This window comes from Malaclemys terrapin, chromosome 4 (assembly GCF_027887155.1).
Source record: "Malaclemys terrapin pileata isolate rMalTer1 chromosome 4, rMalTer1.hap1, whole genome shotgun sequence".
NCBI lineage: Eukaryota > Metazoa > Chordata > Testudines > Emydidae > Malaclemys > Malaclemys terrapin.
This window is the reverse complement of record NC_071508.1, coordinates 103,955,459-105,065,819: the sequence shown is the minus strand read 5'-3', so window position 1 is coordinate 105,065,819 and position 1,110,361 is coordinate 103,955,459. Positions and strand designations below refer to the sequence as shown.

At 41.5% G+C, this 1,110,361-nt stretch overlaps 9 protein-coding genes and 1 long non-coding RNA gene across 38 annotated transcripts; 4 read left to right on the top strand and 6 right to left on the bottom strand.

The window, feature by feature from the left end:
- Positions 1 to 160,724: 160,724 nt before the first annotated feature.
- Positions 160,725 to 246,764, bottom strand: ARHGAP5 (Rho GTPase activating protein 5). Of its 4 annotated transcripts, none has more exons than XM_054025923.1 (8): positions 246,435 to 246,759; positions 240,736 to 240,845; positions 232,888 to 236,787; positions 217,862 to 218,009; positions 182,411 to 182,488; positions 181,114 to 181,245; positions 178,353 to 178,458; positions 160,725 to 164,879 (listed from the first exon to the last, which is right to left on the bottom strand). In XM_054025923.1, exons 3-8 carry the CDS (start codon positions 236,611 to 236,613, stop codon positions 164,549 to 164,551), a joined length of 4,521 nt encoding a protein of 1,506 aa, XP_053881898.1. In that variant the 5' UTR covers positions 236,614 to 236,787; positions 240,736 to 240,845; positions 246,435 to 246,759; the 3' UTR covers positions 160,725 to 164,548. The 4 variants fall into 4 exon arrangements, with proteins under 4 accessions (XP_053881898.1, XP_053881900.1, XP_053881899.1 ...); XM_054025925.1 differs by having other exon boundaries at positions 217,862 to 218,006; XM_054025924.1 differs by having other exon boundaries at positions 246,674 to 246,747.
- Positions 246,765 to 374,537: 127,773 nt separating this feature from the next.
- NUBPL (NUBP iron-sulfur cluster assembly factor, mitochondrial) lies at positions 374,538 to 536,439 on the bottom strand. Of its 9 annotated transcripts, XM_054026907.1 has the most exons (11): positions 536,297 to 536,439; positions 533,309 to 533,456; positions 528,607 to 528,641; positions 512,877 to 512,967; positions 496,685 to 496,724; positions 496,503 to 496,593; positions 450,508 to 450,601; positions 423,577 to 423,662; positions 399,530 to 399,650; positions 393,899 to 393,981; positions 374,538 to 376,204 (listed from the first exon to the last, which is right to left on the bottom strand). In XM_054026907.1, the coding sequence occupies exons 1-11, from the start codon at positions 536,399 to 536,401 to the stop codon at positions 376,142 to 376,144; spliced, it is 957 nt and encodes a 318-aa protein (XP_053882882.1). In that variant the 5' UTR covers positions 536,402 to 536,439; the 3' UTR covers positions 374,538 to 376,141. The 9 variants fall into 9 exon arrangements, with proteins under 9 accessions (XP_053882882.1, XP_053882884.1, XP_053882886.1 ...); XM_054026909.1 differs by lacking the exon at positions 536,297 to 536,439 and having other exon boundaries at positions 533,361 to 533,449; XM_054026911.1 differs by lacking the exons at positions 512,877 to 512,967; positions 536,297 to 536,439 and having other exon boundaries at positions 533,361 to 533,449.
- Positions 536,440 to 562,792: 26,353 nt separating this feature from the next.
- Positions 562,793 to 580,142, top strand: DTD2 (D-aminoacyl-tRNA deacylase 2). 2 transcript variants are annotated; one of them, XM_054025155.1, is made up of 4 exons: positions 562,793 to 562,922; positions 565,343 to 565,396; positions 574,439 to 574,508; positions 579,631 to 580,142. In XM_054025155.1, exons 1-4 carry the CDS (start codon positions 562,812 to 562,814, stop codon positions 579,954 to 579,956), a joined length of 561 nt encoding a protein of 186 aa, XP_053881130.1. In that variant the 5' UTR covers positions 562,793 to 562,811; the 3' UTR covers positions 579,957 to 580,142. The 2 variants fall into 2 exon arrangements, with proteins under 2 accessions (XP_053881130.1, XP_053881131.1); XM_054025156.1 differs by lacking the exon at positions 565,343 to 565,396.
- A 14,051-nt stretch (positions 580,143 to 594,193) lies between these two features.
- HEATR5A (HEAT repeat containing 5A) lies at positions 594,194 to 721,816 on the top strand. Of its 5 annotated transcripts, none has more exons than XM_054025150.1 (39): positions 594,194 to 594,802; positions 595,228 to 595,304; positions 596,005 to 596,054; positions 604,220 to 604,452; positions 605,985 to 606,196; positions 609,647 to 609,755; positions 610,319 to 610,468; positions 611,049 to 611,220; positions 614,736 to 614,896; positions 619,801 to 620,056; positions 621,130 to 621,285; positions 625,209 to 625,459; positions 636,601 to 636,712; positions 637,657 to 637,809; positions 641,665 to 641,764; positions 643,153 to 643,262; positions 654,786 to 654,949; positions 655,048 to 655,223; positions 657,855 to 657,960; positions 663,326 to 663,516; positions 671,308 to 671,467; positions 672,842 to 673,031; positions 679,460 to 679,629; positions 683,010 to 683,036; positions 685,106 to 685,244; positions 687,138 to 687,317; positions 689,387 to 689,623; positions 690,483 to 690,664; positions 692,918 to 692,986; positions 693,756 to 693,935; positions 699,081 to 699,315; positions 699,791 to 700,039; positions 701,881 to 702,008; positions 705,945 to 706,092; positions 713,689 to 713,961; positions 716,156 to 716,380; positions 718,175 to 718,326; positions 719,688 to 719,901; positions 720,142 to 721,816. In XM_054025150.1, exons 4-39 carry the CDS (start codon positions 604,327 to 604,329, stop codon positions 720,444 to 720,446), a joined length of 6,168 nt encoding a protein of 2,055 aa, XP_053881125.1. In that variant the 5' UTR covers positions 594,194 to 594,802; positions 595,228 to 595,304; positions 596,005 to 596,054; positions 604,220 to 604,326; the 3' UTR covers positions 720,447 to 721,816. The 5 variants fall into 5 exon arrangements, with proteins under 5 accessions (XP_053881125.1, XP_053881123.1, XP_053881124.1 ...); XM_054025148.1 differs by having other exon boundaries at positions 718,172 to 718,326; XM_054025149.1 differs by lacking the exon at positions 596,005 to 596,054 and having other exon boundaries at positions 718,172 to 718,326.
- Positions 675,586 to 677,794, bottom strand: LOC128835596 (uncharacterized). Its single transcript, XM_054025153.1, has 2 exons — positions 677,093 to 677,794; positions 675,586 to 676,102 (listed from the first exon to the last, which is right to left on the bottom strand). Exons 1-2 carry the CDS (start codon positions 677,667 to 677,669, stop codon positions 675,627 to 675,629), a joined length of 1,053 nt encoding a protein of 350 aa, XP_053881128.1. The 5' UTR covers positions 677,670 to 677,794; the 3' UTR covers positions 675,586 to 675,626.
- On the bottom strand, positions 710,084 to 742,968 carry LOC128835598 (uncharacterized). The gene is made up of 6 exons (XR_008444675.1): positions 742,894 to 742,968; positions 742,547 to 742,659; positions 736,994 to 737,043; positions 714,542 to 714,633; positions 714,055 to 714,189; positions 710,084 to 711,196 (listed from the first exon to the last, which is right to left on the bottom strand). It is a non-coding gene; the product is annotated as an uncharacterized LOC128835598 (long non-coding RNA).
- Positions 742,969 to 743,194: 226 nt separating this feature from the next.
- Positions 743,195 to 855,068, top strand: HECTD1 (HECT domain E3 ubiquitin protein ligase 1). 7 transcript variants are annotated; one of them, XM_054028760.1, is made up of 42 exons: positions 743,195 to 743,381; positions 757,649 to 757,914; positions 782,634 to 782,868; positions 784,117 to 784,344; positions 786,941 to 787,222; positions 787,430 to 787,718; positions 788,847 to 788,923; positions 789,031 to 789,129; positions 789,853 to 789,967; positions 790,322 to 790,496; positions 792,641 to 792,779; positions 793,098 to 793,268; positions 794,439 to 794,661; positions 800,948 to 801,211; positions 801,318 to 801,394; positions 804,657 to 804,791; positions 804,968 to 805,114; positions 805,502 to 805,596; positions 807,171 to 807,276; positions 811,680 to 811,814; positions 811,914 to 812,053; positions 812,481 to 812,804; positions 813,828 to 813,994; positions 814,228 to 814,404; positions 819,006 to 819,842; positions 824,117 to 824,338; positions 826,594 to 826,727; positions 829,180 to 829,336; positions 830,175 to 830,397; positions 831,893 to 831,947; positions 832,198 to 832,380; positions 832,753 to 832,963; positions 833,040 to 833,125; positions 837,437 to 837,564; positions 847,105 to 847,306; positions 847,446 to 847,583; positions 848,382 to 848,989; positions 850,223 to 850,301; positions 850,407 to 850,500; positions 851,290 to 851,440; positions 852,672 to 852,816; positions 853,691 to 855,068. In XM_054028760.1, exons 2-42 carry the CDS (start codon positions 757,775 to 757,777, stop codon positions 853,826 to 853,828), a joined length of 7,731 nt encoding a protein of 2,576 aa, XP_053884735.1. In that variant the 5' UTR covers positions 743,195 to 743,381; positions 757,649 to 757,774; the 3' UTR covers positions 853,829 to 855,068. The 7 variants fall into 7 exon arrangements, with proteins under 7 accessions (XP_053884735.1, XP_053884738.1, XP_053884736.1 ...); XM_054028763.1 differs by lacking the exon at positions 743,195 to 743,381 and adding an exon at positions 751,862 to 752,009 and having other exon boundaries at positions 787,448 to 787,718; positions 819,147 to 819,842; XM_054028761.1 differs by lacking the exon at positions 743,195 to 743,381 and adding an exon at positions 751,862 to 752,009 and having other exon boundaries at positions 787,448 to 787,718.
- Positions 855,069 to 856,591: 1,523 nt separating this feature from the next.
- AP4S1 (adaptor related protein complex 4 subunit sigma 1) lies at positions 856,592 to 893,121 on the bottom strand. Of its 5 annotated transcripts, none has more exons than XM_054028094.1 (7): positions 892,640 to 893,121; positions 875,476 to 875,549; positions 872,983 to 873,183; positions 869,692 to 869,778; positions 866,819 to 866,887; positions 863,386 to 863,409; positions 856,592 to 857,823 (listed from the first exon to the last, which is right to left on the bottom strand). In XM_054028094.1, exons 3-7 carry the CDS (start codon positions 873,118 to 873,120, stop codon positions 857,695 to 857,697), a joined length of 447 nt encoding a protein of 148 aa, XP_053884069.1. In that variant the 5' UTR covers positions 873,121 to 873,183; positions 875,476 to 875,549; positions 892,640 to 893,121; the 3' UTR covers positions 856,592 to 857,694. The 5 variants fall into 5 exon arrangements, with proteins under 5 accessions (XP_053884069.1, XP_053884073.1, XP_053884072.1 ...); XM_054028098.1 differs by having other exon boundaries at positions 863,398 to 863,409; positions 892,640 to 893,120; XM_054028097.1 differs by lacking the exon at positions 892,640 to 893,121 and adding an exon at positions 891,768 to 891,861.
- STRN3 (striatin 3) lies at positions 892,000 to 997,558 on the top strand. Of its 3 annotated transcripts, XM_054028090.1 has the most exons (18): positions 892,000 to 892,499; positions 931,006 to 931,109; positions 942,076 to 942,149; positions 948,387 to 948,468; positions 948,882 to 949,061; positions 949,692 to 949,824; positions 951,173 to 951,314; positions 956,368 to 956,478; positions 963,935 to 964,072; positions 969,685 to 969,818; positions 977,645 to 977,820; positions 977,981 to 978,028; positions 985,032 to 985,153; positions 990,082 to 990,249; positions 990,751 to 990,891; positions 992,642 to 992,749; positions 995,699 to 995,785; positions 995,882 to 997,558. In XM_054028090.1, the coding sequence occupies exons 1-18, from the start codon at positions 892,191 to 892,193 to the stop codon at positions 996,049 to 996,051; spliced, it is 2,427 nt and encodes an 808-aa protein (XP_053884065.1). In that variant the 5' UTR covers positions 892,000 to 892,190; the 3' UTR covers positions 996,052 to 997,558. The 3 variants fall into 3 exon arrangements, with proteins under 3 accessions (XP_053884065.1, XP_053884066.1, XP_053884068.1); XM_054028091.1 differs by lacking the exon at positions 956,368 to 956,478; XM_054028093.1 differs by lacking the exons at positions 956,368 to 956,478; positions 963,935 to 964,072.
- A 21,532-nt stretch (positions 997,559 to 1,019,090) lies between these two features.
- COCH (cochlin) lies at positions 1,019,091 to 1,054,915 on the bottom strand. Its single transcript, XM_054026576.1, has 12 exons — positions 1,054,796 to 1,054,915; positions 1,054,456 to 1,054,501; positions 1,054,259 to 1,054,303; positions 1,042,116 to 1,042,272; positions 1,033,728 to 1,033,861; positions 1,032,297 to 1,032,359; positions 1,029,885 to 1,029,929; positions 1,029,652 to 1,029,799; positions 1,026,867 to 1,026,970; positions 1,024,480 to 1,024,706; positions 1,022,815 to 1,023,331; positions 1,019,091 to 1,021,167 (listed from the first exon to the last, which is right to left on the bottom strand). Exons 1-12 carry the CDS (start codon positions 1,054,913 to 1,054,915, stop codon positions 1,020,992 to 1,020,994), a joined length of 1,782 nt encoding a protein of 593 aa, XP_053882551.1. The 3' UTR covers positions 1,019,091 to 1,020,991.
- Between the last annotated feature and the right edge of the window lie 55,446 nt (positions 1,054,916 to 1,110,361).

Genomic DNA, 1,110,361 nt, shown 5'->3' with positions numbered 1-1,110,361 from the left:
CATATCCCTTTACTAAGTGCATTAAGTCTAACAGATGGCTGATTACCTTCCACAATCACATAGGCAATCCCCCTTTCTCCTGGTTTTCCACTCAGACACTGACGCTTTCATGCAAAGCATAGAATTTGCGTGTCAGCCATAATATAGTTCAATCAATCATCAAAAGTCTTCTGTCACTCATTCTGCCCTCCGATTATTCAGATTCTCCTTGTTTATAAGATGCAACCCAAATTCACTCAGCCAGCCATCAGATCATCCATGTTTTCCTGCAACACAGCTGGCTCCTGTCAAACAAAGATTATTTAAGTATTTTAAGTCATACAGTGGTCCAAGCATTGATCAATGGTGCAGACACTGGGTTGAGTGAATGTTAATGAGCTCTAATTTTTTTCTCACTGTCACATTGTTAAAATCAGCTGCAAGCATTATACAGCCACCTATCTGTCAGGAAAACAATTCATTTTCTTCTCCACAGTGGTCAAAAAAAAGGCTGAAAGTAATTCATTAAATAACTATGCCTGGTTGCTGACTTTGAAATCTAATGATGCAAATTTCAGCAACAAACAGAATTAACTAGTTCAGTGCTGTTTGTTTTAATATCCAGCCAATGTGTTTATCCCACACCAAACTGTCTCCTACACCTTCCTAGCATCAAAAGCCCCAACTAGCCTCTATGCAAATGTTAAAACCGCCACCTTTCCCCTGACAAACTCTACAGTAGATATGTTTCAATACCAAATTCTGCAGCACACATAAAATTAAAAATTTAGAAGCAGTGTGAAATAAATTGAATTTTTTCTTTTTAAAAAACAGATTAGACAGAATAACTGAACTGAAGAGAGGGGCCAAAATTTTAAATTCGGCCTTAATTTAATTTCGGTCACTCCATTTTGTGCCTGCAATTTAATAGATTTGTTGATTTTAAACAGATTTTAATGCCAGAAGGAACTAATACAATTATCTAGTCTGACCTCCTGCATAACATAGGCCAAAGAATTACATCCAGTAATTCCAGTATCAAGCAGGAACAATGATGTTAATTACACTTGGAATTTTCAAAACCACTAAAAATTGGCCTCACTTGGCTTCCATTAAATCCCCCAGGACTTTAAGGGGAGCAAAGTCAAGCCAATGTTGAGTACAATGTTGTGAAAATCTCACTCTAGATGTTAAGTACCGGATTATGCCTGCAAATCAGGTATTAAGAAACCTGAAATGACCTGCCATGTATTTTGACATCTGCAATCTCCTGTTGTTGCTTGTGGAACATGAAAAGTTTATACTCACAAAGCAAATAATCGCTTATTCTCACTAGGACGAAACAAGAAATTAATTGAGTAAATCTGGGTAAGTCCAGGTTCTAGTGCAATCAGAAAACATCAGTTTAGGGCCATGATATCCACAGACTTCCACTGTTACTCTTTGTCACAACTTGGGCCAGTCCCCCTCTCTGCATGGTCATCAACCTGTTATGAGTGATCTTAATTCCTGGATCCCACATGCTTCTAAACACCCCTGGATCTGGGAAGTGACTGGTCATGTTCCTATCTCTGGGTCTCTGAGGCCCACTTCCAGGTACAGATCTCATGTCTGCACCCTTCCTTAGGGCATCCAGACTGTAGAGCCCCATATCCAATACCCTGAAACCGGCAGCCTCAGCCTTCTCAAGCTCTCAACTGCTTAGACAAGTTGCCCCAGAGTTCACCTGCCTGTGAAAGTTGTGGTTTCTTGATTAACTCTTTCAGGGACAAGTTGGCAGGGAAGCAAAGACCACAGGCTTCGAACAAAAGTTTCTTTACAACAGTCATTTTACTCTTAAAGAACGCACACTCAAGAGTTACGGATCTTTGAAAAATAACACACAGTCCTGAATGCAGCACCCAGAGTCTGATCTCACCTTCCCACAACCCTGTCAGCTCTGGGTTTGGACAGCATCCTTAGGCTAGGCCACCCTAAGCCTGGAGTTCTTAAATGTTGCCGTGATTTGGCCCTTTGCTTACAGAAGCATCCATCTCTTAGAACTGTATCTGTTCCCTTTTTGCCTATGTGCTTTCAGGTGAGGAAGTTCCAGGCTTCAGCTCTCCCAGTCAGCTTCTTTGCAGTGTGTCATTCAAACTCAATGGCCCTATTGGTAGAAGACCCATTGTTCACGTAGGAAATAGTTGTTCAATGTTGATAGCTCTAGATTGCTCTGTGCCAGCTTCTCAGACACACTCATTCAAGAAGGTGACAAGCTCCCACTACAAATGCTCTAATCCGGGGTCGGCAACCTAATTTAAGGTTTCGTGTGCCAGTAATACATTTTAATGTTTTTAGAAGGTCTCTTTCTATAAGTCTATAATATATTAACTAAACTATTGTTGTATGCAAAGTAAATAAGGTTTTTAAAATGTTTAAGAAGCTCCATTTAAAATTAAATTAAAATGCAGAGCCTCCCGGACCGGTGGCCAGGACCCAGGCAGTGTGAGTGCCACTGAAAATCAGCTCGCATGCCATAGGTTGCCTACCCCTGCTCTAATTCATAATGGAGGTTACAGCACAATGCAAGTGTTACTCTCCAAAATGGAGGTTACAGTAGAAGCTGGGAGCCTTGAAACAAAATTGCCTTCACAAAACAAGATGTAGTTCACAGTTTGCCCTGGCTAGACCCTATTGGTCACACTGTTCACATAGACCTACTTTATCCTGTCATTTCCTTTCCACACAGGCATTTCCCTGCCATCCTTCCCATCTTCCTAGGCCCTGCTCACTCACTCCCTTGCTTCTAGGACTGGGTGATCTGCTCCATGGTTGAGGACCTACATAGGGAATGGGAACTGAATACTGCAGGACATTTATAGTGCAAAGTGGAGTCTTAAACTTACCAGTGCAAATCCACCCCCCTTCATTCTATCCCAAAATCACTATGGTCACAGTGGTCTGGTTGAAATAAGGTTGGTGATCTAAGTATTGGCCCACCTCACTAAAGTCATCATTTCAACAGTTAGCACCCTTATTGGCAATTTCAGCAGGGGCCAAGGATTGAACAGACCATTTGCTCCTAGACAAGTATTGATGAACGTAAGCAGGGCAGTATGAGCCATGCTTGCACTTCCAGAGCCCAAATTGTATTGGTAGTTCCACAGATCAATAGGCATTCAAACCTCCCGGGGGTCTCAAACCAGCATCTTTCACCAGCACCAAGTTCACTTAAAATTAAAAAGAAAAAAAAATAGTTTTTGTCTTATATTAACTGGAATAATCCTAGAAAAGAGTAACTCAGGAAGAGGTAACATTTATTTCCCCTCCACCCCCGATGAGAAAAGTTTGCACAGTATCAGATTTTGCCAGTGCCTATCAAACCCATGTGGGGAAGGGAATATGCAACTCCTCATGTTGCCACCAGCTCAAGAAATCTCAACTCTTCTTTATGTGGGACCTAAATACTATGTGGTACAATGCAGCCGTGCATGAAATAGTACATTAAATATATACACTCAAATTCATATCATTTTACACTCCCACTTGGGGAAAGGCAAGGAGAAAAACCAGAAATTGAGACCATTAATTAGCTCTCAACAGATTTAAGAATAATTTCTACTCTAAAGTATATATTCACATTGAAGAAAGATTTGAAATAACAGTGTTCACAGGAAGCTGGACCGGTTGATTTTAGTAACTATTTTTCCTACCCATGTTTCTCTCAATGGAGACTCCTCCTGCTCACCTTGCTCTATAGAGAAGAGTGAGTGAAAGACAACATGGAGAGAAGAGATTAATTTTAAAATGGGCTTACAAAAATTAGTGGCTTCACATTATCCCAGCAGTACATCAGCATCCTTTAACATCTACCTTGAGGCATTTGTTGTCCTAATTTCCACTCCCAAGTGTTGGCAATACTTAAATGTATAGTGGCATGTTGCATTTGTTCCCCCCTCACCCCCGGTCTAAGCCATATAGGATCTTCTTGCACAAGTGGCCGGTATCAGTATATAAACTGCAATCACAGCTTGATTTCCACTTGCCAGCTACCAAGTACAGAAACAAATAATCAGGTGGTGGAAATTCCAAAATAAAGATTGTCCTACTGGCAGAAGGTGGCCTCCTGGGTTCCAAAACCTTCTCCAATGGAAAAGGATAAAAAGCTTTTCAGTTTGGAAGGTGATAAAATCAGGTTTCAGTTCAGAGGTATCACAGACACCTGTAGTTATATTTCAAACTAGATTTGCAAATCTGTAATTTGTACAGATGCAGCAAAAATTGGTTCATAATATGAGGGGGTTTTAAAAAGTCAAATTATAAACTGTACGAGATTAATGGGAATCCTGCACAGGACTTCCAAGAAATGTAATTCCCACCAACATAACACAGGGCCAAAATAAACCGAGGAGATGCAAGAGACATTTTCAACATCTGTGATGCTAAGATCATACTATGCCCTCAGATCCCTCCTTCAAAGTAACCTGTGCTCATGATATAAAGATGAGCAGATAATGTTCTATAATGGTTATAGTCAGGGAGTGGGCATATGGTCTTCTTGGTTCTCTCCCACTTTAGCCTGTCAGCAGCAATGTCATATCAAGCAAGCCATACGCCGCCTGTGCCTGTTTTCTTATCTTTAAAGTGGGAACAATAAAAGATGTCTACTTTACAGGGGTGTTGTGAAACTTAAGTAATGTTTATAGAGTGCTTTGAGATCCTCAGATGAAAGGTGCTTCAGAAAGAAAAAGTAATATTGCTCCTTGATCGTTTTCTGGGATGCATTAATGATGAAGATAAGTATACAAAAGGTTCTAGAACGTTTTACAGCTATTTTAGTTGTACGTTAGGTCATATCTAAATGAGCGGTTAGTGCACAGCAAGCTGGTGTGTAAATCTACAGTGTTCCAGGCTGCCAAACACTAACTGTCCATGTGGTCCCTGCTGCTGGTCACTAAAATTTCCCTACACTGTGCACTAGGGAACTTTTACGGTACAGCAGCTAGGTCCATTGAAACAGTTAGTTCACAGTGTGCTGGAGCGCTGTGCACTAACTTTAAACAAGCCATTCGTCATAGTTTCAGGGCACTTACACCTGTGGACCCCCAAGGCCACCTGCTTCCAGCTCCAGGCCGTCATCTCTTTGGCACAGAGACTTGAGTCTCATTCCTCCAGATAGGGGATTTTAAAGCTGCTCAGCTCCTTTCCTTATACTATGCTATCCCTAGCAAGCCATACTGCCTTAAAAGACCAGGGCTGTGCTTTTCTCTCTCTATGAAAGCTATGACTAGTGTATCACCCACAGTTATAAGTTACCACTCAGCTCTTTCTAAGCAAGCATATTTATTTTAAGGTAAAAGCATTACAGAGAAAACCTATTAAAACAATACAAGAACATATGCTAAAAAGCTTACCAGAGATCACCCCCAATCCAGCGTAGGGCTCTGGTGGATATCTGTCACCAATTTGAAGGGGCCTGAGCTCATTATCACCAGCCTATCAACAGAAAGACTAAGGGGAAAAGCTGTGGCAGCAGCTTTGTAAGAAAAAAAAGAAAAAAAAAACACCATAAGGGTAAAACTGGGATGATGGCTTCACAGACTCACACCTTTGATTTCCTGTTTTATTGTCTCATCCACACCACAGAAAGTCCAGACTTCATAATTTACCATCTAAAAAAGTGAATGTCAGACAATAAGTCAGAAAGCTGGAGGCTCCACAGTCACAGATGAGACATTTTCTTAATATCTTTTCTTTGCTATCAAGAATAACGCATTCCTGCTGCAGAACAAGGAAACAATTAGCTATTTGCAACTGTCTGTAAAAGCAATTTGTTCACAGTTGCTATCAATCAGAACTTCCTTTTGAGAAAAATACAGCTAACAGCTTTAAAATATTCCGCCTACCTTTAATCATGCAAGACCTAGTTTTCAAAGACTCACATAACAAGGTGATCTACACAAGATATGTGTGTGTATGAATATATATGCTTTTGCATGCATTTCCTCCCCTACATGCACACGCAATTGGAAGAATGCATGTGTTCTGGTGCAGCACCAGCTACATCTGTAATGACAAGATTTGTGATGCATGTGTAAGCTCTAGAGCTAGAAGTCTTAGAGGGATGGAAAACTTAAATCCCACTAAAGAAAAGAATGGAAAAGTTAGCACTGGCCAGCAACATTCGCTTGGCAAATATGCAAATGATGCTTGCTAGAGCTAGGTTTCCCTCTTTGCTTTAGGGAAGCAAAACATTCCAGCAAGTTTCACTTAAAATGTTTTGTTGTTTTAGCTGGAATTTGTCTACATTCTGATTGTGTAAGTGATAACAGATTGTTACTGTACTCATACCAGGACACAGGAATTGTGTAAGACATGCCCTGAAGTAGGTGGGTTACCCTGGCTTAACAGGTGTTGGACTTTGGTTTGGGAATAGGATTCAATTTCAATAAGGAGTGGGCTCTGCACTAGAGACCACGAGCTTTATCCCAGAGAGCAGGTATAACCCACTGGTGAGTATGTGCTACAAGATCCTCTCTGTGCCAGTCCACAAAGGATAGGGAGTGGTCACAGCCCCCAGCTACAGGACCTTGGCTCAAACTATCAGCTCATACTTTTAGCTCTGGAGGGCCTCAGGGTACTGACCATGAGTGTGGCCATCACACAGGTGCTCTGTCCAAAGTCCTGTTCTGCTATTGGCTCCCACCTGGAGATTCTGAATTCTGCAGGACTGGACCAGACCAGCAGTAGTAGCACAGATCTTACTTGGCAAGTGGGGATCATGCTGAGCTGACTTCACAGTACTCCAACCGGCAGTGGGACAAAGCTGAGCTTCACCATGGGGCTCTACCAGACCGCCAGCAGCAGAATAGATATCACAGAAGTGAACCAGACAGTTGCACATTGGAGTAAGACCTGGGGGGGGAAGTGAATGTCTCTGGACTGGAGCAGACAACGAGAGAAGAGACAACCCATGGTGCTCCCTCCTCACTTTTCCAATATGAGGAGGGGTGGATGGTAAGGTCCCGGCAATGGATTTGCTGAAGGGACCTGGATGGTAAAAGAGGAGGAGCTGGTAAAAGCCCCCCTCAGGTAATTACAGAATAAACATGGGGTTACATGCACTGTACACTTTTATCTGCTGGGTAGTCCCAGACATCTAATAATAAAGTTATGGCTTGATCATAGAATATCAGGGTTAGAAGAGACCACGGGAGGTCATCTAGTCCAACCCCCTGCTCAAAGCAGAATCAATCCCCAGATGGATTTTTGCCCCAGATCTCTAAATGCCCCCCTCAAGGATTGAACTCACAACCCTGGGTTTAGCAGGCCAATGCTCAAACCACTGAGCTATCCCTCCCCTCAATGTCAAATGTCTCCTGCCCTTCTTTCGGTATAGCCAGACAATAACTTTGGTCATGTAAGTAGTCCCACTGAATTCATTTGAAATTGTCTTGTGCTTCATATATATGCCTCAATGGCCATTATGACAAAAATATTGCATTTGAAATGCAGATTATTAAACATATTATGTATATATAGCACTCTGCTTGGTCTGGAAATTAGGCAAGAAATTCCAAAACACTCTCTCACCTCATTTCCAGTTCTTTCTAGGTCATGAAAGAGCATTTCTATCCTTCTATTTACTTTCTTTTCCAACCAAAGTAAAAAAATTCAGAGGAACATCAAAATGATACAGACAAACGTTTCCAAAAGACCAAATAAAGGTTCAGACGTGGGTTGTGGGGTTTGTTTTTGTTAATTCCTTCTCTCCTTATGTATAATATTACAAACCAATATCAAATGATGTCATTTTGTTTTAAGTGCCCAACTTTAAAACTTAATGATGTTGGGCTTGTTTCCAAGAGTGCCTATAGCTTCCATAGGAGTGGCTCCCCGGATCAAGCCTTTAATAATTTTACAAATTAACATACTGATTATATGTAGGGTTGAATTACATAAACATGACCATTCTGAAGAGACAACATATGTTAAAATAATATTTATAGGTTCTCATTTTTTCCATATTCCAACAAATTGACATGCTTGAAGCTGGGAATAATCATACACTCAGGGTGCAAAAAGAAAATCTCTTAGGCAGACTGATAATTCATTAAATTAAATTATAACATTCGTAAGTATATATTTTCCAAATGGCTAATGGGTGCTAATTAAGCTTCATATTGGAAAAGTCATAGAAACTAAAATTATCAAAAGAAAACACAGAATGGTGGGATGGGATATCAAGTAGGACTGGTCAATTTTTTTCCATCAAAACTGTTTTTCCAATAGAACCCCCCACCCCCGTCAAAAAAAGTGTCCGCTTTCTGGGGAAATTTTCAAATTTTCATCAAAAGCCTGAATGCTCCCCCCCAAAATAAAATATTTTGATTCTGAAATGCTGCCACTAGACTCATGGGAGTTGTAGTTCAATTGTTTCATACTTTCATTCTCCTCTGTTGGACAGACTACCTCCCATGATGTAATACCTCTCCTCACCAAGAGGAGAGGCAGTGGGTGCATCATGGGAGATGTAATTTTACCAGGAAGCCTGGTCTATAGAGTAGAATAGGGGCATGAGGAAACAAATACAACTCCCACAATACACTATGGTAGCATTTTAGAATCCAAATATACTGGGTTTCAGCTGACATATTTAGGATTTGGATTTGTTGTGTAAAACTCAATTTCCCATGGATGTTTAATTTTCAAAGTTTTCCAAGGAACCCCTCCCCCATACACATTTTCTGATTAGCTGTAGTATAACAGCTTTATTAGCCTGTGTTTGGGATGGTAACATTACTCCTAAATAGTGTAGCCATAAGTGAGTCATGCAGGTCATCCCAAACAAGTGTTGGAAAAAAAAAAAAAAAAAACATTTATATCACACCCTCATGTTTTTTATGTATGCAGGCCCCATATGCTCTGTGATTCTAAGACAAGATCTGTCCTTGGAGAATTTTCCTCCAGAATCCAAGCTCTCAAATTAAAAAAAAAAAAATCTTGTTCTTATGGTTACTAAGAAAACCTTCCAAATGCCTAGTGAGTGTAAACTGATACAATGATGTATGCCTGAGTATGCAAACAAGCTGAAAAAATAGCTCCAAGAGCTTTGACCTGCCCTATTCATCTCAAGTAGATATTAACTTAAAAATCTAATGATGCGGACACTGAAATTAGCATAGTTAACACTCTTTCACTGCTGATCATTTAACATCCAGTTACCAGGCTTCATTCTGCTCTCCCAACAGTGTAACGCTTCTGTAATTACATTCATTTCAATAAAAATGGAATCAGATCCACTGTGTTTATCTTAAAGCCAATCGGCCTTCTAAATCTCCTCAGTTGACAAAAAGCCCCAACTATCTACACTCCTCACAACAGCCAAAATATCCTTCTTCCTCCAATAACCTCTATAAAACAGACATGTGCTTTCTATTCAAAATTCTGCATGGATTATAGTTAAAAATTTAGATGCAGTATGAATTTAATTAAATAAAATATATTAAACAGAAGATACTGTAGTGATCTTATTCATTTTTATCTTTAATTCGATAAAATTTAAATATTTTAATTTACCTAAAGCTGCTGCAAAATGCCTTTTTCAGTGAAATTCTACAGCATACTTAGGAGTATGGTGCAGAATTTAGCTTCAGATTGCATCAAACTACCTATGGACTTTGTATGTCACATTTTACAGCAACACTTTTTGAAGAATTTTTAAGTCTTCATTACTAATAATTTTATTATCTCTTTACCTACAAAACCAGGTATTCATAGTACTGGGAGTTCTCTAAAAGAGTTCCGAGGAGAGAATATATGCACCAAATACAATTTCTACTCCTGAGGGAATTCTGCACCAAAATATTAAAAATTTTGCACCAAAAAAAATAAAATCTGTGCACAATATTGCAAAATTCTGCATATTTTATTTGTCAAAATAAAGCAATATAATCACACTGGTTTCAATTATTTTGGTAATTTATTGAAACTACAATACAGTGGATGGAGAATCGGAATGGGAAGCAGTGGAGGAAATCCCCAAACTTCCTTTGTCTAACAGTAATGTAGCTAGGTTTGAACCTTATTTCTAGTTCTTAGTCAACAAATATATGCAGTCATATGCTCAGTGTTACCTCATAGGCAACCGAAGATCAAGTGAGGGCTCAGGCATCAAACTCACAATTTATATTGGCTAGTGACCATCTCCAGGAAGGTAACAAAGAGTTCATGGAGCACATTTTGATTGGAATTTTTTTCAGTCCAAAAAATTAGGCCAGTTCTAATCACTAAAGCACCATAAGCATTTATAAGACCATCCTGTCCTTTACACCACTCTAGCAATGTAAAGGAGCTTTAAAACTTTTACACCTGTTTTATACTCCTTGGGGAATTCACAATGACAATGGGAACAATTCACTAAGCAGACAGGCTGCTACATTCTGCTCTGCCTGAGGAGACAGAGCCTGCCCCACACCTACCTCCTCAGAAATACCCCAAAGCTCTGCACCTCTATGCCAATTGTGCCATAATAGCGAATACGGACAGAGTATCTCTCTCTCACAAATGTACCATAGCCCAGTCCCTGCCATGGTGATTTACATCTCTACTATCAGAGGGGTAGCCGTGTTAGTCGGAATCTGTAAAAAGCAACAGAGGGTCCTGTGGCACCTGCCTCTGGAAATTTCCATTACTTGCATCTAAAGAAGTGAGGTTCTTACCCACGAAAGCTTATGCTCCCAATACTTCTGTTAGTCTTAAAGGTGCCACAGGACCCTCTGTTGCTTTTTACATCTCTACTAGATGCTCCGGGCACCTGAACTGACGTGCTTGAGCTGCTGGGGAGGAGGGCATGACTTCTCTTGTGGCTTCCCTTTGCTTCCCCATCAGAAGTCATTTTTCTGCGGGGAAGAAATCTGTGGGGGACAAGAATTCTACACATGTGCAGTGATGCAGAATTCCCCCAGGAGTAAATAATTTCAGATACCTCTAAAAAGTTATCTAAAATAGCATTTCCTTGGATAGTTTAATGTTGTGGTCTGAAGGTTTGATATCTCAGGACCTTTCACAACTGGAAGCAAGTTCTGTGTATCCCCTGGAAAGCTAGGAATCTCTACTGCATTAGCATAAACCTCCCATTTCTAGGGTTCTGAGATGGCAGATTTTAAGGGTGGAATTTTCTAAAAGCACTCAACGTTGGTCTAACTCTGCTCCCACTGGAGTCAACAGTAAATCTCCCATTGATTTCAACGGGAGTAGAAATCGGCTAACAGAGTATCTTTGAAAATCATATCCTAAATCCATCTTAGGCCCAAGGTTTAGTATCTGTCATTCTGTACTTCCAATAACTACATTTGTGGAAAAGCAACAATTTATAGAGTTTTTAAAATTATGACCGTTTGAAGCTACTCAGAGATGTGGAAAGTAGTATTTGTGGAGATAGATCAGTAGGCAGAGTGCAGGTGAAGCAGTCATACATACATGATAAATGTAATTTGTCACATGGCTACCATCACAGATGCCATGAAGGCCCTTAAACTTACCAACTGTCTTAAGTAACAAAATATGTGCACTTGACATCAATCTTTCCATTATTCATAATAGTTCCTATAGTAATTCTAGGTAAGTTCAAGGAAATACTAAACACATTGAGGCATTTATCTTAGGGAAAACTGACACATTAAGGTCCATCACTATATGTGGGATATTAAGGCAGATACTAATTTCTAGTTAGATATCTATATTCCTGCTCCTTCTGGTTCAGAACCAAAGTGATACTTCTCTATCAGATATAATTATGATAATTGCTTAAACAAGAATAACACAAGGTGGGTTGAACTGATCTGCATTCACTGCAGTACAGCACATGATGTGGAGATAAATCATAGAGATTTGTACAACTCTGGAGTTTTCTTCAGTCAGTCTCATCATTTAGCCAATCTATGAGGTGTGAAATTGATTCAGATTTGTTTTTTCACTTCATTTCTGGGCATTTAGTCAAATATCATAATGGATGCCAGCCCTGAGAGCCAAAACAAGTCTCAAAAGAAATGCCCAAAAGAGTAGCTTTAGCTCGGCAACTTAAAGCAAGGTCCATTTTAAACTACTAAATGATTTACCAATGCATTCAAAATATTTGCCAGGAAATAAATGTGATACAATCTAGACAAAATATTATTATTCCAAAATAATCTAAGATGTATGCAACATTGAATGTGTGTACTGTTAGACAGAAATGCCTCCTGGACTATTGGAAGTTAAAATCATGCCATGTGTCGGGACCAGAAAAATTCACTCATCCAAAGCAAAGGGCAAATTATTTCACTCAATTGCCATGAACGCCTGAAAATATAATCTTCCATTCAAAAGAATTTATGTTTATAATCCTTATGGTTGATAAAATAGCCTTCTAAAAATGAACCAAATACAAACCAATGCAATGATTTCCTCCTAAGTCCCCACAGTTCCACCGCCTCTGCTCTTGGTCAGAGCTTTGCCAAGATGCAGCAGAGTGAAAACTGACTGTAGTCTTGCCATTTTAATTTGCTGCAATTCAGAACCCTGTGGACTGCAGTGAAAGTGACAAGCAACAGGTCAATGCCCCCACCCCAGCCTCAGAAGTGGGTGTGACTTTTTCTGGGCCAGGAGGGGAAAGAAAACCCTCAACTGCTTTTAAGGTGTATACCTCCTGCTCTGCTTGTGGGCATGCAGTCCCTTCATAGTCTTGAGGAGGCAGGGGGCCCTCTGGGCTGATTAGTGGGACTCAACATAGAGCAAAGCCTATTGGCTCCCATGCACTTAGTGGGAAGTTTTATGAGCCCTTCTCCCAGCCCATGGAGTCATTCTGGGATGATCAGTTTCTCTGGGGACTGACTGCAAATGCCGGGGGTGGGACATTGATTAGTTGCAGCTGTGTGTGACCGACAAAGTGATCAGAAAAATTAAGAGAAAGCGAGGATGAAGCCAAAGAGGAAGCGGAGAATCAGAGCTCTTTCAAGGCACAATACTCATTGGAAAGCTAGGCTTGGAAATGGTGAATAAGAAACTGTCTCCTGTTTGCTCCTACTATGTTCAGGGACACAGAACTTTACATTCTTTGCGAACAAACAGGATTGCACCAAAGAAATACCTGACTCCCCATAATTAATTTATCCTCATAATGGAAACAACCTTGCAAGGCCCCAAATATTGGCTAACTGCTCGGGCAAAGGGGCAATAGGAAGAATGACCTGCACCATACGAGTTACTGCCAGATAGTTCCCAAATGTTACTTAATAAAGTTCCAGCCTAATTAAAGACCAGACACCAGGAATATGGTTTCTTCCTGCAGCATCCACAATTTCACTTTGCTGCTTGGTAAAGCCACGAACAGCAGCAGAAGCAGGGAACTGAGCTATTTGTAAGTGGGGGGACAAAACCAGAGTCTGGGGGAGGAGAACAACAGTGTAGACATTCACTTTGCAGAAACAACTCTTTGCAGAGACCCACCCCTTTAGGATCAATCAAGTAGGGTCTGGAATGGAGGGAACAAAGAAAAAAAAATGCTCCTTCTCCCTTTCAGCAGCCAGAAAACTTCAGATTTTCTAGACTTCCACTAGCAGGAAGCGAATAAGAAAAACAGGCTCCAACCAGAGTCTAAAGATGTGATATTGAAAATTGTGTTAAAATTACAAGCTCTCATGTTAAGTTACAAGAGATTTCCCAGTGCTGCTTGGAGGTGGGGAAGTGCTGTAGGGAAGCATGTGATCTGGGTGGTTTTCAGCAGTCAGTTTGCTAAGAGTCAGCCTAGAATAAGATAGGTTGAGCTGTTCCTCTCTAAGGGAGCAGCCTGCTTAGTCTCTCTCTGGTTTGGGGTGCTTATATGTTATTCTTCTGAATTCTAAGAAATAAAGTAGTGTTACATAGCAACCTTCCAGCAAAAGCATATATATATATATATTTATCCAACCGCGCTCGGCATATGCCATGAATATAAGCAGATACAGATGGCAATCCCAGCACTTTCCCCCTTTGCCAGAAAGTGTGGGGTGAAACATTTTTTATAGAGCTGGTTAGAAAATGGTTCAGATTTTTCATGGAAAATCTGAAAGAATTAAAAAACTAAGAGAGGGAGAAATGAACAGGATAATTCAGAAAAGAGAGAGATATGGTGGTGAAGGGAAAGAAAAGAATCACTGAAGTCAACTCAGGAAAAACAGAGACCTTGATCTATTATAAGGAAGAAAGAGGAAAAAGTGGAGTAAAGACAGGAGAAGACAGAAAGTAAAACAAAGCAAGAGATACGATATGTAGGCCAGAGAACATACACACATTTCAGTGAGTTCTACAGCTGGTCAAAAACTATTGAATTACTATGCTATTTGTCAGTTTTCTCCTGCTAGTCCATGTGCCCGGTTATATTTATTAAAACATAAAAATGAATTAAATAGTGAGTAGATCGACAATGTATTTTACAAGTGAATAAACTACACAGTAAACTGCCCATAACTGTCTTATTCCTATAATTCATAAGGAAGGGGGACATGACAGCACAGGGATTTCATCCTGTCTAGTAGGTGAAGGATAAATTTTCTATTCCTGGCACAGGCTGTAGGAAAGGTAATTTTCTTTGGAGTTACCGAAGTCTGATATGATGTTGAAGCCATGACCCTTCTTAATATCCCTCTTCTTCTAATGGGTACCTGCACAAGCTAATAATACTTTTAAAAGGAACAGAAATTTCTGTCTTAAATAAGTTCCTCACTCAAAGCAAAAGGCAGACTGCATCATGGCTGAATGGGGGTTTTCTGTCCATTAGGTAGAGAACAACAATACAGACACTTCATTGTGTGGATCAGAAATGGTGCTGTCCTATGACAGTTTCAGAAATTGCTTAAGCCTGGAATAAATCATTTCTGATAGACAATGTGATAAGTTAACAACAACATTTCCCAGCTTGGTCTTTCACCAATGATCAAAATTTTCCACAAAGAGTGAAATTTACTATATTTCACATGTGTCAGTCTCAGTTGTCAGAAGCATGACAATGTTGCAACACCTCTAGCTGATCATGGCGCTGTCATTCAGTCTCAGGCTGAAGGAGGAGAGGAAGAACAAAGAGGCATTGTGCTCAGATGATATAAGACTACACTACTAGAAGACCTGGGTTCTATTCTATTCCTTGTTCTGCCACTGATTTTAAAGAAGTCAATTCACCTTTCTGTGACTGTTTCCCCTCCCATCTCAGATTTAATGTACACCAAATTTTGATAGAAAAATATTCATAACGAAGGATGCATGGCAGCACTCTTTAGAGTAACAGTAATCACGAATGCTCCTAATCAGACTGAGAAGGAAGACATAACAAAAATCACCTTGATAAATGCAAAAAAAGGTCATTGGGGAGGGGAAGTTTTGGACTTGGCAAATGTAAGATTCTGCTTTCCTATTAAACTTAATGGGAATTTCACTGAAAGCAAATGATTCAGGCAAGTTCTGCTGTTTATAGGAACATTATTTGGAGTCATTTCTTCCCCTTCTCTTTTACACTTATTATTTTCCTTCTCTTCCCCATCCACTCCTCTCATCAGCTCTTCCTCCCTCCTCTGATTTATACTCTCCCACTGTCTTCAGTAAACATTGCTCCCTCTCCAATCTCTCACTATCCATTTTGCCTGTCTTTGATCACACTCCTGTTCACCCCATATTTTGCATCCATACTTCCAGTCCTTCCGTGACCCCCAGTTCATCAGTGCCCACTATTTTCAGTCCCCTCTTTCTCAATCTTTCCCTCCTCAACTTCACTAACTCAGCCATTAATTTCCTTCACTTCACACTCACTCCTTCTTTCTTGACTCCTTCCCCCTCATCCTTTGTCACCCCAAAGTTACTTACCTTGCTTCTCAATTATCAGTTTGTTCTCTCCTCAATTGCTGTGATCTCCCTGGTCAAACAGCACGCACTCTTATGGACTCTCACACCCACAATCGCCGCTGACGAGTTTCTGTCTTCTTTCCTAGCTACCTATCAACCCTGATGCCCTGGAGTTATGTTGGCAGTGCTTCATGCACCTGCATCAGAGCACTGAATTCTCTTTTCAAGAAGGTTCACTAGCATGAAGGGGAAAAGGCAGTACAGTGTTAGACAGTCTCACTATCTATTTTTTCCTTATAAAACTAAGCTCATCAGGGCAGGGAGAGTCTCTTTTCTATGTTTGTACAGCACTTAGCCCACTTGGGAGGTCCCAATCCAGAATAGGGGCCCTAGGCACTAATGTAAAACAAATATTAACAACTTTCCTTCAGAAAACCTGTAGGTTTCTAGGGATTCACCTACCCCAACCCCTTTTCATTCACCATCTTTTGGATCTCTTGAGAGCCCTATGGGTTATAGAACAGCAAGACAGAGCCACCCTTTCCCATGCAGCTGGGGGCAGATCAGCGTGCAAAGTTTCTCATCCCTGCAAGAAGTGATGGAGCATAATGTGTTCAGGGTTTTTTTGTAATTGGGCTTGAAATGTTAAAAAATAAATAAATATCAGTATTTTCTTTATTTTGTTTGTAATAGTTTCCAGGCAAAAATACCACCACCACCTCCACCACGCACCACGGCAAACCGTACTTTTAATCTGAAAATATCTAGGTGCCTTATCAACTCTGAAGCATCACAATTTCCTTGCAAAGTGGATAAGTATAAGACTGTCCTTTAGAAACATTGTATAATATCTAAAATGTACTGTATTTAGAGAAATCCTTTCCTACTTATGTGGATTTCCTCAGTAATATGTAAAAACTAGCAATGCTTACTCCTGGGGGAATTCTGTGCCAAAAATTAAAAATTCTGCACACTATTTTAAAATTCTGCATATTTTGTCAAAACAACAGTATAAAATGCCCGTTTTGTTGTTGTATTTCAAAATCCCTGTCAGCAGCTATGTCTGTAACAATACAGATACACAAAAAATTCCCCCCAGGAGTAGAGGGTTAAAGAAACCCCTATGACAACCCAGTTCTTGTTTCTCTGCCCCCTCCCCCACTGAGCCCAGCCAGGGGACCAGACACCCACACCTCCTTCCCCCAGAACCCAACTGCAGGGCACCCTCTAGCACAGACACTTGCATCCCAAGCTCAGCCATGTGGCATTCCTAAGCCTAGACACTCACTCCCCACCCCCATCCCCTAGATCCCAGGGATCCAGAGGGGAAAACAGCCTGATGCTGGGTCCCGGGTTTGTATGGAGTTTCCTGCACACTGCCTCTTTCTTCCAGGGTGTTCCAGGAACTGCAGCTGCCAGGAACCCGTCAGCTTCTCTTCTCCCTCCCCATCTCCCCAGCAGTGTCTTCTACAGTAGAACCTCAGAGTTATGAACACCTTGGGAATGGAGGTTGTTCATAACTCAGAATGAAACATTACGGTTATTCTTTCAAAAGTTTATAACTGAACACTGACTTAATACAGCTTTGAAACTTTACTATACAGAAGAAAAACGACTTTAAAAATAAAGGGAAAGCAACATTTATGTTTAACACAGTACTGTACTGTATTTGGTTTGGGTTTTTGATCTCTGTTGCTGCTGGATTGTTCCAAGCTTCCGGTTCCAAATGAGGTGTGTGATTGACTGGTCAGTTTGTAACTCTGGTGTTCGTAACTGAGGTTCTACTGTATTTGCAAGCTGGGGAGCTGGGCTAGTGGTGGCCAGCAGCTCTGGCCAGAGTGCACTTAAGTGTTATCAACATAAGGCTGACAGAATAGATGTATAGCATTATAGTCACTTTTTGCTGTTTTCTTCATAAGTGAAAGTTACTTCTTCAGCAAAGGCTATAGAATAATTTTCTTCTACAGAGAACTCAACAAAACAATTTCCCACTTTCAAATGGCTGCCATCTCATATTGTTCTCAATAGGAGTGAGATTAGGTTGCCCTTAGCAAAGATGATTACTCCCCCCCCCCCACCCCCAACTGTTTCAAATCGGCCATCCTCTCCCACTGTTTCCAAAGAGAGTGAAGCCAAGCTGCCTCCAGAGACATGGTGGTTGTATAAGCCCTCATTGGTTTGCAGTTATTTGTATTGCCTCTTTTCCCACAATGCTGAATTGGATTTTATTTTAAAGTTTCCATTATGAGAAAATATTGAGGAAACAGCAAGTGTCCTGTAAATATCAAATTAACAACCACTAAATCTAGATGGTGAATTGAAAACATTTCTGATATACTTTAAGTGAAATGAATGTGCTTTGTATTCCCAAATTTACTACGTTACAGCAGGTGTAACTACTGAAAACTTCAGGAATACAGAGTGCCTTCCTCTTGCTTTGATCAAATCTATGTAGCAGATAGTATACAGAAGAGGTTATCATTTACTGCAGTTCAGAGTTGCAGTTATTTTATTTTAAACATTTTAATTCCTTATGTCTGTCTCATTTAGATTTTTAACCTACTTCAGGCTCCAATCCAGTGAAGTATTTAAACCTTTGTGTAACTTTAAGGACATGAGTTGTTCAATTGAAGTCATGAATGTGAAAGTTACACGTGCACTTAACTGCCTAGTCAGATAGTTTGAGTTAGTTAAGGGAGAGATTCTCAAAAGCACTCAGCACTGGCCTAACTCGGCTGCCAGGGAATTCAGTGGAGGCTTTACCATTGACATCAGAGAGAGCGGAGTTAGGGCAATGCAGAGCGCTTTTGAAAACACCACCTGAAGTTTGCTATAGACAAATACAGAATGATTCAATTCCTGGGTATGGAGTTCAAAACTTAATTATTGGTGATTTATTATACAAATTATTTGGCTCCTGAGGGAGGTTTTGATCAAATTAGGAGGAGGATTCAATTAACTAGTGATTCCTGTGTACAGGAATATAGTAATTACCCAATATTTGATCTAGGGAAGCAATTGGGTGGGGTTTCTTTTTGCATTTCATTTTATCAAAAGGTACAGTAATTGTGACAGAGTGAAAAATAGCTCTTTTCCAGGCTATTACATGCTGTAAAGAGAACTATAAGTAGCAAGACCAATTAGTAGCTTTAATAATGAAAAATAGCTAAGAGTGGAAGAATGAGAATTAAGAGAACAGTGGATTCTTGAAGGATTCTCCTGTATACACTCCAGAAGGATTTTTTAAATCAGTAATAAAATATTTAACTTTAGTTGCAATAAATCATATAGATTTGTGTTACTCTTTCCAAATACAGTACAGCTTTAACCCAAATAGCCTAATCTGTGATTTTGTTTGTAATTGTTTTGAAGATTCTCCATGTAATTCTCTTCAAGGTCAGTCATTTCTGTGTTTAGATTGCAACAGTAACATTACATTTGTCTAGAGCACACAGTGCTTGAAGTCTCATTAATTTTTTTATAAAAGCTCTCTTCTCCCTTCCTCTCTTGCCCCACTCATTTCCATTTGAATTGAGCTGGCTGCTTGCCACTAAAATTACAGCTCAGGACAAAGTTCTTCCAAAGTCTAGCTGCAAAATCAAAATACCAAGTGGTTTTTTTAAATTGTGAGTGGCTTCTTTTATTCTCCCAGTGGTAACAATCTGTTAGGCATACATCATGCATATTGTACCGCAAACTGCTTTTACCATATGCTACTTTCTGCTCCATCACCCTTGGCCCTGAATCTCTCCGAAGACATATGGTCAATTGACTCTCCCTGCAGAGCCCAGACAGCTTCATGAAAGTACTGTTGGCCCAAGTCTCCATTTAGGTTTCACTCAGCACAAAGTGAGACCTTATATAGAGACTCTTTATCCAGCTAGAAACTTCCAGTCCCTGATCTTAAAAGGATTACTTTTCCAGTGATTCTTGCTACACTTATCATTCTGCCTATAAATTAGTAACAAAAATATACTGCATTATGGAGATCTCTTTCTTCTGCTAGCAACTTCCTAACTTTGCCCCTGCCTCTCAATTCCCTACATTTCCTTTGGTTGGGGATTTGCTGCCTCTTCAAAGTAGAGTTGTTTTTCTGCTCAACCTCCTGCAGAACTGATTGCTTAACATGCAGCATTAAAGAAGGGCAAACTGAATACACGTAAGAGCCCTTCAACTTAATTCAGTTTGAAATATTATTCAGGAAAGATGATGGGAACAGTAGAATATGCAGATTTTTGTTAAGTTTTGTATATCATCTTTGAACATAAAGCTGGGAACATTTACTTCGTGTTAAAAAACTGCTGAATGGTCTGTCAAGACCATTTTTCATAGTCACTTTGATATCTTTTTCATAAATCTCAAAAAGTTCCTAGGCCAGTCCTGGGGAAAAGTGAGTAGTCAGTGGAAAGGAGGAATAGTGAGTGGAAATCAACAAAACAATGCTATAGCAATAAATAAACCAGAAAGGAGGGAGACTACTGGACGATGGGATCTTCTGAATGGTCTGGCAACAAACCTAAAAATGATTTAGGTAACTTTTCATCATTTTTGTACTATATAATGTATTTTGTGTCGGATATACAGCTGCATATGACTTATTTGAATTAAATTAAATCACATATATTTAACACACTTATTTTACAGATCACAGTCTCAAATATTTAGGTATTTTTGTTAAATAGTCATGAATGTTTGAATGATTTAGTCAAGTGCAAAAAGTTAGACATCTGGGCAGGTTTTAGGGGTATTATTCAGCAAAACTATTTGAATAAAATTATATGATGTTAGGACAAATATCAAATTTTATTTAAATATCCGTTTCTGATTTATTTTAGTTTATTTTCAAGTTTATTTTATTTGGTACAAAAATTAAAAAAAGAGGCTGTCTAGCCGAGGGTCTACATGCCTTCCCATATAGCACACAACAAAAGAAAATTAAATAGCCAAAACAACAGACAATCCTCTGCCCACCTGCAGATCTATCCCCATTAAAGCTACCACTATGATGAACCGCCATACACGAACTACAAATTTTTTTAAAGGTTATTTTAAATGTCTTAATGTTATGCTTTCAACTTCCATAGTTAGTTTATCTGGTTGGGAATCTTCCAACAAAATGTTTTTTCATTGGAAAATGCCAATTCATGCAACGGAAACTTTTCATGGAAACAGCAGTTTCAATTCAACTTTCTTTCAGAAGGTGTCTCAGGTCCAGAATGCAGTTTCTGGGCTGAGAGAGACACATTCCAGAATCATCGAGAACCTGGTGGTTAGGGCCCTCACAAGGGAGTCTTCTTGATTCAGAGCAAGGACTCGACTGTGTCTCTCCCACATCCCAGGTAAGTGTTCTAACCACCAATTTACTGGCTTTTCTAGAATTTCTCTTCTTGTGTTATTTTGTGAAAAATTTTAGAAGGCTTCATTTTAAACCAATTTTGAAATCTCAAATATTTTCATAAAACAGAATTCTTGCTTTCCAGACAGCCCTAATAGTTGACAGAAGGCTACCAAAAGAAACAGCCTGGCCGATGTATCAGATTGGAACAATTGAAAGGATTAAAGTAGTATAAACTCAAAAAAACCTATAATCTGTCAGAATATGGGGTGAAATGCTGGCTCAACTGAAGTCGATGACAAAATTCCCATCCTATTCAATGGAATCAAGATTTCACCCAGGGTGTTTAAGCGCCTCTGAAAGGGCTCAGTCCTGTTCCATGTCTTCAATAGGAGCAGGAGCAGGCAGACAGTCCACCGAGGACATAGATTGAGAGACTCCCATTAAGTCCATGCAAAATCCACTATCTTAATAATAAAGGAACTAAGCCATATATTTGGAATTCAGCAATGTTCTTGTAACAAAGGTAAAAAAATTCACATTCCCGCACTCTTGCTACGCGTTATGTATCCCTACTAAAGGTACGTCTACATTACAAACTTAAGTCGACCTATGTTAGGTCAATTTACTGAGATGGTTCATGTCCACACTACCCTCCTTCTGTTGGTGGTGTGCATCCTCACCAGGAGTTCATCCATCAACCTAAGAAGGGTAGCGTGTGGAGGGGGCTGAGAGCCTGGGCTCTCAGCTTCACACAGTGCCCTGCCCAGAGCCTGGCAGCCCCCCAGGCTCTCGGCTCTGTGCAGTTTCCTACCTTGAGCCTGGGTGGCAGCAGAGCTTCCAGCAGGGAGTGGGGAGCCGGGACCGTGAGGGCAGCCCAGCTCCAAGCAGGTAGTCTGAGCAGTAGCCCAGCTGGGAGCAGGGAACTGGGAGGGCAGCCGGGCTCTAGCTGGAGGCCACCACCCACCCTGGGGTGACATCATTAGCTGTGAGCAGCTTTCTGTTTAATTTCACAACTCCAGCATGGAACCATAAAATTGACAAGAATGACTGCCAACAGCTGACGTAACTAATCTGCAGTGTCTACACGGACACTGTGTTGCCCTAACTGCAATGACATAAGCCCTATGCCTCTCATGAAGGTGGAGTTATGTCGATGTAGTAGGGCACTTACATCGGAGGGAGCAAAGCTGTAGGGTGTACGCTGCCATACGTCGACCTAACTCTGTCATGTAGACCAAGCAGCAAAAGAACTTGACAGTTCTGAAGGAAAGAAATGCCCTTTATATTTTTCCTCCCATGTAAATGAAACCATTGCCAAAGTATGGCTACAAGTCAGAACTTTATTATTAGGCACTTGAAACTTGTGTTATGCTCATACAAAGCACATGGGATCTTTATAGAGGAAGGTAAATACACACAGCGTTTATTAAGAATACCACAGTTAGCATATGCCTTTTAGACACACACACACACACACACACAGTCCTGCAGTGATGTTTATAGTTACCAGTCCAGAGTCTGGATCAATCTAGTGGCCAGCCAGATTGGTTGCAGAGGGGAGTGGGGTTCTATCGGTCGCGATCCGATGATCCTGGAGCATGGCAAGACGAACCCAAAGTCCTATGGCAAAGCACCCTGTTCTTATAGGTTTTTTTCTTTGTTGAAGCCTACAGATTTTGCTGTGTCACTTTGTGACCCGTTACTTCTTAATTGGTGTAAACATTCCAATACACCTCCAAGAGGGTCATCCTGTCCTTTGTTCCGATTTAATCAATTGTCTTTAGGGGTGCCAACCTTTACCTCAGAGTCGTCAATCTGCCCTTCATTATGGATGCGTGTTGATGATTCTTTGAGGTCTTTTAAGTTTCTTCACTCTTCTTCCTTGACTCTGGCTATAACAATGGCCTTTACACCTTATCTTTTTCTAATGCATACATTCCTCATTCACACAAACAGATTGAGAATACAAACAGTAGTATTTTATATTGAGCAAAAGGGCATTGCAAATTAAACCTTGCTAAGTTTTACAATCAATAACCAAGACAATTTACATTGAGACCCAGGCCTTCAATGTTCCTCTAATCTACTTAATATAGACATAATAGAGAATCCTGTCTCTTACTTCCTAATTTATAATACATATAGGAAACCATAGTAGCTTTATTACTTATTCTAAAACAAAAGGATGACCATAATGACCATGGGGGGAGGGATAGCTCAGTGGTTTGAGCATTGGCCTGCTAAACCCAGGGTTGTGAGTTCAATCCTTGAGGGGGCCACTTGGGGGATCTGGGGCAAAATCAGTACTTGGTCCTGCTAGTGAAGGCAGGGGGCTGGACTCGATGACCTTTCAAGGTCCCTTCCAGTTCTAGGAGATGGGATGGGATAACTAGTCATAAGGATTGTTCTGGTCTGTCATTCCTTTCTGCTATTCAAAAAGGGTGGCTGACAAGATGAAATCAAATCATACATTAATTCTCAGAGTACATTATAAAATCCAGCTCCTACACTTGAACATGCAAGGTGTTGAGTACTTCTGTGCTGAGCATCCTAAACTCTTAGTGACTTCATATAACCGTCCCTTTTTGACTCAAGTAGTTAGTCACATTTTGGAGACCTGGGAATGTTCCAGTGGAGAGTAGAAACTGGTAATAGTCAGGCATTTCTTTGGTGCAACCATATTTACAAGGAATATTCAGAGTCTTGCTTCTCTGACCACAGAAAAAAACAAGAAAAAGAAAAGTAGCTGTTTCCTGTCTTGCAGCTCCAATCCTCTTTAGCCAACAGACCCTGAAGTTCTCTCTAGCTTTTCCCAGGGTCACACTGTGCTGACAGGATACTGCTTGGCTTTCTTGCTTTTTTGCCTCTGCCTCTCCCTCTATTCTCCATTGTTCTCACTTTCTGTGTGTTCTCTCAGACACCCACACACACATATGGTCACAATACCCAGTGGAACTCCCCACCCACATGGTGCTAATTTCTGTGCAGACTCTATTAGATCTTGTTTTAGGTGTGGCCCCTTAATGGTCTCTTACAACTATTTTAAATTAAAAGCATATTCACACATCATTAGGAACAAGTTTTTAACTCAACCCATAACAAAGTGTCACCCGGCTCATTGTAATAAGCTAGATTTTTTTTTTTTTTTTTTAAAGTTTGGGGCACCATTCCCATGACTCCTACTTCATTTATTGACTTCATTTCTGGTCTGGATTTCAATTTCCAGAACTCAAAACTTGTAGGAATTTTCTCTTAGGAAAGAGGATAACAATAGTTCTATTAAGATTCTGTACTCTCATATGATCATGGAGACCTGAACTAGTATTTTCTAGTAACTATAGGACTGTAGCTTCATTCTTTACAGGAGGACGGTTCCCCCCCACCCTTCTACACTACCCCTCGTGCCAAAACTGCTTTGCTGCAGAACATTCTATTGTATTAATTAACAGATTTATTTGGGCATAAGCTTTTGTGGGTAAAAAAACAACTTCAGATGCAAGATGTTGGGGTTTTTTTGCCCACGAAAGCTTATGCCCAAATAAATCTGTTAGTCTTTAAGGTGCCACTGGACTCGTTGGTGTTTTTGTGGATACAGACTAACATGGCTACCCCCTGATAATTGACACCATGCAAGGTATTGTATTAATGATCCTCACTTTTTGAAATGGGAATCCACAAATCCTTTAACAAGTAAGACTTGACAAACAGTTGCTTCATTCAGCAAAAAGGAAAAAAAAAAATCACTTCTATATTTTCTCCTTTTTCTAAGATTAGAAACTGGACTCCTTCAAACAATTTTACCTATATCACATTGTAAATTTATAACTACCTGGGTTAATCAAAACTTTTAGTCATTATAAATACATTTATCTTAAAAATAATGGAAATATTCCAAGCAGTAATCTCATTAAGCCACTAACAAACATCACATTTTCATATTTTTCCTAGTTAAATACTACAGATTACCAAACGATTAGCATCCAAATACAACAGTGGTAGATGCATTATAAATACTAAGATTTGGATTAATTAAAGATATATGTACATGGATTAGATGTAGACAATTGTAGGTGGATTTCATTACAAACCTCTTTTGGTACTAGGGACTTTTATCATAAATTAATTTTAGGAACATCTAAAGAAAAACTGCTGTAAGAACTTGCAAATTTTCCTGAGTCATAGAAGAAGTCAGAGAAAGCACATTGTGATGGTCCTGTATCTATCGCACTGATATGGAAATGGGGGGTGGGCAGGAACAATGGTGACAAACATTTTTTTTACCCTAAAATATATGGCACTGACATGTCCTACAGAAAAATAAATCAACATTTGGAATATAGAAAAGACAGTTACCTTTTCCGTAACTGGTGTTCTTCGAGATGTGTTGCTCATGTCTATTCCACAATAGGTGTGCGTGCTCGCCACATGCACCGGTGCCAGAAGTTTTCCCCCAGCAGTACCCGTAGGGAAGCAACTCCTGGAGGGGCGCTTTATGGCGCGGTATAAGGGGCTCCCTTATAAGGGGTGCATGCTCCCCCCACCCTCAGTTCCTTCTTGCCAGACAACTCCGACAGAGGGGAAGGAGGGTGGGATGTGGAATAGACATGAGCAATATCTCGAAGAACACCAGTTACGAAAAGGTAACTGTCTTTTCTTCTTCGAGTGATTGCTCATGTGTATTCCACAATAGGTGATTCCAAGCTATATCTGTTGGAGGTAGGAAGGAGTTCAAAAATTCTCAGGACGGAGCACAGCCCTGCCGAACCCGGTGTCTTCCCTGGTCTGGGAGATGATGGCATAATGCGAGGTGAACGTGTGCACTGAAGACCATGTGGCAGCCCTGCAAATGTCCTGAATGGGGACATGGGCTAAAAAGGCAGCCGAGGCGGCTTGCACTCTAGTCGAGTGTGCCCTCACAATTGATGATGGAGGGATTCCTGCCAGGTCGTAACAGGTACAGATGCATGAGGTGATCCAGTTGGAGAGCCACTGAATGGAGATCGCCCGACCCCTCAAGCGTTCGGCCAAGGTGATGAACAGCTGCGAAGACTTTCTGAATGGCTTAGTCCATTCCAGGTAAAAGTCCAGAGCCCATCTCACATCCAGCACGTGGAGGCAGCGCTCCTCACTGGATGCATGGGGCTTGGGGCAGAGGACTGGCAGGAAAATGTCCTGACGCATGTGGTAGGCGGAGACCACCTTCAGGAAGAACGAAGATGTGGGCAGAGCTGGAACTTATCCTTATGGCACACCGTGTATGGTCAGGGCCCTGAGTTCCGAGACCGGTCTAGCTGACATGATCACTGCCAAGAAGGCTATCTGCCATGAGAGGCGCGACCAGGAGCATGTAGCATCTCAAAGGGGGGACCCATCAACCGGGCCAGCACCAAGTTCAGGTCCCACTGCAGGATTGGGGGCCTAACGTACGGGAAGAGACGATCCAGCCCCTTAAGAAATCAGCCCGCCATAACATGGGAGAATACCGTGTGGCCCTGCACAAGTGCACCTTGATGGACGAGGGCGCCAGTCCCTGGGTTTTAAGGTGAAGGAGGTAGTCTAAAATGAGCTTGATCAGGGCAGTAGGCTCGACGTGTGGAGGGTCGCCTGCTTTCCAAGAGGATGCGCTGAACCCCTTCCGAGCATGTCCTTTCCTCCCAGCCTAACCATTGAGCAGCCACGCCATGAGGCGGAGTGCCGCTAGGTTAGGGTGAAGAAGGTGGCCCTGGTCCTGGGAGAGCAGGTCCGGGTAGGACAGCAACGACCACGGCGGGGTGACTGCCAGGCTTGTGAGGGTCCCGTACCAATGTTGCCTGGGCCACGCCAGGGCAATCAAAAGGACCCGGGCCCTGTCCGTCTTTATCTTTTCCAGGACTTTGCCAATCAGCAGGATTGGGGGGAAGGCATAGAGAAGCTGGCCTGACCAGAATAGGAGGAAGGCATTGGAGATAGAGCCCACGCCCTTCACTGCCCCTAGAGCAGAACCAGGGACACCAGCAGTTCTGCCGCGTCACAAACAGGTCCACCTGGGGAGTTCCCCACTCTTGGAAAAGTCTGAGCGCCACCTCTGGGCGTACAGACCACTTGTGCTGAGAGGAGAAGTCTCAGCTCAGGTGATCCACCCGCGAGTTCTGGGCACCCAGTGGGGGGTAGGCCTGTAGGCAAATGTTGTGGGCTATACAGAAGACCCTGAGGGCTTCCTGGCAGAGGGCAGAGGAGCAGGCCCCGCCTTGCCTGTTGATGTAAAACATCGAGGCCATGTTGTCTGTGAGTTGGGGACAGGGTGGGTGTACAGGTATTCATGCCCTTTGGCGGGCACAAAGTACTTCCGTTCCGCCCTCTTAGAGATGGGGGGCAAGGAAGCCAGGGTTTGCCACAAGGCATTTGAAATTTTTGCCACCCCCTCATGGAGTGGGAGGGCCACCGTGCCCAGTACCGAGGCGGACAGGATGTTAAACAGGGAGTCCAAGGGTTCTTCCACCTCCTGGGCCTGAAGGTTGAGGCTTGATGCCACCCTTTTCAATAGCTCCTGGTGGGCTTTAGAGTCCTCCTGAGGAACAGAGGGAGGAGGGGCCATAATCGCCTCATCAGGGGAGGGTGAGGATGTGGGCGCAGTACTCTGCGTACCCACCGGTACCAGAGGTCCCACCACTTGGTCGCCCGCCGGGCATGGAACCGAAGACGCATGCCCCACTGACTCCTTTCTGGGAGGCCGGGAAAGGGAGGCCGACAGTCATTCTGAGGCACTGGCCAACAAGCAAGCCCCCACCGGAGCCTGCGTCATGGGCCACGGGGCCCATTGGTACCATGGTGCTGGCCAAGGAGCCTGGTGCCACTGCATCTGCTGTGGCACCAGCGGAGCAGGCTGGTCAGCCTGACTAGCCTGTCCCATCAACTGAAAATTACGAAGGGAGGCCGGGCTGGCGTACGGCCTGCCGCTGTCCCTGGACTGGGAGGAGCAGTGGCGTCAGGAACAGTGCCGACCACAAGACCATGATCCTGACGTGGAGGAACGGTACCGCCAGTAGTAGCTGCTCCACGATTGGCTCCGGCCAGCGGATCCGCAATGGTGAAGTGCTGGCGATTGATGCCCAGGACTGCAGGAGCGGTGCAGCAGCAGGGTCCTGGAGCGAGACAAGGATTGGGAACGGCATCAATGCCCGTGTTGCGATGGGTACGGTAGCCTCTCGAAGACGAGGACCTCCGGTGCCGTCTATCTCGGTCTCAACGGGGCCCGCTCCCTTTGTGAGGTCTACGGTTCCTCGAGGCAGAGCGGTGCCTGGAACCCCTGTCATTTGGGACCCAACTGGAGGCCTTTTGGAAGATATGCTCCGTCAAACATAAAAAGTTATGCTTTAGTCAAAAACGAGTTGTTGGGCTCAATATTAGGGTAAACGAAATGGTCTGTGATACGCACTAGGTCAGACTAGCTGATCTAATGTCCTTAAACTTTATGAATCACTTTGGCCACAAAACAGGCATCACACCACTCTCACTAAATGCAAGTTGAACTGGTTTTCAGCTGCTGAACTAGAGGTCAAAAGGCTCTGTACCTGATCTTCAGAACCTTGGAGCCATTCACTCTACCAGGACACATTCATTTTCTCAGCAGCACAGCCTTTTGTGCTAACAGGTTTGAAATGTGTCTGATCATCCTCTAGAGAATTCTTTTTAAATATTCTTTTCACTGCTGTGCTAAGCATGTAACACCATTTCACTCCCAGCTCTTTGTTTTTGTTTATATCTAAATGAATGGCAAAGAGGCAGAAGTAGGTCATTGGTAAATACACATCTGCATAAACAGGATGAATCGGAATTCCCAGAGGAGTTAAAAATAGGGTTGGGCAGATCAGGGAATCTAGAGGGTTCAATAAAGTTGTTCAGAAAAGTTACTTATTCTCTGCACACAGTTTGCCATACAATAGTAGAACCCCTTTAAAAGACAGTAGTTCAATAGCTTCCAACCATTGCAGAATATAGATGATGGTTGCATTCACAGCAAAATAATGTATACTTCAAAACCCACTGTTTATGCAAACAGACTTCAGAATCAGTTTGAGCAGTGTGGTCAAATGTGCAGTGGGTACTCTATTCCAAGTGCCATCAATTAAACAAGGTACTCCATCTTACACTGGTTTACTGTGGCCTACTGGGGAACTTGGTTCCTGCCAGAGAGAACCACAAATCTGACATCAGGAATCAAAATACTCAAAAACCAGTGGGAGAACACTTTAACCTGTCTGGTCATTCAGTGACAGACCTGCGGGTGGCTATATTACAACAGAAAAACTTCAAAAACAGACTCCAAAGAGAGACTGCAGAGCTAGAATTGATATGCAAACTAGACACAATCAACTCCGGTTTGAATAAGGACTGGGAATGGCTGAGCCATTACAAACATTGACTATCTCCCCTTGTAAGTATTCTCACACCTATTATCAAACTGTCTGTACTGGCCTAGCTTGATTATCACTTCAAAAGTTTTTTTTTTTTTCTCTTAGTTAATTGGCCTCTCAGAGTTGGTAAGACAACTCCCACCTGTTTATGCTCTCTGTATGTGTGTATGTATATCTCCTCAATATATGTTCCATTCTATATGCATCCGAAGAAGTGGGCTGTAGTCCACGAAAGCTTATGCTCTAATAAATTTGTTAGTCTCTAAGGTGCCACAAGTACTCCTGTTCTTCTTTTTGCTTCAAGAGAAGGTGCCTATTGTAAATCACTGGGAATAGGCTCTATTTATTCAATGTGACAGGAACTGGTAATTCCCTTGGCACATTTTTTGCAAAGACATGCATTCTGACAGAGGAAGGAAAATACAGAAAATCAATAGGTACAAGAGCTATATAAAAAGGTGGAAAAGGAAAGGTATAGAAGGGAAGCAGTAAGAGGATGACAAAGAAGGAGAACAGGAGTACTTGTGGCACCTTAGAGACTAACAAATTTATTAGCGCATAAGCTTTCGTGAACATAACAAATGCAAAGACATAAGTAACATTAGCAATAATCCCACAGCTAATTCTGCAGTTGCTGAAAAGTTACTATATGGCTGCAGATATCTACACCTGAAAAAGACTGTAACAGAGTGGCACCCATCTCTTGTGAGAGCCCCCTGGTCAACTGTGGACATGCCTGCAGTTTTTTCTCCGCTCACAATGCCTCCTGTTGGCCACTGTGCTTGGCAGGTGGGTCTTTGGTGACTCAGCCCTCCAGCCAAGTTACACACAGTCCATATGCAAAACAAAAAAACCCATTCTGGGGTACACAGTCCAAGAGCCCTCCCTGGGCAGTGTCGTCTAAGAGTCCAAAAAGGCCCATCATGGTACCCTCTTCATTGCCATCAACCTGCAGCCCTCCCTGGGCTCAGTCTCCTAACTAGTCCAACAGGGGCCTATCACAGTATCCCCTCAGTTGGTGCATCTGATTGTAGCCCTCCCTAGACCCAGTCTTTAACCAGCCCAGCAGGGCCCATCACGGTACCCTAAGCTGGTCTGGCTAGGTTGCAAGGTTCCTACTCTGGTATGGAGCAGTGCTCAGATGGCTTCTTCTTTGGGGACTCCTTGCCTTTACTTGAGTCCTCAGTGATCTCAGCCTTCCTGTTGAGGCACCCCTCTTTGACTCAGTTCTCTGACCACAGCGCCCCGCTAAGTCAGTCCCACTGCAGCCCCATTCCCTGGTGTACCACAGTTCTAATTCCCTTCCTTAGGGCATAGCCACTTCCCCGGTGGCTGGTGAGGGGGACCTGGTCCCGGCCATTAGTCTGGGTCCCAACCCAGGATCCCTTTAAGTATAGCAGCCTCGTGCTGCGTCCCTTTACTAATTGATGTTTCCCTGGGCCACTTACCTGCAACCAGCCAGAAGCTCCTTCCTCACTTCCTCAGTCCCTGCCAGTAACTACCTGCTTATTCCCAGCAGCCATTCTAGTCTTAGAATGGATCCCAGCATCTATTTTTGGGCTCCCTTGGTCCCTGCCAGCAAACTGAACTTATTCTTTTTTTATGAGCCTGCTGGGCCTGGATTAGCTGCTCCCTGCAGCCTCTTTCCTGATTGGATGCATCACATGCAACCTCTATAGGCAGCTTGGAGAACCCTCTCCACTGCTTTTTACCTGAGGTGGGCATGGTTGGACTTTGAGGCCTCCAGCTGAGGGTCTCTGGGCCTAGTCCACCCCATCACAGACTCACTTTTTTTAAAAAAAATTAGTCTACAATTTCTGAAATGTTTCCACAAAACTGAAAAGTTTCAAATGAACATTGATAATGATTTGAATAAGTATTGCAACATATTCTGTAGTTACAGCAACTATTTGCATATAGGGAGAGATCACTTAGCGCTGGATTTATCTCTGGTAGGACTTTGTGAAGATTTTCCATTTGACAAAGAACTAGTTGTAAATCCACTGACTCCTAGAAGTTGTTCCACCTCTGCTGCTGCTAATTTCAGATACAAAAGAGATGCAAGCTTGTATGTGTGTGTAAGGATCTGAGAGCAGCAAGTCTGCAAATAGTAACTGTGAAACTACTATAATCCTCCATGTGATTGTTGTCGGTCTACCACTATCATACATGATAGCCTCAATGTAATCCACTTCAGGATGAGGCACTTCTATTTCTTGTTTCTACACTACATGAATGATACATCAGATTTGTTTCACTTAGCATCCCAATAAAAAAAAAACAACAGCAAAGTGTGACTCAGTAGTCAAAGTCTCTGACCCTGCCTCGGGAAAAAAAGAAATGTACAGTATTTTAGTAAAAAGTCATCACCATACCTTTAGTTTGAAAAACATTGGATTTGGGGCTGTCAATTGTTAATGAAGTTTAATATACATAAATGTACATTTTGTTTTCAAAATCTCAAAGCCTGTAGTGGAATCTGCGGTGGTCTAAAAGAACAATATAAGTGTGCTATATTTTCTTAAGTGTCAAAACCTGGTTGGAATAGTCATTCGATTATAAACACTCTGTTGAAATCCTGCCTTCATCTCTCCTCTTGTTTTGTATATCGCTCTGCATGGTCACCAAAAGAACCTACCCTCCCTGCTTCTTCAATCTATCCAGCATCAGTCAGCTTGTCTCCTCATTTGTCTGTCTGAGCATATTACTCTGATGCACAGTTTTTTAATGCAACAGAGGGTCCTGTGGCACCTTTAAGACTAACAGATGTATTGGAGCATAAGCTTTCATGGGTGAATACCCATTTCTCATGCATCTGACGAAGTGGGTCTTCACCCACGAAAGCTTATGCTCCAATACATCTGTTAGTCTTAAAGGTGCCACAGGACTTTCTGTTGCTTTTTACAGATCCAGACTAACATGGCTACCCCTCTGATACTTGAGGTTTTTTAATGGTTTTTCATCCCTTTCAGAATCCCTTAGAAAATTTTAGTCTCTATTATTCATTTACCTTGTTAAGTAATTACCCGTGAGGAGAGATGAAAGTCACAGAACACATGATCCCTTTCAGTTTTCTAAATCAGGGCTTGCGCTCTTGAAATGCCAGAGTTTAGTTTTCCCTTTGAGGAAGGTGAACATTGCCCAGAACACTGCCTCTTGGGTCTTGAACCTTTTTTTCACCCATAGGCCCAATAATGAACTTTGAGGCTTGATTCTACCTCTGACCTCGACTCGCCCTGGCACAGCACGGGGAATGGGGGGGGGGGTGGACTAGATGGCTTCTTGAGGTTCCTTCCAGCCCTACATTTCTATGAAGATGATATAGCCCTGTATCTAAGGAACCTCAGAACTGCAAATGATTTAAAATCAAACATTGGCCCATATTGTCCCTCCCCTTAGTAGAAGCCATGAAAGGAACTTTTGGCAACGAAACTTCTGCAAGAAAATCCTGATGAAAATTTCCCCAAACCCATTAGGTCATTAAAGAGGGGCAAGGCTTGCTTGCGCCCCAGGGGAAAAACACCTGCCCCAAACATGGCGTGACACCTCAAATCCTTGGTTGGCACTGGCCACCTACACAAAGATCCTAAGCCCTGCAGGGGCTCTGGTCCCCACTAGCCTAGCAGTGCAACTCCATTAGAGCTGCACTACCAATGACTACCCCACAGCCATGGTGACTCCGAGGAACCCTGAGGGACATACACAAAAAAAATAAGAGAGCCCAGGAGGTCCTTACAGTGAGAGTGTGTGCCTCTGATGCATGAGAGCCCACCTGGCATGCACAGAAGGAGAGACCTATTCATGGAGAACCTCTTGGCACGCAGATCTTGGGGGACATAATATAGTCTTATGTTTTAATTAGAAAAACATTTGTTTTGTTTCAGGTAGGAACACAAATTCCTAGCTGAAATTTATCTCAGCCTCTCTAATCTGGAAGTCTAGCTGGTATCTTAAGAGACACAAGATCTTACAAGTGCTCCTCAAAGACAGTCCTGGATCTGACCGAAACAAAAATACCTCTCAGCTGTTCATGATATTTTGATAGGTCAACTTCCAGTCAAAACCATCATTATTATTATTACTTTTAGTTAGTATTATAGTGGTGCTTAGAGACCCCAAAGAAGAGCAGGCATCACTGTGCCGGGCAACATACAAACATATAGTAAGAGAATGTTTGGGTTCAAAGAGCTTACAATGTAAAGCCTTTTGTTTGGTATAGGCCTAAGATCCTTGGCTATAGGAAGGTGCAAACATTTGGCAGTTAAGGGAGAACTCAACCTGTATGCAATACACAGTGCTGAATTTATTAAAAAGTTAACCTTATCAACAAACCTGAAATGTCTTTGAAAAATCAAGATAGATTTGCCATTTGACTGAATTTTTGCAATGTTATTCTTTCTTCCACCTTTCCAAACTACTACAAGTATCAGTTGTTCATCTGCTGCTTCTATCACATCTTGATGTTGCTTGCCACTGGAATTTGCCAATTGTTTCTCATCTCATTTCCACATCTTAAGATCTATGGCATATTACATCTTGTTAGCATCATGCTACCTTTTTACTGTTAGATGAAGGATACACTTAAAATGGCAGAACACTTTAGTGAAAATCCTAGTAAAATTTCTCATTCTGGATGCATGGCTTGTTGCTAAAGTAACGGTAAAAGAAATGTGTCTACCTTAAGAAAACAGATGTTACTAATAACCTTGAAAATTGACATTTTTATGACAAGTTTGTTTTTCATGTATAACCATAAAAGCTGGGCAGGCAAATACCTGCTACTTACCTACATATACTTTACCAAACCATGAACCTATAATGTTATAACCAGAGAGCAGATTGTCCAGGAGGGATATTCCAGAATCAGCTAATTAGCTTTAAATGACTCAACCAAGAGGCTGCTAGACAGCTCTCTAACACCACATTCTACAGGCCATTATCCTCTGATCCCACCGAGGATTACCTAAAGAAACTACACCATCTGCTAAAAAAAAAATCCCTGACAAAGCACAGGAACAAATCTGTACAAACACATGCCTAGAACCCCGACCAGGGGTATTCTATTTGCTACCCAAGATCCAAAAACCTGGATGCCCCATCATCTCAGGCATTGGCACCCTAACATCAGGCGTGTCTGTTTACGTGGACTCTCTCCTCAGGCTCTACGCTACCAGCACTCCCAGCTATCTTCGAAACACCACTGACTTCCTGAGGAAACTACAATCCATCGGTGGTCTTCCAGAAAACACCATCCTGGCCACTATGGACGTAGAAGCCCCCTACACCAATATTTCACACAAAGATGGACTACAAACTATCAGGAACAGTATCCCTGATAATGTCACAGCACACACATCACTGAACAAAAACACTGACCCAGGAACCTATCCTTGTAACAAAGCTCGATGCCAACTCTGTCCACATATCTATTCAAGTGACATCATCATAGGACCTAATCACATCAGCCATACCATCAGGGGCTCGTTCACCTGCACATCTACCAATGTGATCTATGCCATCATGTGCCAGCAATGCCCCTCTGCCATGTACATTGGCCAAACCGGACAGTCTCTACGCAAAAGAATTAATGGACACAAATCTGACATCAGGAATCAAAATACTCAAAAACCAGTGGGAGAACACTTTAACCTGTCTGGTCATTCAGTGACAGACCTGCGGGTGGCTATATTACAACAGAAAAACTTCAAAAACAGACTCCAACCAGAGACTGCTAAGCTGGAATTGATATGCAAATTAGATACAATCAATTTAGGATTGAATAAGGACTGGGAATGGCTGAGCCATTACAAACATTGAATCTATCTCCCCTTGTAAGTATTCTCACACTTCTTATCAAACTGTCTGTACTGGGCTAGCTTGATTATCACTTCAAAGTTTTTTTTTTTCTCCTCTCTTACTTAATTGGCCTCACAGAGTTGGTAAGACAACTCCCTCTCTGTATGTGTGTATATATATGTTCCATTCTATACGCATCCGAAGAAGTGGGCTGTAGTCCACGAAAGCTTATGCTCTAATAAATTTGTTAGTCTCTAAGATGCCACAAGTACTCTTGTTCTTTTTGCGGATACAGACCAACACGGCTGCTACTCTGAAACCTGTCAATTTTGGAAGTATTTTCCCCTCTGTATGATGTGATGCCAAACCCACATTTAGGCAAAATATCCACTTTGACAGTCCCAATTTCAGAGGCATAAACCAAAATGGGCCAGATCACTTTTAAAAGGGGTTCAGCCTAATTCTGTGTTTGTGACAGACTTTCCTGATGATGGTGAAACAGGCTCCAATTTCACAGAAAACCAGAGTGTCTAAAAAGTGCAATTACTTCACCTGCTTACATTTTCCATTCCAATCTCCTACATCATCATCAATTTGCTACTCTCCTTCCCAAGTGTTTTTACTAGTGAGATTGATTTTCAAATGAGCCCTAAAGAATGGACAATTATCTGAATTATCATACTGGACATGGATATGGGCCAAACCAAAAATCTGAGATCTGAACACCACAATTTTTATCATTTTGTTTATTATAGGAGTGGCAAGAAAGAACAAGGGGTTATGGTGCATTTGAAATCATAGGCGAGATCTGAATTTTGAAGATGGCTCCTATCTTTATAATGGGACAAGCCAAAACCCCTTGACTCCAAAATGTAATGTGTTCAAAATCTGGATACGAGTGTTGTGGTTTGAACACATCCCTATTCCAAGCCTATAGGACCTAAAGATTGTGAGAGCTAGATACCTAGATACCTTTAAAGATCTGGCCCATACAGCATTAAGGTGGCCAACCTTTTCCTAATATCACTGAAATTAAAATGTTGGCAATATAGAAACCAACCAGCCCTAAGCAGGAGAAGGAGAAGGGAAAGGGAGACTGGATTAATTATCAGCTGCTGCGGACATGAGGTAGAACATGGCATCTTTACAAACAACATGTTACTGGTTATCAGGATGATGCTGCACAAATGAGATGGTATATGACAGTTTATGGTAGAATTATCTAAGGCAGACTAGAAAAAAATATTAAATAGAAAACCCAGGTTGCTTTTAGGTATTTCTGTGAAGCAAATAGGGGGCAGTCATGTAAAAGTTTAACCCTCTTTGTCTAAAGTTGCTTTTGTACCGTCGTAGTGGAAGCCAATACGAAAGTGAGAAGGAAGAGTAAGAGTATGCATTTCTTTACCAATTAGTTTCCATATATTTGTATTATATTTTAAAGGGGCAAATTTAGAATTAGGGTGCTATAATTCCATACTTGTTCTGCTAATTACACAAACCAATCAAAGTTTGCTCTTGTGGTTTATGTTGTCACCTGCATCACTTTATGAAATTACAGTTTATAGCCACATAAATAACAGATCCTCTTTTATTCCACCATACCTTGTCTGTGTTTAATGTTTAGACTTTATGAAATGCTTTTAGGATGCTGCAGTAATCTCATTTATAACATCCATACCCCATATTATAAAGTTACATTGACTGTTTGCATTGTAAACCTCTGTAATTGTGGAAGTAATCAAACAGGAAAGAAGTAATAAATTAATGTAAAATGCTGGCTTCCTACAGACGATGTTAGGCCCTGCCCACCAAGGCAGCCCAATGAAATCAAATGAGCCACTGTGAAACATCACAAAACAAAGACTTTGTGAATTCCCCCACACACACTCAATGAGAGGAGAAAAGCAAGTGGACTTGTCCCATCGGCCTGAACTCTGGGGAAAGGGAATAAAAATCCCTGACAAGAAGAAACCAAATCTCTATGACACTTGTCTTTGGGAGGGCAAGATTTAAGCTTAAACAAGGGAACCCCAGCTGCTTAGCCTGGGTTAGCCCTAGTGGACATACAGAGCTTGCATATTACAGCAGCCTCTATTACTTTTTGGAACCTCAGGCTGTAACTCATTTGTGTGAGTGTATTTACTTGCTTTCCTTGTAAATAACACTCATTCCTTTTTCTTAGGTCTGGTCTACACTATAGACCTATGTTGGTATAACTACATCACTCAGGGGTGTGAAAAATTCACACCCGTGAGCGACAGTTATACTGACCTTAACCCCCCTCCTCCCCTGCCCCGCCCCCCCGCCCCGCCAGCGCTACGTCAACAGGAGAGCTTCTCTTGACAGCATAGCTACCGCCTCTTGGGGAGGTGGATTAACTATGCTGACTGGAGAGCTCTCTCCTATCAGCATATAGTGTCTTCACTTAAGAGCTGCAGCTGCATTTTAAATGTAGACTTGTCCTTAGTTAATAAATCTGTAGTTAATTTGTGATAAGATTGGCTACAAGCTTTGTCTTTTGTGTAGGCTCTAAGGCGCAATTAACCTGGAATAAGTGACTGGTCCTTTTGAGACTAGGAGTAATCTGAATATTATTGTTTTTGGTATAAATGTCCATCTACCACAAAGGCAAGCTTACCAGGGTGGCAAGATAGATTGGAATACCCAGAGCGACTGTCTGTGATTCCATGTTAAGACATGTGATTCCATGTTATTTTGTGGATATATATCGTGCTTGAGGAGTTCACACTTGATACTTGGTCAGTGAAATTTAAGTATAGAACTCACACCCAGTTTGAGGTTTGTGTCCCTCTTCTTAACACTCTGCCCTGAGGTTGGTACTAATGCTTCCAAGCCACACCAGACAGCTTGACAGTGAAACCTAAAGTTCCTTATATAGTAACACTATTTTTGTTTTGTAGTCTAGTCCTGTGCTAATTCAGCCTAATTTACTATTAACTTTTTATTACTCCACCACACTAGACTGGTGAATGTAATCAGTATCCTACAAGCATATTTGAATATCCATATATTTAATCCAGTGAATGTATCATACACTCAGAACATAAGAACCTGCAGTAGGCTCAGAGAATTTAATAAATTCTAGTCTGTTAGACAACGTACTTCCAGTTGCAATATCATCACAACCTATTCTTGCTCTTGATTGTAAACTAACTTTGAGCCAAGTACTTTTTCTCTCTTCATGGCCAGAAATGAGAGGAGAATTAGATCCCAAAAAATAACAAAAGCATAGAAATGTCAAATAATAAGCATAACAAACTTTTAAAATCAAACAAGTTTCTAACCGCCAAACAGTGAACTGCCAGAATTGCTCAATGAACAGTTTGTGATTGAGGGGAAAGGGCGGGGGGGGGGGAGGGGGAAGATTGCAAAGCCATAGAGAACTCATATGTAGTTAATTTTAGTCAACAGCATTTCATTTTCCTGATAAGTTACTTTAAATCATATAGGTTATTTGCATACTTTTTTTTGATAACTAGTCCTATAACTGAAACAAGCAATACTGCTCTGCTCCTTCCTCTTTATACTTTCTACTCTCCCATGTCACAAAGCAGTAGCAGAGGGAACAAGTTCAGGGCAAGACTAATATCAAAGATGAATCAATGAATGGACAACTTTCCCCTTTCTCCGGCTTCCTTTCCAAGTATCCACATAGAAGGTCAACAAATCAATAACATCTCCCTTTACCCAGCTTCCGAACACCTTCCTGCTTGCTGCATTCTAGAGACAGAACATGTAAGCCATTCATCACAATCACACTGTACCTCTTCTCCCTCCTCTTTTCTCCATTACTAAGAGAGATTGTCCTATGGACAGCCTCCTATTCCAGTCAGAATTCCATGGATCACTATTGGCAATCAAAGACATCCCTATAGCAGCTACAGAAAGTGCTTACACATAAAATTAACATTAATAAAACAATGCATTATTTTAGTTTGATTTAACACTAGGACAGTGGTTCTCAAACCGTGGGCCATTTGTGACCCAATCAGCACACAGCTGCAGCCCACGTGACAGCCTCAGGGCCATACAGCTAGTATATATATTGTGTGGATGCATAATACATAGAGAGCAGCATGTGTGTCCCATAATGGTAAATAGGTTGAGAACCACTGAACTCAGAGAACCAGAACCATGAGACCAACCAGCTCTTCAAGGACACCACTTCAGGGAAACACTGGCTCAAACGGCATCTTCTCTTTTCTTAAAAGCTTGGGGTGAGTAAGAGGCACAAGCAAAGAACTCACAACATGGGAGGCATAAGGGGCTTAGGTGACTTCATGCCACTTTTGTGTCCTCCAGGGCCTGGGCTGCTCCAGGGGTTGGAGACACCCCCAGCATAATCTCACAGCTTTGCAGGACCTAAGTTACAGCAACCTCCCTAGACTACCTTATGGGCTGCAACACACCCGTCCCACCCCCAGCTCCACCCACACAGTGTCCTTGGCAATGGTATACCCCCCTACTCTGGGGCTTGCAAGAGTAGGAGACAGTTATAGCTCAGGAGACAGTGTGTCATCCTCAGTGCCTTCACCAGGGGAATCCTCCTTTGGTTAGATATGGGGCTCCTAGGGCCCATGCTACTCCAACCATTTTTATGCTACATTTAGTTCTCACTTTCTTTTAAACTCTGATGTTTGCATACTTGTATGTGTCCAGTTGGTAAAAGTTTTGTTTGTTTTTAGTTCACTGTCCTGTTTCCGTATCGTGAAAAGCTTCTCTCAAACCATTCGACGAGAGGACTTTCTGACTAATATTTTCACGATTATTATTTTTAGGCATTTTCTATTTTATAAAATTTGCTAATGCAATGGTCAAAAAGAGAACCTTAAGTACAGTTTAAAATAGGATTATAAGCTCTTCAGAGAAGGGAACATGCCTTACTTTGTAAAGCGCCGTTGAAATTTATGGTCTGAATATATCAGGGGTCTCAAAGTCCCGGCCTGGGGGCCATCTGCGGCCCGAGAACCTCCCCACTGTGGCCCACGGAGGAGAGACGCATAGACACGCTGCCCAATGTCTGCTGCAGGTGCCGCCTGCCGCGGCTCCCATTGGCTGGGGGAGAGGAACAGAGATACAGGCAGCGTCACTTTTTCCCCCCATAATGAATATAAACAAGTCAAAATACCAAACACAACAACTATCTGATGCACACCTGGCTGCAATCCTGAAGGTTTCAACTTCTCAGTCACTGAGGCCAAACATCAACAAACTGACAGAACTGAAGCATTGCCAGGTGTCTGGCAAACACTAAAAACTCTCTGGCAGGCAAAGAATTGTATAAAGTTGTATGACAGTTTTATTGTTTCCAAGAAATTCGAAATAAAAAATACAATATAAATGTTTTCTTTTCTGACCACCATCTTCAGAGACATTATTGGCCAGCTGGGAGGATTTGAGGACTGGCACTGGCCCTAAGGTAAATTGAGTTTGAGACCCCTGGTATACATGATTATAATAATATAAAAAAAGTTAAGAAAAACAACAGATTATACTTCTTCGATAAGCCAGAGTTAAACAACATGGGAACAATCTATAGGGCCATCCCCTGATATTTTAACTCACATTAGGTAGCCTCTTACTGTACAAGTTGTCCCAGTGAAGTCAACAGGACTCTGGAGTAAGCCACTGCCCATTGTAAGTAAGGTTATCAGAAGCTACCCATAATTACTTGTAAATATAGCAGAGCAAAGGAAAAGGAGCTATTTATGCACACATTTTGCAAGCACAAACCCCACATTTGTCTGTGCAAACTGGGTAACAGATGCCCAGGTGCTTCATTTACACACACACACACACACACACACACACACACACACAAATTTAGACAACAGTGCTGTGTGTTTAGACTAATCAAAAACTGTCTATAGTAACTTTTGGCAAAAGACATAGCTACATACAGACACAAACTGAATCACACAGGCTTACGGTTTAAGATAATAATCTGAAAATAATCAAATTGTCAGACATTACTCAGCATTTGTAAATTTGGCCTAGAATATACTTTTAAAAAGAAATGACGCTCCTTGCTTTTGCAAAAACAAGTTGAGTCAGCTTTCTTTCTTTGAAATGGACTCTATATGAATAAAAGGGCTGATATTCTGCCACTTAACATTACTCATGATGAACATGCCTAAGAAGCTAGGAAAAAACAAAGGGAGACTGGTAATATTTGACTTCAGTTGGATAACTGGAATCAAGTTCTATGGAATCATATCTTACACCCCCTTTTTGTGCCCAAGGAGTTCAAACAAAGGAGTTACAGTCAAATAAAGACAAGACATGCATGTTGCATCCAATTTAAATGCAAATCCATATTAAACCTGACTCAGTTTTGTAACAAGGAATAACAAAATAAAAGACTGACAGTGAACTAGTTTGAATATACTGGGTTCTCAGTGAAAGACTTCTGTAATGTATATTTCAACCAAAACATTACATTGCAATGGTAAAGTTTGCAGACTATATAAAAATTGGGGGAAATGTTAAATAATGAAGAGGACAAGTCACTGATTCAAAGTGATCTGGATTGCGAACTAGATGCAAGCAAACAATCCGTGTTTTAATATGGCTAAATGTAAGCGTATACATCTAGGAACAAAGAATGTAGGCCATACTTACAGGATGGGGGACTCTATCCTGGAAAGCAGTGACTCTGAAAAAGATTTGGGGGTCATGGTGGATAATCAGCTGAACATGTGCTCCCAGTGCTATGCTGTGGCCAAAAGGCCTAATGCTGTCCTTGGATGTATAAACAGGCGAATCTAGAGTAGGCATTGAGAGGTTATTTTACCTGTGTGTTTGGCACTGGTGTGACCACTGCTGGAATACCATGTTCAGTTCTAATGTCCTCAATTCAAGAAGGATGTTGATCAATTGGAGAGGGTTCAGAGAAGAGTTATGAGAATGATTAAAGAGTTAGAAAACACATCTTACAGTGACAGACTCAAGGAGCTCAATCTATTTGGCTTAACAAAGACAACATTAAAGGATGACTTTATTACAGTCTAGAAGTACCTATGTAGGGAACAAATATTTAATAATAGTTCTCTTCAGTAGAGCAGAGAAAGGTATAAAACAATCCAATGGCTGGAAGCTGAAGCTAGATAAATTCAAACTAGAAATGAGGTGTACATTTTTGAAGGTTAATGATGTTTGCATTGACAGCAAATTGTTATATGATAAGGTTCTTCCTCCAGAATCAAGGTACACAGAATTTACACTATAGAGTTCAATATCTTGTAGGGAATCTCAGGTTGGATAACAAGGACACTCACACTGATGACAAAGTAAAACCTTAGATACCTTTGTTGAAATAATGGATAAAGCTAGAAAAGATCCAAGCCACACAAGAGAGAGATAATACAGGATTGGGGTTATGTGTGGTATCGTTCTATGCATAAGCTCTTTGAATTGCATATTCACACCCTTAGTTGAGGGCCTGGTGGTAGGAGACAAAAGCCCAGCCCCGTCTCTGGCATGCCACAGCATCCAATGATCCATGTTTCTCAACAAGTTGAATGGTAGAGAAGCAGACAGGCATGGAAGAGGCCCAGGAAAGAACAGCACATGGTGACTACCCTATCATAGGGCCTGAGCATCATTTGCCCATGATCAGTCCTCCATGCCCATATTAGCCTTTTCACCAACATAATACGGAAGTGAATACGGAATTATGATATAGGCCAGTTTAGGCAATATCACTGTTACAGTATTTGTGCATAGTATGCATTAAGCACCAACAACATTAATATATATAAATATTGTGGATAATACATACTATTAATATGACATATTTATACACTACCAGCATATACTAGTCAATAGGCCCTCCTTGTCACCTGGATGGTTGTTAATAGTCAAAGCAACACCTTTGCCAAAGTAATGTCTGAATTAGTGGTGAGAGCCTTTAGATGCGACTTAAAGTGTTCTAACAAACTACATAAGTGGCAATACATATTTAACATAGCTAAAACGAATGCGCCAAGTAACACAAGCAATGCTCAAATACATATATAAAGCATTTTTTTTCCTGATGCCTAGGGCTTTCTTCACTGTGCACTCTTGTTGTCTGGTGTCTTCGGGATATACCCTCAAATAGCTGAAGTTGGTTAACATGATAAAAGATTTGCTTGTTTTACATTTCTCTTTTCAGTAATCCAAATTTATACATTGTAAATAAACTAAGTTTATGTATGTAACAGGGACCAAATTATTTATAACACAAGCTATGCTTCTGTTCTGATTTTCCCAATACTTTAGCCCAAATATACTGTTATAGCCCAAATTTGTTATAGATGCTTTTGCTTTTTTTTTTTTGCGCATAGACCTTCATTTTTACTTCCTTCACATGTGCATTACTAGTTTTTTTCCCATAATAAATATTCAAAGAAAAAACTACAGGGGAAAATCCTCAACATTAATGAAAAGATAATATTGACAGACTGTCAATTTCGATTTTGGGTTATTAAATATTAAAATATTGTTCTAAGAATGTTATAGTGAAAATGTCTAAAAATATAACAATATCTATATTATGTTTGGTTATGTTGCAAAATGTTAAAGGTAACCAAACAATTTCAAAAGGGTTCTACATTTGGCTCCCAAGCACAACCAAGTGTCACGAAAGTTTAATACCCTCAAAGTGATTGCATAAGTCTGCATTTAAACTTAATTTTACTTTAAATTTTTACACTATTTTTGTGTTCTGTTAAACAAAGCGGTATTGGTTATTAAAGTTTGTGCTTTCAAATATTTAACAGAAGTTAAATTGCTATCAGAAGCAAATTAACTCTAAAAAGCTTGGGTAAAAATTCTTTGCTAACTCTTGCTGAAACAGAGTGCTCAGCAGAAGGAGCACAATATATCTTCTCACAGAAGATTGCAAGCATCTATTTTAGCAGGCAAGCACTATATTTATTATGGAAAAAAACTAGTAATGTACATGTTGCAGTAAAAATGAATGTCTGTGCAAAAACTGAAAAAGCATCTAAAACAGATATATTTGTGCTAAAGCATTGGGGAAAATCAGAACAAAAGCATAACTTGTGTTATAAGTGACTTGTTCACTCTTGCATTGTAAATAAACTACCTTAATCTGTGCATAAATTCAGGTTATTGAAAACAAATATAATAATGTTATGTTAACAAACAAGCTGTTTGAGGATACATCTTTATTTAAAATTTGTCAGTGATGGAGAATCCACTGTGATCCTTGGTAAATTTTTAGATCAAGATTGAATTTTTTTTCCCCCCCTAAAAGAGATGCTCTAGGAATTAGTTTGGGCAAGATCTATGGCCCATCTTACACAGGAAGTCAGACTAGATGATCACAACAGTCCCTTCTGGCCTTGGAATCTATTAATTTATAAAACTAGACATAAAACAGCTGATAGACCAAGAAATTCTTTGATGTTCTTTATATTACAAAGAAGGGGTAAAACCACGCTAGTTTTACTCAAGCAAATAATAATCCTATTGAAATTAATGGGACTATTCATAGGAGCAAGGTGAGCAGGATTTCACTGCAGAAAATTTCACTGTAGAGAATTATTTAATTTGGCAAATAGTTGACTTCATGCAATTTTTTAAACTTTTCTTACAATTATGCGTTGACATTTTAAGATGTGCATTATTACACAATTATTTGCACGATTTACAGAAATAGGATTTCATAATTCATAAAAGTTAACCAGTGTGATTGAGTCACTTTTTCACATTTCTTCTTTTTGATCTTTATGAACATAAATGGTGGGCGTCTAAAGTTATCTTATATACCAAGGCCTGATGCAAAGCTCATTGAAGCCAACACAAAGCTCCCAATGGCTTCAAGGGGCTCTGGATCAGGCCCTCAAGTCTAGATTTTTAAAAGGCATTTAGGCATTGCTGTGCTCAGCGTTACAATGCCTAACTGATTCAAGAGCCTAAACCTCATTTTCAAAAGGGATTTAGGCACTAAGGAGCTAAAATCCAATTGCCAGTTGATGGGATTTAGGCGCCAACCTGCCTAAATCACTTCTGAAAATGAGATTTAGGCACCTAAATCAGTTAGGCATTGCAACGCTGAGCACAGCAATGCCTAAACACTTTTAAAAATCCAGGCCTGTTACTTTTAAAGGGGATAATTCACCAAAACCATAATCCTAATAAAGACTAGGAAAAAAGGGTATTAGCAGTTGTACGAGTAATTTATAAAACATGAATCTGGTTAATAAAAATATAGCCTTTATTTTACAGGCAGTAGAAATTTAAGCTGTCAGCAGGAGCTCTAACTTTCAGTTAGGTTACTGATATGGATGATGCATTACAGCATGCAATTCCCACAGCAACAACTTTCTTACATTACAAGAACTATTTGAAGTTACATCAAAGCTTAAAATATCCTGACATTCCCAAACGACACTGGGAAAACGGATTCTGAAGATGCAAAAAAATAAAATAATTTAAATCTATTTTCATTTCCATATGTTTATATTAATGAGAGTCCTATACTACTCCGCCCAGCTAGAAGTGCAGTTCAATACTAGGTAAGAAACATCTTTGTTCATCTCTGAGGAGAGAGTAGACACAAGGGAATCTTTAAAACCAGTTGGCTTTATTTTTAAAATTTGTTAGGCAGCTTGACAAAAACTAGCACAGGGCTTCACCCTGCCAACAGATACCTGTATGGATCCTCATTCACATGCAGGCAGCCACTAAAGTCAATACATGAAATTCTGTACCCTTTGAAGTCAATGGCAAAACTCCCATTGACTTCAATAGGGGCAGGATTTCACCCAGCAGGAATAAGGGTCTACACACATGCAATTTGTGTGCAGAATCAAGTCCTTAAGCATTAAACTTTTCTTCCTTTTTTCTTTCACCCCATGCTGAAATTATAGACTATTAGTTATTATTATTACCACTATCAACCAGATCCTTTCCTCTCTTACAAGTTGTCCATTCTAAACACCTCCTACCTTCTGGGAACAGGGGACATTCTGGAATAAGGCCTGGTATTTGTGAGGTCAGAAGGGAAGTGCATTTATAGGAGAATGATCATCATAAAAAAAATGAAAATGCTTAGTGTAATTTCTCATCTTCAAAAGGCTTTAGAAATTTATATTTTTTAGAAACATGTTTTCTTAATAAATATTTTTGAATCTGCAATTATACTATAGCTTTAGCAGCCAATATATTTTTAATTTTTTAAGAGATACAAGTCAGATTTCCCTGTGCATATACTCAGGGCCGGCACAACCCATTAGGTGACCTAGGCGGTCGCCTAGGGCAATACAATTTGGGGGGCGGCAACCGCAGCAGTATTTCGGCAGTGGGACCTTCCGCCACCTCTGTGGGGGGCGGCATTTCGGGGCGGGACCTTCCGCCGCCTAGGGCAGCAGAAAAGCTGGCGGCACTCCTGCATATACTTAACCTGAGGAAGGACACAAGATGTTCCTCGCATGACACACTCGTGCCTTCAATTTCAATGTATAGCACTCCGGAGGATAGAAAATATTTAAAAAGAAAGAAACTAAGTTGTATTTTTAGCAATCCCATTGAACCAGGATTTAGGGAAAATACAGAAATAAAGACTCTGACAGATCATAACATTACCCACTGGCCATTCAGTTTGAGATTTTTCATTTGAAGCCATCTTTAAAAAAATAAATGTAAATTGAAAACTCACAGTAGTATGCCAGAGGCAATGATTTCCATAATCTTCTCCAATCTCTTTGAACCCTATTTTTAATCGATCCTAAAGATGTATATGTGGACCCAGGGTGTAACTGATGCTAGGTGCAAAGGGGAAATTTTTAAGCAGCGAGACACACAAATCTGGTAATACATAATGGTATTAGTGCACCTACCTCTTAATCACCTAGAAAATAAACCTCCAACTCCTATATGAATATGCATAATTGCATTGCTACTTACTACTGTATCTTCATAGAAAATATCAGTGACATGAAGTCTTAAATGTTGCCATTTCTGTATTAAAATATTTTCAAATTTCAAGTCATTAACTGTGTATAAATCATTAACGCAATTAAATAAAAAAATCAAAATCACCCTCTCCCCCCATACCTCACTATAAAACCCTTCTTGAAATATTAGATGCATGTGCCTCTAACAATATCTAGGAGCTCTAGTAAACAGATGTTAAGTGATTCTTCCACCCTATATACACACAGACTGCTCATCCATTGACATTTATGTCCAGTCAGAAAAGCAAAAAAGATACAGCATCACGTTAACATGAAGAAATGGTGGGACATATAGTGAAAAACCAACATAATCTTAAATAGACAGCAAGCACAGAATAGAATTTGAGTTGTATGTGTGTGTTACAAAGAGGTCCACTCTTCTTTACATGGTGAAATGTTCATATCGGCAAGACAAGCAGTGGTGAAGACCACTCAGAGCTTAATGTAAGAGCTGCCTTCACTGCTGGTGATAGATTGAAAATTCACAGGAAAATATGTGGAAAGGGAGGACCTCTGTAGCCTGTGTGTCACCAAAGATGTGCCTTTTTCATGCCCTTGGGCACGGCTGCTTTAGGTGAATAAGGGACAGTGGGTGTGCTAAGACCCACAGAAAGAAAGTTCAACCCCCCAATTCACAGGCCAGATATGAGTAGCTGCTGTCCCTCCCCAATAGTTCCATTAACTCTTCATTACAGGCTCCATTGCTGCTGTTGATTTTCGGGCTGTTAGAGAGCTCTGGGACATACACATCTGCATAAATATACTAGAGTCATCTGATTTCTCACCCATTCATATTGGATCAGAAATTTGGAAGCTTGATACATATACAAACTACAATACAGGAAAGAGAACATTGTTATACTTTCTATCTAAGTTTCTGCTGGACAAATTTAAACAATTAGGAAAAATTTCAAATGGTTTACTAGTACTATATAGCATATGTCACCTGAGATGCATGATTCTCTATATAAACATACAATTGAGTTTATCTTGCTTGTTAAATATTCAAATAATGGGAGAATGAAAACACATTTTGGAGAACGAACTGGGTTCTCAAGTTTATGTATGTAGTTACCACTTGTGCGTGTATTCAAAGACAGAATTTGGCCTTAATTCTATATTTTCTTCTCTAGATGAAATAGCGGTGATAGAAATTAAGTCATCATTGCATTGTACAACCAGGACCAAAGGAGTTCAAGTATCCTGAATTTTACTTAGCAAATTTTCATGCAAGCATTCTCCCAAGAAAAACAAAATTTACAGAACAACAACACTGAATTAATTTAATACATTTTTGCCATTGCAAACATAAAGGCCTTTGTGCTCATGTTTAAAGGAAGCATAAAGAGGCTGCTGGGAAACCGTTTAATCAAGTATGGTCCTAATCCAGGGGCAGGCAAACTTTTTGGCCTGAGGGCAGCATCGGGTTTTGGAAATTGTATGGAGGGCCGGTTCGGGGGGGGGGGGGGGGAAATCGTGGCCCGGTCCCCCCCATCTGGCCCCCCCCAGGACTCCTGCCCCATCCAACCCCCCGTTCCCTGATGACCACTGCACCATCCCCCCACTCCTGTCCCCAGAACCCCTGCCAGCCCATCCATCCCCCCATTCCAGACTGCCCCCCCAAACTCCTGCCCCATCCAACCACCCCTTCTCTCTGTCCCCTGACTGCCCCCTGCCAGCCCATCCAACCCCCACCCATTCCAAACTGCCCCCCCTCCCGGGACTCCTGCCCCATCCAACCATCCCTTCTCCCTGTCCCCTGACTGCCCCCCCAGGACCCCTACCCCCATTCAACCCCCCTGTTCCCCACCCTCTGACCACCCTGACCCCTGCCCACCCCCCCTAACTCCCCTGCCCTCAATCCAACCCCCCGCTCTCTGCCCCCTTACCGCACTGCCTGGAGCGCCGGTGGCTGGCAGCACTACAGCCACGCTGCTTGGCTGGAGCCAGCCACACCGTCACCACTGCGCAGCACAGAGCACCGGGTCAGGCTGGACTCTGCAGCTGCGCTGCCCCAGAAGCTCCAGCCCTGCTGCCCAGAGCATTGCACCAGCGGTAGAGTGAGCAGAGGCTGTGGGGGAGGGGCCGGGGGCTAGCCTCCCAGCCAGGAGCTCAGGGGCTGGGCAGGAAGGTCCCACGGGCCGTAGTTTGCCCACCTCTGCCCTAAAATCCCATGCCACTGAAGTCAATGGGAGCTTTACCATTGATTTCAGTGACTAAAATCAAGTCCTATAACCACATCCCAAGTAAAGCATTAAATCAGTAGGAGGATGCTGTTCAGTACACTGCCCACCAGGGAAACTGAAGGTCCCAAAGGACATAGGAGGGGGGCACATCATTACCTGGGGGAAAGGAGTACAGCTCTCCTTCTTAAAAAAAAAAAAAAGTTTGAGTGTACTTACACTTCAGTCTGCATCATATGGGTCTTCTGAAATGTTTCGTATCCCTGAAAAGTGACTATTACCTGGATTGCCAGAGTGCTAGATGGAGTGCTAATTTTGCTATTTGTACCCTGTGCACTTGGGAAGTTTCTCTAATACACAGAATTACATGAAAGGTTTTTCTGGCACTTGGTCTCTTTAAAAGAGTATATTTGAGCTAGCTTGATCTTCACCAAATTTTTCGATAAAAGATAACTGCCTTTGATGATGTTTTTCTTGTTTCTTACACTAACCAACATGATTTCCAATACCGAGTACATAAATTATATTTATTTGTGATCTCCAGTGCAGTGGTCTCCAAACTTTTTTGATCGCGCACCCCTAGCAGTAAAAAAAATTGAGCACGCACCCCCTGCCACACTGCAGGGCCAGCTCTACCATTTTTTGCCACCCCACGCAAAAAAAAAAAAAAAAGGGCGCTCGGACTCCCACCCAAACTGCCGAAGCAGCACTGCTCCGGCGGCACTCCTCATGCCACGCACCCCGAAGGATCCTCTTGCCCACCCAATTTTGGAGACCACTGCTCTAGTGTAGCATTGTGTATGTTACAAATTATTTTATATGGCTGTGTCATCACAACTGTAAAATACAACACCATAAAAGTCCAACTGATAATACACAGTATACATACACATCGTCACACACTTTCCAATCACCATATTATATGTCCAGCCACACAGTAAAACACAATGAAAGTATACAACCAACCAATGTAAGTAAATTATTTATATATAGTGGCAAAGTACCTTCTTCTCCTCAGCAGGCTCAGTCCTTTTTAGCCTTGGAGACACAGGCTTGGGCAAAGCAAATCCTTGTAGGTAGCACAGGGTCTGGCTATTCCTTCCCTCAGTCAGTCCCTTGTGCTTGTTTATCTTCCCTTCTGGGGACAGAATGCGGCCTTCCTTGCAGGAAGGGTTCAGAGCCTTGCTGCTCCTAGCTTACTGGCAGCTTCTTTTTCTTTTTTTTTCCTCTTTCTTTCTTTTTCTCTCTGTCCCTCCCCCACCTCCATGCTGGGGAGGGTTTAACAAGGTCCCAAGCAGTTGGAGCCAGCTGAACCTAATTAGTTCCCTGGTAACCCCTTGCCCAGCTGAACCTTATTTCCCCATGGTTCTCTCTCCTCAGTGGCTTGGGAGAGGCCTTTTTAACCCCCTGGGACTTCTCCACTATATATATATACACACACACACACGCAGAGCACAGAAAAATTTGACATCAAAAGAACATTCAGGTTTCTAAATCAAGCACTGAAAAGTTCAGAAATGCCAGAAATAAGGTTGCATGTGAAATCTTCTTTTATCCCTCATGTGTGTATTCATGCAATTAAACACTGTATTATAATGATCATATACTATTTTTTCCACAGGAACCCTGCCTCATTCATGCACAGAATGAATGGTGCTCACTTAATGAGCCATTATTCAATATTTTGTTTTATACTCATTGCTTGCTGTGTGGCCCCATGCTATTTACTGAACAATAGTCATATCCTACTCTGAATACAGAACTGTTAGGTTTTTTTATTTGTTTATTTATAATGGAGATATCCTATCTCCTAGAACTGGAAGGGACCTTGAAAGGTCATTGAGTCCAGCCCCCTGCCTTCACTAGCAGGATTAAGCAATGATTTTTGCCCCAGATCCCTAAGTGGCCCCCCCCTCAAGGATTAGAACTCACAACCCCAGGTTTAGCAGGCCAATGCTCAAACCACTGAGCTATCCCTCCTCCACCCAGGACTCTTCTATGGCATTCATCACTATAGAAGCTGAGTACTTCACAAACCCTAATGAATTTATTTTCACAACACCCCAATGAGCTAGCATTACTACACTATCCCCATTTTACAGTTGGGGAACTGAGGCACAAAGAAATTAAGGTCAAAGATTGGGTGCCCAGATTGAGATGCCTAGGTCCCCAATTGTTTAGCTTACTTTGAATATATAAAATGCTATATAATGCTAAGCAAATCGCCCATTGTCTTAAATTGCAGTTCTGAGTGCTCAGCACTTCTATAAAATTAGACCACCCCCCGCTCGGTATGAGGTTGCGCACCCACAAAATGAGGAATGCACAATTAGTAGCCAACTGTGAAAAGTGTAGTTTAATGGCTTGTCTATATGGTAAGTTACTGCACAGCAAGCCAGGATATGAATATACAGCACAGTAATGTCCGGTGTAAACATGGCTACAGTGCAGTGAAAGTCAAAGTGTGGCTGAGTGTGCTGCCATTTTTGCTGAAATTTTCAAAAAAAATTCAACCCGAGGTTGATACCCAGCATGGAAAATTTCATTCCAAATAGTTTAAGTTTGACAGTGTCATAAGCAACTGAAAATAAGGTCTTATTATGAGATGTGTCAGGAAACTATAAATAGTGCTGGAATCAATCTATAATATGCACACACCATGTGTGTGTGTGTGTGTGTGTGTGTGTGTGTACGTAAGTTTCTATATAAAATGTGTACACATACAAACCTATAATTTTTTGTTACTGTAGCCATCCAAGCAAAAATTCAGACTATTAAACAGATTGGTTTCTTAACTTTTCCAGTAGATGGCTTTTATTTTTGCCTGACAGCACAATTCACTTTTCAGCTAATACTTTCTGCCTTACAAATATCCTGATCTGACCTATCTATTCCTGTTCTTTAACATTCAAAATAGCTACAAGATGAGGAAGATTACCCTATATAGCAAGATAATGGAAGAAGAAGAAGAAAGAGGGATTTCTGGTAAGAGGACTTACAAAGAATACCTTTGCCAGTAGTCTACAGGATTTAAAGGATTCCTTTAAAGTAGACAGGAAATGTTCTAACAGAATTATGACAAGGAAAGCAAAAGCAAAAGGAGATCAGCTAGAAGTCAGATGGCTCTCTTCCCACAAAAATAAATATTTGATATTAATCATAGAACCATAGGATTAGAAGGGACTGCAAGGGTCATTTAGTCTAACCCCCTGCCAAGATGCAGGATTTGTTGTGTCTAAACCATCCAAGACAAATAGCTATCCAGTCTCTTTTTGAAAACCTCCAGTGAAGGAACTTCCATGACTTCCCTTGTCCATTGTCCTACTGTTCTTACAGTTAGGAAGTTTTTCCTGAGATTTAATCTAAATCTGCTATGCTGTAGTTTGAACCCATAATCCCTTGTCCCACGCTCTGTGGCAAGAGAACAATTTTTCTCCATCTTTTTTATGGCAGCCTTTCAAGTATTTGAAGACCACTATCATTCCACCCCCTCCCTTTAATCTCCTTTTTTCCAAACTAAACATACCCAATTTCTTCAGCATTCGCTGATCTGGTTTGCATTCCACCCCTTTTTCACTTGCCTCTGGATCCTTTCCAGTTTCTTTACATCCTTTCTATACCGCAGTGACCAAAAACTGGACACAGTGCTCCAGCTGAGGCCTAACCAGCACCAAGTAGAGCAGTACTATCACCTCCCATTGCCTACATGCTATGCCTCTGTTAATGCAACCCATAATTGCATTTGCTTCCCCCCACCCCCTGTTTTTCAACAGCATCACATTGTTGACTCATGTTGAGGCTGTGATCCACCACAACTCCCAGATCCTTCTCAGCAGTGCTGCTGCCAAGCCAGTTTTCCTCATTCTGTATTTGTGCATTTGGTTTTTCTTCCCTAAGTGTAGCAACTAATATTTGTGTTTATTAAATTTCATTTTGTTGTCTATAACCCAGTTCTCCCATTTATCAAGATCCCTCTGAATTTTAACTCTATCCTCCAAAGTGTTCGCAACCCACCCCAGCTTTGTATCATCTGCAAATTTGATCAGTATGCTCTCTCGTCCTAGATGTAGCTCATTAATAAGATGTTTAACACCAGACCCAGACCAGATCCCTGTAGAAGCTCTGTGATAAATAAAGTGGGGAGATAGCTTCCTTTGATGGACACCCAGCCAGCCATTTAGCTGTAAAATCCCTCTTGGTAGCTGTTCTTTACTTGCTTTACCTGTAAAGGGTTAAAAAGTCCCCCAGGTTAAAAAAAAAAAAAAAAAAAGTGGGCACCTGACCAAAAGAGCCAATGGGAAGGCTAGAACTTTTTAGAATGGGGAAAGAAACTTTCCCTCTCTCTGTTGTTTTCTGGGCTGCAGGAACAAGGCGCAGCATTTCTTTTTATAGCATTGCTATGTAAGGTTTGAACCAGGTGTGAAAAAGTTAGGGTGACCAGATGTCCCAATTTTATCGGGACTGTCCCGATATTTGCTTGTTTGTCCAGTGTCCCGACTGATGTTTGGTCGGGACACTGGACAAACAAGCAATTTTTGCCCTCCGCTCCGGCTCGCGCCCCACCCCTCACCCCCACTCCGTCCCCTTCTCCCCCCCACCCCCTTGGATAGCTCCCCAAATCCCTGCCCTGGCCCCCACCCCCTCACTGCCCCATTGGATCCCTCCCCAAATCCCCGCCTCTTTCCCAAGCACGCCGCATTTCTCCTCCCTCCCAGGCAAGCACTGGAGGGAGGAGGCCCGGGGACAGCGGGGTGAGTCTGGCCTGGCCCCGGCCCGAACGCAGGCAGGAGGGCGGGGCAGTACCTGCAGGGGGGCAGCAACAGGTCCAGCCTGGGGAACCGGGTCCCTACGCACCCATGGGTGAGGGTGCAGCAGCTGCCCGCGTGGGGACTCCAGTTCCTCAGGGCTTCACCTCCGCCATGTGCGCCCTGGCCCTGGGGCGGAAGCAGCCAGGACCCGAGCGGGCATAAGCCAGCTCGGTGCACGCAGGGGCTCGGGCCCTGCGCAGCATGTGCTGTAAAATCGCGCAGAGCCTCTGCTGCGCTCCATTCCTCAGTGCATGGCCGGAGCTTGAACCCACGTGGAGGGACAGGTCAGGTGTGAGCGGGGCTGTGAAAGTCTTGCCTCAGACCCTGACTGTGAAAGCATCTGCTCCCCCAACTCCGGGGCCGACACTCTGACGGAATTGCATGGGGGGAGGTGGAGACCAGGCGTGCGGGGTCCGCCGCTGTTTTTTTCCTCCTTCCCCCGCATCCCAATATTTCAGTTGTCTCATCTGGTCACCCTAGAGAAAGCATCTTCCAGACCTAGAAGAAATAATTTGGATAGGGAATGCTTAGACAGACACTATCAGGTTTATTTCTTATTTTGGCTTGTGGATCTCCTCTGTGCTAACCCGATGCTTTTGTTTGCTTGTAACCTTTAAGATGAGCCCCCAAGAAAGCTAATTTGGGTGCTTAATTTTTGGAATTGCTCTTTTAAAATCTAGCAAATGCTTAAGTTTTAGATGTATTTTCTTTTTGTTTTCATAAAATTTACCTTTTTTAAGAAGGATTTGGATTTTTGTGTACTAAGAGGTTTGTGCATATGCTGTTTGATTAGCCCTTCTCCAGAGTTCCAGGACCTCTCCTGTCATCCAGGAGTTTGCACTTATTATTGCCAGTGGCTCCGAGATTTCTTCACCTAATTCCTTCAGCACTCTGGGATGAATAACATCAGGCCCTGCTGACTTGAATTCATTCAGATTAGTCAGAAGATCTCTGATGTGTTCTTTACTTATCCCAATCTGCATCTCTTCCTCTTTGTTGTCTATGATTACTTCACTAGTGATCGTCAATCAATGCATCAGAAACCTGTATTAGTTCCACTGAAGATAATGAAATTGATCTGGCATTGGGAGTTTTCAGTTCCGGACTGCCAGCCAGATGACTGAAATCTTTAATTCTAGCCTAGGTCGGAACTTGAAATGATTCAGTGATTTCAACCTAGATAGGGAGGAATGTAGCAAACAGCCCCCCTCATCCACAGTTCATGAAATCATATCTGTCCTCTGTGTGATTGGAAGCTAGTTGTAAAAATGGAAGGTGAATTGTAATAATTCAAACAGCAATAAGTTAAATTTCAGAATGTTCAGAAGCTATGGCTGCTGGTTGTCTTAGCAGAATCAAAGTTCGGATGCTAATCGTTCTCCAAGCTTCATGAGCGTGCAACATTAAGATCCCTCCTGCCCACACTGAATACCCAGCTCAGTGTGTGCTAGGATGGCTATCCTCATTGGTTTAATAGACTACTCATGGTAACAAGTACTATATAGGTAGTATGTGCTTGTAGAAGCAGACCCCAAAACATGAAAAATCTTGAAGTTTCTCCTTTGAGATTTGCAGGATTTAATTTTACTTTTTTGGATCAGAGCAGAAATGGTGAAAGAACAGCCTCTTATAGTACTTTAGAAAGTACCTTTCCTTTCCCAAATAAAATCACAAAGTGCAGAAACAGCTGTAAATGAGGAATGAGTTGGGGCTAAGGTTTGGGTTAGTAAATATTTTATATAAAGCACTTCATTTGTTCAGTATCTCTTCCCTTTAAAGAGGGTCATATTTTACATATGAAATGCCTTTTTGCATTAGTTAGTGGCTATAAAGGTGTAAATTTCAAAGCATCGCCCATTTTTACTGACACTTCCTATTATAATATCAGGACAAATAAGATAGTCATATTAGGACCAGCATTTACCTAATTTTAAATCAATGTTTGAACATAGAGTGTAATAAAACACTTAAAGAGAAAATGAGATAATGACCAGTTTTCCCTATTGTTCCTGGAGAGGCTAGATCACATGCTTGTTATTTTCCTTTAAAAAACAAAAAACAAAAAAAGGAGGAATTAGAGGACAGGAGGGTTGTTCGTTTTGCATTTACTTGATATGCTGTTTTCTTAAACTTCATTAAATTATTTTATAATCATCACATTTTACATGCAGAAGGAATAAGATAAAAGTGCCTGGCACAAATTACAATTCTGAAACTAATCTAGTTACTAGAAGATATTGAGAGAGAGAGAGAATAGCAAGAATTTGTGAAGTGAGTCAGAAAGTAGTACAGTGTAAACATCTCAACATTCATCCCCGACTCACTTGATAAATGTTTAAATTTCTTCTTTAGCTACTAGTATATCCTCACACGAATTCAGAATATTTCCTTTTACTTACACAGAATATCTTTCTGACTTGTCTTTAGTTCACACACTAGTTTTTTTTAAGTCAGTGCCTGTTTCTATAAATACATCTTAAATATAAATCATGAATATTTAGGAGCAAGACTGTTGAGTAAATATCTCTCAGGTCTGGAATCAGATTCCTGCCAAAATTCTGAAAGATTAAATAGATTTAGTTTTGATATCAAGATGGAAAATATTATTTACATCAGTTTCTAGAAGGTTGTAAATTTGTGAAGCAATCTGGAACATTTAAAGAAGTATGCTGTGAAGATTTATTAGTGTATTCCAATAAATATAGAAAGTGATAAATATATAAATACAATTATACATCTAATGGATGTGAATAAGTTAACTAGTTAAGATTTAGTTAAAGATATAGTTAAACTCAGAATCAAATGGTAGTCCATTTTCCTATTGCCTTAGTCAACAATGAAAGTGAATCTTTTACATCACAATTCTTACTGTTTATGATTTCATACATCTCCTCTTAAAAGAAATATTCTTAAAAAACTCTCAAAATTGACCTCATCAAGGCAGGAAATTTAACGAAAGTATTATGCATTCCCATTAATATCATACAACCACAGCTGACGAATCATGAGTCACTTACAGATCTTATTTACAAGAGAAAAAATGAAATTAAAGACTATATACAGACATAACAGTTATGTATCATCTTTAAATTAGGGAACAACTCACAATAAATTCATAACAGGGAGGTTAAAATGATATGAACCAAAATAAGTCTTGATAGTGGTTTTTGTTTGTTTGTTTGTTTGAAGATCAGCTATTCTTATATCAGGATGAGGGAGGGAGCTTCAAATCCTGGTTCAAGTAAACATTTTTGAAATAGTTCTACGTTTGTTTGCTGTGCAGTTACCTGAAGCTGTTTTGGGCCCTAATCGGGAGGGGTGTCAAAGTCTTGCAACCCTACCTCCTTATCATTACACTAGTGGATGCTGGGCTGGTGGAAGCAATAAACTCATGGTGCTCAGACTAATGCAAACTTGGAGGCCACCGAGAGTCCAGATTTTTGTGCACACAACCTTAATCAGCCCACATGCTGCTTGAGGTTCATAATATGGAAGGAGTCAATTGACCCAAATGGGAGGCACAGCTGCTCAACACCTGTGGTGGGGGCAAAGGATACCTTTATTTTAAGTACTAATTCCAGGTACCCAAATTTGAAGCTTTTGGGTTCCCCCCACTTTTGAAGTGGCTCTATGAACACTTCCTATAATGGACAAGGCAGTATCACTATATGATCTCTGGAATGCAGGCCCTTGTAATACCCACAATCTGCCACATGAACCGCCAATACAGTACACTTCTCTACAGAGCTGCCTCTGACATTACTTGTAAGTGAGGCCCGGTGTACTCTAGAAAATTACATCAGCTTAACTACGTTGATCAGGGGTGTGAAAAATCCACACCGCTGAGCGGAGTAGTTAAACTGACCTAAATCCCCAGGTAGACAGCACTAGGTCAATGGAAGAATCCTTTAATTGACGTAGGCCACATCTACACTACAAAATTATGCTGACCTAACTTATGTCGGCATACAGCTACCGCGGTTATTAAATCATGTGTGCGCACACATCTGGCTCTTTGTGTTGGCAGTGCGCATCCTCGTCAGGAGTGCAATTCTATTGTCAGTTTGGGGCACTGTGGAACAGCCAGTAACAACCTACGTAAGCAATACAGTGTCTATGTGGACACTGCATCGACCTAATTACATCACCTGTGACTCTACACCCCTCGGGGAGGTGATGTTACTTAATCAGAGTAGGGAGGCGCATACGCCAGCAGGAGCCAAATTTAAGTAAAGACACTTCCACAGTTAGGTCGACGCAAGCTGCTTTGCGTTGAACTAACTCTGTAGTGTAAACCAGACCTGTGTATTTATACAACGCTTAACATATGGCCCAAATTCTGATAGGAGCATTTAGATGCAACCATAATCAGAAATAACTAAAAGCAATAATGCCAGGGCACACCACACATGTGGGAGTGATCTATAAAAATATTCCTATGGGTGATACATGGAATATGCCAAATTGTATTTTGTTCAGTTTGTTTGGCTTTTGACTAAAAGAATCCAACAACAAAAATGCCATGCCTCGATGGCGGTCCCTCCAGAGTAGGGTTGAATTACCAGAAGATGGTGTCAGGAAGCTTGCATTGCTACTGCCCATGTTGTCTACCTAGTTTGTGTCTACCTTGTTTGTCACTAAATAGAACTTAAGTCTCACGGCTTTTACAAATAATTGTTGTACACATTTTAAAGAGAAGTTGGCTATCTTGCTGTTGGTTCAAAGAAACCATGAGCATACAAAGAAATCTTCAATATTCTCTGGAACAAGAATCCTTCCTCCTGAGATTCAGTGTTTGAAATCTTCAGACTCTTACAAGAAAAGTAAATGTAGAGACAAAAAAAGGACAGACACAAAATTTACAAAGTCATTGAAACCCTTCAAATTTAAATCTGCTTGACCTAGATGTCTATGGTTGCTACTAAGGCCCTGACAGCCTTCCACCATACAAAAAGCAGCATGAACTTTGTGGGAGATTTTTGTGGAATTTCCATGAGTTTGACAGAGTTTGATGCTAGGCAGAGTTACTGTTTTCTAGCCCTGTTAAGCCACAATAACCCCTCCCCAAACCCCATTGTAATGCTTTTGCAGGATCTAGGGGAGTTCAGACTCATTGCATTTTGTTTTCATTAAAGATGAAACATGAGACTCCAGGGGGAGTGGAATTAGGTCAACACTGAACTTTAGGAAAGCCCACCCTGTGGGTTACATCTCTAATAGGCACACCCAGAACAAGCAACCCAGTGGAGGGAGTTCCCAGGTGGGTTTAAGCCACCCTGGTGCCCTCCCAATTCCGGGCTGCTCCAGGAGTGAGAGCAGCCTCCAGCTAATTTAGATAGCCCAGGATAGCTATCTGAGTTAAAATAGCCTCCTTGGACTGTCCTGCAGACAGCAGGGCTGCCAAGAATCTCTGCAGTACTGTGCGCTGTGGTCCCTGCTTCAACTCCAGCCATGCTCACTATAACAGGGCTTGTAAAGAGATTCTCGGAGGACTGGCTGCAGTTGTCATCCTAAATTCCAGTATTGGAAGAATTCTTCCCCAGCCAAATCCAGGGCCTTAAGAGCCTCTTTATGCCTCTCCAGGTCCTTTGCCCAGAAGATGGGCCAGAGCAGGGGGTGAGAACCCTTCAAATCTTATATCTGGATTTGTGAAGCTTTAAATTGAGTTAACTTTTTCATATTGTGCTTTTATGAGTCTTACATTATTTGCTTCTTGGAGTCAAAGTTAATGACTGAGCTTCTATATATTAATTTTAATAATTTTGTGGATCAAAGTGGTAACTGACCTGACTTTGTATGTCTTATTTGATGCCAATGATGACCTGTGGATTTGCTGCTCAAGTTTATGGTAAGTTAGAGTGAGGGTGGGTGCGTTGTCCTAGGAGATTTTGTGTTGATTTGTATGTGTTGCAGTGTGGAACTATGTGTATTTAGGATTATTGTGAATGCCAGTTGTACGGATTTGTGTCTGGGAGTTATGCTGGGGTTATTGTGTGTGTTAATTGTTGTGCTGATTTATGTGGGCGGTGAATGAGGAGGATGTGCTGTGGTGAGGGGCTGTGTATGTTTGGGGCTGTTGTGTGTGCTGATTGTGTTGATTTGTGTCTGCGGTGATTGTGCATTAATTTGTGTGGGTGGTGAATGATGGGTGTGCGCTGTGGTGAGGGGTGGTTTTGAAGTATTGTGGCAGCTGAGCCAAATAATCCTCCATCTTGCAAATTAGCTTTAGAGTGAGGATGGTGACTATTGTGATAGCAGACAGACGCTTGCCATGACTTGCCTTGCTCTAATTCATAAAATCAAAATGGAACTTAAAAACTGGACAGTAACTGGTGATATTCTGAACAAAAAGGGCTCTCAACCATGCCTGTAGCTGTTTCCATCACTTCACACTGACTTAGATTTTCTAGGCTTCAGAGTGACACACAGACTGGTGACAATCCTGGAACCTGGTTATATAGATATTTCTCAAAGCATTCCTTCATTGCGTGGTGGCTGAGAATCTCTTCTGTTTGTAAACTGATTTCTATTTGAATGTTTCTTTCAAGACAAGAAAGTATAGGTGTAGAAAAATTATAATTATTCATCGTTTATATTGCACTAGTGCCCACAGGCTATAGTGTCAGGCTCTGTGATGCACAAAAACCATGCAGAAAAGTCAAAAACTCAATCACCTCTCATCATCATTGAGGTATCCTTTGACCTCAATAGCATTAGATGCTCTTCAAGCTGCTAATAAATTGTCCCATTTCCGTGCCATTCCCTTGTCTTTTCATATATTGCTTGATATATTTTGTTTGCTCTTGAAGCACTGCAATCACATTTCAAATCAACTTGAATCTAACTAGATTCTGTAGTCTCTAAAACTACCTCCTCAGAAAAGCATCTTTAAAAGGTGGAGAAGAAACATAATGAATTACAAATTATACCTGACAGCGCCAAAACCTTTGAAAGTGTTTTGATTAAGGATTATGCTGTTCTTCGTAGAAAAAAAAACTGTGAAAATATTAAATCATGTAGTGGTAGGATATCGGGATATTTCTGTCCAGGTTGACTGCTCACATGTTGGTAAAAAAAAGTTCCATTGTTGTTTGAAACAATTTTGGAAAGAAAAGTTGAGCCATTTTTGAAGATTATTAAAGCATTTTCTATCCATTTAAATGTTCCTCCACCAGCTTTTGATGAATATGAGAATTATACTTTTTGTTTAGTAAGTTATATTGACTCAAGTCCAAAGAAAGAAAAAAATTACAATTTCCTGACCTAAGTAGAGTTACATGGCTGAGTATAAAGAAGTTATAAATCTGAGTTTTTTAAAACTATCAGTAGTACTTTTTCTTGTGACATTTAAACTGAATGTAGCTAAGAAGAAGTTTGTCACTGATTTTAAGAAGACAATAACATTTTTCTTAGATCATATCTAAATAATGTGAACAAAGGGCAGAGCAATGAGGGTCTGGATGAAGAATCATGTAGCAGAGTACTATCTTTTCTAATTCTCAGTAAAATATTTGGGGGGATGTCATATTAACATGAATACCTTTTATAGCTTGCTTATGAACTAATGTATTTCTTTTTATTTTCTTACTATTCTCAAGAATTTTTGGAAGCTGTATGCTTTTCTAATATAGAGTTTTAAATGATTTGAGAACTAATACTTGACAAATAGAGATTCTTCCACTCCCCCAGCACAGTCAATTCCTGTTCTAATTTCACTTTACTGTTTGTCATTACTCAACACTCTTTTATTGAGAGCTGCAACAGGAAATGATAAAATATTAGTAAAAAGAAATTAATACCTTCAGTTTCTCATCAACCTCTTCCTGCAGGCTTGTTTAGTCTCTCCCCGCTGTGGGTTCTTTCTAACAAGGAAGTTCTGTTATCTGAGCTGTCCAGGGACCATATTCTGCTCCAGCAACTTGGTCTGCTGAGAGACAGAGAGAGTCTCTATAATACTACCCACTCTTCCATCAGTCACCAGCCTTTCTGGGGACTAAGTGGCTCTCTTCTCTCAATCATGCTATAGCCTTTATGCTGATTTCTGCTTTCCTTTTTTGTTTGCTATTCAGCTCAGTCTGGACTCTCTCCTTGTCCCATGCTTTTTCATGGATGCTTCTATGCTGTGGTCACCAGTACAACAGCTGTGATACACAGACGTGTTGACTCTTGGGAGGTTTCTGGCCTGTGGGTCTCACTACTTTCAGGATTCTATGAACCCACTTTTTTTTTCTTTTCATAAAAATACTTCATCCTTTAGAATGAATCTTTTCTAGTTCCACATGCTGTATTTCTCTCCACCAAAACATTACTATTTGCTGTTTTGCTGCTTCAAGGATCTTTGAGTGCCTAAAATTAAGCAGTCTGAGGCAAGATAATTATACTTTCTCAAGGCCTCTATAGTTTTTTTTAAAGAATTGTTTTAAAAACTTCTCTGGGCCCTGCAATACTAGTAGTTTTCCCTGGCTCTAGATGAACTAATCTATGAAATCTGCATTTACAGCACACTTATTTTCAGGCTGGATAGTGGGAGCAAGGTGGGGGAACAGCATTTTGTGCACACAAGAAAATATAATCCCCCCCTAAAAACCTCTAGCAGGGGATTTTTCTATCTTCCCCCCAGGTTTTTTATCCATCAAGGGAAATTGCAGATAAACTCTGATCTTTTACGTTTATTCATTTGATTAGGCAGTTTAGTTCTAGTGTCAAGTTATTAATCATTAATTACTATTACTACTACACATTACCAATTTTATGAAACTGAAGCAAGGCAACCATCTTTATACCATCAACGATTAATCAATCCTTACAGAACACCCCTTTTACTTTAATAGCCATGGTAGAGACACGTACTAGGAAAAGTTGCCATCAGAACTAGAATCATAGGGCCTATTCAGTGAGGTGTGTAAAATATTTTGATTAAGTGGGCATAAGAGAGTCCAAATTTAAGTGAGTCTAGATTGGTGTAAGTTAGGCCACAAGATGCAAGTCCAATATGAGCAGTTACTTCAATATAAGCTTTCCTGAGTTATCCTCTCTTCTTTTTTTATGACCATTGGTACATACACTACCATCTGACTTCCTTCTGCCCACTTACCAATGTTGCATTTACATCCCCTTACACACCACCACTGAGTCTGGTCCTTTCCTTCTGCTCTTGAAAGTATCCTCCACCAAGCTAACTCAACTAGAAGACCTAGATAAAAGGACTACCAGGCACATTGCATAAGCACCTAAGCAAGGACAGCATCAGCAGAAACCTATATTACAACGAGAAGACAACACGATTTGCCATGGAGGGCCTAATCCAAAGGCCACTAAAGCCATCAGAAAATGGAGGACACTAAAAGGTTTTGGTTTAAATGAGACATTTGTTATGTACCACTTGCACATATACTGTCAGACAATAAGGACAGCGCCTTATGAAGTATACCACTGAAATATGGTACAAAGGTTCTAGGTTGGGGCCTTTATTTCCAGGCACATAGTGTCTCCTGTTGAGACAAGTTCAAAGGCAGCACTGATGAGCTGCATGCAGCCATTGTAGCTGGAGAGAGAGAGAAATTGTAATGCATCTCCATGAGAGTATGAGGAGCCTCCTTTCCTAAAAGAAAAACTGCTCCTGACAACAGGCTCATATTAGGGTATTGCCTCTCAAACTCTGAAAAGTGACACTCAATGGATTAATCTTGGCTGTACAAAAGTGTAATGGCTAGACGCAGGCTAGTGAAAGTGTCTGCCAAATGTTGCATATCTATGCATATACCAGCATTAACAGTTAATCAGGCTTGACTACATTGGCAGACAGGCCTCACTAGTGGAAGTTTCAGGTATGCCAAACCCACTAATTTGACATGGATTTTCCCCATGCTACTCCAATGTCCCGAGAGTAATATCCTGGAAATAATCCCTTTCTGCAGAGGTTGCATTTATATTTCACACGGTGTGGCTGCCTCTTCTCCAGCCAGCATTCCACTGGGCCACTTCTCTTGGTCCGACTGCAGCACCTTAACATTTATTTATGTGTAAAGTAAAATTATTGTTGACATTATCTTGTTCAAGCCTGTTTAGCTCCAGCTTGCCACTTCCCACCTGGGCCCTATAACTGATTGTTGTGGCAAATCCAAGTCAAAATTTTCTGTCATCAAACAGGAAGTCATGGCAGGGAAGGGAGTTTCATGTAGCCTTAAATTGCCTATTACTTCTCCTATTTCAATATTGTGGTGCCAGCAGTGTGTCTTCTACCAAATCTCCACTGGGGAGGATGGGCCCATAGATTAAATATCCATCTAGTTTCTGCTTGTTCTGTGACCCACCCATCCCCCAGCTTTCATGACAAATGCTCTAGGCTCAGTCCCCCAGCACGCTGGCAAACAGAAGGAGGGAGAAGTAGAAGAGAGACCCGCAGAGGACAGGCCCACACTTCGCTCCATTCCTAGAAGGGGTTTCCGAGTTACAAAGAAGAGAAATAAATCACCTAGATGGGACCTAGGAATGAAATTGAAGTTAATATGGAAGGAGCAATGGTATAAAATTGAAGAACATCATTTAGGACAGGTCTGAAGTTACACTGAATATCACCTGCTTCCTAGACTTAGCAATCAGAAACCAAGGTTTACAAGGTACTTAAAAAGAACAGTACTTGTGGCACCTTAGAGACTAACAAATTTATTTGAGCATAAGCTTTCGTGGGCTACAGCAATGCCCCTCTGCCATGTACATTGGCCAAACAGGACAGTCTCTACGTAAAAGATTAAATGGACACAAATCAGACGTCAAGAATTACAATATTCAAAAACCAGTTGGCGAACACTTCAGTCTCCCTGGCCACTCGATTACAGACCTAAAAGTCGCAGTATTACAACAACAAAAACTTCAAAAACAGACTCCAACGAGAGACTGCTGAATTGGAATTAATTTGCAAATTGGACACCATTAAATTATGCTTGAATAAAGACTGGGAGTGGATGGGCCATTACACAAAGTAAAACTATTTCCCCATGCTTATCTCCCCCCACCCACCCATCCACCCACACATACACAGTCCCTCATATCTCCTTGTCAATTGCCGGAAATGGGCCATTTTCATTACCACTACAAACAGTTCTTTTTCTCTCCTGCTGATAAAAGCTCACCTTAACTGATTACTCTCCTTATAGTGTGTATGGTAACACCCATTGTTTCATGTTCCGTGTGTGTGTGTGTGTAATCTTCCTACTGTATTTTCCACTACATGCATCCGATGAAGTGGGCTGTAGCCCACGAAAGCTTATGCTCAAATAAATTTGTTAGTCTCTAAGGTGCCACAAGTACTCCTGTTTTTTTGCAAATACAGACTAACAGGCCTGCTACTCTGAAACCTGTCAAGGTACTTAAAGGTTCACTCTGGGAACCTATTTCATTGTTAACACATGCATTTGCATTTGGAGAACCAAACTTGTTTCCTTTTATCTTCAAATACGAATGGACATTCATAGCAATTGCAGAAACACTGTCTGACCCTCACTGGCAAAGCCTCTGCTGACACTGGAAATGCTCCAGTTCATTCTCAAAATTGACAACTTGTAAATTTAGCAAAAATAAACTAAAATCCAGATAGGACTTTGACCATAAAATCTCTAACAAACCACAAAGTGAATTTTTGGAAGAGAACTAGTCTGTAACTAGATTAAGAATGTACAGAAGTGTACCATGATTATTTTAACAATCTGACCTTTACAACGGCTCTCTCTCATATCTGCTGTGTCACTGCTTTGGTAACAGTATAGCAGACATGCTGAAAACTGCTATGTAACAGCCTAGTTTCTCAGAAGCTGCATTTCGATTCCTGTTGCAATATTAATGTGATTTGTTGTTTTAACAGAATCTTGTTATATTTTTAAAAGAAAGTCAGCATGACTTAGTGTAAGAAGAATGTACCAAACACTTGCTGGTTGATAAAAAACATGGGCAAAAGTGATTTGGACCTTACCTTCTCATGGGTGACAGCTGCAGACAGAGTAGATCTTATTGTAGCTCAGATTGTAGGTAGGAGTAGCTGCAAGAATAGCTACTTTAGCTAGCCAATTTTTAAGATGCCCTCCCCCGATGAATACCTTACTCAGTAAAATACATTATAAGATTATAAATTTGTCAACCCAATCTAATCTCAGTTGTTTTGCTTCTTGGCAGACATTTTATCAAAGTGTTGTGGGCACTATTTTATTACTACCACCATTGTTAGCTAATATTTCTATTGAGGCATCTCTAAAGTAGGTCTTTCAATCTCAGATTGAAAAGTTTTAGAAAAGAAGAGAGGGTTATTTTAACTATGAAAGTAACTGGTACATCTACTCTTGACCTGTATTTACTCCAGAAGTCGAAGAAAATGGGAATGTTGATCTAATAATAATAAAAATCCATTCTTTAGATGAAATTCTAGTTATTGAGGTTCGTTCAGCCCATCTCCAGGGGCTGTCCAAAATCTCAGGATGTTTTCTGCAGAGACATGGACGCAATGCTTCTTCTATTCAACACTTCCTTTCTCAATAGGAGTTCTAAACATCCAAGGTTGCCCTTTGCAATACATATTAATCATTTTTTTCCTTTCTAATCAATATAACATTTCAATATACAATGTTTTTACATCTACCTTTTTTTAGCCATCTCTCCTACAAACCTTTCAATTCTCCTGGCAGTGAATATTCTATCACTATTATCACAGTCAGATATCAAAAGGGAAGTGCTTTATATCTGATTATGAAACAGTAAATCAAAGATGTTAGTTTTGTAACAGGTTAGCAAGAAAAAACACTATTTCTCTACTTTGTGTTTCAAAACTAAATATATGAAATGGCCATTTTCAGCCAGTCAGGGGGATATATTATCATCATTTATTTAGTACTTAAACAACGAGCTTGGTCCTGTACAAAACACAAAACTAAACACAACACCTGCCCCCAAACAGTTTACACTCCACAAGACTAACATCAAAGAAAGGACACACTGAGAAATACAGATTGGGGAGCAGAGGAAGGAAAGCTGAGATGAAAGTTGGTCTTATGGTTTAAGTACTGTACTAGGATTCAGGGGGCCTGGGGTCTTCGGCAGCAGGGGTCCTTCTGCTCCAGGTCTTTGGGGCACTTCGGCGGCGGGTCCCGGAGTGAGTGAAGGACCCACCACCGAACACCCGGAGCGGAAGAAGCCCTCACCGCCGAACTGCTGCCGAAGACCCGGATCGGAAGAAGCTCTGGGTCTTCAGCAGCGGGTCCTTCACTCACTCTGGGTGTGTTTGGCGGCACTGAAGGACCTGCCGCCGAAGACCCACCGAAAACTCAAATTGCCCCACTTGCCCCCCCTGTGGGCGGCCCTGATAATAATTCTTATCTTGCCAGTTGAGACTATAATCTGTTCAGAACAGGGATCATCTTTTATTAAGTGTATATACAGCACCTAGCACAACAGATTTCAGCCTCAGTTGTTGCGTCTAGGCACTAACGGAATACAACTAGCAGTAACCCCAGCATCGCCAGTATTCCCACCCAGAACTACTGTTGTAAACTCACTGCTTGTGGACTTCACAGAAGTGTGTTTTCATGAGGGATTTAAATGAGGAGAGGATAGTGGCTTAGTGAAGTAGGACAGGGATTTCATTTCACACATGGAAAAATTCTCAAACACAGGAGCAGCAGAATGAGGGTACTGAGCATGGCAGAACAGAAGAGACACAGAGGAAGCCTACGTGACTAGCCTGACACGTAGGCTAGGGAGTACCGGTAACAGGGCCTTGAAGGTGAGCACAAGTAGTATGAATCTGGTGCAGCGTGCAAGGTAGACCCCATAGGGGGTCCAGTCTAAGGCTAAGGATTCAGACTTGACTACAGGATTGTCTGACATCAGCTAGAGAGCTATTTCCTCCTAAGAATTGAAGAACGGCTGTCCTAGGTCAGACCAATGACGCATCTAGCCCGGTCTCCTGTCTTCCGACAGTGGCTAGTGCCAGGTGCTTCAGAGGGAATGAACAGAACAGGCAATCATTGAGTGATCCATCCTCTATCGTCTACTCCCAGCTTCCGGCAGTCAGAGGCTAGGGACACCCAGAGCATGGGGTTGCATCCCTGACCATCCTATAATTTCTCATAGCAAAGGGAGAAATACAAAAAGGGTCAAGGGTAAGATAAGATAAACAATCTGCTTAATAGCCAGTTACAGGCCTGCTTTATTTTACCCCACAATGAGCTAGTACACAATCAACATCATCAACTGACAGCTCCCCAAGAGACTTCATGTCTGCATCCTACCCCTGAAACTATGACCATGTCCAGCTTACAACATAACCAGCAAAGGGCATCTCTTAAGAGAACTTTTATACACCTCTACCTCGATATTACACTGTCCTCAGGAGCCAAAAAAATCTTACCGCGTTATAGGTGAAACCGCATTATATTGAACTTGCTTTGATCCACCGGAGTATGCAGCCCAGCCCCCCCGGAGCACTGCTTTACCGTGTTATATCAGAATTCGTGATATATCAGGTCCTGTTATATCGAGGTAGCGGTGTAGTTACAAACTGGAAGCAGCATTAGAGGAGCCTGGGCTTGTGCTCTTGGTCGGACACTCCCCCAACAGAACGTTAACACTTCTACTAGTACAGACTAATGCTACAGAGCCTCTCTCTCTAAAGTGTGTCAGCTCTCACAGGACTCTGCATCATGGGGCTGGGAAGTCTATTACACCACGATTTCTAAAAGGATGGTTGCAGCTTCTCCTGCTGAAATATGCCTTTGTCCAAGTAAAACATGACATTTTAAAATGGAAGCTATTTTAAATACAGGCTGAATATTCTTGAAGTCTATGAGGCAATCGTTTGAATTGCTGCACCTTTGCTTTTAAAAAGTCAGGCATTTCTGTATCTGCATTCTGCTTCACAAAAGAGGCTGTTTTTAAAAAAAGAAAAAAAATTAACAGTGAAGGTGCTACAGTTCAAACTATGCTGCATTCTTTAGCATTTACCCCTACTTCAGAGCCCAGTCTGGCGGGCAGGGGAGGAGAGGAGAGGGGCAAGATAGGGGGTGTTGAATGTCTCTTGAACAGAAGGTGCTCATCACAATTCCAGGAGACATGTAGCATTTTATAGGAACAGGCCCTAAAACATTAGCATAGCCAGGTTCATAAGACCCATCCTCAATTTTCTAAAGACCCATATTGCCTTTGGGATGCTGTGCTTATTCCATGAATTGGTAACAAGTAGTTTACAAATGTAAAGTACCTTTTATCTCAAGGTCTCTAAGAGAACATCACATCTATATTCATACACTCAGCCACTGAAATGCAGCCACTTCTAGGGTGGCAGATGGACCACACATTGTGTAATAAGTGGCAGAAGGAGAAGAAATTTTGGCCAAGGCTGTCAAGGCAAATCTTTTATGTGACATGTGCCTTGAGAACTTCAGTGTCCATGCAGATCAGAGAGAGCTCATTTTTTCAAATGTCTTGTCTGAGAGCCCCAGACATAGTAAACTGCAGAGTACTTAATTTTTTGACCTAGAAGAATAAAGAGCTGAGTCAGCCTTGCTGGGATTCAAACTTCCCAGGAGTCAAAGAATTTCAAACCCAACAGTTAGACGATTATACAGGGCAGGAAAAAAGGTATAGTTTCTGCACTACCGGATTCTTTCCTTTCCCTAGAGGCTTAATGGCAACCCATGCCCAGAAGCCACAGCTTTTCCTAAGGCTTTTTAGCAACAAGCCATAATTTTATCCTGGTAAACAAGGCTCTATCAGCACCTAACATCTCCCTGTGTGCCCAATACACCAGAACGGATGTTATTTATCTAATTTTCAAAATTAATAATACAATTCCGGTTAAATTAATTTATAAGACACACACAGAGATTTGGTTAAATAGGTAAACAAATAACATCTCCTTTATTTTAAGATGAGAATTGAACCCATTACATATAATAAAATTGAAAATTCTATAAAAAGGGCTAATGAATTAACACAAGTAATGATCTGACCCTAGCTTAAGAGAAATTCCACGTGTTCTCTCGTTGCCTGTCTTTCTAGATATGCAGCCGATTTAGCCATCCTTCAGGAATGCTGAAGACCAGCCCACACCTCCTCCCTACACATTAACTGATTAAGAGCATGTGTGCCTGTTTAATAAGGGAGGTGGCTGCCTGTACTGGCTCTCCTGGAAAGAGGAAAGCATCCCAAAGTCTCTGTCATTAAATATGTCCATTTAAAAGTGTATGAACACAGACCTTCATATAAGGGTGAAACTCCCCTCACTGGACCTCAGCTTCCATATTCTTCCTCTTCAACTGAGAGGAGAATTCTGCTCTTAAAAGATTTTTCTCAAATCCCAGAGATAATTAGCTTTAGGATGAACCCTTACAGTCAGCTTTGCATCCCTGTATTGGTAAACGTATATTTTGTCCTGAAACATGATATTCTAAATAAATGGCTAATATCAGTATGTCTCATGAGTGTACACTCACCTCAGTATAACACATGGGGCATATAGTACAATGCAATATCAATTCAGTGTCTAATGTAGAAGGGAAGCATACAAGACTCCTGTATGAATTCAAATGGAGCAATGATTTTCTTAAATACAGGATACCTGAATACCAACACTATTGACCATCTGCAGCTCCCAGTGAAGTCAATGGCACTCGGTACCTACAAAAGTCAGGCCTCAAAGCCTGTCAGTAGTTTTTACATGGCTCAGTAATTAATTTTATATTAGGGGTGAATAAATAAAGAGACATTGGGAGGGATTTTCAAAAGTGCCTATGTGAGTTAGGAGCACAAATCTTATTGACTTTAATAGAACTTGTGCTCATAAAACACTTATGCACTTTTGAAAAGGCCACCAATTCTGACTCAGCTTTGGGTTCTGCGGTTGAACATAACATTTGACCAATTCACTGCCAACCTCCTTTTCTAGTTTACACTCTAGGGATGGACTCCTGGGCCAATCAGAAGACAGCCCTCTGCAAAACTAAAAATAAAATAAAAAATCCAGGGATGGGAGCTTTGGAGCACATGCATCTTCCATGTTGATTCTGGGGCGGGGCAGGGGGAGGGAGAAGTCTGTTCTACATAGGAGGCATGATAATTGCATTACAACTTACTGACCCAAACATCTGACTAGTGTCAATCTTGTGAATATTGATGCTGCAGTTGGTCTGTCAGACTGTATGACTGCTGGGTTGGGAGGAGACAGATTTTTGCTTGACCCCCAGCACTCAGCTCCATGTTGCACAGCAATGGTTAAAATTAATGTTCTATAATCACATTCTTACCAAGACAAAGCTTGAGAAGTTAGTAATTCTGCAAGTGCTTTATGGGATACCTCTGTTTCTCACCACACCTCACTGTGCAAGTGTGCATGTAGAACTCTATCATTAATACAGGAGAGTCTTCCCCCCCCGCCCATGTGCAGATATAGGCAGGATTTTTCATTTCCAGAACAGTCCAAATTCAGGCACTTAAACAGATTCCATTAAGAATCTCCCAGATTTCAGGCAGGGCCAACTCCAGGGTTTTTGCCGCCCCAAGTGGCGCAAAAAAAAAAAAAAAAAAAAAAAGCTGCAATCCCGATCCCGATCTGTGGCGGCAATTCGGCGGGAGGTCCTTGGCTCCGAGCGGGAGTGAGGGACCGTTCGACGAATTGCCTCCGAATAGTTGGACAGTGCCGCCCCTCTCCGGAGTGGCCGCTCCAAGCACCTGCTTGGCAAGCTGGTGTCTGGAGCCAGCCCTAGTTTCAGGAATTATGAACAAAAGGAAACAATGGAAACAAAATTGAAAACACCCTGTAGGTTTGCTGCTTTTGATCCCTGCTGGAAACAGGTTTTATTGTTCTGATCGTGTCATTATACCTTAACAACAACCAGAATTGCATTATTTCTAGTAAGATTCAACAGCACAAGCGGCCAAGATTGTTGGGAAGGAAAATTTCTATTTCTTTAGTACCATTCTCCCCAACTGATGCCCCCTCTCTTCCTCTCCCTCTCCCCCCCCCCTCACACACACACACACCCCTCTGCCCTCCCACACCCTCTAGGGCATATATTAAATAAACAATAAAACCTCGCTAATTAAGATATTCAGCTGGACCTGAGATCAGCACTGTCTGTGTTGCTCCAAGAAGCCAGCATTGTCATACCAGCTCCTATGTCAGTGGGTGTTTCCAAAGCAAACAATGTGTGTGTGGGGGGGGGGCGGGGGGGGGAGGGTAGAGAAAAAAAGCTTTGAAAAAATGTAATTCTTTCAAATTATTAGAAAAATCCTAAAATCATTTGCACTGTACATCATCCATTCCTTTACAATTTCACAGGACTTTGTTTCCCTAAACTATTTCCTATCATTCATAGGAAAGTCTAGTCCTGAAAAATTCTAGTGACAGTGCAAATTATATGCAAAGTCGGAAGAACACATCTTATATGTACTAATAATGTCATGTACTCCATCCAATCCTATGCTGTTTTCTCTCTCTGACAACCTTTAGTTACATCCATGCTGATGATGCACGTTAAGGCTATCACATGAATTGATCCCCAAAAGTTGTTAGCAAAAATGCATTCTTCACTAGAATTTCCATAATTCAGCCACCAGCCAGACTTCCTCCCTCTTCCTTTTGCTAACTCATACCTTCTGAGTGAACATATTGAACACCCAGTGATTAGAGATTACACCTTTTGCACCATAAACCATCACAATTCATTTTAACAATCACAGTAAGCAAAGCAATAGCACTATGATAATTATCTACCTTTTTGTGTTTTGCAGTTTAACGCAAAATATATTATGCTCAGACCACACTGGAAATAGTGTATATGATGCAGTGCAGACTGTCTAATTAAAATCTAGGAGCTCCATTTCAGCTAGTGCCAGATGAGACCATCATGCCTGTCCCTATGAAAAGGGATCAGATCTGATTACATGTACTGGTTTTATGCTTCATATTTAATGCTTTTTGGTCCTTTATATCTGATTAACATTACTAAAAGATTAGTGGTTGCTATTCCTTCCTGCTATACTTTTAAAATACAAACTAAAGCTGAGCAACACAGAGCCAGAGACCACTCCCTAATTCCTAGTGGACATATTATATTGATCAATTAAACTGACATGTGTCTGGTCTTTTCTTTGCTTGTAATCATGTACACATTCAAAAAAACAAAACAAAACAAAGAATTAACATTGTTCTATCCAAGCCAGTCAGATTAACTTGGAAGTTAAGTAAAATGAACGTGGTTGCCAGAAACAAGACCATGATATAAAATAGAAGCCATTAGACACAATAAAGAGTTTAAATTTTGCAGGCGTTGGGTTATAATTCAGTCGACGGTGGTCCTAAAATGTATGTATATTTTCCCCATACTTGCAGAGGGAGCCATTACAATTTTTCATACTCTATTTTATTCATGTAAAGATCAGCAACACTTGAAAAGCCTGAATCTTTGACTACATCTTTTACTGCAATTGCAGCAGAGAAGAGAGACGTGTTTTATATCTAATGAAGAGTATATCTTAGATCCACTAAATACATATTATGGTTTAGTAACAAAAAAGAGATGGAAAGGAAGGAATTCAGTAATACAGCTGGAAGCTTTCGAAATAAATACTTGATATAAAGGGATGATAGAATTCAAAACAAATTTTGTCTAGCTGTTTTGTTTTTAAAATACCAACTGTATAGTATAGAACAGAACCACTTGTCAAAGCAATACAGTGCCAACTGCTTATTCAGCATTGTGTAGCATTTTGTGTACTACCATATTATTGAAAACTCAGTGGAATTAAATAATAATATTCACACGCACACCCCAGAAGAGTTCATAAGTTAAAAGAAGAGTGCTACAAAAAATATTAATCCTTCAATATAAGGAGGGAAAGGATTATCTGACCTTTGCAACACTATAATTGTGAACAGCTGTATGTTCTATTTCAGAGAAAAATCATATTGTTATTACAATAATTTAGAGGTGAAATTCAGATATATTCTGTAGAGGTCCTCAGGATATCATACACACATACAGCAAAGATTATAATAAATATTTCTGCCTGGCTGTGCCTCCTGTAGGCCTTTGTCTTAGCCTAACTGTCTGAAAAAGATATTTAGGCATGCAACGTCTTTCTTCAAAACCCATTTTCACAAGGCAAATCCCACACATTCTAATTTTAGAAGAGACTCATATGAAATCAGGAAAGCAGTGGTGCAATTAAAAACAAGACTACATTTAGCACTTACCATCTCCTGTTCAAACCATTCTCTTTTGATGTTTACGGCACATCTGTGGGATGCAATACTAGGAGGTGCCTTGTGTGACCTGCTGCATGATGCTGTGACATCAGTTCAGATGATGCAGCTCATTATGGGAAAGACTGCTGTTGCCATGGCAACTGAGATGTGATAGGAATCCTTACTGCATTTCCAGGGGAGCCTGAGACAATAAGGAAGCCCTTTAAAGAAATAGACGAAATGCAAAAGGACTCTTAAAGTGCCACGCCATAAGATTATAGTGTCCATGTAACAATACATGTTTTCTCATTGAGTTCAAATTTAGACAGGAAGAAATTATTCCCCCTCTATGGTAACAAATTTAGACACAGGAGTTTAAAATTATTTCCATATAGGGCACTTAAAAATTAACTATAAATTCATTAGTGACAAACAATTTAATAAACTAATATTGTGGCTAATACACAAAGATGCTTGTTTTAGAAGAATTTCTGCCATTTTAATATTAAGCCTGTTGTAACATGAGCTATTTAAGGAATAAAAGGTGCCACTCTGCCCCACATCAGATGTGAGATTCTTGAGAAAATTTTCCTTGCCGGTACTAAAAAGAAAACTGGATTAAAAACTTTTACGTTCTCAACATTTTATGCTGTTAAATAAGTTACTGTGCTTTGTTTTTAAAGCAAAAAAAAAAAAAAACACTATTTCTATTCACAAGAGAAGTTTCTAGTCAGCCAAGTAAAAACCTCCTTATAATTTTTCAGCTGTAGGCCAACCTGCAGTACCATCTGCATGCTGAGTAGCCTGGCTTTCTTCTGCCCATCAGGCAGACACACAAATGAAGATTTAGAAAGCTTGCCGGCAATCTGCATGCTTCCTGGTCCACTCTACCGTGAGCCCCCTACTCACAGCAGTTGAAGGGAAACATATTGAAAACAAAAGAACCTCCTCCTAATTTGCATAGGGCTTTGGATTGGTAGACCAGACTGTTAGAAATTACCTTCAGCACCTGGAATTCATCCCCCCTTCCTTGCAATAGCTGAAGTAGGGATGTCTGACACAAGTATTAACTAGAATGGTGTGAAAATGAGAATTCACAACTGAAGGAAAACCAGCACATTTTTGGCTTTTTGCCAATTCTATTGGATGAGAAAAAATCTGGCAAAACTCCTTTTTCCTTTCATGAAAATCCCTTTTTACATGGTAGAAAAGGACAAAAGATCTGGACCTTGTAAACTGTAGGCTTTCCCAAGGGGAAACAGAGGCCAGAGATCTAAAGAGAATTTAGACCCTAAAGGTGTCCAATAAACTCTGGAACCAGTGTTGAGACCAGAGCTGTATGACCCACTAGATCTCAAACTACACATAAGAAGTTCCTTTACTCCTGATTTTAGATACTGTGCCATAGGCAATTACTAAAACTTAGTCAGAAAGGAAAAAATAGGGCCTTAGATTGTTTGCTTAGAGCATCAACTGCTTGTAAAATACAAAGCCACTTCCTACAATTAGGAATACTCATGGCCCTTGTGACCTGTACTGGACCCTTGATGGCCCCAAGTACTTTCAGTGCTCCAGTCATGCTTATAGAATCAGAACTGGAAGGGACTTTGAGGTATCATCTGGTCCAGTCCCCTGCAGTCATGGCAGGACTAAGTATTATCTAGACCATTAAGTTCTAACTTAACCCCATACTACTGCAAACAAAGAACCCCAGCCCCAAGGTACTCTCACACTGAGTGAGACTGGTGTTCAGAATAAAAGTTTGGACAGAAAACCTGTAAAGATTGTTCTATCTGATCCAGTCAGAACAACTTGGAAGATAAGTATTCTCTCACTGTGGACAGAACAAACAAGTGGTTCAGATCTGAAATCTATGGGCATAGAGTGACCAGAGAAAGAATGATTATATTGAAAAAATAGAAACTGTGAGCCCTAAACACAAAAAAGACTCAAGATACAAGTTCATGCTCACAAGATATTTTCAGCTCATTTTTATTTTTGGGTGTTTATCCACAGAGAATTTTTTAATTACTTCTACAAAATAAACAGACATTAACCACATAAAAATAGGATTTATATTGGTTTGGTACATTTAGTCTAGGAAATTGATTGAGTCTTCTCCAAGTATTTATAATGTGCGGATCACCATGTTATCAAAATAACTTAATATTCTAAAAGTTTAAGTAAAAGGATCTCTATTTCTTTCCTTCCAATTGGTAGAATTTTTTTTTATTACTATTGCTACTACGTGGAAAAAGTGAATTTTATATTTTCTTATGAAGGTGATGGGATTCAATTCAAATTCATACAAATGGCTGAGTGGGAATGAATAATAAGCTGGCTGCTAAGAACATCTTGTGTCTCCATAAGCCTGGCCTTTGGGTTGCAAACTGCATTGTTCTTGAATAATGTAATTACTGTGGGAGGTCAAAATCACAGAAGCTGGACAAGTGCAGTATTGCAACTTGAGCAAATGGGATTGCAGAGCCATCCCGTTTCAGGTGCACATGGTGCATTGTGTCCACGGAGCACTGTCTGCAAGTGTTGCAGGACTTGTGCACTGTTACACATATTTCACAATGTCCAGCTCAGTTCTCTGGAGAAGGTGTACGTCTATGGTATATTATGTCTGCTGGTACCTGCTCACAATTGGATTAGCTCTGGATCTGGGGGCCATTATTATGAGGCGTACTATCACATTTGGATCCGTGTCCAAAATCTTCAAAATCCTAAAATTCCTTATCCCCAAACTTTGGAAGTTTTACCATCTTTGAATGTGACGGTCTCAACTAGTGGTTCTGATCATTACCAGATAGTGATCAAACCAACAGACAAAGGGGGTGCCACTGTAGTCCTCAACCAGGATTACTACATTATAAAGGCCAGTCAACAACTCTCCAACACCACCTACTATAAAGAACTCAAAGGCCCCACACTACAATTTACCCAAGAACTTAAAAATATCATCAACACCTTCTCCAAACAACTCATCCCCCCAGGAATCCACCCCATGGACTATCTACATGCTTCCCAAGATACACAAACAAGGGAACAGTAGACCCATCATATCTGGCCACATCACTTTTACTAAAGAAATACCAAGACTTCTAGAAACCATCCTCAAGTCACTCACCACACAAAGGGTCAGCTTCCTCCAGGACACGACTGACTTCCTCCACAAACTACGCAACATTAACAACCTCCCTCAGAACACCATCCTTGCCACCACGGATGTCGTCACTTCCCTATTCACCAACATGCCTCACAATGACAGCATAGCTGTCTGCCTCATATATTTACAAGAAAATGGACAACCCTCAGATATTCACTCCAAACACATCACCAAACTCATCCATTCCATCCTCACCTATAACAATTTTACATTCAACAACACACACTTTGTCCAAACCACTGGATCAGTCATAGGTACTAGGATAGCTTCCTAGTATGCCAACCTCTTCATGTGCCACCGTGAAGAAGAATTTCTGGAAAAATGCACTATGAAACCAATGATATACCTGAGATACATCAGTGATATTTTCATCCTCTGGACAGATGGTTTAAACTCCCTTTGGGATTTCTATCACAACTTCAACAACCACCACCTGTCCATTAACCTGTCTCTGGAAGACTTCCATACTAGCATCAACTTCCTGAACCCCTCAATGAGCTTCAGCAATGGAATCCTACAGTCAACCATGTACAAGAAACCCATGGATCACCATCCCTACTTTCATAGATCCAATAAACCACCTCAAATGCACCAAGAAATGGGTTATCTACAGCCAGGCACTCAGTTAACATTCTGATATGCTCTGAGGAGAAAGTCTGAGATATACACCTTAGCACACTCAAAACTGCCTTCACCAAACAAGGACACTCCAGAGAAGTAGATCACATCACAGAATGGGCCAAATTCCCCCAAGAGAACCGCTTGAGTACAGAAATAAAACCCCTTCTGACCACACACTCCTAGTTCTCATCTGCCATCCCACACTTGAACCCATATAGGACATCAAACAACCTCAACCCATATTTGCTGGGAACCCCATCCTGAAAGAAATCTTTTCTGAACCCCCCTTCTGGCCTTCAATCAATTCCCAGCCTCTCCAAGCCCATCATCAGAAGTAAGCTCCGCACATACCAGGACACATCAACTCAAAGCAACATCCAATTCTGCCACAACAATAGATACAAAATCTGCAGATATATCTCCACTGCTACAATGATAAACACTTTCCCCCACCAACCCCACCTTTCAAGATTCATAGATCCTACACATGCTTTTCACAACATACAGTATACCTCATCCAGTGCACTAAATGCCCCAACAATGAAACCAGACAATCATTACGCTCTCAAATGAACTTGCATGGAGGGGGGGGGGAACCCTATCACCTATGAGTAAACACTTTTCACAAAGCAAACACTCTACATCTGACCTATCAATTCTCATCCTCAAAGGAATGTCCCCCAGGGACGCTTTCAAAAGACAAGCCTGGGAGCTTAAGATTTATTCCTCTGCTAGACACTAAAAATCATGCACTGAACAGAGAGATTTCAGAGTAGCAGCCATGTTAGTCTGTATCCGCAAAAAGAACGTCTCAAAGGTGCCACAAGTACTCCTGTTCTTTGAACAGAGAGACTGGATTTATGGCTTATCGCAACAATCTGTAACCCATTAACCTGCACCGGCCCCCCTTTTTATGCTATGATTGCAGAGGTGTTAATGGGCCACTCTGCCTTGAATGGGCCCTTAGAATATGCTAAACAATCTGTTCCAGCATTGCAGCAAAATGCAAGGTGGGAGTTCCTTTCTGAGACCTGAAAAACAGCTCCATGTAAGCTCGAAAGCTTCTCTCTCTCTCACCAATAAGGGTTGGTCCAATAAAAGATACTACCTCACCTACCTTGTGTCTCTCGTATCATACAAACACCCATACTAGATCAGACCAAAGGTCCATCTAGCCCAGTATCCTGTCCTCCAACAGTGGCCAATGCCAGGTGCCCCAGAGGGAATGAATAGAACAGGTAATCATCAAGTGATCCATCGCCTGTCGCCCATTCCCAGCTTCTGGCAAACAAACAGAGGCTAGGGACACCATCTCTGCCCATCCTGGCTAATAGCCATTGATGGACCTATCCTCCATGAACTTCACTAGTTCTTTTTTGAACCCTGTTGTAGTCTTGGCCTTCACAACATCCTCTGGCAAGGAGTTCCACAGGTTGACTGTGTGTTGTGTGAAAAAATACTTCCTTTTGTTTGTTTTAAACCTGCTGCCTATTAATTTCATTTGGTGACCCCTAGTTCTTGTGCTGAGAAGGAGTAAACAACACACCCTTATTTACTTTCTCCACACCAGTCATGATTTTATAGACCTCTATCATATGCCCCCTTAGTTGTCTCTTTTCCAAGCTGAAAAGTCCCAGTTTTATTAATCTCTCCTCATATAGCAGCCATTCCATACCCTTAATCATTTTTGTTGCCCTTTTATGAACCTTTTCCAATTCCAATACATCTTTTTTGAGATGGGACGACCACATCTGTACGCAGTATCCAAGATGTGAGCGTACCATGGATTTATATAGAGGCAATGTGATATTTTCTGTCTTATCTATCCCTTTCTTAATGATTCCCAACATTCTGTTCACTTTTTTGAGTGCCGCTGCACATTGAGTGGATGTTTTCAGAGAACTACCCACAATGACTCCCAGATCCCTTTCTTGACTAGTAACAGCTAATTTAGACCCCAACATTTTATATGGGATTATGTTTTCCAAAATGCATTACTTTGCATTTATCAACATTGAATTTCATCTGCCATTTTGTTGCCCAGTCACCCAGTTTTGAGAGATCCTTTTGTACCTCTTCAGTCTGCCTGGGACTTAACTATCTTGAGTAGTTTTGTCCATCTGCAAATTTTGCAACCTCACTGTTTACCCCTTTTTCCAGATTGTTTATGAAAGTTAAATAGGACTGGGCCCAGTACAGACCCCTTGGGGACATCACTATTTGCCTCTCTCCATTCTGAAATTGACCATTTATTCCCACCCTTTGTTTCCTATCTTTTAACCAGTTACTAATCCATGAGAGAACCTTCCCTCTTATCCCATGACAGCTTACTTTGCTTAAGAGCCTTCGGTGGGGGACCTCGTCAAAGGCTTTCTGATAATCTAAATACACTATATCCACTGGGACCAACACAGCTACAATTACACTGTGCTCACATGGGGGCCAAATTAAGGTTTGCACAGGCAGCTGTAACTCTGGCATTTCCAGAAGTTGGAGTGCTTGACTTTGTAATCTTAGGCTATATCTACACTGCAGACCTTACAGTGGCACAGCTGTATCGCTGCAGTTACGCTGCTGTAAGGTCTCCCTGTAGCCACTCTATGCTGGTGGGAGAGAGCTCTCCCACCAGCCTAATTAAACCACCCTTAATGAGTGGCAGTAGCTATGTCATCAGGACAACATCTCTGCCGACATAATAGCACCGGTGTGAACTGCACTGTTTGTGAAACTTACGTCCGTCGGGGCAGGGGAGGGTGTTCTTTTCACCCCTGACCAACAAAAGTTTTACCAATAAGTGTGCCAGTGTAGACGGCCTTAAAATTTAATGTCTTTTTCCTGACTGTAAGATTTACTCCATACCAGTGTGTATACACCTGCTTGAGTAGGAGATTAACAAAAAAAACCACATCTACTTAAGGGGAAAATCCTTACCTAGGTATATAAGAGTCTCATTTTATACAAATACGTATGGTATGGAGCCCTTACCAGGGAGATACTGGTCCTATGAGAAGTGCCCAATTCCCAAATAGATGAAAAGAAGCTCCCCCTTATCAGTAGAGCAGGCAGGACTTACAAGCTCTACCAGTTCCCACAACTATTGTTCTCCCAGTAGAGTCTACCAATATAGAAAAGAAGGAGAGTGACAAGGACTGTACACTTGTAAACTGCACAATATTCTGTCACAGTAAAACAAACCACCACTTTAGAAGCCTGGAATAACGCACCCCAGGCAGGACTGACCTGTGTATTCAAAGCTAAGTCTTAAAAATTGCTCTTCATTTTGGGGGAGGGGGAAAGGTCATCTACCATACATAGTATGGTATACAAGTTTGTAACCAGACTGGGGATAGGGAGGGAAGACAACGAAATCCAAATCATTTTAAACCACCATATTAAAGCAAAGCATAATTGTTCAGTAGCACAATCTTGAGAAGGTGCACACGTAGGACCATACACTCAAACCCTTCATAGCAAAACTGGTACCACATGACTGAAAGGATGTGTGGATCTGATCTGAAGGGGGCATCTCAAAGTTTTCCAGTTGCTGCTTTTCCTCCCTAAATAGCAGTATTAAACCCTACACTCAACCTTAACACATCACTGTGTAATAATGTAGGTACAGTTAGTTCTATTGGTAGACATAATTTCAGTTCAATATACTTGATGGGAAATGCATAGACGTTCCCATTCCCACTTTCAGTACAGCCTCTTCACTTCCCTTTAACGTAAGGTTGCAACATGTATTTTCCCCCAAAGAATTGCCTTAAATACCTGATAAAAATTAATATAGCTTTTGACTCAAATTATCTTAAAGTAGTAACTAAAATGATTCACTCCAGCTATTAGTAGCCATTGTTTTTCTTTACTATCTAGTTCTGGATTGGCGGGACATATGGACCAATCACAAGTTAAACACAAAAAGAAGAACAGGAGTGCTTGTGGCACCTTAGAGACTAACAAATTTATTAGAGCATAAGCTTTCGTGGACTACAGCCCACTTCTTCGGATGCATAGTCCACGAAAGCTTATGCTCTAATAAATTTGTTAGTCTCTAAGGTGCCACAAGTACTCCTGTTCTTCTTTTTGCGGATACAGACTAACACGGCTGCTACTCTGAAACCTGTCATTATGCAAGTTAAACACAATATCTCTTTGCAGTTATACATTTCCTGTCTATAAGCAAAACATGATTTGCAGTTGTATTTCAGTTAAAAAAATTAAACAGGAAAATAAATAGCAACTCCCCTTTCCCTCAGCAGGTATGTCTACACTGCAATGTAAGCCCAGGGTTAGTGGAACTCGAGTCAGCAAATCTTGGGTTTGAGAACCAAGGACTTGAATGCCTGCACTGATTACTGACCCTAGGTTGGGAATATTTGAACCCAGGAGCCAACATGCACATTGCAGTACACAGGCCCAAGTTCAGCCAACCAGACTTCCTACTGCCCCCTGAAACATGGCCGTTCTAGCTCTTTGTCTGCGGTGCAGCATGAGAAACACTGACTGTCTAACCCTGGGAGATACAGGACATTCGAACAACATATCCTGCCAAGCCATCATTTGGTCTGTGCACTCCCAGCAACATGGAGGAGTTGCCTTTGAAGAACTTTGGGCGTTAGGTGTGTGGATGGAACTGAGCCTCTCATTCGTAATTCCTCAGAGTGGAAGCCATTGAGTGCGATGAAGCTCTGAGGTCGAATTGGGATCCTTCTGTCCCGTCCCCTGTAGCGGTCAGTATTAGTAGGAATTCCTGTAATAGGATCCTATTAGGCCATAATTCCCTCTGTTCTCTGTGTAATTCTCTGTTAGAGTGTCAGCAGGCAGATGGGTGGGTCTCTAAACCCTCTAAGGATAGTCCTTTGGCTTATATATTAAGCAAATGGCCCTTACCCGGTGTTCAAAAAGGGATGTCAAGGAAGTGTTTTTTAAAACTTTGCATCCAGGATTGGCCAGCCCTGGGGACTGCACGGCCCGAGTATGGCTTCTTTGATATTCCTACCCATTTAACTCCCTTGCGCCTGACATTGGAAAACCAAGTGCCAGGGCAAATGGACTATTGGTTTTTGTGGGACGATGAGGCTCATCGTCGCTTGAAGAAGGTATAGATTCAGGCCCCTTTATTCTCGAAAGCTTCTGCTCCTCACGAGGCTGATTATTGGGAGGATATTCCCCCATGTATTGCCCTAGACCACGGCCACCCCTGGCGGCAGCATTACCAATTGCGGCGGACCCGGTACCCTCCTCAACGTAGCCCGGGGCAGCAGATCTACTGAGACACATCCCGCCAACAAAGATTGAGGATGCTACAATGCAGGTCAGCGAATCAACTAATGGAGCCACCAGCAGTGGGTACACTACTTCCCTGCCTGTTCCCATCCTTAGTCCATCCCATACAAGGAAGGGGGCACTCTATGGGGACGAGGTAGTTAATATCCAAGCACCCCTCCGGACCATCCCAGTCCCTACAACGGATGGGAATGTTGTAGACCGTTATGTTCATGTCCCCTTTACCACTGCTGACCTTATGAACTGGCAAACCACTACGCCTCACCTTAGGGACGACCCGGACGTCGTTCACAGGTGATTCCGTGCCATTTTCCAGTCTCATAATCCTGATTGGCAAAACATGGGCCAACTTTTAGATTGCCTATTGCGCACGAAAGAGAAAGAGCGGGTACTGAGGGGGGCCCGGGAGGCTGCAGAGGCTGCCAACGACGGACGCAATTTTATAAGGCTCGCCAATCCGCCCCATTGGAACCCGAATGATTTGACCCAACAAGCAGATCTGAAGAAATTCCTAGACTATATTTTGACAGGCATAAAACAAGTGGGAGAAAGAACTTTAGATTGGACAAAGGTCCATAATACTGTGCAAGGGAAAGAAGAACACCCTTCTGACTTTTATGAGAGACTTTGTAAAGCATTTTGTATCCATACTAATATAGACCCCAAGGCCACGGACACACAGTCCACGGTCAGGCTTATTTTTATTTCCCAGTCAGCCCCGGACATCAAGAAGCAGTTGAAGCAGCTCGAGGGCGCTGAAGGAAAATCCCTGGAGGAACTGGTAAATGTGGCCACCTGGGTATATCACACAAGGGAAAAAGTTTAAGAGACTGAACAGGTGAGGATGCTAGCAGCCCTTGTAAACACTGGAAGTGAAAAACAGGGAGGGCGGCAGGGACCCCCCAAGTGGCAACCAAAATCGGATTATGGGGGGACCCCCGAGACATGCCAATGACATATGTAACTACTGTAAGCAGCTTGGCCACTGGAAGAGAGAGTGTCCGAACCAACCTACCGGACGACAACCCTGTCGCCCAGACCGACCTCAACAACAGATGGCTGTGACAAGAACAGACGCTGTTGATAATGAGGAATGACGGCAACCAGGGGGTCCTTGTCACCTATTCAAATGATTTTACCACTTATGTTTGTTCCTCCCCAGACCCCCAGGTTCGCCTAACATTGGGAGGAACTGCCTATTCTTGTCTTTTGGATTCAGGGGCTGCCCTTTCTACTGTTACTGCCAAGCCGGAGAGAGGAAGCCTCACGGATAAGAGCATTCCGGTAATGGGTATAGGCGGAAAGCCATTTGACTGTTCTGTATTACAGGAGGCTGCTGTAGAAATCTCTGGTGTCTCCGCCTCCCGTGCCTTTCTGCTAGCTCCTGATTCCCCAGTTAACCTCTTAGGCAGAGATCTGTTGTGTAAACTACGTGCTCAGATTTTCTTTTCAGATGACAAAATCATTCTTCGGTTGCCTCAAACCCAATTTCCCCAGCTGCGTGCTGTTCTGACCCAAGTTTCAAAGGATCCGATCCTGCCTGTGGACCCGATCCTATGCGAGCAACTCAGACAGGAGTATTCCTCTAGATAAGGACAGCTGGGATATCTTTGCATTTACATGGACGGACCCAGAAACTGGGAGGGCAGAACAACCGACCTGGACTCGACTCCTGCAAGGATATGATGAGTCCCCGACTATTTTTTCCTCTATCCTGACATGTGACTTATTGGCTGGCTTCTACACACCCCTTGGAGACCACCATCTTCAGGACAAGTGGAAAGGATGAACCAGACTTTAAAAACTTAAACTCTCTAAGCCGTGTGCTCAAACCGGGTTAAAATGGCTTCAGGCTCTGCCTTTGGCCCTTCTGGCAATTCGAACTGCCCCAAGGGGCTGGCTCCATCTCTCACCCTTTGAACTTTTATTTGGCAGGCCATATACCAGATTTACTGATCCAGGATTTGTAACTGATTTAGCCACTTGGGGTGACGAGGAGCTAACCAGATATGTTGTTTCCCTCCAAACCACTCTCAAATCTCTTTACAGGTACGTGGCTCAATTTCAGTCCCTACCCGCTGATGTCCCTGCCCACCGGATCGCTCCAGGAGACTGGTTCTATGTGAAAAAGTGAAAACACAAGCCTCTCCAACCCCGGTGGGCGGGCCCTTTCCAAGTCCTTTTTACCTCTCACACTGCCATTCGAGTGAAAGAGCGAGACACTTGGATACACCACACCCGAGTCAAGCTAGCCCCTAAGATGGGGCCAGAAGCAAATGACTTCGGACCTCGAGGGAGCACTGCCAGCTCTTCCCACCGCGACCCAGAAGAACCAGAAGCAGATGATACCTGGAAAGCTGAACGTCTTGAGGGACTAAAGCTTCTGTTCTGGCGAACAAAATCCTAAGACTTTATAACTATGGGTTCTCAGATGGTGCTGCAGTGGCTAATTACTTTGGGTCTGCCCCTTGTACAAGCTAACCCACACCCAGGCGCTAAACCTCTTCAGCGAATAGCCACATTGGGACACTTATCTGATTGTTGGCTGTGTCACAAAACCCGCTCTGAGGGAGGAATAGGGTTGTGGGCTGTACCTGCAAATCTCTCTGAAGTACTCTCCTTACAGATAGTATGGAAAACTAAATAGGCATGGGCGGGGGAATATCAATATGACAAATATAGGAGGAGGTCTGAAGTTTGGCATTATTACTGGGCAGCTAAGGGGGTCCCTCTTGGGGGAGGGATAGCTCAGTGGTTTGAGCATTGGCCTGCTAAACCCAGCGTTGTGAGTTCAATCCTTGAGGGGGCCATTTAGGGATCTGGGGCAAAATCAGTACTTGGTCCTGCTAGTGAAGGCAGGGGGCTGGACTTGATGACCTTTCAAGGTCCCTTCCAGATCTAGGAGATGGGATATCTCCATTTATTTATTTTTGAAGTTCTTGGGATCGGGTATAACCTGCCCCTTTGTTTGGAGAATGCTGAAGGAAGTGGGCTACCTTCCCCTGGAGGCCTGTGACCAAATCCTTCGAGTTGAGGTCAGAAATGGAACCCTTTACCCTTTAAATACCCCTGAGAACACCCAAAGCCCCCCCTCCCATCTCCTGCACATGGTCTTTACTGTGAAACCAACAGGCATTCGTTATCAAGGGCAATGGTTTCCCTCATTCCTCCCATTAGGCCCCATAAATAAAACACATATGTATTATATGGATATTTATTCTGGCAGGCTGTTGCCCTACACATCCCTTGAAAGGATGTCTGGATGCCCGGAGTCCATAGGATCACTTGCAAGTTTCACAGCTAATATATTTGGGGTTACCTATTGTGCGGCCATTTTAAATAATACCCATGCCGTAGAAGACTTAAATGTTTCCCATTGGAGGTGCCAGGACCGCCTAGTGGGTAACTTCTGGCACTGGGATGAATGGGTGGCCTGGTGCCATCGAGTTGCAGGTAATACCCTTACCCTCTATTTAGAGACCCCTGGCTTGTATTTTATCTGTAGCCACAGTGTCTACAAAGCTCTCCCTCCAGGTTGGCAAGGTCGGTGTGGTGTGGCCCGGGTGGTACCAGATGTCCAAATAAACGACACATTGGATTCCAGCCAGATCCTCAACCTGGGCAGCTATTCCCATAAGTTTTTCACCACCACCACCCCCCACCCACATAAGGACTCGAGCAAAACGCACCAACACTCCCCTAGTAGTCAAGCAAACTGGATTTCACTCCTTTGTTCGTGCGCTCATTCCTGGGTTGGGGGTAGCCGAGCTAGAGAAAGCAGTGGTAAATATTTCTGCAGAACTAGAAAAAATAGCTAATGCATCAATAGACACTTTCCAGAAGTTGAAATGATGAGGTAGCAGAAATAGCTTTGCAAAATAGGCATGTATTAGATGCTATGAATGCTGAATTAGGGGGGGCTTGCGCTCGCATCGGGGAAAAAAAAAAAAATGTTGTTTCTATGTTAATCATTCCGGCTTAATTGAGCAGGATTTACAAGCCATTAAAGAATGCTGCTGTTGTTTTCCATGCTGTATCTCTTAATCACACCTTTAGGTTTGAGAACCTCCTTCCAGACCTTGGGTCATGGTTTACGGGGCTCTTTCAAACAATTGTTAAAAGGATTCTTTTCTTTCTATGTGTTATTTGGATAATGATACAATGTGCCAAATGCCTTTGTATTGCTATGACCAAAAGCTCGGCTGTCCATAAGAAAACCCAGCATCTGTCCCTCCAGCTTGATCGCAAATTGCGTAAGGGGCCTGACAATTTGGGTTTGTCAGGTCCAAAGGGGGGGGGACTGTGAAAGTTACTAGTGACCCCCCTTAACAGCTAGTAGTCGTTATGTCAGCCAACGACCATTAGGGGGAAGTAGACACTTAAAGGACACAGTAGCCTGAACTTTTCAACTGTCCCCCTTTCAGGGCCTTAAAAGATAGTTGAAGCTAGTCCCAAGCCAGTTTTCACTGACCAGATAGCAAAAGCACGGGTCTGACAACCCCTAATCAAGTGTTAACACGGCAAGGGCCTTTGTCTGAATATGTATAAAGGATCTGTAAAATGTGTGTAAGACAGAGTTTTTGTACCAAGATGCAAAGCTCTCCTTTCTTCTGCAAAATAAAGCAACTCTTCCTTATCCCTGTCTGGCTGTTATTGGCTCTAAGCTAGGTGGACCCGATATTTCGGTGACAATCTGGAGGATAGAATGGACTGCACCCTTAGCAAATTTGCAGATGACACTAAACTGGGAGGAGTGGTAGATACAGTGGAGGATAGGGATAGGATACAGAGGGACCTAGACAAATTAGAGGATTGGGTCAAAAGAAATCAGATTATATTCAACAAGGACAAGTGCAGAGTCCTGCACTTAGGATGGAAGAATCCCATGCACTGCTACACACTAGGGACTGAGTGGCTAAGCAGCAGTTCTGCAGAAAAGGACCTAGGGGTTACAGTGAACAAGAAGCTGGATATGAGTCAGCAGTGTGTCCTTGTTGCCAAGAAGGCTGACCGCATTTTGGGCTGTATAAGTAGGAGCATTGCCAGATCAAGGGATGTGATCATTCCGCTCTAGTCGGCATTGGTGAGGCCTCATCTGGAGTACTGTGTCCAGTTTTGGGCCCCACACTACAAGGAGGATGTGGAAAAATTGGGAAGAGTCCAGTGGAGGGCAACAAAAATGATTAGGGGTCTGGAGCACATGACTTATGAGGAGAGGCTGAGGGAACTGGGATTATTTAGTCTGCAGAAGAGAAGAATGGGGGGGGGGGATTTTATAGCTGCTTTCAACTATGTGAAAGAGGGTTCCAAAGAGGATGGATTTAGACTGTTCTCAGTGGTACCAGATGACAGAACAAGGAGTAATGGTCTCAAGTTGCAGTGGGGGAGGTTTAGGTTGGATATTAGGAAAAAAATTTCACTAGGAGTTTGGTGAAGCACTGGAATGGGTTACCTAGGGGGGTGGTGGACTCTCCTTCCTTAGAGGTCTGGGATGATTTAGTTGGGGATTGGTCCTGCTTTGAGCAGGGGGTTTGACTAGATGACCTCCTGAGGTCCCTTCCAACCCTGATAGTCACTGAGTCATAGAATAATGCTGCTCATACATGACCACAAGCCTCCCCCTACCGCTTAAATAATGCGGTGAGTATGCTTGTGCAATGTTGACAAAAGTATTCTCCTCCTACAGACCTGTTCGGATTCCAGTTTCATCAATGCTGTCTGCATTACTGTGCTCTTCATCTTTGTGAAGCCAAAAGGTGAGCCAGTTGCCCCAGAACAGGTCTAGGACAGTGACAGACTAGTGAACCAGTACACTCTGCCAGAAAGTGCAGCTACCACAGCTGGAGCTGCACACATCTGGGCAACAGAAATTAAAGATGCTCTATGCTTCCACATCATGCACTTGCATGGGCCAAGAGAAGAGGGAGGAGAATACCTTTGTCAGCATTGCACAAGCACACTCATAATGCATTATTTAAGCGGTGGGGGGAGGCTTGTGGTCATGTGATTCATAAGCACAATGCACGGCAACTTGTGAGATAGAGGGATAGGGAGAACTGTGGATTTATAGTATGGATTAATGTAGATAGCTATACTGAAAAACAGTGTTTGCACGCAAATTCAAAGTTGTCCCTTATGTGTTTATATTTAAAATACATGTTACATGATGTGATGCAGTGATGACAATACAATTGCCTCAATGAAATAAAAACTTTATTTTTGAACATTAGAAAAGCACAACATTAAACAACTGTGAGATAAGCCAGCTGCCATTAGCACACCAAAAATACCAGTAACACCAAAACCTTTAACAAAACCACAAACTAGTGCAAATAGTGAAAATTTCCAAGACAAGAAAACCCCGACTGGTGTGGCCCCAGGCTCCCTGCTCTCCTCTCCTGTTTGCCATATAAATGAGCACCAGAACAGTGACATCCATGGGGGACATTTGGCCTAGCCATCTGCTGATCAGTCCCAATTGCATGGCCCACCCAGCCATGGAAGGAATTGTCCAAATTGTGTCTGGTCTACAGCACATTGTACAATGGAGCAGTATCCCCCCTAATTTTTTTCCATCCTTCTGGATTTTGTTATGTGCACCATATTGAGGTAACGTGCAGATGTGTGCCACCAGTAGAAACCAAAAGCCTAACTACAATATTAGGGCTGTCAAGTAATTTTAAAAAAAAAGTAATCACGATTAATTGCACTGTTAACAATAGAAAACCCTTTATTTAAATATTTTGGATGTTTTCTACATTTTCAAATTATTTATTTCAATTACAACACAGAATACAAAGTGCACAGAGCTAACTTTATATTTTTGATTACAAGTATTTGCACTGTAAAGAAAAGAAATAGTATTTTTCAATTCAGCTGATACAAGTACTGTAGTGCAATCTCTATCATGAAAATTGAACTTATAACCATATAGTTCGGGGGGAAAAAAAAATCTGCATTCAAAAATAAAAAATGTAAAATTTTAGAGTCTGCAAGCCCACTCAGTCCAACTTCTTGTTCAGCCAATCATTCAGACAAACAAGTATGTTTACATTTGCAGAAGAGAATGCTGCCTACTTCTTGTTTACAACGTCACCTGAAAGTGAGAACAGGCAGTCTCATGGCATTGTTGTAGCCAGTGTTGCAAGATATTTACGTGCCAGATATGATAAACATTCATATGCCCCTTCATGCTTCAACCACCATTCCAGAAGACATGTGTCCATGCTGAAGATGGGTTTTGCTCGATAATCCAAAGCAGTGCGGACTGATGCATGTTGATTTTTCCTTATCTGAGTCAGATACTACCAGCAGAAAGTTGATTTTCTTTTTTGGTGGTTTGAGTTCTGTAGTTTGTGCATTAGAGTGTTGCTCTTAAGACTTCTGAAAGCATGCTCCACACCCCATTCCTCTCAGATTTTTTGGAAGACACTTCAGATTCTTAAACCTTGGGTTGAGTGCAGTAGCTATCTTTAGAAATCTCACATTGGTACCTTCTTTGCATTTTGTCAGATCTACAGAGAAAGTGTTCTTAAAATGAACAACATGTGCTGGATCATCATCTGAGACTGCTATAACATGAAATATATGGCAGAATGCTGGTAAGACACGGAACAGGAGACATACAATTCTCCCCCAAGAAGTTCAGTCACAAGTTTAAATTAATGTTTTTTTTTCGTTTGTTTAAAACAAGCATCAGCATGAAAGCATGTCCTCTGGAATGGTGGCTGAAGCATAAAGGGGCATACGCTAAATGTTTGTATCTGGCACATAAATGCTTTGCGATGCTGGCTACAAAAGTGCCATGCAAATGCCTGTTCTCACTTTGTCAACATTATGAATAAGAAGCCGGCAGCATTATCTCCAGTAAATGTAAACAAACTTGTTTGTCTTAGTGATTGGCTGAACAAGAAGTGGGACTGAGTGGACTTGTAGGCTCTGAAGTTGTACATTGTTTTGTTTGAGTGTAGTTATGTAACAAAAAACCCTATATTTGTAAATTGCACTTTCACAACAAAGATTGCACTACAGTACTTGTAACTGCTGAATTGAAAAATACTATTTCTTTTATCATTTACACAGTGCAAATATTTATAATAAAGAGTATACAATTTGATTTCAATTACAACACAGAATGTAATATATATGAAAATGTAGAAAATCAAAATATTTAATGAATTTCCATTGATAGTCTATTGTTTAACAGTGCAATTAAAACTGCGATTAATCACAATTAATTTTTGAGTTAATCATGTGAGTTAACTACGATTAATTGACAGCCCTATGTAATATATATTTTTAAAACGTTACCATAGATTTCCAGAAAGCCTATGTCTACTGGATCCCCCTTGTCCACATGTTTGTTGACCCCTTCAAAGAACTCTAATAGCTTAGTAAGACATATTTCCCTTTACAGAAACCATGTTGACTTTTGCCCAACAATTTATGTTCTTCTATGTGTCTGACAATTTTATTCTTTACTATTGTTTCAACTAACTTGCCCGGTACAGATGTTAGACTTACCAGTCTGTAAATGCTGGGATCACCTCTAGGGCCCTTTTTAAATATTAATGTTACATTAGCTATCTTCCTGTCATTGGGTACAGAAGCTGATTTAAAGAACAGGTTACAAACCATAGTTAATAGTTCTGAAAGAACTCAAATGTGAAATTGCAGAACTCTTGGGTGAATGCCATCTGGTCCCAGTGACTTGTTACTGTTAAGTTTATCAATTAATTCCAAAACCTCCTCTAATGAGCCTTCAATCTGTGACAATTCCTCAAAATTTGTCACCTACAAAGGACGGCTCAGGTTTGGGAATCTCCCTAACATCCTCAGCCGTGAAGACTGAAGCAAAGAATTCATGTAGTTTCTCCACAATGACTTTAGCGTCTTTAGGTGCTCCTTTTGTATCTCGATTGTCCAGAAGCCCCACTGGTTGTTTAGCAGGCTTCCTGCTTCTGATGTACTTAAACATTTTGTTATTACCTTTTGAGTTTTTGGCTAGCTATTCTTCAAACTCCTTTTTGGCTTTTCTTACATTTTTACACTTAACTTGGCAGTGTTTATGTTGGGCCTCTATTCAATGACTCCATAAAAGTGTGCATGCAGCTTGCAGGGATTTCACTCTAGTCACTGTACCTTTTAATTTCTGTTTAACTAACATCCTCATTTTTGCATAGTTCCCCTTTCTGAAATTAAATGCCACAGTGTTGGGCTGTTGAGGTGTTCTTCCCACCACAGGAATGTTAATTATATTAGGGTCCCTATTTCCAAACGGTCCTGTTATCGTTACCTCTTGGACCAGATCCTGCGCTCCACTGAGGACTAAATCAAGAATTGCCTCTCCCCTTGTGGGTTCTTGTACCAACTGATCCAAGAAGCAGTCATTTAAAGTATTGAGAAATTTTGTCTCTGCATTTTGTCCCGAAGTGACATGTTCCCAGTCAATATGGGGATAATTGAAATCCCCCACTATTACTGAGTTCTTTATTTTGATAACCTCTCTAATCTCCCTTAGCATTTCATAGTCACTATTACTGTCCTGGTCAGGTGGTCGATAATAGATCCCTACTGTTATATTCTTAATAGAGCATGGAATTACTATCCATAGAGATTCTATGGAATAATGTGGATTCATTTAAGATTTTTACTTCAGTTGATTCTACATTTTCTCACATATATAGTGCCACCTCCGCCGTTCAACCTGTTCTGTCCTTCTGATATATATATTTCTACCCTGGAATGATTGTGTCCCATTGATTGTCCTCACTCCACCAGGTTTCTGTGATGCCTATTATATCAATATCCTCCTTTAACACGAGGCAGTCTAGTTCACGCATCTTATTATTTAGACTTCTAGCATTTGTGTACAAGCACTTTAAAAACTTGTCACTGTTTATTTGTCTGCCCTTTTCTGATGTCAGATTCTTTTTTATGTGAATGTTTCTTGTCTGATCTGGCCCATACTTTATCCTCTTCCATCCTCTCCTCTTGAGGAAAACCTAGAGAATCTTTATCAATAGACTCTCCTCTAAGAGAAGTCTCTGTCCAATCCATGTGCTGCTCTGCAGCAATAGGCTTTCCTCCTCTCCCCCCCCCCCCATCTCTTAGTTTAAAAACTGCTCTGCAACCTTTTTAATGTTTAGTGCCAGCAGTCCGGATCCACTTTGGTTTAGGTGGAGCCCATCCTTCCTGTACAGGCTCCCCCATCCCAAGAGTTTCCCCAGTTCCTAATAAATCTAAACCCCTCCTCTCTACACCATCGTCTCATCCACGCATTGAGACTCTGAAGCTCTGCCTGCCTACCTGGCCCTGCGCATGGAACTGGAAGCATTTCTGAGAATGCCACCATAGAGGTCCTGGATTTCAGTCTCTTCCCTAGCAGCTTAAATTTGGCCTCCAGGACATCTCTGCTACCAAACCCTGGGAGAAACGTTGTTGAACATGGGCTATTCGGTCTTTCATCTGCAGCACAAGTCGCCCCCCCTTGTGCGCGAACACATGGAGAAGACCCAAGGGGCAGAACGGACAAACTACAATCGCCAAGCAACGACCCGGAAGTTCCAGGTTGGGGACCGGGTGATGGTGCTCATACCCACGGCAGAGAGCAAACTCCTGGCCAGGTGGCAGGGGCCGTATGAGGGAATAGAAGCGGTAGGAGAAGTCGATTATGAGGTCTGACAGCCGGGCCGCCGGAAGCTGGAGTAGATCTACCATATAAGTCTGCTGAAACCTTGGCAGAATAGAGAAGCTCTGGTGACTGTGCTGGGGACACCATCCCCTAAAAGCAACCAGCCCGATCTGGTGGGGATATCCCCGGAGTTGATTCTGGAACAATGATCAGAAGTGCTCAGCCTGATCAAATGCAACCAGGATGTGTTCTCCGAAAAGCCGGGCAGGACTACGGAGGTTCACCATCACATCCTCACGGAGCCTGGAGTGAAGGTGAACGTTAAGCCATACTGGATCCCAGAGACCAAGAGAGAAGAGATTAGGACAGAGGTCAGGAAAATGCTGGCCTTAGGAGTCATTGAAGAATCTCATAGCCAATGGTCTAGTCCCGTGGTTTTAGTGCCTAAGCCAGACAGCAGTATGAGGTTCTGCAATGACTTCCGCAAACTCAATGAGGTGTCCCAATTTGATGCCTACCTTATACCCAGGATAGATGAGCTGATTGACAGACTGGGAAAGGCATAGTTTATGTCTACCCTTGACCTTACCAAGGGCTATTGGCAGATCCCCCTGGCCAAGGCCAACAAGGAGAAGACAGCCTTTGCAACTCCAGAAGGAGTGTTCTCCCCTTTGGGTTGCATGGAGCCCCCACTACTTTCCAACGGCTAATGGACAAACTGTTGCGACCCCATGGAAAGTACGCGGCAGCCTCTCTCGATGACATCATATATAGCCCTGACTGGGAGACGCACGTGGAGAAGGTGGAAGCGGTCCTGGACACCCTGAGGAAGGTAGGGCTGACTGACAATCCCTCCAAATGTTCAATCGGGTTAGCTGAGGCCAAGTACCTTGGGTATATAGTGGGGAGGGGCGTGGTGAAGCCCCAGCTCAACAAGTTACATAAGAACATAAGAAAGGCTGTACCGGGTCAGACCAAAGGTCCATCTAGCCCAGTATCCTGTCTACTGACAGTGGCCAATGCCAGGTGCCCCAGAGGGAGTGAACCTAACAGGCAATGATCAAGTGATCGCTCTCCTGCCATCCATCTCCACCCTCTGACAGACAGAGGCTAGGGACACCATTCCTTACCCGTCCTGGCTAATAGCCATTAACGGACTTAAAGAGAACTGGATAAATTCATGGTGGTTTAAACTCTGTTATAGTCCTAGCCTTCACAACCTCCTCAGGTAAGGAGTTCCATAAGAAGAACTTCCTTTTATTTGTTTTAAATCTGCTGCCTATTAATTTCGTTTGATGACCCCTAGTTCTTGTATTATGGGAATAAGTAAATAACTTTTCCTTATCCACTTTCTCCACATCACTCATGATTTTATATATACACACACACACACACACCTCTATCATATCCCCCCTTAGTCTCCTCTTTTCCAAGCTGAAGAGTCCTAGCCTCTTTAATCTCTCCTCATATGGGACCCGTTCCAAACCCCTAATCATTTTAGTTGCCTTTTTCTGAACCTTTTCTAGTGCCAGTATATCTTTTTTGAGATGAGGAGACCACATCTGTACGCAGTATTCGAGATGAGGGCGTACCATTGATTTATATAAGTGCAATAATATATTCAGTCTTATTCTCTATCCCCTTTTTAAATGATTACTAACATCCTGTTTGCTTTTTTGACTGCCTCTGCACACTGCGTGGACATTTTCAGAGAACTATCCACGATGACTCCAAGATCTTTTTCCTGACTTGTTGTAGCTAAATTAGCCCCCATCATATTGTATGTATAGTTGGGGTTATTTTTTCCAATGTGCATTACTTTACATTTATCCACATTAAATTTCATTTGCCATTTTGTTGCCCAATCACTCAGTTTTGGGAGATCTTTTTGAAGTTCTTCACAGTCTGCTTTGGACTTAACTATCGTGAGCAGTTTAGTATCATCTGCAAACTTTGCCACCTCACTGTTTACCCCTTTTTCCAGATCATTTATGAATAAGTTGAATAGGATCGGTCCAAGGACTGACCCTTGGGGAACACCACTAGTTACCCCTCTCCATTCTGAGAATTTACCATTAATTCCTACCCTTTGTTCCAGTCTTTTAACCAGTTCTCAATCCATGAAAGGACCTTCCCTTTAATCCCATGGCAGCTTAATTTACATAAGAGCCTTTGGTGAGGGACCTTGTCAAAGGCTTTCTGGAAATCTAAGTACACTATGTCCACTGGATCCCCCTTGTCCACATGTTTGTTGACCCCTTCAAAGAATTCTAATAGATTAGTAAGACATGATTTCCCTTTACAGAAACCATGTTGACTATTGCTCAACAGTTTATGTTTTTCTATGTGTCGGACAATTTTATTCTTAATTATTGTTTCGACTAATTTGCCCGGTACTTATGTTAGACTTACCGGTCTGTAATTGCCGGGATCACCTCTAGAGCCCTTTTTAAATATTGGTGTTACATTAGCTAACTTCCAGTCATTGGGTACGGAAGCCGATTTAAAGGACAGGTTACAAACCTTAGTTAACAGTTCCGCAACCTCACATTTGAGTTCTTTCAGAACTCTCGGGTGAATGCCATCTGGTCCCCGTAACTTGTTAATGTTAAGTTCACCAATTAATTCCAAAGCCTCCTCTCATGACACTTCAATCCATGACAGTTCCTCAGATTTGTCACCTACAAAAGCCAGCTCACGTTTGGGAATCTCCCTAACATCCTCAGCTGTGAAGACTGAAGCAAAGAATCCATTTAGTTTCTCCACAATGACTATCGTCTTTAAGCGCTCCTTTTGTATCTCGATCATCAAGGGGCTCCACTGGTTGGTTAGGAGGCTTCCTGCTTCTGATGTACTTAAAAAAAAACATTTTGCTATTACCTTTGGAGTTTTTGGCTAGCTGTTCCTTAAACTCCTCTTTGGCTTTTCTTATTACATTCTTGCACTTAATTTGGCAGCGTTTATGCTCCTTTCTATTTGCCTCACTAGGATTTGACTTCCACTTTTTAAAGGAAGTCTTTATCTCTCACTGCTTCTTTTACGTGGTTGTTAAGCCACGGTGGCTCTTTTTTAGTTCTTTTACTAGGTTTCTTAATTTGGGGGATACATTGAAGTTGGGCCTCTATTATGGTGTATTTAAAAAGCGCCCATACAGCTTGCAGGGATTTCACTTTAGTCACTGTACCTTTTAACTTCTGTTTAACTAACCCCCTCATTTTTGTATAGTTCCCCCTTTTGAAATTAAATGCCACAGTGTTGGGCTGTTGAGATGTTCTTCCCACCACAGGGATGTTGAATGTGATTGTATTATGGTCACTATTTCCAAGAGGTCCTGCGCTCCACTCAGGACTAAATCTAGAGTTGCCTCTCCCCTCGTGGGTTCCCATACCAGCTGCTCCATGAAGCAGTCATTTAAAGTATCGAGAAATTTTATCTCTGCATTTCGTCCTGAAGTGAAATGTTCCCAGTCAATATGGGGATAATTGAAATCCCTCACTATTATTGAGTTCTTAATTTTGATAGCCTCTCTAATTTCCCTTAGCATTTCATCATCACTATCACCGTCCTGGTCAGGTGGTCGATAATAGATCCCCAATGTTATAGTCTTATTAGAGCATGAAATTTCTATCCATAGAGATTCTATGGAACATGCGGATTTGCTTAAGATTTTTACTTCATTTGATCGTACATTTTCTTTCACGTATAGTGCCACTCTCCTCCCCCCCCCCCGACCTGTTCTGTCCTTCCGATATATTTTGTACCCCGGAATGATTGTGTCCCATTGATTTCTCTCAGTCCACCAGGTTTCTGTGATGCCTATTATATCAATATCCTCCTTTATCATAAGGCACTCTAGTTCACCCAGCTTATTATTTAGACTTCTAGCATTTGTGTACAAGCACTTTAAAAACTTGTCACTGTATATTTGTCTGCCCTTTTCTGATGCGTCAGATTCTTTATGTGAATGTTTATCATCTGATCTGGCCTCTACTTTATCCTCTTCCATCCTCTGCTCCTGACTATAACCTAGAGATTCTCTATCATTAGACTCTCCCCTAAGAGAAGTCTCTGTCCAATCCACATACTCCTCTGCAGCGGTCGCCCCCCCCCCCCCCCCCATCTCCTAGTTTAAAAACTGCAAACCTTTTTAATGTTTAGTGCCAGTAGTCTGGATCCACTTTGGTTTAGGTGGAGCCCATCCTTCCTGTACAGGCTCCCCCCATTCCAGAAGTTTCCCCAGTTCCTAATGAATATAAACCCTTCCTCTCTACACCATTGTCTCATCCACGCATTGAGACGCTGAAGCTCTGCCTGCCTATCTGGCCCTGTGCGTGGAACTGGGAGCATTTCTGAGAATGCCACCATAGAGGTCCTGGATTTCAGTCTCTTCCCTAGCAGCCTAAATTTGGCCTCCAGGACATCTCTCCTACCCTTCCCTATATCATTGGTACCTACATGTACCATGACCAGCAGCTCCTCCCCAGCACTACACAAGTCTGTCTAGATGCCTCGAGAGATCCGCAGCCTTCGCACCAGGCAGGCAAGTCACCATACGGTTTTCCCGGTTATCACAAACCCAGCTATTCATGTTTCTAATGATCGAATCTCCCATTACTAACACCTGCCTTTTCCTAATGACTGGAGTTCCCTCCCCCAGAGAGGTGACCTCAGTGCGAGAGGATACCCCCATCATCACCTGGAAGGAGGGTCCCAACTATGGGAAGGTTTGCCTCTGCTCCTGTTGACTGCTCTTCTTCCCTCCTCCTTAATAGCGCAGGAGCTGTCTGACCGGAGGTGGGACAAATCTACAGTGTCCCAGAAAGCCTCATCAACATACTTCTCTGCCTCCCTTAGCTCCTCCAGTTCCGCCAACCTGGCCTCCAAAGCCCGTACATGGTCTCTGAGGGCCAGGAGGTCCTTGCACCGAATGCACACATACGCCACCCACCCACAGGACAGGTAATCATACATGCTACACTGAGTGCAATAAACAGGATAGCCCCCACTCTGCTGCTGGACTTCTGCCTGCATTCTCTCCTACAGCTACCTAGGTTAATGAGAGGGTTTTTGTTTAAAAAAAAAAAAATCAAAAAGTTATTATAGTTTAGTTTAAAGGTTTTAAAGAATGGCAAGTGTACATCGCCCCCTTCCCACCTCCCTCTTGAAACTCCCTGTTAGCAGCCCCTGGTCGCTCCCTCACTGCTTTATAAAGACCTGGCCTTCCGGACAGCCCCACCCCATGACTAAAGCTCAGCCAATGAACAGAGGCTTCTAGATTTCAACCCTTGTTTGGAAGCTGTGAGCTTCTAACTGCCAGCCACACAGCACAAGGTCCTTCAAACAGAGACAAGCTCAGCACACAGCAAGTAACCCCCTAAAACGAAAACACACACTACAGACAGCCACTTACCCCAAGAGTCCCGTATTTGCTCCTCCTTCACCTGGAGAACTCCCTCTTGAAACTCCCTGTTATGTCCCCAATGGACAATAATAAGGCTTGAATCCTAGGTCCCAGCTGGACTCTGGCTCAGACCCTTCTCCCCTAATGGTTTCTTATGACCCTGGGTCCAAACCAGAGTCCAAGAGAACTGTATGCATGCAGATGGGGAGTTAGGGATTGAGCCAGAGTCTGAGCTCAGGCTTATACTAGAGTGTACTCCGTGAGATCTGTAGTAACCAAGGGCTAGACCCTTTTAATAAATTGCTTACAATTAAAAGGAAAATTCAATTTCAGTAGATCACAACTTACCAACTCAAAAATTCCAAAGCCAACCCTTTCTCAGGGGAAAAAAAAAAATCTTTGTTTAAACACACTTTTCAAGGAATTATCTAGTAGTCATTAGCTACCAACTGTTATGTTTTCCATATACAAATAGCCAACAGAAATGGGGGAGAAAGCATAGCTTAAGTGCCATATTCTATAAATTCTTCCATCTTGAATTGCCCCAGACACAGAAGAAGAATCCTTTTATTTAAAGATGAAGTACACAGAGAACAAAAACAACATCTCCTCAGTGCTCCGTACCTACACAGCTAGTATGGTATGTGTGTGCATGGTATGGTACAGAGGAAAAATACAATTGTTGCTTTCAAGGATTTTGCAATCTAACCCAGGGGAAAAACTTCTCTAAACCATCACTCCCAGAGACTTTGTGTATCGCTTTAAATCAATGCTACCGAAGACTGTTTTATCCAGAAATCTGCTTTTGATGAACGGGGGGAGGGCGGGGGAAGAGTAAGACCACCCACTTCATGCTCTGACAATAATTCTATGCTGTCCCTTCTACCCAGCCCTACAAAGCCTCAGAATATTCCTTTGTGGTGATGTTGAATATTAGAGACTCTGTTCTAGAACCAATCTGAATCTGTTCTTTTAGACTAAAGTAGGAGAGGGTGGAATGATAGTTCTGCTGCACTAGTCCTCCACATTGCTTTATGAACAGCCTCAGCTAGGAAAAAAACAGCAGTATTCCCATAATTACACAGTCAGTTAGCCATTAGAACCATATGGTTGCCAGTTCATCTCTAGAATATTGGATCAATCATACCAAGTATTTAACCACTGAAGTAGCTGCTTATGTAATGGTTATGTTCACACCTGTTACAACACCTTGAAGGGAAAAGAGGTTGTTTCTTTTCCATCTGTCTGGGTCTCCCTGAGGTAACAAGGTTAAAAAGAACAGAAACACACAGTTTGTCACTTTCTACAAGGATCTGCCCTGACTCACTTTCCAAAGGCTGATGTTGTAGTTTGCCTCTTCCCTCCAGCACAAACACACACCCGGGTCCAATACCTCATTTTCCTCAATTAAACAAATCCTCTTGAATTAAAAATGAATACTGCTAATAAACATTTATAAGTGATTAAATTGACAAAGTAAATCTACAAACCAGGCAGAATTGAGACAAATAAGTAGACTCAATATACACTGCAGAAGTGTTGTCCTTGCAATTTTTTGTGACCTAGCATCATATTTTGTCAAGATTCAATGTACAGTGTCAAAGCAAGACAATACCCTCCTTCCCATCACATGAGAAAGGTAAACAGGGTTGTGAGTAATGGAACATTCTGCTGCCCACTAATAAGCGGCTAGTAGTCTTCATATGGAGAAATACACACTTTAAGTATAGTACTTACTCCAGGGCACGTTTTGCAGTGATATTAACAGTAACCTTTGGTCTCGTGCCTTAAACCACCCAAGATTTATGTTATTAGTCCTTCAGAAGAGTCTCAGGGAGGCCTTAAAAAATTACAATAGCATTCTTATTAAGAGAGAAAATTAGACTAGTTAAGTTCCTCCCCTCCCCCTTCACTAAATAAAAAAATTAGAAATGAAACTTAAAATGGCATTCATGATCTTTCCTCTGAAGGTTTCCCCTCTCTGTCTCGATCACAGTGGAGAGCACCACAGTCTTCCCTATCATTCAAGTCCTAATATTGGTTTCACCTTCGACTTGGCCATCTATTTTGACCCAGACATCCAGACTGTTGCTGTTTCTTCCTGTACCATCTAACTTTCATTCTCTGCTAAAACACACACACCCACCCACCCCACCACAATACTTGTCCAAGCCCTGATCATCTCTTGCTTTGACTACTACAGTATCTTTCTCTATGGTCTGGATGCATCCAAGCTCACCCCCTCCTCACATCCATTAAAAATTCTACTGCTAAATTCATCTTCTGGCTTGTTGCTCACTGAGACTCCTCGTCATCTTTAAGTCTCTCATCAGTGGCTCTCCTACTTGCACCTCAAAACAAACTCCAAAGCCCTCTGCTATTTATCTTTCTTATTATCACAAGATGGTTGTCAAAGTGAAATGGACTCAAACCATCCTTGATCACCCACTTCTCCCTCAAGCACTTTCATACTCAGTGTACAAATTGAACTACATCATGCATAATAAGTGATGGTCTCACACTTACCTCTACTCTCCTGCCAGTATCTTTCTTGTATCCTTCTGATGTCTTTCATCATATATGTAGATTATAAGGTCTTTGGAGCAGATACCATCTTTATAACATATGTGAAGAGCACAAGGTCAGGGGGACCAGGATCACTGAATAAGAGCTTCATAGTGCTGCCACAATACACTTAATGAACATCAGTAACATTGTGACTTGCCCAACTTCGATTTTCCTTTAAAAAAATTGAAATTGTGGTTGGTTCACTTTTGTAACAAAATTGGGAATACTCATTAGGCTCGGTTATCTGCATCCAAGAGCAAGTGTCAGTTTTATCTTCTTTTAATAAAGCTGGTGCTTTCAAGAGCACTTAATTTGCAGCTGGACTGCTTTTGCTTCCCTTTCCTCTTAAAGGGCAGCTAACTCAGGGGCATTTAGACCAGATGTCCCAATTTTATAGGGATGTTAGGGGACTTATTCCTTCACCCTCTCACTTCTCTGGTCCTTCTCACATGAACAGAGAGCAACAATACCCAAAGGCCAAAAGGTACAAACAATTTGATGTTTATTAGGGTGAACTTCCAGCAAGCATGACTCCAGTTTCCTTCCTCAGTGTCCCCCTTCCCAGCTCTGACACCACAGAGCCTTGCCTGTGTCCCTATTCCCATTCCCCCACATAGCAAAACATGATCCCAATTCCCTCCCCTTACTTCCTGATTGACTGCAGACTATATAGTAAAACTTGAGTTCTGCTTAGCTATACCTTAACCAATCATTTTACTGAAATTTAACCAACCAATCCTAACATATTGTAACATGATTAGCTAAGCAATTATATCCCCACCACCTTAATTAGTTTACACCCAACAAAATTAATTATACAGCAGACCGAAACCATTACAGAACCAGACAGAGACCATGCAAACAAACATGTAAAACAAAACAGAAGTGAGGATTTCACAACTACATCTATACAGACATAAGGGTTTTCCAGCTGTGTCTATTGATAAGGGAGTTCTTACCAGACAGAAAACTATCACACTAAATTTCCTTTTACATGTTCTAGGCTCTTCCCTTTATCTGGAGGTGAGAGATCGTATCACCTTCCTAACAGTCCCAGATTGCCTTATTTCAGTTTGACTAAAAAGGGCCTCAGACGGTCACAGTGATAGACACAGATAGCTAGTTATAGAGGTATAAAAGAATCGAAAACATTGTCTAAGTGATAAGAATACACCTAAATTCTTAAAGTATAGGCTTGAATATCTTATAGGCCAAACAGGCTTGAATATCTATATCCTAACAAGGGACAGTCCCGATTTTTGGGTCTCGCTCTTATATAGGCTCCTATTACCTCCCACCCCGTCCCAATTTTTCATACTTGCTGTCCAGTCACCCTATGGGCATTCAATAGCTCCCAAGTTAGCATTTTTAATAAAATGGGATAGCAAAATTAGTCTGGCTATTGGGGGTGAAAGTCAACTGAAAGCTGCAGCTAGGAAGAGAATGGAAAGGGGACACAGCAAGGAATATCTGAATAACTTAAATAAACCTTAGATTCTAGGTAGCCACAGGGTGTTAACACGTTAGTATAGGAAAGAATCATTAACAGGTAGAAAAATATTGTTACACTTTAATTAATGGCATGTACCAGATAGTTTCTCAGCGAACAATTTCCCATCCATGGCTATAAAATTACAGAACAGGCCTCATGGTAGTGGAAACACCCCCCCCCCCCCCACACACACACACACAGGACCTCACTGCAGTGCCTCCATTGTGTTCTGAAGAAGGCACTTTTACAAGGAGAGCAGCTCCATTGCAAGTTCTTGGCCTCTCTGATAAGACTTCAATGATGTCAGATAGTAATAATCAGCTAGGACATAAAAAGGTTTTACATACCATTTTCAGTGTTTTTTTTTTTTTTTTTTAATTAATTTTCTTCCCCATACCGCAAACATACTATAGTAGAATAGGTACAATGATCTCAGTTAAAGTACACTTCTATTCTGAAGAATGAACTACAGTACATAAAAGCGTCGGTCAAATTCAACAGATCTGCCCCTTCTGTGGTATCCCACAACGTATTGATTTGTTTTGTTAATAAAATAACTAATCAGATATTTTTGTTTGGGGCTGCAGATCTAACAGTTATGGATGAATGAGCTGGATTTGTGAAACAGAATATTGTTCGCAATTATTTTGAACTGTAGGGCCAAAATCTGCTGTCATTTACACTTGAGCAATCCCATCGAAGACTGCAGGGTTGCAAAGACAAAGCATGATTTGAAGACAGCGGGTTTGCACCAATCAATCTTTAATTAGGGGTGATGATGCACGAGCCCAAAAGAACCAGCTTGTCTTTCAGGTCCCAGGTTGAATTTGTGGTGCTGACCATTAAAAAGACATTTAAAATCAAACCAAATGTAGCCTGGAAATCTGACACAAAAGTGGAACTTCGATATCATTTTTGCAGTCACATTTCTGAGTACAACAACATTTTAAGTAACCAAGACAAGGTGGCTAAGAGTTCGGCAAGTAATTTCTGTAGTAAATTCACAGAACAGTGCATTTTTAGTGAACCAAGACTATTTGCAAATTTGGTGGATAGTTTCAGGTTAACGAAATCTGAAAAGAATTTAAAAAAAAAAGTGTTGAATCAAAACTACATATTCAAAATGAGAAGTTGACGTTATTCTAAATATAAATTCAAACTAACATTTGAAATGTTTTCATTTCAACCCAAATGAAATATTTTGATGCTGAAATGGAAAAAAAATTGTTTGGTTTGGCCACCAAACATTGGGGGGGCAGGGGAAGGGGGGGGGGGGAAGCACACACACCAACCATGTGTTTAGCTCTACTAATAAGTTCATCTCATCTTTGTTATTTAAACAAAGGTTCCCAAATAGTTTTAATGAAATGAGAGAGAGAGAAGCTTTGCACACTGAAAATTGTTCAGATCATTGTGTGGAGTAACGTCCTATAACAGAGAGGCGCTGTTGTGGAGTGTGACACATGGCCATCTGAACCATACACCCAAAAGACACATGGCAACACTTAGGAATTGCCCCATTCCCTCCATGTATCCAAAAATCACATTAAAGCAATTGAAATACTCCTTTATAAAGGTTGCTAAACTGAAAACCCAGTATACCATATTACAGAGTTCCATTTATACATTGACAGAGGCTATTTCTTTCCTGAATTACTTTAAAATGAGATCTTATAACCAAGGTTCTCTTCCACCTGCATGGGCAGTATCTTACAGGACTTGGATAAATCTCTTCTCCCCATTGCAGTTGGGCTACACATTGATTGACTACCACCCTCTAACCCAGATATGGATACAGTCTGTAGAACTATGGTTTGTACATGATGAAACGAGTGGAGTAAATGTAACATTATTATTCTATTAGGCAGTTTGGCAAACTGGAGAGCTCTAATATACTGGCATAAAAAAACCTTACGTCTTCCAGATGGAAAATTATTTTCCCTTTGTGAGAGACATTCCTCTGCAAATTAATTCTGTAGATGAAAATTGAACATGTGTCTTAGACAAAGGCAGTCCTTAATGGCCCTTATTGCCCATGTGACATTCAGGGAAATACACTTAAGTGTACAAATTTGAAAATCATCATAATGAGATGTACATATTATTCCTAAAACTACAACATACATTCTCATGAAGCTCACAGTATAAATCATTTTGAGAGTCCTCACCGTAGGTGCCACCTAGATCCAGTACTATGCAATATTTTCATTATTGACTTGGATAACGAATAGAGAGCATGCTTCTAAAATTAGTGGATGGCACCAAACTGGGAGAGATTGCAAGTACTTTGGAGGACAGAATTAGAATTCAAACCGACCTTGAAAAATTGGAGAATTGGTCTGAAATCAGCCAGATGAAATTCAAGAAAGTAAAGTTCAAAATACTTTACTTTAGGAAGGAAATAACATCAAATGCATAGCTACAAACAAAGTGACTGGCTAGGTGATAGTATTGCTTAAAAGGATCCAGGGGTTATAGCGGATCACAAATTGAACATGTGTGCATCTACAATGGGATACAGATGCAAAAAAAAAAAAAAAAAAAAAAAAAAAAAAAGCTAATGTTCTGGCGTGTATGAACAGCAGTGTCACTTGTAAGACATGGGGGCGAGGGGTAGTTCTCCTGCTCTATTCTGCACAGCTAAGGCCTCAGCTGGAGTACTGTGTCCAATTCTGGGCACCACACATTAGAAAAGATGGGGCAAATTGGAGAGAGAGTCCAGAAGAGAGCAACAAAAGTTATAAAAGCTTTAGAAAACCTGACCAACGGGAAAAAGGTTTAAAAGTGGGAATCTTTAGTCTTGCGAAAAGACGATGGATGGTGGACCTGATAGTCTTCAAATATGTTCGGGGCTGTTATAAAGAGGACTGTGATCAATTGTTCTCTATGTCAGCAGAAGGTAGAGAAATAGTAATGAGCTTAATCTACAAACAAGGGAGATTTAGGTTAGATATTAAGAAAAAAAATTCTAACAGTAAAGCACTGGAATAGGCTACCATGAGAGGTTATGGAATCCCTGTCACTGGAGGTTTTTAAGAACAGTTGGACCAGGGATGGTCTAGGTTTAGTTGGTCCTGCCTCAGTGCAAGGGGCTGGATTTGTTGACTGTGAGCCCTGTATTTCTAGGATTCTATAATGTTCGTGCTTTTACTGTGCTACTTGGCAAATCATCTGCATTTGCCCCCTCATGTTTTGCATTTGGATGTGAACTTGTTCACTAGCTTTGTAAATGCCTGTAAGCCTTGGTAGGGTTAGCATGGGTTCTCTGAGCACTCATTTGAGCTCCTTCATCTCTATTACTAATATCACAAATTAGTTCATCTTATGCAAGTCATGGCAAATCTTAAGAGTCAGCCATTTCACATTTTGTTAATATACTGATCTATTGTTAACCAGATTCTTGATTACACTTTTGGAAAAGACCTTTCACCATGACATTTTTTGAGAGTTGAAAATGCTTTAGGAGTGCATCTAGGATTTTACATGGGTCTTCCTGGTCTGCTCCTGACATTTCCAGATGCTGTTGGAGCATATGGCAACCTTTGCCCATTATAGCTAGTAGTATGGCTGCTTGCTTCCTTTTTATCCAGTCCCTTTGCAATTTTGTAGTTTTCCTATTGTTCCCTAAAGAATGTCCAGCTGCTAAACACATCCCCTTTGCTGTCCATCTGCTCAGGATTCTGTTATGCTACTTTGATAATTGTTTTCTTTGCTTTCTTGAGATCTTTCTTTGAAATGCTCTTGTGACCCCATGCTTCAGAGAAGGGACTTAAGGAAAACATTATCTGTTCTTATCAGTTTAATATCGGATATGCCCTTTATTTGGCCATAGGAGTGGTATTTCTGTCAGAAATATACATCTTTTACTATCGCCCTATAAAGCTGCAAGTCTGACCTTGTTATAAGCCTTTGAAAAACTGCAGTTCACGTATGCTCAGTAGAGACTTCCTGGGGATCACCAGCTAAAATCTGCAAAGAGTCCATCCTCAGAGCATATTTAAGTATCTCATAGTTTCTGGTATTAGCCAGACTGTACATGCACAGTCCCCTTTCAGCAACTGAGCCTCTTCCATCCAATCCAGGACTATGGAAGCTCAAAAATGACTTGGATGCTAAGGGCTGCTCCTAGCTACAGTGATTTGGGGTGGGGCCAGGTAGTGGAACCTACAGCAGGGAATCTGTGTCTCTTGTGATCTCAGTGGCCTGCCTACTGGCACCCAGGCAGCATGGAGGAAGCAGCTGACTGATTCAAATGTAGACAAAGGAGTAGATGCATCAGACTGCTTGTCTCAATCTGGGACTGGAGGTATGCGAGATGTATTTAAAAAGTGTAAAATTACAAGCTATCACAAAGTTTAAGAGTTTCCTGGTTCTGCTGGCAGACTAAGGGTGGGAGGCAGGGGAGTATGAAGCAAGTGATCTGGATCTTGTGTAGTCAATCTGCAGAGAACGAGCCTAGAGCAAGTTTCATTATGCTTCGCTGCCTTGGGGAGCAGCCTGCTTTGCCTCTCTCTGGTTCTGGGTTCGTGTGTGTTAGGACTTTGGATTCTAAGACAAAAGTATTGTCATGTTAAAACCTTAAAGAGTATTTTATGCTTTTTAATTTAACTAGGAACATAAGAGGATTGGGGGGAGATGAGAAACTATAATTGGAAGGCTGTGGGAGGGGAGAGGAAAGACTGCTGGGGCAAGATTGGAACTCAGACAACTAACCTGAATGGGTACTAGGCCTGGGATAAGAAGCCTGAGGAGTGGAGACAGGGACTGGGTAGGCTAGAAGAATGGAACTGGTACAAGTTGCCTGGGGTGGGGCAGAGAGAGGACTGGACCAGGGACAGGGTAGAAAGCTGTTGCTGTGTAACCTTAATTTTGACCCTTTAGGGTATATGCATTATAATATTCTTTAATTACATGATCACACACTATTTTTCTACAGAACCCCATCTCATTCACTATACAAGATGGATAGTCTCAGTCAGTAAGCAGCTATTTAATATTTATTTTATCATTATCTCATGTGTGGCCATAGGTCTTATTTACTGCCCACAATTCAAACCCTACTCTGAAGACAGGATTATTAATTTCCTTATAGGCATTTCTATAGTCCTCACTATAATGAGTGTTTCACAAACACTCATGAATTTATTTTCACAGCACCCCAGTAACAAGTGGGGGTGCTAGACAAGGGGTTCTCAAACTGGGAGTCAGGACCCCTCAGGGGGTCACGAGGTTATTACTGTCAACCTCCACCCCAAACCCTGCTTTGCCTCCAGCATTCATAGTGGTGATCCATATGTAAAAAAGTGTTTTTAATTTATAAGGGGGAGGGGGGGCAGGTCACACTCAAACTTACTATGTTAAAGGGGTCACCAGTACAAAAGTTTGAGAGCCACTGTGCTAGACCCATTGTACAGACAGGGAACTGAAAGATTAAAATTATAAATATCTGCTAATTTCAGAAAACTTGGACCTGCTTTTTCAGAGTAGATAGCATTATATGGCATTTTATATGTTCAAAGCACAGCTCCTATTAACTTCAGTAGCAGCTGAGAGTGCTCAGAACTTCTGCAAATCAGACCCCAGAGCAGAGGCGGGCAAATTTTTCGGCCTGAGGGCTGCATCGGGTTTCGAAAATTGTATGGAGGGCCAGTTAGGGGAGGCTGTGCCTTCCCAAACATCCAGGCATGGCCCTGCCTCCCCACCCCCACTTCTTGCCCCAACACTCCCACCCCCCCCCTGCTCCCTGTCCCCAAACACCCCCAGAACCCCTGCCCCCAACTGCCTCCTGCTGCCCCATCCAACCCCCCCTCTCATTCCTGACTGCCCCCCCCCCAGGACCCTGCCCCATCCAACCCCCCTTTCCCTGCCCTCTGACCACCCCACCTACCCCCACCTCCTCTGCCCTCTATCCACCCCACCCCCCCCACTCGCTTCCCCCTTAACACACTGCCTGGAGCACCGTGTGGCTGGCAGCACTACAGCCGCGCCGCCCAGCTGGAGTCAGCCACGCCATCGCGCAGCACAGAGCACCGGGTCAGGCCAGGTTCCGCAGCTGCGCTACCCCAGGAGCTCGTAGCCCTGCCACCCAGAGCATTGGGCCGGCTACTCAGTGAGGGGGAGTGGCTGCGGGGGAGTGGCCAGCGGCCAGCCTCCTGGGCCAGGAGCTCAGGGGCCGGGCAGGAGGGTCCTGTAGGCCGTAGTTTGCCCCTCTCTGCCCCAGAGTCTCAATTCACCCACCCAGAAAATGAGGAATACAATTAGGGAAAAGTTTTGTTGAAGCCACTTGACTGGCACCACAGAGAGCTCTGTTGTAGAAGCAGGGATAGAATCTAGTTCTCTAGAGTAGCATTCAACTGCCTTAACCATGAGACCATCTTTTCTCTTCCAGCAATCTCCTCCCTCATTCACAGCACACTTCCCAGCTTCTGCACCAAATGAGGTAGAAGTCTTATGGATAAGAGCCTGATTCATCCCCAGGTCCATTTTATGCTCTGAATGATACAGAAGTCCTGTGGATAAAAGTATGTGATCACCTAATTTAAAACCATATAGCACATTCACAAGCAGGCCACATGCAACACTTCTGGCATTTCTTAACTTGTTAAGTTTGCAAAGTCAATCGCTCACATTCTTTTAACTTTAGTTTTTATATTTAATATACATATAAATCTTACATTTCTATGACCCAGATCCTGCATGGGGTTGGGTCTAGGCTGGACACCCAGGTGGATCTAATTGTAAAATCAGGGTTCTGCTTAAACACATACAGCCACATGGCAATTTAATTGAGGCATCTAGTACATAGGCATCACAAGAGGAAGCCAAAGAGCAAACAATATGGTTATGGACACCAAATATGAGGTTAGGTGTGTAGTATTTTGGTACAATTATTTGTCTTCAATATTTACAGTGTAGGATTAAATTTTACTAGTGGGGTAGTTTAAAGCCTATACAAATAATGGTTTGTGCAACAAATCAGAAGAGGCATAATATGTATTCGTTTAGTGATGGACTCAAGGGATCATAGATTGAAGAGTTAATTTTCTGATCATTCCTTTTTTAAATGAATATACTGTACAGTCAGTCCTAGATAAACTTTGGCTTGAAAATTTAAATGCTGTGTAAGGTTTGTAATTTCACTTAAAACTGAAAAGCCTGAACCCAAAGACAATTTTCAGCTTCAGTTAAAAAAAAAAAATCTGGAATCTTATATTGGGATGTTTTTAGAACTTATAAGTTTCTAGGGGATAAGTCTCTGTACAATAAAACTAATTTCTCTATAAAAAAAGTTCAATATACTCTATACAAGTTAAAGTTTCAGTTAATACTAGTATATAGATCTAAAAGAGAAGATATAAGAGCAACACACAAGAATCCCAGTTTATTCATATACCTGGAGTTTTGCAGTACTTCAACACAGCATAAGAGGATTTTAAAATCCCAGAAAAAGCCTCAAAGAAATGGGAATTTTGCAACATAAAAATTTAATCAGCCCACACACAATGTCTGCTCATGCACAACCTTTACCTTGATAAAAATTAAAAACCAAGTAGCATTTTACTTAGCTTTCAAAGTCACCCAGGTTGTTTTTTGGTTTGGGGTTTGGTTTTTGAGGGGGATGTGGGGGTGGAGGAGAGATTTGGCTGCATTAGTATTAGTCACTTTTACTTGCAAACAGATTTGGGACTTCAGGCAGTTGCCTTGCTCCTCACTTTCCCAGGGCCACCCAGAGGCTTTAGGGGACCTGGGGCAAAGCAATTTCAGGGGCCCCTTCCACAAAAAGAGCAATTTCAGGGGCCCCTTCCGCAATACTATAGAATATTATATTCTCCTGGGGGCCCCTGTGGCTGTGGGGCCTGGGGCAAATTGCCCCACTTGCCCCTCTGGGCAGCCCTGCACTTTCTTTTCTTTGATTCTAGATAATTCTCTCATGGCTCAATGATCCAGTGATGTGAAATTGCCACTAGCAGCTGCATATGCAAAGGGAATTGGGCTCCAGTTCTTCTACCTTCTCTACAACTGGCTAGCAAAGTCTGATGCTAAACTGACCACATCTCTCTCTCACACACACACCTCTATTTCTCAGAGAGCACACTGTAAAGAAGAAATATCACTATTTCTATGTTATAGTGTGGCAAACCCAAGACAAACAGCTACAAAAAGGGGAGGGTAGTAACCAGTCCCAGGGGGGTTAAAAAGGCCTCTCACAAGCCACTGAGGAGGGAGAACCATGGGGAAATAAGGTTCAGCTGGGCAAGGGGTTACCAGGGAACTAATTAGGTTCAGCTGGCTCCAACTGCTTGGGACCTTTTTAAACCCTCCCCAGCATGGAAGGGAGGGGGAGGAGAGAGTGAGAGAAGTTGCCAGTAAGCTAGGAGCAGCAAGGCTCTGAACCCTTCCTGCAAGGAAGGCCGCACTCTGTCCCCAGAAGGGAAGATAAACAAGCACAAGGGAGTGATTGAGGGAAGGAATAGCCAGACCCTGTGCTACCTACAAGGATTTGCTTTGCCCAAGCCTGTGTCTCCAAGGCTAAAAAGGACTGAGCCTGCTGAGGAGAAAGAGGTACTTTGCCACAATAGCTAGAAAAATGGAAGCCCAGAAAGGTTAAGTGACTTTTCCAAGACCACAGAGTGAGTCAGAGAAATAGAACCCATGTCACGTTCCATCCAGTCTAGTCCTATTCACTGAAACACACACTCTAGTAAGTTGTATTAGCAGCTTAACATTCTCAATATGCAGGAGCACTTACACAAAAAGAAGAGGGTTCAATGAGAGAATTGGTGGCATTCTACAATCTGACCAATCATCTATTTTAAGAGACTAGGTGGGTGAGGTAATCTCTTTTAATCAGGGCAACTTTTGTTTGTGAGAGAGAAACAAGCTTACTCTAATATCCTGGGACCAATGCAGCTGCAACAACACTGCATAGAATCAAGTTGACAAGCAACTAATGCCACTCTCCATGAAATTCCTTTAGTACAAAAGCAAAGTTTCACAATGCAACAATTATGGTAGCAACTAATCTTGAAAGTTCTCACTCCTCCCAGTTACAAAAGGCCACCAGGCAATACATACATATAACTCTTGCTTCCACTTTTTCCAGTATCTGAATTTCCCTGGGGGAGCTTTGGCACATAACACTAGCCTAATGAGAGAAACTTAGCAGAAGTAAGACTATTGTTACATGGCCTTATGGTCTGATTCTTGGTTGGCTAACATCAACAGGCAGTCCTCCTGGAATAATGAAATCACATTAAACCCAAGGTCCTGGTCTGTTTATTGCTTGAAAAGAGCACACAGACACCTCACCTTGTGCTGGTGGTGTTGCAATAACACTTTTTCCTTTCTTCAAGAGGAAAGAACAAATACACTTCTGAACTGTGTATTACTTCAAGCCAAGGATCCTTCCGCTATCAGAGCGGCCACATGCCCTTTGGGAAGCTACCTGTTTGCAAGCCAAGAAAAACCAGTCTACCAGAATAGTAACTTTGTTACTATGTACAAGAGTTATATGTATGCATTGCCTGGTGGCCTTTTGTAACTGGGAGGAGTGAGAACTTTCAAGATTAGTTGCTACCATAATTGTTGCATGGTGTAACTTCGCTTTTGTGCTAAAGGAAATTTGTGAATGTGGTCATACCCCCAGGTGAATGTCAAGGGTTGGTAGCTATTGAGATGTAGAGTAGTTAAGTAAAGTCATGCCTCAAATATTCTGCAGTGTTCCAGCATGTTCAGAAACTCTTCTCTTTACATGGATCTAGGTCTTTGCTTTCTGTTCAATGCAATTAAAGTAAAAGGTAACCAAAGTACAGTACACCTACCTGCCCAAGTTCTCCCTTCACCCCCCCAATCACTTTATAGTAGAGCTGTAACAAAATTTGACTTTATCCAATCTAGGGTTACCATTCGTCCGGATTTACCCGGACATGTCCTCCTTTTTGTGCTAAAAATAGCGTCCGGGGGGAATTTGTAAAGCACTCACAATGTCCGGGATTTCCCCCCGCAGAGCAGAGCGAGCGGCTGGGAGGGCTGCAGGGAAGTCCCGGGCTGGACTCAGGAGCAGCTGTAGAGGAGCCGGAGCCGCCCTGCATTCTGAGTTGGCCTCTCCTGCAACCCGGTCCGGCAGCACTGTGCAGGGCCAGACCGGGTTTTGTTGTGCAGGGCCAGGGACCGGGTTTTGTTGTGCTGGGGAGCGCAGCCACGTGTCCGGCTCGGCTGCACAGAGCCCAACACCCTGTTCTGAGCAGCAGGGTAAGGGGGACCGGGGGCAGGAAGGTTCTGGAGGTGGCAGTCAAGAAACAGGGGGGGGGGGCTTTTTGGGGGGAGTGGAGAAAGTTTTGGGCAGTCAGGGTACAGGTAAGGGGTAGGGTCCTGGGGGGCAGTTGGGGGGGGGTCTTAGGAGGGGGCAGTTAGGGGACAAGGAACAGGGAGTCTTAAGTAGGGGGTGGGGTTCTGGAGGGCAGTTAGGGGCAGGGGTCCCAGGAGGGGGCAGTCAGGGGACAAGGAACGGGGGGAGGGTTGGGGGTTCTGGGGGGGCGGGAAGTGGGAGGGGCAGGGGCGGGGCTAGGGCGGGGCTCCTCCTGTCCTCTTTTTTTCTTGCTGAAATATGGTAACCCTAATCCAATCAAATTATAGTAAAACAGAGTCTGCTGTGCAGCAGAGTAGTTTTTCAAATATCTGTTAGTGACATCATTGTCTGTATTGCAACATGAGTCTCTCATAAAGCATCTCTCTCTTAGCCTGAGGTAAATGCTGTGTCCCAAGAGTGCATGACCAAGTGATGAGGAATCCATTCATTTTTTCCCTTCTAAACAAAAATGTTTGCTTATAATCCCAACCAAAACTCTGTTCCTGTAACAAACTCCATGTCAGCTCAGAGAGATAGCAATACTTGGCAAACAGTCTTGTTTTAAACTGGCAGCCTTACTCACCAGTCTGGGGAATTATCAGCATCATCCTCAATCAGGCTTTAGCCTTTGCCCCTGAGATCCATTTGCTGTCCAAACTCACGAAGGAAAACAAAATTTCCAGCTTTCTGCCCAGCCATAACTCCCAGGGCTTCCCCCTTCCCTGAGAACTACCACAAACAATTCTCCCTTTCTGTAGTCTTCCTCCCAACCCTTTCCTGAAGCTCCTTATAGGGAACACCTGTTCCCCAACCCCACTTCTCAGCAGCATCTGATTAATAACCAGGGCTGTCTGGCCTAGGCCTCTGGCCCTTAAAGGGGCAGGCCACCCTGCTACTCTGCACTTTGCTGGAAAATTTGTATTTGTTCTTGAAAATATATAGAGGACTGTATAACACATTGATCAACATATAAAATTTAAAAGGGGAACAAGACCCAAGATCTTGCAAGTCAGGGAGAAGAATGGGAGTCCACATGTTTTCTGCCCTGGAGTTCTTGAAAACCCCTGTTATTCAGTGCAAATTAAACCATTCCATTTTTAAAAAATTGTTTTTCCAGATGTATTTTATGAGATCCAGGGATAATTAAGCAGTAACCACAGAGGATCAGGGAAGATCCATTAAAGAAAAGCAAATTGTACCAGGCAGCTTTCCCTTAAATTTGGTGTCTGAATTTTACCACGGGGATCCCTGGAACCCCCTTGAACACATTACTGATAGCTAGTTTAATGCCAAATGAGGAGCAGGCACTGCTCACTCTCCCATGGTAGCTATGACATGCCTGGTTTAACCACTTTTGCCCCACTTCCTCATGACCTGTTATGTCAGTACGTGGGACAGAAAAGGATATTGTAAGGAGATTTTGCTGCTTCAAGTCTCTCCCCACAGCACCATCCTCTTCATATCAGACCAGACCCAGAGACTGGCAGGCCCATTACCCCACTATTTCTACTCCCTCTCCCACCCAGGGTGGGATTCACTAGAGATTTTTAGCTGCCTAACTTCCACTTTAGGTGCCTAAATCCAAAATTTAGATTCTCAAAACCCCCACTCAGCTGCTGCCTAACCCTGAAAGCACTTAAGTTTCCATTGGCGAAATCACCTAGATGCGAACATTTCTGCCAATGTGCATGTATTAAGCTGCCTCAGTCCTCGTACCACTAAGCAACTCAGCTGCTCAGCATCTAAGCGCCAGCGGGATTCACAAACTAGGCATTCCCTTGCTAATCTAACCTGCCAAGCCCAATCTGGTAGACGTGCTCAGAGGCTGCCTTGGAGCATGTCTCCAAAACGCATTTGGAAGAAGACTATGTTTTAGATGCAATAGCCCAGTGGTTAAAGCACTCACCCAGAATGTAGAAAATCTAGGTTCAAATATCTCCTCTACCTGAGAAAAGCAGCAACTTGAATCCAGGTTTCCTACCTCCCAGGTAAGTGCTGTACCCATTGGATTATAGAGTATTTCTTGCTTGTGCTTTCTGTCTCTCATGCAATGAATAATTAAGTATTTTGCTCAGAGTGGAAGAGTTTCAACCACTGCTATATGATACTGTGGGTAAGGAACTCACTGGAGACAGCTGTGTCCAAGTCCCTGCTTCTCTCCAGCAGAAGGGGGATTTGAATCTGGGTCTCCCACAGCCTGGATGAGGGTGCTAACCACATAGGTATTGGGTAGAAGTGAGTGCTTAGACTCTGCCTATAGCCTATGCTATCAAAAGCAGCATAGACATTTGAAGAACAGGAGTACTTGTGGCACCTTAGAGACTAACAAATTTATTAGAGCATAAGCTTTCGTGGGCATATCCGAAGAAGTGGGCTGTAGTCCACGAAAGCTTATGCTCTAATAAATTTGTTAGTCTCTAAGGTGCCACAAGTACTCCTGTTCTTCTTTTTGCGGATACAGACTAACACGGCTGTTACTCTGAAAATAGACATTTGAATTATACATATATTCAATTGTATACTGTGTACTTATTAGAGAGAGATTGACTTTGGGTAACATTTTCAAAAGCACCTAAGTGACTTAGGAACCTAAGTTTCATTTTCAGAAGTAACTTAGGAGCTTAAGTCTTATTGAAAGTCAATATGCCTAAGTCATTTTTGAAAATGAGACTTTATCTTCTGAATCACTTAGGCTTTCTAATGCCTAAATACCTTTAAAAATCTGGGCCTTAGGGTCTTAAGATACTTAGATGGTTCTGAAAATTTCATCCTTAGCCTAGGCTATTTTATATAACAATGCAAAGCAACTTGTCCAACACATCAGACTAGTAGTTGGGTGAACAGTGGAAAATTGTTTTGTTTTTACATGCTTATCAAGTGCTAAGGTACTGCTCCCCTTCTACTGTGTCTCCTGTTTTTACTGAGCCTAGTCACAGTCTGGCACTCAACCGCTTTATAAAAGTTGGATGGAGAAAACCAAAAAAAGACAGTACAGTATGTGAAGCCATATGAAAAAAGTAGATGATACAAAAGGCCACTTAAAAGATCATTCTACTTTATTTCTTATTGTTCTACACAGGACACATATTACAATTCTCCTGCTTTATAGGACATTGCATGCAAAGTCAAAGTGATACGTGATTTATTGTCACTAGCTGATGTATTAAACATGACTTCTAGCATTTGCATGAGTTTAAGTGCAACACAGAATTTCTCATTCATGATAAAAGGTCACATGCTCCAAGGCAAATTCCTTTAAATAAAAAATAATGTACAAGGATCAAACATTTACATTGGGAGGGACCTTTAGCAGGTTCTCACCTTAGTAGTTTAGTCAGAGATGTGACAATCAGTATGTAGGAAAACTAAACAATTTCCCTACCACATGGATTATTTATCAACATAGGAAACATATTCGATGTACACAAAAACCAAGTAATATCCCCACCCTGTCCATAAGTGCACAGATAGAGAGCCACTGAGTACATGGGTACATATGGGAATCCATGACTGCACATCATGACAATGTCCACAGACTGGACTTCTTGTCATAAAATATACTCCTTTGTTTCAATAAGGATTTTAAACCTAGCTGGGCTGTTTTGGTGTTCTGGTTATGTTCCAGTGTAAACTTAGTTTCCTATAATAACATGAGGGGAGAGGGAAAGAAAGATGTGTAATAATAAATAATTTAATTATAGCACTTACATAAGTGCTTCTGATTTTTGAAAATATTTTACAAACACTGGGCCCAGTCTTGTATGGTACTGAACATGCTTAGTTTCTGTTAACTTTAACAGAGCATATGGGACTCATTCTCCCCAGTCAGTCCCTCTGCTTTTACATGGACAGGACACTAACAGTGTCTCTCTCCTGAGGAGGAAGGCATAGAAGAAGAGACTTGCCACTGCTGTAGCATCAATCCTCTGCCCCCATATAATGATATGGAAGTCATTCTGCATGGAGTTCCACGGAGAGGGGGCTCTGCAAAGTTTTGTGGGTAGGTTTGGGAATAGGAGGAGCCATTCTCTGCAGAATTTCCCCCTCCCTAGGCACAGGGATGGGGCTGCCCAGAGGAGCTAAGGGGGAGTGATAGTATATAGCATCATCAGGAAACCGAAGCCTCTCTGTGGGACTGGGACTCCCTTCCTCATTGTTCCCAATACCAGGACTGGAAAGTTACTCTACCTGTTTCCTCTGTGCAGACTCCTCAACACCTCTATGCAAGAAACATCACAAGTTTCACAGACCCTTACACAAAACTAGTCCTCAACAGTGCTATGAGGTAGATAAGTTATTACTGAAAGCAGTAGCAATTACTAGTACAGTGGTAATAATTAGTAGTAAAGGTGAAATCTAGCAGATTTCTTCTGACTGATTGCCAAGGTTAACAACATGACAGTGAAGGTTTCAAAACTGGAAGTTGCTTTTGTAACATAGAAAGTCCATCTACTCTGCCATGCAAAGAAAGAAAAATGATAGCTGGCAGGCAGAATGCTGAAACTAGGCTCTGCTCTGTTTGCAGTCTCCACAGGGCAGTGTATAGTTTTGGAGACCTCCTCCTGTTTTGACTCACAGTTTGAATGGTCCCTTGAAATATGTTAACTCCTTATGCTAAACAATCTGTTCCACCTTGTATTTAGCAGTGAAACTGAGTACATTTTCCAGACCTGAAGAAGAGCTTTGTGTAAGCTCAAAAACTTGTGTCTCTCACCAACAGAAGCTGGTCCAATAAAATATATTATCTCACCCACATTGTCTCTCTAGTGTCCTGGGACCAACACAGCTACAACTATGCTGCATACAACTATATCATGTGTTCTTTTCAGCCAAAGGGAAATCCAAGAATAAGTCCCTTCTCCTCAGAACTACAGGATCTGAGTAAGCTAAATGGGTTTTGGATTTATTTTTGTTTTGGTAATTGAAGTGCATGATGTAATTTTTAAAAATACAAAATGCATTAGTCTGAATTTGAAAGAATTGAAAAGCTATTGTAATGAGTAATATAGAAATGCCTACACACTAATATTAAAATATAATTCAAGTACAATTATATTAAAATATAATTTCCAGGACCTTAACCACAAGACCATCTTCTTTCCCTCCCTGAGGGGTATGGAAGGTTAAGGTGCTCAACTGAGATAAAAGAGATCTGGGGTCAGTTCTCAGCTCTACCAGAGACCTCTTGAATTTGATCAAGTCACCTAGGGCCCAATTCTACGAATACTTCCCCATGGGAGTAACCTTACTCATGCAAGTAATCCCACTGATGTTAGTGTGACTAAGGATTTGCAAGATTGGGCCCTGAATCACTCTGTGCCTCAGTCCCAATTCTGTCAGATGGGGATAACAGTACTTCCTTTTACCCACACTTTGTCTCTCTTGTCTGTTTAGACTCTAAATTGCTTGGGGACTGTCTCTTACTATGTATATGTACAGCACTCAGCACAAGGGGGATCCCATTTTGGTTGGGGTCTCTTGGTCCACTAGTTATACAAAATAAATATTTGAATTTTCTCTGAGACCCTTCAACTGTCCAACTTTGTAAAACTTTCAGAGAGGAAATCAAAGGGGCTCTACTCTCCAGTCTCACGATCAATATATCACTCTGTCTTTCAACATGCAGAAGTGTTGAAAGACAGAGTGCAAGACGTCCCCCCATTTCCTTGTGCTAATGTGCTCCCAGCTGGAGTCCCTGGCTTCCCAAAAAGGGTGGGAGGATGCTGGGCTGGCTGAGTGTAGAATAGAGCCCGTACTGTGGATGTCCTTTAAGCTGTGGTGCAGTGAGCATGCTCCCCCTATGTGTTCTGGGAGATATTGCGTTTCCTGGAGTTGCTTCTGCTGCAGTGAGACTCCATGCTGCCTCAATGGCTTAATATCACAATCCAACCCAATGTCTTTTTATTAGCACTACAAAGGGAAACTGGACTGACATGTAACATTGCCCGGCATCACACCTACTCTGTACAGACCTAACAAGTTCAATGTTTGTCTATACATAAAGAGGTCATTTAGCCAGCTACGGACATGCCTGGATCAAGCAAATTCTGCTTCAAATGGATTGAATTTCATCATGAAATGGTGACCTGGTTATCTTTGGCAGAAATTACCCTAATTTAACAGCAGTATTATTTCAGTGCTTACATACAAATCAGAGTGCTGAAAGACCAACCCGGAATTAAAAGGGGGAGGGGGAAATGAGGGGTGTATGGTACTTATTCCTGTTTGTAATAGTCTGTATCCATGTCATTTAGTTTAATTACCTGAAGTAATTAAGTGACGAGAAAGGGAAAATAAGTCATTAAACCAAACACATGAAGGTAGCAAGTCCATATGAGGAAAAGGCATCACTATAATAGCAAAGGTAGACTGGCAGGGGAAGCCAGAAGGATTCCTATGATGAACATAAGGGAAGAGACAAAGAAAACTGAGATGTTGGGACAACTATGGAGATAGTTATGACAGTTGTTAGTTCAGGTGACAAATTATAGAGGTGATCTCAGCTCATTTGATCATAACAAAACAAATAAAAATCCCATTAATATAGATAATTAATCTTTGCTCCGTTATGGCAGTCATTGTATCCATTTGGCAACAGGGCAAGTTTAAATTGTCTGCTTTTCCTTTTTCTTAAGAGGTTAGTGATCTTTCTCCACAAGGTGGCAGAAAGACCACACAATCAACCAATAATGGTTACAATCAACCTCTGACTGTCCCTGGAATAGTTATGTTAAAAGTCGAACTAGCCATGTATTTAAAAACTTTAGAAATAAAATCTTCAAACTATTAATTCAATATTAATTGACAAATGCAATCTAGCCCAGTGATTTAACAAAGGCAAAAAAGATCACAAACAGCGTGAGATTAAACTACTTAGTCATTTGGGGCCTAGTCACACAGTCTTCTTCCATTTGCAGTTTATTCAAATGTATTCCTTTGCATAAATACAGACCAGTAATACCTTGACTATTTGAAGGGATACAGGGATATGAAAGGAACTTGGAAGGACATCAAAGTTTTATGTAAATAAAATAGGTCTGAGGGGCCATAATCTCACTTTGGATAAGATAAGTTTTTCAGATAATCAGGCTTTGATAATATATAAAATGAACTATTTCATAGTCATGTATAAATTAAATATGAAGGTTACATTCCTTCACAAATTTCGCCAGGATTGACCATATCTTTATCTAGCTACCTCCAGCTGTCAACAGATCCCTGAGGGAAGATCGCTCCTGCAAGTTAACTGAGTCTGGGATGAGACCTGCTGTAAACCCTTCCTCCCTACCTATAAATCTGAGACCACTGGGTGCAATTACATTGTAGTAGATACTATGCCTAACTGCTTGTGAATCCCCACATGTAAGTAGTCCTCTCTGCTTTTATACCAAAAGACCTGTTCAGCCAAGTGTGTACATCAGCTCCTGGCAAATGCCTCTTTTAGGATCTGAGGGAGGAGTAATTCCCACATGTTCCCATATGCAGCAAGCCAGAGGCTACACACTCCACTCTTGTGCTAATCAGTTTAAGCCAGGGGACAAAGGCAGCCTATCTAGTGGGTGGAGTAGAACCTTGCCCAGTGACTATGGTAGCAGTTTGGGTAATAACAAGTATAGATCCAGGGATCCACTGGCGAAGCCAGAGTTAGGATCTAGGGGCCAAGCCAAGGGTTAGAACCAGAGTCAGAAGCCAAGCCTAACCTGAAGGGTATGTCAGAGATGTAGTCAGGAGTCAGAAGCCAAAGTTGTAGTCAGTGACATAGCCAAGAGTGGGAACCAGAACAGACCAGGTACAGGCTAGGGCAGGGGCAAGTGGAAGCAGAAATGAGAGCAGGGTAAGCATATCTGCAAGCATGATACATATTGAGCTGCTACTCTACTGCTGCTGCAAGGCTCAAGTAGCAGCCAGCTGGCTCCCCAGAGCAAACAGGGAGCACAACCATTTGGAAGGGGACTCATTGGGCCCAGCTGAGCTTGCTGGGTTGCCTAGCAACCAGGCTGAGAGCCAGCTGTGCCCCTAACAATTAGCCCTTTTCACTGCACCTCAGCAAGGGCTTTCTCTCCCTGACCCCTGTCAACCTCGAACTTGTAACTACTCAGTAAGAAAAAGAAAAAGACTCAAGCAGAATTCAGGAAAAAAATGAGAATATAGAATTTAAAACCCCTGATGTACAGGCCATAGGTGCTGGAACTAGGGGTGCTGCCATACCCCCTGGCTTGAAGTAGTAATAACCCAGCTACATGGTTTCCACCTTCAGCACCCTCACTATAAAAAATTATTACAGGACCACGGACACAATCACAGTAGTGAACAACATGAAATAATTGAGGCTCCTATAATAATCATCTTGTCATACATCCCTCCAACTTGTGAAGCCATTCTTTAGACCAGCCCTCAAAACTTCTCATCTTCTGCTTTGAATGGGATGGTGAATAAGAGAAAAGACTTCACAGTAGAGGCAGTTTACAATTTTTCACTGAAATGTTTTCTAGCAAACAACAGCTTTTTGACACAATGAAAATTTTCAGGAAAAAAAGGGGAAAAAAACGTTTTTGTGGAAAATTTCCATGTTTTTGTGAAAAAAACAAAACATTTCTGGTAACACTGGATGATAATGTTTCATTCATCTCATCTGGTTAGACTGTAGTTTCTTCAGTGCAAGGACTGATGTTTACTGTTTGCATGAACAGCGTTCAGCACAACAGGGCCCCAATCTTGGTTGGAATCTCTTGGTGCTACAATTATGCAAACAATAAATAAAATGCAAATTATGGACAAAATTGTTCCCTCTGCCACCAAGGAGGGAGAAAATAAAAGTCAGGTAGGCTCAGTCCAGGCTGCAGAATGGGGAGTGCTACTTGTGTGGCATCCTCCTCCCCCATTTTCTCTGCTCCCAAGGAAATGTACACCCATGGCTAGGGAAGGAGTGGATCAGAGCAGAGTCAGGTGTTCTCTGCTCATGAACTTCCCTCCACCCCATTTTAGGATGGTAGGCAAAAGTTCACACAGATGGAGTCAATATTCACTTTTGGGTGGAGACCCTCCCTTCATTTAATATCCTAGTGCTACACCCCAAAGGTTGGTCCAGGAGCAGTGAGGAAAGCCACAGAAGCATAGTTCTTATGCACTGATGCTGCCACGAGCCGGGATGGGGATGGACAGAGCTGGGAGGGAGTGCAGAAGCACTGGGACTCCACTTGGTTGGCCCCAGCCTTAAATCTTTCCTCTGAACTCCAGACTGCTCTGGAGCAAGCTGCAGGTTCTGCTGATTGACCAGTTTGTTCCAATGGTGGAGAAACCCTGCCCCCCCTGAAGGAATGGTCCATCAGGAACTCAGACAGGTTCACCTTGTGGCGTTTCCAGTCCCCCAAACAGGGCTTTTTCACTATGAAAGGAGTAATCTGGGCCATTAAAACAAATTTACTTGAACCTTGTTTGCAAGGGAGGGTTACTGTGTCAGCATGTTACAGAGAGAATTGTAGCTAACTAACATAATTATGAGGATAAATTACTACAGCATGTGGAACTCAAGGGGACTCACTTTACTGCAGTGCTAACTAAACCTCAAGGGAAGGCTGGCACAGTCCTACACAGCATATAAATGTCGTCTTAAATAATTTGCTTACTCTCTGCAAAGATAAGACTATTTATGCTGCCCCATATCCCTTAACAAGAGAACTGTCATTCAGAGTCATACCTAGCACTATTGAAGGCAATTAGTGATATGGTCAAGAGTCTGAGACCTCACTTGCCTTTTTCATGTATGTTTTTCTGAGTCCTCTGATCAAAAGATACATCCCAGGTAACCTTTGGTGCCGTGTGCTGCTTGCAGCTTCACTGAGGTAGGGGCAGGGCAGCCTCCTCTTTTCCTTATCATAAAAACCTCTCTCAAGTATATTGCCATTGTCTAAATAAAGTGTGCCTACCTCAAAGGGGAAAATAGTTTTCTGTCTGAAATACTGAAGAGTCTTTTAAAACCCTAGAGCAGTTATTCCACTATATACTCATTTGCTGGGAATATTGTAAGAAAAGGGGAAAATTAAACTCCTCTAAAGAAATTTATGTCATCGCCCACAGAGACAGGAAAGAAATCCACCCAGGGTCAAATCCTGATGTCCTGACTCAGTTGAGCTCTAGTTGCCCTCAGATCACTGTCAGAGATGGAAAAGACCTATTAAGTCCATGTCACTGCAAGGACTCCCATAGAAGATGCATCAGATATTAAGCTGATGGTACATATTTTCTTAGCCAAAAGACCAAGAAAAAATTATCTTCTTCCTACATCCATCTACAGAAGCATTAACATATAACTGGTGTAAAAAGATAAAGCAGTAACTAATTTCAGAGTAACAGCCGTGTTAGTCTGTATCCGCAAAAAGAAGAACAGGAGTACTTGTGGCACCTTAGAGACTAACGAAGAAGTGGGCTGTAGTCCACGAAAGCTTATGCTCTAATAAATTTGTTAGTCTCTAAGGTGCCACAAGTACTCCTGTTCTTCTTAAAGCAGTAACTAAGTCAGTAGAAAAATCTGCAGTGAAATCCCTCCCACAACCCACTACATCTGTCCACCTACATTATTTGTGCTACCGCTATATCCCTACCTAAACTTTAAGAAACTGAAACTCTCAGCTTGGCAAATCTAAGGTTTTATTATTTCACCCACTATACTTTTCTTTGTTGGTGGCATAAAATGTTAACTACAATAAAACAACCATGCATCTAATTCAAGGCCTCCAGATGTCCAAAGCACAAGTCAATTGAAAGAGAATCCATCCATATTAGGAAAGACACTATTTTCAATCAATAAAGGTCAGCTGTACATTTTCTTAACCATGGTGTCAGTGTGATTTCTCGTGGCTTCATATATGACTCAAAAGTTTTTCATACTTAGGAGTGTGAGTAGTTTAGTCACTCTACACCTCCGTTTAGTTTTTGGCTCCTCCAGCGAGAATGCCAACAAGGATGCCAGATTTGATTATGATTTTTGTGATGTGGATATGGCTCTACTAGAAACTGCACTGAAACCACAGACTCATTTCACATACTGTAGGTCACCGAGCAGCTGCTACTAATGATTTTTGCTCACTAATGACCTAGGTTGTGTTTGAATCAGTGCCCAAGAGGTGAAAATTCTATATTCCATTACTAATCCCCTGAGTCATACAATCCCCTGACAATTTTTTTCTAGGTGGCATACCCAATACCATTATTTATTGACATAAAAATAGCATACTTTGCAAGCATCCGTTAACTAACCACCAAAATGCAGCAGTAGGATAGCAACAACACTACACAACTATTTAGAGGCAGGAAGGGAAATGTACATTATCCCATTAAAACAGAGTATTTAGGTCAGCACAATATAATTGCTCTTAAAGTACCATGACATGTATAGACATTTCTACTGCTGTGAAAAATGCCGTGGGACCTTTAATAACAGATTGGATAAAGACCTTAGTTATAAATATCATAATTAGATAATGTTCCAGTTTAAAAATAAAAAACATTCAACTGCTAATGCAGTTCTGTCAAGGAAATCTGCTTCTTCTGCTGAGGTCTTGTACGTGATACCTGACACATTATGAGTTCGCATCAGTGTCACACACACACACCAGCGAGTGGTCAGTTAAGAAGAGTACCCACTCTCTTATGAAAGGATACAGTAGGTGCATTTTAGGATTTGTCTGAGGCCTGGTCTACACTAGGAGGTTATGTCGAATTTAGCAGCATTAACTCGAATTAACCCTGCACCCGTCCACACAATGAAGCTATTGATTTCGACATAGAGGTCTCTTTAAATCGATTTCTGTACTCCTCCCCGACCAGGGGAGTAGCGCTAAATTCGACATGGCCATGTCGAATTAGGGTAGGTGTGAATGGAATTCGACGCTAATAGCTCCGGGAGCTATCCCACAGTGCACCACTCTGACGCTCTGGACAGCAGTCTGAGCTCGGATGCTCTGAACAGCCACCAGCCACACAGGAAAAGCCCCGGGAAAATTTGAATTCCTTTTCCTGTCTGGCCAGTTTGAATCTCATTTCCTCTTTGGACATCGTGGCAAGCTCAGCAGCACTGGCAACGATGCAGAGCTCTCCAGCAGAGGTGACCATGCAATCTCAGAATAGAAAGAGGGCCCCAGCATGCAGTGCTCGGGAAGTCTTAGATCTGATCGCCGTGTGGTGTGATGAGTCCGTGCTTTCGGAGCTGCGATCGAAAAGACGGAATGTGAAGATCTACGAGAAGATCTCAAAAGCCATGACGGAGAGAGGATAAAGCCGGGATGCAACGCAGTGCCGTGTGAAAATCAAGGAGCTGAGACAAGGGTACCAGAAAACCAAAGAGTCAAATGGACGCTCTGAATCCCAGCCCTAGACATGCCGTTTCTACAAGGCACTGCATTCCATTCTAGGTGCGGCCACCACCACTACCCCACCACTGTCCGTGAACTCTGACGATGGGGTATTGTCGACGGCCGCTTCCTCGGAGATGTTAGCGGACGGGGAAGATGAGGAAGGAGATGAGGAGGACGAGGCAGTCGACAGCACTTTCAACGCTGATTTCCCCGACAGCCAGGATCTCTTCATCACTCTCACGGAGATCCCCTACCAACCCTCCCAAGGCGGTAACCCGGACCGTGAATCAGGGGAAGGATCAGTAGGTAAGTGTTTTAAACATTTATTTTGAACAGAATAGGAATGGTATCTTAACAATGGGTTTTTCATGATTAGTTTGCCCTACGTGCTTTAGTTTTTAGTCCTTGCTAGTGCAGCTACTGGAAAATTCTGTCAATATGTCCGGGGATAGAGCAGAAATCCTCCTGGGACATCTCCACGAAGCTCTCCTGGAGGTATTGTGAAAGCCTTTGCATCAGGTTCCTGGGGAGAGCGGCCTTATTGCGTCCTCCATGGTAGGAAACTTTTCCGCGCCAGGCTAGCAGCAAGTACTCCAGGATCATTGCCTCACAAAGCATGGTGGCGTACGGCCCTGGTGTTTGCTGGTATTCATGCAGCATGCGGTCTTTCTCTGTCTCCAAAATCCTCATCAGAGTGATATCACTCATGGTGACCTGCTTTGAATTAGGGGAATGTTAGTATTGGGACTGATTGCCTGTTCCTTTACATAACTGTAACCAGCGGTTTACAGCCACGCGGTGGAGGCAGGACAGGGGCAGCATGCAGGGATCTTTCCCGGGGACAGCCGCGAGGGGGGTGGGACAGGGGCAGAGTTCATGCTGGTCGGATTGCCGGCAGCAGGAACTGGCCAACACTAGGAGCATTGCTTGGAATGTGAAAGGAGGGCACTGCTATAAATTAAGCTTTAAGCAGCCAAAAGTCTACGGCTTACCATGTCCGCCTGCTAGACGAATTCCGTTGTCCAGCCCCGCTTAGGTGATCTGTACAGCAAGACCCCAGGCACTCAATGGGAAGGCCGAAAATTCAACCTTGTACTGAGTGCGCATGTGATAGGTACCAGTCCACCAGTGTGGACTGCTCTAGGAGCAGGAGCCTGTCATTCCTCGAGTTTAGAAGCGTTCTTTCCATCACTACACCCGCTCCCCACCACAGTCTGCATCCCAGTTTCAACACTTTACCACGAAATCCTTAATAAAGAAAACGGTGTTAATGAACAAAGTTTCATTTATTTTATTTTTAAAGGTGTGTTGGAAGGGGGGGAAGGGTGTTGGTAACTGGAGAGGATAGTCAACATTAACTGGGTAAAGAAAGGGGGGCAGGTTCAGCTTCTGTTTAAACAAACTTAATAGTCACAGGTTACCCTGCTCACTCTGGAACCTAGCTTTCAAAGCTTCCCGGATGCACAGCGTGTCCCGCTGGGCTCTTCTAATCGCCCGGCTGTCTGGCTGGGCGTAATCAGCAGCCAGGTGATTTGCCTCAACCTCCTACTCCACCATAAACGTCTCCCCTTTGCTCTCACAGAGATTGTGGAGCACACAGCAAGCTGCAATAACAATGGGGATATTGGTTTTGCTGAGATCAGAGCGAGTCAGTAAGCCTCTCCATCTCCCCTTCAGATGTCCAAAAGCACACTCCACCACCATTCTGCACTTGCTCAGCCGATAGTCGAAGAGTTCTTTTTCACTGTCCAGGGTGCCTGTATAGGGCTTCATGAGCCAGTGCATTAGCAGGTAGGCTGGGACCCCGAGGATCACTATAGGCATCTCCACATCCCCAACAGTTATTTTGTGGTCCGGGAAGTAAATACCTTCCTGCAGCCGTCTAAACAGACCAGAGTTCCTGAAAATGCGAGCATCATGAACCTTACCCAGCCATCCGACGTTGATGTTGGTAAAACATCCCCTATGGTCCACCAGTGCTTGCAGCACCATTGAAAAGTAGCCCTTTCGGTTAATGTACTGGCTGGCCTGGTGGGCCGGTCCCAGGATAGGGATGTGAGTTCCATCTATAGCCCCACCGCAGTTTGGGAATCCCATCGCAGCAAAGTCATCTATGATCACCTGCACTTTTCCCAGGGTCACTTCCTTTGAGAGCAGTAGCTCAACGATTGCGTTGGCTACTTGCATCACAGCAACCCCCATGGTAGATTTGCCCACTCCAAATTGGTTTGTGACTGACCAGTAGCTGTCTGGCGTTGCAAGCTTCCAGAGGGCTATGGCCACTCGCTTCTGGACAGTCAGGACTGCTCGCATCCGGGTGTCCTTGTGCTTCAGGGCAGGGGACAGCAACTCACAAAGTTCCAGGAAAGTTCCCTTCCGCATCCGACAGTTTCGCAGACACTGTGATAAATCCCAGACCTGCAGCACTATGCAGTCCCACCAGTCTGTGCTTGTTTCCCAGGCCCAGAATTGCCATTCCACAGCATCAACATGACCCATTGCCACCATGATGTTCACGGCGTAGGGTCCTGTGCTTTGTGAGAGGTCTGTGCCCCTCTCAGACTTAATGTCCTCACCGCGCTGCCTCCTCACCCGATTTCTCAGCATCTGCCTCTGAAAAAGGTGGATGATAAGGCGTGAGGTGTTGACAACGGCCATAACTGCAGCGATGATCGCAGCGGGCTCCATGCTCGTGGTGCTGTGGCGTCCGCGCTGTCAATCACCAGAACAGTGCGCGAACTGATTGCCTGCCGGCGCTTTCACTGAGGGAGGGCGGGAATGACGGTTGAATGATGACAGTTACCCAAAACCACCCTCGACACATTTTTTGCCCCAGCAGGCATTGGGGGTTCGACACAGAATTCCAATGGGCAGCGGGGACTGCGGGAACTATGGGATAGCTGCCCACAGTTCACCACTTCCAATGTCGACGCTTGCCCCGTTAGTGTGGACTCACAAAGTCGAATTACTGTCCTTAGTGTGGATACACACATTCGACTTTGTAATATCGGTTCCACAAATTTGCTTTAAGTAAAATCGAACTACTCTCGTCGTGTAGACATACCCTCAGAAAGGTATTAGGGGTTAAAAGTACTTGAGAAGTACTTGAGTGTATGTATAGGCTAGGTCTTTTCAAATCTGTGTAGACTCTTCCTACCTGCAGTAGTTAGCTTCATAATCCAATGCTGCCATGAAAAAATAATATTGGTTTGCTTTTTCATCCATGCACCACACTGCTTTCACTTTCATCAATACACAGCAAAAATCTCAGAGGGGAATCATTCCCTAGGCTGCCTCAATACTTCTGATCTTTGACCTCCACTGGAAATGGATTCCAGGCACACACTTGTCTGACAAGTGAACCATGTAAAATCTTATAGATGATGTGGGGGGAGGGTGGTTTGTGAAGGTGAAAGGGGTGTTAGGATGTGTGTGTAGTTTTTTGTTTATTTTTATAAGCCCTACGATATATGGAAACTTTTGGTATGTTTCACATAACCTTATTTATCAGTACACTTTATTACACGCCTAGAGTCAGGATGATATATTGCACACATATGGAATATGTGTTACTACATTAACGTAGTATTTTAGAAAAACAAAACAGCACAGCGTAGAGCACAGGCCTCGTGGTAAAAGAGGAAGGTTTATAGCTGTGATGTCATAAAACCTCAATAACTCCTTCAATGCACTGAACATATACACAGCATAATGAATCTGTTCTATAGAGGGAGAAGCTTAGGAAAAAGAGGAAAGAAAAGATTATTTTTAGCTGAGGGAACCCTTTGTCTTACAGCATTAAAAATCCCTGAGTTGGCACCTCACAATAGCAGCCTTGTGCAATGCTCATGGTGCTCTGCAAAAGGCAGCAATGATGCAGAGAAAGGTCCTAAACTCTTTAATTCACTTTTTATCAGATAAAAGTCCTTTGGCTTCCATGAGAATTTTGCCTAAAAAAGACTGCAGGATTTGGCCCATAGAATTCAAGATGATTTCTCTGTACAGTTACAGATTTCCTTGCATAAGATAATACACTAGAGCAACAGAACTGCAAATAAACACTGGTTATGAAAGTAACAAGGTAAGAGAGTTTTAAAAGGCAATGTCTAAAATTAAATCCAAGGCCCTTTCCCATTTGAACATTTCGTCTAGGAAGATACAGACCCCTTTTTTCTCTAATGCCAAAGAAATTTGATTCCACATCCATTAATATCCCAAATGTCAGCCACCAACAACATTTTCATCAATCATTGCATTAAGGCACTGACCAAAAGATATACCTATAAAAGAAGAAAATCCACTTACCATTACCTTAATGTCTTTACTGTGTTTGAACATTTTTAGGCCATTTAGCTGTAGGCTACTTTTAGTAGAGTGGAGAGAAAACTGAATGCATGTCAGCTACAGAAATTTTAGTTTGAGTTAGCAAAGAATAAAGCACTCAAAACATATTTTAGAAACATCTAATATTTACAAATAAAATAGTACATGTTGGTTTATTCATTTTATTTTGATTCTGAATTTTGTTACATACAATACTGTGAGATATTTTTTGCTACTACTGCAGGGATCAGACTGGCGTAGGTGTGACAAAGTAATCAAAGAGACTAAGGGTCAGATTTTCAAGGGTATTTAGGCACCTAAAGGTGCAGATATGCTCAAGGGGTTGTTGATGGGATAAGAAGCCTTTTCCCTCTAAGTCATGTGACAGACCCAGACTAGTGGGGTACAGGAGTCTGGTAGAGGGCAAATATACTGGTCACTGGATGAGTAGTTTTCTGTTCCCTGAGTGACCAGAGAAGGGGCTGCGCTAGAGTAATCAGGAACCTGCTAGAACCAGTTAAGGCAGGCAGGCTAATTAGGACACCTGGAGCCAATTAAGAAGAACCTGCTAGAATCAATTAAGGCAGGCTAATCAGGGCACCTGGGTTTTAAAAGGAGCTCACTTCAGTTTGTAGTGTGAGGAGCTGGGAGCAAGGAACTGAGAGTGAGTGGGTATACTTATGGAGGAGCACAAATGTTATCAGACACCAGGAGGAAGGTCCTGTGATGAGAATGAGGATGGTGTTTGGAGGAGGCCATGGGGAAGTAGCCCAGGGAGTTGTAGCTGTAATGCAGCTGTTACAGGAGGCACTATAGACAGCTGCAGTCCACAGGGCCCTGGGCTGGAGCCCAGAGTGGAGGGCAGGCCTGGGTTCCCCCCAAACCTCCCAACTGACCTGGACTGTGGGTTCTTCCAGAGGGGAAGGTCTCTGGGCTGTTCCCCAACCCACATGGTGAATCTCTGAGGCAAGAAAATCTGCCAATAAGCACAGGACCCACCAAAGATAGAGGAGGAACTTTGTCACAGTCACTAGTTTGAGTGCTGCTCAGATTGATTGCAACAAAATTTCCCCTCCCCACCCCATTTTTTGACTTTTCAGTGTCCTAAGTTAAATGAATGGGTGAACTCAGTCCAGTCCCTAGTGTTCACATCCCAAAAGCTACCATTACTACAAGTACCCTTGTTGACTGTCTGAGAAGAGATACCAAGGACAGAATAAGCAAGGAAGTGAAGTGCCAGGAACTGGCATTCACCCTCTCTCTGACTACTACATCAGGCCAGAGCGGACCTGAGGTATAATGGAAAGGTGATGAAGAAAATTTTCATTACTAATATCATACAGTGACTGTTCTGCACATAGCTGACTTCTGTCTAGAGTACCAGAGCTATAGGGCCCAATCTCATAAGATGATAAAAACTGTCAAGTCAAGCAAACAAGAGTGTAAGGTGCTCAGGATCTTGCAGGCCTGAGACTTTAATAAACACTAAATTTATTTTAAAAACAAAAAGAGCATTGAAGTCTATTCTTTCTTTGATAAGAGTAAATCCTATTAATATTCATGTCCACAGGGCCATCCATTGGTCAGGGTTTTGTTCTGGGTTCATCAAACATCATTATTTATTCACAAGGCTTAATTTAACTTCCACCCACCTGTCTTAGCCAATGACATATATCTGGTTTGCCCATCTGTACTATTGAAATGTTGGGTAAAATTTGCAAAAGCTGCTACCTAAATTAGGAACCTATGTACAATTTTGACTTTCAATTAAATATAGGCTCCTAAGTCACTTCTGAAAATGGGACTCAAAGCCAGATGTACAAAAGTATTTGCCTAAAGCTATAGATAGACACCTAGTGAGATTTAACAATCTGAGCAGTTTAGATGCGTAACTCTCATTGACTTCAGTGGGAGTTAGGCGCTTAACCTGCTAAGGCACATTTTATCTCTCTCATTAAGTGCTTTATCTGCACTTTTAGGTGCCTAAACACCTTTGTAAATCTGGCCTTATGTCCCATTTTCAGAAGTGACTTAGGCACTTAGGAGCCTATGTTTCATTGAAAGTCAATCTGGTACTTAGGCTCCTAATTCACTTAGGAACTTTTGCAGATTTTAGCTACTGTGTTTGTCAAACCTTTGCACTTCTATAGTGAAATTCTCTAAAGTGGTTTTGTAGGACAAAGACTGAAAAGGATTTTTACCCTGAATATTTGTAGGATATGGCATTGAATACATAATCTGTCAAGTATCATGATACCTTAAATGTCACTTCCTGCAAGGTGCTGAGCATAGGAGTCAACGGTACCTAGTGCCTAGCAGAAATTAGCCCTAATCGTTGTCCACTCAGCAATTCTACCTGAATGTACAATGAGCAAATGGCTCCTGCAAATGCCATTTGCTGTTGACTGTCTAATTGCCTCTTGCTTGCTGAGTTTGGACTTTGATCCTTAGACAAATTCACTACTTAAGTGTTTTGATCCTCCTCACTTAAGCAAATCTCATTGATGTCTGTTGGAATTTCACCTGAGTAAGGACTGCAGCCACAAGCACCAGGTGCGTGAGGAAAGCTGAGCTAATGCTCTGCCAGGTGGATAGGCATTCCAGGTGTAATCACAGGCCACCATTTAACAATAGAAACAAAAGGTGGGAATGGGAGTGAGAGTAAAGTGTGGACGGGAGCATCCTCCTTCCTTTAATACTCAAATATTTTGCTTGACCATGTCTTCAAAAGAGAAATCAAATATGTATCTTAAGATAAAATAGTGGATAAGGCCACAAGTTAGTACTGTTTCTGTTCGATTTACCATGTAGCTACCACATAGAAATTATGGTCTGCTGTATGCTATTTTGTGTTAAGTGCTAGCATATAGAATCTTATACAGTCACTGTTCCTATAAGCCTCTCCATTTTCTTTGCAGCTAAACAAAGCAGATAGTCAACAACCCAGAGTTGGAGGACATTTTTGGGACACATCCAGATTGGTTCTCTGTGTCCTTTGATTTGAGGATAAACTGAAATGCTGCACATTGGTTCAAGAATTGGTCTTAATTGAATAACCTTCTCAGAAGGTTCTCTCGCTGACATACAAGATTGTCACCTTCCATAAGGTTTTGGGTCAAATTCATTCCAGAGGAGAATCTGGACCATTATATTTACTACATCACTCTAGCAGTGGACAACAGTCAATTCCTGGCCCTATAGTGATATTAATTAGTCATACAATAATTAGGGGAGTCTGAACAACTGATAAATGTTGCCTAATGTGCTCTAATTTGTAATTATTTCTATTTAAAGTAAAACACTAGCTAATACATGTTGCTGGCTGACTGATGACTACTAACACTGTGTATAGATATATATATATATATATAAAATGTACTAACCTTGAAAGAAACAAAGTTTATTATACAAAAGTAGCTTAGATCAAATCTTGTTCTGTCCTCACAGGAAAAGCAACTGAAATCCGTAAATAGCTTGAACTTTAGCCATCTCTTAATAAGATACAGTCCTGATCCCTTTCGTAAACAAGCACATTCAAATGTTTCTAAAAATACAATACAAATATTACAATTCATTGACCAAATGATTTCATGGCGTTCAGTCTCAGCAATATTAATAAAACATGATAATCCTGGGCTGAACAGAATGTATAGGAATCTAATTAATAACAGGCAGAGACTGAGCCAAGGTGATGAGGAAAGTGCTACACATTCGTCTGACTAAAATGAAACATGCAACACTTGCTTGTAAACAATCCCTACCCTGATCACTGATCATTGGGTATTATTCAAGATGCTCTGGTAGCCTAGGCACAGATTTTAGGGGTGGGATTAGAATTCAGGAGTGGAGCTTGTATAAAGAACAGCATTTTCTTTCTACACAATCAGAATTTTCCACAAGAAAATTTCAGGTTTGGCAAAAAAAAAAAAAAAACCACTTTCTTTCTCCCACCACCTCCCAATCAGGAAAATCAAAATGAGGGCTTCCCAGCTGCATGCCTGGCAGGCTCTTGTCAATTTCAATTTCTGCCTCCAGGGAGAAAGCAAAATTGACAAATGCTTTCCATGCAGGGATCCGGGGAGTTGCTGCCAGGCTAAGGGGAATTTTTCTGGAATCTCTTTCTGTGAAAAATTTCGTGTTTTTGACTTCAAGTCCTGATTTGGGACAAAAATTAAATGTGATTTTTTTTCCATGAAAAAGGATTTCAATTTTCTAGACAGCTTTTACTCAGGAGTTCTAAACTTTGATGCTAATGTGCTGTGTGGCCTGGGGAAAGTTACTTAGCAAAACTGAGGCTGGTTATAATGTAGATAGTAATACTTGTCTCCCTTATAGGATTTTTGTGAGGGTCAATTCGTAAGTGAATTAAAAGAGCTAAGTTATTAAGTATTATCATTTATTGCACCAGGCACCCATTCCTTTGGTTAAGATAATACTTTCTCTGGAGGAAAAAAAACACAACCAAGGAAGGGGAGTAAATGTTCTCTAATAACATCTGTTTTACATTATAAGATAGTTAAGGGCTGTTTGGCGTTGGCCTACTTTGGACAATCTGTTTTAGAGGGTCTTTGAAAGTAGAGCTGCAAGAGAAGAGCATGCAGGAACATCATTTCCCTGTCCTTGTTTGAGGTGCATAAGCCCATATTTGTATTTTGGAGTCTGCAGATCAACTGTAGCATGAATATCTCATTGCACACTGGATCTAAAGGAAAGCTGAGAAATCATATGAATCCTGTTAAATCCTACTTATGGAAATGATCTCCCTGGGTATTTGGCAATAGGGGTGATGGAGGATCACTTGGCATCTAGTGTGAATGTAGAATCACTGCATTTGAGTCTCAGTTCTTTCCCTGGGCATGCCCAGCCATCTCTTTACCCCTTTCACCCTCTTCCCCGTGTATGTGTGGGAAGGGTGAGATCTCCTCTCATCAAAGGGAAAACCCATTTCTTTGTGTGCAGACTCAGGATTTTTCAGATATGTTTTTGTTTCTGACCTTCGTACCAAGCCATCATCATTGATCAGCTGAATCCTCAGCAGCCCCCTTCCCTCATATATCACATTCTTCCCTTTCTCTTTCCTGTCCTGCTGTTTGTGCTTTGTCTAATCAATTCCAAGCTTGGCTAGCTTGGCTTTATTAAGAAGAGAGAGCAAATAATATACAACTTCTTACAGTGCTAGTATATAAATTGATGCTATTGACTGGATCCTGAATTCAATTTTGGTCACAGTTTGACAAAGAAATACAGAAACAGAAAAGGTTCAAAGAAAGTTCAAGAATAAATGCAAGTATGAATGGGAATGGAGCTTCTATATGAGGAGGAATTAAAAACACGGATTTTTTAATTTGGAAAGGAAATGGGCAATATGACACAATAGAAATACATAAAATAATAAAAGGTACAAAAAGTTCTAAGTGAATGATCCTACTTGTCCTAAATAAAGAAACCAAGGGACACTATGTAATTAAAAGGAAACCTTTAATCTGGGCAATTTATAATTAACCTCTGCAACAGAATTCAGAAGCAAAGATCCTTATGACTATGAACAGCAGCTGTATTTACACTACTAGGATAAATGGTAATGTTTCTATGGTGCTTTGAGATCTTGTGATGAAAGGAGCTATATAAAGTAATATCATTAAGAAAAATACAAGAAATATAAATGCTTTGGGACATAAACAACTGTGTGCTCAGATTAGGAACATGTTTCTATCGAGGTAGAGTATTGCACAATTGACTAAGTGCATAGTGGGGATTTTCAGAGTCTAGCAAAATTGGAGAGTAAAGACTGGATTAAACCATTGTTCTGTTCCAGTATGACCGTTCCTGTTTGCACTTATGAAAACTGGAGGCATTTAGTTTTTCAGAAGATGGGAGTTTAATTTAGTTTTCACTGTTTCACATTCTCTGTTTACTGTTTTGCATTGTTATTGGCAAGACTCTGAAATAGCCCTGTCTGCTTCAAAACAAATTAAGCCCTAAGGAGCTTTAAAGCTCTTTAAAAATAAAAAGGGACAGGGGAAAATGGTTGAAGCAGGATTAAGCTGAGAGAAATCCTGTGTAAAACACAACTGTCCCAGAAGAAAGGTAGAGGGGTTGGGGGCGAGAGAGAGAGAAATTAACACATATTCAGAAAAAGAGAGTGATGTTAAAAGGTTATAAAGCCATGTTAATATGTGGAAAGATTAAAGTATAGGATGAGAGTCAGGAGATTTGGGTTCTATTTCTAGCATTCCTATACATTTCTTTTATTACCTTCAGCAGATAATACAAATTCTCTGTGCCCCTGATTCAGTATCTGTAAAATGGGAATGTCAGTAGTGCCAAACCTCCGAGTGATGCTGCAAGACTTATTTTGTTAGTGTTTTTAAGCATCTTAAGTTCCTTGGCTGCAAAGTTCCATACAGAAATGCAAGATATTATCTATATTCTGCTTTAATGAATACACACCAAAATTGGATTGTTTATGATGAAAATACAGAGAAGTGTGATATTGCTTTAAAGGTAATATCCTGGAAACCAAGGATCAGCTGGAAATGTCTGGTATGTTAAACAATATGTCCGAAATCCTCAAGCAGAGAGGTTCTTCTGAAGAAAGAATTCAAGGTGGTTTCTTCTGACCACGTTCTTACCCCAATCAGGTATGAGGATCTAAATTTACTGTTTGTTGATTCAGTTTTTCTATTGTTTAATAAAATTTAAAACTTAAACTGGCAACATGGGGTCCAGTTGAATTTCTACCATGAGCACCATAAATCCACTTCACACACATCTCAAATCAAAGACCCACCTGTCTTTGGCTGTTCAATACAATTTGAAAAACTGAATCAGACAACTCAGGTTGGTCATATAGAAATCAATTACGCAACTTGCCTAAAGAATTAAAAACTAACCAAATATTCTCCCAAACTGACCAATACCACCACAGCAGACTTCCAGGACTAGACTCTCCCACCTCTACTCAGATTGAGTAGTATTTTCTTCTGTAAGAAATCCCATTGATTTCCAAGGATGAAAAAGGCTCTGCTCCTCACACAGCAGGTCTGATTGCAACTTCTTTTCCAGGATAAGCAGTTAAAATACCCACAAACTTCATCTACTATCAGGGCTGGCTCCAGGCACCAGCCCACTAAGCTGGTGCTTGGGGTGGCACCTGGAGGGGGGCGGCGCGGCGCTCCGGCTCGAGAGCGGGGCTGCGACCAGGCTTGCCGCCCTCCCCCGGGCGCAGCCTCTGGCCGCCGCGGAGAGCGGAGACCCGGCCGGACTCGCCACCCTCCCCCCGGCGAGCGGAGCCTCGGTGGGGCTCTCCGCCCTCCCCCCGGCGCAGCCTTTGGCCACCCCGGAGAGCGGAGCCCCGGCGGGGCTCTCCGCCCTCCCCCCGGCGCTCTGGCCGCCCCGGAGAGCGGAGCCCCGGCTGGGCTCTCCGCCCTTCCCCCGGCGCAGCCTCTGGCCCCCGGGGAGAGCGGAGCCATGGCGGGGCTCCCCGCCCTCCCCCTGGCGCTCTCCCCGGCGGGGCTCACCGCCCTCCCCAGGGGGGCGGCGGGAGGCTTTTTTGCCTGGGGTGGCAAAAAAGCCAGAGCCGGCCCTGTCTACTATCAGTATCAGCAACTAAAAATATTTTAAAGGAGCATTTCCAAATGCATTTCCAAATGCTTCTTTTCCAGAAATACTACACCGCGGTGCTTAAAGAAAAGTAGTAGTAGCTGGGAGAATTCACTTAATGCTGCAGAATAAGTCTGATCTGGACAGCAGAAAGGGGAAGTGGTAAAATGCAGCTAATCCCTTTATGTAATGACTTCTAAGATATGCTCTTCAGGAAACATACCTTTACTGAGCCATGGTCCTTATGTGGGACCAAGGCATGCAAATAAAACAGCAGAAGGATGCAAGATTAATTGCTTTCAGATTATACGCATTACTAGAAAGAAGAAACATATTAGATCATCCAGTCCCTGATCCTGCCAGTGGTCTCTGCAATATGTTAACTAGTTTTTCATCCAGTGTCTCGAATGAATGAGGTTCCATCACTTTCCTTGGAAGACTATTCCAGAGTCCTCTAGATCTCACTTGCACGGTCTCATTTTATCAAATAAGAATGGCCATACTGGGTCAGACCAATGGTCCAGCTAGCCCAGTGTCCTGTCTCAGACAGTGACCAATGCCAGATGTTTCTGGGAGAATAAACAGAACGGGCCAAACTTGAGTAATCCGTACCCTGTCATCCAGTTCCAGCTTCTGGCAAGTGGAGGTTTAGGGACACCTGAAGGAAGGGGTTGCCTTACTGACCATCTTGGCTAATTATTGATGGACCTATACTCCATGAATTTATTTAATTCTTTTCTAAACTCACTTTTACTTTTGGCCTTCACAACATCTCAAGGCAACGAGTTCCACAGGCTGCTTGTGAGTTGTGTTTTAAACCCGCTGCCTATTCATTTCATTGTGTGACCCCTAGTTCTTGCGTTTATGTGAAGGGGTAAATAACACTTCCCTATGCACTTTCTTTATATCATTCATGATTTTATAGACCTCGATCATATACTCCCTTAGTTGTCTCTTTTCTAAACTGAACAGTCCCCGTTATTTTAACTTCTCCTCATATGAAAGCTTTTCCATATCCCTAATCATTTTAGTTGCTCTTCTCTGTACCTTTTCCAATTCTAATGTCTTTTTTGAGATGAGGCAACTGGAACTGCGCACAATATTCAAGATGTGGGCATACCATGGATCTATTTATATATGATATATACACACACACACACAAAAATATATAATGGTGGTATGATATTTTCTCTTTTATTATGGCTTTCCAAATAATTCCTAACTTTATCTTTTTTGACTCCCACTGCACATTGAGCAGATGCTTTCAGGGAACTATCCAGGATTATTGCAAGGTCTCTTTCTTGAGTGGTAACACCTAATTTAGACCTATCTCCACTGTAAAAACTGATCATCATTTTGTAGCGATTATTTATCCCAATTTGCATTACTTTGCCCTTGGATGAACACCATCTGGTCCCGGAGACTTACTGATAAATTAGAATGTGTTCCAAAACCTCCTCTACAGACATTTCAATCTGGGACAATTCCTCCACTCTGTCACCTAAAAACAATGGCTTGGGTGTGGAGATCTCTGCAGTCAAGACACCGATGCAGATAATTAATGTAGTTTCTCCACAACAGCCTTGTCTTCTTTGAGTGCTCCTTTAGCACCTTGGTCATCCAGTAGCCCCACTGACTGTTCGGCTGACTCTCTGCTTCTGAGATACTTTAAAAAATTGCTGTTCTTTTTGTGGCCGTAGCTAGTTGCTCTTCAAATTCTTTCTTGGCCTGCCTTCTTATACTTTTACACTTGACTTACCAGAATTTTTGTTCCTTTCTATTTTCCTGGCTTTGACTTCCAAATTTTAAGGGATACTTTTTGCCTTTAACTGCCTCTTTTACTCTGATGTTTAGCCATAGTGGCATTTTTTTATCCTCTTACTGTTTTCTTTTTATTTGGGGTACACATTTAGCTTGAGCCTCCATGCAGTTTGCAGGCATTTCACCCTTGTAACTGTTTATTTTAATTTCTGTTTAACTAGCTACCCCATTTTTGAGTGGGTCCTCTTTTTGAAGTTAAATGCTACTGTGGTGGGTTTCTTTGGTATTTTTCCCACTACAAGGCTGTTACATTTAATTACATTATGGTCACTATTACGGAGTGGTTCAGCTGTGTTCACCTCTTGGACCAGATCCTTAGGACTAAATCAACAATTGCTTCTCCCTTTGTGGGTTCCAGGAGAAGCTGCTCCAAGAAGCAGTCATTTAATCTCTGCATCCCTTCCTGAGGTGACATATACCCACTCAATATGAGGATCATTGAAATCCTCTATTATTATGGTTTCTGTCTTTGTAGCCTTTCACATCTCCCTGAGCATTTCACAATTCCTGTGACCATCCTTGTCAGGTGGTCAGTGGTGCTATAGTCCTACTGCTATACTCTTATTATTCAAGCATGAAATTTCTATCCATGGAGATTCTATGGTGCTATGGTATGGTTCATTCTCTCTATAGCACTTTTAGTTTAAGAACTTGGCATTTGAATAGAATGGAGTGGAGGGGTCCTCTAGAAGGGAATACATGAAACACTGCCAGGTGTGAATGGAATGAGGGCAAATTTAAGATCTGAAATGAAGGCTAGGTATAGTCAATTATCACAATGAGGTAAATGTTTCCATACCGACCAATGTACAAGCAGTGGGACAAATAGCAAAAAATTCTATCTGTAGGGCCATAGAAAGCTCTTACTGAAAACTCTCCCCTCCCGACATGGTCTCATTTTGCAGCAAGGGACAAAAAGGGAAGGAAACAAGAGGACTAGATGAGCAGGCAAATTCAGAAGACTAATATGAAAGTATAGAGAAGAACAATGGCTTTCGTTTTAGTTCTAGGCACCTGTCTCTTAAGTCACAAATAACCAGAAAGTGCTGACTATATTAGAATTGCATGCTGCAATTTTTGCCCATAGTAAATAAAATATGGTAATGAGGTCTCAGCTTCAAGTATCACCTTCTCACTAAGAAAAGGTGGTTTAATTAAGAGGCGCAGCATGAAGAAAACACTACAAACTGAATCACGTTTATCTTTATAAACCTGATATCTGTCCATCAGGACATGAATTTACTCTCCCAGGTTAGCACACAGAAAGTCTCTTTGAAAGGCAATAGTTGCACCTTCATGTTCTGCATTCAAATCCTTGTAAGACTGATGGGGACAACTGTACCTTACTTGGATTTTTCTCATGCTGTCCCATCCCCAGGGATGTTTAATCCATGGAGTGGAATGGGCACTGGCCAATTGGACAATAAGAGATCTTTCATGGGTGGCTAGCCAGAAGTGAAGGATAGTTGGAGTGTGCACATGTTCCAATATTAGGCTATTTGTGAAGAGCTTGCTGTAACTATTTTATGCCCCTCCAACCACACAACTGGGGAGAAGGGGAGGAGGAACTAAACCTTTAGGAAGGAGCTTGAGACAAGCTGCAATTAAAATACACCTGGCCAAATGCCAAACATAAATACCTTCAGATACAATGGGTCCTAAACCCAAATTAGGCCAATTGCCAGACTTGGAGACCCATGGACAATCTTAATCTTCTAAGACCAGCCACAGAGAGCAGAATGTAATTAAGTATTCCTTGGTCTCTAGTCAGCCAGAGCAATCCTCAGGCACAGCAGCACTTCTCAAACATTTCTCCCAGACACCAGAACTAGCAGGACTATTTGAATACAATATTTGATTCAATTTCTATTCCCTAGGATCAGAGGGGTAGCCATGTTAGTCTGAATCTGTAAAAAGCAACAGAGGGTCCTGTGGCACCTTTGAGACTAACAGAAGTACTGGGAGCATAAGCTTTCATGGGTAAGAACCTCACACATTCAATGGCTATCCAACTACAGAAACAGTTTCTCCTCCCTTGGTGTTCACACCTCAACTGCTAGCAGAGCACCTCACCCTCCCTGATTGAACTAACCTCGTTATCTCCACACTGATATATACCTGCCTCTGGAGATTTCCATTATTTGCATCTGAAGAAGTGAGGTTCTTACCCACGAAAGCTTATGCTCCCAGTAGTTCTGTTAGTCTCAAAGGTGCCACAGGACCTTCTGTTGCTTATTCCCTAGGAGAAAGCAAAAGTTTGAGATCCAGAGGAGAAGATAAGGTGAGAGGATAACACCTAAGTCTGGCCCGAGCTAAGAAAAAGTGATCTAGAAATGCAGGATTTAGCAGCCATTCACTGTTGGGAGTCACATAACTAAGTATAAATAACGCAAGGCTCTGAGTTACTATTAAATACCAAAGACAGCTGTAAATGAGGAGGCAACGTGAAACAAACAAATAAATGGAACAATATGTTTTGGCTATAATTGATATTTGTTTCATTCTCAGCCTGTAGGAGACAGACCTCCAGTAATCTCCCCTTTGACACTGCCACCAGCATCCAACTTATTTCCCTCATTAAGCTCAGTTAGTCGCCATCTGTGCTAGAAAACCATTCTGAAGAACTAATGTTCAATCTAATGTGTAAGGAAATGTGGATTCAGTAATGATACACAGTAAATGAGACATTGGCTAGAGCAAGGATACACCTCACAATGGATTAAGATGGTGAAGTTGCAACAAGCACCCAAACCAAAGTTGCCTAACTTCCTCTATTCTTGCAATAAGTCTCAGCCCTTTTTACAATGGTTATAATCTTATAGAGTAGCCAGATGTTCTTCCTTGAACAAAGGATCAATAGAGGAGAATGCCAGCGGAAGAGGAAGTGTTTTGTATGAATTAGGTTGAGGTTCTCAGTAAGTACAGCGAGCTGTAGGTATGAGTAACATCAATTAAAAAAAACCTTCAAACTCTTCCAGAATTAAAAGTCTGTCAGCCTAGTCAATATAAAAGGGTATCTGGGTAATCCACACACCTCCTGAGTGTGGTGCTCTGTCCCCTTTAGTGGCACCAAGACGACAAAGATTAATGAGTCTGTTCTACAGCCTTAGCTAAGTGGTATGTGGCTTTTAGCTCATGTAATAACGACTCATGCATTTAGCTCCAAAGGTCTCAAGTTCAGTCCTGCCTGCCAATGATTGGGGTCCGTCCGTGTTACATTTGCACAAAGTCGGGCCCATGCACCATCTTAATAATAAAGGCTGCATCTCTGCTTCACCTTGTAAGGTGCTGCAAAGCAATCCCCATATTTTGGATACTAAGGGTGAGTACCTCACCCCAGTCTGGCCCCTTCACACATACAAAAGGGCTAGAATGGTGTAAAGGTGTCCTAGGAGATCTGGCTGTGGCTGGGGCAGGATTTCCCCTGGAATAGGCACTATAGGCTGCCTCCTGAATGCCCTCTTGCAAGACCTGGTGCAGGGGACATGTTGCAGACAGGAGGCAATGTGTCAGGGGTGGGTCTAGAGAGATTCCAGGCACTGCAGAAGCCCAATGAGCAGTTCTGGGGAGACTGCCATAATTTAGATAGGCCAGGACAATCCAGGATTGAGACGGTACAAAGATGGCTAAATGCCAAAAGTAAAAATCTTAAATGAACCACACTGTACCATAGAATGGTCTATGGGTAGTAATTCCATGCTCTAAGAAGAAGAATAAAGCAGCAGGGATATATTACTAACCACCTGACCAGGATGGTGATAGTGACTGTGAAATGCTCACGGAGATTAGAGAGGCTATAAAAATAAAAAACTCAATAATAATGGGGGATTTCAACTATCCCCATATTGACTGGGTATATGTCACCTCAGGACAAAATGCAGAAACAAAATTTCTCAATACTTTAAATTACTGTTTCTTGGAGCAGCTGGTACAAGAACCCACAAAGGGAGAGGTAATTCTCAATTTAGTCCTCAGTGGGGCGCAGGATCTGGTCCAAGAAGTAACTGTAACAGGACCTCTTGGAAATAGTGACCATAATATAACAACATTTCTGTGATGGGAAGAACACCTCAACAGCCCAACACTGTGGCATTTTATTTCAGAAACGGGAACTATGCAAAAACGAGGATGTTAGTTAAACAGAAATTAAAAGGTACAGTGAGTAGAGTGAAATCCCTGCAAGTTGCATGCACACTTTTCGAAGACACCATAATAGAGACCCAACTTAAATGTATACCCCCAAATGAAAAAACACAGTAAAAGAACTAAAAAAGAGCCACGGTGGCTTAACAACCATGCAAAAGAAGCAGTGAGAGATAAAAAGGCATTTTTTAAAAAGTGGAAGTCAAATCCTAGTGAGGTAAATAGAAAGGCGCATAAACACTGCCAAATTAAGTGTAAAAAAGTGTAAGAAGAAAAGCCAAAAAGGAGTTTGAAGAACAGCTAGCCAAAAACTCAAAAGGTAATAAAATGTTTTTTAAGTACATCAGAACTAGGAAGCCTGCTAAACAACCAGTGGGGCCCCTGGACAATCGAGATAAAAAAGGAGCACTTAAAGATGTTAAAGTCATTGCGGAGAAAGTAAATGAATTCTTTGCTTCAGTCTTCACAGCTGAGGATGTTAGGGAGATTCCCAAATCTGAGCCATCCTTTGTAGGTGACAAATCTGAGGAATTGTCACAGATTGAAGTCTCATTAGAGGAGGTTTTGGAATTAATTGATAAACTTAACAGTAACAAGTCACCGGGACCAGATGGCATTCACCCAAGAGTTCTGAAAGAACTCAAATGTGAAATTGCAGAACTATTAACTATGGTTTGTAACCTGTCCTTTAAATCAGCTTCTGTACCCAATGACTGGAAGATAGCTAATGTAATGCCAATATTTGAAAAGGGCTCTAGAGGTGATCCCAGCAATTACAGACCGGTAAATGTAACGTCAGTACCGAGCAAATTAGCTGAAACAATAGTAATGAATAAAACTGTCAGACACAGAAGAACATAAATTGTTGGGCAAAAGTCAACATGGTTTCTGTAAAGGGAAATCGTGTCTTACTAATCTATTAGAGTTCTTTGAAAGGGTCAATAAACATGTGGACCAGGGAAATCCAGTGGACATAGTGTACTTAGATTTCCAGAAAGCTCACCAAGGTCCCTCACCAAAGGCTCTTACGTAAATTAAGTTGTCGTGGGATAAGAGGGAAGATCCGTTCATGGATTGAGAACTGGTTAAACAACAGGGAACAAAGAGTAGGAATAAATGATAAATTTTCAGAATGGAGAGGGGTAACTAATGGTGTTCCCCAAGGGTCAGTCCTAGGACCAATCCTATTCAACTTATTCATAAATGATCTGAAGAAAGGGGTAAAAAGTGAGGTGGCAAAGTTCGCAGATGATACTAAACTACTCAAGATAGTTAAGACCAAAGCAGACTGTGAAGAACTCACAAAACTAAGTGATTGGGCAACAAAATGGCAAATGAAATTTAATGCGGATAAATGTAAAGTAATGCACATTGGGAAAAATAATCCCAACTATACATACAATATGATGGGAGCTAATTTAGCTACAACTAATCAGGAAAGAGATCTTGGAGTCATCGTGGATAGTTCTCTGAAGGCGTCCATGCAGTGTGCAGCAGCAGTCAAAAAAGCAAACAGGCATTAGAAAAGGTTCAGAGAAGGGCAACTAAAATGATTAGAGGTTTGGAACATGTCCCATACGAAGAGAGTTTAAAGAGGCTAGGATTTTTCAGCTTGGAAAAGAGGAGACTAAGGGGGGGTATGATAGAGGTATAGAAAATCATGAGTGGTGTGGAGAAAGTGAATAAGGAAAAGTTATTTACTTGTTCCCATAATATAAGAACTAGGGGCCACCAATTAAAATTGATGGTCAGCAAGTTTAAAACAAATAAAAGGAAGTTCTTCTTCACATAGTGCACAGTCAACCTGTGGAACTCCTTGCATGAGGAGGTTGTGAAGGCTAGGACTATAACAGGGTTTAAAAGAGCACTGGATAAATTCATGGAGGTGAAGTCCATTAATGGCTATTAGCCAGGATGGGTAAGGAATGGTGTCTCTAGTCTCTGTTTGTCAGAGGGTGGAGATGGATGGTAGGAGAGAGATCACTTGATCATTACCTGTTATGTTCATTACCTCTGGGGCACCTGGCATTGGCCACTGTCGTCAGACTGGGCTGGATGGACCTTTGATCTGACCCAGTATGGCCATTCTTATGTTCTTATGTTATGTTCTTGAAAACACAACTCCACTGTGTCTAACAATCCTTTACGGAGATGCATGATAAATTCTCTTATGTGAGGTTACCTCAAAAAAACAAACCCCAACCCCCCCCGCCACCAAAAAAAGCCCCAAAAGCCCAAAAAAACAAAGATACCAACTTATTCCTTCATAAATTTTCCCTATGGGATTGTGTGTTCTGACCATTATAAAATTCTTCCTAATCCACACTCATAACAGCATTTTAACCAGTTGAAACAAAGAACTAAATGCTTTTGTGGTTTATTTAATATATATAATTATTTAGTCAACCCAGTATGCTTTTGGTGGTAAGAAACTACTGTATGATTTCTTAGCAACATCTTAACTGCCAAGAAGCTTTTTCTTTCCATGTGGAAAAGCACTGTAAACAATTATATTGTTCTCTAATGTAGACTTTATGGAAATTGCTAGATATAAATGTCATTCATTAAACTGGATAAACTCCAGGTATATGAATTGACTGGCAGTCCTTAGCCACACTATCTGTGGAACCGGAAAACTAGGCTTCATAAAGTTTAAACTAGTTCAGTTGACTCTTTGAATCAATCTCTGCTGGTGATTTAATCTTCCAAATTATTTGGGTAGAAATTGTGTTCCTCTCATACTGACACATCTATGCTATTCTCTTTACACAATGAGAAATCACCTTTGCCACTTTTTTGGTTGAATGAGATCTTGTCTGGGTCTTGATTGTTGTATACCCTTTTGTGCCACATATCCTGTATGAATGCGTCTGTTCAGTTTTGCTCATTCTGATCTATCAATGCTCAATCTTTTGGAATATGCAATAAAGAACTGTATGACTCATAAGGGCAACAACATTTATCTTTCGTAAAAGCAGTGATATGACGGTACAAGGAGCAGATGTGTGCGTCTATTAATAGCTAACAAATATGGGTCAAATCCTGCACTAGTTAGATCTCACACAGACAACACTACCACTGACTTTAATGGAAAATTCAACCAAGCAATGACTGAAGGATTTGTTCCTATTTAAAAATCTTATAATAAAGAATTGTACATGAAAACAAATTAAAGTGAATGTATTGTTGTGTTCACAATATTGCGAGTAAAGCTACTGGAGTCCAGAAAACCCTGTATTATCTGTACATGAAAGTAATTAAACATTAAAGCATTAACATAAATATTAAGAATAAGAACTTTAATGAACCCCATACAGAATACAAATTAAGTCTACCAGTATGCTTGCCTAAACTCAGTACTATAAATATAAATGCAATAGAATCTTGCACAAAATAACTATAAAAGAGAGTAATTGCCTTAAAAAGAGAACCGGACAGAGGTGCAAACAGCAGAGTAAGATACACATGGACGTAAATGCAATATAGTAAGTTATCTAATATAAATAATAACTGAAGCCCATTGGATCTGCATGCAGACAGCAAGCCAATTGGACAAATTTTCCATACCTCAACCACAATGTTTTATTTTCTACTGCCAGGTCCAAGTCACAAAATCAAGACCAGGGCAATAAAATTAAATTAACTTTTGATAAACTATAAGATAAACACTACAGAGTTAACAAAATTCCAATATACTACTTTTTACTAGCTCACAATTCAGTGTACAGTAAATAGGAGTTTTCCCTGCAGTCCATCTCTCCTAACATTATAATTGCACAGAACTCGACAGCTTGCTTCAGAATTGGTTTGCATCACATCAACTAGCTCTTAACAAGAGCTTATCTGATAAAAATCCTCTAAACCCATCTTACTAACACACACCCAGCTCAGAAACTTAAGTTAACTAGACAAACTTCCATAAAACATGCAGAGCTTTCTTTCTTTCTTGGCATTAGATTGACCCATATTTTTAAATATAAATTTTGTTTGGGTTTTTTGGGGATGTTTATTTTTTCTTAAGTAAATCAGGCAGTTTTTAAAGTGGGAAGTTATATCTTAGGTATTTATACTTTTTTCCTGAAATTCTATTCCTGGCTCAGCTGTATCAGTCTAAACGTCATCAGGTTTATTTTATAGTGAAATGGCCTGTACGGCCAGTACTGGGATAAAACAGAGTTTCTCAGATAATTGATAGACAATAAGTAACTTTTTGTTTGACAACCATACTGAAATCAACCAAGCCTATGTGCAAGTTGCATATTGTCTTATGACTTTTTCAAGGAGACTTTTCTATAAAACTGGCTTAATATTATTAATAGTCATCATCATCTCTATTATTACAGAACCTAGGAGCCCCATTCATGGATCAGGACCCCATTGTGCTTGTCACCACACAAACACAGAACAAAAATATAGACCCTGCTCCAAAGAGCTGACAACCTTGACCAGCTCTAAGTAAGGTCAAAACTTGCAAATTTGATTGCTTTTCAGTTTTACCGTAACCTGAAAGCAAACGTGAATTTTTGTTTTTCTTGCCAGAAGTATCAAAGAAACTTTAAAAAGGTGGATAAATCACAATGCATCAAATTGGGAGGAGTTGTTTGGTACAGTATTTCCAGAGATTAGTTTATGCAGTGTAATAGTAGCCGTGTTGGTATCAGGATATTAGAGAGACAGGATGGGTGAGGTAATATCTGTTATGGGACCAACTTCTGTTGGTAAAAGAGACAAGCTTTTGAGCCACACAGAACTCTTCTTTAGGTCTATGTGGCTTGAAAGCTTGCCTCTCTCTCACAAACAGAAGTTGGGCCAAAAAAAGATATTACCTCTCCCACCTTGACTCTCTAGAGATTAGCTTAAGCATTTTGGATGGGCCTACAAAATAATTTTTCAGGTCCCAGCCAGCCCTATCTCGCTCCTGTCCATTAGAATCATAACACTATGCACAGAGTTTGTTTTTCAGATTTTCTAGAGAGTAAAAGAGGATTGTATGGGGCACCTCCAATACTACTCATGGGGGAATTCTGCACCTAAAAATTAAAAATTTGGAGCACAATATTTTAAAATTCTGCATATTTTATTTGTCAAAATAAAGCAATATAATCACACTGATATCAATTATTTTGGTAATTTATTTAAACTACAATACAATGGATGGAGAATGGGAGTGGAGAGCATTGGAGGAAATCCCCAAACCCCCTTTGTCTAATAGTAATTTAGCTAGGTTTGACCCTTTATTTCTAGTTATTAGTCAACAAATATATGCAGCCATATGCTCAGTGTTACAGCATAGGCAACTGGAGCGCAAGTGAGGGTTGGGGAAATCAAACTCACAATTTATATTGGTTATTGACTATCTCCAGAAAGGTAACAAACAGTTCATGGAGCACATTTTGATAAGAAATGTTTTCAGTCCAAAAATTTAGACCAGTTCTAGTCACTATAAGCATTTATTAGGCCATCCTGTCCTTTACACCACTCTGGCAATATAAAGGAGCCTTAAAACTTTTACACCTGTTTTATACTTCTGGGGGAATTCACAAAGACAACAGGAACAATTCACTAAGCAGACAGGCTGCTACATTCTGCTCTGCCTGAGGATACAGAGCCTGCCCCACACCTACCTCCTCAGAAACACCCCAAAGCCCTGTCCCTCCATGCTGAACAAAAGGGACAGAATATCTCTCTCTCACACACATACATGCACAACAGCCCAGCCCCCTGCTGCGGTGATTTACATCTCTACCAGCTGCTCCCAGCACCTGAACCGACCTGCCGGGGAGGACCGCATGACCGCTCTTGTGGCTTCCCTTTGCGTCCCAAACAGAAGTAATTTTTCGGTGGGGAAGCAAAGAAACCTGGGGGGGGGACATGAATTCTGCACATGCGCAATGATGCAGAATTCCCCCAGGACAATTCAACACTTATCCGTTTCTTGTTATATAAAAAGGAGGTCTGTACCCAGCCTCCAGTAGCAGATGAAGTGGAGCCCAGTTGCTTTACCAGTTTTTCAATGGACAATTCTTCAAATAAGCCAGGGGCAAATGAGTCACTATCCCCCATCTACCGAAGCTTTGTATTTGCTTTCTGTTAAGTCTTTAGCGACATCAATTAATCACTATCCTCTTGAGGTGAGTTAAGTATTATCCCTCAGCAGAAAGGTGACTTGAATAAGGTTACAGGGAGAGTCAGTTTTAGAGCTAGGATTAGAATTTAAGAGTCCCTTGTTCTCAGTCTGATGCTTAGTTCGCTCAGTCAGGTTGGCTCTCACTATTTGGCTATACTCCTTGTGGCCATTGGTTGTCCAGCAGAGGAGCTGGCACAGCTGTTGGGGGGGGGTGGGGGGATCTTGCAATGAGCTAGCATACTGGGTGGGACCCTCTCACCCACAACCACCATAGATTGCTCTATGCTCTCTTGGGGGTGAGGGTGGGAGGGGAAATCAAATGATAGTCATAGCTCAGTAGTTTGTACAATTAAATATTTTAGCATGTTGGAAGACAAAATGTTCTAAACATGTAAACATTTAATAAAGGTTGATATATAAACACAAATCAGCACCAAGTCAAAGACTGTGAGAACATCATCAAAAACATGAATCACTATGAATTTCAATTATCTGTCATCCATTGTATTTTGGTAGTACCGAAAATCTTGTTCTAAAGAGATATTCGATACTCAGAACTATTAGTAACGCTTTTCTTAAAATGAATTTTCTGTAATATTTACTTTCATCCTCAGCTTGTCTACTTATACTTTTGAATCACCGCAGGTTCCTGAAACGTAAGAACTTTACCAAAGAAATAAAACAAATGGATTTGTAATTCACAAGATTAGCCCCAAGCATATACAGCCATTATTTTTGTCATAATACAACTCCTCTAGTTAAAGGAAGATTTAATGTGTTGAGATATTGTGTCTATCATACAGTCTTGGTGCATTGAAGTCTATATTTATCTGCTTACTATCGATTTGCTATGCTCTAGAGTTTGAGATAAACTCAGACGCTTTAGGAAGGCTTATTGTATCTTTAACTGAGGGATCAAAATATTATATACAAAACCTAGAGAGAAAAATCTCCTTACCATGAAGAATAACATTTAATTATGAGGACTGTTAGTTTGTCATGAGCAACATCTAACAGCATTCCCAGAGACTCACCTAGTCACCACTGTAAACAGATATAAAAAGCCAGAGATATTTTGACAAGTTTCAGAGTAACAGCCGTGTTAGTCTGTATCCGCAAAAAGAAGAACAGGAGTACTTGTGGCACCTTAGAGACTAACAAATTTATAACAAGCTTATGCTCTAATAAATTTGTTAGTCTCTAAGGTGCCACAAGTACTCCTGTTCTTCTTTTTTTAGAGATATTTTGGTCAGCTGGGTGCCTTGCTCCCTAAATAGTAGCCAAATAAAACAGCAGCTATAAACACTGCAACTGAACATTCTATTTCACAGGAACAATTAACTTTAATTACAAATATCAAGCCTCCCAAAATGTCTGAGAGTTGATAATAGAGGATAAAGTAGCTTTATTCCCATTTATATAGGGGAAATTGGCATGAAAAGGTTATGTAAATTATCTGGAGGAGCTAATGTCAAATATTGGAATAGATTTGGATGCTAGGAGTTCTGGCTTCTAGGTTCTATCTATTAGACATGCTCTCTCCATGACTATGAATGTACCATCATTTAAAAAAAAAAGTAGCATTTTTGGGGGGAGGAAAGTCCCCAATCAGAGGCAAAACCCCACAAATAAACAAAAAAAAAATGCAGATTAAAAGAATAATACTTGCCAGGAATCTCAGGCTGAGATTTATGTTTGCTAATAATATTAACAATAAGGCAAACCTAGGGAGGTGATAAATTTGGAGTTTGGGATGTGTGTGCTCTCTTTCCCCCTCCTCCCCACCCGGCCAGTTTACAAATAGATAAGTGAATGAACCATACCAAAAGCTCTTACCCTATTCATTTAAGGGCTTGATCTTGTCCTATTTATTTCTACAGTTTATTACAATGGGAGCAGGATTGAGTACTGATGACTGAACCCTACCACTGATCATCTCATTAATTTGAATGAGTTAATTTTAAAGCCTAGATGGGACTATTAATCTTAAACAGCTAAAGGCGACTTCACAAGAACATAAAAATCTGATTGAATACTAAATATTTACTCTAAAAAATGAATGAAGTGTCAGTATTTAAAAATAATCCCTCCAAAAGTCAAAGAAAATATTTTTTGGTGGGAAAAAAAACATCAAAACGTTATGTGGCTCTCTAGGGCCAGATCCAACCAGGGCCGGCTCCAGGCACTAGCTGAGCAAGCTGGTGCTTGGAGCGGCAGACTGTTCGAGGCGGCATTCTGCCCAATCCTAGGACGGCATGGTCACTCTTTTTTTTGTTCTTGTTCCGCTCCGGTCGCCCTGTAGGGAGTGGCGGCGCGGAGAACCAGAGCGCCCTGCAGGGCAGTCCTCTTCCTTCCCTCCCCACCGACCGGAGCGCAGCCCTCGCGGCAGGTGGTGGCGCAGCGGGAGGGGCAGCGTGGCAGCGCCCCTGCTGTAGCCCTGGCTGCCCCCTTCTCTCTCTCTCCTGCCCGCTCCCTCCCCCGCTCTTCCCCCCCCAGCCAGTCCCCCTGCACCCGCGTTCCGGCCGCGCCGCAGGTTTTTTTTTGCTTTGCCGTTCTGGCCGCGCTGCAGTTTTTTTTTTTTTTTTGCTTGGGGTGGCCAAAAAGCCAGAGCCGACCCTGGATCCAACTCCAGTTAAAGTTAATGAAAAGACGCCCACTGAATGCAATGGGAGGGGGAATCTGACCAGTAATGAATAAATCACATAAATTATGCCACATAAAACAATCTTTTTTTGGTCTAAGTATCAAAGTGGATGAAGAGAATGCAGGGTATATAATAGTACATATTACATATCTGGCTGACCTGGAACAACGCTTCCTCAGCTCTCGTCCACTGACGCCGCTTCTCTACCTACGCTACATTGATGACATCATCATCATCTGGACCCATGGGAAGGAGACCCTGGAAGAGTTCCACCATGATTTCAACAGCTTCCACCCCACCATCAACCTCAGCCTGGACCAATCTACACGGGAGGTCCACTTCCTAGACACCACAGTACAAATAAGCGATGGCCACGTTAACATCACCCTATACCGAAAACCCACCGACCGCTACGCCTACCTTCATGCCTCCAGCTTCCACCCCAGACACACCACACGATCCATCGTCTACAGCCAAGCACTGAGGTACAACCGCATCTGCTCCAAACCCTCAGACAGAGACCAACACCTACAAGATCTTCACCAAGCATTCTCAAAACTACAGTACCCACACAAGGAAATAAGGAAACAAATCAACAGAGCCAGACGTGTACCCAGAAACCTCCTGCTACAAGACAGGCCCAAAAAAGAAACCAACAGAACTGCACTGGCCATCACCTACTGTCCTCAGTTTAAACCTCTCCAAGCATCATCAATGAACTACAACCCATCCTGGACAATGATCCCTCACTTTCACAGACCTTGGGAGGCAGGCCAGTCCTCACCCACAGACAACCTGCCAACCTTAAGCATATTCTCACCAGCAACCATGCACCGCACCATAACAACTCTAACTCAGGAACCAACCCATGCAACAAACCTCGATGCCAACTCTGCCCACATATCTACACCAGCAACACCATCACAGGACCTAACCAGATCAGCTACAACATCACCGGCTCATTCACCTGCATGCCCTCTGCTATGTACATTGGCCAAACTGGACAGTCACTACGCAAGAGGATAAATGGACACAAGTCAGATATCAGGAATGGCAATATACAAAAACCTGTAGGAGAACACTTCAACCTCCCTGGCCACACAATAGCAGATGTAAAGGTAGCCATCTTACAGCAAAAAAACTTCAGGACCAGACTCCAAAGAGAAACTGCTGAGCTCCAGTTCATTTGCAAATTTGACACCATCAGATCAGGATTAAACAAAGAATGTGAATGGCTATCCGGTTACAGAAGCAGTTTCTCCTCCCTTGGTGTTCACACCTCAACTGCTAGCAGAGCACCTCACCCTCCCTGATTGAACTAACCTCGTTATCTCCATACTAATTTATACCTGCCTCTGAAAATTTCCATTACTTGCATCTGAAGAAGTGAGGTTCTTACCCACGAAAGCTTATGCTCCCAATACTTCTGTTAGTCTTAAAGGTGCCACAGGACCCTCTGTTGCTTATTACATATCTATCTATCGCATTCAGTAATCTTTCAAGAATCCATACTTGAGAAATGTATTTAAACTGGCTTAAGTATGCATATCACATTGGTTGAAAACTGTCTGCCTAACCGTAAACAAAGGATAATGATAAATGGCAGAGCACCAAACTGCAATAAGGGCTCTGGTGAGGTATCATAGGGATGTGTGTTAGCTCAGTTTTATTTAACAGCTTTATTAATTAACTGAAAGGATGATGCAGGAAGAGAGCAGAATGCTGGTCAAATTCATAGGTGGTGCTAAATCTCATGAACACCATTGAAAACCGAGAAAGGGGATTTAGAGATATTAGAAATATTGGCAGAAAGGGGATTTTTAGCCTGGAGAAACATAAGCTAATGCATCTGGGGGAAAGTAATCCAAAACAGAGAGCTTTAGTATGAGTGAGATATTTAGTAAACTCTTATAACCAAGGGAGATTTTGGGGAACATGAAAAGATGCGACATGTGAACCCTGCAGGGTTTGGTTCTCAGAGGTTCTTACTCTGAACTCTCCAGGTTTGCTCACAGGCATTGGCAGCAAGCCAACTCCCAGATAGTCACTGGGAGATCTAAATGATGAACTTGAACCTCCTAGGGGGAATATCTCATTATCCTCCCTACACAACACTTACACTCGAGGTTATGTGACCTGGCTGGCCCTCAGCTGACTAAAGTGAGTGTTTGCTAACTCACTGCACATTTATTGCAGTGGAGAAAGGACAGACACATCCTGTCCACCAGCAAGCCCTTTATGGACTGATGATAGTAGTCCAGCCCTCAGAAGAGTTAGCGAGGAGGAAGAAAAAAGTAAGAGTACATACATATACCTGACACTCACACCTAGACCCATGATGAAGTGGGTGGGGAGAGAAAACAAGGCAGATCTGGTATACAAATAGATCAAACGTATGAAGTGAAAGTCCTCCAAGATTTGTTGAGTGGCTCCGCAAACCTGTTGTGACCAGGCCCAGAAGTTTGCAAATACAATAAACTCACCATATGTACAAATGGCTTCATGGCTGTTCTTTTGCACAGAACAAGACAAAAGCTAATGTTGTTTTGAGCTGCATACACAAAAGCCATCATCATAAACCAGGAAAGTAATAATCCCCCTCTACACACCAAAGGTGAGGCTGAACACTTAGGACATTCTGCACACATCAATACCCAAAGGAATTTGGCACTTTGCAGTGAATTCAGAGAAAACCACAGTCACCTAGCTCAAGCCCAAGCCCCTGCAAGTTCCTCAACTAGGCATGTCATCACCTATCTCACCTGTGGTGCTCAGAGTCAGGACACACCTAACCTCCACAAACACCTGGTGATGGTGGTGCCCCTTCCCCATTGTAACCTGTAGCTCAGGGGTTAGAGCATTCCCCCAGGACATGGGAGACCTACTTTCATAATCCCCACTCTGCCTAATATGGAGCAGAGACTTGAACCTAGCTCTTTCAGCTCTTCAGGTTTGTGCCCTGGCCCTTAAGTACTCTAGGGAAGTATGTACCTCAGTCTTCCCTGTTGAAGCTGCTACACCTTGTATAATCACTGAAACAGGAACTTGGGCATCCCACTTCCAACGTGAGCACCTTAACCCCTGGGCTATGAAGTCAATTTCATTCTGTCTGTGACTATTTAATTATTTTTAGAAAGTGGAACTGCTTCAACAGCAGAGATTGAGAAAGACGCACCCCTAAATATCCTACAGCTCAGTGGTCAGGGCAGAGAACTAAGAGGTAGGAGACCTAGGTTCAAATCAGAGAGGGGATTTAAACCCAGAACTCTCACATGCTGAGTTAGTGCTCTAACCACTAGCTTATAAGGATGGGGTGGCAACAGCACCACCACTAGCTCTGTATGTGAGATTAGGCATGCCTAGCAGATCAGGCCCCACAGGTGAGCTAAGCAGGATAACACATAGTTTGAGGATCTCACTGGGGTTCAGGCTTGAGCTAGGTAGCTGAGTACATGCCCAGCAGCAGAATTTAGGGACCTAGTATCAATAGGATTAGGCAGCAGCTCAGTGGGTGTTTGAGGAGCTAAATTTTGGATTGAGGCACCTAAAATGGCAGATAGGCACCAAAATCCTTTTGTGAAAGCAGCACACGGTGCCTTATCTGTATCCTCCCCTCAGCATTGCTTCTCTATCCAACATGATGGGTATGGAGACTTCTGTGTGTGCAATGTAGTGAAAGAATTCAAACTGGGAATCATTGAGAGTTACTGATGACAGTTGAAAGGCACCATCAGCCAATCAGAATGTGGCTTTGAACAATCAGTACCCAGCCCTGCACCAATGAATTATGGGTTCATCTTAATATTCATGATATATTTTAGTTAAACATTTTCTTTCTAATAGGTGCGTTTAAAAAAAAACAAAACAAAAAAACAATATACCTAAGTATACAAGAATGGGGAAAACAAATCTGGTCTTAGCTCATATTTCCAAGACATAAAATGTATAGTATATCATTTGTATAAGGAGAGTTTTTAATAAGAAAGATACTGTGTTGTATTGTGTAAGCCTATTTCATTACAGAGGGAGATGGCATGATACTAGAATTATAAATGTATTCGTGTATTATAGAGGAAGTGTGTAGCAACTCCTAACACAGTTTTTATATAGACCTCACAGTATATACATACAGCGGCTTTACCACTCAGGAGTAGTGTGGCTAATGCAAACTCATGTTAATAAAACCCTTAATGTTACTTCACTCAATATTGCGTAATGCATAATATAGTTATATCTATATTATATTTTGAGCTGTATATATACACACGCACATTTTATACATTCAATGTTTTATACAAATAATCTAAATAAGCAACAACTGCAAAAAGATGGCTTACATGATATTTTTATGCATAAAATGTTTCTGCCTTTTAAAGATTTACTAAAAGTTAATACAGTGGTGTCACTGATAACACCGGTCCACAATTTTTGAGAAGTCGTCTGCTTCAGAGATAAAATGTGCTATTTATTATGTATTTTGATGTGCTGAATTCAAATATGACAATTAAAACAACGGATTGGCTACTGTTTCTAAGGTATTTAAGTTTTTACATTTTATGTCTCTGTATATTGTGTAGATAGTAGAGTTTAAATCATAAATTTTAAACCTAGGTCTTTTAATGTATTTATGGTTGCTTTATATGATAATATTTCACCTGTCCTGTTTATGTAACACTTTAAAAATCAGCGAAAGGGTTATATAAATAAAATTTATTATGAAACAAAAGGCAAAAAACGATTATGTACATAGTTTAGTCCTATTCAGTGTCTACTCGGCGCTTCTTGGCTTGTCTCTTGTATTCATTAAATGGAGCATCTCTTGTCACTGTCCAGCAATGGTCTGCAAGCACTGATGGGCTCCATTTGCCCTGATAGCGTTTCTCCATTGTTGCAATGTCCTGGTGAAATCGTTCGCCGTGCTCGTCGCTCACTGCTCCGCAGTTTGGTGGAAAAAAATCTAGATGAGAGTGCAAAAAATGTATCTTTAGTGACATGTTGCAACCAAGGCTTTTGTATGCCTTGAGGAGGTTTTCCACCAACAACCTGTAGTTGTCTGCCTTGTTGTTTCCGAGAAAATGTATTGCCACTAACTGCAAGGCTTTCCATGCCGTCCTTTCCTTGCCACGCGGTGCATGGTCAAATGCATCATCTCGAAGAAGTTCACAAATCTGAGGACCAACAAAGACACCCTCCTTTATCTTAGCTTCACTTAACCTTGGAAATTTTCCACGGAGGTACTTGAAAGCTGCTTGTGTTTTGTCAATGGCCTTGACAAAGTTCTTCATCAGACCCACCTTGATGTGTAAGGGTGGTAACAAAATCTTCCTTGATTCAACAAGTGGTGGATGCTGAACACTTTTCCTCCCGGGCTCCAATGACTGTCGGAGTGGCTAATCTTTCTTGATGTAGTGGGAATCTCTTGCATGATTATCCCATTCGCAGAGAAAACAGCAGTACTTTGTGTATCCAGTCTGCAGACCAAGCAAGAGAGCAACAACCTTCAAATCGCCACAGAGCTGCCACTGATGTTGGTCATAGTTTATGCACCTCAAAAGTTGTTTCATGTTGTCATAGGTTTCCTTCATATGGACAGCATGACCAACTGGAATTGATGGCAAAACATTGCCATTATGCAGTAAAACAGCTTTAAGACTCGTCTTGGATGAATCAATGAACAGTCTCCACTCATCTGGATCATGAATGATGTTGAGGGCTGCCATCACACCATCGATGTTGTTGCAGGCTACAAGATCACCTTCCATGAAGAAGAATGGGACAAGATCCTTTTGACGGTCACGGAACATGGAAACCCTAACATCACGTGCCAGGAGATTCCACTGCTGTAGTCTGGAGCCCAACAGCTCTGCCTTACTCTTGGGTAGTTCCAAATCCCTGACAAGGTCATTCAGTTCACCTTGTGTTATGAGGTGTGCTTCAGAGGAGGAATATGGGAGAAAATGTGGGTCCTGGACATTGATGGTTCAGGACCAGAAGTTTCATCCTCTTCCTTGTCTGACTCAAGTGAGAATGATTCTGGTGCACCAGGAACCGGCAGTCCTTCTCCATGGGGTACTGGGCGTATAGCTGATGGAATGTTTGGATAACGCACAGTCCACTTTTTCTTCTTTGACACACCTTTCCCAGCTGGAGGCACCATGCAGAAGTAACAATTGCTGGTATGATCTGTTGGCTCTCTCCAAATCATTGGCACTGCAAAAGGCATAGATTTCCTTTTCCTGTTCAACCACTGACGAAGATTTGTTGCACAAGTGTTGCAGCATATGTTTGGGGCCCACCTCTTGTCCTGATCTCCAATTTTGCAGCCAAAATAAAGGTGATAGGCTTTCTTAACCATAGTGGTTATACTGCGCTTTTGTGATGCAAAAGTCACTTCACCACAAACAGCAGAAGTTATCTGCAATGTTCACACAAGTACGAGGCATCTCTGCTCACTCTGGCTAAACAGAAATGTGTCCCTTTGCAAAATCAAACACTGACAAATAAGAGAGCATGACACTGTATGATTTCTAGAGCTCATATAGGGCAATTTGTTCAGCAGAGTGATGTAAGCTTTGTTATGATTGCATCATCCATGACTTCTAGCAACAACATGATGCAATTCATATCATGTATGATGCAATACCAGCTTCATATTGCATCATTCATTGTTTTGCCTAAAAAGCAAGTTCTGTCCAAACCCAGTCATAGATTTATTCATAGATCCAGTCAAAGATGTATTTTAGTCATTTCTGGTTTAAATTGAGATCCCTTCCCTTTAGAACTCACTTATCCTCCACCATTCCTAAGTCAAGGGTCGTATATACTGACCCAATAGCGTATCTTGAAAACTAGAGCCAATCAAGAGTTTTAAGCATCATTTTTGTTCTCATTGACCCAGAATTAGTAAAGTTTAACTACATTTATTTCAGAAGCATTTTGGCTGTAGAGCAGTGAAATTAGAGGACATATTCCTATCTAGGAATAGCAGAACAGCAATCCATGGAAAACTGACCAATATTATATAAATTAGAGAATCTAAAAATAGCCTCAAAATATGCACAGATAATTTTTAGTTCAGGATTAGTGTTCCAAGCAAGGATAAAAAAAATATTATTCTTCATTCTTAAACTGTTTTTCGGCAAACCAATATCAAGAAAAATGTTTCCATAATCATAACCAATTCCATGTTGAACAGCTCAAATCAGGTTAAAAAAAGTCAAGACACTCTGAAGACACAGAATTTAACTTCTCTTGAACAAAGTCCTCAGTTTGTAAAGGATAAAAATATTTTAGAGGTTTTTGTCATTTTCATGGGCTCTATGCTTCTTCAGTGTATGTGTGTATACATCTTCATGGACCAATATATTCCTAAAGATGACTCAATTATTGCATGCATCAATACAAGGGGAGAAGTTATCCCTTATTGGCATGCTTTTATACTTAAATATTCAAGAAACCAAACAGCTTTTCAAGTTTTATAAGAAATGTTAAAGAGATTAAAGAAAACTACCGAATTATAAAATATTTGGTGTAGTCAGTTTGTAAAGACTTACTGCTAAATTTCACCTTGGCATTTTATTGAAAGATATTGGGTGATTTTGCCTTTAAAATTTCAATAGGCAACTAAACTGAACATTGTACACAGTAAGCATCTTAATGTTTTATTCATTGAATTCTTTATACAGAATAAGTTTCACTGATATTTAATTCACTGCAGTATTCTGTTGGTGGTGCAACACAGGATTACATTAATTATAAACAAAGAACAAAGATCTGACTTTTTAAAATTATATACATATATACGTATATATATACACATATACACACACATACACACACACACACATATACATACATACACACACATATATACATATACATATATATATATTTTTTTTTCTCAGTTGACAAATAGCATCACAATTACAGTATAAAAACTGAAATCACCATGGAAGCTAAGGCCTACAGTTTTTTAAATCTCCAATTAAATTTCTCTCTGTATATATTTACCAGAGATATTAGGAACAAAATTCCAGTACCTTGAAAATAAACAAGTCTATTGTAATTTCTAGCAACCACTATCAAGAAATGAAGAAAACATACAAGATAAAAATGTTTCTCTTCACTGAAGTCAGAAATCTGTCACCTATTCACACTATGTATGTTCAAAATCCATAAAGTTGTGTATATAATGAATTTTAAAATAATCCGTAAAACATTACTTAACAAAATGCCACTTTTCAAACTCAATGTGTGGGATTTTAAAAATATTCAAAGAAGAATCTACTGAAAGAACACATTTAAAAACAATACATTTTAGTAGCAAAATTGCCTATAACAAAAAACATAAATTACTAATTGGAGTTACCGTGTCAGTGTGAGATGTTCAAGACAACGTCACATGTTTATTAAGATATTGCTCTTACGATTATTGTAAAAATGCTAATTTAAAAAATTTAAAGCAATGCTTTTCGTGGTTTGAACTTTAATTAGAACAATTATAAGAGACAATTCCATTAGCTAAACTATGGAGAATCTGTATGGAATGACATTCTTCCTTGCTTTATAGCAGTACTAAAGATTACCTATAAACTTCATTTTAAAATAGCAATGGTATAATTTTCTAGTATCTTTATTTTCTGTTACTATATATATAGCCATATAGTATTTTAATATTAATCTAAAGCAGGGGTCAGCAACCTTTCAGAAGTGGTGTGCCTAGTCTTCATTTATTCACTCTAATTTAAGGTTTTGCGTGCCAGTAATACATTTAACGTTTTTAGAAGGTCTCTTTCTATTATAACTAAACTATTGTTGTATGTAAAGTAAATAAATTCTTAAAATGTTTAAGAAGCTTCATGTAAAATGAAATTAAAATGCAGAGCCCCTAGACAGGTGTCCAGGACCCGGGCAGTGTGAGTGCCACTGAAAATCAGCTCGTGTGCCACCTTCGGCACACGTGCCATAGGTTGCCTACCCCGATCTAAAGACTACACAAGAAATACTGACAATGTCACCAAGTAAGTGTGTCATGCCAAGCTTTTTTTTTTTTTAATTGAACCTTTTAGTAAGAGTTAAAGACAATTTCTAACCAGGCCAAATACAAGAGCAGCATTTTAACAACTCATTATGGAATAAGGGATGCAGTTGTAATAGAATACATAAAAACAGATGATATTGCAAATATTTTTGGATCTATAATAAGCTTAACTTGAAATGGAGTTGTGGAAATGTATTTGTAACATAAAAATAGATAATTTTATAATCAAAGATGAATTTAACATCATGGCCAACTAAACGTATACTTCCACACAGGAAGCAGAAAGTTAAAAATGAAATTCAAAACACGAAGACTGAAAATTGTTTTACCAGCTAGAACTTTTAAATATAGTTTTCTTTTTAGCCTACTTCCAATAGAAATAGTTTGGTTTGTTTCCTGTACAGTTTGATGCTTTGTCTATACCATATATAGTAGAAAAATAAATTCTTTAGCAACCTAGAAACAGTTTATAAAACTCTTGAAGTTTAATTTTTCTTTGCTAAACATGCCAATGTTAGACTGACACCTATAAATAAAAGCTATGTAGACAACAGATGTGATGTAAAACAAGTTAAGAATACTACAATTTACAGGACAGACTTTATTATTGTACTTTATCAATTCCTGTGTGCTTTGCGACAGGAATAGGGCTTTTTGTTCTTGTTTTCTTAGAAAAGATAATTACTTGCAAGAATATAACACAAATATCAAGATAATTTATCATATACATGTACTTCAACAGCAGCCTTGTTTATGGTATCATCTTAATCTAGAATGATAATCCAAGTCATAATTAGAAGTACAATACCTAGGACATAATTGGGAAAGGCAATTTTTATTTTAGGAAAATGGAGTAAATCAAAAACTCTTAAGAGCCTTAATCCTCAAAATCATCTATTTACTATAATACATAGAAGACGATCTTAAAATCTCATTATGAATGAAGATTACAACGGTGACCATGATAAAGCTTTTTTAAACTACACATAACATATCCTAGCAGCTGAGTGAACCACATTTATTTTTTTCCTTTCCAGACCCAAAAACAAAAAGCTATAATTTGAGTATGAAAGAAAAAAACTGCTAAAAGTCTCACAAATATTTTTTACCTATGTCCTCCCCTCAATTCTGCGACAATGTGTAGTCTTCTAAAACAATTACCACCAATTAAATGTTTAAAATTTTTTTTTAAAAGCAGCACTCTTTTAAAGCAAAATTGGTACCAATGTAAAAGAAAAAAGTAATAATTAAAAATGGTGCAAAAAGTCAGTAATTTTGAATTTTTAGTACAACATACCACAGAAAAAATATGAATACAAATATGTGATTTTATATATACACTCCAAAGAGGTTAATTGTCAGTACCCAAAGTATTTATTGCTATATATTAGCAATGCATTTTTGTATATCTTTAAAGGGCCGCATAAAAATAGATTTAAAGAATAGATTAAATTGAAGTCCTAGATTAAAACATTGTTTGGTTTACAGAATTTTACTACAACAAAGTTCATGTTTATGTATGAAAAGTTATATAACCTTATATGAAAATGTCATGAACTATTTTCTACACGCTAGATGTGTTCCCAAGTGGGAAAAATTAAAATATCTAAAATATATTAGATTAAGTTTACAAGACCATCAATGATCTTTTAAACATGCAGCTGTTTACAGAATTAACAGTATTACAAAATGTTTAATTCAGTAATGGAACATAAGGAAATAACTAGGAGACATCAAAATTTTTGCACAATATTTGAAACTCACTTTTACAACAAGCATGTCCTTGGTATTGTGCTGTAAGAAATAATAAGCAAGTTCAACAAATTGTCCACAGGTTTACTTAGAAGTAAAGATGGAAGGTGCAGGATTGTAATATTTTCAACAGTGCATTTTGCATTTTTTCAAAAACCATCCCAAGCATACTATAGCATAAGTAGCCAGGAGGTTACAAAATAAACTACAGCTGGGCTTCAGTTCTCTACACAGAATGCCTGAATGTGAATAACGCTGACAAAAATAGCACATTAAATAACAAAAACAGCCATAAAGCAGGCTGTAAGCACTGAATGTATCATAAATGTGATCTTTTAAATCATTAAATTTCTATAGAAAAATTTTATTCACAATATATTGTGACAAACTGCCACAGGAATGATATAGTGATTGCAATAAGGTTTCATGCAGCAGCAGCAGCTTTGTACTTTATAGCTATTTTTGTTTTTAAAAATTAAACCTCTCCAGTCATGCTTATCCCATGGTTTTGATCTGCAGTGTGTATGAATGAAGAAATACAGTATGGGTTATAACAAAAATGTCCCATCAGTTTGGATGTGATTTTTCATAAATATGAAGTACATTACTGAATCCTGAAACATGCATGTCTAGCTTTATTTTCTGTCCAATGCCAGGCTGCCTGCATCTTCTTCTATTTATATAATACCAAGAGGATCTGCTTGTAATTGTGGTTGTATCAGCTGAGGTTGCAATGGTGGTGGTAACTGAAGTGGTACCATTGGTTCCACCATCTGCACTGTGTTGGATGGTGGTGGCTGACATGCCACAGAGTTGGAGGTTTCTATAATCTCTCCATTGTAAAAGAAAAACTGGCACTGTTGAATGAAGGTCTCTATAACCGACTGGTGAATCTTAGTGGTAGACAGGAACTCTCGGTTTTCAAAATCAGGTCTCATCAAAGTTGGCCAGAAACAAATTGATAAGTTATCAGCAGTCATAAGATTGGTTCTATTTTGCTGGCTAACCCTGAAATGAGAATAAATTTTCAGAACACATTCACAAAGAACAATTAAAAAAGATATATGAACAGGTCTGATTTCAAATATTTTCATAAACATGAACGTTAATGCAAAAGAATATATTTTACAAATATCTATTAAAACAATAGCCCATATTCTTAGATGTTACACTGATGCAAATCCAGAAATGAATACATTATTTCAGATTTAACAGCTAACAGATAAGACTTCGACTCAGTGTTTTACTATTCAAATTTGAATCATTGTGAAAACTAAAATGCAACAAGTTATACAACACTTTAAAGAAGTGAGTATGAATGTATATGTTAGAGTCCAGCAACTCACAGGGGATTTCCTGCCCTGCAAGGTAAAATCCATTAGCTCTGTATAACGTTTGACCTTTGTGCTGAGAGGGCTGGCTACGGGGGAGCTAAGGTAAATTTTGGAGTGGCTATAGCCCAAACAAGACCTCCCATAGCACTGCCCCTGCCTATGTGTCTGACTTTTAAATTATAAATTACTTTTTTTTGCCGATCTCAGTGTTCTGATTGGTCTTCGGTTTAATGCAGCTCTATAGCTGCTGAACAATCAAGCCCTCTAATGTTGTCTCAGCCCCAGGGGCAGCATTAGGGAAAATGGCACCCCCGAGCAAACTTCTATTTTGGTGCCCCTTCTTTGGAGGCAGAGTGGGGCTGAATGGGGTCAGGCTGTCAGCCCCAGCATGTACGGGACTAGGGCTTACAGGCAGAGCCCCGCCATGCATGGGGGCTTCAACTCACGAGCCTCACATAAGAACTTTGCGACCTCCAGTTTGAGGACCCCTATTCTAGAAGAAAAAGAAGACAGCATGCCTATACAAAGCGGAACCTATATTTAATAATATCTATATATCAAAAGAAAAAAGCAAGTGAAGATTGAAATATTTCACTTCATTATAGGCTTTTCATATTAGCCAGTGATAAAATAGTGTCTGAAATTAAGCCGTGCTATTAAGCAAATTCCCACTGTTATCAGTAGGTGTTTTGCATACATCAAGATGCACAGGTTGAAGTGCAACATGTTGCCCTTCACAGTTACTTTGAGGAACATACACTGTTGAAAGCAAGATGATTCTGCCATGTCATCATTAGCTAATGTGAAAAATGGAGAGTATAAATAGGAGTAAGATTGACTTTTATTTTTTAAAATGTTTAAATTTAATATAGCTGGGCAAAGCTGGCAAAAATTTTTTGCGAAATTCAATGGAAAAGTTTTCACCCATTCATTTTGAATGGTTTGAGCCCTCCCAATTTTATTTTTCACAAAATTTCGAAGTCCCATTTTTTTAAAGTTTCTCTTGAGAAATCTACTCCCAACCTGACGTTTCAGTTTTATATCTTTGACAGCTTGCGCAAAAGCACCACAGTAGCTTGAGTTCCAGCTGATTTCATTTTTTAGTTCTGATACTCAAGTTCAAGATGCTAAAAAGATGTTTTTAACTTGGGTGGGTAATGGGGCAAATCTATAATACAAACAGTTTAGGCCAGGTCATGCACTTTGCTTTTTGTTTTGCAAGATGGAAGCTGTTGAATGAAGCATCATAAATTAAGCTGAAAAGAATAAAAAAGGTACCAATATGCTGCTTCAGTGATTATCCTGAGACTCAGAGAAATCCTCCAAACGGAGGGAAAAAATTAACTATATTGTACATTTCAGATATTTGTATAGATTGATAGTTATTGTACATCAGTGTCCTCCAACCTTTTTACACCCAAGATCACTTTTTGAATTTAAGGGCAACCCAGGATCTACTCTGCCTAGGGTGACCAGATGTCCCGATTTTATACTGACAGTCCCGATTTTGGAGTCTTTTTCTTATATAGGCTCCTATTACCCCCCCCCCCCCTCCGATTTGTCACATTTGCTGTCTGGTCACCTAACCCCGCCCCTTCCCCAAAGCCCCGCCCACTCCACCCCACTCTCTCTGTCACTCGCTCTCCTCCACCCTCACTCACTTTTATCAGGCTGGAGCAGGGAGCTGGGGCTCAGGAGGTGGTGCGGGCTCTGGGCTGGGGCCGAGGGGTTTGCAGTGTGGGAGGGGGCTCTGGGCTGAGCCTGGGGCAGAGGGTTGGGGTGCAGGAAGGGGTGAGGGATGCAAGCTCTGGGAGGGTGTTGGGGTGCAGGAGGGATGCAAGCTCTGTGGCAGAGTATTGGGGTGCAGGAGGGGGTGTGGGGCGCTGGCTCTGGGAGAAGGCTCAGGGCTGGAGCAGGGGGTTAGCATGCAGGAGGGGATATGGGGTCAGGGCTGGGGCAGGGTTTTGGAGTGCAGGAGGGAGTCTGGGGTGCTGGCTCTGGGAGAGGGCTCAGAGCTGGGGATTGGGATACAGGAGGGGATATGGGGTGCTGGCTCTGGGAGCGGACTCAAGGCTGAGATGTGGTCTCCCGCCGGGCGGCACTTACCTCGGGCAGCTCCCAGTCAGCGGCACAGTGGGGCCAAGGCAGGCTCCCTGCCTGCCCCAGCCCCACGCCACTCCCAGAAGGGGCAAACATGCCCTTGCAGAGGTGGAGGGGCCACGTGGCTCTGTGCACTGCCCCTCTCTGCAGGTACCACCCCCAAAGCTCCCATGGGCCACAGTTCCCCTTTCCCAGCCAACGGGAGCTGCGGGAGCGGTGCTTGCAGGCAGGAGCAGCGTGCCGAGACCCAATCCATTGCAATTAACAAGTTGGTGACCACTGTTGTACACTGTAGAATCATTATCCTGAAAACAAGAATCAAGACTATCTCCCCAAAGCAGGTCTATGTTAACAGACTGTTTGTCCCTGTTGACAAACAAACCTTCTATATAGGGGGGCAAAAATGAAGACTTTCTGTGCTATGAAGGGCCTTGTTTAATCTGCAACTTTGGAACAGCTCTCTCCCTCACTTTCCATTGCTGATTTCCCTGACCATCACCTTTTCCTCTTCAACATAGGTCTCCTGCCTCCTCCTAGTCCCTGCCCTATCCAACCCTTCTGAGATTTCCAGTCTACCCACATCAGTGACTTCTCTGTTTTAAGTCCTCATCCTCTCCTCTGTTATCTCAGTAGACAACACTACACTTCCCTTGACTCCTTTGACTCTCTCCCATTGCAAGGTTTGCCTAATCAAGCACAAGCCACGGCTCAGCCCCTCTCCTATATCTGTTGCTTATTTTAATAAAGCATGATTATTTCACTGTTAACTTGTCCTCCCCTTCCTCACTTGTCTGTTTCATTCACCTGTTGTCTTTCGCCATATTTAAGCTCTTTGGGACAGTTATTAAATTATATACATATAGCACCTGGCACAATACAGGCCAGATCCCTGGTTGGAGCCTCTGTGCATATATAACCAACATGAATTTGTAGTGATAGGGCAAGAGATAGGCAGTTTTTAACAATTTTTGTCAGTATTTTTCGATTAGGTTAACTATTGATATTGCTCTGTATGTCCTACTGCAGTGGGTCTCAAACTTTTATACTAGTGACCCCTTTCACATAGAAAACCTCAGAGTGCAACTTCCCCTTAAAAATTAAAAACACTTTTTATATATTTAACACCATTATAAATACTGGAAGCAAAGCGGGGTTTGGGGTGGAGGCTGACAGCTCGCAACCCCCCATGTAATAACCTTGTGATCCCCTAAGGGGTCCCGACCCCCAGTTTGAGAACCCCTGTCCTACTGTCTTTTGGATCTTCATACATTTTTTCCCCAAAACATATGGTTATACACGCTTCCAAACAGAAATATGGGATTTTGCCCTTTCGAGGAAGTGACAGAATTTTAAAGTATTCAAGGTATATAAAACTCCTAAAAAGATGTATAGGTATTCAAACAGTAAAGTATCAAAGGAACAGTACCATAACTAATGCCAATCAATATGGTTTTATTAAAAATCTATCTAGTTAAATAAATGTGTGGTTTTTTGTTTGTTTGTTTTTAAGAGATTATACATTTGGTTGACAAAGGCAACTGTGTTGACATAATAGACTTCTGTAAGGCATCTGACTTAATATCACATGATATTCGGATTAAACAATCAGCACTGTACAAAAATCAACATAGTACACATTAAGTGGACTAAACACTGGTACATCCCAAAAAAGAACTGCAAATGGGGAATCATCACACAACATATTTTCTAAGGTCTTGCACGGATCTGTTCTTGGCCCAATGATATTCAATATCTTTATTAATGATCTGGAAGAAAATATAACATTGCTAGTCAAGTTTTCACATGACAACATAGATGGAGTGGTAAATTTTAAGGAGACGTCAGTTCTACTGAGTAATCAGAATTGCTTGGTAAGCTGGACTCATTTGAACCATTTTAATATACTCAGAAATACAAGGTTATACATCTAAGAACAATGAACACAGGTCATACTTACAGAATGGGGAGGGGAGCCCTGAATTTTGGAAAGGAGTGCAATGCTATGCATAAGAAAGCTAATGCCATTATTGGATGTATAAGCAGGGGAATATCAAATAGGACTAGGGAGAAAGTATTATCTCTGTATAAAGCATTGATAAGACAAATACTGGTGTCCAGTTCTGGTGTCCACAATTTTAAAAGAATGTTGACAAATTGGAAGGAGTTCAGGAAAGAGTTACAAGAATTATTCGAGGTCTGGGAAACCTGTCTTCCTGTGAGAAAGTTAAGGGATGACTTCTTCATGGTTTGCATGTATCTACATGGAAAGAGTATCTCTTACAGTAGAGGGTTCTTTAATTTAACAAAGACAGAATTTCCAATTACTAGAAACTGAAACTAGATATTCAGACTAGAAATGTGGTGCAAAATTTTAACAGTGAGGGTAATAAACCATTGAAACAATTTACCTAGGAACATGCTGGGTTCTCTGTCACTAGAATTCTTTCAATTCAGTTTTGCTCTCTTTCTACAAGATATGTTCTAGCTCAACCAGAGGTTATGTGCTTGATGCCAGAACTACTGATGAAATTCTATGGCCTCTGTTATGCAGGAGGTCAGATTAGGTGATCATAATGGTCCTTTCTGGCCTTACAATCTATGAAACTCACTGGCAAGCTTGTCTTTAAATCCTGTACTTTACCCAGCAGCAGTATGTTGGATTTTTAGGTTCTTCAGAAAATGATATATTTGTTTTATAGCAGAAGTTCCTGAGAATGAATTAAGCATTATATAAAATTTTAAATGATTTTAATGCTTTATCATCAACTCCTGTAATTAAATGACATTTTTAAAGTAACAGCTGGCTTTGTGACCAACACACACACACACACACACACACACACACACACACACACACGGATTGAAATGAGAGTTCCTTTTGATTTAGATGTGACCATAAGAGAGCTCTTGCTTCTTTGAAGTTCTCAAGTTGCAACTGAATTTCTGTTGTGACTTTGTTTCTTCAGTTTAAATGTTCCTGACAAAATGTGGGATTCTGTCCTACTTTGAAATACTGCTGCGTATATTTATTAACAAGAAGAACAATTGTTTTCAACATATAAAACGAGAATTTCCATCTTGGGGACTGATCTTTGATATCCTGCACTCCTGCCAGGTGTGTGATCTGAATAGGTATAACACCTATTTACTAGGCTAAATATTTCACTACTGTTTCAGCTTTACTGAAAATCAAACTGGTTTTAGATAAGGAATCTTTACCTTTAAAATGGAAAAAAAAACATACATAAGACTACAGACATAAGATTACATCTTGTTCCGCAATTACAGATTTTAAGGTTTTAGATTTGTTGTTTATCTGGAAATTGGGCAGAGTTTTATCTATTTTGGTTTTTAATACATGATTAAGGTTCACCAAGTTCATTATTTGTAGTGTGAAAATAATTGGTTAATAAATCTGATAGACAACTGGGACATTAATCTGGACTGAATGTATACACCAAATATTCAGATAATTGTACAAGAAAATATTTTCTCATTTGCAGTGGCAGAAGTAACTGCAACAGGTAATATTTTGTGTTATTAAATGTAATTAATGATTAAACTAGTTATCAACTAGTATAGGATGCATCAAATATTGTCTGTTTTGAATGTATCATGTCCAGAGATATTTACATACTCATCCTGAATTAGGGCAATATATACATTCTCTTTCTTGAGAACTTCTTACATTTCAATGAGTAGTTAATGCTGTCAATATTCCATGTACAGAATTTTAAGGAATTCAAAGGACAATAGGGAAGAGGTTGCATTTTGTTTAATGCTTGTATCCAAGAATTTAAAACAAAAGAAATTGGCTCTTCTACATATAATTGTTTCTTAGGGTACCCCTCAGAGGAAAATTAATGAGTCAGTCTGTTGACAACTGAATAATTTAATTAAACTTTTAAGAACATTGTTAAATGTAAACAGGATAAAATGGTACACAATACCCTGCTGACAGCAAAGGGAGTAGACTAGTTATCAAAAGGTCATGTTTAAAGATAGAACAAATGTTCAGTCTTTAAAGTTATCACAGAACCTTCTTCCTTTTCTCCTTGAAGTAATTCAACATGTTGCCTAGAGATGCTCTCTGGAGCTCGGTCTTAAACTCCATCCTTGACCCTCTCCAGTGAGACTCCAGCTCTCTGTACTGCTCTGAAGCTGCTCTCACTTACATTGCTAATAACTTCTTCAGTGCTAAGTGTCAGAAATTCTATCTATCAGTATTCTATCCCCACCTCCTGTCAGGCTGCCTTTTACCCTGTTGACCATGCTGCTCTCCCTGAAATCTTGTCTCCCTCAGCTTCCATGACTATTCTCTCTTGGCTCTTCTACCTCTCCAATTGCTACTTCAGTGTTTGGTTTGGAATTCTTCTCATTCCAACCAATGGGAGTTCTACTGGGCTTCTTCCTTAGCCCTCAACTCCTCTCTGTATGCAAAGGTGATTATACACAGATAGAACAAACCTATCATCTACCTTCTCTGTGGTGACAACACCCAGATCTACTTCTCCACTCTGAACTTGTTCTGCTCCTGGTCCCAGCTAAAATCTCAGCCTGTCTTTTTGATATCCACTGGCCATCTTAAACTCAACATGCGCTTTTAATCATCGCTTCTAAATCCTCCTCATCCCTTCCTTTCTCAGTCACCATGACAAAACTTGCACTCTTCCCTAAGAACTTGAGTGTACCTTTAATTACCCGGCCCAGTCTAGGTATAAGATATCAATAGCTAGAAATAAGGACAATAAGGAAAAAGAATTTTCAGGGGCATGGAGTCTATCTCCATGAAAAAGATAAGTGATATTTCATATAGACCCCCTTAATTAGTACTCTCTGTAATTGATATGGAAAGTGTAGACTGCTCCACAGTAAGATCATGACAGGTTAGATTGTGATAAATCATAGGATATAGTCCATTTAACACAATTACTGAAGCTAAGCACATACCATGGAACTCAAAAGGAAAATTTTTAAAATATCCTCTTTTAACAAACAGTAATTGCCATTTTAATTACATACCCACATTAGTTTAAACACAAGGTAGTCTAATTTTCTACTCAGGAGCCTTTGCAAATTTCAAATCTTCTTCAGAGTTTTTAAACAGAACGTTTGTTTCTTTAAAGATCTTATGCTGCCTGTCTATTCCACTGGTTTCAGATGACTAGATGACCCATCAAGGTCCCTTCCAGTCTTACATGTCTATGATTTTCAAATCCTTTTACCATCCATTACTGTGGTCAAATTTAAGGCAATCTCTTGCATGAGTTTTGTTCTGTATAACTGCACAACTTCCTCATTTTGATCTGGTTCCACTCTTTTAGAGCTGTTAACTTTAATAACCAACTTAGCAGGACTTTCTTTCCTAGCGCTCAGAAAGGTTTCTGTAGGGAGATACAGAAAGCTATTTTTGTGGTTTAATTAGTTGTGGAGCCAAATAGTTTTTTGAATGAATATCTTTAAAGGATTCAGCTGGGAGCTGCAACATGTGACCTCTTATTTTATTTTTCAACATGTTACTATTACAGCAAACTAAACATAATACTACCCTGTAATGTATTTTACTATAATACACACTCCCAATCAAATCATACATTATATAACTACATTAAAAGTCCACGAGAATACAACATTAAAATTGTATAGCTAGTCCAGAAATGCAACTATGGTTGAATATTCAACTGTAACTATGTCACCTTGAGCCTATGTATTATAAAATTTTTATACTATATTGTGCTATTTAAGAAATATTAAGTCATTATGAGATATTTTTCTGCTCTAGATGAAGTTAAGCAGAAGAATGTATACAATAATCTAAGAATCAGGGAGTTTCTTAATAATCACTTGAAACAGCCTCATCCATTGCACAGATTTTTAAAAATTGGATAAAAAGTCACTATAATGCACTCTACTCTAGTCACACCAGTTTGGCTTCAGTTGAGTTAATTGAATTTGTACCAGTGTAACTGTTATCACAATCAGACCCAAGGCTTTTCAGGGCATACTCTTGCATTGGTGGGGTGAGAAATCAGATGACCAAACTGGTCTTTTCACTCTTCTTTCCATGATTCCGAACATTACATTCTTGTATAGATACACCAAGTCATGGTATGGGTGGTGCCCATCTGCTAGTCTCAAGATTAAAAACAATTCCTTATTTGTTAAAATCAAGGAAAAACCTTGACATCATCAAATGCTCATGTAGAAGAACAGATTTGAGGAGACAAATATAAGACTTTCACTCCATAAGAAATATTTGTTTTCAAGCAGTTTTATTAAATAACACTTAAAGATGTTATGAAAAGCCAGGTGCAAAATAGACATGACCTTAAGTACCCCTGTATTTACACCTTACAAGCTACTGCAATGTTTGTACAAAATATACCTTGTAATGAATTCCCTCTGTATAATGTTACTAGACAAAGGAATGTGATTTTAACTCAATTTACATATGAGCCATAAACAAAGCTATCAAGCTAAACCTGAAGAGGTTATCTTGAGCCTAAACCGGGATCTGTGGCCCTTCCAGGAGTAGTCTCTCTTTCTTACAAGAAGGGAAAACTGTCCGAAAAAAACACTGCTGTGTTGACCGCAACAGTGACATCTCTTTATGGACGGAATATATACTCCCAAAGAACGGGACTTAGCTATGGAGTCTTTAAGAGTGCAGGGTTTCATAATTTTTTTCTGAAAATAAATCCCAGCCATCAAACGGTAATGGTCTGCTACACCTCACATGCAATGCCCAAATTCTGCAGCCATGAGGCCCTCCTCATGGTCACAGCCAATGCTGTAACTCTGGTTGTGGCATCTACTATGTCCAGAGCTAACTGCAACAGTCTTAGCCACCATACGACCTTCTGCAATGAATGCTATAAACTATTTCCTGAGAGGGTTCTGGCAACTTATCCACAAACTATATAATATACATGGCTGTCCAATTGACAAGTCATATTTAGAAACCAAAGCCCGATTGTTCCCAATGGACATTTGCATGGAAGAGAAGGTATAAGTCTTCCTCCCCATTAAGTCCATCCTTTTGGACTCTTTGTCCTTAGGGGTGGACTTACCCTTCCCTGCCATGCCCTGTCATTTGCTGCAGTTTCCACCAGAGAGATAGGGGCCAGATGGGTGTAAAAACCTTCAAAACCAGGCATAGGAATGAAGTACCACTTTTCTGAATGCTTTGCCATGGGAGACAATGAAGCTGCAGTATTCCAGAGGGCTTCTACAGGCTCTAAAAGAGCCTCATTCATCAGGAGGGACACTCTCCCTAAGGCGAATGATCAGAGAATATCCAACAACTTACGTGTATTTTCCTGTGGGCATTCCACCTTGATACCCAAGATAGTGGCCATATGCCTTCGGAGGTCCTGATAAAACTTAAAATCCTCAGTCACTGAGGGAGAGAAAGATTCTGGTACAAAACAGTCATCTAGGGAGGAGATTTGCTGCATCGCAACGGGTCCTGTTTTTGCACCATAGGATCTGATCGGAATAACCCCGGAGGTCCAGGAGGAAACAAGCTCAGCAGTTGCTTGCAGCTGAGATGGTCTGGGAGTGGGAGCCACCACTGGGTCCGGGTATCTCGCTCTGTTGTCGGTCAAGGAGTGGGACCTCAGGAGCAAAGAAGCATCCGAAGGCTTCCAAGGAGGCCACTGGGCTTAGAGATGAGGCATTGTTGGCCAGTATGTACTGGGTCAAGAGCCCCTGTCCCAACTGCAGAGCAGATGCCGATCTCCGTACTGATGGTAATCCAAAGGGTATCTTGTGATGCCTATCTGATGATGAAGGGTAGGATGACCCAGACCTGGAGCTTCAGGAGTCCTGGAGCTTCTCTGCTGACAATGGGGCAAACAAACAGACTCATCTAAAGTCCAATATGGGAGCGGCATTGGTGCTGAAGCGGAATGGGCGATAAGCAATGGCAGTACCAAATGAGAGAGAGAGTCCCATCTGGTACTAGGAGAGGCACCAGTATCAAGACTAAGGGCAGCACTGAAGTTGACAAAGAAATCTGCTGCCAAGATGACGGTGCTGAAGGATGCACCACCACCAGGGGCCATTCAGTGCCGGGCCCAATGTTGGCCTCAATTCCACAGTCTGAGGCCCAGATGGTGCTCTGGTGACGACGAGCCCAGGAGCTCTGCAACATGGCCACAAGATGGCTAAGGGCAGAACAAAGGACAAGGCTGTAGAAGCCATATCACCAACCAACTCTTGAACCAGTGGAGAGGCTGGGACTGAGAGGCAAAGCAAGTCGATGCTGCTTGTTACGTTGTGAGCATGGAGACAGTTGCGTGGTGCCGACATCATTGGTACCAAACTCAATGAATGCCCCATGGCCAGAACCAGAGTCATAGAATCATAGAATATCAGAGTTGGAAGGGACCTCAAGAGGTCATCTAGTCCAACCCCCTGCTCAAAGCAGGACCAATTCCCAATTGGAGTCAACAGTACAGGCTCTCTGAGTGGTATCAGGGAGCAGTTAGATGACACTGCTCCATCCTGTGTGCTGGAGGAAATACATTGCTCCTCTTAGAAGATCAGGAGAAGCCTCCCCAAGTCCTGGAAGGGTCCAGATTCATTTTATGGGATCTCTTCCTCACCATACCAGAGGAGGGAAAACAACAACCCCTTTTTCCTCTTGGGGAAATGACAGAGCCCAAGCATGGAGCAGAACCACTTGCCAGATCTGAAGGTGACTGCCGATCTGGCAATGAAGCCCTCATCTAAATGAGCCTCCTTCAGGTGCTTGTCTCTCACCACCTGAGTCCTCACTGTGAATGACTTGCAGATGGTGCACCACACTTTAATGTGTCCTTCACTAAGACACAAGCACCTTGTGTGGGGATTACTGTTGGGGATGCTCCGCCCCGCCCGCATGACAGACAATGCTTAAACACACAGGGCAGCCAACTACAGTAACTCGTCCTCACTTAACATCCTCCCGCTTAACGTTGTTTCAAACTTACGTCGCTGCTCAATTAGGGAACACGCTCGTTTAAAGTTGTGCAATGCTCCCTTATAACGTTGTTTGGCTGCCTGCTCTGTTCTCTGCTTGTAAGATTCTGTGGAAGAGCAGCGACTTTATAAGGGAGCATTGCACAAGTTCCTCTTCTCCGCCTCCTCCTCCTCTCTCCTAGCGCTTCCCCCACCGCCAAACAGCTGTTTGGCAACGCTTAGGACTTTCTGGGAGGGAGGGGGAGGAGTGGGGAAGCGCTGCGTCTCCACTCCTCCCCCTCCCTCCCAGAAAGTCCTAAGCACTGCCAAACAGCTGTTTGGTGGCAGGGAAGCGCGGAAAGGAGCTAAGTGGGGGTGGAAAGAGGTGGGCCTGGAGTGGAGCAGGGATGGGAAGAGGCGGGCCTGTTCTTCTCCGGGGAAGCTGCCGCAGCTGTTGCGAAGGTGCTTCGTAGCGTCTTTGCCTACAGCGGGGTAAGCCAGGGGCACTTCCCAATCACAGTACAGTATAGTACTGTACAGTGTATAATGCCTTTTGTCTGCCCCCAAAAAATTTCTTATGGGAAAATTGGATTCATTTCACATCCTTTCACTTAAAGTTGCATTTTTCAGGAACATAACTACAACGTTAAGTGAGGAGTTACTGTATTCTAACTAAACTTTGATCTTAGCTCCAAGGAGCCGAGAAGCAATACTAACACTAAACTTAACCTAAGTGTTACTACATCTCTACCCCGATATAAAGTGACCCAATATAACATGAATTCGGATATAACACAGTAAAACAGCGCTCCGGGGGGGGGTGGGGCTGCGCACTCCGGCGGATCAAAGTAAGTTGGATATAACGCAGTTTCACCAATAACACAGTAAGATTTTTTGGCTCCCAAGGACAGCGTTATATCGGGGTAGAGGTGTATATTCAAGAAAAATTTCTTAGAAACTGAGACCGAAAGCATAAGGCAGGGGTCGGCAACGTTCGGCATGCGGCTCGCCAGGGTAAGCACCCTGGCGGGCTGGGACAGTTTATTTACCTGCTGACGCGGCAGGTTCGGCCGCTCGTGGCCCCCACTGGCCGCGGTTCACCATCCCGGGCCAATGGGGGCGGTGAGAAGCGGCGCGGGCGGCTGCGGCTTCTCGCGGCCCCCATTGGCCCGGGACGGCGAACCGCGGCCAGTGGGGGCCGCAATCGGCCGAACCTGCCGCGTCAGCAGGTAAATAAAACTGACCCGGCCCGCCAGGGTGCTTACCCTGGCGAGCTACGTGCTGAACGTTGCCGACCCCTGGCATAAGGTAAAAAACACCACATGGAACTCCAACATTAGCCACAAGTGGTCAGAAGGAACTAAGGAGGTCGGGACAGCATTGCCCTTTCATGGCCGGGGGGGGGCTAGGGCCACAGAATATGAGTGTGCTCCTATGGGTAGTGCTAGGCAAAGTTCTCCAGCTCCTGTGAGCTGGGTACGCACACATCTAAGTAGATTACACAGCTGCATCTACTCAAAGAAGAACCAGGGCTCCACAGCACACAGACACTCACAATACTGCATGCTTGTCTGCAGACTGTGAACCACAGCAACAGAGCATTTAAGGCACCAGGGTTACAGGAAAGGCAGTGACACAACCTCTTACTGATCTAGCCTACAGAACATGACAGTAGATTAAATACTTATTGCATTCTAATGTTATTTAGTTCATTGTATGGTTTTGTGCTGAATTTTAATTAAAGAACTCCCAAATCTACAACTGTTGCACGCAACTGTCTCTTCAACAGAGACATTTACTCAAGATATAAGAAATTTTGCTCTATCCCACAAAATAGTGATAGTGTCAGATTATCCTACTTTAACAAATCACAGTATTAATAAGCTATAGTAAGGCAAACCTATTACACAAACCATGAACTCTTTTAATTACAAATTAACTTACATTTCAAATCCCCTTTCCTGCATTCCCTTTTTTTTCTTTTTGGCCCTTAGTATTAGTTTGGTCATGCAGTCAATATTTTTATTGACAGATGAGTGATATCAGCATACAATTTTTTCAGTAATTATTAAATAGATTTTTAGTAGTGAAAACAATACTAAACCTGTTTAGATGAGTTATTACAAATTTGAAGACATCGTAGTTCACAGGATGGAATTTCTTCACAATTTCTTTTAACTCATGCAGTCGTTCTGTCTTATCCAAGATCTCTGTAGAGATAATAGCAAAACACCAATTTTCCTTATATACTTAAAAGGAAACATTTACAAATGGTGCTGCTAATTCGTCTCATTAGTATGTAGGGACAGATAAAGCATCCATACTGGAAAGGAACGCCAACGTGAGAAACAGTATTTGATAGTTACATGAAGAATTGTATATAGACGAACTATTATATAGTTTTACTTCTCTATCATAGGTAGAACATGCAGTCTGTGCCTGATAAAATTATTTATCTGTGTTTAACGTTGGAAAATCATTAAAATAGCTCATTGTTGGCTTGTGAGATGATCATTAACTCACTTACGAGTCAGATTTCTCTCTTTCACACTATTACTACTCAAAATATTTTATAAGTCTTTTATTCAGAGACAGAAGATGCCCAAAATTTGGGGGAGGAGTTGTTCTAATACTTGATTTATGCCCATGAATTGAAAATATGTTAAGCCTGTCAACTAGTCCAATTGATGAAATAACATGATTGAGCCTGGGAGAAATGATTTAAAAACCACTCCGTTTAGAAGAGGAAAAGGTAGAATCTAGCAGAATCAGGCAAACATTCACATTTTAAAGAGTAAGTATGGACAACAGTCTAGAGAGTAAATTAACAGAGAAGCCTTCCACAGACTATTAAAAGTGCAATGTACATAGGCTAATTTTTCTGTATGGATAGCAATCACAAGTTTATCCAAACCTTTACAAATTTATTTCAAATAATCTCTGCAACTGCTGTTTGCAATTTCAGGGTGAGTTCTTAGTATTTAGATAAAAGGGCTGGCATATAAGGAAAGGTCATTCAATATAAAAGAAAAGAAGTTTAACGTAGCAATAACAGAGAGAGCCATTGGAATGGGCTTCGTCCCTCTCGGAAGGGATATGATCAAGATACCCTCTTTAGCTGATATTTGGGAAATATTTTGTGGCTCCCAGTAGAGCAACAGGACTGGCAGTTTAGTACTGCTGAAAGTTACAATTGCAGTTACAATTGCAGCAAAAGGACTGAAGCTCCCTCTTGGTTCTCCGGAAGACAGTCATAATTTCTTCAAAGGCTGACTGAATGAACGTCTAAAGAACTGAAACATAAAGGATGCCATCATGCATTTCTCTGGGTAGCCCACCAAGATGCATATGTGAAAAATTTTTGAGTTTTAAAAATGGAGAGAGAGGTGGGGGTCAACTGTCCAAATGATATTGCTAAAGGGAGTGATGCTGTTTTACAGCTTAAAAAGGACTGAAATGGAATTGTGTCTAGGGCCAGGAACTCCGTGTTTGTCATACAGAGGAGGAGACTTCTAGTGTGTTTTCCTATTTAGATGGTGTTAGGATTATTACTTTCTTTAAAAAAACAAAACAAAACAGTTCTTTTGATCCATCAATTTTACTGTTACCTTATCCTTCTGACTGGTAATGCTTAATTAAAAAAAGGAACAAATCTCTCTTACCCAACCTCACAATAATGCTACAATTAAACAATATGTAGGCATCAGGGAGTTTCCACTCTGCCCTGAACATGCAAACACTTTCTATGCCGTTAGCGCCATTTGGCATCTCGTTCATTAAAATGTTATCTGCATGATTTTATCACTAAAAACAAATTTGAAATGCAGGGCCATACAACACAGCATTAAATCTGTTCCCAAATTGGGATTATCATTCTGCAACAATAACATTTAAATATATTTATATTCCTTTTTAAACCATTGCTTCTATAGAAATTAAAAGTTTTCATGGGTTTTGACACATCTAATAAAAAAAAAAAAAATCAGTAAAATTTGCCTGTAGCTCTATTAATCAAGTAATCTAACTAAAAATACTGATTGAGAATTAAGACTACTAACACCTTTTCCTATAAATAAAGTATTTATGGATATCAACTAGATAAAACCAAAACATACAAAGATACATGTGTTAAAATGTAGGTTAATCTAGCTGGTCTTCTGTACCAAATTTCCAGATTTAGTGTGATGAATATATTGTCATGCTTTGGATAAGAAAACAATACTATTTATGTCATAGTTCCACCCTGCAAAAATATGTAACACTGGCTTACATTTATGGAATAGTTTACTGCAATCCAATTCCCTGACCTAATCTGATTCAAAGAAAGAAGGCCTTTAAATGGGTGAGATCCATAAAAGGTATGCTTTACAGCTGTAAGTGTATGAAACATACATGAAAGGTAAACAGATTTAACATTGTATAGTTTTTGTTTTTTTTAAATAAAGAAATTTGGGAAAATTCCCTAGTAAAAAGAATATTAAATATTTTTAACTTATAAACCTTTTTGAACAAAATATTTAACTCATGCATGCTTCCTTATTACTATTATATAAATTTCATCTTCAACTTTACTATAAACTGGCACAAAGCTAATTCTTTAAATTAAATGTGTTATCCAAATAAGACAAATAATAAAATCACAATTTGGTCTGAGATGTTCATTAAAGATTTACTTCTTTACGTAACAGTGTTCATTCATTTTAAAGTGTGTTATTTTAAAACTGCACAGACACAGCAGAGGGCAGCAATTTATTCTAAAAATTTCAGTTTCACGAGAGCTAATCATTTCAAAATATAATGAATTTAAAACCTATAATAAGATAACCCACAGAACGTAATCAACAGAGACAAGATTTACTACTTACTTGATGCTTCTACCAATTCTGGATGTAGAGAATAAGGTATTAAAGGATCTGGCAGATCTGCAAAGAAAGCTTTAAGAGCCCCTGCCACAGCATTTACTGTCACTTCCATAGATTCTAGGTTGATATTATGATCTGTGAGACACAATGAAACAGCAATTTATTAGTGTAAGCAAAACCAACAGCTATCACTGCACATACCGCGTTATATTGAACTTGCTTTGATCCACCGGAGTGTGCAGTCCCGCCTCCCCGGAGCACTGCTTTACTGCATTATATCCGAATTCGTGTTATATTGGGTCACGTTATATCAAGGTAGGGGTGTATATTGCATCAATCCAACTGTGGGAATCAAGGTCAGAGTGGATGTTTCTATATAAATGACTGAAAGACTGGGGCAGTATATTCAGGGTGATATTCAGAGAGGAATAATAAATAAATAATAAAATAATAATAATAATACAGGACATCTTCCCTTGGAGAGCCAGATTATAACCACAATACACTATTTGCATTCATGTACATACTAACAAGATGAATAAAGGCTCTACATTGTACTGGAAGTGGACTACCTAAATTTAACATTTTAACAAGATTATTCAAAATATAATTCACTAACAACAGAATCCTCATTAGTCATACATCTTGCTTTTTAATTAGAACATGAATGCCAAATACTAATAAATATAAATATTTATCCAAAAATGTAACACTTAAGCTAGAAAAAAAGTAGAGGTATTTTGGGAAATTACAGTTGAGAAATGTCAGTCAGAACATAAGAACTGCCATACAAGATCAGATGAGTGGTTCATCTAACCAACATCCTGTCTCAGAGTGACCAGTAAGAGACAGGAGTGCTCTTGGATTCTTCACTAACACTAAAGGCTTGTCTAAATGGGAACACTCAGGAAAATTAATCCAAATTAATTAAAGATATCAATTTACAGTGGATTAGTTAAACTGCATTAAACCCATGTGGACAAACATTCAGAATTGAAGTGGGTTTAATTCACTTTATCTTAATTCACTTCAAAAGTCAGTGTTCCGCTTTAGGAGTAGTAGAGGGGATATGTTAAAATACACTGTTAGAAGTAGAAGAACTCAAGCACTAATGACATTCATTTGAGCAATCTAAAAGGAATTAGAAAACAAAATACCTGAGCTCTTATGAATAATATTTAATTTATAACTGCAGAATGCTAAAGTGTGACCAATAGTGAACCTCAATTCCCTTCCAAAAATAGCTATTAAGAATAATTCTGGAGAAGAGACTTATTGCAGTACCAGGAAAACCAGCTACCTTGATCAAACTGCTTCTGAATGTTGTCTTGATCAGTTTTATTCCCACTAACACGGTAGAGGCCTTCAGTGCATAGCCCTGATTGGGGAAAGAAAAAACATTTTTTAAACACAAAATTATATTTTACAGAATAACAATGAGATGGACATACTGTACATAATTATTCATTCATACATGAAAGTAGCAATTAATGTGTCCTGCACATAAATTCATTCAAAATAATTTGCTGGGTATTACATTTATGTAGGAATTACCATATTGTTTCAGTCTAGTCCAGTATCTTGTCTCTGACAATGGCCATAATTAAGGCTACATTTTAGTCACAGGTATTGTTAGTAAAAGTCATGGACAGGTCATGGGCAGTAAACAAAAATTCACAGCCCGTGACCTGTCCATGACTTTTACTATACACCCATAACTAAAACCTGGGTGCTCTGGAGCGGGGTGGCCCGGGGGCACCGTGCGTGTTTGGGGGAGGGGTGTGACCCGGGACCTCTGCTGGTGCTGGGGTTCAGGGGAGGTTGAAGGGGCTGGCTTCCTGTTGCCGCTTCTGGGGAGCCACCCCTAAGTAAGTGCCACCCGCACTCCAACCCCGACTCAGCCCTAAGCCCCCTCCCACACCCAAAGTCCTGCTGCTGTTAGGGGGAGGGGGTGTAGTGGCCAGAGACTGCCCCAGCAGCGGCCAGTGCCGCTGGCCCAAGGGCTGCCTGAGCAGCTCTGGCAGCCCCTGGACCAACTGCACCAGCAGAAGTCACGGAGGTCACAGAATCCTTGATCTCTGTAACAGACTTGCAGCCTTAGCCATAATACATGCCTGCATTAGCCATATGTGGAATAAACTCCCCGCCACCAAAGAGATAAGGATTAGATCTAGTCATCAGATATTTGCTTAAATCATGAAGTCCAAGGTTTAATATAATTTCTAAATACACTGTCATTAACAACAACTTTGGATATTGATATCTATGTAAATATATAATCCTTTTTTGAATCTTAATAAATTCTCTGGATCAACAACTTCCTGTGACAATTAGTTCCACAGTTTAATCACATGCTGAATGAAAAAATTACTGTACATACTCGTTCATAAGCCGAATTTTTTTAGTAAAAAAGGGAAGCACCAGAGAAGGGAGTCGGCTTATGAACAGGTATAGAGAGGGAGAGGTGGGACACAGCGCCTCCCACCAACAGAGGGAGCAAGGAGAGGCTGCATGGCGAGCAGAGCCAGAGGGAAGAGGCGGGGACAAAGTCTCCACTTCTGGACATGCTGCTCTCCCCCCAACCTCCAAAGCAGCTGCAGCTCCGGGCTGGCAGGCTGCAGCCGTGCCCCTCAGCCCCGCCCCTGAGCCCAGGCTGTGGCCACGCCGCCGTGCCCAGCCCAGCCCGCTGGAACATGCTGCGGCCGCACCGCTCACTCTGGCCTGCCGGAGCAGGCTGCGGCCACACTGCCCAGCCTGCCGGAGGAGCTCCAACCAGGCCAGAGACATCCTCCCCTGGCCCTTCCCAGATAAGATAGGAAGGGAGGGGATGGGGAGAGTGTGGGGGTCCCAGGCTAGGAGTGGTGTCATGTGCGGGGTGGTCACAGAGGTTACTCCCCTGACTCCCAGCTTCTCCCCCCACAAAAAGTTTCCCCACCAGTTGCTGTCCCGGCCCGTTACGGTAAGCAGCTGGCGTGCCAGGACACTTTGTTTATGTAGGCTTACCTCCGTGCCTGCGGACGCTCGATGTAAAAAAACATCTTGGCCCACCAGCGGCTTATCCTGATGGCCTGGGAGCCAAAGCTTGCTGACCCCTGAATTATAGGGTCAGCATATGAACAGGTTATTTTTTTTTTTTCCATTTTTACTTATCCATCTTGGGGGGGGGGGGGGGGACAGGTCGGCTTATAAACGAACCGGCTTATGATCGAGTATATACGGTATTCCCTTTTATTGGTTTTGAATTTTCTACCTTTTAATTTCATTCTACCTTGTTCTTAGTTAAAAAAGGAGAACAGATGCCTCTGAGATCTACCTTCTTTATATCATTAATTATTTTATATACTTTTATCATGCCCCCTCTTATTCATCTCCTTTCTAAGGCAAATAATCCCAATCTTTTGAGAATTTTCCAGGCCTCTGATCATTCTCATCAATCTTCTCTGAAACTCTTCCAGGTCTGCCAGACCCTTTTGAGTTGGGGTGACAAGTACTACAAAAGTATTCTAGCTGAGGCCGAAGCATTGATTGTATAAAAAGGATTATGTTTTCAATATTATCCTCCATTCCTTGGGTAGCCTAATATCTTGTTGGTTTTTGGCACATTTTCATTGAGCTGTCACCAGTGATACCAAAGTTTCTTGGGTTGATAAACTTAATTTAGAATCCTGTGAGATGTAAAAGTAGTTTAATTTTTTTTCCTCTACTGTGCATTACTTGATGTCATATTTTGTTTGCCATCATAATGCCTATTCACCTAGCCTTAGGTCTGTCTGTAGTTCCTTACATTCTGCTCTGGTCCTGACTAATCTAAATAACTTTGTGTCATATGCAAGTTTTTCTACCTCACTACTCACTTCCCCAACCCACATTCCCAGACCATTAATAAATATATTAAACTAACATTAGGCCTTGTATGGAGAGATCTAGCTGTTAACCTTTTGCCATGTTGAAAACTGACCATTTAATCCTATTCTGCTTTGTCTCCTAGCCAATTTTTGATCCAAGACAGTACTTTGACTTTCAACCTGCGCCTACTTAGCTTCTTTAGTAGCCTCTTGCACAGGACTTTGTCAAAGACTTTTTGGAATTCTACATACACGCTACCTCGATATAACGTGACCCGATATAACACGAATTCGGATATAACGCGGTAAAGCAGTGCTCCGGGGGGGCGGGGCTGCGCACTCCAGTGGATCAAAGCAAGTTCAATATAACGCGGTTTCACTTATCACGCAGTAAGATTTTTTGGCTCCCGAGGACAGCGTTATATCGAGGTAGAGGTGTATATTATGTCATCTTGTTCTCCTTCATCCACTGCTTTACTGATGCATTCAAAGAGTGAGATATGATTTTCCTTTGCAGAATCCATACTGATTAGACCGTAGCAGCTCAAGATCTTCCAGACATTTTATTTTTAATTGTCAAATCACCAACTTGCCATGTATAGATGTAAGGTTGACAGTTCTACAATTCCTCAGATCTCTCCAATAGCCTTTTTATGGATGCAACATTTGCTACCTTCCAATCCACTGGAACAGTAAATGTTTTGAATAAAAATGTATTGTTAGCAGCTCAGCTACTTCCTACTTGAGTGCCTTTAGAATTTCTGGATGTACCAACTGGGCTTGGAGCCTGATTCTATTTTAAATTACCATTTTGCTCCAGCACCTCTCTAAGAGTATATAATCTTTATCATGAAAAAGCATGCTCGGGCTAGGAATCTTCCCAACATTGTGAGTAGTGAATACTGATAAAAAGAAGGCACTTGGCTTCTCAGCAACATCCTCATCTCCCTTAATTACTCCCTTTAATCAGTTGTGATCCAGCAGATGCACAGATTCTTTCACAGGCTTCCTACTTTTGATACATTTAAAAAAGCCTCCTGCTTGTTTTTGCACCTTTAGCTATTTGCTCTTCAAACTCCACTTCAGCCTCTCTCATTTTCTTCTTTCTTAATGCCTGCTGTAACTTATGCTACTGTTTATTGGCTTCACTATGGTCAGATAAATACATTTTGAGTAATTTCTATTTGGCTCAAATAGCCTCTCAAACTTTGCCAGTTAGCCAGAATGGTTTCATCCTTGCTTTCCTGGTTTCCTTTTTGTTTAGCAGTATGCATGCCTCCTTGACTATTATTGTTTTTCTTAGTAGCACCCAAGCCACATCCAAGGTTTTAACTTTCTTTACTTTTCAGTTTAGGGCCTTTTTGGCTACCCATCTCATTTTATTGAAACCTCTTTCTCTATAGTGTAGTGTCACTGTCACTTTTTGGTATGTTACCTGCTCTTCAGATACTGGACCTAATTAGATTACGGTCACTTATTTAGTGGGTCAGTTATGGTCACCTCTTGAATTAGCCTCTATGTTGCTCAAGACTAAGCCACAAATAACCTCTGCTCCTGTGTGATCTACAACAAGTTGTCTCAAGAAGCAATCACTTAAGCACTGAGAAATTGTTTCACTGAAGACTGTTCCGTTGTGCCATTTGACCAATTTGTATGTTATCGTTAGATTTCACTGCCTCATTGATCTTTCAACATTATGCATTTAATTTCCTTTTCTTCATCTGGAGACCAGTGGTACTGCTCATTTTATATAATATATTTATAATTTTTTGAGGTTGAGATTTGTAGTCATATAAAATTCAACTGTGTGGCCACTCAGAATTTTTATCTTGTTGGATTCTCTGAAATCCCTTATATTCAACCGTACTCTCCCAACACTTCAATAGTCTGTCTTTCCTGTACAGGAATATCCCATATGGCTTATATTATCCCACCACAGCTCTGTAATGCATGGTATATCAAGGTCCTCATCCACTGCAAGGCATTCCGGTTTGCTTATTTTAGCATTTAATCTTCTTGAAGTTGTATACAGACATTTACAGTTTTTATTCTGGATTAAGTGCCTGTTTTTATTTAACACCTTAATCTAACACCTTGCTGAGTTTGCAGAATTTACCTCTGTGTTCTTATTCTGTCTCTTCTCTAATTCAGTTGTAATTTGCACTTTATCCTTTACTGGATACACAGATACCACTGTATTACCATCTTTATCAGATGACGCTGACTTGTGTGCTGCTCAGCTACTGTCGGCTTTCCCCATTTATAAGTTTAAACATTCCTCCAACATATTATTTATTTTATGTACCAAACTCTCCTGTGCTCATTTCACCTTCTGAGTCTGGAGCTTCTCCTCATTGGAGACAAGCCTCTCTCAGCCTAGCTCTGTAGATAAAGCTATCCCAAACAAAGACCAACGGCCTCAACTCCTACCACCCACTTGATTAGTGATGATTAGTGTCCTGACGCTGGCATTAAAGAACTTAGTACAATGCCTAACTCAAAAAGTCTAGGGGGATGTCTACACTACAGATGCGAGAGCGGTACAGCTACAACACTGCTGCTGAAGCACCATAGCGTAGACACTTCATACATTGAGGAAAGGAGTTTTTCTACCTCTCTGAGAGGTGTTAGCTAGACTGACAGAAGAATTCTTCTGTCAACCTAGCTGTGTATACACTAAATCCATCTCAATACAGCACTCAGGGAGCAAAGTTTTTCACAACCCTGAGCAACATAGATTGATATAATTTTTAAGCATATACCAGGACTAGTGATGGTTATACAGTTTGAAGAGTTGCTGTATGTGAGAGCCTCTTTAAAAAAAATAAAGTCAGCAAGATATTTATAGATCAGTAATGTAAAACTGAATCTTCTTAATATGATTAACATTATTCTAGTTAGTTACCACTGACATCTCTAAATCCATTCTCTCTTCCATACCAAAATTAGATATTTTCTGTATACTGAAATCTTACACTGAATAGTGTAACTTGGCCTTTATTATAACCTAGGGGGAATCAGAGGCAGTGAGGAGCAGCCTATGACGTAAAGAGCCTAAAGGCTTGGGGCAGGGAGTGGGGTGTGAGGAGTGGAAGAGGCATGGGATCCTAAGGCAGCCAGGCTCCCCTCTTCTTCCTCCCACACATCCCTTATTTCCCTTCCCTACTCCAGCCTGTCCCCTTCTGTTCCTGTTCCCTAGCACCTCTCTCTTTTTCATTCTGCTCCTATCACTCAGTCTACATCTGTTTCTGGCTCCCCCAACTCTGCATCTCCTAGCCTGCCCTTCCCCTCTAATCTGTTCTCCCCTGCTTCTATTCCATTCCTCCTCCAAACATGCACCCCATCTGATCCCATCCTTCTCAGTCTGCACCTTCACCAATTTCTTGTACCCCATCTCTGATCCTCAAGCCTCTGCATTTGAGTCATCTTGTTGTTCCTCCTCCACGCTGCCTGAACACCAGCAGGGGGAGTGCTGAGAGTACAGGAGTGTTCTTAGGGCTGGTCTACACTGGGGGAGGGGGGAGGGTCGATGTAAGATACACAACTTCAGCTATGGGAATAGCATATCTGGAGTCAACATATCTTATTTCGACTTATCTTGGGTCCTCACAGAGCGGGATCAACGGCCGCAGCTCCCCCATCGACTCCGCTACCGCCGCTCGCCCTGGTGGAGTTCTGGAGTCGATGGGAGCATGTTCGGGGATTGATATATCGCATCTAGATGAGACGCGATATATCGATCCCCGATAGATCGATTACTAGCCGCCAATTCGGCGGGTAGTCTGGACGTACCCTCAGTTCTGGTCACTGGCACCACATCAATCCCCAGCTGTCAAGAGAAACAACTGAAAGAGAAGTTCATCTCAGCCCAGTGAGACAATATTTTGAGATTTTTGCTGTTTATAAATCTCTAAAGAACATGTGTTACAGCGATTTTCATAGATTTATAGTTTGGACAAATCTGAGTAGATTTTCATAGAGACAGCATGAAACATATCTGATGTCAAGGCTCATAGGTTCTGACTTTCCAAAGCGCCGGGGGAGGGGGTGCTCAAATCCTGGCTCTGCCCCAGGTCCTTCCCCACTTCACCCCTTCTCCCAAAGCCCTACCCCCACCCCCTTCCCACCCAGTTCCACCCCCTCCCTTGAGCCCGCTGTGTCCTCACTCCTCCCCCCTTCCTCCCAGCCTCCAGCACACCATGAAACAGCTGACTGTGGTGGGCAGAAGGTACAGGGAGGGAAGCGCTGATCCGCAGGGCGGGTGGGAAACATTGGGGGGTTATGGGGAGAGCTGACGGGACTGCTGGTGGATTCTCAGCAGCCACCATTTTTTCCCCGTGGGTGCTCCAGCCCCGGAGCACCCACAGAGTCAGCACCTATGTCAGGACTAGTCCCACCAAATTTCAAGTTCCTACTTCAAAACATGGAGGATGGGATTTTCAAAAGCACCTACGTGCGTTAGAAGCACAGCTACATTTTGACTTTTGTTTTTGAAAATCTCACACAAAGGCACTGAAGCTTTTCATTAAGAATTTAACATTGGCAAAACAACCTATTTTTTCCCTAAACTTCTTCCAAGAAATGGCTCTACAGTTTCTGTTGAAACTTTAAAAACAAAATATGGCTCAAAGCAGCCACCTGGCATGGAAAATTTCAGAACAAACAATTAAAGTTTGGCAAAGCAAATAAAAACAGGACCTGATAAAGAAAAGTGTTAGGCCATCTTGAAGTGAAAAGGGGAGTGACTAGGATGAGGAGTCTGGGGACTGGGACTTAGATGAGAAAACTGGAGGAAGACACTTGGACAAGGTGGGAAAGCGGGGTGGCAGAGACAGGATCCGTAATGAAGAGGCCGGCCAAGGACTGAGGATGGAGAATGGGTTTGATTATACAAGGAGATGGACTGGGATACAAAGCAGGGGTGGGATAGAGAGAACCCTTTGCAGGCTGCAAGAGACAAACAGAAAAGCCTGTGCCCAGTAGAGTACACTGTTCCAGGACATGGAATGGGACCCAGCAGTCTTGAGTCACCCCCTTCGTCTACTGTCAGCAAATATTTGCAAAAACCACTGGCAAAGTTAATGTTTTCTGCCCTTCTAGTGGATGGCCCATATGGAGGAGGGTCGACTAACTAGTACTAACAGTTATACAGTTAGCTCAAGTGACAGAGGCCTGTGCTGTGGACATGAAAGTTCCAGCCCTGCTGATGACTCAGGTAATGGTCAATATGAGTTTCACAGGATGAAATTTGTTTTTAAAAAGTTAAGAAATTACACACAAAATGCTATGTTAAAAGTATGTTAATGATTGCAAAGTCAAGCTTTCAAGTGTTAGGAAAAGAATTAGATTAATTTGGCATTCCAGTGTGTATGCATGATACAATCCTTAATTATGATCAGAGTTTTTCCAGTATTTTCCAGACTATTTTAGTGCTGTACAAACATATAACAAAAAGGTATCCTCTGCTCCAAAGAGTTCATTATGCAAGTACCAGTAATTATTAGTAATCTAAGGTTGTTCTATAATTGCAGACTACAGGTTTTCTTAGGTCTTCCCCTGAAGCATCAGATATATTGTCAGACTATACTGAACTAAATGAACCATTGATCTGATCTTGTATGGCAATTCCTATGTAAATTAAATAATTTGTGGGGAAAGACTAACTCATTTTATTTTTGAAGGGGAAAAAGAATAAAGCAAATCACTTATTCAAGATATGTTAAAATTTTACATAAAATTAACCTCTATAAACGATAAATTTAGAAGAGCAGATATTCTTAATCTAAGCTTTTTAATTTGTAGAAAGGGTGGGATTTACAAACTACTAAAATGAGGTACCATTCATAAGCTCAAAAAACCAGAACCAGACAACTTCAATGTTAAAGTGATCTAACTGAGCTAATGAAAATTTATAGTGAACATTAAGAACTTTCAGTACGCAGTAGTGTGATCATTTAAAGTTGAAACTTTTGAAAGGTAAAAAACAGGGAGAGCCTCATCTAATGTTGAATTAACAGTTCTACATCTGCAAATACTAAAACTTTTTACATTAACCAATCTCTAACAAGCCCTCTGGCACTACAGCAAGCATGGCTATTCACAGTCTTGTGTCCTGCAGTGTGTTCAACCTGCTGACAACAGAATAAGATTTCTACTAATATGACATGACAAGCAGCAACTCACTTTCCCTGCAGATGTCCTAGAGGAGGTGCCTATGCATTTATTTTATTAAAGAATGAGTAACTCAAATGTGAAGATTATTTAATTTGACTGTACCCAACTGTATCAGGTGTTTGGGTGCTTCTGGGGGGCGCGGGAGGATAGTTTATCAGTAACTACAGTGAAAGCAGACATTGACACCCATATTTAGATTTATGCTCATATGGTTTATATCTTCTTTACATAATTTCCATTGTGTTGGCTTTGAAGAGATATCTTAATTAGTAGATAGCTGAAATGTACAACATTATTGTATATTTCAAACCGTGACATTTCAAGATCTTGTATGATACATAAAAACTAATTTCTTTCTTACTTGTATTCTTTGAAGCCCCACACCAGTACAAACTAGTGATATGTTTCTGTCCTCTGTAGCACATGTGGTGTCCAGTCAGGATACATGATTTTTCATGCTGGCCTCTGCCACCTTCTGTATTTGTGTAGGCAGACTTCTCACTTTATTATTTCCAAACTTGCATAATACAAGTTAATCTGTGATGTCTTTCCTAACCTTGTCAATCAGCCCAGGCCCCAAGTACGATGAGGTGGGCATTTATAAATGCATGGTCACTCCATGACAAACAATTAACGGGTAAGAATGTTACTAGCAATACCCCTAAGCTATGGAGGGAAAGCTAAAGGGCAGGCTGAGGTAAGGTGACGAAGTCAGAAGGGGATAAAGGAGTGAAATATTGGTCCACTCCCCAGTGAACAGTAGCTTAGGTCCAACAAGAGACTACAGCTCACAGCACTTACTGTCTTTGCCATAGCCGAAAAGGATCAAATGGAGGCAGAATTGGAGAAAGTGCATGGAGTACCAAACAGCAGTCTGATACAATTCGTCTACTGAGGTTTCTCCCTCTTTTTCCCCAGGAGGTGGGAACTATCCCAGCCGAGTGAGCCTGGAGTTAGGGCTCTAATCCACCGAGTACTAATTTAGAGGCTTTGTTGTTTCCCTTCTTAAAATCCTCATATAAGAAAAGGATTGGAATTGCCTAAATTCCTTGATGAAATCAAGATAAATCTTACATACCACACCACACATCTAAGGAATGTGACCAAATTTCTATGTGTGCTTTGGAAGAAAAGCAGAGAAAGAAGTCTGCTTAAAGAAAAAATTGACACTATTTTGGGGGAAAATGAGACAGATAGGAGTAATCATTTTTCTTTATCAAAAACTTGGTAGGCTCTGCAGACAAAGGGGCTAGCCACCTAAATGTAAACTATCCAAGACAGAAGAGAGAGAGGCACTCCAAGTATTCAGAGGTATCTAAAAATAGGTGTTTTCACACTAATTTGAGATTTCAGAGGGTCTGAAAACTTAAACGGGACGGGGATATCTTAGGTAAAATAAGTCACTGAGAAATCTACACATGGCCAGATAAGATGCATTATGAATCCTATCTACCTGACCCTGGAAAAAAAAAAAAGGGGGGGGGGGGGGCAGAGACCTGGACCTGGAAGAAGCTAACTGCAGACTGTTACCAACACTGGCCTATATGAAACCTAAAATTACGAACAGTACTGTTTTCTGTTGGAGAATTTGAGAAATTTGCATTAAGTGCCTGGCTCAAATCCTGTAGTAGGCAAACAAGGGCTGTTCTTGCAGTAGGACCGAAGAATGATTAGGATCTGCCATGCTTGATTTATTTAGAAGGCTTTGTTTACAAGGTGGGCCATTAGCCTTTAAGCTGAAGGACTGTGATGCAGAACAGATTAATCAAGCAAGGATGGGTCTTCTGTGAAATGGAAGATTGAGACCTTGAGACAACTACAGCACATCTGCAAATCACATTCTTGGCCAATCCAGAGCCCCTAGATCAGTGGGCCTATGCTGTTACTTTCCTTTTTGAGAAACTTCCAAATTAGACATAGGAGTAAAGTAAAAAATTCCCACGCGTGCATGTGTACACAAACACAGAAAATACTTCTTGGCCCACACCTTGGATTCTGCATACTGACTATAGCACTGTGGTATCCAGTTGAAGATTAACTCAATGACCTCTCAATGTTGGCTATTAACAACAGTTCCTTGCACAGCAACCATTCCCTTCCTTGGATGGATCAATATTCTGTCAAACCAGTCAGACTGGGTGTTCAAGAGGGCAAGGAATATGGAGCAATTTTAAAGAGACTCCAAGTGCTTCTCTGACCATTAACAGAAGAGAGAAGACTCTCAGTAGATCTCTACTCCTGGCTTCCCCAGTCTCCTCAATGGTTTGGGATGCTCTCCTTGTCATCATAAGCCTGGGTTCTCTTTATAAGCTTAGCCTACATGTCTAGGAATAGTGCCAATCCTCCTCCTCCACAGCTCTCTTTTCCCCTGCACAAAGCCTTGGAAACCAAGGAAGCAAAGGAATAATGAAGGCTGCCTTCTACTGGGTTTTTCCCATTTGGGAAAAAACTGAGTTTTTGTGTCAGATTTCTGAGAGGAATGAGTCCAGTATGGCTGGATCTTGGGCTGGTATGGTCAGTACTCAATTGGAGACTTGCAGATAGAGAGATCTGGGTCAGCCCCTCCTAGAATAAAGGGGGGGAAAAAATGTCTCCATGACCTTAGATTCCAAGATGGAGAAGACATGTATAAAGCAGGGAGGTTTTTCTCCTACCAGGTCTCTTGGAGAGCTGAGTACTGGACTTCACAAAAGAATTTTGAGAAATTAGAAGATCTGAGCTTTGAAAATAGAAACTTCCCCCGTGCCAAACTTCTGGGGCTCTGCTTGCTAAGATGAAAGCCTCCCCAAAAAACAACAACCTCAAGATAATTATAGACCTGAGCCTTGATGTTGAGACTCTTCAGAGCTAGCAGACACCTAGTTAGATTTCTGCAATCTAGTTTGTGAAGCCAGGAACAGAGTACTTTTGTCTAAATGGACCTCCATTAGACTTCAGATGGCAGCTGTAGATGTACAAGGGACATGCACAGCTGTGGCAACAGGCTTACACCCTAGGATGAATATCTGTCTGATCAGTCCTTCATTCATGCAATTACTGCCTCCAGTCAAAGACTAGAAATCCTGAAGTAAGAGGCCACTGCTGACTCCAAATTGGGGTGGGGCAGCCAGAGATCCTGAAACAGAGTTTGTAAACCTTGTGCTGATTCATAGGAAAAGAAAAGGCCTTGTCCAGAGTGGAATAACCCACCTCTAACATTTTGATAGAGGGATGCACAGCGAGGACTTTTTCGTGAGTTAGCCCTTGAAGGAATACTGAAAAGCTCAACCTCATTCTTGGTGATCTTTTGCTCAACAGCAAAGATAGAAAGTCAATGCCAAATGAGACATTAGAGAGGCCCACATCTCTGGTAAAATTATCTGGGAATTCCCCAGTGAAAAGACTAGATTTGAGAGAGGGAGACAAAACTGGATCTTTGGAGTAAGAGCCTACTTTCACTTCAATCTTATGCTTCATCTCCAGAGCAATGGAGAGCCACACACAGGACCCTTCCACCTCTCAGGGCAGACAAGTCCAAGAATAGGCCTGAGAAGGAAAGTCAGAAAGCAAGATGAGAGGGAGCCATTTAAGAAGCTTGTTATCTGAGGAGAAAAGACCTAACCCCCACAGACTGGAAAGGAGGGAAGCAGAGTATGGTTGGTTTACCTAGGCAATGGTCCTGGGATGCAACGTCAGGAGAAGAGGGGGGGAAAACAATGGGTAGGGAACTCTACTGGGTAGGGCCAGGGAAAAGGATCTCTGAGGGTAGGTCCTCTTCCTTGAAAATAGTTCTCCTTTTCTTCCAGTCAAGGGGGAGGAGGAGGCCGGAAATATTACAGGAGAACCCAAATTTGACCTTGCTCCAGGTCACACCAGTGGCAGCCTGCAAAGGCCTGAGGGATCTGTAACAGTGGGGAATGCATTAAAGGGATGAAAATTTGAATAACAGAGGCAAGTGCTTGTACTTCCTACTTGGGATCCTCTCCTTTCCTGTTTTTTCCATCTTCAAGACTGAGGTGGGTCTAAACACCCCTCGGCCTGTGGGAGAGCCTGTCAATTACTTGATTTTTTTTTGAGAAATTAGGTGCAGTGAGGAAAAAAAAGATTATCTCCATGTTTCTACAGCAGCATAGGAGATTTCTGCAATTGTAGCTGTCAATATGGACAATTATACTAACAGCTTTTGAAAAGCTATATTATCTAAAGCAGTGGTTTTCAACCTATTTACCATTGTGGGCCACATATGCAGCTCTCCTTATGTTATATAGGCCGCATCCAGGGATGAAAGTAAGTTAGGCCACTTACGGGTATGGGCCGAGGGGAGGGAGGGGGGGCCTCTGGCCCCTGGAAGGGGCAGGGCTTCAGGCGGAAGGGGCGGAGCTGGGAGGGGGTCAGCATCCCCCAACCTGCCCTTTCAGGCCGCCTGACCTGCGCCGCCCGGGGCTTCGGTGTTTATTTAAAGGGTCCGCTAGCGGCAGCAGCGTCTGGAGCCCCAGGCCCTTTTAAATCGCCGGCCGCAGGGTAACTGCTCCCTTTGGCCCCCCCGCCCATCAGAGGCTGCGGAGGGGGGGGGGGCGCAATGGGGCAGGGACATTAAAGTGCTGCAGGGCCCTTTGCCACAGCAGCGCTTTACCGTTGCTGCTTCCCCCGCTGACCCGGAAGGGGCAGCACACGAATGTTAAAGCGCTGCCATGGCAAAGGACCGTCATGGCAGTGCTTTAATGTCCCTGCCCCTTTTGCCTCCCCTGTCGGTATGGACCCTACCAGCAGGGCCGCCGATGGGGGGAAGAGGCAGCGAAGTTAAAGTGCTGCCACGGCAGCACTTTAAGGACGGTCCTTTGCTGCTGCAGCGCTTTGAGGATCCTTAAAGCGCCACAGCAGCGCTTTAAGGTCACTGCCCATTCCCCCTCCCCCATCTGCGGCCTTGCCAGTACAGACCCTACCGGCAGGGGAGGCAAAAGGGGCAGGGACATTAAAGCACTGCTGCAGCAGCTCTTTAATGTGGGCTGGGTATGGGCCGGTGCGGGTTCTTACCGGTACAGAGTACCGGCCCGGCCCAGCTCACTTTCACCCTTGGCTGCATCCACACACTATATGTACCCTGTATAGCCCTGAGAATATCACACGGACTCAGCTGTGTGCTGATTGGGCAGGTTGAGAACTACTGATCTAGAGTCACCCTGGGGGGGAGGGATAGCTCAGTGGTTTGAGCATTGGCCTGCTAAACCCAGGGTTGTGAGTTCAATCCTTGAGGGGGCCACTTGGGGATCTGGGGCAAAATCAGTACTTGGTCCTGCTAGTGAAGGCAGGGGGCTGGACTCGATGACCTTTCAAGGTCCCTTCCAGTTCTAGGAGATGGGATATCTCCATTATATTATATTATTTCTATGAGAGAAATAGAACAAGGTAGCTATAGCAAGTGAGAAAATGAAGATATGAAAAATTATGCTCAAGTGGGAGTTTCACCACTTTGAATCCTAGCTGTTAGCTATATTGCACATTGTAGATGGGGCTGGTAGCACTGCATAGTATTAAACTTACCTGATACTTCTCATTATAAACCCCTATATTCAGCTCTTATAACTTTACCAAACTTTAACCATTTAGGTTGAAGTCTTCCGTGCCAGGTGTCTGCCCTAAGCTGAGTTTTTTTGGAAAATTCCAGTCAAAGCAGTTCAGCTGTTGCCAAGAGAGGCTAGGAAAAAAACATTTTGCCCATGTTAACTCATGGTAACCTTTACTTTGAATAGTTCTGGCATCCCCATGCTTTGGAGCAGGGACTTCAAATTTGGCAGGAAAGCGTCCCTTGTATCACAGATATGTCTTTTGCCAGCCTTGTGAAAATCCACTTAAATTTGGCTAAGTTATAAGCCTTTGGGGGGGAGGGGGGAAATGCAGTTTGCATGTGCTCAGTAGATACTTATTAGGATTAACAACTAAGATCTCTGAAGATTTTGCCCACACTGGGTATGCTCACGGCTCAGCAGGACTTTCCTGCAATTGCTGCTCTGGGCTGCTGTAGGCTCCATCAGGTCCAGGCTCCAGAAAGCAGAGAGCCTGTGGGCTTGTTGAGCTCCAGAAAGCAGAGAGGCTGTGGGCTCGTTGACACTAAAAATGCTGTAGTGGCATAATGATTCACTGACGACACTATATATGTCAAAGTGGGCTTCTCCCATCAGCATAGTTAATCCACCTCCCTAAGAGGCAATAGCTAGGTTGATGGGAGAATTCTCTAGTCAACCTAGCACAGTCTATACCAGGAGTTAGGGTGATTTAACTGCATCATTCAGGGGTGTAGATTTTTCACACCCCTAAGTAACACAGTAATATCGACCTAATTTCCTAGTGTTGACCAGGCATATCTTCCTGTGCTCTCAAAGCTCCCTGTGTTGATATCAGGATATTAGAGAAACAAGGTGGGCGAGGTGATCTCTTTTACTGGACCAACTTCTGTTGCTGAGAGAAGACCTCTGTGTAGCTCAAACACTTGTCTCTCTCACCAACTTCAATTTGTCCAATAAAAGATATTTCACCCACCTTGTGTCTCTAATATTGCATACACTGTTTAAGTGTGCATCCTTCCGAAACGCCTTACTCTGATTTTTAGAAAACAGCAGATGGGGAAAAAACCTATAACGTACACGCACTGAACACAAGTTTCAAATAATTCCCCCATCAGTGAAGTCAGTATCTTTAGTTTGGGACATTACAGTTCATTTTCATGGTATAGATTGTGATGTCACAAACACGATAATTTTCCATTACTAAATGAGTCAATAGGAGTAGAGAAAAACAAGGTGAGTGAGGTCATCTCTTTTATTGGACCAACTTATGCTGGTGGAGAAGACAGGCTTTCAAGCTTCAAAGAACTTTTCTTTATGTCTGGAGAAGGAAACTAGAGTATCCACGCTAAACACAAGGTGGGACAGATTGTTAAGTATAAGGGGTTCACATATTTTGTAGGAGACCGCTTAAAATGAAGTTGGCAATTAACGTTTCTGTAGTCCTAGGACAATGAAGGGATAGTAGACTGCAGGGTGTGCTACTAGTTGCTGTAATAGGCCACAAAACCAGTGTGTCTATTAAGTCCATGGTTTTTAATGTCCAGAAGAGTTATGAATTTAAGCTCCCAGGCTCATTTTTTGGTGATGTTGTGCAGTTTTCCATTGAGGATGTATCTGACCTCTCAGCTCTCAGAGTGATCTCCTTGTGCAAAGTGTTCACCCACAGGGTTAGGGTGTTTTTGTCTTATTTTTATGAAACAGTTCATTCAAGAAAATGTGTTGGGGCATTTGATGCGCTGGATGAGGTACACCACATGTTGTGATAGGTATGTGGGACCCATACATCTTGAAAAGTGTGTTGTGTGGCACATTGTAGCAGTGGAGATACGTCTTCAGGTTTTACATCTGTTATTCTGGCAGGGTCTGGTGCCGCTTTGAGTTAGTGTGTCCTGGTCTGCGGGGAGCTTGCCAAGGTTAAGGGTTATCTGAAGTCCAAAAGTGGGGAAGAGTTGGAAAAGATTTCTTCCTTCAGGATGTAGTCTCCATCAAGTATGGGTTGTAATTTTTGATGATACCCCATATAGATTCCAATGTGGGGTGGTAGGTGACAGCCAGGATGTGCAGTCTGTTTTGGGGGGGTTCTCCTGAGGTATTTGAAGCAGGTTCTCCTGAGGTATTTGGGTGGCCCATTCCATGATGTGATCTACTTCTCGGGGGGGGGGGGGGGGTCCAGTCAGATGATTCCTTTTGCTTATGATTGTCCGGGATGCGGTAGTTCGGAGGGGTATCATCTTTGTTGCGAAAGAATTCTCTGAGGCAGAGTCAGTGAAAGAATTATTTTTGTTCACCATGTTAGTAGGATACCAATTTCTGCAGTGGTGCAAAAGTTCAGTCCCTTGTCATGGTTACTCTAGAGCAGTGGTTCTCAAACTGTGGGGTGCATCCCCCCCCCCAGGGGGATGGGACCAGCCCCCACAGGGGGCAGGGAGGGTGTGCCACACTTCCATCCCCGCTCCACCCCCAGACCAGCTCCACCTCCAACCCCAATCAGCCCCCAGTCCTGTTCCACCTCCAGACCCAGCTCCACCCTCATTCCCTCTCCATCCAAGACCAGCTCCAACCCCAGCTGCAGCTCTACTCCACCCCCAGCTCAGCTCTGCCCTCATTCTCTCTCCATTCCCAGACCAGCTCCGTCTCTATCCCCAGCTCCTCCCCCATCCCCAGTTCTGCCCCCAGCTCTACCTTCAGCCCAAGTTCCACTGCCGAGGACGCCTTAGCTATGCAGTAATGAAGGGGAGACGCAGACTGATTCAGTTACTGGGAAAAGGGAGGCACAACTGAAAAAGTTTGAGCACCACTGCTCTGGAGGTGTTGTTCTGTTGGTTGTGGAGTTATAGTTGGTTCCACTTTTTGTTTTTGTGTTGGATAGCTTGTTACCCGGGGTTTTCAGAACCCTAAGCAGTGGTAATTTAACTGTTTCTCTCCAAGGGGTAGCAAAAATAAATCAATGGGAACACCATGCTTCCATCTCATAAATGATTGATACAAGCAAGTGTGCTCTTATCTAAAACTACTATTTATTAGATATTAAGCACACACCTGCAATAGGTTGAGGACATCACAGGTATAGTTACCCATAGTCTGAGATGGTTTCGAGTGATCTCCAGCTGGGCTTCCAGGGACCCTCCTTCCATCGAGTTGATGGGGAGTTTAGAGGTCAGCTCCTTGCCCTATGAAAAGCTCCCGCAAACTGCTTTGAGGTATTTACTTTTACCTAATCTTTTATAGCTAATTCTAACAAAGCATAAAACCTATATAGTGGCTCCTAGCGGGTCAGCATAATAATCTCTACTGGATCACCAATTCTCCTAATTTCAACAAACTACTCACTATCTCAAAACATTTGTAGCTATAAAAACAATGTCAGAGGCACCTAAAACCAAGATCTCTCGCGACTCACTCTCTTACATAATTTTTGTGTCCCATCCTCCCATTCTGATTAGCAAACTGCAAGTATGCAGTCATCTGACCTTGCCTCACAAAAGCCTAAAATTATTCCTCGATATGTGGCATTTGGTTTTCAGCTGGCAATGGCTGAACATGCAAAATAACTGACAGCGGTACTATCAAATTCTGGGGTGCAGGAATGTTGAATTCCAGGGAAACAGGCTGTCACCATGTTTTCTGATAGTTGTTTTGGGGTTCCTGCATGATTTCCAGTAAGTTTTGTGATTATTTTTTCTTCCAGTGTGTGTGATAATGTAATGGATTTTTTGTTTTGACATGGTCCCTTCTGGAGTATGTGAGATGCAGAAGATGGTTCCTCGGTTTTTCCAAAGTACGTCTGCAGAGCTGTTCAGCATATGTGGAGTTTTATACGGCATATGTGGTGGTCAGAAGGTTGTAAAAGGCGAGTTCTCTGGAGATGGTATTTTGTTTCTTGCCTTTGCTCAGGAAGTAGCTCAGAAACTTTGCACTGTTAAGTTTGGTTCCCTTCTTGCTGTCGTTGTGGAGTTTCCATTCAGTAGGAGCAGGCAGATTATCACGGTCTCCTAGCCAAAAAACTCAAAAAACAAGAAAGAAGAACTTGTTTTGAGACTAAGTGAAAAGAATTGGTTGATTAAAGGCCAGGTATCTACTGTACAATGTAATGGAGGCTCAGGCCTTGGGAAAAACAGGTAACAGGAACCCAGTAAATTTTTTTAATAGTGGCCTGCAAGAGATTTATTGCCTTTGGCACACTAGAAAAACCCATTCTCTTGCATGTTCTTTTATTCTTCCTCATTATTAATTTAAGGAGGAAATCCAATAGCTGTCTGAAGTATTTGTGCTATATAAGACACAACAACTGAAGTCTCAGCAGGTCTGAATAATGAAAAGGACCTTGATGAGTTAAGTATCTCATGAGCAAAAATAGCTATTAGTCTGATGTAGATAAGAGAACCATGGTCTGCGAGGCCAAAATTGGAAAGTTAGAATCAAAAAGGCATAATCCCTATAACTTCCAAGCTACTTTTACCAACAAATAGAAGGCAATAAGTCAAGCACTCCTCAACTAGAAGGAAAAAAAAAAGTGTCCATCTTCCAAGACTCCATAATGAAACTTCTGTATAGGTAATTTGCAAACAAGGTTATCTTTTAGAATTAACTATTTGGGGCTAGAAACACAAGAATATCCTAGCTCATTTTCCTTTATTTCTGCAAAGAGATCTCTCAGCCTCATGTGGGCTGCTTCCTCTAGATGTAAGTGGTCCAAAATGGAGATCTAGAGGTTACAGACATTGGCAGGATTTCTGAGTTTCTGGATCTGTTTGTTTCTAGTGCCTCCTTTCCTACTGATGTGAACAATGGTGGTGTGGTTGTTGCTTTCTATAAGCAGAACTTCTAACAGCATTCTTGGAAGGATGATTTTATTGGACTTTCCAAATGACCTCATCTTATGCTGAAACAAGAATCTTCAAGATCACTCCGGACTAAGGGAAGGCTTGGCTACATGTTGAATTGCTCCTGATTAACTTTTCTTGATTAACTCCATGTGTAGACACGTATTCCTGAATAATAACGTCAGAGAATTAAGCAGAATAAATCAGTGTGTGGACTAAGTGTTTTCCCATCTGAGCATCTCACAGAGAAGGAGAGAAAACTAAACACTACACAAGGGGTATTTAGCCCTCAATCACTACTGGGAGGATATTAGTCACAAAGCAAAGTCCTGAATAAAAAAACAAAATGGGAGTCTTACAACTGAGGAATGAGAAAGGTGAAAGACTAAGCCTCACATTTGAGGCTTACTTGTCTTGTTCTTTGCAACGATTGGTAAGAAAACTGGCGCTGAAAGCAAAATAAGTCTGAATGTATATAATTACATAATCTTGAATTATTTTGTAATTTTCTCCTTTTTCTATTTCTGCCATCAAAATTGCCATTTCAGAGCATTCCACTTGATTTCTGTACAATGTGGCAACATCTGCAACAGAAAAGAAAATTGCCAGACCTTGGCATACTGGGACAGCAAGTGTTCCTTACAAATTAGGAAAGGACCTGGAAGGAATGCTAAGAACCACTATACTAAGTCACTGGAAAAATCAGTTAGCAGTTTGGAACTCTAAGGAAAGCTTCATGTAATGCTGGTGCCAATCATCAAAAGTAAAATCTTGCTTGGGGGATGAGGGAAGGCTATATTAAAATAGAAACTGGCAAAATCCAACAAGTCTACTCTTTAAAAACTCAAGATATTACACTGCTCTGAAAACAGATTTGCTTTCTTTAACATTTATTTTTGCTTCATCTGTCATAAAACAGAAGCTTGAGTAAATGGAGTAAATACTTGTTTTATGGCAGGTTTTAAACATCAGTATATTTGTAGAAGTTCCAGTTCTTTCTTCTTACATTAATTATTCACTGAATATACAACCTTATGGAGGCAGTACAAATGGAAAGAGGGGTGGTGAGGCTATTTTCAGGGTGGGTAAAAATCAATTTTTTTTTTAAATCTTATTTTTTTGATAAAATGCTTTTTGAGGGGGGGAATCTATCTAAAGATAGTTTTAATTAAGATACATTATAGCTCAAAGATATCTGATCATGGAATAGGGATTATAAATTCTAATTCTAGGGTATGACAATATATTTATGTAATGTTTAAGAAAAGTTTTCTAAATGAGTTCCAATAGTTCTTGGATTAGGGACCCAATCTTATGGGGTTCCAGGGGCTTCAGTATAGATTATTTAGGTTAATCTTTCTATCTACCCAATGGGACTCAGTGCTCAGTCTAGAAGATACTATCAGAGATGCTTAGTTTTACAGTTCTCAAACTGTGGATTTGTGTCTCCAGAGATAACATGCTTGTTAATAGCAAAAATGTTTTTAAATAAATATACAGAGATGAGAAATAACAGACCTTAACCCTATTGTCCCTCTGCAAATTTGTGTACACAGAGTCAATCCCTTACCTCTCTCTAAAAGTGCAAAGTTTCAAAAAGTTCAATGAATAGAAGATTGTTGGGGGCAGAATAAATCTGGATAAGGAGAAGTCTGGAGATAAATGTGAGAAGGGAGGGATAGGCAGTAGAAACAAAAGTGGAACTGTTGAGCAGCATATTCCAGAAGTCTTGAGGTCTGAGTGTAGCCTTCACTGATTTGAGATCTACCATACCTTTCTCTCACTAGCGGGTAAAACCTATAATTGCTGCAGGCCATAAAAGAGACCCAGTTTGGGAATATTTTAATGAAGTTCCTCTATCTGTGGGTAAGACAGGCATGCATGCAAAATGCAAACAGTGCAACAAAAAAATGCAAGGCCTGGTTGCCCAAATAAAACAACATCACGAGAAGTGTTCCTTCTTAGGAGGAAGCTGTGTTGAAGATGATGAAAGGAACATGTCTGAACATGCAGGATCTTCAGGTTGGTAAACTTTTTTATTTCATACTTCTTTCTTAAGGACTGCCTGTCTTCCTTTTGGACTACTCTTAAATTCTCATGTTTGAGCAAAAAAAATAATAGTTGTTTCTCTATGATACTATCATTTTAGATGCAGTTTTGATAACAAATAAATAGCTGAAATAGGCAGATCTTCCTTTTACAATTTCACCTTTAACGTAGTACTGAGTGTCAGTGAATGCAGTGAGTAATACTAAATGAGCAGTAATGGTAATAATAATTAAATAACTGCATTGACTTATTTTGTTTAGGAGAATCCATCCTCAACATACAGGATTCTGAAGACTATCCACCTTCAAGATCACCATCATCTTCTATAGTTTCAGAGTTATCTGCCAATGATAGTTTTTCAGTCACATCATGTATGTCACATAGCCACAGTATATCACCTGTAGCAAAAAGAGAAAAATCATCTCCATCATCCAGAAACAACCAGTTTGTGATAAGAACTAGCAGATTACAAAAGAGGTAATTGATTAAAAAAATCACCCAGTTTGCTTATGCAACAAACTCTCCTTTCCATATGATTGAGAACCAACACTTCATTAACATGTTTCAGTCATTAAGACCAGGATACAGTCCACCCAACAGAGCAGATGTTGCAGGCAAATTGCTGGATAAAGTGTATGAAAGAGAAACTGAGCAGTGTGCAAAAGGTCTAAAGGGTAAAATTGTTAACCTGAGTCTTGATGGGGGGAGCAATGTCCACAATGATCCTGTCGTATTTGCTTGTGTGACAACAGAAGAAGGGAATGTCTTCCTCACAGAAACAACTGATACATCAGGAAATGCACAACACACAGCAGAATACTTACAAGTAGCAGCAGTTACAGCTATAACTGTGAAAAAAATTTAAATGTCTAGTATGCAGCTTAGTCACAGACAATGCTGCAAACGTATCCAAGATGAGAAGAAATTCTTTAGAAGAGAGTCCCAAACTAGTAACATACAGTTGCAGTGCTCATTTGATGCACCTCCTAGCCAAAGACTTGCTGAAATGTTGTTGAAATTGCAAAATACTTCCGTAACAACCACTTTGCAGCAGCTGCTCTGAAAAAACCAAGCTAACGCTCCCACAAGACTTGCAGTGGAACTCAGTAGTGGACTGTTTTAAGCACTACATCAAGAACTGTCCTAATCTAATGAGAGTTTGTGAACAAAATCATGAAAAAATAGATGGCACTGTCACAGCCAAAGTTCTCAACATTGGGCTTAAGAGAAATGTTGAACACATGCCGAGTATCCTGAAACCTATTTCTGTAGCCTTGAACAAAATGCAGGGAAATAGCTGTTTTATTGCTGACGCTGTTGAAATTAGGAAGGAACTGAGTAAGATCTTAAAAAGAGAAATATGCAATGACAAAGTTAAATTACAAGCATTAAAAAACAAATGGGACAAGCACTATCTCCAGCTCATTTTCTTGCAAATATTCTCAATACTCAGTACCAGGGTCAAATCTTAACTGCTGAAGAAGAGGAGTTGGCTATGACATGGACATCCAGCAATCATCCCTCCATTATGCCAACTATAAAACTTCAGAGCTAAGGGTGAACCATTCAAGAAATATATGTTTGCTGATGATGTTCTAAAGAAAGTCACACCAGTGAACTGGTGGAAATCACTTAAGCACTTGGATTCAGAGACTGTTGAAGTGATAATCTCATTTTTAATGGCAGTAGCTTCTTCTGCTGGTATAGAAAAAATATTTTCTTCCTTTGGACTAATTCATTCCAAATGGAGAAATAGCTTGGGACCTGAAAAAGCAGGAAAACTTGTTTTTCCTTTTCCAGATTATGAACAAACAGGAAAATGAAGGTGAAGACGACTGAGTTAGCTGCAGAAGCCAATATTTTAAGTTTCTCATGTTGACCTGGCTAACAGTTGATTTAATTTGTTTGTTTTTTTACATATTTCATTTAACTATTTTAGTTAAAAACAATTTTAACAAAAACAAATCTGATTTTAAAAAACTTGAACGTTTAAATTAAAAAATTCATGCTTGTTTTGTTAAAATATTATATGTTTGCTGTTGAAGAAAAAAATCCAGAATACTTAACATTGTTGTTTTAGTTAAATAAAACCATTTAAATGTCTGTCTGGTGATGTTCTCCTCCTAATACAGCATGGCAAGAAAATCCTCCAAATATTAATGATTAACCTGTTGAATTGGAGATAGATCACCTCCCAATGACTTCATAAATATCTGCTTCAATTACCTTTGGTAAATGAAATAAAAAACGGTTACTCACCTTTGTAACTGTTGTTCTTCGAGATGTGTTGCTCATATCCATTCCAATTAGGTGCGTGCGCGCCACGTGCACGATCGTCAGAGAAATTTTCTACCCTAGCAACACCCAGTGGGTCGGCTGTGGAGCCCCCTGGAGTGGCGCTTTCATGGCGTTGGATATATACCCCAGCCGACCCAGCGCCCCCTCAGTTCCTTCTTGCCAGCTACTCCGACAGTGGGGATGGGGGGCGGGTTTGGAATGGATATGAGCAACACATCTTGAAGAACAACAGTTACAAAGGTGAGTAACCGTTTTTTCTTCTTCAAGTGCTCATACCGATTCCAATTAGGTGACTACCAAGCCTTACCTAGGCGGTAGGGTCGGAGTGAGACATCGCTGTGTGCAAAACCGCTGATCCGAATGCAGCATAGTCTCTGGACTGCTGTACCAGTGCATAATGAGCGGCGAAGGTGTGGATTGATGACCAAACCGCAGCTCTACAAATGTCCTGGATCGGGACTCGAGCCAGGAAGGCAGTCGAGGAGGCTTGAGCCCTCGTGGAGTGGGCGGTGAGGCGCGGCGTCGGGGCACCGGCCAGGTCGTAGCAAGCACAAATGCAGGACGTGATCCAAGAGGAGAGACGTTGTGAGGAGACTGGTAAGCCTTTCATCCGGTCGGCCACTGCAACGAAGAGTTGTGTCGTCTTCCTAAACAGCTTTGTACGCTCAATATAGAAAGCCAGGGCCCTGCGTACGTCCAAGGAATGCATACGCTGGTCTTGACGGGTGGCGTGCAGCTTAGGATGGAAGACCGGGAGAAATATATCCTGGTTCACATGAAAAGGTGAAACTACCTTGGGAAGAAAGGCAGGGTGGGGGCGAAGCTGCACCTTGTCTTTATGGAACACTGTGTATGTAGGCTCAGACATAAGCGCCCTGATTTCAGAAACACGCCTTGCTGAAGTGATGGCTACCAGGAAGGCTGTCTTCCAAGACAGGTGCAGAAGTGAGCAGGTAGCCAATGGCTTGAACGGGGGCCCTGTGAGCTTGGAGAGAACCAGGTTAAGATGCCACGCCGGAACGGGTTGGCGTTGCTGTGGGTAAGTCCGGTCTAAGCCCTTGAGAAATCTAACGACCACCGGGTTAGAGAAGACCGAGGAAGCAAGTTCTCCTGGGTGGAACGCTGATATAGCGGCCAGGTGAACCCTGACTGAAGATATCGCCAAGCCCTGCTGTTTCAGGGATAGGAGATATTCAAGTATAAAGGGAATTGACGCCTGCAAGGGGGGCGTAGCCCGCCGCGCGCACCAACAGGAAAACAGTTTCCACTTGGCTAAGTAAGTGGTGCGTGTAGAGGGCTTCCTACTTCCCAGCAGAATCTGTTGCACGGGATGTGAGCATTGTAGCTCTGTCCGTTTTAGCCATGGAGCATCCACACTGTGAGGTGGAGCGATTGCAGGTCGGGGTGACAGAGTCGGCCGTGGTCCTGAGAGATCAGGTCTGGGCACAAGGGAAGCGTGATCGGAGTTTGAACCGATAGCTCCAGAAGCGTGGTGTACCAGTGTTGTCTTGGCCAAGCTGGAGCGACTAGAATGAGACGTGTCTCGTCTCTGCGTAGCTTGAGCAGTACCCTGTGGACCAGTAGGAATGGAGGAAAAGCTTAGAACAGCTGGTCTTTCCACGTCAGAAGGAAAGTGTCCGAAAGGGAGCCCGGAGATCGCCCTTGTAGGGAGCAGAACACGTGGCACTTCCTGTTGGCTTGAGATGAGAACAGGTCGACCTGGGGAAATCCCCACCTCTGAAAGATGGAATAGATGATGTCTGGGTGAATCGACCACTCATGCGTCTGGAAGGATCTGCTAAGACGGTCCACTAGCGTGTTCTGGACTCCAAGAAGGAACGATGCCATGAGATGTATCGAGTGGGCAATGCAGAAATCCCACAGGCGAATGGCTTCTTAGCATAGGAGAGACGACCGGGCTCCTCCTTGCTTGTTGATGTAGAACATGGCCTTGGTGTTGTCTGTGTGGACTGACATGCAACGGCCGTGCAGGAGACCGAGAAATGCCTGACAAGCTAGACGTACGGCCATCAGCTCTCGAACATTGATGTGCAGAGCTAGTTGGGTTGCGGTCCACAAGCCCTGGGTGTGGTGATCTCCGAGGTGAGCGCCCCAACCGAGAGATGAAGCGTCCATGACCAGGTGCAGGGAGGGTTGTGGGGCGTGAAACAGCGTTCCTGCGCCAACCGCCTTGTGATCCAGCCACCAGGTGAGAGGTCAGGACCGAGTTCGGTACCGTGACCACCATGTTCAGGTTGTCCTGATAAGGACGGTACACTGACGATACCCAGGCCTGAAGTGGGGGAAGCCGAAGTCTGGCATGCCTGGTTACGTAAGTGCAAGAGGCCATGTGTCCCAAAAGGCCGAGGCACGTCCTTATTGTGGTAATTGGGAAGACCTGGAGCCCTCAGATGATGCCTGTGATGGTGTGAAACCGATTGTGAAATCGGGTGAGTCTGGAGTCTAAGACTGCCCCGATAAACTCTATTCTCTGGGTTGGCTCCAGAGTGGACTTTTCTTTGTTGAGTAGAATGCCTAACTCGTGGAATGTTTGCGCTATTATCTGGATGTGAGCTTGAACTTGCTTCCTGGTGTGGCCGCGCACCAGCCAGTCGTCTAGATACGGGAACACCTGTATCCTTTGTCGACGAAGGTATGCTGCCATGACAGCCATACATTTGGTGAACACTCTTGGAGCCGCAGACAAGCTGAAGGGAAGGACAGCAAATTGATAGTGTACCTTGTTTACTACAAAGCAAAGGAAGCGCCTGTGTGGGGGGTAAATTGCTATATGAAAATATGCGTCCTTCATGTCGAGGGCGGCGAACCAGTCTCCAGGGAAGGGATGATGGTCCCCAAGGAGACCATGAGGAACTTCAACTTTACTATGTATTTGTTGAGTCCGCGTAAGTCTAAAATGGGACGTAGACCCCCTTTTGCTTTGGGGATGAGGAAGTAGCGGGAGTAAAACCCCCTGCCCCTTAACTCTGGGGGAACCTCCTCTATGGCCCCCATAGAGAGGAGCCCAAAAACCTCGTGTGTAAGGAGATGCTCGTGAGAAGGGTCCCTGAAGAGGGACGGGGACGGGGGGTTGGAGGGGGAGAATGAAGAAAACTGGAGAGCGTATCCCCTCTCCACCGTGCGAAGGACCCAGCAGTCCGAGGTTATAAGGGACCAAGCACGGTGGAAACGGGAGAGGCGATCCCAAAATAAAGGAGATGGATCCTGGGTAGTGGCTGGTGCGCTGTCCTTGGGCGTAGCTTCAAAAGTTTTGCCTAGGTCCTGAAGGTGGCCTAGGCGGGCCCTGGTTCTGACCGGGTTGGGGGCCGGTCGACCTCCGTCTACCACCTCATCCCCGCCTTCTGGGGAAGTCCTGACGAGGAGGAGGAGTGTAGAACCTTTGTGGCTGGGGCCTAAAGGGCCTGTGTTGGGGTCCTGGGACATGCATCCCAGGGAGCGCATGATGGTTCGAGTCCTTGAGGCTCTGCAACCGAGAGTCTGTCTTGTCCGAGAACAACCCGTGGCCCTCGAACGGCAGATCTTGCAGGATCTGCTGCAGTTCTGGCGATAACCCCGAAACCTGGAGCCAGGAGACGCGTCGCATGGCTATCCCAGACGCTAGTGTCCTGACGGCAGAGTCTGCAATGTCCAAGGAGGCTTGTAAGGAGGTCCTAGCCACCTTTTTCCCTTCCTCCACAAGGGCCCCGAACTCCTCCCTCGAGTCCTGGGGGACCAACTCCTTAAATTTACCCATGGAATTCCATGAGCTATAATTGTACCGACTCAGGAGCGCCTGTTGGTTTGAGGCCCTGAGCTGCAAACCCCCCGCTAAGTAAACCTTGCATCCAAACAAATCAAAGCGTTTAGCATCCTTCGATTTGGGCGCTGCCGCCTGCTGGCCATGGCGCTCTCTGGCGTTCACTGAGGAGACTACCAGTGAACACGGCGGATTGTGTGTATAGAGGTACTCATGGTCTTTAGAGAGGACAAAGTACTTCATCTCTACACCTCTGGCAGTGGGAGGGATGGAGGCCGGGGTTTGCCATATGGCATTAGCATTAGCCTGGATCGTATGGATAATGGGTAACGCCACCCAGGATGGGGCATCAGCTGAAAGGATGCTCACCACCAGGTCATCCACCTCCACTATCTCTTAAGCCTGTAGGTCCATATTTCGCACCACCCTACGAAACAAGTCTTGGTGGGCACGGAGGTCTATTGGAGGTGGGCCTGAGGCTGTTGTACCCGCCACTGCCTCGTCTGGGGAAGATGAGGAGGATGCCTCGGGGGTAAAGGATCCATGTGCGGGTCGACTCCAAGGGACCCTGATGTGCAGGATCCCCTGGACCAGGGTCTGGTGCCTGCGTGGGTGTCGGCACCGGAGCCTCCATGCCCCCTGGGGGAGGATGGGAGACAATGGCCTCAGGAACCCTGGGCTCAGAGCGTGCCGAGCGAGAGGCCGCTGGTAGAGCCCCTTGAGCTTGGTGATATGCCCATGGGGTCCAGAAAGACCAATGTGCAGGGTCCTGTCCAAGGTCCTCTGCCCCCTCCTGCAATGACCCAAGTTGTCTGCAGCCTGACCCTGAGCAGGGTACGCTGAATGGGAAGCCCCCTTCAGACAAGCAAGATGCCGATCTCGAGGGCCAGGGCGGTGCCGAGCGTGGTTGCAGGGACTCATCCTGGTACGGTGCCGAGCGGTGCCGGTCCACCGGCGAACGGTCTCTGTACGGTGCCGGTGAACGGTACCGGGATCGAGAACGGTGCCGATGGCCATGTCAGTACTAGGATCCGGATCTGGATCGGGAAGACGAAGACCCTCTGTGGACTCGGTGCCGGGAGCAGCCTCGCGAATGGGAGCGGCGCTCATACCGGTGCCAAGAACTGTGTCTGGACTCCGACCGGTACCGATGCTCAGGTTGGTGCCAAGAAGTAAAGCGGTGCTGGGAGGAAGATCTGGGCTGCGAGTACGACCGGCGCCAAGATGGGCGTTGGGACCTGCTCCTAGACCAGGAGCGGTGCTGCGAGTCCACGCTCGGAGATGGCGGGCGTATCAGGGTAGGCTTGCCCCTGGATTGCACCGTACGAAGGGCATGCGGTGCCGCGGGTTGAGACAGCGCCGGCTCCGTGAGGGCGATAAGGTCTTTCGCCGTGGCAAACGACTCCGGTGTAGAAGGGAGACAGGGCTCCACCACCGGACGAGGCGGTGAGCCAGTCCGCACCGGACTCAACGGCCCTACCCCTGCTGCCGGAGTCAACGGTGCTGATGACACTTGCACCCTCTGGCGTTCCGAAGCTGGATGCAGCTCTACCACCGGTGCCGGGGGAGCCGATGCCTGTTGGACGGCAGCGTCCTGGGCCTTGCGGGGCCTTTTATGTCCCGGAGACAGGGACCAGCACCGAGGGGCTTGCGGCGGACGCGGTGCCAAGGGAGGACGGTGCCGTGGGGCCTTATCCGTGTCTGCTTGCGGCGCAGTACCGGAGGGTGCCGCTGGGGCGCTGCGCACCGAGGCACTCGGTACCGAGGCGCTCATTGCCAGAACTTAGCGCGCCGAAGGAGGATCTGGGCTAAGTACCACCTCCACGAGGAGCTGCTTAAGCCTAAAGTCCCGCTCCTTTTTGGTCCTTGGTCTGAAAGCCTTGCAGATCTTACACTTGTCTGTCTGGTGAGACCCCCCTAAGAACTTCAGACAAGAGTCGTGGGGGTCTCCCGTTGGCATAGGCTTAGCACAGGTCGCGCAAGGCTTAAAGCCAGGAGCCTTGGGCATGAGCCCGGCTACGCGCTGGGGGGAAAAAGGGGGAATAATAGCCCCCTTAACCCCCGCTAACTATTTATAACTACTCTACAAAAACTACTACTAATCTCAAGTATATAACCAACAACTATCTACAAGAACGAACGAGTAAAGCTAGGGAGAGTGGAGAACAGCTATGCCGCGCTCCACAGTTCCAACGACCGTCACAGGCGGTAAGAAGGAACTGAGGGGGCGCTGGGTCGGCTGGGGTATATATCCAGCGCCATGAAGGCGCCACTCCAGGGGGCTCCACAGCCGACCCACCGGGTGTTGTTATGGTAGAAAATTTCTCCGACGATCGTGCATGCGGCGCGCGCACACTTAATTGGAATCGATATGAGCAAGCACTCGAAGAAGAACCAATCGTTCATTTTCTGATATAGCTGTAAAACTAACTGAAAAGTTTTCAAAATAAATCACTTTAAAAATGTATAGTGTGTACCTTCTAAAAATGAAACCTACATCTATCTCTGAGTTGTGAAGAATATGTATTAAGTTTATAACAACCAACAAGAATGCACTTTTATGTAGAAATCCATGATTAAATCGAGTCTTCCTGACTAGTGATTTAAATCAAATCCACCCTGGCTATTTTCAATCTCTCTTCAGTCATTTCAAAAGCTCAGTGCAAAACTAGGACTCCTCAACACTGATACTAAATATGTTCTGTACTTGGAAGTCTGAACCTAAAGAGACTAAGGAGGAAAACAGAATTAAAACAAGCACAACATATAAATAACTGACAAATATATCTGTTAGTGGTATGATGCACAGTGGGGGTGGGGGGAGGAAGAGGACATGCTCCCACACCTCTGAAAATGAAAGAAAGTCAGTTTTTCTACTAATGCCAATTAGATTCACATATGGCCAAATGGCTTTTAGTATCTTAGCCTTCAGTTGTATGTATTTATATTATTTTAGTTCAATTACATAACTGCAACATGAAAGCCATACAGCATGGGACCACTGAGACTGCCTCATAGGTAGATATGCCCATAACTCCAAATACTGTTACAGCTATCAAACCCAACAATTGTATAACACCTGCTGAATCAGACAAATCTTCTCCTTCCTCAACAATGAGAGAAATAATACAGCCTTGTGATTAAAAGCACTGGACTGTTAACTCAGAAAATTCTGAGTTAATTTTCCATGTCCACTGCAGTTTTCCTGTGACCTTTAACATGTCAATCTCTCTGCACCTCAGCTCCCAATCTGTAAAATGGGGTAATCATACTTTTCTCCCACTCTCTGTCTTGTCTATATAAACAATAAGTTTCTTGGTCCAGAGATTACATCTAGTGTGACAATGCCAGTTAGGGCTGCTAGGCACTGCTGTAATACAAAGAATATTCAATATTGTCATGATCCACACAGGAAGACTAGTGCATCCGGATACCCCAACTGAAAAACTTCCTGCCCCAGATGTGTGGCAAGCAGGACTCTTACGCAACACGCAAGGTACCATGAAGCAAAATCACCTGCTTTGTGGCACATTTGGAGCAGTACATTGGAAATTCTGGATCAGCCTCAAATAAATTTAAAATAAAGATTTTTTAACTGAATACACAAAGGAGTATAATCCAAATAGTACTTGTTTTTATTGTGTTATATTAAGTTTAATATGTTTTTCCTAAATTGTTCAATATTCTACCTACTTTTGTATTGACAATATAAAACTGCTCTGCAGAATTTATATGGGGGAAAATCTAACCAATTCTTGTAATTCTATATTAGGAATGAAGTACCATGCCCTGAGAAAGCTCCCACTGATTCAGAACAGAGCACCCAGCCAGCTCAGAAACACAGATTGCCAGGAATACATTACTTCAACTTGCCAATTTTTGCACTAACTCCCCAGTGACACAGACTAGTTCAAGGCTATTGTCAAGATTTTCAGAGTCCTACGTAACAGAATGCTTCTCTGTCCATGACCACCTCTCATGACATCTACACTGGAACAATGAAACTGTTGATCAATATGGCAAATTTATGACTGCAAGAAACAGAACTTTCACGGGAGCCAAACAAAGACAATGGAACTCCCTGCCAGATGAAATAAGAATGACCAGCATTAGCAGAATTCAGAGCTAAATGCAAAAAACTCACTTAATCCAAGCTTTCCCACAATAGTACCCTCAACTTTTGGCAACTATAAACGTTACGAAAATGAATCCATTTTTATGTAAAAGCTTCCGTTAAGTAGGAAGGTCTACTAATCCTTGCACTCAATCTTCAGCCTACGTGCAGATTTGAGGAAAGAATCAGACTTGTCAACCACTGGCAGTAAAGAAGTGGTCCTTTTCCTGGAGAGGCCACTAGTTTGAAAACTTTCACATCTAAGAATACCGTAATTATAACTAGATGTCAAAGTGAACATTTGTAACAGTGAACTCTAACAGAGAAACTATGAATTTGCAGTTCTCTAATGAAGATCTTAATAATTTTCTCCTCCACTTTAACAGCTACCATTTCTTATAATACAACTTTTTAGCCCAGGATAAATTAGATCTGATGAGATTCTCAGATAAACACAGATAAGGGAAGGACAAAGGAAGGTTAATAAGTAGAGCATAATTTTAGAACACTGCGCAGTCAGTGTGCGAGATAAAAATGTTGAGAACTATACATACAATTTACATATCTGTTTCCACCTTACAGAGATAGTACAGTAGACTATACTTTTCTGCTAAATGCAGCTTCAGTTAAGCTAACATGCCCACTTTCCAGAACTTTGAGACAGTGGGATGTCCTTGAATTTTTAGCCTATGTAGATAAAACTGCAGGACCCTAACATGCCAAGTCCCTTCCTTACCTCAGGAGAAGTGTGGCAATTCTCCAAAAAGGGCCATATTTTTGGAGTTTAATATACCCACCGTATACACAATCACATCATATAGGATTTGAAAGTTTATTTTAATATATTTAGATGAGATCTGATGTTGAGCTGCCAAGTGGTGGCATAAGTCTGTAGACGAGGTAAAACAATGGTATGCAAAATAAAAAAAGTGTCCTTTTTTTTTTGCACAGTTCCAGAAACACTGCAACATGACTACTGACTACAGTTATTACTGATTACATTAACTCAGAACCTTAATGTGTTATTTATTGGTCAAAGCTACCAAATGACAACGTATTAAGAGATTTTTAGTGGTTTTGAATGGTCAAAGATTTCCCTCCCTGCCCCCCACCCCGAAATGATTAAACTGTTTAGCATATGTCAAAAATAGCAAATAACATTTTGCAACATACTAACATGAAATATTTTCACATTGCATATTCTTAATTGTTGAAGTATTTCACAAGTGATAACAGTTTTCTATACTTTCAACTGAACACTGCTGACCATATCAGTCTCAAACTAAAGATTATGCACCAGGAGCATGTGTTCTCATGGCTCGAGCAGCATAGCGGGTAGATATAATGTATGTGAATTCCTATCGTAATGCTTCTCCATTTGCAAGCTTTTGTTCATAAATGCAGCCTCTAGTCTTCTTAGGGCAGGTCTACACTATGGCAGGGATCGACACTCTGAGATTGATCCACCGGCGGTCGATATAGCAGTAGTAAAGACTAGTAAAGACCCACCAAATTGACTGCAGATCACTCTCCAGTTGACCCCTGTACTCTACCCCCGACGAGAAGAGTAAGGTAAGTCGACAAGACATTTTCTCCCGTCAACCCCCCGCAGTGTAGACTCCGCAGTAACTCGACCTTACGGTACGTCGACTGCAGCTATGTTATTCACGTAACTGGAGTTGCATAGCGTAGGTTGACTTACCATGGTAGTGTAGACATAGCCTTAGTAGAAGGTTTTAATTTGTAATAGCCTGTGCATGCACCACTAGCTTTTGAAATACTCTAGAGACTAGCTTTTTAATTCTGTGTCACTTATGCACAGGTCAGTATTAGTGTTATGCATGACAATACACAGCTTCATAGTATATATTTGCAAAAGCTATTCATAATAGAGAAAGAAGTGGCCCAAAAATAGTAGTGAAGACAAAGTTCACAAACAAGTCCTTGCCTCTGAACTGAAGAGGGATGTAAAGCATCTAACAGCTCCTACCAACCATGTCATTAATAATCTGACAAACCCACTGATCCTGAATCACATCTAGAGGTGAATATCAGCAAATCTACCAGACTGCATGTGACATCAGATAGACAAGAGACTCTACTGACAATAGCAGATGTTGGTGAAGAAAAAATGGAGAGATTGGTGAGAAGTACACTTGATTCTGATGGGACATCTAGCTCCTTCAGCGCAGTCAAGAAAACTGTCATCAAAACGTTTGCTGACATGGCCAAGACCACCAAATTTGGCAAGGGAAGAAGAATCACAGTAACTATCAGTCCAGATATTGCTTCCGCAGAGCCCTGTCCTTAGCAAGACAAAGATGTTTCAATGGGAACTGTTCTTAATCACCCAACAGGACTATGTGCATGTCAGACAAAGCTGAATGAGGGCATCAAGTAGGAGCTCAAGCTGAAAGAATCCATGAGCTAAAAACCCACAAGCAAAAAATCCACAGTGTACATCAGCGATGCCATGGCCATCATACCAATGATGGCTGGAGACAAACTCCACACCTTTGATGAATTGACTGCTGAGCATTTGATGCGGGTCCTAAAAGGATTTGACAAAGCTAATTCTGTAATCAAAGTCTTTGAAAGATACGACAATAGTATCTCTGAAAAATGCAGAAAGACAGCACAAGACAGTATTTCTTGCGGCTAACCTTATATCCTAAGTGATTGGTGGATGCTCTGTGCCTCCATGTGTGGTATTCAACAAGCAATCGCCTGTAAAATTCCCCGGTTAATATAGGATTCAAAATTAACTTTTCTCAGAGAATTGAAAGTGCTCTCACAAAATTAAATGTCCAATTTATCATTTGACAGCTAAAAGACCTATGAATATGCAAGAGTTTATTTAGATAATATTGTATATTACCTATCTGTAGACTTTCTAAAAATTAAATTTATTCTTCCAAAATAACTTTTATCAACAGATATTTTAACTTAGAACATTTTATTCCCATTTTTAAGAGAACATTTTTGATTTGGGCAATGGATTCACCACCAATGAACATATTCATCTGCCATATTCTGGTAACATTTGCAAGCCATTATCAAGTAGACTACTTTATACAGTGCCTTCTCTCTCTCTTTTTTTTTTGGAGGGGTTGGGGAGGGTCAAACACCAGCTCTTGCCTTTAGGCAGGGAAGTCATGAAAGAAAAGTGTTAGAGACAGACTATTCATTTTCTTAATTCTCTGATCCTACAAAAGGTCAATGCCAGATCAGTTCATCTAATGTATGGACATCATATCAATGCCACATACGACAGCTGGAACTTCTCCATGGCAATGACTACTGGTCATATCACCTGCAGTAGCTCTCTTGGAAACATTACAATAGCACATACTAAACAGCATTTGTATTACTGATAAAAATATACAGTTTTATTTTACTAGCAATAGATATACTGCGTCTCCCTACAACCATTGAGATCACTGGAATGCTACAGGGGGTAAGAATGCTGGCCAACATGAATCAGTAACATCTTAGTATGATGCTTTCGCTGGTGTAAAAAAAATACAAAACAGATTAAGAATGTGTGTTATGCTGTATTAGAGAGTGTGCATGCATATACTGTTTTCAAATATTTTTTACTATTAGAGAATCCTCAGAAGAGTTCAACTGGACTACACAATGTACTGCATGAACAGTAATTTTTACTTGAAAAATGTTAAATATCATAAGAGAACCACTAAGAAAAGCATTATGTCAATTTAAAAAGAAAATATAAGTTGGTAGAAAGGATTTTATTGAACAAATTGCACTCACGTTAAAATCAAGATATATGATTATGCAAAATATATTAGTGACAATCATGGTGTCATTGTGTTAAAGTTCTAAATAATTCTACTTACGTTAAAAATGAAGCTAGCCGCTTATTTAAAGAGCTGCAGTGGCTATATTTAAAAATTGTGTGTGTAAATACCCATAAAACCAATCACTTTAAGCATATGGTCTAAACATACTCGATCTTCCTGAAATGCATTTTTATCTTACAGTAAACAAAACCTTAAAATTGTACAAATATGTACTTGTATGTCAAAATAAAATTATCAAATCAATTTCACAACTAAAGAAAAGACATACATTCCTCACTGAAGAAAAGGGTAAAAATCTTTCTTCCAACAATATTTCTATCCTACCTGTATCTTCAATAAATTCCACACATTTTTCAACAAACAGTGGTATGGGCTTCTCAGGTGTAACCAGATCCTGTAGGGGCATCCCAAAGTAATTACTTTCCCAGTTTCTACGGGTTGGAGGATTGAATGCCTTAGTTTTCTTTTTCTGCTACAACAAAACATACCACAGTTACTCCAAAAATATTGTTATTAAGCAGTGTAATAAAACATTCACAATACAAACCTTCAATTAAGATCACATCTACAGTATGTGAGTTTTCCTTAATGGCAAAACTTAAGTAAAAAGATATTTAAAATAGTGTGCTTTAAGTAAAAAGCATTCTGACATAATGGAAATGATTGGTCATATCTGCACCAGAAAGCAAACAGGATGATCAATAAATAAATAAATAAATAAATAAAATAATCACAAGAACAAATATGCAGCCTCAGGAATATAATATACTATTTGTCTAGAGTTACAGTGATGCTTTTTCTTCTGTATTTAAACTAATTAACATGTTAACATGAAACACCATTAAAGTGAAATTATAATGATGCCATCTTTCACAACAAATCTACAGAAGTCAGTTATCATTATGTATACACAAAAACAGATGTAATAAAGATTCACATTGACAACAAAAGAGGTAAGAATATTTCTGCATCTTTTGAGAACCAAGTTGCTTCAGTATGTTTTATATTAAGGATACTGCATTCTGCACATTAGTTAGTTTACTTACATACACACAGAATATCCCACAACAAATGTAAAATAAAAATATAGTGTAGCATCAGCTTGGCATCTAGGACCCATTCATTGGGGCTTATTAAAAGTTTTGCCATTAGGCTTGTGATTTTGGCTTAAAAGGTTTACACTGGGTGAAAACTAAAGAGAAAATAGCTGAATTTCATGTCCAAGTCTTTTATTATTAGCATGTGCAGGAGCTTTCCATAATGAAATTCATGTTCCAGGCTACTAAACAACTGATGAAAATAATCCTGAAATCAAACATTTTATCTGTCAAAAATGTAGTACTACTGGACTGTTTGCAGCTACATAGCCACTTATTTTTTCCATTTCACTTGTATAATCAGCACCTAAATGTGGAAATTAAACTAGCAACCAGAAATAAAATATATTACATTTCATTTACAAGTTATACACATACAAAAATGTCAAACTGAACGAAGATCAGAATCACGTATGTGTCAACACAAAGATGCAATCATCAGTCAACACTTAGAAAATAGTACAAGAGTAGTGAGTTGGAGGCTATCTAAAAACTACAAAAGCAAGCTTTTAAATGTGTTAAGCAACTTTTCAATAAAATGTTATTCAAACTACTGACCATAATTACAGTTCTGCTGATATGTCCAAAAGATTATCACCTGAATTAATATTTAGAGTACATCATATAATCCAAGATTTTTTATTAGGAAAAAACTCCCTACTAAATCATCATCTTGCAAGACACAAGGACCTATTAGGATATTTAAAGACAGAATTTCTTTAGATGTTATTTCTTCTGAAACTTCACACAGTTTCTTCAATCTCGTGTTTACAGGAGGGTATTTTCCTTGGTGTGAAAGTAAATAAAAACGTATCTGTTGCACAGGATAAAACACTGCAGCATCCTCCCCAATAATGGGGAAAAAAAACAGACTAATAGAAATGTCTACCTTCTAAACTGGGTTGCATATAACAGATTATTAAAAGTAACTGCTTCCCCCCAAAGCTGAGTATTTTTAAGTTATTACCCCTTTGCCTACTACAGGGCTGCTCCTTCTGAGGAGACTGGATTAGATCAATGTACACAAGAATCATACCCTCCCTACCTCACATGAGTGTTATGAGGGTTAAAATTCTTTAATGGTGGTGAAGCACTCACACACTACAGTGAGGATGGCTAAATGTGTTAAGTTCTTCTCTTGGTGTTTTCCCTGAGGAGGCAAGGAGAAGAAATGAAGCGGTGCTGGTGCACTTTACCATTAGAGCAATTTGAGCAAGACAGGTGAGGCAACTGATGCAAAGCCATGCCAGCACGAGTGCCATATTCTGTGCACAGCCACTCCAGAGGCCTGTTGGCAGTGGGATAGGGCAAGAGAACAAAAAGCTAAGAGGGATTAAAAAAGTGTGTTTTTCTCAGGGTCAATGGTCACCCTCATCAACTCCTTTCCTCAGAGATCCCTCTAAGTATATGCTTCACTTATAGTTCAGGCATAAGGGACTTGGGATGTTTGGCTTTGAGAGGACTTGGCAGTGTGGGTACTTCCTGATCCTGAAGCTCCTGCAGGAGAAAGACCCCATGCTGCACTCACATGAAAGCTGACCCACTGCCAATAAGTTTAAAAGCTGGAGGCACAGCAGTGTGAGGTTCAGTGTGAACCTCAACACTGAAATGTCCTTGTTTTTGAGTACTTGACTTTGTAACTGTAATATTCTCTTAAGGTATTTTTAAGGCAATTTCCTACTTTTTTTAAAAAGCCTATTGAAAAAAAAAACCCACAGGAATTACATGTGGAACCATTATGACTACCAGACAGCTCATTAGAAGAGTTGGAACCGTGAGAGCCAGAGCACAGATCATGCAAACTACTTGAGTTAAATGAGTAACTGATAGCAGTTAGCCTCTATGCAGAATAGAAACGATAAAGGGAAAAGACATTTTGCCAGTGCGTTTCACAACTATTTGGAAGACAGCAGAGGACTATTGAGACTCCAAGACCCTGGATTAAATTCAAAGTTCTGGAGGAGAATGTTTTCTAGGAGTTAAACACACTTCTGCACTTCCCCTTCACAGATACTCCCTGCCTTCATCGGCCCCTATTTCCCCTGTCAGACTCCTGCTCCATCCCCTCCACCTTCCAAGCTCTTATCCACATGAGCACTACTCCTGTCCCTTCCCCTCCTATCCACATGCACATGCCTCCTGCCCTCTTACCACCTGTTTTTAGCCTGTTCCTGTCTATTCCATCTTGTCCCTGCCCTCCCTCTGCATTCATCAAGCAAGTTGAACTATTTCCTCCTCTACTGCATGGTGCCTGGGTAAAATGTTTTTTTTCGAGGTGGGAGAGAGGGGCATTCAGTACACAGGAAAGTTTTCCTGCTCCCCATTTTTGTGCTCAGCAGTACACAGCCAGCCCTTGGTAGCCAGAAGGAGCTATTGCAGGAAAAGTCCTCAGTTTTGCCAACCCACAAAAGTTCTAAAATCATGAGTCAAACCGCAAAATAATCACGACTGGCCCAAAAACCGAATTTTTAATACACCAAAAAATACAAGACAATTTTTTCATTTCTGAACTCTCCCATGCCACCCTGAATGCGTGTGGCAAACCAGTGTGGCCAGCTCTCTCAATGCATAGAGAAAGGTGATTTTGGCCCCTGCTGCAGGAGCTCTCGCTGGCTGCCTAATGATTTGGATCTTCCAACTTCTCTCCAAATCCCAAAATTTTAATGAATTCTGTGCTGTCCCCAGCATCGTATCTATCTGTCCCCCAGCCTATCAATGTATTCACCTCCCAGCCTTGCATCTTTCTCTTGCTCATCAATGTACCTCTGCTCCTCCTGAGGTTTTTCACCCTTCCTCCCCAGGCTTGGGGGGTCCAGCTCCATCAATTTTTCCACCCACCCACACACGAAAGGGGGAGGGGAAGTTGAAGGAGTAGAGGGGATCAAATCCATTTTTCTTGTATTCACAAATGTAAGGTTTTGGACTTTTCTCTCAAAGTCCCCTGAAAAATACGTCTGCAGAAGACAAAAAACTGGTGGTGATATTAAAAGGTCCCCCCCACCAAGTAGATTCACGGGTAGGAGTACAATGACACAATATACTGTTTGTGACTTATATTGAAATATAAATATGAAATAGCTAAATGGTAAGATTAAGAGTTATATTTTAATAATTTATAATTATGAATAGTGAATGAATTTAGATAAGGTAACACTTAAGTCAAGGCCTTACTAGCATGATTGTGGATTTGCCAATTCTCCTCCTCTCATACAGATTTGCTTAAAATGATGTTATTATTGACAGGACAAAGGTATCATGTTGTGCTGGAAGTTCTGGGGTAAAAAATACACAAACCTACAATGATAAGAAGCCCCTTTTTCATGGGAAAATCCAGGGGAAGGATGACAATGAACCATGACGACATGGAAATTAAACAGCAAAAGTTGTGTGAATTGAAGCTTGTGCGTGACCTAAAACGCTTGCTTAATGTGCTTAAAACTGATTGGAGAAAGGTTAACAAATATGTAATGAGGAAATGTATAAAAGTACTGAAGTAAACAAGGCCCAAATTGGAGAAACAGCAGACCAGAAACTGAAGGAACAGGACTGAAGGAACAGACTGAGGGATCAGAGGAGGTGACAACCATCACAGAGTATAGGAGAACTTCCAGGTGCCCTGAAATGTGGTAAATTGGGACCCATACCCATATAAATATATGTTCAGACAGTATAAGTCCGTATTCTGTCTGAAATTGTATAAATAAAGGCAGAAATTCATTACGCCTAAATTGGGTGGACTCAGTTTCCCACCTTAAATCCCAACAGGGTCCATTTAATATTTATTTTCAAAAAGGGCAAAAATCTTCAGCCACATTTATAGAAACATTTAATAATAATTCTATTATGTTTTAATCATGATTGAAAAAAGGGAAATTTAAGTGAATTACAAACAATACATTTTAAACAAGTATTTGAATGTAAATGTTTTCCTGAAACATATGCCCAAAAGAGAGATCTGCCCTTCTGCTTACTACAATTTAACTTCAACATCACTTACAGTAGGTTTACACAGATTTTGTTGAGTGGGAGGAGTCAGACATGCATGAATATCCTCCTGTAGCAGCCTGGTTTATAAATATTGTCATCCACAACTCACTGTCAGCTGAAAAAAAAACCTCTTTCAAACTTTTTAGCCTTTGGACAATTGTTATATATGCTTAAGAAAATAAGAGTGGCCATACTGGGTCACATCAAAGGTTCATCCAGCCCAGTATCATGTCTACCAACAGTGGCCAATGCCAGGTGCCCCAGAGGGAGTGAACCTAACAAATAATGATCAAGTGATCTCTCTCCTGTCGTTCATCACCACCCTCTGACAAACAGAGGCTAGGGACACCATTCCTTACCCATCCTGGCTAATAGCCATTAATGGACTTAACCTCCATGAATTTATCCAGTACTTTACATTTATCCACATTAAATTTAATTTGCCATTTTGTTAACCAATCACTTAGTTTTGTAAGATCTTTTTGAAGTTCTTCATAGTCTGCTTTGGTCTTAACTATCTTGAGCAGTTTAGTATCGTCTGCAAACTTTGCCACCTCACTTTTTACCCCTTTCTCCAGATTATTTATGAATAAGTTGAATAGGACTGGTCCTAGGACTGACCCTTGGGGAACACCACTAGTTACCCCTCTCCATTCTGAAAATTTACCATTTATTCCTACCCTTTATTCGCTGTCTTTTAACCAGTTCTCAATCCATGAAAGGATCTTCCCTCTTACCCCATGACAACTTAATTTACGTAAGAGCCTTTGGTGAGGGACCTTGGTGAGCTTTCTGGAAATCTAAGTACACTATGTCCACTGGATCCCCCCTTGTTCACATGTTTGTTGACCTCTTCAAAGAACTCTAATAGATTAGTAAGACATGATTTCCCTTTACAGAAACCATGTTGACTTTTGTCCAACAATTTATGTTCTTCTATGTGTATGACAATTTTATTCATTACTATTGTTTCAACTAATTTGCTGGGTACTGATGTTAGACTTATCAGTCTGTAATTGCCTCTAGAGTCCTTTTCAAATATTGGTGTTATATTAACTATCTTCCAGTCACTGGGTACAGAAGCTGATTTAAAGGACACGTTACAAACCATAGTTAGTAGTTCCACAATTTCACATTTGACTTCTTTCAGAATTCTTGGGTGAATGCCATCTGGTCCCAGTGACTTGTTACTGTTAAGTTTATCAATTAATTCCAAAACCTCCTCTAGTGACACCTCAATCTGTAACAATTCCTCAGATTTGTCACCTATGAAAGCCGGCTCAGGTTTGGGAATCTCCCTAGCATCCTCAGCCGTGAAGACTGAAGCACGATTATAAAACAATTAAATTCTTGCAGATTCATAAAAGCTGAACTAATAGGGATAGTCAAACTCCAACATCTATGATGGTCCTGGCAGCACTATTAGGTGTTTTTCCATTTGCCACGATTTTAACTTCTGTAGACAAATAAGTCATTGCTTGTCCTTTAGCTCAGGGTCTCCAAATTATCCTATTCAACATTCCCACACATGCAGTTATTGGAAAGTGTCAATATATAATCAGGCTAGACATGCATCATGTAATTTTTGGGTCATCTTCTCTTTCATTTCCAAGAAATTCACTGTATAGCTGTTTAATAGCTTAATTTAAAGTTAAATTGTGCAGATTCTTTATTTTCATACTTCGCATCTCCACCAAATTCCTCCACATGTCCAGTGTATGCGCCGTCACAATACGGCTTCTCCAATTTCTTGACCAGGATAGGTTCTCTAAAGCTCACAGAAAAGCAAAAACCACTTTTCCCCATTTATAAAATACACTGCTAAAGGAGCACATTGCTATTATATCCTAAACTCACTTTACTTAGGATCACCAACCTATTTGTATGTGGCCTGGAGTTAAAAAGACCATAATTTTATAAAAAAACATAATAGCTAATACATTTCTAAGTCTTTAACCGAAGATTTTCTTGATTTATGTATTACAGTGCAATTCTTCTCAAATATTAGGTAATAAGCTTTAGAGAAGGTTTCCTAGTCTACTTTGATTATGACTTCTTAGCAAGAATCCTTGTAGAACAGGCTGACTGCTGCTACATGAACCATAGTGTATTTAGCCTATAAAGGTAAAAGGCTGTGGTACTAGTGTCAAGTCTAAGGGGAATACACTGAGCATCTCGAGATGATTAATAGTGCCTGGATCAAGAACCAGGTGAAGAAAAACAAACCATCTTCAACATCTTATTTCTGAAGTCAGTATTACAATTTACGAGCAGAATCTAAAGACCTTGTCTGGAGTTAATTTCCATTTCAGGAATGAGCGTAGCTGCACCAATGCAAACCCTTAGTACAGATGAGGAAAACTTCAGTTTGCACTTGTGAAGTTTACCTGAATTTCAAGCAGGTGTAAGCTTCACCATTGGAAATTGTGACTCTGTCTATAGTAAGGGTCTACATCAGTGCAGCTACACTAGTGGTTGAAAATGGGGCTAATTCCAGGTACAGAGAAATTCAAAGATCCAACAACTTCATACTGAACCCCAGTCCCATTCCAGATATAACTAAGGATACATCTACACTGCAGCTATAGGTATAATTTCCAATTCAGATAGACTACATGTACACCTCTACCTCGATATAATGCGGTCCTGGGGAGCCAAAAAAATCTTACCTCGTTATAGGTGAAACGGCATTATATCGAACTTGCTTTGATCCACCGGAGTGCTCAGCCCCGCCCCACAAAGCACTGCTTTACTGCGTTATATCCAAATTCATCTTATATCGTGTCGCATTATATCAGGGTAGAGGTGTACTAAAAAATACCTCTGCAGAAATGGCAGTGTAAGCAGCAGCATAGACTATCCTCCTGAGTTCAATCCCATCTGAAATCTAGTTAAGTACTCGGGCAGCTAGCCCACACCACTGCTGCCACCTCACTACTATTTTTAGTGAACTAGCTCAATTAAACACTAGTGCATGTACATCTATCCGATCTTGAAATTATACCTTGGGTCTAGGGGTTAGGTCTAATTTCCAAGGTAATTCCTGGAGCCTTTTGGATTCAAGCCTCTGAAGTCGAGTCATACATTGTCCCAGGAAAGGATGTGACAGGCCTGAGAGATCATGAATTAGTCAGACTGTAGGGAGAAAAGGATAATCTTCCATTGCTCGGAAGAGAATGGAGCACAAATTACTGTCACTCCAAGCTCCCTTTTAGAACGGACACAGCACTCTGATCCAAAGGACTCCAAAGGAAAGAGAGCAGACTGTCAAGAATCACATTTGAGGGGCCCAGAATTCAGAAAGTCAGGATTCCACACTCCTTCTGACTCCAAGACCCTTCCAAACCCAATGGATGCTACCGCCTATACACTACACTCTTATCACTGGCTCTTCATACTGGGCTCAAAGACAGTGCTCAGATTCTTGCCTTTGTCTCTGGCAGTCAGAAAAAAAAAAAAAAAAAGGATTAAGAATTCTCTCAGGCTTTGTCTACACTGGATTTTCATCGGTGAAACTTTTGTCGTTGAGGGGTGTGAGAAAAACCAAACACCCCGAACGACAAAAGTTTTACCGACAAAAAACACCGGTGTGAACAGCACTTTGTTGGCAGGAGAGCTCACCCACCGACAAAGCTACCATCGCTCATTGTTGGGGTTTTTGTTTTGTTTTTTGATGGCGGGAGAGCTTCTACCCTGTGCACCTCTGAGCAGCACAGCTGTAGCAGCACACCTGCATCGCTAAAAGGTGCATAGTATAGACAGGGCCGGCTTTAGGCCGATTCAGCCGATTCCCCTGATTCAGGCCCTGCGCCTAAGAGGGGCCCGCGCCTTTGCCATCGCCGGTACTCCGTACCGGGGCGGCGCAGCTTCCCCAGGGGGCAATTTAAAGGGCCTGGGGCTCCCAGCAGGGTCTGGAGCCCCAGGCCCTTTAAATTGCCACCAGAGCCCCACTTCTGGAGTCCTGGGGTAGGGCTGTGGGGCTCTGAAGGCTATTTGAAAAGTCCAGGGCTCCCATTGTTTCTACCGCCCCGGCCCTTTAAATAGCCACGGGAGCCCCGCTGTTTCCCCAGGGCTCTGGCAGCTATTTAAAGGGCCGGGGTGGTAGAAGCAGGGGAGCCCCTGCCCAGCCCGCAGCCAGTCCCTGCTGCACCCCCGGCCCGCACCCTGCACCCCCACCCTACCCGCAGCCAGTCTGTCTCCAGCCAGCCCCGCACCCCTTGCCCGCAGCCAGCCCTGCACCCCTCGCCCTGCCCACAGCCAGCCCGTCTCCAGCCAGCCCCGCACCCTCTGCCTGCAGCCAGCCCCTGCTGCAACCCCTGCCCTGCCTGCAACCAGCCTCACACCCCCTGCCTGCAGCCAGCCCCGCATCCCCTGCCCTGCCTCCAGCCAGACCCTACCTCCAGTCAGCCCCTGCCCTGCCTCCAGCCAGCAAGGTACACAATATATAATTTTGTTATTATTTATAGAGTTATGGAAAGTAAATACATGGAAGAAATGAAAAGTTTTTTTTACATTTTTTTTTTTTTTTACTCATCCCTGCTGGGGCCCTGCTGAAAATGTTCAAATTGGGCCCCGCACTTTCTAAAGCCGGCCCTGAGTGTAGACATGCTCTTAGTCACTCAACTCCAGATCTGAGTACATAGGGTTTAGGGGAGAAGGGCAGGGGGGGGAGAACTACTTAAACACAGCCTTCAGTCTAAAGCCAGAATATTTGGATCTTGTGGACTCTTTCACTCTGAAGCAGCCCTGCATCCTGAGGGATTTAAGAGTCTCTGAAACAACAGGAATGAAAGAAACGGAAACAGTCCTATTAAGCTCAGCACTCTAGGTTCTCTGTGTTAATAGTAGCTCCAGCCAATGCTCCTGCTTAACTTAATCCACAAAGCCAATAATACACTGACTGCAGAATCCTTTAGCAAAAGAACTGAAGAACTTTCAGCATTTGGAGTACTGTTTTCTCTTGGACACTTTGTCCGAATACAACATCTGAGATCACTTGAATCCAGATTTCTATGCAGAGTTGTTGCATTTGAGCAAACAAAAGGAGCAATGATAAACTTGCACTAAACAAGAAAATATTTATATAATTTTACTTCTTCCTAAGTTAGAAATGTTAAATAGTACTGAGCACTTAAAGAGAAATGATGGTTCAGAGACCTGTTCCCTTCAATAATAGGAAATGAACATAGAACAGAAACCACAGCCCCTTTCAGACACATGTGAAGGCATATATACCAGCCCCACATCGTGATTTCCAGATGGTTCTGTGACTAGTAGGCACTCTTGAGAGTGGGGATCTGCAATGGCAATACTTGACAGAAAAGAAACCAAAAACCTGGTAACTCAAATATGGAAAAAATAAAAAAATAGAGTTTTAATCTATAATCATTAGTCATGTACAAATCTGGACTCATCAACTATTTACACCGTTCCATGACATGCTGACCAAGATCATCTTAATCAAAGACATCAGCAATTTACAAAGACTCTTCTATTAGGACAAACATACACAGTACCAAGGTAAGGCCTGAAAAGTGCTTCCTTTAATCAAAACAAGCTGTTCTGGTCTCATTCTAGGCAAAAAAGCATCCATCTCCTAGCACGAATTAAATATAAAAGCCCGTCAAGCTGCCCAGTTTATTGGACTTTTATTTTCTCAACAAAACTCAGCTATATAGCTAGTTTCAGCTATTAGAGAAGATCAAAATACTTACATTATACACCAATAATCCTAACTTTAAAGCAATTACATGGCAGCAGGGTAAGTTGTAGATGTGGCTTTTTGTATTCAAATGTTTTCTGATATATATATAAAAAATATCTTACTGGCAAATAACTAGAGCAAGATTTTCCTTTGCTGAAGACATTTCTAAATAGAGAAACAGCAGCCACACAAACGCTGACGTAATATACTTTTATCCTCTCATCCAATTTGTATATTCTACAGAAAATATTTTTATTTTTGGCACAGCACAAGAAAAAATTAGTTTCTATAAATTTTGTTTACTGTGTGGGTATTTTGTTTTAAATACTTTTACTTCCAATAGTATATCAAGCTTTTTACATTAGACAAAAGAAAAGGTGTGTATACATTGTCTTGGTTAGAGACTATCTGGAATGGAACGATTGCGTAAGTAGGGGGGCATCTGTACTGGAAAATTCTGCCTTCAGGTACATAACTACTTTGCTTCATAGCAGACAGAAGATAAAAAACCTAAAGACTTTCCACAACCTTCTATGCAAAGAGTCCTCTGCAGTGCTATACAAGAGACCCAGATTAAATACCAAGTCTTTCACTCCCTTAGCCAGAAAAGAAAGAGAGTGTGTTTCAACAGCTACTATTTAAACTGAGTAGTCAGAAGCTTCTAAGGGCATCTTACGTGGAATTTCTCAGTCACTATAGAATGGTAGGTGTTCGTGACACCAACAGAGAAGGAGAGGACACCAGTCCATGCATAGTTTTTTTGTTTGTTTTTTTAACGTTCATTTTCTTTACATATTTACAGCAATCAAGCCGGAAGTTTCCAAAAAGTTTTATGAATGCATGGGCCACAAATCTATCTGAAACATAACAGTACATTCCACAATGTATTTCTAGCCTAATAACAAAAATAATAATATTGTACCATGTCATAGATGAAATAGTCACTTGCTGAGAAAGGTAGCCAACTGTCCTGTAGCACCTCCTACAGCTGAACAATTGAGACTGATTAAGAAATTTAAGAAGCCTGTATATACACCCTTCTAACCGTAATCTGTAACAGCAGTCCTTTCATGGTTGAAGGGGAAAAAAGTTTAAAAGCCTCTAAACAAAAATGCAACAACAGTTTTATATTGGTGGTACTAGGAGAATCTGGATGTTTGTCGTATGTGCAACATATCTTTTCTATTCAGTGAAGAGTGGATGTAGTGTAAGAGTCACATTCTGCAATTATCAGAGGGGTAGCCGTGTTAGTCTGAATCTGTAAAAAGCAACAGAGGGTCCTGTGGCACCTTTGAGACTAACAGAAGTATTGGGAGCATAAGCTTTCGTGGGTAAAAACCTCACTTCTTCAGATGCAAGTAATGGAAATCTCTAGAGGCAGGTATATATCAGTGTCTCGTTATCTCCACACTGATATATACCTGCCTCTAGAGATTTCCATTACTTGCATCTGAAGAAGTGAGGTTCTTACCCACGAAAGCTTATGCTCCCAGTACTTCTGTTAGTCTCAAAGGTGCCACAGGACCCTCTGTTGCTTTTTACATTCTGCAATTATAAAATTCACAAAGTGCTAAAAGACTACGTCTTACTCCTGAGGACATTATGCACCAAACATTTTAAAATTCTGCGCACAATATTTTAAAATTCTGCAAATTTTATTTGTCAAATAAATGTGGAAGCTCCAGCATGGCATTAGGGGGCACAGGCCACTGGCTGCACAGAGGTGGGAGATCACTGTGCAGCTTCCCCCTCCTGTGACAGACTCAGTGGTGAGGCTGCACCCAACCCTCATGTCACAAGGACCGGGCCTGCCCCAGAAACACCCCAGGACCCTGTCCCTCCATTCCAGGTGCACCAGGTGTGGGCAGGCAGGCTCAGAAAGGCAGGATCCAAGTGTGTAGGGGCTTTGTGTGGGGGGATCCAGGTGTGGGTTGAGAGGGTTCTGTGTGAGGCAATCTGGGTGTGGGAAGCTCAGTGGGGAACCCAGGTGCAAGGGACATCTGGCTGCACAGGTGCCTGTTGGGGGAGTTCTAGGTGCAACAGTAATGAGACTCTGCAGGGGGGTTCAGGTGAAGATGATTGGGGATCAGCAGGGGGGTCAGTGTGAGGGGCGGGAGCTCAGCACAGGGGCCTGGGTGTGCAGGACTCAGTGGTGGATCCAGATACTGGAGGAGTGGGGCTCTGTGGGGTGGGGATCCAGGTGTAGCTGGTTGGGGCTCGTTGGGGTAGGGATCCAGGTGCGGGTGGCTCATTGTGGTGGTCCAGGGGGAATGGGGCACATCAAGGGGGTTCTGAGAGCAGGGGGGTTCGGCTCAGTGGGAGGGACTGGATATGAGGGGATCTGGATACACGGGGTTAAGGCGATGAGGGACCAGCTCCCTGTACAGGGATCCCTCCTCCTGCAGCTGAGGAGCCATGGGTGCAAGAAGTGGGGGGAGGGGGAGGGCGGGCAGAGGGCAGGAAGTTTGCAAAGATTCCTCCCCAGCCTAGCCGGGACTAGTAGCTGAGCCCGTGCAGGGTAGGAACCACCAGCCGGATCTTCCCCAGTCCTACCCCCTGCCTCACAGTGATTTTACTTCTCTGCCGGCTGCCCTGGGCACCCAAAACATACAGCTGGGGAGGGTTGCATAACTGCTCTTGTGGCTTCCCTTTGCTTCCCTGTCAGAAAGTCATTTTTCTGCAGGGAAGCAAAGAAATCTGCACATGTGCAGTGATGCAGAATTCCCCCAGGAGTCAGGACATCTAAGAGGTGTAGGAAAAGAAGAAAGGACTACACCCTTCCAAACTGAACTTCCACTCTGCCAGAGAATCCTCTTGCACTTAGATCAGTGGCTCTCAAACTTTTGTATTTGTGACCCCTTTCACACAGCAACCCCCCAATAAATTAAAAACACTTTTTTATATTTAGCACTATTATAAATGCTGGAGGTGAAGTGGGGTTTGGGGTGGAGGCTGACAGCTCATGACTCCCCACGTAATAACCTCATGACCCCTACCCCCAGTTTGAAAACCCCTGACTTTGATGATCCTGCTGGAGGTATATATGCCAGCTTCAGAGCAACTTTGTGCCAGTAACGCAGTACAGCAAAGGACATTTTCAACTCTACACAGCAAGACTGTTTGCACCCAAAGTAATAGACACCCCTCAATTAGGTTTATTACAAAATTATTTAAAAGTTACTAAACTTCGTTAAAAAGCATAACTTCCAAGTGAGTGTTTTTGTAACAACTTTGTCGAAGATATTTCATGAACATGAAGGTTTCGTTCATGTTAGTTTGGGAGCCTCAAGAAATTGGCAGTGACTTCATATTGAATACTATATTTCAGAAAGTACTGTATATACTCGATCATAAGCCGGTTCGTTTATAAGCTGACCCCCCACCCCACCCAAGATGGATAAGTAAAAATGGAAATTGTTTATAACCCGTTCATAAGCCGATCCTATAATTCAGGGATCAGCAAACTTTGGCTCCCAGGCCATCAGGATAAGCTGTTGGCGGGCCGAGATGGTTTGTTTACCTCGAGCGTCCGCAGGCACAGAGGTAAATCTAAGTAAACAAAGTGTCTCGGCGCACCAGCTGCTTACCCTGACGGGTTGAGACAGCAACGGCTGGGGAAATTTTGGGGGCGGGGGGGGGGAGGGAGTTTGAGAAGCTGGGAGTCAGGGGTGTAACCCGTGACCACCCCCCACATGACCCCACCCCTAGCCCGGAACCCCCACACTCTCCCCATCCCATCCCATCCCTTCCCACCTTATCTGGGGAGGGCCTGGGAAGGATGTCTCTGACCTGGCTGGAGCTACTCCAGCAGGCTGGGCAAAGCGGCCGCAGCCTGCTCCGGCGGGCCAGACTAGGAGGCGCGGCCACAGCATGTTCCAGCAGACTGGGCCAGGTGGAACGGTTGCAGCATGCTCCGGTGGCATGGCCGCAGCCTGCTCTGGAGGGCAGGGCCGAGCGGCAGGGCTGCAACTGCTTTGGAAGCTGTGGGAGAACAGCGTGGCCAGAAGCGGAGAGACTCTGGCCCCGCCTCTTCCCTTCTGGCTGTGCTGCCTCTCCTTGCTCCCTCTGTTGGGGGGAGAGGCTGTGTCCCAGCTCTCCCTCTCTATACCCGTTCATAAGCCGACCCCCTTCTCTGGTGCTTCCCTTTTTTACTAAAAAAATTCAGCTTATGAATGAGTATATACAGTAGTCCATTTATAAAATGCGGATTTTAATTTTCCATGTGTTTGTGAAGGTGAACCTGTCTAGAACTTTGTAAACAACTGATTCATAAGGGAAAAAAACCCAGCTCATTCCCTCATATTAAACTGGCTGTGCAGTGCTAACAAGATTAAAATATGTAAAAACTTGCACAAAAGAAAACAAATACAAGTCTGAATATACACAAAGAGCAGATCTATTCATAAATAAAGTGCCACTTTCTAATCACAGAAATTAATGTTAATGCTTTGTAAGTTAGGACAGCCAAAGAACAGTTTAAAAAATTAAAAAATAAAAAGGGAGTCTTAGCTTAACAGAACTCATCTATACACCATTTAACAAAATGGATTGAACTAACTTACCTTCTTATCTTCTTTTACTTTGTGGGTTTTCTTCTTCATTTTTTTGTCATCTAACTCTTGATCTGAAGTGATAGCGGGGTTATCAATGCCACCTTTCCAGGTTTCAACTGGAGACAGAAGTGGATCTTCTTCACTTCCACGATGTCTTCCTTTTCTTTTTGTTTTCGATGTGGTAAAAGGCTCATCATCACTTGCATCTGAATGTGTTCTCCTGTAGTAAGATTTTGCTTTGCTAAATAGTGTCTTGGATTTATATTTGTATTTTGATGGCCTTCTTTCCCCATGACTCTTTGATATTCTATCAGAAAATCCATTTTCTTCATCTCCTGGGGCATTTATAACAAATGAGTTTCGAATTTTAATAATACGATTCTGACTATCATCTGGAACTGCATAGATCTCATCAGTGAAACCTCTGTGTTTAAAAATAGTGTCAATAGGTTCTGCATAATTATCGGATTGGTCTGAATCTTCTGGTGGTGCCAAAGGCACTCGAGAGGATTGTTTCCTTGGGTTTTTACCAATGCCAGCCTCAATTGTTTTTAGAAGGTTTGGATCCAGTTTTTTCACATTTCCCTTAGGTACAAGCGGCTTGGGTTTTATAGGAGGAGGTACTTTGTGGTTGCGCTCATGGTCATGACAGTTGAGTGGTGTGCTATGAACAGGATACTCATTTCCTTCCATGTCTAATCGATTTTTTGAACGATCGCTAGGTGTCGGGAGCAACTGCACATCATCTCCAATTGGGCTGTAGGGAGGCGGTGCTTCCGTATCATCTTCTGAATCTGGGTAGTAATTATATGCAAGAGAATTTCCTCTGGGAGACTGCAGGAAAACATCTTCACTTGTATGTGTTGATTCTCTGGTGCTATCAGACATATAGGAATTTTCAATCATGTTTTTCTTCTCTAATACATCACTGAAGAACAATGTGAAAACCTCAGTCTGACGATGATACTGAGATAAAGAATATAAAGCTGTAAATTTAGCAGTAATCTCTGTTGCTATATGTTCTCCTTCAGTCATTAATTCCTTGATAGCTTCATTCTCAAAAAAATCTGCCTGGCTATCAGTTACAGCCACCAACTGGACAGGAATAGTGTCCTGTACTTCTGAAAGAAAGGCCCGAAGCATTCCCATGGATGCCTTCCTTTTAGCAGAATAAACTAGTATATACCCATGAACTAGTTCATCTTTCCTTACACCAATTGAAGAATGGTATGATAATATTGTTATCTGTATTCGCCTCCTTTTTTCACCTATAATTTTATCAAGCATTAATGAGTTATTCTGGCCAGCCTGAGCAGCACTACAGGAGTGAGAGTCAAGGAAGGGTGAAAGAATAAGATCCACACTAAATGGATCCCCACACATGGCACACATCACAATTCGCAAGTCAGCTTCTGACAGATCTTTAATGGTGGGAACTGGGCTTACAACATCCAAATTGTGTTTAACTGCTTCTAGCACTCCCCTTAGAGCTTGCTTTATTTGAGCTTCATTAAATTTACGTGGATATGTACCAGCAGGCACATCTACAAAAGGACACTGCAACTTATTGGCTAATTGCTGACCTTGGTGTCTCAGAATAGGTAGGTTTTTGCTAATGCTGTCTCTCTGATTAGCCAATATTAATGTAAATGGAAGACTAGCCATATACTTGTCTCTCCTTATCTGAGATGCTTCAGCCCTTATTTTTCCAATGCATTCTCCAATAAAATTGAGGGATTCAATAGAGTTAAACACACAGAAAAATCCATGTGGTTTAAAGGCAGAGGTCCATAACTGACTTAAAAGGTAAGGTGACTTTGCATCAACTGGCCTAAGATCTAGTTCATATATTTTTCCATCTAAGGCATATTCATCATCAGTGGATTGTGTCCGAATCTCATTTGCCAACTCTTGCGCAAGACCATCTTTACCCAAAATGAAAAGATTAACTTTATCAATATTGGCTCTATCATGGTACAAATTTAAGCGACCATGGTCAAGCTGCAAAAGACTATTGGCAAGTAACTGTTCTACTTTAATGTCCATGCAATTTTGGCCACTGAGACAAGTTTCTTTAGTGGGATGATAAACAAATCCTATGTGTTTAAGAAGAAGAGATTCTCTATCAGGTGCAAGTTTCTGTAAAGCTTTGTATCTAGGCTCTTCACTCAGAACTGCATGAATTTCACTCATTTTATCTGAGCTGGGTGTTGCATTAAGATCTAGGTCATAGAACAGTTCCGAATGTTCAAAAAGCATTTCCTGAAACTCCTCTTTGGCTTTTTCAACTATTTCCCTCTGATGCCTACTATATACTTCTTTGCTGTCCGCATCAGTGATATATTTGAATGCTTCATCCTCCATTACAAAGCACATAACTTCTTCCCATGGCTGCCCAGGTGAAATGAACTGTATTTTCTCAAGAGTTTTTTTGAACTTCTCCTTCATTTCAACCCTCCTCTTCTCAGATTTAAGATGCTGTACATGGTTTTGATAGACTTTTTCAGCTTCTAATGTACTGAGAAGGTCAAATGGTATCCTCCTATCATTCACTTTGTCTATATGGTCAGTTTCATCCCACGGTGTTTTTTCTAACACAATAAAACAAAGTTGGAAGTCTGGTCTTTTCTCCATTAACTTCAGGGCTTCTGACCAGTTCAGGTGTTCAATCTCATCAAGGTTTGACAGCAATGTGTTAAAAGCTCTTGGTAGTGTATTAATATATTCTTCTCTTCTTTTTCTTATATGTTCCTGTTTAAGCTGCTCTATGTGTTTTGAAAATGTATTTTTGGCCTTTTTTGTTCCTTCCAAATGTATGTACTCCTCATAATCAGGATGATTTTTCAGTTTATTACTAACAATTTTCCAAGTTGCATGATAGTCTCTCACAGTTTGCACAAGTTTTTCAAATTTATCTGTTGCAGTAACAACAAGTTGTCTCTGTGTCTTATAGGCATCCAAATATGGAATTATTTTAGGTTTGCCACGAGTTTTATCCATCATTTGTACCAGTGCAGTAAAACATGTCTCAACGTTGATATTGAATCTTGCTGATGTTTCCACTACCACAAGGTTCTTTTTATTTGAAGCAAATGCCTGCACCTCTCGTAGATAATGATCCACACATTCATCACATTTAGTTGCTGCTATTATTATAGGTTTTTTAGATTTTGAGAGCTGGATATAGAGATTATTCACAAATTTAAGTTGATCATCGAATTTTCTATTGCATCCTTGGCTAACATCAATGCATAATAAAAAGCCATCTATGTTCAGTTTCCCTTCAGGCATTTGTTTTTGCTCAAAGTCTTGCTCCAAGCCTAGCTGATCTGTGCAAATGTACATTAATTTTTCTGCTGACTGCAATTTGGAGGCAGCTGCCCGTTTTATATATGGTTGTAAATTCGTACTCCGATGAGGCAAGAAAGTCTGATCATCAATGAACTCAGTCTGTTCAATTACATGAATTTTGCATTCTATTCCGTCCTCACTGCTTTGTGTTACGTCACCCCAGTACAAAAAATGATCATTATTAACAACTCGTCCTCCAAAGTCAATTGTGCTAAGCACAGAGGTATGCTCAGGATAATATTCATCTGCTTTCGAACGCACAAACCTATTGCACAAACATGACTTTCCAACTCCACAATTACCTTTGTCTTTTTCAGTTCCAGATAGTCCAACCACACTAACAGCATAGGATGGGGGACGAGGCTCTTTGTTTTTAGCCATCATAACTTTCTTCTCGTCCTTCTGCACTCATCAAGATAACTGAATGTGGTTTTCATTCTGAAGAAAACTCTTCAAATTAAAATTGTATATCCTCGTCTCCAGGATTAATTTTCAGTTTTTCTTGTTTCCTCCATCACCATGAGAGCTTACATATTCAGGATTAGGTGAATCATCGTCCTATAAGAGAAAAAAGTCATTTTTTAAAAGGTTGACTATGATTTCATTTAATATTTCAGATACAAAATCAATAAGCAAAAGTGAATCTATTTCCATTTTAACTTATAAATATCATATTACAAATGCCCTTTTCAAGTTAGGAGGAAATTTTATAAATACTTTAAATTAAAACATTTGTAGTTCAGACTTCTCCCCTTTTATATTATTTAAAGCACCAAAACTTAAACTTGTGTCTGAAAAAATTTCAACTACTGTGTTGTTAAATTAACACTTTAAACTACTCTAAAAGGTGAGAGAAAAATAAATTCTGTTGTTTTTTTTCCAGGTTGTTGGCTTTGTACATTTGGGAGCACTTTACACATAATCAGTGTTCCATTGTTTCCCTTGTCTGTTTTGGTCTCACACATACCACAAGGCAACTAAAAAAAAGAACACTGAATTCTCACCTAGATAAAAACAATACAAAATATATTATCTATGGAACTAATGCTGTACACACTTATGCATCTCTCTAATCATGTGAGTAGTTCAACTGAAGTTAATGGGACTATTCATATGAATAAAGTTACACGGATGGGTTTGGGTCTTATGTTTGTAAAATCCAAGTCCTACTAAACATAGCAGGAATCTGCATGATATTCCATGAATACTTATTTCAGTAAAGAAATGCTTAAAAACAGAGTATAAAAACAAAAACTTGGTAGAGTAACTCAGGAGCATACACACAACCCAAAAACTAATATTTGCTTTTTTTTTTTTTTTTGGGCTAGATTTCATAGTTGACAGCAACCCATTTAAGCAAAACAAGTCACTAACAAAGCATAGAAGAAAACAAAATGTTAACATCCAGAATGGGCAATTACAAAATAACCTTAATACTGAAATACACACAATCGCAAATTTTTTAATTGGTACCACTCACATTGCTTCCAAGAAAAATAAAGTTTTAGAATTTGTCGTAAACAAAAAAAAAATTTTTTTTTAAACAAACACCAAATATAATGGAATTACTCCAGGTTCACAATGGTGTCCCTGAAACAATAATATGGCACAAAGACTACCTCTAACTTTTAGCTTTCTTAACAGATCATCTATTTAATTTAGAAACTATGAAATTATGGGGAGAGGGGGAAGAGGGGTGTACATTTTGATAGGTAGTCTATTCTAGTTATGATCTGTTTTGACAGACTTCTGGGAAAACAAGAAGTATCAGATGACACTGAAGACTTGGTAGGACTACTGCTAGATTAGAGTACCAACCATACATTTGTACAGATGTAATGACTCATAAAATAAACATCCAATTGTGCATCTATAAGCAACCAAAACGCAAAGAAAAAAATTTAGGTGGGTTATATAGACTGAAATTCCAATTTTGTATCTCAATTTTGTAACCAGACAAATTATAAATTTAGTCTTCATTTTTATTATCCCAAGAAATCCATAGACAACAGTGGATATGAATGATGTGATTCCCAGAAAGCTTCTTTAGGGCTTGTTTACACAGGATGTTAATACACTGCACACTAATGTGCTGTAGATTTGCACCGTGGCTTACCACACACTGTCTCATACAGACAAGCTCTTAGGTTTGTTTGTTTGTTTTTTAAAAAGGTTGGCATAATATATTTCCAAAACCTGTCAAAGTTTAGGTCAAGACTTTTAAAACGGATAGGCAAATATTAAAATGTATCTGCATTTGAAATCCTAAATTAAGATAAGGTAAACAAGAATGTATTGTAAATAGACTAAACTGATGTCAAATATTCAAGAAATTATCTTGTAAAACAAATGTAACACTTAAACACGGCTTTTCATTTGACATCTACATTAGAAAGAACTAAAACTGAGCTTCAAATTGATCAGAAGCAAAATGCTTACATGTACCATCCGTTGTCATGATACTCACTTAAAATTTAACAGCTTTCACCTACGTTATCTCAGCTATACTGCTATTACTAAAATGGGTAATTTTAAAACCAAATACATTTCATTAAAAACAAGGAATTTAAACTCAGCTTGATTTCTACATCACAATGAGTTTTTTGGTCACAAGAGGCAAAACTACTATTATGCATTTTATTATGCTTGATATTATTTGCCAACAGTCTCAGTCAGAAACATGTTCAAAGAGAATAAAACAAATGTAAGATATTGCAAGTTCCTTCTTCCTAGGTTTTTATCCCTGCTCTTACAACCCGGAGAATGCAGGGCTAAAACAAAATGGCTCTCTCAGCAAAACCATTTTAGCAAAAATAAATCCTTTGGGAACATTGTTTATATTACTATAGATAATACTAGGTTTATTTGTTTGTTTTTTAAAGTAAAACACATTATAGTGGCATCATTCACAAGATGACAATTAGACGGTGAGTCAACATTTTCATTATAAACTATTTTCTGTTCATCACAGTCCAGTAAAAATTTGCTGTGAACTTAAAGTTGGAATGTAAAGTCTTGGCCAAGAAGGTCCGATTCACTGATTTATTTCAAAATACACCATCAATTTGAAATCCAGTTAGTTGAAAAAAAATAGTAAACAGTAATTTCAGGTACTATGACTACAAATTTAAGGTTTTACTTTCACATTCTCCTTTTTGATTTTTAAAAGTTTTATTTTCTTTGTGGCTGTAAGATGGCATAAACAGGACAAAATGAATGGCAATACCAAAGACTGATACCAGCTGCAGACAGAATACTGTCAAATGAGAGGTAAACAAACATAACAGGAAAAAAAAATCTTCTATGCTTTTGGTTATAACCAACTTGGAGTTACTCATAACTCTAGCATATAAATGTTTTCAGACATAACTGATCTTTCATTTGATGTATCCCCTTTAATATATAAACTGCACACCAATTCTTAAAAGCAGAGGAGAGGAGAAGGAAAGAAATCTGGGTTCAGAAATCAGTATCAACTTTCAAGTTGTACAACTGAGAAGACAGTAAGGAAGTTATTCTAAAAGACTAAACACTTAAGAACAAGAGGAATTAAGAGCAATTTCAACTAGGAATAACAGAATGAAATTAAAGAAAGAAAAACAGTTTTGCTGAGTAGCAGTGAAAAGTTCCTGACAGGTGTATTAGACTGATGAAGATCTTTCATGGAAAGTGGTAGATGTTGCATCAGTTGGAGCATTAACAAGACGGACAAAGGAAAAAATTGAAAGGAGGGTTGGCATTAGCAGGAACATGAACTACATGACCCAGCAGTTCTCTTTCCATCTCATTCATATATAGAGATAGCTATATATAGGTAGATATACAGATATCGAACTAGAAAATCACACACAAATAGACAATGAAATGCCTTTTAAATAAATACACGAGAAAGTAATAAACCTGTTAAAGAAATAAGCTATGAGTAGGCATTTAACATTACTACTATATTGTTCCCTAAAGGGAAGCAAGACTTTCTTCTAAGTACACCTGTATAACCCTACCTCTAAATGTTCCATGTTTACAAAGTTTTGTAAACTTACAAATGTGCATTTTCTAGAAATTCATGATAAGACATGAGCTTTAAAGTCTTATTCTATTCAACATAAAATAATTACACTGAAGTATCATTAAAGATACAATTAAAAGATTAATTTCTAGACACTTTCCCTAGTGTTTTTGATTGCTGTGAGTTCAGAGCTTTGTTTTGTTTCATTTCTAAAATCCCCTACCTTCCAAGATTTTGGGGTTACTAAAGGATCACACAATTTCTATGTTTGGGTCCCTAAAAGAAGGGCTTTCTGAATTAAAGCATATTGAAAAAATGCAAGACATCATTGCAAAAAGAGTTGCTTTGAATTGCTTATGTCTTGCCATAGGACTTTGTCTGGACGGGTTTTTAAATTTCAGAATGTTGTTGTTATAAAAAAACATAATATGTAGCGATCAGTATCCATTCACTTCTATTAATTTTTTAGAACATTATGAAGATCGAAAACTTAAACTTACCCTGATAGAAGCAAGGTACCAAGCAAGAAGATGGTTAACTTGCAGGGATTTCCCTGCAGTGATGTCACACATTTAAACTATCTCCTTCAATGAGTCCTTCCTTGAGGGATCTGAAAATGAACACATGATCCATTAATACTTTCAAAATTATAAAGGCATAAGAAAACCAGCATTGGGCTAAGGAACAAAACATTTTATTTTGTTCATCAGAAAGATTTACTTTAGTTTAAATCTACAAATACATGTAATTTCAGAGGCAAAATCCAAGTCAGAACTCCATCCTTAACTTATGCTGTTGTGCAAAAATCCTCACCACCATCACATACAGCTGAGATAGAAACTTAGGCCAAGATTTTCTAAATCACTTGTGATTTTGAGAACCCAACTTGACATCGAGTCCTGATTTTTAGATGGTGGATGTGCTCAGTCTTTTCTGAACATCAGGCCCCTTAATGGCGCCTCATTTTGGACATCCAAAAACTGATACAACCAAAATCACTAGGATGAATTTATTTTTGTAAGTCTGACTCCTTAATATTAAAATATAACATAGGTGAATTACATTTGTTTCTGCATATATGTATCTTAAAAATACTTACAAGAAATATATTTTTAAAATACAGTTATACATAACTTTACAAGCTACTGGATAGGTTTGTAATTAGGAAGTTACAGTGGGTTACAACAATTGGAGCAGAAAAATAAAAGCATCGCTATGGCTCAAAATGACAAATCCTCAGCTTTTGGATATACGTTTTTTGATTTTAGCCCTCCCCAAAAATTGAGTTTATACCAAGGGATGCTGCAATAAAGTAGTAAGAGAGGAAAGGGAATTAGACTTTTACGGTGCTGCCCTTTGAAAAAGCACATGAACAAAGGTTCATTTTTTCCTGTCTCTGGTGGTGGTTCAGTTCTTAATTAAATATTAGACTGATTTGATTTTATTTTGGGGGCGGAGGAAGATGTACAATTAAACCTTGAGTACCGGGAAACATTCACTAGGTTTTAGTGTTCAAGGCTGGGTATGAACTATATTGATGATGCATACACCAGAGCCATTGAACCACCAGTATTCATTTCATTACTTTCAGACATCTCAAGATGTTCCAGGATGTTAGTTACCAAGAGTTACCCTTAGATGTTACTTGTGAGGGCCTTTGTAAAGTGAGTTGGTAGTCTCAGTCCATCGCCTAGTGGACAAGAGTGGACGCACCTCACTTCAAATCAATACTCATGCACATTAAACAAAGCAGTTTAGGAATGCTTGCACTGCCTCTGAACATATTTTACTCTTAAGTATCCAAGACTGTCAACTGGACACCTTTCATAAGCATTAATAATTTTAGTAAGAGTGACTATAACCAAACTGAATTATTTATAAAAAGTGATTGAAAATGTGTAAATAACTTTCAAAAATTATTTTAAAGGGTTAAAAACTCACAAACACTAAAGCAAGGAAGAAATTATTCAGGCTATATGTCAGGAAATAAGTGCAACACAGGAATAACTAATAAGAATAAATATGGGAACAATCTACAGGCCTGTCGCATCTTACGCTGGGGTTACGTTCCACAGTCAGCGCGTAAAGCGAAAATCGCGTATAGTCAAAATTACATTGAGTGTAATGGCGGGCGGAATCAGCCACACTACGGGTCAGTATTAAAATTGTTCTTTTTCTCTTTTTTTTTGTTTGTTTTGTTTTTGCCGACCGCGTAAAGCTGAAATCGCTCATGTTAAATGCGTGTAAGATGCAACAGACCTGTACCAAGAGAGGGCTTGAGCACTAACACTGCAGGTATTTCAAGATCAGAGAAGACATTAGTTTAAATGGTACAGTAAGTAGTAATGCAAAATAGATGGAGGAGGAGACTGGGTGATCCAAATTTTTGTTTGTTTTTCTTTATTATATGAATTCTAAATATATCACATTACATTTTTAAAGAGCAATTAATCCTCATTCCAAAGCTATAAAGAAACTGCTATCCTCATTTTACAAACTGGGACGGCCAGAAAAATTAAGTGCTTTGCCCAAAGTGGAACCAAAAAAAAAAATACAATGGCAAAACTCGGGTTAAAAGCAAGTGTTCCAAGTTCTCAGTCCCTTTCTCAACCCACTAGATTTTCCATTTTATCTCTGACTGACTAATATTACATTCAGTTTGAAAATCCCCAATTCTCTTTTATGATTTAACATAATCTAAAAATTATTTCCACTTTTAAAAACAAAACACCCCACAGAGCTCTCAGGATGGGATCTTGTATTCCAATTCCAAGAGTAACTATATTTTGACTATTGGTAATTTCACATGGTGCTCACCAACTAAGTTTACCATTTGCTATTTTGAAATTTCTCTCTAAAAATCCTAGGAAGAATTTTTATGACTATTACATTACTGTATTCAGATAAAAAGTTAACTACAAGTAGAGGTTACAATCAGGAACCTCCCACAACATGTGTTTTCTTGAAATCTCAAACAACTGTTTTATGAAGACACACATGTTGGCAAACAGTAATGGTTCAAATTACCATCATTATTCAAGTCTGAACTTTTTTTCTCTAAATTAGGCTATTGGTCTTCTACAGAGGATTTTCAAATATCTGAAAGACAACTGTTAAATTTAGATACAATACCATTATTTAAACAGAAGCAAAAAGTAAAACTGTAACACAAAATCAGACTAGGCCTGATCTTGTAGTCATTGTGCAGGAGCAACTCCCACTAAAGATATTCATGCTGTTCAACAAAAGTTTCTCAGTGCAAAGACTGCAGGATCAGGCTCTCCATTTACAGATAACATTATAGTTACTCAAAGACCACAAAAGTGTTGCTGGAAGGAAGATTACCAAGAGGAATTATGGGGAATTCAAGACAGAACCTGCAAGATAATGGGATAAAGGAAGTGATGAAGGGGGGGAGAGGGGAAGAAAAAAAAAAGTCATAAATTAGAGGAAGAAACTGTGAAACTAAACTAAAACCTGTCTGGCATGTGGAAGAAAAGAGAATAAATCCAATCACTAAAAGGATAGAGAAAATAGTGGAGCAGAACTCAGCAACCCATATGTGTTGTGTCATGTAAATCAAATGTCCCTTTTAAGGAGGAATTGTGATATATGGCCTAGGCCACAGTACTAGAAGTCAGGAGATCTGGGTTCTATTTCTAGTTCTGCCACTGACTTGTGTGACCTTGGGCAAATCAAACATCTTTGTCTCAGTTTCCCTCTCTACAAATGTGAGTAAGCATTATTTTCATTTTACAAAGTGTTTAGAGATCAATGCATAAAAAGCACACTCCAAGTAGCAAATATTATTAACTATTATAAAGAAAGAGATACTCTGATACTTTAGGCCAAGTTTTACCTTTGAAAACATTTTGCAAATATCTTCCAGTGCTAAAATAATTGCTCACTGCAGTAGGGGTATCAAATTATCTGGGATTTACTCAATGTTTTCTCTAGTAACTGCCCATTTACAGTAGAACATCTCTATGCATGGTGACTAAATTTTGAAGTCACAAATTACTCATTCACTCCAGACATCCACTTAGACAAAACTTTTATTCCTTCAATAAAGGTAAATTCACATATAGAATCAACTCTGGAGGCTGCTTTATAGAAAATTTTAAAAATATCCCAAAGTCTCATCCCAAATAAATGTTTTAAAACTATATGTAAGGCATCCTCCAGGAGTGCCACTATATTTACCTTTAGTTTTACCTCGATTTACTTTTAGTTAAGGAAGTACACTTGGGGGTCTGATAAGATTGCCGGCATCCTTTAATACCTTTATTAAATGGAATGGAATTATTTTTAGTAGCATTATTAATAAAGATGCTCCGAAAACTTGAATACACTAATATGGTTATGTAAACTTCATAGAGAAAATTTCTGTGAAAATAAAGACCTACCGGACAAAGAAAACTTTTTAGCTTTAACCTCAAAAAACAAACTCTGTTTGTTTATACCTGTGCTAACAATAGGATTTTAAGACAATTTGCTCTGAGCATAAAATATTTAATTGGATTATGTTACCCATGCCGCACCTTAGCAAAAATAAAGCCTAACACCACCAAAAGAAGAAACTTGGCTGTAAGTCTTTCATTTTATTGAGTTGTTCACAATTGCACCATTAAACCTATTTACATTCCAATCAAGCTTATAAAAGATATGTTTTAGTAATTTGTATATTCAGTGTTTAGAATGTTATTTTTCCAGATTAAAAGCAACAAGCTAGTGATAATGTAACAAACTCTTAAAGTAGTGTTCTGACACTGTATGATGTACTATATGGCCTCTAAAAATATCACCATTGTATTAACTGCACATTTACTACATTATAGTAAAATTAGTATATTTAAGTTGTAGCATATTACCATAAACAAAAACAATAGTCACAGGGAAAAAATATAAGCCCCCATGTCAAAAATGTACCTGGATGCTCACTTATAAACCTGCCAGTTTTAAATATGCACTGTTAATTCTTTTTTTTTTAAAAGCGTAATTCTGGGATTACAGTAACTGTTGTCACAGCTGAAAACAGTTTTCATACCACAGAACCTTATAAGGTAGGACACAGTGACATCAACACAATAGAAAAATACCACCTATTAAACTCCTCATTCATATATGAAATGGGTATACCAGTATCAGTGCTGTAATTCATTTCAATAGTAGTGAAAGCCTTCCAAAGACACACAGTTAAAATGGACGTGCGATTGATCAGCAAATGCAGTGATCCATTTCAGTTTTATTCTGCAGTGCACACTTTTTAAAAAAATTCTGCCAATCTCTACTACCTAAGCAAAAAAAATTAATCATCTGTGTGAATCTCAACTTAAGGATACACATACACACACCTCTACACTATTTTGTTTTAGATTTAAAATGTTTGACTCCCACTTATTAGGCAAATCCTTAGCACTGAGGATACCAAAAGCCTCATATACAGAGGGGGCAAAAAAGGGGGGTGGCTTCCCATTTTCTCTGTTACTGATCTTAAATTTTTAAACAGATCCAGTGTCCTCCCTATATCATGCATCTGCAACACCATATTGTTATTTCTATATGTATCTCTGGGGCTTTCCTTGGGTGGAGAAAGTCTAAAGGTTACACCGGTTGAAGAGATATTAAATGCTGTAAATTGCAACATCTCATCCTGGATCCCCTATTTCAAAAACCCACCTGGTGGAAAAATAGAAACGCACACAGATCATTAAGGGAGCGAAGTTTGCTGAGATTTAATTTCAAGGAATTTTTGAGGCGTAGGGGAAGGGGACTAGGGTGGGAGAACTGAGAACAGTTGAAATCCATTAGAGAAGGGAAGGGAAGAGAAGAGAAAGGAAGAATTAGGAGGAAGGAAGGAAGGCGAGAGGACTAGGATAGCTCCCCCCACAACCGTGACCAGCTGGCAGCCTCGTACGGCAAGCTCAGACCCTCCCATTGCTCAGGCCTTGCCCTTCACCTGTCTGGGACCAGGCAGCGCACTCCTCTCCCGCCCTCCCCCGCGCGTAGGTGCCGGGCGGTGCTGGGGCAGCCGGCTCCCCGGTTCCGCCGCTCCCGGCGGGCAGCACTCCCAGCCCTCCGAACTGGTTACACCCAACGACGGCAGCAGCTCCCCTTTCTCCGCCGGCCGGCTGGCCGGCCCCGGCCGCCCGGGTGGGGAGCCGGGTGGGATCCCAGGGGAACGGATTCTTTCCCCTACCTCGCGCGGTCGGGATCCGGCTCCTCCGCGGCGGCGGGGGTAGTAGCATTCCCGGGACGGTCTCTCCTCGCCAGCGGCTTCTCCTCCCCGCCGGGCTTCCTAGACTCGCCGGCCCTCAGCGCTCGTGGCCGCCGCGGCCCCGTCCCGCCTCCCCGACGCTCTCGGCTCAGTAATGGCGGCCGCTGAGCCTCCCCGGCTCTCGCTTCGCTGACGGAGTCTCTCTCTCCCCCTAACTTTACCTCAGCAGCTTCCCTGCCGCCGCGCGACTCCGCGCTCCCGAGGCCCGGCCGGCTGCGCGTGCGCGGGAAGAACCTCTTCTGCTCCCGCGAATTCCCTGGGAAGCTGGGCGGAAGCGCGCCTTCCCGCACTCCCAGTGCGCGTATCCGTACGGGCGCGGGCTGACAAGGCTGATTTATTCCCTCTTGGCTAAATGGCTAGTCCAAGGAACTGGCAGAGGGTGAGACTCCGGTTCTAATCCCACCTCAGGCGGTGATTAAGGGCTACGTGTGCGGCCCTGGACAAGAGACACTTAAGCCAAGCTTTTTGAAAGCAGCTGTCCAAAACATTGGGCAGATGAAGATGGTCTTTTAAAACAGGGGCAACGTAACCTTTGCACACACACACCCCTTCTCCCCTCTATAAAGTGGGGTAGTGACACTTGCCTACCTAAGATCATAGTTTGCGAAATTTAATTCCCACAGGAAAAAAAGCAAGAATTAGAAGTGTAAGGACACAACGATCAATAATACAGCCTATGAAATTTGCTTAACACTCCCCATTCTAAGACTGTTTTCAAGTGCTTATAATTTTGCCAAACTATAACTGTTTGGGCTGAGAATTCCAGCAAACACCCACTGCTCCTCAAAGTCATCTAAGGAGTCAGTAGACACACTCTCCCCAGAGGCATGATCGGACCAGGACGGAAAAGGACCCACCCTTGTAGAACAGTTGTAGAACATTCTCCTCCCTGCCCTGTTCTCCACTTTCCTTCTCCTGCTGTGCTGGATGGCTGTCTTAGCCAGCACCAGGAGCAGGTTGACAAGGAAGTCTCGCAACTTTCTGAGGCCACAGATGGTGTGTGAGTGAATCAGGAGGTGCGGGAAGAAGTGTAGCCAGAACTTCAGTAGGAGGTTCTGGAGGTGCTGGAAGAAGGGCTGCAACCTGACACGTTCTGTGCAGATGTGCACCAGGTGCACAAAAGGGACAGTTGTTGGGGGAGTTTGTGTTTGTGAACCACACCAAGTACACAGCTGTGCTCAGAGTTCTATGAAGGAACTGCCAACCATAGGCAATGCATGGGGATTGGGCATGCAGGGTCAAGTACACCTCGCACTCCCAGATTTCTGCTTGGCCTGCCAGGAGGAGGGAAAAGGGGTCTGTCCTTGTCTCACTGCACCTGCCCTCTGGCACACTCAGCCCCTGTCACTGGCAACCGGGCTTGGTTGGGGACCAGCCACTTTTCACATCCACTGCTCCAAATGTGCCAGGGGGCAGTGGGAGAAGGACAGAACCCCCCTTTCCCCTGCAGATAATTCTGGTGGGGCAGCACAAGCACGGTGGGCCCGGACCGGGGGCAGAGTAGGGGGGTCACTGGGCAGAGAAGACGTGGGGTGGTAACGTGTCCTCCCCTTTAGATTGTGCCCCGCCCCCATCAGGAGGCACAAGTCGTCTATGACATCAACTAATATCCCTGGCGGGCTGTGGGACCAGAATGGAGTACAGACTGCCCCACCGGGGCTCCTCGCCCTCCTTCATTGGCAACAAGTCCCACCACTCAGTGTTGGGGCAGGACACAAGGGCAAGGTAGTGGATGGTGTGAAGCACAAGTAATACAGAAGTTTCCTGGGCGCAATTCAAAGGCAAACCAGCTGAATGTTGTGCATTCGGCTCAGGTTGCATGTTGGGGTCAGCCAGGGAGGCTCACAGGACAGGGGCCCTCTGGTTCCAGAGGGCCAGGGTGGACAGCCTCATGCACTGGTTAAGCACCATGGGATCCTCTCAGACCCTCCAATTATAATCTTGGAGGTCTCAGTCTGGTGGTAGCAGCCAGACTGAGACCTCCAGTGCATCAAGGGAGATTCCACCACCTGCACACATAGACAGAAGAGCCAGTCTCCTTTAGATCCTGCAATGGAACCCAGAATTCCTGAGTCTCACCATATCTCTGCTGCCAGCAAACTTCTTTGAAACGCACTGACAAAGTGTATCATCCCCTTTTAATGCTGGTCTGCATAAAGAACCATCTTTCTACTTCTATCAGTCACTCTATTAGCTCAAGCAGCAGAAGTGTATGTGTGAAGTGTATGTGTTCCAGCCCTGTTGATGATCCATGTGGGTGTCCATACAATGCTAAAAAATTAAATTTGTTTGGTTTTTTTCAATTTGCTTTTTTAAAATCATAGGAAATTAACAAAAACAAAAACCACCAAACATTAAGCCTGCAAAATCAGGCATTCCCTAATTCTAGTATTTCTTAACTTTTGAGTCCTTAACTTGGCAGACTTAATAATGTTCTTTTGTGCATAATTATATATACGTATTATCAAATTCTGGAAAGAAAATAGGAAATTAGACGGCTAGTTCAACAATCTTCTAATCCCTTCTGAAGACCCGCTTCTTCTGAGATCTTGTCTACATGAGAAAGTTACACCAATTTAACATCATTGGTTTAGAAACCAATTTTGTAAATTGGTAAAAACTACTTGTGTGAACACTTTCAGTATAAGAATACCCATATCAATTTAGCTTACATAAATTCCTCACTGGTTTAAGTTAAATCAATATGGTCCACTTTAAAACTGAAATAAAGAGTGTCCACACAAGAGGCCTGAACTAATTTAGGGTTTTTAACAACATCCTACTTTTCCAACTTTTGAATTTTTAATCTTAACTCTAAATTGCATGACTTTCAAGTGCTTGGGGATTTTTCTTTTTCTGTTTTGTTTAAAGTTTACAACTTAGACCATTGTAATTACCTTTTACATTACTGCATATCAAGTTACAGTTTAAATTCTATCTGAAAGTTTTTGCCTCGTATCTTAAGAAAATTGTTATTTGTGTAGCTTTCTAAAAGCATTGAAATATTGATTACCTGAACATTTTAAAGTAATGAATTAAAAAATGTTTTATCCCATATACTTGTGTATAAGGCAACTCAGATATGAACCACCCATTTTGCCTGCAATCTGAATGTTAAAGTCATTCAGGGAGTAAAATTAACACAGAGTAGGCTTATATTTTTATATAAACAATAGTACTAAATGGGACCAGGAAATATCAGGATAACCTGTCCAGCAAGCCCAAACCTTAAGAGTATGAAGATGAGTCAGGCTGCCTGAATTAGGAGCATACAAATCATCATTAGAAACTGCACTCCTTCAGAGCTTGAGTAGGATTGTCCCTTCTGCTTTCAGGTCTTTGGGGAATCTCCTCACTCACGTATGAAAGCAGAGTGAGTTAACTGCCTCTGCAGCACCATTTCCTTGTTCCCCCTCCCTCAGTCCCACAAGAATGCTCCACTAGAGAAAGGGGCAGAGATTGTAAAGTCTCTTTGCAGGAGTGGGTAGAGTCGGGGTGAATGCTCATTCTTCCTCTTCTGACTTCATGGTATCTCAAACAGGTTATTAATAAGAGAAAGCAGAAAGCCTACAAGGAATGGAAGATGGGAACGATCTACAAAGAAAGCTACCTCTTGAAAGTCAAGAAAGTGTACGGGAAAAGTGACAGGTTTCAGAGTAGCAGCCGTGTTAGTCTGTATCCGCAAAAAGAACAGGAGTATTTGTGGCACCCCGAATTTAGAGACTAACAAATTTATTAGAGCATAAGCTTTCATGGACTACAGCCCACTTCTTCGGATGCATATAGAGTGGAATAAATATTGAGGAGATATATATACACACATACAGAGAGCATGAACAGGGAAAAGTGAGAACTGCCAAAAGCCAAGTAGAGCTAGACCTTGCAAAGGGAATTAAAACCAATAGTAAAAGTTTCTATAGCCATAGAAATAAAAAGAAAAAAATGAAAGAAGTGGGACCACTAAACACTGAATATAGGGTAGAGATTAAAGATAATCTTGGCATGGCCCAACTCCTAAATGAATATTTTGCCTCAGTTTTTAAATAAAGGTAATGAGCTTAGAAGTAATAGAAAGGGGGGGCTAATGGGAAATGAGAACATGGAAGTAGAAATTACCTCATCCGAGGTGGAAGTCAAACTCAAACAGCTTAAGGGGGCCAAATCAAGGGGCCTGGATAATCTCCATCCAAGAATATTAAAGGAACTGGCAGATGACATTGCAAGCCTAATAGCAAGGACTTTTAATGAATCTATAAACTTAGGGGTCACACTCTATTACAGTAATGCTAAATTGTTAAACTGTTTATTGCTAATTATCTTTTGTGCCTTCTTTGCGACACAAATCCCCCTTGGAAACACCACAATACCTCAAGTACCTCACTCTTGGGTGCCTGGCATTCCATGAAAGCTCTGTAACATAGGCTAGTTCTATCTCCCGCTAAGGCAAGATGACCTGAAGGGGAAGCAACAACTCATTGCCAGCCTCTCTCTCTCTCTTTCACACATGCACACACTTTTCCTTCACTGGCAGCAGGAGGAGAGGAGAAGGCAATTCATGTCTTTATCCATCCGCTCTCCCCCAACACTTCTGGAAGGTTAGAAATGCAGTCTTGCTTGGTGACTCACAAATCATAGACCAGACCAGCATCATACACACTCCTCCCACTGGCATAGTATTTTCTTAATTGCCTTTACTTTTCTATCACTGCTTTCTTTCAATAATGTTGTAAGCATTTAGTCTCTTGGTTATAAAATACTGTATTATATAACAGACAAAATGCTTACAACATTGTTACTACATGGTTTGATTAATTATTGTAGCATACTAGGTAGTATTTTTGTAAGGGAAAACAAGTCAACCTGGAAGCACAAAGTATTTATACGTTTGCATTTATATATTACAGAAATGTTATTTAATTTCTGATAGGAATCACTTAGATATTTTTAATTACTTAATAGGCCCAACACATCACATACACTCACAACCAGGGATTTAGCTGTAGTGGAAAGACACAGAAATTCCCCACCCTCAAAAACCTATTGGTTTCTTAGTTATAAAACATAAAATACCTTTCCAGTCCCAGGGCAGGCATTCCCCACATCCCCCTTTTGCTTTCACGTGGCTTGAATTATCATTTGTTAAATATGCTATTACATTTATCTGCATCTTTGAGATATTTGCATGATTTGCCATTCCCAAAGGAATTTCATAACTAGTGTAAATCATTGCTCAGAAGCCAGGTTATGCAAAATCAAGTACACTTTTACTATGATGCGTCTTCCCTAAGAGTTCTTGACATGTTGTATGTAAACAAAAAGTGCCATTTAGTAAACCATTAGGTTACCATAGTTCAGTGTTTAGATTTGCAGAAATAAATTCTTTTGGAGAGAAATTAGTAGGGCTGTCTTGTAAAATAACTGTGGTGTTTTCCCAATCTTATTATTATATCGGAAATGAATTGTCCCATGCTATAAGAATTATTGAGCAAAGAGGACCAGTAAAATAACACAAGAAATGCTCTGTTATGTAAACATTGATATGTGCATCCATAGACAGTCATAGGATTAATCAAAAATTGCTTGGAGATTGTAGGCTTCTTGAATATGTGATAATTTGTATATGTTAATCCATCCTTTACTGGGGAGGGGACAAGACTACGAAAAGGGATTGTTGTGCTTCTGTTAGGTGAGTATAAATCCCTTCCTCCCCTCCCTGTGTGTTCCCACACTTCAAAATAGCGAAGCATTTTCTCCCTTGTACTCCCAGATAACTCTGTGGGCCAATGAGGAGGAGCCATAGACCCATCTTTGCCATGCACCATTAGGGAAATGTGTTCTCCCCAGGGGTGTACAGAAGAAGCAGTTCTTGGGAGCCCCTTAGGATAGGAACTGCAAATAACCTTGCTTTCCATGAGCATGCAATGGGAGGAAAGTTCCTTTCAGTATTCTCCTGGGCTGAAACAGTGACTACAACCCCTGTATGCATTCTGTGAACTGTGGCTGCTGGATCCATGTAACCCTGAATGCAGTTGTCCTGCCATCACCCTTTCCCTTACTCCCCCCCTATCCTAAATCCACACCATTAATGGGCAATATGGAGCCCAGCTCCACTGCACACCGAAAGTGTGGTGTCCAAATAGCCTAATGGTTAGAACACGAGACTGGGGGTTCACAGACCTATATTCTAGTCCTACTTAGGCAGGTCACTTACTCTCTCAGCCTCAGTTTCCCCTCTATAAAATGGGTATAATACTTATCTGCCTACCTCATTGGGTTTTGAGAGGATTAATTATTTAAATTTATAGGGCACTTTGAAGATTTAAAATGGTATGTAAATATTATGTATTTATTATTATTGCTGGCCAATGAGAACCAGAACTGTACTGGTTTCACTATTCTGAGAGCTTTTCATAGCCTCTGCTACGATAGATGAATTTCATCATCCTAAAGAAGGTTGCATACTTCCTTTTGTGTGAAAAGAAAAGACAACATAGGGAGAATCCAAAGAACAAAATAAAATGCAGAAACCAAATTCACCTCTACCCTGATATAACGCGACCCGATATAACACGAATTCGGATATAACGTGGTAAAGCAGTGCTCCAGGGGGGGGGGGGGGGAGGCCTGCACACGCCGGCGGATCAAAGCAAGTTCCATATATCACAGTTTCACCTATAACGCGGTAAGATTTTTTGGCTCCCGAGGACAGCGTTATATCAGGGTAGAGGTGTTCTTCTAAAGAAAAGACCAATAAGTCTGAGAGATTAAATACATACCTAAGAGTTCAAAATAAAGAAAATAGAAGAAAAAATTGTAAAACTTAAATGCAAAACAATTAAAAATATTGTCTGTAAAGCTTGACTGTCCCAAAGGTCATCTGCTCTTGCCTTAGAAATATATATTTTTTTAAATTGCACAATGCCGGACACTTAAAACATCACCAGAGGTTTCACTTCACATAATATCTGTTCTTCATTTTATTTGGCAAAATTAACCCAACAAAGGTTTAGCCAGGGATCTTGCATATTTTTGATTTAGAGATTTTACAGGGAAAGTTTAGCACTTTGCAATATGCCAATAGAACCTAAACTTTCATGGTGTTTTAAGACCTCTACAAGAGGTAAATTTTCAATTTTGTGTGTGGGTAAGGAAAGAGTAGGTTAGCCAATTATTTGTTTGTTTATTTTATAATAAACCAATCTTAGCTTCAACTCAAAGGCCCTGACTGCTGTAATCCAGCATCAGAGAAATCTTGAGTCCAATACAATGGAATGCAATGCATCAGTGGCACTCCCCTACCCCACCACACACACCCTGCACCCTCTGTAGGAGGCTCAGGGTAGTCACTGCCTTAGCATCCTTCTCAGCCAACACAACCAATTGTTGTAGCCTGTACTGAGTTGGATACCCATTCCCATAGTCTTCTTAATAATTATGAATTATTTCAATACAGGTACCAGTCTGGTGCAGGAGAGGGAGGAAGGATCTTTGTGAACAAACACGCTTTTTCTGTTGCCTGCATGCTTAGGGAAGAAATCAATGAGTGAAGCTTTGGCAGCTGCTGGTGAGAGATTACACTTATCACAGGTGAACAAGAAGAGGGCTGTGAGAGGCAGATACCAAAGAAGACTCCTGGGGACAGGGGTATGAAGGTGGTTTGCTGTTACCATCCCCTCCCTCTGCTTTCAGACAACTCAAGCGTTTCTATTTAGTGGCACATTGCTCTTTTTGGGGAGGAAGGAGGGTTGGGGATAAGATGGTTTCCTTTAGCTCTTTCTGTTAGATAATTGGATAGTACCAATATATTGCAGCTTCTGATGCCTCAGGGACACAACAGTCTAGGAAATGGGTGGATTTTATTTGCCTAATGTTTTAAAGCTATAATTGAGGATTTCTCTGTATGAAATAAAAAGATGCTAAATATGCCTTAGGAGAGGTGGTGGAAAATATTTAGACCCCATTCAAGATGATTGCAAACACTGTAAGGCTGCAATGCATGCAGATGACCTAACTACGCATATATACTCGAAATCCTCATTTTACTGTAGTATTGTTGGTCAAATCCTAACCAAAACACCAAAATGATTTGGATGGCCAAATTATTGAACTATCAGATATTAGCCCCTTTGCTCTTACAACATATGTAATTACTAAAATCATTATTTTCAAAAGTCTTTTATTTTTAATAGGGAAAGTACTTTCTTCCCCTCCACAATAAGAATAGTTAGTCCAAATACTTTGGTATTTTAGTATCAGAAAAAGAACTATTGCCTCAAAATTAAACCCATTTGGTGAGTTTTAAGGGCTATAATTTGAATTTATGGGGTTCATTTTACAATTTGAAAATAATACATTTTATACAGATTTCTAATATTAAAGCACTAATTGTAAGGATATCCCATGTCCTAAGAAAAACTGAAAACCGATTGGAACAAAAAATACTTATCCACTAGCAGAAAGGAAGGTATAGCTACAACAGTCAGACACAAAATGGCAACTCCAGGGCTGCTGTTGTTTGTCTCTCCGAAGTTTAAAGGGCAAGCTCTGAGAAAAGCATGCTAGAAGAGGTTAACTATTAAGAAAGGAATTGCATTTTTATGTTTGCAAGGGATAGATGGAAAAGGTCTTGGGTTTCTAAAATATCTTTTTGATAGTATGCAAGTATAAAAAAACTAGATACTTTTTGAGCATCCACTTAGAGTTAACCTTTAATGTATCATAGTACTGTAACTCTGATGCATCATAAGACTGTTCTAAAAGTAATTGCTTTGGAAGAGAGTAAACTGAGATGAAATAGGAAACATATATGTTATGATATTTGTTATTTATATATATATATATATACACACACACACACTAACTAGTATTTCCTGGTTAATTATTAAATAAACTTACCTCCCGATCCTGCAGCCTTACTTAGTCAAACCTCCCATTGGAGTCATGGTAGTATTAAAATGTTGGGTAGTGATCACACCAATCATTTGTTAAATCATATGTAAAGAGACAGGAGCAGTGCAGAACTACCAACATATGCTCTGATCCTGGAAAGAGAGCTGTGTGCCCTACACTTGCATGGAGCCCGGCTGATTTCAATGGGGCTTCCTGCAGCCCACAGGGGTCCATACCCATTGCTCTCTTTGCAGGATAAGCGCCATAGTATACTGGCAGGTTTCAGCTGATCTGACAAAAATCTTTATATCTAGAGTTCTGGGCTCTGACGCCAAGGTGACTCAGCAGAAAAGTTTTGTATGCCTATGCTGATTCCTAGAACTTGCCAACTTTTTACTTTCTAAATCATAATTTTAAAACAAATATAAAATAAATGGTCAGCTTGGCAAAAACAAACCTTAAAAAATGTTGTCAAAACACAAAAGTTATTTGCACATATATAATAAATAGAACATGTTTTGGACTTTCTTTTGTTTTTTGTCTTTGTAAATGGTTTAATGGGACTTTATATGAACATATTTAAAGGCAAACCTGCACATATTTAAGTCATTGGGAGATAGATCAGGGCATAGTATGGTTTAAGCAGTAAGTACATTCTTATCATTAGCATTGCCATTCATGCCACTGCAGGTATAGGATTTTGTCACTGCATTGTAAACTACTGTGATCACTGTGTTCAAGGGCTTTATATCTTGATATAAATAATTTTTCTACCATACACCCAAATGCAAATTTGAAAAACACACCTATGACTCAAGACAAAAGGAGAAAAGAAAAGTGTTTGGGGTCTGGTTTAATTCCTTCTGCATCTTTAACTAAAAGATTTATTCTTTGCAGTGAAATCTTCCTGCCAAATTTTAACAGGAAAAAATTTAAAATATTTTTTGGCAGCCAAATACCTGTCTTTACCCAGGCAGGATTCTCATTGACTTCAGTGGAAGCAGGAGCAGACCTTGAGCAAAGACAACAGGATTTGGTCCTTTCAGCCTACAGTGTAAATAATACCTTTAGGTATTTTCATTTAAAACAAGTAAATATAACTATTAAATGTATTCTTTACAAGTGTATTGTTTCTGCATGTATTTTTCCCCCCATTGAAAACTTATGCAGATCTTTAGCATATAAAAATTGCAGAACAACCTGATTTTCATAATAGACTCTAATGGCTCTTAGATGAAAAAGGTCCCTAAAATTTTCAAATATAGATCCTAACATCTCATGCAGCTTTCTTCTTTATCCAGTGATATGAGTTCAGGACAATGAGCCTATTCTTGCAAACCTGTATGTACGTGGGTATATTTTATAAATGTGAGTACACCTATTGCAGCCAAGAGTATTACTCACTTGAGTAAGGACTTGTTGCGTGAATGTGTTTGCAGAATCAGTTTAATAAGTACCCCTTAACATAGTAATTCTTGGCAAAAATTATGTGAATAGTTCTGCTTTGTCACAGTTTTACAGACCTATTCTTCTCTTGATGATTTTTTGTTTTCTATTAATTCTTTCTCAGTGATTCCTGCAATGTCATTTTCTATTGTACATTGGCATATATGTAGGTCTGGCTGGCAAGAATCACAGGGTGACATCGTGGCCCCACTGGAGTCAACGGCAAAATTCCCCTGGACGTCACTAGGGCCAGGATTTCTCCCAGAGAGTCTGCTCTTTCCAGAACGAAAACACACACACACACACACACACAGCAATTGTACAGCAAGTGGCTGAAAAGATCAGCTAAAATTGTTTTGCTGCTAGACATCTGTTCTCCTCCTTGAGTACCCCTCATGAATCTGCCAACTTCTGACTATGAATCTGTTTTGAATACATGGAGGTGTGACACCCTGTATCTTTGGCCACTGAAATAATGGGGAGGAAGTGTTTGGTGAACAGTAAATATAAGCATTAACTTTTCTGTTATCTTATAAATTCCTTATGTACAATACCTCATCCATAACAATGTTGAAACGGGAACATAAAATAGTCTTTGCAAGTGGAACAAGTATGCATGTACTATAAATCCTGTTTCATCAAACAACTTGACAAATTCATCACCAAATTATTTTGCAATTAGGGGACTTTCCCTCTACTACAAAAGCCAAAATGAATCATTCCAATAATTAAGGGACTTATGAAATAAATCAAGCTTTGGATCTATTTTACATTATAATTTTCAAAAATATTTGCGTTTTTGCCAAAGTAAACTAGAGTAACTGCTCTACATTAGACGATGCTTAGTAATGATGCAACATTATTATATTAATTTTAGCAAATATATCGTATAGCAACGTTTATTTGGGTTTTTGTGGAATTCTGGATACTACAACTACAACCAAAAAATGAGTCCATTCCACAAATTCCTGTTTACAAAATATGTCTCTCCCCCTGTGCAGCCTTTTTGCATTCCTTTGTGTCTTAAGGTCAGAATGGCCAGTTTGGTGCAAAGGTGAAGTTACACAGAAAGTGGTTGTCCAAGATCAGAAAAACAAAGAACATTTATTCATTAATAAAAATATTTCGAAGATATTTCAACATTGGTAAAGTATAATTTAGAACTATCCAATACTGAACTAATCAACATTTTATAGTAGTGACTGCATCTCAACAGACACATTAATATGACAGCTGAAATGTGTCTTGAGCACACCCTGTATTCATCCTTCAGCGGCAGCTCCGCTCAGCTCCCTGCTCTGGGCATTGCAACCTGGTACACAGGGTTTCAGAACCTCTCCAGTTTGGCTCAGCTGTCCCTCCAGCTTGAGGATGGGGACCAGCCAGGCCCAATTTGAGTGAGTGGCACTGCAGCCCCATGCACTAGGTTGCAACACCACTCACACAAATTTGGCCCAGCTGGCCCGCAGGTCAGGGAAGCCAGGCCAAACCCAAGCAGCACTACACCCTGGAATCTGCAATGCCCAGAGCGGAGAACTGAGCCCAGCCAGCCCCTCAGGACAGGAGCCACAGGAGCCAGTGCTTACACACTGTATACTTATTTAGTACTTTTTACGTTAATGTGTATATTATATATCATGGGTGAGAAATATTTAGTAAGCCAAATGGTTTTTGCACTAGAACTATTTACTGGATTGCAACAGGCCATCAAGGTTTACAAATGAATCCTGAGCCCCAAACGGTTGAGACTCACTGCTTTAAGGAGTAGGCTCAGTAAGGACATCATTTTTGCTGGTAAATATGGCACAGCAAGTTGGTAATTCTTCACAAACCCATTCTGTACTGAGTTCAAATCCTATCCTAAGTTAAGTCAATGGGAGATGTGTCATTAACTTCACTGGGACTAGAATTTGGCCCATCATTCATGTATATCATTCATTAATATGAATTGGGTGTGAGTACTGAAGGCCAAATCATCCCTAACAGGGCTGATGTAGGCATATGTCAGGTGTGTGGCCATACAAAGTCCTGTTTTGTGGGTACCTACTGTGCATCCTTTCCCAGATATAAATATGGTTCCCCCATTAAATTTGGATACTCAGCTTTTTATGGCCAAACAATGAAAAGTACACTTCCCTACCAGCTGTCCACAGCCTTGCTTCCTGAGGGCAAGCCAGCTGATTTCCTGCCATTTGCCAAACCCTACCTTCTGATCCTTATATGTTGCATGAGTTAGTGTAATCTGTCTGAGCCTCATGAATTTTCCTTTACATAGGGTGTTGCAGAGGTTAGTATAGCTGTTGGTTAGCACACAGGAGTGTGAACTAGGAGTTCTATTTCTAGCTTTTCCCGAGTTCTTGTCAGGTGGCGCATGCCCCAGAGGGTCTGTGCCAATCCACCAGCGAGATACGCCTTGAGTCCCTTAACGTTTATGCCTCAGTTTCCCACTCTGTACAATGTGTCTAAAACTTTACAAGGATGTTGTGAGGCTTAATTAATTCATCTGTAAAATGCTTCGAGCTCATTAGACGAGTGCAAAGTATTATTTTCATTGTTCAAAACTGTGCTTAACTTTCTGTACATAAATTCAATGCACCTATTCATGTATGTATGTAAAGTTAAGTGGGTACAGGATCATAGCCTAAGGCAGCTTCTGCCTACAGAATAAATAAGTAGATATAACACTAATAGAAGCATAGGCCATTAACATGTCTTCATTTGTTGGTGTTTTCCTTGTCCTAACTACATCTCAGATTAACTATGACCCTATAGGAAACTTTGGATTCCTTTGCATGTAGGTATGCCATAGTATGCTCTCTCTCTCTCTCTCTCTCTCATTGAATAGTTATAATATTCACATTCATTTGTTCTTATGAGTGACAGTAGCAAGAAATGTTTTCTCTTGTCTCCAGATTGCTAGAAGGTTGTTCTTGTTCTTCTCAGATGACACTTTTCAACGGTGATTCACAAATTCATCACTTCAGCACTTGACTACTATATATCCCTATACCTAGGCATTTTGGTCAAGGACAAGTAAAAATTCAAGCTCGTACAACACACAGCAGCCTGTCTCAGGAGCAGAGCTTGCCTCTCGGAGCACTTTACAGCAGAGGTCTACAACTTCCATTAATTCCCCCTTCTCTTCCAGGTCCAATTTAAAGTTCTGCCTTAAGGCTCACGGTGGAAGGAAGCAACCTCTCCATCTGTGTCTCACCAAGACAACCGTACTCATTGTGTAAATATTACACAGAATTCTCCAATCTGTGAAGTCCACTTACATGGGGCAAAGTGGACTTCAAGCAGATGCAGATGACCAGTAAAGAATTCCTCCTATGTAAAGGAACAATGCCCATGGGGGCTGCCTCTTCCACGAGCCACACCCCTTAAGGATGCAATCCTCAAACTGTGCTGATCTTAGGCTTGGCGTTGCTGAAGAGAGGGGAAGCAAAGGTGTTGCTAAGAAACCCTATGCCTCCCCTAATTCCAGAAGCAGTCAGGTGCCAAACTGGGCCCTGGCACAAATTGGAACACACCATGTAGAACACATCTCACACCTCCTAGGGACTATTGCTTCTGCCAAGGATTGGTGGAATGACTCACACCCTGGCTTCACCCTTCCTTCCCTAACCAGCCCTGACAAGTCCCTGTGCCAGGGATGACAAGGAGAGGGAAGTGTAAAGTTGTCTTTATGTCACCCCATGATTCCTTCATAATGAGGAACCCCATTAGACTTTTAGGGATAATTTAAGGGTCCTTTGTGTCACCTTAGCAAGGGCTATGAGTCTGTCAGCAGATTGGCACAGCAGGAGCGTGCTGGGCCCATAACCCAGACATCAATGGGATGAAACCATCCATTGTTAGTTGTCAGCTCTTTCCTGGCAAGCAGTGACTCTGAAAAGGACTTAGGGGGGTCACAGTGGATAACCATCTGAGAGCTCCCAGTGCAATGCAGTGGCTCAGAGGGGTAATGTAATATTTGTATGTACTGTACTGTGTACATACTTTAAAAAAGGATGCTGAAGGTTTCAGACAACAACTACAAGAATGGCTAAAAGTCTGGAAAACCCGCTTACACACTCAATCTATTTAGTTTATCCAAGAGAAGGTTAAGAGATGACTTGATTATATTCTACAAGTACCTTGACAGGGAGAAGAGTTGATAGTGGAGGGCTCTTTAATCTAGCAGTCAAAAGGGTAATGAGATCCAATAGCTGGAAGCTCATGTAAGACAAATTCAGAAAAGAAATAAGGTGCAATTTTTTTTATCAGTAAAGGTAATTAACTATTGGAACATTTTACCAAAGGATGTGGTGAATTCTCCAGTCAAGACTGGATGCTTTCTAAAAGATATGTTTTGGCTCAGAGGGTAAGGGATGAATACAGAAGTTACAGGGTGAGATTCTCTGGGATATAGTATGCAGGAACTTAGACTAAATTATCATAATTGTTGCCTCTGTCCTTAGAACAAAAATAAAAAAAAACAAGACAACAATGGATCTGACCAATAACTTTCTATGTGGAAGGGTGAAACTTACATGACTCCCAGTGCTTGGCTCTGGGCTGTGAAACACTCTCTGGAAAAGATTAGAGAGAGCCCTACTCTTTTCTGTTTTCAGACCCCAGTCTGAACACCACCACAGCCTACCTGCAGTAATAGGTACTGATAAATGAACCTAGAAGAAAGATCGATAAAAGAGCATTTAGGAGCATGGAAGTGAAGTTTTTCAGTAGAACTTTCTCTATGTGTCAACATTAAATCACTTAACCATACATTGTTGTCATTTACTAACTCTGGACCCAATCCTGCAAGCCCCTGATCATAGAATCTAAGAAATGTAGGGCTGGAAAGAGCCTCGAGAAGCCAGCAAGTCAAGTCCACTGCACTGAGGCAGGAACAAGTAAACCTAGACCGTCCCTGACAGCATTTGTCCAACCGGATATTTAAAACCTCCAATGATGGGGATTCCACAGCCTCCCTTGGAAGCCTATTCCAGTGCTTAACTGCTGTTATAATTAGAAAGTTTTTCCTAATATCTAAAAATAAATCTCCCTCCCTTCAGATTAAGCCCTTTACTTCTTGTCCTACCTTCACTGGACATGGAGAACCATTGATTACAATCCTCTTTAAAACAACCCTTAAAATATCTGAAGACTTATCAGGTCCCCACTCAGTCTTCTTTTCTCAAAACTAAACATGCCCAGTTTTTATTTAAACCTTTCCTCATAGGTCAGGTTTTCTAAACCTTTTATCACATTTGTTGCTCTCCTCTGGACTCTCTCCAATTTGTCCACATCTTTCCCAAAGCGTGGTGCCCAGAACTGGACACAATACTCCAGCTAAGGCATTCCCCATGCTGAGTAGAGCCAGACAGTTAGCTCCTGTGTCTTACATACAACACTCTTGTTAATACACTCTAGAATGATACTAGCCTTTCTTACATTTACTTCACATAGTAGATCAACTGTTGAGTATGAGTCAACAATAACCCACAAATCCTTTTCAGCAGTACTACCAAAGCCAGTTAAAGTATTTTTTTAGTTGTACACTTGATTAGTCCCTCCTAAATGAAGTACTTTGCATTTGTCTTTATTGAATTTCATCATGTTGATTTCAGATCAATTCTCCAGTTTATCAATATCATTTTGAATTCTAATCCTGTCCTCCAAAGTGCTTGCAATGCTTCCAAGCTTGGTGTCATCTGCAAATTTGGTAAGCATACTCTCCACTCCATTATCCAAGCCATTAATGAAAACATTGACTAATATCAGACCCAGGCCTGACCCCTGCAGGACCCCACTAGATACACCCTCCCAGTTTGACAGAGAACCATTGATAACCAACAACTCTTTGAGTATGGTCCTTTAACCAGTTGTGCACCCACCTTATAGTAATTTCATATAGAACACATTTCTCTCATTGGTTTATGAGAATGTCGTGCAGGACTGTATCAAAGCCTTACTAAAATTAAAATACATCATGCGTACAACTTCCCCTCTATCCACTAGACTAGTAACCCTGTCAAGGAAAGAAGAGAAGATGGTTTGGCATGATTTGTACTTCACACATCCGCACTGGCTATTCCTTATAACACTATTATCCTCTAGGTGCTTACAAACTGACAATTTGTTGCAGTCTTCTGCCACATACTGAAGTTAGGCTGACTGGTCTATAATTCTGAGGATTCTCTTTGTTCCCCTTTTTAAAGATAGATACTAGGCTTACCCTTCTCCAGTCCTCTGGAACTACACCCGTCCCATTGATGATTGCTAGCAGTTTCAAGATTAAAATTCATCCCAGGGTACTTAAGGAACTAGCTGAAGCAATCAGGCCCCATGACTTCAACACATTTAATTTATCTAAATATTCTTTGATTTGTTCTTTCCCTGCTGTGGCTTGCATTCCTTCCCCTTGTTGTTAATATTAATTGTGTGGAATATCTGGTCATCATTAACCTTTTAAGTGAAGACTGAAGCAAAACAACACACACCTCAGCCTCCTTGATGTCATTAGTTATTAGTTCTTTTTCCCTGCTAAGTAGAGGGCCTACACTGTCCTTCATCTTTCTCAGGCTCCCAATGTATTTAAAGAACCACTTCTTATTGCCTTTATGTCCCTTGCTAGGTGTAACTTATTCTGTGCCTTAGCCTTTCTGATTTTATCCCTACCTTCTTGTGCTATCCTTTTGTAGTCCTCCTTAACAATTTGTCCATGTTTCCACTTTTTGTAGGATTTCTTTTTGACTTCCAGGTCATTAAAAAGCTCCTGATTGCTTTTTAATAAGGATAAGGAGCCATATTGGCTGCTTACTATTCTTCCTATCTTTCCTTTGGATCAAGATAGTTTGCAGTTGGGCCTTTAAAATTGTCTCCTGGTGGAACTGTCAGCTCTCCTAAACTCCTTTTTTCGCTTAGAATTTCTTCCCGTGGAACCTTACCTATCAGTTCTCAGAGATTGTTAAAACTGGCTTTTTTGAAGTCCGTAATCCTTATTCTGTTGCTCTCACTCCTTCCTTTTCTTAGAATCATGAAGTCTATCATTTCATGATTACTTTCACCCCAAATTGCCTTCCACCTTCAGATTCACTACCAGTTTTTCTCTGGTGGTCAGAATCAAGTCTAAAATGTCTGCCTCCCTGGTTATTTCCTCCACTTTCTGGCACAAAATGGTTTCTCCAATACATTTTAAGAACTTATTGAACCTTTTGTATTTTGCAAATTACTTTTCCAGGAGATGTCTGGGTAGTTAAAGACTCCCTTACTATCAGGTCTTGTGTTTTGTATATTTAAGTTATTTATTCTAGAAATGCCTCATCCACCTCCATTTCCTGATTTGAGTGAATATAGTAGACCCATACCATGACATCACCCCTATTTTTTACCCCTTTTATCTTTATCTTACCCCAGAGACCCTCAACTGATCTGCCTCTCACCTCCTTTTGGACCTCAAGTGTATATATTCTTGATGTATAGTGCAACACCTCCTCCCTTTTTATCCTGCCTGTCCTTCCTGAACAAGATGCCTCTGTCTTTCAAGGACAGAGAAAGAGCAGCATGGGGTTGTGGACAAATGAGCCTTGGCAACCTTCCCATAATTATTAGATGCAGGCTCCAGGCAGGCAGCACTCGTCACAGGCCATCATGTAGGTTGGCAAAGGAATGTCTCCATCACCCTCAGAAGGGACTCGTGACTGCCAGTACCCTATATCTTGGCTGTGGTGGTCAAGAACCTCCCATTCTTGGTGGCAGGTAGCTTCTCCTCCTTAGCCATGGGTCTGCTCCTCACTTCCTGTTGCCAGTACATCATACCAGTTCTCAGGGTTGGCCTTACCATGAGGTGAACTGAGGCGGCCACCTCAGGTGCCAGACTGGGGGTGGGGGGCACCAGTAGGACCCAGAGTGTAGAAAATTGTGTCTGCTGCTCGTGCATATGTATTCTCTCTGCTCTAGATGCACAGAGATGGTGGAGTGCTGTGCTGGAGGAAGGAGGGCACAAGAGACATAACAGGCAGGCAGGCAGGAGAAAAGGTGAGAGGGAATAACAGAAAGCAGCAGGACCTTCAAGGAGAGAGAGGAGGAGAAGCCTCTTATGTACCTCTGTAGCACCCCCAGGAGCCTGGACTGATTAACACCAGCTTCTCAGGGAGCTTCCTGTTTCCTGCTGCTTCCCTGAACCCACTTGAGGAGAACAAGCAGTCAACTGAAGTAGTAGGAGCAAGTTAGGCCCTTAAGATGCTGATATCTTCCCTCACTCTGGCCCAGCTACCAACCTGCTTATTTGTCCCCTTCAATATTGAGTGTTGAGAGCCACTATAGCTGGCACAGAACAGCAGTCATGAGTGAAAGAAGAAAACGCCCCTCTGGGGCAGCATTCAGAAAAAGAAAGAAAGCAAAGGAAGCTTTTCTATCTAAGCAGGAAGGAGCTCTCCTGAGATACATAGACACAAATGTTCACGATGAGCCTTCCGGCCTCAGTGAGGATGTGAGCATCAAGAGAAGATTGCATCAGAGTCTCTTTACTGGCAAAATGTTCTGAAAAGGCTCATTGCCATTGTGAGAATGCTTGCTACCCAAAACCTAGCACTGCGTGGCACTTCAGATCAGCTGTATGTGCCAAACAATGGAAACTTCCTTAAAACTGTGGAGCTGATGGCTGAGTTTGATGCTGTACTCCAGGAGCAGCTAAGAAGAGTCACCACCCAAGAAATGTACACACATGACTACTTTGGAAAAACAATTCAAAATGAGATCATACAGTTACTGGCAACAAAAGTCAAACAGAAGATTGTGGCAGATCTGAAGTCAGCAAGATATTACTCTGTTATTCTGGACTGCACACCTGACATCAGCCATACAGAACAAATGACTTTAATGGTGCATTTTGTAACAACAACAGAACCTAGTGAAAATGTCCCTGTGATGGTGACTATCAGAGAGCATTTTCTAGAATTTATTGACACTGATGATACTACAGGAGCTGGTATGACAAATGTGCTTCTTAAAAAGCTGGAAGATATGGGAGTTGTGATAGCTGACATAAGAGGTCAGGGCTACAATAATGGTGCCAACATGAGAGGAAAGAACAGAGGAGTGCAGACAAGGATCCAAGAGTTAAACCCTTGAGCTTTTTTTGTCCCATGCAGTTCTCATTCATTGAACTTGGTGGTCTCTGATGCAGCATCAGCTTCTAGTGAGGCTGCTGAATTTTTTAATGTAATTCAAAGCATCTATGTATTCTTCTCTGCATCAGCTCATCGATGGCAACTTCTGGGAACATCCTCTCTGACACTGAAACCACTGAGTGCCACACAATGGGAAAGTCGATTGGAGGTGATAAAGCCTATCAAACACCAAATTGGGAAGATAGATGATGCCATAGTTGGCATTATGGAGGATAATGCTATGACAGGAAGTGTTCATGGGAGAACAGTGGCAGAGGGAAATGGAATCACCAGAACAATACATAACTTCAAATTTCTGTGTGGCTTAGTGTTGTGGCATGACATACTGTTTGAAATAAATGTTGTAAGCAAGAGACTCCAAGGTGTTGACCTTGATATATCTGGAGCAATGGAACAACTGGACAAAGCAAAGTCATACTTACAGTCTTACCGGTCAGATGAGGGATTTCAAAACATTCTGAAGAGTGCACAGAAGTTGGCAGAGGAACTTCACACTGATGCTATTTTCCCTCCCATTCAAGAATACAAGAGTCACCCAAGAAGAAGACATTTTGATTACGAGGCATGGGATAATCCCATAAGAGACCCCAAACAACAATTCAAAGTTGAATTCTTTAACCAGGTGCTAGATTGTACAATACAGTCAGTTAAAGAATGTTTCATGCAGCTCAAGGAACACAGCAGTATATTTGGGATGTTGTATGATATTCCAAAACTCCTCACTATATCTGAAGAAGACCTACACCAGCAATGCAGGGCACTAGAGACAGTGTTGACATGCGCTATATTGATGCGAGTGATTTAGGTGATGAACTGAAAGCCCTTTCAAGATATATTTCAGCAGGATCAACTCCAAAGGCTGTTCTGGAATATATGTGCACAAATAAGATGACCACCCTCTTTCCAAATGCTTTAATAATAATATATGGAAATTTACCTATCTCATAAAGCTGGAAGGAACCCTGAAAGGTCATTGAGTCCAGCCCCCTGCCTTCACTAGCAGGACCAAGTACTGATTTTGCCCCAGATCCCTAAGTGGCCCCCTCAAGGATTGAGCTCACAACCTTAGGTTTAGTAGGCCAATGCCCAAACAACTGAGCTATCCCTCCCTTTTGTTGTTCTGGGCATACTTCTAACACTTCCTGTAACAGTTGCCAGTGGAGAATGCAGCTTCTCCAAGCTGAAGTTAATAAAAACACATCTACGCTCCACAATGATACAGGAGAGGCTGGTCAGCCTTGCAACCATCTCAATAGAGCATTAGCTGGCCCAGACTGTGGACCTTCAGGAAGCAGTTCAAATCTTTACAACCAAGAAGGCACGGAAAGCACCACTTTGATTATTCAAAAAGATAAAAATGCCAATGTTTACTATGCAGACAAGAAAAGTTACATTTGTTGTTCAGGCATTTGAAAGTTAAGTGTTACTTAAAATTTTTGAACAAGGTATTTTAAGTTGTTAGTTCTCCTTTATTGGGATAGGTACCAGAGCAGTGCCATGAGAGGAGTAGAACATGAAGAAGGCAGAATTGAGACCTTTCAAAGTTTTGGCCCAAGTAAGGGGGTGTCATTTGAGCTCCCCGCCTCAGGTGCCAAAATGTTGTGGGCCGGCCAGTTCTTCACTTTGCTACACAGGGGACCTAGTGCTTCTGTAATCATCTGAGTCTGCTAGCATCCTGTGTCCCAGGTGTTTTCATGTGCATTCTACCGATGAAGTCCTTGTGCTCCCAGATGCTACACAGATGAGCCACCTCCACCTGAAGTTCTCTTACCTGCTTCCTGAGGGACTCCACCAACAGACACCTCTCACACCAGGGAGTTCCCCCCTGCCTGGACTGTGTCAACAGGGACATGCAAGCCACAAGAAAATGTCAGGGTGAAGTATCAGGAAATTATGGCACAATGCATATTCAGTTATGGTTTAAATTAAGATGTAATACTTTTAAAATCAGTATATTGTGTTTGGAGAGTGACATGTTAATTTCATGTTTTGCATAGTGGGGCAGAACCTTAGCAGAGCTCTTACATGAAAACGAACTTCTAAGCCATCTTGATGCTAGATGTATACATGCCTATCAAATAAATACATTAAACCCAGATAAGCATTATGTTATGTAAAACTAATTCCTTTTGAATTTTCCACAGCAGGTATAGGCTACCCAAGAAGAGCAGAAAGATTATGTGGTATGTATAACATTTTGCAGGATTGAATATTCTTTTCATATTTGTTTTCTAGCAGTTTCTTTAGGTTCATATTAGTGAATTCATAAATTGAATTTCCCTTTTCCAGTTTATAAGTTCACAGTATTTGTCTGAGATATATTTTTCTACAGTAAAGAAATGTAATGTTCCTCCATTCACTTGTATTACAAATTTGCCGTGAAACGATTTTTAATTTTTCAAAACTTTTTTCAACTTAATCTTCACTTTTCATTAATATTTTAACACACGTCAATAAAATACACGTCATATTAAATAGAAGCAGTATCAATTTTCAATTAGTAGCAATTTGATTTTGTTTATAAAGCTACTTCTATACTTACGGAAACTTTAAAAATCCAAGGCCAAATTGTGCCTTTCTGTAGAAATAGCACAAAGAGGTTGGCCCAGCAAACTCCAGAAATTGACCTCAAAGCTTTCTTCAAGTTCTTCTCACAGGAGGCAGAGGTTTGTGGGGGGACAAGGGACGGGATGGAAGTAGAGAGTGTGGCCACCCAGTCCTGAAGAACCCAGGGATTGGAGGGGAAGGCAAATCCCCCCATATAGTAGTGACCAGATACAATTTTTCTCTGCCTGCCTCCTACCGCTTTCTTGGCAGTATGGCTTCTGCTTTTTTCTATATTTCCTTCCCCAACATTACTAATTAATATGAAAACAGAAGCCTGCATTCTGTGATGTCACAATCCAGTTGCATTTGCAACTTCAGAATACATTAATATAGCAGTTATCAGAAATGGTGTGACAGAAAATACAGAAGAGCGATCTTAATAGGGTCTTTTAAAAAGATGACAATTTTCCCTCTTCAAATGCAATCATTTTATTTTATACATATTGTTTGATCCTTCTCCCATTGAAATAAATGGCAAAATTCCTACAAGCTTAAGTGGATACAAGATTTAGCTCATCGCCTCATCTGTCTATACATAAAATGGATCATGCAGTAGAGAACAAATTCATCATTTGCTTCTCTGTGACTGGTTTGTTTTTGAACCTATGGTCAGATTAGGGAGTTTGACAGATGGTACTTTCAATTTAAATGGATTTATATGCCATTAAAAGAAATATTTGCTGTGGCTAAGAAGGGCATTGACTGAGGAAGTCAGAGCTCTAGATCATTTCCTCTGGGAATATTTCAGTATCCTTCCAATTAGTCAATCAATATAATGTTCTTATAAAGATGATCCTTTATTTTTCTCTAGGGGTTTCTCTCTACCCTCATTCAGGATGTTTCTGAAAAGGACAAAACCTTTTTCAAAGCATCTACTCTTCCAGTAGAGTGTTTATGATTAATATGCATTCCCATATTATGAATGATAAAGAAACACATGTACTATTGCTTGCTCTGTTCACACAATGAACATTTGCTGCAATTTGATTTCTAGCCAACTTTCCTTTTTTTGGTAATAATTAGACAAATTATACCAGTAACCAACAATCATAATACAATAATCATACCCATAACTTCCACCAAGGACCTTTTCCAGTAGTTGAAAAGATAACATTGTATTTGCAGTTACATAATTCAGTATACATTTCTCATCATCTGCACTTTTTTAAAAACACCAACTCTGGTATTAATCACAGCAACAACTTTCTATCTGCCTTCTTAAAACAAAAGTTATCGTTTGCAAGACTAGTGATTGCAAATATTTCAAATGGAATCTTCATCTTAAGAAAAATGTAATTAAGCTTATTAAAAGATTCTTAAGGTGTTTATTTGGATTCTAATTAAACAAAAATATTTTCACTAATATCTCATTTGAATAAAATATATCCATGTAGGATTAAATTCATCCCAGTGTAGAGGATTCATGCAAGATTGTCTCCACAATTTAAATTCCATATTGCTGCCTACAGCACCAGGATAAATTTTAACTATGTTGGCTAATAATTTTTTTGTTTGTTTTTCTTTATCATTATAACTATATCAAATATCAAACCCAATCCTAGAAACACTTTCTACTTTACTGCTGTGATTAGCCCCTTTGGAATTATGATTGTAAGTGCTACACACAATAATGTTTGTTGGACCAGACCTTTATAGTGTGATGCTGTAAACGTAGGGTTTGATCCTCCAAACAAACAAGAGTAACTTGAAAGGGATGAGTCGTCTCATTGAGTTCAATGGGACAGCTCACATGAGTAAAGTTACTTCAGGATGAGTAAGTGTTTACGGGATCAGGACAGTCTTCTAATGGGAAAAAAAAACTACACGTTTTGCAAAATTTCACTTCCAAGAAGTAAAATTCTACATTTGCAATCTGAAATAAAATAGTAGAATGTTAGTAAAACATTTTGCAGATCTTTTTCACCATTTCACACAACTCTAAAACCAATCACAATACAGGAGACATGAAGACTTTTCCAGCATGCTGAGATTTTAATCCTGGCACAAGAATTATTTAGCGTGTGCTTCTTTTAAGGCTATAAAAATATACTTAAAGCTGAATCCTGGTCCCTTGTGCAAACCCCAGATAAACAGTCCTTTCACAGGGGGATTTTGCAAAAACCAGGTAAATGCAGTATTTCTCCAAAGCCGAGGAGCACCAGCAAAGCTGCTGTCACAAACCACCACTACATGGGTGAGTCTGACCAGTTAATCCTCAGTCATAGATCCAGTGATTGTACTCCTTACCCCTCCATCTCCCCACCATCAACACACTACACTGCCCTCTTGTGGAGGCAGCTGCACCTAAGCAGCAATCAGTGGCATATACAGATGCAGTCTCCCCCTACGTGGCATCTCCTTAACATAGCCCCTGACCAGCAAAGTTGTCTGAGCTCTTCAGCTCTTGTTCATGTGCATATGACTTTGATCCTTAATATAAATTTTTGTTGCAGCATGATCTAGGAATCAAGTGACCTGCTATATTAAATTGTGGATAAAACATATCACTTTGGCAATAAGCATCTTGATACAGCCCTAGACCAGATAGGCAAATCCCTATTTTAATAAACTGGTATGGAGATGGCGATATTTTTAGTGTTTGCTTTGTATCGCCCCATTTGTAAGGAATTTCATTCTGTAACTAGCTTTTCTACTTTCCTTTTGGGGGGGGGGAGGTTTCTTGAAAACAATCAAAGAGTTTGTATTGAGAGGAATATATATAGTCTCGCTGAGTCAATGGGGTAACTGGGAGTTATGGATGTACACGCAACTCCTTACTGTCTTCTACTTGCTTTTGAAAGGGAAATACAGAATATTAACATTAACATTTGAAAGAGCCTGAATGGCTTGAGAAAAAAATCCACGTAAAATAAGGAATGTTTTAGAGTCTTTCTGTGGGGTGATTTTTGAAAGCTTATAATATTTCAAAAACTATTCAAAAGGAAGAAAATGCTTTGCTTTTAAAACTAAAGATTTTAGAGACACACAGCTCAAGGATATTTTAACATATATCCTATAGAACAGCTCCAGTTCTGAAGAAAGATATTTATTGAACACAAAGTTTTATTGATAATTGTTTTTTCTCTAGCTCTGAAAGTAACAGTAGAGGTTTAACAGACTCTAAAGCTATGAGGGAGAAACTGAAAAAAAATACTTCAGTTTAAGGTTACATTTCTCCAGTTGGCTGGAAAACATCTCTTTTAAACCTATATAGTTTGCTTTTTAAATCTAAACAGAAATTTTAAGATCACTGCCTGGAAAATAATTACATCATTTCTAAGGTGTGCTTGAACTTTTCCTATCACTACAACCACACACATTGATCTTAAGCAACCCCAGTACGTACACAATCTGAGCCACTATATGTTGGTAAGAACGCCTGACAGAAGAAATGCCTGGCCCCAGCCCCCACAAAAAACAATGAGCCTAACCCAGTTCAGCAAACAAGCTGTACTGTAGATGTGTCATGTTGGGCCCAAGCCTATGGTTTTTATGCAGACAAAAATCTCATTGACTTCAGAGGGGATGGAGTTTTATCTGCATAAACAACGGAGGAATGGGGCTATTAGTAACAATACACAACTTTTCAGATAGTAGTATTTAATCTAATCTATCTACAGATTTATAGTTTGCTTTTCATCATGATATCTAGGCACCAAATACAAAACCAATAGGGAGGTATGTTAGCTATACAGTTTTATATTTGTCATCATATAAAACTTAAAGTTTAGTTTCACTGTCCAAACAGAATGATAAGAAAAGAAGTGTATACAGTGAACAATGAGTTGACAGAGGCAGAAATATATATAAACACTGGGCCCAGCAGTGGAACTTACTCACATGAGTAGTCCATGAGATTACTTGCATAAGTAAGTAAGTGCTCCCCACTTCCTGGTAATTAGAGTCCAAATACTGCTCAGTTTACTTAAGCAAGGAGACCTATTGACATAAGCAGGACTATTAGTGTGATTCAGGGCTTCAGGATCAGACTGAAGTTTTGTAAAATAGCACTATAAAAACTCTTGCTGTGATGGCCTTTGGTATAAGGCTGCCAAGTAATTCACTGCAGGTGTCCACACAGTTATGTGCTACCATTGATATAATGACGAATGTCAGCTCAGTGGTATTTTCACCCCTCCTCTTACTGCCTCCCTTTTGTTCTCCACTCAGTTTGAGTCATGAAACTTTGCATTTCTCTGTTTATGACTATACTAACCATATATAAATTTAAATTAATGGAGATATCCTATCTCCTAGAACTGGAAGGGACCTTGAAAGGTCATTGAGTCCAGCCCCCTGCCTTCACTAGCAGGACCAAATACTGATTTTGCCCCAGATCCCTAAGTGCCCCCCTCAAGGATTAAACTCATAATGCTGGGTTTAGCAGGCCAAGGCCCAAACCACTGAGCTATCCCTCCCTCCCCCCCATATAGAAGAGTTTATTTCCTTAACCCAGATACAATGAGGGATTGGGGAAGGAATACATTTATTTATAGGTGCATCGTCATTAACATTCAAAATGTGCAAAGGGGGAAGGCTGAGTGATTACCAAAGAACATTTTTGCATTACTTTCAGTTATATTTAAATGAGCTAAATTAGCAAAATGAACGAGCATTCATGTTCTCTTTTACTGTGTGCATTATAATTGCATAATCTATAATATTTGTAAATAAGTGCCTTGAAAATTAGAACAGAAAAAAAACAGAAAAAGACTGAGGTTCACAAGGTATCCAAATGGAGTTCTCCCTGCACCTGCTAGGTAGGGCTAGGTCCTGTGAGGTTTTGAAAACCCCAGTCCCACTGAAGTCAACAGGAATGAAGGGTGCAAAATGCCTTGTATTACCCTATGGGACCCGATATTTAAAGGATTAAGGCCTCTAAAAATACAAATGGGGGTTTTGAAAATCCCAGAAAACCCCTAGGTGCCCAACTCCTACTGAAATCAATAAGAGTTATGCATCTGGATGCTTTTGAAAATCCTATTAGACCCCTATCTGCAGCTTTAGGAGCCTAAATCCTTTAAAAATCTGGCCCTTCATTCCCAATTATTTAACAAAAAAATGCTTTTAGCTACATAAAAAAGTTTAATTCTAGTGAATTTACTAACATAATGGGAATTTACAGACTAGCCATATTGCAGCAAGTTTGCCCTAGTGTTAGTCCTTATGCTGACACTTAGATAAACTAGAATTCCAGCTCTGATGAGAAATAGCATGATACTAATCTCTGGCAAACAGTTGCAAATTAAAAACAAAGGGAGTAGGGACAGCAGTGTAATGTATTACTCCCCAGCATCAGAAACAGCTTCTCTTAAAGACTTGGCCAGCCAGCCTCACACACAAGCTTACTTTTATGGAACAGAAGTTTAGTGGTTCTTAATTTTTATTCTTAAAAAATGTGATCCAATCTATAATTTGGAATGAGTTTGGGATTAAGTTAGAAACAGAAGACCTAACACCTGTGGAGTTACTCCGGCGTAAAGCAGTGGTGAATCAGGCCTTATGATCCTAATGAGCCAGAAACACCAAGTAGGATCAAGAAATTCTGGCTTCTGTAAGTGTAAATTGACTTGTTCAGGGATCCATTTTCATTTCTTGTAATGTTTATGCTATCATAGAAATTCTTGTCTTTTCTCCTCTGCCCTTTACTGCATGATCATCTAGCCTATATGTTTTTGCTATAGACTGTTTCCCTGGTCAGTCTTCAGAGCACAGAATGTTAAAATTGAAATCTTTGAGGTGTCTGAATCAAAAGTTGTTTTTTAAATAAAACTCACACTTGCCAGAACTACTCATCCCTTAGTAACATTGTGAAATCAAGTTTCCCAGGTTGCCTACAGCTCTCAGCATTTTGTTAATTACTGCAAGCAATGAAAGTGATAGACACACTCATATCAGCCAAAGCATCTTCCTCTCCAGTGAAGCATGCAGTTGAAATACTGTGCCCCTGGCTAATTGAAGGATCAGAAAGAAAAAGAAACTCCAGCAGATACATCTTCTTGACTCTGAACACCTTTGGATGATCAGTTATTAATTATTATTGTTGTCACCTTTTTTCAACCCAAGTGACTAGTCAAATTTCAGAGCCCTGGAGATGTTGCTGTTGGAAGTAGAAACTGATGAAGTCTGGTATTTTCTTTGATGCAGTTTTGTTTTTTTACAAATGTGACAAAGTGCTCAGCCGAACAGTTAGTGCACCTGCCCTTTGGCCCCTTGCCTCTCTGTCAGGTCAGTAGATGTGCCTGATTCCTGACCCTAAGCTGGGAATCATCTGCCTCCACCCACATCTGGATAACAGCCCTTAAGGGGATGTGGTAGGGGAACCCAGGCTCTCCCTCTCCACTGGTTTCCAGCCCAGGGCCCTGTGGGAAGCAACACCAGCAGGTTCCTCCCTGCAGAGTCTAAGTTCACAGCCCTGGACTACTTGCTACCTATATGTCCCTTCAGTCTGGAGCATGGCCCCAATAACTCAACCAATCACTTAAAAAAAAAAAAAAAAAAAGGCCAAATGAGTAGGGCTCCAGAGGACTTGTTCATTCTCAAGGGGGGTGGGGATTGGATCTGTCTGAGGGTCTTACCCACTCTGTAGTCCCCTCTCAGTCTCAACCCTTTGTTTGAGTTCCTAAAGGAGAATTCTTCTTTCCTACAACCTGTCCACTCACTTTTGCATGGCCTTCTAAGCTCCTTTTAGCCCATTCTTCAGTCAGAATGTAATACCAACAGACTCCGGTCATCGGCAGGTGGGATCGAACCTGGGACCTCTAGAGCTAAATGCATAAGCCTCTCCTATATGAACTAAAAGCCACATGCCTCTTAGCTAAGGTTGTAGCAGACTCCTTAATCTCTAAGTGGTCTTGATGTCACTAGAGGGGGACAAAGCACCACACCCAAGAGGTGTGTGAGTTACAAGAGCATGCTCTGCAAGCCTGGAGAGGTGGGGCTATCTGGGTCTAGTATTGCCTTTTAACTCTTTTGGGCCCAGTGTGGAGTTTGTGTACCCTATAACACAAACAGTGTACAAAGGCTTTTGTCTCTGACAGAAGAAGGGATCAAATATCAGGAAACAGCTTCTTTTGCTCACAGCACCAAGAGCATTCTCATCAGCCTGTGCCCTGACCCAAAAACCTCTTCCTAGGTTTCTTCCCGAGTCAGTGTTTTCAGCTGCTCACTCAGGCACTTTCTCTCTCTCATATAGTATGTCTATCCTACAAGTCCTACAGCAGCACAGCTGCAGCTACACTACTGTAGTGTAGATGCTTACTAGAGCAACAGAAGGGGTTTTTCCTTTGCTCTAGTAAATCCCCACTCCCTCCAGAGGTGGTAGTTAGGTCGACAGAATTCTTCTATTGACCTAACGGTGTGTACACTGGGACTTGGGTCTGCTTAACTACATCTTTCAGGGGTGTGACTTTTTTACATCCTTGAGTGACATAGCTAAGTCCACCTGAGTTTTAGGCATAGACCAGAGCTCAGTCTTTCAGTATTCTGTGTGTTCGCTCTGCCCCACACACCTAACTAGTAACAACACCCAGATGACTCTTCTGCCCACTTGGTGCCAATTTCTGGGCAGACTATTAGACTTTGTTTTAGGTGTTGCCCCTTAACTGTCTCTTACAATTGTCTTAAATGGGGGATGCATTCACACATTTTTTTCAAATGCGGTTTTAACTCAACCCATAAAAAGTTTTCACCGTGCTCATAACATTATTCTAGCCATCAGCAATTACAAGCAGGTCATGGCTATATGACAATGGTACAGTGTGTGTGTGTGTGTGTGTGTTCCTCTTCTATTTAGAAATGCAGCTTGTAAAGGAAAGGGACAAGTTTATTAGGAGAGAACCATAGCTTGTGGAATGATATCATAGCGTTTAGATTTTGTATTTAAAAGGATTCCTATGCTAAACTTTAATTAAACTCATTACCTATTGATGGACTTGACAGCTCAAAGGTTTTGAAAAAGGACACAGGGTAAAAATTTCAAAAGCCTACAAGTGATATAGGAGCCTATGTCCCATTTTCAAAAGTGATTTTGTGCTAGATTTTTGATGATATTTAGACCTCTAAAGATGCTGATAGGCACTTAACTAAGGACCATTGTAAACTTCACCACCTTCCACGCCAAGGTCAAGGCACATTTCTTTCACCTTCTCTAAAATGCATAGCAACATGTATATTTAAAAAAAATAATAATTAAAACGCTTTCAAAACAAGACACTCCACTCAACACTCTTCTCCCCCTGGGACGAGGGTGAGAGAACAAACAATACATGGCAGATGTTGCTTAATGCACTACTGAAAGACACTTAGATATTATGGCTATGAACATAGTGTAAGGAATGATGAATAGAATAGAATAGAACAGAATAGAATAGAATAGTGCTGAGCAAGCAAAAAAAGCTCACCTCTTAGTGAGCCCAGAAAGAATGTACCCAGGCATGAGGCAGGTTTTGGCAAATGTGAACAACTCAATTTTTTTCCTTACAAAGCACATTCTTTTGTTTGAAAAAGATCCATATTGTTCCTATATATAAAAGTACAACCCTGTAAATAAACTCTGGGTTAAAAACCTGAAAGGTGATCAGCACCTTGAAGGTGGTGCTAAACACTTGTAGGGTCAGAACCCATATAAATAAATATTATTAGAACTAGAATGCAAGGGTTGGCGATAGAAGTCTATAAAATGTGTAATGAAAATTATCAGATTATAGCTGTCAAACAAACAAACAAACCCTAAAGGATTTGTAATAGTTCATTTAACAGAGACTGGTATTTCAGCCATTAATGATTAGGGCAATAAGAGATGTTAACAAAAAGCTAAAAGGATGGGGGTGGCGTTTTTTTATTTTTCCAGCTAATTCAGAGCAAAATTACTGCTAAAATGATGTAGGACTTTCCTGGAATTATTAAATTATATTGCTCCTAAATTGATTTAACTGAGAACATTATATCATTAGATATTTTACTCTAACTCAGCATAAGAAGGCATTAAGAACAAAGCTGCTGTCCTGGTAAATTTGGAAGGAGCATTATTCTGCTATGTAGAATATCCAGTTTTGGAGTGAATTTAGGCTTCTCACTTCCGGTGGTTCCATGGTACAGACTGACTAACAGACAGGCATGTTAAGACTCCAACAGAGGGGAAAGGTGAAAAAAAGGAGAGGGTGTTAATAGTGCAATATTTCTGCATCCTTACTCTCAATTAGCACTTCTCATAGGCAAAGATACAGGACTGGATTCTGACTTCAAATACAATTTGTTAATTCAAATTAACTCAACTGAAATTTGTTGTGCAACTCTGGATTGAGATCAAAATCTGGCCCATAACCTGTGACCCAGTGTGGCTAAGGGAAATGGGGATACATTATTTACCTTAACTGAAGCAAAGGAACCAGAGGATGCACATTTGGAGAGTCTTTTTGTTAGAGGTAGGCACAGCAAGAGAAATCTCATGTCCCAACTGGAGCAAAGAAGGGCACAAGTGCCAGTCCAAGAATAGGCAATAAAAGCTTAAAAGTGATTTACAACTTATTCTGTTCCAAATTCAATCATGAGTTTTATTTTCTAGTTTCCACTGTGTAGGTCTATGTAAGTGTCACCAGGACAAACACTAACAAATAATTTCAAACATAATTATACAATATTAATTCTGGTCTGCACACAAACTTGGACTGAAATAACTAGATCAGGTTTAATTCACACTTGTTGTTATTTCGGAACAAATCAGTATGTCAACAGCATTATTTCAGAATAAAGGTTCTCTATTTTGATTTTCCATAAGTGGATAATAAAACTAAGTATGACACTTACTCTGAAATAAGATGATCCAAATGCAGACTTACCAAAATAACAAATGATGTGAATTAAAACCAATTTAGTTATTTCAGTGCAAGTTTATGTGTAGAGCAGCTCAGAATTACACATACATTATATACAATAAATAAAAAGTGTTATTGCAAGCCTTTTACACTATCAGAACAAGTATTTACAATAATGTTTCCCCATCTATAATATACACAATATATATTTCAGAACTATGTCTCTCTATTTTCACTACTCAACAAATCTTTTATCATTCAACAGAACAGACCCAAATCTTAAAATCTTTTCTTTCTCTCATGTTTCTACTTTGAATGGCAATACTGTAAGCTCTGGAGATTCAATTTCTTTAAGGGCACAGTGGCAAACAGTAAACAAATGATCCATATCTGTATAACTAATAGCACCTTAAATTATTAAATGGATTTTTTTCTTCTTTAGTTTCAATTTCCCATTCTCATGCACTAGCATAAACTTATTCTATTTGGGTTTCTTACTGTGCAAAGGAATGTTTAATTCTAAAAATGATATGCGCTATGTGAAATTAACAAAAATTAATTATTCAGAAACCCACACAGTTCTATTAGCTTTAGGTTTTTAAAGTCCTTCTTTAAATTCTACATTTAGCTTCATTTAGCCTAAAGTTTTAGCTTAAACCATTTGTTGACTTCCCTTTAAATTTCAATGAGAGAAATTGAGGAAGTGGGAAATAATTCCATAGCATCTGAATCCTTTTTCCTACTCAATACAAAGGGCAGGTCCAGCCTTTACTGCAGCAGTTCAGGAAAAACTGCATACCAGTGCAACATCTTGCTACAGGGTAATTCAGCATGCTGCAGCTACAAAGAAGTCCCTAGTGCCTTTCACTATAGCTAATATGCTGTCATGGGAGAAGCAGAAGCAATACAATGAAATATGTAACTTCTAACTGCCATTCATTATATCCCTTCTCTGGAGTAATCTCCTTATCTGTAATTAGAAAGAACATGCATCTTAACTTCCTGACATAAGCTATTGTGGAGAGTTGCTGTGTGCTGTTAAAGAGTTGTCACGTTCCACCCCAGAGATGGTTACATTTAAGGATGAGTGACCTCTCTATATGACAGTCAAATTCTGGCTCACCTCAGAAATGCCCCTTCAAAATGTGTCCCTATATGCTGCAAAAGTAGCATTAACATCCATCTTTATAACAGCAGGCAGAATTCTCATGCATAGCCTCCAAAATAGATTATTATTCTTGCTAAGAGAATAAACAATGTGTGCAGGAGGAAGGAGTGTGTAACTGAAATTGCCAGGTCAAGAAGTGGGCATGCGCAGGTATGTAGACCATATCCCTTGATCATTAGCTCTTATCCCTAAATGACCTTTAGTAACTCATGTCATGAAGGGTCTACAGATCAGCTTTTCCATAGATTTTGCAGTAGCCATACCTGGGGGACATGGCTGCTTTATGATTCCCTTTTGCCTCTGGGTTTCATGGTGTCTCTCTCCATGTACTGGGCACCCATAATTTGGCCCATAGTTTGTAAATCAGTTTATAAAGCTTTTGGGGATCATTCTGGAAGAAAGATGCTACATAAATTAAAGTAAATATTACCTATATTGGGCCAAACTTTCAGAACTGAATACCTAAAATCATATCCACAAAACTTATACCCAATATAGCCACAAAAGGGCAATTGTAGCTGTATTTATTAATTTTATATATGTGAACAATTTATCATTGGAGTATTGCATTAATCAATTACTAACATCTCTTATTTTACATTTGAAATACACAAGCATTAAAGGGGGTAAAGAAAAATGTTTGCAGTTCCTATATTTTGTAGTTGAAAGAAAAGTAACATTAAGAAGCTGTGTAAAGCATACAACTCATTAAAATGCTTTAATATAAAAGCCACAAAATGAGGCCCAAAATGCATATTCATGTTGAAATTATTCTTTGGGGTAAAATTAAAATAACCTGTATCCCTTTTACCACCGTGCTAGCAATTCATTAGCTTTTTGTTCAAAAAAGATTTTATAATACAATATTTTAAAATGGGCACGCTACCACCATTAGAATTATACTTTACAAATCCATGAGTTGTTTTTGCAAAGCTAATTGTATATGTTGTATTTCTTCTCTGAGTTTCAGAGTGCAATTTTATGTGTACTATATGCTAACAACAAAAAGCAAAACAACAACATATAGGCACTGTAGCATTGCAGTAATTAATTTAAAATAAGGTTGATTTGTTCTACTGCTTCTTTCCCTGAGGCCAATAACTGGGAGCTAGTTATACTTCAATTCAATAAGCCAGAGGAAAAACACCTGTTGCATATGATTATGGCCTATTAAAATGCAATGAATAATTCAGCATGAATATTTAAACAGCAGCATTGTTGTCTTGCCACCAGCTTCTCAAGAGTATGTATGAGGCTGAAGAAAGACGGGGTCAAGTCAACCCAATAAGTTTCTGTCCTGTCACTCCCCTCCACTTCCTCACATCTTGGAGGCATTCTATTGTGGCTTCGTTTTCTTTCAGCCATTGACTGAAAGAGAAAATAACTGTAGTATTGTGCTTTTAAGCTAAATTCTGCATCTTCTGTGTTTAATTTTATCTCACACGGAGATGGGCCCAAACCTAAAACTCCAATTTGAACAGTGGCTGGGCTGGCACTTAGGTATGTAGGGGGCCAAATCAACCCCCCCCCCCCCCAAAAAAAAAATTCTGGGAAAGTCTGGGTCTGAATTTTACTGTATTTAGGCCCTAAAAAGTTGTTGCTCCTCCTAGAAGACACAGTGTTCTCTCAGGATGAAGGCCCTACTTCCATCTCTATTTTTCTTAAAACCAAATCCTAGTGTCTCTGAAGTCAATGGCAAAGGTCCCATTTACTTCCGCTGGACCAAGATTTGACCCATAGGATCTGATCCAACTCCACTGAAGTCAATGGGAGTCTTTCTATTATCTCCAAAGGGAGTTGGATTGGATCCTTACTGCATCCTGGTGTTTTTGCAAAGCTAAACGTTACTACTACCTAGATTAGAAGCTCTTTGGGGCAAGGACTGTCATTTCACCTACTCAGAGGTTAGGGACTAGAGATTCCGGTGGCCTAACCTCAACTACTCTCAGGGGAGGGAGAGGAGTATTGATCCCCCACCCTCCTGAGGTGGCCTCTCATTCCCCCCACATTGAATCAAGGTGAGCAGAATTCCTTCTCCTACCTGGCTCTGGGGCCTTTGCATTTTCACAGATCCTCAAGCAGTCAGAGACTGCGGGAAGGAGTCCCTCCTCCTTCATGACTGTAGTTATCATTGTCATCTCCCAAACAGCTGTCTTACACTCTACGTGGGCATTTCCCACCCTGGCGTGTGTGTGTGTCATAGACTTGGCAGTGCACGCAGCTGCCTCAGTCCCTACTTCTGGCTAGAGCCATTGCCATCACCACGCTTTGAATGGCCTCTGGGTCCCTAGTGAGGGTAGGCAGAGAACTTATTTCCCTGAGCCTAGAGAATTCTCCTTGAAATCCGTAGGTCTCATCACTCCCCTCTTCTCAGGTATTTGTTTGCCTACACAGAGAAAGTAACTGGATTCCTCTTCACCTCTGGCAGGGGAATGCCACCCTTCACTCCATCCCCACCCCCAGCTTTTCGATTTGTATTTTGGCTCAGAACGTCTTATCTGTCTGGAGCTTACTGAGGGGACCTGATTTACTCCTGCTTTCAAAGCTATATCATCATTGTCTGAAAGCAAAGATTATGGACTATCTAACAATACACTTACAATAACCACCTGTGACCTTTCCTAGGTCTGTATAAAAACCTGTGCTGTAGGTAGAGTGAAGGCTTTATCACAACTTTAACCCACATTTCACACCCTGGGAGCATCTGATAGAGTTTCATGACATGAGGCTTAAATATAGTCTTAGCAGTCTCATTAATCCCCAAGCAGTAAATGTCTCCCCATTAATTACCATCTTCCTCTCCTACTGATGATCCAATGGACCTGCATCTGGGAGAGTGTAGCATGGTATGTAGGTGGTGGATTGGGGATGAATGATTCAGCATGAACATTATATGCCATCTGCAGACTGGCTGTGTGATTCCCTCCCCCCAGAGATTCAGTGACAGAGTTAACTCTCTGAGGTTGGGGTGCAGCTGGTCTTTCCAGCACTGGTACTCAATGGGCGACATGAGTATTCTGGTCAAAGTGACCCTGCTGGTCACATAGGGAACACTGCTTTTCCCCACTGGACCCAGGGCTTCTCAGAGGTGGTTTCCTTTTCTCCTGGGCCAGGATCTCAGCATAGGCCTGATACCTATCCTCTGAGCCCATTCCATCCCTACCAGGTTTTCTATTAACCCCAGGCTGACTATCTGGATATTGGTCTTCCCATTTACATTCTTAGGGTTTTTGTCTATTAACCATGATTTCAGATTAGAGGGGCAGAGTTTATAGAATTGTTCTATTCCCATTGCGAAGAGGCCCATTGGTGCTAGCTGGCAATGGATTCACTACTCTGTGTCAGCAACTCCTAACAGACCTGACAAACTCACTACAACTAACACACTACTTTCATAGTATTTATCCATAAAAAATATCATGTCAGATCTTAAATGAAAGCCACATCATGCAATGACCAGCATGATTCTATGTACGGATGATATTTAAGAAGTTGTGGGTATGTATGAAAATATATCCTGAGAGTCTGTAACAAGGTGTGAGTCACTAGCAAAGATAGGTTTTCCCTCAGACCAAGACTATTTGTCCATCTAGTTAATTGACATGTAAATTAAGCATTGTATTGTTTCACAATGGGCCTGCCCTCACTGCTTTGAACTGAATGCTAATTAAGAACAGAGATATGTGAAGTCAACAGAAAAAACAAGCAATGAAAGGGAAGAATCTTATCTTCAAAGGTTTACTGGCCTATAACTGGGAGACAAACATTTTGTCATCTATTCATGGAGTAAACTCATGGAAAGGCGTGGGATGTTCATGAAAGCTTGCCTTCTGGTTTTGATTGAAAACCAGCAACTCTGTCAAAGACTGAATCCTTGGGAGACAATCTACTTTATCAAATAGGAAAGGTAACTATTGATAAGTGCAGACCTAAGATTATGTTTTATATTTTGTTTTATTTGTGGAACCATTTCAGTTTCCATTATCCTTACTCGATATCTCTTAAATCTTAATCTTTGTTAATAAAGATATGATTGTTTTCACAATAATTAAATCTTAGTGCTGTGGTACTATAAAGGACCTGATCCTGAGTTGTATCGGTCAAGCTGTGTGTATACTGTTTCCTTGGGAATAGCACACATGATAATTACTGTGAGTGGGGCTGGATACTAAAGTGGGAGGCTTTCTGAGGGCTTGGGGTGCGACTAGTGTTAACCTGCAAGGCAAAGTAAGGGCTGACAGAGCTCTGAGAAGACTGTATGAGTTGCTAATAGATTGGTGGTGTCAGGGAGCTGATCCAAGTCTCTCAGTGAGGCAGGGGTAACAAGGTGGCTCACAATCCTGGGCACCCTGAGATAGAGTCAGACCCATTAATATGTAGGCCTCAGTGACTGTTTAAAACCCCCAACCAGTTCCCCATTTCCTTATGTACCCCCTAATTTGAACTGATGCCTCAGCATAGGTCACGTCCTCTCTTTTCTGGACTCCCTAAAACCTTCTCTTATATGCTTGAAAAATCAGTTTAACTTTTGCAAAAAAAAAAATCTTGTTTTCATTCATGATCTTTGTAATTCTCTGTCCATAAAGGTGAAAATGCCCAAGGCCTTTGCCCAGACCATAATGGAGCCAGATTCCGTATCATGTCCTCCTTCCCCTACCTTATTCAATTCACACCCAATTTCAAAGGCATTTAGAAACACATCCATGTCACCCCCATCCCTAAAGTGAGGAATAATTTGGAGTCTATGCCACCCACAAGGACAGGTGCAGGAGCCCTGGCTTCACCTACCAGCTTAAAGTGTTGAAGGAACAGTTTCCTCCATCTCAAGCTGATATTTACGTTCCTTTTCCTTCTCTTTCTTATTATAATGGTGCTGCTTCTCCTGTTCTGTCTGGTGCTGGTTCTTCTTCTCTTCTTTCTCAAAGTGATGCTGGTTCTCCTCTTCTCTCTTATCCTGATGCTGGTGTTCCCGTCTGTGAGCTTCTGGATATCCAGATGTATTCAATTCCTCTCCAGATGCAGGGTTTGTTTGTTTGTTTGTTTGTTTTTTCTGTAACTGCTCCAGGAGAACAAAGGGACACCATGCACCCTCCCTAGAAACTGCCTGGGAGGTGGGAATGGGAGGAGCAGGTCTCAAGTTTACACCCAAAAGTTTGGGATAACAAGGGGCATATGAGAACTTAGCCCCAGAGGTTCCTAAAGAGAGACATTATACAGGATGATTGACAAACAGTATGGATTTTTGAAAGATGTATGCTGGCTTACAAGCAGACTGTTTATTATGTACATAATTGAAATATGAATTTATGAAAAGTAATGGCAGAAATGGCAGGGAATAAACCTGTCCAGGAAATAAATCAATGGGTGCCCCTAGGATGCCTGCCAAGCACCTTAGTTATACCCACTTTTTTAGGAGGGAGAGGTGACGGAAATGACAATATCCTGCAATAAGCTGGACAAACCTTAAGGACTTAAGTTTAAGTATTTTAGGAGTTCACTGTATTAAAAATGCAAATGTTTATGTACTATTGAGGAATTGTATATATTTCCATGGGGGATGGGAACCACACCTCTCCAGGAACTAAGAACAGTGAGAACTGGCTAGACAAATTCATGCAGGTTGTAACATATCTAGAGAGCTTCCACCACTTGGGTGTGGAAAGGCTCACAGATACTGGTTCAAACTGAATTTTCCAGGGAACTACAGAAAACAAAAGGATTTTTGGTTACATAGCCTGAGTTAAAATTGACTTTTTTCTGATTCAGCAAGTGGACAGGACCTTGGTTCAAGGGAAGCCCCAATCCTTAGGAAAAGGTTGTCAGGACTTTGGCCTACTGAGGCCCCATAAGACTGAGGGGACTTGTTCTGAGCTGAAGTTGTGATGAACTTGGGGCCACAGGAAAAACTGCTGTGTGGGGTTTGGAGAACTGTTCACCAGCCAGAGCCCTTGTTGCAGTTGAGGGTGATCTCTGCTAACCTTATTATCATTCATGTAAGTTCTTTTAAGATGCTTTTTCTGTAACGTTTGTATCTTCAGAATAAATGTGTTTGCTTAGCCAGAGCTGTGTGGTCACCCAACAGTGGCAGTTACATTGTGTACTGTCTCTGAGGAGAGAAGCAAAGCAGGCCTGGTTTGCTAAGGATATCAGAGTGTAGTTGGGAAACGGTGCAGCCTGGAAATTCCCCAGTCAGAAGAGAGAGAAACAACAAAGAGAGGTAACAGCTGAGGAGCCTGGATCCTAGAGTGGGTGCCCTTGACAGGTCATAGAGGGGGAATACAGGTGTAGATGGTCTGAAATGTGACAGATACTAGATTATAAGCTCTTTGGAGCAGGCACTTGTCTTTTTGCCAAGTGTCAGAACAGTGCCTATCACAATGGGGTGCTGGTCCATGACTGGGACTCATAGAGGCAACCAGAATATAAATAAATAATAATACTTAACATTCATATGTCCATATTTAAATAATCTTAAGTACTGCAGTGTGGCTTCCTCTCAATATTCTGAGCTACAGCTCATGCAAATATTTTCATGGGACTTTATAGACTAAGCTGTCTTGTCTCCAATCGGCTACTGAAAACAGGGTTTATTTGTTTTAAAACCAGTGATCTTGCATCACCTCTATATCACTGGTTCAGATCTAGGTTAGTTCAGTAGTGATGAAAAATTGTGAGCATCTGAGGAAATTTTTCAATGGCCTATATAAAGTTAATTAGTGCTGTTAATTAATTTCATAATAGAACATCCCAACACAATCTCACAAAACATTGCCAAATAAAATGATCATAATCAGCATCTGTCTAATTACTGCTGCAACTAAAAATAAACAATATTTTGCACTTTTCAGCTAGAGATCACAAAACACTTTACAAACCCAATTACCCTCCCCGTTTTGCAGATGGAGTATCTGAGGAACAGGTAGGCTGTAGGCCATGTCCCTCACACAAGAGTCAGGCTCAAAGCTGGAAATAGAGCCCACGGACTAGATTCTCATTCTAAATTCAATCAGCCTGGAGAATAAACTACCCTCTACCTTAAAGACATCTAAAAATATTCTCTCCAAGTCAGGAGCACTGAGGCTGAGGCAAATTGATGAGGCAGCATGGGGAAGCTTATACTGACACTGACTTTCCATGCTTTACCCACTGGGTGAAATCCTTGCCTCATTGAAGTCAATAGAAAAATTCCCATTGACTTCAGTAGGGCCAGGATTTCACCCTCTCTAACTACATAGAGGACATTAATTGCCAAAACAGTCAATTCAGCATATTTTACAAGCAATATTTAATTTAAATAATTATTGAAAGTCATAAAAATTTTGTACATATTTCTGAATACACACGCTTAAGAGCCTCCTATTGTGAAAAGCTCAAAAACACATCAAGGGTTCAAATTTACAAGGTAAGAGGTACCTAAAAGAAGATGCTGAGTGGCTCTCATTAAACTCATTGGGAGTGAAGGGGATTCAGCATCTCGCAGGATCAGGCCCTAATGAAATAAAAATACCTTTTCTCACCGTAGTTGGAAATGAGATAGACACAACAGTTGATTTTCACCCATAGAACTCAATGGAAGAGCTGCTCAGGTGTTAATGAGGATTGCATTTGGCCCAGCTACAGCAGAAAGATGGTGATCCTGAAAAGAGACTAGAGGGGAGATTTGTAAAGGCACAAAAGGCCAGTTGACTCTAATTCTACCTTGTTTCCCAATAAGGAAGCTGCATGCTTTGCCCTAGATATAGGGGAGAGAGCCACAAAAAGAGCAAGTAAAGGGGCTGCATTCATTCTCTGTGGGAACCTTAACTGTTCCAATTCCTCTGACTTTTAAAACATTTAATAAGTCATTCAGAAACTGTCATGGTTAGGTTTTAACTGACTTTCTCCTGAAAGTCACGGTGTCGATGGAAATCTAAAGCTCCAAATCGTTTACATCTAAAAGCCTAATTCATTCAGAAAATGACTTATAGAGCCAGGTTGTACTGTTCTTTCTACAGTTTTACGCATATACTGGGAAGACAATCAATAGTACCCATGATTCATAAAGGGAAATAACCCTTTTGTTAAAGTGCTACCTACTGGCAGATGGGGCAATGAATTCAGTCATTTGGAAGCAGGCTTTTTTATGTCCTTCCATGAACCGATCGTTTAATTCATATTCTCACCGGGTGTCCTGTTCCTGATTAGAGCTCTATGTAAATGCTTCTACCCAAAGGGAAACTGGTATATTTTGGGCTTTTCAGCAGCTATTCTTTTTGGATTTGAAATTTCTAATGATTCTTTCTCAAGTTTTGCAGTAGCAAAAAGTTTCTTTTTTTTTTTTTTTTTTTTTTTTTAAGATTGACTGATTTTCTCTCAAACCTAGGGAAAAAATTGCAGCATTCTGACTTTTAAACTAGTCCAAAGGATATTTTAAAACTTCTCAATGTAGGTGCAAAGGGGAGACGAAAGTTCCTCACCCCAGTCCTTTCTTGCTTATTTTCTACCAAAGGGCTACAATTGCTTAACTAGTGCAGTATCTGGTGACATCCACAAAACACTGCACTAGGCCATATAGGAATCAGGGTTTAAACAAGGAAGGCAAGCCTCCATCTTAGGAGATAGACAAGTCTTGTGTCCTGACTAAAGTTTCACTTTCCTTCATGCCAAGGACTTAGAAGGTCCTTATTTCACATAATTTTTCCACTAGGCTGGGATGGAAGGTTGTAGATGTCACTATTTTCACTTTCACAATTTTCACCAAAACATTTTGTGTCCTGTTCTATTCATAAATATTAACAGTCACCATTTCTTTGCTTTTGCTTTACCAACTATAAAAGTGCATCATATCATTTACGCACACTAGAGCTCTCCCTGATATTTAGTATCCCCTCCCTGCTTCCTTCACTTTATCCCAGGTGACCATGATCATGTCAATTCTTGGGTTCTCTGGACACACACCATATATAGTATATTGTGCATAAACATCATCTCCACATTACACACAAGCTTCTTGCCTTCATCATTAAGGCCCTTCACATCTTAGCCCCACCCTACCAAGCTGATCTAGTAACATATCATAACACTGACCCTCAACCTTCACTCTCTGATAACATTTCCAACCTTTAATGCCCACCTGTCAGCTTCTGCACTAAACACCTTTGTGCTTTCTCTCACACCACCCCTTATGGATGGGGAAAACTTCCTGATGTGAACCATACAGCCACTAGCCTGTCTTCTTATAAATCCTTCTACCACGATGCTAATAAAATTCCACCTGCTGACCTTGGCTAGGCAGGTGACGAGCTGTGGCTGTCTCTCTTGGCCTTCCTTTCTTTCCCTGCTCCCCTTTCATTCATTCCTGACATTCCCCTTCTTTCTACCCTTACCCCCGATTTTAAAAATTGGGAGCAAAATGAAAACAAGCAACACCATAACACATAACTAAGAAAGTTGTGCCAATTCTTCACCGTACTCATTTACTTGTAGGTTATGCCCTTATCCCCTACTCTTTGTCTGTTTTTGGTTGGTTGGACTGTAAGTGCTCTGGGGCCGGGGTTGTCTCACATCCATGTTGGTTTGTACAGCAGCCAGCACACTGGGCCTTTCCATAATTTACTATTTCTAACAGGTTGTGCTGGTTCTTAAAGGACAGATGCAGCCTCTTCACACTTCCCATGGTCTTTCTACATCCTGCCTGCCTCTTTTGGTGGAGACCCTTACACCTAGAATACCAGGGTTGGAAGGGACCTCAAGAGGTCATCTAGTCCAACCCCCTGCTCAAAGCAGGACCAATCCCCAGACAGATTTTTGCCCCAAATCTCTAAATGGCTCTCTCAAGGATTGAACTCACAACCCTGGGTTTAGCAGGCCAATGCTCAAACCACTGAGCTATCCCTCCCCCTCACAGGTCTTACCTCAGCTGCAGTTTTGCCAGACTGGACAAGAAACTTGTCTTACATAGTTCTGCATTTTCCATCCTCCCTTGCTACGCCAACCCCCATTTTGGACTGAAGTCAGGAACAGGCTGTGCTGGCCTGTGCCTACTCCTAAAGGGTCACCACAACTTGTTACACTACTACAGGCTACTGATAATATTAATAATACAGTGACTGATTTTCTATCACTATACTATGATTTCACATACCATCTTCACCAAGCTATACAGGTGAGATCTTGATATAACTGGAAAACAACCTTTGCAGATTTCTGGGGTCCAATTACGTATTAAAATATATAAGGTGAAGCACTGTAAAAATTGCAAAACTCTACTCTCTCTCTCTCTCTGTGGTCCATATATTATAGAAATATATATATGAATTTCAACTATATAGAGAATACCACCAACATAAAGCAAAAGAGAAAAACTAGCATAAAGGATCCCTGTAAGTAGTCTGGCAAGTATTGCCTCGGAGGTACATTATACCATGCATGTATCAGTGGATTTTTTAATTTGTTTATGTTACCTTTAACAAACACTAAGTACTACCACTTCTCACACTAGTCCTTCAATATTTAAGTTTATATTGTCTTGAGTCAGTTTCTTCAACAGAGATTCTCCTGAATACAGAATAATAAATGTGTTGTGGTTTAACGATTCTTGGTACTGATGTCTTTAAAAGGTTTAAGAAAAAATAGAGCTTACATATAATGAAACCACACAAAAGCCTCATGTGCTTTCTATTCTTACTTAAATCATTAAAACAACAGATTTCCCTCAGTTCAGTTTTGCAGCAATGACTGTAACTCCGTACTCGACTTATTATTTGTAGCAATTTTCTATTCTTCATCATTTGCAGCTCTCTGCTATTTTGTTCAAAGTTACAGAGTAAGAGGAATCATGTCACTAATCCTCCTTAGTTATATGAATAGGAAGAAAAATCAATACATCGAGTCCAAATGTATCTGGAAATAGAGTTAATCCATTATAAGTTCATTGTGTCGTACTGGGACAATATAAGGATTCTTTCCCTACTTTGGAGAACTCACAGCTGCAATATTTCAGCTCTGCGTTGCAGTTTTTTATCACAGTTTTAATGAAGTGTAGTTGGTTTTGAAGTAAAATCTGTCAGATTTCATGAAAAGAATTAGATTCTTGTCGTGTGTCGCCTGATCAACTTTAAAATAGGACTTAGTTCCCATTATCCTGTGAACAATATATTTTCTAAAAATTAATTGTAGTGGTACATTTTAACTTGATATGATGACAGGCTCATTATCAGGAGTAGTATGCCATCAGGCAAAGATGGATTATCTAGAAATACAGATTAATGGGAAGGAAATTTAAAAGATTAGATTGTCTCCTGGGCAAAGGGTCCCTTTGCTGAAGGGAAGAACCTGAAATTACCCTCTCTCTCTGTATCCACATGCACTTTTTGTAGGAAAGGCGTGTATAATTATGGCTGGTAGAAAGAGAAGGCTCCAAACTACACTCCCCACTACACACACACAGATCATCATCTTGGTCTAGAAGGTAAGAACATCGGAGGCAGACTAATAGGCAGGCACATGGATACTCACCTTGCTTCTTAAAAAATGCCTCTGGGATAACCTTTCATGTCTGACCCTCAGTTCCCTCAGGCCCTGCTGTTGTCAGTGGGCATCTTGACAGTGGGTTCGACTCACTAGCCACATCCTTCATGTAATAGCTTCTTTCAGTGGGTGACAGACTATAAACTCCCTGAAATAACTGGAAGTGGTCAAAATAGAATTATCTGCTCTCTCCCCGCTGTACTGACGCCCAGCTAAAACTACCCCCTGGGACTTCCGATGCCTGGGTCCCTCTGGCTCTGTATATAATTGCTTCCTTGCTCAGAGACCCAGTTGCTCAGCATGTGCTTATCAGCCTTCCCCACAGATTGGCTGTTTCCTCCTTCCTTCCACAGCAGTCAGTGTGCTGCTTCTACAATCCCCAGATCCTAGATCCCAGAGCAGCCTCAGGGCTGCTCCTGCTGGCTTTGTCTTGTCCCTGCCTGGCTCCCTGACAGTTACCACAGCAACTCCAAGGCAGTTCCAATCATGACTCCATTTCCGACCCCTTAGGCAGCAAGCAGGATCAGCAAGCAGGATCTTCTGGTTCTGTTCAGGCCTTTGCATCCCCTCTGTCACAGCTGAGCTTATGCGTGTTTTTGACTCTCTGTGGTTCAGCGGCTTCCCTTTCCCAGGCTCTCAATACCACCTCCCTGCATAGCCTAGCAGTCGCAGGTAGCTGCTGTTTGCATGCACTGCTGGCCCCCTACCACAGCATCTCCACACTACAACTACCCTCTCTAGCCTTTAGTTGCCCTGAGTCCTACTGCCACATCCTCTGTGCTCTGATAGCCGAGGGCTTCTCAAGCAGCGGGTGGTGATCAACACATGAGTTATGAAGAGGTATCCCAAAGGGTCTCACCCTACTGGTTGAAAAGCAAATACAATCAGTAAACATCGCCTGGCACTAAGGCCCAGAGGGAGCCTGTGAAGAGAACGAAAGGAATGGCATGCTCCTTGTCTGCTTCCCCCACCACTACTCCACCTCTCCTAACTCTGACATAGTCAGACTGCCTGTCCACCTCCCTCTCCCATGCACAGAATTCAGCTATGGTGAAGAACTGCTGCTTGGAGATATAGTGCAGCTAATTCTGCAGCCCCTTGAAGCAGTGCTTCTCTGGAACTGTGCTTCGCCTGTAGGGAAAGGAAGCAGAGAGGCTAATGAACAAATACAGTAGCCACTTTAAATGGTCCTTCTGTGAGAGAGAGGATGGTTGATGCAGCGTGGTGGTTTGACTAAAGGGGAAACAGAATAGGCCTGAGAAAATCTGTCTCAGATGGTTTGTTAGTGAGAGAGGAAAGAGCATGTCAATATTTTTTAAATCTCTCCAACACACAGAAATTTTGGTCTGCCAGAGAGTGCTGTTATAATGGGGATACAGCCAGGAAATGGCGGGCACAGAATATATATCTGAGCCTTAAAACAGCAATAACAAACAGAATGATAAAATTTTGAGAAAATCAAGAACTTGGAGAAGACCAATAAAATTCTTCGGAATTTCTATTACAAAGTTACATTCTTCACAATGGGTTAGAGAGAAGGAAAGACTAGAGAAATATATGTCTGTAGCTTTAAACTTCCCAGAGAGAATACAGAGAATCTAGGAGGTCCTATACAAAAAGGAGATTGGAGATGTGTCCTAAAAGAGATTTAAACAAAGGGGAAATTCCTAGAGGGAGACTATCTTGGTGATTTAAAAAAAAGAAGAAGAGCGATCACCTAATTCCACTGGTTAATTAGTGAATGCATTGAATTAAGGCTTCTTGCTTGGAACTATGAGTAATGCTTCTACAATTCTCTTTACAAAACCTGGGAGAGACCCAACATATTGAGGAAGCTACAAACTTGTTTCACTTTTAAATCATGACTGCAAATTACTGGCAGAAATTCTGGCTTCCCAGCTGCAAGATAAAACACCCCAAAATAATACACGCCAATTAGGTGGGGTTTATGAAGGAGTGGCTGCTGTCTGACAAAATGAGGAAACTGAATAATGTGATAAATCAGACAAAATGCATTAAAGAGGCAGCTGCAGTTTTTGTAATAGACCCACACAAAGCAGTCAGCAAAGCTGAATGGGGTTTTCTCTGTGATTATGGAGCATTACAGGATAAGAAACTTATTTATTATGTGGATTAAACTTTAACACAAGGCATCCTCAACAGCAGTTATCACCAGTGACACTACTTCAGAAAACTTTTTCCTAGGCCAGGTACAAAGCAGAGGGTGCTGTTATCTCCCACTACTCTTGCTGTTGGTGGTGGGACCTCTTGCACAGCAATTGTAGAATCAACAGAAGTAGAAGGAATCAAATTTGAGGGATATGTAGTTAAATGCCAGCCTACACAAAATAGGCTTGAGGAACTCTGAGAAATCCTAATAAACTGGAGGGAAAAAATGAATGAAGTATCCAGGAATTCAGGGCATGGTCTCATCTTCCTGTCAATGTTCTTTAATCAGACTGTATCCTTAAATGAAAAATGCATTAGGCCCCAGATTGAATTGTGGTTTAAATTGAAAGACCGGGGCCTCAGATGCCTACAAGTTAAAATACACCCCAAATTAGGGATATGCTCATTGTCCCACCCTAAGCAGATTCTATTAAGAAAGTTTTTAATTGATGGAGTTCATTACCCCTTCACATCTGGGATATAAATGGTTTGTTACAGATGTCTTTTAGTCAGAGTGATAAAAAGTGACTAGATCTAGTTCTCACAAAATGTTAATATGTGTTTAAAGAATAAATATGGAACATTTAGGCCCCTAAGTTGTATGCTTAATGTTATCAGTATTATCTGAATAGTATGACATTTCTTTAAAGTGTTGAAGTGGTTGGTGTATCTGTAGCTGGATTGCTTCCTTTGCAAAAAATTATACTGAAAAAGTCTATGGAGTTTATACAAAAAAATATCCTGTACACAATGGCAAAAAGTGGAATACATACTCTTCATGGGTTTGAACCAAAAATACATCTGTGCACAAATATTTTTTAACCAAAGCTTAAAAATTCTCATTTTTAGTTTTTCTTTAGTTCTCCTTTTGGGTATAAAATTTCCAGTATTTCAGATAATTTTTTGTGACTGGGGTAAAAAAACAGTTTCCACACCTAAACCTGCTTTTCTTGACTGAAAATATCCCTTTCCTCTTCTGATTTTTTTAAAGGGAGTTCAATGAGCAAAAGAATTTTGAAAAAATCATCCTTTTCTGAGAAACATGAGGGAAGCAGGAGAGTTTTATTTGAGACCCTGGGATGGGACTAGCCTGACTTGCTTTGTCACACCTCAGCTTGATGAGAAGTAAATGGGTGTCTCTGAGGTACATCTCTAGCACAAGTTAAAAACAATTATCCCACAACAACCAGCTGCCACCATAACAGCTAGTATCCCTGCAACATTTTGTTTAATTTGAAATGATCTTTACCAACTTAAAGGACTCTGTTAGGCAATTATCTTGTCAGACTTACAAAACCATTAAGGGAAGGCCAGCACTGGGCCAGAAGATCCACCAGAGAAATAGTCTTTGACTGTTTTCTTCAGGAAGAGGAAGGTGTCGTGTAATTTTCCCATCATGTGGAAATATATTATTGTTATTACATCATGTGGAAATATATTATGTGTTCTGTACATATATTACTTTTATTAAATGTTTTAAAGTAGATTAAATTCCATTAAGATTTGTATTTTGCCATTCAAACCTTCTGCAATTCCCAGCCCTGCAGGGAGGAACTAGCCCTGCTGTCATATTCCATGCAGGGGTGAAGCTTATGCTGGCCTGCACTGCAGGCCTGATCCATTAGCCTATATGTTTTGGAGTCAGGGCCATAGCCCCATTTCCTGACCCTTTGGAGTGGCTTATGCCCTACAAGGCATAAGCAGAGAATAATCTCTGCATCCAGAAGAGCACAATAAAGCTTCGCACACTCCTTCCTCCCCCACCTCCCTCCCCCCCCAGAGTGGAGAGACCATCTATCATCTAGCCCACAATGGGTCTGATCTTACTCTCAGTAAAGTCAATAGGAATTTTGCTATTGAGCTCAAAAGGCGTAGAATCGGTCCCTATTTTTGTTAGCTAATACAGGTATAAGAAGCATAATGACATACAAAGATCAGGCACAACAGCATCGTGCAGCATTCAGAACTACCCTATTATCCTTTCTCAAGTCTCCCCAAACCTCTCTCCTTGTCCTTTACAGCCTGTGTAGGATAAAGACTTTTCAGCACCTGAAGAAAAGTTGAATGGATAATTTCCCTGTCCAGTTGCAATGAGAGTTCTATTACTATTGTTTTCATCATTTTAGTTTTTATGTTGTAATGTGGTTGCTCACTATTGAGCATTTATTCAGTCACTCGAAATAGGCATAACCTCTGAAAGATTAGCCGATGATTCATGAGAAACTGAAAAAAAAAGATACTGTTGGGTAACAATTCTCATCCTGAATCTATGTTGCCTTACCGCTGGTGTATCCGTTTATACCTATGCAAAGGTATGCCAAGTGCTACCAAAGCAGAATGGTGCACAGGTGTAAATGATTGCACAAAGCCCATGACAGGAGAAAAGGTCCTTGTACCTATTAGATCTGACATTTCCTGTTTTTTCTTCCTCTGTGCATTACCACCAGGGATATATTACTATGGAAACAAGGACTTTCTTTCAGCTGCTCCTGCTGTTTATTTCATACCTAAAGCCCAGGGATACATCTTGGCCCCCACTCCAGCCCCTTTGAGACACTCTGATGGGACCAAGGATGATAGACAGCTGGCAAATACAGCCAAATGGGGATTTCTCTAGCAATGGGGAAACTCTGGCTCTACATCAACCCAATTTAGCCCTACTGGTGCAGGAGCATGGCCGTTACCAGCCAGCACAAATTAGAGTATTAAAGCAGCTGTAAAGCTACTCTAACTTGGGCCAGGGACTGAATTAGCCTTAGCTACATTCAGGATCCAGAGGGAGGGAGGCATATGAAGGTTCTATAGTACCAATTTCCCCTACAGCCCTCGGTCCTGTGCTAAGCAAAGCATGGCTTCACCCAAGGATTTGATCTTTAGATCCTTTCTTCCTTGATGCCTGTGTCAATTAATATAGTGTCACATACCAAAGCGTAAGATTTCAGATGGGACATTTGAACAGAAGCAGATGAACACAGATCCCACTTTCATACCACCGTCCATGCTAAACTAAAAGTGAGGGGAATAGAATACAGAAAATATGATACCTGCAGCTCTTTCTCACCTCCTATGCATGTGGTTTTTTACACAGTGGATCCATGTAGTCACAGCTTTATTTGACACACCTCTGTTGCTCTCCTAGATTGGTAAAATAGGCAGAATTGTTATAAAACAGGTATTCATCGAACTTTTCCATGAAGCATCAACAAGGATAAGTTAAAATGTACCAAAAGGTCATCCTCCTCCTCTCATCTCCTCCTCCTCTTTCTAGACTGTAGCATGACTCAGAAAAATAAACAACTGAAGAGCCTTTGTTAAACCCTGGCATGCAGATTTGGTTTTGGCTTTTTTAAAATTTGATGTTTTATTCAGGTAATTGCTTGGACCATGTGGAGTAAAATAAATTCTTAAAAACATAACAGGAAAAGCAATAACATTTTGTCTGTGTTTAACAGCATCTTAAATATAGTGTATTTATTCCCAAGACATCTCAGATACAGATATCATTTTGAAAAACTGGACTCCCCTACCATATATATATATATATATATATATATATATATAAAATGTATACACACACACAACAATGGAATTGTACCTCTTCTCTAACATTCTACTGGGTATTAGAGCGACAAGGTAGATGAGGTAATATCTTTTATTGGACCAACTTCTGTTGGTGAGAGAGAGACAAGCTTTTGAGCTTATATAAAGCTCTTCTTCAGGTCTAGGAAACTAAATCAAAGTGTCACTGTTAAGTACAAGGTTTGAACAGATTGATTGTCTCTCTCACCAACAGAAGCTGGGCCAATAAAAGATACTACCTCACCCACCTAGTCTCGCTAAGGTCCTACGACCAGCATGGCTACAACAACGCTGCAAACATTCTGCTGGGTAGTCAGTTATATTCTCTAGTGCCAAATCCTGTAGAAGGGCCACGGAAGACTTCAAAGGCAATGGAGCTGGAGCAGTTCGACTGCACAGGGGTATTCTAGCAACGAAAAGGACATATAACAGAATTCTGTTCACCTGAGCAACAGCTCACTGCAGCTGTCTCTGCACCACTGGATGGAGGACAGGCTAGAGAAGCAGCAAATAAATCTGTGACTACATGGATTCATGGTGCAAAAAATACATGCATAGGTGGTAAGCAAGGGCTAAAAGTTGTCCTGCTGCAGTGGCAATAACTCCTCTGCTAGGCAGAAATTCAGCTCTGTGCGATTGGCCAGTGCAAGGCACACACCCAACTTAAATGTCACTTAAACCTTCAGAACAGGGCTTGGGTGGTGCATAGGCTTTGTGCTGTCCCTCTGCAAAGATTTGGATTTAATTCCTAGTATTTTGTGACCCAGGGGGTAAGGGGAGAATTCTCTCCTCTGTGACTCCCTTGAATAGCCCTGTATACAAGACTCATCTTGAATAGGGTTTGTGTGTGGAAAATGGCTGTTGGTTTCTTTGCTCTGCTCCTTAGGGTATATTTTCAGAGTTACATTGAGTTTCAATTTCACAGTCACCTTCCATTGACTTTAAACCTCATGAGTTTCTTTGACAATGTATCTTTGAGGGCTTCTATTTTACCTCACTTTTTATTTCAATTTCCCTTTTTGTGGGTGTGACGGGTTGGATCACAGAACACCCCTTGGGAACTGCCAACTGATGTGCTGAGACTACCTCTGAGCCCGTTTCCCCTGCCAGCTTGGGACTTCAGTGCCCTGCCTGGTTTGAGCCAGACACCCTAGCCTGCTACAAACAACGTCCCCCAAAAGCTGCAGGCTTAACTGAAAACAGCTTAAGAAGTGCTCCTGTCTCCAGCACTGAGATGCCCAGCTCCCAATGGAGTCCAAACCCCAGATAAATCGGTTTTACCCTGTATAAAGCTTATGCAGGATAAACTCATAAATTGTTCGCCCTCTATAACACTGATAGAGAGATATGCACAGCTGTTTGTCGTTCCCCCTCCCCCCGCACAGGTATTAATACATACTCTGGGTTAATCAATAAGTAAAAAGTGATTTTACTAAATACAAAAAGTAGGATTTAAGTGGTTCCAAGTAATAACAGACAGAAAAAAGTGAATTACCAAACAAAATAAAACAAAACACGCAAGTCTAAACCTAATACAGTAAGAAAGTGATTACAGATTAAATCTCACCCTTAGATATGTTCTAGTAAGCTTCTTTTGCAGACTAGCCTCCTTCTAGTCTGGGTCCAGCATCACTCACACCCTGTGGTTATTGTCCTTTGTTCCAGTTTCTTTCAGGTATCCTTTGGAAGTGGAGAGGCTATCTCTTGAGCCAGCTGAAGACAAAATGAAGGGGTCTCCCAGGGGCTTTAAATAGACTCTCTTTTGTGGGTGGAGACCCCTTCCTCTCTCCTATGCAGAATCCAGCTGCAAGGTGGACGTTTGGAGTCACATGGGCAAGTCACATGTCCATGCATGACTCAGAACTTTACAGGTGGCAGCCATTGCTCACATGCTACCTTGAAAGTCCCCAGGTAGACTTCTTATGTGAATTGGAGTCTTCCAAGATCCCATTGTCTGTTAAGTGTTTCTTGATTGGGCACTTAACTTGCAAATTCCTTTCTTAAGAAGCTGATCAAATGCCTTACTAAGGCTACTTAAAATCAAACCAGTTCGCAGCCAATATTCATAACTTCAAATACAAAAATGATACATGCATACAAATAGGATGAATATATTCAGTACATCATAACCTTTGCAGAAATATGTTACATGGCATATGTAGCATAAAACATATTCCAGTTATGTCATATTTACATTCATAAGCATATTTCCATAAAGCATTATGGGGTACAACATCACAGTGTGCTTTACTTCTGAGTTTGGGGTTAGTTTGAATGAGAAGTTGATTTTCAGGGGGGATTTTCCTTTTATGTGGCAGCCAGTTTGGATGTGTTCTGCTTTCAGACTTTCCTCTTGTTATTTTCTGTACTACTTTTCATGAGTGCAAAAAGCCATTTTTGTTGCTGCATACAATTTATTTTGTTTGGTTGGTTTGTCATCATGCATGCAAGCAAAGCTTCCATTACCTCCGAGTCAAATGTGTATATCCTTCTGGTGAGTGGTTTTATAATTTAAGTGTAACTGTAAGCTATGCAAGACCGGCAGCACTAATGTGGTTATACAATGTAATCAGGGCCCACCTGAATCTCCATAAAGTGTTTTCCCTGCAGAGACAGTGCATTTTCCCCCTTTTAAAAAGTAACATTTTTCAACCACTTTCACACAGAAACTTTATAATGACTCATGTGCTACTATAAAGGTTTCTGTACGTGACACGACAGCCAGCCTCACTAATGACTCAGGCTCTGAGCTCCTGAATGATAACATGATGTACTACACAGACTACTGGGCTGGCCAGACTTATGATTCCCATGTGTCTTTTCTTTTGTGTGACTGAGGCGTGCTCCCCTATGTTGATAAAGATTGATTTGTTTCCAGAAATTCTTTAGATATTCATAGTAATAATTATTCTTATTTATACACAAAGGTGCACGTGACCATAGACTGTTGAACAAAGGTGCCAGAAGATCTGGTGTGCATAGTTATTTCCCATTGGCAGCTCTGTATTATCCTAACCATACCAGTTTCATTGTCAGCTGTCCAGCTGTCACTGTATTATCAGCTACAGTGAAAAACATTCCAAAGGTTAGGAAAATGAAAAGTTCTCTTTGCAGAGTTTAGACATATGGCCAGAGTTAATATTATATTCATTTAAGCCTTACTTGGTTACATGCTGTTCATAATTTAAAATCATATTAAGAAATTATGCCAGCACAAAGAATTTCTTGGGTGCTACTTCAAGAAGATTGTCCTGGTTTTGAAAGGAAACCATAAGAGAATCAGATTATCAAAGCTTCAGAAGGACATCCCTCCAACTAGTAACAAATCTCCAGAAGCAGCCCTCCATCCACAGTGGCTACCAGTTCTTCAGGCCAGAGGCATCCACTGGTGAGAAGAGGTTGTGCAAAGGAACGCTTCTTACCAAGATTTCTAACAGGATTTTAAGAGCACACTCGCTCACAGAGAGAAGGGGCTCAATTCTCCCTTGTGTCCACACTTTGCTCAGTGAAGCAAAGAGTTGGGGCCAGTTGGGAGCTGGTTGTGGCGCCTTTATCTGGGACTGGGCAAACCCTGCCATTAAAGTTTCAGAGTAACAGCCGTGTTAGTCTGTATCCGCAAAAAGAAGAACAGGAGTACTTGTGGCACCTTAGAGACTAACAAATTTATTAGAGCATAAGCTCTGCCATTAAAGTAACTGAGGAGAGGCTCTAAAATTCACCACCGGCATAAGGTCCATGCCATCTCTTTCCTGACCCACTAACACCCTGGCATGCCCCCAAGCTGGCCTGGGAGGGAGTCAGTTGGTGCAGGAGCCAGCTCTGCCATCTCCACTGACTTAATACCGGGGGGGAATTGCCCTCTGCAAGGGAAATTCTCCATTGGATGTTATTAGCCAGAATCTGTCCTCTTTGTGCTGCCTGAGGATAGCTAGATTGTGTAACCTCTATTTGCATTTGTGAATAATTATCCACACAAGTAGTTCCATTGACTTCAGTGGAATTAATTGTGTGAGTAAATGCCCACCATCATGGGGAGAGTTGCCTAATCCAGTTCTCAATAGATTACGCTAAGGGATTAGAATAAGGCAGACAGAAGTAACCTCACTCAACTGGGTCCAAGCAGGCACCACAAAATAACTATTCTGAATCCAGCTTTATCCATGGTTGCATTTCAGAGGGTATGTTTGTCTGTTTTCCCCAAGAATGACGTGAAAATCAGGCAGGACAAGCTTTTAATACAGACCAAGGGAAATGTCTATCAGGAAAGAGCAGATGCCACACAGTTAGATCCTCCTTCCACTGTCAACTCAATGCAAAACATCCTCCTTGTAAGTAGAATGAATGCATCTGTAATTTGTGTACTTGCTAGCTGACCATCCATCTATTTCACTGTTAATATTGCCATTCTGCTTTCACTGACAGCTCCACTGTCTCGTATCTATGGAAAACCTGCATCAGATGCAGTGAAGATCGGAAGCACCTATTATTTTGGTGGTGAAAGTAGGCTCCAAAGTCACTCTTACATATGGGCCTGATCTTGATTTGAACTTTCGCCAGTTCAGGAGAGTTCAGATGCAGGGAAGGTTCTGGTTCAGGCTTTTACCTTTTAACTAGAAAACATTGGATATTTTTCACTGTAAATCAAAGCCAAATACTTACAGTCTACATCCTGATCAGAAGTGGCTTACCATAGCACTGGACTGATTAGTAACTTGAAATTGATAAGTACAGGTATACTCTAAAAGCTGCAAATAGTGATTATTGTCAAATAGGACTAAAGCTGAATGAGTTTATATTCCTAACTGAAGAAACCTGTTTTCATCACTAAATAATCTAATCTATTGTGTTAAATTAAATTATCTTTCTACTCCATTACCTACTATAATAGTTACCTTTTCTCATCCTATTTTATTCAAAATAAAAATATTTACTTTGATTAAATCCTAGTGGCAAAAAGAATATGTAAGACTAACTTTAAACTTACAAATAGTTTCAATCTTTTCTCCAATCTTCAAAAATATTTTCTAATTATGCAAGCCAATATGAATACTGTTCTATATATATATTTATATATACACACACATATATACACACACATTGCCTATATCTATTTCTAATGATGATTAATTGTATTCTGTTTCTTTTCATGAACACAGACTTCATGTATTTTTAATTTTAAATGATTTGTTTGGATGCAATGCTGATTGTTCAGCAAAGTTCCCGATTCAGTTACCTTATATAAATGAAATGCCAAAGAGCTGGAAACTGGAAATTTCCAATGACAGGTAGAGGCAAGTCTTCCTATTCAGAATCAACCATCTCTTTTTGTAAAAGTGAATACTAAAAACCATGGCTTTATTTATTAGATACTGCCTACCAATAATCAGCTGTTTGAATGATATAACAGTGAAGTATCTGGTAATGAAGGGCTTAAATTCAATTTTAGTGAGTAACTACACATGACTGTTTAGCATTTGTATACCTACAATGAATAAGATAGATAGATAAGGACATTTAATTAGCATGTTCCATTTATCACAACTAATCACCAAATTATAGTAATTAGAATTTCTCCTCTCTATAGGTGAATAATGAGCAGCATTTTAATTCATATGTATTTAAAATATACATTACTAATATCATTTTATTATATATATTTCAGTTTGATACATTTAAGAGGGGAATGTGATTTTTTTCCCCTGGGTTTGGAATGCCACCATTTTTAGTGGGAGTCAAATATTATCAGTGATGCTGTAATTAGAAATCAACATTAATTTCCTCATAGACTGTGCATATCTAGCAATGAAGTTCAGACAGTTGATTTGTTCTTTGCTGCACAATGATGCTCTTATTTTATCTGACATTTCACTAAAAATAAATGTATGTGAAAGAAGGAATTAGGTCACCTAGGGACATTACTGGTAGTAGAAGAATATTCAGGAGAAGTAAGTTTATATGTGTGTGCACTCAGACTTGCAGAGTTTCATACAAGGAAATGACAGGGTGACCACAATAATTGGTTCCAGTGCTGGAGCAGAGAAAGAGGAATGCCACTGTTACTATATTCAACACTCTTCACTATTAACGAGAAAATACAATATACTAGGGGTGAAAGCCTCCAGTGCTCCCTCCTGATTCTGGGCTGCTCTGGTGCTGGAATGGCCCCTACCATAATTCAGACACGTCATGGAGGGCTGCCTAATTTATAGCAACCAATCTCCAGCGACCTCCAGCAATAGTGTTTTTCAGAATCTCCACAGCACATTGGTCTACTGCCCCCATCCTTGACAGCTCATATGCTAGACCCCAAGAGAGTGTGCTAAGAGATGCTCACAGACTCCAACACCTCACTAAGCTCTTTGGCACAGGGACTGCCTCTTGCTATATGTCTGCCCAGCACTATGGGGACTCTAGGCACTATTCACTGTAATATAAATAGATAAATAAACAACTTACTCTGTATATGTTTTTTCTTTCCGGTATTGTAATATACTAGGTAAAGTGCTTGTGCATCACTGCCCTCTCCTTTAGAGGATCAGACCTGCTCAAGTATGCATCATCATTTCACCCTCTGGAGGTGGGAGTAGCTGATAAACTGAGTAGCTTTCTGTCACTAATCTCAGGTGAGCCATCCCAGCCAAATTCCTGAACAGGATTATACAGCATAATATATAACCCCTGCCAAAAATAACAAATAAGCTAATAAAACATGATAACCCAGAGTGAGTTCAAAACTCACCCAATGCTATCCCAAGGGTTCCTCCATCATCCCCATATGTTAATGAGGGCTTTCGGTTGTAGGCTCTGTGGGCCAAGACCTTTGCCCTGTTTTAGCTGTACAGTCTGCTGCACACCTTCCGTGCAGTGTAATTTAATAAATAAATAAAACAAATAAATAAATGTCATTGTTAGACTGAAGATATGAAGGTTGCGGTTTATCTGAACACTCCTTTTTCATTCAGTGGTCGTGGCAGAGATATAAAGAAAAAGTCTGCAACTTTTTGTTAATTCAACATCTATACAAATCTGGGCATATACTCTTCGATAGACAAGTCAAATACCAGTTTTATTTGTTTGGGAAAGCAAAATAGTCATAATTTAAAAACAACAACCCTCTAGCTACTGCACTGGCTGATCACAAATAGAAGAATGGCAGGGCATCTTGACCTTCCAACCTACAATGACTGAACAGTATTTAAAGGAAGGAGGAGGCCTTCCTCCCTGATGCAATCCACTCCTTTTAATTCTCTCTCCCCCTTCATCAAATGCCCTGGTACCATGGTAAGTTGGCCAGTGTCTGAAGAGCATTGGATGCAATTCCCTTTGGAGTCTGTCTACACTTCTTCAAAAATCACTGGGGTTTATATAACAACATCTTTTAGTGATGCTTTGAGCTGGGGTAGGAGATGCTGTGGTAAAAATGCCTTTGCATGGTGTACACCAGTAGCTTACCTTTACCACCATTCGTGGAACTGCAGGGCTAAATTAGGCCCAGCCTGTATGACACACTATACAGCCAAAGGACTACCAAAGTGTCCCAGAAAAACAATATCTAAGGCACCCTTTATGCACCTTTATACAAGGTCTGAATTAGGACCTGGGAGTTTTTGATAAATCAGGAGCTTTACAGATATTACAGAGTTTGTTTCACTGAGTCTACACTAGGAGGTTATGTCGAATTTAGCAGCGTTAAATCGAATTAACCCTGCACCCATCCACACAACGAAGCTATTTAGTTCGACATAGAGGTCTCTTAAATTCGATTTCTGTATTCCTCCCCAACGAGGGGAGTAGCGCTAAATTCGACATGGCCATGTCGAATTAGGGTAGGTGTGGATGGAAATCAAAGCTAATAGTTCCGGGAGCTATCCCACAGTGCACCACTCTGTTGACACTCTGGACAGCAGGCCGAGCTTGGATGCTCTGACCAGCCACACAGGAAAAGCCCCGGGAAAATTTGAATTCCTTTTCCTGTCTAGGCAATTTGAATCTCATTTCCTGTTTGGACATCGTGGCGAGCTCAGCAGCACTGGCAACGATGCAGAGTTCTCCAGCAGAGGTGACCATGCAATCTCAGAATAGAAAGAGGGCCCCAGCATGGACTGATCGGGAAGTCTTGGATCTGATCGCTGTGTGGGGCGATGAGTCCGTGCTTTCAGAGCTGCAATCGAAAAGACGGAATGCAAAGCTCTACAAGAAGATCTCAAAAGCCATGACTGAGAGAGGATACAGCCGGGATGCAACGCAGTGCCGTGTGAAAATCAAGGAGCCGAGACAAGCGTACCAGAAGACCAAAGAGTCAAACGGACGCTCCGGATCCCAGCCCCAGACATGCCATTTCTGCGAGGCACTGCATTCCATTCTAGGTGCGGCCGCCACCACTACCCCACCACTGACTGTGGACTCTGAGGATGGGATGTTGTCGACGGCCGCTTCCTTGGAGATGTTAGCGGATGGGGAAGATGAGGAAGGTAAGGAGGAAGACGAGGCAGTCGACAGCGCTTACAACGCTGATTTCCCAGACAGCCAGGATCTCTTCATCACCCTCACAGAGATCCCCTACCAACCGACCCCAGGCGTTAACCCGGACCCTGAATCAGGGGAAGGATCAGTCGGTAACTGTTTTAAACATGTAAACATTTATTTTGAACAGAACAGGAATATTAACAATGGGTTTTTCATGATTAGTTTGCCCTAGGCGCTCTACTTTTTAGTCCTTGCCAGTGCAGCTACTGGAAAAGAAGGTCTATATGTCCGGGGATAGAGCCGAAATCCTCATGGGACATCTCCACGAAGCTCTCCTGGAGGTAATTGGAAAGCCTTTGCATGAGGTTCCTGGGGAGAGCGGCCTTATTGTGTCCTCCGTGGTAGGAAACTTTTCCTCGCCAGGCTATCATCAAGTACTCTGGGATGATTGCCTTGCAGAGCATGGCGGCATACGGCCCTGGTTTTTGCTGGCTTTCACCCAGCATGCATTCTTTCTCGGTCTCAGAAATTCTCATCAGAGTGATGTCGCTTATGGTGACCTGCTTAGAATTAGGGGAATGTTACTATTGGGACTGCTTGCCTGTTCCATTACAGAACTGTCACCGGCGGTTTACCGCCACGCGGTGGAGGCGGGAGAGGGGCAGCATACAGGGATCTTTCCTGGAGACAGCCGCGAGGGGGTGGGACAGGGGCAGAGTTCATGCTTGCCGGATTGCCGGCAGCAGGAACTGCCCAACAATAGGAGCACTGCTTTGAACGTGAAAGGAGGGCACTGCAATAATTTAAGTTTTAAGCAGCCAAAAGTCTACAGCTTACCATGTCAGCCTGCTACCCGAATTCCGCTGTCCTGCTCCACTTGTCTGATCTCCACTGCAAGACCCCAGGCACTGAATGCGAAGGCCGAAAATTCAACCTTGTCCGGAGTGCGCATGTGATAGGTGCTGTGTATGGTCTTGTTCACAGAGAAAGACTATGTTCATTGTTCACAAAAAATTATCTTTGTGAGGAATTCACTCCCTTTTTCCCATCCCACAGCTGCGACTGTCTCCCTACCTACCCTGGCATTCCCCTCACAGAGGCTGGCGCAGATTAGGCAGAGAAAGAAAAGGACATGGGACGACATGTTCTCAGAATTTATGGGCTTCTCCCTAGCTGACAGGTTTCAGAGTAACAGCCGTGTTAGTCTGTATCCGCAAAAAGAAGAACAGGAGTACGTGTGGCACCTTAGAGACTAACAAATTTATTAGAGCATAAGCTTTCGTGGACTACAGCCCACTTCTTCGGATGCCACACGTACTCCTGTTCTTCTTTTTCCCTAGCTGATGCGGCCCAGCAGACCCAGTGGAGGGAGAACATGTCACAATACCAGCGAGCACACAGCGAACGGGAGGAGAGGTGGCGGCAGGAAGACCAGCAGGCGACTCAAACGCTGCTTGGACTAATGAGGGAGCAAACGGACACACTCCGGTGCCTTGTGGATGTTCTGCAGGACCGGAGGCAAGAGGACAGAGCCCTGCTGCAGTCTATCTCTAACCGCCCTCCCCCGCCACAAACTCCCATACCCCCCTCACCCAAAGTCCCAAGAAGGAGGGGCGGCAGGGGCTGTGAAAACTGTCACTCCACCCCTGCAGACTGCTCAAGTACCAGAAGGCTCTCATTCCCAAAAATTTGATAAGTCCTTTCCTTCCCGCCTCACCCAAGCCCCCGTCCCAGTTTCATCCCCTAACTGTGTAGTTGCTTATAAAAGATACGTTTCTGTTAATTACTGTTTCCATCATGTTCTTTTAGAGGAGAGTGTATTTGAAGGGGGGGAAGGGGGTTGGTAATTGGAGAGGACAGTCACCTTTACCGGGGTACAGACAGGGGGGCAGGTTCAGCAGAAGGTCACACACACATTGCAGTCACTAGGCATCCTGGTCAGTCTGGGAGGTGGTTTTCACGTTCTGTGTGGCGGGGGAGGGCGGATAGAGATCTTATGCTGCGGTCCTTATCCTGGATCACAGAGCTATGCAGCAGGTGATCTGTAACCGTCCTCCCCCGCCACAAAGTCACATAACCCCCCCACACAGAGTCCCGAAAAGGAGGGGTGGCAGGCTCCGTTGAAACAACCAGTCCACCACTGCAGACCTCTCTAGGAGCAGGAGCCTGTCATTCCTCGAGTTTAGAAGCATTCTTTCCATCACTACACCCGCTCCCCACCACAGTCTGCATCCCAGTTTCAAAACTTTACCGTGAAATCTGTAATAAAGAAAACGGTGTTCATTAACAAAGTTCCATTTATTTTATTTTTAAACGTGTGTTGGAAGGGGGGAGACGGGGTGAACGGGGTATGTAGCTGGAGAGGATAGTCAACAGTAAGTGGGTAAAGAAACGGGGGCAGGTTCTGCTTCTCTTTAAACAAACTTAATAGTCACAGGTTACCCTGCTCACTGAGGAACCTAGCTTTCAAAGCCTCCCGGATGCACAGCGCGTCCCGCTGGGCTCTTCTAATCGCACGGCTGTCTGGCTGGGCGTAATCAGCAGCCAGGCTATTCGCCTCAACCTTCCACCCCGCCATAAAGGTCTCCCCCTTGCTCTCACAGAGATTGTGGAGCACACAGCAAGCTGCAATAACAATGGGGATATTGGTTTCGCTGAGTATCAGAGCGAGTCAGGAAGCTTCTCCATCTCCCCTTGAGACGTCCAAAAGCACACTCCACCACCATTCTGCACTTGCTCAGACGGTAGTTGAAGAGTTCTTTTTCAGTGTCCAGGGCGCCTGTATAGGGCTTCATGAGCCAGGGCATTAGCGGGTAGGCTGGGTCCCCGAGGATCACTATAGGTATCTCCACATCCCCAAGAGTTATTTTCTGGTCCAGGAAGTAAATACCTTCCTGCAGCCGTCTAAACAGACCAGAGTTCCTGAAAACACGAGCGTCATGAACCTTGCCCGGCCATCCTACGTTGTTGTTTGTAAAACGTCCCCTATGGTCCACCAGTGCTTGCAGCACCATTGAAAAGTAGCCCTTTCGGTTAATGTATTGGCTGGCCTGGTGGTCCGGTCCCAGGATAGGAATGTGAGTTCCATCTATAGCCCCACCGCAGTTTGGGAATCCCATCGCGGTGAAGCCATCTATGATGACCTGGACGTTTCCAAGGGTCACTACCTTTGACAGCAGTAGCTCAATGATTGCGTTGGCTACTTGCATCACAGCAACCCCCACGGTAGATTTGCCGACGCCAAAGTGATTCGCGACTGACCGGTAGCTGTCTGGCGTTGCAAGCTTCCAGAGGGCTATGGCCACTCACTTCTGGACAGTCAGGGCTGCTCACATCTGGGTGTCCTTGTGCTTCAGGGCAAGGGACAGCAACTCACAAAGTTGCAGGAAAGTTCCCTTCCACATACAAAAGTTTCGCAGCCACTGTGATTCATCCCAGACCTGCAGCACTATGCGGTCCCACCAGTCCGTGCTTGTTTCCCGGGCCCAGAATCACCGTTCCACAGCATCAACATGACCCATTGCCACCATGATGTTCACAGCGCGGGGTCCCGTGCTTTGTGAGAGGTCTGTGCCACTCTCAGACTTCATGTCCTCACCGTGCTGCCGTAGCCTCCTTGCCCAATTTCTCAGCATCTGCCTCTGGAAAAGGTGGATGATAAGGTGCGAAGTGTTGACAACGGCCATAACTGCAGCGATGGTCGCAGTGGGCTCCATGCTCGCAGTGCTGTGGCGTCCGCACTGTCACTCACCAGGAAAGTGCGCGAACTGATTGCCCGCCGGCGCTTTCAGGGAGGGAGGGTGGGAGTGACGGTTGGATGACGACAGTTACCCAAAACCACCCTCGACACATTTTTTTCTCCAGCAGGCATTGGGGGCTCGACCCAGAATTCCAATGGGCAGCGGGGACTGCGGGAACTGTGGGATAGCTGCCCACAGTGCACCGCTTCCAATGTCGACGCTTGCCCCGTTAGTGTGGACTCACAAAGTCGAATTACTGTCCTTAGTGTGGATACACACGTTCGACTTTGTAATATCGATTCCACATATTCAATTTAAGTACAATCGAACTACTCTCGTAATGTAGACATACCCTAAGATCAGATGAGATATATGAGCTGCAAAATTCCATAGGCCAAGCACTTTTAAACTCTGAAACGAAATAGGTCAATAACAAAAGAGCAAGCACTAGCCATTCTAACAGTGAAACATCAGAAACTGCAATCAGTATGCAGGGCTGAAGTTTCTCACTAGTGCTGCATGGAAGGTGCTAGGGAAATTATGTTTACGCTATTTCTGCCACCTGTGTAACATTATCCCTGACTTCCTGTGTTCCAGGGAACAACCTTCATTGAGACTCCACACAAAAGAGCTTTGTGGGGTGTAGGCAGGATAGACTAACATCAAGCAAGGGACTGACTATTCTCTCTTGTTCCACCCTTACCGCATGGAAATCCAAGAAGGAATACAGTTTAGCACAGTATAAACTCCATCCAGGTCTTGTCTGCTGCTGAGACTGAGCAATGACAGCAGGGTTCCTGCAGGAGCCAGGATGACTGGAGAATCCATGTGGCTGGGTCCTTCTGGCATGCATTTGGGGGACAGGAGTATCTAAGGGTGAGGAAGACTCACCCATTCCAAATTCCGTAGGCCTCCAAGTCCCTTCCTCTTGAGAGGATACATACTTCACAGAACATTCCACAAGGAGAGCTTTGTGGTGTTTTCTTGTTCCTTCAGCCTCTTTCCATGTGTTCTGCCACATGTGTTCTGTAGCTCAAACTGCCCCCATGCCTGTCCCTATAAAACAAAGCCCAGTAGTAATCTATTCCAGAGACCATTCTCTCTGTTGTTGCAATACATAGTCCACCTGACAACTGGTGACCACTTGCATCCTTCCTTTTTTGTTTAGCTCAAACACGCATTGGTGGAATGAGTATTGCAGTTAGCACCTTGGTGATAGCAGTGTTCCAGTTCATAACACCAACAGATACATGCCTATTTGTACCAGCTGAGGATCTGGTCTATACTAACAAGAGAAGGAAAGATCAATAAGTCTACCACACTGCCAGGGCAGGGTATGTTTGCCTTCAAGAGAGCAAGAGATACTGAACTGTTACTGTCTAATTTAGGTACTTATAGCAGGTTCATCACAGTGGTCTATGAGCATCTATGACACTTAGTCTTAGCCAGAAAGCCAAGCTGTTGGTTATATTGTATTATGAAGTTGGGCTACAGAAAATGGAAAAATTAAATAAAAAGAATGTTTTTAAAAGTAAAATAACCATAGCTATTTCACTATTTATGCAATTTAGTAGACAAAAAATGTACCTTCTAATTTCAGAATCCTGTCATCTACTGAAGCTTTTATGAAATCTCTACAACTGTAAATTCAAATGCAGACTCCACATACCAACTCACTCATGAAGGCCTCATTTCATTGGCCATATTAAATTTAACATTATTTCAGTCCAGCATTATTTGTGCTTCTGCCCTGCACAGTAATCTTTTCACAGCAAAGCAGTTGTTTGTGCTGACACATGCGATACAATTGCATCAAACATCACTGTGTATCCCACTAAAAAAAGAAAATGCATCTCTACTAAAAAGCGGTGTTTACTGGTATCCTGTCTGAACTGTACATTGAAATTATAACGACACAGGTTTTGAACACGAATAGGAAGTGGCTTTGGTGAGTTTTATTTTAAAGAAATGAAACCTTAGAAATAAAAACATCTTCTGTAGCTCGAGATCTAGAGTCGGATGCTTTATTTGGCACAGCTGACAGGCAGGGGAATGTGGGTGTATAACAATGTTTTGCTCCTACAATCCCCAAGGCTGCTAGGGTATGACTACACTGCAGTGTAAGCCTGGGCTCGGACTCAGGCTTGAACCCACGCCCCACTTCCATCTACACACACATCTCTCAGACTTGGGCTCAGACCTAGGGTACTGGGGTAGAAGGTCTGAGCCCAAGTCAAGCCAGGACACAGGTTTGAGCCCTATTGCTTTGTAATCCAGCCCCATTTGACTCAGGTCCTGGGAGTCTTTCAAAAGTATCCCACAACCCCCATGGGCCAATTTCCTTTGTCCTCTTTCTCCCAAGACCCTCCAGTCAACTCAAGTGAAAACGGAAGCAACCCCCCTTAGCATACAGCAGCATGTGAGTCAGTGTTAACCCTTCCGTTGTCTTCTGACCACCAAGCTGCAAACATACCATCAGAGAGCCTTCAGTGTTTGCAGTGGAGACTGACCAGACCAAGCCTATTGCACAGCACGCTGCTTCATGGTCATGGGAGCACAGCCAGATTTTGGTGAATCTCTGGTATGAGGCCAACAAAACTGTGGACTTTAGTAAGAGTACCAGCAAATTAATTGAAGTTTTGGGCCAACAACAGAAGACCAACAAGCAGATCCAGTACCAGAAACAGAGGGATTTACAACTAGAGAAAAGGCATGCCAGGAGGCCCAGCTTGAGGACAGGGTTTCAGTGCAGGAGCAGGCATTTTTTATGCCGTTCCTGGAACAGGAAAGGCAACGAAGGGAGGAGAACAGAGCTCAGTCAAGAGGACTGTTTGAGTGGCTCATCTCAATCATGGCTGAAAGAGTACTAGCTCCTGCTGCCTCTCCCACAGCAAGGCCTGATTCCCCTGAGATGTACCCTCAGCTCAGACACAGCTTGGAAAACTCAATTGTGGCCTATGCAATCGGGCTCCATGAACAGCTGGGCAGGGCAATTTAGCCCCATGCAGTCCTCTGTTTTGACCCCCTCTCCTGTGGATACCTCCACTCCCCCTCCCTCAGTGCCAAGTGCATGGAAAACGAGGAAAGACAGGAAAGGAGAACAGGGCCTGGGGACATGCAGCAGTAAGGGGTTTCTGTTGTGTTTGAACTCGTTCCTGCACTTTGTATGCAGGTGTTTGTTTTGGAAAGGTTCTGTTGTAACTGGTGTTTTGGTGCTGTAACAGCAGCTTGCCTGCCTGGCCATACGTGAATGTTGTACTGTTTTAACACATTTTTATAAATAAAGCTTTTTATGTCATCAAGGAAGTTTATTTCTCTCACTGCATCTCGTCATACAATCAGGATATGAAATATAAAGCTAAATACATGGTCAGGAACAATTAGGAATTAGTAAGCAAACTCTATTCCGCTATGCAATTAGGCCCAACAATCCACACTTCAATCATTCCTTATATGACTCCATACTGTGAATCATCCCCCATCTCCACCCCTATTTCATAAGTGATCATGTCATTCATAAGTACATTGCATGGCAATCAAGCCCCCACCCATTCTCAAGCACTGACCACCCAAACCAATTAGACCCATCCTCCTGACAAGTACATTAATAGAGGTACTATTTTCCCTCTTCCATTGGCCTATGCAAGTCCATAATGTGGGAGCACAAAGCATCCCTGGCTTCTGTTGCCTGAGTGCATCCAGCTCCAGCTGTGGTAGGTGCACTTTCTGGCTGAGTGTACCAGTTCAGCGGCCCCTCACTGTCATGGGTCCATTCAGGGGAAAATGGCTTGCCTCTGGCTTCACAGAGATTGTGAAGAACACAGTAAGCCATGGTAATTCAGACAGCACTGATGACACTGGCATCCAAATGGGTCTGTAAACATCTTGAATGGGATTTCAGCCTGCCAAAAGCACATTCAGCAACCATTCTATACCTGCTAAGAGTGTGATTAAACCATCTTTTCCCAGGGTCTCTGAAATCAGTCTATGGTTTCACAAGCCTCGGTAAAAGGGTGTATGTGTGTATAGGTGGGACAGTAACTCTGTTTATGAAAATGTCATTTGGTGGGACTTGTGTCCCAGCCTGTCCATCAGTGTAGACTCTCAATTGGTGAAAAACCCTGGCATCATGAACTTTCCCAGTGCAGTCCATGTTGACATTCAGAAATTGACCCCTGTGGTAGACAAGGGCCTGCAGAACAATAGGGTAATGCCCATTGCTGTTTATGTACTCATGTGCTCCTGCAGGAGGGCAAACTGTGGGCACATCAGTCCAATCAATGGCTCCAGCACAGTTTGGAAAGCCTGTTCTCTCAAAGCCAGCAATTACCTCAGGAATATCTTTTATACCCATCGCCCTCGGATAAACCACAGGCCTGATTGCTTCAGAAACCTCTGCCACCACAGTTACCCACAGTTGACTTTCCAACACCATACTGGTTGGCAACGGATCTGTAGCAGCCTGGTGTAGCCAGCTTCCAGACAGCTATAGCAACCCATTTCTGGACTGGCAAGGGTGGCCTCATGTGTGTCTCTTTATGCTGGAGGATCAGGGCAAGCTGCTTACAAAGCTCCAGAAATGCAACTTTCTTCATGCTGGTCATCCCAGGTCTGCATGATAATGTGATCCCACCAGTCTGTGCTTGTGGCTCTGTTCCAGAAGCACCAGTCTATGTAGGGGGCAGCTGTACTGAGTGTAATGAGCAGCATCAGCCACTGTGAGTCTGCCATGCCTGGGTACTGCTCCTCTGCCTCCTCCTACTCCAGCCTAAGCTCTGTCAACTGCCTTCGGTGGGTTAGAAAACATTGCTGAAATATCCACCAGCACCTCAAGGCAGCTCTGCCCATTTCCTGACACAGAAGTAAAAGCGAAAGCAAGAGAAGTTCTTCCAAAGGGGTTCTTCCAGGATGTGTTGGCAGGCTGTTCAACCTTCCTACAATGTGCAATGTGGCAGTAATGTTTTCCCACGGTCAAAGAGCTAGAGTGACCACATTTCAGGAAGGCACTAGGGAGTCTGGGATACAGTTTGTTTGACTCAGGTCTGCGTGCTGCAGTTGTGGACATCAAAGCCCCAGGTTTCAGCCCAGATGAGAAAATTCTTAACATAGGGTTACGCATCAGCATAGACACTCAAGCCCCAGGCTCTCTAGCACGGTCAGCTGACTCAAGTCCCACGAGCCCTGGGCTTGCATTGCAGGGTAGATATACTCCTACAGGCCGGAGGACTACATTGAATCATTTGAGTTTATATAAGTCACCAGCGACCATTTTGCCAGCCACGGGACACCATGGGATAGTGCACTCTATCATGCCTCCAACATGCCCTGTATGACAGCTTGGAATTTCCACATGTCAGCAGACCCCCTAACTGCCCATTGAGGGCAACTTTGTGGCCCATTGCACCACTAGAGAGGCACAAAAAGCCCATAGCATGTGCGAGAATCTGGCATATAAATTTGCTTTTCCTTTTCAAATGTAGAAAAGAGTTTCATCTCCTCAGTCTGTATATCATTTAACTCTAATGAAGACCATTGTTATTGTCATAATGAAACATTTAACAGAGTAAATCTGGGCCAAATTCTGCTCTCACTTACATCCATACAATACATTAACTCCAATGTAAATGAGTACCGAATTTGGCCCTCGTTTTATTATCAGCAACATATGGATAAAACAGAAATGGAATGTTTCAGTTTAAAGTTGGGCTCTTTACACATGGCTGTTAAATCAATAGCAAATAAAAATGGGTTCAACCAACATTTTCAAACTTGGATGCCTAAATGTAAGCACCTAATTCTATGTGTATGCACCTAAATCAGTTATTTGATTTTCAGAGATGGTGAGCCAGTGCAGGAATCATTGTCTTAGAATCATAGGGCCAAATTGTGAAGTCCTTACTCAGTGTCTGCTCAGTACTTATTCAGGCAAAACGCCCACTGAAATCATCCAATCTACCTCCCCTTCCAGTATAAGATTGTCTATGCCATGTATCATAAGACATACTGTATTTCTGCAGTATATATTATGATTCATACCATAGTATATCTTATATATCTTTCTTTACTTGCTATACACTTATTGCATGACTAGTATCTTACTAATAAATGCCATGCTTTGGGACTCACAGGTAGGAAAAGCATTATATAAAGCCAGGGGCCAAAGTTTTCAAACTTTGATGCCTAAAGTCAGGTGTCTAAATCAGTATTTAAGCACTTAAATCTGTGACCTGATTTACAGAGGTACTGAGCACTGCAGCTCCAAATGATAAAGTTTGAACATTTTGGCTCTTGATTTTTATATATTACCTTTGACCCTAAACCAAATACTAGAAATGCAGTAGGTGTTGGTACGTTAGAGCACATACTCTACATATATATACTGTACTTCTATAGAGAAATATATATTACATATGTAAAAATGCAGTGTACGAGTACATACCGTAGCTCATCCTACAGTGACAGGAGCAGTAATCTGGATGCTTTCAATGGGAGTAAGTACTTCAAGATTTGGCCCTATAATTAAATTTCAGTAGAAAAAAACATATTAACGTACCAAATATTTTGGATCTAAATTGCATTTTCAGACAGTTTATGAAATGCTAGGGAATATTCATTAACCGTTGGCACAAATATGGACGTTTAGCGTTTGTATGTAAATAGTATTCATGGTGCTATTTAGTCAAAAGAAAGCAAGCTCTATTCAGCAGCCCTTACTCACACTTTACCTCAGCCAAACTCCCACTGACTTGACTTGAAGTCAGTGGGAGTCTGGCCAAAGAACAGAGTGCTAAAGAGGGTCCTTCGTGGATAAGAATGATCTTTGTGGTACAGTAAGTATATAACTGAAAGGAGTGATTGTCATTTTGGTTTTGGAGTACTGCATCTTTAAAAGTAGAGGAGTCCACTTCCTTGTGGCAGAGGCAGATACTCTTGTCCCACACACCACTGGAAGAAAGACAACATCAGGAATGTAGTTTAACGAGGCAACAACTTTATTAAGTAACACATGTCTGTGAACTACCCAGCTATAACCCATCCAGTCCTCCTCATCCTTCCTTTATAATTTGTCCCACCTGGGGGAGGGCTGCCATCAGCTCCACACCCCATTAACCTGCTTCCAGGACCATCAAAACTATGATGCCCACAGCAAGGACCCAGAACTCAGTCCTACTCTAATTCCAAGAAGGAGAGAGCTTTACGTCCCAGGATAGACTGGCACTCAGAGCTACAGGAAAGGCTTAAAATCCCTCCCCTTTGGTGTGGAAGCCAACATGCTTATGTTACAACTCTCCTTCCAACCAATCAGTCACAGAGCCCCATCTCCTCTTCTCAAGTCCATGAGGAAGGTGCAGTCCTTAAAAGAGCCAAGGGTCTTCTTTCCCTTTCAGGTCTAGACAAAGTCCCCTCACCTCTGAGGTTGCAAGGGGAGAAGCAGGTGGTTTTTGTGTTCCAGTTCAGTTGCAGCATGTTCCGGAGTAAGTTGCTGACCTCCCTCACATACATACAGGGACTTTCCATTTGTTCTTTCTTTCATGTTTTTCTGTGTCTGAAATGAATCATCAAGATGGGAAATACAGGTTTTGTTTTTTGCATTTCGGGAAGGCAGCTTCTCAGAAGGCAAAAGGAATACAGTGAGACATGGTTTTATACATATTAGATACAGTACAGTGACATCAACAGCTTTCAGGTGCACCGATCCTTTCCAAACATCTGAAAACCAAACCTGTTTCGCAGACACAAAGAAGCTTTCTTCGCGTAGAACTATACAGCATTTTGACAGAGGAATTGAGAGTCTGTTAAAATATTACTTGGAGTTTCAACGGTGTTGCTGGAAATAAGCAAACAAAAATATTGTTTCCCGCAAGTAATACATTTTCTAATACAGCTTAGAAAATTTCCGTATTCCCAGAGTTTCTTTTCAGTGGAGCAAACATGAAAGAGGCACTGTGAATAAACAAAAGGAGATTTAGACTTCAAGATACACTGCATGTACCCCAGCTTTTAGCATGCAATATAGTTTGCTAGGAGGCAGCTTTGATGCCACTGTTCTTTCCCCTGAAGACACCCCTCATTACTGAAAGCTACACGTTGCCCTCTTGGTCTGGAAGAAACATTTCATTAACTACAATATCACTATAGATTGCATCTAGTTGCCATAGAAACTTTAGAGAAGAAGCTTGGTTTTAACCCTTGGAGTGGACTGACTTTTGCCACCCGACAGCATTACTACTTTAAAAAGATTCTGATTCTCTTATTGGACTGTATCCTTAAGTTTAAAAACTGACATCTGTTGATAAATCACAGGGAGTCTGTGGCTGTCCAATATTTTTATTACAATATACACTATTCAATTGGGATGTTAATTGGAAAATCTGTTTAACTGGAATATCTCTCAGGGAACCATTTTAAGACTGGGTGAAATCCTGGCTCCATTGAAGTCAATGAAGAAAACTTTGACTTCAATGCAGGCATGATTTCACCCCAGCCATTTAAGAGCTAAAAGTTGCTGTGTAATGGAATGGAAATTCAATGTAATGGGGACACCTTTCTGGTAACTAAGTGGTTCTTGGAAAGCAAGAATGTTTTTCTGGTTAAGGTTTAGGATGAAGAGTTAGGAAATTTAGGTTCTGTTCCTGGCTTTGTCAAGGTCTTCCTGTACTTCAGTTGCTTCTTCTGTCTAATGGGATAACAGTCTATCCCATTGGGTTATTTCCAGGTTTAATTAATTAATACTTGTGAAATGCCTTGAGATTCTCAGATGGAAAGTGGCTGTTCTGGTCTCACCCCAATTCCGTAGGCCTGTCCAGTCAAATGATGGGTTCTGCAGCTCCCTGTACAGACAGCAGCAGTGCTATTAAAATGGTGTCCTCTCTTAACTGTGATTTCCTCTTAATGGGTACAAAAGGCTTAAACTCCAGGGTTTCACGCTTAAGAGAATATACTACTGTCTTCCAAAGCCAAATGACAACGCTTTCTGTGGTAGCTAAATAGTGCATGCTCTGAGGAGGCATCAATTCCTTCTACAACTGGTGGGACAATACTATATTTGACTGCACTTTGGATTTGCACTACACCACATTTTTACTCTGCTGGTCTCATTTCTTGAGCACAAAAGTGAGTGGTCTGTAGATTCTGCCACATCCCATTCACACTAGCACAAGGGTAAGCTGTGCAAGGGTGCACTTTTATCAATCAGTGAAGATTTCTTCTGCTTTGCAAGGCTACATAAAAATGCTAAATGTTCTAGCCTCTGAAAGGTCTCAAGCCTTCTGTGTCCCTTGTGTTCTCATTTCCGTACTTATTACAAAGACATCAACTTGACAAACAATAGTTTAAAGTTGCAGCAGTGGAAGGCCCAGTGTTGGTCTCCTGCCAACATTCTTTGCAGGGTGGCATCTGCACACTGGCATACTGTTCTTTTTGCTACAAGTTCTTTTCAGTGTGAAAAATTAAACCTCTAGTTACTGCTGGTTTTGTTCCAAAAGAAAAACTGAAGGTGTGTGCGTGTGCGTGCTTGTAATTTGATATTAAGATTCACTGGACTACATTGTGCAACCCTCACTCATGCTGGTGAGCACTTAGTAACCCACATAGTGCCACTGAAGCCAATGTAGTACCTTATTATTTCCTATATATATTTATATATACCTAAGCCAAAGACTGTAGTACCTTATTATTTCAAAGCATACAATGTTCATTGCAACAGAAATGATCATAACGAATCACTTTCATTGTGAAGTCAATGGGATTATTCGTGCAAGCGTTCACCAGCATGAGTGAGGATTTCACAATCCAGCCAAGGACATGCTATTTTTAAAAAACGTAACAGCTCAGTATTTTCTGACAGGTTTAGCGTCATTACTTGATAAAATCAGCATTAACAAGAGTGCCTCACCTGAGAAAACTATATAGTGAACCAATTTCTGCTTTGAAAGCTAATTTGTCTCCAGGGCATAGTTCCCAAGGAATGTAGTTATCACTTTGAAAGCACTATTGGATTACAAAGAGTTGGATGCTTTTAGCTGGTTGACTAGCAGGCCACTTGAACAAAGGATTTTGCGTCCTTGAGCTGCGTTGGCTGTAAATGTTGATACTCAATTTTAAATATATCATAACTGAAGTTCTACCTTTTAATGAAGCACTCATGGAAATCCAAATGATATGTAAATGGTTCATTATGATAATTTCTATTATAATGACTATTATATGATTTTAAGTAATAAGATACTACACCTTCAGTGTGGTCTGATCTAACCCTCTGGAAATAGAGGGGTTAGGTACTGGCAATGCTTTGACCCTGGGGAGTGTTTGGAGAAGAAAAGATGACCTCTCGAGGTCCCTTCCAGCCTTACACTTCTGTGATTCTATGAAAACAGAACAATGGGAAATAGATACCAAGTCAACCCAGTTCCATTCAATAATGAATGTATTTGTTGCTACTAATCTTTGTTTGAATACAAGGATGTTCTTCTTTGAACTGTTAAAAGCCCACCCTTGCTATCCCACTGAGGTTTCCCAGAAGTAGAAGGACAGTGAGGATAACACCACTGTGACCTCTCTCATGCTCATCATCTGTCCCTACACAGTGGTTAACCAGTACTGGAATGTACAATTCCATAATCATAAATCTTGGGAATGTAGATCTCAATATTTCTAGTGCACTAACTTCTCTTAAGAGCCAGTCCCTTACCTGTCCCAAATAGTATGTCTATGGCATGCATTTCTCACAGAAAATCACTCTTTCACATTGCAAGCTCTCAAGAATTGGGTGCTATAAAATAATTTGGGATGAGATTGCCCCTGCACTTTCAAAGCTGGGTAGTGGTATTAAGGGGTACATCTTATATTAAAGTCAATGGGATTGGAGTCCCTAAATCCCCACAGTCCAATTTGAAAATGCAGAGGGTGCATTTTATATCAATCAGGGGTTGTGTCTGCATAAACATTTTATCTATAATAACTCTATAACTTTATGAGACAAAACTGTATCTAACATACATTACGGATGCATTTCCACAGCAATTCTACCTACAACCAGTCACACAGAGACCAGATGTCAGTTCAACATCAAAAAGGCAATCTCTTGAGCCTCAAAAGAGCAAATGATTCTTACACAAAAAAAGGAAAGAACATCTGTCTAAACATTCTTGTACAAAACACTACAGTATTTAGAAAAATAATCCAAAAATCATGTAGTAACACTATTGTGTTCTGGACCATCACTGCAGATTATAGTTGATTTGCTATGATTTTCAAAATTGGTAAATGTCTTTGGGATGCCCCAAGTTTTTAGTGCCCAATTTGAGCCAGCCTAGAGGAGCCTGATTTTCATGGGGCAGGTGCTCAGCACTGACTGAAAATCAGATCCTTTTAAAGAGTTGGGTATCCAAAAACTAAAACACTGAAAATCACTAGCCACTTTTGAAAATCAGGACCTACTAGTATTGTTTTGTTTTTAAATAAGTTAGATTATTCTTATATGCAGATGTATTTATACCATGGGCTTTTAATTTTAATAATTAATTGATACTTACCAACAAGAATGTGCCAAAATAGCAGACATATCAATAAATGTTTTATTTCATTGACTTAGAGTTGAAACAATATACAAATTTCACTGCTATTGAGCAGTGTAGTCCAGTGGCCAAGGTACATGACTGAAAATTGGGTGACCTGAGTTCTATTCACAGTTGTGCCATCGTCTGACATGACAAAAAACAGTCACTTGAAATCTGTGCCTCAGTTTTCTAGTGTGCTAAATGGGGATAACAATGCCTCTGTAAAGCAAACTGAGATCTATGAATGAAAAACTGAATGAATGAGCTAAGAGCTATTATACAAGTAAAAGTAATATCAAATAAGTGATGGATGCTAAATTAATTACAAAATTAATTTGTAATTAAAAAATCATTGATACCCAAAAATATAAAACAGATACTTTTTTCAATCAGTTTTTAGGCTCTGCAGACATTGCAAATACATCACTGGAAAACAAAAGATTTGTTTTTTTTAAATGATTTGAAAAATAAATGGTTAAAACTGAAAGCCCTACAGATGCGACTATTTGTTAGTGCTCTTCATACTGTATATTCATTATACCACAGATATTCAACTGGTCTTTGTAAGTGAATAATAAAAGACTGAGAAACGTTCAGTACTCAACCACCCAGTCCTATTGACTGGTTCTGAGACAGGAAAACCCTTGTAGTGATATTCAAGCAGATTAAATGAAAAGGATTATTTATCCACAGACCTTAAAACATGAGTTAATTGCACTTGGTGGATTGCAAACAATGTACTGTAGAGAAAATGCCTGAGTCACTACAACTAGTTTACCACCTCCACAGGCTCTTTCACAGTAGCTTTTATGAGGCTGGGAAAAAGTAAGCCCTTGAGATAGATGCATTTACAGTGCTAAAATTTAGTAACATGCTATAGTATGGCATCGAAATCCTGTTTTAAGATGAACCCCCTGAATCACAAGACTCGGCTTTTTAAAGAGAACGCTATTTATTTAAATAAAATCCTGTTTATTCAAACGTTTTGCTTTAGAAGCTTCTTGCAGACAGAGACCTCCTCAGGGCCTAGCTACAGTCCAGCCTCCTCTTGCTGGAGCTGCACTCCCAAACTCCCACTCTCTAGCCCTTGCAGTAAGTAGCTCAGTCAGTTTTCCCTTTTCTTATTCTCAAAGAGGCAAACAAAAATAGATACAATAATAAATAAATATTCAAAATGAATGCTAACTATAACAATGAAGCTATTTCTAAAGCATCTATTCCACAGACCCCACATAAGCTAGCTACAGCAACCACTATTGACAGAATACTTGCTGCTGCAGAAAAGCAACACTTATCTACTTTTCCTTTAGTTTTGTACACAGAAGCGTTATAACGATCACAAATAGATACTTGTGCTTTCAGTACTTGGGCACTGATCAGTGCAGCCCCATATGCACTGATCAGTGCAGCCCCATATGCTGCCGTGAGCTGCAGGTGGCAATCATGCGCCCACTGCTAGCTGGAGGCCTCCCACGAAAGATATTAACTGACCCACACAGGTCCTCTTCAGCGGAACTATCTCTTGGTTACTAAGGCAACCAGTTGCATAGGGTGGCAGAGAGCAGCCATGTTTGTCCATCTTCTCATGCCCAGGCTGTTGGAACAACCTTATAAAATGGTACATCTCCAAAGATATATTTTGATTCACAAAGAGCCCAAGGAATTGTTATCAGCTTTGGGTTTTTTAATACTGCCTTCCCTATCGTGGAGTGCCCCATCCCATTCTTGTGTGGCGATGGAATTTCCTATACTGGTAAGTGCTGCTTTAAGCTTTTAATTAGCCCCAAACTATTTTTTCCCCTGCTGTGTATTTGCCGGGCCATGGGAAGTAAAAGTGTCCACAGTCTCTCTGTTACACTATAAGGTGTCCTGCTGAGAGGTCACACTGCCCATTCAGCTGCTGCCCAAGGACAAAGCATCATGCATTTTACACCCCTGAGGTCTGAAGTCCCTGTAGTTTCTTTTGCAGTGTTTTACATGGCCTTACTATAGAAACCTGTGCGAGGTGCATTACTGTACAGAACTTGCTATATTTTTGCACAGGTCTCTCTTTCGGGACACAGTATTGACCCTAGGGATCTTGCCCAAGTCCTAGGATGACTGAATGGGTAATTTGCCGTTAATGTCAATATTAATTGTCATGAGAAGTGCTGTGAGGTGACCTCCACAGAGCTAGGGCTTGATGTTGGCTTATTATCTGCAAGTCCTGTCTATGAAGGTGAGTTATTTCGTGAGGTGCAGTATGGCTAGATCAAGTGTTTATTATTTGCTTTGGCTTAAAGAAATTATTCCTGACAATATTTTAAATTAATGGCATTCACATTTTAATTATTCTGCATAATTTGCGCTTCTTAGTAATATCTGTGCTACACTTAATGAGTTTGTTAACCATGCATTACCTTAGCTTGCAAAAAAAATTGAAGTCTATGTTAATACTTTCATATGGTCCTCTTTTAGGCACTGAACACCATGCCAGGACAATTTTATTTGGTTATGCTATTTGACAGTATAAGTTTGTGTACTTATTAGCCGACACTATTATATTCAATAAACGTGTACTGTATCAATCTCCTGTTGTTTGCTTTGCCCCTCTTGGAATACAAGTGGAGACAGAGGGAGCTGAACATTCACATGAAAAGCTAGAGGCAGCTTCAGAATACTTTGCTGGTTTACAAAGCGAACTGTCTGACTGTCATGCCACTCCCCAGACTTATTAGTGGTGTTCATATGGAGAAATTGGGACCCTCGGGAGACAAGTTCAGCTGTAAAATCTATCCTAGGAAGAGGGCGGGATAATAAGGCTCAAATATTTTAAGCCAAATAATCAGCTGGTGTCAGTTATGTGCATTTCTGAGCAGACCTCTCCATAGGCCACTGTAGCAGCTGTCCAGATATGGTGATGGTTACATCCATTCTAGAGATCGCCATTTCATTGGTACTTTCACAGTCTCTGCACTGTTTCCAGAGATGGATAAGAATGCTGTTGATTTTAGTGATAATGATGTGATAGAGAGGATAATGTCAAGCAATTTCAGCCAGGATTGACTCTGAGGTCTGCAAGGACAATGCCTTTTAAAGACAGGTGGCCAATCAGCATACAAGTTAGTGCGTCACAAATAAAGGCTGGGATTTTCAAAGAAGCCTAAGGGAGTTAGACACACAAATCCTATTGAATTTCCAACGTCAAATCCCATAAAACTGAGCACCTAACTCCCTGAGGCTCATTTGAAAATCCAGGCCAAAATAAAAAGGTGACTGATGTTGCCTCATATCCACCCTGCTACTTTGCACAGTGACTTTGTATGTGAGATTATTCCTGAAAGGAGACCTCCAGGAGCCTTTCTTCAAAGAACAGAGTGTGAACAACATGGGAACATTAAGCAAGACCACTGCAGCGCTATGGTGCCTTTTTTGGCTTTGGAAGATTTCTGGTGGATGTCAGTCACAAAGGTGAATAAGATTGAAGAGGATACCATGCTGATGCTGAGACACAAATATCCCAGAGAAAATAATCGAAGTCAAATGTCACAGTCAAAATTTTGGCGCTATCATACAAATGGGCTTTACGGACATAACCCTCATGTGTGCACTACTGAGGGGAACATCTGTACTGCAATCAGAGCTGCGATTGCAGCCCATGTAGATGTACCCAAGCTAGCTTTGATCCAGCTAGCTCAAATAACAACAGCAGTAAAGCTGTGGCAGCCTGGGCTGTACAAGCCTGCCCAGAAGAGACAGGACTTGCTATACTTGTCCCAGGAAATAACCAGATGGCTATTAAGAACAGAAAGCAAAAGAGAAAGGTGAAGAGGAAAGTCCCAGGCAAATCATAAAAATACAATAGACCTACCTGTATTATTGCATAGCAGGCCTTCTGGCAATGTTATAGGAAGACAGACTTCATCATGTGATCCATTATACACCCCAAATACAAAGCAGGCTCATCCTGCCACAGGCCAAACACAAGGGAAATTTGTATTAACATAATTTCCATTTTTGTTTTAAAATAAAGATTTAAAATCTGCATTGTGTACACAGTGGCATTGGAACAATTTATATAGTAGCGGTGCTGGGAGCCATTGAACAAAACTATAAACCCTGTATATAAGGGAATCCACTTCAAGACAGAAGATGCTGCTGCACCCCCAATACCTCTACTTCCAGCACCACTATGTGTGGATGTATGTGTGGTTGAATATAAACATGTAACCTGTAGCTAAGAATAGCTGCACACTATATTCTGAACTGCTTTTAGATGTGCTGGAAGAAGGAAGGAAGGGAGGCTGAAACATGAATATAGCTCAGGGGAAGGGAGAGTCAAAGGTGCTAATCACCGTTGTAGCCTGACCCAAAGTTGGGTATATATAATTGTAACTTGAGGATTAAGAGGTTCTTGTCCCAAGATCAGGCCCAGTAATTAACATATAATTTGGGAACCTCGATGTGCACAGGTGCAACACTCACATCATAGGAACTCTTTATTAATTTATTAATAATTTAGCAAAGTTATACACACACTTAAACTCAACAAGGAAATAGAGATAATACAGAAAGTACATTTGGACGGCCATACTTACACCCTGGAATGTTAACCATTATCTTTCTCATCACCGTCATCGTCCTCATCTTCCCCAGTGGCCATCATTCTGGCCCCTCCCAAGGTCTACATCTCTCCAGCCTATCTGCTGCCCCTGGGATGTTACTTTTATAGTAGGTTACGCTGACGCTGCCATGACCAATGCATATTCAATAGAGGTCCTTATTTGTATTTCTTCCCCTTAAGGTGTCCCTTTTTTATAGGTTCGTATATGTATGATGTTACCCTATTAGCATACACGTCAATTTGCTGTCATGGCACCTTTGCGGTTGGAGGTTCTGTCCGGAACCTTCCGGATGCTGGTGTCAGCGATGTTCTGTGCTGATGTCAGCTATGTTCTGTGGGTGGCTGATGTCAGTATTCTGGACAAAATTCCCCCTCTTGCATACTACTTTAAATTCCCTATAACTTATGAGTTACTTAAGTTTATCTGTACCAAAGGTTATAGGCCTCAAGCCTCACACTATTTAATAAAGCCAAATCTTACAGGATAAAAGCCTGTGGGTTCCTTGCATTACTACTAAATATAATAAAGCAGGATAACAAAGCAATGAATATAATACAGGTAAGCTGGCCCACTGGGCTACACCATGCAAAAAAAGTTACAGGAGACAAATACAGTTTAATACAGCATGGAGGGGAAAGGTGTGATTGAAGAATGGAAGTTTGGGCTCTTTTTCTGTGAATGTTTGGCTTTGAGGAAGAACAATGACCAGGGAAACCTAAGGCATGTTGTGTTTCTCCCTGCAGTAGAGTGTTGTTATGTATAATTTATGTGCTTAGCAAGAATATTAATAAGTAACTACCATTAGGAACAGTGAAAGCCTGAGAAATTCAATCAGCAACTGGAAGAGCCCCAACATCCCCAGTGCACAAGCTGCAAACAACAAGCAACAAGACTCCAACAAAAGGGAAAAAGCTGAGTAATGCATTAGTGCAGTGTAGAATATACTTTTCAATTATGAGAAAGCTCATGTGTCCAGGATAAACACAGCTCAATGGAGAATGGGAAATGTGTATGACATGGTGATAAAGCTGCCATCTGGTGCACACCACTGGAAAAGATGTTGCCTTTGTTTATATCACAGCTTATGCAAGGAACATTTTATAGTGCTGACAGTGAGATAGAAAAAAATTGTTATGGAAATGAACAACTTTTTAAGTGTGGCCACTGTAGCTCATCATTTTTCTTATTGCCGTAACTCTGAACAAGAGAATTCCTATTATGTTAACTGGTATTATTGGATCATCAAGCAGAAATTCTCCATTTCATGAGAGACAAAGTAAAGTTCCCAATGACACTATTCACTTACTCACTGAAGTGGGGATTCCTTTTTAGGGGAAATACTTTCTATCATCACTAACTCCTCTTTCGCTTTCCTTGTCACATCTGGGCAATAGAGATCGAGAAACGTAGCCCATTAACCCACCTCAGCAATTCAACTCCAGCTAGACAACATAATCTAGCAGTGAGGCATATGTTCAGCAGTCTGGCATCATTGCTGTTATACCGTGATGAGAAACTCTGATGTAATATAAATGTTACCAGACTCAGAATGTTCATCTACTACACATTCTATCCTTTGCCTGATGTGGAAGAGCACAAAGGCAAGATAGGCATACACAACAGGGTCCCTATTGCTAGTCTAGGTTACGGCTTTTGGCTCTACCCTCCTCATCCCTGCCCCTTAAATCAAAGTAAAATTCTGCCTGTCAATGGATTTTGAGGAGATTGGGAAGTCTCTAGTGGCTCCATTACTTCACTACAATAATTTATTCTTGATGAGGACACTGTCATATATTATCCTTCAATTAAATTCATACTTCTTGCTACTTTAAAAATATTCAATACAAAGTATACTTAGAAGCAAGGTCATGTAGACAAACACTTGTCAGGGATGGTTTAGGTTTACTTGGTCCTCCCTAAGCATTAGGAAATAGACTAGATGACCTCTCAGGTCCAGTACTGTCCTACGTTTTTATGATTCTATGTAAAGAAAATCTACAGAACTACAAAAGTCTAAACTATTTAGATATTTATAACGCATTCATTGCCACAGCACCTAGGTCAAAGAACTCTTGCTTTTATACAGCTAACTTTATTGACATGTCGAGTTACACCTGTATTGTCAAAGCTAGTAACATAATAACATATACTGAACAAATACTGCATAAGTAATAGACTTTAAAAAAAATATTATATTACATATTTCTAATCTGGAGACAAGATGAATATATGAGATTTTTCTGTTGTTTCTTTCATTTCTCCTAAAGTAAAAGTACATTTGCTCTCTTTCACTTTTTAGCATGAAGGTTTATTATTTCAGCTAACCTAAGGGAAAAAAATCTTATTTCCTTTTATTCCCTTTATTTTTTAAACAATGGAGAGCGGACCCTCTCTGTGTTCAGCTTTCTCTGTTCTTAAACTGCTAGCAATAACTCTTTGGAGTGAGCGTTAGGTCTGCCAGTTTTGACATTGACTTCATTGTGGGCAGGATAACACACTTTATCCTGCTCCCATTCAAGTCAATGGAAAAACTTACCTTAACTTTAATGGGGCAGGATCAAGACCTTTGAGCATGAGCCAGAGCCCACTAAATGACTTCTGTTGACTTCAGTGGGCTTGTGATTAGACTTTTGCTGAGGTGTTTCCCAACATTTGGACTGTGCCCACTTTATAGATTAATCTATTAGAGTAGTCTCTATTCAGAGGCATTTAACTATCTAAGTAGACAAAAAATATGTGTTCTTTCCAACAACCTTAGTGTTTTCAGAATTACCCACTCTCACTTTACATTGCAGAAACCCTCTATGATCACTCGGCCTACAAGGGACGATAGATAGGCAGGTTTTTGGTTTACATCTTTTAATGGTAAGAAGTTGTGTCATTTGGGCTGAATAGACATCATTGTAGATTCCTTTTTTTAAATGCTGATACAAAAAGGAAATCAGCCTAGCTTTGCTCTGCAGCCAGTGTTGGGAGAATTTCTGTACCAATGTAGGGAGGTCTGCTGGCACAACAGCCACTGCATGAGTTATTTCTACTGGTGTTTGGCCCTATTCTGTATAATTTGTATGGACTGCTGGACCTCAGACTTCACTCCCATCCCATACAGAGAATGTGTATAATAAACTCTTAATAACTGTGATATTCACCACAGAACACTGGTTCTATAAGCAGTTTTATTTCCCAACTTATGTCTTTTAAATTATCTCATGTAGGGGATAGAGTCATGTGCAGGGTCCTTCTGCTGTGGAGCGCATTTCACTGTTAGGCCTTCAGCTGAGGAGCAAATAATGGGGCAAGCCAAATTTGAAGATGGATATGAGGTTTGAGCAACATTACTACAGTTAACAGCAAGAAAAGTGCAAATGTTCATACCGAGAATTCAAAATAACAGATTCCAAAATTAGCTTTTACCAAAATTAGATGTTGTACAACATTGTAGTGTAGCAGAAAAGCAGAAGCTGAAGCTTATCATTTGCAAAACTAAATCATACCCCTGAGAGGGAAGAAGAACTGCAGGATTTGACGCAAGAGTCCTTTAGTTGCTTCAGAAAGGGGGAACTTTTTCTGCTTTGGTGGACGGGCTAAACCAAAACTATTTCCAGCAGGTAGAAACTAAGGCAGTGTCTTCACCACACAATATGGAGGTGGGCACCACTGCCACAGACCCCTGTCAGTAAGAGAACCTGATTGTTTCACATATTGTACAAAGAGAGTAAAAGATGATCCATGCCCCAAACAGCATGCAAGCTGATTAAGACCAGGTGCAACAGATGGCTGTAACAAACAATCTGAAAGAACATGAGAGAGAGAATGAAGGAAGCAGTAATAAGAGCTTCTTCTTTTTTTTTTTTTTTTTTTTTTTTTTGTTACAATAGAGGTGAGCACAGCTAGATTATTTCAAATCAGGTATTTATTGTAATAAATTGTAAGATATGGAGTTCCTACACAGATCAGCAAGAGAAGTATTGGAAGTCCCTACAGGCCATCTATCTAGCTGTTACCAGTTGGGAGGTCGCTGTTGACATTCTACTAGAAGTGGATCTTGAGGAGGATTTTGAAGGAGGAGAGGCTTGAGGAGTGTTCTTTGCTGTGTAAAATGATACTACATTTGTTTCATCTTTCAGATTATACGTCCCCCTGCATCCAATCTGTTGTCTGTTTTTGGATTGCCTCGCAGCAGCGACTCTCCTTCTTATGTGTATGCAAATCGCTTAGCACATAGAGGGTGCTACCACAAATAACTAATAATAATCCAATGAAGTTCTATGGACTAATAATAATCCTATGAAGTTATTATGGACACCCAGTGCTGACATTCTTATGCAAAATTTCCATTGACTTTAATGGGAATTTCCCCTGAGTAAAGACTCAGGCTATGGCTACACTAGAGAGCTTACAGTAGTGCAGCTGCGCTGCGAGTGCAGACACTCTAAGGAGAGAGCTCGAATTAATCCACCCCCACAAGCAGCAGTAACGATGTCAGTGGGAGAAGCTGTCCCACCAACATAGCACCGTTCACACCGGCGCTTAGGTCAGTGTAACTTACATCACTCAGGGGGTAGCTTATTCACACCCCTGAGTGACATAAGTTATATCAACCTAGGATATAGTGTAGCTGTAGCCTAAAACCACGTCCTAAGGCAGAAGATAATGCGGTGCTGACAAATCCACTTAATTTTAAGATTTTTTTATTTGCTCCTTATATTGTCAACTCCTGCTCACCTCTAATAGCTAGGTAAAAAAAAAAACAACCATGTAACCAGATAGACGGTCTCTTCTGAGACTCCTGTCATGTAATCCATTATTTATCATATTTGGGGGCCACTCCCCTCCAGCTGAAATCATTATCCTTTTCAACACTCAATGCCTTCTTGGCTAGAGAATAAAATCTCATAATTACCATAAAACGTGGAGTTCATACATTGTAGCCCACTGTGCAACCAGGTCAGCTGCTATTGCTGCAGCCCCAGCCCCACAAGCAGATACTTACAATTGACAATAAGGACTATTCCCCTGGCTTTTCAATGTATATAAGATTATTTTTGCAACAGTTTATAAACACTTATCTCTATCCTCAGGGTGTACATAATAAATTACTCTATTATTCTAATGATGGTAACCTAAGGATACTACAGTCATTGCCATATCAATTCAATTGGCTCAACACCCAAAATCAAAGAATATTCACTGTGAGACTTTGGCATCTAACTATAACAAGTCACAACCCTAGTAGTCACAGTACTAGTGATCACTGAAGAACAACTGAATTCTCAAACAGACAAAAAACAATAATGGAAGCTTGTCACACACAGGAGCTGCTACTCAAATTTGAAAGATCCTCACTTTACTTTCCATTATCTCGTCCCACTGATCTCAGTGGTGACTCCATTTTCAGTGCTCCTTGGGATTACTGAATTTCTGGTGCAGGCATATATTGATTTTCTTTTCAGAGTCCCCCATATCTGTCTCTAACAGAGTCCTGTGGATTCCCTTACATTCTCTCATCTGTCATCCCCACTCTCACATGGCCACCATTCTTCTGGCATAAGAGGATTGGATGGGACTGCCTTTGGAGCCCATCAGAGCTGAGCTTCAATTACCCAGAACAGTTATTACTGAGTAAAGCAGGGCATGCCCTTCTTCAGCTGGACAAACATGATGCCTTCATGTCCCCTTTGCCAATCAAGGGAGTAAGAGGCTAGTACCTGAAACCAGGTCTCCTACATGGTGTTACAGAATGCTCCCATTATGCCAATGGGCTAGTACTGGTTTGGATGAGTTGGTGCATATGTTGTCCTCATTGCCAGAAGAATTGTCTAGAGTCTGTGTCTTGGTCTCAGACTGGGTTACTTCTGCTTTTAATGGGGTTTCCAAAGAAAAGTGTGAGTGAGGTCTCCAGTAATGTATACAACAGAGACATTAACTTAAACACCAATGGTAATGAAGAGATGCAGAATTTGTATATTAGTTTTAATGCAGAAGCCTAGAAAGAAGAAATTGCTTGTTTTGTGGAGCCTGATCATTGGATTTCTTGCTTGCTCTTTCTCAGTTTTCAGTTCTCCAATCTTTTTTTTCTTCCTGCTTCTGTTGCATCAAAGCACTCACACAGAAAAGGGCATGGGAGGACATGCCAGGAACAAGATTGTGTTCAGGCATGAGTCTTTGATCTTATGGACTGTTCAACTATATACTGTGCAGAAAGGTGCAGGCTCAATACAAACTAGACAGAGAAAAAAGACCAGTGGTTAGTTTTGTTCAGTGACTGAAGAGTTACTGTAGGTCAATAAATGCCATGTGCACAGTTTTCCATTGCTGATGTGTAGCTTTAAAACACTGAGGATATGCAGAAGGAAGTCCCAGTGAGCAGTAAATTGCTGCATCCAGATTGTTCTCTTTTTGTCATACGGTACATTTTTAGAGATGTACAAGGAGTGAAATCTTCTACCAGCAGGAAGTGTAAAAATTACATTCCAAGCTACAGTATGCTATTGATGTTTGCAAACCAAATACATGCAAAAAATAGGGAAGGTAACATATTCATAGTTTTTAAGGTGCCTCCCATAATCCTCCCTCAGCATAGTAGAATGGACTAAATAACCCCTTTCATCCCTACAGTTTTATAATTCTATGTTCATTATTATCCAAATCTCTGTTGGATACTTTGAAACTTCTCTATACATTCTTCTCCCCTTTACTAAAGCAGCTGTTTCAGTATTTTTTTGTTCTCACGATGTTATGACTAGAAAAAAAAATATTACCCTTTCTTTCCATTCTAGAACTTAGCCCCATGTTCTATTCTAATAACAAACATAATAGAATTTTATATCTGAGAAAGAAAAGGAGATATAGAATGCATTATGAACCATATGCTTTGATTTCCAGGGGCAACCACTATCTCTACTTAGGAAACACACACAGGTCCACGGGGGGCACATACCACATTTGGGAAGAGGTTGAAGATGCCATTGTGATTTCTTTTCACTGTGGTTTATTAAGTCTTTATTATACTCATGTCACTACCAACGTGGTGCTATCAATGGGTAAATGCCAATCTGTCTAAGTATTAATAGAATTCTTTATCTTATCAAAGGCACCAAGAGCTTGCAATGGGTGCTCTTTTGTACTGGCACAAATCTAAATAAATAAATATATACATACACATACACCAACCGACCGGAACTGGATGGGTACCTTGTGTCAGCAAAGTGTCTATGGAGGATATTGCTGGGTCAAATTCACATTGGATTAAATTTGCTCCTGCACAAATGGCCTCCAGAAAGACTTGTATGCACAGTTTAAGGCTCAGGCTAAGGACTTAAGAGGCAAATAAAGCCTCCTGGAGCCATTTGCACAGGGGTAACTTTCACCCTTACAAATACGCCGATATAGTGGTAATTGTTTTGCAGGTTAAAATACATTCTTCAGTGTGAAAAACAAATAATTGACTACATTTGATAGAAGTGACAGCATGTTAATGTACACCTCTGATGAATACAAAACACAGAGGAAATTGCTTGTTGCTGAAATACATTGATCATAGCAGCAGTAAAGTACAGAAGTGAGATGCCACCATCATCATTTCCGTGTCTGTTCTATATAATTGCAGCGTGATTGCAGTCTTGCCGGGGGAAAGCTATCTGTCTTTGGAATTCTTGTAAATGACATTTTATTTAAAATAAAACATCTAGTCTAAGGGAAAACAGTCAGGGACTTTTCAACATCTATTGAAGCGCACACAGCTTTTATTAGAACATTGTAAATGGGTTTTCCAATGAAGTAAACTGATTCTCGGAAGAGCATTCCAACAGTGCCATTAACACAACTCATCGGGTAATGAGAACTCATTCTTTTGACTAGGCACAGATGATATTAAAAAATGAATCTTCAGTAGACCACATCCCTAATAATTTATGCCCCAATCCTACAGAGAGCTCCACTTTGGTCAGCAGAGCTATACTAACTGAGGACCTGGCTCAACGTGGCTCTGTGCAGTGCTCATTGCAGGATCAGGGCCTTAAAATGCAGAGGAAAGAATAAAGGACTGATGTTACACAATCCAGATGTTCTTAGAAAAGGGTATTTTTATGGTTTAAAATGGTTTAAAAGATTTAAAACAAAACAGCATAACTAATTCAACAACCGAAACTGAAAAAAAATAAAAATCACCACCACAACCCTCACTACTCTCCATTTTAACAATGCCAGTATGCCTAAGAGAGTTCAATCCTGAAGGCACTGTACACCTGGGCGCTGAACCAGCCAACGATTTAAAGACATGCTTAACTTTAAGCATGTGAGTAGTCTTATTGAACTCAGTGGTGCTATTTATCTGCTTCAAGTACTTGCTGAATTAGCGCCAGAGCACTCAGCACCATACAGGATCTGGTCTAGTAACAGCAAATATACTGTGTCTCATTATAAGGCTCTCATCCTGGTCTCTAGGAATTACAGACTGGTTTAAACCTTAATGCCTGAGGTCGAATGTCCGTTCCAAATGTTTTGTTATCATTAAATTATGAGCTCTCTGGATAAATGTCCAATCCCTTTTTGAATCTTGATAAATTCTTGGTCAAAATGACTTCCTGTGGCAATGACTTCCACAATCTAATTACACCTTGTGTGAGAAAGTATTTCCTTGGATAAGTTTTGAGTTTGCCACTTTTTGACTTCATTGCATATTCCCTTGCTCTTATGTAAATAGGCAGTCTCATTTGTAATGAAACAATGTGACTTTTGGTAGAAGACACTTGGGACAGTGAAGCCAATTCTGGCCAGATTTTGTTAGCTGTGTTAGGTGAGTGATACAGTCATTCAAAACAATGCTGCACTGGCACATACTCAGTGTAAATTGAAGCTTGCAGACTTTCCTAAGAGTGACATTCCAAACCTCCTTTTGCATTTCAGTATCTAAACTTTTAAGGGGAACAGTGTCATACATTTTATCGAGTGCACATTGGAGGAACAAATAGAATTTGGAGATTAATGATGAACTTTAAGTTCTGCTTTATAATGCTGGCTTCAGGCTGAGGGCAAAACTGTAAGTAGATTTACAAACAAAAAGTTGGAGATGGACAATATGCAATTTGCTAGTTAAATGAAAATTACGTTTAACCTAATAATATGAGAGACACTGGTTGTCTTGAAATCAGTCTGAGATACTGCTGTGGCCATTGAATATCTAGCTAGTGAAATGTCTGTTTCAAAGTCTGGTAAGGAATATATATATGAGAAAGGTACAATGAACTTACTCATACATTTTCAAATGTTATCCCAGGTTTGCAGTGTTTTGTTGTAGTGATGATTTGATCTAGCAATGTGTTTGTATGATATGGGACTAGGGGGAGGTTATGTGTGAAAGTAATAGGGATAGCTTATAAGGATGCATTGTCTATTTTTCTGTCAAATGGGTTCTGCACAGGGAAATGTCGACATCCACATATGGTTCAGAATGACATTTCACAACCGAATCATATCATTCCAGTTTTGAAAGGCTACAGATCACTTTTAATATATTTAGTTTAAGCTTTTTATTCTTCCTTAAAATTGCCTTATGACTTTACCTAGGAGTTTCTTATGCTGAGCGAAGAAGTAAAGAAGTAATATTTGAAAGGGATATAAAAGTCCTGGGGCTTTTGCTCATTTTAATTATGTGGATATATAAGTTTAACCATATCTTGCAAGGTCCGATTGTATTTTCTGTAGTAAAGAAGGGGGAAGCAAAGCATAGGGCAACCATTTCAATTGAAAGTCTTTAAGTAAAACTTTTTGAAAAGATGGCTAACAGTGGTGGCTACTGATTTCTGAATGTCTACATTGAGTCTGGTGAGATCACCATATTATTTGAACAGACCATGTCGTTGTGGGTGAGAGATACTGGATGATTGTGTCTTGTTAGTGACTGAAAAAAGATATACGTTCATAAAGCCAAACATTAATTTCTAAATCATTTGGATCTGCACATACTTCTGTTGCCAGAGATTCAATGGCCGTTGCAAACCAGAGAGTAGCAGTAAGTATCCCTGTCTAGTTCCTCATTTGAGATTAAAGGATGGTGGTTATATACGTGTCACAAATGAGACTCAAGAAAATTAAGAGAGTATCTGAATCTTGGAAATACATTGTAGACAAAACTCTAAAGCAAAGAAATTAAAAAGTGAGCGCTATCAGAGAATAATATACAGCTCTATCACTCTAATATTTATGCGCACAAGTAACTTTATGCATGTAACTTCACGTATATCTGTGCTTGCGTAGCACTTGTAAATTAGAACATGTATGTTAGCATAAATGGAGATGATTTTTAGGCGTAACAGCTGGCTGGAAGACCAGGGCTATATTTTTCAGCTCCCTTTCCCTTAAGTTTTGGAAATGTGCTGGAAAGATCAGAGGGACACAGCTATGGTGAGCAGGGTATGGTAACAGAAGAGTTTGCCCCTCCTGGGACACACTCCAGCACTGGGGCTTGTGGAAAATGTGTATGTTTGTTTGATTCCGACAAAAGTTTTAATAGATGTTCCACTTTAAACAGCACCCTGCTTCGGGAATGTAACATGTGCAGGATCAGTGCCCGTGTGAGTATCTATTTATTACATATGTTTAAGGGCTAAGAAGAGATCCAATCTGGGAAGTGTTGAGTACCCTCAGTTCCCAGTGAAGTCCCATGATCAGGATTTTCCGTTCAAGACTCAGATTTGGGGCCATTCGTTGCTTGTTCTTTCAGTTACATCCAGAATCTTGCTTACTGTTGGGTTATAAAAGAAGAACTAGCCAGGATGTAGGAGCAGGATTTTATATGATTTGATATAATGTATGATTTGATTTCATCCTGCCAGCCACCCTTTTTGAATAGCAGAAAGGAATGACAGACCAGAACAATCCTTATGACTGATTATGGTCACCATATATGATTATGGTCACCCTTTTGTTTTAGGATAAGTTATAATGTCTACTCTGGTTTCCTATATGTATTACAAATTAGGCACTCTAGTTAAATATACATTTCTTTGTTTTAAGGTTTTACTAAGTAAGAGACAGGATCTTGTATTGTATCTATGTTAAGGAAATTAGAGGAGTGTTGAGGGCCTGAAGCCCCAATGTGAATTGTTTTAGTTATAAGATTTAGCAAGGCTTGATTTACAATGTATTCTACTGAACATAAAATGCTGTCTGTATACCTTTGAAGGTTTCTGTAAGAGATTGTTTGTGTGAATGAGGAATACATGCATCAGGAAAAGATAAGGTGTGAAAGCCATCACAAATGTCCAGATGGTCAAGAAAAAGTGAGAGACTTGGAAAGACCAGGAGACAATCAGAAAACATCCATTGTATCTGATGCTAAACATGTTAGCAGCACTGACGACCTCAGAGGTGAGGCAGGCACCCCCAAAGGCGAGACAACAAATAGGAGATAACGATGGGAAGCCCGACAATAACCATCAAATGATAACAGCAGAAAACCCCAAGATTAACACCACTTAAGGACTAATGATTACAGGATGACATTGCAAAATGCATGGACTCAAATGGAAATTTACAACTATAAAGCTGAGGTGTTTGGCCATGGAATTCTGAGTTCAGTCCTGCAAAGCCTCAGAGCATCGGATCGCGATGGACAAGAGCCCAGCTCATCACTCATGCTCAATCTAACTGGCCATTAGATTGACTTGCGCTACAACAGACTGGTAACTATAAACATCAACTGGCAGGAGAGAGAGAGAGAGAGAGAGAGAGAGAGTGTGTGTGTATGTGTGTGTGTGACAAAAAGCATATGCTAACTGCTGTATTTTCAATAAATGCAGTGTTTTTTGTCTTCTCCGCTATAAAGATCCCATGTGCTTTGTATAGCATAACAAGGATCCGCAAAGCCTGGTTATTTTAACCTTTTCCTTTTCTATTTAGTATTTTAAATAATCCAATAAAAATGCTACTGGCCAATTCAATCATTATATTCACAGAGTGGTAAATAGTGAGGGAGCAGAGAGATTGTTGTGATAACTATTGATGCCCCCTCTCAAGCAGACACAGGATGATAGCCTTATCACCTGGATTAACTTCTGAAATCACACAATAAAATTATTACAGCAGCTATCAGGCAGTTCCTGAGAAGCATGGCAGATTACTGCAGCAGAGTGTGAGGATCCCTGGATCCTGAACCCAGGCTGCTGGCATGTCCACACCACCAGGACCGGCTCCAGGCACCAGCTTGTCAAGCAGGTTCTTGGGGCGGCCACTCTGGAGAGGGGCGGCACGTCCAGCTATTCGGCGGCAATTCAGCGGACGGTCCCTCACTCCCGCTCGGAGCGAAGGATCTCCCGCCGAATTGCCGCCGCAGATCCCGATCACAGCTCTTTTTTTTTGCTGCTTGGGGCGGCAAAAACCCTGGAGCTGGCCCTGCATACCACCACCCAACAGCTCTGGACAATTGGGATCCCGAGGGCCTTACACTCCATGAAAGAGACCTGTTTAGAGGAGTCCCGGAGCCCATGATTGGACCAAGTACAGTATTTGAGTCAGAGACATAGGAAGTTGTCTGTGCAACAAAGTGAACCTGGCTTGTTGCTTCTACAGGCTCTGCTAACTGCTACTTGACTTCCAGTCTCATTCCCAGTTCCTGACTTCCCTGCCTCGTCCCTGGCTCCTGCCTTGTTCCTGGTCCTCATTCCTGTCCTTGTTCTCTGATTCCAACTTCAGCTCCGACTCTGACCTTTGGCTTTGGACTCTGACTCTGCTCTGACCACTAGGCATGACTCTAGCTCTGACACAGAGTAAAATTCAGGGAAACAGGAGGGGGACGACCTGTAGTTCAGACTGTTCTTATTTTTGGGAGGAGAAAAGTCCACAGATAATAACTAGGAGAGTTTGGGGGTTTGTCAGGAGTAAGGCCCTGCAGCAGCACCTGCTCAGTATTCCTGACACCCTAATAGGGCAGCTAAACTGTCTGCAGACCACCCAGACTGGCTAAGGAAGCCAGACTGGTTCTTAAGCCCAGCAGCAGCAGCTCACTGACTGCTCAATGCACATGCCCACAGACTCTCTGCCTCCTTGTGCACATCTCTCCAAGCACTGCTCCTGCTCCGCTCCTCCACTTCTCCAGCCCAGATCCTACCCTGCACCCAGCCTTGTTCCTGCCTCAGAACGAGCCCTGCTCCTGCCTTCCCTAACTCCTGGTATTCTTGTCTTGACCCTCAGCTCTGATTCCTGTCTGGTCCTGTCTTAACCTCTGGCTCTAGCATTTGGGCTCAGACCACTAGGCCTGACCACAGGGCTTGACACTGTCTATAGACCAGGTCATACTACACATAATTTAGGTTTGACTCACCTCTCACCGCAGTGTATGTGAGATGTAATTTCATTGACTTCAACCCACCAGTGTAACTGGGAGGAAAATCAGACCTAGTGGATAAAACTGTCAAAAACAATATCACTGAATTTCAATGGTGAACATTTGCTGCCTAGTTCCCACTCAGTGTCTTGAGAAGTAGGATAGTACCCTTCTCTAGAAACTCGCAGACTATTCCATGGGTGCCTTTCCCTCTGATCACTAAAGAATATACTACACAAACACACACTATTCAATAAGAGTCTTGTACATTGCAAACATACTGTAAAAATAAATATATTAAAAAGCATTTTTACTTAACTAGTGTAGTTAAATTAATAGACTCTGCATAATGACAGAATCAGCTTTGTTTACTGACCTTTTAGACAAACCTTAAAAGGGAAGGATCACTCAAACTCTTACTACACAGGCAACTGAGAATTTACCACAGCTAAATTTCCTTATTTGGGAGAGAGATACTTACCCTTATCCTTAATCTGTGCATCATTTTATTATAATTATTGAACCACCACGTTATTCTCAGCAGTTAATGCCTGGAACTCTTCTACTTTCCACAAATGAGCAGTAAACATTAGTACTGTGGGTGTGCACATTTGCACTCAAGTTGGACCCCTAAAGCAAATGAATGGAGCTAATTAAGCTGCCTATTTTATTATTGCTCTTATGCTTACACCCAGCTGAGTATACAGTGTAAAAGTAAGTGAGAGATATAACAGAAACATTTCACAAAGCCAATTTAAAATGTAATTAGTTTAAGACACTGTTGAAACCAACAGGACACCAGTTTAGAGGACAAATTAGTAGCAGTTTAAGTCACAAGATACATATATTGCTTATGTGGAAACTACTGACCATTTAACTACTTAAAAATTACTATGTAGTGGCGTTGCAACAGCACAGTAAGTACCATATCATTACAGAATTATAGCCTTCTAAACCACAATGCAAGAATTAAGGTTACATGCTAACTAATTTTGGATTTACTAAAGGTAATTACACAGTAATCTGCATGTAGTTACATGGTATTTATTAGTAAGCCTTATTACTATGTAATTAAAGAGTGGTTGCATGATATTCCTGCCTTGTAAAGTTAAAATTAACAAACGTTTATAGTGCACATAGTTTATAGTAAAAACAACGAGGAGTACTTATGGCACTTTAGAGATTAACAAATTTATTTGGGCATAAGCTTTCGTGGGCTAAAACCCACTTCATCAGATGCACGGAGTAGAAAAAAACAGTAGGCAGATATATATACACAGTACATGAAAAGATGGGAGTTGCCTTACCAAGTGGGGGTTCAGTGCTAACGAGACAATTCAATTAAAGTGGAAGTGGGCTGTTCTCAACAGTAGAATACCAAGGGAAGAAAAATCACTTTTGTAGTGGTAATGAGGCAAATGTAAACAAGGTGGCCCATTTCAAACCATTGATAAGAAGGCGTGAGTAACAGTAGGGGGAAATTAGTATGGGGAAATTAGTTTTTCTGGTGACCCATCCACTCCCAGTCTTTATTTAGGCCTAATTTGATGGTGTCCAGTTTGCAAATTAATTCCAGTTCCGCAGTTTCTCTTTGGAGTCTGTTTTTGAAGTTTTTTTTGTTGAAGAATTGCCACTTTTAGTCTGTTATTGAGTGTCCATGGAGATTGAGGTGTTCTCCGACTGGTTTTTGAACGTTATAATTCTTGACATCTGATTTGTGTCCACTTATTCTTTTGCGTAGAGATTGTCCGTTTTGGCCAATGTACATGGCAGAGGGGCAATGCTGGCACATGATGGCATATATCACATTGGTAGATGTGCAGGTGAACGAGCCCCTGATGGTGTGGCTCATGTGGTTAGGTCCTATGATGATATCCCTCGAATAGATATGCGGACAGAGTTAGCAATGGGGTTTGTTGCAGGGATAGGTTCCTGGGTTAGTGTTTTTGGTTGTGTGGTGTGTAGGTGCCTGGCATTCTGTTACTTTCTTTGTTGGGAGTGCTGGTAGCTTCCAGCTATCTTCAAGACATCCCTAACTTCCTGAGGAAACTACAATCCATTGGTAGTCTTCCAGAAGTAGGAGAGGGCTTAGTACTTTGGAGCTATGCAGAGAGCAAAGTGCTGTGCACTGCCATGGTGGGGATTCAGGTAAAATTCCTGCTCTTTGTCCTTTGCCTCCTGGACCAATAAAAGACCTGGAGCTGCTCCTGAGTCCCCTGGGGCAGGAAGTGCCTTGCATTACTCAATAGCGCCCTCTCTGGCTGGCTGGGGAGCAGTGTTGAAAGACCATAGAGGGTACTATTCCATGTTCTGCAAGTAAGAAAACAGAGATGAGGGGTTGGATGGGTGTTAAACAGGGAAAGTAAATGGAGATTCCTCAAGGCTCCAGTGTGGTAAAAGTCTCATAAAAATAAGTGAAGTTGTTGGTTAGTGCACCCTATAGTACTGTCTATATACTGAGTTAGTATTATCCATAAAAATGTACTAGACAGAGAAAAGACAGAGTGGAGGCGGTGATTAATAGCACAGTTCAATACCAGTGATGACAATGCAATGCCCTGCTCTGCTCTCTTCTCCTTTTGCTCTATTATTTCACATCCCTTCACCCTCCACTGCTTTTAAAGACACAGCACAAGATTCCTCTGGGATCAATCCAGGCAGTGGGCTCTGACACTGGGGAGGCTGCAGTAGCTTTTGAGTTGTCTGGTAGAAGGTTAGCAAAGCCCAAAAAGTGAGTTGTGCTGGTCAGGGAGGGCACACAGACAGGGTGGCTGGAGAATGCACTGAGTTATTGCTTTCAGCCTGATTGGCTCCTATAAAGCATTGGTGGGAATTACAGCTGCTTCCCTTCTCTGCCTAGAGGGAACCTAAAAGAGCATGGAGGTAACACCATCTGCTTGTCCCTGGATTGAATTTGGTGCCAAGAGAGCCCATAGGGGCATTACTATGCCTTTAAGTAGAGGCAGCATCACATTCTGCTATTCCCCATATGACCTCACTCCATGGTACTGAGGCAGCAGGACAATTTTTTTTCAAATATCAGAAAAGCAGAAACTGGACAGAAGTGCAGTAAGAATCCACTATTTTTAGTCTAGTGCACAATAGCTAGTTCGTCAGCGCACACAGCTAGTCTATGCTGTAATAGCCTATTATTGCTGCTTGTTTGCTTTATCCATTGATTCTATTTTTGTCTTTTAGAGAAGCCTTTGGAACAGAATAGTCTGACTAGTGATTTTGATGCCTAACTTGACATACTGTAAATGGGCCTGATTTGCTGAGGGCAAATGTTCATGTCTTATGAAAATCAGGCCACTTGATGGTTTCTCAAGTTGGGTGTCGAAAATCACTAGTCAGTTTGGAAAATTTAGGCCTATATGTTTATAATGAGCCTGGCACAGTGGGGCCGTAACCTGGCTGAGGCCACTTGATGCTAACATAATATAAACAACAACTACAGGGGCGCAGCACTGTTAGTATTTGCCTCTCCAATTGTTGGCTTAAGCCCTAAATAAAGGAGAAGTTTCTATTTTTAAAAAAATCTCATCTTTCATTTTATTTCATCTTTCAAGATTTGCCCCCTTCCGTTTCTCTCACAGCTCCCAATATAAGTCTATGAAATCCAGGTTCTATGGCCACTGAGAAAATAGGTTGGATAAAAAGAAGTGTGTATTTTTTCAACATGCTTTCTAATGCAATTCCACATCAAACCAGAGTGCAGGAAGCGGATGGGGGAGAAGGGAAGAGAAGCTGTATACAGTAACCTTCAAGTCTGAGAGTAAATTTCACTTCCTGGATCACTGACCACAGGCTGATGGCTCAGACAGAAGAAAACAAAAGTCTGCACCATGTCAGGAAGGTCCACTGAAAGGGGATGTCACACTGAACAATTAAGTCTGATTGCAAAACTTGTTGGCTCTGGAACAAGTCTACAGGGCCAGTACATTCACACTACAGAGCAGCTTACACGTGTTCAGAATTAAATGGGCAGTCTTCTAATGAACGCTCCCCTAAGGGCTGAAGACTATATTTGCATAAGGACTTGGCATCCAGGTTAGCCACTGCTGACTCAAATGACTGGACAATTAAGTAATGCTAAGCAACAAGTACAAGCATCTCACACTATTACTTCAACTTAGAGATAACAAAGGCTGTTATTAATTAACAGCAAAGGCTACTACAGTAAAAGATTATGATTTCTCTATAGGCACAGCAAAACTGGGTCTTTCCAGAAATTCAGTTACATTTTATTAGTATGCAGGCATATGCTTCCAAGCAATTTATGGCCTATTATATGAGAGTAGTGCAAAGAGACCACTTTGTCCCCATTAATTTTTGCTCTGCAACAAACAAATCCAGAACCTGGATCTAATTTAACCACTTCCAGCCTCTGGGGAACCTCTCTCAGGTGTTTCACCAGGAGGCACTCATTGGATTGTCTGCCAGCTGAGGAGAAATATCAGCACAATTCTGCATTTGCTAAGGCCCAGCAGAAGCCAAGGCAGGGGAGGGGTAATTGCCTCCTTTCCTTCTTCCTCCTTCGGTTGCCCCACTTCTGTGCTGCCCATCTCTCCCCCAAAGGCAATCACAGTGGTGCTCACTCCCTCCTTTCTCCACCCCTCCCTGCACAGCACTCAGCTCTGGGTCAGGGGAAGAGGCTGTGGAGCTGTCTTAGAGCAACCCTGACCCAGAACTGAGGTGTGGGTCACTGAACTGGGAGAAGTGACATACAACACATACATAGCAACTAGCCCTCTGCCAGCCCTAAAACAAGCCCTCCACTACATTTCAAATGTCCATTACCTCACATTTTCAAATGTTAAATAAAGAAATGCTCTGAAACACTGAGAAAATAGTAAGTGAGGGATATCCTGGGATTACTGATGAATAACATGTGTGGTCAAAAATAGGACCTAAGAAGCATTATGAAAATATGACTTGGCTGATCTTTTAGAACAGGCTGGAATATTCTTAAACCCATTGTGTGTGAATAGTCATACTGTAGCTTAAAGAGCTGAGTGGCTGCACCACTGTGTATGCAGGAAATGTGTTATAAGGGTGTGCTAGTAAACTTTAAGCATAGTCAACTCCCACAGGCATTATTTTGGTCAGACCAACACATTTATGGAGAAAACATACTGAGGAGACCCTGACAGCTGTATTCATGACTTTTGGATGGCCAGGAACACCAGTCAGAAAGCATCTAGTCGGCATCAATTACTAATATTCATAGTAAGAATACTCTTCGGTCTGTAATGTTGTCACAAATGCTTCTGGAGGGAATATTTTACAGTGTTTCTTTCATCCTATTCCTTCCATTCCAGTTCCGGGGCTGCCTTAGTCCCGAGCACTCCCCCACACACTGCCAAAGGTAGCATGCCATCAGGGAGGCCACTGTGCTAGAATTGCTCATCTAAGGTAAGGAAGGAGACAATGAGGATGGGGAGAGGAAGCACACATTAGAAAGGGTGGTACACGACCAGTAGTTAGTAAAGCTACAGAAATCCCCTTTCCTCTAGAGTAAAATAAAAAATAAAATAATAATAAATTAATGGAGATATCCCATCTCCTAGAACCGGAAGGGACCTTGAAAGGTCATCAAGTCCAGCCCCCTGCCTTCACTAGCAGGACCAAGATCCCTAAGTGGCCCCCTCAAGGATTAAACTCACAACCCTGAGTTTAGCAGGCCAATGCTCAAACCTCTGAGCTATCCCTGCCCCTGAAGAGTGCTTTATCTCTGTGCTTGTCTCGCCCCAATTTATTGGCCAAGCACAGCGAGGTCCAACACTCAACTCAATGGCTTTTCTGTTTGTCTGTAACATGATCATTTTAGAATGCTACATCCAAGCCATTCCACAATTTCAGGGAATGGTCTAGGCACCAGTGGGCACAAGCCTGTTGTTTGTGATGCCAAGCGGAACACCAGAAAAGCCTGATTCACAGGAAAATCAGGGTCCCCCACATTGCCCAGTGCTGCAAGCAGCAGAATCTCTCTGCCACCTTCTGCTGCTGCCTACACGTATCAGAGGCAGCAACTTAACTTGCTGCTTGGGGACAGTGTCTATAGTCTGGCAGCTATCAGAGCCTTATAGGGATGCTTTGTTAGGAGGGAAGCAGGGACCCGGAGGGGCTGGGTTGGGGGAAGCAGTAGGGACCAGAAGGATGGGGCAGTTGGCACTGGGGAAACCAGGGACCCAGGGACTGGGGTGGAATTGAGTTGAAGCGGGAAGGAAACAAGAAGGCCTGGAGGGAAGTGGTGATGGTGAAGGGAAACAAGGACTCAAGCGGAGGGGTACTGAGCATGTGTGCATGGACTGGGGTGGGGGGAACAGCGATGATGAGGGGAAAGTGGGAAAAGGAGCAGGGGGGAAGGGTATGGAGACAGGGAAGTGGGGAACATCAATACCATACTAGGGGACGGAGCAATGGGAGACAAAGACCCTGGTATGGGGGGGGAGGTGGTTAGGGGACTTTGAGGGAGTCCCTGAAATAGAGGCAGTTGGGAGGGTTGCACACAGGGAGAGAATGGAGCAATACAAGATGCTTCTGGTAGGTGCAATGCATTCAGCCAACACAAGATATGAAGTGTGTGCCCCTCTAGTTAATAAATAGAAGAAATAATAAATAATAATTCCTAGCTCTTTATAAAGTGTTTTTGATGAGCAGATCTCAAAGTGCTGCATAAGAGAGGTCAGTATCAATATCCCCATTTTACAGAGAGAGAAACTGTGGCACAGAGCAGTGACAAGCCAAAGCTTACCAACTTGCAGAGCTGGGAATACAGCCCAGACCTCGGAAATCCCAGTGCTCTACCCACTAGGCAAAAATGCCTCTCTTCTCCTTTTCCTCCTTTTGCAATATGTCTGTCTACTCTTTCTCTTCCTCCTCAAACAGAAAGAGCTGAGGAGCCAATTAGTCAGATTTCTCTTTTCAAAAGGATAAGCCAAATGGGCCAAAGATTCTCCCTTCCCTGACTCCACACAACAGAACGGGTAGCCTGATCAGAAGATTCACCATCTCTACCTGCTGCTCCCAGGGCTGGCCTTACCATGAGGTGAACTGAGGTGGCCGCCTCAGGCACCGGGGCGGGGGGAGGGGGCGCCACTAGGATCCAGAGTGTGGAAAATTGTGTCTGCTGCTGGTGCATATGTATTCTCTCTGCTCTGGATGCACAGAGATGGTGGAGTGCTGTGCTGGAGGATGGAGCGCACAAGATACATAACAGGCAGGCAGGCAGGAGAAAAGGTGAGAGGGAATAACAGAAAGCAGCAGGAGCTTCAAGGAGAGAGGAGGAGGAGGAGCTTCTTATGTACCTCTCTAGCACCCCCAGGAGCCTGGACTGATTAACACCAGCTTCTCAGGGAGCTTCCTGTTTCCTGCTGCTTCCCTGACCCCACTTGAGGAGAACAGGCAGTCAACTGAAGTAGTAGGAGCCAGTTAGGCCCTTAAGACACTGATATCTTCCCTCACTCAGGCCCTGCTACCAGCCTGCTTATTTGTCCCCTTCAATTGCGTGTTGAGAGCCACTATAGCTGGCACAGAACAGCAGTCATGAGTGAAAGAAGAAAACGCCCCTCTGGGGCAGCATTGAGAAAAAGAAAGAAAGCAAAGGAAGCTTTTCTATCTAAGCAGGAAGGAGCTCTCCTGAGATACATAGACACAAATGTTCACTGTGAGCCTTCCAGCCCCAGTGAGGATGTGAGTGGTGAGGAGATGCCTGATATTCCAGTTAGTCAGAGTGCAGGTGACCTAGCAGCTACTGTAGCATCCATATCTCCACATCAAATGGATGTATCCCTGCACATTCCTGAAGAAAAGAGTAGATCAGAGGAAAGTGTGGTGGAGGCGCAAGAAACAGCCCATTGAGTTCTACAGGAACAAAGGACTGGAAAAATCTGGCTAGAAATCTGGCATACCATGCAGCGGCGGCTCCAGGCACCAGCGCTCCAAGTGTGTGCCTGGGGTGGCAAGCCACGGGGGGCACCCTGCCGGTCCCTTCGAGGGCGGCAGTCAGGCAGCCTTTGGCGGCATGCCTGCAGGAGGTCCGCCGGTCCCGCGGATTCGGCAGCAATTTGGTGGCGGATATGCCGAAGCCGCGGGACCAGCGGACCTCCCGCAGGCATGCCGCCGAATCTGCAGGACCGGGGACCTCCCACAGGCATGCCGCTGGAAGGCAGCCTGCCTGTCGTGCTCGGGATGCCGCTGGAAGGCAGCCTGCCTGTCGTGCTTGGGGTGGCAAAAAAGTTAGAGCCGCCCCTGATGCCATAAGAAGGCAGCAAATCACCAGAGAGCATTCCATAGGTGGAAAGAGCTTGAGATAAGACTAAGGTTAAAGGCCACCATAGATGATCAGCATCAAGAGAAGATTGCATCAGAGTCTCTTTACTGGCAAAATGTTCTGAAAAGGCTCATTGCCATTGTAAGAATGCTTGCTACCCGAAACCTAGCACTGCGTGGCACTTCAGATCAGCTGTATGTGCCAAACAATGGAAACTTCCTTAAAATTGTGGAGCTGATGGCTGAATTTGATGCTGTACTCCAGGAGCATCTAAGAAGAGTCACCACCCAAGAAATGTACACACACGACTACCTTGGAAAAACAATTCAAAATGAAATCATACAGTTACTGGCAACAAAAGATTGTGGCAGATGTGAAGTCAGCAAAATATTACTCTGTTATTCTGGACTGCACACCTGACATCAGCCATACGGAACAAATGACTTTAATGGTGCTTTTTGTAACAACAACGGAACCTAGTGAAAATGTTCCTGCAATGGTGACTGTCAGAGAGCATTTTCTAGAATGTATTGACATTGATGATACTACAGGAGCTAGTATGACAAATGTGCTTCTTAAAAAGCTGGAAGATACGAGAATTGTGATAGCTGAAGTGAGCGGTCAGGGCTACGATAACGGTGCCAACATGGGAGGAAAGAACAGAGGAGTTCAGACACGGATCCGAGAGTTAAACCATCAAGCTTTTTTTGTCCCATGCAGTTCTCATTCATTGAACTTGGTGGTCTCTGATGCAGCTTCAGCTTCTAGTGAGGTTGCTGAATTTTTTAATGTAATTCAAAGCATTTATGTATTTTTCTCTGCACCAACTCATCGATAGCAAATTTTGAAGCAACATCTGGGAACATCCTCTCTGACACTGAAACCACCAAGTGCCACATGATGGGAAAGTTGAGTGAAGGTAATCAACCACCAAATTGGGAAGATAGATGATGCCATAGTTGCCATTATGGAGGATAATACTATGACAGGAACTGTTTGTGGGAGAACAGTGGCAGAGGGAAATGGAACAACTGGACAAAGCAAAGTCATACTTACAGTCTTACCAGTCAGATGAGGGATTTCAAAACATTCTGAAGAGCGCACAGAAGTTGGCAGAGGAACTTCACAGTGAAGCGATTTCCCCACCCATTCAAGAATACAAGAGTCACCGAAGAAGACATTTTGATTACGAGGCACGGGATAATCCCCTAAGAGACCCCAAACAACAATTCAAAGTTGAATTCTTTAACCAGGTGCTAGATTGTCACAATACAGTCAGTTGAAGAACATTTCATGCAGCTTAAGGAATACAGCAGTATATTTGGGACGTTGTATGATATTCCAAAACCCCTCACTATACCTGAAGAAGACCTACACCAGCAATGCAGGGCATTAGAGACAGTGTTGACACATGATGATATGCGCGATATTGATGTGAGTGATTTAGGTGATGAACTGAAAGCCCTTTCAAGATACATTTCAGCAGTATCAACTCCAAAGGCTGTTCTGGAATATATGTGGACAAATAAGATGACCACCCTCTTTCCAAATGCTTTTGTTGCTCTGTGCATACTTCTAACACTTCCTGTAACAGTTGCCAGTGGAGAATGCAGCTTCTCCAAGCTGAAGTTAATAAAAACACATCTACGCTCTACAACGACACAGGAGAGGCTGGTCGGCCTTGCAACCATCTCAATAGAGCATGAGCTGGCCCAGACTGTGGACCTTCAGGAAGCAGTTCAAATCTTTGCAACCAAGAAGGCATGGAAAGCACCACTTTGAGTATTCAAACAGATAAAAATACAGTGTTTACTATGCAGACAAGAAAAGTTACATTTGCTGTTCAGGCATTTGAAAGTTAAGTGTTACTTAAAATTTTTGAACAAGGCATTTAAGTTGTTAGTTCTCCTTTATTGGGAGCAGAGCAGTACCATAAGAGAAGTAGAATAGGAAGAAGGCAGAATTGAGACCTTTCAAAGTTTTGGCCCAAGCGAGGGGGCATGGAGGTGTCATTTGAGCTCCCTGCCTCCGGTTCCAAAATGTTGTGGGCTGGCCTTGGCTGCTCCTTTCCATTAAGCTTGACCACTGTGCAGCAGAAACCCACAGGAGTCAGCTATCTGAATTGGGTGGTTCAGATATTTGCAACGATGTATGCTTCAATTTGATTATCATACATAGTGACCAGGTTACTGGGCCAGAGCAGAGCTGGGGAATAAAATAATTAGAAATATAGCTAAGACATTGTGTGAGGATTCTGTACTGTTTCTTTAAAACTTTAGTAGGAAAACAAGCAGGTGTGGGGCTGGGAAATGTGCTATAAAATTCTACAATGAAGGAGAGGCAGAGAGGTTAGCGGAGCAGCATCAGGGGTAATAATGTTTGTCTTATTCTAATAAAGGTCCATGTACGGTGTTATAAGAGACTCTCTTTCTGCAATTCTTTACTATTATCACCTGATACATTATACTCACTGCTGTGACAGACCCAGACCAGTGGGGTACAGGAGTCTGGTAGAGGGTAAATATACTGGTCACTGGATGAGTAGTTTTCTGTTCCCTGAATGACCAGAGAAGGGGCTGCACTAGAGTAATCAGGAACCTGCTAGAACCAGTTAAGGCAGGCAGGCTAATTAGGACACCTGGAGCCAATTAAGAAGCTGCTAGAATCAATTAAGGCAGGCTAATTAAGGAACCTGGGTTTTAAAAGGAGCTCACTTCAGCTTGGGGTGCAAGTGTGAGAAGCTGGGAGCAAGAAGCACAAGGAGCTGAGAGTGAGAGTGAGAGGGTGAGGGTGAGCTGCTGGAGGACTGAGGAGCACAAGCGTTATCAGACACCAGGAGGAAGGTCCTGTGGTGAGAATAAGGAAGGTGTTTGGAGGAGGCCATGGGGAAGTAGCCCAGGGAGTTGTAGCTGTCATGCAGCTGTTACAGGAGGCACTATAGACAGCTGCAGTTCACAGAGCCCTGGGCTGGAACCCGGGGTAGAGGGCGGGCCCGGGTTCCCCCCCAAAACTCCCAATTGACCTGGACTGTGGGTTCTTCCAGAGGGGAAGGTCTCTGGGCTGTTCCCCAACCCACATGGTGAATCTCTGAGGCAAGAAAATCCGCCAATAAGCACAGGACCCACCAAGATAGAGGAGGAACTTTGTCACACTGCATACATATTACCTCACTTCACGCATTTTGCCCATGGTAGATCATTGCACCAGCACCTAGGTGCATTATAGCAGGTTTATGTCTCCCTTTGAAATAACTAGTATAGTATAAAGACAACATACTGAACTAGATGGACTATCTTTTCCAATATGCCAATTTCCAAAGGTATAGGCCTGTCCTCAGATCTTAGAGCAAACAGAAGTGTGTGTATTGAGTAAGTTCCTCATTCTCTCAACAATAGCACTCAACAAACTCAGCAGGCTATGGTGGCTCTCATTAAAATAAAAGTTTCTAGCTGTTTTGGTTGCACAGCGAAGTGTGAAAACGTGAATCCTAATGGCTCAAAAACCAGAAGGCAAATAAAAAAAACCCCAACAATTATTGTTTTAAAATATCTTTTAAGCCGGTCATGATTTAGGAGGCAGGGTCTGAGTCATGTTTTTTAAACTCTTGGGTTTGACTGTACTGAATTTGGATATACTGTTAAGTCCATGTTAGCTGTTGGCTTTCAGTTCTCACCTTAACTGTTGTTTCCATTTAGCTGAAGGGCAGATCAGCATCTAGGAAGTATTTTAAAATATGAATCCAAAATTCGCCTCACTTTATTTTTGCCACTCTAACCTCTTTTTCCTCTGGAAAGAGAGGTGGAGAGGTCACGATGACAGAATTCTCACATCTCAGCTGTTACCTATTGAAATCTGATTTAAAAAAACAACAACAAAAAAAACAGTAATTCACTTGAGGAATCTTTGATTCCTGAAGTTACTAAATTTCAAATTGGAGAAAAGTGTATTTTCACTCATGTTTTATTTCTTATTTTTTGGTCAGCTTTAATTATTAATTATTATTATCATTATTATTTTAGAGGGCAGTTTGTCTAACAAGTTTCACACAGTTGGACCCTGTGTCAGCCAGATAGAACCTCTTTTGATAATTCCTACTTCGTACTGCCATATAAAGAAGTAAAATTTTCCATTAATTCATATGGTGCAGAAAAAAAAAATCAATGCTTAGTGAACATCCAGAAGGCTTGAAAGGCCACATGCAGAAAACACCAACCTGATAATTATTGCAATTTCCCTATAAGATGTGCTAGCACAGTAATTTGTATATGAAAGCACATTGGAAAAGGGGTGGGAGAGTGTTATAACTGCTTCATTATACACTGCAGCAACATTGAAACACAGACTTTAATGATAAACGTGAGCTGTAATTAACCACCACTTAGTGGGGAACAGGTTTAATAACATCTATAAGAAATAGGATGAGTTGACTTTCTCAGATTAAGGAAGAGACAAGATTAAGGAACCCGATTTTAAAATGGAAGCACAAGGCAAACCTAGATATTATTTTGGTTTATTTTAAACTATTCAAAGTCAAATGACCTTCCAGGCCTGGGCTCTCTGTTCAACAATCTACTTACCTCATTGTGTTTAGAGAATGTTTTCCTCAGCCTTTGGAAAGTTTCCTCTCTTGTGCTGGACATGCTGCCTCAATCCATAGAAAATAGATATGTTTACAACAGGCACAAAGGAAGCAAAATTCATTCCCCAAAAGTATTTCTCTCTCTAAAAGAATAAAAAAAAAAAAAATTCTTAATGCTTTCTACCAAAAGAATAATTTATTAAGCAGCATGTGTCCTGATTAATAAATTGCAAAACAAACAGATGCAAAAGTCACTTACAATGTGTTATAAAGTTGTTTATGTTAATGCTCAAGATTAGAAGTTTGTTTGCATAGGGAAAATACCAGAATATTGCTGTGCCAAGAGTCAGCTTTGAAATAAATAGTTACCTATTGTTCTTAAAGAATATCCGGCAGTATTTGTCTATATATACACAGAAGATGACCTTCCTCTTTAGAAGCAATTTCCACTCATTATTTTTTAAGCTCATTATGGGTGTACTCCAAAAAGAGAGCAAAAATGCCTGATGCTTCTATTAACAAGTAAGATTCACATCTGGGCATTTCAGTCAGGTATGGAAAAAAAGTCTAGTTTAATAGAGAGTGTTTTAATTAGTATATGAAAACAAAGAGTAAATCATTAACAAATAGTTTTAAATTGTCTTTCATAAAACAGAGAGAATAACTGAACATCAAATAGGAAGTTGCCATTTTAAGAATCTGATCATGGAGACTGGGACAGAAAGGTTATCTCCGATTGGAATGCATGGGAAAGCAGGGTTTCTCACACCTGTTGAGGTAGGGCCTTTATTTGGCTATTTTAACCCAACAACTAAGAAATACAGAGTTTATCTTACAACAATTTTGAGCACTGTTAATTTTCCATTAATTCAAGTAGAAGCTCCACTGTTCAGACTCACTGCTCCAAAAACATCAAACCAGAGCCCCTACTGAGAAGTGTTAGGTACAGATACAGTGGCAACTTCCGCTGAGTAGCTATTCACACTTACGGACACAGTGAAATAGTGACAGATACTTAACAGGTTGCAGTTTACAGTTAAATCTACATGCAAAATACACAGGTTGGCATAGATCTTCTGGCATATACACGGTATTATGAGGTAAGGCAAGGTAGGAATAGCTGTAGCTGGTAGAGTATCATTTTACACAAATACTTAGTCCTGCACTGTTGTATATTGAAAGTAGAGTGAGAGATGAGCCTAAGTGACAAACTTCCACAATGTTCAGGGAAGGGACTGTCTCAAGATTGAATATTATGGTTTAAGAATTTTATATAAATAATGGGCAGGCATTCATAATTCAGGCCCATTTGTTCACTGGAGCAGCTTTTTCAATATGTATACACTGAGGCAGGTGCATGGGTATTTGGTACAGAATTGCTATACCCTTAGGGTAAGCAGGTGTCAGTTATTCAATTTATAAATGATATATTTCTAAATACTGCAGTTTAAGATATTCAAGTTGGTGCTTGAGGTCATTGTTTGTCTTTGTTTCCTGCGTGTTAGTTGCAGCTGTGTTCCTTAAAGCTCATTGGCTAAAGCCCAGTTTTCCTCCATCTGGTCGTGGAGCTGTTCTAATCCAAACTGTGATCTGGGCCATCTCTCATTTCTTGTATTTTGTTTAACCACATTACATGTGTCGTATTTCTCCTGTGAGCCATGGTGTGGTGATGCATTTCTTTGCCCCTGCTGTCAGTGTTCCGAATAAATCTGTTTTGTAGATTTTTTGGAAGATGACAGTGGGACCCAACACAAGAATCACAATACTATGCAGGAAGCATTTGTAGGACATTTGTATTTAATAAGCAGTTATGTGGTTATACCTTGTCAGATTGGTGTTCCTTTAAAATAGTTTTATTTTTTAGCTTTTTTATTGGGTCCTACTGTAAATAAAATCATACTCATGGCCTCATCTTAACTTCTTAAAATTAAAAGCAGTCCAAGTATCTGCTACAATGCTGGTGAAATAACAGATGGAAAATATCTTGTGACTGCATAAAGACTAAGTTGTTTGCAACCGCAGATCTTCAAATGGGAGTTGTATTTTTTCAGAACAAGGCATTACAGAGATATGACTTATCCAAAATCAGTCACGGCTTTACTCCAAGTGATTCTATCGCTTTATTGTTAGCAAGACTGCTGAAGCAGTTTAAAAATTTTTTTACCATTTTAAATTCATGTAAATAATAGTAGTTACAGAAATACAGTTTTAAAGAAAGAGCTGTGATCTGGTAAGTGACTTATTAAAATTTGGAAAGGGATTGGAGTCCCAGTTCATTCAATATTGGAAATTAAAGCCTTGAAATTTCCAATTCTGTTGTGATCAAGTGAACAACAATGTACTTATTTTAGACAGAGAAGGTTCAATAAGTGAAAAAAAGCTTCTGTTGTTATTTAACATATTCTTGAGGCAGGAGTGTAGCACTTAGATTAACCATGCACATATGTTTCATTGTTTGTGTTATGAAAATAGACGGCCAAAAGATTTGCCCAAAAAAGAACTAAGTAATGACATTGGCAATTACCACACTTTTTTGGATTAGTGGATTCAGAAGAACTCCACCTAAACTGTACTGTAGGCTCCAAAGACCACTAGTATCAGGAATTTGTAAATGAGACTTTGCCTCAGAAGATTATCTGTCAAATAATTTTCTTCCTTTAAAGAAAGTGAAAAATCAAAGCAGAATCTAAATACATAAATAAAAAGAAATGTCTTGATTATGTTCTAGAAAAATTTTGGCCCATAAGACAAATTATTCGCGGTACTGCTGTTCACATTTCTCTCTGCTGCTTTTCTGATGTTACAATTTACTTAGATCCTGTGTAATTAGTCATAAAGAAGACGTACGCAACATTTCTAACAATATAATCGAAACTTGTAATCCTATTAAATAAAATATAATGATAAGATAAACAAGGATATCTTATTTCACTCTGTTGCAAACATTTAAAGAAACAATCTGGTCAATGCAGCATAAGGATTATGAAAATTGCAGTCATAATGGGGCAAATTTGTCAATGCAGAAGTGTCAAAGAATTTAGCTCAGTCATTTTTCCTAGGACTTAAAAAGTTGAATCCACATGACAAAATAATAGGGGCTAAATATTTGTGACCTGTGAGCTTTACTGTGTGAATTGAGAGCCAGGGCAAAAACTGCCCTTGAGCTACTTCTTTTACATTAGACCAGGCTGCTGACTTTTTGTTTCTTTCCATTGTAGTTTTCCTTCCCTTCCCCCCACCCCCATGCAATTTTGGGATGAAACACTCCACTATTTTTACTTTGGAAATGATGTCTTGCAGAGTACATGCAAATCTGAGATTCTGAACCATGTGGTCATGAAAAAAAAAATATCATGGCACTTTATGCGAGGAAGAGGATGTTGGGATGCTGGTCAAATTTCCAGCTTGGAAAATTAGCTTTTGCCTAACACAATCTTCCCAGTAGTTTCAACTGGCTATGGTATTTTTCCTCACTTTGTACTCTATTGCTTCAAGTGTTATTAAAACAGCAGTCATCTTTCACTCCCATGGCTGGCTAGATTTGAGTGGAAAGTGATTGATTGCATATGGCTAAATACTGACAAGTGCACAGGCCACTGCTCCCACATAGATTGCCTGCCATGCAATGGTTTAAATCAATCCCAGGACAGTTAGGTCAGTGCAGAACAGGGTGCAGCTTTAATTTTAGGGTCCCACAGAGCAGTTGATGGGGAAAGGAAACCCAGGCAACTGAGGAGCAGTAGGAACAGACTTGGCCCTGGTGGTTGGTTCTTGAGGGTGGGAAGATGGGATCTGTGCAATTCCCTCGTCTCCCCAGTTCTCATAGATTCAAAGGCCAGACGAGACCATTGTGATCCTCTAGCCTAACCTCCTGTATGACACAGGCCATAGAACTTCCTCACAACAAATCTCAGAGCAGATCTTTCAGAAAACATCCAATCTTGACTTAAGAATGGTCAGTGATGGAGAATCCCCCTTACCCTTGGCAAGTTGTTACAAAGGTTAATTTCTCTCACCATGAAGAATTTATGCCTGTAGTGGTCCCTGGCTCTCAAGTCAGGAGGAAGGCCACTCTGCCTCACTGCACTAGGCAGCAACATTCAGGCTCAGGTCCCACTGCCAGGGCCGAGTAGTAAGCAATCTATAGCTCGTAGCCTAGAAGGGGCGAACAACTGTTAGCAGTCTGGAGCTCTATCCCCCTCCGAAGAGGCAGAACAGTAAGCAGTCTTTATTCCAGAGTCTCCCAGCTAGGGTTGCCACCAATCAAGAGTCTAGGGCTCTGGCCCTCTAGGTAGGGCAAAGCACAAGTGATCTTTAGCTCATGGCCTCCTGGCTGGGACAGACAGCAATTAAGAGTCTATAAAGGAAGCTCCGGCCCTCCGTTGAGGCAGCCTGCAAACAATCAGTCTGGAGTCCAGTCTCCTGGCGAGGGCAAGCCACAAGCAGTATACAGGTCTTCTGGTCTAGGCGTGAATAGGCCAATACCCCAGGGGTGGGGTTGACAGCAGGGGGTAGAGGGACCTGGGCCCACCCTACTCCACTGGGTCAGACATCCTACTGAAACACACTGACTCATGCTCCGGCAACAAAACCGGACTAAAGTCTGGTTTCCCTGGGCTACTGACTAACACAGTCTGGGTGGGGTGTTCTGTAATCCAAAGGTCCTCTGTCTCCTTGGGGTACACTATGGACAGCAATCCCAGCAACTCCTCTTCAGGGTCAGTCTCCTCCGGGGGCAGGTGCTGTACAGCGCAGGTTTGACTCCAGAGTTCTGCAATGGGCTAAAGGCAAATGGCTCAACTGATCTTCAGGTCCCTCTCTTTATACTTCCTGCCCCACCCCAGTATTTCCAGCAAGGAAAACGGGGCAGATTTGGCTCCATCCACCAGAGGGAGTGTAGTGGTCCCTCACTCTCAAGTCTGCCTCACTACAATCCTTATTCCCAGACTGAACAGGTTGAGGGGAGATATTTATTGCTAATAGGCCCAATCTGTTCAGTTGAGAGCTCTGTCACAGAGCTGGCAAGCCATTTCCCTCAGCTAATTCTGTTTCCCCAGGGGTCATTCAGCTGGGGAAACTGCCCCTCTAGAGATGTTAGGGAAGATATCTCCTCCCCTTGACATCACTCCCTGAAGCTCCCTCTGGCACCAGTTAAGGAGATATATTCTCCCTCAAAAACCATTTAATGCTCTGTGCCTATGCAACACAAGGATCAGAATTTGTCCCATGGTTTGTACAATTTGCAAAGTGCTTTGCAATCTATTTTAAATAGAAGCACCTATAGCAAGATCATCATTATCACCACCACTTTGCCTTGGGTCAGTCTCCTCCCTCTGTCTTTCCCCAAACATAGCAATCATAGAAGAACAGGAGTACTTGTGGCACCTTAGAGACTAACAAATTTATTAGAGCATAAGCTTTCGTGGACTACAGCCCACTTCTTCGGATGCAATCATAGAAGGAGATCACAGCTGGTGACTGGACTCTAAACCGTCTGAATATGACTCAGTTGCTCTGCAGAAAGCTAACACATGATCAATTTCTACTGTAGTGCTAAATACTGTGTCAAGTTACATTAAGCTACATAGCTGTTGGGATAAAGTTGAGAAACGAGGTGGTAGATTTGCCATTCATAAAACTGAGCAAGCAAAGTACATTGAAAAACAGAAGTATCAGTTTCAGTAGTGTGAGACTTTACCACAAGAAACAATGTGACTATGCCGTTATGCAATTCAGTTTGCTGCTGAATGAAAATGAACATTCCTCAAAGAGATGTGCTAATTTACAGAGCAAAAACTAAAGTATTATTACTATCTTGCATCTAAACCCTAGAAAACAGTACAGTTTACTACCATTGTTGAATCTTCTGACAATACTTACTCCCAAATTCCTCACAACAGATAAAGAAGAACATTAGTAATGAATGATCAATACAGGCTCCAGGACAGATTACAAGGAGTCTGGTGGCACCTTAAAGACTAACAGATTTATTTGGGCATAAGCTTTCGTGAGTAAAAACCTCACTTCTTGAAGTGAGGTTTTTACTCACGAAAGCTTATGCCCAAATAAATCTGTTAGTCTTTAAGGTGCCACCAGACTCCTTGTTGTTTTTGTAGATACAGACTAACACGGCTACCCCCTGATACAGGACAGATTAGTTTTAATTCAAGTCACACCCCTGCAGGGACCGGGCCTGTCTTTCTCTTTTGGTGGTTAAAATGTCGCCATCCCCAAGAGGATCCATCAGGGGAGGGGAGGTTTAAAATGTGACTAGGGCCCTATAGAAACGCTGCTGGCAGAGGCTGCCTGAATAATTCACTGAATTGGTGCAATCTCTGAACAGCTGGGCCATGCTTCTTTCCCCAGCCTCTACCCAAAGCCATTCACTTTTAGGGCTGCACTGTATGGCTCTGGGCCCCCCAGCCAAATATGAATTGCAGGTGCTTTGCAGCATTTCAAGCAGGCAAACATTTCACCATCAGAGAACCAGCACTCTGGGCTATATTAATGTATCCCAGGGGTGAATGAAGCTTTATAGGTATCATATTACCAGAACTTAAGAGTTTTTATCTTAAATCAAAATGCAGTAAAGTTAGCTAAGAGTAATACATTTGCTGCTAACAAACTTCAGTTTTAAAGCTGCCACTATCATCAAGTGGAAACTGACCACCCACAGAGACAGTTAACGTGGTCCTCCACAATACATCGCTTCAGTGAAATGAATTCCCATTTACTATCAAGGAAGCAGAAGTTGTAAATTTTACTTTAAATGTGCTTGTATAAGCAAAGCTGTGACCAGAGGATGCCAGTGAGATCACTGCAGTTACAGCTCAGATGGAAGAGAAAAGCACCTTCTTGCCTTTGCCTCTGCTACAATGCAAATATCAAAGTGCCCCCCTTTTTTTGGTATTACAATAGCAACTGCCCCTCCCCCCCCCCGCAAAACACACAAACACACACTGATTCATTAACATGAAACATCATCCTTCTTGGTGGTAGGTCATTTTAGTGGCATTTGTACTGTGGAATACTGTATGAAAATATGAGCCAGAAACAGTATGAAGGATATTGGAGAGAAAGATTCTTATGTAAATAAATAAAGAGTATGTTGATTATGAGTGACGGTTGTGCAATCTTCTCCAAGTATTTGCTTCTTAGTTAAATTAATTCAATTTTGTCACATCCTACAGAAGCAGCCACTTCTTGTAAAAGGATATAGACAACACTCTCAAACAGACACTTTAGGAGAATAATAAAAGATACGCAAGGCAAAAATGTCCTCATCTTACTATATGGATATTGCTCACTACTTGGATAGGGAAAATCAGGGTTTATTTACAAATGATATGGCAATTAACAGACAATAAACCAATCCCAAGCCTATTTTCCATTCAAATTTTTGGATAAGGGCAGGGCAGGGGGCTTGGAAGGGGGTTATTAGATTTGCTGCACTGAGATAGGGTATTGGTTTGTTAGATTTACTGGATACATTTATTTCTTCTACAAAGTGGGATAAACAGCCCATTAGAGTAAATTATGTAATTTACACTTGAATGTTAACAGTGTGTGTAATGGCCACCCAAAGTATATTGACATTTATACTTCTGTAAGTATCAGAACACTTTCCACCAGACTGAAGCGCAATATGAAACATTTGTATATATGAAACCTCTAGTAAACCTACTTACCCTTTTATGGGTACAGCATACAACTATTAATGATAGGGGGTTATCAAATTACTACTTTACAACGTTGCACAAAAGGGAACAAAAGCAGCTCAAAATCCAGAGCATGGTCTTTGGGGTGAAAGGTTAATTATTAAATTTCTTTGAATAAGAAAAACAGAAGAGCAGTTCCAGGTTCCACCAACATACCTTTTATTGAGTTTCACAGTCCGACGAGAATGCTGCCAGCTGCTTACTACATGCTATATCTCTCTGTGTTATTGGTCATACTTATCTAGGTGATTTGGAATCCCAGCCATTCAGGCCTTTCAAGGAAAGGCGGGAGGGGGTCACTCTGTATTTCCATTGGGAGTGCTGTTCCTTACAGTGCCTGCCTCTCCCCACTCTGCCTAAGGTCTTGGAGTTACAGGACCCAGCATCCTTATTAAAAGGCCAGTCATCATACAACATTTTACTCACATTACACAGCAACTGGAAACACTTGTGCAAGAGAGGGACACACAGACCATCCATAATAATACATGCAGTATTATTTAAACTAAAGAGCAGATTAAAGTTACGTGCCCAGTGTTAAGTTATGTCTGGCTATGCTGTCATTGTTAGAAAGCATGTTCCCCATTTTATATACCCTCTAGAGCCAGGGCATTGCACATTATTATCCTTCAACAAAAGAAAGTACTATCAATCTTTAAAATCAATACAATTAATATAGAGGAATACAAACACCAAGTACAAGCATCATAAAGACAGATAAAGAACAGTGATACATAATAAAGTCAAACAGATTCTTACTCTTCAGGGAGAGAAAGCCAACATGAAGAGTAAATATTTAAATGAGTCATTTCCTATGTTAAGGAAATATGAGTGCACAGTCTAAAAGTTTAGCACTATTACAATTCAGGGTGCGGCTTCTTATCTCCGTCTTAGTTCAGAGCATGACCTGTTGCATCTTGGCTGTTGAAATGTTAAAAATCAGAGTTGCTATGGCATTACTTAATATGGCCAGCTTTTATCATGCCAATGTGCAGATACTCTGTACTGAAAATCTGGGCTCAGGAGAGAGGGTGTTTGTACTATATTTAACTCTATATAATTCACTTGCTTCTCAAATGCCCTTTCCACTTTATGTGCTGAAGCCTAATAGTTAATGATTACTCATATGCCAATGAGGATAAAGGAAACATAAAGAGATATTTAAACAATATAAAAGCAGAGTTTAGTATTAGGTAAATACCAATAGTCTCAAGACTCAGGTTTTCTCATAACTAATCAAAATAACTCCATCAAACCATTCAATGGGGACATTACTAAGTGTACACTCATTAAGGGGAAGATGACAAAACTCCTCCTGTAAAAAAACCCCCAAACATTCTTTTGATTCTATTGAATAAGGTAAAGTGGCATTCAGTTAGTTTTTTAGATGTTACATAATCTGATAGCCAAACTAAAATTTCCCAGAAAACTCCCAACATGCAACTATATTAGAAATCTGCATCTGATCAAGGAACCATAACAGGAAAGTCCAGAAATGAGAAATGTGAAATATTTTTGCAAAGCTGGTTGCAAAATTGATTGGGATTGATTCAGTAATTTTGTGCTCTTCAAGAATTCAGTGAGCTGTCCAAATGACTCCTTCATTTTTTAAGAGGTATCAATCCAGAAAAAATACACCCTACTCTGCAATGATTGTATATCCTGATTTTTGTATCCAATTCATCAGTATCTTCTCTACCAAGAAGTTATTTTAATACAGGCTGTGGAATGGTTGGTATAGTCTGTATCCATATAGTCTTCCACCTCTGCAACGTCTTCCCTACAGTGGTCACCACTGATATGCTACAACACTTACCAACTGTCAGGGCATGTCTACACTTGCCATTTAAAGTGAAAAATGTCCCTTTTTTGCGCTAAAACCGTGGGAGCGTCTACACTTGTTAATGAAGAAAGAAAACCACCTGCACGAGAGGCATACAGTTCTCTCTGCTGTTCTTTTTGCGTTGTTGTGAAAGTGAAGACACTTTCTTCCTGTGTAAACACCTTTTGGCCTCCAGAGGATGTCCCACAGTTCCAAAAGTGACCATGCTGGCCAGCATCTCTGCTGCTCTGACACCAGGTAAACGGATGTCTGCCCCTCCCCCTGTAAAGCTCCAGGAAGTTTTGAAACTCCCTTTCCTGTTGTGAGTGCTTATCTGCCCAGATGACCATGGCTGCTCCATGTAGCAAACAATCTCCTACTTGGAGCAATGTTGAGCTACTGGACCTGATCAGTGTTTGGGGAGAGGAGGCTGTGCAGTGCCAGCTGCGTTCCAGCTGTAGGAATTTCAATACCTACGAGCAGATTGCAGGCAGCTTGCAGGAGAAGGGGCATAACAGGGACACACTGCAGTGCAGAGCAAAGGTGAAGGAGCTGAGGAATACATACCACAAGGCGAGGGAGGCAAACCGTCGGTCTGGTGCTGTGCCCCAAAGCTGCCATTTTTACAGTGAGTTGGATGCAATCCTAAGTGGTGACCCCCACCTCCATTGCAAAGAGCCCAGAAGATACTTCTGCATGTCCGGAGGCTGTGGAAAGTGGCCCTAGCCAGGAGGAGGAAGTCATAGATGAAGAGGAGGCGGCTGAGGAAGCTGTGGAGCCTGTTGCTGAGTATACTCAGGACCCCTTCTCCGCTCTGGAGGTGTCCAGCCACTGTGAGCAGCCACTGTCTGCTGAGGTAGAGGCAGGAGAGCAGAGCTCTGGTAAGTTGCTTTGCTTTGTCAATGCATAAAGCAGGTTGAAGGCACAGAAAAGTACTAAGGTAGCTGTGTTTGTGTGCTGGGTGCTTGCTCTTTTCAGAATGGGTGTATGAAATAAACCCTATAATCCTGCATTCCGTTACCATTGCTGCGTTCACGTGCACCATGGGTGCTAGACTTTTGTCACCAAGATAGTGATTTCTTACCAGTGGTGTATTTCAGTGTATACACTGATTCCTGTATGTATGTTTCACAGCAATGTGTTGCTTTTATCTCCCCAGAAATTACTGTGGAAGACACCCCCGCCCCACTGTAGCAGACCGTCTGCGACGCAAAAGAAAGTGGCCAAGATGCACTAAGGCAGACATGTTTCGTGAAGTGATTCTGCACTCCCAAACGGAGACACGTGATAAAAATAAATGGAGAGAAAGCATGACAAAGTGGAAAGAGGGAGAGAACCGAGACCGAAAAGAGAACAACACTTTCCATAGGGAAGCCATGTAGAGGCTAATCAACATTCTGGAGCATCAGACAGTTGCATTCTCTCATTACACTGCAGAGTGACCTGATTCGTGCCCGTCCCCCATTGCAGCAAGTGCAGAATTCTTTCCCATGCACTCCCCAAACTCCCACTGCACATTCTGATAAGCTCGCTGCAAATTTTTCCATTCCTCAACAATCCTCACCCCCAGACAGCTTGTCAAACAACAGCTGGAGTTATACACAGCTGTGAGGTTTATGGGCCCCCCACCCTGTTCTCCACCATCACTCAGGATTGATACATGTGCATGTGGTGTTTTCTCTGTTTTTAAAATAAAAGCACAAATTTTTCAAAAAGAAGCAAGCTTTATTTGTGTGTTCACATTTCTGTACATGTCATCACAGCTACAAGTCAACTAGCACTTCATCTTCACTGAAATTACATACAGAACCGCCATGTAGCACAGCACATACTGTTAACACTTCCTTTCCCAAGCACAGCAGCAAAGTTTAATTATTTTCATTTTCAAACTTTTCGTTCAAGGCATCCCGGATCCTAACTGCCATACATTGTGCCCCTCTAATAGCCCTGTTATCTGGCTGCTGAAACTCAGCAACCAGGCGTTCGGCCTCCACACTCCACATATTAGTAAACCTTTCACCCGTCCCCTCACAAATGTCATGTAAAGTACAGCACATCACAATGACCAGGAGAATATTTTCCTCACTCATTTCCAGTCTACTGTACAAATATCTCCAGCGCGCTTTCAAACTGCCAAATGCACATTCGACAGCCATTCTGCACCTACTCAGTCTGTTGTTGAAACGTTCCTTACCGACATCTATGTATGTATGGCTTCATGAGCCATGGCATCAGTGGGTAAGCTGGGTCTTCCAGGATCACAATGGGCATTTCCACTTCCCCGACGGTGATCCCTGGTCTGGAAAGGAAGTCCCTGCTTGCAGCTTTCTGTACAGGCCAGTGTTTTAAAAGATATGTGCGCCATGCACCTTTCCGGACCATCCAGCATTAATATCAGTGAAACGCCCAGGGTGATCCACTAGTGCCTGCAAGACCATGGAGAAGTCCCCTTGCGATTTATGTACTCGGTGCCAAGGTGGGCCGGGGCAACAATAGGGATGTGCGTTCCATCTATCGCCCCACCACAGTTAGGAAAGCCCATTTCTGCAAAGCCATCCAAAATGTCACACACATTACCAAAAGTCACAGTCTTGCGCAGTAGGATGCGATTAATGGCCTTGGTCGATCTCCCCACTCCAAATTGGTTTGCAACTGATTGGTAGCTGTCTGGAGTCGCCAACTTCCACAACGTGATTGCCCCTCACTTCTCTACAGTGAGTGCAGCTCTCAGTCTGGGTCCTTGTGACGCAGGTCTGGGGAAAGCTCAGCACACAGTTCCATGAATGTGGCTCTCTGCATCCGACAGTTTTGAAGCCACTGGTCGTTATCCCAGACATGCATAACGATACGATCCCAGCACTCTGAGCTAATTTCCCTAGTCCAAAAACGCTATTCCACAGTGCTCAGCTCCTCAGTTAATGCCAAAAGCAATGAATGCTACTTATTTCCATTTCGGGCTGCTCATCAGGCATCTCTGACTGCAGCTCTCTTTGCAAATTTAAGAACAGCTGCACTGCCACGCATGACATGCAAGTGACAGCTATCAGAGTAGTGGACAGCAGTGCAGGATCCATTGCTGCTAGTAGATGTGGTGGGGAAAGCAGCCAGACAGCAGGGGGCGGTTAAAAAATGCGACAAAAGAAACAAGGAAGTAATGGGGCTGCTAGGACATGAAGCAGTGCAGCACGGGGCACCGAGCAGGGACCCAGAATTCCTTCCGCTCACGCCCCCTTTTCCACAAGGCCTATTGAGAGAGCTGCACTGTCGGATAGCTGCCCTAGAGCGCTGCTCTCATTGGCAATGGAAGTGCTGCTAATGTAAACACTCTGATGCCTGAGGAATTAAGTGAGTACACAAACCAGCACTTTACTTTCACCGGTTCCCTATCACCGGTGAAACTTACAGCGCAAAAACTCTGCAAGTGTAGACATACCCTTAGTTACCACCCAGTGGACACTACCCAAGATGTGGAACGATTTCCCTAGACTTGAATGGGAAATAATTTTAGTATTTGGGCTCACCCTGTGTGACAATGTTTTGCAAGTGTTGACTTTTAAGTGCAGATTTTTGTATCTTTCCTACATATGGACAAATTCTGTCAGACGTTGGCCAGAAATGGATGGCATCTAATTAACTATTCTGCCCCACCATCTCTGTAACATGCCAATTGAGACAATGTTGTCCCCCAGTGCGAAGTAGTCCAGCTCAAACCTATACTAGTGGACAGCTATAATATTGGAATCTAAGCATGTGTGATTGTATTTCTGAAAGCATGACTATTTTTTGCTCCTTTTTTATGCCAACAATATTTATCAACCGGATATGCTCTCCTTTACCATGGCCCATCTTCCTCTACTAGAGGCATAATTTTACATAATTTGTATTTCTACCTTCCCTACCAGTGACATGAAAGCTTCTCTGCACCCCAATGTCGATATCTGCCAATGCCTATCTAGAGCCCCCATGTCCCTCCTTGGCACTCCTCCACCTGTTACTGTGCATTTACACATATAACTATTTACATGCATGTTACATTGAATTATATATCAATTGTACGGGTCAAATTCTATGCTGGTCTAAGTGGGAAAAATTTCACTGACGTCAATTGAGAAGCATCCATTGCACCAGCAGAGAATTTGGCCCCATGTCTTTATTATAATCCTTGTTTTGTGAAAAATGTTGTGTTTGGAAAATGGAAACTCAAGAATATTTTACATGAAATAAAGTATTCTGGAAGTTTGTAATGTTGACAATTTTCATTAGATAACACATCTGTTAATTAAAAAGGTATTTTATTAGCACCTTTCATTTCATATTAATAAGGTTTCCATTTCCCATCAGGATATAAAGGCAACAACATTCATAGAGACTGTGATTACAATTTCCTGTGTAAACCCCACTCAGGGAATGGGGTATTCTGCTTCAAACAATCCTATCATTTTTTTCTCTAAGTAATAACTTTCTAGTTTAGTTAACCATAATCATAGAAAACCATGTTAGAATAAGGGGTTTATTTACACTGTAGATAAATGAAGTCAAAACTGAAGGGGCATTTGTAAAATGTGCATTTATAAAATGTGCAAACACCACATATTCACAGGATTTCTAAAAGCTGAGATATTAAGGGATTACAAAAGAGATGTCAATAGTGCTTGCATTCACAAATAAGTGGGTTTATTATACTAAGTTTTCAAAGCTTAGCTGCTTATGAGGCACATTTTCCCAGCCTTTTAACACTTGTTTCAAAAAGTAACTCTCCAAAATAGCTATTAGATCGTATTATTCACCAAAAGGAAGTGGTTAAAGTAAAGCTGAACTCTGACTGTTTCAAACTAAAATGTAATTAATTAGCAGCATCAAGGTATCAGAGACAAAAGCTTGTTTACATGGAATATTTTCCTGTAGAAAGAAACATAGGAACTGCCTGATTCAGTAGATACAATTATATATAAACTCATCATAGCCTGTCTTCCCTTTCCCCAATCAACTCACACACAAAAATGCACAACTTTGTGGAACAATGAAATGGTTAGGCTCTTTGAGCCCTTATCTGTTTTAACTTAAGTCTTTTTTAATAGCATCTAAAAAAAACCAACGATAACATTCTACTAGAAGCACAGATCTATCTACCAATTATAGCACATAGTAAGTTTAAAAATACCAGTTTTACCAACCATTTATTCTTCTCAATTATACACCTAAAGTGGGCTTAAAATTACATCCTCACATTTTCTCCAACATTAGTCTGAAAAAAACATTTCCCCTTGCAGGGAAGGGGAAAAAAGGGGAAAGAAAAATCCCTCACATACTAAAGAAAATCTATTAAATGTTTTACAGAAAAAGCGACCCTAGGTTTTTATTCTTAAATTAAACCCTGTGCAGTCACAGACAACATTCACAGGGTTTGGGTTCCCCCCGCCCCCCATTCCAGGAAAAATTAAACAATCTTTGGTCCACAGGAAATAACACAAGTATTAGAAAATCCCAGTGGTCTGAGTGCAAATACTTTAGAAGGGTCTGTGAGCCTTCTAAACGATGTTAAAGGACAACAGATGTTCATCCCCCCAAGCTTACTCTCAAGACTCACGTACTCCAAAAGACGTTTTATTTGAGAATTCTTGGTTCAATACTCATATAAACAGAGATACTGAGGGTAATAGATACATAAGGAAAGGTAGGCTGCATCTGCCCTCTACCTGCTGAAAAGAGAGCAGAACCCCCCCACTGTATATGTGAAGATAATGGAAAAGTAAAGCTCTTTGGGTACAAAAAATGTTTTTTGTTTTTCTCTCTGTCTTAGGATGTAAAACAGAATCAGAAAATATAGTCTGATACTTGGATTGTAAAGTTCTTTGTGGCAGGGACTGTTTCTTTGTTGTATGTTGTACAGTGCATAGCACAGTGACTTTCAACCTGTGGTCTCCAGACAGTTGGGGGCCAGCAAACTATGTTTAAGGGGTCCGCAAAAGGTTGTTGTTACCACAGAACAGTGGTTTTCAACCTGTAGTTCGTGGATCCCCAGGGGTTTCAGACTATGCTTAAGATTTCCAAAGGGATCCACACCTCCATTCAAAATTTTTTAGGGGTCTGCAAATGAAAAAAGGTTGAAAACCACTGATCTAGTAGAATGGGGCCCTGGCCTGTAGGTACTGCTAAATTATCAAAATATTTTTAATAATAAAAACCCAGTTCATTATTAATTAATTCTGACACTAAATCACAGACTCCATATTGCACCTTAATGCCTAATGTCACTAAGATCCTTATTGAGAAATACTGAGTGTTTCCATGGGAATCTTGCCCTACTTGGTCAGAAGGATGGTAACTTGATTCTTGATCCAGCCCTTTGAAATAATGGAGCTTTGCCATTAACTTCAATGGATGCAAGGTAAATGTAGCACCATGAATGTGGCTGTATAAAGGAAACAAACTATCTGAAGATCTTGACAGAGGTACAAAATCTTTGAGAAAAATAATAAAAGCAGTTGAAAAATGTCAATCAACTGCTAATGACTGTTTAAAAAGCTTTGTTTGAAGCTTTGTTTTTCAAAGATTGTTTAAAGCTTTGAAGTGCCGTAGAAGTGTTTTATATATATATATGTATGTATGTGTGTATACACTCACACTTAAGGAAATAAAGAGGTATTTATTCCAATTTTCTAAACATTTAAATAAACTTATCACAGAAAATTTATATGTACTTTTATTACAGTGCATAAGTTTCTATCTAGTTTACCTTGAACTAGACCCTTTTTTCCATTTAAAGCTTGATTTTATCTCTCTCTTCAAATCTGTTACAAAAGAAAATAAAGCCTTAGATGCACCAATTAGTGAAGGAACCTGATAGCTTTGTTCAATTAATTCCAAGGAATACCAGATACTGATCTAGTAAAAAGTTAGGTGGGTCAAGTTTTTGAAGTAATTCTAAATTTTATTTTTGCTTTCAGATCTACCCTGATCCAGAAACGTGTTTCAGTCTGTTGCTAACTTCTGTGCTGTCATTTCAGGCGCTGCTAACAGGGAGTTTCGCAAGGGAGTTTTCCAGGTGAAGGAGGAGCAATACAGCACCCTTGGGGTAAGTGACTGTTTGAAGTGTGTGTTTGTTTGTGTTTGGGGGTTACTTGCTGTGTGCTGAGCTTGTGTTTGTCAGTCTGTTTGTTTGAAGGACCGTGTGCTGTGGCTGGCAGTTGGAAGCTGTGAGCTTCAAAGGAAGGTCTGAAAGCTAGAAGCCTCTGGTAACTGGCTGAGCCTTAATCAGTGGGCAGGGCATTCATACAGGCCAGGGCTTTATAAAGCAGCGCACAAGCGACCAGGGAGCTTTTGCGACCAGGGGCTGCTAACAGGGAGTTTTGCAAGGGAGTTCTCCAGGTGAAGGAGGAGCAGGAAGGGGGCGAGGGTCCCTTGCCGGTTCTATCTGTTTTCCCTTTATTCCCCTTAAAACCTATAAACCAACTACATTCAAAACTTCTTGCTTAAACAACCCTTTCAGCGGACAGGGGGCTGCAGACAGGGGAGTTTGACAGAGGGAGGCTTACGATGGTTAGGAAGACCCGCAACACCTGTGCCAGCACTGCTTCTGTCTCCTCCACCTGCGCCTGTAGCCAGACAGAGCGCCTGAGCATGGATGCTTCTACCCAGATCCTGGTGTGGTTTTGCAGAGACTGTAACTTGCAATTTCCACTCACTGATATCCAGGCTGGGGGGACCATCCAATGTGAAAGGTGCTTGCTGGTGGAATCTCTCAGGCAGCAGGTGGGAGAGCTACAGGAGGATGTGGCTAGGTTGAGGAGCATCCGAATCCACGAGCAATTCCTCGACAGTCTTCATGTGGAGACAGCTGAGGTAGCTGTCCCAGTACACATGACTGCTGATACACCACTAGTGGAGGAGGAGATGGCTCAGGATGGACACTGGCAGCTGGTTACTTCTGGCAGCAGGCAGTGCTCCACCCCTGCTCTGAACCCTCCTGCTGTGGTAATAGGTAACTGTTATGCTCTTCTTGATACAGGAGAGAAGGAATCACCCCCTACAGTAAAGGAGGAGAAGCCTCATACCCCTAAGGGTGGGAGGTCTGCTGCCACCACTGCAAATAGGAAATGTAGGGTAGTGGTGGTCGGAGACTCTCTGCTGAGGGGGACGGAGGCGCCCATCTGTCGCCCTGACATTTCATCTCGGGAGGTATGCTGCCTGCTGGGAGCCCGTATCTGAATGTTACGGAGGCATTGTCGAGGATTATCCAGCCCTCTGACTACTACCCCATGCTACTCATCCATGTGGGCACAAATGATACTGTGAGGTGTGACACTGAGCGGATCAAGAGTGACTACAGGGATCTGGGAGTGCGGGTGAAGGAGTTTGGAGCGCAGGTGGTATTCTCTTCGATTCTTCCTGTCAAAGGTAGGGGCCCAGGCAGAGACAGATGCATCATGGAGGTGAATGCCTGACTGCGAAGATGGTGTCGCCAGGAGGGCTTTGGCTTCCTCGACCACAGGATGCTATTCGAGGAAGGACTGCTAGGCAGAGATGGCGTTCACCATTCGAGGAGGGGAAAGACCCTATTTGGATATAGACTGGCTAACCTAGTGAGAGGGCTTTAAACTAGGTTCAATGGGGACAGGTGAGCAAAGCCCACAGGTAAGTGGGGAACATGGAGACCTGGGAGATGGGTCGGAAACAAGAGGGAGTGTGGGCTATATTGGCAGAGAGAAAGGAGGGTCAGGACAAAACTGGGAGGCAAGATCAAACCAGTATCTTAGATGCCTATATACAAATGTGAGAAGTATGGGTAATAAGCAGGAAGAACTGGAAGTGCTAATAAATAAATACAACTATGACATTGTTGGCATCACTGAAACTTGGTGGGATAATACACATGATTGGAATGTTGGTGTGGATGGGTACAGCTTGCTCAGGAAGGATAGACAGGGGAAAAAGGGAGGAGGTGTTGCCTTATATATTAAAAATGTACACACTTGGACTGAGGTAGAGATGGACATAGGAGATGGAAGTGTTGAGTCTCTCTGGATTAGGCTAAAAGGGGTAAAAAACAAGGGTGATGTCATGCTAGGAGTCTACTACAGGCCACCTAACCAGGTGGAAGAGGTGGATGAGGCTTTTTTTAAACAACTAACAAAATCATCCAAAGCCCAAGATTTGGTGGTGATGGGGGACTTCAACTATCCAAATATATGTTGGTAAAATAGCACAGCGGGGCACAGACTATCCAACAAATTCTTGGACTGCATTGCAGACAACTTTTTATTTCAGAAGGTTGAAAAATCTACTAGGGGGGAAGCTGTTCTAGACTTGATTTTAACAAATAGGGAGGAACTCGTTGAGAATTTGAAAGTAGAAGGCAGCTTGGGTGAAAGTGATCATGAAATCATAGAGTTTACAATTCTAAGGAAGGGTAGAAGGGAGAACAGCAAAATAGAGACAATGGATTTCAGGAAGGCGGATTTTGGTAAGCTCAGAGAGCTGATAGGTAAGGTCCCATGGGAATCAAGACTGAGGGGAAAAACAACTGAGGAGAGTTGGCAGTTTTTCAAAGGGACACTATTAAGGGTCCAAAAGCCAGCTATTCCGCTGGGTAGGAAAGATAGAAAATGTGGCAAAAGATCACGTTGGCTTAACCATGAGATCTTACATGATCTAAAAAATAAAAAGGAGTCATATAAAAAATGGAAACTAGGACAGATTACAAAGGATGAATATAGGCAAACAACACAGGAATGCAGGGGCAAGATTAGAAAGGCAAAGGCACAAAATGAGCTCCAACTGGCTACAGGAATAAAGGGAAACAAGAAGACTTTTTATCAATACATTAGAAGCAAGAGGAAGACCAAAGACAGGGTAGGCCCACTGCTCAGTGAAGAGGGAGAAACAGTAACTGGAAACTTGGAAATGGCAGAGATGCTTAATGACTTCTTTGTTTTGGTCTTCACCGAGAAGTCTGAAGGACTGCCTAACATAGTGAATGCTAATGGGAAGGGGGTAGGTTTAGCAAATAAAATAAAAAAAGAACAAGTTAAAAATCACTTAGAAAAGATAGATGCCTGCAAGTCACCAGGGCCTGATGAAATGCATTCTAGAATACTCAAGGAGCTAATAGAGGAGGTATCTGAGCCTCTAGCTATTATCTTTGGAAAATCATGGGAGACGGGAGAGATTCCAGAAGACTGGAAAAGGGCAAATATAGTGCCCATCTATAAAAAGGGAAATAAAAACAACTCAGGAAACTAACAGACCAGTTAGTTTAACTTCTGTGCCAGGGAAGATAATGGAGAAGTAATTAAGGAAATCATCTGCAAACACTTGGAAGGTGGTAAGGTGATAGGGAATAGCCAGCATGGATTTGTAAAGAACAAATCGTGTCAAACCAATCTGATAGCTTTCTTTGATAGGATAACGAGTCTTGTGGATAAGGGAGAAGCGAGGATGTGGTGTACCTAGACTTTAGTAAGGTATTTGATACAGTCTTGCATCATATTCTTATCGATAAACTAGGCAAATACAATTTAGATGGGGCTACTATAAGGTGGGTGCATAACTGGCTGGATCACCGTACTCAGAGAGTTGTTATTAATGGTTCCCAATCCTGCTGGAAAGGCATAACAAGTGGGGTTCCGCAGGTATCGGTTTTGGGACCGGCTCTGTCAATATCTTCATTAACGACTTAGCAATTGGCATAGAAAGTACGCTTATTAAATTTGCGGATGATACCAAACTGGGAGGGATTGCAACTGCTTTGGAGGACAGGGTCATAATTCAAAATGATCTGAACAAATTGGAGAAATGGTCTGAGGTAAACAGGATGAGGTTTAACAAAGACAAATGGAAAGTGCTCCACTTAGGAAGGAAAAATCAGTTTCACACATACAGAATGGGAAGTGACTGTCTAGGAAGGAGTACAGCAGAAAGGGATCTAGGGGTTATAGTGGACCACAAGCTAAATATGAGTCAACAGTGTGATGCTGTTGCAAAAAAAGCAAACAAGATTCTGGGACGTGTTAACAGGTGTGTTGTGAGCAAGACACAAGAAGTCATTCTTCCGCTCTACTCTGCACTGGTTAGGCCTCAGCTGGAGTATTGTGTCCAGTTCTGGGCACCGCATTTCAAGAAAGATGTGGAGAAATTGGAGAGGCGTCCAGAGAAGAGCAACAAGAATGATTAAAGGTCTTGCGAACATGACCTATGAAGGAAGGCTGAAAGAATTGGGTTTGTTTAGTTTGGAAAAGAGAAGACTGAGAGGGGACATGATAGCAGTTTTCAGGTATCTAAAAGGGTGTCATAAGGAGGAGGGAGAAAACTTGTTCACCTTAGCCTCTAAGGATAGAGCAAGAAGCAATGGGCTTAAACTGCAGCAAGGGTGGTCTAGGTTGGACATTAGGAAAAAGTTCCTAACTGTCAGGGTGGTTAAACACTGGAATAAATTGCCTAGGGAGGTTGTGGAATCTCCATCTCTGGAGTTATTTAAGAGTAGGTTAGATAAATGTCTATCAGGGATGGTCTAGACAGTATTTGGTCCTGCCATGCGGGCCGGGGACTGGACTCGATGACCTCTCGAAGTCCCTTCCAGTCCTAGAATCTATGAATCTATTTGGCAGTATTTAACAGGTAATTATTAAAATACACACACTAGAACAACATAACATACATAAGAACATTAAAATGGTGTTTTTAAAAAGTTTCCATGCAGCTAGCAGACAGTTCACTCTTGTGACATTTCCATTTAACCAGCTTCCTCCTTTTTGTGTAGTTTCCCTTTCTGAAGTGAAATGCTGCCATGGTGGGCTTTCCCCACTACAAAGATGTTCCATTTATTTATATTGCAGTCACTTATTACTGAGTGGTTCAGCTATATTCACCTATTGGACCAGATCCCATGCTCCATTTAGGACTAAATCAAGAATCGCCTCTCCTCTTGTGGGTTCCAGACCTACACACTCCAAGAAGCAGCCATTAATGGTGTCTAGAAATTTTATCTCTGCATCCTGTCCTGAAGTGACATGTATCTAGTCAATATGGGGATATTTGAAATCCTCCATTATTATATTGTTTTCTATTTTTAAAGCCTCTCTAATCTGCCTAAGCATTTCACAGTCATCATCACCATCCTGGTCAGGTGGTCGGTACTATATTCCTATTGCTATATTCTTATTATTCAAGCCTGCAATTTCTATGCACAGAGTCTACAGTCATGTTTAATTCATTTTAAGATTTTTACTACATTTGACTCTATGCTTTCTTTCACATATAGTGCCACTCCCCCGTATGCATGACCTGGTCTATCATTCTGATATATTTTGTGCCTGATATCGGTGTCCCAGTTGATTCATCATTTCACTAAGTTTCTGTGATGCCTATTATATCAATATCCTCATTTCATACCAAGTATCAGAGAAGTGGCTGTGTTAATCTGTATCCACAAAAACAACGCGGAGTCCGGTGGCACCTTAAAGACTAACAGATGTATTTGGGCATAAGCTTTTGTGGGTAAAAAACCCACTTCAGATGCATGGAGTGAAAATTACAGATACAGGTATAAATATATATACATGAAGAGAAGGGAGTTACCTTACAAGTGGAGAACCAATGTTGAAGGCCAATTCAGTCAGGGTGGATGTGGTCCACACCCAATAATGGATGAGGAGGTGTCAATACCAAGAGACGGAAAATTGCTTTTGTAGTGAGCCAGCCACTCCCAGTCTCGATAGGTCTCTGAGGCTATGAGCTCCTTGCACCAAATGCACCCATGCACCACCTGTCCACAAGGCAGGTAATCATACATGCTGAGCCAATGGAGCATCTTGCAAAGCAAACTCACCAAATTTTACCGCAATCCAATTAACCTTCAACCATAGGTGCTGACTCAGTGGACACGCCAGGTCTGGAGCACCCACGGAAAAAATATAGTGGGTGCTCAACACCCACCGGCAGCCCCATGAGCATTAAACATTATTTACAAATATGCACAGGGCAATCCTTCCATGAAGGCATTTAATTAAAAAGCATTTTGCATATTCTTTTGGAAACTACGTTTACAAGTTTTCCCAGGACACTGGTAGTTAACCGAAAGGTATTAAAGGTAGCTTAATAGCAGCAAGACTAGAAAGAGTAAAATCTAGTGCTTAGGTTTGTATAATGTCCTTTTAAAAAAACAAACAAACAAAAAAAATAACTTGATCCCTCAGAGCAACCCAGGATGTGGAGAAACAAGAAAGATAAACAAACAGCCCTCTAATTGAATTCTGATAGTCCTAATCCTGAACTGGAAATGTCAGTAGCCTCTCACAAACTTGCTAACATCAAGAGTGAAGATAATGAATACTAAATTTGGCAAGCCTGACAGACTTTTTTAAACTTTAAAAACAACTTTGGAAATCCGAGCTTCGCACTGAGAGTTAACGTGTCCTACAATACTATGGTGAGGAGAGCCCTACAAATGTTTACAGAAATACACATATGCAGAAAAATTAATATTACTATGGTTGGCGCATAAGAAATGCCTAAATAGAGATAAAACTTCTTACCAAACCAACAAGGCAAATAGTTATCAATGAAGTGAGAAGAGGAAGCACACCATTAAGTGTTTAATTTTTGTAAAATATATCACTAGACAATTGCAAATGATTGGATACTTATGTTTGAATAAAGGTACAATCCAAAAGCTTGAAATAACATGACTACTGAAGCAGTTGAAGTGCACTTTTACTTCTCTGCACTTTTTTCAAGTACATAAATGAAAGCTAAGTTAAAAAAAAATCAGTCATCTTAAAATACATTATTTTTCATATTTACAAAACTCCACTAAAGTCTGAGATTCAACTGATAATTTGAAGGAAAGTTTTAAATTTGACTTTCAGTGCATGTGTTTTAAGTGTTCCCAGGCTCAAAGAATGCCAAATTCTATTTTATGTCATATTATTTCAAGAGGAGAAAAGCGACAGGAACAATGGTATACACAAAGGGTGAAATCCTGGCCTTAGTGAAGTCAATGGCAAAACTCCCATAAGGATACATATTTGAAGGTGTGAAATAGTCTGAATATAAATTCAAACTTCTAATTGTAAATGGAAGCCTGTGCCACAGAATCATGTTTTTTACGTCCATAGAAATTATACCAACAGAAAAATAAGGATCATAGGACAAGACAATAAAAAACAAAAAGAAGTCTTGCAGTTTGAAGATCGTATCTTAGTTTGCTTCTTTAGTTACATCTTTAGTTTATACATTCAGATCCTGCATTGTTACTTTAATTTGGGAACACATGCCTATATGCAGTCATGAAATTAATTTATTTTTGTCATTTATTTCCCTTGCCAAATTGAACTCAGATATGATATGTGGTTTACAATGAAGACCTGGCTGTTATCTAGTTTTCCATGGGTTCAACATAACACAAAGCAGGCAAGTAATTTGCCTACAGGTCATATAGTCCATTATCCCATAAGTAGGAAATTACCTCATAACACAATATAATCCAATAGGGAAGAAATTTGTTCTTGAACCATTAGGAAAAATCATTTCAGAATATGCAGATCTATCATATTGTTTTTGAGGCTTAAGTGTAAATGTACACAAACATGTGGTAATGACATAGTTTTCAGTTTGCTAATTAAGTCCTTGATGCTTTGCCCAATTTAAGGCCATGTTGGCAATTTAACAAGAGCACCAAGGTCTGAATAAAAATGTACATAAATTGGGGAAATTGCAGATGCCCTCATCTTTTATACAGTTGTGTGCCTATAATCCTCAACATGCCATGGTCCACTTTTGAGTCTTTCGGCTTGGACGAAGATGGCACATTGTATTCTGGGACTGGAGTTTCCACAGGCTGAACCTTCATGTTAAAACTGAGGGAAACTCCATTGCTGAATGATGCACTTTGTCCTTGTTGTTCAAGGATATTAAAAATCAGCAGCGGCCGACCATATATAAATGTCAGGTACCACGCATTTTCCTTCTGAATCCTTCAATACCTTTGAATGTAACCAAATGATGTCACGACAAATAAAAAAATAACAATACTTTCAAACTTTGTTTCCTAAACTTCAAAACAATTTTCTTACAAATACAATATATAATCCATAAACTTATGTATTTCTGCTTGTTCCACCACTGCTTACACCATCAAGTCACTTTATTGTTAAGTTCTGATCACAGGTACCCGAGATGAGCACGTCATGCTGGAGGAGTTGGCAATCTCTTTACTATTTCAGTAGTTATCCTTAGATAGGCTTTGGCCTGTAAAAACAAAAACATATCGATCACCTTTTGTTTTCTATATGAAAGCATAAGAAATATAAAAACTTCTGTTAATTCTATGTTCTTGCACACACATTCAGAGAAGTATTTCAATTTCAATGTTGCCTTTTTGTTGTTAAGTTTTAATTATTATTATTTTATTTAAAGTGTTAGTAAGTATCAAGGAAAAATCAACTCCAAATATGGTCAGTTATTTTTTAAATTCCAATCCAAAACTCAGCTGAGCAATCGGCCCTGTCCAGCAGGCAGTGCTTGTGTTCGTCCAGGAAAAATTTAGTTTATTGTGAAGGACCCTTTCGTCCCTGACAGAAAATGTTATTCCTCAAGTTCTACTGTCCTGCCAAGTTGGTTGAGGTGCTGCATACACAATTTCAAACTTCAGACAAAACACAAATAAAATACTAAAAAGCCAAGTGAATTACATCATTACACACTGGGGTGCACTAAGGAGAATATTACATAGAGTCAACAGGGATTAAAAATGAAAATACTTTTTAAAAGACCATTTTCCCAAGAGATTCATGTGGATGTCCAAAAGGATCAAATTCCAAGTGATTAAGGACCACCCCAGTAAAGGTCAATCACACACCAACCTATGGTATGACGGTGGAGTCCCTAACAAGGTAGATGCTGTCAGAACATGGACGCTCACCAAAATAACATTCAAGGAGACGGTCTTATTATATATACCAAGGTCCTTTTCCATTAACAACTTTAAAAGCCAACAGAGCCAGGTTTATTATCAAACTGATCATAGATTCATAGACTAAGTCCAGAAAGGACCAGTACTCTGACAGACCATAGAGTTGGACCCAGTAATCCAAGTAAAGCTCAATAATTGGTGTCTGAACTACAGCATATCTTTTAGAAAAGCATTCAGTCTTGGTTTAAAGATTTCAAACAATGGAGAACCTACCAGAGGCCTTGGTAAATTGTTCCAGTGATTTTACCTTCACTGTTAAACCTGCAACATGCTTTCCGTACCTGGAAGCTACTCTCACCCCTCCATCCTTCTTTCTGTCATTCCCAGCCCCAACACTGTGATATCAGGTGCACCTCTTGTCACCTAAGTATTCATATATCCATAGAACTGGCCCTCAAGTTTTGGGTACATAAGGAATGTGGGATCAAGGCCTTTATAAATAGTACACAAGGCATGTATAATATAATCACAATTGACCAAATGAAGGGCCCCAGTGTTACAAAGACAAAGGCACATGATTAACTTTATTTATGTGCAAAAAGAAGAACAGGAGTACTTGTGGCACCTTAGAGACTAACAAATTTATTAGAGCATAAGCTTTCGTGGACTACAGCCCACTTCTGAAAGCTTATGCTCTAATAAATTTGTTAGTCTCTAAGGTGCCACAAGTACTCCTGTTCTTCTTTTTGCGGATACAGACTAACACGGCTGTTACTCTGAAACTTTTATTTATGTGAGCAATCCCACTGAAGTCAATAGGACTACTTATGAGAGGAAAGTGACTCACTTTCCTAAGTCTTTGCGTGGTCAGCCTCAAGTGCAGTAGCAGTATGCTGACACTGCTAAGACTTGTTTAAAATAAGAACTCCCAGGATGAACAACAGTATTTCCTATTCTGCAGTTTAGCTTGGAAGCAGCTTTTTTTTTAATTTTGAAAGCAATTTAGAACATTAATACTGCCTATGAGAGAGGTCCAAAAATACAATTCTAATCATATAATTATAGTTAGCATTTTTTCAGAAGACTAGCACCATTAATGTGTGTCTCATATTTCCGCCATATGCCTATTCTATAATGATAGTTTCTGTGGGTACTGGATAATGTAACTAAATGAAACAGTAGCAGACTTCTCTACAACCATTAATCTACCAATTTGTGCACTTATAAAGCAGTGCCAAATCAAGGTGACAAATAGCTAACTGAAGAAACTCTACAAGAGATTCTAAAGAATTTAGTTCTGTTTAATCATTCCTACCATATAGGAAATAAGTCTTGTGCTAGGAGTTACTTAACATTCTTCAACATATTTGTAGAATACAATTCTACTCCAGTGGGATAAGCTTGTCTTATTTGTACAGTTATGTCGTTTTGAAAAAGGCAAGCTATTTTTAAAAACAGAATCCCAAATTATTAGATACAATTCTGTTTAACATTTAGTACTATACATGCTTCAAAAATTCTTATTTTTCTATATAAAGTGTTAAGTTGTTTAATAAGAGAATGATTTAGGGTAATTTCATTATCAGCAAAACCAGCCACCACAACTTACTTTTATAGTCCCCAAAATATAGTACAGAAGAAAAGTATGGAGACAGCACAGTTATGAAGCATTGTTTTGCATATAATTCTGATGTAACCCAACAAAAAATGTTTTAAGAAATAATTTTCCACAATGTCGTTACAAGCAAGTCTGACATCACTGAGTGAAACAGAATGAAATGAAAATGTATAAAAAACTTCTGTTCACAATTCATTAAGAAGTACAAACAGGAGGTATGTCTTGGAGTTAGTTCTTTAAATTAGACATAAGCCATCAGAATTATAAAGTCCCATTCCTATACCACAACAGTCAAGCCTTCACTTTTCAATAAAATTCCCATCAAAGATAAGGGGCAATCCTGCTCTCCCTTACCCACAATATGCATATAAAACCCAATGCACTGCAGAAACGATGTTTCTACTTCCAGAGCAGGAGGAGTGAGGAGACAGGCCACGGCGTCCCAATAGAGGTAGACTATACATCCCTTTGCAGGCTGTGGTGACTAAAATTTCAAGGCCTTGAAACCCAATTCATTTTTGAAACTGAGTTTTTCAGACCCTGGTCAAGGTAAAAAAGGAAAAGATCTTCCCACACTCGAGATTTTCACTTGCCATTTTTTTAAAAAACAAAAACAGCTACCCAGATAGTTTATGCAACCAAAGCATGAATGTGTCCCAGAGCGGGAATTTTTCTAGAGAGCATTTTCCTCTTTTTCCACAAGGAGGGGCTGGCTCATAGAGGCAGCTATCTTTGACTTGTCTGAACACAACTTTCTGATGGGGAGAAGTGCCTAATCCAGGGGTGGGCAAACTTTTTGGTCTGAGGTCCACATCGGGGAATAGAAATTGTATGCCATGAATGCTCACAAAATTGGGGTTGGGGTGCGGGAGGAAGTGAGGGCTCTGGGGTGGGGCTGGGGATGAGGAACTTGGGGTGTAGGAGGGTGCTCTGGGCTGGGAGGGGGATCAGGGCTGGGGCAGGAGTGCAGGAGGGGTGCAGGTTCCGGCTGGGGGTGCAGGCTCTGGGGTGGGGCTGGGGATGAGAGGTTTGGAGTGCAGGAGGGTGCTCCGTGCTGGGATCAAGGGGTTTGGAGAGCAGAAGGGGGATCAGGGCTGGGGCACGGGGTAGGGGCGTGGCGAGAGCCACGTGGTGTGGCCCCGACCCAGCGCCCCAGCTGGAGTGCCAGAGCGGGGCCGAGCCACGTGGTCCGGCTCAACCCTGCGCCCCAGCCAGAGTGGAGCCGAGCCACGTGGTGTGGCTCGCGGGCCAACTTAAAGTGGCCCACGGGCCATAGTTTGCCCACCCCTGGCCTAATCCAATCATCTGGCCCAACCATATTTCTGTGCAGCCTCTACACTTATTATGTGCAGCAATGGTCTTCCCTCTGCTAAGGGAGAGTATATCAACCCTCTCCCTGCTAACCATGTGAATGAGACTGTGAAGAGAAGACACTTTTTCAATTCCTATATACAATTAATAGGAGTCTGGGTAACAAGCAAGAAGAACTGGGAATTCTTACTGATGAGAAGAAATTTGATATATCTGGCATTACTGAAATTCGGTGGGATGACTGCTGTGATTGGAATGTTAAAATCACAGGTTATAACTGTTCAGGAAGGACAGAGTAAGCAAGAAGGGTGTGTGGGGGTGGGGGTTTGGCACTCTACATTAACACCATTACCTGTTTTAGAGTTAGTGATAACTCAGAGCCATAGGATTGTTAATGCATACAGATCAATGTGCAAACTAATAAAGCCCAAGAGGTGTATGGTTGGAGGCCTGTTACCGATCACTGAATCAAATCAGAGAACAGGATGAGTTATTCCTTAAACACATGCCTGCAACGTGTAGAAAATAAAATTGTGTTGTGATGAAAGTCTTCAATTTAGGAGATACATGCTAGAGGTCTCTGAGTTTCTAAAAATGATATGATAATTTTCTAACACAAAAGATATTGCACCCAACACAAGATAATTCTATTTTGGGCCTCATTATGATGAATAAAGATAAATTAATCACTGAACTGGAAGCTGGTGGTTGGTGGTTGGCTTGGGACCAGAGATCATGATCTGATTACATTAAATATGGGCAAAATGGGGGTAAACCCAACTAGTAGTAGACTTATTTGGTGCTTCAAAGGGGTTAATTTCTGAAAGCTAATAAAAATTATGAGTGAAAATGCTTGGGAGCACAAATTTAGACAGAAAAGTGATGAAAACTGGGAGTTCTTTAAAAAGACATTAGATGGCCAAACAGTCATGATTCCACATTCAAGAAAACTTTGGCCAAAAGCCCAACCTGATACAGTGGTTAAGTGAAGGCAGCAATTAGAAATAAAAAAGCAATACCTAACAAATGGAAAATGGGAGAAATAAATAGGAACTGATATAAATCAGAAGATATGAAGTGCAGAATACTGATAAGGGAAGCTAAAGACATGAGGGAAAAGTCCATGACTGGTGGCACCAGGGACAAGAGAGAGTTTTTTACCTATAATAACAATAACAACAACAGAAATCCTAGCAATGGTGCAGACCCATTCCTAAATGGAGATGGTAAAAATGATAATAATTATGCAGAAATGACAGGAGCATTCAATAAATATTTCATTTTTGTATCTGAAAGAAGCAGGATGATGTACTCATATCAGATGAAGATAATGAAATACTTTCCAGTCCATAGTAACTGAGGAGGATGTTTGAAGTATTTAGCTACCAGCTTCTAACAATTATAGGTCTGTCAGTCCGACATTGACTGATAAATAAAGAAATTGATATGGGACTCAACTAGGGCTTTCAAGCAATTAAAAAAAATTAATCACGATTAAATGTGCGATTTAAAAAAAATTAATCGCAATTAATCGCAATGTTAAACAATAATAGAATAGTATTTATTTAAATATTTTTGGATGTTTTCTACATTTTCAAATAAGTTACTCCCGCCAGTATTTATTTAAATATTTTTGGATGTTTTCTACATTTTCAAATATATTGATTTCAATTACAACACAGAATACAGTGTACAGTGCTCATTTTATATTTATTTTTTATTACAAATATTTGCACTGTAAAAAAGAAATAGTCTTTTTCAATCCACCTAAATACAAGTACTGTAGTACAATCTCTATCATGAAAGTTGAACATACAAAAGTAGAATTATGTACAAAAAAACCTGCATTCAAAAATAAAAATGTAAAACTTTACAGCCTACAAGTCCACTCAGTCCTACTTCTTGTTCAGTCAATTGCTCAGACAAATAAGTTTGTTTACATTTGCAGAAGATAATGCCTTACAAAAAGGCTACATCTACTACATCTTCACAGTTACCTTTATTAACCAAACTTGTAAGCTCATCAAAACAAGATAGTTTGACAGGGTCTGTTTTCCATAAATCCATGTTATTGGCATTAATTCTATTATCCACCTTTAATTCTTTATTAATTGAGTCTAGGGCTGTCTATTAATCGCAGTTACCTCATGCGATTAACTCTGTTAATGTTATGTTAACCACATAACATTCTGATTAAAAAATTGGCGCTATACAATATCCACAGAACACACACTGAATGGATTAAGAACTGGCTAACAGATCTTAAAAATTAGTTGTCAGTGGGGAATCAATATTGAATGGAGGTGTTTCTAGTGGAGTCTCACAGGATTGGTGCTATTCAACATTTTCATCAATGATCTGGAAGTAAATATAAAATTACTGCTGATAAAATTTGTGGATGACACAGATTGGAAGTGTGGTAAATAATGATGAGGACATGGCAGCCATATAGTATAAATGGGGCCCATTCAAACAAAATACAGCCAAATGCAAATGTATATATCTAGGAACCAGGAATGCAGGCCATACCCTCAGAATGGTAGACTGTACATTGAAAAGCAGCAACTCTGAAAAATATTTAGGGGTCATAATGAATAAGCTACTCAACATGAGCTTCCAGTGTGATGCTGTGCCAAAAAGGGTTAATGTGATGCTTAGATGTATAAACAAGAGAGAAGTGAGTAAGAGCAGGCAGGTGATTTTATCTCTACGTACACCACTGGTGGAATACTGCATCCAATTCTGGGCTCCGCATTTTTAAAAGGATGCTGGAAAACTGGAGAGGGCGAAGAGAAGGGCCACAACAATGATTCGAAGGCTAAAGAAAATGGATTACAGTGACTCAACGAGCTCAATTGGTTTAGTTTTTGAGAGACTTAAAGAGATTAAACTGTTCAACTTCTCAAAAAGCAGCATGAGAGGTGACTTGATTACAGTTTATAAGTACCTTCATAGGGAGAAAATACCAGGTGCTGAAGGGCTCTTTAATCTAGCAGAGAAGGGCACAACAAGAACAAGTGGTTGGAAGCTGACACCAGACAAATTCAAATTACAAATCAAGTCCACGTTCTGCACAGTGAGAGGGATTAAGCACTGGAAAAAACTTCCAATGGAAGCAGTCTATTCTGTATCCCTTGATGTCTTCAAATCAAGCCTGCATGCCTTTCTGAAAGATATGCTTTAGCCAAACTCAAATTATCTTTAAGTCAAACAAAAGGTATTGGACTAAATTACTGCGGTAAGTGGGTGAAATGTAATGTCCTGTGATATAAAGAAGGTCAGACTAGATGACTTAATGGTTCCTTCTGACCTTAAACTACACAAATCTATGGCTGGGTCTACACTACCTGCCTGAATCGGCGGGTAGAAATCGACCTCTCGGGGATCGATTTATCGCGTCCCAATGGGACGCGACAATCAATCCCCGAATCGACGCTCTTACTCCACCAGCGGAGGTGGGAGTAAGCGCCGTCGACGGGAAGCCGCAGAGGTCGATTTTGCCACCGTCCCTACAGCGGGGTAAGTCGGCTGCGATACATCGAATTCAGCTACGCTATTCGCGTAGCTGAATTTGCATATCTTAAATCGACCCCCCCTGTAGTGTAGATGTAGCCTATGACTCAAAGGACAGGGTATATACATTTTATCACTGTGAATAATGTGTGATGTGTGTAAAAAGGCACTAGACTTTGAAGTGTATGTACACATCCCAGTGTGCCTTTGGCCCCTTTAAAACTGGGAATGATAGACACATGGCACATGACAATAAGCATGTGACCTACAGGAAGCCAGACATAAGGCTTCCTGCCTCTTACACAGGGGCAGGCAGCAGATAGGAGAGATTCAAGATTAAGGAAGCTCCAGTGTGGAACTCTTCATAGCAGTCAGTAAAGGGCTATTAGGAGAAGTATGTGCCCGCCTTACTTCCCACCTGGGCAAAGCAGGAAAGGTCTGGTACCTAGTGTTTTGTTTTATTTTGAGCTTTTTTTCCATCTTCAGTTTATTAAACTCAAACATTTCGGCTTTATTTGAGCTGCCCCAGCTGATGCAATCTGCCCACCGATTTGCACAGTGGCCAGAGAGTTGTGCAGAACACAGATCTAGAGCTCATAACCCTGTCTAGGGATAGCGTGGAATACTATGCTTCCCCATCCCTAGATGTAGCAGCCATTGCTTGGCCGTGTGTGTCCAGGTCTTATGAGAAGATAACACTTCACCATACACACAACTTATTTCCTGTGGACTGAACCAGGATTTGGGCAGTAAACATCAATATACACATACCAATGAATGGAACGTAAAACTGTAGGTCACTTTTTAACAACACATTTCAGTTTTAAAAGATCTCAGAAATGCAATATTAAATTTTCTACCTCAAGGTTACAGAATAATTTAATTAGGTGATTTGGCCTAGACTTGTTTCCTCCAAAGTGATTAAAAAGTGAAATCTTTATCTTGGTGAGAAATTCAGTTGTTTATCCAAAGCTAATAAAATGGCAGTAACACAAACAACATATGTGAAAGATTTAAACAGGATCTCAAATTATCAATGCTCCCTTCATTACACAAACTCAACTCTACATATATTGAACTTTTTCTCCTATTCATGATCTTTTTAATGTGCCATCTGTAGACTTGAATAATACTGCTGAGTTCAGTTGTTTATTCTCTCATTACTAAGCAACAGAATATGGCTTGCAACCAAAATAGACTTTTTTTTTCTTTCTGGGTGGAAAGGGCATGGAGAGAGGAAGAGGATTTTGAGTTCGTATCCATACTCACAGCCACTTTCCTATTAATACAAAATGATTCATCTTTAGAGATTATAGTTTTTCCTTTGTTATTTGGAGGCTCTCTAATAGGAATTAGTTTATAGTCCATCATTCTGGAAGCAAGCACTTCATCTGTGGAAATTTTAAAAAAAATAGACAATTTCAAATTTATCAATAACTTTCTGGACAGTTATCTGTAGGTCAAAAACTCCCTCCTGTTGCTTTGTGGGGCTGACGGGAGCAAAAGGGCACAAAAAAGGGCAGAAATGCTTTGAAAACAGAAAGAGGGTGTGTGTAAGTAGAGCTTAATTAGCACAGTCCCTTCTTCAGCAATGCTGCGCGGCATGGGCTCTGTGGGTATTTATTTAAAGGGAAGGAGGAGGTATATTGCAAGGAAGAAGCGTTGAGGAGTTGTCACTCTACCACTACACACACACACCTCGAAAATTGGCATAAAATACTGCCAGACCAAAAAAGTGGAATTCCAGCTTTAGATTGTGTTATAAGAACATAAGAACGGCTGTACCGGGCCAGACCAAAGGTCCATTTAGCCCAGTATCCTGTCTACCGACAGTGGCCAATGCCAGGTGCCCCAGAGAGAGTGGAACAACAGGCAATGATCAAGTGATCTCTCTCCTGCCATCCATCTCCATCCTCTGACAAACAGAGGCTAGGGACACCATTCCTTACCCATCCTGGCTAATAGCCATTAATGGACTTCACCACCATGAATTTATCCAGTTCTCTTTTAAATGCTGTTATAGTCCTAGCCTTCACAACCTCCTCAGGTAAGGAGTTCCACAAGTTGACTGTGCGCTGCGTGAAGAAGAACTTCCTTTTATTTGTTTTAAACCTGCTGCCTATTAATTTCATTTGGTGACCCCTAGTTCTTGTATTATGGGAATAAGTAAATAACTTTTCCTTATCCACTTTCTCCACATCACTCATGATTTTATATACCTCTATCATATCCCCCCTTAGTCTCCTCTTTTCCAAGCTGAAGCCTCTTTAATCTCTCCTCATATGGGACCCGTTCCAAACCCCTAATCATTTTAGTTGCCCTTTTCTGAACCTTTTCTAGTGCCAGGATATCTTTTTTTAGATGAGGAGACCACATCTGTAAGCAGTATTTGAGATGTGGGCATACCATCGATTTATATAAGGGCAATAATATATTCTCAGTCTTATTCTCTATCCCCTTTTTAATGATCCCCAACATCCTGTTTGCTTTTTTGACCGCCTCTGCACACTGCGTATATAACGACTACCCCTCTTTGTGGAGAGGGGTACAGATAAATGGCAACAAAGTTCCTCAATCAGCAGAAGCAGAGTGTATGGAAAAGTGTGGAGAGTTTCCTTCAGGAAAAGAAGTGAAATTTCCTGCATATCTTTGAGTTGTGTGCAAATGAAAGACACACACAAGGATCGATTTAAACAGCAGGCTGCAACTCTAGTAACTTAACAATGGAGAGGGGCACTATCGACCCATCCTCTCTCACATATTAGGCATTTAATTGGGTCCAGTGCAGAGTTACTGGGCTCCCACCATATACTCAGGGTAGACCCTCTTCAGTTGGGGGGGGAGAGATAGGTCAGTGGTTTGAGCATTGGCCTACTAAACCCAGGGTTGTGAGTTCAATCCTTGAGGGGGCCACTTAGGGATCTGGGGCAAAATCAGTACTTGGTCCTGCTAGTGAAGGCAGGGGGCTGGACTCAATGACCTTTCAAGGTCCCTTCCAGTTCTAGGAGATAGGATATCTTTATTTATTTGCCCATAGGACTCAATTCACTTCCAATCCTCAAGCCCTCCCTCATACAAGAAGGGAAGAGAATGCCAAAGGAGACCTTGGTCTGCAAAGACTTCAGGTCTCACCTTCTCCTTACAGGCAAAAGGTCCAAGGTCTCATTTACCTCTGGGAGCTGTCTTTTTTTTTTTTTTTTTAGCCTGTATCTGCACAGGCACATTAGGGGTGCCAGTAATTAGTGTGGTCACACCTTCATCCCACTCTTATGTATTTCATGCCTAATCCAATTCCTAAAATCTCCAAGCCAAATGCCAGACCCTCTGTCCAACAAGGGCACTCCATCCTATCTAAGAAGTTCAGGCACATGATACCAGATGTCCCTGTGTGTGATCACTGAGCCACCCCATGTCCAAATATGACTGGCAACATCACAGTTCATGCTCTTCCAAGCCCTATCCCCATGGGCTGGTTTGACCACTCCTTGCCATACTCACCTTGCAAACATTTCTGAGCAAATTGATCTCATGCTCTGTCAGTCTACTCCATCCCATGCCCCTCTGAATCCTAATTCACAAATTTACCCCAGGGCAGGTCCCCAGATCATTTCCCCCAGCTGAGCAATCAGGATATTAGATGGATGTAGTTCACCCATCTACAAGTGTAGAAGAGACATGAGCTGACCTGACAACATGCCCCTTCTCCCAAACCATTGCAGGTGGATAGCCTCACACCTTAAGCTCAGCTGCAACACATGCCAACCTGACTGCCTGCTTGTAGGTCATATTTCAGTCCGATTTACTTGCCTGCACTCTCTGAGAGTCGAAAACCCTCCAATGCTGTAGAGAGCACTGCACCCATCCTAAAGGAATGAATGCCAAAATTTGTCAGATTGGGATCCAAATGGGCTAATGCCCCCCACCCCCAATTACCGCAGCAAATGGTATCTAGTCAGTAGATACCAACGCCATGTATAGAGGGCCTTGCTCCTGAATCCACATGACTATCACAAACTCTTTTACTGGACATACCTGTTCATACAAGCAATCTCTTAGCTCTTCTATGGCCCCTTTTCTGGATTGATAGGGTTGTAAATACCTTAATTTTCAAGGGCACTGCTCCTTGTTTAAGTTGCACATCTACCAATTCTAGCGCACTCCTGGAGCTGTCCCCTTGACACCAGCACACCCAGGACCGGTGCAACCATTTAGGCAATGTAGGTGGCCGCCTAGGGCGCCTAGTAGTTGGGGGTGCCTAAAAGCCCGCTCAGGCGAGGAGGTGGAGTGGAGGTGAGCTGGGGCGGGGGACCTGGGGAGGGCTGCCCACAGTAACGGGGAGGGGGTGCACTCTGCCTCCTCCGCTGAGCACACAGCCCGGCTCTAAGTCTCCTCCAACAGCGCCGCAAGCCTGGGAGGGGAGGAGAATTAGAGCGGCGCCGGCATGCTCAGCGGAGGAGGCGGAGCCGAGGTGAGCTGGGGCGGGCTCCCCAGTTAGGGTTAGCTACCGCGGGGGGGAGTCTCCCCAGGTGGGGTTAGCTGCAGTGGAGGTGGGCTCCCTGGGCGGGGTTAGCTTCCGCAGAGGCGGGTCTCACCGGGTGGGGTTAGCTGCAGGGGGGGGTAGCTCCCTGGAGGGGGGGGAGGGTGGCGGCGGGCTCCCTGGGTGGGGGGTTGGGTTAGCTGCCACGGAGGGGGGGGGAGGGGGGATACAAGGTGGAAGTTTTGCCTAGGTCGTGAAACTTCCTTGCACCGGCCCTGAGCACACCCTCACTAGCCGTGAAAGCACTGAAAACAGTAATGACAAATGCAGCTTTAAACAGAACCACATGCACCCTAATGTAGGTAAAACTTCCAATCACCAAAACAAATTCTGTATGGCTATGGGGTGCCTGAAACATACGCTGCATCCCTCTCCTCTGGACCATCCCTCCAAAAGCTTCTTTAGTAAGAATTTTCTAAGTGTTAGTAAATTCTGCCAGCGTGCAACAAAACGACAGGCCAGCAATGCTACTGAGAGTTGGCGGAAATTTTTGAATGAATAGTTTATTCATTAAAAAATAAAGTTTTGATCTATTTGCGAATTTGATCTAATTAGTTTTGATTGGGAAAACCTTTATCCATATCAGCAAAACTGTGAGTCCATATCCACCTGCCCCTTTATAACTTTTCGTCCAGTGGTTAGGGTACTTGCCGGGGATGTGGCAGACCCAGGTTTGAATCCCCACTAGATATCCCTCCATCCAGGTGAGCATCCCTAGCCACCAAGCTATCAGCTGATCTGGGGTGGGTTGCTCTCAATCTCTTGTGTTGAAGCTGTTCCACTACATATAAATAGAAATATTCATTGGTCCAAAGAGTGAGTGAGTGAGAACTCCATAGCCTGGGAGGTAGATCTGGATTCAAATCCCTCCAATGAATCAGGCAGAGAAGATTTGAATCCACATCTCCTACGTTCCAGGTGAGTGCCTTAATCACCAGGCTATAGAGTTGTTCTCACTCACTCTCTCTTTGGCTCAATGAATATTTATTTACACACAGTGGAACAGCTTCAACAAGACAGACTGAGAGTGACACACCCCAAAATAAACGAGGAGTCCTTGTGGTACCTTAGAGACTAACAAATTTATTTGCGCATAAGCTAAAACCCACTTCATCGGATGCATGCAGTGGAAAATACAGTAGGAAGATATATATACATAGAGAACATGAAAATATGGGTGTTGCCATACTAACTATAATGAGAGTAATCAATTAAGGTGGGCTATTATCAGCAGGAGAAAAACAACTTTTGTAGTGATAATCAGGATGGCCAATTTCCCAAAATAGTCTATAGTCTGGTGGTTAGGATGCTCACCTATGAGGGGGCAATATCTAGTGGGGATTCAAACCTAGGACTACCACATCCCAGGCAAGTGCCCTAACAGTGGGCCTACAGTTATAAAGGGACATGGATGGATGGATGGACACACACTCCCTTTCCTACTTTGTTATGTGGAAAAAGAGTTTTGTCATTTTCAGAATCTTCTGAATATTTCTTGATTTTTCGGTTTGCTGGCCAAGCCAAAAAAATCAGTTATATGCCCAGCTCTAAAGGTGACTCAATATAGCAGATAATGCCAATCTACAATGCGCCAAAGACACCGCATAATTCACCACCTGAAACTCAGGGATGGACTAAACATATGGAAGGCTTCCTTAATGCTAATCTACAAACTCAACGAAACTAGCCTTGTTAACCCTTAATGTCCTTGGGGCAATGGAATTTTCCACCAATCTTAAAGCTGTCAGGAGCCATGGTTCCACAAACTGTGAGACATCACCTGTGGGTCTTGGCTGGCTAACAGCACTAGGTTTTGTAATCTGTCAGCCTGAAACCGAGACAGAGCATGGACAATCCCATTATCAACTACACAGAAAATATGTTAAACAAACGGCAGTGCAATACATATGCCCATACCAGCCACATTACTTCGTTGACTCTGAATTAATGTGAATCTCTGCCTGTTTGTCACACCAAAAACAAAACCATTTATTTCTAAATTCCTCAGTTCAAATAGTGACAGCCACCAATATCAGAAAAAACTTAATAGAAGTAATCTCTTATTATACTATGCTCTGCCCACTCCGCAGGCCACCTCCATGCACATCAATTCCCTTGGTAATGAACTCCAAAAACAATTTTCCCAGAGGTGTCAGACAGTCCCCGTAACTCCGATCCTAGCATCCAATTGGATCATTTAACTGATAACCCATTAAACTGCTATAAGAATGCTTCCCCTAATCCAAATCTGCCCTTCATTCTTTTGGTCATCCTGACAAAGCGATGAGGCTTCTTGAATCCAGAAGTGAAAGCCACCACGTGGGCACAAAAGACCCTAGCCAAGGCCACTGCCTTACATGCAAAATTTAAATGCCCCAATAGTTACTTATACTTGTTTTAGAGAGGCTTTCGTAGAATTTTTGATTGTCCTTATCAACACCTTTACATTACCTAAGCTGTCTCTGGGTATCCATGATACACCCTGTCTTGAATCCGATTCAGTTCTCAAGTATGTTAACTGTGCTGGGCCTTCTGCCTTTTCTGAAGCCAGTGGGACCCCAAGCACTCCGTCATCTCCAGAAATGCTCTCAGCAGGCAGCTGTGCTCTACTGATCATATTTCCTGCCAAGAGGAAGTAATTGAAATAGTGAACTGCCTCACGTGCAAGCTCGTTTCCCGCACATCTGACCACTCCAATGTTATGCTAAACCTTTCAAAGGCTGAACATGGTGTGGAGCATTGGCATGGCCGTGTCAAAACAGTAATATTCCTCAAACTGAAGACTGAACAAGTTACTATTTTTGCAATGAACAGGGAGTAATGTTGCATTTTGCAACCTGTGTCCTTATGCTGCATTCTTTAACCATGGCTACTGCTGCCTCAGATGAGGACTATCAAAGTGAACATAACTGAGGGTTAATACTGTCTTTAAGGGAAGCTTTGAAGGTAAGATAAATGGTTGATAATCCTGTATTATCCATTAGTTTTTTTAGGCACCACACCCAGGAGGAGAGCTGCAGATCTCCACAGGTAATTTCAAAAAAGGAACAATTATTCTTTCTACCTGATGTTTTCCCAAACTATTTGTTCTAGTTCTTTAATAGATTATAAATGTTCAGGCCACACATGCAGCCTTGCCCCCTCATATGTAGGCTTAGCAGAATTTTTTATAATTTTGATGGATGATATTGATATTTATTTTTAAGAAGTTTTTTCCAATTCTTATCTATTTAAATTTTCACAGTTGTGGGAAATTAGGGGGGGGGGAAAGGGGGAGACTGTTAAACAATAATTGTTTAATTACAGTAAATGTTGAGATTCAAAAAGTTGAAGCTTTAAAACACAAACTGTCAACATCATATATCAAAATATACAAAGTAAATATTCTTAAATCAAACTCTAATATGTTCCAAAGCAGTATTTTTCTCACTTTGTCTATCTGTAAATGTCAATTTTTGATAGAAATACTTTTTAATCGGTTTGTGTGTGTACTGTGTAATAGACGTTTATTAACATTTATCGATACAAATCTAATCCTTCCAAGCCTACTCACATGGGATCTGAAACCCTACCAGATGTCCCTTGCATATATATGCCCCTTGCATATATATGCCCCATCTGTCTTGTTAGGATAATCCCATAGTAGGGTCCTTAGCACCTCTAATTTAACTGGAGATTGGTCTGAAAGGGATCGAGGGTAGTGACAGCAACCACCTAATCAGCTTGCCGAACTTGTCTTACCCATCCAATACACCAGGAGCTGGGGAGTTGGTAAATGGCCTTCCTTAGGGTAGCTCCCCTGAAGGCTTCTAGGAGTCTCCTTTAGGAGCTACAGAGCCCTCCCTCCTGTCTGCTCTCTCCCAGAACTGCCTACCAACAGCTGAGAACTTCCTCTTTTTAAGACCTTATTCCATCCTTAACGTGATTGGCAGGGCTGAAGGGGAGGGCCAGCCTTGCCCACAGCCTCTCTTTAACCTCTTCGTCACTGGTGTGGGGATTATGTACCTTTTATTCTAGTCTTAACAGAACCTAAAAGGTGACAGTTAAACTCAGCACATTGGTTTCTGAGGACTCAGTCATTCTCCCTATAGCTCACTGTTTTATTCAGCTATGTATTATTTCAGCCCTATAACACTATTTCATTTATAAATATTCACTAAGGAAAGCAGAACAGATTTTTTTAATATTTCTAAATTTAAGGACAAGAGTGGAGCTAATTTCAACAGTGCAATGCATATTGTCCTCTATCTGAAAAATATGTGGTTTTTCATGCATGAACAGCTACAATTTTAGTTTATTTGAGAAACATGATGATGGATGTCATATATTAAAGATTAGAAGATTAGAATCTGACCTCATCGAACCTCTCTAACCATCGTTTATGTGCTGTGAATTTTAGTAAGAAATAAGAGAGAGACATTAAAGTTCTCTCTCATTAAATGAGAGGGGGGCGCGACAGGCAATTTTAAATTGCACAGAGATTCGTGACTTTTTACTTTTTCTTTGTGAGGGGAAGTGATTATCTTAAAGACAATGAGAAAGAGTAAAAAAAAGTTTCCTCTACTGAGGCACAGTATGTGTTAAAAATCTACTTATTTCATATTTAACTTGATATCGATAACCTATATCCCCCTGATTTCACCCTCATGCAATTACCAGTACAAGGATGGGCAGGAGTGAGACGCCAGATTAGAAACAAACTCACATGGCAGACCTACAGAATTTTACTGTATTTCTCTTTTAATAGGAAAGTAGTGCTTGTAAAAGGTGCCAGCCTGATGAATGGAGACTGAAGACTCTTCATCTATCCAGAGAATAGATATACCAGAATATCACACAATCATTTCACAGATCAATAGTGATCTGTGATCAATAGTGATACAGGCCTTATCCCAGACTAGTGAATGTGTTGCATTCTATTAGTAGTCTTATAAGGTACTTTGTTCCAACTTCTCTCTTAAAACAAAATTAATAAGTATAACGATGTTTAGGTTTTGCCACTAGTCTCCAGAATGTCGATCACTGTATAAAAATAGAGCCCTATTGTGATAGGCATTGTACAAACGAGGTAGTAGACAGTCCCTGCTTTGAAGAGCTTAGAATCCAAACAGAGGAGACAGGAACAGGGTAGAGAAAGATGTACTAGGCAGAAAAGTACTGTACTGTCAACAAGTACGACAATATCTTATGCACAAAACTACTTTTCTGGAAAGATAAGTCTGTTTTATTCCCACTTTCTCAATACACCCATGCTTTCATTTGGCAATAAAATGCTATGGTGAATTCACAGAAAAATCCTATGTCCTATTGCATAGAAATTCCTCCACTTCCTACCCTGTTTCCCCGAAAATAAGACAGTGTCTTATATTAATTTTTGCTCCCAAAGATGCGCTAGGTCTTATTTTCAGGGGATGTCTTATTTTTCAGAAATGAAAAATGCCTTATTATCGGTGGATGCCTTATTATCGGGGAGGTCTTATTATCGGGGGGATGCCTTATATTACAACGAGAGGCAAAACTGTAAGTAGGCCTTATTTTCGGAGGATGTCTTATTTTCGGGGAAACAGGGTACTAACAATATTCTAGGTATTGACAATGTGCAGGTTCTTGTTACACAGATCTTTTGACAGAATTAACCTTCCCCTTTGATCCTCTCATGGCTCAACTACCAAAGGATCAACAGACAGCTTTAGAAGATCTATGTTATTAGTTAGATCTCATGTGGCCTGTCACTGACTCTTCCTCTTCTTGGCATGCAAGCATCTGGACTGAGTCTTTTGCTACTGAGCCTATGGTTCAGACTATTAAACAAAAATATGTGCACGAAGAGAAAAAGACAGCAAGGACAACCTATATACCTGTGTACCTCCGTTTTGGAGCAAGTACATAGATTAATTCAATTTTCAGGATTTATTTCTTATGTTAACAAAAAGGTTTCCCTTCTTAAAATAACAGAGACTTTTCCCTCCTCTCTCCCCAGTCTTCAGGGTATTTTTATTTGTTTGTTGTTTTTGTTTGGTTGGTTTTTCAAGTGCATAGCACTAAACTTACCATGTCACTTTGAGGCTGTGAGATGACAATAGGCTGGCCGGTATCACAGGTCTCTCTTATATTAACATGCAATGGAATGTCTCCTGCATTAAAAACACCAAAATGTATTTACATAAAGACTTAATATTTCAGAAGTGCATTTCATTAAACTAGCCCTGAAGCTACTTGAAATCAAATTCCAGTGCAGGCTATCCTTTGAATTACTTAATCTCTAAAATTAGCATTTAAAATTAAAATTAGCTGCAGCAGAGTTCCACATGTCCACAATCATTAGTACCAAATATATTTCAAATTTATTCATTTTCTGGAAAAAGAGCAGATTGCTTTGCAGTAATTTGTAATGACAGGAAGTTTGCTTTATTGCTTTCTGGAGAAGCAGAAAAGCTCAAACTGAGACATTTCTATGGTCTAGACATTTTGGATAGGTACAAAATAAAAACACTTCTTTGAGTGTCAGGATAACATATTATTCAACGTATTTCTTACTTTTGTATTTTCAACAGTGTTTTGAGATATTAATCAATATCTCAACTATAGCACATTTTGTTGCCAAACAACAAAATGTACTATAGTCCTTAGTAGGCCATTGATTTAATTAAGTGCTAGCTGTATATTCAACTCATTCTCTTTTACAAGGGCTAACTACTGTGTGATTTGCTTGTGTAATCAGCAGGGAACTGTTATAGAAGAAAAATGTACTGAAGGAAAAATCATTCCTCGACCCATTGGATATTTTCACTTAATGCTGAAATATTTTTCCAGCACTAAATATAGTAAAATTTTAAAGTTCCCATAATTACTATATCACAACACAGATACTGCCTATGAGATAAAATGCACAGTTAAAAACCGATCTTCTGCCAGTATTATGTTTACAGCATGCTGGAGGCCTGACTACTCTTCACGCAGGCCTTGTCTATACTCAGAAGTTTCACTGATTTAACTAAAAGTGTGCTTTTAAATCAGTTTAATTAAACTGGTGCAAAATCCTGTGTAGGTACTCTTAGTTTGGCTAGTAAGTGTGTTATTTTACTTAATATAATTTATTTTTAACACCAGATTAAGATAAATGAAAAAATAGCTAAACTGAAATAAGTGTTCGTATATAAACTTGCAGTGGTTTAACTAAAGCAGTTTCAAAACAAAACTCTAGTTAAACAGATGCAAGCATGGGTATTGTCCAAGGCCGGCTCTACATTTTTTGCCACCCCAAGCGAAAAAGCCGCCCGGGCTGCCGAAGCCAAAAAAAAAAAAAAAAAAAAAGCCGCCCAGACTGTGCCGCCCCTTAGCATGTGCCGCCCCAGGCACATGCTTCCTTCGCTGGTGCCTGGAGCCAGCCTGGTACTGTCAAACCCTTAGATGTAAGTAACATACAAGCGTTGGTCCAAGAAGTATCTGTATTTGAGCCCCTAGGTAATGGTGACCAAAATAAATTTTAAGTTCAATATCATTAGAGGAGGAAAGGTATCAAAATCTTGCACTGAACTTTAAAAGAGGATTTAAAAAAAAAGTGAAGGATGCTAGTAAAAAAGACCCTAAAAGAAAAAAATAAAAATAAAAATAAAAATAAAAAAGTATGGAGTTGCAGGTATTGACTCCATAATTAAGGCTGAATTGAATTCTGCACTTAAAGAAGACATGCAACTTCTGTTATATATGAAGACTACAATCTATCCTCCCCAAAATTACTCAATACTTACGCTTTTGGCACAGAATGAATTTTCTGAGAATTAAAGTAAATCCATAAATTTTTTTTTTTTTAGTTAAATATAGTTAAAAATTGGTCCTTTAAGAAATTTACCATTGCAGGTCAGATCTTTTCTTTGTCCCAAATGTTCTTAGTAATGGAATAATACGGACTCATCAAAGTCCCACATAGTTAAAATTACTGTTATCTTGTGCATAGGCCACATTTTGAAGACTATTATTTTTAGGATTCAGAGTAATTTTTTGCATTCAGTCTTCACAACTAAAATTTACTGCTTCAGCAGCAATAGAATTACACAAAGAACTTCCCTTTTTCAAAATGGCTGCCATCTCCTACTGCTCTCAAAAGGATTGAGGGCCACATTTACGAAGGTATTTAGGTGCTTAAAGATGCATACAGGTGCCCAGGGTGATTTACAAAAGCATCTAATGGAGTTAAAAACAGTAGCTAAAGGTATAAAAAGAAACAAATAATTCTGTAAGTATATTAGAAGCAGAAAACCTGCAAGAGAATCAGTGGGTCTGCTGGACCATTATGGTAAAGCAAGCAATTAAGGAAGATAAGGATATTGCTGAGAAACTAAATGATTTCTTTGCACGATTCTTCACCACAGAGCACACCTGCCTGGGACCTACTCCTTTCTGGTAATAAATGGTAATAAATTACCTTTCTGGTAAACAATGACGCGCTATCAGAGAGTGAGGTAACAAAAAAGAAGGGATGGAACAAATCGATAAATTAAAAAGCAACAAATCCATTGAGTCCAGATGGTATATGCCCAAGAGTTCACAATATATCTAAGAATGAAGTTGCTGAGCTGCTAGCAAAAACATGCAAACTCTTATTTTTTTAAAAAAGTTACTATACCAGGGGATTGAAGGGTAGCAATTGTTGTGTGTTTTAAAAAGATGATAGACGTGATCTGGGATATTACAGACAAGTAAGCCTTACTTATATATCTGATAAATGTATCGAAAAACAATTAAAAATAGAATTATAAGAGATCTAGGAGATCACAAATTTATTAGGGTCTAACCAGCATAGCTTCTGCATAGGAAAATGTCTCTACAAATCTGTTAGAATTAACTGAATGTCTTAATACAGAAATCAATAAAGGGGAACTGGTTGATGTACTTTATTTGAACTTTTGAAGGCCCTTAACAAAGCTTCTTACAAGAAGCTACTAGAGAAACTAAGTACTCATGTTGTGTTGGTCAAAGTAATGGATCAGAAACTGGCTGAGACACAGAAAAGAAATGGCCAATCTTCCTCATGATAAAATTTAAATAGTAGAGTGTCACAATGTTCTATACTAGGACCAGTGTTGTTTAACATATTCATCAATGATATAATGAAGGGGGTGAGCAGTGAGGTTGCAAAATTTGCAGGTGACACAAAATTATTTGGTTAGTCAAAACTGGAGAAGACTCGGGAACATCAGACTCTTCCAAGCTAAGTGTCAGGCGCTACCTCTCAGTAGTCAGGCTTAGTGGCTGGACCAGAGGTCAAAGCCAGACTTCGAGTCGGGACTGAGCCAAGTGTGGCATTGGAATCGAGATCTGGGGACAGGCCAGAGTCAGAACCAAGATCAGGGTCCATAGTGAAGCCAGAATTTGTACCATAGCTGGAGTCCAGATGGAAGCCAGGGGTTGAAGCAAGGTAGTCAGAATCCAGGGACAAGCCAAGTCACAGTCTTAGCCAGAGTCCAGATACAGACCAAAGATCAAAGCCAGGTAATCAGAGTCTGGGGGTCCAGGGAAGGCCACGAGGCAGAGGTAAGCCTGGAGCGGGTCAGTAACAGGGCTGGAGCAAGAGCAGGGTAGGGCAAGGACAAGATTGGAACAGGGCTTGGGCAAGGCTGGAGCAGAAACAGGAACAGGGTCAAGAGCAGGCTGGGAGTCTCAAGAGTTTGTGACTGTGAGGCAGCACAAGGGTTTCTGGCTGGGTAGTTGCACAGAGTGATCTGCAGCTCTGGTGCGGTTGAGGAAATACTTGAACCTGGGGGATAGGCTGCAGCTGCATGCCTGAAGGCTGAGTCACGGCAGGCTCTGTGCAAAGGGTAAGTCAGTGCACCTACTGAAGCACTGGGGATGGGCGGACAGAAGCCTGCCCACATCTAAAGGCCCCGGCTCACAGTCTAAGGGGAGGAGCCACCAGACCCAGATATCAAATGATTATAGGAGACAACCAACGAAAAGACAGGGATGGAAATGGGGGGTCACAGGTTCAAAATCAGGAATCCAGATGGGGACACCAAGCAGAAGACCCCAGACAGTGCCCACTGCTCCTCAAAGGCATCCAAGGAGCATGGCCCAGAGGAACTCTGCCCAGAGACGTGGCTTGAGGGAGGATCAGAAGTAGGTTCCATAATCGCAGGTCTCCTCATCAGCTTCCTCCTCGTGGGTCCTGAGGAGGTTGGCAGCTCAGATTGGTTTTGGGGGACACCCTAGTGTGGAGGTACTAGAGCTACTGGTTGTATCGGAGCCCTCAGAGGGGGTGGATAAATTGACTCTTGCAGGTTTTCTTCCTTTGAAGTATCTGATACTGGCCACTCTTGTAGACAGGACAGATACTGGTCTGATCCAGTATGGTAATTCCTATGCTTCTATGTACAATATAAACTAACTTTAACCCTTCCAGCACTACATTCATGCTCTTTAATCAGTGGCTGAAGAACAGTATGTTTGTAACCACTCCTCTTCAAACCTCTTCCTCCCTCCTGCCGAATCAGCAAATCCCTTGGCTCCACCCTGACTTCCCATCCCTGGCCAACTTTACCCATTTTGGGAGCAGCAAAAGCCACTTATGGAGATCAATGGCTGACCAAGCACCTTGTACCACTGCGGATGGCAGTATCAGACTTTTATGTCTTTATGAAGATTTTAAATGAACTTCCTGGTTCATTTTAATGATAAACTGTGGAATATCATTGACATAATTACAGTAATACATGGAGATACATCATTAGCATGCACAATTATCTCATTAACAACTTAAATATGCGTTTATGTTTTATAACCTCTTCCTGATCACTCAGGTTTAAACATGCTATTTTTAAAAAAGGTAAGCAATTAATCCACATTTTAAAATTATACATAATTCCACATTAAATCAATATGTGAACAATTCTTGTTTTGAATGCCTCATGAGTTAAGATAAATTTTCTTTTGAAACCACATTTTGCAATCCAGTATATTCCTGAAATCCCAACTAACAATAATTAAGGTGGTCTAATCATAATTAAATTATCTTTAGTGTAAACATAACTGATCTTGGACAACCAGTGTGTGTGATTCAAAACAAGATGTAAACTACTTACTCACCATGCAAAACGCAACAATTCAGTATTCTATATGTAGGTACAAAAATAATGGGTCTAATGCATTGCTGTTCAGATTACAAAGTTTTCCACATAAAAAGCGCATTCCTGTTCCCAATGGAGTCAATGGGCCAACTCCCACTGACTCCAATGGGAAGAGTTTAGGTCCTAAATGTCACTGCATACATGTTACTAAATGTTGTATGCTGTATAATTCATAGATATCAGAACAGTCCATGTTCTGAAGAGTTTACAATTTAAACGATAGTCAAGATCACTGAGATCCAGTGGATGGAGTTACCTTAGACACTATCCCACTTGTGGCCTTATATATGTGAGTATTAGTCATATTTGTCACAAACTTCCAAATCTAGCCAGCATTTCATTAAAAGGAAAAATTCTGAGACAATGATAATAAACAGCATAAAAATTGTAATGAAACTCAGCAATTTAAAATTATTACTGTACCATTTTTTTCTGCTTTACCATTATTTGAACATATAGTATCACGGTAATGCAGTCCCATACTTTTTTCAAGCAGAGTTTTCCTTATGCATTTCATGAATTTGTCCATCAACAATAAAAATCATATCAGTATTCTTACCTAAAACATCTAGTCCAAGGGTTTTTGCTAGATCTCTCACACCATCAGCTCCAAAAATATGGGTCTCATGTTTACATTTTGGGCACTGGAAAACACTCATATTTTGGATAAGCCCCAAAACCTGTTAAGTTAAAAAAGAATGTTCAAATCTGGAGTCGTAGTATCAATGCTGGTATATTATATCTACCCACATATGTCATCAGAGAATAGATCTCAAACAAGGTATCTTAAAAGTATTAGTTTAAAATGAATAGACTGTTTTGACAGTGTCTCCACAGCCCCTAGATTCCTGGCTCAGCAACAAAGTAATTTTATTATATTTTTATTTGATCTTCATTTTATAAATATTTATATATCATATACTTCATATTCATTGCAAGATTGCTGCCTTTCAAGTCAAGATTATCAAGCACATTTGTTACAAAACATCTCTTATGCTACCTAATCTACAGTACTTAACTTATAAACATCACTTTATGACATCTCAGTAAACAATTGTTGTATCATATAACTTTGAACCATGGAGGTTTTATGTGCTGTGTTTTACAGTCTTGTAGTTTAAAGTTTCATTTCATGAACTGTGACATATTACAAGAAGTGAGACAAGCTGTGGGAGGTAATATCTTTTATTGGACCAACTTTATAAGTTAACTTTATAAAGTTGGTCCAATAAAAGACATTACTTCACCCATCCTGTCTCTCTAATATCATGGGACCAACACGGCTACCACTACACTGCATTACAAGAAGTGTCACAATTGGACCTATTTTTTTAAAAAGCCTTTTTTTGGCTATTAGCAGGAAAATATCTTCAAAAAGGAACCCAGATTTGCTATTCTCTCTGAGGAGCAGAGAGATGTTTAAAGATCAAAACAATAGAAATAATTATGCAAGGCAGAAACTGACAAAAACCGTGGGACAAAAATCTAATATACACATTTTTGTTGATGTTCAATTCCCAACGTCTTCCTTGCAAAAATATGAAGAAAGTTTGCCAACCTGGACACAAAATCTACTCTTCCATATTTTAGAATGATGCTGATGATAACACTAATCACATTCTGTTTATCTGTCAAACAAAGTTAAGCACTAGGGATGACCAGAATTTTGAAAACCCGCCAGGAATAACTTACACCCAAATTTGACATGTTATAAGGCTCTTGGGGTTTAATAATCAACAGAAAACCTGCACAATCTTAGCTTCATGTTGCAGAGTCAATTATTCACTGGTCTACAATTTTTGAGAAGTCATCTGCTTCAGAGATAAAATGTGCTATTTATTATGTATTTTGATGTGCTGAATTCAAATATGACAATTAAAACAACTGATTGGCTACTGTTTCTAAGATATTTAAATTTTTACATTTTATGTCTATGCATATTGTGTAGATAGAGTTTTAATCATAAATTGTAAACCTAGGTCTTTTCATATGTTTATGGTTGCTTTACATGACAATATTTCATCTGTCCTGTTTATGTAACACTTTAAAAATCAGCGAAAGGGTTATATAAATAAAATTTATTATGAAACAAAAGGCAAAAAACGATTATGTACATAGTTTAGTCCTATTCAGTGTCTACTCGGCACTTCTTGGCTTGTCTCTTGTATTCATTAAATGGAGCATCTCTTGTCACTGTCCAGCAATAGTCTGTAAGCATTGATGGGCTCCATTTGCCCTGATAGCGTTTCTCCATTGTTGCAATGTGCTGGTGAAATCGCTCGCCGTGCTCGTCGCTCACTGCTCCGCAGTTCGGTGGAAAAAAATCTAGACGAGAGTGCAAAAAATGTATCTTTAGTGACATGTTGCAACCAAGGCTTTTGTATGCCTTGAGGAGGTTTTCCACCAACAACCTGTAGTTGTCTGCCTTGTTGTTTCCAAGAAAATTTATTGCCACTAACTGGAAGGCTTTCCATGCCGTCGTTTCCTTGCCACATAGTGCATGGTCAAAAACATCATCTCGAAGAAGTTTACGAATCTGAGGACCAACAAAAGACACCTTCCTTTATCTTAGCTTCACTTAACCTTGGAAATTTTCCACGGAGGTACTTGAAAGCTGCTTGTGTTTTGTCAATGGCCTTGACAAAGTTCTTCATCAGACCCAGCTTGATGTGTAAGGGTGGTAACAAAATCTTCCTTGATTCAACAAGTGGTGGATGCTGAACACTTTTCCTCCCGGGCTCCAATGACTGTTGGAGTGGCCAATCTTTCTTGATGTAGTGGGAATCTCTTGCACAACTATCCCATTCGCAGAGAAAACAGTAGTACTTTGTGCATCCAGTCTGCAGACCAAGCAAGAGAGCAACAACCTTCAAATCGCACAAAGCTGCCACTGATGTTGGTCATAGTTTATGCACCTCAAAAGTTGTTTCATGTTGTCATAGGTTTCCTTCATATGGACTGCATGACCAACTGGAATTGATGGCAAAACATTGCCACTATGCAGTAAAACAGCTTTAAGACTCGTCTTCGATGAATCAATGGACAGTCTCCACTCATCTGGATCGTGAACGATGTTGAGGGCTGCCATCACACCATCGATGTTGTTGCAGGCTACAAGATCACCTTCCATGAAGAAGAATGGGACAAGATCCTTCTGACGGTCACGGAACATGGAAACCCTAACATCACCTGCCAGGAGATTCCACTGCTGTAGTCTGGAGCCCAACAGCTCTGCCTTACTCTTGGGTAGTTCCAAATCCCTGACAAGGTCATTCAGTTCACCTTGTGTTATGCGGTGTGGTTCAGAGGAGGAGGATGGGAGAAAATATGGGTCCTGTGACACTGATAGTTCAGGACCAGAAGTTTCATACTCTTCCTCGTCCTCATCTGACTCAAGTGAGAATGATTCTGGTGCATCAGGAACCGGCAGTCCTCCTTCGTGGGGTACTGGGCGTATAGCTGATGGAATGTTTGGATAATGCACAGTCCACTTTTTCTTCTTTGACACACCTTTCTCAACTTGAGGCACCATGCAGAAGTAACAATTGCTGGTATGATCTGTTGGCTCTCTCCAAATCATTGGCACTGCAAAAGGCATAGATTTCCTTTTCCTGTTCAACCACTGGCGAAGATTTGTTGCATAAGTGTTGCAGCATATGTGTGGGGCCCACCTCTTGTCCTGATCTCCAATTTTGCAGCCAAAATAAAGGTGATAGGCTTTCTTAACCATAGTGGTTATACTGTGCTTTTGTGATGCAAAAGTCACTTCACCACAAACATAGCAGAAGTTATCTGCACTGTTCACACAAGTACGAGGCATCTCTGCTCACTTTGGCTAAACAGAAATGTGTCCCTTTGCAAAATCAAACACTGACAAATAAGAGAGCATGACACTGTATGATTTCTAGAGCTGATATAGGGCAATTTGTTCAGCAGAGTGATGTAAGCTTCTTTATGATTGCATCATCCATGACTAATAGGAATAACATGATGCAATTCATATGTATGACGCAATACCAGCTTCAGATTGCATCATTCATTGTTTTGCCTAAAAAGCAAGTACTGTCCAAACCCAGTCATAGATTTATTCATAGATCCAGTCAAAGATGTATTTTAGTCATTTCTGGTTTAAACTGAGATCCCTTCCCTTTATAACTCACTTATCCTCCTCCATTGCCAAGTCAAGGGTCGTATATACTGACCCAATAGCATATCTTGAAAACTAGAGCCAATCAATAATTTTAAGCATCATTTTCGTTCTCAGTGACCCAGAATTAGTAAAGTTTGACTACATTTATTTCAGAAGCATTTTGGCTGTAGAGCAGTGTTATTATATATTAAAATTCTATAAACAGACGATAAATAGATCACCTAGATACTATAGCCAAAATTTCCAAATTTCAGAGTGAAAGTTTCAAGATACAGAGGGCCTTTGAAAATTTCACCTTGAATTCCTAAACTTCGGCACCTGAATAAAGTGGCCTGGTTTTCAGAAGTGCTGATCATCCACAGTTTCCACTGAAGTTAATGGGAGCTGCAGGGGTTCAACACCACTAAAAAAAAAAATCAATCACATTACTTAGGTCGCTATTTACAATAAGTACCCAAGTTTGAAAATACTGGCCAATGTAAAGAATACAGAGAGAGGAATATATGCAGGTAAACACATTATTTTTACCTTATAGCACATAACTGTGCTCAATGTGCAATCAAATACAACATAAAAAAAAATTAAAAGTGAGTCAGCTTTGGTGAACTGGCTTTTCTATGCCTGCATTTGGTGTTCTAAATTTTTCACATGGTAGAATAGGTTTACTATTTAGAGCTCAATGTGCAATCAAATACAACATAAAAAAAAATTAAAAGTGAGTCAGCTTTGGTGAACTGGCTTTTCTATGCCTGCATTTGGTGTTCTAAATTTTTCACATGGTAGAATAGGTTTACTATTTAGAGCTTTCAGCAGATTTAAATCAGGGCATTTTTATTCTCAGTTCTTTGGCTGGGCAGGATTACAGCTGTTGCAGGGGCAGCACATTCAATTTCTAATGGGAGGCACAGGGAGGGAGGAAGAAAGAATGTTTTATAGAGCTCTCTGTAGCCAATGTAAGTGCTCTGTTGATGGACTCCTAAACGAGTGATATCATAACATGGGAATTTAAATGTGTGTGTAAACTAGAAACTGAAAGATAGCGAAGTAGAATGATCCTTTGAGATTTGAGAGACATCTCCCAAAGGAGGAGGGAGAATAAGATGATTTACCCAATTAAGTACGTCTATTCCTCACACCATGCAAAAGAAAACTTGCATTTGTCGTACAAACGTACTCACCCATTTTCAGGCACCTAGCTTTTTAAATTTTTGTAGTCCTCAGAGTACATGAACACTGCACACTGCTTTTGGTGACATTTAGAGTACCTACCTGCATAGCCCTCAAAGGATGGATATTAAATTGCAGTGTAGTGAGTGAGGCATGGCTTAGGCAAACAAAGACACGCCTGAAGGGTGTGGGTATGTATGCGAGTACATCCCCAACATGCTCTCTACTCACCCAACCCATGCCTCCCCATCTACACTGATACTTTTAGCAGTATTGTGTCCCACTGCCTCCCCACTGAAGAAGCCTTTCCCTGCTGAAGGAAAAGACTTCAGGGGGGAAAGGCACGGACACCTCCTACTGCTGGAGCCTTTCCCCACAGCGGGGAAAGACTGGCAGCAGGGACCCTCCTCTCTGCCAGACCCTTTTCACTGCCAAGTACAGCTGTACACTTGGATGCAGCCTACTTTTCACTACGGTGAGTAGCTACATGTACACTACACAACATCAGCAGTGGTGTGTAGTGTAGACGTAGCACTGAAGTATAAAAAAAAAAAAACATGGTCACAAAAAAAGTGATGTTGCCTTACAGTGTTTTGTTTAAATGTTTTATAGCTGGTTGTATAACTGTTTCATTAATCCTTTGATGATAGCAACACACCGCCAGAAAAAGTAACTGTGCCAGAGCTTTATTAAGAGAATGCTACTGTAGCTGTATGCTCCATGCTAAATCATTTGTTAATGTCTCATTCATGATCTTTTTTCTTCAGCTAGTCATACTGAAAGTAAATGACTCTGTGACACGGGTAAATCAGGTGCCAGCTCTTGCCAGGTCTCTAGGCATAAGCTGAGCACTGACAAATTCATAGCTGGAAACCAGTCCAGCTCACCTACATGTTAATATTGTTCAAGGTAGGTGTTAGACTTGTAAGGATGTGTTTAGACTCTATAAAATGCGTAAGTTGCTGCACGCATTAATCTTATTTGTAGTGTCTCTATTCCATGCTAGAAGGAAAAATATAAGTCTGTTTTATAACTGTAAAAATGCCTGCTCTGAACTTGTGAACTCAGATGGAAGAGGGGCTCCCCACACCTATACAGGAGGACTACCAAAATTCAATGGGCAATCACAAAACAAAAGCTTTGTTAATTGCTCCATCCACCCATGGAGAAGTACATGCAGAAGGCCTTGTCTCATTGGTTTGAATGCTGGAAGAGGGAAATAAAAATAGCTAACATGAAGATTTTTCAACTCTTTGCAAGTTTGGACTCTAACAAGGGCTAGAGCTAAGAAACAAAAAGCAGAGATCCCCAGGGTCAACATGGTTAAGCCCTAAAAAGACATTCATTTGTGACAGATTACTACATCTCTGTCACTTTTTGAATCAGACTGAAACTCATTTGTGTATATATGCTTGCTTGCTTGAACCTGTAAATAACTTTTATTTCTTCTTTCTTAGTTAATAAACCTTTGGTTAGTTTATTACAGTATTGGCTACAGGCTTTGTCTTTGGTGTGAGATTGAAAGTACAAATTGATCTGGGGTAAGTGACTGGTATCTTGAGACTGGGAGCAACCTGATTGTTTTGTGATTTTTGGTGTATGTGACCATTTATCACTAAGCCCAGCTTGCCTGCATGGCAAGATAGACTGGAGAACCCAAGGGGACTGTCTGTGATTCCATGGTAAGACTATTAAAGTGATCTAGAGGGTTCATGTTTGTTTCTGAGTTGGTGAAATCTAACTGTAGAATATAGCACCAGCTAGGGGGGTCTGCCCTCCTTTTGACAGTCTGCCCTGAGATTGGCACTCTCGATCATGCGTCACTCCAGATGGCATGACAGACACACGGTCCCTTAATGCCTGCGCCACATGCCCATTTTTACATTCCTTCTGCATTATTCTTGTCTAGCATCTACCTAGTAGTATATTTTAATGTATAAATGGCTCCTTCTGAATATCAGCAGAGCTTTGGAATACTGGACTGTTCACTCTTGGTGTGCAATATTATGCAGAGTCCACTAGGCTCCTTTTTTTCTCATTTAGGATTCCATTATTTATTTATATAATTATTAACTAAGTTGTTATTTTTATTATTTGGGTTATTGTAACGCCTAGGAGCCCTAATCACAGACCAGGACCCCCTTGTGCTAGGTGCTGAACTAACACAGTTTGCCCCACAAAGCTTACAATCTAAGTATAAGAGAAGAGACAAGAGATGGATACAGTCAGTTGGGGGAGTACAAGGAAATAATTAGATAATATTGGTCAGGAGACAGGTTGTCGTCTCAGCACACCAGTGGCCTAACTTGTCATGTTTTTTGTAAGCATCACTGAAAAGCAGCATTTTAAGGAGGTTAATGCGTTAGTTTTGTGGATGGTCATGGGAAGCTCTTCCCAAGCATGAGGGGCAGCATGGGAGAAAGCACAAAGATGTTTGTTTCAAATTTAACAAACAAGTGTGTCAAACACAATTTTCACATGGATATTACTGTGGGTTTACAATTCCTTCTGGTTGAAATTTGTTCTTCAAAGTACTGGTGTAAGAGGAACCAATATAGTAAAATTGGAAATAAAATGATTTAATAAATTTGAACAGCAGCAGCTCAAAAGATAGATTTTATGATTTTGTGGGGCTTTTGTACACAACAATTATAAACTTTAAAGTTTGATGTTTTTCCCCGAGATCAAATTTGTCAGTTCATTAGTTCACATTATGCATTAGTCAAAATGACTATTTTAAAAAACTATTATAACTTATGTAAACGTTTTTATCACTCAGATGTATTTGTTAATATGCATTTTTGTTGCATATGTACAGAAAGAAAGATAGTGAGACTTCACAGTGAGACTTCACTATTATCCTCAAAGTTTTTAAATCCACGGTACAGATAAAGCATCTTTAAAAGAAAATACACCTCAGATTCTTTCTCCAGTACAACAGCCAATTGTATATACAGCTGGCCTTTGGAACTTGTGAAATCCACATCTCCCACCAATCTGAACATCCTGGAAGGAGGATCTCAGTTTTATTAAAACTAAACGCATTAGTCCTTTTCCTTTCAGAGACAGTCTTGAAAGCATAAACCAATAGAAACTGATCTCTAAAGTTGAAAGTACTTCACTGATTTTTCCTAAATAGTACAAATTATTCATGGATTTCCCCACCAGCTGCCCTGTGCTGGCCTTTAGGGTTCATGAAAACCACAGCCATAGATTCTTAGATTTAGGGTAGATTCCAAAAATTCACAGCTATGGTAGGCAGTGTCACACTGCAGCAGTTCCAGTGCAACAGAGGCAAGCACACTCCCTGCCAAGTGGACGCCAGCAGTTGAACTGGCTCCTCTGCTCACAGCAAGTGTGACTGCTGCCCACAGCAGGTAGAGTTCAAGACAATGAGAGAGCACATGATCTTCTAATGGAGAAGTCGTAGAACTTAAAACAAGAGACTCTTGCATTGTAATTCTGTCTCCAACATGGATACACCTCTATTAAAATCATTTAATCTTTGTTTTAGTGTCCAATCTGTAAAAACTTCGGACCTAAATACTTGGGGGTTAATCAGTTAATGTTTGTAAAAAGCTGTGTACATGTGATAAAATTCACCAGAATGCATGCAAAATCCTTCAATGGCTTTGGGTTTAGCAGCCCACAGGCCATCTACTTATCTGGAAAGCTGTCCCTTAACAAATTCTTTTAGATGGTGGTAACTATGCATGGATTCCAGTGCAAGCAGATGACCTCCATTTCTGCAGCAGGCCACTACAGTTTCAAAGATTCCACCTCTTCCAGCAATTCCGGGCCCCAGGGCAGAACAGTCAATGGGCCCCCAGCCTGTGCAGACGCCATCCGCCTGACATTTGGGCGGTGTTGCGCCGGTACTGGCTGATGCCCAGCGAGCTGCTGGCTGTGCTGCTGGGGGAGCACTTCTGGCACAGCCATGGCTTCCACATGCCCTCCTGGCTGCCTTCACTGCCGCCGGTACCACCCCGTGCACACCTAGGAGCCCTGCCCTGTGGCCTGCCCGGACAATTCTCTCTCCCGCCCCGTCGGCAGGCCTGACCTCTTCACACAAACTTTATGTAAATTAAGTCTCATGTTTGGGCTGCATGTCAAAAAATGATCTAGTCCCCCTAAAATCCTCACACTTGCTCCACCCACTGCACTACAAATATGGACAGGAGTTAGCTTTAAAACAGAAGTAAATGTGATGCCTGTGTTCAGATGTGGATGGAAAAGTTTATGGTTTCTGAAAAAAGGAAAAAGCAAGGTGAGAAGAGAGAATAGACAAGGCCACAAAACATGGAAGACCTGGTTGTTCTTTGCAGAACTCATCCTACTAAGTACCCTCAACTTCCATTGAATCTGGTGGGCACTGAGGTTACCCAGCATCTTGCAGGATTGGTTTCCATCAGACTTCCATTTATGATCAGATATGCAAAGGCCAACAAACTAGTCTGAGTGGTAGAACCATGGCATACAGATTGTCTCATGTACCAAAACTCATACCAAGATCAGACTGAAGGAGCTGAGCCAATCTTAATATTCATTCCTCTTAGAAAAAGCTACTCACACTATAAGAACTAAGTAAATTTGGTCAGCTTTCTTTAAAATAATTTGTCATAAACCTACAAATATAAAAAAATTAAATGAAAAACATGTTTAGCATAACACGTTACACCTATGTATTGCAAGCACCATCAGAAAAAAAAATCTTCATGATCTTAACATATGCTTCTTTCATCAGACTTAATGGTAAATGACAATTTAAGATGAAAAACAGATGTTATATACTAAATTTCTGCCATATGTTTTTATTACATCTTGTAATGGTCCTCACTTAGGGTCTGATTGGGGAGCCTGGCCTAGTGGTCATGGCCACAACCCCAGACTGCCAAAGGGGTTGTGGGGAGGGGAGCCTGGGCCCTCCAACTCCACCGGGTTCCTACACATGGCTCTTTGGGCTACCAGTAATCTGGCAACCAAGACTGCTTAAGGCTGTCCTCCCTGCACGTCTTCCTCTCATCTCCCGCTCTGGGGTCAGCTCAGTCCAAGGCCTTCTCCTAGCGGGGAAATCCAAACCAAAAGTAGTAAGAGGGAGTTACCAATGTCCAAGGTCACAGGATACTTCCCTCTCTGGTTGTCTCTGGGGTGGGTCGTCCCTTCCCTCAAGGAGGGCCCCTTTGGGCAGCAGTATCAGAGCCTTTAGGCTTCCCTCTGCTCTGCTAGAGCTATGGGCTGCAGGTCAAATAAGCCACCCAAATAGCTTATTCCTCCTGCAAATGGAGCATTTGCTGCAGGTGTGGCAGGGCAGGGCTGGCTGAGCCCAAAATGATCCCCTAACCCCTTGTTGCACAGTGTGGGGTTTGTACACCCCATCACACATCTCTAGCACAAATTGCAACAGATATTTTATACTTTGAAATTTTGGTTACTAAAAAGTTGATGTAGATGTACATATTTCGGCAGTCAACAAACGACATTCACATTTATTGAACCCATTCATGTATTTTCTTTGTTAAGATATCCTGTGAATTAAAAATCAAGTAAAGGCAGTAATGTCAACATTTATGTCTCAGTTTCTATTAAAAGTAATTAGGCACTAAAGAAATTTCTACTTTTTAAAACAGAATGTTATCTAAATAGGTAATGGAGAAAATGTGTATCACCAGAGGAAACTTTTTAAGGAGAAGATTGAAAAGAAAACAAAAAAAAACCGAGGTGTACAGGATGCTTTCCTTTTTAATTAATGCTTAAAATTAGCAGGTGTTTCTTTCCATACTTTTATTCCTTATGAAAAATATGTTTCTTTGTGGTCATATTCCAGAATGCAATACTTTGTTGTTTAGAAACTCATATTATGGTGTCAAGTCCAAAACACAATTTAATCATATGTTTTCTGAAAAACACTATTTGATTATTTACCTAGTTAATATTTAAATAATGCTTATCTTTTTTGTCCAGACATTAGAATTCAGTATCAAGTCCTTTCACTGTGAACTTATTAAGCTTTTGATTTTACATTTTAAATGTTAAATTTAAAAATTAATTCAATGAAAAACATTATAAGACTATAATTAAAAGGTTCATAGAATACTGACACACAGGAAATTCAGAGTTAAAGCTGATACCCTGTCTAATTTTCCCACATTCCCTACAGATATTACTGAGGTCTCCAAACTTTGTGTGATCTCAAATATTGGTGCCACCACTTATGCTACAGTAACTAGCTAGAATAAGGTAAATTAAAAATAGACACAGACCTCAGCTGGTTTCACTGATCTGTATTAAAATCAGCTTCTTAATTTACTGTAATGTTTTACTGTATTTAATGCTTTTTTTGTACTTCTTTCCTAGGTTCTCTCTCTTAACATTAATTTACATTTCATAGGCCTGATCCTAACACACTAGATCATGCTGCCTCTCATGGTATTGAACTCAGTGGGAGTTGAAAGAGCTCAGCACCTTGTAAAATTTGCTCCATTGCAGCAATCAGCAACAAGTCTTAGCAAGATAGATTTGCACCAGGATAGATCCCCACAGAGAAGAAGAATGATTGATATTAGCAGTAATGAAATTTAATGATACATCTAATGAGTAATTGTTTCTTGTAGTAAATGAGGCAAACATTTCAAGATGCTGGACTGTTCTTTTTCCTTAAAGATTAAAGTAATTCACGACATCCACAAATGCTGAGGAGGTGTGGGGAAGAGAGATAACATGGGAAATCAAATCAACATCATGCCTGATCATCATGTTAAGATACACATACCAAACACAGGTGAACATACGATGAATAAGGTGTGCATACATACATACTTGCCACATATACATTCTTACAATCCCTCTCCGTTTCCAGAAGTCTTAGAACTTAAGCGCCAAAACAGAAGGCTGGGGAGAGGCTCACTGTGGATCTATTGAAGAACAAGAGTTACTGTGGTAAGTAACCTCTTTTTTGCCTCTATGACACAGCCTCTAAAGGACCACTCTGTAGATGGCAAGCTAGCAGTGACCTCTTTCGGGAGGCCAGATAATTAAAACTATGATTGAACCACTGCTTTTCTAAAACCAGCATGAAACATGAAAAGGAAATTTAAGATCACTGGAACTGGAGAAGAACTGGTCAAGGCCTTTGCCTCCGATTTTTTTTTTTTATTTCACTGGTTTTTGTTCCTGATTTTCTTGAGTTTGTATGGTTGGTTATATGATTTATATGATTTAATATAAAGAGAAATAATAACCCTGAGAAGTATCTGGTCCAATCCATCAGATTGAAATACTTTCTCCCGAGATTCTTCTTCCAGTGTCCACTTCAGTATCTAATAGCTCCTCTTCTTTTGTAGAGGAGGAAGATGAGTGGAACCAGGAAAAGACTTTTGAGGTTTCTGATGATTTGCATTTATTGCTTTTGTGGAGAGTAAGAGTATGCCTGGCATGGTCACCTGGCATTTGGTTTCCTGAATATTAGAGTTCTACAAAACCACACAGTCAATCTTATATGATCTCCTGCCAACTCTCTCTGTCTGTTTTTAGTTCTTTTAGATTGTAAGTTTTTCTTAGCAGGGACTGTATTCCTATGTGCATGTACAGTTCTTAGAACATAGATTCTAGGGCTGGAAGGGACCTCGAGAGGTCATCGAGTCCAGTCCCCTGCCCGCATGGCTGGACCAAATACTGTCTAGACCATCCCCGATAGACATTTATCTAACCTACTCTTAAATAGCTCCAGAGATGGAGATTCCACAACCTCCCTAGGCAGTTTATTCCAATGTTTAACCACCCTAACAGTTAGGAACTTTTTCCTAATGTCCAACCTAAACCTCCCTTGCTGCAGTTTAAGCCCATTGCTTCTTGATCCATCCTTAGGCCTGGTCTACACTGGGATGGGGGGGATACGCAACTTCAGCTACAGGAATACCGTAGCTGAAGTCGACATATCTTATTCCGACTTACCTCCCGTCCCCACGGCGCGGGATAGACGGCCGCGACTCCCCCGTCGACTCCACTACCGCCACTCACTCGGTGGAGTTCCAGAGTCGACGGGGAGCGCATTTGGGGATCGATATATCGCGTCTTAAAGAGACGCGATATATCGATCCCCGATAAATCAATCGCTACCCGACGATATGGCGGGTAGTCTGGACATACCCTTAGAGGTTAAGATGAACAAGTTTTCTCCCACCTCCTTATGACACCCTTTTAGATACCTGAAAACTGCTATCATGTCCCCTCTCAGTCTTCTCTTTTCCAAACTAAACAAACCCAGTTCTTTCAGCCTTCCTTCATAGGTCATGTTCTCTAGACCTTTAATCATTCTTGTTGCTCTTCTCTGGACCCTCTCCAATTTCTCCACATCCTTCTTGAAATGCGGTGCCCAGAACTGGACACAATACTCCAGGTGAGGCCTAACCAACGCAGAGTAGAGCGGAAGAATTACTTCTCTTGTCTTGCTCACAACACACCTGTTAATGCATCCCAGAATCACGTTTGCTTTTTTTTTGCAACAGCATCACACTGTTGACTCATATTTAGCTTGTGGTCCACTATAACCCCTAGATCCCTTTCTGCCATATTCCTTCCTAGACAGTCTCTTCCCATTCTGTATGTGTGGAAAAAACGGTTACTCACCTTCTTGTAACTGTTGTTCTTCGAGATGTGTTGTTCATGTCCATTCCAAGCAGGTGTGTGCGCGCCGCGTGCACGCCAGCCAGAAGATTTTACCATAGCAGCGTCCGTAGGGTCGGCTCCGGTGCCCCCTGGAGTGGCGCCTTCATGGCGCTGTATATAGGGGCCAGCCAACCTCCGACTGCCTCAGTTCCTTCTTGCCGATACTCCGACAGAGGGGAAGGAGGGTGGGTATTGGAATGGACATGAACAACACATCTCGAAGAACAACAGTTACGAGAAGGTGAGTAACCGTTTTTTCTTCTTTGAGTGATTGTTCATGTCCATTCCAAGCAGGTGACTCACAAGCCCAAGTCTAGGTGGTGGGGTCGGAGGTCACTGCAGTCTGGAGGACTGCGCGGCCAAATGCAGCATCCTGCCTAGCCTGTGCGTAATGGCGTAGTGAGCCGTAAAGGTATGTATTGAGGACCAGGTGGCCACTCTACAAATCTCCTGTGTTGGGATGTGGGCCAGGAACGCAGCTGAAGAGGCCTGCGTTCTTGTGGAGTGGGCCATGATAGGAGGGGCTGGCACATTGGCCCGACTGTAGCACTCCTGGATGCAGGTTCTGATCCAGGATGAGATCCTCTGTGACGTGACCGGGAGCCCCTTCTTACGGTCAGCCACAGCGATGAAAAGTTGGGTCGACTTCCTGAAGGGTCTCGTCCTTTCTATATAGAACGCGAGAGCCCTGCGAACATCCAGAGAATGCAGCCTGCGCTCCTTCGCGGTGGAGTGCGGTTTGGGATAAAACACATGGAGAAAAATGTCTTGACCCATGTGAAACGGGGAAACCACCTTAGGTAAGAACGCAGGGTGCAGTCTGAGTTGGACCTTGTCCTTGTGGAAGACGGTGTAGAGAGGCTCGGATGTCAGAGCTCTGAGTTCCGATACTTGCCGTGCTGATGTGATAGCCACCAAGAACGCGACCTTATATGAAAGGTATAACAGCGAGCATGTAGCCAGCAGCTCGAATGGAGGCCCCATGAGGACAGACAGGACCAAATTGAGGTCCCAAACAGGGACAGGTTGACGGATATGTGGGAACAATCTGTCAAGACCTTTAAGGAAACGTCCAACAAGTGGGTTTGCAAAGACTGAGGTACCCCCCTCTCCCGGGTGGAATGCGGAGACTGCAGCGAGGTGTACTCGAATCGATGAGAGGGTTAGTCCCAGGTGTCTTAGATGTAGCAAGTAGTTCAAGATAAGAGGGATCTGGGCGAGCAAGGGGGCTTGACCGCGTTGTGTAACCCAGAGGGAGAAGCGCTTCCATTTGACCAAATACGCAGACCTTGTCAAGGGCTTCCTGCTGCCCAACAGGACCTGTCTGACCTGATAAGAACATTGTAATTCCCGTGGGTTTAGCCACGGAGCATCCAAGCTGTAAGGTGGAGCGACTCCAGGTTCGGGTGAAGGAGGCGACTGCGATCCTGCATGATCAAGTCCGGTAGTAGCGGTAACGTGTGTGGAACCCTTGTAGACATGAGTAAGAGAGACGTGTACCAATGCTGGCGTGGCCACGCAGGAGCTATGAGGATGAGTCGAGCGTGATCTCTGCGGACCTTGAGGATCACTTTGTGAATCAAGGGAATCGGGGGGAAGGCGTAGAGAAGCCCGTCTGCCCAAGAGAGGAGGAATGCGTCTCATAGAGAGCCCTGACTGCGTCCCATGAGGGAGCAGAATTGACACTTCCTGTTCTCGTTGGAAGCAAACAGGTCCACATGGGGATGACCCCAAAGTCGGAAAATTGAGAGAACTACATCCCAGCGGATAGACCACTCGTGACTTTGGAACGAGCGACTGAGAGTGTCCGCAAGCGCGTTGTGCGTGCCGGGGAGGTAGGATGCTATCAGGTGAATTACATTGCCTCCTGGCAAAGGGGAGTGGAGCGAGCAACACCCTGTTTGTTGATATAAAACATCGTTGGAGTATTGTCTGTGAGGACAGAAACACACTTGCCCGCAAGCTGGGACTTGAATGCCATGCATGCGAGGCGAACCGCACGTAATTCCCTGACATTGATGTGCAATGAGAGATCCTCCCTCGACCAAAGACCTTGAGTCCGGAGATGGCCCAGATGTGCTCCCCATCCCTGATCCGACGCGTCCGTTACCAGGGTCAGGGAGGGCTCTGGTTCGAGGAAAGGGACCCCCGCGCAGACCACCCGTGGGTCGAGCCACCATTGGAGGGAGTCCAACACCGGACGAGGTAACGTCACCACTGAGTCTAGGGAGTCCCTGACTAGCCGATAAACTCCTGCCAACCAAGATTGGAGAGGGCGCAGTCTGAGCCTGGCGTGTCTGACGATATAGGTACATGCTGCCATAGCAGTTTGAGGCAGCTTCTTACTGTGGTGGTAGGGTAACTTTGGAAGCCGAGAATGATGTTGGACAAAGTTTGGAACCTGGCCTCTGGGAGATATGCTCTGGATTGTGTCGAGTCCAGAAGTGCTCCTATGAACTCGATTCTTTGTGTTGGAGAAAGAGTGGACTTGGCCTCGTTGATTAAGAGGCCGAGGGAGCTGAAGGTGTGCCTGATGAAGACCACCTGAACCTCCACGAGTGCCTTGGTCCTGCCCTTGATGAGCCAATCGTCCAGGTAAGGGAATACCTGGATCCCTTGCCTGCGGAGGAAGGCTGCCACGACTGCCATGCACTTTGTAAAGACCCTTGGGGCTGCTGATAGGCCGAAGGGTAGAACCGTGAACTGTAGATGAACGTTGCCGGCGAGAAACCTGAGGTAACGCCTGTGGCGAGGGATTATTGCGATATGGAAGTATGCATCCTGTAAGTCGAGGGCGGCATACCAGTCTCCTGGATCCAGGGAGGGAATGATGGACGAGAGGGAGACCATGCGGAACTTGAGCTTCTTGACAAACTTGTTGAGGCGTCACAAGTCCAGAATAGGTCTGAGGCCCTCTTTCACTTTCGGTATTAGGAAATAGCAAGAATAAGCCCTTGCCCCGAAGATTTCGAGGCACCACCTCCACTGCCCCTGCTGTAAGGAGGGACTGAACTTCTTGACGGAGAAGTTGCTCGTGAGAGGGGTCCCTGAAGAGGGACGGGGAGGGGGGCTGGTGGGGCGGGAGGGAGGAAAACTGGATAGAATATCCCTCCTCTACAGTGCGAAGCACCCAAGCGTCTGACGTGATCCGGGCCCACGCACGATAGAAGGGGGACAGACGTGATGAAAAGGTGAGGTTGGGAGGATCCAGAGATGTGTCCGGTAGGCCGTCCTCGAGCAAACCCTCAAAACGGTGGCCTAGGCCCCTGCGGAGGCCTTGGTTGGGTAGAAGACTGGCCGAAGGGCTGTTGTTGTTGCCTCCTCCTGCCCGTCTGCGGTCTTCTGCGCCCGGCATCACCTCATTTTGAGGTTGATACGGACGCGGGGCCTGCAGAGGCCTAAACTGCCTACGCTGAGTAACCGGGGTGTGTAAGCCTAAAGAACGGAGGGTGGTCCATGAATCCTTTAGGCTATGGAGCCGTTTGTCCGTCTTTTCTGAGAAAAGCGTGGGCCCTTCAAAGGGTAAGTCCTGTACAGTCTGTTGGACTTCATGAGGAAGGCCGGAAACTTGAAGCCAGGCTCCGCGCCTCATGACGAGGCCAGTAGCCAACGTGCGTGAGGCCGAATCGGCTGCGTCCAAGGCTGCCTGAAGTGAGGCACGAGTAATTAATCTGCCCTCCTCGACAAGGGCCGAGAACTTGGTTCTTGAATCCTGCGGGAGGAGGTTCGTAAACCTAAACAAAGCCGAGCACGTATTGTGTCCATACCGGCTCACTATTGCCTGCTGATTGGCAATACGCAACTGTAGGCCCCCCGTTGAATAGACCTTGCGTCCAAAGAGATCCAGCTTCTTAGCCTCTCTACTTTTAGGTGTGGATCCCTGAAATCCTTGACGCTCCCTCTGGTTGGCCGCATCCACCACTAGGGAGTCAGGCGGGGGGTGCGTGTAAAGATGTTCATAGCCCTTGGTAGGGACAAAATACTGCCTCTCAGTCCTTTTGGCTGTAGGGGCCAATGAGGCTGGGGTTTGCCACAAGGTACGGGTTGTGTCCGCAATGGATTTTATGAGGGGTAGGGCTACCCTCGATGGACCTGGCGGGGTCAGGATATCAATGACGGGATCGGTGTCCACCTCGATCTGTTCCATCTGTATCGAGGCGCTCTGGGCCGCTCGAGTAAGGAACTGTTGGAGGAGCCTATTATCCTCTAAAGCCGGAGCAGCAGAAGTTCCCGCTACTGCCTCGTCCGGAGAGGAGGAGGAAGACGTCCCATGTAGCTGCCCTTCATCTACGTCGTCTCCCTCTGTAAGGGCCTGCAGCACACGGTACTCCTGCTGCGTGGCTGGTGTGGGCTCAAGATGCGGCACCGCGGCCGGTACCGGGGTCGCCACCGAGCGCCGAGGAGTGCTGGGCGGTGCCTGCGCTGAAGGAAGCAAAGCCCCCGTCGGTGCCGTTGTTTGACCTGGGGGTGCCGTAATGCCTTGTGGCACACTCCTATCAGACGGCGGTGCCGGTGGCGGCGGCATCAACGGCGGTGCAGCAGATGCTGAGGAGATGGAAGCGGTTCATGAGCGGGGCCCGTACGCCTGACCCACCGACTGATGGTAGGCCCGTGGCGTCCAGAATGGCTACTGTGGCGGTTGCCAGTCCTGCTGCTGATGCCACTGTCGCGGATACGGTTGGGCACTGCTACGCGAGGACGATCTGCTCCTCGATCTGTTAGAACGGTAGGAGTCCGCCTCCGAGTCAGAAGTCTCCGAATAAGAGGACATCGGAGGAGCAGTACCCACAATCGCCGGCGGGGGTGCCCGCGCCGGTGCTGCTACCTTGGCGCTGCGTGGGGAGTGAGGTGAGCGCATCGCTGGTTTACCCTTAGAGTGATACTGGGGCCCGGCGGCAGCCGGAGGTTGTCTGCACCGGTGCGGCAACGCCGGCACTGGAAGGTTCAAGAGGTCTGAGGCGGCCCCAAACGCCTCAGGTGTCAATGGGAGGCGGACCTCCTCCATCATGTCCGGGGACCTATGCCGTTCCGGACTCGACCCTGCCCTCTCCGGGGCGGGAGTCAACGGAATGGCGGGATGGGTCTGCGGCGCGGGTTGTCCCGTAACAGTCATGGACTGCACCCGACCATTAGAGTCCCGGTGCGGAGACCGTTCGGTCCGCGGCCTGTTCTTTTTAGCAGGCACCGGCGACGGGGAGCGGCCTCTTGTCGAAGACGATTTCTTATGCACCGACTCTCTCCGGTGCCGGGGTTTTGGGCCCTTGGCCTCCCGACATATCTCCGGTGCCGGGGTACTACGCACCAAGGATGAAGTGCTGGGTGCCGGCTCTGAAGGCCCGGGATCCAATTGCGGCCGCAGAGCCACCTCCATTAGGAGGACTTTAAGTCTCTGGTCTCTATCCTTGAGAGTCCTAGGGCGAAAAGCCCTGCAGATAGGGCACCTGTCCCTTTGATGGGCCTCGCTGAGGCACCGTAAGCACGAAGAGTGCGGATCACTTTTCGGCATAAACTTCCCGCAGTCCCGACAGAGTTTGAACCTTGGGGACCCGGGCATGCCCCAGCGGGGCGACGAAATGTTGGGGAAACCCCGCCAACTGATACCTATCTAACACTAACCACTAACTAATAACTATGTACAAGAACTATAGAACACTGCCACGATTGCTAGAGAGCAAGAGAAGTTCCAGCTAGCCGTCACCGGCGGTAAGAAGGAACTGAGGCAGTGGGGGGTCGGCTGGCCCCTATATACAGCACCATGAAGGCGCCACTCCAGGGGGCGCCGGAGCCGACCCTACGGACGCTGCTATGGTAAAATCTTCCGGCTGGCGTGCACGCGGCGCGCACACACCTGCTTGGAATGGACATGAACAATCACTTGAAGAAGAACTGATTGTTCCTTCTTAAGTGGAGCACTTTGCATTTGTCTTTAATAAACTTCATCCTGTTTACCTCAGACCATTTCTCCAATTTCTCCAGATCATTTTGAATTATGACCCTATCCTCCAAAGCAGTTGCAATCCCTCCCAGTTTGGTATCATCTGCAAATTTAATAAGTGTACTTTCTATGCCAATATCTAAGTCGTTGATGAAGATATTGAACAGAGCCGGTCCCAAAACAGACCCCTGCAGAACCCCACTCGTTATACCTTTCCAGCAGGATTGGGAACCATTAATAACTACTCTCTGAGTATGGTTATCCAGCCAGTTATGCACCCACCTTATAGTAGTCCCATCTAAGTTGTATTTGCCTAGTTTATCAATAAGAATATCATGAGAGACCATATCAAATGCCTTACTAAAGTCTAGGGCCTTGGCTACACTTGCAGCTGTACAGCGCTGTGAGGTAAACCTGTCTTCGTACAGCTGAGTAGGGAAAAGCTGCAGTCTGTCCACACTGACAGCTGCCGTTGCAAGTGTGGCCACACCACTGCACTATTTGCAGCTGTGTTGGGAGCAGTGCATTATGGGCAGCTATCCCAGCATTCATGTGGCTGCAACATGCTTTTCAAAATGGGGGAGGGGGGATGGATTGTGACAGGGAGTGTTGGGGGAGAGAGAGTGCTTTTTGGAGCATGTCAGCTCTCTATTTTGCAAGTTCCGAACTGCGAGCCCCCTGCTCATTCATTTACTCACTCAAAGCAAGCTGCAAATTGTTTGCTTTTCTCTGTGGTACGAACTTTGAAACTGGCACTTCCGCATTCCTGCAGCCGGTCACAACAATGGAGAGGATTGGCCACTTGACAAGGTGATTAGTACAGCGCTGTAAGCGTTTACACTCACACCTGTGAGTCGTAGCCACTCTGCTGCAGCTGTTATTCCTCTCAGAGATGTTGAGTACCTGCAGCGGTGTACCCAGGGAAATACAGCACTGTAAGTGCCCTGCCAGTGTGGATGGGGAGTGAGTTACAGCGCTGGGGGAGGCTTTACAGCGCTGTAACTTGCAAGTGTAGCCAAGGCCTAGGTATACCACATCCACAAGACTCATTATCCTACCAAAGAAAGCTATCAGATTAGTTTGACATGATTTGTCCTTTACAAATCCATGCTGGCTATTCCCTATCACCTTACCACCTTCCAAGTGTTTGCAGATGATTTCCTTAATTACTTGCTCCATTATCTTCCCTGGCACAGAAGTGAAACTAACTGGTCTGTAGTTTCCTGGGTTGTTTTTATTTCCCTTTTTGTAGATGGGCACTATGTTTGCCCTTTTCCAGTCTTCTGGAATCTCTCCCGTCTCCCATGATTTTCCAAAGATAATAGCTAGAGGCTCAGATATCTCCTCTGTTAGCTCCTTGAGTATTCTAAGATGCATTTCATCAGGCCCTGGTAACTTGCAGGCATCTAACCTTTCTAAGAGATTTTTAACTTGTTCTTTTTTTATTTTCTCTTCTAAACCTACCCCCTTCCCATTAGTATTCACTATGTTAGGCATTCCTTCAGCCTTCTCGGTGAAGACCGAAACAAAGAAGTCATTAAGCATCTCTGCCATTTCCAAGTTTCCTGTTACTGTTTCTCCCTCTTCACTGAGCAGTGGGCCTACCCTGTCTTTGGTCTTCCTCTTGCTTCTAATGTATTGATAAAAAGTCTTCTTGTTTCCCTTTATTCCCGTAGCAAGTTTGAGCTCATTTTGTGCCTTTGCCTTTCTAATCTTGCCCCTGCATTCCTGTGCTGTTTGCCTATATTCATCCTTTGTAATTTGTCCTAGTTTCCATTTTTTATATAACTCCTTTTTATTTTTTAGATCATGCAAGATCTCGTGGTTAAGCCAAGGCAGTCTTTCGCCACATTTTCTATCTTTCCTACCCAGCGGAATAGCTTGCTTTTGGGCCCTTAATAGTGTCCCTTTGAAAACATCTTGGGTGCCACTGTGAGAGAAGCAGTAGTGGTAAAAATAATGATAATAAATAAATAATACCAATGCCTTGGATTTTCCATTTTTTGTAGGCAAGGCACTTGTGTTTCAACAGTTCAGTACAAAGACATTGATGATGGATTATCTTTGATCCAGTGTAAAAACTATTTAATTAATGGATACAAGACATCTCCCCATGAAAGTTACAAAGTCAGAGTAACCCATAAAAATCTCCTAATGAAACATCTAGAAAAAACTGCAGGATTTCAGCAATTTTCTGCTGAGCGATAGGAAGAGGACCAGAAATTTCATCATCCTTTATATATCCAAGACAGCCACCAAGTGCAACAAGGAGTTTCAGAGGTGAGAAGAAAAACATGATTTTCAATAGGTGAGCTAGTTTTTCATAATATACTTGTTCTTTGGCTCAGGAGCATGGGTGCCAGAAAAAGCACTATTAAATCTTCATTTGGGTGGAAAATCCCTTAGAGTATATACTCCTTGAGGCACGAATCGAGGCATGGATCATGTCCTCCTATGTGTGTTTGTACATCAGCCCTCACAGTATTCTGACTGAGGACTCTGGACACAATAGCAAAATAAATATTAAATAAACAACACTGTACACACTGAACTATCATATTAATCTTAGAACAGCTAATGTTTGGGGGAACACAGACTTTTAATAGAGACCTAGAATTTGTCATGTTTCACTTTGGGACCAGCCTGAAGGTGATCACAGCAGACTGAAGGCTGCTCCATGCCACAAAAATGACATCCTCATCATGTCAAGCAGTAACAAGCTTGTGATGGGGTATCCACCCCACACAAGGCAGAGGAAGCTGTTAGGACAATTAACCTGATAGGCTGCACTTGGGGGAGAACCAGGGACTGAAGGGTAATTAATGATGAAGCCCAGCTGGGCAGGGGCAGGCTGAACTTGCAAACCAAGACCAGAGGAAGGCTGCAGGGGAAGAGGGCTACAGTCACTCCCCTGGAACAAGGGACAGATGTTTGGGGGGTACAGTTTCTGGGAAGAAGTCACAGAGAGAAGAAGGAGTCCAGGGAAATACTGACAACCTATTTGGAGCAAGCAAACCATAGTTACTAAACAGAAGGTACCTGGACTGGAACCTGGAGTAGTGGGCAGGCCTGGGTTACCCTACCAGACACTGGGGAAGTGGCACAGGATCTGATCTTGGAGCAGAAGACTGTCTGGAAAGGGGAGGACTATACAGTGACCTGCTGCAAAGCTGAGTCATGAATTATAGAAGATTAGGATTGGAAGAGACCTCAGGAGGTCATCTAGTCCAACCCCTGCTCAAAGCAGGACCAACACCAACTAAATCATCCCAGCCAGGGCTTCGTCAAACCGGGTCTTAAAAATCTGTAAGGATGGAGATTCCACCACCTCCCTAGGTAACCCATTCCAGTGCTTCACCACCCTCCTAGTGAAATAGTGTTTCCTAACATCCAACCTAGATCTCTCCCACTGAAACTTGAGACCATTGCTCCTTGTTCTATCATCTGCCCCCCACTGAGATCAGCCTAGCTCCATCCTTTTTGGAAACCCCCTTCAGGTAGTTGAAGGCTGCTATCAAATACCCCTCCCCCACGCTTCTCTTCAGACTAAATAAGCCCAGTTCCCTCAGCCTCTCCTCATAAATCATGTGCCCCAGCCCCCTAATCATTTTCGTTGCCCTCCACTGGACTCTCTCCAATTTGTCCACATCCTTTCTGTAGTGAGGGGCCCAAAAGGGGACACAATACTCCAGTTGTGGCCTCAACAATGCCGAATAGAGGGGAATAATCACTTCCCTCGATCTGCTGGCAACGCTCCTACTTATGCAGCCCAATATGCCATTATCTTTCTTGGCAACAAGGGCACATTGTTGACTCATATCCAGCTTCTCGTCACTGTAATCCCCAGGTCCTTTTCTTCAGAACTGCCGCTTAGCCAGTTAGTCCCCAGCCTGTAACAGTGCATGGGATTCTTCCATCCTAAGTGCAGGACTCTGCACTTGTCCTTGTTGAACCTCATTAGATTTCTTTTGGCCCAATCCTCTAATTTGTCTAAGTCCCTACCCTCCAGCATATCTACCTCTCCCCCCAGCTTAGTGTCATCCATGAACTTGCTGAGGGTGCAATCCATCCCGTCATCCAGATCATTAATGAAGATGTTGAACAAAACCAGCCCCAGGATTGACCCCTGCGGCACTCTGCTTGATACCGGCTGCCAACTAGGCATCAAGCCATTGATCACTACCTGTTGAGCCTGACAATCTAGCCAGCTTTCTATCCACCTTACAGTCCATTCATCCAGTCCATACTTCTTTAACTTGCTGGCAAGAATACTGTTGGAGACCGTATCAAAAACTTTGCTAAAGTCATGTCCACTGCTTTCCCCATATCCACAGAGCCAGTTATCTCATCTTAGAAGGCAATCAAGTTGGTCAGGATATGTAACATAGACAGAAGGCTCATTTATAATCCAGTCGATTTGGGACTATAAGGTCATTTTATTTTAGAACATCAAGTGGTATCATGATCTCAATTAAATTCTAAAACAGATTCTTTCCATCATCCTGTTAAAGCAAGCAAGCAGGCTTCTGCCTTTATATCACAGGCTAGAGAAATATACTAGTTTTTAAGTGTTTTACCGAAACAGAATTTGTGAAATTCAGTAGTTCATTTAAAAAATTCACCTGTCTCCACAATTTAGAAATGTTTCACTTTTTGGAAGAATTCAATATATTTCTTTCTAAATGCTTACAGGCACATGGACTTTTCGAAACATCTCAGCTCCTTTGCGTGCATCCAGTAAAGCAATGTCTTGTGGAGTGGAAACAATCACTGCCCCTGGGAACAGAAATCATAAAATTAGGTTTAAAACTTATACTCTAAATTATACTACCAAACTTATTTTGGAGTATTTTACTTCACTGAAGAAAAAGTTGCTTCTTTATCTACTTAAAATATACGCCAAAAAAAAAAAAAAAAATGATCCTGAAGAGTTTAGTTTTAGATTATAAAGTGACCAGAATGAAAGGTTCCCAAATTATGGTACAGAGAGTTAAAAAACATTATATTCTTTCAAATATTATTTTTCTATGTAAACAATTGTTGTAGTTGCTATATTGTTGGGAGGGAAAGGGAGTGGCCCATGCAATCACGGAAGGGAAAAGAGATGCTCCATGAGACAATATGTTCATAAAAATGTGGTCCATTGTATGAAAAAATTCGAGAACCTTTGGATTAACAGTAACAATAGCCTATCTTCAAGTAATAAGGCAGACACCCTGTGACCAGCCCACTGTCTTTGTGGCAGGGTTATGCCAATTAATACAAGTGATCTATGATCATGAGCCTGCAACCTCTACACTAGGAACAGTTCCTTTGAGTGCTTTAGGATTTCTTATGTGTACAACACTACTTGCATGAGTAAGAATTTGTATGCTTTGGCTTTTAGGTTTGAAAGGGGCAAAGAGTGACTCACTGCTCAGGCAGGAGTTTAGGCTACTCAAGATCTGTCTCCAGGCTACTTGCCTACTGATAGCTAGTGTTTCCATTACTATTCAATATATAAATACCCACTACAGCCTAGCAATAGGATTTGCCTCTGAGTACAAATTAAAGCATTTTACAAAAGTTGATATCAAGGCTGCTGGTTACTATGCTATAATGTTCCTGGATTAATACATTCTGAAATAATGATGTGAACAACACTTTTGCATTCACTTCTAACAGTAACTCCTGCATCCCACAAATGCTTTTGGGTAAGAAGCACTACACTATGAAAGTCTGGATTAAGAATGTCCTCATGATTTTCCTATTCCGAAAAAAGAATGTAGTGTGAAAGATCACAGTTTGGGGGAATTGTTTAGCTCTAGTTTCATAAATAGCATCAAGTCTCTCAAATATTTTTTACCACAATCATTTATATAATCATATTGACCTACAACCACAGGAAAAATATGCCAGACTTCACATTTAAAACAATTAAAAGTTACAATTCTACACATACAAAATGATCTAAGAGAGGCAGAGTAACACTATGTGCTGAAAACTATATGCAATTTGCTAAACAAATATAATTTCCCTATTGTACTGTGATGCTACTGTTCTCCAATAATTCCCATTTTTTTCTATTAGCTCTCAGAATTTTATCTTCTAAAGTATTATTGCATATTCACAAATATATTTTATATGTACAGATATTAATAAAATGTTTTCAATTAAAAAACAAATTAAAAAGATCCTCTCCTCATTCCAACTCTGTGGTGTGGAAACAGATCAACACTTCATATGTAATTTATTTACACTCTTTGTGAAAATTTACATAATAAGCTTTTTATATTCAAATATTCCAATAAAAATTAATTTAAAGGCATACATAAGGAAAAAAACAATTACTGTGTAATCAAATGAAGAAACTAAAATTGTCCTTGTTATAGATAACAAAAGCAGTATATTCCTAATGGGGAAAATTATATTAGATGCTTTCATGCCTTGTCACACATGAGGCAACCTGTGTTTCCATCTCCGTCTAGTGCCATGTTTCTTGCTCCATTGTAGTCTACTTCCATGACAAAGACATCTTTCTCAATGGTTTTATGATGTCATGTTCTCCTCCTCTTTTTCATCTTCCACCAAGTGATAATGTGTCATGGGTTTGTCTAAAAATAAGGTGTTTTTTTTACATCTGTACAATATGCCCAAACCACTTCAGCCTTCTTTCTCAAATCATTGTCTTTACATCAGCATTAGTTACTATTTATTCCACCAATGGACACCAAGTATTCTCAGCAAGCATCTATGTTGGAATACATCAAGTTTCCTGTTATGGGCTTCTGCTGTTTGTCCAGTTTCAAAAGCATATAACAATACTGGTATCATAATAACATTGTACCATTTTATTTTGGTTCTTGTGCAGAGGTGAAAGTAAGCCGGTACAGCGTACCGGCAAGAGCCAGTGCGCCGTGCCGGACTGGACCAGCTTCTGCGGCGGTGATTTAATGGGCCCAGGGCTCCAGCTGCTGCGGGGAGCCCAGAGCCATTTAAAACACTGCTGGAGCTCTGGCAGCTGGGCTCGGACAGGGATTTAAAGGGCACGGAGCTCCGGCTGCTGCGGGGATCCCCAGGCCCTTTAAAGCACCACTGGAGCTCCCAGCTGCCTCTGCAGCTGGTAGCTCCGGGGTGATTTAACGGCTCTGGGGCTCCCAGCCACAGCCGGAGCCCCAGGGCCTTTAAATCTTGAAAGGCCCCACCTCTTCCAGTTGAGGCCCCGCCTCTTCCGGTTGAAGCCACGCCCCGCTCAGGACTCCAGCGTACCGTTAAGTCCTATAAGTTACTTTCACCCCTGTTCTTGTGTGAGTCTCCCTGTTTTTCCAAATATTTGCCAGTCACAAAAAAGCTCTACTTATCTTCACAATTTTTGCTTACACCTCCTTACAGAGTTGGCACTCAACACTAACTGTGCTTCCAAGATATACAAAATCACAATTAATCCTGTAGTCTTCACTATCAATCACATAAGCACCATCAATGCTGACTCCTCTTTCAACAATCATGACTTGCATTTTCTTTTGGCTTATTCTTAATCCTACTTTAGCACCCTTACTTTTAACATTGGTAGTTATCATTTTCATGGCATCATAATCCATGTCCAACATGTCATAAGCAAATTCAAGAGCTTAAAGTTTTCTTCTACTCCACATAGCTCCTGTATCTTCCTTTGATGTTGCTCTATCATAATGCAGTAAAGAAAGGGTACTAAAATGCCGCACTCCAGTGAGGATATCAAACCAATTGGCCTCTGTCTTTCTCTCTCTCACACAGCATTTTGACCTTCATAAAGCATCTTGATCAGCAACACTTGCTAGGAAACTCTTTTGTTGCAAGATCTTCCTCAGCAACTCTCTATGAATGCATTCAAAAGCCTTCGTGAAATCTATGAATTTCAAGACTAACTTTCTATCATAGGAGAGCCCTTTCTCAATCAATCGTCTCAGGATAAAGATGTGATCTACACACAATTTTTCTGGTCTAAAGCCTGCTTGCTCATTACAGTTTTTCATCTATGTCCAGTTTGACTCTGTTCCATAGCATACTGCAAAACACTTTTCTGGGTACTGAAAATAATGTTATTCCTCATAAGTTATCGTATACCACTTCTTCTTATAATATTTTACTGATCACACCTTTCTTCCAATCCTCTAGGCAAAGTTTTTTCCCAAACTGTATTAAAAATTAATATCCAGATCCATCCTCTTGAAGGTGTGCCTTGAGAAGAAAACCCATTGTCTAGCTGATTACCTATTATACAGTCTCCTCGAAGACCAAAATGGATAAATAAGTGACTCAGATTCACAAGTGTGCTTGTTCTGAGCCAAAGTGGTTATGATGTAATCACAGGAAAGATTCTTGGAAGGGTTTAAAGGATTGTTCACCAGCCACAGCCCTTGTTGGAATCACGGGGCAATCTCAGGTAAGCTTAGTAGTATGTGTGTAGGTTCTTTTATTGGTTTTAATATGTTTTCTCTGTAACGTTTTTACTATAAGAATAAGTGTGCTTGCTTATAAAGAACTATGTGGTAAATGAACTGTGGCAATTACACTATTTGTAGCCTTTGAAGAGTAAGCAAAGCAAAGAGGCATCCTGTTTAGTGAGTCTTCTTTGCTGGGGAATAACATGGTGTAGTCAGGGAACTGTGCAGCCTGGAAAAAATCTCAGTAAGCAGGGAGAGATATGTGGGTCTCTGCCCAACAAAGGTGATGGCTGGAGAACTGGACGTCTGAGAGTGGGTGTCCTTGCTGGACCATGGAGGGGGAATATAGGTGCAACTGCCCTGAACTGTGAAAGACACCACTGTGACTTTGGAATCATGATGGTAACTGCTTACACACCGGGAACAATTTCTTGGAGTTGCCTCTCATTTATGCTTCTTTGGCTTGTCTCACTTTTTTTTTTGTCAAGCTATTCTTTCATCTTTCGGATAAAACTTCTTTACTTCTAACTTTTTCTGCATACTCCCATTGCAGGACGTATTATTGTTTGCCATATTGTAGCTGCTTAATTGCTTTCTCTATTTCTGCTTCTAAAATTGGACTGGATGAGGAAAACTCCATTCAGACCGTATTCAGTACCCTACTCAAGCAGGCAAGATGACATTCACGTGGAGGGAGTTGAATAATCCTCGACAACACCAACTCTAGTGGAATGGGAATTAGTCGACTCAAATTATAAGAGCATGCTTTGTTACAAATAATGATAAATTAATTATCCTCCAGTGTTGAAGGATATAGAGGAACAATAGGCTTGCTTTAGAGATATTTGCTGGAAGCCACCCCAAATTCACTTGGATCAAGAGAATCAAGAAGTGTGGATACAGCCACACACATAGAAACTGATTGAGGAAAGAAAAGCCTTAAAAGAAAGGCCAGGGTAGGTGACACAACAAGAAAAAACAACCAACAGTGCAACGGCAGTATCTAGAGCGGGGGTCGGCAACCATTCAGAAGTGGTGTGCCGAGTCATCATTTATTCACTCTAATTTAAGGTTTCACATGCTAGTAATATGTTTTTAGAAGGTCGCTTTCTATAAATCTATAATATATAACTAAACTATTGTATGTAAAGTAAATAAGGTTTTTAAAATGTTTAAGAAGCTTCATTTAAAATTAAATTAAAATGCAGAGCCCCCCGGACCGGTGGCCAGGATCCGGGCAGTGTGAGTGCCACTGAAAATAAGCTTGTGTGCTGCCTTTGGCACACGTGTCATAGGTTGCCTACCCCTTATCTAGAGAGACAAAAGTTATGTCAAAGATGAGAGAAAACAGCTGGATAAAAAAGCAAGAGAAGGTGAAGAAGCATCAGAAAGAGCTGACTCTAAGAAACTGTTTCTGGTGTGTAAGCAGTTGTCATCATGGTTTCACAGAGTCACAGTGACACCGTAAAAGCAAAAGATGGAAGATTGTAAACAAAACAAAAGGAATCATGGTGAGAACATTTTAATGGAGTATTAAGCCAACCGCAGCTAACAATTCCAATTAATGAATGCAAAGAAAGTGAAGAAGTCCAGCTGAGGGGGGCAAGGAAACCCTAAAAATGATCTGTTAAATATCACAAATTCCCATTTCTACAAGCTAGTTAACACATGTGTGGTAAAGGAAAGATCCTACACCTATCAATGGGAAGTTATCAAATACAATTTATATATTTTTCCCATTGCACCTTTTTGCCCAAAATTAATAAGAGGAGTAAACAAAGCATTGCCAATATCAATAGTCTGACTTGGTACTCCAGGGTCTCCTATATTTTAGAGTGATGTGACTCTCAAGTAGCTATGTACTTCAAAACTTCCTCATCCACATCAAATCACAGAAATTGTTATTCACTTGCCATGCTTAGACCAAAGTACAGTAACTCCTGGCTTAACTCTGTAGTTATGTTCCTGAAAAATGCGACTTTAAATGAAACGATGTTAAGCTAATCCAATTTCCCCATAAGAATTAATGTAAATGGCGGGTTAGGTTCCAGGGAGATTTTTTTCACCAGACAAAAGACTATATATATATATATATATACATACGCACACACACACAAACGCACACACACACAGTATAAGTTTTGAACAAACAATTTAATATAGTACACAGCAATGATCATTGTGAAGCTTGGTTGAGTTGGTCAGGGCCGGCTCCAGCGTTTTTGCCACCCCAAGCGGCAGAAAAAAAAAAAAAGAAGACGACGCAAGCGGGTCCCTCAGTCCGAGAGGGACTGAGGGACCCGCCACCGAATTGCCGCCGAAGACCCGGACGCGCCGCCCCTTTCTGTTGGCCGCCCCAAGCACCTACTTCCTGCGCTGGTGCCTGGAGCTGGCTCTGGAGTTGGTGAAGTCAGAGGGTGGAAGAGGGTCAGATATTTCCCAGGGAGGCCTTACTGCTAATTGATGAACTAGAACAGCTGATCCCTCAAGGGTTAACACGTTGTTAATGTAGCCTCTACAAGGCAGCACAAATGGAGGGAGGGGAGACAGCATGGCAGACAGAGACAGAGACACACACCCTATGTGCGTGAGAGAGAGAGAGGCACATTGCCCCTTTAAGTATGCTGACTCCACTGTAAATACAATGCCTTTTTAAGTAGATCAGCAAGTTGAGACAGCAGCTGCTGCCAGCATGCTCCCTCCGTCCTGAGCCCTGTCGTGTCCCCCACTCTATGGAAATGGGGTAAGCAAGGGGCAGGAACCGGGGGAAGGGGGACACCCTGACATTAGCGCCCCTTTTCCCCTCCCACCCGACAGCAAGCAGGAGGCTCCCAGGAGCAGCTCCAAGGCAGAGGACAGGAGCAGCACATGGCAGTGGGGGGAGGGACAGCTGAACTGCTACCAATTGATAGCCTGCTGGGTGGCTGCCGCACAGGGAACTTAGGGGAGCGGGGAGCTGATAGGGGGGCTGCTGGTCCACCCTGATTCCAAGCCTCCACCAGCTAGCTCCAACGGGCTGCTCTTTCTGCAAGCAGTGGACAAAGCAGACGGCTGCCAAACAACGTTATAAGGAAGCATTGTGCAACTTTAAATGAGCATGTTCCCTAATTGATCAGCAATGTAACAATGAAACAGTTAACTGGGATGACTTTAAGTGAGGAGTTACTGTATAGAAGTATCAAGTATTTATTTCTAACATTACATTTTTGTTTGCTCTCCATTGCCTACACTACTTTCTTAAAATATTAGCACCGTGAGTATTCCCTCGCCTCTGCAACACTATCTCCCTACCTGGCCCGGGCCCATTACTAATCCCTCTGTGGGTCCAAGGGAGGAAGAGGTGGAGACTGGGAAGTAACAGAGCATTATTCCTACAGTCCCACATAATTTACCTGGGAAGATATTGCAGCTCAGGGGTATATTGTCTTTTCTGCAGAACTTTGACCAAAGGAGTCTTGATGGGAGCTGCAATCAGGGAGCTTCTGATAGCGCAGTGCCAATGTAGCCACACTGTCAAATTTTAGGTCAAGTATGGTGCCAGAGCTGGTGTGGGAGCACAGGGTCCCCACATGGAAAGCCCTAGCTGCTCATATATCCCACGATCAACATAGGTTTGGGTTCAATCCAAATGGCCTTTTCCATAGGAGGAGATCTTATGTTAAGGGTGGGAGGGTGGGCAAGTGAAATTTCCTCCTCGACGTCCCCTTTACCCTTCGGAAAAGATGACCTGGGCCACTGACAGTAACATTTCTTTCCCAACTAGTTTTGTTCTTTTCCATTTGTGAGCACTGGGTTGTTCTTGTTTCTTCAGGAGCAAAAAGCAATATGAATCTGTTTAGTTTATCTACCTCTATTGGCATCATCACCGAGGATAGTACACCTTTGGGAAGGGAGTGAGAACTTGTGCTCCCTCTACTGATCATATAGATATAGTAACAGAACAAAAATCTTACATAATTTGGAAACAGTGGCTTAGAGAAAAGAAGTTTTTTTTTCAAAAATCTATATAAATTATGATAATTTGGTGAGTTTTCTCATCTGATGCTAAAATGATTCCCTATGGCTCAAACTACTTAACAGTGTCCTCAGTATTTCTATCCCATTCTCTTCCATATTAAAATGAGACAGACCTTCTCCTAATTTAAACTTCTTATATCAAAATGTAAATTCAATGAGGTCTCCAGCAAGTACTGCATATCAACAGTGCATGCAATAAAAATAAGTATTTGGTATTTATTTTCTTTTTATTCAAGGAGAATCTGAACCCCGTCAGAGGGGTGAAATATTGGAACGGCCTTCCGAGGGAAACGGTGGGGGCGACGGACCTGTCTGGTTTTAAGATAAAGTTAGATAAGTTTATGGAGGGAATGGTTTAATGGTAAAACATAGTAGTCAAGGAAAGCCAAGCAATGGTGGGTAAATAGTATAATGGCTAACGGGGTCGGGCTGGAGACTCTTGCCTATATGCTCGGGGTCTTACTGATCGCCACATTTGGGGTCGGGAAGGAATTTTCCTCCAGGGCAGATTGGCTGAGCCTCTGGAGGTTTTTCGCCTTCCTCCGCAGCATGGGGCAGGGATCTCTAGCAGGAGGGTCTCTGCCGATTGAAGTCACTAAAAACAGGATTGGGGACTTCAACAGCAGAGTCCAGGGAAGGGGTAGGGACGGTTTTATGGCCTGCAGCATGCAGGGGGTCAGACCAGATGATCATAATGGTCCCTTCTGACCTTAAAGTCTATGAGTCTATAAGGTTGATTAATTGCACAAACAAGAAGTTGCACAGATCATAATGCTATCACAGCATGTCCTGAAATATTCTTTATATTTTATGTGTACATTTCTGTGCAGAAAAAACGGTTACTCACCTTTGTAACTGTTGTTCTTCGAGATGTGTTGCTCATATCCATTCCAATTAGGTGTGCGCGCGCTGCGTGCACGATCGTCGGAGAATTTTCTACCCTAACAACACCCGGTGGGTCAGCTGTGGAGCCTCCTGGAGTGGCGCCTTCATGGCGCTGGATATATACCCCAGCCGACCCAGCGCCCCCTCAGTTCCTTCTTGCCGGCCACTCCGACAGTGGGGGTGGGGGGGGAGGGCGGGTTTGGAATGGATATGAGCAACACATCTCGAAGAACAACAGTTACAAAGGTGAGTAACCGTTTTTTCTTCTTCGAGTGCCTGCTCATAACGACTCCTATTAGGTGACTACCAAGCCTTACCTAGGCGGTGGGGTCAGAGTGAGACCCTCATCTCATGAGACGCTCATCCGAATGCAACATCGTCTCTGGACGTGAGCCAGGAAGGCAGTTGAGGAGGCTTGGGCCCTCGTGGAGTGGGCGGTGAGGCGTGGCGTTGGGGCACCGGCCAGGTCGTAGCAAGCACGAATGCACGATGTGATCCAAGAGGAGAGACGTTGCGAGGAGACCGGTAAACCTTTCATCCGGTCGGCCACTGCAACGAAGAGTTGCGTCGTCTTCTTAAACGGTTTCGTACGCTCAATATAGAAAGCAAGGGCCCTGCGTACATCCAAGGAGTGCATACGCTGGTCTTGACGGGTGGCGTGTGGCTTAGGATGGAAGACCGGGAGAAATATATCTTGGTTCACATGAAAAACTGATACCACCTTGGGAAGAAAGGCAGGGTGGGGGCGAAGCTGCACCTTGTCTTTATGGAAGACTGTGTATGGAGGCTCAGACGTGAGCGCCCTGATTTCAGAAACACACCTCGCTGAAGTGATGGCTACAAGGAAGGCTGTCTTCCAAGATAGGTAAAGGAGTGAGCAGGTAGCCAATGGCTCGAACGGGGGCCCTGTGAGCTTGGAGAGAACCAGGTTAAGATCCCACGCCGGAACAGGTTGATGTTGCTGTGGGTATAGCCGGTCTAAGCCCTTGAGGAATCTGACAATCATCGGGTTAGAGAAGACCGAGGAAGCGTGTTCTCCTGGGTGGAACGCTGATATAGCGGCCAGATGAACCCTGACTGAAGATATCGCCAAGTCCTGATGTTTTAGGGATAGGAGATATTCAAGTATAAAGTGGAATAGACGCCTGCAAGGGGGGCGTGGCCCGCTGCTCGCACCAACAGGAGAAAAGTTTCCACTTGGCTAAGTAAGTGGTTCGTGTATAGGGCTTTCTACTTCCCAGTAGAATCTGTTGCACGGGATGTGAGCATCGTAGCTCTGTCTGATTCAACTATGGAGCATCCATGCTGTAAGGTGGAGCGATTGCAGGTCGGGGTGACAGAGTCGGCCGTGGTCCTGAGAGATCAAGTCTGGGCACAAGGGAAGCGTGATCGGAGTTTGTACCGATAGCTCCAGAAGCGTGATGTACCAGTGTTGTCTTGGCCAAGCTGGAGAGACTAGAATCATACGTGCCTTGTCTCTGCGTAGCTTGAGCAGTACCCTGTGGACCAGTGGAAATGGAGGGAAAGCGTAGAACAGCTGGTCTCTCCACGATAGGAGGAAAGTGTCTGCCTGGGAGTCCGGAGATCACCCTTGGAGGGAGCAGAACACGTGGCACTTCCTGTTGGCTCGTGAGGCAAACAGGTCGACCTGGGGAAATCCCCACCTCTGGAAGATGGAATGGATGATATCCGGGCGAATCGACCACTCGTGCGTCTGGAAGGATCTGCTGAGACAGTCTGCTAGAGTGTTCTGGACTCCAGGGAGGAACAATGCCACGAGATGTATCGAGTGGGCAATGCAGAACTCCCATAGGCGAATGGCCTCTTGGCATAGGAGAGACGACTGGGCTCCTCCTTGCTTGTTGATGTAGAACATGGCTGTGGTGTTGTCTGTGAGGACTGACATGCAACGGCCATGTAGGAGACCGAGAAATGCCTGACAGGCTAGGCGCACCGCCATCAGCTCTCGAACATTGATGTGCAGAGCTAGTTGGGATGTGGTCCACAGGCCCTGGGTATGGTGCTCCCCGAGGTGAGCGCCCCAACCTAGAGATGAAGCGTCCATGACCAGGTGCAGGGAGGGTTGTGGGACGTGAAACGGCACTCCTGAGCAAACCGCCTTGTGATCCAGCCACCAGGTGAGAGAGGTCAAGACTGAGTTCGGAACCGTGACTACCATGTTCAGGTTGCCCCGATAAGGACGGTACATCGACGATACCCAGGCCTGAAGTGGGCGAAGCTGAAGTCAGGCATGCCTGGTTACGTACGTACAAGAGGCCACGTCCTTATTGTGGTGTTCGGGAAAGACCTGGAGTCCGTGGATAATGTTTGTGATGGTGTGAAACCTAGTGTCTGGCAGAAGAGCTCAGGTGAGTCTGGAGTCTAAGACTGCCCCGATAAACTCTATTCTCTGGGTTGGCTCCAGAGTGGACTTTTCTTTGTTGAGTACAATGCCTAACTCATCGAATGTTTGTAGTATTATCTGGACGTGAGTTTGAACTTGCTCCCTGGTGCAGCCGCGCACCAGCCAGTCGTCTAGATATGGGAACATCTGTATCCTTTGTCGACGAAGGTATGCTGCCACGACAGCCATACATTTGGTGAACACTCTCGGAGCCGCGGACAAGCCGAAGGGAAGGACGGCAAATTGGTAGTGCACATTGTCTACTACAAATCGAACGAAGGGCCTGTGGGGGGGGGGGTAGATTGTTATATGAAAATATGCGTCCTTCATGTCGAGGGCGGCGTACCAGTCTCCAGGATCCAGGGAAGGGATGATGGTCCCCAAGGAGACCATGCGGAACTTCAACTTTACTATGAATTTGTTGAGTCTGCGTAAATCTAAAATGGGTCGCAGACCCCCTTTTGCTTTGGGGATTAGGAAGTAGTGGGAGTAAAACCCCCTGCCCCTTAACTCTGGCGGAACCTCCTCTATGGCCCCCATAGAGAGGAGCCAAAAAACCTCCTGTATAAGGAGATGCTCGTGAGAAGGGTCCCTGAAGAGGGATGGGGAGGAGGGGTGGGATGAAGAAAACTGGAGAGCGTATCCCCTCTCCACCGTGCGAAGGACCCAACGGTCCGAGGTTATAAGGGACCAAGCATGGTGGAAACGGGAAAGGTGATCCTGAAAGAAAGGGAATGGATCCTGGGTAGTGGCTGGCACGCCGTCCTCGAGCACACCTTCAAAAATTTTGCCTAGGTCCTGAAGGTGGTCTAGGAGGGCCTTGGTTCTGACCGGGTTGGGGGCCAGTCGACTTCCGTCTACCACCTCGTCCCCGCCTTCTGGGGAAGTCCTGTCTTGGACGAGGAGGAGGAGGAGAGTAGAACTTTTGTGGCTGGGGCCTAAAGAGCATGCGCTGGGGTCCTGGGACATGCATCGCCAGGGAGCGCATGATGGTTCTGGAGTCCTTGAGGCTCTGCAGCCGAGAGTCTGTCTTGTCCGAGAACAAGCCCTGGCCCTCGAACTGCAGATCTTGCAGGGTCTGCTGCAGTTCTGGCGGTAACCCCAATACCTGGAGCCAGGAGACGCGTCTCATGACTATCCCAGACACTAGTGTCCTGGGAGGCCTGCAAGGAGGTACTAGCCACCCTTTTACCTTCCTCCACTAGGGCCCCGAACTCTTCTCTCGAGTCCTGGGGGACCATCTCTTTAAATTTACCCATGGAATTCCATGAGTTGTAATTGTACTGACTCAAGAGCGCCTGTTGATTTGCGGCTCTGAGCTGCAGACCCCCCGCTGAGTAAACCTTATGCCCAAACAAATCGAAGCGTTTGGCGTCCTTCAATTTGGTGCTGCCGCCTGCTGACCATGACGCTCTCTGGCGTTCACTGAGGAGACTACTAGGGAACACAGCGGAGGGTGTGTATAGAGGTACTCATGGTCTTTAGAGAGGACAAAGTACTTCATCTCTACACCTCTGGCAGTGGGAGGGATGGAGGCCAGGGTTTGCCATATGGTATTAGTGTTAGCCTGGATCGTACGGATAATGGGCAACGTCACCCGGGATGGGGCATCAGCTGAGAGGACGCTCACCACCGGGTCCTCCACCTCCACTATCTCCTCAGCCTGTAGGTCCATGTTCCGTGCCACCCTACGCAATAAGACTTGGTGGGCACGGAGGTCTATTGGAGGTGGGCCTGAGGCTGTTGTATCCGCCACTGCCTCATCTGGGGAGGATGAGGACGCCTCAGGGGGTAAAGGATCCAGATGAGGGTCCGGCTCCAAGGGTCCCTGATGTGCAGGATCCCGTGCACCAGGGTCTGGGGCTTGCGTGGGTGTCAGCACTGGAGCCTCCATGCCCCCTGGGGGAGGACGGGAGATGGTGGCCTCAGGTACCCTGGGCTCAAAGTGTGTCGAGTGAGAGGCCACTGGTGGAGCCCCTTGAGCTTGGTGATATGCCCATGGGGTCCAGAAAGACCAATGTGCAGGGTCCTGTCTAGGGTCCTCTGCCCCCTCCTGCCAATGACCCAAGTTGTCTGCAGCCTGACCCTGAGCAGGGTATGCTAATCAGGAAGCCCCTTCTGATGAGCGAGATGCCGATCTTGAGGGCCAGGGCAGTGCCGAGCATGATTGCAGGTGCTCGTCCTGGTACGGTGCCGAGCGGTGCCAGTCCACAGGCAAGCAGTCTCTGTGTGGTGCCGGTGGGCGGTACCGGGATCGAGAATGGTGCCGATGACCGTGCCGGTACTGGGATCCCGATCTGGATCGCGAAGACGAAGACTGTCTGTAGACTCGGTGCCGGGAGCGGCCTTGCGAACAGGAGCGGTACTCATACCGGTGCCAGGAACTGCGTCTAGACTCCGACCGGTACCGATGCTCAGGTCGATGGTGAGAAGTAGACCGGTGCTGGAAGATCTGAGCCACAAGTACGACCGGCGCCGAGATGAAGATTGGTGCCGGGACTGCGAGCGGCGTTGGAACCTGCTCCGAGACCGGGAGCAGTGCCATGAGTCCATGCTTGGAGATGGAGGGCGTATCAGGGCAGGTTTGCCCCTGGATTGCACCGTGCGAAGGGGATGTGGTGCCGTGGGCTGAGACGGCGCTGGCTCCGTGAGGGCGATAAGGTCTTTCGCCGTTGCAAAAGTCTCCGGCGTAGAAGGGAGAAGGGCTTAACCACAGGACGAGGCGGTGAGCCAGTCCGCACCGGACTGAACGGCCCTACACCCGGTGCCGGAGTCAACGGTGTTGACGATGCCTGCACCCTCTGGCGCTCCGAAGCCGGATGTAGCTCTACTACCGGTGTGGGGGGAGCCGATGCCTGTTGGACGGCAGCATCCTGGGTCTTGCGGTGTCTTTTATGTCCCAGAGACAGGGAATGGCGCCGTGGGGCTTGCGGCGGACGCGGTGCCGAGGGATGACAGTGCCGTGGGGCCTTATCCGCGTCTGCTCGCGGTACAGTACCGGAGGGTGCCTCTGGGGCGCTGCGCACCGAGGCGCTCGGTGCCAGAACTTGGCGCACCGAAAGGAGATCTGGGCTAAGTGCCGCCTCCATAAGGAGCTGCTTAAGTCTAAAGTCCCGCTCCTTTTTGGTCCTGGGCCTGAAAGCCTTGCAGATCTTACACTTGTCCGTCTGGTGAAACTCCCCTAAACACTTCAGACAAGAGTCGTGAGGGTCTCCCGTTGGCATAGGCTTAGCATAGGTTGCGCACGGCTTAAAGCCAGGAGCCTTGGGCATGAGCCCGGCTGCGCCCCGGGGGGAGAAGGGGAGATAATAGTCCCCTTAACCCCCGCTAACTATTTATAACTACTCTACAAAACTATTAACAACAAACTACTAGTCTAAAAGTATATAACCAACAACTATCTACAAGAATGAACAAGTAAAGCTAGGGAGAGTGGAGAACAGCTATGCCACGCTCCAAAGTTCCAACGACTGTCATGGGCGGTAAGAAGGAACTGATGGGGCGCTGTGTCGGCTGGGGTATATATCCAGCGCCATGAAGGCGCCATCCAGGGGGCTCCACAGCCGACCCATCTGGTATTGCTAGGGTAGAAAATTCTCCGACGATCGTGCACGCAGCGCGCGCACACCTAATTGGAATCAATATGAGCAAGCACTCGAAGAAGAAGAAGAATTTCTGTGCATTGAGTATACTACAGACTTCTAAGTTCAGCCTGGATAAATTTAAGTGACTAATCTACTTGTTTTTATGTAAGTAATTTGGCAATATATTGGTTGACAAACCACTGATGTGGGTTGTGCTAACACAAACTATTCTACTATAATTTTAATATTTAACATGCATAAAATGAACTAACAGTAGCGTGTCAGTGACATTTGCATTTTATTCAACCCCAGATATGCTGTCTGATCACTGTTAATATACATCACATTAACACTGACTTCTGACTAGGGAGCTAATCTAACACAGGAAGTTAAAAGCATTGAAGGAACTATTCCACTTTTTTATAAAAAAGTATCACCTGCATACATTGGAACTACTCAGAATTTATCGGGAGGAATTCAGGTCACAAGAGGTTATGGGATGGGGCTTGTGTACAGCCAAATTCTTGGCAACCTAGAAACACTACCTAATATGATAAAGGAACATGAGTAATGGTAATTATCTGCCCAGGAGTGTTTTAAATGTAGTGCTCTGGACAATGAAATGCAAGGTATCTCTGTAGCATCTCCTTCTGCAGATACAGAGTGACATGGTGTTCTCGGAAGGAGTCTGTGATGGGGTGTACCAGGCCTTTGTGGCCCCCAGCTGGAGGCCCCGCAGTCCTACTACACCCTTCCCCAGGAAAGGAGAGGCTAGAGAGGTTCATGGAAGCAGCCAATGAGAGCCCAGCAGGCTCAGATAAAAGGAGCTGCAGGGCCTTAGCAGGTCAGTTTCTAGTCAGGACAAGAGGGGCAAAGCACAGAGCTCCTCTTTGGCCAAAGGAGCTCAAGGGATAACCAGAGTTTGTTTCTGGCTGCATTTGCCTAAGCTGAGAGAGGACCTAAGATAAAGGGACCAGGTGGGAAGAGGCCAAGGAAATAACAGCAGAAGATTGAAGTAAGCAGTATGAGGCTACTGTTTACAGGATCTCAGCCCACTACTCAGGGTTCTCCCAACCAGCAAAGTGGTATAAACCCCAGACGTGGGACAAAGTTTATTGGGAAACCCAAGCGAAGGATATAATTTAAAGGACTGAAGGCCCTAGTAAGAACTCTTTTGCTACCCCAGAAAGCGTTCATTTTGACTGTGTGACTGGGACACTGAAGACCTGCCAAGTGAGCTCAACAATCTATAAGGGGTGCCAAGCGTGTGAAAGGCCTGCAGTACTGCATGCATCAGCAGGAGGCGCTCAAGAAGTGAGTGCCCCCATTACAGAGTCACATGCAGACCTTAGTGCAATGACGGACAGCTTGATCTGACCATGTCTCACACATTCCTCCAGCTTTGAATCCCTCTTTTCCACTAAAAGAACAAGATTCTTTTAGACAAGATTTCCAGATTGTAGATAGACTGGGGAATCTGTACTGTCTCCACTCTAACTGCTTTGAGCTCCTCTCATTGTGATGAAATGTCTTGTTATTTTTCAGATACATTTGATCAGATTAGGGATGAGCTGTCTGATTCTGTGGTGACAGAGCAAGGTCTGGAAGGAACCAAGGGCCTTATTTTCTGTGCTAGAGTTTCAGCTGGTGATGCTCACTGAGGTACGGGAGGTGTGGAGAAAACTCAGTCCCACAACCTGTACTTTGGATGCATGTCCTTCCTGTTTTCTGAAGGCTAATGGAAAAGTTCTTGATCCTTGACTTGTGGAGACTGTCGATACTTCTGTTGGAGGGCAGTCTGCCTGTTGCTTTGAAGGAAGCACCAGTGTTTTATTATTAGTTTTGACTTTGCCCAAAAAGTCATTGTTTGATATTGACACTCTAGTTAATTCTTGGCCAGAATCACATATTCCCTTTTTGGGTAAGATTGTGGAGAGAAGTCTGTAGTAAGAATTCTCACAGTACCTAGATTCCTTTGGTCTCCTTAACTCTTGTCAGGCTGAGTATAGACCTGGTCAGGACACAGGGACTGCATCGACTGGTGGTGGATGAAGATCAGGTGTCCATACCCATATTATTAGGTCTACAAGATGCCTTTGATACTATTGATCATGAAGTGTTTTTAACTCACCTGAGGCCCCCGGTGGGAATGAACAGGGCTTCCATTCAGTATCTTCATGCTTTTCTCTTGGAGAGATCTCTGTGGATAATAGCTATCATTTGCTCCTATTCCTGAAGAGCTCTTAGATGTCTGGTGCCACAGAGTACAATTCTGTCAATCCTCCTGTTCAACATATATATGGAACTGTTGAAGAAGGCATAGGGAGCAGTGTTTTCTGTATGTTGATGGCACCCAGGTGTAGGTCTCCATCTCATCCAATTCTGACTGCAGTTCCACACCTCAGCCAATATCTAGTTGAGATTGGGTCATGGAGGAGAGTGAGTTGTCTGAAGCTCAACCCACACCAGATTGAGGTGAAGGTAGTGGGTTGGGGAAAGCAGCAGTCCCTTTAATTGAGGGGGTGCATTCACCATTAGTTACCAGGGTTTACAAATTAGGGGCCGTTCTAAATCCCAAGCTGCTGCTGGATGATAATGGTACAGCAGTAACCCAGTCCACTTTTTAACATCAGCTTTCCTTTTGGATGCAGATCTTAACAACATTTCCTGAGGCCTTGTTACTTCAAAATTAGACTACTGCAATGCCTTCTGCATGGCACAAAGCCTCAATACATTCAGAGGCTGAAGCTGATGTAGAATACAGCAGCTTGCTTACTGAGTGGGGACAACATGCTGGGAGCACAGGACAACAGTACTGTGGGATCCATGCTAGTTGCCTACTGGTTTCAAAGTAGAGTTTAAGGTGTTAACTATGATCTATAAAGCCCTTAACAGCCTCAGAACTGCCTGCTTGAGAGACTGCCACTCCCCCATTCCATACTGCCACAGCAACAATCCGCAGAGGCTCTCAAGGTGGATCCCTTCTTGTTAAAGGAAAGGGGGCTGCTAGCAGGGCATTTACTGTGAGGTCTCCTAGACTCTGGAACTTGCTCACCCTTGGTCCAAAATAGTCCAAATTTGGTGACATTATGGGCAAACAAACACAAAAGACATCTGTTTGGCAGGATTTTTGGAGATGGCTGAGAGTATGTTTCTGAAATGATAATGTGGAAGAAAGGAGCTTTTTTTCTGTAGAAGGCTAACTGGTTGAGTTCCTGTCTGAATGACCATTTTTATACTGTGGGGATTATGTTGTGATATTAATTAAGTGTTAGGGCATCCAGAGCCTTTATACAAGCATCTTTTTTATTATCTAAATCAAAATAGTCACTGCCTCGGAGGCTCTGCATACTTTTCCCTTTACCGAGTTATCAGCTCTTGCCTCTTTCTGCCCTGTCACACTCCACCAATCATACAGCCTTGAATGCTCACTTGCCTGATTATCTACAGATTAAATCAAAATCTGAATGTTCCCTTTTGATGGACAATCGTCCTTTAAAAAAAAAAAGCACCACTTCTGGGAGACTTTCAAGCCAAGGGATGAAAATGTGGTGAAGGAGGTCTAATTTCCACAGAAGAGCATATGTTTTATTTGTAAAAGACGACACAGCACTAAGATTCAGCTTTAGTTACCTCCAAACACCATCCTATACTCAGTATGTTTTAAAGCATTTATTTTGTCACCCTCTGAGAAAATAACTAGAGAAGAGGATACAGCACCATTAATCATATGGGTGTCTCTCACCTTTTGTAACTGTCAGACCAACCCCTTGTTTTATCTTCCTAATCATAATACTTGGTCTAGAAATGTAGTCATCATAGCTGATCTAGTACTTATCACATATTTATGCCTCTGTTGGCAAAGCCCAGAGAGAACCTCGGATAGTAAATACAATATATTGTGCTGCTTTTTCCAATACTTAGATACTATTTTCCAGGACTAAAAAAGTTCATAGAAGTCTGACTGAATATATAATCACTTCAACCAGTCCCTGAAATATGTGTTAAATCAATCTGTGTGCACTATCAAAGAGATACTAACATTTAAATCTATATTGAAAAAGTTCTGAGCCATTCATGCATTAACCTGTACTATATTTGGAGCTACAAATTATATTTATAATGTCTTCTGTGGACGGAAGACTCACACTGAAATATTAAGTGTGTCCAAAAATTAGATAACCCTGGGTAATTATCTGCATTCTTCAACCACCAGCTGCGCTATATCTGACAACAGAAAAAAAAAAATTAGTATATGAATTATCAGGGCCGGCTCTAGGCACCAGAAAAGCAAGCAGTTGCTTGGGGCGGCACATTTGCAGGGGCGCAAGAATCCAGCATGGGAGCCGAGAACCAACTGGGGGCCCTGGGAGCTGTAGTTCCTTGGTTAGCTCCCTGCCTATAGAGCCAGCCCTGGAGCAGGGAAAGAACTACATTTCCCAGCATTCCCTTGGCCGCTAGTAACAGGAAAGGGAGGGGGAAGGAGTATGGAACTGAAACCTTCAGCTTGCTGTGAATGGTAGGGACAGAGCCAGCTTTAGGTTTTTTGCCGCCCCCACCCCAGCCCTGGGCTCCCCCGTCACCCCTGTGTTGCCGCAGCCCTGGACTCTCCCCCACCCACACTCCCTGCCGCTGCAGCTCTGGCCCCCACCTGCACTCCCCTGCTGCCTCAGCCCTGGGCTCTCCCCCAACCCGCACCTCCTGCCACCCCAGCCCTGGGCTCTTCCCTCCCCCCCCGTACCCTCTGCTGCCCCAGCTCTGGCCTCCACCCACACCTCCTGCCGCCCCAGCCCTGGGCTCTCCCCCCCACCCGCACCTCCTGCCGCCCCAACCATGGGCTCTTCCCCCCCCCCTGCACCTCCTCCCACCCCAGCCCTGGGCTCTTCCCCCCCCACCTCCTGCCGCCCCAGCCCTGTGCTCTTTGCCCCTCTCTCCCCCCCCCCCCCGCACCCGCACCTCCTGCCACCTCAGTCCTGGGCTCTCCCCCAAAGAAAGAATTGGGTGGACTAAATGGACAGTGCACCTCTCTATCTGAAGCCTAGCAAGGGAGATACGTGGATCCCACTAGAATTTAAAATGAAAAGTAAGGGAGGGGAGGCTCTACTGGACCTGGGCTGCTTTAGATACAGTACCGGGCACGTAGGAGGATTTCCACTTCTGAGCCATGGAAGCAGAAATTGACTTTTCTTTTCCAGATTTAGCTAATATTCAGAAAGGGAATCTAGCACCTGCCTTCCAGATTTGAACACCCTCAAAATTCAGGAGTGCTCAAGCTCAATTTGGGCAGCTGTTACTTCATTTCTCCCAAATCAAATATTCTGATCCACTGTAACTTGCTGTAGAAAAAGTAGAATAAATTGAGCAAGAAATGCTTCCCAGTGGTTATTAGGACTGGAATTGCTATTTTCAACAGCCATTGCCTTTTTTTTTTTTTTAGTTTTATTTGTTTAAAAGGAAGACAGTGATAGTGCACTGGCAAATTCCCCAAAGAAACAAAGAATGGAACAAAAGAATAAAGGCACCTCAACTTTTCCTCATTTATGTAGGACAGTCTTATAATATGCATCCTGATATCCTTCAATCACACAAGCTGAAAATTGTTCCACTTTACTGCAGTTCTATAACCATATGGGAACCGATCCTGTCTGTGTTCTGTGCACATCCAAAATTCCTGCTGAATGACCCGCCCTGGGAGCGAGTTACCAGTGACCCAGGGCTGGGGTGGCAGGAGGGGGCAGTTGGGGTGGGGGGGGAGAGAGAGCTCAGGGGTAGGGGGTCAGCCAAAATTTTTTTTGCTTGGGGCAGCAAATAACCTAGAGCTGGCCCTGTGAATTATACACCTCTACCCCAATATAACGTGACCCGATATAACACAAATTCGGATATAACGCGGTAAAGCAGTGCTCGGGGGGACGGGGCTTCGCGCTCCGGCGGATCAAAGCAAGTTCGATATAATGCGGTTTCACCTATAACACGGTAAGATTTTTTTGGCTCCCGAGGACAGCGTGTATCTTGATGAATAAAACAAAAAAAGTTATATAGTCACACAGGATTATAGATATGTCCACTATTTAAATTGACCTAAACCTATAAGGATTTTCTTTAGTGCAATTATACAAAAACTGGAATGCCTGTATGGGACAGCATGATATGACATAAATCAATGTGTCATGCAAGAATCTCACACAACAAACCTGACTTAAAAAAAACCCCACCAGCTAACTTCTGCAAAAGTGCTCACAAAAAGCTGCCAAAAAAGGCTGCCTTGCCGACTCTTGTCAGTGAGAAAGACTGGAGGATAGAATGAAGCGTAAGGAACAGACTAAAAGATGTGAAAATGACAGTATTTGATTGGATGCACTCCAAACTGGATTTGCATAAGTGTAAGGGAGATCCAGTGGTTACACTAGTGGGTAAATTCAAAAACACCTTTGAACTTAAACTGTATGAACAAATGTGATTTGCTCCTGTTTGGTCAGAAAAATTAAATTTTTAAATTAAATTTTTTTTAATTAAATTAAATTTTAAATTAATGAAGATATCCTATCTCCTAGAACTGGAAGGGAGCTTGAAAGGTCATCAAGTCCAGCCCCCTGCCTTCACTAGCAGGACCAAGTACTGATTTTGCCCCAGATCCCTAAGTGGCCCCTTCAAGGATTGAACTCACAACCCTGGGTTTAGCAGGCCAATGCTCAAACCACTGAGCTATCCCTCCCCCCGTTCTTATAGAGACAGACTTCTACAAAGGGTTTTGGTCATTCCTCTTCCAAATGGACCAATGAACAGAAACCCTACCATTAAGCTTGCCGTTTCAGTTGATTCAAAGGGACACAGAACTTGAAAAATCATACAATGATTTGGCTGGAAGCTCTGCTCCTCCCCGACTCTTCGGCTCTGTTTAAGAGCCGGGCTGCCCGAGCGCTACCGGCTTCGGGCAGCCCCCGTGCCTCCAGACCCTGCGCCCCCAGCCGGGCACTTCCCCGCCCGGGCTCCGGCGGCGCAGGGTCCGGAGGCACGGGGGCTGCCCGAAGCCGGTAGCGCTCAGGCAGCCCGGCTCTTAAACAGAGCCGAAGAGGAGCAGAGCCTCCAGCCGCGGCAGCTCTGCTCCTCCCCGACTCTTCGGCTCTGTTTAAGAGCCGGGCTGCCCGAGCGCTACCGGCTTCGGGCAGCCCCCGTGCCTCCGGACCCTGCGCCGCCGGAGCCCGGGCGGGGAAGTGCCCGGCTGGGGGTGCAAGGTCTGGAGGCACGGGGGCTGCCCGAAGCCGGTAGCGCTCGGGCAGCCCGGCTCTTAAACAGAGCCGAAGAGTCGGGGAGGAGCAGAGCCGCCATTTTCCCGGACATGTTCGGCTTTTTGGCAATTCCCCCCGGACGGGGGTTTGACTGCCGAAAAGCCGGACATGTCTGGGAAAAAGAGGACATATGGTAACCCTAATGTTGCCCTCAAGAGAAACACAAAGTACAAGAAAATTAGAGAAGTAACGGATGATGGGGCAACAACAGATTCTTTCTGTAAAAACTGAAAGAGAACATCCAACTAAGAATAAGATGGCATACAGAAGAGAGCAGCAGAATATTGTATGCAACTCTGCTAGAATTCATCTAGACCCATGTGACACTGGGTATGTCTACACTGCAAAGAAAAACCTGGCAACGAGTCTTAGAGCCCAGGTCAAGTGATTTGGGCTCACAGGGCTGGTGCAGCAGCACTAAACAAACAAAAGCAGAGTAGAATCATAGAATAGCAGGGTTGGAAGGGACCTCAGGAGGTCATCTAGTCCAACCCCCTGCTCAAAGCAGGACCAATTCCCAACTAAATCATCCCAGCCAGGGCTTTGTCAAGCCTGACCTTAAAAACCTTTAAGGAAGAAGATTCCACCACCTCCCTAGGTAACCCATTCCAGTGCTTCACCACCCTCCTAGTGAAGAAGTTTTTCCTAATATCCAACCTAAACCTCCCTCTCTGCAACTTGAGACCATTACTCCTTGTTCTGTCATCAGGTACCACTGAGAACAGTCTAGATCCATCCTCTTTGGAACCCCCTTTCAGGTAGTTGAAAGCAGCTATCAAATCCCCCCTCATTCTTCTCTTCTGCAGACTAAACAATCCCAGTTCCCTCAGCCTCTCCCCATAAATCATGTGCTCCAGCCCCCTAATCATTTTTGTTGCTCTCCGCTGGACTCTTTCCAATTTTTCCACATCCTTCTTGTAGTGTGGGGCCCAAAACTGGACACAGTACTCCAGATGAGGCCTCACCAATGTCGAATAGAGAGGAATGATCACGTCCCTCGATCTGCTGGCAATGCCCCTACTTATACTGTAGACTGAGCAGGAACATCTACACTGTTGTTTTTAAGCTCCACAGCCCAAGCTCTGCAATCCCAAATCTCCCACAGCAGGTAGGAGCTGCAGGCAGGCCCTCACTGCCTGCAGCGGAGCTGTGGAGTCGGCAGGGAGACCCTGCAGTTCCTGGCCACTGGGGCTGAATTCATGGAGGTCGGGGGAAGTCACAGATTCAGAGATTTCCATGACCTCCCTGAAAAAATCGTAACCTTAATCATAATGCTTATAAGGAGCCCTTCTAGCCAGACTGCAAACTATACACAACATACAAAAGCGAGGAAATTCTGGAGAACAGGATGAAGCTCTATAAATCACCATAATCATCTAACCAACGAAGACCCAAGGAACTATAAATCTAATCAATCCTTGTCTGCTGTATTCATTTTCAGCACAAGCACAATAAACTTATTATTACCCTATATTTCAATCAGGCTAGAATCAACCTCAAACTAACACTCTACATAAATGACTATTGGGAATGACAAATGAGAACTGCTGCTGTGTACTACCAAACCTAACTAGAGAAAACTAGGAATGAAAAAATAAACTTGAGTTAAATTAATACTGTGATTAACACCCTCTCATCCCCCAACACCACTATGTTACAATAAAGCCCCGCCATATTAGCGTTTAAGTTTAAATGCCATTCTTAACTCAGCCCAGAATTTAGGGTCACCTGGAGTTATGAAAGCTCAGTTTCATAGGAGGATATCTTATCAACAGCAACCACCAGTTTCAAAGATGACACAGAGAGAGAAACAAATGAATTTGTCAACTATTCTGTTTCTTTAGAAAGTTTGAAGAAGGCCTGAATATTTTTTTTAATTGTGCTTTTTTTTTTTTTTAACAAGTTAGAAAAGAAGATTTTGCCTACTCTGCTTTTCTTGGAAAACCTCTATGGACATATAGAGAACAAGTAGATTTATAAGAATCACAAAAACGCTGGAAATGAAATCTAATTAACAGAAGATAAATAATTTGCATTCTGTTTAAACAGTGGTCCTAATTCTCCAAACTTTTACACTAGTGTAACTCTTTATGGTGGCATAAAATGGCTGCAACAGACAGAAGAATCAAGCACATTTTTGTTTACTCCTGTTTAATTCAAAGGACCGGCAAATACAGTTAGGAAAAAACCTTAAGTCTTAAGAGTTAATACCCTCACTTTGTCAATTAATAACATATAGAGCTTCCAGTACATATGGATGGGATTGTCTACATAGTAATGGAACCAAAATAACTAAACAGATTTTAATTCACACCTTTAGTTATTTTAGTTCACATTTGTGTGTGGACATACTTGTTTCAGAATATAGAAGTGCTCTATTTCAAAATAACTTAATTCAATAAAAAAAAAATCAAAGTTTTTCTAAATAAGGCTCTTAATAGAAAAAGAAAAAAATAGAAATACAGTTCTTTTCAGTATGTAATAAAACTCTTATTCCAGAATCAGAATTAGCCATCTGGTGGTTTATACCAAAATAAATATTCTTGAATAATTATTTAGGAATAGCTATTTAGGTAAATTTCCAAGTGTAGACAAACCCTAACTTATGCTCTTCAGCAGCTTTCAGGTCTTACAAACACTACTGTCAAAGGCAAACCTGTGTCTGTCTGATTATTGTTAGCAAGCCAAAGCCATAAGGTTTTATATAGCAAATGTTTGTTTGTGATTTGTCTAAAGTTTTTCTTTCATATAACTCATTTATTCTCACAGTCTCCTTCAAATACCCTTTCAGATAAAGATAAAGCATACAGCGCATGCTCAGCATACAATATCCTGATTGCACACCACATTCAGTGGTGATATAAGGTACTAAAAAAGTGTGGTATCCGTAGATGTTTCTTAAGTACATACTGGGATATTTCTGCACAAGCCTTCAGTTAGCAAATGTAAGGCAGCTACTTCAAAAACCTAATATAGTTTTAAAAACAAAAGGGAAACAGGTTTGATGTGCCATATAGAGTGAGGAATTCCCAGCGCAAGATGCACAAACAACATTTTTCAAATGATTTCTTTTAAAAGGAAATGCTGACAGGAGACAAGCAGTGAAGGAACACACAAATTAGGCAAGTAGTTGACAAGTATGTTTGTTAGAAAGAAGAGCCATGTAATACACAGCTTTTAGAAGTATACCATACAATGTTATATTCTATTAGCAACCTGTTAAGTAAGAGCCTTAGGCACAAGTGAAATAACCATCAAAAACTTTTACTATTACTTCAGTTTGCTATTGCTTAAAAAGAAAAGTAGGAGGGAAGGAGTGCCAAAGGAAATGGATACATGTATGCACTTGTGAGCTTGTCTGTTTGTAACTTTGGTGTCAACAGAGTGGAAGCTGTACAAGGCAGTACCATATTATTTCCCTTAGATATCAACATATTTTCCTGATAGCCGCAAAAGTATTGGAACAACTTATCTAATTAAGCTAACAATCGCCATTGACATGAGAGTTACTGTATCTTCCTGGAAACATAATTTAAGACTCCATTCTCTCTTTCTTCCACCAAATACTAACAGAGATATGTAATCTATCACTGAAATCAGCCTCTGTACCAGATGACTGGAGGATAGCTAATGTAATGCCGCTTTTTAAAGAAGGCTCCAGAGGCAATCCTGGCAATTACAGGCCAGTCAACTTAACTTCAATATCAGGCAAATTGGTTGAAATTATACTAAAAAAACAGAATTGTCAGAACCAGATGAACATGATTTGTTGGGGAAGAGTCAACACGACATTTCTAAAGGGAACTCATGCCTCACCAATCTATCAGAATTCTTTGAGGGAATCAACAAGCATGTGGACAAGGATGATCCAGTTGATATAGTATACTTTGACTTTCAGAAAGCCCCTCCATATAACAGAAGAACCAGGTGTTACCCAATGACATTAATAGGCAGCAGGTTTAAAACAAACATAGGAAGTATTTATTCACACAATGCAGAGTCAACCTATGGATCTCATTACCAGTGGATGTTCGAAGGCCAAAAGTATAACTGGGTTCAAAAATGAATTAGATACGTTCATGGAGAATAGGTTCATCAATGGCTATTAGCCAAGATGATCAGGGACGCCATGCCATGCCATGCACTGGGTCTCCCTAAAACGCTAACTGCCAGAAGCTGAGACTGGATGATGGCAGATGGATCACTCGATAAATTGCCCTGTTCTGTTCATTCCCTCTGAAGCATCTGGCACCGGCACTGTCTGAAGATAGAATACTGAACTAACTGAACCATTGGTCTGACTCAGTACGGCCACTCTTATGTTATGTTTTAAATTTCTGTCATTCATTCTGTTCACTGCTGACAGTGGTCTCTGTCAAAGCATATTAGATGGACAAACCTACAACAACTCCCTGATCCTGTAGGGAATGCCTTTGCCTTTTGAAAAGCAGCATCTTTAACTCCCACTGTGGTCAATGAGATTTGTGGACACTTAGTATGTCACAGAGTTGAGCCATACGAGTTCGAATCTCCAGCTAAAATTCTTATTCAGAACACCAGAGAAAGGAGGATCCATTAGTGTGTTAAAGCACGGTGTAGTTTGCCTGATTAAGCTTTGTGCATTAAGAAGATTGCTTGACTTACAACTAAAATAAAAAACAATTATCAAGACAAACTTTTTAAAACTCTATTAGCATTCATAAGCCACAATGAAAAGTGACAGGGAATATATTTTCTAATTTTAACTCTACCTCCATCAATTTACAATGCAATTGCTTTTTCCCAGAACATTGATTTGTTCAACTTCTCTATCTTTCTAAGTCTGTAACTTAAAAAAAAAAAAAAAAAAAAAAATACTGTGTCACTGCTGTCATTTTAAAGATTGTTTGTACTTTTCATCAGCATTCAGAGAATATTTTCATATTATGTTTCTATACATTTCTAGTATTTTCAACTGTCATTTTCTAAAAGATTTTTCTATTGCTATGAAGAATTAAACATATTGAAATCTTTGAAAGAGTCACAGTAAAAGTGTACCTGTAACGGGAATATTTTGTGAGATTGATAACTGTACATCTCCTGTTCCAGGCGGCATGTCAATTACTAAGTAGTCCAGTTGACCCCAGTCTACCTAAAAAAGATTTAAATGCATTTTAAAAAAAAAAAAGAGAGTTGCACCTTCTGGGAAACACAGCCTGAAATTAAACTTGGTACCATGTATAATAAATGCACCATTGGCACACCTAAGGAGACTGATATTATAAATCCCTTATAGTCTTGCTTTTAGCAAGCAATCAAGACAGATTTTCTAAACACATTGCAAATTAAGCATAGCTTTGCCCTTCTTATGAAGGATGATGGTCTTTGACATTTTCCCCACAAAATGTAATCACAATCTCATTATTCTAAGTTGTTTATGTCAGAAATGCTGAATCATGTAACAGAGGTCATAAGAAAGTGTTATATAGATCTCAAGTCAAACTACTACTTCTTGTAACAGTATTCCTTAGCAATTGTTTTCATTAATTTTTAAAACAATTTTGCTCACTGTTTATAACAGGGATCGGCAACCTCTGGCACGCAACTCGGGCCGGGCCAGTTTATTTACCTGCCGCGTCCGCAGGTTCGGCCGATCGTGGCTCCCACAGGCCACGGTTTGCCGCTCCAGGCCAATGGGGGCTGCGGGAAGCAGCGCGGGCCAAGGGATGTGCTGGCTGCGTCTTCCCGCTGCCCCCACTGGCCTGGAGTGGTGAACTGCGGCCAGTGGGAGCCGCAATCGGCCGAACCTGAGGACGCGGCAGGTAAACAAACTGGCCCACCGCGCCAGGGTGCTTACCCTGACGAGCCGCATGCCAGAGGTTGACGACCCCTGGTTTATAACTTCTTAGATGCTTGAAACTGTATAAACTGCCTTACCAAATTTTTTTTCTAGTTTGTTATTGCGGTGTTACTCAGGAATGGAGAGCTATCAAGACTGGCTTTTTATTAGGCAAAAAATAGCAGTGAAGTATTGAGGTGCAAATTAACAAAATTGAAGCTAACTTCACTTAGTGCTGCTTTAACTTATCTCCGTCTGCTGCCCTACCACAGTTTTCAGTATGTATCATCAGATCAAGTTACAGGAAAGAAAAAACAGTTACTTACCTGTACTGTAACTGTTGTTCTTCAAGATGTGATGTAGATGTGTATTCCACATGGTGTGTGAGCTCCCAGCACACCAAAGCCAAAGAACTTTGCCTAACAGGGCCCATAGGAGCAGTGCTTGTGCCCTGCACAAGCCCTAGCCCCTCCTCTGGCTGTGTAAAGGCTGAGCCACCCCGAACCTCCTCAATTCCTTCGCATGGAATGTTGAGAGTACAGGCTCTGATGCAGAGGTAACAGAGGTTGAGTTGTGGAATATGTTTGCATCACATCTCCAAGAACAGTTACAGTACAAGTAAGTAACCGTCTTTTCTTCTTCAAGTAGATGCAGCCTTGTATTCCACATAGGTCACTCACAATCATTACTCACAGGAGGTGTGGCTCATACTCTATTTAAACAAAGACTGCTGGATTACCTTCCCAAAGTATCTGATCTGGATGCACTGCAATGGCATAGTGGTGTGTAAACGTATGAATATAGGACAAAACAGCAGCAAATGTCCAATATAGGAATGTCACTTAGAAATGCCATCAGCATTGTCTCAGTCCTTGTGGAATGAACTTGCACCTTTTGGGAGGCACAGTCTGAGCTACTTTGTATGCTGTCATGATACAGGACGTTATCTACCTAGAGATAGTCTGTGGTGAGACTACTTGCATATAAAACAAACAGATGGGATTAAGAACAGAAAGGTTTAGTCCTATCCAGGTAAAAAGCTAAACTCTGCCAGACAGCCAATGTGTCAGGACGCTATTCATCTGAGGTTGAATGTGGTTTACCAGTGTAAACCACATTCTGGTAGAAATAGAACTTGTTTCAAGTGAAACTGAGAAACCACTTTAGAAAAAAAACTTAGGGTGCAGCCGCAAGGTTACTTTGTCTTCGTAAAATTGCATATAAGGAGGATCTGCCATCAAAGCTTGCAACTAACACACTCTCCTTGAAGATGTTATCAGCGAAAGAGAGATAGGAAAGGAAGAAAGAAGAAGTTGCCAGAGGCTTTAATGGAGATCCCATAACGGCTGCTAAGACAGCATTAAAGTCCCACAAAGAAACTGGTTCTTTAACCGGTGGGTGAAGACAAGTGACTCCTTTCAAGAACCTCACTACCATGGAGCTCAAAAATACCCAATTCCCATGTATGGGTGGATGAAATGTCAAAATCGCTGCCAGGTGCATTCTCAATTAACTAAATGCACAACCAGACAACTGAAGGTGTAGCAGGTACTCCCAAGATGTCCTGGATACAAGCTATCTTCTGTAGAATTCCCTGGGCTAACAATCACATCGAGAACTGCTTCCACTTGGCCAAATAGGCCACTGTGGTGGAAGGTTTTCTACTGTTAAGCAAGATTTGCCAGACTGCCTTCAAACACTATTGCTCCTCCTCATCTAACCTGGTCGGTTCACATAATACATCACAATGGTACTGTCAGTAAGGATGTGCACTGATGAGTCCCTGATGATCTCAAAGGGTGTGACAGACATTGTAGATGGCACAAAGCTTCAGGATATTGATGTTCAGAGAAGCTTCGTGTTCCAATCACAGGCCTTGACCTTTCAGTAATCCCAGATGTGCCATCCAACCTATTAAAGAGGTATCAGTGACAATAGTCCTGGTCAGTGGAAACCGAGCAAAGAGAACACCCAAACACATATTGCCCTGAGCCATCCACTACCATAAGGAGCTAGGATCAGCAGAGGAAGTTGGACCATTCTGTCCAAGTGGTGACTGTTCAGATGATAGACTGACTTTAACCGTATATGAAGGAGGATGAAGGTACAACCTGGCATACTGGACTACCAGTTTCTATGCAGCCATATGACCTAGCAACCTCAAGCATGCTCAGCTGTGGCTGAGGGTAGAGACAGTTCCAGACATAGGTGGCAAATTGTGTGGAATCTCTCAGTCAGCAGAAACACTCTCAAACTCAGAGTCTATCAGGGCCCCAATGAACTTGATGCTTTGAGTTGGAACCAATGCTGACTTCCTGATGTTTAGGATGAGACCTAGGCTATCAAATAAGTGTAGTGTGAATTGAACATGAGAGAGGACTTCTTCTCTGGACTTGCCCATCAGTAACCAATCATCCAGACACAGGAAGATATGAATTTCCCTATTCCTGAGTTACACTCTCACCACAATCATGCATTTCATAAAATCCCAGGCAGTGAAAAACAGACCAAAAGGGAACATTGGGTACTGATAGTGCTGGTCTTCCACAACAAACCGGAGAAACCTCCTGTGGCTTGGGAGAATTGCTACATGGAAATAATCGCCTTAACTATCCATGGCAGCAAACCAGTCATTGTGATTTAATGTGAAGAGAATATTTGCAAGTGTGACCATACAAAATCTCACTTATCTGATGTATTTGTTGAGGTTGCAAACATCAGGAGGGTTGAGACCTGTCCTCTTGGGCTTGTGAACCAAGAAATACAAGGAGTAGAATCCCTGTCCCTAATGCTGTAGGGGAGCCTCCTCTATAGCCCCCAAAGCCAGTAGAGACTGAACCTGCTCGAGGAGCAGTGTATGTGTGTGTGGGAGCATAATAAGGAGACATGAGGAAAGACTAAGAGAATGTTCCATTGTTTGTGTTGCACTCCACAGATTTGAATTCCAGCATTTATCTACGTGCACTCTAACTGTCTTGACTGTATGAGATATAGCTATATTGAATGATGGAGGGATGGGTTGATGTAGCTTGACAGAGCTGTTACTGGAATATGACAAAGGAGGTTTTCTGGCATAGCTATATTGACAAACCTTCCTAGTATAGATATAGATTATACCTGTTTAAACATGCTTCTGCAGGTATAGCTTCCACCAGTTTCCTGAGATATATAAACTATACTGGCAAGAGCACTTTATGCTAATATAAACTGTGTCTATACTGGGGCTTTGTCAGTTAAAAAAAGACCATATCCCTAACTGACATAACTAAATGCAGATCAGGCCTAACTACAGATAATACTTCCTTTGTTTAATAAATCAGCAGTTAAATAAACCTACATTAATGTGGGGTTACGGTTTAAAAAAAGTTTATCACAGCATGTTTTGGATTTAAAACTAATACAAAATAAAATGCTGGTTTTGTGTATTTTAATTAAATTCCAATTTCCAATTAAATAGAACTGGACACAAATCACAAATAAAAAAAAGTACTCTGTAAATAAGAATTGAATCATTCACCATTTTCTAATACATTAAAAATGTAAAAATTAAGAATCTGAATATATGTAATTGCTATATAATTGCTTAAATAAAAGTGTACAGATATAGAGTATCATCCTGGTTATCAAAAAGAAGTACCAATTTAGTGTAAAGACTATCTTTAGTTGCAAATTAACATGTTTTAATGGTTACCAACCAATAAGAATCAAGCTTTCTTTACAAAAAACCTAACAAGTACAAATGCAAAACAATATTAGAATTACTTAAATCAAAGTTTCCTGCTTCATGATTTAAACCATGATCGAAATCAGTGATTTAAAATGCTTTAATATGAATCAACCCACCCTGATGCAGAGGAGCACGAGCGTGTCTTCTTCCCATGGCGAGTGTCAGTAGTCTGATGGAATATGTGACAGTGGTCTCCAGGACTTAGGCCAAGTCTATGCTACAAACTTTTGCCAGCATAGTTATTTTAGCCAGAGTTGAGATAAAGTGTGACTCCCCCTGGCTGACATAGCTGTGCCGGCAAAGGCTCCTAGCGTAGACACAGTTATACCAACATTACTGTGTTTTTGCCAGTATAGTTTATTTTACTTGCGGAAAGGCTGGAATAAGCTATACCAGCAAAAGTGCAGCTTTGCCAGTATAAACTCGATCCACACTGGGATCACTCCTACCTAGTGTAGTCCTCACCTTAGTGTGGTGGGGGAGGGGTGTAAATGAAGGCAATGTCTCAAACAGAATCCTCTAGACAAGGGTGAAGGTGTGGTAACATTTAGCAAATCTGGGGTGGTTTGTGTGGAACAGATTCAGTGTTTGAGACTAGGCCAAGTGGTAGGTAGCTCCTGGTTTTGCTACAGAATCATAGAAGATTAGGATAAGAAGAGACTTCAGGAGATCATCTAGTCCAACCCCCTGCTCAAAGCAGAACCAACCCCAATGAAATCATCCCAGCCAGGGCTTTGTCAAGCTGGTATTTAAAAACCTCTAAGGATGGAGATTCCACCACCTCCCTAGGTAATCCATTCCAATGCTTCACCACCCTCCTAGTGAAAAAGTTATTCCTAATATCCAACCTAGACCTCCCCACTGCAAATTGAGACCATTGCTCCTTCTTCTGTCATCTGCCCCCCACTGAGATTAGCCTGGCTCCATGCTCTTTGGAACCCCCCTTCAGATAGCTGAAGGCTGCTATCAAATACCCCTCACTCTTCTCTTCTACAGACTAAATAAGCCCAGTTCCCTCAGCCTCTCCTCATAAATCACGTTGCCCTCCACTGGACTCTCTCCAATTTGTCCACATCTTTCTACAGCAGCTGGCCCAAAACTGGATGCAATACTCCAGATGTGGCCTCACCAGTGCCGAATAGAGGGGAATAAATCACTTCCCTCGATCTGCTGGCAATGCTCCTACTAATGCAGCCCAATATGCCATTAGCCTTCTTGGCAACAAGAGCACACTGTTGACTCATATCCAGCTTCTAATCCACTATAATCCCCAGATCCTTTTCTGCAGAACTGCCGTTTAGCACTGCCTTAGCAGTACATGGGATTCTTCCGTCCTAAGTGCAGGACTCTTCACTTGTCTTTGTTGAACCTCATCCGTTTTCTTTTGGTCCAATCCTCCAATTTGTCTAGGTCACTCTGGACCCTATACCTACCCTCCAGCATATCTACCTCTCCCCCGGGAGAGCTTAGTGTCATCCGCAAACTTGCTGAGGGTGCAATCCATCCCATCATCCAGATCATTAATGAAGATGTTGAACAAAACCAGCCCCAGGACTGACCACTGATGCACCCCATTCATCCAGTCCATACTTTGTTAACTTGCTGGCAAGAATACTGTGGGAGACCGTATCAAAAGCTTTGCTTAAGTCAAGGTATATCACGTTCACCACTTTTTCCTTATCCACAGAGCCAATTATCTCATCATAGAAGGCAATCAGGTTGGTCAGGCATGACTTGCCCTTGGTGAATCCATGTTGACTGTTCCTGATCATCTTCCTCTCCTCCAAGTGCTTCAAAATGGAGACCTAAACTCAAGTTTTGCCTTAGCAAAGAAAAGATGTTAGATTGTGTCCTACCATGCTCATGTGCTCTGTTTCCACTGTCCTGTAAGGGCAGAGTACTAGTATGGGTGTTAGTGGCACGTTGGGGCATTGCTCAAAGAGGGTAGGTTAAAACTGAGTTGCAGAAGTGGCATGTACCTTAACTTTGTATCTCCTGGTACACATCAAGGCAGAGCAAGGGGCTCGGATACTGTCCCCAAAGATTCCAGCACACACACAGGGGGTGGGGAGAGGGACACAGATCCCCCCCAAAGGACAAAGCCTCCTAATCCTGGCTCACGTGGGGGTCAGGGAGAGTGGCTCAGACCCTCCAAGAGAGGCATAGCCCCCCAGATGTGGGCACACATGAGAGGGGATAATGTGGACCTGACAGACTCCCCCATCCCTAATCTCCCCTACTCCTCCTGCCACCTTCCCCATTTTCCGTCCATCCACTCTCCCTAATTCCACTGGCCTGAGCACCCCCACAACTCCTCTCTTCTATCATCCACCCCCATTTATCTGCCTTCCCCTATTCCTACCCACTTCCGTCCCCCACCCCTTTTCCCCACCCTGCAATCTTCCAAACCCCACACCTCTAGCACTGTTTCCACATACACCTACATTCCTCCTTTCCACTCCAATCTCCTATACTCCCTACCTCTGCACCAAAAATGTTAAGAACATAAGAACGGCCATACTGGGTCAGACCAAAGGTCCATCTAGCCCAGTATCCTGTCTTCTGACATTGGCCAATGCCAGGTGCCCCAGAGGGAATGAACAGAACAGGTAATCATCAAGTGATCCATTCCTTGTTGCCCATTCCCAGCTTCTGGACAACAGAGGAATCTAAAGATGTTCTGAGCACCTCATGTTAGGAGACTGTATATCATAAAACCTTTGACTTTACACATATTCAGTTCCATTGTTCTGGAAACACAATTACATTATCCTGTCTTTCGTTTTCCCTCCAGTTAATCAATGCTAATTGATTAATCAATGCTGGCACTCTCCTGTAATATTTCCCCAGGTGGAAAAGTGGCAACATGCCCAGTAATTGTTCTCACATATCTGCACAAAGGATGTATAATTTATTATCTTTCAGAAAATAGTTAGAACCTCTTCTAAATTAGCTGTACAAATTAGTAGGGCAAAGTTCCCAGAACAGAGGTGGATGGATGGTAGCAGCATGCCTACATATTATCATCAGATTTCTGCTAGGGATGCATGGGTGTAGCTCAAGCCCAATGACTACAGCATGTCCCCTTGAACTATCCACCTACTGTGCCCGGAAACCCTCCATGCACACTTTAATCCCTTTTTGGCTCATGAGTTTTGCCATATGCCATTCTTGACATCCAAACTCTTAAGGTCAACAACTTTTTCAATACTGCTTCCCCAAAAGGGCCATAGGTTCCTGTCACGCCATAACTGAGATAAATGTTGAGTGACTTTGATCAGTTGGGGGATGATCTGAGCAGATTCACAGCCCCAGCTGTGTACAAAAAAAGTTGTAAGAACCAGATGATTTTGTAAAACGGTGGGAGAGGGGGGCTTCAGAGGGCTACATCTTGGGAACATCTTTCTGAAAAGAACCACTACCACTGCCCAGCACCCCATGAAAAACAGAAAATTTCATGCCACCCAAGTAAGAATGTGTTCCACCTTAACTGTACAAATAAATATAGTAATGAAAGATGGCAACATGCCTTTGTAGGTAGAATCTTGGTAGAAGATTTTAGTGAATTCCAGTTATTTTAGATAAAATGTTAAGATATCTCAACCCCATAGAAAAACACTATTTGAGCCTCTGAGATTAGAGATGGAGAACAAAAGTAAGCATTGTACACAGATGACCTTTTATCTTGGAAGTCTCCCATTTTGTGTTTTTAACATCTAAATCCTGCTTGCTTTTAAAACCAGAAAAGATTAAGCACTCTCAAGCACCTACACATTGGTTGGCCTTTCAGAATTTGTGTCATATTAAATTAATATTTAAGTCATTGTAAAGACAATAAACTGAAAGGTAAAGGAGGTCCATTGTTAAAAGAAAAGGAGATTAAGCAGTTCACAACATGAGTAAAAAGATTCAAACCCTTTAGACAGACACCTTAGGGCAGTTTTTAATACTACCATTCTGCATGCCTAAAATATTTCTTTTGAATGGCATATTCCTGAAGCACATACATTTTCGTACACAGATATAACTATTATGGGTGAAAAAACGGGTTTTCACAAAGTTTTTGATTTGCTTAGGCAAACCTATTGTAGATTGGTAGGAATCCTAATATGATAATTAACTTTTGAGGCAGGGTCACAGATCCTTATACTATTAAGAGAAGCAAACTATTTAAAAGTCTTTGGAAATTCACCTTAAACTTCTGATTATGCCACAATGCGGTGAACAAAGAAGCAGTAGCATTGCATCAAATAGTAGTCATATCAAGTCTACCCCAGCCAATACAATGTTCTTGAATGCCCCCTTCAGATCATAGATGATACAGGAAACCAGAAGCAGGAAGGAGATGTTCTTACAGTTTTGGCAGTCAACTTCACTTTGGGAAGTTTTCTACCTTTCGTAAACCTCTTGATTCTCATGGTTCACAACACAAGCAGAGAATAACCTTGTATTCACACTTAGGTTATTTATCATACATATTTTAATCAAACCACAGTTGAGGTTATTTGCAGCCATACAGCCCCTTAACAGGACTCATAAGCTATCCAGGGTCAGGGCTGATATGTATTTGTATGCTAAAGCTCTATAGAAAACCCAAGGGCTGCAGAACTGAAGTGAATGATTCAGTAGATAGTACACCTCTCTTTGTAGCATTACTGAAGTTGTGCCTCAGAGGTTCAGGTTGCCACTCTGCTACTGAAAGTGACACATGCAAATGAAATCTTTACAACTTGTGGCCATTAAGAAAATTCTAATAATTTTTGCAAGAGCAGCTGTTTGTAAATCAGGTCATATTCCAACTTGGGCAATCATTCTTTCTATCTCCTTAAAATTCCTCCTGTAGATTAAATTAGCCAATTTATTCTTCACTTCCTCTCTGCACCAGGATGAAACACTCCCCCTTGTGGTGTGGCATGGAACTGCAGTCAACCTGCCTTAGCTTTCCTCCTGGTTTTACACTGATTCTCTTGGCCTTCGGCTTAGTTCGATTGCTGAGGTAACTTGGCCCTCCAGCTAAGTAACAAAAGTCTACCCCTTCTGGGGTAATCAAAGTCCAAAGGAAAATGCCAATCTTCTGTCCCAGACCTGTGCTGGGCATACAACAGTCTTCGGTCCTTCTCTTCATTGGCTCAAAACTTGCATATCTTCTGGGCTCTGATTAGTTCCTTCGTCTTCTGCTTAACTGCCGGGGTTGTTGCACCCTCTACCAGGTTGGTAGCATAGGGGGAACCCACACATTCTCTACTATGCATTCCTGGCCCTAGGAACCCTAAATAGTTGGGCTGTCTGACCCAGGTAGCCACAAACTGCTCTGCTTCTCCTTCCCCCCAAGGCCTCTTCCTATACCTGCTGTCCCCCTTCCTGAGATCAAACTCCTTCACTCTTGGAACAGGGGATTACAGCCCTCCTTCTTGGGGATGTGCTTCCCTTCTGGCACACTTCCCCCAACTTTCCCTTGAAACAGCATTTCATAGCCCATTTTTCTGAGTCTGTGTGGCAGTATGAATGAGCTTTTCTTCTCATCCTCATCAGGGTTCAGGTTCAGCACCAGTGAACCTCCATCCAAATCACTCCAGACTACGTGCCCTTCACTAAGCTCCATGCAATTTTTCTACCTTCTGAGCATCAGTCACCTGACTAGAACACCTGAACCCATTCCCAGCTTGAATGCTGATACTGCCATGGGACACTTATTCTTGAAACAGGAGTTGGCTGGTCTCGAGGCCCCAATATCCTTAAAGTGAACAGAGACCATCCTGTTACACTCTCTTAAAAACTGTTGGTTGTGTTGATAGCATAAAATGGTTGCTGCTCTTCTGTCAGCTGACTGGGATGAGGACGGTCTAGTCTAGTGGCCAGAGCAGGTAGCAGGGCTACTGGCCAGGGTCAGAGCTGTGGTGTTGCATCGGGAGCCAAAGCCAACAGTCAAAACCAGATGGCAGAAACTGGGTACCAGAGCCAAGGGTCAAGCTGGTGTCCATAGTCAGGAGACAGAGATAAGGGTCAAAAACAGAGGTCAGGAACGGGAGATTGAGCTGGGGGTTAAACCGGAGTCTGTAGTCAGAACCAGAGTCATATGTCAAACTGGAGGGTCAGCAACTGGAGTGAGCAATGTATCAGGCAAGGAGAGGTTCAAGGCAGAGGCAGGACACAAGACAGGCTGGATGCAAGACGGGAGCAGCAGAAACAAGGTAACATGGTAGCAGGCACAGTGGTGAGCATGAGCATTGAGAAGCCATGGAGCTGTGCTGGCTTAAGAGCCAGCCTGCTGGCCCCTCTGTAGGCTATCAAGTTGCATGGTTAATCAGGAGCTGTACTGGTAAGGCTGCCCAGGGACTAGCTCTGCTACAAGCCCTGATTCCTGACACCTTCTACCCACAGACAGCTACATTCCAGCAATGGATAAATACAGATTTTGCCACTGTATCTGGATCACTTAGGATGAAAAAAGACTTCTACATGATAATTATTATTATATAAACACACATAACAAGTACTAATTGACAAATTCTCTACAAAAAAAAGAGTGTGGGGGGGGGGAGGGGAATCTAGACACTAAACCTCTCCTTTTCAAGCTTCCTTAATAAGTGACCAGCTCTATCACCAAAAGAACATTTGACAACATTTTCTGAATTGTCCTGAAGTAATTCCCTGTTGGGTGAAAGTAAGTTTTTTTCATACAGAAGCTCATAATGGAATCCCTGACACTTTCTCAAACATCATTGCTAGGCAACAGTAAAATACACTGTTAACACATATTGCAATTAAATTATTATGCTGGATTTAATTTGACAATTAAACAAGCTTCTCTCACATTTTTCTTCTGAAATCACATAAACAAATTACATGCATTATATGAACAGTGCCCAATTATGGTTCTCATGAGCCTGAGGGCATGGCTACACTTGCAGATGAAGTGCGCTGGGAGTTAAACCAGCCTTCGGAAACTGCAGCAGGGAAAACACTGCTGAGTGTTTAAACCGTCAGCTGGAAGCGCACTGGTGTGGCTAAATTAGCAGCTCTTGCAACACCATAAAGAGCAGTGCATTGTGGTAGCTATCCAAGCGTTCAAGTGGCTGCAACATGCTTTTCAAATGTGGGGGGTGGGTGGAGTGTGACAAGGAGTGTGTTGTGTGTATGTGGGGGGAGAGAGAGTGGGTTTTTGGGGTGCTGAGAGCGTGTCAACATGCTGTCTTGTAAGTTCAGACCTCCCTCTCCCCCGCCTCTCTCTCACACACTCACAGCAAGCAGCATTCCACACTAATGGCTTGCTTTGTCCCAGAGCAGATAAGCATGCCGGCTGTCAGAAACGGAGCTTTGAAAGGGGATATCCGCATTCCTACAGCCGATTCCAAAACAATGACAAGAGTGGCCGCTTGACTTAAGGGGGATTATGGGACGTTTCCGGAGGCCGATGAAAGCACAGTAATGTAACACCTCATTCAACTGACGCTGGAGCATTTCAGCCGAGGTGCAACAAGAATTATGCTTCTCGTGGAGATGGATTACCAGGAGCACTCCAGCTGCAGAGTCCAGGTGCTCTAAGTGCCTTGCCAGTGTGGACGGGTCGGGAGTTAGGGCGCCTGGGGCTGCTTTAATGTGCTCTAACTTGCAAGTGTAGCCATGCCCTGAGCACACTGGGAAGGGGAGGAGATATACTGTTCCAGTATTATGCCCTGCAGGTGTGTGGATGACATTGGGAGGGCAACCTCTTATTACACCTGTTCAAGAGGTGCAGCCAGTATCCCCTCCAGTGGAGCTGTCCTCGTGTGCAAGGGCCACAGCCCTGGCCATGCTATTGCTGCTACTGACAGTGCTAGTCAGTCCCCCTTCATGCTCACCACTAAGAGCTTCGAAGGGAATTAAAGCAAAACAAAATGAGGTGCAAATGCCAAAAAGCTATGGATGGTGAGAAGTGGGGAAGAAATGAGAAACCTTAGTTCTGTAGAATTTTATTCTGCTCAAATTCTCAGAAACCTCTCCTTTTCCAACTTGGGGTTCGGGTAGATCTAGAATCTGTAGGACTAAGAACTGCAGGGATAGGTATCATAACTGAGCATAAAACTAGGCACCTAGGGTTTGGAGGTTCACACCCTCACATCTATTCCCCCCCATTCTGGACCCTTGGGGGGCATGGATGAGCATTCATATCGTGCTCCTCGTCAGTACATGGCCCAGGCCAGGGAATTTAATAATTCAACCAGCAGATCAAATTCAGCGATGAATCCTAGTCACGTGCCACCTGAGGCATGTTGTACATATGCCAAGAAGATTCCGGACCCTGTGACCTAAGGAACTTCTAGATGTCAACTGACATAGCACACAGGGGGTGTAAAGGGTTTTACAGGGATCTCCTGGGTCTGATATCTACATAACAGTTTACCAAAGGATAGCATGTGAGGTCTCTATCAAGAGCCAATAGTTCACTGGTTGTCACAATTATAGCAAGATGTTTGTTAGTGAAATAGTTTAAGAGATATGTAAAAATGTAAAATATTAGGTTCCAAAACTGTTAAAGTAAAGCTTGTCATCTGATTTGAGGTGAGCCTCAAGGCTAACTCCATCAGCCAGGGCCGGCTCTGGCTTTTTGGCCGCCCCAAGCAAAAAAAAACAAACACAGTGATCTGTGCGTGCGTCGCCTGCCAGGAGGGCTCCGCTCCAGTCAGCGGGGAGGGAAGGACGAGGACTGCCCTGCCGGGTTTGCTGCAGGGGGCGCCCGTCCTCCACACCGCCGCCCTCTACAGGAGCAGAGCAAAACAAAAAGCGGCGGTGCTGCCCTAGGATTGGTTGGAAAGCCACTTCGTTCAATCTGCTGCCCCAAGCACCAGCTTGCTTGGCTGGTGCCTGGAGCCGGCCCTGCCATCAGTATATAGATCAATGGATATACATGGAGACAGGCTATGTTTACTGTGTGGGTTCAGGACGGAGGATTTACAAAGATAAAGGAACCCCAAGATAAGTCACTAAAGAAGGGACTTCTTGGAGTAAAAGACAATAGTCTCTAACGGCATTAAAACAAAAAAAATAGGATAGGGGACAAGATTTCATCCTTCACCAAGGAAGCAAACTCACAGCATGTTTGTCTTATGAAAGGAGAGTCAGAGCCATATTGAATGAAAATGCTGCAAGGATTTTGGGTGAGCAATATTCTACAAGACATATTAAGTAAGTCTAGGCTCTGCAATGCATTACAATTTTGTTTTATATATACCCATTTGTTTCCAGTACTTCTAGTTGCTATTACTTGAATCTCTATACTTAGTTAATAAACTTATACTTGATTTCACTATAAACATATCTAAGTGCTTTGTTTCAGAGTAGCAGCCGTGTTAGTCTGTAGCCGCAAAAAGAACAGGAGTACTTGTGGCACCTTAGAGACTAACAAATTTATTAGAGCATAAGCTTTCGTGGACTACAGCCCACTTCTTCGGATGCATATGCACAAAAAGCTTATGCTCTAATAAATTTGTTAGTCTCTAAGGTGCCACAAGTACTCCTGTTCTTTTTACGTGCTTTGTGTGTAGCAGAACGATGATCTGAGGTGACACTGGTAAAAACTGGGGTGGGCTGTTTGTTTGGAAGCAGCAAATCTGTGAATACTGCAAGTGTCTAGCGGAACATGGGCTGGACACTCCAGAGAGATGATCAGAGGGCTCAAAGACTGGAGTGTGCCTATCACTAACCCTTAAGAGACAGCAGGGCCTGCGAAGCCTAGAGGGGAGTGCTTGTGTTACCTGTAGCTGGTAGAGTTGAGGAGGTGACCCCCAGCAGGCACAGACAAGGATTCTTCACGCTAAGGGCAAGCGGTAGCAAGATGCCTCTCCGACCTGGGTACTCTTGGGAAGTGTTACACTTCCACAAGGGAAACTTCATGGAGTTTCCTAGCTTATCTCTGTCCCATTGTATAGGCTTTTTCCACAAGTGGATATGACACAGCCCCTTATTAAACAAATGATGGTATTAAAATTTAATATTTATTAAATATAAAGTGTAATGATCTCTTATAACAATTTATATTATTTAATGGAAAGTTTTCCAGTACTACTATTACTAAGTCTCAAAAAAAAAAAAATTAAGGGAAAGTTTAATTAAATTTGAAATTGGAAGAGGAAATCAGATGATAGACTTTTTGAAATTCACTACTGCTATTTCTTAGACATTATTAAAAAGGTATATGCAATCAAGCTATGATATAATAAAGCCATTTGTACTCAAATCCTGTTTAAATGCAATATTTTACCAAACCATGGCCATTAGTTCTCATATTCCCAATCACTTCTAAGAAATGTGCCTATATGTAAATACTACTACTTGTGGACAACTAAATGTGCTTAGATAAACAACACATTATAGTGCGGGAACTCCCTTTGCAAGCAAAGTGGATGGTAATGACAAAAATCTGCATTGTAACATCTGATATCTTTGCATGTGAAGAAATGTTTGCCACGTTAATATGTACAGCATATCAAACATTTCAAACTTTGGAAATGTAACTGCGCTTTGCATAGGTGTAGCATTCATTTTTTTAAAAAAAGATTAATTACATTTTTTAACAATAAATGTCAAATTAAGTGTCACGTGCATCTATGTATTTTCCCTTACTCAGAAACATCATGAATGTTTCTACGTAAATGGCTTTAATCACTTTGTTTATGTGACAAATCATAAACAAAATACCAGGTATTCATAATATGCATTCTGAATGAGTATTCTAAATAGCAAGTTTAATATGGGGCAGAGCATGCAAATGTCAGTGGTATCTGCAGGAAAGTACGTTCAGTGGTATCTCTAGGAAAGTATATGGTCAGACACTGTACATAAGGCAGCACTGGAAGCGTTTTAACAAAGAAGAACTGCTACTTGTGGTTTTGTAATAATCCTGATGTTTAGTAAATAACAGAGATAATCTTTCTTTATTCTTATTAAGAGAAGCACATGCAGAGTTCCAGTCAAGAAGCACTTCAGATACAGACTTGGCAGCAGTCAAGCAGCTACCACAGCTTGGAAAACCAGTATTAGAGCAGTTCTTAGAGGTTCATTTAAATAAGGTTAAGGTATATTCCCCATCTGATCTCTCTCTCTCTCAGCAGATACTATGTACAAACAATTATGTAAAACAAGAATTGGAGTACTTGTGGCACTTTAGAGACTAACAAATTTATTAGAGCATAAGCTTTCGTGGGCTACAGCCCACTTCTTCGGATGCATATGGGCTGTAGCCCACGAAAGCTTATGCTCTAATAAATTTGTTAGTCTCTAAGGTGCCACAAGTACTCCTGTTCTTGTTGCGGATACAGACCAACACGGCTGCTACTCCGAAACCTGTAATTATGTAAAAGTAAATGGTAAATATGGGGACAGAATGAGGAAGCCTGGAAATTCTCCTGATGACTGCATAGACACAGCTGTCCCCATCTTTTACTTCAAGATTAAACCAATACCAAAAAGTAATCTTTCAAGGAAATCTTTTTAGGATCCCACTTAAGCCTACGCATACAATTACATAAATGATTTTATTATTTAATTAAGGCTTTTGACAGTCCTACACGACATACTCCTAAACAAACTAGGGAAATGCGGTCTAGATGACATTACTATAAAGGTGAAAACAACTGGTTGAAAGACCATACTCAAAGAGTAATTATCACTGGTTCAGTGTCAAATTGGGAGGGCGTATCAAGTGGGGACACACAGGGGTCAGTCCTGGGTACAGTACTATTCAATATTTTCATTAAATTATGTGGATAATGGAATGGGGAGTACGCAGATACAATTTTAAAATTTACAGATGACACCAAGCTAGGGAGGGTGGCAAGCACTTTGAAGGACAGGATTAAAATTCAAAATTACTATGACAAATTGGAGAACTGGTCTCAATTCAACAAGATGAAATTCAATAAAGATAAGTGCAAAGTACTCCACTTAGAAAAAATCAAATGCACAACTACACAATGGGGAATAACTGGCTAGGTGATAGTACTGCTGAAAAGGATCTGGGGGTTATAGTGGAACACAGATTGAATACAAGTCAACAGTGTGATGCAGTGGCGAAAAAGACTAGAGGTAATTGTCCTGTTCTGTTCAGCACTGGTGAGGCCTCAGTTGGAGCATCATATCCAATTCTGGGCACCACACTTCATGGAAAATGAGAATAAACTGGAGGGAGTCCAGAGGAAAGCAAAAAAAAATTATAAAACCTTTAGAAAACCTGACCTATGAGGAAGGATTAAAAAAACTGGGCATGTTTAGTCGTGAGACAAGAAGACTGAAAGGGGGATCTGATAACAGTCTTCAAATATGTTAAGGACTGTTATAAAGAGAATGGTGATCAATTATTCTCCATGTTCACTGAAAGTAGAAGTATGTGTAGTATGGGTTTAACCTGCAACAAGGGAGATTTAGGTTAGATATTAGGAAAAACTTTAACTATATGGATAATTAAGCTCTGGAATAGGCTTCCAAGGGAGGTTCTGAAATCCTCATCATTGGTGGTTTTTAAGAACATATTGGATAATCACCTGGCAGGGATGGTCTACGTGTACTTGATCCTGACTCAGGGCACAGAGTTGGACTTCATGACTTCTTGAGGTCCCTTCCAGCCCTACATTTCTATGATACCATGATTTAAGAAAATTATTTTAGGAATAAATGGTCTACTTTAGGATTAATATATAATAAAAATGAAATGATTGAATACATTTTTCCACTCTTCTATTTCTTTGAAAATATTTTACAAATTCTTTAAAAAAAAAAGGATGGAGACATTCCCCAAACATACCACCAAAGATGCTTTGTCCATCTGGTATGGAAATGCCTACCTGATCATAGCAAGATTTCCTACAGAGCCTAAGTCACTTAAGACACTCTTTGAACAGAGATTGCTGCCCCCTTTGGGACTTATTCTCCCAATGCCACTTCCAGCCTTGAAGACTTACAAAAAGGTTACACCACCACCAAGAAACCAGATGCAGGGAGATTAAAATATTGAAATCCCTGTCAGGACATATTTCCTTCAGAAGCTAACAATGTCCCTGTACCAATCATGAGAGAACTACAGGGGCAATTCTATGGACCACTATTAGGTGGATTACAGATAGATTTAACAGAGTTCAATTTACTTATTTTACAATTTTGATGGATAATATTGGTTTATTTTAAGCACTTTTTCTGATTTTTATAGATTTAAATGTTCACAGTTGTGCAAAATGATGAGTTATAAGCTTTTTCCCTATTTTTACAGCTTCGGGAAATTATGGAGGGTGTCAGATAATAGTGGAGTCAGATAATATTTATTTAATGACAGTACCCATTGAGAGTCAAAAAGTTAAAGCTTTATAATCATTAAAACACAAACGGTCAACATCACATGTCAACAGATACAATATAAATATCCTTAAATCAAACTAATAAGTTCTCAAGCAGCATTTTTCTTAGTCTGCCTAATGATACATTTTGATTATCATTAATGGAAATTGTTTTCTCGTTGGTGTGAGTGTACAGTGAAATCAACATTTACCAATAAAAACCTAATCCTTCCAAGCCTAATCATAGAATTGTCTCTGTTACCTACCCCAGAACTCCTGAGGTTCTGAACCCTCAAATTGGGGATATAAACATCCAAACCACAGGTTTCTAATTTTATATATTTTATTAACTAAACTAAATAAGAATGAATAAAAATACATATAAACAAATCATATGAGAGAAAAGTCATATCAAATCATGCACTTATTAATCCATATTAAATGAACAAACAATTCTTTATAAGATTTATCTAAAAATTTAGAAAGTCAGCAATCTTGTTTAGTTATCAGCCCCAAAAGCAACAGGGTATTATCAACCTTACTACCAAAGGTAGTTGTTCAAGGATATCTAATTAGAATCCTGCTTAAGCATACATATACAGTGGGCACACAAAATATTTCTTCCATTTTATATTTTGGGAGATATTTCTCATATAGATATATAATTGGTAATACTGTTGACAATGGCAGAAATAGTCAAAAAGGAAGAAACATTTTAAGTTCACCTCCTAGTATATGCATTTTTGAGGATACTATTAGACTATACTAACTTCAGTATCAGTACAAGTATAAAGCTTTGCAGTAGAAATCAAAATTCCTGGTTCCTTGGGCAAGTCATTTAACTTTTCTAAGCTTCAGCTTATTAACCTGTAAAATGAATATACTAATACATTTATTTTGGGGATATTGAGAATCTTAATTTGTTGCCTATAAAGTATCAGCTTGATTTTAAATTGAAATGGTGTATAAAATATCACTTAAAATTCCAGAAGAAGGTCCATGGCTAACAATTCTGCATGTCAGGCACAATAGGTTTGTTCATGAGATGCAGTTCTCTCAGGGGCCAGTCCAAGACTGACATGAACTCCCGCAGGAACTATGAACCATTACAAGCCATAATACCTTCCTCTCCAGGTGCAAGGCTCGCTTCTTTGATCTTGCTTTCCTTATTACAGACACACAGCACAAGGCATGTATGGTAATAAAATATCCTACCAGGACAAATTGTACAAATAATTTTCCCTATGGAGAGAAGATAAGAGAGTGATCAAACCACAAGTGATAGATGTTAGTCATGTCATTCGTGGAAGACACTCAGATACTACTATGGTGACGGCAGTATAAATAAATACAATAGAATAGAATAGACTGCTAAATTGGGGGCAAAAATAGTAAATGTATACCTGACTATCCAATGAGAGGCAATAAGTAATCAATTCCTTGAGAGTCAGCTGCCTGGTGTAAAACATCCTATGATTATCCATAGCAAATAGGATGTCAGTGTTCTCTGTTTCCTTTTTTAAATAATTTAAAATATGGATTCAACTCCACCCCTATAGTTTTCCATGTTTACATTTCATCACCAAATCCTAAACAGTCATCGAATAAACAGGAACCCAAACAGCCTTACCAAGCCAGCATGGTTGGGTGTGTTTGAATTGTCCTGGAGCACAGCAATCAATACCACCCACAGAATATAAATCTCAGCTACCCTACAAAATTACAGACCAATTCCAATTCCAGAAGATGCTATTAAGAGACAGAGAATTAACTGTTGAGTTATTGATTTGCTGAGGAGGGATGCTCAGTCAGAACCTGATCCACAGCCCACTAATGTCAATAGGAGTCTTTCCATTAACTTTAATATGCTTTGAATCAAGTCCTCAGAGAGGAACAATTGCACAAAATGAGGAAAGGGTGGGCAATGGAAAGGCACAGACCAAAAAGTCAAGAAAAAGCAATATTTAAAAGTCATCTATAAATTTGCATACAAAATTTCTTCACCTTAAGCAACACAGTATGTGCTGAATGTCTGCATTAGCCTCACTACTATGAGCATTGTATTATGGGACAGACAGTCTGTGAAAGATTACCTGTAAAATTGCTCAGCTCCCTGTTGTGCCTGTAGAACTATGTATTTGTATCAACCCATGATTACTTACATGTGCAAATAGGGTGATTGCTTTCATAAGCAGATACAGTACAATACAGATATATGGTTGCAAATACAAGGTTTTTGTGGACGCATCATGCCCACAGCTATGAAGTTGGTCCCGTAAATTAGAAACTATATTAGCTTTTTCAATTTACCATTAGTGTGCTGAGGGCCCATTGCTAAACTGAGGAACCATCTCCATATTTTCCTTTAATCTTTAGTCTTTAATCTCCTGAGATTTTTGCTTTATTATTTTTATACCTTTTTACAGAGAAAATCTATGTATATCTCAACAGAAAAAAATCATTTCAAAATGAGTTCGCATTTAGTTTAATAAAATAAATGCATTCCAAAGGCACTGATCTGCTGGCATAATAAATTTTCACTCTAAAAGATAATGTTGATGGAGGAGAACATTGTCACAGAAGAAAGGTCTCCTGCTGCTAGATAAATAGTACAGCAAAGAGAAGATATTTATTTTCAAAGCCAGAGACATTAGTCTCCACTAGATATAAAGTAATTGCAATAAAGTTAAGTCAATCATTTGGTATGAGAGAGACAATCATTTTTGCCAACGGATGCTGGTGCAACAGAACACCATAGATATAAGCTCATGATACTCTTATTGAATGTTTGCCTTTTTGGGGGGTTAAGGACTGATCTTTTTCTGTGTTTCAGCTACTCAGTGAACAGTTTATTCATTTCAAAAGCAAACTAGCTTTATAAATAAACTGTTTTGTGACTAGCTTATTTTTAAAAATTAAGCCAGTCAGGAAATAACAGATGTGTGTGGTATCTGTTCCCCATTTTAGACTTTGACTGTTTACTATAGTTGTGACGTTCTCCTCTGATATTATCTGGACCAGTGATGTGCTAGGTCACTCCAAACCTTGACTCTGGGAGCCAGCCTTACCCTGCTCTTCTGTGAGGGCCCCCTCTCCTGGGCTGTTCACACACAGCCTCTAGCACGTAAGCTGCTCCTTGGATTGTGCAACTGAATGACACTAGCCAATATCTCTAGTCCCAGATGCAACTCTAGGAACTTCCATCTTGCAGTGTCCAGTTATGCCCGCTGAATGCTGAAAGCTCATATGAGTTTGACAATTTAACAAAGGAATTGATATGTACCAGGCTTGTTATCCCAAGGGGGAGTCTCTGGCACACTTCATACCAAATGCACTGCTTCAGGTAGAACAAACAAACAGATTTATTAACTACAAAGATAAATTTTAAGTGATTATAAGTCAAAGCATAACAAGTCAGATTTGGTCAAATGAAAGAAAAGCAAAACGCATTCTAAGCTGATCTTAACACTTTCAATGCCTTTACAAACTTAGATGCGTCTCACCACAGGCTGGCTGGTTGCTCTTCAGCCAGGCTCTCCCCTTTGATCAGCGCTTCAGTCGCTTGCTGTGATGTCTGTAGATGTAGGTGGAAGAGAGACGAAGAACATGGCAAACTTCTCTCCCTTTTATCATGTCCTTTCTTCCCTCTTGGCTTTGCCCCCGCACTTCAGAGTCAGGTGAGCATTACTTCATCACAGTCCCAAACTGACCAAAGGAAGGAGGGTGACTCACTCGAGAGTCCCACAGATCCTTTGTTGTTGCCTAGGCCAGTTCCTTTGTTCCTATGAGGCTGGGCTGGGTTCGTCCCATACATGCCCTCATGAGGTGTGAACTGCCCCTCTGTTTTTGGAGTTTTTTTGCCTGGGCTTGCTTTAAGCCATGAGGATACATTTTCAGCCTCATAAATATATACATGAAATTATAATCTATAACATTACTGTAACAACAATTACTATAACATCACTATAACAACAATGCTCAGTGCATCATGAGCCTTCCGAAGACACCCAACATGACAAACTTTGCATTGGATACCACAGAATAATTTTATAAGGATGAACATGGGGGTGCAGGGTGTTCCCATGAGGTACAAAACGTCACAATAGCGTTCTCTTTACATTGTTTAAAGGTTTAAAGAAAATTCCGTGATGTATATCTGACGCCTGCATTCTTGATCAGTGTATCAGATATTTGGGCTATTTTTCACTGTCATTCTGATCAAGAATATAGAGAGAACTTTATGAAAGAATTGAAAAAGCCAGTGCCAGGTAATTTGGTTGCCTGGCCTCCGTTTTTGTATTCAGAAGAAACCTCAACAATCTTTTAAAGATCTGGGATATTTATTTTAAAAACATTTTTTGGTTTCATTTTGAAAAATCTGCTTTTCATGAGCTTGGATTTACTTGCTTCTTTTTTTGTTCTTCTCCGCCATGTCAATCCTCATTTTTGTGAGCTTCAAATACAGTCTCAGAGCTCTAGAAAAACTCAGTCCATGTTGTCACACTGGGCTTGCCAATATTCAAACAATTTGGCAATCACACATAAAAACTTCTCTCACTATATTCAGATGGATAGCACTCATGGGAATAACTCGTGAAAGCTGTATCTGTAGTCTGTGCATGCCAAACTTCTAAAAAGCATGGTAAATTTAATCTTCTTGGTTTTGTTTCATCTATGATGATGATAATGATAGTATTCTCTGCCCCATGCCCTTTAGGGATATCTATCTATAATTTGTATTTTCTTGATAATTATGTACCCCGCATTGTGGATGGGTCTGAAGGGGTTATAGGTCATGGTCCATGACTTTTTATTTCTTTCGTTAAGCACAACTCTATTGGTGCTTTTTCCTCCACCTCCTTCCAGTTGGAATTAAGAGTTTTGTCTGGTTTTGTTTAAGAGATGTAGGCTAAATTTCTAATGTTGCTAAGGAAGATGTCCCTAGGCATAGGCCACTGAGGGCCTAGAAGAAAGGACTGAGACCTTAAATTTGACTCAGTATTCCATAGGAAGCCAGACAGAGGACAGGTTTGATGTGTGATCACAGTAATATTTTTTAGCAAACAGCTGATGTGCTCACAATAGCTCTGCTAGCAAAATGAGTATTCCTCTTTAGTAAATATTTAAGCACATGCTTAAATCCATCTCTCTTCAGCAAAGCACTTAAGCACAGGGGGACTTACGGTATGTCTACACAGCAAAGAAAAACCTGCGGCTGGCTTATGCCAACCGACTTGGGTTCGGGCTGCTGGGTTGTTTCATTGCTGTGTAGATTTGGGGGCTAAGGATGGAACCTGGGCTCTAGGATCCTGTAAGGTGGGAGCATCCCAGAGCTCAGGCTCCAGCCCGAGCCCGAAATTCTACACAGCAATGAAAAAGCTCTGTAACCCGAGCTCTGGCACAGGCCAGCCACGGGTTTTTCTTTGCTGTGTAGACACACCCTCAGTGACCCAAGAGGCAAAATATCATGCAAGATGTATGGTGTGTCTATAAAAGTCAGGGGGGAAGAAAACTGAGCAAAGCAACAAAAAGAAAATGTCACATGGAATTGCCCTCATTGAACTGAGAGCATATACTGAAGATGCAAGACTGAATGAAGATGGCTTCAGTCTTTGAACAAGCAGACCTCATGAGGCTCTGTTCAGCTAGACTAGAACAGCTGGGGGGGGACACTGGTTGGGCGCATTCACAGCACTGAACTAAAATCCAGTATCCTTTCATACATTCCAGATCTCCAAGCACACAAAGGAAGACATGAAGTGATCCTTGCCTTCAACCAGGATATTGGACGTGACCTCCAAAAAGAACGCAAGGAAGACGGTGAAGCAGCAGCACCTTACCAGTCCCAAAACAGAAAACATTATCTGAACAGACGTTTCAAATGAAAACACAATTTACTGGATCATTTGACCCCAGATGCCAAGCAAATCTGTGCCTGATTCACTAGTGGCACTGATGTCCATGATACTGGATGGGCCAAACATTAACAACTCAGCCAGAACAAGTTTCCATTCATCCATCTACCCTTATTTTGGCACAATTGTTGCAGTACAACAGCAATGTCCGTTGCCATGAAGGAATAGTTTCTCCACAAAGCTTGAGAAACTCCTTTACCAGTCTATGTTGGTTTGACGCTTTATGCACAGACATGAAAAGTGACCTAGTAGATACCTTCTTTAAACTTGGATTGTCCATTTCCTATTACAGAGCGTTAGCCATCACTACCTACATGGGAAACAGTACATGCCAACACTTGGAGGATGAGAATGTAGTCTGTCCTCTAAAGCTTTGGGATGGTCTGTTCACTTCTGCAGCCATAAACAACACAAACCATAATCCCAGCTCCACCACGGCAACAGACTCCTTTCACAGAGCCAGGATATCAATTTTTCAGCATGCCAGTACTCAAGTGGAGGGGTTTGTCCACGGAATTCCCACCCTGGACTGCGACACTACAGCACCACTGAAGAAGACTATATCCTCACTTCTAGAGTCTTACACAATTGTCCCACCACTGATCTTGAAAAAAAACCAATGCTTTCATTTCTGCCACAAATAATGAAATCAAGACTGACTGTCAACTGATTGCCCAAGCCCTACAAGAAGAATGCCAGTGGCTTGAACAAGTAAGGTAATCAACAAATCTTGATACCTTCAACAGAGATCAAGACATTTCCTGGGCAGATTACTAGGCCAGCAAGCAGCCAGTGGCAGACTTCATCCCAGACATTCACTGCACTTCTTCCCATCTCCTTCCCAGAGGATTCCAAGTCTGTGGCACTAATTCATCACACCATGGATGTGAAAAGGAATGCTGTACACCACCTAAACCCATGCCAACTGTCAGTGATCACTATGGATCACCCTCTTGTCACCATAACCAAACAAACAGACATAGTGGATCTGGCCTGCTGGATACGGAGAGGACAAATCTGTCATCATGCTGGGTGGTCTTCATCTGGAAATGGCAAGTCTAAAGTTGACTGGAGACTGGCTTAGATAGTGGATGGATGGAAGCCCTTATTCAAGCCCTTCATTTCCCCAGGAAAGGCTGAGTCCTTGAAAGTGTCTCATGTCACACATACTAGTTGTGCCCACCAAATAACTGCCAGCAGTTTGTACATCTTTCTCCGAAACGCAAACACACAGTATACCCAAAATCTCATGGGAGAGGAGGCCCCCACAGTGTATGATCAATGATGTGACAAGTGAAAACTAGAAAACTCACTGTTCCACTTCTGGGAAATCACACTTCCTCTGGAGCTTCCTGTATTGACCTATGTGCTGTCAATCCACCAGGCAAACTTTGCTCTCTATATTGATTGCCTTGGAAAGCGGTCACCTTGGTTCCTCGCACTAGCTCATACTAATTAATCTCATTAGGTGCCTGTTCAACCCCAAGACTTGGTAAGCCTTCACACAGTGCATCCACGCAGCTAAACAGCTCCTAAATGGGAACTTCACTGTTTATGAGACACAGAACATTTTCTCTGCAATAGCACTTGACCACGGGAGCCCCTGGAAGGCATTGGAAGATGTAATCCCTGCTTTCATGGGTTTGTCTGATGTAGCATAGTCTATAGATGGTGGAACAATGTCTCTGTTAGAGTGTTTTTTTGTGCTTCTGTACGACAGGACAATTGGCACAAACAGTGCTGGTGAGATCCATAACACTATGGAATCCCTCCCACAGCTACTTTAGTTCAATACATTAGGCAAACTACAAACCAAGAAGAACATTCCTGGGGTCATGCCTTGATACCTGCTCCTGAGCGCACTCACTCAAGGAATGAGGATGGGTTCAGGGCACTGATGGACAACCCTCCCAGAAGCAAGTGATTATTGTCACGATCTCCTAAGATATGGCTGCAAAAGGGGGTGCCAGGCAAGGTGTCAAGGCAGCACCGGGTTGCACGGCCCTGTGCCACTGCAGTGGGGAATGAGATGTTTCAATAAATTGAAGACAGACAGACTTTCTTGTTTCTTAGTTTGTTTTAGGCTGCATGTTTATGTAAGCTGTCTTTTCAATCTTTTTGAGACAGCAATATCCTGCTATGTATAGATCAATCTAAAATATCGCTATAAAAAAAAGAAATGTAACTTTCCATTCATGAACAGAAACTTGTAAGCTTATTGTGTTATTTTTCTATATAATTAATATTTTAGTAAATACTCCCTGATGACGTGCTACAGAGTGTATTAATTCTTAATATTTTTGTATAAATCTCAAGCTATCACAATTCATTACTTTAGTTTTTAGAACACATAAGACAATAGGCATATATAAATATCCAAAAATAAAAACCCACCGGAATAGTTTAATATCATAAGCAGTTAGTATCAGAAAAACCATCAATAAAAATAATGCATTCAGAATTTAAAATGGCTGACAGAGCCAATATGGCATGAGTTGGCTATGGTCCCATAGCAGAAAATCTTTATTAGGTCATGCCCTAAGATTCTGCTAAATTTCATGCTTTTATCAAAACCCAGAATTCTTTCAAAAATCTGATTGGCTACCAGTAAACCTAGCAGAATACTAGTACACTTTGCATCTGTTTTATTTTATGCAAATAAGGCTTGACACATTCACACCTGTTTCATTTGGAGGAAGAGAAGAGAAACACTATTGCAGCCTGTTCCCACAACAGCAGTAGCAGCACAAGCACAAGTATGGAATCTGAGGAAGCAGGCCAGGAAATGTTTGCTGTAAATAAGTTTTCACTGTGTTGGGTTTTTTTAACCTCAAAAATAACTAAAATAAATTTACAGCAAATTTTTCCAGTTCAATTTTAGTATATGTGCTGCCGTGTTGGCTCATGTTCTTGTTTTCTCCTGGCTTTCCTATTTCTTTTATGATTGTTTATTCCTTTCACCCACTGTAATCTCTTTACACATTGGCTGCTTCTGCTACCCAGTAAAACAACAAGAATCCATGTAAATCCTACTACTTGCATTAAGTAAGGAACAAAAGAATAGAAAACAGAGAAAGAATCAAGCATATGTCCATTCATCCATATTCAGCCGAAGAAGAACCTACAAGAACACTTATGCCAGGGGAGTCACTGAATTCAGCTGAAGGTAGGAATATTCTGACTTCCTGGCTCCTTTCTTCCACCTTTGAGGTAGCAGTACATCCTCAAAGCTATGCTTAGTTCTAGACTGCAAGAAATGTAATTATTTCCCTTGTCATACCTACATACTGATTAGGAACGGTTTGGCTAGTTCTTTGTGGGCAGATAAGACCTTTCAAAGCCATTATTAGCATTTTAATGTGAGTGAAAGGCAGTTTTCTAAAGATATAAACATCAGGGCCCTGATCCAAAGCCCAGTAAAATCAATGTCAAGGCTCCTACTGATTTCAGTGGGTTTTGGAGAAGACTCTAGAGACGTGATACTCAATTAGATCTACCGATGGGCCAATTTGAGAATTTTATGACAAGAGGTGTGCCATTTGTACAGAAGGCTGACAAAATAAAATTTTAAAAAATAACGTTCGTTGCCAATAAAGACTTTAATTGCAATGTAAGTATTAGTGTTTCTATCTTTTAACAAAGTTTATATAAATCAACGTTATTACCTGTGTTTGTGTTAATCTCGAATAGGAGAGGTGACATCGATGACCTCTGGCAAGCTTTGTAAGAGGTCAAGGCAAGGCGTATGCACTGGTGAAGATGCTAATCTGCCAGGCAATTGCAGTGTTGGTTTTTTTATAATATTCATTGTAGAAAACCCAGATTTGCAGAGGTACATTGATCTGAATGTTAAGAGATAGATGGCTAGATTCTGGCTATTTTGAAACTGGTCAGCATATTGAGTCCAGAATTCAAAAGTCCCACTTCTCTGAATTTTGCCTTCAAAATATCTGAGTTCTGGAGCGTTAAAATTTCTAATTGAAAGGCACCTTCATAAACTGAATCAAGCATAAATGTCATAAATTAAAATTACCCAGCAAAAATTGTTGTGCAGCAACAGGTCACTTATTCACTAAAACATCTTGTAAAAGGGCTTTAAAAAGATGATGTTGCAAGCAAGAAGTTGAGTGTAGGTAGTTCACTAATCTCATCACAATACCCATTGCTTTTTTCAAATCCCCAGACAACTTATTGCACAGGACAGTCTGGTGAATGATGCAGTGAAGTGTATTTAATGACGAGAGTATTGCTGCCAAACGTGAAGCAAAGCCCTTCACTTTCCCTGTCAGAGCGGGACCTTGGTCTGTAACAAGCAAGTTTACTTTCTGCAGATCTAAACCTTTTACCCAAATGATGTCTCCTATGGTGTAGGTTTCTAATAGTATTAAGCACAACCAATTCTTATATTGGGGGGAGGGATAGCTCAGTGGTTTGAGCATTGGCCTGCTAAACCCAGGGTTGTGAGTTCAATCCTTGAGGGGGCCACTTGGGAATCTGGGGCAAAATCAGTACTTGGTCCTGCTAGTGAAGGCAGGGGGCTGGACTCAATGACCTTTCAAGGTCCCTTCCAGTTCTAGGAGATGGGATATCTCCATTATTTTCTTTTCTTTTCTTTCTTTTCTTTGGAAATATCATCAACATAAAATCTAACAAACAACATTAACTAGGCAGTGTTACTTAAATCACTTGATTCGTCCACTGCAATAGACATGTTTGGCATTTTTTTAAATTGGAAACAGTGCTGACAAACAATCCTCTTAAAATATCTCCAATCTTTGCACTGCCATGGAATCAGACAGGGGAACTTGCTTCACATGGTTCACAATGTCATCTTTGTTTTTATCACTGGCAAAAAGCTCCTCCAGCATTTCCAACGTCCATGCCTTTACAAGCTCAGGATCCAGGAAAGGCTTTTTCTTTTTCCCTAGTACCAACATTATTTGAAGAGAAGCAGCTGTTGCTTTTTCCTGTTCAGTCGCTGATGTTGTGAGAATGACATTTGAAGTGTGTGATATGAACATTTCAGGTTTTCAATTTTGTCATGTCATGCAACACTGACAGGAGGATAGGCCACATTGAATCAAAGCACAAGAACTTCAATGTGGCACCTCACGTTGATGACCTTACAGACAGACACAGAGGTTTTGCATTTAAATGAAATGGCATAATAAAAAGAGAATCCACTGTCCAGTTTGGGTTAAAAGCTCTGTTTTCGCTGTCAACTTTGCGACGGTTACTCCCACTCGCATTCATTTTTGGGTCCATTTCCATCACTAATGAAAAAATGGATGGCATCCTAGCTCAATTTTAGCCAATGCTATCACGAAAATGTAAGATCCAGTAAGTAGTGCTTAATTTGTTCAGAAGCTTGCTGGAGCTGAGCCCCGGCACCTCTTTCATTATAAATTAAGCACTGCCAGTAAGTTACTTAGTAAGGAATTCATAGGCAAGTGATAGGCAGCATATCACTGTTCATGAATTTAATTATAAACACTTTTTAAGGTGAGCTGGCGGGCCACAGAGGAAGTCTTGGCAGGCCACATTTGGCTCACGGGTTGCCTATTGAGTATCACTGCTTTAGAGGAACTAAGCTTGTTGGTCCTCTGGGGTAGTTCTACACAAGGATAAAAGACCCGCGGCTGGCCCAGGTCAGCTGACTCGGGCTCCCAGGACTCAAGCTATGCAACCTACCCTCCACCCTCACAGGGTCCCAGAACTTGGGCTCCAACCCGAGTCCAAATGCCTGCACAGTGATTTTTCATCCTGGAGCCCAAGTCAGCGGACCCAAGACAGCAACTGTTTTTTTATCCCTGTGTAGACATAATCCATCTTTCTGAGACTAAGGATAACAATTTTAATATCATAGTCAATATAAATAAAAAACAGTTATTAACCTTCCGTAACTGCTGTTCTTCGAGATGTGTTGCTCATATCCATTCCACATTAGGTGTGAGCACGCCACATGCACCATTGCCGAAGAGTTTTCCCTTAGTGGACCTAAGGCTCTAGCACCCTCTCTGCCACGTGCTCATGCACTGGTATAAGGGGTGCCGCTGGTCACACACCCCCTCAGTTGCTTCTTGCAGTTCAACTCCGACAGAGGGGTACAGAGGTGAGTCATGGAATGGACATGAGCAACACATTTCGAAGAACAACTGTTATGGAAGGTTGGTAACTGTTTTTTCTTCTTCGAGTGCTTGCTCATGTCCATTCCACATTAGGTAACTCACAAGTAGTACCTCAGGAGGTGGCTTCGGAGTTCATGAACATGCTGACTGCAACACTGCTCTGCCAAAGTTGGCGTCATCCCGAGCCTGTTGGGTGATGGCGTCTGTCTGCTCTGAGAATAATGAGGAGCCTTCAAAGGGGAGGTCCTGGATGGATTGCTGGACCTCATGAGGAAGTCCCAAGGATTGGAGACAAGAACATCATCTCATGGTGATAGCAAAGGCCATTGTCCTGGCTGCCACATTGGCTGCATCCAGAGCAGCATGAAGAGCGGTCCTAGCCACATTCTTACCCTCTTCCAAGAGGACAGAAAATTCCTGCCTTGAGTCCTGAGGCAGAGAGTCCTTAAATTTTGCTAAGGAGTCCCATAGATTGTAGTCGTATCTCCCCAGTAAGGCTTTCTGGTTAGATACACGCAGCTGTAGGCTACCCATTGAATAAGCTTTCCTCCCAAACCAGTGCAGTTTTTTTGCATCCTTTTGTTTGGGGGGGGGTAGTCAGGGCTGGTGCAAGGAAGTTTCACACCCTAGGCGAAACTTCCACCTTGCGTCGTCCCCCACCCTAGCCCTGCGGCAGCTCCCAGCCCCCCCACCCCCCTCGCAGCAGCTTCCCCCCCCCGGGGAGCCGTGGGGCAGCTCCTCACCCCAGCTCACCTCTGCTCCGCCTCCTCCCCGAGCACGCCGCCCCCGCTCTAATTCTCCTCCCCTCCCAGGCTTGCAGTGCAAAACAGCTGATTGGCGCTGCAAGCCTGGGAGGCGGGAGAAGTGGAGCGGCGACCGCGCACTCGGGGGGGAGGGGGCATAGGAACGCTGTTAAAAAAAAAAAAAATTGGGGGCACTGCTTTTTGGCACCCCACGCAACCTCCTAGTTTGCCTTAATGGTAGCACCGGCCCTGGGGGTAGTACTTATCTGGCCCTGCCTTTCCCTCTTGTTGGCTGCTGACACAACAAGGGATCCTGGGGGAGGGTGGGAATACAAGTACTCATACCTACTTGTTGACACAGAATATTTCTTTTCTTCCCTCTTTGAGGTGGGGGGCAGACAAGGAGTTTGCCACAGGGTCTTGACTGGACCATTACAGCCTCATTAATGGCTAAAGCCACTTTGGAGGGAACTGCTGCAGCCAGAATGTCAATAAGGCTGTGGGATGATTCCTTAAGCTCCTCAATCTCCAGCCCCAGGTTAGCTGCTATCCGATTCAGAACATCCTGATGGGCCCTGAAATCATCCTGTGGAAGCGAGCTACTCAGTCCCAAGATGGCCTCATCTCAGGAGGAGGAAGAGAAGGAGGAGGCGTCTTGCACCAGAAGAGGGACTCCTTCCTCTTCCTCAACCACAATGACATCCGCGGGAACCACAACTTGAACATCAGTATTGTTAAAGGAATCATGGTCTGGTGCCAAGTGGGAAAAGACGGTAGCCCGCCTCTCAAAAACCACTGAGTATGATCGATGAGAGGGAGGACCCGGTACCAGGGGAAAAACCCCAGGGTTCCAGTATAGCCAGTGCATAGGCCACTGACCTGTTGGCCAGGTGCTGGCGGGGGATCTTCACAAAGGTCCGATGGTGCATAAGCTGCGCACCAGTGGTGGCCCTTAGGCTGAACGTAGGGTTTCCCTTTGGGCTCAGAAGAAGAGTCCTCCCTCAGTGACCACAGTGGAGCAGTAGCCTTCTCTGCCTCTATTTGGTGCTGGGAGTCCAGGAACCAATGGAGGACCGGAGATGGTTGTGACAGGAGCAGCTTGCCCCTAGAAAGTCTGGGGGGCCTGGTGCAGGGAAGGAGCTCGAAGCTCCATGCTCCTTCCTACTCAAGGACATCATAGCCAGTGGCTGTCCCATCAGAGTCAGGGGAACCGGGAGTGAAAGTAAGTCTCTAGCCACTGCAAAGCCCTCCAGGGTTGATGGAACCACTGGACTGCTGGTGCCACAGTGCCTTATGGGTGTTGGGGTCCCGTAGCAGACTCACTCTGAGTGGAGTCAACAGTGCCCCTATAGAACTGGGGGTGGAGGAGTTGGAGGAATGGCCCAACGCAGCTCGCCCTCTGCTGCTTTCCCCATGCTTGTCCTTCTTCTGCATCAGCAAGTGCCCTGTGTTGGTGCGTTACTTTTTGTGCTTCTTCCATGGCACTGGACATGGTGAACGGTGCTAGGAAGAGCACAGTGCTGGAGGAGTGCTTCGCACTGAGGTCAAAGTGCTTGGTGCAAAATCAGAGTGGGTTGGCTCTGAGACTGGCTTCCATTAGGATAGGCTTCAGTCTTATTTCTCTATCTTTTTTGTGTGAGGTCTAAAGTCCCAACAAATCTGGCACTTAGCCTCACATGAGTTACTCCCAAGCACTTCACTCACAGGCCTAGATCTGCTGCAAGAGGCACAAGGTTTGAAGCCCAGGCCCTGGGGTGAAGAGTCCCTCAATGATAGAGACTATCTATTTACACTAATTCTAACTACAATATCTATATACACTAAAACTGTACTTAAACTAACAAACTATGAATCAGAGTCCACTGAGAAGAAGCCTTGCCGAAGCAAGAAGGGTTGTTCCAGCAACCGTAACGAGAGGTAAGAAGGATCTGAGAGGGTGCCTGGCCAGCGGCGCCCCTTATACCGGTGCAAGAGCCAGCCCCACAAATACCACCAAGGGAAAAATCTCTGGCAACAGTGCACATGGCAGGCACACACCTAATGTGGAATGGACATGAGCAAGCACTCGAAGCAGAACCACAGATAAATGAAGTAAACAATTCTTTGTAACAGTACCTTTAAGTAATGAGCAGATTGTCTCTTTTACTGACCTCAGGATAGACAAAGGCCTTACAGACCCTAATGATAAAATTAAGTACTCCGGTTTGCTTCCCCTCCACCTCCCCACCTACTTTATATAAAGATTTACTAATGACTCACGAAAAACTTTGGCATTCTAAACAATGCTATACATGTCTTATTTTCCGTGGGTCATTTGTACATGTGCACGAAAAACCAGGTGCAGCCTGCAGGCTTTTGGCAAATTCTCATGGCAGCCCTCACTGCTGCAAAGTTTGTGCACGACTGACTTGGGGTACTGAACATGATATACCTATATGAAATATTTAATACACAATCTCACCTTTTCTTAAAAAAGCACAAATATATGTGAATGAACAAACCTATGTGCAGCGAAGACTTGTCTGTAGTGTTCCATTTTTATACTTCAGTTTGGATAAAAACCAATAAAAAGGCACCTCACATCACTAAAGATACTACTGTTTTACTGTTCTAAAGAAAAGTAGCATCTTAGACACAAAGAAGTAAGTTAAGACAGCAAAACTTTCATCTGGGCTGACAATTTCTATATCAAGTTTCAGCACAAGAATTCGAAACAGGCAAGTCAAATTCTGGAAAAATAAAAAAGTCAGGGTTTATTATGGAAATGCTGGCAGAGCTTTCATTATAATGATACTTGGTGAGACTACTATATTTTAGAATTGTATATAGCACAGCAAGTATGAGGACTAAGTAAAATGTAAAAATGTCTCTGTAGTTTATAACATAAAGGGAGTTCTATGTGGTTCTATAAAATCTGACCGAAATAAAATGTGATTTGATAGGAAAAGAAACTCAGTGCTGTGGAGGAAGAATAGTCTGGAGATCTGCGTCCTGTTATTACACCAACTCTGCCTCAATTTTACCATCTATAAAATGGAGAAAGTACATGCACGTTATGTGGCTGAAGTCAAGCTTACAAAACAAACACTTTGAGATCCTCTAAAACTAATGGAAGATGCTGCAGAGACGCAAACTATTATAATGAGAAGCAGAACTGAACAGAATGCAACATTAAGAAATCAGCACTTGGCAATATATACTTAAGATCAAAAATGGAAAAAAAGTTATATCTTAAAAAGTATGAAAAATATTAACTTAGTTACGTCTCTCTGACCACCTAGCCATTGCCACACAGGGAATTGGATTACCCTAGTGTGACAGACCCAGACCAGTGGGGTACAGGAGTCTGGTAGAGGGCAAATATACTGGTCACTGGATGAGTAGTTTTCTGTTCCCTGGGTGACCAGAACAGGGGCTGCACTAGAGTAATCAGGAATCCGCTAGAACCAGTTAAGGCAGGCAGGCTAATTAGGACACCTGGAGCCAATTAAGAAGAAGCTGCTAGAATCAATTAAGGCAGGCTGATCAGGGCACCTGGGTTTTAAAAGGAGCTCACTTCAGTTTGTAGTGCCAGTGTGAGGAGCTGGGAGCAAGAGGCGCAAGGAACTGAGAGTGAGAGGGTATGCTGCTGAAGGACTGAGGAGTACAAGTGTTATCAGACACCAGGAGGAAGGTGTTTGGAGGAGGCCACGGGGAAGTAGCCCAGGGAGTTGTAGCTGTCATGCAGCTGTTACAGGAGGCACACTATAGAGAGCTGCAGTCCACAGGGCCCTGGGCTGGAACCCGGAGTAGAGGGTGGGCCCGGGTTCCCCCCAAACCTCTCAATTGACCTGGACTGTGGGTTCTTCCAGAGGGGAAGGTCTCTGGGCTGTTCCCCAACCCACATGGTGAATCTCTGAGGCAAGAAAATCCGCCAATAAGCGCAGGACCCCCCAAGATAGAGGAGGAACTTTGTCACACTAGGTTGATGGAAAAACCTCTTTGTGACACTGGTAGACTAGGTGACAGCTCATGCCAAGGCCCCTAGGCCTCATTGAACACTCAAATGCATAGCTGGAAACGAGTCTGGCTCACCTGCATGGTAGCATTATCGAAACAGATATTAGAGTTATAACAATGTGTTTACTGTTTAGACTTTATGGAAGGCTTGTAGGATGCTGCATGTATCAATCCTACTTATAATAGCTGTATACCATGTTATAAGGTAATCTTTAAATGTTTGATCTGTAACTATAAAAATGTTTGTTAAGACTGTAAATTCCCCCCAGTCATGGGAGAAGCCTTACCAAGTGTGCAATATTAGTTCACTCCAAGAGGTGTTATCTCCTGCCCAGGAAGGACTACTGAATCCAAATGGGCCATTGTGGAACAAAGACTTTGTTGATTGCTCCCCCCACCCAACCATGAAAAGGTGATATGCAGGCACTCTTATCCCATCAGCTTGGATTCTGAGGTGAGAGGGGATAAAAATCCCTGACAAGAATAACCTCGATCTTTTATGCTGTTTGGACTTTGAGGGGCAAGCATTCCTAAACATAAGCAAGAGATCCCCATGCTTCTTGGCATGGGTCAGCCTTAAAGGACATAAAGAGATGTTTATTACAGAAGCTTATATTAGCTTTTTAAATCTAAGGCTGTAACTCATTTGTGTAAGTTTCCTGTTTTAACCTTGTAAATAGCTCTTATTTCTTTCTTAGTTAATAACTCTTTAGTTAGTTTATTACAGAATTGGCTACAGGTGTTGTCTTTGGGTTGAGATCTGAGTACAAGTGACCAGGGGTAAGTGTCTGGTTCTTTGGGACTGGGAGTAACTGAATACTGGGATGATTTTTGGAGTCAAGTGACCACCTATCACATAGACCTGTGTCGCAAGATAGACTGGAACGCCCATGGGACTGTCTGTGACTCCACTGTAAGACTGTTACAGTGTGTCTACACAGCAACTAGACACCTGCAGTTGGCCCATGCCAGCCGACTTGGGCTCACAGATATCAGGCTGCAGGGCTGTTTCACTGCGGTGTAGACTTCTAGGCTCAGGCTAGCACCCTGCAAGGTGGGAGGGTCACAGAGCTCAGGCTGAGCCAAGAAATCTGCACAGCAAGGAAGCAGCCCTGTAGCCCGAGCTCCGCAAACCCGAGTTGGTTGGCACGGGCCAGCTGTGGGTTTTCATGTGCTGTGGAGACATATCCTCATAGTGCTTTAGGAGTTCTCACTTGTTACTGGGTGGTGAAATCTAATTATAGAACATACAAACAGTTTGGGGTTTCTGCCTTGAGGTTGGCACTCACTGTCGTGAGCCATTCCAAACAGCATGACACCCTTCCATCAGTGTAGGAAGCATCTGCACTACAGTGCTACAGCAGCATAGCTGAACCACTGCAGCTGTACCACTATAGCCCCTGTAGCGTAGATATGGCTTTAGCTTGTTGCCCTTTGTCCTTTTTCTCTCCAGATTTACTTATTCCTTTATACACTACTTGAACCTCTCTTTTAAAATATTACAATTTGTAAGATTTGTTCTCCATGGGTGACTCATTTTTATTTATTTTAACCTTCATTTCTCCTTTCTGTCATCTTAATATTCTCTATTTGTCCCAATTTAGATTGTAAAATTTTCAGGGCAGGGACTGTATTTTTAATCTGTGTAAGAGACCATTAAGGGGGTGGTGGTGGTAGTAGTAGTAGTAATAAGAATCATTAGATTATAAAAATATTTTGCATTACATGCTCTGGGACCCTACAATACAAAACATACTATGGACTCCAGAGAATACATAAGAACAGACAAACTGAGTCAGACCAAAGGTCCATCTAACCCAGCATTCTGCTTCCGACAGTGGCCAATGCCAGGTGACCCAGAGGGAATGAACTGAACAGGTAATCATCAAGTGATCCATCCCCTGTCATCCATTCCCAGCTTCTGGCAAACAGAGGCTAGGGACACCATCTCTATCCATCCCGGCTTATAACCATTGATAGCCCTATCCTCCATGAACTTATCTAGACTTTTTTGAACCCTGTTATAGCCTTGGCCTTCACAACATCCTCTGGCAAAGAGTTCCATGGGTAGACTGTGCGTTGTGTGAAAAAACACTTTGTTTGTTTTAAACCTGCTGCCTATTAATTTCAGTCCGTGACCCCTAGTTCTTGTGTTATGAGAAGGAGTAAATAACACTTCCTTATTTACTTTCTCCACACCAGTCATGATTTTATAGACCTCTATCATATCTCCCTGCTTAATTCTCTCTTTTCCAAGCTGAAAAGTCCCAGTTTTATTAATCTCTCCTCATATGGCAGCCATTCCAAACCCCTAGTCAGTTTTGTTGCCCCTTTTCTGAAACTCTTCCAACTCCAATATACCTTTTTTGAAATGGGGCAACCACATCTGCATGCAGTATTCAAGATGTGGGCATACCATGGATTTAAATAAAGGCAATCTATCCCTTTCTTAATGATTCCTAACATTCTGGTCACTTTTTTGACTGCCGCTGCACATTGAGTGGATGTTTTCAGAGAACTATATACAATGACTCCAAGATCTCTTTCTTGAGTGGTAACAGCCAATTTAGACCCCATCATTTTATATGTATAGAATGCTATATTGCAGTTTGGCAGTGTTTTGGGAAAGCAGTTCACACCTTTTCATGTCCATCTTGCCATCAAGTACAATTCATATAACAAAACTGATATTTTCCCACCCTCTTATCTTTAACATAGCATTAGAATGAGTCTAGCAAGTCAGGCAGTCTTTCTGCGAGACATCACACACTCATATAACTAATTTAAAATTCTGTACTTTTTGTGTGGCTCAAATTTAGCAACCCACTAAGCATCTGACTGTCAGATATTATCTTTTTCACTTCTCTATTATTTTTTAAATAAACACACACATACACCCAAGCAGGTCATCTTATGTTAACACAACTGTTTGCATCTCTTGCATGTAACAGATACATTAGAGACGGACCCAAACAACAAAGTTCAGATCTGGATTTAAACTTCTTCGAAGTCACAGATTTCATTTGGCCCTTCTCCTCTTTTCATAATAATACAATTGAAGGCCTTGGTAACACAGCTATTAGTAACTTTAACGTTGTACAAGTGTGATGGCACTGAAGGATTTTGAAGGGCCTATTATATATATTACTTGTACTGTCCTGGAAAAGGTTGGGAACGAACTTAGCATTTCACTTGATGCTATGACAACACTGAAAGCAATGGATGCTTTAGTAACTAGAATCTAAGTTATGACTAACCAAAAATATTGCATAACTACTGTTATGTTAATGGAATGCACTGTAACGGCAATGTTTTGATCATCTCTCAACAAAACAATGACTGGTATTTATGTAAAAACAGACTTGAAATAATGTTCTAACAGCAGAATGTCAACATGAATAGTAATTTGATAGGCAAAGGTCTGTTGCTTACTATACTGGAGTTTGCTTTGCTTTATTTTTTCCCCTACACTAAGAAACCATTGCTACTATAGCTATTACATTTCACAGTTATGTTGACTTGTTTATTTCTCAATATTTTTGTAAAGCACTGTCATGGGGTAGGTACAGGTCACAAAAGGTGAGAAGGGAAAGAACTGTATAGCAGACGGTTAGGTCCCTCGTTCATGACCCTATCAAATGTGGTAGTACAGCCTAGTGGCCAGTGTCAATAAAGCAGCCCTTCCTCCCAGAGCAGCGGGGTCCAATGGCCAGAGTCAATAAGCAGCCCTTCTACTCAAGGGAGCGTGATCCAGTGGCTGGAGTCCATAAGCAGCCCTTCCACCAGGGCAACGTGATCTAATGGCCAGAGTTAATAAGTGGCCCTTCCACGGGGACAGCGTGGCCTACTGGCTGGAGTCAATAGAGTAGTCCACCCTGTGGAATTGTGTGGCCTATTGGTCAGATGGGGAAGTGGGGTGCCACTTACAGGGGTGTGGTGCCCAGGGTAGCGGGACTTGGGCCCTCCCTGCTCCTCCAAGTCCCAGCTCAGGGCCCTGGTGGTGGTGAGGGTGCTCACCACCAAATCAGCAGGGAGGATCCTGAAACACACTGACTGGTTCCTCAGCTCACTCCCCTGGGCTTCTTCCTACTCTTTCTCCCTCAGCAATGCTCCACGGTTCCCCCGGGTCTCTGAGGTCCTCAAGTGGCATAGCTCCTGCTGGTGCAGTCTCTTCTCTGGGCTCATCAGGCAGCCCAAAGTCTGTTTAGAACTCTGCGTGCCATAGGAAGCTCCCCAGAGAGCCTGCAGTCTGCGTCCTCCCCTTTCAGCAGCCTGCCCACACTGAGTTGGGCTGCTTCCTTTTATACTCTGCCTCCAGGCTGACCATGTCCAGCAGCGTTGGAGGGGTGGGCCTTCCTCAGCCTGCAAAGCAGAGTTAACCTTTTCAGAGCTGGTGGAGGGTAGGTACACCCTGTCACAAGCACTTTGTTACAATTTGTTCTGTAACAGTGGTTCCTAAACTTTTTTCTGCCAACGCCACCTTTGGCATCTGACTAAATGTCCCGGACCCCTTTCGTTTCCGGTACCACCAGAATGCTCCCACCAGCAAGGGAATGTCCCCGCCAGCATAACCTCTCATGCACCATGCATGAGAGATCACACTGTGCAGAGGACAACATTTTGAGAACAAAATGTAGTCCTCCATACAGCAAAAGTGCCGGAACACTGTTCTGGCCTTGGCTCAAAGGATGGACCCTCACATAACCCACGGCGGACCCCTCGGGGTCTAGGAATCACTGTTCTATAAAATTATATATTATATAAAAGAAGTCTGGCATTACTCAGGAGTTTTACACATAAATTCACTAGTAATAATAATTATTATTTTATTATGATAGCACCTAGGAGCCCCAGTCATGGTCCAGGATCCCACTGTGCTAGGCACTGTACAAACAAACACCAGAAAGACAGTCCCTACCCCAAAAATCTTACAATCTAATGAAGAAAGAAGAGACATCAGAAAGATGCAGACAAACAGGAATGCTTGGTAATTGGCTACTCTGAACCGTGGCATGGCAGAGCAGTAGCTTTTTCATCCCATAAGACCCAGTCATTTTTGTTCTTTATCAGATTGTGTAGAATGGAATCAATGTTATCTGTTACATTCACAGACTGCCTCCAGTACTTTTGTCCACCTGTTTACATATAAGCGGTACAGTAGTTGGGGTTTGTCACACCAAATATGCAGGAACTAGAAGAGGATCACTGATGGTCAAGGTAAATTTTGCCCTGAGGAGATGTGTGAAGGATGTCCAACAAAGAGTGTTGGGTCTCCTGTATCTCCTCCAATGCAATATGTAGTTTCTCTCTCCTAGGCACCTCATAAGGTGCTGAAAGGCCTTGAATCAGCTACATAAGAAGATGGAGGAGCCATGACAGCCTCATCTGATGAAGAGGAAGATTTGTGTGAAGGCTCCTTTACTCAGGTGGCTCTTTTGCCCCTGTAATGTCTGCTGTGTAGAAAGACTAGAGGGCGGCAATTGTGACTCTTGAGCTGCCCTCTTATGAGATGGACCCTGTAGAACTGGTCACCATAAGTGGCCCAGGGGTTTCAATAAGCTCACTTCGGTGGGTTGTAAGGGAAAGGGGCAGGACCCCAATATTGTCCTTGTCCTGCTAAATGTTTTGTCATCAGAATGTACCCTGAGTGAAGGAGATTGAAAAGGGGTACCCAGTTTGGACACATCTGAATCTGAGGAGGACTCTTCTACTGTGTCAACTGGTGGGGGGAGGAGGGAGAGAAGGGAAATGGTACTGGTACCAGTGGAAGAGTCAGTAGTGGGAGCCAAAAGAAATACTGGAATTGTATAGGTACCAGAAGCCGTTGATAAGAAGCTACTGGATGGTGTCGAGTTGATACTGTCCAGAAATATATCTGTGAACCCTCAAAGCCTGGAGGCCATGACGGTACCAGACAGCAAGACATCATTGAAGTTGGTAGCAGAGGGTAACTAGGTTCCAGCAGGTGAGAGGGTAGTAGTGGGGAGTGGCTCTTGGTACCCCTCAGTAACAGTGACTCAGGCTCTTCCAGAGAGGGCACATGGGTCAAAAGACTGGCCAGTACCAGGGACTCCGGGTAGGAAACCCTGGGAGTCAGAATATCTAGTGGTACCAGAGACAGTACTGAAGTACAAGTGGTGAGTCCTTCATGTGAGATTGTTGGAGGTTGTAACAACAATGATTTAGGCCTAGCTCTGGAGTCCTTGAAGACGCAATCTGATGCCAATGTACGTATCACTTTAGATAGTTTACCAGATGATTTCTCAGTACGTGGCATGGTCTTCTTAGTCAGTACTGTGGTCTCAGTACTGGAGAGGACAGGAGCCTCAGCTGCACCCATAAGGAAGTCCTGAGACCCAGATCAAGGGAGTGACTTTCCCTTATTCCATTCTGGGGAAGGGGCCTTCTCCTCTTTGCTAATCGTTGTAGAGAGACAATCATTGGAGCTCTCCAAGGATTGGATGTACAGGGGCCTGACTCAGATCCCATGAGTCTCAGCAAGCACTCCAATAACAGAAGTATGAGCCTGTCTTACCTGAATTTCTTAGATTTGCTCTTAAATCCTGAGTGGATCTTACATTTGGAAGGGATGGGAGACTCCTTGAGAAGCGAAGGCAGCTTGAATGTCCACTACTGCGGGGGAAAGACCTACAGGCAGGTCTGGCAGGTTTTGAAGCCTAGGATCACGGGCATAACCTGCACTTGAGGCAACGGTTCAAATTTCTGAATCAAGCAAAAAAAAAAAAAAAGGGGGGGGGGGGGGAGAGAACCCTCCTTTTCAAAAGCACAAATTGTGCTAAACCAAAAGTAAAGAAAGAAAATTCTAAGAAAATACAGCAGGGGTAGGTAACTTATGGCACATGTGCCAAAGGAAGCACGCGAGCTGATTTTCAGTGGCACTCACACTGCCCAGGTCCTGGCCTCCGGTCTGGGGGGCTCTGCATTTTAATTTAATTTTAAATGAAGCTTCTTAAACATTTTAAAAAGCTTATTTACTTTACATACAACAATAGTTTAGTTATATATTATAGACTTATAGACAGAGACCTTCTCAAAACATTAAAATGTATTACTGGCACGTGAACCCATAAATCAGAGTGCACAAATGAAGACTCGGCACACCACTTCTGAAAGGTTGCCAACCCCTGAAATACAGAAATTTTAGCGAGAGGTGTAGCAAGCCATGGGCTAGCTAGAGGACACCATAATGCTCTGTCTCAAGCTGCCGGCAGCTGAGACAGAACTGGGGTGGTGGCAGGTCCATCTCTCCCTAGATGCCAGAGTATGAGGGCATCTAGGGCACAGGCATAGATTCACAGACACTGCTGATGAAAAATCTCTGACCCTGAGTGCACAGTTGCACACACATCTTGACCTCTTGATGTGGTACACCCATAGAGACAATACTCTAAGAACAAAGGATTTTCTACACAGCAGCACCATTGTGACAGATAGAACTGCAGCTTCTCAGCCTGGGCATATGGCAAAAGGAGAGAGACTCTGTATTTCAGGGTACATCTACACTGCATTTGGGAGCATGCTTCCCAGAACGAGCAGGTAAACACACATGCTAGCGCTGCTCAAGCTGACATAATAAAAATAGTAGCATGGCTCCAGCAGTACAGGTAGCAGCTCAGGTTAGCCAGCTGTAGTATAGACATAGTGTAAGACCATCGTCATATGTAAGCAAGACCAGTTAGAAAGAAAAACATCAGAAATGTGACATGGATAGTCTGTAATACTGAGAAACCTTGGACTCTCTCAGAAGTGGCGAGACCAGACTGCAGGAGTGGGGATGTTACAGAGGTTCTGTTATTTTGCAAAGAGCTGTAAGTCTCTGGTACATTTTCAGACGAAAATGACTGTGATTAAGGAATTTCTTTGTTAACCCTGTGTTCCTTAGTTTGCTGTCAAGTTGTCCCTGAGTGATCACAGCCTAGGCGGGGCCATGAGGGAGAGTGTTTAAACAGCTTTGGGGGTGGACCTTTGGAAGTCAGGGTCTGGTGTGGCTGAACTGTGAAGTTCCAGGTCCCAAGGACAGGCTCAGAGAAGAGGTCTGCACCTGGGAATGTGCCTTACAGACATAGAGCTCAAAATAGTGACTAGAAACTGCCCAGACCCAGTTGGCTTGGAAGCACCTGGGGCACTGTAATTAGATCCACTTGCAACATACAGGTGACATTACAGAGGGATAGTGGGCCAGGTTGTAACACAGATCACATTGTTCTGTTCTTGGTTCTGTTACATACTATGTATGAGACCCTTGGACAACCTATTTGTGTGTCCCCTATTTAAAATGGGTTTAACATTAGTTTCCCTACCTCAAAGGGTTGTTGTGAGGCTTGATGTTTACAAAGAATTTTGGAATGTGAGAGTGTAAGATGCTATACACAGTAAGTGCTAAGTATTATTAGGTTTCTCCAAATAACAAAATCTATTTTACAAAAATAAGAATTGCATATCCGTGAACCTTAGAGATTTCAAAAAAATGGGGGCGGGGGGGAGAAGAGAAAGAAGGTGGTTAAGTACCAACGATACTGTTGTCCAGCTCCATCAACACATGATGAATTTGCACCCTAGACCTTTTGATGCCTCACTGGAATTTCTGAAGCACTGAACAGGTCCTAAAGAACAAGTTTATTTGTATCTAAAAAAAGAAATAAGAGTTTGTTAAATGTACTTAATGGTGCAAAGCTATACACCGGAATGCATAAGTAGGTTTTATACTCTGAAACTGATAAAGAACATTAAACAGTATTACCTATTTTTAATGGGAAAGCCTATGAACTTTTTCTACTTTATGCCATAAACTGCATTAGCAGTCTCAGAGCTGGCTGACTTAATTATCTCAGAAACTTTACTTAATATTTTAGCTCCTTGTCTGAATGTCTGGGAGCTCCTTAAACTCAATATATTATACTATAAACCTCGATTAAGAGAGTAATTTGGATTGTTTATCTGTAGCTGAAGGGGGGAAATGAGCTATTTCTTGAGGACCTGCTTTAAACTACCAAGAGATTAATTGTGAATATAAACTACTAGAAGAATTTTGATCTCCTGCAAAGGATCAAACCTCAGACTAAAAAATAATCCTGTTGAACAACAGTTAATGGCTGGAACTGATCAGTGACAGATTAAGAGAATTCAGTTCCTAGAGGGAGAGATTTAAGAGCCCCTAAACATCACAATATAATTTCCAATGTATGATGGAACACTACTATATTTAATAATAATATGGAATGTCAGGTTCCTCTCTAATTTAGGTGCCCTGACCACAGCTCTATCAGCCCTACAGTTAAACTGATCTCAAGACTGACTAGTAATTATGTGAGTAGGAAAATGTATAACCCTTTAAATGTATTAAAATAGCATGTGTCAAGGTGGATAATTTACTAAAAACTACCTGTGCACTGGAATCTACTGATGCTTCCTGTGATCTATGAGTTTCTTACTTCCTGGAAAGGAAGTCAACAATTTCTTTTTATGGAGGATTAATGGGTGCCTAGTCCATACACACACAAAAATTCTTGCCAAAAAACAAAAACCACTAGCAGTTTAAACCTGCTTCATTCAAAAGCGAAATTCCACTGTCAGTGAAATCACTAATGCCCCCATAGTCACGGAACTATGTCTGATTCCTACTGAAGGATCTGCTGGAGTGCAACTGCTTCTTTAGTTGCTAGTAACAACCAACTCATTATATGCCATTATCAGCACCCTGGAAAAGGAAACTGGCATCTGCTTCCCATTTGGAGATACCAGTGATTGAAATAATAGCAATGCTCTGACTGCCAAAAATCCTTGGTCTCCCAGGGACTGGTTTGTGAATAAAGCAGGTGCTGACTTGAGCATCATCTCTAAAGTTTTAGGTTATGTCGCTTTTGTGATCTTGACCAACACAGCATGCCAGGGGGATGAAGTTGCCGGTCCCAGTCATTGACACATTATTAATGCAGAAAAATATCCTCCCCCTAAATTATGGCTTATCTGATTGGTGAGATGTTAACCACAAAGACCTATTGTGAAGCCTGTACTAGAAACAGAGGGGAAATCAACAGCACTAAGATGGGAACAGGCTGGGAATGAAATGATTTGGAGGAACTTGCTGAGGTCAAGCAGAACTCTTGCAGTCACCTAGCTGTATTTTTTAAATCCCTGAAATAGATGTCAACAGTGAGCAATGTGGGCCACTATGCAAAAGTCTAAACATGTAGCCTTAATGCATTTCTTTTAATTCATTAGTACATCACAGTTCTATTCATACTGAGAAGGGAAAATAGGTCTGTCAAGAAACAAAAAAGCCACCCAGCTTCCGAATGCCAAAACCAGAAAATGAATACATTAACATCACACAGAGACAAGAGCTAATGATTTTCATATAGTATACACATGAGTACCCTAACAAAACACTCTGGGTGGTAGGTGAATAAACAAATATGTAAAGAAAGTAGATCCTAAAGACATGCATGGTTCCTTGTATTCATATTCAAATATCTACATCTGATTTAGTCAAATCTGAAAACATCACAAAAAGAATAAGGAAAGATATAAACAGTGGAGATGAATACTTTAAGCATGCATGGCCCCTAGCACAGCCTTGTCTGAGGAGCATACTGAAATGCAGTAAGTTTTACTTTTCATCTTTCCTAATGTTTATGTTCAATTCTTTAACCCTCAATGGGGTTGAAAGCCCACCATAGTTAAGTAGAAGATATCCATTTTTAAATTCTTCAATAAATAAACTCAATGTATAGGAACCAAAATGAAGGGAATACCCAGAGATTTTAATTCTTAACACAAATAAAGTGTCAGCTCCTAACATCCATTCAAGAAAATTATGAGCAGTGCCACTGACGACACTGATGTCATTAGGACTACTCACAAGCTTAAAGTTAGGCATATGTTTAAGTATCTGACTGAAGCAGGGTCATGCTGAACACTGCTCCTACACTGGACTATTGTTCACAAGTGTCCATTTCCACATTAGTGATATGCTTATTTTATTTATGCACATTCCTTGTCATTGGTGTATGAATCCTGCAACTTTCAACTGGACATAAAGTAATAGATTTTCTAACCGTTAAGCACAACTCCCACCAAGTTTCAATGGGAGTTAAGCACCATTTGAGTCTTTGAAATTTCCCCTGAAGTGACTGATATTAAGAAGAAAATAAATTACTATAAAGCATATTTTCCCTTTTGCTCAGACGCTTATGAATAACCGTACCTAAAAGGCAGTGCAAAACAAACACACATTTGACACATTGTTAATGTGCAAAACACATTCAAACATTGCACACTAAGAGCATTTCTTTCAATAATTGCTCAACTTGGAGTTCAGCCTTCAATAGAGGTGCTTTTTTCTATCAAGCAAACAACATTTTAGGTAACGCCTTACCTGCCTCAACAATTTCTCTATAGCTGACATTACCATGAGTCCTCTCCACACAACTGGTGCAGTCTCTTCTACCAAGAAACCCATTGACATACTGAAACAATAAAGCAAAAAATGTATCTTTCAAAACATGATACAAAACAAAATTATCTGAAATAAATCTATAAAGTAAAACATATGCTCACCATGCAATGCCATAGTTCTTAAGGGGTCTCATTAAGTTTTCTAAAATAGAAACAAAATTATTGATTTTTTTAAAAACTAAGCAATTTCTTTATATTCATAAATACATCCTCACCTATTCTTACTGAGGTAGTTTTTCACCCAAATCAGCAGTAGGAGTTGCCTCAGTGCTTTCTGTATTTTATCCATCGAGCCACATTTTCAAAGTAGCATTCTGCATGATGGTGAGTTTTCAGGCCCATCCCTTTCTTAGGAACTTAGGCCAGGTCTACACTACAAAAACTTACATCAGTATAACAGCATCGCTCACAGGTGTGAAAAATCCACACTTCTGATCAACCTACCTAACTCCCGGCGTAGATAGCGCTATACTGATGGGGGAGCTTGTCCCATTGACATAGCTACCACCTCTCGCAGACGTGGATTAACTCTCCCGTCTGCTTGGTAGCATCTTCACTAAAGCACTACAGAAGCACACCTTTTTAAGTGTAGATCTGCCCTCAATCTCTACTAGCTCAGGCTTCAACCTTCACATATATCTCTATTAGAGGGCATCAATACAAACTCAACCATGCCTTCTTCGACATCCTATGCAAAAAGAGAAATCAAGCTTTCTTGAGTGGTTTGCCCAGCATACCATGTGATCAATCATTTATACCTTATGTATTTCCTTTGTTAGCCTTCTACCAAAACCCGTAGGACTCATTTATCACAAGCTGTATATGGTGAGGACAGCAGGTCTATCTTATAAATGAATAGTTAAGATCAATATAACCGATGAATGCAACACCCTGGTGACCCAGAGGCCCCTTGCCAATGGTTCCTCCCTGTTCTTTGCAAACAACTCATCTCAGATCTGACAACACCAAACGTATCTTAGAGTATTTATTCACAAGGGTAACATGTAAGGTATCTACAGAAAGCTCATAACTTTTCAAAACTCAATCATTCTGATATGTGCATACAAGTAATATTTATGGAACAATTTAACAATTGAAAGTATGCTTTCAGATGTAAAAGTTAGTCACCGTGGAATAATACGTGATGGCCAACTGGAGCAGGCGGGAGTTGTCACTCCTCCCTGCTTAGTTGGGTATGTAATGCAAGTCGCAAGTGTCTAGCCTTGCTCCATCCCAAGACTAGCAATGGTAAACCATCAGAGACAACTGCAAACAATCAAAACTTCTTGGAGGTAAAAAGGAACATTATTACACACAGGATCTCCCTGTCTATGAAGTCACGCAAAAGACTGTTTCAGTGTAATAGAGTGAGGAGAGGAAACGCCTGGTGGAAAGGAGGTGTTTTTCATGAAAGTTTGGATCCTGGTTTAAGTGAAGCCAGCCAGTTCACAACTGACTGAACTTTGGGAATGAAAACCTACTTTATTAGAAGAGAAAGGTAATTATTAATAAATGTAGGCCCTAGTTCCCATTTTATGATTTTATTTTGTACTGTAACCATTTGTTTCTACCACTCTCGTTTTTTTGTTGAATCTCTATTCTTTCTTAAATAAACTTTCTATTGTTTTATTACAAGTGCTGTGTGTTATACAGGATTGCTGGTTTAAGGTAAAACTGAAGTACACTGCTCCTTTGCGGGCAGAGAATCTGGGATTTCTGTGAATATTAGCATCAGAGGCTGGATATCACAGGGTAATGCTTCAAAGGTGACTCAGGTAGGTACAAGGGTGCATCTCTTGTTAACCTGTAAGGCAAAGACAGGGCTGTCATTGCCCAGAGAAGAGTGCCTGAGTGGCCAACAGTCTGGTGGAGTTAGAAAGCTAACACCCAACCAATATGTGCAAGGCTATCTCTCGCTAGAGGCAGCCATTCCCAGTCTCTTTTAAGCCTAAATTGATAGTATCTAGTTTTCATATTAATTCAAGTTCAGCAGTGTCTCATTGGAGTCTGCTTTTGAAGCTTTTCTGTTGCAAAATTGCCACCTTTAAATCTATTACTGAGTGGCCAGAGAGGTTGAAACGTTCTCCTACTGGTTTTTGAATGTTATGATTCCCAATGTCAGATTTGTGTCCATTTATTCTTTTGCGTAGAGACTGTCCGTTTTGCTAATGTACATGGCAGAGGGATGGCATATATCACACTGGTAGACGTGCAAGTGAACGAGCCGCTGATGGCATGGCTAATGTGATTAGATCCTATGATGGTGTCACTTGAATAGATTTGTGGACAGAGTTGGTATCAGGCTTTATTCCAAAGATAGGTTCCTGGGTTAGTGTTTTTGTTCTGTGCTGTGTGGTTGCTGGTGAGTATTTGCTTCAGGTTGCGGGGCTGTCTGTAAGCAAGGAGACAGACTTCATAAAGAAATTATGAAATGTTAATTTTCTGAAATAACTAGGCTCATTTTGACATTTCATTTTATGATTTTTTCCATTAGAAAATATTAACAAATCATCAACTCAAATCACCAAAAGCACAGAAAAGCTTAAAAAGAAGTTTACAATCCCTCCACAGCCCTTCCACTTTACAACACAGCTCGTTTCTTCTTCAACTCCTATTACATTAATTTTCTGGGGGTAAAAAGCAAATTAATTCAGAATGCATCAATTCAGTTTTAAAGAGAGTTAAAAATAAAAGCAGAAAAACAGCTGCTTGCTGTAAGATTATGATACAAAAGTAGGTCTGGCATAAGTAGGGAAAATATGCTGAATTTGATCATGTATTAGTCAACTACATTTCAAAGTAATGTTAATGTATGATTTTGTACTAAAAGCACAAGATGAGTGAGTTGTCTGAAGCCACTACCTTCCATCAAGGGTGCCTTCCCTCCAATCATCAAATTGATTCACCAGATAGCCTTGAGGTCTTTGTGGATCCAAAGCCTTTTTCTACCTGTAGCTGGCCAGAAGACAGTGTTATTCCATTAAACTGATTTGGCTACAGTGAACCACAAATTAGGGACCACTATGATTTATTATTTAATTCACTGTATCTAAGAGGAATGAAGCTGACAACTCTGAAAAACTTCCACTTGATTCAAGATGCAGCATCCTACCTACTCAACAGCAGATCACTCCTACATTCGGCTCTCTGCATAGCTCTATGTGCAGCACAAAATCAAATTCAAGGTTTTTGTCCAAATATTCAAAAGCCATTTACTGGATTAGCCCATGTTACCTGAAGAACTGACTACCTCCCTCTATACAATTATAGCTGCTCCAGTCAGCTAGTGCACTAGAAAGGTCAACAACAACAGCGAGAATTGTGAGGATAGTGGATAGAGCTTACCTACAACTGGACTGCAATTCTGAAACTAACTTCTATAACACATCAGACATTCCACCTTCAGAACAAAATGCAAAGCTCACTTATTTAACTTAGCTCTCTCAGAGCAAATAAAGTCATTAATACACAAAGATAAAACTGATAGAAGAAAAGGAAACTGGAGATAAAGGTCCTTTTAAAAATATATTTTAAAAGTTGTAATACCCTGAAATACCTTGGTGATAAGCATGGTATGAAAATCAAGGTAGGTAACCTGAGTTTTGTTTCCAACTCTACCAAAAATAATTTTTTTAGATTTATTGAATGTGTTAGTTCTTTTTGTGCCACTTTAAGCAAGTCAGTCTTTATAGCCCAGATTCTCCAATTGTAAAGTGGCTATATTACATGCTTCACAGGGATGCTGTGAGGTTTAGAGAAACACTATCAACCTAAAAAAAAATTTAGGCAGGTGTCATTTTTACTTCTTTATTGTTAATTTTAACCCCTATAATCATTAAAGAAAAACAAATAGGAAAATAGAGAAAATATGGGTTATGTACTCAATAACACTTCAGATCTATTAAACTTCACTGTTTCTCCTGGAATCAGTACGTTTTACTGTATGTGGGATGGTTTCATAAAAGAACCAGGCAAGAAAATCATGCTAAAAATAGGAAAGTGTGATTGTAAGATGACAAAAATTAGCAGAAAGAGTCAGGAACACATGTAGTATTTAAAACTATTTTAAAATTAATTTTTAAATTGACTAGATTTTAAGTTGTCTCTGATGTTTTAATATCTCTATTCTACTGAGAAAAGTGACTCTAAAAATGGCATTCTGGATTTTCATATTTATTGCCTATCAATTTATTCTAGGTCAAATATGTTCAGCTTACAAACAGAAACAAGTACACATGCAAACATATTTATGACCGCCATTGTTAAAAACTCTACCTGAAAGCTCAGAGTTAATCTGGTTTCTTCCTTTATTACGGTGGATGATGCATAAGTTATGCAGACTAAATTATTCTCCAATTTGCACTTGTGCAACCTAATTGTTTTCAGTGAGGTTGTACAGATTTAACTTATTGGTCCTTGTGATAAATGAGAGGTGGGATAGCTCCCTTTTGTGGACACCCAGCCAGCCAGCCAGCCATAGAATCCCTCTTGGTAGTTGTTCTCTATTTGCTTTACCTGTAAAAGGTTAACAAGCCCACAGGTAAAAGGAAAGGAGTGGGCACCTGACCAAAAGAGCCAATGGGAGGCCTAGAACATTTTAAAATTGGGGAAAAGCTTCCATTTGTCTGTGTGTTGTGGTTCTCCGGGGAAGAGGGGAACAGGGCAGCAATTATGCTGTGAGAAGCTTTAAGCCAGGTATGAAAAACCATCAGATCATACCTAGAGATTACTTATCTGAAACCCCAGATATGTAAGTAAATTAGGGAATGTCCAGGAAGACGCGATTAGGTTTATTTCTGTTTACTTCTTATTGGCTTGTGGACTCCTCTGTGCTAACCTCAAATGTTTTTGTTTTGCTTGTAACCTGGAAGCTGGACCATAAGAAGGTTATTCTTGATGTTTAATTCATGTAAGTGGTTATTTTAAATCTAGAAAAGCCTAAGTTCTAGATGTATTTTCTTTTTGTTTTTAATAAAATTTACCTTTTTTAAGAACAGGATTAGATTTTTGGTGTCTTAAGAGGTTTGTGCATATTTTGTTTAATTAGCTGGGGGCAATAGCTAATTTCCTTTGTTTTCCTTCTCAATTCTTCCCCGGAGGAGGGGTGAAAGGGCTTGAGGATATCCCACAGGAAGTAATTCCCAAGTGCGCCTTCCTGGGTTCCAAGGAGTTTTGCATTTGGGTGGTGGCAGCATCTACCCACCCAAGGTCAGAGAGAAGCTGTAAGCTTGGGAGTTTAATACCAGCCTGGAGTGGCCAGTATTAATTTTTAGAATCCCTGCGGGCCCCCACCTTCTGCACTCAAAGTGCCAGAGTGGGGAATCAGCCTTGACAGCCCTATAAAAGTGTAATTTACTAAATAATTCTAGGTACTGACATACTGGCTCAAACTAGTGGTTCATCAAGTCCAAGATTATGTTTTTTATGATAGTGGCAAATTCCAGATGCTGCTGAGGAGGGTGTTAGAATCCCTTTAAGAGTTAATTATCGACTAATTTGCTTAAGCCCATCAGTTAATGATTAATGGTTTATATCCTTTTTTAATTCTTATCCAGTGTAATTTAATGTTAGACATTATGCTGGATAATGAGTATAACTTCTTAATATTTTCTGTGCTCTTGGACTCCATGGGTATTGTGGTAATGAGTTCCACAAGCTAATTACATTTAACTGAGTAAACTGTAAATGTGTTCCTATTCAGATTTGCTTGAATGGCACCTTGTTCTTGTATTATGAGAAAGTATAAATAAAAGTCTCTTTTCCGTTCTCTGTACCATTATTTTATTCTCCTGATGATACACAAGAAAGAACAAAATGCAGGTTCATCTCTCATAACTGCTGTCACTACACAGCTAACACCAAGACTAGATTAAGGAATCCAGGGCCCTAGCATACCTGACATGCCCCTCACCCCCAATAATCCCATCCCACCTGCACAAGAGTCATCTTCTGGGCAGACTGTGGGCTCCCCATCTCTGGACCCCTGCTCCTTGTCTTCAAGCAGGCTGAGTGTCCCGGAGAAGGAAGGACTTAGGCCCTACCCAACTAAGCAGAGGATTCTGCTGGGGGGCATCCATGACAGGATAGTAACACACAGTTCTATGCTGGCATGGTGTTGGTGGGGACAGCACAGTTGGGGTTTCCAGCCTTAACGAATCACTGAGATGAGCAGACAAATTCACCTCTTTCGGATCTAGGATTACAGGCAATCCGCAAGTCAAGAAAAATTCACTGTGACAGTTAAACTTGAAAACATGATCAGAGTATCTCCACAACCACAAGGGCTAGAAATAAATTTGGTTTCCTGGTATTTATTTTAAATTACAGATGATATTCTGACACCTTGTGACTTCGGGAGCTAGGCTCAGATGAGTAGGCACATAACCAGAGCTATATTAAAGCATTGGCACTAACAGTAGTTTAAAAAAAAAAAAAAAAAAAAAAAAACTATCACCACCCACCACACACTTATTTTTGTTACAAAAGTAAACAGAAAGAACAGACTTATTGATTAACATGTTGCTATTTTTATACTGTCTCTTTTCAAAGTAGAACCAAACTAACTCATTCATATATGCGAAGATTTCAAGATATTCAATCAGAAGCTGTTGAAAACATGCAAAGTATTATTAATAATAGCACAAAATTGTTAAAATTAATCTGCAATCTGACAACAGTTTATCCTGCTTTGATATCAAAAGCCAATCACCTTATATACCAGGGATCGGCAATCTTTGGCATGCGGCTCGCCAGGGTAAGCACCTTGGCGGGCCGGGCCGGTTTGTTTACCTGCCGTGTCTGCAGGTTTGGCCGATCGCAGCTCCCACTGGCCACGGTTCACCCCTCCAAGCCAACAGGGGCTGCGGGAAGCCACGGCCAGCACATCCCTCGGCCTGCGCCGCTTCCCGCAGACCCCATTGGCCTGGCACTGTGAACCGCAGCCAGTGGGAGCCACGATTGGCTGCACCTGCGAACGCGGCAGGTAAACAAACCGGCCCAGCCTGCCAGGGTGCTTACCCTGGCGTGCCGCGTGCCAAGGTTGCCGATCCCTGTTATATACTGTCCAAGATTTAGTTACAAACACGGCCCAAATCTGAAAATCATATTACATTTTAGTCTCTTGTGCTAACTGAAAGAAAAAACCCAGCTTTAAATCTCAAAAGGTGTTGGATAATACTGATTGCGTCTCCGTTATGCTACAATAATTTGATTAAGCTTTTCAGCCTTCTACTTCATGTAGTCAGCAACATCAAGAATGAGAACTTCCAAATCAGCAGTAGAGGTAGGAACCGTGAAGCCGGATCTCAGCCAAGCACAGACAGAGCACCGCAGCAAGGGCTAATCTTGCAACTAGCTATAGAATTTGATATATTATTTAAAGTGACACTGCCAAACAGATTTTTTTTTTTTACATTGACTAATCTTTAAAAAACAATATGATGGCACCCTTTTAATAATATATCCTGATTTTTTTAAAATTTCTACTTTAATTGAATGTTAATTTTTCTGCTCCAGGGCTGTTTGTAAAAGGGTTTGAGAACTAAACTGACCAAGAAGTTAAATCCCACCCATCTTCAACCCCCACTGTCTCTGCCTGCACACATTCACCTGTTACCCCTTTCAGTTTTAGCTTTGCTACTGCCACTGCCTGACATACTTCCCTTTGTAAATCCTAAGGCAGTCCAAGCAGTTGCAGTCCCACAAGAGCAATGCATGACAGGAATGCCTCTATACATAAAGTGCTGCCAAATGCACATATTAAACTAACAGGGAAAAATAATTTCCCCCTAATCTTTCTCTTTCAGTAATCTTAAATGTCATTCATAACATCAGCGGAGTACAAAATGTTCAGATACAAGTGTATGTTTTCAAGTTGACCATATCCCTTTAACAACCACAATGTTCCTATCAGAAAAATATACAGTACTTCATTTACCTAAAATGCTATGCATCTAAAATTAATTAGAACTTTAGTTTCACACAATATACTACAATAGCTAGAAAAATCAGATTATATGAAAAATGTGCACTTGCATAAAAATGTTAAACTGTTGAGCATGCACAGATTTATCTAAAAGAAATGCCAGCAATTTAAAAGGTTAACACTCAACTATTATCCTGCATTAAACAGTATCAGAGTAAAACAATTTTTAAAAATTGAACAAACAAGTAAATGTTTTGCAACCAATGTAAAAATCTATCGTCACTCAAGAATTAGAATAGCCATTTCAGGCTAAAAAATTTGTAACTAGGATTGTTTGAAGAAAGCAACAAAGATATTCATCTCATTTGCTCAGAGGCCAGCCCACCATACCCTTCCTAGATCTCTCTCTCTCTCTCTGTCCCTTCCCAGTGCCTTATTTTGAGACTAAAAAAAAAAAAAAAAAAAAAAAAAAAAATCAAAACATTTGACTGAATATTCTATTTGTACTGGAGGTGAAATTGGGTCAGCTTGAAGAAACTTGTGTCTACTTATTCCTGATGGTTGTATCTTGTAAAATCAAAACTTCAGTTAAAAAAAAAAGTTTAATCATTGCAAAAACAGCCTTCAAATGTGAAACAGAAGTAATAATATCTATCTACCGAAGTCTGCAGATAGCTTGTAACAACAGTTTCAAGACAGTCGTGAACTTCACGTATTTAAGTATTTATTCTGAAACCTAATGAGGACAATTTAAACGTCAAAATTGTTTAGTAGGTCATTTCTGATTAAAATATGAAAGAAAAGGATGATTCAATTAAACAGACTGGGACAATCTACAATGAGCAACCTTATATTTTTGGTGTCGTCACTAGGCAGAGTTTGGGTTGTGAATGGAGGTTGGGAAAGTATTTTTATTTCCTAATATGATTTCTGATTTACATCTTTAAAAGATGTATACTGATTCCTGTTGTATTATGTCCTGGCCAGTAAATCTAAACACACTATATCAAGCTATAGCCACACTAAATGGATTTTTGTGCTAAACCCATCAGTAGTAATACAGTTAATAACTGCAGCAGAAATGAATTGCAGTCATTAAGTTTCAAAATTAACATATTACTGTAACAGCACACCTCTCTTTAGAGCTTTCAGGTAAAATTCTTTGCTGGTGTGAACTGGTACAGCTCCAACCTGGCCATTATTTCAGCTCATCTGCAGACTTGGGTTTGCGTCAGTTCACATCAAGTAGGTTTTCAGTCTACAGTAAGTTAACCCCTCTGGCTGCCAAGAAAATTAGCAGTTTCTTTTTAAAGTGAAATCTTACATTGAGGAAATAAATGAAAATTCATGGAAAGAGCCTAAATCTGTACAGTGTGGAATTTTCACAGCACAAATTTGTAGTGACACTAATTGCGCCTGATGCCAGGTTTAGGTCTTTATCAAGTTTGGGGAGGCCGATGATTTTTGACACGTGGCAGATTTTCAGTACTCTTCCTTTATTGGTGACCCTTGTGAAGAATTGAGCCAGCCAAAAGCAAGAGCATGCTTTTTTTTTTTTTTTTTTTTTTTGCCTCAGTCTTCACAGACAAGGTCAGCTCCCAGACTGCTGCACTGGCAGCGCAGTACAGGGAGTAGTTGAGCAGCCCTCAGTGGTGAAAGAACAGGTTAAGGACTACTTAGAAAAGCTGTACATGCATAACTCCATGGGGCCGGATCTAATGCATCTGAGGGTGCTGAGGGAGTTGGCTGATGTGATTGCAGCTCCATTGGCCATTATCTTTGAAAACTCGTGGCAATCAGGGGAAGTCCCAGAAGATCGGAAAAAGGCAAATATAGTGCCCATCTTTATAAAAGGGAAGAAGGCGAATCCGGGGAACTACAGCCTCACCTCAGTCCCTGGAAAAATCATGGAGCAGGGCCTCAAGGAATCCATTTTGAAGCACTTGGAGGAGAGGAAGGTGATCAGGAACAGTCAACCTGGATTCACCAAGGGCAAGTCATACCTCACCAACCTGATTGCCTTCTATGATGAGATAACTGGCTCTGTGGATATGGGGAAAGTGGTGGACATGATATATCTTGACTTTAGCAAAGCTTCTGATACTGTCTCCCACAGTATTCTTGCCAGCAAGTTAAAGTAGTATGGAGTGGATGAATGGACTATAAGTTGGATAGAAAGCTGGCTAGATCGTCGGGCTCAACGGGTAGCGATCAACGGCTCGATGTCTAGTTGGCAGCCAGTATCAAACGGAGTGCCCGAAGGGTTGGTCCTGGGGACGTTTTTGTTCAACATCTTCATTAATGATCTGGATGACGGGATGGATTGCACCCTCAGCAAGTTCGCAAATGACACTAAGCTGGGGGGAGAGGTACATACACTGGAGGGTAGGGATAGGGTCCCGAGTGACCTAGACAAATTGGAGGATTGGGCCAAAAGAAATCTGATGAGGTTCAACAAGAACAAGTGCAGAGTCCTGAACTTAGGACGGAAGAATCCCATGCACTGCTACAGGCTGGGGACTGACTAGCTCAGTGGCAGTTCTGCAGAAAGGGATCTGGGGATTACAGTGGACGAGAAGCCAGATATGGGTCAACAGTGTGCCCTTTTTTGCAAAGAAGGGTAATGGCATATTGGGCTGCATAAGTAGGAGTGTTGCCAGCAGATCAAGGGAAGTGATTATTCCCCTCTATTCGGCATTGGTGAGGCCACATCTAGAGTATTGCATGTGGGCCATGGCTAAAGGGTGACTTGTTTACAGTCTATAACAAGGGTGGCCAAACCACAGCTAACAAGCTGCATGTGGCTATTTTACAGTTGAAGTGGTTTCACGGAGCGCCTGTCGTCCTGTCATGCCTCCCCCTCTCCCCCCCGCCTGCCCGCCCATTCTCCACTTAGCAGACTGGGAGGAAAGAAGCTCAGGGCTTCTACTCTGCAGGGGCTTCTGCCAGAGACAACTGGTACCTGCTGAGTGAGGAGGGGGCACAATTTAAAGGTTTAACCCTCCCCCCCCCCAACAGCTTGAGTCACACACACCCCCAGGGTATGCTCCCCTTCTTCTGTTCAGCGGCCCCTCCCTGCAGCTCCCAGGTGTTACTCTGTGTGGAGTATATAATAAATAAATAAATCTGTTAGTCTTTAAGGTGCCACCAGACTCCTTGTTGTTTCTGTGTGGAGAGGCAGTGGCAAACAGCTGGGACCTGTAGGAAGGAGCCAAAGCTTTAGCTCCACAGACAAAGGCAGCAGCAAAAGCAACTCTTCCTGCAGCTCCTGTTTGCTGCTGCCTCTCCCCAAGGCCACAGCTCCCAGCTTGCTGGCTCCAGCAGCTGCCACGGAGGGGGCCCTGCAGCACGATGTAACCAATCAGGGCCAGCAAACCCTGTCAAAAATCTGGGGGGGCTATGGGCACGTGACCTCACATGCCTCCTCCCCCGCATTTATCACTTCTGGCTTCTGCCCAGTGGGGAACGGGGGTCTCGGAGCTCCAGCCCCATGGGGCGCACCTGCCAGGGCTCAGGGCTTCAGCAGGAAGGGGGCTGAAGCCCCGAGCCCTGGCAGGCACGCACGCCCCAGTTCTCAAACTTCTGAAGACTGTCACATGCAGCTCAGAGGGTCAGTAAGTTTGGAAATCCCTCGTCTGTAAGTATCTACATGGGAAACAAATATTTAATAATGGGCTCTTTGATCTAGCAGAAAAAGGCACAACACAATCCACTGGCTGGAAGCTGAAGCTAGACAAATTCAGACTAGAAATAAGGTGTAAAATTTTAACTGCGAGAGTAATTAATCATTGGAACAACTTCCCAAAGGTCGTGGTGGATTCTCCATCACTGACACTTTTTCAATCAATATTGGATGTGTTTTTAAAATATATATATATATATATATATATATATATATATATATATATATATATATATATATATATATATATATATATGCGCGCTCTAGGAATTATTTTGTGGAAGTTCTATGGTCTGTGTTATACAGCAAGTCAGAGTAGACGTCACATTAGTCCCTTCAGGCCTTGAAATCTATTGAGTCAACCTTCAATTTTTTAGAAGTAGTTGCAGTCTTTTGCTAATCTTTAGAATGTGTTGCTTTATAGACAAATAAATAGTTTGGTGCATCACTAAGTGGCAATAAAGTTCTGAAGTACTATAGAAGCAATTAACAGTTTTATTGGAGAAAAATATCTGTCAGTATCTTCATAATAAATTGTATACTTTTTTTGAGTTTTTGGCTAAATTATTTTGAAGGATGTGAAGCAGCAAGTAAATAGTCATTGTATTTATGTTATAAAGTAAAGTAGCATCTGTGCATGTGCAACAGCTAGTTTTCATATCCATTCCACATAGATGGGAGATTATCCAATATCTAGTATTCAAGAGTATATTTCAAACTAACCTTTACACATCTATCTTTTCCTGGGATTCTGCATAATATCCTTATGAGACACTTCCAGGCTTTTCCATTTACCAAGATTTTGCATAGTAATTTAAGAAAAAAAATAATAATAATATCTTATATTTATGGAGCATCTCTCATCTCCAGGGAGCCTAAAGCATGTTGAAAACTGGAAATATACAGAGAGATTCATTTTATTCATCATTTCAATATGGTAACTGCTAGATAGGTTTATCCTACTAAGTGCTAAGCACCCTCAATCCTCCTGGAATGCGTGGTTGGGTGACAAAATTGAAATCAATGGGTAATCTGTACCTCACAGGATCAGTCCATATGGGTTCAATGCTGAAAGGTGCTGAGCACTTTGGCCTCAATCCAGCAGGAAAAAAACTTTAAGCACAGGCTTCAAACCCAGTGGCTTCTATGGAATTTACGTGCATAATTAAGTTCTTTACTGAATAGGGATGAATTCAGCACATACTTAAGTGCTTTGCTCAGCCAGGACCTAAGAGTGCACTGCACTACACAGCTAATTAAAAAAAACTAACACAGAAGAGTGAGGGTAAGATATTGGAGCTACCAATCTTATTAAATCACAACAAAGACATTTAAGGAAATCTTTAAAAGAAAAAGACATTAAAACTGAAGTAAGAGGGAGAGTTAAATCAAAACAGACAGCAATTCCCAACTTTGGCTACCACGTAATCCTTAAAACTTGGAACTGACCCTGGGAATTGCTGCTTATAAGGTAAATAGTGGATGCCTTTAATGTTCATTCTTCGTGTTTTTATTCAATTGAAGGTAGAAACAATGGTATTTACAATGTTTTTATATGGAATACTTGAAACCAAACTTTAAAGTTTTAGACTTAACCAAGAAAATTACCATGCTATTCATAGACTCCAAGACCAAAAGGAATCATTGTGATCATCTAATCTGACTCCTCCATGACACAGGCAATAGAACTTCCCCAAAATAAGTCCTAAAACATATTTTTCCAAAAGATATCCAATCTTGATTTTAAAATGGTCAGTGATGGGGTTGTTGCAATGGTTAATTACTCTCACTGTTATAAATGTATGCCTTATTTCCAGTCTGAATTTGTCTAGCTTCAACTTCCAGCCACTGGATTGTGTTACAACTTTCTCTGCTGGATTGAACAGCCCATTATTAAATATTTGTTTCCCAGGTACGCACTTATAGACTGTAATCAAGTCATCCCTTAACCTTCTCTTTGTTGTTTAGTATATTGAGTTGTTCACTGTTACAGCAACGCACACAGAACTGGGAATGCATGGAGCAGCTGAAGTGGTGTGGGAAAAGGGGGAAGAGAGCTGGACTCAACATAAGGCCCCAACATCCCACATGAGCAGAAGCAAACTCCACATTTACTCCTGGGGGCATTCTGTGCCAAAAAATTAAAAATTCTGTGCACAATATTTTAAAATTCTACAAAATTCTGCAAATTTTATTTGTCAAAACTACATAATCAAGACAGTTTCAATTATTTTGGTAATTTATTTCAAAATATCTGTCAGCAAGTATGTCTGTAACAATACAGACACACACAGGAGTAGAGTGTTAAAGAAACCCCTATGACAACCCAGTTCCTGTTTCTCCGCCGCCTTCCCCACCCTGAGCCCAACCAGGGGGCCAGACACCCATAATCCCTCCCTCCCCCCAAGAACCCAGCAGCGGGGTCCCCCCAGCCCAGATACCCACATACACATGCCAGCCATGGCCACCCCAGCACCGACACACACCCCCTCAGAGCCCAAGGATGCAGAGGGAGAAACAGCACTGTGCTGGGTCTTGGGCTTGTGTGAAGTTTCCTGTGCGCTGCGGTCTCCTTCCCTCGGGGTGTGTGGGGAACTGCAGCTGCTGGCAATCCTCTAGCTCCCTCCCCCTGACAGTGTCTTCTATGTATATGCTGGACTCTGCTGGGTCCAGCAGCCCCTAGTGGCAGCCAGCAGCCCTGCAGTCCATTTCTGTGGGGGGAAAGGAAATGCTGCACACACATTTCCGCAAAATTCTGCATTGCACAGAATTCCTCCAGGAGTATGTCACAGTACAGGAGATGGGGAGAATGCCAGATCAAGCTCTCCCTGTAAGTCTTCTGGAACCAGTACATGACCTTAGCAGCCCAACCTCCTTGCCAGTGGCTCTGCAGGAGCCAGAATCCTCATTAGGGTGACCAGATGTCCCAATTTTATAGGGACAGTCGCGATTTTCAAGTCTTTTTCTTATATAGGGTCCTATTACCCCCACACACACACACCCCATTCCGGTTTTTCACATGTGCTGTCTGGTCAGCCTCATGGACCCAACAATTGACACCATTAGCCCATCACCACTTCTAGGATAACAGCCTTTTCATATTGACAGCTAACATAGTCAAGTCTTGTAGCTCATGCAATAGAAGCATGTGCTGTGGTGCTGAAAATTCAGGAATTAAACTTTGCTTGTGCTGCATGGGGTTATTATAGTTGTATATAAACAATATGGGGGGGGGAATTTCCTTTAAAAAAAAAAAATAGGAAATTAAATACAAAAACAAAACAAAAAAAATACATAAAAGTTTATTATTTAGGTTTCAAACTCAAGCACAAAGTTAGAAATGCCAAATTTATGCCTGTACAGTCTTAAATTTGACCCCCCCCGTGTGTATATTCTTTATGATACAGTATTCAATTACATGATCACATTCTATACACATGCTGGAAGCTCAAGGGGGCAAAATAAGTTTGAACAGGAAATCTTAAATTTAGCATATTTTCTAACTTTTGAGTGCTTGACTTCGCAATCTAAAAAAAGGACATTTAATAAGGTATCATATTAACTCCACAAAGATAATAGTATGGATAAAAAGCTAGACGGTGTGACATTGCCTTTTACTTAGCAGTGAATTCCTGTCCAGAAATGTTGTGGGTGCCAATGATTCCTGGTAAAGTTGCAGCCCATTTTTGTCACCTTTGAGCTAAAATTGACATATGGCCTCATTTCGTACTTGTCTACAGAAACTTATATGTTGACAGTACTGTCCATTTGTCCATTCGTCAGCTGAATGACAATACTTGATCATCATTGGGTAGAGAGTATTGTAGTGACGAGGATGGTTTTGTTTGTGGTCAAATATTTTTAATTTTTGTAAATGGGCTCATTTATTGTCATGACGGATACAACAAATCATTAAATACATTCTGTTTTCGTAATTTGGATAGAAAGAGATTCTCCACTGTACCTGAGCTCTGCCTTGGCACTCTGCAGAGGAGAGACTTACAAGGAAATGATTGTGGCTCTTGGATTCTCAGGTGCCTGACCCTAGTCTACATTAGACACAGCATACCCGTGGCCCCTCCAAGCCCCCTTCTCTCCCCATCCCTTTCTTCCCCTTTCATACTCCCGCACCCTTCCTTCTCCCAACACATCGCTTCTCTCCTCTAATGCCAAAAAGAATAGGTGCAAGAGGCAGCAAAACTTCCTCTCCCATTTTTACACTGGGGGAGGTTTCCCCTATCAAGGGGAAACTCTCCAGCACAAATCTCCTGCCAAAAATCACAGTGGTGGACTGGAGAATCTAGTCCCAAAGCATTAAGGGAAAAGACAGGCAAATGCATTATATCAAACGTCTTTAACCATCATAATCACCCTTCTCCTCTTCCCTAGATATATTTCAAAGTGTTAGTTTTGAAAACAAGTTCATTTGGAAACACTGAAATAATGATCAAAGAAAACAAAACTAGATACATCAAGTCTTCATTCTTATATTAGTGGCCATTCAACATCATACTTAAAATATGGTAGATTTTTAGGAAGTACTAAATGAGGCTTGACCAGCAACATAGAAAAAAATACTAAAGCAAATAAGACTTTTTAAAATACCTCTCATAACTTGAAGAAATCCATTTTCTTCAGAAACTGCATTAGATATTGAACAAAAAAAAATTATGTAACTTTACACTTACTTGGTGATAATTCTGGATTTCCTTTCAAATTCATCATCTTTGGAATTGAAGGGCCATATACATCTGCATCAAGCAGACCAACTGCTTTTGTCTATAGGACCAAAAAATTATGAAGGTCAACACATCTTTTCTGCTTCAAGAAAAATTATCAGTTAAGCAAACTTTCAAAGCTGGCTGCAGAAATAAATGTATGATCTTGATTTCATCCATAATTTAACGCTGTTCCCGCCCTTTCTAAGATACATTTGAAGCAAAAAGTATTATGCATTAAGTACAACAATATTGTCCCTCTAGGATTTGAGCCAGTGGATTCAATTGCAAGAACTAGTTTCTCAGTAACCAGCATCCTCACTCACACAATGAAATATTCCTTATTTATGGTGTTTGCTGTTGATTATTTATGGAAAACTACACCACGAACTTCCTTCTCTTTACACATATATACAAAAGTGTCACAGTCTGGCAAAATATATTCTGCCTCATACTTAAATTTGATGTTTTCTATCTTAATCAACTGGTAGTGAACAAAGAAATAAAATGAAATAATAATAAAAGGTTAAAATGAAAGGTGAAAATATATTTATGGGACCAGAATCCTTGTCTTCAGATTTCCACATGATAGTTAAAAGAAAATTCAGACTGATGAAGCCAACTGAAGCTGTTATACATGATCCATATTTATTATAAAAGAATGCTTAAAATAGTCTCATTTTTGAACTGCTGACATTGACAAGACAAATAAAAATACAGATTATTCAAATACGTAGATAGGAAATTATTTAGACAAGGAACTTTACATACAAAATTATAACTACTGTTTCCAGGTTTACAACGAAAGCCATTTCAAGAATGGTTACATACATTTTAATTTTAGCAAAAAAATTGTTATTCGCACCAACCGCTGAGATGCACTGCAGGTTACAGCATCTTGCAAACTATCAAGTAAGGAACCAGTCTTGTAAGTTCTTGAGCACCTTCAACTTCAGTGAAAGCTGATGGCATTCAACACCATGCAGACTCAGGACCTCAGTAAGCAAACAAAATTTGGGCCTGTTTTAAAGCCTATGAAAGTCAATGGGAGCTTTTCAGTTGACTTCAGTTCACTTTGAATCAGGCGGTCAATGGTCATGCACCAAAAAACGTACTTTGGTATTTATTTTGAATGAAGTCTTAATAATAGGAGACCTCACTGCTATAGCATTCTTCTATCACATCTGTGATGAGAAGTAGGGTGAGACAGTTGAGCTCTTGAAAATAATCATATTTGTGACTTCGAGTGTAGAGAGGTTTCTACTGAATATCTTAGAACTTTATAAAGAAATGTCTCTAGCTTTGAACAATATATCCAAATGTGAAATGATATCCATAATGTCATTCAGGTTACTATGAATTTTATAACAGCACAAAATAGCTTTCATTAATCAAGTTTTCCAAGTCAGATGTGTTAAAAAAAAAAATCATGAAAGAAATGTACTTTAATCAAAATTATAAATATTTAGTTCACTACTTGTTAAATGATTCTGAATTATAAGTATATATTTTAAAATTTTAAATTTTTGAATAAGCAGGATTTAGTTCATAAAAATGTGTGCAACTGAGTGGTAAGTTTGTCGGTTTATTTAACGCTATTTTATTACTAGGTTATCAGTCAAGAGAATTAGAGATTTATATTGTTATAACAGAGTTCAGAAAGACAGCAGTAATACTTAATCAATTTAAAAGGTTTCATCTTTGCAGCATATAAACATAGTGCGCCACGAAGTATTAGTGATGAAAAATGAAAACTTATTGCTATAAATCATGGTTGTGATCTTTAAATGAAAAGTAACAATCAACTGTCACCATAAATTCAAACTAGTATGTGGCTACATAACATTCTGTTCTCTGTTCTTGAATATATTTTTTTATCTGAAGACTGGTAGACTGGACAGTATATGTAATCCCCACTAAATGAAATCTTAAGCTTTCATCTCTGTGGGTTTTTTTGTTTTTTGTTTGTTTTACTTTTTTCTTTATAATTTATAACATCCTGTGAAAGCTATAAAAAATACTGTTGTTACTCTGACAAGTTATACTGTTTCATGCCTAATGTATGAAAGCTGCAATTTAAAAGATCGGAAAGCCCCATTTTTATGTTAGATTTCAAAGGCACCAACAACAGTTTTTGCGCTTTTGTTCTTTGACAAAATGCATATTTTAAAAGATTATAATGATTTCTGACTCAGTCCTTTTATCCATGTCAGCAGCTAATTGAACCCATCAAAACATCATTTTAGGAATTACTTCTGAAATCGAAGTAAATATTACCAGCAGAACCTACCTACTGATTTAAAACTGATTGACATTCTTCCCTCCACTGCTTTTTGTGGGTTTTTTGCAACAAGTCCCATGAACATCCAGAGAGATAATGGAATGAGTTTTGGGAACTCCTTGCTACAATTTTGACATCCGATTGAGGGAAGTGAAAGTTTAAGATAATTTCACTGCCACTGATGGAGTTCGTGCTCTCTCGCTATACTGCCAAACCATCCCCACCAGAGATGATTTCCTCCTGGGATTAAAAATACTTATGAGCAGCAAATATTGTGCCTATGGAGTGCAACAGATTACACTAAGTCCAAGATGTATAAAATAAATAAGTACTCTGGGGATGATACCTTCATATCTCCTGGTTTTCATACCGCAAACATTCAAACACTATTCCATATTACAAATCTGATCAGTATACAAAATACACAGTGATAGCTTAATACATTTCCTCAAAAAATCAAAGTAATATGTTTGTTTGCCAAGCAATTTTGCCTCTTTCCAGGATTACAGTTAAAATGAAATGTTTTTGTAATAACAGAAAAAAAACCCACAACAGATTCTCTAGCTGCTTAACCTCTCTTTTCTGCAAGCACAAAAACCTCTGGTATGGGAGATTTGTCACACGTTTATAGAAAAAGGTCTCTTGGGAACCCTCTGCTAAAACATTGGCAGAATGTCACTGTAGACATCGTAGTGTAGGCTTTTCTTCGCCAAGCTATTCAATCCCATATGCCGAGAGGTCTCACATCTCCCTAAGGCAGCAGCTTGCACAGAAAAGGTTGGCCTCAGAAGTGAGCTTTTACTTTTTCCTCCAACCTTTCATTTTGGGCAGCCAAGTATCCCTGGTGTACTAATATCAATCCTTTATTCTATTTTAATTACACTGGCAGAACCTTACTGCAGCTATCAAGGAATCTTCTAAGATTGGCACAGACTGAAGTATCTCTTCCAACATTTTCACAATGCTCTAAATCCCCACAGGCCCAAGAGAACACATCTTAAGGGTTCACCAGGATACCATCCTTATATCACATTGCTGTATCAGAGCTATTCATCCAGTCTATTTCAGATACTGACCAGAATGTAATACAGGTATATGAAATCTGTATTTAAAAATAAGGGATAATTTAAGGAACTCAAACTTTTTTAAAACAGTATGCATTTCAAAAGTAAAACTACTACATTTACCAATGATTTTCTTGGAAGGTATAAATATTTAAATGTCCTAATATAATAAAAACTAAGGCTGTCAAGTGATTAAAAAAATTAAGTGAGATTAATTGCTCTGTTAAACAATAATAGAATACCATTTATTTAAATATTTTTGGATGTTTTCTACATTTTCAAATATATTGATTTCAATTATAACAGAATACAAAGAGTACAGTGCTCACTTTATTTTTATTACAAATATTTGCACTGTAAAAAATAAAATAAATAGTATTTTTCAATTCACCTAATACAAGTACTGTAGTGCAATCTCTATCATGAAAGTTGAATTCACAAATGTAAAATTATGTACAAAAAAATAAATACATTCACAAATAAAATAACGTACAACTGTAGAGCCTACAAGTCCACTCTGTTCTATTTCTTGTTCAGCCAATCACTCAAACAAGTTTGTTTACATTTGCAGGAGATATTGCTGACCACTTCTTATTTACATCACCTGAAAGTGAGAACAGGTATTGTAATAGCACTGTTGTAGACGGCATCGCAAGATATTTACATGCCAGATGCGCTAAAGATTCGTATGTCCCATCATGCTTCAACCACCATTCCAGAGAACATGCATCCATGCTGATGACAGGTTCTGCTCGGTAACAAGCCAAAGCAGTGTGGACCAATGCATGTTCATTTTCACCATCTGAGTTAGACGTCACCAGCAGAAGGTTGATTTTCTTTTTTGGTGGTTCACGTTCTGTAGTTTTCACATCAGAGTGTTTCTCTTTTAAGACTTCTGAAAGCATGTTTCAGACCTCATCCCTCTCAGATTTTGGAAAGCACTTCCGATTCTTAAACCTTGGGTCGAGTGCTGTAGCTATCTTTAGAAATCTCACATTAGAACCTTCTTTGTGTTTTGTCAAATCTGCAGCGAAAGCGTTCTCAAAATGAACAACGTGCTGAGTCACCATCCGAGACTACTATAACATGAAATACACCGCTACCCAGATATAACGCTGTCTTAGGGAGCCAAAAAATCTTACTGCATTATAGGTGAAACCGCATTATATTGAACTTACTTTGATCCGCTGGAGTGCGCAGCCCTGCCCCCCCCCAGAGCGCTGCTTTACCGCGTTATATCCGAATTCATGTTATATCAGGGTAGAGGTGTATATAGCAAAATGCAGGTAAAATAGAACCGGAGACATACAATTCTTCCTTAAGAAGTTCAGCTACAAATTTAATTAATGCGTTTTTTTTTAAATGAATGTCTTCAGCATGGAAGCATGTCCTCTGGAATGGTGGCTGAAGCAGGAAGGGACATACGAATGTTTAGCGTATCTGGCACATAAATACCCTGCAATGCCAGCTACAAAAGTGCCACATGAACGCCTGTTCTCACTTTCAAGTGACATTGTAAATAAGAAGTGGGCAGCATTATCTCCAGTAAATGTAGACAAACTTGTTTGTCTTAGCGATCGGCTGAACGAGAAGTAGGACTGAGTGGACTTGTAGGCTCTAAAGTTTTGCTTGAGAATGTAGTTACGTAACAAAACAAAAAAAAATCTACATTTGTAAGTTGCACTTTTACAATAAAGAGATTGCACTACAGTGCTTGTATGAGGAATTGAAAAATAGTGTTTCTTTTGTTTATCTTTTTATAGTGCAAATATTTGTAATAAAAAATAATATGAAGTGAGCAGTGCACATTTTGTATTCTGTGTTGTAACGGAAATCAATATATTGGAAAATGTACAAAAACATCCAAAATATTTAATAAATTTCAATTGGTATTCTATTGTTTAATGATGCAATTAAAACTGATTAATCACGATTAATTTTTTTAGTTAATCATGTGAGTTAACTGCGCTTAATCGACAGCCCTAATAAAAACACATATCGATTAGAAAATTAACTTGGTCTCTCACTTGTAGGTCAGCAGGAACTGCAATAGGAGCTGACCCACACAAGACCTGTAATTTCCTTACCCTTCTCAGCACTGCCAAAACCTCTTGATCAACTATAATTTACATCTCCTAGTCAGTGTACACAGTTTCTTCTAAATTTACAGAAGGATACTAGTATTATTAACACCAATAGCAATTAAAAAACTCCTTACTCTATAAGCAAAAATAATAAAAAACAACCATCAATGTATAGAGAGCAAGGCCTTGTGGTTAGCAATGCTGCAGACCCTGGGGAAAGAAGGGTAGAAATGGGGCATAAACTTTTCTTCACATTATAAATATTCAGCCACTCAACTCATGTTATTTGCTAAACTTCCAACAGCTGATTTTGATAATATCAAGAAAAAACAGTTTTCTTGAATTTCACGAGACTTTTCCTTCACCCATTTTCTGAAGTGAGTCTCATGTATAGACTACCAAAAACAGACTTTTATAGATTAGAAACATTTACAAAATATTTTGTACATTATTAATTAATCTGCAAAATCCAAATACTTCAGAATTTCTTGGCTTATTGGGAGTGTTACCTCAAGAGATCCTGAACTGAACGAACAGCTTTACACTGCAGTTCTAATTTTACATGCTCATAAATAAACTCTTATATCTTCCCATACCTAATCCATTTTTAATGGATGTGAGGCAATTTGATGTATGCTTTCAATAGAAAAGGAAATGGAATTTAATCTCTATTCTGTTATTAAAAAATGGGGTACAAGGTCTCATACCCTAGGAAATACAGTAAGTTCATGGCCTGGCTATAAGAGGAGGACTCTCAAGCATGGAAAATCAATAATGGCATCCTGAGACAAGTACACATCAAATTATTTTAATGAATATTTAACCAGTAAGAGACTGCAGGACAGGACCCCACCAACAGATTGCAGGATAGGATCCATATTAGGGGACACACACACACACACACCCACCCCAACCCTAAAAAACACATATGCTAGTTATTTCAGATACCTGTATTTAAATAAGTACAAAACGTCTCTGAGGAACCTAGTAGAAAGTTACTGGATTCTGAGAGAGACAAGTGATATGACATTCATTTCCATTGTAAGAGACTGATGTCACAAGACTATTTGCCTACCTCTGAGATATTCAACGCATTTGGGGATAGTTTTCAATTAAATTAACCTATGTCCTTGTTTCTCTAATCATTTGCCCATTTTATAGAGCTGGGCAAACAATATGAATATTAGCAAATATATACAAAAGTAATGACATTTTTTCTAATAAAGTATTCTTTTGTGTATATATATAAGTATTTTTTTTATATATATATATATATAAAAAAAAAACACACAGGTGGATTATGAACCATTTATATTTTTCTCAAACACCTATTTTTCTTTAACCAAGAAACAAGCTTTGAAACAAAACAAAACTCACAAGAATTAGCTCTAATCACACAATATTTATACATAATATATGAATTTTGTATTCATTTAAAAGTTCTTCCCTTTTTGTTTTTCCATTTTACATTGTTTACAATACTGTCTTAATAGCTGAATACACTTTTCTCCAACTGTGTTTGCTGTACTTCTCCATTTAGCTAATCATTAACTTTTCCCCATTTCTCCTGCATTATGAGGCAATGTGTTTATGTTTATAATTTCACTGTGCGATAATGAAGATAATAAAACAGTTGTTGTTTAAGATGCATATGTTGTTAACTGGAGCTCCTTCTGCTGGTTGGCTGCTTCTTTAACAACACAACAAAATATTGAAAGTCCTTATATTAAAAATGCTTTTATATTTCTTTTGCAACCAAATGATTTGCTATGGAAACCAAAGTCTATTCCCTAAAAATGACAAATTTAAAGTGGCACAAATTTTGGTGCCAATCTACTTGACACACTCCCTTTACAGGGAGCAGGTTAGAATATGTAAAATCAGATACTTGCCCATTACATAATCAAACTACTCTACGCAGAAGCCATTTGCTTAAACTTAAACACTAATTTGTTCCATACTGTTTTACCCCTGGCTCCTCTGCCCCTCACACCATAATAAATGGTTTCACTCTTTACTTCGGAATGTAAATTTTCTTGGGAAGAAGAGGAGATTCTAAAGGCGGCTGACAAGAGAGTTTGCCTCATAGTGACAGGATAAACATACAGTCTCCCAACTGGATTTGTGCCATCCTTAGTCACGCACAGCTGGTGTTTGCTCACTAAAATACTCTGTTCATAAACAAGCAATCTCAATCCTATTATTGCTGGCATCTATTAATTCAAGTTGTTTCAACTATAAAATTGTCTCTGGCCATGTAGCTTTCATAAATAGTCATTCCATTCTGAATACGAATCATCTGGCATAAAAACCAAAAATTCTTTTGAGTGCTCCTGGGGGAGCAGAACTAACTGCTGCTACATCAAAGGAACTAGAAGAATTGTCTGTCAAAACTAAGCAAGCCATTAAAAATAGGACACATGAGTAAAACTTAAGTTACCTCCCTAAAAGTATAGATTTATACATCTCAGCACAGCTGCAAGAGCTTGCACAATTCTTAGCACTAATTAACTAATCCATATATAACAGCTAACCCACGGGTGCTACAAGTTGGAGGAGCCAGCACTAAGTCAAGACTACATTCCTAGCCTTTCTGGCCTTGCATTAAAAAAGCACTTCATATTGGACATGAGGTTTTCATTAGATACTTAAATGAAATCCTGTTTAAAATTAAATTATTTTCTGTTTAATTAGTCAGGGGTGGGTTATGTGGGGTGAGTTCAAAAGGTAACATCTCTGCATAACAAACAGCCACACCCACAGGGGTGGTTTGCTTGCACCTCGTCCTGGCAACTCACTCAACTCTCACCAGTGGTCTGGGTGGTTGTGTGTGCATCACAGGGCCACACCTTGGGACCTTGCCTTGGCTTGAATGCTAAATCTACTGAGGGTAACTAATAGTAACAAACACTAGTGAAAGGGCATGTCTGGCCCACCAAGTGCACAAAAGTCTCCAACGGTGAAGCCAGCAAAACAACTTCCAAAAGTATAACAAGGCAGAAAGTGCTATAGCAAGCTAGTGGATAGCTTACAGCAGTGTTGCAAACAAATTACGATACACTGATCAAGCAGAAATCCAAGAAGTCATGGTTGAATACTTGGCAAAAACGAAGAATGGAAGGAGAAACAAAAGCAAGCCAGCTTGCTCATCGCCCAGATAAACTAGGGCCAACGTGTTCATTACTCAGAAACCAAGGTGGGGGTGTGTGTGAAAAGAATGCGATCAGAACAAATACAACAACACACAAAAAAGGGAATTACATGATGAACTTGAAGGATAAGACATGTATAGGAACATGGAATATAAGAACATTAGACCATGCTGGAGCACTTGAAGTAATGATCTACGAATTGAAAAGATACAATTGGGAAATCACTGGTCTATGCGAAACGAGATGGGAAGGCAAAGGACAATTCTATCACAATGAACTAATGGTAGACACTAGTATGGAGTTGCACTGGTGCTAAAGCAGAAGGCAAGCCAGGCTCTTAAGGCATTTCACATGATATCACCTCATACACTGAAGGCAAAAAGTGTAATAGAGATGGGACGCTTTAATGCAAAAGTATGACTGGACTGGAATTCCTGGGCTCCAGCAATAGACAGATTTGGACTCCGTGAAGAAAACAAACGAGAAGAAAAGCCACTAAATTCCTGCCTAATCAACAACCTTGTAATAACAAACAGGGCTATTTCAACAAAGAAAGCTGCAGAGGAAATGGATTGGATATCACCTGATGGGCAAACAAAGAGATGACAGACTTTGTATTTGTGAATCGCAGATAGAAATCAAGTGTGTTGTCATGCAGATCATTTGTGGCCAGTATCAGATCATATATTAGTGTTGGCATCAATGAAGTCGAGACTGAGAACCACCTAAAAAGTGCCGAGAACTAAGATTTATGACATGGACAAATTGAAAGAGCCAGACATAAATCAAAAAATACAACAAAAGCCATGAAGAAAAACATCACGTCTCTGGTGAAAGAAAAAAATTAATGTTGAAGAGACATGGAACAGTGTAAAAAATGGGATTACAAGAGCAGCTGAACATGCATTGGGCCAAAACAAAGAAAGTAGGGTGGATAACGGATGAAATGCTGAAGTTGAGTGATAAGTGTAGGAAGCTGAAGTAGAGTGCAAAGGAAGACACTAGTCTAAGAGATGAGTACAATAGGTTGACCAGAGAGATAAAAACAGAAAGCGGGGAGAGACAGAAACAACTAGATAAGCAAACAATATGAAGAATACATAAAGAGAAAGATAAGAGAACTGAGTCAGACATACCAGTTGAAGATGGCAGTGAAAGAAAAGCTCAAGTAAATAACTGAGGATGAACGAGCAAAGAATAAGCAATTAAAGAATATTTTGAAGAGCTGTAAAATGTGCAGAACACAGTAGATGAAATGGACTTAGAGAAGCTTCCCAATACAAATGAGGGAGAGCAGATACCAGAATTCTTAGAAAAAAAAGTAGTAAAGATCTCAATAGAAAGTCTGAAAAAGAAAAAAGGTGCTGGAAAATGACAACATAACCACAGAGCTGTTGCAAGCAGGTGAGAAACACAGTGGAAAGACAATGCACAAGCTGTTCCACAAGATTTACAAAGAAGAGCATGTGCTGAGCTAATAGGGGAAAGCAATAATAGTATCAATCTATAAAGAAGGGAGGTAAGTGAGTCCATGAACCAAAGAGAAATCAGCTTATTGAGAATGCCAGGAAAAGCATTCACCAAGACATTGCAGAAGCAAAAGAAGAGATCCTCTGCAAACACTGCTTCTGTGTAACAGGCTGGATTTAGAACCAATACAAAATATCAGCTATTTGTGATAAGACATATCGAAGGAGTACACAGAACACAACCAAAACTGCTATAACAACTTTATTGACTTCAAACCGGCTTCTGAGACCATGTGGCAGATAGGGTTTTAGTCAGTTAAGTTTTAAAAATGTATTGCATTCCTGAGAAACTGATCAAGCAGATGGAAAACATCTATGGCAAGTCGAGGAGTGCAGTGAGAGTAAACAAGATAATGGAATGGTTCAGGACAACTGTAGGAGTGAGACAAGGATGCATGTTACTACCAGATTTTTTTTCAACTTGGTACTGGAAGCATCAATGGTTGTAGCACTGAGACATGAAACAGGAGTAGTCATATTATGTGGAAGGACAGTACACAACTTCAGGCGTGTAGACAATGTTGATTTCAAAGTATTGACCAAGGAGGATTGTCACAGGCTGACTGGCCCCTTAAGAGGGATCTGGGGCCAATACACCTGGACTAATTACCTGAATGATTAAAAGGAGGGAATCTGGACTCATAGGTGGCTTGGGCTAGAGAGGTCTCATCCCCTCAATATCTATTTTCTGAGCTACCCCACTGCCTGCCCAGTTCAGCAGGCGAAGCTCCATGTCTGAACTGGGCTCCAGGGCCAGGAAGGTGACAGAGTGGAGCACTACAGGGGGAGGTCCCCACCTGCACACTGAATTCCCAACAGGTGGAACTAGATTCCTCAGTGTCACCAGGAAGAGATGGCTCCTGAGCCGTGCTTCCATGAAGGTTTGCTGGAAGGGGGCAAGAGTTCTGGGGGAAGGAGGTGGATCCTGAGGTGACTGAGAGGGCAAGAGGTAGGAGAGTCTCATAAGAAGGGGGAGATATGGAGGTGATTGTCTCAGTCCCCCAAGACAGAGCCACCACTGTAGGGTGAGTTCAGGGCAGAGTAGGGCCTGCTCTCTCGTCCACCTCCCAATCAATATTTTCACCAGCTGCCTATGCCTGGGCTTTGTAAGGGACTGAATTCCTCCTAAAAAGGGAAATTTAATTATAACAACAATAAACGCAGCTATGGGGAGGAAATCAAAAAGGAAAATACAAGTAGTGTTGAAAACTCAGAGAGAGCAATGAGGGCCAGGAGTCAGGAGCAAGGAAATGCTGCTGGAGACAGCAAGGACAAGTTGGAGAGCTGGTTGAGTTGGGTCTGGGCTCCTAAGAGAAACAGGCTAGTACACCTTTCTGGACCCGTCAAAGTCAGAAAGGCTGCAACCCCAGGAAAAGGGTCCTGGGAAACCTCATTGCTCTACAGGGAAAAAAGCTGGAAAAGTAGCCAGGGAGGCTGAGGTTTGTTTGGTTGTGGACAATGGAAGTCAGACCAAAGGTGACAGGGGGAGAGGGAGACTGTTTGCCACGTGGGAGACAGAAATTCTAAGTTTGTCCAATAGGAGGCTGGGAGGAGGAAGTCAAGAGTTGAAACAGCAAAGCGCCCAGACCACAGAAAAGAAAAACGGTGACCCACTGAGAGATTGGGAAGAGACTGTTTTAGTTATTACATGCTAACAACATAGCTCCGAGAATGGGTGTATTACATGACTCCAGTCTTGGTCATATGACAAAGACCCCTAAGGAACAGGAAAACAAAGAGCAGATACTGCTAAGCTGCCCGAGACAAGGATGGGATGCCACAGAGCAGGTGTATACATCTACAAGGATTTACAGAGAATAACTCACAAGGTAGGCAAAAGGCAAAAAATTTGGATTGAAGATCAGCACGGATAATGGGAACTGTCAAGATGACATATAAAGAAAAATTGGACTAGCCACTACTGCATTTGGAAAATTCTGGAAGATCTGAAAGTCTGAAGACATTTCAAGAATCATGAAGCATATATGAGACAACTGTTGTGCCAATACTGCTGAACAAGTCAGAAAGCAGATAAACGAAATATATTGACTGCAGATATGACCTGGCTGTGGGGAATAACAATTCAAGGAAGAAGACTGGAGATCATTCATGGTGATACATACCAGAATGCAAGGAACTAGAAATAGAGGAAGACCGAGGATGTGTTCGATAGACACAGAACTAAAAGGTTAAAAAATGAACAAAGCTGTAAAGCTGGTACAAGACAGAAAGCTGCAAAGGGTACTAACTCCATTGTTATGTAGGTTCTTGTGAACCACAGAGGGCAATTTATGAACATCAATGTGGGTTGCACTGGAAAAGTCATGATGCCCTGGTTTTCCACTGATCACAAGTCTACACTCATGGACAAGCTGAGACAATTCCCACCAAGTGACATTGTCATAAATGGAGTTACTGTCCCCACTGTTATTCCAGGGGACCCTGCATACCTCCTTTTTTACTAGGCTTATGAACCCATACCCTGATTTCAGAGGCCCTGGCAAAAGAGGATTTAATTACACACTCAGCAGGTGCAGAATGGTTGTTCAATGTGCTTTTGGGAGATTGAATCCCATCGGAGACATTTATAGAACCATTTGGATGCCAGTGTCATCGACGCTGTCCACATTACCGTGGCTTGCTGTGCTCCTCACAATCTTTGTGAAGCCAGAGGTGAGCCATCTCCCTCTGAACAGACCTATGACAATGAGGGGCCACTGAATCAGTACATTCAGCCAGAAAGTGCACCTACCACATCTGGAGCTGGATGCATCCAGGCCACAGAGGTCAGAGATGCTTTGTGTTCCCACATTGTGGACTTGTATGCCCAATGGAAGAGAGGGAATAGTACCTTTATGAATGTGCTGGGGGGGCGAGGTATGGGGGCAGGTAGGATGTTTGGGGAGAGGTGTGGAATTTTAGTACCAATACAATGTACTTATGAATGACATGACCACTTATAAAATGGGGGAGGGATATTATTCACAGTATAGAATCATAGGGTTAGAAGGGACCACAAGGGTCATCTAGTCTAACCCCCTGCCAAACTGCAGGATTTGTTGTCTAAACCACCCAAGACAAATGGCTATCCAGCCTCCTTTTTAAAAACTTCAGGGAAAGAAGCTTCCACAACCTCCCTAGGCAGTCTGTTCCATTGTCCTACTGTTCTTACAGTTAGGAAGTTTTACCTGAGATTTAATCTAAGACTGTATAGATTGATGTAAAAAAGTGATTGAAGTTTGAACTAATATAGATAACTATATTGAGGGAAAGTCTGTGCATACTAATTCCTAATTGTCCCTGCTCATGTGTTCACCTTATTATTTTGAATATACATTGTATGATGTGAAGCAGTAACAGAAACAAACTTTCTTGATCAAATAAAAAATGTATAAACATGTGTTAGAAAAGTACAACATTCACCATTGCCAGGCAGGTCTGCTAACATTACCACACCAAAACCCCAGTAACAGCAGAACCTTACAGAAATCAAAAACAAAACAAAAAAACTACTTCCACTACATGACAGGGGAAGAGGACCAACTCCTTAAGTTTTAACCCAGTGGTTAGAGTACTCACCTAGATGAGTGAGACCCCCAGTTCATGTAGCCCATCCTCCTGAGCGGAAGAAGAGATTTGAACAGGTATCTCCCACCTCTCAGGTGAATGTCCTAACCAGTGGGCAACGGGATATTCTGATGTAGTGCTCCCTCAATCTCTCCTGTTAAAACTGTTCCACTGTGCATAAAATAATGAAAAACTCATTGGGCCAGAGAGAGAAAGAGAACAAGCATGAGGATGACTCCCTAGCTTTGTAGTTAGAGCACTCACCAGGGAAATGGGAGATCCAGAATCCAGCTCCCTGCTCCAATGACTTTTTTTTTAAATTATTCAATTGTGGAACAACTTCAACAGAAGTGACCGGCAGAGCCTTACACCAGATTATCCCATAACCCAGTGGATAGGGCATTCCCTTCAGAGACTGCAACTCCCTGTTCAAATCCCATCTCCAATGGAAGAGGAACTTGAGCTGGGGCATCTCCCACATCCTAAGTGAGAGCCCTAACCACTGGGCTAAAGGTTATGAGGGAAGTTGTTGTTCTCCCCTAGCTTCTTGTAAAAGCAGCATATGCATCTAACCCCGAAAAGAGTTTGCAGCTGAGAATCCCAAACAGAGGGAAGCGCTTCCCTTCCACCTGGACTCGGGCTCCAAACTGCCAGGGGGTAGGGCTTAGAACACAACCTTCACATTGGCACCTCCCATTGGCTAGCTTAGGCAGGTTGTCACCCAGCGTGCTGGCTTTTGTGCATCCTATTTGGAGATGTCTACATCTCCCCATTCATTGTATAAGGAGCCCTAGGCGCCTAACTCAGGCTTGATGAATCCCAGTGATTTTGCAGGTACTTACAATTTAGGCATCATCATGCCTAAGTTTCTTTCTGAATCTAGTCCTATATGTATTTGCCCTATACAGCAGCTAATGCCTTATCCATACAAACAGTACTTTATAGATCTTCCTTTGCTCTTAGATATAATGGAGACTTGCATAAGACACAAAGAACCTGGCCTACTTCTGAGTTGACTTATTTCTCATAGACTCATAGACTTTAAGTTCAGAAGGGACCATTATGATCATCTGGTCTGACCCCCTGCATGCTGCAGGCCACAAAACCGTCCCTACCCCTTCCCTGGACTCTGCTGTTGAAGTCCCCAATCCTGTGTTTTAGTGACTTCAATCGGCAGAGACCCTCCTGCTAGTGGAACTACTCCAAATTTACAGGTTTCAGAGTGGTAGCCGTATTAGTCTGTCAGCAAAAAACAACAAGGAGTCCTTGTGGTACCTTAGAGACTAACACATTTATTTGGGCATAAGCTTTTGTGGGTTAGAGCCCACTTAAGCTTATGCCCAAATAAATGTGTTAGTCTCTAAGGTGCCACAAGGACTCCTCGTTGTTTTTCTCAATTTACAGTGGCTGGTGAGCATAATAAAGCCCTCTTATTCTTAACAGTACACTGGTTCCAGCTGCCCATTTCTGACCTGAAATTACAGTCTTAGCTTTGTGATATCATCCACTAGTTACAGTAATCATCTTGTGTTAGTCTTTACAAATAACTGACTTTAAGGCTTCAGGGAGACATTTAGTTCCTTTTTCTTCAGCCTTTCATTTCAAGTATTTTTGTATATTAATTTCTCCCGTAGAAGAATAAACCTGTTACCATTATCTATCACCTACACAACTTTTTTTCCAAATCGGTATAATGAAAACGTAGACTCAAGCCTGTGCCAATAGTCACTAGTATGGACCTACGTGCCCTTGCAGAATCCAGCAAACTCACTGAGACACTGATAGGGGCAGAGGAGAGTGCTACCAAACCCAAGTGAAGGATCAGGACTACTGACTCATTCACTGTGCCAACATAATAAACAAATCAACATAAAATGTAAAATGCTATGAAAAATAAAAGGAATTTATTCAGAGTAAATACTTTGATTTCATTTAACTAGCGGCACCCAATAGTAACTTTTTATTTACAACACTTATGACAAACTAGGTTTATTTTATGTTTGATAATTAATTGTTCACCTACCGAATCATGTGCTGCTAATGCAAGGGCTATGTTTACTGTAAGGAAGGGAAAAAAAAAAAGTTAACAGCAGAATTTTATTTCCCAAATATTTTACAATTTTATGAACCTCCACAAGAAGGGAAGAGACATCTAATATAAATATTGAACATGTGATTATAATTGCCAGTTTAGTTCTTAAGGCTTGTCTTCACTGCAATAGTTTGGGCATTACTTCACTGGCAATGTTAAAGCACTGGCCGCGGCCAGTGCTTTAACATGGCTGTGCAGTCGCGGCATAGCGCTGGGAGACAGCTCTCCCAGCACTAGGGAAAAAAAAAAAAAAAACAATCCACCTTCACGAGGGGAATGGCTACTAGCGCTGGTGCACTGTCTACACTGGCACTTTACAGCGCTGAAACGTGCAGCGCTCAGGGGGTTGTTTTTTCACACCCCTGAGCAAGAAAGTTGCAGCACTGTAAAGTGCCAGTGTAGACAAGCCCTTAGCTCAAGTCAGTACACTTGAGTTAACCACCTAGCTCCAGTGAGAGTAGAATGACCACACCGTAAAACAACACAGGAGCTATACAGTGATTTTATCAGCAGCACATAGTGACTGGATTAGCATCTGATGAGTTGTTAAAAGCAACAGAGTCCTGTGGCACCTTTAAGACTAACAGATGTATTGGAGCATAAGCTTTCGTGGGTGAATGCCCACTTCGTCAGATGCATGTTGTTGTAACTCAAGATGCTGCATCCCCATTGCATGATCAGTTCCAGCATTAGCAGCACTTGAGCTTCAACACCCCCACACTCCCTAAAGGGCTAACTAGTTTTATCTTAAAGCACCACTTAACTCAAACTAGGGATTTGTGGGTGAATGGAATCAGATTAGGGGCAAAACTCGAGTCATAGCTTGAATTAATAATGCAATGAAGGCAAGCCTTTAATTTCTAAGAGACCGTGCAAAATAAAAAAAAAAAGGGGGGGGGGGTTCAAAATGTACTCTACCAAAAGGAAAGCTTGAGAAAAATCTTTGCGATTTCTGTTAGAGAATTTAATACCAATTTGATTTTTTAAAGGCGTAACAGGTTGTACTTAAAAAAAAAAAAAAAAAAAATACACAGATTTACTTACCATGCTCTCCACTAACCCTTTTAAATTTAGTGACCAGTGACCTGCACCGTTAAAAACAGGCTTGTGCCATTTTTTGCTTGCATATGATTATTTAAAAAAAATAAAACAAAAAACATTAAAAAAAAAAAAAAGATGTTGACATTTTCTGTTACAGGAACAAAACCAGGTTTTTGCTTGATTGTTACTTCAAATTTCAAATCTTATCTACCCTGGAAGCATCTGTAGCAGTGCTGTTTGGGAAATTTTCAACAATGGGGGAGACAATAAAAGCAGATTCATCAAAACAAACTTTTGCAGGAACATTCCAGTTTTGACAAAATTTACTCAAGAAAGGTTTCTCAGGTCCAGTTTGGAATTTCTGGCCAAAACCAGAGAGAAACAGAGACATTAGCACATCAGCATGGTGGCTAGGGCTTTCATCTAGGATATGGAGACCTAGGTTCAAATCGGTGATCTGAATCATCCTAATAGCCAGGCTATTTGCTGTTCTCTGTTGGGTAGGTCTGTCTGTCTCACTCTCTTACTTCAAAAGGTCTCACGTTCGCCACAATGCAGAACAGGAACATTTTTGAACCAGTGAAAAAATTTTCACAGGATGGGAAAACCACTGTCCACCCAACTCTAGTGTGGAAGCAACTTAAGAACTTGTGAAACTTGACAAGAGACTGAACACTGAGCAATTGAGAAGGACTTTTAGTCAGATGGTTTACAGTTTTTATATTTTTGTTTGTTTGTGTCAACCTTTATTTAACTCTAGTACTTGGAAAGAAAGGATGTTTTTATGAAAGATTCAACAACGCAACACCTTCAACTAAGGTACAAGACCCTCAAGAAGTCCTTCAACAAAACCAGAAAATTACTTGACCTTCCTGATAGTTCCAAGTTAAAAACAAGCATTAAAAAAAAATTTTTAAATTAAAGCCTCTTTAGGCCTTCTTTATACATTATTAAAAAATAAAAAAAAAAGGGGGGGGGGGAGGCACAAACCCAAGTTCAATTCTCTAAAGCAGCTCCAGTCTTTTTAGTAACAAGAAGGACGAGATAGATTTGTTGCAAGGTTGGCAGGGCAAGGAAAAGTTTAAATAAATTACAAAAACAGAGCTAAGATCTTTGCATGAAGAAAGTCTGGCAAGAGGGAAAACTGGAATGGAAGTGGAATGGAGGCATGAAGAGAGAGGTAGGAAGGAATAAAAATAAACCACATAATAGATGAATGGAAAATAGTACAGGAGAGGAGAAACACCAAAAGGATAAAAAGAGGAAGAAAAGCTTTTTCACACAAAATAGCACCTCCCTCTCAGTCATTGATAAGAACTGCTGTTTCCAGAAGATCCAGATCAGTTGTGTGAAAGTGACAGAAGAAACTGGGAAGTTGATTTAGCTTCTTGTAAAGGTAAAAAAGTTATAGGGCAATGGGAGAAAAAGAGAGAAACATCATTCAACAATAAACGCAATGGCTGATTAAGAAATGGTCTTGGATAGGCTTTCCCTGGGACTCACATCCAGTTGTCCTAAAATGGAGGGGTGGTTGAGACCGGAATGTAAGAATACTTAAGCAATGAAAAATGAGGTAAACAGAGGCTCAGAGATATAGGATGGGATGCTGAGGTCTGCAAAGCAGTCACATACATCTGTAGAAATATCTACCCAAGCGTCCTTTAACAAAACGGACAGGGTACACAACTTTAAAGGCAAGTTAATCCCAGATTTCAGCAGCGATGTAATGGGCTGAATAAAAATTCTGCAATTATCTGACATTTAGATATTCATCTTAACACTGAAATTTATTCTCATTTTGACAAATGAGCACCCAGAGACTGCTTTATCTTCTCAGTACACATATGCAATACCCATTGAAAGGAGACTATAGCTCCAAAACACCAATCCTTGGACAGTGAATTTAGCTTTAAGCTACATCTTTGATATTTATTACTTTGTTATGTAGTCTGAGAGTGCAGTCCATTTATATGGTCAAAGAACTGGAATCTCTGCCCATATTTAAAAAAAATAGAATTTAGTTAACTTAATCTAGACACCAATAAGTAGCCATGGATTCAGCTTGTTCATTTGTGGACATAAAGGAGTAAGTTGTTTTTATTGTTGGAAAGTCAACTTTACAAACCAGACTATCACCAACCTAACTAAGAACAGTGAATTACAATCACCAGCCAGCAAGCACATTGTAAAGAAATGCACAAATTGATTATTCTTCATGATGTGTCTGTAGAGAGGTGAAATCTAAAATAAGGAAATTCACTCAATCCGTACTTCAGTTTACAATCACTATGGCAATTCCAAATTAAACATGTCTGTGTTTTGTTTTTGTTTCTTTAATTTAACAGCCTGTCCTTTCCGTGCCTGGCAACCCAGAAAATGAACTATATATGTATGTAGAGCTATGACCATCTTATTTAGAATATAGACTTTGAACAAAAAATCTGAGGATTTCATCAAGAAATATATATTAAAAAAAAATAGGCAACATTCAGTTACAGGGATATTACCTTCTTAATATGGATTCTGGAAGAGAGATTTTTAAATGTATTTACAAAAGGCTAATATAAAGAGAAATATTTCCCAACTTTAATGTCAGCAAGACTTTTTTATTAGTAATATTAAACAAACCTCTGCAGTGTTATCAACCCAAATGTAACATCATAGTTCTATTGCCTAGGAATCACAGTTAAATGTTAATCATTAGTTTGAAATCAAGTTAGATGGGAAAAAAAAAGGAGTCAAAGCCATTTCAGGTACTGTATACACTTGTGAGGCCCTGTACCAATTTTTGTGGTTTTGTTTTTCCTTGGGTAATGTTTACACAAACAACTGAGAAAATGGACAAAAGGTCCTTATCCTGCCAGCTTCCCTACGTGGGCAGATCCCTGACTCCCACTGAAGAAAATGAGTCTCCACGTGTGTCCACTTGCACTGAGCAGCTTGCACAATGGAGGTCTAACTTAGATCCTGATCCTGCAGTATGGTGTATTTATAGGCAGACCTCTGCATCCATGTGGAGCTACTTCGATCACAGGGAGACCCTGCAGAGGTATAAGGGCCTATCCAAAATGACTCGACTATAGGATCAAGGCATATGAAGTCTACAAGGTACACAGTGAAACTGACTCTTACACGAAGTGTTGTGATTGTCAAATGCAGAAAGACAGACAGACGCTTTCTCCTCCGCCCCCTGCAATACTGTTAAAATAATCTTAGGTGTTATTTGCACAATTATAGATGAAAAACATTCAAACGGACAGTATCCTTTTAAACTCTTGCAGACTACATAGAAGTGAAACTGACTTGTATGGTGTCACAGTTTCAGACTGAATTAAATTCAAAAAATTGCCTAAGAGCTGAAAAGTAAAGTAGATTTTTTAAAATGCTTTTAGTTTTTACTAATATTGCTGTACTGCAGATCTTTAATAAATATAAATATGCATGTTTTTATTTTGCTGTTTACTGCCTGTGTAATTTTTTTGTTTATTAATGTATTTGTATAAATATACCAAGCTCTTATGCATGTTATAAAACAGAAATAAATACCAGCACAATAATAAAAATGGATGACAGAGCAGACACAAAAACTTACCTGCTGTTGTTGACTTTCCAACTCCCCCTTTCCCAGAAGCAAAAACCAGTACCTGCTTAACTCCTTCTATTGGCTTTTGTTTTGGAAGTCCTCGAGACATGATTTGAGCACGTTTTTCTTTTAGAAACCCATCATTAGTGCTTGATGACTTAACAAAACAAAAACAAAAAATAAATATATACTGTTTTGTTACAGATGTACAAGTCCTATAGTCTTTGAAAGAAAACATTTCAAAGAAGCTGGATTCCAGGAAAGTAACAGTCACATTAAGATTCAATGGCCCTGCCTACACTTTTGCACGTGAGTAGTCCTATTTATTCAGTGGGAATTATCTTGTGTATACAGTGCCTTGCATAATGAACAGGAGTACTTGTGGCACCTTAGAGACTAACAAATTTATTAGAGCATACAGTTACTCATATATATCTTGCAATATCAGGGCCTAATTCAGGAGTGATCCAACTGATGTCAGTGAAGTTACAAGTGCGCATAACTGGAAAAGTATTGCCAGCCTCAAAATGTTCAAAAATCACAAACTGCACACCCAAAAAATTATGAGTTTAACTTAAACATTCTGAAATTTCTAACTTTTAGATTCTTTTATTTTGTGCTTTTCTCTACAACCATGTGAGCTAGCAGTTTATAAGAAAGAAAGTTGAGATTCTCGCTTACTTATATGAATCCAGGTGCTGGGACCTGTGGGGTATAGATGGTCCACCAGCTGCCATTGGCATTTTAAGCACCATATCATCTAATCCTACTCAGAAGAGCAAATCAAGCTGACCCACTGATTAAAAAGGCAGAGGGTGCCAGTGGCCCTTCTACAGTAGGGTTCCCAACATTACTAACACCAATGAATCTGAACCACTATTAGCAACAGTGGGTAATTTTTAACACTGATAAGACTTTTTTGGCCTGCTTCTGATCTGAATCTAACTAAACCAGTTTTACATGCATAATGTCACTGGAATTACTCCTGATTTATACTGGTTTTACACAAGAACAGAATCAGATCCTATAATTTTTTATGTCCTGCAGACTCCCTACTGTATGGTATATAAGGAATTTCAGCTAGGAGTTTGACACATATACACACACATGCCAGTCAATGTCTTGCCTGTCACCAGTGGCAATCTTAGACAAAAGTATAACAAATAGACACTATAATTCTGAAGAACTGTCTGTGGGCCTACCCAGGAAACACTCTACCATTGGCAGCTCCTCCTCTGGGTCCTGTGGCTGGATTAATGTCTTGTCTACAGGGGGAAACTGACAGCATATCAATAGCAGAATAACTATCGAGCTGAAGCTATTCTGGTATAACTCCCCTGTATTGTATGGCCACTCTATTCCAGAATAAATGTGACTTTATTCCTGAACAATTACTCCAAAGGAGTGGAGTAATCATTCTAGAATAACGAGGAGTCCAGTGGCACCTTAAAAACTTTAAGTCTGTTTTTCAAGTTTTTTTGTTGTTGTTGTTGAAGAACGGCTACTTTTAAATCTGTTATTGAGTGTCCAGGGAGATTGAATGTTCTCCTACTGGCTTTTGTATGTTACCATTCCTGATGTGTGATTTGTGTCCATTTATCCTTTTACATAGAGACTGTCTGGTTTGGCCAATGTACATGGCAGAGGGGCATTGCTGGCACATGATGGCGTATATCACATTAGTAGATGTGCAGGTGAATGAGCTCTGATGGTGTGGCTAGGTCCTATGATGATGTCGCTGGAGTAGATATGGGGACGGAGAAGGCAATGGGGTTTGTTACAGGGACTCCACTGGCCATCACATACAGCCCCCAGCAAAAACCTCTCCAGCACTTTATCAACAATCTACAACCTATCCTGGAAAACAATCCCCCACTCTCACAGGCAGGCCAATCCTCACTTACAGACCACCCGAAAACCTGAAGCAAATACTCACCAGCAACTACACCCCACACCACAGAAACACTTAACCCAGGAACCAATCCCCATAACAAACCGTGTTGCCTTCTCTGTCCCCATATCTACTCTAGCAACACCATCATAGGACCCAACCACACCAGCCATACCATCAGAGGCTCTACGTAAAAAGGATAAATGGATACAAATCAGACATCAGGAATGGTAACATACAAAAGACAGTAGGAGAGCACTTCAATCTCCCCTGATACTCAATAACAGATTTAAAAGTAGCCGTTCTTTAACAAACAAACAAACAAAACTTGAAAAACAGACTTAAAAGAGAAATTTAACACCATCAATTTAGGCTTGATGGTCTGAAGAAGTGGGTTTTTTCCCATGAAAGCTTATGCCCAAATAAATCTGTTAGTCTTTAAGGTGCCACCGGACTACTCATTGTTTTTATGGATACAGACTAACACGGCCACCCCTCTACTTCATTCCAGAACAGACTGTCCCCAACAGCAAAACAGCTACAGCACAAAAGTTATTCTGCTCTAGCTATGCCGAGCAATTTCCCCCATGTAAACAAGCCCTGAGAGAAAGCCCCTTACCATGGGCAGCAAACATAACCTTATGGACTGTGCTGTCGAGCCCCTGAGAAATAAAGCTCTTGCTGGACTGGCAGAAAAGGGAGGGTCCGCTCCCTCAAGGGACCCTACCAGAAGGGCCCAGCAGCACGGAGAGGGTGAGGGCCACTGGGAGACCCATTCCCCGCCGGCAAGAAGCATTATGAGACCTAGCCCCCTGTGGGGCACATGCACCCCCTACCCTAGGGGCTAGAGTCCTGCGAATGGGCCTTTCAGGGACCCAAAATGGGGCCTATTTCCCCACGGGATCCACCCCACAGTCCCTGTGGGGGCTGCTAGGGGCCCCCACTGCCTAGCTCCCTAGGCAGCTCGGCGGGGCGCAGGCAGACCTGCCCCACCCCCGGTGTTTGCGCGCCCCGCCGCCAGTACAAACACAGCCGGGGCGGAGCCAGCGCCAAAGGAAGCGGACGCGGCGGCTCCGCTCCTCCTGGCTCCCCCGGGCTGCACTTACCGACGAGCGAGACGGGAAGGCGGCGCTGCCCCAGCCCTGCAGGCGGCGCGGAGCCCCAGGGTAGAGGCCGGCGCATAGCACCCGGCACCACGCGTGGAACACCATCTCCTCCGCCGTCCCCTGCGCCGGGCGCGCTGAGATGGCGCCGCTTAACCCCGCCCCCTTCCCCGGTGGGGACTGCCTGCCCCGTCTAAACCGCTCAGCTCCGCTCCCTCAGAAAGGGGCAGTCCGCTGGAAGCGCTGAAATCAACCCCCCCGGGAGCGGTGGCTGCTGAGGGCAGGCCCGTGTAATTTGTACATTTAAAGGGCTCCACGGGAGGATGTGTGTGGCAAAACCCTTGCCTGCCGTGCATCTTAGCACTGCAGAGGCAGGGTCCTGGCATTATACTGGTTCATATCATGGGCAAAGGACACACATCGTGCAATATACATTTTCAAACAAGAAGAGACTGTTTTTTCGTCAGAGTTTATCATCATGACACGCTACAAGGTCTGTGTCTACCATGGGCCTCTGTGGATACAGGGTCATCCTGATTCTCTGTTGGGACAGGCTTAGGGTGACCAGATGTCCTGATTTTATAGGGACAGTCCCGATTTTGGGGTCTTTTTCTTATATAGGCTCCTATTACCCCCGATCCCTGTCCTGATTTTTCACACTTACTGTCTGGTCACTCTACACACAGGCTGAAGATAACGGTCTCTCTTCATGTATTAAGTTTCAGAGTAACAGCCGTGTTAGTCTGTATCCGCAAAAAGAAAAACAGGAGTACTTGTGGCACCTTAGAGACTAACAAGTTTATTAGAGCATAGCGGCCGGGCGAGCCCGGGTTGGTTTTGGTCTGATAAATGAGCGCTGACCTCCGGGGATGCGTGCATTTATCAGACCAAAACCAACCCGGGCTCGCCCGGCCGCTATGCTCTAATAAATTTGTTAGTCTCTAAGGTGCCACAAGTACTCCTGTTCTTCTTTTCATGTATTAAGGGTTCCCCCCATCTGTTGCCTAATGCTTTGCAAGCCATGAGAAGGAACTGCTAGCAAGAATCTATAGTTAATGCTTTTAAAAAAAGATATAAAAACCTCTTGCTTCAACGTTTAAGGCAGCAATTAGGGTAACAATTTCTTGCAGCTTCCACTGAAGTACTTGATGGAAACTTTTAACAGTGCGAGTAATTAACAACTGGAACAATTTACAAGGGTTTGGGTGAATTCTCCATCACTGACAAATTTTAAATCATGATTGAGTGTTCTAAAGATCTCCTCTAGGAATTATTTTGGAGACGTTCCAAAGGACTCGTCTAGCCTTAGAAATCTATGCTGATCACTGTTGGGGACAGGATATTGGACTAAATATAGCACAGGTCTGATGTGGTATGGCAATTCCTATGCTCCAGTATAGGGTGTGCATTCCCAAGCAGTGACCATGGAAAGAAGTTGTGACAGGATAGTTTCCTGTGATATTGTGGACAAACCTTACTGAAGTAAATTAGGAGTTCTTTGTATTAAAAATGTTTATGGATTATTGTGGGATTATCTGTGGGTGAGACATGATTAATGTAAACCCTGGGAAGTGTTATGGATTCAAAGGAATCTTTTAAACAATGTGCTAGACAAGAACAAACTTTTAGTTGAGTGGGTTTCCCAGGAAGAGGTGTATGCAAATTGACCCATTCTGGTTGTGCAAGAACTCAGGCTTTTGAAGTTACGCCTTGAGGAGGGGCCCTTAGTCTACTGCTCATCTGTTATGAGAGAACAAGAGCAGAAGCCCAAACTGTATAAAGGAGTGATTCCCAGAGTCACAAATGTTCTGAGCAACCAGTGTTATGAACCCGTACCCCAGGAAAACCCCTATGTGATGCTTGAAGGACTGATTCCTACCCGAGTCTTTGCTGGATCTGGGGTGATCTCTGTTAAGCTTATAAGCATGCAGGTAGGTTTTTATATGCTTTCTCTGTAATGCTTTACCTTAAGAATAAAGTGCTTGCTTAGGAAAAGCTGTGTCGTTCTTTATATCGATGGGCAATTACATTGTTTATAGTTTCTGAGAAGAACGTAAAGCTGGTCTGCTTAGGCAGTCTCACTTGCTGGTGACCTCACAGTGTAAGCAGGAAACTGTGCAGCCTGGAAAAATCCCAGTCAAGAGGGATCGAGATTCAGGCCACTTCTCAAGGGATGAGGCAGGAGCCTAGAAGTGGATGCCTATGCTGGACCATGGAGGGGGAATACGTGCGCAAGTGCTCTGAACTGTGACAGAAGCATAATCAAAACAGTTCCTTATTAACATTTACAGAACTACCAATACCACGAATGAAACATTGGTAAGTGGTGGCATACCTTAAAAAATAAGCTTTGACACATATATTTAATAGAGTTGTTATTTATTGCCTTAAAATAGAGCTGATCACACTATACTGTTTCATGAGTAAGGCTACGTTTTAGTCACAGGTCTTTTTAGTAAAAGTCATGGACAGGTCACAGGCAGTAAACAAAAATTCACAGCCTGTGACCTGTCCATGACTTGTACTATATACCCTTAACTACTACTTGGGCCAGGGGGCCGCAGGAGCTCTGGGGGTGCTGGGAGGTGGCCCAGGATCCCCACTGGTGCTGGGGGGGCCAGGCAGCGACGCGCAGCTCAGCACCCCGGCTGGTGTTGGGGGTGGGTTTGGTGGGGTTGGCAGGCTCCCTACCCGGCTCCACCTGTCCCTGCAACTCCTAGGGGGAGCTCTGTGCGCTGCCCCGCCACGAGCTCCAGCTCTACAGCTCCCAGTGACCAGAAACCACAGCCAAGGGGAGCTGCAGGGGCTGTGCCTGCTAGCAAGGACAGCGTGCAGAGCCCCCATGGCCCCTACGCCTAGGTCAGGAGCTGCAGGATCATGTTGGCCACTTCTGGGGCACCATGACTTCCGTGACAGACACACAGCCTTATTCATGAGACCCCCATGTGGCGCCCGCAATTCCACAACATGGTTTGTTGCTGTCCATGCTGGCAAGACCAAACCCTATTTATACAGAATTCCCCCACATAGTAAATTTTGCATTGTGGATAGTCCCCTGAAAAGGACTGAAAACCTAAGACACAACTATCTTTTTGTTTACACCAGTTTAAAGCAGGAGTAAATCAATGGTCTATAATCTGTGGAGTCTACTATAGTCGGTTGAGTTATGTTAGTGTAAAACTAGTGTGAGAGGAAAGTCAAGCCTGTGGCAAAAATACTGTTGAAGTCCTGATTACAGAGGCCAGCCAACATTTTTAATGTATTTAAACTGTATTTTAATCCAGGATTTTTTGGAATTCAGTTTAAGCCAAGTTCTCATGCAAGACCTAATTTTGCAAACCCTTACTCTCATGAATAGTCCTTATTCCATGCTAGTGCTAATACTAAAGTACCTCGGACCCTTGCAGGTTCACGCCTTTAGTTTTCAAATATAAACCCCAATGTGTAGCTAGTGTTCCACTATTGTAGATACTTGCAGTCTGTGATGGTTCCAATTTTCTAAAATCAATTTAAAATGTTATTATAACAAGGACTACAGTTGTTTTACTTTCAAGAGAATTTTTACTATCATTTTTAAATGTTTTATTTTTTGTCCTATATTTTTAAAAGACACAGATAATCAAGCATTTTGTTGAAACACACTAACTTCAAAGACTTAGTTCAGGCTTCAAAGATCTCAGGCAGCCACAGAAAAATTAAAAGATAAGAATACAATATTTTTGCTAAACAATAAATGGCTCTCACTCAAATTGCCATTTTTGTTCTAACAGTAGAAGCAAATTTTGCATAGAACTGACAAAGGCATGTGCAGATGTCAAATAGTTCCCCAGAAACTTACTTCTAATGCAAACCAAAGAGCAAAGGAATACTGAAGTTTCCAGTACTTCATCTGGAGAATTACTAATTTTGGAACTCCAACATAGTTATATTCCAAAGACCCTGTCTTCACTGACCATGGAAGCCGTGTTAGCACCTTCCTAGAGTAGCTAGAGCCAATGTTAAAGTAGTGCAAAATGTTATGCATATCACAGAAAATAAACAGGCATTACAAAATTAATATTTTGCATGCATTTTAGCTATACATCACTATAAAGGCAACAATATGTAAAAAAAAAAAAAAAAAAAAAAAAAAAGAATGGCAAAGAGCTGCACCACACACTTTCCACTCAGCTTTAACTCTGGCTTGGGCAAGTTTCTTGCCCTTTTAAGTCCTGTCTAACCTTGCACAAAGTAAAATTGGTTTTGAGAACAATTTAATGTGGCTAGGTGTCACATTCCAGGATGCAATCAGTGAGGGGATGTATCACCACCTGTCCTGCAACCTTGGTAGCCTCACAAAGCTTTGCTGTTATATCTTCCAACCTGGGCTGCTCACAAACAGCCAAACAGCATGCAAGTCACTCCCCAAGTGCCTGCGTACAGCTGCAGTCCTGGTCCAGCAACTCTCATCCCAGCAGCCTGTCAGCAACACACCAGCTCCACTCTGGCTTCCAGCAACCTTGCAACTCTGGCTTACTATTTGCTGATTGACCCTAACCCACTCCCAGTCCCAAATTTTACCCAAAGCATGCATTCTGCATTGCCCAGCCCCCTTATGGACAGTTCAGACATTATAAGTCAAGTCAAATTAGAGGATTGGGCCAAAAGAAACCTGATGAGGTTCAACAAGGACAAGTGCAGAGTCCTGCTCTTAGGGCAGAAGAATCCCATTCACTGTTACAGACTAGGGACCGAATGGCTAGGAAGCAGTTCTGCAGAAAAGGACCTAGGGGTTACAGGGGACGAGAAGCTGGATATGAGTCAACAGTGTGCCCTTGTTGCCAAAAAGGCTAACGGCATTTTGGGTTGTATAAGTAGGGGCACTGCTAGCAGATCGAGGGACATGATCGTTCTCCTCTATTTGACATTGGTGAGGCCTCATCTGGAGTACTGTGTCCAGTTTTGGGCCCCACACTACAAGAAGGATGTGGAAAAATTGGAAAGAGTCCAGCGGAGGGCAACAAAAATGATTAGGGGGCTGGAGCACATGACTTATGAGGAGAGGCTGAGGGAACTGGGATTGTTTAGTCTGCAGAAGAGAAGAATGAGGGGGGATTTGATAGCTGCTTTCAACTACCTGAAAGGGGGTTCCAAAGAAGACGGATCTAGACTGTTCTCAGTGGTACCAGATGACAGAACAAGGAGTAATGGTCTCAAGTTGCAATGGGGGAGGTTTAGGTTGGATATTAGAAAAAACTTTTTCACTAGGAGGGTGGTGAAGCACTGGAATGGGTTACCTAGGGAGGTGGTGGAATCTCCTTCCTTAGAGGTTTTTAAGGTCAGGCTTGACAAATCCCTGGCTGGGATGATTTAGTTGGGAATTGGTCCTGCTTTGAGCAGGGGGTTGGACTAGATGACCTCCTGAGGTCCCCTCCAACCCTGATATTCTATGATTCTAAGTCTGTTGCCCCTGTAAGGGGTCAATATCCAACAGCCTGCTATTTTAAATGGAGTTACCAAACAGCTCGGTTTAAACACAACACTGGATTAGTTTTGATTAAAAAATAAAACAAGTTTATTTAACAACAAAGAGCTGTTTTTAAGTGAGTACAAGTAAAAGGTATTAAAGTCAGAAATGGTTCCAAGAGAAATAAAGATAAAACTTTTTCTAGTAGCTAAAATTTAACAAACGAGACTTTGTTCAAGGAAAAATCCTCACCACATGTTCCCAGCAACATTGCTAACTACATTTTCACGTCAGTATCCCTCCCACAGTCAAAAGGCTGGTTCCTTTGTCTTCTTAGGTGAAATAAGGAGAGAAAGATAGATAGATAACCTGGAGTGTTTTTGCCCCTTGCTTTTGTAGTCCATTGTGATGGGGTCCACACACTTTATGTGAGCGCCCGTGCTCAGCCATGTGTCCGCACCTGCATTCCCTCTGCGTTGCTGCTTATGGTGACCTCTGCTGGCAGTTAACCTCAGGCAGGTTTTTCAGTGACTCAGCCCTCTGGGCAAATCATACACAATCTGTATGTGAAACAAATGGAAAACAGACCCTTTCCGGGGTGTGTAAATTGAGGTAAACACACATTTCTTTGTTTAGGATAGACCTGTTTAACAACTTCTGCCTAGTCAGGGCTATGTGAGTTTGAACATGTGTTAACAACAATATAGAGGGGGAATTCATAACTTTACATATAATGTTGCTATATACATTTCACCATGATATTATTGACCAGTGTTAGTTTTCAAATGATTTCTCACAAGGCATATTTTGTACAAAAAGTATTACAATAGTTTGTAGGGTGTTAGTATGGAGCACATTTGGTCACACTGGGATAGCTTTCAAAGGCCACATTTGCCATCTCAGAAGAGAGAGTGAGAGATTGTTGGGAAAACCTTTTTAATAACTGATTTTTTTTAAATGGTCTCTTTATAAAGTTTTGATTCTGATGTGGATTGGAGGTTATTTAACAGCATGATGCAGTGGTTCCAAAGAGGATGGAGCTAGGCTGATCTCAGTGGTGGCAGATGACAAAACAATGAGCAATGGTCTCAAGTTGCAGTGGGGGAGGTCTAGGTTGGATATTAGGAAAAACTATTTCACTAGGAGAGTGGTGAAGCACTGGAATGGGTTACCTACGGAAGTTTAGAGGTTTTTAAGGCTTGGCTTGATAACGCCCTGGCTGGGATGATTTAGTTGGGGTTGGTCCTGTTTGAGCAAGGGGTTGGACTAGATAACCTTCGGCGGTCTCTTCCAACCCTAATCTTCTATGAGTCTATGACTCACAGGCCTGAGAACCAAGAGATTTGGGCTTTGCGCCTGTCTGCCTCTGATGTGATATATAACATTGTACAAATCAACTAAACCTTACAGCGGCTCAGTTTTTCCATCTGTAAGAGTGAAACAATGGTACTTACCCATCTCTGTAACGAGCTTTGAGTGAAGAGTGTGTCAACTATGTAAGTGCTAAAAGAGCAGGAGAAAGAGAACTGGAATCCCCAGCTATAAATTTCATGTCCCTGTAGTTTGTAAAACACATTTTTTTTGTCTTTAGGTTTCTTTTATGGGACTGATTACTTATTGAAACTGGTCTGCACATCTGTGTGTTTAATAACATTTATTTGCACTATTTATCTTTGTGTCAAGAGTCTAACAAACATATTTTATTTTACCATCCATATATCACCAATTACTTTACAACATCTCTTTGTCAGACTCTTATAACTTCAATAAAGTTATAGAAAGCATACCTACTACAGAATGTTAAAACCACCACAGGAAAAAAAAAGATATGTACTAGCAGCAATTGCTAACATTTAATTCTACCTACATTAGGCATCAACTTAATCTATACCCACTTCTATCCCTGCATTGGCAAAATAAGAGAACACAGCATCTCTTGTTTTGGTTACATGCCTATTGCAGATTATGTTCACATAAGTGACAAGCTCAGGTTATACAGCTTGTCTGTCCGGCTGTGCATAATTTGTTACAAAGCATGCTGCCTTTTTACTTCACAGCGTATTGAACACTTCACAAATACAAATACTATGCTGAATAAAAAAGGCAGATAGTCTGATGGCCATATTGTTGATTGCACTCTTTTTAAGTCAGACATCTTCAACTTGCTTTAAATGCACCCACCACCACTATCCTGCAACAGTTGAGTCTGTGGAAGAATCATTTTCTATCTGGGTTTGTATAATCAGGATATGGCTTCAAGAGCCAGGGAAGCAATGTATATGCAGGGTCACTGAGAAGTAAAGAGGAGATAGATGCCCTATTAATATCAGTTCTGTGGCAATTGCCACTTTCTTTTCCACAGTGAGAGGAGATATCATCTTGAAGGCCTGGTGCGGAAATGTAGGACTTAGACTAACTCACCACAATCCTAGAGAAGTTCTGCTTTCTCATCCTGAATTTCTACAGGCACTATTGCTCATCCTAGGTCTTGAGACAACAGAGTACCAGTAGGCTCTGGTGTGCTCAGGATCTGAATGCAAAAGTGGAACTTTACCTGGTGAATCTCTTCTTGAAGTGAAAACAGTGAAAGAAAGAGAGACCTGGGCTTGGCAGCATGAACCTCCGTTAATGGTGTCTCTCTTTTTATGGCTTTCTACTAGTAGGCCTTGGCCACAGTAAGTTTTTTCCTCCTAAAACGTTCTGACCCTTGCGACATTTGGTACATCTCCACTTGGGAAGCACTAGTGTAAGCAAAGTGCTTGGAGCCGCTGGGACAGGACGGACTTTGATTGTGGTTCAGGTCAGCAGACTGAGCAATTGAAATTATTCTTATAAATGAAGATATGAATTATTAATTTTTTCAAATGCATCATTATTAATCGTGTATAGAGCACTCAAAATGTGCTAAGTGCTTTACCGACAACTGCCATCCCTTCCCCAAATCGCTTAGGCCCACTATTCCAGTGTTCCAAGAGTTATTGAAAATCAACATTAATGATCCAGTGAGCTCCTCAGTCCGTGATTTTAAAACTTGGATGCAAGTGTGGTAGATTTAATTGTTTACTACACTCTGCCTGAACCGACCTTGTTTGAAACATGTCACCTCCTGGTGACCTGCCTTTAACTTCAAGACTTTAAGAACTTAATTTCCAGTATAGACACAAAACTTACTAAATATTACCCATACAAACATTTTGCAATGATTATGAAGAATAAGAATTCTGGGAGACATTTGTGCTTCAGACAGGCACAATACCTTCTGGAGTTCCCAGAAAGTGCAGCCACTATGATAGCCTTTTAGGTCTGCTCTACACTACGGGGAGGATCAATCTAAGTTACAAAACTTCAGCTACGTGAATAACGTCAATGTACTTAGATTTACTCACCGCAGTGTATTCACTACGGTGTGTCGACTCTGCCTGCGCCTCTCACGGCAGTGGAGTATAGGAGTCAACGGGAGAGTGCTCGGGGGTCGATTTATTGTGTCTAGACTAGATGCGATAAATCAACCCCCGCAGGATCGATCGCTGCCCACCAATCCGGTGGATACAATAGACATACCTTGGAGGATGTGGCTTCTAATCACTTCTGAACCCAGCCAACGCTGCTGGCCCATGGGGAAGGACGTGTAGTGTCATTACATTCCCTTTGCCCCTTACTATCACCTTTGAGATGGAGCAGTTCTTACACTCAGAAACAAGAATTGCAATTGTGCCCCCTGTGTAGGGGCATAATGTAGGGAGAGACACTAAATCTGACCCATTATCATTATTACATTCATTATAATCTTTTTTTGCACCTTTTCCTACATGTCTAGATATCAAGCTGGCATTGATTTTAATTGGAGTTGTGCCCCCAGTACCCCTGGACCAGAGCAGGTGAGCCCAATCCAGCCAATTAAAGAGGGCTGGACTATACCTGGATTTATAAAAGGCTGCTAGTAAGCAGATGCAGGAGATTGAACTGAGACAGGCTGCACCCTGTGAGGAAAGGCCTACACTGGAGTGGAGCTAGTGCCTACGGTTGGTGTCTGGAGCCAGGGACTCGGGAAGCAGTGCTGGGCTGTTGCTCCAAGAAGGGAGCAGAATCAACTGAGAGTGGGAAGCTGCCAGGAGCTATAGGGCCAGAGATTCCAGGGAGGGGTGGCCTCAAAGCTTGGGGCCAAGGATTAACTTTAAAAGACTTTTGTTTGTTTGCTAACCTCTGTTAAAGAAATAACCTCTGTGAAAGAGACTGGGCATGGCACCACATGCTTTGGAGCTGGGGCAGAAGCATGACTTGGTGAAATGCCCATTAATATCAGCAGCAAATTTGGTCCATGGTATTTTGAGACAATGTGTGATTTCAAAAATCCATGCAGAACAAAATGAGGTTTCTTTGTAGTTTCACATATAGAATTTTTATTTCAGAAGTAGAATTGCTTATTATACCCTGCCATAGTCTGAACAGCAGCATATTAACAGGCACAATGCAAATAGAGAGCAACTAATGACAGATTTGTTTTGCATAATCATTCATGCTAACTCTTAGTAAATATAAGAACACGGAAGTTGTTTGCATGCAATTTAATAATTAGGTTGCTTTGCCAATCCTTAAACAAAGAAAAAAAATTAAAGTCCTCCCCTTAAAGGCTTTAGAATCATGCTTGGCTAAATAAGTTTGCAGTGCTTCCGTAATAGGAGCCCCATATAGTTTGCATATTGCTTCTTCATGTGATCTTGGCTCATCCTACTCATTAAAGTCTCCTCAGTCAAGAATGGCTGAAAAACCTAATTTTAAAAGTTAAAAGAAAACTATTAAAAATTAGTCAGTAAGTCTCTCAAGTTAATATATTGTAATTTAGCAAAAACATACATCCAGACCCGGGTGATTTTACAGAGCTTTTGCAGCCTTGAGCAGGTCTCTGTGGATCAGAAACTAAGAGATTTATTTTGTTGAATATTCCCTTCAGGCACAGGGCCACACGTTCTTCTTAGAAATTTACAAACAAAAATAAAATATTAAAATCTTCTTCAAACAGGAATGACTGACTAAAAAAAAAAAAAAATTTCCATATTTGAAGAGGAGTAATTTAAGAAAATCATTTTACCTGCTTTCTACCAAATTTTATTTCAATTATTATTGAGGCAGCATCAAAGAGGCCCAGTCATAGATCAGGACCTTATGCCAAGCACTGTACAAGGGAACAAAATCAACAGATCAAAAAAAGACAGTCCCTACCCCCAAAGAGCTTAACACCTTAGAATAGTGTTGGACTCTGTTATTCTGCTTTTGAATGACTGACTATGTCAAATGGGGTTTGGTCACAATTTCTGAAATCAGGGTTAGTGGTTTTGCCTCTTAAATATTTTAAAGAAGTGTAGTACTCAGTTACATCATGTCACATTACACAATGTGTCTATTTTAGTGACAAAAGTTTTCTTCCAATCTTTACTTTCAGAAGATTCATAGTCCTGACAACTGACTATAGAATTCAAGAACAATTTGAATACCATTCTAAGGTGTTAAACTCTTTGGGGGTAGGGACTGTCTTTTTTTTTTTTTATTTGTTGATTTTGTTCCCTTGTACAGAGCTTGTAGAATGGAATGTTCTTCCTTCCCCTCATATCACTTCCGCAACACACCACATTCACCTGCCTGAAGGAATTTGCATCAGTATCGAAGCTCCACAAGGAAGCCATTCTTGAACTTTTGGCTCAGTGATCACTCTGGTCTGTCCTGCACAAGACGCCCAGACTTTCTCAGGTTTTTGTTGTTGTTTTTTAAACCTTTTATTTAAGGCTTTTCATTGTGCTCCCTCTAGTGGATAACAATAACATTCATTGCAGGTGAAGACCACTCATCAATTGTTTAATAATAAAGAGTGAGAAACAATTAGTTTGAATATGATACAATATGAGTAAATGAAATTAAGCAGAGCAAATGCATCACTCGAAGCCTACAAGGATATTACAGGGAATTAGTCTCTATCCTGTGTGAAATGATGACTGAATGTTGTCTGTTTTACAGAATGTCTTGCAGCAGAATGTTTTTGTAGCAGATGAGAAATAAAACCTAAGTCCTGACCATTTGTGGCACATTTTGCATGGGTAAAGATGCTTATCCTGGTGCCCTGGCCAAATTCAAGATGGATAATGAAATTCTACCTCCAGTTTCATAGGGCTATGGTATTCTTCTCTTTTTAATTTTCAGTGTGGTATTGTGCAGTTATTGTTTTCACTTCAGAGGTAGTTGTACCTGTGGGCAAAGCAACTTTTGAATATTGCATGAATTCCAGAGCCTGCAGTTCTGTCTCATGCTAACAGCAGGAGGACTCTACTTGTGTGAATAAGGTTTACTCACATAAGTACGTTTAGCAGGATTGGGCCCATAGTTTGTACAAATACTATGGATGAATAGCATTATGTGTGTTTTTTTTCCCAGCTGCAGCAGTTCACAAACCTTATGGTACTGATAATATGTATGTATATATTACAAGAACTCATTTCCAAAACAAATAATATATTGTTATGGCAAATGTGATGTAGTGTTCTTCACAGTGCTGAAGAGATGTGGCTGTAATGGACGTTAAGGGAATTTTTACTACTTCCCCAGGATGAGGGTAGGATGTGTATCACTCCCTGGTTTTCCATTATTTGACATTGATATAGTAGTAGTATCCAAAGACCACAGTCAGAATTCAGGTTTCACTGTATCCACACTGTTAAAAAAAAAATGCATAGGAAGGTAGGGTGCCTGCCTCAAAAAGCTTGCAGTTTAAATACAAAAGATAAAAATAACCGAAAAGTTGAATGCTAAAGGTCATTGTATCAAAGGTATCTTGTTGGTTACATTTCCCTCACATGCATATTATCTTGTCAATCTGTTCCATCATTGCTTCCCTAATGCACCCTCCTTGACAAAGCACACAAGCACTGTGTAGAAATAGGCACAGTATGAGCGAGAGTGTCTGAAATCCGTTATGGAGGGTCCCTGTTCGGTTCCAGTGATCTCTTGAGGTGAGAGACTACATCTAGTGAGGATTCTGGGCTCTGACTAAAACAGTCGGTGTTGTTCTACTGTAGCCACACCCAGCCTACATATTACAATACTACACCCCAGGAGCTAGCTTTCACTTTGAGGGATACGATGTAAGCAATGGGTGTTATCTCTTTTGTCTTGATAAAAGCAAATCCTTAACAGTTTGGGCATAAGTTACCAGACAGGAGACCCAATTCATTGCTGCCCTATAGTCCTTTGCCCATTCAGCAGGCATAACACCTTCCCCTAGTCCAAGTGGGCAAGTGCCCATCACTTTCTCAGCTGGGCTAGTGCTGGCTGAGGGAGGTTGGAGGCATGGTCAGGCCTTCTCTAAGCCCTGGTGACTCCATGCCTTCACAAGGCCCATAAGACTTTTTACTTGTGTTTTTCTGCCCATACTTGGGCCACTATAGTTCCATATGTAACCACTTTTTTTTTCGGGGGTTGGGGGGGTGGAGAGCCAGCTAGCACACTGCAAAGCAGTGAGGGAATGAGGAAATTTTGACTGACACTCCTGGAGAGAACACCCCTGTTTATGAAAAAGTGTTATGAATATCTGATGTCCATAGAGTGTATATACAATTTCAGGTTTCAAAGGTTTAATTCAAAAGACCCATACTCAGTACACTACCTGGGCCGTTGTTGACGTCACTAGGCCTCACTCTAGGTAACTCGGGAGGGTGGAAGGTCACTAAGTGTCAATGAAGCTTTCCTGCACTAGGCCTAAGTGAACCAAACTCTATCCTTCCATGTTTAAACTCTAATCAACCTCAAAAGCCAGGTGCAATTGGAATATGTAAGCAACCAGTTATCTGTGTGCAACCTCCTGCTCAAGCGGTAATAATGAGGCCTGCATGTTTCTGGCTGAAGGGAAAAAGGACAAGATAACGGTTTAAAGAAGTTACTAACAAGCTAGGCTTCTAGCTGCCAAGAATAATTTAACTGCTTAAATGTAATCGTTATTTGCTTAGTAACTATTACCAGGGACGGGAGGGGTAGAGGAAGGAATGGGTGGGGAGAAAGGGAGGGCTAGAGGGGAAAGGGGGGGGGGGGTGAGGCTTAACTGCAAAATGTATAAAAGAAGAAAAACTGTTCCTGTTAGTGTGGTTGATCTGAGATGTGCCTGTCTCCTAGCACCGCTTTGGGATCCCAAATAAACTTTGTTTGCTTCTCCCCCTGGTGTGTTTATTGGCGCGAAGCATACCGGACAACGAACCCCGCTGTTGCTTTGCCTCGGGCACTCTGTGCTGGTAACACCATGACTTCTCTGCTGCACAGGATGAATAGCTGCATTCACCTGGATGCACTTGCACCTCTAGTTCCAAAAAATTCTAGATGTTTCAGATATAAAACATAAGCCACACTAATCTACAACTCTGGCATAATTTTGAGGGCTGACAGTGATAATGCACTGTGTTTCCCCCAGACTTACAGGTTTATATTTTTCTCCCTGGTATGGCAGGGTTAAATTTAGAATATAAGAATGGCCATAGTGGGTCAGATCAATGGTCCATCTAGCCCAGTATTCTGTCTTCCAACTGGCCAATGCCAGGTGCTTCCGAGGCAATGAACAGAACAGGCAATCACAGTGATCCATCCCATCATCCACTCCTAGCTTCTGGTAAACAGAGGGTAGTGACATTTATCCCATTAATGCTACTTGGAACTATTTATGTAATTTCTCTGTGCACCAGGAAAAGATCAGATCCCTTTTAATGGTTCTGAGACATCAAAAGTTACATCACAATTTATATATTCTCTCTAACGGCCTAGAGCCATACCACGGGTCCTTTATCTCAGTATAGGCATACTCTATGTGGTTGAACGCTGAAATACAGTTGTCAATCCAGAAGATTTAAAGACATCTTTGGGTCACAGCTCCTATAAATCTCTTCCTAGGCATACTGATGTTCAGCCAACCAAGAAAGAACACAGTCTATATAGGTCATTAGGAAATGCTCTGAATAGAAAACCCCTGATTTCATTCCCACGAGCTGTTTTCCATGCATCCTGATAGAACTGAGTGAAGTCTGAAGAGGCAGTAATAGAATGCCTCATCTGTTATTTGGCAGTTGCTGGAGACAGGCTACTTTGTGCCCAGAGTACAGCGGTCTCTTTAACTGACTAGTCCAAGAAACTTGTCAAAGTGTAATGGGTTGAGTAGGTTTGCCATCTTTTGAAGTTTGATTTCTCTCATGACATTTTGGTACAACATCTTCATATTGTTATTGCAACAGGTGACATTCCATAAAGTGTCATCACACCACTACACAGAATGATGGCATCCATAAACATGTCATCACTGTACGACACAGTGTTGTCTTATGATCATGTTTTGCTGGCCCCAAATCACTTTCATGATGGTAAAACTCTCCTACTCGCATGATACAGCAACACATGAAATCCAGAACGAATGGCAACCTAAACAACTGCAGAGGCTTATTTTGTCAGGTGTCAGCCCATAATTTCAGTAGAGAAGATGTATTAACTGAGACAATACTGTACCTGCTTTACTGTCTCACTTCTTTCATAAGTTTCTAATCAAATGTAACTGCCAGCTGATCTTGATTTTCCTTTGGTTTTATGTGGAAAGTAAAATGGCTAAGGGAAAGAGTGAAAAAATAGACGCCTGTAAATCACTAATGAATATTCATTGAGTCATGTAAGATAGTAGACCAGGTCCCAACAAGTTATTTTGCTTCCTGTAAGACTTTCAATATAGCTTAAAATGTTTGATAGACTCTTCACTGCTGAGAACTTTTTAAAATTTTGCTTTTCTAAACTATCCTCAAGCACAGGATTTTCAACACGTTTGATAGCCTATTTAACATTTGATCCCAGAGATGGGGTGTACACCCTACATTGGCCCTGAAAGAGCTGAACCAATTAAGATGCAAATAGGGGAGTCTTTCAAAGTCCTTCTGAACCAAGGACATCAGGGAGTCCTCATGCCCACTGTCCCAATTATGTCCCTATTCATTGCCCCTAGCAATACCACTCCAGAACCAAGGCCCACCCTCTACTCTGGGTTCCAGTCCAAGGCCTTATAGCAAGTAGTTAAGGTCTGGGACTTCACCAATCTTACTGTTCTCTTCCCTAGACTATTTTCTATTGTGCTTCCTTAAGCTCCTTCTTCATCAGTCTTCCTAGTCAGACACACACACCCTGCCCCGCCCCTTTTAGGTCTGCTAGGTAAACCCTTTATTCTGGATTCTTATCTACCTTTCCTTTCCTCTTAACTCAGAGAGAGATTGCAGGTTTCCTTCATCCACTGTTTCCAGACTCCTGGCTTTACAAAAGCCCTACCTGTTCCCTCGAAGGTGAGACTCCCAAGTAGTGCCCTCCACTCAGCTTAAATCTCCTGTTTGCATCTTACTTGGTTGACTGGGTCCACCTGGCCTAATTCCTCTCTTGCACGGCTGGTGTGGGGAGGGCACCCCATCACAATACCCTAGAAGAACACCAAGGCTGGAAAGGACATTTTTCCACATAACCTTAGATTTTAAAACTTCTGAAGGGTTGATCTTTGTCTTTTACAATGAATGCTAAATAGCTACTACACAGAGGCAGAACATCAAATATAAAATGTTTCCTAACATACACAGGAAAAAAATATTTGGTATTAGACTTTCTAAAGAGAGCTTTTATTTATGTTACATGAGAGTTTTTTCACTTGCTGTGGGCATTAGACCCCACCCTTCATGGGATCTCCACATCCAGGCACCAGCCCAAGCCCAGATGTCTACACTGCAATTTTATAGCTTCATGAGCCTGAATCAGCTGACCTGGGCTCTGCGATTCAGTGCCAGGGGAGGAGGGGCAGTTATTGCAATGTAGTCATACCCATACCACATGGCCTAAGGATTATCCCTACATACAACAATGATTAGAGGGGAATCCCCCTGAGAATATAAGGCTAATAAAAGGCTATTCACAATATTCTTCAGAGAAGGAGAGAAAAAGAGCCACATCTCTGCTCACAGGAAAATTGTTTTGAAGGGGAAGCCCTATGCCAGGATGATCATCATCATGTCCTCCTCACATCTGGCGTTTGCTGCAGCCCTAGAAGGGGTAGTAACTTTCAGTGCCAATGCAGCCCAGTGACAAGTCGTCACTGACACTCTTGGCAGGAGGCATGAATGCAGCAGATATAGGCGTACCAGAGTTTAGCTTCGAGTTTAGCATTCTAAAAATAGCGTATTTTCTTTCAGGAACTCTGGTGAGTAAGTGGATACCTTTATCTAGCAACCTTTTCAACAGAGGCAAATGTCTACTTCTCACTTAGGAGTGGCATAATTGGATCTGACAGACTTCACATTTAGTGTTATTTTATTCAGAAGTTTAATTAAATTCTGATTACTCTAATTTAACATGTGCCACTTTTGTAATTGTATGAAAGACTAAACAAAACCATAATCTATTTGTAACGTAGTAATGGGGTTTTTTTGCTGTGTACTGTAAACATGCATTAAAATTAACTACTCAAATTCTGGCAATGCTCCCACACAATAGAGATGACTGTTTATTGTAAACAGTATTTTGCCATTTATGGCTAAGATAAATCTTCCAAACTGCAAAGACATATTGAAAAACCTACACACAGCTAGGGAACCGCAGATTCAGGTTTCTGCCCTCTAAGTACCTATAAGTACTACAAATCTATTTATTCTTTTAAGGGGTCTAGTCGCCTTTAGCTAGTGACAAGTTTCAGAGTAACAGCCGTGTTAGTCTGTATCCGCAAAAAGAAGAACAGGAGTACTTGTGGCACCTTAGAGACTAACAAATTTATTAGAGCATAAGCTTTCGTGGACTACAGCCCACTTCTTCGGATGAAGTGGGCTGTAGTCCACGAAAGCTTATGCTCTAATAAATTTGTTAGTCTCTAAGGTGCCACAAGTACTCCTGTTCTTCTTTTAGCTAGTGAATATGCCTGTTTAGGGCTTTGTCATGAGTTTACAGCTCAGCACTGTATTGTGGGGAGAGCTAAAGAGTTGCACCAACTCACAGGGAACTCAAACATTGTGCCTGAAGTCTTTCCAAGAGCTCTGGCGCACACAAGGGAGTGTAGTCACTAAGCCATGACCCTGGAAGAGAGTGCAATCTCTACCACCATTTGTGCTTACCCAGCTCTGTTGATCAGTATGGCCACCTCCTATAGAGAAGCTAGCTCTAGCAGCAGCACTAGCTTTGAGTAGCCCTTACACTCCCAGAGTTCAAGGACTGCCATTTTGCCTGGCTTTTGCTTGATGGTTTTAGGGAGGGAAGTTCCTTGGGCCCTCTCCTCACCCTCCTTTTTCATAACGTGTGGCCAAGCATAATTTTGCCCTTAATGTGTACACAGTGCTTTGAATACACCTCTACCCCGATATAACGTGACCCAATATAACACGAATTTGGATATAACATGGTAAAGCAGTGCTCCAGGAGGGCAGGACTGTGCACTCCAGTGGATCAAAGCAAGTTCGATATAAGACGGTTTCACCTATAACGCGGTAAGATTTTTTGGCTCCCGAGGACAGCGTTATATCGGGGTAGAGGTGTACCAGCAATTCAGAGTAGGGCCCAATTATTACCAGTACAAGGTTTTACAATGTGCTCTTTCCATAGAACCAAAGGTCTTTATGAAATGCCTAGCTAGTGGTGGGACATCACGTCTACCCATAACTAGATGATTGATTGATCAAAGGGAGGTCTCTTCAGGAAGTTGCCATAGCTTTGAACTATGTCCTTCATCTATTCAAACCTCCCTTCTAGCCTCTCACTGACTGTTCTCTACACCACCTCACTCCCAAAATAGTCATCTTAGTTGCCATAAGTTAGCCAGAAGGGTCAGTGAACTACAAGCTCTCATGGCTGACCCCCATACACAATATTCCACACAGATGTTAGGTCCAAGGAAAATGGAGTATAGAACAGGCTGTTTGGCCAGCTTAGCCAAAGTTAGGCTAACTGTAGTTGCTGGGCCATTCCTGTCTCTCTGTGAAACATGAGGACATGCTTGCTTGGGCTTCAAAGAATGAGATAAAGGGGGGGACCGTATTCTTGTACCAAATGTACTAGGAACGGTTTGTTTGGACATATGGAGACTTGCAGTCTCTACTCCCTGTTTCTGTTCTTAACTCCCTCCTTTCTCCTAGTTTCTGGTGCATGACAACAAAGCTCATAAGAAGTTGCTGAGGCATCACGAATTGTTTGTAGTGTCAAAGAAGATAGATATGCATGAATATTAGAAGCTTTCTAACTAATAAAGGGGGATTGGGTTGCTTTAACTATGACGCGACGGAACTGTCTATATAATCTCACTAGTTATTGTAATCGTGGCTGGTTCTCTCTGGAGACGGGCCGCTCTCTATTGTTGTGTGCACTCTTCAATAAAGAGCTTGTATTGGACCTTGCTGGTGTTGCCTGTCTCTCACTCTGCGGTCAGACAACGAACCTTGCCGTCTGGGTTAAAAAGTCCCCGACACAGACAAGGTTGTGTTGAAACCTCATTCCAAATTTATTCTCAATATTGTGTCATTTTAATTGGACTGAATCTTTTATTTTACCCATTTTCTTTCTAAAACCTCATTTCTTTCCACGGGAAAAGAAACTCCACACCTTGGACATTATATTATCTTGATAGGACAAAGCCTTTCAGACAGATGCCCTGTCTTTTTGTTGCTATCTCTGGTGTTTTTAAAGGTCAAGCCATCTCCTCTGAAAGAATTTCTAAATGGATTACAAAGGGTATTTCCATCTGCTATCACATGGCTGTTACACATCTTCCGCCAAACATTAACATTCTACAAAAGCACAGGCTGCCTACTCTGCATGCTTTAGAAACATCCCCAGATCTGAGATTTCCAAGGCAGCTACATGGGGTAATCCCTTGCTTTTGTTAAACACTATCCCCTCAACCTGGCCACAACATCAGAAGCCAAATTTGGTAGGGCACTCTTTCAGTCACCTTTTTAGTTAGTGGCAATCTTCCAGATGGAACATTGCTTATCAGTCTTCTAGAGAAGGACCCAAAAAGATGACATCTCAAAGAACCACAGATACTATAAGATAAATAACCATTCTCTATATGGCCACAGTTTGTTAAACTAGGTGTGACACTGCACCCCATATTCTTCATAGTGAGATTATTATGATATGATTAAGATGTAATTATAATGTATGTTATGCAAGATAAGTCATGTGAGGTGTCACTGGAAAAGTTATCATTTGCTGAATATGATTATTCTATTTGTATGCATGTATCATTTTTGTGTCTGAAATTATGAATGTTGACTATGTAACTGTATTTCAAATGTAGCTACACCTGGGTAACGCCCACTGGACAAGATACTTTCAGTCTAGATAGCTGGCTGGGAAGGGCCTATTCAGGGCAATGAGCCATTAGGAAAAAACAATAGGCCTTAAGAGAAGCTTATCTCCCTCCCCGTGAGCCTTCCTGTGAATGCTACAGAAAGCCTCCTAGTAATGGCTGCTATGACTCTACAAGGACATATAATGAGAACATATATCTCTAGACTCCATCTTGGGATGTCAGTATTTTTCCACAGACTGGACTGAGAACCAAGCTTCGGAACAAAGGTTCCCACCATATGCAAAAGCTAGAAGACAGGGAGTGACATCATCTGGGGTTCTTCACTTCCCACACAAGAAGACTTCTGGAAACACCTGAGGAACAAAGACTGAACTGGGGGAAGTGCTGAATACAAGCTAAAGGGATTTCTAGCCTGTGAATGAGACACCTGGGGATTCCAAGCTGTAATGCAAGTGCAGCTTGCCCCTTAAGAATCTGCAGCCTGCTTGTATTATCTTGAAGGGTGAGAATCTGCTACTCATATCCAATCTATCTAGTATATTAAGCTTAGTTTGCGTTTTTTGTTTATATGCTAAACAATCTGCTTTGATCTGTTTGCTATCACTTATAATCACTTAAAATCTATCTTTTGTAGTTAATACACTTGTTTTTGCTTTATCTAAACTGTAAGTTACAATGAAGTGTATGGGAATCTTAGCTCAGGGGCAAAAGGCTATTGCATATTCCTCTCCACATTGAGGGAGGGGGCGAATTTTATTTTCTTACGTTGTACAGTTCCCTGTGCAGTGCAAGACTGTATAATTTGGGGTTTATACTCCAGAGGGGGTGCATGCCTGGGGATCTGGGAGTTGCCTTATCTGTAGCCTTTCTATGCAAGGGCTGGTCAGAAAGCCTGCATGTAACTGCAGCAGAGTTTGTCCCTACTTGTATGTAAATGTATGCTGGTGAAAGTGCAGGCTGGAGGGCTTTGCAGCTTGTCACAGCAGTATAGTGTGAGAAGGTGGGTCGTGGGCTCAGTGGTACCCCAGTTCCAGGAGGTGCATGCCTGGGGGGAACCTGTCAGACTAGGTAGGTGTGCAGTTTTACCTATTTCATTCATGTATTCTCAGTTGTGTGTGTGCAAATCCTGAATTGCATGCACAGATGGCTAGACAGGTATCTACTTTCAGGCAGTGTGTGCACAAAATAAGCATGCATATTAGCTCAAGAACTAATCATTACTACTAATTATTATTGTTTATAATATTGGCTCCAGTTTGTCCCTGGTGTAACTCCTTTGAAGTCACTGACCCATTATTGTCATATCCTCTGAATCTTAGTCAAACTCTGTTAATATACTCATTTAACTCTTTTGCATTAAGAGGTTCAAGCAGAGTGAGTGGAGAACCAATCATAGGATATTAAAGGCTGTGAGCTACTACATGAAATGTAATTAAATAAAAATATTTTGTGTTTAAGTCTCAACTGAAGGCATATTACACACAGGTTACCAAAGGAAGGGTTTACTTAAAACCATTTAAAGAAAGACTCAACTAAATTGAGTGGTTAACACCACCAAACTCCCTTTCTCAGGTAGAATTTGAATAAAAAAGAATCAGAAATTAACCAGAAATTTCTTTTGCATGCTAGTTACATGAATCAAATTGATCTAAACAATCCAAATCTCTGCTGGAGAGACTGTTAGCAGATAGGACACCATCCCCACAAATTTTCTGGTACTGCTCTCAAACTCAAAATCACTAGTCTACATACACAATAGGCAGCAAAATACCTCTAATGCAATATTTGATGAAAATCTAATTTACTTTATAATGAAACATGCCCTTCAGATTGCTAGAGAATTATATCTATTAAAAAGTTAACAGAAACTGCTAAGAAATGTATCACCATTTTATGCCTCACAAAAAGGAAGTCCTTCGTTTAAGATGTGGCCAGACAAGATAAAAGAAATACAAGTTGCAGAACAAATTACTACCCAAATCTGATAATCCCAGGGAAAATTCATAGAAAGATGAGCTGTAGCAGATTATATGCTATCTGCATCTTGCTAAAAAAAACCACACACACACAAACAAACAAACACAGGCCCACACAATTAAATCCAAACTAATATACTAACACGAATTAAATCTGTCTTTCAAGGGAAATACAACATAGCCACACCAAGTGCCGGAAATCTCTATGAGTAATAATGCCACCCCACACTTTATATATACTGGCTCACCTGCATACCTACTTGCAACTTGTTTATAAATGAATGTACTGTATTAAATACCACCTTGATTGACTACTACCAAGGCAACAATGGACTGTTATCCCTTTATTACATCCTGTTTACACCATGTGTCTATATATTCTCTGTAACAATCCCTTTAAATCACAAATAAATTACTGTAAGGAAAAGAACTCTATTGGATTTCTACTTAATCAAGTTCTACTTAATGAGTAAAGGGACACAGCTTCCCAGTAAATTAACAGAAGGTATTTTATTTAAACACAGCAGATTCTTAACAAAGTCCTACAGCTAACAGTAGTGAGCACTTCATTCATCCTCCCTCTCCTTAATACAAACACCAACTGCCTTGACTGATTTCCTTTTCTTTCACAGAGGGTTGCTTTTGCAGAATGCCATTGTGACGTTGTGCAGTCTATATGGTTTTATAAAAACTTATTATCAAGTCAATATAATGTAACTGGGATAGTTTTAGAGAAAATACGGTAATAAGTGAATGTAACGTAACTGGGATATGCTTCATGCAAAAGGTCTCTTGTAAGGTATCATTACAAAGCTTATAATCTACTGAATATGATCATCTGATTTGTATAAATGTACCACTCTTGTATCTAAAACTAGAAATATAAAATGTAACTCTGAGGGCCTATTGTAATTGTGTAAAGTGTGGACCATTAATGATGGTTTGGAATCTTGATGACTCCCATTGTCTGCAGATGGCTGTATTTACCTGTGAGTCTTCCTGTATATGTGTGTGCTGGCAAGTGAGTAATGAAGTCTTGCAGTGACATGTGATCATGTCACCTGAACTGTAATCCATCTTTAACCTAGTGCTTTTCCAGTGAGGGGGGGTGGAAACCCAGAGAGACAAAGAGTTCCCGCCTTATGCAAAAGATATATAAAGGGGGGAAGAGAACAGAGAGGGAGAGGAGCCATCATGAAGAATCCCCTAGCTACCACCTGAGCTGCAACAAGAGCTGTACCAGGGAAGCAGGGGAGGGGGCGGGGCGTGCAGGGGAGGGGAGGAGGGGGAAGTGAGCTGGGGGCGGGGCGGACAGCTGCAGCGCGGGGCCCTCTTGGCGCGGGGCCCAATTCGGCTGAATCGGCCTAAAGGCGGCCCTCGGGCTCTGTGTGGGCACAGAGGTCCACCTATGCAGAGCTAATTCCAGGATCAGGATTTTTATTTGCTTCATTTTCCCCAAAGTAATTACAACACTGTGTAATAAATTTGTAACCTGCATGAGTGCTTATAAGGGACAGATCTTTATTACCTGGCCTCAGTCACATGATATGGGCCAAGTTTACCAAAGGTTACGTATCTGTCACATGTCAAGGGGCGGTATGCACTAACTAATGTCTACAATACAGCTGTGGGGTGGATTCACTTTCATATTATTTAAAAGGTGTCAGTCTCTTTTACATAGGGACATTTTGCAGTAATGGCTGTGACGGGTTGGATCACAGAAACCCCCTTGGGAGCTGCCACCCGATGTGCAAAGACTACCCCTGCTTCTGTTTTCCCTGCCAGCTCAGGACTCCAGCACCCTGTCTTGCTGAGCCAGACACTCCTGTTTGGCTCCAGACACAGATCCAGGGTCTGAATCACTTGTCCCAGAGCTGCAAGTTTACCTGAAAACAGCTCACAGTAGTGTGCTTGTCTTTAGCACTCAGATGCCCAACTCCCAATGGGGTCTAAACCCAGATAAATCCGTTTTACCCTGCATAAAGCTTATGCAGGGCAAACTCATAAATTGTTCGCCCTCTATAACACTGATAGAGAGATATGCACAGTTGTTTGCCCCCCCAGGTATTAATACATACTCTGAGTGAATTACTAAATAGAAAGTGATTTTATTAAATACAGACAGTAGGATTTAAGTGGTTCAAAGTAGTAACAGACAGAACAAAGCAAGTCACCAAGCAAAATAAAATAAAATGCGCAAATCTATGCCTAATCAAACTGAATACAGATAATCTCACCCTCAGAGATGCTTCAGTAAGTTTTTTCTCAGACTGGACACCTTCCAGGCCTGGGCACAATTCTTTCCCCTGGAGCCCCATTGACTTTTCTGGGGCTCCATCTACTCAGATAGTTACTTTTGGGAGGGAATTCAAGGGAGGATTGGTGCCTAAGTGCCTTGAATCTGATACAGATCAGAACTTGGACAATCCCACTTTAAGGGTCCAAGGAATGCAGAACTGCTCTGTTACTTTAGGGACTGTCCTGTGACTATTAGGATAGGTGGGAACCTGGCAGAGACCTAGAAATGATTACAATGCTTCCAAATTTTCCGGGAAGCAAGTGGAAACATATGTGAAAATTGTATACATTTTTTCTTTGCTGATCTTAATTCTTTCCCATACTTTATATTTAACATCATTTCCTTTTGTTCACTTCCACTCATTGCATGCTGTCAGCAGCTGCAACATTAAAAAGGAATGTTCCAACCCAATGAAACACAATAAATCATGGACACTATTTATTGGAAATCAGAGCAGACACACATAACAAGTAATATTTAGCTCAGTAATTACTTGTCTCACTTCTCCTTGCAGAAATCAACTAGCAGGCTATTCTCTCGCATGTACTATTTTCCCACTGAAGGACAATATTAAGTGAGCATATTTTCCATTCCTTACCAATTAAAAGGCAGCTCTTACCTGGCTTCAATTTTAGGGCTATACTATATGCATATTGGTCATATTAGTATTAGTGGAACTTAATCATACTCCTGGAGGCAATAATGTACAAAAATGTATTCTCGGGGGAAAATGTTAAGTTTTCACCTTTATTTGGATTGAACAAAATAATTTATTACAGGTGAATTTAACTCAGTTTTAACTAGCACGAAAAAAGATGTCTAAGACTCACAAATCTACTTCTTCACTCCTGATCTGTCTCCTTCAGCCCAAATTAAAATCTTACCCTCTCTTTCTGACATTTCCTTGTGGATGTCCAGCCATCAGCTTAAGCTCAACAGCCCAAGCCTGGGTTACCTCCTGGTGAGGGGATTGATTGGGAGGAGAAGGGGGAGAGCCTGAGCTGCCTCCCAGTGGGGGATTTGGAATGCGGGAAGGAGAGCCCTGAGCTGCCTCCTGGTGAGGGATTCAGGAGGAAGAGAGCCTGACCCCAAGTGGTGGGACTCCAGCTATCAGCCCTGAGGCTGCAGGGTTCCAACTGTTCCCTTTATCCCCGCCTCCAGGGTGCACAGTCCGCCTTCTGCATAAGTCACAGACACCAGGGCCTGACAGCCGGAGCTCTTAAAGAAAGAAAGAAAGTACACAGCTGGTATCTCTGGACATATTCCCACCCCTCCCTTGGGAGGCATGCCCAATAGTTTGAAAACCCCGATCTAAAACATTTTAGTAATAAATTAGCTACAGCAGTCAGCACTCAGATCCTTTTTGTTGGTGTGGCAGGGTGATGAGTGGCTTTTTTTCTACATCTTCTAGGTGGTAACCCTCAGGATGGGGGATAGGATACTCAAGCCGTGGAGCAGGAGAGAGGAGGGCCGCACACACCTACTAGGGAAGCAGATTAGACAATCAAAGGGAGTCCAGAAAAGAATAGGCTATTATTTTTATTTACTGAAGGAAAAATCTCACCTGAATCAAAGTTCAGAGAGGCAAATTTTTCTTACTCCAAAATGTTTTCACTGGGGAGGCGTGTCATGCAATTCTTACCCAAGCATTCTGCTGAAATGAGCTACAGCACATTTATTTCATAAAAATACAATACCTCCAAACTCATTCACCCCCAGAACTTGCCACCTGTTGAGTAACGCATCAGGACAGCTCTGTATTGCTTTGCATATACTAGTCTAGGGGCGGACGGCGCCTCATACATGCCAGGAAGGAAGATTCCAGTCAGAAACATGTATTTCACTTAGAACAATGACAGGTTTCAGAGTAGCAGTCGTGTTAGTCTGTATCCGCAAAAAGAACAGGAGTACTTGTGGCACCTTAGCGACTAACAAATTTATTAGAGCATAATATGCATCTGAAGAAGTGGGCTGTAGTCCACGAAAGCTTATGCTCTAATAAATTTGTTAGTCTCTAAGGTGCCACAAGTACTCCTGTTCTTTTTACTTAGAACAGTGTCTCACTTCTCCATACATCCTCCCCAACAAAATAAAACCAAAGTTCCCGGGAGGAATTTAACAGAAACTCTGGAGCCCTGACTGAAAAGGCTGGTCCTGGATCAGCTCCCCGCTTCCACAAACTGCACCACGCTGCCTACCCTGCAGCAACCCAGCACCTGCGGCACGAGCCCATTGCCCCATCTCAGCCGGTTACTCTGGCCTCTTTGGGGGGCCCGAACGACGCTCTTCGTTCCGCACCTCCTGCAGCCCGCAGCTGGGAGTGCAACGGGGCGGAGTTTCCCCTGGCACTTGCCGATGCCCCACCCCTTCCCGGCTCCGCGTGCTGCTGGGGGGGTGCCTGCCTTTGCGTGGCCTAGCCCGGGCTCCCCAGTCTGCCCGCCCGCCCACCCACGCTGCTGAGCATGGCCGCCCCTAGCGCGCCGCCCCGCGCACGGGCTCTTCTGCAGCAGTGTTTGGCTTCCCGGCTGCAGGTGAAGCCCCCCGAGCCGGGCTCCGAGGCCGAGTGGGTGGAGGTAACGTGCGCAGCGGGCCGGCCGGCTCTGACGCTGCGTTTGCAAAGCCATCGCGCCTCTCCTTCCTGGCTGCTGCTGTCCGCCGCGGCAGGGACAGCGCCTCTCTCCCGGCTGAGCTCTCCTGCCGCTACCCGCTCGGCGTTTCCGCTCTGTTTGCAATGGGCCTGTTTGCCCCAAGCCCCAGCCCTGCTGAGCTGGGAGCAGTTAGCAGCGCAGCGTGTTTCTTGGGGAAGCCACGCGCCTACCTTGTCTTGTTCTGCTCCTTAGGGACCGGCTCCCCTGGCGCAGTGCAAGACAGAACAGGGAAGCATTGGGCAAACTCATTGGGCTTGTACTGCTCTCCCTTTCACCCCCAAGAATCCCATTGCGAACATGCTGCGGCCACGGCCGAGTCTCTGGACCTAATTCTCCACCGTTTTGCCGCTGGTCTATCTACTTACACCTGTGTAATCTGTGTGTAAAATACCATCAGCTGGCACACGTTGTACAGATTTGAGTGCCCGTGTAAGGCCGTGGAGAATCAGACATCTGGGGTAGGCCTGTACATCATTTTGGGCAGGAACCTTGTCTGTTTTAGTAATCTCTTAGGAAGTGCCCAGGCAGAATGATGGCACTCTATGAATGTTTCTAATAGCCACTTTTCCTTCTCTCTGTTCTCCTGTGGCAGTCATTAATGCACTAGTTGGTGGGAGTAGTTCATGTGTGGTGGATTATAGGATCCAGAAACAATTTGTTGGCCCAAGTTTTTTTTCTTTGTAATGCTTCCACAAAATCATATGTTTATGCCACATTGCCCCAGCCTCCTCTTGAGTGAGTTAGGAGGTGGAGAGTAGCAATTGGAAAAGATACAGAGAGAATCCACAGAAAAATAGAGACCGTGACATTTCTGCAGTGGACATAGTGAAAAGGGACAGTGCATTAATCATTACAAAGGGGACTCCAATTTACAGGATTGGGAACCACTGTTGTACCCTGCAGCATATATAAAATCTGATTCCTTCCTACTGTAACTCCAGCAGAAGTACACTAGGGATGAATTAGTCCCACTGTGTGGTATTTGTTGTATTCAGAACTGTTGGTTTTCCCCATTATGAGTGGCTTTTTCAGATATAAAATACAATTTGGGAATGTCAAAAAAACTGCATCCATGCAGCATTTGGAAATGTATCATGGGATATTCCCTACCAGATACTGTAAATGGTTCATTAGTACCTGAATACCCTGTCTCCAGCAGTGGCCATTACCTGGTGCTTAAAAGAAAAGTAACCCTTACAGACATATACAGTACTATAGAAGTCTGAATCTAACAAGCTTCAGAGCACAATGAAATATGTCTTATTTTGTTTGTTTTTGTCCTTAGATTTGATTTTATTCCAGATAAAAGGACAGTGGTTTTAGATTGTATCAGGGTGGATGGTTTTGAATAATGCCCTTTGAAAAACTGTATTTTCAATAAGAACTTAGCTGCTATAGCAATAAAGAATCTAAACATAAATATAATACTGTTCCCTTTCAGCTGTGTATTGCTATAGGTTTGAATGAGGGGTCAGGTGTAGCATTGTGAAAGTACTGCAAGACCCTGTGGTGATATGTGTTCTTGTCGATGAGCACTTTTGCTAAATTAATTCAGGTGTATATAGGACCCATCATTTTGTAGCCTATAAGAAAAGATTGCTGAAACACAAAGTCCAAAAAGGTGTGGCATAGGGGCTTAGACAAAAAAGAGGTAGATGTGCTAACATGTTTAAAAGACATATAAATTTAAAGACAGAGTTAAAAGTAGTTTTATGTTCTATACCTGCCTCTGAATCCACCCGCTACCAGTTTTTGTTGCTTTAGAATAATTTTCCACCTGTTTTTAAACTGTTTCTCTCCAGTTGCAAAAGAATCACATAAATAACAGAGAAAATAAGGCCTTCATACTGCAATGTGATGTGTGCAAGCTGACCTTTGTGTAGAGCACCATTGAAATCGTTGGGGCTCTGTGAGTGCAGAAGTCCACCTGCATGAATCATATTACAGAATCAGCATCTGCGTACAAGGAAAACAGCAAAATTGGCTAGGCACTAAGTAAATTAACTTAAATATTTTTCTCTTATCATTCCATTATAGTAATCTTAGGGATTTGTTGTAACAAGAATAGATAAAGTTTCAGAGGGAAATATGATTGACAACTGTGTCCCTTTACGTATTCAGAAAAGAGGGATAAACTACAGTATGTTGTGATTTAAACCATTCCAAGAATGCTATGCTGTTTAAATAAATCTCTTATTTCATGTTTTAAATTATTTAACCTAAATCTGTGAAAGAGCAACATCCAATAGAGGAATTTGCGTGAGGAGTTGTACTATATAAGCTAGCAGGTCCCTTCCAGCCATAAAGTGTATTATTAGTGATCACTGCACTTGTATCTTCCCCAGGCATTTCACTGGTATTACAAGATGAGGCGAAAGCTAGTCGCTCCACAGCAAAAAGTATGGAAAGAGCTGAATCCCTTAGCATGACTTTTCTTTAGAGGGCAGTGGAAGGTTTGATCAGTAATGAATTTCTGCCATTGTATTTTCTTACTATAATGTTACCACTTACATGCTCACCAACACAAAAATAAAAAAACTAAGACCCAGTAAACTATTACTGATACAAAATTTGTGTGGCTTGGTGATTTACAAGCAATTTAAAAACAACGTGTCCTTGCACTGAGGAGTTTATAATCTATTGTAAAATAAAATAGCACTTGATGTAGATAACCTTGAACAATTCCAAGCCATATAAACTCACTACAGGTATTCCCAGAGTGTATGTTTGACAGTTCTTTCTTAAAAAGGAAGCCAACAGGTCTTTGTGGGCTCACTCTGGATGGAGAAAGTGTTTGAATGTACATTGCATTCACACTTATGTACCCATTCTTCCATAATCACTTTCATATCATAATGTTTCTCAGCAATAAATGATTCCAACAGTGGAATGGCCTATTCATGGGGAAACATACATTAGAAGGAATATATTAATACAAACAAAGTCTTACAACAGAGTACGTGCAAACATAGGACTTCTCTTTTATACATGTAACAAAATAAGATGAAATCCAATGCTCTTCTTCACAATAATAAAAGTGAATACTGTTACAATAAATATAAAATATGCAGTGGGAACTATCTGGACCACTTCTAATTTGATCTTGTACTGAAGCAGGATCATTCTGTGATTAAGGCACCAGATTGAGACTCAGGAGTTTGGTTCTTGGTTGTGCAACAGATTTTTTGTGTGATTTTAGGCATGTCCATTAATCTCTCTGAGCTTTAGTTGCTCATGTGTAAAATGGGAATAATACTATTCTATCCCCGGCTATTGTTAAGAAAATTTCATATAAATATATGGGAAGTGCTCAGCTTCTGTAGAGGTGGGGGTCATGCTACAAGTACATAGAAAACCCTTATAATGACTTATTCTGCAATGAAAACTGGAACAAAATAAAATGTCATAGAATAATTTACTTGACTACCCAATTTATCACAAGCTGACATCTTAATCATTATGGAAGGGTTCCTACTATATTACCAAACATTATATTTTTCTGCAAAAGTTGTAGAGCGGAGATGAAAATACACCTCTTGCAGAATGCATGTGTTACAGCTGCTGAAAGCCTGCACGTTTTTAGCTAACTGTGTGTGCTGCTTGCAGATTCAGATGAGAGTGCTTAGTGACCAACTGCTAAATAATCCTTTGGTATTAACATTACCTTGGGTAATGCCTGCCCTATAGCATTGTTATTAGCATCAGGTACATGTAGGGTTACCATACGTCCGGTTTTTCCCGGACATGTCCGGTTTTTTAGTAATCAAACCCCTGTCCGGGGGGAATTGCCAAAAAGCCGAACATGTCCGGGAAAAATACCGGCCGGGCACTTCCCTTCCCAGGCTTGGGCTGCTCTGCTCCTCCCCTGACTCTTCGGCTCTGTTTAAGAGCTGAGCTGCCCAAGCGCTCCGGCTTCGGGCAGCCCCCTTGCCTCCGGATCCCGAGCCACTGGCCGGGCACTAGCTGCTCTGCTCCGGCGGCGCAGGGTCCGGAGGCAAGGGGGCTGCCCGAAGCCGGTAGCGCTTGGACAGCTTGGCTCTTAAACAGAGCCAAAGAGTCAGGAGAGGAGCAGAGCAGAGCAGCCAGAGCCTCGGAGGGGGAAGTGCCCGGCCGGGGGCGCAGGGTCTGGAGACATAGGGGCTGCCCGAAGCCCGAGTGCTACCGGCTTCACGGTTTGCTGGGCAGCCTCCAGACCTTGCGCCCCCGGCTGGGCGCTTCCCCTCCCATGCTCCAGCTGTGCTGGGGAAGCGCCGGCTGGGGGCGCAGGGTCTGGGGGCTGCCCGGCAAACCGTGAAGCTGGTAGCGCTTGATCAGCCCTTTTCGCATGGCTGGGAGGGAGGAGGGGGAGTTAGGGCGGGGACTTTGGGGGGAAGGGGCGGAGAATGGGCGGAGTTGGCGTGGGGAAGGGGCGGAGTTGGGGCGGGTCCAGGGCCTGTGGAGTGTCCTCTTTTTTTATTTTTTAAATATTGTAACTCTAGGTACATGCATTGTGCTGTGTATTTGAATATGTTTGCTTGGTGCCAGGTCTGAGAATTTTTAGTAAAAAAGCTAGGGGTGCCAGGGAACTTGCTGTGCTAGTCTATTTACACAGGCATTTTACTGACAATAGCAAATCCATATACAGTGTGGTTTCCCCATGTAATCCTCTTGGGCACCCTTAGGCCACTATGCAGGTTTACAGTAATGGTTGTCCAGATCTAAATGTTTTGAATTTGTAACCCCCTTATTTATTTTATTTTGCTTGAGTTTTCTAGTGCTGAAGTTTGGACTGAACGGCCAATTGATTAGGCCTTGACTGTTTACAGAGCACTTTATGAACACCGTTGTTTTTGTTTCAGTTCAAAAAGCTTAAACATTCTGAGTTGCACCTCTTACTGGAAACAGACCATCTGACTGAGTCTGTTCTTAGAGGATTTGATACAATACCATTATTACTTAAGCCTTTAATAGCATGTCCAGCTTGCCAAAACTTAATATACTCAAGACATTTTTAAAAAAATGAAATGTTTTGAATTGGAGTTGTGCACAGTTAAATATAGATAGGGGCTCAAAGGCCTTACACCTGCAGCATAAACTGAAGCTTCCCCCAGCAACTTTAACTTACACTGGGACTGTGCAGCTAAGAATCAGAGCGATACAATCCACTCTAAAAAGAACAGGAGTACTTGTGGCACCATAGAGACTAACAAATTTATTAGAGCATAAGCTTTCGTGGGCTACTGCCCGAAGAAGTGGGCAGTAGCCCATGAAAGCTTATGCTCTAATAAATTTGTTAGTCTCTAAGGTGCCACAAGTACTCCTGTTCTTTTTGCGGATACAGACTAACACGGCTGCTACTCTGAAACAATCCACTCTGTGTCAGCCCTCTTCTCTCCACTGTGCCCTAGCTTTGTAAAGGTGCTGTGGAATACTGAGCCCAATGTCTGTATCACCTTTTGCCATAAAAGGCCAGGCATGACTTGTCTCCAACAACTAGAGTGTTGCCCATTCCAAGGATTCAGAAATGAGAAGTCAGACCTCAAATCACGAGATTGGCTTGAGTTCCTTTTTTTAATTAGGGTTTTATTTTTACTTATTTGTTTGTATTTATTCCTTTTCTTTGCCTCAACATTTAGGCTATATTTGGTTCACATTTTCAAGGTTGTCTTTGTAACAACAAGGGCTAAAAACTCTTTTTGCTGAGATTCTCATACAGTAGATGACCTCAGGGCAAGGACTTTAAGGAGAACATCAAATATTGGGAGATGTGGCAGAACTGATTATCTCTTACACTGTGTGCTATATACTGTAGGCATTTTTCTCTGGTATAATGGTATAAAAAGTATGACGTGATAAAATTTTGATTGGATTTTTCATTACAGATTTATTGGGTCTGTTTTACCAGGACCTTTTACGATATGTATTTTTTCCTTACCAATATCATAATGTTAATCTAATTCTGGAACTAATATGTAGGTGAGGCATATGTATCAATAATTGCAAGTTTTGGAAATCTCTTCCAAATGTGTATCTCTCCTTCATTTGCTAGGAACAGATAGTACGGAATCACAGCAAAGCTCACTTGAACTTTGAGGAGTGTAACTTCTTAAATACTTAATGGAATTTGGAATTTAGAAAACTGCTATATATTATTCCACACTGGTCAAAATTAACTTTTTGGAAGGAATTATTTGGCTTTCCAAAAAATATCAGCATGGGACATTTTAACCCCAAAGAAAATTCTTTATTAGGAAGTCAGCAACTGAAAAATAAATAGGGACTTAGAATGTGTTGCTTTTTTCACCCTTAGCCTTGAGCATACTGGTGAATCCGATACTAACGTATACAAGAGAACAAAGCAGAAGTCTTTACAAAAATAGTTAAGGAAACACAGTAACTGTTACCATAAGCTTAACAAAACAGAAGATATTTGTGAGTGATCTTTCAAAATGCTTTAAAAATTTGGTTGAGATACGGTATTTTGAGGTGATAAACTTCAAGTCCCATCACTGAACTGGGCAGCGTCTCCTAGGGTATGTCTATACTACCTGCCAGATTGGCGGGCAGCAGTCGATCCAGCGGGAGTCGATTTATTGCATCTAGTGTAGTCTAGACGCACTAAATTGACCCCCGAGCGCTCTCCCGTCAACTCCTGTACTCCACCACCACGAGAGGCGCAGGCAGAGTCAATGGGGGAGCAGCAGCAGTCGACTCACTGCAGCGAAGACACCGGGGTGAGTAGATCTAAGTACATCGACTTCAGCTATGTTATTCACATAGCTGAAGTTGCGTAACTTAAATTAATCCCCGCCTCCTAGTGTAGACCAGGCCCTAGTTAGATGACTTTCAGTGGTTACTGTAAGTTGTACTCTATTTTGCTTACAGAAAAAAATATGTTTCTCAGAAGAGTACTTGTTCCTTGAAACTACAGTGGTAGAGCCCTGGGTATTCTGTGCACATGTGCTCACAGTAATCCCTCTTTTGCACACAGACCCTGTAGTTAAAGCAAAGATATTTAATTTTTTTTTCAAGACTAAAGGAATAAGGGACTGAGTACTTCACTTATACTGATGGGTGGAATGCCATTGGCTAAGGGCAGCGATGTTTGTCATTCTCCCTTAATATAATCACAGTGGGCCACCTGTGTGTGTTGAGGGATCTAAATGAGAGTGGAAAAATTCAGCACAGTATCTGCCTTACATTTTTTCCACCTCTGGGGCATGATCCCTTATGCACATAACTAGTTCTTACTCAAAACAAGTAGTTCCATTAAATAAGGATTAATCTCATAAGGAATTGTTTGGAGGTTTGGCCCTATATTTGTAACATTTCCTTAAGATCAGTTATTCTTCCTCTGTTGTGCAAAGCAAATTAATTTATCCATTTAAAAAAATTAAGGGTGAAATCCTTGTTCCATTGAAATCAATGACTTCAGCCAGGATAAAGTGATAAATTATGTTCTCAATAGTTTTAAATATTCTGTCATGATATTGGTCTCAGTGTTTAACAATCTGAGTATGTTTTTACAAAATTGTGATGTGATTGAATATTATGTTAATTTCCTGAGGTATAATCTACTAAATTAGCCATTACCATGATTATCACATTTCAAATGAAGATGAATTCATATTTAAACTGAAAGTGACTTATTTTCATGTTTGATAGGAGAAAAGCTTTGGTTATTATCTGTCTTGAAATTAAGCAATCGAATCCATTAGGTATGAATTATTTCTGCTGCTTATTTTAATTACAGAGCATCTTTGAAGACACAGTGTCACTATTCATACCTGTCCCTGGCTTGTTCCTCCATTAAGCCCAGCCTGGTCATGTCCCTGCATACGATGTCCCAGTGTCTAGTGAGTGGTTGGCCTCTAGGTCAAACTCACCTTGGTTGTGTTAGCATTATTTTCTTTGTCATGCTACCATCTGTTTGGCTTCTGCAGTGTGCCTGTCATTGTAATCTTTTTGATTGTAGTCAGTCCTATAACCTGATTTCACACCCTACTCTCCTAACTTCATTTGTCTTAAAATCATTCCACTTTACAACTGCTTCTTTCAAAACACCGTCATCTCTGTTGCGTCCCTAGTCTTCTGATGTCTGTTTCATTTACTGCACTCTCCAGACCGTGGAATATTACTGTTAGTACACAAGTTTGATAAATTTTCACTCTGGTACCAAATATAATGCTTTCATAAGTCCATAAATTCATCAGTTTCTGTGCAGCACTTGTGGGTATGGCACATCTCTTTTTAATCTCATCCTTCATGGAACCACCAACACTGATCAAGATTCCTAGGAACATATAAGATTCTGTTTGTTCCATGACTCCACTACTGCTGCATTTCAACACTCATTCCCTTGTCCCTTTTCTAAGATGCAACCACTTTGTCATCTTGGCATTTATTGTAAGTCCAAGTCGACTACACCAGTTTTCCAAGTTAGCAAAGAGTATCATCGTTAATTCAGATGTGTCTGCCAGTTGTTGTCCTCTGTATAGGTTAAGGAGTTTAACTAGACTGCCCAATCTCATGTCCTCCAATTTGGCTAATATTCTTAATGTCCAGTTTAAGAACATGATGACAAGTGACAGTGATTCCAGCCCTTTTGTCTTACACCAAATTTGTACTTAAACCAGTTGCTTCATTTTCCACCAATTTTTATGGCACTGCAGGAGTCTTCATACATAGCTATTATAATTGTAGTGATCTCATCTGGAACTTGATATGATTTTGCTACTTTCCATAATGCTCCCCTCCAAACCAAATCATATGCCTTCATACAGTCAATGAAAAGAGCAAAATCTTTAATCCCCTTTCTCACTTTTCCCCATCAACTATTGGAGCATGGATAGCTGATCAATGCAACATTGGCCTGTTCCTTTCCTGCTATTTACCCATAATCTGTTGAAAATTACTTTCATTGTGATTTTTCCCAATACTGACAATAAGCTTGCACCTCTATAATTCTTTGGATCTCCTTTCTTTAAGATTGTTACTGTTACCTTTAGCTAGTCGTCTGGTACCTCCTGTTGCTCCCATAACTAGTAACTTTTTTTCTAATGCTGTGATAGCACTTGTCCTGCCAACTTTTACCAGCTCAGATGTTATATTGTCTATTCCTATTTTTAACTGTTTCCCTGTTCTTTCTGTATCTTCTTCTGATGGTAGTTCAGTGCTGATATCCGTTCTGCCTTACCAGCTGCCTTGTTCATCTAGCACATTTAGAATGCTTGAAGCTGAATGATCTGCAGTGCTCAGCATTTTAGCAAAATGCTCCTTCCATACTTCTGGAACGACTTGAGTATTTGTTGTCAGTCCACCAGTAGCTTATTTTACTGCTTGCATTGTTGAGCTGATGTTTCCATGCAACTTACCCTTTTTGTATACTGTTTTCATATATTGTTTTCTTGATGCCTCCTCGAGTTATTGAGCCTCTTCTTTCCAAAACTATTTCTTGTCCAATCTTTGTGATTTCTTCACCCCCATGTATAAAGCTTTTACTTCTGCTTTTCCAGTAGTCTTGGCTTAGTTACACTTTTCCAGTAATTTTCTTGTTTCATTGCTTGTTTGTTTGCTTATGCCTTCCAGCAACTCTTCTGCTGTGTTTTGTATTGCTTTCTTGTATATTTCCCATCTGGTCTGCAGTGAGATTTCTTCATCATTCAAATTAATGTTCTGAAACATCCTCCAAGCATCACCTTGTGTGCTTCCCTCAGAGAGCTACTGGCACACTCGGCACTTCTATAGAATCTAACATCCAACAATGATTGACTATGCCAGGGGTGGCCAACCTGAGCCTGAGAAGGAGCCAGAATTTACCAATGTACGTTTCCAAAGAGCCACAGTAATACTTCAGCAGTCCCCCATCAGCTCCACACACACACAGCTCCCAGAGCCTCCCACCCACTGGCAGCCCCGCCAATCAGCGCCTCCTTCTCCCTTCCTGCACCTCCTGATCAGCTGTTTTGTGGCGTGCAGGAGGCTCTGGGGGAGAGGGAGGAGCGAGGTCATGGTAGGCTCAGGGGAGGGGGCGGGAAGGGGTAGGGTGGGGGCAGGGCCTGTGGCAGAGCCAGGGGTTGAGCAGTGAGCACCACCTGGCACATTGGAAAATTGGCGCCTCTAGCTCCAGCCCTGGAGTCGGTGCCTATGCAAGGAGCCACATATTAACTTTTGAAGAGCCGCATGTGGCTCCAGAGCCACAGGTTGGCCACCCCTGGACTATGCCTTTTACTGATAATGTGATCAATCTGGTTTTTGGTTTGACCATCTGGTGAGTTCCATGTAACCTCATGCATGTCTTTGTGAGGAAGCCAAGTACCACCAATAATCGTGTATTTCATAGCAAGTTCTTAATCTTTCCCCATTATCATTTCCTGTCTTGATGCCGTGTTGTCCATCACTGTTCATTTGCTTACCATTTCTGCTACCAGCTTTTGCATTCAGATCTCCCATTATCAAAGGAATCTCATCTACATTGCTATCTAGCTGTTGATAAAACACATCCTCCTCTTCCTCTTTTGGTGTTTCTGTTGGTGCATAACATCAGATCATAATTGTGCATAGTTTATTGTAGGCAGTAGTAAACCTTGTTAGGACAATCTGCTCAGACATTGGTTTCTGCTGTTGAAGCTGACTATTCTCTTATTCACTGCTATCGCAACACCATCTCTATGATTCATTTGCCCACTTGAATGTCCAGAATAAAGGAAAGTGTAGTTTCCAACTGTCATCTTTTCTGTGCCCAGCCAGTGTGTCTCCCATATGGCAGCAAGGGAAGCTTGTAACTTCCTTAACTCCTCCACTATGAGCTCAGTCTGGTCTGGAGTCAATCGAGTTCTAATATTCCAGCTCACAATATGTGTAATATATGTAGCTATTATCCGAAATCCATGACCCACTTCCATTTGTTAGGTCTGGGTTGAAATCTGTTTAAATCAGTTTGGTTTGTTGTTCTGTTTCTGTAACAATTGAGTTTCAGGTATAATGGTTTGTTAGGCCAGTCCACCCTATCTGGTTCATAGGAATGTCTTGTCATAGCCTGCTAGGTACAGATATCAGTAGTTCCACCCTAGTTTACTTGCGTTCCAAGGCGAATGATCTTGGACTGCTCAGTTTTGAAATCGGGTTTCCCGTCTCCTAGACAGACTTGCTTGAAGAGGCTCTGAAATTAAATGAGTTTTCCATCTCCTAGATACTCTTGTTTCACAGCATCTTATTCCGTAACCCCTTCTGGGTTTTCCCCATTCACCATACAGTGGATTTGTCTCTATGCCATTGGATCCCAGCCTGAGGAAGAATTGTATATCTGCTTTTAATTTTAGCCTGTGTATTAATATATTGTAAATTCCAATTAAATTTGGGTTAATGTACAGATAATGGATTGTCTTAATTATATTAGTAAGTACTGTGCAGATATATAAACATATACACAATACTTTTTTTGTGTGTGCAATCTTTCATAGATCCAAAGAGGACTGGTTATCTACATATGCTTCTTCAAAGGAGCCAGTGAGGAACTCATTCCAAAAATGGGTATGTTTTATTATTGGTATTCTTACAATAAGGGATAAGCAAAAAACAATGGGCTTAATTATCCAGCAGCTAAATGCATGGAGAAGCTACAGAATCAGGCCCAGTATGAGGTATGACTGGAGAGGGCAATAAGAACAATATCTTTCAAAAGAAATTTTGTAAATGAGAACTTGTAAATTGCAAAATTCACTCCATACTGAAATTATGCTGAGCTGGTAATTTTATTCTGAGTTCTACCTTGTATCTCCCCAGTCATGAGTAGAAGGTAAGCCAAACCCTGGTTGTTCAGCTCCTTATCCTTAGTGAAGATGTTTATAGTTACCAGTCTGTTGTCACTCTAGTCAATCTAATGGAGCTGGGCTCTGTCGGTCATGATCCGATGCTTAGCAGGACTGAACCCAAAGTTCCATGGCAAAACACCCCAACTTTATAGTTGTAAATTCCCCTTTGAGTCTATGCATTTTGCAATGTCCTCCTGTAATCATTAGTCCCTAAGTGGTGTTAATCTTGGGGTTTTCTGCTGTTATCATTTGATGGTTATTGTCGGGCTTCTCATCGTTATCTCCTATTTGTTGTCTCGCCTTTGGGGGTGCCTGCTTCACCTCTGAGGTCATCAATGCTGCTAACATGTTTAGCGTTGGATACAATGGATGTTTTCTGATTGTCTCCTGATCTTTCCAAGTCTCACTTTTTCTTGACCATCTGGACATTTGTGATGACTTTCACACCTTATCTTTTCCTGATGCAAGCATTCCTCATTTACACAAACAATCTCTTACAGAAACCTTTAAAGGTATACAGACAGCAGTATTTTATATTCAGCAGAATACATTGTAAATCAAGCCTTGCTAAATCTTATAACTAAAACAATTCACATTGGGGCTTCAAGCCCTCAACATTCCTCTAATCTCCTTAACATAGATACAATACAAGATCCTGTCTCTTATGTATATTTAACTAGAGTGCCTAATTTGTAATACATATAGGAAACCATAGTAGACATTAGAACTTATCCTAAAACATAATCAGTCATAAGGATTGTTCTGGTCTGTCATTCCTTTCTGCTATTCAAAAAGGGTGGCTGGCAGGATGAAATCAAATCATACATTAATTCTCATAGTACAATTATAAAATCCTGCTCCTACACAGGGACCTTCTGTTCAGCAACCACAGTCTGCTTACTCCCAGACCCCATTACTATTTCCCTGTGCTCCTTCCTATTTTCTCTTCTAGCTCTGGCCCCGCGAGGTTACTAGCAGAGCACCCGCTGCTCCCTGTGGCTATTTAACTTCTTTCAGGTTCTTGCCAGAGTGTCTATTCTAAGCACACACCCCTTTTCCCAGGCAATGACTGCAGACTCCTTCCCCTGCAGCCTTCTTTTGTTCTCAGCTTGCTGGTTTTGTACCAGCCCAGCATACACCTGTTCACCTGAGCTTCATCTTCTAAGGGCTTGGCTGCCTACCCTAATTCTTTCCCAGGGCGTGCCTGTTAGGTTAACTAGCCCCTTTCCTGCTTCGTTAACCTTTTCAGGTGAGGTGTGGAATGAATACCCCATCACAATAACATGCTAGAAAATCTGATCCAAATGATCATATGGTTCCTTTTGTGACATACAACTGATATGGATGTTAAGGGAATGATTTGGATCCAAGATGCAGTTGAACATCTAGAGAAAATAACCTTTCAAATGACACATGGCATGACCTTCAGTTCCTAATCAATCAATCAGACTCCAAAGAGAGACTGCTGAACTCGAATTAATATGCAAATTAGACACAATTAATTTAGGCCTAAACAGAGACTGGGAATGGTTGGGTCATTACACTAATCGAATTTTTTTCTCCCCACAATAAGTTCTCCTTACACCTTCTATGGGTCATCTCAATTATCACTTAAAAGTTTTTTCTTCTGCTGCTACTGATAGCTCATCTCAATTGATTGGCCTCTTACAATTGGTATGCGTACTTCCACCTTTTCATGTTCTCTGTATGTATAAATATCTTCTGTCTGTGTGTTCCTCTCTGTGCATCTGAAGAAGTGGACTGTAGCCCATGAATGCTTATGCTGAAATAAATTTGTTAGTCTCTAAGGTGCCACAAGTACTCCTGTTCTTTTAATCAATTAGGAGTATTTTAATACCGACCTCACTATATATTCAGGATATAATGATGTACCGTGAGCCAGCAGAAGGAGTTGGGTAAAATTATTTCCTTCCCTTTTCTTATCAGAAATATTAGGTATATAGTTGGACATTAAAATTCAGGCGTAGTTCTCAAGATTAAAAAAAAATATAGCAGTGTCTGCAGCTCCTTGCTTCTTGACAGCATAAGTCTTAATATTTGCCTCAGGATAGAGATGCTAGGAATAAGGTCAGTTGTTAATGGTGTTTTTTCTCTGTCACTATCTTATGCATCCTTTATTTTCTGTTTCATTTCTTCACTTTCCTTGTTTTTTAGAAGTAGAGATGGATTACGAATGCATTACAATTATCTCTTTGCTTAGGAGCATTTTTTGGGCAACGGTGATATAGTAGCAGTTTGACAAGACTGTGTGGTCACAAAAAATTTCAAGCTATTTGCTAGTGCTAGCAGAAAGACCGCACTGTGCAAAAGCACAGATGCAGAAGTGCTGAAGGAATGTTGTGCTTGTGAAAATTCCATGGGGATGTCACTGGAGAACAAAATAGTTTTTCATAGCAAAACTGATACATCCAGGGCAGCAGCAGCAGTGCAAGTTTCGCCATACTGCCCACTAACATAATCTGACAATGATTTAAGGAATCGCTCATTCTCTGTGAGCGATTCAATCCTTGCCCTTACTGGGATGCCAGTGACACTACCAGTTATTTCTAGGGCCCTATCAAATTCACAGTCCATTTTGGTCAGTTTCATGATTTTAAAAATCGTAAATTTAATGATTGCAGCTATTTAAATCTGAAATTTCACGCTTTTGTAATTGGTAGGGGGTCCTGATCCAAAAAGGAGTTGTGGGGGGGTCACAAGGTTATTGTAGGGGGGGTTGTGGTACTTCTACCCTTACTTCTGTGCTGCTGCTGGCAGGGTACTGCCTTCAGAGCTGGGCAGCTGGAGAGCAGTGGCTGCTGGCCAGGAGCCCAGCTCTGAAGGCAGAGCAACCGCCAACAGCAGAGCAGAAGTAAGGATGGCCTGGTATGGTATTGCCACCCTTACTTCTGCGCTGCTGCGTGAAGAGCTGGGCCTTCAGTCAGCAGCCATCACTGTCTGGCCATCCAGCTCTGAAGGCAGCGCAGAAGTAAGGGTGGCAATAGTGTAACCCCCCGTAAAATAACCTTGCAACCCCCCTGCAACTTCCTTTTGGGTCAGGACCCCCAATTTGAGAAACCCTGGTCTTCCCCATGAAATTTGTGTGCTTTTACCCTATACTATACACAAGACCAGATTTCATGGTCCTTGATTGTTTTTCATGGCTGTGAATTTGGTAGGTCCCTAATTATTTTCCATTGTTATGGTGGGTTTGTGGCATGGAGGCCTCTTCACTGACAACTGGAAGGGAAAAACAACTTGGTTCGCATTGCTATCAGATGGCACAGCTTTCAGTTTCTGCTCTTCTGACTTGCACTTGAACTAGTGACCTAGAGAAGAAAGGCTGAGTTTCCATTAACAGTTTTTTAAGTCACCACAGTGTCTATTTTATTAGTTACGTAATCTTTCTAGTTAGTAGTACATTTTCCTTATGTGAATTTTAAAGTTATTTAAAAGAATATTTGGTTTCTGAATCATAATCCCACCTGTACCTCATTCAAACATCAGCCCTCAGAGAAATTTACATGGGTTTGGAGAGGGATGATGTGGGTTTCCCATTCTTGTATCCCATGTGTGGGGCAGGGGAGTGCCGAGGGAAAAGAAATGAGGAGATGATATGTTCTATAATAAGCATACTATGGAAAAAGGGGTATAAGGTAAATAGAATTATGATTGCCTGTTTGTATATATTATGGTTCAAGGATGAAATCTACTTTTGGCCTCTCCCACAGTCTCTTTGTGGACACTGTTGTGACAGACCTACAACTGTGCTTTTCTCAGAATGGAGTCCCACATTCACCTCAATTCAGATGGGACTGACTATTCTACACTACCCTCTGTTTACCAGCCATATTATCTCAGCAGGCCCAAGAGGGTTTGGCTCAGACTGTTGACTTCTCTCTGGAAGTTTGTGACTAGTGTGAAATTATAGTGACTCAGGACAGCTACTTCAAAACAAGTATTATTTATTGGTCTGCAGGTATATACCAGAGAGAAAAAGGTTAAAAATTACTAAAGCCTACACATATATTCTCTTACCTATACTTAGCCTTTCCTTGCCGTTTTAAGTAGGCCCCACTTAACCCAGGCAACCCCAACACTGGGGCTCGGTGAGACAAGCTTCTGCATCTCTGACAGGCTGACTCCCGAATCAGTGTCCGTTAAGCTGTCTTTTATCCATTTCAAAGTTCCTTTGTTCAAGAGTTCCTGCCTGAGGATCTCCTGCGGTTTCCAGCAGGGCTCCTGAACCTGGTTAAATTGCTTTATGCAGTTCTTCACCAGAGGGGGTCAGGGGTCGTTTCCCCATAGTAGATTCAGTGTATTGGCCGTTTGAACACCAGGCAGAGCCATGTTCCTGGAGTCCTGAGGAAAGTTGCAGCTGGAATTAACCATTAGGGTTCCATAGAGTTAGCCACCCCACAATAACCATCAAGTCCACAGATGTATTACTACATCAAGTTAATACAGATATCTCCCATGTTCTTCACAATATATAAAAACTTTCTTCAGTATGGAAAGTACTGATCTGTGGTTAATATTAACTGCATGGAGATATAATATTTGCCTGGTGTGCATTGATTAATCTTCAGATTTTTTTTCACCTTAGAATATAAATTTCTCTTCACAGCTCTGCTATGTAATTTGATTATTAAAGTTCAAATATAGACATTGTAATGAACCATTTTAAAATGTTTTATTTGAATACATTCTCTTAACCATCCTGACTGAAGTATTTGTTAATATCTTGCTTTTCACAGTTACAGTAGGTTTAAGATTAACTAATTTTAGACACACAGTACATTTTTAAATTTAATTTTATTTGATTTTTTTTTGTTTTGCAGTTAATACGCTGTTGAATGTTAAATTAAGTGAAACTGAAAGTGGAAAGTATGTTTCTCTTCTGGATTTACCAGGAAACGTATTAATAATACCCCAAGCTACGCTAGGTGGTAGACTGAAGGGAAGAAATATGCAGTACCATTCCAACATTGAAAAAGAAAAAGGGATGGAGCTTTATTCCCATTTTGTAACATTGTGTGAAAAAGAACTGGCTGCTAATACGAAATGTGCAGAAGCAGGTGTTGTTGTCAAGTATGGCACATATGGAAACAGACAGGTGTTAAAACTGGATACAAATGGACCTTTCACTCATATGATTGAATTTTGAAAAATCAATTTTATGTATAGTATTATCCAGCAACTGTAGAATTTCTCATTTATAATGGACAATGCGCTTAAATTGATTGGAATGTGAAGAAACCGACATGTTGTTTCAATAAATTTACACAAGTGTTGACCAGCCCATGAAATACATTGATTATTAAAAATGAGTCTGACATTCTCATGTATCTTACCCATTTGTGTATCTGAAATGTTTTGTTAATAATGATGACTTAAGATTCATTGTAGTGAAAATATGTAAAGCAGTTCTTTTTAAATATATTTAAGATAGGAATAATACATATTTTTGTTGCTTTAAAAAACATAAAGAAAGGTTTAAATTTATTAGGAAGTAGATTAAAAAATTTGGGGGAAAGGGGGAGCCTATACAGCAGGGAGTAATTCCCCAGGTTCAATTCTCCATTCCTCACTGATGTGGGCAAGTCACTTAGCCTTTCTGTTCCTCAGTTCCCCATCTGTAAAATAGTAATAATAGTACTTCCCTATCTCACAGTGGTGTTGTCTGAATAAGTATATTAAAGATTGTGAGGGATTCAGAAACTACAATAATGGGGGCCATATTAGATGAATTGAACGCACACACAAACCCCACAACCAGAATGGTGCAGGGAAGACGTCTACTGTGGTGGCACTAGGACCCATACGGCACATCCCTGCCTCCAGTCAGGTACCTTTTTGGAAAGAAACTGCAGGGAACAAACAGCCAAGGAATGAAAAGTTTCAGAGTAACAGCCGTGTTAGTCTGTATCCGCAAAAAGAAGAACAGGAGTACTTGTGGCACCTTAGAGACTAACAAATTTATTAGAGCATAAGCTTTCGTGGACTACAGCCCACTTCTTCGGATGCATATAGAATGGAACATATAATGAGGAGATATATATACACACATACAGAGAGCATAAACAGGTGGGAGTTGTCTTACCAACTCTGAGAGGCCAATTAATTAAGAGAAAAAAAAAAAAAAACTTTTGAAGTGATAATCAAGCTAGCCGAGTACAGACAGTGTGATAAGAAGTGTGAGAGTACTTACAAGGGGAGATAGAGTCAACGTTTGTAATGGCTCAGCCATTCCCAGTCCTTATTCAAACCGGAGTTGATTGTGTCTAGTTTGCATATCAATTCTAGCTCTGCAGTCTCTCTTTGGAGTCTGTTTTTGAAGTTTTTCTGTTGTAATATAGCCACCCGCAGGCCTGTCACTGAATGACCAGACAGGTTAAAGTGTTCTCCCACTGGTTTTTGAGTATTTTGATTCCTGATGTCAGATTTGTGTCCATTAATTCTTTTGCGTAGAGACTGTCCGGTTTGGCCAATGTACATGGCAGAGGGGCATTGCTGGCACATGATGGCATATATCACATTGGTAGATGTGCAGGTGAACGAGCCCCTGATGGTATGGCTGATGTGATTAGGTCCTATGATGATGTCACTTGAATAGATATGTGGACAGAGTTGGCATCGGGGTTTGTTACAAGGATAGGTTCCTGGGTTAGTGGTTTTGTTCAGTGATGTGTGGTTGCTGGTGAGTATTTGCTTTAGATTGGGGGGTTGTCTGTAAGCGAGGACAGGTCTGTCTCCCAAGATCTGTGAGAGTAAAGGATCATCTTTCAGGATAGGTTGTAGATCTCTGATGATGCGCTGGAGAGGTTTTAGTTGGGGGCTGAAGGTGACAGCTAGTGGTGTTCTGTTATTTTCTTTGTTGGGCCTGTCTTGTAGGAGGTGACTTCTGGGTACTCGTCTGGCTCTGTCACTAGCTGTCACCTTCATGCCAACTCTGTCCACATATCTATTCAAGTGACATCATCATAGGACCTAATCACATCAGCCATACCATCAGGGGCTCGTTCACCTGCACATCTACCAATGTGATATATGCCATCACGTGCCAGCAATGCCCCTCTGCCATGTACATTGGCCAAACCGGACAGTCTCTACGCAAAAGAATTAATGGACACAAATCTGACATCAGGAATCAAAATACTCAAAAACCAGTGGGAGAACACTTTAACCTGTCTGGTCATTCAGTGACAGGCCTGCGGGTGGCTATATTACAACAGAAAAACTTCAAAAACAGACTCCAAAGAGAGACTGCAGAGCTAGAATTGATATGCAAACTAGACACAATCAACTCTGGTTTGAATAAGGACTGGGAATGGCTGAGCCATTACAAACGTTGACTCTATCTCCCCTTGTAAGTACTCTCACACTTCTTATCACACTGTCTGTACTCGGCTAGCTTGATTATCACTTCAAAAGTTTTTTTTTTTTTTTTTCTCTTAATTAATTGGCCTCTCAGAGTTGGTAAGACAACTCCCACCTGTTTATGCTCTCTGTATGTGTGTATATATATCTCCTCATTATATGTTCCATTCTATATGCATCCGAAGAAGTGGGCTGTAGTCCACGAAAGCTTATGCTCTAATAAATTTGTTAGTCTCTAAGGTGCCACAAGTACTCCTGTTCTTCTTTTTCCAAGGAATGAAGCCATCAAAGTAGCTGCAGAAAGCAACTCAAGCAGGGACCAAAGGACACTGATGATGTCATCAAGCTGCTTATTGGAGTTTTCACTGTGAGCATTCTCTGCCCTGTGCTAATTGCTTCCTTTTTCTTTCCATGTACCTAATCCTCTCCTAATATAACTCAATGGAAAGGAGTTAAATAACAAAGGAAAAATAAAAAATCTGGAATTAACATGACATCTGCAGCCATCACATTGCTTACCCCGCCTGTGTGCTGAATCCCTTCCCTCCTACCTTTTTCTGTCTTGTCTGTTAAATTGTAAATGCTGCGGGACAGGGACTGGCTCTTATTTTATGTACAGTATCAGCATTCCTGGTTGGCCTCTACGTACTGCTATACTAAATATGATAAATAATTAATGGTGTATAGAAAGTAGATTGGAAGAGTCTTTGTGTTATGAGACATGGACAATGGAACAAAGGGGCATTCAATTAAATTAGGTGGCAGATTCAAAACTGATAAAAATTTCACTCAATCTGTGATTAAAGTGGGGAATTTATTGGCACATGTTGAGGCAAACAATTTCGCAAAATTGGACAATTATATGGATATCAAGAATATCCACACTTGTAATATGTGTGAAAATAAATCTGGAAAGGATATAAAACTTCATGCCTCAGGATTTATGCCATTCTCTAACTATCAGGGGGTTAGGATGACACCTTCATAGGGGGCGGATTACTCCACCTTGGTTTACTTCACTGTGGAGTTTCTTGCACCTTCCTCAGAATCATCTAGTTCAGACCACTGTGGGAGACAGGATATTTGACTAGGAGGCCACATCTCTGATCTAGTATGGCAATTCCTATGCAGCACAATGAGCTGTATTCTATTCCGATGCATACCTTATGAAATCCTTAATCATGGCCCTATATCTGAAAATATTTGACTTGCTTTTAGTTTAGATTCAAATAAAATATACTTTAGTAATCTCCAGGCTCAAACTACACCATCACAACAATCTAAATTTTATCCATAGATATACAGTTTATTTTTTAATACAGGAGATTGATAGGATTATTTCAGATTTGTCAAACTATACATTTGGTGGTAATTACAAAGTGCTTAAGAATGTCTATTTCCTGGCAATTATTTTTTTGCAATTCAAAAGAAAATGGAACTATGCATATAACTCGTTTGGAAACATTTATTTATTACCCTCAGTCCAGATTACACGTTTACTCATTAATAATTCACTGTTTATAACAGACACAATGACTCATTTAAATTCCTACTAAAGAATCCTATATAAGAGAGATTGTTCTTGTGTGAATAATTTGTGCAAAAATTCATTAAAATTCTATCCACTTGGAAAAATTTTGTTTTTCATACCCTCCTCTGTTTTAGGCCAACTCCTGAAAAATGCTGAGGAGTGGCAGTTTTCACCGACTCGAGGAATTGCTGGTAGCCAATACATCTCAAGAATTGATCCTTTTATGTGTTTTCTAATAGAGAATCTGTAGGTTTTCATGCCCTTAATAGCTTCAGAGAATCTTTTGAAGTTTATGAGTTATTTTACTATATTTGAAATATTTCTGAGAAGGGGTGAGGTTGGAGATTAACAAAAGTACAACACAGACGAGATTTCAGGCCAGATTATACCCTGATTTGTTATTGTCCAACTTCACTATGGCTCCAGGGCATGTAAGTTGGAATACAATTTGTCACCTCATGCCTACAAAAACTTACATTTGTGTGGGTTGTTGCCATTTTGTTTATTTCTCCCAGGGTACTATTTCCTGCTTGCAGGAATTTCCTTTACCGTCTTCTGTTTCTAACAGTCTCAAAGGTCAATAGTTGCTGGTTGGTGAGCTCATTTCTACTGCTACATCTATTGCTTTATGAGCCATTTATTGAAATAAACTATTTATAAAGTGACAAATACATTGATTTTTTTCAAATCCAGATGTGCCTATGTCTCTGACATTAATATATTCCTTTCAAACAGATATCACTATGCCATTTTAAACAACTCTTATTCTGTGCCTAGACAAAAACCTGAGTAACGCATTTCTGTACTGAGGTGCCACATCTTAGTTTCCCAAAAGGTAATATTTAGTAATTCCCCACCTCCCTTTCGTAGATTATAAAGCCAGAACCATTCTGATTATCTAATCTGGCCTGCAACCTAACACAGGCCATTGAATTTCATCCAATAATTCCAAATCATGTCCTTATGACTTAATTTGAAAGTGTGCACACAAAACACTTTCTAAACTGAGCAATGCACAGACCACAGTGTGGTAACGTGAATAATGTCCTCAGATGCAATAGTTTTCTTTCTGTCCTTAGGCTGCTCTAAATGCTGCAGCTCCGTTCCCTTGCAGATTGTGGAAGACTTTACCTTTGCTTTCACATACATTATGCAATAGGCAAATATTATAAATGTTACATTAGGCACTGAATTTGGATTGGGGTTAATAGACCTATCTCTATTTTTCAAACAGTCTCGCAGAAGCACATTTCACTATGACCCTGTCTTCACCTGCTTAGAGTACAGGCTTGTGTAATCTGGAAATTGTTTCATTACCAACTGCAAAAGATGATAGGCGAGGTCACCCAACATCAAGTGGAGATAGAGACAGCAATGCTAGAAATAGAGTTCCCTCTGCCCACAACTTAGAATTCCAGATTTCTTAAAACTTCTGGCATCATATACTTTGCCTGGCCACCCTATGTACAACTCCAGAAATCTGCAACAGTGATCCACTGAGTCCTGAGTAGTACCCTTTTCTGTTAATGCACTCTTAGTTTATTGTGGGAAACAGAATGAGCACCTAGGCACCATTCTGCAGGATTTGGGAACCCCAGTTATTTAAATTTCTGAATGATCTTTGGCACATTGGCCACCCTGATCTCACACTTATGCCATGCATACATTGCCATATGCTATGTGACACCTCTCTGACAACAGCACTGACTGTGTACTTCCAAAACTTAAACTAGTGCTAACTGATTGGCAAATACCTGTGGTAGCTAATGCTCTCTTTTCCACAGCTAGAGGTACTCTAATGTAACTGCAGTGTCAAATCTAGTGTATCACTGAGGTATTTGAAAGTCTCCTTCCTCATCCTAAAATTATTCAGCCACTGCTACTCATCTCATGTCTTGAGAATAACTCCATTCCACTAAAAACAATGAGGAGTCCTTGTGACCTCTTAGAGACTAACAAATGTATTTGGGCATAAGCTTTCATGGGATATAATTCCCTTATCAGATGCATGGAGTGGAAAATTCAGTAAGCAGGTATAAATATACAGCACATGAAAAGATGGGAATTGCCTTACCAAGTGGGGGGTCAGTGCTAACGAGGCCATTTCAATTAGGGTGGATGTGACCCATTCCCAACAGTTGACAAGAAAGGGTGAATATCAACAGAGGGAAAATTACTTTTTGTGGTGATATCTGATATCAGATACAACTGCATTTGCTCCAGTCCCTCAGACAGAGACAAACACCTACAGAATCTCTATCAGGCGTTCTTAAAACTACAATACCCACCTGGGGAAGTGAAGAAAGAGATTGACAGAGCCAGAAGGGTACCCAGAAGTCACCTACTATAGGAAAGGCCCAACAAAGAAAGTAACAGAACGCCACTATCCATTACCTACAGCCCCCAACTAAAACCTCCAGCGCATCATCAAGGATCTACAACCTATTCTAAAGGATGATTCCTCACTCTCACAGACCTTGGGAGACAGGTCAGTCCTCACTTACAGATAGCCCCCCAACCTGAAGCAAATACTTACCAGCAATTACACACCACACAACAGAAACACTAACCCAGGAACCAACTCCTGCAATAAACCCCGTTGCCAACTCTGTCCGCACATCTATTCAAGGAACACCATTATAGGACCCAACCACATCAGCCACACCATCAGGAGCTCGTTCACCTGCATATCTACCAATGTGATATATGCCAGCACTGCCCCCTGGCATGTACATTGGCCAAACCGGACAGTATCTACGCAAAAGAATAAATGGACACAAATCAGATATCAAGAATTGTAACATTCAAATTTGACACCATCAAATTAGGCCTGAATAAAGACTGGGAGTGGCTGGTCAGTACAAAAATAATTTCCCCTCTGTTGATACTCACACCTTCTTGTCAACTGCTGGGAATGGGCCACATCCACCCTAATTGAATTGGCCTCATTAGCACTGACTCCCCACTTGGTAAGGCAACTCCCATCTTTTCATGTGCTGTATATTTATACCTGCTTACTGAATTTTCCACTCCACCATGCATCTGATAAGTGAGTTATATCCCACGAAAGCTTATGCCCAAATAAATTTGTTAGTCTCTAAGAGGCCACAAGGACTCCTCATTTTTATTGATACAGACTAATATGGCTACCCCTCTGAAATCCGTTCCACTAATCAGTGGTCATGATCTGGATCTTCATCCCCAAGTACTGCAGAGAGCCAGGTTCTTCCAGGGTGAGGATTCACAACCTTTATATCCCAAACTCCACCAATGTTTGGTGTTGGTCTCTGGCTATCTGCAGATAGTGCTGGAACACCCTCTACTACCTTGCCACAGACACCGGGAAGTTGCTATTCTGAAGCTCCATTAAATAACTTTCAGAGAGGAAGGATGGTCTTATGAATAGTTAAGATACTGGACTGCTCTTCAGGAAATCTGGGCTTAATTCCCAGCTCTGCCACAGACTTCCTTTGTGACTCTGGCCAAATCCCTTAATTTTCTGTGCCTTTGTTGCCCATCTATAAAATGGGGATACTAGCACTTTCTTTCTCCAGTGCTTTAGCATTTCTATTTATATTGTATATTTGGCAGAACAAAGACTGTGTGTGAGTACAGTGCATAGCGCAATGGAGTCTTGATCTCAGCTTGATGTGCTGCAACGGTAATAATTTCTGAGCAAGGCGTGGGAGCTGAGAATTCTTCCTGATCACTATTCTGGGGAAGGATTTAGGAAATTATGCCAGAACCCAGAGGCTTATTGGAATTTCCCCAGACAGTTAGGGGGATTTGACATCTTCCACAATTCCCTGAAGATAATTCAAAATTTCAAAGCCACTGCATTAGGGAGCTGTTTCAAGAACTGTAGGGGATAGGTACCTGGAGGGCTCTGCAAGTTCAATTGTATAGTTAAGAGTATTTGTAGATAGGAAATAACAATGTCCATTAAAATAGCCTGGCTAACATGAACAAACTGTAGAGTTGCTAAATTAGTACTGTCCATTTACAGCCATTGTGTGACTTTGAGCAAGGCAACTCTCTGCTCCATTCTCTCCATCTGTAAAATGGGGATAATAATCAGGAGTTAAATGGGCAAGAGAAGGATTTAAAGCACATTTCTTTCTCCTCTGCTAAAAACAGAAGGAGAGCTTCCCCCACCTCTTGACTTCCATAAGGAGCACTCTCTCATGGCTATTTTCTCCTTTTGCTGGAGCCATATGAGCTCTCTTATCATCTTTCAGTTCTGCCTTAACTACTCATATTACCACTTAACTAATCACGTGGGTGTTGTGAGGCTTATTTAACATTCATAGAGGACTTTGAGTACTTAAGATGAAATATGGTATATAACTATTAGGTAATATAATTGTGTAGTATTGATTTATAAAATAGAAATGGCCTATGCGGAGAAACTAAATGAATTCTTTGCTTCAGTCTTCACGGCTGAGGATGTTAGGGAGATTCCCAAACCTGAGCTGGTTTTTGTAGGTGACAAATCTGAGGCACTGTCACAGATTGAAGTGTCACTAGAGGAGGTTTTGGAATTAATTGATAAATTTAACATTAACAAGTCACCGGGATGAGATGGCATTCACCCAAGAGTTCTGAAAGAACTCAAATGTGAAATTGCGGAACAATTAACTAAGGTTTGTAACCTGTCCTTTAAATCGGCTTCTGTATCCAACGACTGGAAGATAGCTAATATAACGCCAATATTTAAAAAGGGCTCTAGAGGTGATCATGGCAATTACAGACTGGTAAGTCTAACGTCAGTACCGGGCAAATTAGTCAAAACAATAGTAAAGAATAAAATTGTCAGACACATAGAAGAACATAAATTGTTGGGCAAAAGTCAACGTGGTTTCTCTACAGGGAAATCGCGTCTTACTAATCTATTAGAGTTCTTTGAAGGGGTCAACAAACATGTGGACAAGGGGGATCCAGTGGACATAATGTACTTAGATTTCCAGAAAACCTTTGACAAGGTCCCTGATCCAAAGGCTCTTATGTAAATTAAGTTGTCATGGGATAAAAGGGAAGGTCCTTTCATGGACTGAGAACTGGTTAAAAGACAGGGAACAAAGGGTAGGAATTAATGGTAAATTCTCAGAATGGAGAGGGGTAACTAGTGGTGTTCCCCAAGGGTCAGTCCTAGGACCAATCCTATTCAACTTATTCATAAATGATCTGGAGAAAGGGGTAAAAAGTGAGGTGGCAAAGTTTGCAGATGATACTAAACTGCTCAAGATAGTTAAGACCAAAGCAGACTGTGAAGAACTTCAAAAAGATCTCACAAAACTGAGTGATTGGGCAACAAAATGGCAAATGAAATTTAATGTGGATAAATGTAAAGTAATGCACATTGGAAAAAATAACCCCAACTATACATACAATATGATGGGGGCTAATTTAGCTACAACAAATCAGGAAAAAGATCTTGGAATCATCGTGGATAGTTCTCTGAAGATGTCCACGCAGTGTGCAGAGGTGGTCAAAAAAGCAAACAGGATGTTAGGAATCATTAAAAAGGGGGTAGAGAATAAGACGGAGAATATATTATTACCCTTATATAAATAGATGGTACGCCCACATCTTGAATACTGCGTACAGATGTGGTCTCCTCATCTCAAAAAAGCTATACTGGCACTAGAAAAGGTTCAGAGAAGGGCAACTAAAATGATTAGGGGTTTGGAGAGGGTCCCATATGAGGAGAGATTAAAGAGGCTAGGACTTTTCAGCTTGGAAAACAAGAGACTAATGGGGGGATATGATAGAGGTATATAAAATTATGAGTGATGTGGAGAAAGTACATAAGGAAAAGTTATTTACTTATTCCCATAATACAAGAACTAGGGATCACCAAATGAAATTAATAGGCAGCAGGTTTAAAACAAATAAAAGGAAGTTCTTCACACAGCGCACAGTCAACTTGTGGAACTCCTTACCTGAGGAGGTTGTGAAGCAGGGCCGGCTTTAGGAAGTGTGGGGCCCGATTCAAATAGTTTCGATGGGGCCCCGGCAGCGCTGACTTTAAAAAAACATGTAAAAAAAACCATGGGGCTTCTACTCACCGGGCCGCGCTCCTAGTCTTTGGCGGCGGGTCCTTCACTCGCTCTGGGTCTTCGGTGGCACTGAAGGACCCGCCGCCAAAGACACAGAGCGCCGTCGGGTGAGTAAAAATTAAAAAGGCGCCTCTAGCCAGGGAAGGGATTCTCTGCCACTTGCCCCCCACTCTGGGCAGCCCTGCCACTCGGCGCGGGACCCTCTTAGGCACGGGGCCCGATTTGGGGGAATTGGTGGAATTGGCCTAAAGCCGGCCCTGTTGTGAAGGCTAGGACTATAACAGCATTTAAAAGAGAACTGGATAAATTCATGGAGGTTAAGTCTATTAATGGCTATTAATCATGATGGGTAAGGAATGGTGTCCCTGGACTCTGCTTGTCAGAGGGTGGAGATGGATGGCAGGAGAGAGATCACTTGATCATTACCTGTTAGGTTCACTCCCTCTGGGGAACCTGGCATTGGCCACTGTCGGCAGACAGGATACTGGGCTAGATGGACCTTTGGTCTGACCCAGTATGGCTGTTCTTATGTTCTGCAGCATGGAACTGAAAGGAAATAACATTCCTGTATATATATATATATATATATATATATATATATATTTTAATAAGGTTTCTTATTCACTTTAATAGTATTTGTATAAATGTCATATGTGCCCTATTAATCAGTAAGTACTAAAAATGTGAAAGTGAGGATCTTAGGTTGTTTAGATGTGCTGCTTTAGAAAAGAGATTGCAACATAAATTTTGAATTACTGATGAAGAGAGAAGGTTCTTGGGAGGCCTTAATGGTCAATCAGCAATCCTTATCTGCACCATGTTAACATCTGTTTAATTCTTGTCGGAATAACTTTATTGGTGCTTCTCACAAATATTTCATTGTAGACCTGTCAGAAATAGGATATCTTGTTTTTGATTAGGGAAAATGATTTAAAATATTGATATAGTTAACTTTTTTTTTAATGTTTGTAACACTTTCTAAATAGTACAATTGCTTCCTTCATGCTTTCAATTTGATATATTTATTTTATTATTGTTTCTAATACTGAAAGACCTGTCTAGGACATATTTGTTTACTTCTCAGCCTATAAGTTAGCCAGAGAGTGCACAACTGCAGAAACAGTGATCACTGCTCAGCAGAGGGAGCTCATACATTTTATTTTGCTGTAGTTGTACAAAAAATTAGCAACAGCATTGCAAAAAACAACAAATAAGCAATAATATTTTTAAATGTTTACTTGTAAAAAAACAACCCCAACCCCCCCCACCCCCCGCCCCAGACAAATAGCTTCTGCAAAAGCTAGGACAGACTATACTTTAATGACCAAAAGGGTCTGATCCTAAAGACACTTAGACACATGAGAGTCCTGTGGCACCTTTAAGACTAACAGATGTATTGGAGCATAAGCTTTCGTGGGTGAATACCTACTTCGTCAGACGCTTTTGCTTAATTTTTGCAATTAACATTTTTAATCTCTTAATTTACCTGGTATGATATTATTTCTTTAAGATTTTAAAAGGCAATTGAATTTGATTTTGTTTAAACATATTACTGTTTCATAATGTTTAATCCTCTTTAAATAAAGGGCCCAGCCCTGCAACCCTAACTCATACATACATGTGTAGTCCCATAGAAGTTAAGGAGCCAAATTATTTTGTTCTATTGCCTTGGTGTAACTCCACAAATTTGGGAGGGAGTTATTCTGGATTTAACACTGATATAAATAAGAGAATTTAGCTCAATGGGATTATCTGATTTTGTAAAGACTACTCCAATGACTTAAGTTTGCAGGATTGGACTGAAACTTTTTTAAATCATTCAACACATTTTTATAAAAATAGGTTAAACAGTGGAAAGTATAATTAATGGTCTTGTTCACTGCAATTTACTTTCAGTCCTTTGTTACATTAACTAATCTGAATATGGCATTCCCATGACTCCTATGGTCAGGAATAATGGGTGAATAAAGAAAAACTGAATTCATATGTAGTAACAGATATAATTTTAATTGTTTTTAAATTTTATAGTAATATTATATTAAAATGTTTATAAATTACATCTCGAATACCATTTTTTCCTGAGAAGGATTAAGATAAAAACTACATGCAATATTGCCAAAGCATATCCCAATTAGAATTAGCACATGCTAAATTCTGTTTATAAATTTAGCAAAAAAACTTTCACGTTAAAGAGCCATAGTTAGCTGACCATTATGAGTAATAACTACAAATTGGATTAACTCAGTAGGTTAGATTTTCTAACATAAGAATGGCCATACTGAGTCAGACCAATAGTCCGTCTAGCTCCGTATCCTGTATTCCAACAGTGGCCTGTGCCAGATGCTTCAGAAGGAATGAAAAGAACAGGGCAATTATTGAGTGATACATCCCCTGTTGTCCAGCCACAGCTTCTAGCAACGAGATGTTTCGGGACACCCAGAGCATGGGTTGCATCCCTGACAATCTTGGCTAATAGTCATTGATGGACCTACCTGTCACGCTGCCTGGTGTGGGATACAGCTAAGAATGCCAGTTGCAGGTCAGACGGCCAGAAACCAGGGCATGTACCCCAAACTGGTGGTATATTCTATCATAAAACTTAACGAAATCAGTAACAAATGTGTGCTTCCAAATTACTATACTAGTTGTTATGACGCCACAGATGGTCCCCTTCAGCCCTCTCACCCCTCCCCAGACAAACCAAATTTTATGATGAAAACCAAAATTCATCTCAGATTAGATTCCTCCATTTCCAAAGAACCAGCCACTCACTCCAGGTCAAAATATACTTCAGGATCCAACTCAAAAACCATGCTGGTAGCCATCCTTTAGTAAATTAAAACTAAAGGTTTATTAATATGAAAAAAGAAGAGTTATTAAAAGGTTAAAGTGAATCATATACATTACCGTTGATTTCAGAGTCTAGATCAGGGTAAGAGCAGTGACATTAAATCTGTTAGCTTGTAATAAGTCTCTCTGGTACACCCAAAAGATGGGGGTCCTCAGTCCATTTTTCAAAGCTCCCGTTGTTAGAAATCATAGTCCAGAGATGTGGGGCAGTAGTGAGGAAAGGAGGTTATGTCATTGTTTCCAGTTTATACCCCCAGTCCATGTGCATGGAAAAGTCCTGGCTCAAACATGGAGCTATGTATCATATATTCTACCTGCCCTGCTGAGTCATGGGGCATCCATTGTCCATATGCTCTCTGAGGCATCCGTGGAAGAGTTGATTCTTCTTAATGGACCATCAACACATGGCTGGCTAGTCTTCATGTAAATCTGCCTTGTGGGTATTACCCAGGAACACATGTTTAGTAATAAGCAGACAGTAAAATTTCATACCTTCATACACAATGGTGAAATATACATTTCAACAAGATAGCACTGTTCAACAGATCACAACTTCATGGGTGATACCTTACATAGCATATTTTGGACAAGATTTAGAGCAATTATGTAACAGTGGTGACAATACTAGTGTAGATGATCAACTTCCTTTTTATACAGTGTCACACTATCCTCCTTATTTCTTTTTGGAATCAAGTTATACTTTTGGACTTCACAACATTCCCAGGCAACAAATTCCACAGTTTGACTTTCTAGAGTGGTAACAGCTAATTTAGAACCCACCATGTTGTATGTATAAATGGGATAATTTTTATCAGCATTGAATTTCATCTGCCATTTTATTGCCTCATCACCCAGTTTTGTGAGCTCCCTTTGTAGCTTTTTGCAATAATGAGAAGTTTAGTGTTATCTGCAAACTTTGCCACCTCACTGTTTGTCCCCTTTTCCAGATCATTTATGAATATGTTGAACAGCACAGGGCCCAGTACAGCTCCTCAGGGGGACCTTGTTATTTACCTCTTTATACTTAAGTTTTTAAAGGTCCTTGTGCTAGGCACTGTTAGAAAACACAACAATAAAGGATGTCTTAAGTTTCAGGTCTGAAAAGGCTGTAGTACTGCCTGGAATCATAGGTTTATATTCCAACAGGGCCCCATGAGGTCTTCATCATTTTGAGGTACCTAAATTGAGTATTAAGTAGTTAATATATGATGAAGTTTTGAAAAAGACTCTGACAACAAGGCCCTGTCTGTTCCTTTCCCTACACTATTTGCAGTCTGCTATGTGCCAGCTGTAGGACACTCTCCATCCCAAAAGTAGTTGCATCTCAGAGGTGCATGTAAAACGGAACCTGTACAGGAGACACCTCCTGTCACTCCCTTAAGCAAACTGCTGTGTGTCTCTGCCTCAACGTGTTCCCAGCAGCCATACTAAATACAACTCTGTCCCAATGCCACCACTTCTACTACAAAACCTCCTCTTTTAAACAATCCGTTGTTGTACACTGGGTGCATTAGACATGTTATTAGACTGTAGGATTGTCTCCGCCCCATAAAAGAAGAATTGGAAGGGTTAAAACTCACCAGAGTAAGTAAAATTAAAGTGACGTATTTTTAAAGCAGCTACTGACTTCTAACTATGGCATCCTCATGGTACCAGACCCTTAGCCCTGGGGATCGGGCCACGCCTCACTAGGACGTCGCTGTCTCCCTCGGTTCGGCTGCAGGACTCGCACACTTCCACCCCGGGCCGCCCCTGTTTTTATGCGGCCGGGCTGGGGCCGTGCGGAGGCTAGTAGCCGGGGTGCTACGCTGCAGGGGTCCAGGTGGGGATGATGCCAAGGGCGCGGCCCCGGGCCGGCGGTGGCTGCAGCCTGGCGCGGTGCTGAGCACTCTGGCGGGGAGGAGGCGGAGCCCCGGCAGCTCCCCCCCCGCCAGGCTCTGCCGCGGAGCAGCGAGGCCGCGCCTGCCATAGCGGGCGCTCGATGGCTCCAGACCCGATTGCACGGCCCTGAGCCGCGCCTCCCTCCCGCCTCCCTGCAGCCCGGGGCGGCTGCGGCAGCTCGGCCCGTGGGTTAGCGTCGCCTCCGGTGCTGGAGGAAGCCGGCCGGAGCAGCGGCTTTTCCCGGCAGCACGGCGGCACCTCGCCCTGCGGATCCGGAACGGGAGACTCGCTGGCTAGCTCCGTGCGGGCCAGGTAACCCGAGCCGGGGGAGCTCTGCCAGCCCCTCCCCCCCAGGCTGGGGCATGGGGGGCTGAAGGGGGCAGGAGCTCTGCCAGCCCCCACGCCCCACAGGCTGGGGTATGGGGGGGCTGAAGGGGGCAGGAGCTCTGCCAACCCCCATCCCCACAGCCTGGGGTATGGGGGGGGGGGCGGAAGGGAGCAGGAGCATTGTCAGCCCTTCCCACCCAGGCTGAGGTATGGGGGGGATTGAAGGGGGCAGGAGTTGTGCTTGCCCCTGCCCATTTGGTATGGGTGGCTGAAGGGGGCAGGAACTCCCTCCCCCCCCCCCCATGTGGGGATGGAGTTGAAGAGGGCAGGACCTGTTGTGAGATGCAGCTGGTGGCTCTTGGTCAGGAGGGATGTGGTAATGCTAAAAAAGTGTGTTGAACTCCTGCCAGGTTTCCTTGGCCCAGAAAGGTAGAAGGATGTCTGGACTTCAAAGAGTGATCAGATCCTGTCAGGAACTTCTATAAAGGTGAGGGCAATGAAGAGGGTCCAGGAGCTTTTTCTAGACTTTTTACCTACTCTTTCTTTCCAAGCTCAGGGGGAGATAAATGGAGGAGGTGAGGTCATGCTCGACCTCCACACCCATGTCAGAGAAAGGGACAAGAATGGCAGAACTGGCTTATGTATTTCTTTGGGGAAAGTGTCTGTCTTGCTGGGATTGGGAACTTATGTGCCCAGAGCCTTGCTGCTCCACACAGAAGAACCTAGGCAGTCTGATGGTTTGTCACGTCAATAACCATATTTATTGATCAACAGCAAAAAGCAGAGAGAAATAAACCTAACTCCTCTTCCCCTTGTAGTTGCTGCTGATAAGACTGCTTAGACTGACTTGACAGGGTCATCTCTGTATGTGTGTAATTCTAACCACAGAGCAGAAAGAAAATGAAATAAAGCTCATTCTTCACTGGATAGTTTCCTAGGGTTTCCGAGCTTTTTCTGGATTAGTTTCACTAAAGGGAGGAAAATAGAAATGTCATTTCACGAGAGAGACCTTGCCACTTTATTTTCTATTCTTACTTTCACGTGTACTGAATCCCAAAATGCTTTGTGCGGGTAAGTAATACAGAGGGCTAGAGAAAGAAAGAGGTATTGGCAAAAAAGAATAGGTCTTTAACTGAAATTGAAATGGAATGTAGAGTAGATGAGGTTGATGCCCTGTTTTGTTATAGGTAGGCTGTTAAAGATAACAGACGCTGCAGAAGACAAACAACCCCATGCTGTGAGTATGCTAGGGTTTGGGACTGTTTATTTTGTCTTGTGAAAAATATGCCACTGGGGGTAGCAGCATTGGAAATGCTAGTATAGATAAGTCTCAGAGGGGTAGCCGTGTTAAGTCTGAATCTGTAAAAAGCAACAGAGGGTCCTGTGGCACCTTTAAGACTAACAGAAATAGGGGTCTTACCCACGAAAGCTTATGCTCTCAATACTTCTGTTAGTCTTAAAGGTGCCACAGGACCCTCTGTTGCTTAGTATAGACAAGGCTCCTGCAGCTGTTGGCATTTTGAAAACCTCGTCCAGTCTTGCCCAGGGCAGATCTAAGTGATGCCAGAGTTTTGTCTGTACAAGGGCTCCTAATATTTCTTCAGTTTGTGGAGCTCCACCTGTGTGGTGATAGTATGAATTTTGGAGAAGAGGGGAAAATCCTAAAACCCTAGTGTAGTCAAGGCTACAGTGATGAGATTGGTTTGGGTGGTGCGGGGACAGGTAATAGAGTTGTGATGTGCAGGAAGGGGTTAGAAAGTGTCAAATTGTAGATTTAAGGGTACTTGCTTTCTTTTTGATGTTTCTATAATATAAAGCTGTTTTGTTTTTAAATGTTTCTTTAAATTTGGTTGGATTTTATTTTTAATGAGGGTTAAAATGCTTTTGGTTATTTAGATCTTTTAAGTTGTAAATGCTGAACCTGTGGCCAAAATTGCCTTGCCGTTTTCGTAAAGATAGATATAAACAATCAGGAGATATTTATCTTTCGTTTGTTATATGTCATGTTTAAGTATTTTATAATGAGTTGTATTTAATTACTTCAGAAATAAGTTGTGTAGAAATGCTGAAGCCAGATTGTTCCAGTTTTTAATTTATTAATTGATAGTTAAATCTCAAAGAAAAGAAAGAGAACTGTGTTAATTCATTTCTACAGTGTTAAGTCTAGAGATATTTTGAATACTTGGGTTTCAATCCTAAATTAAATATTTGCTTTAGGGCCAATAAAATATTTGGATAATTGGCTAGTTTATGTGGCCATTGTGCCAACATTTGAAATCTGTGTTCAGCTACATCTGCTTTGAGCTGTTTTAGAATCTTCTTTATGAAGCAGTTATTTTCAGTTTCTAGAGAATCAAGTGAGACGTAGTACTGACTAGGGTCCTGATTTTGCATTGTGATGTGATAGAACAGGCCCCTGCAGAGTCCCATTGACCGCATCTGTGAGGAGTCCCATTGCTGGACAGTATATCATGTTTCTCAACCTTTTTGATACCAGAGACCAGCTTGCTGCCTTCCTAAACTGTGTAAGGGAAATCTCTGGGACCGTGGCTGGTCCACAGACCAGTTGTTGAGAAACAATCATATCCCAATACAGTTGGAGCCTAGAATATTGCACCTTTAACTTAGAGGTGTGATGTCCTGAATGATTTTGGTAGAAGTAAATATAGTATTTGAGAATCTTAGGTCCTGATCCTGCAAACAGTTCCATGTGTGTTTAACTTCATGCATGTGACCATAGTACTACTCATGCATGAAATCAAGTATGTGTGTAAGTATTTGCAAAAGCAGAGCCTTTTTGAAGACTTATGCGGTATCTACTTATGCGGTATCTACTCAGCAACACAAAGCATAAAAAAAATAATTTTTTCAGTATATGATGCCTCTGATATGTTTAAAAATGTTCAGAATCCATATAGGTGACTTTTTCTTTAAAATTAATTTTATACTGTTGTTTTGATTTTTCTCCTGATGCTGAAATATTCCAAATATTAACATTTAATAAACATTTAATCTAGTTTCTTATATTTGTTTGTTTGCCTGGAAATTCACCCATTTAGCCATAGAATGAGAGAGCAATAATGAATCACAAAGCTCTGAAAACGGACCATATTTGGACAGGCCAATGCATATCTAGCTATAGCAGCAGCAGTCTGTAATTACGTTTTGTGGTTCTGTGCAGTGAGAATTTTAAGGTTTTGTCTACAGAGAAAAGGCACAGTATTACTGGTTAGAAATGCTGATGACATTGACTCCTCACACATGATATTAAGGATAGAGAAGTCATTGGGATAAAAACTAAATATTTAGAGTTTTCCTGGCAGTCATTCTTTAGTTAGTTTTGCTTTACTTTATTGCTGGTGTTTAATCAAACCTTTTTTTTTTTTTTGGAATGCTTTTTGTGTACATAGGTGGGTAATTGTTGTCATACCATTTTGAGCAATCTTAGCAATGTTTTGACTTTGTTTAGACTCATCAAAAATTTGTATAGCATGGGGATATGTCTGCTTAAATGCAGTGTTGTCCATGTTTAAATTTCAAATTGTTTTAGCAGCTAGGATGTTGTATTTGTCATTTAAATCGGCAATATCTACTTCTTACTACTACTTATTGATGTGTTAGAATTCTATCCTTTGTTAAATATTTAAACTGGTTGAATCCTATTTATATTATATTATATCACAATCTTGGTTACCCAAGGATGCAGTCCTGCATTCCTTGTGCAATCTAATCCCCCTTTGAAGTCTGCAGGAGTTCGGTATGTGCAGAGAGGGCATGATTGGACTCTGAATCTGTTTTGGTCTGGAAGATAATGTTTGAGACTAAAATTAGGATAGATGCTTTAGTGCATTTAGTTAAAAATTTTGGGACAGCATCTGCTGTCAGTTAACAGTCATGCAACCTCAGTGAAATTGTCCAGTTTGTTAGCACATATTTTGACCCATAAGATGAGTATAAACACACTCCATCCAATTTTTATTTTAATGAAAAAGCTCGAGAAGTCACATATAAGCCATGTTTCTGTTTTGAGGACATAGAAACCGTGTTTCTGTTTTGGAGACTTTATAGATAGGTATGTTTAAGTGCTTAAATTAGGTTTGAACATTGATTGTCTTGTCATTCAGTTGGCTAAGAAGTAACGATCATCCTATTAAACTTTTACAACAACCCTGCAGGAATAAAATTGATGAGAATTGTTAATGACCACAGACTAAACACCTGAGGTCGGAAGACCCAATATATTGGTTACATTTCTTAGATTAATGTTAGAGAACCTAAAGCTTTAAGAAGAAAAATGTTACTGCAAACTAGTTAAAATATTGCTACTTGCACTGATGAACAGATACTTGCTATTAGATAATTTGAGTGGCGTTTTGATTTTGGAGGGTTGTTGAAGGTTGGTTGTGTTTTGGTAGCCTGGCTAGGTTGATTTTGATTGTCTAGCTTACAGAGTATATGATTAGTTTCAGGTTAGCATCCATTTTTCGTTAGGGCTGGAATGTAGGGTAGGTATGTGGGGGAGATTCCATCAGTTTATTGATTGAATATTTATTTTTATACCAAATGTATTGCATAAATGTTTCAGAACTTAATGTTCAATATTATTTGTCTGAAAATAATGTGTAGCGTAATATTTATTATGAGTAAGTAACTGCAGCTCTTACACTTTGCTTTGAATTTTCACTACTAAGGCGAGGTAGTTGATAATGATTTACTAGATCTTTATTTGAATCTAGTGTCTAGGCATCCAAATCTTACTTGAATAGGAAGAGTCATTACTGTCAGCATCGCAGAGAAAGGCAGCAATGAGTGATATAAAATGTTTTTTTTATTCATAAATAGAAACCTGCAGGTCTGAAAGGAAATTTGTAAATACTGTAAAATAATCACTGTCTACTAGTTCCCATTATTAATCAGTGATCATTCTTGGAATAGTGGGCCATGATTAAAATCTCAATATTTGAGTATGGGAGATTGGTAGGGATAGTTTTTATTTTTTCTGCTCAAAACAAATTAAACACATCTGTGAAAAAAATCATAAAATTTCCATTGTTGCTTGGAATGAAAATTGCAGTTCATTAATGTCAGCTATCCTTGTTACACAGTCACATCTGGAGGAAGACAGTAATCAGTGGTAGATCTGGAGTGTTTTTTTTCAGCATGGGTGTGTTTTTAAAGCACAAGTGGGTTTGCCACCACAGATGGAAGTCCAAAGCTGAGACTCATTATCTGTCCTGTCTTGAATTTTACTTTATGTGTGGCTTAGTCAAACCCTGGAATGAATAATATTCTGATGTTCTTGTTTAGGAGTCAGTTGCTAAAGGTAACTTCTCCAAATGTCTCTGACCCCAGTTTACCAGTTCTTTTTTCTTTTTATATAACAAGTTATGTATTTCACTTTACTGATGTGAGGTTTTGGAAACTGAATTATTGTTGATTTTGTGTGTGTGTGTGTTTTGATGCTGTAAACTCTGCACATTGAAATTATTGTGGAATTTATAAATCTGGTGCCCATTCACTAGGAACTTTTCTTCTGGGAATATATTCTGACTCAGCCTTGCAAAATTCTACTTGCCATGTTGACAAGAAAAATATCTTTCCATTAATATCTTTGCTATGGTAATGAATGGTGGGTGGGTATATTTTCTGCCTTGATTAGTAAATCTTCATGATTCTGCAAGGATATTACAACTATAAAATGAACTTGACAACTCGTGGTAGAAAGAGCGTATTTAGAATGACACTGTGATCTAAAGCTGTTTGGAAGATATATTTTGTGAGTTTTTGTTTTGTTTTTTTCCAGCAACATTTTCTGATTGGATCTCCTGCTGACTTGAGTTATTATTTATTTATTTTTTAACTAACTACTAAAAATTCTTGTTTAGGATACCACAACTTTCAAATAGCATATCCTGAAATAAATATCCTGAAAAGTGATGTTTTTAAAAATGGTCTTTAAAATAACTTAAGGAACCCATTGACTTGAGGAGTTGAAGGGCTGTCTGCATGGATCCAGTTGCAAGCCCAGGCCCTAAGTTGGTAAATGTAGATGGTTATTTAGGAGCAAATACAAGAGGACAGTAGACCTAACTAGTTTTGGGGACTCAGTTATTGTGTCTTTATTTACAGAATAACCAGCTTTTTTCCTTTGGCCTGCATGTGCCTTTTTTGTTGGAAGAATAAATATGCTTTCAAAGTGAATTGCGTAATATGCAGCTTGTTTCATTTAATGAAGATTTTATTTTTCTTTTCTCAGTGGGCTTTTCCAGAATTTTTAAATTACAGGTTGAGAAAAATCACAACCTTGATATTCCCCCAACCTTAAGGAAATGCCATAAAATTATACCTGTGTCATATATGGAAACACACTTGTATCCTTATATTGTACACTCTATGGGGTTGAGGTGTTTCTTCCTACATTTGGAAAGTGGCTAGCACTTTTGAGCATGACTACACTAAAAATAATTAATAATATTAGGATCCACCTCTTCCTTACACCATATGTTGACATCCGACAGTGGACTGTCATTGCTCCATCCATGATTTTTGTATCCGTGCTCCTTTCTGACTCTAGCACCAGCATGTTGCAGTAGACATTACATTTCCTCACTATTCTCCTTGATTGGAAAGCTGTAGATCGGTACCCTCTTCTGATTTCTTTTTCATGTTAGTGGAGTTGCCAGAGGCTGTAAAGGTTCAGAATAAGTGGGTGGACTGTAGCGGGCACACTAGAGGTGTCTGTAGGAAGGGTGTCGTAGATACACTAAGGTGATGGGAACCTGCTACATTCAGCCAAAAAAAAAGTCTTGTAAGGCTTGCAGGATGTATTGTGTCGGAAGTTTTGATTACGAAAGGAACACATTGGTGACTGAAAAATGTGAAAAGTCTCCCACCCTATTGGCTTTAAAACAGCATTCATTCATTCATTCCAGTATTAGAATTATCCTTGGGAGAGCAGGAGTCTGGAAAGATCCACTCATCCTGATCTTTTGTGTCAGAGTCCACGATATTGTTCACAGATGCTTCAGAAATCCCTGAGTCATCTTTGTTAGTTACCCTCTTTGTTGATTCATACTTCAGTTCCTCTTTCCATTTATCATTAGCACATTAAACCAGTTTGAAGATTTTGAAACAATCATGAATTTGTAATAGTTTTTATATGTAGATGAATATTTCTTATTTATAGGTTTATTTTTGAAAGTCTCATGAAGAAATCAAAGAGTGTATCTTTCTAGAATCATAGCCAGGATATTACTTTAGCTGTGGTTCTCCTCCTCTTCCCCCCCAACACCTTTTTATTTATTTATTTATTTATTGTTTAAAAACAATTTAAAAGTTGAATATAACATAAACAGAGAAAAAAGATTGTCATAAACTACTGTAGTGAAATTTATTAAATTTTAGGTGGAATACAAAGAAATAGTACATAGACGATTTGAATGTTTTGTGCAGGAGCTGTTCAGTATTGTGATTTTTGGTAGGTGCCCTGAGATGGAAACCAGAAGTAATAGTCAGAACTTCTGAAGTTAGGTTTTTGTCTTTGTGTTCCATAGGTAGGGCAGTATTTCTTGATCTTCATGTGCACTGGGTTTCATATTTTATTGCTGAGTAGTAGGGTTCTTGATATCCTTCATCCAAGCTGACTCGAAGGGGGAGAGAGACTGGATTTCCATTGCAGAGTAATGCTGCATTTGATAAGAAGTCCCAAATAGAAGAATCTCCTTTTTTATTCCTTTGAAGAGATTTTTTTTCAAAATAGATTTTATTAATATATTGTTTAATATATGAAAATAAGCTACCCTTTAGCTTAATTTTTTATTTTTTTATTTTTACAACTTTTTTATACGTGGGGTTCTTCTTTGACCATTTTGGGATGCCAGATTTTGCAAAGCAAAGGATGCTAGAAATTTGAATTTGAGATCCTTTTGGTTAGCAAAAAACTGCAGCTTGTAATCATCTTTTAAGATGACTTGGAATTGACAGTGGTAGATGATTTAGAAAAGCTTAGCTGGAAACATGCATTGGATGAGCATTAAGGAGATTGTGCAAAGACTGTGTGTAGTATTTCCACACTGTAACAAAGAAGAAACTTTGCCCAAATATGGAATGAAAAGTTTAATCCTCTAGCTCATGTAGGTTAGAGAAAAATGTAAAGTGGATAAAATTAACTAGTATGAATACTCTACTTACAGAGTAAGAATGCTAGCAAGCTGTGAAAGTGCATGTAAATAAGCAATTTATATATATAATTAGCCACTTAAATATTTCTTTTGGCTCTCAATTTCTAGTATAGTGCATTGTCAATGTGCCCGGTATTTCAGGTATATTTCAAATGATAGTTCATTATAATAAATGATATATGACTAATTTCCTTCGGGAGTAAGAGGTGTGCAGAATGTGTTGAGGGTAATAAACATAACCTGCCACTGTGCATATGACAAGCTGAGCACTAAATTATTTAGCACTGCTTTGTGCTACCGATTTGCTACTTGATATATCATTTTACAATACAATATTGCTGCTGGATAGAAAAAAAATACATGTTCAGCAGTCTTAATGACCTCTGGAAAGGATAATTTGTTTTGGAGTTTAAGATATGACACTGGCTCAAAGAATATTTTTGTTTGTGATAGATACAAAATTCCTTACTAAATCATATATTTTTGCTTATAAAACCTATGTGACATTCCTGTAGGATAACAAGTATATATTAAGAATTGGTTTTAATTATGTTTGCGTAGGGGGTGTTAGAGCCAAAATATAGTCTTGAAGGACTGGTGCAGCAAAGAATCTGGATGCAATTTGTATTGAATTTATTTCTTATTAATTAACTTGTAAAAATAAATTGTCATATTAATTAACAGGAATTAAAAAAAACACATCTCAGACGTTTCTTTAAGAATAAAATTAAGTCCCTATATATTGTGGATAGATATATTAACAGAGTAATGCACTAGGCCTGTATGTGAAATGGGGTTTATATCCATACAGGGCATAAATTAACATGACTTTTAATCTCTGTTTTTATCCCATGATTTTTAGTGCCTGATCAGTGAACTTTACTATAGATTACAAAATTTGTCACCATTGGGCATGAATGACCATCATTTTTTCAGTAGATGCTCAACAAGGTACCGGAATTTCAAAATATAGTTGTAGGTGAACTGATAGCTTTGTGAGCAAGCTTACCTGGCATATTTTGTACTATATCTAGCTTTAATCATCATGTTATATTAGTACTATCAGTCTCTCATTTCCATGAGCATAAATATCACCAAGTGCAGCCAAATAAAATATTTAATAATGTGTGTATCCATGTGCATTGGTTAGTCTTTTACTCTGAAAATTAGTGTTGATATCAGTAAGCTAAGATTGAAATGTGGTATGATTTCTCTTTTTTAGGAGTTCAGTCTTCTGATTCAGTCACTCGAGATTGATGAGGAGAACCCTGATTAGCTACAGCTCTGCGTGTCTTAATCTGTAGTCGTTGAGGAGAGAGATTTCAAGGAATGGAGTTGGCTCACAGTTTACTGCTTAATGAAGAGGCATATAACCATCTTGGTGAATTTCAGAAGGCAGAGTTCATTTTTGAATGGTTGAGATTTTTGGAAAAACTTTTACCAGTGACTAGCAGGGTAAGTATAATATAATTGGAAAGAAATAACATTCCTTAGAAAGAACTATTTTTCTCCATATTCCTTACTCCTTATACTAGGTGTTTTATAGCTAGGGTTAATTTTAAAGATATACTTGGATGATGATAATATTTTAGATCTTCTACATAATGTTCTTACTGAATTTCAAGCAAACACAATTTTTTAAAAAATTGCTGAGAATTTATGTCCTCTTCTAGTAAAACAACTCTTTGATTCTGGTGAAAAAAATATTTCACAAGATTTCATATTTTACAGGTTTGCTGAATAATTTTTTAAACAGCCTTATAGGTTTAAATGAACAGCCTTTTTGTATTCTTTGTATTTCTGTATATCTGTAGTGGTTTTTTTAAATCAAAACAGTGTGAGAGCTGCTGCTTTTCTGTTTTATCTCCTGTACATACACAGAAAAAAAGTCGAGTTAAAAGTCTGTTTAGTGGCCATGTGATAGAATAAACACTACTATTGCTACTGTTTAGGCAATAGATCAATGGTGGTAATCCTTGAGCTAGAGAGCCTCTTCATCAATAAAAGTAGTTGAAGAAATAACCACAATGTGGTGATATGATTGTTGCTTCATGTCCTTGCATCAGAATGTCAGCACATCATAGCATAATTATTTTGTGGCTCTCTGTAGCTCCATCTAACACATTTCCTCTGTGGTTCCCCTTTTCTTATTGAATGATAGAAGAGTTGGGGAGGGATCCTGTCAACTCTGGCTACTTGGCTCAGTATTGTCTTGTGTGTTTTAGCTGAGATGGGAATGCCCATATGATATATACTTTGTTTGCTCTGTCTAAGATTAGGCTAAGCACAAAGATCTCTGACAGAAACATAGGATACCTGAGAACTTCGTGCTGGGTCCCAAATGCGGCATGTAGCTCCAAAGCCAAAGGGTATATACATCGCTGATCTAGCTTACTAATAAATTGATCTAATTAGTAGTCACTTAGGAACTGGGGTAACTATGCTGGAAAATTGTAAAGTGTTTTGACAGTTGCCAATTACAAATTCTCACTCTTTTTTAAAGAGAAAATATACAAACTGAGATTTCCTTTAACCTCAACACGGTAGTCTAACAGAAGAGAATATTTTCATTAAATTCTGATATTTTTAATTACTCTTCTAATGTTTTTTTCCCAGTGTACATTTTCAATAGTTGTTTTTCTGCAAAGGTGCACTGTTTGTGTGTTCTCTTATGAATTAGCTTATCTTTTTAAAGAGAAATTGAATGAGACACAACCAATAAGAAGAAATTACAGTTTTGTGTCAGAAGAATACAGCTGCTCTGATGCTGTTGAAAATATTCCTGTGAATAATACTAGAGAAGAGTGTAGATGTAAGAATCTATAACTGGCTCACATATTTCAGACTGTCTTCCATTCAGTGGAAAAGCCCAGGAAAAAAATTGACTTTATACATTGAGAATGTCAAACTAGCTGAAACAAAGCAATCTGGGGAGAAGGTAAAGATAATCATGGTTTAATTTAATTGGTTACTAACTTTATTTCCAGGCTGACGTAAGGGAAAAGCAGAAGAAACTGGCTGAACAACTAATATCTTTGTTAAATAGTTCACCAGGCCCTCCTACCCGAAGGCTCATAGCCAAGAACCTAGCTATACTTTATAGTATTGGAGACACTTTCTCTGTTTACCAGACAGTTGACAAATGCAATGAACTAATTCGGAGCAAAGATGATTCACCAAGTTATCTACCCACAAAACTGTAAGTAAAAAACCCCTCCAAAACTAGTAATAAGAATAACTGTCTTTTTATATCACATCTTGCTAACCTTCAAAGACTTCTGAGCATTAAAAATAAAGACTAAACTAACATGAACATTGAAAGCTAATTCAAATTACACTCCTGCATATCAGAAGCATAGCAATTTTATTTTTGATGTTTCATATGCTGCCTTTAGTATGGAATGGTGAATGACTTCGTTATTTTATAACTTTTGATGTGCCACTTCAGTGTGATTTCTATCTTTTGCAATTTTTGGATAAAAATCTCAGCTCTACCTTCTACATACAGCAGATGAATATTTCACCATAGAAATAGACCATGAAGGCACAGTCAACTTGAAATATCTCCCTTTTTTTTCCTTTTTTCAGAAGAAGCTTCTTGCTGTTCTCATAAACATGATTTCAGAATATTTAGGTTAGGCAAATAGAGAGAGCATTGTTAGGAACCTCAGAGGTAACAAACGAAGCTAGGCAATTGGACAACCTAACAGCCGATAACCTTGTGCTTGTCTACATTGAATCTTAATAGGTGTAACAAGGAACAAGAGTTCTAAGTTAACTGTAGCCACTTAGGGTATGTCTACACAGCAACTAGACACCTGTGAATAGCCTGTGCCAGCTGACTTGGGCCGTAGGGCTGTTTCATTGCTGTGTAGACTTCCAGGCTTCTGCTGGAGCTGGAGCTCTGGGACCCTCCTACCTCTCAGGGTCATAGAGCCTGGACTATGGCCCAAGCCCAGAAGTCTACACAGTAATAAAACCGCCTCTCAGCCTGAGCCCCGCGAGCCCAAGATGATTGGCACATGACAGCCACAGATACCTTATTGCTGTGTAGACATACCCTTAAAGAAAACATCCTGGGGCATATCTATGTGGGGACGCTCAGGAAAGTTAATCTGAATTAACTGACGGCGTGAATTTAAAATGCATTAACCCCTCTGAGGATACTCTACTACTGTAGAATCTACTTAATTGAGATGACCTGTTGTGCAACCTTACTAGTTATATGATTAAGTCCTCTGTAGAACTTTTAAGCTCCATGGGGTCTATAGTCATCAGGCCATAGGTATATTTCACATATATTGTGGCTACTCCTGAGCTAACCTATGTAACAAGGACCGATGCCTTTGAGCTTCTGACCTTAGAAACACCTTTCCTTAAAAGCTCTATAATGGTTTCTTTGGACAATCCAGGGGTCTTCATTGAGAGAGACTGCATCTTGTATCTTAATGAAATGGTATGGTAGTCTCCAGTTAGCATCTCTCTTTATCATTAGCAGTTCGTGGTAATATGTTAATTAACTATGAACCCCATTACATAGGTGTTTCATTTAAGACAAAAATAATATATTCATCTTAAAATGCATTTCATTGTTTTGTTTAAGTATACACAGTTGACTGATTTGGAATGTGACAGTTTTAGATTAGCATTTTCAAAGGGGCCTAAGGTAGTTGGGTGCCCAGTTCCACTTGAATTTTCAATGGGATCTGAGTGCCTAACTGCCTTAGACTCCATTGAAAATTCCCACTTTATTTAGTAATGGCTGTATGTGGAGGTGTGTGGTGTGTGTTTTTTTTTTTTGTTTGTTTTTTTTGTTTGTTTTTTTAGCACTTCACACTTACTTACAAAACAAGATGATTGGCAATGTTGTGCTGCTCAATTAATTGTCACAGATGCTTTAGGTGCTCTTTGCTTACGGCTAGAATTGTAGTGCAATTTTAAGTGTATTGAACGTGGCTTTTTAGATGACATCTCCAAGTACAAATTTTGGGGAGGAATTTGAGAGGAAAGTCTTAAAACATACTGAAATGAAGGGGAAGTTATGTTAAAGGGACAAAGAACAGCACAGAATGCTTAAGAAAATACCTATTAAGCATTCTAAATATTATAGATTATATACTGTAAATGTACATTTTTATTTGGAAGGTTACAGCTTTTTATTATTGCTTGCAGTGTAACAGTTTAAGAAAGATTTTCACAATAAGATTGTCATGAGAAGTTGGTACTGTCTGGACTTAAGAGTATCAAATATAGAAAAGAAATGCCTGCAATTAGGGGATGGAAGCAGCCCTACCCTGGAGGCAGGCAAAGGAACTTCATAAATTCTTTACTCATGACTCTTCTGGGTTGTTGCATTTGTGCACAAGAGGAGCTAGTATTTTTATTGAATATATTCCATTGAAAAATTCTGCTAATAGCAGTGAATTAGTAGGCAACACATTGCTAGAAACTTTTGATTCCTAGGGGCCTATTCACATAACTTGTATTTATGTGAGTGATAGGCTAGTAAAATTACTTGTGTGAGTAAAGATTGCAAATGGGGCCATTATATTAAGACTTAATTCTTAGTGAAATTTTTGTTAACTTCCTCCCTACAATTAAAATTTGAAGGGTATAGATTTAGTCTTAATTGACGATAGACTAATTAGAATAGGTTCTTGCATCCATCAAACAAGCATTCATACAGGATGACATTACCACTGTACTTTTTATGCCCAGCCAAATCATGGACAAATTTTAAATCTAATCTGTCAGTCTGTAAATTGCTCTAATAAGTTAATCAAGCAATAATGAAGTGGCCTTTGAAGAAACAAAGATGAGAAATGGGAATTTTTCTTACTGTATTTTTGTCATTAGGGAATGGCTGTTAATCTTAGTTTAAATGAGTTATTCTGAGAATGTTTTAACTACCATATCACTGAACTTTGTGTTTCCCAATTTAATGGAAGTATAATATTAGTTGAATGGATTTTTGGAGAATGTGCAATATTAATACATATTCAGTAGGGCTGGTTGAATAGCAAGACAAATGTGTAAAATATACTGTTTGATTAATTTTGCTGATATTCATCAAAATTATTTGACTAATTAATTATAAATCAGTCAATACCCCAAAAAAGTTTTAATTAAGAAATCATTGTAAGGAAAAACCCACTACTTATATTTTTTCAATACTGTATATGAATATTCAGTGCTTAACAATTTTTGCTTTTGCTAACTCGAGTGCTTGAAAGAAGACAGTATATCAAGTCCGCTTATTACTTATTTCACCCTGAAATAAACTAATTTTGGTGTGTGTGTGTGTGGTTTTTTGTTTTTTTTTTAGAAGGGGTAGTGTGTTCATATTTTCATTTGTTTCTTTCTGTTCCCTCATCAAATACTGGAGTAGTTTAGTATTTTGAATTCTGGTACTTAAGTATTTAATACCTTTGGTGCAAGTGTGTACCACACTTTTCAAAGACTCATTTTTTTTCTCTGATATATTGCAGTAATTCATATGTATTACAGGACATTTCTGGGAAGTTGTAACACCCAATTTTTAGACTTGAATTTAAAAAAAATTGAAATAGATCAGCTGATTACTTCAATCCTTCAGCCTCTCCTCTGTTGTTGCATTCATCTTAACAAGTTTGGATCTGCTTTGTTTTAGTGCTGCAGTGGTATGCTTGGGATATTTGTACAAAAAACTGGGGAGAATCTTGGGAAACAGCTTTACTGATACTGTAGGAAATGTGCTTAAAGCAATGAAGAATGCAGAGGTAAGGAACCACAAGTTTAAAAGATGTTTGCAGGTAAAATTAATAGATTGTGTTCACTCTTAGTAGTGTGAAGAACAATGAATGGGACAAGGTGACTGGTATAAATAAATCATGAAGTTGCTGTAGATCATAATGCCATATAGAAGCACCATCTGCAAATCCAAAAGAATTGTTAAAGAATTTAACTGTAATATATCAATTGAGAAGGATGAATCACAATTATTGACAGTCCCCTTCATGAATGATCTTGATAAAATACAGTTTTGTATCAATCGTAAAACAGCTACTCAATTACACTTTTTATTCAAAGTTCACTTTATAAAACTATCTTGAATTTTAATATGTATGTTAATCCTTTCCAATAGAACTTAGAAGAATAGTTCTTTTCTTTTGATTACAAAGGTGTAGAACAAATTACCTGGTTTAATTCACTTTAACATGAATAGAGCTCTAAAAATAAAAGTACCAATATATTGCAAACGTTTAAATAATCTGTATTTTCTTTTTTAGGGTTGTTAGTGTTGTAAAATAATATTTACTTTTTCTTCTTTTTGTTTTATCAGTCTCAAGGTCGTTATGAGATCATGCTTGGTTTGCAAAATATACTGAATGGCTTAGGAGCTGCTGCTACCCCATGTCACAGAGATATTTACAAAGCTGCTCGATCATGCTTAACAGATCGCTCTATGGCAGTTCGCTGTGCTGCTGCTAAGGTAAAGTGGCCCATTAACTAACTGTTTTTAGTAATTAATCTTCCTAAATATATCTGTTTAAATAAATGATAAAGAAAAATTAATTTTGCTGCCTAAAAACACAGAAAAGGTTTGCTTATAATATGCATAATTTTTAATTGGTAAAATGTAAATCTATTCTAAAATTGTGTTTCTAGCAAACAAAAAAGTGCCCCCCCTAAAAGTAATTCTGGAATTTTAGCACCTAGCAACAATATTGGCACCTAATTTTGTTTTCTATGTGTCTGAAGTTATGCCAGGTAAGGTTATTACTTCCAAATGTGATTTAAGATGTTATCATATGTCTCACACAAACTGTTACACCCAGAACAATGAGTAAGTTTAGATTACTTGCATTATCTGCTCAGACATTGTCCTGGCAGTAAATATTCAGATCTCTTTGATGTCAAGGACTGTACATATTTTTATGAAATCCTCTTATCTTCTATGTATTATCTTGCAAGCTAAAATTTGTATCAAATGCCTAAATGCTTTTACACAATATCAGAATATTTATGGTGAATATATTTTTCTCCCCCCCCCCCCATCCCTTTTTGTCTAGTGTCTTCTTGAACTTCAGAAGGAGGCAGTTTTTATGTGGAGCACAGATCTGGATAGCGTTGCAACCCTATGTTTTAAATCATTTGATGGTTCCAATTATGATGTGCGGATAGCAGTTTCAAAGCTTTTAGGCACAGTGTTGGCTAGAGCTGTGACATGTAAACAGGCAACAGGTAAAGCATATGTTTTTTGTTTTTCAGTAAGAATTTAGCAAACCTATCTTAGTTCTAAAAGTCATATATAATCCATAAATGAAGGCTTAGATCAAAATGCAAACACCAGATACTTTGTTTAAACAAACTATTCATACCACTCTTTTTTGCTGAGTTTTACAGCATTTTATAATGGTGATGTAGCCCTGTGTTTTCAGTTGGATCATCTACCTTTGTGTTAAAAAAACCCATATTGGGGGAAAATTTACTTGGAAATACTACCGTATATACTCGTTCATAAGCCGAATATTTTTGGTAAAAAAGTGACGCATCAAAGAGCGGGGGTTGGCTTATAAACAGGTCTACACCAAATTTTGGTGATTTTAAACTCTATGGAATATCTAATACATTGTTGTTTTGTTTACCTGGAGCATCTGCAGGCATGGAGCCCCTCAGCTCCCTGTGACCGCGGTTCACCGTTCCCAGCCAATGGGAGCTGCGGGAAGTGGCACACCATTAGCTGGGAATGTCAAACTGCAGACACTGGGAGCTGAGGAGCTCCGTGCCTGCAGACTCTCCAAGTAAACAAAACGTCCTGACCCACCAGCGGCTTACCCTGACGGACCGGCAGCCAAAGTTTGCCAACCCCTGAAATATAGGGTCGGCTTATGAAAGGGTCATATGGTTTTTGCTATTTTTACCTAACCATCTTGGGGGATTGGCTTATAAATAAACGGGCTAATGAATGAGTAAATACGGTATTTAGTTCCATAAGCATATCTACTCCTCAGAGTGTGAAGGGATTTTCAGCTAAGTGAAGGTGGAATGTGGCTTTGTAAGGGCACAAAGCCCCAGGATCTGTGGGGAAGTCTGGTTATATAACCCTAAAGATTTTGAGGACATCAACTCAGAGTGCCTGTCCTTCAAACTCATTAGCTGCACTGACAGTGACAAGTGGCAACAACTGCATGTTCAACCTTTTTGCTTCTTGAATGGTAGAAGTTCTAGAGAGTTACTGCTCCTCTGTGTAGTGTTTAACATGGGATTGATTTTTTTTCATTGGTTTGCCAGGGCACAACATTGCCTAGAATGGCTTGTTGCTGTATCTTTTCCTTTTCAGCTAGCCATGCCACCTGAAATCAAACATAGTCCCAACTGTGTAGTTGACGGAGTCTTAGTCACACAGAACTCCCAGCTGTGTTCATGCGGAGAACCTCTTGCCCTCTGAGGAAGGGCTAGGGATCACAGATGTCTTCCCTCTTTCTCCTCCTCCTCCCCCCAGTCCTTCAGTTTTATCAGTCAGATATGGCAGTGCAGCTGAGGAGGACTCTTATTGGGGACCGTGTCCATAGTATGTAAGCTAAAGCAAGTCATTATGGTTTTCATTGTTGCCCAGCCCATTAAATTATGTGTAACAATAATTGAATTAAAGTTTTTCTAAAACAAAAAAACGTTTTCTTGACTTTTGAGGAATTTTAAATAGAGATGATATAAATGGAACCTGAAATTTTTTAGGGAGCATGTATCTGTTTCAACTGAGTATGGTACAAGCTGATTGTTGAATTAGTTCACTTAAGAGGCAGTATCAGTGGCTTCAGTGTTTTCAGTTCAGATTCCAAATGCAGGATTCTGTAATCTGATCACTGAGCCACATACAATGTTAAGTAATATTCCTATAATAAAGCATCTGCACAGTTAAAGCTTTATCAGTTTATTCCAACAAATCCACATTTAAATCCTCAAAATCTTTCCAGATGGAAGGTCTATGGGGAAAAGGTGATAAAATTCATAGCTGGTATTAGTATACAAGCAAACTAATCATCAGTCCCATCAGTTCAAGAGGTAGTTGTAATAGATCCTCATTCAGTTCTTCATGGTGTTCTGTGTTTGCCTTTGCATCCATCATGTTGTTGTTTTTTTGATTGTTGATAATGTGTTATGTTAGAAGAATGAAATATTTAAATTTATCCTATACTCACTGAATGTAACAGGATAGAGAGCTGAATACATGAGCCCACACTCTGACCTACACTCTTGACTTCACAAAAGGCCTTAAGTGTCATGAGTTAGGGTAGGAGAGTAGCCAGGGAAATTATGAGAGAACTTGATTTTAATTAAGACTAAATTAGAAGCTTTCAGTGTTTTGGAACTGGGTGTTTTTATACATTCACTTCCCTTCTCAACAAGCTTATTTATGAATTATTTGACTGCTAAATAGCATGTTAAAGAAAACAACTAAGTTAAAGAAAACTAACATATTTTTTTCAGTTTCAAAAAAATTAATGTCTTTTGTAATGTACTCATTCTACAGATAATGTCTATTTGCCTTATTTTCTTCTTTACCCCTTATGGACAGTGTGGTCATAACTATGTAATCCTAGCACTTTAGCGATGGGTGCCTGAGAAAGATAGATAGATCTTTGTCAGAAATGTCAGGGTTAGTCACCTATTCCCTTCCCTGTTAGTGTTTTCATTTTTCAGTTTAATATTATCTTAAGACACTTAATGCCCTAAAATTCTTACCAAGTGTACGAGAGAGAGAAAATGAAGTTTTGTGCTCTTGGCCTTACCATCTGTTTTGTCATGAAATTAAATCCCACAGTTCATCTCTCTCTCTCTCTCTCTCAGGAGGCCTGCTGTTTCACTTTTAGCATTAAATTTTTCTTTTGAATGAATATGAGAATTCTAATGAAAGAAAAGTTGTAGGAGAGATGTTAGATGGCCGCTCTTGCAGCGTGGAACCGCCTAGAATCATAGAATATCAGGATTGGAAGGGACCTCAGGAGGTCATCTAGTCCAACCCCCCTGCTCAAAGCAGGACCAATCCCCCCGATATGTACTGTAAGCCTTCATAGAAACCCACCCCACTCAACCCCAGATCAGCCAACGCCTGGATTATTAACCTTGTTGCTTTGATATATGTTGCCACATGGCGGTGAGCACCAGTGGGCTAGGTGCGTCAGCAGAGCAAAGGAAACAGTGATTCAGACGTATGCTTCCTAAGGCCCTGCTCTTTGAAGTCCTATCTGACTTGTGTTTTGCATGTATGCCTCAAAGTGTATCTTTAATAAAATCAGACACAGAATATGAAGGTATTTAATAATTCCCACCATCAGTAGTGATCTGTAGTGACAAATTTAAGGTAAGGTGATTTTGTTGTTTGCAGACCCTGATGCACTAAAATGTTAACATCTTGATTTGATTAATATTTAAGAACAAGTGGCTTCTACTGTGCTATTTTCAGAAAACTTGAGCAGCAAAATGTTTATCTTGAAGCAGATCTGGATTTAGGATGGCAGTACTTCCATGTATTTCTAGATCATATTCATCAAAAGGACTCTGAATCCGCAGAGCTTTGATTCTGGTTCTGTTATGAAATTTTGCTTTCAATATTTGGATTTACTAATATATTTGGGAAAGATTAATTGGTATTCATCACAATTTTTTTAAAGATGCAAAGAAGGTGAAACTTCCCTTTACAGAGGTGTTTTATTTTTTTATTTTTATTTTTATTTTTTTTATACATTTATGCTTAGCATCCGCCCGGCAAAATGTTCGCAAAATTTCTCTGGATGAAGCCATGGAACTACTAGCAACAGGCTTTCTGCGTGGGAGTTCTGGATTTCTCCGAGCCAGTGGTGATATACTGAAAGGAATCAGTTCAGTCAGCAGAGATATTCGAGTTGGAGTTACTCAGGTTTGCATTATATTATATTTTATTTTTCGAATATTGCTGTGCATATTTTTAAAAAGCTGTTAGTTTTGTTGTTTTGTGTACTTATTTACTGTTTGTGACAATAAGTATGAAATAAGATTTTAGTGTACCATAGTATGATCCATATCTTGAATTATACTGAAATTAATAGTACACAACAAAAATTACATGAATGTTGATAACTCATCTCCTAAGGGATCTCTGTATTTTAGTTGAATTCCAAATATAACTTTCTATTTACTATTTTTTGGAAATTGTTGGGAGTAAATTTGTATGTCTTAAAGCTACAACTAATATAACTTACTGAGTGTTCTGGAGTCCTTTCCTCCAAGTATAATTTTTACATTTAAAATTTGAGGAATATATTATTTTATGTTCTTGGGGCTTTTTTTTATTATTTTAAAGAATTTTAAATTGGAATCTGTCTCCTGATGTATAGTGAAATATGCATTCTCATAGTGCTAGTTTTGGAGAACATTCAAAATGTTCTCTTGCTTTCTCTATTAATTTGGCTCATACTCAAGTTGAAAAAGTGGTTCTGCTCTGAAAAGTGATAGTAAGAAAGGCAGCATCTTATTCATTACCTCTGATCGTTGTAGGTATACAGGGTCATTGCTGTTTGCTATAGTAACAAAAATAAGATTTTAATTTTCTACTACTTCTAGCCCTGCAGACCTAGCGCTGCTCAGAGGACGCGAGCTGGATTCTATTCTATTTCTTGTGTATCATAAACAGAATTATTTTCACACAACTATATTTAGTGGTCCTTAATCAAGCAATACTCCCATTCCCTTCAATAAGAGGTTATTGGCGCTTTCTTCCTGGTGCAGTCATTTGCCTGTTATGAACAGTGTGGTCATAATTACCTGATCTTAGCACTTTAGTGCTGCGTGCCTGGGAAAGATAGGTAGAGCTTTGTCAGAAATGTCAAGGTTAGTCACCTGTTGCTTTCCCTGTTACTGTTTTCATTTTTCAGTCAATATTCAATCAGTTATTCCCATTAACTGCTGCTAAGAATGTTCTGAGGAATCTGAAAGACTACACTCTTTCCAAGCCTCCTACCCTTCTGAAGGGAGGGCCTTGGATAGATGAGTCCGTTTTCTACTCCCATCAACTCAAAGTCAGGACCTTTTTAATCTTGTGTCACCTCCACTATGGGGGATACAGTTCAAAACATTGGCAGCTGTACTTCCTCTGTCAAATCTCCTGCCTGAGGGTCATAGAAAGGGGTTAATAAGCTATACGTTGTTGTATTTTGATGGCCAGGTTGTGGAGTTCGGTTGTGGATTTAATACCTGCACACACATCTCACACATCACCCTTGGACCATATCAGTTAAGAGGAGATCCTTGGAAATTACGGGATCTTTGATAACCCTTAAAATAAGGGGGGAGGGGAGTAGAATTCAGGGAGAAGTTGATCCCTATTTACTGTTTTTGTTACATGGCTCCGGGATGATTTACAGACACATCAGCAAGAGGGATGGTGCTTCTGATGGTAAATAGAAGATTCAGGGGCCAGAGCATAAGGCGCACCATGTTAAAAGTAATTTTTTCAGATAATGACAAGATTAGCTTGTTGCACTGAAACTTCTTGAAAAAGCTTTTAAATTTAAAGTCTAGCACACTTTTTTAAAATGTGAAAGTAGTGAATCAAGACTAAGGTCTGGTCTACTCACAGACTAGTATAGTTAAAGCTGTACAATATCTTTGTGAAGATAAAACCTAAGTAATTCTGTATAAAACAGTGCTCATAAATTACAAAGTTGTAGAATACTTGCATTTTACAATGTGTAATAATAAAAGTATAGATTATAAACTATTGAAAATTGGAGCACTTCAGAGATAACTCTTAAAATACTGGAAAATATTTTGTATTCAAGAATATTTAGTATTTTTAGAGCACATAGCAGTTTTTTGTGTACATACAGTAAACTGTACTTTGACTTGCCTAGTAAATGTTCTTGATAAATACAGACCTGCTTACAAATTAAATACGATATGTTTGTTCAGTGAGTTGAGTTCATCATATATAATTTACAGATTGAGGAGAGGTTGGAATACCTTGAAATGAATTTTGAGGGCTATTAAAGTTATTGTCTGACAGTGCTGCAATGTGTGTTTATATATTTGTCAACAATAATTTAGGAAATTGTCAGTCATCTTATTACCACACTGCCAATCCTACAGTTCCCATATCTGTTCTGCTGTTCTTGTTGTCATAAAATATATATTCTATTTTTGCCACAGTCCAGTGAAAACTTCCCTTAAGTTGTGGCATTCCCACTACACTATTATTTTTTATCCTTCCCTTAAAGTCTATCCCCATGTCTTAATCTATATTAAACTTAATCTATACTAATACCCATGAAAAACTTTTTAAGTAGTTTCGTTTGAGTTTCATGTTTTTTAGACATCTGGCATATGTATTGAAGCCATTTACAATATTTGCCTTGCCTTTCTAAAATTGAGGAAAATTCGTCTTTACATTTAAATGTGACTGTTTTGTTTTACTAAACAAAGTGCCTTTGAATGCCTCAAGGAATATATTTTTGATTGGCTGTGCAGCACTTACTACAAATTGAGTTGTGTGGCCAAAGTCCTAGACATTAAGTATATTCAGTACAAAGTCCCTAGTCTTTAGTATTTGTACTACAATAACATTAGTATCAAACTGGGATCAGGGCCCCGTAATACTCAGCGCTGTACAAACATAAAATAAGACAGTTCCTGCCTGAAAGAGCTTGAAGTTGAGAACTGATGTTATAAATGCATGGTGCAGATGTTTATTAAACACAGGTAGTATTTTTTTTCCTGACACCCAAATTTCAAGAGACATATTTCAGTAGCATTAAATAACCCTGTAAATTTGTGCCCAAAATTATACCAAGAAGTTTGTGTGCAAATTTTTGCAAGCCCAGACTTGTATTTTTATGTGCAAACAGAATGTAGACACTTGTGTGAGCATGTTTTACATATGGATCTTTGTGTCCTTTGTTTAAAAATGTAACCCTGAAGATTTTAAATAGCTCTTTTTAAATGTAAAAAGAACTTTAACAATTGAGATTTCACATCCAACATAGATTTCACATACAATATAGATTTAAGAAAACATGTGTGTTTTGTGGTTACGTAGAGGGTTATAACAATTATAAGTTCCACATCCTAAGCATTCAAAGAAATTCTCTTGAACATGCACATCTGAATGATTCTGTTTAATCCCCATTACCAAAAAAAAACTTTAAGAATAGATGCCCATACTTACAATAACTGCTGTACAGTAGATATTGAAACAATTTAAAATCGTGATGATAAATGATCTCATATTTAGAATTAAAAGGTCTATGGTTTAGTGGTTAGTATGTGGGATTAGGAATAGGGAGATGTGTTCTAATCCTAGCAGTATTATTGATATACATACTCACAATTTCTGAAAATAAAATTGTTGACTCTGTGCATTTTTTTACATTCAAAAGGAAAGGAAATATAGCAAATATAAGTGGAAGTAGGTTGCTACAGTAAATATAGAAATTGTTTTCAATTCATCCCATTTGCCCCATCTTTCCTCAAATAGTCCAGTTGTTATAATAATACAGAAAGTTAATTGCTCCATTTATCTCAATTTATTCTGGCTACCCATGTTTCTGTAGTTGGTGTTTGTTTTTGCAAACATACTGATGAAATTGATTTCATCTGCCATTGTTTTACTATGAGACCTTGGACAAGTTCATTTAGCTGCCCTATTCCTCATTTTTCCCATCTGTAAAGTGGAGATAATACAATGGTGTGTTGTGAAGCTTAATTAATATCTGCCAAGTGCGGAGGAAGAAAAGCAATATAGAAGTACAAACTAATATACTCTTTTTAGTTAGGGTTTTCCTTCTCTGCATCCTCAGGTAAAATGATGGGAAACCTGCATACTGACAAACGATAGTACTTAACAAATTACAGCATAGAAAGGAAGTTGTTATAATCAGACATGAGGTAAAATATGCATGGGTTATTGTTATTTTTATAGTGAACGCTGTTAATTGCAAACTCTTGTTGTTGAATTTCATTCATACATACTCACATTTTTATGTGCTCGCTTTTCATGGTGATGGCAAATATGTGCATATAAACATACACTTGTTAAGGATTTGTAAAGAACTATATTATGCAGCAAGATAAATAATCTTGTGGTGATTAGATTTGTAAAGTGGCTCTTCATTCTTTCTTTTGGTTGTTTTTCTTTTGGTGACATCTATAGCCTTTGTATGGGTCCTCTGTTGCAAGACAAAAAACTAAAATTCATTAAAATGAAGAGCTGTGTCTGGTGGTTGCAAATATTCCCTAAATCTAGGCCAGCAGAAACAAAATTCTCTTGGGGATATGGGTTATAGTTTTGTAACACTGTGGTTCTTAAAATGCATTCATACATTAAATGTGGGCTCCATGTGCAGAATGTTAAATAGCTGGAAGCTGTTGTTCAGGGAGGTCAAACACAATGTTTTACATAACAAGTGCCTGTTCAGGGTAAACTGGCACTTCTCACACACTGAAATGAAATAAAATAGACAAGCATCTTGAATTAACTTGCAGTTAGACCAGACTCAGTGCTGCTGGTACAGTGTTAATTGAAAGTAATTTTTAAACACTATTGCCTAAATTGACAGATAAAATAACCTACATCAGAAAGGCAAAAGAACTTCCAACTAAATTAAAACTGAGAACATACACAAAATTGTCCTATAAAGGAGATTAAATATGGTTTCTGTAGAGAATGTGGTATCCCTGTTTTTGACATAGTGCGGGGTGATATTAAGCATTTACATGGATCTGTAAATGTAAATGGCAATTTTCCAGATGACTTTATTCTAAATATTACTTTCTTCAAATCTTTTTCAGGCATATGTGGTATTTGTCTCCACATTAGGAGGACAGTGGCTTGAAAGGAATTTCTCTGCCTTACTTTCCCATATTTTAGATCTAGTGTCTCAGTCTCACCCTAAAGCTATTCAGACTCAGATGGATGCTATCTGCTGTCGCCGTTGTATTTCATTTATCCTTCGAGCTACAGTAGGAGGTCTTCTTGGAGAAAAAGCTCAAATTGCAGCTGCCAAAGAGATTTGTCAAGCCATCTGGAAGCTGAAGAAAGTTGTGGGTATGGGAATAACAAGATTATCTGTTTATGGGGGAGGTTGGATTTTTAAACCAGTGCTAAAATGATTGTTTGCCTACTCTAATCCTAAAGATTCTGCAGTAATAGAACTTCTACTTCTGGTATATTACCATAATAATGTAGAGAAACGGTTTTTGTTTTTGTTTTTTTCAGGTAGTTTTATTAATATAAAATAAAAAAGCTTCTTACATTTGTCACATAGTAGAATGATTTTAACAGTAAAGTACAGATAACAGAATATATCAAATAAATTTAAACTGTAATTGATACAAATGGGGCCAGATTCTCTTTCCCTGCTCTAGCTATTTCATACTACTCAGGTGGTGCAAAATGACAGAGCCTGGCCCAACTAGCCATCTGCAAATTCCCTGGGCGTAAGGGAGATTTTAGATGGCATAACGTCTGTGCCTGGCTCCTATGCCAACTACTTCAACAGCATTGGGGGTATGGTGAGGGACTAGAGCATGCCTTTGCTGTGCCAATTCTCAACTGGTGTATAGTCCTATATCTTACTGCTGGTTAAATTTGTAGTGTCCTAAAATAAAATTTAGTTGACTAACTCTAAATTTTGCTGTGTATGTGCTCCTAGCTTTGCTGCCTTATAGGCTTAGCTGTCTTGCACATCTTACTTTTTTTAAAGTGCCATATAGTGATGGTAATCAAACCTGGCACCCATCCCATGTCAAAATATGGCCTGTTCCAATCCCATGAGTTTAGCTGAAAATAGAATGGTTCTTGGTTGCTACCATTCATTGTCACCTGCTAAATTGACAATGTGGTGTTTTTTGTTTTATGTTTGTTTTCTACTCTTCCCACCCACCCACTACTTTCCCTTGAACTAAATAATGTCCTTTTCTGTGGCAACTTGATTGAGGTATGGAAAGTCTCAGCTAAGTCCCATTGAAAATCCTAAATCTTATGTGAGACAATTAATGATAGAAGAATATTTCTAATGTAGCTACCATATCATTGCATTCCTTTATTCTGTCTCTTTGTATTTTATTATTATTTTATTTTAATGTGCAATGATTTCACAGTTTTTAATGTGTTACCAGATGTTGTAATGAGTGATGGTAACTTGGAAACTCGGATTGGTACAACAGACGTAACAGCAAGCCAACATGTTCTTGTGTGTGCATTACACGAACTTGGAAGTATCATACATGGTTTAGGCACGACTGCTGCACCATTGCTACAAGATTCCAGTACAGGTAATGGATTTGTCTGCAAAATAGGTTCCTTGAGATTTTTTTGCAAATTTAATTGCAGCAGTGTGTTCTTATTTTTGCAGAATATTCAGACTAACGTATGGAAAGATAGGAACACAGAGAAGATATAACACATAGGAAATATATAAACAAATTGGAGAGAGTCCAGTAGAGAGCAACAAAAATGATAGATGGTTTGGAAAACCTGACCTATAGGAAAGGTTGAAAAAAGTGGACATGTTTAGTCTTGAGAAAAGAAGACCTGAGAGGGGACCTGATATGTCTTCAAGTACATTAAGGGCTCTTATAGAGAGAACAGTGATCAATTGTTCTCCATCTCCACTGAAGATAGGACAAGAAGTAATGGGCTTAATCTGGAGCAAGGGAGATTTAGGTTAGATATTTGTAACTAAGAGTAGTTAAGGTCTGGAACATGCTTCCAAGGGAGGTTATTGACTCCCCATCACTGGAGGTTTTAAGAACAGGTTGGACAACTCCCTGTCAATGATAGTCTAGGTTTATTTGGTCCTGCATCAGCTCAGGGGGCTGGACTTGAGGACCTCTCTTCCAGCCCTACATTTCTATGATTCTGTGATTCTATATCAGAAATGCACTCCTTTTTTAAATGTGTAACTTCTGTTGCATTCAGGCTCTTGAAAATTCTTGGTGCTTCATACACTTGATCTCTAAAATCTATCAGTTTCTCCTTCTGAAGCCTTTGGTTCTCTCTCCCATTGACCACTGCAACCTCCTTTCTACTGTGCCAGCTTATCATCTTGACCCATTCAATCTGTTCAGAACACTGCTACTAATACCATCTAGCTGTGTGCCTGCTCTGATTGCAATTATGTTCTTCAGATCCTTGCTGAAGAGACTTTTTCTCTGTGAAGTCCAAGCTCATCCACACTTTCAAGCCTCTGCATAACTCCATCTCAGCTTTGCTCTCATTTCCTCCTGTGTTGTTTGTGACCCTCCCTCCTGACCAGTCCCTTTTGTAACCTTTTCCATTTTCCTCCTCTTTGCTTAAACTCCCTCTCTCTTCATGCATCAGATAAGAAAAAATTTGAAAAGTTGGTTATTTTTATCCTAAAATGTGCTGCTTGTATGAAGCCTTTCAAAGACTATTACCCAAACATCTCTGCACCACCTCCTGCCTGTACTGTTACACAATGTCCTTTTTATCTGTACTCTGAGTATCAGATTTAAAATATATACTACTTAGGGTAAGAGTTGTCTTTTTAGTTCAGTGTCACACACACACACTGTGCAATGTGCTCAGTAAATATATTTGTCCAAAGTTAAATAGAAATTTTGAATTATTCTCTTATGTTTTCATTTTAGTGCAGTGAGTGGTCTGTCCTATTTTGCTTTATTGATTTAAAAATCATTACTCCAAATCTGTTGTTATATACTTTACCTCCAATCATGCAGTTGATCTATGCAGGTGGACATTGGTATCTATGCAGAGCTGTATTGGTATCCATCCATTATAGGCCTCCTCCATGCATTGTTGTTCATGCAGACACACTGGTCTGCCTGCATGGATTTACTTGCTGGGTGAGGCCTGTAATTACTTACCATGGTACTTTGTAGGCATTTCATGTTTGCTTAATGTAGGGTTACCATATTTAAAAAATAAAAAAAGAGGACACTCCACGGGGCCCTGGCCCCGCTCCTTTCCCACCCCCGGCCCCGCCCCAATTCCGCCCCTTCCCCGCCTAACTCTGCCCCTTCCCCAAAGTTCCCGCCCTAACGCCCCCTCCTCCCTCCCAGCCACGCGAAAAGGGCTGCCCAAGCGCTACCGGCTTCACGGTTTGCCGGGCAGCCCCCAGACCCGGCGCCCCCGGCCGGCGCTTCCCCAGCACAGCTGGAGCCCGGGACGGGAAGCGCCCAGCCGGGGGTGCAGGGTCTGGAGGCTGCCTGGCAAAGCCGGGAGCGCTCGGGCTTCGGGCAGCCCCTATGCCTCCGGCCAGGCACTTTGCCTCCCGGGCTCCAGCTGCTCTGCTCCTCCCCTGACTCAGACTTCGGCTCTGTTTAAGAGCCAAGCTGCCCGAGCCAGCACTACCGGCTTCGGGCAGCCCCCTTGCCTCCAGACCCCGAGCCGCCGGAGCAGAGCAGCTGGAGCCCGGGAGGGGAAGTGCCCGGCCGGGTCCGGAGGCACGGGGGCTGCCCAAAGCCGGTAGCGCTGGCTCGGGCAGCTTGGCTCTTAAACAGAGCCGAAGTCTGAGTCGGGGGAGGAGCAGAGCAGCCGCGGGAGAGGAAGTGCCCGGCCAGTATTTTTCCCGGACATGTTCGGCTTTTTGGCAATTTCCCCCGACGGGGGTTTGATTGCTGAAAAGCCGGACATGTCCGGGAAAAACCGGATGTATGGTAACCCTACTTAATGTATTAGAACAATGGTACAAATAGGATGACATTGATAAGAAATGTTGAGTTTGATATTGCAGTCTGGGTTGATAATTTAGTGTTATCTCAGTGCTCCTGGAAAAATATCACATACAGAAGCATAGTATATTTAGTGCTTTTGTCCAAAGAAGTAATTGTGTATTTGTAAATGTAACACTGGACTAGATAGGCCATAAAGAAGCTATCAGGATTTTATATCATTGTCGCTATAGACCAGTATGACGTGGAGGGGATGTGTTAAACAGAAACCACACTAAGGAGGAATAACGTTTCATGTTTCAATCAACTTTATTTCTCAGTAAGGAATAGGCATTGAACTAATTGAAGTATATGCAATTATGATCTAGTGTAGTGAAGCACTTATCTATGTTTTCACTGAATTTGTTTGTATTCAAGAAAATATAATCTAGGTAGGTTTATCTGTCTAGGTTCTTATATAGTGCCCATTACTGTCGCTCAAGGTACACATTTAAAGTGTATACATAAGGCATGTTTCTCTTTCTCCCCTTTCCCTCCTTTCTCACTTCCCTCCGCGCCCCCCTCCCCTTCCAGGCAGCAGGAGCAACTGGTCTCTGGTGGTTTTTATTTTCTTATACTTTATTTTTTTTGTGGTGTTATGTGGAAAAGCTAAATCAAAAGTGAGTTTTTGCTTTTAACTCTCAAAGCTGAGGTTGGGGGTCCTTCTCCTCTCTTGGGAATGTGTTCCAAATTTTGGAGCCAATTGCTCAGCAAATTCTTTCTCTTTCTCAGACGCTTTTTGGGTTGATAGTTCCATGGAATGTAGCTGTCATGGAAGTTCAGGATGAAGCAAGGTGAAGCAGTCTGTCTGGTACCTGGGGAAAGTCTCAAAGAGGATTTAAACATTGTGTTTAATCCAGTCCTTTACAGAGAGCCAGGGAAGAGAACAGACAGCTGGATTGTTGTGGTTTTAGTTGTTGAACAGAAGGACTATGTTTTGAAACAATTGTAGCTATAGCTTTTGAAGTCAGCTGCTTCATACTTAATATGATCATTCTTGAAGGTCACAAGTGCTTGGATCACTGCAGCCAAGTCTGAATCTTATAAAAGGCGGTGTAATATTCTTGCTGTCTGTAGATGGAAATGGGCAATCTTTTGCAGCTTTCGCTGTTATGGTATCCATAAGCAGTGTACAGTCTAGATATACACCATGGCTGCAGGTTGTCTTAATGACACAAGGGTGGTGTTCCAAAGGGGTCAAGGTTTTTTGAAAGTTTTTTCCTCTCTCCAACAGCATCACTTCAATCTTTCCAGAATTCAGTTTCATCCAACTGCTCATCAGCTGGGTTAACTTTTTTAAAATAATAAAATATTTTAGATTGACGACATTTAATGTGAAATCTCTCTTATTTGCGCTTCTCATTGTTTAAAGATTAGCAAATGCTTGAAAAGTGACCTTCACTATCCCTCAGTGAATACACATACATGCCTTTAGACAGTTACCTTGCTCATCAGCCAGACTGCTTTGTCCATGTCTTAAGTGTATTTATTTTTTCTTTCAGGGGTTCTGGATGCAGTAATTTCAGTTATTCTTCATCCCAGTATTTCAGTTCGACTAGCAGCAGCTTGGTGTCTACGCTGCATTGCTGTAGCATTGCCATCCTATGTGTCTCCACTTTTGGATCGCTGCATCGAGCGGCTTAGTGCCCTTAAGTCCTCCCCTGAAGCAGTGACTGGATATAGTTTTGCTGTTGCTGCTTTGTTGGGAGCAGTAAAACACTGCCCATTAGGAATTCCACATGGAAAAGGGAAGGTAATGATCCTACTAATTTACTTGTAAGCAGTTCTGTTGTGCTCCTTCCTGAAATGTCTCAAATGTATTTCTTATTTAGTTGTGATATTACAACGCTGATTTTTTTTTTAAATCTCATGATTAGAACACTAATATTTTTTTTTCTCAAAATATTGATGTAGTAGTTTCTTTTATTAGGAAGAAAAGGATCCCTAAGAACACACATAATAATGCTATTTTTTTCTTCATAAATTTAATCATTTAAATCACTGATCAGGTAGTGTAACATTTCTGAATCGCAGATTTTTCAAAGAAGATCCATGGCATTGTAACAATAGTAAATATTCAGTCTGTTAACTTTTGCTAATTACAGAGTAGAGATGGACAGGGTAAGTTGCTGTTTAAGCAGGTTAGCAGTGTGTGTATGTGAGAGGTACTCCCCTTTTTTTATACTCTTCTCCTTCCTATTTCCATTAAATTATAAGAAAACACACCTCTTTGAGTCTAAACAAGCCTGAAACTTGGTTGCAGTCACTTGTTGGCTCCATGCATCTGGGATTTGCTTAGGTGACGCCTTCAGCTCCTGAGGTATGCAGTCTGTTTAATGAATATGCAAGATTTCTAACTTCCTTTGTTTGGGAAAGCATCAGATAACTTAAAAGTTAGTGTTTAACTTTTCTCTTTTTATTCAACTCATTTTCTGAGATATTCCATCAGTTGTATTAGAGTTCAACAGGAAATGAAATTCTATTTTCAAAATTTACAAACATTCCTTTTATATAAAGTTTTTTGTTCTCAAACCAGTCTTTTAAAATTAAATAACTTTATAAAAAGTCTTTAGCTTAAATAGCTGTAAAAGAAATGGCTGATTCTTTCTTACAGTTTTTCTAGAGATGATTCTTCATCTTCCTGAGTTGGGTGAGTGAGTTGCTTGAGCACTGCCAGTAATTAATTAATTAAATTCCCATTAATATAAATACTCTATACTCAAATGGCTTCTTTCATTAGCAATCAGTTTAGCAAGGTCATTTAAATTTTAGGTTAGTGCATAACACATTTTACCATTTAAATAGCAATGATATTAAGAGCTTTTCATTTAGCAATCAGATTTGCAAGTATGCATTTCAAGTGTTTGGCACTTGAACATTTAGGAAATAACCAAAAAAATAAAATATTTCCAACTACAATGTTTTTCCTCAAGGCTTTTCTGAATGAAGTTTATAGAGATTATAAAATTCATTTAAGCAAGAATACTTCTAGAATTCTTTGTATGGGTTTACTTAGACGTTTTTCTGTGAGGATGAAAAAAAAACAAATGACTTTACACTAGTCAGGTTTTTTTATTTTAGTTGGTGTCATGGTTTAGATATGACACTCTTAAGGTCTGTTTCTTGACCTAAGCTACTTACAGTTACAATTTGTTACAGCAATTAGACTACTATTAAATATTTTGTACAAAGCACAAATTTCAATAACCAATATATAATACAAAGGAAAATAGTATAAAAGTTAAAGCAAGGTAAAGTTTAAAATGCAGCTTTCCTGAGTTTGAATAACACTCTTAGAGCTAATAAATATGGTTTTATGGCTAAGGAGGGGCTATCTTCTGGATGTTTGCTTACCCGTGGGAGACAGAAACAGACACCACCTCGAATTTCTTTAACCAGCCTGAATATAAGTAACTAAATTAACAGATTATTGTTAGATTTTCAAGCATCCTGGCTATAACATACTTGTATTTATAGATATTCATTCAATAATGATGCAGACAACTTTTTAACAACCTAATACTAATGTAAGTTATAATAATTGTATGAATATTTTTGCATTAAGATTGAGGTCTCCCCACCACATATCACTATTGCTTCTGGGAATGAAGGTTGATTCTAAAGAGCTTTGAGTTAGAGAAATTGGAAAGAGGAGGGAGACTGTAATTTGAGAGTAAACTTCTTGAGACCAGTTATGTTTTCAGAATTGTAAATCAGTCAGTTCTGTTTGAAGCCAGTGAAACTTTCTCTGAAGATTAAAGCTTCTGTAACCCTGGCCTGACTTGCAAGTATCTTAAATTGGCAGGCTACCATTACTTGCCCCTTTCCCATGAACATCACAACTGCATTGTTGAGTAAGAAAAGGCTGTGTTAGTCCACAATACAACTGAAGCTCATTAGGTTTTGCCAAAGAAAATGATCTTCTTTTATAAAACTAATTGGAAGTACATCCACAGATCTGTTGCCTTGCTCACTGTTTTATAATTTTCCTGGATGGACATTCACTTACCACAGACTAAATTGAGTTAACACCTTCCTATGCCTTTAGGTGACTAACCACTGTACAAAATAAAATTTTATTTATCCATATATCCATTCTGCCAAAACTTCCACTAGTCCAAGGTAGAAATTATATAAGATGGTTAAAACCCTTAACTAATTCCAACACCAGTTACATCTGTTCAGGCCATTTGATAGAATTTCACAAAACTATAATTAATTTCTCATATCAACATACCTGTAACATGTTCACACCAGTCTACTCCACTAAGGAGGTAGGATATACTGTTTTCTATTAGCTGAAGTTTCTGAGTGGCCTTCATGAGAAGACCCAAGAAGAACATATTGCAGTGATCTAACCCGGAGGCAATAAAGATCTTGTGATGGAGACTGTTTTGCATCAGTAAGAAAGGCTTTGTCCTCTGAGTGAACTACAGATGGAAAAATATGGTACAGCACCAATGTCAGCTTTCTCTTTCTCACGTCTGAGAGAGTAATTTTTCTCATTTTCCCCCCTCTTCAGCCCTCTGTTTCGAAGCTCAGGGAGAGGGAGCATGCCTATAAAGATGCAGAGATGTTGCTTTACTTAATATTATACTACAGTAAGGTCAAGGGTACATTTTGATAACAGATTTAAAATTTTTATTAAAGCTAATGTTAAAAAAGTTATACAATACATAGGTTGAGAAAAGTGTCTGTACATCTGGGCATAGTGCTTAGATTATCCACAAATACAAAGTTTGTTTTTAAAAGTAATATGATACATAGAGTACATAATCATAAATAACCCAAATTTAGGTGAATAGATTTAACAATACAGTTTAGGTATTAGAATCTGAATACTTGGGTACATTACTCATGATGCAAAGTTGAACAGAGATTTGGTTGTGGAAAGCAAAATATATCAATGGGTGGAGATTGTCCCTCAGTAATTGAGAATTAGGTTGGTTGTCCATTTAGAAAATACAATCCATGAGGAAAATATTTGTTACTTTCCTGACTGCACGCCAGCTCATCCCTCCTGGTATTGCTGGTGTCCAGTGATGTGTTCTATCTACATTGGCAATAGTCCTCTTCACCTGAAATTAATCTTAGATATCTCTTAAGTATTACTGACCACTAACTATACAGCTGTATTGTAATGCATACAGTATTAATGGGTTAAATTTTCAAAAGTTCCTAAGTGACTTAGGAATCTAGGTCCCATTTTCAAAGGTGACTTCGGCACTTAGGAGCCTAAGTCCAGGTGATGGAGGGATTGTTTTTGGGACTGGGGAGGAGAACATTCTTAAATGTTAAAAACTTCATTTGCTGATTACTCAAAGCGCTTGAGGTTGGGGAAAAGAGAGAACAAACTAAGTATAGCCTGAATAGCTTAATAACTTAATAGTTAAGAGCGCCATTTTAAAATACTGTATACCCAAGTAGAATAAAAGAGACTGCAATTTATCTGGAAAATAAAACACGTTAACAAAGATTTATTTTAAGAAATAAAGTAAGATGGCCTGGCCTAGGTGAGGTGGGTGGAGAACAGAACAAAAAAAAATTCTGTACCAGTTATAGAAGAGTTATAGTAGCTGTTTTCCATTCTGTCTCAGGAAAGCTGCCAAATTTCAGAGAGACCAGTCTAAATAGAGCAGTTGGGAAAAGGGAGTATCAAATATTTAGTATTCTGGATAGCAGCTATAGTGTATTAGTATATTTTCCTCTTGTGAGAGAGAGAGAAGTTAAAATTGCAGGATCAGATGAAGCAAAACAGGTAGCATATTAGCATATATGTAACATTCCAAACTATTGCTTATATTTCATGTAAAAATACTTCAAAAATAAGTCTCAGCTATTGGTGTCTGAAGGGAAATACTGTCAGAAATCAAGACGCAATTAAATGAAGCCAGTTGTATGACCCCTCTCATTCATCTGATAACTTCAGCAGAGGTTTGTGAGGGGTGAGAGGGTTTTTTTTTTTTTTTATAGTGTCATTTTTAGAAGGTTGTTCTTTTGTTTTGTTTTAAATGTACACTCTTTCAGATTATGTTACTTGATGTATAGCTTTAGATTAGTATTATGGAATTGAGAAATTAATGTTTTCGTTCCATTATATCATGGATTTTTTTTTAAATGTGCAAATTAAAGGAAAACTGTAGTACATTATAAAGCTTTTATGATGATTACCTTGATGCTGATTAATTGTAACTGTACTTGGAAGTCTTGTCTTGACAGCCTCTGACATAATGTGAAATACAGTAAATGCAATTCAATATATGGAAAGCATGAATGACACAGATGATTTGAAAAGGCTTGTGGAAAGATATGTTCTATTTGGTTGCTTAAAAATATACAATATTAGGTATATTAAGCTATAAATAAATTGTTATATATATATATATATAAAGTGATATACTTAAATAACAACATTTACCTTACAGCAAATCTCAAAAAATCTCCTGCCTTTCCCATCCTTCCCGTTTACTGAACTTTACTTCCTACGTGTCAAATTACCTATTTATGTGTCTAAGGTACTTACATGACACAAACACCCCCATTACCATAGGTTGTACCTCACAGATTTTCGTGTATTTAATTAAACAACACCCCTGTGAGATAAGGAAGTGGTGTGTTTCCCATTGTATATTTGGGGGCTGAGGCACAGAAAATCTAAGTCACATGCCCAGGGTCCCACGGAAAGTATGTAGCAGAGCAGGGACCTGAACTCAAATTTCTCAAGTCCTAGGCTAGTGCCCTAACCACTGAGCAGTCTTTTCTACCTCATGAGATTGGATATCCTGCTGGAGTGTAGCAGCAAAATGGCACCCTACTCAGGAACATAGAACTAGAGTTAGGTATTTCTAGAAATTGTGTTGAAAAAATTATTTAATAGCAGCATCTATCTCCACTGAACTCTTCCTGTGAAGACTGAGGGTATGTCTACACTACGAGAGTAGTTCGATTTTACTTAAATCGAATTTTTGGAATCGATATTGCAAAGTCAAACGTGTGTGTCCACACTAAGGACAGTAATTCGACTTTGTGAGTCCACACTAACGGGGAAAGCGTCGACATTGGAAGCGGTGCACTGTGGGCAGCTATCCCACAGTTCCCGCAGTCCCCGCTGCCCATTGGAATTCTGGGTCGAGCCGCCAATGCCTTCTGGGTAAAAAAATGTCGAGGGTGCTTTTGGGTAACTGTCGTCATCCGTCCATCACTCCCGCCCTCCCTCCCTGAAAGCGCCGGCGGGAAATCAGTTCGCGCACTTTTCTAGTCAGTGACAGCGCGGACGCCACAGCACTGCGAGCATGGAGCCCGCTGCGACCATCGCTGCAGTTGTGGCTGTTGTCAACGCCTCGCAGCTTATCATCCACCTTTCCCAGAGGCAGATGCAGATAAATCAGGCGAGGAGGCTACGGCACCGCGGTGAGGGCCTGAAGTCTGAGAGTAGCACAGACCTCTCAGAAAGCACGGGACCCAGCACCGAGGACATCACGGTGGCAATGGGTCATGTGGATGTTGTGGAACGGTGATTCTGGGCCCGGGAAACAAGCACGGACTGGTGGAACCGCATAGTGCTGCAGGTCTGGGATGAATCCCAGTGGCTGCGAAACTTTCGCATGCGGAAGGGGACTTTCCTTGAACTTTGTGAGTTGCTGTCCCCTGCCCTGAAGCGCAATGACACCCGGATGCGAGCAGCCCTGACTGTCCAGAAGCGAGTGGCCATAGTCCTCTGGAAGCTTGCAACGCCAGACAGCTACCGGTCAGTCGCGAACCACTTTGGCGTGGGCAAATCTACCGTGGGGGTTGTTGTGATGCAAGTAGCCAAGGCAATCGTTGATGTACTGCTGTCAAAGGTAGTGACCCTGGGAAATGTGGAGGTGATCATAGATGGCTTCGCAGCGATGGGATTCCCAAACTGCGGTGGGGCCATAGATGGAACTCACATCCCTATCCTGGGACCGGACCACCAGGCCAGCCAGTACATTAATCGAAAGGGCTACTTTTCCATGGTGCTGCAAGCACTGGTGGACCATAGGGGACGTTTTACCAACATCTACGTCGGATGGCCGGGCAAGGTTCATGACGCTCGTGTTTTCAGGAACTCTGGTCTGTTTAGATGACTGCAGGAAGGTACTTACTTCCCGGACCAGAAAATAACTGTTGGGGATGTGGAGATGCCTATAGTCATCCTCGGGGACCTAGCCTACCCGCTAATGCCCTGGCTCATGAAGCCCTATACTGGCGCCCTGGACAGTGAAAAAGAACTCTTCAACTAGTGTCTGAGCAAGTGCAGAATGGTGGTGGAGTGTGCTTTTGGCCGTCTCAAGGGGAGATGGAGAAGCTTACTGACTCGCTGTGATCTCAGCGAAACCAATATCCCCATTGTTATAGCAGCTTGCTGTGTGCTCCACAATCTCTGTGAGAGCAAGGGGGAGACCTTTATGGTGGGGTGGGAGGTTGAGGCAAATAGCCTGGCTTCTGATTACGCCCAGCCAGACAGTCGGGTGATTAGAAGAGCCGAGCGGGACGCGCTGTGCATCCGGGAAGCTTTGAAAGCTAGGTTCCTGAGTGAGCAGGGTAACCTGTGACTTTTAAGTTTGTGTACAGAGAAGCTGAACCTGCCCCCGTTTCTTTACCCAGTTAATGTTGACTATCCTCTCCAGTTACATACCCCCTTCACCCCCTTCCAACACACGTTTAAAAATAAAATCACTTCTACTTTGTTAATGAACACCGTTTTCTTTATTACTGTTTTCGCAGGAATGTTTTAAACCTGGGACGCAGACTGTGGTGGGGAGCGGGTGTAGTGTAGTGATGCAAATGATGCTTCTAAACTCCAGGAATGACAGGATCCGCAGTGGTGGACTGGTTGTTTCAACGGAGCCTGCCACCCCTCCTGATCGGGACTGTGTGTATGTGGGGGCTATGTGACTTTGTGGCAGGGGGAGGACGGTTACAGATCCCCTGCTGCGTGGCTCTGTGATCCAGGATAAGGACCGCTGCATAAGATCTGTAACTGCCCTCCCCCGCCACAACGTCACAGAGCAACCCACCCCCCACCACAGAACATGAAAACCACCTCCCAGACTGACCAGGGTAACTAGTGACTGCACTGTGTATGTGCCCTGCTGCTGGACCTGCCCCCGCCTATGTACCCTGCTAAAGGTGACTGTCCTGTCCAATTACCAACCCCCTTCCCCCCCTTCAGACAGACTCTCCTCCAAAAGAACATGATGGAAACAGTAATTAACAGAAACGTATTTTTTATTAACAACTACACATGAAACTGGGGGGTGAAACTTGGACGGGGGCTTGTGTGAGGCGGGAAGGAAAGGACTTGTCAAATTTTGGGGAATGAGAGCCTTCTACTACTAGAGCAGTCTGCAGGGGTGGAGTGAGAGTTTGCACGGACTCTGCCGCCCCTCCTTCTTTGGACTTTGGGTGAGGGGGGTATGGGACTTGGTGGCGGGGGAGGGTGGTTACAGATAGACTGCAGCGGGGCTCTGTCCTCCTGCCCCCGTTCCTGCAGAACATCCACAAGGCGCCGGAGCGTGTCCGTTTGCTCCCTCATAAGTCCAAGCAGCGTTTGAGTCGCCTGCTGGTCTTCCTGCCGCCACCGCTCCTTCCGTTCCATGTGTGATCGGTGCATTTGGGACAAGTTCTCCCTCCACTGGGTCTGCTGTGCTGCCTGGGCTCGGGAGCAGCCCATAAGTTCCGAGAACATGTCCTCCCGTGTCCTCTTCTTCCTACGCCTAATCTGCGCTAGCCTCTGGGACTGTGATGCCAGGCTAGGTTGTGAGACAGTCGCAGCTGTGGCTGTGGGAATGGGAAAAAGGGAGTGAATTCCTCAGAAAGATAAATGTAGTTGTGAACAAAGAACATAGTCTTTCTCTGTGAACAAGACCATGCACAGCACCTATCACATGCGCACTCAGGACAAGGTCGAATTCTCGGCCTTCGCATTCAGTGCCTGGGGTCTTGCACTGCAGATCTGAGAAGCGGGGCAGGACACCGGAATTTGTGTAGCGGGCAGACATGGTAAGCCGTAGACTTGTGGCTGCTTAAAACTTTAATAGTAGCACTGGCCTCCTTTCACATTGAAAGCAATGCCAGTCCCTGCTGCCAGCAATCCGGCAAGCAGGAACTCTGCCCCTGTCCCACCCCCTCGTGGCTGTCCCAGGGAAAGATCCCTGTATGCTGCCCCTCTCCCGCCTCCACCGCGTGGCTGCAAACCGGCGGTTACAGTTCTGTAAAGGAACGGGCAAGCAGTCCCAATACTAACATTCCCCTACCTAATTCAAAGCAGGTCACCATGAGCGACATCACCCTGATGAGGATCTCAGACACTGATAAAGAAAGAATGCTTCGGGAAAGCCTGCAAAGACCAGGGCCGTATGCCGCCATGCTCTGCAGGGCAATGATCCCGGAGTACTTGATTGTCTCCTGGCGCGGAAACGTTTCATACCACGGAGGACCCAATAAGGCCGCTCTCCCCAGGAACCTGATGCAAAGGCTTTCCAATTACCTCCAGGAGAGCTTGCTCGAGATGTCCCAGGAGGATTTCTGCTCTATCCCCGGACATATAGACCGCATTTTACTGTAGCTGCACTGGCAGGGACTAAACAGTAGAGCGGCTTGGGCAGAACAATCATGCTAAACCGGACATTGTTAGATTTTTTTTCAATAGTTGCACTGCCCAGGACTGAAACGTTAAGCGCCTAGGGCAAACTAATCATGAGAAACCCATTGTTGTTGTTCTTAATATTCCTGTTCTGTTAAAAATAAATGTTTAGATGTTTAAAACACTTACTGGCTGATCCTTCCCCAGATTCTGTGTCCGGGTTAACGGCTGGGGACGGTTGGTAGGGGATCTCTATAAGGGTGATGAAGAGATCCTGGCTGTTGGGGAAATCAGTGTTGTAAGCACTGTCGACTGCCTCGTCCTCCTCATCTCCTTCCTCATCTTCCCCGTCCGCTAACATGTCGAAGGAACCGGCCGTGGACAATATCCCATCCTCAGAGTCCATGGTCAGTGGTGGGGTAGTGGTGGCGGCCGCACCTAGGATGGAATGCAGTGACTCGTAGAAACGGGATGTCTGGGGCTGGGATCCGGAGCGTCCGTTTGCCTCTTTGGTCTTCTGGTAGCCTTGTCTCAGCTCCTTGATTTTCACGCGGCACTGCGTTGCATCCCCGCTGTATCCTCTCTCTGCCATGGCTTTAGAGATCTTCTCGTAGATCTTTGCATTCCGTCTTTTCGATCGCAGCTCGGAAAGCACGGACTCATCGCCCCACACAGCGATCAGATCCAAGACTTCCCGATCAGTCCATGCTGGGGCCCTCTTTCTATTCTGAGATTGCACGGCCATCTCTGCTGGAGAGCTCTGATGTCCAAACAGGAAATGAGATTCAAACTGCCCAGACAGGAAAAGGAATTCAAATTTTCCTGGGGCTTTTCCTGTGTGGCTGGTCAGAGCATCCGAGCTCGGACTGCTGTCCAGAGCGTCAACAGAGTGGTGCACTGTGGGATAGCTCCCGGAGCTATTACCGTCGATTTCCATCCACACCTAGCCATGTTGAATTTAGTGCTACTCCCCTCGTTGGGGAGGAGTACAGAAGTCGAATTTAAGAGACCTCTATGTCGAACTAAATAGCTTCGTGGTGTGGACGGGTGCAGGGTTAATTCGATGTAACGGCGCTAACTTCAATATAAACGCCTAGTGTAGACCAGGCCTGAGATAGCCATGAGAGCAGTACTACTGTTCTCTGTCTGGACTAACACTCAGCACTACCAAAGTCCTGTCTTCATTCACCTCTTGCTGCTGGGGTCAGAATGACTCCCTTCCTGTGACAAGAAACTGTTATGGGGATGGGCCTTGTCCACCTGTTTGTCAGAATCTCACACATCCTCTGTGCGCCTTCTTAATGCAACCCCCCTCTGCATGGTATGACCTCTCTCAGCTCATCTGCAAGGTCCCTGTCATGACCACATTTAATTCCCTTTTAAAGACCCTATTTTTGTTATGCTGCCTATAGTGAGTTAAGCTAATTTATATGTATATACATTGTATATAAATTGCCTGTTGTTATTCCCTTTTCCATGACCTTTGTCTACTTGCCCGTTCTTAGAGTGTGAGTTCCTCAGAGAAGGGACTGCCTTTCTTTAGGTTTTGGAGAATACCCAGCATATAGTGGGCTAAATAGTAATGCTAGAAATATGTCTTGATAGAGGGGTGGAGGGAATTATAGCTCTCAAATTGAGCTCAACCAAGGAGAAGACTGGTCCCATGGCTTTATATTTATTTGTTATTTGTATTACAGTAGCACCTAAGATCCCTAGTTGTGGACCAGGACCCCATTGTGCTAGGCACTGTTGATTTTTATTTCTTTTCATTGGTGATTGAGTATAATTGTGAGGCAGGGGGAGGAGGGTTAAAAGGACTGTTCCCCTCATTTGCAGTCCCTTATTCAGTAATGATCTGAACCCAAGACGTGGGGAAGAGACTCCCTGGGAATAGGGATGAGGGCAGTACTTCGTTTTTGTCCTTGCACACAGTGGGGGTGGGAGGGAGGGCATTGTACCGGGGCCCTAGTGAACCTGCTGTACCGGGGGACAGGTTGAAAATTTCTCTTGATCTGCTTACACGCCACGCCAACCTGTCCCCTGAATAGTTCAGTCCTGTAGCCTCTGTTTTGGGGCTTATGTTTCTCATAAGGCTTTGTTATTAATGTGTTGACATGAACATGCTCCCATTGAAATAAGTGGGGAAATTTGCACATAACTTCACTGTGGGCAAAATCAATTTTTTTGTTAGAAATAATCATTTGCATTTTTTCTTTAAGTTGTGTTTGATTTCTGTGTACAATTACAAAGGTAGTGATGCTCTTTGTTTTTCAAATTTTGAATAGGTAATCATGACAGTAGCAGAGGATTTATTGTGTTCTGCTTCTCAAAATAGTCGCATTTCAATACAACGAACGCAGGCTGGATGGCTGTTGGTAGCTTCTCTAATGACATTAGGTAATAGGTTTCTAAAAGTACATATAAGACTAAATTAAAGTATGTGTTTTGATAAATCCATATGACTAGCTTTAATACTTGTGGTCCTTCATTTGCCTGTAATATTTCTTACTAAAAAAATTCAAAAATTATTAACATAAATTTAAATCTCTGATTAAAAAAAAGATGCATAAAAGCATTGTTTGTTACCTTAACACTTACTATTAACTCAGTGGGAGCTCTGCCTTCAGAACAATGTCAGGATTGGACTAATACTACTTAAATATTAAAGATAATTTGCAAGATTAGTCCAGTAAAATTTTGTCATGGCTATAAATGTTCAGAATTGATTGGTATCATATGTGTCAGCACAAGATGAGGAGGATATCAAGATGCATACAAGATGGAGGGAATATCAAGATCCTCCCTGAATCTGTCAGTCACATGAAATGTTATTGAACTCTAATCATGCTTAATATTGTCAGAGTATTGACCCTGATATTTAAATCATTATTCGAGCCCTCACTAAGTCTTTTTGTGTCTCTTTGCATGTTCCTATTCTCCTTTCAGCATTTGAACCTGTTACTTCTGTCCACCAATCCTCTATTTCCCTTTGATAAGAGAGAGATTTCTATATACCAAGAGGTGCCCAGAAATTTTGCATTTCTGAACATCTCCACCAAATGATTTTTTTTTTCTTTTATGTTGTTCCTCAGCTGAGTCCCTATATGATAAAACTTGGCTAAAGCTAAATAACAGGTTTATAATGAATTTGGGGGAGACAACCTTAACAGTAGCAGTGGGCATGTTCTGTACAAAATGGGGGACAGAGGCAGTAGGTTAAGGAATAATGCAAGGATGGGCGAAGGAAACAGTACAGACCTTTTTGAACATAGGTGAGCTGATTTAATATTTTACCTTTATGGTTTCTCAGATTTGTAATTGACTGTTGTTAAAACTTACAGGTCCTGCTGTTGTCCAGCACTATCTCCCAAGAATGCTATTACTATGGAAGTGTGTCTTTCCACTATCTACTAAAGATCTAGAAACAGAGAGGAGTCGGGGAGATTCATTTACATGGCAAGTGACATTAGAAGGCCGTGCTGGTGCTCTCTGTGGTAAGCAAAGTTTAGCATATTCTCTTTCTTTGATTATTTGTCCTTCAGACGACAAAGAAAAACATCAATGCAGAATTTATGCTTGTTTTTAATTACCTCCATAACAGATTCTGCTTGCGTGTGTGTATGTCTGTACGATTATATCGGTAACACTTGTGGTGGTGGTTTTTTTTTTCTCATCCTTATGTGTTATATTTCCAAAACAACAACCTATTTAATAACTGTTGCTAATCTTTTTATTATTTTGTATTTATGTTGCAATAACGCCTAATGGCCTCAATCAGGTTGGACCCTGTTATCCCAGGTACTTTACGAATATCTGATAAATGATAGTCTCTTCCCCAAATAGCTTATACTCTACAAGACAAGATATAATAGGTGGATGAAATAAACGTGGGCTAGGTTGGGGTGGGGAGGATGGGGTAACAAATATAATGGGGCGGTTGCACTTCTTAGCCAGGGAGTAGCAGGGTTCACAACTCACCACCTGCCTACCTTTTATCAGGTTACAGTTTTCTACACACATTATTAAAGATTAGGGCTGTCAAGCAATTAAAAAAATTAATCACGATTAATCACATGATTAAAATAATCGTGATTAATCATGCAAGTAATCGCACTGTTAATAATAGAATACCATTTATTTAAATATTTTTGGATGTTTTTTACATTTTCAAATATATTGATTTCAATTACAACACAGAATACAAAATGTACAGTGCTCACTTTATATTTATTTTTGATTACAAGTATTTGCACTGTAAAAAAACAAAAGAAATAGTATTTTCAGTTCACCTAATATAAGTACTGTAGTGCAATCTCTTTATCGTGAAAGTTGAACTTACAGATGTAGACTTATGTACAAAAAATAACTGCATTCAAAAATAAAACAATGTAAAATTTTAGAGCCTGCAAGTCCACTCAGTTCTACGTCTTGTTCAGCCAATCACTCAGACAAACAAGTTTGTTTACATTTACAGGAGATAATGCTGCCCGCTTTTTGTTTACAATGTCACCTGAAAGTGAGAACAGGCGTTCGCATGGCACTGTTGTAGCCGGCATTGCAAGATATTTATGTGCCAGAGGCACTAAAAATTCCTATGTCCCTTCATGCTTCAGCCACCATTCTAGGGGACGTGTGTCCATGCTGATGACGGGTTCTGCTCAATAACAATCCAAAGCAGTGCGAACCGATGCATGTTCTTTTTCATTATCTGAGTCAGATGCCACCAGCAGAAGGTTGATTTTCTTTTTTGGTGGTTCGAGTTCTGTAGTTTCTGCATTGGAGTGTTGCTCTTTTACGACTTCTGAAAGCTTGCTCCACACCTCAGACCTCTGAGATTTTGGAAGGCACTTCAGATTCTTAAACCTTGGGGCAAGTACTGTAGCTATCTTTAGAAATCTCATATTGGTACCTTCTTTGCGTTTTGTGAAATCTGCAGGGAAAGTGTTCTTAAAATGAACAACATGTTCTGGGTCATCATCCAAGACTGCAATAACATGAAATATATGACAGAATGAAGAACAGGAGTACTTGTGGCACCTTAGAGACTAACAAATAGGTGCCACAAGTACTCCTGTTCTTCTTTTTGCGGATACAGACTAACACGGCTGTTACTCTGAAATATGACAGAATGTGGGTAAAACAAAGCAGGGGACATACAATTCTCCCCCAAGGAATTCAGTCACAAATTTAATTAACGCATTATTTTTTTAAGGAGTGTCATCAGCATGGAAGCATGTCCTCTGGAATGGTGGCCGAAGCATGAAGGGACATACAAATGTTTCGCATATCTGGCACGTAAATACCTTGCAATGCTGACTACAAAAGTGCCATGCAAATGCCTGTTCTCACTTTCTGGTGACATTGTAGATAAGAAGAGGACAGCATTATCTCCTCTAAATGTAAACAAACTTGTTCGCCTGAGCAATTGGCTGAACAAGAAGTAGGACTGAGTGGACTTCTTGCCCCGAAGTTTAACATTGTTTGTTTCCTTTTTGAGTGCAGTTATGTAACAAAAAATCTACGTTTGTAAGCTGCACTTTTACAACAAAGAGATTGGGCTACAGTACTTGTATGAGGTGAATTGAAATACTATTTCTTTTATCATTTTTACAGTGCAAATATTTGTAATAAAAAAATATACACTTTGATTTAAATTACAACACACAATACAATATATATGAAAATATAGAAAAACACCCAAAATATTTAATACATTTCAGTTGGTATTCTATTGTTTAACAGTGCGATTAAAACTATGATTAATTGCGATTAATTTTTTTGAGTTAATCATGTGCATTAACTGCGATTAATCGACAGTCTTATTAAAGAGAGACATTTTGAAGAAGAATTTGGTGGTGGCTATACAGATTTTGTCTGGGAGTTTCTTCTACTTGAAAGTCATGGGAGAAACAATGCAAGTTCTTGTCAGAGAAGTGGAGAAGTCGGGTGATTGAGGCTATCATTGGCAGCAGAGCAAAGGCGAGGAATGATAAATAATGAGTGATAAGTTGAATCGGTAGATTTGGACCAGTGCTTTAAAAGTGCAGCAGGTCAAAATAACCTGCAGGCCCAGGGTATAAAAATTCTAAGAGGTGAGCCTGTATTGCTATGGCGTGCACATTTTTAATACCATCTGTTTGCTTTTCCCTCTTACCCACCTCGTGGGAACAAGAAGCAGGTGGAGCTCTCTTTCCCACCCCCACCCCAACCCTCCCCACTTCCCAAAGGTGAGTCTGGGAGATGAAAAACCCCAAGGTGAGACTGGGAAGCAGAACAGATAGGGTCTGGAGAGGGCAAAACAGGTATGGAGATAGAACAGATGGGGGACTGCAGAGAGGAAAACTGATGGGGGAGCTGGAGGATCAGAATTAATTGCTAGACAGGGGGATGGGCAGATGTGGGGATGGCGAAAGCCCCCTTATTTCAGACTACTTTAACGCTAGTTAGGACTATGTTGAGAAAGTGACAGCAAGAAGTTTGTGTTTGATGCCGTGGGAAAAGGAGGCAGTGGAGGGAAGGACTTACAGGGAATGCTGATGTAGTCCAAATGGCAAGCCAGGAAGATTATCTTAGTGGCTGCATTTTGAATGAACTTGAAGGGGGACAAGGTTGCAGGCATCAAGGACATAGAGGCGGAGATAACAGAAGGCAACACATGAAATTATCAGATTTGGACAAGATTTTTAGTGGTATGGGCACAGAGAAGAGGTTAGATCTTGGAAATGTTGTGCAAGATGAAGCTATAAGATACAGATATAGCCTGGGAGATGTGTGTTCTTGATTGGATTTTATTCATGTCCTTTAAAAATGTTTTCCCAGAACAAAATATTATTTGTTTGTAAGCCTACTTAATTAGCTGCTTTGCTTCAAATAAAATTAATTAAAAAAATTAATATTGCAAAATGATATAGCTAAATAGTGAATGAGAATCTTTGGTAATACACATTGACTGGGGAAGAAGCTATTTACTTTAGTATTTAAAATTCTAATATATTGGACATTTTTCTCTCTCTAGTCAAACTTGATGCAGGTGTAAAAAAGAATTTTTGAAAGTGACTTGGTCAGTTAGAAAGGCCTTGTCTACTCTAGAAAGGGATTTCCAGTTATCACCACCCCCAGTGAAGATGCAGCTTATGCTGCCAAAATAAGTGGCCTGACTGTTAGAGGTGCTAAAAATGTGCAGTTTCCATTTTAATCATTTTTTTTCCTATTTGTCTTTAAAATCCTAGATCAATAGTGCTATAAGTATTTTCTCTATTTGCTTCATTTTGAAATGAGCCATGAGATAATTGGGTGTAATTTTCAGTTAAATAAATTCTACTAAGTTACTATCCATTTCTTTTTTTTAGCTATCAAAACCTTTGTTTCCTATTGTGGTGGTCTTCTTACTGATGAAGTTATTCAGAGACTACTTCCTCCCCTCCCATGTGCTGTTGATTTATTGACACGGTAAATGCATCATTAAGTTTTTAAATAAAACTAAGCTGTAATTTTTTGTTAGAAAGTGCTATAGAATATTCCTCTGGTATCTTCCTGATATAATGGATTGTTTAGACAGATCAATAGACTTTTAAAGTAGTATCTTACAGAGTACAAAAGCTACAGCAGTGATGTAAATAAACTGGTACAGTACTATGGGCTTGCCTTCACTGCACTGGTAGCTCAAGCTATAATTCAAGTTGTGCGCCTAAATTGACTCATGTACACACACACAAATTTCTAGCTCATGTTATTTGGTGTTTTAAGATCAAGCTAGTTGGCCCATTGTGGGTGAGGGTTAGGGCTGTAGGGTTAGAAGTTGAAGTTCCAATACAGCTGATGCTGGAGCTAATAATGCAGTGGGAATGCAGCAACTCAAGTTACAATTACTCTTCAGTGGCTAATCCAGTTACTCAGATGCTAATCAAATCACTGTGTGTAGCTTGAGTGTTTCTCACTGTGGTCACTCATGGTCTCACTCAAGCTAGGCTAGCTCCAGTTACTCAAGATAACTGTTGTAATGAGGACAAGTAGAGCCCTACAAATTTGCAGATATCTACAGATCATTTTTGCAGAGCGGATGCAGATACAAATTTTGTATCTGCACGGGGCTCTAAAGACAAGCCCTGTGTCTTGTGTGTTGCATGTCATGCTAAGAAACAGAACATGAAATAACTTTTTTTTTTGTTAATTTTTATCAGACACCATGTTTGTCTGCAGTATTTTTATTGTTTTTCCAATCAAGTACAACACTAATAGTGACATTTTCCTGTTTATGCACATACCTCAATAACATTTTTGTGTGCTCATTATACACATAGCGGGATAGTATTTATGTGTGCATCTGTTCCATTTTGTAAAACAAATATATACACAGTGTAAAATTAATCTAGAGACAGAAATGGTTTATAAACGGACACTTTTTGTATTTATGCTATTTTTCAACATCGAAGTTGTTCTTTTCCCCTCCTTTTTGTTCAGTATTTTAACTATTCTGTCACTCTAAAACATTAATCTTTTGGATGTCAGCTAGACCATGGTGGGACAAAACTACAAAAATGTTAACTGCAAGAAAGACATGTAAAGTACAATACAATATAAAAGCTTATATATGTCTATAATAGTGCATGAAAATGCAGCTTGGGAATAGGAAACCAGGGTTTTATGAGTTAATAGAAATGTAAGCTGCTTGTTGGTATGCTGGCATTGCAAATTAGGCAGCATCTTTAATGTATGTAGGCTCAAGGGTAGTGAATATGAATTTCAGTACAAATTAAAGCAAATCTGTAATGGAAAATTGTTACATAACCCTTTATCTCTCTTTAACATATGTTATGTGTTTTCTGTATTTTTTCAAGGCTCCCTTCAATACATAAAATGTATGGAAATGCTTTAAAAACACCATCAATGATTTACAGGCACAGACTTTATGAATTATTGGCTTTATTGCCCCCAAAGACTTATGAAGGTATGTATTTTCTTACCAAGAAATACACTTTTAAGTGAAAAATACTAAGGGTTCATTTGTGAGTTTTCACTTTAATAACAAATTTACAGCTAGCAAGATTTGTTTTCATCTTTTTTTCTGAAATGACCATCCAAGTTCACATTTCACGGGATTGCATTGAAGCCACTCTGTTTTCAGTTTACTGTTTGCAACACACTTAAATGTTTATGATCACCCTTTCCTTCTTTTAGAAAGCCAGAATTTTGTCCTGAATTTCTAGAAAATTGAAGATAGGCAACCTTTATCATTTTAATTTAACATTCGAGTTTACTCACTCTGATAGGAATCACTGAAAAGTAAAATTAGTAAATCCAGGAGGAATAATTGCAGTATAAACAAATTGCACATCTATTACAATAGGTTTAATTTACTTTGAATTACTCTGACTAGACCATTACATTACAAATATATTAATCTGGGCCTTGTAGATTGCTGGAGCTAAATTTTACCTCAAATGTGTAATAGCAAAGTCTTAAAACAGACTGACTCTTCCATAGCAAGTCATAATTAGCAGCATTTTAACCTGATAAAGGTCAATAATAGCTTGAATAGCTTAGTACTAGATTGCTCATTTTAATAAATTCAGTTGAAACTTCTATCTTTGAATTATTTCTGTTGTGTGTAGGGTTCTTGTGGTTTTTTTTTTTTTTTAATGCTACCATTAACTTAGTTTGCAACAGAATTAAGTGTGGAAAGTACACACATTCATTGTAACAGTCGTTTAGTGACCTGGAAGGTAGAGCTGGAGTGTTTGGCAACTGAGAGCTGGAGAGTGGGACATTTCTCCAGGGCAGAGGAGAGCATTCACCTCCCGGCCATCTGCATTTTGCTGTGACCTCAAAATCCTGAAGGGATTTCTCACCTTAATATCATCTTCTCCATCGAGCGGTACCAGCTAACCAAACTTTTAGAAGGATAAATCATCATCATCTCGTTCTTATACTGGAGACATAGTATAATACACAATTGTGAATGGAGTTAAAAAGACAAAAGATGAGCTACTTATTTCCCTTTTCATTATTTTTACTGAAGGAGCAAAGTTTTATAGAATTAAAATTTTATTTTTCTTTGTAATATTTGGGGATTATTTAACGCAACTGAAAAATAGGCAATGTAATAGCATCTGGCATGTTTAGGTCTGAACAGAGTGATGCAAGCGCAGTGCCCACCCCACGTTGATGTTGCAGCGATCTAGAACTAACAAACACAACGCATCAAAAGACATATTCAAATCAATAGTCACATTGCTAAAGACACTGCAAACAGCCTGAAACCTATTATGTCTTGAGCTCATGCAGAAGAAATATATAAAAGTAATTCTTCCTGACAGTTGTTGTCCTAAAGCTGTTCATCCACTTGGAACACAATAATATGGGAATATAAAGGTTAGGATATGGAGTAGTTTATTTTCAAAGTCCTTTGGTTTTTAATACAGTTAACTATATTTTTATCTAATGAAGCACAATATGTTTTACGGAGAAGCTAACTACAGAGACACTTTTCTTTCTGATAGAGAAAAATCTATAATATCTCTCTGCAAATGCTGCTTGTTTAATATTTCCAATGCTGCTTGTTTAATATTTCCTGATAGAAATGTTAGAGGTTTTTTTTTTTTTTTTAAATTAAATAGATCTGAAAACAATGTGATTGTGTAATGTATAATGTTTTCTGGATAAACCAGTTTTATATGTTGGAAAGTCCTGGGTGATATTTTACTTCAGTTTTGCATTGTGTTGCTTTTTTCGTGGGTCAGGCAAGCACGAAGGATGAAACTTGTAGCAATTCATAGTTTCCTTTTTGTTTTTTTATATTTCTGTATATTTTGTATGGTCTGAAAACAATACTTTTTGTCAAGCAGCCCATAATGGCACTTCTTGTCCTCCTTTTTATGCTTCCTATGTAGTGCTGTCTAAACCAGTTGTGAAATGGGAGGCATTCATTCAGTTCTGGTTTTTCTTAACGAGACAAAGATGAACACTTAGAAATAGATCAACCTTATCGCCTCTCTTTCAATTTTCAGTTGTTCTGCATTGGTATAATATTGTTTAAAAGACAATACCTGGACAGGTGGTTGGGGCTAGAAAATGCAAGGTAGCCCTTTGAAAGGTGATTTGAAAAAAATTATTAAAGAATTGGGCTTATGGCAGTGTTTCTCAAACTGGGGTCGCCGCTTGTGTAGGGAAAGCCCCTGGCAGGCCGGGCCAGTTTGTTTACCTGTCCCGTCCGCAGGTCCGGCCAATCGCGGCTCCCACTGGCCGCTGTTCGCCGCTGCAGACCAATGGAAGCTGCTGGAAGCTGCGTCCAGTACAGCACACCCCAGTTTGAGAAACACTGACTTATGGTGCTGGTTTTTTATTTTTTGTTTTTGCTTTTTATATCTGAACTTCCCTGGTTATATTGAAGATCTTCTGTGTCTCTCAGAATCTGTATATTGTGAGTGTAAGCCTTAATTGAAAGTGGGGAGGTTTTCATTCTTTGTTAACAAATATGGCATTTATCCAGAATGTTAATTAGTCACTGAAGTTTATATATGTAGAAGCAGGGGTGAATTAATAAAGGCCTAGGTGGTAGGGACAAGTGGGGAACAGGATCAAAAAGTCAAATGTATGTGCCTTCCCATTGTGGCTGGTCCACATAGAGGATAACAGTCTACTGCTGCTGCCAGTTACGCTAAAGGTCCCAATCATACTAATGAACTATGTAGGCATCAATATAGTTCCACATGATGGAGTTTTTCTCAGTTTGCTTTTTTAAAAACTTAAAGTTCAATGCCACTGAATGAGTAATAACTGTAGTGATCATTTAATTAAAGATTGTATCATTACGGTTGCACAGGAAAACATATTTCCTAATTTTTGCATGTTTGACTTTGCAACTCTAATGTTCTCTTAAATTGGGGGAGGGCTGTTTGTAATATCTGTTACTCCTGGGGAATTCTGTGCCACTGCATGCATACAGAATTCATGCAGATTTCTTTGTTTCCACGCAAAAAAAATGACTTCTGACAGGGAAGCAAAGAGATGCCGCAAGAGCCATCACACACACCCCTCCCCAGCAGTGCAGGCACATTGTTTTGGGTGCCTGGAACAGCTGGCTGAGAGGTAAATCACCGTGGGGGTGGGGCTGGGGCTCCTACCCTGCACTGGGCTCAGCTGCTAGTCCCTGCTGGGCTGGGAAGGATGGGATTTCCTCTTCCCATGCAAGGAGCAGTGGGGGCCGGATCAGACCCACTCCTAGAAACCTTCCACAGCTTCAGGAAGCTCCACCCCCTCCCACACATTTCCTTCCCCCATCGCTCCTCAGCTGTGGGGGGAGGGGTCCATGTACAGGTAGCTACTCTCCTGTCTGACCAACCCCCGTGCATCTTGACCGAGCCATACCCAGACAGCCTCACCCCCTGCATCTGGAGACCCATCCCGCATCCAGATTCCCCCTCTGGATCCCCACCCCTGCACCCAGACCAGCCCCCCACACTCAGACCCCCACCCCACTAAGCCTCACTCTCCCAGCACCTGGATACTCCTACTAAGCCCCCCATTGAACCTCATCCCCCACACACACCCAAACCACCCCTAGTGAGCCCCAACCACCTTCACCTGGACCCCTCTGCAGAGTCCTATTCCCACTGCATCTGGAACCCCTCAACGAGCCCCTGTGCATCCAGATCCCCCACATTCAGACCCCCTACCAAGCCACCTGCACCCAGATTGCCCCACACAGAACCCTCTCACCCCACACCTGGATTCCCTCCACACTTGGATCCTGCCGGGCTGAGCCTGTCTCCGCACACCTGGTTCAGGGTTCAGGGCTGAGTGTGCATGCGAGACTGTCCCTCTCACTTGCTACCTTGGTGCATCTGGCATGGACGGGCAGGGCCCTGGGGTGTTTCTGGGGTAGGCCCAGCCCTTGCATTTGTCACAGTCGGGTGAAGCTTCACTGAGCCCATGTCCTGGGGAGCGGGGGGTGGGAGGGGCCTACAGGGTGATTTTCCCACCTCTGTGCAGCCTGTGGCCCGTGCTCCTCACTACCATGTGTGGCAAACCCAGGACAAACAGCTAGAAAGGGGGGTGGGGGGTAGTAATCAGTCCCAGGAGGTTAAAAAGGCCTCTCCCAAGCCACTGAGGAGAGAGAACCAGGGGGAAATATGGTTCAGCTGGGCAAGGGGTTACCAGGGAACTAATTAGGTTCAGCTGGCTCCAACTGCTTGGAACCTTTTTAAACCCTCCCTGGCGTGGAAGGGGGTGGGGGGAGAGAGTGAGAGAACCAGGGAAGCTGCTAGTAAGCTAGGAGCAGCAAGGCTCTGAACCCTTCCTGCAAGGAAGGCCGCACTCTGTCCCCAGAAGGGAAGCTAAACAAGCACAAGGGACTGACTGAGGGAAGGAATAGCCAGACCCTGTGCTACCTACAAGGATTTGCTTTGCCCAAGCCTGTGTCTCCAAGGCTAAAAAGGACTGAGTCTGCTGAGGAGAAGAAGGTACTTTGCCACACATGCTGGAGCTTCCACATTTATTTATTGACAAAATATGCAGATTTCTGCAGAATTTTAATATTTTTGGTGCACAATTTTTATTTTTTTGGCACAGAATTCCCTCAGGAGTAATCTGTATAAGGTGTGTGTGGGATAGTGTTTGTCAACACAGTAGCTGTAATGGACATAATTCTGGCTTTACACCAGAAAATTTATCCTAAATCATACTCTTATAGTGGTGACACTTGGATAGCTTAAAATATGCTGACTCTAAATACTTCATGCCATTGTGCTTTATGTACAGTGAGGCAAGGACCTGTCTAAAGGTTAATCTGATAAAATGAAGAAAATTAATTTAATACCCTAAAGGTTAAATTACTGATCAAAATATCATTATACTACTTGCTGCTGTAGTCTATTCATGCTCTGCTTGATGAGCGCAAACTCCTGAAATATGAGGGTATATACCAGGGGTCGGCAACGTTTGGCATGCGGCTCGCCAGGGTAAGCACCCTGGCAGGCCGGGCTAGTTTATTTACCTGCTGACGTGGCAGGTTCGGCCGATCGCGGCCCCCAGGTTTGCTGTCCTGGGAATGGGGGCGGTGATAAGCAGCACGGGCGAGCGATGTGCTGGCCGCGGCTTCCTGCCGCCCCCATTGGCCCGGGACGGCGAACCGCGGCCAGTGGGGGCCGCGATCGGCCGAACCTGCCGCCTCAGCCTTGGAAGACTGTTCTAGAACTTCACTCCTCTAATACACCTCTACCTCGATATAATGCTGTCCTCGGGAGCCAAAAAATCTTACTGCGTTATAGGTGAAACCGTGTTATATTGAACTTGCTTTGATCCACCGGAGTGCGCAGCCCCGCCCCCCCGGAGCACTGCTTTACCGTGTTATATCCGAATTCGTGTTATATTGGGTGGCGTTACATTGAGGTAGCGATGTAGTTAGAAACCTTCACCTAATTTCAAGCCTAAATGTTGATGGCCAGTTTATATCCATTTGTTCTTGTGTCTGCACTGGCACTTAACTTAAATAACTCCTCTCCCTCCCTGCTATTTATCCATCTGTGTATTTATAGAGAGCAATCACATCTCCTCTCAGCCTTCATTTGGTTAGGCCAGGGGTGGCCAACCTGAGCCTGAGAAGGAGCCAGAATTTCCCAATGTACATTTCCAAAGAGCCACAGTAATACTTCAGCAGCCCCCATCAGCATACACACACCCCACTCCCAGAGCCTCCCACCCACTGGCAGCACCGCCAATCAGCGCCTCCTCCTCCCTGCTCGCTCCTCATGATCAGCTGTTCTGTGGCGTGCAGGAGGCTCTGAGGGGGAGTGGGGAGGAGCAAGGGCACAGTAGGCTCAGGGGAGGGGGCAGGAAGGGGTGGAGTGGAGCAGGGCCTATGGCAGAGCCAGGGGTTGAGCAGTGAGCATCCCCCAGTACATTGGAAAATTGGTGCCTGTAGCTTCAACCCCGGAGTCGGTGCCTATACAAGGAGCCACATATTAAACTTCTGAAGAGCCGCATGTGGCTCCGGAGCCACAGGTTGGCCACCCCTGGGTTAGGCTAAACAAGCCACACTCTTTGAGTCTCTTCTCATAAGGCAGGTTTTCCACTCTTCTGATCATCTTAATATCCCTTCTCTGCACCTGTTCCAGTTTGAATTAATCTTTCTTAAATATGAGACACCAGAATTGCACACAGTATTCCAGATGAGGTCTCACCAGTGCCTTGTATAATTGTATTAACACTTCCCTATTTCTACTGGAAATACCTCACCTGATGATCCTAGGATTTCATTAGTGTCACATTGGCGGCTCATAGGATCAACCAGTACACCCAGGCTTTTCTCCTCGGTCGCTTCCAGCTGATATATCACTAATTTATAGCAAAAATTCTTGTTGTTAGTCCCTAAGTGCATGGCCTTGCGCTTTGCACTATTAAATTTCATTCCATTTCCATTACTTCAGTTTTCAAGGTTCTTCAGTTCTTCTAGTGTGATATTCCGGCCCTCCTTTGTATGGGCAAAACCTCCCAACTTTGTATTATTCACAGATTTTATTAGAGCACACCCACTTTTTGTGCCAAAGGCATGCATGAAAATGTTAAATAAAATTGGTCCCAAGACCTATCCCTGAGGAACTGTGCTAGTAATCTCCTTCCAGCCTGATAGTTCACCTTTCAGTATGACCCATTGTAGCCTCCCCTTTAACTAGTTCGTTATCCACCTTTCAATTCTCATATTACCCCTCATCTTTTCCAATTTACTAATAATTTCCCATGTGGAATTGTATCAAATGCTTTTCTGAAATCAAGGTAGATTAGATCTATTGCGTTTCTTTTGTCTAAAAAGTTAGTTATCTTCTCAAAGAAAGAGATCAGGTTGGTCTAGCATGATCTATCTTTCGTAAAACCGTGTTGTATTTTATCTCAATTACTGTTTACTGCTGTGTCCTTAACTACTTTCTTTTTCAAAATTGGTTTCACGATCTTACATGCAATTGAGGTCAAACTAACAGGCTTTTAGTTTCCCAGATCATTTCCCCCCCTTTTCTTAAAAACTGGAGAATTGCTAATACCTGTCATAGGGTATAACCCCCAAGTTTATGGATTCATTAAAAATCTGTGATACTGGGCTTTCAATTTCATGTGCCAGTTCCTTTAATAGTCTTGGATGGAGATTATCTGGCCTTCCAATTTGGTCCCATTAAGCTGTTTGAGTTTGACTTTCACATCAGATGTGGTAATTTTGACTTCCATATCTTCATTTCCATTGGCCACCGTGACAGTACCCCTAAGCTCATGACCCTTATTAATAACTGAGGCAAAGTATTCATTTAGGTGTTAAACCTAGATCAGCGGTTCTCAAACTGTGGGTCAGAACCCCAAAGTGGGTCGAACCCCGTTTTAATGGGGTCGCCCGGGCTGGTGTTTAGACTTGCTGGGGTGTGGGGCCGAAGCCAAAGCCCGAGCTGCATCCCCGGGGCCGAAGCACAAAGACTTCAGCCCTGGGGATTACAGCTCAGGTTACAGGCTTGCCGTACAGGGCTGAAGCCCTTGAGCTTGGGCGCCTCCTCCTCTCCCCTGTCCCCCGCCTGGGATGGTAGGGCTTGGACTTTTGGCCAATCCTGATCCCCCCCTACGTGGGGCGACGGGGCTCAGGCTTCAGTCCGCCTTCCTGGGGTTGTATAGTAATTTTTGTTGTCAGAAGGGGATCGCAGTGCAATGAAGTTTGAGAATCCCTGACCTAAATTATTTTTAACCTCCACCCCAGCCTCACTGCTTAGCAGTCCCACTTTTTCTTTCCTTGGTTTTGTTGTTGTTGTTGTTTTGTTTTTTGGTATTTATATCGCTATAGAAACATTTACTATTGATTTTAATTTCTTTTGCAGGGTTTTGGCAGTTCTCACTTTTTCCCTACATTTTCTGACCTCTGAGAGGTAGCTTTCCTTGCCAGTTCTTCCCATCTTTCATTCCTTGTAGGCTATCTGCTTTCTCTTAGGCTTTGGCTACACTTGCGAGTTACAGCGCAATAAAGCAGCCCTGGGCGCCCTAGCTCACTGCCTGTCCACACTGGCAAGGCACGTAGAGCGCTCTGACTCTGCAGCTACACCGCTGCTGGTACTTCACCTCGGCAAGTAGAATCACATTTGCTGCCCCCCTGCTGGAGCGCCGCAGCGCCAGTGTGAACAAGGTGTTGCGTTACTGCGCTGTGATCAGCCTCCGGAAACGTCCCATAATCCCCTTAAGTGAAGTGGCCACTCTTGTCTTTGTTGTGAAATCGGCTGCAGGAATGCAGAAATGCCCTTTCAAAGCTCCGTTTGGGAGAAGCTGGCTGCTTATCAGCTCTGAGAAAAAGCAAACATTTACTGTTTGCTTTGAGTGAATGAGAGAGAGGTGGGGTGGGAGAGAGGGGGGTCTAAACTTACAATACCGCATGCTGACACACTCTCAGCCCCCCAAAAACCCACTCTCTTTCCCCCCACATACACACAACACAATCCCTGTCACACTCCACCCCACCCCCATTTGAAAAGCGTGTTGCAGTCACTTGCAGGCTGGGATAGCTGTCCGTAATGCACCGCTCCCAACACTCTTTTGAAATCAAGGACCCTAGTTGCAGATACATTTTTGTTCATCCTTCCAGTTAGCTTGAGCTGAATTAGCTCATGATCACTTGAACCAAGGTAGTCCCCTACAACCAGCTCTTCTATGAGGTCCTCACTACTCACGGATGTTTTTGTTTTGTTTTGTTTTGTTTGTTTGTTTGTTTGTTTTTGGTGTATTAAATCTGGTCAAGACAAGCCACGGCATTCTTATTAACAATTTTCTAGGCATGATGATCTCCAGGAAATTGAGTCATTTTGCAGTCCTCAACAGTGTGGGTCATGGTTTGTGGCTGCACACATTGACATAGTGAACTGTCTCTAAAACACTGCAGCACAGATTCCATCTCCGGTACAAAACCAATTGAGAAGGCTCCATTGCCTTCCTGGTAAATAAAACCCAGGTTGATGTGGAGTAGGGGCCCAGATAAGATGATTATTTGTCACTTTCTCTGTGGATCAGTGAAGCTCTATCATAAATCCCTCACCCAGTAAACTTACCCACAATGGGCATCATGAGAGCAAATGACCATGTGGTGAATTAAACAACTCTTTAGTTAATGGTAGATGTGACATATCATGCAATTTCATCACAATCTTTGCTACGCTTTCCTCTCTCCGAACTGGGTGGAGCAATATTGCAGAGAACTGGTAAGCATGGTAGAGGAGTAGATTTAAGTTTGTCTGAAATAATACGCATGGTGAAATTAAGTTGTACATTGATAATCCTTGTGTGAGACAAGCGAGTCCATACTAGAGTGCAGTACTCCGCCACTCACCAATACCAAACCTAAAATGGCATCACCTCTTTTAGGTTTGGTGACAGTTTGGTGAAGAAATCTGTTAGCTATCATATCCAGGAAAATCTAGGCCCTATTATTATTGGTAGCACTTGTCCTCCAATCTATATCTGGGAAGTTAATCTCACATAATCACACAATTCCCAGTACTATTTATTTCATTAAAAACATTAAAGAGGTCTCTATTGATATCCAAATCAGATCCTGGGGGTCTGTAGCATATCTCAAGTACTATCCGAGGAGAGCCACTGGTAGCTTTCTTCCCCAAAGTGATTTTGACCCAAACAAACTCTGTTTTATCCATTCCATCCCTTCTGATATCTTTACAATCTACCTCATAATTAATATACAATGTTCCTCCACCACCTTTACCTTTATTTCTGTTTTTCCTGAACAGCACATATCCTTCAATACCTGTATTTCAGTCATGATCTGTGTTCCCTGTAAGCTGTGCACTTGAGCAGCCACGCAGAAGAGATTTAAGTGCTGCCCCGCTGATTAGGAGAGCGTGCACAGCCGGCAGCATGTGTTCAGGTTCCCCTCCCCCCACGTTGCGCCATCCTGCAGCTGCTCCTGGGACCATCCTGCTGGCTGTGCGGGGCGCGGAGGGGAGGAGGATCTGATGTTAGGGTCTTCCTCCCCCCCCCATGTACCCCATCTCTGCAGAGTAGGGCAGAGGGGACACAGCCTGACTCAGGACTCAAGCTGCTGCGGGGAAGGGTGAGTGGCTGAGTGCCTTTCTGAGAGACAGTGCAGTGTTTCTGAGATTTCCCCATCAGCCAACTCACACAATCTCTGTCTGTTTGTTTCTCTCTCCCCCTCCCATTGCCCATGTTCCCCATCTCCGCTGAGCGGGAGAGGGGAGACAACAGGGCTCAGGACAGACCAGGAGAGCTTTCAGTGAGTGTCTTAAAGAGACAGCACAGAGCGTCTCTCAGAAACTTTCCCAGCAGCCAGCACACTCACTGTGTGTATGTGTGTCTGTCTGTCTGTCTCTCTCACTTACTCACACTCACTCTCTGTGTCAAACACACACATTGTCTCTATCACACACAGTCATTCTACTGCAGAGATCCCCAAACTGTGGGGCACGCCCCCCCTAAGTGGGCACAGAGGAACATTCAGGGTGGCATGGCTGGGGCCTGTGCCAGCTCCCACCGGGGGCATGGAGGGGGCACTACCCAGCTCTGCTCATGGCCATGGCCCTGGCCCCAGCTGCCAGCCCCGCACCTGGGGTCCTGGCCCCAGCCATTGGTCCTGGCCCCTGGCTGAGGCTCCACGCCTGCCCTCTGCTGTGGCCCCAGCCTCAGCCCCCTTATCCCTATCCACATCCCCTTTATCCCTATCCACATCCCCCCCTCCCAGAGCCCCACTCCTGGCCTGGGGGGGGGAGCGGTGAACAGGGATAAGGGGTGAGTGCGAGGTAGAGAGTTTGGGGACTACTGTGTTACTGCCAGTATCACCTACCTAACTGTTAGCTTCATTGGTATTGGCACTGTTTTTCCTCTTAATGTCCATTCTCCTCCTCACTGCTCTTCCTTTCTCCATTGCTTCTATTGTGTCTCTTCATTTTCTTCTCCCAGTCAATACAGGGTGAGTATTTTAAGTAACATCTAATTCCCAGATATTTTAATTTATATTTGGACATGTAATGTATCCCACGCTAACTTGGCACTAACTTCTAGAAAATTGATAGGAGAAATTGATCTCTCTTCATGGACTTGCATTTGTCTATCTACACAAGCCTGGCTAACTGCTCTGTTGCCCACCAAGTAACTTGTATTGAAGAATAATGGTTTGGAGTCACTTGAAAAGGATGCATTTTATTCTATTTAGCCTTATATAAAAACTAAGACCCTCAATCTCACAACTTCTTGTGTGCAGATGGATTGGTTTGCCCACATCGAGCTCCAGTGAAGTCAGTGGTTCTCCATGTGAATGCAGTAGTCTGTCACACACAAGAAGTTGCAGCATTGGGGGTCTTAGGAAATATTTTAGATTGTAAATCAGCTTTTCTGTATAAATGCCTTGTTCACAAAACTGCAAGTGGTCAAGTAATTAATCACTATTTTGAATAAAAGTTATTTTCTTTGTCCCTATAATTTGCAGGAAAATTCTGTGCTATTCTCAAGGAGCTAGTGGCTGACTTCACTGCCACTGATAACCAAATGGCTGCCTCTACGTTCTTGCTTCCACCTCTCTGTCACCAGGATGATCTTCTTTTACTTGGTCCTTTCTTGCAAGAGACTGACCACAGATTTATTGAAGAGCAGGTATTTGCAGTACTAGTATGACAATTAGTTAACAGTAGGGTTAGCAGTGATTTGTGACTTAGTCAGGAAATGTTACTGTCATATTTTTGCCTTTGCAGCTCCTCTTAGGTAGCAATATAGCTGGAGGAAGCCTGGAGTATGACCCTTACTCAATTTATGAGAAAGCTGCAGAAGGTGATTCAGTGCCTAAACCTCTACCTCCCGCACTATCTGTTATCAGTGCTGCAGTCCGTCTCTTTGGAGTTATATTTTCCCATGTAGCAGAATCTCAAAGGTAAAGTATTTACTTAAATTCACCATTAGTTAAACAGAGCCTAAAGAGAGTTAGTATGTTTAAAATATTATTACAATGTAGACTAAAGGTATGTGAATATAGAAGGTATGAATTATGAAGGGAATTTTCATGAGCTAAAAAGATAGATTTATGGCTGGAAGTTAATGTACAGTCTGAAAATGTCAGCTCTCAGTCTGCAGTTACTGATATTGATGAAAAGAAAGAACCAGTAAAATGGACCATTATATTGCATAGACAAGATGGGCAATGTAATATCTTTTATTGGACCAGCTTATGTTGGTGAAAGAGACAAGTTTTCAAGTTTACACAGAGTTCTTCGGGTCTGGGAAAGGTTCTCAATGTCACTGTTACATAGCACGTGAATGAGATATAATGTTAATAAGTTTTCCATCCATGTTTAATTGACGGAGAAAGTATTATAAAATGTCTTAAGAGGACAATTCTTAATCCCTGTTTTCTTTCCATGCTTAGTACACCTCTACCTCGATATAACGCTGTCCTCAGGAGCCAAAAAACCTTACCGCGTTATAGGTGAAACCGCGTTATATTGAACTTGCTTTGATCCACCGGAGTGCGCAGCCCCCCCCCCCCCCCCCCCCGGAGCACTGCTTTACCGCGTTATATCTGAATTCGTGTTATATCGGGTCACGTTATATTGAGGTAGCGGTGTAGTAGTCTGTTAATACTGAACGTTGTACATTAACAGTTCTTTTTCCAGATAAATATAAAATTTGTCTTGAGAGGATTTTATTGCATACTAATTGTTATAAGGACTCTTGAACATCAGGGGGAAAAGGGTGGGAAAATCACAGTAAAATATAATCCTCTATACTTGACAATGACAGGCTAAAAATATTTTTAAGACCAGAATTAGAAAAGTAATAAGGAAAACAAAGTAATTTGAAAAGTCTTAAAAGAAACAAGAATACATATCCTAAAACTGTAATTTGCAACCACAAGGGAACATAACGGAAGCAACAAAGCTTTGTTCTGTTTTTTAAAAAGTTGTTTTGATTTAGCTTTATGATAGTATTGATTGTTGAATGATGAAAAACATCAACACTTTTTTGTGTTGTTGGTCATTCTCCATTTTTTTAAATACAAAAATATAACAATAAAATATTTACTTAGAATATATAAGATTTGATTCAGGATAAATGGTATCACTTATGTTGTTTTGCATTTTCAAAGTACTGTACAATTAATCCTGAAATGAGCATGATTGCTAGTGATTATGTTCTGTAATTCTATGTAAGGGAGAGAGCTCATTTTAGGGGTCCTGAATCTCACTGTCTTGGCCAGCATAAATTGGGAATGCTGCAGCAAGCATTGAAGGATCTGAAGGAAATCTTATCCAGGATTATTAAATCAGAAAAAAGATGGTAATGTGTGATATGGTCTTTCAAATGAGATGGTATAAGATAGGAATTGGCTGATTCTCTGGGCTTCAGCAAGAATCATCCAGTTAACACAGTATTTTGTGTTGAACGAAAGAAAAAGAAAGAAAGTGCCACTCAATCTCCCTCCATTCCAATGACCCATCTGATATCTCATTATTCTTTCCTGCCGACACCATCCCCAATTACTTACATTCACATATCTTTCCTCGCACCATTACTTTGCAAAATACATTCCTGTGCAGTTACCACCATCTCTCTCCTTGTTCTCGCTTCACTAACTTTATTCTTCTATATTTCGCTTTTTTCTGCGTCTCTGGTCTCTCTTTTCTCTCTCTCTCTCTCTCTCTCTGCCCTTGCAATTTTTGTCTTGTTTTTTCCTTTATCTGTTTCTCATTGGTGGTGCTTATAATTTTGTGCCCATAAGGCATCCCAAACTATACCATTCCCAGACACACAGTCCTCTTTAATAGGAACCACTCATTGGTAATGAGATAATGAAAGATGATCTATAAATAAATATCCTGTTATAGAAGCAAGGACAAAAAAAGTACATAAGGATAGTGGAAGTACATGTGCCGATATGGACTACAAAAAATCTTGTTGTAGGCAGAGATATCAAGCAGAGGCAAGAAAGGGATCTCTGTGTGTGCATGCAGGAGGATTAGCAAAGTAAATGATAAGAAAAAAGAGTAGGATGGGAAAGGAATAAGAGAAAATCTGGAGAATATTACTTAAGAAAAGGAGCTTAGAAAGACAGTTCTATCTTAACTTGTTTTGGTGGTGATGTAGTTCTCTAAAGCTCCCTTCTAGAGCTTTGTCACTTCCTTGAACCCATCTTCAGCATTATGTTGTTTTATGTATGTACAAGGCTTTGTAAAAAGCTAAACATGTGTTGCCCAAATATGGCAGTCTTTGCCCTGAAGTATGTACAATACCAGACAGAGTTTATAGAGTGGATAATATTCTTTTTATCTACAAAACAAATGTCAGGAATGTGAATTAAAATGCTTCTCTGCTGACCTCATACAATTGGCATGTAAATTAGTTGATGAGAAGCCACCACTGTATGGTGATGGTAGGATATGAGAAGTCACTTGAGGCTTTAGAGCGTTGCATTTGCTACTCAAATGCTTCCATAATCTGAAGATTTTGTTTGACGTTTTTTTTAAAAAAAGGCTTGACCGATGTTTTTTTCTTGTTTTGGTTTAAGGCTCCAAGTGTTAGAAAAACTGTTGGCTTCCATAAAACAAACAAAAGGAGCACGACAGCAGACAGTACAAGTAAATATTGTATCAGCATTTTCTAGTTTTCTGAAGGTAAATCTGCTCTTTTTCTAAATATTCATTTTAATGCTAAAACTTGATGTCATTCAGTTTAAGTGCATATCTTTCCCTACCATGGGAACATTTCTGTAATCCTTTCCAGTAACCAGCTTTAATTTATCAACCAATCTGAGAATCAGCCTTCAAATATTAAAAATAAAGTATTGGTGGAGTCCACATCCCTAACAGCCTCTCAGACTGAATATCTGCTTGAAGATTCCCACCTTCCTAAACCCCTGGGGATCACAGTTGGACCTTTCCTTATTTCTTATCTCCCCTCCTCTAGCAGAGAAATAAAATACTACACTGGAAGTAAAATAAAGTAGCCTAGTAGCTATATGACTGTTTTGTTTATTCTGCCTTCCTTCATTTTTTATTCACATGTCCTTGTCTCTGTCCATCTCTCACTTTCATTCTTCCCTTCTTTGGCTTTCTTTCAAGTAGCATAGAAAATGTTTGTCTAAAATCTTAGTCTAGACCAGGTGTATTTATTTTTTCCTTGCTGTCTAGAGATTTCTCTCCTTTAATTTTCTTGACTCTGAATTTTCTTGAAGATCTGGATGACCTTGTAAACTGGAGTAATAGTAATAGGATGAAATTTAATAGTGAAAAGTGCAAAGCCATACGTTTAGGGACTCATCGGTTAGAAGTAACAGAAGAGGAGAAGGACCTCGGAGTATTGGTTGATCACAGGATGACTATGAGCCGCCAATATGATATGGCCTTGAAAAAAGCTAATGCGGTCTTGGGATGCATTAGGCGAGGTATTTCCATAGAGATAAGGAGGTGTTAGTACTGTTATACAAGGCACTGGTGAGACCTCATCTGGAATACTGTGTACAGTTCTAGTCTCCCATGTTTAAGAAGGATGAATTCAAACTGGAACAGGTACAGTTAAGGGCTACGAGGATGAGCCGAAGAATGGAAAACCTGTCTTATGAAAGGAGACTCAAAGAGCTCGGCTTGTTTAACCTAACCAAAAGAAGGCTGAGTGGAGATATAATTGCTTTCTATAAATATATCAGTGGGATAAATACCAGGGAGGGAGGGGAATTATTTAAACTCCGAACCAATGTAGACACAAGAACAACTGGATATAAACTGGCCATCAGGAAGTTTAGACTTGAAATTAGATGAAGGTTTCTAACCATCAGAGGAGTGAAGTTCTGGAACAGTGTTCCAAGGAGAGCAGTGAGGGCAAAAGACATATCTGGCTTCAAGACTAAGCTTGATAAGTTTATGGAGGGGATGGTATGATAGGATAGCCTAATTTTGGCAATTAATTGATCTTTGACTATTAGCGGTAAATATGCCCAATGGCCTGTGATGGGATGTTAGATGGGGTGGGATCTGAGTTACTACAGAGAATTCTTTCCTGGGTGTCTGGCTGGTGAGTCTTGCCCACATGCTCAGGGTTTAGCTGATCGCCGTATTTGGGGTCGGGAAGGAATTTTCCTCCAGGGCAGATTGGCAGACGTTTTTCGCCTTTCTCTGCAGCGTGGGGCACGGGTCACTTGCTGGAGGATTCTCTGCACCTTGATTTAAACCATGATTTGAGGACTTCAGTGGCTCAGACATAGGTTAGGGGTTTGTTGCGGGAGTGGGTGGGTGAGATTCTGTGGCCTGCATTGTGCAGGAGGTCAGACTAGACGATCATATTGGTCCCTTCTGACTACGACTCTGATTTTATCTTTGGGGAGAAATATCCTCTCGCCTTTTTGCCCCACTGAATTTTCTCATTAAGGTTGTCCTTTCAGCATCTTGTTCTTTTCCCATGTTTTCCTTGTAGCTTTCATCCCTGCCATTGATCTCTCCGTCTTTGTTTTTTTCCTCTCATTATTTTCTATCTCCTACGTCCTTACTACTGAGTCTGTAGCATTCTTTTTCTGTCTCTCCCATCAGAAGATTATCTTTTTTGTGGAACTGGGGTTCTGCATATTGATCCTCCCACTCCTTTCTCTCTGAAAATGTGTATGGCATTTTCCCCGCCAGTGAAGGGGAGGTCTCAGTGACCATTTTTTCCTCCTGCAATGAAAGAGGGAGGAATCCTTTGCAAACTCTTCTAATGCCCAGTTAGTAAGGGCGTGGCAGGGTTTATACTTCACTTTGAAAAGGAGTTAGTAGTGCTCTACTATGCCAGAAGGAAAATCGATGCAGGGGGGGACCCCTTTATCCCATAAACTTTAAGGCCAGAAGGGACCATCATGATCATCTAGTCTGACCTTCTGAACATTGCAGGCCTACCTGCCCACTCCTTAATAGGCTCATAACCTCTGGCTGAGTTACTGAAGTCATCAAATCTTGATTTAAGGACTCAAAGTTTAAAGTGTAACTTTAAAGTTACAAAGAATCCACCATTTAGTCTAGGTCAAACCAGCAAGTGCAGAGAGGCAAAAAAACCCCCAACCAAACAAACCCCAGTTTGATTTTGCCACTGTGACTTGGGGAATAATTCCTTATCAACCCCTAATATGGCAACCAATTAGACCATGAGCAAATCCCAGCCAGACACCGTGAGGAAAAAAATTCTGTAGTAACTTGGAACTCTCCCCATCTCCAGCCATAGGCTTTCCTTACACTCACCAAACTGCATGAAGTGCTAGTTTGGGCTCTATGGGTATGAATGCAGGGATCTTGCTCTCTTTCTTTGGCACCTGGAGCAACTCTGAGGCCTGCTGCCAGTGGGGGACGATTTCCACTCACTGTCCTATCTGGAGTGCCCTGTGGAGAAAAGAATGGAGATGATGAAAACCAGTCTTGTAGTGCTCCTATCCATTAAAACAGATTCTTCAGTAGCAGTGCTCTAGGAACACCCTGTTCACAGCTGGAAACTATGGAAATAGGCATGGTAATCTTGGATGTCAGAAAGTGAAGATAGCAGCACTAAGGAAGGAAGGTGCTCCATGAGGAAGGATGATGGAAATGGTGGAGCAGGAGGCAGTACGCCAGCACAGAACAGAGGAGTCAGAGGCCCCGGTCAACTAATATTGCCAGTGCAAGTGGTTGTCTCATTCAGAGAAAAACCACCAGTATGGTAAAATGTCTGGTAAAACTCTCTCTTAAAAAAACAAACAAACAAAAAGTCTAGAAACGCAGTACCTGATTTTGGTGTAAAAGTGGAGTAACTTCAGTGGCGTTATACTGGTGAAAGTGAGAAGAAAAATAGGCCGAGTATACTTTTATGTACATTTCAGAGGCTAACTGAAACCTGTCTCTCCTCTTGCAGCATGAGTAGTGGTCATTGTAGCTGTATAGCATATTGTTCATTTGGAAATGACTGCTTGTCAAAACACGTTTCCAAATATGTGGACGTACAAAGGGTCATTTTTACTTTTTCCCATTAAAATCTCACTGATGTTTCCTGAAAGTGCATTATATTTTGATAAAAATGTTTCCCTTTGGTCAATTCATCATTCTCTTTTTCCTTCCTCTGTTTGATGTTTCATATATATTTGTTTCACAACACCCAGTTTCCTGGAATTCTATATTTTAATGTCTTATTGTTTGATGGCTTTGTTTGTTATTGTCTGAGCTTCAAGAAGGGTTGTTCTCTCTTTCCCTCTTGATGTTTAGAGTTGAGCAAACTTAGCTCTTAAAAGCAATTAAGCAGAACCAAATAATTGATATGTTTCTTAAGGGTATGTTGTATTTCTGTAATGGTGTTCCTCCAGATTTAGGGAGGAACCAAGAGTGCTATTACCCCAGGTCTACCAAGATTAACAGTTTATCCATTACAAATACAAAATAAAAAAATACAAAATAGTGAATCGATAATTCTTTGTAACATTGTCCTACTTTAGATAGAACTCTCTGGAGTTGATTGCCACTTTGCTTTTCTAACAGACCTTTTGGCTGTTCGATGCTTTATGCCTAGCTCTTGTGTAACTTTCCGGTTTCCTTCTATCTGTAAATACAATGTGGAATGTTTTCTGTCTCTAGATGTGCTGATATTAGGTAAGATCAGCAGTTGTCGTCATAAAGGCACCTGTTATATTTTCTGCATTAGTGTTATCTAGTCTGCCCTTGGATACTGTGATGATAAGCACCTGAACTATGTTAAGTGGCAAACAGAATTATGGAAAATTATAGAAGGTGAAAATTATGCTTTCCTCTCTGGCTGCATCTACCTTGAGGGTTTTAGGGACATCTCCCAGCATTGCTCTCACACCTGTGCAGTTCCACTGGTATTTGCCAGAATCGGCACAGTCACATTTGAACAGTGTGATGGTAAAACTCAGATGCTACAGCAATAGTTGGAGATGTCCTTAAAATTCTGTGTGGACATGATTTTCTGGCTTTGCTAAATTTCAGAGGAAGTTGTCTGTTCATAATGAGGGCTTGTCTACACTTAAAAGTACTGCAGTGGTGCAGTGAAGATCCTCCCATCAGCATAAGTAGCATATCTCCCATCAGCCTAGCTGATCTACCTCCAAAAGAGTCGGTAGCTAGGTTGACAGAAGAATTTTGACATTGACCTGACACTGCCTAGACCAGGAGTTAGGTCAGTTTAACTGTGTCGCTCATGGGATTTTTCAAACCCCTAGTTTTGACGTAGTTATGCGACTTAATTTCCTAGTGTAGACTAGGCCTGATTTTTTTTTTTTTAATGAACATCATTTCTTTATTTTAAAGGTAAGTTGCGGTTTTCAAGCTGAACGTTATCAGGTTTGGGCTTAGTATGATCTCCTGGCAAAGACATTACATAGTTCCATGGAACACTTTAAATAGAGTAGCAGGTAATCTATGCCTGGATCTATCTATCTGCATTATCACTGGAATACAAATCTGTTAGGAGAGTTGCAGAGACTTAGCTGGCTTCTAAAATAGCCAGGTCCCAGACCACAGGAAGTTTGACAATTCCTATTTTAATTGAACACTGATTGAATAAATTCTAGTGTTTTTATTAGATGCTCTCCATCAGTCTCAATCACATGCATGTGCTCTCATTAGAACTTTTAAAATCTATATTATTTTATTTTCCTTAAGTGTTTTTCATCCTAATATTCTTTCCCAGGTTTTCTGCTACAAGCATTTACTTATTGTAGACTACTGCAGGAGAAAAGCCCATTCATTAATTCTTTTATCAGGATTATTTTTGAAATGGTGGAAGTGTTATGCCTTGAGTATATTACGTTGCTTATCAGTGTATACTGTACTTCTCTGGAGGCCATACCTGTTAGTCGCAAAGAAGAAGGGGTACAAATATAGTTGCCCGATATTAAATAGAGTGTGCTCACTGAGAAAACCAATTAAATATTTATGTATGTTTGTTTTTATTGCTGAATCATAATATTTAAAAGGGGAAATGATCTTTATTATGCAGTCTTACCAATTCAATTATTAAATAATTTATTTTTAGCACTTGGCTAGCTGCAAGGGAAATTTAGGTCCAGAAGAAGTTAGAAGACCTGCACTGACTCTAGTAATGGGTGCCTTGGAAAGCAATAACCCACTTTTAAGATGTGCTGCTGCAGAATCTTTGGCCAGACTGGCACAAGTGGTTGCTGACAGTGCCTTCACTGCTGGATTGGCCCAAGTTAGTTTTGACAAGTAAGTCATTTTAAAAAATGTTCATATTAAGCTGTCATTTAGTCAAGTTTATACAAATACTTGCAAACTCAACATGGCTTCAATATTCGTAATATTTTAAAGGAAATTAATTCCTATAAAATAATCTGTGGCTGAATCTTGGATACCTTTAAATGTATGGCAAAAGTATGGCCAAATTTATGCGCACAGTTTGTGCTTCTGTTACTATAAAAAGACCTGTTAAAGAAAGAAATTATGCAGGCATCCATGGAAGTTGAGTACGTGCAATCTAAATACTTGAAAATTGGCTGCCTCACCATTTTTAACACAGTAGAACCTCAAGAGTTACGAACACTTTGGGAATAGAGTTTGTAACTCTAAACAAAACATTATTGTTGTTCTTTCAAAAGTTTACAACTGAACATTGACTTAATACAGCTTTAAACTTCACTATGCAGAGGAAAAATGCAGCTTTTAACCATCTTAATTTAAATGAAATAAGCACAAAAACAGTTTCCTGACTTCATTAAATCTTTTTTTTAAATTTTTTTTTAGTAGTTTGCGTTTAATATAGTATTATACTGTATATTTGCCTCCTTTTTTTTTTTTTTTTTTTTTTGTCTCTGCTGCTGCTTATTTGCCTATTTTCACTTCCAAATGAGGTGTGTGGTTGACTGGTCAGTTTGTAACTCTGGTTTTTGTAACTCTGAGGTTCTACTGTATAGCATTATAACATATCACTGTAATAGCATGGTAACTGTGTGTGTGTATGCCACATTCACATGGGTAAAAATCACTTCACTCACATAAACCATGAGCACTTGGTTGTTATGTAGGTCAAGTACTGGGATTTGAGGGAGACTAGATAGGTGAAATCCATCCTTAAACCCAGGGCCACAGCATTCAGCTCAGTGCAGCTTCTGCTATACTGGTACTCTGATCTATGAAGGAAAAAGCTTTCTGTGTTGGCTTATGCAGTAGTGGCAAGGAAACAACATGGAAGATGTGTGGAGGCCTACATGGGTGTTCATTCTATCAACAGCTCCACCAGCTCCACTTAGGTGCTGCAGAGGACTTTATACAGGTTATCTGCGCTAGGGTAAACTTGTAAAAAGTTACATTTGTAAGGACAAAATAGACACACCATTTTCTGTCAACATTATATTTTTATTAAATGGTATAAATTAGATTTAGCAAGTCTTTAAAAAAAATACAAAAAGTCAGCCTGATTTATATACAGAAATGGTTTTAATATTTGTGAGATATTTCTGACAAAAATAAGGAAATTCAGGGTTGAAGCTGAAACTTTCTGGCAAATTGTTTTTAACTTGTTTCATGATAGCTGCACTTCAACGAGGCTTGAAATACATTCATTTATATAATGTGTTTTGTTGTATGGCATGGTTGGGTATGGCAGAGAAGAATATATATTTTTAAAAACCCAGGGTTTTTTTTTCTCGGACTTTTTCATTTTAAATTTCTATGTTACTTGAAAGTATTTACTTCGACATATCAACATTTTTAAGTGTTGGTGTTTTTTTTTTTTTTTTTTGTTTTGTTTTTTTGCTGTGATAATGGAAACATTTAGGCTCTGATTTCAATCTGTAATTGGAAATTTTAAGTATTGTAAAGTTAAAAGGAAATGCTTGATTTTGAATCCTCTAAGTGTAGGGACTGTCCTAATGTGTCTAGAGAGTGCCTAGCACATAACGAATGCTACCACAAATAAATAAGACCATACTGATTATGAGACTATCTAGGTTCTTGTTATACCTATTAGGACAGTGGTCTCTAACCTTTCTACGCCCAAGATCACATTTTGAATTTAAAGGCAACCCAGGAGCTACCCTGCCCCTTCCCCAAGACCCTGCCCGCTCACTCCATTTCCTCCCTCCTCCCCTAATCGCTCACTCTCCCCCACCCTCACTCATATTCATTGCTGGGGCAGGGGGTTAGGGTTTGGGAGAGGTGTGGGCTCTGGGCTGGGGCCGAGGGGCCTTGCAGTGTTGGAGGAGGCTCAAGGCTGAGCCTGGGGCAGGGCGTTGGGGTGCATGAGGGAGTGAAGGGTGCAAGCTCTGGGAGGGAATTTGGGTGCAGGGCTCTGGGCTGGAGCAGTGTTGTGGTGCAGGAGGGGGTGTAGGGTGTGGGCTCTGGGAGGGAGTATGTGTGCAGAAGGGGACTCCAGGCTGGAGCAGGGGCTTGGAGTGCAGGGGGGGTATGGGGTGCTGGCTCTGGGAGGGGGCTCAGGGCTGGGGCAGGGATTTGGGGTGCAGGAGCAGATTTGGGGTGCAGGAGGGGGCATGGGGTGCTGGCTCCGGGAGGGGGCTCAGGGCTGGGGTGCAGGCTCCCACTGGGGGGCACTTACCTTGGGCGCTCCCAGTTGGCAGTGCAACGGGACTAAGGCAGACCCACTGCTTGCCCCGGCCCCACTCAGGCACATTGGCACCACCTCCTCCCCATCACAAGCCGGGCTGTTACCTGGGGTTGTTTTAACGCAAAGCTTTCGGTAACTTTTACTCTGTGCGAGATGGTATTAGGAAATAAATCAAGGGAGACACGGCCGTCTGACCGATAGATGGCTGGCACAAACAGGACAACACAAGAGTGCTTTTACTTAAAGCTAAACTTTACTTAGTCTTGAGCACTTACAGACATCCGCAACAGGTTAGTGAAACATCCCCAACCCTCGATAATTACCGAAGCTGAGCGTGGCTTTTCAGTGGCACCGTGACAGGCTTCAGCTGGCCAGGCTTCCGTCTGCCTGTGGGGACCCGAAGATGCGTCCAGAGGGAGCATCCCTGAAGAGCCCCTCCTTAGAAGTCCAATTACCTCAAACTTTTCCCCCTTATTTATACATTAGTAATACAATGACATATTTCTTAAAGAAAACTTGCTAAGCAAGCAGCGTTAAAAGGTCAGACATCTTATGATTGCCAATTAACCAGAGATATTTACAATACGTGCATTAGCAATTTTAGCACTTTTAGCAGAAAGGGTGCAGGTCAAGCTGTTCTGTCTGTGGTACCCGAAATCCCCGCCCCTTCTGTCTGGTTACACTGAGGCTGCTGCATGACCAATTTATGACCTGGTGACTTAGCTATTTTTGTTAGCAATAAGCAAGAATGGTTTAGTATGGCCTGTTAACTTGACTACTGTTAGTAATACACAATAGTGGTTTAGGCACATTACTGGTTTGCCAAAATTTTCCTGAACAGGGCCACCTCCCACCCTGCCAATTGGTAGTGCACATGTGGCCATGCCGCTCCTGGAAGGCACCAACACACCCCTGTGGCCCCTGGGGGGGGGGGATGTGGCACCACGTGCTGCCCCTCTCTGCAGGCACTACCCCCGCAGCTCCCATTGGCCACAGCTTCCCGTTCCTGGCCAATGGGAGCTGTGGGGGCAGTGCTTGCAGGCAGTAGCAGCGTTCGGAGAGCCCTGTCCGTTTCTCTTCCCCCAGCCTACAGGGCTGCTTCTGGGAACAATGTGGAGCCACGGCAGGCGTGGAGCCTGCTTTAGCAGCAGCGGGCAGCCCCGCTGCACCCCCGCAGCCAGAGATCGTGATCGACTGGGAGAATCCCCAGAATCGACAAGTTGATCACGATCGACAGGTTGGTGACCACTGTATTAGGAAATAGTAAGAGAGCTCCAAAACTGACTAGAAACCTAGAAGGCAAGGGCAATAGATGACATCATTGGTGGTTGGAGAGAAAGATGTGGCTAATGGGGTGGAACAAACTGTCATTGATGCTGAAGATGGGAATGGGTTGGAACTGATTAAGAGTCTTAGTTTGTTAAACTCTGGAAACTTCTAGAAGGTGCATTTAATGTGGTTCCCTGCAATTTCACAGTATTGATTGTATCCCATTTTAACAGTAGCTAATGTTAAACTGGTGTGACATACCAGGGTACAATCCATACCAATGAGTAGCTGTGTCATCCCTGCCCTGTAACCTGGGGTACCCTTTACAATCCCTTGCTGCTGTAGCCTCCTGCTTGGAATGCTCACAAACAGCCTCCAGCATGTAAGACACTCACAACTATGTCTGTGTGTGCTGCAGGCAGCCAGCCACACCTTGGCTCTTACCAGCCTTAAAGATTACCGCAGGGTGACCCCACTACTCTCCCAGTCTTTCCCTCAGAAACATACGTCCTGTACTGCCCAGCCCTTTTCTGGTCAATACAACTATATTGAGTCCATTATTCAGTTAAGGGAATAATACGCGCACAACTTGGTACCCCAAATGGTGTTCCCCAGACACTTCAGCTAGAACACAACAGATTTGAGAAAACAATAAAACAGATTTATGAACTACAAAGAGAGATTTTTAAGCGAGTACAAGTAAGGAGGCATACAAGTCAAAAGTGGTTACAAGAAAAATAAAGATAAAACATTTATTGATGCGTAACTTAACAAACGATGTTAGATTTAAAGCAAAGTTTTCTCACCACATGTTTCTGCAGATTACCAACCAAACTCTCAGGTCACAACCCCTCCCCCAGAGTCCAACATCTGCTTTCTTTGTGTCTTCTGGTGCAGTGAATGTGATGGGCAGGGAGAAAGAGAGGGGTCTCTTGGGGTGTCTGCCTCTTCTTTTTATAATTCTGTCCCCCCTTTGAGAAGCATTTCCAGCTTGGAGCAAGGCGACAAGTAGTAGCGTGTGGGGAAGGAAACTCCATGCTGTTTCTTTGTTAAGATACTCTTGTCCCCTTTCCTGCCAAAGAATGGCCGCTTACAGGCAATGGTCCATCAGCCTTGTTTACAGCTGGCTGAGGAGTCCATTTGACCATTGTTTCTGAGGAACTGGTTTAGCCTCTCCCTAGTCTTATCTGGAAAACCTACTTTTAGTCATGATTTCCGCTTATGTTTATAACTTCACATATAATCCTGCTACTTGCATTTTGCCATGCTATTATAGATGAGCAAATAACGAGTTTTTAAATGATACCTCACAAGACATGCCTTGTACAAAATTATTACAACAGTGTGTAGGGTGTGAACATGGCTATATTCTGTCACAGCCAGTAGTTACAGTTTATTGATTACCAATAATGTGTGAATTTATTGGAGACAATATGCCTCAAATAGAAGGAAACAACAATTGAAAGGAGTGAAGTTATGAAAGCAGATAATTCTTCTACGCTAACATGTAAACCAATTTGTTGAGGAGCAAGATGGAAAGAATTTTTTCTCATTTCAAAATGCTGAAAACAGGTTTCTGTGTTTATTTGGACATCAAATTAAATTTTATTAGAGTAATAAGAGCAGAACGTTGAGTTTGGCAAGTGAGACAATTTTATGCGACTTTTATTGTTAAAATGCAGCAGTGATGACTATTTTAGTCCCTATTCCAGGCCTTCCAGCAGCTCTTCAACAGTGTAATTCAGGAGCAATCTGTGTACATCTAAAAATGGCAAAAATCAAGGTGTGATCATGCCAAAAAATTGCACTTGTTTTAATACTGTTTTGTGCTACTGGTATCACTTACAGTGTAGCGCAAAATGAGAATTTAAAGGAACAATGGAAGCATTTCACCCTGCATATAATTTCCTGAAAGATTCTGAACTTCTGCATGCATTGCTAGATACTGCATTTGAAGAAATAAAAATAGAGGTTTGTCAGTCATATATGAAAAATGACTTGATAATAGCTTCAAGCGCCCACACAAGGCACATTGGTTCTTTGTCCAAAAAGAAAACCACAGAATGTGGTAGCCGGCTGTTGAAGGTGCCATCTAATGTATAAAGAAAAATATGACAAATTAGGTCTCTTCCATTTGTTCAAACAACAAATATGTAGAAGATAACTTTTCAGATGCAGTCATCCTAAACTTCTAATGTATGGGCGGGCATTCAGCGTACTATTTAAAATTTTCTGGTTTAAAAAGTAATGCCTAACAAAATGTTAAAGCACATTTGGGAAGTTGGTTGGCTGGAAAACACTTGAAGGAACTTTTTAGTGACTCAGCAGACTACAGTCTGATGATACCATTGACACAGTCTCAAACTGGAAATCTGGCTAGATAATTAACAACAATCAAATGGAACCACATAAGGGAAAAAAAAGTGATTGAAAAAAGTGATTCAGAGAAGCTATGAAACTTAGCTAACATCACTGATTCCAAGTACAGAGTTTGCAGCATGGATACTCAGACTGTGGCTCTTTTCAGCATATGATATTAAAAACATAAGAATGGCCGTACTGGGTCAGACTAAAGGTCCATCTAGCCCAGCATCCTGTCTACCGACAGTGGCCAATGCCAGGTGCCCCAGAGGGAGTGAACCCAACAGGCAATGATATTAAAACACTGTAATTTAATTAACCAATCAGGATGCTTTATAGTAGGGTATAGAACGGCTTCCATATGAGGAGAGATTAATAAGACTGGGACATTTCAGCTTGGAAAAGAGGCGACTAAGAGAGGATATGATAGAGGTCTATAAAATCATGACTGGTGTGGAGAAAGTAAATAAGGAAGTGTTATTTACTGCTTCTCATAATACAAGAGCAAGTGGCCACCAAATGAAATGAATAGATAGCAGGTTTAAAACAAACACAAGAAGGTATTTTTTCACGCAACACACTGTCAACCTATGGAACTCCTTGCCAGAGGGTGTTGTGAAGGCCAATACTATAACAGGGTTCAAAAGGGAGCTAGATAGATTCATGGAAGATAGGTCCATCAATGGCTATTTGTCAGGATGGGTAGGAATGGTGTCCCTAGCCTCTGTTTACCAGATGCTGGGATTGGGTGACAGGGCATGGATCACTTCATGATAACCTGTCTGCTCATTCCTTTGGGGCACCAGCCATTGGCCACTGTCCGAGGACAGGATACTGGGCTTGATGGACCTTTGGTTTGACCCAGTATGGCCATTCTTATGTTCATAGATCGCACTACTGTGGCTCTTTTGAGTAATGTTGATCACTAATATGGCTCCTGAAAAACTGAGGTCTGAGTATCATTAGTTTTCAAGCTGAATTCAGAGCAGGAAAAAGAGACTGAAACATAATCCTGAATTTGTTCCTTCTCTTTTAGAATGTAAAATTTAAGATCCAGATTAATTTGATCTGTCCTGTATTTACAGAAGAGATTGCATCACAGTTGCATCAAAATCCTGCCCAGCCAGTTCAATATCAGCTGAGTGTGTGTCAAGAAGATTGGATTGGATTGGTTTGGTTGAAACTTTGTAATAGGCTAAATGTTGAAAAGCATTAAGTTGGTAAAAGGGTGTCACTGCCTAACTGCACGTACAAAAGAGTGGTAATCCTGTCTAGGGAGTAGAATGAGGTCTTGCTATTGTACTCTTTTTTTTTTTTTTTTTTAAGCTTAGAAATTTGCAATCTTCTTAGTTTGGACAATGTTTCTGCTTTTGTCATGTTTGAAGAAATAACATGATTATGAAGTAAATCAGATAGTGTGTTTTGTCCTAAATTTAATAAATCTTTTGTAGTTTTTTTTTTTCTTTAGTGAGTTTTTCTCCCACAGAAAACTGTCTTGTATGTTACTGTTTCTAGGCTCAACAGGCAGAATTAAGATTGTCAGCATATCCTAGCTAGTACCAGTTTTTCACAACCCTCTGTTTAAATTGAGAAATGCCCCTTTGTTATTTTGGTGCGACTCTTGTGTAGGAGATAAGTAGTACTAAAGTGTCTTTACATATTCAGGCAACATAATGATTAACAAAATCTTTTGCTGATTGCATTCTGCAACCAAAGCACTGAAATCTACTATGTATAAAGATTACCTGGCAGTATCAGCTATTGTAGTCACATATTCTAACAACTTTTTTTCTCCTTGAAATTAACAGGCTGAAATCTGCTAGGGATGTGGTGTCAAGAACAGGACATTCTTTGGCTCTGGGATCACTGTATAGATATTTAGGAGGAATAGGCTCTACTCAGCACCTGAATGCATGTGTTGGAATCCTTTATACCTTATCTCAGGACAGTACTTCTCCTGATGTACAGGTACTTTTGTCACATAATTCAAAATATTTGCCCTCTCTATAGATATTAAAACAGAACCAATTGTTTTTTGGGAGTAAAAGTTCTTCCTACATGTAAGAGGAGATTAGACAACAATTCCTTCAGCAGAATTCCTGAATTCATACTATTGTTTTGAATTTGATGTACATTCACCTGAATCTTACTTAATTAGATAGTGCCTGCTTTTTCTTTTCATCTGTATATCATTTTTTGTGTCTGCAAATCTGTCTGTTTCCTAGCACTTTTCTTTTATAAAGATGATGTAGTAAATAGCTTGTAGCTAATGTGCTGCACTAGCTACAAAGACCAGCTTGGTCAGTAGAAAGCTTGTTTGCATGAGTCAAATCATTGTGAAGATGAAGTCACATGGTTCTTCCTGAGATAACACTTCCCATATCTGGGAAGGATATTTTAATCACACGTTGAAATAAAAAGGGGTATACATCAAAACTCCTTAAAGTTTAAGTAAGGGGTGATAAAACCCCCTACATGCCCTTTTAAATAGACTGAATAGTAGGCTTAAATTTATCACCTCTATCTACTATCTTCCATACATAGAGGATCACTACAAAATTAACATGTAATGGGTTTCAATGTAGGGCAAAGTGACTGAGATTAAGGCCTTGTCTACACTAAAGGGAAAAGTCGATCTAAGCTACGCAATTGGAGTTACGTGAATTGCGTAGCTGAAATCGACATAGCTTAGGTCTACTTAGTGTGGACCCCGCAGTATGCCATGTCAGTGGGAGATGCTCTCCCGTCCACTTCCCTTACACTTCTCGATCTGGTGGAGTACAGGAGTCAACGGAAGATCGATCTGCGGTTGATTTAGCGGGTCTTCACTAGACCCGCTAAATCGACCGCTGATGCATCGATCACCATGCGTCAGTTCCCCGGTAAGTGTACACAAGCCCTTATGTAATTAAAATACTCTTCAGCAGTTCTGCCTTCATACTTGCTGTAATTCCATCATCCTCGCTCATGAAACAATGAAGAAAAAAAATTTATATCTGCAAGTTAGAGCACTTAGTGGGGGACTAACATTACACTTCATCTAAGAAATCAGTTGTCATTGAGGTTTTTGGGTACTAATCATGACAGTGTTAACCAGTTGTGCCACTCCAAAATGTAGAATTTTCCTTACAATATTTATCAAAGAAGAGCCACAGTTTCCAGATATTTTGTTACAAAGAACAAATTGTTTGTAGCATCTTCATCCATCCACTCCCTTCCCACTTCAGAGCACTAGTTGTACCCATGTATTAATTTTTATTTTAATCACAGACTTCACAAAACAGCTCTTAGGTTTATTTTATTACATATAGGTGTGACGTGCCTACATCTTTTATTTTACAGACTTGGGCACTGCACTCTCTGTCACTGATAATAGATTCAGCTGGCCCTCTGTATCATGTGCATGTGGAACCTACTCTATCTCTTGTTGTCATGTTGTTGTTGACTGTGCCTCCTGCTTATGCTGAAGTTCACCAGAGCCTTGGTCGCTGTTTAAATGCACTTATCACTACGTTGGGGCCAGAGTTGCAAGGTATGCATAAACAATATTGTCATGTTTGTTTGATTTGGTAATTAGAACACTTAAACATAAGTTGAAACATTACAGACAAACAGTGAATGTGTTCTAGGAACTTTCAGGAATCATTCAGACAGTTTTTCTTGTAAATGAACTGTGAAGTAGTTTTTCATAGGCTATGCCTTTATGGGGCCAAGGCCTTGTCTACACTACGAGAGTAGTTCGATTTTACTTAAATCGAATTTTTGGAATCGATATTGCAAAGTCGAACGTGTGTGTCCACACTAAGGACAGTAATTCGACTTTGTGAGTCCACACTAACGGGGAAAGCGTCGACATTGGAAGTGGTGCACTGTGGTCAGCTATCCCACAGTTCCCGGAGTCCCCGCTGCCCATTGGAATTCTGGGTGGAGCCGCAAATGCCTTCTGGGTAAAAAAAAGGTGTCCAGGGTGCTTTTGGGTAACTGTCGTCATCCGTCCATCACTCCCGCCCTCCCTCCCTGAAAGCGCCGGCGGGAAATCAGTTCGCGCACTTTTCTAGTCAGTGACAGCGCGGACGCCACAGCACTGCGAGCATGGAGCCTGCTGCAACCATCACTGCAGTTGTGGCCGCTCTCAACGCCTCGCAACTTATCATACACCTTTCCCTGAGGCAGATGCAGAAAAGTCAGGCGAGGAGGCTACGTCAACGCGGTGATGGCCTGAAGTCTGAGAGTAGCACAGACCTCTCAGAAAGCAGGGGACCCAGCGCCGAGAACATCACGGTGGCAATGGGTCATGTTGATGCCGTGGAAAGGAGATTCTGGGCACGGGAAACAAGCACTGAGTGGTGGGACCGCATAGTGCTGCAGGTCTGGGATGAATCCCAGTGGCTGCGAAACTTTCGCATGCGGAAGGGAACTTTCCTGGAACTTTGTGAGTTGCTGTCCCCTGCCCTGAAGCGCAATGACACCCGGATGCGAGCAGCCCTGACTGTCCAGAAGCGAGTGGCCATAGCCCTGTGGAAGCTTGCAACGCCAGACAGCTACCGGTCAGTCGCGAACCAGTTTGGGGTGGGCAAATCTACCGTGGGGGTTGTTGTGATGCAAGTAGCCAAGGCAATCGTTGATGTACTGCTGCCAAAGGTAGTGACCCTGGGAAACGTGGAGGCGATCATAGATGGCTTCGCAGCGATGGGATTCCCAAACTGCGGTGGGGCCATAGATGGAACTCACATCCCTATCCTGGCACCGGAACACCAGGCCAGCCAGTACATTAACAGAAAGGGCTACTTTTCCATGGTGCTGCAAGCACTGGTGGACCACAGGGGACGTTTTACCAACATCTACGTGGGATGGCCGGGCAAGGTTCATGATGCTCGTGTTTTCAGGAACTCTGGTCTGTTTAGACGGCTGCAGCAAGGTATTTACTTCCCGGACCACAAAATAACTCTTGGGGATGTGGAGATGCCTATAGTCATCCTCGGGGACCCAGCCTACCCGCTAATGCCCTGGCTCATGAAGCCCTATACTGGCGCCCTGGACACTGAAAAAGAACTCTTCAACTACCGGCTGAGCAAGTGCAGAATGGTGGTGGAGTGTGCTTTTGGCCGTCTCAAGGGGAGATGGAGAAGCTTACTGACTCGCTGTGATCTCAGCGAAACCAATATCCCCATTGTTATTGCAGCTTGCTGTGTGCTCCACAATCTCTGTGAGAGCAAGGGGGAGACCTTTATGGCGGGGTGGGAGGTTGAGGAAAATAGCCTGGCTGCTGATTACTCACAGCCAGACAGCCGGGCGATTAGAAGAGACCAGCGGGAAGCGCTGTGCATCCGGGAGGCTTTGAAAGCAAAGTTCCTGAGTGAGCAGGGTAACCTGTGACTTTAAAGTTTGTGTATTGAGAAGCTAAACCTGCCCCCATTTCTTTGCCCAGTTAATGTTGACTATCCTATCCAGTTACATACCCCCTTCACCCCACTTCCAACACACATTTCAAAATAAAAATAGTTCTACTTTGTTAAAGCACACCGTTTTCTTTAATACTGTATTCGCGGGAATTTTTTAAAACTGGGACGCAGACTGTGGTGCGGAGCGGGTGTACTGTAGTGGCGCGAATGCAGCTTCTAAACTCAAGGATTGACAGGCTCCGCTGCGGTGGGATGGTTGTTTCAACGGAGCCTGTCACCCCTCCTGATAGGGACTGTGTGTATGGGGGGGTCTATGTGACTTTGTGGCAGGGGGAGGACGGTTACAGATCCCCTGCTGTGTGGCTCTGTGATCCTGCCTAAGGACCGCCGCTTAAGATCTGTAACTGCCCTCCCCTGCCACAAAGTCACAGAGCAACCCACCCCCCACCACATAACATGAAAACAACCTCCCAGACTAACCAGGGTAACTAGTCACTGCATCACTGCACTATGTATGTGCCCTGCTGCTGTGCCTGCCCCCGACTATATACCCTGCCAAAGGTGACTGTCCTGTCGAATTACCAACCCCCTATCCCCCCCTCCTGCAAAAGAACATGATGGAAACAGTAGTTAACAGAAACGTATTTTTTATTATCAACCAAACATGGAACTGGGAAAGTGAAACTTGGACGGGGGCTTGTGTCAGGCGGGAAGGAAAGAACTTGTCAAATTTTGGGGAATGAGAGCCTTCTGCTGCTCGAGCTCTCTGCAGGGGTGGAGTGAGAGTTAGCAGGGACTCTGCCGCCTCTCCTTCTGTGCACTTTGGGTGAGGGGAGTATGGGACTTGGTGGCGGGGGAGGGCGGTTAGAGATGGACTGCAGCGGGGCTCTGTCCTCCTGCCTCCGTTCCTGCAGAACATCCACAAGGCGCCGGAGCGTGTCCGTTTGCTCCCTCATTAGTCCAAGCAGGGTTTGAGTCGCCTGCTGGTCTTCCTGACGCCACCTCTCCTCCCGATCCATGTTGGCTTGGTGCATTCGGGTCAAGTTCTCCCGCCACTGGGTCTGCTGTGCTGCCTGGGCTCTGGAGCAGGCTATAAGCTCCGAGAACATGTCCTCCCGTGTCCTCTTCTTCTTATGCCTAATCCGCGCTAGCCTCTGGGAGTGTGATGACAGGCTAGGTTGTGAGACAGTCGCAGATGGGGCTGTGGGAATGGGAAAAAGGGAGTGAATTCCTCAGAAAGATAAATGTAGTTGTGAACAAAGAACATAGTCTTTCTCTGTTAACAAGACCATGCACAGCACCTCTCACATGCGCACTCAGCACAAGGTCGAATTCTCGGCCTTCGCATTCAGTGCCTGGGGTCTTGCACAGCACATTTGAGAACCGTGTCAGGACAACGGAATTTCTGTTGCAGGCAGACATGGTAAGCCGTAGACTTGTGGCAGCTTAAAACTTTAATATTAGCAATGGCCTCATTTCACATTGAAATCAATGTCAGTCCCTGCTGCCAGCAATTCGGCAAGCAGGAAGTCTGCTCCTGTCCCACACCCTCGCGGCTGTCCCCGGGAACGATCCCTTTCGGCTGCCCCTCTCCCGCCTCCACCGCGTGGCTGCAAACCAGCGGTTACAGTTCTGTAAAGGAACGGCAAAGCAGTCCCAACACTAACATTCCCCTACCTCATTCAAAGCAGGTCATCATGAGCGACATCACCCTCATGAGGATCTCTGACAGCGAGAAAGAGAGAATGCTCCGGGAAAGCCTGCAAAGACCAGGGCCGTATGCCGCCATGCTGTGCAGAGCAATGATTCCAGAGTACTTGATAGTCTCGTGGCGTGGCAACGTGTCCTACTACGGAGGACCCAATAAGGCCGCTCTCCCCAAGAACCTAATGCAGCGGATTTCCAATTACCTCCAGGAGAGCTTCCTCGAGATGTCACAGGAGGATTTCTGCTCCATCCCCGGACATATAGACCGCATTTTACTGTAGCTGCTGTAGCAGTGACTAACCAGTAGAGCGGCTTGGGCAGGACAATCATGCAAAACCGGACATTGCTAGATTTTTTTTCAATAGTTGCACTGCCCATGACTGAACCGTTAAGCTAATCAAACTAATCATGAGAAACCCATTTTTTAAATTGTTAATATTCCTGTTCTGTTACAAATAAATGTTTAGATTTTTACAACACTTACTGGCTGATCCTTCCCCAGATTCTGTGTCCGGGGTAACGGCTGGGGAGGGTTGGTAGGGGATCTCTGTAAGGGTGATGAAGAGATCCTGGCTGTCGGGGAAATCAGCGTTGTGAGCGCTGTCGACTGCCTCGTCCTCCTCATCTCCTTCCTCATCTTCCCCGTCCGCTAACATGTCCGAGGATCCAGCCGTGGACACTATCCCATCCTCAGAGTCCACGGTCACTGGTGGGGTAGTGGTGGCGGCCGCACCGAGGATGGAATGCAGTGCCTCGTAGAAACGGGATGTCTGGGGATGGGATCCGGAGCGTCCGTTTGCCTCTTTGGTCTTCTGGTAGCCTTGTCTCAGCTCCTTGATTTTCACGCGGCACTGCGTTACATCCCGGCTGTATCCTCTCTCTGCCATGTCTTTAGAGATCTTCTCGTAGATCTTTGCATTCCGTCTTTTGGATCGCAGCTCGGAAAGCACGGACTCATCGCCCCACACAGCGATGAGATCCAAGACTTCCCGATCAGTCCATGCTGGGGCCCTCTTTCTATTCTGAGATTGCACGGCCATCACTGCTGGAGAGCTCTGCATCGTTGCCAGTGCTGCTGAGCTCGCCACGATGTCCAGACAGGAAATGAGATTCAAACTGGCCAGACAGGAAAAGGAATTCAAATTCAAATTTTCCCGGGGCTTTTCCTGTGTGGCAGTTCAGAGCATCCGAGCTCGTACTGCTGTCCAGAGCGTCAACAGAGTGGTGCACTGTGGGATAGCTCCCGGAGCTATTAGCGTCGATTTCCATCCACACCTAGCGTAATTCGACATGGCCATGTCGAATTTAGCGCTACTCCCCTCGTCGGGGAGGAGTACAGAAGTCGAATTAAAGAGACCTCTATGTCGAACTAAATACCTTTGCGGTGTGGACGGGTGCAGGGTTAATTCGATGTAACGGCGCTAACTTCGACATAAACGCCTAGTGTAGACCAGGCCCAAGACATGGTAGTAATTACTCTTCCAGTGAGCTTTTTTTTTTTTTTTTTTTTTTTTTTAAATACCCTTGCCAGAACATAGTCCTAAAAGCTTCTCATTGGGTTGAAAGTTCTTATGCTTAGTGTCAAGACACAGAGAATTTTATCTGAAAAATTGAGAACAAAATCCAGATTTAGGCACTTAAATAAAAATGGTCTGATTTTTTCCATGGAGCTCTGCACTCACAGTACCCATTGAGTTCAGAGCTCAATACAGGTATTCTAGGACTTGTCTACAGAAGGGGGTTAATCCAGTGCTTTTTGATGCCCATCAGATAACGTGCAATATGAAAGCCACACTAATAGCATGTACACAAACCTCCAGCATTATTTGAAAGGGCAACGACACCAGAGGTCTATGGAGCCTGGGGAAACAAGGCAGGTACAGTGACTTGACAGGAAAAGCAACTAAAAGACTTCAGGGAATACATTATATCTGGCCTTCCCCTGGGGGGTTAATAGGGAATGTCAGATCAGGCACCATCAATTTCTTCTGTTGAGGCCCGGGTCCTGCAAACTGCTTCATGTGTACAGACCTCATTGATTTTCATGGGGCTTTGTGTGGATGCAGGTTTGTGTATGACAGCTTATAGGATCAGAGCCTTAGTTTCCTGCATCTGTAGCTGTTTCAGTGCCAAAGTCCACTTCCATCCCATTGACTCACCTGCAAGTGTATTCCTTTTATTTATTATTTGTGTACTCTGTCATTGATGATAAATTCACCCAGCCCTTCATATGATGTGCATGTACTACCTTGATACATTTACCTGCCTGCCAATCCCAGGCTTTATTAATCACTTAATCCTTCTCCCCCCCCATCCCCGAAATATTATCTTAAAAAAGAAAACACACCTTTTGTATTGGTATGGAAAGTTCTACTGAATAAGTGTGCCAGTAGTCCAAAAAGTGGGGAGTGGGATCTAGAGGCCAGAGAAAAGAATTGTCTGGTCTTCTAAGTTTACCAGTGACTCACTGTTTGACCTCCCTATGCCTTATTGTCCCCCTCTGTTAACTGGTTATAATGCCTGCCTACCTCTCAGTGGTATTTTGAGGCCTTCTTGCTTGTTTGTAAAGTTAGAATCATAGAAAGGTAGGAAGGAACCTTTCCTTCTAGCCCAGTCCCCTGCACTGAGGCAGGACTAAGTTGTCTGTGACTGTCTGTTTAAAGGTGCAGTAGAACTGCTAAGTATGGTGATTATTATTCTATTTGACTCAATCGCTTGCAGAAACTCCTTTGTGAATCATTTTATTAAGAGTGAATGCTTTGTATAATTACTCATATTTGTACCTATTTTTTAAAAAATAAAGGAAAATTAATATGTCGGAAGTATTAAAACACTATTTTTCTAACTATAGGCAGTAATACTGCAGTTTCAGCCTTAAGAACTTCTTGCCTCCTGGGCTGTGCGGTGATGCAGGATAACCCTGACTGCCTTGTTCAGGCTCAAGCCATCTCTTGCTTACAGCAGCTTCATATGTTTGCTCCACGACATGTCAACTTGTCGAGCCTTGTTAGCTGCCTATGTGTAAGTACAGCTATGAAAATGTATTTTTCCCCGTTTTTAAATTTTTCAACCTTTGCCTTGAAACATAAAACATTTAAATAAATTTTCTTTAAACCAGCCAGTTATCAGTTGTTAAAATAAATTTAATACTGTGTTTTAGTAATCAGTCATTTTTAATAGGGTGAGGTTTTGTGTCTTTCATAGGTCATTCTCTCTTCTCCCCTTTCTATTTATCCATTTTCCTTCCTTCTGTATCTCTCCCAAGAGCATACCCATTACTGAGAATACGTGCTGCCATTCTTGCACAAGCCAAACTTTTGTTGTCAAAATGTATGAGTTTTGGGTTTTGCCCACCTCTTAATTCTGGCCAGTATTTCTTCTCGTTTATGCGAGGTTAAGGTTTGTTGAAGTAACTGATTACTTCTCAATATTCAGTATAAGTAATATAATTATAATTTAAAGAAATCTAGATTAGTTTACTTTCCCTGTCAGTTCTGTACTGCTAGTGAGCAGTTGTTGTGGTTCTGGTACTCAAGACAGCTGCCCCCTCTGACTTCAGTTTCCAGGCATGAGTGATAGGGAACATGTCACTTTTCAGGTCTGTCATCTCATTTGTAAAATATTATATATTACCTTTTAATTGCCATGGTAGCTGCCATGTCCCCAGAATTAGTTAAATCCAAGAAAGCAACCTAATGCTAACATGGCTGGTCAGTTCTTCGTAAGCAAAACAATGCGCGTTTTCCACTAAGGTCATGTCCACAGCACCAAATGCAAACTCTACTTGCACAAGTATTGGGTGTCCTAGTTCTATTTTTTTCTTTAATCCTGTACTAGAATCATAGGACTGGAAGGGACCTCAAGAGATCATCTAGTCCAGTTCCTTGCACTCATAGCAGGACTAAGTATTATAGACCATCCCTGACGGGTGTTTGTCTAACCTGCTCTTAAAAATCCCCAATGATGGAGATTCCACAACCTTCCTAATTAATTTATTCTACTTTGCCTATTCTTCTTCTATCTCAAGCTGTTTCCCACACAATAAAATGCCTGCTTCCATAAGAACATACTGTAGCAAGAGAAGGTTTTAAAAAGATTTAATCTACCCTCATTATGTATACATGAATTAGCTGGTTTCCCTGTAAAAGTTTTTCTCAGAAGTCAAAAAAAGAGTAAATTTTCTGGATTTTTCTTGCATCTCTACCTTGTCTGTCTTAGAGTTTTTAAGTGTTCTTTTGTCTGAGCAGCTGTTGCATATCATTAGTAGACATACGTTCTGATTTCTTATGGAGTTCACATTTCTTCCATATATGTTTAAGGTTTTCGTAGAAATGTATCTGCAAGATTCAGAGAGAGCCCCACATTACTATTGGGTTTGAGCATGAGCTTGTTTATTTTGGGAGAATTGTACCCTTTAGGGATTCTTCTTTCTTCTCCCCCTTCCACTGTATTTTATCCTTGATCTTCCCTTCACTAGTTAAAAAGCATTTCCACTCATCTTTTATGGAAGCACTCCAGACTGGGGAGTTGCTATCCTTTGATCAGTCAACTCATTAGCATTTCCATCTATTTGCAAATTTATGGAATAAATGTCTTGTCCACCGCTGTTTACAGTAGTACCTCTCTAAACTGCACAAAAAATTGGTCTCTCAGTAAAGATTTCTCAGCAAAGATTTAATAATAGTGTGTTTGTAGTGAGGTTTTGTATTACAAAGACTTAATTGTTTTTACAGAAAAATACTTCAGTATACTTGTGAAATTGTTACAGTAAATTATGGAATACTTCATAAATTAAAACTTACCTACACTTGTCAATTAAAAAGCAAAGTATATTTGTGTGTGTGTGTGTGTGTGTGTGTGTGTTCATGTTCATTTAGGCCCCAACCCTACAAGGAGGTTTACATGGGTAGATTCTTGTGCCCACACAGAGTCCCAGTGAAATCTGGGACTCCATGCAGTTGTAGATTTCTGTCTGTGAGGAGCTCATTGCAGAATCAAAGCCCTCCACACTAATACATACAGTTTAGTAATTGGCAATAGGTCTCTCAGTCATAACTATGAATAAGTGCGGTTTGATTTATACTTTTCTTATTTAGACCACATTCCTGCAGAGATCACCATGCAGGTGGACCCTGCATCTGTGCTGAAGCCTCAGTGAACTCAGTAGAACTTTGTAGGGCATGCGGTCTGCCTGAAAAATTAGCCTTGTTGTCTTAATAGGAGGCATAGACACTGTTTTGGGACATGGGAGACATAAGTACAATTCCTAGTTCTGCCACTGGCTTGCTGGGTGAGTTTGGGCAAGTATCTCTCCCTGTGCCTTAGTTTCCCCATCTGTAAAAGAAGGACGATACTGACCTTCTGTAAAGCACTTTAAGCTCTAAAGATGAAAAATGCTAAGTAAGAGCTAGGTGGTATTATATTTTAGTTTTAATACCACCATTCTGTGCTGAGGAGTTATTTGTAACAGACAGGGAGGAAGGTAAAGAGGCTCTTGTCAGAGAAACACTGTATTACTGATGTCCATTGAGACACACTAGTGAGGAGAGAGCTGAAAACACTATTGCTGAGAGTGGTTATGTTAATTACCAATTGTAATTACCAATAGTTATTTGAAGGGTTTTTTTCCTATTTTTCCAAGGCTGTTGCCAATATATTGAAAATTTATGAGTTCAAACTTTATTTTAGAATGTTCTTAAAATAGTTAATAATTAAAAGAGAACGACTTCTTATACAAAAAGTTATATAAAAACATCATCAGCATCAGCATCCCACCTTCATCTTCATTTCCCCCTTCTCCCCTAGTCCCCACTCCTACCCCAATACAAAACAAAAAAACCAGCATCTTAGAATTTTCTTCCTTTAGAAAGAGGATTTTCTTACCCAGGGCTTTGCATCTAACTGCATGGTACTTAACATTCTCTGTCAAGTTCTGTCAATTAAATACTTGGTTGTGGAAATAACCTTTTGTATCTAGTGATGACTAATATTCATTTTACAGCTAACTTTACGGATACACACTACATTCTTTTTTATATATCTCATATACATAGGATGGTTGCACGGGGTGGATGCTCAGGTTTTCAGCTATAGGACCCAAAAGAAAACCTGTTCAAATACAAATATATATAATAGTTTCAATGACCACTTTCAAGAGCTGTTTTTACATTTATTTTAACCAACGAGTTTTATGGGCTGTTGGTGTACATTTTAAAGATGTTCAACATTATATGATGAGGTATCTGAACTAAGCAAACGAGGTTTTTGTGGAATGTTTGAGATAAGACTCTGAATTTAATATTCTGAATTTACATTTTATGGTTTCCTTGCTGTAGTGAGTATCATTTTGGTATCTGTATTTTGATTTTGTCATGACTGGTTTGTCATTTGTTTTTGTGCAGGAGATCTTGTTGGATAATTCTGTGTTGGTAGGTCCCTGTGCCTTGTTAATCCTAAAATTTCAACAGTTTGCAGTGGCGTTTTTTATTTCCTCCTGTCTCTCTCTCTGTTTAACCATTAATGTAAAGTCAAATATCTTTAGCATGTCAAATGATGTTCATCTGGTATCACCCTAACCAAATCCCTTCTAACCTTTGGCAGCTGGCACATGTGTTTCATTTTGTGCACTTAATTTTGCATCTGTTTGACTTTAACATGTCCAATGCAGAAATGGTTTAAGTTAATTTTTCTGTGTTGCTTGCATTGTGTGTGTTCCCTTTTTCCCTACTTAAAATGTGGGAGAATGAGAGAGATGAAGAATGTGTCTCTTGAATTTCCCAATAGCCTGACTTGAGTGCTCTGTCCTTACCTATAAAAATTATCTGGTGAGCTGCAATTTTAAGCATGCCAGATTTCCAGGAGATGTGGCCTGCTTGAATAAGTGTTGCATTAAAGATTCAATTGTACCCTTTAAAATTTCAGTTAAAGTATCTTGCAGAGATACTAATTGACTCATTTCTTTTACAAAAGAATTGTTATGAAGAGCAAATCTTTGTATCTATTAAATGTATAATTCATAATGAGTTTTGCAGATTCGTATGCATAAGCATACGAAAGCAGGAGAGACAAATTAGTTTTAAATATAATGAAACTGAGATTCCATATCACTTTGTGTCCTTAATTTTTTTATTTTTAATCTCATTTTGAGTGACTGTTGGCTTATCAATGACAAATGAGGAGCATGACCCCTCAGCAAAGGCTCTCTGCAGCAGACTCTCAGCTCTGTCCTTTTTTAGTTACCTTAGAGCAGTGGTTTTCAATCTGTAACCCGTGGACCCCTGTGGGTCCGCAGACTATGTCTAAGCGGTCCACAAAAAGTTGTCGTTACAACAGAACAGTGGTTTTCAACCTGTGGTCTGCAGACCCTTGGAATTCCACAGACTATGTCTAAGATTTCCAAGGGGTCTGCACCTCCATTCAAAATTTTTTAGGGGTCCGCAAATGAAAAAAAGGTTGAAAACCACTGCCTTTAGGTGACACATAAGGGTAGAAGGTTACTTAATTGTAAAGGATAACCTCTTTACCTTCCATATACTTAGACACATGCTCATTTTGGTTGTTTACTCGTTATAATCTAAACGTGGATTATACAGTAAATTCTATAAACATTGGTCTAGTTACCCTGCCCAGCCACTTGACAAGCGTAGTGTATCTGTGGATTACTTTCAGGATAGTCTTAAAATTTGGGGGGGAGAACCTCAGGTGCAAGACTTGATTTTTTAAAGTTGTTTCCTTGCTCCAGGAACAATGTTTAGGTTGGCATTGGTTTTCAATACAAAAAGCAGAAACTGATCTTGTGATGTTGAAGTAATGATGCTCTAAACAGCCCTGCTGGAGAATGGTTCAGGAGAGCTGACTTTTCTCCACACGACATGCCCATACCTAACCCTGACCTTCCCTAAAACAAACAACGACAACCTAATTTAGTTGGATTATATTTTCAAAAGAAACGTTGTTCAGCATCCATTTATTATTCTCTTTTGCCCTCTCTCTTATAATCTCACTTTCATGCACAGACCTTGGAATTATTTGAGCGTGGTTTCCCGTCCCTAGTTGTATCATAATTTTCTTTCATCACTCCTAGCTCTCTATGATGGTGATATGAGTGGAGTTCATTTGGACTGAGTTTTCATACCACACTGTAATTTTGTACTCTGGATAAGAGTAAAATAGGCATTCAGTTAGATCATGATTCAACTTCCATTGAAGTCAGTGGAAGTTTTTTCACTGACTTCAGTGAAAGACGGATATGACTGGCTCTGTTGGATAATTTCACTGAGAGAACTTTAAAATTACTGTGGTTACCAAAGAATTTACAATATTGTAAACTTTTAATTTTAGATCTACAAAGGTACGCAAAATAGGACAGTTATTTGGTGATGGACTTCACAGTCTATTTCATAACAGTAATCAATCAGAAAGCGCTGGACTACAGCCGTATTGGATAGCTACTACAGAGGTTGTGAGCCATCTTACTCTCTTTGTTTGCATATTTCAGGTGAATCTCTGTAGCTGCTACTTGTTGTTGAGACGAGCAGTACTAGCTTGTTTGCGTCAGCTAGTGCAAAGAGAAGCAGCTGAGGTATCAGAACATGCTGTTGCCTTTGTTAAAGACTGCAGAGAAGACTTCACTCCAGGTAATGTACGTCCATTAAGCCTTGAGAATGCAGTGCTGGACTCATGCTGAACTTGGTTTGTTAAGCATCCTCCCTTCTAAATTAAACTGAGATGGCAGATTATTTGTTTTGTAGCATTTTTAAAAACCTTTAACTCAAAATATTTATTTCTACTAAAACATGATATTTATGTGGTTATATTTGTTGAAGCTTTTTAGGCATCTCCTAGTGATAAAACAATGCTAACAGCAATGTTGCCAAGCCTCACAATTTTGTCATGAGTATCATAATACTTGGTGGTGTTCTTAAAGCCCCAACTCCTGAAGCCATCCAAAAGAGCGAAATCTCAATTTTCATTTAAATAACTTACTCACATACTCCTAAGATATGGGAAAACGAAGATAGAATCAGTAAGTGGAGCATATCAGAACAGGTCCTGATTCAACTGACAGTGTTTCAGAAACCTGATGTACTCAGAGTATAGGAAAGTATCCAGTGTTTGGGGGTTTTTTTGGGGGAGGGTGGGGGGAAGCCTTTGGATTATATAACCCACAAGGATCTTGGCCATATTTGCCCCTTTCTGTTACCATAAGAAACTTAGGCCTTCCCTTTTGTCTGTGTGTGGTGTTCTGGGTGACCATACTTAGGCTTTCAACTACTGACAAGCTATTCACATCAATTAATTTCTTAATAAATAAAGTGATTATCTCTATAGTTACATAGTTGCAAAAATCCTCTTTCCCTCCACTCCATTTTAAGCTTATTTATGCAACTACTGTATGCGGTGTACTCATCTTTCTATGCTTGTCTGTCACACAGCATGAGAGGACACAATTATCTGACCTTGGGTTAAGTCTCTGGACCTATTTTGACTAAAAATCAGGCCTGCCACATTGGGCCTCACACTAAAATAAATGTTGCCTTTTTAGGATAGCAAATCCTAATTCTCTTATTATTTAAATTCCCCTACTTGTGTTCAGCACATTTCACTCTACTAATCAATATAAACCTGTTAGCATTAGCAGTGTTAAAATATAAATTGTGAACTTGATACCCTATGATCTCTACCAAGACAAATTCAAAGTTGAAACAGGGTCTTAGGTCAGCAACTTCAAAGTTAACATTTTTTTTAGGTGTTCAGATATCAAAGAGGGGATGGGCACAGTATGAGAACCAGTGTAGAATAGAATGCTGTCAGAAGAAGCATTTCCTGTTGGTCGGGGACTCAATTTACAGTTAATTAAAAATGCCTCAACTTGAAATCACTGCTACTTCTCTTTGCTCCTCCCCATTCTGGCTGTATTGGTGGCATGAGTTTCTGCATAAAGATCCTCACCATAACTCTCTCACTGAATGTTATTGATGTCTAAGGCCATTTTCAATCTTGTACTTTTGTAATCATTACAATAAATTCTAAGCAAACTATTGAATGACTAATTACATAAAAAAAAAAAAAACCTTAATAACCTGCTACATATTCAAAAGCTAATAACAAGGGTTAGCAGACAATGAAGAATTCTTCAGAAAGTAAAACATTAACATGGGAGTAGGGATTTTAACCAAGCTAAACATTAACATCACCACTGATTCTAGTAAATCAGCTTAATATAACACAAAGCCATATTCACATTGGACAGCCATTTCAAGACCCTGGGAAAAGCTAGAAAAATTACTGGGGTGCAGTTCATTTGGGGCAATATTGAATAATGTGGTGATCTTAAAGTTGGTTTTGTACCCAAATGGCATGGCATTAGAACTTTAAGCAATCATTTTAAGTGTTTCAAGACCAGATATTTTCTGTTTGCAATATATGACTTGTGTAATTATTAAGTACTGTAACTGAATTTCTGCACTCATGTGTTATGGCAATTTTGTGATGCATACCACGCAGGTGATAGACTGTGTTCTTAACAGACATTAACATCAGAGAAGTTGGCCTGGAGGGAGCATTGCTGAGCTTGCTGGACAAAGAATTGGATCAAAGACTATGCCAAGATATCAAAGAGACCCTAAGCCATATGCTTACATCAGTAGCAGTGGAAAAGCTCTCGTTCTGGTTGAAGCTTTGTAAAGATGTTCTTGCTGCCTCAGCTGGTAAGTGCTAACATATTCTAGCTGGGAATGTAATAAAAACAAGGCCTACATATATGATCTCTGCTTTACAGGAGAGAAATAATCAGTCTCATCTCTTAGAAGTGTACAGATTGTGAAAAAGTATATTACTGCTATTTATTTTAAATTGTTCGATTCTTGAACTTTTTCCCCTAGAATGGGAAATTACTTGATCTTTCCTGACTGCCTTTTGCATTCTGAAAAGGCCTGGTGAACAGCAACTCTTTCCATGACTAGTCATATCCTACTTGATGAAAGGCATGAGCCACAAAGTTCAAATTTCCACAAACTTTGGAGTGGAACATATCGTAACATCTGAGATAATGGTTCAGACTAGTCATTAATACTAGTGTATAGTGTGTGGATTCCTTTTCAATGAATCTTTAGTTGCTATAAAGCAACATATGCTGAGGATCTTGTGGTATTGGTCATGTGCATGTTATGCAGCTGTGCTTGTACATAATGAAATTTATTGTCCACACCCATACAGTTAGTAGAGTCTGGGTTAGTTCTAAATAGACAGAGAAAATAGCAAGACTCCTTCCTGAAATGTGTGATATAAAATTAATCTTGACAAGCCCTTTTGCTTCGGACTTGATTCTGCTGTGTTGTCAATTTCTTGTTAATTAGTGGCTGTTCTCAGTAAATAAATAAGAGCAACTAAAATCTTGAAAACCTGCAGTCTTTGAAATGTTCTGCTGAAATGTAGTCATACAAAAATTATCTGCTATCTTTTTTTACATTTCTGTTATGCTTTAATGGCATTCTGGTATTCAGAACATTCAATAAAAATCATGTTCAACCATAATTCAATAGCAAGTCAATCCTTGTTTTTATAAAGGTCTTGGCTGATAATAAATTTATGACAAGGTTTCATAATAGATTTTGGTTTTCAGTATTGAATTTTGGATATAGGACAAGATATGAGTTTTTGGCAACATGGAGGTTTGGAATAGTTAATGTTCAGAAATTTGGGGTTTACCTCTGGTCCTAGATTTTATTTATTCTCATAGCAGAAATTAAAATGCAGTAAACACTGGGGCTGTGAGGCCTTTTGGGGAACCAGAAGAAAATTCCCTTAAGCTATTGGCTCTCTGCTATTAATGGAGGAAATGATGCAGAGCTATGCTTCTAAATGAATCATTCAGAGTAGGTTGAACTAGCTACCCTTCTGAATATTCTGAAAGGACTGAATTCTAAGAATGGAGAACAAATGAGGAGGAGGAACTACAAAGAGAGACTCTTGGGAAATATTGGGTTCAGGTAAAAGTTATGCCCTCGAAAGAATCAGTTTTGGTTTAAACTATTTTGACTTTTATTTTGATTTATTTTATTCTGGGTAGTTGTGCATGAAGAGAACAACTTGCGATTTGGGACACTGATAGTTTCTGTTGTGTCTGAACTCTTTCCTGGGATTTGTTTTGTTTCATTCATAACTCAATGACACTTGGGTTTGACCTCGGCCGTCCCAAAAAGATTATGTAAGAAACAGAAGATAGTTTTGGTCCATTTGCCTTTTTATTCTAGCTCTAGGTTCTCCAACAGAAGTGGGAAGTGGTGACTCTGAGGAGAGAGATGAACTTGTTAAAAAGTTCATCTTGCAAAGTCAGCTGTAACTTTTCAAGTGAATAATCGTAATAGTAATAAGGAATATTTAGTTTCTTCATAGAGACATGTCCTATAAAACAGCTTTTGGTGCAGATACCAACACGTACTAATATCATCAGGACTACTTTAACCCTAAAGCTCAGTAACATGTAATCTACCTTGAGTCTAGTAACATGACCAAGCCATGACTGCAGAATATCTTGAGACAAAATTATTGTCCACCTTATGGTACTAACTGAAATAAGTAATCCATGGAAGGAGCAGCCTGGTCATCTTCGAGGGCTAGTGAGATTAGGTGCTGCAGGAATCTTAAAAGCCACCACATACTTTCTACAGTTTTCCATTAAGCTGTTAAAGGCTAGCACTTACAGGTCAGTAATGTGTTTGAATTCCTTCAGTAATCAGTTGTGTTTCTTCCCTTTTCGGTGTTTTTAAAAATATAGATTTCACCTCAGTAGCTTCAGTGGATACTACCCAAGAAGAGGAGGGAACTAAAGAAGATGATGATGTGTTAACCTTTGAAAGTGATGAGAGATCCCACCCTTTCACTAATCCAAAATGGTCCACTAGAGTTTTTGCTGCAGAGTGTGTTTGTAAAATTATCAGCCATTGTGAAAATGCAGGCAGGGCACATTTTGACATAGCGCTGGCTCAGGAAAGGAAACAAAGGGATTCAAGAGGTATGTGTTACACTAACTGAGATACCGAGAGAATTTTATAGAATGCAAAGAATACTTAACATTTATGTTTTAACATTTGGTGACTTAAGTGAAATTCATTATAGATTCCTTCATAACCTCTATTGCAGCCTTTAATTAAAATGATTAGAAGCCTGTATTCATTCAGGTACAGAGCAATGGTAAATTAGTCATAATATTAGCATATAATTGCAGTGTTGACACTCACTTACCCAGCTGTTGTAGCATGACATGCAAATAGGGTGTCATTGTTCCTACAGAAAACATTGGCAACTAGAAGCGATAACTGGTGCCTCTGTACTGCAACACAATTTTGTAATCTAGGAATATCCAAGAAAACTAGTGTCACTGCTCTGTTTATTCCATAATCTGCATAATTACCGATGAACACACCATTAATTTTCTGTGCTTCCCCATGCTGATCTGAAGATGTTGATGCCTCAGAATTTCTATGGAAATTTGCTTCAAATATAGAGGTTTTTATTTCCTTCAAAATTTTACCTTAAAATGGAAAAATATTGGCTGATACCATTGCATGATTGGGGAATAGACAAAAGGTGCTCGTTTGAAAGCAAAGGGAACTCCTCACTGTAGATTCTCTGGGGAGTAAAGGCTCCTGTTTAAGATCCACTATATGGTAGTACTCACAAGTGATATGCTACTGGGTATAAACAACTCCTTAAAGGAAATGCAAGCTCCCTTAGCATATGGTAAAGTAGAAAATGTTTGAATGCTTTGGGGCCCAACTATGTAAAAATAGAAACAATTGCATCATCTTTAATATAAATTAGACTTTAGAACAAGGTTGTTTTTATTAAATGATTTTTTCTTTTGTCCCCAGGTGACTTTTTGGTATTGCATTTAGCTGACTTGATCCGCATGGCTTTTATGGCTGCCACAGATCACAGTGACCAGCTCCGTCTTTCAGGGCTTCAGACATTGTTAGTTGTTGTTCGGAGGTTTGCATCTGTTCCAGAACCAGAGTTTCCTGGTCACGTAATTCTGGAGCAATATCAAGCCAATGTAAGCACCCATTGATTATAAAAATTTTATATAAAAAATGGACACCTTGATAACGAAGAGAAAATTTTCAGTAGCTAGTTCTGTAATCAGGGTTCAATTTGTCACTGAAACTGTTGTATTTATTTTCACTTTAGGGTTGAAATTTTCTGTGCTTGCTTAGACCAAAGATTTTGGGTTTGAAAGCAAAATCTGTTTTGTTTTTGAACGTGGCAAATGAAAAAGTGGAGATGTTACGTTGTAATTTTTTAAAATAACATTTATAGGTCTGCCCAGAATACAAGAGAGAGGTGCATTTCAAATCTAAGGAAATGGTAAAAACCAAAAAACTGCTCAAGTAATTCAGGTTCCCATATTTTTACAACTTCAAACTTAATGAACATAGTCCTCAGTGAGGAAAAGTCACTGGATAGCTCTGATCTACATAAATAAGAAGTCTTGCAGTGTCCCTTAAATCCTTATTATCCAACCATAACACAAGCAAACAAATATTCAACCCTCCCTATCAGTGCTAACCCTCACAATCCTCATTTCTCCAAAAGCCTGTGAAAATAGACGGGCTTCACAGTGACCTGAAGATCAACAGATTCGGGCTACTTCAGACCGAGGGTGTGAGAGTAAGTTCCAAAGACACTCTCCTCCCAGAAGCCTCTCTTCTCCTTTAAACTGAGGGAGCTCTAACCAAAGGACCTCTGTTGAGTTAGTGTTGCATGGAGGGGGAGGCAGATAGGAAGCCATTTAGGGCTATGTAAGCTATAACCAACCCCTTTAAGCTCCACTTGGTAATCAATAAGACAGACACTCTACATTTACACTAGTGCTTTGTTATCTAGTCATAATGAGATATTCCACTTAATAAATAGGTTGCTGTATTCTTGCTTGAGTTTTGGTTTCCTAAAATATTTTGATTTAGTTTCACATAGAGGTCCTTGCAGTCATCTACTCTCGAGGTGACAAAAGTGTGGGCTGCAATAACAAGGTTCGTTTATGAAAGAGAAAGTTGAAACCTTCTGCCTGTCGTTGATGAAAAACACTGTCACGGCATTTCTCTGGCCAACTAATCTAATCAAACTCTCACGCTACACTGCACACCCGCATCAGAAATAACAGACATGTATCCTATCTTAAGGCACAGATATAACTTTTGCCATATTTTTCAGTTTGTATCCCAATCCACCAGCATCACTTTAATTTTATCTGGGTCGATCCTTGGCCAACTTCCATACTCAAGTCTCTAGCAGACATTACATAGGGCACTTAATACATCATCTGGACTGATAGAAATGAACACACACAACTTTGTGTTACCAGAAAACTTAAGGCTTTGTAGCCCATTTCTCCTTCTTAGCTTGCCCTGATAGTCCTCTGGATGAGTGGTGAGAGACCCCGTAGAATCTCACATTGACATGTCCAGCAACACCCAGCAAGAAAAGAAATTGGCTAGCTGTTCCTGCCACGTAAGACAAATCAACAATACTTTTATGATCAATGGTATCAATGACCACTGATAATATTGGTATGGGCACCTGGTCTTCATTTAATACGCTGAGGATTTCATCTAATGATGTAACCAGCTTTAGCTTTTTGCTATACTCAGGTCTCCTCATAAAATGATAGGCGTCCAGGAGATCTGAAACAGGTAGATACCCTTAGAGTTGTGTCACCACAACCTGTTCAATAATATTTAAGCAGAAAGAAAAGAAGATATAGGACAACCATTTGGCAAGATTTTCAACATCAAACAATGGCTTCTTGAGGAAAGCCCACAAGAAGGCCTCTCAAGGTTTGGAGTAATGTTTTGTTAGGTTTGGGAAACTTTTTATCAGGGCAAGAGTTCAGGGAGGAAGAAGTTTTCTTTGTTCTGGTTTTAAGACCCTGGCAAACAGGAGAAACAAGCCTCAATCTCACTGTCTTAAAGAGGAAACCATCTCTTTTATGGAAAAAGCATAACTGTTCTGTCAGATTGCTCCTCAGTCTCCCCTTTTTCTACCCTCCTCCAAACAAAGCCTCTTCATGCCCATCACTGAGGTATCTGGCCACAGAACCAGGCTGTATCTGTAAGACAGCAACATCTTGGTATTCCAGGTAATACCTGGCAGCTAGCTACTAGAGAGAACAATACAGTTCTCCAACAGGAACATAACTAAAATCATTTTCCCAATCAAATCATGGTGTAAATAGAAGGGAACTGTATAATGAATAAGAAAAATTGAAACAGACCATTATTTTGTTAAGTGTTGAATGATTTCTCTTTAGGTTGGAGCTGCACTTCGACCTGCCTTTGCTCCAGAAACGCCGCCTGATGTCACAGCAAAAGCATGTCAGGCAAGTGTTTAAAGCTAAAACTTTCAAGTGAGACCCTCTCTTAAAAAATAATCTCCTCTAATGGATACATACATAGATTTTTAAAGCCAGAAGACTAGTCTGATCCTGTACATCACAAGCAAGAGGATTTCCTCCAGTTACCCCTGTTTTGAGTCCAATAACTTTATGCATTGTCTTAAAAGTTCTTCTGAGCAAATTATGTATCACCTTTTGCCAAGTGAGCCTTTAACCTCACTCCCTGTGAAAAGAATGGAAGATGGCAGCCATTTTGAGAAGAGCAATTCTTTTTTGAATTCTCTGTGTCAAAATATTATTCATCAGCCTGTGCTGAAGAAGATTGTCATTTATGAAGAATAATGTCAAAAAGTTACCATTATTCTAACAAATTATTTTCCAAAACTATCACTTACTTTGGATCCATTCAGCAGGGAGGGCAAGATGGGGTAACTCTGCTGATGCACAGGCAAAATTAGGGAATAGGAGGGAGAAGGAACTGTGGGTGTGTTGGAAATGTTGAGGTCACAGGAGGGAGGTGCAGAAGTGGAGGAAACTAGCCAGCATGCTCTGGCTGGTTTCCATGGCCCCGAGTTGGATACAGTAACCAGAGTGTATTCAACATTAATTCCAGTTATTCCATTATCGTTAGTCCCAAATTAAAAATACTGTACCTGACTGGGGAAAAAAGCTTGTTTAGTAACTTTACAGATAAAATTGGACTATCTAAATTACATTTTTTCATGTGATCACACTTTCTATTGTACATCACTAGGTTTGCAGTGCCTGGATAGCAAGTGGTGTAGTCAGTGACCTTAATGACCTTCGAAGGGTTCATCAGTTGCTCATATCATCCTTGACCAAAGTACAAGCTGGAAAAGAAGCACAAAGTCAGTTGTACAATGAAAGTGCCTCAACTATGGAGATATTGGCTGTGCTCAAAGCTTGGGCAGAGGTTAGTAAATTAGATTTATAACAAGACTCTTGGTAACTGTGTGATGAGAGTATTGAGCTGTCCTTTCAAGCATAATGAAATAACTTTATACAAATTACAATGATAAGTTTGCTATTCTCTACTGAATTTACACACAATCAAATGCATGAACATCTATACACTCAGTTTGTGATAGCAAAACATGCTTTAAAATAAAAATTAAATGTAGTCACAAAGGTGCATTTTAAACCTTATAAAGTAGTAAACTTTTTAATATTCCATAGTGATTCAATGTCAATTTTATATTGAGATGGCTTGGATACTTGTGGTTGTCCACTGTAGTTATCTACGTTGGATATACATCATTCACCAGTGAAATTGTAAATTTAATTGGCATTTAATTTGTCACAGGGAGTCCCTGTAGGCAAACATGTCTCAGGCAAAATATACACATTTCTCATTGTGTGACTGCCTGCAAGTTCAGTTAGGCAGTATGGACTTATGCATGTGATCTCAGTGAGTTGGTAAGGTGGGCTCATTTGAACAACATACATTTTAATACAGCCAAAAGCGAGGACATACAGCTGGGAATGAAGAAATACAGATCATTCTTACAAGGTGGGGGATTATGTCCTGCAGTGCTGTGATACTGAAAATAATTTAGGGGTAATAGTGGATAACCAGTTGAACATGGGCTCTCAGAACAACGTTGTAGCTCAGAGGATAAATACAATAATTGGATGTAGAAGCAGGGGAATGTTGAGTAGAAGCAAGGGGATGGTATAACCTCCGAACACGGGATTATTGAGACCATTACTGGAATGCAGTCTCCAGGTCTGGTGTCCACACTTGAAAAAAGATGTCAGTAAACTGGAAAGGATTCAAAAACAGCTACATGAATGACTACAGGTCTGGAAAACATGTCTTATAGTGAGAGACCCAAGCAGGTCAGTCTGTTTAATTTATCCAAGAGTAGAGTAAGAGGTGGCTTGATACTGGTCTACAAGAAACTACATGGGGAAGAGAGTTGATAATACACAGCTCTTAAATCTATCAGGAAAAAGGATTAATAAAATCCAGTGGTTAGAAGCTGAAACTAGAGGTAAGAAGGGCCATACTGGGTCAGACCAATGGTCCATCCTGTCTTTCAACAGTGGCCAGTGCCAGATGCTTCAAAGGGAGTGAACAGGAAAGAGCAATTTACTGAGTGATCCATCCACTATCATCCAGTCCCAGCTGCTAGCAGTCAGAAGTTTAGGGACACCCAGAGCATGGGTTGCATCCCTGATCATCTTAACTAATAACCATTGATAGATTTATCCTCCCATTAACTTATTTAATTCTTTTTTGAACCCAGTTATGCTTCTGGCCTTCACAACATCTATTGGCAATGAGTTCCATAGGTTAACTGTGTTATGCGAAGGAGTACTTCTTTTGGTTTGTTTTAAATCTACTGCCTATTAATTTCATTGGGTAACCTCTGATTCTTGTGTAATGTGAAGGGGTATATAACACTTCCTTTCTCCACACCATTCATGACTTTATAGACCTCTATCATATTCCCCCTCAGTCATCTCTTTTTCAAGATGAAAAGTTCCACTCTTTTTAATCTCTCTTCATTTGAAAGCTGTTCCATGCCCCTAATCATTCTTGTCCTTCTCTGTATGTTTTACAATTCCAATATCTCTTTTTTTGAGATGGGGTGACCAGAACTACATGCAGTATTCAAGGTGTGGGAGTACCATGGATTTATATAGTGACATTATGATATTTTCTGTCTTATTGTCTATTCCTTTCCTAATGGTTTCTAGCATTATGTTGGCTTTTTTTCACTGCTGCTGCACATTAAGCAGATGTTTTCAGAGAACTCTTCACGATGACTCCAAGATCATTCTTGAGTGGTAACTGCTAATTTAGACCATCAGTTTGTATGTGTAGTTGGGATTATGTTTTCCAATGTGCATTACTTTGCATTTATCAACATTGAATTTCATCTGCCATTTTGTTGCCCAGTCACTCAGTTTTGTGAGATCCCTTTGTAATTCTTCGCAGCCCACTTTGGACTTAACTATCTTGAGTAGTTTTGTATCATCTGCAAACTTTGCCACCTCACTGTTGACTAATTTTTCCAGATCATTTATGAATTTGTTGAAAAGCACAGGATCCAGCACAGATCCCTGGGGGACTGTGCTACTTACCTATTTCCACTGTGCGAACTGACCGTATATTGCTATCTGTTGTTTCCTATCTTTTAACCATGGATCTTTTACTGATCCATGAGAGGATCTTCCTTCTTATCCCACGATGGCTTCGTTTGCTTAAGAACCTTTGGTGAGGGGCCTTGTCAAAGGCTTTCTGAAAGTCCAAGTACATTATATCCACTGTATCACCCTTGTCCACATGTTTGTTGACACCCTCCAAGAATTTTAATAGATTGGTGAGGCATGATTTCCCTTTACAAATGCCATATTAACTCTTCCCAAATATCACGTTTATCTGTGTGTCTTATAATTCTCTTCTTTCTTTACTATAGTTTTTACCAGTTTGCCTGGTACTGAAGTTAGTATTTTCCAGGATCACCTCTGGAGCCTGTTTTAAAAATCAGCTTTGCATTAGCAATCCTTCAGTCATCTGGTACAGAGTCTGATTTAAGTGATAGGTTACATGCCACTGTTAATAGTTCTGCAGTTTCATATTTGAGTTCCTTCAGAACTCATGGGTGAATTCCATCTGGTCCTGGTGACTTATTACTGTTTAATTTATCAATTTATTCCAAAACTTCCTCTATTGATACCTCAATCTGGGACAGTTCCTCAGATTTCTCTCCTAAAGAGGTATGGGAATCTCCCTCACATCCTCTGCAGTGAAGACCAATGCCAAGAATTCATGTAGCTTCTCTTCAACAACCTTGTCTCCCTTGACTCCCTCTGCAACAGCCTTGTCTCCCATGTAGCTTCTCTGCAACAACCTTGTCTCCTTCAGTACCTTGATAGTTCAGTGGCCCTGTTGATTATTTGGCAGGCTTCATGCTTTCTAATGTACTTAAAAAAAATTGTTTTTAGTTTTTGTGTCTTTTGCTAGTTGCTCTTCAAATTCTTTTTTGGCCTGCCTAATTATATTTTTACACTTGACTTGCCAGGACGTATGCTTCTTCATATTTTCCTCAGTAGGATTTGGCTTCCAATTTTTAAAGGATGTCTTTTTGTTTGTACCCATCTCTTTTACTCTGTTGTTTAGCAATGGTGGTGGGTTTTTTTGGTCTTCTTAATGTGTGTTTTTTTTGTTGTTGTTTTAATTTGGAGTACACATATAGTTTGTGCCTCTATTATGGTGGTTTTAAATAGTTTCCAAGCAGATTGCAGGCATTTCACTCATGTGCATGTTCCTTTTAATTTTCATTTAACTAGCTTCCTCATTTTTGTGTATTTCTCCTTTTTGAAGTTACATGATACTGTGGTGGGTTTCTTTGGTATTTTCTCCACTACAAGGATGTCAAATTTAATTACGTTATGGGCCACTATAAAAATATAACCAAAAGCATGAATGTATTAACAAGGGTAAATCAAGTAGGAGCACAGAGGTTACATTACCTCTGTGTTTGTCACTGGTATGACTGCTGCTGGAATACTGTGTGTGGTTCTGGTGTCCATAATTCAAGATGGATGATGATAAATTGGAGTGGGAACAGGGAAGAGCCACAAGAATGATTAAAGGGTTGGAAGACGTGCCTTATAGTTAAGGTCCTGTGTCAATGTTTGTTCACTGCAACATCACAGGAAAGTATTTTTGAATTTCATGCACTGACTCTAAGTTCTGTTCTCCCCGCCCTTCCCTCTCCAACTGCTGCAATTTTTCCAACAGTGGGGAGACAGAAGCGGGCCATTCCAGCTTCTGCCTCCTTGCCAAGGCTGCAGCTGCTTATGGAGAATTAGCAGGCTGGTGCCATCCTGGAGGAGGGTGGTGAGCCGGGAGGGGTCGATGTCTCACCATGTGGTGCCGTCTAGCCCAGCTCACTCCACACTAAGTCCACCACTGCTATTTCCCGTTTGTCTGGCCAGTAGGGAGAGTGGGGCAGTACTCGCAACGCGTAGCTATTAGGAACCCCAGACCCATCCCCTCACCAACAGGACTGGGGGGAGACACTGCAGCACCAGTCGGCAAGTAGCTGAGTCCAGAAAGCTGAGCCCAGGATCACCACTTGGAACATGAGCAAGTGTGTGTGGGGTGGAGGGTGTGGGGGGGCGGCGTCCTGCCCTGAAATGGTGTCGGTGGAAGGAGGCCTGTCCTAGCATGAGGGAATTGGGATGAGACCAGGATCCATCCTCCTCATGCCTCAATCTCCCTGCCAGGGCATGGATGCCTCACACACTTGTTTGTACTCCAGATCCTGGTCACTGCTCTTTGACAGCTGATGCTGCAATGCCTCCCCCTGGCCTGCCTGGCAGCAGGGGTGGGTCAGCCTGGGGTGGGTCAGCCAAGGCTCCTAATTACCACACATTATGGTCATCTTCCTCCCTGCCAGTCAGCTGGGCAGGAAGCTAACCTCCCACAACCAGCCAAATTAGCCCCAAACCATGATTTTTTTTTTCAACAGAAAGGAGGCGGAATCAGGCATCTCTGCTCCCCCCTCCCCTTGGAAAAATCACAGTAGTGAGCTAATTTCATTATTTCTGTGCAGTCTGTGAAATCTTGATTTACACAGGGCTTTTGCTTACAGTGAAAGACTCAAGCACTCAATTGATTTAGGTTCTCCAAGAGAAGGTGAGGGGTAACTTGATCACAATGTATAAGTGCCTACAGGAGGACAGAAATTTGATATTAGAGGGCTCTTCAATCAATAACAAGCTCCAATGGTTGGAAGTTGAAGCTAGATGAATTCAGAATAGAAATAAAGTGCAAATTTTTAATAGTGAGAGTCACTAACAGCTGGAACCACTTACCAAGGATTGTGGTGGATTCTCCATCACTGATAATCTTTAAATCAAGACTGGGTATTTTGCTGGAAGATATGTCCTAGTTCAACCATGGCTATTCGACTTGAAGCAGGAATTAATTCAAGGAAGCTCTATGGCCTGTGTCGTGCAGGAGGTTGGACTAGGTGATCACAGTAGTCCCTTCTGGCTTTAAAATCTATAACTGTTGCTCTGTCTCTCAATCTTTGAACAGGTTTACATAGTTGCAGTTGAAAGAGAAAAAAAACAAAGTGATGCACACAAGCAAACTTTGACCATCACAAACTCTACAGATGAAAGCTACAGAGATTTTACTTCGTCAGCCGATGGACTTCTGGACCTAGTCCAGGCGGACCTTGGGACCCTAAGCAAACTCTGGCTTGCTGCACTTCAGGATTTTGCTCTCTTAACTTTGCCTTCAGAATATGCCTCTCAACTTCCGGTTGAAGGTATGAAGGCACCTGTGTACTTTTATTCGTGTTCGATATAATTGTGTGTGTGTGCTTAATAACATCTCAGATGAATTGTGCCTACTCACAGTATATAACTTTTTCAGAAAAGAAGATGTAGTTGATACAGAACCAGCACACTATAATTTTGCAGCTATTTACTACAAAATCAATGACTAAGTTTAGGATAGAGTTTTCTCTGGGATGGAGTAGTAGTGGATTTTTAAGATGACAGGAAGAAAAAAGACTTAAAGAAATGTACTTGATTCTACTTGCTTTGTTATTGATAATTTTATTTATTAACCACAACCCACCAGGTCAGCTCTGGCTGTTAAACAATTAAGAAATACAATGAAATGTTATAAAACACAAATACCATTATAACAACAGAAAAAAATCCCAAACCTGTAAGAGAAATTATTTACAATGGAAAATAGTCACATCATTTAAAACTCTGACTGTTCTTTTTTTGTAGGTGGTGCATTCTATACTGCGGAGACAATTGAAAATGCAAGACCACACTATCACAACTCCTGGGCTCTAATTCTTTACGCTACAGCATTATGGCTCACCAGCACAGGTTTCCTTGTGGTTGATCCAGATGAAGGAGTAACTAATCTCTCTAGACCTGTCACCCCAACTACAATGTGTCAGGATTCCTCCTCCAGGGCTGCAGTGAAATCTCCTGAGGATGTGAATACTGACATATTTCATCTTATCTTGGGTTGGTTGATCGTGTAATCTGTCTGGATTTTAAATTATAAACAGTCATTTTAGTATAAATAATACTGTTGACACTCTGTAATGCTTTGGTTGTCTGCTCTTAATTGTGTTGGTGAAGAATTGATATGTTGGAAGTACCTATGGCAAGAATTGCTTTCTGTGTTGGGGACAGAATTGCTTCCTGTCTTTCTGATTATGCTGGGAAAAAATATCCAATGCAAGGTAAACAGAACACATGCCAATTTACTACTATGCTCATCAACCTACCAGTGATTCTACTTTGAGCTTAGGAACAGATTCAATTTTGTAATTCAATGGTGTAATTACAAGGTGACGCTACTGACTTGATTGGAGTTACTCTGGAATATGGCCCACAGTTTTAAATAAGTTTTTGTTTAACCTGGCAAAACATAGACTCGGCATCCGAGGCCCAAGAGAAAAGTTTCGTTATTTCTTTCAGGTCTAGGGTTAGCAGGCCCAGGGTTCATATAGACTTCTTTACCACATTTAGCTAGTGAGGTGGGGTTGGTAAATACATGATTAACTAAAAACTTCAGCCTTTTTGTGAAATAAAAATACTAAGTCTCAGATAGCCTTTAAGTTTCTAAGCTATTATTACAGTTTCTCTGTAAACTCATCCTGTCATGTAAATCCGTATGTCAAGAGTTCACATACTACATTCCAGGTTCTCAATTTCGTACTAAGGCAAAAATTCTGTGGGGTGCCTATAAGAATTTTCCTCCTAATTAGTGGACCCAGATCTCAACATTTTCATCTTCTATCTCTGTGATTTTTGAAGCTGATTATTATTTATTTCTGTTCTATTGCCCAGAAGTTTGTCTGTTCATCATTATCTTAGGCCTGGTCTACACTCGGAGCGGGGATCGATCTAAGTTATGCAACTTCAGCTACATTATGCTGAAGTCAACATACTTAGACCTACTCACCGCGGTGTCTTCACTGCGGTGAGTCGACTGCTGCTGCTCCCCTGTCGACTCTGCCTGCGCCTTTCGTGGCAGTGGAGTACAGGAGTCGACAGGAGAGCGCTCGGGGGTAGACGTGATAAATTGACCTCCACTGGATCGATTGCTGCCCACCGATCCGGCGGGTAGTGTAGACATACCCTTAGATTCTGTATATACATAAAGGAAGACAAGGTCTATAATGTTAATTTAGATGGAATATAGGGTCCCAAAGATGTTAGCATAACACAGTCACTGTCCATCATTAAACAATGTTAAAAAGGCCTGTTGTCCCAGGAGATGGTGGGGGTGGCAGTCATGATGATGAAGCTCACTCCAGTGGCCTCCGTCTTTTCTTCCATACTTCCCCCAAAGTCTTTCTTTAATGACCCAAAAGGGAGTGATGGGTGGGATAACCGATTTTCTTATTTTGCCCATCAGTTAGGCCTAGTTTTTGACACACTAATTTTGGTTCGTTAATTTCCGGACCCACATTTTCTTGTTTACCATGTATGATCTCAATGTGGTCCTTGAGTTATATCAGAGGGCCTTTTTGTTTGGACTACTCCTGGGGCGGAGGGGCGGGTTTGGTCTGGTTTTCTTGCACCTATTATAAATTCTTTGTTAAAAATAACTTGACCTACTTTTCATGGTTAATTCCCAAGCAGGCAAGAAGTTGTAGGCCCAATTGTTACAAGTCCCTGCCCAAAATGTTTACAACTGAAGATTAATTTGCTTAGGCATACAGGAATATAAAAGATGCATATGCTATTTCCATGGCTTTTCAGCACATTGACAGCGTACTTGTCTTGATTTACAAAATTACCTTAAATAGGTTTTCAGTAAAGCCTGTTTTTGTTTTTTCTCCTGCCATTTACAGGAATAAGTGTGGAATTTCTCTGCTCACCTCGATCAGATTCAGCAATGGAAAACATTACTGCTTGCCTACATGCTCTGCAAGCATTTCTTGATGTTCCTTGGCCTCGGTCTAAAATAGGTGGTGATCAGGTAACATGCTAATTTAGAAAGTATGAGTTGAAATTCCAGGGTATTGTGACAGTGTCTGGTATCACTTAGATCTCTAAGCTGTCCTTGAATCTACAATGATTTTTCATTTACTGTTCTGTGGCACTGATTGTAAACTCTGTTGTCTGGTAAAAAATGTGGCAGTTAGTTATTTCTCTCTCTCGTAGATCCTGAGACTTTTTGGCTCTCTTTGAATGTGTTGGTACATTGACCTCACCTAAAAGTTCAGATTTTGCATTCCAATCGTTGTTTTATTGAAAATTTTATAGAACTGGAAAGAAATAATAAACTAAAAGTTAATTAAAAAGAAACCCAGCTATGTGACTACTATAGAAATCATTGCTAGACTGCAACTTAGTTATAGTTTGTTGAAAGATGACTTAGATGTGTAGCATGGCAGGTTGTCATTTCTCTGACTCCAGTCAGGGAACAGCATGTCAGTCTCTGGAAGGAAGGAAGCTCCCAGGGTATAAGTTAATGTAACTGGGAAAACTAATCAGATAAACCATCCTTTCAGAGGATATGTCTTCACTACAGAGTTAGCCTGGCCTAGGCTAGCATGGGTGGGCATCCCCACTACATAGCCCTATTCATGCCAGACCTATGTGAATGTGTCCACAATGGGGCTATACTAACCTATTTGCTGGATTCTACTTCTAGCAAAATATTCCATGGGTCTTAGTGGTATATTAAACTGAGCCCCTCTATGAATTCATGGGAGTGCTCTTGTGGTTCTTACTGATATCATACCGACGCTTTACCAGAAGGCTAGTGTCAGCTTCTGGCCAACTGGTAGCATGGGAGAGGACTTCTTGGATGGTATCTCTGTTCAAATGGTGTGGAAAAGCAGTAGAAATATTTTAAACAGTGCAGAAGAAGGGAGAAATTAGATGAGAAAGTATAGCCAGGGTAAAATTGTGAGATTGGAGGATTAACAGCACCCAGACTTGATTAGCCTGTATTCTCACTGCAAGGTAGGCAGTGAGCAAAACCCCTGAGCCCAAACCTTCACCCTCAGTCATGCCTGCTAACAATGAGTTTAAACCAACATCGAGCCTGGGTTAGATGTTTTTCTGTCTAGATGGATCTGGGGTTAGGAGCAATGCCTAAGCCAGGGGTCGGCAACCTTTGAGAAGTGGTGTGCCAAGTCTTCATTAATTTAAGGTTTTGTGTGCCAATAAAAGGTTTCGCGTGCCCGACTGGCAGCGTGGGCGGCAGACGGAACCGCAGACCAGCAGCGGACTCTGTCTGCCAGTCCCTGCCATCCAGGATCCCGGCCGCCAGCCCCACTCAGCCTGCTACTGGTCCGGGTTCCATCCATCCAGGCCGACAGTGGGCTGAACGGGGCCAGCGGTTGGGACCCCAGCTGGCAAGGGGCCGGCTGGCAAGGGGCCAGCAGCCAGGACCCCAGACCTGCAGCAGGCTGAGTGGCTCATCCTGCTGCCGGTCTGGGGTCCCGGCCGCTGGCCCCACTCAGCCCGCTGCTGGCCCAGGTTCCGTCCATCCAGGCTGGCAGTGGGCTGAGCGGGGCCAGAGGCCGGGATCCTGGCTGGCAGCAGCGTGCCACCCAAAATCAGCCCACATGCCGCCTGTTGCCGACCCCTGGCCCAAGCTATAGCCCGGCTAATTTTGCATTGAAGACATGCCCTGTGTAGTCTCTCTTTTTTTTTTTTTTTTTTTTTTTTTAAAGTACAAATATGAAAAATGTTGGGTTATTACAGGACCACATTTAGTTTTTCTTTTTACAAAAATTCACACTTCATCCTAGTTCTGTAAAAAGCAACAGAGGGTCCTGTGGCACCTTTAAGACTAACAGAAATAAGCTTTTGTGGGTAAGAACCTCACTTCTTCAGATGCAAGACAAGAAGTGAGGTTCTTACCCACGAAAGCTTATGCTCCCAATACTTCTGTTAGTCTTAAAGGTGCCACAGGGACCCTCTGTTGCTTTTTACAGATTCAGACTAACACGGCTACCCCTCTGATACTTGACATCCTAGTTCTGATATCTACAATCTAGGGGGATAATATTTTCTGTAAGTATTAATTTTTATTGTATCCTTTAAAGTACAAATTCTACCCACCCATCAAAAAAGTTTTGCTCTTTTATCCATCTGGCATTGTGTACGTATTAACCAGTCGGTCATTATTTTGTTGTTCTGAATGAAACTTTAAAAATGACATCTTTAGAGGCCTGCCTGAACACGTTACCTGGGCAAGTCCTGACTGTTCTGGGCCATTGTTTCCAAAACCACATTATAAAATAAGGCCTCTTCCATTTCAAGAGCAAACTGTGCTGTACTGTATTTTTCAAAGTACTGTAAATAGATATGATTTACCCTTTTGGAAGTAAATATGTATCACATTACTTCTGATTATGACTAATACTCCTCCAAAAAACCCAACCTTGTTTAATTAAAGGGACATATCATGTTTAGTTGCCATATGACAAATGCACAAACTACTCAGAGTATCCCAGCCTGGCCTCATTGTAATCTCTGTTTATGTACAGCACAGTTTAAATGAAAAATATATCCTTAGGAAGCAAAGCAGATATAGCAGTCTCCCTTCATTTGTGTGAAGTAATACTTGTGATTTTTTTTTAACAAAGAATTGAATGCATGCAAAATGTTTACCTAGCACAAACCATGACAAAAAGTATTTGTTTGAAGAAGGCACAAAAGCTGGTAAATTTGTGACCAGAACCAAGAGTTTTGCTGGCACAACTGAACTCCTCATACTGTTTTAATTGGAATTCTACATTTCAGTTGCCTCTTAAAGCAAGGAAAGCGGTCTGCTTTTTAGACCCCCAATTTACCTCCTCCTTATGAAAACCTTGTCTTCCCCTTTTACTGTTGGGAATTCGTATCATACAGAACATTCAATAACTTCTGTAGCTTAAATAATACTGCTTAAATCTTTAGTTTCATGAATCATTGTTTTAATTTTCCTACTTTTTTTTTCTTTCTGATCCTGTTTGGCGCTTGACAGGTTGGAAACTAATGTATGTTTGGTGTAAGCAATGAGGCCTCTCCTTCCTTTAAGATTTTTGGGAACATTGAGGGGGAAAGGTCCTTCTCACCATATGCTCCAAAATTTACAAGTGTAGATTGGTGGGTTGTTTTTTTTAGCTTCAACTTCTGATCTTCTGTGTGAAGGCAGTGGGGTTGCATGTGCACAGAAGTAATTAGGAACAGAATTTAGCTTGTCGGTTTAGGTGAAGGTAGAGGGAGGCTTTCAATAAAATGACTCTGTGGAGTTAAAAAAAATTGCATTAATTCCTTCTGTTTTAATTTTATGCATTGAAACAGTAACATTTCAGACATCAAGTACTTGAGGTTAGACAATTAATATGTAGGGGAGCATCTGTGCTTTGGCAAAAACATTAGATAGATAAAAAGAAAAAAAAAAAAGCAATGATTTTCAGCTGCTCCTAATTAGAAATGAGCAAATAAATGCAATGAGAATATAGTTCACAAGACTCTGACAAAAATGTATACCATCTTATTACAGTTTTATATTTACACAGTCGTCCTCAATCTGTTTATCACGGATGACTTTGTACTCGCATCTTAAGCAATGACTCTGTGGAATGGGCAGTCTAGACACAGTCCACATAGGTATTTTGAAGACATTATGTAAAGACATAGAAAGGAAAACTTGGAGCTAGAAAGCAAATACAGTAATAGCTTACTACTACTTTGAAGCTTCATTTTGTATCTCCCGTCTCACTCTGAGGTGAATAGAAGTTCACCATAGAGTATTCTGCAGTCCAAGCTGTTGTTTATGTTCAGTTTATGTAGTATGTTACATTTTCAAAGCATTGTATAAATTTACGTTAGAATACTGAACCTCTGATGCTTGTGGGTAATAAGTAAATGAATGTGAATATCAAGACTTTGAACATTTCTCTTGCTACAGGAGCTTGGTGTGGAGTTGTTGAATGTTCTGCATCGACTGATACTAACCAGAGAATCGCCTGATATTCAGCTTGCTACTCTTGAAGTAGTCCGACAGATTCTTTTTGCAGCTCAAGAACATGTGAGAGAAAAACGGAGAAGTGCAGAAGGTATATAACATACTGTTCTACAATATACTGTATAAACTTTTCATGACCAAACTTATTCCATCTATAATCTGTAGATTAGTGGCTTTATTTGTCAAAGGTGCTAAGAAGTCACTAATCTCGTTGACTTCATTGGGAGCTAAAGATATTCGGTACTTTAGAAAATCAGGCCACGCAAGACTCAATAGGCCAGTTGTGAATTTGCAACACAGGAAGCATCAGCTTTTTCCTCATGTGGCAATATAAGTTTTTAAATAAAGCAACTGTGATCAAGTTACTCATCCAGCTCCTAACAGCATTGAGTACAGCCGTTGAATTAAGCATTTTCTCCTGGATTAGATATACCCTTTAACATTCATTATAATTAAATTACAGGTTTTTCTTCTGTTTAGATGTGGAATGAAACCAAATTTTATTTCCTATATAATTAGTACATATGCACAGAATTTTGTACCAAAACATTTTTTCTTCGAGTGCTTGCTCATATCGATTTCAATTAGGTGTATGCATGCCACGTGCACAGTTCACTGGAAGGTTTTTCCCCTAGCAGCACCCACTGGGTTGGCTCTGGAGCCCCCTGGAGTCACACCTTCATGGCGCTGCATATAGGGCCCTGCCAACCCGCCGTCTCCATGTCCTTCTTACAGTCCGTGATAGTGAAAGGGGCGTTTCTTCTCGACTTCAGTGAGCGATCCTCTAGTGTATTTTCTGTAAATAGTTAAAGATAGTTTAAAAATTTGTTTTAGTTAGTTAGACATCTGGACTTGGGGCACTGGGGGGTGTTTCCCTCCCCTGCTTCCACATCCCTCTCCTGAGCCCAGGGCATGCCTGAGACCCAGGGGTTTAAGCCGTGCGTGGTTTGCCAGAAGCCTGTGCCCAAGAGTGACCCACACTCAGCTTGTCTAAAGTGCTTGGGGGAGTCTCATGAAGCAGACAGGTGCAAGATCTGTCAGAGCTTTCACCCCTGCATGAAGAAGGAGAGGGATCACAGACTAAAGTTGCTGCTAATGGAAGCAGCTCTCCGCCCTCAGTCTGAGTCAAGCCCCATGGGTATGGCACTGGGCTCCTCAGTGTCGGTGCACAGCGTGCTGGCTTCGGTCCAGGAGGTGCTGAGAAAGGACTCTGGGGTCAGAGACCCTCGGCACCGGCACTCCCCGGCGCCAAGCACGGCATGGGATCAATCTTGGCACTGCTCACAGTTTCCCGTCCCGAAGAAGCAGCACAGGAAGACTGATAGAGGGCGCTCCACTTCCCGAGCATGGGAACATGAACCCAAGGGAGGGAAACTGGTGCAAGACCATACCTCCCCTCCAGCTCAACAGCTGGCACCGTCGACTCCAGGCCCATGAGAGGGACCGTTGAGTCTGGTGCCACCAGAGGAGACCCAGGTGGAGGATGTGGACCTCCCTTCCACACCCAAGACTTATGAGGCAGTGTGGGACCTAATAACATTGACAGGTCCACACTCCCCAGATCACAGTGTCACAGCACCAGTCCAAGGCCCCAAACGACTCAGAGGCCAAGGGCAAGACAGCTATGACTTGGCAATGATCTACATCGCCCTGGCACCGATTCCCGGCAGTGGCGGGCACTGACTCATACATGTCCCAGAGAAGCCAACACTGTAGCCGCTGGCTCTCCCTGTCAGCGGGGATGACCCAAACTTTCTCCCCGGTACCGTGGCCACAACAGTGGGGGGTACCAGCTCAGATGCCGACCCAGTAGCCCTTTTGGACCCCGTGGGCTTACCACCAGTCCCAGGAGTCCACTTCAGTATGCTCCTTTTCAGTCACGTCTGAGAGAAGGACTGTGTCTAGGGCCAGGGATTTTTCCTGGGCATCAGCCACCGCTACCGCCACAATTGGTACTGCACCCAGCACCGGCAACAGACTCGGCACCGTGGCTACACTCAGTATCACGGATGGTACCAGGGCCCGCACCAAAACGGACTACAACTTGGGGGTGGAGCCTCAGCATTTTGAGGAGCCAGATGGGCAGGAGGGGCCCTCCCATGTTCTGGGCTCCTCCTCTTCGTCTCCAGATGAGGAAGTGGCAGGAACATCCTCAGAGCCTCCCCTTCCTGACAGCAGAGCCCACCTTGAACTTCTGAGGCGGGTTGCTCAGAACCTCAGGGTACAGATGGAGGAGATCACCAAGGTGTCAGACCCAATGGTGGACATTTTATCCCTGGCAGGACCCACCAGGATGCCCCTTCCCCTGATAAAGACTTTTCTGGAGAACACATGAATCCTGTGGCAAACACCATCCTTTCTGGCTCCTACCGCTGACGAAGTTGAGAGATAGTACTTTGTGCCCTCCACGGTCAATGAATACTTGTTTACCCACCCCCTGACAGACTCATTGGTGGTAGCGGCTGTTAATGCGAGGGAAAGGCAAGGGCAGCAAGGGCCTACCTCCCAAGCTAAGGACGCAACGAAGCTAGACCTCTTTGGGATGAAGATATATTCCACCAGAGGGCTCCAGCTTCGTATTGCAAACCAGGACACGCTCCTTAGCCATTATAACTTCGTCATGGGATGCAGTGTCCAAATTCTTGGACCTTTTCCCACCAGATTCTAAGCCGGAATTCTCGGCTCTTGTGGATGAGAGCAACACGGTCTCCAGGATGTCACTGCAAGCGGCATTAGACTTGGCCCACTCTGCAACGCAGACGATGTCTTCAGGCATTGCAATGCACCATTGCTCATGGCTGCAGGCCTCAGGTCTCCCTGGGGAGTCCCAACAGAAAATTCAGGACCTACTGTTTGAGGGGGCCACATTATTTTCTGAGAAAACGGACTTGAGACTCCACAGTCTGAAAGACTCCCGAGCCACTCTAAGATCACTGAGTCTGCACACCCCTGCCACCCAGAGTAGACAATTTAGGCCTCAACCCACGACACGAACATGTCGGGCAGTTTAGGCAGGATCAGAACCATAGGCATCCCAGAAACCAGAACTGTCATCACCAACCCCAACCTCCGAATAACAGGGAGTCTGGGTCATATGGGCAGCCACCAGGCCCTACGCAGACCTTTTGAGGATGCACCCCAGGGCATTATACCAACCTCTCAACTGGATCCTTCTCTCCCGTTTTCAGAATATCTATCCCATTTCTACTGAGCGTGGTCCCAAATCACTTCAGACCATTGGGTCCTGCACTTGGTAGAGATGGGATATTCTCTCCAATTTTCCTTATCCCCCCCGCAACACCCCTTACCCATCCCTCTTCAGGGACCCCTCACACAAGCAACTTCTCGTCTAGGAGGTACAAACCCTCCTATCAGTGGGGGCTGTCGAGGAGGTTCCGCCAGAGTTTAAAGGAAAGGGGTTTTACTCCTGGTATTTCCTAATACCGAAAGTAAAAGGAGGCCTCAGGCCCATCTTGAATCTGCGCAATTTCAACAGGTTCGTGAAGAAACTAAAGTTTTGAATGGTCTCTTTGGCCACTATCATCCCGTCCCTGGATCCAGGAGATTGACATGCCGTCCTCAATTTGAAGGACACATACTTCCACATTTCCATAATTCCGCCCCACAGGCATTTCTTAGGCCGAACGGTAATACTGTAATACCTTATCATCGGCACCTCGGGTGTTTACCAAATGTGTGTCGGTCATGGCCACTTTTCTGTGGAAAAGGCAATTTCAGGTATTTCCTAGACGACTGACTAGTCAAGGGTCGGTCTAGAACACAAGTGGATCAACATGTGTCAAGGCTGGATCCCCACTTTGAACTTTAGGGTACAAATGTAGGGGCCTGCATGAAAACTTCTAAGCTTAACTACCAGCTTAGCTCTGGTTCCGCTGCCACCATTTCAATTTTTCCCTCCCTGGGAAGTCTTGAAAAACCTTCACCAATTCCCTGGTGAATACAGATCCAAACCCCTTGGATTTTAAAAGAAGGAGAAATTAACCATCCCCCCTCCTTCCTCCCACCAACTCCTGGTGAATCAAGATCCAAACCCCTTGGATCTTAAAACAAGGAAAAATCAATCAGGTTCTAAAAAGAAAGCTTTTAATTAGAGAAAAAGGTAAAAATCATCTCTGTAAAATCAGTATGGAAATTAACCTTACAGGGTAATCAAACTTAAAGAGCTCAGAGGACTCCCCTCTAGTCTCAGGTTCAAAGTACAGCAAACAAAGATAAACACTCTAGTAAAAGGTACATTTACAAGTTGAGAAAACAAAGGAAAACTAACACGCCTTGCCTGGCTATTTACGTACAAGTTTGAAATAGGAGAGACTTGTTTAGAAAGATGTGGAGAACCTGGATTGATGTCTGGTCCCTTTCAGTCCCGAGAACGAACACACTCCCAAACAAAGAACACAAACAAAAGCCTCCCCCGCCCCAAGATTTGAAAGTATCTTGTCCCCTTATTGGTCCTTTAGGTCAGATGCCAGCCAGGTTATCTGAGCTTCTTAACCCTTTACAGGGAAAAGGATTTTGGAGTCTCTGGCCAGGAGGGATTTTATAGTACTGTACACAGGACAGCTGTTACCCTTCCCTTTATAGTTATGACAACATGTCTCCCTCATAAGATCCACCTTCAAGGCATTGGGCCTCCTCCTAAACACTCAAAAGTCAACGCTCACCCCTACTCAGAGAATAGAGTTCATAAGGGCAGTGCTAGACTCAGCACAGGTCAGAGCGTTCCTGCCCCAGTCCCACTTCCAGGCCATTCACAACATCATACAGGACCTCAAACAATTCCCTATAACCACAGTAAGGAGTTGCTTAAAACTCCTAGGTCACATGGGATCTTGCACGTATGTAGTGCAACATGCGAGTCTCCGACTCAGACCTCTCCAAGCTTGGCTGGCATCGGTGTATCGACCAAGCAGGCACAGTCTAGACATGGTGGTTACCTTCCACCGGATGTTCTCAAGTCTCTTCACTGGTGGCTCGACTTGGTGTGCACAGGGGTCGCATTTTCAAAACCCCGTCCATCCCTATGTCTGACCACCAACGCCTCGGCCATGGGGTGAGGGGCACACTTTGGGAAGTACAGAACTCAGGGCCTCTGGTCTCAGGAGGAACTGATGCTTCACATCAATTTAAGGGAGCTCAGGGCAGTCCGGCTGGCATGTTAGACCTTTCGGCCTCTCCTGGAGGAAAAGTACATATCAGTCCTGACAGACAATACAACAGCAGTGTTTTATATCAACAGACGAGGGGAGCATGCTCCTCTCCCCTATGTCAGGAAGCCCTCAAGCTCTGGGAGTTCTGCATAGGACACTCTGTACTGGCAGCGTCCTATCTTCCGGGTTGCAGAACGAACTAGCAGACCACCTCAGCAGGTCTTTTCACAACCATGAGTGGTCTGTCTGCCAGGATGTAATAAATAATATCTTCCAGCAGTGGGGAGTTCACCAGATGGATCTGTTCACCACAAGGGCCAACAGGAAGTGCCTACAATTCTGCTCCTTCCTAAACAACAGCCCGAATTCATTGGCAGATGCGTTTTTCCTTCCATGGAAGGACTGCCTGTTCTGTGCGTTCCCTCCCATACCGCTGAGTCACAAGGTCCTCCTCAAAATCTGGAGCAATGGAACCTTGGGGAAGGGGTTGGAATGGGGGCAGGGAAAGGGTGGGAAGAGGTGGGGTAGGGGCGGGGCCTCATGGAAGGGGTGGATTGGGGACGGAGCCAAGGGCAGCAGGGGGGAGGTGTCAGTAAATGCGGCCCTCAGGCCAATGCACTAGTCCTCATGTGGCTCTCCTGGTCATTTGAGTTTGAGACCCCTGCTCTTGCTGGAGCTAGTTCCAGCATGGAGCCATGAAATTGACAAGAATTGCAACCAACAGCCGATGTAAGTAACTCCCCACCATTGGAAGATATTGTTTCTTACATCTGGATGGATAGACCACTCGATGTTATGAAAAGACCTGCTGAGGTGCTTGATTTTGCTACTTTGATGATTTTAGGAGGTTTTTGTGTAGAATTTCTTAGGTTTTTTTAAAAAAGCCATCTGAAAAATCAGCAATTCCATCACGTGGCATTGTACTGTTCTCCAGCTGGTTCATCAGCAAGGTTGAATCTTGAGATCCACCTTGGAGATCTCTGCCACTTGAGTTAACAGAGTAACTGTTAGCAGTAGTTGGTTGGCATCCTCTCTGTGGACTACACTAGAAGGGGACGAGGTGCAGTTTACCAGTGGGTTTCACAGATATTTGCAATATCTGACAGCAGAGGGACTCAGGAATCTTGGGTTTCATTCCACACTCTGGAGAAGGGTTCTCTCATGGTTTCAGAGCCTACCACCTGTTGGTCCTTCTCCTCACAGACTTGCCTCTGTCCTAGTCTTGTCTCTTCCCTACTTTGGCTCCTCGTTCTAGTCCCATTCTCCTAGTCATCTTGCCCAGCAAGTCCTAGTCTTGTCATCTGGGGTCCAGTGCCAGTCTCATTTCCCCTCTCCTATCTCTTCATCTAATCTCTCTCCCTCCCATCCTGTCTCCTCCACTGGCTACCAATCCCAGTCTCCATCCTTGGGCTCCTCATCCATCTCAGTCCCTATCCTTCCCCGGCTCTTGGCCCAATTCCCCCCTCCCCCCTTCCTGGCTCCTTGTCCTAGTCTCCTTGCCCAACCAATCCCATTGGTCTCCCCACAGTTCCTTGTAAAATCTCTTTCATTTCCCAACCTGCACCTTTCCCCCCCTCACACACACAAAAAAATGTATCCCTCTCTAACACCCTGTCTCCTTGCCCAGCTAATCACAGCCTCCCTTCCCGCAGTGGCTCCCAGTCTCCATGCCCAGTCTCTCCCACTTCCCCTTCCCCTTCCCCAGCTCTTCATGATAGTTTGTTTTTCTTCCCCTCCCTTCCAGTCCAACTCTCACTAGACACTCTGTCCCAATCTACTCCATTCCTTCCCTCTGATTCAGCTCTTGTCCCCGCTGCACTTGAGTCAGGTGGCTTACATCTCTATGCTGCCTGAATGCCAGCAGGGGGATAATTGAAAGCACAGAGGAGAGAAGTTCCCTGTTCTCAGCCCCACCACAGCCCGCAGCAGCCAGGACCAGCAATTCTATTGGAAGCCCAGCTTTGCTTCTGTAGCCTTAGGCTGGAGCATGTTCAGTCATTCTGTGGGGGATGAATGCACAGTTTGTTCCTATGTGGGAGCTGTGACGGATTGGAGCATGCTCAGTGAGGAAGAAATCTTCAGACAATTTAGCTCCTGGAGTGACTGATAAGAGAGAAAGAGAGAGTTCCTTCTGGAATGCATAGAGGTATAAATACCCCTCTCCCCTGTGTACATGGTGGTCAGTGCCCCCAGCTGGTCTGGCCTCTTCCTGTTGCCCCCTTGGCTTTACTTAGGTAAGTCCATCCCTCTTTCTCCTCCCTCGTAACCCAAAGGACCCTTAATGGAGCAACATCCCTTTCTCCTGCCGACAAAGACCCACCACATTCAGTTGAGGTGAGTGCATCCTTATAAATTTATTTCAAACTACAGTTGTTCTCTATCAGAACTTTTAACACTGTGCTGCATTAGAATTTAGAACTGTAAATTATCCCCTGCCGATATGACAAAGCTTCAAGAAGTAAACTTTTGTCAACAAAACACTACATGCTTAATGTTCTTATTTCTTCTTTTCGTTATAGTTGATGATGGTGCTGCAGAAAAGGAGACCTTGCCAGAGTTTGGAGAAGGCAAAGACACAGGAGGACTGGTGCCTGGAAAGTCATTAGTCTTTGCGACTCTGGAGTTGTGTGTTTGCATTCTAGTGAGGCAGCTCCCCCAGCTTAATCCTAAAGTAACTGGTAGCCCTGCAGTTAAAGCTGGAAAACCTCAGTTGTTGTCAGAGAGTGGAAGTAGATTGGTATCAGCAGCATTAGTTATCCTCTCTGACATTCCGTCAGTCTGCTCTCCTGAAGGTAGGATGTGGTCGATACCAATATGTGATTTCGTTACAAGGGAAGATTAAATGAAAAGATGATGATCATCATCATAGAGTAACATGTACTTACTACATAACTTTCTCTGTTGGATAAATGTTGGGGCAAGGTCTAGAGCCTCAATGTAGGAATTTATAATTCAGCTGTAAAAATGTGCTCCAAAGGGAAATGTGCCATATCATCTTTGTCCAAAAGTCATCTTGTAAACTACAGAAACACAAAATAGGAAGGTAGTGTTTATCTCTCGTAGCATCTGACCATCACCCCAGACTTCATTTTTCAGTCACCAAACCTTGTTAGATTCTTTTTAAAATAATATAATTACATAAAATATGTATCTATCTTATCTTGTTACCTTTCACTGTTGTTATTTTCATGCTCCCATAACCCAGCTTTTTTCATATGTTGCTGAGTTAGGTCTAATTTAGATCATAATTTCCTTGAAACAGAGTCCTGTCACTGTATTTATGTAAAATACTATTCATACCTATCATACTGTACAAACTATAAATCCAGCAATTCCTATCCTTTGCAGCTACCAACCCCTTTTCCCACTTACTTGCTCTCTTCTATTGAGTCCTTGTGTCATGGTCACCATCCTGCCAGCCCAAAGGGATGATGATCTTCTTTTGGAAACAGTCACTGGCTCTCCTGTTCAATCATAAGGATTAATGTTGGGTGGTGATGGCCTTTTGTTACATTCAGTCCAGTGATTGTCATCTTTCAGAATGACGAGAAAAGAGCTTGGACATGGCATGGTTTGGCTCTGAGAGGCACTATTTGTGAGGAAAATTAGTTTGCTCCTTGGGTTGAATTTGCTCCCTTCTGCATTCTTTGCCTTTAACAGTTCAGGGAGTTTTACAAGCAATTTGCTTGCAGGATCAGATTAAGTCAAGAGATCAGGACATGGAATTGAACCCAGGTCTCCTATATGGTAGTGCTTATGTATAATATAATCATAATAAATGGACTGGTTGTGCTGATCTTCAGTAGCTGTTCCTCCCAAGTTCCTGCAGTTAAGCTTCAGAGATTTTTTTTTTCTTTTAAGGAAACAGAACAAGAATCCAAGGCACCAGTTCAGTAAGGCATTTAAGTACATGCTTTAGTCCATCTCCATTCAATCTGTTTTGCTGAATAGCAATGGACTTAAGCACATTGAAGTTAAGTGTGCACTTTGACTTTGTGTGTGCATTGCTTAATTAGGACCTAAAATAGTGCACAAAATGTATGTGTGGACTCTACTCCATTGACTTCATTGGGATTCAGGTGTCTGCACTAGCAGAGCCCAGTCTAAACATTTAAGCATGTTGGAACCTGGGCACTGCCAACTTGGGTCAGACTCAAGTTCTGTCTAGTTCAGTATTCTGTTTCCAACCGAGGCTAGCGCCAGATGTTTCAGAGGGAGATGTAAGAACCACACCGTAGGCAGATGTGGGATAACCTGCCCTACACATTAGGTGTGATGCTTTCCTAAATCTTTGCTAGCTATAACTATTATAACGCTAGATATTATTATGCATGTTCAGTGTCTGATCTCTTTTTTAATCTTGCTAAATTCTTGGCTCACTGACTTCCTTCAGCAAAGAGTTTCACAGTCTAATTATGTATTGTGGGGAAAGTATTTCTTTTTATCAGTTTTGAATTTGCCACCTGTTAATTTCATTGAATGTCATCCCTGTTCTAGTGTTCTGAAACAGACACAACAGAAACTCCTGAACTACCATCTTTATTTTGTGTGTTTTATTATGTCCCTTCTTATTTGTCTCATTTCTGCAGCAAACAATCCAAATCTTTTCATTCTTTCTTCATATGCATTTTTCCACATCATTATCATTGCCCTTCTCTGAACCCCCACTAATTCTGACTTTTACATGATAAACTTTAGGTATGTGAGTAGTCCCAGTGAAGTTAATGACTTTCTGACTTAAAAGGAGAGAGTCCAGCATCTCTTTAAGTAGCCAGTCTGCCTCTGTTGGACATTAAAAATCACATGCTGTTTAAATACTTTTTTCTGGAACCAAGACTTACAATCAGTAGGCAACTTTTAGAAATGAAAACTGTTTAGACATTATGTATAAAAAGGGAATTGAAGAAAAGTGATTTATAAAATAACAAATTCTGGAAGTCTTTCACTTTTTACAGTGACATACCAAGCATTTGTTTTGTCTCATAGGAAGTGTTTCCGTACTCCCTACTATCCTGTACCTAATCATTGGAGTCCTCAGAGAAACTGCTGTCAAATTGCCAGATGGCCAGCTACCTTTGACAGTTGCTGCATCTTTACAAGCTCTTAAGGGGATATTGTCTTCTCCTATGGCTCGAGCAGAGAAGAGCCGAACTGCTTGGACTGAACTTCTTCGTAGTGCTTTAGTCACAGTTCTTGACTGCTGGGATCCAGGTAACCAAAAGTGAGAGGGGGATGATGAAAAGATGCTTGGCGTAGATAAAATTCAAATAACTCTAGAAGATTCAGACAGTGGTGGAAGACCTGAACTACCCTTTGTTAAGATAACTTTATGTCTAAGGGTGAAACTTACTTAACCCACATAGTCCAACATTGATGTTCTTAAGTACAGCCCACTCCCATTTCTGCTACTGTAGTCCAGGGGTCGGCAACCTTTGGCACCTGGCCCGTCAGGGTAAAGCCGTTGGCGGGCCGGGCTGGTTTGTTTATCTGGAGTGTCCAAAGGCACGGAGCCCCACAGCTCACTGGCTGCGGTTCACCGTTCCTGGCCAATGGGAGCTATGGGAAGTGGTGGCTAGCACGTCCCTTGGCCCGCACCGCTTCCCACAGCTTTCATTGGCCGTGAATGGCGAACCGTGGCCAGTGAAAGCTGCGCGACTCTGTGCCTGCGGACACTCCTGATAAACAAACCGGCCTGGCCCACCAGCAGCTTTACCCTGACGGGCTGGGTGCTGAAGGATAGAATCATAGAATATCAGAGCTGGAAGGGACCTTAAGAGGTCATCTAGTCCAACCCCCTGCTCAAAGCAGGACCAATCCCCAGACAGATTTTTGCCCCAGATCCCTAATTAGCCCCTTCAAGGATTGAAATCTCAACCCTGGGTTTAGCAGGCCAATGCTCAAACAACTGAGCTATCCCCTTCCCCAACCCCTGCTGTAGTCTATAGTTTGGAGTAGCCACCACAGTCTCTCCGTGCTTCTTTTGGGGTGTAGTGTGGAGGCAGATTGCATCGTTCCTCCTGTGGCTTACACCCAGCCTCAGCCCATTGCTATCCTCTGCCTCAGCCTGTGTTGGAACAATGTGGCCAAAGGGTGTATCCACTGCAGTGGTGCTCCCCCACCGAGCTCTAATGTGGCGTGGAAGGCTACATGCTTATCCTCTGCACCAGGGCCACTGGTCAGAATTAAAACAACACTTTCACCATCAGTGGACCTACCTGCTTTCCTTTGGGCGAATCCCCTCTGACAAGCAAGGGGCTTTGCTTGTGCAGGCAAATGCAACTCAGTGCCAGAGTCAGCAAATCTTGTTCCTTGAGTTTAACTTAATTATGCAAAAATACAATTGTGTGTATATGTATGATTATATTAATTATAAAACTTCATAATCCTGAATTTATTTTTGAAATTACAATATAATTTTCATAAATCATTTTGGTGATTGATGTGTGTCTGCAACCAATACTCTAGAGTGTTGCTGTATTTAGTCCACAAACATTTCACATGGCTGAAACCATGCAGCTTTATTCTTTACCTCACTGAACACTTATTGCAAGATGTGTGTCATGCATCAAACACACTCTTTCTTGTATTTAATTATCATATTCTCTCATATTTACATACATGGGGCATGTTTCCCTTTTGTGAGATATTCTGTAATGTCCCCAGAGGCCACTGGTTGTCTATAAATAAAACACGACAAAGAGTCCTGTGGCACCTTATAGACTAACAGACGTTTTGGAGCATAAGCTTTCGTGGGTGAATACCCACTTCGTCAGATGCGTGACATTGGTTTTAGATTCTTCTGAAAACAGTTGTATCAATAAATACAAAAGAAAAAATATTTTCTTAACACAAAATTAATGTGCTTGCACCACTGTAAAATTCCATTTAGACATAATATAGAAAATGCCATGCCAAAAAAAATGCTTCATAAGCACTCTTTACATCACTTTAGATTTGCAATATTACTTTTAGAATGTGAATTTGAGACTGTTTTATCTTTAGTAGATGGAGCTCAACAAGAACTTGATGAAGTCAGCCTGCTTACTGCCATTACAGTATTTATTTTGTCTACAAGTCCAGAAGTTACTACCATAGAGTGCCTTCAAAAGCATTGTATTGAGAAGTTTAAAATAGCACTTGATTCAAAAGACCCTGTAGTAAGTACTTTTCTAGCTAGAGGAGTATTTCAATTAGAAGCATTCTAGCACATTTTCTGTTGAGCTGTTTCACTGGGCCGAACTAAAGGTGTTGATTTGAAAGAATTTTTTTTTATTCTGTCCAGTTTAGATCTGTTGTGTTTTAAAGTACAATTTTAAACTAGTTGGCCAGAGCTAGTGGGTCTGTGCTTTCCCTTGCTTTTAACTGTTATTCATTAAAATATTCTGCATACAAATTAAGTATTTTCTATATTATTGTTTCACCATCTGGGAAATAAGAACTCCATACTTTGCTAAATGGGTAAGAAGGTTATCTAGTTTTGCAGACATTTCCTTAATTTTCTCTGTGCACTTATTTTAGATCTTAAGGCAATACGCTGCCAGGTCATCTGTTTTGATTCTTTATCTGTACTCTTGACAGAAACAGCACATTAGGAGGATTTTTTTCTTGTTTCTTACATGGTGGGAAGTATACCACTATCACAGCAGTTCACCCTTTATCACACTGAAAGTGCAGCTCTAAAGATGATACTCCCTTGGGCTTTTGTTAATTAAATAGTAGTTCCCCAAATGTGGGCTTTATGTTGACCAGTGTAAGAGTCCATCGTAAACCAGTTTTTTTTCCTCCTCCTCCTATACTTATTTATCAATTAGAAAGTCAGCTTTATTTAATTTTAATTATCAAAGTTGATGACTCAGCTGCTAGAACAAGATGGAAATATTTACATTAAGTCTATTGCTATATGTCCAATTTTAGAAATCTCAATTTTTAGCAGGATGGCTTTCACTAATAAGAATTTCAGAAAGCCAGGTGTAATTACAAAAAAAAAAAATAGTGACATAGGGCGAAATTTTCAAAAGCATCTAAGTAACTTAGGCGCCTCAGCCTTTCAAAAGTCCCATAGACACTTTGACTCCTAAGGCATTAAGCATTTTTGCAAATTTTATCCATAGTTTAATAGTGAGGTGACATTTGTATTCTAAGCCCCTGCTTTTAGTCAAGTGTAACTTTCTCCAGAAATTTCATTTTAACATGGTTAGGAAACCTAGTGGGCTTGTGAGCCTAAAACTCTATTTAGACATTTTTAGTTATGAGTGCAAGATGTATTTTATGGTTTCTTCGTTATTTGTTAAAATAATTCTGAGATACTTTCCTGACATCATTTAACTTTTCAAAGTATGTTTTACAGTTAGCTAATGATGAAAAGTTTCTCTTGCCATGTGAATTTTCAAGCTTTTGTACACTTTTTTTTTTCTTATGAAAGCTTAATCTTTAAAATTGGGCCAAGGCATTCTGACATGTAGTTTTAAGCGTAACTTCGTTTACATTCAGTATTGTAACTGTAACTTTTCCCCTCTAGGTACAGCTTAAGTGCTATCAGCTGCTGCTTTCCATCTTTCAATATCCCAACAGAGCTGTCTCATATCCTTACATTCATTCTTTGGCACCATCTATAGTGGGGAAATTGCAGGAAACAGAAAAAACAAAGCCTGAAAATTCTGCTGAACTGCAAGTCATTCAGGAAGGAATAAAGGCGGTAGCAGCTCTCATAGCCATTGCTGAGGAAGAGCATCGTAAGTCCCTCAATTCCAATGCCTTTTTAATATCTTAAGTGGCTGTGGGGAATCAACTAAAACAAAATTTATTCCCCCATAATTATAATTTTGAACAAAATTTAATTATTAGTTACACTATTTAACAGTATGTCTTAGAAAAATGTTGACTCTCTTTATGTAAGCTTAGTAGTACTCATTAGGATTTGAAAACTTAAAAAAAAATATTTGATATCTAAGTATTGTTTTTAATTTTGATAGGTGCTTATTTGGTGGCCTGCCTCCTGCCCCTCCTTATTTCCTTTCTTTTGGATGAGAATTCTTTGGGGTCAGCCACAAACTCAGCAAGAAATCTACATGAGTTTGCTTTGCAAAACGTGATGCAGATTGGTCCACAGTATTCATCAGTTTTTAAAAAAGTAATGGCTTCCTCTCCAACTATGAAAGCCAGGCTTGAATCAGCTGTAAAAGGCAATCAGGAAAGCATTAAAGTCAAGACAACACCTAAACATGCAAAGAATCCTGGGAAAAGTTCAAGCATTCAGTTAAAAACCAACTTTTTCTGAAGTATCGTAAGCACTTTGATAACAGTGCAAAAAAGTCCCTTTTCATTTCTAATTACAGTAGTCAGGAAGAGTTGGTTTCAGTTTTAGCTCAGTTTTGACTTGAAATCCAGATGATTTTTTAAAAACAACATTCCTTAGAGATTTGCTTTCTAATAAATATAATTGACTTTTTACATTTGTCTGAGCACTCGGAGTAAAACTTATCAAAAGTAATATAAACTATATATTTGCATTAATAAAATAACAAATCTGTGAGAACTGTGCATTTCTGATATCAATACAGACAAGAAATAAGACTTAGATATATTCAGGAGCCAGCCATTCTTATTCATTAGATAAACTGAATTATTTTGGCAATACTTCTTTAAAACAAAAGTTACTGTGATTATTGATTTTTGATTTAACTGGGGCATAAATTTACTTGCTGTTCATAGTCTTTCCTAAGTCCTAATTTAACATACTGCATATATTAAATGTCCTTGTAATCCTTAAGATAAATTATTGTTGAGCACTAATATCCAACTACATTTAAGGTAATATTGACTGCTTTAATTAAATGCTAATAAACTCTTGAGCTGTCTAAGATATAGCAATAGAACCCTTGCTGTTATATCACAGTTTCACAATGCCTTTTCACTTAGGCCCCAGTTCTGCAGGAACTTGCAGTGTGGGACTAATGTGCTTACAGTTAAGGCACATGTGTGTTTGCACGACTGGTGCCTTATTGCTTGATATAAAGCCTCACTTTTCATGGTATACTTTTTGATTTAACTTTATATTACGTTAGCCAGACAGTTGAAACTTGCATATCCTGAAAAGGACAGCAGTTTTGATGCACTGTGGCTCTGATTCAGACATCTATCTGGCTGCATCTGTTTCATGATTTTTAAATGATCAGGTATCTGTACATGACTCTCACTAATCTACGTATCTTTTCAAGGAGGGGTGGAAGTGTTTGAAGTCTTGTGTCAAAATACAACAAACTTAAAGAAAAAGTACAAAATATACCGTAATTTTTATCAAGGAACATATTTTAATATAGTAAAAAAAATCTTGACTACTAAAAATGCAATGGCTATAGTGTATTTTCTAATGTATTGCCTTTTTTTCTTTTGTGCCAGTATTAGCTCAGTAAACCAAATACTGTCAAAATGAGTATACTATTTCCTTGTTAAAAATTAGTCAAGAAAGAAAAGCATCTACGGAGCTGAGAAACACACTGTGACTCAGGAAGAGCGTGATGTACTGTATTTTATTATAAGATTTGTATATAAATACTATTGTAAATTGTACAGAATTAACCATTTGACCAAAATTCTAACAATTCATTTTTCTAATTCACATAAATAAACCTAATTTTCTTCAGTGAAGTTTGTTTTTCATTTTACCTGATAGAAGGACTTGCATTAGAGTTACTTTAAAAATCTGGATTTTAATTCATTAATATTCCCAATCCATACAGTGTCCCTATCAGAACCTCTATAGACATATTTACCATAAGATGTAAAAATGCAAATAGAATAACTCAGAATTAACAACGGCCAATGAGAGTTTAATAAAAACTCCCTATAATAGGGTGAACAAGCCTTCTCAAGCTTATGATCGAAACACTCCTAGAGCAGCACCAACCTGTTCCTGAGGAGGAAGTGACCTTGGGGGATGCAGATTGACCCAAACTTTAGGGGTCAGGCTGTCAAAGATATTTTGGCACCCAATGGGATTTTCAAAAGCATCTAGGTGCCTAACTTCCTTAGAAACCTCTCTGCATCTTTAAGCTCCTAAATACCTTTGAAAATCTGGTCCTACAACAGGAGTTTCATGAGCACTGTGGATTGGAACACTCTCCGCCCCATCCCCTCTGTGATGATCTATCAGACTGGCATTTGGTCGTGTCAGTCAGTCTCTCTTTTTTGAACTAGGAGAACAGAGCAGTTTGGGAAATGTAGTTTGTAGGGCAGCCATGATAGTAGTTGTAGTTAGGGACAAGACATGCTGGTAAATAAGGAATATATTTGGCTACCCCTATTGGGGGTTTGAGAGACATGTAATGGTTCTTTTTCCCTCTAGCCTGTTCTGTCAGTAAAGAAAAATGGTGAACAATGCAAAGAAAGCTAAATGTAGAGTCAAGCATGATTATTTCACGTGTCTAAGAATTTTTACTGCACTTACTGGTGTAGTATATGAATTCCTAGCAAAATTATCATCATAATATAAAGACCAACCAATTGTTTAGTTCCCTCCCATCTTCCCCTGAGGGAACAAGGGATGATTTTTGTCCTCCTCTCTTATCTCTACCATCTTTCCATGTATTGTTTTTTGAAGAATTTTGTTTTCCTTGGAAAATGGTGAAATCTGCGGTTATTCTTACCAATGTCGGAGGGGATTTCTCTAGACTTAGAGCTTTTTCAGTACTGACCATCTCCTGATCTCATAAATTTCATCTTTGAAGTTGACAGTTTTATATTTCCTGAGGAAAGTAGTTGCCTAGGAAGATTATTGTTTTGGACAATGAGGTGGGTAGAGAGGGTGCTCTCTTAAATACCTTGGGCCAATTTCTTGTTTGGAGAAAAAAATTCTGCCTGTGCATTAACACTAACGTTTTTCATAGTAATGAGGTTATGAAATTTTACATCACTGACATAATTTTCTTAAAAACAGTTTCACATATTGCATTAGCAGCAAGCAAACCTGCTAAAAGTTTTTTGTACTCTTATTCATTTCACCCTGATGCCAACCTTTTCATGTAGGGAAATCAAAATATATACCTTTTTTGTATTTAAAAAATGTATACAATGTTAAATTAAAATGCATGAATAAATATTCTAAGTATATAGATATAGATATAGAAAGAGAGAGTTTGGAATATGATATTTTAAATACTATGCCAAAGGCAAAATTATTTGCCATAATATTGACACGCTGCAGTTTTATTTGTTTAAAGTCATATTTGCCATAGTCATTTAGGAGTATCCTGCAATTTTTTGAAAGTTGTCATTAAATTTAAGCAAAGCATGCAGAACTCTGTAGTCGTCCTAATAGTCTTCACTATTTGCATGTCTAGAGTAATTAATAATCTGACTCTAATTTGGTATGCTTCAGCATGCACTTGGCTACAAACTGAGATGCCAGAAATATTTTAAGCTGTGAAGGTCAGTAAAGCTCAGACTCATTTAGACTGATGCAATATCCCTCACAAAAATTTCCTCTGATGCAATATCCCTCACAAAAGATGATTTCATGTAGAGGAGGGGTAGCAGTCCTATTGGATGGGTGCACTAATTATTGGAATTTTTGTGGGGATCTTTTCCCAAACAGGGCCACATGAGTGCTGATGTGGGTCACTGGGAATAGGGAGAACTGAATGAACTGTAGAATCGGAGTCATCTTGTCAACTATTTTGTAGTCATAGCCGCTTCCCGGCTCTTTGAGCTCTGGTCAAGTGAAAAATTCTCTAAGTTATATCTGTTCTTATCAGTGTAATACATGACAGTAGTCGCCAGTGATCAGGCAGATATTCAGCAGAATCTGGGTGTGTGTGGCAGTGATCCCTTTTAGAGATGCATGAACAACTGGCTTAAACTGTCTGCAGTCCCATCTAAAACTCCATTCCTAATATATTTTTTTAAACTTTATTTTAATTGTTTATATATAAAATAGAAATACATAATGAAACAAAACATATATAAATGCATGCATAAAATGGAATTAACCTAAAACAATTCAACATTCATTATTAAACAAAAAGTAAAAACAAACCTGAACCTGTAGAGGTCAGGCAGGGTACAACATATTAAAGTGACTAAATGGATAAATAAATGAGAATATAACCTATGAGTATCAGGGAATAATATATACTAAACTACAAAAGTATGCAATAGTTTCATGTGTGACCAGACATTCTCATATTTTTCCAAACGTTTCTATTTAGACAGTCATTTTTTTCCACTTACTGCAGTAGTAGAAAGCTCACTAAGCCAGTCTGTGTACTCTAATTTAGAATGCGAGGCAAAACTTGTTTGGCAATGATGCCTTCTGCTTCTTGAAATGTAGCTTTAGTCTTGTAGCAGATCACATTATGGGCTTTCTAATAAAAGACTTTTATACAACAAATGTGCAGTGTGAGTTGCTGGTTTAGATCCAGCTGAACCTAAACCAGTCAATGCACTTTCTTAAATAGTTTTAAAATGTTCTAACAAACAGTCTGAACTTTTCCTCTGGTGAAAAGTTGGTGGCTGGGACATGGAACCTTAGTGAGATGAGAAAATTGGAAAAAATTATGCAGAAGACCCCTAGAAAACGAGTAGTGTTCAATGTTTATTCAAAGTGTTCAATGTTCTCAAGATGTATATTATCCTTATTATCCTTTCATTTGATACCCCAAAAACAGAATTCAAATATCCCCCAAGGGTTTTCCTGCAAAACAGTCCACCTGTTATAACCAATCTATTCTCATCAGGTGTGTGTCTGCAAGGGGGCTAAGGAATATCTTGGAGGATACAGATACAGCTCTCCAATAAGTGATTGACAAGTAATATATTTTCCAAAACAAAGCATCCTTTCTTGGTGCAAACACAAATCCCTACACACAAGCCAAAAGCACCCAAACTGCAACAACATACAGTTAAGATTATCTTAAGTGGCTGCTCCCTGCTTCAGCTGATCAGTCTTCCAAAGGTTGCTGACAACTTCTGGTAATAGTTCTTAGATGTTCTTTAGGTCAAGTCTCATCTCACTCTTGTCTCTGTCTCTTCTTGGTCTTCTTCCTCTCGGTCAGTGACAGACTTCTCCTTCTCCTCCACCCACTCCTGCTTCTCTTCCAAATCTGCAGAGACACACCCCTAGAACTCCGACCAGGGGTATTCTATCTGCTATCTATCTATCCAGGATGCCCCATCATCTCCGGCATTGGCACCCTGACAGCAGGATTGTCTGGCTATGTAGACTCTCTCCTCAGGGCCTACGCTACCAGCACTCCTAGCTCTCTTCGAGACACCACTGACTTCCTGAGGAAACTGCAATCCATTGGTGATCTTCCAGAAAATACCATCCTGGCCACTATGGATGTAGAAACCCTCTACACCAATGTTCCACACAAAGATGGACTACAAGCCATCAGGAACAGTATCCCCGATAATGTCATGGCAAACCTGGTGACTGAACTTTGTGAGTTTGTCCTCACCCACACCTATTTCACATTTGGGGATAATGTATACCTTCAAGTCAGCGGCACTGCAATGGGTACCTGTATGGCCCCACAGTATGCCAACATTTTTATGGCTGACTTAGGGGATGAGAGCTGAGGAAGCGTTCTAATGCCCCTACTGTACTTGTGCTACATTGATGACATCTTCATCATCTGGACCCATGGAAAAGAAGCCCTTGAGGAATTCCACCATGATTTCAACAATTTCCATCCCACCATCAACCTCAGCCTGGACCAGTCCACACAAGAGATCCACTTCCTGGACACTACAGTGCTAATAAGCGATGGTCACATAAACACCACTCTATACTGGAAACCTACTGACCGCTATACTTACCTACATGCCTCCAGCTTTCATCCAGACCACATCACACGATCCACTGTCTACAGCCAAGCTCTAAGATACAACCGCATTTGCTCCAACCCCTCAGACAAACACCTACAAGATCTCTATCAAGCATTCTTACAACTACAATACCCACCTGCTGAAGTGAAGAAACAGATTGACAGAGCCAGAAGAGTACCCAGAAGTCACCAACAACAGGATAGGCCCAACAAAGAAAGTAACAGAATGCCACTAGCCGTCACCTTCAGCCCCCAACTAAAACGTCTCCAGTGCATCATCAAGGATCTGCAACCTATCCTGAAGGACGATCCCTCACTCTCTCAGATCTTGGGAGACAGGCCAGTCCTCGCTTACAGACAGCCCCCCAACCTAAAGCAAATACTCACCAGCAACCACACACCGCACAACAAAAACACCAACCCAGGAACCTATCCTTGCAACAAACACCGTTGCCAACTCTGTCCACATATCTATTCAGGGTAAACCATCATAGGACCTAATCACATCGGCCACACCATCATAGGACCTAATCACATCGGCCACACTATCAGAGGCTCGTTCACATCTACCAATGTGATATATGCCATCATGTGCCATCAATGCCCCTCTGCCATGTACATTGGCCAAACCGGACAGTCTCTATGCAAAAGAATAAATGGACACACATCAGACATCAAGAATTATTACATTTAAAAACCAGTCGGAGAACACTTCAACCTCCCTGGTCACTCGATTATAGACCTCAAAGCCGCAATACTCCAACAAAAAAACTTCAAAAACAGACCAACGAGAAACTGCAGAATTGGAATTAATTTGCAAACTGGACACCATTAAATTAGGCTTGAATAAAGACTGGGAGTGGATGGGTCATTATACAAAGTAAAACCTCTTTCCCCATGCTAATTTTTCCCCCTACTGTTACTCACACCTTCTTGTCAACTGTTGGAAATGGGCCATCCTGATTATCACTACAATAGTTTTTTTTCTCCTGCTGATTATATCCCACCTTAACTGATTTACTCTCATTATAGTTAGTATGGCAGAACCCATTTTTTCATGTCTTCTGTGTATATATATCTTCCTACTGTATTTTCCACTGCATGCATCTGATGAAGTGGGTTTTAGCCCACGAAAGCTTATGCTCAAATAAATGTGTTAGTCTCTAAGGTGCCACAAGTACTCCTCATTCTTCTTCGAGAGATGTCCCTGTGGGTGCTCCACTCTAGGTGTTGGTGCGTCCCTGCGCCTTCACTCGGAGATTTTTCGTAGCAGTACTCGTACTGGCCACACATGCGCAGAGGCTGCCCCCCGCAGTGAGTCTAGGATAATAGTGCGCATGCGTGGCCAATCTCCTCAGTTCCTTCTCTACAACGGAGGCTACCCCAACTCCGAAGTAGAGGGAAGGAGGGTGGATAGTGGAGCACACTCATCTCGAAGAACGTCAGTTACTGCACAGGGTGAGTAACCTCCTCTTCTTCGAGAGAGATGTCCCTGTGAGTGCTCCACTCTAGGTGACTTAAAAGCCATGTATCTTAAGGAGGTAGGGGCTTCAGATCTGATAGGAACGCCGTTGATAGTACAGCCCTGCCCAAACGTATATCGGATAGAGGGCCTTGAGTAAGGGCATAGTGTTTAACAAAAGTGTGCTCAGAGGACCAGGTATCTGCTTTACAGATATCAGCCAGGGGAACTTTGCGTAAGAATGCTACAGAGGCAGCCATAGATCTAGTGGAGTGTGTTCTGATGCCGTCTGGAGGTCTAACTTTCTTCATCTGATAGCACAACCGGATGCACTGAGAAATCCAGTTCGAAAGTCTCTGGGTAGAAATATACACAGTAAAATCAAATTTAAACTGCCCTTGCTCTGTATTTTATACAATCCTGTGCTTAAAAGCTAACTTTTAATGCATCTATTCCCCTCTCCTCAGTAACCTCCTAATCTATTTCAGAGTAGCAGCAGTGTTAGTCTGTATCCGCTAAAAGAAGAACAGGAGTACTTGTGGCACCTTAGAGACTAACAAATTTATTAGAGCATAAGCTTTCGTGACTACAGCCCACTTCTTCGGTACTTGTGGCACCTTAGAGACTAACAAATTTATTAGAGCATAAGCTTTCGTGACTACAGCCCACTTCTTCGGATGCATCCGAAGAAGTGGGCTGTAGTCACGAAAGCTTATGCTCTAATAAATTTGTTAGTCTCTAAGGTGCCACAAGTACTCCTGTTCTTCTCCTAATCTATTGCCATAGAAATTTACTAAAACACAGGATTGCAGTTCAGTTATCTGGAGACTAATTATAACAAAGGCTTTGATTATGTCACAGAATCCATGACTTCCATAGACGAACTTGGCATTTTCTACCATTTTTTCCCCTAGCTGCTGGGCGGTGGGGGTCCCCGGAGCGCCCAGACTCTGTGGGCTACAGAGGGACCCCAGAACTCCAAGCCCTGTGGGAAGCAGGGAGAACCTCGCTGTGTGTGCTGGACCCTCCTCCCTCCCCATTTTGTCAGGGATATTTTTAGTAAAAAAATTACAGACAGGTCACGGGCTTCTGTGAATTTTTGTTTATTGCACGTGACCTGTCTGTGATTTTTTTGTTACCAAAAATATCTGTGACAAAATCTGAGCCTTAATTATAACACATGTGAGTCCTACTTACAGGTTCAACCCAAGCTATTTAGTAATGGGATATAGCTACAGGTACATATATAAAAGTGGAAAAGGCATTTGCCATGATGTATGATAAATATGCAAGAAACCAGGTAAAACGTAAGCATGTAACTTCAAAATTCAACTATATAGTTACGTAATAGCGAGTAAAGAAAGATTTGATGTTCAATAGAACCTCAGAGTTACGAACACCTCGGGAATGGAGGTTGTTCATAACTCTGAAATGTTTGTAACTGAACAAAGCACTATGGTTGTTCTTTCAAAAGTTTACAACTGAACATTGACTTAATACAGCTTTGAAACTTTACTATGCAGAAGAAAAATGCTGCTTTTAACCATCTTAATTTGAATGGAACAAGCCCAGAAACCATTTCCTTACTTTGTCAAATCTTTTTTTTAAACTTTCCCTTTATAGCTTTAGTAGTTTACATTTAACGCAGTACTGTACAGTATTTGCTTTTTTTCCTCTCTGTCTCTCTGCTGCCTGATTGCATATTTCTGGTTCCAAATGAGATGTGTGGTTGACCGGTCAGTTCATAACTCTGGTGTTCCTAACTCTGAGGTTCTACTGTATTTAATTTATCTTCTAGTTTGCAAGTCCCAAAGACTGTAAGGATGCCAATGTTAGGCTTAGACCCTTTGCACAATGTTACATAGATTTTTCTCCCTCTGTTTGATGTATAGTTTGTTAGTATTTTCTACTTCAATATTCTGCACCATATCCTAGGAAGTCAGTGTAACCTATTACATATAAAAGCATATGGGAAAATGGTATCTAAAAATAGGGTTCATGTTTCTTCTAAAGTATCAGAGGGGTGGCCGTGTTAGTTGGTATCCACAAAAACAGGTGGCACCTTAAAGACAAACAGATTTATTTGGCATAAGCTTTCGTGGGTAAAAAACCCACTTTTTCAGATGCAACCCACATACAACTTCGCTCCCATTGAAATCCGTGATAAAGCCTCATAGCCCCAGTCACATGAAGTGTTGAACACTTTCAAGTTTCATACACACAAGGGAAGTTGTGGCACCCCACAGGACCAAGAATGTGGAATTTAGTCTTACGCCCCTCTGTTCTCTCATATCCTGGTAGCAACATGGCTACAACAACACTGCATATAAGAAGTGGAAGAGATTTAGTCTCAGTTTAAAATCAAGATGGATTGAAACATTTTTTTACCTCACTAATGATAATAGATTCAGCTTCTTGCCAACAAAATCCTTCGGACACAGATTCCCTTAATGCCAGCACTGATGGAAGAAAACAGATTGACATGAGTACCAGACACAGCAAAGCACTATCACAACATGCAAATTACTTACATGTGCCAATGTGTCCTGATAATACACAGAAAAGCCTATTATATCTATTTATATATGTTGGGGAATTTGAGGATGAAGAGAATCTGTGTCTGAAGGATTTTGTTGGTAAGAAGCTGAATCTATTATCGTTAGTGAGGTAAAAAATGATTCAATCCGTCTTGATTTTAAGGTACTACGTATTATATCCTCAATCACAGTATCTACCTATAAAAGATGAGTAGGATTTTTAAATCTGTTTTCAAACTGAGACTAAATCTCTTCCACTTCTTATATGCAATGTTGTTGTAACCATGTTGATACCAGGATATGAGAGAGACAAGGTGGGTAAGGTAATATATTTTATTGGACCAACTTATGTTGGTGACAGAGAAAAACTTTGGAGCTTACACAGAGCTCGTTAATCATATCACTGACATTACAGTGTGCTTTGGATAGGGATACTTTGCTTTCTGAGAGTCTTAGCTGATACCAGTACAGAGTATTGTTACTATTTATTATGACATCTGAGGAAGTGTTTGACTGTAGGACTATTCGGTGCATTTTCTACATTCAGCCTCTCAGTTCTGAAAAAGAACAATAGATATTTGTCTAAGAGGATTTGAAGCATTACTGTTGGAAGTATACCCCAAAGATTCTGGATCCTGAAACACTTATCCTGGTTTACAAGTAAAAATGTGAATGCTATATAATTTGAAAATACAATACAGCCTTTAACTCTCATTCCATCCCACATGAAATATATGATAAAACATCAGGAGAACAAGATAGTCACTGACACATCCATATTTTCTATAAAACTTGACTAAATGAGGATTTAAGGGATAACCTTGGTGGCAGTATTTGAATTGTTTATCTAAAATTTCTGTTTGAGTCAGATACTGTACAACTGTGTGCAGAAAAACGCACTCATGTTTCACTGTATTTCACCATATCGCTTTAGCAAGTGAGCAGCTGTGATTGAAATGGTCACATTGCCCAAACTATAAATAACATTTTTCTGCTTTTGTCCAAATTTTTCAAATCATTCTATCTGAAACCCTGTTGATTGAACAGTGGTATCCTGTGGCATGTGTGTTCACCTACTCTGGCAACACAAAATGGAGGATTTTGGAACAGACTTATTAGCTTAGCTTAGCAGTCATCTGTATTGCCATGGGGGAGACCTGGGTGTGACTTGCTGTGGTAGTGAGTTTACAGTAAATGTTCAGTTTGCCGGGGAATCCAACTGTATTAGTATGGTCTAGGGGAGGAGGGAAAGAGAGCTTGTTTCCTGTCACATTTTCCATTCACTCCTATTCTGAGGCCAGCCAATCTAGGAGTATGTTGCTGTTCCTAAGGCAATGGTTGCAGCAGCCTCATTTGAAGAGTTGCTTAGAAATGCACCATGTTCTCTGGTGCCAGCCAGCCAGCCTAACTTAGATGATGAAAAACAAAGTGAGGCTCTGAGCCCAAAGGGTTTCCTGCCTTCTATCTTGATTTTCCACCAAGACACCGGGGAGGAGAGAGGATGTATCACTAACCCAGCGGACATAGGAAGAGAGGAGTAGTATGAATAGAAAAATTGTCATTCACATCTGCACTACAGAAGTGTTCCCTAGCTGAAGAGGGCTGAAGCTAGGGAGCAAAATGGGCAGCGACTACTTTTAAGCTACCTATCTGGCTTCTCTTCCTATTCTTGGAGCAGCTACTCAGCCAGGGTGCCTGTTCTCTGCTTCTATCACATAGGAAGCCTAGAAAAACAAATTAGGTGCCTGGCACTGCAAATGGGAATACTTAAAGAATTTTAACTTGATCTCAATCTATTCATGCCTTTGGTGATGTTTTCCTCTTCTGATTCACAGGAACTACTTACCACACTCCTCTTGAATTTCCTTCCTTGTGATGACCATTCTGTAGCCTCCCTTAAAGACCAGACACAATGTGATCGACTTAAATATTAACCACTTAGAATCTTCTGTCAACAGAGGTAGACTCAAGGTGTGATATGCCAATAACATTGCATTATCTCTCTCTACAGTAATGCCATTAACTTGTCTCATCATTGTAAGGATGGGCAGACCAATTGTTGATCACCAAATTAGCAAGTAAGTAAACAATACAAAACAATCAAGGCTAATGTACCAGGAAATGGGTTGTTTGAATTTGTTGACAAATTAATTTAGTTTAAATATTTTATATGTAGTTTAGGAGTTGGATGTGCAGGTGGGGTTTATCCTCCCGATGGATGATAAGAGCGCGGGCAGGGATGCATGGATCCCGGAGATGAATACATGGCTGTGCAGATGGTGTCAACAGGAAGCCTTCGGCTTCCTTGACCATGGGATGCAGTTACAGGCAGGAGAACTGCTGGGAAGAGATGGGGTCCACCTGACCAACAAGGGGAGGAGCATCTTCAGATACATACTTGCCAACCCAGTGAGGAGGGCTTCAAACTAGATCCAAAAAGGGGAGGTGATGAAAGCCCACAGGTAAGTATAAAAAAGATGACCGTAAAAGAGGGCTAGAAGTTGAAGGGGAAATGGAAACTTATAATAGGGCCATAGAAGAACCAAGAGGGAAAATAGTGGGGGAATCTGTTCAACATCTTAGCTGTCTATACACAAATGTGAGGAGTATGATGAATGAACAGGAATAACTGGAAGTCTTAGCATCAAAGCTAAATTATGACTTAATTGGCATCACTAAGAGTTGTTGGGATAAATGACTGGAATATTGGTATAGAGGGTATAGTTCAGGAAGGGCAGGCAGGGAAAAAAAGGGAGTTTAGGCGAAAGTGATCATGAAATGACCATTTCCATGATTCTAATGAAGGGAAGAAGTGAGAGCAGCGGAATAAGGACAATGGACTTCAAAAAAGCAAATGTCAACAAACTCAGGGAACAGGTAGGTAAAGTCCCCTGGGAAGAAAATCTAAGGGAAAAAGGAGTTCAGGAGAGCTGGCAGTTTCTTAAAGAAACAATATTAAATGCACAACAGCAAACTATCCTCATGTGAAGGAAAGATAGGAAGAATAGTGAGAAGCCAATATTGCTCCATCAGGAACTCTTTATGACCTGAAAAGCAAAAAGGAATCCTACAAAAAGTGGAAACATGGACAAATTGCTAAGGATGGGTAGCACAAATATGCAGGGACAAAATCAGAAAGGCTAAGGCACAAAATGAGTCACACCTAGCAAGGACATACTAGGCAATAAGAGGTTTCATAAATACATTAGGAGCAGAAGAAAGATGAAGGAAAGTGTAGGTTCTCCACTGAGCAGGGAAGGAAAGCTAACAACTGATGACATCAAGAAGGTTAATGTGTTAAATGCCTCTTTTATTTCAGTCTTCATTAAAAAACATTAATGGTGACCAGATACGCAACTGCCGCGACAGCACTTGAATGTGCCTTGTGTAGTCGCAACACAGTGTTGGGAGAGAGTTCTCCCAGCACTCTAAAAAAAACTACCTCCATTAGAGGCATAGCTCCCAGTGCTGGTGCACTGTCTACACTGGCACGTTACAGCACTGAAACTTGCTGTGCTCAGGGGGGTGTTTTTTCACACCCCTGAACGAGAAAGTTGCAGTGCTGTAAAGTGCCAGTGTAAAAAAGCCCTAATATTAACAGCAAGAGGAAAGGAAGACCAGACAGAATAGGAAAAGAAGAGGTTAAAGAATATTTAGATAAGTTAGATGTATTAAAGCTGGCAGGGCCTGACTAAATTCATCCTAGGATATTTAAGGAACTAGCTGAAGCAATCTAGGAAGTATGGAACCATTAGAGATTATCTTTGATGAACTTATGGAAGATGGGTGAGGTCCCAGAGGCTGGAGAAAGGCAAACATAGTACTCTAAATAGGGGAACAAAGACCCAGGGAATCATAAACCAGTCAAACTAACTTTGATACCTGGAAAAATACTAGAACAAATTATTAAACAATCAATTTGTGAGCACCTACAGGTAATAAAGAATTAAGTAACAGTCAATACGGATTTGTCAAGAACAAATCATGCCAAACAAACTTAATTTTGTCTTTGACAACATAACTGAGGCCTAGAGGATAGTGGGGGAAGCAGTATACATCATATATCTTTATTTTAATAAGGCTTTTGACACAGTCCCATGTGATATTTTCATAAGCAAACTATGGAAATGTGGTTTTGACAAAATTACTCTATTGTGGGTGTACAAGTGGTTAAAAGACTATATTAAACGAATATTTATCAATGTTCACTGTCAAACTGAGAGGACGTATTTAGTGGGGACCAGCAAGGGTCTGTTTTGGGTCCAATACTATTCAATATGTCAATTAATAATTGGATAATGAAGTGGAGGGTATGCTTACAAAATCTGTGTATGACACTAAGTTGGAAGGCATAGCAAGCACTTTGTCTAACAAAATTAGAATTTAAAATGACCTTAACAAATTGGAGACTAGTGAAATCAACAAGATAAAATTCAATAAAAACCAAGTGCAAAGTACTTCATTCAGGAAGGAAAAATCAAATGCACAATTATAAAATGGGGAGTAACTGGCTAGGCATTAGTACTGCAGAAAAGAATCTGGGAGAGGGTTATAGTGGATCACAAATTGAATATGAGTCAACAATGTGATGCAGTTGAGAAAAGGGCTAATATTCTTGGGTGTGTTATCAACAGTGGTGTATGTAAATCATGGGAGGTAATTGTCCCACTGTACTTGGCACTGGTGAGGCCTCAGCTAGAGTACTGTCCATCTGTGGGCACCATACTTTAGCAAAGATGTGGATGAATTTCAGACAGTCCAGAAGAGAACAACAAAAATGATAAAAGGTTTAGAAAACATGACCAATGAGGAAAGATTAAATAAACAGGGCATGTTTAGTCTTGAGAAAAGAAGCCTGAGGGTGGACCTGATAAGTCTTCAAATATGGTAAGGGCTGTTATAAAGAAGACTGTAATCAATTGTTCTCCGTGAATTCAGTGACACTCAGGACCCTTCTCTGAGTCAGCTGCACACTTCAAAGGCACTAATTCAATATATAATGTATATTTCACCTATCTGAAATTTTCAACCCATTAAACTATCTGCTATCTTTTGTGATTATAAATGATAGCTCATGCCAACAGGAGTGCATTTAATACAAATCTTTGTTTTTAATCCCCATCTGTGATTCAAGCTCACTGCAACAGAGAGTAAAGCATCACTAAACTAAAGCAGGAAGTATTAGTACATTGAACCACTTTGCTGGCTGCTGCTATCTACAGAAAGCTGCTTAAATTTGGTACAGAAATAAGAAAAAAAATTAGCATTGGGGTTCAACACTGCTGTATATTGGATTCAGTCACATGCCCAATATACAGAAGTATACCATCTTACAATATCTAATTTTATTAAGATAAGTGTGCTGTGGACATCATATTATATATTTCTAATCAAGAGTAAGGAGCATGCAAAATAGTAAATGTGGCACAGTGGTACATGTGTGCAGCCATTTTCAGATTCTCTTGTTCTGTGACACTGGAGTGGGTATAAGTCTCAGGATCCTGTTTCCTACTCTGTTAATCAAGAGGAAAAGCAGATAGAGCTACAGTCTTTGTCTCTCATTGTCTTTATTATTTAAAACAGGATATCCCGCTCCTACTGCATAGTTCTTGTTAAAGTATACATAAGGTGGCTGACCCTGTACACAGAAGTCTCATCTTTCTGGTGCCTTGGGAGGAAGTCTAAAACCTTCTAATTCTCTATACGGGCCAACAGATACACACAAACTGAAACCCTGCTGATTTAATTACTAGAATTGCACAGGTCAATGAGATTACACTGGTGTAACTGAGGGAACAATTTAGCTCTAGAAGCCCTCTCATGACTACTTTCTCAGGAGCTTTGCAGGCAGCAGGAAGTAATAATAATAGGTAATGTTGGGCAATGTTAATAATAGGTGGCATTAGTAGCCCCCATTTTATATATATGTATATAATATTGGGCTGGATTCTGGATGTAATTTACTACCTGAGAACTAACGGAGAGGGACTATTGAGGGTGGAGTGGAACCCACCTCTGGTTGCCTTTGTTTATCTTCTCCCACCCTTTGTCTTGCTTGTCTATTTAGATTGTAAGCTCTCTGGGGAAACGACTGTCTCTCATGATGGCTTTGTACAGTGACTAGTGCAATGGAGCACTGATCTTAGTTGGGTCTCTTGGTGCTACTATAATATAAATAATGCCTAATAGTAATTCTCTGACAATTCTCCATGGTGTATGATCCTTTAGGGGCCATAGCCCAGTGGCATAAGATGCAGCAGCCTCCAGGGTTTTCTCACGCATGCAGGGCCATGACCTTCAGAATCAGGCAGCTGTCCTATACAAAAGCATTTCTTGAAGGTGAAATTCTCTGAGGAATAATTCTAACACAACAAAATAAGTTTTTACAAATATTCCAGATGTCAAGCATTGCTGAATTCACAAATGCAATGTAGTCCTTTTTGAACATGTGGTTAACATGTAGAACTTCTCCATCAAAATAGCTATAATGCATCTGTAACAAACACTATTACTTTGCTACAAGGGGACATTGCTTTTTTCACCAATAAGCAAATTAAAAACATATAACCACACTGTTAGTTCTTTGTTTTCCCACAGCTCCAAATGTGAACAAATGAGGATTCTAGCTAGACATGTTATACTCAGGTCTCTGGAAAGGAACTGTATTTCTGCATAAAAGGGGAACATATGCCACAACCGCTAATAGACAAACATTTACTGGAGATAGACCAGAAACAAAATGCCAGATCCAAGCACTGATGAACTTCAGAATAGTTTGGATCTAGGTTTGACATAAAAAGCTAAAACCCATTAAGAAAAATTATTTCTAAAACTTTGTAAAGTGATGTTTTTTGAGACTCAGTTTGGTCCAAATCTTAACAGCGGGTCGTATGCACTGGGACAAATTCCCTGCTGGTGTAAATTGGTAGGTTCTCTTTTACTTCATTGGAGCAGCAATGTGGACATAGACACACAATTCTTAGTCATGTTAATAAGTTACCTGTGTACACTCCGAGCACGATATTGAGCAATGTTTTCACAAAAGTGCATCTGAAAACAAAAACTCAGATGAGATTATGTTCACCAACATGGATGATTAACTGAATCTACAATGTACTGTAAAGCTTGCACTGTATATACACTACACTATAAAAGCATGTATGAAATGTCTGAATAACAAAATAATACTACTACTACATCATCATAACTATCCAATGACTCCATAAAAATTGGACACAGATTAAAAGCCTAGCCACAGCAATTTGGGGTTAGGAGGTAGGTTTTATTTTTAACTTCTCTGAAGCCAACCTCATTTTTTCATTTGTTGATTATATTCAAGATGTTTTGCATTGGTCCTTACCTTAGAAGAACTGAAATTCAAATTGTCAAATTTGCAAGGGGCCAGCTATGCAGTGTGTGACACACCCAATGTATCCACGAAACCACAAGTTTGTAGGCACTAATCAGTTACTTCCAGAAAAAGCATAATGTAGGGTGTTACAAGCATAATAGTGCCACCCACATTTTGTGCCACTCAATTGGCATTTGGGTCTGAAACTCACCCTTGGGCGTCAAAATATATTTGCTGAAATGGTTCAGCATGGTCAAAAATATGTTAATAAACATGCCCTACTATGTCTTAGTCAAGGTTATAAATCACACTAGCCATCTTAAACATGTTTAAACTATATTAGACTGAAGTGCTTTTTAAACAGCATTTTAAATCTCTTTGACAAATAGTCTGGCCCCAATGTGGACAGGGCATAAATATTTTTATAATGTGACCACTTATGAATGAATGAATTTGTATATAGGGTTTTAAAACACACAGTACACATGTATTTCCTTGTATCAGAGGGGTAGCCGTATTAGTCTGAATCTGTAAAAAGCAACAGAAGGTCCTGTGGCACTTGCATCTGAAGAAGTGAGGTTCTTACCCACGAAAGCTTATGCTCCCAATACTTCTGTTAGTCTTAAAAGTGCCACAGGACCCTCTGATGTATTTCCTTGCAGTACTATATCTTGCAATTTGAAATCTATTGTTGACATACATACATAGGTTGCTCTTTTGCACCTTTCCCACTGCATCCCCACTGAGAGAGATCTTTTTACAACCAGTCCACGTTGAGGGAAACATACTGAGATTAGAACCAGTTGAATTTTTTTATTCTAAGCCTGTTTTTAATGGCAAATGAACTTTCTTCAAAACTGAAAATTTGTATTTCCTTTTTTCCAAAATGTTCTAGTTTTTAATTGATTTTGAAATTTCAATTTTTTAAATATTCATTGTTTTGTTTTCCCACTGTGCGGTGCTGCCAACCAGACAGTCAATGGCCTGGTCAATGAGGCTGACTGAAGCTGCCAGGATCCCTTTTTGACTGGGTGTTCTGGTACAAAACCAGACACCTGGTCTCCCTAACAGCAGCAGCCTTTTGGCACTGTGTGGGAGCGAAGGGACAGGAGCTGCTTCCAGCCACAGGAGAGGAGTGGGAGGGGAAAGGATGATCTGGCCTGGGTCTTTGTAGAGCTCATCTCTTTCCTCCCGCCTCCCGTGTCTGGAAGCAGTTCCTGTCCCTTCCTGCCTTCACAGTGTCGAAAGGCAGCTAACACCTCCTCCAGGCTGCTACTAGCCACCGACATGACATCACCCACCTCCTGTCTTTTCCCCCTTCACCCTGGCTACAGCACGGGTAGGAAGGGATTAAGCCCTAAGGATGCATTGTGCACCAGGGCCCAGGGAACCTGACTTCAGCAAACCCATCCAGAGAGGTGGCTTAGCAGCCTAGGGGACAGAGCAGCCTCGCGCTTGCTGGGGGCAGGACCCAGGGCAGGGAAGGCAGATGAAGAGGGTGCTAAGCCCCTGCCTAGGGGGCTGCTGTAGAGCCTGCAGAGTTGGGGTTGCGAATAGGCTGGAAATCACTTCCTCCCACCGCCACTCCAGAGCTTAGCTGAGGGGTGGAGATGCTACCTGTGCTAGAACTGTGCGGAGCTTCAGCACACACAGGGCTTGGCTCCTCCTGGCCAGTGCCCCAAGCTGGAGGCTCTTGGGCTTTCCCAGGGCGCCAATCCAGCCAGAGACAGTGGGGGAAGGAAGGAGCCTGCCGGCAAGGCTGCTAGGTGAACTGAGCACTCCGACCAGGGCTGGTTCTCCACACAGTGCTGGGAGCAGGATGTGCCCCGCCGGGGGTATATGGAAGAGAAGCAGGGCTGGGGGTGAAGGGGCAAAGTAGGGAGAGGACAGTGAGAGGGGGAGCACATAAAGGGCTGATGGGTGGGCAGTAGATGCGACACGTAACCGGCCACTGCCTAGCACCTGCCTGCTCTCACTGGCTGCTGCAGCTCGCAGTGTGCAGCCAGCGCTGGCCAGAAACGGGGGTTGGGGCGCTGCTGGCTGAGAACCAGCATGCAGCGGGGGCTGTTCTGATGAACCAGCAGGGGGAGTGGTCAGCTCTGCGTGCTGCAGCTTCGCTCCACCACCAGCCTTGCACACCCAGCCCTATCATTGGCCACTGGACCATCCCACTCACCACTGGTGGGCGGGCGTCTGGCGAGCAAGGATCCAGACAGCAGCAGGACCCACCAGCACTGATGGGATGGGGAGGAGACAAAGTATGGGACAATTTGCCCATTTTTAAGAAAAAGTCAGGATACTTGTAGGAGGGCTTAAATACAGGACTGTCCCTTTAAAAACAGGATGTCTGGTCACCCTACCCCAACTATATTAGAACACATTTTGGTCTTGCCTGATTATTACAGATGTACATTCTGTGCACTGAATGGGGCAGGGGTCCTGTGGAAAAAATAGTATGTGATCAAATGGGTAAAGACTGTATCAGAAAGGGCACAGAAGTAAGGTTGCATGCATAACCTTAATTGTGGCATTTCCTAACTTTTGAGTGTTTGATTTTATGCCTTAGACCCTGATCCTCAAGCTGATTTGTACAGGTTGACTCCTAAACCTATGCAGAGCTCCACTGATTTCAATGGGGTCTGTACAGCTGCAGGGGTCTGCCCAAGCAGAGCTCTTGGCAGGATCAATTTCTTAATATTGTTATTTTAACATAGTAGACATTGAACGTAATAATGTAAGAGACCTACAAATAGACTTTTATCTGTATTTGTTATGGCATAATAAAAATATGACTACTGATCATGGTTGTAAAATAACTCTAAGGATGTATCAAAATGAGAAGTGTAGGTGGAGTTATAGAGACAGCAGTGAATCAGTCCTTCCCATTCATTTCTCACAGCTCTTGCAGCATCCATTCCAGTGCACTTTAAAGAATAATTTAACAGATTTTCTTAAGTGAGCATAATGTTCATAAAGGCACTAGGTTAGCAGTACATGAAGCTGACAGGGGCAATGACAGTGCCATTTTGCCCATAGGTGTGTCTGCTGAGAATACCACCAATACATTAGCCAATTGTGATGCAATTTTTGTGAACATCTGTCCAATAAAAACAAAACCCCAATTACCAACTTTAAACACCCTCCAGATGGTAATGACTGTTTTCACTATCAACTTGGGCAGGATATGTACCGGAATATTTGAATTAATAAGTTTAAAAGATATCAATGCAAAGCCTCTTATAAATTTAACTCTTGTCCACTCTTGTATTACAGTGGGACCTTCAGTGATTATGTTAGCTCTCTGCTCCAACAAATTAGTTAGCTGGTTTGCTCCTCCACAGTGCAATCCAACACTTTCCAAAGAATCAAATTCCAAGGGAGTTACTTGGCAATAAGGGAAGAGGGGAAGGTTAAAGGGGAGAGTAAGAGAGAGGCTGACAGACACTGACATGCCTGATTTTCCCCCCTTTTTAGACCTTTATCTTCTCCCATAAAGGAACTCTCCTGGATGACCGGACATAACACTCAGCATCACCATCCCTTTCCTGCATCAGAGACTACCACATGCAGCATCCTTTAGTTGAAGGCCGAAAACATGACCTTCAGAATGCTGCTTCCCAACAAAATTTACCAATAGAGGTTGCCAAAGTAGACACACGACGCTCTTATTTTCAATTCTGAGGTATTATGTGATCTCTCAGATGGTTCCTCCCTCTGGTAGCTTGAGAGCCAAACACAATCCACCCCCCACAAAAATCCCCCAAACCCAACCCCACAAAATAGGGATTTCAATAATGAATCTTTGCATGGCATTTTATCTTACTACTAGCCACCAAACCAGCCCTAAAATAATTTCATTAAGTTGGTTCCTTAAACCAAAAAAACAGGAATGTTTTGCATTCTGACCAATTTTCATTTTCTCATGATTAAAAGTTTTTAATAAACATTCTAACACATTTCATGACCTCAAAAACATTGGTAGTTTTCCCATGTCCATTTTAGACTTTTGTATCTTCCCCCCCAAAGTAAATGAAATTAGACCTTGTGCAGGCAACAGTGTGGCTCAGAGTTGGGAAGTCTGAGTTCCCACTAGCCCTAGCTACCCGCCGTATATGCCCCATGGACTCCTCCCACCCACAGCATCTCCCAGGGCAACCAAGCAACAGAGGCTTTGGGGAGGAGTGCAAACCTCAGAGGGAGTCATTGGGAGAGGGGCTGTGGAAATGTTAAGGTCCCAGAGCATCACTCCATCCTAACTTTCAGTTGTCAGAGTGATGCTCTGACAACACAACAGCCCTGAAAAAGTGGTTGGGCCATGGCCTGGGTGGCACCCACATCTGGCCATGCAAGCTACGCCTTGTGTCTGTTGGGAGAGTCAGCCACCATTGTCAAAGAGCAAGAGACTTTCACGGAAGAACTTCTCTCCAAAGTGTTTGTCAAAAGTTTGAGTTAAATGTGTTTTAACATAAACAAAGAACCCTAGAAGGTTTTTAACAAAGAAAACAAAGGTTCTGTCTACAGTGTCAAAGTTGCCGCAACAACAGTCTCCTAACACAACTTGGTCTTGTAACACAGACAGGACTTAGTCATGCTTTAATTGTATTCAGGAAGCAAGATACTGCCCTGTAAAACATCAGACTGTAGGAGGTTTCGAAAACATGGTATAAACATGATTTGCTGCAATTTATGTTTTGGGACGGAACCACACTTTAGCTATTGTGGGAAACTACTCGGTTAAAACTAACGTTACCAACACAGTAAACGGAATCAAAAAGGTTAAAAAAATAATCCTTTATAATCTAGCAAAGAACTCTGTACAATGCTTCTCTTTACTATTCTCCATTCCTTCCCCCACCCCTTTTTGTTGACTACTATAAAATCCTATGAATGATTGTTTAATTTATTGTGGGTGCCTGGCCAAGTAAATTGAGATTACAAACTCATTTTTAGCCATGTTCCAAGGTGGAGGTCAGTCAGAAATGTATTTAGTCTTGACAAAAAATCTATAATAATAATAAACATTTTAAAGAGTGTATATATATTAGTTAACTGTCTTTTAAAGGATTCTATGATACTTTGTTTAAAAGAAGCTATACCAAGTAAAATAGCATTGCCTTTATTAAGCTTCCAGCTTGGAAAAAAATATTGTATAGTTTCCAGGAGCTGACTTATTTTAGAATTGTCTAAATGCATCTCACTTACCAAGAAAAGTTTAGCTGGGACTACTTGAAGTTTTCTGGAAGTTGCATCATTCTCCAATACCTCCACCACGCAGCTCTGGGGATAGGAGTCTTCCACTCAGTATAAATGGTTTTCTGAGAAACACAGGGGCATCATTTGCTATGGGTTAAGGGGGGCATTCCCCCCCACACCTTGGTTTGCCTCTCCCCCCCAGAGATTTTTCTTAGGTCTATATGCTCCATTATGTTTTCCACTCCCCCTACCCTACTCTCCAGCTGCCCCTACTTTGCAGGAATATTATAACCACATATGATGTTCTACATGCTGACCCCAACACCCTCCCCTGCCAGATTTCTCTGAAATGCTACCTCCTGGAAGAACAGTCCTACTTCAGAAAACAAAAACAGCCGTGCACTTTCATAACACCAGCTATAGTATATCACTCATACACCCATCATGTCAACATGAGTAATCATAGTAGTTGAGCCACGTAACATGCAACCTTTCACACAGTGCTTGTTACAACATATTGCACAAGACAGCATATGGTAAACACACAATGTTTTATATCTGACGTATAGTTGCTCTGTGATTGCCAGAAACCAAGGTTGCAAACATTGACACTTACTTCTGCAAAGCCAAGAGGTTCACATTGCGTTTGTGTTCCCTACTGTTGTGCAACAGAGAAGTGGGTGGGAAGGATCTAAATACAGAGCTTCCACCAGACAGGGTTTTATTTATGGAAAAAAGAATACATTTCTTTCAGGATGAAAATATGTTAAAAAAATGCTTCAAAGGCAAGAAGTATAAGGTAACCAGTATTTTTACAACAAAACTCTGTCAGCTGGCAAAACAAGTAAGTACCTGACCTTGACAGCCCCTTTTCTTGCTCTGATCTATTTAATGCAAATAGCTTGATATTTTTAGAAACATCACCTTCCCACGTGTACAGAGCTGGGCAATGAGGCTAATGAAAACACACATTTTTTATGTTTCTAGGTCAATTTAAAATATAAACAGGAGGGTTGTTTTTGTTGTTTTTGTTTTTGCTAAAAGGGCTCATGACTAAATGTATCTTAATGTCATGTCACAGAATGCTAATAATTTCTATCTAGATTTTGTCATCCTTGTGGCTCTCTCTCTCTCTCTCTCTCTCTCTCTCTATTCTTTTGACAAGGTAACTTCCTACAATAAAGGAATTCTATCTTTAGTTTAAAATGTCATCAAGCTGAAACTTTGTATAGAAAATGGGTCTGATAATACAAAAGCAAAAATATATTTGTTAAATTGTCTTTCAGTTCTATAAGGAAAAATACTTGTTTCTATGACCTCCCATGGTTTTTGCCCAGTTCTAGCAAAACATGGTTTATTTTCAAATAGAATAATATTTAGCATTTATGGAGTACCTTCTGTCTGAGCAATGCATGGTGTTTCACAAATATTTAGCCTCCTAACAGCAATCTGAGGTGGTTATTACTATTCCACTATTAAATCATAGATGAGGAAACTGAGGCACACAGGGGTTAAGTCACTTGCCCAAGGTCACAAAGGATGTATGTATCAGAGCTGGGATTAGAATTTAGGTCTAGTTCCCAGTCCTTTTTCTAACTAGAGCTGGGTGAACAATTTGCAATGAACATTTATTCAGTGAATGTACCCCCTTTATCTTCTGTTTGTGAACAAGATGGGACTTCTACAAGCTTGCTCAAGTTTCATAATTGTTTGGCTACTTTTTGCAAGCAAATTTCAGCCTCTGGATTCAAACATTCACACACAGTTCACTGTGATGGTTCCCACAAGCATTTTGATATTCAATCTATGTGACTTGTCACCCCAGTCACATTATATTATTTCTGATCCCTGACTGGATAAACAAAACTTTATAATTCTGCCTGAAACTACTTTAGTTTAATGATGAAATAAAGGACTTGAAATTTACTGAATGAATATTCATGTGAACAGAATTGTATGCACATGAAAGTTCACTTAAAATAAATAAGTATGCAAATATGGCTGAAGCAAATAAACTATTTTTACTAATTACTTAGCACTAGTTCTGCCCTCTAGCCAATTTTCTCTCATTTCATATATTAAAAAAGCAGTCAGTTTTGAAGATGAATTCATATTTAATGTTTTGGTGATGGCTGGAGACAGCTTGAAACAATAGCTGAGAGTGATGTCAACTGCCACATTTCAAATGAGTGTTTACTCTGAAGACTAATGAGACTTTTTTAATTGTCCATTGCTGACCAAGGCATACATGAAAAAGGGTGACAATCTTATCATGAAGATATGCAGGATATACTGAAAGAAGGATAGACTATGGGGGGTTCAAGTGGGTGAAACATGTGTAAGTACCACCTCCTCTTTTTCCAATTCCATTCTGGGGAATGAGAGTCACATGTTCAGAGAAACAAAACAAAAATAGAATATTCTCTGAAATATTATGTTATTAAAGCCTTGAGAAGGAAAAACTTTGGTTGATGTCTGAAGTAGTACTAAGTGTCTTGGCACTGTACTTTAATACATTAAAGATAAATAAAAGCAAATCAACATGAGATACATCAGATGAGATAATGAACAGAATTAGGAGTGTATGGCTTTGTTTTCAGCATTTTAGGAGTACAGGGCTAGATCCACAAAGTGGATTAAGGCTCATCATTGCAATTTCAAACTTTTGGTGCCCTGCTGTCCAGTGGAATCCTCATCTAGATTTGGGCACCTATACAAAGCATGGGGAGAGTTAGGCACCTAAGAGTGGGACTCACACAAGTCAGGAACCTGAGAGAGGAGCTGCCTAAACTAGACAATAGGAAATGCAGAGGAGAGTCGTGGAGTCTAAGCCCTGCCCATCAAAGGATCTTAGGCTCCTAACTTCAGACCAGAGGGAGGCACCTCTGGGTTCATTGCTTGCGATTCACAGCCATGAACCCTCTCTAGGAGTCAGATACCTAAGACAGGTCAGCCCTTTTTGAGAAAAATTGTGGTGGTGCCATTGCTGCCCCTTTATCGAATAACCCCATGGTTAGAGCACTCAACTGGGGTATAGGAGACCCTGGTTCAAATGCCCTTTTTGCCTGATACAGAGTACGTGATACACAAGACAATCACCACCCTAGGGCCAACATACTGAAGTTTTGCCTAGGGTGGTGATTGTCTTGTGTATACTCTGTCTAGTTTAAGGAAGATGCCCCTCGCCCATTTCCATAGTGCACAGGGCCCAAACATTCTTTAATTTGGGCCTATATGAAATGCTTAAATATTCATTGGGCCAGAGAGAGAGAGAGAGAATTACTCTATAGCCTAGTGGTTAGTGCACTTTCCTGAGAGACCCAGGTCCCCGTCCTTGAATCTACTGATTTGGGCTCTGTGGACAAAATAGGTAGGGGTACCCCTTGTTTGAGAATCCTACCAGACCATGAGCAGCTTGGTGGTGTCAGGACTTAGTGGCTTTACACATGCCCAGCAGAAATGTAGGTGCCACAGGGACTTTACGAGTGGAAACTTTCAGGGGTTCTCAAACTTCATTGCATCGTGACCCCCTTCTGACAACAAAAATTACTACACAACCCCAGGAGAGGGGACAGAAGCCTTAGCCTGCCCGAAGCCCACTGCCCCGGGTGGGAGCCAAAGCCGAAGCCCCAGGCAAGGGGCCTGTAACCTAAGCCCCACTGCACAGGGCTGAAGTCCTTTGGCTTTTCCCCTGGACGATGGGGCTAGAGCTTCAGCCCAGGTGGTGGGGCTCAGGCTTTGGCCCAGGGCCCCAGCAAACCTAAGTCAGACCTGGCAACCCCATTAAAATAGGGTTGCAACCCACTTTGAGATCCCAACCCACAGTTTGAGAACCACTGAATATATGGTCTGTAGAAGTCAACAGAGTATGGCAGCAACTGAACAGGATTTTGAAGATCAAAATATTAGATTTGGGAGCCTCATGTGGCAGTTGGGTGTCTAAATCCTTTTGTGGATCTAGCCCACAGATATATAACACTGAAGTTTACTTCCAACCTTTTAAAGCATATTTTGTGTTTATATGCTTAAATAAATAAATTTTAAAATATGCTATTTTGTATTCTAACGTTTTACAAATCGAGATTTATAACAGATTCAGAGACAAAATCATAATTTGACAACCTTCAGCTTTCTTATTGATTATCAGATATATCGGTCAGCAAAAAAATGCACTAGTTGTCAACAAGTACAGCATATGCTTGACTTTTTTTTTTCATTGTTCTTTGATTTTCAGGAGAAATTCACAACTATCCACATTTATGAAGTCTAAACCTTTCAAGCTTAAATATAAGTCAAAGGAAATTGTTCTAGCACCATTAGATCTGAATGAGGTCGCTTTCCTGGTGCAGTTCTCCTCACTTTGGGCCTCATTCTTCTCTCACTCATAACAATTCAGTACCAATGAAAGGAGACTTAGGTTCCTTAATTTTAAAGACTAAGGTCCAGATCTTCACAGGTATTTTGGTGCCTAACTTCCATTAACTTTGGTGGGAATTAGGTATCTAATAATCTCTGAGGATCAGGGCCCATGGCCCCAATCCTCTAAAGACTTACACATGTATTTAAGTGTGTGAGTAGTCCTGCTGACCTCAATGGGATACACTAATTCATAAAGTTAAGAATGTGCATAGGACTGGGTCCAGTGACAGAAAAGATTAAGGTAAGGCAGTAGGCTACCAATATGATGTCTCAGTGATCTTTGCTATCCAAAAACAAAGATAGAAAGCTGTTTTTCTTTTTCTCTTACAAAGATGCTTTCAGCGAGACAGTCTGGATAAACAGGAATCATTCTACAGATGGTGTTTCTTAATGAATGATGCAGAGACATCGGCATGTGACAGGTTCTAATTGCGTGACATGGTGTGACTCCCATTGCTTTTTTGCCCTCTGTATACACCCATTCTTCTAATTACAGGAAATGTCTTTAATATAAGCAGCAGTGATACTCAAACCTGCTATAGTCTTGTTTTACAATATTTATATTATTGAGCCTTATGTGACTAATTTCCTTACCAAACCTCCATGTGATCCCACAAAGAAGAAAACTATTGTGAAGGCTGATTGTACATGAATATAGAGATGTTTGGTCTTTAACTCTAAATGCATAGCATTTTGCTTCCTTTGTTTTTAGAATTAAATGGGATAATTGAATAACTATTTACAGTGTGCACTAAAGAGTTTATAGAGGGACACTACCCTCCTATGACAATTTTCATAACCAAAAAATGCAAAGTTTATACTTTGTGAGTGAATTAATGATTGTACAGTGTGAAGTTACTTCTGTCACAAAGGGCTTGTCTACATTACAAAATGTTACTGTGTTTGAACACAGCTGTGAAGAATCAGGTTAGCTGATATGATGCTGATCGTGGTTTAATGATTTGCAGGACTGCCCCCCCCCCAGCTGATTAAATATAAAAAAAAGGTCAAATGCACATGAGTTAAACTTAAGGCAAGTATACAATGGCTAACAAACCAAAAGTTTGGCAAGAATGGCTAACAAAACAAAATGGGCAAGAACTAAAACAAAACAAAAAAAAAGACACTCTCATGAAAAGGAAAAGGAAATGGGGGGAGGGAGAATCTTGTTTTTCATTCTTTTCCTTCTCCCATTTTTGTCCGCTTATCAGCCATGTAGTGCCTGATTCTGCTACCTCTTAAATGGAACTATTCATGATTAATGGTAAAATCTGTCTTAGAGTGAAGGTTTTGGGGCAGCATTGTGTCTTTCTGCCTAGCATGTTATTGTACCCTATATAAAGAATAATTCCTCAGACTGATGTTGTGAAGGTTATTTAGTTAATGTTTGCACAGCACTTTGAAAAAAAGAAAAGGGCTATTGTCAAGGCTGATTCCCCACTCTGGCACTTTGAGTGCAGAAGGTAGGGGCCAGCAAGGATTCTAAAAATTAATACTGGCCACTCCAAGCTGGTATTAATCTCCCAAGGTCACAGTTTCCCTCCGACCTTGGGTGGGTAGATGCTGCCACCACCCAAGTGCAAAAAAAAACCCTTGGGAGCCAGGAAGGCTCACTTGGGAATTCCTTCTTGTGGGGTACCCTCAAGCCCTTTCAACACTCCCCCTCACCCGGGGAAGAGTGAGAAAGAAAACAAAGGAAATTAGCTGTTGCCTCGAGCTAATTAAACAACATGGGCACAAACCTCTTAGGAAACCAAAAATCCAATACTGTTCTTAAAAAAGGTAAATTTTATTAAAAACAAAAAGAAAGAAAATACATCTGGAACTTAGGCTTTTGCTAGATTTAAAAAACCCACTTACAAAATTTAAATATCAAGAATAACTTTCTTGAGATCCAGCTTAAAGGTTACAAGCAAAACAAAAGCATTTGGGGTTAGCACAGAGGAGTCCACAAGACAATAAGAAATGAACAGAAGTAAATCGAATTGCGTCTTTCTAAACATTTCTGATCTACTTACATATCTGGGTTGTTAAATAAGTAGTTCTAGATATGACCTGATGATTTTCATTCTGGCCTTCAGCTTTTCACAGCATAACTGCTTCCTGTTTCCCTCTTTCCCAGAGAGCAATAACACACACACAAAGGGAAGTTTTTTTCCCAATTTTTAAAAGTTCTAGCCCTCCAATTGGCTCTCTTGGTCAGGTGCCCACTCCTTTCCTTTTACCTGTGGGCTTGTTAACCCTTTACAGGTAAAGCCAGTAAAGAACAGCTACTAAGAGGAATTTTATAGCTAACTGGCTGGCTGGGTGGGTGTCCATAAAAGGGAGCTACCCTCCCCCACTTAATTTATGACCGCTATAGAAGCACTAAACATGATTATTTTATTAAATTGAGTTAAGATACCTTAACTAGGTATCTACCTTATATCTAGGCTAGAGTACTTAAAAAAAAACATTGTTGTCATTTTCAAATGGTTATGCCCTGATCGTGCTGGCTAGATAAATACTGTTTAAATGAAGTTAGCATGAACTGGGTATAGATTCCTAGATTAAAAAGCCAGAGGAGACCATTGTGATCATCTAATCTGATCTTCTACATAATACAGGCCATTGGACTTCAATTAGATAGTTTCTGTTTGAACTAGGACATATTTTTTAAAAAAACATCCAGTCTTGATTTAAACATTTTCAGTGATGGAAAATCTACCACAACCCTAAGCAAGATGTTCTAATGGTTAATTACCCTCACTTTTAAAATTTTGCACCTTCTTTTTAATTTGAATATGTCTAGCTTCAACTTCCAGCCATTGGATCTTGTTATGCCTTTGTCTGCTAGATTGAAGAGCCCTCTATTAGCCAGATTTCTGTTCACCATATAGGTACTTTCAGATTGTGATCAAGTCACCCTCAACCTTTGCTTTGAGAAGCTAAATAGTTGTTTTTCAGTGTGAAGCGTTTTCCAGTTCTTTAATAATTCTTGTGCCTGTTCTCTGAATACTCTCCAATTTTTCAAAAAATATAAATAGCATAAACTAGTTTAGCCAACATATTATTAATAGTAAACATTTATATTGCGGTGATACCTAAAGGCCACCATCAGGTAATATATAATAAGCAGAACTAATTTAAAACTGGAATTTCCATCCCATGGAAAATTCCAATATTTTGATATTTGTTTTCATCCTGAGTCAGGACAAAAAGTTGAAATGATGTGATCCAGAGCATAGCAGAGAATGGAGGAATGAGGTGTTTGGAACCACTGATTCAGCGATTAATGTCAAAATGAAATGTTTTGGTTTGGATTGCCAAACTAAAACAAAACCTTTCAATTCAGCATGTCTTAATGTTTTGTCTTTCTCTATGGGTGAGTTGCCATGGTGCATCATGGGAGATGTAGCCTCACCAAGACCCATAGCCCATAAGGGAGAATGGGGGCAGTAGGAACCTGGAACTACAACTCCCATGAGGGACAGTAGCAGGTCAGGTAGATGCAAAGATTAGTATTAACATAACCTGAAATGATATTTCATATCAGCTAATTGACAGGAAACATTTTAATTTGGGTTGTCCCCTAAACATTTTTGTGTTGATTTTTCCCAATGGAAAATAATGCCAAAATCAATCTTTTCCTTTGAACATTTTGCTTTCAATTACAGAAAATGTTTTGACCAGCCCTAATAATAAATGACAGTCACTGCCCCCAAAGAGCTTACAGTCCTTCTTCCTCTTCCCACTTCTGAGTGACAAAAGAAACAATGAAACAAAAAACAACAACCCCATCTGGGATGATCCTGAACCCATAAAACTAGACAGCTGGCAATGTGTACTGTGGTCTCTTACAGATTTCCTGGGACAGCTAGCTCAAAAAAAGGATAATCCTGGGAAAAACTGGACAGGTGACAACCCTACCTAAAAGCCTGTTATGGAGAGGATATAGTTAAACTCTGTGCAACTCTTCTCTCTCTTGCTTCTGTATGGGGATGTCTACTGATAGGACATAGAAAGGGAGGGACATAGGACTTTCATCTTTTTGCACCTGCAGTAGTGAGATAAGCATCTCTATATCTGAGAAGAATGAGAGTCCCAATAAGAAGTGTATCTGTACTGTTTAAAATTATACAATAGAAGAGTGTACCTGGGGCAGAAGTATTTTCTTTAAAGACCCAGCTCTTGGAGTCAGGTGACTGAGAATCTCAGCTTTCATTAAAAGAAAAACAAGTTTTTATCTCTCAGGTCTGTGGAGAAAAGCTGAAGCCAGTGTAAGCTAAAGGCTCTGTAACCAGCAGGTGAATGAAGAAAGCCCAAATGATATTCCTTTAAAAATATCTCACGATTTTTAAGTCAATCTCATGAATTTTGAAGGGTTGGTAAGAGCACGAAGGGAGAACGGAAGAGTTCAAAAAAGATTTATGTAAGTTCACGGAGGATAGGGCCAACAATGGCTATTAGCCAAGATGGTCATAGATGCAACCCCATACTCTGGGTGTCTCTAAGCCTCTGACTGCCAGAAGTTTTGAGTGGCCCGTAGGGATGGATCACTTGATAATTGCCCTGTTTTGTTCATTTCCTCTGAAGCACCTGGCACCAGCCACTGTTGGTAGACAGGCTAGCGGACACATCGGCTGTTCTTACGAGGGCGATGAGGGAGGGCAGGCAGGTGTGAGAGGCAGGGATTAGGGGAACAGGGACTGGGCGAAGAGGAATCTGGTGGCCGGCGGGAGCCCGCCCGCAGAGAAGGAGGGGGCTGTATTGCTGCGGTGCTTACCAGACGGGACAGCCGCCCCCTCCGAGCTTCGCCGCAGCGCCCCCTCCGTGCGCGGCCTGCCCTGCTCCAGGGCTGAGCGTGACTCCGAGGCTGCCTGGCCCGGGCTCCTCCTCCTGTGTCTGTGGCGCGGGTGGTTTCCCCTCCCCCTCAGTCCCGTGCCGGGCGGATCGCTATGGATGCCGCTCGCTGCCTCCTGCTCGCGGGCTCGGGTCGCCACCGCCTCGCTGCCTTCCCGCGGGACTAAGGAGGGAGGGGGCGGCTCCCGCGAGGAGCGTCCGGGGCGCTGGGGTAAGTGTCTGAGCGGGGGAGCGGCGCTTCCTCTGCCAGCCCCGAGGAGACGGAGCTCCGAGGGGCCTTTCCTGAGTCGCCAGGCCGGGTCACCCTGCGAGGCCTCCGGCTTCCTGGGAACTCGAGTGCCGCTGTCTGGCCTGGCGGGGTCGGTGCCGCTAGGGCCCGGGCAACCTAGCAAAGAGCTTCGCCCCGCGTCGGACCGCGGGGCGGCCGGGACAGCAGCCTGCGGGGAGGCGATGCGGTGCGTCAGGGACCGCCGGAGAGTGCGAGGGGCGGCAAGTCCCAGACAGGCCGTCTCCTGGCTGGGGAGGAGGGAGCGGCAGGTCCCAAAGAGCCCCTCGCCGCCGGCGTCGTGGTGGTGGGGGGATGCGAGGCCGGTTGGCTTCAGACTAGAGATTTCCCTTCCCCCGAGGACGTGTGTGAGGTTCAGGGCCCCAGAGACCGCTAGGCGGTTGGGACATGAGTTTAGCTGTGGCCTGGCCCCTTCCCTGTTCTGCGTCTGGGCTGGGGGAGCCTGTGTGTGTCGCTCTGCTGTATGTTTGTCTGTTTATTTGGGGGTGTTTAAAGCTGTCTGGGGCAAAGGAGCAGCAGGTGCCTCTATTGGGCACGTCCCAATGACGCCGAGTGTGACACTGGTTTTTACAGGATCCTCAGGTTAGGGGTCAGCTCCCTCGTTGTCTGCCGATTCTATTGCTTTTTTCCCCTTTCCTTTTCCAGTTGGAGTTAATTATTTTGCATTTGAAATGTTTTGGAGTTTGGACCAATAGTGTCCGCAGCATGACCCTACTTGTTCTGACTGGCATTACTTTATTTAGTCCTGGAAGAGAGGATGCCAAACATATGATCCTTCTGGGGATCACAAATATTTTGTTAATCTTTTTTTCTTTACTTTTAATAATATTTTAATGACTTTCATTACAGAAGTATCCAGTCTAAAGAGACTGAGGTAATAGAAGTAAAACTAATTTAATGAGCAGTCATTTTGATTATTTAACATTTGTTCTTTCATCAGAATCCTAAATTACAAAGACTGTTTTTGTCTCAAGCTTTTGTTACATCTTTGGGTTTTAAGCCTGCAGGAAGTAGTATTGCTGATTCAGTGTACATCTGTCTCTGTACTGGGAGACAGTATGTTCTTTTTGAATTCCTTTTGTGAGTTCCCTGTTCCATTCCCTCGATGAGGTTATCGTTTAACCACTAACTGATCATGAGTAAACCAAGAAATCAGACCTTGTCCTGTGGAAGTTTAAACCCTTATTTGTGGCTCCCCTTCCCACCCCCCAGATTCTAGAGAATGTACAGGGGTATACTTTTTCAGCATTTCACCTTTGCCACCAAGTTTAATAATGTAATTTCATTTTTGCAAAATAGGGATTTTAATAGCTATGTTTTAGGTTTTATGGCAAGTTTCATATGGGTAGGTTGGTTCAAAGCCTTTGTTGCAGCTTAGGTATGCAAATGATATTTATAGTTGTGTTGATCTTCAAGGACAAAGTGTATAAAGTAGATGTGACTTCTTGTTGATCTAGTGCAAGGTGGTACATAAGCATATACTGTAGGTCAAAAACATCTCTTAAGATACTGATAAAGGGGCCTTCTTGATCCTGAGCTTTCATGTGCTGTGTCTTACTAGACCAACAAATAATGCCATTTACCATATATGTACATCTGAAACTCTGAATTTTTTAATGTACATTTGTAAAGGTTGAATAATTCACTTGAAAAAAACTCCAAAACATTTGAAATGCAAATGCTTTAGAAATATTATTTTCTCTTTTCCCATTCTCTTCATTTACAATCGTATTCTACTTCTTATCCATTATGTTAGAAATTTTAATTATCTATAATCAAATAGAGCTTAAGCCCAGAAGGGATCACTAGATCATCTAGTCCAGTGATTCTCAACCAGGGGTATGTGTACCCTGGGGGGTATGCAGAGATCATAAGGGGTACATCAGCTCATCTAGATATTTGCCTCCTTTTACAACTGGCTACATAAAAAGCACTAGCGAAGTCAGTGCAAACTAAAATTTCTTGCAGACAATTTGTTTATACTGCTGTAGATACTATACACTGAAATGTAAGTACAATACACCTCTACCCCGATATAACATGACCCGATATAATGCGGTAAAGCAGTGCTCGGGGGGGGGGGGGGCGGGGAGCTGTGCACTCCGGTGGATCAAAGCAAGTTCAACGCAGTTTCACCTATAACGCGGTAAGATTTTTTGGCTCCTGAGGACAGCGTTATATCGAGGTAGAGGTGTAGTTGTATACAAATTGATTTATTTTATAATAATATGGTAAACGTGAGAAAGTAAGCAATTTTTCAATAATAGTGTGCTGTGACATTTGTATATTTATGTCTGATTTTGTAAGCAAGTAGTTTATCAGTGAGGTGAAACTTGGGGGTATGCAAGACAGATCAGCCTCCTGAAACGGATACAGTAGTTTGGAAAGGTTGAGAGTCACTGATTTAGTCTGACCTGCAGTATATCAGAGGCCACCAACACCATCCAACACTCTCACACTAAACCCAATAACTGAAATAAGACCAAAATATGACTAGACCAGTGGTTCTCAAACTGTGGGTTGGGACCCCAGAGTGGGTCGCAACCCCATTTTAATGGGGTCACCAGGGCTGGTTTGGCCCCTTTGCCTGGGATGGTGGGGCTCAGGCTTCAGTCCCCCCTTCTGGGGTTGTGTAGTAATTTTTGTTGTCAGAAGTTGGTCTCAGTACAATGAAGCTTGAGAACCCCTGGACTAGACTATTACATGCCACAGGCAGAGAATAGGAGGGACTCAGGTGCACCAGTGCCTGAGGTCCCTGCCACTAAGTGAGAGATTTCTAGATGATCCCCAGCAAATTATGTAAACCCCATACTGCAAAGGAAGGCAAAACCTTTACAAGTTTGCTGCCAGTCAGACCTGGGGGGAAGTTCCTTTCCGACCCCCACATATGGCGATGAGTTAGACCCTGAGCTTGTGAGCAATAACCAACCTGCTAAACACCTGAGAGATTGTTTGGTGCTACCTCTTAGCACCAGCCCACCCTGTCCAGTGTCCCATCTCCAGTTGTGGCCATCTCTGATGCTTCAGAGAAAGGAGACAACCAAAAAAAAAAAAAAAGCGCAGAATATGCTGTTGGGTGGGGAATCCCTTCTTGACTCCTGCAGCATGAGGTTGCAGGAACACAAGGCATAAAACGAAGGGACCCCAGGACTGCTGACCTGGGCCCCCACTCCCTCACAAATAAACCCGCTGCACAACTGCACTCATAAATTTGTCCGGCTCTCTCTTAAAACCAATTAAGTTGTTTGCCCCCAGAAATCCTATTTGGGAGGCTCTTCCAAAGCCTCACTCCTGTGATGTTTAGAAACCTAATCGCCAGCCTGAATTTTTTCATAGCTAGTTTATACTCCTTTGTTCTTGTCTCTTCATTGTCCTTTAGCATAAATAACTCTCCACTCTCTAGTATTTACCGTTCTGAAGTATTTATACAGAGCAATCATATTTCCTATCATCCATCACAAGCCACACTCTTCCAGCCTTCTCTTATAAAGTAGGCCCTCCATTCCCTTCATCTTCCTAATAGCTCTTCTCTGCACCTGTTTCAGTTTAAATTACTCTTTCTTGAACATGTTTGACCAAAATTGTACAAGGTATTTCAAATGTGGTTTTATCATTGTACAGTGGCAATAATACTTCTCTATCTGTACTGGAAATGCCTTGCCTGATGTCCTATGATCACATTTGCCTTTTTTGTAGTTGCATCACATTGGTGGTTCACAGTTATCGTGTGATCAACCAGTAGTTCCGTCTCTCTTCTTTGACACTTCCAACTGATGAGGCCCCCCCCATCTTATAGCAGAAATTTTTATTAGACCCTAAGTGCATGATCTTGCACATTGTACTATTGAATTTCATCCCATTTCTGTTAGTCCAGTCTTCAAGGTCATCTAGATCTTCATATAATATTCCAGTCCTCCTGTGTATCACTCCCAACTTTGTATCATCAGCATATTTTAGTAGCGCATACATACTTTTTGTACCAAGGTTATTAATAAAAAATATTAAATAACATTGGTCCAAAGAACTTGAGGAACTCCACTAGCAACCTCCCTCTGGTCTGATAGTTCACCTTTTAGCAGAACCTTTTGCCTTCTCCCCTTTAACCAGTTTCTTAACCACTTTACAATTCTAGTACTAATCCCCATCTTCCCTGAGGTCAGACTAATGGGTATATAGTTATCTTGATCGCTTTTTTCCCCTTTCTTAAATATAGGTCAGATGTTAGCTATTCTCCAGTCATACGGTACCACAAAGAATAGATTTTTATTAAAAATTGTTGATACTGGACTAGTAATCTCATGTGCTAGTTCTTTCAGTATTCTGGGATACATGGTATCGGGTCTCCCTGATCTGAGCATATTAAGTTCTTGAAGTTTTTCTTCCACCTCATTTGTGGCGATTTCCATTTCAGTCAGCCATCCTGCCTTCATGCTCATGTTCCAAATTATCATCCTTATTGAAAACTGAGGCAAAGTATTCGTTTAGTTTTTGGGCCGTTCCTAGATTATCATTAATCTTTTTCCCATCCACACTGCATAGTGGCCCAACCTCATCCTTCCTTATTTTCTTTATATATATACTTTTTAAATTTCCTTGGCAGGAGCAAATTCATCTTGACTTTTAGCAATTCTCGTGTTATTCCTACATTTTCTAACTTCCAAGATGTAGCTTTCTTTGCTGATCAGTCATTTTTCCGTTCCCTATAGGCTTTCTGTTTACTCCTGATAATCTTCTTGAGGTGATTATTCATTCATTTGGTTCTGGAGCCTTTCTGTACAAGTTTTTCCCCAGGTATTTGGGATGCAAATGGCAGACAGTTTTTGTGTCCAGGCAGACGGCACACACTTCTGTTCTCTGTATCTGGCCTATCAATTCTTCTTTGTATGGAGGCCCCAGTTACATAGACCTACCTGTCTCTTCCTGATGTTCATCTCTTATGTTCTCTCCCTCAGGCTTTTGTACATTATCCTCATATTTTCCATGCGCTCTGATCCCTGGCAGTCTTCATATTCATAAAAACTCTATAAAGGTTTCCTTCTGAGTCTTAAGTTGCAGATCTGTCTCAGTAAATTTCATTTAATGCCTGTCTGAATGGGTACATACCTGTAAAATCTCTTGAAATTTCTTATAAAAATTATTTGAGCAAAGAGATGCTTTAGCATTGGGGAAGTTGTATCTGTTTTTTGAAAGGTGACATCAGCTGAGTTATTCTTCAGAAAATATGTATCTGAAAAATAAGCTTATAAGAAAATGTAAGTTAAGGTCTGAAAAATTGTTCCCCTCCAAGCTTTTAGCTGTGAGTTTTTACTAAAAATAGTAGTAGAATCTAAAGTTTGCTTGTCTGTGCCTGGGAAAGAAGGCTCTTGTTTTAAGTTAAGTAGAGCAACCTAATTAGATTACACTCAGGTAGGTTTAAAAAAACCAAACACCTTGTCATAATCTGTTGTGAGATCTTAAATGATATAGAAATTAAAGATCCAATAGATGGCTGAAAACATGTTACAGGAGGAACAAATGGAAAAGGTTAATAAGACAGATCCTGATGAGTTGTTTCTTCTTTCCAGGTGAAGACTGCAAATATCCGAGTCTGACTGGAGGGAAAGTTCCACTGTACTCAGGCTATCCTGGCTTGAACACTTTAAGGATTTTTTGGTACTTTTTAATTCAAGCCAAGGCGGCTTTTTAAAACCATGGCAGATGTAGACCCAGACACGTTGCTTGAATGGCTACAGATGGGGCAGGGGGATGAAAGGGATATGCAACTAATAGCTTTGGAACAGTTATGCATGCTGCTTTTGATGTCAGACAATGTGGATCGTTGTTTTGAAACGTAAGTACATTTCTGTTCTTCATTTGCAGGAGCTTTCTGTCCTCCATTTTCAGGCTGTGGCAGTGTTATTTAACAACTTTTCCTTACTAAGTAGGTATATATAAAGTTTGACATGCAGAACTAGAAGCTTCTGCAGTCTTGAAAATGTTATTACAGAAAAAAATGTCTATTGCTGTGCCCACGCTCACTTCCAGAGTATTTTGAGTACCTACTCATTTTGCAGTGAATGAAAAGTATGGCAACTGTGCAGTGGACAGGAAATACTAATTTGTACACAGTTTTTTTGTTTGTTTTTTTTTAAAGCTTGTTTGGTGTTGAAAAACTATATTCTTGTTTACCCCATTAGAGAGCATTACATTATCTGTTTTTTTAAATAATAGAAAATAGCCTTTTTACACTAAAATTTGAACTATTCTGTTTTATATTAAAATGCCCACTCAGAGATTTTTAAGTTTTCTTCATGTGATATACAGTAGCTCTTATTTTCAACTCTGCAAGCTAAAAAAAATCATTAACATAACTAATGCTGGCACTTAATATTTGAGCGTTGATGATCCATAGTAATGTACATCAAATATATTAGTTTCTGTAATTGCTAAATAGTGGGTCTAGAAAGGATGGATTTCGATACAAAGGCATGAACAGAATTTGATCCTTTAAAACTTTTTAGTACCTAATGCAGTGGTTTCCATTCTCCTTTTTGTTGGAGCCCTCTTTGCAGTGTTTTGGTGGATAGTCCATCCTCTTGTCTGTCATTGCTCCTCGGGTTTCCATGTCTCTCTGTCATATATTAGTACAATTTCTGATTTTCTTTTCTGCTCCTCCACCTCTGCTCCCCCTACAGCCCCCCCATTTTCTTCCTCCTCTTTTCAGTCTAATCACTAGAAGAAGACCTTGGGGTTGCTAGAGGGTTCCCTAGTGCAGTGGTTCTCAACCAAGGGTCGGGGGGCCACAAGCAGGTTTCGGGGGTCCTCCAAGTAGGGCCAGCGTCAGACTTCCTGAGGCTCAGGACAGCCAGCCAAAGCCTCACTGCATGGGACTAAAGCCTGGGGCCCTGAGCCCTGCCATCCGGGGTTAAAGCCAAAGCCTGAGCAATTTAGTTTTGCAGGAGCCCCTGTGGTGTGGGGTCCCAGGCAGTTGCCCTGCTTGCTACCCCCTAATGCCAGCCCTGGCTTTTATAAGTAGAAAACCAGTTGTTGTGGCACAGGTGGGCCATGGAGTTTTGTGTGTGTGTCAGAAAGACAAAAGTTGAGAACCTTTGCCCTAGTGGATCTCTTGGGTAGAAGTATATGCAGTTGTGTCTGAACTGAGTGCCGAGGGAACATTTTTGTATGCATGGCAGGGACCTTCTGGATTTTGCAGCCGTATATGTGTGAACAGCTCCTGTAGTAGGAGTAGTCATGGAGGGTTGTATGGCTTTTAAGGAGTCTCTATATTCCATGGTGACTTGAAAATCAGAAATTGATATAAAAATGTATTCATTACTGTGTTTTTACAGAATACTTTAGTGATTAAAAATGAGTCTGTGGCCTGAAGAGTTTACAATCTATAGATATAATTAAGCATGGATATTTGTCACCAAGATGTGCATTTACTGCTCCTTTCCTCTGACTGTCAATCCCTACTTGGGCATGGGTCCTGCCACCTCAGGCTGAAAAACACTAATTTACTGGCTTCTTAATTTGGCTTCATTGACATAGGTTTGAGCAAACAGTTGAAAAATAACTGTTCTAGAGTATATTTTAGTTGGGTTGTCCACTTAAATTCATACTGCATTGAACAAAAGTTGAAATGTAATCACAAGCTTTTATAGAAAGATGTTCATTTCTATATTTATTCAAAAATAGGTCTGAAATATAAACTTGTGAAACGTAAAGCTTTTGGGGTGTTACTTATTTTATTTATAGCAGATTTTTTCTTTAATTAAATAATTCAACTTCTAATACAAAGCTTTTGGTTCCTGTATATTTTGTGTTCCTCTGTGTAAAAGCATATCTGATGAACATTGTGCTGTTGTTATAATGTTGTGTGATTTTTTTTTTTTTTTTTTTTTTTTAAACCGTTATGATTTATGGTTCCTAAACTGAGATACTTGAGTTTCAGGAGAGGGAGAGAGACTGAAGTGTCAATTAAACTACTTTAATTATTAGTATTTTTTAATAGACTAGATTTCAAGTTGATTTTGTTCCTTTATGAGCCTCTGTTTACAAAATGGATTGTGTCTTGAAATTGGTTGCAATTTATAGGTCAGTGCTGGCCAGCCTGTCCACACATGTTGATAGCATAACTAATAGTTCTTGAAAATACTTATTGAGTTGCTTTTCAATAATATTTTAAAAGAAATGATGCCTTGTCTAAATAGGGGATCACTGTGTGGCACGTGTGTTACAAAACATAATTTTCAGTAATTAATCTTGAAAATAGTTTCAGGGCATGGCCCAATTTGTAATGTAGACAGCTCTCTGACCTCCAGAAAAATGTCTCTGCGAACTTAAAAGCATGGTTGTTTGTGGTATGGCAAATCTGTGAGATGCCAAAGCAGATGTTATGCTTTACGACCTTTGATCTGTGAAGAAATGTGATAGTTTATTTCAGGAACCAGTAAAGAGTGGCTTTGATTGGAAAGGATTGCTTTGAAAATCAGAGTTGAATGAGATCAAATCTTGTATATTTTCAGGATACAACATGTGTACTAAAATTAGTGGGAGATTAACAGTGTGAATTGCTGATGCTGAGCACGCCTTTGAACACGACAGTGAAATCAGTCTCTGAATTTAGAGAAAGTTATGACCAAGTCAGAAAAATGGGGAACAAGCATACAAAAATGCTTGCTCAGTATCATGATATAGGTGGAATCTGAGCTTTATTGGAGCAGATTCCAGGGTGTAAAACTAATGACAAATTATGGTGCCAAGTAGTTAAAGTTTTAATGGCTGTGTAACCCAAGATATTGGCATTTTACAGATAATGAAATTTTCTTCAGTGGTTAGTAACACTAATGTTAATGAGTCACTATTTCATTCATCTTCTAGTGACAATGATTCAGAGAGAGACTGATTGTTAGTCACTCAGCAACTACAATGGCTAGAATTTCAACCAGGAACAAAAACACCAGTAGCTCAAGTTGCTAAAACTTGATGGAGTAGAAACATAGTTCAGTTTCAGACAGCTGAATTTGAGGAATATAATTGTTAAAGCTAGTCAAATACCTCTGTAGCCGAAGGGAACATTCCCTGAGCTGGGAAAGAGAAGACCAAGAGTTGAAATGTAACCTCTTATGATTGTGTTTATATTTCCATGCATCGCACCATCCTTATTATTGACAAAGGCTTCAAATCCCATTCCTATAAGGTAGTTAGGTATAGGTTGCCACTCCATTTTACAAATGAGTTTTTTTTTTTTTAAAGAGAGTTTACAGAAAGGCACTGCAGGAATAGAAGCTAAATTTCTAACATGGCAGCTCCAGTCAGCTCTAATCAACTACATTGTCTTTCAGATTTATTATGTTAAGGCATGGGAAAATGTGATTTTTTTTTTTTTTTTTTTTTTTTTATAATTTCAATATATAATAGCGATATTTATTGTAAAGCTTTTTTTATTTTTTATCAATTTCAGTTTTCACAGTTACATGAAATTATGGTCGGTCAACATCACATGTCAAAATATACAAAGTAAATATCCTTAAATCAAACTCTAATAAATTTTCAAGTAGCATTTTTCTTACTTTGTGTATCCGTAAATTTAGATTATTATGACAAGTATTTTTTGTCAGTTTGTGTGTGTACATATAATCAAAATTTATTGATAAAAATCTAATCCTTCCAAACATAAATATTCTTTGGTTATCCTATCTGTAACCACAGAACCACACACTGTTTCTCTGGATGCATCTTCACTGGAGGGAAAAGAATGTTCTTACCTCATGTTAGCTGACACATGGTAATATAGTAAGATCCGAGTGCAGTTAAGACAGTTTGTAGTCTTGACACAAGTTACACAGGTTGAAGTAAAGACTGTGGGGGAGCCTCGGGTTTACCCTGACCTGTCAAAACAAGAGTTTGTAGTTTTAACTAGGATTTTACCTCATGTTAGTTATTATATGTTAGCTAACATATGACATGAGAACAAATCTTTTTCCCCCTAGGAAAGATGAGGTCCCAGAATCAGGGATATAACCTGGGATTTCCAATGTGCTGCTGTTGTCTAGCAAAAAATTGTGTAACCACCAAGGAAAACATGTCTAGTCCTTCTCTGTTGGCTGAGCTAAACATAGGCTAGCAGTTACTCCTGTAGCTCCAGAGGTAGGGCTCTGAGCTGGGAGCCTCCTGTTTACTCATGAGAGGGGCTGTTGTAGTTGCTTGTGACAGTTTTTTTTGTAAATTTGCTTTTTAAAACTTTTTAATTCACACAATGAGACTACATACCATAACAGATTTGTAATGTAAGAACTAGTATAATTTTTGGTGCTTTATACCATCATTTACAGTAACTTCAGCAGTGTTAAGGTAAAATATCTTTCTGAACATATAGATTATATGACCACCAAATATACTCATTTGATGATAGTCTCAGGTCACTGTTAAGGTTTTATGCTAGCGTGCAAATTTGATTAAGTAGGGGTAGGTATAGGTATTGCTTTTTGATATCTGTTGTAGATGTAAGTGAAATCCTTATAGATTATTGGATTGGGTTATCAGCAGTGTGGTAGGTAATGTGAGAATGCAATAAATGCAGAACTTTTATTTCCCTGCTTTTAAGGTTTTGAGTTGGATGTGTGTTGTGACCTTAACTGTCACTAAGCAAACCTTTTCTGTGCTTTAACTACTAAGGGCTTGTCTAGACGTACAGTGCCACTGTAGGTGCATAGTGAAGATGCTACCTACACTGACAGGAGAGCTTCTCCTGTTGGTGTAAGTACTCCACCTCTCAGAGAATTGGTAAATATGTCAATTGGCGTAGCCCTCAAACTTTACTATAAAAAACACTTTGAGAACACTGCTAATTAAATTGTGGACAACACAGAAATTGGTATAGTGGTGAATAATGATGAGGGCAGAGCAGTCAGACAGAGCCATTCAAATAAAATACATTTTACTACAACCAAATGCAAAGTTAATACTTAGGAACAAGAAATGCAGGCCATACCTAAAGGATGGAAAGACTGTACTTTGCAAAACAATGATTTTGAAAAGCATTTAGGGCAGCGTTCGGTCAACATCAGCAAAATGTCTCGCAGCCCACTATCGGATTACCCTGATGGGCCACATGCGGCCCACAGGCCGCCTACCACTGATTTAGGGTTCATAGTGGACAAGCAACTGAACGTGAACTCACAGTATGATGCTGTGGTATACAGGCTACTGTGATTGTTGTGATGTATGAACAGGAGAGTAGGAGTAAGGAGGGGATTCTAGCCTCTGTGTATGGCATTGAAGATAGATACTGGAATTCTGCATTCAGGTATGGTGTCCAAATTAAAAAAAAAAAAAGGGGATTTTGAAAAATTGGAGACTGTGCAGAAAAGAGCCACAGAATGATGTAATGCCTTACATGTTGGAGAGAATGCCTTACCGTGAGAGGCTTAGAGAGTCCATTCAGTATCAAAAAGAAGATTGAGAGGCTACTGGATTACAGTGCATATATACCTTCGTGGGGAGAAAATGTCTGGTATTAAAAGGCATAACTATGACTGGAAGATAAAACCGACAAATTCAAAGTAGAAATTAGGCACAAATGTTTAACAGTGAGGATGATTAATCACTGGAACAAATTATTGAGGGAAATGGTGGAGTCTCCATTTCCTGATGTCTTCAAATCAATAATTGGATGTCTTTATGGAAGACATGCTTGGTTAAACACAAATGATTGGGAAATAATACAGGAATAACTGAGTGAAATTTGATGGTCTGTGATGTACAGGAGGTCAGATTTAATGATTAAATGATGTCTTCTGGCTTTAGACACTAATATTCATAGATTAGTACAATTTCCAGAGCACTATGCAAAGCTAATTAATGTGCATAACACTGAAGAAGATTAGAAATAATATCCCCATTTTATAGATCGGGAATTGGACAAAGAAGTTAAGTGACTTGTTTGGGCTGTTATGGTTGTGAAAATAACATTGCAAACATGAATTTAATCAGGTGGTGCTAGACTGTTTCTATGCTAATGAGTGACTGTGTTCACTTTAGTTTTAGTCTTAGGGCTTGTCAATTTACCGCTCTGTAATTTTCTCACTCAGGGGTGTGAAAAAACACACCCCTGAGTGCAGGAAGTTTCAGCACTGTAAAGCGCCAGTGTAGACAGTGCACCGAGGCTGGGAGCCACGCCCCCTGTGGAGGTGGGTTTTTTAGAGTGCTGGGAGAGCACCTGCTGGAATAGCTGCAGGATGTGTTGTTTCCTATATGGCAGATAATTGGACAGAGTGCTGAGAACAGGTGGAATTTGAGGCTCTTATTCAGTTATGATTCCAACTGGTAGTTACAGGGTGGGATCCTCCTACCTGGGGTGGAACAGGATTTGTGAGGGCAGGTTTAAAGTTTCTGCTCCATGACAATGCAATTAATTTAAAACGCTGAAATAGAGTAATCTGTTACAGATTAATCATTTAATCTCAAAATTTGACTATGTTGATTGATAAATTGACTTTTCAGTTTGTTCATTGACCAGAATATCCTAAAAGACTGAATTTTGTTGATTTATGTTGAGATACAAGGTGGTACACCCACATTTAGCCTGATGCTGTTCCTTTGTTGTTTTGTTGGGTATTGTAACGCCTATCCCCTTCTTTGGACTACCACAAATGTATAATAATATGTTTTCTTTGCAATGTTGTTTGATTTAAAAAAATGCCAGAATTATAGAACACCCTTGCAGAATATGTAGATAATGATTAGAGGGCTGACTGTATTTTGGACTCTCTAAACAAGAAAGCTGTTTCGTCGTTCTTACTTAAAAGTAGTATGTATCTGGATACATAGAGTCAGATGTCATTACAGATTTAGGTAAAATTAATTTGATTGTCCTTATATGTCAAAACAGCAAAGAAAACTGCCACAGAATGAGATTATCAGCAATATAAATGGTATATTAGACAGTGCACACTTCTTACAATGTATAGAGTCTCTCAGTCCTTTATTTCAGTGATAGTTTTATCATCTTAATGAGCTGTTCATGTTAAATGTTATTTCCAAGAATTTATATTTCAAACTCTCTAAAGGTGCCATCTGTGCAGGATTTTCATTCCTGGGGTCTTAGCTCCTCAGAGATCAGGATGACTCCCTGAGCAACAATGTCTTCAGAGCAAAATGCAAAACCCACTTCTTTGACATACCTTTCTGCAATTACACCACATCTAAAAGAAAATTTAAAAAGAGCTTGCTGTTGAGAGGGATGATAATATATAATAGAAAAACAACGAGGAGTCCTTCTGGCAAACTTTGATACTAACCAATTTATCTGGGCATAAGCTTTTGTGGGATATAACCCACTTCATCAGATGCATGGAGTAGAAAATACATGAAGCAGGTATAAATGTACTGCACATGAAAAGATGGGAGTTGCCTTACCAAGTGGAGGGGGTCAGTGCTAACAAGGCCAATTCAATCAATGTGGATGTGGCCCATTCCCAGCAGTTGACAAGAAGGTGTGAGTATCAACAGAGGGGAAATAATTTTTTTTTTTTTTTTTAGTGACCCAACATTTTTAATTTTCAGAAAATGTTTTTCAGGTTGCTTTAACTTCCCACAGAGAGAATTGATATTATATGGAGTTTGTGGGCAATGATCTTTATTTTCTAATAAATTCATATTATTAATGAGGGCATCTGAGATAGTCTCAGACATAAATAATAGCAGTATTAGAATACATTATAGATATTGTAATTATAGACAGATTTAAAATCAATTTATCTAATATAGGGGACAGAGACTGTCCTACTAAATAGGGAGACAAGATTTCCCTATTAATACCAATTACAGATTGAAGTAGGCATTAAGGACAAATGTTGATTTAGAATAAATTTGATCTCAGAGACTCTTATAATGTATTAATCATAAACCAGTGCTCCAATGAAGTCTTTGGAATGTGATAACAGAAGAATCACAAGGATCAGCAAAAGTGCTGATCCCACTATAGAAACAGTGAGTCATGTGTGGACACCCACAATGAGAGATGTACAGTAAATACGCCTCTACCTCAATATAATGCTGTCCTTGGGAGCCAAAAAATCTTACCACGTTATAGGTGAAACCGCGTTATATCGAACTTGCTTTGATCCACCGGAGTGTGCAGCCTCTCCCCCCCTCCCCCCCCCGAGCACTGCTTTACTGCGTTATATCAGAATTCGTGTTATATCGGGTAGCGTTATATTGGGGTAGAGGTGTAGTAATAACTGCAGCACTAACCTGTTGTCTACTCAACACCCTAAAGCTATCTCCTTGGGGTTTTTGTTTTTGTTTTTTTAGGACTCTCTCAAGACACTTTTAAGAATTGCCTGACCGGTGTACTTAAATTTATTAAGTTGTTATAATAAATAATTTCAGGTATTAAAAACTAAAATCCAGAAGGAAATATTTTGATTAAATTTTAATAAGCATTTTCTTGACATTTTAAAAAAATCATTTTGAAGTATAAATCATTGTTTGACCTGTGTTTACCTGAACTTTATAAGCCGACCCTCCTCCCCCCCCTCCCCCCAAGATGCATAAGTAAAAATGGAAATTTTTTATAACCCATTCATAAGCCGACCCTATAATTCAGGGGTCAGCAAACTTTGGCTCCCGGGCCATCAGGATAAGCCTCTGGCGGGCTGAGATGGTTTGTTTTCCTTGAGCATCCGCAGGCACGGAGGTAAACCTAAGTAAACAAAGTGTCCCAGCACGCCAGCTGCTACCCTGACGGGCCGGGACAGCAACTGGTGGGGAAATATTTTTTGGGGGGGAGAAGCTGAGAGTCAGGAGAGTAACCCCTGTGACCACCCCCACATGACCCTAGCTTAGCTCTTTAGTGTTGTTACTATTAGTATAGAGTAGTTAAGTTTCCTTTTGCCCATTAGTCTATATAGAAAAAAAATTAGCATAGCTTAGGCTTGGTCTACACTAAACCCCCAAATCGAACTAAGGTATGCAACTTCAGCTACGTGAATAACGTAGCTGAAGTCGACATACCTTAGTTCGAACTTACCCCCGTCCAGACCCGGCAGGCAGGCTCCCCCATCGACTCCGCGTACTCCTCGCGGCGAGCAGGATTACCGGAGTCGACGGGGAGCACTTCTGAGTTCGATTTATCGCGTCCAGACTAGACGCGATAAATCGAACCCAGAAGTTCGATTGCCTGCCGCCGAACCAGCGCGGTAAGTATAGACAAGCCCTTAGTCAGTAGTCTAGAAACAACTTCCCCGCCACCCTAATACAGGGGTACTAGGATCATGGCAGAGGCAGTTAGCAGGATTTAAGACTTGTTTTCCGTGTGATGCTGTCATATCCATTAGTGATGGACTCTCATGGTATCTGAACTGTCTGAGAATCACGCAGAATATGTCTTTCTCTAAGCACACCGAGAGAGCAAGGGAGGAGGCTGAAACTTTTCCTGTTTGAGAAGTTGATGCAGACCTCCTCAAACTCAGAAGATATTTGGAGAAGCCTCAGCCTGTGGCGCTCCATTTCTGTCAGCACCCTTTTAGAGCCCTGTAAATCCACAGATATCCGCTTCATATCTGCGGACCATTTTTGAGAATAGTGGATCGAATCTTTTTGTACAGAGTCCCGACAGGTTTCACTCCAGCATATGGAGGAGGAGTCAGCTAAGACTGGTCTTCATGTTTCACGGTCAAAGATAAAACTGCAAAATCTAGGGCCAGGTCCACCCACGACTCCAATCTCTTTGAACAACAAAACTGTCGAATCAGTTTTCAGCTTTTGCTATCTGGGTTCTATACTTACCTGCTCCTCCAAATCTCACATGGAAGTTCTCCATCGAATTGGCATTGCAGCATCTGCCATGGGCTGTTTACAGCGGATATGGAATCAACATAATCTTAGTATGACAACCAACTTCAGGATTTATTCAAGCTGTATCCTTCCCATACTGTTGTACGGCTGTGAAACATGGACACCACGCCACTCAGACTGGACAAAGCTGGAGGCTTTCCACACAAACTGTCAATGTCGTGTATTGGGCATGAACTGGAATGACTTCACCTGTAATGCAGAAGTTTATGGTTGCTCGGGTCTACAGATTACTGGGGCCATTGTTCTCAGGCGGCACCTTACACTTTTTGGAAATGTCGTAAGGATGCCACAAGACGTTCCAGCAACCGTCATTCTCTGGGTGGCTTGTAACATCCAGGATAAAACTCCACCAACCGAGGGGTGGAGGCAGCCCAGAGGAAGAACCCCTATTACGTGGGTTCACCAAGTCTGCTCTGATGTTGAACTCTCAGGTCGTCAAGCCTTTGTGGTTGTGCAGAAACAGACCAAACTGTGAACAGTCGCTATGGCAACTGTCTGGCTATGCGTTGAAGAGAGAGAGGATCAGATGCAGATACCAACCACACAGAGTTCTACTCACCAGCGGTGCCTGGCCCATGGCATCTGGATTGGGTGGCCCGGGAGGCGCAATGCGCTGGGGGCCGGCAGCCAGTAGCTGGGACTGGGCAGCAGGCTGGAGTCTGGGCTGTCCAGCACCCGCTCACCATGCCACGTCCTGTCCAGCAGCTCGGGCCCTTCGGGCAGTGCCAGTGTCCCCACCATGGCCCAGCCTGGCAGCAGTGGCCATGCTTCTAGTCCCGGGCCTGGCCTACCGGGTCTTGGGCAGCAGGGCCCACCCCTGGCCACAGGGTTTGGTGTAGGCGGGGCCCCAGCGCCCTATTATGATGCAATACTCACTGCTGCTGCCGTGTGCTGTCGCTCACAAGCCCCCAGGAGCAGCATGTAATGTGTTGCCCCTTCCCCCCTCTGCGCCGCCCCTTCTCCTCTAGACCCCGCCCCTGTGCTGCCCCTCACACCAGTCCCCGCCCGTGCACTGCCTCTTTTCTGCAAGACTCTGCCCCCCCCCCCACTCGTTCTCCCTCCCACCCCCTGGTGCTAGCCCCTGTGAGACAGCTTGCTGCTGCATGTGCAGATGCAGACACAGGTAAAAGATGGCTAGCGGATCAGATCGTGGGTTGATCCTTGCGGATGCAGACCCACATTTTTGTATCTGCACAGGACTTTACCCTGGTGATCCATGACTCCCCTCTGAGCTCCCAGGCTGCTTCCTCTCAGGGGCAACCATGGTGGTTAAGTTCACTCCAGTAGCCTCCATCCGTTCTTCTCTATTTCCCCCCCAAAATCTCTTTCTTTAATGACCCAAAGGGGGAGTGACGAGTGTAATAACCCATCCCCTCATTATTTTGTCCATCAATTGGGTTTAGTGTTCGAAACGCCAGTTTTGGTTCATTAGTTTCCAATTTCACACCCTCTGTTTTTTTTTTTTTTTTTTTTTTACCAAGGATGATTTTAACATGGTTCTTGACCCATATTGGTAGGCTCTTTTGTTTAGACTAATTCAGTCTTTAGCTCCTTTTTTTTATACCTTTTCTCAACAACATTTGTTGTAGGTTATTGTGACACCTTAGGAATGTTCACATTACTTTTTACAGTTGAGCTCACAATTAAGGTAAGTTTGTGTGCCCAGTTATCACATCAGAGGTAATGATGATTCCAGTCATCTGGCATCTCTAGAGGGGTCCAGGCAACAATCAAGGATCTCCCATTTGAGATCTCCCATCCCTCTTCGCCAATGAGACTGACAAAGCCCCCCAGACTTTATTATAGGGTAACCCTTGATTCCTTGGGGTTCTGTCGCAACTCCTAAAAGGAAGCAGCCTTTACACAGTACTATGGTCAACCACCAAGATCTTGTATGCCAGTGTGGAAGAAGCAGAGATTTCACCAGGGTCAACCCTCTGTTGATTCCTTGACAGCCTCACAATTTGGGGCTTCAAATAGTGAGCCAGTTTGATGCCAATGTAGGGTGCCTGCTTGGACTACCACAGGATCTCTTTTGTTTTACTCCGTCCTTTGGCAACAGTCGGTTTTATTTTCAGCATTCTTGGGATGGGATTATCGGGGGATCATGAGCAAGTGGCATTCCATTCAATTCCAATCCCCTCTGTTTTTTCCTTGTCCCTTTTCAGGGACCCTTCTTCTGAGAGACTGTTAAAGTAGGAGATAGATTCCCTTTTGCAATTAGGAGCAATGGAAGAGGTGTCCTGGAGTTGAGAGGCAGATGTTTTTATTCCCACTACTTAATCCCAAAGAAGAAAGGGGTTTGGAGACCCATACTCTATTTTTACTTCTCAACACCTTCAGCTGCTGTTTCAGATACAGAATAGTGACCCTAGCTTCTATAATGCCTTCATTAGATCCCATGGTCTGGTTTGCAGCTCTTGGCCTACAAAACAACTATTTTTATATCTTCATACCACTGGCACATGGATTCCTGGTAGGAAAATGTCACTGCCAGCACAGAATCCTACCTTTTGGCCTTTCTGCAGGTCCAAGACTTTTCACCAGTTGTCTGTTGGTAGTGGCAGCTCATCTAAGGAGACGAGGAATCCAGGTATATCCATACCTAGACAACTGGGTAACTGAAGGAAGATTACCACAATAGGTGATCAACTTTGTACAAACAATCCTGAAACTCTCTTCTTCCCCAGGTATCAAAGTAAACAGAGAAATATACACTGACTCCACTCAGAGCATAATTCATAGAGCTCTTTTAGGCTCCACATCAGTGAAGGCCTACCTTTCACAGCAAAGATTTCAGACTATATTAGACCTCATCTATCAACTTCATGCATATCCAAGAATACTACTGAGGACATGTCTCAGACTTCATGGATACGTGGCTGTGTGCACTGATGTCACACAGCATGCTAGACTTCACCTTCCATTCATACAAGGATGGTTGAGATTATTGTACCTGCCCAGCAGGCACTGAATGAACATGATGGCCACAGCAACACAAGAAGTCCTTGCCTCATTGAACTGGTGGACAGAACAACTTTAGGTATGCAACAGAGTTTTTTCTTCTCCATGCTCCTAGCTACGAAGATGTTGGTAACACAGACCTCCACTCAGGGATGGGGGCTCATTTGAATCAACTGGAAACTTAGTTACTGTGGTCTCTCAGGAAATCTGCTTGCACATAAACATTTTGGAATTCGGCATGCAAGATTTTCCTGCCTCTTCTATGGCGATCAACAGTTCAAGTGTTGACCAACAATACCACTGTGAACCCTCAGAATGTCAGTTTAAGACAGCACTGTTTCAACAGATGGGAGTGCAAGATCATCCTCACTCTGTCAGGCCATGTATCTTTGAGAGTGGTATATTCCTTTCCAGTCTTCAGAATACATTGGCAGACCATCTTGTTAGGGACTTTTTTGAAAACCTTGAGGGGTCTCTTAAAGCCATTCACACAGAGCATCTTTTGCAAATCCCCTTTTGAGGGGATTCTCAAAAGTGGACCTGTTTACCACCAACCAGAACAAGAAATGCCAAACCTTGTGCTGCAGATGGGGAGTGAGGGAGGGCACAAACCCAGGCTCTGTGACAGATGCTTTCTTCATTCCTTGGACTGTGAGATTGATGTATGTGTTTGTGCTGATCCCTAAGATTCTGAAGTTCATGAGGAAACTGAGACAAGGTGCAGGGCAAATGATCATGGTGGCCCCAGCATAGGCCTCAGGCAGTTAAGGTGTTGGGTGCTGGTGAGCTTAACAACATAGCTGCTGATTACTTTACCCATTCTGCCTGACATTTTCTCCCAGAATATCAGTCATATCCTACACGTGAACCCAGCGTTTTTTACATCTGATAGCCTGGATGCTGGCAGGATGATATCCACTGAAAGAAGCTGTTCAGCTGGGATTGAGAATATTCTACCGTAGATCATGAAAATCCTCAACCATATTGACTTGCGGAGCTAAATAGAAGAAGTTTTCTATTTGGGCACCTTTAGTATCAACTTTCTCTCCTGAGAGCATCAGTATTATCAGCACTGGACTATTTGCTAGAGCAGTCTTTCCATCAACTTGGTTAGAGTCCATCTGCAACAATATCTGCAAATCACTGATATTCAGAGTCATGCTGTATTTTCCCAACCCACAGTATTAACGTTCCTGAAGGGTCTTGTGCATGTTTTTCCCTAGTTTGAGAGTCCGCCTCCTTTCTAGATTCTTAATAGCAGGGTTGTGTGCCCCTGCTTTGAGAACTCTTAGGAACCTGTTCCCTTTACCACTTGTCAATGAAAACTGCTTTTCTGCTTTTCCCATTATGTGAAGTAGGTCCAGCTCCCCTGTGCCAGAGCAGGTACTCCCATTTGGCCAATAAGAGAACGGGGCAGCATTTGGGGGTATAAAGGATCAGGGAACGACCTGGTGAGGTGAAGTTCTAGTGAGTCAGAGCACACTGATTCAGTCAGGAAGGGCAAATGAGAGCTACCAGAGACCAGGAGATTGGAGGAGTCCTGAAAGGAAGCAGAATGTGGTTCCTGGTAGAAGGCTGGAGATCACCAAGAGGAGTTTGCTGGCTGGCATCCCTGAGCCAGGACTGGAGAGAGCTTGAAGGCAGGAGGAGCAGTAGCAGAGGGAATTGCCTGCTATCTCTAAGCTGAAGCCAAGGGCCGGAGCGGGCTGACGGCAAGCGAACAGTGGAGGAGCATTATTCACTGATGTCTCCAGTGCCAGAAAGCAGGACCCAGAGGAACTTTGAGGGGTCCAAGAGGAGTGAGGGCTCCCTTGGCAAAGATGCTCCTAGCAGAGAGGCTGTGGAGTTCCCACTGGTCGGAGTTGGGTTGCATTCCATTTGGAAGAGCTGGGGTGGCTGTCCTGGAACAATGACAGGAGAGGATTGATAGAGTCCGGGAGTAGTCAAAGGCACCGTGTGCGGTATGTGGGGCAATGATGGACGAGATGTCTTGAGTTTTAATGACTGCACTGGACTGGGGTGAGAAATGGACTGTTTGGGACTTTTGTTATGGACTATTTGGACCATGTTGTGGTAATAAAACAGCCGGAAGGATGGGTAGTACTGAGACCAGAAAGCCCGAAATGAAGTTATTGGGTCACTTTAAAGGAGAAACTCCTCTGGCCTGTAAAAGCTTCATCTTCACTAGGGGGCTTTGCCAGTATAGCTTTGTTACAATTCAGGGCAACTGCATCTGTATTTCCCCTTGGTCAGCAAGGACATCCGCTCTAGGCTCCCAGCTTCTCAGCCATTCACCTTTCTTGAGGGGAGATTTGTGTCTCTCTCTGTCTTGACTAGGGTATTTTCAGACTGCACAGCACTCTGTCTACACTGTGAATTCCCCCGGATAGTCAGACTGCCTAAACAGGCCTTCTTTACTTGTCTCCTCTAAGCTGGTAAACAATGTAATTGCCACAGTTAAGTCACCACACAGTTCTTTCAAAGCAAGCACATTTATTCTTAAGGTAAAAGCATTAAGATAAAACCTATTAAAATAATTAAAGAACCTACAAGTATACTAATAAGCTTACCAGAGATTACCTCAACTCCGGCAAGGACACTGGTTGGTGAACAGTCCTTCAAACCCCACCCAGGAGTTTTTCTGTAGTCACATGTTCATAAAAACTGTTAGCTCAGTACAAGCACACTAATGAATGAGAGTCTCTCCTTTATCCAGTTTAGGATTTGAAGCGATTGAATAGGTAATAAGCCAGGCAAAGGGTTTCTCAGCAAGGCGCAGCTTTGAAAGGGTGGATCTAAAGGAGGGGAATTTGTATTCCCCTCCTTCCAAGTGTATCCTAGGAATTGCACTTAAATTTGTTTGTCTAGCATGCTGTTTCAAAGAGTCCTTTGATGCTCATAAAACATCCCCGGGTTTATATTAGCCATGTCTCCTCCTTCAAGTTACACAGTATTCCACAATAATACATAAACATTTGCAGTCTTAATACAAAGGAATCCTAAAATACATACACTTAATTCAATAAGGTTTAACTTAATTCGGTAAGGTTTGTCCAGGATATTGCAGAACCTTGTCATATCTGTCACAAACTCTGCTGGCAAAGCTTTTGTTTAAACTAGCCCTGAGTTGCTAGTTGTAGGGAAAGGGTCAGAAGAAGGAGGGGCCTACCCTGGAATAGTGTTCCTCTCCAGTATTCAGCCCCTGTCACTGGACACTCTCAGAAATTACCAAATCAGTTGTCTCCAAAGAGACAGTATACACAGCAACCCGTTGGCTCAGCTGAGGATTCACACTCTAACACAGGGGTCGGCAACGTTTGGCACGCAGCTCGCCAGGGTAAGCACCCTGGCGGGCTGGGCCAGTTTATTTACCTGCTGACGCGGCAGGTTCGGCCAATCGCGGCCCCCACTCACTGCAGTTCGCCGTCTTGGGCCAATGGGGGTGGCGGGAAGCCGCGGCCAGCACATCGCTCGACCGCGCCGCTTCTCACCGCCCCCATTGGCCCGGGACAGCAAACCGCGGCGAGTGGGGGCCACGATCGGCTGAACCTGCCGCATCAGCAGGTAAATAAACTGGCCCGGCCCGCCAGGGTGCTTACTCTGACGAGCCTCATGCCAAACATTGCCGACCTCTGCTCTAACATATTGCACTGGAAGAACTTATAGTGAAACCAAGAATAAGTTTATTACGATCAGAGATTTAAGTGATGATAAGCAAATGTAATAGAAACAGAAAATATTTACAAATAAAACAAAAAATAGCATGCTTCTAAGAGAGTTAATGGAAGTTTAGCAGTCTCTCTGTGTCTTATCTACAAAATATGCTAAGTTTGAAGAAAAAGTATTCGTTAGCTTTCAAGTTAAAAGTTCAGTCAGTTAATTGAAAATGTTTTAATCTACTTATATCAACTCAAACTTAGTGATTTAGAACTTTAGGGGGATCTTTGAATCACTTTAACTATGAATTGGTCTTGTACTACCTTTGTCCAGGGGTGCATCACACCTGAATGTAGTATGTGTGTGTGACAAAGTGGGTGAGGTAATATCTTTTATTGGACCAACTTCTGTTGGTGAGAGAGACATGCTTTCTTCAGAGTTGTTCTTTTGCATATAGCATGTATGTCTTATCTGCTTCATGACATGACTCTGTGCAAGTAGCCAAACATTTCATTGGGCTTTTTTGTCTCCATACATATTTTTTTATATTCTTAAGACTTGTCTTTCTCTGTCTGATTTTGATCAATTAAAGTTTGGGCCCTATCGCTTAACAGAATATAGTGAGTGTGTATTCTCTATTTATATATTCTGTATATGTTTATATAAAAATTGTAGACTAAACTTTGATAATCTCTCTTTTTAAAAGATAATGGAAAAATTAACTTCTAAAATTACTTATGGGTACTGCATTAAAATATATAATGAAAGCTGATGCTCAAAAATAAGTGGGACTAGATATTTGTAGAATAGAACAAAACGTACAATGAGTGGATAATCAATTTACAAATTGAAATGTACTAGAACAGGGAATGCATAGATTGTTCAGTACGTTTCATGCTACAAGTATAAACATATTTTGTGCAGTTTTGCAATTTAGGCTATACACTTCATTTACAGTGGGTACTTTATGCTGCATGGGTGGGGTGGGGAGAGGAGTGATTCCTGAAGTTCTTTGAGTTTTACTAAATGCATTATGTTTTAATCTCTCTTCCTTCAGTTTGTACTGCTCTCTTTTTAATAGTTTGGAGTGTTTCAGCTGTTCAGCAGTTTGTTTAGCTTAGTGCACTTGCCAGCTATCTGATTGCCAGTATTGTTTCACCAAACTGAAAGACACAACTAATGAGTGTTAAACACAGGCAAGGAAGAGAAAGCAGAGAGAACTAAAAAATTGAGGCAGGTGGAGGAAATTGTGGAAAGGGCATTAGAGGACTTTCAAACAGGGTAGATTGATTTAAATCAAAGTGATTTAAAAATTGTTTGTAATCATGTTTTGCATTTGTACTTTTTATTTATTTTCTAAAAGAAAGGTTAATTTTCGTCAGTTGGTAACCATTACCAATAGCCGTTACACTAAAGTTAGTGTATCTTTTTGCTAACCTGGACGATACACTCTATCTATACCTATTTATTTAAGCAGTTCTATAGCTTAACTTACTTATTTTTTTATTCAGTTTTTAATTTTTACATCTTTTTATTGTTAGAATATGGTGAATGTGATGCATTTCTTATTTACTAGATTATTTTTTACTTGTGATTTGTGTCAAGCTCTATTTGGATTGAAATTCAAATTCAATTAAAATCATAAAAATAGGATTCTAATATTTTTATGAAATAAAGCCACCAAGGTATTTACGTGCCAGGTATGCCCTTTCATGCTTCAACCACCATTCCAGAGGACATGCGTCCATGCTGATGACGGGTTCTGCTCGATAACGATACAAAGCAGTGTGGACTGACGCATGTTCATTTTCGTCATCTGAGTCAGATGCCACCAACAGAAGGTTGATTTTCTTTCTTGATGGTTTGGGTTCTGTAGTTTCTGAATTGAAATGTTGCTCTTTTAAGACTTCTGACAGCATGTTCTGTATCTTGTCCCCTTCAGATTTTGGAAGGTACTTCAGATTCTTAAACCTTGGGTTGAGTGCTGTAGTTACCTGTAGAAATCTCATATTGCTACTTTCTTTGCATTTTGTTAAATCTGCAATGAAAGTGTTCTGAAATAGAACAGGCTATGCTGGGTCGTCATCCGAGACTCCATAAAATCTATGGCAGAATGCAGGTAAAACCATGCACCAGGAGACATACAATTCTCACCAACGGAGTTCAGTCACAAATTTAATTAACGCATTATTTTTTTAATGAGCGTCATTGGGATGGAAGCATGTCCTCTGGAATGGTGGTCAAAGCATGAAGCATATGAATGTTGGTCACATATATACCTTGCCATGCTGGCTACAAAAGTGCCATGCGAACACATGTTCTCACTTTCAGGTGACATTGGTTACATTTACAGGAGATTTACAAACTTTTTGTCTTACTGATTGGCTGAACAAGAAGTAGGGCTGAGTGGACTTGTAGGTTCTAAAGTTTTACATTGTTTAGAAAGTTGCACTTTCATGATAGAGATTGCACTACCGTAAATTGTATGAGGAACTGAAAAATACTATTTCTTTTGTTTATCTTTTTTATAGTGCAAATAGTTGTAATAAAAAATAATATAAAGTGAGCACTGTACACTTTCTATTGTGTTGTAATTGAAATCAGTATATTTGAAAATATAGAAAAACATCCAAAAATATTTAGAAGAAATTTAAATTGGCATTCTATTATTATTTAACAGTGTGATTAAAACTACTATTAATCACAATTAATTTTTTAATCGAGTTAATTTGTTTTGAGTTAATCGCTTGAGTTTACTGTCTTTAATTGACAGTCCTAGTATTTATTTCATTAAAAATATTAGAGAGGTCTCTAGCCATTTCCAAATTGAGTATTGGGGCCTGTAGCAGACCCAAAGCACTGTCCCAAGGGTGCCTCTGATGGTTTTCTTCCCCAAAGAGATTTTTACTCAAAGAGATTGTTTTATCCATTCCATCACTTCTAATTTCTTTACAGTCTACCTCATCATTAATATACAGTGCTTCACCACCACCTTTACTTTTATTTCTGTCTTTCCTGAAGCGCACATACCCTTCAATACTTATACTCTAATCATGACTACTATTCCACCATGTATCCTCTCTTATTTGATTTTCCTCCTGTTCAGTGTTAGAATCGAGCATGGAGATTACATGAGTGTCTGTCTCCCAACCATCTTCTCTGATTTTTAGTTTAAAGCTCTTTTAATCGGTTATGCTAACCTCCATCCCAGGTGTCTATTTTCCGCCCTACTCAGGTGGAGTCCATTCCATGAGCACAGTCCTTTGTCTGTGAATGCCTCCCAATGGTCCAACATTCCAAAGCCCTCCTTATGGCACCACTGCCTGAGGCATCTGTTGATCATCATAATCTTGTCTCGCCTTCGCTCCCCTCCTCTAGGGACAGGTAGAATCCCACTGAAGATCACCTGAGCCTTCATTTCTTTAAGCATCTTTCCAAGCCTGGCATAGTCTCCCTTGATGCATTCCAGTAAGAATCTAGCTGTATCATTTGTTCCCATGTGAAGGACAATCAGTAGATTCTTTCCAGCTCCCATTAGGATCCTCTTCAGCCTCAGGTCCACATCCCATATTTTAGCTCCCAGCAGACAGAACACCATTCTATTCTCTGGATCAGCTCTGGTGACAGGCCTGTCTGCCCTTCTTAGTGGGGAATCCCCAGTCATGTAGACCTGCATCTTCCTGGTTGTTGGTGCCATTCTCCAGGCTTCCCCCTTCTGTTCTTTCTGGCTGCAAGTCCTTTTGTCTTTTTCTCTCAATTGCAATCTTCTGAGCTCATCCTGTATACTCGTAGTGCTCCGGACTCTGGCTATCTCCATTAACTTGTCTCTTCTTATAGGTCTAGCAGCTTTTCTCTTCTTCCTGGCCCTCCCACCTTCTGTTACTGCCTGCTGCTCCACTGGTTTCTGATATCAAAATGGATGAGAGTCCACTGCAGAATTTTGGCACGTAATATTTAGAGTGGCGGGGGGAAAAGAGCACCAAAAATATAACACTTTGACCTTTTTCATTTTGCTTTAAAAAGGGAATGATAAAACATTAGCCACAATTACCTCTTTTGATTTATTTTAATTTTGTAAACTAAAAACTGTCAGTAGTTATAGAATCATAAAAATGTAGGGCTGAAAGGGACCTCTAAGCAGACATCTAGTCCAGCCCACTGTGCTCAGTCAGTACCAGTATCTAGATCGTCCTAGACAGGTGTTTGGCTCACCTGTTCTTAAAAGTCGCCAGTGATGAGGATACCTATCACATCCTTGACAGGTGCTTGTCCAATCTGTTCTTAAAAAAACTCTAATGATGATGATTCCATAATCTCCCTTGGAAGCCTATTCCAGGACTTAACTACCCTTATAGTTAGAAAGTTTTTCCTAATATCTAACCTAAATATCCTTTGTTGCAGATTAAGAGCATTACTTCTGGTCCTACCTTCAGTGGCCATGGAGAACAATTGATCACAGTCCTCTTTATGACAGCCATTAATATATTTGAAGACTGTTATTAGATTTCCCCCCCCCCCCAGTCTTCTTTTCTCAAGACTAAACATGCCCAGTTTTTTAAATATTTCCTGATAGATCAGGTTTTCTAAATGTTTTGTCATTTTTGTTGCTCTCCTCTGAACTCTCTCCAGTTTATCCACATCATTCCTAAAGTGTGGCGCCCAAAACTGGGCACAGTACTTCAGCTGTGGGTCATTTATTTCTTGTGTCTTAATATAACACTCCTATTAATACATCCCAGAATGATATTCACCTTTTTTGCAACTGTATCACGTTGTTGACTCTCATTAGTGATCCTCTCTAACCCCCAGGTCCTTTGGAGGGGTACTACTGCCTAGCCAGTTATTCCCCATTTTGTAGCTATACTTTTGATTTTTCCTTCATAAGTGTAGTACTTTGCACTTGTCTTTTGTTGAATTTCGTTCTTGTTGATTTCAGAGTCAGACCATTTCTCTGATTTGTCAGGGTCATTTTGAATTCTAATCCTGCCCTCCAAAGTGAAAATGAGGTAGGACCAGATTCTAAAATTGGGAAAGAACAGGTCAAAAATTACTTAAACAAGTTAGATGTCTTCAAATCACCAGGGACTGATGAAATGCATCCTAGAATACTCCAGGAGCTGACTGAGAAGATATCTGAGCCACTAGCAATTATCTTTGAAAAGTCATAGAAGATGGGAGACATTCCAGAAGACTGGAAAAGGGCAAATGTAGTGCCCATCTATAAAAAGTGAAATCAGGACAACCCGGGGAATTACAGATCAGTCAGCTTAACTTCTGTACCCGGAAAGATAATGTAGCAAATAATTAATCAATCAATTTGCAAACACCTAGAAGATAATAAGGTGATAAATAACAGTCAGCATGGATTTGTCAAGAACAAATCGTGTCAAACCAACCTGATAGCTTTCTTTGACAGGGTAACAAGCCTTGTAGATGGGGGAAAGCAGTAGATGTGCTATATCTTGACGTTAGTAAGACTTTTGATACTATCTCGCATGACCTTCTCATAAACAAACTAGGGAAATACAACCTAGATGGAGCTACTATAAGGTGGGTGCATAACTGGTTGGAAAATCATTCCCAGAGATTAGTTATCAGTGGTTCACAGTCATGCTGGAAGGACATAATGAGTGGGGTCCCCTAGGGATCGGTTCTGGGTCCAGTTCTGTTCAATATCTTCATCAGTGATTTAGATAATGGCATAGAGAGTACGCTTATAAAGTTTGAGGATGATACCAAGCTGGGAGGGGTTGCAAGTGCTTTGGAGGATAGGATTAAAATTCAAAATGAGCTGGACAAACTGGAGAAATGGTCTGAGGTACATAGGATGAAATTCAATAAGGACAAATGCAAAGTACTCCACTTAGGAAGGAACAATCAGTTGCACACATACAAATGGGAAATGACTACCTAGGAAGGAGTACTGTAGAAAGGGATCTGATGGTCATAGTGGATCACAAGCTAAATATGAGTCAACAGTGTAACACTGTTGCAAAAAAAGCAAACATCATCCTGGGATCTATTATTAGGAGTATTGTAAGCAAGACATGAGAAGTAATTCTTCCGCTCTACTCCGCGCTGATTAGGCCTCAACTGGAGTATTGTCTCCAGTTCTGGGTGCCACATTTCAGGAAAGATGTGGACAAATGGGAGAAAGTCCAGAGAAGAGCAACAAAAATGACTAAAGGTTTTGAAAACATGACCTATGAGGGAAGATTGAAAAAATTGCTTTTGTTTAGTCTGGAGAAGAGAAGACTGAGAAGGGTCATAGCAGTTTTCAAGTACATAAAAGGTTGTTACAAGGAGGAAGGAGGAAAAATTATTCTTCTTAACCTCTGAGAATAGGACAAGAAGGGTGGTTTAGGTTGGACATTAGGAAAAACTTCCTAACTGTCAGTGGTTAAGCACTGGAATAAATTGCCTGGGGAGGTTGTGGAATCTCCATCATTGGGGATTTTTAAGAGCAGGTTGGACAAACACCTGTCAGGGATGGTCTAGATAATACTTAGTCCTGCCTTAAGTGCAGGGAACAGGACTAGATGACCTCTCGAGGTCCCTTCCAGTTCTCTGATTCTATGAAAGTGCTTGCAACTCCTTCCAACCACCCTCCACTCCATTATCCAGGTCATTAATGAAAATATTGAATAATACTGGACCCAATACAGACCGCCTTTGGTACTCCACTAAATACGTCCTCTCAGTTTGACAGCAAACCATTGATAACGACTCTCTGAAAACAGTTATTCAGTTGGTTGTGGTCCCACCTTATAGTAATTTGATCTAGACCACATTTCCCTGGTTTGCTTATGTGAACGTCAGGTGGAAGTGGGGGAGGGATAGCTCAGTGGTTTGAGCATTGGCCTGCTAAACCCAGGGTTGTGAGTTCAATCCTTGAGGATGGCCATTTAGGGATCGGGGCAAAAAAAAAAAAAGAAAATTGATTTAGTTGGGGATTGGTCCTGCTTTGAGCAGGGGGGTTGGACTAGATGACCTCCTGAGGTCCCTTCCAACCCTGATATTCTATGATTGTATGACTGTGTCAAAAGCCTTACTAAATCAAGATATATCATGTCTACAGTCTTCCCCCATCCACTAGGCCAGTAACCCTATAAAAAAAAAAAATCAGATTGGCTTGGCATGATTTGTTAATTCCATGTTCGCTATTACTTATAACCCTCTTATTTTCTAGGAGTTTACAAATTGATTGTTTAATAATTTGTTCCAGTATCTTTCCAAGTGTTGAAGTTAGGCTGGCTGGTGTTTGGTTTCCTGGGTTCTCTTTGTTCCCTCTTTGAAAGATAGGTCATTTGTTTGCCTTTCTCCAGTCCTCTGGGACTTCACCGGTGCTCCAGGAATTGTCAAAGATAATTGTTAATGGTTCCAAGATTCCTTTAGCTAGTTCCTTATGTCCTGTAGGGTGAATTTCACCAGGCCCTGCTGACCTTAATAGAGCTAACTTACCTAAATATTTTTCTTTAACCTGTTCTTTCCCTGTTGTGGTTTGTGTTCTTTCTCCTTTGTTGTTAGTATGAATTATGTTAAGTGTCTGGTCACAATTTACCTTTTTAGTGAAGATGAAGGAAAATAGGGATTAAACACCTCAGCTGCCTTGATGTCCTCTATCCGCTCTCCTTCCCCACTAAGTAGAGAACTTACCTTTTCCTTCATCTTTCTTGTCTTGCTCCTAATGTACTTATAGAACCTCTTTTTATTGCCTTTTATGTCCCTTGCTAGATGTGTAACTCATTTTGTGCCTTAGCCTTTTTGATTTTTGTCCCTACATGCTTCTGCTAGTCTTTTGTACTTTTCTTTGGCAATTTTTCCATGTTCCCACGTTTTGTAGGATTCCTTTTTGATTTTCAGGTAATAGAAGAGTTCCTGATGAAGCCATTGTACTCCATCTATATTATTAGTAGATGCCACTGCAATAAGCTTAGTTGACAAGTGAGTTTGTTTTGTTGCTAAACTTATGTGGAAGATGTACCCGTGTGTGATAATATGAACCTGTTAACTTGAAACTATATGAAATATTGTAACATAGAGGAATTTGTACAGTAATTGATATGTAATTACCTCTTTCTACAGGTGCCCTCCTCGTACTTTCTTACCAGCACTCTGCAAGATTTTCCTTGATGAAAGTGCGCCAGACAATGTGTTAGAGGTAACAGCTCGTGCCATAACTTATTACCTGGATGTATCAGCAGAATGCACCCGTAGGATTGTGGGAGTAGATGGAGCTATCAAAGCACTTTGTAATCGTTTAGTTGTTGTTGAACTTAACAACAGAACCAGCAGAGACTTGGCTGAGCAGTGTGTAAAGGTAAGTGTTCTTAATAGATTTCTGCTTTCATAGAAAGCAGAATATTTAAATATTTTTTAAAAATCTGTAATATGAATTTAAAAACAGGAATAACTTATTTTATTCAGTCTGATACAATTGCTTGCTTGTACTTTTATTGTCTTTGCTGTCGATTTGTTATGTCAACATTTCTGAAATTATTGTTCAGAAAAAAATCAAACAATATAAAATGTGAAATCAGGAGAAACTTGAGGCATTAATGTGCATATTTTTAAATAAAAATAGAAAGTTGATTTTTAAATTTCATAGAACTGTAGAGCATTTTCAAAACTCCACAAAAAATGGGGTTAGGGGAGTTGCCTCTGATCAGAATAAGACAAGAAAATTAAGCTTCCATTTGAAACCTCTTGGTTTTATATTTTGTATATAATTTAATTATGTGTGGACTTCTGCTGCTTGTCCGGTTACCCTAGCTATGATCTTAAAGCAGCCTTGCAAAATGGTCAAGAAATTTGACCAACCCAAACAAATATATTCAACTACTCTTATCATATAACTACTGCCCCTATAACTGCACATGAAGTCCCTACACACCCCAGCCATACACATCTTTTCCTTGGAGTTGCAAACTCACATGTTCGCTCAATGCCCCACTCCTTCCCCACAGTGGACTATCTCTTTCATGACCTGAAAAAGAGCTCTGTGTAGTTTAAAAGCTTGTCTTTTTCACCAACAGAAGTTGGTCTAGTAAAAGGGATCATCTCACCCACCTTCTCTCTAATATCCTTGGACCAACACGGCTACAATACTGCAAACATTGATCACTCCGGTTGTTCTCAAACCACTTTACCATTCACTCACTCTTGAACTGCCCCAAGTTGTCACTTGTTCATCTCCCCATCCACTTAGTTACCATTCATACCCTAGCATACGTTCTCTCCCCTTCCCACTAGATCTATTAACTCTCAGCAGTTTCTCAACAAGGTCTCCTTAGGCCTGCAGCTGCCCCTTAGTTCGTCTAGAGCCTTTTCCTGATGTGAGGCAACTCTTCTCCTGGCTGGTCCACATGGAGTGCCCCATATGAATTCTGCTGTATTTACTCCCTTGCTTAGAGAGGGAGCATTGGAACTACTGGAAACTTTGGATGCTGTTGATGGAGGAACTGAATTTATTTTGGTTTGCCCCCTCGTCAGCTGAGGAGATGAGGAGGGAACAATTGGCTAACTAGTAGTATGTACTTCATTACAATTCAGTTTCATTGTATTACAGGTGTTAGAACTAATCTGTACCCGTGAATCAGGAGCTGTGTTTGAGGCCGGTGGGTTGAACTGTGTGCTGACATTTATTCGTGATAGTGGACACCTAGTTCATAAAGATACTTTACATTCGGCTATGGCAGTAGTATCCAGACTTTGTGGCAAAATGGAACCTCAGGATTCTTCATTAGAAATCTGTGTGGAATCCCTGTCTAGTTTATTAAAACATGAAGACCATCAGGTAAGCAATTTTTAATGATTGTTTATGTAGCACGAGAGTTACATGAATATATTTTTAGTTTGCTGTTAAAGTAAAGTACAGGTTAGATGTTAATTAAATTTTGCAGTATCCTACTTCAGCTGCCACCATAGGTTAGTGAATGTATGACATGTAGACATATGCTATTGTTTTTGGTATGTTGAATTTGTTACAAATCAGCAATTTAATTGTGCTTAACAAATCATCAGTTGGAATTTTTTGTACAGTTTCCATAAGGAAGGAAAAATTTGAGACTCTGAATCATTGTGATAGTTCTAATTTTTTCAGTTGCAAGCAAGAGAACAAAAATATTGCTTCATGCTGTCTGGCTATATCTAGCCCTAAGCTTTTATGGAAACAAACCCTTACAAGATCTCAGAAAACTTGCCTGAGTCTCTTCAAAGAATTTTCTTAAATAACAATTACTCCGAAATTTTTTCAGCTCAGTCGTGACATTGTATGTGACGTTTTCTTGTCTAACCTGTAAGGAAAAAAACCTATCATAAATAGTGGAAAATTATATTAAATATTCCTTCCGTCAGTTTATATAATCTAAATTGGTGCTGCCCAGTGAGAAATAAATGAACATGTTGAATGCAGTGTGTGTGTGGGGTGGGGACAGCAGCAGTTGGAGTTTTATTAACAGTTAATGTGAAAGTTTGAATAGTCCTTTTAAGCTAACTCTAGGAGATGGGAACGTATCCTTTTCTAACAGTAGATTAAAGGACCCCTTGCTCTGCATCAGATTTGGTGGTCACCTAACAAATCCTTAAGCACTTAAAGCAGCCAACCTTCTATAGAGTTTGAGCCCTCCTTTGTTCAAGTCTCTATCATCCCCAAACTGTTGCATTTTAAGCACATCAAGACTGGGAAGCTCTGAACCCCATGCACCTGTGGTCTAAATTGTATGGCTATTTTTTTTTTTTTAATCCTTTTGTAAGAATTACCTTTCAGAAGCATCTCATACCCTAATGGCACACACAATAGTTTAATTCCCAACTACGAATCCATAATCTCAATATCCTTGAGAATTGCTTGAGAATTGAAAGAGACCTGAGGAATCATAAAAATATCTGTGTATCTCATAAATTTCCTATGTAATGTTTTTATATATATATATTTTACATAGGACTTTTCTAGGGAAATTTATATCCTTATCCTTGTTGATACACTTCTGGTTCAGGTCACTTACATCATGGGAACAGTTGTTCTCCCACACATGTCAAGCCAGGAGTTAAGACCAGAATAATTTGGCCTTGGAGACAGTTCATTCTAAATCTGTTCTCTTAAATCACCGGCTCTGTGCTGATGATGAGGTCTGATCATCCATGTTTCGGTTTCAAGTCACGGACAGGGAGCACAAACTGATCTCACTACCATACTCCTTATGCTTTCAACAGTGACTCAGATCATGTTGTGCTAGAATCCCACTTGTAGTCTGTCTGTCACGTTTTTTTGCATGTTTCTGAGCCCCAAACTGAATTTTCTTTCAGTGATTCACATAGCACACTAGCAGTCTGTATCACTGTAAGAAGGCTAGATGAATGACTGACTAGTCTATGGGAGAGATGATACTCATCTAGATTAGATATATTCCTGGAAATATTCAGAACAACAAATAATGCCCATAGCCTGAACCTAATATGTGAAATAGGCTATTCCAGCCAAGGGGATGGCCACAATGCAGAACTAATGTGTACTGTTCTAAAGGTAGTCACTCCCAGAGCAGTGACCTGCTGAGGATAGCCATGGTCCCTCAGAAGGAACAAATTGCATTTCAGTATTCAAATGTGTAAAAGGTGGGAAACTATCAACTTTTAAGGTAAAATTTAAGGAGAAACCTTTAGTTTCTTTGATAAACTACCAATTTTTTTTTACTAGTGCTGTACTCATACAGCTACTTCAAAATTTTTCTCTTTTTCATATAGGTAAAGGATGAACTGTGGTTTTTGTTCTTCAGTAACTTTGTCAAACTGCACTTTCTAGTGGGAGGTATAGATAAAATCACAGCTTTCATTGTTTCAATATCTCCGTTATGGAGATGTTAAAACAGTTATAGGTACTATTAAAAACTACTCTAAAATTATTTTTATAGTTTAGGATAGCTAAAATATTGTACTTATAATGCTGATGTTTTTCTTTAAAGCAGAGGTTCTCAAACTTCACTGCACTGCGATCCCCTTCTGACAACAAAAATTACTACACGACCTCAAGAGTGGGGATCGAACCCTGAGCTTGCCACCCCGGGTTGGGGAGGCTCAAAGCCCAAGCCCCACCGCCTCAGGAGAGGTGGCCAAAGCCGAAACCCAAGGTCTTCAGCACTGGGTAGGGGGCATGTAACCTGAGCCCTACTGCCCTGGGCTGAAGCCCATAGACTTTGGCTTCGTCCCCAGGCAGTGGGGCCTGGGCTTCAGCTCCCAGCAAGTCTAACACCAACCCTGGCGTCCCCATTAAGGTGGGGTCCCAACCCATAGTTTGAGAACCCCTGCTTTAAAGCACTGTTGCTTTATGTTTATACGGTGAGCCTCTATTCTCCTTAAGTGACAAATCTTGAGCATCTTATATACATTTTCCACAGGTTTCAGATGGAGCGCTTAGATGTTTTGCTTCATTAGCTGACAGATTTACACGTCGTGGAGTTGATCCAGCCCCATTAGCCAAACATGGACTAACTGAGGAGTTGTTATCACGCATGGCAGCAGCTGGTGGTTTAGCATCAGGACCATCTTCAGCTTGCAAACCAGGTCGGAGCAGCACAGGAGCACCATCTACAGCTGCAGACTCTAAATTGAGTAATCAGGTGTCAACTATTGTGAGTCTGTTGTCAACCCTCTGTAGAGGCTCTCCAGTAGTAACACACGTAAGAATCATTTAAATGCTACAGTTCTTCACTTTTTCAATATTTTTCTTTAAAATGTAAACGTTATTTCTTGATATACTTTAAAAACCTCTATTCATGATTAAAAAAAAATTTTTTTTTTTTTTTTTGTAAAGGAAAAAAGAAACATTTCATATGGAAATAAAACCATGTATTTTCTAAAGTCCTATATATTTTTTTATTGTTCAGACTTTTAATTATTTCCAGGATCTCCTAAGATCTGAACTTCCAGATTCTATAGAAAGTGCATTACAGGGTGATGAAAGATGTGTACTGGATACCATGCGTTTAGTAGATCTTCTTTTGGTGCTACTGTTTGAAGGGCGAAAGGCCCTGCCAAAGTCTAATGCTGGATCTACAGGCAGAATCCCAGGATTGCGTAGACTGGATAGTTCTGGGGAACGTTCTCATCGGCAGCTAATAGACTGCATCCGCAGTAAAGATACTGATGCCCTAATAGATGCTATTGACACAGGAGGTAGGCAAAAATATTTTGAAGATTGCATGTTTAATTCATTCAAAGTCTAACTTTTATAGTGAATTAAATAATGTCAGAGTAAATAGTTGATATCTTAAAGCTCTTATCAACAATGTGAGTTAATTTACATTGCTTAATACAGGCTAGTTCTTGCTGTTAACAATCCTTACTTTGGGCTAGATTCACAAAAGGAGTTAAGTGCCTAACTGCTGCATTGGGTGCTTTAATCTCAGAACCAGACCCCACTTGGATTCACAAAGCTGTCCCTGAATCCTGTGGGTGCCTAAACTTGTTCAATACCTGAATATTTGCAGTAAAAGTTCCCTAAGCGCTTATGTTGCTGCCTCTGAGTATGCACACAGCAGCCCCGTGCCAGGGGTCTGGATGTGTAAGCCACAGAATAATTCACAAACTGGGTAAAGATAGATTTCAGTATCAGTTAAAAAGATTTTAACTCTTTTAAACTGGTAGCTGTGTTAGTCTGTATCAGCGAAAAGAATGAGGAGTACTTGTGCATTCTTCCACCTACCTCGCTGGTGTGTCCTGATCCAGTAAGTATAGTCAGAGCTTGCCTACCAAATTGGGCCTCTAGAGATGAGCTTACACAAAATGGGGGGAAGGAGGAGCAGCTTCTTGCAAAAATGGCATAGGCGCCTAGCACCAAGAAGGGGTTTGCAGCTGAGAAATCCAAGCAAAGGGAAGCACCTTCCTGGAGCCCGGACTTCGGTTCTTGTCTCTGAGGCGGTGGAGCTTAGCATGTACTCTGGGGCTTGACTCCTCCCATTGGCTTGCTGAGGTGAGCAGCCACCTGCTGTGCTGGCTTTTGTGAAGTGCCTATTTCTCCCCATTCATTGTATAGGGAGAGTAGATGTGGAACTCAGTCTTTGTGAATCCTAGTGCTTTTCTAGACTCCTAAAAGTGTGGTGATGCTGAGAATCTAGCCACTTGTTCTTTATCCTTGATTCACAACTAAGACTTTCAGAATATTTTTAGAAATCTGTTGAGAATGTTTAAAGTTTGTTTAAAGACCAAAGAATAGTACATTGTTACTTTATTTATCGGAAATTAATGGTGTCAAATGTATTTTACTGTGACTTTAATTAGTTATCTTGTACCTAATACTTTCAGCTTTTGAAGTAAATTTTATGGATGATGTAGGACAAACTCTCTTAAACTGGGCATCAGCTTTTGGAACTCAGGAAATGGTAAGTTAAATGTATTAACTGAAATTAAGTAATACAAATTATTTAATTCTCTGTGCAAAGAGATATATAAATAAGGAAACTAGCATCTGTTTCTTTATATTTTACAGGTGGAATTTCTCTGTGAGAGGGGTGCTGATGTTAACAGAGGTCAGAGGTCATCGTCGTTACATTATGCAGCATGTTTTGGAAGGCCTCAAGTGGCAAAGGTGTGAATTCAAACTTCTGTACTGTTTTTGAAGCAGAAATCATCTGTTGTGCATGTACTTTTTAAAGTTTCCTACAAAATAAGATAAGTTTTGTGATGTAAAGTGTCTAACATAAGTGTGTTCTCAAATAGTTAAATTCATCATGTTCCATCTCCATTGTTTGTACAGTAGAACCTCTGAGTTAGGAGCACCAGAGTTACAAACTGACCAGTCAACCACACACCTCATTTGGAACCAGAAGTACGCAATCAGGCAGCAACAGAGACACCCCCCCTCTCCCCCCCCCCCCAAAAGAAGTACAGTACTGTGTTAAACGTAAACTTCTATTAACGAAAGGAAAGCAGTGTTTTTCTTCTGCATAGTAAAGTTTCAAAGCTGTATTAAGTCAATGTTCAGTTGTAAACTTTTGAAAGAACAACCATAACGTTTTGTTCAGAGTTATAAATGTTTCAGAGTTATGAACAACCTCCATTCCTGAGGTGTTCGTAACTCTGAGGTTCTACTGTATTGGAAAGCTAGCTTCTGGTGCTGCTAGGTCAGTGAAACAAGTGCAAGTCCACTTGAACTTGTTTCACAGACAACTGTAAGTATCACATACACACAATGTTTTACTATTGTAGGTAGGTTCATGAGAAGCCCAGGAATGAGCAGGTTGATAATAGGGTTAGTTACTTAGAAAAGGAATTTTACTAGTTTTCTCTCTCAAAATTTGTTTGCCTGTAGACTCTCCTGAGACATGGTGCGAACCCTGATTTGAGAGATGAAGATGGAAAAACTCCTTTAGACAAAGCTCGTGAAAGGGGGCACAGTGAAGTGGTGGCTATTCTTCAGTCTCCAGGTTAGTGTGAATTATTATTTCCTGACTCTTCTCTTCCAGTGGTATTGTTTGCATTTTTGTTCCCTTTATTTTCTCCTGGTAGAGGCATAGTGGAGTAAAATAGTAACTGTTTGGGCATAAGCATCTAATATAGAACTCTTTCTGTGAGTTTTCCCATTGAAGTTTAGTAGTGCTTTCAGTATGTGGCCCTTAATTTGCCACATACCGTGTTGCAAAAATAATCTTTTGTTTTCTAGAAGTATGTGCATGTGTGGTCAGGTTCCCAGCCATGATTGGAGATGGATATTTCAGTTTTATTTGTTGGGAAAAGATTGGGTCAGTAAATGTCTGTCCCAAAAAAATTACATTTTGCAGGTGACTGGATGTGTCCAGTTAACAAAGGAGATGAAAAGAAAAAGAAAGATGCAAACAAAGATGAAGAAGAATGTAATGAACCCAAAGGAGATCCAGAAATGGCACCTATATACTTGAAAAGACTATTGCCTGTATTTGCACAAACATTTCAACAAACTATGCTACCTTCCATAAGGTAACAATTATTCATACCAATCGGTATCCATACATCTGTAGTATGTGTATTAGTTATACAAACATTTGTGATTTAACTCAGTAGAAAATGTCAATAGGGTACTATTTCTTCGGTAATTAGCTAAATCATCTGAAAATTTGATATTTGCAAGTGGCTAATGATCTTTTTTTTTTTTTATTATTTTAAATGTGGAGACTTGGGACGGGGAAAAGTGCTGCTGCACTCATCCTGGTACTTACTGTTCTAAGGATAAAGCACATGTAACCTCAATAGTTTGATGCGAAATGTAATGAAAAGCAATGTGATTGAATAGAAATTTAGCATATATGTTCCATGATTTTTGCTTGGGGCTTTTAAATATAATTTTTCCCCCCCTCTGTAGAGAGAGGTAGGATTTACAGGTGTCTTGGAAGAAGTGTATTTTAGTAAGGGGCTTGGAGGAGAAAGCAGGGTGAGATGTGACAGGCTAAGGGAGAATTCTCTGGCTTTGGGATGCTGCATGGGAGAAGTCACGAAGAGTATTATGTTTGCACAATGCCTAGCACAATAGGCTCCTGATCTCAGTTAGTGTCCCTTGCTGCTACAGTAATACAGAAATCATAGTAGACTGGGAGAAGGACCAGAAGTGATGTCTAGTCAGATGGATTGGGCAAATAAAAATATATAAGAGCAAAGGGGCTAGGGAAGAGCTAGTTTAGAGAGCTTTGAAGGCCAGGAGAAACAGCTTAATTTTAAGCAGAAAGAAAGTGGTAACCAGTGAAGGATACTGAAGAAGGAACAGGGCTGTAGTTGGAATTGCAGATAAAATTTCAGGAGCAGTATTTTGGACAGATTGAAAAGAGTGCAGTGAGAATCTGGAAAGCCTGAGAAGAGGTTATCATAGCCAAGGCAGGAAATAATCAGGACAAAGGTTTACTCTTTGGGCATGAAGAGAAAAGGGCATATTCCAGAATAAGTGTCAGGATTTATGCTGTTGATAAACATAATGGAAGAGAGGAGTTGAAGGGGACGGCAAGGTTGCAGCTCTTTGGAATGGAGAGGATAGTGGGATTAAGGATGGAGGGGTCATGGTAGGCAAGCATCTCTGTCTGAACTTCAAGTGTAATGCTCTGGCAAAAAGGACTAATGTAATCCTTGGTGTTGTATAAACTGGAATATTGCGTGCAATTCTGGTCTCCACTTTTTAAAAGGGATGTTAAAAAATTGAAGAGAATGCAGACAAGAGACACAAAAATTATCAGAGGGCTGGAGAAAATGCCATACAGTGAGAGACTTACAGTATGTCTATACTGCAATAAAACACTGTCAACTGACTTGGACTCACAGGGCTCAGGCTGCAGGGCTATAAAATTGCAGTGTAGACATCCAGGATCGGGTACTATAGGGCTCTTTAATCTAGTGGAGAAAGGCATGACAAGAACCAGTGAGTGGAAGTTGAGCCAGAGAAATTAAATTAAAATAAAAAGACAATTTAACACTGAGAGTGATTAACCATTGGAACAAATTACTGAGGGATGTGGCAGATTCTGTCTTTTGATGACTTCAAATCAAGCCTGGATGGCTTTCTGGAAGATACACGTTAGTCAAACACACATTCTGCTTTAGTTAAACTCAGTTATTGGGTTCCATACACGGGTAACCAGGTGCAATTGAATGGCCTATTATATACAGAAGATCAGACTAGCTAGATGATCTAATGGTCCCTTCTTGCCGTAAGCCTTTGTCTTTCTAATAGTAAATGGAGTTGAGTTTTTGATGTATTGAGGTTGTTGGGATTTGGATATCCAGGAAGGAGACAGAGAAGCAAATCCAGTGTGGTTTAGCCAGGAGTGGAGAGAGACATTCGACATCTTCAGAGTGGTAGTGGTTGAGTAAGGTTGCATGGAGATAAGGTGTGGAGGAAGAGGAATACTTCAGATTTCTGCACTTCTTGATTCTGTTTATATATAGGTTAAAAGAATTAAAACTTGAGCTGACATTCCAATATTTCAGTCCCAGTTATCAGATATAATTTTTAGAGATAATATAATAATAATAAGTAGAATACAAAAACCTTTGGAGCTCGTTTTTTGAGACCGTTTTTATCACTTGTTGTATGATTGTTTAGCTTTGCAAGGGATAATTTTTTATTTTAATTTTTAAAGGAAAGCAAGTCTTGCCCTCATTAGAAAAATGATTCATTTTTGTTCTGAAGCATTGTTAAAAGAGGTTTGTGATTCTGATGCTGGTCACAACCTGCCCACAGTATTGGTTGAGATCACCGCTACTGTCCTTGATCAAGAGGTGAGCTTATTCATTTTTTATTATTTATGATATAACACTGTATTTGAGAAACAAAAAATTTCCCCCTTTTAACTTTTTGTACTGTTTTTACAATGTATTGAATCTGTCTGTGAAATAAAGTTCAGTGTTTTGTGATTACTTGATATTAGGCTATAGCTTATCACCTTGTCTTTGACCAGATGTTTTTTAATTTTGATAAATCAACAGGTCATGATGTGAACAGCTTAAGTGGTGGACTAACAATGCTTAAAATTTGAAATGGCTTGCAGTAAACACCTCTCTCCTTTCTTCTTTCCCTCCTACGCCAATTTCTTGCAGGATGATGATGATGGCCACTTGCTAGCCTTGCAAATCATAAGGGATTTGGTAGATAAAGGTGGTGACCTTTTTCTAGACCAGCTTGCTAGACTGGGTGTAATTAGTAAAGTGTCAACTTTGGCAGGACCATCTTCTGATGATGAGAATGAAGAGGAGTCCAAACCTGAGAAAGTAAGCACAGCATTATCTAGCTTTGTCTGTTCCACAAAGCCATCTTCTGTCTCTACATCTTTGCAACTTCATGAAAATTTGAAAAAATACATAAATCCAATAGTACTTGATGTATATGTTCTATTAAATTGACTCCACTGTTTTGTTCGGTAATGTAATATGCATCTGAACAGGAAATCAAGCTCTCGCCCAGTGTTCCCATCTGTAAAATAGAGATAATACTTACCTCTTTGAATTGTTGTAGGGATTAATTAGCTGATATTTATACAGTGCTTTGAAAAAAATTACTGAAATATAACTGATAAGTAGGATTTATGAATCTTTTTCAACTGTACTTTAAAAATAGTCATATCTAAATAACATTTCTAAACCTCGCAATAATGGTCTTAAAATAAACATAACTAAGAAAAATAGTCCCTTAAATTACAGAAAATTTGAGAATGCGTATTTAATGTACAGTACTTAATGTATCAATTCCCAACTACCATGTAATTGACTACTTGCTACCATCCCAGCTAATTTCCATCACCCATTCAACTTTAACTTTGACTCATCAAGTCACCTTTGGTGGTTTTCCTCTATTCTAGGTGATGTAACGCTATAACACTGGAGAACAAGTTGCAAAAAATGCAACATTGCCTAAACTGAAAGCTTTTGCCCCCCCCCTTTTTTTTGGGGGGGGGGGGGGGTAGAAAAAGCACAATAGTAGATCTGTACTTACAGACCTCTGAAGGAAATGAACAACAGATCTGGAACACTTAAATAGGTTTAACTACAAGAAAAACCTAGAAGTTAAAAAATTAAATGTGTTGAAATAGTAGACAATAAAACATTATTTTGTTAAAGCAGGATGGAAACTGTTTTGTAGTCTCTTATGTTAAGTTTCCTCCTTGTCAGTGCCCCCACACACCACCATTGTTGTACTAAGATGGCTGCTCCAACAGGTAGGTTTTTAATAACATTTATAACGGCTAATTTATGTAGAGAACTGCTGCTTATTCAGATTATCTCATTAAACATTCCTTAAAGAAAACTTTTAAAATCAGTATTTTACGGCTTACAGTTATATTTTTGAATATTTAGTTTCTATGTCTCACTTTTTGTATTTTTACAGCAAGTTTATTTAAATTACCTCTTTCCTGAATTACTTTGTTTTATCTAACTTGACAGGAGGATGAACCGCAAGAGGATGCTAAAGAACTGCAGCAGGGTAAACCATATCACTGGAGAGAATGGTCCATCATTAGGGGAAGGGACTGCTTGTATATCTGGAGTGATGCAGCAGCCCTGGAACTGTCTAATGGTAGCAATGGATGGTTCAGATTTATTTTGGATGGAAAACTGGCAACAATGTATTCAAGTGGGAGTCCTGAAGGAGGATCAGATAGTTCAGGTATAATTTCTTCTCAATTTCACAATAAATGAAATCTTGGTTTATTTATATTGTTTAATTTGATCTATTCTGTTTTATAGAAATTGGCATACTAAATAGTAAAGCATTAAAACAGATAGAAGGTGGTCAGTTAATTGTGATGCTTCCGTCAAATATAATGTGATTATAATTGACTTCCTTGGTGATTATGTTCAGAAAACATCTCGCCAGTAAATGTGTATTAACTTCATTTTGTTTTGATGTTTCATGCAAGCTTAATTTTATCATCCCAGTAATTAAAGGCACTTTGTAGTGGCCATCCCAGGAAAACAGGTTGAAATGTTAATTTACTGTTTGCTTTTAGCTGGCAGAATGAAATTGCCTGTGTTGGAAGACAAAGGAAAGTTTCTCATTAACATGTCAGTTTCTTAACTTGTTGTTAAGGGGATTAGGTGACAGACCTGGAGCTATAAGTATTCTGCAACATATTTTCTATACTCTGTACAGAATGTGCAACTTCTATTAATTAAGAGTGTTGATTGCTGCTTTTATCAGGGAAGCAGAAGCAATCGTCTTTGTTTCATCTTTTCACTAGTGCAACAGTTCATACATTTGTAAATCATCAGCTGCATTGTGGTATTACACCACTCAATAATTTGTGAAATTTAGTAATGGGGTGTTGTGGTTCAGGATTGAAACAGGGTGTAATGGCTTTATCAGCCTAGTGGCTTGAAACTTCAAAGAAGAGAAGGTTGGAGTTACACTGTTGAAAGCTAATGGAAATTCCAAGAAAAAAATCTGAACTTGTGATGGTATCTATTGTTAAAAGGGAGAAACCCTTAAACTTTGTCATTTCTTCATGTTAGTCTGGAATGTCAAAGTTAAGTTTATATTTGAAAAATAAAAGTATAGAAAAACTCAATCACTGAAGCAAATTTAGCTCTGTTTCCTCCTCTCCAAAAGATGGTCCACTCTGCACCTTTTATGAGACAGGCATGTTGATGAAGGACATCTAATAAAGATGGTTTTGATAATGGAATCAGACACTATAATCATGTAACTCTTTAGACCAGGGGTCTCAAACACGTGGCCTGCGGGCTGCATGTGGCCTGCGGGGTTCTTTCGTGCGGCCCGCCAAGTTCCCCACACCTGCGCGCCCTCCCCCCCATCCCTCTGCCTACCCCGTGGCACTGCGAGCCCCACACCACTCCCTGAAGCTGCTGGAACTATGTCCCTGCAGCCCCGGGCGGGGTGGGGGAGGGAGGGAGGAGTAGAGGGCTCCGTGCTTTCGCTTCCAGGCACTGCCCCCTGCAGTTCCCATTGGCCAGGAATGGGGAACCGCGGCCAATAGGAGCTTTGGGAGAGGTACTTGGAGGAGCAAGAGCAGCACATGGTGCCATCTCCCCCCCCCCCCCCCCCCCCCCCCCCCCCCGGGGACTCCGGCTGCTTCCTGGAGCGGAGTGGGGCCAGGGCAGGCAGGCAGGGAGCCTGCCCTGGCCATGGTGCGCGGTGCTGCCACCCTGGAGCTGCTCTAGGTAAGCGGCGCCAGGCCAGAGCCCGCACCCCAACCCCCTGTCCGGAGCCCCCTGCCACATCCCACACCCTCCCGCACCCCAATTCCCTGCCCTGAGCCCCCTGTCACACCCTGCACCCTCATTCCTCCCGCATCCCAACGCCCTGCCCTGAGCCCGCTCCTGCACCCCACACCCCGACTCCCTGTCCTGAGCCCCCTGCCGTAACCTGCACCCTTCCTGCACTCCAACCCCCTGTCAGGAGCCCCCTGCCACATCCCATACCCTCCTACACCCCAATTCCCTGTCCTGAGCCCCCTGCCGTACCCTGCACACCTCCTGCACAACTCCCTGCCCTGAGCCCCCATCACACTCTGCACTCCTCCTGCACCCCCTGGGGGCAGGGAGGGGGTAGAGTTGGGGTGAGGACTTCGGGGAAGGGGTTGGAATGGGGGCAGGGGTGGGGTGGGAAGGGGCGGGGCCTCAGGGAAGGGGTGGAGTGGGGCGGGGCCGGGGGCAGCAAGGGGTGGGTGTCAGTGATGCGGCCCTCAGGCCAATGCACTAGTCCTCATGCGGTCCTCATGGTCATTTGAGTTTGAGACCCCTGAGATTCATAGATTCTAGGACTGGAAGGGACCTCAAGAGGTCATCGAGTCCAGTCCCGCATGGCTGGACCAAATACTGTCTAGACCATCTCTGATAGACATTTATCTAACCTGCTCTTAAATATCTCCAGAGATGGAGATTCCACAAAGCACACAAAGTAAATGCTAGTGTGCACCAACAGGATCCACGTGGACATTTAGTGCATGGCAGGGTATGTAGGGTAGATTTACACCCCAGCTTACCACAAACTAAACATTCATGTAGATATGTCCTTGGACTAAGGAAAAGAGAACCAAGGCCACTTTACTTCTGAATGAGAGCATTCATACAGCGGTTTAATATGCTTTAACTTCACACCTTTAGTTAATTTGGCTTAACTTTCCTGGATGTTCCTGTGTAGAAAAGCCCTAATTTGGTTCTGTGAGGTTGATCTAGTAAGATAACTCTCCAAAGTGTTCAAGAGAATAGCATCCTTGGTTTCTATTCTCTATCCAGAATTGCAATACGCAATGTGCAGTTCTAATGCAATGTTGATTAACCCCAGGATGCACCTTATGTAATGTATTATTTTTATTATTTTGTGAGTGGGTGAAAAGATGTTGAATTACAAAGGATTGCTGTTGAGCAATAGAATTGAGTAGTGTGAAGAACACAAAGATACACATTCTATACAGAGTGCATAAGTATACAGTGGACATCTTAGAAAAGTCCTTCTTTACTGCTCTTCACATTTGTTTAATATTGGCTGGTTTGAATTTTTAGAAGACAAATAAAACTTCAGTGCAAAAATAGCAATAATTTAAATTTGAATTTTGAAATTTAAAGCAAGTCAGGGCAATCTTATATATACCTACGTGCATATTATCACAACACTTGTCAATATGGTGTACTATATGGTAAATAGCAACAGAGGGCCCTGTGGCACCTTTGAGACTAACAGAAGTATTGGGAACATAAGCTTTCGTGGATAAGAACCTCACTTCAATATATGGTAAATGTTTAATTATGGTTTTAACTAGATAAATTTAGAAATGTTTCACTAATTTAATTTACTTAATTGTAATAATGCAGGTAAAATGACAAAAAAGATTCCAATAATGCCAGGCAGTAAAGAAAATATTTTTACACCTCTAAAGACTGCATGCTTAAATCATTTTATGCATATAAATTTGTTTTGTACTATACAACAGTAAAATGGCAATTTTTAATGGTTAATGTGCTTTATCTTCACATCTTTAGTTAATTCAGCTTAACGTTCCTCAGGGTCCCCATGTAGAGAAGCCCTACATCTGTAACTAAAGCCATGTCTACACCACAGGTGCTAGAGCAGCACACTGGGGCTTAGGTTGGTATAGCTATGGTGCACAGAGGGTATGGATTTTTCACACCCTTGAGAACAATAGCTATGTCAACCTACATTTTAAGTGTAGACCAGGCCAAAATATTTGACTGCAAATATTACTAAGCCTATTTTAACATGCTTCACTAGATAAGGTTGAAATTAACCTTATATTACAAGCCTGATTTTTATCTGCCCTCACCCCGACTTCACCAAAACAAATACAATCTCACTGAAGTTTCACAGATACGATCTTAAACCAGGACATTTCCCTGATTTAATATCATATTTCTGGGTCCCCATATAGAGAAGCCCTAAATTTGCACTACAGGCACTACAGCAGCCCAGCTACAGTGCAGTAGCTATGCTAATCCCTCCTTTTTTTCCTGACACATTTGAAACAAATCAGACCTGGAATCTGGGAGCTATAAGGATTTCAGAAAGTTAATTATCTTCTAGGGCATTTTCATAACTACCATTACCAGTTGAGCTAAGAAGTTAAAAATTTCTTTTAATCTTTTCATTTTGGCAAGGATTGGTGGATTTCACTATACTATTTTATAGATGGGTTAAACAAAAATAATTATTAAAAGTGGTTTCCATATAAATTATAACCTAGAAACAGGTTTATTAAACTCCATATGACCCTAGTCACATTGATATAAGGGGCTGCAGGAGGAAGAAAGCACACTGAAGGATGGCAAGTGCATCTAGCAACCTAGAAAGAACTCCCCAAACAAATCTACTTCACATGTCATCTCTCCCTTTGCTCCCATATCAGTATAGTTTTCTCTTCATAAAGGGAAACAGGAAGGCATGGGAAACTTGGTCTAAAGCAGGGGTCTCAAACTCAAATGACCACGAGGGCCGCATGAGGACTAGTGCATTGGCCCAAGGGCCGCATCACTGACACCCACCCCTTGTTGTCCCCGGCCCTTCCATGAGGCCCCACCCCTTCCCTGTCCCCTTTCCAACCTCTTCCCTGAAGTCCTCACCCCAACTCTGCCCACTCCTTGCCCCAGGGAGGGCAGGGTGTGATGGGGGCTCAGGGCAGGGAGTTGAGGTGCAGGTGGTGTGCAGGGGGCTCAGGGCAGGGAATTGGGGTGTGGGGTTCAGGAGGGGTGAGGAGTGCAGCAGGGGGTTGGGGTCCAGGGTGTGGCAGAGGGCTCAGGGCAGGGAGTTAAGGTGCAGGAGGGTGTGGGATGTGGCCATGGGCTCCAGATAGGGGGTTGGGGTGCAGGGTGTGATGGGGGCTCAGGGCAGGGAATTAGGATGCAGGAGGAGTGAGGGGTACAGCAGGGGGTTGGGGTGCAGGGTGTGGCAGGGGGCTCAGGGCAGGGAGTTGGGGTGCAGGAGGGTGTGGGATATGGCAGGGGGCTCCAGCCCGGCGCCACTTACCTAGAGGGGCTTCGGGGTGGCAGCACCATGCACTGTGCCCAGAGCAGGCTCCCCGCCTGCCCTGGCCCTGCTCTGGTCTGCTCTACTCCAGGAAGCAGCCGGACTCCCGGGGGAGGGGAAACGGCACCATGTGCTGCTCTTGCCCCTCCAGGTACCTCCCTCAAAGCTCCCATTGGCCACGGTTCCCCGTTCCAGGCCAATGGGAGCTGCGGGGGGCAGTGCCTAGAAGCGAGAGCACAGAGCCCTCTACTCCCCCCGCTGCCCTCCCGCCCGGGGCTGCAGGGACATAGTTCCAGCAGCTTCAGGGAGCGGTGCGGGGTAGGCATTTGGGGGGGGGGGGGCGGGAATGGGCGTGGGGAGCTTGGCGGGCCGCACGAAATAACCCCGCAGGCCGCGTGTTTGAGACCCCTGATCTATCTCATGTATGTAGATCCAAGCACACAAAGGAACCGTTAGTGTGTCTCAGCAGGATCCACACGAACACTTGTGTGCAGCAGGTTAGTGTGAAGTATGTTTATATCCAAGTTGCCTACAAACTAAATGTTCATGTAGACAATTCTTTAATTGTGAACTAAGGCCATTCTACTTCTGAATGAGAGTATTCATGCAGGGGTTTAATATTGCTTAACTTCACACGTTCATAGAAAACAACATATAATGACAGCTATATGAGATAATTGTTAGGCAGCCTAGGTTGAGACTACCCTAAACTCTTCTCAGATATACTGGATACTGTTCTATTCCTCCTCTATTAAAATATTATCTCATATACATAATTGATTTTGTCAGTCCCTTGAATGATGCCATAAGACTGCTTTCATTGTATTGTTTAAACTATTAATATTGGTCAAAATGAAATGATCATTTAGAAGATGGAAAAACCTGTCTATAGTTGTTATAAGTTTAGTTTCCCTATGTTGAGAAAAATATTATAACATAAATAAACTGACAGAGTAAGATGTTCCCCTTTGTGTGGAGCAAAGGACCTAAAAAGTAGTCAGCAGATTGGGAGTAGTGGCATCTCCTTGGCATGGTCTCCTGAATCTGCAGCAGCCCCCTTGTGTTAATATTGAGTAACTGTTGCTTCTTACTGCAGTCTCCTTCCCAACCCCCTTTTGAACTTCAAAGTTGCACATGCTGTTTCCATTTTAGTGTGTTTTTCTGTTGGAGGGTTGATTTGGGCTCTTATTACTCTTGTTTGGGCTCCTAGAGAACTTCATAGTAACAGTAATGAGGTAAATTACTTATTAGATTTTTACAAGATTAAATTAAAGTTTAACATGGATTTGTTTAACTTCACTCTGTGTTACACTTCCTAACAAACATTATATTGCACGGAGTATACTTAAAGTCAAACTTTTTTCCTGAAAAAACAACAACTTGTGCTTGAAATACATGATGTTTAAAGTCAAGCACTGGAAAATTGTGTGTGTGTGTTTTTTTTTTTTAATAGAAAGTAGAAGTGAATTCTTAGAGAAGTTACAAAGAGCTCGAAGCCAAGTAAAGCCATCCACCACAAGTCAGCCAATTTTATCAGCACCTGGGCCCACTAAACTTACTGTGGGAAATTGGTCACTCACCTGTTTGAAGGAAGGAGAAATTGCTATCCACAATTCAGATGGTCAGCAAGCAACAATATTAAAAGAAGATCTACCAGGCTTTGTTTTTGAGTCCAATAGAGGAACTAAACATTCATTTACTGCTGAAACTTCTTTGGGTAAGTATGTAGGTATGTGTAATAAACAGATATGGGCAGGGAAGTGTGTATGTGTCTACGTTTTAAGTATTGTGACATTTTAAGAATTTTTAAAATTGGTTTGCAGGATCAGAGTTTGTGACTGGCTGGACTGGCAAAAGAGGTAGAAAACTGAAATCCAAGTTAGAGAAAACAAAGCAAAAGGTTTGTGAATGTGTTTGGTTTTTGTACTTCTAATCAAATTTGTGGGCTGCTATAGTCTTAATTTTTCTTAGGTTATGAAGAGATGCGTTGCTATAACTGAGGTTTTTAACAACCAAATTAGTATTTATTGAACTATGAGCAATTTTTTTTAAGATTTGAGAGAAATTGAGCTATGTTGGTTTAAAAAAAATGTAATTTTCTCTCAATCTACAGTAATTTTATGGCTCTCATCCACTGTTTCTGACAAGCCTGATCTTCTCATCCTCTAAAATATTACTCCCTGCTTTGTGTACATTCATTAATTGCTGTAGACGAAGATGGCACCTCTCCCTGTTCACACCTATGCAAAGTGACACAAACGGAGAAAGTTATAAGACCTGTGTACTTGTTTCCTACAAAAATTACTTTTCGAACCTGCCTGTTCCTGCTCCCATTTAAATAAATGGAAGGATTGTCATTGATTTGATTGGGAACAAGTTCAGTCAGAGAAGAACTAATTTTTCCCATCTCAGACTTCTCTGAAAATTGCCAAAATGCCCGTTTTAGGCAAGGGTCAGCAAATTAAACAAACCTGAATTTTTGGCACTTTGTTTTACAGATATTATACAGTTATGGGATTGTGCAAATGGCTGTATATTTACATTTTATTCTTAATTGTGCTCCAGAAACTAAACTTTCTCCTTCTTAAAACAAGTCTCTAACTCATATGGTTGTGACTGAAACTTGCAGAACATGAACCAAATATGCTTGGTATCTATGGTGATGCAGTGTTACCTGCCTGTGTCTATAGATAGCGTGCAACGATAGCCCTGAGGAAAAGTGTCTTCTGTCTACCTACACCTCAATTTGGTGGTAACTCAGGGCTAGATGAAGTGACAGATATTGGGATGGGGTGCCCTAGGACAGTTACTGGGAAGGGTGGCAGTGGTGAGAACAAGAAATATAAATCAACTCAATTAAAATTCCTGCTCCAAAATGGCATGTCACTTCTTTCCCTTCTCAAAATGAGAGGAGAAATAAGGCATGCATCCCTTCCCAAGTACCAAAAACTTCAGCTGGCCATGAAAACCGAAACTGAAGCCACATTCTGGGTCCCAAAAGTCCAATCTTCCTTCTGAACCTCAAAGCCTCCAGCTTTTCCACAACAATTTTTGTAATGCAGTTACACATTGTAAATACAAAAATATGTATCACATGGAAAATTTAAATCTGGAGGAAATGTAAAATTGAATTTAATTAGGGTTACCATATTTTGAGTGGACACTCCACGGGGCCCCGGCCCCGCCCCCCGCCTCAACCCCACCCCTTCCCCAATGTCTCCGCCCCCTCCCCTGCTTCCCGCGAACATTTTATTCGCTGGAAGCTTGAAGCAGGTAAGGGGGGGGGAGGAGGCGCGGCCCAGTCTGGCCCCCCCCGGCGTCTCCAGCCTGGGTCGGCTCGGGCCCTGGGGTGCTGGCCCTGGGCCAGCTCCCGGCCGAGCACTGCCGGCCCGGCCCAGCACCACCGGCTCGGCCCCCGGCTCAGCACCGCCGGCCTCGCATGTCCCGATTTTCTCAGACATGTCCGGCTTTTTGGGATTTCCCCCCGGACGGGGATTTGAAGCCCAAAAAGCCGGACATGTCCGGGAAAATCCGGACATATGGTAACCCTAATTTAATATAAAAATAAACATAAATACTATTCTATTGTTCGGGTTGGATGAGGAGCAGTGAAAGGAAGAGGTCTTGGAGTAGGAAGGGAGGAAGTGTTGCAGAAATCCAGAGTCTGTACCAAGTAATTGCTGCACAGAACACAGGTCATTATTATGAGGCAAAAAATATTAGAAAAACTCAGAAAAGCAAAATACCTAATTTCCTGAATATTCACTTAATGAATGCCTTCTCCTATTGGCCTCAGGCTTTTTAGAAAAACGTCTTCCTTCATGTAAGATCAGATAGGAAATTTTTTGGGGGAGTTGGTTTAGCATTGGTGAAGTGGGATGGAGTGTTAGGAAAAAGTGGGTTTATAATAGAAAGTTAGTTTTAACCTTCATTATGAAGAGATTAACATGTCTAGAATATGAGTTTAGACATAGGCACAGATAAGCAATTCATATAGGTTCTGTAACCTTTGTGTATGGTGCCTGCAGTTACAAATTTAGCTTGTTCATAAGCATGGCACGTGTGCTTGAGATTTAGCAACATGCACTAAGGTTTTCAATGTACAAATATGCAGTTTGCCAAGGCAGTGTGATTATCCTTACTCTAGTTTTCTGGTTTTGTGATCAGTTTATATTACTTCCCACTCATCTAAATACTGTTGTCATGTTGTCTTTAGCAAAGAAAACCCAGATGCTAGAATTTTGAAGAAACTAGAAACTTGAAGAAAGATCTAGTAATCTCATGTGTATATTCTGGTATTTTGCTAAAGAAAATTTATAGTACAGTCGTCACAGTTGCTCCCAAACCTGTTATCTCCTCCTCCTCCGGTTCTGAATAAAGATGATAATAAAATATTAAACTACAGTTGTTTTTATATTTGTACCCTCTGTAAACATCAAGATAATCTATTCTATTGTGCATGTTGAACCATATAATTTGTTTGCCAAACTCAGAAAAATCTTGCCACCTGCTCTGTAGCTATTCTGTATGCTCCACTATCCATCACTCCTTTTTCTGTCTTCATCTCCTCATGGAGTGTCTCCCGACTGAAGTGGAGCACCTCAGTGGTGGCAACATCACCTATGAGGAGCATCTGTGGAACAGCCTATGGTGCCGTGTATAGAAGGGATTTTTTGGTCTAGGCTGCCACTGTTCTCCCCTCTGCCTTCAAGGTATCTTATGGGGAGAGTAGGGGCTCCTGCCCCTCTCCTGGCATTATAAATTCACTTTCTACAAAGATTGTCATTCTGGCAGTGCCATCTGTTGTGGTGGTATGCTTTACTTGATTGTTATGCCAGAGTATCACTAGGAATCTCATTTGTGTTGGAGAGTATGGAAGCTTTGACTGGGAAGAGAAAATGGGCTATAGAGAGGGGAAGATTGTGCTAGATATGAATTGCTGAGCAACAGTTATGGAGAAGAGCCACTTAAACTGGAGACTAACAGTAGCAGTCCAGTTTCAATTTTTAGAAAGGAAGTTTAGGCAAGACCAAAATTACCGTCCTAACTCAGTTTCATATGCTGTTACTTATGAGAGATCCATACACTTCAGGAGGCTAAGTGTGCATACTAAAATATAAAAAGAATATTTTAATCCTGATCCTTAGAATAATTTTTGGCAGGTACGAACTATGGCAAGAGATTTATATGATGATCATTTTAAAGCTGTTGAAAGCATGCCTCGAGGAGTAGTTGTAACATTGAGGAACATAGCAACCCAGTTAGAATCTTCTTGGGAACTTCATACAAACAGACAGGTAAGTACAGGCTTTCATATCTAACAAGGAAAAGTTGCAATAAGTTTAGACATGAAATGTTCATGTTTACAATTTTTACATATTTTGTCAAAAACTGCATATGTAGTAGTACTTGGAATAATTCTTCAGTTAAATTATACTAACTTGTCTCATCTTATGCTTCTCTTTGTCTCCAGTGCATTGAGGGAGAAAATACTTGGAGAGATTTAATGAAGACTGCTTTAGAAAACTTAATTGTGCTGTTGAAGGATGAAAACACTATCTCACCATATGAAATGTGCAGTAGTGGCTTAGTGCAGGCACTTCTTACTGTTTTAAATAATGTAAGTTTACTGAAAAGTTGGAGGTGTTGAGAAAAGAGTACAATTTACTTTAAAAATGGAACAATTTTTAAAATAAAGGGATAGATCCTCCCCAGGTGTAAATAAGTGTAGTTTCTCATTGACTTAAATGGAGCTATGCAGACTTAAACCAGCTGAAGAAAATACATATATTTTTATTCTATATAAAATAACATAAAAGCAGTAGTTTGTGTGTAACCAAAAGATAAAATCAAGTTTTTCAGATTTGCTTAATTTTTTTTTCTTTATTTTTGTACTGGTAGCAGTTAGTAAGTGTGAACAAGTTCATTTTCAGTGTAAAGAAGCAATATATTTATTACTTCGCACTATTTTACATATTTTAATAATATTTTTCTTTTTCTTTGTTAGAATGTGGATTTAGATGTGAAACAAGATTGTAGCCAACTAGTAGAGAGAATAAATGTGTTCAAAACAGCATTCAGTGAAAATGAAGATGATGAAAGGTAAAAACACAAAATAATTTTCATTCCTTTGTGAAGCAGTAACACAAAAGAAGACCTACATTTGCCCTGGGGTTTTTCATTTTAGTTTTGGTCTTCCAGTGGTGAAATGGAAAACTAGTCTTAAGTGACAGCATCTGCCATTAAAGTACTAATTGACTGACGAGTTTGCTCTGTTTATGCTAATTCATAAGGGCATAAAGTAGCTTCACGTTAATCAGTCATATGTGGGCATTTTCATTGTACAGTGGCATAGTAGACTGTTTAACAGTTGTGGAATTGGTGACTATAGACTGACATAAACATGTTGGAGTGCTGTTTTACTTAAATAGCCATTAGAGAAATTAATTTCCAGAGGGTATTCACAAAATAAATATGTTGTCATTAATGTGTGGTGCCTTTTATACATAGTTATTTGAAAATATGTACATTCTTAATTTCTCATATTTATTTTTCTTGATTTGTCATTTTTTGTGGCTCTGTGGTACAGTTTGATGGTATCTGGTTTCTCCCCATATCAGATCTGTTTTATAGCCCAGAGCTTCACTATTCTCCTGTCCCACTGTTTCCTGTATTCCTCCTTTTTTCCATGGCCTTTCCTTTTTAGTTCCAGTACTTCATTATCCTAGTACCCTTCCACCTGGTGCTTAGTCTGGTTGGACATTAATTGTCAAAATGCGTAAAGAGTAGCTGACATGATTCAATTGATAACGTACCTTGCCTGCAGCCATCAGTTCATATTTGATTCTGATATGGTTCCACAGCAAAAGTAAGAAACCCATAACTTAAAATAATTGCATTTTTCATTTTTTCTGTGATGCTTGTGCTGCATCAATATCTAAGTCCCCTGGTACAGTGTGTCATCAGGAAGTTTGTACTGAAGTAAGCCTCAAGTTAAGGGTATGTCTACACAGCAAAGAAAAACTCATGGCTGGTCCTTGCTAGCTGACTCGGGCTCAGACTGTGGGGCTGTTTTCTTGCTGTGTAGACATCTGGGCTCGGGCTGGAGCCTGAGCTCTGGAACTCTCCCATTCTACAGGGCTCCAGCCTGAGCTCTGAAATCTGCACAGCAATGAAACAGCCATGCAAGCCCAAGTCAGTTAGCATGAGCCAGCCAGGGGTTTTTCTTTGCTGTGTAGATATACCCTAAGGAAATTAAGAAGGCCTAACAGTTTTGAGTAGCTAAAGGAAGGAGGAAGTAGGGGGGCCAGAGAAAAACAAGGAGTTGGAAAACATGGGAAGACTGTTGAGTTGTAGGCTGAAAGCAACTTCCACTGTTAAAGGGTCGCCAAACGTCCCTTCAGCTATAGAAGATAGGGTACCTAAGAAAGGAAGAAAGACCATTGGATCTGTATCTTTAAATGTTTGTTAAAGATATTTTTAATTGAAATAATTAAACATTTTGGTAAATATGGGAGTGCCATACATTTGTAAAGTTATCGTCTTAAACTGTCTGATTTCACCTTTCTTCCAAACTTTAAAACAAAACTGCTATCCCCTGAGATTTATTCAAAAACATTATCTTGAATTTTCAGTGTGAAGTAATTTTTGTAATGTCTAACTGCTTCCCTTCACAGTCGTCCAGCAGTTGCATTAATTCGGAAATTGATAGCAGTGTTAGAATCTATTGAACGTCTACCTCTCTACTTGTATGATACACCAGGATCTACATATAATTTGCAGGTAAGAGTGTATTGCTATAGTAATGTATAATGTTGAGTTTCATATTAATTTTAGGAAAAAAATCTCAGTCAATCTACATGAGGTGTATTCCTGTCAAGTTGTAAAGAATTAGAGAATTTTTTTTAACCTTAAAAAACATCTGACCACATTCTTTAATGTTCTGCTACTTGCTGTACTGGTCAGGTTTTTCAGCAGTTTCATTTACTTTTCTTATAGGAAGTGAGAGTACAGGTAAATTCTGACTGAAAAAAGAGGGGATTTGTCAACTGTTCCTTGTGTCCAGTGATATTCCCCATCCTGTATGGGAATAAGCTGTACCGGTACGACCACTTTATCTTGATATAACTGCATCCACTCTAGCCGGTTGTACTGTACATACTTTGGTTTGTAGACAAGCCCTAAGAAAAGAACAGCATAGGAAAACATCCTAGTTTATCTACTGTCATTTTTTTCATTATTACAAGTTCTTGGTGCTGGGGGACTCTGCAATAAAGGATTACTACTTCAGCTGTTGGTCATCTGTACCATAGTTATTGACAATGTAAAATCTTCAGCGCTGGAGCTGTCTTACCGTACATGATCATAAGCCGGCTTGTTTATAAGCTGACACCTCCCCTCCCCCATCGTGGATATGTAAAAATGGAAAATTTTTATGATCCGTTCATAAGCCGACCCTATAATTCAAGGGTCAGCAAACTTTGGCTCCCGGGCCATCAGGATAAGCTGTTGGCGGGCCGAGATGGTTTGTTTACCTCGAGTGCCGCAGGCACAGAGGTAAATCTAAGTAAAAAAGTGTCCCGGTGCGCTAGCTGCTTACCCTGACTGGCCGGGACAGCAACTGCTGGGTAAATTTTTTTGCGGGGGAGAAGCTGGGGGTCAGGGAAGTAACCCCTGTGACCACCCCCCCCAAAGGACCCCGCCCCTAGCCCGGGACCTCCCCACTCACCCCATCCCATCCCATCCCATCCCTTCCCACCTTACCTGGGAAGGGCCAGGGGAAGATGTCTCTGGCCTGGCCGGAGCTGCTCCGGCAGGCTGGGCGGCGCGGCCGCAGCCTGCTCCGGCGGGCCGGGCGGTGCGGCCGCAGCCTGCTCTGGGGGGTTGGGCCGGGCGGCGTGGCCGCAGCCTGCCAGCCCTGGAGCTGCAGCTGCTTCGGAGGCTGGGGGGAGAGCAACATGGCCAGAAGCGGAGAGACTCTGGCCCCGCCTCTTCCCTGCTGGCTCTGCTGGCTGTGCTGCCTCTCCTTGCTCCCTCTGTTGGTGGGAGGGGTTGTGTCCCCCCTCTCCCTCTCTATACCTGTGCATAAGCTGACCTTCTTCTCTGGTGTTACTTAAAAAACCTTCTTCCCTTTGTTACTTAAAAAAATTCGGCTTATGAATGAGTATATTTTGCTTGCACTGAAACAACCAACCTGTGCAATAATGTACAATAAGATCATTTGTAATATTTCTGTTATTATTTGTAATGTTGCTGGGTGCTGCATAAACACAGAGCAATAAGATAGTACCTGTCCCAAAGAGTTTATAATGTAAGACAAGAAACAACAGAAGAACACACATGGGGGAGTACGAGGAAACAGTGTTGATCAGCATGGTAGGCAGTGGTATCAACACACCGGTTGCCTAATTGTTGTCAAGTTTATTGTAGGCATCGTCAAAGAGGATAGAGGATAATGAAAGAGGATAATGGGGAGTTTTGTAGATGTTTAAAGGGAGCTCTTTTTAAGAAGGGCAGCATGGGAGAAAGCACCAAGGTGCTTGTTTAAAAATTTACCAAGTGAGTGATGAAGCCAGGTATTATTGGTTGATTGGAGACAGCTACTGTGAAGGGTTACTGTGGTGGGAACAAGAAATGTAAATTAACTCAAATTAAACTCTTGCTTTCCAAAACCTCTCAAAATAGGGGTAGAAAGAAGAGATGCATCCCTTCTCCAGTACCAAAAGTTTCAGCTGGGCATGAGAATCAAAATTAAAACCACATTTCACAACCTCTTGGGGGTGCCAAAAGCCCAAACTTCCCTGCTGTCCTCAAAACCTCTAGCATTTCTCCAGCAATTTCTGTACTGCAGTCAATTTTGTTTGTACAAAAATCTGTAGCAGACAGAAAATTAAAATTTGGCTGAATAAGAGATGATGAATAGGCCAGGCATAGGCTGTAAAGGGCCTTGAAAGTGAGAACAAGTGGGTTAAGTTTGATGTGATAGAGAAACGGGAGCCAGTGGAGAGATTCAAAGAGAAGGCTGACTTGGTTAAAGTGATAGGTGATGAAAATGATCCTTGCAGCAGCATTCTTAATGAATATAAGCAGGGCAAGATTGCCTGAGTCAAGGGCAGAGAAAAGGATGTTACAGTAATTGAGAGATGAGATTATAGCCTCAGTGAGCCTTTTAGCTGTGTGGATGGTTTGCAGAGACTGTATTTTAGACACATTATTCAGAAATCAACTTTAAGATATAGATATAGCCTGGATGTGAGGACCTGGAGAGAGATCAGAATTGAAGATGATGCCCAGGTGATGGGACTGAGTGACAGGCAAAATAGAGTTATTGTCCACAATGATCAACGTAGAAGGGAGAGTTTAGGGGAAGATTAAGAGCTCTGTTATAGCTACGTCGAGCTAGAGCTGATGGCTAGACATCTGTGAGATGTCAGAGAGACTGGCTGAGATTTTAGTTTGGACAGAAGGAGACGGGTTTGGAGTAAAAGCTCAGAGTGCAACCCCTACAAAAAGTTGGAGGGGGGATGAGGAGAATCCTCCAAGAACATGCTTGATGGTGCTATTAGAGAAGTAGGAGGAGAACCTGGAGAGGACAGAAATGAAAGCCAAAGGAGGACAAGATTTCAAGAAGGGTATGATGGACTGTGTTGAATGAGGCTGAACTTCAACTAGGAAAGAGGTCATTAGAGACTTTGGTGAGAGCGGTTTCAGTGGAGTGCAAGTGGCAAAAGCCAGCTTGGAAAGGGTCTAGGATGGAACAGGAGGGAGAGAAATTGTAGACAGCACATTGTCAGTTTAGAGATGAAAAGGATGGATTGGTAGTTGGCGAGGCAAGTGGCAGCAAAGGTGGCTTTTCAGGGTTCTTTTTTCTTACATATGATACTTTAAAATGGTTTTATTTCTCATATGCCCAGTTTATTATCTCATCAGACCAATGTGGAGAAGCGTTGCCATTGCTTGTCCATAAGTTAAAAGTAACTGACGTTGTTCAAGTCTGGCTTATTTTAAGCATTTGTAAAAAGGGGGAAAAAATTCAAAGTTTATTGCTCCTTAGTAAGGTATAATGTTTGATGGATAAATTTTCTAAGGCCAGCATGCTGCACGGCAATTGTTTGGTTTCTTGTACTGACTCTCCATCCTACTTTCCATAAATTCGATGCTGGCAAATTAATTCCTGGTATTAATATAAGAATGCAAGAATTTTTAGGAACAGAAGGGGCTCTCTGTCTTGCAGTAACTTTTGAAAAGTAGGTATTTAATCCTGTGGTACTGCTTTTCAGCTTTACCAATAATTTTTCTCAATTGCCATTTCTATTCTTGCCATCTTTTGTTTATTAAAAATATTTTCTAAACCTGGGTTCTCTTCAGCTTAATTTTGTGGTTAAGTCATCCTCCTATGATTATGAATCCAATCTCTTTCTATGAGAATATTTAGAATGTCACAAACTTAGCATTTGTAACCAGAGAAGAAAAATGAGGAAAAAATTCTCAAGTACAATGATGACTTGCCTGAGAGAGCTTGCAGACTGCAATGTCTTAAGCTACATAGAATCAGTTATACATATCTTGACTGTTTCAGGTGGAACCAGTGTCCACTACATATATCTACCAAAAACTGATCCAGTCTTCAACTAAAGAACCAGTAGAATGTGAAAGTTGTGAACTTTGGCTTCTTTTGTAATATTCTGTAGCTGTGGGATTGAGGAAAACTGTGTGAGGGGAAAGATGGTCTTGTGGCTAAGCCCTGATCAGGGAGACCAGTGAGACATGACTTCTGTTTCTCCTTTTGCTACAGACTTCCTATTATAACATCTGGGTGCTGCAATTTCCCCATCTGTTTATCCATTTCTGCCAAACAGGTGTTGAGTCTTAACTCAGACTTGAAAGTAGTTATTGAGATCATGGAGGCACTATGAAGTGCAAAGTATTATTAACAGTAGCAATAATAATACTGTTTAAATTACCTAAAAGTAGCTAGGGGAAGTTATGAAAAACACTACTTTAAAACATCCAATTTATAAAGTATTTTCAAGTTTTGTATTCCTGATTAATAGACATTACTGTAAATGATTTTGCTTGAATCAGTAAAACTTTTTATTATGGTGAAATGTGTCAACTTTCATAAAACTGACAAAAAGTACGATCAGAAGAGGCCTTGATTAATGTTTTGGTACACTTATGTTTAGATATTAACAAGAAGATTGAGGTTTCGTTTGGAACGTGCTTCTGGGGAGACTTCTTTGATAGATCGAACTGGCAGAATGTTGAAAATGGAGCCTTTGGCAACAGTTGAATCCTTAGAACAATACCTCCTGAAAATGGTGAGCAACATCCCACACAGATGGATTTGCAAAGAATAGAGGCATTCTTTCTTGATATCATTTAAGTTTTTTTTTTTTTTTTTTTTTTTCATTCTTTAGGTAGCAAAGCAGTGGTATGACTTTGATAGGGCTTCATTTGTTTTTGTACGAAAACTACGTGAAGGCCAAACATTTGTATTCAGGCACCAGCATGACTTTGATGAAAATGGAATTATTTACTGGATTGGGACAAATGCGAAGTAAGATTCTTCAGAGTTAATTTATTTAAATCAAATGTGATATGCCATAATCTCCAGGAGCAAAACTGAAGAAAATATTGTAGTAAAATGGACTATACTATCATTTCAAAAAGAACTATATCTCCTGGATAGAATTAAATTTGTGTGTATTGTACCTGAAGACTGAAAGAGCATTATGAATCTTTGAAGTTGTCTTGGGAATTTTCTATTTCTATCTTTAATCTAAGACCAATAGTTTTCTCTTTCAACTCCGCATAGTAATATGAAAGTTTTGGATTGTCTCTTAGTTATTTAATATCTTTGGGGTTCTGACTGTTTTATAATTTAATATTAATTAAAAATTATTCTTAGCAGTCTGTAAAACTTTACTGATCTGTTCTTTTAGAGTAAATGATAAATGAATAATACAATTCTCTTTTCAATGTAGAACTGCATATGAGTGGGTAAATCCAGCAGCCTATGGATTAGTAGTGGTTACATCTTCAGAAGGAAGAAATCTGCCTTATGGACGTTTAGAAGACATCTTAAGCCGTGAGAGTTCAGCTCTGAATTGTCATACTAATGATGATAAGAACGCTTGGTTTGCCATAGATCTTGGTCTTTGGGTAATACCATCGGCTTACACACTACGCCATGCTCGTGGTTATGGAAGATCTGCACTCAGAAATTGGGTTTTCCAGGTATCCAAGGATGGACAGAACTGGACTACTTTGTATACCCATGTTGATGACTGTAGTCTCAATGAACCAGGGTATGTTGAAAATATTCTAGCTGCCTTTACAAAGTTGACCTGTCAATTAAAAACATGCTTTGCTATTTCCTAGCTTTTAGATGTAGGCTTTTGCATCTCTAATTTTAAACCCTTCTTTGGTTTTTTTAAGAGCATTTCTAGTTCACAAACTTAGTTTTGCTTTTTAATTTTCACTGATGCATTATGGACTTAAATGTTCATAAATATTGAAAATCTAAACTGATCTTGTTAATGGATATGAATAATGAAGAGATGCACTGTTGTTAAAAAGTGTCTGCCCATTATCACTTTACACTATGAAACGTAGAATGTAACAAATGTTTGATCTCAATATAGTAGTAAGATCAGATTGTTGCCTAATTGTTTCTAATGTTTGGCATAGGCAGTGGATATATGTTAGAGCAAATTTTGTTTACTGTTCCATTTGAAGTCTAACATAGCATTCCTTTTATTCCGGAATAAGTTGATGTCATATAAGCTTAACATGCATTGTAGCAACATAAGATGGTTTAGAGTAGTTTTCCCCAAACTGTGGTCCATGATCCACTGAGCACTCGCTGCTGGTTTGTAGCAAGTTGGCTGATCATTTGATGCTGACCTTCCCCTTTGTTTCTGACTTGCCTTACATTATATTAAATGCAGCTAAAACAAGCTACTAATGTACTTAATATTATTTTTTCCTATAAGCAATTGCTGTGGTAGCTACAGGAATATTATGTAATTGTGACTGGGAGGCTTAAGTGCTCCGTGCAGTCAAGAGTGGGGAGGAGAAGTGTTCTATGAGACTCTTAATGTGTGGTTCACGTGATGGAAAAATTGAACTCCAGGTTTAGAAGATGGCTTTGGTTTTCTTTTGGAGAAAGCAGGTAACACTTGTGAATTCACACCAGCACTCATCCAAATTTTGTAACCCGTAAAGCTTCTTATTTTCATATTTTTCATGTTCTTGTCAGTTTTCATGCATTAGTAAATTAGCATTAGTAAAAGTAACCGTCTCTTCTTTTCCCCCCAATTAATATGAAGTTCTACAGCAACCTGGCCTGTAGATCCACCAAAGGATGAGAAGCAAGGATGGAGACATGTACGAATAAAACAGATGGGAAAGAATGCCAGTGGGCAAACACACTACCTCTCCCTGTCTGGTTTTGAACTTTATGGTACTGTGAATGGAGTGTGTGAAGATCAATTAGGTAAGGAAAAGAATACATCTATCCAATGTGCTTTCCCACAAAGTGATAGTGAATGCATGGCATGAAGATAAGTGAATATGGGGAAAGGGATAAATTGAACTTTGTCATGGACCTTTAAAAAAAAAAAACAAGCTCAAAATAAGTGTGCATGCAATTTAGCTTTACCTTTTAAACATACTTTTACAATCTTGTCTAGATTTTTCTTTAATCTACATTTCAATTATGGTGTGTAGGAAAAGCAGCTAAGGAGGCAGAAGCCAATCTGCGGAGGCAGAGGCGACTAGTTCGCTCTCAAGTTTTGAAGTACATGGTTCCTGGTGCTCGTGTAATCAGAGGAATTGACTGGAAGTGGCGAGATCAGGATGGCAGTCCACAGGGCGAAGGCACTGTTACAGGAGAATTACACAATGGTGAGGAAGTGCTTATTGAATTTACAAAGGGTTTTAGGTTAATAGTTTCATGTTCTATTGCATTGTGATTATGAAATAATATTTTTGTTTTCTTTGCTACACTTCGAAAGGCTAATGCAAACCTAGAATGCATCAGGCAAGGTCTTTCTTTCCAGTAGAGATAGGGAAGTGTTATTACCATTATACAAGGCACTGGTGAGATCTCATCTGGATACTGTGTGCCATGCTGGTCTCCCATTTTAAGAAAGGTGAATTCCAGCTAGAACAGATGTAGAGAAGGGCTACTAGGATGATCAGAGGAATGGAGAACCTAAGGGGCTTGGTTTATTTAATCTAATCAAAGGAAGGCTATGGGGAGATAAGATTGCTCTCTGTTAATACATCAGTGGGATAAACACCATGGAGGGAGAGGTGTTATTTAAGTTAAGGGCCGGTGTTGACACAACAAATGGATATAAATGACTGTCAACAAGTTTAGGCTTGAAATTAGACAAAGGTTTTTAACCATCAGTGGAGTAAAGTTCTGCAACAGCCTTCTGAAGGGAGCAGTGGGGGCAAAAATCCTAACTGGTTTCAGGAATGAGCTTGAAAGTTTGTTGGAGGGGACGGTATGATATTGCCTACAATGTCATGTGGCCCATCTGGGATTGCTAGTAGCAAATATTTTTCCAGTGTCTGAAAATGGAACACTAGATGGGGAGGCTTCTGAGTTACTCAGGGAAAGAAGGTCTCGGACGCTATCCGTTGGTCCCGGGACATTTACACCGAGCACATCACCGGCCACCGCCAATACCAAGAGTGAGCCGGGGAGACCTCGTGCACCCACACACACCCCCTGCTGGACCCTATCCCCTGAGCCCTAAACCCACCAAACCTAGCTGAATCCCGCCACGTGAGGGTCACCCCATCCCCATTACCCAGCCCGCTTGCTTATACCCATGACTGTCCCTGCCTCCCGTATGGGTGGTGGACCCTCACCGTTTATCGACTGTCTCCTGATCCCGCCCACCGGTTACCCACCCCTCATTGGGGACATTGCAGTGTGTATATACTATGTGTGCTGCCCAGCCCCAAAACACCAACATACCCCCATACTCTGCATGTTACCACCAATGACCAATGACTAACGCTTCAAATTTTCTGTATCGTTTATTCCTTTAAATATTCTCTAATAAAATTTAAATCTGGCTGGTGGGTCTCACCAACATACCCGGGATCTAACTGATGACCATAATTAGGGTTTGGAAGGAATTTTCTCCCGGGTTTCATTGGCAGACCCTTAGGGGCTTTTTGCTTTCCTTTGCAGCATGGGGCACAGGTCACTTGCTGATTTAAGCTAGAATAAATGGTGGATTCTCTGTAACATGAAGTCTTTAAACAGTGACTTGAGGACTTCAGTAACTCAGCCAGAGGTTACAGATCTATTACAGGAGGGTGAGTGGGTGAGGTTCTGAGGCCTGCAATGTGCAGGAAGTTAGACTAAATGATCACAATGGTCCTTTTTGGCCTTAAAGTCTGAGAGTCTATGGGAAAATGTTATGATGTTTGTAGGGCACAGATGATTAATATTTTAGAGGAGGTAGATTAAATGTTATGATTGTCTTTTCACTGTTGCAGTTCAGTTGTGAAATTCTACATTTTTCTTTTTAAAGCATGAAAATAGTCTGTTCCAGTACATATAACAAGTACAGTAGAAATTGAGTTGGTTTGGAAATGATGAATATGAAATGAATATATCTTTAGCATTTTGCTTAATTAAATACACCAAATTGTTATTGCAGAATCTGTGTGACATGATAAACTTTTTACAGCATGTAAAATTGTTGATTAGTACAAGATGATGAACTATGCTTCATATCTGCATTATCTCAAGATACCTTTCTGCATCTCTTCTAGCTTAGCATTTGCAACATTTTTCTTGGCCTATTTACTTATTTATTTTATTTTCTATACCTTTCCTATCTTGCTAGCTTCACTGGGATCAGGTCACAGTTTGCTTAATATAAAAGCAATTAACTTAATGTTAAGGGGCTGATGTAAGCCTACAAAAGCCATGGAAGTCAGAGCTCAGGAGGATATAGAGTGCTATCAAAGAGGCTCCAGAACAGTGATGATTATACTGTCTGCATCCTTATTGTTTTCCCCTTCAAGTATGCAATATCAGCCCCATTTCCGAGGCCTCCTGAATATAGGATCACTCCTTCCTTAGGTCTGTATTTTTTCTGTATGCAGTTGTTAGCCCTTTAATATTATTTAAAGACATAATATTGTTTGGATTTTTTTTAAACTTCAGTGTAGCGTGTAGGGAACTTTTCCATGGTCAGTACACTACTCTTAACAGATGCAGCTGCACCCACTGCCATATTCTTATTAGCAATACCTTTCTAAGTATGATTGGTGAATAGTATTTTTATCATGCAAATCTCCTAGTAAATCAATGGTTTATCTCTTTTTGCTAAAATTTTATTATTTAAAATAAATGAAACTACTGCTCAGCCTTCTCATGTGGTTATGTCAGATTACATAAAACATACCAGCAAATTCTTTATCTGTACTATAATCTTCCTATGCATTGTTGGAATATTGCAAGAAACATCCCAGTGACTTTAGTGGGACTACTCATTTCTGAATTTTAAACAGATATTGAAGTGCTTTGTTGGACTGGGGCAAGAGTACCCAGCACCTGCAGGAGCAAGATTCCTAATGCATAGAAAGTGACCTTATTTTTTATATACATATAAAAGTATATATATTTTATACTAGGAAAAGTATATTTGGTTGTGCTTTTCCAAAACATTCTCTCCTGAACCTCATAAGGAAATTCATATTTGTTTACCATGATAAGGGACTTACCTCCCTATCTTGTGTGTAGAGTTTGGCAAGAAAAGCATTTGAAATCCTGAGTTTTTAATGGAGAAAAGGAAAAATTCAAATTTTGTGTCTCACCTTTCGCATGGCAAGTTTCAGTTTGAGATGGCTTGAAACAGTTCATATAAAATCTCTTAAATGTTTATCAGTGCATAGTAAAAACAAAAATACTTCATAAACTGTAACATTGCTAATGGCGATACCTATTTTTTACATGTGAAGATTGTGACCATTTAAAAACACTATTTTTCTTCAAAATGCAAGAGTGTGTTGGCCTATTTTGAGAATTGCCTCTGAAGTTGTATTTTGTTCTAAAAAATTATGCCTTTTGGGTAGAACTTTGCACACACACAAAAAGGATCTGATGATGCCAAAAGCACATTTTAATGTTTAACTTAAAAATAGCTCATATGTTTTTTTTTTTATTTGAGAAAATAAAACGTGCATCTGGGCCTGACAGTTTCTAGGTCTCATTTCTTCCTGATGTCATATAAAATAACTAAAAAAAATCCCAAATTTTTATGAGTTTAATGGAAAGTGCTGATCAGTTGAAACAGTGCTACCAAGTTTCATTATAACAACGTCTAGTAAAGCTTAAATTAAAAAAAAAACAAAACCTTTATGAAACATTAAGATTGTGATAAACATTTAGACAAGCAGGAAATTAAAACATGAGAGTAACATTTTACCCTTTATACATGATGTGAGCAGTAATAACAGTAGTCTGAATTAAGGGTTTAGATGTTAACTTTACCTTTTGAACTTTCTTACGTTACTCTTTTATCACAGTGGTGTTAGAAACATCTTCTAAGAAAAGAATAGAAATCTTGCATCCCTTGTTAGAGCTATTTTCATCTCAAGTAATCAACTAGTCAAGCGTTCTATTAAATTATTATTCTTTTGCAATTATAGAGTCCAAACCTGCCACCCTTACTCAAGCAAGTAGTCCTTACCTATATAGTCCAATGGAAGTCAGTGAGGCTATTCATGTGAGTAAGGAATGCAGGATTGGGCCCACATTAATTACTGAACTGAAAAACTGAGTTTCAGTAAAACTTTTTATTTTGAATTGGAATACAAGAATGAAAAAAGTTCCCATTTAATCAATTTCATTTTTTAAATATGCATTCTATAACTTAAAGATGCTGGCACACATAATTTCAACTAAGCAACATATATAAAAGTGTTATAATTATACAGTTTTGCAGAAATAAATGAAGACATGAGAAATTTTAATACATAATTATGATTTTTCTGACTTTTCATTCCTTAAAAATTAAGGATGTTATTTCTAAATTTACGGGAAACTATTAGCATCCTTTGTTATAGTAAACATTTTATCTTACAAATACTTCAAGCCCACTTATATGAAACTCATATCCATCTTTAATTAAACTAAAGATTATTTTTTTTAAAAAAGGAGAAATGCCTGTTTAATAGGCATCTAGTATGCCAAATTCCAGCCTGGAGCAAATTTTTTTTGGCTGGATTCTCAGACCCTGAAAATAGCGATTAATCAAGGCATGTGAATGCCAACTTAACTTAGTAAAACTATCAAATTATTTAAATTCCAAAACTTTTTTCATTTTTAATTGGCACTGAAGGCTATTTACTAATTTTAGTAACTCAAAGAGACAGCCCTGATACAAAGCTGATCCCATATTGTGGAGCTACTGTCTTACACGCTCCTGTCTGCTTTCTGCTGGGTCTCATAAACTCCTGTCCCTTTCCAGGCTGGATTGATGTCACCTGGGATGCTGGTGGCTCTAACTCTTACCGTATGGGCGCAGAAGGAAAGTTTGACCTCAAGCTTGCGCCAGGGTACGACCCTGATTCAGCGGCATCACCCAAACCTGTTTCATCCACTGTTTCAGGCACAACGCAGTCATGGAGCAGCTTGGTGAAAAACAACTGTCCAGACAAGACGACTGCTGCTGCAGGCTCCTCAAGTAGAAAAGGAAGCAGCAGTTCTGTGTGTAGCGTGGCCAGTAGCAGCGACATCAGCTTGGGTTCGACCAAAATGGAGCGGAGATCAGAGAGTGTAATGGAACAGAATATAGTTTCAGGCACTGACGTCCACGAGCCAATTGTTGTTCTGTCTTCTGCTGCTAACATGCCTCAAGCTGAAGTAGGGTCATCATCCAGTGCAAGCACCAGCACCTTAACAGCGGACATGGGAAATGAAAATGCAGAAAGGAAGTTAGGTCCTGACAATTCCATACGTACTCCTGGGGAGTCTAGTGCCATATCCATGGGAATTGTTAGTGTGAGCTCTCCTGATGTTAGTTCAGTATCTGAATTGACCAATAAAGAAGCAGCTTCCCAACGACCCCTTAGCTCTTCAGCAAGTAACAGACTTTCAGTGAGTTCTTTGTTGGCTGCTGGTGCTCCAATGAGCTCCAGTGCAAGTGTTCCTAATTTATCTTCACGTGAAACTTCTAGCTTGGAGTCTTTTGTACGAAGAGTGGCAAACATAGCACGTACCAATGCCACTAACAACATGAATTTAAGCCGAAGTAGCAGTGATAACAACACTAATACTTTGGGAAGGAATGTCATGAGCACTGCAAGTAAGTAAGATATATATTTTTGTCAGAAAATGAGATCAAATGCTTCATGTAAGAGGGATGTGGAAGGTTGTGTCTGCCCTTGGCTTCCTTTTAGACTTTAAATGTGGTCCATTCTGAAAGCTTGATGTGGAATTTAACTACATCAGCCCCCATTTCCTGTGTTCTTGTATAACTCATGAAGAGTTCATTGTATTTGGGAAATGGCGTATTGCTGTTTCTTCACTAATTTGTAACTGTTTTGTTGTCAACTGCCCTTGCTCCCTCTTTAGCATTCTCCAAACAGAAAAAGAAGTTTATTCCTGTAACACATTTTTGAAAACTTCAACAAAGTTAGAAATGCTGGAAAACTAACAGCAGCTGATTTATGAGACTGCCTCTTTAAGCTGTTCCATATTACATAAATTTACACACATGCAGAGATCTGATCTGCCCTGAGGGGGAAAAGTATATATGTAATTACCAGTACTACTAGGAGATTTTCCTGCTCATTGTGAATTGATTCTGTAGACTTGAACTTAAAGAACACAATAAAGGAAAAAATAGTGTATAGTAGAAAGATATTTTAAAATTTCCATGAATTTAATTTCCCACTTAATATTAAGGCCAACTGCAATCCACTTTACTGAATTCATTATGATGTGTATAGTTGGTGTATAATTAAGGCTTTGATCCAACAAATCTTATGCATATGCCTAACTTTAAGCATGTGTGTAGTTCCATTGTTTTCAATGGTACTGTATGTGTTTTAAGGCAAGGTATGTGCTACAGTCCTTTGCTGGATTTAAGGTATAATAAGGGAAGTATATAAAATCCTGCTATTTGTTATGAGTTAGGTCATTCTTCTGAATTTTAGAATGGCCCTGTCTCCCACTTGGTGTATCATAGAACTTGTAGATGTTTTGTTTTGTAAATTTGGCCAATTGTAGTATTCAAATTAGGGGAAGGCATTGATGAGCAGCCTTTTATCAAATTGACCAAGTTCAGAGAAATGAAGTCATCCTAACCAGAAAGCAACAATTCAGTTTCATATTAGAATTTCCATACCTTTCGTGTCCTTTTCCTTGTATTCTTTTTCTCCAAATAGGTGAATGACCAGCCACAGTAAAAGGGATTGCTCCTTGCTCCTTTTGTGTGTGTGCATGTGTGTTAATCTTTTTTCTTTGAATGATGATGTATAGAAAACTTTTCAGTTTGTTTTGCTATACATTCTTATGTTCATAAAGTGAGATCAGGAAAAATAATTTAACACTTTGGGGCAGGCATAAAGATAAAGGGGAATAGAGGGAGGAGTAGAGGAAGTAAGAGGTTACTGGCTTTTTGTTTCATAGAGCAGGAGAACAGTGCCAGTAATGCTGAAGTTAATTTGTGTTGGGGGAGGAGGGGAAAGGCTTTGATTGAAGACAATAGTATGTGTTTTAATAGCACACTTAATTAGCTTCCTAGAATTTGGCAGCAGGTTAAGACATATATTGTGAAACAGTAGTGATGCAAAGTGCAAATAAACCCAGTCCTTAATTTGCCAATTGCTTATTTCAAAATTTAAATAAAAAAAAAAATTCTCTCCTTTTAGGAATTATTTTGAATTTTATAAACGGAGCAAATTGCATCTCTACTAGATGCCTTAAAGAGGCACCAAGGACTAAATTCAATAAGGGAACCATACTTAGTGTGATGTATATGTAACCCACACACCTCCTGGGTGTGGTGTTCTGTCCCATCTAGTGGCATCGAGACCATTTATAGAGAGGTTAATGAGTCTGTTCTACAGTCTTAGCTAAGAGCCTTATGGCTTTAAGCTCAGGCTTGTGCACTAAGCTCCAGAGGTCCCAGGTTCGATCCCATCCGCTGCCGACCGGGGTCTGTCGGTGTTACAAGTGGGGGCTTGTCTGGGATATTTAACTGGGAAGACTCTGAAGCTCGGGACGCGCTGTGGTTACACATAGCTAAGTGGAAGGCCTGGAATTCAGATACATTCTGCATATAGGCTTGTCCAGAAACAATCTGTCTGAAATTACAGATGATTGGGTCTAGGGATCTAGCTATAACGGTTGCAATTTAAAAATATCAGCATTTACCAGTAGTTACTATGCAGTGGTATCTGAGCTAACCAATTTCTTTATGCTTATATGGTAACTGTGTAATAACAGCTGGCATGTGCTGACTTTGACTTCTACTGTACCTCCTCCTTATTCTAGTAGCAACTTGCTGTTGCTACTATGGTTATGTATGAGAAGATATTCACACTATTATAATCCCCATTTTCAGGCTCTTAAAAAAAAAATAAAAAAAAAATCTTTGGGCCTGAAATTTCTCATGTTTGTCTTTAACCCAGAAGTTTGTGGGTTATTTATTTATTTATTTATTTATTTTTGGAGGTATGGGACAATGAGGGGTCTCTTTAGGAGGCAAAGTTAGCTACTTAAAGGAAACCTCAAAATTCAAATCTAGTTTGTGAAATTAGTGTCAGGTACTATACCTGCCTGGGCCCTGCCAATTTTTGTGATTTTCCTATTTGCATTTTCTTAGTTTTAATTTTTAATCTGTTGTATAAGACTCACATCAACAAAGGTGAAATGACTGACTACAGAATGAAACAGAAGCAGTAACGTTTATTATACACAGCTCTGTGAAATGCAAGGAGTAAACAAACTGAATTTTTTTCTAAACTGTTTCTAATGTGATTAAATTGCTTGTGTCCCTTTTAGAAGCAATTTTCAAAATTGCTTTTTTAATTAAAGCTTATTTTTAAAACTTCAAACTTTATATTTCACATGTTTTATAGAAATAATATTTGAAAATCACAGAGCATGCAACAAGCTTTATTTTTATTATAGGCTGCGAACCTCCACAATGTTTACTTCAGGCATGTGAGAAATCCCATTGAAGTCAACGGGACAATTCACATGCTTAAAGTTAAGCATGTGCAGAAATATTTGCAGGATTGAGGCTTAAGTGTTTGATTTCTTACAGATATACTGTACAGCGCTGCACATATAATCATGGTCACCATGTAAATACCCAGAATTCTGCACATTGAATTACAGTAAACATACCGGCATATATGTCAGTTATCATTAAGGTCCTACTTCCTTCGTGATTGTGGATCCTGCAATACGGGGCTACCACTACAATTTTTATTTTAATTAGCTTATCTTGCACAGTCCACAAATTTGCCTAGATTTTGAGTATGCATTTAGTACTGCACTAACAGTAAAATGTAAAAGGCTAAAGTGAATGTACTTGATTTCTACAGCAGTTGCATTTAAGACTTTTATATAATCTTCTGAAGTTTATATTGTACCGGTCACCTTTTTTTTGTAATGAATGTACTATTGTTGCAGCATAATGTCTCGTTATTTAAAAAGAAAAAAAAAAAAAGCAGGCATAACATAATACTTGAGTGTTTTAAAAAAAATTGCTGGAAGGATATAAACAAATAGGTCTTCTCTGGCTTTTCCAAATTACTGCTATTAATAAAGGTCCATTATTACTTTTCTGCGATTTTCCATGTCTTGGCTGCAACTCAGACACAATTATTTGAAGATCATCCAGCGGTTCAAGTAGGACCTTAATTATTATACATTTAAAATAAAATGCATGTAGTGTATTTTATGAGTATGCAGTCACAGTTCACTTTTTTCTTGTTTTTAGTCTTTAATGTTTTTTAAAAAGGTAAAGATGTATTAAATTCAGAAATTGATTTTAAGATAGTCATGGCTGAGATTTCTAACACAAGTATGGAAATTAAGTTACATTTTTAATAGCACTTGTGACTGAAGCGCATTGCCCATATTACTGAATAAACACACTACATAGAATTAAACAAAATACTACATATGTGAGAGAATGTCAGGTTAGGGTTTCTGTAGGATTTATAAAATGCACAAAAATCAGAAGCTACAAAATTATATCCGTTTTTTCTCTGTATATCTATTAAATTGCATTGACATTAGTTAGAGAAGCGATCAAATCAGATTAAACTGGGTTTTAAAGAAGATACTGCAGATTTCCAGGGAATTGTATACAGTGGGATGTATTTAATAAAATTTTGCTTAGTTTACATGCAGGTTGTCCAAACTGGACATGCGGTCTATTTAACATCCCCAAACAGTTGCTGTACACCTCCGTGTTTAGGACCTCTCTTCTCATAGACAGGTTACCCAAAAAAACCACTTTTTTTTTTTTTTTTTTTTTTTTTTTTTTCCAAACACAGGACTCATGCATGTAAATTGTGCTCTTCGAATCATTTATTTTATCTTACCATATCTTTATAGCTTCTCCTCTTATGGGTGCCCAAAGTTTTCCTAATCTGACTACAACTGGTACCACATCAACAGTGACCATGTCTACATCCAGTGTTACTAGCAGCAGCAATGTAGCTACAGCAACTACAGTTTTATCTGTTGGTCAGTCACTTAGTAACACTCTAACTACTAGCCTAACATCAACATCTAGTGAGAGCGATACAGGTCAGGAGGCAGAATATTCTTTATATGGTAAGTTTCATTTTTAAATGAACATAAACAGAACTCCCATTAATGATTTTCCTTTTCTTCCTTACCTTTTGAATCGTTTTTTGTTTAGTATTTTATTTACTGAACAGTCTTTGAGAGTTGAGCTGTTCACCTGTCATTAGTTATGTAAGGCTGTACTCATTCAAAGGAATTTTGATGTAATGGCAGTGTTTCTGTACATTTTGGTTTTTTATAGTCTAAATCTCTCTCACGCACTCTTACTGATTTTTTTTTTATGTAGGCATTTAAATATTATATTTGATTTTTTTTTTTTAAATTGGACCAGTGAGTTTAATGTCTAAAACATTCAGTAAATAGGCGTATTTTAAAATTAAACATTCTTCTTTGTGTGTTGTATAGATATATTGCTTCAGATTTTTAAAGGTATTTAGGCGTTGCTGTGCTGCTCAGCATTGCAGTTCCTAACTGATTCGGGAGCCTAAATATCATTTTCAAAAGAGTCTGAATCCCTTTTGGAGATGTTTTAGGCTCCTAAACCAATTAGATGTTGCAATGCAATGCACAACAATGCCTAAATACCTTTTAAAAATCCAGGCCATTGCCTTTTATCTCAGATAACACATTTTATTTTATGGAAGAGTAGTGTGTGTGGTTCCAGGAATCCCAATACCAGAGGAATGTCAACAAATTGAAGGGAATGATTAAGAGGATGGAATGATCTTATTTATGAGGAAAGACACAAAAACTTAAATGCACAATACACATTGGCTTGGCTAAATGATAACTATGGGATAGGATAAACAGTTAAAGGGTGTAAATACTAAAATAGAAAAGGGGGAATTTAGGGTAATCTAAGGTGAGTGATACATAGAGGAGTTAAAGGGAAATTTAGGCTGGTTATCAGGAAACACTTAGCATAGAGGTTTATTAAACTGGGGAATAGCCTCCTAAGGGAAGTCCTGAGAGCTCCATTACATGAGTCACTTAAAACTAAAATGAACAAAGCACTTAAAGAATGTAGGGAAAAGTTCTGTCTTGGGCCCTCATCTAATGCCCATTCACTTCAACGGATTAGGCCCATTTGGAGAGGATTGGTCAAGATGTCTGAATATGCCTTTTCTATTTCTAATTTCTTTGTTTCTGTGATACTAAATGGAACCAGTGTCACTCAAATATCTACATGTTGACAAAAACTTTTGTTCTGTCTCAGTGGCTGGGCTGAAAGTACACCGTATTCAGGAGAGACTGATGTGGTAGTTGTCTTAGAATTCCTGTCGGAGTCTTGGGAATGACGCAGAGATTGTATTTGTTGTTCTCTGGTAGAGCCTCCATAGTAGAGGTGTGGAAATATGAAGAAGGAATCAGAAAATATATATGCAGTAAAAAACCCTCTTTAGTAGACACTAGGGGAGTATGGGTGAGCTGTATGCCCATACCAAGGCTTTTGTTGAATAATTCTTATTATTATACATTTTACCTTTCAAAATGGTGTTAACAAATATATTATCAGAATTCTGTTACATTATGTCATTTGTAAGGCTCCGTGTCTGTCACGGAGGTCGCGGAAGTCACGGATTCCGGGACTTCTGCAGTGGCCCCCCAGCTAAGATTTAGTCGGGTATTTATAGTACAAGTCATGGACAGATCACGGGCCGTGGATTTTTGTTTATTGCCTGTGATCTGTCTGTACTTTTTATTAAAAATACCCATGATTAAATCGTAGCCTTAGTCATGTGTTATGGTTTGGAACACACACTTAATGTTAGTAAAAAGGACACCATCAATTTGAAATTAGTCGTAACCACCCCCGAGTACCACTATCCATCTTTCTAGTTTTACAGTCCACATATTTACACAAATATGAAAGATCCACATAGAAGGGGAAACTGACTGTGTGACTGTATATAAAATGCTATGAAATACATAATGTAAACTGAAGAGAGAGAGAGGTTTTTTTCCCCCCATCGTTATCCATTCTGTGATTTTTAGGTGTTACTTCTAACAAGTAGTTAGAAACACATATACTTCTAAACATTTTTACTGTATCCTTTGAACAGACTCCTGTTTCTTTGCCAAGTGTGTTATCTTAGCTGCTTTACCATTTTTTCTTTTCCACACACATTGCCAGAGTATCTTGGACTAGGTTTTAGCCCTGTCTTCCTTAATAATTATTTTGTTTAAATGAGATCTGTTTTCATTCTTCTCCTGCTTTTAGTTTTCAAAATTATTTCGATTATTTTGAAAACGGGTTTGTGTCTCTTTTATTTTATATATAGATTTTCTTGATAGCTGCCGGGCAAGTACTCTATTAGCAGAGTTAGAGGATGATGAGGATCTGCCTGAGCCAGATGAGGAAGATGATGAAAATGAAGATGACAATCAAGAAGATCAGGAATATGAGGAAGTTATGGTATAGTATATACCTATCATACAAAAATACTTTCCAATTAAATAAAGTATGCATATTAAAGGATATGTAAAAAACCCATAGATATGTTGGCAATGTGGAGACCTAGAACTGGCTTTTCTATCCTTAGAGCTTATTTAGAGTTATAATAAATACACAAGAGTACCTGTCCTATGTTCTGACTCAACTTGACAAATTCTTAAAACAATTCAGCATAAATAGATGTTGACAGTTACTCGCTACTAGCACTATGCCAGCATTAACATAAATATATCAAATTAATAAATCTCACCAATTAAACCACTGTACTACCTCCACAATCTGACCCTCAGTCTGTTGGCCAGCAATTAAAAATAGGGCTTGCAGTGTGCCCTGAATGCTAATAAGCTTGGACTGTTACAGACCGTGATCAGGGGATGAAAGTTAAAAGGTTCAGGGCCCTGATAGTGCCCTTCCACCAGCCCCTTCTTTTTTTGTACCAAAGGAGCCATAGCTGAGGTGCTTCCATGGCAGTATCTCGTAAGGAGAAAAGGAAATTTCTAACACTGGCAGGTCACCGCCTTTTCAGACCTTTATAGGCCAAAACCAGCATCTTAGAATCAGATCAGAAACCAGTGAACAGCCAGTTCAGATCACAGACCACCAGTTTAATGTGCTCATGAAATGACACACAACGTAACAAATAGTCTGCCAAATTCTGAGTACCTGCTGCAGTTTCTGGGTGGATTTAAGACACAGCCCCAGGTAGAGAGCATTGCAGTAATGTAATCTCCAGGTGACAAAGAAAAATGATGATAGTTGCATCCAAAGTTTACAGTTCACTGTCAACATCAAAAGCAGTGGGTACAACCTTCTGGCTGGGTGGAAGTGAAAAAAGCTAATCTGCCATAGCTGCTACCTTCTCTCCTGTTATCAGTTGGGAGTCTAATCAGACTCCCTGACTGAGAACCTGATCCACAGATGATGGTAACACAACTTCAATAACAAGAACCAGTGTTATTCTAGCCAAATCTTCTACTTGCTTCCCCTAGTGATTCTCAACCAGAGATACGCGTACCCCTGGGTATATGCAGAAGTCTTCTGGGGGTACATCTAGATATTTGCCTGGTTTTACAACAAGGTACTAGCGAAGTCAGTACAAACTAAAATTTCATAGCAGCAATGACTTGTTTATATTATACACTGAAATGTAACTACAATATTTATATTCCAATTGATTTATAATTATATGGTAAAAATGAGAAAGTAAGCAGTTATTTAGTAATAGTGTGCTGTGACACTTGTGTATTTTTATGTCTGATTTTGTAAGCAAATAGTTTTTGAGAGGTGAAACTTGGGGGTACCCAAGACAAATCAGACTCCTGAAAGGGGTACAGTAGTCTGGCAAGGTTGACCAGCACCATTTCAGTGGTAATGGTTCTGAATTTCCTCTTAGTTTGCCTATGAAGTAATTCATCACATCTTCTCAGATGTGTTGAACACCTACAAATCACCTTGACTTCATTGGGATTCATGTATGCTCACACTTCTGTAAATCTGGCCACTCAGATGCCTAAACATAGATTTAGAAACCTAATTTTAGGAATCCAAGTTTGACAGCTTTGGCCTTACTGTTTTATCTTTCAAGGTTTCCTTAAACATTTCAGTTATTTCCATGGGAAATTGTGTACAACTTTTTGTGGCTAATTTAACGTGCAAATTGAAGTATTTTAAAATCCTAATTTTTGTTAGTGAATAAGAGATCCTGGTAAGGTTGTGCTTTCAGTGAAAACTTTGAAACTATTTCTAAATATAGATCACTAAATTTTTTCCAGTTAATTATTTTTAAGGCTAAAATTTAGTCATGGGTATTTTTAGTAAAAGTCATTGGCAATAAACAAAAATTCACTGCCCGTGACCCATGAGTTTTACTATAAATGCCCTTGACTTAATCTTAGCTGCTCCTTGGGCCCCAGGACACTGCTACTGTTCTGGGGCCACCCACTGGGGTATGGCTGGCCCTGGGGCCACTGCAGGTGTGGAAGTCATGGAGGTCCTGGAAAGTCACGGTATCCATGACTTGTGTGACCTCTGTAACAAACTCTCAGCCTTAATTATTTTCCCTGTTGTCTTGTATTGATGAATAAAATTGTTAGGAGTGGAAGGGAGTGCATTCATAGCTACAAACAGAGTCAATTTGTGAATAGTATTCCCAATGTGTATTTAATAGTAGTATTTCCAAAATGTAGATCTCAAAGCACTTTACAAAAATGGGTAAGTATAGTTAACTCCCATTTTTTACTTGAAAAAAATGGAGGTTTTGATCTTGCTGAAGATCTTGGGACTAGAACCCCAGTACCTCCTTTCTAGTTCACTTTTAGTTTTACCTTTTATATAACTCTGCCTTATTTTGTAACTAGTCTTTTTTGTTTAACTGTTGATCAAATGGTTACTGTGTGGAATCTTGCTTAAACAGGAAGAAGAGGAGTATGAAACTAAAGGGGGACGCAGAAGAACATGGGATGATGACTACGTATTGAAACGTCAGTTTTCTGCTTTGGTTCCTGCTTTTGACCCAAGACCTGGCCGTACTAATGTCCAACAGACAACTGATCTAGAAATCCCTCCACCAGGTATGTTGGAAGAACACTGAGGTTACGTCTGCACTGCAATTAGACACCCATGGCTGGCCCATTCCAGCTGGCTTGGGCTGCAGGGCTGTTTAATTGCAGTGTAGACTTCTGAGCTCTGGCAACTGCCCACCTCGCAGGATCCCAGAGCTTGGGTTGCAGCCTGAGCCTGAAGTCTACTCTCCAATTAAACAGTCCCACAGTCCAAGCCCCGTGAGTCTCCTTCAGCTGGCATGGGCCAGCTGCTGGTGTCTAATTTGCCCTGAGAGTTCTTGTTCATACTGTAAAAGCAAGTTACTGTAGGTCTTTTCCTTTCTATCTGTAGTGCCCAATAACTGGAAGAGAGTTGTGGCTTCAGCCTGCAAGAGGTGTACAATAAATAGCAATCCTTAGTACAAACAAATTGAAAGGACCCAGTATAAGGGGACGATATTAAGGCTTGAAGGAGAAATTTAAATGCATCTGGTAATTTAAAGTGAAGGATGTTGTCAGGTCCCTTGCAATCCTTTGCTACAATGGGAGAACCTGATAGTGAAAGTGAATGAAAGAAATAAAGTAAACTATTCTGCTTTCATTGTCAACGCTGATAATTGCAAAAAATAAACAAATAAGTAAATCTAGATTTTAGGAACTCCTTTAGCTGTTGGTAACATAGATATATCATACTGTTTTTAATATAATTTTATCCTGACAGTTCCTTTCGGATATAGACATTTAATATTAAATCAGTAAATGTTCTTATAAGGGCATATTATTATTAATGTTAAGTAGTATGTGTGGAGAGTACTTATGTTTCATGAATTTCTTTTTAATTGTTTCTTAAATGATTTTACAAATACAGGTACACCCCATTCAGAACTCCTGGAAGAAGTTGAGTGTATGCCATCACCTCGTTTAGCTCTTACCTTGAAAGTTACAGGTCTTGGTACAACTCGGGAAGTAGAGTTACCCCTAACAAATTTCCGATCTACAATCTTTTACTATGTACAGAAATTACTGCAGCTTTCCTGTAATGGCAATGTGAAATCTGATAAACTTAGACGTATTTGGGAGCCAACATACACGTAAGAGATTATAAATATATCAATACATCTACAATGGTTTTATTTGAGGATGACTGGCTAAGAAATTGCTATAAAAATGTATGTTAAGATTTGACTGCTTTTTTCTCACAAGAATCAAAGAAACTGATACCATATGCAACTAACAACTTGAGGGAGACAAGGGATTTTTGCAGCAATGTAGAATGGATCTGAAGAGGGTTGCTTCTGCCTGCTGCTCTTCTAAAAATGCAGTGTTGAAGGAGGTGCTGGGAAGTAATCAGTGTCCTTATTAAAACAGGGCTGCGGTGGCCTACTGGGGATGTGACTCACTCCGTGGTCATACCCTGCTATATAGACTTTACGTAAAAGATCTAAACCTTTCTTACATTCTGTTGCTTGTATTCTAATTTTTTATGTAAGTTATTTTATTGCAGATTCATTGTGGTTTTTGTAGTGCTTTGTAGAGTTTGGCATGGCTGATTTTGTGTATCTGATCTCAATAATGAAATTAGTGTTCATTACAGGGGGGAGGTTTTCCATTCCATGAACTGTGAAACATGATACATTATTAATGTATTTTGGTTTTCTTCTGAGTCCCTATCCCAGTTATCTTTTCAGTAGTAGGGTATGTTCACTCATCCTTACCTTGCATCCAAGGAACTAACAGGTTTTTCGCTAAGAAGCCATTTTCAGTATTGTTCCCTGAGGGTATGTCTGTGCCGCAATTAGGAAGTATGTTTGTAGCAGGTGTAGACATACCTGCGCTACCTTTGATCTAGTTAGCCTGATCTACTTTAGCAGCCTTCAGTCATGTGCTTCAGGGTATATCTAAACTGAATTCAGGAAGTGTGATTGAAAAATAGGTAGACATATCTGAGCTACCTTTTGATATAGCTAGATCAAAGCTAGCTCAAGTAACAATAGCAGTGAAACTGTGGCAACACAAGAGGCTGCACATGCTAACCCCATCCCCCCGCAGGACTCTAGTACAGATGTGAGCAGCTGCCAGGGCTTCACTGCTATTGCTACTTGAGCTCACTTTGATCTAGCTACATCAATGGTAGCTCAGATATGTCTACATAAGTTTGTCACACCTCTCGATTGTAGTCTAGACATACTCTGAAACATGACTGAAGGCATCCTAATGTAACCATATCCTTTCCCTACCTCTAGATAAATTCTGTTAGCACCATTCTAGAGACCAGCATTTGTAAGATCACTCAGGCCCCATTTAAGAAAATGGGGCTTAAGTGCTTTGCCAAAAAGGGATGGCCTTAAACACATGTTTCTGAGCATGAGTTGAAGTATTCTGCTGAGTTGGGACATCTCACGCTTGCTACCTGGAAGAACTGCTGCTACTGCTCTTTCGCAACTTCCAACAAAACGATAAAGTATAACTGCAGAATGTAGAGGCTGTACTAAAGATTCTGAGTGAATCAATATAGCATTATTTAAATATCTTCTGCTTTTCTGAAAAGCTATTTAAAAACATTAACACTAATGTTTTCATGTTTAGAATCATGTACAGAGAAATGAAGGATTCTGATAAAGAGAAAGAGAGTGGAAAAATGGTAAGACTAATTTTGGTACTTTTGCTAATCCCTACATTGTGTGGCTGTTTAAATAATAACAAAACAAATCATTGCAGTTTGCAAAATGCAACATTTTTTTAAAAAGCACTAACGTAGTTCTTGAATATTTAGAAGATATGAGTGAAAATTTTTGTAAATGCATGTTCCTAAAGAAATTGTGTATAATGCATGTGAAATCTTTAGGACTTTACAATCAGGAAAGACCAACATTTGGTGGTTCCTGTTGTAGGGTTGCTGGTCAATAGAGCATGTGGAACAGTACCTTGGCACTGATGAATTACCAAAGAATGACTTGATAACCTACCTGCAGAAGAATGCAGACTCAGCTTTCCTGCGCCACTGGAAATTAACCGGCACTAATAAAAGTATTAGGAAAAACAGAAATTGTTCTCAGCTCATAGCTGCATACAAGGTATATGTCCGCATCCAAACATTTTTTTTTTGGTTGGGAATGGCTGTGTGCTTCGTTTTGCAGCTTTGAAGATTCTTGAGGAGGAGGGGTGTGAGGTGTAACTACAAAATTGCTGTATGGTTCATGTGCCAATATCAAGTTTAGTCTTTGCTGGCTCCATTTCTTTTATATGCCTCTTTGTCAAGAGCATTAATATTAAAAAGCACTCAGATCATAGTCTGGACCATAGTACTGTTTGTACTTTTAAAAGTTTTAATTCTCTAAAAGGCTAAACAGTAACCCATTCTTGTTTGTAAAGTGGTTAATTTACTTTGATACAGTGTTGTAAAAATACTAGTCTCTATATTTTCATTCTAATAACCCTTTTTACAGGATTTTTGTGAGCATGGATCCAAGTCTGGATTGAGCCAGGGAGCCATTTCCACTCTTCAGAACTCTGACATTCTTAGTTTGGCAAGAGAACAACCTCAGGCCAAAGCTGGTAGTGGGCAGAATTCCTGTGGTGTGGAAGATGTTTTACAGTTACTCCGTATTCTGTATATAGTTGCAAGTGACCCTTACTCAACACGAACTTCTCAAGAAGGTTTGTAAGTAGCCTAACATGGTTTATTCAGCACTTTAACAAAAACAAAATAAACAAGTTCTTTTCATATTTTCAGAAGGAGATGAGCAGCTTCAGTTTAATTTTCCACCAGATGAATTCACAAGCAAAAAAATCACTACAAAAATTCTGCAACAGATTGAGGTAAACATAATTTAAATGGTATAATTTTAAGACTGTTTATATTCTTGATTGCTTTGGTTGTATGAAATTTAATAGCTGATTTGGTCATTTAGACTTCTGGATTCTTTTGCCCTTATCAGAGGGGTAGCCATGTTAGTCTGAATCTGTAAAAAGCAACAGAGGGTCCTGTGGCACCTTTGAGACTAACAGAAGTATTGGGAGCATAAGCTTTCGTGGGTAAGAACCTCACTTCTTCAGATGCAAGATACACTTGCATCTGAAGAAGTGAGGTTCTTACCCACGAAAGCTTATGCTCCCAATACTTCTGTTAGTCGTAAAGGTGCCACGGGACCCTCTGTTGCTTTTTGCCCTTATTTGTCACATAGGTAAATTTATTTCCCTATTTTTAAAATCATTACCCCTTTTTTTTTAAGCAATACAGTCTAACCAATCCAGATATAAAATATGATGGAAAAAGAGGAATCTAATCATATTAAAGATTGCACAAATATTGTGCCCTCCAGTCTATGAAAAATAAATCAGCTGAGCCTACTAAAATGGAAAAATCTCCTAGCTGGCACAGTCAATTTATCCCCCCAAAAAAACAAAAACGAGGAATACTTGTGGCACCTTAGAAACTAACCCATTTATTTGGGCATAAGCTTTCGTGGGCTAAAACCCACTTCATCAGGTGCATGCAGTGGAAAATACAGTAGGAAGATATATACATCAACATGAAAAAATGGGGGTTGCCATACCAACTCTAACAAGACTAATCAATTAAGGTGGGCTATTATCAGCAGGAGAAAAAAAACTTTTTTAGTGATAATCAGGATGGCCCATTTCAAACAGTTGACAAGAAGGTGTGAGTAACAGCAGGGGAAAAATTAGCATGGGAAAATAGTTTTTAGTTTGTGTAATGACCCATCTGCTCCCACGCTTTATTTAGGCCTAATTTAATGGTGTCCAGTTTGCAAATTAATTCCAGTTCTGCAGTTTCTCATTGGAGTCTGTTTTTGAAGTTTTTTTTGTTGAAGAATTGTGACGTTTAGGTCTGTAATTGAGTATCCAGGGAGAGGTTGAAGTGTTCTCCGACTGGTTTTCTAATGTTATAATTCTTGACGTCTGATTTGTGTCCATTTATTCTTTTGCGTAGAGACTGTCTGGTTTGGCCAATGTACATGGCAGAGGGGCATTGCTGGCACTTGATGGCATATATCACATTGGTAGATGTGCAGGTGAACGAGCCCCTAATGGTGTGGCTGATGTGATTACACAAACTAAAAACTATTTCCCTATGCTAATTTTTTCCCTACTGTTACTCACACCTTCTTGTCAACTGTTTGAAATGGGCCATCTTGATTATCACTACAAAAGTTTTTTTTTCTCCTGCTGATAATAGCCCACCTTAATTGATTAGTCTTGTTAGGGTTGGTATGGCAACCCCCATTTATACTTGCTCTTTGTCTTTTATCTGAGATCCATCACAAATTCCATCATCCTTTGACAGCAACATATGTAGATCTAAAGGCAGCCTTCAGTTGTCCATAGAGCTGCCTGTGGAAGGGCTTATGAGGCATTCTCAACATCTTCTTGAGGTTAATTCAAGATCTGCATAATGACTCAGGGGCACAGGTGCAATGGGGGGATGAATAGGTTTGACAAGTTTTACCCTAGATCTGGATTGAAACAGGGATGTGCCCTGGCCTCAGCCCTATTCTGCAGTGCAGTGGATTGGCTCCTTGAACGTATTTTCGCCAATACTGGTAGAACTGTCGGTTCAACTCCTTTTACTGACCTGGATTATGCAGATGGAGTTGTTTTCTTTGTCCCGGATGCAGACGACCAGCTTCCAGCATATGGAAGCAGCCCTTGGCCTAAAGGTTTTTTGGGCAAAAACAAAAATCCAGTGTCATCACAAAAGTGATACAACACAACTGTGCTCTGGACAAACTGTGAAAGTAGTGGATGATTTCATCTGCGTAGACAGTAAATTGTTGTTAAATGGGCACAGCCAGACAGACATTCTAAGGAGAATTGGTTTAGCAGCCTCTGTCATGAAGGACCTGCATAGGGTCTGGAGCCAGAAGAAGTTGAAATTATGTACCAAAGTATGGATTTATCAAATCTGTGTGCATCTAATCTTCTTATACGGATCTGAAACATGGACATTGCTTAAACAAGGCATTAGGAGACTGGAAACATTTCATATATAGTAAAAGCTGTTTTATCCAGCATGTTGGAGGTATGGGGGGTGCCGGTAAATGAAAAATAACTAAGAGGGAGGGAGTTTGGGTGTGGGAGTGGGGTTGGGGCGCGGGAGGGGATACAGGGCATGGGCTCTGGGAGAGAGTTTGGGTGTGGGAGGAGGTGCGGGGTGCCGGATCTGGGGCCACTCACCTCGGGCGGCTTCCTGCAAGGAGCTACCTGTCCCGGCTGCTCCTAAGCGGAGGTGCAGCAGGCGGCTCTGCGTGCGGCCTCCTCAACTCCCATTAGCCAAGAATAGCAGCCAATGGGAGCTGCAGGGGCAGTGCCTGTGGGTGGAGGCAGCACACAGGGCCGCCTGCCGTGCCTCCACCTAGGAGCAGTGGGGACAGGTAGCCGCTTGCGGGAAGCCACCCGAGGTGAGCAGCACCAGATCCGGCACCCTGCACCCCGTCCTGTGCCCCAAGTCCCCTCCCGCACCCAAACTCTCTGTCAGAGCTCACGCGCCACACCCCCTCCCATGCTCCAACCCCCTGCTGGCCCTGTGCCAACTGGACTGTAAACTGGACTTTCAATGAAGATCAGAAATGCCTGTTTATAGAGCATTTCGGTTGGTGAAGTGCCGGATAAAACAGCTTTTACTTTACATTGCTAGTGGCGACTGCTGGGCATAAGATGGTTTGATTATATCCATAATAGGGATGAATTATTGAAAACTGGCCTTAAAAGGATTGAAGACCTCATTGGTTACTACCAATTAGCATTTTCTGGTCATATAGCCTGCCTCAGAGATGAAGTCTCTATATATCAAGCCCTGCAGATTGGACTTGAGGTCAGGAGATGAGATTGCCTGGCCATGTACTGGCAACAGCCATGTGGTTGTCCATGATTAACCTACCTGCATTAGATTAATAATCGCCCTCTAGAGCTTTTAGACACCTTGGTATAAAGCCATACAGTATGACCACTGACATTGTTCACTACAGACCCTTGCTATCTAAGAGTGATGATGGAGGTGGTGTTGTCGAGGCCAATGATATGGAACAATGAAGTGAAGTAACTAGGTTGTGGCTCCACTAGATCCAATCAGTGGAGTAATTTAGGCCTAACTTGGAGTTTGACAAGGAGCTGACTATAGATACCAAGCCCCCTGCAGAATTTTGTTTAGGTTTATGCATTATTAACTTAACTCCTGTTCCAGGACCACATTCTTCCTTTGCTTATATTTGTGTAACATTTTGATGGAGTGCCATTGCATAGTATACCTACATTGCATAGTATACCTATACTCCTTTGAAGACAATAGCATTGCATTGGTGTAACTGAGGGAAGAATCTGGCCTTCAGTATCTGGATTACTGATGATATTGAGAGCTAGAAAGAACTTGATATTTAGATCAGACTGAGCTTGCAAGACTAGCACTTAGAAAATCCATCTTTATATGTAAACTGATCAAATTTGATATGAAGTTGTTGATGCACAATAAAAATGAAACTTGAAGATATGCTATTTTATAAAGTGGAACCACATTTTATATCTAATAATTCTGACATTCCTGATTCTTAAAAATTTTTCAGTTCCTTCACTCATTTTTTGTGTGTGTCCTTTAAGGTCAATCAAAATTTCTTCAATTCCTCCTCCCCTTCGCCCCCCCCCCCCCCCCCCGCCCCGATATCTAGATAATGGCCTCAGGTTCTATAAATGAGTTGCCTGAAGTCTTCAGATTTTTCTTTCAAGTTTTTCGTGGTCCTGTGTAGGACATCCAGGTGCTTACATTATCTTTCCTCTGCTTAATCATTCCTGCAGTATTATTGAGCAGATCAGGAAAAACTGTATTCTCAGGGGGGAAAAAACGTTGGTCCTTGGTACTTCTCTCCCATCTCTTGTCCCAGTGGTTCATTATGTTTCTCAGTGGCTGGCTTGCCCTCAGGCACCTTACATCCCACTCAGACAGAGTCCTTGAAACTTCATCAGCCTTTTCATTCACTGATTTAAAAAAATTATTTTTACCCCAGTAGGCATAAAAAGTCAGTTCAGAGTAAACCTTGTTCTCTATGCATCTGTCGATCATGTTGTTTGGTAACCTGAACCGGTATTTTAAACAGTTATTTCTATGTTAAATTACAGGAACCATTGGCACTGGCAAGTGGCGCTTTGCCAGATTGGTGTGAACAGTTAACTAGCAAGTGTCCATTCTTAATACCATTTGAAACTAGACAGCTGTATTTCACTTGCACAGCATTTGGAGCATCAAGGTAAGAGATGTGATCATATCAGAATGAATGTATTCTGAGATGTCTTGATTTGTTTATTTAGGTTTTACAGTTCACTGTAAAACCTTTCTTTGACTTCCCTTAGCATGAAAAAGCGGAGTGTTTTTCTTTACCTATTTAAGGAGTTTTTAAAATAAACTTAATTTCTAAGAAAAGGGGGAAATCTGTGAATGTTTTTAATAAGATTTTTTTTTTGATAACTTACAGCTATTTATGTATGCACTGTGCCAAGCGGTTCTGGGGTGGATGGCCTTTCTGTGGTTTGATGTTCCATAGGAAACATCATGTAGATCCTCAGCATGTCAGTTTAATTTGCATGTGTGCTGTAGCTGGCAGGTAATGCTATAACAGCTAATGATTTTGTTGGGTCTCAAATCAAATAGTTTATTACATGATTTAATTTCAGCACAGACCTCATTGGTAAGCATAGTTGTAAGAGAGTATAGACCAGGGGCGGGCAAACTTTTTGGCCTGAGGGCCACATCGGGTTTCCAAAATTGTATGGAGGGCCAGGGCCAGTTAGGGGAGGCTGTGCCTCCCCAAACAGCCAGGCATGGCCCGGCTCCTGCCCCCTACCTTCTCGCCCCCTGATGGCCCCTTCCCCCCCCCCCCCGGACTCCTGCCCCATCCAACCCACCCCTGACTGCCCCCCGCCATCCCATCCAACCCCATTTCTCATTCCTGACTGCCCTCCCGGGACCCCTGCCCCATCCAACCACCCCTTCTCCCCGACTGCCCCCAGAACCCCTGCTGCCCCATCCAACCCTCCCCCCTTCCTGTCAGTCCCCACTGCCCCTCCCCCCCAGGACCCCTGTCCTCATTCAACCTCCCTGTTCACTGCCCTCTGACCGCCCTGACCCCTATCCACACCCCCCCCCCGACCACCACCCCAAACTCCCCTGCCCTCTATCAACCCCTCCCACCCCCTTACCGCGCTGCCTGGAACACGGGTGGCTGGCGGCGCTACAGCCATGCCGCCCAGAGCACCGGGACAGGCAGCCGCACCGCCCAACTGGAGCCAGCCACCTCACTGCGCAGCACAGAGCACCGGGTCAGGCCACGGCTCTGCAGCAGCGCTGACTGGCAAGAGCTCGCAGCCCTGCCGCCCAGAGCATTGCGCCGGGGTCACGGTAAGCTGAGGCTGAGAGGGAGGGGGAACAGCAGGGGAGGGGCCAGGAGCTCAGAGGCCGGGCAGGAGGGTCCTGTGGGCGGATGTGGCCCCCGGGCCATAGTTTACCCACCTCTGGTATAGACAATTAAGACACATTTGTGAGTTTAGTTTTATGTAATGAAAAGGAGAAGGAAGTGTCATTGAACCATGGTAGCAGAGACTCATGTTTAATACTCTAGAACTTTAATACTCCTAAAACTTTGTTACGTGTGTGACACCTACAAATTACGTGATGGTGCAGCATGATATAAAGGTTTTATTGACATTAGTTTGGGATGATCTGCATAACTCTGCCAAAGTTGCGTCAATAAAAATTGATACCCATATACCATGCCAGCATATTACCCTCTTCTTCCCCTAGCATTTCCTGTACTGAGCACAAGAAAGAGGAAAACGAGACTTTGGTCCCTTATATCAGTTTCTGTATATGTATTAACAAAATATTTTTGTTCTGTAACATGCTGACATTAATCCTTCAGAGAAGTAGTGTGGAACAATGAGACTTGACATTTTCTCTGCCTAATGAAAAAAGTTCCTTTTTTTCTAGCTCCGCGTTGCCATGAAATCTCAGAGTTTAAAATCTTGGTATTTTTATAGAATGGTATATAGCAGTGATACTCAAATTGAGGCTTGCGAGCCGCAAGTGGCTTTTTAATGTCTCTCCTGCGGCTCTGTGCAGCACATGATATTAAAATACTGTGATTTACTTATTAACCAGTCAGGATGTTTTTACTATATTATTAACCAATTGTAGTTGATAAAATAATATTTGGTCATTTTGCTGTGAGAATAATGCCTATATTTATCTATAAAATATAAAAATAGTAAATGAAACAATGAATTCACACTACTGTGGCTCTTTTGGGTAATGCTGATCACTAATTTGGCTCATGAATCACTGAGGTCTGTATCACTGCTATATAGAAAAGCTATATATTGAAATAACTCCTTGTTCGAGGGATAAGTAGGTTTGTGATAAATTGCACTGGTTTGAGAAACTTAAACTGCACCAGCATGTGAAACATATCACATGGCTGTTGTCTCCGCATTTATGTGCATGTGTTTATAATGCATATAATACAAGATAAATGGTTTGCTGTGTTCTTTACATATAAAAGGCATCCTCCAGAGCATATTCCTGCAATTTATTTTTCATACTTTGTATATCTTTCAACTTACAGAGGCTCTCAAAGCACTTAACAAATTAAACCTCTTAGTAGCCCTGTGGGATATATAGATTTATATAAAAATATATTAAGTGACTTGCCTACAGTTGAAAAGGAGCCAAGTGTGTAGATTAGGGAGTAGTTTGTTGTTGACGATGATGACAGAGAGGATGAGAGAATTAAAAACAATGCCTTTGGATAGGTGGTGGTGGTAATAATTGCAGGTGTTCTTGTTTAATTGGTAAGGGCTTAAAAAACTCAACAGGGAGACAGACCCTCCCTGTGAAATTCTGACAGTTTAAGGAAATTATGGCTAAAATTACTTGATTTCTTTCTATCCTTTACACTGTTATGTTTTTACTTTTTCTTCTCTTAACTACATGTGTGAATGACAGTGTTTCAACCTTACTTGTGCATTTTCTGGCTTGTCTATTTGTTACAGAATTGGGTTATGTAACATAAAATACTCATCTTTATGACCAGTATAATGTATTCCTATTTCACAGATATAATGTGAGTTTTAATTTAATAAGTGTCTCCTTTGAGAACTTCAGATATAAAGCACTACTGTAAGTGCAAAGCATTATTTCCTTTTATTCACTCCCAGTGCAGTTAGTAGGAGTTCTTCTTCGAGTGCTTGCTCATATCCATTCCATTAGGTGTGTGCGCGCCGCGTGCACGATCGTCGGAAGATTTTCTACCCTAGCAACACCGGCGGGTCGGCTGTGGAGCCCCCTAGAGTGGCGCCTTCATGGCGCTGAATATATACCCCAGCCGACCCGGCGCCCCCTCAGTTCCTTCTTACCGCCCCTGACGGTCGTTGGAACTGTGGAGCGCTGCTTAGCTGTTCTCCACTCTCCCTAGCTTAGTTTGCTGTATCATAGTTATAGTTATAGTTCTAGTGTTTATAGTTAAATAGTTAAATAGTTTAAAAGTTGTTCTAGTTGTTCTAAGTAGTTCAGGGGATTAAGGGGGTCGTCTCCCCCTTTCTCCCCCGGCCGCGGGGCCGGGCTCATGCCCAACGCTCCCGGCTTCAAGCAGTGCGCCTCCTGCGCTAAGCCTATGCCCACGAGCGACCCGCACGACTCCTGTCTGAAGTGCCTGGGAGAGTCCCATCAAACAGACAAGTGCAAGATCTGTAAGGCCTTCAGACCAAGGACCAAGAAGGAGCGGGACTTTCGGCTCCAGTAACTCCTGATGGAGGCGGCACTTAGTCCGGACGCTCCATCTACAAGTCAGGCCCCGGCACCTAGCACCTCGGTGCGCAGTGCCCCGGCGGCACCGGCTATGACGACCACGCGAGTGGCGTCAGACAAGCCTCCCCGGCACCGGACCTCGTCGGCACCGCAAGCAGTGCCTCGGCGCCGGTCATTATCCCCGGGGCATAAAAAAGCCCATAAGACGGGGACATCCGTGCCGAAGACGCCGGCTCCCCCAGTACCGGGGGTAGAGCCGCGTCCGCCGGTGGAGCACCGGAAACAGGTGCCTCCAGCACCGTCGACTCCGGCGCCGAGGCCGTTGAGTCCGGTGCAGATAGCGTCTCCACCGAGACCGGCGGTGATACAGTGCCTCCCGTCGACTCCAGAGACCTTCGCGGCGGCGAGAGACTTAATAGCTCTCACGGAGCCAGCACCGCCTCAACCACCGGCACCGACTGCACCGTTGACTCGCCTGGTCCAGTCGAGGGGGAAACCTGCCTTGATGCGCCCTCCATCGCAAGGGCTGGAACCTCGGCACCGATCCAGGTCCCGAAGCAGGTCCCCACGCCGCTCGCAGTCCCGGCACCGAATATCGCCTCGGCACCGGTCGTACTCGCGGCCAAGATCTTCTTCGCGGCACCGCTCTACGTCTTGGCACCGCTATGATCGTCGGCACCGATCAACGTCGAGACGTAGTTCTCGGCACCGCTACGGTCGACGCTCGACGTCGAGAGGCCGCTCCCGGCACCGGGCATACTCCAGGTCCTCGTCGAGGTCCAGATCCGACTCCCGGCACCGACGAGGTCATCGGCACCGGTCGCGGTCCCGGCACCGATCGCCGGCACCGCGTAGAGATAGATCATCTCCGGACCGGCACCGTGCGGCACCGCAGCCAATGGGAATCGTCTCGACGCTCTCGGCACCGCCGTGGCCATCGAGATCGGTGTCCCACTCCTCGGAGGACCTCTCGAGATCGGCATACCCCCCTCAGGGGCAAGCCGAGGAACAGGACTTGGGCCATTGGCAGGAGATGGCAGAGGACCATTCTCATGGCCCATCTCACTGGTCGTTTTGGACCCCGTGGGCGTACCATCAGGCGCAAGGGGCTCCAATTGCTTCGACCTCTCGCTCCGGTCACTCCATCAGAGGGGCCCCGGAGTCCACCATTTCTCGGCCTCCGCCAGGGGGCATGGAGGCTTCTGGGTCCGGACCACCTGACGCCCTGGACCCAGGCACAGGTGATGCTCCAGCCCAGGAACAGGGAGACCAGGACCAGCCCTTGGATCCTGTTCCACCGGAGGCATCTTCCTCTTCTTCTCCGGATGAGGCAGTGGCAGGCACATCGTGCACAGGCCCACCTCCAATAGATCTTCGGGCTCACCAGGATCTTCTGCGCAGGATGGCCCGTAACATGGACCTGCAGGCGGAGGAGATAGTGGAGGTGCACGACCCGATCGTGAATATCCTTGGAGCGGATGCCCCATCGAGGGTGGCGTTACCCCTGATCCGCACGATTCAAACGAATGCGGATACGATATGGCAAACTCCTGCCTCTATCCCACCCACAGCGAGAGGGGTGGAAAGGAAATACTTTGTCCCATCTAAGGACTACGGGTACTTGTATACCCACCCCCAACCGTGTTCACTGGTGGTGGAATCAGTGAACGCACGAGAGCGCCACGGCCAGCAGGCTGCAGCGCCTAAATCAAAAGAGGCTAAGCGGCTCGATTTGTTTGGCCGTAAGGTTTTACTCAGCCGGAGGGCTGCAACTTAGAGCGGCGAACCAACAGGCGCTACTGAGCCGCTACAATTTTAACTCCTGGAACTCTATGGGGAAGTTTAAGGAGTTGATTCCCCAGGAGTCCAGGGAAGAGTTTGGAGCCATGGTAGAGGAGGGCAAGAAGGTGGCTCGGACCTCCTTGCAGGCCTCCTTGGACATAGCAGACTCAGCTGCGAGGACCCTGGCTTCGGGTATCGCTATGCGCAGGATCTCCTGGCTTCAGGTTTCGGGTTTGCCTCCGGAGCTGCAGCAAACCCTACAGGATCTGCCCTTTGAGGGACATGGATTGTTCTCAGACAAGACGGACTCTCGCCTGCAGAGCCTCAAGGACTCGAGAACAATCATGCGCTCCCTGGGGATGCATGTTGTGGGCCCTCAGCGCAGACCATTTAGGCCGCAGCCTCAGCGCTTCTACCCCCCCCCCCCCCGCCTCGTCAGAGACAAGACTCGGCCCGGAGGCGAGGGCGAGGTGGTAGGAGAAGGGCTGGCCCTCAACCCGGTCAGAACCAGGGGCCACCAAGACCACCTTCAGGTCCTAGACAGAACTTTTGAAGGTGCGGTCGAGGACGGCGCCCCAGTCATCCCCCAGGATCCAGCCCCCTCCTTTCAGGATCGTCTCTCCCACTTCCACCGCGCTTGGTCCCTTATAACTTCGGACTGTTGGGTCCTCCGCACGGTGGAGAGGGGATACGCTATCCAGTTTTCTTCTATCCCCCCCTCCCACCCCCCTTCCCCGTCCCTCTTCAGGGACCCTTCTCACGAGCAACTTCTTATACAGGAGGTTTCTACGCTCCTGGCCATGGGGGCCATAGAGGAGGTTCCGATAGAGTTAAGGGGCAGGGGATTTTATTCCCGTTACTTCCTGATCCCCAAGTCCAAAGGAGGTCTGCGGCCCATCTTGGACTTGCGCGGACTCAACAAATTCGTAGTAAAGTTGAAGTTCCGCATGGTCTCTTTGGGGGCCATTATCCCTTCCCTCGATCCTGGAGACTGGTTCGCCGCCCTCGACATGAAAGACGCATACTTTCACATCTCAATTTACCCACCTCACAGACGCTTCCTGCGATTCGTGGTAAACGCGGTGCACTACCAATTTGCAGTCCTTCCCTTCGGCCTATCCTCGGCCCCAAGAGTGTTCACGAAATGTATGGCTGTCGTGGCAGCGTACCTTCGTCGGCAAGGGATACAGGTGTTCCCGTACCTAGACGACTGGCTGGTACGCGGTCGCACCAAGGAGCAAGTTCAAGCTCACGTCCACATAATAGTGCACACATTCAACGAGTTGGGCATCCTACTCAACAAGGACAAATCCACTCTAGAACCTACCCAGAGAATAGAATTCATAGGCGCAGTTCTAGACTCCAGACGTGCACAAGCCATCCTGCCAGACAACCGATTTGGCACCATCACGAGCCTCATTCAAGGGCTCCAGGCGTTCCCAACTACCACGGTGAGGTCGTGCCTTACCCTGCTGGGTCACATGGCTTCCTGCACGTACGTAACCAGGCATGCCAGACTTCGGCTTCGCCCACTCCAGACCTGGGTGTCGTCAATATATCGACCACATCGGGACACCCTGAACATGGTGGTCACGGTCCCGATCTCGGTCCTGACCTCCCTCACCTGGTGGCTAGATCACAATGTGGTCTGCGAGGGGATGCCATTTCACGCCCCACAACCCTCTCTGCACCTGGTCACAGACGCTTCATCTCTGGGTTGGGGCGCCCATCTCAACGAACACCATACCCAGGGCCTGTGGACTGCACCCCAGCTAGCCCTGCACATCAATGTTCGGGAACTGATGGCGGTGCGCCTGGCGTGCCAGGCATTTCTCAACCTCCTACGTGGCCGATGTGTGTTAGTTCTCATCGACAACACCACGGCCATGTTTTACATCAACAAGCAAGGAGGAGCACGTTCGTCAATTCTATGCCAAGAGGCCATTCGCCTGTGGGACTTCTGCATCGCCCACTCAATCCATCTCACGGCATCGTTCCTCCCTGGAGTCCAGAACACTCTAGCGGACCGACTCAGCAGGTCCTTCCAGACGCACGAGTGGTCTATCCGTCCGGACATCATACATTCCATCTTCCAAAAGTGGGGGTTTCCCCAGATAGACCTGTTTGCATCTCGAGACAACAGGAAGTGCCACGTGTTCTGCTCCCTACAAGGTCGAGCTCCGGGCTCCCTCTCGGATGCGTTTCTCCTTCCCTGGAAAGACCACCTGTTTTATGCCTTCCCTCCGTTTCCTCTGGTCCACAAGGTACTGCTCAAATTGCGCAGAGACCAGGCACAGGTAATTCTGGTCGCTCCAGCGTGGCCGAGACAACATTGGTACACCACACTGTTGGAACTCTCGGTTCAGACACCGATCCCGCTTCCGTTGTGTCCGGATCTCATCTCTCAGGACCACGGCCGGCTGCGTCACCCCGACCTGCAATCACTCCACCTCACGGCGTGGCTGCTCCATGGTTCACCCAGGCAGAGCAGCAATGCTCGCACTCTGTCCAACAGATTCTGCTGAGCAGTAGGAAGCCCTCAACACGCACCACGTACCTGGCCAAGTGGAAGCGGTTCTCCTGTTGGTGCGAACAACGAGCCATGTCCCCGTTGCAGGCACCCATTCCTCTCATTTTGGAATATCTCCTCTCCCTAAAACAGCAGGGGTTGGCGATATCTTCAATTAGAGTTCACCTGGCCGCTATATCGGCCTTTCACCCAGGGGAACTCGCGTCCTCGGTATTCTCTAACCCGATGGTCGTTGGATTCCTCAAGGGCTTAGACCGGATGTACCCACAACAACGTCAGCCCGTTCAGACGTGGGACCTCAACCTGGTTCTCTCCAAGCTCACAGGTCCTCCATTCGAGCCACTGGCCACCTGTTCACTTTTGTACCTATCCTGGAAGACAGCCTTCCTTGTAGCCATCACCTCAGCAAGGCGCGTTTCTGAACTCAGGGCGCTTACATCCGAGCCCCCTTATACAGTTTTCCATAAGGATAAAGTGCAGCTTCGTCCACATCCTGCCTTTCTCCCTAAGGTGGTTTCTCCTTTTCATATCAACCAGGACATCTTTCTCCCGGTCTTTCATCCCAAACCACATGCCACTCGCCAGGATCAACGTTTGCATTCCCTGGACGTACGAAGGGCCCTGGCCTTCTATATTGACCGCACAAAGCACTTTAGAAAGACGACGCAACTCTTCGTTGCAGTGGCCGACCGAATGAAAGGCTCACCGGTCTCCTCACAACGCCTATCCTCCTGGATTACGTCTTGCATCCGGACTTGCTATGACCTGGCAGGGGTCTCAGCACCGCACCTCACCGCTCACTCCACGAGGGCCCAGGCTTCCTCGACGGCTTTCCTGGCACAAGTTCCGATCCAGGACATTTGTAGAGCAGCGGTTTGGTCATCAGTCCACACATTTACAGCTCACTATGCACTAGTGCAGCAGTCCAGAGACGATGCTGCTTTCGGATCAGCGGTTTTGCACACAGCAATGTCTCACTCCGACCCCACCACCTAAGTTGGGCTTGGGAGTCACCTAATGGAATGGATATGAGCAAGCACTCGAAGAAGAAAAGACGGTTACTCACCGTTGTAACTGTTGTTCTTCGAGATGTGTTGCTCATATCCATTCCAAACCCGCCCCCCGTCCCCACTGTCGGAGTAGCCGGCAAGAAGGAACTGAGGGGGCGCCGGGTCGGCTGGGGTATATATTCAGCGCCATGAAGGCGCCACTCTAGGGGGCTCCACAGCCGACCCGCCGGTGTTGCTAAGGTAGAAAATCTTCCGACGATCGTGCACGCGGCGCGCACACACCTAATGGAATGGATATGAGCAACACATCTCGAAGAACAACAGTTACAATGGTGAGTAACCGTCTTTTATGCACTCAGGTCAGGTATTATATATCAGTGTTGTGTTTTGCTATATTGTTCATTTAACACCAGAAGTTGAGGATGATGCATTATATTAATGCAAAATGAATTATTACATATTTGAATTTATAAAACAACAAGAGGTGTGTATCTAAACATTCTAGGTGCCTCTGAAAATATTTAGAAATGTAACAAATCAATACAGAACATAGCGTTTAGGGCTTAACAGCATGTCTTGCACATCCACTTATATCAGGGTTCCCATGAAAGAAATATGTTAGTAACTCACAATTTTAAGAAATATCTATATTTCTTTTTGTTACCAGAGCAATCGTATGGCTACAGAACAGACGTGAGGCCACTGTTGAACGGACAAGGACCACAAGTACAGTGCGACGGGATGATCCAGGAGAATTCAGAGTTGGACGCCTCAAACACGAGAGAGTGAAAGTTCCACGAGGTGAATCCCTGATGGAATGGGCTGAAAATATCATGCAGATTCATGCGGACCGAAAGTCTGTTCTAGAGGTAAAACATGTCTCCTTAGCAGAGTAGTTTTAAAACACTTTTATGGAAGGCAGCTGAGTGATATAATTAGCTGACAAACATTGAGTCTTTTCTTTTTCTAATATTTCTTTTCATTCTTAACTTTCATTGTGTATTTCAGGTGGAATTTTTAGGAGAAGAAGGAACAGGCCTGGGGCCTACATTGGAGTTCTATGCACTGGTGGCAGCAGAATTCCAGAGGACAGAACTGGGAACTTGGCTTTGTGATGACGATTTTCCAGATGATGAATCACGTCAGGTATGGATCATTTTTACTTGTGGTTGTTCAGAGGAAAACAAATATTATATGGTAATAAAAGTAGCTCACTGGTACTCTCACCAGCTGTTGAAAGTCTTGAATCCATGTATTATAGGCAAGCCTGGTATAGTACCACTTATTATCAAGGTTGCCTGACACTTCACATGATGACAGTACTGTTTTGGGTTTTTTTTGTTGCTAATAACTATGCCAAACTTTAACCATATAGGCTGAAATTTTCTATGCCTGGGATCTACCTTGGTTTGAAATTTTTTTGGAAGATTTCAGCTAAAATGGCTCTGCTGTTTCAGAGAACAAGATTAAGGGAAAATACATTTGTTTTGTCCATGTTAAGAAATTCTCAGCTTTGTTGATGAGAAGCTCTAGCCCCTCCATTCTGGCATTTTCTAATTATTGAGTGTTTGACTTACATACTTTATCTTTTAATGTAGGGTGTGTGTGTGTGTGTTTGATGATCTGAGCTGAGTGAATGTAGGATTCAGGTTGCTCTTCTACTTTTACTACATATATTTGGATTACTGCATATTAACAAATACCACAACAACAATATTGAGTGTTATATCTACATTTGAACTGAAATGAAAACTACAATTGTATTGGACTTGGAAGTGTTTTATATTTGAATAGACCACTTCTACACATTTGTTAAACTGAAGGATGTTTATTAAATGTTTTTCTTCTGAGAAGGTAAATAATAGACTAATATAAACACAGTGTCTATATTTAAACTCATCTTGCACAAAGCTACCATTTTCCCCCTTTTTTCCTTAAATCCAGGTTGATATTGGAGGTGGATTAAAACCCCCTGGATACTATGTACAGAGATCGTGTGGACTTTTCACAGCACCATTCCCACAAGATAGTGATGAACTTGAAAGAATAACCAAACTCTTTCATTTCCTTGGAATTTTCTTGGCTAAATGCATTCAGGATAACAGACTGGTGGATTTGCCCATTTCTAAACCTTTCTTTAAACTCATGTGTATGGGTGACATTAAAAGTAATATGAGTAAATTGATCTATGAGTCTCGGGGTGATAGAGACTTGCACTGCACTGAAAGTCAGTCGGAGGCTTCTACAGAAGAGGGACATGATTCACTGTCAGTAGGAAGTTTTGAAGAAGACTCCAAGTCCGAATTTATCCTTGATCCACCGAAACCTAAACCCCCTGCTTGGTTTAATGGAATTTTAACATGGGAGGACTTTGAATTAGTAAACCCACATAGAGCCAGATTTTTAAAAGATATTAAAGACCTTGCAGTTAAAAGACGTCAAATTTTAAGTAACAAAGGTCTTTCAGAAGATGAAAAGAACACAAAACTACAGGAATTAATGCTGAAGAACCCATCAGGTTCCGGGCCTTCGCTTAGCATAGAGGATTTAGGGTAAGAGATTTCATTTTTATATTTATACATACATTTATTCATACAATTCTGCTTAGTGGAATTACTAATATCCATATGTACATTCATAAAATACAAATTTCAGTTTCATTTCTGAAGACTCCAGTGATATATTTATTTAAAAGTAGTGGTGCTATCACAAGTTTTCTGGCAAAACCCAGGTTGGTTAATTACATTCTGTATCCTTAAAATTCTTGCATAGTGGCAGGTTGAAAATGTTTTTTCATTCCCATATTAAATGATTGCTGGGCACCATGCATTGTTTGCCATGTGGACCCTCAGAGTAGGCTGCATTTCATTATTGGATGAAATCATAACTTTGTTCAGATACAGTTTGTGAAGCCCTTTACTAAGAAAATAAAACAGTAAATATTCTGTTTCATCTCAAGCATATTTGTGATGTATTTTAGAAACATCCTTTACATGGCATGAACTGGTAATACCGTTGTTGTTTTGTTGTTGTTTAAAAACTTTAAACCCAGTATATGCTGTTTATATTAATTTTTTTCTTTTGGAACCCAGACTCCACTGGGTTTACACTGGTTCTCTATGATTACAAATTAGCATGGCAGCTCTGTGTGTGAAAGCAGAGTCCACAACAGTGACAAACAAGAGTCTGGAGATCTGTAGAATTTGTATTATCAGTCCATTAAGGTTCCAGTCCTGCCACAGATGTGACACATGCAGATCCCTGCACTGTCACATATTCCCATTGACTTCAGAGATGTTGCATGAGTACAAAGGGGTCCATCCATGCTGAGCCTGTTGCAGGATCAAGGCCTAAATGTCTAGTAACTTCAGTGGCTTCATGCTACCGCTGATATTATCCCTGGAAATATTGAGAATGTTTGTTCCTGGTTGTATGATTTTAAACTAAAAGATGACCTACTAAAAAAGGTTTCAAAATTTAATTATAAAGATATTTTATGTTTAACTGTTCGAAACTTTAGACACTTGTCAAAGCAGAGTGGAAGAAGTGGACTATATGTGTAAATACACAAATCCATTGGAAAAAAGTCTATTTTTTATTATGTAGTCTATTGCATTGCTTTCTAATATGGTGTCAGCGTTCACATTCTTATATAAAATGATCCACAAGCTGTTTTCATAGTAGTAAGATGAGATGCTATCCTTTTTTAGATAACAACTCTAATATTTTCTGCAAAAGCAGTCACTGATTTGAATGATCTATTAAAACCTGTCCTTATTTTGCAGTCTAAATTTCCAGTTCTGCCCATCATCCAGAGTATATGGTTTTACAGCTGTGGATCTCAAGCCAAATGGTGAAGATGAGGTTAGAAAACAAACCCCCTTATGGGATTTTAACAGTATGCCATCTCAGCAATCATGTTTAATGCAACATTGACTCTTTTTTATATCGTGTATATTTTCTTTATAGATGGTAACTATTGATAATGCAGAGGAGTATGTGGAGCTAATGTTTGACTTCTGCATGCAGACTGGCATACAGAAACAGATGGATGCATTTAGAGGTAACAACCATAGCAGATTATGTTCACAATTTAGCTGGACACGTTGGCATTCAGGATCTTCTGATTTAATGCAGTGGTATAGAATGTCACGCAAAACCATGGTTTTAAAAACAAACTGCATATGGTAGAAAAATAATTCTGGTTCCTAACCACCACTACTAACGTTAATATGTGTAGAAAATGAAAATAAATTATGGAGATATACCTATCTCATAGAGCTGGAAGGGACCCCGAAGGGTCATCGAGTCCAGCCCTCTGCCTTCACTAGCAGGACCAAGTACTGATTTTTGCCTCAGATCCCTAAGTGGCCCCCCTCAAGGATTGAACTCACAACCCTGGGTTTAGCAGGCCAATGCTCAAACAACTGAGTTGTCCCTCCCCCCAACACATTTTAAACTCACTGACATTTAGTATTGTGGTGCATGCTATTGCTATCAAATAGTTATATACACACACATCCCAATTCTAAACCAAGCACCAACTAGTTTAAAAGAATAGATGATTTGCTCCATTTAACCCAAACACTCATTTTTAAAAAATAAAAATGAGAGTTAAGGCATAGTAAACAGTTGATGCAGACAGGCTGACTATAGTGTTGACTAGTAAAGCTGCTGCCATTACTAACATTTGCTTTAAGTATAGTAATCCTATTTCTTCATTTGACTTAGCTAAAGAACCATAGTTTAAAAATATTAGTTCTAGTTTAATGATTAAAATGTTTAAAAGCTGAAATTATTTTGGATGCATTCTTGTGACTAGATTTTTTTACTTGTATCTTTATAAATTAAGATGGTTTCAATCGAGTCTTCCCAATGGAGAAGCTGAGTTCCTTCAGTCATGAGGAAGTTCAGATGATTCTTTGTGGAAATCAGTCACCGTCTTGGGCAGCTGAGGATATCATCAACTACACAGAACCTAAACTTGGCTACACACGAGATAGGTGCCTATTAGTCTAACCTTGGTTTTAACATCACTTAAGAAATATGTGTAATGATAACATCCATATATTCCTTACATGAAGATTCTAAATTGGAGGGACTGCTGATCAGCGTGAAGACCATGTGGAACAAACACATGGCAGTGGATGTAACCTTTGTATTTCTCCGATAGTCTTAATTCTGGATGAGGAGTTTGAGGTGGTGGTGGTGAAAAAACAGAAAAATGAGATTGACATTCAAAAGAGTAGGTTAATAGAACCCCAATGTTAACTTCTTGCCACAGAAACTTTTAGAGATAACATTAATTTGGTTTTATTTTTACTTACATGATGTTTAAATTGTAGTTTATTTGGGAATTATACTGGAATAAATTTTTATTTCTATTAAGGAAGGCTGCTAGAAAGAACCCGTGCAGTTTTGTGAGCTCCCACAGTTGGTTTTGGAGCAGTAGAATACAAATTAATTTTTCTTAGGTGTATTGGTGTTATAGTACTGAAGATGCTGTGTAGCAGGGGTCTTCTGTGTACCCATTCTGTTTGCAAGTATGAGCATATGCTGGCTGATGCACTGCTAATGCATTGTCAGAGTGCAGTTAATTAACTCTATCATTGATATAAAGGAGGTGGGAGTGTCTCTTTATTTGTAGGGAACCAGGGTTTAAAACAGTGGTGTCTGTAGGGAAAGCATGGGGGAGAAATTTTAGGCTGAGGCTTATGTTTTAATAGTTGTTTGAGTTACCAATTAAGTGAAAACACAGGAAGTGGGTATGTTTGAACACTGAAGGTTGAATTCTCAGTTACACAAATGCCCCTTTGCACCACTCTGGTGGTGTGAAATGATTTTAAAGGGCCCTTCGTGTAACTGAGACGAGGCCCAGTATGTGTGGATTCTGTTAAGAGCAGGCTTGGAACTCTACCTAGCTACCAATTCACACACAAGGAATAAATGGAGATCTGTTAATTCCATCTCCAGAATTAACATGGGGAATTGATATGTCCCTCTGTAGGTTTTGCCATGTAACATCTGGCAAAGAAATTTTTAAAAATATAATTTTCATCTTTTTCTTTCGTATAAATGCTATCTTCTTAATTCAGTATGAATATTTTAAACAAATAGTTGCCCTTTAAGTTTGTGTAAAGACGTTGGTTTTAATTTCTCAAGTTACAAAATTCTATTTTCTTCATCACAAACATTTTGTTGATGTTCATATATTTTTAATTTTTTTTTTTTTAGTCCTGGATTCCTTCGATTTGTGAGAGTTTTGTGTGGTATGTCTTCAGATGAAAGAAAAGCATTTCTCCAGTTCACTACTGGCTGTTCAACACTCCCACCAGGAGGACTGGCTAACCTACACCCCCGGCTCACTGTTGTGCGCAAGGTATAGGCTCTTCAGGGTACCTCTCAACTTTAAGCTTTTTGCTTACCAAAAAACTACATCTGCCACATAAATAAATGTTAACCTTACATCAACACTCACTATTTTCTGTTAGCCTTTCAATGCCAAACTCCACTCCAGCTCTTCTCTGACTTGTACTCTCATATATATTCTCATAAAAAGGAATTAAGGAAATGTGTATGTAAACTAATTACACTTCAATCTCTCCTAACCTTTTTCTGATTGATACACCCATCCTTTGGCATCTCACTGTTTTATGTAGGAAGTAGAGCTGGGTGGGAAGCAGTTTTCCCATCTTGTGAAAATTTTCAGAGATTTCAAATATTTTCCCTTTTTACATTGGGGGCAAAACTGAAACCTTTTGAAATTTTTCATCAGAATTGAGAGAGAGACCGAGCGTGCGCACCATCCCAGAACATCCAGTAGCCCAGTGGGTGAGGAAATCACCCGATATGTGGGACACTCAAGTTCAAGTCCTTGCTCTTGCCGGATTTAAAGTAGGAACTTGAACCTGGATTTCCCACATCCCAGATGTGTACTCTAATCATTGGGCTATTTGGTATTCTGGGGTGGGTTCCTCTCTCTCTCTGGGTTTGACTACACATTTCTGGACCCGGGAAACCTTTCCGAAGAGAGTTACACTGAAATGGATACGTTTCTGCAAAAAGTTTCAATTGTGGCAATTTGGAATTTGTCAAAAACAGCAGAAATCTGTGAAAAAATTCCCAGCCAACTCTAGCATGAAGTAGATTGTAAATTCAACAGAGGAGAAAGGACTTATGTATTTTTATCATATATGTATAATACAATAAACTATAGCAGTACATAAATAATATTCATCCTTCCCTATTCTCAGGTTGATGCTACAGATGCAAGTTATCCATCTGTGAATACCTGTGTGCATTACCTTAAATTGCCTGAGTATTCCTCTGAGGAGATTATGAGGGAGCGCCTGCTAGCTGCTACTATGGAAAAAGGCTTTCATCTCAATTGAATTGCTCTGTGCAACATGGGACATGAGAAACTGTTTATGATATTAGTGAAGCCTCTTGTGTTTGTGTGCAGAAAATATGATCTCCACGCTGTGCTCTGATGAGACTTACCTTTTTTCCACCTGTGAGGCTTTAGGAATACGTGGAAAAAGTTTGTTAGCTGCTAATGACAAAACAAATCCCTGTAACTACACAGCCAGCAAGTAAATGGCACAGAACACTGTGTGATGCTTCAGGGGCTTGCACGACTGGAAATTAAGATGGTTCTCTTTGACTGTTCCAAAGAGCAGATTTTCAGTGTTCACCGACATCAATTTCTAAGTGTATTTGTGTAAAGTTTGTCATTTAATACCTTGTACACTACAGTTGCCATCACTGATCCCTGTTTTGCTGGCTTTAAACTAACTGGTCAAAAACTTGCTTCCTTAAATCTTAGAGTTAATGGGCATCACAAGCTTTTTCTTTCTTTCTTTTTAATGGTGCCTGCACTATTGGAGTATTCTAGTGTTGTTTTTTCTTTTTCTTTTTTTTGGGGGGGGGGGGAGTGTTTGTTTTTTGCATATAATCATGCACAATTTTTTTTTTCCTTTCAACTGGGAATATATTTTGATTTCTTAAATGCCCTGCTATAAAGATCAAATCCTTAAGTGTGTTAGTGCAGCTCAACAATAAAGCTATTAAAAAACAAAACAAAACACTGGTTCCTGGTGCAAGGCACACTTAGAGCAAGTTTTACTTTTGGTTGTACTTTCCTTGTATATTATAAACATTTATTTAACTTGTTGCAGTTTGAAATTTAAAAAAATTTCCAATGTGTATGCTCAACAATAATCATTAAAATGTTTGCAGCGTACAAAAGTGTCTCCTCTGACTATTTCTCTCATACTCCTCAAATATGAGTACATAGACTAGATATCTTTATTTTGAATTGGTCAAATGTAAGTGTTCTGAAAGCATTAACTTTTGAAGAAATTTGGCTTATTTTTCTAAGTTTAAGAAAAATAGAAATTGGGGTATAAGAGCAAATAAGTGACCTGTTCATTAGCTTGTCTGTTGGCTAAGTCAGGGCGTTCAGAGTTTTGCAGTGTAGCTTTCTGAGAACTAGCTTGGCAGATACCGTAGACACTATGCAGCACTACAGCTGTTTTTCAGACATGATATGAAGGATACTAAGTTGCATATTGTATCAGAGTGAATGACTGCACCCCACAACATGCAATTGATTAAAGTTTTTTTGAGGGAGCAATGGCTGTCTTGATTGAACCATGTATTATAATTTTTTTGTTGTGGTCAGTGACTGCTTATAAAGATGAAGTAAATAAGATGTTACTACACTTTTACCAGAAGTGTCTTGAAACAATCAATAGCTTAGAACAAAAATGCATATTTCTCAGTCCCCTCCATGTAGCAGTCTTCAGCATGGGCTGTTTCCCATCTCCAGGACAACTGCAAACAGACCAGATCTGTGCTCTGAGCCTGGGATTGGGATTGCCTTTCAAAAAGAACCCCCCCCAGAATTCTAGGCCTCCAACCAGCACACATGCAGACTCTAGGACTCCCTTTTGGAGAAGAGCTATCACAGGATTTTTAAGAGGTTTTTTGTTTTTGTTTTTACTGTTTCCTCATTGGTTTAGAGGGCTTCTTCCTCAAAATTAACGAGGAGACTAACAAATTTATTACCAAGTGTGAGGTCAGTCTAATGAGACATTCACTTAACAGCAGGATACCAATGGAGGAAAAATAACTTTTGAAGTGGTAATGAGAGTGGCCCATTTCAGACAGTTCACAAGAAGGTGTGAGTAACAGTAGGGGGAAATTAGTATTGGGGAAATTAGGTTTAGGTTTTGTAATGACCCAACCACTTCCAGTCTTTATTCAGACCTAATCTGATGGTGTCCAGTTTGCAAATTAATTCCAGTTCTGCAGTCAAGTCCAAGACAATTTTTTTAAGGAGGGTTTGAAGAACAACCCCTCTCCTTCCCCCTCCTTTCCTCTCAGAAATGGCAGCCAGACAGTAGACCACAGACCACAGGAACCCAGCTCCCAGCTGGCGTGTGGGCAACTTCCATGCCAAGATGGTTGAGCAGGCCCCACTGGTGTACTGAGGCAGTTCAGCAGGCCTCCTGGAAGCTCCTTTCACCAAGTCCAGGGCAAAAATCAGTGGCATGGAGACAGGAGTAAGTAAGTTAGGGTCAGACTGCCTGACAGAGAGGGTGCTAGAATGAAAATTTTATGCAGCTGATTGTACTTTTACCATAACCAAATGGATGTCTGGTGTAAGAACCAATGGGACCTACCTTAAATATGATAGTCTAAAAGGGAATGAAGATGGATAGTTTAAATATGGAGGTTTTCACCTCTCAATACCAGTCTGAACCTAGTTTACGGTAGCAGGTGATTAGAAAATGAAAGTAATTACCAATTGAGTTCTTTAGTGACTTTTGTGAAAGATGACAGACAGTTGTCCATGTCACAGTATTTCACTTAAAGACCAGTCATTGAGCTCTCTTCTGCTGCTCCTAAAGATTTTTAGATTAGTTTGGGTACATTTGGTCGGTATTAGGAAACTTACAGATCCGAGGCACCTCTTCTGTAGATTTTACTCAAGACTTGGACAAGCAGTGAATATACGGCGAAAAACACCTAATGGTATGCTGAGGGTTGGGGGAAGAAAAGCTGTGGTGATTGTGATCCCATTACTAACAATTTTGTGGGCTCCCCCAGCTGGCAGTTGTGAAAGAATACGGATATTACAAACAAGAAACTGATGTGAAAAGGAGAACCTTTATTTTCAAGTTTATAAGCAAAATACTAAAACATTACACTAAGAAAATTAAACTACTAAAGTAGCAACTTCCTTTTGAGTATGATAAAGAACAATTAACCTTTTATTAACATAACAGAATTAAGTGTCCAAATCGTTTAGTTACAATTTCCATAGTATTCAGTAACCTTTATTACAGCCATCACTGTAGTATTTGAGTGAACACAAACTTTACACTCGGTTCTATACAAAAGCATATAGGATAAACCTGTCCTTGTGAAGACTGGACCTAGTAGAAGATTGCTTATATCGGTACAGAAGTTAAAGAGCTTAAGATACATACTTATGAAAACAGATTTGAATGATAATATGGTATAAAGTATTAAAGCAAGAACTGAAACAACTTGGAATTATACTAATATTTTCTAACTCATCTTCTCCATCCCTATAGCCTTTTTTTTTTTTTTTTTTTTTTTTTGAATGAATGAGGTGAGGCCTGGTTCATACCTAAAACTTAAGTTGCTCTAGCTACATCACTCAGGGCTGTGAAAAATATCATACTCTGTGCAATATAGTTAAGTCTAAACTTCAGTGTAGACACAACTAGGTCCCACCTCTCAAGTAGGTGGATTTACTACTGCAGCTGAAAAACCCTTTCCGTTGCTGTAGTAAATGTCTACAGTACAACAGCGTAGCTACATTACAAGCGCTACAGCAGCACAGCTGTAATGTATAGCCACAGACATACAAGGCTTCATGAATATTTTTCCCCTAACAGAATTACAAATACTAAAACAAAATGGTTACTTTTTAGAAAGACAAGTGCTGTGTCAACTGACATTTGCCTCTTTGAAAAAGTTCCTGTTGGTCCCTCCCCCTCCCAATTTTTACCTTTACGTTGACATGGCATATTTTGTTCAGGGGTTGGAGGAGAAAGAAAGAGGGGAATATGCATTAGATTTCTTTGCTTCAGTATGTTCCAGCAAGTTGAAAATACTGCAAGATTTCACCTTAGGAAGTCTCAGAAAATAGCTGTAGAGATGTTGTGGGGTTTTCAGAATACATTCCTTTGTAAAATACGTTCCTCAATAGGCTTGTTTCTTTCTAACTTTCTGCCATTTTGTCAAGAACAAATAGAGGTGCAAGAATTCTATTCTTGTTGGTTTCCACGATGCAGCCATTTAACACCATTTCATCCAAAATTATGTGCACTCTATCCAAGTTGAACATTATCTAGGAACATTTGAAGTTAAGTAATTTTTATTTACAAGTATTGAACAGTGAAGACTCATTCAGAGAAAAATCTTACCTGCCTTTGTCTTAAGCATTTCATGTTCTCAACCCTCTTCTCTGATTAAAACTTACAAGTGTGGGAATTTGTAAATTTGCACCTTGAGATTAGGTTAAATTTATTTTAGTAGCAATAATACCCATGTCAGACGTAATGTTTTTCACCTTTTTATTGTTAGTCACATGTCGAAGTGTCAGTGGGAACGGATAACTGCAGTTGTCTCTCTGTATTAGAGAAGATGAGGGACTGACAGCGTAACTTAATTTGAACAATTACTATCTGGACAAAGTTTTTAGTATAGGCTTGTTTGAGTTCACTGCCAGTTGATGGATTTTACGGAAAGAATAGTTTCTGCTTACCATAGATACAAAATGCAATCAGTAAGATACTACAAACATGAATGTGACTATGAATAATGCTAAGTATATGTCTACATTGCCCCTGGGAGAGTGCCTCCCAGCTAGTGCAGACAGCCACACTAGCTGTTCTTGAGTTAGCATAGTGGTTGCAGTGTGGATGTTGCAGTATGGGTGGCGGCCCAGGCTAGCCATCTGAATACATAAACATGGCTAGTTTGTGTGCTAGTAGAACTAGCGCAGGAGGGCTGCCCGGGCTGGGAGGCATGCTCTCAGCTGCAGTGGAGATAGACCCTAAAAGCACATCTATGTACACTGCATTTCCATTAAACAAGATAATTCTTAGTCTGTTCACGTCTGACTGACACCAGCATTTTCAAGGCTGACCATTTTGGTTTTTTTTTCCCCTCTCCCTAACATCACTTATTTGGTGTAATGGAAAAATCAAATTTCAAACTTGTCTAGTTTTATAAGCTGATATGCTATTAGTCTATTGTAATTTACACAGAGGATAGCTAAGAGTGATTTCATTAATTTACACTCCTTTGTTAAGGAGTAGAATTTAATAAAGGTTTCATTTTAAAAATGATTTTAAATGTACTTAGCGCCTTCAAGATTTGCCTAGTGAAATGAGGCAGCTGAAAGGCAAAAATCTGAAGCTATACAAATGTGTGTCCTTTTGCGCTATATGAAACTCCTCCATTAACGTATCTTAACTGCTTTGGCCTTGGCAAATAAATGACAAGTTTTATACCAGCAAAAATATGTTCTATACCCACTAGTATTCATTGAACAAATGTGATGTGGGAAAAGTGGGGCTAAGTAAAACATGTCCTGGTTTTCCTATTTATCTCTATTCTATTAAATAGAAATTGACATAAAAAATGACTAGGTATCATGGCTGTCTCCCTGATTCAGTACAATCTACAGGGGAAGAAGTTAAACCTCTCTTCTGCCTTGTCCCCACCTGTTGCTGCTTTTCAGTCTTTCCCTCTGCTCTACAGATCAATCACAGTTTCAGCTTCACTCCTTGTAGTTCTTGGCTGTATGTTGGGGATTCTGTTTATTGCAGTGGAGCCAGAAAGAAACTTCACGTTCCAATTTGCAAACACATCTTTCAACAGTTTGGGGATGGTGGGGTTTGTTTGTTTGGTTTTTTGCACCTTCACTACTGCCTCCCGGAACTTGCTTGCCACGAATGTTATTTGATAGTATGGCATGAGCTCAGAAAGACAGATGGTCAGATTTTGTTCTATTACTCTGCATTCACACTAGTGGAACTCCACTGTCAGAGTACTCGTTCAGGCCCAAGTTTTCGAAGCTACTTAGGGTATGTCTATACTAAAAATGCTACAGCAGCATAGCTGTAGTGCTTCAGTGTAGATACTCAATAGTGATTGGAAGAATTCTGCTGCCGCTGAAGTTAATTCACCTCCCCTAGAGGCAGTAGCGAGGGCGATGGAAGAATTCTTCTGTCTACCTGGCACTGCTTACACTGGGGATTAGATTGGCATAGTGACGTCTCTCAGGGGTGTGAATTTTTTCACACCCCCACAGCTATGCCTATGTCCAGTGTAGACCAGGAGATCATGGATCAGCATTCACGTCACACTCCCCGTCAGTACCAGTTCCACTCCGGGGAAGCTAATGATCCAAGCAGACAAAATTTGGTGATGAATCCTGGTCATGTGCCACCTGAGGCACGTTGCGCATATGCTAAGAAATAATAGACCAGCCCTAAGTAACTTAGGTCTTGCAGTGTGAGTGGAGCAACGCTTACACATCTTTAAAATCTGGGCCTCTGCATTTAATTTAGCCTATGCAGCTTGCAGGCTACAGGTGTTGTAGTTGGCTCTTCATATTATACTTTTCAAACACATCTCACTATCTTGTAAGGAATATTTTAGTGTGGAAACAGTTACAGCATGAGTACAATAATTTGACAATTTATGGAAAATAGAATTAGCCATTAAGTTCCCATTCACCATAACTACTGTGATGCAATGCTGTACATGTAGGAAGGAGGGCCTGTTAAATTCAGATATTAATCTACAGAGCTTTCATGAATAGTCCTAAAATGCCACTACAAGCTTTTTTAATTTTAGCTTTGTACCAAAGCCAGGCCATTTACCCTGTCTGATAGAACTCTCATGAGAAAAGCCCATCCAATCTTTCTAAAATAGCAAGACGCACACACACACATCCTAGATCCTAAAATTTAATGGGGAAAAATATCCCAAGTGAAACCAGGTACAGGAAGGAGACCTCTCACTCTCTAGACCAGTTTCCCTGGATTACCCTCCCTGAAAAAGAGTGAGGTCAGTGATGAATTTCTGAAAGTGTTTGTATATCACCTGAGAGAATTACCCATCCGTTTCCCAAACCCCAGGTGCCTTGTAGCAGTTCACTCGCAGATAGCATATCATTAAAGAAGAATGCCACTTTTAAGTTTCAGGAGCATTTCAGCTTGTTTCAAAATTAATGGCATTGACTTTCCCTTTTAAGTTATCATTTTTAAAAACCTAAAACATACTTAATGGCTAGAGGCTCATTTTTGTTATAGGGAGTGAAGTGGTGTCTCATCTTTCCACCTGTAACATGCTAGCCCCTCCCTGGCAACATTCCACAGCTACTCAGCCCTCATTCCGACAGCAGCTATCTCACCTGTAGCCTGAATTTGGCTAGCAGTTACCATTCCAGAGAGATTGCACACCTTGATTCTGGTAAGTCTCCAACCTTCCTTTGCAATTCTCCCCACCTCCTTTTCTCAGGCTGCTCTTGGCAAACATTCAGCTTTAGACAATGAGCAATCTTGGCTCTTTTCTCCTTTCCTGCAAGTCTCACAATGCCGGTTCTCTGCTGTTACATCCTTCTGTGTACACACTTAGACATTTCATTCTGATTATACCCAGGCCACTGTGGGGACATCTGTCCATCATCTTCCTAGTTCTTCTACACCAGCTGCCCCCCTCCTGCTTGGCAAGAAACCCACACCACAGGGTGTAAAGCATTCAACCTATGGATGAATCGTGTGTGGAGAGTAGAAGAACGTAAATCTACCAGATCAACTAGTGTGGGGAAAGGCTGGGCAAGGTGTGTACTTTGACATCTAAATCCAGCTTAGGCTTTACTAAAGGGCCACTTCCAGTGAGGTTCCTGCTCTATTGCACATAAAGGTCTGTGTAAAAGCCGTGTATTAGTAAGACTACAGCTATGCATTCAAAGACTTAAAAAACCTGGGGCGAAGGGGAAATTTTGTTAATTTGAACATATAAATAAAGCTCTCTGATTTCAATGGAAGTCAGGAGCCTAAATACCTTTGGGGATCTGGGCCATAATGTGCTGATCTGAAACACTCATAATAAATAATAGGTCGGTATATGTGCTGAGCTCCATGTACCCTAGCCTGCAGGGGTGGCGAGTTGTACGGGCCCGTGGTTCCTGGCTTCCAGCAAATTCAGGGCCCTGGGGGCCCAGCTCCACAAATGTTTGGGGCTGGGTCTCTCCCCCAGCCTCGCCTGTTACCCCCGCACGGCTCCCCCAGAGTGTCCCTCAGCCCTACCTGCTGCCTTGGCTTGCCCCCTCCCCTGAGCGTCGCTGCCTGCCCTGGGCAGCGGATGGCTGCGCTCCCTCACTGGTTGCTGCTGGCAACAAGGGAGTGGCACTGGGGGCAGGCTCAGGAAGCTGCTGCGCCTGCCGGGGGAGGACTCTAAGTAGGGGGTGCTTATCCTGGCTGGACCTCCTGAGCAGCAGCTTGGGGGGTCTTGGGTGAGTGTCGTGCTGGGGAGGGCTCCCCCGGAGCTCACTGCTGCCGGCAAGGAGAGGGCTGGGGGGAGTTCTCCTCTTTGGCCCAGCCCTGGGGCAGCCTGCCTCCTGCAACCCAAATTCCTCATCCCTGGCCCAGCCCCGCACCCCCACCCTCTGTCCCAGCCCAGAGCCTGCACCCAGCACCACAACCCTCCTGCACCCCGTCCTAGCCCAGAGCCCGCACCCAGCACCTAAACTCCCCCAGAAATCCCACATCCCTCCCGTACCCAGAGCCTGCCCCCCAAGCTCCCTCCCATAGCCTTAGGCAGGGATATGTGTGTGAAGGGGGGAGGGGTTGGGACTTGGGCCTGTTCTGGGCACCACCAAAAATTATACAAATTTGCTGTCCCTGCTAGCCTGCATGTTGAAGAAAAGGCCATTCCAAGTATGTAGATACATATTCAGGTTGGTCTCTAGGGGCTATGCAGGGTGTGACTTGGAGACCTGCCCCTACAGAGGAGCTACTATCTTCCTTTCTTCTTCGTGTACCTGGCATACGCCCTATTAGTAAAACTGCACATAAATTAATCCCTTGTAAAAGTTACCTTGCAATAGTAGCACTTTCTAATCCTATTCATGAGTACTTATGGCACACATACTAAAATGAGGTAAGTACAATAAGTTATCTTGCTTTCCCTCTGCCCCCCTATCATTTTACCATGCAGCAACAGTGAAATAAGCAGATATGCTTGCCATCTGGCTTTGAACTCTGGCGCATCAAGATGTGGGTGCAAATGTACATATCAAAGAGAATATTTTCTCCTTCACAAGGTGGCACCATTTAAAGTATCGGAGGGTTTTCTCTGATTTGAAGGTAGGGGAATGGGTACATGTGGTCTAAATTGGCAATGAGGAGGAGCCAGCACCTTATGAGCAACCAGCTCTCCCAGGAGCACTAGCAAGTGATCTGCAGACCACAGCTTGAGTGCTTAGGCGATAGACAATTTGCCTTTAAGTAACTGATGTACAACATAAATTTCCTTCATGGCCATTCATTTTCAACCACAGGTTAGATTCACAAGGGGGACTGAAGCACCTAATTGCTACTTTAGGTGCTTAAGTCTACCATTTAGGCACCACTGACACTCTCAACCCCCCAAATTCAAGTCCCTGCCCTATATCAGGCAGAGTGGGAATTTGATCCCTGGTCTCCACATCCTGGGTGAGTGACCTAAACCACTGGGCTAAAGGTGGTTGTTGGTGGGGAGGGAGACTCCTAACTGCAGTATTCATTTGTTAAATCATAACATGGTACTGCTTTATCTTGAATGTCTGCCAAGTAGTACTACAAGGCAGTAAGAACAGGAATACAGAAAATGACAAATGGATTCATGATGATACTGGAAAGGATACATCTAATTCACTCTGGAAGAAAAAAGATAGGTGGGTATTAGTTTTAGTCAGATGATAATGTGAAGTATCATTCACCTCCTGGTCATTAAGCATTACATACCACTTCTCCTTTGGATGAAAAAGGAAAGGTCTGTCAGAGCACAGACATAAACTTCCAGGACAGCTTGATTTTCTTTGGTGGTTTGTGCAGGTCCACGCTCAGTTATATCATGCTCATTAATGTGGGATCTGAGTGCTTGTGATCTATTATCCTAGCCTCCATGACAAGTTAAGATTCTTCAGAATTTAATTTTATTGAAAAATTAAACTTCAAAGAATTATGGTTGCCAAGCAATAAAACTTTCTGAACATATGACACTATGCAGTGCTGTCTTACTGAGTCTTAAGAAAAAGAGCCTGAGACAATAACTGAGCGTAGGGTTGTGGATGCAGCTGTGCTCCTGAGTCCCAGCAAAATGCTCTGTTCCAAGCATGGAGCTCTGCTGCGTCATCTGTTCCCTCCTTGTTTTCTCAGTGATTAAAATTCTGCCATAGAAGGGTGGAACTTCCCGGAAGAGAGATGAAGTTGCCACTGGGCTTCCTTATCCCTGGTTCAGGGTCCAATATTCTACCCTTGATTTTTATGCAAAAGTCCACTGACATAGTGAAAGGGTTGCTGTGGATTGAGGCTATCATATGGCAGAAACTTATAGCTCTGGTTTATGGACCCTAAAGAAAACCATAATTCAGCCCACTCCACTGAACGAGTTCAACATCCCCATTTAAAAAGTTTTTGTATATCACAAAAATCAAACTTTGGGTGACTGATCAATTCAGTTTATACTTAAGATTTTTTTTAAAAAAAAAAGGTCACTGGGCACCAAGAGACACAGATTCCAAACAGTGCACCTGGTTATATTTGTGTAGCTACCATCAAAATCAAGGGGAGTCCCAGAGTCAAATCCCATAGGTAGCTTTGAAAACCTGCTCCTGTTTCTGTGAATGTTTTCTGTGGTACAGAAGCATAAGGTCTGATAGCTAAATTTAAGAATGGAAATTCCATGAGATAAAAATAGCACATGCAAGAATGTTTAAAACTTGCAAACCTAAAAATATAAAGATGACAAAATGTCCCTCTAGAGCAAGACAGATGTTCTTTTCTTTCCCACTGCTTTTTTCTTTGTTTTTCTCTTTGTGTTGTCATCATCAGAAATTAGAGTGCTGCTAGAATTATGTAAACAACGAGGAGTCTGTTGGCACCTTAAAGACTAACAGATTTATTTGGGCATAAGCTTTCGTGGGTAAAAAACCCACTTCTTCAGATCTAGAATTGGGTTTTTTACCCATGAAAGCTTATGGATGAAGTGCGGTTTTTACCCACAAAAGCTTATGCCCAAATAAATGTGTTAGTCTTTTTAAGGTGCTACCGGACTCCTCATTGTTTTTGTGGATACAGACTAACACAGCTACCCCTCTGATACTAGAATTATGTAAATACTCAACATTAATTTAGTACAGATTTATTCCCTTGGCTCTGTGGTTTCCACCAGAACCTCTGTCTGGAATTATAGGCCTCTTATTCAGTGGCCTGCTATTTATTCTATGTGTTATGTTATTAAAAAAAGAACTATGGTATGTGATTTCTCTAACCTACCCCTCTTTTTAGTTCTCCAAGTTTTAAAGCCCAACTGCTTTGAATAATGCAGGTTCTGTAGCATGATACAAGCAGTAAATTACTAATAATTATCAGCTTTTAGCCTATATACACGTACAAGAAATGGATGTGCAGCATCTGTTAAAGTTGGTAGATTCACAAGGGTACTAGAGTATATTTGTGCTAAGGCAGACAGACTTTTACTATGTTAATACTGCCTCTACTTTTAGTCACAGCTGAAACCATTAAAACTTAGGAAAAAGCTGGCAGCAGCCTTAGAGCAATTAGACAAAGAAAATGCTAGTAAATTCTGCTACACATGAGAAATCAAATTCCATTCCTGGTATGAGTGCTAAGGTTGTGACTGCAATTGTAGCAATGAGTTTCCAACCTCAATGCATTAGAGAACTGGGGCACACTGTAGTGGCCAATCTTCTATTAGCCTGAGCATGGTTAGTTGGGAATTTTACTCCTAACACCATTTGACCCATATTGTAAAGGTGATAGATTCAGGCAAGGTTATCTTCTGAGTCAACAAATTTATACATGGAGTAGCTTTAAGATCAACTCTGCCGGCCAAAGTCTGCTGTAGAAAATGTGTGCATTATTATTGGGAAATCAAAGCTATAAACCTGATCTTTAGTATATACAGTTATCAATGGCACACCATGGAGTCGATGGACTCGAGAAGGAATTGCACCCACCCTCTTTTGCCAGAGGAAGGATAACTTTTAGGGTATGTCTACAATAAAAAAAAAAATAAAATAAAATAACCTGTGTTAGCAGGTTAAAATAGCAGTGAAGACAAGGCAACTCAGCTTTTAACTCTATTTAGAAGCTCAAGTTCAAATCTATATGGCAGGCTGAACGTGAGCTTCAAAGCTGAGTTGCCATGTCTTTACTACCCTTAGCTAATCCATATTAAGAACACTTTTTTTCCAGTGTAGACACACCCTTACGCAGAGCCTTTGAGCCACTTATGCTGGGGAAAGGGTAGGATATCCAACCAAATTAAAAAACCATGTTGAAACTGTTAAAATACATCTTTATCTAAATTTGTTTCTAACATGATTTGTCCATCCTGTGTGGACAGGACCAGTGTCAGAACTATGTAAAACAACATGTGTTTTAGTCTATGATCACAGTGGGTGGCCAAAGTGGAACCACATCAGAACTTGATTCCCAGACTCTGACTGTATCTATGCAATACCTTTTCTCTTAAAAATTCCCACTGCTGCATTGCTACCAATGGTAGCAATAGTGGGAATGCCAGTATAGATTGGCAGTTGGTGTTTCAATCAGTGCTTTGTCCAACCCTGCTCTGAGTGGGAGGGTACATTAGTGCTTTCTTCACTTCTAGCACCATTGGAGCTTATCCGTGGGTGGCAATTTTAAGAAAAATAAATCTAATATAGAAAAGACCAGTTTAAAAGCTAGTGTAGATGGGGCCATTCAGAGTGGGATGCATGTAGATTCCTGAAGGACCATTTGGTGGATAAACATACAAAAAGACTGTTTCCTAGCACAAATATTTTTGCATTCAATGTCTAATAGTTGATAAGCCATATATACTTATATTATTGTATGTTACAAAATAAAGAACTATGAAAAACTTCCTGATACTGCCTTGTTACAGTTGTCACAGTCACACCAAAACTCTCCACATTTTACATTATTATAAACAAGGATTCCCACCCCCTCTTTCATTTATGTTGTCTCTGAACAATCTGTCCACAAAGGCTTTCAAAGAAAGGAAATGTTTTGCAATGGATTCTATGTCTCACTCACCACTCTGCTGAAATATCTGTCCAAAACCTCCACAAAATTATGAATTAGTTCATATACAGCCATCTCATTCTGAAATATAATTTGAAAGCAAGTGAAATATTAAATGAATGGATAGAAGATATGCTATTCGTTCACATTTTATTTCAACGTGAGCTGCATGCTTCTTTGAAATCAATTAGAAAATAATTAGTGAGTAGCACAAATAAGTATGCAAGCTTAGGCTCTCTTAGTAGTACCTGTAGAAATGTACACAGACCATTATTATGTACTATATCAAAACCGAACAACCTACTTAAGGCGTACGCCAGTCCAACTCTATGGCTGACCTAGAAGAAGTCATTACAGCAATGAGCAGCCACTATCCTCCTTGGCATGTGGGCATGACTATGTTACAAGCTTTTGTATTCATTTTAAAGACCCAGTACTGCTGAAACAGTATGAATACTAATGTAGAGTGGGCTCAGGCATTGTCAGCATAATGTCATAAAATACCGAAGTGTAGACTCTTACAATAAAAAACAGTGCTAAATGCTCAAATCTGGTGTACATTAGCAATGACACCATTGCTAACACTGGTGGAACTGAAAAATGGGTACTAAACTTAGCAGTGTAGCCAGCAAAAGATCTGAGCCATCTCTTTCTCCTTGCTATCCCACTCAACAGTAAAATATAAGTATTTCCATTACTTCTACTGTGCACAATCACGTTGGTCTTCTCTGCCCCGGGAAACTTTTGCTAAAATTTACTATTGTTGTTCACACTGATTCAGCTCAACCAGTGGGAGGGCCTGTTTACAAAAAGAACCATCAGCTGCTGGTGTTTTAAGCGCTATGACATATTGGCTGCACTGAGCTGGGTTAGGTGACATATCACCTAGAGTTCTGTCTATACTAGTGCTACTTGGGGGAAAATTTTAGCAAAATAATCCTTGTGTAGACACACTCATTGTGAGAGTTTATAGGCCTGGCTACCAGAACTTCCTTGAGACCAGATTCCACATCTTGAATTGGCCAAAATTGCTCACAAGTGGCAAATGACCCCTGCTTCCCCCCCGCCCCTCCCCCCAAAAAAACACCCCAAAAACTAACAACAAAAAACCCAAGCTGCCCACCAAAAAACCCTATTGTGAGCCAATGCAGTTTTTATTCAAGGAGCCAAATCCTGAAATTTTGCTGAGAGTTTTTTTCCTTGTGTAAGAATTTAGTACAAAATTGAGTAGGCACTTTCAGATCTGGCCGTAATCTTATAACTTGTGGGTTTTTTTGTTTAAGATGAATTGAAAGAAAAATACCAAGTTACAAGAATTAGGGCCAGATTGGGAAGTATCCTACTTGGTTTTACTGACTGTGCTTCCGGTTTGGGAAATCAAAGTTATTCAGGCCAGCACTTAAACGTGTGCTTAATTCCCACTGAAAATTAAAGGTAAGCATGTGCTTAAGTGTTGCCCTCAACAGAAATGGACTTAAGCACATGCTTAAATTGTTTTCCTGAATCAGAGCCTAAAATAATAGTAAATTTCAGTCACAGCACTTCTTTCTCTCACCAAGAACAGTACATCTGCCTAGCCTATCAGAATGGCAGCTGCTTGCTTCTCTGGACCCAGTTGTCATGGCCAGTGACATCTAGCACAATGAGCAGTTGGGACAGCACTTTAGACCTGGCATTTGGCTTGGCTGTAATGATGCTGATATCTGTTGAAAAACCCCAACTCCATCCATCAAGTATCAGTTTGCAAGATAGTATTAGTATCACACTCATTAGGAAACTCCATGTGACAGCAGTTCAGACTGCTGAAGTAGTATGAAGTCCAAAGAGACTACTTCTTTCTTTTCCACCACACCACTTTTTATTTGATAGAAATAAGGGTGCTTTCAGAATGACACCTTGAAATTCTGTAATAGAAATTGTGAAACTGCTTGGGGAAAAAGATGGAATAGGAGGCTGTAGTGACGAGGTGTGGCCTCCCTCAGAGGCGGATGCGGAGGGAACGTCACAAGCCGCCTGGTGGGTGGAGCCTGGAGGACCATGCCCTGCACGTTGGAAGCAGAGAGGCGGGACAGGAAGAGGAAGTATAAAAGGCCAGCCCAGCAGCTCAATTAGGGGGGGAGCTGTTGAGGGAAACAGATGTCTTCCCTGCTGTGGGAGCTGGGATGCTGAGGAGAATCAGAGCTTCCCTCAGGGCCTGCATGAGCGTCCTGAGACCCCTGTCACTCCTGATACTGAGGAGCTGCTACCGCTACCCGGGGTGGTATATCCCAGGGAGACGGAGGATGACCCCTGGATGCATGTACACCTGAGGCGGAGAGTAGGAAACAGCCCAGGTAAACTACTGTTAGAGCCCTGGGCTGGGATGTGGTGGAGTTGGGTGGGCCTGTATCCCCTCTACCACCTCCTTAGGCCAGGAGGCCTGTGCTCCTTGGACATCCTTGCTAGAGCCCCTTAGATGGTGGTTGGGGCTCCAGCTCTGCCTGACTGCAGGCCAGAGCCCTGACTGTTTACTGTCCTGCCCTGCTTGAAGGCTGGGCGTATGAACAACTATACCTCTGCCTGACTCCAGGCCAGAGCCCTGATTGTTTACTGCCACACCCAGCTTGAGGGCTAGCTTATAACTCTCTGAGCTGTGGCGCAAACCTAGTATTTGCTCTGTCCTGACTGCTGGCCAGAGCCCAGACTGTTTGTAGAACCTTCCCGCTTGAAGGCCAGGGCCCATTGAGTACTGCTAATTCCCTCTAGCAGACCAGACTGCGAGGAGGAATGGCCTCCCTCGGAGGTGGACGCGGAGGGACGGCCATGACCGCCTACGGAGGCATATTCAAAGATTAATTTAAATCCACATTTTTTACATTTTTCACAGATTAAATGTAATCTCTTACCTCTGTTTCATTGATTCCAACCACTATGAAAAGGGCTGCATATTGTCGGTACACCAGCTTAAAATCCTTATATTCAATGAAAGAGCACTAGATAAAAATGCAAATGGTTAAACATTAACTGCCACATTAGACATAATTGGTTACTATACACAATGTGCTTATTAAATATACTGTTGTGTACACACATAGGGCCCCATCTCTCATTTACAGAAGTTTCAGGAGTGTAACTTGTTCACTTTAATGAAGTCACTCCTGACTTACAATGGTGTAAAGGAGAGAAGAATCAGCTCCACAAAGTACGAAGGGCTTCTCAGTCTTCACCCCACAATCTCCCTCTGGAGGTAAAGGAAATTAATAAAATATTAAGTTATTAGATAGGGCTTTTCATCTGTGGATCTCAAAGCACTTTACATCAAGGAGAGTTTTATTCACACTTTACAGATGAAAAATCTGAGCCACACAGAGGTAAAATGATTTGCTCAAGATTACACAGCAGATCAGTTGGGCATCCCTCTTCTCTTCCCTTACTCCTCCAAACAGAAACATTTTAGAGACGACAGGGAGAAAATCATTGTCAGGTAGAATATTATATCTATGATATTGATAGACAGATGATATTAGGGCAATGGGTTTCCATTTCTTGCTTTCTATCTCTAGACTTGTGGGGGAAAACAGAAAACAAACATCTATTTCATAATCTATATTGTTACGGCATGAGTCACCAGATGGTGCTGTTACACACAGTGTCACAAGATCTTTTTTCTTCAAATGTGAGCACTGTTAAATCTTTTTAAAAAAATGCTGTATTGTTGTTAGTTTTCGGATTATTTTAGGGGAGCTGTTGCAAACAGCCGCAGAGTTTGCTCTCAACCTTAATCTCTCTAATTAGAGTACATTATTGAGGCAAAATTCCTTCCTGGGAACTGGGCAATGGTGTCTTTGCTGAGATTCTGGAAAGAGGGGATTGCCTGTGTACTGTTAGGCCACTTCTGTTCTAGGACTGGTGTGCAGAGTGTAAAATAAACAAGTTGTAGTAAAAATATACCCACATTCCATGTAATTGATTTCTCCCCCAATGGGAAACTTGACTGCAAGAACCTGACATCTGTGCAGTATTGACAAATCTTGCCATTTTATTGAGTATTGAAATATTTGGTGTTTTTCTTAAAGCCCCAACTCCTGGAGCCATGTAATTACGTGAGTATCCCAGCTTTCATTAAAAAACATTAAAATATATGTTTATAATCCTTGTGGCTGCAGACGGAAGTCTGAAAATGTGAAACTCAAATGCTCAAAAACCAAAAGGGAAATAAGACCCAAAGTTTGTCTTCAAAATCATGAGATTTTAACAAACAATCTTATGATTTTAAGAGCCTGACTCATGATTTTTGAATCCTTAGGCTAGCATTACTGCATCCACTACTGCTTGGCAGAACTGTGATAATTTCTATCTATTATATATAGGTCAATGTGCTAGGTCTGATGAAAATATCTAGGCAAGGGAGAAAAATATATTCCTCTTCTCCTTTGCCCTGGAATTTTCAGCCTCCCTAGGAAGATGTGGAATCCTCTGTCAGAAAACCAGGTTTCCAACCTGAAAAAAAATAGACTATGCTGTATACAATAACCACTTACTTTTAGTCTCAGTATAGATACAAATAGAATAATGACATACAATGGATATGTATGGCTCTTCTGTTGTTAATTATTTACACAACTTTTTTTTGTCAGAAGAGAAGTTAGACAACTCCTAACACAGGAGAAATAAATAACTCTCTATTACTGTCTCAGAACTAATACACATGCCATCTTGTTCACTTTGGCACCAGCTGGGTGTCACTTATTTTCAATATTGTATATTATACCTAAAAACATGTGAGATGTTGCTTCTGAGGCAATAGAACATCAGTGGGAAAGGAAAATTCACAAACCCCAAACAGCCATATTCTGCCATCTTATGCACATTGAATAGTACTGTTCTATGCAATTAGTCCCAATAAAATCAACAATAACATTCTCCCAGATCGTCAAGTGTAATAACTTTGCTCTTTCAACTCATCTTCCCTTAAAAGTTGAGGAATGAGAAGAGCACCCTAAAGTCAACACACTTGATCAAATACGGAAGTGAATTCCAGAGCTGAGTACCAGTCTCTGGAAAGGCACTGCCTGCAGCCCATTCCCAGTTTAACTAGGGGTGCTTGTAGGTCAAAGAACTTCAGCTGGTCTCAGTTAACTGCAATATCATATGATGAGAGACATGGACTGTGAGGTAACCAGGGCTTAAATGAGTGAAATCTGAGCTCTATCGAAGTCAATGGCAAAACTCCCATTGCTTTAATAGGGCCAGGATTCCATCCAGGCTATTTAGTGCTTTACACATCAGAACTAACACCTTGACTTGCACCCAAAAACAATAGAGAGCCAGTGCAGGCTGCAGAGAACATGTGCAAGGATCTCCCTGAGAGAAGCACCACTGAGCTGAGCAGGCAGGCAGATTCTACACTAGTTGAAGTCTTTAAATGTTCTCCATGTGCAGAATATAAAATGTATAGGAATAATCCAATACATAGCTAACAAAGGCACAAGTACCTGTGTCATTATCATGTATTGATACATGGTTAGGAATATTGGCTCATACATGAGTTGATGAGCCCTCTAAACTTCATTTCATGTATCATATGTCTAGAATTCTCCAATATCTATGTAAAAAAGGGGACTTTTGTATCAGGTAAAATGGAAAATATTAAAAAAAAATCCCCAAAAGTCATTCAAGTTCTATAAGAAAACAATTGTGTTTTTACTAATCAGCTCTGGAGTTGGATAACTTGGAAACCATATACCAAATTAGGACAGAATTCCTTAGTAGTAATTCATCTAGAATATGGCACAAAGCCACACCATTATTTTAGCCATCTGACCTTGAGGAAGGCTGCATGGACAAAATATCGGCAATTTCAGGAATACAGAAATACAGAGCAATGTTAGCATTAAAGAGAAGTGCAAGTTCTGTTTCTATTAGTTAGCAACAGCATGCATATGTCAATTTCTATAGTATGTTTGGGGAAAAAATGGATTTTCTTGAGAGAACCTGATTCTTGCACTACATTTATAATAAACCAACTATAGAGAAAAAGAAAATAGATTTATATATGAATTTTCATGTCAAGAAGTACTTTGGCAGCAAAACCTAACACAAAACATTCTAATCTTGAATGTAGTTCACTGTGTAATATTCTTTCCTTGGTTCCATTTCAAATAAAATGGCTAGCTCAGAAGAAAAAAAAAACTTACTTGCTCTTTTGAACGGGAAAGGCAATTTTTGATTACTTCAGCTTCCAGCATTGTCCGCTTATGAATTTCCACATGTTCATAATACCTGGAGAGTCTTGTTTGACCTTGTTTGTTCACCATGAGAAAAAACTTTATCATTTTTCTGTTTGGCTCAGAAATAGTCTCTTTGTTACAGGAGGCAGGTAAGCAGGAACTGTATTTCTGAAGAAAACAAAAAAAAGATACATGGAATTATGAAACACTTTTGAAGAAGCATGTAGTTGGTGTTGAATTTTGTATTCACTGGGTCTGATGTCAGTGTACAACTGATGTAAGCAAGAAGAAAATCAAGCCTATTGTCTTTCCTAATACTGTTGGTGTTTTTAATTTGAACTCACTATTGTATGAAAGTGCTGACCAAACAGAAGCCCAACCAAGATTCTTCTACTGTGCAATAACACCAAAGATAGCAACCTAGATATTTTCAGATTCTTGCTGTAAGGGCAAGTATCATTTTAGTAGTAAGGAAGAGACTTCTAATGGGATAACATAACTTAGTGTGAGAATTAATATGTTAATATCTGTGTTAAATCTGTGAGCATGGTGTAGAATTAGTCTGAGTTTAGTATTCATGCAGTTAACCGATATGGTGTGCCTTCTCTCCAACCAAATTTCCTTGTAAACGCTCAGTAAATATTACTTACTTCAGGGTATTCTCTCTTAAAAGCATTAACCATATACATAGGTGCTATCCTTTTTGTTCACAACACACCAGCAGAAATCAGCATATGAATGTTAAAGGATTTTAATTCTATTAGAAACTGTAAATGTAGGGCAGCATTTTCCTCTCCAGTGTGTATAATGGGTTTCAAGGGTCGAATTCTGGCTAGTAATTGTGCCTATGTGTCTGCAGGAACAACCTTGGGTCACAGGAAAGCACAGAACAGATTGTTCTCCTGATCCTGGACTTCTCCAAACCTACAAAAATGTTACTCTATGATTGTAGATATCGAGTAGAGGGGCCTAAGTGATGGGGTGTAGCCATCTTTCACCTCATTGGCCTTGTGATCTGGTAGTGCAGTGCTTCCCGAACATTTTACGAAGACAACCTACCCAACTGCATTTTGTCTGTTTTTATGATTTGCCATTACATATATGCACCAGTCTGCCCCGACTATCACAACCCTAATCCTGCCCTGGCCCTGGTGGGAGTGGTTGGATAGCAAGTCTGCCCTGCACTCACCGCACAGTGGGGGCTCCTGTCCTGCACGGCTGGGCCCCGCTCCCTGCTCTAAGCATTGTGACTTGGTGCATGGGGTTGAAGTCCCATTCAGGTCAGGTCCAGCCACCCTCCATCATGACAGAGGGGCAGCTGAACCAAAGTGAGTGGCATTGCGACATGATGCTGAGCCCCTGTGCGCCAGTTCGCAATGCCGGAATTGGGAGCTGGGCCCAGACCTGTGGGACAGCAGCCACCACTGCAGGGTGACCATGCTTTAATAACCCTACTCCATCCTCTTTGCCCTCCCCTGCAAGGGTCTCAACTCTGCAATGAGCCAGGAGGAGTGTATGTTTGCAAAGGCCAGGGCCCAGAGATGGATTAATCTGGTCCTGGCCATTGCAATCCATCTAGAACCTTCCTGTTACCCACTGCTGGGTTGGGACCCACACTACCATAGTGGTTCCCAAATGGTATCTTTTAAAGTGTGCACATATGAAGATTACTCTTGTGGATTAATCCACAGGAATGTTTGTGCAGTTGACAAAGCATGTTCACATATTTACCTTACTTTTTAGTTTCAATATACATCTGTTGAAGTGGAAGTTTAGTGCTAGAAATTGGCCCCATATACACCATGCAAATGTCTAAAGCAGGGGTCGGCAACGTTTGGCATGCGGCTCGCCAGGGTAAGCACCCTAGCAGGCCGGGCCAGTTTATTTACCTGCTGACGCGGTAGGTTCGGCCGATCGCGTGGAGCTAGCATGAGCCTGTCTACATGGGCTAGGAGGCACGCTCCCAGCTGTAGTATAGATATACTGTTAGGCTCTTGATGAGATGTCTGTGGACCTTAGACGGCCAAAGTTTGGGTTAATAAACTTGGGTTCAATAAATGTTAACACAAAATGCCACTGAAATGCAGTTTGGAGCATAGTATATATTCTACACACAATATCTAATGAAAAATTCTATTAAAAGAGGGTTGAATATATATGCAAAAGCTGCCTTTTAAACTTAAAGAACTGCCATCTTATATATTTCAAAGAAAATACAAAAAGCTTTTCCAAGTTGCAGACTAACAGCCTGCAAAATATAATTTTTAAAAATGAACGGGTTTTAAGTTAGAACTTTTTTTTTTAAATACCAGAAGCCAGCCGCAATAATGTTTTCCATCTGTCTTTCTCTGGCTGTTTGGACTTACTGGCCTGTATGCTCCTGTGGTTCGTGTGTTAAAAATGCAGCAACTTGCTGCAAAAGCTGTCTCAAAATTCTAACCCACAAGTCTTGCTGCCTACCTGGTGCTTTACTAAGCTGTAACATCAAAGAAATGGTTCCATAAGAGCTGCAAATTCCAGCAAGGAGGTGTGGCCTAAGGAAATGTGAGAGAAGTCAGGGCAAAACCCCAATACAATATATACTACCTGGAAAAACAATGTACATTAATACAGAAAGTTGAAAGGGAAGCAATTCAGAAAACAGAATAAATCAGAACAACTCTAAGCAGCATTAACATGTTGTTAACAAACATCCGCACAATACAACCTTTTCAATAGATACTGTATATACTTGTTTATTAGCCCGTTCGTTTATAAGCCGACCCCCCCAAGATGGATAGGTAAAAACAGCAAAAACTGTATAACCCTTTCATAAGCTGACTCTATATTTCAGGGGTTGGCAAACTTTGGCTCCCGGCCCATCAGGGTAAGCCACGAGCGGGCCTGGACGTTTTGTTTACCTGGAGCGTTCGCAGGCACAGAGCCCCTCAGCTCAAAGTTGCTGCGGTTTGCTGTTCCCAGCCAATAGGAGCTGTAGGATGCAGCGCGAGCCGAGGGACATGCTGCCCACCACTTTCCGCAGCTCCCATTAGCTGGGAACGGCGAACCACAGCCACTGGGAGCTGAGGTGCTCCGTGCCTGCGAACGCTCCAGGTAAACAAAACGACAATGTATTAGATATTCAATTCAATAATTCCATAGAGTTTAAAATGATAAGCTGACCCCCGCTCTTTGATGCTTCACTTTTTTACCAAAAAAATTTGGCTTATGAACATTTATATACGGTATTTCAGCATACTTTGACCATTTGCAAATGCTGAAGATGAGCGGGTGCTATCTCAGACTGCAAAGAACTTGGAAACAATTAGCTGAACACTTCCATTCATTGTAGCCACTCCCGCAGATGCTGCCATATTTGTAATAGTGCAGGGTTCTCCATTTTCTCGAATATTTCATCCCCATTTTTTGCATCTCTTCAGTAAGTGTTTCTGGCAATAAACATTTTTTTCTTCATGACTAGATAGCATTTTATGTATTAACCTATTCAGCTATTTTTGTAGTATATTTTTGTGAATCTCAGCCCTTTCTGAACCTTTTTACTACATAGGGGAGCATAAAGCCCACAGAAATTAAACATGGAACTAGGTTCTTAGATTGAGTTCTCTAGAGCAAAGACCATCTATGTTGCTTGCACAATGGGGCCTTGATTGGTTCTTTAGGTGCTGCACTAGAAATAATAATAATCTTGTTCATGCTGCTACCAATGCAAGATTGTTCCCGATAGTATACAGTTTTTCTTTTTGTCCAGTCCTGTTTTAAGTTTCAAGTGCCAGTACTCACAACCTTACTTTCATTTGAACACTATTCCACAGTCTAATAGAACTAATAATACACACAATAGATCAAATAAAATTAAGTTGATGGTTACCACCAGCTTTTTGATCACATATTTTAAGAACGGGCTTCTTGATTAAACATTTGCTTGCCAAATTCGAGCCAAGAGGGGAGTATCAACACATACAGGTTCCAGGCCTCTGAAAGACATAGGCTGAGATTCTGTGCTGTGCCTCCCACTCCTGATGTCAGGAATTGCAAGGGGGCCTACAAAGGACCACGTAGTGAGGCAGAGTGGCCTCCCACTGAGCTTGAGGGGGGAGGAGTCACTCTGTGATCTCTGGTGGGTGAAGCCAGGCCAGGCTTGCCCCTCCCACCAGAAGCCAATGGGTGGGACAGGAAGTATAAAAGGCTGAGTCTCTAACCTCTAACCCAGTTCAGTCTGAGCCAGGGAAAGGAGCAGATGTCTCCAGGCTGCTGCAGCTCCCCAGAGCTGAACCCGTGCTGCATCACTCCCTGGCCCTGGAGGAGACTGACCCAAGTGAACAGCTACCAAGTCTACTGCTTGCTGCATATCCCAAGAAGATGGAGGATGCCTGTAGAGTGCAGGTACCCAGCAAGGGGATCGTAGGAAGTAGCCCAGGGAAACTAGACTTTTTAGTTGCCTGAATCTATGTCAGAAATTCCCTGGAATACAATATTTGAATTTACCCTGAGATACATCAGTTATTCTGATGAGGCCTCAGCAGGAACCTCTGTCAGTCTTAGAGACAATACTGATTACAAGTTTAGGTTCTGGTTCTGCAACCATTACTCACTCTGAGTAGTGCTCACTTGTGAATAATCCCATTTAAATCTATGACTACATGCATAGTGCTACTCATTGTGAATAATGATTGCAAAACTGGATCATGATTTCAGTACTTTGATATTGACTGAGACCATATGACAATCACCATCCTTATCCTTGTTAAGACAAAATAAAAATGGCAAATGGCTATAGTTCACAGAAAAGGACAATGTTACTGGTACTGTGAATTTATCAATATACATAGTACTTTATATGTTTCCCATCATCATAGTATCTAGCTACCCCTCAAACATTAATTAGTTCATCACAACCTTGTGTAAAGTATTAACTCCTTTTTATAGACTGGGAGCTGAATCCAGACAGATTAAGTAATTTGCCCCAAATCACAGGATTCTGTGGTAAAGTTTGGAATTGAAGCCCGCTTCCCAGCCCACTGCCTTGACCACTGACATTTACATTTAATGCAAGCAATATTCTGCATGTGAAATAATGACAGGCAGAAAGGGAGATTAGAATTTTTTTATGATGATTAAATTGTTCTCAGTGAAGGAATCGGTGGTTTTGGCACTGATGGATGGGTGTATTTTTATGTCCTTGGTCTTCTCACTCACTGTTAGGAAAGAAAGTCTCTATCTAGCCAGTTCAGCACAGCTTAGCACATAAAGAGATTAGTCACAATAATAGCTAAACATATTAAATAAATTTAAAGAAAACGGTATTAAACATGTGTACACCACATATGCAATAACTCTGAGGATACAGACTTTTCCTATGATGATATATGTAACCTAATTATTTCTTGACAGCAAAGCCACTTATAAGTATTAAGGTCACCCATATCTCAGGAAGGTAATTTCATTATCCTCAGTGTAGTCTGAGTATTCCTTAGACATTGCAGTTTAGGTTTTGATATGAAATTTATCTTCACTAGTTAGTTGGGGGATGATGTCATAAAATCTGGAGCGAGAAGTCATCCCCTAAGAAGTGAAGATTAATGATCTATTTACAGCTAAGTAAATACATATGCAATATTTATAACCTCAGAAGTATGCATTTGCCAATCACAAGGTTGATATACAAAGTACTGAAATAAATAGTTGAAGGAGTTGAAAGGATTTAAAAATATTAATTTCAATGTTGCCCATCATCAGACAAACATTTTAATTATTATAAGATGCACTGGGGCATTTCTAATCTTTAAAATAGCACCATGTGACCTAAATAGTTTTTTAAATAGATACTGGAAAAATCATGAAACAAAAACCATAGAAGTCAGGAAATTAGACTTGTGCACATGCACAAATGCAATGTACATTCAACAAATCAACTGGCCAACGCAGCTTGACCTATTTCAGAAAAGTATCCAGGGCAGAGTTACATCACTTCAAAAAAAGAAAAGACAACAACAAATGTTTAATGACTAAATTCTTGAGTAAGAGCTGTATAAATATTGTCCTTGGATAGAACTATCACCTTAATTGAGAAATAATACCTGAGACCACAGGCTTCACAATCTCACTACCTTTAATGTCCCCTGAGCAATACACAGCCATAGCATCCCAAACCAGATAACTTTACACTGGAGTATGGGGGGAAGGGGAATATGCAGGAGCATGTCATTTCACTCTACCCCAATTGACATGGCTGTGAGTTCCACCAATTAAACTTGTGGATGTCTCCCAGATATTGCAAATTTCAAAGGATTCATGTGGTGGCCTCCTGCCTTGCACTGCCTCCCACATTTCCTTATCTCTCCTGGACAGCATGGCTCTTACAGTAGCTATGCTGCAAAGCTCTCCCCTAATTGGCAGTGACTTGTGGAATACCCTGAATGAAAAAGAAGTCAATAGGGTAGAGGAAGCAGTGTAAATTACTGCAGGATTTCATTGCTGGTGATGACAAACTGGTGAAAACCTACCAATCTTTCCATCTCTTCTAAACACTGCAGAGCCTGTTTATGTTGGGTGGCAGGCCTCTTTTGTTGACCCACCCTGTTAGAATCCTAAATAAAGCATCTGAAGTTCAGTGCTAAATGACTGTGACGGATACAGCTTCTCAACTCCACCTGGCCTTGTAGGAATGATCTCTTTGAGCAAAAGGAATTAGGACATAGGAAGGCCTAGATGGATACCTTAGGGACATCCAAGCCAAGGGAGGAAGCGTAGGTTAAAGTTTGTTTTTTGTTTTCTGAGTTTTCTTGAGTTACCTACAAAGCAATATAAAACACGCATGTGCAGATACAGGTATATAAAGTGTGGATCCTATTGCAGGCGGGCCTTAGTCCTAATGGTGCCTTCATTAATCTGACCTCTTATATAGCTAATCCTTGTGTCAAGAGGCAGATCTTAAAGATACTGTAACTTTATATGGCTAAAATATTGTTTTTTAATATCTTGGATTATTTTACATGTGAAATGTTTTGGATCATATTATTATATATATATATATAATACCAATTTTCTAATGTAGAATCATACTGATAGAATAAAAGTTAATCATAGCTTTAGTAAAAATACAACCTTAGAAGAATTTGAACCTATTCTTTTTAAATTCTGAAGCAGACTATCCACTTCACTACATGGTAATTGACTAACATCTGTAGGAATGTACAAGTATTATTTTGGTTACCAAAGAACTCACTTTTTCTACCAGCCTTGAAGCTGGTATCCAAAATGACGCCCACAAGTTTTGCACATGTAGATAATATGCACATACAGATACTTCTGCACACACAAACTAGAGTTAGCACTCTAACTGATTTACATGTACAAATGCAGGGCTTTGTAGATAAAACATACAAGCATACTTTAGGAATTTGGTTTTGAAAATTATGCCAAAGTTGAGTATCAATATCAAGTAGCTTAATTTATAAAAGGTTCTTTAAACAAAACTGACAAGTTCCCTCATGAAAACTAAAAACCACATGCATGCAAAATTTCTGAAAAAAACAGATTTTAATTCACTGTTTTGCTTCTATGAAACATAAATTATAAAAAGATTATTTCTTTTTAGCTACAAATATATATACAGTATCTGGTGAAGTGAGTTGTGCATCTATAAGATGTTACAGTGATCTGTGAAATGGTGTACATAAAAAAATAAACAAAAAAAAAATTCCATCTCTGTACTTTTGGGGCAAAATCCCCAATTCTCTCTCCCATCCTGGACCCATCCCCAAACTACTCATGTAGGTGACTGCATTTCTTACAATGTGATTCTTACCTATTCATTTATATGTATGTGTGTGTGTGTGTGTGTGTATATATATATATATATTCTTTGTATGCATTCTTATTATGACTAATGCTGTTTTTATAACTTGGCTTAAGTTAATTCTACGACTCAGTAATAAGAATTTTCTGTATGGAGAATTAGCTCAAGAGATGAGTAATGATATGCAGAGCTTTCCATTTCTATATCACTAGTTCAAATCTAGCTCATTTCAATAATAAAGAAGACATAACCACCTGCGATCTGTTTGATGGCCTAGAAGTGAGTTGGCAGTCTTAGTTCAGTTTCCATTGGACAATTGTTTACATCATGAAAACCACCACTGCAACTGGTACTTTAATTCATAAAAATCCCTCTCATAACAGAACTGGACTTCTTAAAAAATGGGTCTATTTTATGAACAAGCTCTCTCTCTAATCCAGAAAGAATCACGTTGTACAAAACACAATCACATACATAAGTAGGGGGTTGTTAAGCAGCTTTAATGGTTTCTGATAGCAGTACCTGGACTGCTTTGGAAACTCAGAAACATAAGTAAATAGGATATACCCATTATGATCTAATCAGATGCTAGCTGGGTTATCAGCTCAAAGAAAGAGGGGGAAAAACAAAGGCAAATAAGAGGGTAAAAATGTGTAAAATGTGCCTGGGATAAAACACTTTGTTTACCATCAGCATGAAAATGGACTAATGCAGTTACCATTGTATATTCCATCTTCCTCTCAAAAGACTCAGATAATTTCTGACAAATATGGGAAATATTAAGGTAACATGATCATCAGAAAGGGAATGAAGGCAGGTATTTTCTTTGTGTTGATTTCTATTTCATGAGAAGCAAAACCTGATGACACAGAGAATGCAAGACAACTTGTAAGAGACAGAACAGTGACTTTAAAAAAATAATCAGAAAGGTGAGAAATATCTGTAACCTTTCCCTTAAAACAAATTATCTTCATCAATGATTTAATAAGGAGGATACCTTGGTTCCCTTCTGTATTTCCTCAGCATTATGCCTTTTGATATAACACAGTGGGGTGTATACAGTAAATAAATTAATTACTGTAACTGCAGTAATCTAAGTACCCTTTGTTACACTCTGTTTAAAAGAGTACAGCCTCGTAGAACATCTCTTGGAGATATTACCTAAGAGGTATTATAAGTGACTCCAAGTGCAAGACTGGTAGGGCATGCAAACCATGGAGCATTACGAAACCTTGGCCTGAACTCAGTCCACGTCAGTGGTTAACACAGAAAACTAAAGATGGTCTAATCAGATAGTGGTTGAGACATCTTGGAAGGGCAAAGCCTGCACTATGGTTTCCTGAATAGTATCTGTTCTGTGCAACCAAAGAAGCACTTAAATCACCAGAGCTACCAATCTAGTACCTTTCCTGTGCACTAAAGAATGTATTTTAACGCAAGTACATCATCTTCAAACACTCGTTAATCACTTGAAGCAAAAACTTCTCTGCAATTTATTTTGTCAAATATTTCACCAATATCCCTTGGTACGTCTAATAAATAAAATACAAAAACTGAACACAGCCTGAGGCTGCCTCAGGGAAGTCTCTATGTGTTAATATAATTTTTATTCAAATCAGATGTCTGTATGTAACCTGAAGCCACTTTGGTGGCCTCATGTCCAGGATCACTTTAGTTATTTCATATTCTAAAACAAAGTGTGGTGGTTTTGTTTTGTTTGTTTTTTGGGGTTTTTTTGCAATACAGTACTTTAGGGCTTACAATTAAAATGTGAATAAGAAATTACTCAACTGTGAAATGAGATTCCATTAATGCTTCATTACAAGACTACTTAAAAAAAAATTAAAAATAAATGTTAGAATTGTAAGCCTATCCCTTACTTAATTGTTCAACTAAACATGCTTTAGCTTTAATACATAAAATCATGATCTTTAGTTTTTAGTTTTACACTACTCAAAGTTATGCTAATATTTAAACTTAATGCTATTGTTAAAGGTTCTTATGCTTTAAAGCATAAGTTAACATACCTTAAAACAAAAGCAATAAAGCATTGAGATTCTATTCAGGTGAAGAATTGTATTTATGAAATACAATATTTCCTCTCTCTTCCCCCAAAACAGCATTATCACTGGCTGATACAAGATGCATTGGTACATCACTGCAGGCTCCTGTACAATATATTTATTACTGCTGCTGTGACAATTTACCTGATAGGCTCTCCACAGTTAAATTTTTTTTGCCTGTTGCTGCTTCCATGGAATGATTAACCACCTTAAAGGGGCACAACATGTATGTAAAATACCAATTTGAAAACCTAATGGAAATGTCCACTTTTAGACAAGTTTTCTGATTAGTGTGTTTTGGTCCAGTATTGCTTATTTCTGAACCTCTCTTTCCATCCCTTGTCCATTTGGGATTCTGGCATGGTAAGTACTTTTATCAATGAATTAATTACACTCCAATTTGGCTGTTCTATGGTCTAACTATTAATACATCAATCTAGCAATAGGTCACAATCAGTCACTGACTCATGTTATCTAACAAAAGAAAATCCTGGAACAAGCACAGATTTTGAGGCATTTAAATAATTCTCAATTTGCCCAGGGCTGTGTTTTCATCTTCCTTTATTTGTGTGTGATTTTGCGTTTACAATAAGTTATCCAAATGACTTGGTGTTCTCCTTGTTCTCTATAGTTTGCTGTTATTCTCTTTGCTGTGGGCAACTACAGTAATGAGAAGTGGGCAACACTTTAGAATTTCCTTTTCCATTGTACTTGCACTATATTGTCTTCAAATTTACATTCTGAATCTCTGCCAGTTCTTCTCCAAGATCTTGTGTTTTACTATTTGAATACTGGCTGATTGCTGTTACATAGGTGGACACTGGATATCGGGAGATTGTTGCCATGGTTTATGATGGGTATGTAAAAAATCCTATTAACCTGTTATGTATATAACTAAATAAGACCAACATTTTTCAAAAATAGAAAACTGTTTGGCTCTTAAATCCATATTTAGTTGCCTAAGAGTGAGATTTGCAGAAGTGCCTAACTCACATAGGAGCACAAGTCACAAAATACACATCTTGTTGGTTTGCCCCCCTCCCATTTTTTAAAATACTTAGTTATATGGTGTTTTGGAGGGGCTGTGTTTTCATTATGTACTTGGTGAGCATATACACTCATGCATGATGATTTGGGGAACAAAATCAGCAAGAGAAAGGTAGGAAATGGCCTGGAGCAGCGAACCGCGGCCAGTGGGAGCCCAATCGGCCGAACCTGAGGACGCGGCAGGTAAACAAACCAGCCGGGCCCACCAGGGGTTTTCCCTGAACAAGCGGCAGACCGGCTTTGAGAACCACTAGTCTAGATGAATAAGAGGTAAGGACAAATTGTGGAGTTGGGGGTGGGGGAGAGGGAATAGATGAAGGGAAAAGGTTAAAAAATGGCTTGTGCCAAGGTGAGAATCTGGAAGGCAAAAGCAAATGAAATGGTGAGAGTAAATAAGTTTGATGTACAAATGACTTTATATTGAGAACTCTTTAGAAATCACACCATGTGGCTATGATCTTATTACCAAAAGAAAGGAAAGTGTACAGTGAGGAAGGAGAGCTCACGTAAATCTCCCTTTTTTCTGCAAGTCTTGAATCTAACCCAGGAGTAAGACTTTGTTATCAAGTCTCTGAAAGCATCATGCACCATTATTAATATTTATCAATAATAGTAATTTTTGACATAGTCACCATCCTCATCTACTGCTATGTGAGTTACAACACCTGTGGTGCTGGAGTAACTTCTGTGTAGCCTTAGGTGGAGAAGACATGGCCTTCAACTTGAGGACCAAGTACTTGCAAGAAAATCCCAAACCCCAAAAGTCCCTACTAATCTAGGGAAATCAGGGAAGAAGCAAGGAGCAAAAAGTTTATCCTAGCTTCTTAACTACCAAGGAGCACTGCATGTCTATTGAAACAACACTGAAACCACAGGATCTCAAAATTATGTACTGACATTGCCAGAGAGTTAATCATATTTTTAAGAGCAATAATCTTTCCCACTCTTCCCTAGATACTGATAACGATTGAAATTTGTTTGAGATCTCACTGTCTTCCCCTCGTTTCAGTTTTAAACACGGAGATTAATTCTTTAAAATTACCTTAATACTTTTTTTACATATATATTAGGCCCTTCACATGTAGTACCACAGAATACTTTATGATGAGATGCAGAAAGATATCACAGATAACATAGTTTGATCCAGGGACTTGAAAGGGGAAAACATCACATAAAGATGAAGTTGAGTAAGAGATAAAGGCTGACTTGGCTAAATATGAATTCTTGCAGATTAATAACTACAGTCAGTGGAGAACTGAAGAATCTGCTAATATGGAAAGGGGAGCTGGGTTTAGCACAGGCTAAAGCAACCATGAAGGTTTTAAGGTGAAGCTTTAAGAGGAAGCGACTCAATGGCTGAGGCGGGCATTCCAGAAAGGAATTAGCAAAACAACTGAAACTTTGGCCTGGTCTACACTACGACTTTAATTCGGATTTAGCAGCGTTAAATCGAATTAACCCTGCACCCGTCCACACAACGAAGCCATTTAATTTGAAATAAAGGGCTCTTTAAATCGATTTCTGTACTCCACCCCGACGAGCGGAGTAGCGCCAAAATCGATTTTATCATTTTGAATTAGGGTTAGAGTGGCCGCAATTCGATGTATTGGCCTCTGGGAGCTATCCCACAGTGCACCATTGTGACCGCTCTGGACAGAAATCTGAACTCGGCCAGGTAGACAGGAAAAGCCCCACAAACATTTGAATTTCATTTCCTGTTTGCCCAGTGTGGAGAGCACAGGTGACCACAGATAGCTCATCAGCACAGGTAACCATGCAGGCCGATAATCGAAAAAGAGCACCAGCATGGACCGTACGGGAGGTACTGGATCTGATCGCTATATGGGGAGAGGATTCAGTGCTAGCAGAACTTCGTTCGAAAAGACGAAATGCAAAAACTTTTGAAAAAATCTCCAAGGGCATGATGGAGAGAGGCCACAATAGGGACTCAGATCAGTGCCGCGTGAAAGTCAAGGAGCTCAGACAAGCCTATCAAAAAACAAAGGAGGCAAACGGTCGCTCCGGGTCAGAGCCGCAAACATGCTGCTTCTACGACGAGCTGCATGCAGTTCTAGGGGGGGCCGCCACCACTACCCCACCTCGGACCGTGGATTCTGAGGCGGGGATAATTTCATCAGCTACACCTGAGGATTCTGCGGACGGGGAAGAGGAGGAGGACGAGCTTGCAGAGAGCACCCAGCACTCCATTTTCCCCAATAGCCAGGATCTTTTTCTCAGCCTGACTGAAGTACCCTCCCAACCCAGTAACCAAGACCACGACCCCATGGAAGGGACCTCAGGTGAGTTTACCTTTTAAAATATAAAACTTGTTTTAAAAGCAAGGGTTTTTAATGATTACTTTGCCCTGAGGACTTGGGATGCATTTGCGGCCAGTACAGCTACTGGAAAAGTCTGTTAACGTGTCTGGGGATGGAGCGGAAATCCTCTAGGGACATCTCCATGAAGCTCTCCTGGAGGTACTCCAAAAGCCTTGCCACAAGGTTTCTGGGCAGTGCAGCCTTATTCCGTCCTCCATGGTAGGACACTTGACCGCGCCATGCTTGCAGCAAGTAATCTGGTATCATTACATGACAAAGCCTGGCAGCGTATGGTCCCGGTGTTTGCTGGCATTCAAGCAACATCCGTTCTTTATCTCGCTGTGTAATCCTCAGGAGAGTGATATCGCTCATGGTAACCTGGTTGAAATACAGGAATTTAATTAAGGGGAGGTGGCAGTTCCTACTGGGCTGTTTGCCTGTGGCTGAAAAGAAATCCTTCCCTGCAGTTAGCCAAGCGCAGAAGGTGGGGGGGGGGGGGGGAATTGGCCCAGAGCTTTTCGCATGTGGCTAGCAGGGATCTTCCCTGATACCAGCCACGCGGTGGCGGGGAGGGGTAAAGCGATCATCCCAGAGAATTCATGGTGGGGTGGGGGGTGTTAGTTTGGTTCCTGCAGGGATCTTCCCTGATACCAGCCACGCGGTGGGGGGAGGGATAAAGCGATCAGCCAGAGAATTGGAGGGCGGGGGTGGTTAGTTTGTTTTCTGCTGCTGAATGTTAACAGGAAAACCACAGCACTCAACGGGCTTTGCTTGGTATGTGGGAAAGGAGGGCGCAGAAGCCGAAAGACAATGGCTTACCATGGCCACATGCAAGCTGAATTCTGTTGCCCGGACCTGCGTCTGTGATTTCTAGCAGCAAAGCCACAGGCACTCAATATTAAGAGGCAAAATGTGACCTTGCACAGAAATCACATGTGCTATGTAATGTGAATAGTGTTGGTCACCGTGAAAGAGTATAAGCATTGTTCTGCAAAATGTATCTTTTTAAAAAATTCTCTCCTTTTTCCCTCCCTCCAGCAGCTGCAAATTCTTCAAGCCTCCCTCCTCTGTCCCGAAGGCTATCACAGATAAGGCGTCGGAAAAAGAAGACGCGAGACGAGATGTTCGCAGAAATCATGGAATCCACCTGCAGTGACAGAGCTCATCTGAATGAGTGGAAGGACACGGTTTCAAAGTATAGGAAAGAAGCCAGTGAACGTGAGGACAGGAGGGACCAATGTGAGGACAGGAGGGACCAACGTGAGGAGAGGAGAGACGCTCGAGATGAGAGGTGGCGACAGGAAGATCAGAGGAAGCAGGATGCAACGCTGGGGCTGCGTGAGCAAGCAGACATGCTCCGGCGTCTGGTGGAGCTTCAGGAACGGCAGCAGGATAACAGAGTGCCACTACAGCCCCTGTATAACCCCCCTCCCTCCTCCCCATGTTCCATAGCCTCCTCACCCAGACATGTAAGAACGCGGGGAGGGAGGCTCCGTACACCTTCCCATTCCACCCCAGTGGACAGCCCAAGCAAAAGGCTGTCATTTTTTTAACCTTTTTTTAGTGGCCTTTTCCTTCCCGCCGATCCTCCTCCCAAACCCCACCCGGGTTCCCTCCCTCTTTTTATAATCTATTAATAAAGAATAAATGATTTTTAAACGATAGTGACTTTATTTGGTTTGAAATCAAGCTGGGGGAAGGGGGAGGTTGGGTTCCTTACAGAGAATGAGTCAATAAAGGGGGCGGGTTTTCATGAAGGAGAAACAAACAGATATTTCACACTGTAGCCTGGCCAGTCATGAAACTGGTTTTCAAAGCTTCTCTGATGCACAGCGCTTCCTGGTGTGCTCTTCTAATCGCCCTAGTGTCTGGCTGCGCGTAATCAGCAGCCAAGCGATTTGCCTCAGCCTCCCACCCCGCCATAAAGGTCTCGCCCTTACTTTCAAAGAGACTGTGGAGCACACAGCAAGCAGAAATAACAATGGGGAGATTGGTTTGGCTGAGGTCTGAGTGAGTCAGTAACGATCGCCAGCGACCTTTTAAACGGCCAAATGCATATTCCACCACCATTCTGCACTTGCTCAGCCTATAGTTGAACAGCTCCTGACTCCTGTCCAGGCTGCCTGTGTATGGCTTCATGAGCCATGGCATTAAGGGGTAGGCTGGGTTCCCAAGAATAACTATTGGCATTTCAACATCCCCAACGGTTATTTTCTGGTCCAGAAAGTAAGTCCCTTGCTGCAGCCCTTTAAACAGAACAGTGTTCTTGAAGACGCGAGCGTCATGAACCCTTCCCGGCCAGCCCACGTTGATGTTGGTGAAACGTCCCTTGTGATCCATTGAAAAGTACCCCTTGCGGTTTATGTACTGGGTACCCTGGTGCTCCGGTGCCAAGATAGGGATATGGGTTCCATCTATCGCCCCACCACAATTAGGGAATCCCATTGCAGCAAAGCCATCCACTATGACCTGCACATTTCCCAGAGTCACTACCTTTCGTAGCAGCACCTGAGTGATTACTTTGGCTACTTGCATCATAGCAGCCCCCACAGTAGATTTGCCCACTCCAAATTGATTCCCGACTGACCGGTAGCTGTCCGGCGTTGCAAGCTTCCACAGGGCTATCGCCACTCGCTTCTCAACTGTGAGGGCTGCTCTCATCTTGGTAGTCTGGGCGTTTCAGGGCAGGGGACAGCAAGTCACAAAGTTCCATGAAAGTGCCCTTACGCATGCGAAAGTTCCGCAGCCACTGGGAATCGTCCCACACCTGCAACACTATGCGGTCCCACCAGTCTGTGCTTGTTTCCCTTGCCCAGAATCGGCGTTCCATGGATAGAACCTGCCCCATTAACAACATGATCTCCAAAGCACTGGGGCTCGTGGTTTGACAGAATTCTGTGTTCATGTCCATGTCCATATCACGCTTGTTGCTGCGCTGCCGTCGCCGCCACCTCCTCGCCTCGTTTTTCTGGTCCTGGCTCGCATAAACTCCACGAGAATGTGCGAGGTGTTTACAATGTTCATGACTGCTGTCTTGAGCTGAGCGGGCTCCCTGCTTGCCGTGGTATGGAGTCTGCAGTGTTCACCCAGGAAAAAAGGCGCAAAATGGTTGTCTGCCGTCCGTTGCTTTCATGCAGGGAGGGAGGGAGGGGTGAGGCTGTACCCAGAACCACCTGAGACAATGTTTTTTGTCCCATCAGGCACTGGGATCTCAACCCAGAATTCCAATGGGCGGGGGAGACTGCGGGAACTACGGGATAGCTACCCACAGTGCAACGCTCCAGAAATTGACGCTAGCCCCGGAACATGGACGCACACCGCCGAATTAATGTGCTTAGTGTGGCCGCATACATTCGACTTTATACAATCTGTTTCCCAAATTCGAATTATATAAATTCGGATTAATCCCGTAGTGTAGACATACCCTTTAACATCCAACTAGGAAGAGTCATCAAGGGTGAGACAGAGGAGGTCAATACTGGAGGACCAGAGGAGGCAGGCAGGGAAGCAGACAGATAAAATTAAAAAAACAAAACTGTCCAGTTTGAGCAACTGATCCAATTCCAGATAATCTACTGATGGAAAATGTTAAAGAAAGTACTGTTTATGTAAGGAGGGTGGGAGGAACACCCTACCTTGCTTAATTATGGGTGACATGCAATGAGTTGTCAAGTAGGACAGGATAGTTAAAATCCCTTTAGGTTTATGTAATCAACATAATTGTTGAATTTCAGCGCAATGAGCCTGTGACAGTTTGGCCTTACCTACACTAAAGCTCTGAATGTTGCTATTTCACTGGTCAAACTGAACTAGTTGTAGCAAGTAGGTACATTTTTCAAGATTTCCTTACTGTGAAGAGTTCTGAATGAAGTAGACGACAAATAAAAAATAACTGCCTCATTGAATCACATTGCAGAAATCCTTCATCATTAAGATATTTTAAAGAGTTGCTTTAAAACTAATTCAAAATCAGTTTGTCCCTTCATGAATGATATGTGGCAGGTGTGTAAAATTAAGTTTCATTGTCAGTTTAAAAAGCATAGTCAAAAGAAATAATCTCCTTACTTACAAAACAAATAGCAGATTATATTGTTAAAAGAGAAATAATTGCAAAATTACTGAAAAGTAAATCAGTTTTTTTTAATTCAGCTAAGAATGAATTAAATGATACACACTTTCACTTCTGTCACTAGTCAGTTTCAAGTACACTTCAGTTTTGAGTTCTCATATACTAGCAGAATGCTGCAATGTGTGAGTTTCAAATTTAGCAGGGTATGTTTTTGTTTACCAGGCTGTCCCATCCCCCCAACCACCTCTGTTTCCATTGCTATTAAAATCACATTTCTAGTGCCCTTTTGTTTTGTAAAAGTTTATTTCCAGACAGCCTATATTTTGGGGCATGTTTGCTTTTGTATTATTCCTTATAAGAAAGAGGGCCAATAAAGCTATGTAGCCACTCTTTGCTACAGCTGTGTCTGGTCCAGTTTTAGGTAGTGTTGTTGTAAGCCATGGTGGTCCCGGGATATTAGAGAGAAAAATAATATCTTTTATTGGACCAACTTCTGTTGGTGAACGAGACAAGCTTGAACGGTCCCTTAAAATATGTGTTAATTACTTATGCTAAACAATCGGTTCCATCCTGTACTTAACCGTGACTAGGGTGATCAGAAAGCAAGTGTGAAAAATTGGGAGGGGGGAGTGAGGGGTAATAGGTGCCTCTATAACACAAAGTTCTGAATATCAAGACTGTCCCTATAAAATCAGGACCTTTGGTCACCCTAGCTATGGCACTGAGTAAGTGTCCCAGAGCTGAAGCAGAGCTCTGTGTAAGATGGAAAACTTGTCTCCCTCACCAACAGAAGCTGGTCCAATAAAAGATATTACCTCACCCACTTTGTCTCTCTAACCCTCCCGTTTTAACCAGTCCAAGTGGAAGAGCTCCCACTGTTTCCCTTGGCTACAGGGGGACTCCGGTACTGTCACAAACTTCTTCCCTGCACTCGCACTAAATTTTACCTGCCTTAAGTTTCATTTTGCTCTCTGTTTCAATGTGACACGAGCCTGAATACATCTGTTCCTTCACCCCCTCTGGGTGACAAAACAGGAAGATGAGGAGGAACGGCAAAGCCAGAGCCTCCCCTACCCCGGAGGGAACCGGGCCTGCGTGGAGGCCCCGACACTGGCTGTCAACATCGGAAGAATGCGACAGCAATGTGAGGAATCTGCGGCTGGCGGAACCTGCGAGCCCAGACACCGTTTTAACCCGACAAACCGCAGGGGCGCCCCGTGCCCACGTGGGTGGTTGGGGGGGCAGGAAGACCCCCGCCGCCCCACAAGAGGCTGCTGGCACGTCTTTTAAACAAACCCCACCCCAGCCACGCCTGGGCAGAGCGGATCGAAGCCCCCCCCCGGGCTGGTGGGAGCAGGGGACCACCTGACACTGAATCAGGCCGGACGAAGCAGCACCACCAGCTACTGTCCTAGCGACTGTGCACTAGCAGCCCCTGTTGTTGTTATGTCACTTACTCAGTGCCTGGAGCGGCGCCGCCCCTGGCCCCCTGCTCTCTGGGCGGGTCCGGTGGGAACAGACAGACACCCCCAGCTGCAGCACCGCCCGCCCAGGTCCCCTGCTCCCCCCCCACACCTCCAGTGCGCATGCGCACGTCAGCGGGCTCGGCTGGGAGGGAGGTTGTTTCCCGGCACGCCCCGCGCGGCTCTCTGCTCCTCCCCCCTTCGCAGTGGGTGGGTGTGAGATGGATCGGAGACTGTAATGGCGGCCGGCGGCGGCTCGGCGCTGCTCTGACACCCGGATACTGCTCGGCGCAGCCTCCCCCTCCTCTCCGGGCCCGTCCCGACCCCTCCTCCTCCCCCCAGCCAGCGCCGCTTCCCCACGCCCCTGCCCCAGGCCCGCAGCGGGACGACGAGGAGGAGGAGGGCTCCCCGCAGACAATGGACGAGCACCCCGGAGTCGGAGGCGGGATGGCGGCCGCTCCGAGACCGCAGCAGCCGCCGCCGCCGCAGCCAGGGGGGAATATGAATGTGCAGCCTGGCGCGGGCTGCGTGGGGGCCGGAGGCGGCGGAGGGGGGCAGCAGCCTCAGGTCCCGGCGGCTGCGCCGGGTCAGGACGCGGGGGACCGCGCGGAGCTGTCCCGGCCCCAGCACTACACCATCCCGGGGATCCTGCACTACATCCAGCACGAGTGGGCCCGCTTCGAGATGGAGAGGGCGCACTGGGAGGTGGAGCGGGCCGAGCTCCAGGTAGGCTCCACAAGGGGAACCGGCTCCAGCTGCGCGGGGGGCTGGGCTCCAGGGGCGGGGAGCGAGTGGGCCGAGCTCTAGGTGGGGGGGCTGGCCAATGGAGCTTGCCAGTCCCCGAGGCCGCCTGCGCGGAACGCTACCTGTCCGAGGTGTGCCCGCTGAGGCGACGTCCCTTGTCGGTGAGGCGGGTGGAGGCGCAGCCCCTCACGGCCCGAGCTGAGCTCCCTTCCCCGGGGCAGCCATTTTAGTTTCTAGTATGGCGTCCGCCTGGACTCCTGGCTCCAGAGCCAACCGTGCTCTACGGCCTCCCCCCCCCCCTACTCAGCTTGCCGGTCCCGGTGGAGACGGGGCGATCGGGCGCTGCCTCCCCGCAGGGACATTGGCGCTCCCGGGGAGAGGAAGACGCGCTCTGACAGCTGCAATAACCTTCCCGAACGCAGTGACTCGGGGGCTGCCGGGGCCTGCCCCCGGGGGCCGTCTGTCTCCACAGCTCTGGCTGCGGGTCACCGGGAGTAAGAGCCCCCAGGTCTGCAAGAGCTCAGTTCTCCCCCAAACCCCTGGGAGTAAGGTGCTGCGGATCCTATCTCCCCGGAAAGGGGAAGACTCGGGCCAGGGCCTAAGTAAGGGAGCTTCCCAGTGACTGAGGCATGAGATAAATCTGGTCTCCCTAACACTTGGAGACGCTATCAACCAAACAGCTGAGGTCAGTCGGGAGTCGGACTATCACCGCCTTAAAAGGTGTAGTTGTAGGTGTGTGGTTATCATGAGTAAAAAAGAAGATTGAAAGATTTGTTCAAAGTGGGTGCATGTATGGTGTTTGATTCTCATTCCAGTAGAGTTTGTTATACATCTTTCCTGTTTTGAGTAACTTAAGTAATAGGTACAGTTTTATTCCTACATACAGATGTAACTAAGTACCCATGTTATCAAATATTCAGAATTAGGTTGTGTGCTATAATTGGGACACTCACATATATATGAATACATGTATAGCTGAATAATCAATCATTTTATATACGATAAAATTTTGAGGGGGTTAACAAGCACGCAGACCAAGGGGATCCAGTTGATAGAGTGTACTTAGATTTTCAGAAAGCCTTTGACAAGGACCCTCACCAAAGGCTCTTAAACAGAGTAAGCTGCCACAGGATAAGAGGGAAGGTGCTCTTGTGGATTGGTAACTGGTTAAAAGATAGGAAACAAAGGGTAGGTATAAATGGTCAGTTCTCAGAATGGAGAGAGGTAAATAGTGGTGTCCCCCAGGGGTCTGTTCTAGGACCAGTCCTATTCAACATATTCATAAAATTTGCAGATGATACAAAATTACTAAAGGTAGTTAAGACCCAGGCAGACTGCGAAGAGCTACAAAAAGATCTCTCAAAACTGGATGCCTGGGCAACAAAATGGCAGATGAAATTTAATGTTGATAAATCCAAAGTAATGCCCATTGGAAGCATAATCCCAACTATACATATAAAATGATGGTCTAAATTAGCTCAAGAAAAAGATCTTGGAGTCATTGTGGATAGTTCTCTGAAAACATCTACTCAATGTGCAGCGGCGGACAAGAAAGCTAACTGAATGCTGGGAATAATTAAGAAAGAGATGGATAATAGGACAGAAAATATCATATTGCCTCTATATAAATCCATGGTATGCCACATCTTGAATACTGTGTGCAGATGTGGTCGCCCCATCTCAAAAAAGATATATTGGAATTGGAAAAGGTTCAGAAAAGGGCAACAAAAATGATTAGGGGTATGGAGCGGCTTCCATAGGAGGAGAGATTAATAAGAATGGGACTTTACAGCTTGGAAAAGAGATGGCTATGGGGAGATATGATTGGGGTCTATAAAGTCATGAATGATGTAGAGAAAGTAGATAAGGATGTGTTGTTTACTACTTCTCATAACACAAGAACTAGGAGTCACCAAATGAAATTAATAGGCAGCAGGTTTAAAACAAATAAAAGGAAGTATTTCTTCACACAATGCATAGTCAACCTGTGGAACTCCTTGCCAGAGATATTGTGAAGACAAAGACCATAACAGGGTTCAAAAAAGAACTAGATACATTCATGGAGGATAGGTCTATCAATGGCTATTAGCCAGGATGGACAGGAATGGTGTCCCTAGCCTCTGTTTGCCAGAAGCTGGGATGAATGACAGGGGATGGAGCACTTGATGATTACCTGTTTTGTTCATTCCCTCTGGGGCACCTGGCACTGGCCACTGTCGGAAGAAGGATATTTTCTTTGGTCTGACCGAGTAGGGCCGTTTTTATAAGAATACAGAGAACGGTGTGGCAAACTTGTATAGACCCACAAAAATATATCATACACATCTAATTAAATCCTGTAAACAACAGTGATTGAGTGCATTCACTGTTTTGGAACACAGTACCATAAAGTATTACCATAAAAAACTCACAATACTATAAATCACAACAGAAATTTCCTACGTGTGATTATATAAAGTGTTTAATCGTCAAAAGAGACCAGGGTATCTGAGCTTAGGCAGTTTGTCATATCACCAGACTTCTCAGTCCTGATGTAAAGAGAACACCATATATTTTGTACTGTTTTGGTTTGGTTGTATTATTGTCCAATTGAAAAAGTTCCACTATTTACATCACTTACTGTCATCTTACTGTATTCAGCTTTTGTGACCTAGTTGCTTCTAAAATCAGTTTGGAGGCACTGACTTTCATTTCCTGAGGTAAGAATATCTAAGGTCAGTTGCATGGCATTTTCAGTAAAAGGCACTTGCCTATGCATCTGGCTTCCTCTGGTGTTTCATCACTGCTCATATTTATATTTTAATAAAATAGTTGTTTGCAGCACTTAAGCAATTAAAATTGTTTCAAAACATTTGACTTCTGTAAAGGTATATTGTATTACGATAGCTTGACATCACACTGTACTGTAAATATAAAACCGGTCTCAATTCTTTAAAGCTATATCAGACTGAAAATACAGTATTGATGTTGACTTGTGTTTGGTCTCTAGATGTCATGTTGATGAGCACTACAAGAATCTTTGGATATCGTATATATGGGAGCCTATATCCCGTGGCTTAGTATTTTAGATAAAATACTATCCTCGGGTTCGGGCTAATGTCGTAATTCAAGTTGTGAAGCCATAAGCAGTGAGAACAGTCCTCATTTAGCAACCCTAACACTGCAAACACTTATGCGTGTAAGTGGTCCCATAGAAGCCAATGAGGGTACTCCACATACATAAAACTCAGTAACTCTTTAGAGAATTGAGGTCTGATATGTAGATGTTGAACACTTATTTCAAGAACATGAAATACATGTATATTATAACTAATATGAAACTATATAGCATAAGAATTAGATGCAAGTCACTCTTCTGTGTGTGATTTCTTCTTCTTTGCAACATTACAGTACATTTTAAAAGCTTTTTTGTGTTTTTCGGTTTAGTGGTTCCTTCCCACTTCACTTAACTTAATATTAGTGATCCTTTGCAAATGGCACTTTATAAAAGTAAATGAAAACCAAATTACTTCATAAGATTGGCACATACTACCTGTGTAGCTGGTTGAATTTACTGTAATTTTGTGTCTTTCTGGGGAATCCAGGAACTGTCTCACAAGCAAAATGAAATTAGCATGCTCTTTGTTTCATGTTCTGTTGTATAAATAGAGGCAAAGGGATGATCTTTCCCATCTGCTGAGGGTGTTCTGCAAGTGACAGATAATCGGGACACACAGAGAGGAGACTAACAGGGTTACCCCACTCTTTTTTGTTAATCTAATATGAAGATATAAAACTTCCGGCCCACTTGGTCTGCATGGATATTGGATAAGTGTTCTCTAGATTAAAAGTTTTCATTTAAAAAATTGTTTTCCCTCCTTATATTTCATACAATAACTGTCTGGTGTTTGGTCACAACTCTTTGGAGGTGAAGCAGTGTTGTACTGTCTTAGGCCATGCCTATACTACAAAATTAAGTCAAACTAACTAATGTCCGCATATAGCTGCTGCAGTAATTACATTGCTTGTGTGTGTCTACGCTTTGCTCCTTGTGTTGGCAGAGTGCGATCTGACCAGGAGCATTTGTACTGATTATACTGTCAGCGTGGGGCATTGTGGAATGGCTTCTGAAAGCCAGAAACAGTTGATTATAAGCAATACAGTGTCTACAGTGAGGCTGCATCAATCTAACTACATCAACGTTGACTGCACCTCTTGTGGAGGTGGAGTTAAGTCGGTATAGCGGGGCAGTTTTGTTGGCGGGAGCAAAATTTTAATGTAGACCCTTCCATAATTAGGTCAACGTAAGCTGCCTTGCGTCAACTTAACTCTGTAATGTAGATCAGGCTTTAGCGTCAAACAACATTGAGGGGACTGAGCCACCTCATTAATGCTGGAGCTTACTGATGGACAATGTTTTAAATGCTGTAATTTCAGATAATTTAGGTGTGCATTTATACATCTAATTTGTGCATGGAGGTACTGCAATTGTACATGCAAGTTGGGTGCTTGCATGCATAAATGTCAAAGTAAATGGAAGAAATGGAGTTCATCCTAAAAGTATCCTGAATAGCTCAGTAGCTTCATTAACTATGTTAGTAGTTGCTATCTAAGGGCCATATTCGATCTTCAATCTATCAACTGGACATCTGCTGTGGGTTGAGGGGAATATACAACTCCCGCTGTAACCATAGACCATAATTAAAAATGTACTTCTGCCCTTTCCAGAGAATGAATTCGATATCGATGGATATTAGGTTGGGACAAAGTTGTCTCTTGAACTATACTCAGTCCCCTTTGGGTAACTAGTATTGATGGACTACAGATAGAATTATATCCAACCCTTGACCAGAGGATATAAGATGTCTAAGATGAGAAATCTGTGCTGCTGGGAATATGTCCCCCCCTTTCAGTTAAAGAAACAGTGGTTCTTATTTTATTTATTTTTTTAACTGTGGTAGATATTGGAGAGAGAAAAGATAAAGATATAATGAAGGAAGTGAGGGTCAGGGAGGGAAGAGAGACAAAGCTGTGTCATAGGGAAGAGGGATGGGAAAAAAATGTACAATCCAAGGCTGCAGTCATGCAATCTGATCCACATGGGCACCTGTTGAAATCAGTGGGGCTCCACATGAACACAAGGGTTTGCAAGCTGATCTGCTTATGTAGAATTGGGGTCTAATTGTTAGTCAAGAAAGAAAAAAAAAAAAGCAATAAAACTAAAAATAAAATTAAATTCCTCTTGGGCTTTTAATTTTCAAATTTAGTTGAAAAGATCGTATAAAAAATACAACTAATTATAGCCTGTACTTCTGATAGTTTTATAAAGCATAAGGAATGAATGAGAAATATTTTATACACTAAATACTCTTATCAGAATTTATACAGTTCGGTGCTCGAGATTGTTCTGGCTAATGTGTTTCTTATTTTTCTGATATGACTTTTGCAGTACTGAGTTCAGTTCATACATTAGTTGCAAAATGTCCATTTACAAATCCAGATACATTATAACAAAATGTTCCCAGAAATATAACCTTTATTATTTTTCAACTGTGTAGCATGCAAGTTTGGTTGCTAAGTTGTTTAAAAGGAAAACTGGATTTTGCTTGTATATGATCAGTTATAGATGCACCTTTTTAACAAAAAAGCATCCATTACTGAAAGGGTTATAAAATTATCACCTGCTGAGAACTTAATAAAGAGTGTATTGTGAAATTTTAATGTGCTAACAATGGGATGCATATTTTTTTAAACTGTGACAGAACACACCTTTCAAACCAAGCTAAAAGAGATGAATATTTTAAATAATTGCTAATTTATGTATATATATATAAAATCTCTGTGGGTAATCTATTCTGGGTGTATGTGTGAATTGTATGTGTGTAAAATTTTATATGATGAATTGGATGACTCTTAGTTTCAGAGTGCAGATATTGCAACAGCATGTTTCAACACTTGCAAAGTGTGGCAATAATTACTTGCTGTAATATGTTGTTGCACACACCTGTCTCTGGTCTGTTACAAAGTTGAACAAGTTGATATTATCAGGAAAGCTGGTACCTTTTATGGGCAGAGAAAAATCTTGTTGTAGGGAAGACATCTTCACTTACTGTGTTTAATATCTGTTTTATACTTTTTGGCAAGTGAATAACTTCACTGTTTTGAGGCAACATGGGAAGTAGTGAGGAATGTAGAAGGTGCAGTATCACTGACCAATAAAGTAGCACTTAAATGCTTTAAGCTTTTAAAATATAATTGAGATGTAGCTGCTATTTCTGTTTATACAGCAGAACTAAACTGTTTTGTGTACTGTGGGTTTCATTTTAACTTCCTTTATGGGGTGAATTCTCACATAGTACTTGTGATAGTTGTAAGTAGTAACACTATTATGAGATGCACATAGTATATTAAAGCTAAGCATTGTAAATTTGATGTATTTTATAAGATTGCTGTTTGAGATGGTATATAGCTGACATTGCTTATGTTGCTAACTAATTTACTTAATTGATTGTGTAGCTAAGCGTTAATGTCTCTTCTAAAATCTGGAACATAAGATTATAATAACTTTTAATGCTGTGATTAGAAAAAGAGAAAAATTTAAACAGTGGCAAACCTAGGCTGAAGCAAGTTGCATAAAGATTTATTTTTGTTGTTGTTTGAAAATACCTGCGTTCACCGGCATTTGGGAGTAATGCAGTCATCCTCACAACCCATATGTAGTAATGTTTTACCAAATTTGAAATTCCAGGTAAAAATACATTGTTCTTAAAAAGACTGAAATCTCCTTAAGGAACCATTATTTTCTATATAACTAGTACTACACATAGCCACTACTATGTCTTTGGTATAAGAGTTAAAGGAAAATACAAGCTTTTATTTAATATTTGTATTACTTCCCCCAAATCTATGGGGGAGACCAGTGCAAGTTATGCAGACATGCACAGTTTGGAATACCCAATTGAGAGTTTGTTTATTTTTGGGTAGTCATAGTCAGTGAAGCCCCTGTCATCATGGATTTTGAGGAAGTTCTGTTATCAGCAAAGCGAGAGATCAGTGGCCTCTGTCAGAAAAAACTTTGGGAACCGTGATGGCATAGTATTCACCAGAGGAGATTTTTAAGCAGGTAAAATTATGAAAAAACTACTTAGTCCCCGTTTACAGCATTTTCTGTTTTAAAAAACTGTTTCATTAATGCATACCATATTACACTTAGTTTTAGTTACATATTCAAGTTGTGGTTACATAAGGCAGTAGATTCGTGGATTATATTAGGGTTGTACAAATAGAAACTTAAATTTGTGGTGGGTGTCATACTAATATGTAATTATAATACTGAACATGGGAATGTGTATATTTTGGTTCAGTATTTTCTCAAGGAAGCTATACATATGACTCATTTCAGTTTTCAATATTGTATAACAAAAGTAAAAAAACCAACAACCCATTCAATTATATGAAAATGATAGTAATGCAGAATTGTAAGCTATTAGGCCAGGTCCATTTGGCCATGCAGCATTCTGGCAGAAGACCAGCTTTGATGTAGTGGATAGACTGAGCCTATACCTCAGTTTTGAATGGATGTATCCAAGGTTTGAAAAGAGTCATTCTATGCTTGTTGAACTTGCCGGACACTGATGCAGTTATTTTCCCCAGTTTCCTGGTTTGAACTGGTTTTAAGCCACTATTTACCACCACCCTGTCCTAATCTAGTTCTGTCAGGGAAATTGCCAACCCTCCCTGGGAACCTGCTTGATAAGGACTAGAATGACTCACTTCCTGTGTGTCTCTGGGCAAATCCTGTCTCCCTAATGGCAGCATTATCAGGATACTCAGGTGAAATTCATGGAGTTTCCACCACTTTATGTAGGAGTAACCTTTGTAGGGAAGAATTTAGCCATCAGTGAGGAGTCATTAATTGTAGATCTTTCACAGGAATTTGTCATTTGAGACAAGTACAAAAATGTGAAGTGTGAAACTTGAGACATTTGAAGATAATTAGAATAAGCAGGCTTTAGATGGTGTTTCTGCAGCTTACATAAATGTACTATCAATATTCTGTGATTGATTCTTTCGTTACTAAGTATAGATTTTTAGGATGGCAATAAGGTTTTGACATTGTGGAGCCCTGCTGTCCCATTTTCATCGGCTCCCTTAACCTTCTTTCTTCATTGCTTTACCAGCTTATTTAGTTCTCTAACAATGTTCACTTTAAAAAAATGCATTTCTGACCATGTATAATCTGAGGTATGGATTCATTTAATGGTAATTGGATAACTAAGAGCTTGTCTACACAAGGAAATTGAGAGGCGTAGCTATTCTAGTGTAGCTCCCTTGTGAATATTGTTCCTGAATAAAGTTACAGAGTGGAGTAATTATTCTGGAATAAAATCACTTTTATTTCAGAAGTGTGTCCACATGGGGAATTATTCTAGAATAGCTAAATTTATACCGGAACAGTTATATCGGAGTAGCTGTGCCAGTCAATTCCCTTGTATAAAAAAAGGCCTAAGAAAGAATGTGTATGGTAGGCAAAGCTTTGGGTGTGTCCCTTGCTGTGCAAATTTCTCAGGTTGCTAAGAAAATCATGTACAGCAGTAATACATATCTCTCACCCTTTGCTTCCACCATGTATCCACCCGCCCCTCAGTCTCGCTATGCCAGTACTCAGTCACTTCACAAATATGCTCTCCCTGTCATGTATTTGAGGGTATGTCTATACTGCAACCTAAGCCCAGGGTTGGTGGGACTCAAGTCAGCTGACCCATGTTAAGGAACCCTTGGCTTGACTGTCTACATTTTTAACTTTAAGAGTTTTCTAACCTGTGCTCGAACCTAGGGCTCTGGCATCGATGTTGCAGTGCACAGACCCAAAATAAAGTAACCATATCCCAGAGTCCCTAGTGCTTTCCTCCAAAATCTGACCACTCTAGCTCTAGGACTATGTTGCACTATGGGAAAACTTTACTGCCCATCCTTCACATTACCAGGAAGCAGATCAGAAGAGAATGGGTTAACCCTGACTTGAGCTGCTGCTGGTTTGCAAAATGGGGATGGCTTCCATTTTCAGTATAGTGGATTGGAGATTATTGGGATAGAAAGAACTCGGTTTGTTTACCTTAACCAAAAGAAGGCTGAGGGGGGATATGATTGCTCTCTTTAAATATATCAGAGGGATAAATACCAGGGAGGGAGAGGAATTATTTCAGCTCAGTACTAACGTGGACACGAGAACGAATGGATATAAACTGGCCGTTGGGAAGTTTAGGCTTGAAATTAAATGAAGGTTTCTAACCATCAGAGGGGTGAAGTTTTGGAACAGCCTTCCGAGGGAAACAGTGGGGGTGAAAGACCTCTCTGGCTTTAAGATTAAGCTTGATAAATTTATGGAGGGGATGGTTTGATGGGATAAAGTGATTTTGGTCAATAGGTCAATAAGGTGCCACCGCTGGTAATTAGTAACAGTGGTCAATGATGGGATATTAAAAGTTACTACAGAGAACTTTTTCCAGAGGGTTTGGCTAGAGAATCTTGCCCGCATGCTCGGGGTTCAGCTGATTGCCATATTTGGGATTGGGAAGGAATTTTCCTCCAGAGTAGATTGGCAGAGGCCCTGGAGGTTTTTCGCACCCCTCCGCAGCATGGGGCAGGGGTCGCTTGCTGGAGGATTCTCAGCGATTTGAAGTCTTTAAATCATGATTTGGGGACTTCAACAGCTGAGTCAAGGGAGAGAATTCTTCCAGAAGTGGGTGGGTCAGGTTTTGTGGCCCGCATCATGTGGGAGGTCAGACTAGATGATCAGAATGGTCCCTTCTGACCTTTGAGTCTATGAGAACTAAAGAAATTGTCTCATGGAATTGTGGGATACTTCTGGCTGATTCCTGGGACCCAAGTCAAGCATGGCTGCATCTACATTGCAAAGCAATAGGGCTTGGATCCTGGCTTAACTCTAGCTTGGACCTTCCAGACCTGCAGGTATCCCACAAGCCCAGCATTAACATGATTGCAGTCTAGACACAAGTGGGGTTAGGCTTGAGCCCAGATTCAAGAATGGACTTACATTGCAGTATAGACATACTCTTTGAGTCCTGCTTAGACTTCAGATTCCTCTCACTGGGCATCTTGAGAGAATTCTTTCACTCTCTCCTCATAGACTATGGTGGAGATAAAAAACTGATTGCATCTTCTTCCCTGTGCGAGTGGGGAGTTCATCTTCTTTGTCTCTTCGCAGGCTATAGGAGATGGGTTATTCTCTGTTGTTCTTTCCCTAACCAAGGAAGAGCGAGGCAAGGAAATTCTGCAGGCTTCAAGTATGCAGCACTCAGGCCAACACCATCATTTTTCTCTTTGTGGGTCCTTCCATTGAAAGTATTAAATGCACAAGACGAAAGCAATACCTGTGCCGGAAGAGCGTTATCTTAGTGTCTTCGGCTGCTTGTCCTATAGTGCAGGCAGGGGCTTAAACTGCTCAAGAACTTTTGTTCCAAATGTCTTGGTGACTCGTGCCCTAGCATAATGTTCCTACCTGCCTTCAACCATGCACCTCTATTGATGCTACGAAAGATGTATACCAGACATTATTATTATTATTATTATTATTATTAAGGCCTCGTCTTGAAAGGTGTTAATCTGTTTTCAGGATTAGTCCAAATGTTGCCAGTGTGGATTCTAGTAGACTACAGTAGAGCAGTGAAAAGTGCTCACGCTTAGCAAGTCATGAGGCCCTGGGAAGAGAAAACCGAGAAAATGCTGCTGCTGCCTTGAAGCATATAGGGAGAATATTTTATATTGATGGGTAGGTTTATCACTATCTGTGTTGTCATCTTCCCAACTACCGCACAGTTGGGAGTGGGGGTGGGCTGGCAAAAGTAGGGCTTGATTAGTTTTCTTGCACCCTAATGATCCCCGACTACCTCTGATAACTGAAATGACTTAGAGCAATTTTGAGACTGTTCTCTTATGCCAAGGGAATGGGCCAAGATTGGGAAGTGCAAAGACCATTTTTCCACCCCAGTTTGCCCTATGAACTCCTTTGTTACAACATTGTGTACAGTATAGCCTCTCTTTAACTGGTTGGGTGTTTTGTAATTTGCTTTATTTCTGTAAAGGACTTGATTCTACTGCCATTAGTGATTGACAGTGTTACCATTTACTTGAATGGGATCTTAAAGCTATACATTAAATATGTATTCTTATTTTAGCATATTTGTATATATATGTTTAGCTTTAATTCACATTCAAGTTGGTCTTATTTCCTTGTAACAGCTATTCCTTGGGAGTAGTGTGTGTGTGTGTGTGTGTGTGTGTATACTGAACTGCTTTCTGTGAACATGGTCTAGAGTCCTGATGCCAGATTCTGTCACCCTCTTGTTAAACTTTCAAACAAGCTTCTTCATGCTCTCTCCTAAGCCGCTTCTCACATTTGGGAAGAGTTCCCCTTAAATATCCACAAAAGTACTTGATTATCTTCACTTTCCTTTTCTGTAGTTGCCCACAAAAAACTCATAGGCCATTGGTGCAATGAGATCACCGCCTATCACATTGACTAATATTGTCTCATTGTTTCCTTAGACAGAAAACAGACTCCGAAGTATATCTGTTATCTCATTTTATGCTTGGATTGTAAGCTCTTTGGGGCAAGGACTGTTTTTTTGTTCTGTATTTGAACAGTGCCTAGCACATTAGGGTTCTGGTCCATAACTAGGGCTCCTATGTACTTTTGTAATATAAGTATAATGATAGAAGCATAGCACTGGAAGGGACCTTGAGAGGTCGTTTAGTCCAGTCCTCTGCACTCAAGGCACTATGTAATAACTAGACCATTCCTGACAGGTGTTTGTCTAACCCAGCGGTTCTCAAACTGTGGGTGGGACTCCAAAGTCAGAGCCAGCGTTATACTTGCTGGAGTCTGGGACTGAATCATGAGCCCTGCCACCTGGAGCTGAAGTCCAAGCCTGAGGGCTTCAGCCTGGAGTGGCAGGGGCACAGTCTCAGGATTAGGCTCCGAGCTCCCCACACCTTTGTTCCGCCCCCTGCCTAGGGTCATGTAGTGATTTTTGTTGTCAGAAGGGGTTGTGGTACATTGAAGTTTGAGAACCACTGGTCTAACCTATTAAAAACCTCCAATGACACAGATTCCACACCGTCCCTAGCCAATTTGTTCCAGTGTTTAACTGCCCTGACAGGTTAGGAAGTGTTTCTAATGTCCAACCTAAACATTCCTTGCTGCAATTTAAGCCCACTGCTTCTTGTCCTATCCTCAGAAGTTATCCTCTTCTCCAAACTAAACAAATGTAATTTTTCAGTATTTCCTCATAGGTCATGTTTTCTAGACGTTTAATCATTTTTGTTGCTCTCCTCTGAACTTTCTCCGATTTGTCCACATCTTTCCTGAAATGTGGTGCCCAGAACTGGACACAATACTCGAGTTGAGGCCTAATCAGCGCGGAGTAGAGTGAATTTCATCCTATTTACTTCAGACCATTTCTCCAGTTTGTCCAGATCATTTTGAATTTTGACCTTATCCTTCAAGGCACTTGCAACCCCTCCCAGCTTGGTATTGTCCACAAATTTTATAAGTATATTCTCTCTGCCATTATCTAAATAATTGATGAAGATATTGAACAGAACCGGACCCAGGACTGATACCTGCAGGACCCCATTCAATATGCCCTTCCAGCTTGACTGTGAACCACTGATAACTATTCTCTGGGAATGGTTTTCCAACCAGTTATACACCCACCTTGTAGTAGCTCCATCTAGACTGAATTTCTCTAGTTTGTTTAGAGAAGGTTATGTGAAACAGTATCAAAAGCCTTACTAAAGTCAAGTTATACCACATCTACTGCTTCCCTCACATCTGCAATGCTTGTTTCCCTGTCAAAAAAAGCTATTGGGTTGGTTTGTCATGCTGACTCTTACTTATCACCTGATTATCTTCTAGGTCAGCAGTTCTTAAACTGTGGGTCAGAACCCCAAAGTGGGTTGCAACCCTATTTTAATGGGGTCGCCAGGGCTGGCATTAGACTTGCTGAGGTCCAGGGCTAAAGCTGAAATCTGAGGGCTTCTGACCTGGGTGGCAGGGCTCAGGCTTTGGTATCATCCCTAGGTGGTGGGGCTCAGGTTACAGGCCCCCGCATCCGGGGCTGAAGCCCTGGAGCTTCAGCTTTCCCTGCCCCCCCCCCCCCCCCCCCCCCCCCCCCCGACAGCGGGGCTCAGGCAGGTTCAGGCTTTGGTTCCCCCCCCTTCTGCGGCCATGTAGTAATTTTTGTTGTCGGGGGGGTTGCAGTGCAGTGAAGTTTGAGAACCCCTGTTCTAGGTATTGGCAAATTGATTACTTGATTATTTGCTCCATTATATTTCCTCGTACTGAAATTAAGATGACTGGTTTGTAATTCCCTGCATTGTCCTTATTCCCCTTTTTTTTATAGATCAGCACTATATTTTTCCCTCTTCAAATCCTATGGAATCTCTCCAGTCTTGCATGAGTTTTCGAAGATAATTGCTAATGGTTCAGATATCTCCTCAGTTACACCCTAGAATACTCAAGGAGCTATTTCATCAAGCCCTGGTGACTTGAAGACATCTCATTTTGTTTAAGTAATTTTTAACTTTTTCCCTCAGATCCTACCTTGTGTTCACTGGTATTCACTATGTTAGACATCCAGTCTCTTGTAACCTTTTTGGTGAAAACCGAAACACACAAGTCAATGTAGCACTTCTGCCATTTCCACGTTTTCTGTTATTGTTTTTCCCCCTCATTTAGTAACAGGCCTACCCTGTCCTTGGTCTTCCTCTTGCTTCTAATGTATTTGTTGAATGTTTTATTGTTACCCTTTATGTCTCTAGCTAGTTTAATCTTGTTTTGTACCTTGGCCTTTCTAATTTTGTCCCTATATGCTTGTGGTGTTTGTTTATATTCATCCTTTTTAAGTTAACCTAGTTTCCACTTTTTGTAGGACACTTGAGTTTCAGATCATTGCTTTTGTGCCTTTAATAATGTCTCTCTAAAAAAAACTGCCAACTCTCTTGAACTGTTTTTCTCCTTAAACTTGCTTCCCAATGGATCTTACCTACAACCTACCTGAGTTTGCTAAAGTCGGCCTTCTTAAATTCCATTGTTTTATGCTGCTGTGTTCCCTCCTATTATTCCTTACAATCATGAACTCTACCATATCATGGTCACCTTCATCCGAGCTGCCTTTCACTTTCAAATGCTCAACCAGTTCCTCCCTATTTGTCAAAATCAAATCTAGAACAGCCTCTGCTCTAGTAGCTTTCTTCACTTTCTGAAATAAAAAATGATCTCCAATGCATTCCAAGAACTTGTTGGATAATCTGTGTCCTGCCATATTATTTTCCCAACAGATGTCTGGTAGTTGAAGTACCCCGTCACTACCAAGTCCTATGCTTTGGATGATTTTGTTAATTTAAAACAAGCTTCATCCACCTCTTCTTCCTGGTTGAGTGGCCTATAGTAGATGCTTAACATGACATCACCCTTGTTTTTTACCCCTTTTTTTTCTTACCAAGAGACTTTTAACAAGTCCATCTCCTATACATCTTGGATAAACAAGGCAACATCGCTTCCCTTTTTTCCCTGCCTGCCCTTTCTGAGCAAGCTGTGCCCTTCTATACAAATATTCCAGTCATATATATATGTAATGTATATGTATAACGTATAATGGAAAAGTCATGTATAGTGTAATGTAATGCATTCCCGGGTTTTTTTACTGACTGGATTTACGACTTTGAACAAGTCGCTTCATCTCTCAGAGCTTCTGTTTTCTTTTTCATTCATCATCTGTCTTGTGTCTTTAAATTGTACCCTTTTTATGTCAGGGATTGTCTCTTTTATTATGTGTCTGTATAGTATTTCCCACACTGTGGCTTTGATCTCAGTTGTAACCTCTCAGTGCTACTGTAAAACAAATAATAAAATGATAGCTAGTTAGTGTCAGAATTACTTAAAAATCAAATGTGTCCTATCATATTTTACTTGTAGAACATATTTATTGAAGTTCTAACCTATGTATCTTGAATTTTTAATTTTAGTGTACCTTGTGCCTGAGGTATTGTAGTGCCACTAGCAGTGTAAATATTTGTAATCTCATCAAAAGTAGTTGTTTCTGGTACTAGGTCAGTATGTAATTAACCTTATGATATGTGCTTGGGAGATTTTTGGAAAGCTGTTATAACTTTTTATGTACCAAATTAGCTCTGTTCTATAAACATTTGGAAGATTTGAGTAGCCAATTGTAGAAATTTTCAGTTAAAATTTGGTATGATTTTGGTATTACCTTTTGTAGTATAAATAAAAATAGACATGAACAGCTTTAAAAACTGAATAAAATAGCTTTCTCTAATACAGCAAAGTGCATGGTCATATATCTAGGAACAAAAAGTGCTGTGCGCCATGGAATGGAGAACTGTATTATGGAAAGCATTGACTTTGAAAAGGATTTAGAAGTCATAGTGGATACGCAAGTCAACATGAGCTCCCAGTGCAGTGCTGTGGCAAAAAAGGACTACTGTAATCCTTTGGATCTACGAAAGGGCAGTAGTGAGTGGGAATAAGGAGGTGATTTTTATCTCTGTATATGGCATTGGTGAGTCAATACTGCGACCAGTTCTCGTTGGACTCTGTTTTTGAAGGGACTCTCACAGACCTCGGGAGACAGGCCAGTCCTCGCTTACAGACAGCCCCCTAACCTGAAGCAAATACTCACCAGCAACCACACAACAAAAACACTAACCCAGGAACCTATCCTTGCAACAAACTCCGTTGCCAACTCTGTCCACATATCTATTAAAGGGACACCATCATAGGACCTAATCACATCAGCCACACTATCAGGGGCTCATTTGCCCGCACATCTACCAATGTGATATATGCCATCATGTGCCAGCAATGCCCCTCTGCCATGTACATTGGTCAAAACGGACAGTCTCTATGCAAAAGAATAAATGGACACAAATTAGACATCAAGAATTATAACATTCGAAAACCAGTCGGAGAACACTTAAACCTCCCTGGACACTCAGTTACAGACCTAAAAGTGGCAATTCTTCAACCAAAAAAACTTCAAAAACAGACTCCCAACGAGAAACTGCAGAACTGGAATTAATTTGCAAACTGGACAACATCAAATTAGGCCTAAATAAAGACTGGGAGTGGGTGGGTCAAACTAAAACTATTTCCCCATGCTAATTTTTCCCCCTATTGTTACTCTCACCTTCTTGTCAGCTGTTTGAAATGTGCCATCCTGATTACCACTACAAAAGTTTTTTTCCCTCTTGCTGATAATAGCCCACTTTAATTGATTTGCCTCGTTAGAGTTGGTATGGCAGCCCCCATCTCTGTGTGTGTGTTTGTGTGTGTGCACGCATCTGATGAAGTGGGTTTTAGCCCACGAAAGCTTATGCCCAAATAAATTGGTTAGTCTCTAAGGTGTCGCAAGTACTCCTCGTTCTTTTTGCTGATACAGACTAACATGGCTACCACTCTGAAATAAATGCATCAGTTTCTCAACTATGATTATTTAGCTCGTATAGTGCTTTTTATCTGTAGATCTCAAGATGCTTAACAAAAGAGTGTGAAGGATTAGTGTCCTCATTTTACAGCTGGAGACAAAGAGGCACAGAGAGGTCAATTATTTGTTTCAAGTCTCACAGCAGGTCCATGTCAGAGCTGGGAATAGAATCTAGGTTTCCTAATTCCAGTCCCATGCCCTAGTCTGAAGGAGCTATGGCCTTTTTTGAGGAAGGATGCTTGGCTCTGAAACATACCTTATATTTAAAAAGAACTGAGCCTGTACAGACAATATGCACTTATTAACAGAACATTTGTATATCTATAATAAGTCTTATCAGAAGCAAGGTTTGCCTACATCGTAGTAGCGGCCTATATTAATGGAAGAACTGTAATATCAAGATCATAGAATCACAGAAGATTAGGGTTGGAAGAGACCTCAGGAGGTCATCTAGTCCAACCCCCTGCTCAAAGCAGGACCAACCCCAACTAAATCATCCCAGCCAGGGCTTTGTCAAGCCGAGCCCTAAAAACCTCTAAGGATGGAGATTCCACCACTTCCCTAGGTAACTCATTCCAGTGCTTCACAACCCTCCTAGTGAAACAGTTTTTCCTAATATCCAACCTAGCCCTCCCCCACTGCAACTTGAGACCATTGCTCCTTAACAGGTCACCTGCCACCACTGAGAACAGCCAAGCTCCATCCTCTTTGGAACCCCCCTTCAGGTAGTTGAAGGCTATCAAATGCCCCCTCACTCTACTCTTCTGCGGATTAAATAAGCCCAGTTTCTCAGCCTCTCTTCATAAGTCATGTGCCCCAGCCCTCTAATCATTTTTGTTGCCCTCTGCTGGAATCTCTGCAATTTGTCCACATCCTTTCTGTAGTGGGGGGCCCAAAACTGGATGCAGTACTCCAGATGTGGCCTCACCAGTGCCGAATAGAGGGGAATAATCATTGATCTGCTGGCAGTGCTCCTACTAATGCAGCTCAATATGCCGTTAGCCTTCTTGTCAGCAAGGGCACACTGTTAACTCATATCCAGCTTCTCATCCACTGTAATCCCCAGGTCCTTTTCTGCAGAACTGCTGCTTAGCCAGTTGTTCCCCAGCCAGTAGCAGTACATGGGATTCTTCCATTCTAAGTGCAGGACTCTGCACTTGTCCTTGCTGAACCTCATCAGATTTCTTTTGGCCCAATCCTCCAATTTGTCTAGGTCACTCTGGACCCTATCCCTACCGTCCAGCGTATCTATCTCTCCCCCCAGCTTAGTGTCATCTGTGACCTTGCTGAGGGTGCAATCCATCCCATCATCCAGATCATTAATAAAGGTGTTGACTGTTCCTGAACCCCTTCCTCTCCTCCAGGTGCTTCAAAATGGATTCCTTGAGGACCTGCTCCATGATTTTTCCAGGGACTGAGATGAGGGTGATGGGTCTATAGTTCCCTGGATTCTCCTTCTTCCCTTTTTTAAAGATGGGCACTATATTTGCCTTTTTCCAATCGTCTGGAACCTTCCCCGCTCGGCACGAGTTTTCAAAGATAATGGCCAATGGCTCTGCAATCACATCAGCCACCTCCCTCAGATGCATTAGATCTGGCCCCATGGACTTGTGCATGTCCAGCTTTTCTAAATAGTCCTTAACCCTTTCTTTTACCACTGAGAGCTGCTCACCTCTTCCCCATGCTTGCTGTCCAGTGCAGCAGTCTGGGAGCTGACCTTCTCTGTGAAGACTGAGGTAAAAAAAGCATTGAGTACTTCAGCTTTTTCCACATCATCTGTCACGAGGTTGCCTCCCCCATTCAGGAAAGGTCCCACACTTTCCCTGACCACCTTGTTGCTAACATACTTGTAGAAACTGTTCTTGTTACCGTTCACATCCCTTGCTAGCTGCAACTCCAATTGTGCTTTGGCCTTCCTGATTATACCCCTGCATGGTCGAGCAATATTTTTATACTTCTCCCTACTCCTTTGTCCAAGTTTCCACTTCCTGTAAGCTTCCTTTTTGTGTTTAAGCTTACTGAAGATTTCTCTGTTAAGCCAAGCTGGTCGCCGGCCATATTTGCTATCATTTATAAACATAATTTAACAGCGAGTGAGAGAGTAATAAGATGTCTGGAGTTACTTTTTAAGTAAGACCTTTAATTGGGCAAGCAAAGCCACGTCTTATGCTGAACTCAGTGCCATCTGTTTGTCATGCAATAAATTTTGGATGCCAGATCTGACTAATTCCAAAACATCAGGGGATGTTTTCTGCATTATTGCTTTTGGTGAGAATCGGAAAACTGGAAGATGGGAATAACACACACAGTTCCTTGCTGCTAGTTAGCAGCTTCAGCAGCTTCAGCCATCTCTGTAATTGGCTATAAATCACAGAACTAGTTAATGGCAGTCATATTATCATACAAGTACAGCCCTCTCAGATCTGCCCATCTTCCAAATACAATTTAAAACAGAATGGATTGATTTTTAAATCAAAGCAATTTAAATCACCAGTTCTAATCATGATTTAAATCAGCAAGAAGGAAACCTAAATTCAAATAATAGATTTTAATTGTTTTACATTTGTCCTTTTTAGATATTTTCCTAAAGAAAGGTTTTCTCATTGGTTGGTAACCTTTAAAACGCGTTGATTAACAACTAAATATAACCTTTAGGCTAAATTTGGTACTTTTTTGCTAACAGGAGTGCACATTATATTTATACACATTTAAGCAATTGATTGTTTCTAGTATCCGTTGTCCTTCAAGATTTAAGAATTAGTAGATCTCATCCACTCACATCTAGTTTTTATTAATAGATTCACCGGTTCATAGGTTTAACTTTCCTTTAAAATTGAGCAGTAAACATGTAACTGCTGCTTATTGTTTATATTTAATGTAAATGATTTTAATAATTATAAGTTTAGTCCTTAACATAGGTTATCAACTTTAAATTTAATTTTAAATACATGGTTTTAAAAAAATAATTTAAATAAAATGTTTTTTTAATAAGTAAAATCATTGACTTTTATCTACTGTTTAAAATTTTGACAGCCCAAATGACTTATTTTCTCAAACCGATATAAAAGAAATAAGGCGGATGGGGGTCTTGAGAATGAGGGCATGCGGAGGGGGGAATGTTGGGCATGTGGAGACCTGCTATGGTGATGGGGGGAGGTGGGGGGGGGGGGAGAGAATGTGACAGTGGAAGGGACCATGGGGGAGAGAGCCCTTGTGGAATGGAGCATGTGGCAGAGGAGGCAATAGGGAGTGGACACAGAGCATCATGCATGGGGGAAAGAATGCCCACAGAGCCGTTATGAGGAAGGAGGATGGGGGGCACTGCAGGGAGCCCTTAAAATGGAAAGGGATGGGAGAGTGCTTATGTTGGGCAATGAAGGAATGCAAGGAGCCCTGGTATGTGCAATGAGCTTGGTCTGCTGAAGTAATGAAGTGCGCAGCCCTCTAGCGTAACTTAATTGTATTTCTTTAGAAAGATTTTGGTGGTCCTCCTGGCTCTCCCTAACTTGAAAAAACGTACCTGACACATTTGCCTGAAAGATTGATATAAAAGATGGGAGGAGATACCAGGGTGAGTAGGGTGCAAGAGCAGCACCTTAATGAAAGAGCCAGTGTGCCTGGTCCCTGGCTAATTAGGGTACGGATGGGGTGAGAGTGCACTGGGCAATTCCTATCAAAGTGCAATTTCTGGACCCTGCATCCTTCATAGAGTCCATTCTTCCCTTAACTTCACCTCCATTCCTCCAAACTACACTTTGGTTGCTATCAGTTAGAGCTTTTTGTCTCCTTCTGCATTCAATCTTGTCTCCTTTCCCCTCCTTTCCTCCAAACAGCCTGGTTGCTTGAAAAGAATAATCTGGTCAGTTTCATTTCAGCACAGTCCTGACAATGAATGACTGGTTAGGACAGGGGTAGGCAACCTATGACACACTGGCTGAAGGCGGCATGCGAGCTGATTTTCACTTGCACTCACACTGCCAGGGTCCTGGCCACCGGTCCGAGGGGCTCTGCATTTTAATTTAATTTTAAATGAAGCTTCTTAAACATTTTAAAAATCTTTCTTACTTTACATACAACAGTTTAGTTATATATTACAGACTTATAGAAAGAGCCCTTCTAGAAACGTTAAAATGTATTACTGGCACGTGAAACCTTAAATTAGAGTGAATAAATGAAGAATTGGGCCACCACTTCTGAAAGGTTGCCGACCCCTGGGTTAGGAGCTATTGTGAAAGTCTGGGAGATTTAATCCTTCACTACTGGAGAGTGGAGAGAATCAGGTAAATGAGTCTCTTCCCATGCCCCAGTAGTTGAACATGAAGTCTGTCTTTGCTGCTGCCTTCTGAGCAACTAATTGAAACCTAAAATATTTATCCCAAGACAAAAGCTGCATTAAAATGGAGGTAAGCTAGAGAGTACTTTTCAGAATTTAAGGTAAAATACATTGAGGATGTTGTAATAATCCAAAAATGGAGGATTATAAACCCAAGAAATTAAAAGTTGAGGCTAAACATAAAAAATCCAGACACCTGATAGATAAGAAATTATAGGTGAGATATGAATGTTTGTAGTCATAAATTAAACTGATTTTTTTTTTTGAGAGAGAGAGAGAGAGTAGATTTTTCTTCATGTTGCCTCAGGGCAGAGCTTTGGGTGCTTTATCTGAATTTCCATATGTTACCATGTTTGCTTTTCTGTTAAATTTAATCTCAACTCTGAGTTTCTGGAGTTACTTTGGTTTCAGTGTGGCTCATTTGAGAATTTCCTTGGTTTAAACAAGAAAATTAGAGCAAGTTGCCATATAGCATTCCTAATCACTTTGATATAAAGTATTAACTTTGTTTTTTTTATTTGATTTTTATGGTCAGCTTCTCCTGTAGCCCCTGGCTACTCTGGAGTGGCTCAAGTCAGCCAGAACGTACTGGCCAATTAATCTGATTTTACAGCAGCTTTGTTTCATGAGATTTGCATAAAGCAACTGGAGTACACTCCAGTTGTTACTCTTTCCTGAGCCCCGTAAATTTTCCTGCACATACACACATCACATCCTTTCTCCTTTCCTTCTCCCCTCTCTGAAAAATTGTGGTGCAATGAGTAGTTTTTGAAAAGAAATATTTAGGATTAATGGTCATTTTTGGCCATTATTTTTCATAACTAAAAATACCCGTGACCAAAATGTAGCCTTATTTATAAACAATACAGCAATACTGAAAAAGGACAGCCATGGGGTGAATGGTGATAGCCAATTATTGCACTATACAACAGTGGAGAGAGTGAAATTTTGGACAAGAAAGTTGGGCAAGACCTTGTTTGCAAAATGTCCTTGAATCTTTAATATACATCCAGAGTAGTCAAAATCCTGTTTCTGAATTTGCATCTGAAAATTTCCCCACAGTAAACTGCATGGAATTTTAATTTATTTACCATAGAAATGTGAATGATTTAATCAACCCTGCAAACATTTGAGGTCCAGTATTATGCTTGGTGCTGTACGTGTAGACATTTTCTGCCGCAAGAAGCTTATGCTCTAAATTAGACATATATGTCAACCTGTGGTTGTAGAAGGTTGAGGCTGAGCCTTCAGTCACCAAGCTAGTCTCTAATGGTTTTTAAATTCCTGTATTCTTTCTTTGGGAATAGGAAGTAGAATAATTATGTTTTTACAATGGTAAAGTATACTTGTAATAAATGACTCTTGTAAGTGTTAAATACTGCAGTGAAATGGGGGAGGGAGGTATTCAATAATATTCAAAAGCACTTTTTTGCTTCATGTTCAGCCATCACAGATATATTTTAATCCTGAATATAAGACAAATTCTAGAGCAGATTGTGCTGCTAATGTTGCAATACAATGTTGTAGATAAAGAATCAATATTTACCACCGTTTTGCTATCTGAGGGCATGCTACAAATTCCGTTTTGGGGTAAGGAGAGACACATTCATGTATGCTCTTTAAGATGGAGCTTTTGTAATACAACTGCTTGACTATGTTCCATCTCTTCCCAAAACATTTATAAGCCTTCTCTTCCCTCAAAAGTCCAGAGTAGATTTAAAAACAAAACACACCAACAAACCCCACCACCACCACTGTGCTGCATGTATCCTGGTCAAGTACAGGTGTATTTAGATTTCTGGAATATGTAACTGGTATTTGAGTTTTAATTGTTTCAGTTGAATTCACTTTTAAGCCTTTAAAAATTCAATTAATCATGTTGGTTATGATTTTTATTTTTGTTACAATCCAGTAGACTCTAATGAAGCAGAAAACTTTTGTGTGTGTACAGGAAACTGTTGGTACTCCAACATCATGAAGGGTACTGTTTGCCGTCATCTGCCTTCCAAGTTTCACTGCTTAATTCAGTGTTCACACCAAACTTTTCCTTAATATTTCTAGCTGGACTTGGGATTTTTGGCAAACTAATTCAAACATTTTATGCACAAATTACACTCTAAGACCATTGTTAAGGTTTCACTGTCAAGACTCAAAAGTTAGGAAACGCCTGAATTAAGGTTGCCTGTACAACTTTAACTTGGTCCTCTTGTGCATGTACATATGTATTATGATAGTCTTTACACGATCACTCACTAAGTATATATTTCTGCACAGGATCCCTGTCTTTCAGTGCACAGATTGGACTTGCTCTGGGGATGAATCAAGGTTATATAGCGAAGGAGGCTTGTTTGTAGGACTCCTGATTAATTTGTTGTATAAAGTGGCAGGTGTGAGGTGAAAGTGTTTACAGGAAGAGAAAGGACAGTCTCATGGCTAAGGCAGTTAAATGCTGTTCTGAGGAACTGGATTCTGTCCCTCTCTGTGCCCCAGTGTCCCTGTGTGATGCTAGATAAGATTCTTAAACCAAATTTTTCACAGATAGTCACTAACTTGTGTGTTTCTTTATTATTTGGGTGCCCAATTTGCAAAGATGCTCAGCACTCTTTTCTTCAGCTGAAGTCAATGTGAGCTGTGCTTAAAACATATAAAGTACTACATAATGCTAATTACTGTGAAAAATGAGGTTTTAGGTGTGTCAAACTGAGTATGCAAAACAGATGGATACTTTTGACCTAATCTCTGTCTTAGGGTATGTCTACACTATGAGAGTAGTTCGATTGTACTTAAATCGAATATGTGGAATCGATATTTCAAAGTCGAATGTGTTTTTCCACACTAAGGACAGTAAATCGACTTTGAGAGTCCACACTAATGGGGCAAGCGTCGACATTGGAAGCGGTGCACTGTGGGCAGCTATCCCACAGTTCCCGCAGTCCCCGCTGCCCATTGGAATTCTGGGTCAAGCCCCCAATGCCTGCTGGAGGAAAAAAATGTGTCGAGGGTGGTTTTGGGTAATTGTCGTCATCCAACCGTCACTCCCGCCCTCCCTCCCTGAAAGCGCCGGCGGGCAATCAGTTCGCGCACTTTTCTGGTGAGTGACAGCGCGGACGCCACAGCACTGCAAGCATGGAGCCCACTGCGACCATCGCTGCAGTTATGGCCGTTGTCAACACTTCGCACCTTATCGTCCACCTTTTCCAGAGGCAGATGCTGAGAAATCGGGCAAGGGGGCTACGGCAGCGTGGTGAGGACATTAAGTCTGAGGGGGGCACAGACCTCTCACAAAGCACGGGACCCCACGCCGTGAACATCATAGTGGTAATGGGTCATGTTGATGCTGTGAAACGGCGATTCTGGGCCCGGGAAATAAGCATGGACTGGTGTGACCGCATTGTGCTGCAGGTCTGGGATGAATCACAGTGGCTGCAAAACTTTCGTATGCGGAAGGGAACTTGCCTGGAACTTTGTGAGTTGTTGTCCCCTGCCCTGAAGCGCAAGGACACCCGGATGCGAGCAGCCCTGACTGTCCAGAAGCGAGTGGCCATAGCCCTCTGGAAGCTTGCAACACCAGACAGCTACCGGTCAGTCGCGAATCACTTTGGCGTCGGCAGATCTACCGTGGGGGTTGCTGTTGTGCAAGTAGCCAACACAATCGTTGAGCTACTGCTGTCAAAGGTAGTGACCCTTGGAAACATCCAGGTCATCATAGATGGCTTTGCCGCGATGGGATTCACAAAAAGCGGTGGGGCTATAGATGGAACTCACATCCCTATCCTGGGACCAGCCCACCAGGCCAGCCAGTACATTAACCGAAAGGGCTACTTTTCAATGGTGCTGCAAGCACTGGTGGACCATAGGGGACGTTTTACAAACATCAACGTAGGATGGCCGGGCAAGGTTCATGACGCTTGTGTTTTCAGGAACTCTGGTCTGTTTAGACGGCTGCAGGAAGGTATTTACTTCCCGGACCACAAAATAACTGTTGGGGATGTGGAGATGCCTATAGTGATCCTCGGGGTCCCAGCCTACCTGCTAATGCACTGGCTCATGAAGCCCTATACAGGCGCCCTGGACAGTGAAAAAGAACTCTTCAACTACCGTCTGAGCAAGTGCAGAATGGTGGTGGAGTGTGCTTTTGGACGTCTCAAGGGGAGATGGAGAAGCTTACTGACTCGCTCTGATCTCAGCGAAACCAATATCCCCATTGTTATTGCAACTTGCTGTGTGCTCCACAATCTCTGTGAGAGCAAGGGGGAGACCTTTATGGCGTGGTGGGAGGTTGAGGCGAATAGCCTGGCTGCTGATTACGCCCAGCCAGACAGCCGTGCGATTAGAAGAGCCCAGCGAGACGCGCTGTGCATCCGGGAGGCTTTGAAAGATAAGTTCCTCAGTGAGCAGGGTAACCTGTGACTATTAAGTTTGTTGAAAAAGAAGCTGAACCTGCCCCCGTTTCTTTACCCACTTACTGTTGACTATTCTCTCCAGCTACATACCCCGTTCACCTCATTCCCCACCCCTTCCAACACATGTTTAAAAATAAAATAAATAGAACTTTGTTAATGAACACCGTTTTCTTTATTATGGATTTCGTGGTAAAGTGTTGAAAATGGGACGCAGACTGTGGTGGGGAGCGGGCGTAGTGATGGAAAGAACGCCTCTAAACTTGAGGAATGACAGGCTCCCGCTCCTAGAGTGGTCCGCAGTGGTGGGCTGGTTGTTTCAACGGAGCCTGCCACCCCTCCTTTTCGTGACTCTGTGTGTGGGGGCTATGTGACTTTGTTGTGGGGGAGGACGGTTACAGATCCCCTGCTGCGTGGCTCTGTGATCCAGGATAAGGACCTCTGCATAAGATCTCTATCCGCCCTCCCCTGCCACACAGAACGTGAAAACCACCTCCCAGACTGACCAGGGTTTCCTAGTGACTGCAATTTGTGTGTGTGACCTTCTGCTGAACCTGCCCCCGTGTCTGTACCCTGGTAAAGGTGACTGTCCTCTCCAATTACCAACCCCCTTTCCCCCCTTCAAACACACTCTCCCCTAAAAGAACATGATGGAAACAGTAATTAACAGAAACGTATCTTTTATTAGCAACTACACAGGGGATGAAACTGGGACGGGGGCTTGGGTGAGGCGGGAAGGAAAGGACTTATCAAATTTTGGGGAATGAGAGCCTTCTGGTACTTGAGCAGTCTGCCAGGGTGGAGTGACAGTTTTCATGGAGTCTGCCACCTCTCCATCCACAAGGCGCTGGAGCGTGTCCGTTTGCTCCCTCATTAGTCCAAGCAGCGTTTGAGTCGCCTGCTGGTCTTCCTGCCGCCACCTCTCCTCCCGTTCGCTGTGTGCTCGCTGGTATTGCGACATGTTCTCCCTCGCCCATAAATTCTGAGAACATGTCGTCCCGTGTACTTTTCTTTCTCCGCCTAATCTGCGCCAGCCTCTGCGAGGGGGATGCCAGGGTAGGTCAGGAGACTGTTGCAGCTGTGGGATGGGAAAAAGGGAGTGAATTCCTCACAAAGATAATTTTTTGTGAACAATGAACAAAGTCTTTCTCTGTGAACAAGACCATGCACAGCACCTATCACATGCACACTCAAGACAAGGTTGAATTTTCGGCCTTCGCATTCAGTGCCTGGGGTCTTGCAGTGGAGATCAGACAAGCAGGGCAGGACAGCGGAATTCGGGTAGCAGGCTAACATGGTAAGCTGTAGACTTTTGGCTGCTTAAAACTTAAATTATAGCAGTGCCCTCCTTTCACGTTCAAAGCAATGCTCCTATCGTTGGGCAGTTCCTGCTGCCGGCAATCAGGCAAGCATGAACTCTGCCCCTGTCCCACCCCCTCGCAGCTGTCCCCGGGAAAGATCCCTGTATGCTACCACTCTCCTGCCTCCACCGCATGGCTGTAAACCACCGGTGACAGTTCTCTAAAGGAACAGGCAAGCAGTCCCAATAGTAACATTCCCCTAATTCTAAGCAGGTCACCATGAGCGACATCACTCTGATGAGAATTTCTGAGACCGAGAAAGAACGCATGCTGCATGAAAGCCAGCAAAAACCAGGGCCGTATGCCGCCATGCTCTGCAAGGCAATGATCCCAGAGTACTTGATGATAACCTGGTGAGGTAGTGGTGGCGGCCGCACCTAGAATGGAATGCAGTGCCTCGTAGAAACGGCATGTCTGGGGCTGGGATCCGGAGTGTCCGTTTGACTCTTTGGTCTTCTGGTACGCTTGTCTCAGCTCCTTGATTTTCACGCGGCACTGCGTTGCATCCCGCTGTATTCTCTCTCTGTCATGGCTTTTGAGATCTTCTCGTAGATCTTCGCATTCTGTCTTTTCGATCGCAGCTCCGAAAGCACGGACTCATCGCCCCCAACAGCGATCAGATCCAAGACTTCCCGATCAGTCCATGCTGGGGCCCTCTTTCTATTCTGAGATTGCATGGTCACCTCTGCTGGAGAACTCTGCATCGTTGCCAGTGCTGCTGAGCTCGCCACGATGTCCAAACAGGAAATGGGATTCAAATATCCAGACAGGAAAAGGAATTCAAATTTTCCCGGGGCTTTTCCTGTGTGGCTGGTCAGAGCATCCGAGCTCAGACTGCTGTCCAGAGCGTCAGAGTGGTGCACTGTGGGATAGCTCCCAGAGCTATTAGCGTCTATTTCCATCCACATCTACCCTAATTCGACATGGCTGTGTCGAATTTAGTGCTACTCCCCTCGTTGGGGAGGAGTACAGAAATCGAATTTAAGAGACCTCTATGTCGAACTAAATAGCTTCATTGTGTGGACGCGTGCAGGGTTAATTCAATTTAACGCTGCTAAATTCGACATAACCTCCTAGTGTAGACCAGGTCTTAGTTCCCCATATCTCCCAGGGGCATTGTGAAGATAAATAAATTAATGTTTCTGACACACTCCTACTATAATGATGGGTACCATAGAAAAGCCCATATACAAGCAAACTCAGTTCTGCTGTTTCCTAACTTTTGAGTACTTGACACTTATAATCTTAATCATGTTGTTTTAATATACTTGTGTGTGTAATTTTAAGGGTTTTAAAAAAGCAAACAGAAGAAAACAGAAATTCTATCATTTGGCATCCAATTGATACCTATGTGGCTCATCAGTAGAGTTGAAAAGTTTAGATACACCATACAGACCTCTGTCACTTGAACTGGAGTCGAAATAGCAGTGGTAGGTTGTCATCCTCTGTTCACTTGTAAGTCAGTTTCAAAGCTATTTGCTGACAGTAGATGAATGGGGAGACCCAGGAATCTTGGGTTCCATTCCATTCCAGGTTGAGGGCAGTGTGGTCTAGTGGCCATCAGATTCTTCTTCTTGTCCCCCTGGGGGGGAAAAAAGCTTTGACTACTTTTGCCACATGCCTTCAAATCTCCAGTCCCAGTCCTATCTCTTCCCCACCCGTGGCTCCTTGTCCCAGTCCCACTTGCTTTTCATTTCAGTTTCTTTGCCCTGCTGGTTCCAATCTCCCCCCAGGGTTTCAATCCCAGTCTCCTTGCCCAACCCGTCTCATACTTGTCCCCATTTCCCCCTTCTCCCCCTGCCCCCCCCCCCAGTGCCCAATCAGTCTCCCTCCAGTCCCAATGTCACCAGGCTCCTTGTTCCAGTCTGCTCCTTCCCACTCCAGCTCAGTTCTTGTCTTCTCTGTGGGGGGGTCATTGGAAGCACAAGAGAGACAGGCTCCCTGTGCTCATTTGATTGCCTATCCCAGAGCAGCAGGTAGCAGTAATTACAGGGAAACTTCTAGTGAGCTCCTGTAGACCAGTCCTTCTCTGGAGCATGCTCAGTTGCTGTGTGGGGATGGCACATACAGTCTCATCAAATATAGGAGCTGTGAGGGAATGGCATATGCATAGTCTTATCAGTGCTAGGAGCTGTATGTTCCCGCCCCTCAATGTGGACTGAATCTTTGGAGATTTTAGCTGCAAAAGTCTGAGTATGTGTGAACTAAGATTTTTCAAAATCTTGTAATTTAACCAAATTTGGATAGATTTTCACAGAAAAGGCACGTCTCTGACACAAAGACCACCCTCTCCCAAATTTGAAGTCCTTGTTCCAAAGCCTGGGGGCGTTGGAACTTAACAACGGAAAGGTGATAAGATTTATTTATTTATTTTATATATGGAAAAAAAACCCTTGCAAAACAATGTATTTTTCTGTAGCCTTGTTCTCAGAAATGGATGAACTTTTCAAAAAAAAAAAAATCAGCCTGAGGCAAATACCTGACATGTAAAATTTGCCAAATTTAAACTGTTTGAACTGAAAGTGATAAGCAGCTGAAAAAAGGATCTTACAATGAGAAGTGTCAGGCAACCTTAGTAATAAGTGCTGCTAACAGTCTTGTAACTCCCCCCCACCCCCGCCCCCCTTCAAGATTAAGGAAAATTTGCTTGTTTTTGTTTTTTTTAAAGTGAATCTTACCAGGACTAGTTGCAACAATTCAGTTCTAATATTCGAAGTTTTCATTGTGCATGGTGCAGTATGAATACTTCTCAAAAGTCTTGCACATTTGCTACAGTTGTTGCTTAAGCAACCAAAATGTCTCATTCTTTGCCCAGAAAACTTCTCTGATTGAGTTATGTTCTTATAAAATTTGGAATCTTTGTGAATATTCTAAGCTCGTACAGAAGTTCTTTTGTAAATTTTATGTCTATGTAATGCTGCTAAATTCCTACAGTAACTGTTATGATGAAAGTGTAATAAAAGAACTGTGTAGGGGGAACTTTAAATTTAGTCTGTTTAATTGCAATGACAGATCTCTACAGTTTAACAAAAGCCACATGATTTAGATTCTGGATCTTGAAAATAATGTAACAAATGCCACTCATAACATCTCTTAAAGCATGGTAATACACAGTAATGGAATTATATTTTGCAGGCACACTTTATAATGATCTGTTTATAGTTACTTGCAGATCCAAAGTATCTGGGGATTATAAGCTATTCAAAAATATTTGGGCATCAATTATATATTTGGTTTCAGTGCTTGCTAACTGAATTAATATTTAGTGTCCATACTTTAAAAAAAAAAAAAAAAAAAAAAAGCGTTTTAACAGCCATAATATATTTGCTCATGTAAGCTGTGACATGATATGAAGTTGCTCAATTATAAGTACTCAAAATGCTTTGGTTATTGGTTAACAATTCTAGTATGTCATTGCACCAATGAATGTCATGATTCATTGATGGACTGTTATTTTGGGTAAGTTAGTCAAGTCTCTGCATACCATCTGATACATTAGGAAAACAGGTGAAAGCAAGGGACAGAAATAGAAAGCTTGTTGGCTGGAATAGTTGGCAAATTAGCTCTTGTGCTGAGTAATACTGTATGCGTGTATGAGTAGGTGGGTGACTTCAATCCAGCTTTGTAAAGTAATCCTCAAAGGCAAATAATTCAATTACTGGGTGAAATTCTATGGCCTCTTATGCAGAAGATCGGACTAGATTATCATAAATAGTCCTTTCTAACCTTAAAATCTATTCTAACAAAAAAACATAAAACTCACTCACACTCTCCGCCTGTCATTAAGGTTACAAAATCCTGCATTTAAAAGTAAGGAAATGCTGCAATTAAGGTGCCCGTACAACCTTAATTTGGTCCCCTTGTGTGTATGCTTTAGATAGTAAGTGATCATGAAATTAGTGACTATTTTTTTTTCGGAGGATCCCTGCCTCTTTTTGCGAATTAATAGTTACTCAGTATTTCCTCTTTATCCTCCATATTCAGTGTACGATACCAAGTCCTACTTAATGCACACTATCCATACCCTGCACTGAATACAAAATTATTAATTTCCTCATGAGCATTTCTGTGGTTTTCTCACCACACTGTCTGAATGGTTCACAAATATTAATGAATTTATCTTCAAATCAACTGTAAAATTATATAATGGTGGTATTCCCATTTTACAGAGAGGGATCTGAGGAAGAGAGATTAAGACCAAAATTGTCAAGTGTTCTCTAATTTTCGGGCCTGACTTTTCGGAGTACTTACTATTTTTATAGTATCTCACAAGTTCAAAGCATATCTCCAGTTGACTTCAATTGCAGGCAGTTGAAGTACTCAGCACTTCTACAAATCTGGCTTGATGTGTCTCATTGGGCACCAAGAAAATGAGGACTAGACAATTAGTGGCTGACTTTGAAATGTTTGGTTAAGTGACTTGCCCAGCATCTTGCAGAAACTCTGAGGCATAATCAGGGATCGAATCAGATTCTCTAGTGTGGCATTCAAACTACCTTAATCATAAAACCATCTTTCTCTTTTTGCAGTCCCCTGCCTCATTCATTACACACCTTCCAAACTGTGCAGCAAATAAGGCAAGGGTCTGACAAACAGCAGCCTTATTCGCTACACAAGTTTGGTTCTTCCACAGAGCACTGTCCATCCTAGAAAGTGATGAGAACCACACTTTACAAAGTGGATTTCATTGTTACTTATTTACAGCAGAGAAATGTAGAGACTTGAGACATATAAGTTCAGTTTCAGTCTAGAGAGGAATGTGCTCTTGTTGTTATACTCTTGTGCCCATAGCCTGTTCCTGTCCTTTTACGCCTATCCTGGACGTGGTTCTGGACCATCTCCATCTCTGTGTGTCTGTTCATCCTCTCTGCTTCTCCCAACCCTCACATCTCCTACAACTTCCTCTCCTGACCTGCTGCTATTGTCCCACTGTTCTCCCACCGCTGTATTCTTGTTAGTTTGCATCCTCCTTTGTCCTCCACCTGAGCATCGGATGAAGGAACATTTAGAGCACAGGAGAGACAATCTCCCTGCTTTTGGTTTCCTTGCCTGGCTTCATAGTATAGAAGTTCTCAAAATCCAAGAGCTATAGCAGTATTGCCAACCCAAAGTGTCTAAAAATCATGATAGGCTCCAAAAAATGATGATTGGCTTAAAACTCAGATTTATAAAATATGTTGTTTTTTTTCTGTTTTAAGACTGTATACTGCTACCCATTGCTGTGGTATGAGTGCTTCCATGCAAAATTGAGAGTGTTAGGTTTTTTGTATTTGCCTTCAGGTATTGGACTGCTTAAGGCTCATGTTTTCAAGTTCTTCTCCTTGGCCATGAGAGCTAGATAATTTTTTTTCTTTTTTTTTTTTTAAATAAAAGCTTAGGTTCTCAGGTGGTAATCTGATTCTGGCAACTGTGGCTTTAAGAAAAACACCAAATATTGTGAGACTTGTGATAGATCTGCAAGAGTTGGCAATTCTGGTACTGTATTTTCAGTTCATAATGTTTATCTCATGCACTGTATTTTAAAGACAGCAATTGTTTAGATAACACATCTGTTTAAAATACTGTGCAAACGTTAAATAATTATTCCTTTTTCTGTTCAGGTATTTGTTCTTCTTTTGCTTAATTCCACAGTATAAATTAACCTAAATTCAAATTCATCATTATGGTTTAACTGTAGGATCCAGTAGATAGAGATGTAAAGATAACAAACTCTTCCTGATTCTGTTGCTTTATATGCCAGGTGCATATCTTCATCTCCATTGTTGTCTAATTTGGTATGATTTTAGTACCCCAGAGGAGACCAAGGACATTTACACATTTTGTTCCTTTGGAAAATTGTAGACCGCTTTCTCCATAGCAAATCTCCTGTAGAAATTCCCTCTGTTAAAACGCCAAGGGAGATTAGTGTCTTGAACTGTAGGGCCTAGATGGTAGCTTACTTGGTCCAGGACAGAGGCTCATTATATAAGCTGTTGAAAGTGCTGCAGAATCCTCCTACAGAATTCAACAGGCCTACCATGTAATATGGGAATCTTCAAGGAGGCAGCAAAACCAGTCAAACGGGGGGGAACCCTAGAGCAGGTTTATTGCAAGAAGCCAGGTTCTCTCAAGCCACGAACATTTTTTTTATTTTTATTTTTTTGTTCTCATTCCAAAGTACGAATCATTTGGGCAGGACATTCTTAACCAGATCTAACAAGAAATTGAGGCTTTATCCTTGAGAATTGCAAACAGTCCTCAACTAAATGTTTTTCTCATTTTTGTAGGAAAGACTAATTTAAGACTTGTTGTGTCTTCAGGTGCTGGTTCCTGTGTGTATTCCACATGTGGATATGCCTGCACACCATGCGCCTGAGACTGGAAAACCTTGCAAATAGTGTCCCTTTGGTTTGCACCCACACCCTAGAACACCAGGAGTGTTAGGGGAGGTGCGCCAGTCCAACCACCTCTCTAGTTTCTTCTTACTATCACATGGCCTGACTTGGAATCCTCTATATCTGGAGCTATCGTCACATCCACCTTCATCTCTGTAAATATTTTTGTATTTAGTTGTTAGTAGATTTTAGTGTGTTTTATAGTACTTTATATAGTTAGTGCAGCTTAGTTTTTCCCCACTTCAAGGACCATCTCCTTTTCCCCTTCGCTTTTGGGAGTAGGACTATGACCAGCATTCTGTATTCAAAAACTGTCTCCTCTGCCCTCCTTTTTGGTAAGTGATAACCACCAGTACAACCTTTGCTGTCTTGAGATGGCTTATCTGTCTGCCAAGTGTAGTATCTGTCACTCCTTCCCACCCCGGACCCGAGAGTAACAAGATCTCTAACTGAGGAAGCACCTCATGCAGAAAGCCATGAGATCCCAGTCAGATCCAGGCCAGGGAGCCCCCTCTACGTCCGTGTCAATCCTCGAGCAGCACCTCTCCAAACATAAACACTAGAATAGAAGCCAGATCAGATAAATCTAAAGACCTGATGTCCTGAGAGTAAGGGTACGTCTATACTTACTTCCTGGTCCGGATGTAAGCGATCGATCTTCTGGGATCGATTTATTGCGTCTTGTCTAGACGCGATAAATCGATCCCGGAAGTGCTTGCCGTCGACGCCGGTACTCCAGCTCAGCGAGAGGAGTATGCGGCATCGACGGGGGAGCCTGCCTGCCGCGTCTGGACCCGCGGTAAGTTCAGACTAAGGTACTTCGAATTCAGCTATGTTATTAACGTAGCTGAATTTGCGTACCTTAGTCCGAAGTGGGGGGTTAGTGTGGACCAGGCCTAAGTGGCACTCTCACAGACATAAAAACAGATTCTTCTTTAAGCATGCTTCCAGAGAAGGGATCTCTCCCTGACTCCTTTCAAGTCTGGTGAGCCTTTGTGCTCAGGTCCCAAGGCCTTAGGTCTCCCTAAGCCTCCTGACCATGAAGGGAAAGTGTGCAGGAGCAGAGCTCCAATGGTACTAGCCCTATTACTGATGCCTGGCCTGGCCTGGCCCCATAAGGACCCACAACCACAAAATCTGTCATGACACCAGATCTAGGAAAACTGTCAACTGGGACTCCTTTTATTCCAGGACAGGCTGAGACATATACAGATCTTCACTCTCCTGGACCCACAATCTCCTCTGCTTTCTGTCCTGGTCTTTGAGGGACATTTTCACCCCAGCAGAAGATCCTGCCTCAAGTAGAAAGAGTTAGCCGCCTAGTCCATCCATGAGCTAGAGCTTCCTCCCACTGGTGGAGACAGATCTGGCCTTCTCATTGGCTGAATCCAGTGTCCAGGATGATCCATCACCTCCCCAACCCAGGGAGGTTAGCCAAAACATGGCTTTGAGCATGGTTACCCTCCAATGCCTTGCCTGCCACTTCAACCAGGCCTTTGACCCTTCATACTAGCCCCATTTGGGTCCATGGTATCCTTATGCACGATGTCTTGGATCTGTGCACTCTATCACAGAGTTGTCATTCCTCTCCTCCTAGACATCAGCTGCTGGCTGCGCAGGAGTACATGGAGAAGGAGGAGAATGATCTCGATTTGTTCGTATAGGTGGTAACAACAGTGTATCATCTTCCTCACCCAATGAGGCAATTGTCCCATCTTCACCATTCCTACCTGATGACCATAAACAATATCAAGAAATATTGCAGAGTGTGGTAGCATTACTTCAGATTCCATTAGAAGTTCAAAATAGGTAGCACAAGATTTTGATTATCCTGCAGCCCATTCAGGCAGTTCTCACAGTGAATGAGAATGGCTAGAGTAGTATGGCATACACCAGCAATGTGTACCCCAGCTTCTAAAAGGGCTGTGAAATGTTTATGCCTGCAATGGGCAGAATTCTTGTTCACCAACACAGCTCCCAATTCCCTAATATAACAGACAACCATGGAAAGCAGCACTCTAAGGCTGCCCTGTGGACAAAGAAGCTAAACACCTGGACCTTCTGGGGAGGAAGGTACTGTATTTTCATCCACCAGCCTCCAGTTCAGAATTTCTAACTACCAGGCTCTGTTAGTAAAATACAATTTTTCTGAACTAATTGAAGTTCCTGGAGGTCAGAAATAAAGTCCCACAGGATGACAGGGCTCAATTCCAAGCCCTTGTTGAGGAAGGTAGACTTGGGGCTAAAACCTCACTGCAAGCTGCAGTGGACGCAGCTGATAATGCATCAAGATTTATGGTGATCACAGTAGTAATACAGCAACAGTCATGGAGGATAGAGGCCAATTTTTGACCTAGATCAGCTGGATATTTTTATTCACAAATTAAAATTTCTCGTCAGTAATTCATTTCTTGAAAAAGGACACATGGTTCACAGCTCTTGACACAAAATATATTTACTTTCATGTGGACATCCACTCATCATGACAGGACAGAATATTCCTTAGATTTCTGATAGGACAGGAACACTGCAAGTTCTGGATACTCCTGTTTGGTCTGTCAGCAGCACCTAAGGCTTTCATAAAGGTATTCAGTGGTGGCAGTACAGATGAGACGAAACAGCTACAGTCTTCCCATATTTGGACAGGTGGCTTCTAACAGGCAGATCTCATCTGGAAGTTGTCAGCTACTTTGTCCTTTTCCTGTCTCCTGTCGTCTCTGGGAATCTGTGTGAACATGAAAGGGTCTACTCTGACTCCCACACAACTCATAGACTTTATAGGGGCAGCCATGGACTTGACTACAGCAAATACCGATCTCCTTGGGGACAGTGTTAAGGGCTTTCCCTTCACCCTTCCCCTGGCTCTGGTCACAAAGACAGAAAGCAGAAGACCAGGAGTCCAAAGGGCAGGCAATGCAGTCTTTATTGGGATTAATCAAGCAAGCATATCCATAGCTCTGCACACCAGTAGAGCTTTTTTCCCAGTGTCCCCCTCCCCTTCCTTAGCAGGCATAATTATACCTGCAGTGCATGCCTTTGGTCCCACCCCTTACATTTTATGGTCATGTTCTGTTTTGGAGGGTCTTGGGTCTGGGGGCTTTAGTACCACCTCTTTTGTATCCATGGGAGGGGTAAGAAGTGAGGTTGTGCTCTGATCAGGGACAGGCATTTTTTTGGATTTTAGTGTTTCTCCCCCATCCCCTTCGTCCCTCCCAACTGTTTGCTTGACCTTATCTTGGGAGAGGAGTTGAGGCAGGACTGTTCAAGTGTACGCTCATATATTAAACTTCCACTCTGTCGAGCAACACTTTAAGTCTGTCTCATCTCTTTTCACCTCATCTGCTTGTGAGCAGATGTAACACACAATGTCTTTGTTCTTTATTCACACACATTAAAAAAATCAAACCCAAAATTCTATCTCAGGCTAACAGGCCCATATACTAACAGGCAGATTCCATGCCACGAGCAGTCTGATAAAGCAAGTCACTCACTAACGCCAAACAGTCTAGATCTTTGTTTCTTTATTAGGCCACATGGCTTTCTGTACTTGAGTAACATGCACCAAGCTCCATCTCCATTGTCTGCAACCCTGGATCAAGTCAGTCTATATGCCAGAGAGTCACAGCATAGTGACAGTCTCCAACAGTGTCAGGGCTTCACTCACCTGGTGGATAAACTCGGAACATGTATGTGTTTTGAGTCCCTTTTTCTAACTCCCACACCTGACATGATGATAATTACAGATGCACCTATTATAGGCTTGGGAACCCACATGGGCATCCACCCAGCACAAGGTATGTGGACACCTTGGAGTCAGGAGACACAGTCTCCTGGAACTAAGACTAGTCAGACAGGTCTGCAATGCATTCTTCCCACTCACGTGATCCCGTCACGGCCAGATAATGCCAGACAACATGATGACTGTCTTCTATCAAAACAAACAAGGAGGGGCAAAATTCCTCCCACTGTGCATATCGGTGATCAGCTTATGGAACTGGTGAATATAGAACCTCATCAATTTCTGCAGGGTACATCCCAGGCACTCAGAACATGCTGGTGGACAGCCTCAGTCCACCTGGGAAAACATCTGTATGGACAGATGGGTTTTAGATATTACTCATTTTTGATTATCATACAATTTCAGGCTATTCACCCTTACCATTCCTCTCCCTCTCCTTTTTCAGGGACCCCTTTCACTAATTGCTTCTACGAGAGGAATTTCAATGCTTGTTAGAACTTGGAGCTACAGAAGAGGTTTCCTTTCAATTAAAAAGAAAAGGTTTCTATTCTCATATTTTCCTTCTACCACAAATAAAATGAAGATGGTCAGGTCATTCTAGATTTGAGACTGCTCAAGACTTTTCAGAATGGTGACTCTTGTTTCTATACTTTTGAAAACTCTACTGGATTGGTTTGCTACTGTGGATATGCTTAATCCGTATTTTCATATCTCCATCCATCCTGCTCTAAAAAAAAGTCTAAGATTTGTGGTAGAAACGGCCCATTACCAGTAAATATTTGGCTCCAAGTGTCTTGACAAAGTGACTGGTTATAGTGACTTGGTATCAGAACTGGAAAATTGTTCATCCAGACTTAGCATCCCTGTATCTGATAGCCTGGATATTAGCTGCTTGAATGCGGCTGAGAAAATCTGTTCTTAAGAAGTTCAGGACATTTTAATAAATAGTAGAAAACTTTCTATGGGAACTACTTATAACTGTAATTGGAAAAGATTTGATGCTCTGATCGGATTATTTCCCTTTTCTAGGCTGATTTTTCCTTTCATTTTAGATTACCTTCTGTCCTTAAAATCCTCTGGGTTATCAGTTAGTTCTATTAAAGTGAATCTAGCTTCAGTATCTGCCTGTCATCCTAAGATTAATGGTTTTAATATATTTTTCTCATTCTATTTCAAAAAGATTTCTTAAGGGTCTAGTTCAAGTATTTCCCCTATAAAGGATTCATCTGCTCTATGGTATCTGAATATTGTGTAGTCAAGTTTAATGAAAACCCTGTTTGAACTGAGTCGCGGGGCCACGGAGCTGCCACGCTCCGCTGGAGCTCCAGCCAGGAGAGTGGGGCCGCGGGGCTGCCACGCTCCGGCTGGCGCTCTGGCCAGGGGAGTGGGGCCCCCAAAGACGACTGCCGCCGGGGTGAGTGCGCAGAGCCCTCTTAGGCGCGGGGCCCGATTCTGGGGAATCGGGCGAATCGGCCTAAAGCCGGCCCTGGTCTGTGTATTCAACAACCTGGCCTGTTTCCCCTCTATTGGAAGTCCTTAGAAGATTTCAACTGGGGAAGGAACTAAGTGTTTGGTCTGCCTTTCCCCTGTATGCCTTTGGTTGGGTTGCATTAAAACATTCGGTGAAGCAAATATTTGTCAGTAATGCTTTCCGCTACAAGGATTGAAACTAAATATTACCAAACAAACTCTTGTCATTCAGTGAACTAGATTGTGTTTATCTGTACTGCAGGTTAATGGAACAAAACAAATCTATTCTTTTTGTGTTTTCAGGCTCGGATAGCTTTTCTACAAGGAGAAAGAAAAGGTCAGGAAAACTTGAAGAAAGATTTAGTAAGAAGAATAAAAATGTTAGAATATGCATTAAAACAAGAAAGGTATGTTTTCATGTTCATTCTCCATTTTTTTGCCATCAATTTGGTCTAAACTGAAATTGAGTCTGCAATTCCTAAATATCCTACTGAAAAAATCCCTAAAACTAAAGGCCAATTTTTTCTTAAACTGGCTGTTTTGCTGGCCTACAGAAATAGAATTTTGTACTTCTGCTGCTGCCACAATAGCAGTCAAATAACGTTTTCAAAGTTGAATGTTATGATGTATGAAGAAATGTTGGTGTAATATCCTGTGTTGTTGTATTAAACACAAAGAGCATTGTCCATTTTACCTTTCGTAAATCAGAAAATAACTGTGTGACAGAAAAAAACAAAACTGGAATCCACCACTGATTTTCAGACTTCTAAAGACATAGAAGAACTATAAAAAATTTACTGTGCTTCTCCTGCTCCATGTTATACAGACGAGACTCAGATCATAAAGAAAAGTAGTATTTTCTTTTTTAATCATTTTTTGATTCTTTGTTTCACAATGTGAAATGTGCATTTTACATTTCAAAGATCAGTATTCCTTAAGCATGAATGTCGCACTCTGAGGTGGTGTTTCTAAATGAGGCATATGAAGGCATATGAAGGTTACATAGCGAATACCTAACATCACTTGTTTCTCACCTATTAAACTAGTACTGGCACCTTAAGAATGTCACACAAAGATTGTTTTGCATTTAGTGAATGTACATTATTGCTGCCCTTTCAAACCTAAACAATTTTCTATTGTATATTTTGGTTGAATGCAAAATATAGTACCTGTTTCAAAGATATTTAGGAATTTAGCTGGTGATATGACAATATTTTTAATGGTAGAGTCAAATTTAGTCCTCAGTTTGAATCTCTTACAAAGTAGGGAAGTTCCACTCAGTGTTACTCTAAGTATGCATTGAAGTGTGCCACCTCCTTCACCCAACTTAAAAATAAGTACATAAATAAATACTCCAACCTATTGTCTAGATCTTCAGTAACCCCAAACTATATTTGGCAACCGCAGTCAACTCAGATATATTTATCCATGCATGTCCTTGACATCTTCAGGCTAGTTGCCCAAGAATAATTCTGTCTGCATATCATCTTTCTTGACTATAGTGACTTGTATTCTAGATGAGTATTGATATGGTGAAGCAATTAAAAAAACTACCTTAAACGCTCCTTCAGTAGTCCCTTTCTAATAAAAATGGTTTTTGGTAGCATGATCTGGTCGGTCACTATGAAAGGATATAACTTAATTAAAAAGTAGTTGAAAGCTGTTATTGAGACTATTGGTAGAATTTTCAAAAGCACTTTTGAAAATGGGATCCAAAAGATCCCATTTTCAAAAGTGACATAAGCCCCTTTTGAAAATTTTATGTGAGGTCACTAAATTCTTTTCAAACCCCTAAAAGAATGATTCTTCCTAGGGAAAGTCTGCAGATCCATTACAATGGGTCTTACATCTTCTTGCAGCTCCTTGGAGGCGTAAACCAGATCTGTCAGTCAAAACATGCTGGGAGCGGCCACATCCCTGAAGGGCTGAGCCAGCCAGTTTGAACTGCCTCCTGCAGCTGCAGGAAGGCTTTATCAGATCTCCTGCTTGGAACAACAAAGCAACAGAAAAGGAATCATTTTTGTTCTTCTTAGTGGGTTTATTGCCTTCTAAGCATTACTGGGCTTCTATTTTTCTGACCAATCCCCAAGGCTAGACGCTGGCAATACCTTTCTGTTACTGCAAGAGCTGGCTACAGCAGCTTCCAGTGCATTGTCTGGGTCAGCCTCTCTTGCACAAATACCTCACAGGCAACTAGAGGAATAGAGAAGTCAACAGAAAAGGGCACAAAAATGCCAGGACTAACTGAACCTCCAAGTGCATTTTGTTACAAGGGAATGTCCTGTAACAGCAGTATTCCTGCTTAGTTTTTCTAATCTCCTACTATTTCCAACCTCTGCTTTAGTGGACAGTGCTTCTTGTCCATTCAAAGCAGACAGAGCTGTTGTTTCAGGCTGTCTGCAGACTGAGGAAGACATCATTGCATCAATGTACATTTCATTCACGTGTGGAACATTAGCTTTGCAACCACGAGTTTCCAGATTTTTTTTTTTAAATGAAGGCTAAGGTGTTGCAGAATCTGAATATGGAAGGAGGCCACACATAAGTGTATTAGGCAGACTGAGTGTTTAACAACTGTGATCTAATCTACATTTTAGAATTGTTTTATTGGCTTCTGATGAGAGAATATTGGTTTAATTTCTTGACTGCATATTCAAAATTAGTTTGCATATTAAAAACAAATCTTATCTAACACGAAGGATAGACTAATCACATCTTACAGTGTTTTCATTAAAATATAATTTGAAGTGATTACTTTCTCTGATCTATGTCCACTCAAATTGGATACCTATCTTATGTCTAGGTAGAAGATAAAATTAAATCTGTTATACATTGAAAGTATAGCTCTAAGATCAAAATTATAAGTTCTTTCTTAAAATATTTGTTCTTCTTCGAGTGCTTGCTCATATCTATTCCATTAGGTGTGCGCGCGCCGCGTGCACGATCGTCGGAAGATTTTTACCCTAGCAACACCGGCGGGTCGGCTGTGGAGCCCCCTAGAGTGGCGCCTTCATGGCGCTGAATATATACCCCAGCCGACCCGGCGCCCCCTCAGTTCCTTCTTACCGCCCCTGACGGTCGTTGGAACTGTGGAGCGCGGCATAGCTGTCCTCCACTCTCCCTAGCTTACTTAGTCATTCAAAGTTATAGTTATAGTTGTAGTTCTAGTGTTTATAGTTAAATAGTTTTAAAGTTGTTATAGTTGTTATTGTAGTTCAGGGGGTTAAGGGGGTCGTCTCCCCCTTTCTCCCCCGGCCGCGGGCCCGGGCTCATGCCCAACGCTCCCGGCTTCAAGCAGTGCGCCTCCTGCGCTAAGCCTATGCCAACGAGCGACCTGCACGACTCCTGTTTGAAGTGCCTGGGAGAGTCCCACCAAACAGACAAATGCAAGATCTGTAAGGCCTTCAAACCAAGAACCAAGAAGGAGCGGGACTTTCGGCTCAGGCAACTCCTAATGGAGGCGGCACTTAGCCCGGACACTCCTTCCACGGGCCAGACTCCGACGCCTAGCACTTCGGTGCGCAGTGCCCCGGCGGCACCGGCTATGACGACCACGCGAGTGGCGTCAGACAAGCCTCCCCGGCACCGGACCTCGTCGGCACCGCAAACACAGCAAGTGCCGCGGCGCCGGTCATTATCCCCAGGGCATAAAAAAGCCCATAAGACGGGGACGTCCGTGCCGAAGACGCCGGCTCCCCCAGTGCCGGGGGTAGAGCCGCGTCCGCCGGTGGAGCAACGGAAACAGGCGCCTCCAGCACCGTCGACTCCGGCGCCGAGGCCGTCGAGTCCGGTACAAATAGCGTCTCCACCGAGGCCGGCGGTGATACAGTGTCTCCCGTCGACTCCAGAGACCTTCGCGGCGGCGAGAGACTTGATAGCTCTCACGGAGCCGGCACCGCCTCAACCACCGGCACCGACTGTACCGTTGACTCGCCCGGTACAGTCAAGAGGGAAACCTGCCTTGATGCGCCCTCCATCACAAGGGCTGGAACCTCGGCGCCGATCCAGGTCCTGAAGCAGGTCCCCACGCCGCTCGCAGTCCCGGCACCGAATATCGTCTCGGCACCGGTCGTACTCGCGGCCAAGATCTTCGTCGCGGCACCGGTCTACGTCTCGGCACCGCTATGATCGTCGGCACCGATCAACGTCGAGACGTAGTTCTCGGCACCGCCACGCTCGACGCTCGACGTCGAGAGGCCGCTCCCGGCACCGGGCATACTCTAGGTCCTCGTCGAGGTCCAGATCTGACTCCCGGCACCGACGAGGTCATCGGCACCGGTCGCGGTCCCGGCACCGATCGCCGGCACCGCACAGAGATAGATCATCTCCGGACCGGCACCGTGCGGCACCGCAGACCACGGGGATCGTTTCATCTTTCGCGGCACCGCCATGGCCGTCAAGATCGGCGTCTCGCTCCTCGGAGGACCTGTCGAGATCGGCATACCCCCCTCAGGGGCAGGCCGAGGAACGAGACTTGGGCCATTGGCAGGAGAGGGCAGAGGACCACTCTCATGGACCATCTCACTGGTCGTTTTGGACCCCGTGGGCGTATCACCAGGAGCAAGGGGCTTCATTACCATCGACCTCTCGCTCGGGTCACTCGGTCAGAAGGGCCCCAGAATCCACCATCTCTCGGCCTCCGCCTGGAGGCGTGGAGGCTTCTGTGTCCACACCACCCGACACCGTGGACCCAAGTGCAGGTGACGCTCCGACCCAAGACCAGGGGGACCGGGACCCCCCCTTGGATCCACTACCACCGGAGGCGTCCTCCTCCTCCTCTCCGGATGAGGCAGTGGCGGGCACTTCATGCACGGGTCCCCCTCCGATAGATCTTCGGGCTCACCAGGATCTCCTGCGCAGGATGGCCCGTAATATGGACCTGCAGACGGAGGAGATAGTGGAGGTGCACGACCCGATCGTGAATATCCTTGGATCGGATGCCCCATCGAGGGTGGCGTTACCCTTGATCCGCACGATCCAAACGAACGCGGATACGATATGGCAGACTCCTGCCTCCATTCCACCCACAGCGAGAGGGGTGGAAAGGAAATACTTTGTCCCATCTAAGGACTATGGATACTTGTATACACACCCCCAACCGTGTTCACTGGTGGTGGAATCAGTGAATGCACGAGAGCGCCATGGCCAGCAGGCTGCAGCGCCAAAATCAAAAGAGGCTAAGCGGCTTGATCTGTTTGGCCGTAAGGTTTACTCAGCCGGAGGGCTACAACTTAGAGCGGCGAATCAACAGGCGCTACTGAGCCGCTACAATTTCAACTCCTGGAACTCTATGGGGAAGTTTAAGGAGTTGATTCCCCAAGAGTCCAGGGAAGAGTTTGGAGCCATGGTTGAGGAGGGTAAGAAGGTGGCTCGGACCTCCTTACAGGCCTCCCTGGACATAGCGGACTCGGCCGCAAGGACCCTGGCCGCAGGTATCGCTATGCGCAGGACCTCCTGGCTCCAAGTTTCGGGTTTGCCCCCTGAATTACAGCAGACCCTACAGGATTTGCCCTTTGAAGGACAGGGGCTGTTCTCGGAGAAGACGGACTCTCGATTGCAGAGCCTCAAAGACTCCAGGACAATCATGCGCTCCTTGGGGATGCATGTTGCGGGTCCCCAGCGCAGACCATTTAGGCCGCAGCCTCAACGTTTTTACCCCCCTCCACCTCGTCAGAGACAGGACCCTGCCAGAAGGCGAGGGCGAGGTGGTAGGAGAAGATGGGCTGGCCCTCAACCCGGTCAGAACCAAGGGCCACCAAGACCACCTTCAGGTCCTAGACAGAACTTTTGAAGGTGCGGTCGAGGACGGCGCCCCAGTCATCCCCCAGGATCCAGCTCCCTCCTTTCGGGATCGCCTCTCCCACTTCCACCGTGCTTGGTCCCTTATAACTTCGGACCGTTGGGTCCTCCGCACGGTGGAGAGGGGATACGCTATCCAGTTTTCTTCTATCCCCCCCCTCCCACCCCCTTTCCCCGTCCCTCTTCAGGGACCCTTCTCACGAGCAACTTCTTATACAGGAGGTTTCTACGCTCCTGGCCATGGGGGCCATAGAGGAGGTTCCGATAGACTTAAGGGGCAGGGGATTTTATTCCCGTTACTTCCTGATCCCCAAGTCCAAAGGAGGTCTGCGGCCCATCTTGGACTTGCGCGGACTCAACAAATTCGTAGTAAAGTTGAAGTTCCGCATGGTCTCTTTGGGGGCCATTATCCCTTCCCTCGATCCTGGAGACTGGTTCGCCGCCCTCGACATGAAAGACGCATACTTTCACATCTCAATTTACCCACCTCACAGACGCTTCCTGCGATTCGTGGTAAACACGGTGCACTACCAATTTACAGTCCTTCCCTTCGGCCTATCCTCGGCCCCAAGGGTGTTCACGAAATGTATGGCTGTCGTGGCAGCGTACCTTCGTCGGCAAGGGATACAGGTGTTCCCGTACCTAGACGACTGGCTGGTGCGCGGTCGCACCAAGGAGCAAGTTCAAGCTCACGTCCACAGAATAGTGCACACATTCAACAAGTTGGGCATCCTACTCAACAAGGACAAATCCACTTTAGAACCTACCCAGAGAATAGAATTCATCGGCGCAGTTCTAGACTCCAGACGTGCACAAGCCATCCTGCCAGACAACCGATTTGGCACCATCACGAACCTCATTCAAGGGCTCAAGGCCTTCCCAACTACCACGGTGAGGTCGTGCCTTACCCTGCTGGGTCACATGGCTTCCTGCACGTACGTAACCAGGCATGCCAGACTTCGACTTCGCCCGCTTCAAACCTGGGTGTCATCAATATACCGTCCACATCGGGACAGCCTGAACATGGTGGTCACGGTCCCGAACTCGGTCCTGGCCTCCCTCACCTGGTGGCTAGATCACACTGTAGTCTGCGAGGGGATGCCATTTCACGCCCCACAACCCTCCCTGCACCTGGTCACAGACGCGTCATCTCTGGGGTGGGGCGCCCATCTCAACGAACACCATACCCAGGGCCTGTGGACTGCATCCCAGTTAGCCCTACACATCAATGTTCGGGAACTGATGGCGGTACGCCTGGCGTGCCAGGCATTCCTCAATCTCCTACGTGGCCGCTGTGTGTTAGTTCTCATCGACAACACCACGGCCATGTTCTACATCAACAAGCAAGGAGGAGCACGTTCGTCAATTCTATGCCAAGAGGCCATTCGCCTGTGGGACTTCTGCATCGCCCACTCAATCCATCTCACGGCATCGTTCCTCCCTGGAGTCCAGAACACTCTAGCGGACCGACTCAGCAGGTCCTTCCAAACGCACGAGTGGTCTATCCGTCCGGACATTATACATTCCATCTTCCAGAGGTGGGGGTTTCCCCAGATAGACCTGTTTGCATCTCGAGACAACAGGAAGTGCCACGTGTTCTGCTCCCTACAAGGTCGAGCTCCGGGCTCCCTCTCGGACGCCTTTCTGCTTCCCTGGAAAGACCACCTGTTTTATGCCTTCCCTCCGTTTCCTCTGGTCCACAAGGTACTGCTCAAACTGCGCAGAGACCAGGCACAGGTAATTCTGATCGCTCCTGCGTGGCCAAGACAACATTGGTACACCACACTGTTGGAACTCTCGGTTCAGACACCGATCCCGCTTCCGTTGGATCCGGATCTCATCTCTCAGGACCACGGCCGGTTGCGTCACCCCGACCTCCAATCACTCCACCTCACGGCGTGGCTGCTCCATGGTTCACCCAGGCAGAGCAGCAATGCTCGCACTCTGTACAACAGATTCTACTGAGCAGTAGGAAGCCCTCAACACGGACCACGTACCTGGCCAAATGGAAGCGGTTCTCCTGTTGGTGCGAACAACGAGCCACATCCCCGTTGCAGGCACCCATTCCCCTTATTTTGGAATATCTCCTCTCCCTAAAACAGCAGGGGTTGGCGATATCTTCAATTAGAGTTCACCTGGCCGCTATATCGGCCTTTCACCCAGGGGAACTCGCGTCCTCGGTATTCTCTAACCCGATGGTCGTTAGATTCCTCAAGGGCTTAGACCGGATGTACCCACAACAACGTCAGCCCGTTCAGACGTGGGACCTCAACCTGGTTCTCTCCAAGCTCACAGGTCCTCCATTCGAGCCACTGGCCACCTGTTCTCTTTTGTACCTATCCTGGAAGACAGCCTTCCTTGTAGCCATCACCTCAGCAAGGCGCGTTTCTGAACTCAGGGCGCTTACATCCGAGCCCCCTTATACAGTTTTCCATAAGGATAAAGTGCAGCTTCGTCCACATCCTGCCTTTCTCCCTAAGGTGGTTTCTCCCTTTCATATCAACCAGGACATCTTTCTCCCGGTCTTTCATCCCAAACCACATGCCACTCGCCAGGATCAACGTTTGCATTCCCTGGACGTACGAAGGGCCCTGGCCTTCTATATTGACCGCACAAAGCACTTTAGAAAGACGACGCAACTCTTCGTTGCAGTGGCCGACCGAATGAAAGGCTCACCGGTCTCCTCACAACGCCTATCCTCCTGGATTACGTCTTGCATCCGGACTTGCTATGACCTGGCAGGTGACTCAGCACCGCACCTCACCGCTCACTCCACGAGGGCCCAGGCTTCCTCGACGGCTTTCCTGGCACAAGTTCCGATTCAGGACATTTGTAGAGCAGCGGTTTGGTCATCAGTCCACACATTTACAGCTCACTATGCACTAGTGCAGCAGTCCAGAGACGATGCTGCTTTCGGATCAGCGGTTTTGCACACAGCAATGTCTCACTCCGACCCCACCACCTAAGTTGGGCTTGGGAGTCACCTAATGGAATGGATATGAGCAAGCACTCGAAGAAGAAAAGACGGTTACTCACCGTTGTAACTGTTGTTCTTCGAGATGTGTTGCTCATATCCATTCCAAACCCGCCCCCCGTCCCCACTGTCGGAGTAGCCGGCAAGAAGGAACTGAGGGGGCGCCGGGTCGGCTGGGGTATATATTCAGCGCCATGAAGGCGCCACTCTAGGGGGCTCCACAGCCGACCCGCCGGTGTTGCTAGGGTAAAAATCTTCCGACGATCGTGCACGTGGCACGCGCACACCTAATGGAATGGATATGAGCAACACATCTCGAAGAACAACAGTTACAACGGTGAGTAACCGTCTTTTCTTTCAAACTTGTTACATGATATTTGCTTTTGTTTTTATAAATTTATTGGAATGCAGTTAAGCCAAGATACTTGCTTTCAGAAATTACTTTCAGAAATTATTCAGTAAAATACACAGTATTTTAATCATGTGCTTTCTTTATGAAATGTGAAATAATTTACAAGAAATCTAAAATCTTACCAGTTAATTTTATTTGAAAAAGTAAGTCCAGAGCTCAAATACGTTTTTAAAATTCCAAAGATGCAACATGTGATATTTCTGAAGCCTAGGCTTAATTTCTCATGTTAGAGTCCAGTGTAAAAAAACTTTCAAAACCCACTGAGTCACTTTAATAAACAACTTTAAAATAGCTGAAATTCCAACTAATTAAATTTTTTTAAATATTTCAGAAGTTTCTACAAATACATTTTAAAGATAAACTGAAAGGCTTTGTTCCTTTTAGGATTTAAGTTGAGGTGCTTAGGATTCTGTGTTTTACTGCAGATAAAGATAGGCAGAGCCAGTAGTGCTACTTATAGCTAAGGTTGCCTGACACTTTCCCTTATAAGATCCAGTTTTCAATTGCATATAACTTTGCCTAACTTTAAGCATTTGGTCTAAAGTTTTCCACACCCAGTGTCTGAATTTATTGGAAAGTTTCATCTAAAATGGTTCATCTGTTTCAGAAAATCATAATACTGTTTTCATATGTTTAAAAAAAAAAAAATCTTAAAACGGCTTCATTGAAAACCTCTAGCATCTCTGTTTTGGAGCATGGACTTGAAATTTGACACGGGGTAAGGAGCAGTTGCACTTGTGCCAGGAGTGGGCTTTTTGCCATCCCTGTGACAACTTGGTCAATTTAGTCAAATTATAAGCCTCTGCAGGGCTTGTCTGCTACACAGGGAGGTTATCTGATTAAGGTAGGATGTGAATTTAAAGCAGAATAGCTATTCTGGAATAACTCCATGTATAGACAAACCCTGAAAAATCACAATTGACACATGCTCAGTAGAGACTTCAGATTTGTCAGCTAAGTTACCAAAAATGGTGTCTGCACTGGGCATGCTCAAGCCCAGGGCAGCAGTGTCTGAGCAAGATTTTCCCGGAGACTTTAGTGAGAGCTTTTTCAGTGAAGTGCATGAGGCAGAAGCCAGATTGGAAAGGCTATAGAATGGAATTGGAGGGAAGGAACTTCCAGGCAGAATTGAAGATGGCACATCTAATGTTTAGGAGATGATGGAGAGTTGGAGAGGCAAGTGGGATGAGATTGGAGAATAATGCATGCTTGTATTGCAATGGGAAGTTATTAGAGAGTGAAAAGTTAAGGGAAGAGGTAAAAAGAGGGGATAAGAACAGAGCCAAGAAAGATTAGATGTGTTGAGGTCACTTGGCCATGTGAAGGGATTAGAGTTGGAGAACTGGTGTGAAACTTCCAATGTCAGTATTGGGAGGAAAGGAGGAGAGAATGATAGGAAGGGGAAGGAGATGGTCATGTCAGATCATGTAGATTTTTCTATTTCAAGATCTCGGCAGGATACTGTGAAGAAAGGGAAGTAGAGCTGGGGAACCAGGAATGGGGGTGGTCATTGAACTGAACTAATTGAATAAACTGAAGTGAAGATAATATTCTTTCTGCAACTTTAGAAGAGGCTACTGCTCTTGAAACCCAGTTTAGCATGTCAACAAGCTCTGCTTCCAGATGCTTAGTCAGTGACATCCACCAGTTCAGTGGTTTGACTTTCTTTAATACTTAGTCAGGAAATGTGCTATTTTATATTATGATTTTTGTTTAATTTAAATTATTTTAATAGGTTATAGTAAATTCAGGCCCTAAGACATGTTTTCATAATTTAAAATTTAATTTTAAATAGGTTATTTTTAAAAAGAAAAATATATTAAAATTTTTAAAGTTTCAATTTTTTTAAAATAAATCCTTGTCTTTATCCATCCTGACTAGATTGAACAGCCTGAAAAGCTTTTTACCTACTGACATAAAATAAAATCCTTCATAAATAATACACAAGTTCTCAAATACAATTTCTTTACTAATAAAATTTTGGGGTATATGTGGTTATGAGAAATGAGCACACTTTCATGTTTTTGAAATGTTTGACTCGATGGTTCAATGACTTTTCAGTAATTATCTAAATAAAAGTATTGAAATATATATTCTGTATCTTAACATGTTTGTTTAATTGTAATAAGAGGTGTTTGAATTTAAGAAATTATTTCTTTTTTATATACCGATTATGCTTAATTTTCAGGGCAAAATATCATAAATTAAAATATGGCACAGAACTGAACCAAGGTGACCTGAAAATGCCAACTTTTGAATCAGGTAACTTTTTTTTTGTAAATTTCATGTTTATTTTCATTCTTTTGCTATCTGCTTTTTTTTTTTAAGATTTGCTATTTATGCAACTCTTAATAGTTGCCATAATGTGCGCAGTCATTAATAACGAAAGTTCTTCTTCGAGTGCTTGCTCATGACGATTCTATTCTAGGTGTGCGCATGCGTGGTAGTCAGAGATTTTTGCCTTAGCAGTATCTGTAGGGATGGCAGTGGTACCCCCTTGAGTGCAGCACTCATGCATCGATATATCAGGTGCCACCGATCCTACACCCTTTCAGTTCCTTTTTACCACCTGTGGTGGTTACTCGGAGTGCCTTCCCTTGCATTGCAAGGGCTAGCTGTTTTCGCCTATTGTCTTTGAGACGTAGGGCCTTGTAAATAGTTTTATTCATAATAATTAACAGTTAGGGTCCCAGCGGGGACTTCGCCCCAGGCAGGGCGTGCCCCAGTCTCCTGGGTTTAAGCCATGCAGACTGCAACAGCCTATGCCTGTAAATGACCCCCATAGCAGCTGCCTCAGGTGCTTAGGGGAGTCACGTTAGAGACAAGTGCTGAATTTATAAGAAATTCCGGCCCTGCACACAAAAAGAGTGGGATATTTGGCTTCAGGCTCTCCTCATGAAGTTCCCCCTGCATCCGTCACTGTTCCCCGTTGCCAATGCCCAAAAAGAAGTCTAAAACCCCAGCACTGAGCAAAAAGGGCCATGGGCCATTGGCAAAGGACCTGCTTCAGGCTGTCTGGCCACTCCAGAACCGTGCACTTGCACCCCTCCAACCGGAGCTCTTAGTCCTGTGAAAGGTCCACCGCTGACTCCCAGGAGTGGCCTGGGACCCAAAACCCTGGCGGCCCAGACACCTTCGCAGGCTCCTCTGGCGCCAAGAGAGCATTGGCCTCCACCCGCACCGCTGATGCAGCATGTGCCATAGGAACCAGCAAAGGCTCCCCACATGCGCAAGTCAGATGTGAAGACCCCTAGAGGGCAGTGGAGCGCCGCCATTTCCCTGAGACAAAGCAGCGCTCTCCACTTCCGTGCTGCAGGTCGCTGGAGTCTGGACGCCCTGGGGCTCATTCTTGGTCACTAGTGCCACATTCCCAGTTGCCACCATCTTGATGTGTATCGCCTAGAGCAAGACGCCAGTCGCCATACTACCTACGTCGCTCACCCTCCTGCAGATAGTCTTCTAGGCGCAGGTCCCGGTTGCCCGCATCGTGGGAGTGCTCCCCATCGCATCTCTGGTCCCCTTGATACTGGCACTGATCACCTTGCTCTGGCACCAGTCCCTAACAGCAATGGCCAGCAATCACAGCCAGGTGTTGATGGCCCCACTGTGGTCACCAGAAGGGGATTTCTCAGGCACGGAAGCCCAGTTCATCCCCATATCAAGAATGCACCACCGTGAAGAAGCCCTGGAACCTCCCCCAATGGTGCAATCATCGTCGTCGTCCCTATTCTGGACCTGTGATACCTCAACAAGTCTCTCAAAAAGTTGAAATTTTGTATGGTCTCCCTGGATCCAGGAGACTGGTACGCTGCCCTCGACTTGAAGGATTCCTATTTTCACACCTCCATATTCCAAAGTTACAACATTTCCTCCAGTTTATAGTGGGCGAACGCCATTTCCAATTCACGGCGCTCCCCTTTTGGCCTCTCATCGGCTCCAAGGGTTTTTACCAAATGTCTGGCACCAGTGGCCGCTTACATCAGATGTTGAGGTGTCCAGGTGTTCCCATACCTCGATGACTGGCTCATCAGGGACAGGTCCCAGAGCCAGGTGCAGAGAAGTCTCAATGTGGTGCGTTCCACCTGCCACGACCTAGGTCTGTTGATAAATGAGAAAAAATCCACATTAGGGCTCGTCCAACGCATAGTTCATTATAGCAGTTCTCGACTCCATGCAAGCCAGAGCCTTCTTCCCGGAGGCGCATTTTCCAGCCATGTCTGATTTGATCTCTCATGTGAGGAGCTGCCCGCTCACCACAGCTCACACCTGCCTGCAGTTGTTGGGCCACATGGCCGCCTGTAACATATGTTACACATATGTGGTCACATAGTTACAGGCGGCCATGTGGCCAGTCATGTCCAGCTCCACCTCCAGCTTCGATCTACACCCCCAACAGAGTGATCTAGACTGGGTGGTCAGGGTGCTAGATCACATCCTATAGTCCCTGGATTGGTGGTTGGAGGCTGTCAGTATTTCAGGGAGTCTCCTTTGCGACCCTGTCCCGTCGTTGACCCTGATCGCTGATGCTTCAGACCTGGGCAAGCTGAGTACCCAGGGCTGATGAGTGCAGGACGATCTGTCCCTCCACATCAACATTAGGGAGCTCAGAGCAGTTTGCCTGGCCTGCCAGGCCTTCTTGCCCCACCTGAGGGGCAAAGTGGTGCAGGGACTCGCAGACAATACTACCACGATGCATTACATCAACAGAAAAGGAGTGCTGATGACCTGGCTCCGATATCAAGAAGCTCTCAACCTTTGGCACTTCTGTGTGTGGCATACCATTCATCTGGTAGCTGCACACCTGCCCGGCACCAAGAATGTGCTAGCAGATCGCCTCAGCAGAACCTTCTTGTATCGCCATGAGTGGTGCTCCATCCGGAGGTGGCCAGTATGATCTTCCAGAAGTGGGGGACTTCCCAGGTGTACTTGTTCGTGTCCCACCAGAACAGGAAATGCCACATGTTGTTGTGTTCGCTCCAGGGGATGGACAGGAGTTCCCTGTCATATGCTTTCCTACTTCCGTGGTCAGGGGCCCTGATATACGCCTTCCCGCCAGTCTATTAATCCACAGAGTCCTAGTGAAAATCAAGCAGGACAGGGTGAGGGTTATCCCGTTATCTCCCTAGTGGCCTCACCAGCAGTGGTTCAGCATGCCGCTGGTCCTTTTGGTAGCCGAGCCGCTGTGACTCCCTCTCTGGCCAGACCTGCTGTCTCAGAATCACGGCAGTCTCCTGCACCCGAACCTGGAGGCGCTGTACTTGACTGCATGGCTGATGCATGGCTAAATGCAGACGAGTGGGAATGCTTGACCCTAGTGCAACAGGTCCTGTTGGGTAGCAGAAAGCCCTTCACCAGAGCAATCTATCAGGTAAAATGGAAAAGGCTTATGTGCTGGGCCTGGGATCGGCGTGTCCGGGCCAAGTATACCTCCCTGCAGGTGATCTATTTCCTGCACCTCAAGCTCCAAGGCTTGTCACTGTCTTCAATCAGGGTCCACCTGGCTGCTATTTCGACTTTCCACCTTCCGTTCCAAGGCAGGTCAATCTTTGCTCACGACATGACAGCTCAATTCCTGAAAGGTCTGGAGAATCTTTACCCGGGATCTGGTCCCTCCCGGGGATTTGAACCTTGTGCTGTTGAGGCTCATGGGATCTCCATTTGAGCCTCTGGCTTTCTGTTCTCTTCTCCTTCTCTCTCCTGGAAGGTGGCATTCCTGGTGGCAATTACGTCCGCTCGCAGAGTGTCTGAGCTCAGGGAGCTTACGTCGGACCCGCCTATACGGTGTTCTGCAAAGACATGGTCCAATTGCGGCCACACCCACCATTCCCGCCCAAGGTAGTTTCCCAGTTTCATACCGGCCAGGACATTTTCTTACCGATCTTCTTTCCAAAGCCACATAGTTACAAAGAGGAGCATAGGTTGCATGCCCTGGCTATCCGGAGGGCACTGGCCTTTTATATCAACAGGACACGGCCTTTCAGTAAGTCAACGCAACTCTTCATTGCTGTGGCAGACAGGATGAAAGGTTGCCCAGTGTCTGCTTAGAGGATTTCGTCCTGGATCACAGCCTCCATCTGATACTGCATTGAGCTCACAAGTGTGCCTCAACCGACGATAGTCAAAGCGCACTCAGCTAGAGCACAGGTGTCATCAGCGGCCTTCTTGGCTCAGGTGCTGATCCAAGAGATCTGTAGAGCTGCTACCTGGTCATCTGTCCACACATTTACATTCCATTATGTGCTGACCCAGCAGGCCCGGGACGATGCTGGCTTTGGCAGGGCAGTGCTGCAAGCTTGCCAAACTGTAAACTCCGAGCTCACCTCCGTTGGCACTGCTTGTGAATCACTAAGAATGGAATCTGGAATCTGCATGAGCAAGCACTCAAAGGAAAAAACTCGTACCTGTTCTTCGAGATGCATTGCTCATGTCCATTCTGTTACCCACCCACCTGCCCCTCTGTTGGAGTCGCCGTCAGGAAGGAACTGAGAGGGCATAGGTTCGGTAGCGCCTGATATACTGATACATGAACACGGCACTCAAGGAGACGCCACTGCAGACCTTATGGATACCGTTAAGGCAAAAATCTGACGACCATGCACATGGGTGTGCACACACTTAGAATGGAATGGACATGAGCAACACATCTCTAAGAACAGCAGTTACGAAAGCTAGGTAACCATTTTTTAATTCTTTGAGAACAGATGTTTGGTTCCAGGGAGCTGTGTTACTGAATATACTGGTGTTTGGCAAGTGTTTTATTTGAGCCTTTATTACTTCCGTTATCTTTCTCTCCTTCAGAAAGATCCAAATGTTGAGAGAGGTTTTAGTAGATGAATAATTTTTTTGTTTTTGGTTTATCTTATTTCTACCATCAGCCCTTGAAGGATCTTACAGTGTCTATTGGGATATTGCACTCTTTTATTTACTTGGCAAAATAAACTTCTTTGAGATAACTAGGGAGAAAATTGAACAATGGAATAAACATTATATATGTAGAAAATTCTACATGTTTTTGTTCTCTGTTATTGTATAATAAAAATTTGTTTGCTTTATCCTGAAAAAGTCATAATTTTTTACATATTTTTAAAAAATGGACAGGTTTGTGTCAGATCAAGAGGAAATGCCCTGATGCAAATCTGTGTGCCCACATTGGCACATGGAGTGAAGTAGACTTCACAACATAGGCAATATGTTGCTTATAACTAAAATTTCCACAAATTCTGTCTCTTATAGATCTGAAACTAGAGGAAGACTTTTCCCTTGATTAAATTTGACTGTTGTTTAAGAAGTAAGGATGACCTTTATTGCATGGCTGGCCCCTCCTTGAAATTCAATTCTTTGGGACGCTATGTTATAAATAAAGTTTGGCCTTCCTCTTTGCTACTAACTGGAAATGCAGTTATATCCACAAGTCATCTAGGCAATGAATCTCTAAGTGTCAGGTTAGACAGTCTCTCTCTCTCTCTCTCTCTCTTTCCCCTTTTTTTTTTTAGTATGGGCACATCTTCAGGCACTTCTTCCTTGCTTGAAAGTATAAAATATTGTCCAGGTTATGGGCTTGGTGTTCATTAACATTTCTCTAAAAGACATACAAGTCTGACTTCTGAATTCTCTCTAGATCAGTATTCCTCTTAGTTCTTTACTCCACGATTTATAGGCTGATATAATAGAACACCTGTTAAAGTGGAATGGGTTCAAGGTGTCAGTTGCTGCTGGAGAGTAAAAGTGGTGGCATTCCTTAATATTGTATTCATGACAGTTTAGCTTAGTTTTCCCCACATATAAGTTAATGGAATTTATTTAAACAGTATTAGTAAAAAATTGTGATTTCTTGTTTTTTATTTATTAAAGTTAAAAAAAAAATTACAACTATGTTCCTTTAAGAAAAATCAAGTTTCTGCTAACCAGTTTTGTTATACTAAATTAATGGACATTAAATATAATGGAATAGAGAATCAGAATGAGACTTTTTCTTAAGTGCTCTGTGTAGTATTTAGAATCCCCTAAGGAATAAGGGAGTTAATTAGCCAGAGCAGGTCAGCTGCTGTAATGTAAAAAATGAAATGAAATAGTTGACATTACTTTGAATAGCCTTTTAAGGGATGCTATCTGAATAATGGCAATTCGTCAACTTTGTACCAGAAAACTTATGTTGTAAGCTAACGGTAGAAAAAAGACTAAGTGGTATATACAAACGTCCTAATATGTGCAACAGTGTGAGACTTTTTGATATTGGTTAAATCAAGTTCAGCACTTCCAAAACATTTATAACTGTTTAATGGTGATCTGCTGATCATCAATGAGGTTGTGGAATGTGGATTTGTAAAGGACACCATCTGAGTCTAGCGTTAGGCTCATTAAGCAGAAGACACACCACTGATCTCTGAAAAATTGTGTGGGGTCTAAAAATGTTTAAGTGAAATCTTCACTTCCCTCTGTGGTCTTTAAAATTGGCAGAGTAAAATGAGCAACATTAATGTGTATCTCCTTGCATTTCAGAAGAAACCAAAGAGACAGAGGTTCCTACAGTACCTCAAAATAGTCAACTGACCTGGAAGCAAGGCAGGCAATTATTAAGACAGTAAGTAATATAGTTGAGTATCTATATTTGTAGTCAGTTTTTCTTCTGGAACTTTAGAAATTATTTACATGTTTGCACTTTGCCTTGGAAATTCATGTAGTCAAGATGGGTAAATATTGGTTCGGTGTGCAAGACTATATAGACTGCGTTTTTCTTTGAAACAGTACTAGCAGAGAGAATCTTTGGCTGTGTCACTGCTTTAAACCCTGGGAAATGAAATGAGAAGTAAACCACAGGTGGAACACCTGGATTTTGGGTGGAAGGGGTCCTTTCAGTAAATTATATGATAAACTCCGTTAGCTTCCCATCTCCTCCTTAGTTTTTTTATTTTATTTTTCAGCAACGAACCCTAGATCCTTTCTCTTTCTTATAAATGTATTTTTCTGTTCTTTCTCTTTTCACAACCAACCTAGGTATCTTCAGGAAGTAGGTTACACGGACACAATATTGGATGTACGGTCCCAGAGGGTAAGGTCTTTACTTGGGCTCTCCAGTTCAGAACCAAATGGCTCAGTGGAGACTAAGAACTTAGAACAGATCCTTAATGGAGGTGAATCTCCTTCATCTAAGCAAAAGGGACAGGAAATCAAAAGGTAGGCAGAGATGTAAAATTGTGATATGCTTGATAGTTGGCTAACATACCCTACTTATATTATTAATATGCTATTTCACTTATTAATTCAGACAGCTACGTTATGCAAGTAGTGAGAAACCGGTTAGGCTCATATAAGCTTCAGGTCCTAAAAAAAATTATCTGATCAGTGGCACGTTAGCTGCAATATTTGGATGATATAACTGACTATGTGAGTTCACAAGAACCTGAAAGTAAACTGATTAACATATAAGGAGTCTATAAGCATAACTGATCATCACTAATCATATTTTTCAGATATATCAGCTTGTACTGTGAAAATAAGTAGTGCATTATGTGAACATTAGATTTTTGTTTCAGCTTTAATAATTTAAGTTGGTGTTATTAACATAAAGTATTGTTTTTAAATTCTTCCATACATGTTGAGTGGTGCTTTTCAATTTTGAGTCATCCTATAGATTTAGATGGACAGAGTTTTCCTGGAATTTTTTTGACTTTTTAAAACTTTTTAAAAACTTTCTAAAAGTTAGATGATAGAGTTATATTTGACTTAATCCCCTAAATCCCTTCACTGTAAGTCAGCTAGTAAATTTGACCACTATAGGCTTTTTGTTTTTTTGTTTTTTTGTAGGAACTCTGGTGATGTTCTTGAAACATTTAATTTCTTAGAAAATGCAGATGATAGTGATGAAGAAGAAGAGAATGACATGATAGAAGATATTGCAGAAGGAAAAGAAAAGCTTCGGATAAATAAAAAGCACAAAGTAAAGAGCTTTTACTGTTGCCTTTTGGTCATGTACATCTGACATATTGAAAGCAGTGCTTATAAAATATAGCCTGGTGGAAGCCCATGTTTCAAATAGACCTGAATAAATTACGCTGAAATAGGTACCCTACTTTATCTGTATGATATGTAAGTGAACATGTGGTATCAGCATGTTTTGGTGTAGCTCCTTATAATAGTGTTTTTTCATCTTCAAAATGTTTTAAACATGAGGTAATTAGTGCTCATAACATCCTTGTGAGTAGATGTGAGTACAATAACTAAGATTGCTACCAAAGTCTTATTCTGGTTTTGGTTTGCTGCCAGCACTTAGAGATGGAATAATTTTGTATTTCATTCCTCCTCACAGACCTAGCTTTTTAGAGCTTTCTCTCTTTTTGCCATTTTTAAGATTGTATGTTAATAACTGGCTTGGCGACCTTTGTGGTAGTGTTCTCTGTGTAGATCCAAGTATATTTCCTATTCTCAGTTTCACTATCTCAGCCAGCTAGGAGTAATGCAAAGGCAGTATACTCTGTCCTGTTAGGGATGGTTACTTGATTTAGCAAGAACTCTCATCTGATCATGGAGCTGCAGTGATGAGCTCCCAAGAATCTCATCTGCTTCTCGGTTAGATGGTGATTTGTTTGTTTTGTGGAGCCTATATAATGGAGGGTGCTGTGTAAGAAAAGGTGTATCCTGAAGAAGTTCTGGAAAAGCAAGGATTATTTGTAAGGAGAAGAAACTAAATGCTTTATGGTGGGCTGGGGAGAACATTCATCGGAGGTGCAGGTTTTATGCCAGCTTCGCAGATGGAGATTGTTTTTTTTCCTCCCATCCCTAATGTTCTTGTGAAGTTGCGCCTCCTGTATAGGACTTTGCTGTTTCTTCACGAAACCTTCACTAGTCATTTAGTTAGTGTTGGATTAGTTTATGTGAGTGTATGGTCATTGCGATGGAGAGCTTGATGTTCTTTTTTTGGTCACTGAAGCACTTTTCATCATGATGGCCCTCTTGCTGCATTGTATCTTGCTTTTTCTTTAATAGCTGGAGATGAGAGCTTTGACTTGAGGTGAGCCTCTTATCCTGCCTTGTCAGGTGCTTGGTTTTTCTTTAAATTCTGGAGAAGCTGAAATAACACTATGACTAGTTGTACGTACTTTGCTTTCTGCACTTCATACTTCAAAATATTCTTCCCTTGCAAAAAAAAGTCCTCTTTAAAATGACCTGGCCCATTCTCAACTCATATTTTAGATGAGTTTCTTCTTACTGGCAGAAAACTTGTCTGCTTGTGTGATAGACGTAATCTTCTTAAAACACAGAATATATATTCTGTTATTCACTTGCAGATTGGTAATGAAGGTTTAGCTGCAGACCTTACGGATGACCCTGATACTGAAGAAGCTCTGAAAGAATTTGATTTTTTAGTAACAGCAGAAGATGGAGAAGGAGCTGGAGAAGCAAGAAGTTCAGGGGATGGGACAGAATGGGGTAAGACGCTAATACTAACATATGTTTAGCACTATTTGAACATTGTTCATAACAATACACTTATGAGCTATAATATGTGCTGTTTAAGACAGAATGGATGTGTGGATGCTTGTGATGATTAGATGCTGGCAAAGTAGGAGATGATAACTAGGATGTGTTGGGCATTACAAATTTTATCCTCACACACCATAATGCTAACAATTAGACTGTGGTTAATTTATTTCAAATTCATCTTTGTTTTGCTGTTGAGGAGAGGTTTTTTTCCATCTTCCATATTTTTTGCCTCTCCTGGTCTATATTCCTGATAACCCCTAAAATCCATCTTTTGGATTTTGGGATCAACTTTTTGCCAAATCTAGATTTTAGATTTGGTTATGGTCTGGAGCTTTAATTTGTGTTGAGGCCTGTGTTAAATTAATTTCTGTTATATGGACTAGAAGAATTATAAAATTAAACCTATAATTACATTATTTCTTGTATAGATTTTCAGAAGCTGACTGCTAATATAGTCTTTATTAATAAAATCAGAAAATTGGTAATCTTTATACTGCTAGTTGAGATTTTGTTTAGACAATGAAGTAAGATTGCTAAACAGTTCCATGTGATATAAAAAGCACTAAATGTCTCTCAAAAAATGTCATTCAAAAATGTTTGAAACTTGTGTGGTTATTTTTTTAAAGAAATGGGGAGTAAGGAAGACTGGGGTTAATTGAGGCTCCAAATATCCATCAGTTATTGCCTAATTGAATGTGCGATCTGTAATTTTTAGTTGGTAAAACCACCTCACACTTAAACACGATTGACAATCTTTACTCAGGTAAGGCCCAGGACTAAAGTAACAGTGTTAGAGGTACGGTTTGCAGAATTATAGTATATAATAGAGGGGCTGCTTGGGAAAGTTTACACAATACTTGTCTAATGTGCCATATTTTTAGTGTGTTCTTTTCTTTTCATAAACACTAAAATTCACTGCATTTTTAAAAGAACAGAACACAACAATTAACTTATCAGATTTATTTCCTTAACCTCCTTAGTGGTAGATTTAGAATTTTATTTAATCTAGTTGGTCTAAGTGCTTTACTTGGTGGGCATTCTGAATTGTTGCTGCTTGAGGAGACAAGCTATCTTAACCCCTCATTATTTTAAGGAGGAGAAAATAAAATGTCTTTATATGGAGTAATCGTAAAACAGTTGAATTTCTGTAGTCTGTCTAGGTATTGAACTGATATTCCAACTTAATGGTCTGAAGTTTTACATCAATACATAATTATACATGACTACACGGTACATTTAAGAAAATACATGGAGCAAGTTGTACATTTTAATTATTTTATACCAACATAAAACAGATCCTTTATTGCAGCACAAAACCAAAGACCAAACATCAAGTGCACATTGTCAGTATTCTGTGTAATTTCTTGGAATGTAGCGTTTTAACTTTGACATGATATACCTTAGTCCCAAATTACTGGATTCTGTTGTACATTATGGAACTTTTGCTACGCCTTCGTACTACAGCTTTTTTATCTCAGACATTTTATTAGTGTTGTGACTGGTGCACTGTTTCTGTTGTTAACTGGTGCTGTATTTTAAAGATATTCTAATTTGGTACTCCATTGTTGTAGTGTTTTTGCCCGTAACATTATATAAGGATTATAATTTTAGTCTTCCGTTTAATCCAAAACCATGTATCTGCTCTCCCCTCAACTGGATGTAGGCAGATTATTGCTACCTCAGACAATTTTCTCCTTAATATGTATCTTTCGAATTGTGTACGCAAACTTTCTCCTTTGCTGGAGTTGATTCCAGTTGCACATTACACCAGTTTTATACTAATGTAACTCCATTGACTTCAATGTAGTTCTTTTTTATTTAACTGAAATAATTGAGGATTGATTAAATCCTGAGTTCTTGGGATTGAATAAACATACATTTTCTTTCGTGGTCTTAAAATATTCAAGATTTCAACTTTAGTTTTATTTTGCACAAAGGTTAAAGGTCATAAAGGTTAAATGCCTCATGGTGTATCCGAATTGGATTACAGTATTTCAAATGTGGTCCCACTTTAGTACTGTCTATGACTATAGATTACCATGAACAGATTTACATTTTTTAGCCTTATAAATACCTTGCATAACCTTATTAGACCTTTTTTTAAGCTAATAGTCCCTGAAGCCTCCCCAATCTCCAGAGTGATTCTGTTGGGAGTCCATAGTGATTCCTAGGAATTCCAAGGGTTTTTTTCCTTCCCAAATATTAGCATTGTGTAAAACAATGCCATCTCTTCCTTTACTTGTCTTGTCTATTTCTTCTAAACAATCTACTTCAGCACCAATCTGAGGCAGATTTGAGTTTTGCCTGTTTAAATCGTTCTTTTCCTTTGCACAAATGCTTCTGCCTATTTTTCCTTTAAGCGTCTTACATTTGCATATAGAATAGGCTAATTTATACATTATATTTATAGGCTATATTCTGCATATGGGTCAAATTATGAAGTTTAACTTGACTTTTACAGAAGCTCAGTTCCATTTGTTTCTCTTGTATCCCTCTTCATGCTAGTTTTCATGCAACCTTAATTTTTTTGCTGTTTATTTTACTTTTATCCCCATCCTCCTTGCTGCTTTAATTTGTTTCCCTCATAGCATCGTTTATTCTTTGTTTTGTTTCATTAGTTGGACATGTACAAATCCAGTTGTTTGTATGCCCTATGTATGTAAATTAATTTCTAGTGAATAAAACTTATTTCTTTATTGTACTGCTTTCTCAGATTTCTAACTTGTTTCCTGTGTGCAGGTCTCCAGACCTACGACCAGGTCTTGCTTTGCTGTCACTCCAGTTTTGAGTGGACATTTTAACTAACTTTCTTAGTTACTTTTAATTATTTTTATAATTCTCAGTATAGATTAACTGCAAAGATCCATAGCTTTTGACATTTGATCAACAAGTTGGCAGCTATATTCAAGTTATATCTTTCTCAAAGGAGACTACTGAAAACCAGCCACTGGCTTCATCTCCCTGTAGCAGTTTTTCATGAACATACTTACATATGTGCAAACATTGTTGCCTTTTATGTATGTGTTTAGTCTTATAGTTACCGCATATTGGGGTTTGCAGCCACCTTTCATGCAACAAATTTTGCTAATGGCTGACCTTCAAAACCATGAAAGATGAGAAAATTCAAACTATATTAAACAAAGAAGAAGAAAAATAAATGTACACAGCCTTCAAAGGGATGGAGAATGTCAGATTAAAATATTTCCACAATTTCCTGTAAGGAAAATAAAATAATAAAAATCTACCAAACATTGGTTTTGTCCAGTCAGAGAGAAATGGAGCAAGTAAATGTGCAAAACACATTTATAAGATTCTTAAGGGGCATATCACTATAATATCTAAATACCACAGGTACATGCATGAATATATCCTATCCCTGTGAGTTAAGGAGCTATTCTCTATTTATAAAAGGTAAACTGAGGCTCAGAGATTAAATTTGTCACCTGAGGAAATCTGGACAGAGGCATGAACAGAACCCACATTTTATGAGTCCAAGTTTGGTATCTTAACCAAAAGACTACCCTTTCTGGTTAAATGAGGACCGACTAATGAACTAGTTACTTTAACTGTCAAGATTTTCTGCACTATTTCAGTGCTAGCCTGTAATATTTTGATTACAAAAAACAGTGCAGGGAATTGGTTGTATTTAGAATGATTAACAATTTACTGGTCTTCTGTTTTAAAAAATATTTTGTAAAATCCTAAACGTCAAGTCCCTAAATGTTGTCTCTGTATCATGTGTAACTTGAGGACTTTAATGTTGAGGAAACCTTTGAAAATGTGTGACGTAAGCTATTTATTATACTTTTTTTTTTAAGCAACTACTCTGCCCTACCTCTACCGTGTACTGCTGCTTTTGAACATTTGAACATCTAACCCAGAAATGAGATGATGAATTTGTGACATCAGAATCATTCTGTGGAAACACTGATATAAACATGATTAATTACAAGAATTAGCGCCGCCCCCCAAATCCTGCTTGGTTTTGTGGGAGAGAAAGTTTTAACCAGAATACCTTCAATAATAAAGGAGAACACACAAGATTTAAGAAAAATGCAGGCCAAGTTCATTTGCCTTTTGTTTTACATAATTTTTTTTTCAACTTTACTTTATGTAAAAGTCCTAATTTCAAAATTACATTTACTTTAACTTAGCAGTAATTTTTCTTTCTTTTCCTAATCAGATTTCCAACTAAATAGGGATTTGTGATGGTTGGTTAACAATAGCAGGGGTTTCCTTTTATTTAGCTGATACAAATTTGCTGTGTTGTTTCAAAAAAGAAATGATGAGCTTTAAAAAATATATATAATGGAGTCTTGGGTTTCTACTAATTGTAATTAAAGATCAGAATGAGGATGTCAAACTGTCTTCACTTTTGTGAATGTTCTTTATTAACCTTAATATAAAATGTATGTGAAATTGTGTGTGTCTTTCTGGTAACATTTATGCATCATACCCTTTAATTGGTAAAGCCCTATCTTGTGCATGTAGGATTAGTGTGTGAGAGGATGCATGTTGGTTTTTTTCATGAACAAAATGACACTGACATACTCAGCTTGCACTTTCATGAGTTGTACAGCATGAAATATATTTATTTGCTTATTCCAAGTTGGATGAATAATTCCTAACACTGGCTTTCTAAAGATGCAGTAATCTTAAGTACGTTAGCTACCTTTGTGTATTTAGTAGTGTCTATCCATTATTCAACACGAACAGCTATTTAAAGAAAAAACGCAAATTGTTTTCTCATTGGTAACAAAAATTAGCATGAAATAATATTCAGACGTAATTATAGTAAATAGTTTAGTGAAAACTGTATAGAATGGGATTAATACTTTGTAAACTGTAACTGACAAACTGAGACTGCACCTTTAAAATATTTTCAAGTATAACCTAAGAAATTTTTATTCATGATTACGTTGAGCTATAACAGTCAATCACCAACAGCTTGCATTGCCAACTGCTGATTTTTTTTCTTTTAATAATATGCTGCATGTAGACAAAGATGACCTGTCCCCAACTGCTGAGGTTTGGGATGTAGACCAGGGACTAATAAGTAAACTGAAGGAACAGTACAAGAAGGAACGAAAGGGGAAGAAAGGGGTGAAGAGTAAGTGCAGATTCTGAATCTTGAAATGCAATTCTTTTTATCCATTTGGAAAACAGTTTTTTTTTTTTTTTCCTTCTGCAAATTCTGTTTTTGTTTTTGCATTAAGTATTGTTTTCCTTGATGGGGGCAACCAACTTTAACTTTCTATCTGCTAAATCTGATCATACAAGAAATACCTTGTGCCACTTGAGAATAGAAATGTGAAAACACTTATAAACAAAAAATTCTAGGGTTAAATAGGAAAAGAGAAGTAACTACCTTGAAATCTAAGTACAGGGATAGATTTTGAACAGTATTGGTTCTGGGAATGCTGTCTTGCCTTTTCCTGAACTTTAACAAAGTAGGCTAAATTTCTCCATTTGTAAAAGAAAAAGATTCTTGAACTGACTTCTTTCTTGAACCTTGCTTTGAATCACGATTCAGTTACATTGTTGGGCCTATATTTGTGTCTGCTAGAAGGCAGCATGAGAATGAAAAATATGCCTTTCATGTAAGGGAAAGCAAACATTTTTGTGGATTACTCTACAATATATTTTTGCCTTGATGTTGACATTCATTATGCCATGCAGTTAACATCCTCTGACATTCTAAAGAAAAATACTGCCATTAGGAAGGAAGAAAGGATTAAATTCTGTCAGATTAAATGACTGATGAATAAGGCTTCCACGTAAAAATATGCAAAGTATTTAGAACTCCAGATTTTAATTTTATGAATTGTAAAATTTAGATACATAATGCTACAGTATATAGAATTCAATTTGTTATATAAAGCTTATATAGACAAAGAGCAACATTAGTATTTGAGTTGCACTGGTGTAATTTTGGAGTAACTCCATTGAGTGGAATGTTTTTACACTATTTTAATTCAGAGCTATATTTGGTCCAAAGTAATTTTACATGCGAGTTCAAAAATTTTTGTGACGCACTATAAGCTCTCTGTAAGTGCTAAATATATACTTAAGTTAGACTGTACATTATTTTCTAACATATGTTCTTAGATTTATAGATTGCAAAGCCAGAGGGACAATGTCTGATGTGCTTTATAACACAGATCATAGAACTTCCCCCCCAAATAATTCCTAGAGCATATCTTTTAGACACACATCCAATCTTGATTTTAAAAAATGTCAGTGATGGAGAATCCACCATGACCTCTGGTAAATTGTTCCAATGGCTGATTACTCTCACCATTAAAAATGTATGCCTTATTTCCAGTCTGAATTTATCTAGCTTCAACTTCTTGCCATTGGATTGGATTGTAACTTTCTCCGGTAATTTGAAGAGCCTATTATTAAATATTTGTTCCCCATTTGGATACTTAGACTGTAATCAAGTGACCTTCTCTTTGTTAAGCTAAATAGTTTGAGCTAGTAGATTTTAGATATAAAGGAAGGGCTTTTTATTTAAATGTTAAATTACTTTAAATGTTCAAATACTTAATTCTATTCTGCTCTAATGTCACTTAATTATAATGTAGTTTGTGCATGTTTGTTTTTGAAGTTTTGCATGACTTGTTTATGTAATAAGGTGTAATTTTGTCAAGGTCAGAGGTTACTTAACCCTAAAAAAAAAAAAGGTAAGAATACCTAACTGGAGCCAAACTAAAAGTAGTAAACAGGTATGCACAAATGTGCATCTGAATTTAGCATGTAAACAACCAGTTAGGCAATTACCAGCCTTGCATGAACTATTTTGGAAATAGGTTTACAAATTTATTTTTGAGTACTAAAGTGGAGGTATGCCTTTGAAAATTTGTCCCTGGTAATTTGGATCCCTTTTTAACTTTCAGAACTCTTTTTTTCAGGCTGTGTACAGCCCATAGTGACAATAAAATTCATAAACGCACTGGTATCTTTTGGTTTCTGAAAAGAATAAACTGATGTGATGTAGTTACCTTTTCTTAAATTTGGATTATATATAAAATGATTGAATAGTAGGCTTTGAATGCTGTTGAATTTGTACTTGGATTAAAGTTTTGCTTTAAATGCACAAGCGTACCCTCCACCCCCATCAGATTCTGCTTTCTCATGCTCGTGAAGTGAGTAGCTCAGAGAAACAGTGAGAACAGAGGATTACACATTTTGCTGTGGTGTATATTAACTGTTGTGGAACATGGCAGGGGCTGCAGCTTTTCAAAGCCCCAAGAAGGTCTGCTGGGAAGATACGGGGTCCATTTAACCACGAAGGGAAAGAGCAGTGTAGTGAGGAGGACTTTAAATTAGTTTCAAAGGGGAGAGGTGACAAAAGCCCACAGTTAAGTATTAAAAAGAAGTGACCTTACCCAAGGTCACTTAACCAAGGACTGCTGGGGTGTGACATGGAAAATTACAATAGGGTCGTGGGAGCAACAAGAGGGGAAACTGCTCAACATCTTAGCTGTCTATACACAAATGCAAGGAGTCTGGAGAATGAACAGGAAGAATGGGAAGTATTAGTACATAAACTAAATTATTACGTAATTGGCATCACAGAGACTAGGTGGGTTAAGTCTCATTACTGGAATATTAATATAGAGGGAGAGGAATAGCTTGTTCAGGAAGGGCAGGCAGAGTTAAAAGGGATGAGGTGTTGTCTTATACATCAAGAATATGTTCACTTGTTCCGAGGTCCAGAAGGAGGTGGGAGGAAGACCAACTGAGTGTCTGTGGGCAAAGATAAAAGGGGTAAAAAATGGGGATGATGACATGGTAGGGGACTACTCTAGTTCACCAAACCAGGAAGAGGAGGTGGATGAGCCATTTCTGGAACAAATAGCAGAAATATCCCAAACATGAGACCTGGTAGTAATGGTGGACTTTAACTATCCAGACATCTCTTGGAAAAATAACATAGCAAAATACAAAATTTCAAGTACATTCTAAAACTTTACTGAGGATAACTTTTTGTTCCAGAAAAGTGCAGAAAGTAACCAGGGGGACAGCCATTTTAGACTTGATTCTGACCGACAGGGAGGAATTGTTTAGCAAATCTGGAAGTGGGAGGCAATTTTGGTGAACATGATCATGAAATGATAGATTTCATGATTCTAAGGAAAGGAAGGCGTGAAAGCAGCAGATAATAGGACTTCAAAAAAGCATATTTAAACAAACACTGCTCACTGTCAGCACCTGAGCTGATACATGTGATTCAGCTCAGGATCAGCACCTTGCTTAATATCAACACTTAAATATATTTATACTGAAAAACAAGGGTTGGTTTATTAAAAATTCAAGATTTAAGTGATAGACAGTAAGGATATTGGAAACAAAAGGTTACATATTAAACAAAATCATAATGCCTTCTAGAGACTAAGGTTAACCTCCTGTCCAAAGAAGTTACTTACCCAGAGTCCTTTTCAGTATTTCCAACCAAGGTTAGCTGAGATCCCATTTTCATGAGTGTAAACACACTGTCTGTTTACTTCCTAGATGCAGGATGTTGGGGTGTCTTCTTTGCCTTATACTTGTATTCCCCAAAAGTTCATTGTCAGAGACAGGATACTCACCTGTGACTCTTTTTCCTGTGCGCTGTTTTCCTGTTTGGAAGAGTAGGAAAGTCAAAGTACAAAAATCATTATTTCTAAAAAAGCCTTTTCTTGTAAGATTTACTTCCATAGGGGTGTGGGACAGATTTCAAGTTATATGAAAGCAGGGGGAGGGTTAATTGTCACATATCCTGTGCCCTTGACCTGAGGTATTTACTAATGATAACTTTGACATCTCAGCTGAAAAATAGATAAAGGGCCATATTCTTCTCACTGAATCAGTGCTTTTTGTCTTTTTCTCATTCACTTTTGGGGGGGGGGGGGGCGGAGGCTGAGACCTTGACCTTAGTTTAGTTTGGAGTCAATTGGTGGATGCTCATTTCCTTATTTTAAATCCACCCAAATCAGAAGCCCTGCTTTTCATACACTTAAAGGAAGGTACTAAATTCCTGGTAACAATTGCTTTCACAAAGCAAGTTAATGAGTTGTAGGCTTTGGTTACCTATTACCATTTTCCTAAAATTCCAGTGATCTTATTTTCGTATTAATCATTCATTGCCTTAATAAGCTGTTTTATTTTTTTTCATTGTCACCTTTTTCAAGGTGAAACAGGTTTTTTTTTTTTTTTTTTTTTTTAGGTTGGACATAATTAGATATGACACTTTCAACTCTTAGTTTGTAGTTTTATCCAGTGAAGGTGTATCAAATTATTTCACACTCTTCATTAGTTTGAGACTATACTTTCCAGTTTCGTTTGCATGTGAACCTTGTGCATGAGAGTACTGGACTGAACTTAACCAATGTTTGCCTGCTTGTTTACATTCAGAGAAGCCTGACCAAGTCACTTCCATTCTTAAACAACCTTTCTGTGTCAGGTTTCATAGGCTTGTTGGAGTACAATCTAGAACAACCTACACATGTTCTTGTGTTTTTATGTACCACCTTCCATCTGGGCAGCTCCAAGTGCTTTGAAAATATTAAAGAATTCAGAGTCCCAACACCCCTCTGAGTTTGGTAAATATTATTGTCACAGTTCTGGGGTTAACTGCACCTCTGCCCCTTCAGTTGTCTCATTCCGGGTCCCCCTGTTAGGTGTAAGGCCTCCAACTATCACCTCTGTGAGTGGGGACCTGTGACCAGAGATTTAGGCTTGCAGTGCCCCTGAAATTCACTGTGTTTATGCCAGTCGGTCTGACTTCAGTCCCACTCCTGAAATTCTCTGTCTCGAGGGGAAATGACAGCGTGTACCAGTAACCAGTGAGCTTTCACAAAGCACAGTATGCTTATTTTAGGACAATAGCATTACAGGGGGAAAAAATCCTAAAACAACAAAAAATCTGCATGCATGCTAAGCTTACAAGGATCTGTCTTCCATGTGGAGACATTGGCAGGTTCCAGTCCTTCAGATTTTCTAATAGGGCTTTTCCCTCTGTAATCCTATCATGTCTTTTCTTAGATCAAAATGAGGGTCTGAGTTAGTTCACACTGCCACTTTATGCCAAAAGCGCTTACTTTGTCTGCTGAGCCTGTGGATCCCAGTCTGAACCAGTATATGCAATCTCCCCCCGTGGGGGGGGGGGGGGGGGAGATGGTAGTTGTCTGGAGTTTTTTACTTGTCCTGGAATTTGCAGAAAGTACCCCCCGTTTTAGTTCCTGGAATAAGTTTGGTAACCCTTCCCATGAAGCTGAATACAATCCCTAACTTAGAAAAATATATATAACATTTATACAAACAAACATTTGTGAATAATCCCCATGCCTATGGCATCTGGTTTGCCTTGATAGAATAGTCTTTTGAAGTTTCCACACTTCCAATATCTCACATTTGTCTCAATTACTTTCACTTACAAATGAGGAAAAAGTTAAAGGGATTTACCATTCTATTGTCCAAGACTAGATAGAGCACTGGGTCGGGTAAGGCTGTTTTTCTGTCTTATCTAAGAATATCTTGTCCATCACCATAAGCATTACTGCATGCAAGTCAATAAGAATATGAAATTGTGCAAATGAGTTTAGGAAGAAGAAAATTTAAGCTAGTTTGTGAGTAGCATTGTGTTAGGCGTTTAACACTGGCACAAAGTTCCCCTTTTCCTGTTTGTTTTTAGGTTGTCTTCTTGAACAGAATTAGTTGAAACTGAAGGGGGCACAAGCAGTACCATACTTAAGTTCTGAAACATTTGTCAATGCTTGTGCCCCATCTACAATCTGCTGAGGAAAGGATTGCTCCCACGTTTGTACACGTGAAAGTGCACTAGATCAAAAAAAAAAAAAAAAATTGGCATTGTCTGGGCTATTAACCGAGGCAGCTTTGTTTACTTATAACTAACTTAGCTTTCCTGTTACCCCTTTTGCTATCATTAACTACGTCTTTCAGCTTATATAAAAATACTGTATTTCATTGTTAAATCGGTTACCTTGTCTCCAGCAGAATTAAACCTAACTTAATTTAATGGTGGGTATTTTGTTTTTGTCTAATTGACTTTTTTTCTGTCAAAGTAGAAGTCTAAAATCTGAAGGTATAGATGAAGTGCTGTTGGAAGCACTGGTTTTGGCAAATTTCGTCTTTACCTGCATATACTACTCAAAGCAGGAGAGTGTTTGTTTATCATCTGTGACCACACCAAGATATAATTTTTGGTTCTTTTGAAAACTAAGGCTATGTCTATACTACAAAGTTACATATGACCACTGTAATTAAACCTCTTTTGTACATCCACACACTGCCCTTTGTTTACTATGCAGTGCATCCATGGTTGGTGCTCTTGCATCAACAGAGAGAGAGCAGTGCACCGTGGTTAGCTATCCCACTGTGCAACTTACCACTATTGGCCGCTTGGTGATCTGGGAAGAGATCACAGTGTATTTCTAACTAGTGTTACAGTAATATGTGAGTGCCAGACTTCACATCCAGTTGAGAATATGCATCTGTGCAGGGAGAAATAAATAACATATTTTGATAAGAGACAAAAACTTCTGAATATGTTGACTAGCTTTAACCCTAGACGACTTTTTATCTGAAATGTTCTGCTTGTAGAACCTTTAAAGTTATTAGTTTTCCTTTTTGTCTGACATTTTATGGTAAAGGTCCATTTTTCCTTATATCATTGTATCTCTTTTCAAATGGGCTAACATAAAATTAAACTTCGAAAAATTGTGCTTTTACAAATTATTTTCTGCCTTTTTTCTGTACCTGTATATTGGATGTGAATGTAGCAGTGTTTTTTTTTTTAACCATCCTTAATGCAGAACTGTAATACGTAAGGTTATACATATTTATCAGCACTATATCCTCAACAGATAGAAATGCCAGTGACAATTTCAAATCAGACTTTTTAAAATTAGAAACTTAATTGTAGACATATGTAAGTCTATTTCGAATGTGGCCCTAACTAATCATGATTGGGCTTAATAAAAATTTTGCACAAAGCATCATTTAAAATGCTATTTTAAAAACAAACAAACAGGGAAAGTTAATTGTTTGTTGCACCCCCATTACAAGTCATCTCTACTTCTTCTTTCCTTAGTAAGTTAACTTTCTGTTTGTACTTGAGATTTTCTGTTAATTCATATAGTGTAGTTAATACTGCAAACATTTAGTTCATATGTATTTTGTTTAAAGGTTACTTTCTATAACTGTTACATATTTGGTTTTTCATAGGGACTTGAGGTGCTGGGTTCTTTCTTTTCCGCAGCAGAATATAAAGCTGTACTACAAATGAACAAGACAGTTCTAATCAATTTTTTTGACTTGGTGGATAAAAACCACTTACATAAAATTTTCAGATTCAGTGTTTAACTGGTTTTCAAAATTTCCAAAAGAACACTATATAACAGTTAAAGCACCATAACCAAAAATAATAACCAATGTCTTTATTCTTTAAGGAGGTTCCATTAGTAATCTTTCTTGTTTAATTAGGAAACTGGATTTATTAACTGCTGTCAAGTCAAGCGGTAGCAATCAAATGAACCTTTGCTGCTGACATTAATTTACAGGGGTCAACAGGACAAAACTTCACGACATGATAGCTGATCTGGGCGATGATGAGCTACCCCACATCCCTTCAGGAATCATTAATCAATCTAGGTCACCCTCTTCTAGAATGACTGATGAAGGTTCAAGAGCAGAGGAAGGTACAAAAAAATTCAGCTATTTATTGTATTTTAGAAGGTTTTAATTTAAACACACGCTATCACTTATCCCCTCAGACTTAATGCTGTTACAGTTGTCAATAATAGGACATCAACACTGCTTACAAGTCTGTTCACACAAGTTTGGGTTTTTTTGCACGACTATCACTTGAAGCTTTTGTGTCTCAGAGAAATATAAATCAGAACTTCACATGTCAAGTGTTGGTTTTTTTTTTTTTTTTTCAATTTTATGTGAAACTGCCTTGGTTCTGTCTTTGTCAACTCTTAAGTCCCTTGTTGCAGAATCCCTTTTTAAAGTAATCTTATCTGGATGTTACGTTATAAAACTTAGTATAAAAAGTGGTGATTGTAAGTTTGATACTCAATTTGTATTGAAAGGTGAAATAAAAATAGTTACTTAAAAGTAGTGAAGTAATTACAAAGGATGAATTTGGCTCTCTACCTTCAAATTATTATTAATGCTTATATAGTTAGAGTATTTTTTTGAATTAGCTACTTTTGATCTATCCTATCCTTAACCAACCATTAGCTCCAGATGCAGTTGAACTATCACTTTCATCCCACCTACTGCAAGAAAGGCACTGGGAAGTTGACTTAAACTAGTTAAACATGTGGAGGGAGTTGGTTACAATATTTTGTGCATCTGTATTTTTTAACAACTTGAGTTATTTAGATTAATACAGCATCTGTACTAATGCTGCTTACTTCAGTGTTAGTCTCATGCCGAAGGTGTCACAGTTATGTTATAAACTAAGATTATAATCTGTTTTTCTCACAAAACGTATTGAAGTATTTATTGTAAATTCCAATCTTCAGGGGTTTGAGTAGCTTCTAGCCCCAATGTTGTCATAACTGCCCCAAAGGTGGTGAGATTTATCACAAAATAAAAACATCAGTCTGTCACTTTGCGTCAGTCAAGAACAGCCTTCAGTGTCCATATATTTTCCAGTGTCAGTAAGAAATTATCCTTTTATTTCACAGTAATCAATTAAAAATAACATTGGACATAGTCTTAGGGCTTGTCTACACACACACATTGCACTAGTGCAAGACTTACCTGTATAGCGCACCGGAAAAACTATTTTGGTGGGTTGCAGTCACACTGTGCCACTTGTACCTGTGCATATTGCAACAGTTGTGGCCACATCACAGCACGCTGTATCGCAAAAAGCATGGAGTGCCCTGGCAGGGGATCCGTGTGTCCTCTATATTGCCTGCTGCCTCCTTCCTTTATGAGAGATTTTTGCTGTGTATACCTGCAGGGATTTCTGAACTCCCGCAATTACCTCAGATTTGCCTATAGGTCACCTCTTCTGCACTGTCGTCAAACTACCTGCTCCAAATCTATATGAGGCACAGAGGAATGCAGCATTCCTCTGCTGTTAGGACAGGATGATTCTGTCAAATTGAGGACTTCATAGCTGTAGCGAGATGAATTACAACACTCAGAATAATGTTTGGAAAGACCGAAAGAAAGAGAGCAAATCAGAATTTGAGGAAAGAGATTTCTTTCAGTCATTTGGGGCCATAGTTCCCATTGTTTGGGGTGCCATCTATTGCATCTTTATCCAGAAACTCTGCAGTATTCTAGAGAGAGGACTACATATGCCTAATCTCAACTGTGAACCCTGGAATCATCATCATAAAGCAAGGCATGTTTCTTGCTTGGATTTTTATTCTTGTGTTTTACGAGTCATTGATTCATTCTAAAGTACAGGACTGTAATCTGGTTAAAATATTGGACCATAAAAACCAATACTTCCATTTCCATGCCTTTTCAAAATGTTTTGTTGCATAGTTCACATGAATCTGAGTGGACGGGTGGAGGTGGGTGAGTGGTCGTCTCGGAAAGGTTATACCACCACATACTTGGGATGATTAAAAATTGTCTGCACTCAGTATGTGAACAAATCATTCTGAAAGAAGGTGTCTCACTATTTCACACTTTTTGCCATTTCACACTATTTGCCATTTTGTTATGTGAGCGTATTTTCCAGCCCATCAATTTGTTTTGCTGTTCTTCATATACTTCTGTAGGTAAGAGCTGTAGTGTGAACAGAACAGTAATCCCATGTCTTATTTTTTTTCCCTTACCTTCCTGTGACTTTTTTTAAAACAGAGTTTTAAAATTTAAATTCTCTCCCCCCCGCCCCCAGTTGTTTGTTAGTGGTCCTTTGACAATATTGAACAAATATTTCATAATCCATGTCTACACCAGATGGTATGAAGTCAGTAGTAGTAGATAGGTTAGTCATCTCGTTTGTAGAAGCTCCAGAACAAAATGCAAATCTTCATTGTACTCCTGTCCATGTTCTGCTGCTTTAATAAATTGAATGAGAATGGCATATTTCATTATCATGAATAAAAAAGAATTGAGCCATAAATGACAATTGTATCTGAACAGTATAATACTGTCCAGTGATTTTATTTCATCTAACTATTTCAAGCAGTTTTGATTTAGGACATCCACTATAATCCTCCTTACCAGGCCACAGTAGCTCAACTATTGATGTCTCTGGTTACACAAATGGCCTGTGTAATCCTTTGCTGCAGTACAATGTAATGTCACATTGGAAACTAGAATTCTGAAAGAAAGGGAGTGCTTGGCACTTTCGTTTGCATGCCAATAACCAGAACGCTATTCAGGCTCACATAGGTTTCATGGTACCTTTTGGTGTGTGAGCTCTGATACAAAGAGGTTTGGATGTGATTGTGCACAGGTGGTTTTTTCCCCTGTACTTCACAAGATTAAATATAAACAATTATCCTGTTTTAAAATATTTCCAACCACATTTCAACTATTTTTAATGTTTTTATCTCAACACAGCTAGTTACATTGATGCAAACTGAAACTTGTCGTAGACTAATACACTTGGAAAAACCATAACATGTAACAAATATATTTCAGTCTTCCACTTAAAACCACACTGAACCAGCTACATCTTCTAATAATCCTGCACTTAAATTTCTGAAAACAGGTTAGTCCATTGGTATAGTCCTGTGGTCCTCCATTGTGGTCTTACTGAAAGCATGGTTGCTTTCTAAGCCTTCTCTTCGGGTTCATGAGTAGCTGTGCGGATTTTTTTTTTTTTTTTTTTTTTACGGTTGCCTTTTTAGGCATAGTGTTAATTGACTGATAATACTTATTTGTATAAAGTACATAATGTTGGCTGCTGTTGAGATAATTATAAATAATAACCTGGATGATAAATGTTTGATTAAAGAATAGACTAAGAGGGAAGGTTTGTGTGATTGGACTAGTCAGTTATAAGCACATCTGATTATGTATTTATAGTGCAATATTTAATCCTTAGGATATTGGCTGGATTTCATTTGTTTATGCATAATAAACAAGTTTGAGTGCAAGGATGGCTGTGCATCCTTTTACTCAGTCTCTGTCATAATAAATATTATACTAGATCATAACTTGTAATTGGTATGAATATGATAGACAATGACTTCACCAGAGCACACTTGTATTTAAATTGGAGGATAATAACTATACAGAGCAAATAACTCTGGTAACCTTAATTCCTAAAAATCCTTAATCTTTAAACAGTAGTTCATCAATGTTAATTATATATTTTTTTCTTTGGAATATTTCAGGTAGGTCCATTGCAAGGGAAAAAAAATGTTTTTGCTATTCAAAGTTTGTTCACCTGTTTTGGTGATAGTTGTAAGTTCGTGTCTTTCATTTTTATTACTTGGTTGCCATTTATTTTTATTAAAGCTTTTGACCATATTTTAAAAAACACTTTTCATAATTAAAAATGTTGCTTAAATAAAAAAGCCCCAAATTTAAAATGATAAATTTAGAACAGAGTTTCATGTTAGAACTAAAATTTTGCTTTTGGAAAATTAGTTTCCAACTTCTAAACTTTTTGTTCACCTTTTTTGAAGTTTCAAATACAGATGAGTCTGAGTATAGTTCCTGTAGATTTAGGGACGGGAGTTCTGAATTTCTCTTGATAGTGAGAGAGACACTGTCCCAAAGATTGCTCTGAGATGCATTGTACATTTGGGAAGCAGGATATCTCCTACAATTACCGGGTGCGGAGAGGGTATGTTCCTCTTACTACAACCTCTTATGGGGTGCAGCTTACTACTTGAATTGTAACTGAACAGTTCTGTTCATGGTGCCATGACTTTGCCCCAAGGGGACTAGTAAGGGAGCAGACGCTGGACTATGAGGGACTGGAATTTTTGAATTCTTCTTATGCAGGCTCAGCAATGGGAGAAAGGCTCTTCAGGGCTTTTACTTGCCCTTTGCCTTTCCCCTCCTATATTCCTTGTTCCTTGTAGGGGGTAGGCAGAACATGGACTTCAGTGAACAATCCTAATTCTTTAAATTTCTTTTAGTGAAGATTTTGCGGGTTGTGTTTCTCCGTAGAACTTTTGTCATGTCTTCTTAATTCACATTTCATGTAGTACATAATGGATCTCTTCCTTCTGTTCTTTACTGCTCTATCCCAATACTTCTGCTGGAACATCAATATTGGGAAATTGAGTTGGTATAATTCGGGTGGGTGACTAAACTAAGAATAATGCTTAATCTTGTAAGGAAACTCGTACATCCATACACACTGAAAATAATTTAGGACATTTTACTTATCGGAAGTATGACTCTTTAGGAAAATAAATCTGATTGTGTTAGGATGCAATTACTTGACCCTTTGCATATGCGAGGTTTCTAATGAAATATTGGCAAAAATGAATACTACTAAAGGACATTGTCAGGTAGTTTTGGCCCAAAATTAACACAAGAAATGGCTCGCTCTCTCGCACACATGCAATTTTATCTGGAAAGTTTACATCAGGAATATATTTTCCCTCATCAGGTGTCCTAATTTTATTCTTTGGAAAGTAATACCAAAAAATAAAATAGACCCCCCCCATCCACACCTCTTTCAGTAAGGCAGATTTTTTTCTAGAAGCTGTGTGTGTAAATCCTTATTCAAATGCCTTGCAAACAAATTGATTTTTTTGTGGGGAAGCAGTGGGGAGTCATAGATGATACTAAGAGTAAAGAGTGTGAATGAATGCTGGAGCAGATGATTCAAGCCTGAATTGAAAATTAACATTTGTTCAAAAGCTGCATTGTTTAGCATTAAATGATCATCAACATGAAAAATGTGTAAAGCTTCAAATGTTTTAAGGAACATGCAGCCAGCTAACATGAATATCAGTTGTCTATTTTTAAACTTTATCCAAACATTGTTGATACACTCAAATGCAGAACTCGGTAATTGCAAATGTTGTAGATTCTTGTGTTTTAAAACCCTGTCTGTATATGTGTGGTGGAGGGTGGTCCTTCATGGGGAATTACATGAGTGCTAAAAAATACTTGCTTATGGAGGTAAATGTTTATTGCCTTAATAGCTTCAAATTTAGAGAATTATTTTCAAATGTATTATGTATATGCTCATGTTTTCTTTTCCACTAGGAGGAGGAGATTTTACCATGATTTATATCTAGTTGTTAACAGTTCAGCTCTTATACACTTCTGTGCCCTTAAGTTTTGACTGATGAAGTTTTTTCATATTGTAAATTTGAGCTTTTTTTCTCAAAACTTAAAACTGTTTTGTTCTTTGTAGCGGAGCCAATAACGTTTTCATCTGGAGGAGGCAAGTCATTTATTATGGGTTCTGATGATGTTTTGTTAAGTGTACTGGGCCTTGGAGACCTTGCAGACTTGACAGTAACAAATGATGCAGACTATAGTTATGATGTAAGTGAAATTTTATTTTAAAATTCCTTATACGGTTGAATATAATCAATGATAGTCAATTTTTCAGAATATTTCAAACTTATAGGATAGCTTATTTTAGAGGCAAAAGCTACATTTTTGTAGAAAGAAACCCCTCATAAACTAGCAAAACAGCTTGTGAAATCAAATTGAAATATGATTAGTTTTTTAATGAATTTGTAATTCATATTTTAATTTTTTTGTTTTGTTTTTTACTTAAGTAACATGTTTTTCAAACAAGTTTTTAGGTGAATTATTTTAAACAAAAATGGGAATTGCCCCAGAAACTGAACACTAAAAAGTTGGAGCTAAACCCATATATTGTTAGTAACTTAAATTTCTAGATGTTTGCTATTTTTATGTATAAAATGTGTATATATAGTAGTGTGTAATAGCTTTTTTTGGTAGTGTGAATTTTAGATTTACAAGTGTGGAATATTCTTTCATTTTATTGTACTGCAGAGTGTCCTACATTTTTTTCCACTGTGCACAAAATTACTGCCCTTGGTAACATTTTTAATATGGAGTTTGTACTGGCTAGTAGTGTTGGGGTGGGGTGGGTTGGGGGATTGTTCGTGTGCATCCATTCGTCCAGGAAGTCTTCACACTTTGAGGTATATTTTAAATAGTGTTGCATTGTGTTTTAGACGAATAAGACATTTTCATGCTTTAGTTATTTCTATAACTTTTTCTGGATTATAGAGTCTGCTTTCATTTTTGAATGTTAAGATGTATGTAAATACTTCTCTTGGGAAAATACCGTTAGTGGTTTTCTTAAAAAACACATTGCATTTTATGCACATTTATGAAATGAAAACTGTGTTTATAATATACCCTAGGGTCTTAAAGTTCTGTAAGTGTTAGAAGTGTACATCTTCGTTTAAAAAAAAAATCAGTTTTTCTTTAATATTACTGAAGAACCTGAATTCTATAAATATTTCAATATATTCTACCATATTTCAGGATTTAGTGATGGATATTTTTTTCTTCCTAAAATGACAAACATTAATTGTTCTCACTTCTAATATTGGATTATAAAAGACTAATTATAGCATTCCGTTCTACGAAAAATAAAAAGGTATTAAGTAGTTTTGGAAAAAATGTTTTTTTTACAAACACATTACAGGAGTTCTAGGCTTTAGAGGTTTTACTCCATTAGATAATATACAGTTTTTGTTACCTTTAAAGAACTGAATTATTTATGAAATAGTTTTAATTCAGCATTAATTCGGAGAAATCAAGCACTAAAAAGTTAGAAAAGCCAAGTTTTAAATGGAGAGATGAAGTTGAAATCAGAGATAAATTTTATGCTTAGGCCTTAATATATTATGTTTTTGAATAACTCTAAATTTATCAAATGCAGTACAATACAGATAATATGAAGCAGCCTGGAGTTTTTATGTAATATCTTACAGTAAGCTACAACACACTCAATTGTTAGATTTGGTTTTAATTTTGTAAAGTTTCTGTGGAATCCATAAAACAAGTTTTGAGGAAAAGTAGTTCATTAACTTTAAAGCTTTGAACATTCTGAAGTTGCAAGCACAGAGATTGAGAAAAACCAATATTCTTAACCTACTAGATTTGATTACTTAAAATTGAATGGAAAAGTTACCATTTACTGACTCTCGTTTTTCATTACTTTTAAACTTCTTCGACATAGTTTTTCAAACTTTGTTTATCCTTAGCTATTGGAGGATTTTAGCACAGAACTATGTTAATAAAAATGAGTGCTTTCATCCCCAAGTCCCATTTTAAGATCTCAGTGTTTTGATTAAGCCTCAGCTCAGACTTTAGGGTGTTCTACATATTACTCCGATTTTATAGATGGGAAATTGGTGCCTTGTTGTCCTCCATACCACACTCACCAGCATCTTCACAGGATGAAAGCATGGAAGATACTAACAAAGAAGATGAGTTCTACATCTCCTAATAGAGACCCTTCTGTCAATTCAGAGATTGATAGGCTTGGACAACATCCAGAGCTTGCCTCCTAGTGGACAGGTTTATGACTCTAACAAGCCTCATATCCAAAGTTAAAATAAGCCCTTGCACAGGAATGTTGTGGTCCTGCAACAGTGAATGGGTGGTTAGACCCCAGAAAAGTTTGAAGAGGGTGGTGCTGTTTAACTTTCTTCTGATGGAGATACTTCTCATGGGTACATGAGGCACATGTTGGGGAGCCCACCTGAACCACCTCCAGATACGAAGGACAAATGTATTGGAACTAAGAGGAATCAGGCTAGTTTGTATAGTATTTTACAAAATCCACCATGCAGATTCTAACACAGCTGCAATGCGTTAAGTAAACAAGGGAGTGTCCACTTGTCTCACCTGCATCAAGAGGCTGTTAAGCTATGGACATGGTGTCAGTGTTGTGGGGAGACCCTGATAGCTATCCACCTCCCAGGAGTCAGCAACTTCCTAAGTAGACAATACATAACCAAATGATTGCTAAAGAGGCCTTTCACAGATCTAATATTCCAATGATGGTCAAATTCTGTAATGGAGGCAAAAAAGTCTAAGGATATCACACAATCTCCAACCTTTCTTTCCAGGGGAAGCATAAGCCCTGGCTCCCTTCAAGACTCCTTCCACCTACTGTGTACCCCAGGACTTGCATATGTTTTCCCACCCATTCCCCTGATTCCCGGGTTAATATGCAAAATCAGACTGGACAAAGCCAAAGTAATCCTAATAGCAATGCTGGCTAAGATTATTCTGCCTAACAGACTTTCTTTGGATGTCTATTCAGCCTCCCATTCCGCTTCCAACTGTCAGGACACAGTATTGCAGAACTAAGGTCAGTTATTTAATCCAGACTTTGAAGTCACTGCATCTGACAACCTGGATCTTTGTTGGTTCAGTGCTGCTGACCAAGACTGTTGCCTACAAGTGCAAGAGATTCTCCTGCAAAGCAGGAAGGCTTCCACAGGGAAAACGTATTCCTGTAAATGAAAAAGATTCTCAATTTCAGTGACCCAAAATAACCTGTATCCAATGGAGTCTCCTATACTAAAGATCCTGTGTTTAAAAGACTAGGTCTTTTTTTCAGCTTCATTTTATCAGCAATCTCTTCGTCACCTATCCGCCCAGTCCTGTTCAATCTTCTCATGTCCTACGGTATCCGGATTTTTGAAAGGGCTGCTCCATGCTTGACCCACCAGTCAAAAAGCCATCCTCTGTGAGAATTTCACTTATCTCTGTAAACCTAATGAAGCTCCCTTTCTGAGTCACTTTTGGAGTACTTATTACACTACCTTATCTTCAAGAAGATCAACTTAGTTGCCATCACATTGGCGAGGGACAGTCAAGCAAAGTGTGCTCACCTTCAGCTCAAATTGACTCTAATCCTTCCAAACTGATCTCACTTCTCTAGATTTATTTCAGCTAGTGAATGGCACCCACTGCCCCTTTGAGGATGCATTATTGAAAAAGTTATTGACAGTTAACTTTACAACTAGATTAGTGAGCTAAACTGATGGTCCAGTGAGAGTGAAATGTGTATGTGCAGCAAGGCTAGGGCTCTTGTGAAGCCAGAGGCTATGTTACAAAAGCTGGGTGGCTAAAGGTGATGTGCTATGGTAATTAAATCTGAGCTACACCCATGCGTCGAGAGTTCTAGGCCTACCCATGGCAGCTTTCAGAGTTTTCATCCCTCTCCCCATAGTTTCAGCACTCGTGAACCTGTGCCATGTATAGCTCTTAGCTCCCGACCCCAGCTGCAGCACTGCGTGTTTAGTACGTGCTTTGAGCACACCTTGTGCTCTGCTCTCAACTATGATCTCAGTGCTGCGTACTGTGCCATGCATTGAACAAAGGCTGCTGTGACCCCATACCTCTGTCAGCTCATCCTCTCCTTGGTCTTTTGATTTCTTCCACTGCATTCACTACATTGCAGCCTGATGTCAACACAATTCATTGAGTGGATTCCTCTGTCCTAACCCCTTGACCAGCACTGATTTGGGGGTTGTAAGTTCCAAAAACTTTTACCTTTTCATACCTCTCTTTAGAAGTTACAGCGTTCTCACTTCTTTGGGGACATCTGTGTGAAGTTACACATACAACAGTCATCTTAACTAATGAAACAAGATTTCATTAAGAGAAAAAATGGAATTAAAATAAGCTGTTTGCTTCACATATCATCTAGACTTGTAGGGTATCGCACACAAATTTATTTTTTCCTCTTTTTTTTAAAGAAGCTAGGAAATTACATGTATATATCAAAAGCATGTTATTAGGGTTGTAAAGTCAGGAAGTCAAGATTAAAAAATGTCATTGTTAAGGTTGCATATCTGACCTCAATTCTTCCCTCTTTTGCATATATGTTATGAGACTATCTTTAATCACATGACTACATACTATATATTCCACTTATTTAGTGGATAGCATGACCAGTCTTCAGAGAATGACTTGGAGTCGTATAGTTCATGAGAATTTACAAGTTCACTGCCTCATCTGAGGCAGAAATTGGATGGTGTACAGTGATTGAGGCAGGGGGCAGCAGGAAGAAATAGAATGCCCTTGTGTGTCAGACCTTCTACTATGACCCTGGAAAACTGGGTTTTGTCCTTGGTGCTATCACAAACTTCCTGTGATACCACATGACCATTAATTGTGTTATTTCCTGGGTGTCCAATCTGAGACAATTGAGGCCCAATTTTGTAAGGCATTTAGACACTAATAATTCAGTATTTAGTGCTTAATTCTGATGGTGTGCAGTAAATAAGACATGGGTCCATACATTGAATAATGTGGTTAAAAAATATTGAGCAGCTCTCTTGTTCACTAAACACTTCCCTTCCTGAATGCAAAAGGGTGTGTGTGGAAAAGTAGTATGAGATCATGTAATCAAAGATATTATTATGCATACATATGGGGGAGGATTTAAGGTTTCATGACCAACCTTAATTCTGGCACTTTGTAAATTATGATTTATTCACTTTGAAATTGTATCATTTTAATGTTGTGTTTGGCATATATGTATATTATTTTATTTGTATTACAATAGCACCTAGTGGCTCCAGTCATGGTTGAGCCCAGTTGTGTATGGTTGAGCCCATATTGAGCAATCCAGCGATTGAGCAAACATATTATAAGAAACAGTCCCACTCATGAAGGACAAGAAAAGATGGGAGAAAGGAAGTAGTAGTCTCATTTTACAGATGGGAACTGAGGTTCAGAGGTTAGATGACTTTCTCAAGGTTGTACAGGACATATGGAGAGAGAGAAATGGAACCCAGATCTCCTAGATCCCAGTCCAGTCTCTTAACACCAAGATATCTTTTCTCCCTGTAGTTTTCAAAGTAGCTACATCTCAATGTACTAAATGTAATATTTTTATTATGGAAGGGGATAATCAGAAATGAAAAGGTTAATATTATGGAATGTGGTGTTTGTATGGTATTGGAATATGGAATTCTGTGTTATAAGTCTGCATTTGTAAGTCTTGTAATAAATGCATTACTTGATATGGATAATTTGGCATAATGTGTTCATGTTAAACTGAAATCTATTCATATTAGGAAGGTGTGTTTCTAGCCCCCAATAGCTCTTTAGGCTAGTGTATGTAATTTTTCCAATCTTGAAAGGCCCAAGGGAAGGTTGAGTGGGAGTCGTAAGTCAGTTTAGAATAAGGATTTGGTCCAAGAAAAGGCACTATAACAAACTTTACTTTATTCATTACTTTCAGACCTCTTTAAAATACTGAATGATGATAAAGGATTTAGCATTTTAATATGCTTTTGTTAGTGGCATAATTAACTTGTAGGATGTGAGAGTTACAGTTTGGCATGGTGGAAGTATAATAGTTGCCCACAAGGTAGCTAGCCCTGAGTGACACCATCTAGATGCATGTTGCATTGAAAAATATACAAATAGAAATTATAATACTTTCCTTATATCTTCTATCTCTAGAGCTGTTTTTATGATTTACATGTTGAATGGGCTGTACTGAGTGAGACATAATGAGCAGGCCATTTACCCACCCCCATAATTTCTAAGGCATCTGCACTTGACAGCCTACATAAAACTTATATACATTTATATGTTGCATTTCTGGGGTCACTACAGTTTTGAATGAAGATCAGTAAAATTTTTGTTTTTCATAAAAGCCTAGGCGAATAGTATAGACCATGTTGTTGGAGGAATGGTAGTTAATTTGATAATAGAGAGAAACAATTCAAAATAAAACTCTATATAGAAGATTTAGATTTTATATTTGCATAAATATAATCTGAATCCGGTCCAGCTATTAATGGAATTTAATACAGTTGTTAGCTTCTAGCTAATTAAGTGCCTGATTGTGGCGGGAGCTGAATGTTAATCACCTTTCAAGATACCCTCTTTACTATGTAGGATCAGGCCCTGATTGTCCAGCTCTTTTCTTTCTTTGGATTCTGTTTTTCTTTGAGGGTCTGATAGATTTTTACATATTATCTAAAAGAATTGAACAAAATTATAGTTCATTATATTGTACAACTGCAGTGTATAAAATGGATTTGAAGTTTTAAAACGGGAAAATATCTCGTATTCTTTTGAATTTTTCTCCTTTGAATTTTATTTCTCTAAAAGTAGTTTGGTTTTTATTAAAATTCTATTTATGACCTTGGACATTATAGTATTGTCTGACAGAAATTACAGTTACATTTTCTCATAGAATAGATGTTAAAATCAGAAGGGATGGTTATGATAATCTAATCTTATCTCCTGCATAACATAGGCAATAAATCATCCAGTCTGACGACAATTATATACAGCAAATGTCAGCAATATTTAAGGCTTTCTTGGAGTAGAAAAATCTCACTGAAGAGGAAAAGAGAAAACTAAGAAAATAATTTTTCAGATTTTAAAATGAAGACTCTAGTAACAGTAGATTTGAGTAGTATTTTAAAAGTGTATTTCCGACAGGACATCAAAAATGCTATGTTGGAGTTTTAAAAAAAAAAAAAATTGAGTCCCTTTCAAGATGTTTAGAAAAGATGCTTTTACCGCTTGCTACTGTTGTCATAGTCAATAAGTATTCTTGTCTCTTAACTGGTATGGCTTTTTACAAGATACAAAATTGATGCATAAAGTACTAAACTCAATATTAAACAGTAATAATTGTTGTATTCTAGTCTGTGTGGCCCTAGAAAGATTGGGAATATTAATCCTGTATTCGTTATATAGACTTTTTTCTGTTTAGAGCTGAGGCAAAACCTACAATTACAACAGATGAAAAACTTGCTCTTGCAGGTTTAGATGGTACTGAGATTTGATTTGCTATCCTGAATACCTTTCTGGAAAGATGGATCATAAAAGCTAAAAAGGAGATACTAAATAATTTCCCCCCAGATACTATATGAAATCCCAGTATCTTTACATTGGTTGGTTTGTACACAAATATTGGTTGTCTCTTTAGTTCTATAGCCTATAAACATGAATTGTGATGGATACTGGTTCACTGGAAAACTAGTCCAATGGCATTTTATATTTTGTTTCTCACTTGTTAGTAAACTTTTAAAAACATGTCAGAAATTAGAAACCATTTGGCAAATAGGATTTCTTTACTAAATTCCCGTGCCTTTTTTGCAGACTCCTTGGTTTTGTCTCAGTATTATTGATATAGCTCTCAAAATTTTGTTTTGTTGTGCAGAGCTAGCAATGGATGCTTGAATTTTTTGTATCTCCAGCAAAACAGTACTTATTTAAATCCATGTCCTAAACACTTCAGTCTTCAAACACTAACATACAGTATATAATTTTATATATAAGATCACTAAAGATACTACATAGATATTTTTGTTTGTTTTTGTTTTTGTTTTTAGCTGCCAGCCAATAAAGATGCCTTTCGGAAGACATGGAATCCTAAGTATACGCTACGCAGTCATTTTGATGGAGTGCGAACATTAGCTTTTCATCCTGTAGAGCCTGTGCTGGTTACAGCCTCTGAGGACCATACTTTAAAACTTTGGAACTTACAGAAAACAGTTCCTGCCAAAAAGCAAGTATATGGTGGTTTTCTTTTTTAAAGTGTGTTATATATGTTGTTGTCTGATAAGTTGTCTCTCTCAAATCTTTTTTCATTACATTCAATTTAATAACAACATTTTAACAGATAGTTTAGTATAATCACCTTTCTGTTTTTTTGGTTTTTTTTCCAGGAGTGCCTCTTTAGATGTAGAACCTATCTACACGTTTAGGGCCCACATGTAAGTGTTTGCCAGTTCATACTTCAGAAGCAGCCATTGCCACCTATTATGGATTCAGTAAAATGTTTAGGCTTAAAGATCACAATTTTATTAACATTATTTACACGTGGTGCCAAAGATGTGCATAATTGTTTATAAAGCGAGTAAAAACTGTCTCTGTCCTGAGGAGTGCACTGTCAAGATAAAAGGACGACCACAGGGGATAACAAATGTAGAAGGCTTAAGGGGAAGGAACAGAGGATGTGGAAGAAGACACTGAAATTGTGCTGTAATGAAGACTGCCGGGTTTTTTTATACAATATGTAAAGTCTGCTTTAAATGGATTTTGAGAAGAAGCATAGAAGGTGAGGGTGGAGCTTTAGTAGATGGATTTAGGAAGGAAGCTTGGAAAAGGATACAGAGGACAGGCATGGGTTGAGTGAATAGAGTGGATGGGGTGAAGAACAAAACGAGACCAAACGTAGATGTTGGAAGGATCTAAATTGCGTAGGGCCTTGAAAGTGAGAATGACTGATCCAAATTCAGTGCCAAAGGCAACAAAGAGTTTATGAAAGGGATTTCGGGTGGGTTAGTTTGGACATAGGTACCAGTTGAGGCTGATGTTTTCACAACAGAGTTCTGAATAAGATAGCGGTTGGGAGTGAAGCAAATGCCAGGAAGTCCAGTTGGGGGAGAGTTGAATTAATCAAGATGGATTATGATAAGAGCCTGATCATGATTTCAGCCAGAAGCTCTGCAATGCCAAACCAGACCACCTTACCCATGGGTCTTGAGTCTACCTATTTTTGTGTTTGGATGGGTGTCTCATCTGAGATGCATCATAAAACCTATTCCCGCTTCTCATATCGCAATCCAAGTTTTGGGAAGAGAGGCTAGTGCAAACTGGATTACCCCAAAAGGGATTCTTGTCCATCAAGTTGTGACAATAAACTCACTTGAACAAAATAAGGCCAGTGCAACCTGTCAGCTGCTCTGTAAAGCAGCTGATCCAGCATTTATAAAAAACATGCTGATGGTAAATGACTGTTAGATCACTGAACTGTTGCACAGCTACCTGAGACCCAGTCAACTAACCCTGGCTTCTGACTCAGCAGAATAAACTAGAGGAAGGCAAAACCAAATAACACAGCATGGCATTGATGCACTGAGGGGAAATTCCTTTCTCTTGGTTATGACAGTCAAGAATAACCAGTCCCACATCCAGCAACTACAAGCTCCAAAGTAACACTCCTGAGGTGAAGGTGTGGAAAACTTTCTGCTTCTGAAAATGGCATATGCTTCTTTCCCATCCAGAAATATTTATGGATTATCCTTCCCTCTGACAGAATAATTTAGGTGGTAAAATAAATCTCCTAATCCCACGCCAACCCACAAAGGAGGCAAGCCTGCAGCCCCAGGACCTGGCCCTGTGCTAGGTCTGACAAGTACAATTGTTGTTGTGAGAATTGCAGAGGTCCTAACTGCTTAGGCACATTCTAATCTTGGGGGAATTCTGTGCCAAAAAATAAAAAATTCTGCGCAAAATATTTTAAAATTCTGCAAAATTGTGCATATTATAGTTGTCAAAATAATGCAATATAAACATGCCAGTTTCAATTATTTTTGATAATTTATTTAAACTACAATACAATGGATGGAGAATGGAACTGGGGAGCATGGGAGAAAATCCCCAAACCCCCTTTGTCTAAAGTAATGTAGCTAGGTTTGACCCTTTATTTCTAGTTATTAGTCATAGAATCATAGAATATCAGGGTTGGAAGGGACCTCAGGAGGTTATCTAGTCCAACCTCCTGGTCAAATCAGGACCAATCCCCAACTAAATCATCCCAGCCAGAGCTTTGTCAAGCCTGACCTTAAAAACCTCCAAGGAAGGAGATTCCACCACCTCCCTAGGTAACCCATTCCAGTGCTTCACCACCCTCCTAGTGAAAAAGTTTTTCTAAATATCTAACCTAAACCTCCCACACTGCAACTTGAGACCATTACTCCTTGTTCTGTCATCTGGTACCACTGAGAACAGTTTAAATTCCCCCTTTCAGGTAGTTGAAAGCAGCTATCAAATCCCCCCTCATTCTTCTCTTCTGCAGACTAAACAATCCCAGTTCCTTCAGCCTCTCCTCATAAGTCGTGCTCCAGCCCCTAATCATTTTTGTTCCCTCCGCTGGACTCTTTCCAATTTTTTCACATCCTTCTTGTAGTGTGGGGCCCAAAACTGGACACAGTACTCCAGATGAGGCCTCACCAATGTCGAATAGAGGAGAACGATCACGTCCCTTGATCTGCTGGCAGTGTCCCTACTTATACAGCCCAGAATGCCATTAGCCTTCTTGGTAACAAGAGCACACTGTTGACTCATATCCAGCTTCTCATCCACTGTAACTCCTAGCTCCTTTTCTGCAGAACTGCTTCCTAGCTGTTCGGTCCCTACTCTGTAACAGTGAATGGGATTCTTCTGTCCTAAGTGCAGGACTCTGCACTTGTCCTTGTTGAACCTCGTCAGGTTTCTTTTGGCCCAATCCTCTAATTTGTCTAGGTCCCTCTGTATCCTATCCCTACCCTCCAGCATATTTACCACTTCTCCCAGTTTAGTGTCATCTGCAAACTTGCTGAGAGTACAGTCCCCGCCATCCTCCAGATCATTAATGAAGATATTGAACAAAACCGGCCCCAGGACCGACCCTGGGGGCACTGATATCGTCTGCCAACTAGACATGGAGCCATTGATCACTACACGTTGAGCCCGACAATCTAGCCAGCTTTCTATCCACCTTATTGTCCATTCATCCAGCCCCTACTTCTTTAACTTGCCGGCAAGAATACTGTGGGAGACAGTATCAAAAGCTTTGCTAAAGTCAAGGAATAACACATCCACTGCTTTCCCCTCATCCACAGAGCCAGTTATCTCCTCATAGAAGGCAATTAGGTTAGTTAGGCATGACTTGCCCTTGGTGAATGCATGCTGACTGTTCCTGATCACTTTCCTCTTCTCTAAGTGCTTCAGAATTGATTCCTTGAGGACCTGCTCCATGATTTTTCCAGGGACTGAGGTGAGGCTGACTGGCCTGTAGTTCCCCGGATCCTCCTCCTTCCCTTTTTTAAAGATGGGGACTACATTAGCCTTTTTCCAGTCATCCGGGACCTCCCCCGATCGCCATGAGTTTTCAAAGATAATGGCCAATGGCTCTGCAATCACATCGGCCAACTCCATTAGCACCCTCGGATGCAGTGCATCCGGCCCCATGGACTTGTGCTCGTCCAGTTTTTCTAAATAGTCTGGAACCACTTCTTTCTCCACAGAGGGCTGGTCACCTCTTCCCTATACTGTGCTGCCCAGTGCAGCAGTCTGGGAGCTGACCTTGTTTGTGAAGACAGAGGCAAAAAAAGCATTGTGTACATTAGCTTTTTCCACATCCTCTGTCACTAGGTCGCCTCCCTCATTCAGTAAGGGGCCCACACTTTCCTTGACTTTCTTACACATCGGGATGTTTTTTTCCTGCAACCTCAATAGTCAACAAATATATGCAGCCATATGCTCAGTGTTGCATCATAGGCAACTTAAGAGTAAGTGAGAGTTGGGGAATCAAAATCACAATTTATATTGGCTACTGACCATCTCCAGAAAGGTCAGTAGTAAACATGGAGCACATTTTGATAGGAACATTTTTCAGTTCAAAAATTTAGCCCAGTTCTAATCACTGAAGCATCATAAGCATTTATAAAACCATACTGTCATTTACAAAAGGGCTCCTTTATACAACTCTGGCGATGTAAAGGACCCTTAAAACTTTTACACCTGTTCTGTACTCCTGGGGGAATTCACTAAGAATGGGAACGGTATACTAACAGTGAGAACAAAGCAAGCAGGCTGCTACATTATGACAGAGCCTGCCTCATGCCTACCTCCAAACACCCTGAAGCCCCTTCCTTCCATGACGCGCGTGCCGCAATAGCAAGCAAGAGGGACAGTCTCTCTCGTTCACTCACTTCCACGCCTGCTCAGCCCACCCATGTCCTCCAGTGATGATTGACATCTCCTCTGGCTGTACAGGCTGCTGGGGAGGAGTGACTGACTGTTCTTTTGGCTTCCCTTTGCTTCCCCATAGAAGTCATTTTTCTGCGGGGAAACAAAGAAATCTGCAGATGACATGAATTCTGCTCCTGCACAGTGGCACAGAATTGCCCCAGGAGTAACATTCTGAGGAACTCAGCAGATGAGATGTTGCAAATCTCTATAATATATTTCAGCGGTTCTCAAACTGTAGGTCGGGACCCCAAAGCGGGTCACGATCCCATTTTAATGAGGTTGCCAGGGCTGGCATTAGACTTGTTGGGGCCCAGAGCCAAAGCCTCAGGGCTTCCGCCATGAGTGACAGGGCCTGGGCAATGGGGCTCAGGCTTCGGTCCCCCCTCTTAGGGTTGCGTAGTAATTTTTGTTGTAAGAAGGGGCTTATGGAACAGTGAAGTTTGGGAACCCCTGAATATCTGTACAGAAAGGTAGATGGCATACTGTTATGGATAGTTGTCATTGTTTCCAGTATATGCCCTGTTCTGTGATTTTTGGTTTGGTATTTAAAGGGGGAAAAAAATGGGGGGATTTCTAGATAGCTTGTGGATTTTTTAATTTTTATTATTTTATGGCAGTCAGTTACTCTTCAAAAGTGGCTGTAATGGATGCAGCCCCCCTTTTTTTTTTTCCAGTGTTGTTTATCCCCAGTCTCTCCTATCTCAAAACAGTAAATGCAGTAAACCTATTGCACTATTATAAATGTTATTGCCTAAACTGGTGGACAAGATAATCCAAAATTAAAACTGAAACAACATTTGTGTCTGGGTCCTGCAGCATTTCTGTGTCTGAAATAATTTAGAGACTCTGAATAGGGCTTCAGATTTATCATAGCATTTTTTTTTCATCGAAAGTCACAAAAAAGTCATGATAAATGTAGTAGAAATTATGGGTTTGGGAGGAAATGGTGTGTAAAATCATGGACGCACTTTTTGAAAATGGGGAGCGGGGGGATGACCATGTAGGAGGGTCGCATTCTGTCCCAGGGGGAGGGGGCATGTTACAGAGCAAGTCCACCTCACACTCATCCCACAGTGGTGGCTCTTGTCCTGTGGGGCTGGCCCAGCTCCCCGCTCCTGCATTCATTTCTTGCCACAGTGTGCAGGCAGCGCCCTGCTCCCCACTCCCCCCCTTTCCTGGCCCTGGAAGGATTATAACAGATGAATTTAATTCTTCCTCCAACATAATGGGAGGCAGGTGGGGACTCTGCCAAAAAGTGAAGTGAAGTTTCTTATTCCAGTGTCCCTGGTCTGTGGGGTGGTGGCAGCCAACATTTTCCCTTATAGGATCATAGAATCACAGAATTGTAGGGCTGGAAGGCACCTTTGGAAGTAATCAAGTCCAGCCTCCTGTGCTGAGGCAGCACCAAGTAAACCTAGAGCATCCATGACAAGTGTTTGTCCAACCTGTTTTTGAAAACTTCCAATGATGAGGATTCCACAATCTCCTTTGGAAGCCTATACCAGGACTTAACTACCCTTATTTGAAAGTTTTTCCTAATATCTAACCTAAATCTCCCGTGCTGCAGATTACATCCATTACTATTTGTCCTGCCTTCAATGGATATGGAGCACAATTTATCACCATCTTCTTTATAACCCCTTTAACATATTTGAAGACTGTTATCAAGTCCCTCCTCAGTCTTAAACATTCCCAGTTTTTTTAACTTTTTCTCATAGGTCAGGTTTTCTAAACTTTTTTCTTTCGTTACTCTCCTCTGGACTCTCTCTACATCTTTCCTAAAGCGTAGTTCCCAAAACCAGACACAGTATGCCAGCCGAGGGCTCACCACTGCTGAGTAGAGGGGAACAGTTATCTCCTGTGTCTTGTGAATGACACACCTGTTAATGCACCCCAAAATACTAGCCTTTTTTGCAACTGCATCACATTGTTGTTGACTCGTATTCAGTTTGTGATTCTCTATAACCACCAGATTTTCAGAAGTACTACCAACTAGCCAGTTATTCCGTTTTGTAGTTATGCATTTCAACCAGTTGTGGCACCTACCTTATAGTAATTTCATCTAGACCACATTTCCTTAGTTTGCTTATTAGAATGTCATTTGGTGTCAAAAGTCTCACTTAAATTAAGATCTGTCACGTCTACTATTCCCCTTTTCTGCCAGAGCAGTAACCCTGTCAGAGAAGGAAATTAGGTTGGTTAGGCATAGTTTAAATCAATATAGCTCCTATGGGAGCTTGCAAATTGATTGTTTAATTTGTTCCAGTATTTTACCAGGTATTGAAGTTAGGCTGACTGGTCAGTAATTCCCTGGGTCCTCTTTGTTCCTCTTTTTAAAAGATTGGTATTATGCTTGCCCTTCTGCAGTCCTCTGGGACCTCACCTATCCTCCACAAGTTCTTGAAGATAATTGCTAACAGTTCCAACATTGCTTTAGCCTAGTCCCTTAAGTACCAGAGGATGAATTTCATCTGACCATGTCGACTTGTATACATCTAACTTATCTAAATAATCTTTAACCTGTTTCCCTCTTTTGGCTTTCATTCCTTCCCCTTTGTTGTTGTTAATTGAGAATCTGGTCACCCTTAATCTTTTTAATGAAGACTGAAGCAAAATAGACATTAACATTGCAGCTTTCTTGATGTCATCAGTTACTAGCTCTCTTCACCAACTTCAACCATTCTGTTTCCCATAGAATTTTATGTAATACATTGAATCTTAATAGAAAGACTTGTAGGTAAGATTATTTCTGGGGAGTGTGAGGTTTTTATGCCATTGTTTTCAAGCACCATTAATAAAGTTGCAAAAAAAATCTTAATAGAATCATTTTACTATTTCATTAGAAATTAAACTTTGCAGAGAAAAATGAATGCAATGGTTTTCAGTTGTCTTGTGTTTTTTTAAACACATGCTTTTACAATTTTCATTTCTGCTCTATATTTTAGCCAGTAGTAAAATATTTTTTTTTTCTTTTAACAGTGGACCTGTATTGTCATTGGCAATTAGTTCTAACGGAGAACAGTGTTTTAGTGGTGGCATTGATTCAACCATCCAGTGGTGGAATATGCCTAGCCCTAATGTGGATCCTTATGATACATATGGTAAGTGTCTTCTGAGAATGAAAGATTGTCAGCATATAGACCTTGATGAGACTTCTAATACTATTATTGTTTGATTCTAAAGTGGTTCTGAAAGTCACAGGTTATCTGAATTACTACAAACAAATCTTTATTAATGTGCTTTTGGGTATGTCTGTACTGCAGTCACAGCGTTGATTGCAGCTCAAGGAAACATAGCTAGATTACAACTGGCTCAGGTATCTTGGGCACTGGAGCAGTGAAGCTGTAGTATCTCACACTTCTGTGTGGGCTAGCCCGACAAGTAATTCCCCAGGGTTCTGAGTGGGCTTGTGTAGCCTGTGCTGAAGCACACACTGCTGTAGCTTCACTCTTCTGGTACCCAAGTTAAGAAGATTAAAGCTAGCTCAGGTATGTCTACTTGAGCTGCACTTGTACTCTATGATTACAGTATAGATATATCATTTGTGTTCTGTATTCTGAAGGTGGGATATGTGCATATTGTACATCAAATGTATAAGTATGACAAAGTATATTATTTCATTCTCTGATAATTTTTAGTTCCCCAGATAAAGAAGAGGCTTGTACCCTTTCTTCCAGTACAGATATTGTAGCTTATTTTTTGTTCTAAAGCTATTGATGGGCTTTGAGTGAGACTAGTGCTTAATATATGTCTTCGTTTTCCACCTGTAAAATCAGGGTAGTTCTTGCTCACTTTTTGTGTAGTGATTTGTGATCCTTGGATAGAAAGTGGTATAGAAACAGAGAACTTTTAAAACTGTTTTCTAAGTTCTACCGAACCCATCATTAAAATTATCAAGTGTACATAAAGATATATTTACCTTCCTTCCTTCCAGTCAGCAGGAAATGTGCCTTTAATTTTTTTGGTTTTGTTTCTTTTGTGGTGGTGGTGTTAAATGCTACAGATGTGCTTTTTGTCATCTTACCCATGATCCGTGTAAAATCTAGAAGGTGCATTAAATTAAGTTGGAAATTAAAATACATACCATTTTGATGAACAAACATTTAAAATTATCTTAAGAGTGACTTTTGAATAAGTTATTTTAAATATCAGATATTGAAGATGTATTAATTAGTTCAAGATGGTACTGTTTTCAGTGTGGTTTCTGGCAACTGTTAATTGATATGCTTTCCTGGAACTTTTAATGATTTTTTTTTTTTTTTGTTTTTTAAATGATCCCCACTTCGTGTAGATACAGATTCTATGTAGAAAAACTAGTATATTAGGAGAGGATGTAAGAGCTTTTATGTGAAAAAGGAGTTCTTCCTAACTCTCTCTTTTATGAAGAGTACTAGTTTAAAGTAAAATTCTGATACATATTGGACTAATACAGAATCTATTTAAAACAAACAAACAAAAACTTTCATTTGTTCACAGTGATTCCGATTCTGAGAATTTTACAATGTCCTAAACTTATGGTTTGCTAGTGCCTTCAGTAACCATACCTCGTAAAAAAAAAAAATCTGTTTCCAAAAATATCAGCACCAAAAAAAAAAGTCTGTCTTTCACCCTCCATTTCCTGTTGTCTCTGATAGTGACGTAAGTTTCACATTTAGGCTAGGATACTTCTAGGACAATGTTTAGATGCAGATTTGACTGAGTAGCCTTGCCACTTAATGAGCAGAAAGGAACTGAAAGTGGCATAATTTACTTAGGGAAAGGTGGTTCTTCATCAAGTGGTTGTCTATAAGTCTTCGATTCATGGGTATTGCGTGCCCCCCAGCACCAGAGATCAAACTTTTTGTCTTGTTAGCAGTCCCCTCTCAGTCTGTCCATGCTCATGGAATCTCCCCACTTCTCTGGAGGACATAAAGGTGCAGTGCAGACCAACTGTCACTGTTCCCTCCACTGACAGCATTGGGCCAGAGATGGAACACTTCAGCAGTCCCAGTAATCCTGTTTTAAACTCCCGTAGTTTCATGTGTTGTAAATAGTTTTTATTTTAGTCAGCTTTAGGTTAGTTCTTTTTTAGTATTTTAGTGAGAGTATTTTAAGATAGTTTTAACATTGTTAGGTGCTGGTATCCTGTGATAGATTTAGTAGCCAATATAGCTTCTTGATTTTAAAACGTCCCCCTCCTGTAATGTTGCAATGCCAGCCAGAGGCACTCATGGGAAGTGTCTTTACTGTCTACGTATGGGACATATTCCTAGTACATATGCTAACTGCTGTTCTTTCAGCAAGCTGTCTCAGAACAGCAAGGAAATTTAACTCAGGATATAGCTTTTGGACACATCCATGACATCTGATACAGCCTGGTGTGTCGGATCAGTCTGTTTCCAGTGTTCCCTCTCTGAGTAGTCCTCCTGCTGCAGTTATAAGATTTTCAACTGAAAAGGCACATAACTTTAATTTTCTGAGTTCTTAAAAGGAAAAGAAGTCAAGATCACTAGAGCCCTGCGCTGATACACAAATGTATCTGGGGATGCAGATATCTGCAGATGTGCAGGGCTCTACGCTGGGGACTAGGCTGAAGGTCCGAGGTATCCCCCCTGCTGGAGCCTGGTTTGGGAGACCTGTGGGCAGCTGTGGGAGCCCACGCAGAGTCGCGGACCCTCCACCTGTCCTCGGCCGGGCGGGGAGCCTTGGGGGTGGGGACATGGCCTGGGCTGATCTAAAACCCCTCCCCCGTGCACCGCGGACAGGTGGAAGGTCCACTGCGGCTCCCCGGCTGGGCTCCATGCTGGCGTGGGTGGGGGGAGACCTGTGGAGCTTCCCGGGGAGTGCTCTAGATCCCCACCCAGAGCAGGTTGATGGTTTGCCACAGCTGTCCGCCCAGCTCTTACCATGGCCGGACTGCGGCTCCAAGCCCCCTCCCTCCCCGGCCGAAGCCGGGTCAGGGGGGCCGCACTGGGAGCTGTGGGGAGACACGGCAGACCCTCCACCTGACCTAGGTGGGGGGCCTGAGCAGCCTCCACCCAGGGCAGGTGGAGGGATCCAGGTTATTCAGCTACAAGATCAATACCAATTTCTTCAGCTCCCTCATCCTTGGTACCATCAGATTTATTGGAATCACCTCTACAGGCTCATGCTGACATTCCATTATTGGTACTGTGTATGCGTGAATCATTGGTATCTATTGAACATCCGACTGCAAGATCTGACACTCCCTTAATGAAGACTCCTCAAGCCTAACTGGTGTAGGGCTCAGAAAAAAAACTGGGTCCATCTGTGAGCAGCCCTGTATTTAGGATGGAAGCATTGTTTTGGGAACCCTGAGTGAATTTTTTTAAGGTTTGTCAGAAGAGTGCCAGCTGGAAGGCAGGTTTTGTTAGATATTTCTAGCTTCTTTCTGAATTACGTTTTTCATTAAAAGAACAAGGAGTCCTTGTGGCACCACCAAGGTAGGAAAAATAACTTCCCCACTGTTACTCACTCCTTCTTGTCAACTGTCTGAAATGGGCCACTCTCATTACCACTTCAAAAGTTATTTTTCCTCCCTTGGTATCCTGCTGTTAATTGAATTGTCTCGTTAGACTGACCTCAGGCTTGGTAAGACAACTCCCATCCTTTCATGTATTTATACCTGCTCCTGTATTTTCCACTCCATGCATCTGATGCAGTGGGTTCTAGCCCACAAAAGCTTATGTCCAAATAAATTTGTTAGTCTCTAAGGTGCCACAAGGACTCCTCATTGTTTTTGCTGATACAGACTAATACGGCTACCACTCTGAAACCTTTCATTAAAAGATTACTGTATCCCTGCCCCTCACTTTGTTCCTTCCCTCCCTGTCCTTTTCTGCTCCCAAATAAATAAATAAATAACGCCGCAGGGATGGTCATGCCCAAAGTCTGATATGAAGGAAATTTAAAAGTATATTGGAGAAGGAGGGGAAGAGGAAGAAAGGACATGTTTTCCTGGAGCCACTCACCCCAAAGCAGAAAGGAAGCCTCCAAGAGCTCTTTTATGTTATTTTTTTTTGGCAAGGAGGCTGGCACTGGGTATAAATACCCTTCTACATGAGAATCCTAGAGCTGTCAGGTTTGTGAAAAGGGAGAGCCTGGTAAAAGCAGCTGCTAGAGCTCGGATCTTTTCTTCTCCTTCTCTCCTAGCTACAAACAAGGCACATTTCAGCTTCTCTGTTCCCTATAACTGGACATCCCTTTGAAGCATCACAGGAGCAGAGAAGAGCATCAGGCTGTGTCTGGCCAGCCCCTTCTGTTGTCTTAAGAAAGAAAAATTGCCTTACTTATAGCCATTTAGTTGCATTTTATTCATTTGTCATTGCGAACAGCTGAGGTGCCTTCAGCCATGAAAATTAATTTATATTATACTATTGATTAAAGATGAAAGTTCCTGCGATCCAGATCAATGAGTAACTGCTACCTAAGTTATCATCTGGTTGGCTCTGTAACTATGGAACTTTATTAAAATAGTAATTCTTTCTGTACATCGGAGTTCCAGGTGAATCATACCATTATTATAGGTGTTATGCAAATGATTATTATAAATATGCTTTCAGTAAAGCATATTACTGCATGAAAACATTTACATGGATTTATCTAAAATATTCATTGTACTAGCCCCTTTTATTTTATAGAACATAGAGATTGAAATTAGGTTTCCAACCTCATCTACTGACTGACAACTAAAGTAACACACACAATGTGTGAAATTACAAGTGCCTGCTTTGGATCCAATTTTAGTTTTTCGTTGCAGTTTAGTTCAGAATTCTATAATCTCCCTTTTATTTTGGGGGGGATTTTTTTGTTGGTTACTGGTTAGATTTTCTCTTACTGATTTCTACAGGATTGTTACATGGTTATGATATCTATATTCTATTAATTACTGAAGCTGGAAAATACCAACTGTGGCTTTTGAGTTTACCATAGGAATTATTTTGTACCTAGGTAAAAACAGTTTTTTAGTATTTCTCATTTTCAGTAAAAAGCTTTAACTTTTAACTTTGGAATTTTTTTTCCTTTCCAGAGCCAAACGTTCTAGCTGGCACATTAATTGCTCATACAGATGCAGTCTGGGGTCTTGCTTATAGTGGTATAAAGAATCATTTACTATCTTGTTCAGCAGATGGCACTATTAGATTATGGAATCCACCAGAAAAATTGCCCTGCATTTGCACTTACAATGGAGAAAAGGGTGAGTATGATGTTTGCGTGGTTTTTTTTAAAAGGCATTTTTGTTTAAAAATTTGTGTGATGGGAAGGGGATAAGTTTGTTTCCTCAGTTTGCCCAAACCAAGTATCAACTTGCAGTATTTCTAGGACTAAAGGAAAACTACTGGAGCTCCAAGGAAATGCAGCTGTGATGAACCTCTTAAGTGAAGCCTTCACTCCCTTCTACAGCCATCACATCCTTCCTCTTCAGATGTTAACTCTTTAAGTAGAATGAGTTCTGCACAAACCTTAGCTGGTTTTGGCAATCTTACTTTTTAAAATTGCTGATTATTATTATTATTGCTGATAATTAAGGTAGCTGCTTTTTTTCTTTTTGCAGCATTTTGTAAAAACTCTAAAAGGAGTTTCTTTGGTAATTACTGTGGAAGAAAAATAGGAAAGATCATTTAAACTTTTTTAAACCTATAAGGTATCTTAAGGGTTTTATTTCTCTATCTAATCTTTTTTTTTCTTTTCTCCTTAGAACATGGAATACCAACATCGGTTGACTTTATAGGTTGTGATCCTGCTCATATGGTCACATCTTTTAGCACTGGCAGCACAGTCATTTATGATTTAGAAACGTCCCAATCACTGGTAATACTCTCATCACAGATAGACTCTGGTAAGTTAATATGAATTAATTTTGTCTCGTATGCAGCTTAGATGTATGCTCTTTCCAAAGCTTCAGGGTATGGTGAGCTAGAAGAGCTTTATTCCTCTTTTTCTGTATTGCACAAATTCACATTTTAATTCTATTCTGACTTTCTTTGATTGTCATGTGGAGATGTCAAATCATAGAAATAGGGGGATTAAATGAGGAAAAGTAACTTTCTTGGCAAAGGAAAAAATTTTCATCTTTGTTTTTAAAAAAAAAAAAGTTTGAGAGAATCTGGAATGATCTGAAGGATAAGGATGGCGCTAATTCAGAAAGGGTTACAGAGATGCTGAAAGTGACAGAACCTTGCTGAAAAACTAAAAATGTAGCTAGTCTTTCAAGAACCAATTCCCTGAATTAAATATGAAGGAACAGAGTTGTAACTACATAGGCATATGCATGAATATGTTAAGTGCAGGCATTATGGTTCTAACATAAGAGAGAGTGTCAAATTCTGAATGTACTTTACAGAATTAGTATGTCTTAATTGCTGACTCTCTATCTTCTGGACTGGGAGGTTGAGCACCAGGATCAGATCCAGTGCTGAGAGTGCAGTATAACATCAGTGTTGCCCTTTTGTAGGTGCCGGCATTTAAACCCCTTCTCAGTAAAATAACGTTGAAAATCTAGTATTGTAAGAGGGCAACGTATCACTTCATATGTAACAGCTCAGTTTGTCTAGTGTTTACCCTGATAGTATTTAATGGCTAGAATTAAGCACCTTGACCAGTAGATTATGAAAGAAACTATAGAGAATCATAGTCTGTTATATTGGCCTTTATACTAAGGCTTGGTCTACACTAACCCCCCAAATCGAACTAAGGTACGCAACTTCAGCTACGTGAATAACGTAGCTGAAGTTCGAAGTACCTTAGTTCGATCTTACCTTGGTCCACACGCAGCAGGCAGGCTCCCCCGTCAACTCCGCGGTACTCCTCTCGTCTAGCTGGAGTACCGCAGTCGACGGCAAGCACTTCCGGGTTCGACTTATCGCGTCCAGACAAGACACGATAAGTCGAACCCAGAAGTTGGATTGCCAGCCGCCGAACTAGCGGCTGGGTATAGACGTACCCTAAGATAGAAGCCCAATTAAAGGGAGGAACATATCTCTTTGGTTAAGGATAAAAACTTAAATAGCTAAACATCAAAAGAGAAACCCAAAACTTCAGCAAAGTATCCTTTCACAAGGTAAATGATACACCAAGATTTAGGAGAGACTATTTTAAAGACATTGTATGTATCATTAAACAATTTAAGTAGAAATAAGACCTTTGTGTAGTGCATAGGAAAAGAGAATCTAGTTAGTTGGTTAGAAGTCATAACCTAATCTTAACATAATCTTTTTTGACACACACACACACCATTACTACTACCATGACATACAAACATAATCTGTTCACCCTCTCTCTAAAGTATCTTTCATACATATAGCCCAACCACACAATTTTTCTCTTCATAATACCGTGATTAGAGTGCATGTGGATTAGTCCCTGCCCTGTAAAGCCAGAGCACATCACATGTATTTCTGTCTTTCATTTCATGTTTTTTTCTAAAATGTCTCATTAATTTTCCTGACACTTGAATTTCCATCCAATACGCTATTAATTCACTGGTTATTTTTAAATATGGTGTGTTCTTGGGCAATATTATTACTTGCTGACTGTATTTTTACTATTTATCCATCAAATATTTTACCTATAACTTTCTGTCTTTTCAGGACTGCAGTCAAATAATCATATTAACAGGGTAGTAAGTCATCCTACACTTCCTGTAACAATTACAGCTCATGAAGATAGACACATCAAGTTTTTTGACAATAAAACGGGTAAGGATACTAAGAACCTAGTGCATTAAGCTGAATGATGTTTAAAATAAATCTGGGTGGATATGGGAGGGTAATACCACACACAACTTGTTGCAGAATCATAGCATAGATTTGTTGTTCCACTGTTACATGTTAGTATAAAAGAAACATTCCCCTTACAGTAGGAAAATATGTAACTTTTCCAATATTATCTTCATAACCGTCATCAGATAATCCTGCCTATACTTACTTTGATATAAGTGAAACATCACATTTTGCATTTTAGTCATATCTTGTTGTAAATCCATAACTGACTGAAAATCTGAGGCCTTGTTAAAGGATTAGTTCTCAACTGAAATGTGTGAGGGGATGGGGGGAAATGAGAAAAATATCTTAATAATCATCCATAAGGCTAAGATTCAGTCATGGGTATTTATAGTATAAGTCATGGACATGTCACAGGCCGTAAATTTTTTTTGAGTATTGCCTGTCCATGACTTATACTATAAATACCCCTGACTAGATAATAGGTGCTCTAAGGGGGCCCCAGGGCACTGCTGCTGCTCGGGTGGTGGAGGTTGGGGAAGGCTCTGGGGAGGAGCATGGCCCAGGGCGCCACACCTGCTCGGGGGTGGAGGGCAGCCCGGGGTCTTTTTTTTTTTTTTGGTTCATACACAAGCCAGTTGGCTTCCAGATTAGCCACTCCTGTGTCCTGGTCAGTCCCCTTATATTTCTCTCTTGGGGCTTCTGACCTTGCTTCAGCTTGCAGCAGAGCCAGGCAGGTCTCCTTGCAGATAGGGCTGAACAACATGACCCAAGATTCCCATGGACTTGTCAGCAATTCTGTAACTGTGTGAAGGAACAGTTAGTCTCTCTGTTATTTACGAGGGACCTATCATTTTAGCCAGTGACTGCCTGTACTAAGTCATCAGGGGAAGGCTGTTTTTTCTTTGTTTTTGGGGGGTATGATGAATTCCCTTTCTGTACTAGCTTCCCAGTTAGTGCTCTACATCCTTTCACTGAATCTTGGCAGCTGCTTCTAAAAGCCAGTCTTTCTTGGTCAAAAATTTCCCTTGTTAAATATTATCACAAATCCAGATTTTAATAACATAACTTCTCCTTTCATAAACCAGTAGATATCAGCCTAGATCTACCCAAACTCTTTCCAAGTATGGCTGAAATGCAGTAAAGAGCCCAGGATTGCATTAGGAAGCTACATCTGAGGTAGTGAGAGAATATTTTCCCTTTGGCCTGATGGGCTTTGATTACCATGGATAATAGGTCCTCTCCATCATTGCTAAATACTACCTTATTGAGTGCCTCCCCATTCCCCTTGTCTTATTCTTTCCCATACCCTGCCTCTCCCCAAAAATTAAACATGTAATCAGTTTCTCTCCTGTTAAAGATCAAGGTCATTACCTACAGACCTGTTGGAACAAGAAGTAATTTATTGTGGCCAAGGAGTTGTGATTGGGGCTGCTAGAGGCCCATTTTAGACTTAAAATGGCTTATCTGTTTTACAAACTGTAAGCTCTAGAAAAGGAGATGAGATGAGGGAATGGATAGAAAAATGTAGACACAGCAACTGTGCTAGGGTATGTCACAAGATGTTCCTATACTGCAACAAAAAGATTGAGAATCGCTGTCTTCCCCACATGCTCAGTGTCTAACTGTTCACCATGTTTGGGATCAGGAAGGAATTGTTCCCCGGGTCAGATTGGTAGAGACTGGGGTTTTTTTTTGCCTTTATCTGCAGCTTGGGGCATGGGTCACTTACTTGTTTGAACTAGAATAAATGGTAGATACACTAACTTGAAATCTTCTAATCAAGATTTGAGAACTTCAGTAACTCAGCCAGAGGTTACAGGCCTATTGCAGGAATGGGTGGGTGAAGTTCTGTGGCCTCCGATGTGCAGGAGGTCAGACTACTACATGATCATGATGGTCTCTTCTGGCCTTAGTCTAATGAGTCTGAGTTTATTAGAGTACTAGCTTTCTGTTCTTTAGAGTATCTGTCTGCTCTTCCACATTGTACACTGCATATTTACAATACTTAATGTATATGTAAGGATGTATTTATTTGGGTTTAAATAAACATATTCCAAATGTCTATACCAAATTTTGATATCTTTGCCATCATTTTAAAAACAGAAGAGTGGTGCACTGCCTTCCTCTTGTTCCTATTTCCCATACATGTGTATATATAACCACCAAAAAAAAAAAAAATTATAAACCAAATCAAAACATTCCCAAAAGAAAACCAGCCCCTTATGCCTTCCAAATTCCCAGGGCTGATTCCCCAGAGCCTGCCTTCAATTGGAAGCGTGAAACCTAGAATAATGCCCCTCTGTTTTCCTTGTGTTTTTACTAGAATGTTCTCATTTGTGAAAAATTTGAACAACCTGTAATTACATCTTGTGCATTTATTTTGCGGCAGTTGCAGTCACAACAAAAGTTATTTAATTCTCGCACACATGCATATATACAAGTCGTGGTCATGAAAGGTCATGGTGATGACATTGAAACTGAAATTCTTCAATATTCCTCATCCTGCCCTTCAATGGGCCTCAGTGATGACTTGTGGACATTGGGGCAATGCACGTGTAACAGTGTAGTCATCACCGTATTCACTTAGTCTTTGGTGGTCTTGTTATGATTGCCAACGAAGGTGCGAAGCATTTTAGAGACATGGTGTCCCTACTGTCAATATGCCTATCTGAAAGTCACTCAGGACCATCACCATGCTATATATAGGCTATGAAGCATCTTTCACGTAGTTGTTAAAAATTAACAACAAATAGTTAGAGTTTAAAGTGATATAAATGAATGTCAATTCCAGTATGATTCTAACATATTTAATTTAAATCTATATTGTTGTTTGCTACCTCATATTAAATTGATTCCTTAATATAATTCTGTCAAAAAATATTAAGACACTTCCCGGGAATTGATACTTTATTTTGCTTTTAGGTAAAATGATCCATTCTATGGTTGCTCACTTGGATGCTGTCACAAGTCTAGCAGTAGATCCCAATGGAATCTATTTGATGTCTGGAAGTAAGTTTTAACTTTATATATTGTCTACCAATTTTGCTTTAATAATATTTAAAGGATATGAAAACCTAACTTTTTGTATCTTTCTTTTTAACACAGGCCATGACTGTTCCATTAGATTATGGAATTTAGACAGCAAGACTTGTGTACAAGAAATAACAGCCCATAGGAAAAAGTTGGATGAGTCCATTTATGACGTAGCTTTTCATCCATCAAAAGCATATATTGCCAGTGCAGGAGCTGATGCCCTTGCCAAAGTATTTGTGTGACACAACAAAACAAACCTGCACCATAATAGCAGGTCTGCTTGGACAAAAAAAGAGGGAATGCATCACTGCCATCAATGAAACGGCTACCAATAGGACACTACATCTGATCTGCCTGGGCGAAGGCTGTATGTGGGGCAGGTTTAAGTTGGTGAAAAGTCACCACATCTTGAATAATGTCAGGCTTATTAATTTAACTGTAATTACTGTATTTTTTTTAAAAGAAAACCAGTATTTGTAGCCTGGACTGAATATGAACTGAGCATATGTCTGTTCTTTAGGTGTCTTTAAGCAAACGTGGAGTCTGATCTTACAAAAGACTTTTATTTTGGACTCTGTGTGCTGCCTTAGGGTTAGGAATGTGGTGCTCTTGTGGGGGGAAGTGAGCTCCAAGAGTAGCTTTCTTTTCATCTCTTAGTGATCTTCTGTTTATCAGTTGAATGCCACAGATCCCCTTTTAAACTTTTATTTTGCTTTAAAGAAAAGGAAATTTAACTTAAAATATTTTAGCATTAGTTGCACAAAATGTTTGGATAAAATTCTAGTTTTTATAAGTCTTTTTATATATTTAGCCTGTCACAACAGTGCTCAAGATTGTATTGATAATGTTTTTTCTGCATTATAGAACCCTAAAACACAGAGATCTCACTGACCCGCTGCCGTGTAACCACAATCTTCCCTTCTTTTGCCTAACACAGCTCAGCTAAGTCCTTTCATTAAGGATGCTAATTCATCATCATCGCATAACTGTCTTCATAAATATAAAGGACTGTAAAGAAGTATGTTTAAATGAAACACAGAGGGGTTGTAATACCCTCCCAGTGAACTCTTAAAAAAATTAATCTTGGCATCCTATCACTATGTGATATTTTGTACATCTTACTGTATTTACAAGTTTATTTATCAAGGATTACCCATCTTGCTAATGGCCTATTGTTATTTATTTCACTTTTTGTTGGTCTTTATATCCTTTTATGTAGTGTGTTAAAGGGCCCTGTATATCTATTATGGCACTCTTTGAACAGTCTAAAATAGACTAAAAATAGGACATTTCATAGTTTTTAAAGTTACAAACCAAGATTTTTTTTTCCAGTTAAGTATCTGGAGTGAAGTTGATTCCAGAAAAAACAATCTTGTTTCAGAACTTTTGGAGTGAAAAATGTTTATTTGCGTTTCAAATAGAATACAGAAGTAGTTGAATCAAGATTCATAAATCTGCTGTGTTTGGACTAGTTATTCCCTGCTTTTATTTTTTTCAAAAGTGCTTCAGTTTATTGTGTAACTAAAGATTTTGTTTGTGTAATGCATGATTAAGACAATAAAGTATTTTTTCTAGTCTTCCACAAAACTTTTCTGATCAGTTTGCGGGTTTTGATGAGTTTTGTAAGGTTTCTGTTTTACAAAGTATGAATCAGCAAATTTTTAAGATTGTACCACGTAGCAAAAGTACAACAGTTGAAAAATAATGTATATAAAATGCATATAATAAATATTAAATGGTGTACCTGTATGTTACTGTTGGCTACATTATTTTGTGTTGCACAGTTTAAAGATGACATTTTATTCTGAAAATTACTAAATTAAGAAATGTCTAAATTTTAGTGAAATTACATCTTTTTGTGCTGTTTAAATAAACTGCATTGTTTTTGAAAACTGGTAGTATTTGTTGGGATATAAACAATTTTTTAGTTACCTGCAGCAACACGCCATATAAGAACATGTCTCTAAAGAGTGAAACTCCTACTGCATTTTTAATTGATAGTTTTTCTGTCTGAGAATAAGTTGAAAATGACTCGGGCATTTTTAGAATTGTAATCATCATGCTCTTCAGTTATTTCAAGAGATGAAGTGATATGAACGTGGGATTGGGGTCGAATAGATACCCAGGTTTTATTTCCAACTCTGTCAACTGACTCATGATGAATAAGCTAAATTTTTGTGCCCCAGTTTCACTCTGTGTAAAATGAGGTCTACTCACCTTTCTAAAGTTCTTTGGGATCCTCCAGTGAAGGAGGATGCACCGCAAGTGAAGAGTCTGCTTCTGTTAAAAGCAGACTAAAGCTGACATTGAGCCAATGTGCATGATGACTCAGTTTGCTGAAAACGTGTTAGCTGAATGGAAATTAAAAATGAATATTGCATTGTCTGTAACTTTCTTTGTAATAATTATCCCTTGCCCAGATATAAATATGCTTTGAGGCCTTTGAAAATGTTCTTATAAGTGGTGACATCTGTAGTTGCATGTGATCCATCCTGTTTAGCAATGAGAAGGTAGATCTCTCCATCTAAAGTCAAGCAAATTGGATGAAAAACAAAAGAAAACTGATGTGCCGATGGGAGGCACAAAACAGTAATCATTCTGAAATTAATTTTGTTTTTAGGAGCAATATGGTACAGTAAGTTATATTGCGTAGAAATTGGAGAACTTTGCCCATTACCATCAAGGTGAGCCTTTCAGTGACTGCTTGTTAGGACACTGTTTCTTTTTCTTTTTTTTTTTAAATAGCTAATTTGCACTTTTTTTGTTCGTTTCAATCTAAAGTGTTCAACTAATCAACAGACGAGAGTGTGATTTGAATTTTATTGGAAGTAATTTCATGATCACCTTTTCTGAAGCTGAGCATTGTTTCTGGCAGCTTTTCCAGACTGCTGCATTTTAATGCTTAAATGAAATGTGATTGTTTGTTAAACATTGTCATGCAAAAAACATTTACCTCATTTTCTTTAATTGTATTAAAATTGAAATGGTAAAAAAAAAAACTGTTTTTCTTAAGTTGAATCTCGTTGTTATGGTGTTTTTAGAGTCTTAATGTTATGTTGGACCAAATGATGTATCTTGGCTTCATTTACTGAATACTGACCTTACCTCTAGTATAAACTGTTCTTTAATTGATTGCAGTCCTAACATTAAAAATGCTATCAGTTTATTTAAATTACAGAACAGTTTATGGCATTGTCGATGGAACAAGTTGACACTGTGTGCTGCAGTAGACACTAATTAAAAACAAAATCTAAAATAAATCCTCTCCAGTTTGAAATGGGTGTACCATAAGGACTGACTTGCTGGCATTTCTGCAATCAGATGTCTTTCTGCTCCGGTTTCAAAGAATGCATCTATTGTCATTCTCTCAGCTTGCCTGTGTGTTGTAGGATCACTCCCCATCTTGTTACTCATTATAGGAACTGTTTTAAGCAGATGAATGGTCCAAATTGCCCAGTATCATGTCTGAGAGGCCAATATCAAATGCTTTGAAATGTGTTTTTAAAAAAGAGAAAAGATCAGGCACCTTCATTTGTGAAATTATAGGGGGAAATTTCTTCCTCAATTCAGCTAGTGATAATCATATGCCCTGAGGTGTGGGGATTGACTGCCATTTTATCCTCATTGGTGAACATGTGGTGTTCTTACAAAATAGTTTTTTGGATCTTTTGAAGCTTATTATCTTTTTGAATATTTTTATTTATTTTCCTCAGTAATACTCTGGCACATGCAATTCCATAGGCTAATGATATGCTGTGTAGAAAGTACTCCTTTATTCACTGTAGATCTGTTTACTTCAAAATTCATAATGCTGCCTTGGCCTACCCATTTGTTTTAGGTACTTCTCTAACAGCAGTTGGTTCCTAAACTGAGGTCCATGGAGAGCTGTCTGGTCACATAATGTTGGCTGCCTTCCTTATTTTCAGCTGCTGCATCACATAAAAGGCAGCTAAAAATAAATACTTCCCATATAAACAATCCCTATAGTTTAATAGGGATGTTAAGTGTTTCCAATTAGGAAGAGAGATTGTTCACTTGACAGTGAACTGGAGATGAAGTTCATTGGACAACCTTTCTCTAGTAATATGTGATACAGCCTATGAAAATATGAACTACTTTGTCTTACTCTTCTTTTCACAATAAATATTCAATTTTTTACTCTCATCAAAGATCCCTATCTATCATAGCCACATGTAGCAAATGGGATAGCAGAAACAGAGAGCCAAGGAAGAGCTGAGACAAGGTGATTACAATTAACATTGCCTTCAAGATGAGAATGAATGGAGGTATATTTTCCATATTCTGTATTCTCTACTATTGATGCACAGAGTGCACTTCCTTGAGCTGAAACTAATTTTCTATTCTTGAGAAGTTACAACTAACTCACAACACACTGATGATAATGTATATGAATAGTTCAGATTATTTTTTAAACATAATCACGTTGGTATTTGCTTCACTGGCCACAGTGTGGCCCAAAGTAGGCATTTGGCCCAATCTAAATAATTGTCATCAGCAAATGTTCATATTGCTGATTTTTAAATCAGTAACAGCTCTTTACCCTTTCATCCTTGTTTACCAGGATTCTGTAAAGGCCCTAAGAGGGACTTCACCAAACCCCTCCAGACTAGCCTTCACAACCTCCTCAGGCAAGGAGTTCCACAAGTTGACTGTGCGCTCTGTGAAGAACTTAGTATTGATAAGACTCTCTCTGTTAAGGCCAGATCCAACAATATACTCTAGCTACTTTGAACTACTCCAGAGCAACAAAAAGCAGCCAGAGCATGCTGGCCATTTAAAATTAGTTACTTTGCATCTCTGGAGCAGCACAAAGCAGCTGCAGCATACTGCTGAATATAGCCTGTGATATGCGATCATGCAACCAAATTCTTAAGGACAGCCACATTTGTGGAGAAAAGGGCAAGTGATCCACTGATGAGAATTCTGGTTTTGAGTGTGCACAGTCCACCCCATTGACTCATTTCAAGCAATAGAATTGCACCATGCTAGTTAACTGGGGAAGGATGAGTGATGATTGATTATTACGAGTATTACAATGACCTGACTTGAGAGACCTGAGCTGTTGATTTGGCCTTATCTGTTAGTCTCTAATCCATAATAATTATTGTAATTATTAATTTGGCTTAATTATCACTTATTTTTTTTCAAATGTAGTCAATGTACAAATTTAAATGAGCTTCAGCAATGTGGAAATCTTGAAGAGTATATTGGCTCTTTAAAGGGTCTTTTAAATTTATTTTATTCAGATTAAGTAATGGATTTACCTGTGAATTTTCAGAACATTAATTCTGTGCTTATACCAAGTATTGTAAGTGAAATGGATGCATGGTGGTATTGGTATATAAAGAAGTCGAATCCCTGCTTTAAAAGCAAAGTTGCAGTTGTACAGATACAACTGATTTTTTTTTAATATCGAGAGAAGGAACACTGGGTGACTTTCTGAAATGAAACAATGGCTAATTATATGTGCTGAAGACCATTATTGTATGGGGTCAAGACTCCTTCATATGAACTTACTTTGCTGACTAGGAGCCCACACTATTTAAAGTGAATTGGAAGGACTGTTTGAGAAAATGGCCTCTGTTAACATTTTGACATTCTTTGGTTGCAAACTGGGTTAGTTGTCAGAAAGATAATGAGAAAAGCCAACTGATTCTACCTTGCCATCTAGCTGGTAGAATCATTCCTTAGGAAGAAAAATTAAATTAGCTATTTGCCTCTGTTTGTTTGTACTAAACAATGCCTAAATCTGCTTACTATCTCTGATAACTTCATGCTTGTGCAATAATAAATCCTACAACATTTTTATTATGAACAATCCAGTATTTCTCCAATCTTGCAGTTTTTATGCTAGCAAAACACATTAGTTTGTGGGTTTGTTTTTGTTAAGTTTGATTGCAGGATTGGACCCTTTATATGCGCGCACACACACCCATCCTATCACAGCAGAGGGGAAATTTGGTTGTACTAGGAGTATGCCAATCCCCAGGCTCCTGAGAAAGAGAGGAATGCCATTTCAGAGCCATATAACTCCTCCCAAATTCAGAGTCCACAAACAGATTGTGCCTGGATGTAAAGAGAAAAGGTGTCTCTGTCCCTTGACCACCAATTAGCCAGCCCAGTGGGGAGTTGATTGGCAATCATGATTTACCATGCACCATACACTCCTCCTCCTTAGCATATGAGCAATGTGCTTCAGGTGGTATGTGACCAGGATTCATCACTGAATTTGGTCTACTGGTTCCTTCTGCATGTAAGCAGTCCTGAACCCATGCCAGCCATCTTGTTACTGTTGCTCGGCCCTCTCTATCCTACCATTTAAGTATTCTTTTAAACTGTGCATTCAGTGGAAGCAGGTCCAAAAAGAATCAACTCTTTCTTCTGCCCCCCCTTCTCAAAAGGAAACTGGCTACTCTCACTTGCTTTAGGAGTTAAAACAGTTCAGTCTTGCCTTGTTTTTACTCCTATAAACAGGAATTTTCTTTGTCTAGATGGAGACATCGAAAAGAAATAAGTATATTTCCAGTTGAAAGAGTGGTGTATGAGATTGCCAATTTTGGAATGACAGCCTCATGAGTGCTACAATTTACAGAATAAAGCCACAAATAGAAGAGGTATCAAAAATGAAAGACTTGTGTAAATTCTTGGGATGTAGCCATACCCAAATTTATACTGGATGTTCGAAAAGTTGGTCGTGTTCGGTATTAAAATCAAAGACAAGGTCTGACATTGGATCTTAATTTCTAAAAGGACTCATTTTTAAAATTTAGCTTTAACTCAATGAATTTGCTTCTGAATTCTTACAAAAATGATTCCATATTCCGAGAGGAGGTGCTGTGTTTTTTAAAAAAAAAATTTTTTTGAGGGGGAAGCGGGTGTGCACTTTTTCATACATAACAAAAAAATGTTTAATACCTGTCTTACAAGCAATACTCCTTTCCATCTTACGCCTCTATAATGTTAAGTGCTCAGGAGGCAAGGTTGTTTGGAGAGAAGATTCCAGCACTTTCATTTACTGCACTAACACTCAACTCAAACTGAGTCTATTCAGTCTTCTGGAAACATCTGGTTTACAGTAGACATGTTCAGAGATTTAAAACAGGCACTAATGTTGTCAGTGGTTCATCTTATATATGTTCCAAAATATTAGCTTGACTTATATTTATATTCCCCATATTTACAACAAGGAGACGATTGATTACCCCTTAATCCCTTTTTCTTAATGGGGTCCTCCTTCTGGGGAATAACTCCACCTGGTCTAAAGCCCCTTTTGTCCCTTGTTTGTGCTGCAACCCTTTTGACACTTCAGAAGTTAGAGGGCTTCTTCTGGGAATCGGGATGCTCCTTCTTCATGGGTTGGTCCTCAGGCTGGATTACTTATAGTAGTTCTTCCAGTGATTGCTCATGTCGATTCCAATTAGGTGTGCACGCGCCAGGTGCACAACCAACGGAAAGTTTTTTCCGTAGCAGCACCCATCGAGTCAGCTGCGGAGCCCCCCGGAGTGGCACTTTTATGGCACACAATATATGACCCTGCTGACCCAGCACCTCCTCGGTTCCTTCTTACCGACTGTGACCGGTGTTGGAACTGTGGCATCTTGCTTAGCGAGTTCTCCACATTTCCCTAGCTTGTTTTATAGTAGTTATAACTTTTCTTTAGTTCTTGTATTTTATTTTTGTTGTAGTTAGTAGCTGGGGGGTTTACCCTCTGTCCCAACTGCTTTTTCTTGGGATGTCTTTCATGCACAAGTCCCAAGGATTCAAAGCCGCAAGTCTAGCTCCATGCCCATGCCAACAGGTGACCCCCATGACTCGTGTCTGGGGAAGGCTCACCAAGCCTATAGGTGCAGGATTTGCAAGGGGTTTCATCCTAGGACCAAAAAGGAGCATGACTTTCACCTTAAGCAGCTCCTTATGGAGGTGGCACTTAGCCCTCAGTCTCCTTCAGCACCGCAGGACCCGGCACCAAGTTCGGTGGCAGTGGTGAAAGCAGCAGCGTGGATGGACTCTGGTAGACACCCGCGGCACTGCTGCTCCCCGGCATCGAAACTGGCGGCATCGACCCAGCACTGCTCCAACTCCCCAGTGCAGAAGTGGCACCAGAAGCAAGGGAGGAGTGGCTCTCCATCCCAGAGACGACCCCCTCCCCCCCCTGAAGCCAGCCAATGGGGCATGTCCCAGAGAGGAGCACCCAGGGCCAAAGCCTGTGAAAGCGGCACCGTAGACTTCGGCCCCACAAGGGGGACCGTTGAGTCCAGTGCCATTGGACTCCCCAACCCACAATATTGAGGAAGTACAGCTGCCATCCACCCCGAATACCTTTGTGGCCGCAAAGGACCTCAGCACCATGATGGCACCGAGATCGCCTACGATCCACGCCAAGCCTCCAGTACCACAGTGTATGGCACAGTCTCGAGCAAACCAGCAATGATCCGGCCATCGGCCCTGCTCCCCATCATGGCGCTGGTCGTACTCACAGCACCAGTCATACTCGCAGCGGCGCTCCAATTCGCAGCAGCGCTCCTGGTCACCTTCGAGGAGCAGGTTCAGGACCCAGCACCGGTCCTGGTGCCACTCGCCCTCCCCACGTAGCTCCAGGTCACAGTACCACTCCATGTTGCGGCATCACTCCCCAGCCTTGTGGCACCACTCGCCAGTTCAGCTCTGCTCGGCGCCACCCTGGCCCTCACGGTCCCGATCCCATTCCTTGGGCTCAGAGACAGGGTCTAGGTACTTAAGAGCGGGACTGGCACTGGTCAGGCTGTGGACGTCCTGAAGTGGGGGCAGGGCCCAGCTCAGTGGCCATTCTGGACCCCGTGGGCCTATCACCAGGCCCAGGGTGCACAGACTAAAGACTTCCGGTCGGCCGCCTCTGAACTGAGTGCCAGAGGCCTCAGCTAGTCGGCCCACCCCTAGGGGTACTGAGGAGTCCCCATGCCCCCATGCCCCCTTGGAACCAATTCCAACCCCAGTTCCTGAGCCAGAGACGGACGGAGAAGCAGGTCATCGGGCTCCCGATGAACAGGAGGGTCGGGAGGACTCTATTCCCCCTTGGCCTCTTCATCGTCGTCCTCCCCGGACGAGGCTGTTTCAGGCACTTCCATATCTGGGCCACCTCCCATAGACACCAGGACCTTCTGCGCAGGGTGGCGCACATCATGGGCCTGCAGGCCGAGGAGGTGGTGGAGTCAGAGGACCTGGTGGTAGACGTTTTGGCCCCAGAAGGTCTATCAAGGGTTGCCCTGCACCTCATCAAAACTATTCTGGCCAATGCCAAGACTATCTGGGAGACTCCGGTCTCCATCCCCCCCTACAGTCAAGTGTGAGGAGAGAAAGTACTTCATGCCCTCTAAGGGATACGAATATCTCTTCATGCACCCACAGCCCTGCTCTCTGGTGGTTGCAGCCGTGAACAAGAAAGAGAGGCTGGGGCAGCAGGCCCCAGCACCCAAATCCAAAGAGACCAAGTGTGACGGGTTGGATCACAGAAACCCCCTTGGGAGGTGGCACCTGATGTGCAAAGACTACCTCTGCTCCTGTTTTCCCTGCCACCTCAGGACTCCAGCACCGTCTTGCTGAGCCAGACTCTCCCATCTGCTCCAACGGGCACGGACCCAGGGTCTGAATCATTTGCCCCAAAGCTGCAAGTTTACCTGAAAACAGCTCACAGAAGTGTGCTTGTCTTTAGCACTCAGATGCCCAACTCCCAATGGGGTCTAAACCCAGATAAATCTATTTTACCCTGCATAAATTGTTCGCCTTCTATAACACTGATAGAGAGATATGCACAGTTGTTTTTCCCCCCAGGTATTAATACATACTCTGACTTAATTAATAAGTAAAAAGTGATTTTATTAAATACAGAAAGTAGGATTTAAGTAGTTCCAAGTAGTAACAGACAGAACAAAGTAAGTCACCAAGCAAAATAAAATGCGCAAATCTATGCCTAATCAAACTGAATACAGATAATCTCACCCTCAGAGATGCTTCAGTAAGTTTTTTCTCAGACTGGACACCTTCCAGGCCTGGGCACAATTCTTTCCCCTGGTACAGCTCTTGTTGCAGTTCAGGTGATAGCTAGGGGATTCTTCATGATGGCTCCTCTCCCCGCTTTGTTCTCTTCCACCCCTTTATATATCTTTTGCATAAGGTGGGAACCCTTTGTCCCTCTGGGTTTCCACCCCTCTCCCCCCCCCCACTGGAAAAGCACCAGGTTAAAGATGGATTCCAGTTCAGGTGACATGATCACATGTCACTGCAAGACTTCATTACTCACTTGCCAGCACACACATACAGGAAGACTCACAGGTAAACACAGCCATCTGCAGACAATGGGAGTCATCAAGATTCCAAACCATCATTAATGGCCCACACTTTACATAATTACAATAGGCCCTCAGAGTTGTATTTTATATTTCTAGTTTTAGATACAAGAGTGATACATTTATACAAATCGGCTGATCACACTCAGTAGATTATAAGCTTTGTAATGATACCTTACAAGAGACCTTTTGCATGAAGCGTATCCCAGTTACGTTATATTCACTTATTATCATGTTTTTATAAAACCGTATAGATTGCACAACATCACACCAAGCACCTGGACTTATTTGGCCGCAAGGTGTATTCCACTGGAGGGGGGCTCCAGCTCAGGATTGCCAACCAGCAGGCAATCCTGAGTTGATATAACTTCAACTCTTGGAACTCGATGCTCAAGTTCAAGGAGCTTGTGCCACCTGAGTCCAGGGAGGAGTTTAGGGCTATAGTAGAGGAGGGCAAGGCAGTGGCATGGACCTCTTTACAGGCCTCACTGGATGTTATGGACTCAGCGGCACGTACCTTGTCCTCAGGAATTGCCTTGAGGCACACCTCTTGGTTACAAGCCTCGGGCCTACTGTCTGAGGTTCAACAGACAATGCAGAACCTGCTCTCTGACAGGGCAGGCCTGTTCGCGGAACAGACAGACTCTAGGTTGCATAGCCTAAAGGACTAGAGGGCGACCATGAAGTCCCTGGGTATGCACACCCCGGCATCCCAAAGGAAACCCTTCAAGCCCCAGCAGCTGCAACAGCGCTCCTACCCTCCTTGGCCAAGGCAGGACTTTTACAGGTGATGGGGAAGGAACGGCAGAAGGAAGCCTTTCAACTCCCCGTCGGAACAAGGCCAGGGCCCGACCAAACCTTCGTCAGGTTCCAAGCAGGCCTTTTGAAGGAACACCCGAGGACGGCGTACCACAATTAACCCCAGATCCTTCCCCACCCTTTTTGAATCATTTGTCTCACTTCTACCCTGCATGGTCCCAAATAACCTCGGACCACTGGGTCCTCTGCACGGTAGAAGCAGGATAGTCTCTCCAGTTCTGCTCCTACCTGCCCTCCCACCCTTCTTCCCCGTCCCTCTTCAGGGACCCCTCTCATGAGAAACTCCTCATACAAGAGGTGCAGGCGCTCCTTGCCATGGGAGTGGTGGAGGAGGTTCTGCAGGAGCTAAGGGAAAAGGGCTTCTACTCCTGATACTTCCTAATCCCCAAGGCCAAAGGGGATCTCAGACCCATTCTGGACCTATGTGGGCTCAACAAATTCATGGTAAAGTTGAAGTTCCACATGGTCTCCCTAGGCACTGTTATCCCCTCCCTGGATCTGGGTGACTGATTTGCTGCCCTCAACATGAAGGATGTGTACTTCCACATAGCGATTCATCCAGCTCACAGACGCTTCCTGCGTTTCATGGTCAATCACTAACATTACCAGTTCACAGCCCTTCCATTGGGCCTCTGAGCAGCTCCCCGAATATTCACCAAGTGCATGTCGGTCATGGCCACCTTCCTCCGTTGATGGCAGGTGCAAGTATACCCCTACCTCGACAATTGGCTGCTCAGGTGCCGCACCAGAGTGCAGGTGCACTCCCAACTCCACCTGGTCAGGTGTAGGTTCAAGTGGTTGGGTCTCCTCCTCAACATGGGGAAGTCGACTTTGGAACTGACCCAGAGAATAGAATTAATTGGGGCAGTGTTAGACTCCGTTAAGGCATGGGCCCTCCTACCGGAGTCCTGATTCCGAGCTATCATGGACATCATTCAAAGCCTTTAGCAATTCCAAGCCTCAGCAGTAAGAGGGTGCATGAGTCTCCTTGGCCACATGGCGTCTTGCACTTACGTGACCTGGCATGCCAGGCTCCGGCTCAGACTGTTGCAGCTACGGCTCACCTCGGCCTACTGCCCAGGGTGCAACAACTTGAAGTCAGTGGTCATGGTGCCGGGACAGGTCCTCGCCTCCCTTCGCTGGTTGCTCGACCCCCGAGCAGTGTGCAGAGGAATCCCCTTCCACAACCCTCAGCCTTCCTTGTCCCTGGTTATGGATGTGTCAGCTATAGAGTGGGGGGCAACTCTGGGGAACCTTCAGACACAGGGCCTGTGGTCTCAGAATGAGCTCTCCCTCCATATCAACGTCAGGGAGCTAATGGCGGTGCACCTTTCTTGCCAAGCCTTCCAGGCCCAACTGCACGGACACTGTGTAGCTGTTCTAACGGACAACACCACAGCCATGTTTTACATCAACAAGCAAGGGGCTTCCTCCCCCCATCCCAGGAGGCCCTTCGACTGTGGGAGTTCTGCATAGCCTGCTCCATTCACCTGGAGGCATCCTTTCTCCCAGGAATTCAGAACATGCTGGTGGACCGCCTCAGCAGGTCCTTCCACACTCAGGAGTGGTCTCTCTGACCAGATGTCATACACCCTATCTTCCAAAGATGGGGGTTTCCCCAGATCAATCTGTTTGCCACCTGATGCAACAAGAAGCGCCCATTGTTCTGTTCCTTCCAGGGTCACAGCGTGGGTTCCCTCACGGATGCATTCCTGCTACCCTGGAGAGGTCACCTGCTCTACGCCTTTCCTCCATTCCCTCTCATGCACAAAGTCCTGCTCAAGGTCCGCGGGGAGGGGGCAAAGGTGATTCTGATAGCTCCAGCATTGCCTCACCAGCACTGATACACGCCGCTGCTGGAGCTGTCGGTGGACGTATCCGTCACGTTGCCTCTCCTCCCTCACCTACTCACTCAGGACCAGGGTCGCCTCTCTCATTCCAACCTATGGTCCCTCCACCTCACAACTTGGAAGCTTCATGGCTGAACCCCCCCGGAACTTCTGTGCTCCGATCAAGTAAGACAAGTCCTGCTAGGCAGCAGGAAGTCCTCTACTAGAGCCATGTATCTGGCGAAGTAGAAAAGATTTTTGTGTTGGTGTGACCAGCGCCGCGCACACCCCCTCCAGACACTGGTACCTCTCAACTTAGAGTACCTCCTTCATCTGAAATAGCAAGGCCTGGCGGAGTCCTCCAAAAGGATTCACCTCGCTGCTATCTCAGCCTTCCACCCGGGAGCATCTGGCCACTCGGTTTTCGCCAACCCTATGGTTGGTCGCTTTCTCAGAGGCTTGGTTCGCTTATATCCTCAGATCCGTCAGCCTGTCCCTCCGTGGGATCTTAACGTGGCTCTTTCGAGACTTATGGGGCCCCTGTTTGAATTGTTGGCCACGTGCTCTCTTGTATATCTACTAGAAGACAGCCTTCCTGGTTGCCATTATGTTGACAAGATGATTCTCTGAGCTAAAGGCCCTCACTCAGAACCACCTTACATGGTTTTGCACGAGGATACGGTACAACTCCGACTGCACCTGGCCTTTCTTCCCAAGTTGGTCTCGAACTTCCACACCACTCAGGACATTTTCTTACCCTTCTTTTATCCGAAGCCTCATGCTGGTACCCGGGAGCAGCGGCTACATTCCCTCGATGTCCGAAGAGCCTTAGCTTTCTACATCGAGTTCACTAAGCCGTTCAGAAAATCGAACCAGCTATTTGTAGTGGTGGAGGAACGGATGAAAGGCCTCCCAGTCACATCTCAAAGAATATCCTCCTGGATCATGTCCTGCATCCGCACTTGCTATGAGCTGGCCAGAGTGCCCAGGCCTCATCAGAGGCATTCCTGGCCCAGGTCCTGATCCAGGAAATCTGCAGGGCAGCGACTTGATCCTCGGTACATATCTTCACCTCTCACTACGCCATCGTCTAGCACGCCAGGGACGACATGGCTTTCGGTAGAGCAGTCAGCATTCCTTAACTCCAACTCCACCGCCTAGGTAAGGCTTGGGAGTCACCAAATTGAAATCGATAAGAGTAATCACTTGAAGAAAGAACGGTTACTCACCTTCTCATAACTGTTGGTCTTCGAGATGTGTTGCTCATATCCATTCCAATTAGGTGTGTGCGTGCCGCATGCACGGCCATCGGAAAATTTTTCCCCTAGCAGCATCCGTCGTGTCGGCTGGAGTGGCACTTCTATGGCGCTCGATATATGACTCTGCCGACCCAGCCCCTCTTGCCAGCTACTCTGACAGAGGGGAAGGTGGGCAGGTTTGGAATGGATATGAGCAACACATCTCAAAGAACAACAGCTATGAGAGGGGAGAAACCATTTTTTTCTGCTTCCAGGGTATCAAAGGTTCACTGGATTGGCTGTTCCCAACAGTCCTCTAATTCAAGGCTATGCCACTTTCTCAGTGGTGGGTAGGGGAACCCAGGCCACCCTCTACCTCCAGGTTCCAGCCCAGGGACACTCAAATCAGCAGTCAAGGTCTGCACTGTCCCAAACCTTGCTGCTGTTTCCCTGATCTTTTCCTACTCTACCTCTGTCAGGCACTCCACTACCCTTCTAGGTAAATCCTTCCTTCAGAGCCAGGATCCCAGGGCTTCTACTCTCCCCTTGTCTTTCCTCCTTTCCCTTTTTAATCCTAGAGCGTGACTGCAGCCTTCTACACTGCTGCCTCATTCTGTCCACATCTCTTGGCCTCATACCAATCCCATCTGCTCCTGCCCAGCTGAACTCCATCCTCCATCTGTGCTTGACTATCAGGCCTAACTTTTCTTCGAGTGTGACCTATCAGGTTACTTAAGCCCTTCTGAGCTACATTAACCTTTTCTGGGATCACCCTATCACACTTATCTAGTTTAATTAAAATACCATTCTGCATGTCAGTAGACTATAAAGTACAAGTAGCAGAGACATGAATTGTTTTGTATTAACACACAATTCGTATATAACATTCCTTAACAGAACATACATCGTATGACAGATTCTACCCATATGAACAAAGGCTGGAACAATTTAACTCTTAGTAATTGCACAATAAAATTTGACATGAGGACAAGGTATTCTGGGAAATACACTTTAAAATTCTACAACTTGGCATAAATACAATATTGTCTAGAAATTATAATACTAGCTAACAATGTAGACACTTCCATACATGATACTGATCTTTAGAACTAGCTGGCTGGCTTGCTTTCTTTTTCTTTCTTTGTTTTGGCTACTTCTAAGTTAAGTGTCAGAAGATTTGAAGTAACATATGTAATTGATTAAAGCATTTAAAATACTTTCCAAATGTCACTTAATTAGTATTATAATTTATTCAGTCCTGACTGTATCTTGTTTTTGTTTCTCAGGACACAACTGCTAGCATAACTCACTCTAGGTTTTGATGGTTTTAGCTTCAGCAAGGGCTGGTTGGACTTGGCAACTTTGGGTCTGATCCTGCTTGTATCAGTACAAATACTCCCTTACCCCCATCTGATCCTTGTGTAATTAAGCTTTCACCCCTTGAATTTCTCCTGTATAAACCAGTGTCTCTGGAATTCAAAGATATTTCAAATAAATGTCAGATTTATCTGGTACCTTTAACTACAATATATGACTGCATCTGCTATAAAGGTATTAACTCTTTCTTTCCTTGAGCTGTTAATTGATCTGCTTGAGAATAACCAATGTCTGTCAGTCTGAACTGTGGTTTTATGTCTGTCATAGTCAAATTTCATTGTTGTATTTGTAAGTGTGATATATGTGTGTTTGAGGTAACTGGTGTCTTGTTGGAAATGAAGTTTTTGTTCATGTACTCACTAGCATGTGTGCTGCACAAGCCAGTCCTATTATTGATATATTTCTAAGATCCGTCAGAACTACAGCATATCCTTATTGTCACATTTAGCTTTCCCATCTGATCACTTCCCTTGGCATTTTTTTTACGCTATGCTTTTTTTTTTTTTTTTTTTTTTCAAGACATGGTCTGCCTGTTTGATAGGGTCTCAGAGAATTCCTGAAATTTCTTCACTTGTGAATTGGGTTAGTTGTCAGTAATGGACCCTCTTGTATTCCATTCTTAGCAAATTGTGAGTTGCTGGTGTAACTGCCATTTTGCTACTAAAGTTTGTTTGCTTTGAAATCTCCATGAGTTTAGAGTAGTAACTGATTAACAGTAAGTTTCTTTGTCTTAGTCAAATTTAGTTCTTTCCTACCTTTTGCCACAGTCTTCACTGAATTTCTCAACCCTGTGTTGTCTTTTCATTTGTGATCTTTGGAAGAAATTGCACATCACTCAGGTTATCAACACACCGCAGAACAAAATATCTTACCCTTGACTTACGTTTTTTAATACTCAGATTACTGAGATATATTAGAGGCCAGATCTGGCTTCACTGGGAGTTGGGTACAGCCCCATTTTCTAAAAATACTGTCTGGGCAGGATTCTCATGCCTGAGTCTCAGTCTCTTTCTGAAATTGGCAGAGCTCTTCTAGTTTTCATGGTATGATTGAGGGTTTGAACCCTCCTCTCTCTTTAACCTGTCAACTACAACAGTTTGCTGCCCTCCTCCCCCCATCTGGGGCCTGGCTCTCCCATTTCCAGCAAGTATGGGAGCTTATCACCTCAGACAAACAGGTGCTGGAAATAGTATTGTTCAGCTATGCCATCCATTCCACCTCCCTCTCTCCTCATTCCCCTTTCTATCCCTCTTCAGGGACCCTTCTCACAAGTTCCGACTAAGACAGGAGCTAAATTCCCTTCTTCCTGTAAGAGCGATAGAGCTGCTCCATGCTCAGCACAGGGAAGAGACTTCCTCATGCCGAAGAAAAACAGAGGGTGGCAACCAATCTTAGATCTAAGACTCCTAAACAAATTTGTGAGGTCTCAAAAGTTCAGGATATTGATTGTGACAGCAATAATTCCTTCTCTAGATTCAGGGGATTGGTTTTTGATCTTTGACCTTCAAGACTCATCCTTCCATATAGCAATACACCTGTCCCACAGAATGTTCCTGCATTTTATCATAGTCCAGGATCATTTTCAGTATCGCATACTCCTGTTTGGTCTCTTCTTGGCTCCAAGACTGTTTTCAAAGGTTCTATTGGTGGTGGCTGCATACATGGATCATCAGGCGATGATAGTGTTCCTGAGCCTCAGTGACTACTGAACAATTGGTCATTTCAAGAAATGTTGTCCACCGCACAGAAAGTGCTTTCTCTGTTCTTGGACTTGGCTCTTCAGTTGAATGTGAGAAAATCCACACTGACTCCCATTCAGAACATACAGTTTCTGAGACCCAGGACCTTCCTCCCCATGGACAGATTCATGATGCTATCAAACCTTGTCAGAGCCCTTGAAACTGTGTTCAAATTCTAGGTCACATGGTGGCTTGCATTTTTGTGACAGAAATTGCAAGGTTATTCCTTCACTGTTTCCAGAGGTGCCTCAGATCAGTTTACTTGCCAAACAATCACAGCCTAGACAAACAGGTGTCAATTTCTCAACAGGTCAGATGCTCCCTAGAATTGTGGAAGGTTCATCACAATATAGGAGAGAGGGTACCTTTCCTCCAGCCAACACAAATGGTAACCATAACCACAGATGCATCTCTGCTAGATTGGGGGGTGTACCTCAATGTTCTAACAGGACAGGGCAGATGGCCACCTCAAGAATCCAACCTTCGTATCAACCTGTTGGAGCTCAGAGTGGTCAGAAATGCCTGCCTTCATTTTCTGCCTCTCATCTCAGACACTATTTTAGACTTGGTTGTCTAGAAGGGAGCCAAAGGTTGGAATGCCTGAAGGGGACTGTTTGGCTTCTTGTTAACCAGTGGGGTGCTACAGAAGCTCTTTTGATACTGATTTAGTAACTGTTATAGAGTATAAACCACCAATTTTGGAGTGTGACATTCTCTGTGCGCTCCATCCAGGCACCTGGTCACAGTGGCTACTACATCGGCCCACAGAGTCTGAGAGATTGGGGCCTTAATAGCAGACCCTCCTTTCACAGTGTTCTACAAGGATAAAGTTTCCTTATGATCACACCACATGGGCAAATGAACACTGCTAATGAAAATCTCTGATCAAAGGTGTGGGGGGTGTTCACGCACCTAAAGTGGAGCACCCATAGGGGGATACATCTTGAACTACAGTTACTGCCCGGGGTGACTAAGCTTCTCTTTTTATGTCTTAGTCACAGTAGGGCAATTACTTTGCTCCTTGCTCATTCAGTATAGAATAGTTTCACTAACCATAACAACACATGGGTCTGATGCTGGGTCTGGCCTTATTACACTCAGGTTGTGGTTGGGATACAAAAGCTGGTTTTGAGCTACATTTCCTGTTCCCAGATCCTGAGTGCATCACTATGAAGACTGCTGTACATTATGGTGGCTGCCTTTGCCATTTCCCTAGACCCTGCCCTTGTGCCAGCAAGGAGCAGGGAAGCAGATCGCCATTGTAACTGCTTCACATCATCCAAAGACGCCCCTGTGCAAGTGGGACTTCTCGCTGGAGGCTAAGGGAACCAAGGATCTGGCCTCTATGTACATCCCAACTATTCTTTTCTTTGAAATTAACACTAGTGTGCAACATAGGAAACAAAAGGTAACAGAAAGGGAAGAGGGAAATCTGGCAGCAATAACCGTTGCTAGTAACCATCTATCTACAGCTATAAAACGGGGGGGGAATTGAGTACCTTTCTGTCCTGCCTCCTACTCATGCGACCGAGAACCAGATGGTTCATAGGGAGCAAAACATGGCGAATGGGACGTCTTAATTATCCCTAATTTTGTCTGACCCTTAGGAGCTGAACAGGCCTGCATAGGGTGTAAATGTTTCAAATGTGCTCATGAGAATTAGGCACTTAGCTGATTTAGAACATTCTACTAGTGCCTAAATACCTTTAAAAAACTGGCCTTAAATGCCTGTGACTTTAGGATACAGGCCTTAGACTGCTAAGTCACTTTGATGCCTTTAAAATTTTTACCATGTGTGCCTAACGTTTAGAGCCGTGGTCAGCACAGGCTATTGCATTGTCTGCAGCTCCTGGGATATGTTGTCTACCTTCTGCCCTAAGACAGGTAGATATTGAAGCACCTGATCTTGAAAAACTGCTATCTGGGCATAGTCTCCACTGGGAAAACAGTTTGTATGCCCTATGACTAGTAGTGGCATAGGAATAGATCCAACAATAATTACATGCACATGTACCATGACAGAGGCTTTTAGAGCAGAAGACAACCCAAAAACTGTGTGAGCAACTTACTCAGCTAATTCACTATACAGTAACTTCTCACAGGAGGAGAACGGGGGGACTAATATCAGGGTGTCCCCCTGCTCCTGCACTCCACTTACCCCTTCTACATATAGAGCAGGGAGGGGACACAGACGGAGAGAGACAGATTCTGGGGCAGCAGCTGCTGTCTCAACTTCCTGATCCACTTAAAAAGACAATGCACTTAAGAGGGGGTCACCTTACTTAAAGGGGCAGTGTGCATCTCTCTCTCTCTCTCTCTCCCACACACAAGGTGTGTGTCTGTCTCTGTCTACCATGCTGTCTCCCCTCCCTCCTGTTCATGCTGCCTTGATGAGAGGCTACATTAGCAACGTGTTAACCCTTGAGGGCTCAGCCAAGTGCTAGTTCATCATTTAGAGACCGTCGAATCGTGGAAGTCAACGAATGGCTACGCAAGTGTTGTCGGAGAGAAGGTTTTGGATTCTTCGACCATGGGATGGTGTTCCAAGAAGGAGGAGTGCTAGGCAGAGACGGGCTCCACCTAACGAAGAGAGGAAAGAGCATCTTCGCCAGTAGGCTGGCTAACCTAGTGAGGAGGGCTTTAAACTAGGGCTTTAAACTAGATTCACCGGGGGAAGGAGACCAAAGCCCTGAGGTAAGTGAGGAAATGGGATCCTGGGAGGAAGCACAAGCAGGAGAGCGCAAGAGGGGAAGATTCCTGTCTCATACAGTGTGAGCAACAAGGGTGGTGATGTGGTGGGAGTCTGCTATAGACCACCAGACCAGGGGGATGAGGTGGACGAGGCTTTTTTCTGGCAACTAGCAGAAGTTGCTAGATCGCAGGCCCTGGTTCTCATGGGAGACTTGAATCACCCAGATATCTGCTGGGAGAGCAATACTGCGGTGCACAGACAATCCAGGAAGTTTTTGGAAAGTGTAGAGGACAATTTCCTGGTGCAAGTGCTGGAGGAACCAACTAGGGGCAGAGCTTTTCTTGACCTGCTGCTCACAAACAGGGAAGAATTAGTAGGGGAAGCAAAAGTGGATGGGAACCTGGGGGGCAGTGACCATGAGATGGTCGAGTTCAGGATCCTGACACAAGGAAGAAAGGAGAGCAGCAGAATACAGACCCTGGACTTCAGAAAAGAAGACTTTGACTCCCTCAGGGAACAGATGGGCAGGATCCCCCGGAGAATAACATGAAGGGCAAAGGGGTCCAGGAGAGCTGGCTGTATTTTAAAGAATCCTTATTGTGGTTGCAGGAACAAACTATCCCGATGTGTAGAAAGAATAGTAAATATTGCAGGTCAGGGCCGGCTTTAGGCCGATTCGGCTGAATTGGGCCCCGCGCCGCAGCTGTCCGCCCCACTCCCAGCTCACTTCCCCCTCCTCCCCTCCCCTGCACACTCCGCCCCCTCCCCTGCTTCCCGCGAATCAGAGACTCGCGGGAAGTCTGAGACGAAGCAGGGGCGGGCCAGCAGCACGAGCTAAGCTGGGGTGGGGCAGATGGGGGTGGGAGAAGGGCTCCGGGGAGGCGCGGCCCGTTCCCGCAGGCCCCAGAGGCTCTGGCCCGGCTTGGCTCCAGCCCGGCCCCCGGGGCCCGGCTCTGGCCCGGTCCCTGCGGCTCGGGTTCCCCCCCCCCGCGGCTTCCGCGGCGCAGCTCGGGTTCCCCCGTCCCCCCCGCGGCTCGGCTCGGCTCAGGTCCCCCCGTCCCCGCGGCTCGGCTCGGGTCCCCCCGTCCCGGCTCGGGTCCCCCCCCCGCGGCGTGGCTCAGGTCCCCCCGTCTCCCCCCCCGCGGCGCGGCTCGGGTCGTCCCCACGGCGCGGCGTGGCTCGGGTCCCCCCGTCCCCCCGCGGCGCGGCTCGGGTCCCCCCGTCTTCCCCCCTCCCCCCCCGCGGCGCTTAGGACGGAAGAATCCCATGCACTGCTACAGACTAGGGACCGAATGGCTAGGTAGCAGTTCTTCAGAAAAGGACCTAGGGGTCACAGTGGACGAGAAGCTGGATATGAGTCAACAGTGTGCTCTTGTTGCCGAGAAGGCTAACGGCACTTTGGGCTCTATAAGTAGGGGCATTGCCAGCAGATCAAGAAACGTGATCGTTCCCCTTTATTTGACATTGGTGAGGCCTCATCTGGAGTACTGTGTCCAGTTTTGGGCCCCACACTACAAGAACGATGTGGAAAAATTGGTAAGAGTCCAGTGGAGGGCAACAAAAATGATTAGGGGTCTGGAGCACATGACTTATGAGGAGAGGCTGAGGGAACTGGGATTGTTTAGTCTCCAGAAGAGAAGAATGAGGGGGGATTTGATAGCTCCTTTCAACTACCTGAGGGGGGGTTCCAAAGAGGATGGAGCTCGGCTGTTCTCAGTGGTGGCAGATGACAGAACAAGGAGCAATGGTCTCAAATTGCAGTGGGGGAGGTCCAGGTTGGATATTAGGAAACACTATTTCACTAGGAGGGCGATGAAGCACTGGAATGCGTTACCTAGGGAGGTGGTGGAGTCTCCTTCCTTGGAGGTTTTTAAGGCCCAGTTTGACAAAGCCCTGGCTGGGATGATTTAGTTGGGAATTGGTCCTGCTTTGAGCAGGGGGTTGGACTAGATGACCTCCTGGGGTCCCTTTCAACCCTGATATTCTATGATTCTGTGATTCAGCAGCAAGGCATTCCTTGGGAAATATCCCTCTCTCTTCCACCCTCTGACTCTGCCACCTCAACCAAGCTTCACAATCATCATTGCTGTGAACAGTATTAAATTGTTTGTTTAAAATGTATACTGTGTGTATATCTATATAATATATAGTTTTTTGTCTGGTGAAAAAAATTCCCCTGGAACCTAACCCCCCCCCATTTACATTATTTCTTATGAGGAAATTGGATTGGCTTAACATCGTTTCGCTTAAAGTTGCATTTTTCAGGAACATATAACTACAGCATTAAGCGAGGAGTTACTGTACTATTCTGCCTCCCCAGTGTCCACAGTTAAAGTACTGTGCCTTCTCGTGTGTCTGCTATTGCTGCAACATGCTCTTCTTATGACAGCATTTTGTACACAGAAAGAGCATCCTTTCTCCCTAACATCTCCCTTTTGACCTCACACCTGGTCAAGCAGTAATTCTGCCCACATTTTGCGCCTACAGCATATAGTAGTTGTGCTCACAACTTTTCCCCTACATGTAAATTTTAGTGGGATGGGGTTAAGAATTTTTGTGCACAGTAGTTCCTGAGTTTACAGTGATTGGGTTGTACTAAGAGTGCAATCTGTCCTCATTGGCTGCATCAACACTTAAAAGTTTAGCAATTCTCCCACTGCTGGCTAGCACCAGTGCAATTCCGCTGGTGCTAAGAGCACCAGTGTAGAAAGGCTACAAGCATTTCTTGTTTTGACTTGTTCAGTGCAAGCGTAGACAACAGTGATAAACACACTCCCAGTAGGAGCACTAGTATAGACAATTGCTAGTATTTGTGGAATTGCACAAGCATTAGAATAATGGTGAGATAACAGCTAAGTTTTTTTCTAGGGTGGAGAAGGTCATATGCACAACTGGCCACATTTTGTACCTTTTTAGACATTAACAATGAAATATTTCATTATTTTAAAGATCCAAACTTGACCTGTTTGTATTCAAAGGCTGTATCTGTGAAAAGCTCTGTGGTTGTCCCTTCAACAACAATAAACAGAAAAAAATTGTGCGCCACAGAACTTGTGAATTCACTAACTGGTGAGTGTGTTTGTATTCAGTTGTTTACATTTACCATCAGATTTAGCATGGAACATTGTTATTTTGGTATTAGTAGACTCAATAATCATGGACAGATGTATAACTAGTATCCTTTCCTTTCATTTTGGGGTTTTTTAATGCAATTCAATAATTAAAAACAATACTGATACTTGCATTCTTTATTATGTTTGCTTTATTGATGTATTCAGAATGTATTATGGGGGTTCAACGTGGAATGGTTTTTGCATTACTGAATATTAAAATAGCTAGCTGCAATCTCAGTCTAAAAGTTTACTTGCTGTAGGTGTATTTTCATATCAAAAGAGAAAGCTAAAATGTTTATAGTTTGCACAATGCTGATATTTTACTTTGAATACCTGGATGATTTATACAGGAATACCTGAATACTGTATATCTATAAACATATACAAAATTAAGAATAACAATTAATAGAAAAATACAAGGCATCCTTGCCATTCATGTTTACTGTAATATATAGCCAGTCATAAGTTATTAAAAATATACACTACAAAAAGCCTGATAAATATGACCCTTTCTGTACCATTCGTAACTGTTTAGTATTTTACAACCAACAGCACAAAATGAGAAAAATGAAAGAAACCCCAGATTGATAGTTGAACAGGAAAGTGCTGTGGTTGGTAACAAAAGCTTATAAAACAGGTTATAAAAAAATATTTGGGTCAGAATGTATTGTCCACTTCAGATGCTTGATATATAATAATTCATTGTAAGGTATTTAATTTTAATCACATACATATATGGGTGCTAATATGGACAAAATCAAATGGAAGAGAGATTTTTCAAAAGCTGTTTTTCATATTTTAAAAACAATATGAGGGTTTAAATCTGTTTTAAATGGCTTCATAAACAATTGTTCCACCTGCTGGCTATGGTATACTCTATCTTTCTTTCTTCCTACTTACCTCCCCTCCACCTGTTTGAGTAACTCACTATAGACAAGTTAAGGTTGGTGATCTGAGCTCATTTTGGATGTCAGTCTGCATGCCCTCAATTCCAACTGAAGGCTCTAATCTAGTCTCTATGGCCCTACCTGGAACTTTGACTTTTTACAAATGTAAATGACTAGACAATGTAAAACACTACTAAATAAGTATGGTAGCATTTTACTCCCACATGTAAATGACTACCCAATGTGCAAGGCAGTGGAGAAAATCAGACCCATTGAATTTACTGGGAATTTTGCCATTGACTTTAATAGGAATAGGAAGACCGTTTAGCCCAAGGCCCAGATGGTCAAAGCTATTTAGGCATCTATCTCCCATTGAAATTGATGGGAATTAGGTGTCTAAATACCTTTTGAGGATCTAGGCCTAAACACTTGATAGGATTGCTCCTTGGGAGCTGGTGAAAGTGGCCAGGTATTCTTTTGAAAACAGATCTACTAGCCAAATTAGAGTGTCATTTGCTGTAGAAGGCTCTCATCCAATAGAACAAGACTCTTTTGCTTTATTCTGACACACATCCTCTTACAAACCACCCATTGTAATAATAGCTAAAGTAGCTGTTGCACAAATGGAACACTGAAAACATTTCTGTGAAAACTACGTGTTCCCAATCTTGTCTTTTCATCACAATAGTGAGAGCGCCTTCTGGAATAAATCAAGAAACTTAAACTGTATATTTTGAATACAAGGTGTTAGATAGCTAAAAGTATATTAATTTTCATGTGTAAGGAGACATTCAGTAAATGACAGCCCACAAACGTAGGAGCTAAGTTACCTTGTATTTTTTGTATATACATACAGCTGATATCTGGTACCTTAAGTGTAATGTATGCTTAACTTTAAATATAAATTGAGGGCTGTTAATAAACATTTAAAATAGCTTTTGGCAAAATCCTGCAGTCCCTAATCAAGCAAAACTTGCAATGTCGTCACTGGAAGCTTTTATTTGAGTTTAGAAAGCAGAGTGCGATTCTTTGTATCTTATCCCAAGACTTTGACTGTGTATTAAAAGAATGGGATATTTGCACTGTAGAGAGACCTTCCCAGCTTTCTTGATTAAGTTTCCACAAAGTGACCAACAGCCTTTCCTTTACTGTTTAGAGTTCAAGAAATCTCTACAAATGCCTCTAACAACATCAGGAACAATCTGCTCCAGTCCTGTGAACTCTCTTGTGAAGAAATTGTGCGACTCTCTTGGTTCAGAGGCCATGTCTTTCAGATCATCCAGTGGTGCCCAGGCAACACCAATAGAGAAGACTGTAATACCTATAGTGTTGTTAAAAAAAAAAAACAAAAAAAAAAAAAACACACATGTAAGCCCAAGAAGTTTGTAGATAGAAGGAAAACAGCTCTCCAGATTTACATTTACTGAATTAATTTGGACCACAAAAAAAAAAAAAAAAAAAAAAGCAATATATGCAGCTGGCCAAAGACAATGGGACTCTTACCACTAGACTTCAGCAGGAGCAACATTGGGTCCTAAATATTTGGAACCAGAGGAGGTTTTCTTCTTTCACTTAAACAAGTTTACAGTAAGAAGCATGGGGCAACTTATAAGGCAAGCATTTTAGATACTTTATAATACTGCCTATGAAAGAAGTAGTGATGTCATTAAACTTTGATAGGACACACGGAATGGAAGTCTGATCTATTGTGTACTAGATACCAATTTCATAACTGAAAGATTTTCTGAACAATAGGACTGAATCATTGTGCTCAGTCAGTTCTCTCGAGTGACAGTAGTTCAGGGAGGCTTTTTAGCCAAACCACCTTCCCCCCCCCAGTAGATGATGATGGTAGAAGTCAAGTTTAATACCATACTGGCTATGCCTCAAGCTTGAGCTGATAGGATTTTTTTTCTTTCAGATTTTCAATTTGTAATAACCTGCTTTTACTTACATATGTAAATTTACAACATTTATACTGCACATAATGAGACAGGAAAATAGCTAAAGAGCAATGACTAGAAAAAGACCAAGACATTGCATCTGTAGTTTTGGTGAGTAGAGGGCAAGAAATTTTCCAGTCTGAAAACAGGATATTTGGTTCATAAACTGTAATGTCAACTGATTCAGATAATTTTCTTTAAAAGCGTCATATACAATTATTTAAAATGAGTGGGGTTGTTTGGTGTTTAGAGCAGAGGACAGGGAATGGAGAAATCTAGTTTCTATTTCTAGCTCTGTGACCTGTAGAAAACCATTTAACCTCAGCTAGCATCTTTGTAAAATGGAGTTAATGTTATGCTGAAAAGTGCTAGTAATTGCTAGTAAAAGACAGCCAGTGGGTGTGCCATGCATTCTTTCAGATTCAATCAAGCTCCTTCATGTATTGAAAACAGCTGCAGACAGTGGAGGTGATGGCCCAAGGCAATAGGTTGTGTGGCCGGCCAGAGCTAATGCAGATAGCTAAACAGGAGTTTTTCTGGTTACAAGCACAGTGGTAGGATATTGTTTGTAGACTGTGGGTGCTGGAAGCAGAAAGCCTGGAAAGGAGGTGAGTGTATGACCCGGAGAGGAAGCAGAGGACAGAGCTTCTTGGGCACAGAACTTGCTGGAGTGGCAGAGTTGCGGGTTTCTGAGTAAGGAAGTTGCCTGCTGCTTTTTGTTGCTACTATGATCAGGGAAACAAGCCTTTGTGTGCCTATTTTATAAATAAACACGATTGTACAAGAAAGCACCCAACTCATGTCACTGATTTCTCACCCTAGCAACCAACCTTGCAAGGTCCTGAATTGTGGCAAACTGTTTGGGCCAAAGGGGCAACAACACTTTACTAGCTCACTGGGGTAAAATGAGATTTAATTAATATCTACAAAGTTCTTTGAGTCCTTCCCCCCACCCCAGTGAAAGACACTACAGGCGTGTGAAATATTGACCTCCAGTTTCTTTTGTTGTGTCTCAATCATTTTACCTGCTTTGTGTGCCGCAGCAGCAGGACCTCTAACATCATCATAAGACTGACCATCAGTCAAAACAACAAGGAAATTTTTGTTGGGTCCATCTCTCACAGGTCCAAACAGGTTTCTGGTTGTGAAAGAAATGGCATCACCAGTAGCGGTACCACCACTCATGTAACGAATGCCCCGCACAGCAGAGAGAACCTTGTCCTTTGTGGTATAGTCGGTGAAGCTGAACTCCATACGCTGATCATAGGTGAACTGCACGGCTGCAATTTTGGAACCGATATCAGAGATCTCAAAGGCTTTGGCAACATTACTGATGAATTCAAGCACGAGGCGGAAGTTGCTGTCTCCAACACTGCTAGAGCCATCTATCAGAAAAGCTATATTGACAGAGTTGTAGCAAGTTTTGCTACACAGCATCTGCTCATGAGAACACAATTTTTGGACAAGAGGTTTTACGTATTTGGTAGTACCAAACCAGGTGGGTATATGGTAAGAGAAGAAGCCATTGTTTCGGCAGACGGCCTGTTAAAAAAACAAAACATGCATACAAAGATTTCTGTTGAATGTACTATTAAAGATGTATATAAATCATTTTAATTTAATAGTTTAATAGGAATCTAGGGTCTTATTTACCCCCAGCCCCCTCCCTCCCCGAAATGCTGACCACCTGGAACTCCAGTTGAAGTTAATGTTTACAAGGAGTAATGGTCTCAAGTTGCAGTGGGGGAGGTTTAGGTTGGATATTAGGAAAAACTTTTTCACTAGGTGGGTGGTGAAGCACTGGAATGGGTTACCTAGGGAGGTGGTGGAATCTCCTTCCTTAGAGGTTTTTAGGGCCCCGCTTGACAAAGCCCTGGCTGGGATGATTTAGTTGGGGATTGGTCCTGCTTTGAGCAGGGGGTTGGACTAGATGACCTCTTGAGGTCCCTTCCAACCCTGCTATTCTATGATTCTAATGGGAGCTGTAGATGCTGATCCTCTCTAAGAATTAGCAGTACTCCTAAAAAGATGAAGGATAAAAGCTGGAAATTCTAATTATGCATTTTAAATCTTGAACCAAAGAGACAAAGGGCATACAAGTATATAAAGAATGGAGGATTTTAGATTTTGCTTCAAAGTATAATTACCTAATTTTCTGTGATGGCTTCTAATTTTGCAAATACAATTTTGTATATACGGTTAATTGTAGATACAAACATGTAGTCAGATGTCTGCATGAAATCACAAATCAGGTAAGTATCTAGTTACTATTATTTATGCTAGTGAGCAAGGATGGGCATAAAATTGTGGGAGGCAAAACCGTGCCCACTAAATGAGTAGAAAACCTGGCTCTAAATAACTTCATTTTTAAATGGCCTTTTCAACATTTATGGAGGAGTCTCATATAATTTAATGGTTTAAAACCAAGAGGGCTATACAAAAATTACAGCAAAAACCTTTAGAATATAATAGTGATATTATTCCTACAGAGTGCTTAAACCATCCTTTAGAATTTTATATCTGGGATATAATTCACTTATTGTACAAGATGGTTGACAAACTCTTTTAAAAACTCTATTACATATGTATGACTTTTTCATTTGGAGTTCAGGCTGGAGGAAACTTAGTCATTTGAAATGTGTAATACCCATAAGTGAAGAGTAAATTACATTGAGGATATTCTCTCATACCTTGTCAACAAAACCAACATCTTGAACCATTCCCTGTTCCTCAGTTGTGGGTCTTGCTACAGACACAATGAATACATTAATGCCAAATTCTCTGGCCACTATTCCAGCTTCTTCTATATCATCGGAGGGCCAGCCATCTATGAAAACTACGACGATCTTAGGAATCCCTCTGCGTACTCCATTTTCCAGAGAGAAGAATCTCTGAGCTGTGTGTTTCAAGGCTTTTCCTAGTTTTGAACAGGAAAAGGAGAATCTGAAGAAGCTATTTCACAACTGGGTAATTGGGTTTCTGTACCAGTTGAGTAGTACTGGATGTAACCCTTTCTAAAGCAGGTAAAGATTGTTCATACTGAGGAGAAGACCAGATACTGGGAATGCCATCTCTCCTCAGAGAAATTTAAAAACATCTGGTGGAAAGATTTAATAGATCTGTAGGATACGTAATTTTAGTTAATCAGACAGAACTTTCCTGGCTATACTGCCAGGATTATAAATTAAAGGATTTTTAAACATTTTGAATTGTTTCTTTCACACTAACTTGATAGGGAGAGTAACACACAAACATGAGTACTATGATCTTCAAAACAATAAACCAAAGTAGAAACATCCCTATTCTAGCTCCAGGATAATTTCCATTACACTGGTTGGAGGTGGGGTTGCCAACTTTGTACTATTTAAAAAACGGACACTCCAGCGGGAGTGCTGGAACCTCCCCTTCCCCCTGAGGGCCTGTCCCTTCCTTTCCCCCCTAGTCCTCACTGCTGCCCCAAACTCTTTCCCCACTGCCCCTCTCCTGTCCTGCCTCTTTCCCCTGAAGCCCTTCCCCCCCCCCCCCCGTTAGTTCCTCTTTTCCCCTTCTGTCGGTCACTCACTGCTTTTCCCCTTTCCCCTGCTCTCTGTGTAGGTCGGGAGGGACTCGCCTGCAGAACTAGGGCTGGGAGCTGCAGCTGCCCGATGCCAGTAGGAGGTGGCCCTGGTTGAGTAGGGGCTGACATGGGTGATGACTTGGTGCCTCTCCCACCTGCAATAACCGGACTTTGGGTGTCCAGTCAGTAGATCTGACTGGACACCATCAGGTCCCCTTTTTTATTGGACTTTCTGGTCATAAACTGGAGACCTGGCCACCCTCATTGGAGGACTTAGATTTTCCTAAAATGTAGAATTTTCAAAAGGACCTTGGAAGACTGAGACACAAATTCCTCTCAGTTGGAGTGTAAATCTGGAGTTAGTCCACTGATATATATGATGTTACTGTGGATTTATCCCGGTGTAATAGCAAAATTTTCTCTTGGGAACTCCAGATAACACAGACCTTTATGCGTAGGTCTAGTCAGCCCTATGGAAATAAATACTCCAAGGAAGCTCACTTGAAGTGGAAGGGTGAAACTGAGGTAGTTGTGGAAGTAGAGTTTAACTCTTACTGGAACAGTTCCGACCCCGCATTTCCCCCCCCCCCCCCCCTCAAAAAAATTGTTCCGTGACTAGAGCCCTGCGCGGATATAAATTTATACCTACAGATGCAGATATCCGTGGATAGAAATCAGTATCTGCTGAACCGCAGGGCTCTCCCAGGAACTAAAGTGGTGAAAAGAGCAGAATGTGTGGCTGCCACTCCTGAGAGCCCACATCAGCAGCTCCTCCGGCATGGCTGTACCGCCCCCAGCCCTGTACTCTGGCAGGGCTGTACAGACCCCAGACAGGAGAAGCAGTTGTGTAGAAGGGCTGGGGGCAGTACAGCCATTCCAGAGGAGCTGCTGGTGAGGGGCGCTGGCTCCTGGGAGCAATGGCCCCATGTTCTGCTCCTTTCACTGCTGCGGTTCCCAGGAGAGCCCTGTGGTTCAGCAGATACCAATTTCTTTTTGCAGATATCTGCATCTGTGGGTATAAATTTGTATCCACGCAAGGCTCTACAATTCATTCTTGAAAATGTCTTTCTTGTATGTTGTACTGGGATAAATATCTTAATGGTATAGCATACCTGACTGTACTGGCTTACTAGCACCACTGAACTGAGGGCACTGTTCTACTTTGCTTCATGACTTATTGTGTATATATTTGAGATATTCTACTTCTTCCTCTCATATTCCATTTCCCTTCAGAAACATTTACTTTTTTTTTAATATGCTCTGATTACCCCAGACAGTCTGCAAGTCGTTCTACTATAAATGATGCATATTTGTTTCAGGAAACAAAGCTGTTCCCTGGAAACAAATCCGTGACTCTTTAAACAGTGGAAATTACTATCACATTTGTATTGTGGTGCAATGTTATGTGGAACTTCACTGAATTTAGGACAGGCCAACATTTTAATACAAAACAAAGTGACAACAATAACATTCTTTGGTACAATTAGTTCTTATCCTGTCTCTGATCAGATTTGTACTCACCCGTATTGGAGTTGCCTCCTCTGAAGCCAATTTCCTTTATGGCAAACAAAACATCTTTTGCTGCAGTAAAGTTTTTCAGATAAAATTCAGTTTTTGGATGCTCACTATGTGAAAAATAAAACAAGCAGTTAAAAAGCAGACATATATGACCAATCTTAAAATAGAAATGAAATGCCCTTTACCCTGCTTAAGGGCAGAATCCAGGATTCTGAGTTTTGTCAGCAATAGTTGATGATAATTCTTAAACAGAGTAGGGACCTTTACTCTTTGCAGTGTCTGTGATTATCTCAAAGACCGCAGAAGGAATCAAATTCAGAACAGAGGTCTTGGCAGGTAAGGAGGGAATGATTTTTGTTAATTTTAAAATGTATTCATTTGCTGTTTTTTGTATACTGTTATAAGGACAAATTTTGCTCTCAGTTATACCTCTTGTAAATGGAACTACTTTTGAGTCACATTGGAGTAAGTCAGAAATGAATTTGGCCAATTTTTCTATTGTTGAATTTGGATCTTAAACATTTCCTAAATATATTTTATTTTTTTAAATTTTCTTTTAAATTAAAATAGTTTGAGTAATGTAATTCGTATGGATTTTAGATGTACTAGCTAATTACTCTTTATTAAAAAAAGGAAAATTTTAGCTGCAATGAATTTCACCCTCTGACTCCTAATTTTAGGGCAAACAAAACACTAAATTAAAAACTAGTTGTCATGTGAACTGTAAGAAGTACATTTGGTCTAACTTGCAGTTGAAAAGGACAATTGTTATGAAGTCAAGGTCCTGATGTAACATCAGATGGACCCCTCTGCCTATGCAGAGTTGGATCTGCACAAGTGGATCCCAGTGCATGACGAGGACCAAACACTGCTTTTTTTTGTTAGTTTTTTTGTTTTAAGATATGAGGATCATTGGAGGGCAATTGCCATGATCCATTCCAATTAACGGCTTGATTCTTCAAGGTACTCAACTCCAGCTGACTAGCCCCCAAGACAGCCATATTTGCCCACTAGATAATTACTCCACTTTTTGGGATTAATTCTCCTCTCATCCTATCTTCAGTATTCCGTCCACTCATTACATAAGACTTTCTCCAAGCCTTTCGGTTCAAATAGTTGTTTTGGCTATTTATAAATTTCCTGACAAATCCCATGGTTTGGAAAGACAATTATTACAAATAAATGAAGCCAAACAATAATAATTCTCCAGGAAGCAAAGTCTTCTTTGCTAATGTGGCCAGCAAGTAATGTTGCAACAATTTTCTTTTAAACTGAACTGGAAAAGCTGACATGGTAGTTGATGATCATCTTGATAAAATTAAATTCAATTTTCCCCCCAGAAATTTTTGGATCCTTTTGTTCAGTATCTATTTTAATAATGTTTAGTATCTTTTTTTGCACAACATTCACACAATATCTGTGATTGTTTCTTGTTACCTATAATTTAATACAGGTTTCTTGATGAAAGATGTGGGAGAGACCTCACTTTTTAATCCACCAGATATTTCCATTTTTAGAAGAAACTTCCTTTAGACCAGAAGCAATTGCCAAAGTGGCTGGGCTCTGGAAAATAGTCATGTCACAAAACCAGCTGCCCAGGACTTAAATCAAGCTAATCTGCAAACAAAATTGTGGGGGGTGTTTTTAAAGAAAAAAAAAAAGGGCATTAGGCTATTGGGCTGGCCGCTCTAGTGCCTGACAGTTTTATGCTATAAGCCATAATACAACCCAATGTTGTCTTTTTTTTTTCTTTTTCTTTTTTCAATTTTCATTAACACGTTTGGAAGTATCCGTTGCGATAAGCTGATCAAGGATATTCCATTTTTGTGTGGTACTAAAAATTACTGACCATAATATCAAAAATAGCCAAATTTTAGAACCCCCACTCTGCTGAGCTCTTCCTCATCTTTTTTTTTAATTTATTTTTTATTTATTTATTTTTTTATTAAGATGAGATACATGACTGTGAATGGTGCTGGCAGCCCTGGAGGCCCAAGTCCTCTCTCCACAGATCAAGGACAGGGCAGGCAGCAAGACAACCTTCTCTCATCCTTCCACATCAACTCACCTCAAAACTAACATAAAGGAACGCTTGCTGGAGATGAGAGGATAGTTTGTTTTCTATGCCCAGGCACTCATTGTGGTTGTCAATTAGTCCCAGTTGTGTTTTTGTGTACTGGACACCAGTCCAATCTGAACTGGACTGAAACCACAAACACACTTAATATAGATGAAACAACTACCATGAAGTGGTTCAAACTGGCATTCACTATGTACCATTATTGGGGTTGGGTATGAACTAGGGACTTGGAAAAGAAAGGCTCTATGTCCCACTATCATTGTCCTAGCCCAAGTAGTACCCAGCCTGAGGTCTGTGGAACTTGCTGATAGTATGCATAGACCTGCCTGGTAGCATGGTGCTGGCTCTACTCCTTGTTTTCCGCTGCTAACTCATATAAAAAAAAGTGTAATACTTTCTTAATATTGTTCCTGTTGTCATGGGGATACTACTGGATCATCAGTAGAAAGGGAGGTATCTGTAAGACTTGCTGTCTCTTAACAATGTAGTTCACACTAGGAAAATCTTTAGCAACCCCTGTCCTAAACAATCCAGTCCCCCGTAATACATTGATTTTAGTTGGATGTCTCAACTACAACCGTTCCTAAGCAGAATGTTATAACTTATACTACTCAAGTAGTGGTCTGTTGAATACAATATTTTTATATGCTTCAGCTTTCTCATTTTAATAACTCAATTTCTAGAGTTTTCTTATAATGGTGTAGATACCTGGCTTGCACAACTCCCACATGTGGTCCTTCAGTTCCAATTCTCAGCATCACAGCGACTTTCCCAACAAAGTTCTTCTGCAAATTAAATCTACGCTGGCCAATATTGTAGCTTCCATCAATCAGAAAAGCAATATCCGCTTTACAGTCTGTGAACACCCAAGATAATTAGATTAATTGAAAGTCAAATAAACAGGAATTTGCTTTGCATGAGTTAGCTATGTGAATTCCTACCTTTGTTCCCAACCGTTTTCTCAAGAAGTTTCTTAAGTCGTTTACCTAAAATGTAGGAAACAGCAGGATTATGTAGGGAACAACAGGCTCAATAGCATAAACTGAAGCTAGAAGAGGCAAGACATTAAAGGCTAGGTCCTAACCTTGCCATCTGTCGTGTGTAAGAGGTGGCACATACGTGTGCCTTCCTAGGGGCATTCGGAAAATTGTGATTCCAGCCCCGCTTTCCCCCTCATCCTTTTTTCATGGTGTGTCTCAACTCCCCTTTATGCACTTGGCCAGCTACTTGGCTAGGGGTTGAGGTGGACAGGGGGAAGCAGAGTCAGGGCTACTCCCAGTGGAGAGTAGCAAGTGAATAACCCACTCTCCTCCCCACAACCAGACTCATAGTCTCTCTTGCACAACCAAATTCTGTGACACTCTAGCTCTGAAGAAGTTTAGGAGAAAGGTCTTAACGCAGAGTAATATGTAGGACAGATTCTGCCAGAGGCAACAACTGCAACTGTGAAGATATTTTAAAAAAGAAAGCTAAGCTCTCAGAAGAAACTTTGCATGGCATGAATGTTAGACAGGTTGGTAGTTCAGTGGTATTCCATCCACCAAATGTTAATATGGGGCCAATTGTAGCTTTGCAATTGCCCCATATGTGGGACAGTACGTACCTGTACTGCCCCAAGAGCAAAACAGGACTCAAATTCAGTTATGTGCTTCCTAGTTTTCCCTGCCTTCAGGAAAGATATACCTTGCACAGGATCTATACCAGGTGCAGCACGCTTTCCCCAGCATGCTGGTGCAATTACACTAGTTAGTATGTCTGGGGGGCGGGGAAGAGGAGACAAGACTCTGTCCATTCCCCCATCCCTTCTTGCCAACTGATGCAGGAGGGGTGTAGTGCCCCTGCAGTGGCTGCTTCTCCTTTTGTGCTTCCACCCACAGCACAGGTAGCTGGAGCATTGGAGTAAGGTGTACCTTATACTGTCTTACCCTCCTGTATGGTCCTGAAGGACCAGCTACAATCTGGCCCTCTGTTATTAACATGTCACTCACCATGACAGAGAAAAATATTGTTACTGCTTCATCTCTGCAAAAAACAATTTAAAGCAAGGTCCTTTGTCTTTGCCACTCTGTGAATATAAGACTCAAGTTATGGTAACATGAAGTAACAATATTTAGTTGTAGCACAACAGAAAATTGATACTGCTGCTTCCATGACCTGGAGAGGAAGAAGTGAAGAGAGAGGAGTTGCTGTAGGAGGCAAGAGGGATTCATGGTTGCTAGCAACTCAGCTTGGTAAAGAGTTTACTTTGATTTTCACCAAACCCTTTATGTATGTGTGCTGCTAACAATTATCATGAGGGGCATGATGGACTGGGGATTAGATGTCTTCAAAGCAAGGATTGATTCTTTGACCAGTGAAAATCCTGACAAGGAATTACACCCTTTAGCTACACCCAAAAGCACATTCACACAAGACTGCCCATCTTTTTTCTGGCTCTGTCCGTTACCCATGTATCAACTCCAACTCCAATATTGTGCCAGAATTGTTCCTTACTTTCCTGACTTTGACCAAAATCATGGCTGCAGCTGTTAGTTCTTTAAAGTGCAGTAGCTGAACTACAAACACATGTCTGAGTGTAAAATTTGGTGGGGAAATGCAGGCACTTAATTTTTGTTATTCATCTTTGTTTTTCAGAAATACACAGGCTCAAATACTGGTAAAGTTATGGCAGCCTTAAACCTGTGGTAGTGAGCATCAGTGGCTCCCCCTGACAGGCAAACATGGAAGAATGAAAACCATTTCTATAGCTTTGTCAGCTGGCATCTGAGCAGTTATGGGATCATATTGACTTTGAATACAATGTGTAATAAGAATGACTTGGTATTGACTTATTTCCTTTCAATGTTTCTACATCTGAGCTGATCATGACTGACTACAACTGCATGAATGACAAGAATTCTCCAGTCTATCCTTGACAGTGCACCCATCACCATGATCTGAGGATCTAAACTTCACCAATACACTGAGTCAGACAGACAACTCTCTCTCAAATTCCCTCTCTAAAAAGGAATGCATTCGCCTCATTTTCATCTCCACCACTTGATGGAAATGAAAAAGCCCCTGAGCACACAACAGGTTTCCTTCTTGAGTTATCTTTGTGACTCCACTGTGTTCACTCAAGTTTCTGCTAGTTTACATCAGCATAACTGAGATTGCAATCAGCCCCATAGATTACAAATGCTACCTGATATTGCCTGTTAAGTATATTGGGTAAAAAGTGTAACTTTATTCAAAAGATGAGTTGATCCTATGAGTCTTGCCCTATCAGGCAGCCATTCACACATGAGGGTACATTTCGCTTATAGTGTGGAAGGCTTCCCTTGGGAAGATCATCTATTAGAAATGTTTCAAACCTGTGGAGGGGCGTGCTGTTGATAGTGGTCGTCCAATTGCTTCAAGTGCTCCACTCTTGGTCCCTGTGTAATATTGAAAAGATTAATTCATTGCATCTCACTGCAGTCAAATTATATTGCAGGTGTTTAAAAAGTAATCAAATCTGAAAAATGTACAGTTGATAAATAATTAGAGCATTATTACAAGGGGCCTGTGAGCTAAGGCTGACCGCTATGGCTCCTACTGAAGCCATCTGGATTTGATGTCACTCAGCACCACTCAGAATCAAGGCCTTAATTTGTAGTGGCCACCTTATGGGAATTACTAGTGTCTCATAGACTTGGCAGGTAGAATTTATGTAAACAGTTTAGAAGCACTACAGAAATTTTTAATTCTCCTGTAAAATAATAGTCCAGAAACTACAGAAGCTTTCTTCTGTCGACGTATACTTCTGAAACCAAAGCCGCAATGCATGGCCACAGTGTTGCTAAGGGGCACCCTCAGATATATTCCATCTGATCCAGTGATACCTCTGACCCTGCTTGCCAAAAATCACTTTTATAATATTCCTTGTCCCAATGCTCTTTAGAGAATGAAAGCCCTAACCAGGCATGATATAGATAGACACACAGCGGAGTCTCTCTTTACAGGTAGTTTTATTGTATATACTGAAATCCTCACAAGAAACAAGTTTCACAGAAGACCAGGTTTTATCTGTCTGCATGATGGGAGGTAAAGGAGGAAAAAACTTGACTGGCTATTCTTTAAGATTAAGGTAGATCAACAAATGCCAGTTAACTGATAGTACAGACAAAATTCTCTTTAAGGATATGTGAACCTACAGTGTAGCGGTTCAAAGAAGACACTTAAGCACATTATACCTAACTAAGGTCCTGATCCTGTGAGGTACTGAACTCCTATGAGAGTTGAGCACTGGACAAGACAGGGCCCTAAATGAAAAAACATACAATGTGGTGTTATTGATCTACATGATCCCCTATCTTTATTCAGTTTCTCACAAAATGAGGACAGGAATTTTCCTGGAGGCCTTTGGCAAGGTTGCTTTTTGTGCCATTTCCCTAGGATGAAGGCTATAGCATTCGGTACCCTCAGAACAGTAACAGACTGGTCAATGGGTACTGGTGCCCAGATCCTCAATGGGAGTTGAATTCAGTGGGAGTTAGATGCCTACATACCTTTGAGGATCTGGGTCTGAGTAACTCAAGTCTGCTTTATGTATCAGAGTCAGCAGCAATCATTGACTGAATAGTCCAAATTGGAATAGTATGGTAAGGGGATTATAAGAAAATGGAGGATAAAACAATGAGAAAAGAAGAAAGTTGGTCATTGTTTCTAAAGCATGCTGTATAGCCAGAGGCCACTGAAAGGCCTGGACAAATTTGTTAACATTGCAAATATGTTACTAAATAATAAATACTTGATCCACCTACCAGCCACCGAGAAAGATGAAGCCCATCTAGTGAGCACCTGAGACTGAATCCCATTGGCATATACGGCAGAGTAGTTCTCTTTTCCTGGCAGGGTTTGTACCCTCACAGTTCCTCCCGCATTGGTGATCACCCCTCTGGGATAAAAGAGGACGGTCTTACCACAATGTCAGCTAAATACTTTACAAGTATACAGTAACATTTTTAAAGAGGCATTAAAAAAACCCTGGAAAGGACAAGGTCTTAATTTTTAAAATTATTTTACTGTTACCAACTGCCACTATTATAACCAACTAAGCTAAGTAAAACTATGAAAAAAAACGACAGCTGAGGTAAGCAAGGTTGGACACTGCTGAGACTCCGTCTCAGGCGGAGGTGTTTGAGAAGGAACCGAGGATGGTTCACCCACGCAGCTCTATATAGCCATGGTGCAAAGCACAAGGCAGAGTAGAGCACGTGCAGGCCGACTGGACGCTGCTACCTAAAAATCTCAGATCGAAGGTGCCTGGGGCACATGCACACCTGAAATGGAGCACCCATAGGGACATGACTCGAAGAAGAACCAAAGGCTCTGATCAAAAGAGGTAAATTAGAAAACTATAAGGGGATGGGGTGAAGGTGAGCTCCCAGAATTTCTACTGAACCTGTTCCAGCACAGTGCTGTATGCTTAAACTGGGAACCGTGGAATGGTTTAAAAGACTTCTGGTTAGGAATCATGAGGTGTTCTCCCGGGCCAACAAAGGTATTGGTTATACTGCACTGTTCTAGCTCTAGAGTGATGGGAGGAGAAACCAACCAATTAAATAGCTACCTCACTGGTTGCCAGTAGGAAAAAGGAAAGAGGCACTACAGGACATTGAGGAAATATACCAGGAAGACATTATTGAGCCTTGGACTATGGGTTCACCCATAGTTCTGGTTCAGAAAAAGGAAGGCGGCACCAGATTCTGGATGGGCTATAGAAAATTAAATGAAGTCACTTTAAAGGTTTCTTATCCATTACCACGAATAGATAGTACCATGCATGCTATAGCAGGTTCAGTCTGGTTTTCCACACTGGGTCTTAAAAGTGAGTATGGTGAGTGGAAGTGGATCCAAAGGATGGAGAAAAAATTACTTTCACGGGAGGACAAGGCTTATGGCAATTTAAAGTAATGGCTTTTGGCTTGTGCAGTGCATCAGCCATATTTGAAATGTTAATGGAGAGGGTAGTACATGGCATGTCCCTCACAGCCTATCTGTTATGCCTACATGCTATCCTGTGCATGGTAAAACCTTTGAACAGGAACCAAACCATTTACAAAATGTTTGTGAGATGCTGAAGGCAGCCAGTTTGAAACTGAAGCCGAAGAAATGCGAGATGTTCCAAAAAAGAGAGAATCTACTTGGGCGCACGATTAGTAGGGAGGGAATTTTCACTGACAAAAGAGAATTGAGGTGGTACAGAGCTGGCCAACTCCCAGACACTTATAGATGTACAGAGTTTTGCAGGGCTCTGCTATTACAGACGGTTAATTTGAGTATTGCAAAAATGATGGTATAAGTTGGGTGGGAAAGGGAAACAATTTCAGTAGTCAGCAGAGTGTGATATAAATGTTTGTTTTTAGAGTTGGAAAAGGCTCCACTGACTGGTCCTGTCATGGCCTACTTATATTTCAAACTCGTTGGACAGAAAGGCTGGTGTTTATGGTTTGGCAGAAGTATTGACACACGAACTCCAGGGACTTGAGAGGGTGGTAGCTTATCATAGCAAAAGTCTACATTCTCCTGAGAGAAATCATTGCCCCACCTGAAAAGGAACTCCTAGCAGTGGTTAAATCTATACAATGTTTTTATCACTATTTGTATGGAAGGAAGTTTATGGTCAGGACAGACCAAGCTTCTCTGCAATATCTTTTTAGGCTCAGAAATCCTGAGGGACAGCTTGCCAGATGGTTGGAGAAGCTGCAGTGCTATGATTTCACAATAGCGCACAGCCCTGGTCATATGCATTTTAATGCTGATGCCTTGTCCAAGCAGCCTTGCTGCAAACCCTGTCCTAAGAAGGAGAGCAAGGAATTAGTTGTTCAAAGGAATGGGAGTGCTTCCCTTCCTCTAATTCGCAAAAGGGCCCATGTTTCTGATTTATCCACTTAACCATGGGGTGGGGTTGCAGGAATGGACCCAAAGCAACTCAAAACTTCCTAAAAACAGGATCCTGACAGTAGGGTAGTGTGTGACTGGAGAATCACCTTGCAAACGCAGCCACCTTGGAATGTAGTAAACACCACAGTCAAAGCTTTCTAGTCACAGAGAGAGAGCTTGGAATTTAAGGATTAAATATTGTATAGGAGCAGGGTGAAACCAGTGGGTGATGGATCCAGATACCAGTTGGTTGTACCAGATACATTGGAAAAAGAGGTTCTGAGGTTATGTCATGATCTCAAAACTCCTGGACATTTTGGGGTTACAAAATGCTAAGGGAGAATTTCTATTAGGTAACACACAAGCAGGATGTAGAAAGCTGGTGCAGGAAATCTGATCCTTGTGTTACAAAGAAGGGTTCCTCTAAAACTGGGAGTACCCTCTTGCAGCAATATCTTGTGTGGGCATCAATGTAATGCATTGCCACTGACGTTATTGGGCCCTTGCCCTGTGACAGAGGCTGGCGACTGATATTTGCTGGTAGCTATGGGACTACTTTACAAAGTTGCCTGAGGTTTACCCAATAAGAAATCAAAAGGTTATGACAGTAGCAGAGATCCTTGTGAATGATTTCTTCACCAGATTTGGGATTCTGAGTGAGTTACACACAGATCGGGGTGAAACTTTAAAACCAGGGCTTTGGAGCTGTGTTCTAGTTCTGCTACAGCTCCAGGCAAAAACCTGCAGCTCCACTGCTCCAGAGCTGCTCCAGGCTCCGCTCCTAAGCCCTGTTTAAAACTAAAGAGTTTCAACAGGGTTGTGAAATTCTAGGGGTTCACAAAACTTGCACCACCCCGACACATCCACAGTCTGATGATGGTCAAAAGGTTCAACAGGACTTTGGGGGTTCAGCTAGCTACCGTTGTAAAACAGCACCAAGAGGACTAGGACTAACGTATCCCATTCCTTTTGATGGCTTATAGAACAGCAGCCAATGAGAGAACAAAGTGTACTACAGCACACCTCATGTTTGGGCATGTGCTAAGGCTCCCTCCCAGCAAACATTTTGTATGGAGTTTCTGAAGAGGAACAAAAGGGTTTCAACCATTTGGATGATGCAGGACCCCTATAATCCAAAACTGAAAAAGTTCACAGCTTTGCTAGGAAACATTTGAGAACAGCTGCTGATAAAATGAAAAGACTCTGTGACCTGAGGTCAGACGGGGAAACTTTTAAAAGAGGAGATGCTGGTCTGGTTCCACAATCCTAGGAGAAAAAAGGGTAGGAGCCCTCAACTGGATAAAACTTGGACAGAACCCTACACAGTAGTAACTCAAATAAACAAAGTGGTGTGTAGGATACAGTTTGGTCCCAGGACTAAACCCAAAGTTATCCATAAGGACCATATAAAACAGTATCAAGGGGTATAGCATTTCAAACAGAATGGGCAGGAATTGTCACAGCCAGCAAGTTCCACAGAAACAATAGACATGTCTCAAGAGCACACTGAAACGAAATCCAGGGAGAGAAAAGCCCCAAAGAGATTTGGGTGGGAATAAAATTATTTTATGTTGGGGATGTGAAACTATCCTGACAGACACCATGCATATGTAAATAGTTAATTTGTAATTTGTTAAATTAGTTCTTTTCTTTTTGTTTGGGATGTGTTATTGGGTGTCACCATTTTGGGCCTCATTGAGACTATTGACAAAGCTGAGGTTGATGTTAGGTTTGCGGAATGCGCACTTGATATTAGCTGAAATGAAATAACCGTATTTCTGGTATCTGTTTTTGTTCATTTGTTAATGAATTTGGAAAGTTCATTTTCATGATAGCTCAAGATTTCCTTTAAAGGTGAAATTCACCTTATACAGAAGGTCCATGTGGGAGCTAAGCAGAAGGGCTTGTGAATTTCCGCCTAAATGAAAAAAACAATTTTTGCTATCAAAATCTGATTTATGTTTTTACAGAACCACTGTATTTTACTCTGGTGCCAATGCCTTGCGTGCCAAGGCTGTTTTGGTTATACTGGAACTTTATACATTTTCCAGGAACGCTTTTCATTCTATTGGTTAACTAATGATCACCACATTTTTTCCTGTTGTCCTATCAATGCCTGACAGTGACAATCCACAGAAGTGGGCAGCCCTTTCTCTTGACCAGGTGCACTATTAGTAATAACCATGGTTTACATTTAGACAATTCTTTTCATTCCAAAATGCACACAAACAAAACAGAGTTACAGGTAAACCATTGAAATGCAGACGCACAGAGAGGGCCATCCAATATCTCACTGTGCAATACTGCGTGGGAGTGGGATTTTTGGCCCTGGACATCAAAACAAACGAAACAAAGTTCACTATTATGAAAGGTATAACTTTAGTCCAAAGCCCCTTGAAATCTCTCAACAAGTTCATTTATCTTTAGACCAGACCCTGGGTAAGCAGACAGGACTCCAATTTTTAAAGTCTCATCTTCCCCTTCAGAGGCATGGAACTCAATGTACCTATCGTATCTCAGAAGGTAATGAAGAGCCAGCTTAGCCTTCTCACATTTTTGGCATGTCTCTTCCCAGAAGGTCTTGACGTATCAAGCCCAATTTTTAGACTACTAAGCTATTCCTCCAGATAGTAGAGGTGGCCTTTTTCTCAGATACATGTATAAATCAAATCAAACTATTAACACCTGCTGGAGCAGCCAGTGGTAAGCAAAAACAGTTCTACAGTTCAAAGAAAAGGGAAATCAGAGATTTTTGCCTCATAGAAATTGTTTTCCTCTGGATAAATGTTCAGTCACTTTGGAATTCATGATGGTCCTGCCAGGTTTTTCATGTGAAGAGGGGCCCAGCAGCTCCACACAGCTCTCCTCAGCAGCACATAAGCTACTTACTTTAAAAAATAAGTTATTTGAGATGCTGCCAAGTGCCTGTTCTCTTGACTGGGCTCAGAGTAACGTAATGTTCAGATCGATGCAATTGTCTAGGTAAGGACAAGACAATGCCAAAACACAGTCCATGAAAGTGGATAGAGATGATGTTATCATGCAAGGACAGGAAAAAACACGTCAAAATGAAAGGAAATGGATGTTACCTTTAAACTGCGGAGTCAATGTTCCAGTGGAAAAACACAAACATCAAGGAGCCCAGAGCTGAGGCTGCGCCCTTAACAAAAGTGTGTACTCATTTGACTCAGTCCAGAAATCTAAAGGCAAACTTCTCCTAGCATATTTCGATGCTAATAATTTTGCTATCCAGTTGATGTTTATGGGAAATCTACATGTGCTATACAGGGACAGAGCAGAATACAGAAGTCAGGATCTGAGAGGGGATACAGAGATACATCTCTGAGAAAGGAATTTTGCCCTGGAAGTTTCCATGATAAGAAGCACTTTTCACCATGTTTCAGCATAGCAGCCGTGTTAGTCTGTATCCGCAAAAAGAACAGGAGTACTTGTGGCACCTTAGAGACTAACAAATAAATTTTTACCATGACTACACTGTAAAATGTGTTTGTAAGTAGTTAATTACAGATGTCATTTCTGATGGAACTCAAGGATGAAAACAGAACCCCAAGTGATGACAGCGGAATTAACTTGGCTCCCATCTTTCTCTCCCTACTCCCAGACTTCTAGCTGCTAATGCAATTCCTTCCATCTCCTTCCTCCCCTGTGGCCACAAGAAGCGGCATCCTTCCCAACTGCAGCCTGCTGCTGCTGGCTTGCCTGTATTCTCCATCTTTGACCCAGAGCTGTTCTGGGTTCAGTGCCAGCTTTTCCCTACAACACAGGTTCTGTTGTCTCTGCTTCCACTGCACTCCATGTTTCTGGCGTGACTTAGGAACAAGACCCAGCAGGAGCAGGCAGTGGCCCAAAGTTTCCCAACAGACCTAACTGCCCAGAAGTGCATTCCTCTGGCCAAACATACTCTCTGCCAATTTTCTCCTAGTGAACACCACAACTCAGGAAATTCTCATACCCCTTGGGATTAGCCTTGTGTCCTAAAGACTAATATAGCTAACTTGGTAAAAGTGTGGCATTTCTTGTGACATTGGGAGTATGGGAGTCCAGTGTCAGACTTGAGGCATGTCCCACCTCTGACTAGGCTTTAAAAGTTATCTAGTGTTTAGCATATACCATCTAAAAATTAACATATTGGGCCAGATCCTCAGCTGGTGTAATTTGGCATCTAGGCCACTATTACCCCAGCTGAAGATCTGGTCCTCAATTTTGCCTTCTGATTATTAATCCAATTAATGTCTCAAGGGTAGCTTTAGCTCAGTTCCTCATGTCTAGGCATAATCATCAGTAGGTTCCCTTCCACTCCTCATGACCGAGATATACCTTTTATTGTCTAGTCAGGAAAAGGCTGGCGATGTTCCGTATCTTGACAGTAATAGGCATATTAAAAAGAAAGGAAGGATTTAATATAATAACCAAAATGGGCACAAAACCTCACATCAGTTACAGTATAGGGAATTATTTGGGGCCATAGTCTACAGTCATTACATATGTCAAATAGTATTACTCTAGCAAGTAGTCCATTGAAGTAAAGGGGACTACTCGTGTGAGGAAGGATTGGAGAATCCAGCCTTGAATTAGTGATGGGTTAATTCCAAATCCTGAATCCAGATTTGCATCTAAACTGTCACATGGGCCTATTTTTTATTCAAATACAGTTTTACTGTGAAGAATTCTTTCATTTTTGGTTGTGAAGTCAGTTCTTTAATAACTCGCATGAAAAGTTTTTACAGCACATTCTTGAACTGTTAACTTTTTTAAATCTAAAGTACTGTACTGCATTGTATTTGTACTCACTAAAAAGCATACAAACTATTTGCGTAGCTTTCAAGAAACATACACAATACTATTGTACAGCAAGTAAATGACTCTACAAACTGCGCCTTCAAGAAGAGTTCAGTACATGTGTAGAGGGTAGTATATTGCCCATTACCTAACCCTGGTTGGGAGTGTGGTGGGAGTTTAAATTTCCCCAGCACAACCTCCTCACGCTCATACTTTACATAGGTGAAGTGGTTTTCACCCTAAAAGAATAAGCAAAAATACCAGAGAAATAATAATTTCTTAAAGAATAATAATTATAGTTATTACTAGTGAAATAGTGTTTCCTAGTATCCAACCTAGACCTCCCTCACTGAAACTTGAGACCATTGCTTCTTGTTCTGTCATCTGCCACCACTAAGAACAGCCGAGCTCCATCCTCTTTGGAACCCCCTTCAGGTAGTTGAAGGCTGCTATCAAATCCCCCCCTCACTCTTCTCTTCTGTAGACTAAATAACCCCAGTTCCCTCAGCCTCTTCTTGTAAGTCATGTGCCCCAACCAATCACATGCAGTGGGACAAATCCTTCCTTAAAAGCTTTAGAACATAGATGATCCCCCAAGTTTTAACCCCAAGAGCTACATAGTGCACAAAAACTACACCATAATTTGAGTAATTTTGTTTTAAGGTCATAACATGCTACATTGCCTAACTTCCATAATTAATTACTCTTAAAAGGAAACAAATTCTTTCTTTTAAAAATTATGTTTAAAATACTTAAACATTTCTAACCCACACTAAATGCCTGATGGCCCATATAGTGACAGTAATTACAAATATATTCAAAATCCTTTTCTTGCTATCCAAATACCCAGATTCATGGGCAAAATTTTGCAGCGACATAAGTGGTGGTGTAAATTACACATTGTGTAAATTGTAGTCATGAAAACAAATATAATTGGTAAATTAATGTAATATTGATTAATACTGAGCTTGTATGCAGTAAATTGTTCCTGATCATTGTTGTGTCAGCTTACAGTGGGACTGAAATTGACTTGAGCAGTGTTGAGAATGGTGTGGCGTAAGAAAGTAGGAGAGCGGAAGCCTGCTTTATCTTACACCTTCCAACTAGTAACTTTTCAGGCTATAGTCTCCCCACTTCCACCTCCCATATCTATAAATTATACTCATTGCGCACCGGTTGCCAGGCTAGTGCAAGTTATTCTACTTTGCCATTTACACCAGTTTTAAGAGCATCTTTCTATCATTATTGTCACTGTTGAATTTGTCCCTGAGACTTCATGAAAGTTACAGCCACTTACTCCAAGCTGTATTTGACTTGAAGTCTTTTAATGACATTTTGTTGGTGTGTTTTGAGAATTGTCAGGAATATCCATAATTTGGGTGGCAGCTAAAGGTTACAACTGAAAAATATAGTTAATTTCTAAAATGTGTTTCCTTGTCATCTTGATTAGTAGTCTTCTAGCTTACCTGTGAATGGCAGCTCCACAGACGCTGGAAAGGGAGGCATAAACTACATTCCCAAAGACATAGAACTGCCATAGCGGGCAGTCTGCTGGACAGAGGACATCTGCTCTCTCCTTTCTGAGATCAACTCCCCTTGTAAGGCATGTGATGGTAGTGGGGGCTAAAGAGGAAAAGAAAAATTTGAGCTCTGAGGCTTGAACAGCCTGTTAAAATGAATCTGGAGGATCATTTTTCAATCTACCCACCGTATCTCAGTTTAAAGCACACATTTTAATTTGAAATTAAGCTACAGCCTTGTCTTGTACTGCAGTCTGGCTTTAAGGATTTGGGTACAGCATATATCATGGGCAATGACCAGGAAGATTACACACTCTTGTTTCACAATCATGTTGGAAAAAGCAAGAACCAACAAGAAATGATTGAAAGCACTGAACTACATTCAGCAGAGGACAACACAGATGATGGTGGCAAGCTGGAGGGCTTTGGAGGAGAAAGGCACCAGCAGTTCAAAGCAGCAGCAGCAGCTTTCTCTATTACTAGGGCGTACGGGCATGAGGAAGGCTGCTCAGAGCCAGTGAACCCCCAAAAGTGGGCAACACCGTCCATGAAAGGAATGGGGGTCAGGGATGTGTTGATTCAGACCATCCCCTGGACAACCTCCACCAACAGAGCTCCTAAGAAGCTCTCAGCAGAAGCTAAAGCCACCATCGAAGATGGAATTCATAAGAGAAGGTGACAGTGGTACCATCTTCACTTCACTTCAATCCCATTAAGACTATCAGAAAAATTGAGGCCCGTGCAGTGAGGTTAGATATTCATCTGTCTGCCCCAGCAAGAGTGAATTAGGTCTATTATTGCAATGCTACCTATTTCTAGAACATGTAAGCCACTGCCATGGAGCGTATAGGAGAGACAAGGTGGGTGAAGTAATATCTTTTAATGGACCAACTTCTGTTGGTGGAAGGTACAAGCTTTTGAGCTTCACAGAGCTTGTCTTCATGGACAGCATAGAAAGCTTAGTGCAACTAACTGAAGCTGCTTTTAGTCAGTTGCATAAAAAAAATCATTTTTAAGTGACAAAGGACACAGTGAAAACAAGTCAACCACGTGGTCAATAGACATAGATAAAATGTAACTTGGCAAAGTGAAAACTTCATGTTTGTCTTTGGCTGGGATTTTGAAGAGCACCTCAGTGAGTCAGATGCCTTTGTCCCATGGGAAGTTGCTGTCTCTTCTGTTTTTTCTATTGTGAGCTCAGGCATATTATTTTCTCTTTTTAGCAACAATAACTATTTAACATACATTACATTACATTACATTACAAGTACCTAAAGCTATTTTCCAGAGAGGCTTTCCATTATATAAGTATACAAAGGGAAAGCCAAGTTATTTTACAAGATATTTCTATGGAATGGAAATGGATGGTCAAATGACTTAACTGGATGTAGGGGTCTGGTTGAGGCAGTGTGCCATATTAGCACTTCTCTTTTATCTCCATCAATGTCTGCAAAATTTATTTTTTATTAAAAACCAAAAATATTACTTGGTAAATTTTTGAACTGATGAAGACACTTTTCAAATATGAACCTATGTCATAATTCATCTTCAGAGAAACAATAGTTCTAAAATGTGTGAACTGCTCCATTTCGCTCAATATGCTGTATGTTAATTCTGAAGTATAATGATGGTTACATAAGGGGCAAGTTTTCAAAACTGAAAATCAGAAAGCCTTGCACCTACATTATGTGAACAATTACTGTGACTGTATGTGGGAATTTGGCAGTTAGTCATGCAATGATTTAAGATGACTTACCATATGCAAATATACGTATGGTAACGGCACACAAATGTAGGGTCACTCCTGTGCATACATTTTTGCATGAGGATCAAGCCTAGTTCTTTTGAGAACTTGGTATTTAATGTGCAACATCATTAACTATTCTATCCCCAGTCAATGTAGCACGTCCAACTAGTGTGGGAGTGTGGCAAACTTGGGTTTTTTTCAGCAGTAACATCACTTCTGCCTCACAATCTGACCCCTGACTGGATACCGATATTGACTTTCTAAGAACAAATCTTGCCCCTGACGTCTTTGCAACAGATTTTTTTCCTCTCCGTTAACTACTGTATCATCAGCTATTCATCCTATAGGCCTAAAATGTAGAAATTTTACCAGCATGAAGAGAAAAAATCTTAAATGGATCTGAATAGATTCCAAGGCCAGAAGGGACCATTGTGATCATCTAGTCTGATCTCCGGTAGGCCATTGAACTTCCCCAGTAACTTCCTAGAGCATATAAAATAGTTCTTCACCAACTTCACATACCCTGGGCTGCAGAGATTTTTAGGGGGGTCTGGGACTAACTCTGTAACTGAGGCCCCCTCACCCTGAGAGGAGGCCCAGATAGGGAGTTGGGGGTCCATCCTGCAGCAGCAGCTTGATTTGTGTCCTGAGGGACTGAGCCTGGCTCCCCACTCTGGGCATTGCGACCTGATCATCATGACAGAGGGACTGCTGGGCCAAATTTCAGTGAGTGTTACTGTGACTCGGTGCACCAGGTTGCAGCACTACTCGCTCTGGGGGCCCTCTCAAATAGGAAATCCTGGGGCAAACTCCCCCATCTCCCCCTCTAGGATGGCCCTACCTATATCACTCATACTTGCAGCAAAGATCACATGTGATACTATTACTAAAAGTGCTTTACCTTGGGATCACAGCAAACAATTCTGTTTTTCATTAGCATATTGAACATACTGCATGTCAGTGAGACATGAAAGTGAGACATGACCCAGAAAGTCTCATATTTTTATCTCATTTATTATTTTATAAATGTGTTAGTTAAGATTTTTATCAATGCATTTGCCAGTAAGGGCCTTATTTTCAAAATAGCAGAAGTGCTAGGGACAGAAATGCAGGAGGAGTTGTGAGAGAACTTTCTGGATATTTCTGTGTGCAAATACCATATTACACTTTTAATCACAGTAATTGTGTGTACCAGATAGGCATACAATTGTGCATGTGGTTTTGCAGATGAGCCTTGGCATCCGATATTTTGAAAATTAAACCCATAATATGAGAGACTTAAAATGGGAAGGGGGGAGGAGTGAAATGAGGACCTCTAAGCTTTGTGAAATCGTTTAAAAATACACTTTTTTTGGATATTTATAAAACGTTTTTTGTTTTACTTTAAAAAAAAAACTGTGCCTCTATGGTCCATCTTGTCCTATTTAGATTGTAGGATCTTCAGGGCAGGGACAGGGACTTTTAAAATTTGAGTCTTATACAGAACTAAGCATATTGTTAGTGCTTCTAATTCTCTGAAAGTGACAGCCACAGCACTTAAATTCTGCACGACCCTCTGGGTACTACTTGCTTTCAGATATAATACTTACTTTGGGTCAGAGCCTAAGCCACAGGGTATTATTATTCAGAAAGCTCATGCCACTTGCCTCAAAAAATATTTCCAGTAAGTAAGGCAATTGTGCTTGAACAAACATGTTAAGTTTCATCCAGACTGGGGGTTTTTTAATGTAAGGGAAACAAATTTATCTCTGTAAAAAGTTTCATATGATTTTCAGATTAAAAAGTAGCAGGTCCAAAAATTTGACTAAATATTTCCAGGAAAGCAAATGGCTAAAATAAAATCAAGAGCATACTGGTAATGAGGGTATAACTCCTCTTCTATAAATTATGTAAGGAAGTGTCTTCAGGCTAAGAGATTCCCCCTTTTTTGTTAGTCATAACAATACTCCTATCCAATTCCATTAGTATCAATGGGAACTGTGTACACTTACAAGAGCAGATGAGGCAGGTGGCATGGTATAATTGTTTAAGTACAGTCTGGAAGTCCAAAGCTCTATTCCCATTTCTCTTGCTGACTGGATAATACATCATGGGATTACCTGGTTGTCAGAGGTGCTGAGCAGTACATCCCCAGCTCCACTGAAATCAAGTATCTTTGAAATTCTGGTCATTAACTTCTCATTCTCAGTTTCTACATCTATAAAACGGGGACAAATACTTACCAGCCTCAAATGAGTGTTGTGGGGATTAAGTAGTTAGAGTCTGTAAGGAACTTTGAACCCACAAAGTGCTTATAAAAATATAAAAATCCTCGGTATTATCATTAATTAGGGTTCCCACAGTCTCCCTTCCCCAATGATCTACTTATTTAAAGATGCCACTGTACCCATCACTACAAGTGAGCAACCTAAAGGTCCTTTCCTCTGACTCACTGACCGTATCATGTAGTCTACTCTCTGCTTCGTGCCAGCCCATTGTGTGCAAGGTTGTAGAACTAGTCTGTCCCTGTGGTAAAAGAAACAGATTTTCCTTTTTATTCTAATTTGTTATTTCAAGTTCATCTCAGGGAATTAGTGACATCTTTTTATTGGTTTAATCTTCATAAATTCATGGCTATGTAACGGTGCCTGTTGCCACGATGCCAATGTATCCTGACAGTCCCTTACTGGGCTTTCCTCTTGCATTTGTCATGTGTCTTCATAATCTATGGAAAATTCAGTACTCTGATTTTAATTGACTTTTTGAAATTCACATTACTCATATTTGCAAGCAATTAAACTGGCTCCTGGTGCAAAGGCTAATTTAGGGGCAAATGCAGGAACCTAGTATTCAACCCAAATAGTGAGATGTACACTGGTTATCTCTAAGAGATACCTCTCCATAGACTGCTGTGCAGCTACAGAGCCACTGCCCAGGGTATCTCAGCTCTGGTGGCTGAGATAACATGCCGTACCCCACACATGCATCACAGTAGTGATTTTTGGGAACTGAAGAAGGGCCAAAGGGTCAAGAGCCTCTGGTCCTCCCACAATCTCTCTCTCAGCTGCACAGTGATATGCATTTCTTGCATAGCCCTTCCCCCAAACAATCCAACTCCTTTCCTAGTTCAGCAGAACTACATCAATTCTGCTGCCAGGAAGAACTCTGCAGCCACAGACATGGGAGCTGGATTTGATTTATACTCTCATCCTTTCCATACTTGTATGGGGTCTAATAAGTTTTCCTCTACTTTTAAATGTTCATTTGTAGACCTCTACCAGTCTCCCCATGTTACAGTTAATATTACTGTTATGTTTGTAATGTTCTTCTCCAGTACAGCAATTTGGTCTATGCATAATTAATAATAATTCAGAAATTAATAATCATTTTGGTCTGATGCTAAACTTTTTACCTTCTCAAGTACACATCCAAATTCAACACTGAGGATAAAGCCTGTTCAATGCATTAAAACATTTGAAACATAGAGAGGTCCTTTTAAATATTCAGTGGTTTGACTATCTGTGTCTAGCTTAATTGCAAATAACAAATGTAGTAGATAAATGCTAATGAAAATAGTTGTTACCCATAAGTTACACCCCTAAGTATTTTTCACTTGATTCTCGTTCTATTTCTGAATTAATTTGATAGAACTTTCCCTTAATTTCATGAAAATGTTTTGTGATGGGAATTTGAAAACATAGACTCTAAATCTAATTATGTTGCAGGAGAAAAGCTTATCTTGCAATTTATCATTACAGATCCATTCATGTCCACTATAGACTCCCAATGGCGTTTGGAGTGCACAGTGAATGAAGAATTGGGCTTTAAAAGCTCCAAGAAAATGAGCAGACTCCCACTCTATCATGGCTTGCACACACACTCTATACTTCACAGAAACACAACACCTCAGAATACTGTGTGGAAACACATTGTATTTCTTCCTGATTTAAACATGATTTAATGGAGGAAGTTCCATGTAGAAAGATAAGGATGGATGTCTTGCTTCAGTGCTGGACCTACAAAAGACAGGGGAGAACCTATTACAAAGGCTTTGAAGTCTGTCTTCTCTCCTATGACATCCATCAAATAACCATACCATAGATTTCAACATTTTGTGACCCAAGAACCTCTTAATGCCAACTGGAAAGGGAGTGCAGAAGGGTTACAGGAATCTCCTGATTCTGGTGTGTGCATTCTGGTTCACCAAAGAATGCCATGTGAGGTCTCAAATGAAAGCAAGTGTCATGCCAGACAGCAACATCATTGTGAAATTTATGTACAGATGCTATGTAAAGAATTATGTATATATATTAGGACCATCACATGATTAAAAAAATTAATTGCATGATTAATCATGCAATTAATCATACTGTTAATAATAGAATACCATTATTTAAATATTTTTGGATATTTTCTACATTTTCAAATATATTGATTTCAGTTACAACACAGAACACAAAGTGTACAGTGTTCACTTTATATTTATTTTTATTACAACTATTTGTGCTATAAAAACAAAAGAAATAGTATTTTTCAACTCACCTCAGACAAGTACTGTAATACATTGTCTTTACCATGAAAGTTGAATTTACAAATGTAGAATTATGTACAAAAAATAACTGCATTAAAAAATAAAATAACGTAAAACTTTAGAGCCTACAAGTCCACTCAGTCCTACTTCTTGTTCAGTCAGTCACTCAGACAAACAAGTTTGTTTACATTTGCAGAAGATAATGCTGCCCGTTTCTTATTTACAATGTCACCTGAAAGTGAGAACAGGTGTTCACCTGGCACGTTGCAGCCAGTGTCATAAGATATTTACGTGCCAGATGTGTTAAAGATTCATATGTCTTTTCATGCTTCAACCACCGTTCTAGAGGACATGCATCCATGCTAATGCAGGGTTCTGCTCGATAATGATCCAAAGCAGTGCAGACCGATTTATGTTCACTTTCATCATCTGAGTCAGATGCCACCAGCAAAAGATTGATTTTCTTTTTTGGTCTTTCGGGTTCTGTACTTTCCACATCAGCAGGGCTGGCTCCAGTGTTTTTGTTGCCCCAAGCGGCAAAGAGAAAAAAAAAAAAGCCACAATCGGCGGCAGAGCCGCTGCCGCTTCGTTCTTATACAGCAATTCGGTGGCAGGTCCTTCTCTCCGAGAGGAACTGAGGGACCCGCTGCCAAAGATCCCCTTTCCATTGGCCGCCCCAAGCACCTGCTTGCTGTGCTGGTGCCTGGAGCCAGCCCTGCACATCAGAGTGTTGCTCTTTTAAGACTTCTGAAAGCATGCTCCAAACCTCATCCTTCTCAGAGTTTGGAAGGCACTTCAGATTCTTAAAGCTTGGGTCGAGAGCCAGGAGCCAGTTTAATTGCTTGCAAATATGAGTAATGTGAATTTTAGAAATCTCACATTGGTACCTTCTTTGTGTTTTGTCATATTTGCAGCAAACGTGTTCTTAAAACGAACGTGCTGGGTCATCATCCGAGAGTGCTATAACATGAAATATATGGCAGAATTCTGGTAAAACAGAGCAGGAGATATACAAATCTCCCCCAAGGAGTTCAGTCACAAATTTAATTAACATTTTTTTAACAAGCATCATCAGCATGGAGGCATGTCCTCTGGAATGGTGGCCGAAGCAAGAAAGGGCATATTAATGTTTAGCATATCTGGCATGTAAATACCTTGCAATGCTGGCTACAAAAGTGCCATGCGAACGCATGTTCTCACTTTCAGGTGACATTGTAAATAAGAAGCCAGCCACGTTATCTCCTGTAAATGTAAGCAAACTTGTCTATTTTAGTGATTGGCTGAACAAGAAGTAGGACTGAGTGGACTTGTAGGCTTTAAAGTTTTATATTGTTTTGTTTTTAAGTGCAGTTATGTAACAAAAAAAAATCTACATTTGTAAGTTGCACTTTCACAATAAAGAGTTTGCACTACAGTACTTGTATGAGGTGAATTGAAAAATACTATTTCTTTTGTTTATCATTTTTACAGTGGAAATATTTGTAATAAAAATAATATAAAGTGCACATTGTACACTTTGTATCCTGTGTTGTAATTGAAATCAATATATTTGAAAATGTAGAAAAACATAAAAAAATTAATAAATATTAATGGGCAGTCCTTGTTTAAAAGTGAGATTAAAACTGCGATTAACTCAAAAATAATTGTGTTAAAAAAAATTAATCGTGATTAATCATGTGAATTAATTGTGATTAATTGACAGTCCTAATATATATTCTTAAAGTTTGTATCAAGGTGTTAGTCACCAGAAAAGGTGAAAAACAGGTTATCTGTCAGACAGGAGATATCTATCCATCTATCTGTTTACATGTGGACTGAGTATTGTTTCATTCAGAATGGGTCCCATATCACCAGTCTGAACTGAATGCAAATGAAGGATTGTCAAAAAGAACTGCCAGGAGGGGAAACACAGTGGAGATAGACAACTTTATCTTGAGGTGCATAAAGGAGATTTGCTTGAGTATATTGGGTGGGGCAAAGAGCCTGAACAGGCACCCTTCACTGAGGAAGAAAAAGGACAGTACTCTTGTTTCATAAACGAGGGGTCTAGGCCAGGCTTGGTTGAAAATGGAGGCTGGAGAATTTAGGGTGAGTTAAGTTTCTTTAGACAAAAGAGTAACTTGCTAGTTTAGTCTCTAGAAAGCGAGTTATGATTTTGTTTTTTATGTATCCATTTGTCTCCAAAGTTCTTATTCACTATTATTTGAATCTCTAATCTTTGATAATAAATGTATTACTGTTTTCACTATAAATATATCTAAGTGCTGTGGTGTTAAGCAAAGTGCTGTACTGAGTTACAAGATGATGTACACTGTTCCATTGGGAACAGCAGACCTGGTAGTTCTGTGAGTGTTCAGTGGATAAGGGGCTGGACACGGCAGGGAACACTGAGTATTTGGGCATGGGTCTGTGCTTGAACAGAGGAAGTGAGGCCTGCAGGGGTCTGGAAGGCAGTGCTTGTGCTGCTAGAGGCCACTGGTTTCAGAGAACTGACCCACAGCAGGCACAGACATAGTTGCTTCATGCTAAGGGGCAGGCAGTGGTGAGGTGCTTTACAACCCTGGATACCCTTAGGATGTATCACACATTCCATAGCTCTTCTATCCAATACTTTCCTAAATTACCATCTTTGCACTATACAGTTCTGCTACTTATTACTGCAAAAAATGAACAACTTTCACACAACTGTCAAACAAGAGTCACTAAACATTTAAAGGGAGTCTTATCAAGGTAAAAGCCACAACTAAATGTTGCCCTGTGTTGCTTGGGTATAGGAGAGAGCAGAATCTGTCCCAATATATTTAAAGAACAGTTTCATTGTAAACTATTATAAAACCAGGGATTATAAAGAGTGAAATAGCTTTGCGTCATGTCACTGCTTATGCTTTTTTTTTTCCTTTTGCCATTTTTGTACTGCTTGCACAGTGAAACTGAAGTATTCACTTTCCTTTTCTGCCTCGAGCCTTCAAACAAGTATGTGTTTAAATTACACGGAGAAATAGTCCGACAGGTCTTGTCTATACTGGGAAAATGCATCATGTTGGAAAATGTGTTAACTAACAGGTTTATACTAATACAATGTTAAACACAATTTTGCCCTGAGCATAGACAAGGATAACTGGGTTTAAAAATGTGTTAATGGCTATGTTGTCTGGGTTTTTGTTTGTTTGTTTTGACATTTCATTTATACTGTTTTGTTTCCTTTTGAACAGCCTATGGTTAACTAAGACCAGCTAACAAATAATCAACATACACAGGTGTTTCCAGGATTGGGCAGATACGGTCAGTTTCATTTGTGGCATCTAGAGCCTAATCCAGCTCCCATTGAAGTGAGATGAAATATTCCTATGGATTTCAATAGGAGTAGGATCAAGAGTAAAAATTTTGAAAGCACCTAAGTGATTTGGGAGCCTAAATCCCTTTGACTTTCAGTGAGACTTAGGTTCTTAAGTCACTGCTGAAAATGGGATGTAGATGATTTTGAAAATGTTGCCTCAAACCTCTGATGCCCTAATGTCATGTTGTTGAGTGAGTGTGGGTGGGGAAATATTTTTTAAACTTATTTTCATTTTTTTTAATGAATAAAAATTTCTATTAATATTACCTTATTGAAAACCATTTAAAGCAACCCTAAGCAAGGGCATAAATTAAATTGCCAGTGTTCCTTTAATATCTCTTTAGTTGCTTTGATAGATACCTTTAATTTACAGGACTTTATCCCAGTTAGGAAGGATCCTAAAGAGTTCTTCTATTGTTCCCTGCCAGTGTTGAAAGCTATTTCCTCTCTTTATATGTACCTGCAAATAAATGGGCAAAATTGATCCTGGTTTAGGTTCTGCATTACTGCCTAGTTAGAAGATCCTCAGTAACTATTTCTATTTATCAGTTGGACACCAGGCCATCATACTAACATTACAAACAAATAAACAAACAAATGAAAATAGCAAATGAAATTCTTATATTATACATACAAATTTGAAGTCACTCACCATTTGGGGTCAGGATCATGCTCTGCTTCCAGGAATTCATCGCTGGACAGGAGGGATTCTGGCTCCTTTCTTTTGCGCTTGCTTCTCTCCCATTGATGGAGGGAATGGAGAGAGTTTCATTTGGGAACATGGTCCCAAAGACAAAGTGGTTGCACTCCTTAGTTGCTCAACTGATTTGCCTTCTTTTATTTTTCTACTGCCATGTGTCCACTTGGGTGTGATTCCGGCTCCATGGAGTCACCGTTCTCCCAACAGCAGAGTTTCACTCATCTGTTACACTTCGTCAATATGCCACCCACAGTCTGTTGGGCACTTTTGTATGTCTCTTCCCTTCCAGGGTAAAATCATGGCAGAACTGGCTTAAAGTGTTTGCATTGAGTCTTATAGTCATAATATGTTTGTAGGTTGTCCGATATCAAATCCTTTTTAAGCTTCGTAAATGTCTCTCACTCACTCTCTCATATACATACACTACTACATTTACCGTTCACTTTGTTACACTATAGAAAAGTTTGATACCTTTGCCTCCTGAAAGTTTTTCAACCTACCCAGTACCGATTTAAAACAAAACAAAACCGGAAATACCAACTCTCTCCATCTCCTTCTATGCTTCTCACTTTTAAAAGACAAGTCTTGTCATATAGCTACAAACCTATGTTCTCCCTTCAAATAATTATGTCAAAATAATATGGAACCAACAAAACAAAACAAACATTCTATTAAACATTGCTCAATCATTTTACTTTTTGATGTATGCTATCTCCCATGTTTAATCTGTTTAGTTTATTAGCCTTTTGGAGCAGGTATCTTGGCTGTGAAACGCCTAGCACACTATTGGTACTAAAGAATAAAATAATAAAAATAAAATAAAAATATTTGTCTTGTGTATCATTCATTGTATCTGGATAATCCCATTTGCAAGCTGTGTTTTGTTTATTTTTTTGGCTAGAGAGAGGGCGGATAATATCAATTCACAAAGAAGTGTTAGTTAACAGTTACCCCATCACGAAATTCTCCTTCACAACCGGACATATAGTAGCAGGGAAGGAAAGGCTGGTGCTACATCCAATCCCATATGGTAACAGCATTGTTTTTTTTTCTTCAATATATACATGTGGATTTCAGAGCACTTTGAAAATCCAGTTTTGAACAGAAATGGTGCTGCAGTTTTAACTCTGGAGCAGTTAGCAGTGGCTCAGTAACCCAATGAGGGCATGATAGGGTAAAGAGACGCAGCTAGCATCTAAATTCAACAAACAAATAGTCCTATGAGCTCTGAGATGTGATCCCATCAATGTGGTATTAGTTTGAATATTTGCCTGGTTAACAGAATTTGCTAATATTATGCGAAAAGCAAGGACATGCTGGTGCTAGTCTTTATATAAAAGAGAAAAGGCTACTGTGTGTTCAGTCATTTCTTACCTTAGAGCATAAACAAATTCCCGGTAGCCCATACACAAAGAATTATTATTTTCCTATCACAGTTACAGTAAGAAATTTTCAGGTGAGATAGAAAAGGATTCTACAATCACAAGACACGCTGCTTTTGTACTTGGTTTAACTTGCACTTGGTGTGTGACTCTTAAAGCCGTGAATAGTTACAGAGATGCTTGAACGCGCCACAATTCGACATTTTAAACAAATCTAAATAAAAAAATTAAGTTCGCTTGGAAAAAGCAAGCGCAAATTTATATTTAGCAATTGCGGAACTCCCTTAAGTCAAGCGCTACGCTGGAAATGTATGTCCAGGATTGTAGAGGGAGATGATCGCTAATGTGTAGAACTGGCTCAGCCCTATGTATAAAACGGAGCCTCTGAGAAATAACGGAGACTATCAACTCACCCGAGCCGTCGCTTGCCCGCACCGGGCTGGCCAGCAGGACGCCACCTGTAATCAGACACAGAGGGATTCAGTAGCGGCCCCACAGCCGAGCAGGGTAACTGGGTGCAGGCGCGCTTGGCCGTGGGGTTCGGAGCGGATCGCCGCGCCGCGCGGGCAGGCGGGGCGCGGTGACCGGGGGACGCGGAGGCGCTACCCACCTAGCAGCATCAGCACAGGAGACATGGCGGCCGCGCACACTGGCACCTGAGGAGAGGGAAGAGAACTTCAGCGCAGCGCTCGGCAGCGGCAGGGTTAACAAGGCGCCCCCTCCCCCCGGTGTGTGGTTAGGTGGAGTTAGGGGCGTCGGTGGCCAAGCCTCGGGGTGTCTCTGGCACCGGGCTGGGAGGTGGAGTGTGGGCACCTGCGCGGGGCTCGCGTGAGAGGGCGGGCTCTCCTGCGCCAGGCACCGGCTGCTTGGCTCCGCTCGGACCCCTGGGGACCAGCCCCGGGAGCTCCTGGCGGGCACAGCCTCGTGGGGGCCGGTGGAAGACAACCCACCCCCGGGAGCTGCAGCACACTGCCTGGCTGGCGACGCTGCCCAACGCGCTGCTGCTGCGGCTGGTGCCTGTGACAGCGCCGCGAGTCCCGCGCGCGCTTTAAACCCTTCCACGAGCGCATGAGCACTGGGCAGACCCGCGCAGCCTGGGTGGCCTGGGCGGGCGACCCGGCGGGGAGGGAGCGAGCGCCAGGCTGACAGCCTCACTGGTAAATTGCCTGAGGGCAGCAGCAAGCAGATGCGCGGGGCGCCGGCAGGGCCTCTTCTCCCGGCCCTGCAAGCCGATCGGAACGGATTCCCAGGCACCCGTGTAAACCTGGCCGCCTGTGGAGTGACTCCGGAGTCACACCTGGACAAGTGAGACCAGAACTCGGCCCGGGGGGCTCTACTCTGCCCCCAGGGGGTCGATGGACACACAGGCAAACAGACCTGCCGCCCATCCGGGCCAAACCTTGGCGATCGTGTACAAGTTCATAGACAGTCCCTTACCGTCTGGTGGGATAGCACTGTGAGCTGCATCTTGTGCAAGGACAGCTCATTGCTGGGCAGGAGGGAGCTCGGCTCCTTTCTCTCGCCTCCCCTTCTCCCCCGTTGATGGAAGGGATGGAAATTTTCCTTTGGGAACAGGAGTCTCCAAGACAAAGCCGTTGGATTCCTCAGCTGTTCAGCTGATTCCCAATCCTGTAGTTTTTCTATTGCCATGTGTCCACTTGGGTGTGACTCTGGCTCTGTGGAGTCACCGTTCTCCCATCAGCAGCGTTCCACTCACGCCTGACCCTTAGCAATATGCAGCCCACAGCCTGTTGGGCATTTTCTGTATTTCTTCCCTTCCTGGCTAAAATCGTGGCAGAACAAGCTTAAAGTGTTTGAATTGATTCTTGTAGTCAGACCAGGTTCGGAGCTCTGCAGATATAAAATTCTTGAATGTCTTTGAGTGAGTTTGAATCACACACACTCGAGTCCACTGACCCTTTTCAGTTTGTTACACTGTGGAGATACCTTTGGCCTCTGCAACAGCCTCTCAAGCCTCTGCCTGTATGATTTTTAAAGGTTTAGGGGAGCTATTGTTCCCTTTCCTTACACATTATGTTATCTGCAAAAACAAGGAGGATTCCTTGTGGCACCTTAGAGACTAACACATTTATTTGGGCATAAGCTTCCGTGGGCTGAAACCCACTTCGTCCACGAAAGCTTATGCCCAAATAAATGTGTTAGTCTCTAAGGTGCCACAAGGAATGCTCCTTGTTTTTGCTGATACAGACTAACAAATTACCAGTTTGAAACCAGTCATTATCTTTTCTGGTTATTATGATGTTCCAGGTAAATCTTTTGTAACATAACGTTTTAAGCAAATGTCAGCCGGGCTGTCGGTTACCTCCTCACAACATTTTGTTCTGAATAGGAGATATTTTACGTGGATAAAGAAATGAGGGGGGCTCTTTGTCTTTTCATAGGAAAATGGCACGTTTTATCCTAGCTCTTTGTACAATCATTGGCCCAAACTGCAAACCCTGTATATAATGGAAATCATTTCAAGCCAGGGGGTGCAGCAGCACCCCTAGTTCCAGCACCTATGTGTACAGTTGCAGCGTGGAGGGTGTAGCCTGGCGGAAAATGAATTGCTGCAGCTGGTCTCCTTAAATCCACAAGGCAAAGGTCCCGTCAGGTCTGCGATGGAGTGGCACCCGCCCGGTTATAAGTGGCTTATTTGCGTTTTTAATAGAATCTGGCACGGGTGTCTACTCATGCCAACAAATCCCGTATACCAATTAATTTGAACCTAATTAGACTAAGTGGTCTCTAAAATTGCTGTTTGCGTTTAGATTTGTTGAAAATCTAATCCGATTTTGGTTTAAATCATTGGTATACAGCTAATTACTACATCCCCACCGATGAATAGCTATGGTGAATCCAAGCACACATGAACCATGCGCTTTGCCTGGATAGTCGTTTCCCCCCAACCCCTCTTGAAAATGTGTACAAAAACGTAACTTTTTCTTATAATCTGATTTGCATTTGTTCTGAACTGAGTGTTCTGTGTGAAATGCTGATGGTGCAGGACGGTTGGGCACCACAGATACTATCGCTGTTTGGTATGATCATATTACTTATATATGGAGGAGTGAATACTAGTCTGTAAGCATATTTTCAGGGATATTTGTACGAGGTTTTTTTGTTTTTATGTTTTTTTATGACTTCAGCCACGTTCCTGCTCCTTTAGCGGTTGCTGTCTATAAACACCCATGTAGTTGACTGTTATTTAGCGCAATTGTTCCTGGAAAGGGAAATTCAAAATTGCACATGTGAGTACTCACAGAAATTAAAATAGTAATTGGCTTTCCACGAGCGTTTGTAGCAGCAAATTGATTGTAAGTGTTATTACACTTATCCAGTCAGTGAACAAAAATGGCAGCATGGTTCTTTTGTGACACATCTAATCAACACATATCGACTTTTGGATTCTGAATAACAAATTGCAAAATAATTGAGTTTTGTGAAATACATCAAATAATTCTGAATAACAAATACATCTGAGAAAACGACAATCTGTTAACTGACATTTTGCAAATGGGGGGGGGGGAAGGAAAATGTTATCAGATAAATGATTCATCCTTAATTATTTGTTCAACTCTGCTGTCAGTTGTTAAATTGGAATTGTGTGTATTAACTGCCAAAACATGGGGCTGTCTCTGCCATCTGCTCTGATCTCTCCAGAAACGTATTTCTGTGTTTCCAAGATTGCAGTCCGGAATCAGATGGGTGGAAGGAAGAGGCGGTACACTACAAAGTTCCACCCACAAAATTAGCTCCTCCTATGTGAGTCACCAAAATCAGATACTGCTGACTAGGCTGTGTGGCTGTTCAGAATGTGAGCATGTGTTCACTCTGAGCTCTACTGGGATCCTTGATCTTGGCTTCACTAGATGGGGCTTCATTATGTCTATGGACTCTGCTAGGCTCCTTCAGCTTGGGTTTTTCTTAAGGGGGGGGGGAGGGAATAGGTGGTATCTCCCAAATTTACCCATTGAGATGGCCCTCTCAGTAAATTGTGCAGATCTGTGATCCTCCCTCTCTGTTCCCACATAAGAAATGAAATATTTAACAATGTTGACATTTATACTGTGATCATCACTGGCCTCTGAGTTAAGTCCTGATTGAGATGATTAAGTCAGTTCATATCTCTCTGAGCGATTATTCCAGACTTTCTGCAGATTCACATAGATACCTGTTCCTTGGTTACATTCATGTCCACACTACAAAATTAAATAGGTCAACATACAGCCACTGCAGTAATTAAAGCAATGTTTCATGTCCACACTATGCTCCTTCTGCTGGGGGTGTGCATCCTCACCAGGAGCGCTTCCACCAACTTAACTGTCTGGGGCATTGTGGGGCACTGACAGCTGCAGCCTCCCCCCACACACTCTGGGGCTGACAGCTGGAGCACCTCATTCCACCCTGGGGCTGACAGCATCTGCTCGTAGAATATATCCAATTCATTGTCACCTGGTGCATTTGTTGGTGGATATATTTGGATTATTGTATACTTGACGCACCTTGGTTGCAGCCTGGCTGTTACTCTGTTGTTTACTGGCTCCCAAGCCAGCAGGGTCTTCCTATAAGGTTACCCAAAATAATTCCTATAGCTCTTTCATGTGTTCTGCCTCCTGAATTTCAGATTATAGCACCATCAGACACCATCTTGCACACCTTGACCATATCGTCTCACTGATGCTAAGTATGTTCAGAGGGTATTTTTTTCATTTCTTATGAAACCTGTGCCAGCTTTTCCATACTATACAAAGTATATACGTTCTATGTGCCTACTCTTGTACAGATCAGAATATGATGTCTTGAGATCTCAGCTTCCTTTTGGCTTTCACCGGGCTCTGTCATACTTGGGTTTTGAGCTCCATCTGCCCCTCCTGTCCTCAGGTTTTGGTTTAACTGAACTGTTTCTATTGCATTAAGGGTTTTACCTGCATGGGGCACAAATCCAACTGCAGACGCATCCTCTTTTATCTGGGCTTTATCTAGAAGGCCTTTGTTAACTAAACTTTAATTTTTATTCCATTCAGTTTCTTTCACTCAGAAAATAATGTCTCCCACCTCTATTCATGCACTTTGCTGCTTCTCTTTCCATTCTCCTTTCTCCATTTTTCTCCCTCTTTCCTGACTTTGTGTCTTTCCTCTTCTCTCTGCATTTCTTTCCCTGCAGCAACTCCCAATCCTGCCTGTTGGAGATTCATTCCCACTGGCTTCCTAACTATTCCATCCAAGAAAATGATCAGCAATGAAATGGTCAATGCTGACCTTTAAATGTCATCTTTAGTCTTTAGTTTTAACACATGTTTCGTGGAGTCCAGACCTTTCAGATCCAGGAGGCTGGAAGCATGAGGGAAGCAGTTAAGGCTCCAGCAGCTGCATGGATTGTGTTCATACCTGTGGGATGGGGCCAAAAGAATTGAGCACCAGCAAGAACAGAGATGTGCCATCACCCCATGTTGGATCATGGACTCCCAGTGGGGCCATGATGCCCCAGCAGGGATAAGTCATTTGGTAGGTCCTCTAAGTGCGCTGGCAACCTGCATTGGAGCCCTAGTGCGAGAAGCCACTGAATTTAGCAAAGCAAGGACTGACTGCATCTTTGTCTCTGTGTTTAATACAATCTCAGCCTTTCTTCCCCATAAATCATGTTTCTTCCTGTCCTTTCTGAAACAGTGGCACCAATGTGAGCCTGTCTTTAGAAACTCTCTTCTAATGTTACCTAAGCAGAACTTGGAAGCTCCTGTCTGCCTATTGGTAGTGCATGAAGATTGTACAGATTCATTCACTTGTGTGTTCTCTCACAATATTTAGAATAAGATGATGCACACAATTTGTCACCAGCAGCCTAATTTGCTAATTCATATGATTGTGCTGGTTGCTTTAATGTCTTGTTTGCAAAGTATTCATGCTGTTTTGTGCTTGAATTATTTTGGCATGTTAGTAAAATTCTAAACATAAACATGGCTCCTCAGAGAAAAATGAAAATATTGATTCAGAAAATATCTTTCACAGTACAACTGTTTGTAAAAACATTACTGCATATTGTCACATGACCAAACTTCTGTGTATTCTTCAGCATTTTAATTTTATTAACCAAAACTGGATATCAAATGCCTACAGTTCATTCTGGGATGTATATCAATAACAAAGTATTTTGTACTATGTTGCAAGAACCGTCTGAGTATCAACTATTAATTAGCAAAACTAGCAGCAGGATGATACTAATACAGATATATGTATCCTTCTATTAAAGAGAATGATAGGAGACACTGGGTATGTCTATGTCTACCCACCCCCCCAGTGTCCAGCCCGAGCCTGAAGTCTACAATGAAATTAAACAGCCTCTTAGCCCAAGTCCTGTGAACACAAGTCAGGTGGCACAGGCCATCCATAGGTTTTTAATTGTAGTGTAGACATACTCACTATGACCCAGCGAATAGGGCAGTGGTGTGGAAATGAAGAAAGCTGGGTTTTATTCTAATCTCTGCCTCTGCTGACACAGTGGCTTTGGGAAGTTATTTAACCTCGCCGAGTCTCAGTTTCCCCAGATAGTGATATTTATCTTCCTTTAAGAGCTACAGATGAAAAGAGCTAAATATTATTATTGAATTAAGACATAATCTTATGTATTTTGCTGTAGTATCAAGGACAAACATTCAGAGAAAGGACAGATCTATAGAAAATAGACATCTCATTTCTGTAAGTAATTTTACAAGGATAAAATGAAAAATATAAAGATTTTCAAAAGTGGGCTATTGATTTTGAGTGCATTTTTTAGATGCCCAGCTGGAAACACTTGAAAGGGGCCTGATTTACAGAGAATTAGCACTTTTTGAAAATCAATCCCTTTAAGGCATTTTCAGGTGATCCCCCAAAAACCCGAGGCACACCAAATCACTGGTCACTTTTGACCACCTTAGTCATTGTTTATAGTGAGCAACATTGTATTTTTTAGAAAATACATAGATTTTATAACAAAAATAACACGGTACTTTTACAACCATTTGAAAGCATTTTTCATGCAAATGTAGAGGGCTGGTAAATGATTAGAAAAGACAAGGCCAGCACACTTCCTGCTGCAACACACTTGCTTCTCTGTTTCATTTTGGATGGGAATCGTGCTGTAAGAAAGGGTGAACTGCCAATCTGTGGAAGTTATTTTTTATTCATTGGTGCTGGGAGGCCAGTATTTTGGAGCACAGTTGTGCTTTGTGAAATAAATCATGATTTCCACCCATTTAAAATTATTTTCCAGCAGCTGCCACTGATAGTCTGAGGGTCCATCTCTCCAATCAATTTTCAAGTAGTGCCTCTTGTTTTAAGGGTTTAGCAAAATCTTAGGTAAGTGTGTAGCTTCAGGTGAGTAATATACAATATTCCTCATTCCTATAAACATTGCGGTAGGCTGTTTTGAATAGAAAGTGCCCTGGCAGAGCCTGCCTCCAGTCCTATTGGTGTTCTTGAACATACAGCGTCTGCTATTTCTGGCTCTGCTACTGATGAACATGTTGTTCCTTCCATTTCCTCTGCTAATGGTCATCTGCACATTCTGAGGATAATGCAGGGGACCACCCACCCACTCATGCATATTCTGGCACAAGTTAAAAAAGGACAAATAGAATGAGGGATATTTACTTAGTTTAACCTTTAATTATAGAGTGGGATTGTGGAAGGGAAATCCCATATAGCAGGCACCAGATTACAATTTGGATAGCTATCTTTTCTCTTCACTCCTGAAAAAGAGAGATATGGGGCAACCAGAACAAGTAAAGATAGCTAAGAAACAAGATGAAAAGATGGGTGACATGCTAAGATCCATAATGGCACTTCAGTAAAGTAAATGGTAGTTAACACAATCATTGCTCAGGCCATCTGAGGCAAGGAGAACGGTTTGGGATTACTATAGGCTTATGTTTTCAAAAATGACTATTGACTTAGGGTGTCTCAATTTTTTGGTGCTCAACTTGAGACATCTTGAAGGATCCAGATTTTTGGAGGGCAAGTTCTCAGCATTTCTAAAAAATCAGGCCCATTTCAGGTATCTCAAGTTGAGCAACCCAAAAATTGAGGCAGCCCAAATCACTAGTCACTTTTGAAAATTCAGCACAGAGTATTTATTTTCAATATAACAAAATAATGAAAATATTATTTGGGAACAGTTAATTCATTGAGGGGTGTGAAGGTACAAGGGATACCATCCCACTGAGGTCAGAGCTGGCTGGCTGATTAGCTCCAACTGCTGCACCTGGGTAAAGACTTGCAGCTTAACTGGCTGATGCTCATAAAAGGAGGAGCAGGAAGTGGTAGAGTGAGCTGCAATATTTGCTGGGAAGAGCTGCTCTAGAAACAAATGAACAGAAGGGAGACTGTGGGAAATCCTATTATCACAAAGGCTCTGAGGTAAGCACCAGGACCTTTTGGGGTGATGAATTTACAGGTGTGAGGGATAGACTTGGGAAAGTTTTGATCTTGTTGTGTTGAGGAGACTTGGGGTGGGCGGGGGGAAGAAAAGAAACCATAACAACTCACTCTGCTGGAAACTGCCTTCCCTGGGCTCTGTAAGAATGTCCCAGGCAGAATTCCCCAGGGAGGGCACTGCTCACCAAGAGCAAGCCTGGGTCTGTCTGGAAGATCTTGCTATAAGACAGGCCCCAACCCTTAGTAAGGGGGAAAAAATCAAGAATAGTTCTTGCTGAACATTATTTAATCACCTAAAGCCCTACCTGATCGTGGAGAAACTATGAATAATCTATCAATTGAAAATTTTGAATAAAACATTGAATGATTTCTTTAGTTCTAATAAAGGAAAAGAATTTGGACTGCAACAGAGAATATCTCTGAATAACTTTTAAGCAGGAAAAAGCTTTACAAAATGTGTTTGTATAACATTATTATTGCCTAATTGGATTATTGTAGTACTCAGAGGCTCCAGTCAGGATCAGAGCCCCATTGTGCTTGATGCAGTACAATCTTATGAAAGGATGCTGTCCTAGCCCAGGAGAGTTTATAATCTCACTAAGAAATGGTCAAGCATCTTTATTGTAACAGAGTACAAGATTGGGTGTCGGGAAAGATGGGTTCTGTTCCTGCCTCTGACTACTCATTGCTTAACCTTGGTTACTGTGGAACTATTTCCCAAAAAATCATTGTATTTGTTTTCTGAGTGAGTGATTTGTATGCTTGGAGTTTGATTTGTACCCCCCAAGACAGTTCAAGAGCAAATCACTTAGAGTTCAATCCAATGCTGACTGAAATCAATCGGAGTCTTTCCATTGACTTCACTGGGCTTTGTATCAGGCCTGTAGCTCTCTGTTCTTGAATTGCCACCCCTCCTCAGCAAAAACCAGGAGATATTACACATTTTATGTATGTTTTTTTTTCTTCCTTGTTACTAATTTCTTAACCCATCTATTTCCCCCATTAATAATTATTCCAATACATTTTATAGCATGAGGCCAGGGCCGATGGAAGGATGTTTCGCGCCCTAGGTGAAACTTCCACCTTGTGCGTGCCCCCCTGTCCCTGAGCCCCCACCCTGAGGTGCCCCCCCCCGCAGCTCACCCCTGCCCTGCCTCCTTCCTGAGCACGCCGTCACTGCTTCACTTCTCCAACCTCCCAGGCTTGCGGCACCAATCAGCTCAGGCGCCACAAGCCTGGGAGGCGGGAGAAGTGAAGCAGCCATGGAGTGCCCGGGGAGGAGGCAGGGCAGGGGTGAGCTGGGGCGGGGAGTTCCCCTGCTTGCTGCCCCCCCTTGCTGCAGGTGGCCCTCCCCGCGCTCCACTGCCCCAGCTCCCTCCACCTAAATGCTGGTGGTGACTGGGGCAGCTGAAGATCCGGCCGCCACAGTCGCTGCTGAAGAAAATGGTGCCCCCCAAATCCTAGTGCCCTAGGCAACCGCCTAGGTCACCTAAATGGTTGCACTGGCCCTGCATGAGGCATATCTGCCAGCACTCTTGAAAAAACAAAACAGGGGGCACATACTGAATAAAGCCACAAATACCTGGCATCAGTGCTGTAAACAATTCAAAAATCCAGCATCTACATTTCAAATAAACATTGGCTAGGGGATAAGAATAGTTGAAGGGAGATTGCTTGGTCCTTCCCTCCTCTGAAGGAAAGAACCCCCTACCCCCCCCTTTTTTTTTTTTTTTTTTTTTTTTTTTTTTTTTTTTTTTTTGGTGGATTAGGGTGAGCAGCTGTGGAAAGCTGACAGCATTTGAGAGGTTTACCCTCGGCTCAGGCCTTTGCTTCGGCCTAGGGCTCCTGGCTCTGTGTATATGTGAACATGAGCACAGCACTTGACAGGGCTTCTTTGATTCTGCTTAAATCAGCCTAAAGCAAGACTTTAGCTCCCACACAGGCACATAGATTTGGGACTTCCAGCAGGAGGAAAAGGAAAGGGTGCCCTGAACCTGGAAGGATTCAGAAATCAATCTTTAATCTGAGTTACTAGTCAGATCTGCTTCAGTTATGGATGTCTGAAGGGCAGCCATGGGTGAGAGAGAACATGCAGCTATCACCTGCCAAACCTGTAGGTGAGTTGACTGGTCTTCTCAAAATTGCGTCAGAGAGGCCAAGGATTGAATGGATGCAGAGACCAAATGGTTAGGTGCACACCATGGAATTGGATAATTCTGCTCTGTAGGCAAAACAGGTGTTTGCCTAGGGTAGGTAAGATGTTTAGAGACTAACTTTTTTTTTTTTTTTTTTTTTTTTTTTGGAAACACAGGCAAAAAGAGGGGATATTTTCAAGGTTGTCTAGGGCAGCCCTTCATGAGTTCTTTGTGTTTTTTTGTTTTTGTTCCTTCCCCAAGGAAGCAGGTTTTCTTGTGGCGTATTGACAGGCTGTTGGTTTTTTGTCTTTCCTCAGGCCTCATTATCAAACTTGACTCTATCTCTCACTCACCTGCCGTGTGAATTATTATATTGTGTAGAGTGGTGTAAGGATACTATTGCCAGTCTGTCTTTAGGAGACTCTGGGCTTACAGGAGAGGGGAGGTAATGGATTGGCTGCTATATATACAGGTTGCTGATTGCTAGTTCCATTCCTGTATCTTCGGGCAGGTTATGGCTCTAAATTAATAATCCTGCCCCCTTTTTTACACTACAGCTACAACCCAGTAAGGGAAACTGGTTACAACATGGTTTCAGTGTAGCTGTGTCTCCATAACCAGCTCGAGTCTTGGGCCACACATTTACAAAGCCATTGCTAGGTCCATCTATGCTACATTTGTTTTCTCTGGGTCAGAGACAACTGTAAGTGTGCCCCCTTATTCACTTCTCTTAATTTCAAAGCCACCCTCAGCTGTTGACTCTGCCATGTGTGTTTTTGATTAATAGTGTCAATAGAATTAATCTTTTCTATGTTAACTGCAATTTTTTGTTACTACTAGGTTTGGAAACCTTTGCTTCCTTATTTGAGTTCTTGGGGTGGAGGCAGGAAAGGAGGATTTATTCCACAAAGAAATCCTTATGCTTCTCCCCCCCCCCCCCCAACATTTGTTGCATCTTGTCTTATACTGACCTTTGTAATTTCTTCAGGGAAGGGATTGTCTTTGTTCTGTATTTGTACAGTGCCTAACACATCATGGGGTCATGGTAAAGGTCTGGGGTTCCCATATGCTACTGCAATCCATATAATAATTAATGGCTATCCTGGGCTCTTGGATACCACAGTGATCAACAACCTTAAACTTGGATGGGTAGATGTTAGTGGATTATTGTGCTTCTGAATGCTATATGAAGTCACTGGGTATGACTCTCAGTAAGGACAGCTCTGGCAGCATAAAGAGGTCTTAATATAACTGAGAATTAGGTCCATAATGAAGAGACTACTCCAATTCTTGAGCAGGAGTAGTGGGGATGCTTCTACCTATGGGAATTGGGAATCTAAAAGGAATAAAAGTTAGTAACAAGCCTATACACAAGTTTCAGTGGCTGGCTATCTAAAGGGGGATGATTCATTATACATATATGCTGGGTGTTCAGGGTGAAAAATTAATCACTTAAAAATTGGGTGGGTGATATAATGCATAGAGCTACCTGGTCCAGGCCTTCAATCTCAATTTTTTAAAAAAAGAGATAAAAATGTTACCCTCTATTTTAGAAATGAAGGGATTTCCACCCTTTCAGCCCCAGTTATCAATAGTGACACCTGACCTCTTGCACACTGATCAGTTAGTGTGTTAGTCCTCTGATGGACAGCCCATTAAGAGATTTCTAGGATTCTTACACACTGGCCCACACTGGAGATTTGGACACATTTGAAAATATAAGCATCAATATAGAAGAAAATTGCATTGGTCAACATGATGACAATGCTTCAAATGTGAGTGGAAAATATTGTTCTCAAAGTATGGCTGAAGTACGATAGTGTCTGACTAAAGGCCCAATCCAAAATCCACTGAACTCCATGGAAAGACTTCCACTGAGTTCAATGGGCATTGGATTAGGCCCTAAGTACTTCAGACTAGTGATTACTAAATGTGGCGAATCATTACACACAGAGGCAACATGTGTCGGGGGGCATGCAAGGTCGTGTGCCTTCCACCTAATTGCTTCTTGGCTTGTACTGAGCATGCTCACACTGACTGAGCGTGCTCATTAACATCTGCTGAAGCCGTTGCCCTCACTCTTCTCTCCTTCTCCCCCCCCCCCCCCCTATCTTCAGGTATCAGTCATCTCTGGTTGCACAGAAAAATGTTGTACCATGGGTTTAGTATACATAGTTTGATTCTGATCAAGACAGATACATTTTTCTGTCAGCATTCACTTGCTATTGTGAAAGTTAAACAGTGCTTTTTGGGGGAAGGAAAAAAGTTGCTTACCTTTCTTCAACCAGGTGGTTGGCAAGAGCAGATGCTGCTAGGTTCTTTACCACAGATATGCAGAAATTCAAGAAGTTTTAATCAAATGTAGCCAAGCTAAGTCACTGATTTCTGCAAGATTAGGAACTAACTGGTTAGCTCAAAAGCTGAGCTATTGGAAAAATGTGCTGATAGTAACATGAGTTATGACTATTTGAGTTAGAACTACTTGTGGATGGGAGTTCTAATATTGCTTTCCATGGTAGTAGGAGCCAGCCCCATGTGAGGAAGGGTTTGTAGGATTGGGCCCTAAGACTGTCCATTTTCTATTGCCAAACAATTTAGGCCAACTTTTGCCTTACTTAAAATTCTTAGTAATAGTGGCACATGGAGTCTAAATTTAATTTTCTGAAATATGAAAAATGTTCACTATTCCTACCTTACTCATCTTTTCTATATTTCATGGTATTGGCTATTTTTTCAAAAATAGTAACTACACAAGAACACTGGATTGTGGTTTTATGTAATCTCTACTGATTCTGAAGTCAGTCAGTCAATATACTTCTTATTTAGATATGACATCACAGGTGATTCTGATGTACAAGTAAACAAAACACAGCCATATTGATTTTCTTCATGAATTTTGAGCTGCATTATTCACATGGGTGAAATAAGCTTTGTCGGATAGAAAGACCATGTGACGTTGTGCAGTCTATATGGTTTTATAAAAACTTGATAAGTCAATATAATGTAACTGAGACCGTTTTAGAGAAAATACGGTAATAAGTGAATGTAAGTAACTGGGATATGCCTCATGCAAAAGGTCTCTTGTAAGGTATCATTACAAAGCTTATAATCTACTGAGTGTGATCATCTGATTTGTATAAATGTACCACTCTTGTATCTAAAACTAGAAATATAAAATGTAACTCTGAGGGCCTATTGTAATTGTGTAAAGTGTGGACCATTAATGATGGTTTGGAATCTTGATGACTCCCATTGTCTGCAGATGGCTGTATTTACCTGTGAGTCTTCCTGTGTATGTGTGTGTTGGCGAGTGGGTGGTGAGGTCTTGCAGTGACGTGTGATCGTGTCACCTGGACTGGAGTCCATCTTTGGCCTGGTGCTTTTCCGGTGAGGGGGGGGTGGAAACCCAGAGAGACAGAGTTCCCGCCTTGTGCAGGAGATGTGTGAAGGGGGGAGGAGAACAGAGAGGGGGAGAAGCCATCATGGGGAGTCCCCTGGCTACCACCTGAGCTGCGACGGGAGCTGTACCAGGGGAGGGAATTGTGCCCGGGCCTGGAGGGTGTCCAGTCTGGGAGAAGCTTGCTGGGGCATCTCTGAGGGTGGGATTGTCTGTGTTTGGTTTGGTTAGGCATAGATTTGCGCATTTTATTTTATTTTGCTTGGTGACTTACTTTGTTCTGTCTGTTACTACTTTGAACCACTTAAATCCTACTGTCTGTATTTAATAAAATCACTTTATATTTAGTAATTCACTCAGAGTATGTATTAATACCTGGGGGAGCAAACAACTGTGCATATCTCTCTATCAGTGTTATAGAGGGCGAACAATTTATGAGTTTGCCCTGCATAAGCTTTATGCAGGGTAAAACGGATTTATCTGGGTTTAGACCCCATTGGGAGTTGGGCATCTGAGTGCTAAAGACAAGCACGCTACTGCGAGCTGTTTTCAGGTAAACTTGCAGCTTTGGGACAGGTGATTCAGACCCTGGGTCTGTGTCTGGAGCCAGACGGGAGTGTCTGGCTCAGCAAGACAGGGTGCTGGAGTCCTGAGCTGGCAGGGAAAACAGAAGCAGGGGTAGTCTTTGCACATCGGGTGGCAGCTCCCAAGGGGGTTTCTGTGATCCAACCCGTCACAGACCAAAAACAGAAACTGTATTTTAAAACCACTAGAAGAGTGTTTTAAAAACAGAAAACAACAATCTCTTCAGAAACACTGTTACAATCATAAGTAGCCAGTAAAGTATAAAGGGAGAAAGTGTAAAAGATACTGATAATGGAAGCTTGGACAAAGTTTGAAATACATAAAGGTTAAGCAGCAAATGGAAAGGGCCAAATATTGAGGGGCACTGAGTGTCTGATGTAAGAATACAAGCACCAAATACAGGTCCTCATCCACAGAGTTGGACCACTGCTGATAGGATTTCATGATACTACAAAGATAGTTAGCAAAATTCTGCTCACACCTGGATTAATTCCACTAACTTCAATTAAGTGATTATTCCTGAGTGACACCAGTATGACAGAACAGAATGTAGCTTAAAATAAAGTGAGTTTAAAATATTTGTGTTCATATAACAATATTATCAATACTATTATACTTTGTTTACACAATATAAAATCAGTGCACTATGAGAAAATAAACAGCAAACCATACACACCCAACAAAAGTAACTTAAGTCCATCTGCAATAGTCACTAACTCCATTTTCAGCATCAGACTAGCAACCATTTAGGAGATACTGGGCAACTTAAGGAAAAGCTATTCTGTATTTCACTTGTTCATATTGCTCAAAAAGACTGATGTGTCAAGAGTACATTTCTAAAAATCCTGCATTTTTAGCTTCTAGCACTATTATGATACACCTATGTAGACAGGAAAATAATGTTTATAAATTACCAACTAAAAGAAAAGTAATGAAAGCTAAAATGAAAGCAATTTGCTTTCAACTCAAGGTATACATGAATCCTCTAGATTTTGTATCTCAAAGTCTCTGCCTGTAATTCATTTGACATCCTTTGTGCTTTAACCAATAATTGTTGTGGCTATCTAGTCATCCTAGACTTGGTGTCCCTTGCTAGAGTATTTTATGTGAAAGAGAATCATTGCTTCTATTCTCCTGACTTTGGCAGTTACTATAGCATCCTCTAAGAAACTTTTTTTTTTTTTCCTGGGTGTCCTGGAAAGAAAGTTCTTGTTGGTCATTTTAGTTTTGCAAATAAAAGAAATTTCATCCTATTTTCATTCTTGACTTCTATATTGGTTATGTGAAAATGATTGTGCTGCCAGCATTACATTCTTCATTACTCAAAGAGATCCCAGTCCTGGCATCAATGAGTTTTTGGGTCCCAAGGCTTTTCTGAGCAGGCAGTAGGTCTGTTTAATATAAATGGATTCCTCTACACTGAACATGTAAGGCCCAATTTTCCTCTTCTTCAGCAGCCAGTGGCAGGCTCAGCAATCTTACATTTTCCCCCATGGATTTGGATCTCTAAAGGCATCAGTCTTTAACAGTTGATCTCATTGTAATGATGTGACCCCAGCTACAGCTTTGTCAAATTTCTTCCTGGGAGCAATACTTCATGTTCAAATTTGCTGTTTGTCTCATAGTACTCCTGCAGAATCTGTATGACCCACTGTTGATTTATTGCAGGTGCCTCCTGCCAGGAAGACACTTCTTTCTGACCTTTATAAATAAAGCAATTTTTAATCAAAGTTTAAGAACATTTGCACTGCACCAATTTGACCACAAATAGGAATATTGTGGATAAGGTATAAGTTCACTGGTCAATAATAAAATGTATTCCAGGAAACCAGTGTTAAAAGATCAAAACTGCTAAAGGATTTTTTTAATGCAAAAGTATAAATCTGTTAAAGATCATACTGAATGCAATTTCTTAAATGGCCACTATTGGGCGCACTGTGCTACAGATCTTATTTAGTCCCATTATAAACCATGAGAGCTGTGCTCAAGTGAGAGCTGTAAAATCTGATGTAAGGTCAATGTTGACCAAAAACAGGGTTCTGGTGGTAAGCTTTTGTAGAACTAAAGGCCAATACAAATGTATCCATGAAATATTTTTTTAAATACCAGTGGAAGCTCTTTTTAAAAGACTACCGACAAATAGATCGCAAACAAACATTCCTTTGTAACACAAACGTTGCAGCATTGTGCTAGTTAATGAGAACCAACATTTAACTTTTTTAAAATCCATATTTCATAATCAAAAGTGTATTAGTAACATAGCCAAGGGGATTTGGTTTTTAAAAATGTTTCTATTTAACATGACTGTCACTTTTTAAATACAACCAAGATAGAGAGCATTAACCTTATGTGCTGTAAAAAGTTTGCTAGGCTAAACATAGAAGTAGACTTAAGCTACTACCAGTGAATATTGTATTACAGAAGAAGGTTTTAATAATGCATTAGGGGCTTTGAAATGTATTCCAATGATATGAAAAACACACATTAAATCTGAAATATTCATTTAAATAAGTGGAGATTAGTAAAAGGGCCAGAGTCTGCAATCCTCTCACACTGAGTTGCATTAGTGATGTGAATCATCCCACTGCTTGTGTGAGCAAGTGCTACTCAATGTGAGTAATGCTTGCAGGATCTGGCTATAAATTAGGATGCATATTGCATCCTTGCTTCCAAAAGAGAGATGTCATATTGATGCCAGCACTTATTGATAGGTCAGCACAGCTTAGACCGTGAATACTTGCTCTTAAAAATAAAATAACACTAAGTGAAGCAACCCTTTGGCCAAGAGGGGATTGGTCTCCATCACAGCTGGAATGTACAGAGCTATATCTAACTGTTTTCCTTCATTTTCCAGAGAGAAGGTGCCTGATAGTGGGTGCAAAAAACAAAATAAAAAAACCCAGCATCCCCCAAAACAAAATATCCAGTCCCCAGCCACAATACACATATTGTGCTACAGCAGTCTTTTGCTTCCAGGGTTCCCTTTTCCCTCTCAAGTGTTAACCTTTTATTTCTTTATTATTTAAAGAATTTTTCATAGGGATCAAATATTTATTATAGTTTAAAACATTCCTCAATGTAGTTTTCAGATCATGTAGATTCTCTCCACTCCTGCCCCCTCCCCCCTGCTCATACAAGGGGCATTAGAGTTCAAAGAATGAAATAGGACTTAGCAAATCAGAGCAGGAGTGGCTAGGGACATGTGTAAATTAAAGCTATGCAGAATAGCCTTTTTCTCTCCCCTCCCCCCTTAGGAAGCACAAGTAACAGTGGCTGTGTCACAATATTTAGAACGGAGTACAATTTGGTTTCGTATAGTGTCACTAACATAATAGGAATCCCAAAGTTTAAGAAACAACAAATAAACCGCCAGTGATCCAATGGCTGGGTAGGGAAACATGGTAAACTGTGATGCACTCAGCAAAAAACACATGCATATGCATGTATGTGTTTAACTTGGGGGCAGGAATACTCAGGAAGACCAAGGCTTTAAAAAGCCTGCTCCTAAGCGACCAGAGGAGCTTGGGAACAGGAGTGGCTAATGGGAGTTTTGCAAGGAAGATTTTTGGGGGGGCCCTAGATACACCTAACATTCTTTAAACTTAAAGCCAAAACTACCCCATGATAAAAACAAAACATCAACAAAGGAACCAGCGGCAGGAGTAAAAAGAGAATGCAGGCAGAAGTCAGCAACAGAGTGGGGGCTATCTAGTTTATTGTCCCTAATGCAGCATGTATGATTACCTGCTGTATGGGCAGGTGGCATATGTGTGCATTCAGTGCAAGGAGCTCTTGGCCCTCAGAAACCCTGTATGGGCTTTGGAGACCAGAACTGGAGGAGCTAAGGGAGACAGGGAGGTACATACATGAGACCTCCCAGGACACAGTAGAATGGTCCCACCCCTGGTCTCACTGATTCTGTGTTGTTGAGGAGGATGAGTCTCAGGGAAGGAAAACATTCAACTGGAGCAGAGGGAAACAATCCCATTGTTGGGACCCTCCTTCCATATGTTGTGATATCCTCAGTGCAAGAGGATACCTCTCTGGGGGAGGGAACTCCAGTTATTAGGAAGAGACGGGTATTAGTAATGGGCAATTCAATCATTAGAAACTTAGATAGTTGGGTTTGTGATGACTGGGAGAACCGCATGGTGACTGGTGCAAAGGTTGCAGATCTCTTGAGACCTCTAGACTTGTGTAGTGCTGGGGAGGAGCTGGTGGTTATGGTACACCTAGGTACCACTGACCTAGGGAAGGATAGGAGCGCGAACCTGGAGGCCAAATTTAGGCTGCCTGGTAAGAGATTGAAATCCAGGACCTCCATGGTAACATTTTCTTAAATGCTTCTGGTTCCATGCACAGGGCCAGTTAGACAGGCAGAACTGCGGGGTCTCAATGCATAGATGAGAGGATAGTGTAGGGAGGAGGGGTTTAGCTTTATTAGGAACAGGGGAAACTTTTGGGAAAGGAGGAGTCTATACAGGAAGGATGGGCTCCACCTAAACCAAAATGGAACCAGATTGCTAGCCCTTAAATTTAAAAAGGTCATAGAGCAGTTCTTAAACTAAGGGCTGGGGGGAAGCCAACAAGTGTGGAGAAGTATGTGGTTCTGACAAAGGCATCCTGTAGGGGAGGATCTATTAATGGAGATTCTCTGTCTTAGTAAAGAGGAGAGAATGAAAGATAAAATATGGGTAGGATCTGATGAGAAACTGTCAAATGAAAGTTCCATTCAATTACATCATGTAATGGCAGACAGTTAAAAAGTGGCAAGTTTTTAAAGTGCTTATATACAAATGCTAGATGTCTAAATAATAAGATGGGTGACCTATACTAAATGAGGATATTGATATAATAGGCATCACAGAAACTTGGTGGAATGAGGCTAATCAGTGGGACATTGTAATACCAGAGTACAATGTAGGAGCAGGATTTTATAATTGTACTATGAGAATTAATGTATGATTTGATTTCATCCTGCCAGCCACCCTTTTTGAATAGCAGAAAGGAATGACCCCCTGGGACTATGGGATTCTGTTTCCCATATGCATTACATATTGGGCCCTTTTAGTTCTTTGTTTTAAGGTTTAGTTAGTGTGTCTGTTAAGTAGATTAGAAGAACGTTGAAGGCCTGGGCCTCCATGTGAATTGTTTTGGTTATAACCCCCCCCCCCCCAAAAAGAGCAAAGTTTAACTTACAATGTGTTTTTGCTCAATATAAAATACTGCTCTTTGTATTCTCAAAGGTCTCTGTAAAAGACTGTTTGTGTGAACGAGGAACGCATGTATCAGGACAAGATAAGGTATGAAGGCCATTGTTAACCAGATAGTCAAGAAAGGAGGAGCAAAGACACTTATAGAGACTTATTGACACCAGAGAACCATCAACGTGCATCCATGATTGAGGAAGGGCAGCTTGACCCTGAAGTGGAGGCTGGCACCTTTAAAGACAATTGACTAAATCAATTCTGGGACATGATGACCCTCTCAGAGGCGTTTTGGAATGTTTACATCAAAAGATAACACCAATTAAGGAGTAACTGGTCATAAACGGACACAGCAAAATCCATAGACTTCAACAGAGAAAAAGACTATAAGATCAGGGTGCTTTGCCATGGGACTTTGGGTTCGTCTTGCCAGTACTCCAGGTGCATTGGATCACGACTGACAGAGCCTGGCTCCCCTCTGCGACCAATCTGGCTGGCCACTAGATTGATCCAGACTCTGGACTGGTAACTATAAACATCAACTGGCAGGACTGTGTGCATGGTGGGTGTGTGACTGCAAAGCATATGCTAACTGCTGCATTCTTAATAAATGCAGCATGTTGCTTTCTCCCCTATAAAAGATCTCATGTGCTTTGTCTAAGCATAACAAAATCTATTGGAAGGACAGAACAGGTCATGCTAGTGCAGGAGTGGCATGAGATGTGGGGAAAAAAACATAGAATCCTATGAATTAAAATCTTCAATGAACCAGCTGTACCATAGAATTTCTATGGATAGTAATTCCATTCTCTAATGAGAATATAGCAGTAGGAATATATTACCAACCATCTGACCAGGATGGTGATAGTGACTGTGAAATGCTCAGGGAGATTAGAGTGTTTTATTTTAATAGCCTATCTAATAATAATGGATTTCAACTATCCCATGACTGGGTACATATCACATCAGGATGGGATACAGAAACAAAGTTTCTTGACCCCTTAAATGACTGCTTCTCCAAGAAGCTAGTCCTGGAACCCTCAAGGGGAGAGGCAATTCTTGATTTAGTCTTAAGTGCAGCGCAGGATCTGGTCCAAGAGATGAATATAGCTGGACCACTTGGTAATAGTGACCATAATATAATTAAATTTAATGTCCCTGTGGTAGGGAAAACATCCCAGCTGCCCAACACTGTAGCATTTAATTTCAGAAAGGGAGACTTCACAAAAATTAGGAAATTAGTTAAACAGAAACTAAAAGGTAGAGTGCCAAAAGTGAAATCTCTGCAAGCTGCATGGAAACTTTTTAAAGACCCCATAATAGAGGCTCAACTTAAATGTATACCCCAAATTAAAAAAAACATAAAGAACCAAACAAAAATGCCACTGTGGCTAAACAACAAAGTAAAAGAAGCAGTGAGAGACAAAGGCATCCTTTAAAAAACAGAAGCAAATCCTAGTAAGGAAAATAGAAAGGAGCATAAACTCTGGCAAGTGAAATGTAAAAATATAATTAGGATGGCTAAACAAGAATTTGAAGTGCAGTTAGCCAAAGGTAAAAAACCTACTTTTTGAAAGTACATCAGAAGCAGGAAGCCTGCTAAACCACCAGTATGACCACAGGATGATTGAGATGCTAACGGAACACTCAAGCACAATAAGGCCATTGCAGAGAAACTAAACCAATTATTTGCATTGGTCTTCATGGCTGAGGATGTGAGGGAGATTCCCAAACATGAGCCAGTCTTTTTAGGTGACAAAACTAAGGAACTGTCTCAGATTGAGGTGTCATTACAGGAGATTTTGGAACAAATTGATAAATTCAACCATAAGTCATTAGGACCATATGGTATTCACCCAAGAGTTCTGAAGGAACTCAAATGTGAAATTTCAGAATTACTAACTTTAGTTTGTAACCTATCACTTAAATCCACTTCTGTACCAAATGACTGGAGGATAGCTAATGTGACACCAACTTTTTAAAAGGGCTTCAGAGGTGCTCTTGACAATTACAGGCCAGTAAGCCTGATTTCAGTATTGGGCAAACTGGTTTGAAACTATAGTAAAGAACAAAATTGTCAGACAACATATAGATGAACATAATTTGTTGGGGAAGAGTAAAAATGATTTTTATAAAGGGAAATCATGCCTCAACCTATTAGAATTTGAGGGAGCCAACAAGCACATGGACAAGGGGAATCCAGTGGATATAGTATGGATTTAGATTTTCAAAAAGCCTTTGACAAGGTCCCTGTCATAACTATAAAGGGAAGGGTAACAGCTGTCCTGTGTACAGTACTATAAAATCCCTCCTGGCCAGAGACTCCAAAATCCTTTTCCCTGTAAAGGGTTAAGAAGCTCAGGTAACCTGGCTGGCATCTGACCTAAAGGACCAATAAGGGGACAAGATACTTTCAAATCTTGGGGGGGGGGGGGGGGGGGAAGGCTTTTGTTTGTGTTCTTTGTTTGGGAGTGTGTTCGTCTCGGGACTGAGAGGGACCAGACATCAATCCAGGTTCTCCACATCTTTCTAAACAAGTCTCTCCTATTTCAAACTTGTAAGTAAATAGCCAGGCAAGGCGTGTTAGGTTTCCTTTGTTTTCTCAACTTGTAAATGTACCTTTTACTAGAATGTTTATCTTTGTTTGCTGTACTTTGAACCTGAGACTAGAGGGGAGTCCTCTGAGCTCTTTAAGTTTGATTACCCTGTAAGGTTAATTTCCATACTGATTTTACAGAGATGATTTTTACTTTTTTCTTTAATTAAAAGCCTTCTTTTTAAGAACCTGATTGATTTCTCCTTGTTTTAGATCCAAGGGGTTTGGATCTGTATTCACCAGGGACTTGGTGAAGGTTTTTCAAGGCTTCTCAGGGAGGGAATTCATTGAAATGGTGGCAGCGTTTTCATGCAGGCCCCTACATTTGTACCCTAAAGTTCAAAGTGGGGATCCAGCCTTGACAGTCCCTCACCAAAAGCTCTTAAGCAAAGTAAGCTGTCATGGGATAAGAGGGATCGTCCTCTCACCGATTAATAACTGGTTTAAAAGACAGACTACAAAGGGTAGGAATAAATGGTCAGTTCTCAGAATGTAGAGCAGTAAATAGTGGTGTCCCCCAGGGGTCTGTACTGGGACCAGTCCTATTCAACATTCATAAATGATCTGGAAATGGGGGGTGGAGGGGTGAACAGTGAGGTGGCAAAATTTGCAGATGATACAAAACTACTCAAGATAGTTAAGGCCCAAGCAGACAGTGAAAAGCTACAAAAGGATCTCTTAACTGCGTGAGAGGGCAACAAAATGGCAGATGAAATTCAATGTTGATAAATGCAAAGTAATTCAGATTGGAAAACCTAATCTCAATTATACATATAAAACGATGGGACTTAAATTAGCTGTTACCACTCAAGAAAGATGTTGGAGTCATTGTGGATAGTTCTCTGAAAACATCCACTCAATGTGCAGCATCAGTCAAAAAAAGTGAACATGATATTGGGTATCATTAAGAAAGGGATTGATAATAAAACAGAAAATATCATATTGCCTCTCTTTCTATGTATGTCCATGTTACACCCATATCTTGGATACTGTGTGCAGATGTGGTCACTCCATCTCAAAAAACATGTATTGTAATTGAAAAGTTCAGAAAAGGGCAACAAAAATGATCAGAGGTATGGAACAGCTTCCATATGAGGAACAATTAATAAGACTGGGACTTTTCAGCTTGGAAAAGCAACAACTAAGGGTGGATATGATAGAGATCTATAAAATCATGAGTGGTGTGGAGAAAGTAAATAAGGAAATGTTTACTCTTCCTAACTCAAGAACTGGGATCACTAAATGAAATTAATAGGCAGCATGTTTGAAACAAAAGGACATTTTTTTCCACACAATAGTCAACCTGTGGAACTCCTTGCCAGAGGATGTTGTGAAGGCCATGACTATAACAGGATTCAAAAAAGAACTAGATAAGTTCATGGAGGATAGGTCCATCAACAGCTATTGGCCAGGATGGGCAAGGATGGTGTACCTAGCCTCTGTTTGCCAGAAGCTGGGAATGGGTGACAGGGGATGGACCACTTGATTACCTGCTCTGTTCATTTCCTCTGGGGCACCTGGCATTGGCCACTGTTGGAAGACCATATACTGGGCTAGATGGACCTTTGGTCTGACTCCATATGGCCATTCTTATGTTGTGGATTGATTGTAATTTTGAAGACAAATGTCAACTATAACAAGGTTATTCCTCTTTAGCAATGGCAAAGCAAGTTCTTCTGGCATCTGTCCCAAATCTAATTCCAGACCTTCTCACAGAAATGAGATTGGGGAGTGAGTGAGTGGCAGCCTGACATGAAAGGTGACTTACTCTATTGAAAATACTGGTAGTGTGGGAGCAGTCAGAAGAGCTCCTATGATCCAGGGAAAGACCAGAAGTTTGTGGGTGTGATGGTCTGGAAAATAAGTGAATTTCAGTGCCTCTTCAGATTGATTGTGAGGGGAGGAAGAGCACAACCATGCACAGGTTTGTGCATAGCATGTGGACAGGGAATGTTGCAGGAGAATGTTTAAAGGAGGGTGAAGGAAGTTCTCCCTGGATGCATGCATGTTTGTGTGGGTGTCTCAAAACTTAAAGCATATGTGTGTAATAATTTCTAAAGTGTGGTGGCATGGGAACTATACTGATGAAAATGCATGTAATGGGAAGGGGATTGCAGTGTGAAGGGTGTCAGGAAAAATACTGTGCAGTGAATGTGTATATGCCTGGTTGGGAGAAAAGGTCCGTTGGAGTTGGGAGCACCAGAAAGGAGTGGCTTGGGGGCAATCGGGGAGGGACAGAAGGAGAAAAGAATAGATGGAAGAAGGAGGCAGAGTGTGAGGGAGCCAAGAAAGATGGCAGAGAGAGCAGGACAGAATGAGGGAATAGTGTTTGGGTTTAAGACTGCTGCTAAATCCTACGCCAAATAAAATTTCATCCTTTGAGGCCCCTGCCTTACTCTTCTCAAAAGTGTTATGGGATCCAGTGCTGTTCAGCCAGAAGTTACCAGCAGAGGTGGGCAGACAAAACCTCAGTTTCATTGCTTAACTGATCATAGCAAAATGTCAGGACTGGGCATAATCCCAAATCATGGTGCAGACTAATGATCAACATTTAAATCCAGCATGCCCCATTTGAAAAGTATAAAGCATTGCAAAATCCAATAGCTAACATTGATACTTTTCCTGTGTATGGAAGCTCCCACAGTAAAATCCTTGGTCTTTCAGCAGACAGGCTGTCTGCATGGGTTGTTCAGCCAACAGCTGAAAGAAGGAGAAAAAAAAAATGTAGAATAGATCTCTTGCCTTTCAGCATTGTCACTCAACACATTCCTTCACAGCAACTGCTTTTGGGTGTATATACGTTTTCTTTTATCTCAAATGTACTGACCTTTCCTCTCTATAATTCAGACTCTACTGTTGAGTGATACCATCCCTGGACACATGGGCACTTGCACTGGCAGTCACTAAATTATTGCTATTGGAACCAAGTACTTTTGGTGTCATTATCTGGCGTGTAAAGATTGGAAGAAATTGCTCCAATGAATGTCATCACTATCCAGTTGTCTTTGTATTCGAAGTCTGCTGACTGCAGTCAGAAAAACATGGTGCAAACTGCTTTTTAATCATGTTAGTACTGCAGAGCCAACATAGGTATGGGAGATTGAGCTGCATTCTCACTGTTTTATAGATATTAAATAGAATAGTTAACTATTAAACTTTAACCCAAGGGAGGGTGTTAGAATATAGGTATTCAGGCCTGCCTGTAAAGGCCTATACTTTAAGAACTTAGGTGTATTTTTATCACTTAGTTAATTATAGAGGTATAAAACAAAGAATCAAAATCATAGTCTGCCTGTGTATGGGCCTTCTCTCACTAGGATAGTCTGAGGCCTTGTTCTAGGGTTAAGGCCTTTGGCTAAGTAGCAGGGCCAGCCATAAGCTGGGAAGCCTAGAGTCACATCCCAAACCAGTCACATGGAAATAAGGTGGTATTGGGCTGTTAGGAAGATGATCGTCTCCTGATAGTGTCCATCACCACCAGATAAAGAAACAGATCTTAAGATAGCATCCTGTTTGGCAAGAAATCACTTATCAATGGTTGTGAAACCCTCATTTCTGTATGTTTTCTTTATGGCCTCCACTTTTCTATTGTTAATCTGTCTGATTTTTCTAATTGTTTCTATATGCTGTATAATTTTGCTAGGTATAAGTTAATGAGGGTAGTGGGGATATAATTGGTTAAAGAATTGTTACAATGTTAGGATTGGTTGGTTAAATTTCAATAAAATGATTAAGGTATAGCTGAGAACATTACTATATAAACTGGGGTCAAACAGGAAGGAGGAAAGGGAAATTGGAATCATGCTTGCTAAGGGGGGGGAACAGGAACACAAGCAAGGCTCTGCAGTGTCAGAGCTGGGAAGGGGGACACGGGGTGAATGCTCTGTGGCATCAGAGCTGGGAACACTGGGGAACAGACTCTATCGGCATATAGAGATAAGACTGACTGGTGTGAAGGACTTCAGAATATTCTTGCTTGGAAATTAACCCCAATAAACATTGTGTTGTCTGCACTTCAGACTTCTGGTCTTTTGCTTCTTGCTGCCTGCATGACAAGAACCAGGGAAGTGGGAGGGTTGAGGGAAAGCCCTCTAACAGAGGGGTGCTACCCGCCTATCACCCATACTCTCCTATACCAGGAATGTAAGGTTCCAGTATGGGGATTACAGGGCTCCTTACCATATAACCCATAATGCGGGGAAGGCTCTCGTCAGCATATGTCAAAGGAATTGGCTCTTTCTGAATCTTAGCATCATCCCTGTCATGAGGGGGGGGGGGGGGGAGGCGGACAGAGGGTGCAGCAGGTTGGGGACCATGGCATGTGAGGATCACAAGGTCTGACAGCCCATTAAGGCCACAAGGTCTCACCATATCACATGAGCCCCAGTAGGGTGACCAGGCAGCAAGTGTGAAAAATTGGGACAGGGGTGGGGGGGTAATAGGATCCTATATAAGAAAAAGACACCAAAATCAGGACTGTCCCTATAAAATCGGGACATCTGGTCACCCTAAGCCCAAGGTCTATCACCAAAATCCAAGATCTTTTTACCTTCATTTTATTCTCTTAACCACACTGGAAACCAGCCACAGGGGGTGCCAGTGACTAGCTTGGTCCCTCTTCAGCCAGAATCACAATACCTGCCCAATCCATGGCTGCACATGCCATAGCTGTATGTCAGGACCTCTGTCTGACATGTACACCATCATCCCTGAAAACTTCTAGCCAATTGTAACGGATGTCCCTGGGCTGTATCACTAAACCCCCTTTCTCCAGGAATATCTTGATGACCCCCCTTATTTAGTTTCTTTCTAGCATTGTTCACACGGCCTGGGTCTGCTCACAGCCCTTGCCTGTCAGTGAGTCAAAAGTGGCATGAGCTGATCCTACTGCATGTTTCTTCTGGATATGAACAGCTTCAGCCCTGAAGTCCAGCTGAGACCTGGCTGCTCTCATAGGCCCAATACACTATAGAGTGCCTGCAAATCCAAACCTTGCATGTGCTCTAGATAGCTTCTGAAACAAACAAGCACGTTGGGTTAGTTACGTTTTGTCATTTCTTGCCATCTTTTCTTTGGTGCAGACATAAGTCCTGTAGCATCTTGATTTCCAGTGACCTATTGCCTGCACCCGCTGTAGGCCAAAACCCTCTGCAACTGTTGATGTTGCTGCCCCAATCCTGAAAGAATGAGTACCAAATTTACCTGGGTTAAGACTGCAGTAGCAGAAGGTTTTTCTCAGCACCATGTTGAATTGGTACCTTGTCAGGGAGCTGCTATCACTGTGTATGAGCAGCAGAACTGGCTGCAGGCCCCAGACTTTTAGTGAGGTTCTTATCACTTTATGGGGCATGAGTGCTCATCCGCACATGTCCCCAACACAACATAAGCTCCCCCTGCTTTCCTTCTGGTCTGTTTTTGGGTATCTTGTGTGCAGGCACACTGCTCCTGTAGACAGTTGCACATCTGTTATGTTTAATGCATTCTGGGACCTGTCTGAAGCTGCCATCAGTGCCAGCTCACTCACTCTCCCAAAGCACAAAAAAGGCAACAACAAATGCCACCTTAAATAACATGGCATCCCACCCAGAGCTGCAGCCCAGGCAGAGCCTTTGACATCTCTGTCAGGGTTTCAGTGTTATGGGTAATCTGTTGTCCCTCTGATGCCCAACCCTCCTGGACCACCCTAAGAATTTCTCACTATAAAATGCCCACATGGGTCTGGGATACCTGCTAAACTGCAGGAGGATAGGCCCACTAGCCAGCCAGAGATAGTGGAGGGAGCCCACCCACAGTTGGTCAAATGCACCACATATTGAGCCACCTGGTGTGTTGGTATGGGCTACACACAATGAAGCCCTTCCAGTGCCCTAAATTCATGAACTCTGAATGGCTGGCCTGCAGATCCCTGCTGGCCAGTGAGCTGAGTTCCTGGCATCTGATGCCCTGAAATTGAGAGAGCATCAGCAATGCCCTTATCTATTCCCAGGGCATGCACTGTGTGGAAAAAGATGTTAAACCGCAGACAGTATAAAAACAAAGACTTTCGTCAGCCTCGTTACCTGAGCAGTCTTAGTCAACTGTCTATTTACAATAAGGACCACAAATTAGTTTCCACATCAGAAATAGACTGAAAGTTCTCCCCAACTAGTAACTGCCACCAGTACAGGAGGGAGAGAAAAAAAAAACCCTCAAGGAAGGCAATGTCCCGGTGATACCCTGAGCCATACACAGCTTTCTAGCCACCTCTATGCACACTACTTACTTTGAAAGCACCCCAACACCTATACCTTCCAAGGCATCAGATTGTACCTGCAGCTCATTCTTGAGCAACCAGTCTGAAGGCCATGTCCAAGGGGTGCCAGAGACTCCCGGGAGGACATGGGTGTGGGAAGTAGGGGTGCAGCAGATGCTGCAGCACCCTCAGGTTTTATGTGGGGCTGCTGGTTCCATGCCCAGGGCTCCACTCCCCAGCTTGGGTCCTGGGGGCTGGCCCTGCACCCCATTCCCCAGGGCTGGCTCCACGCCCAGGGCCCTGCTCCCAGCCCTCCACCCAAGGCTCTGCTCCCTGGCCCTACACCTGGGGCTCAGGTCCTGGCCATGGTCCCTGCTCTCTAGCCGCTGGCCCTGTGCCCCAGCCCCGTTTCTGGGGCTCTGCTCCTGGCCACTGGCTCACCGGCCGCTGGCCCCATGCCCAGCCCCACCCCTTGCTTCCAGGACTTTGCTCATGGAGTTCCATACCTGGCCCCCTGCTCCCAGGGCTTCACTCCTAGGATCCCACACCCAGCCCCATGGCCAGGGCTCTGCTCCTGGCCCCAAAAGTGGGGTCCCAGCTGCCGTCTCCTGGCCCCATGCCCACCCCCTGCTGTAGCCATGGCCTCAGTCCCCTTACCGCTCTCCAGGTCCCCCCTCCTGGAGACACAGCCCTGCTCCCAGCCTCAGCTCGGGGTGGGGTGGGGGGTGGCCGCAGATAAGGGTAAGGGGGCTGGCTTTCAGCACCCCATGACTAAAAATGTTCCAGCGCCACTGAGGGGGCTAGCTATTGTCCCTTGGTGAGTGTTTCCCTCCCTTGCTACTGGCACTGTCCACCTTTCTCTTCTGGTCCCTAGAAGTTCTCCTGTCCATTGATATGATACATTGCAAATGCTACCCATCCCCAAGTCCCTTTATTATCAAATCCACTAAGCAGAGAAAGTGGGGGGGATGGACAATTTCCACAGTGCACAGGACCCCAAAATTCTTTCATCTGGCCCTGTCCCTGAAGTCAGAGGAGTTGTCCAGGACTGCCTTGATGCAGGGGTCATGGATCAGATTGCAACATCAGGGCCATATTCATACCTATATTGATACAGACACCTATATACATAGTTCAATAATAAGAGTTTTATTTTTTTCCCTGAATCGCAAAGTTAGCGTAGCACAAGAGAAATTCTCTGTGAAGAGCTCTGTTCACTTCGATCCAGTGTTTCATTTGTTTGTTTTTAAATTAACAACCCCAAACTGAACCAGCTTTGAAATAATTCTGCTTTTACGTTAGAAATCTCTGGTGTCTCTCATCTCATTGAAGTATCACAAGACTGAGCATTTTTATAGTATTAGAATTGGAAATCCTACTGCAATGTTTTCTCTCATGATATGTCACAGATATGCAGTTTGGGAACAGAAAGCTTGCAAGGGTATGTGAGGACATGAAACCCTAATGCACTCAGCTTACAGGGACACACAAAATAACAAAACAACGCCCACCCCCAACCCTGGCTGTCTCAGATCAAAAGTGCAGCCAGAGAGATTTATAAACCAAAGTATGAATACAAACTGTTAGACAAAAACACAATACAGAAGCATAAGCATCTTATTTAAATGCACATATTAAACAAAGCCAGACTGCAATCTATGTCCTCCTCTACTGACTCATTTAATTTGAAGTATTCAGGCAGACTAAATTACCATAAACAGAATACTGATTGCAAACATCTGTTACAAACATCTGTTATAAATGAAAAAACTGTAATAACTAACAACAGGGATTAAAAATTAGACTTAGTGCATAGTCCCAGTGCTGGCCTATTCCAGGGGGAATTTCACACCTTATTAGCTCCTGTAGCTCGCACCACTGCAAGCGCAGTGGTGGGTACTCAGAATGTAGCTGAGAATGGTACAAGTTAATGGAGTAGCTACATGTCTAACTACTCAGTTTACACTTGCAAATGATTGAGCACAAAACCCTGCACAGGAAAAGCTGTTTTTGAAAATGTGGCCCTTACTGTGAAAAGCTTAAGCATGCAGAATTCACGAGGGGTTAATGTGAGTGTCAAGACCACTTCAAGAGAGTTTCCATTGTAATTCAGCAGTTATTAATCAGATCATTATTTTTAGTGCTATCAAAAGTAAATAAATACTAGCATTTCCATACTTTTAGTAAAGCTCTTATTTTATTTTTATGTATCCCAAATAAACTCTGTGTCTGATCCTCAGCTTGTGTAAATTGGGGTAGCTCCATTGACTTCAATGGCAATACGCTGATCTACACCAGCTGAAGATCTGGCCTTGTGTGTTTAAATTCCTTTCTATATGGCTTGGGCTATATTCTGCTGACATCCATGTGCAATCGGGTTGAAATCAATGGAACTACACCAGTGTAAATGAGGGTGGAATTTGGATTCTATCTCTAGTAAATATGGATTTCACAGAATAAATTATAATCATAACTTGAGGTTCCTTCCTCTGTGCAAAGCAGTATCCAGATCCAGGGCTGAATAAGCTTGGAGGCTGAAGGATGAGATACTTGTAATAAAGTGTGATTTGTAAAAGACTGGCTTTTATTTCCTGGTCACTCATATGACAAGGGTTACAAAAGGTTATAGTCCTGCCACTTGGCTACTATTACAGTATATATTGTAAGAAAATTCCAAGGTTGATGGCGAAGGCTTTTAGTCACACATAATATGGCTATTTTTGAATCAACAGGAACTATCCTCAAGTTATTTTTATTTTATTGACATTTTTAGTATTGAAATTCAGCTGAATAGAGTGGGAAACAGGTGGCATCTGTGTCAAGCAGCATCACAATTCTGAGTCGAGGACCCTGTGACGCTGTATCCCATAAGGCTTTATGGGAATATGACATAACTGGAATATGTTTTGTGCTGCCTGTGCCATGTAACATATCTCTGTAAAGGTTATGGTCTACTATATCTATTTATCCTATTTGTACACATATTTCATTTTCTACTTGAGGTTAAGAATATGGGCTGTATACTTGCTTGCTTTGTGAGACATTTGGTCAGCTTCTTTAGGAAGGAATTCGCAAGGTTAAGTACCCAATCAGGAAGCACTTGGGGAACAATGCATCTTGGAATGCTCTAATCCACATAAGAAGTCTTCCTGGAGACATACAAGATACCATGTGGACAATGGCTTCTGCCTGTAAAGATGTGAGTCATGCATGGACATGTGACTTGCCCAGGTGACTCCAAAACTCCATCTTGGAGCTGGACTTTGCATAGGAGTGAGGAGGTCTCCACCCACAAGAGAAAGTCTATTTAAACCCATGGGAGACCCCTCCATTTTGTCTTCAGCTGGCTAAAGAGAGAGCCTCTTCACCCTCCAGGATACTTGAAAGAAACTGGAACAAAGGACAGTAACTACAGGGGGTGAGAGTGATTGCTGGACCCGGCTAAAAGGAGATTAGTCATAAAAGGGAGCATTCTGGAACTGGTGAGGATCTTATCTGTATTCAGTTCGATTAGACATAGGTTTGCACATTTTATTTTATTTTGCTTGGTGACTTACTTTGTTCTGTCTGTTACTACTTGGAACCACTTAAATCCTACTTTCTGTATTTAATAAAATCACTTTTTACTTATTAATTAAGTCAGAGTATGTATTAATACCTGGGGGAGCAAACAACTGTGCATATCTCTCAATCAGTGTTATAGAGGGCGAACAATTTCTGAGTTTACCCTGTACAAGCTTTATGCAGGGTAAAATGGATTTATTTGGGTTTAGACGCCATTGGGAGTTGGGTAGAGTTACCATATGTCCTCTTTTTCCCAGACATGTCCGGCTTTTCGGCAGTCAAACCCCCGTCCGGGGGGAATTGCCAAAAAGCCGAACATGTCCGGGAAAATGGTGGCTCTGTTCTTCCCCTACTCTTCGGCTCTGTTTAAGAGCCAGGCTGCCTGAGAGCTACCGGCTTCGGGCAGCCCCCGTGCCTCCAGACCCTGCGCCCCCAGCCGGGCACTTCCCCGCCCGGGCTCCGGCGGCGCAGGGTCCGGAGGCACCGGGGCTGCCCGAAGCCGGTAGCGCTCGGGCAGCCCGGCTCCTAAACAGAGCCGAAGAGTCGGGGAGGAGCAGAGCCGCCACGGCTGGAGGCTCTGCTCCTCTTCGGCTCTGTTTAAGAGCCGGGCTGCCCGAGAGCTACCGGCTTCGGGCAGCCCCCGTGCCTCCGGACCCTGCGCCGCCGGAGCCTGGGAGGGGAAGTGCCCGGCTGGGGGCGCAGGGTCCAGAGGCATAGGGGCTGCCCAAAGCCCGAGCGCTACCAGCTTCACGGTTTGCCGGGCAGCCTCCAGACCCTGCGCCCCCGGCTGGGCGCTTCCCCTCCCGGGCTCCAGCTGCGCTGGGGAAGCACCGGCTGGGGGCGCAGGGTCTGGGGGCTGCCCGGCAAACCCTGAAGCCAGTAGCGCTGGGGCAGCCCTTTCCCCCTGGCTGGGAGTGGGAGGGAGGAGGGGGCGGAGTTAGGGCGGGGGGGAGGGGTGGAGTTGGGGTGGGGCTACGGGTGGGGAAATGGGCGGGGCCAGGGCCCGTGGAGGGTCCTCTTTTTTTATTTATGAGATATGGTAACCCTAGAGTTGGGCATCTGAGTGTTAAAGACAAGCACACTTCTGCTAGCTGCTTTCAGGTAAACCTGCAGCTTTGGGGCAAGTAATTCAGACCCTGGGTCTTTGTTGGAGCAGATGGGAGTGTCTGGCTCAGCAAGACAGGGTGCTGGAGTCCTGAGTTGGCAGGGAAAAGAGGGATAGAAGTAGTCTTGGCACATCAGGTGGCAGCTCCCAAGAGGTTTTCTGTGATCCAACCCGTCACAGACCCAATCAGAGCAGAGAAATTACAACAACCAGAGCGAATACAGGCATTTGCACATTCACTATATAGTTATTAAGAAGCATCTGAACAGTTATGCAAATACTTTTATTCAGGGCTGGTTTTAGCAAGAGCGGGGCCCGATTCCTGGAGGCAGAGCTTGCCACAAGCCCCGCCCCAGGAATTGGGCTGTGCTCCCGCCGGAGCTCCAGCCGGGGTTGCGGGGCTTGGGTCCAGCCCGGAGCCGCTCGGTGGCTGGAGCTGAGCCGGGGGGCCGGGCCGGAGCCGAGCCGAGCCAGATCCGCTGGGGCCAGGGGTACCGGAGTTAGCTGCTTGGGCGGGGCTAGACTGGGCTGCGCCGCTCCTCCCTGGATGAAACCTTGTCTACTCTGCTGATTTTCTGAAAACCTTCCACAGTCACTCGGGTACAGCGCCACAAGTGCTACCCATGGAGTGAGTTCTAGCATAGATCATCTTCTGGTGTTTTTATTACAGGTCACTTAGACCTGCTCTAAGCAGTGTTAGCTGACTCTGTGGTAAAAATGATGCTGAAAGAACTACAGTAGCACTACTGTTATGGCATATATACAGAGACGTTAGATAAATACTCTTGCTGGAAGATTGCAATGTAACAATACTTTATTTGTTAGAATTCAGAATAACACATAAGAATCGCAAAGCAGAGAGAGAGAAAGCAGGCTGCTCCATAAAAACAGAAAGGTCCAATTCACCCTACCTTTCTCTAGGCTGGCTCAGATGACTCAGATCACATGGCTTCCTCGGAGCCACCTGCAAACAGAACCAGGAAATCCTTCACATTTAAAACGATCGCTTGTCATTTTTAATACCATTTCCAATACACCACAGCACAACTACAGCTGCTAGAGCAACACTGGGGAATTTTTCTAAGTTTTTTCAAGGCAAATGCAACCTAACTGCTGAAATCCAATTGTTTTACCCAGACGTTTAGGTAGAAAATAATAGAAAGGTTTCAAATAATGTCTGAACAAAGCAAAAGCCAGTGAAAAGTGGTGAGTTAAGAGAATTACCAGCTTGGTCAAAAAGGAATAGTTCTATGATATTGCCATTTTTATGACACAGTTGCAATGCAAATTATCTCTGTAAAAATAATCTGTCAACACACATACAAAAATGAATAGCCAGCAACCATAGTTATAAAACACTGCAGCTTAAAAAAAGATATCTTTAACAGTGCATTTTTCTGTTTAAACCAGCACCAGACACTGAGTCCAACTAAAATAGTCAGATTTCAACCGTGCTAATTACTTCGGAGAAACTCCGACCTTCATAAAACCTTCCATAAAGAGCAAGTTTAATAAAAGTATTTATTGTAAAAAGGGATCTCTATTATGTGGTATGGGAATAGCTTTTTTGCTACACTTAATCAGATCCAGTTTTTCTTCTTTTTTTTAAATTTGTCATAGATAGATTTTAATTTGGGCCTTTATTTAGCTTTATTTTCAATATGATTTAAAAAATATGGGATTAAAGTGTCTTTTTATTTTTTGTAATACATCAGAAAAACACACGGGCAGCTGAAGCAGCATATATATGGGAGCATAAAAGCACTATTCTTAGGGGTAATATGAGTTCCCCTTTGGCAGAACATTTTCTCCCATATAAACAAAATCTCTCTTGTTTGCAGTTCACTGGGATTGAAAGGTTATGGTTACATCCCAGGGGTGGTGATATAGGCAACTTGCAGTACTCAAAAAGAAAGAAGGTTTTGGATTATTTTTAGACACCTAAAAGCCGGCCCCTAGAATACTAGAAGGCCATTAATATCATGACAATTAAACATATACAGTATACTGATGCTGTTCTCACTGCAGGGGATCTGATGACTGCTCCCTCCATCCCCTCTCTCAGACACATACTTTTCTGTTCAACTCTGCTTTTCCCCATTTCAATATATTTAATCTAGAAGTTTAATTATATAAAATCCACATATATATATATATATATAATGCCAAAAATATATAATGCCACAGCATAATTTCGCAGAAGTCAATGGATATTTTGCCCTACATTTTTTTCTATTGTTTGTTGCACAAGAGAGCTTATTATATGAACTGCATTTTTCTTGTCCCTCCTCCGAGGACTTCTGTACTGGAATGTTGATAGCACATCTGGGCTCAGAAGTCAGTCTGCTGTTGAAAGAACAATTCTCTAGGGTAGCATTTGCTTTTGTTAAGGCTACATGTAGATTTCTTTCTATACCCTCCCATGGCTTCATATATACTTATATCTATCTCAAAACATTCTTTTTTTGATTTGAAACTTTCTATATTTGAATGCTGGAAATCTGGAAGGATAATTTTTTAAATGAATGAATGAAATTCATGCGGGTGGGTGTTTTAAAGTTATCCATGTGTGAGATTAATATGGCTTTAAAAGCAGCTGAAGGTGCTCCCCTCCCTATTTGTACAGGGATAGCTTAAACTATGAACTTTAAAAGATGGAAATATCTGCTGGTTCTCAATGAGGGAGGATCTCTTGCCTATTTGGAAAAAAACTGCCACTAGGAGTTATTTTTTAGTTAAAAGATCATTGTTTTGCATGTGCAGTATGGAATTAAGTTTAGCTATAAAACAGAATAGGATTGGCTATAAACATATAACATGCCCTGCTCAGGTTTCAGAGTGGTAGCCATGTTACTCTGTATCAGTAAAAGCAACGAGGAGTCCTTGTGGCACCTTAGAGACGAACAAATTTATTTGGGCATAAGCTTTCGTGGGCTATAACCCACTTCATCAAATGCATGGAGTGAAAAAAAGTAGGCAGGTATAAATATACAGAACATGAAAAGATGGGAGTTGCTTTACCAAGTGCAGGGTCAGTGCTAACAAGGCCAATTCACTTAGCGTGGATGTGGCCCATTCCCAACAGTTGACAAGAAGGGGTGAATATCAACAGAGGGAAAATTATCCCTGGACACTCAGTCTCCCTGGACACTCAATAACTGACTTAAAAGTGGCCATTCTTCAACAAAAAAACTTCAAAAACAGACTTCAACGAGAAACTGCAGAACTGGAATTAATTTGCAAACTCGACACCATCAAATTAGGCCTGAATAAAGACTGGGAGTGGCTGGGTCACTAAAAAAAAAATAATTTCCCCTCTGCTGGCCCCCCCCCACATTTGGGGGCTTCTGCCACTCCTCAAGGATACAAGGGCTAGTGAGGAGGTCTGTAGAGGTTTTTACAGCAGCTCCCCAGGTCATTACTGTGAGTTTCTGAATGAGATTTATGTGCATCTTTACAGGTGATGGCGGTATGTGATGTAATGTCACACCAAGATATTTCAGGGTGGGATCATGTCTTAACTGCTGACCACAGAAATTCATGTGCAGTTACTCCTACGATGCTGACTTTACAGGTGCTTAATATCAACTTTAACTCCAGTTACTGAAGGTTTTTTGTGTTGGGTATATCTTTAAGTTTTGACTAAGTTTTGTAAGAATGCATCTCACACTTTCGTGTATCCATAGGTTTCAAGAGACATATGTATTGGTCTAGATATCCTTTCAGTATTGATGCGGTATTATCCCACTAATAAAAGTCAGTTAATACTGAAGCTTGGAGACATGGATTTAAACGTACTTAGCTTTACTATGAAAGTTTGCTGCTAGCTGATGCTGACATCTGAAGGCACTCAAGCCACACTGGCCTTGGCAGGGGTCTTAAAAGGTTCATCTACAACATAAGGTTCACATTGCGTAGCAGCACCAATGTGGGCCTTTGGAAGTCTGCAATGGCCCTAAGACATGTATGATATGGCTGCTGAGATGCAGGCTTTAAGAAGCCAATAAACTGGCAGTGTGCATGTCTTAATGTGCATCTGGCCTGGCTGCTCTTGTGCGGCCTTAGGTTGTTACTTTGGCTTATTGAGACCTCTGAAGTGCTGCCAGAGAACAGAGAGGTATTGTAAAGCCTGCATCATTCCATGCAGGTATGATAATATCGTCATGGGACCAGACAGGTTTCCTGCAATGTCTTATCTAAAATCTCAACCTCCCACCATCCCCCACAAAACCCTAACTTTCAGCTTTCCAAAACCATTAAAGGCACTAGTTCTTTCCAGGGCCATCAGACTAAAACAAATATGGGGCTGCTTGGCCAAACCTTTTTTGAGCTATTACAAGCCAAAAATATTAGGAAACTTTTCAAGAAATTCAAATACCTCCTTTTTTTTTAAAGCACTTCTGTCTCCAAAATGCCTTGTCCAATTTGCTTCAAACTCTTCATAAAAATTCTACCCTGTAATAGGATCACACAGGTGAAAGGTAAGGCAGCTTGATTTAATTTTGGCTTATAATGGAAAGCTAGCTTCGGGTGCAACAACCAATGGATGCATTAAATAATCCATCTTCGCTGATGTTTTTAAAGTTTTTCTTATCATTTTGAATAATTCTCCTCATTAGATGAAACTCAGCATGTTTCTCATGTGTGTAATGTAAATATTTGTGAATAAATTGTCTGCACACACATGGAACTGAAATATGGTTGATGAAGTGCGTTTGGATCCTCCAGGCTCAAAGGTGTTATAGAAATATAAAATATTAGTGGTACTCACGTTCTAGAAAATATTGTAATGAAAGTTTTCTAGTATCCTCTATAACACTATAATTGCTTTCTTATTTAAAAAAATGTTTTTTTTTATTGGCTGCATCCACATGCATGTAGCTATGCCACAAATAATTAGCACAGTCAGGCTAAAATCTACAGTGCATTTGAAGGTGTTCACATAAATAGCTATGGGCCAGATTCCCATACACTTATGCTTGATATGTGGTACCTTATCTTCACAAGTGACCCTCATTGATTTCTAGTGATGTACGGTACTATTCATCCTGAGCAAGGGAATAAAAAAAAATCTGTTCCTATATATAAACCAACCCTCTGCTAACTTGAACCAAGAAAGATTCTGGGCAGTGAATAGGAAAACATGTATTCAAGATTTCAGAATAAATATGTGAACAAATAGCACATTCACATATTATCATTGTTTTTTATTGGCCACAAAATGAAACTTCATAGATGAATCTTCTGAATAGCAGCACTCCTTCCTGTAGAAGCTTCCTTGAAATGACAGGTATCATGCCTTTCTTTCATCAGTGTGTCCTTTGTACTCATCCATTAGCCTGCTCACTGTTATTGCCATTATTGTACACAAAACACAGTATAAGATGGGTGGCACTTGAAGACACAACAGTTACCGTGCAGCTGCTTGTTATGTTATGAATGAGCATAAAACAAAGCCTTCAGTACCATTAGAATCTTCATTTCTCATGTTAGTATTTAACTCCAGTGAACATTAGATTCAAGTCACTCATTTTTGCTATGTCAGTCATGACTGTAGAGTGAGGGACTTGAAGGAGAGGGATCATTTGCAAACAAGGAAAGGGAGAACGTTTTAAATGTAAGGGGTAGCATGAAGGTACAATACCCAGAGTGGAAGAAAGAGATAGGGGTAAAAGGGATTGGGAGGAATTAAGGGACTGAGAGAGGGAGAAAGCTGAGATGAGAGAGGGGGAATATTATGTAGGGTCTTGGAGGTAATGTTGAAGAGCTTGAATAGCATGCAGTAAATAGGAAGCCAGTAAGAGGTTTAAGAGCAAAGAATGAAGAAAATGATGTTAGTGTCAGTGTTTTGGATACACTGACAGATGGAGAAGAAAAGCTGAGAGATGACCAAGAGCGTTAGCAGTGAAGATATTGAGTAAAGGACAGATTCTGGTGATTTTAGAGAGGAAAAAGGGATTCATGAATACCCATGTCTTGCTTAAGATGTCACCAGAATGTAATAAGACCTACCCCAAGAAGGAGTCCTTGTGACCAGGAATGGTTACAAGCCAGAGACATGTTTTGAACTCAATTGGAGTCTACTATAAAGTTGCATTCAGAACACATGGAAATCTTGGTTCCTGTAAGCAGCTTAGAAGAAAGCTACACTTTAATGTAGGAATAGCTCAGTTGAGGGGTAGGGTTTCTAGTCACACAAGACAAACTTGTTGAAATGCAGTTCGAATATGAACTAGTTGGTGGTTTGTTTTAAATGCTAATATGAGGCTTCTGAAAAGATTCTGCCTGTTTAAATAAGGTAATGCATAATTAACTAGGAAGAGGAAGAGCAGCTGGAAAGTGTTTACAGTTGGGTTGAGCTCTTCTTCTCCCAGCCTGTAAATGAAATAATTTTGTCTTTAAACCAGACTTTTTGTCTGATGAAAGAGTTCTTGTTCTCTTTAAAGAGATTTTACCTAATCCCATTATATAATTTATTGATTTATATAGCATTAGTCACATGATGTATTAAATACACTTTATAGTAATGTTGTTGGGTGCCCAAGAACACAACTTTAAATTGTTTAAGCAGCTTTATGAATTCCTTATAGAGCTTTTCAAAACAATATAGGGCAGAGACCTGAAGTTTACAGTCTCATACACTCTATGATCTATGTTTGGTTTTACTATTAAAAGATCCCCCCTGGACTTTATACAACAGAAAAACCATCTCCATTGGCCTCCAACAAGAAGAATGTGTAAGACCATTAAAGACACCAGTGCCAGCTGTTACTGTCAGATTCCAGGAGGCACACTGATAAATGTGCTGTGGAAATACTCCCTACGTAAAGGATTTTGGGAAAAGTTTTCTAGGTTTTCCTTCATTTTCCAAGTGTCTGATATGGTGGGCAATTGGAGACTTCAACATCCCTACCTATAGTGTACTGGATGTGTGAATTTTGTGATTTGGCTTCCTTGGAAAGGAGTGCATACTAAATATTTAACTGATTCTATTTGAAAGCAGATTTTCTTTATTCCTCAATATGGATGTTAATGATTCATTATATTGTAAACCCCGGGATCACACTTCAACCTTATGTGCTCTTCAGTCACCAAATCCTGTGATCCACCTTTCTTCTTTGCATCTTCCTTTCTCACCCCCTTCCGTTCATTTTTTGGAGGAGCTGCATATGCGCTTCATGTGCTTGTATAAAATCCAATAAAAACTTTTAACCTAAAATAAAAAAAATTACTTCAGTTTCTCAACTTGTTTGAAGATTTTTGCATCCTGTTTTCAATTAAAAAAATATCCATGAGCACTTCTCTGAGTCTTGATAAATGGAGACAGATTCATACACAGTTGCCCTCTCGTTATTAATCCGACCTTTGTTTGCCAAAATGCCAGCGCTTCACCCAACAGCTAGAGGGAAAAACTTGGCAGAGCAATGCTATATTTAAGTGAAATTCTCCCATCATGTTGCCTGGGACCTGGAAAGAAATAATGCTCGAAAGTTTGTAGTATGACACTAAGAAGCTGTTCAACCACAGTATAGACATATTCTACTACAAAAATTAGACACAATTTGGAAAACATATCATGCTACATCAGCGGCCATATCAGTGGTGTCTTCGTGATAGATACAAACTAAGAGTTTACATGATTAATTTGCCAGAATTGAAAAAGTCTGGGTTTCATCATATTCATATCACAACCAGGGCAAATATTGATATTTATATAGAGGAGCAAGGAAGCTAAACTACACACCTGAGGCTCAGGATATCAGGGTTCTGTTTCCAGCTATGAAATTATACAAGAGATGAGCTGCAGCCAGTGGGGCTCTGCAGAGGAGCTTTTTAGGTTGCTTAGCAAGGACAGGGCAGATCCTCAGCTGCTGTAAATTGACTTCAATGGCATGCAGAGTATTTCAACCTTTTGTTGATGTAGTGAATCCCAGCACGACGGGTTAATGTAGCTTTTTGCACAGAATATTCATTTATACAAAACCTAATTTCTAGCAGTGGTTTAGAACTCCGTGTGACCATTAGCTGAAAGCAGCAGCTGGGGAATGTATTATTCTCCTTGAAAGGAAAAAGGCTGCATAATTTAGCCCAGGTTTCTCAGCAAGAACAAGTCCAAGGAATGGTGAAATGAAACTGAATAGAGATCATTGTTGGAAAGAGAGAGACACTGAAAATGGGCTCCTTCCACTTGTGGACAGAAACCGTAGAAGGATCCAAGAAACAATCCTATGTTATTCTGAAGATTAAAGGATTTTTATTAACTGGGACAATTCTGGAAAATCTACCTACCACACAATTTGTGCCTTCCTTGTTAAGTTTCCCAGGCCAGCAAAAGTTACCCAAAGTTAGTGGATAATTTCAAGTGCGTTTGTGGGGGAAGAGAGGGGGAAATTTAAGACAACAGTAAATAAATTAGAGCTAGATTATAGCCCCCTCTAACCAGCTGTGTAGTGGAGCTGGGGCAGGGGAAAAGGAGGGAGCAAGGGGCATCACACCCTTCTTGTGTGGCTCATATATTTGTGATCCAGGATTGCGGCGCCAGCACTCAGTACTGCACAAGCCCTACTAGTCACAAGAAAGGGAGTAGGGAGAAGGCAGAGCCATGGCTACACCTCCATGCACTTTAACGAGTATGTTGCATCTTTTAAAGGGATGTCATAGATTACCCTCCTCCCTCCCACTGCTCCAGGGAGATGTGGAGGGCATTCTATCTCTCTGGAATATGATGCCCCCCGATACAGCACTACAGCTCTGAACTACACCCAACACGGGTGCTGTGACTTAGAGAAACAATCTAGCCCTTCTTAGTTATACAACTAGTACTACAACTAGCCAAATTTTCTCAAACTGCCCATAGCAAATGCTACTCATTATAGACAAAGGTTAGTCATTTTGCATGATTCCTACTCCCATGCCATTTAAAAAGAACAATTAATTTGCCATGGAATAAATTCAGTTTACATGCTTTCACAATGAAAAAAATAGCTGAAGAGATTTCACTGAGCCTTTCCAAAAATATTAACCTCTGAATAGAGATAAAGTGTAGGAAATTTCAGCCCCATTGATGAACTTTTCAGAAAGTTGGCTGTTTGAAACAGAAGGTGATAATGGAAGCTGATTTGCAGCCTTAACTAATGTGATGCCTATTAGCAACCATTACAATAACCAGCCAGGCACACCAAGAAGTACAGTTACTGGTGACAGGGCAAAAGCCCGTAGATGGATTTTGTGGCTAAGAGGATTGTGTCATCAAGGAGAGGTTTGACATATTGGGAATGTATTGTTGCTGGAGGGAACTGAAAGGGATATTAATAACTTGAAAAGTGCCATCTAGCATCACTGTCTGTATAGCTGAACCTGGTCACCCAAGCCACCTTTTATTGTACGCAATGTATTAAGTTTGTGATGAAGTACAGCTTGTTGCTAAAACTGACTAGGTTAGCAGGATGTGAGTACGTGTGGGAGAGTGTATTGGAGGTGGTTGTTATTTTATAAAGAGATTTGGGACAGGGGAAAATATTGGAAAGTGCAGGTGATAATGGAATAGTATACAGCTCCTTGGAAATCCTCTAGGTTTGACCTGAAGTTTTCTGGAGGTAGTTATGTAGTTCCGAGGTCTCTGCTTTCTCTTTTGAAAAACCTCTTAGTGGACTGCCTATACCTAAACACTAATAAGGTGTGCATCTCTTGGAGAGTGACATCCCAGGCTGCAGTATACTCTTATGATCTGCCAAGAAAAGCAATAAAGAATTCAACATGTGTTAAGATTTAGGAGCTTCTGATTGGCTGAGCTTATTCAGAATCAGCATGTACATATTTCAGCCAGGCTCCTCTGCTGATTCTTCTTTTTCCAGCTTCACTGTCTTCACAGGGTTAATCTAAAATAACTTTTTAAAATGATATTTTTATTCATTTTCTTCCCCCTTATTGTTATTGTCCTGATTACTGTTGTCTGTTTATGAAGTTAAATCAATCTGGAAAAGCCAGACTGAAGCAGCTACCAGGAACCAGGGGGAAGAGGACAGTGCTTTAACCGGTGATGTTGGAAGACAGTAGTAGCACAGTCTATTTGGAAAAAAAAAATGGGGAAATTCTGGATTAGAATCTATCCTCATTAATGCCCATGAAGCCACCTTGAAAGCAATGAAATTGCACTGGTCTAAGTCTGGACAGAATTTGGCCCTTAAAATTAACAACCTCACAAATAGGAAATGAAAAAAAGTTAGGTGAGATTTAAAAAACAACAACAACTTGTTCAAAGAAAGTTATACTTTCAGACCAAGATCCTACAAACACTTATGCATTATGTAGTTCCATTGACTTCTGTAGTGCTGCTCTAGCATGCAAAGTTAAGCATACAGGTAAGTGTTTGCTGGATCAGAAAAAAGGTTACCTAGATGTAACCGTTGTTCTTCAAGATATGATTGTAGATGTGTATTCTACTTAGGTGTACGTGCACGCAGTGCATTGGAGCCAGAGAATTTTACCTAGCAGTACCCATGGGGCGGCACTCACACCTTGGAGCCCTAGCCCTTCCCCTGCCCATATAAGGGCAGCACCACACTGAGCCCCTCACACCAAAAATCAGAAATACAGACCTCACTGCAAAAGGGGATGGAAGGTGGATCACAGAATACATGTCTGCATCACATCTCAAAGTTAGAGGTAGGTAACAGTTATTGGTAGGTAATCATTTTTTCTTCTTCAAGTAGATGCAGCCGTGTATTCTACTGAGAGGATTCATAGGCACTGACTTCTGCTGGCGCCGGAGCGTGCTCGACCCCCCTCGGCCCCTGGCCCTGACCCGACTCTACCCTGCCCCACCCCCATTCACCCCCTTCCCCAAAGTCCGCACCCCAACTCCGCTCCCTCCCTGCCCCTATTCCAACCCCTTCCCCAAATCCCTACCTCGGCTCCACCTCTTCCCTGCCTCCTCCCCAAGTGCGATGCATTTCCGCTCCTCCCCACTCCCTCACGGAACTTGTTACACTGTGAAACAACTGTTTTGTGGTGGTAAGTGCTGAGAGGTAGGTGGAGAAGTGGGAACACGGCGCGCTCAGGGGAGGAGGCGGAGGTGAGGTGAGGCGGGGGGGTGAGGAGGGGAGCTTAGCTGTTGGTGGGTTCAAAGCACCCACCAATTTTTCCCTGTGGGTGCTCCAGCCCCAGAGCACCCACAGAGTCGGCACCTATGAGAGGACTCACAGGAAGTATTCAGAGGAGGTGGGGTTAGGGGTCCATTTAAACAGAGACTGCAGGATTGCCTTCCCAAAGTTTTCATCTGACCTGGATGCAGTAGTAATGGCACATTGGTTTGTAAAAGTATGTACAGAGGACCAAGTGGCAGCCCTGCAAATGTCCAATATAGGAATGTCACTTAGAAATACCATCAACATCACCAGGGCTCTCATGGAATTAGCTTGCACCCTTTGAGGAGGTGTAGCCAGGGCTACTTCATATGCTGTCATGATACAGGATATTATCCATCTGGAGACAGTTTGTGAAGAGACTGCTTGACCCTTCATTTGGTCTGCATATGAAACAAACAAACAAGATGAGGAATGGAAAGGTTTGGTCCTATCCAGAAAAAAGATAAACATCACCTGACATACAATTTATGAAGAGATTTACCCTCTGGGATTGAATGCAGCATACAGCTTGGTTCAAGGGAAACTGGGAAACCACTTTGGAGAAAAATCTTAGAGTGTGGCCACAAGGTTACTTTGTCTTTAGAAAATTGCATGTAAGGAGGCTTTGCCATCAAAGTCTGCAACTTATCCACTCTCCTTGCAGACATTATCGCCCCAGGAAGGAAGTTTTCCGTCACAAAAATGAAAAAGAAGTTGACAGAGGCCCTATACGAGACACTAAGACACTATTAAGGTCCCCACAAAGGAATTGGCTCTTTAACTTGTAGGTGGACACAAGTGACTCTTTTAAGAACCTCAGTGCTTCAGAGTTTGAAAACACTGGATGGGCAGTTGAAATATCAAAATCGCTGCCAAGTGGTCTCTCAATGAACTAAGTGCAAGACCAGAAGACTGAAGTTGTAACAGGTACTCCAAGATGTCTTGAAAGAAAGCTAGTTTTGGTTGGACTTCCCAGGCCAATTAACCATATTCCACTTGGCTGTGAACCACTTCCGCTTGGCTGTGAAAGACAGCAATGCAGTAAAAATCTTAAATGAATCAAACTACCATAGAATCTCAATGGATAAAAATTCCATGCTTGAATAATAAGAGTATAGCAATAGGAATATACTACTGACCAGGATTGTGATGGTGGCTGTGAAATGCTCAAGGAGATTAGAGAGGCTACAGAAATAGAAAACTCAATAATAATGGTGGATTTCAGCTATTCCCATATTGACTGGGTACGTGTCACCTCAGGATGGGATGCAGAGATAAAATTTCTTGACACCATTAATGACTGCTTGTTGGAATGGCTAGTCCTGGAACCCACAAGGGGAGAGGCAATTCTTGATTTAGTCCTAAGTGGCACGCAGAATCTGGTTCAAGAGGTGAATATAGCTGAACCACTCTAATAGTGACCATAATGTAATTAAACTTACCATCCTTGTGCAGGGCTGGGGGAGGGGGAAAAATCAAAGAAGCCCATCCCAATAGCATTTAACTTCAAAAAGGGGAACTACACAAAAATGAGGAAGCTAGTTAAATGGAAATTAAAAGGAACAGTCACAAGAATGAAATGCCTGCAAGCTGCATGGAAACTTTTAAAATACACCATAGAAGAAGTTCAAATTAAATATAAACCCCAAATAAAAAAATAGTAAGAGGACCAAAAAAAAAAAAAATAATAAAGCCATCCTGACTAAACAATAGAATAAGAGAGGTGGTTAGAGGCAAAAAGGTATCATTTAAAATTAGATGTCAAATCCTACCAAGAAAAATAGAAAAGAACAAACTCTGGCAAATCAAGTGTAAAAGTATAATTAGGAAGCTCAAAAAAGAACTTGAAGAGCAATTAGCAAAAGACACAAAAACTAACAGCAACATTTTTTTAAAGAGCATCAGAAGTAGGAAGTCTGCCAAGCAATCAGTGGGGCCACTGGATGATCAAGGTGCTAAAGGAGCACTCAAGTAAGATAAACCATTGTGTTGAAGCTAAATGAATTCTTTGCATCAGTCTTTTCTGCAGAGGATGTGAGGGAGATTCCCACACCAAAGCTATTCTTTTTAGGTGACAATTCTGAGGAACTGTCTCAGCTTGAGGGTCTATAGAGGAGGTTTTGGAACAAATCAATAAAATTAAACAGTAATAAGTCACTAGGACCAGATGGCAATCACCCAAGAGTTCTGAAGGAACTCAGATATGAAATTGCAGAACCAATAATTGTGGCACGTAACCTATCACTTAAATTAATCTCTGTACCAGATGACTGGGGGATATCTAATATAATGCCAATTTTAAAAAAAGGCTCCAGAGGCAATCTTGGCAGGTAAGCCTAATTTTAGTACTAGCAAACAGGTGCAGGGCTGACACCCGGAGCACCGCTGCCCCAGGGCTGACCGTTCTGGCTGTCATCTCCGGGGCAGCAGGCTCTGGCTGTCAGTGCCCCACAATGCCCCCACTTAAATCAGCACAAGTGCTCCTGGTGAGAACGTGCACCGCTGACAGAAAGAGCATAGTGTTGACACAAAGAGCAGATTTAATTATTGTGGGGGCTGTAGATCGACCTAACTTAAGTCTACTTAATTTTGTAGTGTAGATGTTGCCTCAGTAAATTCAAAGCAAGGTCTCTCTTATCTCATGTTTCAGCAGTCTTACTGGCTGAATTTCTTTTAGTCAGGATCCCTTTCCCAGTCCAATACTTCCTTTGTTCTTCAGGTGTGGCGGATGCTGTAGGAAAGGGAGGGACCATTTGGGGTGTCTGCTCATCCTTCATTCTCTTCTTCGAGAAGCACCTCCAGCTGAGGTTCAGGAGACAGAAAGTCTGTGAGAACTCAAGCTGTTTCTTTGTCAATAAGTAGATTTTTTGCCAACACTCTTTCCTGCCAAAGACTTTACATTCAATTTGCCACACATATTTTACCAGGACAGTAATGATCAGCAAATTATGAGTTTTCAAATGATAGCTCACAAGGCATACTTTATAGAAAAATTTATCATAATCCTGTGAAAGTGGTGAATGCAGGGGTACAGGCAATCACAAGGGATCAACAAACATGGACAAGGATAATCCAGTGAGCATAATGACAGGTTTCAGAATAGCAGCCGTGTTAGTCTGTATCCACAGAAAGAAGAACAGGAACAGAACCTAGAATCCTACTTTCGACGTCTCCGACTCAAAGAATATTTCCAACATACCTCTGAACAGCATACTAACCCACAGAATCCTCCCTACCAGCACTACAAAAAAAAAAGGATTCTGCGTGGACTCCTCCGGACGGTCGAAACAACAGACTAGATTTCTACATAGATTGCTTCCGTCACCGTGCAAAGGCTGAAATTGTGGAAAAGCAACATCACTTGCCACATAACCTCAGCAATGCTGAACACAACGCCATCTACAGCCTCAGAAACAACCTTGACATCATAATCAAAAAGGCTGACAATGGAGGTGCTGTCGTCATCATGAATAAATTGGAATATGACCAAGAGGCTGCTAGACAGCTCTCTAACACCACATTCTACAGGCCATTATCCTCTGATCCCACTGAGGATTACCTAAAGAAACTACACCATCTGCTAAAAAAACTCCCTGACAAAGCACAGGAACAAATCTGTACAGACACATGCCTAGAACCCTGACCAGGGATATTCTATTTGCTACCCAAGATCCATAAACCTGGATATCCTGGATGCCCCATCATCTCAGGCATTGGCACCCTAACATCAGGCTTGTCTGGTTATGTAGACTCTCTCCTCAGACCCTACGCTACCAGCACTCCCAGCTATCTTCGAGACACCACTGACTTCCTGAGGAAACTACAATCCATCGGTGATCTTCCAGAAAACACCATCCTGGCTACTATGGACGTAGAAGCCCTCTACACCAATATTCCACACAAAGATGGACTACAAGCTATCAGGAACAGTATCCCTGATAATGTCACAGCTAACCTGGTGGCTGAACTCTGTGATTTTGTCCTCACCCACAACTATTTCACATTTGGGGACAATATATACCTTCAAGTCAGCGGCACTGCTATGGGTACCCGCATGGCCCCACAATATGCCAACATTTTTATGGCTGACTTAGAACAACACTTCCTTAGCTCTCGTCCCCTAACGCCCCTACTCTACTTGCGCTACATTGATGACATCATCTGGACCCCTGGAAAAGAAGCCCTTGAGGAATTTCACCATGATTTCAATAATTTCCATCTCACCATCAACCTCAGCCTAGATCAATCCACACAAGCGGTCCATTTCCTGGACACCACTGTGCTAATAAGCGATGGTCACATAAATGCCACCCTATACCGGAAACCTACTGACCGCTACACTTACCTACATGCCTCCAGCTTCCATCCAGGACACACCACACGATCCATTGTCTACAGCCAAGCTCTAAGATATAACCGCATTTGCTCTAATCCCTCGGATAGAGACAAGCACCTACAAGATCTCTATCAAGCATTCTTAAAACTACAATACCCACCTGCTGAAGTGAAAAAACAGATTGACAGAGCCAGACGAGTACCCAGAAGTCACCTCCTACAAGACAGGCCCAACAAAGAAAATAACAGAACACCACTAGCTGTCACCTTCAGCCCCCAACTAAAACCTCTCCAGCGCATCATCAGAGATCTACAACCTATCCTGAAAGATGATCCTTTACTCTCACAGATCTTGGGAGACAGACCTGTCCTCACTTACAGACAACCCCCCAACCTAAAGCAAATACTCACCAGCAACCACACATCACTGAACAAAACCACTAACCCAGGAACCTATCCTTGTAACAAACCCCGATGCCAACCCTGTCCACATATCTATTCAAGTGACATCATCATAGGACCTAATCACATCAGCCATACCATCAGGGGCTCGTTCACCTGCACATCTACCAATGTGATATATGCCATCATGTGCCAGCAATGCCCCTCTGCCATGTACATTGGCCAAACCGGACAGTCTCTACGCAAAAGAATTAATGGACACAAATCTGACATCAGGAATCAAAATACTCAAAAACCAGTGGGAGAACACTTTAACCTGTCTGGTCATTCAGTGACAGACCTGCGGGTGGCTATATTACAACAGAAAAACTTCAAAAACAGACTCCAACGAGAGACTGCTGAGCTGGAATTGATATGCAAACTAGACACAATCAACTCCGGTTTGAATAAGGACTGGGAATGGCTGAGCCATTACAAACATTGAATCTATCTCCCCTTGTAAGTATGCTCACACTTCTTATCAAACTGTCTGTACTGGGCTATCTTGATTATCACTTCAAAAGTTTTTTTTTTCTCTTAATTGGCCTCTCAGAGTTGGTAAGACAAATCCCACCTGTTTATGCTCTCTGTATGTGTGTATATATATCTCCTCAATATATGTTCCATTCTATATGCATCCGAAGAAGTGGGCTGTAGTCCACGAAAGCTTAAGCTCTAATAAATTTGTTAGTCTCTAAGGTGCCACAAGTACTCCTGTTCTTCTTCCAGTGAGCATAGTGTACTTAGACTTTCAGAAAGCCTTTGATAACGTCCCTCACCATAGGCTCTTAAGCAATGCAGTCATGGGATAAGAGGGAAGGTGCTCTCATGGATCAACAACTGATTAAAAGACAGGAAACAAAGGGTGGGAATAAATGGTCAGTTTTCAGAATGGCGAGAGGTGAATAGTGGTGTCCCCAGGTATCTGTACAGGGACCAGTCCTGTTCAACATACTCATAAATGATCTGGGAAAAGGGGTAAACAGTGATGTGGCAAAGTTTGCAGACAATAAACAATTACTCAAGATAGTTAAGTTCAAAGCAGACTGCAAAGAGTCACAAAGGTATCTCACAAAACTGGATGACTGGGCAACAAAATGGCAGATGAAATTCATAATTCATTTTTATAAATGCGAGTTAATGCACAGTGGAAAACATAATCCCAACTATACATACAAAATGATGGGATCTACATTAGCTATTGCCACTCCAGAAAAAGATCTTGGAGTCATTGTTGATAGCCCTCTGAAAACATTTTTTCAATGTGCAGCAGCAGTCAAAAAGCTAACAGAATGTTAGGAATCATTAGGAAAGGGATAGTACCAAGACAGTAAGCATCATAATGCCATTATATCAATCCATAGTATGCCCACACCTTGACGACTGCATACAGTTTTGGTCACCCCATCTCAAAAAAGATGTATTAGAATTGGAAAAGGTACAGAGAAGAGCAAAAAAAAAGAAAATGATTAGGGGTATGGAACAGCTTTCATATGAGAAGAGATAAAAAAAGATCTGGTCTGTTCAGCTTGGGAAAGAGATGACTAAGGGGTTATGATAGAGGTCTATAACATCATGAATGGTGTTGAGAAAGTGAATAATTGTTACCCCTTCACATAACACAAGAACCAGGGGTCATCCAATTAAATGAATAGGCAGCAGATTTAAAACAAACAAAAGAAACTACGCCGCACACAATGCACAGTCAACCTTTGGAACTAATTGCCAGAAGATACTGTGAAGACCAAAATAATAATTTGGTTCTAAAAAGAATTAGATAAGTTCATGGACGATAGGTCCATCAATGGCTATGATGGTCAGGGATGCAACCCCATGCTCTGGATTCCCTAAGCCATGGGATGATTAGACTTGGGGAAAAAAGCATACTGGAGTGCGGATTCCCAAGTCAGTTGAAAATCATTGGTCAATGAGCCCAGTCTAAGATCTCAGCTGGCATTTCTTGTTATCTCTCGTGGTGAACAGGTCAATCATCAGGATGCCTCAAACTGCAAAAATGGACTACAGGATGCTGGGTTTCACAGACCACTTGTGATCAAGGGAGAAGTTTCTTCTGGGGTGATCCACCATGTGATTGTGGATCCCAGGTAAGTGATCAGCCACAGGGGTAATCTTTTCCCCAATGCAAAACTGCCAGAGCCTGATTGCTCCTGACACAGAACGTTGGAATGTGCTCTCCCTCTCAGTTCATATAGTACATCTCAATGGTATTGTCAGTGAGTATGAGAACCGCTGAGTCCCTGATGTGGTCTTCAAAGGTCTGACAGGCATTGTAGATGGTAGGAAATGCCAAGACATTGATATGCTGAGAAATTTGCTGTTCTGATCACTGGCCTTGAGCTTTTATTGATCCCAAATGCGCTCCCCAAACCCATCGATGACTATAGTCCTGATTGGTGGGGATTGAGTGAAAGGAAGGCCCTGGGCACACGTTGTCTTGAATTGTCCACCACCAGAATGAATCCAGAATTAGTGGGAGGAGTTGGCCAACCTGTCCGAGGGATGATGAATTGGACAATAGATTAACTTCAGCCACCTCTGAAGAAGATACAGGAGCAGCCTGGCATAGTGGACTACCTGTATGCATGCAGCCATGTGGCCTGCCAGCCTCAAGCACTCTCAGGCTGTGATTGAAAGTTGAGACGCAGTTCCACACAGAGGTGGCGAACCACCTGGAATCACTTGGTCAGCAGACATGCTCTCAAACTCGCAGAGAACTGAATTTTGAGTTGGAACCAACACTGACTTTCTGCTGTTTAGGATGAGACCTAGATGATCGAGTAGGTGTAGTGTGAAGCGAACATGAGAGAAGACTTCCTTTCTGGACTTGTCCATCAATCATCCAAATATGGGAAGATATCAATTCCCCTCTTCCTGAGGTATGCTGTTACCACAGTCATACACTTGGTAAAAACTCGGGAAGTGGAAGACAGGCCAAAAGGTAGCATGGTGTACTGACACTACTTTGAAAGTTCAGGGCAGCAAACCAGTCACTGTGACTTAAAGCAGGGAGGATGGTTGCTCTGGTGACCATAGAGAATGTCACATATCTGATGTATCTGTTGAGGCCGTGGAGGTCAAGGCTAGGTCTCATCCCTCCCTTAGGCTTGAGGATCAGGAAATACAAGGAGTAGAACCCCTATCTTCAGTGCTGCGGGGGACCCTCTCTGAAGCCCATAGAGCTAGTGAAGATTCAACCTGCTCAAGGAGCAGTGTCTTGTGAGAGGGGGTCCCTGAAGAGGGACAAGGTTGGGAGTGTGGAGGATAGATGGAGAAAACCCAATCTAACAATGCTTAGTATCCAGTTATCTGTGGTAATCAAATTCCAAACACTGTAAAAATGAGCCAGTAGGTTTCTGAACAGAGGGGATGTTACCCTAAGATTTTGACATCAATTATATTACCTGCAGATTTGTCTAATTTTAACTAAAGGATAAACAAGGTTGTGACCCGCCCTCAAGGAATTGCCAGAGTATTACCAGGGGGCTTTTCTCTGAACTGCAGAGGGCTCCCCAGAGCAAGCTTGTCTTGCTAACCCTTGGAAGGACATGGATACAACTGTCTGATTAAGGATAGATACACAAGCAGAAATTTTTCAAAAACAAAAGAAATATTTATTTAAAAGAGATAAGAAGTTACAGGAAATTTAGTAAAGGAAGAAAGAGTGCATAGAACATAAGAAAACACAGTAGAATTACATGCAGTAGTATAGCACAGCAAATAAAAAGACAGATTACATACAGGAAATACAGTGGTTTCAATGTAACAAGCATATAGAGGTCCTGTATACACAAAGGCTTTTAGTTCTAGTGATACAATCTAACCCTATACTTAACACAATGTAACATATGTGGCCTCTGTAGACACACTGCCGCACATTCATAATTTAAAACAATTATTAACACTGATACTTAACATTTAATAGAGGACTGATCAGGCTGTCACAGAATAGGTAGGGTAGATCTGACTCACACGCAGGTGTCCAGCTTTATTGACAGGCAAAACCCATATGCTCTTTAACAATAAATAGGAAGAAAAATCAGACTTACGCTCCCACAATCAAACTCTCTCTGATTCATCTGTTGGTCCGTCAGCTCTGCTAATGATGATGTTGAGCATTGTGGCCACTGAGGCTGCGGTCTTCCCAGTTACTGCTGCTGCTGGCTGGGCTGCTTAGGAAGCTGTTGCAGTGGTGACCTTAGAATGCTGCTGCTGCTGCTTCTTGCAGGTAGCTGCTCTTCAGAACCTTCAGTTCTTCTCCTCAGATGTCTTACAGCTCTGCTCTTCTTAGAGATCCCAAACCCACTACAAGTTCAGCCTGCTAGCTGTCAGCCTTATATGCTGGTATCTCTCTCAGGCTCAGCCAGTCAGCTTCCAGCCCCTCCCCTATGATGTCAGACCTATTTTTAGGTAGGAAAGCACCACCTCTGGCGACATCTTGGATTTTAGACGATCATAGAATATCAGGGTTGGAAGGGACCTCAGGAAGTCATCTAGTCCAACCCCCTGCTCAAAGCAGGATCAATCCCCAGACAGATTTTTACCCCAGTTCCCTAAATGGCCCCCTCAAGGACTGAGCTTACAGCCCTGGGTTTAGCAGGCCAAAGCTCAAACCACTGAGCTATCCCTCCCTGCTGAGTTATTCCCTATCAGTTAATGGAATTTTCCACTATGCCACTCAGTATCTTTCAGAGATGGAACCTTTCACTACATCATCCCTATATCCGCCATTTTGGTCAGCCATGTTGCTGTTGGATTTTCTAAATTTAAACTAACATTAATTTCTACTTAATTAGAACCTTAATCTTCAAACTAATTACTGTTTTATGCAAACAATGATGTCTCAATGATGTCACCACTCTTTTTATGTCCAATTAAGAGAATTGTAATTTTATGATATTTAAACCCCTTCCGAGGTTTTTCTGCAGACTTCAGTCAGGCTGCTGCTGGGTATCCTAGAATGTTCAGTATAAAAATCTCTCACTACATCGATGGAGTAGAAGAGGTCACCACTGAATCACTTGTCTGGACACAAGTCAAAATGGGCACTTGCTGGATATCAGGGGAGAGGGTGTGTGTGTGTGTGTGTGTGTGAGAAAGGAGCCAGATGGTTAAAACCAGAACCAGAGGACCTTCTCCTGTGGTCCTTCCAGGAGCAGTTCCGCTGCTTTACAGAAAAGGGGGCCTATCTGAAGAAACACTGCAAGCAGTATTGCTGCTGTTGCTGCTGACCACAGTAGTGGCATCTCTTCATGCCTGGAGTGCATATTCACAAAGAATGGAAAGTAGCTTGGGAGTCTTAAAAGAGTGCAGAGTTTTTTTCTGAAAACAAAACCTATCAAAATTCAAGTCCTCACTGATCTGCTGCATCTCAGGTGCAATGCCCATATTCTGCAGTCTCCTGGTCACAGCTAATGCCATAATTCTGGCTGTGGCATTCACCACAAACAGAGCAGAGTGCAACTAGGTCTTGGCCACCAAACAGTCTTCTACAATGAATGCCTCAAACTCTTCCCTGGAGGCTTCTGGCAACTTGTCCACAAACTTAGACATCGCTGCCCAATTACCAGTCATATTAAGAGAGCGTTGCTTACTGGTTCACAATGCACATCTGCAGGAAGAGGAGGTATAAATGTTTCTCTCCATCAAGTTCAATCTCTTGGACTCTTTGTCCTTAGGTGTGGATTTATACCTTCCCTGCCATCCTCTGTCATTTGCAACATTTATCACCAGAGAGTTAGGGGCTGGGTGGGAGTAGAAACCCTCAAAACCCTACATGGGAATGAAGTATCGCTTCTCCGAATGCTTTGCAGTGGGAAACAATGAAGCTGGAGTTTTCCAGAGGGCCTGTGCAGGCTCCAAGAGAGCCTAATTTATCCAGAGGGCTACTCTCCTTGGAGCTGATGATTGGAGAATATCCATTAGCTTATGCATCTTCTCCTGCAGGAATTCTTCCTGGATGCCCAAGGTAGTGGCCACATTCCTCAGGAGGTCCTGATATGCCTTAAACTCCTAGGGCATTGAGGGAGAGGAAGATTCCAGCATGGAAGAGTCATCCAGAGAGGATGAAGAGGTGGTTTGCTGTGCCAATGTTGGGTCCTGTTATTGCACCAGAGGATCTGGTCAGAATAACCCCATAGGTCCAGAGGAAACAGGCTCAGTGATCACTTGCAGCTGAGGTGCTTTGGGAGCTGGAGCCATCATTGGGACCAGTGATCTTGCTCTGGAGCGGGTGAAAGAGCGGGACCTTAGGGACTGAGGAGTGCCCCAAAGATTCCAAGGAAGCCACCGGGCATGTGGGTAAGGCATTGGTGGCCTGTAGGCACTCGGCTAAGACCCCGTGTCCTGACTGCACAACAAATGCCAATGGTGCCTATCAAGCTATGATGAGGGGGAGGATGACCCTGACCTGGATCTGGAGGGATCCTTCCAGAGACTCTGAAGCTATTGTTGGTGCCTTAGGATAGGTCCCCTAGAGGCTCAGTCCAGCATTCCAGGAGGTGATAAACTCCAAAAGGGGTTACATAAATATAAGTAAGGTACATTGTGATTGTAGTTGCAAACATATTCTGCAAGTTAACATACAGTACATTCATGATGAGAAAAAAGGGAGTAGCAATGTGAATTATATGAAGCTAAAGAAAGAGATTCAGCAGCCCCATCTTTTGGATAACTTATAGAAGGCTGAACTTAATTCTATGAAACACTCCACCTCTGTCTTTTCTCTGTAAAGTGTTTTGTGATACTAAGTATGAAGAAGTACCTTAAACCTTAGTTTCCCCTTTGCTGCTGACATATCGGGCACTGCAGGTCTTCCACTCGATTTCTCTTTCCTCCCTTGGGTACCCAGTTTAATGCCTGCTTCCAAACAATGTACATGTCCCAACTACCTGAGCAGTCTTTCTTTAATGATATTTTATAAAATGTCCTGTTCTGTTAGATCCCTTACTCTCACATTTATTATTTAGTCTTTCTATGAAATGTGTAATATCTTCTTCCAACATCTGTGGTGGGCTTCCAGTCTTTGTTATCCACTGTCATTGGTCAAGTCGCTTCTCCATACAGTAGTGTGCTTAGTACAACCGAGTGGTATAATCTGACCTTTATTTTGGTGTGGAGACCTCTGTTTGACCAGATGTTGTTCATCCTTCCAAAAATGTTTGCTTTTTCTAACCTTGTATGAATATCTTTATCTTAACCACCTTCAATTGTCATCACCCTCCCCAGATAGTTGAACTCTTTTGGCTGTTTGATTTCTTTTCCATCCATGTACACCTTTGCATCTGTTGTTCAGTTTCCAACCTTCATCAACTTGGTGTTCTCTGTAGTTACTTTCAATCCAATTTATCCCACTTCCTGC

Excerpts from the sequence above, each read along its gene's own strand:
- COCH (XM_054026576.1), bottom strand. The coding sequence starts at position 1,054,915 with ATGCGCTCGTGGAAGGGTTTAAAGCGCGCGCGGGACTCGCGGCGCTGT. Across the intron at positions 1,054,502-1,054,795 it reads GTGTGCTGCAGCTCCCGGGG|GTGCCAGTGTGCGCGGCCGC; the intron begins GTGGGTTGTCTT and ends CCCTCTCCTCAG. Across the intron at positions 1,021,168-1,022,814 it reads TGCTGCGGCACACAAAGCAG|GTATTACAGTCTTCTCTATT; the intron begins GTAAAATGATTG and ends ACAACACTATAG.
- STRN3 (XM_054028090.1), top strand. The coding sequence starts at position 892,191 with ATGGACGAGCACCCCGGAGTCGGAGGCGGGATGGCGGCCGCTCCGAGA. Across the intron at positions 892,500-931,005 it reads TGGAGCGGGCCGAGCTCCAG|GCTCGGATAGCTTTTCTACA; the intron begins GTAGGCTCCACA and ends TTGTGTTTTCAG. Across the intron at positions 964,073-969,684 it reads AGGTTCAAGAGCAGAGGAAG|CGGAGCCAATAACGTTTTCA; the intron begins GTACAAAAAAAT and ends TGTTCTTTGTAG.
- DTD2 (XM_054025155.1), top strand. The coding sequence starts at position 562,812 with ATGGCCGCCCCTAGCGCGCCGCCCCGCGCACGGGCTCTTCTGCAGCAG. Across the intron at positions 562,923-565,342 it reads CCGAGGCCGAGTGGGTGGAG|GCATTTCACTGGTATTACAA; the intron begins GTAACGTGCGCA and ends TATCTTCCCCAG. Across the intron at positions 565,397-574,438 it reads TAGTCGCTCCACAGCAAAAA|ATCCAAAGAGGACTGGTTAT; the intron begins GTATGGAAAGAG and ends AATCTTTCATAG.
- HECTD1 (XM_054028760.1), top strand. The coding sequence starts at position 757,775 with ATGGCAGATGTAGACCCAGACACGTTGCTTGAATGGCTACAGATGGGG. Across the intron at positions 832,964-833,039 it reads AACACGAACTTCTCAAGAAG|AAGGAGATGAGCAGCTTCAG; the intron begins GTTTGTAAGTAG and ends TCATATTTTCAG. Across the intron at positions 837,565-847,104 it reads ACAGCATTTGGAGCATCAAG|AGCAATCGTATGGCTACAGA; the intron begins GTAAGAGATGTG and ends TTTTGTTACCAG.
- HEATR5A (XM_054025149.1), top strand. The coding sequence starts at position 604,327 with ATGGAGTTGGCTCACAGTTTACTGCTTAATGAAGAGGCATATAACCAT. Across the intron at positions 611,221-614,735 it reads GACATGTAAACAGGCAACAG|CATCCGCCCGGCAAAATGTT; the intron begins GTAAAGCATATG and ends ATTTATGCTTAG. Across the intron at positions 673,032-679,459 it reads GTTGGGGCCAGAGTTGCAAG|GCAGTAATACTGCAGTTTCA; the intron begins GTATGCATAAAC and ends TTCTAACTATAG.
- LOC128835596 (XM_054025153.1), bottom strand. The coding sequence starts at position 677,669 with ATGCAGAGCTCTCCAGCAGTGATGGCCGTGCAATCTCAGAATAGAAAG. Across the intron at positions 676,103-677,092 it reads ATCTGGGGAAGGATCAGCCA|CCCCATCTGCGACTGTCTCA; the intron begins GTAAGTGTTGTA and ends CCATTCCCACAG.
- ARHGAP5 (XM_054025923.1), bottom strand. The coding sequence starts at position 236,613 with ATGATGGCTAAAAACAAAGAGCCTCGTCCCCCATCCTATGCTGTTAGT. Across the intron at positions 182,489-217,861 it reads GGAATTTATTGAAGATACAG|GGCTATGCACTGAAGGCCTC; the intron begins GTAGGATAGAAA and ends TTCCCCAATCAG. Across the intron at positions 181,246-182,410 it reads TCAGAAGCAGTTTGATCAAG|ATCATAATATCAACCTAGAA; the intron begins GTAGCTGGTTTT and ends TGTGTCTCACAG.
- NUBPL (XM_054026907.1), bottom strand. The coding sequence starts at position 536,401 with ATGGTGTTCCACGCGTGGTGCCGGGTGCTATGCGCCGGCCTCTACCCT. Across the intron at positions 533,457-536,296 it reads CCTTCCCGTCTCGCTCGTCG|TCATCAAGCACTAATGATGG; the intron begins GTAAGTGCAGCC and ends TGTTTTGTTAAG. Across the intron at positions 399,651-423,576 it reads TTCGAAAAGTCCATGTGCCT|GTTTTGGGGCTTATCCAAAA; the intron begins GTAAGCATTTAG and ends TTAACTTAACAG.
- AP4S1 (XM_054028094.1), bottom strand. The coding sequence starts at position 873,120 with ATGATAAAGTTTTTTCTCATGGTGAACAAACAAGGTCAAACAAGACTC. Across the intron at positions 869,779-872,982 it reads TTTCCCGTTCAAAAGAGCAA|TGCTCTTTCATTGAATATAA; the intron begins GTAAGTTTTTTT and ends ATTTTTATCTAG. Across the intron at positions 863,410-866,818 it reads ACAGATATTTCAGCAGAGTG|AGTGAATTAGATGTATCCTT; the intron begins GTGAGTGAGACA and ends TTTTTCTTCCAG.